Below are 1153433 nucleotides of genomic sequence, written 5' to 3' on the forward strand. Positions count from 1 at the left end.
TTCAAAATAGAGGCTTTACTGAGGATCGTTCTGTTATTTCCTCTCAATCATACCCTTATAACTTTGGACCTGATGGATGCTATTATGCACATTGCTACTGCAGAATGCTACAACAAGTTCCCAAGTTTCTCCGTAGGAAATGAACATTGGTAGTTCTGCCATTCAGTCTCAAGTCTGCTCCAAGTATTTCAGATAGATGATGGCTCTGCTTGTGGCTCATCTACATTTACAGGGAACACTAGTGCTTCCTTACTTCGACAAATTATTGCTTTATGGTTTACCAAAGGAAGAATCTTTTTGGATTTGGGATCATACAAAAGTGACCATCAGATGTCGAGATCTTCGCCTGAACATTCAAAAAGGTGAGCTTCGACTTTACTAAGACCTGATCTTCTTTGGAGTATACAAAACAGTGATCGATGGAATGCTTGAATTGATCTCAGCCACTGATAATCACTCAGGACCACATCCGAATCCATTGTTATATTGCACACCATGCCACCTCAGCTTAGACCCAGCCGTAGGCAAATCCGTCTTGACCCTGCTATAATGGGCACAGTCCAGCCAAAACTGTGAGGCCAGGTCCTCCCTGAACCAGGTTTCAGAGATTTTTCTTTAATCTCTAGGTTGTTTAAAAGTTTTCTTTTCTCTCTTCTGCTTGGGACCTTCCTTTGGAGTTAAGGGCCTTACACTTTTTTTCTTATGACCCACTTGAAGAGGTTGATTTAAAGTTTCTATCTTTCAAGGTTCTGTTCTCGGTGGTGGTCATAATGTCTGCACTCAGAATTGGAGCATTAGGTGCTTTGAAGTGTCGTCTTCCATCAGCTTCTTCAGGTAATTATGTTTTTACATATCTCAGGAGATTCTCTCTTCTTTCTACACTTTTCCTGCTGCTGGAGAGAAAATGTTGAGAACCCTGGATGTTAAAAGAGCTTTCTTAATTTGAAGTGACAGGTCTCAGCATTACGAAAAGTAAAAAAATGATTTTATGAAGATGAATAAGATTAACCAATCTGATAGCTCAAAGGGTGCGGGAAATCTTCCAGTTCAAGGAATATTAGCATGGGGGATAGCTGCAGCCTGGGTTGAGTTGCAAGAAGGTTCTACTCACGAGATTTTCACAGCTGCAACATGGTAATTAGATAATACCTTTGTTAGACATTATCAACTGAGTACAGTCAGACTTGCCATCGAAATTGGGTGTAGGGGTAAACAAATCTCCACTATCATAATTTATTCTGTACTATTGTTGGTTGTGTTTTGTATAGGCTTTAAATTTGGGTGTTGTATATTTAAAATGTCTCTGAATGGTTGTCCTTTAATTGTAAAAGAAGTATAGCTTTGATATACCTCATTAGTAATGAACAGGACCAAGAATGTACGGGTAATGGTCCAGTTACTTACTGGTAGTCTTCATAAGACCATCTCGTCCTTCGTCAGAATCATTACACCACAAGCCTTCATGTCAATCATTTGGCAGAGCTTAGAAAGGAGGCACCTGGAAGTGCCAGCCCTTTAATGGTATCATTATGGCTGCATGAGACTTGCATTTTTGGATTCTCCTGCTTTGTACCTTTATTGAGGTGGCAGACACCTCATTAGTAAGAACTGTGGGCTGATGCTAAGGATGTTACACACATCATACTAAGTTGAAGTGATGCACACTTGCGCCAGAAGCTCCTTGCAGCCTGGAAGCAGGAGACTTACTGTGGCATTTAAGAGTTAATTTGAATGTGTGGGTGGTAAGGAGAGTACCATAATAGTCATAAATGTGCCCCATTTTCCAGGGCAGAGCTAATTGTGGTTAGCTGCTTTCAGGACGCTATTAGTATGTTTTGCTGAATAAACAAATCCGCATTGGAAGAATGCCTCAGTGAGGAGGCATAGATGACTTTCCTGTTCACAAACGGAAAGGTGCAAAAGAAGACATAAGAAGCACAGCTAACAGTCCACCACACCATTTGAATGCAACATAAAGGTGATCTTTCAGGATGCTGTACAAGTGCTGCGTGGAGATCATCTTTGCCCTAATTGCATTAATCAGATGTCTTCTCAGAGGTTTAAGGGTATACAGACGTCAAAGAGCTTGAGAATAAGGACAAGTATATTAAGGACACACTTCTTCGAGGGCTAGCTCATGTAGAGGACATCAAGGACAAAGACTGAAAGGAAGAGCTTAGCCCACCTAGCTGCCATGTGCTTAGGTAATTCCAGAAGCCAGCTCAAGAAGAATTCCTCTTTCTAGTAAAAGTAATCTTATCATGCTTCTCGGTGAATGAAAAGTGCACCTCTGAGCTGGAAAAAAGTAATTACATGACATGCATGGACGGCGCACTGATAGATGGGGCACTGGCAGAAAGGGCTCTACGGAGTATAGAGGAGTGTGTACCAGAACTGTTTGGCAAGCTGGTATTCTACCTTGAGGTCCAGTTGCTGTTCTGAGTTGCAAAAGAAAAGTTGCTAGATCTTCCGAGTGTAGGTCAAAGTTAGCAGTGACTTTCCCAGTTGCGTTCCTGGCTTGATGACAGAGAGGACTGAAGGCATGATAAGCCAACACTCCTTGTACACACCTGCAAGCTATCCAGTGTGAACAGAGAGATGTTGTTAAGCCAACCATCCTCTGTTCAGAAGTTCACCTCTAATTCCTGAAGGAAAATTCTTCTCAGGGCTTGGCCACATATGTATTTAGCAGATCCAAAGTAATGTGGCCTCCTGCTTGGCAGAGTGTCACACACAGTATTGGCTTGGGGAGGTTGCTAGTACTTGCTTGAATATGCCAGAAGATATGCAGTGTTTGAATAGAGAGAGAATCAGCTGGATTCTGGTGCGAGCATCAGTTCATGAGTTGGAACCAGGTTTAGGGCCAGTCCAAGATAATGTGCTGTCATCACAGTGATGCAGGTAGTGGCGTCCCCACACCTTCAGTATGCTCCACATGAGGAACAACATGCTTGACTGACTGCATCTGCCTCACTACACAGAAAGCCTATAGGGGGAGGTCATATGTAGCACAGCCGGAACCATTAACGGAAGCAAAGATTTACAATACAATCTCTAAATTACATGCTGCTTCTAGCTCATCTGTGATTTTAAAGTTTTTGATTTTTTTCTGGGTCAACATCAATGATATGTAGATCAACACATGCTCTGTAGGAATGCCATACATATCTCTCTCTCTCTGTATAGCTACCCTAAAAATATTTTATGTAGCGCACAATACAAACTGTTTTGGCCACGTAATGAGAAGTGTTAATTACTACCCATCATTTTACCAACCTTAGAATACTGATAGCTTAAGTTACAACCTTCAAAGATCAAATGCATGCTTTGGAGTTACAGAGCTGTGTGAAGTAGGTGCAAAACTTGCAGAGCTATTTATACCAATAGTGTAACTTTCACCCTGAAGATAATATAATGATCTCTCACATAGCCAAGCACAGGGCCCTGCTATTCTCTCCTTTTCTCGAAGCCAAATGTATTATGTTGACCCACTGTGTTGCGGAAAGTTGAATAAAACTGCTATTGGAATGCACTGAGTCAGCTGAGTCTGACCAATTCACAACCTCACCCGCCCTGAATTCCTTGTCACCCTCCAAAAAACAGAAATACCTCCATAGTTGTCATGGTGTAACTTGCCCTGAAAAATGTTTGCTACTATCAAAAAAATGTTTTATACCTTACCTGTCAACTGACCTGTACTTGGCAGGTATCAACCTCTTTTTTTACTTCTAATCACCTGCCTTCCAAACAAAATGCCTCCGTAGACGGTAAGGGGAGGGTTACTCGCTGTTTAATCTATATCACCCTCCAAAGAAAGTGTTAATTCTCCATTCACCTTAATGGGCTCTCTTAATTACCTGACTTCACCTGCATTTTTGATCGAAGATGTTGAGAGGTATACAGAGCCATTGTTTGCAGAGGGCTCATTGTCCAAAAACACTGTATCTCACATCCCTCATAGACTCAAAATGTTGTGAGTTATACACTCAAACATGGTGAGTTTCAGTGGTTTTGGAGTCCATTAAAACCAATAGAATCGAAATACATTTTGGAGAGTGAGGAAGGTTTTCAGGGTGGTCCATTTGGATAGCATGGGGGAGGGGGGAGTGAATATGAGTGCAAGGGTGTTGGCACCATCCAAAGGAGGGGAAGTTGGAAGAAGGGTTATTGTCTTTCTTTGAAAAAAAATACTGGCAATTGTTTAACTTTGTAGCAAATAGGCGAGCAAGAAAGAATTTGTGTAACATTTTAGGGATTCTTTTTTAACATGGCACTTGTATCCCTATTTGCTCTAACATAAATGCTAACAGACCACATTCAGGTGGGAGATGCCCGAAAAAAAGTGCCTTTAATTTATTATCTCCTGTCTAGAATTTCCTCTGCTTAAATATATCAACAGGGAAAATACATTACTCCATTTTTAGATCGAGCATGCAAGCGCTCTGATGTGTTGTAATCTATCTGTGGGCTTTTAAACACACTCACTGCAAGCTAATCACTATCACTCCTTCATGGGCTTGTCTTTCAAAAACCCTTTATCATCATTGGTAAATGCTTTATGTTTGTCCCTCCTTGGGGCAGTTTTGTTACCGCCTTGGCCATCAACCCTGTTACATGGATAATTGCATGATTGCTGATACGTATGACTGCGAGCGAACTTCCTTTTCCCTTTTGTCTCTCCTTCTCACAGCAGCTGTGGCGCTTTGAATTGTCATGCTTAAATCAACTGTTTTACTTTTCATTTTCAATTTATGTGACAAGAAAAGTCCAGTTAGGAATTTGCAACGCTAATAGCTCCAACTCGAGCAAACGCAAGACCCACTGCATTGCAAATGCTTGTTATTTTTTTAAAAACTCCCACTTTCCAATTTTAAATCAGTGGCAGGTCTGCATAAACGTCAACATTTTAGAGCAGTGGTTCCCAACCTACAGTCCGGGGACCCCTGGGGGTCCGCAAAGCCTTCTCAGGGGGTCCGTGAGAGCCTAGAAAAGTAAAGAAATATTAAGAAATATTGACGAATTAGGTCCCCAGCTTCCAGGAATGACTCAGGCAGGGGTCCCCAGATTCCCATGATGATTCATTGTGGGTCCCTGGGTTCCATTAATGTTAGAGTGGGGGGTCCACAGAAATCAAAAGGTTGGGAACCACTGTTTTAGAGGAGTGGCGCGGGGCATTTAAAAAAAAAAAAAAAAAAAAAATGGGAGAGGGGGGAATATTTATTTTCCTGATAGACTTCTATATAAACAGAGGCAATTTCTGTCGGAATAAAGCGAAATTAAGCCGTGTTGCTTTGAAAATCGAGTCTCCCTCCCGAATAGGGAATATTTCCCACGGATGTGTGCGTCATAATTATTCTGCAACCATTTCGACTACTCTATATTACTTCTTTTTACCTACATTTTTTTAACTGGAAAATGTGCCCAATGCGATGCTTGTCCCAACATTTTGGCCCGCCTGGACCTGTACAGTAACAGGCCCGACCAGTCCACAGCCCGCCCGGGGTGAGGCGCGCCCCAGGCCCTACTCCCGCCGCCGGGGCCCAGGGGTGCGCGGGCGGCCGTGCCCCGGAGCGGCGCCCGTTGGCGGCAGTTAGCCAGCAGGAGCCCGAGTTCTGTCGCCGGCGGTTGTGGGCGGCCACTTCCTGCTTCCGCCTCACCTGCCGGGGCTCCGCCTCCCGAGGCCCTCCCGCCGCCCGGTGCCGAGAGGCGGCCTGTCAACCCCGAGCACCTGCTCTCCCGCGCGATGCCGACAAGTAAGAGGGGCACCCGGGGCCCCGGAGGGGCGGGGACGGCGCCGGGGCGGGGCGGGGGGAGGTGCGCACTGGGCCAGCCGTGCCCCCTCGCAGGTCGGACTGGACTATAGGGCGCTCAGCCCGAGGGGCTGGTCTGACAGATCACTCTGGGGGTCTTTTTTTAAAAGTTCTTTATAACGGCCTGTTTCGTGGTATGGTGGTCTGTTTTTTTTTTTTTTTTTACTATTTATTTCCCTGATACCATAAACATTACCTGCAGTCCTCGTGCCTTGCAAAACTCTCATTTAGCTGGTCTTTACACATTCCAAACTGCCTTTTTTTTTTAGGCGTGCAACAAACCGATGTGCTAGTGGGATCGCTTTTGTTTTGGTGCCCACTCGTATGTTTCCCCAGACTCCCCATACCGTGCAGACGTAGCAGAGGTTAGTGCACCTGAAAGGCAGATTAAAACTGAGTATCATTCAATGCCCCCAGGATGTCACTGTCACCTGTCTGTTAATGTTGGGGTTACACCGCCCCTAAACCCCTTGAAAACTCTCTCGTACTGGGTGTCGCCGTCCCTAATGGCCTTTTACCGACTACTTGCAAAACTCGATCATACTGACATGGCCCCAGCCATATTGGTCTTTTGCAGTCACACTCAATCAGAAAGTTTTAAGACAGTTTCAGTCCACCATAGCGTTAGAATTGGAAAAAAAAATACTCCCGAAACCCATAACACGGGAGTCAAGGTGTGACAACAAAAAGGGTGTCGAGCTACAGGGGAGGGGCGGCAGAGTCATGGAAAGAAGTGACAGTAAACGTATACACTTTTTTTTTTTACAAAGAATTTTCAACAATGAGGCATTTTTCAGTAAATCTGTTCTGGCTTGACTGGTTGCAAAGGTCGCATTTCAGAATATTGTATGTGGTTAAGGCACATTCTGCAGAGAGCGTTGTGTGCCCTGTGAAGCTCAGGGATGATAATAATGGTACAGTGATTGGTGGTTCATGGGGTTGCTGGAGATATCTGTGTTTTGCCTAGTCACTGCTTTGACTCCTAAATATGGTGGTAGCGGCCCTTCCTTCTTGTTCAGTGTGATTTTCTTTTAAACTGTGAATCTGTTAATTACGCTTTTACTTATTCTATATCATGACTGCACTTCTACTCTTGAATTCATTATTCATCGTTTTACCATGCATGTACTGTTTTTTTAAATATTATTTATCTTTTATGATATACTTTTATGAGATCGAATACACATTTTTGAGCTTGACTCCTAAAATAGCAGATTATGTTAATGTGTTTCCTATCAAGCACACCGTGTAACATTGAGATTATATAGTTTTATTTTATGTAGATCGATAAGGGGGTTACTGCTTTTGACACAAAGAACCTTTGAACATCAACTTCATAAATTGCAGTCCTAATATATTACTATGAACCTGCGTCAGGGACCTGCATTCACACTGCAAGGCATGGATTTAAACCCCTATTGTTTTTTCTCACTCTGTTGTTATGTTAAGGCTGCTAAAAGAGGGTTTCATTGTTTAGTAATAAAGTCCTATTAGTCCAGACCACCACAAGCACTGGGTTACGTTTTAAATCCGGACCTTGTGTTTTTCCAGGCCTTGCACTGTTAACATATCCAAACCAGTAAAGATGATCCGTGACTTCTACACCTCGAGACTCTCATTGTCTTGTATAACATCCTGTACATTGATTTACACACCCGTTTGATTTGTTGTCATGTATAATGTGTGCATGTGATGTAAAGTCACACGCACACAACGATGCCTAGCAGGCTTCAGCGCTGATGAATCACGATTGCCATGGCAGAGGAAGAATATATGCAATGGGCCACCACCCTGAGAGATGGTGAGTCTGGGATTTGAAACGACAGAGCAGTATGACAGCAAGCTTCTGTAATTAGCTGAAAAAGTTTTAAACAATCTTTTGGCTGAACGACTGGTCTAAATCATTAACATGAGTTCTAACCACAGTGTGCCAGTGCCCTTCATCCCAACCGTTCAGCAGGCTTAAAAATGTGTACACCTGGTGGAAACAACTTCACAAACAACATACAGTAACGCTTCAAACAGTTAAAGATGGATCATGAAACCTTAACTCTTCATGCATTTCAACAGGAAAGTGGTCAATTACCATGGCAGACTCATTTTCCGCTGAATATATAGGGATGGAAAATAATTAAATAAACTTTACAGTCTGCCTATGTAGTAACTATTGCAATGTGAATGATCCTGGACTCGCAGGCAGTGGTAATGCAAGCTGGACTGGGAAAGGGAGTCAGACCGGTCAATGATCTAGAAGCTAAGTACTTTGCTACTGCCTGGTGTCTTGCTGCAGATTGAGTAAGGTCTGTTTCTTCTCCAGCAGTGTCACAGGGGCCAAAGAAGAATGCAGTTCCAAAGAGAACCCCATACCTGGAAGGTACTTCTTCCTCACAGGACCCCCCTCAGAAAGCCTAAAAGAGCCGTTTTAGATAGTTCTTTTGCTCTTTAGTTGAAGAGACTTCCTTGCACTTTTATTATTTTCCTCCTTTCCGGTTCTCTCATGTTTTGGGTTTTCCCTTAGTCCCTCTGATGGCCCTCTGGTTCTGTTGTTTGCTTCCTTGTATTTTCCTGCATGGTTTGCTCTCAGCTGGCAACATGGCTGTCTTCTGACATCCTGGAGTCCTGCATTGGTATTCTGGTCTGGCAAGAACTTATTACAGCCTATTCCACCACTGTTATGTGTAGGCCATTTAGCTTACATTTGCTTTCTTTATTCATTATACTTCAGTCTTTTAACTGGCGCATTCTCCTCAACTACAGCTGTTCCCCAATTCCTCAGTGTCTCTGAGATTGTTTGATAGATGTCACCAGATGGCACCTACATCTGAGGTGAATCCACCTAGATGGTGAATTGAGTCCTGTTTCTCTCCTATCCCTTTCCCTGCTTCTCTCAGGGTTCCTGTGATGGGCATGTCAACAAACCGCCACAGCATGCCATGTTTTAGGAACATCACAGGTTGTCCACTGGTCTGAACGTTCAGGACCAGACAAGTAAGTACATTTTTGATGTCAGTTAATTTTGCGACTTTCCATATCAGGAGCACAGAGTCACGATGAAAACTGACAACTGGTGTGAAATTCTGAGGCACGTAGATGGGAGACTCTTACACTGTAATCAGTTCACAAAATGAGGAGGATGGGCTGGCCAGTAAGTAATCTGTAGCTAGACAGAATCTCTACCAGATAAGGGGTTACCGAAGGTAAGTAACTTGTTCATCTGATACAGACTTCTAGTCACAGATTCCTTACCTTAGAATAGATATCCAAACAATGCCTCCTTGGAGGTGGGTCTGCAAAGCTGATTTAAACCAGAAAATCCTGCTTGACTGAATGGGCAAAATGCCCATTGCATCGGACCTGACTGTCCAGACAGTAGTGCTTGATAAAAATGTGCAGAGATGTCCAAGTTGCTACCTGACAGATGCTGAGGGCAAACACAGTGGTAGCAGCCTTGGCTCTGGTGGAATGAACACACAAGCCCTCAAGAGTTTGCATCTTGGCCAGTGCTTAGTAGGGTTTCATGCAGAGTGCCATCCATCTTTAGATGGTCTGTTTCTGCACAGCTTTCCTGATGTTGGCCCCCTAAGAAGAGTTGATTGTCCTCCTGGAACTCTTTTGTGCGATCAAGGTATAATGACAACGCTCTGTTTTGGGCCAGAGTTGGAGACTCTACTCCTCTTTGGAAGTGTGAGGTGGAGCAAAGAAGGTAGGCAGGGTGATGGTATGGCCTACATGGAAAGGAGTAACAATCTTCGGAAGGAGGCATGTGTCCGGAATACTAGCTTGCCGGATAGAAGATGGTGTAGGGAGGGTGTGCAGAGAGCGTCTGCAATTTGTTGACCATCCTGGCTGATGTGATGGCCACTAGATAAGCTGTCTTGACGGTCATTAACCGAAAAGGGCAATTGCTTGGCACACATATTAAAAAAGGCCTACTGAAGCATGATGAATGGCACTGGGAGGAAACATTTGTTGCAGACCTTTGAGGAACCTAGCCACAGCAACTGGTTCGAACAAAGCAGGTTGGTCTGGCAACTGCAAAAATGCTGAAATGGCCGTTAAGTAACCTTTAACCGTGCCCAGAGCAGAGCCCTACTGAGCCAAGTTTAGAACAAACAGAAAGACCTGAGAAGGAGGTGCAGCAGGAGAATTGATGTCCCTAGATGCACACCATGCCACAAATGTATCCTAGTGGCAGGTGTATACCAACTTGATGAAGGGATGTATGGCTGCCAGAATAACGTTACAGACTTTGGAAGGAAGGTCCACTGTCGCATGTCAATCTCAATGCATGAAAGTGGAAGGTGTGCACGTTGGGTGCATGACCCTCCCTATTCCTGTGACAGAAAGTCCTCTCGAAGAGGCAGTCTGATCAGGAGACTGATGCTCCTACTTAACAGGTGGGGATTCCAGACTCTCCATGGTCAATTCGGAGCCCCCAACAATGACTTGGGCCCGATCGTTCCTGATCTCCTTGAGAACTATGGGCCTGATTGGTATTGGCGGAAAGGTATACTGGAGACTGGAGCTCCACTCAAGATGAAAAGTGTCTCTTGGTGATAGCCACCTTGGAAACTTCCGCGTACAAAATTGCGGACCTTGCACATTCTCGGAGGTGGCAAATAGATCTAGCTAAGGCTGTTCCCACTCTTGAAAGAGACCTTGCACCACCTCCCATGGAGCTACCATTCGTGATCCGATAGTCATGGTCAGCTGAATTGTCCACCATGGTGTTCAGAGGGCCCAGCAGGTGTTGAATCATCAGGGAAATGCGCTGGCGTTCCAGCCATGTCCAGAGACGCAGATAGAGCCTATTGGCAAATGATCCATGACCCTACCCCTCCCTGTTTGTTGCAGTACCACATTGCGGTTTTATTGTCTGGGAGCTCCTGCACTAACCTTCCTTAATAGAAGGCAGAAAGGCTTTCAGTGCCAAGCAGATTGCCCGAAGTGCCACCAGGTTGCTGTGTAGCCACTGATCACCTCTCCCAGATGGCCGCCCCATCCCAGAAGTAACACTTCTATCACTACAGTTAACTCTGGTTGGAGAAGGGAGAGGAGTCTTTCAGTGACCTGGTTCTGGTTTGTCGGCCACCACTGCAGATATTTTGCAGTTGCCTATGAGACCTGGATCACATCAGAGAGGTTCCCCTGATGCTGTGCCCACTGGAACTTCAGGTCCCACTACTAAAGCCTGTAAATGCCAACGGACATGTGTTACAAGCAGAATGCAGGAGGCCCTGAGATTCAGCAGCCTCCGGGCCATTCTCACTGAAATCCAGGATAGAGGCTGAAACATCAGTATCGTAGCCTGAATATCCCGGACTTGATGTTCAGGAGGGTAGGCCTGAAACTGCACTGTGTACAGAACAGCTCCTATGAAAGGGAGCATCTGAGAGGAAGCCATGTGTTGACTTTGGCATGTTGATAGTAAACCCCAGCGAATGTAGGAGGTTTGCCGTAGTTTAGAGGTGGGAGACGACTCCCTGGGGTGAGCCTGTGTTCAACAGCCAATCATGGATGTAGGGGAAGACTGGAACCACTGACCACTGCAAATGAGCTGCAACTACCACTTATCTTGGTGAATACCCGAAAGGAGCCGGTAAGGCCGATGGGGAACACGGCAAACGGAAAGTGCTCTTGACCCACCGTGAACTGCAGGTAATGTCTCTGGGCAGGGAGGATGGGAATATGGTTGGAAACCCCGTCCTTTGCCACGAAAGGAGTGGAAGGTAGACTAGGGTTGACGAGGGGTGACGGAGAAGCCCAAAGACCTGGCCATAGCTCCACTATCCTTAAAGCGTTTCAGCACTGAGTCGCCTTGTCTCCAAAAAGACAAGAGTCTTCAGAGGGCATGTCCATAAGCAAGGCTTGAACATCCCCTGAAAAGCTTGTGGCTCTCGGTCAGACAGAGTGCCAGAGGGCTACCACAGGTGAATCGCTCAACCCAACGAGTCTGTAATGTCCAGTCCACATAATATGGTGAACTTTGCTGTGTCTGTCCCATCAGCAATTGCTTGGTAGTGTATGGCTTGGACCTCCTCCGAGACCATAGACAGCAGTTGCACAACTGAATCCCATATCATATGGGAATATCGGCCCAAATGGCACATGGTGTTCATTGACTGAGGGCAGGGCTGGCAGAAAAGAACATCCTCCTCTCATGGTATCTAGCCTCTTAAATGCCCTATCCAGTGGAGTGGAAGGGAATGCTCTAGGTTTGCCCCTAGAAGTGGAGGCTTAGACCACCAAGGGCTCTAGGGTGGAGTGCTGGATGAAGAAACTGGGGTCCCCGGGAATCGAGTGATGGCAGTGGGAAATTCTTATCCACAGTAGCCCCTTTGCTGGACTAAGATTGGGCCTGAGTAGGAGATCTGTAAGGGTTTCATTAAAGGGGTGTGAGGGTTGGGATGGGGTGGCTCCCATCTGAAGCATCTCTGTCAAGATGTTCTTCTTGATTGCCAATGAGGGGAACTGAAGGTCTTGGACCTCATCTGCTGGACGCACCACCATAGTGAGTGAGGCACCCTCTTCCATAGCCACAGTAGGGGAGAGACCAAGTCAGTGCCCGATTATGTGTTTAACCCATTGCCCTCCTCCAGTTCCTCATACTAATTGTCCTCAGTATTGTCTAGGGGATGCTGGTATCCATAAGCGTCCTCAGAACCCTCCCATTCGCCTCCCTCTTCAAGACTGTGGAATGAAAAAGGCACTGGCCCTGACCTAGAGGGCATGGTCCCTGTTGATACCGGAACCTCCATCAGGCGACAGCCATCTGGCTCCATGTTGGAGTCAGGAGTGACAATGCGGATGGGTGGTGCCAGGGCATCAGCACTGAAGAAGGTGCAGAGAAGTTCTTGTTCTCATAGGCAGGTCCACTCTGGATAAATGGAGCCCAACTTGCACCAAGGCAGAACCCACCGACGAGGATTCTGTGGGGCGTCTCCTGAACCTTTGGGACCCGAAGGTGCTCTATAAGGGTGAAGCCATCCAAATATGAGGTGCACGGCCTCATAAAATTCTTTCAGCTGGGTGGGGGTCTCTTCGGCTCTGGGAAAGTCAGGGAAGTGCAGAATGGACTCTGACTCAGGCTTCAGCAAAGCGCGTTGCCTGGAGTGCTGATGCTCCCGCACCTCGTACGGAGACATCAACCGATGCAGTGACTTCTTGGATCTCTTTTTGCGGTGGGACTTACCTAACAAATTTGAACAAGATGACGACCATGGTGGCTCTGTAAATGGTCCCAGGACCTTCTGTGCGACTCTGATTTTGAACATTGTGGGGTCGTCTGACGCAGAGCAGTGACTAGCTTGAGGGGATGCTCTCGCACACCTTTCGGATGCATGGCACAGGTCTTGGAGTTCGGCTTCCCCTCCAACCACCACAGGCAAACCAAGAGTGGGTCAGTTACAGACATCTGCCTGTGATAGGCACCACATGGTTTGAAATCTGTGGGTTTCTTTGGGGACGTCCTGTCACAGCAAGAGAGAAAGTGTCTCAGAAAAAGGTTTAAAAAAAAAAAGTAGAGGAAAAAACACTTAAAAAAAGAAAATGACTGAGGGTAGCTCTACTCGGATTAGCGCTATCTGGCTTTGAAAGGGCAGAACTGGTGTCAGTGTGCTGGGCTAGCGCCTATATAGACAAACATGGAATTTTCAGTGCAGATGACGCCCCCAACGCGTAGCTGATCTATGCCACTACCGGCATTCAGGGGTACTGCTCAAAAACATCCAGATACTGTATAAAACCTATAGAATATTCTAAGGTTAGGCCTCTTATGCTAGAAGTCCCCTCAGATCTAAATTGCTGGAAAAGAGACACAACACATGGGGTGATGCAATCTAGGAATTCCTCTGGCCTGAATGCTTTTCTATGCAGGTGAACTACCCAGATGCGGAGACTGTGAATTACTGGTCTTAACCTGGCCAGCTCCATAATGGGCTTGAGGGTGAGGTCTAATCTTAGAGGAACTAAAGGAGTGTCTCACCCTATGCATACCAGCGCCCTTTAAAAGTCTCTCACCCACCCCTAAGCAAGTAGTAGAACAGCAGCCTCATGGCTCTGCTCCTTAAAGTGCACCACTCCTGGCTTGGGCATTATAGATTTCGATTGCTGGAAAAACTGGGTGGCAGGGGGCCCTCTAAGTGAATGTAAGAATGGCATAAGCACAGTGTTTAGTCAGGAGATTACTCTTGGAGATCTGGGGTACACAGGACTCTGAGTCTGACAGTTGTATCCCTAAGTAGTCAAATGCCTTTACTTTATCTAATGGCTCTCTGCCCAAGAAAATGGTTCCCCTGACTTTCCTCTGCTTATGGTAAACCATCAGCTTGTTTTTGTGCGCCTTGTTCTCTACCCTGTGCAACTTGCAAAACAGCTGGAAGCTATTAACTAGGGTTTGTTTTTGAGAGGAAGAGGTTGTCATCGGTGAAAAGCAACACCGGGGCCCTCTGGCTGTACAGAGCTGGTGAGTCACTAACACAGTTCATCTAAAACTCAACACCGCTATTAATAAATAAACAAAATAGTCACGGTCAAGACACAACCCTGGCGAATTTCTTTGTCACTGGTGATTTCCTCTCTCAATTCATTGTTTTAAGGGCCCCACCAAATCCTAGTGTAATGCCCCTTGTGCAGATAACTATAAGCAGGCTAAAGTTTGGGATACCAAAGCTGATAGAACCTCCCACAGTTTTTCTCTAGGGAGCAAATTTAGGGCTGCTTTAGGTCGATGTAGATCATGTAGAGTGCCACCCTTCCAGTGTTATCCTCCTTCCGTTTGGCCAACAAAGTGGAAGACCATGTCTACGGTTCCAGGGTTAGGTCTGAAACCAACATGGAGATGAGATGGAACCTTATTGTCATCAACCCACTCCTACAATTGACCCAAACCCTTTTTGCAGTAAATCTTTTGCGGGTTTTCTAGCTAGCTAATGGAGTGACTATTGGCTGGTAAGTTGGGACTTTCTGTTTTGAAAGCTGAAGTTATCTTGGCACCCCTCCAGGTTAAAGGCTTTGTGGCGCCTACGGCTATTGCATTTGAAACCACATTGATCCAGGACACCCATATAAGGAGATCGGAACAAAACAAGTCAGAGGGAATCTTGTCAAGTCCAGGGGCCTTATCCAACCATTGCGAGGAGACCACAGCAAGAATCTCTTCTAGGGTAAAAGCAATTTGGGGAGAGGACAAGCTTGAGGTGTGCACAGCACCTGGCCTGATGGGAGCCTGTTCTTGGGTGAGTAACTGGGGAGGTTCTCATAGTCGGTAACCCGCTCGCCCAGCTGGATGGATGTCTCCAGGTGTTTGACAAAGTTCTCACCTCCCTGACTCACTATCTGCCAGAAATATTTATAAGCTCTGTGCTTAGAGGCTTCTAAAAGTTTGTCACACTTTTTGTTTCCATAGATGCTTATGCGGATTTCATGGCGGCCCTATATGAAGCTCTAGAAGACCTATTTGTTGGCCTGTCTCTGCATGTTAAAGCTTAAACAAGCACTTCCCTAGTGGCCCTGAAATTGTGAGTGAACCACTCATGGGCCCTTATACTCCTAAGTCCCTGCTTAAAGTTCTTCGTGAAGTGATCTTTGAGTGACACAAATAAGTTGTTATGCTTGGAGAGAATCAAGTTGACATTCTCCTAGTTTTCGGGCATCATGGCCATGTGGGTAGCTACCTTGTTATAGATGCCTGAGATTACTCCAGGGTGGGTGCAAATAGTGGTCCACTTAAAGTTCCTGTGGTTGATGGATACAGCCAACACATTCTCTCAGGGGAGAGTGCCAGTCTGCTGAGTAGAGGATATTAAATCTTCTACGTTAAAATCAGGGGATTCTGATCACTCTCGATCCTACATACGGAACCAAATCCAGTATAGAACTACATATCCTAACTTAAAAAATGATATAGTCAGTAAAACTAGTATAACCCTCTATCTAGAAAGTAGGAACTTGTGTGCTATCAAAACTGCCTCCTTGGAGGCAGCGTAAGCTTAATCCAGAGACATGTGTTATTCTTTTTAAATAGTTTGAAGTTTTCTGAGTGAAACCTAGTTGAAAATTGAACCATGCCTTTTATAAACATTGAAATCATTGAAGTCAATGTATGTTTATTAGATACTTTAAGATAGGTTGCTTTTCTTTCCGTATTTTAAATTATTTTTTCCTTTTACTTTTTTAAACAGTTCTTTACAAACATCGTTAAAGCCAACAGCTCAGCTATTGCATTGTAAAGGCGAGACAAAGGGCTTAGATAATCCTTGTTGGTGAAGACGCTCCATGCTTTGCCCCAGGTGTCCTGCGGTCACCAATTTGGAATTGAGGTGCACCCTCTCATGCATATGAGCGTCAGTGCATGCTTGGTTTATGTCTTCCGCTTCGCATGAGGCCTAGGCTGTGACTGTATGTAACCCCTCACTTGGGCCACCTTGTGACTTCTCTACAAATCGTAGAAAATGGAAACTCAATGCCTACATATAAGCTAACCCCCAACTCTGAACTTCCAAGGCAGAAAGACAACTGCCCCTGTCTAGTCAGACATATTTAAGAAATCTTTCTCACTGCTGTCGTAGCAAAGGAAAAGTTTAGGAGGGTTGCCACCACTGTCAGTTTCCTCTTTCTCACTTGTTGCATAGTAAACGTCCCCCAACATTCATAGATCCATGCTGCTCTCTACGACTCCAGTCTCAGCATCAGATAAGCAGGTGTGCCAGGTAAATATATATCATTCTCTTATTACCCAATCATAGATCATCAGCTGACTTCGGAGTGGTTGTAGGGAGCTTAATTGGCCACACTTGGAGTGATCAGTGTCCAAGCTAGAGCCATGTCGCCGCCTGAAGTCAAGATGCAGTGGCTGTTCTTGAATGCCCATCTGAATTGCACTTACATCCTTGACAGCTGCTGCCCTTCCATCCTTGGCTTGGTGTCACAAAGGTTGCTTCCCATTATAGCATCTAGATCGCTGCCATTTCAGAGGTTGGGAGGCTGTCTGAAATTATTTTTTTCTATTTGCTTTGTAAAGTTCTAATCAGTACCATACTTTCTTGGGGTTAGCGAAAAAGGCAGTTCTGGTGTTGATTGTCATGTTCAGTTTTTTCAGGGAACAGCGGCACGTATCATATCCACTTCACAAGCACATTTTTAACTCCCACCAAAGATATATACCTAAGTTGTATTACTGCTGTGTAGTCTAGGAAAATGAACACTACATTGTTTTCACTTGGAGCTTTCCGAGGGTTTAGACTTTCTGGAATCTCACATTTGTGTTGTAATCGTGCCAGTAGAGGGTGCATGGGATAGCCTGGCTCAGGGACTCTTTGGGCCATCGCCAGTGACAAGAATGTGAAGCCACTTTGAGTTACCACAATAGTTCTCAGCCTATTTTCCAGATAGAAGACTGTGCCTCTTCCGTCTACTCCTTTGGACAGTCCCACATTTCTACTGTTATTGCTCCTTATGTGCCTTTAGACATCCTATGCTCTATATTCCAAAAATCAAATGCTGTCTGCTACTTTTTTCTGGTTGTTGCTTAGCAACCCACGTTGAATACCATTGAGTTTATTTTGGCTGCTAATATCCCCTTACCTTAGAGGCAGTGTAAGCTTTAAGAATCATATCCAATTCATGCAGTTGAAGAGGTTTCTGGTTGTTATTTTTCTTCTCAACCACTCCACTCTTTTCAACTGGTGGACCCCATCATCTGTGATTTCAACCCTGTGGTCCCTCTAGTTCCTTGTCAGCTTGCTGTCCTCATCAAAAACAGAGTCTAAATATTTCTCCTCTTAGCCAGCGATGCCCACTGTCTAAGTGTTCAAGCAGCTGCTATGAAAGCGTAAGCTCCCTGGTGCAGCAAGAGTATCAAGCCCTGACTTTATGTGCCCCTCACATTTAGGTCTGGGGAGAATTTTGTGGATGGTGCGAATCTTCAGTAGTCCTCTGTATTGCAAGGGGTTCAAATGCCACTTTATGACAGGTTTTATGAGTGTCAGATGAGTCTCAAGCCCTGAAGGAAGGGTCCAGAAAGAGGCAGCAATCTGAAGACTCTTTCCAAACACTAGTTATGTAATACCAGCGTATCGGAGTTCAAAAACATTCTGTATGCTTCAGTGTGGCCACATTCACATAAAAAGATTAGATGTCAGTCTGAAATTTGCCTTGACGTTGCTCCCCTTGTGTCAGCTGGCCCATTCAACCTTTATCATTTATTTAATCTTGCTTTACAACTACAGTGGTGAAATGTTCATATTCACCACCTGAAGATTCCCTTCTTTGCAGAGGTTGTCTTCTGGTCAATACAGCCTCTCGTCAATTGTCTTAGGTCAGTGGGATCATCGCGGCCCTCAGCCGTTCAGCCTGGAAGGCTCTAATGTCATACTGTAGTTTTCCCCTATGTACTTGTTGTGCCTTGCTATCAAGTAGGTTCCCCACCTCCAGCACCTGGTCCAAGACTCAGGTTTGCTGGATGCTGCGGTCTCCTCCCATCACGTTCTCCAATGATCGGGCCCGCCCCATCACCTGCTTTTAGAGGAACTGCTAGTAGTCCTCCGTCATCTCTGCACAGCTACTTGCTCCCCATTATTGCCACATTGATTATATTTGCAGTGTTGCAGTGCTTTGTATCAGCCATCTTGTACCTTACCATGGACCAGTTAGTCACGATACTGTCACTGTCAAGTGTTTTGGAGTCTATCCGCACCCCAGGTATGGAAAACAATTGCAAGTGGTGTGGACAGAGTCAAGCAACTGTTTAAAAACCCAGCAGGATGGGATTCTGACCTTTAGCAGGGTTCTTGGGGAAACACAACTTCTTCCATGAGCTACCAACTATGCCCTCCAAATTCTCCACTTCTATATTCATTAACTTAAAAAAGGGTTTTTTCTTCTTCAGATTAAATTCTAGCATGCAATAATCATGGATGAGTAATTAAATAAAATATCTACTTGTTGATGGGACAGGTTGCTTCATAAATCTACTTGTCCTGTAAACAAATCTACTTGTCCCTTTGGTGCCGTGTAGTGCAGTGGCAAATTATGGCGGCAATCTCAATATATAAGAGTTCTGAATATAGTCTCTCTGATTATGTCAGGGCTAACACTATAGAAAGGCCTGAACACTAGCAATTTCCTTATTTTGCCACCTTTTTACAGTTCTACATACTGAGGCTGGAGGCAGTGGTTGGAATGACCTTTTGAGTCTGTGCAAACCTACTAGCATGTTTTAAGGGTTTTTAGCAGCTGTTTTCCAATCTTTTCCCATACTGGGGGCCTTATTACGAGTTTGTGGATGATTTCGGCCGTCCGCCAAACTTCAGACGGGGAGGTTGTTGCCATAGTGGTTACCTCCCTGCCGGGCCCATTAAGAGTTTCCTGCTAGGTCATCGAACAGGAAACCTCGGTTTCCACCTGCTGACCTAGCTGGAAACAGCCTACAGCATTGTCTCCGGCACATAATCGAGCCAGTGGCAATGCTGTAGGATGCAGGATGCACCAGCACCCTTGCAATGTTCACTGTCTGCAAAGCAAACAGTGAAAATTATGAGGGTGCTGGTCAGGGGGACACCTGCACTGCCTGGCCAGTGCATGAGCAGTGCAGGGGCCCCAATGGGGCCTCTTCCAACCGTTCTCCACCAGCCTTTTCATGGCGGTCATGAAAAGGCTGGTGGAGAACAAGGTCGTTGTCCCCAGGGCAGTGATGAGGCCCTAAGAAAAGTTGGAAAATTACTCCTGACAAGGGTCAGAAGTAAAACTTTTTCCAGGGTTTGGAATAAAGTGGTTAAAGGGAAAGTGAACTTGTAAACGCTCAACAAATTTTCACATAAGCAAATCTACATCTGCATATTTGCTTGTGCCAAAAACTAGTTTTGTTCAATGCCAAGAACTACTGTGGCAATGTGTGCTTTTTGTGACCAAGAAATATTTATTGCTTTCTGCTAATATTTGTTACAATGGTGAGGGCCCAGAGGCTCCCACAAGAATAAAGGTTTACATAAGCTGTGTCAAAACAAGACATGCATTGACAAAACCAAAAGACTGACCAACAGTGCCGAACTTATTGGCTTTGCCAATGCTTGCCTACATTCATGTTTCCGATAATCTTATTGAAACTGGTTACATTGACATTTCACTATGAATATGTTTTGGAAGTACTAGCATGCATCAACACATTTTAATAAATGATGCTTTAATGAAATGGTACTGAAAATGTCACAGTTTGGCAAAAAAAATATTTTCTAGTTGCATTTTTTTTCTGAACATTTTATTCTGAAAGCTAAAAATAATCAACCTTGAATAAGGGTTTTTCTGTAGTCTGCAGCTTTCCATTGCTGGTATTGACAGCACTGTATTCATATTCTTTCTTTTTGTCAATTTATAAAAGAGTAAGTGTGAGATCCTAGAGTTTTGCTCAGAAGCCCATAGCCAGCACTATAGAAGGCCATGGTGCCAAATACCCAGGGTGCACAATCTTGATTCCTCCCCATGCCTCTTTAATCCACCATCGGACATTCCCTTCCCCTATATCTAACTATTTCTGGTTTTATTACATCTCTCCTTTATTTCTTTGTCACTTTTTTCTGTTTTCCTCTTTCTCCTGTTTTCATAATTTTGTGGTTTGCTCTCTCTTGCTCTGGATCAAAGTCCATTGAGGAAAAATAAATGCTGGCCACCAAAGAAGAGTGCCAGTGGGCCCCACGTACAACTACAGGATCAAATTAAGCACTGCGGTGAATATTATGTTCTGTTTGTGCTACTTATCCCGGCCTTTGAAACCGCCAATCTATTGTAAAGTTGCATATCTTTATGCCCCTTACAAATCAAATGGTTTCTGCTTACTTGAAATGGCAGCTTCATTTGTCTGTTTCATTGTGGCAAGTGGGCCCTACATTTAGTGATGTGTAGCTCCACTTGTTCCTGTTTGGGCATTAAAGATTAAAGGCCATCAGATTATTAGCAGTGAAGGCAAAAGAAACCATATACATATGGCTTATGAGGGTTATCTCAATAGTATAGCGAGCTAGAACCTGCTACCTAGCAAGCATAGCGAGCTAGAACCTGCTACCAAGCAAGCATAGAGAGAGGAGTAGGTGAAATATTTTTTGGTTAGGTGCAGTTCAAACTCTTTCACAAACTTTGGCAGAAGACTTCCATGCATTGGCTATGCCAGAGGCACTAGCTGGATTGTGACTAGTTGATTTCCGGCTGGTTTAATGTTTTGGATTGTTGTCAAAATTATTCTGTAGTGCTAAATAACTATTTTTCAAAGTCGGAGTAGCACAAGATTTTATATCTAATCACATGTTTGCAGTATTTTTCAGTAGTTTCAGCATGTGTTTCATAGCTTTAGAACATTTTTGAAGGCAAGTGTCATTAAGTATGAGAGCAACTGTATATAACCCACAAGCCAACAGGTTGGTGGAGAGAGTGAATTGTCATCATGGAAAGTATTCACAGGGCTGTGGCTATCGGATAACACATCGTTTTAAATTGCCACAAGTCGCCAGATTATGTTTCATGCAGACCACTTATTGTTTTGATTTACAACAAGTATTCAGCTTTCCCAATTAGTGATTTGTCTCCTGGATAACTATGGGTTAAGATATTGATGATGTAAGCAGCAGGGAGGCTTAGAAGATGATTAGAAATTGAATAACACTGAACAGAGTTAGACTAAAAAGGAACATGATATGAGAAATTTTGTTCAAGACTTGGAATTATTGAATAGAGGTACACTATTGATATCTCAAAATGGCATTGTATATCCCAGATGACTTGCATAGTACCAACACTCTAGGGGGACACCACTGTAGATGGCTGTGTTAGACACAATTAAGGAAGGATAGGAAACGCAGCTCTTCTGCCACCTCCAGACTGCCCTCTTTCCATATGGTTAGTGTAACACAGTCTCTTCTGTTTCTTAGGGTATGAAAGTAGGTTATTTTATGTTAAAGCACTCTACATATACTTAAAACTATCTCCCCCAAGGGTATTCTGGTGCTGAGCAAGTGTGTTGGCTTCTTCTCAGGGACCAGGAGAGGAGTGCCAAGTCTTAGGCTTCTTGCGGAACTCAGGTAGAGAGGAGGTGTCTCTGTGTAGAGAAGTTGTTCCATGCTTTAGGAGTGAAGGATCGACCTCTGGTTCTGTTTCTGTGTCTGCAACGGATGTGTGCAAGTTGGAGCCCGGCTGAGCGGAGAAGTCTCATTGGTTGATGGAAGGAGATGGAGTGGAGGTGTCTAATTGACTGATGGAAGGAGATGCAATTGTTCTAGGAGCTGTTGGCCATCTTTGAATAGCAAGTGTATGGCTGCTGTTTATGGGTTTGCTTATCGGAGATCCTCCTAGAAGAAGGTGGACTTGCAACCACTTCAGCACATAGTAAATGCTTTTGGAGGGCATATGCTCTGACGGTTTTAATTTCCTGAACAGAGATGATGGCTTAGTGTTTCAGCATTTCTTTGTGCTCACTTTGTCAAGTTATCAGCTGGTAATGGTTTACTTTGGGGGAGATCTACCATAGAGTTTGTCTTTGGCCCTCCCCCAAAACCACTCACTGAAATAAGGAGCAACTGTATTCTTAAGCTAGGGGGGTTCCATGTGAAAAAATGTTGGTTATGTATGTATCACCTGGCGGTCGTAGCACTGTGTTTTCTGCTGGTTTCTCACGCGACCCCTTGTGAGCATCAACTCTTGTGGCCACCATAAAAACCTGCAAGTGTGGTCTGTGGGGTGTGTATTCCAATGGTGTGGGCTGCCCTGCAGAAGAGAATTGTGTCACTGGGTAATGTTTGCTGTCTTGTTTAGCAGAGTGAGATCTGTTGAAGGGTGGGGTTCTAGATGGGTGAATCCCCGTAGGTAAGGTTGGATTTCATAGCCACTCTCAGCACTCATATTGGTGACATTAGTAAAATATGCGGTGAAAGGTTATGTGTTTCCCTATGGGAAACCTAGTGTTTGAGTCAGTGTATGTTGGTGCTTCCAGTCACCGGCTACTGCACTGCTATAGCAATAGCAGTGGGGGTCTCTACTAATAGGACAGGGTAGTCTGGCTGCCCCTCTGAACGGAATTGCAAAGGTACTGGCTATTGGTCCTTCAAACTATGCCTGGTGTGTCATGCTCTGTCATTTGTTTTCCAGTGGTTCAGAACTATGATGTGGATGAGTCTTATAACTTTTCCCATTATCTGTGAAAATCTAGTGAAGGAATTACATGCTCAGTTATGTTTGTTTTCCAAACGATGGAATGCATTGAGTAGGTGCATCATATAACCGTACCCATACTTATGTATTTAATTCTATTCCATGCGCCATTGACTTGGCCATTCTAGGTTTCTCTATTGTGCAGCCTCGAGTAATTCTATCCAGTTTAATGAGGAGTATAAATTAAATGTGAAATGTTTGCGTGCCATGGGAACAGTCTGAACTTGGAACAATGAGAATACTCTATCTGTCCACTGTTTAAGTTTTGCAAACTGCCACAGTCCTCATAGTGACAAAGAGGCGATGAAAAAATGTTTACAAGCTAACGTTTTGATTCTCAGGGTAATGTACGAAAGATATGCACCCACATGTTCTCAAAAGCCTCCTATGTGTTTATTATACTGATTTTGCAAACAGGTAAGAGGGGCTTATAGACAAAAATCAGGCGGATTTTATGTACCGGTAGATTTGAATTAAGGCTTATGAAGTTTTAAGAAGGAGAAAACTAAAATAAAATAGATTTTTTGGCTTAAATTTATTTGGAGACTCTGGACGAAATTGAAAGCTCTGGAAAGTATGGCTTCTTTTTGTTTTCTCTTTACGCACCCGCTGAAGGCCAACACTGTGTTGTACCGGAATATTATGTCCTAATTATCATCTACAAAAAATATCACACAGCTGGAGTGAATAACCGAATAGACGCAATGGGTCTAGGTTTTTATAAATGATATTTATGACACAGTATCTATGTCAGACAGTATTTCTGTGCACATTTTGACATTCTGACGGTCGGTAAGCAGCTCGTTCTACAGTGTGTAAAGTAAATTTTTCCCAGACTCACAGTCCTCTGAACCGGTAGAATTAGAAAAAAGGTAGGCTGGAAAGGAGGTGTATGCAAAACAAGATAGGCCGCAGAGACAGCCCCGGGCCTAGACCTGGAACTCTCCTCCCACCTGCTGCACCTCGTGCCTCAAAGCGTGCTTGTTCCAACACTTGAAAACAAATAAAGTATGGTTATAACCTATCCAACAGCAGGTACAGGCACCAGGCAGTGGATAGAATGAGCCTCTGAGATTACTGCAGAACAAATATTTAACAGCGCATATAATGACATGACCCGTGTATGTGGCATGACCAATACTGTGATTATCAATATTCAACAATGTGGCACAGCGAGAGTCGCAAATATTAAGCATTAATGTAAAAACACCCTACCCTGCTTTACTTGATCCCTTTGTCTAGAATGTAGTAATGACTCATGCCTCCCGAAAGCCATTTTGATCTACATTTTAGGGCAGTGGTACTTAATTTGTGGCACCAAATGGAAATCTCCTCCACTAAACTAACGTAAGGCTTGGGTACTATTAAGGATACGGAGGCGAATATTATGGCTTAACTTCTTTACTGTTTAAAATCTAGCCACAAAAAATTGTTTAGACATGGAACATGGATGAAAAAAGTAACATGAAGATCGGCGATGCAGAGTTCCAAAGACCTCATAAGCTGTCCACCAGCCAACAGAAGCAGCACAGTACGGATGCACACATCTCTGCAGAGCAAACACCCCCTTTGTTGCAGTGAAAATAATCTTCACAAAGGTATTGCAAATAAAACAAAGTTCATATTCCCTACAAGTAGCATATTTTAATGAGAAGAAATCCAGTCTTTTACGAAGAATAACATGATGAAACAATAAATCCTCTCCAGTCGCAACAAAATCTTAAAGTTAAACTAGAAGAAAGAGATAACTTGTAAAACATGGGAAAGATGTGAGGGATAATCTTCGCCCCGTACCTTTAATAGAATCCAAACCTCCAGATGTCCAGTTCATTACAAGATCAGAGGCTCCATTATGACAAGCGTAACGTTTTGCAAAGACATGGCAAGACACATGATTGATTGGTTTGTATGTCACTTAAACGTTTTACAAAATATAAGCCCTAGACGTACTTGCTCCCCCAACTGATTGAGCCCAAACAAAGAAACATCTGTACCAGCCTTTGCCATGATCTTCCTGACCCACTTGGCTAAGGTAGTTCATGAAATCTGGTTTGAAGGGCTTTTTGAACAACTGGGAAGTGAGGAGAGGACGAAAAGCAGCAGTTTGGGCTGCATGACAACAAATGCCTGAAACCACTTATAACGTTTTACAGTCCTAAAACGTGGGATAAAATATTGAAGACAAATTTGTTTTAATGCATTTTGTTGTATAAAATGTGACACCCCAAGGAGAAAAATATTTATCAGCATCCAAACCTTTACATCAAAAACTCATCCAAATTGTAACAGACACGCTGCCATAATGAAAGCAGTATATTGTTTGCCTAAGAAAAAATTAAATCTAATATCACCCTAACGTCCCAGGTATCTAAATACTTTGGCGGAACTTTAAGTCAGGTAGATTTTAAGGGTCTGCAATCCAAAACATGTTTGCCCACTAGTTCTCTTTAAGTGTATTGTTCTGCAAGCTTTACCTGAAACAAAAAAAGATATTAACAGATTGGTCCATTGACATTCGGAAGTTAATGGCCTATAATCTGAATCAAAACACGTATTTTAAAATATTGATCAATTTTAAATCCAGAAAGTAATTACAAATGGTATGCTTCAAAATGTAACTGTACGATATATAGAACACACACAGTAAGGTGATTGTAGAATGACAAATATCAGTGCAATACCTATATTTGCTAAAGCAGCAAAGAAGAGGGGGCTTCCTACTCTGCAGAGATGACTAGACTGTGCTGCCTATGCTGATTGATGAACTGCTTTTGAGATCACTGGCATTTTGTACTTATTGGACCTAGCCCTTTTTTCAAGGTCATCCCCAAACATTTTGCCCTCCTCCTTCTATTTTTCTGACCCTCTTTTTGTTGGCTGTATGACTCTGAGCAATTTATCATTGCTGATGAGTGCTAAAGTGCATGCGCTCTCCCTTCTAAACTTGGTATGATTGGTTACTTGATTGGCACATTTAATTTACCAGTAAGACCCCTGTACAGTGGTATTCCCCCATACCCAGGGCCTGTAAATTTAATGTTACTAGTAGGCCACCCACAGAAGTAGCTTTTCAAACCTGTCTCAGGCCTGCCACTGCAGATCTGGTATGTGCAGTTTACTGCTACCCTGACTTGGCAAGTCAAACTAATTGCCAAGGCCTAAACTCTCTTTTTGCTACACCTACGTCATCCCTAGGGTAGGCTCTAGATAGCCCTGTGGGCAGGTTGTTGTGTATGTAAAAGATAGGACGTGTGTCTTTTTGTAGTACATGTCCTAGTAGTGACAAACAGCCTATTTAGTTTCTCACTACTGTGAGTGCTGCTCCTCTCTTAGGATTGCATTGGAAATGCCCTGGTATATGTCTAAGTGGTATTTTCTGATCTTTGAGGAATATCGTGGGCATGTTTGGTATATTTGGAATGGTAGTGAGAACTCCTGCATATTAGTATAGGTGGGTTTGTTTTTACCATGCTAGAAATGCCACTTTCAGAAAGTGGGCATTTATCTGTGCTTACAACTCTAGTGCTTTGGCAGCCTGACTCCAGTCCACGTCTGGGGTAGAGTGACAGCTCCACTTGGTGCATACTTTCCAGACAGCCATCAAACAGAAGGAGCTGAGTGGGACTGAGGAGGCATGTGCATACTGATGATCTTCCTGAGCCGGGGAGAGGGAGGGTCGTTCACAACTTACATGTTAATATGCTGTGTCCTGCCCTCACACAATGGACTGATTACCCCGCACTGATGTCTGGAGACAGGACTGGGTTGAAAGGGGTTTGTGCTTGACTTGAAAGGACTCCTTTGAAGTTACCCTCTGAACAAAGATATTTTTAAATATAAGTATAAGGGCTCTTGCCACTTGATTTTCAGAGCACTTTTGAAACTGGGACTGAACCTCTGCCAGAGGGACTGTTGGACTGCTCAAAGGACTCATCTGGACTGCTCTTCTTTTGTCACCATGCTGCCTGGTGTCAACTGGGTGGCCCAAAGGACTCATCTGGATTGCTTTTCTGCTTGTTGCCCTGCTGCCAGACTGTTCCCTGGCTTTGTCCCATTTGGGACACTGCTAGACACTGCGTGGACCTGCCAGATAAACCTGTTATGCTGCTTTGAGGAACCGCCATCAGAACGGACTTGCTGGTTTCACTGGCCTGCTGGGTTACAAGAGAAACTGTTGCTTTGCCCAAGGACCCTGATGTGCTGGCCCGCTGCTTGCTGTACTTCTTCTTTGGCCCTTCCCCCGTGATCTCTAAGGGGCTGGGTGGTGTGCCCCCTTTCGCCCTGTTTTCTACTTTGTAGCGCTTGGGGAAGTGCTGTACTGGGTGCAGGAGGACTACCCGGTGTTGAGGAGCCCACTGTGGAGTTCTGATGACAATGCGAGGAATGCCCTCTTTGTCCTAAATGTGTGGACAGAGGTGAAGAGCTGGACCGGAGTGCTCCTTGTCCACCACCTCGGAACTGCCTGTTACTTTGCCGATATGTGGCTCGCTGGAAGGGGAGCGCGCCTGATCTCTTGTGGTGTTCTGACAGCCCCCCCTTTGTGTTTCCTTTTCTCTCGGAGAGCTTGTGGGGTGGGATGTGCAGAAAGAAGGGAGAAGCACCGTCCTGCGGCACCCCAAGGCTGCCAGGGAACAGCAGCATCGCTCATCGGAGATCTGTCACGTGGGACCCTATCTCTGCAGCAACAGAGGGAAACCACCATTGCTGGTCATCCTGCTGGCTCAGAAGAACAGAGCGTGGCAGGCCTGACTGCTTTTCCCTGATGGACATGACCCAGCCGGAGAGAAGCCCTTGTCCCCGTGGCCAGGTATGGCCGCCTTCTGGCAGGAGCACCAGAGCTTATGTGTCCCAGGCAGTGGACGGCTGTCTGCAAGGTTTGCTGGGTGTTCAGTTCTGCACTGGGGACCCAGAGAGGTCTCCCTGCTGTTGGGTACTCCCCGCCCCCCACCACCAACCCCCCTGCCACAGTACGTGGGATCGCTGGGGCTTTGCTTGCGACAAGATCCTCGGGATGGGAAGGAGACCCCACCGGAGGCCCCGTCCAGCTGGGGAGAATTCTTGCAGCCCTAATGTAACTAGAGCACAGGAGCTTCTGGTCCCGACATAGTGGGCAGAGAGCCTCTAGATAGTTTACTAAAGGGGCGCAGGTGCGCGATCACCCGTATATAATCAGCCTCATTGATGCTTGTGTTCCGTTTTGCCATCAGTGTTGCTAGTGTATCATCTGTTCAGAATAGACCTAGGGTATATGTCTCGCTGCTATGGTTGGGGGGATGTGCATTATTGCAGGATCTGTCTAGCATACAGTGGGAGTGTGGGTAATGTTTTATATGACTTATACAATATGGGAATGTTTCTCTCTATGTGCATTCATAATGATGATGACCTGACAACTTCTTGTTTAGCAGGGTGTTACTGATTTATGTGATGATCTGAGAACTGTTTGCTAAGCAGAGTGATACTGGTATGGTTCCGGTCTAGGGATGTGTTATGCAATACAGTATATTGGTCAATAACGTTTTGTGGAGTTTTCTTGGTGGTGTATTTATTGTGTCACTGGGTTGTGGGTATGTGTGTGTGTTGTGCACATTGCCCCTGGGATAAGCCTGACCGCTTGTGTCAAGCTATCAAGGGAGTGAGCAGGGGTTATCTTGGGTGTGTAACTCCCTGGCAGTGACAACAGTGGCGGGCCTGCCTGGCTTGGGTGTCTACCCCAGCCAGCCAGGAACTCCATTTCTAACAGCACTACAGGCCTCTTTATGGCTTCATGTTAATATTTTCATCTGTGTTACATGTGTAAACAATTTTCTTTACTGCTAGAGTTTTAACAGTAAAGAAATGAGTCTCCAGTCTTTTAAAAGAATCAGTATGTCTGCGGCTTTTCATAATATTAAATAACATAAGCAGATTATTATTAAAACACATATACATAAAAAAAAAAAAATTGACTCTGTATATGTGGAGAAACGTGAAATTGGATGCTAAAAATTAAGTTGGTATTATTGTCTTGATTTGTGGGAGCAGCACAAGTATAACAAATGGAATCTAGTTGGACTGTTTGTGGCATCCCAATAAAAGCAGCAATGGTATGCTCTGGCCAAAAAAAGATCATGCCTTAGGAGCAAAAAGACAAGGTAATATGCTACATTCTAGCATATCTCTTCATATTTTGATTCAAAACTAGATTTGGAAAAACTCCTATTTTCCCATTTACATTTAAATTTTAAGTTGTGCACATTTTTAGTTTCTGATGGAAATAATTTCCAATATTTTATATTTGTTTGATGTATATGTGTTTTGTGTAGTATTTTGAGTTTAGAATAATAGAAATTGCTTAGGTGGTGTTTCCAACTTCCAGTATTGAGTGTCAACAGAAATCAAATATTAAGAACAGGTACAGGGAGTGCAGAATTATTAGGCAAGTTGTATTTTTGAGGATTAATTTTATTATTGAACAACAACCATGTTCTCAATGAACCCAAAAAACTCATTAATATCAAAACTGAATATTTTTGGAAGTAGTTTTTAGTTTGTTTTTAGTTTTAGCTATGTTAGGGGGATATCTGTGTGTGCAGGTGACTATCACTGTGCATAATTATTAGGCAACTTAACAAAAAAATATATATACCCATTTCAATTATTTATCATTACCAGTGAAACCAATATAACATCTCAACATTCACAAATATACATTTCTGACATTCAAAAACAAAACAAAAACAAATCAGTGACCAATATAGCCACCTATCTTTGCAAGGACACTCAAAAGCCTGCCATCCATGGATTCTGTCAGTGTTTTGTTCTGTTCACCATCAACATTGCGTGCAGCAGCAACCACAGCCTCCCAGACACTGTTCAGAGAGGTGTACTGTTTTCCCTCCTTGTAAATCTCACATTTGATGATGGACCACAGGTTCTCAATGGGGTTCAGATCAGGTGAACAAGGAGGCCATGTCATTAGATTTCCTTCTTTTATACCCTTTCTTGCCAGCCACGCTGTGGAGTACTTGGACGCGTGTGATGGAGCATTGTCCTGCATGAAAATCATGTTTTTCTTGAAGGATGCAGACTTCTTCCTGTACCACTGCTTGAAGAAGGTGTCTTCCAGGAACTGGCAGTAGGACTGGGAGTTGAGCTTGACTCCATCCTCAACCCGAAAAGGCCCCACAAGCTCATCTTTGATGATACCAGCCCAAACCAGTACTCCACCTCCACCTTGCTGGCGTCTGAGTCGGACTGGAGCTCTCTGCCCTTTACCAATCCAGCCACGGGCCCATCCATCTGACCCATCAAGACTCACTCTCATTTCATCAGTCCATAAAACCTTAGAAAAATCAGTCTTGAGATATTTCTCGGCCCAGTCTTGATGTTTCAGCTTGTGTGTCTTGTTCAGTGGTGGTCGTCTTTCAGCCTTTCTTACCTTGGCCATGTCTCTGAGTATTGCACACCTTGTGCTTTTGGGCACTCCAGTGATGATGCAGCTCTGAAATATGGCCAAACTGGGGGCAAGTGGCATCGTGGCAGCTGCACGCTTGACTTTTCTCAGTTCATGGGCAGTTATTTTGCGCCTTGGTTTTTCCGCACGCTTCTTGCGACCCTGTTGACTATTTTGAATGAAACGCTTGATTGTTCGATGATCACGCTTCAGAAGCTTTGCAATTTTAAGAGTGCTGCATCCCTCTGCAAGATATCTCACTATTTTTGACTTTTCTGAGCCTGTCAAGTCCTTCTTTTGACCCATTTTGCCAAAGGAAAGGAAGTTGCCTAATAATTATGCACACCTGATATAGGGTGTTGATGTCATTAGACCACACCCCTTCTCATTACAGAGATGCACATCACCTAATATGCTTAATTGGTAGTAGGCTTTCGAGCCTATACAGCTTGGAGTAAGACAACATGCATAAAGAGGATGATGTGGTCAAAATACTCATTTGCCTAATAATTCTGCACTCCCTGTATTTTAGGGTGTTTGTGAAAATATGCATGTCAGAAATAACTTGGTCAAAATTAATGCTTCAAAAATAAGAAATCTGTACAGCAGTGTACATAAAAACAATCAAAAAATGTTTCTTTAAATAATATTTTTACATATGTTAATTCTTTGTTTTATGTTTGTGATTGGAAGCCCTGCATATTCCCCATTTTTCAAATTCTATAAAATCCTGTTCCCAAGACCACTACACTCAAACTGGAAAAACTGGTATTAATATCTAAAATACCAGATTGTCTGGCATTGTTTCCTGCCCCTTTTGTTGGGGTTGCTTAGCCGTCGCTCTGTACAAAGCGAGGATTTACCTGACTGCTTTGTATTTTATTGTATTGTAGTTTTTATATAGCACTTACTACCCCTATGTGGGTGCTTAAGTGCTTGACTTCACGAGTAACGCCCTACACTGTGTAGGCTGTTTAGTTGGAAGAATGTTGTCTTTGTTTTGGACATGTGGAAAGTGTTTCCATGTCTTGTGTGATAACCACAGAAGTGCATTAATCGTGTTACATGATGCAGCGCGTACAGTGTGTTGGATGATGAGATTTGAGAGACAGACATGCAGTTTTAGGAGTTTTAGTATGCTGGGGGCTTTGAGCAGCTCTGCAGGTCCCTTTTAAGCTATTTCAAATGATATAGTCTACTTAACTGGTTAATGCACTGCGTTGTCCAATCTGAGATTTTGTGAATAGTTGTGCTTCTGAAATGGCATGGTTGGATGGAGAGAGAAGTGGAGAGATCTGGTGGGATGGGTATTTTCATTATCATCCCATATTTGGTGTCTTTGTATGATGTAAAGAAGCGGTCATTTCATGGATATTTTGGACCTGCAGTGTTAGACTATATTAAAGCCCTCTGAATTGACCAGCAATGTGTGACAGATCTCTGCAGTTATTCAGTGAATGTTCTTTTAGTGATGACTGTTTTTTGGCTGTATACTGCTGGTGATGGACAACTCCCAAATAAGAAATGTCGTTGTTGAATATAAGAGGTATAAGTTACAATTTGTTGCTGACCTCTGCATATTATTGTTTTACTATTATTCTGGGTCATAACCATTGTATATACAAGTACTATGTAATGCTACAGTGAACCATAGGTTAACCTTTCTTCGCTTACCTGCATATCAAAAGCAGTTTGCTGGTTGAGTTGTTTGGAATTGATGGAATGTAAGCTGAGGACTTCACTTGACGGTGAAATTGTTGCATTTAAGTTCTTAGGTCTTATGGAGGTATAGGCTGGTACTTTTCCCACTATCCACAGGATATAATCGCTGTCTTTACGGTATTGAACTTCAGATGGTTATTCATCGTCCATGTGGATGGTTATTCATCGTCCATGTGTTTATGGCACAAAGTTACTCATCGAGTTGTGAATTGTAAAGGTGTTCTAGGCTATTTTTTAAATGATTTGGGTGTCATCTGGACAGTTGTAACAGGTGAGGTTGTATAATTTAATCAGATTTGGTCAGGGGGTTAGGTTGAATAATAGAAGGGATATGATGGACCCTGAAGAATGTCATAGTATTGTGTATGGAGAGGTAATGTGAAAGGGGGTAGGTAGACTACAGTTTGTCTGTCTACGAGATAGGAGGCAATCCATTTTAGAGCATTTTCACAGAATCTGATGTAGAGTCTTTGCTGTGGAGTGTGGTGGGGGACTGTGACAAAGGCAGACAATAAATCCAGAAATAAGAAGTCAGCAGCTTCTTTTTTGTCCACTGTGAGTTTTAGATTACCCCAGATGGATACGATTGCTGACTCTGTGCTTCTCCCCGGTCTTAAACCGGACTGTTGGTCTGACAGCAGGTCTTAGTTTGGTAAAGTTGGAGAGTTGAGTGAACAATGCTCTCTCAAAACTTTTTCTGAAGAATGGTCCATTTGATATGGGCCTGTAGTTTAATAGGGCATATGGAGTGAGGAGTCCTCTTCTTTGTCCTGGGTGCAAGTTCTTCTAGCAACAGCATCAGCCTGTTAGTTGATTTCCAAATGTTGTGTTGCAGTCTCCTACAGTGTTCTAACGAATACCTAGAGTGGTAACATTCTGTATTTATGCCACCAGTGTAACACACCTAAAGCTATCTTGATGGATTCAAAGCTGTAAAATGTAAAGCATTTCCTTATAAATGAACAAAATGAGGGGGTTGTATTGTCCTAGAAATTATGGTTGGTGCTCTAGAAAGCTAAAATGAGGACATGCAGGTTGCAGGGGCAGTGACAGCACAACAGACCTCAGAGGGCAGGTGGGAAGGCGCAGGGACATGCACATAACAGCAGAGGGCAGCTGGGAGAGAGCAGTTGCAGCAAGCTGACAAAAGAGGGCAGACGAGAATGGGCAATGGCAGCACAACAATCCACGTAAGGCGGGAGAGAGAGGGGGGCTGTGGCATGCACACAGAGAATGGAGGGTGAGGAGCGGGGGCAGCAAACTGATAATGGAGGGCAGGTGGGAGGGTGAAGGACACACAGATGGTGAACAGAGGGCAGGCAAGGGGGGCAGGAGCAGCATACTAACCTTGGAGGACAGGCTGGCATGGGCAGTACAGCGGATCACAGAAGGCAGGGACAGGAGAGAGAGGCATGGGCTCAGACATGGAGCACAGAGGAAAGGGGAAGGGGCGTGGGCAAGGGGAGCAAGATTACCACCTTTTTCCCTAGTGTCACAAGCAAAAACTGCTGGAGCATGGCTTTCTGGAAAGGAACTGCTAAGTAGGGAATAGCTGGTGGATTCTTCCCATATTCTCTACATTTTATTGGTGTTCTGGAGTTCTGTGATCCATTTATGCAAATGGCTGCTTAGCCATCTTTCAGTGGTAACCAAGCTTCCCCCCCAACTGAGGAAATGCAGTAATAATAGTAGGATGCCAGTTCACTAAGTCCTGTACCCCTGCAGGCCTTGCCCTCAACGCTACTTCCCCTAGTGCTAGCTAGGTTGCCCAATGCAGGAATGGCTTTTGATCACGTTGTTTGCCTAGCCCCATTTCTGTACAGAACCTTCTTCTTGAGTGAGTAGTAGTTGAACACAGAGCTCGCTGAGCATCGCCTGTTGTGGCACTGAACATGCTCTTAATGTATGGTGTGCACATTGGTTGAATTCTGCGCCTTGCCTCTTCTGACACCACCCCAGTGCACACAGACTTTTCCTAGCAGCATCCTTTTTAATGTTAAATTGGTAGTCAACTAATAGATATTAGTTAAGTGTCTGCCCTGTTCTAAAGCTTGTTAATTCATATCTTTATTAGGGGTACATAATTTTATAATACATCTACGTGTCCCAGGAATGGGATGATTCATAAATTCACTTGTCCTTTTACAAATCCACTTGTCTTTTTGGTGCCATGCAGTAAGATAACAAACCTTTGTCATGCTTCTGAGCTTTGATAATAGCCTCTCTGAACATGTCTACGCTCTTATCAGGGTTTGGATTCTAGCTAGGCTCTGAGTTTGCCACCTTCTGCAAATTTACATACAGGGCTTGGAAGTAGGTGGAAAGTGGCAGTCCCAGTACTAGAATTCTCTGTGAATCCCTGCACCCCCCATAAACTAATATGTTTATGGTATTTACCAGCTCTTCTCCAATCTCTTCCCAAACTGGAAAAGGGTTCAAATTTAGTCCTTAACAAGGGCAGGATTACAATATTTTCTAGGGTGGGGAAAAATAGGGTGTAGGGTAAGTGAATTTACAGCCACTCTGCATATTTTCTCACCAGCAACTATACGCATGTATAAAACTATAAAATATACACATGTAAAAGGTTTGGCTGAACTACTGTGCAATTTTGAATACCCTTGGGGTACTATATTAGCTAAAAATTAGAGCCCATTATAAATATCCCCATTTGCTTGTGTTTCCAAATACACAAATGCATATTTTCTCATTTCGAAGTGAAATTCGCAAAAGTTTGTTATCAGTATGGTTTCCGGGCCTGCTTCTGTAACCTCTTGTTAATCCTGAAAGCCGTAAATCTGCACATTCTCAAGGACATGTAACCATGAGTGCACTTTTGTGACTTTTTTAAGTGGGCCCCTATTTTTTTCATAATGCTCTTAATGTAGCCATGATGGTTTTACACTGATATTTTTCATGTTACATTTTTTGTGCGCATTTTATTTTGAAAGCAATTCCTAATCTTGCTTTCATGCCTGTTTATATATTTTTCATACTATTATAGTGCATTCTGGGAGCATTTATAAATAGCCTCAATTGTTATATCTTTCTGATGCGCACACGTTTTTAAACTGGGGCCACTGTCAGTAATGCAAGCTGAGCTCACTGCATTTCCTTAGAGCATTTGCACTAATAATAAAGGCTTTATTGTTGATGAATCATATATGCAAGTTTGAACAACGTATACATGCGGATTTAAAAGTTAGTGCACACAGTCTTCTTTCCCAGAGCCACACTGTCGTACTATAAACTGTTAGCTATGGGGTGTGCGCTACAGGGAGTTGACCCTACTTGTCAGTTTTACACAACAAACATGACAACTTGTTGTCCTTGACCCCAAACAATAGGGCATGGTAGTCGGGCAATAGGAATTCCACACCACTGTTTATAGATTTTCAAGCTGCTCCTTATGTAATACCATTCTAATTCATAATGTATATGGTCCACAGCAAAAATCGTAATCAGCTCTTGGGACCATCATAGCATGCTTGTTGGGGCTTTCATCCTTGAATATTCTTAGACTTATAAAAAAAATAAAGTAATAGGTGCAGTAACACTGACCTTTACTACACAGGCACATACCGTCAGCACACCAATGCTTAGACATATAATAACACCCTGCGTTGCTGCACACTTCCTGCTGGCTTCACAGGACTGATTGTAACTGCCTGGGCAACTGCAGCCAACAACAATTGATTGTAGTAACGCAGTACATCTCTAGAGGTCCCGGTTGAGTCAACAGTACACATGCAGTAGCAGAGGCCATTACCAGATATCCCTCCGCAGCGTCACAGGAGCGTCTCGTTAGAGAATGTCATGCTGCACTTTTGCATCTTAACAAGACTAACTTGAATTCTCATTCTTCTGAGTGGCAGTCCTTGAGTTGTAAAATAAAAAGTGCCTGGCTCAAAAATAGTTTTCTCAGAATCCTGTGGGCGGTGCTGTTGAATATTGCAGGTGTCGAATAACAAGGTTTCATTGTCTTGATTCCACCTCATGCCTCATTAATCGAACCCAGACACCCCTGCCCCTCAGTCTCACACAGGCAATTTATTTTCATCTCTGTTTTCTCCCTATGTCCCTGGGCTTAATCTTTTTGTTCCTCCTTCCAAATCCTGTTCAGTACTAATGTTTTATAAGAAATAGCCAACTTTAGTATAATTACTTACAGAGATCTTCATATATTACACACGCCGTGCCTCTTGTGACATGCTGTTTTCTTCTCCTAGCTTAAACACGGGATGCAGAACATTTTCTAAAAGCTGTTTTTTAGGTCGATCACACAAGCGCTCTGACCTGTTGTCATTTATCTGTGGGCTTTTAACCACGCCCACCGCACACCCATCACTATCACTCGTTCATGGGCTTGTCTTTCAAAAATCCTTTTTTATCATTGGTAAATGCTTTACTTTTGTCCCTCCTTGGGGCGTTTTTGTTCTCACCTTGGCCATCGACCCTGTTACATGGATAATTACACGATTGCCGAAACCTTTGACTGTAAGTGAACTTCTTTTTCCTCTTGTGTCTCTCCTTCGCACTCATGCTCATGGCAGCTGTGGCGCTTTGAATCAGCTTGCTTATGTCAACTTTTTTACTTTTCATTTTCAATTTATGTGGCAAGAAAAGTCCAGTTAGGAATTTACAACACTAATAGCTCTAACTTGAGAAAATGCAAGACCCATTGCATTGCAAATGCTTGTTATCTTTTGTTTCCTTCTTCCCTCCACGTGCAATGAATAACAATAAAACAAAGACACCTCTTCATTGTGGCAGAGGTGCCTTTATTTGCATACTTAACAAACACCCCCAGTTAAGAGCTTCATGAATGGGGAAGTGCACCATTTCTGGAAGTACAGGAATATCAGGTTTCTGTGTGAGGTGAAGTGGACAGAAGGTACTCCTATGCTAACCTCAATTTAAAACAAGCATTGGCAAAGCCAATAGATCTCGCCTATGAGAGCTATTGATTTTGACAATGTTTTATAGCCATGTTGTACAGCAGCACGGATGCTTTGCAGTGTGGTTAAAGCCTTCTTAAATTAGTTTTAGCCACACTGCAAAACATCCTCTCTGCTATACAACATTGCTACAAAACATTGTCAAAGCCAATATCTCTCATATGAGAGACCTCTTGGCCTCAACAATGCTTGTTTAAATTAGAGGTATAAAATTTCTTGTAAAATACTCGAGTTTGTGCTATATAACACTGAATGTATTTGGTGCTCTTGTTAAGTGCCTCAGTTTGCACTGTACAGTGCACACAAACAGCAGGAAACAATTAACATTCATCACAGGTGAGAGGATGTGGTGTTATAGCCAGGGCTGTCGACTTTGGAACTGTGGAGTGAATTTCGATTCTCAGCTTTGGTTCAACATTCTGTGATCCTGGGCAAACTGCCTAATCACACCGTGCCTAAACAAAAATAACATGAATATAACGTTCCTTAATGTAATGTATTTGTGCATTATTAAAAATAAAAAAAACATTAATGTAATTGGTGCTCTCATAAAGTGATCGAGTTGGCACTATATTACACTTCCAAAAAAAGGAACAAATAACATCAGAGGGGGAGCAGCAATGAGAAGGGAAGGGGGCAGGTGGGAGGGCGAAAAGAACCAGGCACAAAGGGGGAGAGGGAAAAAAAGAAATATCAATCAAGATTGATCGTCAATAAAAGCATGAGCAGTCAACGGCCACTAATTAAGTGGAAGCAATCTGTGCTTGGTCCCTGCTCCAGGAAGGGAACAGAAGTGACAGCATAGCCTGCTCTGGCCAATAAAGAGGCACCAAAGAGAAGTGACATAGAAGTCTACGAATTGGAACAGTGGGCGTTCTGTAAGCCCCTTGTTATTAGGTCTCGCCTAGGCAGCGCTTGCTCTTTTTCTTCAAAACAAGCTGTTATCAACTCTGTTAGCTTGAAGCCGGCCCATTGCTTTTAATTGGCTGCTTTGGGTGTCCTTCACAAAGGCTTGCTTCTCTGTGGTCAATGTGGGTTATAGGTCCCTCCTTTTTATGTAGCAACACCTTCCATGGAGCATGCCCCTGTTTCTTCTAGGCTTGCCCTTTTGTGCAATTGGCTTTGTTAAAGTGCACTATTTTTTTTGTTTTGTTTCTGCCCATTCACCCAACAGGAGTTTGTTTGATACTGCTAGTTACTTGTACGACATATTGCATTTTGTCTCTGTATTGCAAATACGAATCAACGTGTATTTAAATTATTATGTTTTGGTTGGCACGGGGAGAACTGATGCCGAGACTAGAACCCAGTTTCCCAGTTGCAAAGTCGGCATTGCTAGATGTTACGCCACATTCTCTCTTCAAAAACTACCCGTTTTCCTTCTAAAGGCTTGCTCAGGAAATCGGACTGCTTGGTTATGTACTTATTTACTAGTTAAGGATCGACATGTATTTAAATTGGGTTTGAGGAGAACCGATGCAGAGACGCATTTTTTTTATTTGGTTTCTGCCTGTTCACCCGACGGTATTTTGTTTGGTACTGCTAATTACTTGTACAGCATTTTGTTTCTGTTTTGCCATTTTTCATTGTTAAGGCTTGAAATGTATATAAATTGGTTTTTTTGGTAGGCATGGGGAGAACCGATGCCGAAACTCAAACCCAGTTCCCACCGTAGCTGCTCACATTCAGTTAATCAACTGATGTTGTTATGTGGGCTGGAACATGTTTCCATTACCCCCCCACCCCGGAAGCTACCCTTGCCTACGGGGTCGCTCCCCCTGCGTGACATTGGCGCAAAAAAAAAATCCCCGGTGCCTAGTGGTTTCTGCTCCCTTGGGGGCAGATTGACCTAAAATCGGCCGATCTGCCCTCAAGGGGGGCAGAAATGGTCTAAATACAATTTGCCCCCCAGGGGAGTGACCCTTGCCTAATGGGTCGATCCCCATCTCTAAAAAACAAACAGTGCCTAGTGGTTTCTTTCCCCCTTGGGGGCAGAGTACAATTTTCCCCTCCAGGGGAGCGATCCTTGTCCAAGGGGTCGCTCCCCATCTGTAAAACAAAAAAAATAAAAAATCCCCGGTGCCTAGTGGTTTCTGCCCCCCTTGGGGGCAGATCGGCCTAATCAAAAAAGGCTGATCTGCCCCCCAGGGGGGCAGAAATAGCCTAAAATTAATTTTCCGCCTAGGGGAGCGACCCTTGCCTAAGGGGCCGCTCAAACAAACAAACAAAAAAAAAGGTCCCTGGTGCCTAGAGGTTTCCGCCCCCCCTGGGGGCAGAAAAGGCCTTCCAAAGAAATGCCCCTCCTGGGAGCGACCCTTGCCCAAGGAGTCGCCCCCTCATGGCAGTTTCAAAATCAAAATAAAATCCCTGGTGTCTAGTGGGCGTTTCGCCGGATTGCTTTGCAATCCGGCTTTTGAAACGCTCAGAGAGACTTCAAAGGGAAGGAAATTCCTTTCCTTCCCTTTGAAGCCTCTCTGGGCCTCCCCCACGTGATCGAAAGAGAAATGCTTTGCATTTCTCTTTCGATCGCGCTGGAAGCTGAGCTTCCAGCGTGATGGGGGGAGGCCCTCTGTGATTAAAAGTGCACGATGCACGCTGACGTCACAGGGGTGGAAGGGCTTCCCCTTCCATCCATGCCGAGATCACCTCGTCCAAGGCACCGTAGGAGTTAAGTGACAAGGTTACTCGTCACATAAAATACACATGGTTCACTCTCCATTAACTTCTGACCCCCACAACCAGTGACCACCAAACCTTCCCATGTTGACAACTGCTGCTGTTGCTTGCCTAAATAGGTTTGATGTTGTTTGATGAGGAATTTTTCGACAGGTGTGGAAAACATAGATGAGACTTTAAAAAAAAGATATTTTTAGGCCATCACATTTCCTAGACAGAAAAAATAGTTGAGCACCTGTATTTTTTTAATCTCTTAATCAAATTTAGATTGTAAAACAAGCTTGGGGTGAGTATATTCATTAACAAGGATGTGTTTATCTGAGAAACTCTGTAGTGAGAGGATAAAGATGTAAAATAGGAAATAGCATGCTCTCCTTGTGCCATTTCGATGAACTTTTCATTATGCATCTCTGAATCTACAAGATGATTTCCATGCCAGAAGCTGGCTAAGGTGTCATGTTTGAGATCTGACATAATAAGAATTTTGAGGTTAACTGTTCGAACAAGCACTCCAATTCACAGCTTCCTGTTTCATTTGATGCAAACAAAACGTATACATAACTGTTCGTAAGTGCATAATCCCATGATGTAGACAGTAATATAAATACTGTAATGTATACTGCATTTATAGAGCTTCAAGCACACCTTGCTAGAGTGTATATATTTATATATATATATATATATATAGTGCAAGATACTTCACATTGATCATGTGCCCTAAGCTCCTGCCGCTGTCTTCCTAGATGCCACGACCCGACCTTTACACTGCCTGTATATGTCACTCATGCTCCTCCCATTGTCCAAGTTTCCCATGATCCTAACACTTTCCCCCGTTATTCCGAATTCGGGGTGGGAGGGGGCATGGCTTTGCACCCATCCCTCACACTGAGTCAACCTGCTCCAAGACCCTCACACTTTACTTACCATTTGTTCCAAGTTGCTTAGACTGTATAATGGCTCCCAGACAATTGCGCTTTGTGTCACTGAGCCCCCTTCCCTTCAGCGCATCTGTTCTTCTTCCGTACACCCCATACTCTTCACACTGCCCATGAATCCAAACCTCCTTAAACTGTTTACGTACCCCAGCCTACTGGTACTATATAGCCCAACTCCTTCCTTCACTCAGTCGTCATATTCTCTGTATTCTCTGTCCGTGTACCCACACTCCTCCACTGTTTATATACCCTAGGCCGCTCCAGTGGTATTCGCATGTCTGCGAGTGTGGCTCATGCTCCTCGCACCATCCTTGCTCTTCAAGTTCTTTATACTCTTTTCCCATATGCCCCTGCTTCCAGGCACTGCCTATGTGGACCAGGCCTCTGCCACTGTTAGTCCACGTGACTCCACCTCCTCACACAGTCAGTTCAACTGTAAGAAGCTTCTCACACGTTGGGCCAAAGCAGAAACACAGACATTGCAGAATCTACTGGATAGGGGGATACTAGTTAAAGGCTTGGAGGTATGGAACTCGTTTTTGTCAGCTGTAGAAAAAAAAGACGATGTGCGTCCTCCCTGAACTAATGAAAGGAGAGATTGTACATCATCGCAGTGGCCACAGTGTAACATCAATATATGGTGCGTTCGGGGCATGCGGGTTGGAGGGATGGGAGGGGGGGAAAGGAATAGTATAAAGAAAATATAAAAAAAAATATATATATATATAATAACAATAATAAAGTAAATGAACCAGTACAAAATTGCGATGCCTTGGGCGTTTTCCCCTGGGCGCATGGCGGGTGCTTCGTGGTGAGCTGGGGGGTACTAGGGCTGGGAGACATTGGTCCCCTCTGGCTCCCTCCTGCCATGCCCCGTCCCTCAAGCATGGCGCTCCGCGGCCAATGGTGGGCCGGTCCCCTGGGGCCGTGGGGTGGCATGGCCACGGGCTGATGTTATGTAACGCGCGGAGACTCGCGCAAATGTCATGCAAGCCTCATGTAGATTGCTCCCTGACCCTCCGAAAACTGGTTCCTCGTCCTCCTGGGCCCCTCCTCTCCTCCTTTGTCGGTCCCCTCCTTCGCCCCCGCCGTTGTGAGTCAGCTGTAGCCTACTCAGCGTCTATCTTACTCTTTTCTCTCTATGTTCTCTGTTCTCCTGGAAATTTTGCATATGTTTAATATAACTCCTGTGTGAACCTGCCACTTGTGGTGCCCTACCCGGGCGCTGCTAAACGCATACGAGAATAGCGTTTTGCCCATACGTAATAGTTATTTGTGTAATACATGATGAAACATGATGTAACAGTTTGTATTTTATCTCAATGTGGCCACTTGGCCGATAAAATAATAAAAATATATTAAAAATAAAATAAATAAGAAGCTTCTCACACTATCATTACTTATTTCCCCAGTTTCTATCACTTTGAATGTGCACCAGGATGCACATCTTGTCTGTCAGTGTTCTCATGTCCTTGCCACACTGTCTGATCTTGTGCAATAACATTGTTAAACAGACTGTTCATACACCCTGATCCCTTCACACTGTCCGTGTATCCCAGGCACCTCAAACTGCTTGGCGATGTGCTGAAAGCTCCTGACATTCTTTGTCTATAAGGCCCAATCTGCTGACACTGTCCATGTGTGCCAAAGTCCTCACACTTGGCTGTCTGTATCCATAGGTTCCTCATTCTCTTTAGTCAAGTGTCTCTCACCCATGGTTAAACTGAGATAGACCCTATCAAAGTTAGAGCAAGGGAGGTCTTCAACTCACTTGCGAGAGTAAACTGAATGCCACCCTACAGTTATTTCGACCCCCAATGCCCATGCCATTAGCAAGGTCAGACTTGAAGCAAATTACTTAGTGTTGAACTTCCAATCACAACACCGCAAAGGTTTGTCCAATAGTTTACTGCTGTTATGGAGAGGTTCCTAGTATTTCTTTTTTTTAATTGTTTTTGCTTTTCATTCAGCAAATCAAACCCTTATTGTTGTCATCCACCCAGACTCTGTTCCAACGTTATTGTAAATGTGAAATCATCTATGCATTATTTTGCAAACTCTGCTTATAAAATCTCTTGCAGTTTAAAAGTGTTGTTTCGCTAATTTTGGACACTGTCATTTATATGAAGTATATTGTCCATTAAAATTGCCTACAAATTGATATAATCTAGCATTCCTGTCTCCTTTCAGTCAATTTTGATTCTGCAATATTTACTTGGCAGTTCCCCAGTTACCACCACAAAATAATTAAATTGTCCTTACATGCTACTTTCGTCCACTTGTGTTACTATCACCTCTTTAGTTGAACAACTATCTACTTACATTTGTAAAAGAATGAGTGCTGGTGGACTTCATTTCTAGCCCTTGAAGGGCTTTTTACTTCCTACTGCCAATCAAGCCCCAGTCCGCCCATAGCCAATACAATACCCGACCTGCAACAGAAGCAAAGAAATGGCTCTAGGAAGCAAAAGCCAGTTAATTAAATGCAGTTTAACTTTGAATTGTAGTATTGTAGTAAGAGGTGACTTACAGCAGCAGGTCAGAGCCCTTTCGCCCCAAAGAAGAAACTGTCCCTGCATTTACATATACTTGCAAAACCTGTTCTATAAGAAGATGGCCCAGTCGCTCTTCTCTGTTCAACATTCTGCAAATGTTCCATGAGTGATTGCCACAACAAAGAGATAAAGTGAACTATGAAAATGTGTCTAAAACGAACGAGTTACTTACCTTCGGTAACGACTTTTCTGATGGATACAACTACCTGTGGATTCCTCACCTAATGAATACTCCCATGGCGCCAGCATTCGACGGAAATCTTCTTACTAGTCTCTGCACGTCGACGAGGACGTCACTCTAGCCCACGCGACGCCGTCTGACGTCATACAGGCAATAAGAGGTCCTCGACGACGTGCGGACGTCAGTTCCCTTTTTTCCGTGCATTCGAAACGGTTATCTTCGAGGGAGCAACTGTTACTTTTTTGGTTACAGTGTATTTTTGCTGCGTAGTCTTTCGCTGTGGTAATAATGTCGCAGAGAAAGTCTGGATTTAAGCCTTGTCGTGAGTGTGGAGGCAAGATGTCGGTGACGGATCCTCATTCCGATTGCCTTTGGTGTTTGAGCTCCGACCACGACGTCTCGACTTGTGATTCATGCCAGCACATGAATCCAAAGGCCCTCAAGGAACGTGAGGCGAAGCTGTTTATGGCTAAATCGAAGGAGAAGCATCACAAGAAGTCTTCTTCTCCAAGACATCGGCGTCATCGAGACTCCCGGCGCCGTAGAGAATCTCGGCGTCATTCGAAGGAGACTCGTTCCAGGTCTTCGGATCGGCGCCGAAGGACATGGGAGATCAGTCCCACGGTTACGCCGCATCCTTCGACGCCGTTGCCCTCTCCGGCGTCTCCAACTTCACCTGGACAGGCGTCGGTGATTGAGGTATTGGAGCCTCAGGTGTTTTCTCCGGCGCAGACGCCGAGGCCGGCGTCGGGGTCGCCTCCAAGACAGGCACCTCAGTATCCGGCTTTTCCCACCCCTGGAGCCGATAGTTCCGCATTCTAGCTAATGTATCCACCAGAAAAGTCGTTACCGAAGGTAAGTAACTCGTTCTACTGGTGGATACATTAGCTACCTGTGGATTCCTCGCCTAATGAATTCTCTCATGGCGCCAGCATTCGACGGAAATCTTCTTCCTAGTCTCTGCACGTCGACGAGGACGTCACTCTAGCCCACGCGACGCCGTCTGACGTCATACAGGCAATAAGAGGTCCTCGACGACGTGCCGACGTCAGTACCAATCATTTTTTACGTGCATGAGAACAACCAGGCAATGCAATGAAAGAGCAAGGCAACATCCCATTACATTGTAAAATACACAACATTTGCATGAATAGCTGTAAATCTTTTATATATATATATATAACTCTCTCTTTTTTTAAAAATATATATACACATCAAGTATATACACAAAGATATATACATATATACATATATATAAATATATTATATACAACATCTATTGCACCCTCGAAGACCAAGAGGAGCGCACTCAAGGATTACCTGGTAAGACCAGAAAGGCAACGGGGAGGCGGGTGGGACCGTGAGGAATCCACAGGTAGCTAATGTATCCACCAGAAAAGTCGTTACCGAAGGTAAGTAACTCGTTCTTCTGATGGATACAACTACCTGTGGATTCCTCACCTAATGAATAGAGTCCCAAAGCAGTACCACGCCTGGCGGTGGGTGCCTAAATGGTCAAACCAAGAAATCCTGCAGCACTGACCGTGCAAAATGGCCGTCCCTTCTAACCTCAGAATCCAAACAGTAATGTTTTGCAAAAGTGTGAAGGGACGACCAAGTTGCGGCCTTGCAGATGTCGACCACAGGAACACCTCTGGCCAAGGCCGAAGTGGCCGACTTAGCTCTGGTGGAATGAGCTCTAATGCCCTCAGGAGGATCCTTCTTTGCCAAAGAGTAACAGATTTTAATGCAAAGAACAACCCACCTGGATTGTGTTCTCTTGTGGACTGCCTTTCCTCTCCTCTTGCCCACGTATCCAATAAACAGCTGATCCTCCAGCCTGAAATCCTTTGTTCTATCAATAAAGAAGCTCAACGCCCTCTTTGGGTCCAGACGGTGCAGTCTTTCTTCCTCTTTGGAAGGATGAGGCGGAGGATAGAACGTGGACAAAGTAATTGCCTGAGCCAAATGGAAAGGTGAAACAACCTTCGGGAGGAAAGCAGCCTTGGTCCTCAACACCACCTTATCCCCATAAAAAGTTGTATAATACTGATAAGGCCTGCAACTCACTCACTCTCCTTGCTGATGTTATAGCTATCAGGAAGACTGTTTTTAAAACCAAATACCTTAAGGGGCAAGAATGCATAGGTTCAAAAGGGGACCCCATAAGGAAAGTCAGGACCAAGGACAAATCCCATTGCGGCATAACGAATGGCTTTGGAGGATATTTATTTAGAAGACCTTTCAAGAATCTGATAACAATAGGGGATTTAAATAAAGATGGTTGGTCTGGAAGACATATGAAGGCTGACAAGGCCGATAAATAACCCTTAATGGTAGCCACTGCACAACCTTTCTGCGCTAGAGACAGAGCAAAAGACAAAACGTCCGATAGATGAGCATGTAAGGGATCAATCTGCCTCTCTCCACACCACGCAACAAATTTAGACCATCTATTAGCGTAGATAGATTTAGTGGAGTGTCGCCTGGCCGCTAATATAACATCCACTACCTCAGGCGGGAGAGAGAAGGAACTCAGGTTGCCCCGTTCAATCTCCAGGCATGTAGGTGCAAACTCTGGAGGTTGGGGTGTAAAACCTGCCCCTGCGACTGCGAGAGGAGGTCTGCCCTGAGAGGGAGACGGAGCGGAGGGCACATTGAGAGTTGGAGAAGGTCGGAGTACCATACCCTCCTTGGCCAATCCGGAGCTATTAGGATGACTAGAGCCCGGTCCTGGCGAATCTTCCTCAATACTCGAGGAATCAAGGGTATGGGAGGAAACGCGTAAAGCAACTGGCCGCAGCAGGTTATTTGAAACGCGCCCCCCAACGCTCCCTGCATCGGATACTGGAGACTGCAGAATAACGGACAATGCGCGTTCTCTCGAGTGGCAAACAGATCTACCCGAGGAAACCCCCACCTCTGGAAGATTAAACGGACTTGATCTGGATGGAGACGCCACTCGTGGTCTGCCGAGAATTGGCGACTGAGACTGTCCGCACGCACGTTTAAGACTCCGGCCAGATGGTTTGCTATCAAGCAAATCTGATGGTCCTTTGTCCAGACCCATAGTCGAAGAGCTTCTCTGCAGAGAAGGTATGACCCTACTCCTCCCTGCTTGTTTATGTACCACATCGTGGTAGTATTGTCCGTTAGAACCTGTACCGACTGACCACGAAGGGAAGGGAGGAAGGCCTTGAGAGCCAGACGTACAGCCCGTAACTCTAACAGATTGATGTGAAACATCTGTTCCTCTGGAGACCAAAGGCCTTTGATCTCCAGATCCCCCAGATGAGCTCCCCACCCTAGAGTGGAAGCATCCGTTATGATTGTGGCCACTGGTGGCGACTGCTCGAACGGCTTTCCTTGTGAAAGATTGTTGCTTGCAATCCACCACTTCAAATCCACAGCAGCATCTCTGGAGATCTTGACAGTACTCTCTAGATCCCCTTTGTGTTGAGACCACTGCCTTCGGAGGCACCACTGAAGAGCCCTCATGTGCCAGCGAGCATGCGTGACCAACAGAATGCAGGAGGCAAACAGACCGAGCAGACGAAGGACCTTGAGGACTGGAACTACCGCTCCATTTCGAAACATTGGAACCAAATCCTGAATATCTTGAATCCGCTGAGGCGGAGGAAAGGCCCGACCCAATGTTGTATCCAGTACTGCCCCTATGAACAGGAGGCGCTGAGAGGGCTCTAGGTGAGATTTGGTCTCGTTCACCGAAAAACCCAGGTCGAACAACAACTGGGTTGTTGACTGCAGATGATGCGACACAAGCTCCGGGGACTTGGCTTTGATCAACAAGTAGTCCAAGTAAGGGAATACTGCTATCCCCTTCCTTCTGAGTTCTGCCGCAACCACCGACATCACCTTTGTGAAGACTCGAGGTGCTGAAGTAAGACCAAACGGAAGGACCGCAAACTGATAGTGCTGCGATCCCACCACAAACCGGAGATACTTCCTGTGTGACTTGAGTATCGGGATATGAAAGTAAGCATCCTGCAAGTCGACAGACACCATCCAGTCTTCCTTGTTCAACGCCAAAAGCACCTGTGCTAGGGTCAGCATCTTGAACTTTTCCTGCTTGAGGAACCAATTCAAGATCCTCAGGTCCAGGATTGGTCTCAAACGACCATCCTTCTTGGGAATCAGGAAATACCTTGAGTAACATCCTCAACGCCTTTCCTGCTCTGGGACCAACTCCACCGCGCCCTTTGAAAGGAGGGCTTGTACCTCCTGTTCTAGCAACAGGAGGTGTTCTTCTGAACAATAAGAAGGGCGGGGCGGGATGAGGGGCGGGAACTCCCGAAAGGGAAGGGTGTAGCCTTTTCCCACAATACTGAGAACCCAAGTGTCCGTTGTAACAGTCTTCCATTTGGCGAGAAAATGCTGTAATCTTCCCCCTACAGGAGAGGAGTGAGTGGGGAATGGTGGAAGCCTAAGGCTGCTTCCCCTGCTGCACCCCGCCAGAGGATGAGGAAGAGGCAGAGTGCTGCTGAGAGGCTCCTCTGGTGCGGACCCTACCTCTCCCTCTAAAAGATCTATAGGGATGGGAAGAGGCAGGTTGCTGATATCTTCCCCGAAAGGAAGAGGAGGAAGAGCCACGCCCAAATCCACGAAACCTCCTGAAAAATCTGGAAGAGGCCGTGGAAGAAGGAGCTTGGAGCCCTAACGAGTTAGCCGTGGCCCTGCTCTCCTTAAAACGTTCCAAGGCCGAATCAGCCTTGGCTCCAAACAGTTTGTCCCCATCAAACGGGTGATCCAACAATGTGGACTGTACATCCGCAGAAAAGCCCGAGTTACGGAGCCAGGCCTGCCTCCTTGCCTCCACAGTTGTGCCCATTGCTCTGGCCACCGAGTCGGTCGTATCCAGTCCAGTCTGGATAATCTGGGTCGCAGCAGCCTGGGCATTTGAAACAACGTCCAAAAGACCCTGGGGAAGCTCTGTAAATGATGAGGAAATGTCATCCATCAGAGCATGAATATACCTCCCCAGGATACAGGTTGCGTTGGTGGCCTTCAACGCCAGACTGCAGGACGAAAAAATCTTCTTGGACTGCGCCTCCAGTTTCTTTGAATCTCTGTCCCCAGGCACCGTCGGGAAAGAACCAGGCGCTGACTTGGATGAACAGGAGGCCTGCACCACCAAGCTCTCCGGCGTAGGGTGCCTAGACAGAAAACCAGGGTCAGTTGGAGCCGCCCGATACCTCCTGGCCATGGCCCTGTGAACTGCTGGGGAAGATGCCGGCCTCTTCCACACCTCTAACACCGGATCCAGCAGAGCGTCATTAAATGGCAAAAGAGGCTCTGCCGCAGCTGAGGCCGGATGTAGCACCTCTGTTAGAAGGTTTTGTTTTGCCTCCATCACCGGCAAAGGCAGGTCCAAAAAACTAGCTGCCTTCCGTACCACTGCGTGAAAGGAAGCAGCCTCCTCAGTATATTCTCCCGGGGACGAAAGATCCCACTCAGGGGAAGTGTCCAGCCCACTGGCCGACTCCAGACCACGCAGCCCATCACCCGAGTCCACTAGCTCTCCTTCTTCCAGGGCTCGTTGGTACTCCTGCTCTTCTAATACACGGAGAGCACGTCTCCTCGAATGAAGCCGTTGCTCAATACGCGGAGTCGACAATGCCTCCGCCGAAGTCGAAGATTGGCGCCGATCTTCAGAAGCCACCGACGCCGCGTCCGGCGCCACCGGTAACTTCGGCGCCGACGAAAGAGCAGTCGAAGCAGATGGACCCACCGGAGTCACAGGCCGAAATCCCGACGTCGACGGGATGGAAATCCCCGGGGCCAATCCCTCTGAAGCCACCGGAGCGGCCACCGGCGCCGACACCGGCGCCGAGCCCACGTTCCCAAAAGGGAGAAAGGGCATAAAGGGTGCCGGCCGAAGAGGCGCAGGATCACCCAATGAAAAGGCCAAAGGCCCAGCCGGAGCACCCCCTGGAGCCATCTGTTGGAAGATGGCATACATCGCATTCAAGAATGCGGAACTATCGGCTCCAGGGGTGGGAAAAGCCGGATACTGGGGTGCCTGTCTCGGAGGCGACCCCGACGCCGGCCGGATAACACCTGAGGCTCCAATACCTCAATCACCGACGCCTGTCCAGGTGAAGTCGGAGACGCCGGAGAGGGCAACGGCGTCGAAGGATGAGGCGTAACCGTGGGACTGATCTCCCATGTCCTTCGGCGCCGATCCGAAGACCTGGAACGAGTCTCCTTGCTTGAATGACGCCGAGATTCTCTACGGCGCCGGGAGTCTCGATGACGCCGATGTCTTGGCGAAGAAGACTTCTTGTGATGCTTCTCTTTTTTCGATTTCGCCATAAACAGCTTCGCCTCACGTTCCTTGAGGGCCTTTGGATTCATGTGCTGGCATGAATCACAAGTCGAGACGTCGTGGTCGGAGCTCAAACACCAAAGGCAGTCGGAATGAGGATCCGTCACTGAAATCTTGCCTCCACACTCACGACAAGGCTTGAATCCAGACTTTCTCTGCGACAGTATTACCACAGCGAAAGACTACGCAGCAAAAATACACTGTAACCACAAAAGTAACAGTTGCTCCCTCGAAGATAACCGTTTCGAATGCACGGAAAAAAGGGAACTGACGTCGGCACGTGGTCGAGGACCTCTTATTGCCTGTATGACGTCAGACGGCGTCGCGTGGGCTAGAGTGACGTCCTCGTCGACGTGCAGAGACTAGGAAGAAGATTTCCGTCGAATGCTGGCGCCATGGGAGAATTCATTAGGTGAGGAATCCACAGGTAATTGTATCCATCAGAAAGGAATGATAAACATTATTTTTTCATATTCAGATCATAAACTTTGGTGTATACATAAAAGGATGAGAAAACATTATTTTTTTCATTTCTCTGTATGTCTCTTCCTTCTCTCTTTTAGCTGCCATTTTGGAAAATGGTAGAAGGGTTGCTCTGAGGAGTTATTAACTTGATCCCCGGAACCTATGTTTTGACACCAACATGAAGTATGGACGGCACGGAAGCGTTATCACGCGCTTCCCCTCTCTACTCTTCACACCGACGCTACCAAACGTACGGTACTTTACAGAAATAAGACTGGGCCCTTAGGGACCCCATGATATCACCATCTGGTGTACGGACACACCATATGACCTGTCTTCATATATATGACAAGCCATAAAGTATAATAAAAGTAATGCAAGCCATACTATATGGCAAGAACTGATCCTATATAGTGGATTCGAAAATGTACTGTTGGGGCACAAGAAGCCCTACTGAAACTAGTCTTTTTCCATACTTGAACCTATGAGCCTTGAAAAAGTCCGCAAGGACGAAACACGTGTTGGCTGTTTTCTGATCTTGGATTAAAAGTACCTTTTGAAACTCTACTTGGATTACATATTTATTATACAGACTTTGAGTGCCCTGGTCCTCTTCTTTTTTCATTTTGTACCTAACAGCACAGGAAATAGGTGGTCCCTATTGGGTTCCGTGTGTTATTCTGTGTATCTGTGAAACCCGTGGTGGTTGGGTTTTCTTGACCAGGTTGGCACCATGCCCCAAACATACGCTGTACGACTTCGAACTTGATTGGATTTAGATGTGCGACAAGAGCATTAACCACTTTCTTTTTAAAAAAATGAAGTATATAGGTCTCATGGTACCTGAAATATCACATCACCACTGCAACACATCCGCTATTTTTAAAAATGTCATCCAATAAAACCCGGCCTGGATCAGCAATGCCTACCCAAGCTAAATTACTTCTCTAATGAGCCAAAAACACAAATCAAAAATGAAAATCTCTGGAAAACAATTTTTACGGGGGGTATATCAGGGACTGGGATTATTATAGGTATAACACACCTTGAAGGGCCTCAAAATTTAATTAGACTTATCATGAAGGAGGCGTGAGCCCACAACAGCTGGAGGATGGACCATGCCAGACTAATGTGGATCACCAGAAACCAGAACAGCCAATATACTTTGCAGTTTAGTAATGTTGGCCCCTGCAGGTGGTTTCCTGACCTCGTGCCTGGGCTGGCCACTGACAGGGGGAGAGAGTACAGCTAAGATGTCTTTCTGCTCCTCCCAAGCATCTGCAGTGCAGCAGCACACATGGCTCAGTTGGCAGGATGCTCAGGAGAACTGGCATGGCCCACAGATAAGCCTGATGTGGGCAGTCAATATTGCTCATCACTACTCATGGCATTTAGGCTTGCTTGCAGGGCCAAAGATTGTAATTGTGAATACATTAACTAAAGCTGCTAATTCTCTGCTACACTGGTACTGCTTAAGGTGTTTGGTCCATTTCTGCTCTGCTATCTTGTGTCAATACTTTCTGGTGTTGGGGTTTGGGGCATTTGTGTTACAGTTAAAGAACGTAATAAACATATTAATATATATATATATGTATATATATAGTCTCTGGCGGTAATACTGTGCAAATTGGTCAGTGATACCCCGAGTGCCTGACTCCGTACTGCTGAGAGCTAAAGAAGCCAAGATGTTACAGTCTAATGCCAATGTGTCTCATAATATGTGCACTTATGTTGTTCAGTGCCAGAGTGACACATTATATTCTGGGGACTATCCTGCTCATAAAGTCTAAGGATGAAGTTGCTAATTTCTTTCTGGGACCAATTTGCTGATACTGCCATGAACCAATGTTACTTGTGGTGCATAGGACGAGGGCCAGCGTTGTTACTGGTCAACGTGGGGACATGGACTAAATACAGCTGATTGTTATTTGATGCTAATACTGGGGGCAAAATTGTTCATTTCTCCCTAGAGCAAATTGATTGTCATACAGGATAGATTTAAGTAAAAAAAGAAATTCTGTCAGTCACAGGATCAGCGGGTGCAATCTTGTTTTATTTAACCATATGGGATATGGCCGGACAGGCCCATAGCTATGCTACCATTTGACCTATATGCCTTTTCTGTTGTGTTGCAAGTTTCATTTTCAGTCTACACATGTTGAGTACAGCATCCTCTAAACTTTAATCCACTGCTTTCCTAATAGTGGTTATGTCAATTTATGGAGGTCTTTCGTTGCTGTTTCTCCTGGATCCCATCAGATATTCATCCCACAGTATTAGGTCAGCTGATTCCTGTGCTTGTGTTTGCATTCTGGTTAATGCTTCACTTTCTGCCTGTTCATTTGGTCAGTTCTTTTAACCATGGTCTATCTGCGTTCAACGTGAGATTTTCATGGGAAATTACCGCCTGGCCATCACTAGTGCTTGATCCATATACCTCGCTTCTGCTTTATCCTTTTTTGTTCTCCGTCGAAGTTCCAAAATACAATTTTCAGATACCATTAAAGCATCTGGGACGTTTGTCCTCTCGTATCTGGATATATTTTATGTAGGATATGTTGCTTTAAATATACTTGATAAATTGAATTAACTTATACTTTCGAGGTCAATTCCTGAAGTAACTTACGTGCTCTTAGTTTTATCCAGCTGGTCATGAAACAGAATATTGAGGGTTCTTTTATGTCTGGCGGCAGTGACGAGTTGTGTCCCTTAAATTTGAAGCCTTGCAGATCTCTAGCAAGGACATGCTGTGAGAAGGATATTGTGCCTGGAAGCTGTCCCTTCTGCTCTGTCAGATTGCTGGAGGAGCAGAAGTGGTAACCAACAGTCCCATAGATGCAGCTTGAATCACTGGAATGCTTACTGCGATATTAAATGTTCCGGTGCTTGTCGAAATGCCAACAAAAATGTATATAAATATATAACAGAATAATTTGTTCCTGAGGCAACAATCACTTAATGGGCATCTCTTTTTTGCATAAAATATTCAATGAATGGCTGAATACTGCTCTAGTGTAGCAATTCACCAGTACATATATGGGACAATAGGGCTGCAGTCAGCTGCCCTTTCCCTAACAGAATGGCTTTGAAGCATCTGCGGCCTGGACTGCTGTAAGCTGCCATGGTGAAGAAAACAAATTGCTATCTGCAATCTTGTCTCATGATTTGAAATGAACGCTTGGATGGACAAAAGGGGCTTAAACAAATTTGCTCCTCAGCTCTTTTTTCAGTGTTAAGGAGGAGCTACCTGGTCCTACATCATTCCTGAGAACCCTGATGTAGGGCGTAGAACTAAGAAGTTGCTGAGGGTGGGACGCTCTAGACTGCAGGGCCAAGCTGGCAAGGCTGGGAGTGTATTATCCAATCCTGACCTTGTGCAGGCCATGAGAGTTTTATGGTAGGGCTACCATGCTTTCGTAACACTTCCCAGTTGCCATTTCTTGACCAATCGGGATGTGGAGGGAGGGGCTCTGGCATCAGTGGATTGTATTCCAACTAAGCAATGTTGTAGTTCTGGTGACATAAAACCACTTGTTGTTTAGCCCCTTTATTTATTATCATGCCTTCAGAAACATTCTTTTGGCATTATTGGACCAAGATTAGGACTATAAACCTATCTGTATCTATGTGGCCCCTGCACCATGACCATGACCATGATTAGAGCAGAGGCAGATATGGCTGTAATCTAAATGCATCTAGAACTGAAGGAACCAGAGCTTTGGTTAAGCAAAGAACATTCATGTTCCAAATACAACAATAATGAAGGGTGGTTTGGGGAAAAATAAAACATGTAGTTCCAGCATTCGGGTATATACTTTGCTTGAATAATTTGTGTGACTCCAAGCCTGACATGCTATTTTGTGTTTGAATGGGGTTCCAGCCATTGCTTGTTCAGAAAGCCCATAATTCTTCAGAACTGCGCTGCTTAGCTGGCAGTTAAAAAACACGAGACTTAGCTTTCACCTGCTGCTTGCTCATTACGTTGTGTCTCAGTATTGCTGCATAGCAGGGTAATGAGGAGAGGTGTTATGTGGAGGTTCTTTAAAAGGAGTGAGTGGCACAATGCAAAGAGAATACTAATTTCAGCACAAGGCCACTGTGGATCTGTGACTCTTGTGCATTAATAAGGGTCGTATAGATGCCAACTATCTATTATCAAAACATTAGCCTATTTTAGCGATGCCAGGTATAACACTGTTGTATATTTCTTCATAATCCCAAACAATTCAAATTGATTGATTACAGCACCAAATATTGACTTTTTGGATCTAGAACAGTGATGGTACCCGGCATTGGTAAAATTACTTTAATAGCAAATACTTGGCATCTCTATGAGTCCTGTTTTTCTGTGGAAGGAGACACAGATACTTATTGGTCTTGTGTTAAAGTGAATATATATAGTCCGAGGCTATAGCGACTGTGTACCACCTGCAAACAATCCATTGACTCCTTAAATAAACCTTACATTTCAAAGAAGGGTGTGCAATGGATAGCATTGCGATTTTGAATGGTATAGTGCGAAGATCAAAGCACCCGTTCCCCTGCAGGGGAAAAAACGTATTCTGCATTGCAAGGGGAAAAAGAGTCCTTCCATTACAGTTAATAGCATGGAAATAAAAAAATACAAGGAATCCCTCCTCATGGTACCTGCTTGTCAGGCTGATCCCCTGCCCGTCAGTGGCACATCACTGACCCACTTTGGCCCTCCTACAGCCACTACCCTTTGTTCCTATTACCCAGCTAATGTTGGTCCTCCTTAGTGCCCCCTTCCAAGCCCACCCGAAGGTGTGCACCCCTATCCTAGCCCTTTAATACACTGTTGTGTGCAACAGTTTCCCTGTCTACCAGGCCCTCGTAAAACATACACACTCCAATCCCTGTTTTTCACATTTCCCCTCCCACCTCCTCGGAGCACTGATGGACCGTCTCTTACAGCAGTAGGTCGACCACGTACAAGAGAAGGTAAGCAGGTCAAGAGTCAGCAGAGGATGTAGGTCTGAATGTGTATGTGGTTCTGTGTGTAACTGTGGGTTCTCCTATTATTTTTGTGAATGCATGCATGGATGTTGTGCCTTCTGGCCTCTGTAATAAAATCCTGGCCCTGGCATAATCGTGTATTAGGCCTCTTAGAAGGCAGAAGATGTCAAGAATTGGACACTGAGAAGGACTATTATGTCACCTTTTTGATTCAATGAGGAAAGAGCGACTCCGGCAAGTAGTCACAATGTTACACACAGACAGTAGTATACGTGGAAGGTGTCAAGTATATTCTTGACAAGAGTAGTTTTAATTGAAGATGGAGTCTAGAATTGGGAAAAATCAACAAAGCACCAAACTGTTCTTGACATCTGTAATAGGAAAAGGTCCATGCAGAAACATGCATAGAAAGGCTGAGAGTGTGAACAGCCAGAAACAAAAATTGAGGATGAAAAATATGAGTGAAGATAAACATAAAGAAAAATAAGGGAATTAATGCACCGTAACCCATCTAGCACTTTGAAATGACACCTTATATATTATTAACAGAAACTGAAAGCACCGGAAAGAACTCTATTAGCAATGACTCAGATATCTAAGGGCAACCCTCCATGTTACAGAGGAATGCCTATATGGCTGAACCACGTTCACTTTTTGGAAATCATGGCATTCGCTAGGTGGATAAAGCAGACACCTGAGTTGGACATCTCTTGACCAGTGCTACATTTAGTGGTTCTGTCTCCGCCATCCATATTTGGTACTTCGACTGTCTTGGAGGATACCGCTCTGTGATTACTCACACAGGAGCGGCAAGAGATTAACTCTACTTCCCCACTGTCCTCTACTGTTATACTAATACCACACTAAGGTAGGGCTGACACATTATCCACACAATGTTTGGGTCTCATGCCTGCCCTTCCTTGGTGTGGTATTAATGCCCCTCTGAGATCATAGAAACATCAGGGCAGTTCAGGCGGTACTGCTTCTTAGAACACACCAAGTGCTGCATCTCAGAACACCCTACCTATGGAAGAAAAATGTGTGCCTTCCCTCTTTGGCTATTGTCATGCAGACTGGGATTGTGTTCCTACCTCAGAGATGGCTGATGACACCCCATGGTACGTAACAGGCATACAGGAGGCCACTGCTCAACCACCTGTTCTTTATTTTCAGCCCCTCATACAAGATCAGACAATAATGAGGGGGACACCAGGAAGTCCCTCCCCTTGACCTTTTACCCAGAACTGGGAAAGAGTTGACGATGTTAGAAATTGGACCTGGGAGGAAGCTGAAATGGGATGCGACCCCTTTAAACATAAGAGTGAGGCAGATTCCGACAGTGATAAAGAGTAGACGGAAAAGACTCAGGCAAAACGCCAAGAGGAGGTGTGGAGATCCCCTCAACAGAGTCCAGAGATGGTGGGGAACTGATAGCTTTTTCATTCCGGAGAAAGGCAGAATCCTGGAAGGATCCTTCCCCAGGAAGACGGAAATCACGGAGAAGCCAGGATGCCACAGTCAATGTGAAGCATGCCCTGTGCTACTGGAGGCAGTCATACAGCATTAATACGAGGACAAAGAAAATTGGAATTGGCCCTAGAGCGGCAGATGTCTTCCTGTAAGGTGGATCAGGAAATCTTCTGGGATACTATGAAGGCCCATATTGATAGTCTACATAAAGTGGCTGAGGACCAATTCCAGCTCACCTGTAGTTTATCTGGAACTCAAGGCTTCACTTCCATGGCACCTAACATTGCTTTACAGAAACATGTGGCAGGGTTGGATCCAGGTGCCTTCCTGCTAAATTTTGAGAGGGCTGCAAAGGCCGGTGAGTGGCCCCCCCAAGCGAAATAGCCTTTTCCCCTTGCCCCTCTTCTGACAGGGGAAGCCCAAGCCCCCTATCAGCTCGCTAGTGTCAATGATAATACCCCTTATGATGAAATCAAAACCATAGTCCTAGACCATTTGGGCATGGATGCTGAATCCTACCAAGTGCAATTCAGAAAAGAAAAGGGATCCCCTGGAGACAATCACAAGACCCTTTTTTCAAAACTAAAATTGGAAGTGGGAAAGGGGTCAAAACCTGGGGAGAGTAGTAAAAAAGACATTATGAATGAAATATATCTAGAACAGTACTTGGAGCCTCTCCTTTGTGCTATGCACAAAATGGTTACAACAACATACTAACCTCGGGGTAGAACAAGCCAGAGACATGGCCACTACTTTTTCTGGAGCCTAATCCAGGTTCTCTTCCTGGGAAGCCGATTGGGACCACAGTCAATTAAAACAGCCCAGGAAAAATAGAGAAAAAGATGGGGAAACACCCTGCAGAAATGACTAAAGCTCAACCCCTAAAACCAGAGAACCTGATTCAAAAGGGACCACAAAGCTTTGGTTGCAGGGACTGGGGTCATATCGTTAGATTCTGCCTGCTCAAGAAAACAGGGGAAAAGCCCATGGAGATCAACTACGCACCTTGTTCAATTCTATATATATATAAGAACTGGATCACTGTTTCTACGCAAGTCTCCAAATAAACTCAAAATGGGTTATTGCCCTGTTGGATTCTGGGTGCAAACAGTCTCTAGTACAGGAGATTTAATCTATATATCCCAAATCCTCCCAGGAGGGTGGACACATTTGGTGTGTACATGGAGAAGTCAAACCCTACCCAGTAGCCCACCTTGCAGTTACTACCTCCGAAGGTCAAGTCATGAATATAGAAGTAGGCATACTGTGTAATCTCCCTGAGGATATCATTTTAGGCATTTAGGACAATCTTGACCTTTTGGATATGTTTTTGACTAAAATAAAACAAGCTGACTCAAGACAGAAACGCCTGGAGCACCCCTACCCCAGAAACACACTACCCAGTCCAGAACCTTGGGAGCTTGATAGAAATTTTAGGCATACTCAGAGCCATGAGTGCATGGCGAGAGGCAAGCTGTTGTGAGAGTCTACCTCAGACAAGATTTCCCCACTTTGTCATAAAAAAGAGATTATGATACGGGATCGGTGATGAGGGAGAAAATCCCCAATTGCTAGTACCTCCCAAATTCCGTGAGCAGATTATGGGGGTCATTATGACCCTGGCGGTCCGAAGGCTGCCTGGGCAAAGGTGGCGGTTTCACCGGACCGCCACATTATGAGTGTAGTGGGTTGGCCTCTGCCATGGCGGTCGGACCTGCTGGACTGGCGGTGAGCATCTCCGACCCGGCGGTGGTATTAGGAGCTGCCTTTCCACAAGGGTTCCACGGCAGTAGCACCGCCACGAAAACCCTGGCTGAAAGGCTACTGGTGACAGGGAATTTCTTCCCTGTCACCGGTAGACAACTCCCCCACCACCCCCAGCAAGCACGTTGTCCGGCAGGGAACGGGAAGGGGCAATTCCACCTCCGGCAGCTTCCCGCCATCAGGACAACTCCATGCCGTATTATTGCACATAATACGGCAGGCGGTGTCCTACTGGCAGGGTGGGGCCGGTGGTGGAACCGCCAATGCGCTTCTGCCCGCCAGCACGACTACTGCTGCATTTCGACCCAAAGTGTGGCGTAAATCCAGCAATACCCGTAATATGGTGGGCGGAAGACCGCCAGCACTGGCTGTCTTCTGACGCCCACGGTTTTGGTGGTCTTCAAGGAAGACCGCCAAAGTCATAATGACCACCTATGTTCTTTGCTCATTTCCACTTATTGGTAGGGCCCACAGGAACACTTAAAACCACCTAGTCCATTCTACGCAATTTTCATTGGACAGGAATAGTCGCCACCAGGTTAGTAGAGAGATATAGGGGGTCATTCTGACCCTGGCGGTAAATACCGCCATGGCGGAGGTTGGCGGTAGCACCGCCAACAGGCTGGCGGTGCTCCGCCGGACATTCTGACCGCGGCGGTACAGCCGTGGCCAGAGGCGGGAAGCCGGCGGTGTACCGCCGACTTTCCGCTGCCCATGGGAATCCGCGCTGCGCCGCCATGGGGATTCTGACACCCCATACCGCCATCCTGTTCCTGGCGGTTCTCCCGCCAGGAACAGGATGGCGGTATGGGGTGTCGTGGGGCCCCTGGGGGCCCCTGCAGTGCCCACGCCAATGGCATGGGCACTGCAGGGGCCCCCGTAAGAGGGCCCCACAAAGAATTTCAGTGTCTGCTTTGCAGACACTGAAATTCGCGACGGGTGCAACTGCACCTGTCGCACCTTCCCACTCCGCCGGCTCCATTCTGAGCCGGCTTCCTCGTGGGAAGGGTGTTTCCCGCTGGGCTGGCGGGCGGACTTTCGGCGGTCGCCCGCCAGCCCAGTGGGAAACCCAGAATGACCGCCGCGGTCTTTTGACCGCGGTACGGTCCTCTGGCGGTTCCCGCTTGGCGGGCGGCAGGGCCATAATGGTTGTTTAACACCTTAAATAGGATGCTAACAGAAGAAGGGAAGAATTAGGACCAGCTGCTGTCACTGGCCCTCTTTGTTATTAGGGGACAGGTCCAGAGTAACCTAGGTTGTTCCTCCTTTGAGTTGTTATATGGCAGACAACCCCATGGTCTACTAGAAATGACAAAAGAGGTATGGGAGAAAGACACAGCAGAGAAGCCCTGTTCTTTAGTAGAGTATGCCAATGAACTACGAGCCTGGATTGGTAAACTGTGAGATCTAGCACACACTAATATGGGAAAAAAACTAAGAAAACCAAGAGCAGTGTATGATAAGGCAAGAAATGGCAAAGTTATTGGGTAAATGATTGAGTGTTGGTCTTGTTACATACTTCCCAAACCACACTAATATCCGAATGGAAAGGGCCATATAAAACAGCCAAAATAGGAAAAGTCACGGATCACCTCCAAATGTATCCCAGGAAAGAACAAACTGTCATGTGAACCTATTAGAAAATGGTTGGGTCCCTTACTAAAGAAAGGTCAGGTTTGCCCAACTCCCAATAACTTGGAACAACAACTGCCTATTTATGAGACTGTAATGTGAGAACAGAGGGAAGAATTTATGTCCACCCTTAAACCCTTTGCATCTATGTTTTCTGGCAGTTCCAGACAAACAACTCTGGCAGAACATTTCATCTCCATGCAGAAAGAGGTGTAATTAAACAAAAACCTTATAGAATACCAGCCGCCGGCAGGGAGGAAATCAAAAAAGAAGTAAACAAGATTATGAGAATGGGAGTGATACAACGGTCCCAGAGTAATTGGTCCCCCCATTATACTTGTGCCAAAACCAGAGGGTACAATCAGATTTTAAATTGACTTTAGGGCCATAACTCGGGTATCTAAGTTTGACGCCTACCCTCTTCCCATAATAGAGTAATTGATAGAGAATTTGGGAGAGACCAGGTTTATTACTACCTTTGACTTCACTAAGGGGTACTGCCAGGTGCCCCTTAGAAAGGAGGACCAAGAAAAAAATGCTTTCTCCTACCCATCATAGTTGTTTGAGTGCACGGTTCTATGCTTTGGACTACACGCCGTGTTCGCCACGTTTCAGAGGCGTTTAAATAAGGTTCTAGAGAGCCATCAAGTCTACTGTTCAGCATACCTTGACTATATTGTTATCTTTAGTCTAACTTGGAAACAGTACTTTCTTCACTGTCAAAAAGTTGTACAAGAATTGCAAAAGGCTAATTTACACACCAATGCAAAAAAATCAAAGGTAGGATATATTAAAGTTAGGTACCTGGGGTAACTTTTGGGAAACTAAATGATTGAACCCCAAGAGGTAAATATCCAGGCCACTACCAAAACCCCCCTTCCCAAAAATGAGAGCGAGATCGGGGCCTTCTTGGGACTCCTTGGCTATTATAGGAGATTTATTTCCCAATATTAAAGCATTACCGGACCCTGAGACATCTCTTAAGGAAGGGTACTACCACCAAAAGAAATACAGAATCCTTCGGTCCAAGTTAAGCAAGCCTTTCAACAGCTTAAACATGCCACTAGTCTGGTGTTAGCTTCCCCAGAATTTGATAAGACCTTCATCTTGCAGACTGATGCCTCAGAGGTAGGAATAGAGTCTATCTTATCTCAGATTAATGTGGAAGGCCTTGAAGCCCCCATTCTATTCATCAGCTGCAAACTGTTTCCACTGGAACAGAGATACCCTGTTATTGAGAAATAGTGCCTGGCAATAAAGTGGGCGATGGAAAAAATCTGGTATTACCTAGATGGCAAACCTTTCATCCTTTAAACAGATCATGCCCCTCTAATGTGGATGAGCCACAATAAGGGTAACAAGTCCAAGATATTTAAAGTTGTTCCTCTCATTACAGCCTTTTACATTTGAGGCATGTCACTGAAAGTGCAGTGTCCTAGATAGAGTAGACTTCTTGTCTCAATTCCCTCTTTTCCCCAGCAGGAAAATCCTGGGGTGGGGATGTTTCATGGAGCCTGGGATTGTGTTCAGGAGATGACTGAAGGACCCCATGGTATGTAACAGGCAACTAGGAGTCCACTGCTCATCCACCTAATCTTTATTTTCAGCCCCCTTATACGATCAGGCAATAATGAGGGGGACACCAGGAAGTCTCTCCCTTTCACCATTTACCTGGAACTGAGTAAGAGTTGATGGTGTTAGTGATTGGACCTGGGAGGAAGCTAAAACAGGATGCAGCCCCTTTAAACATGAGTGAGGCAGATTCCAGCGGTGATCAGGAGAAAGATGGAAAAGATGCGAGCAAGACGCTGAGAGGAGGCGAGGAGATCCCCATGACAGTCAAGAGCTGGTGGGGAGCCAAGAGCCTTTTTCATCCTGGTGAGAAATGGAATCCTGGAAGGATCCTTCCTCAGGAAGGCGAAAGTCACGGAGAAACCGGGAGGCCACCTTCAACATGATGTGCCCTACCACGTTCTGGAGGGGCATGGCTTTCTCAGGTACGGGATTGTCCCTAGATGGTTACGGGCAGCGAGGAAGAGAGTGGGGCACGACAGAGCATTAAGCTCACCTCATGACGGTCATGTGGACCTCTGATTACTTTTACCTCCCTGTGTTAACAGGTGCCTTGTTCAGACTGAGTTGTGTGTTTATTTTTCCCCTCCTTTTTCTTTCGTTTGTTCTGATACTTACAAATCTAGAGTGAGCAAAACTAGATTATTGACCTAATTCCCGTTCACTAAAGGGACTACGCATGAACGGGGTTGATTTGCACATGGTGACGGCAGCACTTTTATCTGCTCTATGCCACTCCAATCTACTCTGCACCACTCCACTCCACAGCACCCTACTCTGCACCACTCCACTCTACGCCACTGCATTCTATGCCACTTCACGCTACACTTCTTTACACTACCCTGCCCCACTCTACTCTTTGCCAAAGCACTCTTCGCCACTGCACTCTACACCACTCCAGTCTAGGCCAAATCAATCTACTCTGCACAACTCCACTGTACGCCACTGTACTCTATGCCACTCTGCAACGCTGCACTATATTCTGCTGCACTCTAAGCTACTACACTTCAGACCAATGCACTTTACTCTGCAACACTCAACTATACACCAAAACCCTGTATGCCAATCTAATCTACTCTACGCCATTACACTCTATGCCACGCTACACCACTTTACTCTACACCATTACACTTTATGCCACTCTACGCAACTGCAATTTACCCATCGCCACTCCACTCTACGCCACTTCACTCTTTTCTAAAACAATCCACTCTACGCCACTGCTCTCTACACCACTTCACTCTACTCAAACAATTTACTCTACGCCACTGCACTGTGTGCCACCCTACTCCACTCTGCGCCTCTCCATTCTATGTCACTGCACTCTAGGCCACTTCACTCTTTTCTAAAACAATCCACTCTACGCCACTGCTCTCTACACCACTTCACTCTACTCAAACAATTTACTCTACGCCACTGCACTGTGTGCCACCCTACTCCACTCTGCGCCTCTCCATTCTATGTCACTGCACTCTAGGCCACTCTGCACCACTCCACTCTGTGCCACTCCACTTTACACACTGTACTCTTAAACCCTGCACTCTATGCCGCACTACTCTTAACCACTGAACTCTACGCCACTCTACTCTTAACAACTACACTTTACGCTACTCTACTCTTAACCATTGCATTCTACGCCAATGCACTCTACACAACTGCACTCTGTCACTGCACTCTGCCACTGCACTCTACTCTGCATCAGTGAACTCTACATCCCTCTACTCCACTTTGACACTCTACTCTGCAACAGTGCACTCTCTGCCACTGAACTCTAGTCCACTCTAGGCTGCTCCACTCCCCACCACTGAACTGTACTCCATTCGAGTGTGCACTACTCCATTCTATGCCACTGCACTCCATGGCACTATACTCTAATCTGCATCACTCCATGCCACTCTACTCTGCACCACTTAATGCCACTCTACGCCACTGCACTCTACGTCACTCATCTCTACTCTGCAGCACTATACTCTGTGCCAGTCTCCTCTGTGGCACTCTACTCTGCGCCATTGAACTCTGGGCCACTGCACTATACTACGCACTACTCTAATTTACTCCACTGCATTCTACGATGCTGCATTGTATGCCACTGAATTCATACCACTGCACTCTCCGCCACTATACTCTGCAACACTCTATTCCAATGCACTCTACACCAGCCCATTCTACTTTATGCCTCTCAATTGTATGCCACTCTGTGACTCCACACTATGCCATTCCAATACACTATACTCTGTGCCGCTCCACTCTACTCCACTCTTCGCCATTCTACTCTGTGACACTCCAAGCGACTCTCCTCTAGGTCACTAACTTTTAGCCATGCTGAACAGCAGTCACACAGATGTACAACATCACTAAAACACATTGGCAAAGCCAATAGCACTAGCATAGGTGAGACTTAGGAAAGGAAATTAAATAATAAAAAAAAACACTTACCTTTCCATTCCTGCCACCTCGTCCTACTGCCTCAATCGTCGCTTCTCTTTAGCACAGGCTCCCCAGCAATCCTGGCACTGCTTTCATGCTAAAGCTAGCATAAAAGCAGTGCCAGGATTGGTCTGAACGGCTTGGACTACCGCACAGATGCTGCCCTGGGGCCTGTGCAGTTTCTCCAGCCCGGCTGTTAAACACAGCCAGGCTGGAGAAACCTAAGTGTACATGTCCTGAGACGGCCGGCCAAACACACATGTGCACTCTGTACTCCTGCCCCTTCCCACCGTCAGAGGTCTAGCCCCACCCCTCCCTGCACCGCTGGCTGAGCCAGCAGATGAAAAATAAAGCGATAGTGAAACTTGCATCTCCTGGCTCTTGGCCAGGGAAGCGACACTCCTCCGCCATTGTGGAGAAGCCTCCCCTGATGTCTTGAAGTTCTTGTAATGACTGGTGTTACAACACCTAAAAAACACTCTTTCTGTTTACCTATTGCTATTCCCTTGCACGGACTGTAAAGATGTCTGTCACCCTTATGTATTTCGATGTTATTAGTTTCTTTCCTCGATCTCCACATGACATTCTCTCACTTTCATCATTCATTGACCTGAATGCTTGCTCGCTTCCTATACAAGTACAAGTGCAACTTCTCTAGGATTTAGACGTTCACTATGTTTAATTATCTTATCCATAATTGTATGCTTACATAAAGTTTACTGGTAAAATGAATGGTTACGGCCTACAGTTGAGGGATTATTAGCTAGGTATGGGAACTTATTAGGCCAAGCCTACTTGACAGCACATGCACAGTCTATTGCAAGACATTTTATGGGTTTACCAAGAACATACAGACTTGCCATTAGTTGACCTTTCTGTCGCTCTTATTTACCTGCTTCTTTTTGTGCCTCAGCTTGTCATCTTTTGTTTGTCCCTTCGAAGGTGCATAGCCTGTTTAATATCACTATTGATTGGTTGACTTCTATGCCTCAACTGCTTGCTTTTCTAAGCCCTGTTTTTTTTTCTATTTGGTTAAGCACTCCAAGAGACTGGATGTGTTCTCCAGCTGTCTCCCTCATGACCGTCTCTCCAATTCATGCACCCAGTTTTGCTGTCTGTTACCCATGTGCTTCTTCCCATCTCGTTTCATGTAGAACTCGCCCATATGTACTTGCTATGTTGCTTTCTCACCCATGTGCTTCTCCCCACCTGCTCCACTTTGTGCTCTTGCCTGTAGCTTCGCAACCCTACCCTCCATGGTGCTTCCCCCAACTGCACCTTCCTCTCTTGCCCGTTGCTTCTCTTCCCAATCCATGATTTTTAAAATGCTTTTTTTAGCACACTGCACAGCATCTGATGCTGTACAGCAAAGCTAAAAAACATTGTTAAAGCCAATAGGTCCCAAAGTCGAAAAATATTGGCTTTACCAATGCTTGTTAGGTCTTGCCTACCAGAACATTTTTAGCTGTCTGCAGCCTTACTGTGTCTCGTGGGCCATACCAGAAACTCTGAGTGGGCTTGGAGCCTACCATTGCTTAACATTGTTTGGCTTTACCGTCACGCTTAAATTTTTGCATCTTATTTGATGCTTGCCATTATCTATTTTGTGTTTGTACCTCATCTGGAGCTTAATCTCTTTATCAACGTTCTGATTTGGCTGACTAGTTATCTTTGCACTGCTGACATTTCAAGAACTCCTTTTTAGGTCAAAGCCTACCAGACAGCACAGGCTTACTAGCAACATCTTGGGGGCACTCGGAAAGCTTCCTTGGGAATGCATTCCGTCCATTAACTCTCATTTGCTTGTTTTCTATTTGCTGACTTTGTTTGTTTTATGCTGTCCAGCTCGAGTTTGTCCCTTCCCTTGCCCAAACCCTATTTACTGTAGTCGTCCACCAATGCTCCATTCCTGTAACCAGGCCATTAAACCTTGTTCTTATCTTGCCCCATTTAATGTGCATTCAAGACAGAGGTCAGATGTCCATATCCTTCTCTCAGCCAGGGAGCTTAGTCTTTATTTGTCTTTCTCTGACTTCAAAGTGGGAGGTTATATGTGACAATCATGGTGGCTCCAGGGAAGTGCTCGAGGAAGGCTGTTTTTTTTTTTTTTTTTTTTTTTTTTTTTGGGCACACAGCAAAATTTACATGCCTATAAATGAACTGTGTAGATATTTCAAAATTTAAAAAGCCCAACTAAAGGACATTTTCCGGTAATTTTGAAGTTGGTGGAAACAAATCCTTTAAAACTATTAAAACAATTCAATACATTAGGGGATGGCATTTCCACACATTATCGTTTGTGCGCTGTATACTTTTATCACTGAAACTGTATATCTATTCAAATTTAATGGTGATTTAATTTGATCTGTTGTTTGTAATGGAAATGTCCTACCACACCATGCATACTCCACTCTATGCCACTTCACTTTACTCTTCACCACTCCGCACTACGCCACTCCACTCCACACTGCATCATTACACTCTTCCTTACACCACTCAACTTTACGGCATTTCACTCTGCCTCTCTACATTACACCACTCTTCACTATGCCAACGCACTGTACCCCACACTACTTTACTATGCACCACTGCATTCTTCACCACTGCACTTTGCAGTCTACACAACCCTATGCAACTCCACTCTATCCCACTGTTTCCTGAAACACTGCACCCTGTGCCACCGCACTCTACACCAATGCGATGTATTCTGTACCACTCCACACCAGTGCACTCTATGCCACTCTAATCTAATCTGCACTCTACCATGCACCTCTCCACTTTACTCTGAAACAATCTACACCACTGCACCCTGTGCCACCGCACTCTACACCAATGCGATGTATTCTGTACCACTCCACACCAGTGCACTCTATGCCCCTCTAATCTACTCTGCACTCTACCATGCACCTCTCCACTTTACTCTGAAACAATCTACACCACTGAACTCTGCCATTGCACTTTGCGCCACTCCAATCTGTGCCACTCCATTGTACTCTACGCCAATACTCTCTACACCACTTTACTCAAACCCACTGCGCTTTACCCACTCCACACTATGCCATAGTACTCTAAGCCACTCTATTCTTCTCGGCTGCACTGTACTCTACGCCACTCTACTTTGCACCACTCTACACCACTGCACTCATGCCAATGCACTCTGTGCTACTCTTCAATCCTTCACTGCGCTCTAAAACAGTCTGCTCTGCCTCTGCGCTTTATGCCACTCTACTCTGCGTCACTCTAAGCCAATGCACTCTGCACCACTACAGTCTGTGCAACTGCACTCTACCCTGCTCCACTCCATTCTGCATGACTCCACTCTATGCCCCTTCATTTTACACCACTCCATACTGTAACATTGCACTCCCCACCACTGAACTCTACTTCACTCTTATCTGCACCACTGCACTCTACTCTGCACCTCTCTGTGCCATTCTACTGCACTCTACACAACGCACTGTACTCCACTACACTCTATGCCATTCTACTCTGCACTACTGCACTCTACAACACTGCACTCTACTCTGTACTGCACAATCTACTCTGTCACTGCACTCTATGCCACTTTCTTCTTTCTACTGTGCGCCATTCCACGCTACGCCGCTCAACTTTACTGCATGCTGCCCTTCGCCACTGTATTGTACGCTGCTGCACTCCATGCCAATGTACTCTAAACAACTGTACTCAAAACCAATACACTCTACGCCACTTTACTCTTGTAATAATATCTGTATTTAACCACTTCTCCATCTTGACCAGTGACTCCAGTTTGTGCTTAGCTTAGCATCACACGCCATCACATTGGCGGCCACCAGCTCCATTTTGATTACAGACTCCATTTTGTGTTTAATTTAGCTTTAGCCACGTCACATCAGAGGTGCAGGAGGTGCAGGTATTTTTCTGCGGACAAGTTATGCAATGTGTTTTTCGCTCATGTTTTCACTCTTTGTGATCTTTCTCACCAAGGGCTAGAACATAACATAGAGGGGTAGGAGTTAGATAAGGATTTACCAGGATGATATTTATGGTACGGCAAGGAACGGTTTGGTCTTGGAAGAGCACATTGGGATGTGGCCAATTTACAACGTGCCCTTCTCAAAATCAATCTGGTTTGGCCAGAGTTTGAACAACAACTCACTGGATGAAAGGAGGGATTTCTAGAATTCTCTTCTCCAGCTTGTTTAACGTATATAAGAGGAAGAAACTAGGTGACTGTGGAAATTTAAAACTCTGGTCGTGACGGGGACGCCTGTGCCCACCACTCTCCCTTGAGGGTAGTTCTCTCTCTTCACGGTCGACTGAGTTCACGCCCTGTTGCTGGCAAGGAGATGAAGCAAGCGAGCCCCATGGTGATGAATTATTTTTGATTCCTATTTCTAGCTTTGCATTGTACACGAATATGTAATCACTGTATATGCAGATATATAATCCATGATTAAAGTAGTGTATTTTCATTGTTTGTTTTTATGAGCATTATTATTCTACTGCTGTGATTATTTTTGGAAGTGTATTCATGTTGGTGCATTTGACCTACATGCTTCCTCTATTCAAACCTGAAACAGTGCTTTAATAAATGTATTACTCAGACTAAGAGCTCTGGAGTTGTGGAATTCCTTTTATTTGTGTTTCCTGTCTGTTTAAAGTAAAGCAGTACACTTTTATTTCACTGTGGTGACATTCTTCAAATGTGCACTTGTGTTGTACATAATTGACCTTTCTATTCAAACCTTGCAAAGTGCCTTGATAAATGTGTTTCTCAGACTGGGAGTTGCACATCAGAAATTCTTTTCAGTATTTGTGTATGTCTTAGTCTGCAGTAAAGCAAAACAACTCTACACCACTGCACTCTACAACACTCTGCTCTGCAACACTGCACTCTCCACTGAACTCTATGCCACTGCACTCTATGATGCTGTATGCTACTCTGCACCACACAAATCTGCACCATCCTACTGCAGCAATTAACTAAACGCTGCTCCCACCATTCTAAATCTATTCTTCAGCACTGCACTCCATGCCACTGCACTCTACACCACTACACTCTGCCCTGCACCACTCCACTCTACACCGCTACACTCCACTTCAGTCTATTCTGAAACAATCTACTGTATGTCACTGCACTGTACGCCACTACAATCCACTCTGCACTACTTTACTCTACATCACTGCATTCTAAGCTAATGCACTCTACATCACTTTACTCAAAACCAATACACTCTACGCCAGTCTACTCTGCACCACTTACTTTACACTTCTTCACTATAGGCCACTCTGCTCCACTCTACGACACTACACTAAGACACTCTACTCCGTTAAACTCAACTCTGACACTCTGCTTTATGCCACCCCACTCTACAACACTCTACACCACTCTGTGCCACTTTACAACATGACTCCACTCTACGACACTATGCAGCTCCCTTGATGACACTCCATGCCACTTTACTCCACTCTGTTTTATGACACACTACTCCACTTTATTGCACTTCACAACTTTTCTCTACGCCATTCCACTTACCTCTATACTTTTGACTCTACTTCACTCTATGCCACTCCACTCTACGACAAACTGATGTGTTCTCTGCCACTCTAATCTACAGAACTCTACTCCACCTAAAGCAGCTCCCTCTACACCACTCTGCTCTATACCACTCAACTACACTCTCTGTATTTGCACTCTACAACAATCTACTCAGCTCTGACACTCTACTCAACTCTGACACTCCACCTCACTCTGTGCCACTCCACGCCACTCCACTTCACTCCAGTTCCTAGCATACAGCTGTACTCCACATCACTACACAGCACTTCATAACACTCCATTCTACTCTTACATAGGCGAGACCTAGTCCCTTTTCCACTCTTTGTTTGTGTACGGTCGCTTTCTGGAAATATGATGCCACATTGGTTTTCTTTGTTGCGGAACTAGCCATAAAGCAACTGGAAACACGTATGATGTGTTAACAAGCAAGGGTCAATATCCACATCTTGGTGGGCGGGAGATCTGTTTTTCCTGTCTCATGACCCATGTCAACCTCTGCATGTCATGGGGGAGAGGTAAGGGGGGTCACGAGAACAAACAGCAACAAGTCATTCTTTGTTGAAATTGGATTTACATCGGATTTAGAGATACCCCTGCAGAAGAGTGCAGGCACAAGTCAGCATTCTCAAGATCTGCTTACCACCCCATTGAATTATTGGTGTTGACTATATTTTTCACGTCAAAAGCTATTTCTGCGAAATAAAATGTATCCTAAACTATGGGAAATCTCTCAAATTCTGGGTGGCCACACAGAGGAAACAAGCCCACAACAGTTGTTCCACTAAATGCAGGTGCACCTTCTTGTAATGCTGTTGGTGACCTTTCGGGGTATTTGTGGCTTCGATTTGCTTGGCAGAGGTAAACCTGAGAACACACTGACCGGTGTCATGGTTTTACTCAGGCCTGAACATGTTTTCTGGGCAGGTTACTGATTGTTTTGTTTTTTATTGTGTACGTTTGAACAAGGTTTTATTTGTGTGAATGCTGTTTGTGTATTTACCAGAAGGAATATTCTAGAGCCACCCTGAGCTGGAGTGTTTGTGATGTCATCACAAGATTTCGATGCTGGCTGTGACTGAAAGCTGTTTGTCTGTTGGTTCTGATCAGGTTGGAGGGCCCAACCCACCTGAATGATGTCACAAAACTTCTCAAACATCATCAGGCAAAGCAACACTCTAGAATACTTAAAGAGGGCAACCTTTAGTAATGCAGGAATGGGTATTGAGAGCTCTGTTTTTTTCCTCTACATTGACCCCTTTAAAGACGAGAACGGGCACTGATATCCTACAGGAATTTGTAAGGGCACTTACTGGCACTGGCATGGCTTTCCAACATTAGAGGAGTCTTTATGTCTTCAACACTTGAGGAGTCTTTATCACTTCAACACTTGGAGTTGAGGATTCCTTCAGCTGGATTCTGAATCAGCCTCTGAGGATCGCCTACCACTGGTCCTTACTCATATGTTCCTGTGTCATGTGAGAGCGCCTAACTTGTTGGAATGTCTTTGTGATGGATCGGCCAGGAGGACTTTACAAAATTGTTTATGTAGCATGGAGCTTGTTTGGCATGCACATTATCCGACATGAGGAGTTCTTAGTGAGGCAGTCGGAAATACTCATTACTGTTTGGATGGCTTGTTAGCCATTTGCTTTTGTGGGTGCATTGGGTATATGTTAAGAGTTCTGAATAATGTGCTTTTTGTAGCTTATGGCGAGGAACATTACTTTGGGTTGTGGAGGCGAACTGTTTTGTTCATAGTTATACCAAAATGTATGGCGTATCCGTGTGTGTTTAGAGGGTGTGCAGTTCTGTCTAATGATACTGTGAAAATATGAGTTTGCAACAGAAATGAAATTGCAAGTCAGAGGAAATTGTGTCTACCAAACGTTTGAGAGAGGGTTAGTCTGCATTGTTAAGTTGTTAATCATTTGAGTAAGCAGTGGGGACAGCTATACATTATGGAACATTGTAAACCCCTATACTGTTGATCTGACAATTAGTTAACAGGTTAATTCATAATTGCGCTAGTTGGTATACCGTCAGCCATTTTCAATGATTACAGGACAGATGACGTGCTCATTGGAGTAGTTATGGGTAAGGTATGGCCCCACTGGCACCCAAGCTAGGCAGAGTTAGGCATGGATGCAAGAAGGGTCCCCATGGGGGGAAAAAGGATTCTAAAAGAAGTCTCCCCAAACCATCAAGGCGAGTGTAAAGTAAGGGAGCGCTGGATAGGGGAGGCATACAGTATATACTGATTTATGAGAAAAGGGCAGAGTTGCATTTTAATGTCTGGCCATGAGGAAAAGTGATAATTCTTGCCTGTGGAGGATCGTAGCCGGGTGAGTGGCTGTTTCTAGTCGGAGGAGAAGGACTTCCAATCCTAAATCTGTGGCTTAAGAGAAGTCGCCCATGTTATCTTATCAGAAGTTGCAGCAGGACCTGAGCGAGGCTTTTAGTTAGCAATCGGAAGGTTGAAGCAAGAGACAGACAGTTTCCCTACAGGTGGAGAAAAACTGGCATCTCAGTAGAATTCTTTTATTCTTACATTCAGGTTAAATACCTCTGCACCGCTCATCCCAATTCTTTTGAGAGTTCAGTTATCTCAAGAGGATAAAATAATGCTTGTACCAGTCAATAGGTATGACACATTTAGAGACTTATTAAAATGCCATGCAGTCGAACTTCTGTGGTTTGCATCTCTCCACACCTTTTGTTGTGAATAGTCTAATACTATTGATTTGTTTAAGTGCTGCACTTTGCATATGTTTGCATTGATGATGTGTGGAATTGCAGGCTTTTTGCTTGTTTATCTATGTTGACAGCCTGAAAGATAATGGATAATTATATGTCCTAAGAATACTTGGTAGGGAGAGAATACCCAGTAGGGTGGATTGAATCCGCTACTTCAGCATTGGTTTATCTATGAATTGAATTAGTGGGGCAGAATCTTGACAGTATGACAAACACAACTGAACATTGATTGACGCATTGGTTTTGTGAGTAATAGTCAATCCATTTTTCTTTAATTCCTCATCACATGAAGTAGCCCTCTCCCATAGTATTAGGCTTAGAGTTGTGCTCATCTTTCTTTCTTTCTTCGGCCACGTTTTCTGGTCACCTATCTGGAAGATTTTTTTAGAATGGCCAGGGCATAGTTTTATGTTAGCTATGACAGACCTTTCTCTGCAGCTCTTAGTTAATAACAATGAATTAAGTGTTTCTACATGGCCTTTGAAAATACTTTTATCTAATCGCAGCTCCATGAATTGTTAGGTCATGATTCCCAATTCACATTTACATGCTAATAATATAAAAATTCCACTGATGCAAATGCGCAAATTAATACCTTAAAAACATGTTTCATGTTTTTATCTTCTATGTTGTGATTTAACTTCTAATTCAAAATTTTACAAATCTTTTTCAAATCATTAGTGAGGAAAAAAACAATGGTGAATTCATTGCTCCTCTTTTATCCACCCGAAGATTTTGTATACAACAAATGCAATTTAAAAGTGATTCTCCGATTGTTTCTAAATTGGTAGCACGTATTGCTAACTAAATTCTCAATACTTTTCGAGTACACTTATTCTTTGCCAGGAGAATAATATACCTGTTTCAAAATATGAAGAGTGGTATAGGTTTCTGATGAACTGCATTGAGATTTCTATTATCAACAGAATTGTTTCTGAAGTTTTCAAATAACATATTAGTATATGCACACCCCTTAAATCTTTGGATTTGTCCATTTATTGTCGTGTAAGAGTTTAATGTTTTGCATATTAGCGCAAGCATACAGTCTGTACACCTGTCCATTACTACATGGCATTGGTTGGCATGCAAGCACGGTCAATGGGAACATCACACCAAGTGTACCTTGAGTGAACACCACTTCTTCAGATCCGTTGAGCCCATTTCTCTCTGTTTAGGGGCTTTCGTCGGCCTACAGTTCTTGAGGTGGTGCAAGTCTACAGATTCTCCTTCAAAGAAAGGCTTCATTCTCTTCCTGTGTAGGCTGATTTCCGTACCCTTAAAACATATCCCCTAATATTGTTTCTGTTTTACCTTTTACAGTGGGATATTTTTCACGGTACATGCGGATGAACACATTGCGACTGGTGGTCCTGGTCATTGTGCTTTTGGCGGCTGCAAAGCTTCTCTTCCATCAGAAGTGAGTAGTGGCCCTCATTCTCTACACAGACACTCTGCGACTTTAAGGGGCATGCGTGGAGACATGGAGTGCTCCCAGGATTGTTGGATATTTAATATAAAAATATCTATAAGCCTTCTGCAATGCATTTCGTCCTCTTCGACTATAGGAGGGCCTTCAAAATGCCCTTTGGGGGCACGAGGAGCTGTAATTTGTGGGAATGTTGCTGTGTCGTTTACAAAGCCTGTTAGACTGAACAGTATTTTACTATAAACAGGGCCTAATTTATTAATATTTGTCAACTCTGATACTTCTATTTAAGTTAAGTAGCATACTGTATGTTATTTATGTTAACCATTACTGATGTTCGAATGTTATATTACTCTGTAAAGTGGTATGATTCCCGACTAGGTATTGTCCACGCTACATAAAAGCTATTTTAAAAAAAAACACAGCTTCAAAGGGTTTTCCCAATGAAAAGTTCATTTTAAACACGGTGTTATCAGAGGAGATCTGGGGAAAATGACTTGATGGTGAAAAAGAACATTCTTCATAGAATGATAACTTGGCCCTCCGTGCTCGGTTAGTCCACAGAGAGGATTTCTCATATGCTCCATTCTCTGATCTCACCTCTCAGCTTTGTTCAGATTGATCTTTGGAGTGCATTGTTGGTGTGGTTCTGCAGTGTGAGTGAATCAAAGAGCAAGGTTTTAGTGTTCAGATGTTCTCTTACTTTTGTCTCGGATGGGATTTTGGAGTATGCAAAGGTCATGTGAGCTCAAGCGAGACTGCCCTTCTGTCATTCACACCATAATGCTCGTGTATTTCGAGCATTGCTGGTGGTGGTTTTAGAGAGTGATCCGTGAAATACATTTCAACAGTTATTCAGGAAATGAATCCTATCAGTCGCATAAGGCCCGGGTACATAAAGCACTCATAAATCTTATAATCACAAGCTGTTTTCTGTTCATTTAAATTATGTACTTTGTAGTTGAGTCCTTGAAAAGGCACCATACTGAATGCACCAAACAAATGTAAATCAGTTTTCTTTATAATACAGTTTGTACACTGAATCCTTAAATTGCTATCAGCCCATTTACAATACCCCCCACATGTTAAAAGTAGTGAGGACAGTTTTTATAGAATAGCTGGATCGGCGTAGGGCAGTCAAGATGCAGGTCAAACCGAGGAACAGAGACAGCACTGCAGAATGTGCAAAATACCATCCCTAGCATTATGGACAAATTGAAGGCAGCATTTGTAAGTGACCTGTCAACCTTCAACCATGACATGTTGGGGAAACATTTGCTAGAGGTGGTGGCACTGTGTGGGATAGCAGCACAGGGATTTAACTTGTTTCTTATGGAGCACCATGTGGGTGTGAAAACAGGAGGCAAAATGTCACAGCCTTTCGCTGAAGTTTGTTGTCCTCCAAGGGTTTTGTCTAACCCCTTCCTTCCTTTTAACGTGTGTGTTCAACCTTTACATGAGCTAGCTTGTGAGTCAGATATATCATTCTGCACTTATGCAGACGAATTCCAGATTATTTTTTCTCACAGATGATAATTTATCTCATAAAATCTTACATTTTTGGTAGTACTCACCTCCGATGTCCAAAAACTAGCTAAGTCCTAAAACGACAAGACTGAGCTCCTGATTCCACTCCAAAGAAAACTAAAACAATAGGTCACAGTACAGCCACCCTCATAAATTACAATTTCAAATCCTTGTGTGATATTTTTATTCTCATGTGTCCACGGACTCCCAGATAAATACAGTAAGTCTACTTTACACAGTATGCCCATTTCTAGCTGAGTCAGAGAGAAATTTGCATGAACCATACTTGGAATGAAAATAGATTGGTGCATTCATTGATGATTGGATCCACAAACAAGAGCCAAGGAAAGCTGCAGATTCTGCAGGATGCTGCATTACGGGCAGTTACAGACCAAGCTCCCAGAGATCAAGTCTCCAGTGCTTCTCGTTCTCAGCATTGGCTAACACTGCAAGAAAGGGTGAAGTTAACTGCCCTTCAGAATAATGCACACCGGCAATTATGGGGATTCGACTACTCGTACATCATGTGTGCAGGATCTTATGGTCGAACAAACATGACCTCTCAAGATTATATATAGACTAGGGCGGGAGGATGAGCCTTTCTATCACAAGCATGTTGACTATAAAAACCCTACCAGAACAGTTAGGAAAACTTTCAGAACTAGACTAGAATGCTTTGTTAGGGACTCTCCTTGGCTTTCTCGGGAATTGCTTACCTTCAGATTTAGTGCGCTACCTAAAAGATAAGTGATGATGACCCTATTAGCTTTATATTTGGCTCATAAATATTACTTTGTTTTCTTCAAATACATGATCAAAGAATCTGAAGAAGGCAGAAATACAAAAATAAACGGGAAGTGAAGAGGGGTGCATTTGCAGGGCATGCTGTACCAGCTCCCATGATGGCAGTGATCCAGCAAAAGCAGGAGGTGCTCAGCAGTAACACCGGAAGCAAGTCTGCGCCGTCTGGGCCAGACTAACATCCCTGGAGATGGCAGCAGAGGGGCTTGTGCTGCACAGTCCTGGCGTCCTTCAGATCAGAGTGGCATGCAGCCATTTTGAAGGTGGCACATGCCACATACTGAATGCAGGCTGTGGGTTTGGAACATCCACAGGCTTGTGTTTGAAATTTATCACTAGCTGTAGCAAAAAGAGGAAAACACCATCCCTTTTAAATACTCAGGAGCCCAGACTTATAGCTCAAGTCATATTGGCCTCCTGAGAGAGGGTTCAGTACTCGGCTGATAGAGACTTATTGCTGCCGATTCCTTACCTTCTAATATTTCCAGGAGTCAGATTGGTTCTGGAATTTTTTGAGGAAAATCCTTGTGTGCTGGTAGGTGGCATCATTTGGCTCTCCTTGGTGTCGTTGATGTTGTCCACACCATAATTGACGTGTGCGATGCCTATATAGGCACCACCCCAGCACACTGACCTCAGTTTCTGCTTTTCTGTGCCATCACCATGGATCTGGATCGAGCTCTTCTGATTTCTTTCAATTTTTTGTTGAAGTCTAGTGTGCATTTCTTCCATTTTTTCAGTGATATCCCCAAAGAAACCCACCAGGTTCTAGCCATGTGGTACCTGTCATTGACTGATGATGGTCGCGGACACCTACTTTGTCTCTATGTGTTGCCTGGAGAGGGACCCCTACTTTGTATCTCTGTAGTGCCTGGAGAGGGACCACAACTCTGTGTTGTGTGCAGAGTGTAATACCCCCAAGGACATCTATGATTGGGCCATGAAGATCTCGGCCACTTGCCATGACTGTCTGCGCTGGTCCAGGTCCCATTCGTGTAGGAGGTCTTGGTACCTCTCCCAGGGGTACTTACATCAATTCTCCTCACACTCCAGGAAGTCTTCAGGTAAGTCCCATCTAGATCTTTATAGCAACCCCAGGAATGCAGGTAGTCTGCTTGAGGAGGCACTTATTCTAGTACTACCAAAGCCAGGTTGAGATTCACTAAACATGACTTCATACTGCCCCCTCTCCATGCTCAAACTGATAATAAAATATTCAGCAAGAGTCTGAACTCTAGGTTACTGAGAATGGTACCAATGTTAATACATCTTGATCACTCTGTATTTTTTCGGGGGCAGAGAAGGTCATATAATTTGGAGAGGTTGTTGCACATCACAGGGAGTATAGATGGTGACAACCATTCAGCAGTGCCAGTGATATGGAATTGTTTTTTGAGATGGTTAATTGAGAGCATATTTATGCCATGCTATGCTGTATGCAATTTAAGGAGTGTTTCCTTCAATGACTCATCAAGGGTGTAGAATTTAAGAAAATATCTACTTCTCCATGGGACAGGGTGCTTCATAAATCTACACGTACTGTAAGAAAAATCACTTGTCCCTTTGGTGCCAGCAGTCTCATTAAATAAGAGCCTCTCTGATTATGCCTAGGGCTCTTAGCATAGTAGGGTTTGAATACTAGCAATTCCCTTATTTTGCCACCTTCCACAGGTCTCCACAGTGGGGCTAGAGGTAGGAGTAAGTAATAGTTACAAGGTTGGAATGCCCATTCGAGTCTGTGCAAACCTACTAACTTGGCATGTTTTAGGGATTTTCACTAGTTCTTCTCTAATCTTTTCTCATCCTGAGAAAGGTTGGAAATTTACTACTGACAAAGGTAGAAGTAAAACCTGTTCTATGGTTGGGGAAAAAAGTGATTGGAGGGAAAGTGAACTTGTGATTTTGAAAGATTTTTATTCCATGGCTTTTTAATTCATGAACGTTGTAAATCTGCACTAATGCAAGAACATACACCATGGGTGCACTTTTGTGACCTTCTTTAGGAATTGGGCCCTTAATTAAGTTAGGTGTTTTTATTAACATTCTATCTCTCCCTCTCTCTCGTTCCCTCTCTCTGTTTGTATCAGCTGGCTTCACTGTGAGTGACAGCATTCTGCTCTTTCACAAGGAGCACATTGGCACACAAAGTACTTTTGTTCAGTGCCAGGGAATACTGTGGTAATGTGCGCATTTTGAGACTAAAAAATATTTTTGCCAGTGTTTGTTATAATAGTGGGGGCCCAGGCGTCTAGTATTCGAGCGGGCTGCCCCTGCTGGTGTGCCTTCGGGCCCCACGAGGTCAGCAGGGGCCCCATCAGATTCCACGGTGCGGCTTTGGCCTCAGCTCCGATGGGGCGCCTTGGATCCGATGCTGGATCTGCAATGACGCTGAGTCTTATTATGAGTAACTAGGCACAGATGAGGAATAGGAAGGGTCTAAGGATCATATAGAGTTCGATTTGGAGCAAATAGACTGGTATGAGGAACTAGGAGAAGCCAGTGGATCGGACACCTCGAGATGCTGGCATGCACTCACCTCCTACGGTGGCTACGGAGGAGGGAGCTTTGTATGCTATGGTGGTGTGTAGGGCAGATGAGATCTTGGACCTGGATTTGCATACGGTGCCGGTCAGGATTAACTTCCTGACTGAGGTGCTTCAGCCGGGGGTTTCCACATCGGAACCAATGTTACCCTTTAACAAAGCCCTCACTGATGTCCTTCTGGGGACGTGGTCTAAACCCAGGACAGGGGCTCCTGTAAATAGGACAATTATCCGTCGCCATGGCCTTGCTTCAAATGATCCTAGTTTCCTCACCCAACACCCCACCCTGGAGAGCTTGGTGGTCTCGGCCTCCACTTCCCATGGTGCCTTCCCTTCTGCTCCCCCGGCTAGGGAATCCAAGAGGCTGAATCAGCTTGGGAAGAAAATGTTTTCTTCCTCCAGCCTGGCATTGCAGTGTGTAAACACCTCATGCCAGTTGGCCCGTTTTTCCCATACTTTATGGGATACAGTGGCACAGGTGCTGCCACAGGTCCCAGCGGACGTGCAGGAACAGTCTCTCAAAAGCTGTTAAGGATGGGAGAGATGCAGCGAAGTTTACAGTAAGGTGGGGTTTGAACACGACTGACTCACTGGGTAGGGCGATTTCATCGACGGTGGCCCTTCATTGCCACCCCTGGCTTCGTACATGTGGCTTTTCGGGCGATGTCCAGGCAAACCTTATGGACATGCCCTTTGAGGGCTCGCGCCTATTCTGTGAAAAGGCAGATTCAGTGCTAGAGTGCTTCAAGGATTCTCGGGCTACGGCTAGGTCCTTGGGCCTCTCAGCGCACCCTCGCCAGTAGTCTACCTTTTGCCCCTTTAGAGGCTTCATAAGGGGCGGGGTTCCACGGCACCCACAGACTAGTCAGTGTCCACCATCAGGTTAGCATCCTGTGCGGGGACGAGGTCGTGGTACCCTTGAGACCCAGAGGGTCTGGCCAGAAATCGTCCACCACCCAGCCCCCCCTCCTCAACAGCACCCAAGTCCTCCTAGTATGATTCTACAAGACCCAATGGGTCCAGTTGGATGGAGGATTCAGTTTAATCTCCCTCACTGGCGCTCCATAATATCGGACAAGTGGGTCTTGCAGATCATACAAAAGGGCTATTCCCTCTTCTTCCAGTCTTTCCCTCCCTCCACGCCTCCATTAAAAGAACAGATGATGGAGGACCACTTAATCTTGCTCCACAAGGAAGTTATGCCTCTCTTGACCAAGGGAGCCATAGAAAGGGTCCCGATGTCAGAAGTGGGCAGTTGTTGTTATTCCAGCTACTTTCTGATTCCCATAAAGAACAAGGGTCTTCGCCCTATTCTGGATTTGTGGGATTTCAGTCTATTCCTCAAAAAAGGAGAAATTCAAGATGCTCATTCTTGCTCAGTGTAGGAGGCTGGCCTGGCTTGTAGTGGGTACCAAAGGTACTTACACCTTGTGCCAGGTCCAGTTTCCCCTTATTAGTGTAGAAGAGGTGTTTCTAGCAGCTTAGGCTGATAGAAGGTAGCTATAGCAGAGCAGCTTAGGCTGAACTAGGAGACATGCAAAGCTCCTACTATACCACTGGTGTCATATGCACAATATCATAAGAAAACACAATACACAGATATACTAAAAATAAAGGTACTTTATTGTTATGACAATATGCCAAAAGTATCTCAGTGAGTACCCTCAATATGAGGATGCCAAATATACACAAGATATATGTACACAATACCAAAAATATGCAGTAATAGCAAAAGGAAGTAATGCAAGCAGTGTAAAGTTACAATAGATTGCAATAGAACATAGGTATAGGGGCAGCACAAACCATATACTCCAAAAGTGGAATGCGAACCACGAATGGACCCCAAACCTATGTGAGTTTGTAGATGGTCGCTGGGACTGTAAGAAAACAGTGAGGGTTAGAAAAATAGCCCACCCCAAGACCCTGAAAGGTAGGTGTAAAGTGCACCTACAACCCCCAGAGAGCACAGAAGTCGTGATCGGAGGATTCTGCAAGGAAAACCAACACCAGCAATGCAACAACAGTGGATTTCCGGACCTGAGTACCTGTAAGACAAGGGGACCAAGCCCAAGAGTCGCGACAGTGTCGAGAGTGGGCAGGAGCCCAGGAAATGCCAGCTGAGGGTGCAAGTAAGCTGCCACCGGATGGAAGCAGCTTGGTGTTTTGCAAGAACGAAGAGGACTAGGAACTTCCCCTTTGGAGGATGGATGTCCCACGTCGTGAAGAAGCTTGCAGAGGTGTTCCCATGCAGAAAGACCGCAAACAAGCCTTGCTAGCTGCAAGGGTCGTGGTTAGGGTTTTTGGATGCTGCTGTGGCCCAGGAGGGACCAGGATGTCGCCACTTGGATGAGGAGACAGAGGGGGCGCCCAGCAAGCCTGGGAGCCCTCACAGAAGCAGGCAGCACCCACAGAAGTACCGGAACAGGCACTTAGAAGAGGAGTGAACCGGAGTCCACCCGAAGTCAGAAAAGGGACACCTCAGAAGGTTGTGCACTGCAGGTTAGAGTGTCGGGGACCCAGGCTTGGCTGTGCACGAAGGAAATCCTGGAAGAATGTACAGGAGCCGGAGCAGCTGCAAATCACGCGGTACCCAGCAATGCAGTCTAGCGTGGGGAGGCAAGGACTTACCTCCACCAAACTTGGACTGAAGAGTCGCTGGACTGTGGGAGTCACTTGGACAGAGTTGCTGAGTTCCACGCTCGTCGTGCTGAGAGGGGACCCAGAGGACCGGTGATGCAGTCTTTTGTTGCTTGCGGTTGCAGGGGGAAGATTCCGTCGACCCACGGGAGATTTCTTCAGAGCTCCTGGTGCAAGAAGGAGGCAGGCTACCCCCAGAGCATGCACCACTAGGAAACAGTCGAGAAAGCCGGCAGGGTGAAGTGATACAAGGTTGCAGTAGTCGTCTTTGCTACTTTGTTGCGGTTTTGCAGGCGTCCTGAGCAGTCAGCGGTCGATCCTTTGGCAGAAGGTGAAGAGGGAGATGCAGAGGAACTCTGGTGAACTCTTGCATTCGGTATCTGAAGAATTCCCCAAAGCAGAGACCCTAAATAGCCAGAAAAGGAGGTTTGGCTACCTAGGAAGGAGGATAGGCTAGTAAGAAAAGTAAGAGCCTATCAGAAGGAGTCTCTGACGTCACCTGCTGGCACTTGCCACTCAGAGCAGTCCAGTGTGCCAGCAACACCTCTGTTTCCAAGATGGCAGAGGTCTGGGGCACACTGGAGGAGCTCTGGGCACCTCCCCTGGGAGGTGCAGGTCGGGGGAGTGGTCACTCCCCTTTCCTTTGTCCAGTTTCGTGCCAGAGCAGGGCTGGGGGATCCCTAAACCGGTGTAGACTGGCTTATGCAGAGATGGGCAGCATCTGTGCCCATCAAAGCATTTCCAGAGGCTGGGGGAGGCTACTCCTATTTCCAAAGGGAGAGGGTGTCACACCCTCTCTCAGAGGAAATCCTTTGTTCTGCCTTCCTGGGCCAGGGCTGCCTGGACCCCAGGAGGGCAGAAACCTGTCTGAGGGGTTGGCAGCAGCAGCAGCTGCAGTGGAGACTCCGGAAAGGCAGTTTGGCAGTACCCGGGTTCTGTGCTAGAGACCCGGGGATCATGGAATTGTCTCCCCAATGCCAGAATGGCATTGGGGTGACGATTCCATGATCTTAGACATGTTACATGGCCATGTTCGGAGCTACCATTGTGACGCTATACATAGGTAGTGACCTATGTATAGTGCGCACGTGAAATGGTGTCCCCGCACTCACAAAGTCCGGGGAATTTGCCCTGAACAATGTGGGGGCACCTTGGCTAGTGTCAGGGTGCCCACACACTAAGTAACTTTGCACCCAACCTTCACCAGGTGAAGGTTAGACATATAGGTGAATTATAAGTTACTTAAGTGCAGTGGTAAATGGCTGTGAAATAACATGGACGTTATTTCACTCAGGCTGCACTGGCAGGCCTGTGTAAGAATAGTCAGATCTCCCTATGGGTGGCAAAAGAAATGCTGCAGCCCATAGGGATCTCCTGGAACCCCAATACCCTGGGTACCTCAGTACCATATACTAGGGAACTATATGGGTGTACCAGTATGCCAATGTGAATTGGTGAAATTGGTCACTAGCCTGTTAGTGACAATTTGGAAAGCAGAGAGAGCATAACCACTGAGGTTCTGGTTAGCAGAGCCTCAGTGAGACAGTTAGTCATCACACAGGGAACACATACAGGGGACATACTTATGAGCACTGGGGCCCTGCCTGGCAGGGTCCCAGTGACACATAGACTAAAACAACATATATACAGTGAAATATGGGAGTAACATGCCAGGCAAGATGGTACTTTCCTACACTCAGGTCTTGTCTGCTCTAGATCAAGGAGACTGGATGGTAGCGCTGGACTTGCAGGCTGCGTATTTTCACATCCCCAGCCTACCTGCCCACAGGCATTACTTGCGGTTCAAGGGGGGCAATGAACACTTTCAGTTTACAATGCTCCCCTTCGGTCTCATCAGTGCCCCTTCGGTGTTCACAAAAGTGATGGCGGAGGTAGTAGCTCATCTGCCCAGCTAAGGGATTTCAGTCTTCCCCTACTGTGATGACTGGCTGTTGAAGGCGCCTACGCCCCTGGCTCTCGTCACCTACCTTCAGACTCCTGGATTCGCTGGGGTTCACTATAAAATTGCCAAAGTCACACCTGACTCCCTCGCAGAAGCTCCCTTTCATTGAAGCTGTTCTAGCACAATGCAGTTTCAGGCTTATCCTCCTGAGCAGCGAGTACAGGATATTCAGGTTATGATACCAATGTTTCGGCCTCTATCCTGGATTTCGGTGAGACAGAGTCTGAGGCTGTTGGGCCACATGGCCTTCTGCATCCTGTTAGTCAAGCATGCCAGATGGCATATGAGGGCTTTGAAGTGGGACCTGAAGTTCCAGTGGGCACAGCATCAGGGGAATCTCACTGACATGGTTCAGATCTCGGAGGGAACTGCAAAAGACCTGCAGTGGTGGTTAGTGAACTGCGATTGGGTCAGAGGCAGACTCCTCTCCCTTCTCCAGCCAGATCTCACAGTAGTGACAGATGCGTCACTTCTGGGATGGGGGGGGGGGGGGGCATTTGGGAAAGGTTGAGATCAGAGGTTTCTGGTGGAATCTGGACTCCATATCATTTTAATGGAGCTCCAGGCGATCAGACTGGCACTGAAAGCATTTCTTCCTGTTGTAAAAGGCAAGATAGTGCAGGTGTTCACAGACAACATTACCGCAATGTGGTACTGCAACAAGCAGGGTGGTGTGGGGTCGTGAACCCTTTATGAAGAGGCTCTGTTCTCTGGACATGGCTGAATAGCAGGGCATAACCCTGGTTGTTTAACACATGGCAGTTTCTCTGAATGCCAGTGTGGACAAACTCAGCTGTTGATGCCTAGCAGATCACAAGTGGTGTTTCCATCCGGAGGTGGCACAAGGACTCTTTCAGCTGTGGGGAGGTCCTTAGTTAGGTCTGTTTGCCTCTGCAGAGAACGTGCAATGCCAGCAGAATTGCGCATTGAAGTTTCCAAGGCGGCAATCGCTCTGTTCATCGCGAGTGGAGTTCAGGACTCCTGTACGCCTTTCCGCCCACACCACTTCTGCCCACAGTTCTCAAGAAGATCAAGAACAACCGGGCCCAGTTAATCCTAGTGGCTCTGGACTGGGCACAGAGAGTCTGCTATCCCGTGCTTCTGAAAATGAGCATCGATCCTCCGATCAGACTGCCCCTTTGGGAAGATCTTCTGTCACAGCAGCTGGGAAAGGTTCTCCTCCCAAAGTCTAAAGTTATTTTGGCAGCCAGGCATTCCTCCGCTAAGACGGTATACGCCTGCCGTTGGAAACGCTTTGTACATTACTGTGCAGAAAGATCTATTGATCCTCTTTCTGCTTCTCTTTCTGATATCCTTCTCTTTATACTATCCCTTACTCAGCAGGGTTCTGCCTTGCGCACTCTCATAGGCTATCTTTCCACCTTAATGGCATTCCTTCAGCTGCCTGATCAGCCCTTCACTTTTCAGGTCCCCTATTGTACATGAATTTCTTAAAGAGCTTGTACATATGTTTCCCCCTACGCCCTTTGTTATGCCTCAATGGGACTTAAATCTGGTCCTCACATTTCTCATGTATGCTCCCTTTGAGCCCTTACACAACTGTCCCCTCTGGCTGATCGCCATCAAGACAGCCTTCTTAGTGCCAATATCTGCCAGGAGGGTAAGTGAGATGCAAGCTCTTTCATATAAACCACTGTATCTCACTATGGGGGTCATTACGACCCCGGCGGTCGGTGCCGTAGTGGAGGTATTACCGCCAACAGGCTGGCAGTACATACCTCTACTATTATGACATTCGCAAACCGCCAAGTTAACACACCGACCGCCATGGCGGTAACAACTGCTAGGCTGGAGACTACAGTCTCCAGCCCGGCGGCTGTAACTCGGCCGCCCATGGCATTTTGACCCCGCCCACTGCCATGGTTTCTGTGGTTTCTGTACCGCCACAGAAACCATGGCGGTAGGCATTATCCGTGCCAGGGAATTCCTTCCCTGGCACTGATAGGGGTTTCTCCCACCCCTTCCCCTCCCCAGAGCCCTCCCCCACCCTCCCCCTCCTGACCCCCAAATATACACACATACACGCACATACATACACACCCATACACACACACCCATACACACACGCATACACACATTCACCCACGCATGCATACATTCATACACACTCACAGCAACACTCACGAACAAACATCCAGGCAAACGCGCAATCACACAACACAAAATGCATGTACACGCACCCCCTCTCATGCATGCACGCATTACACACGCATGCACGCATTCACACAGTCACAAACACCCCCACACACGCACACAACATCCCCTCTCCTGTCCGAGAACCTGACTTACCTGCTTGCAGTGGGTCCTCTGGCAGGAGATGGGACGCAACGCTGCTGCCAGCATCAGCATCCACCAGCAAAACACCACCAGGCCGTATCATGGAACATGATATGGTAGGTGGTGTTTTGCTGGTGTACGCCACCTTACCGCCATGACCGCCGCCGGTATTCTGCCAGCCTTCTGGCAGTATTCCTACTACGGTCATAATTCCATGGACGGTCGGTAGCCACGGCCGCCGTATGTTGGCGCCCGTCGCAGTGGTGGTAGGCGGCGTTTGCCGCCAATGTCGTAATGAGGTCCTATGTTCCCAGACGAGGTGGTTCTCAGAACCTGTGCTTCTTTCCTTCCCAAGGTGGTGACCCTATTTCATCTGGGTTAGTATATCACCCTACCCACCTTCTTTGCGCCACCGTATCCTGCTAAGGAAGAGGAGCGACTCCACCGACTGGACCCAAAAAGTGCGTTGTCGTTCTACCTTGACCTCACAAAAGAGTTCTGGGTGGATGACCTACTCTTTGTGGGGTACTTGGGAGCAAAGAAGGGTCGAGCAGTGCAGAAACTAACCATTACACACTGGGTCGTTCTCTGCATTAAGATCTGCTGCTCACTGGCCAAGAAGCAGCCTCCTGAGGGCTCATTGTACCAGGGGCAAAGCTGCTACCACTGTGCTTTCACGGGGTGTTCCAGTCTTGGATATCTGTCAGGCAGCAACTTTGGCATCCTTGCACATGTTTGCAAACCACTGCTGCTTGGACAATCAGGTCCGGAGAGACGGACACTTTGCCCATTCGGCCCTACACGACTTTCTAGTGTAAGAAGATCTATCCGCAGCCCACTGCCGGGAGGTTTTGGCTTGGGTATCTATTCTAAGGTAAGGAATCTGCAGCTAGAAGTCTCTATCAGATGAACAAGTTACTTACCTTCATTAACGCATTGTCTGGGAGAGAGTCTATCTAGCTGCAGATTCCTTACACCCGCTCATAGCTCCACGCTCTGCAGATATGTCTAATAGGGTCAGGGATTGTCCCTTTCAGGGCCCTATTGTTTTGCACAGAAGAACTGTTAGTTCTATCCATGGTTCTGCTCTTCTGGCGTGGAAGTTTGTGGGAAAAATGACTGATGTACGCGTGCCTAGGTGGTGCCTTTATAGGCGACCGTGACGTCACAGACGGCTCCAACGATGCAGATGACGCCCCACAGATCTGAACAACGCTACCCAACGGCACGTGCATAATACTGCTCAGCAAAAATTCCGGACTCCAAGCTGAGGCTGGGAAATTCTAAGGTAAGGAATCTGCAGCTAGATAGAGTCTCTAACAGATAATACATTAAAGAAGGTAAGTAACTTGTTCGTCAAAACCAGAATGCTGACAACCAATGTCAGACCTACCAACTTTGCCACTGCTTGTTTATTTTTATGTTTCCCATAAACATGATTCACAGATTTTTCCATTACGTATATTTTTTGGAAATACTAGCATGCATCAACACATTTTACTGAATGATGCTTCAAAGAAATGGTACCTAAAGTTCAACAGTAGTTCCTCAAAACATTTATCTTAGTTCATTAACTTTCCCATGCAGTCTAACAGATATAGGAAATAGATACTGACGCACACCTCACGGGTGGGGTGCTACACCTATTATTTATGATAAATACGGGATGATTAGTCAGCTATGCAAGGCACTCAGGCTTCTTAATTGTGGGCACCCACACTTAAATGGGAAGACTCACTAGGTAAAGAGCTCAGATTTTGAGTGAGACAGGATTAGACTCGTTCCTCAGAACCTCTCCAGAAACGCTAGGCTTATAAATAAATATATATATTTTTAATTCAACCAGTGTTCAATTTGTAAAATAATGAGTGCCGGTGTCCAAAAGCACTGCTCACAAGCCTGGCCGGTGCTATCAAATGTCAGCATGCCAAATACCAAGGCTGTTATTGCTGAGTCCACCTCAGGCCTCTTTCTACCACTGCCTGACACACTCTGGCTCTTTATCTGACTCCTGCAGTTTCCTGCCTTTTCCCCTTTTTACCTATGTTTCTTTCTCTTCTTCCTTCTTTCCTGTATTTGTGTCTTTCCCTTTCTTGCTCTCGAAAAATGTCCGATGAGGAAAAATACTTTCAGTTCCCCAAACAGTGTGTTCCGGTGGCCACCACTGGGAACCATAGGCTCAAATTAAGTACTGTATGTAACTATTTGCACCAAACATATTTACTCCTCTTGAGGTTACAAACAATTTACAGAAAGATTTGTAGTTACTGCCCCAAGTGTGGGGCACCAAAGGGCAACTTTTATCACATATTTAATTGTGTGGAAGTTTGATGGACTACTGGGAAAAGTTACAAGATCCCAGGATCAAGCTACACAGTCCCTTGATTTGTTTTCTGGGAGAAATGCCCAGAGCCAAGAATGTTAAAATAGAGAGTAAGTGTTTGTAGCATAGGTGGCTGTAGATACACATGCTTGGCAAACTCCTCTCATCTAGTGTTGTGTTTAGACTTTTGCAAGTTTTTTTATCTTCAAAGAATTCTCTCGAGTCAAAAGATGTGGTGTGACTCCTTGTCTCGGCCTACATTGCCCATAGGCAAAGACTCCATGTTAGATTGTTTTTTTTTTTTGCCTGATTTTGGACTTATACTAAGTTGTCTCCAAGTTTGGTTCCTTTCCGATCCTGTTGTGCCAAATTCAATAGTGCTCCATTCTTTTTGTCTCCTGAAGAACAAATATCTTTGACAGTGATGAAGAACATCAGGGATGCCACAGGCATCAAGGCCTCCAGCCCCTGTAGGACCAAAAGTCATCTTCAGTCCTCCATTGCCAGAGAGTGCTGCATGTGTGATGAAGCAGGCACCCTTTCAAAACTGCCCCTGCTGCAATTTGAATTGCCCATGGGCAGATCAGTGTGAAGTGTGCAACTTGTGCCTGTCCCATGACCATGACAATGCCTCATGTGCATTATGCCTTGCATTCAGATCCAAGAAGACACTAAATAAAATGAAGACCATCAAGCCGACACCGTAGAGAGGTCCTTGCACCTAGACCACGCCGAGAATCAGGAGTATTCCAACAGCTCCAGAAACCTAGACCACCAAGACAGGGGCCCAAAAGAAGTCGGATGACGAGGTAGAGCACTGTTCCTGTTGAAGTTAGACGTCTGGCCTGGAGAACGGATGCAAACCAAGGCTAAGCCATGGGCACCCGTCACATTTGATCTCCAGTAGGCACCCGGGAAAGGGTTTGGAGCCAAGCTGACGTCCACCCAAGAATGTCGACTTATCAACCACTGAACCGAAACCATTCCAAGATCACCTAACCATATCTGTCCCACTCAAACAAACACCCAAGACGTCTGTGCTCGTGCATAAGACTGTGTTTGGAACCTTCCTCCAAGCCTCTGTCCCGGGAGCTGGCACAAAATAAGCAGAAGGACAGAGCTAACAGTCCTCCCCCTCTGCAGGAAACCACACATCTACCTCCACCACTATCCACACCTCACCCCTACCTCCACGGCCATGCGCACCACCACCACTACTACCTCTACTAGAGTCTCCAGAGGGGTCTTCTGTATTCTGATCACATCCAAATAGTCCATTTGGTCCGTTTGACCCAATCAGTCAATCAAAACTTTATTGTTTCGTTAATTAAAACCATAACAATGTAAGAAATCAGCAATAAGCAATAATCTAAAATAATTCTTAATGAGCACCTATACCTTGAAGAGCAATGAAATGAATCAGCGGTAAACCAATACATTATTAAAAATATAAATTATGTCGTAACTTAGCAACCCAACTAAAACCTTTTGAAACAAGGACCTAAGCTTGTGCAGAACACGATCTTAGTTAATTAAAACCTTTTCACAGGCCATAATATTCATTGATACAATTTAAAATCCACGGTCTATTAATCTATACAAATCTTAAGACCTTAAATAAAATGTCCATTACATGTCGATGATACATACATAAAGCTTAAGTAGAAGTCCTACCATACAATTATCTCCTTGGCTAAGACCTTATTGACTAACGAACTCAGTGTGTGGTTGACATCTTGTCAGATATTAGCCTAATGGCAAGAAGTCAAACTTGTTCCACATCCACTACTGATTTTAGCATGCTCTGGGCTTCCAGTTTTTTTGAGGCTTGCCTTAGAAACTTTACTAACCTAACATTCAATGAAGGATCTGAGGAATTAAAACAGGTGATCACAGCCTGCCTACAAGAACGTATAAGCCTCTGATTGAACAAGACCTTGAGGTGCCTTCTTCGTTCTTGCCTTAAGCTTTGGCATATACAAATCAGGTGTAACACACCCCCTACTCCACTCCCACATAGGAAGCAAGATGACATTAATCCTAAGCTTGCCCTTTGTGCAAAATTTTGACCTCCTGGGAGTTGACCAAATATTTATTTATTTAATAAATAGGTATTTTACCTTTTTTGACCAACCCCGGTCCAAATACACCTGCCATTTTAGCATTTTGTATTCCCTGATTGTAAACCACGAATGGGATCTACCTTCAAGGAGTCTCTTAGCCATAACCAGGGATTTTTTCTTTACCATACGATTTATTATTTTTTTAAAAGCAGTCACTGACAAACTCTGATCCCATAAAGAGCGGACACCCAGGTCATCCAAAGACTGGTCATAATGTAACCGTGAGTGGGATCTTGGGTCCATATTTAGCTCATTCCAAAGAGCTTTACTTAAACCATTTTCGTTTGCAAGTCGCACGCTTTTCTAAAGTTTAATATAAGCCCCCTGTCCGTTTGACCCATGATGAGTGCTCAGGTCCAGGTAACATTGATAATTCCTGAGACACTTTTAATGTAAACCTGCCCGGGTGATCCTGATTTATGCCACTATCGAGGGACAGCCTCATATTCTGATGATACGTTGGCCTGTCATAAGGTGACTGAAAGAACTGTAGCCTTCCATAAGGTGGGCATGCATGTCACCCAAGAAAACGAGGGGAGGAAATAGTGTAGACGGTCAAGGTCAAGGTCATGTTCAGTTTCACCATTTGCTGTCATCACTAGCGTTATGCCTGGGTCTCTATCTCTGGGCTTCATCCAGCGGTCTATCACTGGCTTCACAAGCTCCCATTAGAGAGGGAGAAACTTTTCGCCCACGGATGCTGAAAAAGAAAGAAAAAAATAAATCTATGGCGGCACTGCAAACCACCCCTCTTTCATAAACAGCAGCCTATTGGGAAAACAAAAGCAACTAAGCCTGAGCAGCCACGCTCCTACCAGCAAGCAGGAAGGGGGTTACAACAAAGGCTTCTAAAGGGGTAAGGGCAAAGGTGGTTTCAGGGAAGGAGCTACTACTGCCTGATCTCGCCCCCCCCCCCCACAAAGCCCCATCCCACGTCCCTCAATCACTGTGCAGGGGAGGATACATGACTAGTGGGTTCAACCTGGCTGTTGCTTTAAAGAACACAGCCCCTCCCAACATCCCACTCCATACACATGCTCTCGCCAAGGGACATCTCTTTGTCCTTCAGGAAGAAAAACATGACCTCCTGCAGAGGCCACCACAGAGTGGGTGCCCCCGCAACATCATCAGAAACTTTTTGCATGACAACTCTACAGAATGCCATCCCACTTCTTCAATTACATAGCAATTCTCATTCTCAACGACTCCTGTTTACACACCTATCCACTCTGCTCATGGACTGTACCTTCGCTTTGTGGTAACTGGACAACACAACCAATTCAAAGTACTTACTTTTGGTTCACCACATCACCTCGAGTGTTTGCGAAGTGCCTAGCAGTAGGGACTGCAAATTTGCTAAGGGATGGCGTTCATGTTTTCCCCTACCCTGATGACTGGCTGATCATGGGTGTGTTATGCTGCAAAATCAGAAATATTTGTTCAGTACTGCAATTTGAAGAACCTGGACCCTTGGTAATCTCCTGTCCAGACCATAATTAGTTATCTCTCGCTCTTGCAAAAGGAAGGCTTTTCCTACACTTTCATTTTCTTACAGTTACACTTAGCTGCAGTCACAAGCTACGTGCAGAATAGGGAATATTTACAACCTTTAGAATTCTGGTTGTTAAGGCCTTCATGGAGGATCTCAGGAGTGTTATACCCACTAGAGTGCCTCTGGTTACTCTATGGAATCTCTACATAGTCCTCTCAAGGCTCACAGTAGCATCCTTTGAACCTCTATATTCGTACCCCGTCTTTTCCTCTCCTGGAAGGTGGCCTTCCAGTGGCCATTACCTCTCTCAGGCACATTTGTGAACTGGAAGCACTCATTCTACAAGAAAACTTCATACAGGTCAACTGGGATTGTTATTGGAGCCATTCCCAAGTCCCTCCCTAAGTTGGTGTTGCCATTCTACCTTAACCAAACCATAGAGCTCCCAGTCTTCTTCTTGCAACTGGACTCTGTTGAGGAGAGTGTTGCACACATTAAATATCAAAAGAGTTGTTATGTATTACATTGACAAAGCAAAGCCTTTCCTTAAATCTGATTGGCTGTTTGTTGACATTTCAAAGCCTTACTTGAGGGCATCCCATCTCCAAGACAGGCAGAGCTAGGTGCACAGTTAAATGTATCCAAACTTGCTATGATTCATAAGAATGGAGAGACCATGGCCTTCCTAGGTTATATCCCACTAGCAGATATTTTTAAACAAGCCACTTCAGCAGCGCTGCAATCTTTCTTAGCCCGTCAGCAAGCCATTGTGGACCACACTGTGTTAAGATCTTTGTTCTGGATACCAGTATCACCTATACACTAGCCACTGCTTCTGGGGGGCACAACTTTACAGTCTATGCTAAGCATGGGTTCTACAGCCACAAATGACAAGAACGGAAAGTCTACTTACCCTTCAAGTATCTGATTATAGCTTGTAGAGCTGTAGATTCGGATGTGCCCGCCCTCCTCCATGTAAGCCTGTCTTTTGCAGATCTCTTACTTACTGCATTTTCACTGCACATTGCTTTTCCCTCAGCTTTCTTACGTTGACACTCAATACATACAATCACGTGCTGTGCGTAAACAGTTTGTCATGGAGTCAACACCCGACTGCAATGCACATCAAGAGGAGTCGTCATACTATGTCTTGTGACTCGAGAGACTTCTTTGAAGAAAAACAACTTGCAAACGTCTGAGCTCAACACTAGATAGCAGGAGTATGCTAAGTATGTAATTCTACAGCATCACATGGCACAAACATATGCTTACCTGGTAAATGGCATTTTTCTTATAGACCTGGTGATACTATTAGTCGTACGCTAAATATCCAGGAGTTGAAAATTGTCTGCTCTACATAGGGTGGAGAGCTGGTTGTTGGAAACAATGGGTGACTGAAATAAGTGTTGTGAGGAGCACCACTAGAGTGATGGAGGGACATGGAGAGGGGGAGTGAACAATCTAGGTGCCCAGTAAGGCACAGGACTTCACCAGCGTAGGTAAAAGGGAGAATACATAGGGGGGAGACAGTAAGTTCACACAAGCCTTGGATGCCTCATTAATGCAGTTTCCTAAAGGAGATACCTGTCCACCATAAGTATCAGGGAAACTCTTCAAAGCAAAAAAGTAGGGTTAAAAACAACGAATTAGATAGATATTTAGGTAGTAGAAAAATATGTATTAAAGGATAGATTGTCTTACAAAACATGCTGTGGGGTCATAGGAATAATTGGGAAAGATAGGCATTAAAATAATTCAAAAGATAATTGGGACAGCTTTAGTTGTTTACTTAGTTTGGATTGTATGAACAAAAAGATGAAAATGCTGATAAATGTAGACATGTTGTAACAAATGTTGATACATTGAATGAGTAAATACAGACTATCTGCAAAAATATCCTAATGTCCCTCTTGTGCGAAAGGCCAGGGTATCTAATCTGGATCCCACAGTTCTCCAGTATTCTCTTTAACTCACACACACCATGCATGTACCACACAAGCTGTATGCACACACACACACACACTACATATACACTTGGGATGTCAGTGCTAGAAGTTGGTAAGGGAATAGAAGCGGAATTCCACTCCAGTGGCACGGATTAAAAGGTCTGGTTATCATTATAGATTCACAAAGCATGGTGTGCAACCACCACTGCTGAATGTGCTAAACTGTTGCGCGGTGCGGCGCGAGCCGAGCGTTCGGCACAAGCCGGGCGTTCGGCTCGGGCCGCGCATCGCGTTCTAAAGACGCGGCGCGCCCCGAGCCTTTCCTGCACCCTGCGAGGCCCCAGAACTTACATGTGGCCTCGCTCTGCTCTCTCCCTCCGTTTTGTTGGGGTCGCCTGACCCCTCTTACCTGTTGTGGCTCCTTTCTTCTTTCTTCTGTCTTCCTTCTTTTTTCCTGGGTTTGTTTCTTGCACTTTCCTTTATGTCTTTTCCCCCTTCCCAGGTTACCCTTTTCTTCCCAGCATTCCTCCTTCCCTATTCTCTATGGTTTCTACTCCATTCTATTCTATCTACTTTTCCCTATCTAAGATGGTGTCCTTTTTCTTCCTGTGGGTCACTTCCTGTTCTGTGGTATTTAAGGGAGGTGTTTTCTTCTTTTCTTTGCGCTGCAACACTCTCTGTTCAGATGGTGTCTTCGCTCCTGATTTCCTAGCCTTTTGGTTCTGGAATTCGCCAATTCTGTGCTATTTGACTACAGTTCTTTTTGATTCCTGTTCTTCTGTTCTTGTTTTCAGGAATCTTCTGTGAATCTTCTGTTGGAGGTTTTTTCCCCTTCTTGGAAGGTTTTTTTTCCCTCTGGCGCTATTTTCTGAAGGTCCCGGTCTGTTCTTGGCGTTTCCATTGCCTACAGCACCGTGGCTACCAGAAAGAGTCGCCCCTTTTTGGGCCAAAGCCGAACCCTCAAGATCCACGCCACTAGATCTGCAGATTCCAGACGCAAGCAGCACGTGAGTCGTGACAGATTGCAGCGCCCAACCATCCCGACGTCTTCTAACACCATGGATGACACAGTGGTAGCTGCTGCAGATCCGGATCAATCTCTCCTGACGACAATTCAGCAACAAGCTCAAGAATTACAACAACTACGCAGTGAGAATGCTGCGTTACGACAGGCTTTGGCTTTCCGTAGTGGTGATGTTCCGACGCTCTCCGCCTCTACCCATCGTTTTTCTGGTGAACCAACCAAACTGTGTGAGTTCCTTGATTCCTTAACAGTGTACTTCGCCTTCCGACCCACCCAATTCTCCCATGACAGAACAAAGGTGGGTTATCTCATCAGTGCCTTATCCGGTCCTGCCTTGGCCTGGGCAACCCCGATGGTATCATCCAACTATCCGGTATTGTCGGACTATCCCGCCTTCGTGAATCGCTTCAAGCAAATGTTTAGTCGTCCGGGATTGGAGGCCTCAGCGGAAGAAGCCTTATGCGATATTCATCAAGGCTCACAAGATGTCCTTCAATACATAACACGCTTTCGTCAGCTAGCGGCAGAGACCACCTGGGTGGAACGTACTTTGGTGACTTTGTTTCGTAGAGGACTCAAAGAAGAAATAAAAGATGAACTAGTACATTCCACCAGAGTAGAAGATCTTCGTGGCCTGATGGTTCAAGCCCTTTCCATCGAGTATCGCCTTCAGGAACGGAGATCGGAGAAGAGAAGGAGTAGAGGGTCTTTCCAACCAAGCACTTCACAAGTTTATCCGCATCGTTCTGAGGAACCTCGTCTCCCTGCCAGAGACATCGAAGGAGAACCCATGCAGGTGGATACTACTCGAGGCCCTCTCTCCGCTAGCGAGCGGGAAGACAGACGAAAGAAAGGGTTGTGTCTGTACTGCGGTTCTGCCGGCCACATGCTTCGTACCTGTCCAGTACGTCTATCAAGGCCATCGGGAAACGCCACTTCCCGTCCTCTGTAAGAAGGGAGGGGACGGGATTATCAGCTATACCTTCCATCAGTTCCTTTAATAACAATACCACATCCTTGTTTATAGTACCAGTCATGTTACAATTCCCTGATGGCCGTCAAGAAAAGACTATGGCACTACTAGATTGTGGAGCTAGTGGTATTTATATGGATAAGAAGTGGGCCATTACTCAACAAGTTCCTACACAACCTAAGGAGATTCCCGAACAAGTACACACAGTGGACGGATCCTTGATATCCTCGGGTCCAGTTGATACAACTACCCTGATGCTGAGTCTACAGATCGGTAACCATCAAGAATACATCTCCTTTGATCTCATAACATCCCCCAACCATGCCATCATTCTTGGAATCCCGTGGTTCATCAGACATAATCCATATGTGAACTGGGCAACCCGGACGGTCTCTTTGTCTTCACAGTTTTGTCACGAGCACTGTTTTGCTTCTGACAAGTATTGGTCACCTAAGAGATCAATAATCACGGAAGGTACTACCGGTTCGACCATTAATACAGTCCAAGGAGTTCCTGAACACTATTTGGAGTTTCAAGATGTATTTCAAAAACCCTCCAGACCTGTGTTGCCTCCACATCGAGATTACGATTGTGCTATTCCCTTGGAACATGGCACTATCGTTCCTTTTGGAAGGATGTATTCCCTCACGGAACCTGAAAAGGAAGTACTAAAGGAGTACTTGGAAGAAAACATACAAAGTGGTCTTATTGTTCCATCGTCTTCTCCGGCCGGGGCTCCTCTCTTTTTCGTACCCAAGAAGACAAAGGATCTTAGCCCTTGCCTGGATTTTCGAGGCCTGAATAAGATAACTATTAAAGATCGTTATCCTTTGCCTCTCATCAGGGATATTCTAGAAGCAGTCAGAGGAGCTCAACGGTTTACCAAACTAGATCTACGAGGAGCCTACCACCTTTTTACGCATTAAGAAAGGAGATGAATGGAAAACAGCCTTTAGGACTCCATTTGGTCACTTTGAATACAGGGTAATGCCTTTTGGTCTTACTAATGCCCCCGCAATTTTCCAGAGATTCATGGACTCAGTGTTTTCTGATCTTCTGAACCAGACAGTTGTAATCTACCTAGATGATATTCTTATTTATTCTAGAAATCCCGAACTCCATTCTTCCCATGTGAAACAAGTCCTTCAACGACTTCGGGCACATCAACTATTTTGCAAACCAGAGAAGTGTGAGTTTGACAAGACGGAAGTCAAATATCTGGGTTATCATTTAAGTCCCACAGGCGTTGCTATGGATCAAGAAAAGGTACAAGCTATTCTAGATTGGCCTTCTCCATCTTCTATTAAAGAAACACAATGTTTTCTAGGATTAGCGAACTTCTATCGGCAATTCATCGCAGACTTTGCAAAACAAACTAGCCATATAACTCACACTTTAAAGAAGGAAAATCTAACTAAAGGGTTTGTCTGGACTAAAGCGTCCGAAACAGCCTTTCAAGATTTAAAGAAGGCATTCACTCAAGCTCCCATCTTAAGACATCCAGATACCAACAAACAATTTATTGTCGTTACCGATGCTTCTGAAAAAGCCATTGGAGCCGTCCTACTCCAACAACAAGAGGATGATGGTCTTGAACATCCTGTTTTCTATTTGTCTCATATACTCTCTATTGCAGAACAACATTACTCAGTACTGGAAAGAGAATTATTGGCTCTGAAAACAGCTTGCATAGAATGGAGACAGTTTCTGATGGGTTCCAAGGAGCCTTTTGAAGTGAGAACAGACCATCGTAACTTACAATGTTTACGAAATTTCGTATGCCAGAATAGTCGTCAAGCTCGTTGGGCCTTCTTCTTCAGCCAGTATGATTTCTACATTACTTATATTCCTGGCTCCCAAAACATTCTGGCTGATGCTCTGTCTCGTCGTTATCCAGATTGTACTCCTGCCCCAGCTCAACATCTACTGGAACCTAATAAGATCATTGGGGTAGCTCAGTCTTTTCTGGAGGAGGTACAACTGGAATACTCCAATCTATCTGATGACGAAGTAGAGAATTTAAGACCTCTATTACATAAGAGACAAGGATACTATTATTATCAAGATCTGTTATTCCTTCCTACTAACAGAGTTAGAGAAAAAGCATTACAAATGTGTCATGATTCACCGGTTGCTGGTCATAGAGGCATCAAGGCCACACAAGAACTTCTTTCACGATTTTTCTGGTGGCCTACCTGGAAACTGGATATTGAAAGATACGTTCAGGCTTGTCCCACATGCGCTCAAGTCAAGATTCCCCGAACCAGACCTGCAGGATTACTTCAGCCTTTGCCTGTTCCGCCAACTCCATGGCACACACATCTCTACTGATTTTATGTGTTCGCTACCACCTTCAGCAGGAAACCGGGTAATCATGGTCACTGTGGATTCCTTTACTAAGATGGCTCACTTCACTGCCCTGAAAAAGCTACCTACATCCCAAGAACTAAGCCAGATATTCATCAACCATATCTTCCGTCTTCATGGACTTCCACATACCATTATATCCGATAGAGGACCTCAGTACATTTCCCTGTTTTGGAGATATTTTTGTAAAACACTTAATATCAATAGAGCTCTGTCTTCGGGCTTCCATCCTCAGACCAATGGACAGACCGAGCGTCTGAATCAAGGATTAGAACAATACCTTCGTTGTTTTTGCAACTCTACTCAAAGCAACTGGAACACTTATCTCCCTATTGCTGAATTCTCCTACAATAATTCTGTCCATAGTGCCTCCAAGACCACTCCTTTTTTCTGTTCTTATGGCTTTCATTCTACCTCTTTCCCTACTTCTTCTCAGTCTCTCTCTCCCCTGCCCGCTATTACTTATTTTTCCAAACGCCTTCTACAAATCCATAGACTAATTCGATCCAATCTATTACACACCAAAAGATATATGAAGAAAGTAGCAGACAAGAAACGTAGGACCACTCCGGACTACCATCCACAAGATACAGTTTGGCTTTCTTCTAAATTCTTACCCTCACGTCTTTCTCAGAACAAGTTCACACCTCGCTATTACGGGCCTTTCCGTATTCTCCAGTTGCTTAATCCTGTCACTGTCCGTCTTCACTTGCCTCACACGTGGAAGATTCATCCAGTCTTTCATGTCTCCCAACTCAAACCTTATGTGCCGGATCCTTATTCTCGTCAGTTTTCCTGTCCTCCTCCTGTCTTAGTGGATGATGTTCCTGAATATGAGGTTCAGGAAATTTGTGACTCTCGACTTTTTCACAAACGTCTGCAGTATCTGATTCATTGGAAGGGTTATCCTCTCAGTGAATGTTCTTGGGAAGATGCATCTTCTGTTCATGCACCTCTTCTGATTCAGCGCTTTCACCGTTTATTTCCTCTCAAACCAGGGCCTTCGGGAGGGGGGCCTACTGTCGCGCCGCGCGGTGCGGCGCGAGCCGAGCGTTCGGCACAAGCCGGGCGTTCGTCTCGGGCCGCGCATCGCGTTCTAAAGACGTGGCGCGCCCCGAGCCTTTCCTGCACCCTGCGAGGCCCCAGAACTTACATGGGGCCTCGCTCTGCTCTCTCCCTCCGTTTTGTTGGGGTCGCCTGACCCCTCTTACCTGTTGTGGCTCCTTTCTTCTTTCTTCTGTCTTCCTTCTTTTTTCCTGGGTTTGTTTCTTGCACTTTCCTTTATGTCTTTTCCCCCTTCCCAGGTTACCCTTTTCTTCCCAGCATTCCTCCTTCCCTATTCTCTATGGTTTCTACTCCATTCTATTCTATCTACTTTTCCCTATCTAAGATGGTGTCCTTTTTCTTCCTGTGGGTCACTCCCTGTTCTGTGGTATTTAAGGGAGGTGTTTTCTTCTTTTCTTTGCGCTGCAACACTCTCTGTTCAGATGGTGTCTTCGCTCCTGATTTCCTAGCCTTTTGGTTCTGGAATTCACCAATTCTGTGCTATTTGACTACAGTTCTTTTTGATTCCTGTTCTTCTGTTCTTGTTTTCAGGAATCTTCTGTGAATCTTCTGTTGGAGGTTTTTTCCCCTTCTTGGAAGGTTTTTTTTCCCTCTGGCGCTATTTTCTGAAGGTCACGGTCTGTTCTTGGCGTTTCCATTGCCTACAGCACTGTGGCTACCAGAAAGAGTCGCCCCTTTTTGGGCCAAAGCCGAACCCTCAAGATCCACGCCACTAGATCTGCAGATTCCAGGCGCAAGCAGCACGTGAGTCGTGACATAAACCCATGACTTGGGCGTTAGTCCCTTGTTTGCCAATGAGGATGCACTTTGGGCACCCCTGCAGGTCACAGGAGGGGGTCCAAAAGACTTTAATCATGTTAATGGACAGAAGTAGGGCTCTGCATACATGCTTAGATTAATGGGATGCCAGGTCAAAATATACACCAGGATTGCCAGATACTTGTGGTTGGACTTTTAAGGCGGGGGAACATGGCTATACACCAGGTAGTCGACATCCTAATCCCAACATGCTTTATTCTTCCCTTGTGCCATTTCTAAGTGTTGCAAGTAGGAGGTGTTATATCTCTTGGCACAATATTTAAAGCATCTGTTATTTCACCTGATACTTCATCATTTAGTACAAACTTGCTCTCGTGTAGGCACTATATGATATGCTCACTATTTTTTTGTGGCACAAATGTACCTACTTTGCTTGTATTGTATTGTAATGTACTTATCATTTATAGAGTGCTGTGTTACTCAGCAGCTGTCCTGGTGCTAAAAACTGCAGAGAGAACATGGCAAGCATATGACCTCAATTAACCAGTTTCAGGTTGTTATAGCTTATGCAGCTAGTTTTTAATGCCTTACAGAAAGTCAATATCTTAGTTTCAGATCTTAAATAAAACAGCAGGGTGTTCCATGTCTTAGTTCCCATCACAGCAAAAGATATACGCCCACCGGACCTAGTGTGCTTGACTTGGTGTACCCTGGTTATGAAGTCAGTGGTTGATCTTAACTCAAAAGTGGGACAGTAGTGTTGAAGTTTGTATTGGAGATAGACCACTCCCAGGCGGTGAAAAGCTCGAAAAAAAGCCACACAGCATTGAAAAGAAACCTCTTGTCAACTGGTGACGTGTTTTGATCCTTCAGTGCATCAGTGGTCAAGGCTTTTTGAGGGCTTTGTAGGGCAGCTTAGCAGCAAAATTTTGTATGCCTTACAATCGCTTAATGAAGCTTTGGGAATTCAGCCAAGTGTAAAGAGTTGTTGTAACCGAGGTGACTCAGTATAGTCGTCTGAACCAGCAAGGCAATTGTCTTTGCTGGTAAATGTGGTAGAATCTTGTGTAACAGTCTTGAAAGAACGCAGCTGTTGGCTGACAGCTGGGTTACTTGCCTTGTCAGATAAGTTAGCGTCAAAATGAAATCCAGGATTATGGACTGAGGCTGAAGGTACTGGCGGTTATGCTTCTCCTAATTCAGTTGGCCAAAGGCTAGGTGGTACTCTAGGCATTTTTGTGTAGTGAACAATTTTCTGATGAAGCACCGAAATGTAATTTTTTGTTTCAGGGGAAGACTGCTTTTGGCTGCTGTTGTGGACTTTGAAATTAGAGGGGTTTTTTTAGTTCCATTTCAGAACTGTCTTTAAAACCTGCAACCTATTGTTCATAATTTTGGAAGCATGTGCTGTAAAAACTATAGCCATGCACCATTCTGTTCTAAGCTTTCATATGTCTCACTTCCATTCATAAGTGCCTTCTGAGAGTTTTTCGTATTGTTTTGCACTCTCTTGGTTGGTGACTCAGTACACCCCCACTAAGGATCATTTGCTGTGAAACGTCTAGGATTGATCCTCCCTACTCAGAGTCAAGGATGGGTCCCCCTGATGTGACCCCTAAAATAGAAATGGTCCGAGCTTTCAGTAATATGAAAATCAAGATTTTATAAAAGACAAATGCAGGTGCTAATGGTGATAGTAGAAAAACAATTGCACATAATATCAGCCTCCAGTCGTGACATTAAATCTTGGTTCACTAGCGACCGTATAATCTCTTGTATGTCTGGACCAATGAACATTTTTCATATTCCAGCTCATCTTAGTCCTCTGCTGTTCGCTGTATCAATTTCACATTGACCTATGAAAGTAATGCACTTATGTGTGACAGTTGTTTTTCTTTTATTTTGTACAGATCCTCAAGTATTTTGCGTCTCCCCAGGTTGGATGAAGTGCAGGCTCCCAAACCAAAAAAACCTCAGAATTTGTTTTGGGAGAAAACCCCAGCCATTGATGCTGTACATGATGAGGAGAGGAAGGAACTGCCTCCTGAACCCCCAAAAGAAGAGGCTGCTAAAGCAAAGGAAGATGCACCGGTTAAAAATGTTCCACCGCCCCCCAAGGACTTTACACAGATGAGGCTTGTTCACCTGGACCTCAAGGGGGCTGCTCCCAAAGTATCCTATTTTGAACAGGTGGGACACCCGAGTTGAGACAGAGAAAGCCTGTTTTATGAGATGTGCAGTCATGTGTCAGTGCATGTTAGTCCCTAGGTGCTAGGAAACCTGAGCTCAAGGGGTTAAAATCATGCTGTGAAATAAATTGCCATTAGGCAAACGCACCTGAACATATGCAAAATGAGGATCAAAGATAGGCAGTGGGTAAGTCGTCTAAGAGTCGTGTTGGACGGTGTCTTTGAGCAGCAGAAAGATGGAGAAGAGCTAAGCCGTAAAGACGAGTGTAAGAAGAGGAAATAAACAGAACATTGAGTCCGAGGGGAAGGAATTTTAGATGCAACAAAAGAGTAATTTGAAGTGGTAGAGAGTAGTTCTCAAGAATCAGAGTGAGGCAGTGTTTTTGGAATCAATAGGAAGGAGATTTGTAACATCATTGGGGTGTCATAGAACCAGATATTGGGGGTGTAATGAAAATGCTTTGCGTATTACAAGGAGTTCTGATAGAGAGCGGGCTCTAAATCTGAACTACAGGTCCCGGAAAAGGCACGCAGCCAGGGCAACAGCAGGTTGAAGGCGTTGATTCACAATATATAAATATATTTCTGCTATCCAATACACATATGGAATAGCAGAAGAGGCATCAAACACCCATTGACCTCCCAGATTACATCACAGCGTTGACTGCTTGGCTCCCCCATAGCTCATCAGCAGTCTTGTGTTTGCTTCTGACAGCTGTGGGAATGGTACTAAAAGTAAACATGAAGCTTAGAGCCCTGTTTGCCTGCATGACCCCCGAGATCAAAGGTTAGCAATGCAGAACTAAATATCACCACCAAACTGCATGGATGGCAGCAGCCTTTCATGACTATCACTAATTGACATGCATGAGAGAGTGCTTGGGCAGTCAGAGGAAGGTTAGAGGAGTTTGAGAGGGGAGCTACAAATAAAAGGAGAGAAAGAAAGGGGTTTGATGGTGTAGGCTTTGGAAATATTGTGATTTGATTGATTGATGCCTTCAGTGGGCGAGATCATTTAGTAAGAAGTGAAGAGATTAGTCTCAGAGGGGGAGTGGGGGCTTTGGACTCAAAGCTAATTATGAATAGTGGCTCTTACAGGCAATTCAGTTGATAGTATGTGCGATGAAACCTTCTGAACATAACCAAGATTAGTGGCAGCAACGTGGAGTCATACCTTTTGGGGCAGAGAAAGAGCACTGTCAGGTGTAGGCAGAGGAGTAAGTAGTCACAGGTGTAGGCCTTTTATTCCCTAGAGCAGAGCATCTTTAGACCAACACAAACTGGCCACTACATTATTATTATTCTAGGTTTCTCATTGAACGTTAGACAGGGTTGAACCAGCCATTTACAATTTTCTCAGGAAAGAGCAAAAAACATCTAAATGGACCCCCAAACACAGGGGTTGATTAAGTATGCATTCTGGGTTTGGCATGAATTAGAGCAACCATTTTGAGAAGGCAGTCAAAGGAGCAAGCAGTGAAGCTGGACGTAATCCCTTTCCTTTTTCTTCTAACCCTCGCAGGGTCCTACACTTACACTTGTGATAACCTTTTTCACATTTGTCAGGAGGGCTGGAGCAAGTTGACTGTCTTGTTTCCTGTCTGGTGGCAGGGATCGACATGATTTACGAGTAACCTTTTATCCCATTGCATCCGCAGTTGCTGGGAGGGGAGGTAGTTGCCCGCTAGGTTTGGCTATAGTAGTAGTTCCAGGCCATCCCTGGCTTGGATACTGGCTGAGCAGATACAGTCACTGATCTTTGATGATGTGTCCTGCAGGTGTTCCCGCTCTTTGCCAAGCTTGGTGCCAATGGGCTTCTGATAGAGTATGAAGACATGTTTCCTTTTCACGGGGACCTCGAGATTCTCAGATCTCCGTATGCCTACAGGTAAGGCACAGTCATGGCTTCCTCAGTCAATGTAGGAGTTAGTTGTCACGCTCTGGTGATTTGTATAGCAAGACCTGATCTTGTGTGAAAGTGAGGGGTTTTGCTGCAAGAAGACCCTAGAAGAAACAGAGACTCAAGCTTTGGCTTTGGCTAGGTAGTCGCTAAACACACAGTGAGGTTTTTTTAAGTGTTTCTCAAAAAGTAACCCCTCAGCACCAAGGAGACCGGGTATTGCTAATCAGAAATCAAAACCCTAAAGTCACACAATCACAAATAAGCCCATGCACTCTGATTCAGTATACTGTTTGAACATGTGAAGCACAATACCACAACCACCTAGAATTTCATTTCCAATATTTGTTACAATACTTTGTCAGTTCATCATGTTTTTGCCATAAGCAGAGTCACGTGCATAAAAAACATAAAATCACATACAATTATTCACTAAGCATAAAACAGGAAGAAATATAAACATGAGCTATAAAAGTAGACCTAAAAAAATGCATATCCATTATTTCATGTCACCGTACGATTTCATTTTTCATACACAACTTGATCATTGCTAATAGATAATGCAACAGTTCTTCGTCAACCCGGTTCATTGATATGAGAGTCTAAAACCACTTTCCTCAAGACTCATGAAATAAATATTCTCCCTACGTTGAAAAATTAGATCACAAAAAATACATTAAATCCAGAATCTTGTGTAAAAACTTCACAATGGCACATCTACATTGAAAAACCCACTATGGGTTAAACGGACGTCCTTCTAGGTAACATCCTTGTTTTTATAAATCATAAGCAATAAACAAATTACTACTTCCAATCTCAAACTTCTTGTTATAATGCCACCTTGATAGCACCACAAAGACAAAAACCTTGCAACAATAAGCCTTCCTATCTTTCCCTCTTAGACCACCGCCCAACGGTGCGCCTTTGCATCTCTCCTTCTCAAACTTCACCTTGTGCTGCCCAACATCAAATGATACCCTTCAAATGACTCCATTATGTAAATAGTTGTCTTCTCCACTGATAAGAGGTAGGTTGACTCTGTCTACCCAACCACTTTGTTATCCCTTGTAATTGTGCCATGAGGCAGAACAAATTAGATTGCAACAGTTTATTAAAAAAGGGTATTTTGAAAGAGCTTGTGCTTTATCAACTAATGACTGTATTGGCTGGTTTGGCTGGTTGCCCCTGCTTGAATCCACCTCACATAGTGGCAGTCTAGCCATCCACAATTACTGCCTGCAGCTATACATCATCACCAACCACAGCTATTATTTTAATCATAAACTGACAACCCACTGTAGGCTTTTTTTAATCTTACCCCACTAGGACAACTTGAGAATGTATCCACTATTTCCCCCTTCATCTCAACAGCACAACCATGACAACCAGTTCACAAAAACACAAAATAATTCTAAAACCAAGCCAGCTTATGTCAGCAGTCCCAAGGTGTGTGACCGGAAGGACCCCTACTGTCTTAGCAGAGTAATGGAGCTCAACTAACCCAAATCATAACACCAAAATTGCAAATCACATAGCAGACCTTTTAAAAAATTTAGAAAAAAAGAATTCAGTCCTAACTCAAATGAAGATTCTGAACAAAGAGCACACTCAAACCAAATTGAAACCTTAGCAGATGACCCCAAGACAAATGTTGTCACAGGACTTCTGTCACCGGGTGCTCCAAATGATAAATTTAAACCTTACAGAAGTAAGCACCTCCTAAAAATAAGAAAATTAAATAAAAAGTCAACATTTAGAGAAACAAACTTGCCTAAGCCCTATCTTACTCAGACATAACTCAAATACTTTTAAGCAGAGAGAACTCATCAATATTGAAGAACCCAAAGACAGGACAACCCACCCGCCACAGACAACCAAAATCCATGTGGCAGCACAGATCCCACTCTACACAACTCAAAAACACACTTGCAGACAAGGGAAGATATTACTTAGACAATATCACTGATTATTTTCAAGAAGGCCATATCTTCTAATCAAAGCCTACCAGTAGTTAACTCAAGTGATCCAACTCCTTCGAAGGAAATCAATTCCGCTAATCTCGATTCCTCAAGCTAGTCAAAACAATACTTACTTTTCCTGTAAAAGTTCTTTCAAATAATAGTGACACCAGTCCCTTCATAACAAATAGTCAGCCTTCCTCTAACCATCAAAATTGATTACTTTGCAACTTTGGCAGGGATTCAATATCAAACGTAAATAATTTTAACCTGACAGTTCTTCAGCAATCACGTGTTGTCTCAGTCAAGGACTTAAGACTTCCATGTCTTAACAATGGACCACAAATCTACGAAAGAATCATCTCCTCACAATGCCGATCTTCATAATCTTACCCTTATCTCAAAACCAGATTATATTTCAGAAGGTTCAAACAACATTCTAAACTGTCAGAACATCCTGACAATACCACATCACTTTTCATAAATTAGATACATAACAACTACAGATTTTAAAAGCATAAGGTTCTCTCATGATGCACAAGCTAGTCCACAGAAACAATCTTCCCAAACATTTGGTCTTGAAAAACTGACCTTACCACCTGGGGCATTCTCTTTACAAAACAAACCAAATAAAAGTATCTTTAGATATCATGAGGGGAAAGGCACCAACAGGACCACGTTTCCACGTCAGTGCATAAATTAAAGAATTTTAAGGTCCGCACCAACTGACTCACCCTCACAAATCTGTGTATAAAAGGCCTGAAAAACGTAACCAATGGGCCTCCCGTCACTGTGAAAGGATCTTTTTGATCAACACACCTCTCAGGACCTGACAGCACCACTTCATACATATTCAAAGATGGGGAAAGAACAATCAACTCGTCAATGAGATGACAATTTGCTCCTGGAATAGAACAGGAATAGAACAGCACATAAAATCCATTGGAAACAACTTAATTGCCTTCATAAACAACCACCACCTGATTTATCTAAGGAAACATGACTCCTTAAGTTCTTCAACCTAGCAAATTTTGATGCATATGAACCGCCGCCCAAAAAAACACTATGGGTCGCTCATCAGGCAGCCTGACATCAATACACTATGGGCCTCATTACGAGTCTAGCAGTCACTTGACTGCCAGACAGCCGGTGGCGGTCGGACCACCACCAATTCAGCGGTCCGAGCGCCACATTGTGACCACGTCGTGTTGCGGTCGGACCGCTAGGATTAGTTGTCCCTGCGGTTGTGGCGAGCCTAATCTGCCAGAGCAGCACTGCCCTGGGGATTATACCCTCGTTCCACGCCAGCGATTTCATGGCAAAAGGCTGCCGGAGAACAGGTACTGGGCAGTACAGGGGCCCCCCTCGCCAGCACCCTTGCAATGTTCTAACAGTGAATATTGCGATGGTGCTTTTGCATCCTGCATCCTACAGCATTGCCACCGGCTTGATTACGAGCCAGAGACAATGCTGTAGTGTGTTTCCCACCAGGAAAGTGGATGGAAACTCAGGTTTCTGCCCGCCGACCTAGCGGGAAACCCGTATTGAGCCAGGCGGGGAGGTAGCCACTATGGCTGCAACCTCCCCGACTGATTCGTAATGAGGTTCTTTATGTTTGAAATACACCATTATAAGCTCTAATCAAATGTTTTAACTGTCCTAGGCCATTAAAAGCAAAGTCAGGTATTGATCTTAAACATTTCCTTTCCACCTTCATTAATAAATACAAATGAAGGCTTCCCACCGTGCTTGATGGAATCTAATCTCCCTTGGAACACTATCCCAGAAGTACTGTAGCAATCACAATAACTTACTTTTCCAGCAATGGAAGAACCTCTCACCTGAGGACGCCCAAGACTTTTCATCAAACGTTCCCCTTCCTCTGGCTATTTAGGAGTTGAATAATATAATAAACATCTCAAAAACTATTATGTGACAAACTACTATTTGAAGTAGGATTCCACCCATTGAATGGAAGGTTTCCGGCCGAGCAACCAGCATGATCCATATTTATTTCATCCAACTCAAAGAGCATCATCGATTATCATCTCACTCCATCGTACTACTTTTTTCTTTTGTAAGAATTACCAAATCCTACCTAGAAAGGAGAATGATCATGATCTCCAACAAATATCGCTACGCTTTACCCATAAATCTTGGTAGACAGAACATGATCACATAAAAGGCTTCTTAACCTCAACAAATCCAAGAACAATTATAGGAAATTGAGAATTTAATAAAAAAAATTACTATTAATAAGAACAAGATTTTATTACGTCACGATTCATATATCAAACTGACTATGATCAGCCTTTATTTGATTGGCAACAACTGTTGAGGATTCATTTGTAACTTGTATTTCTACTCAAATGATTACTAGGGTAAGCTTTCAACCTAATAACGCTGACCGACTGTTCACCTCAACAAATAGGAAACAACAGTCAACTGAGGCGATATTTGGAAAAAAAACATGAACCCAATATTGATATTTACAGATTAAGGAGGAAAAACATGCTATTGTAAGGAACTAAAAGAAATCTGCAGACGCTCCCAAGAAGCATCCTGGACACAACCACACTGAGCCATCAGAGCAAATAATGCAGAATTATTCTGGTCTCTAATTGGTTATGGCACTGTGTCCCACTGAGTAGCGAGTGCTTACTTCCTATCATGTGAAGCATGGAAGACACATATAGATTAACTTTATGCTGACAATATTCCCCCCAACATTTGATTTCTCTGACTAGCTATATGATCTGACCTGCAAATCTCACAAGAAGAAATCATGTTATTGATAAAAAAAATCCAGATCTTCACGAGCGGCAAGTCCAAATGGGATACCAATAGATCTCTTAATATCAGATCCCCAGTTTATAGAGCAGATTAGTTCTCATATTATTCTTGTAAGTCCTTCAAACAGTCGAATTCCACCTCCATGGAAAGGCACCACAATATTTTCAAGTCACAAAAAACTACTTCCTTAGCTCATCTATACTCAGAAGGAAAAGTCTATAGTAAATAGCTACTCGATAATCTCTTTGCTAATAGCAACTTCTTCTGGCTAAACCAATCCAGCTTCCGATTAGGTTGCTTTATGATCAACAATATTGTCGCCCTTAAACATCTAGGGGGTCATTCTAAGTCTGGCGGGCGGCGGAGGCCGCCCGCCAGACTTCCCCCACCAAAATACCGCTCCGCGGTCGAAAGACCGCTGAGGGTATTTTGGGATTTGCCCTGGGCTGGCGGGCGACCGCCAAAAGGCCGCCCGCCAGCCCAGGGCAAATCATCCTTCCCACGAGGACGCCGGCTCAGAATTGAGCCGGCGGAGTGGGAAGGTGCGACGGGTGCAGTGGCACCCGTCGCGTATTTCAGTGTCTGCATAGCAGACACTGAAATACAAAGTGGGGCCCCTCGGCACCCCCTACCGCCATCCTGTTCCTGGCGGGAGACCCGCCAGGAACAGGATGGCGGTAGGGGGTGTCAGAATCCCCATGGCGGCGGAGCGCGCTCCGCCGCCATGGAGGATTCACAAGGGCAGCGGAAAACCGGCGGGAGACTGCCGGTTTTCCGCATCTGACCGCGGCCGAACCGCCGCGGTCAGAATGCCCTGCGGGGCACCGCCGGCCTGTCGGCGGTGCTCCCGCCGACCCTGGCGGGGTCAGAATCACCCCCCAAGTGTATAAAGCTTTAAAAAAAAGTCTCATGCTGTACATACAGGGAGTGCAGAATTATTAGGCAAGTTGTATTTTTGAGGATTAATTTTATTATTGAACAACAACCATGTTCTCAATGAACCCAAAAAACTCATTAATATCAAAGCTGAATATTTTTGGAAGTAGTTTTTAGTTTGTTTTTAGTTTTAGCTATGTTAGGGGGATATCTGTGTGTGCAGGTGACTATTACTGTGCATAATTATTAGGCAACTTAACAAAAAAAAATATATACCCATTTCAATTATTTATTATTACCAGTGAAACCAATATAACATCTCAACATTCACAAATATACATTTCTGACATTCAAAAACAAAACAAAAACAAATCAGTGACCAATATAGCCACCTTTCTTTGCAAGGACACTCAAAAGCCTGCCATCCATGGATTCTGTCAGTGTTTTGATCTGTTCACCATCAACATTGCGTGCAGCAGCAACCACAGCCTCCCAGACACTGTTCAGAGAGGTGTACTGTTTTCCCTCCTTGTAAATCTCACATTTGATGATGGACCACAGGTTCTCAATGGGGTTCAGATCAGGTGAACAAGGAGACCATGTCATTAGATTTCCTTCTTTTATACCTTTTCTTGCCAGCCACGCTGTGAAGTACTTGGACGCGTGTGATGGAGCATTGTCCTGCATGAAAATCATGTTTTTCTTGAAGGATGCAGACTTCTTCCTGTACCACTGCTTGAAGAAGGTGTCTTCCAGGAACTGGCAGTAGGACTGGGAGTTGAGCTTGACTCCATCCTCAACCCGAAAAGGCCCCACAAGCTCATCTTTGATGATACCAGCCCAAACCAGTACTCCACCTCCACCTTGCTGGCGTCTGAGTCGGACTGGAGCTCTCTGCCCTTTACCAATCCAGCCACGGGCCCATCCTTCTGGCCCATCAAGACTCACTCTCATTTCATCAGTCCATAAAACCTCAGAAAAATCAGTCTTGAGATATTTCTTGGCCCAGTCTTGACGTTTCAGCTTGTGTGTCTTGTTCAGTGGTGGTCGTCTTTCCGCCTTTCTTACCTTGGCCATGTCTCTGAGTATTGCACACCTTGTGCTTTTGGGCACTTCAGTGATGTTGCAGCTCTGAAATATGGCCAAACTGGTGGCAAGTGGCATCGTGGCAGCTGCACGCTTGACTTTTCTCAGTTCATGGGCAGTTATTTTGCGCCTTGGTTTTTCCACACGCTTCTTGCGACCCTGTTGACTATTTTGAATGAAACGCTTGATTGTTCGATGATCACGCTTCAGAAGCTTTGCAATTTTAAGAGTGCTGCATCCCTCTGCAAGATATCTCACTATTTTTGACTTTTCTGAGCCTGTCAAGTCCTTCTTTTGACCCATTTTGCCAAAGGAAAGGAAGTTGCCTAATAATTATGCACACCTGATATAGGGTTTTGATGTCATTAGACCACACCCCTTCTCATTACAGAGATGCACATCACCTAATATGCTTAATTGGTAGTAGGCTTTCGAGCCTATACAGCTTGGAGTAAGACAACATGCATAAAGAGGATGATGTGGTCAAAATACTCATTTGCCTAATAATTCTGCACTCCCTGTATGTTTGGTATTTGATAAAGTCAACTGGAAAAAACTCTGGGACAAACCATTGAAATAGGAAATCAGCCTTTTGTTATTGCATTTCTTCATATCTCTACATGAAAAAACATGGCTCCAAGTTAAACTGACCAGGAGAGCTCCAACTCTAATTGTGTAAACCTCAAATGGCCTACAGCAGGGTTGCATCCTGGCCTCTTTTACTTTTCTTGCTGTACATAATAGATCTATAACCATTTTAAGGCCTGGCTGAAGGTTTACTTCCAAAGCTAAGAATCAAATCCATCACTTATTTAGCTTACGTTGATGACATACTTATTCGTTCATTAACGTTAGGAGGTCTGCGATCCCAGCTAACAAAATTGCAGAAATGTAATCAAGAGAACGACTTACAAATCAGCCTAGGGAAATCCAAAATCATGTCATTTGGCAAGTCCTGAATGCAACATGGGTTGCAAATCTATAAAAATCCTATATAAGATGAAAACATTCATGTCTACTTAGGTTTAACAGTTGATAACAGCTTATCATGGTCTGACCACTTCTTTAATAAACAGGGGAAACACATCTCATTAGAGTTTCAGTAAAGAGATTTTGTAATATCTACAGAGGTTGGATGATCACTCAAGCTCTCTAGGTAATCAACTCAAAACTCATTCCATCCCTTTAACATGCATCCATTGTTTTTAAAGACAAGTAAATTAGTATTGTGAACAAAATCTACCTAAACTCAATAAGGTCTTTACTGAACCTACGACCATCACCTCCTCACAGCAAAGTTCGACTTGAGCTATCCCTAACATCACTTTCACCAGACACAGTGGGGCAATGTTAAATTACACCAGTGACTGTATCTCTGCCAAGGAGAACACCTTAAGAAAGTTAATATTTGCATAGTTAAGAGGAACAAAAGCATCTATAATAGAATTGAGTTTTCCAGCCATAGATAAGACTATTAATGTGAACAATCTCCCGATGCTTACTGTCCTTACAAAAATGCCTTGCTTGAAAAGCAAGGCACTAATATGTGCAATCTTGACAAATAATAGCAAACCGATCTGGCCACTTTACTGATCGCCAAACGCAAAGGTTACATAATAGATACATGTACTAATAGAAAAAAGGAATATTTAACATACCCCTTGGAATTTGCTTGTAAAATCAAATATTTAGGATTTCTCCTTATGTACACTCCAGTATCACAATTTGAAGGCTTATGGAACATGCAGTGCTAACCATAAAAGATATGTACTCACTGTAGTTACACATAGTCTGTCTATGCCATTTCATATTAGATTTAAGGAAGAAATACTTTAGAACTGCATTAATTCCAGTCAACAGAAAGATTGTTCAAGAATATTTTTACAAAAAGAATGTATTTATTAATTATAAAATGTATTCATCCATCTCTCATTATTGTATACGTTTACTTACTTCCTCTGTGGAATCCATTCGGCAATATATTACTGCGTTTCAGATTGAAGGAAATAGAAGATTGGGTGGAGCAATTAAACTTCATTGTGTTGTGCTGCCTACCCAAACCTGATTATTAGAAGGCTACTCAGTTATTTATCACTGACTTGGTATATGGCTAGTGCAGTCCGAGATTATTAAAGTAGTCTGTGTTCACTGGAGAAAGTCCTCACAGTGAATTCCGAAACACCTTATCTGTGGATTGTGAAAATGGGTAGATTTGGGAAGGAGTCAAGTTTCTTTCAGCTGGTGTTAAACATCCAAACATTTGAGCATTCCTGTGAATTTGGGGAGTCTCTGACTTAAGTATTCCTGTGTTATGCACTTGGTACTTTCTGGGACAAATCATCTAGTTGAGATTCTTAGCAGGCATTAAGTCACTGAGATACAGTCTAGTGGGTGTGGCCATTGTATGTGACAAGAAACTAATGTTTCACTTCCTCCGTAGTGAACAGGACATTAAGAAGATCCTGCATTTGGCTGAGATCAATAGGCTGAAAGTGGTCCCTTTGGTGCAATGCTTTGGACATATGGAGGTGAGCCATGGGCCACATGGTAGCTAGTATTAACATTTTCAATGCTGTGTTCAAAAGTCTTGTACTGTTTGCAGAGGCTGTTGGCGAAGCACTGGGCTATGAGTATGTGCATATTACTGGTGCGTTATGGAATTTACAACTTGAAAGTGTTGATATTTGACAGATGATGTTGTTCTCAAGAAAAGTAATCATGTGCACTATTTCTTGCATTAGCCTTATTTTGTTTTTATGAATCATGTAACATATCTGATAGCTGCTGTGCTTTTTAACAAGGGAGAAGAGAGTGTAAGGAAGGCTGTATGGTTGCTCATCACTGGCTGATCCATCCATGGGCCACTAGATTTGCATCCATGCCTTATTGCCGGATATCACCATGAGAAATAATAACAACAATTTGATCCAATGTATAATAATTAAAAAATCTAGCTTTTAAACAGAAACTGGGAATAGATCTGTACTGGTGACCCAAAGCAGCACACCTCTGGCATAGCAGTTTGATATTTTCCTTTAAAGACTGTTTACTTCTCAGATGGGTGGTGTAGCACTTACTGGAAAGAGTTTCAAAACAGCCATTTGTGAATTCCATGAGGTTTATATCCCATTTGATGTGGCGCTTAGTCAAAGTCTGTTTGGAAACATCAAGGTGTCATTATGACCTTGGCCCCGCCATGCCTGCTGTTGCAGTCAGACCGCCGACAGCGTGACAGTGCAGGACTGCCAAATTATGGCCGCGGCAGTGAACTGGCTGCATTGTAGACAGTTCACCACCTGTACCGCCAGGGTGGTGAGATCGCCTGCCCGAAGGTTGACCATCTTTGACCCAGAGGTCCACCTAACACTGCTCCGGTATTATGAGTATCCTTTCTGCCAGGGATTCCGTGGCTGCAGCCCCGCCACAATATACCTGGCAGAAAGGATACTGGTGACAGGAATACTAATTCCTTTTGCCACAACTGGACTCCCCAACCCCACACCCCCATGTAGGTGGCCCCCTGACCGCTTCAGAAGCCCCCCCAAGCAGCAACACACCCCCTCCCCCTGCTCCCCGTACTGCCCCCGATCCACACACACACCACGCTCGCATTCATACACGCTCACTCATTCTCACACACACGGCCACGACACCCTCCACCCCACCCCCGCAAACAGGCATTCACAAAAGCACACAGCCACTTGCACACACACACACAGGCAACACCCCCCCATTCACACACACACACCCCCATTAACACACACAACACCCCCCCCCTCCCCCCCCTCCACCCTGTCAGACGATCACCTTACCTGGTGGTCGCGATGGTTGTACAGGAGGGAACAGGGTCAATGGTGCTTGCTCCGCTGCCAGCGCCCTGCCAACACAGCACCGCCACGCTGTTTACAATGTTGTAATATGGGCGGTGTTGTGGCGGTGGCGGCGGAGCAAGCTCCACTAGACCGCTGACCGCCAGTATGACTGCTGGCGGCTTCCCTGCCAAATATTGGCGGGGAGCAACCAGCAGTCATGGACCATGCCATGTCTTTTGTAAGTGATTTCCAAAAAGACTGCAGCCCATCCATTAGCAGTATCTGGGCAGTGGGGAAGCTAGTGCAACTTCTGCATTCACAGTTTGAGAAGGAGTGTCTTCCATTGGTGGTCCTTCGACTGTCCCGCTAGAAGAAGGACGCAAATGAAAGGAGTCTGGCTTTACTCAGTGCTAAGCCTAACAAGTTTCCTCCAGTTTTTAAAAATATTTTTTTTTTAATGTAGTGATTTTTCCAACAAAAAAAGCAACAAAAAGCAAAAAGTAGTAGGTGGAGTCAACATATCAAAGGTCACGTTAGTAGGGCAAAGAGGCGACCACACTATGGTAACATCAATGTGGTTTTGGGAGCTAGGAATATTGGATTTGAAATTTGAGACCATGAGTAGGGTGCAGGGGAGTCAAGGGGAAGCAAAGTATAATCGATTATAGTCGGAAGTATAGAGAGTACAATTCTGAGAAAAATGGAACGGGGTCATAGTGGGGTAATGTCAAACTCATTTAAAAGGATACATTTCCTTGTGTAGGTTCAAAACATCAAGGTTGTTTGTACCTTTTTATCTTTTCAGGAATGATCATCTGCACAGTTTCTTGACGTTGTGTTTCAGAAATTCAAGAGACCAAATACCGGGTACCATATGGCATTCAGATTTTATAGTTGCAATTCGTTGTTTGAAATTTTCCTTTTAGTTCTCTGTTGATGATAGAGTTCCACCACTTTCAGCCAGTCATCATTTTCTGAAGAACAATTGCAGCGAGTAGGTCTAATGCCACTACTGGCCTACTGGCCAATAGTAGGTTTTACTTAGTGACGGCGGTGTACCATTAAGGATAAAATAAATTAATTATGTTATGGAGGTGCACTCAGTACATGAATGGACAGTTTTCCAAATGTACTTCTGTACTTGTTATGGAATAAATATAATCAGTCCTTAACACAAGGGGTGGCGGAGAACAATAAGGATCAAGACAAACATTTGCTTGCTTTTTTTTTTTTCAGAATGCCAATTACTTAGACTCCAGGGGACCTGTTCACAAAAGAAAATTCAAATGTGATTAAATCTACATGTTGGGGCGAAAAGTCCTTTCCCTGGGTAATGAACGTGTACCTCTGCCATGAGTGCCCAGCTGTACTGTTCCACATTGCTAATTTTTGTTGTTGTAGGCAAACACGGATCAGGTGTGTGCAACATGACATAGGTCTTTCTCACAGACTGTGGTCTTGTGGGACCTGGAGGAGCACCCAAAGCACTACCCTCAAAGAGGTTGAAGTGTGCTGCCTTCTCCAGGAGTTAAGCAGCACAAGCGCTGTGGTGGTAGCATACCGTTTGGTGATCAGTAGGAGTGAGTAGGTCCTTTTTACCCTGTGTCAAGCTCACTTGCCTTTTTAATGTTCCGTTACTGTGTGCCTTACCCAACCCTTGGCCTACATCAGTTAGATGTGGAGGACTGTGCTGTGTAGGAGTGGTGACTCTGCCTTAGTTCTATATGTGCCTGTGAAAGGTACAGTACATGAACGAAACAGTATTGTGCAGTGCATGAATAGTGAGTGAATGTACTGGGTGTATGTGTACCTGTGAAAAGTACCTTACATGAGAGCTGTAATGATGTGAAGTGTGTGCATGGCGCATGAATGTACTGGATGTATATGTACCCTCAAAAAAGACAGTACATAAAGAGTGTGGTGTAGTGCAGTGTTCACAAGGTGAATGTATGTGAAGGCTATATGTATACCTGCAAGTCACATAATACAGAAAGGTTACATTACTGAACAGCGTATGCAGAATGAATGTGTGCATTGAACGTATGTGTGCCTGTAGTGGCACAATACATGGAAGCAACAGCGTTCTGCATTGTGTGTGCTGAGTGGACGTGTGCCTGTAAGGGTGCATTACATGGATTTCCCTTGGTTCTGTTTTGGGAAAACCTGGCCTGCCTGGTCAAGCCATAAGGAGGTAAAGGGAACTCTCCCCACCTCCACCCCCTACCCCCAAGTCAGATTTGTATATTGCTGCATCCTGTGAGCTGGGTGGGGAACACTGCAGAAGTGAGAGAGAGACTTCCCCTAAGAAATCACAAGGAAGGGGCCTTGACACATCTCAGGAAGGTGATCATGAAGAGTATTGCTGGGAACCTGGGATTAACTTTTTGATACACCTATCTCTGTGGCTGACATCCAAGAGTCAACACTCCCCCAAGGCCTGTGTTGTGGGACTATAAGCTTCAGAGTCTCTGCTGCTGTGACAGTCATCCTGTCAAGTGGCAGACGGAGGGCATAAGTGTGCACATCAGAGGATGCAGAACCCCAACATAAAGCCTTGAAGACACAGACCCTAAATTCGATTTGCTGTCTAGAAATGGACTGTAAGAAGGGGGGTTGAGACCCCAAAAATTGGTCCGCTAGCAGGCAGCCAGAAGGGATGTGTAAGGAGGGGAAGCTCTGCAAGACTTCTGGCTGTGACCAGGACCGGTGGCCAAGGCCTGCTAGTCTCCCTGCTGGGTAAGGGATCATCACCTAGGGAAACCAAAACCACCTGCTCTGGAGCATCAGCATTTGCCAGCTTGCCAAAAACAGTGTGTCCTGTGAGGAAGAGGAGAGCGTTGGAGGGCATGTGGCCTGGTTGGGAGACCTGTTGAAAGGCTGCTACACCAATCGGGTTGTTGCCTGTGTGCAGATCTCAGTTGGTGACCTCCATATGCAGGGGAGGGCCGCTGTGAAGAAAGTTGTGAGTGCTGTGCTGTTCGAGGAGAGTGAAGCCAAGAGGTGGTATAGTCTGCCTCGCGGTGATGGCCAGTGCCTTGTTTGGAAACACCACTGCCCAGAACTGTAAAGCTGTGTGACCTGTGGACAAAGGAAGCATTGAGGATTATGCCTGTCCTGCCCCCAGAGACTTAAGAGGACGGTGTGGGTGCATCGCCACATTCCTGGGACACAAATCGGGAGCATCAGATTCAATCACCCTACCCCATTGGAGAGTGCAGAACTTATGGTGCAGGAGGAGCACTGGAGTGCCTCTGACTGCTGCTGGACCCGGCTGTGTAAGCTCAAGGAGAGCCTTCACTTGCCAGATGATGCCGCGCCTCCCGCATGAAGACCGACTCACCGAGCGGGTCTGGAGCCTTGCAAGGGCCTGCGGACAGAGCACCCACTGAAACGCTGCATTCTTCTGGAGCAGGTAAGACTGATTATGGGCCTACTGGGCCCCAAGGGAACTCGCTGACTAGGGCGCTGCAGCACCAAAGACACTTAGCTATTCTCTAAGAGTTGGAGTGGACTCTTGAGCCAAAGCCTACTAGTGAGCATTCTCTGGATGCGGCCACGGTGAATGGAGAATAACCCTGACTACATTACGAAGAACAGGTGGAATAGGCATTTGCCAGAAAACACTAGACCCCCCGACTTCTAGAGGAATTGTGTTATTGCCTATGAATGCTGTAATCTTCCTTTGAATGCAGAATTAGAAAGTAAATACTTCTATTTTATTATAAAAATAAGTATTTGACTGGACATTGATTGGTTGATACCGCTGCATGCTCTTTGAATTATGAGTCGTGTTCACTAATCTGTAACTACATATAGCCCCCCCGCCATCCCCTTCCTAAGGGAGCCTCTGACTGCTCCAACACAGCTACCACAGAGTCAAGTACAGAAGATGTACTTGACCCAGTTGCCTAGGATCCATAGTAAGCTGGTTTTCCAGGACATCAGGGATAAAAGGCCCAGTAACCCTGAGTGCCCCTTGGCTCTCTGAAAGGGGTCCTGACACTACACGTGTAAATCTACTTTTACAGTTTGGAGTAAATGTACTACTTTTGCCTATTCATCATTTCCGAGCATAAATTTATCCTAAACTATAGACTTACAAGTCTCCACTACATGAACTCCATGAAACTCCCGGGGGGAGCCTAATTTGCGAGTGTAAGGTTAGTACTTGTAACTTTTCAAACAGTGCCTGAGATCTCTGCCGCCATGGTATAGATATCCACCACCCTAGGTGAGATCACTACCACTTACATAAACTATAGAGGTTAAAGTCGCCGCTAGCTTATCACCCTTGTGTTTATCTGTCCTCACCGTAGGTTATTCTTTTAAAGATGGAAAGGGCTCACCCATCTGATAGTGGCATGCTTCATCACTGGTCATTCTAACCCTCCAAGCCAAGATGATACTGACTTGGCGGTCTCAACAGTAGCCCCCACAGGTGAGCCTTCCCCTACTGGGACAGGGAGATCAGAATAAGGACCACATGTATGTACCATTTTTCAAATCGCAAATGGCCTGATTCGCAGAATTGGGGCGTTTGTGATGAGAAAAAAGCATTTTGGTATGTACAGACCCATTTTTATGATTTGGTAATATATTTACCGAAAAGGGTTTGCGAGTTGCAGTTAGGAAGGGCGTTCCCTTCCTAATTGTGAGTCACAGTCCAATGTCTGATTGTTTTGTGACCGTGAATGCGGTCACAAAACAATCGGTTAGCATGGAACCCCTTCCCTTTTGTGAATGTATGCAAAAAAAAAATTCAGAGCAGGCAGTGGTCTCACGGACCACTGCCTGCTCTGAAAAAATTAAAAGAAAACTTTTCATTTTTGTTTTCAAATGCAATCCGTTTTCCTTTAAGGAAAACGGGCTTCATTACAAAAAAATATATATATACTGCTTTATTTAAAAGCAGTCACAGACATGATGGTCTGCTGACCCCAGCAGGCCACCATCCCTGTGAGTGCCGCCATTCCCAATGGGGCTGCAAATTGCGACCTACCTCATGAGTATTGAGTGGATCACTGCTGACGAGGTCCAGTTTCTAACGAATGCTAACCCAAGGGTCCCTTACTTTTATCTATTACCAAAAGTCCAGAAGAAGAAGCATCCGCTTCCTGGACGTTCCATTGTATCCGGAATAGGCTCAGCTCTTGAGCCATTACCAAAATATGTGATTGCTTTCTGAGGCCGCTGGTACAGAGGACTCCAACCTACTTGGAAGACAAAAGAGGTTCTCAGTCTGCTGAAAAGACATGGAATTTGCTCCTGAGTCCGAGCTCCTGATCGGATAGGATGTGGAGGTGCTGTACACCAGTATCCCCCAGGAAGAAACACTGAAAGTGGTAGACACCATCCTACAAGAGACCCAATGGAATTCTATGACGCCCAAAGATTTTGTGTTAGATTGTGCATATATGGCACTGACTCGCAACTACTTCGAGTTTGAAGGTGAGTTTTTCCTACAAATTCACGGGACTTCTATGGGCAGTACTTTCGCTCCTAGTTTAGCCTGCCTGTACATTTATCATTTAGAAAGAACACTTATTTTGTGTGAGGACAAACCCTATTATGCTAACATCAAAACGTGGAAAAGATATATAGATGACGTACTCTTGATTTGGCAGGGATCCAGGGAAGCAGCAGAAGATTTTTGTGCATGGCTCAGTAGCATAGACCGGTTCCTTAGATTCACGAGTATCATGAGCAACACAGAACTGAACTTCCCTAAAATAATAACTTTTGCATTTGAAAGGAAGTTACACAGAGGTTTATTATAAACCCATAGACAGAAACAATCTGTTATGATACAGGAGTTTCCATCCGAAGGGATTACGTGACAGCCTCCGAGTGGGTCAATTCCTATGCCTGAGAAGTAACTTACACAGACAACAAACTACAAAAAGCATGCGGAAATCCTCACTAGGAAATTGAGTGAGAGAGGGTACTCCAACAAGGTGATAATCACTGCAGACAAAAGGGCGCGCAATAGTGGCAGAGACTTTTTGCTTGAGACAGGCGCAAAGGTAACAGAAAACAATTTATTATGTGTGACCACTTGCACCTCACTCCCAAATGATGTACAGAAGATCATCAAGAAACATTGGAGACTCTTGAGATCAGGAGGACTGAATCTGAAAACACCTATGTTCTTGTTCAGGTGGGCAAGTAATATACTGGATCAGGTGGTACACACCAGACAGCAGAAGACGCAATTGGTAGAAACACAAGAGACACTCTTGAATCTTCCCCATTGCAGTGGGACATTTTCCTTGCAGTGGATGCAATATCTGCCACCTAACGGAGAGAAAGAAATCCTTGGACCTAGGGCTTGGAAAGTCCTGGGAACTAATAAGTTTCTAAAACTGCAACACAAAAACAGTGGTACATATAATGACTTGCCAATGTGGACTGATGTATGTAGTGATGACCACAAGATCAGTAAAAACATGCATTAAGGAACATAGGAGGAAGACAAGAACGAAGATGATGCGCCACTTTAGAGAGGCAGGACACAGAGTTGATGATTTCAAATAGTTTTTAATTGAACATTGGAGGGGACAGATAAGAACGTAGCACTGAAACTATTCCACATAGAACAAAGATGGGCGTTTCGCCTTCGCACTGATGTGCATGGACTTAATGATGAAGTAACGTGGAATCAGTTGAATGAGGGGGAAGAAAGAATAATCTGTAGCCTACCCACATGCCATTTGCAAAATATTGTGCAAAAGTGACTCTTTCCAGAACTTTTCTTAATGAGTGACATACAACTCCGGTCACAGGACTAAAGGCAAGAGCTGGGTTGGGCCCCGGCATGGTATCTAGACTGTAGGTGAAATAGGCCCTTGTTTAACATATCCACTGTAATATTGAGCACCATTATATAATGAAGAGGCCTATTTAGCAATGGAACGCATTCCCCAGACAACCATCCCACTAACAGTCGAGTCAAGAAACAACTGGATTGCTAGTGTATTATAAAATATATAAAGTAATTGTGACAAAATAATATATTTAATGCACGTTTTCCGGAGCTCCTGGTGTAGAGCCCAAAAGTGTTGCATTTAATTCATCCTGAACGTTGCCATGCAACGGTGGGATAAAATAACACCATTGTATCACAACATATAAATTTAGGATGAAAATACACTTAATATGGGCTCTGGTATATTTTGATGGTTAAATAATAAACATTACAGCTAAGTCCAGCGTTAATATGTCCATTCAGATGGTAAGGTGTTAGAAATGCCGTTTGAGTGATATGACCAGCTGTCACTGGAAGAGAACCACATTTTCCATTAATCCCTCTGTGACACTTACGGATGGCGTCACAGAGGGAGACAGACACCACGTTGGTGGCACGACAACAAAGGAGCGGGGAGTTAAAATCCCCTGCTTCTGCCAACTTCGAGCAGCAGCGGCAGCACTATGAAGGGCCCCCGAGAAGATGTGTATGCTGGAGGACCCGCTTAGACGAAGTAATCCAGGGGCGGGGCAGGCCCTGTCAGTGAACGCTTGTGGCATGGCAGCCACAGCAGCATATTGAGAATCAGAGTCCCATCCGGCAGGCATACGATTTTTCTCCTGAGTATTGGAGAATAAGTTTCTTGTGAATGATGGTAAGTGATAGAATACAACTGTGAAAGGGAGGAAGCAATGTGACAATATGAGCTGGCAAGTATTTCAGATCGATATCCCCGGCATCACAATATGGCAATACGAGTGTGCAGTGCGATATATATGTGAAGAATGGCACTAGAGATACTATATGATCATGAAAGCGAGGAAACACATTTTGAGCCGAGCCGGCATTTATTTCAGGCTAACATCTCAATATGGCAATATGAGCTTGGCAGGACGGGGTCCTCAGCGGTGCATGAGAAAACAAGCGACAGCCTGTTAAAAACACAAACTATAAGTACAGCCTGAGATAAAGCTATAGAACAGTGGATGCCCATGAAATCCTTTAGAACTTATCAATGTGAGTGATTTCTGAAAGCAATGTAAGAGAACGTCACGTTATAACACCAACCTTCTGTTTGGGGTATGTAAGCATGTATTTTAATAGAGAAGCGCAGGGAATAACCTATCTTGAAATCTACCGTCATGACTTTTCATGTAGTAGCCTCAGTCTGTTCTAAACATTCACGCAGGGACTGATACTAAGTCCCTGTTGTTTTATTTCATACATTCTGACAAATAGTGTGTAACATTAAGAGGGACTCCATCCCTTAGTGACTGATGAGGCTTTGCCCTGGCAACTGCAGGGTAAGATGCACTATATATTATGTTTTAAATTATTGCTGTGATTTCACCCGTTTGCCTTGGCACTACTTTGAATTTGTGAATGATTGCAGTTTTATGCACAGAGTGCAGTTTGCAGTGTTACACGATTTTGGGTGTTTTTTGGTTCCACTGGAAGTGTTTTTCTCCAAAACTAAGGAATGTGGAGAATAATCCTAATTAATTGAATTTGCTTCTCCCTTCTGTTTATGCATGACCCTAGGAGACACCTAGAGGACCAGGTAGGAATTACTCTTAACTAGTTGCACGTATGAGAACACAACATGTAACCGACAGTAGGATTAAGACCTCTGCCCTGACGAAGGCCACAAGACTTCCTTGAGAAAAGACTTTTCCAAGCAAGTACTTCCAAAGAGGCCGAAACTGCATTTGCATAAGGTAGTGATTAAGGTGTACTGATTAATTGAGATCTTTGTTACACCACTGACTTATTTTTAACCCTACCTCGTGCCGTCACCAATAAAGTATTATCTTTAGACAGGCACAAAGGTATTTTAAATTATCTTCTATAATCCTGGTTCTCACTGACCAGAACAAGACTTATTCTGATCTCGCCAGGGCTCGAAAAATCTACCACTCGCTATGGCAAGTCATATTTGATCAGGTCGAGCTATTTTTAGGACTTAAACTTGCTTCTTCTGGCGAGTTGACAAAGAACAGGTGTTCTGTTCAGTTGAAAGGTGGAGGTGGAATAAAAGATGCCTTTAAATCTTGTTGTTATGTCACATTTGCTCTGATTTCACAGACAAAGGTCAAAAGTCAGTTTGTCTTACAATTTATTTTCCATCTGACTGTAGAGTTCCAGGACTTTGTAAGGTGAACTGTGTGACCTGCGGTTCAGTAAAAGGATATAGGGTGTTAGGTTTTTCCTAACACACAACATTTAAATGACTAAGTCAACTGTGCAAACATTTCAAAATATATTTCAGTAGTTGTGAAAGCCTTTTTTTTGTATTTCTGTGTGATGAAAAAAATATTTGGATAGGATGAAAACAAATCAGAATATTTTATGTGTAGATGACAATATGCTACCATATCATAGTTTAGTAATATGATTATTAAAAGTGAGTGTTTAAACAAACTGAGAAACACTCCTGCCCTGATGGCAATAGTAAACTAACAGAAGTCATGGGTCCAGTGTGTCTCCTGTTTGTGAGCTAGATACTTCTGAAACATGCAGCAAACTTTAGTCTACTTTTTCGTACTGCAGAAATGCTCAGCTCAAATATTTGGAGGTGCTCTCATATGTGAGACTGAAGAAAAAGGCGACTCTGTAAACTATTTGCCTAGGATCACACAATTTGAGACCTGTTTATGGGTCAAGTACATTACAGTGAGGTCCAGTAGATTATTTAAGTTACTCGACCTGCAGGTCTAGTAACATTTTTATGATTTTTCCTGGCCTTCCCCCGACCCAAAAGGAGCAGGCTCTCCTGTGGGGCTACGGCTGAGACTGCCAAGTCAGTATCATCTTGGCTTGGCGGGTTGGACAGGCCAGTGATGCAGCATGCCACTATCAGGTGGGTGAGGCCTTTCCAGCCATACAAGAATATCCTTCTGTGAGGACTAATAAACACAAGAGTGATTAGCTAGCGGCAACTTTAACCTTAGAAATATGAGATCAACACCACCTCACTGCAGATTGCCCTGTGGGAAATAAAATGTTAAATGATTAAAGTGTATTATTATTATTTCAAAAACATTGTATTTAATTAGAAAGTATAAATGTCAAATGAATTTAGTAACTGAAATATATTCATTTTTTATAAATATTAATTTTTAAACAAAATAAAAGAAAGACACTGTTATCTTTAATTATCAATTTGGAAATGTAATTGAAAGTTGTGTTTAATATGTTACCTTTAAATTTTTTAATAAAAGTTTAAAAATTGAATTAAATTTTTAAACAAGTTTATTACTTTTTACACTAATACAATATTTAATTATTAATTCTATGTAATTTTTAAGACTATATATGTGTGTGTGTGTATATATATATATACTTTTGCTCAGCCATATCTATTTCCAAGAAAGACCATTGTTAAACATCAATCCTAGGTAACAGTAATATAACAACTTATTCTGATTGTTTGCCATCAGGGTTTTCAGACTATTCCAGAAATGTGGATGCCTTGCATTTATTTTTGCTTACATGTATTATCATGTTATTTTCCTTGCAGTACAGTGCTAGGAAATCAACACTATGCTGTGTTTCAACCTGAATAAATGTTAAAAGCCCAGTATCATCAGCGTAGTGTAGTATGGAAATGGGAAAGTTCCCAGCTTCGTCAGATGACTATTCAGTTCATAGAGCATTAATTCAGGAGCTACCCAAAAGAGGTTAAATTGTGGCAACATACCCCCCTGCTCCACAGCTCTATGACAGACATCTTAACAGGACCACTTGAAGATATGAAGATACCCAAACTTCAGATATAGTACTGTGATGGCTTTCATATATTTATTGTATGGGCCTTCACTCTGTTCCATGGTAGCTCCATGTCTACAGTGTCAGTGGCAAACTTAAAACTCACAAACATACGGTAAAGAGGTGTTTTTATTCAGTCACTTTATCCAGGTTAGATCTCTCCATACTGTTTTGAACAGTAGAGTGCCGGACCTGAAACTGTGCAGAGAGACGGACAGTATACCGTTTCCTGTGACCCACCTGAAAGGTACCTATACCTTATGTCTGCACGTTGCTGCCTGTGCTAAGGGTCTCAAGAGATATGTAGTATACATGGAACTTCACCTTCACCTTTGTAGTATACCAGGGTGAATCCTTTCGATGTTTCTGGTACATTCTCATTTACAGAATTCCAGTGAGGGTTAGCGTTAGTACCTTTGCACACAATTTGTAACATCTACTTAAAGCTGAAGTGAAACACCCACCTCGTCCTAGATCTTTAGAGGGTTTTATGGTTGTAATTAAATTTTTCGAATTTACCCTATGTTAAAGAATCTACATTTAATACCTGTGCCTGAGTTACAGGGACTCAAGCACCTACTGTTCAACCTTGAGTTCTTTGTGGGGGTGAAGGGTGTTAAATATTAGCTGCAGGAGCTTTCTGCATTTCAGTGAGGTGGCTAGAAGGCATAACCATTTTCTGCACAATTTGTGCCTTACCTTAAATCAGTACGGACAGCAACCATGAACCCTCCATTCGGCCACCTTCAAGGGTACCCCTTAGAAAGCACCCTCCTGTCCTAAACAGTTCAGGGCTTCTGTGACTCACATCAGAATGTCCACCCTTTGCAGTCTTTGAGTGAAAACAAGTCAAAAAGAGTGAAAACAAGTAAAAAAGAGGGAAAACAAGCAGGGAAAAAGCAATGAAAATGACGCTGGTACCAAATACTTCTGCATTCAGTTTCGCAAATAGATTATTGCAGTAGTTCAGCAAACACTGACTGCTGTCCGTTCTGGCCATCTCTATGCCCCCACCCCTCTTAATTTGAGTGTGAGAGAAGGTAGTCTTCCAGATGACACAGCGTGTATGGCTTTGACCTACTGAAGACAAGTTAGCAGTCCTGATACCTTTGAAAATGGCGTCTGACTGTCCTCCCCATTTAAAGTAGTCCACCTACCACTATTTATAACTTCCGTTCAACACTGACATTTGAACATTTAAGGTCTTTCAGAAAATCTTTAAAATGCCCCAACCTCCATGATTGATTGATATTGCAGTGTGGAGATGCAGTCATTGAGACTTTCTGCCTCAAGGAGTTGCCTCTGGCGAAATAAGGACTGTGCTGTTAGCCAGGGAATACAAAATAAAACTTACAGTTGCTGGGTTGGTGGCGATGTTTCCTTTTCAAGAAGACTGGACTTGCGGTCCGACCACAGACACTAATTCTTTAACATATCTGCTTTTAAAGGAGGAGGTGACTTGGTATCTCTTACAATTTTATTATTTGCTAAACCAGCACCTGCTAGTGCTTCCTTCATTGTCTTCATAATTAGATAGGTTGGAATTGCGTCTACCTAGATATTGCTCTGACGTTACTTGGATCTCACCCAGGAGAGATTAATTCCTCAGGGCCTGCTTGCCTACAGTAAGTTGGCAACATGTCTGTCTTTCACTTTACACAAGGGACAATGACCTGCATGTTTGCTCTGCGAACAAAACAACACTCGAATGACTGTGCAGCCTCCCTGTAAAAAAACATGTACACACACTCTGTGGGAAAAACATGCATTTACGGAAAAGTGGTAACTATAATCAGGGTATTTACAATCTCTGTCATTCTTTCTTCACCCACCTTGTGCAGCCTGTGATCAGTGAAGGCCTGCAGAACCCAGGAATACACTCATCTGCTCTTGTGTGTATGTGACTGTAAACTCTGAGTGTAAATCTTTCAAACCACCAACACACCCCAGAGACCCACTATATTTTATGGATAGGAACCAGGAGTGCCCCATCCTACAAGAGACTAGAGCTTGGGCATAGAAAGATGAAGGACATAACTGAGTGGCTATGCAGTTTGTTGTTCTGTAATTCAAAAATAAACAAAGATCAATAGTCCTGAGTTAGTATAGAGTAGTTATTTATTTTTCTTATATTTAAGTAAGGTTCCCAACCAAAGACTGCAGTGCAAAAGGAGCAGCCAACACGTGTTGTGCCCCTTCCCGGTGCACAGGCCTGGGACTTTCTCAAGGCGTGAAGTAAAAAAGCTGGGAGAAATTCAAATAAATAGGCTGGGAGTTTTGCCTGTTCTTTGGTCTAGTTACATTGACAGTAAGCAGTTGCCGCTGTGACCATCTTGTTTCTTTGTCACCATGAACTGCATAGGACTATAATGACTTGCATGGAGAATTTTGGGACTTTCTGCTGACCGCATTTAATACGTTTCCTTGTTCGGGTGGTCTTTGCCAAACCGCTTACTGTCAATGTAACTAGGCAAAGGCAGGTCCCCGAGGACACCAGGGCCCTTATTATGAACCTGGCGGTCTCATGACTGCGAGGTTTGCAGTGGCGGTCGAACCACTTCCAATGCGGCGGTCTGAGCACCATATTACGACTGCAGCGGTCATAGCACGGTTGGACCACCAGCACCGCCAGGATTAGTCGTCATGCAAGCAGCGCTGCCCTGGGGTTTACTACTTTTTTTTCCGGCAGCGATTTCATGGAGGTAGCACCGCCATGAAAAGGCTGGCGGAGAATGGGTGCAGGGGGGCCTCTGCACTGCCCATGCACTTGGCATGGGAAGTGCAACTGCTCCCCCGGCCAGAACCGTCGCAATGTTGCGATGGGTGCTGGTGCTGGTGCACCATACGCACTACAGCATTGCCCCCGGCTTGATTACAAGCCGGAAACAATGCTGTAGGCCATTTCCCACTAGGCCAGTGGGCATAAACTGAGGTTCGCCCGCTGAACCAGCGGGAAACTCGTAATGGCTACAGTGGTGGCAACCTCCCTGTCGGAATTTCGACGGACTGGCTTTTCTGTCTGCCGAAATCGTAGTGAGGCCCTAAGTTATTACTGTCATTGCACACAGTAAAATTGCTGCTACTGCATAGAAGGACTCATATTTTCAATTTTAGAAGTGCTATGCTTGACTTGACTACACCATCATCTTGACTCTATTTAAAATAACTTTTTACCAATTTCAGATTCTTGAAACGGTCGAGAGTGAAAATGCATTTCAAATTATGGCACTATGTAGCTAACTTGCTGGGTGCTGGAATCAAGGTGGAAGAAGCATTAAATGGATTAAATGCAGGGTGAACGCAAATAAGAGCTTTGGTTTATGAGGGGAACTGACAGAAACGTTCGGTCTAAATGCTCAACAGAGTAAAATCAGTACCTGAGCTAATATGTAGTGTCCGGGATCAGGTGATTAGCTTTCTCCTCAAGTACATTTAGTGCACCTGCATCTCCTCCTAAGATCTCCTTAAAATAGTCTTCACGTGTTCGAACTCTTGGCTGACCATCATTTGAGGACTGATACAAAAGGAGCTTAAAAGAGAATGAAAAGAGCAGAGGAAAGAGATATCATGTCTTGCTAGACAACAGTCTATTTCCTTTTTGAAGAAGATGTATAAAAAGCAGAGTTGGATAAGCAGTTGTGGTAATCCTAGATGTAGGTAAAGGTTATACTAAAGAATTAAAGTTTTTGAATTCTGTAAATCAGTTGAATAGATGCAGAACAGTTGATAAAGGTAATTCAGTTTCAGAAATGCCTTCTGTAGAGCACATCAGTTTATGGGGATATAGTTTGCTTCATGAGAATTTTTTGTAGAGGAGTGTGCCAGCTTTCAATGCCTTGAGGAAGGAATTGGTTGTTTAATTGTTTGCCCTGAATGTTGCACGCAAGCATGCATTCTAAAATGTTGGCTCTTTCACTGTTTTGGAAGCTACTGAGGCAATTCAGAATGCTTCTATCACACTGGCACTTTAGTAGAGCTGGGTTTGGGGTGAGAAGTTCCATGGAGAGGGTTGTGGCAGTTTTCACAACCTTTATAAAGAGTAAGGCCGTTTGAGTAGCTGTTTCATTTCAGTCACGCCCACTAGTCCTCTGTGGCTTTGCATGCTGACTTGCATTCTGAAATGGCCTCTATGGGTTTGCATGCTGGCAAATATTTGCTGTTTCCCTCTTACTGCTCTTGGAAACCGCTGAGACAATTTCAGAGCATTCCTTTTGCAACTGCACTTTGTTAGTGGAGGTGGTCAGGTGAGACGTTCTTGTGAGTGGTGTGTGTGTCAGCTTTTACATCCTTGAGAAAGGGAATGGTTGTTTGATATACTGTTCCCCCTACCCCTCCAGCCCCACCTCTAAGAACCCTATTGCTTTACACTCTGGCATGTAATCTGACTGTTTGGATGTCGCAAAAAAAATTTGTAATGTTACTGTTGTGTCAGCACTCTATTACTGGAGGTTGTAGGGTGAGAAGTTCTTAGTTGCAGTATGTTGTAGTTTTTGGAGCCTTGAGAGTGGGATTGTCAGTTCCTCCCTCAGCCGTACCTATCACCCTTTCATTGTGGTGCATGCTGATGCAGAGTGTTAGGTACTCGTCTGTTTAGAAAGTACAGACGTGTTGAGGACGAGGGCTAGAACCTCATGCCCTTTTCTTTCTAGAAGTTGTTTTAATAATTTTGACATTTTGAACTTTAAAATTATGACAATTTCAATTGGGGGGGAATGTTAAAGTTGAGATCAAGAAAACTTAGAGGTGGTCAAAATAACCTGCAAAATCAGGTATGAATCTAGTATAATGACTGGGGAAGCTGGTCTGGAAGTTGAGTATGCCCAGAGGGTAAACTTTCATCCTCGAAAGCCACGCTGCATCTTCTTTCCCGCAGAGTAAGAGTGTTTCACCATTGATCAAAGTCTCAACGTTGAATGCACATCTATGAACAACTCATTGTCGATTGTATTCTTATCCTCTACATCGTATGAGTACCCAACATCGACCCAGGCCTCGATGGCAAAAACGTGGGTGCTGCATCTCTTCCTGACAAATAGCAGAGACTTTGTTGTTCTCCTTACCCTCTCTTTTTTTATCTCCCCATGCAGTAGTCCTCAAATGGTAAAATGAATGCAGGAGCAGCCTCTTCTTGTCCCTTATATTGTCCTAGTACTCTTGTCATGGATGCAAAACTGCTGGTTTCAGGCGGCAGCACCACTGCATGTAGGGGACTGAGTCAACTCCACTCCGTCTGGTAGCTGTCGGCCTAACCTTTTCGGCTAGCTAGCAGCACCTCACCCTAACATAGAAGTAAAGGGGATTTGTGTCAGCCTGATGCATGACACTGACTCCTCATTAGTACAAGTCTCACACAAGCACAGGCAGACAAAGAGATGCAGGACAGTTTTCAATGCATTTATTGAAAAGACGGTAATCTAGGAAGAAATATATGAGCTGCAATAATAAGGAATATAAAACATAGCACAGTTAGAATTGCTATCATAAGCAAAAAGCAGATAAACAATCCCAGCATATTAGAATAAACATGTGCCTAAAAATTCATTCACTTTTGAAGAATAGTTGCCGATTAGAAAAATAAAATATTCCTGCTAAAAAGCCAGTTATGCTAAACTGAATTAAAATATATAAATGAAATGAAGCATGTAACTAAGTAAATGCGCACAGGCCGCCGGCCTAAGCTAAAATAAGTGTGCCCAAGCAAGGCTCTAAAATGAGCTCACAACAAGATGTCTCTCCAGCCAGGGATTCTTGCTTTTTCACCTTTCTTCTTGACCATGCAGGTGAAACTTCTCCCGATCACTCAGGGTATGCCTGTAGAGGAAGCAACAGTGACATCTTTTGGGGTCATGAGAATCTGGTAAACTAAGGAAACAGATCTGTTGAGGGTCTGTTATGGCTGTTTTTCTGACGCAATCTGGCCAGTTCAGAAAACAAGATGGCATTTTTCGCAAAAAGAAAATGACTCTCAACTCTAAAGTATGTTGGGTAGATCACTTTTAAAAATGTTTGGAAGTGATTTTAAGATGAAAAGGTCTGAGATCAGTGCTCCAAGGTCATGTCATCAGGACCTGGAAAAGGTTACTGAGTCAATATCCACCTACAGCGTATGATGGGACACAGGAGGTCAAGGTGCCCCTAAAGGTGCAGTGTTCTGTTGGCTTTCTTACATTGCTACAGCATGTGTAGTTACATTACCCTATCCCTCTCTTTCTTTAAATTTAAAAGAAAACAAAAGCTTTGTGGAAGGATGTTTTTAAAATGTCACTTTCTTTCATTTAGTGACTTTTTTAACGGTTTGATGTAATTTCTTCCATCTTTTAAAGTGAATTAATGGAATCAACAATATAACCTGTTTTTAGACTGATAAATTATACTCGTGTCACACGTACCTCTTGGTCTTTCCGAAGTATAGAGAAGATTCTGTACAAAATGTGACTTTGGAAAAAGTGCTCTGGGATCCCCGTAAGTGGGTGGGACTATTCATTGCTTATGATTTAATTAGAGATTCCCCTGAAGTAGAACTAGGATTACATGTAAGAAACAAATGCTTTAGAAAGTCACCTTATACTCTTAATTGGTAGCACCTATAATAAGAGAAGTGCTGATAAGTATGGATCATTCAGCTTACAATTAGCTCCTCAAACTGAATTGTTGCCTAATAGTGATAATTGGGATGGATGAAAATACTTTGGGGGTTATTCTAACTTTGGAGGAGTGTTAATCCGTCCCAAAAGTGACGGTAAAGTGACGGATATACCACCAGCCGTATTACGAGTTCCATAGGATATAATGGACTCGTAATACGGCTGGTGGTAAATCCGTCACTTTTCCGTCACTTTTGGGACGGATTAACACCTCCTCCAAAGTTAGAATAACCCCCTTTGTGCCCTAGACTGTTGGTGACCTAAATATTCATGGGGAGGACAGCAATCAGGGGGAATCAAAGTGTCAAAAATGGATGATCCTAATAGGTTAACACTACATGCAAAGCTATGCAGTTTGGAAGGTGAAATGGATGGCCAGAAAGTGGAAGAGTCTCCGCTCTCAATCTCTTCAAGTCAGTTTTCAGGGAAAAAACGAGGCACTGTCTCTTTGCGGGTACAAATCTCATCAATATCATGGAATATGCATGGACAGAACGCAAACGAAGAACAAATAGAAATGCTTAATAGCCATGAAATCATCCTACTTTGAAAAAACATGGATGATGGAGGACTTTGCACAAGATGGGTATATGTTTTTAAGAAACACACCACCATAAAGTTGGTGTTTAATGAATTGAATCTAATGGCAAAATATTAAATGCCATGTCAGTGGTTAGTTCCAATAGTTATTGCATTTTTTTTAATCATTGAACAAACTATGACCAGATGGTTATTTTCAATATCTACCAAAATGCTACGAAAAACATTTTGAAAGTAGCTTGCAATTATTGAGGTATGATTTGTTTAACGTACAATCTAAATTCCAAAGAGTACATTCATTGTAAGGTGTGACTTTAATGCAAAATGTATTCTCAGTGAGTGAGATGACCTGTTAGGGTTTATAAATGATGAAAGCTTTTAGGATTCACAGTGGAATAAATCATCCAATATATCTGAACACAGAGGTGCAGAAAGTAGGTAACCTTTCCATTGAATTACATTGCTACATGTAAATTGGTGTTTTTTCCTGGATTAGCTAGCTGGGAGAAAGTTTAAATATGGTTCAAGGAAAAATCCAATTGATTACCTATTTGTTTTTTGTTTTCTTTCCATTCTGCAAGTTATTTTGAGTGATTAGAGCATAATAAGATTGTCTATCTCATAATTTATCGACAGATAGTTGCAGTCTTGGAAATTAAAATAATATATATCCCCTCTATATATTTCCAAACTGGAGACTGAATGCCTTAATCAACCACATACAAAATATTGAATTAAAACTTTAGAAAAAATAGCGGTGTGCAAGAAGGCACATTTGAGGATTCTATTTTATGAGACAAATCCCTAAGGATGGTATGAATGTGTAATGACCCAAGCAGCTGTATTTTTCAAATATATGAAAGGAATTTGATATATATGGCAGCACAGAAAATACTCAAGTAGAGGTAACCAACCCTTGGTTTGATGGGGAGTGCAGAAGATTAACAATATTAGGAAGGCTTTCTATTGTGCCTTTAAGAAAAGACAAGACAATTACTAATGTGCTTGTCTTTAAGAAAAAATAACATTTATCACAGACCTATAAACATAAAAAAAGAAATCTGATTATCTGACATTTTGGGAAAAGATGTTGGTGATTATCGTGCAAGTTGACGCCCTATGATTCAGGATAAAGATAAACCTTGGACTATCCAGTATTGGGAGACTTCGGTGTTTAAAACCCCCAAGGGTAAGTGGATTGAGTATCTTTCGGTACTCTATGATGCCCCAAGGTTGAAGCCCCAGCTCCCACCCATACTGCTAATGACGTACTACTTAGATTGCTAAGATTTGAAACGTTATCCAAGGTAATACAGTTAGTTAATTCAACCTGGGAGCAAGTCCACATTGTATACCATTCTGCATTTATGGATTAACTAATGATTGGTGTACCCAGAAGTTAATGTTTGTCTTTAGGGAGCTAATACAGAAAGGGAGAATTCCCACCTCTTTGAGGTCGGCCATTGGTAAACCCTTTTTAAAGAAGAGGAGTAAGGATAATTCTACTATTATAATTTTGTCTCTCTGACTGATATAACATCTAAAATATTTGCCAAATTTGTCATGATGAATCCGAACGATTGTTATAAGAAATAGACTTGTCAGACCTATAGAACGAGCTTGATCTCAATATGGACAATTAACGGTTGAATATTGTTTTGAGTTACGGGACGCTGCCCATAATAAGTGGAAGAAACAAAATCTCAATATAGCTGCTTTGACTTTCAGGCGCCCTTTGACTCAGTGAGTCAATGAGGAAATGGGGTCTTGTTGGACTTGTTGCTTCCCTGCCCTTGGTGTCCCAGGATCCTTTGCTCTGCTTCAGCTGCTGACAGGGGGAAGTGGTTGACATTGCGCTTCATAGTGCTGCATCTCCCCCCGCAGCTGCCTCTCCACCCGCAGGGTCTCGCTGGACTTGTTGCTTCCCTGCCCTGGTGGCACTCGGTGTCCCAGGGCCCTTTGCTCTGCTTCAACAGCCCGCTGCTGCTGACAGGGGGAGGCGCTTGACATCGTGCTTCATAGCGCTGCCTGTCCCCTCTGCAGCACGGGTCTTCCTTGCCCTGGTGGGACTCCATGTCCAGGGCCCTTTGCTCTGCTTCAACTGCCACCAACTGCTGACATCGTGCTTCATAGCGCTGCCACTCTCCCTGCGGGGGACGCACACGGGATGTGACCGGGCACGTCCGGGCAACGACCAGGCCAAGAGCAGGCCCATCTGCGCCCGTTAGAGCCTGGAAGAGGCTGGGCTGGGCCTCCCCTCTTGGCTGGTATTGCACTGTGAACTGTCGAGGTACTCGATATAAATGATTATTCTCTTCCAGGGGATCCTCATCAATAGTCATAAACATTGAATATTCCCGCCCTTGTGCGGGGACCCCGGAGCATATATAAAATACATACACATTATACATGTGTAACAAACAGTCATGCAGGCTATCATGTTAAAAACAGGCTAAAATGCTTTATTTCTATGAAGTTTTTTTTTTTTTTTTTTTAAATACTACAATAGAGCATAAATAAGTACCCAAGCTCCTAAAACTAGGCTTGGGGAAGTAAGCAGTAGCAAACTCTAGTGAAAAAATAGAGAAAACTGCATTGAAAAACAATGAAGCATTCTTAGCCAATAGGCTGCATGTAGGTTAACACAGGAGAACCATAAAAACTTTGGCACTGTGCCTTTAAGACCCTGAGCACCTCCAGTATCCCACCATGCCTCAGGGGTGAAGGAAAGGTGACAGTTGGTTCACAGTTAGGTCAGTTCTTTTTTCCGGCTTCTTCTGAGAGGATCCTGGAGCATTGAGCTCTCAGTTTTTCTGAGTTTTCCTCAGAAAAATTCTTTAAAAAAGCGTTTTTTCACTTTTCACTCGACAAGTAACATCTTTGTCTGAGCTAGGAAGGTTTTTTCTGACAGAAAAAATGCCTTCTCTTTTTGTCAAATGCCCTGCTTGTGGGAAGAAGAAGGCCCAGTCAGATCCCCACTCTCTGTGCATAGTGTGCCTGCCTCAGAGTCACTGCCCTGACACTTGTAAGTACTGTAAGAACATGTCTAGGAGGACTCTGAAAGACAGAGAGAAGATCCGACTTCATGGGCTTCAGGAGAGGAAAAGAACATCGTCCTCCTCACTCCCCAGGCATCCAGAAGGCCATTCTCAGGAGAGAATGGCCCGGTCGACGTCGACAGGTAGGAAAATACCTGTTTGTTCACCGTCGACGTCGTCGCTACCACCGTCCCACCGGCATAGATCGCCGTCGACGGCGACACACCCGACGTCGAAGGGAACGGCGTCGAGGGAACATCAGAGCAGGGGCAGGTCTCCGTCGACGGCAGCCCGCCGATCGACGTCGAGCCATCGCCGGCATGCCCGGTCGCCGCCAAAGGCTGTGCGCCCCCCGACGTCAGGACACACGGCGTCGAGATCTCCACGACGGCACGAGAAACATCCGCCGTCAACCTCCCATCGCTCCACGTCGAGGCACACGACGGCGAGCAGGTCGAGGTCCAAGGAACGCCGTTCGACGTCAAGGCACTCAACGTCGAGGCAATCAACGTCGAGGCAGGACCAAGCGACTGGGCGTCCTTCGACGTCGAAACAGCCATCGACGTCGACGCAGGTTTTACCTGTCCAACAGGGAGCAGAACATCGCCCCTCGCCAGACAAGGCTCAGTCTCCAGTGGTCTCCATACCGAGCGACTCTTCTCGGTCAAGAGCATCTCCTGGGCATGTCTCGCCCATCAACCTATCTCCGAGATGGCTGGAGAGCCTCAACAGACCAGCGGCCTCCCCAGATTCGCAATATTCGCGAATGTATTCACCCACTGCCTCCCCGCCAAGAACGCCATCGCCGACAGCCGGGGCAGAACGGGCTCGTTCAGCTCCTCGACAGCCGACCGCGAGGCCTAGGCGCTCGGCTACAGCGTCCCGCAGCAGATCTCGCTCTCAACGGAGATCCAGGTCGCGCTCAAGAAGATCACCCTCTTGGTCTTCATCAGGTTCTTCTGTCGGGCGTTACTCACCTACTCTTACAGATTCACCACCTGCTAGAGTCTCGCCAGTGGATGACATAACCACTTTCAACGAGGTGTTGCTAAGAGGAGCGCAGAAACTCAATATAGAGGTTCCAGAACCGTCTACCTCCTCATCAATCATCTTTGAGACGCTACAACAGAGATCAGCGTCGAAAAAGTTGCTGCCTCTAGTGCCTGGTTTGTTGCAGCCAACCATGGACACTTTTCTGGCCCCAGCCTCGCTTAAGTCTGCCCCGGCTCGGATTCTTAAAAAGTACAAGGCTCCAGAGCAAGACCCTTTATTCCTTAGGAAGGATCCGCCACCAGACTCAGTGATCATAGCTGCCGCCCGAAAGACCCACTCGGTGGCATCTTCATCCACGGTACCCCCGGATAAAGAGAGCAGGCATTTAGACTCTCTGGGAAGAAAGATGTGCGGGACAGCGGCTTCAGCAATGAAGGTCTCTAGTGCGTCTGCGCTCCTGGGCAGGTACGATCGTTCTCTGTGGGATTCCTTCAGTAGATTTACAGAAAAACTGCCCAGAGAAGACAGGCAAGATTTCCAAGAGATTCTACAGGAAGGATGCCTGGTATCTAACCAAGTTATCAGCGCGGCAGCGGATGGGGCGGATTTGGCGGCTCATGGGTACGCACATGGTATCTGTGCGAGGAGATCTTCCTGGCTGAGGCTCACTGGCTTGAAACAGGAGGCACAACAACGTATCCTGAATCTCCCATTTGCCGGGAATTCTCTATTCGGTGCCCATGCAGACGAAGAGATGGCCCGCATGAAGACCGAGGTGGATACCATGAAGGCGGTAGGCCTCGAAAGAAGGAAAGATTTCAGGCGGAGGTACAGACCGTACGATAGACGCCCTTTCCAACAGAGGGTTCAAACCCCTCATTGGTCGCAAAGGTCTCAGCAACGACAGGGACGCCCTCTGTTTCAGCGAAGAAACACAAGGGAGCGAGGGTCAAGTAGACCTCAACAGTCCACTCCAAAAGCACCCACTAAGCAATGAAGTCTCGCTTCCCTCGACACTGTACACCACTCCGGTGGGGGGAAGTATTATTGCTCATCTTCACGAGTGGCACTCTATCACAAGAGACAAATGGGTGCTCAATATTGTCGAACATGGCTATTCTCTCCTTTTCAAGCAGCCTCCACCACACTTGCCACCAACCAAACACAATCCGGCTCATCTCACCTTGCTACGCAAGGAGGCCCTCGCCCTCCTAAGAAAGAATGCCATAGAAAGGGTTCCACCTGCCCACAGAGGAAAGGGGGTCTACTCCCGTTACTTTCTAGTAGCAAAGAAGGGTCAAGAGGGCGTTTTCAGGCCAATCCTGGATCTAAGACTGCTGAACAAATACATAAGAAAGCAGAAGTTCAGAATGCTAGCGCTTCACCAAATTTTCCCTCAACTGCATCAGGGAGACTGGATGTGCTCCATCGACCTGCAGGATGCGTATTTCCACATCCCAATAGCTCCAAAGCATCGAAAATTCCTGCGCTTTCGAGTAGCGTTACAGCATTACCAGTTCAGGGTTCTACCCTTTGGCCTGAAATCTGCTCCAAGAGTTTTCTCGAAATGTATGGCAGTGGTGGCGGCGCATCTACGAAGACAAAGGATATACATATATCCATACCTAGACGACTGGCTACTAAAGGCTTCTTCTCCGGAGCAGGCGAGAAGCCATCGGGACATTGTACTAGGAGTTTGCGAAGCTCTAGGTCTTCAGGTCAATTACCAGAAGTCAACCTTGACTCCAACGTAGAGTCTTCACTACCTAGGAGCTATCATAAACACAGAACTACAAAAAGTGTATCCTTCGGAGGAACGACTGTCCTCAATAAACAAGAAGTGCCAGGACCTGTTGAGAGCCAGCGCACCTACGGCACGTCAGGTGACATCACTACTGGGCTCCATGGCATCGTGCATCTTTATTGTCCCAAATGCCACACTCCACATGAGACCCCTCCAAGAGGCATTGGAGGCCAATTGGAGCCAAAGAACAGGTCGCTGGGAAGACACAATGTGGCTACCGAAGGTAGCACTGCAGTCATTGAGATGGTGGATGCACAGACCTCACCTGTCAGTGGGCGCTCCGTTTCACCAGGTACTTCCATCCGACACTCTGGTAACGGATGCGTCTCTTCAGGGATGGGGGGCTCATCTGGGTCCTTTTCAAGCGCAGGGTCTGTGGTCAGACAAGGAGAAGCAGTACCACATCAATCGGCTAGAACTCAGAGCGGTCCATCTGGCTCTCAAGTCTTTCACACCCCTAATTCAGGGGAAAACTCTATTGATACAGACGGACAATACAACCACGATGTATTACTTGAACAAACAAGGGGGAACGAGATCCCTACCCCTTTCACGAGAGTCCCAAGCGATATGACATTGGCTCCTGGCCAGAGGAATGTCAATCACAGCAGTTCACCTGCCAGGTCAGCAGAACGTAGAAGCAGACTTTCTAAGCAGACACCTGGAGGACGTTCACGATTGGGTCCTGCACGACGAAGTCGCAGAATACATCTTCGCGCAATGGGGTCGGCCTCAACTGGACCTCTTCGCAGACGATGTAAACAGGAAATGCCCAGACTTCGCATCCAGGTTCTACCGTCCAGGATCTCGAGGGAATGCCCTGTTGATCGACTGGTCAGGGACATTTCTTTACGCTTTTCCGCCGATTCCCCTCATTCCGGCAGTGATCAGCAAACTTTACGGATCCAGGACCAGAATGATTCTTATATCGCCACAATGGCCTCGACAATTCTGGTACACGGATCTCCTCAACCTGTCAGAAAAACCTCACAGGAGGCTGCCGTGCAGACCGGATCTTCTGAGCAGAATGGAGGGCAGGATTCTGCATCCCAACCTACCCTCTCTGAGCTTAACAGCATGGCTCCTGAATTCCTGCAGTATGGGCACCTAGGACTCTCGCAGGAGTGCATGAACATCTTGAAAGAGTCCAAACGGCCTTCCACGCGGCGTTCCTACGCTTTTAAGTGGAAGAGATTCTACATATGGTGCTGTCAGCAAGGCCATAATCCCATACGGGCGCAGGAGGAAGTCATACTGTCCTATTTGCTTCACCTAGCGAAATCCGGTCTGCAGGTATCATCTATTAAGGTACATTTGTCTGCTATTACTGCCTATCGCAAGTCACCTTCTCAGGAATCCTTCTTTACGAAACCTGTAGTCAAGGATTTCTTAGAAGGTTTGAAGAAAGTTTTTCCGCCAATTCGGAGGCCTTCTCCTCCGTGGGAACTGAACATAGTCCTAGCAAAACTTATGGGCCCTCCTTTCGAGCCTATCCATAAGGCCTCCTTACAACACCTTACGTGGAAAACGGCTTTTCTGGTGGCCATTACTTCAGCGAGGAGGGTCAGTGAGATCCAGGCCTTGTCTGCAAAAGAACCGTACACGGTTTTTCATGACAATAGAGTAGTTCTACGAACTCACCCATCTTTCCTTCCGAAGGTGGTGTCAGAATTCCATATTAATCAGACCATAACTTTACCGACGTTCTTTCCCAATCCGGAAACTCCGGCTGAGAAAGCATTGCACTCATTAGACTTGAAAAGAGTGCTAAAATTTTATCTGGACAAGACAAAATCGATTAGACACTCTAACCGCTTGTTTGTGAACTATGGTCATTTAAGGACAGGAGAAGCAGCATCTAAGCGAACAATATCAAGATGGATAGTCTCTTGTATTGTTAATACTTACCAGCGAGCTAATAGACAATTGCTAGCGCGACCTAGAGCGCATTCCACAAGGGGAAAAGCGGCTACTGCTGCTCTCCTTAACAATGTTCCTATATCTGAGATTTGTAAGGCTGCTACATGGAAGTCTGTCCATACTTTTACAAGACATCATTGTCTAGACTCAGATGCAAGAGCGGATGCCCAAGTGGGGCAGGCCTCTCTAAGGAATTTATTTGCGTAAGACATGTCTATTCCTGCACTTCTATCGGACAGTCCGCTGGGTTTAGGGATGGGCTTGCTAATCTATTCAATGTTTATGACTATTGATGAGGATCCCCTGGAAGAGAAGGATAAGTTACTTACCTGTAAATCCTAGTTCTCTTCCAGGGGTATCCTCATCAAAGTCATAAACAACCCACCCTCCTCCCCGGACACACGTCTACTGGAAGTGCAGGACAGACAGTATTTTGATTCAATTATACAAATTGTCACCGTAAAAAGAACTGACCTAACTGTGAACCAACTGTCACCTTTCCTTCACCCCTGAGGCATGGTGGGATACTGGAGGTGCTCAGGGTCTTAAAGGCACAGTGCCAAAGTTTTTATGGTTCTCCTGTGTTAACCTACATGCAGCCTATTGGCTAAGAATGCTTCATTGTTTTTCAATGCAGTTTTCTCTATTTTTTCACTAGAGTTTGCTACTGCTTACTTCCCCAAGCCTAGTTTTAGGAGCTTGGGTACTTATTTATGCTCTATTGTAGTATTTAAAAAAAAAAAAAAAAAAACTTCATAGAAATAAAGCATTTTAGCCTGTTTTTAACATGATAGCCTGCATGACTGTTTGTTACACATGTATAATGTGTATGTATTTTATATATGCTCCGGGGTCCCCGCACAAGGGCGGGAATATTCAATGTTTATGACTTTGATGAGGATCCCCTGGAAGAGAACTAGGATTTACAGGTAAGTAACTTATCCTTGTGGTGCTTTTTGTCTTAAGTGACTCTTATTTTTAGAAAAAGTAATTACCTGTTTTTCCACCCACAGGGTCTAACTGAGCTGTGTCATCATTTAATGAAATTGGATGTTGTGATAGGCAGAACCTTTAATTATGGAGTTACCTAAACTTGATTGTTGCAGCTATTTACAGTGGGCAAAAGGAAAGCTGCTGCTGTTGTTCAGGGTATAGCCAAAAAAAAACTTGGCCACACAAAAATAACTGTACTCTTAGGGACATTGAGCTTTGTCTAATGCCATGTTAAAGCCAATAGGCAGCTGACCTACATACCAAATGTAATGTCTAATGCCATGTTAAAGCCAATAGGCAGCTAACCTAAATACCAAATGTAAGGTCTAATGCCATGTTAAAGCCAATAGGCAGCTAAACTGAATACAACATGTAATGTGCTACTGGTGAACATTGAACAACTAATATGCGCAGTGGTGAAACACAAAGTCATTGGTCAAACACAATTAATAGCATAACAGGACCATTCATCCTCTAAGGCGTCTAAAACTTCTATACATATTATCCTCCCTTGCCCAACAGTATGTAGGAGTAGGTAAAAAACGGTTAGGTTAGGTCTCCTAAGAAAGGAGAGCAGAGGACCGGGGCAATGTAGGTACATCTGTGGCATCACAACCCAGACGCAGTATACCTCGCTCACATAATGTTTCAAGGAAGTTGAGCTTAACTAGGGGCCTCCAAACATTTTTCACTAACAAGATCAATTCAAGGCTGGGCTCCTCTGTTAGGTCTCACAGGTGTTCAGTTTTTATGGTTAATGTTCCTAAACTTAAGTACGGCCTACACATGGAACAGGAGAGCACACTGATAAATAAATCAATTCACTGGATTCGTAAAGTGAGAGACTGACGTTCAATCATAAGAGAGAACATCTTAGGAGCCACAAGGCATACATGCTCTGATCTTGCTTATGACACCATTGAATTGATTCTTCCCAGTACAGAGATGGTAGACAACTTAGTGGCGTTTGATGTATGGACATGCATCCTTACTTGACACCAACATCTGTTTCAAATATAGACCATGAGCTCCTAACTCCACTAAAGAAATGGCCTGCATCCCCAGCCCATTCTACAGAACAATCGTTTTTAGGGGATGTAGACTGACAAACAGTACTTTGTACCAGGCTATTCACCTTGAATGGGGCTCTTCCCGGGGCTACTTCTGGCAAATGGTAGGGTCCCAGGTGTTCCAGTTTTACTTCTCCTAGGAATAATGACCCTGTATTCCTCAGAGGCGGTGGCCCACTGGTCGGGGGACCCATTTCCATGCCCGTCTCTTCCCTTAATGCCTTCACAAAGGAATGACGCCAGAATATTGTGGTTCCATGCCCCTTATTCTCCCTGCAGGACACAGGCTTGCTTTTAGTCTCCTCCTGGAATGTGTCTGGATTAAAATCCAAAATGTATTTACCAGGTTGGATTGATTTTATAGAGCAATTTGATATTTGCCTGTTGCAAGAAACATGGTCCATAGTAGCCGTATTCAAACCTGGACATTTACATTGCTGGATTCCCACCCGGTGTGGCTTTGCTGGGAGACCAACTGGTGGCCTCACAGTTTGGATCAGATCTAGTTTGAATCCTTAATAGACGACTTCACCTTAACTGTATGGACATTCTAGCCTTACGAATGGAGATGGGTACTTTTGACCTATTGATATCTACAATGTCTATGCCGGGGCATCAGAGGTGGTTTAAAATCACCAACTGTTACCGCGCTTGAGGATCTTCTGGGCAAAGATCACTGTGAAGCTTATCTATTAATAGGAGGGGACTTCAATACCGCATTTGAAGCCCTCTCAAGTGAGGATGTTAGTGCAGAAAAGGCTGAGGATGAGAGATGGGGATACCCTAAATTGAGCTAACCCCAATACGCAGGTGGACAGAGGCCGCCCTCCAGCTAAAAGCACTCTCGCTAGAATTTGGGATAAGAGCAGCTAATGGGAGAACTAAATCAGATAGCGGGGGGCTGATACCTTCGATAGCTCCTCCCAGTCCAGTCATATTGACTACATCAGGGAAGAAAGTGACCATAACCCACTCTAGGTTGGGAAATGTTTCTCAAGTTGCTGTGACCACAAGAGATGTCTATATTAAGACTGATACACGTATTCTCAACTGGTCCCAAATAGTTGGTAAGCCAGATCTTTTAAATAGGATCAGCATTGATTTACATTCAGTCTTGGTTGAGATGGAAGTATCTGTCATAGCACCAGATAATGTGAAGGCTGCTACTGACGCTCACAATAGATTCTTTGGAGAAATACTAAGATACTTTACAGTTGTAACAACTAAGCACAGGAGCATTATGGGCAGAGAAAACACATTGTTTAAAAAGGAATTTAGACGTTTCCGTCGACGGCTTGGAGACGCTCTAAGGTCCAGAGATATCCCGCAGATTCAGTTAGCAAGGAAGAACTATAATGGGATGAAAGGAGGTAGAGTGTACTAAGCTTGGCCTGCTCTAATAGGGATGCCACTAAATTTCAGCATCCTGTAAGGTGGGATGGTGAGGACTGTACACCTGTTCCTCAAAATCACATTGCCCCCTCTGCCTGGGTAGAGCATTTTCCAGCCCTTAATTCTTTGTCCCAGTCTTCCATCTTAGTTGAAGATGCCGGGTCATCCTTGTGTATTGATTACTCTGATTCTGCCCGCTTATCTCTTTTTGCAACCCCAGATGCTGAAGCTTTAACTACATCAAAGCTTATTTTTGATCTTCCTGAGTTATGCTAGCCCTTGATGATAAAACAAGAAGTAGGACCCAAGGACTGGATGGTATTCCATGTGATGTGTTTTTGCATAACAGGGACAACTGGTCTAGATACATTCTCTTTTTGGCAAATGACATCTCTCTAGAAACCCCAATTCCTGATTCTTGGAATGGTGCCGAACTTGTACCAATTTAAAAGATATTAGAAAACGATGGCGATCGGCTGAGGCAGCTTATATGTTGCCTTTGTCGACCTCAAATCGGCCTTTGACCTGTTCCCCAGGAAAAACCTTTGGTGGGTGCTGCGCTCCATGGGCATGCCAATGAATTTGTTGGCATTATTACTCTGCTTCCACAAGGGCAACAACGCCAGGGTCCGATGGGGCAGTCAGGAAGAGTTGACAGAACCTTTCTTCATTTGTAAGGGGGTACGCCACGGATGTTCCTTAGCCCCAAATTTGTTTTCATTATTTCTAAATGATTTATGTGAGGCTTATCCACTGATGCTCTTACCTTGATGGGGGTTAAAGTACCCATCTTGTTGTTTGCGGCCAACACTTCATTGTTCTCTAAGACTCCAAGCGTGCTCCAAATGCCCTTATATGCTTTGCAGAATTTTGTACAGCTCGCGGATTAGAGATCAGTTCCGCAAAGACTAAGTTTATGGTGTTCAGGAGTTCAAGGTTGGTCAAGTGTAAGTTAGAGCTGGGGGGTACACTACTAGAAAGGGTGGATACCTTTACTTATTTGGGTGTTACCTTGTGTAGCTTGGAAACCCCAGGTCGACCTAATGACTATGAAGTATAAACAGATCTCAGGTCTATAGTGAAAGAGCATACCTTTGCCTTTTTGAAACCCATTGCTCCTGTTACCCAAATCACTGAGGCGAAGGTAGTGAATTCTGTGCTGTATAGTTCTAAATTGTGGGGTTTTGCAAATGTATCCTCACTTATATGTTCTGAAAGGAAGGTTTTGTGAACTATTTCTCACTTTCCTGCCAGTACTTCCTATGCCGCTACTGCTTGATTTAGGCATGAAGCCAATTGCTGATAAAGCCAGACTCCGCCCCTTACTATACCAGAGAAGGCTGTGGTCGGTACTAGAACTCTTACAGTACTGGTTGGCACTAAAGGAAGTGAGCGAGGTTGATACTTCTAAAAAAAAATCATCTGGCTTTCACAAATCAAAAAATATTAATCAACATTAGCCTACATTTTTTATGGGACGATCCTTCGCTGGCAACAAGTATATCAGCACAGATGCTAAAAAAACATTATTGGACCTGGGTCAGGCAGAGGGCTCCACAATGGCTCCTACCTCACATTTAACTATGAAGCTTTTGGATTTCAAAAGCGAGCCTCCCCTGGAGCCTTCTTGGGATGCCATCTGTGTCCCTTTTACTGCAAGCTATAGTTTCAATTTAGAGTTGACTCTCTTCCTTTGAAATCTTTTACTGCTAAGTGGGTCCCTGATAATGATCTGGTGTGCCTAGCATGTAACGTCCACACTGAGTCGGTTGGTCATGTTTTCTTTGTATGTACAAGCTATTTTGCTGCTCGTGTCAAATGGATTAAACCCATATGTAAGTTACTAGGGATACAAAGGCCCTCATTACGACTTTGGTGGTCACAGTACCGCCACACCAGCGATGGCGGTCGGACCACCGCCAGGCCGGTAGTAAAGACCAGCATATTAGGACCACGGCGGTCTTCCCACTGAAAAATTGCACTGCACCGCCCACCCTATTACGACTCTGCAGACCGCCATGATTTTTGGGGCGGTACTACCGCCACCCAAAGCCTAGTGGAAACAGCAAGTATAAAATGACCCACTCACCTCCAGGGACATAGATGACTCCGCGGAAGCCATGGAACACAACCTTAAAGTCTTTCCATCGCTCTTCATCACCTTCCTCCTCAATGACCACCAACACCGACGAAGACACCATCGGTGAGTACACCTTCAGAGCACACAATGGGGAAGAGGAGAGTTACACACCCACACGCAACATACACACCATGCACGGACTCCAACGTGCACAAATGCTCCCACGCTACACAACACCTGTTCTGACATACACACAACACAGCCACATGAAACACACACGTCACATACACACACCCCAGATCAAAACTACACAACCACACCAATAACACTAACAAGCTGAGACACACAAACCAATACAAATACACAACAAAACATACAGTGGTCAAATACAAGAAATTACAGTGATCTTGAATGAAAAAATGCATATTGTAAAGTACATAATAGATGTATAGAATCTTACCTGTAAATAAAAAGACTCAACAAATGTATTGTTAGAATACCAACAGAAATCTGTTGGCCAGATTTATATAAACTAAATATATGATTTAAATATGAAAAAAAGCACCAAGTAAGGCCCTTAGGCCAGTCCAAAGTCAAAAAGTCTATAAGGCACAGTGTGCCTGGCAAAGGCCCCAATTTGGCTCCTGATAGCCTAATGGCCTCCACAAGGTAGGGGCATCAGTGGGGCAGGCAGGCAGGCACATCGAGGGTCTGTGGGTGGGGGTGGTGGTGGGGTTTCGGGTTTGGGAGGGGGGCCTTGGGCTGTGGCTTGGGAGGGGGGTCCTTTGGCGTGGGAGGGGGGTCCTTTGGCTTTGGTTTGGGAGGGGGTTTTACTTTTGATTTGGACAGAGGGGCAGGGGCTTTGGACTTATGTTAAGGGGCAGGTGATTTTTTGGGTACAGGGGAAGGCTTTTTGGCGGGTGGAGGGGCAGCAGAGGTAGAAGGGGAGTCATGGGAGGACTTGGAGGTGAAGGAACTTGGAGGGAACCATGACGGCGAGGGGCAGCACAGGGCGGGACAGGCTGAGGGAACAGGTCAATACAGGCACGGAAAAGCTTCTAAGGACCACGTGGGATGGATTGGGAAACTGGTTTAGGAGTGGAGGTAGAGGGAGTGATTGTAGGACATGTAGGTGTGCTGGATATGGGTGCAGATGTATGCAGAGTATGTGTGTGAGGTGGAGGAATGTTGAGTGTCTGAGTGCAGACGTTTGTGTTTTGGGAGGAGGGGGGATGAGAGGCTGGGAGAAGACAGACAGATCGTGTGGATGTATGTTGGGTGGTGTCTACATGTAAGATGGGTGTGCTGCATATGTCAGTGATGGTGGTTGTGGTGAGTGCGAATGTGGTGCATGTGGGTGCATGTATGAGTGTCCGTTGTTGTGGTGACTGAGGGAAACACAGAAGTGGGAGTGAGGATGCAGTGCTGGCAGGTGTGAGTGGTGATGTGACTGTAAGGGAGGAGGTGCTGGGGGAGACAGGGGCGGTAGTGGGTGATGTTGTGTCTTCTTTTGTGTGTTGAGTGTGTGCATGCTTGTGATGTGATTTGTGGTGCCTGTGTTTATCTTTGCGTACCTTGTCTGTTGCTTTGGGTGAGTGCATGTCTGTATGTGTATCTTGGCTGGGAGAGGGGTCTGGGATGGGGAACAGGTAGCAGGAGGGAGGACGGAAGTACTAAGGACACTGGCTGCCGTCAATGAAGAGGCCAGACAGGGCACTGTGAATGCCCTCCAGGTTTAATCCAGCATTACTCTGATGCATCTGGGATGCCACACCCTGTATGGCATTCACAATGGTTGTCTGCCCTACAGAGACCTCAGCATTGAGGGCAGCAGGGTTGGCTGGGGCAGGGTCTGAGGTGCCTGCGGCGAAGGAGATGCCCACCCACCTGGGTGAGCGGGCACGGGCAAATGGGGGGGGGGGCTACTGGGTGGGCGGTGCTGGTAAGGCTGGGAGAGGGGTCTGGGATGGGGAACAGGTAGCAGGAGGGAGGATGGAAGTACTAAGGACACTGGCTGCCGTCAATGAAGAGGCCAGACAGGGCACTGTGAATGCCCTCCAGGTTTAATCCAGCATTACTCTGATGCATCTGGGATGCCACACCCTGTATGGCATTCACAATGGTTGCCTGCCCTACAGAGACCTTAGCATTGAGGGCAGCAGGGTTGGCTGGGGCAGGGGCTGAGGTGCCTGCGGCGAAGGAGATGCCCACCCACCTGGGTGAGCGGGCACGGGCAAATGGGGGGGGGGAGCTACTGGGAGGGGCGGTGCTGGTAAGGGGGGGTGGCAGACAAGGATGGTGCTCGGCTGGGCTCAGAAGGTTCCGCCACAGTCAGGGAACTTCCATCAGAGGAGGAATATGTATCTGTTGTATCTGCTCCAGTCTCCCTGTGGGGCTCCTGTCGCCCTCCAGCCCACTGGTCCCCTCGGCTTTGGTGGTCTCTGCCTCCGGGGTCCCAGGGGCTGCAGCCTCCTCCTTCGCCGGTGCCCCTACTCCTTTGGCTGCTGTTGCCAACACACACAAGGATAGGATAGAACAAAAAGGAGGGGAGGGGTTGAAAAAAATGGGAGCATAGGGTCAATGCAAATACCCTTTGCACATTTGAACAAATCAACAACATTAATCACCTGAAATTCCTGAATGCACCCACCACAACGTCAATAGACATATCTAAACACCTACTGTGCATACTCTATCATAAGGCCTCTACAATAACACTCAGGTACAACTTTGCACTGTCATAGCTCTTGTATACAAGATTATTACTGTGAAAAGTCAGTCCATAAGTGACATTTGTACGGTGTCATACCTACCTGTGTCACCCTTAATGGACATGAATAGATAGGTATTGTAACCAACTTAAGATTCTGAATATCCCTGTCATATCCTACAATTTGGCACCTTACATATGCCATGGCAACCTGTTGCACAGATACTTACCTGTCACAGCAACTAATACCACTTCACAACTGTCTCCTACCTACATTACCTGTCATAGCTACACTAGTCATCCTTCATCCTATAGCTAACACACCCTTTCCATTCTAAAGCAAACAGTACAGGAAATAAACTCTGTCACTCACCCCCTTGTGGCTGCAGTGTTGCCCTCAAGCGCCTATTCAACTCCAGGTAGGCCACTGCCAGTATGCATGCCATCAGGAGGGTCCGAGTCCGACGGGCACCCCTTCATCGTTGAAAGGCCGTCCTCAACTGGGCCTCTGCGGTCTTTTGGTCCCAGTATCTCTGGTCCTCCCACCGCTTCCTGCAGTGGGTGCTCCCCCGGATATGGACCCCCAAGGTCTGCACTTCCTTGGCATTGGCTCTCCATAGCCCTTTCTTTTGAAGGGCACTGACCTCCATGAGAGACACAGAAGGAAAGGCACATTTATGTAGACCCAACAACCTACTACATTCTTAGGCTTACAAACTGTTAACATATCACAATCGTACACGACTTCACACTTGCACAACATTCCCAGCAATCATATCCGAAGCTACACCCTCCACTGGAATATCCTGCATACACATTCTTACACTCTTACATACCCATGTACCATCAAATATACCATAATGCGCCCTACCTGCTGTTCTGGAGCCTCATACAGCTTTGTGTACAGGGGTAGGACCCCATCCACAAGTTTCTGGAGTTCTTCTGTAGTGAAGGCGGGAGCCCTATCCCCTGTAGCACGCGCCATCATGGCTCCCAGGAACACGACACAGCAGCACAGTCAGTGGAGGTCTTGATAGCTGGAGAGTCAGGAGTCATGTGGGATACACTGTAGAAAATGGCGTTCACGGCCGCAGCGGTCTGCACTGTCACCGCCGCCAGTAATTGTCAATGGTCCCCGTATGCTAAAGACATCAATGTTAACCAATGAGGACTTGCACGGTGGTTCCGACCGCCTACTGCCATGACGGCATATGCCGGCGGAATGATCTCACTGTCATCTATCCCCTGCATGCAGGAAAGGCGGCAGCCGTTTTACATTGTTACTGTTTACAAAACATAATAAAAAATGTGTCACTAATCTTTTTCATTATGGAAATAAGTTACGGTCTAGGATTGTGTACAAAACAATCAGGCAGTATAAACTTTGACAGTGCACAGAATCAGATGATGACATAATGACAGACTGAAAAAATACAAACATGATGATGGTGACTGTACACTAGCATTCACAGAAAACCATCTTTCTGATGTAATCCTATGTAAATCCCAGATGTATGTGCAAAATACATAAGTATTACAACAGCTCTGCACTTTGAAGTCTGCTTTGTATTCAAAAAGTGGTAGCAGATGTGATGTTCATCCTCCATTTGTGACCATAAAGTAGGATGCATGAAGTGTAATCGCTGTCACTCTTGTGTTGTTTGCCATGTGTAGATACTGACCACTGTGGAGGTTGAAACATGCACCTGTGTACCGGCCTATGGTTGACTTAGCAACAATAAAAGAATGCCACATCATCTCCAACTTTCATCTGAACCGTGCTGCAATAAGGGACCTGTGTACCCAGTTGGAGTGTGATCTTCTGCCAGCCTTTCAACAACCTACAGGCATTCCTCCAACTGTGCAGGTGCTGTCCGTCCTCCACTTCTTGGCCACTGGCTAATTCCAGGGGACGGTGCGAATGGCAACAGGCATGTCTCAACCAATGTTCAGCAATGTCTTGTCTGTCTTACTAAAACTTATGGGAAGCTACATTAAATTTCCCCATACAGTAGATTTAGCCATTGTGAAGGCTGACTTCGATGCAATGGGACATATCCCTCGTGTGATTGGGGCCATTGATGGAACCCACATTCCATTAATACCATCCAGGGATAATGAGCAAGTGTATAGATACCGTAAGAGCTTTCACTCTATTATTATACATCTCCCAGGTGACTGCAAAGTTTCCTGGGTCTGTACATGATTCCTACATCCTCAGGAATAGCAGTGTCCCACGGTTGATGGCTATTCTACAAAGAGAAAGAGTGAGTATGATGAGTGTTTGTGAAATTACTGTTACCCCAGCCTTCCTACTCAGTCTGTATGTAACATATTGCATTGTAAATGTTTGTTTCCCCTCTTCACAGGTGATTCAAGTTATCCCAGTCTCTCCTGGCTACTGACACCGGTGAGGAATCCAATGACCAAAGCTGAAGAACAGTGCAATGAGGCTCATAAGAGGACAAGAAGGGTGATAGAAAGAACATTCGGTCTGTTGAAGGCAAGGTTCAGATGTCTGCGCATCTCTAGGGGTTACCTGCAGTACTCACCAGAGAGCGTGTGCCAGATTGTGGTGGCCTGCTCCACAATCTGGCACTAAGGAGAAATATCCCATTGCTGGAGGAGGAACGAGTTAGGGACAATCCGGTGCAGAAGAGGGAGAAAATCTGAGTGACGAAGATTGGGACGAGGAAGATGTAGTCACATCTTAATATACTTAATACCAGGGGATTATAGGTAATTTACCAGTTTCCAGTCCTCCGGGGATTCCACTGAGACCCTCAGGGTGCACGATTGTCAAAATCTTCTCCTCCCATAATGTGATCTGCAGGGAAGGACGGGGGACCACTGCTAGTCTCCATGAGGGCGATTTGGTGTCTGGACCCCATGGACCAGGCCTTCCCCCTCAGGTCGTTCCACCTCTTCCGTATGTCCTCCGTTGTGTGTGGATGGCTTCCCACTGAGTGCACCTTGTCGATGATCCTCCGCCATAACTCCATCTTCCTTGCCATGGACGTTTGCTGAACTTTTGCCCCGAACAGCTGTGGCTCTGCCCTGATGATTTCGCCCACCATGGTCCTTAATTGATCATCGGTAAAACAGGGGTGCTTTTGTAGGGACATTGTGAGTGTGATGTGTGTATGAGTGAGTGAAAATGATTTTAAGTGAAGTGTGATGCGTGAGAGGTGTGCAGGTGTCTGTGATGTCTGTGTGTAGTGCGATCTTCAGAGTGGTCGTGCAATGTATGGTAGTTGTTTATCGTAGCAAAGGATTGTGGGTTGTGTGTTTTATAGTGGCATGTGTGGGCGATGTAGGGTGTATGTGTATCAGGTGTGGGGTATTCGATTTGACCAATGTGGTATTGTGTTGTTGTGGGGGGTTCCATTTTGACCGCCGTGGTCCGGACCACCAGTGGATTACTGCAGCGATAAGACCGCTGTGCTGATTTGTGGGTCGTTATAAGGTGGGCAGTCTTTTTCTGACGTGGCGTGGGTGATGGGACCGCCTGTCTGCTGCCGTCGTTCAGCCTGGTGGTGTCGGATCTGTGGCTGTATTCTGGCGATTTTGTTTTTGTGAGTCTTGATAGGGCAGGCGGATTACCGGCGCCACTGTGGTCTTTTGGTGGCCGCCAGCATGGCGGTCTGCGGGAAAGACCGCCAAAGTCGGAATGAGTAGTCAGACTGCTCTTAGAATTCTTAAGTCAGACACTAAGATTATTTATGCGTGTGCAGTCGGCAAGTTTCTTGTCTGGATCTGTGTCATTAGAAGCAAGGCGTCAGGCTTAACATTTTGAATTACTTGCTGCTGTTTGTTTGAAAGTCGTACTGTTTCATTTTAGCTAGAAATGAACTGCTGTTAAATTGATCTATGATTAGTATGTGCATGTGTCTTATTATACAAGTTTTAAGAATTGTGTTTATCCGGCGGTACTCCTTTGCTGCTATCTATATATTTGTGATTAACATAGAATTGTGTTTCATGTTTTTAACAATATATGTGAGTGATTTATATATTTGTTATCTGTGCTTTTATGACTTTGGCCTTCATTATGACATTGGTGGTATTGACCACCTACCGCCTCGGCGACGTCCGCCAAAACACCGCCGTCTCGGCTACCTACCGTCTGCCATATTATGACCGTAGCCGGAATTCTGCCAGAAGGATGGTGGAATTCCGGCTGTGGTCATGGCAGCGGACGGCGGTAAGGTGGCACTGCTGTCAGCAGCAGCGCCACACCAGTAGACTGCCGCAGACAGTATCATGACCCATGATACGGCCTGGCGGTGTTCTGCTGGCGGACGCTGCTGCTGGCAGCAGCGCCCCGTCCCGTCTCCTGCCGGAGGACCCCCTCACAAAAGGTAAGTCGGGTGCTCCGACAGGGTAGGGGGATGGTGGATGTTTGTGGGTGTGTGGGGGGGTGTGGGTGTATGTTTGTGTGTGCGTGCATGCAGGTGTGTGGGGTGTGGATGTGTGTGCATGCATGGTTGTGAGTGTGCGTGTATGTTGTGTTGTGTGTATGCGTGGGTGCGTGTATGTCAGTGTGTGTGGATGTGTGTGTGAATGGATGTATGCATGCGTGGGTGAATGTGGGTATGAGTGCGTGTATGCATGTGTATGATGGTGCGTGTATGTTGTGTGGGGTGTCTGGAGTGGGAGGGTGGGGAAGTACTGTGGGAAGGGGGGCGGGGGAGACCCCTATCAGTGACAGGGAACTAATTCCCTGTCACTGATAGTGCCTTCCGCCATGGTTTTCGTGGCGGTAAGGAAGCCACGAAAACCATGGTGGTAGGCGGGGACATAATCCCTGGGTGGGACAGTGACTGCTGAAGTCTCCAGCCCGGCGGCTGTTACCGCCCTGGCAGACGGAGTGGTACATTGGCGGATTGGCTTGAGCCAAACCGCCAATGTCATATTTTGGGGAAGAGTACCGCCAGCCTGTTAGCAGTACTCTTCTCCAAAATACCGCCATCCGCCAGGGTCATAATGAGGGCCTTAGTCTGTTGAATAAAGCTGATGATGATGAATAAATGGAAAATCCCACAAGGGTTATTACAATTATTCAATTGAACATAGAAAAATATTCAAAAGTAGAAGTTTCAACTGATGATAAATTGACAAAAGAGATACCAATTAGACATGAGAGCCTTTTGACTTCAATATTATTTTGTCAGTTTTTGACTACTCTTGCTGGAAAAAATGTGAAATCGAACTTCTATTCGTGTAAGTTAGGCTGTTAGCATGTTGGTGTATCCTATTTGTGAACAATCTGGCACTGATTGACCTGACTGATTTAGGCCTTCAAATGAAAATAAATACTTCACACTCCTATTGTGCTGAAAATAAACTATTAATACTGGCAAAACAAAAATTGTGTGTTATGGAAAAAACCTATAAACAGCTTCTGGTGGCTAGATGGATCAAAATTGGAGGTGTTTAAAGAAGAACACTATTTAGGATACCTAGTATATCCTGGGATCTACATTGGAAACAAATGAGGCTGTTAATACCATAAATTTATCACTCTGGATTAATAAATGTTGTTTGGAGGTTTCTCCTGTGAGCCTCAGTTTTACGTAACGAAATGCATTCTTATAGTTCCCCCGGTCGGCAGTGATAGAAGCTATTACAGCTGAATAGGAGAATCCTTATGGTGTTTATAAGCAAAAGTCAAACATTTTTTTTGTAATTTCAATGAGATGGATAGCACCAAGGGCCTCCATATATCTTCCCTCATTAGCATAGAGAGAGAGGCACCGACAGGGATGCCCCTTATCCCCTCTCCTATTTGCCTTAGCTATGGAGCCCCTGGCTATTCCCCTACGTGACTGGAGCATACCCATGGGGGATGAGACACACACGGTGTCCCTCTATGCCGATGACCTGCTTATTTACTTGAAGGATCTTTCATATTTCCCCATGTCTACAACTAATATGCTAAGCACTTATACATCACTATCTGGGCTGTGTGTCAATTGGTCTAAATCATGCATTTTTCCATTCACACCGTCCATGCCCAATCCCAGCCCATTCCTCTTTGCTCCTTTTCTGGCCTGGGAACCCAACACCTTCAAATACCTGGGTATTTAGATTTATCGTTCAGACTCAGACTTATCTGACGGGAACCTAATACATGCCACAACATCCCTCCAATCCCAGATGGGCCTCTGGAGGTCCCTCCCCTTGTTAGTGAAGGGCCGAGGGGCACTGCTAAACCTGATTGCCTTAACTTGTCTGCCTTAACTTGTCTACTCTACTTTTTTGTCAACCTATCACTGTACGTTTCTGCTCCCTGGAATGTACCATTCAAGAGTTTGTTTGGAATAATTCGTGTTGTAGAATAGCACTCACTAGATTATATTAATACCCGATACGTCTGCACACACCGGCGAACAGTCATCAGGAGATGAAGTTGTTGTTCCAAGACCGCCAGCTCCACTCATGTTACCGACCGCAGCACACACACTGCTGTGACTTACACCCCCCCCAATGACCCCACCTGCCATCCCACTCCACCCCACCCCCCTGAACTGCAGTACTCCCCAGTCACATAATTAGCACCTCTTTTACCGACATTTTTGTCGTCGCTGCTACTGCGCAGTCATTACATACTACTTGACCAGAAGTGTGTGAGCATCCTCACGGACCGCCTGCTTCCACCTCCAGCTAAACCTTGGTTCCCTCACCTTACCAAGTTCCCAGTTCACATTGTTGTCACACACAGTTATAAAAGGTTTGGGATGTTTCTATTGAAGAAAGCAGCTGTCGAAAAGTGGCGCTACAACCGATTACACATGCATAGTTCCTTGCAACTGCCCCCTCACACTATGATATACCCATAACAATGATTCGAACACTGATTATATGACTCATTATGACATGAGACAACAAAATACAAAGATTGTGCTTTTGCTACATTAACTGAATTGAATGATGCATGTGTACTCTTCAAACTATACAGTGTGATACCTCTATCGCAGTAGATTGTATATTGTAATATAGTATAATGTCTGAATAAATTAAAAACACAATAAAACAGATTCAAACAAAAAAGAGTCTTTTAGTCCAAAGATATATAATCAAACAATACAGGCTGCATTTTCAAGGTTATCTTTAGGTGATTTGTTTGAGTCAATGGCTCCATTTTCTGAACCCCTAAAATTGTTGCAGCTGCTCTTTGGAGAGTTCTCCTGTAGAGGGATTCCCCTAGCCCTGTTAGGAATTAATTCTTAACCTCATCAAAACCTTATGCATTTTGGCAGAAAAGGAGAGGCATCTTCTGCGAAGATGTCTAATCTTAAAGCAGCAGTTTCTTACCCTAGCATCAAGTTGTGATTTTGTGCCAAGACTAGAGCCCAAAATAAAACCTAAATTCTCAACCACTGAAATATAGTTTGAATGCCATAGTGAAGGCAAATGTTTAGGTTGCCCAAATATCATCATCCTGGTTTTAGCTGCATTAAACTTTGGAATGCCAGTCTAGTGCTTTATTTATACTAAAAAACAAATACACGACCAAAGGTTTTCTAGCAAAACTGCCATCAGTCTTGCTGAATCCCAGGGTTACCGATTGTCAATAGTGCCTAGATTTAAATCCATTTCATGCTTCTTTCGTCCACCACTATAGACTACATGTCTAATTATGTCACATGTGTGCGTTCTCTTAAGTTCCTTCTTTAACTTTCGTCACTAGCTTTCTCCAATTTTTGCACTTCCCTCTCCTTCTCCAACAAAGTCTGATGATAAAAAAAAATCAGTCCTGCTTGCCAGAATTAAGTGCCAGTGACTACCACATACACAACCCGAGCACTAAACACCCATGTTTTGTAAATACTGGATGTAAATAATCTTGATGGCTCTCACTAGTTCTGTGGCTGCAAGCTGCAATGTGTTTGTGTGCTTCTAATTAAGCACAGAAGCACATATATAGAAGTGAAATGTAGGCCACAGTATTTCGGGAGGGCTAGAAGAGAGCAGAGATGACCCTGGGGTACTTCTCATCTAGCTCATATTGAGATGGAAGTTCTGATCCTCTTATACTATGTTCACTTTGAGAAATGATGTAAACATCTGTATAATTAATTTGGAGCCCTAAGCAACTAATATTAGCGGTACAGGTTTCATAGTGTCAGATTTCATCCAGATATCTACCATAATAACCTTATTTTGATATGCTCAATGGAGAAGTTGCACTAATTTGTAGACATCTCTTGGTCTAGTTGAAAGTAATTTGCAGACTGATTTCTCGCCTTCAAACTAACATTTTCAAACAAGGAGCCCAACACAGCAGGTGACCCATCAGGCCATCTTGAGTATACGTATGAGACATATCTGGTTCAAAGTCTGGATTGCCCTTTCTGAGGGACCGAGGAGATGGGTAGCTCATGGCCTTCTGAGCTTTGTCCTAATAAATCAGTGTTGTAGGAAGTTGGCTCTGTATGTGCTATTTCAAAGTAAGGAATAGCATGCACAGAGTCCAAGGGTTCCCCTTAGAGGTAAGATAGTGGCAAAAAGAGATAATACTAATGCTCTATTTTGTGGTAGTGTGGTCGAGCAGTAGGCTTATCCAAGGAGTAGTGTTAAGCATTTGTTGTACATACACATAGACAATAAATGAGGTACACACACTCAGAGACAAATCCAGCCAATAGGTTTTTGTATAGAAAAATATATTTTCTTAGTTTATTTTAAGAACCACAGGTTCAAATTCTACATGTAATATCTCATTCGAAAGGTATTGCCGGTAAGTACTTTAGGAACTTCAAATCATCAAAATTGCATGTATACTTTTCAAGTTATTCACAAATAGCTGTTTTAAAAGTGGACACTTAGTGCAATTTTCACAGTTCCTAGGGGAGGTAAGTATTTGTTAGGTTAACCAGGTAAGTAAGACACTTACAGGGCTTAGTTCTTGGTCCAAGGTAGCCCACCGTTGGGGGTTCAGAGCAACCCCAAAGTCACCACACCAGCAGCTCAGGGCCGGTCAGGTGCAGAGTTCAAAGTGGTGCCCAAAACACATAGGCTAGAATGGAGAGAAGGGGGTGCCCCGGTTCCGGTCTGCTTGCAGGTAAGTACCCGCGTCTTCGGAGGGCAGACCAGGGGGGTTTTGTAGGGCACCGGGGGGGACACAAGCCCACACAGAAATTTCACCCTCAGCAGCGCGGGGGCGGCCGGGTGCAGTGTAGAAACAAGCGTCGGGTTCGCAATGTTAGTCTATGAGAGATCTCGGGATCTCTTCAGCGCTGCAGGCAGGCAAGGGGGGGGTTCCTCGGGGAAACCTCCACTTGGGCAAGGGAGAGGGACTCCTGGGGGTCACTTCTCCAGTGAAAGTCCAGTCCTTCAGGTCCTGGGGGCTGCGGGTGCAGGGTCTCTCCCAGGCGTCGGGACTTTAGGTTCAAAGAGTCGCGGTCAGGGGAAGCCTCGGGATTCCCTCTGCAGGCGGCGCTGTGGGGGCTCAGGGGGGACAGGTTTTGGTACTCACAGTATCAGAGTAGTCCTGGGGTCCCTCCTGAGGTGTTGGATCGCCACCAGCCGAGTCGGGGTCGCCGGGTGCAGTGTTGCAAGTCTCACGCTTCTTGCGGGGAGCTTGCAGGGTTCTTTAAAGCTGCTGGAAACAAAGTTGCAGCTTTTCTTGGAGCAGGTCCGCTGTCCTCGGGAGTTTCTTGTCTTTTCGAAGCAGGGGCAGTCCTCAGAGGATGTCGAGGTCGCTGGTCCCTTTGGAAGGCGTCGCTGGAGCAGGGTCTTTGGAAGGCAGGAGACAGGCCGGTGAGTTTCTGGAGCCAAGGCAGTTGTCGTCTTCTGGTCTTCCTCTGCAGGGGTTTTCAGCTAGGCAGTCCTTCTTCTTGTAGTTGCAGGAATCTAATTTTCTAGGGTTCAGGGTAGCCCTTAAATACTAAATTTAAGGGCGTGTTTAGGTCTGGGGGGTTAGTAGCCAATGGCTACTAGCCCTGAGGGTGGGTACACCCTCTTTGTGCCTCCTCCCAAGGGGAGGGGGTCACAATCCTAACCCTATTGGGGGAATCCTCCATCTGCAAGATGGAGGATTTCTAAAAGTTAGAGTCACTTCAGCTCAGGACACCTTAGGGGCTGTCCTGACTGGCCAGTGACTCCTCCTTGTTTTTCTCATTATTTTCTCCGGCCTTGCCGCCAAAAGTGGGGCCTGGCCGGAGGGGGCGGGCAACTCCACTAGCTGGAGTGTCCTGCTGGGTTGGCACAAAGGAGGTGAGCCTTTGAGGCTCACCGCCAGGTGTGACAATTCCTGCCTGGGGGAGGTGTTAGCATCTCCACCCAGTGCAGGCTTTGTTACTGGCCTCAGAGTGACAAAGGCACTCTCCCCATGGGGCCAGCAACATGTCTCGGTTTGTGGCAGGCTGCTAAAACTAGTCAGCCTACACAGATAGTCGGTTAAGTTTCAGGGGGCACCTCTAAGGTGCCCTCTGGGGTGTATTTTACAATAAAATGTACACTGGCATCAGTGTGCATTTATTGTGCTGAGAAGTTTGATACCAAACTTCCCAGTTTTCAGTGTAGCCATTATGGTGCTGTGGAGTTCGTGTTTGACAAACTCCCAGACCATATACTCTTATGGCTACCCTGCACTTACAATGTCTAAGGTTTTGTTTAGACACTGTAGGGGTACCATGCTCATGCACTGGTACCCTCACCTATGGTATAGTGCACCCTGCCTTAGGGCTGTAAGGCCTGCTAGAGGGGTGTCTTACCTATACTGCATAGGCAGTGAGAGGCTGGCATGGCACCCTGAGGGGAGTGCCATGTCGACTTACTCGTTTTGTCCTCACTAGCACACACAAGCTGGCAAGCAGGGTGTCTGTGCTGAGTGAGAGGTCTCCAGGGTGGCATAAGACATGCTGCAGCCCTTAGAGACCTTCCTTGGCATCAGGGCCCTTGGTACTAGAAGTACCAGTTACAAGGGACTTATCTGGATGCCAGGGTCTGCCAATTGTGGATACAAAAGTACAGGTTAGGGAAAGAACACTGGTGCTGGGGCCTGGTTAGCAGGCCTCAGCACACTTTCAATTGTAAACATAGCATCAGCAAAGGCAAAAAGTCAGGGGGCAACCATGCCAAGGAGGCATTTCCTTACACAACCCCCCCCCAAACGAAAGAGGATGAGACTAACCTTTCCCAAGAGAGTCTTCATTTTCTAAGTGGAAGAACCTGGAAAGGCCATCTGCATTGGCATGGGCAGTCCCAGGTCTGTGTTCCACTATAAAGTCCATTCCCTGTAGGGAGATGGACCACCTCAACAGTTTAGGATTTTCACCTTTCATTTGCATCAGCCATTTGAGAGGTCTGTGGTCAGTTTGAACTAGGAAGTGAGTCCCAAAGAGGTATGGTCTCAGCTTCTTCAGGGACCAAACCACAGCAAAGGCCTCCCTCTCAATGGCACTCCAACGCTGCTCCCTGGGGAGTAACCTCCTGCTAATGAAAGCAACAGGCTGGTCAAGGCCATCATCATTTGTTTGGGACAAAACTGCCCCTATCCCATGTTCAGAGGCATCAGTCTGCACAATGAACTGCTTAGAATAATCTGGAGCTTTTAGAACTGGTGCTGAGCACATTGCCTGTTTCAGGGTGTCAAAGGCCTGTTGGCATTCCACAGTCCAGTTCACTTTCTTGGGCATTTTCTTGGAGGTGAGTTCAGTGAGGGCTGTCACAATGGATCCATATCCCTTCACAAACCTCCTGTAATACCCAGTCAAGCCAAGGAATGCCCTGACTTGAGTCTGGGTTTTTGGAGCTACCCAGTCCAGAATAGTCTGGATCTTGGGTTGGAGTGGCTGAACTTGGCCTCCACCTACAAGGTGTCCCAAGTAAACCACAGTTCCCTGCCCTATCTGGCATTTGGATGCCTTGATAGAGAGGCCTGCAGATTGCAGAGCCTTCAAAACCTTCTTCAGGTGGACCAGGTGATCCTGCCAGGTGGAGCTAAAGACAGCAATATCATCAAGATAAGCTGTGCTAAAGGACTCCAAGCCAGCAAGGACTTGATTCACCAACCTTTGGAAGGTGGCAGGGGCATTCTTTAAACCAAAGGGCATAACAGTAAACTGATAATGCCCATCAGGTGTGGAGAATGCTGTTTTCTCTTTTGCTCCAGGTGCCATTTTTATTTGCCAGTACCCTGCTGTCAAGTCAAAGGTACTTAAGAATTTGGCAGCACCTAATTTGTCTATGAGCTCATCAGCTCTTGGAATTGGATGAGCATCTGTCTTGGTGACAGAATTGAGCCCTCTGTAGTCCACACAAAACCTCATCTCTTTCTTTCCATCTTTGGTGTGAGGTTTGGGGACTAAGACCACTGGGCTAGCCCAGGGGCTGTCAGAGCGCTCAATTACTCCCAATTCCAGCATCTTGTGGACTTCCACCTTGATGCTTTCTTTAACATGGTCAGATTGTCTAAAGATTTTGTTCTTGACAGGCATGCTGTCTCCTGTGTCCACATCATGGGTACACAGGTGTGTCTGACCAGGGGTTAAGGAGAAGAGTTCAGGAAACTGTTGTAGGACTCTCCTACAATCAGCTTGCTGTTGGCCAGAGAGGGTGTCTGAGTAGATCACTCCATCTACTGTGCCATCTTTTGGGTCTGATGACAGAAGATCAGGGAGAGGTTCACTCTCTGCCTCCTGATCCTCATCTGTTACCATCAACAGATTGACATCAGCCCGGTCATGGAAGAGCTTAAGGCGGTTCACATGGATCACCCTCTTGGGGCTCCTGCTTGTGCCCAGGTCCACCAGGTAGGTGACCTGACTCTTCCTTTCTAGTACTGGGTAAGGGCCACTCCATTTGTCCTGGAGTGCCCTGGGAGCCACAGGCTCCAGAACCCAGACTTTCTGCCCTGGTTGGAACTCAACCAGTGCAGCCTTTTGGTCATACCAAAACTTCTGGAGCTGTTGGCTGGCCTCAAGGTTTTTGGTTGCCTTTTCCATGTACTCTGCCATTCTAGAGCGAAGGCCAAGTACATAGTCCACTAGGTCCTGTTTAGGCTCATGGAGAGGTCTCTCCCAGCCTTCTTTAACAAGGGCAAGTGGTCCCCTTACAGGATGACCAAACAGAAGTTCAAAGGGTGAGAATCCTACTCCCTTCTGTGGCACCTCTCTGTAAGCGAAAAGCAGGCATGGCAAGAGGACATCCCATCTCCTTTTGAGTTTTTCTGGGAGCCCCATGATCATGCCCTTTAATGTCTTGTTGAATCTCTCAACTAAGCCATTAGTTTGTGGATGGTATGGTGTAGTGAATTTATAAGTCACCCCACACTCATTCCACATGTGCTTTAGGTATGCTGACATGAAGTTGGTACCTCTGTCAGACACCACCTCCTTAGGGAAACCCACTCTGGTAAAGATACCAATGAGGGCCTTGGCTACTGCAGGGGCAGTAGTCGACCTAAGGGGAATAGCTTCAGGATACCTGGTAGCATGATCCACTACTACCAGGATATACATATTTCCTGAGGCTGTGGGAGGTTCCAGTGGACCAACTATGTCCACACCCACTCTTTCAAAGGGAACCCCCACCACTGGAAGTGGAATGAGGGGGGCCTTTGGATGTCCACCTGTCTTACCACTGGCTTGACAGGTGGGGCAGGAGAGGCAAAACTCCTTAACCATGTTGGACATATTGGGCCAGTAGAAGTGGTTGACTAACCTCTCCCACGTCTTGGTTTGTCCCAAATGTCCAGCAAGGGGAATGTCATGGGCCAATGTTAGGATGAACTTCCTGAACAGCTGAGGCACTACCACTCTCCTAGTGGCACCAGGTTTGGGGTCTCTGGCCTCAGTGTACAGGAGTCCATCTTCCCAATAGACCCTATGCGTTCCATTTTTCTTGCCTTTGGACTCTTCAGCAGCTTGCTGCCTAAGGCCTTCAAGAGAGGGACAGGTTTCTTGTCCCTTACACAGCTCCTCCCTTGAGGGTCCCCCTGGTCCTAAGAGCTCAACCTGATAAGGTTCAAGCTCCAAAGGCTCAGTTCCCTCAGAGGGCAGAACTTCTTCCTGAGAAGAGAGGTTCCCTTTATTTTGCTGTGTTGTAGTTGGTTTCCCAACTGACTTTCCTGTTCTCTTGGTAGGCTGGGCCATTCTTCCAGACTCCAGCTCTACTTGTTCACCCTGTGCCTTGCATTGTGCTCTTGTTTTCACACACACCAGTTCAGGGATACCCAGCATTGCTGCATGGGTTTTTAGTTCTACCTCAGCCCATGCTGAGGACTCCAGGTCATTTCCAAGCAGACAGTCCACTGGGATATTTGAGGAGACCACCACCTGTTTCAGGCCATTGACCCCTCCCCATTCTAAAGTAACCATTGCCATGGGATGTACTTTTCTCTGATTGTCAGCGTTGGTGACTGTGTAAGTTTTTCCAGTCAGGTATTGGCCAGGGGAAACCAGTTTCTCTGTCACCATGGTGACACTGGCACCTGTATCCCTCAGGCCCTCTATTCTAGTCCCATTAATTAAGAGTTGCTGTCTGTATTTTTGCATGTTAGGCGGCCAGACAGCTAGTGTGGCTAAATCCACCCCACCCTCAGAAACTAGAATAGCTTCAGTGTGGACCCTGATTTGCTCTGGGCACACTGTTGATCCCACTTGGAGACTAGCCATACCAGTGTTACCTGGATGGGAGTTTGGAGTGGAACCTTTCTTGGGACAGGCCTTGTCTCCAGTTTGGTGTCCATGCTGTTTACAGCTATGACACCAGGCCTTTTTGGGATCAAAGTTTTTACCCTTGTACCCATTGTTTTGTGAAGAGGCTCTGGGCCCACCCTCCTGTGCAGGTTTTTGGGGGCCTGTAGAAGACTCTTTACTATTTTTAGTTTTGGCTGTCTCATCACCCTTCCCCTGGGGAGTCTTTGTGACCCCTTTCTTTTGGTCACCCCCTGTTGAAGTCTTGGACACCCTTGTCTTGACCCAATGGTCCGCCTTCTTTCCCAATTCTTGGGGAGAAATTGGTCCTAGGTCTACCAGATGCTGATGCAGTTTATCATTGAAACAATTACTTAACAGGTGTTCTTTCACAAATAAATTGTACAGCCCATCATAATTACTTACACCACTGCCTTGAATCCAACCATCTAGTGTTTTCACTGAGTAGTCAACAAAGTCAACCCAGGTCTGGCTCGAGGATTTTTGAGCCCCCCTGAACCTAATCCTGTACTCCTCAGTGGAGAATCCAAAGCCCTCAATCAGGGTACCCTTCATGAGGTCATAAGATTCTGCATCTTTTCCAGAGAGTGTGAGGAGTCTATCCCTACACTTTCCAGTGAACATTTCCCAAAGGAGGGCACCCCAGTGAGATCTGTTCACTTTTCTGGTTACACAAGCCCTCTCAAAAGCTGTGAACCACTTGGTGATGTCATCACCATCTTCAAATTTTGTCACAATCCCTTTGGGGATTTTTAACATGTCAGGAGAATCTCTGACCCTATTTATATTGCTGCCACCATTGATGGGTCCTAGGCCCATCTCTTGTCTTTCCCTTTCTATGGCTAGGAGCTGTCTCTCTAAAGCCAATCTTTTGGCCATCCTGGCTAACAGGAGGTCATCTTCACTGAGAGCATTCTCAGTGATTTCAGAAATGTGGGACCCTCCTGTGAGGGACTCACTATTTCTGACTAACACAGTTGGAGACAGGACTTGAGGGGTCCTGTTCTCCCTATTTAGGACTGGAGGAGGGACATTGGCCTCCAAGTCACTAATTTCTTCCTCTGCGATGTCATCATCAGAGGGGTTGGCTTTTTCAAACTCTGCCAACAGCTCCTGGAGCTGAATTTTGGTAGGTCTGGAGCCAATGGTTATTTTTTTGATATTACAGAGAGACCTTAGCTCCCTCATCTTAAGATGGAGGTAAGGTGTGGTGTCGAGTTCCACCACATTCATCTCTGTATCAGACATTATTTTGCTAAAAGTTGGAAGACTTTTTAAAGAATCTAAAACTGTTTCTAGAATCTAATTTCAAACCTTTAACAAACTTTTAAACTCTAAAAGACAATGCTAAACAGGGACTTAACACACAAGGCCCTAGCAGGACTTTTAAGAATTTGGAAAAATTTCAAATAGCAAAAATGAATTTCTAATGACAATTTTGGAATTTGTCGTGTGATCAGGTATTGGCTGAGTAGTCCAGCAAATGCAAAGTCTTGTACCCCACCGCTGATCCACCAATGTAGGAAGTTGGCTCTGTATGTGCTATTTCAAAGTAAGGAATAGCATGCACAGAGTCCAAGGGTTCCCCTTAGAGGTAAGATAGTGGCAAAAAGAGATAATACTAATGCTCTATTTTGTGGTAGTGTGGTCGAGCAGTAGGCTTATCCAAGGAGTAGTGTTAAGCATTTGTTGTACATACACATAGACAATAAATGAGGTACACACACTCAGAGACAAATCCAGCCAATAGGTTTTTGTATAGAAAAATATCTTTTCTTAGTTTATTTTAAGAACCACAGGTTCAAATTCTACATGTAATATCTCATTCGAAAGGTATTGCAGGTAAGTACTTTAGGAACTTCAAATCATCAAAATTGCATGTATACTTTTCAAGTTATTCACAAATAGCTGTTTTAAAAGTGGACACTTAGTGCAATTTTCACAGTTCCTAGGGGAGGTAAGTATTTGTTAGGTTAACCAGGTAAGTAAGACACTTACAGGGCTTAGTTCTTGGTCCAAGGTAGCCCACCGTTGGGGGTTCAGAGCAACCCCAAAGTCACCACACCAGCAGCTCAGGGCCGGTCAGGTGCAGAGTTCAAAGTGGTGCCCAAAACACATAGGCTAGAATGGAGAGAAGGGGGTGCCCCGGTTCCGGTCTGCTTGCAGGTAAGTACCCGCGTCTTCGGAGGGCAGACCAGGGGGGTTTTGTAGGGCACCGGGGGGGACACAAGCCCACACAGAAATTTCACCCTCAGCAGCGCGGGGGCGGCCGGGTGCAGTGTAGAAACAAGCGTCGGGTTCGCAATGTTAGTCTATGAGAGATCTCGGGATCTCTTCAGCGCTGCAGGCAGGCAAGGGGGTGTTCCTCGGGGAAACCTCCACTTGGGCAAGGGAGAGGGACTCCTGGGGGTCACTTCTCCAGTGAAAGTCCAGTCCTTCAGGTCCTGGGGGCTGCGGGTGCAGGGTCTCTCCCAGGCGTCGGGACTTTAGGTTCAAAGAGTCGCGGTCAGGGGAAGCCTCGGGATTCCCTCTGCAGGCGGCGCTGTGGGGGCTCAGGGGGGACAGGTTTTGGTACTCACAGTATCAGAGTAGTCCTGGGGTCCCTCCTGAGGTGTTGGATCGCCACCAGCCGAGTCGGGGTCGCCGGGTGCAGTGTTGCAAGTCTCACGCTTCTTGCGGGGAGCTTGCAGGGTTCTTTAAAGCTGCTGGAAACAAAGTTGCAGCTTTTCTTGGAGCAGGTCCGCTGTCCTCGGGAGTTTCTTGTCTTTTCGAAGCAGGGGCAGTCCTCAGAGGATGTCGAGGTCGCTGGTCCCTTTGGAAGGCGTCGCTGGAGCAGGGTCTTTGGAAGGCAGGAGACAGGCCGGTGAGTTTCTGGAGCCAAGGCAGTTGTCGTCTTCTGGTCTTCCTCTGCAGGGGTTTTCAGCTAGGCAGTCCTTCTTCTTGTAGTTGCAGGAATCTAATTTTCTAGGGTTCAGGGTAGCCCTTAAATACTAAATTTAAGGGCGTGTTTAGGTCTGGGGGGTTAGTAGCCAATGGCTACTAGCCCTGAGGGTGGGTACACCCTCTTTGTGCCTCCTCCCAAGGGGAGGGGGTCACAATCCTAACCCTATTGGGGGAATCCTCCATCTGCAAGATGGAGGATTTCTAAAAGTTAGAGTCACTTCAGCTCAGGACACCTTAGGGGCTGTCCTGACTGGCCAGTGACTCCTCCTTGTTTTTCTCATTATTTTCTCCGGCCTTGCCGCCAAAAGTGGGGCCTGGCCGGAGGGGGCGGGCAACTCCACTAGCTGGAGTGTCCTGCTGGGTTGGCACAAAGGAGGTGAGCCTTTGAGGCTCACCGCCAGGTGTGACAATTCCTGCCTGGGGGAGGTGTTAGCATCTCCACCCAGTGCAGGCTTTGTTACTGGCCTCAGAGTGACAAAGGCACTCTCCCCATGGGGCCAGCAACATGTCTCGGTTTGTGGCAGGCTGCTAAAACTAGTCAGCCTACACAGATAGTCGGTTAAGTTTCAGGGGGCACCTCTAAGGTGCCCTCTGGGGTGTATTTTACAATAAAATGTACACTGGCATCAGTGTGCATTTATTGTGCTGAGAAGTTTGATACCAAACTTCCCAGTTTTCAGTGTAGCCATTATGGTGCTGTGGAGTTCGTGTTTGACAAACTCCCAGACCATATACTCTTATGGCTACCCTGCACTTACAATGTCTAAGGTTTTGTTTAGACACTGTAGGGGTACCATGCTCATGCACTGGTACCCTCACCTATGGTATAGTGCACCCTGCCTTAGGGCTGTAAGGCCTGCTAGAGGGGTGTCTTACCTATACTGCATAGGCAGTGAGAGGCTGGCATGGCACCCTGAGGGGAGTGCCATGTCGACTTACTCGTTTTGTCCTCACTAGCACACACAAGCTGGCAAGCAGGGTGTCTGTGCTGAGTGAGAGGTCTCCAGGGTGGCATAAGACATGCTGCAGCCCTTAGAGACCTTCCTTGGCATCAGGGCCCTTGGTACTAGAAGTACCAGTTACAAGGGACTTATCTGGATGCCAGGGTCTGCCAATTGTGGATACAAAAGTACAGGTTAGGGAAAGAACACTGGTGCTGGGGCCTGGTTAGCAGGCCTCAGCACACTTTCAATTGTAAACATAGCATCAGCAAAGGCAAAAAGTCAGGGGGCAACCATGCCAAGGAGGCATTTCCTTACAAGTGTAATTTAGTTGGCCATAACAGAGAACATGCTGTTTGGTTGACATCCACAATAAGTAACACAGTGGCACTTCGCACCTCTCCTGCTCCACACAGCGCCAAGCTTTATTGTGTGCCTGGGAAGACCTGCAAGGGCTGGTGCCAGTTGCATCTGAAGAATGTATCTATCTATTTCAGGAGGCCTCAGCCCTACATCATGTGGCCTCTTGAACAGCATATATTTTGCAATTCACGGGGGCTTGTTATACCAAATGAGATTTCAGAGCTTCGTCGGAGTAGCCTTCACTTTGTCAACGGGGAAAGGAAGGTGAGTGCTTGCATCACATACACTAATAGTCAAAAAACATTCCTAGAGTATATCCTTCCTATCTATGAAATCTCTGGCTGCATCCATTGGTACATGCCTTTATATAATTTGTCCAATAGCGGGGGAACATTACAATTGTGTCCCTGATCCATAGCGGGAAGGTTTGTCATCCTTAGGCAATAAATGCCTTCTGGGATGCAATCTATTCTGTATCTTTCCAACACATTCCTATTGTTAATCTGCGGACTCAACACTCCTGTGCTTCTTGATTTCCTATTGTTAATTTTAAAAACCTTAGGACACCTGAACATTATTTTTTTCTAGCAGATTGGGTCGCAAGGTCTCAGGATCTGTCATGAACTAAAATAAATTGTTGGCAAACCAGACCAATTTTATGTTGCTCAAGTTGTTATTTGCTCACAGTCCAGGGACTTTCCAGCATCTATTTCCACCCTTCTAACATTCTCCTTCTCTTTTCTTTGCCAGTTCGTCTTGAAGCATGACAAGTACAAGCACTTGAGGGAGGTCGAGAAGTACCCCAACAGTTTAAACCCCCATGCTGTTGAAACACTTCCCTTGGTGACCTCGATTCTGCAGCAGGTTCTGGACAAGCACCCACAGAAAACCTGGGTTCACATTGGCGCTGATGAGGTAAAAGAACAAGACCATATTGACACTGCTGTCTCTTAATTAGTCAATAGTTTGTTTACAATGATGTCATATTATGTGGCAGTATGGCCTTCAAAAGACATTTTTCTGATAGGTATTCTACAGATCATAGCTCACATCTAAATGTATCTCGGCTTAAAATGGGATGATCTACAGTACCCTCCCTTTTTATCCCATAAATTTGTTTTTACTCACAGCATTCAGCATCAGACTGACGACCTGGATCATTTATCCTATTTCAGAATTTGTCATATAGTATGTACTGGAGTCAAATCAATAACAAAAATACAAAAAGGGCAATTATAGCCAGAAAGTGAATATGTCAAAACAATTAAAACTTTACGTTTCATAAAAAGAGAACTAGTAAAATTTCAATCTGCCATTTTTGTTTTTGCTTTTTTGTAACAAGGCACTTACATACAAGTCAACTGCTTTTCCAAGAGCAGTATTATTTCCAGTTCAGCTGTTTCTGGAATTACAAGACATGCAGGCATACCACATTTCTGATACTTCCTCCTGGGCATTTTACCATATCAACATTTGTGACATTTCTGGTTGGGAAAGGGCCCGAAAATGGGACATTTCCAAGCAATCTGTTTGATAATTCCAATTTCTGCTGTAATACTGTATTACTTAGGGGCAGTTCAGTTAAATGTCAGAATACTACAGCATTCCTTCCTCTCAAAATTACTGATACCTGGGGTATCAGTCTTTTCAGCGGTGGGGAACACTGCATTGGTCTTCCAGGCCATGTTGTGATATCTACTAAACTAAGTTGAAAAACAAAATGCTCTAAGAGACTCAGTTGTAAAGGCATCTGGCCTGCAAGTACTCTGTTCCAGTAGTTTCTCTGTCACTCTATGCCATCTGCACTTGTATAAGTTTACACATATCAACCCACCAAATTAGACCTCCTTCCCATTCTTCCCCTCATCCCACACAGGTCTTCTCTCTTGGTGAAGGCCATGACTCCAAGTCATGGATGAACAGCAACAACGGAGACCTGGGGAAGATGTACCTGAATCATATTCAGAAGGTGGTCAGCTTCCTCACTGCTAGGTACAAAGGGGTCCAGCTTCTGATGTGGGATGACATGCTGAGATGGATTAAAGAGGATACCATTAAGGGTAAGTATGAGGACCTTTGAGACAGTCAACTCAAACACTTCTGCGTCTGTTTCATATCCCTTTGTTAGCTGTCTTCTGGCACAGGCCTGTATGGCAGTTTCCAAAATTGCTGATTGTGAGAGTTTGAGATTGTGCTAGATTGTGAAAAGACCCCCCCAAGTGTTGTGGAAAAGCCTCCTTAATTTCTTTACCTCTTCATGCCTCTTTGTCTATCCCTTCACTCCACCAAATGATCCTTTGCTTTATGGTGGCATCATCGCCCCTCTGAGATCACTTCCTGCTTTGTACCTTCTTCCAGCCCCATCCACACACGGCCTGCGCCATTTTGCCTTCACCATATTCCATCCCATGGCGGATTCAAAGGTCGTTCTTCACAGTTTTTGTTGTTTGTGCTAAAATCTCTGTGTTTAGATCCTACCAGAACTGTATGTAGACAACTAAATATGGGTACTCCTTTGAGAAGGCACCACTGGAACATGAGTGTCTAGTTTGTGAAGCTGCGATAAAGGATGTCTGAGTCACTGGATTAAATGTACAGAATGTGATAATCTGGCACTTGTTTGTCAGTTGTGTATCCTAAACGTAAAAAACGTAAACAAGTAGTCAAGTGACGGGAAATGGAGCCATACTTACAGTGAATACTGCAAGAGAGGGCTTGTCTTTTCTGTGCGGTAAGTGAAGTTGTATGTAGAATTGTATTCTTGAATCAAGGAGCAGGTTCTCTCGATAGCTGTTGATGAAGGGAGCCAGGGGATTGTATTATGCTCAAGCAGTTCTTGATGAAAGTATATATAAAATTCTCAACATCTTAATGGTGACAATAACAAATTTATAAAGCACCAGGCACTGCATACAGCTTGAGAGAGCTAGATTATCCAAACTGGTGGATCTTTAATGCTTTCCTAAAGAACAGAAACCGCAGGAATAGATATAAACTATTATCTTTTCTGGTGTATATGTGAATACTGCTGTAACATAATGGTGAATTGTGCAGATAAATGGAACTCTTACAAGGACTAATAGAGTGAAGGTAAAGCACGGGACAAGGAGCATTTCTTAACACTTTCCAGGGTGAATAAATGCATAGGAATCTTCCCTAGATTAAGATTAAGAAAAAGGGTGTGAAATAGCTATAGATGTAGATGCATACATTCTGGGGCACATTTTATCAGTTCTTTAGATTAGGAGGTCTAATGTGAGTTTTGTCTCACATATGTTGTCAGCAACAGGGCACAGATGTGGGTAGTGGACGATTCCAAATACATGAGGAATAGTTCTATCTAGAACCCTTGCATCTGGGAGAAGATTGTGAAAAAAACGTTAAAACAAACTACTCCTCCAGATTACCATGCAGGGTAAGGGTCAGAGGTTGGTGGGTGAACAACAAGAGTATCATAATAATGATGTTATGACAGCTGTTCTAGATGATGTGGCGGGGACCTTTGAGTGGTGTGGCTGAGTGGAAATGGAAAAGTGTGTAGGAAAGTAATGAGGTTAGTCAAGATAGAAAGCCCCTTGCACACTGGTTGGAATGAGCAGCCTTCTTTCAAAGACGTCCTAAGAAACTGGGGTAATTTGCTTAGTTTGTGGAAGGTGAAAGGTTCTTGATGATAGTGGGAAATTCTGCTCTTGAAAGGGAAGTGAGAATAGCTCTTAATGTAAGTGCTGAGGGCAGTCATTCTAGAATGTCTTTGTGAAACTCTAATTGTTGGAGTTTACCTGTAGTTCTATCATAGATGCATAGTTTGACGGGCTGTGTAAAAGTGAAGTGATTAAAGATGGCTGCGTCACCAGTTGATACCCGTGTGGGGGGACACACTTAGCTGTCTTTTAATGTTATTGGCTTATTGAAGATTTCCACATTAAAGCTGCATTTTGCTTTGATTCTTGCCTGCTGCCACTTACACGGCCAGAGGTGATGTGTGTGGAAATATTAGTTATGTCATCACTTTCTTGAAAGAATTGTTTTTCTTTGTACGCTATACTGAGGTTTTGCTGACTGACAGTTTTCAAAGTATATAACACATTATTTGTGTAGGCAGAAATCTTGGATTGAGGAATTTGGACTGAAGCCTGTGAAGCCATGTGATCCATGGTATAATTTGCAAGTCGAAAGGTTTAATGGAGTTTTGAAGGAGAATGTACAAGTGTTGTTGCCTACTGGCCAATCTTAGATGCACACTATTTGAAATAGAAAAAAGGACACACTGAATTGCTTGTCATTCTGTAATTGGTCAAATCCTTTTCAGTTACCGAAGGGGAGTAATGCTGTTTCAGGCCCTAGTCCAGGGTATGTGACGATGTTAATCGGGATGGAATAGAAAGAAAGGCAGTGATAGAACTAGTCATTGCACGGAGAAGTGTACAAGGTGTGCAGTTGCATAGTAAGTGGTGGTTTGAGAAGAGGAAAAGGGAACATTTGTATTATTGGTCTATTGTGAGTCATATTAGCATGTGCCAGATCTGCTGCTTGATGGGTGGATGGATGTAATGTGAAGGGTCCAGTCTGACTTCTTAGAATGCCCCACAACTGGCTATGAAGATGAGCAGTAGGGCAGGCATCTGCTCAGCATGACGAGAATGTGACATCCGCAATCAAGAGTCTTGACTGTATGTAACAGAATGCTCAAGCTTAGCTTGATTTGTATTAGGATAGTTAGCTGTGTAATTAGCCAGGTGTCCTCATCTTTGGGTTTATTTTCTTGTCTGCTTTTTACTAAATTGTAGCAGTATGTTGTATGGATCACAAATATTCTCACTTGTGGTCTATGTACTTCAATTAGCATCATGAGAAATGCATCTTGTGGGGGTATGGTGATGCCATGTGGATGGGTTATGGTTAAGAGATCTGCTTGTGGTTACTGGAGGACATGATTTTGTGCTGTACCGTTCTTATAGTATTTATTTACCATGGTAGGCTTAGATTCATCTGAGCAATTGTCTGATAGTGACACAAAGTTTGACTGTTCCTGGGGATGAACCAATTAAATGCATATTTGTTGTGACTTCATTCTAAGCTCACAGACGGTGCCACAGCTATGAGGCTATTTTACAAGAGTGCATAGGGCAGGAGTCTGCATGACAGTGAAAGAGCGTGGGATGACTCAGTGGCTCATGTGTGAGTCGGGTAAGGGAGGAAGTATCTTCATATCTGTGAAGATGAATGCAGGCTTGGATAGAAGTGAATTACAGGAAGTTTCAAACCATAGATCAAAGCAAATCAGGGTAAAGGCCCTTCTTCAAGATGAAAGAAGCTATGATATTTCTGAGATACTTTTGAATGTGTATCTCAGTATGTCTCTTCCTAAAGTGACTGAAGGTAACGGTTCAAAGACTGGACAAAATCATATTGGAGCATTTTTCTTTCCAAAGGTCAAGAGTACTGGGCGAATCATTTTTCTACTGGAATGGAATGAGTTTAAAACTTGTGACAATAGGATATTTGTAATCATTTTGCGCAAAGCTGACAAAAGGTGCTTTGGCGTAAAGGCTCAGGACAGTAGACTGTTTGGTAGACATCTAATTCTAAAGGTGATAGATGAGGCACAGTGTGTGAGACTGACTGTAGAAGAGTATTTTTCATTGGACCTTGGCATGTCTGAGGTTCCAGGGTTCTTGAAAGTATGCATGGGGTACTTATGCTCTCATCTTTTTGTTTGTGTTCCAGAATCTGCCATTACGAAGCATGCAGCACCTATGATATGGTTATATGGGGCAGAGATGGATCTTGGAAAGATCAGTAAGTAACCCCTTAGAGTGCAATTGATTTGGGGATTTTCTGGCATATGGGAACCAGCACTAGCCACCAGACCAACCTGCTCACTGCTGTGTGCTGTCGTACACTTTTTATCTGGGGATTTGCCCGGCTGGAGTTATAAGATACTCTCAGTTTTCCTTTGTTTGTCACTAGTGACTTAACTTTTCTAAATGCCTTTGGTTGTTTCCATTGTGAGACCCCTTCTTTTAGGGCCCCAGGGCATATTTAAATGAGGAGTTACATCAGACAGGTTTTGTGGACATTGAATGGCCCACTCGTACGTTTTTTTAAATTTTAACATCTGTAATATTTTTCCAGCCTTAGCTGAAATTGAACACATGGCTACCGCTCCCATTCCTTTCTATCTTGGCCCATTTAAAGTGGGAAAGAGTCACGTGTTAGTTTATGTGGTAGCAAAAATGCAGTGGTAGCTCCTGGGTAAAAGCCTGCAGTGTGTTCCATTAAAGAAACCTTTACATTTTGGGACACATCTCTGATTTTTTTAGGAATTCACAAAGAATCTCTAGAGTACATCTTGAACACAAAACCATTTGCAAATTCTCTGGAGCATTCATAATTCTCAACAATTTTCCCATATTACATTGTAACAGATATACATTCCTGTGTGAGGAAATGTAACAAAAAGTACACTACACCTGAAATCACATCATTTTGTGCTCCTCCATGGTGGAAATATATTTCTCATGTTAAAATCCCTTTCCTGAACCCCCTACAACTTTGAGAATATTTCCTTTCCATTTCCACCTAGAAAATACAATTACTCCTTCTCCCAGTAGGAAGCAACATTTGTGATAATTTGTCAGGGCAGGTAACTAACCTGCATATATTTGTGGAACACACATGGACGTCTGTGTTCTGTGGACCCACAAGCGAATGTCCACGCAGTGAAATTGCTCACACGGAAATTCCATGACACATTCAGAATTTCTGTATGATCAACTTCCATATTGCTACAAAATGCAAACATTGCTTTTTTTTCAGGAAATCAAGAATTGGATTTTGCAATGAATTTATTAAAACGGTGGACCAAGGTTTGTGGGTGTGGCCCAGTGTGCAGGGGTAGGCAGTATGAAGAGTCTGGCAATAGCCCATGCCTGGGATCTTTGAGGGGAGGGTGTCACACTGTTTGCCCAATGTTGTTCCCCTTGTTCAAGGCTGGGAACCAGCACCATCCACCAGACCACCTTTCACATTCCTGTGTCTTTGTTTCTTATGCAGGACAGCATATCACCAAGTACCAAGGGCTTGGGTTTAAAACCATATGGTTTGCTAGTGCATTTAAAGGCGCCAGCGGCCCAGCCCAGGTCAGGACTCCATTGGAACAGCACCAGAAGAACCATCATGGATGGTTGCAGGTATTCCAGACCCAGCACCAGTTCCCTAACACCACCTTCCAAGGCATCGCCCTGACTGGGTGGCAGAGGTAAGACATGCTGCAGCCAAGATAGGGCAGCCAAGTTCTAAAGTTACCTGTGATCGCTAGTAATCATGCATGGGCCCTGCTCCTGGCCTGCCCTCATCTCTCTAATTATTTAAAAAGTAACATTTTTGGTTGCTTCTGTAGCTTTTCTTGCTTTTTTTCTCAACCATTACAAACAGAATTTCTACTACTGAGGGTTTAAGTAGCTTTACTTGAACTCTTACTCTGTCAAAGCCTATGGTTAGAAGCTTTGTCTCTTCCCCGCCTCCATTTTAAATTGTGTCCTTAAATATTAATATAGCTAATATCCACAGCAGGTATTCCTGCAGCTAAAGTTCATAATATGTCAAAATCCTTAAAACATATAAAAGACTTCACAGTGAACACCAGTTCCTCTGTGCCATCACATTGGACCTCAAAATAAGTTATACTTTAGCTGGTTACTATGTCCACTAATTCATCATGTTCTGTCAGCTAAACCGAGCTCAGGACCTAACCCATACCGCAGTGGTCATGAGGTGGTTTTGTTGCACCAGTTTCTGCTTATTTCTAAGATTAACTGAGTGTCTTTCATGGTGTTGAACAGAACAGCAGGTCCCTTGATGCTTCATGCAGTCCTTTACTTGGAATACCTGTTAGGTGTCACTCATTTGCTGTTGTCTAGTACACCTGAGAATTTAGCTAACATATGCATCTGTGACACTAAATGGCATTTCAACACCGTTGTCTGTCTTTTCAAACTCCATACTGGTAGTAATTGTCTGACTAGTCATATGAGTAACATTGTTGCACTGATGAGTTCCAGACTTACCTACCTCGCCAAACCAGCATCATCTTTTAACTGACCTCTACAGGTCACTGCTAAAATTGTACCCCCAAATTGTAGCATGACAGCAATCCTAAGCTTTTTTGCCTTACACTTAGCTAACCTCAAGATATTTGAGTGTGGCTCCATTTTTTTCAGTGCTCCAGTGCCTACTTCTTCTGCATACTTAAAAAGCTGACCCCAAGTATACTTACATACCTGAGCCCAGGAGCACAAATTCATGCCACTCCTTTGATTTAAAACCCTTTGAACTCTGTGTGTGATCAAACAATACATAGTTTGTCCTTTAGACACCCTCTTAAAAGAAAGAGGTGCGAATACTGACACATGTAAACCATAAATAACTACGTTTGATACTACATTGCCCTTGGAACTGCTGAATTTCTGTTCTTTCAGGAGGAGAAGCTCATGATACTATACACAGAGCAAAACACATGTTGCCTGATTAAATCAGGCTCCTTAAAAGAGATGACCTTGTAAAATCTGTCCAATAGTGGTACAACAACCCTAGAGTCTGATACCCTAGTTTTTTATGTCCCAGAAAGCATCCGACTCTTCCTGTCTGGTGGGGGAGGGGGTCTTGGTTTAACAGGGCAGCTACTCATTTTGAAGCAATGTTTTGTTCCTGCCTGGCAGGGCTGTCCCTGGGCATTCCTCTGAATGTCAGTCTGTCTATTCTCTCAATGAATAACCAACTCTACTGGATTGTCATTACTTAATTGTTCGAGTCTTACCACTCATGGGTGGGTGGTTAGCAAATCAGACAACAGCACAAGGTTCATGCATTGCATTTTCCTTCCATCCTGGAGATGTTTTATTTGCTTCCTTTCAGCCCTCAAGCATGTGGCTTGCTTGCTGCTTAGCCAGCAAGGCACCAGCTCTGTCCTTCAAACATTAACATGTATGTTGGGAAAATAGCCCTAAGATGGTCTTTGTGTGGGCTGAATGCTTGTTCCTGGTTGAAACTAATTGCGTTGCCTGCTTTCTGAGCCTTTATTATAAGATGCTTTGTGTAAGTTACGAAGGACCTTGAATTCGAATATGACTTCTGTCAGTGGAGATTATTATGTGGTCCACATTCTTCCACATAAGGGCCAACCTCCTTGCCTGATTTCTGTGCGTTATAGCCTGTCAGTGATATTTTTAGAAGGACAGAGTAGACCACATTTGAGGTTGGCTGGTGGATTTTGCATCTGTTGTTGCAGCAAATACCCATTGCCCACCACAGTGGTACAGTAAAACCCTCATGTTCAGGATTTTACACCAAAGAAGCAGCCAAGAAGTATTCACCAGTGCATTTGTTTCTAACTTTGATAAATATCTATCCTTGCCCTGGTCAGACATAGGAGTTTGATAGAAAATGTAATCACTCTAAAGGTACACCCACAGTGAGGGCAATATATATTGGGACTGGAATATTGCTTGCAAAGTATAAAGCTGTGTTCCCCCTACCCTGAGTACCCTACTGCGCTTGAACCTGGTTTCCAACTTTTATTTCAGCCTTAGTATAATGCTAATCTAAAAATACATGCAAGGCTTAGGTCTCTCCCTGACTGTGTGAGAAGACCTGAAGGGACTTATTAAGCCCACACTCATAATGGACTACTGTCCCACTTCTGGGCATAGCATAGCTGTTGGAAAATGGGTTATTGGTAGATGCAGGTAAGTACCTACACTTAGCAGTAGGCCACTATCCTCCATTTAGGTCCAGTTAGGTCTCAATAAATTAAACCCAGCTCAATCCTTCGTAGCTTTGCAACAAGCGACAAGGCTTAACTTTGGAGACAAAGCGTAAAGCATTCAAATATCACAAAACAGTAATTGAATAAAACACAAGAAACAGTTTAAAACTCCAAAACCAATGTACGAAAATAGGAAATATTTTTAGCTTGAAAATGACACCAAAACAAATAAAATCGGATACAGGGAACCGGAGATATGAATTTTTGAAAATTAATGCTTCTTAGTGCTTGGAAATGAATAGCGCCAATCTGGTTACACCTCGACCGGGGCAAAGTCAACGTTTAAGGCCGACCGCAATGGAGCCCTGCTCTGCTACAGCCCACGGGAGGCCTCGGTCAAATGTTTACCTTCAGACTTAGTTGTTTTCTTGAAGATTTTCTTCAGCTGGACCAAGTTGCCAGTCCAATCCGACCTCCTGGAACTCTTCCTCGGATATGCGGCGCGGGAGCCCTCAGTGGAGATTTTTACCTTCGGACTTAGATGTTTATTCGAGATGAAAATCCTTCGACCGAGGAAAACCTGAATCTTGACCTGACATCCCTGGAGCCCTCTTCGGATACACTGCCTGGGAGGTCCCTGTCAACTTTCTAAGTTCTGACTTAGTCATTTTTTTGGAGATTTTCTTCACCGGGATGAACTTCCAAGTCAGGCTGGGCCGCAGTTGAGGCAAGCCGGCTAGAGTTGCCGCAGCTTGTCGGTCCCTTTGTGGAGACTTTTTCCAAAAGTTCTCCAAACGTCTCCAAATTTCTGGATCTTCTTCCAGATGTTCTTTTGGTGTCCACAGCTCACCCCAAGGTTCCAGAAGCTCTGAGATGCGCCATGAGGGTGCGGACTACAACTCCCAGAATGCACTTGGCGCAAACTTCAAAATGGCCACTGGACAGTGGTCAGCTGGTCAGTTTCTTCAGGAGTTGGTGCAGGCGACTTTGGTTAGCAATTTTTCACTTGTAGCAAACAAGTAGTCCCTCCTTGAACCAAAATAGTTGAAGCCAGGCAAAGTCCTTCTTGTGGTGAAGCCCATGTGTGCAGCTGGTGCAGTCCTTTAGAGTGCAGTGTCCAGGTGTAGATCATGGGTCCAGCAGGACAGTCCTTCTTCTGTAGTTCTTCCCTGTTGGAATCTGGTAGGGATCTGAGATCTGGGTGCAGGTCTGCCAATGTTATCCTTGCTCCTGTGTGAAAAACAGGGGGGTCCTGGTTCTCCAGTCAGATGCAGGGTCCTTTCCCCTGTGATGACCACTTCCTAGACGTGTGGCAAAATCTATCCCAGGGAGCAAAATGCCTCAAAAAGCCATTGTGGCTGAAACTGATTTTTGGAGGTTACATCTGGCTGAGCCACCCACTGGTGTGGCTAAAAATCTTAAACACACCCTTCTCCTGCCCTCTCCTAATCTAATCAGGGGGACACTTAGGGCCTCATTACGACCCTGGCGGCCGGAGGTAAGCTGGCGGTAACACCGCCAACAGGCTGGCGGTGTACCGCCAGCGTATTATGACTGTGGCGCATTAGCCACGGCCATACCGCTGGCCCTTCCGGTCATAATCCCCAACCGCCAACCTGTCCACGGCGGTAAACGCCATGGAGAGGCTGGCGGAAAGGGGACTTGGAGGCCCCTGCACTTGGATTGGGCAGTGCAGGGGCCCCCAGGCACACAACCCCATGAAATGTGCGACGGGTGCTGCTGCACATCAACATTGCAGCTGGCTCTATTATGAGCCGGCTGCAATGTTAATGTGACTTTTCCGGAAACAGCGTTTCCGTCCGCTGGCCCAGCGGAAAAATCACATTAGGGAGCCAGATACATCGCCAGCACTGGTGGTATAGTTGCGCCTGCAAAATTTGTAATGCGGGCCTTAATTGTCTGGGTTTGCAGGATGTGAGGGAGGTGCTGGCTTGCTCCAAATGTCCTTCCCTGCCTTTGAAGACCAGTTTGGCAGCCCTCCCCCCTTCCTGCCTCTCCATCTGCTTGAGGGAAGTTCTCCTCCCCTAGGCACATTCCTTTATGCTGTGCCCAGGCTACTTCACATCTCATCAAGAGGCTGGCCAATTAGAGCAGAGCTCTACGGGGCTGAAGTTGGCAAATTTTTAGGTAGAGTTTAAAACTTTCCCTGAACAAGTTATATTAAATCCAACAATTGTACAATTGTAAGTTGTGGGATTTATTTTAACAATTAATTTGATACAAACGTAAGGAATCTGGCACTTAAGGGGACTTTATAAATTCAAATAAAGTCTCCCCATTCTAGCCTATGGAGGCCATTCACTACAATAAGGGAAAAACACATTTGGCTGGTTTACCTCACCAGGGCTTATAAACTATTTTTATAAGGTCCCTGCTTATAATTACATGGCACCCAACCCTAGGGCACATAGGGCACACCTGGCACACCTTAGTGGTGACTTATATGTAAAAATAAGGTAGTTTAAGACTTTGTAAGTACTTTTAATGCCAAAGTCGAATTTGCATGTAACTTTAATTTAAAAGGAGCCAGCAAGGCAGGCCTGCCTTTAAAAATGACACTGGGCACCCAGTAGTGCACCTATGGGTGCACTACCTATGCTGGGGTCCCTAAACCTACATGCCCTACCATATACTAGGGACTTATAGGTAGGTTGACATAGCCATTTATAATTAGCCTAATTTGCATACTCATTTTACACAAGCACAGGCGCTGGGACTGTTTAGCAGTACCCAGGGTGCCAGCAAAGTCAGGAAAACACCAGCAAAAAGTGAAAAATGGGGGCAAAAACTTAGGTGGCCTCTGCAATCAGCCCTGTTTTCTCACAATAGCACACAAAGCGCTAGTGGCAAAATGCTGTGTTTTGAGATTGCTAGTGCGACCAGACCTTTTTATCCTTGTCACTGTCAGTGGAGAGAGAAAGAGAATATTAAAGAGCCTGCAACCAGTACTACCGCCCTTCCTATGCTCATAACATACCTAAGTCAATTGATGGGTAGGCTGTACTCCAAAACTAAGCAAAGTTGTAGTTCCTAGTGTTCTAAGAATAGACATTGTAAATAATACAGAGGTACACAATCAGAATATTCAGTGGTGGGTGCTTACAGAAAAATTGTTTTTAAAAAGGGTTGCAACCTCGGATCCATGAGTGTTTGCGTTCTTCATTGCGGAGATTATCTTTCACCTGCACCCTAATGGTGCAAGTTGGGCTCAGCCAGAGCTCTTGAGTCTCATTTTATCTGTGGAGGAGAGTATTTTCACTGCTGTGGAGGGACTGTTGTGAACACTGTGAGAGTTCCTGTTCAAGGTCTTCTACTTGCATGGCTTGACCCGCCAGAACTCAGCTACCAATGTCTAGTGGATCAGAAATGGCATCTCCATCCAGGAGTGGCATAAGGTCTCTTTCAGCAGTGGGGAGAGCCTCAGTTATATCTGCTCCCCTCCAAAGAGAAAGTGCAATGCCAACAGTTTTGCACGCTGGAGTTTCCCCTGCGGCTCTCGCTTGGAGATGCTTTTCGTCACAAGTAGAGATCAGGCATCCTGTACGCTTTTCCACCTATATCATCCCTGCCCAATGTTCTAATGAACATCGGGAATGACTGGGCCCAAGTCATCCTTGTCGCTTAGGACCAGGCACGGAGAGTCTGTTATCCTGAGCTTCTGCATATGAGCATCAGTCTTCTGATCAGGCTGCCCCTTTGGGAGTATCTCCTGTTGGCCTCCACCCGAACATGTCAACTCTCCAGCTTCTTGGGTGGAGATTGAGTGGCAACAGTTGACAGCTTTGGACCTTCCTCCCGAAGTCTGTAATGTCATTCTACGAGCTTGGCGTCCCTCTACCAAGATAGTATATGCCTGCCGATGGAGAAATTTGTATTGTATTGTACAGCTAAATCCCTTTTTTCCGTGCCTTCGATGCATAACGTTTTTTTCCTAACTCTTGGGAGTTACTGTTACCGAAGGTGTTAATTGTAGGTTATAATGTCTCCTCCTCGAAAATCTGGATTCAAGCCTTGTTGGGAGAGGGGGGGCGCATGTCGGTGATGGACACGTACAATGACTGCCTGTGGTGCTTGAGTTCTGAGCACTATGTGGAGGAGTGTGGTTCATGCCAGAGGATGAACCTAAAGGCGCTCAAGGAACGGGAAGCCAAACTCTTTTTGGCCAAGGCGAAGAAGAAGGAGAAGCATAGGAGTCATTGCAGGTCGTCTTCTGGAAAATCCTCGAGGTCGCACAAGAAACGACATCGGCATGATTCTCGGCGTCGTTCAGATAGAGGTCGGTCCCGATCGAGGTCTCCATCAAGTCGGCATCTTGCGACATGGGAGATTAGTCCAACGGCGACTCCATCACCTCAGAGTCCTCAAACTTCTCCAGCGCCTTCAGTCTTCGAGGTGGTTGAGCCTCAGGAGAGTCCTCGCTTTTCGCCTGGAGCGCAATCAGACGTTCTTGATCCGGCACCGGCGCCACAGGAGGAACAGGGCTATCCAGCATTCCTGGCTCCATGTGCGGACTCAGTGGCATTTTTAAATGCCATGTTTAACATCTTTAATTCTATGGCCCCTGGTGGTGCACCGGCTGGTCCCACAGGTCCTTTGGCCTTTTCAATAGGCGCTCTGGCTCCATATAGATTGGCGCCGTTTATGCCCTTTTGCCCTGCGGAAGGTGTTGGTCCAGCGCTGGTGCCGATACCGTTGGTGTCACCCGGAAGACCTTCAACGCCGGTGACATCACCTACGAGACCAATGGTGCTGATGACCTCGCCCCATACTCATTCAACGCCAGTGAAGCGGGCCCGTGTGTCTTTGGCGCCGATGGATTCGGTTCTGGCATTGAATGGAGCCATAGGAATGTCTCCTGGTCCACGTCAGCTAAGATCTTCGACATCGGTGGGTTCCATGTCGACGCCGAGAATAGAGGCCAGGTTAAGGTCAAGGAGAAAGGCTCTCAGACTTTTAGAGGAGCGAGAGTATCAGAGGCAACTCCTGGAAGAAGGAGAAATTGCTGAGCCCCTGGGGGACTATCAGGGTTTGGACTCAGCAAGTGGACAGAGGAGGCAGCTTCTTTTCATTCTGTGATAAGGAAGGCAGCAGATTTTCTGGACCTCCTAGTACCATCTGCAGAGGTTAAGACTAATATCTTAACTGAGGGCCTCTATGCTGCTTCAGCTGCTGCGGCGCCACTTCTGCCTTTTAATGATGCTCTTACGGAGCCTATTCTGGAAGTTTGGAAGAAGCCTGTGACTTCGTCTGCTGTTAGCAGATAGGTTGCAAGAAGGTATGGAGTGGCTCCGGGGGACCTGGGTTTCCTGTTGAAACATCCGACTCCGGAGAGTTTGGTGGTACAGGCTTCATGCCCTTCTCATTCGGCTCCTGGTTGTTTCCCTGTCACGCCTTCAGACAGGGAATCCAAGAGGATGGAGCAGTCTGCCAAAAAGACCTTTTCTTCATGTAACATGGCCCTCAAATCTGCCAATGAACTTGTGTTTTGGGCAGATACGAACATGCTCTGATGGACGCGGCCAAGGCTGTGCTGCCGGATCTACCTTTGGAGATGCAGGGACTCCTGTCGGATGTTCAGGCTGCAGCTACGCAGGTTATACAGTCAGGACTGAACACTACAGACTCTGTGGCCAGAGCGATGGGCACTTCCATTGTCACCAGAAGACATGCGTGGTTGAGGTCTTCTGGGTTCTCGACGGATGTCCAGACAACCCTCTTGGACCTGCCCTTTGATGGGGACAAATTGTTTGGGGCTAAAGCTGACTCTGCATTAGAGCGCTTTAAGGAGAGTAGGGCTACTGCCAAGTCCTTGGGCCTGCAGGCTTCCACTGCCACCCCATTCAGATCCTTTAGGAGGTTTAGGGGGTTCGGGCGAGGAGCTACCTTTCGTGGGAGACCCCAACCGGCAGGCTAGCAACCTTCAAGTCTGCCCTATAGATCCTATAGAGGGCGGTGGAGAGTCAGAACAAGAGGGGCCACCCAGCAGCACCCAGCCTCTTCCTCTTCCTCCGGGGCGGGGCGGTGCAGCAAGAAAAGCAGCCTTAGTTCTCCACCCATTACGTCTCATGTTTCTCTTGTAGGGGGAAGGATATTTCTCTCGTAGGGGATTTCCATGATAGTCATAAGCACTGAATAGTTCCGCGCGCCTGCGGGGACCCCGGAGCACTGTTGTGTAGTATATTCTTAAGTGCAATCATCAGCTCCTTGACAAAAAAGGTCTGTGAAAAACACTTAAGAATAACAATGTGCAGCCTATGTGAACAGCTACACAGGCCAAATTGTTAGAAGAAAAAACAGTTGTAGTGTAAATTTCACGTTTAAACCTCTATTTATTCTATAAATACATAAATAAATACATTCTCATATTTTATTTACACCTCTCATGAGAATAAAACAATGTAGGGCAGTGTAGCCCATAGGCTGCCATTATACAGAATGAAAATAGAGCTGTGCCTTTAAGAAAAGTAAAGTCTTCCTGTTTCCCATCATGCACAGCAAAAGGCAGTTGCCTCAGTTCTTTTTTCCGGCTCCTGCTGACAGGACCCTGAAGCATTGAGCTCTACCTCACAAAAGCTTTTGTGACAGAAATTCATTGAAATATCTTCTGAATTTCATTTTCACTCGACGTTTTTACCTTTGAGTGATCATTTTCTACTGATTTCTGTTAAATTCTGACAGAATTTGAGGTTTTTTCTAGTTAGAAATGCCTTCACTTTTTGATAAATGTCCTTCTTGTGGAAGAAAGAAGGCTAAAACAGATCCACATAGGGTCTGTATAATTTGTCTTCCATCCAGCCACAAACCGGAGTCGTGTGACATTTGTAAAACCTTCTCTAGAAGAACCCTTCGTGATAGAGAGAAGATCCGACTTCAGGCGAGAGAGGACAGGAGAAAAAGTGGCCATTCCACTACAGAGCGAGGAGAAGGTCAGACTTCTACCAGGGCTCAACCTGTTTCCTCCATGACTCTTTCCAGACCTGCTGAAAAACGACATAGATCTCCGACGACGTCGAGAGCGTCGACGTCGAAGCAGGGAACGGCGCCAACATGTTCGCCGTCGAGGAGTGCTTCGCAGGCGAGAAAAAGACATCGTTCGCCGTCGACAGCTATTTCGCCGTCGAGGCGGCGAAGACACCCGACGTCGAGAGGATCTGGGTCGCCGTCGACACGGCGAACACAGTCCACGCCAAGGAGATCCGAGTCGGGCTCGCCGTCGACACGGCGAGGGAGATCGCCGTCGAGAGAGAGTGTTCGCCGTCGGAGGCGTTCACCGTCACTGCACCGACGTCGAGGTTCGTCGTCGAGAGGTTCTCAGGGGCGAGACGAGTCGACGTCTAGAGGCACTCGGCGTCACTGCAGTTCGACGTCGAGGAGTGCTTCGACGTCGAGAAGACCATCTAAGAGGCCTAGAAGGGTTTATACAACCTCGGAATCCTCGGCCTCGCTTATCCTACTTCCAGCATCACCACAGCTCTCGCAAAGGCAGTCGCCGTTACCACAGACGCCGGTAACACCTACGGCTCCTCTTCCGGCGCCTCCTCCAGAACCTGTTCCGAGGACCCCAACGCGATCTGCAGGGCGTTCTGGTTATTCCTCGAGGCGTACATCTACCTCTAGGCACCGTCGTCAGGAATCACATCATGGACATTCTTCATCGTCCACACGAGACTACTCTCCAACCTTATCGGACTCACCGTCCCCAAGAGTGTCTCCCATAGATGATGTCAACACATTTCAGGAGGTCTTAGTGAGAGGGGCAACCAAGCTGAATATCCCGCTAGCAGCTCCGGCCCCATCGACATCAGTGAGACCTTGCATCAAAGGACATCTTCACGACCTTTACTTCCACTGGTTCCGGGTCTTATTGAGCCAGCAATGGACATTTTTCTCACGCCGGCTACAACAAAGTCTGCTCCTTCAAGACTCATTAAAAAGTACCGTCCACCAGAGCAAGATCCTCTATTCTTGAGGTCGGACCCAGTACCAGACTCGGTAGTTATAGTGGCAGCGAAGAAATCGCATTCGACGTCACCGTCTTCCTCTGCTCCCCCAGACAAAGAGAGCAGAAAGGTCGATGCTGCAGGAAGAAAAGTATGCTCGACGGCATCTATCACCATGAAAGCAGCCAGTGCCACTGCTTTATTAGGGAGATATGATCGATCCCTCTGGGACTCTATACTGCAGTTCGCGGAGCATCTCCCTAGGGACAAAAGGGAAGATTTCCTAGAGGTCGTGAGCGAGGGAGCTATGGTTTCTAACCAGATTATAAGTGCTGCGGCGGATTCTTCAACACTATCCGCACATAACTATGCTCATGGTATAGCGCTCAGGAGACATGCATGGCTGCGGCTTACATCGCTTAAACCCGAAGCACAGCAGAGGATACAGAACCTGCCTTTCTCAGGCTCCACTTTGTTCGGCTCTCATGCCGATGATGAGATGGCCAGAATGAAGTCGGAGCTGGATACCCTGAAAGCGGTAGGCATGGAGCGACCTAAAGAACAGCGAAAAGGATTCCGCCCATATCAAAGAAGACTGTTCACCCACAGGTATCAGGCTCCACATTGGTCATCTTCACGCCCTCAGCAACAGCAGCAGCATCAGAGGGGCTTCTCCAGAAGGTCGACAAGGGGTCGTTCAACACCTCAGACCCAGACACCTCGACAAGCTCCCACGTCTAAGCCCTGAATCTTTGCTTCCCCCTCCTCCGTTATCCACTCCGGTAGGGGGAAGTATCTCAAATCATCTGGACGAGTGGCTACGCATCACAACAGACGCCTGGGTATTGAATATTGTGAGACATGGTTACGCTCTCAGATTCACCAGTTCTCCACCATCTGTTCCACCCAAAACAGTCAACCACCATCTCAAAGCTCTGCAGTTAGAGGTCAATATCCTATTGCAAAAAAGAGCCATAGAACCCGTTCCCATCAGCCAACAAGGGAAGGGGATTTATTCGAGATATTTCCTTGTACCGAAAAAAGACAAACAAGAGTTTCGTCCCATCTTAGATCTGAGGACAGCAAACAAATGGATTCGCAAAGAAAAATTCAGGATGTTAGCCTTACACCAAATTTACCCACATCTACGTCAGGGCGACTGGCTATGTGCGATAGATCTTTGCGACGCTTACTTTCATATCCCAGTAACCAAGAAACATCGAAAATTCCTAAGGTTCACCGTCGGAAAACGCCATTACCAATTTGCAGTTCTACCGTTCGGCCTAAAATCAGCGCCAAGAACTTTTTCCAAATGCATGGCGGTAGTAGCCGCCCCCTTGAGGAAACAGCGAATATTCGTCTACCCCTATCTAGACGATTGGCTCATAAAGGCCTCCAGCTATCTCGAGGCACAGCAGCATTTCGAATGGACTCTACAACTGCTACAAAAACTTGGTCTTCAAGTCAATCTTCTGAAATCTACAGCAACACCTGTTCAGAGGTTGCATTACTTAAGGGCCATTGTAGATACCAGGCTAGGAAAGGTGTTTCCTTCGGAGGAACGACGGTTATCGATTCTCCAAAAGTGCAAACAACTGCAGGAAAGACCTCAAGCCACTGCAAGAATAATAGCTTCTCTACTGGGCTCGATGGCGTCTTGTATCCATCTGGTTCCCAATGCTCGCCTCCATATGAGACCATTGCAGGAAAATCTAGAGGATCAGTGGTGTCAACTCAGGGACGATTGGGAGAACAAAGTCCTGCTTTCTCCTCACACCCTACAATCCCTCAAGTGGTGGTGTTTACCCAGCAATCTCTTGGTGGGGATTCCGTTCCAACAACGACCTCCATCTCAAACCATCGTAACAGATGCGTCACTGCTCGGATGGGGGGCGCACATGGAACATCTTCGAGTCCAAGGCGAGTGGTCACAGAGAGAGAGTCTCTATCACATCAACCTGCTGGAACTTCGCGCAGTCCACCTTGCGCTCAAAGCCTTCCTTCCCTCTCTGAGAACGGAAACTCTCCTTCTTCAGACAGACAACGTGGCCACTATGTACTACGTGAACAAACAAGGAGGCACCAGGTCCAGAATTTTATCCAGAGAGGCTCAGACAATCTGGCATTGGCTTCTAGCCAGGAACCTGTCGCTAGTGGCAACTCACCTGCCCGGCATCCAGAATGTTCAAGCGGATGCCCTCAGTCGGGTAATGAACGAGAACCACGAATGGGTACTACACGACGACGTCGTTCATTCCATTTTCGCACTCTGGGGTACCCCCTCTACAGACCTATTCGCAACCCCAGAAAACAAAAAATGCCAAAACTTCGCCTCCAGATATTACCATCCAGGGACACTGGGGAATGCCCTGTGGATAAGCTGGTCAGGAGCATTTCTTTACGCCTTTCCACCGCTTCCCCTGATTCTGGCGGTCCTCCAGAAGCTGTCCAATGCTCAGACCAAAATGATCCTAATTGCTCCGGAGTGGCCACGCCAGTGGTGGTTCCCAGACCTTCTTCACCGGTCACTCAAACCACACATCAGGCTACCATATCGTCCGGACCTTCTCACGAAGTTCAGAGGGCAGATATCTCATCCCAACCCCTCATCGTTGAGTTTGGCAGCATGGCTCCTGAGCTAGTGCAATATGGACACTTGAACCTACCTCAGGACTGTATGGAAATTCTGAAGGGAGCAAAACGCCCTTCCACACGATCAGCCTATGCAAGCAAGTGGAAGAGATTCTGCATTTGGTGTTTACACAACAACATTGACCCGGTTTCCTGTGGAGAACAATCTATCTTGCCATACTTGTTAAGTTTGGCAAAATCGGGCTTACAACTGTCGTCAATAAAAGTTCACTTGGCGGCGATAACAGCATACAGAAAGAGTCCTTCACAAACTTCCTTTTTTCGGATTCCGATTATTAAGGATTTCCTAGAAGGTTTAAAGAAGGTTTTTCCTCCCATTAGAAAGCCTTCTCCTCCATGGGAACTGAACGTTGTCTTATCACGTCTGATGCTGCCGCCATTCGAGCCGATACACAAGGCATCGCTGCAGCATCTCACATGGAAAGCTGCTTTTCTGGTGGCAATCACTTCAGCGCGTAGGGTCAGCGAAATCCAGGCCCTTTGCGCTCAGGAACCCTACACGGTTTTTCATTCTGCAAAAGTGGTAATGAGAACTCATCCAAAATTTCTACCTAAGGTAGTCTCCGACTTCCATGTGAACCAAACAATTTCATTACCGACTTTCTTTCAGAATCCAGCTACTCCTGCTGAGAGAACTCTGCACTCTCTGGATGTAAAGAGAGTATTGAAATTTTACTTGGACAGGACAAAAAGCTTACGAAAATCACAACAGCTTTTTATTAACTATGGCCCAATCAGAACAGGTTTGGGCACATCTAAACAATCTTTATCCAGGTGGATTGTTTCATGTATAATGTTATGTTATCAGTTAGCAAACAAATCCCTTGGTGGTAGGCCAAAAGCCCACTCTACCAGAGGGAAAGCAGCTACTGTAGCCTTGATGAGAAATGTCCCTTTGGCAGAAATATGCAAGGCTGCCACTTGGAGGTCGGTCCATACCTTTACTAAGCATTACTGCCTTGATACAGACGCTAGGGCAGATGCTCAGGTTGGACAGGCTTTGCTCAAGAATTTGTTTGCATGATTCATGTTTTTTCTCAGTATTCTTATATCTACTCCACCGCGGTTATGGGGATGGGCTTGCTACTCTATTCAGTGCTTATGACTATACATGGAAATCCCCTACGAGAGAAGGAATGGTTTCTTACCTGTAACTCCAGTTCTCTCGTAGGGGTATTTCCATGATAGTCATAAGCAACCCTCCCTCCTCCCCAGTGGAGTTGACATAGAACATGAATATTATGGAGGTTGGTACTCCAACAAATGTTTTGTTTTTTCTTCATGTCAGGTTAATAGCCTCCAAAAAAGAACTGAGGCAACTGCCTTTTGCTGTGCATGATGGGAAACAGGAAGACTTTACTTTTCTTAAAGGCACAGCTCTATTTTCATTCTGTATAATGGCAGCCTATGGGCTACACTGCCCTACATTGTTTTATTCTCATGAGAGGTGTAAATAAAATATGAGAATGTATTTATTTATGTATTTATAGAATAAATAGAGGTTTAAACGTGAAATTTACACTACAACTGTTTTTTCTTCTAACAATTTGGCCTGTGTAGCTGTTCACATAGGCTGCACATTGTTATTCTTAAGTGTTTTTCACAGACCTTTTTTGTCAAGGAGCTGATGATTGCACTTAAGAATATACTACACAACAGTGCTCCGGGGTCCCCGCAGGCGCGCGGAACTATTCAGTGCTTATGACTATCATGGAAATACCCCTACGAGAGAACTGGAGTTACAGGTAAGAAACCATTCCTTCTTTTTCTCCACGGGTGGGAGTTAATCACATCGGACTCCTGGGTCCTCAATATTGTGGGGGAAGGTTATGCCCTTCCTTTTCGGGAGTTTCACCCTTCCACCTCCCCCCCGCCCATTCTTTTGCACAGAAGATCATCTCCTGTTGTTACAGCGGGAAGTTCTAGTCCTTTTATCAAAAGGTGCAGTGGAGTTGGTTCCAGAGCAGGAAAGGGGTCAGTGGTGTGATTTAAGATATTTCCTGATTCCCAAGAAGGATGGTCGCTTGAGGCCTATACTGGACCTGGGGTTTTGAATTGGCTCTTCAAACAGGATAAATTCAAAATGCTGACCCCAGCGCAGGTGCTTCAGGCGTTTAATAAAGAGGATTGGATGGTGTTGGTCGACTTGCAGGATGCTTACTTTCATATCACTATTCTCAAGTTGCACAGGAAGTATCTCCGGTTTGTGGTGGGGTCGCAATACTACTAGTTCACGGTCCTTCCGTTTGGTCTTACTTCCGCACCTCGAGCCTTCACGAAGGTGATGGCGGTGGTTGCAGCAAGTCTCAGGAGGAAGGGAATTCCCCTGGACGATTGGTTGATCAAAGCCAAGTCTCCAGAGCTCGTGTTGAATCACCTGCGGATGACAACCCAGTTGTTGTTCTATCTGGGCTTTTCGATAAACGTGCCCAAATCTCACCTGGAGCCCTCTCAATGCTTCCTGTTCATAGGGGCAGTACTGGACACAACGTTGGATCGGGCCTTTCCTCCGCCTCAGCAGATTCAGAACATTCAGCCGTTGATTCCAGTGTTTCGAAATGGAGCGGTTGTTCCAGTCCTCAAGGTCCTACGTCTGCTTGGTCTGTTTGCTTCTTGCATTCTGTTGGTCACTCATGCACGCTGGCATATGAGGGCTCTTCAGTGGTGCCTCCGGAGGCAGTGGTTTCAGCACAAAGGGGATCTCGAGGAGTCGGTAACAATCTCCAGAGACAATGCAGCAGACCTGCAATGGTGGGCTGTGGACCGCAACCTTTCCCAAGGAAGGCCGTTTTCACTACCACCTCCAGTGACCACGGTTATCACGGATGCCTACACTCTGGGGTGGGGAGCTCATCTGGGGGACCTGGAGGTCAAAGGTTGTTAGTCTCCAGTAGAACAGATGTTTCATATCAATCTGTTGGAATTGTGGGTGATACGTCTGGGTCTCAATGCCTTCCTCCCTTCCCTTCGCGGTCAGTCAGGCCAGGTCCTGACTGACAAAACTACTGCGATGTGGTATATAAACAAGTAGGGAGGAGTAGGATCATACCTTCTCTGCAGAGAGGCTCTGCGGCTCTGGTCCTGGGCTCAGGACCATCGGATTTGCTTGGTAGCAAACCATCTGGCCGTAGTTCTGAATGTGTGTGCGGACAGTCTCAGTCGTCGTTTCTCGGCTGATCACGAGTGGCAGCTCCATCGAGACCTGATCCGTTACATCTTCCAGATGTGGGGGGGTTTCTCAGGTAGACCTGTTTGCCACTCTGGAGAACGCGCACTGCCCGTCATTCTGCAGCCTCCAGTATCCGGTGCAAGGAGCGTTGGGGGACACGTTTCAAATGTCCTGGAATGGCCAGTTGCTTTACGTGTTTATCCCCATACCCTTGATTCCTCCGGTTCTGAGGAAGATTCGCCAAGACCGAGCCCAAGCCATCTTAATAGCTCCGGATTGGCCGAGAAGGGTGTGGTACACAGATCTTCTCCAGCTTTCACTGTGCCCTCCGCTCCGTCTCCCTCACAGGGCAGACCTCCTCTCTCAGTTGCAGGGGCAGGTTCTACACCCCCACCTCCAGAGCCTGCACCTTCATGCCTGGAGATTGAACGGGGCAATCTGAGTTCCTTTTCTCTCCCACCAGAAGTGGTGGACGTTATTTTATCAGCCAGGCAACACTCCACCAAGTCTATCTATACTGGCAGATGGGCAAAATGTGTTAAGTGGTGTGGAGAGAAGCAAATTCATCCCTTACAAGCCCATTTGTCGGATGTCTTATTGTTTGCATTGTCGTTGGCGCAGAAGGGTTGTGCAGTTGCGCTGTCAAGGGCACTGTTGGCCTTTCTGTACCTTCCTGACCAACCTTCCTTGTTTAAGTCCCCTATAGTTGTAAGATTCTTAAAAGGACTAACTAATAGGTTTCCTTCCACTCCTTTTGTTATGCCTCAGTGGGATTTGAATTTGGTTCTCACTTTTCTGATGGGTTCACCGTTTGAACCTTTGCATTCTTGCCAGTTAAGGTTTTTGGTTTTAAAGACAGTGTTCCTCACAGCCATCACGTCTGCTGGCGTCTGAGTGAGCTTCAGGCTCTTAGTGTAAAACCCCCTTTCACATCTTTTCATGCAGACAAGGTGGTGCTGAGAACCAGGGCGGCTTTCCTACCAAAGGTAGTTACTCCCTTTCATATGGGACAATCCATCACACTCTTGTCCTTTTACCCTCCTCCCCATCCATCGAAAGAGGAGGAGAGACTGCATCGGCTTGACCCAAGGAGGACTTTAAGCTTTTATATTGAATGGACCAGAGAGTTTCGAGTGGACGATCAACTCTTCATTGACTATGTGGGAAAGAGGAAAGGCAAGGCCGTCCATAAGAGAACACTTTCCAGGTGGGTCATTCTTTGTATTACAATATGTTATTCTTTGGCAAAGAAGGATCCCTTGGATCCCTGTTGGAATCAGGGCCCATTCCACCAGGGCTAAGTCTGCCACTTCAGCCTTGGCTAGGGGTGTTCCAGTGGCTGACATTTGTAAGGCCACAACTTGGGCTTCCCTCCACACTTCGCTAAGCATTATTGCTTGGACGCGGAGGTTAGGAGGGTTGGCCATTTTGCACGGTCGGTGCTGCAGAATTTCTTGGTGTGACCACTCAGGCACCCATCTCTGAGTGTGGTAATGCTTTGGGACTCTATACATAAGGTAGTTGTATCCATCAGAAGAACAAGTTACTTACCTTCGGTAACGCTTTGTCTGGTGGATACACTAGCTACCTGTGGATTCCTCACGGTCCCGCCCGCCTCCCCGTTGCCTGTCTGGTCATACCAAGTTTTTCTTTGGGTGAATATGTATATATATATATGTAATAATAATATATATATGTATATATTTATTTTTACTGTTTATATTTGAATAAATATTATGTATTATATTTGATTGATGTATTTATGTTGAGTATGTGATGTCGGTAATCACCTGTTTGCCTCAAAGGCACGTAAATAAATGGTGAAAACTGACGTCATTACGCCGACGAGGACTTCTTATTGCCACAATGACGTCAGATGGAGTCGCGTGGGAGTCGGGCAGTTGTGACGTCCTCGTTGACGTAGAGAGCTGGGAAGAAAACATTTCCATTGAATGCTGGCGCATTGGGAGAAATCATAAGGTGAGGAATCCTCAGGTAGCTAGTGTATCCACCAGAAAAAGCGTTACAGAAGGTAAGTAAATTGTTCATTTAAGTGCCCTATTGTAAATGGATTCCTCAAAGGTCTTGTTCATATGTTTCCCCCCTTCGCCTTTCATTATGCCTCAATAGGACCTTAATTTGGTTCTTACATTTTTAATGTGTGTTCCTTTCGAGCCTCTGTTCAATTGTCCTCTCAGGTTGCTCATGCTCAAAACAGCATTTTTTGTGGCAATCACATCTACCCGGAGGGTGAGTGAGCTGCTGGCTTTGTCATGCCAGCCTCTGTACTTAACTGTGTTTCTAGACAAACTGGTGCTTCGCACTAGGGTCTCTTTCCTCCCAAAAGTGGTGACACCATTTCATGTGCACAATCTGTCACCTTGTCCACTTTTTACACTCCTCCACGTCCCTCCAAAGAAGAGGAGCTACTCCACAGTCTGGACCCAAAAAGAGCATTGTTGTCCTACGTTGACCACACAAGAGAGTTTCTCTGTGGGGTATGTTGGAGCAAAGAAGGGTCGGGCGGTGCAGAATCTAACCATTTTGCGCTGGGTCATTCTCTGCATTAACATCTGCTAGCCACTAGCAAAAAAGCAGCCTCCTGAGGGTTTAAGGACTCATGCCACCAGAGCTAAAGCTGCGACCACTGCATTAGCATGTGGAGTCCCAGTCCTGGACATCTGCCAAACAGCAACTGGGGCATCTCTGCACACTTTTACCAAACACTACTGCCTGGACACTACTGCCTGCAGGGATGGCCTTTCAGCCGTTCAGTACTGCAGGACTTCCTAGTTTAAAATCTGTCATCATCCCACCAGCGGGGACGGTATTGCTTGGATAAGAAATCTGTGGCTAGATGTCTCTATCAGTCGAACAAGTTACTTACCTTCGGTAACTCATAATCTGGCAGAGGCAATATCTAGCCACAGATTCCTTGCCAACCTACCCATCCTTCCCACTCTGTAGACCAATTTATAGGGTTAAGGATACTCCCTTCCAGGTCCAGAGTTTGGACATACCAGTGTCAGTGCACTTCATGGCTCTGCACTCCTGACGTGGAAAGTCACAAAAAAGTAACTGATGTCAAAGCAAAGTAGTTCCGCCTATATAGGTGACGCAGATGTCACTTCTGGCGCAGACAACGTCAACTACGCCGCACGCTGCGATTGACAACACCTACCAGCAAGGCAGGGATACTGCTCACCAAAATCTTCCAGATTCACTCTGATGCCTGGGAAATTCAAAGGTAAGGAATCTGTAGCTGTTGTCTCTACCAGATAATGCGTTATTGAAGGTAAGTAACTTGTTCTTCTATGATTTGGGCTATCCCGAGAAAGATCCCTTTGCTGATGAAAGAAAATAAAATGGCCAAAATTCACTTCCAAGTAGTAATAGCTGTCCTTTTTGTACACCGGTCAGGGTGTTTCTGTATGCCTTATCTCTGATATCCCTTATTTAAGGGAAATGTTGAAACTCTTCCACTCCAAGGCCAGGATGATCCTTGTAGCTTCAAAGTGGTCACACCCATGGTTTACTGACCTTCTACATCTGACAGACCGACAATGCCCGATGCTAGAGATCAAACTGGTTCTCCTGCCGAAGTTTGGGGTCAGCACCCTGCATCCAATCCCTTTCATTGGACTTAGTGGCTTGGTTCTTGAACTCCTACAAAATGGGCATTTACATTTTCTCATAGGCTTTATGTATATTCTAAAAGAGTCAAAGCATCAGTGGGAGAGCTAAGCATAATCTTCTCAGTCTAATTTGTCCCCCTTTTGAAGCTATAGATAAAGGATCACTAGTATCTTTCTAGGAAAGCTGTTTCCCTCATAGCCAAAACTTTACCTCACTAAGTTAAAAGTGGTTATGAACACTCATCGAGGTTTCTGCATAAAGTAGTTTTAGATTTCCTGGTCAATCTGACTATTTCCACCCTTCTTGCAGAATCCTACTTCTCCACCGGAGAGATTCCATCAGACTCTTGATGTTAAGGGGGTTCTCATGTAATGTCCAGATAAGACAAAAGATCTTAGGCCGTCAGATCACCTATTATGAGCCCTTTAAAATGTGGGTAGCCACAACAAAGCAATCTATTTTAAGATGAATTGTGTTAGGTTTACTTCTTGTCAGTTAGCTAACACGACTCAATCATGAAGGAATTAAGCCCACTCTAGAAGCTAAAACAGCTACAATGGTTTTACTAAGCAATTTTTCTTTTTCATTCCACTCGGGTATCTGCCACAGGTTCACAAGTCTTTAGTGGGTGAAATCAGATTCTAGAGCAGATGCTGTAAGTGGGTCCTACAATGTTGGGGGCTAATATATCAGTTCGTTGTAGTGTTGTAATGTTTTGCCTGCTTAAGTTTTCTGTCTAGTTATTCCACTTCTTTTTAATTTGTTACTTGCCTACATCAGAGCCATGCCATTTTCTTATTATTATACATTTCTTGTGAAAGGACATTTCCATCAGTGCCCAGCCTCTGGCCAGCTTGTATATGTAGCTGCCTTTTAATAGAGTTATACTTATTGCATATTACTGGTTGGTTTGAGTTCTACTGAGAGATGTAAACATTCTGGATTTACCACAGGAAATACTAGCACTATGAACAATAACACATGGAGCAATATGGCACATAATTTCACAGTGAAACTAAAAATACAATGATGCAGTATATCCCTGCATTAATTTGTTCCAGAATTAACTCCAGTTATAAAATAGTCTTCTCTTTTTAACTCTATATCGAGCAGTCTTACTTGAAGAGACAGTGTTTTTTTCTTCTGACAGGTACAAACAATAACTTACCCATGCCCTCTGCTTATTTTCAGATATGATCACTTTTCAGCACTTTGTGAGTTGCTGCCCATGGGGATCCCTTCCCTTGCCGTCTGCCTGCAGACCCTGGAACACGGTGAGATATTTCAGTTTGAGCAGTAAGACCATCCAGGGGAGGTGGACTCCATTGAAATATGGCTCAGAGCGAGTGACCTTTGATCACATAAATGAGTTCCTTTAAGAAACAGTATATGTCTTAGGTGGTTATACTGAAAATGTGGACCAGATGTGGCTCTCCTCAAGCTAGTATGGATACAATTGTGCTAAAATGTCCATACTGGTCCACTTGCAGCTCTTCACGTCTTTTTAAATCCTTAAGCTAGTTTAGGTGTGTAACAGCCCTCCTTGCAGATAAAGCCTTTAGAATTCTCAGCTTCCAGTCAGTTACAGTGTGAGATTATCTTTCCATCCTTCAAGATGGGGTTTGGCTGCTTTATTATTTTGTTTGTGTGTTACTTTGCATGTCACATTTGTGAGGTGGTGTGTGATGTTACCCATTTGTGGGTAATCAGCACCTTGAGACCCTCACAGGTGAGTAGTGCGCTTTACAAATTCCGGATTGATTGATTGATTTGTCTGTTGCCTGTGGTATATGGAGTGTGATAAAAGGCCTCTAATGCCTTCTTACACCTACAGTGTAATCTGTCAGGCACCATTGAGCCTCTGCGTAAGGGCAAAATGGTAATGTTTCATGAATAAAATAATTATTCAGCTGGTAGGTTTTCAGAAAGGCAGAAACAGAGGAGAATATCACTAAATCCATGACGCAAGAGATAAAATGTTTTTAGGTTTGCCTTTGTCTTACAATCAAAATGCATACGCACTTTTCAAAAGATAGACTATTTTAATGAAGCATACAGAGAATGTGTGATGAAAAAAATGAAAAATAAGTGCATGAAGCCTACTTCAATATTTCCTCTCACACCATACACCGGTTACAAGTTGTAACAAAGCACATGAAGCCTTCTCTCGAAAGAGGTAAAATCATCAGGAGTGCAACATGACTCCTTTTTCTAGTTCGACTCTAATTGAAATGAGCTGTAATTCAAAAATGAACATTCAAAGATTATGCCAAAGAAGTGAGAAATTGATATAGAGGTGAGCACAGTGGCAGGACAAGACCTCCCTTGTACCTCACATTTGAATTAGATTGTAGTGTCTGTTCTCTGCTCTGTTTCTAATTTGGATGATGGTTGATATTTTTGAGTGATGGGTCAGCCTGGAACTGGTCCCACTGGAATGAAGCTGCTCCACAATCTGGCCAATCCGATTTGCCAATCAAAGACTGCTGTGGGCCGGTGTCCAAAGCACATTTCCATCATGCTCTGGAGTAAACGTTTTCCGTATCAAGGGAGAGTGATTAGTCTTGACCTGTTAGCAATAACGTAGCTCATTATACAGTGTTATGACCTTGTAGACTTAAAGGAAGCCATTTTCACCTAGAGTTATCCCTATATCTTACTTACTATGTTTATTAGCAACAATAATGGTAATTTGTCATCATTACACAGTTTTATTATTTCCTAAATCAGGGTATGTCTAAATATCCAATTTTTAACCCAGATTTAGTCTGTTCTTACACTTAATAAGCCAGGGGGTTTTGAGTGCTATGCATATAAAATTCTGACAGCAAACCTTCTGATAAGGGCTTTGTCCTACCCTAGATGTTTTATTTTCTGATGTCAGAACTGAAGTAGTGGTCTCTATGTAGAGATCATTGGTGTCTCTATCATCTTCTTTAAATGAGCAGTATATAGCATCTTATAGAATGTGCAACGTCCTGTGTCTGTAACCAGTTGCACAAACGTTGATCTAATTGCTAGAAGATTAATGTTGCATCTTTTAACTCTCAAATAGTTTGTGATCAGTTACTGTGTCATATTATTTCTAAAAAGATAAGTTACGTTTTCATTATCTGTGATATACCCTGCTCTTCTACTGAATTGTTTGTATTCATATCTTGCATTTTGATTTTTTTATCAGTCTGTTTTGCATTTTGATTTTTTTATTAGTCTGTCAGACTGTTGTTGGAAGTCTTTTCAACAGTCAGTATTTATTTTATTCCAATATTTTTAGCAATTTCTCTCACTTTATAACTTGAAGAAGTTCTAATAGATAGACATACTCTCATAAATATCTTAGCACTCCCTGTTTATTGATATTTGACATATCATGATGATCATTCAGAGAGAAAAATGTTACTTGCTTTGCTCATTTTAGTTCCAGTTTATGGTTACTAAGAAGTCAGGACCCTCTTGTGTTGTTGAGGCCGGTCGCTGGTTGATTTACATAAGAGGTCAACACATTGATAGAAATAGAAAATGAGTGAATATATGAGCTATTAGTAGGCATTATAGGAGTATATAAATGATGTATTAGTGTGGGGAAAGGGTGTATAAAAAAGGTAATCATAAGTCATTCTTTTTAATTACATTATATAATACATTACACACATTTGTTAGGTCAGTGACTGCACTAGATTGGTGATCAAGACAAGGGTCTCGAAATGTAAATATTTCCTACAGAGAGAAAACAAGGGACCCTATGTAGGATGTTGGTAAGATGGCACGACGATTCATGTGGTACACAAAGGGTCTTTTCAGTTGAATAACACTTTATTCAATATGTCACCTAACTATTTATCTACATCTCTTCTCGGAATAACCCAACACTCGTAAAGATATTCACTATTAAAGTCTATGTATTAAAAATAGAGTGAGTGCTCAAAAAGTTACTCCAGCCCTAAAGAGTTGGATCACAATTCTTCAAGGATGCAAATTCTCTTCTTCAATTTTCCTTCCCTCTTCCATCAGTTCAGTTAGACATTTGCCTCTCTTTCTCTCAGAGCAGGCATTGAATTCCTTCACATGAAATAGACTTTCCCACTTTCACATTGGCACTGGTCCATTTTGTGTCCTCAACTGATCGGTTCCTTCGTGGACTATATAGGAATTGGGGTACTTCTTCCTTATTTCCAACCTCTTACCAGGTATTCATTGTTCGCCACATCCCCTGCCCCCCTCCTTGTTTCCTTCCTTCTGTTCCTATTGGCTCCTGCATCTTTATTCTCCTGCCCCCTACAAACTCCTATCATCCCACTCCCTTTCCCAGAGTGTAATCACGAAATATCTGGTGGTTTCTTCATGGTGTGCCTGGTGTTCTGATTTTCTGGTTGGATATCTGTCTTCCTCACAGGTAAGAAATACACAGTTTGCAGCCCTTCCATATCTCTGCCCTGCAGGCTATCCTGGGATTGTGACCCACTTTACTTACTCCACTTTACTTTGCAAAAATGCCTCTATCAGGCAGGTACTCTCTTTCCATCCATTAGGAGTCCACACCTCACTGAATACAGGAGCCTGCTCGGTTCCTCTGTGCTCTTGCTATATGGGTGACACCTAGTTGTTTGGGTATGTACCTTGTGCACCCCCATACAGATGCATTCTTAGATGTTTGAACAACATTTTACAAAGGATTAACTCACTTTTAGCACTTTTAACAGTTGCCTACAGTTTGTCCTCTAATTAGTAGATGCATCTTAAAACCTTAAATTTGTGCTTTGAAGGCTTTGGCTAGCGAGCTGTGACATTGTACTTTTGGCCAAATCTTAGAGATGGATTAACCTTACATCTCTATTCTAGTGTCAGTTTTAAAGATCCATCAAATGAGGTGTGAGATTTGTTTTAAAGAAATCCGTTCAGTACTTACACCATGGGTAGGTTGCTACTTTCCTTTGATATGTTGACATGGATGGGTTACACATTATGAGCATATTCTCATTAGAAGATTAGCATTTTCCATGAGAGCTTTCACTGCAACAGCAGTGGAGGTCTACACGGAAAACTGTGTATCTTTGTCTTGTACAGTTAGTGGCAAATCATTTCTAACCTCAATCCAGTCACAACCTTTTTCCGGTTTGTAAAAAAAAAAACATAAAACAATAAATTATAGTAAGATGACTTCCTAGAAACTCTTTTTCTTCTGCCTTTGAGGATCTTCATTGATAATCATAAACCTTAGGGTATTCATCATTGGCGGGCTAGGTTCCCTGTGTATTCTTTCACTATTTCCAGGAAACCAGTGTATATGAAACAGTCATTATAGTAGAAAAAAACATCCGCTTGCATAGACTATTATTCATAACTGTTTCATTTATCCAGTTGCATAAAAATAATACCAGAAACTGTATTGCAGAGTAAAACTCAACACTGCTGGCTTGTGTGTCACTGTGAAGGAATTTTATTACATCTGAACAACCTCTGCTATATTACTTGAGACCAGAGGAGTTATGTCAAGGCACTCAGTGTTGTACAATATTTTAAAGTAAAGGCAAGATTATTCAATGCTGAAGAAGCATTTTGTGTCTCCTTCATCTACAGTGGAGTTTCCAGGCAGACCAGTAGTCCCAGTCATGATCCTTTCATTAAATGGCTGAATACAGATAACTCTACAGCAGCTGAAGTTGCATCCAACTCTACAGCTGCTGAAGTTGCATCCATTGCCCCTCAGATCTCTAATGGGAGACAGGCATATATCAATGTCTCCAGTGCATAAAATGTCTAGCTCTCCTTTAATGCATACTTCTGTGCCTATTATGTTACATTCTTTGCTTTGGCTGCAGCTGCTATGATGCCCAGTATTTCCTCTGACACGATGCCTATTCCATTAATCCAACCTGATGAGGTACTGTCTCTGGGAGTTCCACCTACCAGGCACAAAATATAGAGATCTGTGTGAGCATTGCCTTCCAGGAGATTTTTGGACACAGGAGAAGACTTTTTTTCAGGCTCCTGTTCACACACAACAATGTCGCCTACTGTTCTCTATCGTGGGATGCTCTGGTGGATAGTTTGACAATTCAAGATGTCTCTGCACAATTGGCCATAAAGTGGAGCATCCCAGTAGTCGCCATCTGCCACAGTCTGTCATATACTTCAGCTCCGTTCCTATCCCAGACTGCTGCACCCTCTGGTTCCAGATCCAGAAGAACTTTCAGGTTTCTGACACCCTCTCCAACAGAAGTCACTGCAACAAGGCTATTAAAGTAATATTGTCCACCAGAACAGGATATGTTCCTTCCTTTACAACAAGCCCGAACCCTAAGTCCTTGTCTTATCTGTACACAAAAGACATGCATCAACTCCTAAAACATCACTACCTTTGTATAGGGCGAGCAAGATGAGTTAGTCGGAATAGTTCCATGAAGTTACTCTTGGAAGATCATCCAGATTATAGGTAACAACTGAAAGGAATGAAGCTCTGTAGAAAATACAGACCCTTCCCTTTTTTGGTTCAGTACATTTTGATCTGCATACCAACTAAGAAATGCAGCAGATGCAGAATGAGGCAGAAACCTTCAATGCTGAAATACGTGAGAAAAAGAAGTTCTTCAGTGCCTCATTCAAACCCAGAGATTATCAGTTTACCTATTATAGAGGGTTCAGCTTCCTATTTGGTATAATCAACCTCAATAGCAATAGCAACAACAGTGACCTTCACATCATCAGAGAAGAAGCTCGCGTATTAGAGGGTCACAGTCTCTCTCAACAGAGAAAGGTCAAAGCAGCTCATAATAATGACTCTCCTACTTTCTCATCTTTGTATGCCTTGCAAAAAAGGGGTGAGTATTCAGTGTCATCCTGAAGAGTGGCGAAGCATCACCAATGACAGATGAGTGCTGTATAAAGCACAAAGTGGAAATGCAGTTCGTTTCAGGGCACCACCACCTTCCATTACACCAACAAATTAACAAAATATAATTATGTGCTACAAAAAGAACTGTTCATTCTAGAACCAGTGCCACCAACTAAGTGAGGAGCAAGAATTTTTTTTAGATATTTTTTAGTCAAGAAAATATAGATCCAGAGACAGAATGCAGGTCAATGTGGGACCTCACAACTACAAACAAATGTGTCGGAAGAGAGAAATCCAGCACCTGGCTGTTGGACATAGCCCTTTTTGCATGGCCATCCCGTGATTTTTGTCTTCTGTTGCTAAACCTGTTTTGTTGGCATAGGACTGTGCACTGTTCTCCTGCTAATCAATGGAAAACTGCTTGTGCTATCTCCCTAAAACATGGTACAATTGGCAAATGCCTAATTGATACATTTAATCTATTTGTAAATCCCTAGTCAATGGTACTCCAAGTACTAGGGCCTGTAAATTAAATGCTACTAGTGGGCCTGGAGCGCTCAATGTGCCACCCACTAAAGTAGTCTTTTAAAACATGCCTTAGGCCTGCCACTGCAGCTGTAGTGCAGTTTTAAACTGCCATTTCAACCTGTTTACAGTTAAATTAATTGTAATTTAAAATCCTCTTTAATGGCAAAGTGTGATTTTAAGTCACAATTCTGAAAATGTGACTTTTAGAAAGCTGGCATTTTCTTGTCCCAACCCCATTTGTGCCTTTTGCCAATGTCCTGGATCACATGACTGTGAATGACTCTGTTGTTGAGGTTTGTGTATTGCTTCCAGACAGTCACACGAAGGGGACTTAGGTGTGGACAGGATGGGTACCCAGACCCGCTTACTCTTCAAAGGGCTGTGGAAGGTACAGAAGAAGGGCTGGCTCCTGCGTGAAGGACAGCCTGGCTGTCTGAGAAGGAAGACTGGACCTGCTTGCTTTCATCGCGGGCTAATCGGAGTGACTCCAAGGGTCTGTTGGTTGACCTTCTGTGTGGGCTACTGGGGCAAAATACCCTTCAGAAGCCTCCCTGCAACTGCCATCTGACCTGCTGCAACTGGACCTCCTTACTGGCCTCTGCTGGAGTGAGTCTCCGATCCCCAAGTCTCATCTCCCCAGGTCCTGGAACCTTGGCTGTTCGTAGAGTCTACTCCTTCCAAAGAAAGGGTGAGAATTATGAAGTGTGAACTTCTTGCGGTGGGGCTGTTCACTGCAAGACTCTGCTGCCTGCAATGACCTCCAACGCAAAGTACTGTGAGATCTGCTCTTCGTGCTTCAGCAGTGACACCCCATGACCACCAATACAAAGCTACGTCGATGTCTGCCCCCGGCCTGCGCTTTGCGATACAGCAACGACAATCCCTGATGTTCAGCCTCCCCTTCACAGCCTCCTCAAATGCAACTTTAAAATTAGGTATATCTCTGCTTCTACTAATTGGATTTAATTTGTTAAATCTGACTGCTTTTGTGCCAATCTACAAGAGTGTTAAGCACAAGTTAATTTAATGTTTTTTTGTGGTTCACCTTGAGAAGGATTATGGTTGCCTAAGTGTGGCTTCCACCCACCTCAACCCATAGCCCAATTTCGTACACTGGCTCTAGATCAAATATATTTTCCACAACTCAGGCAGGAGTGCATTGTGGACTTAGTGGATGGATACCTCCACATCCTCAAAGCAACAAAAAAACACAGGTTGTTACTTGGGTTTATATTGTGGAAGGTGCACTACAAATCCATAGTTCTGCCGTCTGGTCTCAAGTCCTCTCTGCAAACCATCTCCACTGTCTTCTGTAAGGCAGTGGTTGCTTTTTTTCTCCGTGGAAAAATGTATTTTTAGCTACACAAAATTGAGTTATTGGTTCAACAAGGCTCACTATTTACAGAAAGCTCTCCCGAATTTCCAGTCAGTGATCTCTTTTCTTCATTGAATAGACCTTCATGTCACTTTTCATAACTCAACCGTAAAGCTACTTCATGGTCTACAGTGACCAAGAGACCATGAGGAGACCAAATCTAGGAAAGTGTTTCTTTGGTGGAAAAAACCTTATCCATTGTGGAGGAGTGACATCTGCTGTTGACTTAGACAAATCTAGTTAGCTCGGCAAAGGCACTGTCTTGCCCCTTCTTTCATGCTTGCAGTGTATTTGACTAGACATGATGTGCAACTGTAAATTATCAAAACCTATGATGGACCCTTTGTTGTCTCCCATTCTGCAAACTGAGACATTGTTTCCCTGTGCATATGAATGAGTTCCTTGTACCTTGTGGCATGTAATATGTTGTATGAATAAATTCAATAAAAATATTTTTTTTTTAAAAGCTAGTAGCTCGGCGAGTTTCTTCTCTACCTGCATCAAAGGCATCATGCATTTTAATCATCCTAAATACAAGACTTCATGTGTGGCCTCTTCTGCAGTGCCTAGAAGACCCATGGTTTCACTTATTTCAACATGAAAAGCAGCAGCTTCCATAGTGTTGTGGGAGGAACAATCTCCTAAAAGGGGTTCCATTCTATCAAGACATTCCCTCTCAAACAATTGTTACACATGCATCCCTAATGGGCTAGGGAGACAATTTAAGGCCGCAATGGTACAAGGTCTGTGGTCAGAACCAGACAGTGTATACCATATCACCGTATTGAAGATCATATCAGTCCATCTAGCTCTCAGAGCTTCCCTACCATCTCTGACCTCGAGCTCAATTCTGTTTTGGACAAAGAATAATACCAACAACAGATCACGTAAACAAAGATACAGAACACTCTTTATGGAGACTCAGACAATCTAGAAATGGCTTCTGTCACGAAACCTCTTGATACCGGTAGTCCATTCACTAGGAGGTCAACATTTTTAAGTGACTTTCCTCAGCAAACATTACGAGGAAAACCACATGTGGATCGTCAGCGACATTGTACTCCTGGGCATCTTTCCAGAATGGGGTCCATAAACGCATAATGCCAAGACTTTGCATTCAGAACGCCGGAGCCAGAATGTAGGGAATGATGGGAAAGGTAAGCTGCTGTCTTTCTCAGCGGATCCGTATGTATTTTTGGCGTATCTTCTGACTATGCTGCTGAATTTTCCTTCATGTCCTAGTTGCTTTCTAGTGGATCTTTCACTAGGGTGTAACATAGAAATCGATACATTTAGTCTGTGGTAGGTTATACACATGGATTTGTGTACTTTTGTGATACAATGATGGTTTCCAATTAATAGTATGTGTGGCTATACTGAGAGTGGTCTTGGAACCCTGTAACTTTTCTGTCTGTGCTACTCTTTCCCTGATAATTTCCATTTCTTTTATTTACATGTTTACCTTTGATTGCATTTCAATTTTTCGTGAGTTATTAAAAACACAAAAAGAGAAAGTTGACTTGACATGGTTTTGTTCCTAGAACATTTGATTTGAGCAACTCTGCCAGCTGCACTGTTCTCCTGTGGATGGTGACATTTTAAACAGAGGATACCAGGGGTTGAGAGCATCGAGGAAATTGCTAATCTTTGTCTCAGTTCTCTCTACCACTCAGAAGAAAAATAGATTGTTGTGCCTATTTTGTTTGTTTAATTAAAGTCACCATTTTTGTGCCTGGATGTCTTCTAGGTTAGACAGATGATTTTCAGTATCTCTTATTCAAATGGAAATATTGATCATACAGTTTCTTAGTGAATTACTTTTTTTCTGGAGCTACAGGGGTTTGCTTCATTTCCTTGGCACCAGTAGGCAAGAGGTAACTCTTTTACTGTAGTTGGTGGCCATTTGATTTCAGTCTCTCAAATGTGGACACAACAGGTGTGCAAGGCTTAGATAAGAATCTGATTTGTGCTTCACATTGGCACTGGCATTCTTCTTGGTCACACTCTTGAGCTGTCTGAGTGATGAACAGCACAGACATAAGGTAGTGAGGAAGATAAGGCATGTGTTGCAAATACTTGTTTGTTCCCTCGGACCAAGAAGCAAGTTTGAGGATTATTTTGGCAGTGCCCTATTCGTGCCATAGTCACTCACAACAAGTTTTGTATTGTTCTCCAGCAGTTAACCTATTCATGCTTTTATGAAGGACAGAATGATGTCAGTCTGTGCAGCAGAATTTATGATTATAGTCAGAGGTAGTGCAGGAATACAACCTTGCTACTGGGTGTTTTTTTCAAACATCAGTCTGGTGAAGCCTAGTTATTTTTCTCTTGTCAGTGGTTGCTTTGTTCACCCACATTTGAGTCATGTCCAAGTAAGATAAGTGTGTCTCTTCTAGAATATTTTATATTTAGTGAAGTACCTTTTATTTCTTATGCATGCTGCTAAATTTATTGTGAATGTTGTGTTCTCTATTGACTCAACCTGACAGTTAACCACCTGGGTTTGCTCTACCTGTCGTTGTTCATGGTATATTGGCTCCCTGTCTGTCGTTCAACCCACCAATAGAAAATTCTAATAACAGTCTTTCTTAGAGGTGATGGAGGCAAGAAAATGATTTGAAGAAGGATGGTGCAGAGTGGACAAATGTACTGAGAAAATCAATGCTGGATACTGGGTTGACCAACAATTCTTCAGTGTTTTCAAATTCTGTTTCTATGTGACTTTTGGGCATTCCTTGAGCCCTGTATCATATGAATAGCTACCCTTCAGTCACTTTCTGACTGGCCTTTTTCAACATTTCATCGGCAGTTTTTGAGAAAAAGTCCTTTCTCCTGGTTTGACAGGGATGTCTCCCAAAAGAACACCTGGTTTCAAACCATGTGTCTCCCCCACTTGGTCTGTCTATGGTGCCTCAAGAAAGACCATTACTCGAAGGCCTGCAAGGATTGCTGTGGCAGGCTCCTGAAGGACCTGACGGAGTGCTCCCTCAGGCTCCATGCCCCCCGACGCCAGATGTACCCACAAGGATCAAGATCACGGTTGCATGGAAGGTCACGGGACCATTTGCGCCGTCACACCCGACAGTCATCATCCCAGTTGAGACAGTCACACAAATCTAAGAAGTCAAAGAGATCTTATACTTCTCCGCATTGGTCCAAATCTTCAGATAAGATGAGGGAGCATTAGCACTCCAGGCCCGCAACTCAATGGAGCCCCAACCAGGGTCGGCTCCGCACTACTCTGATTTTCCCAGAGCCGGAGTGTTCCCCGCCCAACTATGTAAGTTCTGTGAGGCCATGCATCTCATTTTTGGGCAGCCCAACCCCCTCTGGAGCGCCTTTGGGCCTCATGGGTTCGAGAGGGGCCTTACTCAATTCCCACTGTAGGATACGCCCTCAGCACCAGCCGGACCACACCTTCTCCAGTGCCTGCTCCTATGCCGACTAACCCTGTGCTTTCCCGGGGTCTTACCTTCCATGACGGAGCCAGGACCTTTTCTCTATGACATGCCTGCTACAAGGGCGAAATGGGAGGGTATGGCGACATGGATAAATATTGAACCCTTTGGATGATACCAAGGACACCTAGTATGAGGAGCTGGTGGATGCCAGTAGATTAGACACCTCACTTAACATTGGTTTGGTCTCCTCTACTACTGTGGGTACAAAGGAGTGGGCCCCTTTTGCTTGCAGTGGTACGTAGGGACCTGGTTCAGTCCCTGCCAAGGGATGACGAATGTCCACCGCTCCATGGAACCCAAGTATTTCTCACCCAGCAACCCACTCCGGAAAGCTTGGTGGTCCAGGCCTGCACTTCCAGAATCAAGACTGGTGCGTTCCCTTCCACTCTATCGGAGAGGGTATCCAGTAGGCTTGATAATTTGGGCAAGAGAATGTTCTCTTCTAGCCTAGCACAGAGGTCGGTGAACTCCGCATGCCTCTTGGGCCATTATTCCCACATGACCTGGGACTTGGTTGCACCAGTGGTAATGGAGAGGCCCAAGTTATTCTCTCTCAGGCTGTTACTGACAAGAGATGCAGTACTGTTTGGCATTCCTTGTGGTCTGGACGCAATTGATTCACTGGGCAGAGCGATGTTTTTTGGTGGTGTACCTTCGGCACCATGCCTGGCTGAGAACCACTGTCTTTTTCAGGGATGTCCAAGCATCCCTTTTGGACATGCCCTTTGATGGCTCCCATTTCTTTGAAGAGAATGCAAACTCTGCTCTAGAGCGCTTTAAGGACTCCAAGGCTACAGTCCTTGGGCTTCTCAATGGCCCCTCACCACCCCAGTCCGCCTTTTGCCCCTTTTGTGACAATGGAAGAGGTTTTCAGCTGCATCAGGTACCTCCCAGCTACCACAGCCAGCAAGCCTCCAAACTTTTTTGTGGCCAAGGACGCGGTTCCCACAGACCACGTGGGGCAGCTAGCCAGAGGTGGGGCAAAACCACAACTTCCCCGGCAGCCGCAACTTCCAGGCATCTTTACCTTGCCCTTGTACCATCAAGGGCATCCAGTGGGAGGCAGTATACCCCATCACCTGCTCCACTGGAGGTCAATAACATCAGACCGTTTGGTACTACAGATTATGCAAAGGGGCTACTCCATCCCCTTTGTGGCTGCCCTTCCACCTATGCCGCTTACTTACTACCGGTTGACGGAGGACCATCTTTCCATATTCCACCAGGAATTGCTGGCCCTCTTGGCCAAAGGAGCTATAGAGATGGTGTTGGCATCAGAAGTAGGTCGTGGTTGCGATTCCCGCTACTTCCTAGTGCCCAAGAAGGGCAGAGTTGTTCATCCTATACTAGACCTGTCCCTTCTAAACCTCTTCCACAAACAGTAGAAATAGAAAATGCTCATGCTTGCTCAAGTTCTGTCTGCCCTAGACACGGGAGACTGGAAGGTAGCGTTGAATTTGTAGGATGTGTATTTTCACATCTCCATCCTGCCTGCCCGCAGACCTTACCTGTGATTCATGGTGGGCCACAAGCACTTTCAGTTTGCCATGCTTCCCTTCGGCCTTTCCAGCTCCCCTGGGGTGTTCATCAAGGGGATGGCGGTGGTTGCTGCACACCTGCCGATGTCTGGGATTCCAGTTTTCCCCAGCCCCCAGGTCGTCTCCAACCTCTAGACTACAGCAAACCTCTTGCATTCACTGGGGTTCACTGTCAAGTATCAGAGTCACAACTGACTCCCTTTCAGGCGCTCACTTTCATTGGAGAACACAGTGCATTTTAGGCATATCCTCTTGAAAGGCTGGTCCAGGATATTCAGGCTATGATGCCAATGTTTCAGCCTCTATTCTGGATTTCGATGAGAGAGACTCTGAGACTGCTGTGCTTCATAGCGTCCTGTATCTTGCTGCCCGTTGGAATATGCGGCGTCTGCAGTGGGACTTGATGTTCCAGTGGGTGCAGCATCAGGTGAATCTCTCTGACATGGTCCAGATCTTGGAAGGAACTGCAAAAGACCTGCAGTAGTGGCTAATGTACCACAATTGGGTCAGTGGCAGATCTATCTCCCGTCGTCAACCAGAGCTCACTGTAGTGACAGATGCGTCACTCCTGGGCTGGGGCAGCCACATGGGAGAGGTGTAAATCAGAGCACACTGGTCTCAGGCAAAGCCTGGATTCCACATAAAATTGTTTGAGCTTTGGGCGATTTGCTTGGCATTGAAGGTCTTTCTACCCTTCATCAAGGGAAGGCTTGTGCATCAGTTCACGGACAACACCGCCACCATGTGGTACTGCAACAAGCAGGGCTTGGTGGGGTTGTGGACCCTTTGTCATCACTGCATTTCTCTGGTGGTCCAACACTTGAAGGGCTCTTTGAACCCCAGAGCGGACAAACTCAGCTGTTGATGTCTAGTTAATCACAAATGGCATCACCATCCAGATGTGTGGCAAGGCCTCTTTCAAAATTGGGGAGAGCCTTGGTTAGCTCTATTTGCAACTGCTGAGAATGTGCTATCTCAGCAGTTCTGCCCGCTGGAGTTTCTAAGGCAGCTCTCGCTCAGACATGCTTTTCATCTTGAGTGACACTCTGCCTCCTGTATACCTTTCTGCCAGTACCCCTTCTTGCACTTAGTTCTCTGAAAGCTCTGGAACGACCAGCCCAAGTCATCTGGTATCCTGAGCTGTTGAGCATGAACATCCGTCCTCCGTTCAAGCTGCCCCTTTGGGAAGATCTTCTGTCACAGCATCAGGGGAGGGTTCTGCACCTGAACCTGCTCACAGTCCGCCTTCATGTGTGGAGACTGAGAGGTGACAGTTGACAACCTTCGACCTTCCTCCCAAATTCTGTGATGTTATACTGGCAGTCAGACACCCCACCACCACCTTGGTATACGTCTGCTGATGGGCCAAATTTGTGACATGGTGTGTACCAAAAAACATTGATCCCCTATCGGCTCCTCCAACTCTTTCCAGGTTCTATTATTTGTTCTTTCTTTGGCCCAGCAGGGCTCTGCTCGGGTCAAAGTTTAGTCATCTTTCAGCCTTTTCTGCATTTTTACAACACCATTTCTCTCAGGCCATTCATTATGCCCTAGTGGGGCTTGAACCTGGTCCTAACTTTCCCGATGTGCTTTTCTGGTGGCCAATACATCGGCCAGGAGGGTCAGCAAGTTGCAGGCTCTTTCTGTGCACCCTGCTTACACTATTTTTTTATCCTGAGAAACTGGTACTCCAGGCACATGCCTCCTTTGTCCCGAAGGTAGTCACCCCTTTCCACAAAGGCCAGACGATCACCCTGTCTACCTTTTTTGCCCCGGCTCCTCCTTCTAAAGAAGAGGAGGTACTCCACTGTCTGGATTCAAAAAGAGGTTCTCATTCTAACTTGATCACGCAAATGAATTCCGGGTGATTGATCAACTCCTCGTAGGGTACGTTGGGGCCAAGAAAGGGACAGCTGTGCGGAAAAGAACCATCTCCCAATGGATTGTGCTCTGCATAAAAATCTGCTACTCAGTGGCCAAAGAGCAACCATCTGAAGGCTTGCACGCTCATTCTACCAGAGCCAAAGCTGCGACTACTGCGTTAGCTCGTGCGTGGAGTTCCGGTCTTGTACATATGTCAGGCTGTATGTAATGTGGGCTTTATACTGCCTGGTGTAGTGGGGTTCACAGACCAGCCTCAGGGGAGGCAGGGCTTGGGTATCCATTCTAAGGTTAGGAGCCTGCAGCTAGAAGTCTCTTTCAGGTGAACAAATTACTTACCTTCTGTAGCACCTTATCTGGTTGAGACCCTATCTAGCTGCAGATTCCATACTGCCCCTCTGACCCACCCCACTGTGCGACCTGATGAACAAGTGAGGTTTCCCCTTATAACAGGTCCTAACAACAAAGTCACAAAAATGAACTGACATCCGCACCCGATGTGGCGCCTATATAGGTACCGCACATATTACTTCCAGTTTGGATGACCACACGGAACCGAACAACGCCACCTACTAGTGTGCAGGAGTACTATTCAAAACTTTCCAGATCCAGACTGATGCCTAAGGATAATTCTAAGGTAATACATCTGCAGGTAGGTAGAGTCTCTACCAGATAAAATGTTACCCAAGATAAATAATTTGTTCTTCACTGCTGTGAACTCTGTTATGATGTAAAGTCTTAAAAAACACTCTGAGTCTCTGTATAATGTAGAATTATGATGCTACCCTTAGCTCCAGTACAATATAAAGTATTGGGCACTGCTTTGAGTATAAAGTTCTGGCCACTTCTCCCCGTATGATATAAAACTATGCTACTGCTCTGAACCCTTGTACAATATCAAGTCTTGAGTGCTGCTCTGAGGCCCTGTACAACATACAATTATGGCACTGCTCCAAGAATCATTATAATATAAAGTCTTAGGCACTGCTCTGAGCCCCAGTATGATACAAAATAATTTCAGTGGATTGATCTTTGATATAATATAAAGTCTTGGTCACCCCTTTCACTGCTTCATAAAGTCCTGGAGGTTGTATGTTACATTATTGTTTGCCAGAACATCAACTGTCCACTATAGCGCCTCAAATGTGTGCATTGTCATCCACTATACAGTAGCACTTCCACAGCATTTCCTCTTCCACAACAAAGGGGATGGTGATGTATTGGAGGCAATGTGCTGAAGTTAAACAGTCCTGAAGTTAGTTCTTTTATTTTCTCTGATTTTATGTTTGACTTTATTTTCAGGCAATTTCTCTAAGGAAGCTAAGAAGCATGTTTTGGAATCACTGGGATTTAAGGATATGGATTTGACTACAAGCATTTGGTACGTGTCCCTTTCTTTCTTGCAGTAGGTGGCAAGAGATAAATGTTTCTAAATGTTCAATTTACAGTAAATGTTCAAGTGTTTTTGACAGGCTGTACTTAGAGCAATCTGACCACACTTATGCAATATGGGTTCTCCTCCAAGGAATCATTATTAATAATATCAAGCACTTAATAATCCTGTCGACTTGTGGGATCCCGGAGCACAGGTAATTTACTTACAAAATGTAAATCCTTTCCTTTAAAAAAGCCAATCTGAAAAAATAAGGATTTATTTTGCAAGCTTTTCTACATATTAGCCAAAATAAATTCACTTTCATTTACAAAAATAAAAAGGGTCTTCCTTAAGGAAAACCCCGGTACTATTGCAGTGGTAACCCAAACAAGACTCTTTCACAAACATTTTTAATGAAAATTTAAGAAAATAGAGGCAATTTATTTAATTCCTATAAAGCACATTTCACCCAAAGATACCAGTCCTCTGTACATATTACTATCTGATGACATTCCTCACTTACAGTGAATCAGAAGTAAATGTTGACATGTGTATAAACTATTGCTTCTTAAGGTAATGGGGACAAAACGTGGAGAAAAACAAGTTTTCCAATGAAGTAAAGAGGAGCTGAGGTGAGATGAAAAGTAGGTAAGCATTCTGGATGGAGATCAGAGAAGGGTTGGGGTTAGAGGCTTAAGGGAAGATAGATGAAGGGTACAAGAAGAGCTGAGGTATGTCTCATATTTATAGGAATCAGGAAGGGGGAAGGAGATATGACAATGGAAGAGAAGTGAGAAAGCAAAAGTGAGGTATACAAAGGGGTATTCTGAGCTAAGGAGAGAAGGAACATGAATGTCTTATCTAGAGTTCAATCTGAGCTTTCGATTTTCCTGAAAATCATATTTTTTCGCTGCAGTGCTAATGGTGACTATTAAGCAACATGGTCAGATCACAGAATACATTTCTGCGAACCCTCACCCTGTTGCCTCCCAGTACCCCTTCTCATTCTTTGTCTCTGGACCGGGTATGAAAGGGATTGAATTGAAAGCTAGGTTATGCCCTCTTCTGTACTGGAGGGGAATCTGGACCACTCCCAGACTTGCCCATTATGCTGCTGCTCTGCAGAATGTTATCAAGGCCCGACCGTTTTAACAAAATTCCTTGGCTCCTGCACATTAAAAGGCTGTTGCTCTCCCTTGGAATGTCTGATCTTTGGGAGGCTCCACCCACTGATTATTGTCCCTTTAAAGAGTGCCAGATAAAACAGTACTGGCTTAGAGCAATGGCCAGTGATACTCAAAAAGCCACTAGTGCCACCTTCTCGATGGAATTGATAGATTTTAAGTCCTCCTGCGGCCTTGGGCAGTTCTGGGACCTCATCACTGTGCCATTGGATCGGAAGCTTTTCTTTCAGTTCAGTGTGGGCCCCCGGCCACTGAAATCTTTCACTTCCAAATGGTCAAGTCTGAATTCTTCTGACTGCCCCGTGTGCAGTCGTTCTAAGGAAAATGTTCCTCATGTTTTCTTTGCCAGCGCTGCTTATATGCACCCACGCTGCTTCTGCATATCACCTATTTGTAGGCAGCTGGGCACTTGCAGCCATTGTACAGCTCATGGAATTCTCAAGACTGATTGTTGGCCTCTGTAGGCTTGTGTTGTGGCCAAATATCTGGGCGGAATCTGGGTGCTTAGAAGGAATGCTTTTTCTCGCCAACAGAGTCAGGGTTGAATTTTTTGAGAACCCCCTTGGACCCGCTTTGCATTTTGTTGTATTTTCCTTTCCATCAAAGGGATGCATGTGCAGCCTCTGCGTCTGGCTCTTGATTTGCACTTTCATGTTGTACTATACTTTACCTAGCTGCTACTGATTGTGGTTGATGGTCTTCTCAGTGGCGGCTGCCACTCAATGGGGGCGGTGGGGCAATGGGGAGACGGGATGAAGATAAAAAAGCTTACCTGTGGAGGAGATGCGTTTGTCTCTCCTCTGTCCTCGTCCTCTGCCTGTTCCTGTTCCCAGGCTCCCAGCCAATCACGATTCTGCTGTCACCAGCAACAGCAGCGTCATGATTGGTCTGAGCGGCGTGCTTCGCTGTTCAATTGTCTTTTTCTACAAAAGCGGCATGAAGTGCCCTTCCTGCGGAAAAAGAAAGCCTCCTTTGATCCTTACAACCTTTGCATTGTTTACCTGCTCACTTTCCCCATCTTCATAAGTGCAAGCATCAGCTGACCTAGGAGAACTCTGAAAGACATTATAAACATCTGTCTCCATGGACATGATGAGCGAAGATACCTGGATTCTACCGCCAAGAGGTCTGGAGAGTGAGTAGAGGGGTCCATCTACCCCCTTTGAGGTCATAAAGTTCTAGGGACGCATACACAGTGAGATCTAAAATGAGGTCGCATCATGATGGATTGCAGTTTTTCCTTGGGATGGTGAGAACTGGTTGGGGCGGCAACCTGGTCGCTGACAAGAGCTGACTGTCTTCTGAGCACCACCCTTCTTTGAAGGACATCTCAACGTCTAATCATGGCTCAACACCAAAACATCAACGTGTGTCAAGGTATTTGCAGCTTCTTCTCACTCCCTCATGGTGGAAGAAGTTGAACATGTATGACTCTGATTACTGGACATGTTTGAGTCTCAGCAGACAAGGATCTACTCAATTATCAGATAAGCCATACCTATGGTGGTAAAAGTTTCAAAAACATAGTCGATGAGTTCATCCTAACAATCTTCACAACAGGTTTCACCTTTTTCTGCAATTCCACAACAAGAGACTCCTGCATTTAGGCGAGAACTGTTCCAGTTACCATGCTGCAGAGCTTCTAGCACTTTCAGCAGTTTAGGTACCCCCACCAAGGTGTATGCTCACCTGCTCGGAGAAGACTACATTCTCTGCAGAGGCTTCATTCCCATCGCTGTCACTGGACGAGAGGAAGGGATCCGAAAAGACATTTGTGCATTCCTCGTGTTTTTGGGCCTAGACCCACCTAATTCTCAACATCTTCTAGGATATCCAGTTTCAGACCATAGTTTTGAGCTGTCTCTAGCATCAATACCTGCAACTAAACTATCCATTCCCATGTTGTCTCCCACTGCGTGAATGGTTATCATTTTTATAAACTCTTCACCAGAGATGTTCTGCTATTCCGGGCTATCTTTGCTCTCAGGCTACTTTAGCCAGTTATGCAGGTCTTGTGCTGGTTCGATCTTATCTTACTTTCCCTGTCTTGTCTTCAGAACAAATAAAGACCTTCTGATTAGGACCCAGTATTTCTAAAGGCAGATCAGCAACTGGATTCGCATGCCACTTCTCTCTCTGGGGTGCAGTGGCAAGGAGATCAAGAGGCTTGATTGAAAAGAATGACAACTCAGCTGGTTGTTAGCTGTGTCTGTGGAAACTACCAATGCTACTGCCCTTTTGGGGTGATACGACCGCTCCGTTTAGGACTGTCTACTCAGGTTGTTGAAGACCTGTCCAGAGACAATGGATAGACATTCAAGAGATTTTGAATGAAGGCATGGTGGTCTTTTACCATGTTATTAGTGTGGCTGTAGATTGCGCTGATTTGGCAACTCATGGATACCGTTAAGGTCTTACTATGATAAGATCTTTCTGGCTCTACATCACAGCCTTGAAGCTAGAGGCTCAAATTGATGTTTTCTCAAGAAATGCCTTGTTTGGTGGTCTTGCAGATGAAACAAATCAGCAGACGTCTGAGGCATTGAAAAGAGAAAAGAGTATAGGAAACAATCACTGGCCACTGGTCCAACGGGGCAGTTAACGCTGGCTTTTCCACAACAAGGCAATCCATTTAAATGGATCTAGTTTCCTTTCTTCTACCAGAAAGCTAACAAAATGTTACCTGTTAAACATAGGGCTCTCTCCATAAAGTTATGGTTGCTACTTTGCAGAGGAACCTCTCAGTTGCCGAAATTCTCAAAGTTTCAGTGGATTGCAAGAAGGAACCTATTTGGTTAGAGTGGCAATTTCCTTGTTGACTTTCTTTGGGAGTAGGCTTGCTGTTGTATTAATTGTTGTTAACTTTTAATGTAGATCACCTGGAGAGGATGCAATACTTATTTGTAACTTTAGTTCTGCTCCCGGAATATTTGCATTAAAGTCATATGCACCCTCCATAAGGAGAAGTTGCAAGTAAGTAATTGTTTCCTCAGCAAGATCCTATGCATCCATAAATTGCAATAACTGCCCACCGGCCACTAATACAGCATTATTGGATATTGCAGGACATGTGCTTCCTTAACAGAGCTGCAGCATATTTAAATGCATTGTCCCTGTTTTCTTCTATTTGTGTTTCTTCTGGTCATTGCCTTAGTAGTCCTGACTTTTTCTTTAAGGTTCACTGTGTTTGTAAAGACAAATATATTAAATTTGGTCACTGTAGTCTTCAAATAGACTTGTAAAACTACCTCTTATTGTTTCAAATTGGCAAGTGCTTCAGGATCCCTCTTCTTGGTGGGACTATTATGTGTTATTCCTTCTTTAAGTGGGGTAGAGCTAACGTTGGTATACTTATCTATTAATTTAATATGCAACACACACATCAGTCTAATTATTTCTTTCTTTACCTATGCGTTGAGTGCATACAGCTGATTATTATGGTCTAGGAGAAATCTCAAAATGGGAGCTTGAACATTATTGAATGTTCTAAGGGATTCTTGAGGGTCTAACAGACTGCTGAAATGAGGTAGAAAAGAATCTGCTATAAGGAGGTGGCTAATTTCAGAGCCTGTATGGAATTGCAGCGATATGTATGTGGCAAGGAATGACTCTGTATCTTAGGTATTGGGTACCTTTCTAGATAAGTATTTAGAAGTTTAAAAAACTAAAGAATACATAAAAGAGCACAAATATACATCTTGTTGTCGAAGAACATTAAGGAACGAGTGGATGGTGGACAAAACTGAAAGTCGGTTCAATTAGCCCTTTAAAATTATTGGTTGATTAAAGTGCGTGTGGTTCCCATTGGTATGTAATCTTTGGTGGTTTATTGTTTCAGATGGTTGATAAGAACTGTGTATCTTTTGAATGTATGGAGTTTATGCTAATTTGTTTGACCAAAAAAATGGTATGCCCTTACAAGTTAAGTAAAACCTCTAAATGGATAAATGTGTGTGTATGGTGGTGGGTGGTTCTAGGTACGGGATGAAGTAGTCTGCACCTTATGGAAGATTTGCTAGCATGATATAGCTATCATTAGTGCAGCTGGTCAAGTATCCCAAGGGTAAGGCTATCTTTGGAACCCACTGCACCCCAATTATTGTACTATCTAGCAAGGGTACCCAGTGTCCTTGCTTGCATAACGGCTCATGGCATGCTTTCTAGGCCACTGTTTGTATCATTTCAGTGTGGCATGAGTTCTCTGCCATGTATGGTCCACTGTGCCTATTCAACTTAATTAAAATCAAATGAAATTTACCATGCTGTTATAAGGCCACCAATGCTGTCCCTTTTTACTCCCAGCAGCAAAGGGAAGGGAGCATTTCCAGGCTCTGAGATCTATCACCTGGTGGGGCAGATCCATGGCGAGCTGGAAACAAAGGTTAACGGTCTAATGAATGATGTCAGGTAAGCAACAAGAGCCAATCACTGTATTGTTCAGTAAGTCTGAAATCTTGCTTGCTGCTTCCCTACATTTTGATGTCCTGTAGTGTCTTCACAGGTCACGACATACAGAGGTCTGAATGGTGACCGTCTACCAGTTAGGAACTCTCCAGTTGGACTAAGTGATTCTTACGCCTCAAAAAGCTGGCTTGCATAGATGCTTTCTAATCTCTCTGACCTTCTTAAATTGACACCAAGTTTTGTTTGTATTTCCCACAGTCATTTTGAAATCAGATCTATGTACTCACACAGGATTGTCAAGTTTCCTGATTCTTTGAGTAGCTAGTCCAATCCAGGTGTTTTTTTTTGCATTCTAGCACTTGTAGTTTGTTTTATCCTGCTGAAAATCTAGCACTGCAACAACCACATAGCAAAATAATTTGGGCTGTATGAGTTATTCACACATGGACCTTGGAAGTTATGTGCCCACACAGGATTATCAAGTTTCCTGATTGTTTGTTTGAGTATCTAGTCCAATCCAGGTTTTTGAATTTTAGCACGTGTAGTTTGTTTTATCCTGCTGCAAATTTAGAACTGCATGAAAAAGATAGCAAAGAAATCTGGGCTTTATGAGCATTGGCTGTCACACATGGACCTTGGAAACTTGAGAGCTCTTACATAATCTCAGTAAAATTAACCTGTGCCCTACAAATCAGTCTAGACTTGGTAGAAACATTAAAAGATGTATATGTGCAAACACCCTTGTGAATCAGACACTGATTCCCCACCTCCGATACGTCAATACTGTTAACATCTCATCATCTCAATTCATATCACTTGGAAATATCTTTCAACATTAGCAGCTTCCTTTTGAATTCTATATTTTTGCTGTTGCCAAACAATATTTGAATGACAGCGTCAAAGCAAAAAATTAGATGAAAGTGGATCATACCATTTTATGGAGTACATGATTAATAATTTTGTAGTATGAAAAGTATTATAAAACAAATCAGAATAATTCATACTTAATGTGACAACAGAAGAAATAACAGTTTAGTGAGATATTTATGGATAAATTACATATAGTATAGAAATTGTATACAAAAGCAAGCTCCAAGGAGTTATTCGACAAAGTAAAGAAACATTTAAATGGCAATTTTGATAGGTCACCTTATTGGTAGGATTTATTTAATAAATGTACGGATTATTTCACAGTATCTAAAGAGTTAACAAAGCTCTGACAAATGAATTAGTAGAGTACATGGTGAAAAAATCAAATTACAAATAAACACTTTCTTGCAAATATTTGATAAACTGAATAGCAAGAACATTATTAAGACAGCATTTACGAAAAGGGGTTGAAGAAAACATTAAGTAAAATCGGAAAGTATTACATACCATTTGGAATAGTTACATAGAACGTGGTGGGGTAGGTTCAAGGATGGTACTAATTAAATTAGGACAAAATTAGTAAGAGTTATATAAAAATGTAGTGCAGTGTTTACAAATATGTTTCACAATACTTTTTCACTTGGTTTGATGCTTTGTTAATATTATTTGTATTTTTGTCTCCACCAAAGTGTGTCAATTTTGGGCCTTGGCTCTGCTGATTATATAGAACTGTTCAGTTGTGTGCTCTGTGTACTGTTATTCAGCCATTGCACATGGAGGATGTAGAATTATGATGTCATCAGCCCTTTACAGAATGTTCAAGTCAAGTGTAACTTTGTTAAAGCAAGTCATCATAATTCGTTGTACAAACTATAATTTCTGTCCATTCTGTCTGTCCCATCCAAGCATTTATAGAACTCTGGTTTGGAATACCAATTACAAATTGAAATTGTTCCAGTTATGACAGTCACATACTTACCAAGAATTACATAAATAATGTTATCATCATAGATTACTTTAATAGGGCCAAATGTTGTGTCTTTGGCCTTTTGCTAGGTTGTCCCATATTATTATGACTAAAACTAGTAAAAATGGAGTGGTGCTGCTTTTTTCTTCTACAGAAGATTCTAGAAATTTAGGATTTCCCTCTTATTGGGTTGCAGGAGGTTGTGGTAAATTTTGAATCAAAAATTATGGTGAGTCATTTGAAGTTGTAATGAGGTTTTCCCAGTGCTTAATTTGTAAATAAAAACATACCAGTGCTCAAAGCCCTCCTCCTAAATACACAGCTGCTGCAATTAAATGTGCAAACACTGAATACTGAGGCAGCGTAATCCTGAAGCCATCTTGGGCCTCCTCAATCCATTTACAGCCACTCCCTGCCCCTTCAGCTCACTTTTGCAGCTTTCTACTTTCTCCCATTGTGACGCTTTTTTGTTTTTCTCTTCCTCCATCTGCAGCAAGTGCTTGAGGCAGAAAAATAAGTGCCGATCCTCAAAAATAAGTGCTGGTGCCCTGCACCGGAAACAACAAGCACAAATTAAGCACTGAGTTTTCCATGCCCAGTACTGCTAGCACGTAAAATCGGCAATTTTTTTTTTCCGATAATGACAATGAATAGATATAATCTATAAACATGCACCAAGTTGAAAGGTTTTGTCTTTAAAATGGCATGTGACTCGTAGTCCATAGTGGAAACATACGCTTTTTTTTAGCCATATTAATCAGGAAAGGTATCAAATTCCATGGCAGAAGTGAACGTTGGTATTGGAACAACAAAAAACAGGTTGCAAACTCTGATTTTGTTAAACCAGATAATTGTATCTCAACTGCTGCTCAAGCATTCTGGCTCTCAATGAGCGTTTCACAAGATAGTATCTCAATAGAGGATGGCCCTATATATTCCTTTAAGCCTAATGCTATTGTAATTATGGCGGAAAAGACAATCTTATAATTAGAAATAAATTGCATCCCATATAAACATATTAAAAATATACAGCCCTCACGTATAGTACCTTGGAAGCCACACAAATCAGTCTTTTAAAAATTTCCTGATAGGAAACTGACTTGAATTATAGTGTGTTTGTTGGACATTTTGTACATATATTGTAATAATTTTTACTTGTGGGAGAATAACATCAGAAAGGAAAAGAAATCATTTAGCACATGTCAAATCCATAAATTTATTTATACTCGCGCCTCTGTGGGCTGCATTTTGTTTGGGTAAAATGAAGATGTCAAATGGATGTTTTATCTTCAGAATCCGAGCAAGGATCTGTACAATTAATGTCTATGCCCCTGGCACAGATTTCAATGAATTTTGGAAAGTTTTAAATAAAATAAAAAATGCACTACTGTGTAGTACACCTATCATATTTGGTGGTAAATTTAATTTTCCCGTGGCTGGTATAGTGGGCAGTCTTCCTCCAAGTTTCACCCTTCTGGAACTCTTAAACAGATGCAGAATCTATGCTCCTTACTTAAATTTGAGGATGTAAGGAGACTGCTCAACACAGATTGTAAAGAATACATATTCTTTTTGTTGCTTCACCAAAGTTGCTCACACATTATGATCTATAATTGACTAGTCACACGTACAATAGGTTAAAACCATACTATAGAGCCTATCCTCATCTCGGACCGCGCTTGTATATCATTAACTCTACGAATGTATAAATAGGTCCTCCGTAGGCAAAATCTAATTCCTGGCATAAGAACCCAGAAAGTATTGAAAACGTGGATGATGTTAAAGCTTTAAAGGAGTGTTTCCCAAACCTGTTAGAACCACAACCCAATTTTTAGAACAACAACCTTTTGCAACCCCTTAGCTTTGAAAGACATGGGGCATAGGCGATTTTTCAAATGTAGAAGTAGACATGCTTTCAGAATGCTGTAAAGTGCCAAAATAACATGCTCTTTAAATATTTTTGCGTTGCTCTTTAACAGCAATTGTTTTTAAATGTCACAGATTTAACCACACTCTTCTATATGTTTTCTGTAAGGCTTGGACCAAGATATTGATCTGCCTATAAAAGTGGCAGACGGTGAACTGACACTTATTTCAGAGTAGGGTGATGGCCAGTGGCATCTGTCTGTCAAAATTGCAAGACTTCTGAAAAACCTTGCTGTTGATACAAGTGATTTTAGCAAAGTTGTAAGCCCCCCCCGTCTGTAGCGGAGTATGGGGTAAGGCCTCATAATTATTTTTTGTGGTAAAGCAAGGCTCAGCGATGGATTATGAAATATATATATATTTATAAATAAATACTAGATTAACACAAAGTGTAGACAACACATTCATCAGGCGAGTGGTAAGGGCGTAGTTTGGAGCTGGTAATGTATTTTGAAGTACACTGTTGCAAATATAATACTAAAGCATTGTGTGGCAGGACAGCACCTTTTCTATTGCAATGGCCACTAAATTTACACAGACCTACAGTTTACTGATAAAAGTATATAACACACATATGATGATGTGTGGAAATCGGGTTACAGTGAACATGTTTCATTTGTTCATGACCAAGTAAAAGTGTGTTGCTTTGTTCTGATCCTATCAAAATCTTGTTTCCATTATGCTTCAGAATTACAAAAAAAGTGCTCTATTTTTGCTTACCTAACTGCTGATATAGTCTGAAATATGTAGAGAGTTCATTTACAGGTATTATAATGTTGTTGTATGTTGCAAAAAATGATACCATGCAGCCTTTCCTTTCACATTTCATGTACCCCAGCAAGATTGCCACATAGTTCACTTTAAAAACTCCTCTCACTTTGCAGTCGGAGAAACAAAAGTAAATACCAATCAGCATGTTAACATAGGGAGAAGCAATTTGTCTGAAGAAACAGTCTGACATTTGACCTCTGTCTTTGAAGCACAGCAAATGTGACAAGATAAATAGAAAATATAAAGGCATCTTTATTTATTGCCCTTTTACGACCCACTAGAAATCGGCTAGCGACCCAGTTGGTGGTCATGGCTCACAGCTTGGGAAATGCTGGTCTAAAGAACAGCATACTCCTATTCATTGAGAAAAAAAAACATATTCTCTTCCTCAGTTTTTTTGCGATGCTTTGTTTCTGCACTAGAGGCTTGACACTTAAGTATGATGGCAAATAAAATCAAAGTAATCAATATCAAATTAGGCAGTCTAATAATAAAATACTAGAACTTCAACATCAGCCCTCAAAAACGCTCAAACATGTAGAACTTGAATATAATAAGATATTTAGTAAGTAGAAGAGCTCACCTATGTGTCCAGACACAGACAAACAAGAACTTACTTGAAAAAAAAGTCAATAATCCCTAGTACTAAAGATGTCTTGTGTAGGAAGCTGGCAATCTATGAAGTGCACCTATGTAGGGGCACACTATGCAATTAGTACAGGCAATCCTTATTGGCTGACAGGGGTTAACATAACAACCCTAAATGTTTCTTTTTGTGGTAGTGTGGGCGAGCGGTTTAGGCCTCTCAGAGGCTAGTGTTAAGCATTTATTGCATACACTGAGCCAGTAAGAGAGACACCCACTCAATAAAGAAATCTGACTCCAATTTATAAAAAATTACACAGATTTTTATATAGATTTAGACACCTAGATCATCATAATCAGATAAGGACTTTTCGAGTTATCAGTTTTTAAGTCACAATAAGATACACTTGTATGAACTCTAATAAAGTAATGTTATCCTATGGGAAAAGGCACATATACTGCATACAGGCACTTAGCAGTGACTTACAGGACCAATTTTCTGGAGTTGAGGTAAGTACGGTATCAGAGCCAAGACAGCACCAACAGGTCAGTTTTGAAGGCTCTGGGGCATCCGGTAGTAGAGGTGCTTTTCAGCGTTGAGTGTCCCATTCACTTTAATGGTAAACGGTCCTGGGGAAATAGGCTGCAAGTGGGGTCTGCGTGACCAAAGGTGGGGCTCAAGTCTTGATGGTCTTCTGCACATGAGTACACCATCTGTGCAAAGCAACTCGGGCTGGAGGGAGGGTATGAAGCGAGTCTTTGTCCAGCAGGGTTGCCAGGGGAAATATATCAATTAAACCAAAGCTATCTAGAGTTCTACTTAAGCATCTCACTGCAGTCCGCTATTGGTAAACACTGGTGCTCCAAGAGTCTAAATATAGGAAGCGTAGAGACATTATAGAACTTAAAGTGGCAATATATAATTTTGTCATCTACAGCTTTACCTGCCTTGCCCCGGACTGACCCAAGAATCTTCACAAGCACAGCAAATAAGCAATAAAGTCAACCAGCATGAAAGATCAACCCTTCCAGGAAAGCCCTGGCTGGAAGTTATTCAGTTTCCTGAAATAGTTATTTTAAGCCTTCAGTGAGGCAGTTTTAAGTTCATTAGTGTTCAAACTGAAAGCAACCTGAATGAGGTGAAGCCTTTCCTCTTTTTGGCATGTCTGGCAGTTCAGTAGCACGCCTGCCCCCGCCCTGTGTAACAAATACTTTTGCTTGGGTGGTGACATCATCATAGGTATGTCAGTGACAAACATGTCATCTCGTGACAACAGCTTTGAGGGTCCATATGCAAAGACTATATTTTTTTGAGGTTTTATCTCCAGCCTATATGTTAAGGTTTATTAATTTTCTTTGGCCATGACATTAATGAAGGTTCCAGTGTCAATGACGGCAGCCACTGGCTGATCACAGACCAGTACTTGGCACTTTGGTGGGGAGCATGACTGGATATGGAATTGGTCATCAGTATATAGCACATGCACGGTTTCTTCTCCTTCATTGTTGTCCGTGTTATCTTCAGCTGGATCGCCTTTGAGGGGTGTAAAAGCATTCACTGTTTTTTTTTCTGGGGTGTTTTCTGTGTGCAAGCCAACCAGCATACTTCTGGAAGTGGTTCATCCTCTCATATGCACAGCATCTCTTGCCCCAATGCCAGGCATTCTCCTAGTAGAGGGAACATGGGCGATGTGGTCTTTGGTGCCTCCCTCCCTTTGGCAGGTCACCAAACTTGCTGGTCTGGTTTATTGGCACAGCCTTTGATGGGTAGTTGGAAGCATCTTCCCTGTGTGAGGGTTTCACCTTCAATACTTATTTTGGAAGCCCTAGAGCTAGTATGTCCTGCAGTTGAGCAGCCCAGGATTTCATCTGTTTCATGACGCAGGTTGCACATACTGGCAAACTCCTTCCCCCTCACATAAAAAGCAGCAATAGATTCATTTTGGCCCTGTGAAGAGTGGCATAGTAAGAATCACTTGTAGTCCATGTTGGCCATTGGCTCAAAGATTGTTGAGTACGGTAACTATTGTGGCTTAGTTGAGCAGTGGCCCATCTTAGGCAGTTTGAGTGATAGCTTGCAGATGCCCTTCTCGTAGGGTGTAGCAGCAGAGGCCACTTTCGGTTGTCCTCTACAGTGGTGCTGGCAAAATTTCGACTCTCTCAACCCACAGATTCCACCTAAGTGTTGTGCAGACAGCAGCCCTGAGAAGACAAAGGGATCAGTGGCTTGGATGGACCCCATCTCTGCCTCACACTTTGGTTCTATGTGCCGTTTTGCTCCTGTGAAGTGGTCTGTAGATCGGCTGGTCCCCACTGAAGCCAGAGGTGACTCAGGTTCTGTGCACACCTTGGTCTGATATGAGTTTCACAACATACCACCGGTATGTTCTGTGATTCACCTCCTGGCCACCCTCTTTTGGGTAGAATTGGTCTGAGTTTGAACGCTGAGCAGAGCACCCTCTGCATCCTCTCCATCTTTGTGGCACTCTGTTGGACCTCCTCTATGGTGTAGCATGGAGCACAGGATGTGCTTATGGTGATTTCCTTCCCTGCGTTGGCTGGCTTCTGAGCAGGTCATTTGCAGCACACACTACCAAGGTGGTGTAACATATGGCTTTAGACAGACAGGTAGCAGCACCATGGGGAACTCAGGTCATGCCCTCTATAGTGGTGAGCAGCAGTCATGAGCGATATCACCGACAAGAGCAATTGCAGCTTGTTGGGTACCACTGCAAAAGGCGGAAACAGCACTGGCGAGAGGCATCAACCTACACATGTGCTTAAACAATGAGTGCTGTGGTGCAGGTTTGGTGAGAGGCACTGTCTTGCATGCCGTTGTTGCCGGTAAATGCACTAGTAGAGCACAGTAGGATGAAGGACCGCTCCACTTGTTGCCAAAATTTGATATTCCTCAGTGAAGAAGATGTCAAGACAGGTACTGTTAACGCTCCCTGTTGCAGTTACCCCCCCACTTTTTGCCTGATACTGATGCTGACTTGACTGAGAAGAGTGCTGGGACCCTGCTAACCAGGCCCCAGCACCAGTGTTCCTTCACCTAAAATGTACCATTGTATCCACAATTGGCACACCCTGGCATTCAGATAAGTCCCTTGTAACTGGTACTTCTAGTACCAAGGGCCCTGATGCCAAGGAAGGTCTCTAAGGGCTGCAGCATGTCTTATGCCACCCTAGAGACCCCTCACTCAGCACAGACACACTGCTTACAAGCCTGTGTGTGCTAGTGGGAACAAAATGAGTAAGTCGACATGGCACTCCCCTCAGGGTGCCATGCCAGCCTCTCACTGCCTATGCAGTATAGGTAAGACACCCCTCTAGCAGGCCTTACAGCCCTAAGGCAGGGTGCACTATACCATAGGTGAGGGTACCAGTGCATGAGCATGGTACCCCTACAGTGTCTAAACAAAACCTTAGACATTGTAAGTGCAGGGTAGCCATAAGAGTATATGGTCTGGGAGTCTGTCAAACACGAACTCCACAGCACCATAATGGCTACACTGAAAACTGGGAAGTTTGGTATCAAACTTCTCAGCACAATAAATGCACACTGATGCCAGTGTACATTTTATTGCAAAACACACCACAGAGGGCACCTTAGAGGTGCCCCCTGAAACTTAACCGACTATCTGTGTAGGCTGACTAGTTTTAGCAGCCTGCCACAAACCGAGACATGTTGCTGGCCCCATGGGGAGAGTGCCTTTGTCACTCTGAGGCCAGTAACAAAGCCTGCACTGGGTGGAGATGCTAACACCTCTCCCAGGCAGGAATTGTCACACCTGGCGGTGAGCCTCAAAGGCTCACCTCCTTTGTGCCAACCCAGCAGGACACTCCAGCTAGTGGAGTTGCCCGCCCCCTCCGGCCAGGCCCCACTTTTGGCGGCAAGGCCGGAGAAAATAATGAGAATAACAAGGAGGAGTCACTGGCCAGTCAGGACAGCCCCTAAGGTGTCCTGAGCTGAGGTGACTCTAACCTTTAGAAATCCTCCATCTTGCAGATGGAGGATTCCCCCAATAGGGTTAGGATTGTGACCCCCTCCCCTTGGGAGGAGGCACAAAGAGGGTGTACCCACCCTCAGGGCTAGTAGCCATTGGCTACTAACCCCCCAGACCTAAACACGCCCTTAAATTTAGTATTTAAGGGCTACCCTGAACCCTAGAAAATCAGATTCCTGCAACAAGAAGAAGGACTGCCCAGCTGAAAACCCCTGCAGCGGAAGACCAGAAGACGACAACTGCCTTGGCTCCAGAAACTCACCGGCCTGTCTCCTGCCTTCCAAAGATCCTGCTCCAGCGACGCCTTCCGAAGGGACCAGCGACCTCGACATCCTCTGAGGACTGCCCCTGCTTCGAAAAGACAAGAAACTCCCGAGGACAGCGGACCTGCTCCAAGAAAAGCTGCAACTTTGTTTCCAGCAGCTTTAAAGAACCCTGCAAGCTCCCCGCAAGAAGCGTGAGACTTGCAACACTGCACCCGGCGACCCCGACTCGGCTGGTGGCGATCCAACACCTCAGGAGGGACCCCAGGACTACTCTGATACTGTGAGTACCAAAACCTGTCCCCCCTGAGCCCCCACAGCGCCGCCTGCAGAGGGAATCCCGAGGCTTCCCCTGACCGCGACTCTTGGAATCCCAAGTCCCGACGCCTGGGAGAGACCCTGCACCCGCAGCCCCCAGGACCTGAAGGACCGGACTTTCACTGGAGAAGTGACCCCCAGGAGTCCCTCTCCCTTGCCCAAGTGGAGGTTTCCCCGAGGAATCCCCCCCTTGCCTGCCTGCAGCGCTGAAGAGATCCCGAGATCTCTCATAGACTAACATTGAAAACCCGACGCTTGTTTCTACACTGCACCCGGCCGCCCCCGCGCCGCTGAGGGTGAAATTTCTGTGTGGACTTGTGTCCCCCCCGGTGCCCTACAAAACCCCCCTGGTCTGCCCTCCGAAGACGCGGGTACTTACCTGCAAGCAGACCGGAACCGGGGCACCCCCTTCTCTCCATTCTAGCCTATGTGTTTTGGGCACCACTTTGAACTCTGCACCTGACCGGCCCTGAGCTGCTGGTGTGGTGACTTTGGGGTTGCTCTGAACCCCCAACGGTGGGCTACCTTGGACCAAGAACTGAACCCTGTAAGTGTCTTACTTACCTGGTAAAACTAACAAATACTTACCTCCCCTAGGAACTGTGAAAATTGCACTAAGTGTCCACTTTTAAAACAGCTATTTGTGAATAACTTGAAAAGTATACATGCAATTTTGATGATTTGAAGTTCCTAAAGTACTTACCTGCAATACCTTTCGAATGAGATATTACATGTAGAATTTGAACCTGTGGTTCTTAAAATAAACTAAGAAAAGATATTTTTCTATATAAAAACCTATTGGCTGGATTTGTCTCTGAGTGTGTGTACCTCATTTATTGTCTATGTGTATGTACAACAAATGCTTAACACTACTCCTTGGATAAGCCTACTGCTCGACCACACTACCACAAAATAGAGCATTAGTATTATCTATTTTTACCACTATTTTACCTCTAAGGGGAACCCTTGGACTCTGTGCATGCTATTCCTCACTTTGAAATAGCACATACAGAGCCAACTTCCTACAATCAGTCATTTTTTGCCAGAAGGTTTGTGTGAGCTGGTGACATGACTGAAGCGGACGTGACTCAAGCTGCGGAGCAGAGCTGTGAGCCAGGTGCTGGGAGCCTGTTTGCAGGTTGTTCGCCGGCCGCTGCCCGTCGGCTGTCTGAGCGGAGATCAGGTCCTTTACTCCCGGGGAGGTCTTGTTCAAAAACCAAATCTAACCCTTTCCTCAACAAGGGTGGAGTAGAACTGGGCTGAAATGTAGAAACCAATTCTTTTCCTTCTGGAAAAGAAGAAGGCTCCACCTGAACCCCTGGAGATTAGTCCCTCTGGCAACAGCATCATACCTAATGTTTCGACACTGGGAGAACCACAGCATCCCAGCTTCAAGGGGTCAGCATGCATTGACTCCTCTGAAGAGGCCGTCCAGGATTCCATCTCTTCCCTAGTAGCCCTCTCCCATACTGAGGTCCACAGTTTCTGCAAAGCGGCTTTGCCACCCTCACAGTACCATCCTCCCTTTAGCTTGTAACTCTGACTGTTTTGCCCCTAAAAGGAAGAGCCTGCTCTCAGGAGCTGTGAAAGAGGCTCCCCCCAAAAGTATTGACTTGGAACATCGGTTGGATGACTTAATTCTCCCAGATCTGGACATAGAATTATACAAAAGATATGGTCCTCAACAGGGGGGAATACTCTTCAGTCTTCTCCCCTGCCATTGTCCATGGGCCTGCTGCTCTTTAGCAGTAATCTTTCTACCCTTCCTTCACTGTGCTCACATCTCTCATTGACTCCTGATTTGAGCATAAATGTTAATCTCCCAAGCAGTCCCCCTGATCAAAATACACAGGATTCTTCCTCCCGTTAGAGAGACTTCTATCATCTATTTTAAATCTATTAGAACATTTTTTGGGGATCCAACTGTATCTTTGACACTGTCACTGCTATACTAAAGAAGCTAATCGCTATTAAAGTAGGTAATCACAAACCGATCACATTACACCGAGATGGAGCTTCAGCCCGGCCTTGTGTTGCAGAGAACAAGGTTACCCATTCTGGGATTGACTTTTGCTCCCAGGCTGGTAAGCCTCAGGTTATGGCACTAACCACGAACTCTGCTTCAATTGAGAGCCCGGTAGACTCTATCAGATTTGTGAACAACAGTCTAACGGTAGTAATGGCAAAAACTGCCCCTCCTACTAGTGTCCAATCTGGTATAATAGTAAAATTTGCTGAAAGTGGTGCAAGTGGTCAGGTGCCCTTCTACCCTAAGGCACACAAATAAATGTATACAAGTATACAAATCTGATAGAAAAACTGATAAGACCACAGCACTCAAAACATATATGGTTAAAGACATAGATACAAAGTCCAGTGTGAGAGGTCCGTTGGTGAATAGTACAGTACTCTTGGTGTTCCAGAAAGATTTTTAATAGTTGGAAATATAGGCCATGTATAGTGATAGCCTTTGGAATGTATAAGTATTTCAAGCACAGCCAACACGTGTTTTGTCACACAGCGACTTTTTTTAAGGCTGTATTAAGTGACTTTTCCTAAAAAAAAACCCAAATGCCTGAATTATGAAGCCCAAAGCATAGTACAGGAAGTATTTTCAATTTTTAGAACTTGCCCAAAGGTAAATACAATGACTGGAGAAACCCGTTCATTGTTGCAAAAGCCTTTGTGTAAAAAGAACAACCATAACAGGACTAAGAAACTGAATTGAAGAATTTCTAAGAAAAAAAAAAGGTAGGAGGAAGGTGCATTTCATACAGGCACCCCCTTCGCCACAAGAACCTCTAACCCTGGAGAAACCTGTCCGACATCACCAACTTGCAATCTCGGAATCTCGAGTATTGGATGCTCCTCTAAGTACCTCCTGCGGGCCAGACAAGGATGGCCCACCTGTGAGTCACAACACACCTCCATCACAGACAACTAGGCAATCTTTGAATCACCTAGCGCTACTCTTTGGGGCCCCAACGTGGCCTGAGCCCTTGGCGGACCGGTCGCCACTCACAAGAAGGAAGGAGAGACTGAATTATGTGGACACTTTGGCTTTAGATTTTATGCTTCTGTTTGATATAGACTTATTTTTAAATAGATGTCTACTTTTAAAATGTTTTTCGGAGGTAAAATTGCTTAGGCTAATTGAAAGTAATGACATACACTTGCTATCTATGGAGGACTCCAGTTTTGTTTGTTAAAATTTTAAATAATTCTGAACAGCTGCAATATAAAGATATTGATGTTGTTCCTATTTCAAGGGAGGCGGGGAGCATGCCTGCTGGTAAGGACTCACAGTATCCCCACAAAGGTGCTGGGAAGCACAGGTGTATTCCTCCTCCCCTAAGCAAGCTCGACAACTTCCCTCTCAGTCAGCAAGGCCTAAAAATCTCTCTAGGGAAACACGGTAGGCAGGTGTCATTTAAGGACCCCTGAAGAGTTCACCCCAAGACTCAAGTGCCAACACTTACTCTTGGAATTGGTTACCTGCTGCTTTAAGCAGCTCTTCCACAACGTATCATCCAATAGCACCATCACATTAGCAATGAGCTTATTATTGTATCCTGGAACATTGCTGGCATATAAAATAATGGGGAAAAAATATAATTTTTGAACTCTTTAAATGCAGACATAATCTGCTTACAAGAGACTTGGGTGGTCATTCTGACCCTGGCGGTCTTTGACCGCCAGGGCGGAGGACCGCGGGAGCACCGCCGACAGGCCGGCGGTGCTCCAATGGGGATTCCGACCGCGGCGGTAAAGCCGCGGTCGGACCGGCACCACTGGCGGGGTCCCGCCAGTGTACCGCGGCCCCATTGAATCCTCCGCGGCGGCGCAGCTTGCTGCACCGCCGCGGGGATTCCGACCCCCCCTACCGCCATCCAGATCCCGGCGGTCGGACCGCCGAGATCCGGATGGCGGTAGGGGGGGTCGCGGGGCCCCTGGGGGCCCCTGCAGTGCCCATGCCACTGGCATGGGCATTGCAGGGGCCCCCGTAAGAGGGCCCCTAAATGTATTTCACTGTCTGCTGCGCAGACAGTGAAATACGCGACGGGTGCAACTGCACCCGTCGCACAGCTTCCACTCCGCCGGCTCGATTCCGAGCCGGCTTCATCGTGGAAGCCTCTTTCCCGCTGGGCTGGCTGGCGGTCTGAAGGCGACCGCCCGCCAGCCCAGCGGGAAAGTCAGAATTACCGCCGCGGTCTTTCGACCGCGGAACGGTAACCTGACGGCGGGACTTTGGCGGGCGGCCTCCGCCGCCCGCCAAGGTCAGAATGAGGGCCTTGGTCTGTTGGGGAGATCTTGTGCTACAAATATTATTCGCTTTGCTGTAACGCTACCCCCTCAAAGAGAAGACGCGCTAAAGGTGGGGTAGCCTGCTTGTTGTGAATAGGCTTAACTGACATTAAGAATGCCTTAGCGATCCCTGCCTTGTCATCTTGGCTATAATCCTATACGGTGTTGGAGAGGGGTCTGATGGAGCTTCCTTGGCAGTGGTAAACTCTTACATCACCCATGGTGCCTCTCATGATAGCCTCTTAGCTAAGATATTTCTTTTCATTAACAAGCTTTGCGATAGGGAGCCCACAGCTCAAATTATCATGGTTTGGGACTTAAATTGCAATCTTTCTAGTCCCGCCCTTTTATAATTCTGGGATGAGGAAAAAGAGGAAGCATATGGAATCCCCACTTGTGTCTTTCCCCACAAAATAAGAGCTGATAAGCATGGGAAGCTTCTCCTTGTACACTTGAAGATGAGCGACTGCATTGTAGCGAATGGTAGACTCCCCTCAGATTTGCCAGCTCATTATACGCACAAAAATCAGGGGAGCACAGATATTCTAGATTATGTGGTAACCAGATATCAGACATTCTCCTTGGTACATGACATAAAAGGGATAGAGACAGCACTCCATGATAGGAATACTCTGGTAACATCTATTAACCTGAAAGTTCTCCACGATGATACATGGAGCCTTGATGGGTCGAAATCAAAATAATGTGAAAACTGGTAGAACGCATTGGTCCTATTACAGGATTAAGGGGCTGGAGGATTTCCTGGAGATCGTCTCAGGCACCCTTGAAAATTGAGCAGGAAATGTATTAGAGAAGTTCTCAGAGTTTATGCAGCAGCTACCTATGATCACACTCCAGAAGGCCTAGAGTAAGCATACGGTAAAACCCCATACCCTACTTTTACTGAACAGAGAAATCAATACCCTTACTTGCAAGCAATTCAGGGAATACACCTTAGAAAGGCAAATTCAGCTGGGCCTATTAAAAAGAAGGAGGTGTTTAAGAGCACATCTAAATAGAGATGCAATTGACAGATTTTGGATTAATGTAAGGTAAGCAGTTTTTAATAGCCAATCAAGGCGTTTCTGGTCATTGGTAGCAGATGGGTGTGGCTTGAGAACTAAATCACTTCCAATGGCCATCAATGAAAAAAAGCTTGTCCACTTTCATATCTGGCCCTCGTGCATCCATTGGGATTACTGGGGAGCTTCTTCAAGCTGATGACGACCCCTTATATACTTACCCCTCTATGAAAGAAATTGATGATGTTATTAGAGGCATGCGTATTTCTGCAGCAGTGGGTCTAGATGAAATCTGTACATCAGTTATAAAACATGATATCCTTACCTGGAATAAAATCCTGTACCAGGCTTTCAGTGCTTCTATGAAACTAGAAAAATCCCTCCATCCTGGAAGGGCAGTATTATTGTTCCTCTATATAAGAAAGGGAACCGCAACTGTCTCTGGAACTACTGCCAGATCACTCTGCTCAATGCAATTGGCAAAATGTGGCTAAATGTTTCTCACTCAGATTAGTGATTGAGCAGAAAGGAACAAAATCATGCCCCTGGTGGAATCTGGCTTCAGAGAAAAGCATAGAACAATTGATAACACCTCCGCACTCCAGGTAAAAAAATAGAAATATGTCTCTGTGAGTGGGGGGGTGATTTATGCAGCCTTTATCGATTTTTTCCATGGCTTTTGACAAAGTATATCGGGCCACGCTGTGGAGTAAGCTCTCAAGATTAGGCATGCCATGTATCCTTTTAGATCTGTGATAGCCCTCCATTCCTACACCTGGTGTAGGGTGTTGTTAGGGAGGGATAGAGGCTTATCCCATGAAATCCCTACAGAAGCCCACTTTTTAAAAACAAATTGCTCCAAAAGTAAAAAGAGGTTTAAATATGACAGTTTCTGCTGGTCATTTGGAGCTCAGAAACTCGAAAAGGTAAACTTGTATACTTTTTTGGGGTAAAATTGTTTACGGGAACCTCAGCGACAGGGTGCACATAGAACATAACCAACATAAGGCCCTTTCCCAAGCTAATGGCTACTGTGCAGACAGTGAGCATTACGAAGGTGCTGGTACTCTCTGCGGCAGTCTATTACGAGCCGGCTGCAATGCTGCCATCACTTTCCTGGTGGGCTGATGGGCCGAAACCTTGATTTCTGCCTGCCAGCCCAGCAGGAAAGTCGGAATGGGCCTGGCTCGGAAGGTAGCCAGTATGGCGGCAACCTCTCTGTCAGAAGTTCGGCAGACGGGTCATCCCGTCCGCCGAAGTCATATTCAGGCCCTTTGTCTCTTTTCCTTTTCTCCTTGGCTTTGTACCGTGCCCTATTTCATCTTTGGTGCTATATTATCACTTTTCAAAACATGTGAATGAATAACCAAAAAAAAACATGTTTGTTGCCTTTTCGGTCAGTAACTTGTGACTAACATAATCCTGTTTCCCAATTCTCTCACCCATCACCTCTCCCTGTATTTTCATCTGCTAACTTACTTATATATTGTCTCTTGGCCCCCTCTTTTGTACGGTCTCTCTCTTCTCATGTTCCCATCACTTTTTATTCTCCTGCTATTATCTTCTGTCACTCACTTTTCTTCTCTTTCTCTTGCACTCTATCTCTCTTGCTCTCTCTTCTCTTTTTCCCGCTCATTCTCTCACTTACTCCCTTGTTTATTTCTATCTCTCCATCTATCTGTTCTTTCTCTCTTGTCCCTCTACAGGCAGAATATACCTGGGTGGTTTTCACGCTACCACCGCAAACATCGCTTTGGGAACCCGTACAAGATGGAGCTGTTCGGCCACACAGTATTGAAGTAAGAAAACAATCTATGGGTCATAATTAATCAGTAAACAATTAAGGAACTTTCTTGAGCTATTTGTTGCATCATCAATATTCCAGTGGATTTCCAATCACTGACGTTGAGTGTTGTAGTCAAAACATTAGTAGTCTTGAACTTTATATTCCAGAAAAAACATAGAGGGAGCAGAGAAGGTAAGTGAGCAAACAGTGTCTGTGGAGTGCCGACCCAGGTTTTTAGCACTTGGTGCAAAAAACTTAATCTGGACAACCAACCTGTAGCAGCAAAGTGCTTTTAAACAGAAGATAAAGGTGCCGTAGAGACCATGAAGGCTTGGTGAGGTGCGCCCCATTTCACCAAGGGGTGCACTTGCTGCGCTAGAGCCAGTAGGGTGGGGAAATACTCTTGTACACAGTCTCCCTTTTTCTTTTGTAAATGATCTTGGCTGGTTTATCACAGTTCAGCCTGCTGCCCATTGTATTTCGTATTGCTGGATTTGACGATGCCTGAATTTGTTTTCATTGCTGCAAGTGAGGTTTGTTGGTCTGGTTTACTTGAAACCTTACATAAAGGTTTTCCAGTGGGACTTTGGTGTGGGATGAGTTCAGGGAGATTGCATCAGTTGTGTTGTTAGTTGCTTCATGATCATAAACACTACAATTTTTATGTTGTCTACCTGAAGTGAAAATTACTCGATTTAATGGTGAAACAGTTAGGTGATTGATTTGTATCAGACAAGGGCTAAATTAGTAGATTAGAATGTTGGAGAGAGCTGAGAGAGTGGTCTAACAAGTACTGTGGTTGCAGTACAGGTGGGCGCGTCCTGTATTTTATCTACTGGGTCCTAAGAGTGCTTGATTGAAGTCCAGCATTTGCATGTTCTCGGAGCAGTCAGTATGTGACTATGTGTTTGTAGATAGTTGGTCAATTCTAGGGATGGGTCCAGGAATGACTTTGATCCCAGAGGGCGGTATATCACTATCACACTGAGTGAGCTGTTTGGGGTGATTATGCAGCAGGCAGTTATGCACTCTAAAAATAGTTCTAGCGGGCCGGAGAGCTCTGTACATGCTAGATTAACTGTGTGGGCTGGAGCCACTCCATACCATATCTTAGCTTGGTCACTATTCATGTTTTGATCATTAGAAATTAATTGGAAAACACATTATCATAAATAGAACTCTAAAAAGAAATCACTTTCTGCCATCAATGGAATACAAGTCATATTGTCCTTTTTTTAAGGTCCCATGAATTGTTCCTTAACTTTTGTGCTGGGTGATGGGACTTGGGCCTATCTAGAAAAAATAGTTTAAAGTTTTCTAAATAGTGTCCTCAGCTCGATGATAATGATGATTTCTTATTTGCTATAAATGCACTCATAGATTTGTCTTGCACAGTTGGTAGAATGAAAAACTAGGTCTGAACATTTACTGTAAAATCTCTAGAATGGAAGAAGAAATTCTCCTTTCTCTAGGTTTATTGGTAGAAACGCTGACGTGGCCCAGTATTGTATTCCAGTAACAGTAGATTTCAAGACTTCTGTGAATGAGACTGTTGAATAGACCTTGGTGACACTGGTGAGTCTTGAATTCTAGTGCAGCTTTGGAGCATCCAGATGTTCCATGCAGTAAGGGAAATGGGAAGAGATATGGCTGTGGTGAACTCACTTTTGACACATTTTGATGTTCTTGATGGAAATTAAGGAGGCCAGCCCAGGCCTTTGCTTCACAGCATGCCACAGAGCACAGAATCGCCAGTTTCTTCCTTTATAGCTGAGTCTTACTAATGCAGTTGAGAGTTTAAGAGGTACCAATAAGTGGAAGCTGCCATCAAGTGTTATTATGGCTTTGTCCTGTGCCTTAAGTCTTAGTGCTGCATCTTCGTCTGATTGGTTTGCACAGAGAAACTTTTGAGCATAAGGCTGTCCTTGCACTTGAGTTAAGACCTTATTTTCAGATACAGTTGTTTAATAGAAGATTGTTGTTACGAATGGTAGTTATGTGACCATCTGAAGGATTTCTGATCTGTGTATTCTTTGGACAGTGTTTCAAATTACCTTCTATTAAACACGTCCAGCTATTCAGCTCTCTAGGCTTTCAGCCTTGAGACATTTACCTTTCCACCTACTATCCACAGCTATTCAGCAACACCAGGTTACTGCTGATCAATCCCCTATGTTGAACCCTTTGGTTAATAATACTCCCCTATTCAACCTTCTGGCGTTTACATCTCCATTTATTGATTCTCCTTCACACTTCTTACTATTAAACCCAGCAATAAATAAATCCTGGCTAGTCACACTTTGTGCTATGCACAACTCCATCTATTTACACAGCTGTTCATTCCCGCTGTTCATCCTTTAGTTATTCATCCTCACCTATTCACTCTGCTAGCTTTTTCCTTTACCAATTATTCGTTCTGTCTTTATGTCTGTTTATTAAATACCTCCATGATTTACCATACAGCTATTTATAATTTGAGCTATACACTCCACAAACGTCTCCACCAATTCAGCCATTGTCTCAACACTCAGCAGTTCACCTCTCCATTCACATATTTTTTTAATTGTTTTGTTTATGTCTTGCCAACAGAGGTCACGAGGAGTTGGAGGCTGTTATTAAGCAGCTACGTGATCACCTGGCGGAGGTCTTTTTCCCTGACACAGTGGAGGAGTGGATGGAGGAGTATGTTAATCCACACATGGACCCTCTGCGTGAGTTTGTTAAAGATTATCATGAAATCCTCAAACTCAATGCCCAACCAAAGGCTATTCTGAAGAGGCGGTAACCAAGCAAACCACAATGGAAACATGCAATGGAGGCCAAAAGAAAACTTGCCTGTGAAAAAGACTTTAACCACAATTACATTTTTGTGCCCTTGGTGGAATGGGGGTAGTGCCATGTGATCACCCACCACCAGTCTTGGTGATTTGGGGGCTTTCGGGTTTTCTTTTGGAACTGGAGTTCAGATTTGGGTATTGATGCCCACTCTGCTTTGAAATTCAAGATACAATCTGAGTTCGCTTTTAAAATCCTGTTTTAGTAGAATGTATTAGGTGGCCAATAAGTCTACCTCACTGTCTCTTACAATTTTCAAGGAAGTGATTGCATAGGTTGCAGAGTGGATGAACTGCAAAGATTATTTAAGGGAGGTGCACCTTAGATATACCAGACATGGTTGAAAATTGCATATCACACATGGCCCTACCAAAATGGAACCACTATATGATATCATGTTGGAGAGTTACGTTGTTTTTTCTCACAACCGAGGTCCTTGGAGCTCTGCGGTTAGTTGTAGCACTTTGCTCAAGTAATATTTTTGTGGCGGTAATGAGCACAGCGGTCAAGCCTCTCTGATGTGAATGTGAGATTATTTAGGACACATTTTCCAGGTGAGATATCAGAAAGTTGTGAGGGTTCCTTGTAATTTATCACCCCACATCTAAACCTCTCTACACAAACCTAGCCAGACAAATATTCCACTGAGCAGGGAACTATGCTCCTCTTCTGTACATCGGGTTGCATGGCTAGACTGTTGTCCCTTTCTTGGTTCATAACTGATGGTAAATGGAACAAGCAGTTACTGTAGTTGGGTGGTTAACTAGATAGTATCCTTGAACCCTTGGCTATATATGGAAGCTCTGGCAGTCCTAAATCCCCATGATCGTTGGAGAAGAGTTGGAATCCCTACTTCCTGATTTAGCATGATTTGCTGCTTGTTTCTTATGTTAATGTTTGCTCCTCTGGACACCAGGTTGTTCTGTTCAGTGGCAGTTAGCCTCTAGTAGTGGTGGGAAATGATGAATGTCCCCTGTTTCCCACACTGGATCAGTCTGATCCTAGAAGGTCCAGTCCCTGCTTATCTTGATAAGTAGGGTAATCACACAGTTGAGATACAGGTACAGTGTACTAAAGAGGACTAGTTGTTGGACTAGACTGAACTGATAAGGCCTCCAACATACAGAAGGACCAGCCTGAAAGGCCCTTGATGCAGTTCAGGGGAGGCCACTGAAGGCAAACAAAACCAGGGGAGATCAATTGCAAAATATCAGGGATTTCACTGCTATTTTTTTTATTTGCTCAGTTCTTTTATGCAATTTAATAAACTGTTTGATTTTTTTTTTAAATTGATTTGGCTTATGTTTTTCACTCTTAGTTGTCAATTTACAACTCTCAGCCAACTTTCAGACATTCAAGAGCCCATTATCCTTCAAATCACAAAATTAGCTCAAGGTCATTCTCTCTGTTATATATCACTGTGGGTAAGCGAGTATTCCCTTCTGTTACTCAAAAATCTTGTCAGAACTTGGAGGTGGAGGTTTCACATCTCTGGTGCAGAGATGGAGTATTTCGGAGAGTAGACAGTCTGTCAAGCTTTTTGTACTTCTCTGAACGATGGCCTCTTATTGTCTCTTCAATGATAAGTTATCTCATCTTTCATCTGTGTTGGTCAGAGTGATATCCGTATTGAGAAATACATGTATGACCCACTGGTGTACTTTACCATTCTACTTTGAGAAACCTTCGGCTAACTGTTGACTTCTTAGTGGCAGTCATGGTTTTCAGACGAGTTCTTCGTCACACAGGAGTTAGGTTGTTTAAAAGTGGTGTTCTATTCCTAGTCATGCACAAAGAAAAAGTATGGTTCCTATTCAAGAACGAGGTTCTTTCCAAATGCAACATCAGGGCAAATATATGAACTGTATAACAATGTATTTAAGCCTCCTGCCTTCGTGTTGAGAACGGAAATGTGGGCACATTGACAACAAAAGCACAGGCTCTTGCTAAAAGAAAAGATAGTGCCCAAAAACAAGTGGGTGTCTTTCTGGTAGGATAATATATAGGGGCTATTCTCGAACAGCAATTTGTAGTATGTTGTGTAGCAGTACAGTAGTACAGAATACTATTCTGCATGTAGGTTTGTGCATACTATTCCACAGAATACTATGCACAAACCTACATGAGGAGATTCTGCCTCGCCTATCTTTTTCTGTGCGTAGATCTCTGCCCAACTGTGGACTCATTGAACACATAAATGTACATTTTAGTAAATGGGGGAGGTCAGAGAGGGGTAGCTGGAAAATGGGAAAATTGGCACACCAGTCCATAGCTGCTGTCCATGATGAGATATTGGGAGCCTATTTGGTCATCCAGTGGTGTGCACGGTCTATTTTGGCGAAGAGTGTGGCCCTGCCCACCAACGCATGATCACCCCTGTGGCCACTCAAGTCTTCCAAGATCCCCAGTAGTGTGATCCTATGCGAGAGTTCCATCCATCTCTCTAGGACCTCAGTCAGTATTGCCTCTACGGCTTTCCAGTAGGTTATTATCATTGGGAATACCCATACCATGTGGTAAAAGTCCGCCTCATAATAGGAACGGCGAGAATAGTTTGATGTCTCCTTTTAGTACCTCAGAGGCATGAGATAGATTGTGTGAAGGTAGTTGAGGTGAATAAGTCTGAGTCTGTCTGGAATAGCAAGGCTATGGGGCCACATCTGTTCATCTCACCAGTCAGCCTTCTCCTACTGTCCTATCCATTTTTCCCACTTTTGCTTAATGGAATCAAACATTATAAGGGAATATAACATGTCCTAGCTATTGAAAAGGAAAGTTTCAGTTCTGTTAAGGACACGGAGGCGAAGATTATGCATTCCTTTCTCCACTTTACTGAACAGTAATAATTTAAAAGAACATCATCTATTTCAATGAACGAAAACATGAAACTACACATCCCAGCAACCTCTGGCAGCCCATAACCATGGTAACAATCCTCCAGTCATAGTACAGGTTCTTGTATACAATGCAATGATGACCCTTCCTGTTCCTCTTCTTCACATGAGGAAGTCATCATTGGTTGTTGTCCCTGTTCGTTCTTCTGGTTATTTCCTAAAGCAGAACGACAAACGTTATCCAGTTCTTCCGTGTCTAGCCAGAATTGCCTTGCTTACATATAATACGTTATACTCTATGCTCCAAAACATTAACTGGAAACTATCTCTTCAATAAAGACATTCTTAAACATCATGCTTCATTGAATCATAACATCAGCTTCAATTAAAACATTTTTACTTACTGTCAATCCAAGTGTTCCCGGGTTGAGAAGAGGATCTTCCGCTTTTAAGATCCTTGTGTGGGATAATCCTTGCCCCCATGTCCCTCTTTAAGGGGATTCAGACGACCAATCTGCGTCATTCATAATGTCATACAGTCTGCCACTTAGACGAATTGCCTTAGAAGCCGTAGCTCCTCGTGGGGAGTGTGTGCCAAACCTTTTTGATGTCTATACTAGCCTCCGCCATGATCCGTTTTACCCACCTTGTGATAGAAGGGGAGGAAACCGCCTTGAAAGGCTTCTTCACAGAAATGAGAAGTTGCCTTTCTCCTGCAGTCCTTACCTCTGCTGTCATTTCCTCGAAAGCTTTGATGCACCTAACCACACACAATTTAAGGGTGCCATTAAAAGCCAGGTAAGACACCATACTGGTATTTGTCTACGTATGTATCTGGAAATCAAATTTGCAATCCAGTTCTGAGATCCTGGAAGATATTCTGCAAGTACTGAGATCTGCTTCATCAGGCAATAATGCCAGAAGTCTTTTGCCAGGTCCGACCGATGTTTTGATCTCATACCCCCTAAACAGTTGGTGTATCTCACTGCAGACACATTGCCCATCTTCAGGAGGCTACAGCAGGGGACCCTGCCCTTGGTCAAAAACTTGATTGCAAAAGATCCTGCTAGGAGGTCCAGACAATTGTATGGAGTGATAGTTCCTCTTCAGACCATCTGCCTCCCATCGAAATGTTGTTGCATCATACTCCCCAACAGCGAAGGCTGGCATTCGACTCTATGACCAAATCCGGCGAGGTTCTGAAGACCGCTCAGCCATTCCAGGCATCCTTATGGTGTACCCACTATTGAATTTTCGTCTTGGCGTCGCTTGGCAGTGTAATCAGTTCTGAACATGTCAAACCTCTTCTGGGGTGTGCTGCCTTGAGTCTCTGTAAGGCTCTATAATGTAGTGGGCCCTGAAAGATGGCCTATATCGAAGACGACAACAGTCTCACAATCCTGGCCAACTGGTGGACAGATACTCTGTTCTGTCTCAAAACCTTTCGCAGTTCCTCTTGCATTGCCATGATCTTCGTCTCTGGCTGACTCAGTGCCTGGGTCGAATCTATCACAAAGCCCAAAAAAGGACATTACCTGTGGTGAATTCGGCTCTGATTTCCACTAGTTGATATAAAATTTCAGGTCCTGCAATAGCGCAATAGTTGTGTTCAAATTGGATTGTAACTGATAACGACACTATAATCCATTAAACGATAAATGATCAGTCTGAACCCTCTCGCCCTCAGTGCTTCCACGAGTGGACATAAGAGTTTGGTGAAACACCACAGGCCGAGGACACACTGAATGGGAGCACCAGGAACTCGAAAATCTAACCCCTCCAACAGTATTGGAGGAACCTCCTGTGTGGGGGTATAGTCAAATACGCATCTTTTAGAACCAATAACACCATTCAATCCCCTGCTAAGAAGATATCTCCCAAGATGTAAATACCTTCCATTTTGAAATGGCGATATGCCAGCCACTTGTTAAAGCTTTCAAATTTATGACAGGGCTGAAGCCCTTGTTCTTCTCCACCAAGACAATATTGCTGCAGAACCTGCACGTGTGGAGTCGTGACCTGTAAATCACGCCTTTGCCAAGGAGGTCGTGACTTTGTTGTCTATCAGGGTCACTTCCTGAGCTGAAAAGCTCAAAGGCCTTAGGATCTCTGTACTGGGATACAGTACAACTCTATATGGAACCCTTGAACTGTCTCTATGAAATCTCGTTCTACTTGTGTACGAAACACCTTACACTGTACCCCCCTCCCCTCCGAAATCTCAAGGGGAAGAAAGGGTAGTCCTTGCCAGTGGAGTCTCCTGGGGGGTTTGCTCCGCCTGCTCTGCTTTCTCTGCCTCTGCCAGAGTCTCTGTAGGCGTAAGAAGGTCCCTGTCTGACGTCTGTTGTGCCATTCATTGTTCCTCTTGCACTGTACTTTAGAGGAGAATTGCTGGTAAGGAAGGCTGGAAGAGTGGCCCTTACCTCATCCAGCCCAGTCAAAAAACTGTCCTGGGAAAATCTTCCTAATGGAAGTTTGAGCTTTATCTAAAGCAGAGAACATGGCCACACATTTTCCCAGCTCCTTAACAAAAGGTTCTCTAAAGAGATGTCCCTGAGCTATAGCTCCTTCTTCTGACTTTGCTATATCTCCCAGAGGTGGGTCTTTTTTAATGAGGCTAGAACAACATAAAGAGCACAGTTATCATTACCTAAAAGGCAAATTGCATTCTGTGCCCAGCCAGCAATTATTTCAGTAGCATGAGGGAGTGTGTATACTTAGGGCATGATTTAGAGTTTGGCAGATGAGTTACTGCGTCACAAATGTGATGGATATCCCTTCCACCATATTACTATCTCCATAGGCTATAATGGCATTGTAATACGGCGGACAGGATGTTTGTGACGGAGTAACCCCCTCCCCCAAACTCTAAATCAGGCCCTTTGTCTGCTCCACTAGCTCAGCAGTCTTGGTGAGAGGGCTCACCAAATCCAGGAGTTTGTCCTGGCAGGCCCTCCACGACTGATCAATCCCTTTGTTAGGGTCCTTCATGTACTACCCAAAGAGAGTGCACATCTTTGGAGCAGGGAAGAAGACAGTTGATTTACACACAATAATTACAGCCGAAGTATATCTAGTCACTGATAGACAACACCAATTACCGAAGAACGATTAGAAAAGAACAACTTAACTGACGAGCTGAGAAAGAAGATGAACAGAAAGGAACGCCACTGCATTATATACTTGTACTATGATTGGAGGACTATTACTATGGTTATGGGTTTCCAGAGGTTGCTGTGACGTGTACTTTTATGGGTTTTATTTTCTTAGAAATAGATGATGTTCTTTTAAATGACTGCTGTTCAATAAAGTGGATAAAGGAATGCATAATCCTTGCCTCCGGTCCTGACATAAAATTAAGTACAAGTGACTTGTATATCTGAGAGATCCCACCTTTTCCCAGGGGGCCATAACCGAGTTTGGCCCCTAAGGGGTTATATTCCAGCACTGCAGTAAGTGTGCTTTGCTGCAGTAAAATGCATGACTCAGTTGCAACTATTTTTTAAATTGAGTAGCAGAGAGTGTGAAGTGGGACTGGAGATGTTGAAATGATTTCATCAAGGTGCCGTACTATACTTCTCCCAGGAGGGTAAGCCCGATTTTGTCCCTTTTGGCAAACCCTTCTAAAGGGGAGACTTGCCGAGCCAGCATCCATTCCAAAGGGGAGTTTGTTGTTGAGTCTCTTGTCCCATGCTGCAATCCTCAATACTGTGTGACCACCTTGATCACCACTCTTGTGGGATCTGGGTGTTGGTGGGCGAGGATACCCCTGTACAGGAGATTTAGGACATTGTCTAAACCTATATAGTCTATATAGTCTATATGCAACGTCTCCCCAACCACCATTAAGCCAGTTGTTAATTATTAGGAGTTGGGAGGCCCAGTAGTAGAGGCGGATGTCTGCCACCCCCCATGCTGCTGTCATAAGTCGGTTGGCAGCATTTGGCAAGAGCTGTGCAGGGGAGTCAGTCAGCCCACTGAAAGGTGCGATTCAAGGTGGCAAGAGACTGGATCCAGGGGGCTGGGATTTCCAGAGAACAATTATGTAGGGTATATAGATAAAGAGATAGAATCATCATTTTAAATAGTGCTATCCTGCCAAAATGTGTAATGGGAGGTGCGCCAAGACCTGAAAATCTTTTTTCAAGGAGGTCAAAAGTGGAGGTAAATTAAGGGACCAGGTCAGCTTGGGTATCACTGATGTGTGAATGCCTAAGCATTGGAAGCTGAGTCATCGGGTGGGGATTGTCTAGTTTCATTTGGCGATGTCCAGCTTCCCCTAGTGGGGACCAGAGGAGACTTAGGGCCCGATTATGATTCTTGTGGTCCTAGGACCGCCAGAATCGCAGTGGCGGTCGGACCGCCGCGGCTGCTGTAGTCCGACCGTCACATTACGGGGTTGGCAGGGAGACCTACCAACCTACTGCCGTCCCTGCCTGGATCCTAGATCCCAACAGGCTGAAGGAGGTGCCGGTTGTTATCAGTCAGGGCGGCGCTGAACTCAGTGCCACTCCGCTGATTACAACCTTGTTCTCTGCTAGTCTTTCAGTGGCGGTTCCACCACCATTAAAAAGCTGGTGGAGAACAAGAGGAGGGGGCCACAGAGGGGCCCCTGCACTACCGATGGCATAGGCAATGCAGGGGCCCCCCTGCCCAGCACCCTCAAAATGTCCACTGTCGGCTGTGCAGACAATGTGCATTTCGAGAGTGCTGGTGCCCCCCTGCGTGTGGCAGCATTGCCGCCAGCTCTAATATGAGCTGGTGACAATGCTGACGTACTTTTTCCACTGTGCTGCCCAGTGGAAACCTTGGTTTCCACTGGTCAGCCCTGTGGGAAAGTCGTAATGGGGCCGGCGGGGAGGTCACCAGCACCACGGCGACCTCCCCGTCAGGAGTTTGGCAGATGGATGTTTCCGTCCGCCAAACTCATTATATGCCCCTGAGTCCAGTTGGTATGAAGTCCCGATGCTTCCTCATAAAGGGACAGGATGCACAGTATTTAGGACCCCGACTCCTGAGGTTACGAATATATAGGAGTACATAATCGGCATACAGTGAGATGCAGTTGTCCTCGTCCCACCACCCATCGCCGGTCCCATAGCTGTGCCTAGCTAAGGGTTCAATAGCCAGAGTAAAGAGGAGAAACAATAGAAGACAACCCTGTTTTGTGCCTCTACAGATTGGAAAAGGGATTTGAGAAAGCCTCATTAATACGCACTTGGGCTTCTGGTGAGGAATATGAGAGTTATTTAACTTAACGTTTAAATAGTGAGCCGTTGCCCCTGCTTTGCAATACTTCCTCTAGGAAGGACCAGCCGTTAGAATCAAATGCTTTTGCAAAGTCGACAGAGTAGAGCACAGGGATCTCGGTTTTCTGAGTGCCGGACCAATGCTAGGTGAAGTCGACAAATACAGTGGCATGTACTATGTCACCGCATAAAGCAGCATTGATCGTGGTGAACCAGGTCTGGAAGCCCATGGACCAGTCATCAGGCAAGTGCCTTCTCAAAGATTTTGAGTTCAGCCTTGATTAAGGAAATGGTTCTGTATTAAAAACAGTGTTCCACTACAGTTATTAGATCTAGTCCTTTAGGGAATTCTCCATTGACCTCGGCCTCCGAGTATAGATGAAGTATAGATTACCGCCCTACCATAACTGGAGAACTTGCAAGCTAAACCACATGGAGGGAACATCTCCCGCATTAAAGAGGACAAGATATGAGGGCCTCCTGTTAGACACTTACAGAGTCCAGGGCTATCTCACAACTGCTGACTAGAGAGAAGTCATCACATACTCTGGCCCCTGCCATCTCTTCAGACCGGTGTTAGTCAACAATCAGTGGCTGGGGGCGTGGCACTGTCAACTACATCAATACAGAATGCTAGATGGCCACTCAAGAAACCCAGCGAGTTGGCACCCTGCTTCTTTGACCCAGGAGACAAAGTGCAGGACTTCCGCAATGGCCCTTGGGTGGAGGAGGAGATGGGTAAGGAAAGGGGGACCCGCCTCAGGTCCAAACTAGGATTGATAAATTTAGAACTTCGCACCAGTTGAAGGCAGAGGGCATGGCGATGGCTCATGGAAAGGACAGTTGTCAGAACATGCTGACACAGAAGCCATTCTACAAACTATGCAAGCCTCAAGGGAGGCGATGGAGACTAAAAAGGCAAAGTACAAGTGGATATGACCTTACTCCTACAGAACCTCTGTAATGTGACTAACAGGGTCACAGAAGCAGAAGACTGAGTGTCCACTCTTGAGGACAATGTGGCTTCCCTTAAATCCTTGGTCAATAAACTGCTCCTTACCACCAAACAACTTTAGGCGAAGGTAGACAACACAGAAAACAGATCTGGACATAATAATCTGCACTTTGTAGGTTTCCAGGAAGAGACCGAAGGCACAGCGCCAGAGAAATTCTTGGAATCCTGGCTGATATTATGGAATAACAAATGACCAACTATCTACGTGGTTCATACTGGCCCACAGATCTTGAAAATGCAAACCCTCTACGGGTGCGTCCCCTTCCCCACCTGATCATTGCTCGCTTTTTGACTTTCCGAGATCATGATATCATTGTCCAGGAAGCCCAGAACACCGGAGATCTCTCCTTTCACTCCACACGCATCAGGATCTTCCCTGATTATTCCTAAATGATACAGCAGAAACATAAATCCTTCCATGTGGTTAAGCAAAAATTACCCTAAGGGCGATCCACAACTCGTGCTCCCACTTCTTTGACATTCTTCAGGAGGCCTGGGTCTGGGTGGCCAAAAATTAGACTGAGTCTGAACTTAGAACCTACCCAACATGGTGGCAAGTTGTCGAGATAGCCCACGCCCCAACCTCCCGCCGTCTGTTCACGCCTAAAAACAGGATCCTGCAAAAGATGCAGCTCCACCCGAGATGCCTCAGAATCACCTGATAACAAAATTAACTAGCCCACTCCTGACCCTTAGGCTTGTCCCCTGGACTCACCAATGTCCACCCAGACTGACAGGCACCAACCTGAGACCTCTAATGGAGGTGCCTCCTGGGGGCCCTGAGGACCCCCAACCCTGGATACCTTCCGTGGAGCAACCAACCCTCCATTTAAATCCTTGACTCAACTGACCTAGGTCAGCATTGCCCCTTGATGTACTGCACTGCCTTGGAGCTGGACAACCCTCTTCACTGGCGGTCCACCTCCAAATCCCTACCAAATTGATTCTGGTTTTTCTTTGCTTTGTTGTTGTTTAAATGTTTGTGGGTAACAGATGCTTCTGTGAGGGAAGTTTGGGTGGGGCAGTTGGGGAAATGGCATATGTTTTGTTGCATTCTGTTTCAAGGGTTTATGTGTTACGTTATATTCATGACACATTTACTGCCCACCAAGCCATGGCTTCCAACCATTTGTTACCGGGGTACCACCTGTGTGACCTGCGCTGATCCCCACACTTTATATCCACACCATAGAATTCCCTCATGACGACCCTGCCTAAGTTCACTGTCCTCACTTGGAATGTGAACAGTCTCTTAGACTGAATAAAGGGGATGGCAGTACTTCAGTATGCCAAGCGGAGACTCCTTGTGGCTCTCATGCTTCAAGAAACCCATCTCAAGGGTGGGAGAGTGTTCCATGCTAGCTTCACCAAAGGTACGATATTCCTGCATAAACGTTTCCCCTTCCTAGTTACAGGCACTACCCTGGACCCCATGGGCTGATATGTTGGATTGGAGAGAACAGTAAAAGGGACCCAACACAACTTTCTTAGCATCCATTTTCCACCATAGGCTCCTAAATTGTCCTTATAGGTCTGCCGACTGGTGGTCATGGATTTTGCCACGGGAGTTATGATAGTGGGAGGTGATTGTAATGTAGTCCCTGAGCCGGATGCAGACTCCACAGGTACCCCAGTGGTAAACGGTGTAACCACCTCCAGATCCTTACCAGCATGGTGTTTTGCTTTACTGCTGACTGAGCCAAAATACACACACTGAGAGGAGTCGAAAAGATTCTCTGGAATGCTCCTCTTAATCTGAAGGAGACATTTATTATATATTTTTGCAAGGCTTGTGAAGGAAGGCCTGTATAGCCAAAAGTGTACCTTTAAAATGTGCAAAAATGAAGTAAGACCATGTACAAAGAATCTTCAATCTATAAACAGCAACTATATACATGCAAGGATACAAACACCTATATTGATATATGTATATATATTCATACAAAATACAAAGCAAATAATTAATAAAAATGCATCACCGTAGGGCCTGTATGGTGCTTCTTCTTTCTCCTTCCAACAAGTCGTTGAACCCGGTTCGACCGCAACGTGAAAGAGAGATCTCTACCCTCACGGGAAATATATCGGACATTCGACATCTAAATCCTGATTGATGTCTCTGAATCTCCCACTGTCAACCTGGGTCTCTTATATATTTTAAACAAACGATGAAGGAGCTTTCTGGAAAAAACCCTCCTGCTGCGCAAGAAGTATTAAAAAATGCTGGCTATTTTAGGTAAGCTTTGAAAGAAACACATCGGAACTTGGCCAAAATCCCAAGGTGTCTTTCCCAAAACTAAACTGTTCCCTGCTGTACCATAACCATCAGTCTAGTACATCCTTCTCTTGCTAACTGACTCCTCCACATTATGTCCTAGCCCTTTGGTGAGAAAAGAACAAGCAGAATATAAAACACGTTGCATAACATGTTTTGTATGGAAAACTACTTGCACCTTTAACATGGCAGTGAAGCTAAGGCTAAGCTGAATACAAAATGGAGTCTGTAACTAGTGACCTCTAATGTGATGGTGGATAGCTAAGCCAAGTGCAAAGTGGTGCGACACAAAGTCAGTGGTCAAAACACAAGTATCACTACATTCCGCCCTTTAGGCAGTGACTTGTGTAGCCTATAGGTTTAAAATCAACTTTTTTCATTCTAAACATTGCAAGCAGATTAGGAATACATTGTACACAGCAACATAATGATATGATAAGAGCTAATACCACAAAGATTCCACCCAAAGCTTTGTGTAATTGTCCAAAATCAGGTAACCACTGAAACAACCAGTCCCACCATCCCTGATCTATATCCTGTTTTACCCCTTTCACTGATGTATGTAGTGTATCAATGTGGGCCTGGATAGATTTAGAGTGATCAGAAATGTTAAAAAACACATGCCTTCAAATTCATTGCAACCATGGTTATGTTTTAGCAAAAGGTAGTCTATAGCAGCCCTGTTTTGTAATGCAGCTTTACTTGTACTACACACATCTAATAAAAATTCAGATAAAGCAATAGAAGTATGGTTAATGTTTTTATTAGACAAGCAAGCTTATTAATTACCCTAGTATTGTACACAGCTAAACCAGGCATGCCTACAATAGAAAGACTTAAGCTTAGATACTCTGATTGGGATAATAATTGAATATCTGAGTCGCAATTTTCATTTAGTTGCATAGTGTCTCTAGGATAACGAATATGTATAGAGTTAGATGGAAACATAATGAGTCCTAGGCGTGTGGAAGTACACGACATGCCTGCTATGTTAGCTGGAATGTAGGTAAAAGTAAGGTTTCCACACGAGAACAGCACAGCCAACTGGCAATTTGACATCATTAATATGACTGGCAGGAGTCGCGAAATGATGACAAGCCATGTGATTCATCATGTTTTTACAATGTCTGTCCGTTTGGTAAAAGCACAAAACTCTGTGTAGTAACACACGTCACCGGTAGGAATGTTTTAGGTAATTATCTGAGTGAGATTGCCCCACTTCTTATTTTTTTTTTTTTCTGACAGTCCCTACAATACTCATAGGGACTGAAGTGGGTTTTCACGTCATGTTCTTGCACATCTTTATCCTGGTTAGTGGCATTGAAAATTTCTAACAAGATGCTTGTTGATGTTGGTATGGCGATCAAACATGTTGACAAAACATCCACAGTGTTTTTCATGGTGCCCAAGCAGAAGTCGGATCTGTTGAGCACGGTCTGCTCCAAATGAATCCAAATGTTGTCATTCAGATGCAGTAAAGGCGTTGCGCGACGTGGTCGATCAATCAAGTTGAGGTTTGAGTGTTCGGTCTTTCCCGACCCCACATGCAAACGCCCAAAAGGAGACCACACAGCACACTCACGACAAAGACAAGTTGTAGTATGATCTGTAAAAGAAACAAGTATGATCATTCTCGCAAATAACATTTGTCAGCTGGAATATGTTCCCATTTTTCCTTTCCCGGTTTCATGATCAGCAGGACATTATTGGGACCCTTTGCTATAATTTCTGCAGGTTCTGGAGGGCCATTTGGGGATTCCACCCACACTTTAGCACCAGGGTTTTTGTAAGTTGAACCAAAACCTCCCTCCCCACGTACAGTAAGAAGGGCTGGAGCAGTCCCCTTCCTCACCAATCCCCCATACACTGGAATTATGACAAGTTGGGCAATCCTGTCTCCGATTTGTATGAAAAAATCAGCTTCTCCACTATTTAACAGAATAGCTTTGATTTCTCCTTGGTAATCTGCACCAATCACTCCCCCTAAAATCTGAATACCTTTTGAGGGCCAACCAAGATCAGGGAGAAATCAATCCGAAATGCTCCGGGGGAATATGTACTCCAACACCTGTTTCACACAGTGCTATGTCTCGTGGTTTCAGTATGTAAGCTTGTAAAGCATGTAAGTCAAGACCTGTAGATTCGGGTGTGGCTCTGTAAGGAGCTAAGACTACAGGTATTGTTTCCCAGGACGTGATGGTATTGGTGGCCACATGTGGTTGTATTTGCAAAGCTGGAGTTAACATTCGCATCGGAGTGTTTCAGCATTTGTTAATGGTCTGTTATTCAGAATCTGGAGGGCTTCATTTAAATGTTCTCTCCAGTTTTTCAAAGTTCCATCAGATAAGTTTCGCAATTGAGCTTTCAGTAAGCCATTCATTCTCTCAGTCAGTCTTGAGGCCTGTGGATAATAAGGGGTATGATATATCCACTCACTATTATGCTGAGAAAAGTAGTCCTGCACCAATTTGCCTTTGAAGAGTGACCCACTATCACTCTGGACCTGGAGTGGTACTCCCTAGTATAACATTAACAAGTCCAAAGTTCTGATAGTATTGTGCTGAGTAGCACGTTTGCAAGGGACAGCAATCAGGTACCCAGAGTAAGTGTCCACTACGGTGCAGGCGTATTGACACCCATGACTAATTGGTAGTGGTCCAATGTAATCAATCTGCCATATATGTCCTGGTAACTTTCCTCTCCCTAATTGACCTTTGACTGTTTGCGATACAGATCTCTGTTGTGTGTGCTGACAAATAGGACATTGCAAAATCACAGCTTTTATCAAATCTAGGGGAATGTGCATCCCTCTAATCTCTGCCCACCTGTAAGTGGCTTTTTCTCCCAGGTGTCCACATTTTTGATGCGCCATTTAGCCATCCCCACCAAATCAGAATCCTGTGTTGCCACTTCTCCCTCTGGAATTTTGTCGTCTGCAAGGGAATTGAACCAGCGTTCTAGTGAATCAGTGGGACAATGAGCATCCACATGTCATACGGTGACTTTACTCTGTTCTAACATTTCCCAAATTTCCTGCCAACTCTTTGCCCCACACTTTCGAGTGGATAAACCAGTTATGTGCATGCCGTATGGGAAGCCAAGTGGCTAACCCATTGGCAGTGGACCAAGAGTCAGTGTAAATATGACAAGTCACAGGCAGCTCTTGCTTTAGGGCCTGATACACAGCACAACTCTGCATATTGGCTACTTTTTTCCTTCTCCTGTGGTGGTTAACACCTTTTTGGTAACTGGATTATATGACACTGCTTTCCCATGTCTTTTGGTACCCACGTATTTGGATGAACAATCAGTAAACCATACATGCTTCCTATCCTCAGGGGACAAGGATTCAAATGGCACACCCCATCTCACTGGTGACTCTTTTACCTGTGGTACCTCCTGCACCCTCTCTTCATCCTGTACAGGGGCTTGTGACACCTGTTCATGTAGGGCTATAGTGGCTGACGGTCCTACTCGAGCCCTGTCTTGTATGTACCATTTCCAGCAAATGATACTAGCCTCTTGTGCATGTCCCATACGGAGAGATTTAGGTGAACTCATCACCCACTGCATGATTGGTATTTCAGGTCTCAGAGTTACGTTCTGACCTAGTGTTATTTGCTCAGTATGCACTAGAGCCCAATAACAGGCCAAAAGCTGTTTTTCAAAAGGAGTATAGCGCTCCCAGAGTCAGGTAGTTTTCTAGCCCAAACCCCCATGGGCACCCTGGTTCTTCCTTGTTTTTGCCACATACTCCAATTTGCAAATTGTCCCTGAACAGTTACATGCAACTCAATGTATCCCTCCTGCACTGGCCACAAGTCTAAAGCCTGTTGAATTGCTTCCTTTGCCAAATCAAAAGCACACTGCTGCCCTTCACCCCATTCAAACTCATGTTTCTTCCTTGCCACTTTGTACAGAGGGACCAAGATCTGACTCAAATGAGGGATGTGCTGTCACCAAAAACCAAACAATCCAATAAATCTCTGGGTCTCCTGCTTAGTGCGGGGTGTGGCAAACTTGAGAATCTTTTGCTTTGCTTGTGGTAACACCTCTCTGTGTCCCTGATTCCACTGAATGCCTGGAAACTTCACATTTTCAGATGGCCCTTGTGTCTTATCTGTGTTAATCATCCATTCCTTACTCTGCAAGAGTTCCACCACTCTCTCCAACTGAATCCGCACCTGTTCTTCTGTCTCTCCCTGAATCATCACATCATCAATGTAATGGGTCAATTGCACACCTGGAATGACAGATACTTCATCCAGGTGCTCTGCCACCAGCTGGTGACAGATAGTGGGACTATGTATGTACCCTTGAGGCAAAGATAACATTCTAAACTGTCTTCCGAAGTGGGAAAAAAAATTGCTCCTAACATTATGGCGCCAAGGGTATAGAGAAGAACGTATTGGCAATATCGTTGGTGGCATACCATGTCCCTGTATGCTTCTGTATTTGTTCAATCAAAGTGATGGTGTCTGGGACCATGGCTGTCAAAGGGGGTGTATGTTTATTCAGCTCGCGGAAATCAACTGTCATTCTGTACCGCGCGTCAGGTCGTTTAACCGGCCAGAGGGGATTGTTCCATTCAGTAGTAGTTGGAGCTATTACACCAGCCTCAATCATGTCTTTTATAGTTTCACTTATTTCATCATGCCCTCCAGGAATGCGGTACTGTTTCAAATGAATTACTTTAGTTGCCAGGGGCACCTTCACTAAGAGAATTTTTGAAACGACTCACTCTCATGGCTGCCACTGAAATGTATCTTTTTGTTCTAAACTGATGGTAACCATCATCCATATACAAAGTCATTCCTTTCAAAATGTCAGTTCCAGTATGTATTCCATAAGAGGCACAATCAGCACAGTATATTCTCTTTTTGCTGTTCTCCCTATTTTCATTTGTACTGTAGTTTGCACAGCGGGGTCTGCCGTCCCCCCAACCCTGTGATGGTGTAATGCGGTCCGTTAAACTTCCTAGGGTTTCCGTAAATCAAAGAGGCCTCTGATCCGGTGTCAACTAAGGCTCGAACCTTTTGCAAATGTTTGTGTTTCTAATATATTTCTAAATCAACATGAGGCCTCTTATCTCGAGGAGCCCAACTCTGTACCGGAGATTGGCCAGTTTCCTAGTCTGATTTAAACCGGTCAACTTTTGCCCAAGTGAGGTCTGGATATTTGCTTTCATATTTGCTAGCAGGCTCGCCCCGTCCCTGTTCTCAAAAGTTAACCAGTCATAGTCCAGGTTTTCCTCTCTCGTGAGGAAACATTTCTCTCCCTTTCTTTTCCTTCCCCTGATAACTGTGCCTGGCTCTGCGTTTCACGCTTGTTATCTTGCTTGTTTACCTTTCTGCTGCCATCCTTTCGATCCAGACCTCTTTTATGGTACATTTCCCATAAGCTTTTGGTATTTATCCCATCAGTGTGTTATTTCTTGACACCATCTTTTAGTAGCGCCGTAAACATGTCTTTCCTGGACACTCTGTTGTTATATGTGCGACCCTCAGTCCTTGAAGATCTCTCGGGTTTATCCCAAATTCCTAATTCACCTAACTCTCTGACCGCCTCTAGTACATCTTTCAAAGCCTGCCCTGTCTGATTGATTGATAAAGTCATAATTACTTGCTTATAGGCAGGTGGAGCAAGGCAAATTATTTTGTTTCTTATTGGCACAGTAAGCGGTCCATCTAACAAAAGGTGTGCATTGCCCAAGAAAATGGCAGATTTCATTGCCTCCTCCTTAATTCTTTGAATTGCATCTCGTAAGGTATACCCGGGTTTCTCATTGGGAGGCCACTATGAATTAGGGATACTTCAGATTACATCCATCAGCAACTATTTGTAACAAAGTGGTCTGGCCTTGAAAACCCGTGAACTGTTCCTATATTACTGAGTCAAAACTTAAAGTACAGAACTTGCGGGAGTCCCCAGTATCTAACATAACACCAGAAGCGCCGGTTTCAAACAACCTCACGACCCAAGCAAGTAGGTTCTCCCCTGTTCTCTGTTTAAAGCGATCCATAATGTCATTTACTTCTTGCTGAGTGTAATCTTCTAGAGCATGTAGTGCAACTCCTGGTGGATCTTGTGGTGTGTGCTGCAATTTCCGTCTAAATATTGGCTGTGCACGCACTACATTCTGCTCTTCTAAGTCCCCCTGTTCACCACCTTTTTTACTCTCTTCATCACTAGAGTTTGACGGATCACTGCTGGTCCAAACACTACTATCCCAAAACGAATCTGGGCACCAGTCCAAATCAGCATTAGCAATGACTAAATTAACCTTTTTCTGATTTATCCTTCCTCTACGTTTACGATATTTGTTTTGAGCTACTTTGATTGCAGCACGTCCTGCGATGGTTTGATACGTGTCTGCCTTATTTTGCAATAAATTATTCTGACAAGACAACATGGTGACACTATTCTTTGAATCCACAAGCTGCTTTTCCAATTGTTAATTCACCCTTTCTAACTGTATACGTTTTTCATGCATTTTTCTGTAGGCAGACGAAAGTATCCACCCCGTCTGCCAAGAACTGAAAGATCATTCCCTTCAACCTGTACTTTTTTTAAGCAAGACAAACTGTCTGCTGGATCTGCTTCATTCAAACATTCATCCCAGCTCTCTGATAAACCAGCCAAATGTGAAAATGAATTAGCTGATACATCATAGGGTGCCCAGCACCATCCAGGAATTTGAAAAACATTCTGTTCACACACATTTTTAGAACCAGATGCTTTGATTTTCCTACCGAGCATATTTTCACTTTTAAATGTACACTTTCAACCTATAATACCTTCCCCCCTGCGGACACGCCAAAGTGTTTTGCTTTACTGCTGACTGAGCCAAAATGCACACACTGAGAGGAGTCGAAAAGATTCTCTGGAATGCACCTCTTAATCTGAAGAAGACATCTATTATATCTTTTTGCAAGGCTTGTGAAGGAAGGCCTGTATAGCCAAAAGTGTACCTTTAAAATGTGCAACAACAAAGTAAGACCATGTACAAAGAATCTTCAATCTATAGCAACTATATACATGCAAGGATACAAACAGCTATATTGATATATGTATATATATTCATACACAATGCAAAGCAAATAATTAATAAAAATGCATCACCGTACGGCCTGTCTGGTGCTTCATCTTTCTCCTGCCAGCAAGCCGTTGACCACGGTTCGACCGCAACGAGATAGAGAGAGATCTCTACCCTCACGGGAAATATATCAGGCATTCGATGTCTAAATCCTGATTGAGGTCTCTGAATCTCCCACTGTCAACCTGGGTCACTTATATATTTTAAACAAACGAGGAAGGAGCTTTCTGGAAAAACCCCTCCAGCTGTGCAGGAAGTATTAAAATATGCTGGGTATTTTAGGTAAGCTTTGAAAGAAACACGTTGGAACTTGGCCAAAATCCCAAGGTGTCTTTCCCAAACCTAAACCGTTCCCTGCTGTACCATAAACATCAGTCTAGTACATCCTTATCTTGCTGACTGCCATACTCTCTGGCTCCAACCGCAGAAGTCGCATCCGCCACAGAAACTCTCCTAAGCCAACATCTAGGTCTGGCGCACCATCCTTGCACAAAGCCTGCAAATGCTCTGCTAAGACCCAAAGGATATCTCTGCGATTAGTAACCTGCACACCTTCAGCGTTTTTAATGCATAGGATGGGAGGAGACTCAACTTCCCGCTTGAGGACCCAGCCAGCAATTTACCAGACTTGTCTCTCTCCCTATGGAGTCACTGTCTATACGATCTAAGGGTGACCTTATCTAGCATCTCCCAGCAGCTGAACCTCTCGGGTTACTGGCTTCCGGTGCTGTGACACCTCCAGTGCAATTTCCATTTGTTTGCGCACCCCACAGGCAGGGTGGATACATACTCCCCTTAGTACCGCCTTCATGGCTTCCCATTCCATACCCCTTGAGGTAGTCATACCTCAATTCAAGTCCAAGTAGTCATTAAGGGCCACTGCCATTTTCTCACGACAGCCAGCATCCGTCAAAAAATAGGTAGGCATACGCTAACTGCGGGTCACTTTAGCATCAGATCCCCACAGTACGTGCATCAGCACCGGTGCATGATCAGACACAAATCTCCCCAAATGCTTGACATCCATTACCTGTGAATAAGTCTGTCCACCCAGGAGAAAACGGTCCAACCGACTATATATATTGTGCGTCTTAGAATGCCAAGTGTATTCCCTACTCTCCGGATGTAGTTTTCTCCATCCATCCCAGAGCCCAAAATTATGCATAACCTCTGTGAGGGATCTCGTCATTAATGGTTTAGTGCCCAGTTTAGATGGAGAACGATCCTTCTCACCATCCAATATACAATTGTAATCTCCAGCCCATATTAGAGGAGTGGCAACCCCCCAAGCACCTCAGGTATATTGTCATAAAAAGAGTGATTGTCTGTGTTAGGTGCATAAGTATTGAGAATAGTAAGGGGCAGTCCATCAAATGTACCCTTTAAAAGTATATATCTCCCTTCCACATCAGCTTCACTATAGATATGTATAAAAGGGACCCCCGGCGCGATCCATATCATCACTTCCCTTGCATAGGAGGAGAAGGACGAGGAGAACACCTGACCAGCCACTTTTTAGCCAACTTTTGTGATTCCTCCTCTATTATGTGCATTTCCTGGAGACACATTATATGTACCTTATGTTGCCTCAGGAAGGAGTGTACTCTATAGCGTGCAGTATAGCTCTTCAGTCCTCTGATATTCGAAGTCAGTATATTAATCTGTCGACCCATGCTAAGAGTTCATATCCTCCCATCCCCCTGCGTCTCCTCCTCCCACCTCCCACCCAAAAGGAGAAGGCAAGACAAGTCTAGACCACACATCCCACGCTCAACAATGCACTGCTATTGTAAACATCAAACATATGCAACCTTGCATGAACTACAAACCCCTGTGCCCACCCCGGATAAACAGTAAAACAGATACATCAAAACATACTGTAGATCCATGCATGTGTATACTGGCAACAGCCAAAACCCCAACACCCAAAAGCTCTAACACAACAGTGGAAGTGACCTCCACCGTCCCGAAGACAGAATACACAGTGCCTGCCTCCCCAACCAATCATATTCTCGGAAAAGCATTTTTCCCCCCAATTGTAAAATACAGATGCATGTAGAGCCCCTTTAAACCAACATCCTTAGCATTTCCATTGCTCCCTACCCTGCGAGGCATGCGCCTCAGGCCTAAGCACATGACCCCCGGTGGGTCTGCAAGAGCAGTATCCACCATAGGCCAACAAATTCAAGAATCGACAGAGAGCATCTCCACACCCCCTTCTAATGAGTCAGCAAGTTCGATGGTCTGCTCAGGATTCACCACCACCATAGTACCATCCTGTTGGATTTCAATTCTGCTGACAGAGTTGTCACACTGCTGCCCAGAGACCTGCGTCTGGCCCTCCCCACGCCTCCTCCAGTCCGTGCCATCCACTCCAGAAGTACGAGCCGAGCCAACTCCAGACTGCCCAGAACGACCCGGGCCAACCCTGTCCCACATCTCCAACCATCTCCAGACCTCCTCAGGATGGTCAAAGAAATGCGACTTGCTTCTGGAGATCACCTTCAAACGTGCCGGATAAAACAACATGTATCTGATGTTCATGGCACGAAGCTTGGCCTTCACCTCCAAGAACCCTTTTCGGGAGGTCTGAACATTATTCATATAGGGTAAATGGAGATTTTGCAGTTTTCAAAGACAGCCCTATCGGTCTCATGGGCGGTCCGCAGGATACAGTCCCCATCTTTATAATTCAGGAGGTGCGAAATGATGGCCCTCAGTGGCGCCCCAGGCCGAGGAGGAGCAATCAGAGCCCTGTGTGCGCGCTCCACCACAAACACCCTGGATAACCCCTCCGAGTGCAATACATCTCTGATCCATTGCTCAACGAAACCCTCTGCCGCAGAGCCCTCCGCCCGTTCCGGAAATCCAAGGAGCTGCACGTTGTTCCGTCGGGATCTGCCCTCTGAGTCCTCCAACTTCGCCTCTAACATCCCAACAGTGGAAGTGACCTGTGCCATCTGTTTGCGCAGGGTGCCAACCTCCGTCTGCAAGTCCACGACAGACCCATCCGCCACCTTGACCTTATCAGAAACCTTGTGGAGGTCAGCTCGAAGAATATTCACCTCAACACCCACCATTTCTATTTTCCCCTCCAGGGCCACTCTAGCGCCCTGTATAGCAGCTAACAGTTCAGCGCGTGAGGGCTCCTCCGCAGTGGCCGGCACCCTCAATGCCTCTCCAGACCCACACATATGAGTCTGACGCTGCGGCAGAGGGGTAGTCGTAGTATATTGTTCCATCGTATTCCCCTGCGACTGCGTGGTCTGGCGATGCCGCCCCATCTCACCTCAACTGAGAAATAATAGGATGTATCACCACCGTACCGTTCTCCAAGGAGCAGAAAGGAAGCTCCACTGAGCTACATCAGCCGTAGAATAATGTAGATCAGTTGTCCAGCCCCGAATATCCACAACAGTGAGCTGGGCTGCTTGATGTCCCTGTAACCACACCGCCAACTCAGGCTCCGCACGGGTCAAGTGTGCTTAATGTACGCAAGGTCGTAAGTCCCAGACCTCCACACATCAACACAACTCCAAGACCACAGAAGACACCCCACCGGCTCAGCGCAGACACATCAAGTCCCAGAATGGCCACCTCTGTTGTCTCACACAGGAAGGCGCTGCAGTTCGTTGTGCCACCCCAGGCCACTCCACCGCATTCCAGATTGAGCCATGCGCCGCTTGCACCCTGGCCCCTGCTCCTCACCGTCAAAGCGCAGGGCCGATCATTATCGCATTGGGACATACATCACACCCCAATACACTGTAGGTCAGTGGTTCCCAACCTGTGGTCCGGGGACCCCTGGGGATCTGCGAAGTCTCCCTAGGGGGTCCGCGACTACTTAGAAAATTAAATAATATTAACAGATTAGGTTCATAACTTTCAGTAATGACGAAGAGTGGGCGGTCCCCAGATTCCAATAAACATTCTGTGAAATCGTGCTGCGGGGTGAGCCAAGAACATAAGACTGCCTCGGCTCCCCATGTCAGCCTCGTTCACACCAGGGGGGAAACGACCTCAGAACCCCCCCTCTCCCCCGAATCACCAGGCGCCCGCTCCAGGCCGGTCAGGCGGAGGAACAGGCCGGAGACGGTCGCTACAGGCCCACCGCACTCGGCGCAAGGGGGCGCCCGCCCAGGAGCAGGCCTGACCCCCGAACTCCAGCTGGGATGGGGCTCCCAATGGGCTCCAACAGTGGGGTGTGAACCCGCTACAGCAGTCAGGGAATCGCCGGTCAATGTTGGGGGATGCCGCACCAGTCAGGCACCCCAGGATACCTTTAGGGTGAAGTTGGTACGGTGGAGCACACTCGAGACTCGTCCCCCTGGCCATCTTGGTTGGCCACGCCCCGGGAAATTTGTTTTTAATTTAAACTTCAGAAAAAAAAACAATTTGAATTCAATTTAAAATATTCAGAATAATTACATTTTCAATTTAACTCTCCAAATAGTGAAGTATAGGGAAAATTGTAAAAGTTTCCCTATGGTAAGGAATAGCGAAAATGTAAAAACTTCATTAAACTTGGAAAAAATATTAAAGATATTTTTATGTTAAATATTAATATGAAATAAATGTAAGTATTTATTCTAAATGTAGAGCAAAATACAAATACTACAGAGATATTTTTATGATGAATATTAATATGAAATAAATGTAAGTATTTATATTAAATGTAGAGCAAAATAAAAATACTACACAATTAATAACAGTTTATATTTAAAATGGAATATTTTTGAGTATATTAAATCACATGTAAATTAATTTTATGAAGATTCAATTTTTTAAAAAATCACACCTAAGGTAAATATATATTTAGGTATTTTATTATGTTTTGAATTTAAAAGTAATTTAATTTTATGTTAATAAATATAAATGTTACATTCATTTTTAAATTGAAAAAAGGATCATAAAATGTTTGAAATAAAATTGTGTTATAGATATTTTTAACATTAAATTAATTTACTTTTTAACTATTTTGAATCACTTAATTTAACATTATTTCCTATTGGGTTTTAGTATAAGTCTTTACTCCCATTATTTTCTATCGGATGGTGTTGCAGTATCAGTGGTTGGCCATGTATGGTGCTGGACCTACTCAGGGGTGTGGAATTCCTATAGCCCACGTCCAGGAAATATTGTTTGGGGTCAAAGACAACAAGTTTTTATGTTTATTTTGTCTTTGGGACAAGTATGCCCAACCCCCTGCATCACAAACCCTTTGGCTGACAGTTTACAGGGAAGAGAACTGTCTGCAGTTGAGGTAATATTTGTGTCTGTACGTTAATGCTGTTCGAACTTTCATTAATGCAGAGCCCTTATTATTAAGGTGAGCGCTCTAAATGAATATTGTAAGATCACACTGCACTACTGACAGTGTTTCCAGTAAAAATAAGTGTACACACGTTTTGAAAAGATTAACAATATGAGGTTATGTATAATGCTCCCACAATGTTCTCTGATTAGATGCAAATATTTGTAAAAGCTTGCAAGCAAGATTGATGATCATTCTTTTCTTGAAAAAAAGCAAGTAGGAAAAAAACGTTTTGTTAAACTACTGTGACATTTTAGGCACTATTTCTTTGAAGCATCCTTTAGTTAAATGTGGTAATGCATGCTAGTATTTAAAAAAAATAGTCATAATGAAAAATCATTGTAACCATTTTCAACAAGATTATGGGAAACATGAAAATTGACTAGCACTGGCAAAGCCAACTGATCCAACACTGGTTGTCAGTCCTTTGGTTTTGTCAATGAGTGTCTTGGTTTGACATGGCTTTTGTAACACTTTATTGTTGTGGGAGCTGCCAGGCCCTCACCATCATAACAAACATTGGCAAAAAGCAAAAAATGTTTTGTCTCAAAAAGCACACATTGCGCTGGAGTTCCTGGTACTGAACAAAACTATTTTGTGTGGCAATATGCTCCTTGTGGAAGAGCAGAACGCTAACACAGTAAAGCCAGCCGATAGACAGAGAAATAGAATTTACAGAAGTAGACTAGTAAATCGTACTCCTAGAAAATATTTGTGAACTGTATTTTAGCATGCGCAAATATGCATTTATTTTTAAATATATCTTTTATTGCATTTATAACAAATATCAATTGATTTACGAAAATGGACCCCAACAAAAATGCTTAATCCCCCCTCCCCCCGTCGTGCACTTAGTACCGCAATTACAGTTCTTGATATGACAGATCACTGTGACCAGACGGCGATTCGCAGTCCCACGTTATTTTATGTGGTGTTTGTGGTTATCTGTTCAGAGTCTGAGTCAGTAGTAGAAGTATCGTCCTCTGAGGAGGAAGAGTCTATGGTTCTTAGGTTTTCCAACATTGAATCCCATTGTGTGGCATTGTCTCTAGGTCTTTGTCCCTGTAGAACTTCTTTCAGTAGCACTGTGCTCTCAGATTCGGCCCATTTCAGAAGTGCACCTTGCCACCTGCTCACCTGGGGGCCCCCGGGTCTTTCCAGTGCGAGTTATCTCTCTCTTTGCTAGTATCAGTGCCAAGTCTGCGAATCTGCTCGATATTTTATGAGCTGAGGGGCGGGGGAAGTCCCCCAGGATTGCCATTATTGGGGTTGGTGAGAATGATCTGTCTGTGCAGGTAGATATCTTCCTGAATACTTCTGCCCAATATGGATTGAATTGTGGGCAGTTCCACAACATGTGCATTAAGTCTGCTGCTATTTTAGCACATCGGGGGCAACTGGAGTTGTTAGTGTTGTATAGTTTGGATATTACTTGGGGTGTTAAATAGGCTCTGTGAAAAATATATATATTTATCAGTTTGAATCTTGCGTTTCTAGATACGGAGTAAACGAGTGAGGTAATCCTAGCCCATTGGTTGTCGTCCAGGATAGTGTCCAGGTCTGCCTGCCATTTGGATTTGAGTTTGTTCAGTGGTAAACATGTGCTATTCTGTATGGACTTATATATTCCTGAGATCAACCCCTTTTTATCCCCTACTGAGCATATGAGGCTGCAGCTTCCGTGAGTAGGCGGTTCGCATGATTTTGGGCCCCATCATTTTTGAATAGTTCTAATCAAGGCACTGTGGGTGAGAAACATGCCAGCAGGGAGGGTGAATTGACCTTGTATTTCTTCATAGGAGCTAAGTTTTCCGTCATTAAATAAGTCTCCTAGTTTCGTGATATTACATGCTATTAATTTGTTAGTGTGCATAGCGATAGGGCTCCTAAGAAGGTGGTTTAAGGATATCAGGGGAACTTCAGGCGCATAAGGGGTCTTAGTGTGGGTGCATTTTAGGCACTGTTCCCAGCAGTGTCTCGTTGCTTCCCACTCTATCGGGAGTAGTTGTTTTGATTTTCTGGGGTTCACTAGAATACTAAGGATTTTTCCGAAGGGGCAGTTTAGTGGCAATTGCAAGTCTTTTGTGACTGGGGTACTAGTAATTAATTTTGCTAACCATTGCAATTGATCCGCCCAGTAGTAAATTTCTAGGTCTGGGACAGCTAGGCCTCCTTCTGTGGTGGGTCTTTGAAGAGTTCGGAGTGCTATTCTGTACCTGTTAGGTCCCCAAATGAAACTCGCGGCCAAAGACTCTATATTTTTGAACACTTCTTTCAGGATTATTAGTGGGATAGTGGAGAAACAGTATAGTAGTCTTGGTAATGCTATCATTTTAAGCGGAGCAATCCTCCAAAAGACCGTTAGGGGCAGGGTGCTCCAGAAGTGCATACTGGCCCTTATTCCCCTGATTGTTCTATGAATATTCCCCTCTAATAGGTCATCCATCTCGTGATAAATGTTAATTCCTAGATATTTAAAAGTATTTGGAGACCAGGGTAGACCTCTAGTATCTGTGGGAACTGGAGTACCTTTTATCAATGGGAATATGGAAGATTTTCTCCAATTGATTCGAAGTCCTGAGGCTAATCCGAAATTTTCTAGCATATCTATTACTCCAGGTAGATCAGTTTCTAGGTTCTTAAGTAAAAGGAGCATGTTGTCTGCGTTAAGGGCGATATAATGTATCCAACTATTAATTGGGATACCCTCAAAGTAATTTTGGGATCTAGCTGTTTGAGCAAGAGGCTCCACTGCTAACACAAACAGGAGGGGGGATAATGGACAGCCTTGCCTGGTCCCCCTACCCACTGAAAAAGGGTCAGATATTGTGATGCCTGTGCGCTCTCTAGCTGTGGGATTGGTATATAAAAGCTTTGTCCATCGGGTGAAGCCTTCGCCCAGTCCAAGTTTTAACATGACCCGTTCTAGACAGTCCCATCTAAGGCTATCAAAGGCTTTTTCTATGTCTATTGATACTATTGCTGCATGAGGCATAGATGAGGGCATTGAGTGCAGAACGAAATCAGGCGTCTAATGTTTTGCGCTGTGCTGCGCTGAGGAATAAATCCCGATTGGTCTTGGTGGATCAGTGAGGTCATGAAGGGTAAGAGTCTGTTAGCTAAGATCCGGCTTAGTATTTTATAATCTAGGTTTAACATGGACAGAGGGCGGTAGGAGCGGACATCTGTGGGTGGTTTATCTGGTTTCAATAAAGGGATCATTATGGCCTCGTTGGTTGACTGGGGCAATCTATTATTATGCCAAGCCTCTGTATATAATTTACAGAGCCTTGGCGCTAGTATGTCCTGAAATAGTAGATAAAACTCCATGCGCAAATATGCATGTGTAGATTTTCTCTCGTGGAAATCTATTGATCGTTTACAAGTTCACTTTTCCTCCAACCACTTTTTTTTCCCAACCCTGGAAGAACTGCTACTTCTGCCCTTGTCAGGAATACATTTCCAAACTTTCTCAGTTTGTGAAAAGATTAAAGAAAAGCTAGTGAAAATCCTTAAAACTATACATTACTGCTTTCTCCAACCCCCGTATGTAGATCTGCGGAAAGATGGCAAAACAAGGAAATTACTGTAGTAGGGCTTGGAATTGCTAGTATTCAAACCCTACTATAGTATTAGCCCTGGTGTAATCATAGAGGCTATTATCAGAACTCTTACATAATGAGATTGCTGCCATAATTTGTTGCTGCACTACATGGCATCAGAGAGACAAGTAGACATTTTTACAGGAGAAGTAGATTTTAGAAGCAACCTGTGCCATGGACAAGTAGATATATTATTAAATTCCACACCCCAGCCTACTACTGTTGTTTTTTTTACTTTAGTAATTTTGCATATGTAAATTGGTCTGTACCCACTTTTGCAGATACTGGAAACATGTAATGTTACACTTTACACTTCTAAATGGTGAATATCTAAAAGTATTAAGGTTACTTAAAAGTTTAAGAGTAAACTTACACTACTAGATTTACTCATGTGCAAGTTTACCTTTATGAATAGGCCCCACTGTCTCTGAAAGCAAGAGAAGGGGGCCTCAGGTATTACCAGAAAATATCAATTTTTAAAACTGGGGCTAAAAAATGTATGGTCTGCAACCAAAGTCTCTTAGAGACAGCAGAAAATATACTGTTGGGAAAAAGAGTGGTGATAGCAGAAAACAAACTATGTGAAATCAAGATGGCTGTAACTTACTGTTGAGACAGGATTATATCCTGCATGATATACAGGCGTGTTGACCTGCACTGAGTGCCCAACTTCCTCCTGACTTTTACTTAGGCCGTAGAGTCATGCTAAGTCTGTACGCAGAAGCCTAGACTTCCCACTGACTGTATAAGGCTCTAGATCTGTCTTGCGAGCTGGAGGAGCACACCAAGTGTGTCCTTATTGTGGGTAGAGGATACTGTCCCTGTGAGTATAGCGCATAAAGTGGTGATGGCCGCATACTATGTTTTAGAAGACAAAATAGTTCCACAATACCTTTTTATTTGTGTTGAGTGGCAGAGAGGCCTACTGTTCCAACTTGTGTAAAAATCCACTAATATGTGTATGGTAGGAACTTTATTCTGGCATCCTCTGTACATGTCAAGTGTATGCGCATGTGTACTGTGTGCAGAATATGTGGAGTAGTAGACTGTGTAAGAGAGCCTGAGTAATGAGGCCAATTGACTCTATTTTGCATGCCTGTAGCCTGGCATAGCACAAGAAGAAATGTGAGGACTGTGCTCCCAGACGCTGAAGTGAGGAAGATAGAGATGGCTGCGATTAGAAATAATACACAGCCTTTTGTTAGGAAGGAGCTGCTGATTATTATTCCTGAGTGGTTGTATGTCTGAACCACCCAGGCATTTATCACGCATGCCCTAACAATGAGCTCCGAACCACAAATGCGTCTTTACAATGCATTCCTTAAGTCATTACAACCACTTGCCTTATGGAAAGCGCTGGATTTGGAATAGCATGATTTACTATTCCAACTCCAGTCTGCGCAACTGTAGGGAAAGTGTTGGACCTAAAAGTCCAACATCAGTCCAACAATGCTTTCCTTAAGGCTAGTTGTTGTAACAACTTGTGTGGTAACGGAATGCATTGTAAAGATGCATTTGTGGTTTGGACCGCGTTGCAAATATACAGCGTGGTTTGAGCGAGATGTAAAAGCTGTTTCCCTTCATGAGCACTGACATTTGGTGGATGGTACGGGAGAGGGCTAGGATTCCTGTCTGTGGTATGAGAGGTGAAGAGGTTTCTAGTCCAGGCCTCCCATTTTGTCTATCCTATTCTACTAGAGTTAAATTAATGACAACCATGTGTAAAAACTTCACATCTCACAGTGCCTCTGTTGGGGGTGACCCAGGTGGAGACAACCCTGGTGCTACCTGCTGTGAAAAGCATAACTCTATTCAAAGGCTGCTCCTGGCATTATGGGAACAATGGTTATAACATGTATTCTCTGTGTTCTGCCCAACAGTGTGTCCTTTAATTATGTGTGCCTCCCTTATGTTTATCTCCACACCCCAAGTATGTTGAATATTCCCTCTTAAAACAGGTCTGAAAGCCTCCCAAGAATGGCTAACACACAATTTTACACTGGCTTATCAGCCAGGTATAGCTTGGTTCCAGTGGCACATCGAGCACGGGGCTCAGGTAAAGCATGAATCAAGCACAAGTACAGTTTCCCACTGTCAGATGTGACTTTGAGCCATAGTAGGATGGGCCACAGGACCCTACTGGCAAATTACTTCAACCATCACTGTTGAGGGCTAGTAGCCCCTATGTGCCTTATGAGGCACCCCCCCTCCTAACCCCAATCCCCTCACAACACCCCCACCACCCCGCCTGTGGGGTCTGACACTTTCTGACATCTGAAAATGTACTGTTTAAAAACTGATGAGAAGTGCCTCAAACTGCCCCAGAACTGTTCATAGATACCGTGCAATCCAACAAGGAGAAATGTGTTTCTTACTTATTGCAGGAAATAAGCACTCTGACAGGATGCCTCTTACCACAGAAACTGAGCACTGCCTAAGATTTTGTAATTTACTTTTTTCTCTATGTTCTATAGATTACATTATTAGGTAATTGATACGCAAACATTAGGGCTCAGCAACCAAATGTTGTCTTCATCAATCAATCAATCATTTGTAAGGCGTGCTACTCACCCGTTAGGGTCTCAAGGCGCTGATGGGTGAGGGGGGGGGATTGCTACTGCTCGAACAGCCAGGTCTTGAGGCGTTTCCTGAAGGTCAGGAGGTCCAGGGTCTGTCGTGGGTGGACGGGGAGGGAATTTCAGGTCTTGGCGGCGAGGTGGGAGATGGATCTGCCACCGGCTGTAGTTCGGTGGATGCGAGGGCGAGGTTGGTGGAGCGAAGTTGGGGGTTGGGAGTGTGGAAGGTGAGTCATTCGTTGAGGTGGCTGCAAGGACCTGTGTTACGCCCCTGGCCTCTGCAATTCTTTCAACACTGCTTCGGGTAAACACTGTAGGCCTCCTTATGAGGTGGTTTTTAATTCAGGTGGGGCCGGTAACTCCAGTTAGGGTCGCATAGGAAGTAAGAGACCTGTGAGAACACTGCAGATGTGTTCTTTTCTGGAAGCTGCTGAAATTTCTAGTGAAATGCTGGGACAGAATAAGGAATTTCCGGAGGAATGAGACCTAGATTTACAAAATCACACAGTAACATCTTATGTCTAAGTGGACCAACAGGATGTTAAGTTATGTGCATTTTTATAGCACAGAACTCACCTGGGAGGGTATCCTGTCTGGAATCCCCTGGCAACACCAGATGGCGGAAGTACTAGGGCAAGGCTATGTCTTTGTAATCTAGTATGTGTAAAAAAAAAAAACTGTCACCACACATCGCTTTTAAATTAAATTCATTATGAGGATATATATTACTCCTGCAATGTTTCATTATTACAAGCATGCTTGGATATAGAATTACATTTAGTTCAGGGGAAAAATGGAGTGGCATGCTTGGGCATTATGCAAAGCAGTGCAGGCTTTTCACCAAGCAGTGTGTTGCAAGTGGCTTTCTGGATCACGGGATTGTCTCTGATAAACAGTAAAATGCCTCTCTGTTTTGTGGGATCCAGGAATACATTATTAAATAAAAGAACTCAAGCAAGTTCCCACAAGATTACCTGAATTTCTAAGTCTCTTTTTTGTCAAAAACACAGTTTTTCTTGTGTTTTGCATTTGGTGTAACCTGGTTATAAATCTGGTGATGTCTTGAAGCGTTCTAGTTAATTGTTCTTTTTTGCTCATTTTATCAAAATAATTTTTTCCTTTCCTGGTTTACATTGCCAACCGTCTCAGCTCTTGTTGGCAAATTCCCCTCTTGTGGTGGAAAGAAAGCCCATGTGGGTAATTCACAAGGTTTTCAGGCTCATCAATAGGTCTGGTCCAGCAGATGATAAAACATGGAGAGGGAACCCGATACAGTGCCTTAGACCTGTGCCCTTGCAGTAAGCAGTCTGACATTGCAATCTCAGTTCTCCTACTTCACCATTCGTTTGATCTTCGGCAAGCCATGTTCTCCAGTGGCCTTTGACCCAGCTGTCTGAGATTATGTGATAACCTCAAATTTGGCTCGTTACAAGAAACACGCTTATTGTAACATGCTGCACTGTGTAACTCTGTCGATATTCCTCTGATGTCATATAGGGCCTGATTACAACTTTGGAGGAGGTGTTAATCCGTCCCAAAAGTGACAGTAAAGTGACGGATATACCACCAGCCGTATTACGAGTCCATTATATCCTATGGAACTCGTAATACGGCTGGTGGTATCCGTCACTTTACCGTCACTTTTGGGACGGATTAACACCTCCTCCAAAGTTGTAATCAGGCCCATAGTGTTGTAATGTTGAAAGCGGCATTCCGGAGTGGCAAATGAAGGAGAAGCAGGACCGCTGCATATGGGCGGTGATTGTGGCTAAGGTTTTCTCAAATAAAACCTACTGTACTTACCAGAATCGCCTCAACTTATTACACGATTTGGCAATGAGCTAGTTAACAATCACCACTGCTCCAGAATCCATGCAGTCGAAGCCAGTGATCGGATGGGTGATTTGAAGATGCAGACAATGGGTGGAGTGTGGTGTACTCTCTCTCGGAGCAACGCAATAGACGAGAAAGGTAAGAAAAGTCCTGAATCACCATGATTACCTGAGACATCTTTGTTGAAAAGTGAGATACTAAGGAGCTGTTCCCACCAGACAGAGTTCCTGTTTCATATGATGGGAGAAGGATAGAGTTGGAGGGGTACATGGAAAGACATTCTTGAGTTGAAAGACCAGAACATTAGCCAAAAAATTATTAATATTCTAGGTAGGGTTCCACCAAGGATTATTTCACATGATATTGAAACCAGGTACAAGAGATTAAGTCATAGTTGTCAAAAAAATTACAGTGGAGAAGGAGCTTGCTATGAGATTTCATAAAGTTTTTACAAATGATCTTGGTCGAATATAAGGCTTCAAGCATGAAATCAAGATGAAGGATGGAGCATTAGCAGTGAAACATTAAGTGTGAAATGTTCATTCAATTTTAGTATTTGCTAAACGTTTAGATGAACATGACAAGATTTTACATGAAGCTATCAATATTTTTAAACGTGTGATGGTAAGAAAAGAAAAATGTGAGTTTTGGAAACAAATATAGAGCATCTGAGACGTGATATCTTCAAAAGGCATTATGCCAAGGCCAGTATTGGTGACGGCAGTAGTAGAAAGTCCTGCACCCACCAACAAGGATGAATTATGCTCCTTTGTTGGCTTAGGTGAGTTTTACTCAAAATCTATTTCAGATTATGCAACCAAAATGAAGTACCTCATGAAAATGTTGAGAAAATCTGAACCATTTTTATTGGATAACTGTTCGTCATAATACTTTTGCTTTTATCAAAGCTGAAATGGTTGATGCTAGGTCACTCAAATCGTATGATCCATTACAGTGGGTGCAAGTAAACATGGATCAGGAGCCATTTTGGCACAGAAAGAACATGGCAACGAACTCACCATTTCATTTGCTTCAAAAGTTTTGAGAGATCCTGAAGTCCATTACTCAGCAATCGGAAAATAACTACTTGCATGTTATTGGCCAGTTGAGAAGTTTTGATGTTCTGTTTGGGGAAAAGCTTACTCTACAAATAGATCATAAACCTTTAGTGTTTACTTTGAAGGGAGGAAAGGAGAACAATGCTGCATCACGTATTGTTAGATTCACCACAGAGTTGTTGCAATATAATTTTGTTGTGAAATATATTTCAGGTAGAGCAAATGTTTGAACAGATGTTTCTCCAGACCCTCCATTGATGAACAGGAAGAGCAAGGAGAGGATGATGAAGTTGAAAATTGTTTTATTACTGCAGTAGATGTGACTGAAGTGTGTACGTGTTCAGAAAAGAGATGGAAGCTGGCAGATGATGATGATAAGGTACTCAGTGTGGTAAAGGGGTACATCAGAGATGGATGGCCAATGAAAAGCATGTACAGAATGAGATTCAATCTTTTTTTCAAAGTTGCAGAGGGGTTGTCTATTGAAGATAGGGTAGTCCTTAGAGAAGATAGACTTATTCACCCCTTATGTTTGCATAAGGATTTGATGAACGCTGGTCATCAAGGCCATTTAGGGGCTAATATGACCAAAAGCAGAATCAGAGTTGCTTTTTTGTGCCCATCAATGGACAAAGAAATTGAGGCAATAGTTAAAGAGTGTGTGGAGTGTTGCAGCCCTGAGAAATGCCTCAAAATATTTTCACCTTCGCTGAATCCAAATGAATGTCCAGTTGGACCTTGGAACAAAATTGGACTTGGCATGATTGGGCCATTATGGTTTTTACCTATGTGAAATTGTTATGCCTTTGTGCTAATGGATTATAGCAGCAAATGGCAAGAGGTTCAGTGTATCTAAGATCCTACAGCATAAAAAACTACTGAATTTTTAAGAGATGCTTTTTCTAGAGAAGACTTTCCTGAATTTTCTTATTTCAGACATTGGAGTGCAATTTGTGGGGTCAGATATGGAAACATTCCTCTTAGAGTCAGGCATAAAACATCTTAAAAGCTCTTTATCTCACCTGCAGACCAATAGATTTGTTGAGAGAATGAATAGGGTGGTAATAGATTGTGCGAAGTGGGCCAAGAACAGTGGGTGTGTGGTTGACAATGCTGTTCGCTCTCTGTTGTGGTTTTATTGCGCCACTCTCCACTCGGTCACTAGTATTTCTCTTTTTAAATTTTTGAGGGGACGAAAACCCACTTGGATACTGTATCCAGTGTGGATGTCTAAATGGCTATGAAAAGCTAATGAGTTTTATGTGGATGTTTAAGTCAGAGTAGTTGATCCTCTGGCGAAACAGTTTGCAGAATACAACTATAGGACGCATGATAAACAAAGGACATTTGGTGTAGGTGATAAGGTGAAAATAAAGAAACCATGATTTGTGAAATGATCGGCATGTTTTAGTGATCCTATCAGGATCAAGAGTGTCTGTGGAAATGTGGTGGGATTCCAAGGTGGTCAGTGGTGGAATGTGAATAAAATAGTGGCAGTAAGGACAGGAAGTACTGTGAATCGACTTTCCAGAGATGAACCTTCCAGAGAGGCTGGGGGCAGTTCTTTGCACTCACAAGTGTTGACTAAAACATCACAGCAGAAGGATACATAATCACAGCAGTGCAATGAATTGTTTTCTCATGAAGTGTCTTAGCAGGTCACCTTGTGTTATACGTCTACCACTGAAGTTGCAATGAATGTTTTCACCTATTTTTACCAAGTGTAATCTTTGGCCTTCAAGGCTGTTTTTATATGGAAATTTGCTATGTAAGAAGTATCAATTTTGGTTATTAATTTTAGACTTGTTTTCCAGGTAGCAAAATGTAGGGCTTATTACACTTATCTATAGTGTTAGGGTTTAATTGTCTTGTAGATTGTATTTTGTTTTTTGTGTATTTGTGGAAGGGAGGTAACGTTGTGACGTTCTACACACTGATAATGCCATGTCTACATTCCAGTGATGTCATATAGTGTTGGACTGTTGAAAGTGGCATTCAAGGGTGGCGCTGAAGGAGAAACAGGACCGCGGTGTATGGGCAGTGACCGTGGCTAAGGTTTTCTCAAATAAAACCGTTTACCTACCAGAATTGCCTCAACTTATTACAAAGATCTAAGGACATATTCCCAGGATGGGCCCCATCAAAGTTTTCAATCATATGTGTTATCATACTTTCATGGTTAAATGGGCATAGTTGACGAGATGACCACCTTATGTATCACTGTCCTTACTTTGATGCAACACAATAACATACTACTTTGCCTTATGATTGTAGTTTGGTGTAAAATGAATCCCAAAATGGCTTGATTTATAAAGTTGTTCTTGTTCACAGTGTACAGCACTGATCACGTTACACCCTCTCCTCTTATAGAGCCCACTCAGACTTGGTACTTACATGACCTAGGCCCACATTCTGCTCTCCCTGAGCCCCACACAAACACTTGGGCTCCCGGACCTTATACATACACTACTCCTCTGAACCTTGACATCCACTCAGGGCCCAGATACCCTCTTTGCGCTCTCCCTGTACCGATGCTCACAGGTTTCAGAGACGCACCTGCACTCAGAGCACCAGGGCGTATTAGTTATACAATACAGTACACATCATGCGCCATACGTGTAATATCTGCGTTAAAAAAACATCTCTGTATGATTTACGACACTGCCTCAGGTTTTCTAATAGCATCTAAGGTTGCAGGCACTGATGACACTTCAGCTCTAGATTGCTGATTTCTGTGATCCTAGGTATACTAAGACATGGCTGCCCGTGTTGGCACCGTGCACACCACCAACAGCACAGCCCAGCTGTGCTCTAACCACCTGGTGACTGGCCTTATTACCCTTACCTCATTACAGGCCACAAGCTGTCTCTGAGGAACCTGCCAACAACCGGTCCTAGCAAACCGTGAGCATGGTGGGCGATGTGTGGGTAGAGGCCTGTTCCGAAAATGGACAAGGGCACTGGAGGCCCTAAACGGTGTGTTATGGGTAACGAAGGAGTGAGAAGCGCACTTGTATACTGGAGTTTCATGGCGCTATGGAGAACTATCACATAATCAGGACAGAGAAGAGGACCACCGGACTGGAAGAAGAAAGATTAAAATACAGCAAAACCCAAGGAGTTAAACATTAAAAACAAAGGTGTTCAGCTTCCGGCAGCAAACAATTACTTGAGGAGCCCAGGGCGTGCTGTGGGACTCGGAGCTGCAACTTCAACACTGAAAGATGATATGAGAAACTATGCATAACCTTGAGTACAAGCAACAATGATTTAAATAGCACAAACCTCTTAACATTGAGCCAGTTAAGGATGGAGGCAAGCTGCAGCCTTTTGGACCAGCTGAAGGCATTTGATGGCTTTATCGAGGCGGCACTAGATCAAGGCCATAACTACTGGATGTGATATTCTAGGGCAATAAAGGGGAAGATGGTTCTCCGCCACTGATGATGAAGTGCAGGATCCTCGTGCCAGCTAAGGGGAATCCGCTATTTACGCAATACCTAACCAGCACCACCACTGTGCCGTTCATTCCCCGTCACAAGGTGGACTTCTGCTGTCATTGCATTGCTGCTCTACCGTTGACGGCGAGACCTGCAGATTTTGTTCGGCAGCCGGTGGTGTGCAGAAGTACAGTGCCCTCTGTCAATGTCTGTTTTCTCCTTTGCCAGGCTCAGCCCTGGCAAGCTCTGGCCTACTTAAAGCACTGCACTTGCCTCAGTACCTTAGTCCTGGCAAGACTTTGTCCAGATGCTGAAGGCCGTAAGACAATAAGGGGGTGCGGGTAAGAGAAGGGCTGGACATGCATCATACCCATCATTCTATGATTTGGGGGAAACAGAGGTTCTCTAAAACCCTCACTTTAGCAATCTCTCTCTTTCACTCCTCTCTCCCCACCCGCCCGGCCTCAGACTAAATCTGATCAACTTTTTTGGCTGTGACTGACAAGGCTCTTGAATCTGATTTGAAATCTGATTTGTGTTGTTTTGCAACAAGCAAATGACGCGGGGAAACCTGGCATTCATGGGAACCTCGGTGATCTGGGTCCAAACAAAAATAATTCCCAGTGATTAACTCAAAAACAAATTTCAGCCTCTTAGATTGGGGAGCCAAATTGTGCTAATTCCCCAAAAAATGTTTTTTAAATAAGTACAACTTGATTGCAGTTCAATTAAATGTACAAAGACAGCAGAGTGGGTGCTCCGTGTGATGGCGCAAGTTACCAATGTAAAGATGTGAATGTGCACAGCAGAACGAAAATAGAACATATTGGTTGCAAGCAGTTCTCATAGGAACGTAGACTCCAATGCTAGTACAGGCTCCAGTACACTGAATGTTCAGCCAATATAGTAAACCTGTTTTTTTACATTCCATGACACAAGCTCAGTCTGACCTGTGACCCTGGCCCTGTACTGTGCTCTTAACCAAACTCTTCCCTTCCCCAACTAAACCCTAAATCTAAACCTAACTTACTTGACTTGGTCTTTGTAATGACATCATTGTGTGTATTGATGGGAGAGAGGATAGAAGGGGATCTGCAAATAGTACATTATAAAGAGGTCCCTGATACCACAGGATCATTTATTACAATATTTGTTTTAAAAAAATCGGTTCCAACATTGCAATTTCCAGTATTCAAGTTTAAAAGTTCCCGTATTACGTATCTTCAAGACTGTTGTGTATGTGGTCCAATGTGAAATGGTGCTTGGGTTGTCCTCAGTCTGCACTGTGAAGAAGACATTACCCTGCACCTTCTGAGGACTGATGCCTACTTGGCCATATATCTGCATTACCAATTTGCAGCAAGAAGGGTGTATATGATTCTCTGATGCTTGAAGGCCTTCTGTAACTTTGAGGTATTGTTCCTTGTTGATGGGGTTGTCCTTAATTCAAGGTGGTTAAGGCTTGACGCTTTGGCCCAGACCTAGACACCTTTACACGGACCGTGCATCTTTGTAAAACCAAGAATAGCACATGTGGGTTTGACTGTCACCCTGTACTGCTCTTGTGATGCAACGAGACCCGATATGATGCCCCAGAGGTCCTCTGCCCTGTCTTTATCATGAAGAGGTCTTTACCCCAGACTCTCGGCGACAGTGTAAACAGACTTCCTCTTGCCACAGCCTCCTCTTGAAGACTGATGCTACTGACATGATGCACCAGCAGTGGATACCAGCACTTCAAGCAATGGATTGAAAAGAGACTGGGACTGAGACTAGAAGGTTTGTGAATTTTTTCTTTAAACATTTGTTTATTTGCTCTGTATTGTGGCACCGAGCCCAGTGGCCACAGAGCTGCTGTAAGGTTGCCGACCATGGACAGTGTGAGTAGATGGAGGGCTGGTGGACAGGGGATGAGATAAAAAAAAAGGTGAAGCAGGTCTGCAAAAAAGGTTCAAAATCAAGAAAGTTAGAAAACAATGGTATTTGTTTTTATGTTGTATTTGTAATTTATTTTTAAAGTAATTTCTAAAAAGCCTGTTTCGGATTCTTCTTGAATTAAGGACGTCTGAGATTCTTCTAAGTTCTAAACATATTTTACGATCTTTTAATTGAGGTTTTCAATGTTATCATATCCACTTTAACCTGAAGTGATGAACACAGAACAATTAATTACGTTTTTTTACTCCCTATCATCTCTTCTTTCTACCAAGTGGCGCTCACGCGGAGCCTGGATGTGAATAAAATAATTAAGTCTGTGCCTAATATTACTGTAAAGGCTGAGGTGCCCGCATTTTCTTAGTACAGAACCCACAAGTGAAAGTGGCGCCCAGCAAGGATTGCAAGCCCAGGCCATTGGACGCTATTCAGAGGGAGGATCTCCATTTCTTTCTAAACGTTTATCCTTGCTGTCGAGACTGGAGACACACGCCTTCCTTATAACACCGTGGGTCTACAATTGAAGTTGTGGTGGGGGCACCTTTGCTAGGTTTCACGCCCAAGGCCGTATCACAAGGCAAATAAACAATAACAATATTTCAATGCAGGGATGCATGCCCGTATGTGAGCAACAAAGATTTTGCCAAAGAGCGCTCAAGAAATGCTAAAAAACTGATTAACAAGATCTATGAAGCATACACGAATATTCTCAATACTGCATAGACTTCAACAGACAGACCCTCGTTTAGAAGCGACCAGCAGTAGAAAAATGTTATGAAATGGGGGTAAACCGATTTACACGCATTTAACACGATTTTCTATTTAAATGGTAATACTGTGTCCATGAAGGGAGTAACATAACCTCACTGAATGGGAAATCCATACCAGTTTGAGGTAAGCCCTCTTAACCTCACAACTTTAAATGTGAAAAAATATTTGATCATTGTTCGAAATATTGCAATTGCCAAATCATGGTATAACTATGTACTATAACTATGTACTATTCAACAAACTTTGTCCCCAAGAAATTTGCTCTGCTGAACCAACTCTTTAGTGATGGTGACCCAGGTTTCATTCTGAACACCTTTAAAAGACAGATGAAGCTCTCTCAGAAATCTGACGCATAGCTCCAGCCCCAATTATTATATGATACCCTAGATTAAGGTTTTAAGATTCCTGAGGCAACAGTGGTGGCAGAGCCTTCATCTGTGAGATGCTAGGGCAAGGAGTGCCTGCTCTAAACCAGTGGAAGTTGCCAAATATTCACTCCAAACCAAGTCAGCTTGAATAATAAGCAATGGAGTGAGTGCTTGATTGCTGTCCAGGAGAATAACGGCGCAGCCACCGGGGGCGGATACACTATACGATGCCACGATAATACAGTAGGTGGGGCTTGTGGACCTGAGGGAGTCTTCGCAGAGGATGAGTTTCTTCTGGGTTCTTCTGACTACTGCAGGAATGTAACACTGATGGGTTAGTCCTAAAGTGCAGGACTCCAGCACACGCCTGGTGGGTGGGGAGGTAGAAGGGCAAACTTTGGGGCCGAATAGGCTGTGGGCCCTCAATACGTCCATTCCTCAAAGCAAATCTGAATGAGTGACATAAAAGAAACCTCACAGCATCCCGTGATTTGCTGCTGCAGAGAAGTAGTGCTGCTGGGCACTGTGCCCGATCTGGAAGTATTAGAATGTTTTACAAGTTTCTCTATAAAACTTTATTGAAACCTTTGGTTTTGAGTACAGTATATTTGAAAGAGTGCTGTAAAATTATAAGTTTGGTCTGATTTAAAAAAATAACTTTTCAGTAGACCCCCTTTAGCTTTAATACATCAGATGTCGAGGATTGTTCTTTGTGCAAGCTCAAAGCAGCACACAGCTTAAATTCAAACATTTTCTAGGACGACCTGTAGCTCCTACTCCAGCCCCACACAAAGGTGTGCCTGTGCAGGGGTGCAAGGTGTGAAGGCGAAAGGGTGTAAACTTGGGTGGCCTAGACGGTCAAGCTTGGAAGTTGGTGGAAGGGTGGTAACAATCCGAAAGCGAGAAGACCTGGGCTAAGTTGGGGTTGCCAGGTTGAGAAGCTTGCACAGGGGTGTATTTTGTGTTCAGAGTTTGACAGTCTGGTAAGGGAAGTAAGTGGAGGTAAGGTGCTAGGTGTGGAAGAGTGGTTGCTGGCACAATGAAGAACTTCAGAACAGGTGAGAAAGTAGTAGTGCTGTGGCAGTTTATTGGTGCCACCTGACAAGGTGGCGTTCAATAGCGGGGGATCAGGGCACAGGCTTGGTGGGTTTCCCAACAGCAAAGAAAAGGCCGTGGACTTTGAGGGTCATAAGGAAATGGAGCCGAACATTCAAGAGTTATGAGTTGAACCAAGAGAAGGGTGTGCAGATTATGCCCAATGACAACAGAGTCGACGAGAGTATCACAAAGATAACACTGTTGAAGATGACAGAGAACATGGAGAACATTGGAAAACAGGTGGTTGTGGTGGGCAGCAGGAAGACATTTTAAGAAATCTGTGACTGCACTCAGGAAGGCAAAGCATGCACTATCTAGACTTTAGGCTGTGGAACTGACTAGTGGCAGAGTAAATGTTTGGCACGTAAATTAGGGAAAAAATCTGCCAAAAACTCACTATGGTTGTGATATTCTCCCATCCATCTAGAGCATGGGTACTCGCAAACATTTTACCAGGGGCCGAACAGTTTGGTCTGTGATGTGACCGAGGGCTGCATTGATGCCAGCAGGGTGGCAGTCGGAGGGGTGGGGAGGGGTAGTGGTAAAGCGGTTGTAGGGAAAATGAAGCGTATACATCCAGTGTCTGAATTGCGCAATGTGAAACCAGAAACTTGGGTATAAATCCTGGCTTCTCCACTTAACCAAATTGTGTGATCCTAGGCAAATGTTTTATTTCACTTTACATCCTTTTTCTTCATCGTTACATATAAGAACCTTGAAATACGTCCTCAGGATGTATGCCGTATAAAACCTTCTGGGTCTGATTTAAGAAACTATAGTATTGTTCATATATAATAGAAACCCAGCCCTCCCAAAGAGTTCACATAACAACTGACTAGCCTCTTAGTTCACATTGTTGTCAGGGTGTGGGGGGTGGATGGGGGATGAAAGTTTGTAAATTTATGTTTGAAAAATATCACTTTAAAAAATACTTCTGCAGTGAAATGATCGTGTGTACTAAGGCGAAATGGTTCTGCAGATTAATGAAATGCACTTTTTGAATTTCAAACAGATCATACTTTTATATTTTTGCTGCAAGATGTATTTAATAATGAAGGTGTTACTAAAGTTGAGTTCCAGGATACCCTAGTTACTCCCTTTTCAATTAGTCTCCAAATAAATACTTGCCCGTTTATTTACAATTTGTAGTGCTAGTGCCAAGTCAAATAACCAGCAGCACAGCACAGTGCTGCTGATGACCTGGGGGCCGCATGTAAATGTCAGGAGGGCCGCGTGCGGCCCCGGGCCGTACTTTTGAGTATCACTGATATAGAGATACCAGGGTACAGATGCAGTCTTAAATATCCCCCTCAAGTCACATGCACACCAGGGACCCATTCACTAACTGCATGTTATAGTATGTTTAGGAGTACTGAAGTAGTACTGCTAATGTACTACAAAAATCTTGTCATGTAACCTTCATCTGGAGGTCTGCACCTCGCCTCTGTTTTATGTGTGGATATCTTATCCCCGGCCTGACTGCGGAGATCTGCACACACGTAGATTTGCGTGTTAGTACTAAATGTGGGATGGAGAGTAGAAGTGGCTGCAAAATTGGGAATACTTACGTTTAAGGAGAAAAGGTTAAGGGAAGAATAAGTAGGAGTTAAAGCAGGCTAAGTTAAGGCATAGGGAGGAACATGCACCCACCAACAGAAGAGTAAGACAATTTGTATTCACAAACTGCACTTCTATATTTACAGCCAAAAAAAGGCCAACCCAGAGCGGGAGTAAGTCTAGCAGAACTCATGGCCCACTACCAGGTAGTGCAACACCATCACATAGAAAATAATGGAAATAGGGAGTTAAAATAAAACTTCGTAGGAAATAATGTTAAAGAAATTAACTCATTTAAAAATATATATTTTATATATTTCTATATATAAATATACATATGTATTATTTTAATTTTAAAAATTATATACTAAATACATGATATTTTAGAATAATGTAATTCTATTTTTTGAATTAAAAAAGTACATTATTTTAAAAAATATTCATTTTTATCTAACATGTAACATTTATCACATCACAAATAAATATGAAATTTTACTTTAGATTGGTTTCATTTTTCATAAAAACATCTTTAAATAATCATTTTATTTTAATTCAATCAACTTAAATGCATCATAGATGTAATTTAAAATGTAGTTAATAGTGCAGTTACATTTTGTCTAAAAAAAATGTACATTTAAAATACATACATAAAATTACTTAGCAGTAACATTTATCATACAAAATGTTTTAATTATTTTTTCTAAACTTTAATAAACTTTTTTTTTAATTTATCCACACTTTACCATAGTGAGATCTCTGCCCCAGTTTTGGAGATTTCCACCAAGTGTGTGGAACATCAGCTTCAGTTGTAAAGTCACTTCTAATAAGGCATGCATCCTGAAAGTGCGGCCCTCCTGACATTAACATGTGCTCCCCAGTTGAACAGCAGCACTAGGCTGTTGTTTACTTTACAAAGCACCAGCATTCCCATAGATATTACATACATTGCAAGCATTTATTTACAGGTGAACTGAAGTAAAAAAAAAAATGCACAGAAGGTGTCCTGTACCACTTATACATTCACTTTTAAGGCCATTGTGCATTAAGCGTGTAAAAATATATTAAAGTCCCTTCAAAATTAAAAAAAGTTATATTTCATTAACATACAAAAGCGTTTCACCTTAGCACATATTTACAAATTAAGCACTGGTAATAAGGGAAAACTCTGAGCTTTTCCCCTTCTACAGTTTCGAGGCAGGTACGCCTCTAGGCACTGAGGCTGACCATCTCCTCTAGCAGAAACTGCAGACTTCAGATGATGATCTGTAGATGTCAGTCATGCAAATATCTGACTCATCAGCATATATCAGTGAGACCCTTCAGAACTGTTACACGTCAGACCCGCCCTCTTCAATCACACAGCTGACAATTATGGTACAAACAGCACCTAATAGAAAGCACGGAATGCAAAACATTACTGGTAACAGACAAGAAAGGTGCGCAAGGATTTGTGGGTGAATCATAGATAATGCACACTCATTTAGATATGTGAGATTTATATAGCACTTTATTGGGTATAATATTGGAATATGTTTTAAATATCGTCCTCCCACAATATCATTACGGTAAGTGTGTGTGTGGGTATACACACAAACACGCATACGTGTGAGAGTATGTACAGATTTGTGGTACTTGGCCCCACATCTTCGTGTCTGTGTGTGTGTTTATAGAATAGGGCATCTATAATTAGCTGTATATACTGGTCATCTCAATGTTTTCGTTCTCGATATGTAAGCGTCGATATTTTGCCAACACAATAATTTTGTGCTCCAAATTCTGACATAGAAAACGTTAATGCCATTACTTTGACCTCGGGAGTAAAATATAGAAAAGTCACAGAGTGCTTGAAGAAATGGTTCAGTAATAAAACAGAAAATGTAATTACGTGCAGAACACTGCAGACAGCCAGCATGCTAACGCGGGGTCGTTAAAGGGCTTCCTCGCGCTAAATAATGTCAGAGCTGCTGTTTACAGAAGTTCACAAGTTCAGCGTACAGTAAAACACACAGCGCTCACCACACAGTAGGTGGAGCTTCAGAGGCGCCTTTCATCGATGGTGGACTTTCTTTGTAGTGCTTTCAGTGGTCTCTGATGTGCACTTCAATCGCCTGAGTAATAGCGAGGCCTCCCCAGTGGGTGCAGTTCCAATGGACTAAGCTAGGAGTAGTCGAGACTGAAACTGACAGCAAGTTTTTCTAATTCTCTCTCTGTTTTCCATTCCCCCACACCTTTCAACAGGCACCCACCCCACTATACCACTGGGAAGTGTTCCTTTCAATAATACTGTTATAGCATTCGATGGAATATTGCTTTTGATTAAATCCATTTACAGATGTTGTCCTGTTTTGCGATTAGAAGTGGCTGCATACTCTTAAAAAGTCTTTTTATGTGTGACGTTAAGTGACACCGGAAAAAGGGGAGCTTAACTTTTTAAACTGTCACGCGAGAGAAAAGTTGGCACGTGCCAATCCCCTTTCACTAGCACATGCTTGGCCATATATGTTAAATATAGGTGGCTGTGACCATGCAAGAGATGTTGCACGATACTCAAACTAGTCAGGGTAGAAAGTATACAGAAAGCATACTTGTTCAAACACTGGTGCTGCCACAATAAATGCCCTTGCCACCTGTACTGGCAATGATGGTGTTACTCCAAAGAATAACAGCCACAATATCTTAAAACCCTACACTGGAGTTCCCCAAAAATTTGTCTAAATAACAAATTTCGAAGACAAATATCCAGAAAAGTCAGTCCATAATTCCAAGGTCATGTAGTATGTTTTTGTCGTCTTTATTGCATCTACATGCTTCTAGCCAAGTACATGATCATCACCCGACATGTTTCGTCCCGAGTAGAACTTTCTCAAGCCATGCGATTACAAACAATATTCCTTTAGCGGTCATAGGTGCTGGAGTGGAAGCTTCTTATAGGTGATGTCTCCTGCGGCCTATTCAGCTCTTAGATTCTTCCTAATAACAAATGTACTCACCCTCATCTTTGTCCACAGTATTTCCCAAGCTCACAGTGAGGTAATGTGGCTGGTCCGTCATGGGCGACAACGGCGCAGGCAGCCCCGATAAACCCCGTCCTGGCCTTCCCAAATGAAATGTCGGCCAACATGTAAAAGTGTCTTTGTTCATTTTTCTTAATGAAAGAAGACACATTTGTGGTGTAAGATAAAGCATTTGCAGTGTTGTAAGTAGGCAATGGGTGTTTCTGGCACTTGTGTACTGTTCCTAGTACAGAAAGCGCCATTCCTAGAAATATCCAAATTGCATTTTGGCTTTGAATTACATCATTAACATTTAGGAACAGCAAACTTAAGTATAATTTACGACCACAAAAGAAGTAACCAAGTAAAATAAACCCCCTCCACAAAAATATACCAACTTTAGAGAGCATAAAAAGTATATTTTAAACCCGGAAGAGGGACATGTTGTAACACACTATTGGCAGAAGTGATGTTTGATTGGTTACAAAAAGAAAGCACGTGGCATGCAACAAGAAGCAAACTTGCAACACACAAGAAGAAAACAACTAACACCTAACCACATCGGAGCCTCTAAATAAAAGGACGCCCCGAAGAACCTTCACAACTCACTCTAAGCCAACACAGTCTCACACAACAAGCAAACAAACGACCAGCTGAAACACCAAGGTTAAGAGGCTTGTTTATATTCTGGAGTAGCCTATGTATACCATCATTCAATAAATAAAATACAATCTTAAATGTCGATAAAGGAACCTATGACTGGACTTTGTACTGTCTGCCACCAGGTGGTGCCGTTGCCTCTTTTTTCCTCTTGCAAAGTGCTTGCCTTTCCCGAGCTTTCGAAGCCCAAGGCTTCTCGCGATCGCCCAGAATGTCACACGTTAAATTTAGAAATTAATTAGACGCAGAACACAAACTAGGGCATAAGACAAATCTTAATGCGCGGGGCTACAGGTTATCCGATTCCCAAAATATCTGACAACTCCCACCGTGCTTACACAGCATTCAGTGGACGCCAGTCAGCGATTTCATCAGTTTGGGCTTTCTTGAAGCATTTCCACGGCGCGAGATCTAGGTCGCGACGGGTCTGCGCGTGCGCGTGCCAGGGCACGAACGACGTCACTTTTGGATTCCGCGTTTTCTGTTCCCAGAATCACCAAATGGCTCTTGAGGTGGCCGAGCCAAGAAACTAACAGGGAGAGAGCCAAGTTCTGGCTCTAACAGCCTGCGCACGAGCCGAGCCCTGAAAACACTTGGAAATAAATCATGCAGCAATTATCATTATAGAATATGACAAGATGTCTTCAGAACTTACAAAAGTATAACACTGAAGTGTTTTACGTTAGCACGTCAGGTTATATCTCTGCATTGAGACATGTTTATTTAAAGTTAAGTTTTAACCAAACTGAGAAAAAGTCCTGCCCTGGCCAGTGGCGTAACAGAGGCCCCCACAGCCTCAGTGGTGCGGGTGGGTGGGGGCACTAAAATTTGTTAGGCCTCTGGCCCTGGCCCTAATGCCAGAGCTGTGAGTGAACTAAGAGGCCAGTAGGTGGACAAATGTACACTATGTGTGGCCTAGGTTCCTGTTGTAGATGGTCCAACTTTATAGGCTATCAAACAAGAGAGGTTTTTGTTCAGCTCACCGCTGGACTCGTGTTTCAAGAGGCTGTCAAACGCAACAATGAACAAACAAGCATTTGCGATGCAGGGGGTATGGCATTTTCTTGAGTTAGAGGTATTGGCATTGTAAATTCATAACTGGAATTTTCTTGTCACATTAATTTGTCAACACTGCCTCATAATTTTGTCTTTTCTTGCCATATAATTCCAGTGGCCCAGCATTTAACTAAAGCACTTCCATTTACCTTCTTCCTCTATGTTAAAACATATACAATTATCATATACTCTTTTATCATAAATAAACTGTTTGCATTAGAGTGTAATGCTCAAAACACCATAACAAAATTATCATTTGGGATGGATTGGAGGGTGAAAGGAAAGAGGGAGTCAGGAATAAAGATGGGGAGGACAAGTGGCGTAGTAACGGTGTTATGTGCCCTGGAGTAAGAAAGGAAAATGGTTGATTGGAACTTCGGTTGGAAAATACAGCAGTAATTAGAGTTGAGTGAGGTCCGTAGGTCTCTGGACTAAGGTGCCTCTGCAGCTGTTCCTCCATTGATAAACTAGGCCTCAGGAGAGAAAGATATTAGGGCAGAAAAAGCAAAAAAAGGCAGCAGAAAAAAGGAAGAAAGAGAACGGGGTGCAAAGAAATAAAAAAAGAAGGGAAAGAAAGAACGAGAAAATGAAAACAAGAGAAGAAATTGAGCAAACGTGTGAGACAAAAGAAAAAAGGGAAGGAAGCTAGCGAATGAAAGATCAAGAGGAAAAAATAATGAAAGAACTGTGAAAAGAAAGAGAAACATGATCAGTAGAGAAAAAAGAGAGATGGTGAAAGAAACAAGCAGCAAAAGAACTAGGGCATGTATGTACTGACACATTTCCCACAGACACAGAATGGGAAAACCAATTTAACACCTGGGGTCCCGACAAGTAACTTGTGGCTTCCACATACAGACGGGAAAAAGAGGTATTAATAGTAAAGTGTGAATTGACAGATAAAGATAAGAAAAACACTAGAGAAAGGAAGGAAGAAATATCTTTTTAAAAAAAGTGAAAGGACGCATACCGAGTCAAAGGAAAGAGCCAATAAAAAAAGACAAAGAAAGAATGAAGGGAAGAGAAAAGACTAGTGAAAGAATGAATGCCTGATGAAGAAAAAAGAGAGGAACCAAACAAGGAAAGAAATAACCAAGTTTTTGTGAGTTTGAAAGAGGAGGTTGAAAGAGCGAATGTGGATTTTAATAGCTGGAAAGAGAAAAGTGGGGCAAAAGAAAACATTGAGAGTAAACAGAGTAAAGGAAAGAACGGAGTGAGATAGGTGAAGCAGACCCTCCCAAATAAAGATGGCAGCTAAGAAAAGATTTAATTGGCTCCCCCATGTCCTCAAACAGAAGTCAGAGTTTTTAACAGCAGGGGGCACTGCAGAACAGCAGGAGGTGCATCAGCAGAGTTGTATGTGAACCCCAGTATAGAAATATTGGGGCGCTTCAGATCAGGATTGGGGGTATAGACAGAGCTGCGTCCCGGCACAGTGCAGAAATAATGGAAAAGCAGCAGGTGAGGAATGAGAAACAGAGTGCCGTACAATCGCTTGTTCTGGAATAACAGGGCGCTGGAGGTTAGGGTTGAGGTGCACTGACAGAGTTGTACGTGGGCTGCAGTACTGGAATAGTAACAGGCACACAAGGTGAGAAGTGAGGTATGTTAATGAAGCTATGTGTGAAACCTAGTATTGGCGGGCCAGTGTTGCGAGTGTTAGTCTGGAGGTGCCCTGGTGAAGCTGCGAGTGGGGCCCAGCATGGGAGTGGCTTTGCCTCTGAAGCACAGAAGCAAGGAGTCCTGGGAAGACAAGGGCACTGAAGGTTAGAATTGGTGGATTCAGGCAGAGCTGTGGTGATTCCCATCAACAGTGGCACTGGATGTTAGACTTGAGGTTCACTGGCTGAGCTGTGTTTTGCTTTTTTGGGTAAAGTATTGGCTTGACAGTGGGACTGAATATTAGAATTGAGCTGCTATAATGGAACTGTATGTGAGCGGGGTCCCAGTATAGAAAAGGAAGTGACCATGGCGGGGTAGAACTGAGGTGCCCTGATAGAACTGCACCTGAGGTCTTAGTTCTGGAACAGCAGAATGTACTGACTGTAAGAACTGAGGTGCTCTGGCAGACAGCACAAGTGGGATTCTTGCCACTGGCACAGCTGAGGGCTTGGAGTGTGTGAACTGAGGTGCACTGATGGAGCTACACCCGAGGTCCCCCTACTGGAGCAGCAGAGTGTACTGACTGTAAGAACTGAGGTTTTCTGGCAGACAGTGTGTGTGGCATTCTGGCACCGGCATGGCTGAGGGCTTGGCGTGTGTGAACTGCGGTGCACTGATGGAGCTGCGCCCAAGGTCCCAGTACTGGAGCAGCAGAGTGTACTGACTGCAAGAACTAAGGTGCCCGGGCAGACCATGCATGTGGGGTTCCTAGCATTGGCACGGCTGAAGGCTTGGAGTGTGTGAACTGAGGTGCACTGATTGAGCTGGACCTGAGATCCCAGTGCTGGAGCAGCAGAGTGTACTGACCTCAAGAACTGAGGTGCTCTGGCAGACAGCGCTGTAGGGTTCCTGGGACTGGCACAGCTGAGGGCTTGGAGTGTGTGAACTGAGGTGCACTGATGGAGCTGCGAGTGGGATCCCAGTGTGGAGCAGAAGTGGGCATTGTCTCGCAGGATTGCTGAGCCCTGGTAGAGCTGGGTGCCTAGGCTATAAGCAATTACAAGCGATCTTGCGCCCTTGCTCTCAGCACCCCACAGACAGGCACACTTGATAAAGAAAATCCAAGCCAAGAAAGGGTGGGAGCCAGGCAGCTGGGAAAGGGTGCAGAGAGCTGACAAAGACCAAATGTGACCAAGATAACAGCCTGATTTATAGCCATGTTTACAGCTAAGCTCAGAGCAAGAATGCTCTGCAAATGAAAATGGAAGCTTCCCTGGACAGGAGCAGGAAAGAAAGTAAAAAAAAAGTCCCCTACAGATCAGATAAACAGGACACAGTGTAATCATACAGTATTTGGTCCCTGCTCTCAAACAGGAGAAGGAGGGACAAAGAGGCATGACTGACCACTAGTAAGTAAGGATTTTTAAATTATGCTGAAACTAACAAATGAAATAGCTGGAAGCCCACAGAAGAAGTATACTTAAAAGTATACAAGAGGTCATACGCTTACGCTGAACCTAAAAAAGGAGGGTCAGTGAAATAAAGTATTTCCTTAGAATCACACAGTTTGGTCAAGAAGAGAAGCCAGCATTGATCCCAGATTTACCAATTTCACACTGTGCAATCTAGAATCTAGACAGGTATGTCTCTCTCACATCAAAGGTGAATCATTTGTCCTAGTTCTTTTAGGGTGAGATTAGAGTGTGTGTGGTGGGCAGAATACACATTTTAGTCTTGGGAGATCTACACAGTGCAGACCTTACCCAAGAACTTAAGAGCACTTCACAAAAGACACAGACTATGTTACATGTTGTTCTTTTTCATTTGGCACAGGAACATTTGCTGGGAGTCATAGGATGCTGAGCAGAATCAGAGATTCAACCTTGTTCTCCATTTATATGGTTGGCAGCTGTAGCCACCTGGTCACATGGATTCTTGTGAAAGCTCGGCTCATTTTAACTCGAGTTTCCAAGAGAAGACAGAGCCAGGCATCTGGTTTGAGCTTTCAGCTGCTCGGCCACCTTTAAATGTACCTTTGATGTTAAAGATGCTTTGACATCTTGTAAACTAATTAATGGGATTATTGTTTTACAGCTGCAATTTTTTCATTAGGGTGGGGGAGTATCACCCCACCTGATGCGACCACACTAAACGTGAAAAATAAAATGGCAATGAAATTATTTAATTGCCATTTCTTTTCACCATGTACCTCCGCAGCCGCCGGCCTGCTCCTGAGCAAGGAGAAATGGGGGCCTGACCTCTGCTGTTGACTGGCATCAGATAACTGTAGCTGTGGCTTGACTGTAAGGTCCAAAGTGTGCATGTCACTTTATCGGCTGTCTTGCGCTGGCCAAAGTGACATGCGCATTTTGAAGCTCTCCACCCAGCTGTCGGTGAACAAGCACAGGCCTCCAGGGCATGAAGGAGCTCCATCCAATCCAGGCACTTCTCTCATGCTGGTTAGCACCATGAGATCAGTGTTTGGATTGGTTAGGGGGATCATCCTTAGTGCATCAGACTGCAGAGGAACACTGAGAATGACGTGGAGCTCATCAGTAAGTACAATTTTATTGTATTTATTAGGAATGTGTATTGCATGTAAGTGTAGTGATTCAGTTGGTAGTTATATGTTTTCTAGGGCCTTTGGGTGGAGGGGTTGGTTGTTTTTGACTTTTGGAGTGAGGGGTTATTTAATATAGGTTTTTGGGTAGTGGTGTGGCACTTCGCTGGCACTTTCTAAGGCTACCAGCCGCCCCTGTTGTCGTATAAAGGCTGCCGTAGAGGAAGTACCCACTGGGACACATTACCACCTCTGGCATCCATTTATCATGGCTTTCCTGCTCCTTCGTTATACTCCTGATCCTAGAGCTCTCTGAGGGCAGCAATTGGGTGGTCAGTAGCACTAACAAAAACCTTAAGAATATATATAACACAAAGAGCGCGGCTCCAGGGACATGAAGATGCAACCTATTCAGAGCCAATCTCGGGACTGCATGGCAACAGAACACGCCTGCAAGTCGAGCCTTCGAGCCTTGATGAAATTTTCTATGCTCAGTGTGCAAAAATATGAGTCCACATAAATCTGTACACAATAGTTGTGCAGGCCACGTAATGTCTCTTGGCATATACATAACTGCTGTGTTAGTTATTCATATTAATTGTACTTGTTTATTCAAACTTGCAAGGATGAAATCCAAGCCATCCTTACCAGGAGCGCGTGGCCGGCCGGATACGTGGACATAGAGAAAATACTCACTTCTTTAAGCTGTCTCACTGTTTGGTGTTTGTCTTCTCCAGTGTTTCATTTGAGAAGAATGTACATAAATTGCATGAAATTGCAACTGTGTTGACTCAGCACAAATAGCAGAGATATTGCAGACCTTTAACCACTATGTGCACAGGGTCATTCCGCGTCTACCCAGGTGGTTGTTCCTTGTGAACGCGAGGAGTGTGTAAAGTTATATTTTAATCCTTCAAGTTATGTAAAAGTGGCAAAGCTCCTCGAGTTTTGCTTTACAAAACTTTACATGTAGTCAAACATTACAGCAAAAAAATGAGTGGGAAATATTTCCTCACACAATAGTAGATTACATTAATTTGGACTTTTCACCAGAAAATTAATTTCATGAAGATGGAAAAAGTTGGTGAACTAGTAAAACGAAGACACATTCACTCACCCCTCAATAATAGGTGATTTATATTTGGTAGTCCGAGCTTGGCTCTTAGTGGGTGTGCCACGCCTGCTTTGGTATAGGTAGGCACCCACTCACAAGTACCCCCCCCCCCACCATGTGGTGCATTTGAACCTCTAAACCAGTATGTTATTGGATTGTGTCTCGAAAGTGAGACTACACACTACCATGGATAACAGAGGAGTAATGCTCCCTTCCGTGTGAGGGGGACCCTCCACTGTCATGTCAACAAAGTAAAACCGTGCAGGTGAAAGTTGGGCATCTTCACACTGCCACAGGGCAGGTGGATAAGATTTGCATAATTAGGTTTAGGACTGCCCAGTAGTCTGCATCTGGCATAACACATATTTTGCACAAAAATCCGAAAAACATTTAAAAAACAAGTGATGGCAAACCCAGCAGCTCTGGCTGTCTGTCAGCAAAAGTGTTTGCTAATAGGGTGACTGTGTTTGTTGCCTTAGATGCCCCACAAAGAAAATCCTGTAGTAAAGCAACATCTAGGGCTGCAACAGCAAGGAAGCTGCAATTAGGGCCCCTCTATGAGCAGTCTGCGTCAGCAGGGTTAAGCTGTACCCCCAAAGAAGCGTTTTTATGAAAAGGAGTTCCAAAATAAAGTTTGTCTTTTAAGGTGAACTTAAAATTAAAAAACGGCAAAATATGAAAAGGGAGACAGCAATGACAGGGCGGGGCAACAGTAAACCCAGCCACACTCCTAACTCTTTCCGGGGCTGTATAATAAGTAATAAGCCGGCCCAGGTGCTCATCAAGAGATACTTCTTAAACCAAATGCACATGAAGGGCGATTAGTAAGGAATACTCTGTCTTTGCGAAAGGATAAGTTGTCCAAATAGCACACGCTGACTACAAACACAACCCAGTAAATGAAAAGTAGCTCCAGCAAACTAAGTACATCACTGGGTCTCAGTCAGGAGCTACCTGTCATGTTGCAGCTGCATTTTAACAAAAGGGTTTCTAGATGCCCCATCACCAAAGCCTAGTGCGACAGTGTAAACATCCACCAGATGCCATGATTTTGAAGGACACCCCATCCAAGCAACTGCAAACTACAAAAAATACATGGAAGCCAATAGCTGAAAGGGCTGACCCAGACCACCCTCCGCCAGTGACTACTACAATTTTTTAATAATTAATGGCATGAGGTCTTTCTAACCAGAAAAAGGAAAAAGCAGAAGATTGTCGCGGAGTGTCATAGAGTGGAATGGCGAAGAGTGAAGTAGAGTGTTATAGAGTGGAGTGGCAGAGAGTGTTGTGTTTTGGAGTGGCATAAGGTGGAGTCGAGTAGACTGGCATATAGTGGAGTGGCAGAGAATGTCGTGTACTGGAGTGGCATAGTGTGGACTCCTGTAGACTGGCATACACTGAAGTGGCATAGAGTAGAGGGGACTTGACTGGTGTAGAATGTGTTTGCGTAGAGTGTTGTATAGTGGCATAGAGTGCAGTAACACTGAATTCAGTGACATACAATACAGTGTTGTAGAATGCAGTGGTGTAAATTATGGTGGTGCATAGTAGAATGCAGTGGTGCAAAGTGGAGTGGTGCAGAGTGGAGTGGCGCAGAGTGGAGTGGCGCAGAGTAGAGTAGAGGGGAGTAGCATAGAGTGCTGTGGCATAGAGTAGAGTTGTGCAGAGTGGAGTGGCACAGAGATGTGTTACATAGAGTTCAGTGGCAGAGAGTGCAGTGTTACAGAGTAGAGTGGCAGAGTGTAGTGGTGTAGAGTGGCGAAGAGAGCAGTGGCATAGAGTGCAGTAATGCAGAGTGCAATGAAATAGCGTAGAGTGCAATGACATAGAATGCACTTGTGTAGAGTGCAGTGGTTAATAGAGTAGCGTAGCGTGTACTGGCATAGAGTGGAGTGGCACAGAGTGCACTACAGTGGAGTATAGCACCGTGGCATGGAGTAGATTGTTTCAGAGTAGAGTGAAGTGGTGTAGAATGGGACAGTGGCATAGAGTGCAATGATGCAGAGTATATTAGAGTGGCATACAGTGGATTGGCGTAGAGTGCAGGGGCATAGAGTTGTGTGTTAAAGAGTAAAGTGTATTGGCGTAGAGCGTATTGGCATAGAGTGCAGTGGCATAGAATGCAGTGTTGCATAGTGGCTTAGAGTGGAGCTGTGCAGTGTAGATTGGTGTGGCCTAGACTGGAGTGGCGAAAAGTGCAGTGGCAAAGACTGCAGAGGTGTAAAGTAGAGTGGTGAACAGTGCATTGGCATAGAGTGGTACAGGGTAGAGCAGAGAGGTGTAAGCGTGAAGTGGCGTAGTGTGCAGTGGCATAGAGTGGAGTGATGCAGAGTGCAGTGGTGTGAAGTGGAGTGGTGCAGAGAAGAGTGGAGTTGCGTTGAGTGGAGTATTCATGGTGGTAGCACACTGGCATTATAGACAATATGTTTTCAATTGAAATAACAATTACATTTGCACAGACATATGGTATTACTAATAAAATTATACAGTGCACAGACCAAAATGTGTGGAAATTGCATCATCTAGTTTAATGATTTGTTTTGATCATATTAATGTATTTGTTTCGAGCACATGTCAGAAATAACAAAACGTGCTTCATTTGTGTTCCTAATTTTGATATATTCAGAAATACTTACACAGTTCATGTAAATGTTGTTGTTTGCTAGAGAAAAACTCTTTCCTACCCCCAGTATCCAAATATATTGTCACATAAATCCTCTCACTTTGAAGACAGAAAATGAAAAGTAAAAAAGCACTCTCAGGAGACAGCACCTGACATTTGACCTCGGTCTTTGAATGCACAGCAAACCTGACAAAATAAATACATGATTTACAGGCCTGTTTACAGAAAGAGAGCACTCAGAAGGATACTGTAAATAAGGTTTGGGCCAGGGAATGTAGAAACTTAAGCTGGACAGCCTAAAACAAATAAAGTCAGCAAATGGAGAGCAAGAACATTTGAGTTACCTACCACAAAGCAATGACAAGCAATGGGCAGAATGAATTCCTAGGTCAGCTTTCTAACTGTTCCAAATATGCCTTTAGCAAATCAGACTGATGCACTGTCTGGTAGGCTGTGACCTAATAAGGAAAAAAACATGTGGAAACCAGTATTATTGTGTTATACGTACTTTGAAATCACTCGGATTAAGAGAAAGGTTATAAAGTAATCACAAGAGAGTGCTCTCTGTTTCTGGCCAGTATCAGTATTTGCTCATTGTCTACGCAGAAGATAAAAAAAGCCAATGCCAGCTTCCTGTACCCGTGTGGAATATTTATCCCCATCACCACATATACCAACCTCTCTCTTCTTTCTGGGGTCTCGAGAATTTTAAGGTTAGATGCTACTGTTCAACAAACTCCTTTTGTTCTGCCCATTTCATTTCTAGATCACATTTAAGGTCACATTTTTGTTACAGTCTGCGTGCTTTCATATGAAGCATGCTTTCACTGTTTGAGGCCTGCACAAGCTGCATTATCGCAGGATTCTGTTTCAACACTGCCATTGATTAAAGAATACATGGTTTCCAACAATTTACAAGATTTATTGCATTAGAATCGCCCAGTGAATTCACTTCAGTGCCTTGGGTTGGGGTAGTTTTAAGGGCTGGGGATGGGGTTTAGGGCCCAGGGCACAGGGTGAGTGGCAGTTTTCAGGGGTGGGGGGCAGTTTTAGGGCTCAGGGTGGGGGGCTTGTGGTTCGGGTAATTTTTTTTCAGGGAGCAGGGTTTTAGACCTCAGGGTGGGGGGAGGGGAAGGGGTTGTTTTAAGTGCTGGGGCCGGGTATTAGGGCTTAGGGTGGGGGGAAAGGGCAGTTGTAAGGGCTGTGGCAGGGTGGATTGCAGGGCTCGGTATTGGGTGTTAGGGCGTAGGGCAGGGAGGGCTGCGGTGTGCAATTTACGATGCATATTCCTTTAGCAATCATGCTTTTACAACAACATTTGTTGTAAAGGCATGCTTAACAAAGACGCAGTCGTGGTTCAGACCGTGTTGTTTAGACATGTGCGGTTTAGGCGTGCATAGTTGGTTCATGCAACCACTGCAAATTAACAATTTAATCCTGAAGTGAAAACCCCCACCTCGATTTATTATGGAACACATCTCAAAAAGTTACACCTTGACTTTAGCCCCCTGCCCCAGGTGTGGTGAGTGGTAGCTGACCTATCTCGAGTCAGTTTTCAGTTCCCAGGACTCCTTGCTGCTGTATGGTACAATATAACTACAGTGAGAAAGGTGCAGATGTGCTAAACTAATTCAATTTATGCATTTCCTGGGACACATCTCCTTGATAGTCGAGTAATGCAAAATGATGGGACCCTCCTGCAGAATGAGATGAGGGGCTGCTCAGTCTCCCATATATGGCAGATACTGATTGACTTTGATTGGAATAGGGCCCCCTTGAAGCGCTAGTGCCAGGAGGAGATGCAGGGGCTTGCGTTATACTCTTGGTCCTTGGGTTTGTGTAGTCCCAACTGTTCTGGGACCCCAAGATCCGAGGACTGGACTTGGGATCAGTGAGAATGTACTAGGGAGTGTAATAAGGCAGAAAAATCCTAAAAACACAATAGAGAGAAGCCTATAAGCATTAACAGTGCTTGGTCATGGCTACTAAATTAATCCAGGACTCCCTTATCCCATTATCTATTGGAAGTCTTTACGGGCGGCTCCTCCGCTATGGCGAAGGAGCATTGCCCCACTGGCTGAGCCAGAAGCAGAAAAATAAAACAATACCTTACGATTGTTTTATTCTTCTGCTTCTTGCACACCCAGCAGTGCAGGGAGGGACGGGCTAAGCCATGGGAGGTAGGAGGGGGAGAAGGGGAGAGTGCACCTAAGTGCATGTGTGTTTGGCCAGTCGCACTAAACAGCCAGGCTGGAGAAACTGCACAGACCCCAGGGCTGCCTCTGATCGACAGTCTGAGCCGCTCAGACCAATCCGGACACTGCGTTCATGCTACGTTTAGCATGACAGCAGAGCTAGGATTGCTGGGGAGCCTGTACTGCTGTCCCAGCTGTGAATGCTGGGACACCACAAGGGGAGCGACGAGCAGGGACGGAGGCAAGGTAAGTGCATTTTATGTTTTTTAATATTTTCACATCGTCTCTTTCCCGTCGCCCGCCCACACTTCCGTCCCTTGAGTTATGCGGCCGCCGATGCTGGAAGTCTTGTGTGCTCTTCATCGGTTTTATAAATATCACTAAAGTCACCACCATAAGTGCAGGCGAACAAGCTGTGAACCCAGAGCAGACTTTGCTATGGTTGTCTCGTTCGCGATTTATGACACGGCAACTTTTGCAAAGTTCTGTGCTTGTTGCATTTTGGGAGCCAGATCTTACATACACCCGGCTCTACTGCTCGGTAAACCAGCTGAAGTACGTATTGTAGATAGCGACCTGTTTTTTAATATGACAAAATGTTAAAGGTTTTTCAGTTAGCATCGGTCACAGCTTCAAACAGGATAATTAAATTTGCAAGTGGAAAAGAAAAGAAAAAGAGGAAAAAAGCAGCCATACTCTCACCGTTTAGCGCAATGTCTCATCTTGTGGTTGGTGGCGGTCTGGGCATCTTGCCCGGGTTCTTATCTGCATCTACGGCTGTGTCTGCAGTGACTGTATCGAGGTCTTATCTATTTCCGAGCCAGGCACTCACTTTCACATTGCTATTAGCTGTATCAGGACCAGGGTGATTAATCAGTATCTCAGTTCCATCTTATAGTCTTTTTCGTTTATTTATTTCTTTTAAGGACTGGGATGGGCTGTTCAACAGTGGATAGAGCAAAAGATCGAAGACGAGATATAGACAGGAGTTCCCTGCATCTCCAATGTATCTTCTCTGCCTGGTGCCTTCACAAAATTCACCTTTTTAATGCCTGAAAACCTTTCAACACAAAGGGCCTGATTACAACTTTGGAGGAGGTGTTAATCCGTCCCAAATGTGACGGATATACCACCAGCCGTATTACGAGTTCCACAGGATATAATGGAACTTGTAATACGCCTGGTGGTATATCCGTCACTTTACCGTCACTTTTGGGATGGATTAACACCTCCTCCAAAGTTGTAATCAGGCCCATAATGTATATTCAGATCCCGGACAGACATGAATGGGAGATCTAAGGAAATTGCCTTCCCGGCCCTCTGTCCTTGTCTCAATCAGTCCTCAAGCATTACTTGCTATAGCAATGCAGATAATACACAGATCATCTTGAGAATGTGGACCATCAACACGCTTAGGATGCTAGGAGCCTTACCAGAAACAAATGGATGACCAAAAACAACAGCCGCTAAGCATCCACGGTTCAGTCAGTCATCAAGCAAACATAGCCAAGCTACACACTTGCATCCAAAAGGTTCGCTAGAATCATAGGGGTCCACTGGGAGACTCATTTAAAGTAACTTGACTAGCAGGGCATCAGCATCTCAACCATCTCCAATAAAAGGTGAGAAAGGACTAAGAAATACAGGAAAAAACACAAGGAAGCCGAAAAGGGGCACACTACACCAGGCAGACATACCTCACAATAAGTAATGTGGCAACCATGCTAAGATATAGAGTAATGGAGATTACTGGTAAGTAATATAAACATTCTCTGAGGGAAAGCAAATGGTCAGGGCCCTTGGGAATATGCATTCCAAAAGACCAGAGCGGGACACACAGTCTTTCTCACTCATCATCACAGAGCAGAGATACACATATGGAACCGGGAAGCTCATTCTAGCTGGACAGAGACTTGCGGGAAGGAGTGGAAACTCATTCTTACAGAACAGGCATGCATATATCCAAGGAAGCTCATTCTTACAGAACAGAGAGACATGGAGCCATGGAGCTCAGTCTCACAAAACAGAGACCCACAGGTATATTGAAAGATAATTCCACAGATCTGAGGCACATAGAGACCCTCGGCAGGTCCAACCAACAGAGCTGAGGCCTGCAGAGAGCCATGGGGGGTCATTTGCACAGAACTGAGGCAAGCAGGGAGACATAAAAGCTCATTCACACAGAACAGCCTGAGGCAGGGATCCATGGACAGACATTCACACAGAACTGAGATATGCAGGAAATCATGGGAGCGTATTCACACAGAACAGAGACACACAGGTAGCCATGGAAAGTCAATCCTACTGAACTGAGACATACAGTGTGCCACTGAAGCTCATTCTAACAGAACAGAGAGACACAGGGATGATCAATGGGAGTTCATTCCTATGAAACAAAGACATGGGAACCATGGCATCTCATTCTCACAGAGATGAGACACACTTGTAACCATTCAGAGTCATTCCTACAGAATTGAGACATGAACAGAGCCATGTACACTCATTCCCACACAACTTAGACACTCTGGGAAAAAGGAAGCTCATTCTCACAGAAATGATACAAGTAAAGAGTCAGGGAAGGTCATTCCCAAAACACTTAGACATACACAGAGCCATGGAAGGTCATTCCTACTGAACTGAGACACTCGGAGAGCTATGGACGCACAGTCCTAAGAAGAGAGACATGCAGGGAGTTGTGGATGCTCATTTGTACAGAACTGAGACACACAGGAAAACAAGAAAAATAATCTAAAAACAGAGACACCAAAGGAATGTTCAATAATCATTCACACTGAACTGAGGCACAGAGGCAGTCACGGAAGGTCATTCTAACAGAAGGGAGACACACAGGGAACCTGGGATCTCATTCTAAGACTAGAGAGTCATTAAATGTCATTAGTACAAAACTGAGATACACAGGAAACCCGGCAACTCTTTCTACTAGAACAGAGACGTGCAGAGAACCATGAAACATCATTCCTACACAACTGAGAACATTCTTACCAAAAAGGAAGCTCATTCTCTCAGAACAGAGATACCCTGGTGGTGAGGAAGCTCATTTCCTCAGGACAGATGCGCACTGGGAATAATGAAACTCACTCTTAGAGAACAGAAACACACGGAATGAGGAAGGACAGTATCAAAGAACAGAGATGCACTGGGAACGAGGAAACTCAGTCTCCTAGAACAGAAATACACTGGGATCTAGGAAGCTCATTGTCACCTCATAGAGGCAGCTTGGGATCAGGGGAGCCATTCTCACACAGCAAGGGCACTGGAAATATGGAATCTACCGTTCAAAAAACCGAGGCAGACACAAGGAGCCTGAGCACCTTATTTTTAGGTTAGAGTCCGAAGGAATCAGGTCAGAATCACAGAGCAGACAGCCGTAGAGGCAGCGAGCTCATCCTTGCAGTGAACATGTGAACACTGGAACCTGTGCACGTGTGTGCAAGCACAAACACGACCGCAGGGAAGCATATTACCCTAGAATAGACACATATGGGCGACCACGACTATATCTTTTTCATGGAGTTGAAACACACTGGGAACCAGCAGACATGCAGGAGATCAGACTGCGCCCTTCTCGCAGAGACATCCAGGAGATCAGACTGCACCCTTCTCGCAGAGACATCCAGGAGATCAGACTGCGCCCTTCTCGCAGAGACATCCAGGACAGCAGACTGGGCCCTTCTCACAAAGCAGAGACATCCAGGACAGCAGTCTGTATCCTTCTCACAAGGCAGAGACATGCAGGACACCAGACCGCGAAGCAGAGACATGCAGGACACCAGACAGTGTCCTTCTCACAAAGCATTGACCTGAGAGTGCCATCCTCACACAGCACAGACCCGCTCAGAGGGAACAAAGAAGGCTCATTTTGAAATAGTAGAGACAGATACTGAGCCAGAGAATCTCATTCTTACATAGAAGCCAAAAGTGCCACAGAGGGACCCAAAATGTCTGAGAGCTAAGAGCAGGGCCAGCCTCTGGGCCAGCAGCGCCCTGCAATGGACCACAGACTGGCGCCTCTGGGCGCTTTATCCCCCACCTCTGAAGCTCTCTCTCTTCCAAGACCAGGGTCCTGTCTTCCAGCCACAGGCAGCTGAAAAATCAGAAGCTTCACAAGGCACTCAAAGTAAATCTTTCTTCGTCATCACCATCGTACATTTGCAGCGAGGGATGTTTCCTCTTTTTAGAAAAATACCCCGGATGGATTTGACACAGTACAATATTTAAATGCTGTGGCTGTGAAGGTCCATTCATTAACAACACTGACAAAGCCAGTAGACCTGTTCTTTTCACAATGAAAGGTTTCGGTGGGATGAGTATGAAGGTGTGCTGTTTGTCATGTTTTGCAAGGTTGTGCATCCGACGCGGGTACTTCAGACAGAGGAATAAACTTTAGGTCTGGAGCTTCAGTCGACAATCTGAGCAGGCGGAGTGCACCCCGGTAGTAGCTGAGAGAAGCTACCACCGACTCAGGAGGGCTGCTATGTTTTCAATAGTTTGTTTTCCAACTCTACTAAGCAAGGAGTCAAGTGTCAGAGCCACGAACAGTCACCATTGAAGCTGTGCCTTGGCTCGGCAATGCGAACACTGCTCAGTAGGGCTGTTATTCACTCAGTGAGACAGTCCCTGCACGTCACACCGCTATCCCATCAGTGGGGGTGTTCCAGATCTTCTGAGAAGGAATGACCTGATTTAATGGGACTATTACAGAACATCTCACTAGGGCTGCTATAGACTTCGGCCTAATGTGGGCCCGTGTTTTCAGACCCCTTTGTAAACCTTTGTTTGTGCAATGGTCAAAGTTACGTATTTATCGCATCAGAATTACTGGGTGTGTTAAATATCTTACACTTTGTTAAGTTTCAGCAAATCAAACCTGCCAGAATCTATCAGAGGAAAAGTGAATGGCGTTTTTCGCGAGGTAACCCTCAGGAATTGCATGTTATTCTCCAAAAACTTGCAATAGGAGCTATTTATTGTATCCGATAAGTTATGTGTACTCCAGGGTGTTATTTATCTTGTGCAATAAAAAGTACTTAGATTCAGACAACCTCAGAATCAGGCCCTTTGTAGGGAGCAACTAACAACTGACAGCTGTGCTGCTATAATGTGAGTAGGACATCAGTGCCACTGATGCATGTAATGAGACGGTATCAGAGCCTCTGAGGATGTGTGTAAGCTTACACTGCAGGACATCTCAGCAGAGATGGTATATTCCTGACATCCCGGGGGGGGGGGGGGGGTTATTCCTAACTTCTGAGTATCAGGGCATCTGAGCAAGGATGCTATCCTTTTAAAAGTGAATGTTTGTCTGCCAAATTACATTCACCAGTACAACTGGTGAGGTCTTAGTGTGCTATGCACGCATTGATCACAAATGTAATGCTGCTTGTCTAGGCGAGGTGCGGGCCCCTGAAAGTTATCAGTGGAAGAATTGCCTCTTAAGTAAACCTGAGTGTAAAACAACAGAATTTGGACGCAGGTGAACAAAAACAAAGTGTGCTTCCTGGTACTCAACTTTTTAGTCGCACCCAACCCATCTGTTAGGAAAGGAGCACAGACTAGGGATGCGATACTCTACCCTCGCATTTACGGGAAATAGAAAGCGAAGTAAAGAAAATGACCCATTAGGTTGCGTGACTTCTTTTTCGGCAGAACGCCAAGAGTTAAAAGTGCACCCGATGGGCAGACTAGGGTTCAGCTTGGGCTCGATTCTTCGTTGGGCCTGGCCAATGGGCAGCACCTGCACAAATGTTTGCAATCTTCCCTCGCCTTCAGCAGCACACCGCCCACTCTGTGCTGTTCGCAATCTGCGGCGCGAGCTTGGTTACAAGCACGAGGGCCTTCATTTTGGTGCCTTTCTGCGTAAAAGCGCGCGGGCCCTTGGACCGGACAGGGCGAGATGATGCACCAGGGGCCTTCATTCTCGCAGAGCCGGGGTAGTGACCCGCAGGGAACTAGAGGGTCTCATTTCTGAGCTAAACTATCACCGTGCAGAAGGTGCAGCGGTACCGAGGCGAGGGGTGGGACGTCGCAGTCCAATTATTGTTTTCTTTTTACTGCTCAGCTGAGAGGATCAACTATATTTGCCAGCGCTGCGATGAAGGCGGGAAACTCTCGAACGTTCTTTCAGAAATGTTATTTTAGCCTTTTCCTGTTACTCGTCTACAAGGCAGGTTAATTTGTCATGTCTTCCAATTGTTTCTGGTGGATGCATGTTCCTAAACGATGACATATATGGGACGGAAATGAGTCCATGTTTCTTTGCTTGCATTAATGCCCCTGGTACTTCTGCTATGCCACTGGTCTTTTTCCAGAGTTTTAACTTCAAACTGAGACCAAAGTGTCTCATTCTGCCTCTAAAGTGGAGCCACCACGTGCAGATGTTTAACAAATCACGGGGGGTTAGACTGACCAAACTGCTTCCCCCAAGACAGGCCTCTAGTTAACGGCTGGTGTCTTGCACGCTTCTCTTGTTAGCTGTGCACACAACCTCCAGCGGGCCCCGGACAGTTCAAAGGAGGCCTCGTCGCCCCACTACTCCCTTTCCCGCCCCCGACCCGGCTGGGACAACAGAGCGCGCTGTGGCTATTGACTGCGAGAAGTGGAGCCCGGCCCCGAGGCCTGGGGAGCACGTGCGCCCCTCGCCTGGTAAACAAACAGGCCTCGGCAGGCTCCCGCCCTCAGGCAAGGACCAGCAGAGGGTGGGCTAGGGCGGCCACCACACGAGGAGCACGTGCACTCCTGGGGCCCTGCAGCGGTTAGAAGCCTGAGCAGCACCGGTGCTGTCTGACGCCAGAGACTACATGAATGAGACAGTGATAAAATATAAATAAATAAAATAACAAGTGTTCATAGAAGTAGTCTCATGGCTTATAAAAGTAGTTGCATTGTATTATATTGCATTGCAAAAATATATATAGCGCTTACTACCCCTATGTGGGGTAAGGAAGCACTTGCCTATGCTGGTAGCACACTACACTGTGTAGGATGTGAGCTTGCAAGTATGTTGTCCTTGTTCTGATCCTGTGTGGGAAGCATTTTCATGTCATGCGTAAAAACCGCTTAGGTGCTGTTATTGTGTTGTCAGATGCAGCACTTAGCAGTGTTGTGGGTGAACAGAATTGAGAGACACACAGTTTATGGTTTTCAGTAAGATTAGCACGTTTGAGCAGTTCAATTATCAGTAGATTTTTTGAGCGTTACTTTTCACCCGTGAGGGCATCCTTGTGCTGGCAGCGCCCAGTTGATTAGTAGAATAGCCAGGTCTTTAGTGACTTTTGGAAGTCTGGAAGAGATGGGATGTCCGGAGATGGAAGGGCAGCTCGTTCCTTGTCTTCGCTGCTAGGTAGGAGAACGAGCGACCTCCACATCTGCTACGCCAGATGCAGGGGGTGAGGGTTAGAGAAAGGGAAGCAGAGCGGAGGTGTGTGGTGGGTTGATGGAAGTTCAGGCAGTGGTTCAAGTAGGCAGGTCCGCTGTTGTGTAGGGCCTTGGATGCATGGGTCAGGAACTTGAACTTGCATCTTTTATGTACAGGGAGACAGTGGAGTTCCCTGAGGTATGGGGGAGGTAGGTTGGTGTAGCGAGATCCAAGTTGAGTCTGGCTGGAGCATTCTTTATGGTCTGTAGTTGGCAGAGGAGGCGAGCTGCGATCCTTGCCTAGAGAGCCCTGCTGTAGTCCAGTTGGCTGGAGGCAAGGGCCTGGGTGATGATGCATCTCTAGCTTTAGGATATCCATTTGAATATCTTACGAAGCATGCAGAGGATGAAGAATTAGGAGTTGACCTGAGTCGTCATGGGTAGCTTATTCGCCAGAATGATGCCCAAGTTCCTAGTGTGGTCAGTGGGGGTACGAGTAGGCCTGAGTTCAGGATGTGTCCCAAGGGGAACATTTATGTTTATGAAAAATCAGTACCTCTGTCTTCTTCATGTCAAGCGTCAGGCAATTGTCCTTCATCCAGTTGGTGACATTTCTCATGCAGTTGTAGAAGTTAGTTTTGGTGTTGGTAGTGTTTTCGGCGAGGGAGAGGATAACTTGTGTGTTGGCTCTCTAGGTCTATTATGGTATTTTTTATATTAGCTGGTTACTGTACCAGGTTGTCCTTTCTGAGATATTTTGGTTACGTTTATGGTCATGAGCAGATATCAGTTAAAGGGAGAAAGGGCGGAGAGAAGTGCTGGGATGGACATTGTTAATATCATCCCATATCTGGCTGTCATTGTGAAATGTGAAGAAGCACTCATAGTATCTAGCTAGTTGGGGCCTGCAGTGTTGGATTACATGAAAGTCCCCCACTGGCCAGCAGCTAATGGCAGATCTCTTCTTTTATTCTGTGCCTGGTCATTTTGTGATGGGTGGTTTATTGCTGTGGACTGGTACAGTACTGGTTGATGGACATCATCCTTAGCTGTTTTGTCTTATGTGAGTGTAAGTCTCTAGCAGTAAAAAGGAATTATTATGAAGTCTATTCAAACTACAATCGACTGCCCAACTACAGAGTGTTAATATGGTATTAATATTTGTGTGGGTTTTGTATTGTATTGTAATTCTATTTATGTGGCTTTACTACCTCTGATATGGCTTTGTAGGGCTTTATGCTGGGCCTCAAACTGCTCCGGAACAGAGGGTTAGTGTGTTTTTTGTTGTTTTTTTTGGTCACTGTTGGTTACTGGGATTAGTCTTGCTCTTTAAAGGACATAGTCCATGCATTTACTCCAGTTCCTATGTGATATATTAAATTAATAGAAATTAAGTGTGACCTTTAGTGGTGGGGGAAATGTGAATTCATACAATGGTTGTCGCTTTTAATATATGAGCTACAGTGGATTAGGTATTTTGGGGTTGCAGGGTATGACTTGTGATCTTTGAAATTAGGTTTGGGCCATTTGCAGAGACAATAATAGGGATCAAAGCAAATGTGTGGGACGTAGAATAGGCTGTGCTTAGAGAGATGAGAATGCAGGGATTGGAAAGTAAGGAGAAAGCATTTCAAAAGAAAAGGGAGAGTCGACAATCAGAAGTTTTAAGTCAAGGCCAGTTTTCATGCAGATATTTTAGGATTATTTTGGAGGCTTTCTATGTTTACAAATATTTTGGAGGCTTTCTAAGATAGCATGCAAAGCCTTAGGATGAAACAACATGCATGTGTTGCATTACCACGGAGAGCCATGAGAACCCCAACGTGCAAACACACCACCATCAGCCATAAAAACAGGAATGTTGTATTTTAATTGTCGGTGCTGAAGTTTCCTTCCCCAGAGTGGTCAGGGTGGGGCTAAGGAGAATAAACAATTTGCTAGCATTCGCAGCAAGAATTTTCAATTCTATTAAGGACACGGAGGTGAGGATTATGCTTCTCTTTCATTTACTGCAAAAACACAGCAGCCAATAACATTTAAGAAAAATAAAACTACAGTTCTCATGGTCCAAGACCACCCTATTTATAACCCACCAATCAGGTCCTATCAATACATATAAAAGACTTACCAACCACAGTCCTTCCTCTTTCTTTGCAAAGTAGATTTAAGTGTCCTCTCTTAGAACTGTATTATTAAACAGTAACACAACATAGTCCAAGTTCAACCAAAAAGAACCTTCAACTTCATTCAGCGGGAACTTCAGCCGCTTCCGAAGCAACGTGGTTAACTTCTAATTCCTGGAATCAGGATCTCTGAACTATTCTGTCTGGAAAAGACTTTGCAAATTCTTCATAGTCTGGAAAATGACCTCCGATATCTACATTGCTTTGGCATCAGAACCTGAAAAGAGAAATGCAATCATAATATCCCACATAAAGGATTATAAACATAAGTATATTAGGTGGGAAAACAGAACATTGATATATAGCATAATAACTTATACATATATATATATATAAAATAAAATGCACCTGGGAGGGATAATCCTCACCACCGTGTTCTTAATACAATTGAAAATTCTTGACACAAATGCTATAATTTTCAGGAACGGAGGCTTTGGATTATGCTTGTGTAAAGCTGCGCCCCAGACCAGAAGCCACATCCACAATAGGTTTATGATAGAACAGTTTAAATGTGGAATCTGAGGACCAACTGGCAGCCACCATGATGCCCTCTAATCTGGAACCTGAAGAAAAAGCCTTGGAAGCTTAGCTTCCCTCCAAATATAGAGGTATAAATACCTGCTTATCCCAAAAGCCATTTGACCCATCAGGCTAATTTCACTGATGAGACTGGACCAAATATTTTTTGAAGAGATACCAACAATTGACCAGTGTCACGCGTCCCATCCTTATATACCTTGAGACATTTGACCACACACAACTTTGGGTACATGGGAAAGCTGGGTAACTAATATATTTTGAACTGGATTCAGTACAATTAGAAATTTGTAATGATACACTGAAAGGAGTAAATATCCTACATGCTATGTCCAGAGCCTTGACATCAGAGACCGTTCAGCAAGAAATCAAACATGATAAGAGAGCCAATTTGGCAGAGATTTGTTTCTGGGAAAGATCCTCATTGGTCAGCCAATTACATATGACTTTTAAATCCACATTAACATCCCACAGACCCGAATATTTGGGAACTGGGGGACAACCATTTGAACTCCACAAAGCAGTTTACAAATCAAGGGGTATTGACCTATCGGTTTACGGTCTACTTGAGGATGAACTGCTGAAATGGCTGATAGGACTGTTCTATAAGCAAGTCTGTGATCAGCAAGATGAGATAAGAAGTTGACAATCGTGTGCATTGTGCTCCCCATGGGATCCACACTCTGTTGATCACACTAGTCAACCCATCATTTCCACGCTGTTGCATATCTCTTATGAATACTGAGAGCCCAAGATTGACAGAGGAAGATTTCAGCTTGTTCTGAAATGCCAGACATTTCCCAATGTCTCTTGAAAATCTACACACTATGAGAGGCAGTCGGTCATCCAGGATCAAGGAATGGGGAAGACCATTTGGATCTAGAAGGAGATCTGGGGATGAGAGAAACCGAACCGGAGGGGTGCAACACAAGGCCATTGTAGGAAAATGCCACTGTTGGCCTGGTAACCGCCCCCCCCACACACTTTTTACCTAGTGTTGATGCCAGCTTTGATTGGAAGTGTGCTGGGACCCTGCTAACCAAGCCCCAGCATCAGTGTTCTTTCCCAAAACTGAACCTTTGTTTACACAATTGGCACAGCCCTGGTACACAGTTAAGCCCCTTGTAAAAGGTACCCAGGTACCATGGGCCCTGTGGCCATAGAAGGTCTCTAAGGGCTGCAGCATGTATTATGCCACGCTAAGGTACCCCTCACTCAGCCCATGCTCACTGCCTTGCAGCTTGTGTCTGCTGGTGGGGAGAAAAAGACAAAGTCGATATGGCACCCATCTCAGGGTGCCCTGTCCCTGAACCACTGCTGGTGGCATAGGTAAGTCACCCATCTAGCAGGCCTTACAGCCCTAAGGCAGGGTGCACTATACTACAGGTGAGGGCATAGTTGCATGAGCTCCTACAGTGTCTAAGGGGATTCTTAGACATTGTGAATGCAGAGTAGCCATATTGAGTATATGGTCTGGGAGTTTGTCATTACGAGCTCCACAGCACCATAATGGCTACACTGAATACTGGGTAGTTTTGTATCAAACTTCTCAGTACAATAAACCCACACTTATGCCAGTGTGGGATTTATTGTAAAATGCACCCAGAGGGCATCTTAGAGATGCCCCCTGCATGTTAGCCAAACTGCTAATGCAGGCCTGACCAGTCTGTGCCAGCCTGCGACTACCAGATGGATTTCTGGCCACATGGGGTGAAAGCCTTTGTGCTCTCGGTGGCCAGAAACAAAGCCTGTACTGGGTGGAGTTGCTTCACACCTCCCCCTGCAGGAACTGTAAACCTGGCGGTAAGCCTCAAAGGCTCAAGCCTCGTGTTACAGTGCCCCAGGGCACTCCAGCTAGTGGAGTTACCCGCCCTCCCTACCTGGACAAAGCCCCACATTTGGGCAGCAAGTCTGGAGGGAAAATTAGGGAAAGCAGGGAGGAGTGACCCCCCCATCTAGGACCACCCCTAAGGTGTCCAGAGATGAGGTGACCCCCTCCCCGCAGAATCCTCCATCTTGGTTTGGAGGATAGGGACCAATAGGGTTAGGAATGTGTCCCCCCTCCCCAAAGGGAGAGAGTACAAGAACTCCTGGACTCGGTGCACACTATGGGCCTCATTATGAACATGGCGATCCAGACCGCCATCCCGGCGACGGCTGAAATTACCGCCACCGGCATGGCGGTCTGGACCGCCATATTACCAACATGAGAAGACTGCCACAGGCGGGCCTTCGCCAACACCAGGCTTCCCCCGACAGGCAGCCTGACGATGGCAAATTTCTTTATTGGAACCCTTGTTCCTCGAGCCTTTCCCTGGCGGTATCACCACCAGGGAGAGGCTGGCGGAGGGGGTGCTTTGGGGCCCCCCTAGGGGCCCGGCAGTGCCCATTCACTTGGCATGAGCAGTGCACGGGCCCCCGTGCACAGCCCTGTTGCGCAGGTCACTGCCCGATTTACGGGCAGTAATATGCGCGATGGGTGCGGCTGTACCCGCCGATGGAGCCGTCGGCAATGTCCAGGCCCAGCATTCCGCTGGGCCAGCTGGCGGAAACAGTATTTCTGGCCGCCGGCCCAGTGGAATGTATACTTGGAATGTACTTCTAGGGGCTGGAGGTCTGTGTTTCATAATGAGCACCTATATCTCATTTTGATATAGTATATACAGAGCCAGCTTCCTACAGCCACCGCCACTGGATACCAAGACTGTGCCTTCCAACAAGGGGATATCAGAATTACTTCTGCCGATGGATGATGAACTTTGGAGAGAACTCTGTGAATCATGGTAAAAGAAGGAAATGCGTACATCACTCCTCTTGACTAGGATTGAAAAATGCATCTGAACTCACCGCTAAGGGATCCAGTCTCCAGCTGTAAAATTGAGGGAGGTGGGTATTCAGATGGGATGCAAATAAGTTAATTTTGCACTGACCCCATAATTGGTCCGAAATTGAAAAATGCGTGGATGCAGTTTCCAGTTGCTTGCATCATGAAGGTATCGGGAATTCCAGTCCACTATCATGTTCACTCTTCCCAGTTTTTGATATATCTGACTGCCAAAATGTTGTCCATCCGAAGAAGGGTGCAGCACTTCATCTTGACAGGGAAAAGAGTTTTCACCACAAAGGAACCCGCAAGGAGTTCCAGACAGTTGATGTGATAATTGAGTTCCACCAGGAACGATCTGCCACCCGTCTTCACTGAACCACATCTCATGTCCGAACCCCATCTGCTGGCTTCTGACTCTATGATCACCTCCAGGTCAGAGGCAAAATTTGCCTTGCTGTTCCAGACATTCATGTGAGTCAGCCACCAGTAGATCTGCGTCCTGGCATCCTGTGACAGTGTTATCTGTTCCACATATGAGAGACCTCTGTGGAGATGTAATATTTGTAGTAGTTGGAGATCCCTATAATGCAAGGGGCCCAGAAAATGGCCTGAATGGAAGAAGCTAGAAGGCTCACCAGTCGGGAAAGGACTCTCAAAGATATCGAAGGAGCTGACAATGCTTTTCTCAACTCTTTCTTGATGGCCAGTGTTAGGAATGGGGTCTCTAATTGGCAGTCTGTGTGCACCCAGTCCAAGTAGGGACCCTCACTCTTGTCAGTATATAGAGCTACCCAGCTCAGATAACCCCTGCTCACCCCCTTGTTAGCTTGGCACGAGCAGTCAGGCTTATCTCAGATGCAATGTGTAGAGCATTTGCACATAACACACAGTAATACAGTGAAAACAATACAAAAGGACACCACACCAGTTTTAGAAAAATAGCCAGTATTTATCTGTGTAAAACAAGACCAAAATGAGAAAATCCAACATACAGTAATAAAGATGTGAATTTTGCACGAATTAACTAAAAAATACAGTTCCTTGAAGTCAATAGCTCTGTCTGGGGCTATCACAGCATCGTGAACAACAAATCCAACAGTTCAGGCCAGCCGTGGCGTCGCAGGCCAGCTACTGCGTTGGGACGACCCCCAAACAGTATCTTGAAAATGCAGGGCATCATGATCCTCGCAATGAGATCCAGAGTGCGGCGCCACAGGCGTCGGTTCCGGAGGTCAGTGCGGGGGTCGTCGGGCCCTCGAAGTCACTCGCGTTGAAGGTTTTTCTTCTGTTGCAGCACAAAACACACAATTTCCAGTGCTGTAGGCCGATGAAGCTGAAGTCTTTGATGGCCCTGAGACTTCCTACAGGAGGCATGCTCTACTCCAAGCCCTTGGAGAAACTTAACAAGCAGGATACACAGCAAAGTCCTTGCTCTCTTTAAGGCAGAAGCAGGAACTGCAGGCCAGCCCAGCAAAGCACACACAGCAAAGGGGCGGTACTCCTCCTCCAGCTCTTCAGCTTTTCTCCTTGACAGAGGATCCTCTTGATCCAGAAGTTTTCTAAAAGTCTGGGGGTTTGGGTCCACTACTTATACCCCTTTCTGCCATTGAAGTAGGCAAACTTCAAAGGAAAGTCTCTGTTGTTCACAAGATCCTGCCTTGCCAAGGCCTGGCACCAGACACACTCCAAGGGGTCGGAGACTGCATTCTGTGAAGCCAGATACAGCCCTTTCAGGTGCAGGTGTCAGCTCCTTCCTCACCACTCTAGCCCAAGAGACTCATCAGAATATGCAGGCTACACCCCAGCTCCCTTTGTGTCACTGTCTAGAGGGAATTCACAACAGCCCAACTGTCAGTCTGACCCAGATGTGGAATATGTCAAAACCATTGAGGGTCCCTGTTTTGATAAAGTAGCTCATCCAGGGAAATGAATGCCTAAAAATAAAAATAAAATGTATAGAGCTACTTTTGAATTGCATTCCAAGGATATAGATAGAAAACCACAAAGATATATGTATAGTCAATATGTATTTACAACGTATTTCAGAGAATACACAAGCAGGCCAAGGCACAGAATGGTTTAAGCAAGAAAACGCCCACTTTCTAAAAGTGGCATTTTCAAACTGACAATCTAAAAACCAATTTTACCAAAAGGTGTAATTTTAAATTGTGAGTACAGAGACCACAAACTCCATATCTCTATCTGCTTCCAATGGAAAACTGCACTCAAAAGATATTTAAAGGCAGCCCCTATATTAACCTATGGGAGAAATAGGCTTTTCAACAGTGAAAAACGATTTTGGCAGTATTTCACTGTCAGGATATGTAAAACACATCAGTACACTACCTAGGGCCTACCTTAGGGGTGCCTTACATATAGTAAAAGGGAAGGCTTGGGCCTGACAAGTGGGTACACTTGCCAGGCCGAATTTGCAGTGCAAGACTGCACACACAGACTGCAGTGGCAGGTCTGAGACATGTTTACAGGCTACTCAGGTGGGAGGCACAATCAGTGCTGCAGGCCCACTAGCAGCATTTGATGTGCAGGCCCTGAGCACATATAGTTCACTTTACTAGGTACTTATGAGTAAATCAAATACGCCAGTCATGGATAAACCAATCACCAATACAATTTACATAGGGAGCACTTGCACTTTAGCACTGATCAGCAGTGGTAAAGTGTGTAAAGACAATAACCCAGCAGAAACAGAGTCCAACATACCATGAAAACAGGAGATCAGAAGGCAAAAAAACGGGGGAAACCCGCCAAAAGATGCCAGGTCTAACAGCCAGTCTCTTCATCAGTGGGAGTTTGTGTTAGGCTGAGGCCTAGTATATCTGAAACCCCAAGAAGTCTAACATTTGGGATAGGTTCAGATGAGATTTCTCACAGATCCTAATTTCTGAAGGAGCTACACTGTCCACGAGAGGTGTAGTAATAAAGTTTGACGATGTCGGGCCATAATGAGAATGTCATCCAGATAGACGATCAAACGCACCTCTTTCTCCCTTAGGCAATGCACTACTGGCTGCATCAACTTGGTGAAACACCAAGGGGCTGAGGACAGCCCATGGAAAGGCTGGCGATAAGGGAACTCGGGGTGCCCCTGGGGGCCCCTGCACTGCCTATGCACTTGGCATGGGCAGTGCAGGGGCCCCCAGGCATAGCCCCATCGCGCATTTCACTGCCCGAATTTCGGGCAGTGAAATGCGCGACGGGTGCTACTGCACCCGCTGCACATCAGCATTGCCGCCAGCTCTATTACGAGCTGGCAGCAATGTTGATGTGACTTTTCCACTGGGCCAGCGGACTGTAACACTGTTGCCGTCTGCTGGCCCGGCGGAAAAGGCGAAATAGGGAGCCAGACGTACTGCCAGCAATGGTGGTATTCTGGCGTCCGCAGCCTCGGCGGTCTTCTGGGAAGACCGTCAAGGTTGTAATGAGGGCCAAAGTCTGTTTTACTGATTTTGTGTAAAGTAATGCTTCTCAGGGCACGTAGCACCGGGGATGTCTCCAATACGGTGCACCCACAGCATAGGCACAATGAAGTGTGAGATCTTGCACCTGCCCTTTATTTGGCTTAACTATTGTGGTCATCAGAGCCACAAAAGGAAATGCATCACTTGTATGTGTGCAGAGCAGCTTCTCCCACCAACTGAAGGGGTCTAATGGGGGCCATTCTTGTGGCAGGTTGGATGCAGGAAGTTTCTCTAGCTCCCAGATCCTCCAATGCACACAGCGGAACTCTGAGCTGTCACATTTACAGTTCAGGTTCCAGCCCATCTCCCCAGGTGTGACATGCTGTGAGTGAGAGCTCAGTCAGTCTTCCTAACGCATGAGTATCACTCGCAGTCAGTCAGACGCGAGATCTCTGCTAGCTATCACCGCCTTTCTCAAAGAATATTGGCCATTTGGTTGTGTTTTGAGATTCTAGAATGTGTGGGATCTGGTTACTTAATGAAGATTTTGAGTAAAATTCCATTTATTTATTTTTGGTATAGACTTTCTGGCTCTGTTTTAAACAGGTCTAAAATACAACTTGATTTTACTACAATCTTTTATATGTTGTTTTGAGATGATGTTTTAAAGGTGAACCATTCTGGCTTATGCTGATTTTTTTACTGACCTCGATATAAAAATCCTGAGTTGGTAAAATACTGACCAGAGCCCTTTACACTGCCTTCAATGCATTGATTAAATACACAAGGGCTTAGTCTTTCACGGGGTCAAATTCAGGAACGTGACTACAGACATTTTCTACAGCTGCCATTTAAACTGTCACAAATTCTCAACAAAGTACACCTTTTTCCTATGTAACTTGAGTGTGCAACGTATTGTGTAAAATTAGAAAAATAAATATATGGCACAAAAATTGTGCTAGATGTGAGTTTGAAGGATGTTTATCTCGCCTGCGTGTAGAACTCAAAAATAAGAATAACTTTTTGCAAATACGAATTCTTTACTTCCTGTAACTTTTTACACCTGATCACAGATAGTCCACACTCATTTACGTCTCAGTCAGTCAGTAGGTTCCAGATTAACCAAATTATTGGTGGGGTTCAGGTCATTTCAGCAGTGCCATGGAGACTAGTTTTTTGGTGGATTCCTGTAGGATGCCCTGACAATGCTATTGACGACCCATCTGCACCATGGACCCCTGAACCATGTAAAACCATTCAGTTATTCTTCTTGTGTACCACCAACCAGTGCTGGACACACAAACTAACCTTCTTTAAAACTGAAAAAGCCAGAAACAAGGTCCAAAAATAGATGATGAGACTATTTGCTCAATCAAATTCATTGATGTCATTTCCTTACAGGATGTGATGTCACAGGAAGTCTCATTGTCTATATATATTCTCACTTTGATGGGAACTGATTGCTCGTTTTGTCAATGATGAAGGACAAACTTTGTTATTTATATTCTATGTACACATTGAGTTCTAACAATGGAGAATATTTACTCCTGCACCCATAAATGAGGGTGGGAGTAGTGGCCCCAAGGTGACAAGTCAGCAACAGTCAGCCTTCGGTATTTCAGTACACATGCATTGTTTTTGCACACTCTGCCACCAGAGAAACCAACAAGAAGAAGAACAGCTGTAAGAAAGCTGCTCGGGCTTGCTTTATTGGACACAAACAAACAGATTTTTCAGACTACTGCGCTTACTAACGTAATCGTGAAAACAGAGTCACATTTCATGCATGAAAGCATAATCCATTTTACAGAATAGTGCAAATCCTGCTCTTCAGATTCGTTTTTCCAGTCTGAGGAGTTGTGGTCAAGTGCCAAAGCCATGATTAAAACTCAAGTATGGGTTCCACGATCAAAAACGAGCATTTGCAATGCAATGGGTCTTGCGTTTGCTCGAGTTAGAGCTATTAGTGTTGTAAATTCCTAACTGGATTTTTCTTGCCACATAAATTGAAAATGAAAAGTAAAACAGTTGACATAAGCAAGCAGATTCAAAGTGCCATGGTCGCCATGAGCATGAGCTCAAAGGAGAAACACAAAAAGAAAAGAAATTTGCTCACAGTCAAACATATCTGCAAATGTGCAATTATCAACAAGGTCGGTGTCCAAGGCAGTAATAAAACCGCCCCAAGGAGGGACAAACGTAAATCATTTACCAATGATAACACAGGATTTTTGAAAGGCAGCCCATGAACGAGTGAAAGTGATAGGGTGCGGTGGGAGTAGTTAAAAGCCCACAGATAGATTACAATAGGCCAGAGCGCTTGCGCACATGACCTAATAAGTACACATGGATATGGCAATAATAAAAGCTGTTTCTTGAATTGGAAGGAAGGGTGCATGTGACCTTCCCCACTCCGCTGCCAAACCATATGAGAAGGTGTCTTCAGAAATATGGCAGAATGGATTTTTTAAGAAGAAAAAATAAGCTAAATACATTAACGCTTGCTAAAATGTGAGAAAGGGAGGGATAATTAGGGTGTTTGAATAGTTATTCATGTTCTGTCATTTCTTCGCCTCAAAAGACATTAGAGCTGAAGAACACTCGGAAAACCCCTGGCATTTCTCCTGCTCACCCATTCCCCAATTTTGACTTTGGGGTCTAGATTTACCATCAGTTTGTATGTGCCTCTCAACGTAATTCAGCGCTAGATGACGTAAACAATAGCGTTGATCAACTTTCAAGAGTAAAATTATTTTTGCACCAAGACTAGATGCAATATTACTGTTAAATCGCATTTTGTGGCAAACTTTCCCCAATAACTAATGCAATGTGAACGTAACACAATAGGAATCACGCAATGCACTATCAAATACGTTGACGCAAAATATTGCAACATGGCTGACGCAAAGTAGTGCACCATGGCTTTGTGTGGAATAGTATCTGTAAATGAAAAGGGGGGCAATCACTGGACAAAATGAAATTGCATGATATTTTCACTTGTCATATGTGTGATCTGCTTTAAGTTCACAAGTATTACATGGTTTATGCGTGGGCTCTTTCCTGCGTGAAAGAATTGTACTCGCTGAAACACAACTGATGCAAAGCTCTGCTCACTCTGCCTTTGCACCATGAGTTTAGCAACTTGCAAACCAAGCATTAATTGCATTTTTGTGGCCATTGATTGGTGAGCAAAACAACTGATGGATTAAACCTAGATCTGTGACTGGGAGTGAATGTTTGATTTGGTCTACATTCCGTCCATCAACTTTTCTTTTTGCGTCGATATAATGGCGCATGATGCACACGTTTTGGCACTCGTACAGCACAGTATAATTTTCATGCAGCATTCCACTGCGGAAATCTTGGTAAATCTGCCCCTGTGAACCTCAAATTGTTTATATAAAAAATATAGTGGAAACATATAGTGAAAACCTCTCCACTCAAGGCCGAATGGGGAAAAAGCATAATTTTAGTGAGTCATTGGCAGGGCGGTGTGACTTGCAACCTCTACCATTGTTCTCCTCTGTTGTTTTGTGTTGAGGAGGGAAGTGGTCAAAGAACGCTTCAAGGCCCAGGGAGACATGAGCTGGAACCTCCAGGGCTGCAGATTCCAGGTTAAACCCGAGCACAGGCACTGCCACCCTTCAGTCTACATACAGACCAGCAACCTACAGAACATGTCTGAAGAAGGGCCCACCTGAAGCACCCACATCTAAATATTCAGCCCTTCCCATCCCAATGCTGTTGACATGGCGTGTCACTATGGCCCCCACGCTGAGAGAGAGCAGGTGATGTGTAATGGTGACTCTGTCGCACCCCTCTATGGTCTGCTAGGTATCTGTCATCTTTGTGCTGGCTGCTATATGGTTTATTTCAAACTCAAATAACTTCGGTCCGGTTCAGGGTTCTTGGGTACCATTCAGGGGTCAATTGGAGGTCGTCTGGGATACCCTCTGGTACCCTTGATTTTCCCTTTGGTACACATGGCACTGCAATGTGCTCCAATGTGTTTTCTAAACAAGTCAGTATGTTTTGAGTATGCAGAAAACCACTTTAACATGCATTTCTTCCTCACTTTGATGAGAAAGTCAGTTCAACATATTGTGCAAAGCTGTGTTCTATTTCAGTGTGCCGAATCGCTTAAAATTTAGCATATCTTACACAACCTGGCTACATTCTGTCTTGCCTTTTTCTTCTTGCAGTTTTATTTTGGTGGTGCAGCACAGGTGTTTAGCTAGCATCGAGGGTAGGTACATCAACGCTTGCAAACATGGGCAGCCTATTTCTGGATTTTTGGCCAGAAAGGTGCATATGATTTTTAGAAAACATCGTGTTACTTGTGTCTAGAATGAAACAATAACTTTCCTCATCCAGCTCTCAATCAACTGCAGAACATCCTCAAGAAGATGTTCTTTTACATAGTGTTTCACTTATAATATGTAAGCACCATCTTTGCCTACGAACAAGGATATTGGGCCAGATTTAAGAGGGCGTAGCGCAATTCTAACGTCACATAAGCGTATTTCTTTTATGTAATGTGGCGTTAAATGTCCCGAAATGCTGCACCTTGTTTACAAAGTAGCAAAATACATGCATTGCGCCACTTTGTCACCCTTTGCGCTACATTATGCCTGCATCAGCCATAATGTATGCAAAGGGGACGTTCCCCCGTTAGGGGAGATCTGAAAAAATGGCGCAAAGAAACCTAAGGGATTTATTCGCATCATTTTTTTGGCACTTTTAACGCCTGCTCTAAGCAGGTGTTACAAGGAGGCTCCCATTGGTTACAATGAGCCTCTGGGTGCTTTGCAGGATTAGCGTTAAAACTTTTAACGCTAATCCTGCAAAGAGATGAACTAGAGTCAAAAATTCTAATGCTGGTTCCCTAACTGCCGCCATGGAGTGATGTATATTAAATATGACGCACACATGGTGGCGTTACTAGGGCGCTAAGGGGCGCAAGAAAAGTGGCGCTGCACTAGGTGCAGTGCCACGTTTCATAAATATGCCCCATAGTTCTTAGGGTATCATACAGGGGAAGCTGGTAGTCATAGAAAAAATCTAATGTTTCACAACAATCCATTTGTGATGTTTTAGTAATCTGCAAGAAATGTGGCGGATTGGTGACGGTTTTTAAAAGGTCATGTGATGTCACTTCTTGTAATGGGATCAGGTTCAAATGCTACATGAATTCACTTCCTGTGATATCAGAAAAGTATAACGGTTTTAAGGTCTTGCCTGTGTGAGAGCTATTTGCTTTGCCAATGTCTTTTAGCCACATTGCAGAGCTGTGCAGCTGCAGTGTAGCATGTCTAAAATCTGGAAAACCACGCTATGACGCAGCCAGCTCTGGATGCGTCATAGTGCTTGTTTTTCTCATAGTGGGTGGGGGGCGACAGAAAACGGGAGGGTGGGGGATGGGAGAGGAAGAATCAACATAGACAAGGGAGTGCGAGAGAGGAGGAAGCAACACGGACAACAGGCAGGCTGGGCCTGGGAGTTGTAGGGGATGAAGTAACACAGACAAAGGGAGCAAGAGTATAAAGACGCAACACAGCAAATGGGAGTTGAGGTAGGTGGGGAAGAAGCAACAAGGGCAAGAGGGTGGGAAGAGGAAGTAGCAAAACGGACATAATGGATAATAGGAGTAGAAGCAGCATGGACAATGGGATGGCAGGAGGGAAGAAGCCTCACCAGAAGAAGCACCATTGGGGTAAATGAAAGACGCAACACTAGGGACGAACAAAGAAAATAGTACCTTCATCACAGTGTGAGCAGTGGAAGGACACTACTCAAAATAAAGCAATCAGTACTTGGTCTATGCTCCACATGAAAGAAGAAGTGAAACTGTCATGCACTGGCCAATGAGGAGGCAGCTAATAACAATGAAAATGAAGCCAACAAATGGTAAAAAATGGGTGGGATCCAGGCCCCTTGCTTTATACAATATCTCTCATAAGCAACAGAGCATGCTTGTCACCATGGGTGAGACCTGAAAAAAAGTACACATGAATATGGTGTCACATAGGCTCTCATTTTCCTAATGAGACACTGGATTTGAGTGGTAGAATCACCTGAATTGTGGGGAACTGAGTCCAATCCCATACCATGTGACAACTGTTGGCCTAATTTGGGTTTTCCTGCTAATTAGCAGCGCCTCATCTCTACTCAAAAACAGGTATGATTGTGGCAACCGGGTGCATGACAATATTGACTCCTCAGGGGAATCCTGGTCGATCAGATCTTATCCTTTTCTCTCTGTTACATTAGTCTCAAATATACAAAGACAAACAGAGGCAGAGATTGGTTCAATAAAGCTTATTGAATTAGCTGATTGCAATAACTAGGATAAAACACACTAGAAGCAAAATAGTGACAAGAAGAGTGAAACACAGAAAACATCCCACCATACTGTCACTAGGAGTAATATATGTGGTTCCTACCTAAGCTATGTTAGAGCACAACGTGATAAGCCCTAATCCACCCTTCAGGATTCCCCCATGGGAAGACATCATCCCCCATACCTGAGCACGGAAGACTGTTGTGTAGCCATTTTAGTTATAGCTCCATGCATGTTAGTTTAACACACTAGGCCGCTGTGCACTTTGACCTAGATATATTTTATTCGGCTCCGCATTGTTATTTTTACAATAACCGGTTTTACGGTCTTGTTTTATTTTCATCTATCTAACTGTTTTTGCTTAGCCCAGCACTGTGTTCTCAAACAAGACATTCTTGATCACTTTGTGCTTCAGTCAAGGCTACAGTTTGGTACATTGCTGGTGAACGTGGTAGAAGTTTAGTCTCCAACATTCGTAGAAAATACACATCCTTACGTAGGGACATTTTCTTAGAAATGAGAGAACCACAGCACATCACAGGATCATAGTGTGAAACATTTAATATTTTGTAGTATTTCAGGAAAAACAGATATCCTGATTCAATAGAATACATTCGAAAGGTTGCTTGTAGATTGATTCCATAGTAGTAAGAAAACAGCCGACACATGTTTCGTCATCCTTGACTTTTTCAAGGCTGTGAAAAATGGAATGTAATAATCATGAAGCTAGTTGGTAGTGATGAAATGAATTTTAATGTGAAATGCGAGTTGAATAAGAGATGTATAAACCTAATAACGAAAAGGAAGGAGAAAGAGAGGACCCCGTGTTGTTGATGTGAGCAGATTAAAATTTAGAACAAGAATATTGTGTCACCTCGATAGTATAGTGATTCTATACATAAAGGAAAATAAGCATTATCAGTGAAAAGGTGGAAATTGATATAACACCACAGTGAAAAGTCGTGGAAAGAGCAAGAAGACCAACTGCAACAGCAAAGTGTTGGGTGGTCTAAGGGTAAGAGCACACCACCACGAATAACTATAAAGATATGACAGTGTGTGTCCAGGCAGTGAAAAGTATTGTATACAACTAGGACATACCTCATTCAGATTGAAAGAGTTGAATAAATTGTAGGAGTTCCATATTCCGAAAAGTTTGCAAGTTCAATCAATTGGGCAAAATGGTAGAAGGAGTCACAAGACCGTGGTAAGTCTGTAATCTGATGGGGGAAGTGTAGATCGTAAGTAAAAGGTGGTTAAGAAAAGAAAATGGAAAAGGACAAAATGTATGATTATATAACTGATTGGAGAAAAAATACTCCAAAAGTTTGAAAGTTTCTTTACAATAGAGTTAATTGTTTCATCACTACCAACTAGCTTCATGATTGTTACATTCCATTTTTCACAGCCTTGAAAAAGTCAAGGATGACGAAACACGTCTCAACTGTTTTCTTACTACTATGGAATCAATCTACAAGCAACCTTTCGAATGTATTCTATTGAATCAGGATATCTGTTTTTCCTGAAATACTACAAAATATAAAATGTTTCACACTATGATCCTGTGATGTGCCGTGGTTCTCTCATTTCATATATGGACTGGGACCTTTCCTGGGCGACAGTTTCACACACCCTGTGGCTGGGTGTTTAACCACTGGAGCACTCCTTTTCTCCAAGAAGAGACTTTGCCTTCATGAACTTTGTATTCCACTAACAAACAGCTTTTGGAAGTGCGCACCTTTCATACACAGCCACGGTTTTCTTTGTTGATATTGTATACATTTTCTTAGAACATCAGCTGTGTTATTATAAAAACATTTCCTGGTCCTATTACACGTTAAGAGGGAGATTCCAGCCAGGGAACCACGACTGTGTGCTTTTTGCTGAATGCTTTGCTGCAGATGCTAACGCAGACTACAGGCCTTTACTCAGGTATGAGGGTGATGTCCTCCTGGTGGAACCAGAAAGGCAGAATTAGAGTTTAACATGCTGTGCTCAGATTATGACTTAGATAGGAAATAGTCCGTAGATTCTGGTGACAATATAATAGCGTTATTCTTATGCTTCACTCTCCTCGTCACCATTTTAATATTCTCATGTTGTGTCGTCCTGGTTATTGCAGCTCACGCATTGCTATCTAAAATGCAGTTGTTTTATTAAACCAATCTTTAAAACTCATACTGCTTCTTATTGTCATTTATATATGAGACCGACTTGTGAATGAGAGATCCGGATGCAACCTGAGTGATCACGACTTCCCTGAGAAGTATAACATGTCATGCGCCCGGCTGCCCAATCATCTCTATCTCTTGGTAGAGATGAGGCACTGCTAGTTATCCAGAGCAAAACCCGAATTTAGAGCGACAGGTGCCACCCGCAGTGAGTCAGACCCAGTCTCCCACACCGTGGACGATCTTGCTGCTCCAAATCCAGTAGTCTCATTAGAATAATGAGAGCCTACGTGAAAAGACTGTTGTCTAGAAAGACACCATCCCCATGTAAGCCAGGGATCGGTAGTCCAAGCAAGCAGATGTAGTGAAGGCAATCAGCATGCAGTCATCGTCATCTGGCTGGAATCTCCCTTTAACATATATGGGACAGAGAAGTGTTTTTTTATAATAAAACAGCTGATGTTCTGAAAAGATGTCCTCACGTAAGGATGTATGTGTTTCAGTGAATGTTGGAGACACAGCGTACCACTTTGCCGGCAACTCTATCATGCTGCAGCCTTGAGAAAAGCACAAAGTGAAAAGAATGTCTTGCTAGTCCTAGGCAAACTAGATAAAGAAAATAAAACATCACCGCAAATGTGGCTAATGCTAGAAAAATAAAATGAAGCTGAATAAAATATAACTGGGCTAAAGTGCACAAACGGCAGGCCTAGTTGCTAAAATAACGTATCTAAACACATGGCTAAAATAGCTATACAGCAATGAAAGATTTTTGAGTCGAAACATAAGGCGCATGTGACTTCTCCCAGTCCACTGTCAAACCTTCAAACATTTGGCAGAATGGATTTTTGAGAGCAAAAAATAAGTAAAATATATTCACATAAACATAAGGAATGAAGAGCTATGGTGTTTGAATTGCCATACAGAGGCCTTTTGAGCACTTTTTTCTACTACCCTATTTAAAAATATATGAACACAAGGATGGCTCTATCTGTTCTCTTATTTCCCCTAGCAACAATCACTAACGATGGAGAAGACCACTGGCACTTCTCCACCTCAGACACGGACAAAGGCAGTAAAGATATTTTGACTCCCGGGCCAAGGCTTACTATCATTTTGTATGCACGCTCCCATGTAATGCAATGGTAAATTACTCAAACAGTAGTGTAGAGGGATGGCCATGTAAACCTATTATATGCCTTTATACCCCTGGCACAAACATGCAAATAATGCTGTCTGTGATGATGCTAAGCTAATGGTGCAAAGGCAGAGTGAACAGTGTCTTGCATTAGTGTGCATTTGATGTACGCTAATTGCTTGAAATTCAATTCTGATTAAACAGAAGTCTTGGTTTTAATCAAAATGGTTCCCCACCACCCAGATTTTTTTTGCAGAAGCTGCTAAGTGCCACTATGTGGACAGTGCTAGCAGTGGAGTCACACGATTTCCTCCAAATGCGCTCTTATTTTTTGCACAGACTTTTATCTGTTCTTGGGAGTGGGGAAAACCAGGATGGAGACAGCCTCAATGTTTGTGCTATACACTTTATTAAGGGAGAAAGGCAATCTAACGAGTTAGAAATCCAACAATCAAACAGCAAGATGTCAGATTCAACTGCTCCTTGCAAAGTCGGAGGAGAGGAGCTGAGGGATTGAGTCAGAGTTTACTCCGACAGATTCTGCTCCTTCCATTGCACCTCCTAGGTAGGGGCACTCCCAGTCTGTACAGAGGGACCATGCAACACAAAGGAAATACAGAAACCATCACACCAAATCAACTGTTTTGGATCCTTGACCTGCATGTTAGAGAAATTAGTTAAGATCAGGTCAAGCATGTGGCCCACCGATGAGTCTGGGCCTGTGCCTGTTGGATTAGATTAAAAGCAGCCAAAGTTTGAGTGAGCCGGGTGGCTAAGGTGGAATTAGGATAATATGGGGGGTGATGCTGTTGTGGAACTAGAGGGTGGGATCCTTGTAACTAATATCAAACACAAGTATTCCCTACTCCATAGATTCTAAACATCATTCACAATATGTTGCGTAATCATATTGCGCCATTAACCATTACAAATATGGATTGTTTACTTGTCATAGTGAAATTATGGTATTGTCAAAAACCACAATTTCCCTTTAATTAATTGTCTGATTTGTTGAACAATCTCATTGGTGTGCATCTCTTGATTTAGTTATAGAGTGATAAGTGAAGACAAGGAGAGGGTTATGTCCCCATTTGGAGGTTGTGACAAGTAAACAATCCATAATCATAATGGCTAAGAGCGTGATATGATTATGCAACATATTGTGAATGATGTTTAAAATCTATGGTGTAGGGCAGTGGTTCCCAACCTTTTCACTCCTGTGGACCCCCACTTTATCTTTACTGCAACCCGGGGACCCCCACTGAATCCTTATTGGAATCCAGGGATCCCCTACTGAGTCATTACTGAAAGCTGAGGACCTAATCAGTTAATATTATTTAATTTTCTAAGCAGTCGCAGACCCCATGAGGAGGCTTCGCGGACCCCCAGGTGTCCCCGGACCACAGGTTGGGAACCACTGGTGTAGGGTGTATTTGTGTTTGATATAAGGCGGAAGTAGGTTCATCAGCATGAACATTAATATAATCGAAAATGGTCACACGGGTGTATTGAAACGAATATTGTGCAATAATGTCAAATAGAGCAGAAAAACAACTGCTACGGCAGTCGGGAGGTCTGTACAAAAATATGTCCGAAAAGAGAGTTGGTGAGTTTAAAGCTAAAGACAAGACCCTCAATGTTCCCACTCTGACGTCGTGAAATAGAAATGCTTCAAATGAGTCTCTGAAGATAATAGCCACCTCCCCACCTTGGCTTTTCGCCCAGATGCAATATCCTGGTGGCATTGCAAAGGCATGGCCCGAGTTAGAACTATCTTTCAATCATGTTTCCATTAGGAAAACTAAGTCCCTGGAACTGTCAAACAGGAGGAAGAAGATTTCAGATGAATGTTTGGGCAGGGACCTGCAGTTGATAAGGCAGGCCTTGTAATCCACAGCAGTTTGTATTGAGGTGGTCCTTGTTTTCGGCGGCGGTAAGAGAACTTCAGCCTCAAGAGAAGACTGCCCTCATTCAAAAATAGCATTATTAGTTAGGACTGGCCCACCCACCTCACAGGAGTAGACATTCTTACACATTCCAGAAGGGAAAAAACCTTCTGGGGACACTAAGGGTTGCTATTCAAGGCCAGGAGTGCCTCTCTGGAATATCTGCTGCACTGATCCATAGCAAATTGGGCAGCATGGCTGGCGCTGGCCACAGACCATTCGCAGACAGTTGCACACGCAGCATAGAATCCCTTATACAGTATGAGAGAGCAGGAGACTAACAAGCCAACTACTAGAGTGCTAACCTCAGGATGGCAGTGTAAAGCTGCACTACGAGAGGGAGAAAAAATGGCGCTCCTCTCTGGTATGATGAAGCAAGCGTTGTACCAAAAACAGTGCTTTTCTCCCAACCTTTTCACAAGGTACCACCTGAAGCCTGCATCACCAAATACTCATCCTTTCCCATATCAGCTCTGTTGAGAGAGGGTTCCACTCTTGGCACTCATGGTGGGAGAGGGAAGATCTGTATTATGGTGTCATGGACTTTATCGTAGACTCTTTCCTGGATTTATCTCCTTGTATTGGTTGCTGTGCCACAGCACAACAGATGGCATGTGCACAATGCTGGGGGGCTATGTGTCATGCATGACCCATTCCAGTCGATTTGTAATTTAGCACACTTTGGCTATAGGTTTCTCAGATATCATTTAGGGGTAATTTAGAGGTTGCTGTGGGCAGCATCTGGCACCCCGATTCTTGAGTATACATAGCACTGTATATTCTGTGCAGGGTCCTGCGGCGCCTCACCCAAGTAAGTCTGAAGCTATAGATAGCTCTGATAAATAGGGGTGTAGGGTCCCCCACCACATTTGGCAGAGGTCCTCATCATTTTGACGTTACACAATTGATGCAACCCCTTCACAAGCATATGCTATTGCAATCCCAAGTATATTTTGAACAAGACAGAATGTTTTGAGAATTCCAAATTATGCAGACAACCACTGGGACATGTACTTTATTTCTCACTTTGAAGAGAAAGACAATTCAACATTGTTGTACAAAGCTGTGTTCTATTCAAATGTGGAAATATGATCTTTTGTTAAAACTTGGCAGATCTAACACGTCTTGGGCACAAACTCTCCTGTGTTCTTCTTCTGGCAGTTTTATTTTGGTGGTGAAGCACTGCTGTCTAGCTGGCATTCAAGGTAGGTACATCAAAGGCTGCAAACAAGAGCACCAAACATGTGCATCCTAATTCTTGCTTCTTGGCCAGAGAGGTGTGCACTCTTTTAGGAATCATTGTTTGCGCGTGTGTAGAGTGAAACAGTGGCTTGTCAGCATACAGCCAGCTGCAGGTCAGTAAAGGTAATATGTGTTTGTGGCTTCATTAGTACACTGCAATGCTCAACAAGTGGGCAAGCATTCCAAATATTGATGCAGTCATAGATATGATTCTTGCTTTTTAAACAAAGGGCTGTGCTGCAGGAAATGTGCACTAAAATCTGATACCGTAGCAGAGAGACCTCTTAACATTCTCAAATAAGATGTTCTTTCATACAGTATTTTACTTATAATACATGGGAGCCTGCGATCCCTGTGTAAAAGCCATTTCTAATTTCCTTCCTTCAGTCGAGTTGTGATGTTTTTAGTCACTTGTAATAAAGAAATGACGTAGCTAGTCAACTGTAATAAGTTATTACAGTGGAGTTGTGATGTTATAAGGCATTTAATAACATAACACCAGCAACCACGAACACAATTAGGTGCATTTTAAACAAGGAAAACAGGAACTGGCTTTCCCTTCATTTTACATGTTTTTCAGAAAAGAAAAAGAGATCAGCAAAATTAAGATATTTATGACAAGATGTTCATTTTTTTCCATGGTATAGCTTATTGCAGAAAAGATAGAATCCCTGCATGTTTGTACACAATCCGAGACACAGCATTTATAACCTGATTTACATTACACTGATTCTAATATATGTTGTCAAAAGTTTCTAATTGCTTTTTTTTGTGTATTTAATTTTGCAGTACTCATTTTGCTTTTATTCTTCTTGTCTGCAACAAACATAAAAGTGCAAGACATCAAAGATATGTGTGGACGTATGACCATCGATTATAAGCTATAAAATACCGTCTGCCATCCATTGTGGGGATATTGTAAATCACCTTGGAGATCCATGACCTTCTAAAGTAATCAACCTTTTGGCCGCATGCCTCTATATGGTCATGGAACTCCTCTGAGACTTTAAGTAATATCCTTATAATGCATGGTGGGGGAGACTATGGAGGCCATTACAACCCAGGCGGTTGGAGTTAATGTGGCGGTAAGTACCACCAACAGGCTGGCGGTACTTACCGCCATATTATGACATTGGCGGGTTGGCTGAAGCCAACCTGCCAATGTACCACTCCGACCGCCACAGCGGGAACAGACCACCATTGTGCCGCCTACGGATTATGACCCCGCCTACCGCCATGGTTTTAGAGGCATTCGTAACACCACGAAAACCATGGTGGTGCGCCATATCAGTGACAGGGAATTACTTCCCTGTCACTGATAGGAGTCTCCGCCGCTTCCTTTCCAGTAACCCTCCATTTACCCCCCCCCCACACACACATGCATACAAACACCTATTCCCACATGCTTACATGCATGCATACATCCATTCACACACACATCCGCACACACTTTCAAACTTACACGCAGACACGCATTCACATAACACAACATTCAGGCACTCACACCTCCATACATGCACACACGCATTCAACACGCAACACACAACACACACCCGCATCTACGCACACACAAGCATTCACACACACCCCCTCCCACACACACACACATACACACAAAACACCCCCCACTCCCTTCCCTGTAGGAGACCCGACTTACCTGGATTCAGGGGGTCCTCCGGCAAGCAACGTGACGGGGCTCTGCTACCGCCAGCAGAACATTTCCAGGCCATATTATTGGTTATAATACGGCTGGCGGCAGTCTACTGGCATGGCGCTGCTGGTGGCAGCAGTGCCACCTTACCGACACCCGCTGGCATGGCCACAGACGGATTTCCGCCCTTCTTGTGGCGGAAATCCGGCTGTGGTCATAATATGGCAGACGGCTGGTAGCCGTGGCGACGGTCTTTTGGCGGTCATCGCTGTGGCGGTAGGCGGTTTTTACCGCCGATGTCAAAATGAGGGCCTATATCCCATATATAATGCTTACGCAGTATTTTACCGGAATTGCAAGGATATAATGCCCAGAATCACGTGCAGTGAGTAGGCCGATGAAGTGGTGGTCACAAATGAAACATGCAGTTACCAAAAATCCATTCCAAATCACTTACTGCGATTCTTTATCGCTCAGCAAGAAATGTGCCTTCTTTGAGGAGTGTTTTTAAGAGGTGATGTGATGATACTTCCTGTAATGGAATCAGGTATAAATTACATTGGTTGTCACTTCTTGTGATATGAAGAGAGTCAAATGGCACCTGATGTTACTTCCTTTGATGTCATCGGTGGGGCAAAAATAGTGTGATGGCACTTCCTCTCTCTGTGGCATTTTGGTGAATTGTTGTCCATGACATGTTTTTTTGCTAAGAATAATTGCTGAAACCAGGAAGTGGCATGCTTCTAAACAGTGTCACCTCTGTTTACATGTACATTGGGGATGATGTTCAGCATGGCTAAAAAACATTTCCAAAGCAAATAGGTTACAAAGGAGAGACCTACTGGCTTTGCCAATGTTTGTTAACTTAGGCCCTACTAATAAAACGACTTCTTCGGCAAATCAGAGTTCTACTTAATCATGCTAAATCTATGCTCAATATACTATACTATCATTTCCACATAGCTATGTCAGTTTCCTAATGTCCCCATTAGGTGCACATTGCCATGTCATTATTACATTGCCACCAGAATGATCAAGTGCTTCCCATTGTAAGGTGGTGGGTAATAAAGATCTAAAAAATTGGCAACTCTCTGGGCTAAGACAGTCTGAACTCAAAGTTGTGTATGATATCAATGTTGACTAAAGCCTTCATTGCCTTAACTCGAGGTCTATCTTTCTACAAGTCAACGAGTGCCGGTAACATTATACTACATGAGTCTGGGCATGATCCTCTTTAGTGTGTAAACTAAAAACCTTTTTCACTTCTGAACCATGATGCTAAATTTCTCACAAAAATCTAAATTCATCGGCCCAGGTTCGTAATTGAAAAACTTTTTCTAGCTGACCAATTTGGTCCTATTAAAAAGAAAAAAGGAATCATAAAATGACAGGCAGGTAGAGGCAAGGAATACAATAGAATATGATCTGCTATGTAGTTGGGATGTGGAACAGTCACTCAAACAATGTTATTTTAAACACCGATTGAGGTACAAATCAGAATGAATCTTGGACCTGCCTTTTGCTTCAGCGTGATGGGGCTACATGCAAATTCTGTAGGCAGACCTATAACCAATGAGCTACTTTCTGGACAGTTTTCATAAAGGAACTACACAAGTTTTCCAACTATCACTATTGTTGTTCAGGAATTGAGGAATTTTCTAGAGAGTATAAATAACTAATGTCCTCATATCACATGCTGCTAACATTAACAGACCCAACAAATGTAGTGAATGCCCATGCTATAAAGAAGTTCACATCAATTTCAAGGAATGCATGATAAAATCCAGCATTATGGAAATATACAAATATACAATGATTTAATTAACATGATTATCACTACTGTGCCTTTAAATTAGAATCATAAAAATAAATGATCTAGGTCAGTGGTTCCCAACCTGTGGTCCGGGGACCCCTGGGGGTCCGCGAAGCCTTCTCAGGGGGTCCGCGAGAGCCTAGAAAATGAAAAAATATTAACAAATATTGACAAATTAGGTCCCCAGCTTCCAGTAATGACTCAGGCGGGGGTCCCCGAATTCTAATGATAATTCAGTGGGGGTCCCTCGGTTCCATTAATGTTAAAGTGGGGGTCCACAGAAATCAAAAGGTTGGGAACCACTGATCTAGGTATTGCAATGACTAAGTGTAAAAAAAACCTTGGGGGTACACATGAACAAGTGGAATAAGATTCAAATCTCCTTTAGAACTCAGGTAAGAATTACAAAGGTGAAACTTATTTTTAGAATTTTTCATTTACCCAGATTTATTTGTTTGTATTGTAATGGCTCCACAATTAATAATTGGAAGAAGTTTTTGAAGTGTTGCAAGAGGGCTTAAGACAATTTATAAATCTCGAGCACCAGAAAGGCAATTCCCATCGCTGTAGTCAGACTAGAGTTTCCATATACCAAGCCTTACCACACTTCTTTCATACTAATAAGCGTAAGGTGCGGAGTACGTTCTTGTTGTCTACGTTCTCCAAACTTGACTAGTGTTTGTCTGAATATTTCTACTGCTCCTCGTTAAAGACTTTATTTTCATCAGACAGGCTGAAATCCAACACAAAGCTTCTAGACACAGTAGGGATCTCATTTTGTGGTGAATCTGGCCTGATTAAAGCTTGGTGTTCATCTCAAATTGCCTGTTATTGCTTCTTTTTGGAAACATTCAGTTTTTGAAATGCAAAGGAGCGGTCTGTGCTGGTCTACTTGGTCAGGCCATGGCACTTACCCGTTTTGCATTTTCTTCAAAATGACTCCTCCTCGCCTTTCTAAAAGCTGCAATCTCTTTTTTAATCTTCTTAAAAAGAAAATATCGAGCTAGAGTCTTTGGCAGGTCATCCAAACTTTTCCGGCTCTGATTAATTCTAACAATAATTTAATTAAACAGCTCTTGCTGCAACTAACTGTACCTGTGTCGTGCAAAAGGCATTTTGATCAATCAGTGCTGTCACTGCAATGATTGAGGCGACCAGGCATGAAGTGCTGTGGTGTAGAGTGCAGTGGCATAAAGTATAGTGGTGCAGAGTAGAGTATAGTGTCGTAGAGTTCAGTGGCACAGAGCAGAATGGAATGGTGCAGAGTGCAGTGGTGTAGAGTGGTGCAGCATAGAGTGCAGTGGTGCAGAGTGCAATGGCATAGAGTGGTACAGATGTAGAGTGCTGTAGTGCAAAGTGCAGTGGCATAGAGTGGCATGGTGTAGAGTGCAGGTGCATAGAGCAGAATACAATGGTGCAATGGTGTAGAGTTGTGCAGCGGAGAGTGCAGTGCTATAGAGTGGTGCAGACGTAGAGTGCAGTGGTGCAGTGGCATAAAGTGGCATGGTGCAGAGTGCAGCGGCGTAGAGCAGAATGCAATGGTGCAAAGTGCAGTGGTGTAGAGTTGTGCAGCGTAGAGTGCAGTGGTGCAAAGTGCAGTGCCATAGAGTGCAGTGGCACAGAGTGGTGCAGGCATAGAATGAAGTGGTGAGGAACACAGTGGCATAGAGTAGCGTGGTGTAGAGTGCAGTGGCATAGAGTGCAAGGGTGTAGAGTGGTGCAGAGTAGAGCATCAAGAAATGAAAAAAACATTGGGAAAATGAATTAAAACTATCAGTTTCAAATGGATCCTGGGAAAGACTTGGCCTCTTGGAGCTGGTTCGCTCAGTACACAGAAAAGGAAGTGTACGTGGCAGTTTCTCGGTGGCGCAGCAAGAACCCAACTATATTCAGGTTGTACTGGATATATTGTATGGGTTCTCTGTCACGTGTTCTTCTGGACAGTAGTGTGCCATGTTGCATCTGCTGGTCTCTGACTATACATGATATTTAACAGCAATGAGCTTGGTTTATGGTCTTGTGGTCTGTAGCCATTTCTTCCCCACTGGTGCACTAGAACTCCCGTAGAATGATAATTCCACTCATTAGGACTAATTGGCACTCATTTGCATAACAGTAGAAAGTACTTCCTTGTCTGCCTGGAGGGTACTCTATGTAAAATGATCATAGTACCTCCATCCTGTATGAGGGTTCAGGAACTTCTTTGTGTATCTTGTACTAAAATAATCAGACCCCAGACACAGGATCCAAGAAGTTTATACACCAGCCTCTTTTGCAGCAGGGCATATATCCATAAACAGGGCTCTACAGAATGTTTGGTGACAACACTCGCTCAGGGACACATAAACATTCACATTGAACATCACTAATCCATCCCAAGTGTCTTACACATGCCCTACTCTCTCATTCCTGTGGAAGTCAAGGACCTCTTCTCCCTCCCAGGTGGTATCTTATATCTACTAGTCTACTGCGTCTACTAGTTGTGGTAGCTACTTATACGGTAAGGAGGAGTGTCCCTCCAACTTTTCATCCTATCTCTTCAGAGATTGGCTATAAATGCCCACAACCACCAGAATGTGCTGCAGACTGATACACTTCAGTGTACACACAATCGGCCAATCAGGGACAGTAAAGTCAGATAATGGTAAGTAATGGGCAGAAGGGCTTTAACTTGGGTGGGTCTTGGTAGGTCTCTGACCCGGCAGTAATTAAAAACTGATGCTGAGATGGGCTGCAAAAACAAAGATAGATTTCTCAACTATGAACGTAAAAAAAAAAAAAAGATTATTCATGTAAACCATTCAATCCCTGTGTACATTTAACATGTTCTACTTCATCTTGCATTCCATTAAATTATTTGCTTTTTACAAGATCTTGGCTGTCTATAGTTTTTTTTTATGCAGCACCCGACTCCTGTGTAGTGCACAATTACAACTGTGTCCTCCAAATGGCTTTGGTGAGTTCAGTTATCCGTGGGTGTTTAAGCTGGTGCACGACAGAGAACTCTGAAGCTAAGGAAGATGGCAGTGTGAGCTTCTCACAGTGCCTGCCAGTCGGGCACAAAGGGGTGCAGACTACATGCAAATCTAATCATTGGCCTCTCTGCAGAACTCAAAGTGTCATAATCACTTATGTGCCAATAGTAACTGTTGGAAAGTGGTAGATATGCAGATATGTTTGTAGAAAAAGAGTGTATGTGTCTAACATTGAGGGATTGTTGAACAAAGTAGTGTGAATGGGAGAGGAGTGTCAGAGACATATGTAATTTACATATTTAATAATATTCAATTCAAAATGAATTTAATAGTGTGGTAGGATTTTGTTTATTTTATTCTACATCTAAAACAAAATGTCAAATTGTTTACATTAATATTTAACATAGCATATTTTCAACAATTTTTTAATTTTAACAAACTTTTTACATTTTTCCTACACCTTACCATGGGGAGATCTGTGCCCCTGTGCTGAAGAACTCCACCTACACGTGAAAAGTTACTAGTAGCAACTTTACACTATTAACTTAATTTTGAATTAAATATGTAATTAATCTAAATATATAAAATGACAATAAAATTAACTTTAATTTATTTTTTAAACTCCAGCTAAAGTAAAATGTTTATATTTTCTTATTACTTATTAAAAATTGCAAAATGTTATCTATAGGATTAAGTTAAATTAATTTAATTTAAAAAATAAAGTTATATTTATTTATACATTTTGAAATGTAATTAAATATTTTATCATAAAATAATGTGTATTTTTATTTATATGTATTTGTTAACATTAAATAAATATAATTAACATTAAATAAATGCATATACATTTTTAAAAAGTTGAAATAAATTATTTTATTTTAGCATTATTTGCTATAGGTTTTTCTTTTAGGTCACTGCCTCCATTATTTACTATGGGAAAGTGTTACAAGACCTATGGTTAGCCATGTGCGGTGCTGAATTTACTCCAAACCTGAGCTGGAGTACATTTATTACTGTTTTGATCCTTGTTGGCTGTAGCAACTTTACACTGTTAAATTTAGCTTCACTCTATGTTTCAAGGGTGGTTAGGACAAGTAAGTCTACACTTTTGCAGTAAATTTAAACTTTGAAGTGGTGAATAGCAAGAAGGAATATATTTATTACAAGCGTAAGAGTAAATTTACACATGTAGATTTACTCATGTATTGTGAGTAGGTTCCAATGTGTACCTTTCAGTGGGTTATGTGTGTTTTTGTGCCCACTGGGGCTCCCAGACTGTAAAAAGACTCCCTTCCCCCGAAAAGACTCCCTCCCCCTGTTATTCTTTCCTTCCTTTTTTTGGGGTCAGCTCACCTCTGGGGATCAGTGATCAATACCTGAATTACCAATGCCGATAGCCTCAGGGCCGCACCTTTCGCATTCCCAGCTGAAGGCGGCGAGAATCAATAGCCCCCTGTATTAGTGGCGCATATGAAAACTCTTCTGTAAGAGGTTATTGTTTCTTACCACTGACAATGGGAAGGTGTTTATAACCTTGAGTCTGGCAGAACTAAAAGAAAAAGAGAAAACAGACACAACCTTTGTTTTATTGACGACAGGTAGCCAAATGAATTCAGAACTCACGCCAGCTCGTCACCCATAACATTTTATGATGTGGTATTTTCTGTCAATGACATCACTAGCAGTAATTATAGGTGTTGCCTCTCCGTTAGGGAGGGTGGCTTTACAAAGGGCTCCCTTAGGCAGATATTAACCAGGGTGTTTTCCTCAGCACCCCCAACCACCCACCCCCATCCGCCTGCTGGTTGCAGAGAGGCCCAGTATCTTAATTTCACTTTCCCTGTTTTTTTCTTCATTATCAAATATAGGATGACCTCGAAATACATGATTTCACGGTGTACAAACCTGCTTCTGTGTTTGATTTAATAAACTGTAAAGTTGTTCAAGTATAATAGGAACCCAGGTCACCCAAAAAGTTCACTTAACAACTGACTTGCCTCTTTAATTTACTACTGGCTGTTGTTGTAAGGGTTGGGGGAATAATTAATGTTTCTAGATTCATGTTTGAAAACTAACACTTTTAAATTAATACGTCTCAATGCACTGATATAATAAATTGTACTAAGGTGAAAAGGTTCTGTATGTTAACTACACTTTTTGAATTTTGAAGAGGCTGTCCTATTTTTACACTTCTGCTGCAAGATGTCTTTAAAAATGAAGGTGTTTCTAAAGTTAAGCGCAGGACTCCCTAGTGACTTCCTTTCTTTAACACCAATTAAGCTTGAAATAAATGGCTGATTGGAGTAAACAACTAGCCAGTGTTCCTGTTGCCCAGGGGGCCATGAAAGGTCACGGGGGCCGCATGCGGCCTGTGGGCTGTACTTTGGATATCCATGAGCTAAAGGTATCTGGGTGGTGCCAGACAACACTCCTTTCCATTGAGTGTGTGTGCTTAAGCGCGTGCTTCTGCTCTCCTTGAGATCACATCAAGGCACACCCACTCTGTTCACTGTGGCTATCTTTGACATTTGTACTTTTGTAACCTTGCGCTGTCCTAGAGCATTCGTAGTGGCTGTAAGATGGCATGTTGTGCTACCAAATACGTAAGCACAGAGACATAACACAAAACGACTGTCCCTCCCCCCCCACAACCCTGCAGAATACAGTGAAAGTCTCCACAGACTTATTATATCTCAGGAAAGTTGATAGGCTTTGGACTGGATTGGACGGCTCTTCAAGGGTGGGGTTTGCCAGGCGCTGCAGGGGTCCGCATGTTACACCCCTGCCTAAACACCCATGCTAGAGTGTAAACTGACTAACACAAGCACTCCAAGACCCACTGCCATTACCTGTCATTTGGTATATTGAAAATGGGGCTGTGAGTAATACACCGAGGAGGTGATGTGGGTCGCAGAGGCGGATCCGTGTTCACCTCGTGCAAGGGATTGCACCAATGCATGGTGGACCAGTGCTGCATTTTGGCCAGGCATTGGCCTATTTCGGTCCACTAACAAAAAGTCAAAAGAACTGGTAATAAATGTGTGTGGTATCAGTGCGGGATGGGGTGGTGGGGTTCCGCCAAGTAGGCGACGACAGAGCTGAGTCAATGGAGGGAGTCACTAAGCTTGCAGCTAGCGACTGATGCCCTGAGTGAACCATGCTACTTGACACCGTTTTACATCACTTTTTAAATATATAGGCCCATATTTATACTTTTTTAGCACCGCATTTGCCTATTTTTTAACGCAAAAGCAGCGCAAACTTACAAAATACTATTGTATTTTGTAAGTTCGCCACGCTTTAGCGTCAAAAAACAACGCAAATGCAGCGCTAAAAAAGTATAAATATGGACCATAGTTTCCTTTTATTTGGTGCCCCATAGAGCGCTCACATCGGGCAAATCACTGACCTTCACTCATACACAAGGACCCTTCCCTGTGACACAAAAGAGCCATATTCACACATGTGGTAGAACCAGGACGGAGCCATTTAATCGCACAAGAATACTTCAAGGGATGGGAAGCAGCTACCTAGAAGTTAGACACCAGAAGCAAGAGTGCAAGCATGGAAAGTAACACACATATTGTACAGCAAGTGTCTTGAAATATAGGAACCAAATACATTCCAGCCACGATCCCTCAGTCCAGTGATAAACACTTACAAATACATTGTAGCTAGCAAGTTCTATTTACATCCTCTGCAGTGGCAGGTGCCTGGTGCCAACAATTAATTTTCCCACCAGTGTGCTGGGGCCAAAAATGTAGTCAAAATCTATTTATACCTCTGACTACAGGAGGGATGGAAAATACACACTGTTTGATCAGTGCTTAATTTGTAAATAAAAATGCGCAGGTGCCCAAAGCCCTCCTCTTAAACACGTGGCTGCTGCAATTAAATGTGCGAACACGGAATACTGAGGTAGCGTAATCCCAAAGCCATCTCAGGCCTCTTTAATCCAGTTACAAACACTCCCTGCCCCTTCCGCTCACTCCTGTGTCTTTCTGCTTTCCCTCTTTGTGATGCTTTTTCGTTTTTTCTCTTCCTCTGTCTATCCCATATGTGTATTTTGCTCGCCGAAAAAATGGTGCAATGAAATCTAAAAGATTTATTTGCGCCATATTTGGTGGCATTTTTAATGCCTGCACAGAGCAGGCGTTAAAAGGAGGCACACCATTGTTTTCAATGGGTCTCAATGGGCTTTGCAGGATTAGCATCAACATTTTTGGCGGTAATCCTGCAAAGCACCAAACTAGAGTCAAAAATGTTGACGCTAGTCCTCTAACTACCGCCATGGTGCGATGTATGTTTAATACAGTACACACATTGTGGCGTTAGGGGGGGCCCTAAGGGGCGCAAGAAAAGTGGCTGCAGTAGGCGTGCAAGATCTGCAGGAAAGCAGCGCAGGGCCCAAGAGCGGGATCAGCACAAGCTCCAGGTGGAGGAGTACTGCATGCTTGAAGGGAGGGCGCAGTGCAGGACCGAGTGAAGAACAGCATAGGTTCCAGTTGAAGGGGGTTGTTGTTAGGGGTTGGGAGCTGTGCAAGGGTCACAGAGAGGAGTAGGGGGAGGTAGTGGGGATCAGGCAAAGAAGTCCAACCAGTGTGGCTCCACCTAGACAGAGACACCGACATCAGAACCAGTGCTTAATTTATACCCTTCTCTTAAACACGCGGGTGCTGCATTTAAATGCGGGAACACAGAATACTGAGGCAGCGTAATCCTGAAGCCATCTCGGGGCTCTTTAATCCATTGAAAGACAATCTGTACCCCTTCAGCTCACTCTAGCAGTTTTCTGCTTTCTCCCTTTGTGACGCTTTTTCTGTTTTTCCCTTCCCCCGTCTTTCCCATTTGTGTCTTTTGCTGCAGACAATGCTTGAGGCAGAAGAATAAGCGCCGGCCCTCAAAAATAAGTGCCGGTACTCAGCACCGGAAACAACAAGCACAAATTAAGCACTGATCAGAACACATGGTGGGTGAGTGGAGATGTGAGTGGGAGAGACAGAGAGCCTGGCAAAAGGTCAGGGAGAGGGAGTGGAAATGCATGTGGGGTGCAGAGACCCCGGCGTCATAATACATGGTGAATGAGCAGAGATGTGTGGCGGACTGGGACTTTGATGGGAGAATATAGAAATGGGAGGGCAGATGACGTGTGTGAAAGGGTAGTTTCTCCAGGGCCAGAATACAGTTGTGTTGAAAATGTTTATATGAGGGGAACTGACATCAGGAAACACGAGTGGTTGGCGCGAGATGAAAAAAAGACCCTGGCACCAGGACGCCCCCAATGGAGCAGAGGAAAGGTGTTTGAGAGCAAAGATCCTGCGTCAGGTTTCACTAAGGGAGCTGGCTCTGTGTGAGGGAGTTCAGATACTGCCTTTCATGGACATGCTGAGGGCTGTGAAAGATGTGTGAGTGAGTACAGGTACTGCCTTCAGTATACAGACTGAGGGCTGTGATAGATGTGTGAGGAAGTATAGTCGCTGTCTTCAGTATACACAATGAGGGCTGTGATAGATGTGTGAGGGAGTTCAGACTGTCTTCAGTATACCCACTGAGGGCTGTGATAGATGAGCGAGGGAGTGCAGACTGTCTTCTGTACACACACTGAGGGCTGTGATAGATGAGCGAGGGTGTGCAGACTGTCTTCAGTATACTCACTGAGGGCTGTAAAAGATGTATAAGGAAGCACGGGAACTGTCTTCAACATACACACTGAGGGCTGTGATAGATGTGTGAGAGTGCATACACTGACTTCATTATACAGACTGAGGGCTGTGATAGATGTGTCAGGGAGCTCAGGCCCTGTCTTCAGTATACACACTGAGGTCTGTGATAGATGTGTGAGAGTGCATACACTGACTTCATTATACAGACTGAGGGCTGTGATAGATGTGTCAGGGAGCTCAGGCCCTGTCTTCAGTATACACACTGATGGCTGTAATAGATGTGTGAGGGAGCACAGGCACTGCCCTCACTATACATTGGGAGGCTGTGATAGATGTGTGAGGGAGTGCAGACACTGCCTTCAGTATACACACTGAGGCAGGACCAGCTTGCGACGCTTTGTAAGGGCGGGGTGGCACGTGCAGGGGGGAATTAATAAAAAATAAAAAAACCTTACCTTTATTGCCGTTGCCACCACCGCGCCGGTCCTCTGCTGCAGCTGCAGGCACAGGCTCCAAGCCTGCCTTGCGGCCAGTCTGAACGCTGCCGCCATGCTGCTGGCGGCATGACGGCAGCGCTTGGATTGGTTGGAGCACCCAGCCAGGGCGCTCCCTGGCAGACTGCAACACAGTGCCGGGCTGGAGAGAGAACAGTGCGCATGTGCGTTTGGTCGGCCTGAGACGGCCGGCCAAACATACATGCGTACTGAAGGGGAGTGCTGAGCACCCCCCTCTATCCCGTCATAGCCCGTGGTCCTGCCCCTTTTACTACAAAACGATGATAAACGTAGTTTATTATCATTTTATAGTAAAAGATTTGCAGCAGCTGCTGCTGCTGGCGGGGGGGGGGGGGGGGTGGCAATGCTCCTCCATCATAGCCCAGGAGCTGCACCTGCACTGAGGGTTGTGATAGATGTGTGAGGGAGCACAGGCACTGTTCAGTACACAAACTGCAGGCTCCGATAGACGTGTGGGAGAGCACAGGCACTGTTCAGTATACACACTGAGAGCTGTGATAGACATGTGGGGGAGCACGGGCACTGTTCAGTACACACACTGTGGGCTGTGATAGATGTGTGAGGAAGCACAGACACGGCCTTCAGTATACACACTAAGGGGTGCGATAGATGTGTGAGGGAGCACAGGCACTGTTCGGTATACACACTGAGGGGTGCGATAGACATGTGAGGGAGCACAGGCACTGTTCAGTATACACACTGCGGTTTGTGATAGATGTGTGAGGGAGCACAGGCACTGTATTATATACACTGGGAGACTATGATAGATGCGTGAGGGAGCACAGGCACTGTATTATACACACTGGGGGCTGTGATAGATGTGTGAGGGAGCACAGACACTATTATACATACTGGGACCTATGATAGATGTGCGAGGGATCACAGGCCCTGTATTATACACACTGGGAGCTATGATAGATGTGTGAGGGAGCACAGGCACTGTATTATACACACTAGGGGCTGTGATAGATGTGTGAGGGAGCACAGGCACTGTATTGTACACACGGGGCTGTGATAGATGTGTGAGGGAGCACAGGCACTGTATTATACACACCGGGAGCTATGATAGATGTGTGAAGGAGCACAGGCACTGTATGGTACACACTGGGAGCTATGATAGATGTGTGAGGGAGCACAGGCACTGTATTATACACCGGGAGCTATGATAGATGTATGATTGAGCACAGGCACTCTATTGTACACACTGGGAGCTATGATAGATGTGTGAGGGAGCACAGGCACTGTATTATACACACTGGGAGGCTGTGATAGATGTGTGAGGGAGCACAGGCACTATATTATACACACTGGGAGCTGTGATACATTTGTGAGGGAGCACAGGCACTTTATTACACACACTGGGAGGCTGTGATACATGTGTGAGGGAGCACAGGAACTGTATTGTACACACTGGGAGCTGTGATAGATGTGTGAGGGAGCACAGGCACTGTATTATACACACTGAGGGATATGATAGATGTGTCAGGGAGCACAGGCACGGTATTATACACACTGGGGGCTGTGATAGATGTGTGAGGGAGCACAAGCACTGTATTATACACACTGGGAGGCTGTGATAGATGTGTGAGGGAGCACAAGCACTGTATTATACACACTGGGAGGCTGTGATAGATGTGTGAGGGAGCACAGGCACTGTATTATAAACACTGGAAGCTGTGATAGATGTGTGAGGGTGCACAGGTACTGTATTGTACACACTGGGAGCTGATAGATGTTTGAGGGAGCACAGGCACTGTATTGTACACACTGAGGGCTGTGATAGATGTGTGAGGGAGCACAGGCACTGTATTATACACACTGAGGGCTGTGATGGATGTGTGAGGGAGCATAGGCACTGTATTGTACAAACTGGGAGCTATGATGGATGTGTGAGGGGGCACAGGCACTGTATTATACACACTGAAGGCTGTGATAGATGTGTGAGGGAGCACAGGCACTGTATTATACACCAGACAACCACACAGCCCTCAAGAGCGTCACCCGCAGACACCAGCCAACTTATCAGGACTGCCAAGAAGACCGCCTTTAAGGACCGCCTAGACAACAACGCACACAACACCAAAGAGCTCTTCAGCATTGTGAAAGAACTCTCCAACCCCAGCTCCAACACCAACGACATCCTGCCATCTCAAGACCTGTGCGACTCCCTAGCCACCTTCTTCCACCGCAAGATCACCGACATCCACGACAGCTTCAACTCCGACCCCCCCGCACCCACCACCGGGTCCACCACCCCTGGGACTACCACTCGCACCAGTCGCCTGACCGTCTGGTCCAGCGTCAGCGACGAAGACACCATCAAAACCATGAATTCCATCCACTCCGGATCCCCATCGGACCCCTGCCCTCACCACGTCTTCAACAAAGCTAGCGCAACCATCGCGCCCCACCTCTGGAAAACAATCAACTGTTCCTTCGAGACAGTAACCTTCCCAGAAAGCTGGAAGCACGCCGAGATCAACACCCTTCTGAAGAAGCCCAAGGCGGACCCCAAGGACCTCAAGAACTTCCGGCCCATCTCCCTGCTCCCTTTCCCGGCAATAGTGACCGAGAAGATTGTCAACAAACAGCTGACCCGCTACCTCGAAGTTAACAACATCCTGGACCCTTCTCAATCCGGTTTTCGCAGTAACCACAGCACCGAGACCGCCCTCATCGCCGCCACTGACAACATACGGACCCTGATGGACAAAGGAGAAACAGCCGCCCTCATCCTCCTGGACCTATCAGCAGCCTTTGACACGGTCTGCCACCGCACCCTATCAGCACGCCTCCATGAAGCCGGTATCCAAGAGATGGCCCTGGCCTGGACCACATCCTTCCTCTCCAGCAGAACCCAGAGCGTCCGCCTCCCACCCTTCCACTCCAAAACCACCGAGATCATCTGCCGCATCCCACAGGGATCCTCCCTCAGCCCGACACTGTTCAATATCTACACGGCCCCCCTCGCCCACATCGCACGACAACACAACCTCAACATCATCTCCTACGCCGACGATACCCAGCTGATCATATCCCTCACCGAAGATCCCCACACCGCCAAAGCTAACCTCCACCGAGGAATGAAGGCCGTAGCCGACTGGATGAAGGACAGCAGACTGAAGCTGAACTCAGACAAGACGGAGGTCCTCATTCTCGGACCCACCCCATCAGCCTGGGACGACTCCTGGTGGCCCACGTCACTAGGCACAGCCCCGGAACCCACAGACCACGCACGCAACCTGGGGGTCATCCTCGACTCCACTCTCTCCATGACCAGGCAAGTCAACGCCGTCTCCGCGTCCTGCTTCAACATCCTCCGTATGCTCCGCAGGATCTTCAAATGGATCCCCTTCGACACGAGAAAAAACGTTACCCAGGCCCTCAGCACCAACAGACTCGACTACGGGAACGCCCTCTACTCAGGAACTACAGACAAGCTCCTGAGACGACTCCAACGCATCCAGAACGCCTCGGCCCGACTCATCCTCGATGTCCCCCGCCACAGCCACATCACACTACACCTGAGAGGCCTGCACTGGCTCCCCGTCAACAAAAGGATCACCTTCAAGCTCCTGATCCACGCACACAAAGCACTGCACAACACCGGACCCACCTACCTCAACAAACGACTCAGCTTCCACACCCCCACCCGAAGCCTCCGCTCAGCCAACCTCGCCCTCGCCATAGTCCCCCCACATCCGAAAAACCACTGTCGGCGGCAGATCCTTCTCCTACCTCGCCACCAAGACCTGGAACACTCTCCCCACCATCCTACGACAGACCCAGGACCTGCTGACCTTCAGAAGACTCCTCAAGACCTGGCTCTTTGACCAGTAGCAACTCCCCCTCCCCAGCGCCTTGAGACCCTTGCGGGTATGTAGCGCGCTTTACAAATGCAGTGATTGATTGATTGACACACGGGGCTGTGATAGATGTGTGAGGGAGCACAGGCACTGTATTATACACACTGGGAGGCTGCAATAGATGTGTGAGGGAGCACAGGCACTGTATTATACACACTGAGGGCCGTGATAGATGTGTGAGGGAGCACAGGCACTGTATTATACACACTGGGAGGCTGTGATAGATGTGTGAGGGAGCACAGGCACTGTATTATACACACTGGGAGGCTGTGATAGATGTGTGAGGGAGCACAGGCACTGTATTATACACACTGTAGGCTGTGATAGATGTGTGAGGGAGCACAGGCACTGTATTATACACACTGTGGGGCTGTGATTGATGTGTGAGGGAGCACAGGCCCTGTATTATACACACTGGAAGGAGGTGATAGATGTGTGAGGGAGCACAGGCATTGTATTATACACACTGTGGGCTGTGATAGATGTGTGAGGGAGCACAGGCACTGTATTATACACACTGGGAGCTATGATAGTTGTGTGAGGGAGCACAGACGGTATTATACACACTGGGAGGCGGTGATAGATTTGTGAGGGAGCACAGGCACTGTATTATTCACACTGGGAGGCTGTGATAGATGTGTGAGGGAGCACAGGCACTGTATTATACACACTGGGAGGCTGTGATAGTTGTGTGAGGGAGCACTGGCACTGTATTGTACACACTGAGGGATATGATAGATGTGTGAGGGAGCACAGGCACTGTATTATACACACTGGAGGTGTGATAGATGTGTGAGGGAGCACAGGCCCTGTATTATTCACACTGTGGGCTGTGATAGATGTGTGAGGGAGCACAGGCACTGTATTATACACACTGGGAGCTATGATAGATGTGTGAGGGAGCACAGGCACTGTATTATACACACTGGGAGCTATGATAGTTGTGTGAGGGAGCGCAGGCACTGTATTGTACACACGGGGCTGTGATAGATGTGTGAGGGAGCACAGGCACGGTATTATAGACACTGGGAGGCTGTGATAGATTTGTGAGGGAGCACAGGCGCTGTATTATTCACACTGGGAGGCTGTGAAAAATGTGTGAGGGAGCACAGGCACTGTATTATACACATTGTGGGCTGTGATAGATGTGTGAGGGAGCACAGGCACTGTATTATACACACTGGGAGGCTGTGATAGATGTGTGAGGGAGCACAGGCACTGTATTATACACACTGGGAGGCTGTGATAGTTGTGTGAGGGAGCACTGGCACTGCATTATACACACTGGGGGCTGTGATAGATGTGTGAGGGAGCATAGGCACTGTATTATACACATTGTGGGCTGTGATAGATGTGTGAGGGAGCACAGGCACTGTATTATACACACTGGAGGTGTGATAGATGTGTGAGGGAGCACAGGCACTGTATTATACATACTGGGAGCTATGATGGATGTGTGAGGGGGCACAGGCACTGTATTATACACACTGGGAGGCTGTGATAGTTGTGTGAGGGAGCACTGGCACTGTATTATACACACTGAGGGATATGATAGATGTGTGAGGGAGCACAGGCACTGTATTATATACACTGGGGCTGTGATAGATGTGTGAGGAAGCACAGGCACTGTATTATACACACTGGGGGGCTGTGACAGATGTGTGAGGGAGTGCAGACGTAGGAATCATGATACACAAAGGGGTGAACAGAGAAATGTGAGAGGGAGCGAAACCCTCAGCTCATGATATACAAAGTGGGCGGAGGTGTGATTTAAGACACTGTCTTCAGTGCTGAACAGAAACATGTGGGTGGCAAAGAGAGGCTGTGATCGAGACACCGAAAGGGAGGTGAGTGGAAACGAGTGGGGAGAACAGAGGTCCCACTTTTTTTCAAATATCCTAACTGTATGCATTCATTTAGAAAATAAACACAACGACTACAGCTGAGAGTAACTTGCTCCAATCGTTTTTGGTATCTAATTGAGAACTAGTAATGTTCGTTTTCATAGCAGTTCCTGACGAGTTTCTGTTTTTCGCACACATTTGTCATTCTTCCCTTCAGGAAGGTGTACATCTTCAGTGCTCTCACATTTAACGGAGTCTGTTTAAGGTGAAACATACAACATAGGATGCTCGAGGGGGCTAGTTCAGAGATGCTAGGAGATTGGCGGTAAAGCGGATAAGTGCACAGCGCCTGCTAACGGCACGCAGCTCCTTCTAGGCGCTCCTTATTTGAGGACTTATGGGAAATGAAGCCGAGGCGATCAAGTGCTTTGCTCATGGCCACACAGTTTGGTAAAAAGCGGAAGATGTGAAAACACAATCTGGAAATGGGTCAGTGCAATTAACCTAAAAGTCAGCAAAGACTTCTGTTTATAGGCGGTGCGTGGGCCACGGAGGGGGCGGGGAAGGATGCACCCTGAAAAGTCGATAATGGAAGTGCACCCCTCCTCTGAGTAATACCCGGTGGGTGATTGTTCTGTCCATCAAACAGCTGCCACCGGCCCAGCCGACGCCCTCCTCCACGACCACCCTGCAGTGTGGCTGGGACACTTTTCAGAGTGGGGGTGCTGCCGTCAGTGAAATCGTATGGATTGTGAAAAATCCAAGGTCACGCAAAGAACGGGGGTTCCAAATGAGCCACGCCCATTCAGCCGGCGAGGGGTGAGGGTGGTGAGTAACTGGGGGTGCATTCTGAGCTCGGTGCTGCTAATGTGTGGCTAATCCCTGGTGTGGTGGAGCACTGGCCTTAACAGGCAGCACGTTTTCCATCGAAAGGGGCATCAAATCTGCACTGACATGACGTTTTACTGATATATAGTCATGGTCCTAGCTTGGTCAGTAAAGTTAGGGGGAGGGGTGTGAGCGTCAGGTTTTCCCACGATCAGTCTGGCATTTAATGGTTAAATACCTTATAGGAAAAGCAGGGGACATGAAAGGGGGCTACAGGGCAGTGGAAGGACAGAGAACGCTGAACTAAGATAGAAAACAATATTTTCTACACTAACCAATATTTTTGAGGACTTTCAAAACATACAGGGAGAGAGTGTGTGTGTGAGTTTTTGTCTGTGTGTGTGCAAAAATTCCTGGTGAAATCCAAGACATCTCACCATACATGACTGAAAGCACCTGTACTCAACAAGTTATCAGAAAATACATTTATATAGGGGTGTAACACCTCAAAGCCCCCCCCTTGTATATGGCACAAACAATAATGTGTAAAAATCAGGTTTCAGCAAATAATTATTATTTGCATATGACCAAGAAACGTGTTTTTATTATTTTTGATCCTATTAAAATCTTTGTTGCTATCATAGTTCAGAATGGGAAACATCCTGAACAACAAGGCCTAAACCACTACTTGCCTGAACCACTACGTATCTACAAGGAAGTACTGAACAACTACTGTCTAGACAATGATTTTGACTGAATAACGATTGCCTGAACAACAAATTTTAAGGTAAGTTTTTTTTTTGTAATGGTTTATTAGTTGTTTAGAATTTATATACATATGTGTATATATATATATATATATATATATATATATATATATATATATATATATATATAAAAATTCTAAACAACTAATAAACCATTAAAAAAAAGAAAAACTTACCTAAAAATTTGTTGTTCAGGCAATTGTTATTCAGGCAAAATTGTTGTTTATAAAGTAGTTGTTCAGTACTTCGTTATAGAGACTTTTTAGTTGTTTATCAGTAGTGGTTTAGGCTATCGTTGTTTAGGACCTAGTTGTTCCGTCACATATTCACACAGTTATGTACATTTTATTGTGTGTCAAAACAAATTGACATCCTACCAACTTTCGTTTCATTTCACATCCCAGCAAGATTTACACAATTTTCTCACGTTGCAGTCGGATAAAGACATGTAAACACCATACCCCGTGTTAAAATAATAAGCAGCAGTTTGTCGGAAGGCACATCCTAACATTTGACCTATCTTCAGACACTTAGGAAATGTGACAAGATAAAATTAAAATCTAAAGGCATCTTTATTGCTGATTCACCTTCTGAACTCCATTGTGATATTTTGCAGGTGCTGTAGCACCCCTAGCCCCCTGTGGTGCGTCCAGCGCCTGTGCCACAGTGCGTGTGGAGATGAAGATGTGGACGTGGCAGGGTTGTGGAACCATGTGTCTGGTCCTCTCCTTGTGAGGGCCAGATCCAGGAGGAAGACAGTGGTGTGAGTGTTGGTAGAAGTGGACAAGTCAAGAGACCTAAGTCTGGCTTGCCTCCAGTGGCCAAAGAAGGAACCGAGCCATCAACAGGTTCGGTATGTAAACTATACAGCAAACCACATAAAAAAATTGACGGAGTGTTCACCATTGGCCTGGCAGAGTACTTTCATTCGCCAGGTCATGAATATTTCCGCCTACCAAATTTATAAATGACTGCCAAGAAGGCGGTCCTTTATAAGGGCATTGGTAGAAGCCACTGTCACGTTGTTTCCTGTCAATGCCTTTTACTGTTTGTTACAGGGTTGCGTTGGAGGTTCGCCGGCCTTGTTGCAAACAGTAATCCTTTTTTGGTTTAAAAAGAAAACCCTGAAATGGGATTTTTTTTTGTAAAGAAAAAAACTAATGCTGCCCTCGCTATCGGGGAAGCCTCCCATGGTGGGGTGAACATTAAATGTTTTTACTGTTCCTTACTGCCAGGTTTTACCTGGCGATAAGAAACAGTAAATAAAAAATGACTACATGTCTGCCCATCCAAATTGGCTGGATGAACATGTAGTGTTTTCTCCAGTGTCCCTTGCTCCCGAAGGCTGTCAGAAAGGGTTAATAATGGCTGAGACAGAGTAATGTCCATCGTGATTAACCAAAGGTCTGCCCGCATTTAAATGGGGTGGGCGGACAGCATTCTGGACGGTGAAGATACTTTGTCACCATTGCAATGGAGTATTCTTACTACCAAAAATTAAATAGGGCCCTATGAGACCACACATAGTTGAATTGTTTATATAGCCCCCATGTTGCAGTTTCTCATTTTACTCTCAAGCACATGAGGCACAGTGAAGTATAGTGATTTGTTTAGGAGTACACAGGCCCATATTTAGACTTTTTTAGGGCCGCATTTGCGTCATTTTTTGACACAAAAGTGGCGCAAACTTACAAAATACAGTTGTATTTTTTAAGTTTGCACTGCTTTTGCGTAAAAAAATCACACAAGTACGGCGCTAAAAAAGTATAAATATGGGCCACAATTTGTTCAAATGTGGAAGTTGGGATTTAAACTTATCTTTCCTGGTTGCACATTGTGCTATTCAGCCACTGGGTGAATGCCACCTTCTCTGCGCCTTTACTACAAAAGTCCAGTGCTTTGTGTTCAATTATTTCCTGACCTACTTTAGAACACTATGGGCCTGATTTATACTTTTTTCGCGCCGCATTTGTGTCATTTTTTATGCAAAAGTGGCGGAAACGTACAAAATATGATTGAATTTTTATAAGTTTGCACCGCTTTTGCGTCAAAAAATTCCGCAAATAAGGCGCTAAAAAAGTATAAATCAGGCCCTATGCTGAATCCATACAAATAACTCCTTTTAATTCAAGTGTGACTCGATTATTATATAAAATGCCGTAAACGCCTTTCATGAACAGGGCTCAGTGTAAGGGAAGGCAGGAGAATATTTCTATGTCAATATTATTGCCTTCTCCTCATTTAACATCAAACAAGCAGATGGCCTGCACTTCAAGGAGAACAATTACATTGATTAGCCAAACAAAGGGGATTCTGACTTCCTGCAGGGCGTCAATGAGTCAGCTATGTACAAACTGAAGCTCTGCTAAGGGATTTATCTATTTGTGTACATTTATATAGCGTGGACATTACTCAAGGGCGCCAGAGCGCTTCACAGGAGACATATTTTGTTACATGGAAGTTGCAGATGGTTTAAGATATGCAGTACAGCTATCCCTGATTGCAAAGGTTGAACGTAACAAAGGGTAGATCATTACATTAAACAGTAGTGTACAAAGGTAGTCACAAGGTGGAGGTAGTTTACAGACAGCACAAAAGCAACTTTTTAGATATGGTTTATTCACATGCAGTGGCATAGCGTGGAGGGTGCAGGGGGGGCCGGCAGCACCCGGCGCAACATCTTGGAAGAGACTAAATCCACGGGTTAGGGGGCGCAAATTACTTGCCTTGCCCCGGGTTAGGGGGCGCAAATTACTTGCCTTGCCCCGGGTGCTGCCAAACCACGCTACGCCACGCCACTGTTCACATGTCATTGGGTTAGTTTTTGTCTTTTAAAACTGCAATAGGGAGGGGGAAAAGGGTGTGTCTGGGGCCCTTGGCTCAGCTATCTTTGGGCTGATGGGACGACGTCAGAGCCGGACCAGCAATTTACCTGCTGGGCGTGTGTGTGTGTGGTAGGAAGTGATGAGAAGGATCGAAGAGTGATCTGCGGAGTTGTTGGCTAGTTTGGCATATGAGTGATCTCTGTGAGTGAAAAGCAGGGTGATGTGAGGGATATGAGAGGATCAGAAAGGCATTTTTGTGTGATCAGACATAATGAGCAGCATCAGATGACAGTGATCCCTGGAGATATTTAATAGAGCAGGTTGGGTTTTCTGCGGTAGTGATGTCCAGGGTGGTGTGTGATCAGAGGAGGTATTGTATAGTGTTTGTGGTGCTTCATAGCCCTGTTGCGGGCACAAAGTGCCTCAATTTTGCAGTGAGCACTATAGATTTGCCATATGTGATTCATTTCCCTGGGCATCTTTTTTGGAGCGCTTACCTGGTGATGATTGTAGTTAGGCCTGTGGTGGTGAGGTGAGGTGGTTGGTGAGGCACTGGCATTCACAGATCCGCTTTGAACATGGTTCGCACACACAAAAGGGGTTGCAGATAAGTGTGAAAACGGAAGCTCTCAATGATGCAAAACATGACCTATTTTTATTTAGCAAGTGACCTGTGTAAGTTATAAGGCTGAGAAGAACCAGGTTTTCAGCACTGTCACAAATGTGAAGTGGTTGCCAATAATTCTTATACCAGCATGAATTAAGTTGCAGATCTCAGCATTCTGCACTTAGATGGTCCTGCTGCTGGTGCAAAACGTTTTGAAGGAAAGAATGGCCAAGAATGGGGCCAGTTTGCGGCGCAGTGATTTAGTTTGGTGATAGGTCAGGAGTTTATGCTGAAGGAAGAGTGACCCAGAGCAGTGGTTGCCTTGATGAACCATCCACACTGCTTCAAAGATAGTCTCTAGCCACTGACAGATACTAGAGTGATGGAACAGCTGGAAAAGCATTACTTGGAGGGGAAGCGAGTGATGTCTTGTGGTAGATCCGTGTTCTGGATTCTCTGCAGCTTGCGAAGTGCTGGAGAGAGACACAGAGACAGTGCTTAGATTGTAACAAAATAATTGCCAGGGCCCAAGGTATTGGCCAGAAAGCCACTGCAGATTGCATTACCAGCTGGACCTGTTGTTGCTGTCAAATGTAAGCATAAACGTTCCCTACTAATCATCAGACTCTTACAAATCCTAGAAATGTGTCAGTTTGGACATTTCCAAGCCTCCCAAACCTGTAAAAAACAGCGTAACATAATAAAGTGATATTTATATGTATATTTAATTGTTAAACTGATGTGATCTGCTCACAAATAGAGAGACAGTGCCACCGTATGGTGGACTGCCATAAATAAGTGCCGCTAAGAATTAAGTTCTGGTGCCAAGCACCGGCAAACACTGTCACAAATTAAGCACTGCCTGGAACTATAATATATTGTTGACATAGTTAAGATTGGAAATTACTAAGGTAATGGCAGCTTACAGTGATCTATCGCAAGTGAAATTCATAAAGCGTAAATATTCACCCTTATGGCGTTCTCTTTGAAGGAAGGTGGGAAAGGAAGTACCTGAAGATCTGAGGCTCTACTGCAAGTTATTATCAAAGAGCCCGGTTCTAAGCATCTTTCTGAATCTGAACAAGGTGGTCTTTGAATGTGATGAGCAGGGTGGCATGTGAGTGATTTGTGGATTTGAAGAGAGGAGGAGAGTGTAATTGATTGGTGGAGGTGATGCTTGTGATTTGATGACTGGTGGAGAGGGTGAATGATTGTGGCGGTGACGAGCAGCGTGTGTGTGTGACTGTTCAGTAAAGGTGTTGAGCAGGGCTCGGGGTGGTGAGATGAGCCAGGTGGTGGGTAGCTGTCTGTATGATCACGGGAGATTGCAACTGTATGACTGATCTGTAATGTAAGGGGCATTGCGTAGTGTGACCGGGTGATCAGCAGGATGGCACGTGAGCAGAGGCGTCATGACCCCCCGTTTCACATGCTACAGCGATGATGAGTTTGAGGTTCTTTATGTGCCTCTTTTATCTGCAACTTGTAGGTCATAATTAATGCTTAAAGGAAGAAAGATGGGTGATGGAAAAGGGAAGTAAGGATGGACGAGTGGACACATGAGTAGGTGAAAGGACAGATGCATGAGTGGGTGAAAGTATGGGTGGATGAATGCATGAAAGGACAGATGGATGAGTGGGTAAAAAGATGGATGGGTGAAATGATGAGTGGGTGAATGGATGGACGGAAGGGTGAAAGGATGGGTGAGTAAAAGGATTGATGGAAGAGTGGGTGGGTGAAAGGATGGATTCGTGGGTGAGAGGATGGATGGTGAAAGTATTGATGAATGAGTGGTTGAATGGGAGGATGAGTTGGTAAAATGATGGGTGGATGAGTGGATGACTGGATGTGTTTGTGAGAGGATTGGTGGATGAGTTAGTGAGAGGATCAGTTGGATGAAAGGATGTCAGAGTAAATGGAAATCTGAGAGGATGGATGGGTGGATTGGAGATGGAATTCAGGTGAAAGGAAGGCAGAGTAAATTGAAGTCGGAGGTTCGATGGATGGACGAGTGGTTGAAGGGATAGCAGAGTAAATGAAAACCTGAGAGAATGGATGGATGGGTGCATGGATGGGTGGAGGGATTGATCTGTGGGTGAAAGGATCGCAGGAGAGATGGACATCTGGGAGGATGGATGGGTGGGTTAGGTGGAAGGATGGCAGGGTAAATGGAAATCTGGGAGGATGGATGGGTGAGTGAAAAAATGACAGGATTTATGTAAATCTGGCAGGTTGGATAGATGGCTTAGTAACTGGAAACCTGAGAAGACGATTGGATGGCAGAGTAAATGGAAATCTGAGTCGATGGATGGACGATGAATGGATGGACAAAGGGATCAATTGATTAATGAAAGGTGTTATTGATTATGGATATATGGGTGTATGGATATAGGATGGATGCATGCATTGATGATGGATGTGTGAACGAACGAATGGATGGAATGTCCAATGTATGGATGGAATGAATTGTGAAAGACCGAATGGTGGATGAAAGAATGAATGGATGACAGAATGCAAGGGTAAAACAGTGCATATCAGAGGGTGGATGGTACTGTGAAAGCATGACTGGATACATGCCTGAAAGGGAGCTCTTCTAGGTAGATTCAGACTCATTTGTTTCGCTTGGTCGGTGCCATCAGAGCTTTGGTTCAAAGTGGAAGTTTTTTTAAAATTTTCTGGCTATTACTTTGCATGTGGGTGATCTGTGGATCTGATTAGCACAAGAGAGTGTGAGCGATTGGTAGAGGTGATGAGCAGGAAGGTTTGTGAGTGCTCATCATCTTTACTGATCAAGGCAGTGAGTAGTTTATGGAGGAGATGAGCAGGGTGGTGTATGTGTGATGAGTCTGTGTTGTGTGATCCATCACTGGAGGTGATCAGTGAGGCAGATGTGCGATTGCGAGAGGTGATGAGCTTGCAAATTAGTGAGTGATCTGTGGAGGTGACAAATTGAGAGGTTGAATGAAAACCTGTAGTGGTGATTAGCTGCGCGTTGTGCGATCATCTCTGGAAGTGTTGGGCAAGACGGCCTGGGCGATCTCTGTAGGGGTTGAACAGGGCGATGCGTGAGTGATCTGCAGAGACAATCAGCACAGAGGTGTTGGAGTAATATATAGTGGAGATAAACCAGGTGGTGTGTAGGAGGTAAGTAGCGGTGAACATTGGGTCAGTGTGTGAGACATATGTAGAGGAGAGGTCCTCAAACTTTAGGACGCGCCCCCTTTGGGGTCTCTGGCTGCATCCTCAAGGGCAAAAGGGCCCCAGTAAGCACTTGTAAATGAAGGGGGCCTGGAACCCCGAATCTATTTTTCACATTCTTCGGGGTTTCTTTATTAACATGAAGCATTTGAAGGACCCTACTCCCTCACTCTTAGGAAGAGGTACCACAAGGCCCCCTCAAGGATTGTTGCTTTTAAGAAAAAGTGAGAAAAAAAGTAGGCAACTGTGATCCTAAGCGCTGTAGTGGCAGAGTCAAAGACATGGCTAAAAACATCAAAATATTTTATAAACATTTTGTTGTTTTTTCGCCTTCAGGCAACTGCATATAAAATGATGCACACACCTTAAATGACAAATAAAGGCAAACTAAACTAATTAGTGGGGGATGTACTCTTTTAGGTTATGAAACCTAAATGTTAATGCAATCACTGCAGATGCCTGTTTGTGAGACCAGAGAATCATAGAATTAAATTCTGGTTGGCGCAGTGCGCAATGATGACGTGTTTTTAATGTGCAATGAGGTCCCAGGTTGTAAAAAAAAGCAGTGTGGATATGTAAGTCTTTATTTTAAACTTGTGTTACACACAGCATGAGATAGACTGCCTCAAAAAATACATATAGGTATAAAGTAGCCAGACAGTACCCGGTGTAAGCATTTTATAAGCCAATTAAAAGGACGCTTTCCAAAACTCAGCAGCTTTACACTACATCTCAAAAAGAATAAATCTTTGTCACCATGAATCTTCAAGTGACTCCAAAAATGAAAGCCTCTACTTATCCTCAGCCAGCCTTTACATTTGTTGATTAACCATTTGACATGTTCACATTCTTTTCAGGTAGCAGACGGCCCAAAGAAGTGGGGGCTATGGAAGGAATCCTTTTTTTTGTTTACAAATGAACAGAGACAGCTTCCTCAGAGAGACACCTTGAAAAAGGCGGCAAGAGATGCAGGCACATTTTTGTTTTACAGATCCATCACTATCATTATTGCAGCAAGTGCAGCGCCTCTGGGATAAGTGTGTGAAGGCCAGTTAGGGGTAGGGAGCCATTCTCCATACTAGCATTGGAGCCTATGTCACTCTTGCAGTGCTGGGAACAGGTCCCAAAGCAAGCTAAGATCTGAGACTTTTTCCTGGCAGGAAGCCTCCTTTCGGCCTCAGGCCTAGGAGTGATTGCCCAGTGAAGTGGGCAATGGAATATGTATCATTGGTGCTGCAGGTGCAGTGGAACCGGGGCCAAAGGGTGTGAAAGCCCAACTAAACCCCAATTATGGCTGTTTTATTATCCTTCCTTGCACTAGAGCCCAGTACACCCTTGATATGCCACTGTAGATATGGGCCTCGGGCCAATGGTCCAAAAGAAGGAAAAATAAAGCAGAGGAGACATCTTAGCCTAGGCCTCAGAGAGACGGCAGACTAGTGGATGGGGCAAGATGGAGTTCCATGTTTTAACAAAGGGCAGAGGAGACTTCCTACATCACAAGGCAGCAGCTTTCATTATCATTATCCAAACTAACATTAGGGCTGTGGGCACCTTTGCTGCAAAGTGGTGGGTAAAATGTGGGAGCTCATTTTTTCTGAAAGGGCAAGAAAGCCTGTTCCAGGATTGGAGTGATGGTCAGGGATGGGGGAAGGGTGAAAGAGGCAGAAGAGATAACCTGCTGCTAAGTGCTGCAGCTATCATTAGTGCATCTGCATGGGGTAAGAGGAGTGAGAGGGGCTCACATCACCCATATAATAGTGATTAGTGTTTTTTGGTCCATTTCTGTTTACGTGTGGTGCATTTGAGCTTTTATCAATAAATCTCACATTTATTGTGGATTATGAGCTGCATAAAAAACACCCCTGAAAAGATCTACTAAGCCCCGTTTCTCAAGCTCCTCTAGTCATGCCATAAAGTTTTAGAGGGTGGCCCAACTTCGAAATATTTTGCTTAAGGAGGGGCTTTGAGTAAAAACAATTGTAAAGACCTCTGATGTAGATGAAGATCAGCAGAGCGGTGTAGATGTGACTTGTGGAGGTGATCAGCTAGGAGGTGTATGAACGATCTGTACAGATGATAAGTCAAGCAGTGTGCGAGAGATCTGTAGAGGGGATCAGAGGGTGGTGTGTAGGTGATTTGTAGGTGTAATCAGCAGAATGGGAGAGAGGGTGTTGCGTTATGGCCAGAGCTGCTGACTTTTGAACTCGGGAACCTGGCTGGAGTGTTAACATCAGCTCAACTTCCTGTGATTCTTGGCAAACCTGATTTATACTTTGGCGGATGGAGTAATCTTCATTGACCTGATGGAGGACTTAACCTCTGCCAGAATGAGACTGCTCAACCTACCAAACATAGAAATGGCTGCCAAGCTTGCAGTCATTTCTAACGCATTGGCAGGAACTGCCATCATTGCTGTTCCTGTCAATACTGTTGAAAGTTTAGTACAGAGCTCTGTCAACATGAAAGAGCCCTGCACCAAACTGTTTTCTCTTTCATTTTGCAAAAAGAAAATGTCAAAGCAGGTTCTCTCCCATAGCAAGGGTGGCATTCAGCAGTTTTCACTGTCCCTTACTGCCAGGATTTTCCTGGCAATGATGTGCAGTGAGAATCGACCTCTAATTCCACCCATCCAAATTAGGTGGGCAAATTAGAGGTCTGCCTCTGACGGCCTGTGATCCACAGGGCTGTCAGAGATGTTTAATCATGGTGGTGATGGAGTGGTCCCTGCCATGATTAAACTTAAGGTCCTCCAAAATCTAAGATTGGTGGGCGAACCACAGTCTTGACGGAGTATCCATACCTCCAAGATATAAATCAGGCCCTTAATTTCACGTGCCTATAAAATAATTGTAAAAAATGTTTTGGCTTTGAGAAAATATACCTGGTGACCATGTAAATATATATAAACAGTGTTGGGCTTACCTTTCTCTCATTGTTACATTCTCACACTGCCGGATGGGCTGGCGTAAAAGGGCCAGAAGGTGGGCAGTTTTTTGGGCCACATCATAGTCCACAGGACCAGAAAAAGGTGGGCCACAAACTTGCCCTTATCTGATGGCCCATCTGGCAGTACCGCCTCTCCAAAAGACCAGTTCAAAACTGGATATAAACACTTAGGGCCTGATGTAGATATTGACGGACGAGTTACCCAGTCACATCGGTCCACCAATGTCTAAATCTCATTATATCCTATGGGATTTAGATACTGGCAGATGGGATATCTGTCACGGTTGTGATGGAATAACTCATCTGCCAATATCTAAATCAGGCCCCTAGTACAGCAAAAAGCCAATGATAGATAAACATTTATTGAAATGTCTTGTTGCCTCCTAAGTCTAAGCATATGTAAATTAAGTTAATGTTAAATTAACATTCAGTTCAACTTGCACTCTTGGGGTATAGTTAACCACAAATTTGTGTTTCCCTGCAGGTCTTCTGTGAGGAAGTAGTTATTTCTTGAAATATAAATCAGAAATGGAATTGGTTCAAATGTAATTCACTTTAGCACTGTAGCAGCAATTATATCAACTGTTCCATTAGTGAAATATGCTAGGCTTGTGAAGCTTCCAGTTAAATTGTCAACTCAAATTGTTTTCTTCTTGTTGCAGATGTGCACATAAAAACCAGCATTTAGACACTTTTGTCCCTATTAAGTAAAGAGTTGCGTGGGTGCTTGTGCAATGCTAAGCGGCGCTTTGTGGCACAGCCAGCTGTGTTGATCAACTTTCCCGTGCTGGAGGTTTTTGTAATTGAAAGTTGATCTTTCTGCAGCGTCCATCTTGGGTTGGGCTGCGGGGACGTGTCTACAGTGGACCAGCCCAAACACCCCTTGTATTTAAAGCAAAGCCGGATGAACTGAAATATCCTGACCCCGCCAAGTCTAATGACACCGATTCCAAGACGTCCCCTTGTGCGGGTGTCTGTATGTCAGATATTGTACTGGAGGATGTACCTCAAGCATTATGGGAAGGGTCATGGGCCTTATGGTGGAGTTTGGCGCTCAGTTGCTTTTGGCTGTGGAAGCAATGGGTTAGTAGGGAGACACACCAGCCTCTCGTGATATTGACCTTCGTCGTCAGTCTTTGAGGCAGTGGTTCCCAAACTGGGAGCCGCGGCTCCGTGGTGCGCCATCAAAACTAGCCAGGGGCGCCGCACAGAGTTTGGGAACCACTGGCTGTAGTTTTATTGTGTCCGAACTGGAACTAGCTCAGTGGTTCCCAAACTGTGTGCGGCGCCCCTGGCCCCTCAAAGCGGCTCTCTGGTGCCGGCAGGCAGGCACACAGCTTCCCAAGTAATGGCCCCTGAGCTGATTCAGGGATTCACCAGCAGCACAACAGAGGTGACGATTCACACTTACTGAACAGCACCAAGAGCACAGTGGAGCATTGAATAAAATATACACAGCATTGGGTTTCACGTGATTCACACTTGTTTGAAGTTTGTTGCAAAACGCGTTCCCAGAACCCAATAATACAATAATAATGCTTACTCTCAGTACACTGAGCAGATGTTTGGAGAAAATAAATCATTAGGGAAGTGGAGAATGGAGCGTTGAGTACTGACTCATGTCCTGTTAATGATCAGGTTGCCTATTCTGAAAAAGTGGCTTGTTGAAAATTAGTACAATGCACATTCCATATCCCAGGGAAGTCACTTAAAATCGTTGGTTATTGGGATGCTGACACTGGTCGACTATCACGCAGTAGAGCCACCTGTTAGGTAATGTCTTGATGTGACCACGTACCATTTTTTTAAAAAGTGTGCTGTTTGGCAAAGGTCAAAAAATGGATATTCTTTCCTGGATACATTTTTAACTACATAATACCTTGAAAAGCATACACCTTTTGATTACCATTGGCAATGAACACAGTAGTTTTACATGATATGTTGTGAGCCTCAGTCTTACAGCTTTTGGCCAACACTAATAAAAAGGTGTTGAGGAGTTAAACTCATGAAAAGAGTTATGTTTTACATTCCACTTGTATTGGTGACTCGCTCTATAATTTGATGGTCCTTCGCAGTGGCCTGTGGAGAGAATCTGGTGACTTCTCAAATGTTCCCATACAAGCGGTTTTGAGGAACCTAGTTTTTATCCCCCGATTTCTTAAGATTGGTCTCGGAGTCCCTCTTTAAATTTGCATTCGTAATTTAAAAAAAGTAATAAATTTGTAGCAGGAAACAAGGTTGGCGGCTTCGTAAATGTGAAGAAAATCCCCCATCCCTGAACATTAGTTCTATTAGCCAGTTAGACAAGACTAGGTTGGTATCTACAAAGACTTCTTATCTCCTTGATAGTAACAAAATATACTTTGTCAGTAGTCTTCTACTACTGCTTCTCATATCTCTGCACTCCTCATCATGGCATGCAAATGCATTTGTGGGTCGAGCTTTACAGCAGACGGAGCCACATCTTTTGACCAAGCTTCCTCTCTGCAGCTCATGCAACAGCAGGACATGGTCTGATGTACTGAAATGATTTGGGGTATTATGTATATTTTGAAAATGAAATTGATGAATTTGTTGTCATTTATCTGGACAACATACACATATTTTCATCCACAGCACAGCTGTATAAGGTACACGTCCGAAAGACCCTGCAGTCCTTACATGAGTATCATTTATAAGCCAAAGTACAAAAATGTGTATTCGGTGTCGCTTCGTTACAGTTTCTGAATTATCTTCTATACTTGGAAGGGTGAAACTAGCTAAACATAATATATAAATTACACACATAACTTTAAAGCCTTCATAGGCTGGTCAGCATCCATCCCTCTGAAACAAATACAACTTTTTTTAGCATTTGGGTTATAGTGTACAGTCCTTCTAACATATCCAATATGTAAAAGTGGTTCATTGTGATTGGTCTTACAAAGTCCAAAAGTCCATTGATCATCTAAAAGAAGAATTTATTTCCGGCTGGTATTTCAATCTTCAGAAGAAACAGATCCTATATGTCTCTTGTTTGGCTGTTGAAGCTCTTTCTTCACCAAAATGGGCAGATCACGAGTTAATTGTGTCCCATACATGCTTCTTCTGCCACTCTGTGTTATCCCAGGCATAACATATCTGGGACATGTTCAAAGTCCCCTGTGGAGCCCTGAGGCGTAAATGATGCTGCCCTGGAGGGCAGGTTGGATTTTGGAACGCACGCAGGTAGAATGGTCCAGCACCAGGAGGTTGGACAGGACCAGGTCTTGAACTACTTCTATTCTGAATTCTAATTCCAACAAAAACATGTTTCACAATACAACGAGAAATTGATCCCAACTGGCGCAGGCTTAGTGAGTGATATTTGTTGTGAAGTTGGAAAAGAAAGCCATTGAATTTGGCACTGCTGAGGAGTTGAGGCTGAACATCTCCAGATTAATTTCTACCAATCATGCTTTAATCTGATGTTGTTTGTCAGCTCTGATGATCCAGACCTATTCTGGTTGGGATTGATTTAAAGTATGAGTCGGTGATGCAGTATTGGAAGATTACTAAGCAGGTCTTCACTCAGGTGATGTCCCATAAAGTGATCCGTAAATATTACTAAATTCTTCCTCCTTTTCTTCTCTTTCATGGTGTCTCAAAATAAAGTTCGGTGTTTTTTAAAATCAAGTTGCCCCAGGGGTCCAATTGCTTGCCTGGCATGTTTATTAGTGTTTGAGACTCCCCTAGATGCCCCTTCACAACCTCTAATCCTACAATCTGGTAAATCATAGACTTTTCTGCACTTGAGGTCTAACTTCTTCAAAAGCTGGTTTGTAGCCTGCCTACTGAAGCATCCCTCTCCCCGCACACACGGCTAGTGTTTCTGTGATACATGAACTTTCCCAGAAGAAGATAAAAACATTGAGCTGGAGTACCTGGTGAGAGCGAGAATTGAACAAGAACCCAACATAATATTTTAATTAAATTAATTAAAATAACAAATCAGCACAAGATAAGGCGAAACATCTTCATAGCAAATGTACCGACATCCAGCAAATTTTGTTTCTTCCCACTACCTCTCTCAATCTTTTTAACAACTGTTTAACAGTTCAGTTCCCAGATTGTGAATTCTCTGCATTCCGTCTCTTTTTTAGGTATGGCCTTCTGGCACGTTGTGATGTATAGCCTGCCTCACGTAATAACAAAATCATAAATAAAAAGAGACATGTATACATACGTTGAGGGGCTTTGGGTCATCCCTCTTCTTCCATTGGTCTATTCAACTGTCCTGGAGATTTTGCTTCCATTCACCACAGCACAGAGCATGGTACATTGGGTAAGCACACTTGAGTCATTGGCTGTGACTATGCTGAATGGCGACATTTTATTTGCGTATGTGTGTGCAGCCTTCCGCAAAGTAGTCCACATCAGTGCTAGTTTTGTTAGGCCAATCCTTGCTTTTATTTCTGCTTTCATTGCATGTGCTTTTTATTTATTTATTTTTGGGATTTTTGAATTTATGATTGTTTGCAAACATATTCACATCACCTCTAAACGGCAACATATTTCTTTTAATTACTTTTACACTTTTAGTGCCAATTGAATAAAACTAATTTGCCTGCTTTCCAAAGCCTTACCTACTAGCTTTGTCACTGCTTGTTGTATATTCTTTTCATCCTACTTTCACTAACAAAACAAACAGCAAACAGTACAGATGTTGTAAGCAGTGGCGACTTGTGGGAGGGAAAAGGGGCGGGGCGGCACGTGGCGGGGAGAAATAAAATAAAATACTTTTTTTTTTTAAACGTATCTTAATGCCGCGCTGCTCTGCTCCTCCATCCTAGAGTGCAAGCACAGGCTCCCAGCCTGTCTTGCGGCCCAGCCAGGGAACTACCAGGCAGACTGGAAGCCTGTGCCTGCTCTCTCCAGCCCGGCAACACAGTGCCAAACTGGAGAGAGCACAGTGCGCATGTGTGTTTAGCCAGCCCGAGACAGCCGGCCAAACACTCATGCGCTCTGAGGGGAGTGCACTCCCCTCATCCTCGTCACAGTCCGTGGCCCCGCCCCTTTTAATACAAAATGATAATAAACAGTTTATTATTGTTTTGTATTAAAGGGTTTGCAGCTGCTGGTGGGGGGGCTGGTGGAAGGGGGCGACGCTCCTCCGCCCCAGCAGCAGAGGAGCCGTCCCTGGTCGTAAGCGTAGTTGTGTGCCAGCATCCTGACTTAAGATATACAAGTATTACCTCGTCACAGCTCTCCCTGCTTGTAAGACAAACCTGTGATCCTAGCCACTGATCTGCACATACCCAGCATGAGCACTGCTGGAAGTTTAAAGGATAGCAAAATGTATGCACTACAGGAAGGCGTTTCTTGAATACATTCAGGAAAAGAAAACGAATAAAATGCACTTATTCTTAAATGATAAGCCTTGCAGAGAGAGGGAAAAGTACTGCAGAAGCTTCCTCTCACCTTGTGAGAGATAGACGAAGGACTAACAACTTCCTACAACCTGTCAGGCCCCAAATATCTCCTACAAGGTCCAGAAATTCTCGACCAGTGACTAACCCAGTATCTCATTTCAGGGCAAATAGAGTTGAATTTAGTGCAGGTGCTTTGCAATGGGAAACAGAATGCAGGTGACTTCCTGCGAGGTGCGGGAAACATTTCGATCTTTTGCCAAAGATGCAATATTTTAATCAATATTAAGCGGGCTGTGTGAAATGTCCTTGGTCGATATCTCTCGCGAAAACTAAGTGCGGGGTTATATCTCACGTTCAGGATACTGGGGGAATACCTGTTCGGGGAGAAAATGTCTCGTTGACGAGGTTTTAATATTCGTACAAGAATTTTCTGCTCAAATCAGTCTCCTGTCCGTAAAGATTATGCAACAATGAAATAGCAAAATAATTCAAAACTTTCATCTGCACCATTAACATTTCTCCGGAGCCCTTTCCCAGCACTGAATTCTCTACTACCTTTCTGTTTACACTCTCCTTACCTTTTTTGTGGCCCCTGTTTTCTTTTTCTGGGTTCCAGCCCCTCTCCACGTGGTTGCCTTTGGTTGTTTTACCAGATACCAGACCCCATCCCTGGCTTTACCTACTGGAGACCTGCCTGTGACATGCTTGTTCATTGCAAAACAATCAGTCCCTTTAAAATGTAGGGAACTTACTGCCTAGGGATATATTGCAAGCAGGGCTTAATTTGTAAATAAAAAGGTGCCGGTGCTGAAAGCCCTCCTCTTAAACACGCGGCTGCTGCAATTAAATGTGTGAACACGGAATACTGAGGCGGCGTAATCCTGAAGCCATCTCAGGCCTCTTCAATACATTTAAAGCCTCTACCTGCCCCTCAAGCTCACTCTTGCAGCTTTCTACTTTCTCCCTTTGGGACGCTTTTTCGTTTTTCCCTTGCTCCGCCTTTCCCATATGTGTCTTTTGCTCGCAGGGAATGCTTGAGGCAGAAGAATAAGCCCCGGCCCTCAAGAATAAGTGCCGGTGCTCAGCACCGGAAACAACAAGCACAAAATTAAGCACTGACTGCAAGTGTTCACCAGTTGCAAACCTGTACCGGTAGTTACAGTATATTTTCTATGATACACTTCAGTGTCTTAACACATTTCTGAAACAGTCCTTGGTCTCAAGAGCTCTCGTTTTTCATACAGAATTCTGGTGTGAAGACTCTTTCCGCCTCTCCCATGTGTGGCATCAATGCTTAATGTGTAAAAACATAAGTTTAGTGGGCCAGAGTATTTCTTATGAGCCCACCACTGCTGAATGATGGGCTCCCAAGCACAAATATGTTTGGTTCAACCTCAGTCTTTGTCGTTACAAGTTCCTGAAATAAATGAGCCTCTGAAAACATTACTATACAATGCTGGTATTATGTACTTAAAGTATTCAAAGCTAAATTTGTAGTCTTTAACAGTGTTGATTGTGTTCTAAAATAGTCGCCTCATTGTTTTGTCTGATTTTACAATTGTATTTATTTTAAAATATATTCTAATTAATTATCTTTGAATGTCACAGTTTATAAGCTAAACAGAATCAGATTTTTATAGAAAATAAATATGTAGTTTTAAATATATTGTATAACTTCCTATATTTAACTCATGATAACAATTATTTTAAAGGCCATGCATATTCAAGAAAGCAACTACTGACAATAGGAAGTAGGAAAACGGAAAAATAAAACAAGCATTAGTAATGCAATGGGCTTCGCATTTGCTCTACTTAGACCTATTACCGTCGTATAGTCACTGGACTTTAATTGCCACATAAATGAAAATGAAAAGTAACACAGTTTTACATAAGTGAGCCGATGGCCACCATGAGCGTGAAGGAGACACAAAAAAGAAAACAGAAGTGCGCTTGCAGTCAAACATATCGGCAAAAGTGCAATTATCCATGTAAAAGGGTCGATGTCATGCAAAGCGATCTACTACTGGCCAGCGAGATTGTGCTGCATAGCAAATTAAAAGAAAAAGTAGTCCAGAAATCATGCTGAAAACATGGAGACTTGTATGTTTTCAGTAGTTGGCCAGTGCGCTCGAAAAGGGCTATACACCGGAAAAGGCATGACGTATGCATGCCTTTCACAAATTAAATCAAGTGCATTTTAAAGGGCAAGCCCACGAACCAGCAAAACGGAAGGGCATGCGGTGGGCATGGTTTAAAGCCCACAGAGAGATACCAGCAGACTAGAGCGCTTGCGAGCTCGACCCTAAAAAGTAAATGTCCAGACCTTTCAGAGGGTCTCACAACCTGATGTAGCACAAATCCATCAATTTTAAATGTGCATTCTGTCTGTAAAAAGCTTACTGGGTCTGTAAACAAATCTACTGATATACATACCCCAATGGTAGCAACTCAGTGGAGGTTTCTGTGCTCGGGCCACTAATATGGCTAAATATTAGGCTTTGAACTAGCCCAGGGGTTCTAAAGTTGACCACAATTCAATCCCCCTGCTGATCCACTGGCCATGACTCCAGCCAGCCCCCCCTACGAGTCAGGAGAATTTCACTAGACTTGGTAAGAGGAAAGTTCCTGTGCTGGTCCAGCCAATTAAGACATTTGTTAGATAGCTTTTCCTGGCCCTATTTACTATTTTAAGGACTTTGTCACAACAGTGATTCTGATGCTACTTGGCTGTGGCTAGCTTTTGGCTTTCCCTGTGTCGTGACTAGTTTGGGTCCAATTGTAATTAATCTGGCAAAATTCACAACAGTTATGAGATGTCTTCAAATTTTGCATGGTGAGATTTTGTGCAACTTTTTTTAAGCAAGGTTGAACTAGGTCTGAAAGTACTTGTGAGATACCAGCGGGGGACAAGTTCTCCCTGAACAACTCCTCGCCAATAGACGTTTTCTGCTTAAACTAGTCTCCTGCTCGTATCTTGCGTACTTTTTTTTCGCCAGAAACACACTTGTGTAAAAAAAAAAGTCACAATACATACTGACGAACAACATTTCTTTATGAAAGTAATTTCGGTCATTGTGTGAAATTTTCTTGCAATTTTGTGTGAAAAAGTGACATGGTTTCACACACCCCTAGTCTTGACGTGCTTCTCTTTTTGACTTCAGCCTGAAATAATTGTGCTAATTCTTTCTACCTGTTCTGGAATGTTGCCAGGACCAGGCTTTGACTGTTTTGTGATCATTCAATTTCAACTTCGTCTGATGATTGGCTCCTCCTTGTTGGCACTATCATCTACTTCTGCGACTAGACGCCTCATTGCCATCACCTTGGATATCCTGAGCTATTTACTGGCACCTGAACTTTAATTGGAAGTTGGGACTTTACTATTGCATTACATGTTGCTTGCTTCCTTCTTTGCTTTCAGACATTGCTTATCTCTGGCTACTGCACCATTCCTACCAAACTTTCCTACAGGTTTAATTTTTTCTCTTGCCACTTGAGGGTTGTCTGTGCAAGCATTTTTCCATCTTTTCTTTTCAAGGTAGCGCAAACTTTACCAGTTTCTGCCTCTCTGTCCTCCAGTCATGCAGGAGGTGGTGCCTTGCCTTGGTAGGCCTGCAAACCTGACAGAGCCTTTAGGAAAAACAGGTATTATTTAATGTTTAAGCGGATTACCTTTCCCTTTTAGGTCCTTTTGACTGTTTAGCTGCTAAAGAGACCTATCGCTAACAATATACATATAGTGGCCTTTTAGTAATTACCTTTGTTAAACCAACCTCTTGCAATCACCGGCTGGAAGCTTTGCCAATCACTTTTTGGCTCAGAGTAATGGAGTATTCACCTCTTACCTAATCCTTTTGGCTGTTTGAGTGTATCCTCACGCCTCCGCTCAAGTGCCTGCACTGAAGTGAATGAGGGACTACTTTACAACCTTAGCCCTCTCTTCATTCTGTCCTGGTCTTCTGTGCTTATAGCTGCGGGTCAGCATATTAAGCCCAACCCCATTAGTGCTGCTAAAGCTTAATGTAAGAGGGACCACTGCAGTGAGAAGTATTGTAAATGTTCAGGGTGTCTGAAAGGGTAACATATGTTGATAAGGCTGTTTCAAGGAAAACTTGGAAGAGATCCTAAAACTTTATAGCATAGAACTTCCTTATCACGAGCTGTGCAGTTTGACATCCTTTTAAATATATTTCATTATTCAAGGAAGAACATATGTGACCTTGACTGGACCACGATAAGGCAGTGGTTTGGTGAAGGCGAATTAGACAGACTGCCGCTGTGGTTGGTGCCATGGATGAAGGCACTGGACAATTGTAAAATGCCCAGATAGTTTACGCCCAAAGTAATTGTTGAAGCAAGCAATTTTCGGGAGTCCGTGGTCACCTGCCACCTTTAATAAAATGGCTTTTCAAGGAAGCAATTGTGAATTTCAGCAAGGCTACGAGATTAGTAGGAGAGTTTGGTCAGTTTTTAGCGAGTGATAGTCTTTGCATTCGTGTATGGAGTGATTTGTTTACGTATTTACTTTTTTTCCAGTTGTGGAAACTTTTGATCAGAAATGTGCACATGACGACACTGAGCACACAGGGGGGAAAGGCAGATTGAATGTTTGACGAAAATCAAACATTATTCTGATCTAATGAAGTTCTACGAGAAAACAGAAGTTTAACAAACCTCCCTAGTTCTAATTTTAAACACAAGCAGTACTGTGTACATAGATGGGTAAAAAGTGCAGAGCAATGTGGTAATTGATGGATACTCTTAACTACGACAATTAGGTCCATATTTATACTTTTTTTGCGCTGCCTATGCGTCATTTTTGACGCAAAAGTGGCGCAAACTTTCAAAATACAAATTATGGCCCATATTTATACTTTTTTAGCGCCACATTTGCGCCGCTTTTTGGCACAAAAGCGGTACAAACTTAAAAAATACAATTGGATTTTGTAAGTTTGCGCTGCTTTTGCATCAAAAAGCGGCGCAAATGCGGCGTTAAAAAAGTATAAATATGGGCCTATATTTTGTACGTTTGTGCCGCTTTTGCGTCAAAAAATTAAGCAAATGTGGCGCAAAAAAGTATAAATATGGGCCTTAGTTCTTTGTAATGATCTGTTTTTAACATAGTCAGCTAGTTTTGTTAACTATATGGGGAGGTATGTGTGTGTTTTTGATGGTTTTGTAGGATTCTTCTGGCAAAGTGGAAAACTGTGACCAGTTGAAGGAAGAAGTATCAGGGGAGGCTGAATAGTAGCTGTTTCAAAAGTCTAATACCACAGTCACTAGGAAGCTGGTCAGTGCTTCAGCTGTGTGGAAGGGAATTTGGGAGTGGATGTTTTATATATTTAGTACTTTGTAGGGCACAGCGGTGGCAAGGGCGGTGATAAAAGATTCCAATCTCACAGAGGGTTAGAACAAAAATACTATTATTTCTGGAACAGGGGGGGAAAAGTCAGAGTCAGGAGGGAAGTGGATGGATTTAGATAAGGATGAAGGTGCAGTTGCGGGGGATAAATAGAGGACCCAGGTTTTGGATCGGAAACCTTATGGCCATCCAGTTGTGAAACGCAGTGAGACAGTGAGTTATGTGTGGTTGGAAGAGGGGACAGTGTGTCAGAGATGAGAAAAAGATTTGGGTGCCATTAGCTTACAAATGGTAAGAGAAACCAAATGAGGATATAGTACAAGTGTCGTGGAATTGGTAGATCAGTGCAACACTCTCCGTTACGCCAAGCTTCCTGTTCTTAAGAATGATGTCCATTCCTTCCAGAAGGCTATCAGAGAAGACTGACTAGAACAGTCAAGTCGGAAACCATGGTTGGGGGCATTGTGATGGAGATGGGTGATACTGTGGTTGTGAACTAGATATGAGTGAGTGCTAGTATGGTGAAGGAAATTCCCGACTGCACTTTTCCCGATGTGAACAGCTAAAAGGGAACGAGAGGGGACATTTTGGGGAGATTGTTTGGTGCATCTCTAATAATAACTTCAGCACATTTGATGATCTGCACTCTAGCCTCTATAAAAAGGAATACTAACTAAACAACTAAAACTGAAGGAATGAAGGGCAGTCTTGGACATGTAAAACAACATCCGCTGACCTAATGAGAACAACCTCTTGGGTAGATTCTCAGTGCCCTGTCTGGTGCTTGGAAAACAATCGAATTGAATGACTGTTCTTTCCTCTGGTAATAGGTCACAGAGAAAGGTATAAAGGTTGCATTAGACTCCTAGGCACATTTTGCTACTTGGTGGAATTCTTGCAAAGGCAGTAATATAAAACAATTTATATGTCTTTGGACGATAACAGGTCAGTGATGTAAACCTCATTAACTACAGGAAGTTTAAAACCTTTGCAGAAGCATTTGCAAACTTACTCTGGTTATTTCCTTCCCACCTGGTCAGGCTTGAAGATTTGAAAGGGCTGAATGACCCTGAAAGGGAAGATTGGGTGAGTGTTTAACAGTTGACTCATCTGCACTTCTGCTATGAAAATTACCCAATGCAACAATGACTGAACCTAAGCTTCCAAAGGTCAAATCCTCCTATTGCCAACCTGATGGCAAGGTAGACTACAGAGGACTGGCCCACCTTGGCACTTGTTAGCATTGATGGTCTGTTTGGGACCCTGATTTCTCCCCAACACCTACACTAGATGCTTCAGGCAGTTGTCCCATGGATTACTGAGGACAGCAATGTCATCCATGTAGGCTAGGTAGAACGTTCCAAACCCTGAAAAAACATGGTTAGCCAGATGCTGAAAAGTGTCCGGAGCATTCTTAAAGTTACAGTGCACAACATTACACTGATATAATCCTACCAGCACAGAGAATGCATTCTTCTCTTTGGCACTAAACACCAATGCAGACCTGCCAAACACCACTGGCTAAATGAAAGGTGCCTAAGTAGAGAGAAGCACTCAACCAATCTACTTGCTCAACAGCTCAGTGGATGGTGTACTCATGAGTCTTGGTTACCTCACTGAATGCCTAGAAATGTTCCGAACTGACACAATTTGTGGATCAATGCTTGGGCACTAACACCACTGGGCTAACCCAAGAACAACAGGAATGCTCAATCACTCCCCCAAGACATAGTTGACCAGAAACTAAAGTGGGTGGGAACAATCTTTAGTCCATAAGGCATCACCCCAAACTGGGTTCTGGCCCTCTGGCATAAAGAACACAATCGTCTCCTTGCCACTAGGTACCAATTAAACCTGTTAGTTCCTAGTGGACGGATTAATGGTACTCAAGTACTTTGCAGCACCCAGCCTGTCCAACAGCTTATCAGCTCAGGGAATCAACTGTGTATCAGTCTTGGTCACCACATTGACAGCCAGATAATGCACCCAAAAGTGTGAGTCCATTGACCCTTGATTAGGAACCAACACCTATGGGCTGGCCCATGAACTGTGATGCACTCATTAACTTCCAGGTCCAACAACATAGCAACCTCAATCGTAATGCATTCCTAGGCCCGGTTTGACAGTCCCCTTTCATGGGCATGCTCGCCACTCTGTCTATGTTATTAATACAGATGGGTGCCAAACTTTCAGTCAGAGAGAAGAGGTAAGCAAACCATTCCATAAGCTCTATGCACTCAGCTTGTTCTCTTAGAGTCAGATCAAGGGCCTCCACAGAGCCATCTTTCTCACTACTGTCTAACAGGTCTGGGAAGGCTACTGGTCCTCCTCAACTTCCTCTAAGATTGCCAGGAAGAACATATTGAAATGTTTCCTGTGACATGGTTTCAGCTTGTTCACAGGGGACCACTTTCCTATATTCCCTCGTAGCACCTATGTCAACTAAGTAGCTAACATCAGACACTTTCTCCGGAGAAGTGATATGTACACCATCTTTCTCCCACATCTTTCTCATGTAAGAAGAGATGCAATTTGTTTCTCTGAGGGAAATCAGTGGCACTGGAAGACTGGCCCTCAAAAGGTTATTGAGGCATTTCCTCACAACTGCCGCAAAGCGAAAACATAAAAACTGCTATTTGAAGCCTACAAGGACCAGCATTCCTTCCTATAAACTTGGGAAGAAACATATTGATTTTTATCTTGAAGATATTTGTATGTTTGTTTTCTTTGTTATTCATTAGACTAATTAATTTAGTAAAATGCAGCCTTACAAGTGGTAATTTTATAACATCATTAATATGTTCAGCGAGTTTGAGAGTCAATATGGGGCTAAGGCTACATTTACCAACATTTTTGATTTCATTACAGGACCGGAGGCTTCCATTATGCATAAATCCTTTTAATGCCACTCCTGCACCATTTTAAAGAACATTACATCATAACATAAACAATCCAAAACAACACCATAGCAACAAATGAAAGGTCTGTGCGTGGAACAATCATCATCTTTTGAATGCATCTCCTCAACCAGATTAGTAGCACTTTTTAATGTCCTACTTTACTTGAAACAACCGTGTGAAACTTTGCTAAATTTTCGCTTTCATAGACTTTCGTTTTTCATCCTATCTCAAATTTACGGAGATACATACTATACTGACTTTGTTTCTATAATCTCTAACATTTTATGTAACGTAGGTTGGCAGATACGCCTTTCCGGAGTAATACAGGTTGACTTGGGCCATCTGCGCCTGCCGGCGCAGATCCATCCACGGGGGTCAGCATCACTGGAGTCATGCTCTGAACTCCGCAGTCCTGGAGCGATTCGTGGTTTGTGACTCGCAAGCCGTCTGATTTTGACGGTGATGACTCGCAAGCCGTCTGACTTTGACGGCGATGACTCGCAAGTCTGATGAGCTCTAATATCGCCGGTAATTACGAGAGCAACCGCTATTTTGTTTGGGGTTTGAAGAACCCTCGCTTTTGTTGGTGCTCACGTGAGCACAAACTAGTAGATCATTTCTTGCTCAATGGTGTGGTCATCTTGCTTCGGGCTCAATGCCCTTTGTTTATTTTTCTTTGGGCTAATTGCCCTTTCTCTATTTCAACATACAATAGCACAATGTGAATGCAAAATCAACTAAATGTCATCCTCCGTGTCCTTAATAAAATTCAGATTCTCTTGACATTGAAACTTTGAGAAACGCTATGCCCATAAATCTATGGAAAACACTTGGTGGTTAAAAAACTTAAAAAAAGTAAAAATATATATATTTTAGTAATGGCTGTGTCAATGCTGGTATGTAAAGATATTTGTAATCCCCAGATTAGGCAGTGCTGCATAGAAGCTCTAACAGTTAGATGTTTATTTTGCTTAGTTTGTTGCTTAAATTTAACCTGACTGCTCAAATGTATTTTTTGGTTATTCTACATTTAGAGAATCATTTTGAATGAGTGTTTCCTTCCTGAAAAGGGATTATGCCCTGAAATAGGTTTTGCTGAGCAAAATAAATACAAACATTAATTAAATAAAATCAGGAGGCATTCCCATCCAAACCCAGGTGAGCTCAGGGCCAAATAAGAACCTCTTCCTGTACACACAAACAGAGAGAGAAGAGAGAGATGTGAGATGGGCAGAGAGAGGAAGAGAAAGAGAGGGAAAAACAGGCAGAGATGGGAGGAAACCAGTGCTTAATTTGAGCTGGTGATTGTAGGTAGGGTTCAGCGCCAGCCTTTTTAGGGGACTGGCCCTTATTTTTTCTCAATAGGCTTTGCTCCAGAGCATGAGAGAGTAAAGCCCAAACGGAATAAAAAAAGAAGGAAGTGGAAGAAGGAAAACAATGACAAAGTGAGAAAGCAGGTATGAAAACAACATTTGCAATGCAAAGGGCCTCGCATTTGCTTGGGTTAGAGCTATTGGCATTGTAAATACATAACTGGAATTTCTTGCCACATAAATTGGTCAACCCTGCCTTATAATTTGGTATTTTCCTGCCACATAATTCCAGTGGCCCTGCATATAACTAAAGCACTTCCATTTACCTTCTTACTCTATCTGCAGCAAAAAATGAAAATGTTGCCATTTAGCATCCTAATTTATATCTGACATGCTAATTCTAATAGAATACCACTTTCACCACCCAAAATCAGAGTTGCTGGCTGGCTAACACATTTCCCAAAACAAGACAGCTACGGGGAGTAACGAGAAAAACTAACTAGACTGATCCACCAAACATACTAAGAATGCTCAAACAGTCATAGTGTAATAAGGATGTTAAATTGGCCTGAACCATGCTTGTAAATTGCAATAAGGAGAGATTAATAAAACATATACACTTCTCATATAAAAACGATAAAAACATTTATCAGAAATAAACGTTTAACATTAGACTGTAATGCTCGGAACAGCCCGTAGAGGACACTACAATGGAAATAGCATCTAAACATGGCCATGTTACCATATAGTTAACCCCTACAGGGTATAACCACATGAGAAGAAATAAAGTTCCAGCTATAAGAGAGCTTAAAAACATACTGAATGCAGTGTTGCCAGATTTTTAGAGCATTCTCTAGCCCAAAGCCAACGAAAAAGTAGCCCAAAGTAGCCCAATTTAGCTACTTTAACGAAGATGGGGCAGTGGCAGGCAGTAGATAGAGAAGTAGATGGATATTTGTGGCTGGACAATCTTAAAGAAGTGGTAAGCGCAGAATTTCTGCTCTTGCGAACTGTATACCTTCTCTCATTCTTGCAGGGTGCGACCCGCACAAACCAATTTTTCCCGCATAACTGGAAAAAATATAGCCCAATTGTGCGTGATCTAGCCCAATCTGGCAACACTGACTGAATGGTGGGAGGAGTTGTTATTGTGGGGTCCCCACTAACCTAGTGTGGGGACCCAGAGATGACATAAGCAAAAAGAGTGCATTGTGTTAAATGTTTTGGTGGTGGTCCCATTGTCATAGGACCACCACAGGCTGAGTTGTGGGTAAAAATGTTTTGAAAAAGAATGCTTGCAAAGCACTATGGGGTGTGTTTTCTCGGGTGCAGTGCATATTATAGTATTGGCTCTCCTGCATTGCCGGGAGAGCCGCATTGCGGATTTCTGTGTTTTTTAGGTAAAGCATTTATCAATCATACGTCTTTTTGTGAAAGCTATGGAGTGTGAAGGGGAGAGCCAAAAGAAATTACCCTGATTAGGTAACAGCGTGAACAATGTGACCAGCACTCCCATACCGCCAGTCAAGCTTGCACTGTTGGCACTGTGAGTGTCATTGCTGCCATGAGCATGAAGGGGAGAGACAAAAGGAAAAAGTAGTTATCCAGTCTGCAAAGCGGTAACAAAACCGCCCCAAGGCGAGACAAAGTGAAGCATCTACCAATGACATCAAGGGATTTTTGAAAGGCAAGCCCACGAATGAGCGAAAGTGATGGGCATGAGGTGGGAGCGGTTGAAAGTCCACAGTACTAACAACAGGTCAAAGCGCTTGCACGCTCGACCTAAAAGGAGCTCCCAGGAGAGTGATAATGGGAGTGGGGCTGGCGTGGGCATGAGTTGGAATCAAGACTATGCAGGATTGGTATTTGGCACCACAACATTGTATAGTGCCGCAGGCTTCTGAGCAAAATTTGGGGCTCCGGCACTTATTCTTTTACAAATTAAGCACTGGAGGAGACATTGAAGAGATACAGAGAGAACGAGGAGGGGACAGAGGAAGAGACTACGTAGAGAGACTGCAAGTAAGACAGGGGAAGGAGAGGAGAGACAGGCAGAAAGAAAGAAGAGGAAGAAACAGAGTCAGAGAGTAAGTCATAGATGAGAGCGTGAAAAGACAGAGCATAGCCAGAAGATAAAGCGGAAATTCAAAAGGAGGGTGGTAGACAGGAGCAGACAGACCAAGGAGGAGACGGAAGAGGGACCGGCAGAAGAGGAAAGATGAGAGGAGCAGACACAGTAAGACAAGAAGGACGCACAGGAAAGTCACAGACATTAAGGTGAGGAGATGAGGGGAGGCGGCTTGAGATGAGGGAGAGTGGCATGGGTAGATTACAGAGAAGAGAGGCAGGGAGTGAGTGCGGAGAGAGGAGAGAAGCAGGCAGAGATAGGGGAGAAGCAAACAGAGAGAGTGGAGAAGCAGGCAGAGGGGAGAAGCAGGCAGAGAGAGGGGAGAAGCAGGCAGAGAGTCAGGAGAGAAGCATGTAGAGGGATAAAGCAGGCATAGAGAGCGAGGGGAGAAACAGGTAGAGGGCAGAAGCAGGCAGAAAGAGTCAAGAAGCAGGCAGGGGAAGAAGCAGACAGAGGGAGGAAGCAGGAAGAAAGGACAAGGGGAGAAGCAGGCAGAGAGAGGGGAGAATCGGGCAGAGACGGGAAGCAGGCAGAGACAGTGAGACAGGCAGAGAGAGGAGAGAAGCAGGCAGAGAGAGGAGAGAAGTATGCAGAGGGGGAAAGCAGGCAAAAAGAGCGAGGGCACAAGCAGTCAGAGAGAGTGGAGAAGCAGGTGGGGGAAGAAGCAAACAGAGAGGGGAGAAGCAGACAGAGGGGGGGGGAGCAGACAAAGGGGGAAGCAGGCAGAATGGTAGAAGCAGGCAGAGAGAGCGAGGGGAGAAGCAAGCAGAGAGAGTGGAGATGCAGACGGGGAAGAAGCAGACAGAGAGGGGGAGAAGCAGGCAAAGAGGGGGCGAAGCAGGCAAAGAGGGGAAGCAGGCAGAATGGTAGAAACAGGCAGAGAGAGTGAGGGGAGAAGCAGGTAGAGGGAAGAAGCAGGCTGGGGAAGCAGGATGAAAGGATGAAGGGAGAAGCAGGCAGAGAGGGGAAGCAGCTAGAATGGTAGAAGCAGGCAGAGAGAGCGAGGGGAGAAGCAGGTAGAGGGAAGCAGACTGGGGAAGCAAGAAGAAAGGATAAAGGGAGAAGCAGGTAGAGAGGGGGGAGAAGCAGGCAGAGGGGAAAAGCAGACAGTGAGAGGGGAGAAGCAAGCAGAGACAAGGGAGAAGCAGGCGGTGGAGGTGAAGCAGGCAGAGAGAGAGAATCAGGGAAAGAGAAGCAGGCAGACTGAGGGGAGAAGCAGGCAGGGAGTGGGGAGAATCAGGCAGAGAGAGAGGGGCGGAGGCAGCAGAGGGTGAGAAGCAGGCAACAGAGGGTGAGAAGTAGGCAGAGTGGGGAGAGAAGCAGGCAGAGAGAGGGGGGAGCAGTCAGTGGAGAAGTAGGCAGAGCGAGGGGAGAAGCAGGCAGGGGGTGGGTATAATCAGGCAGAGGGTGAGAAGGAGGCAGCAGAGGGTGAGAAGGAGGCAGCAGAGGATGAGAAGCAGGCAGCAGAGGATGAGAAGCAGGCAGCAGAGGGGAGAAGCGAGCAGTGGAGGAGGAACAGGCAGAGAGGGTGGGGAGCAGGCAGACAGTGAAATATTTATAGGAATGGCCGGGGTTGAGCCGGGATAACTGGATAGACAGCGGTACCGTCGGGGGAGGACCAGTCGGGACGGGGAGGGATTTACTAGGAAGTGGGAGTGGGGGGGGGGGGGCTGCAACCGGGGGAAGAAGAGAGGGCGATATCCAGATGGCAAAGGAAAGTGGCGGAATTTTGAGAACATTCTGTGGAAGAAATAGCGCAAAAGGAAGCGCCTTATGTCTACTCGCTGCCAATAAAGCACCGGGCGCTGTATTGCGTTACAAAATCAGTCCCAGAGGGCGGGAGGAGGGAGAGAAGGGGAAGGACGAACGGAGCAGTGGGGTGGAGGGTAAGGCGGAGACAGAGTGTGGTGGGAGGAGTGTGGAAACCACGTCTCATGAATATATGAAACAGTTTTCCCGCACAGCCCGGTAGTGGTGTGCTGTGAGGTGGTAGGGATTTGAGGAGAGAGCGGGTGCAGGAGAGAGCGGGTGCAGGAAAGAGGGAGCGCTAGGGATATAAGATGGGGAAGGGAGGAGGGAGAGATAGTTAGGGGGGAAAGAGAGAACCGAGGGACGGGTAGTTGGATAGGGAAAAAAGGGAGGGAGGAGGGGTGAGCAAAGATGGAAGTGGAGGCGGGGTCAGCGGAGGGGAGGTGGGCTCGGGGAGAGGGAGGCGTGTTGAGGGAGGGCGGGGAGAAAGTGAGGGAGGAGAGCCCTGCAGATCCTGCGCTGCCCGTGTCCACCCGCTCCTGCAGCACCCAGCGTACACCGAGGCAGGGCTTCCCCCGCTGGCTCAAGGCCCCCGGCTCCTCGGGGTCGTGAGGGGGCTCCCCAGGAGCGTGCATTTGGGATTGCAATCTGACCAGCTGTATGTGCTAGCTGTGTGGAAAACCCCCCATCCCTACGGATTAACCCCCTCCAAAACCTGCCCCCCCTACGGCTTTACCATTTTCGGGCATCGATGCGCGGAGCTGACTGCAGCCCCTCCGAAGGGGTCTTTCTTGGATGCTGGGAGTGATGGTGGCGAGTGGGTCCCTATCCCTTTAGAGGCGCCTCGAAGCCCTGTCTGCTTCTTAGCGCCTGCGCGCGGGCGGACCGGCCCCACTTGGTGAATTCGCAGCGGATCCCCGGTGATATGGCGCCCTACAAAAAACCAAACCGGGCCCAGCCTTGTGCGGTGCCTGTCGGGTCCCCGGCGTCCTCGTGATTAACACCGCCCCCTGCACCCCTGGATGTGCACGCACCCGCTCCAGGCGCACGGGAAGGATGCTCTGAGGGCACCGGGAGCCTGCCCGCCTCCACACCGCTCGCTGCGGATCTGAGGACCCCCTCCCCGCCCCCCTGGAGATCTTGCGATGGGAAAGGACCAGGAGCTGCTTCAGGCAGTGAAGACCGAGGACTTGATCACAGTACAGAAGCTCCTGCAGAGGCCGAGGCCGGGCAAAGCCAGTGAGTACCGGGAGGGGGAGGGGCGCCTGTGCGCCACCGGCGCTGACCAATGGCAGGGTGGGGGCCTCAGAACCCCCCCACCCCCTGGTCAGTAGTGCTGGACAGCGGCATGGTCAATGGGTGCAAAAACCAATGCTGTGCACGAGTGCTGACCAATGGCATGAGGGAGGGAGTGCGTGTATCCTCTGCTGACCAATAGCGTGGGGACGTGAGCAGAAGCCCATTGCTATCCATTAGCCCTGACCAATAGCCTGGGGGTCATCGGTAACCTACTGCTGACCAATGACTTGGGAAGCGGAGCTGTCCACTAACGCTGACCAATTGAATGGTGGAGGTCATTCCTCCACTCCCGGTCACTAGTGCTGACCGGTGGCTGGTCTAGTGTACAGGAGCCCACTGACGGCCACCACGGTACCCGGTACCGCGGGGGCCTCCGAAGCTGGATTCACAGCACACGAACCACCGCTCAGTAGCACAGCTGACCACCAGTGCTGTCCAGCAGTTCTCTGCTGGACACCCTGTGCTGTCCAGCAAACAGCTGACCACCAGCGCCGTGCAGCGCATCACCTCGTCAGCGCCGCCCAGCGGTGCCTTCTCTCTGCAAGGGGCGTGGGGGCCTCACCTGCCATCTCATGGCCGGGCACCTCTGCCTGCCCGCCCCTGGCAGAGAGATCAGAGGTGGACGGCCAAGACTTCGCTGCCAGCTGCTGTACAGGGCGAGGCCGGCATGGCACAGTACGCACAGGTTGTCAGTGCGTGTAAAGTTGGTCCACACTGTTGAAAACAAACCTCTTCTGCCCATTTCCGAGATATTGTTTATACTGGTTAAGAATAGTTATTAGTCTCCTGGGAGCGGTCAATGGGGAAGGCTACTGGTTAGCCTGTCATTGGGTATTCACATGGCTTCATGGTACTGGTTAAGTTGGCATTGTCATAGTGGTTGTCACTGCTGGTTAGTCATGGAGCAGATAACTTAGTCTTCTGGAAACAGTCAAGTGGGATCATACTTGGCACAGATATTATGAATAGTGGTCGTGCTGTAATAGGGTAGTAAGGTCAGTTTCTGGTACTAGTTAGGTAGGCACTGGCATTGCACATACATTATCAGTGCTAGTCAGGCTATAACAGGGCACAGGATGTAGACTTCTGGCACTTTTTAGTTGGGCATTGGCCATGACACAGATGTTGTGGCTGTTATTGGGCACTAGGTTTCACCTTCAGGTACTGGTTAACTATGAACTGTGCATTGCACAAGAATTGCTATGCATGCTAGTTTGCCATGGGGCAAATGGATATTGTCTATTTCTACTGGTCATGATGGCGTGAAGTGTGACCAAGGGATCGCCAATGCTTGTCAGGTTGCCATGGAGATAAGGACAGAGTTTCCGGTACTGGTCAGGTTGGCACTGTGCACTGCACCGCTAATTAGGGTGGCATGTGGGATGGAATGTTCAAGACGGCGTGGGGCATTGTCCATTGGGTTCTTATAATGGTTATATTGACGGTGTTGTGAAAAAAAAATGCTCTAAATTGCTTTGTTTGAAATCATTTGATAGAAAGTTAAATATAATTCACTGTACTTTTGGTCGATAATTTTTGTTTGGAAACAAATAATTTGAAAATGAGCTAAGAATTCGAATACTAGTGTGTGAGGAGCTTAGGATGTTTGGAACCCCGTGGTCGTCACCAGTTTGAGGTCCAGGGCCAGCTTGTCCTTCTCAACGAGGTGCCAACATTACACGAACACATCTCTTCCTACTACCAATACAAAATTACATTCAGAAGAACTTTAGTTGGCAAAATGAAATGTTGAAAATTATGTGCGTGTGGTGCAGTTTCACCAAAGAGCGTTTCCGATCAGATACCGTTTTAATTGTTGTTTCGACCACTTTTTTTAATCAGTATTTAGCTAGTTTGGGTTCCCGCCTGCTGAGCGTCTAATATTATTAAAGCTCTCATGTTGGTGGGTCTGCATGTGGCGTTAGTGAGGGTCTGCACACTGTACATACCTCTCTGCTGTAGCTCTGCGTGAAGGGGAGCGGGTACCATTAATATGTGATGTGACCCTGCCTAGGCCCCTGCAGGGAGGTGACTCAGGGGAGGAGGGCTGGGGGGGTGGTCAGTGTTGATCAGGGACTTCGGGAAGGTAGGGGGATGAAAGCTTTGCTGCTGCAATAGATCATGTTTTAAATATAAAAATCACCCCCTGATCTTCGTAAAACGTGGGAGGAGGGGAAGGGTTGTTTGAAAAAGGAAAGATGTTGCCTAGAGCATCTCACACCCACTCTGGGCCTGACTATGCACGACATGTAAACTCACGGCGAGAAGATCTCCTGGACAACACCTCTCCCTCGCCTCCGAGACCTGCAAAGGCAGAACAGGTACAAAGGACAGTATGTCGACTCCACCTGTTCCCCTGCTCAAGGTCCCTGATGCATAAGTACTCTCGTGGCAGCGCGGCTGTGTGTGGGGACATTTCAGTCACCCCCGGTGACATCTCCCTCATCCTTAGGGTGTGGGATACAGGAGTGTGTCAGTGGCAGCATGACTGTCTCAGGGAGCACCTCCCTTACACACAGGCCTGGGATACTGAAGCGTGTAACACGGACACTGATTTCTTTCTCTGCCACAACACTTACTGACCACAGCTGCTCTCTACAATGAACATTTCCTTGAGACACCAGCAGGCATCGGTGGTCCTGTCCATCCGAAAAAGATCAGACCTAACCCCTCTGCACCGTGGTACACTCTGGAACTAAATGCTAACAAAAAAATTGCAAACCTGAAAAATCTTGGTGTAAATCTAGATTTCCAGATAACCTTGCATCCTCAATGTAGAACTAAGAACATGCAAAAAATAAAACATTGCTACCACCAAAGAAAATTCCCACCCAAAAGCCATCCTCATGGCTAACAATGAAAGGAAGGCATTAGTCACAGCTGCAAACACTGTTCCTTCCTCTCCAGCCTCTCATATTCTACACTCCATAGAGAAACCAAACCGCTGCGAATATTGTACTAAGGTAATCAACACACACTCACTCACTCACCATTGATAACTCTGCTTTCCACACTGTAGAACCTCACGCATCCCCGGGTCACACTCCCCTGGCGCTCGTTCAATCCATTGACAATACAGTTCTTGTTCACCATCGTACATTCTCCAAAACATCTTCCTCTGGTGATGGCCTTATCTCACCATCCTTCATAAATCCTTCCATACTGAGGTCCTTCCATCTGCTTTGTACATAATTAATATCTCTTTTCTTGCATGTATATTCCAATCATTCTTACAAACGTCTGCACTATGTCTGCTGCTCAAAGACAATCCTTAACCTAGCTGAGCTGTGCAATTACTGCTCCATTACATGTCAAATCCCAAATATCGACGGGTCACAATACCATGGCCATTATCTATCTATCTATCTATCTATCTATCTATCTATCTATCTATCTATCTATCTATCTATCTATCTAGAGTTTACGTTAGTGAAACCTTACTCCCTCTGTGCACACTTTCCTGTTCAATATGTTGTTCCTCGACATTGTGCTCAGGATACTGTGACCCGTTGATATTTGGGATTTCATGTTCTCTACTGCAGTCATCAGTCTACAGAACCATCTCCCTGGCTTTTGCCCAGGCTGTAGTGTAGAGGCCATGAATACGTCAACCTTGTAGATTCAAGTTGTAGATGACATTCCATGAATAACTCAAAATGATGATTCCTGTCTGCTGTTATTGCTTGAACTGTTGTGACTTTTACTAGCATTAAACACCCACTTTTCCTCAATACTCTCTCCTTATGCACAAGCATCACCAATACCGTTTTATATTGCCTGACCATGTACATCTCTGGCAGACAACAATCTGTACAGATGAAATTCTGAGATCTCCACCCATGCCTTTCCAAGAAGATCCCTAGGGTTCCATTGTCACTCCCATGATGGTAAAGTTTACATGGAGCCACTATGAGCCCCCCTAAGGAAACCAGACACTGCCATCCACCAATATGCTGACGAAACTCTAGTATACCTTAAAGTGTCATCAACTAGACACTTTCTTCAGCTTACATCCAACCAAGATCCCATTCAAACCTGGATGTCTTACTTATCCTAAACTCAACCTAATAAAGGCAAAATTTGTCCTCTTAAATTGCATAAAATCCAGGAGAGGCTCGCCAGTATGGATTTAGATGGCTTCTTCCTCGCCTTTCATTCATCACCAGTTCTATGTTCATTTTCACAGACTCCTCTTTCCTTCAATGACCGTGTTAAAAGCACCAACAGCTTGGTTCTAGCTTACATTACTGTATAAAATGAATCCCTTCTGTCTAGCTATGAACCTCCAGTCCATAGTCCATGCCCGTGTCCTGTCTCACCTTGATAGAGGTAACACTTTATTTGTTGGTCTCCCTGGCTCTTCGTTGACACATATTTAGGAAGCTTTTCGTGGAGCAGCTCAATGTGTTCGATGCCCTCAGTGAAAATCACAATGATGGAGTGGGACAGGAAAAATAAGCAAAACACAAGATCCAGGTGTCTTTAAATTTAGACACTTTTTGTGAGTGTGGAGTTTGGATTCTGCACTATAGAGGGGTGTTAGTGTCTGGTGTAGGTTTCACCAGGTTTATTTTAACACTATTTTAGTTTATCGTATGCTCACTTTGGTGCTGAGCACTTTGGGCAAGCAGGGGTGTATGTTTTCCCACTGGAGACTAGTGATTTTGCATTGGTCAAGTAATTTTTTATAGCTATATCATTTTTGATTATAGATTATGGAAGATAGGACCACAGTCTCCCTGTAGTGTGGTTTTTAAATAAAGTACTGTGCATTGGATGTATGCCCTGAGAAAGGCATTGGCATGATACTTGGATTTGATAAAGGCACGATACTTGGATTTAATAGAATCTTTCATCTTCTCCCCTCTTTGAATTTTGCATATTATGAGTTGAAATATGCCATTATATTGATTGAAGAATATATTCATTGGACTACATAAAGGTGTACTTAATAGATTATTAGTATCTTTGTGAAACTGGAACAATATTGTAATTTTGTAGAACAGGAACATAACAATCATGTTATATATTTGGATGCAAATAAATTCATTTTCTTGTGGGGGGTATTTTCTATTATTAGGTCTGATTGTATTTTTGATTTTTGTTTTTAGTAGGGTGTTAGGTGTGTGAGTGGTGTGAATGATATGTTTTGATGAGCTTTTTAGAGATTTTTTTAGTGAGGTCATACAGTTGTATATCATATAATGATTGATGATTAATTAAGAATATCTATTAATAAAATAATTGTTTTTGTGATTGTGAATACTGAGTCCTTGACTCCCCTTCTTTCTATATAATTCTTGAGGGATTCCTTTCTAGGAACCAGCCTGAGAGGTGTGATGTCTTTTCTTGGGTTTAGCAGCTCAATTTGTTACCAACCAAAGAAAGTCCAAACACGTTTCTCTGTCTTGAAAGATCTGCAGTGGCCCTTCCTCCTTGCCAAAGCTTTAAAGTTTCTTGTGCAAGGTCTACAAAGCACTTCACATAAAGCATGACTACCTGGCATCCAAACTCAATGACTCCTCTGAATGGCAAACGACTTGGAGGAGCGCATTCCTTGCCAGGCACACCAACAGGCTAGTGTGGCCTAGGGACCAAGGTTCTGGAATGACCACCCTTGGCACCTTAGACTTTCCTGTCATTGGTGCAGTCCAGGAAACAACTCAAAACCCATGTCATTACCATCTTCTTATCTGTCTACACATTCCACTGCTTCTTCCCACTGGAATAATCGTGTTTATCCTCTTCATTCTTCTTAAAGTAGATGACTTCTTATGTTAAACATGTTAGCGTGTCTCTCTAAGTGGGTCACGTATCCTGTTTTCCAGGTAAAGAGGCCCCCTTGCCTTCGGGTCTAGATGCCTTCTGTGAAAACCACAGTAAAATAAAATAGTTACATACGGGTTGGAACAACTGACCTGTTACTAGAGAGACCTATGAGTAGATACCCAGCAATTTATCAAGTTATTGGCCTTGACTCTAAATATGGGTCACTCTTTAGTGACACTGACTAGACTTTCCAAAGTGCTGGACTGTTGTTTTACCATTTTTGCATCACGTGATTGCATATACGAGGTTTTGTTGTTGCCATACACATGTTCAGTTCTGCAATGCCTCTCTGACTTCTATGATCCATTATAATTTCTAAACAAGTAGGGTTTGACTGGGACAGAAAATAGGTCTGGGCACCAAAATAAAAGTGGCTCCCATTAGTGAATCAGATAGCTAAACAAGCATTGGAATAGCCAATATGTCTCGCCTTTGGTACCTTGTAAGCATTTAGCCATGCAGCACATTATCCTGAGTGCTACAGCATCTACTGCAAGGGTCACATAGCACATAAGGGGTTGCAAATGGCCAAAAGTGGAAGCACCAACACTGCTGGGGGAGAATGGGTCACTCCCCCTATCCCTGGTCCCCAAACATCCATAGCCCTGTGACACCAACTCCCAGTGCACAAAGCATATCAAGGCATCCTGCAGCACCATGATCTCCTGGGCCACTGAGGCGAAAACCAGCTTCAGCCCGGGAGCCATGTTTGGAGCAAAGATGAGGCATGGGAGAGCAGTGAAAATACAGCAAGCAGTCCTTAATGCTCTGCATTGCACAATTACACTGTCACCGCTCGGCTCTCTTGGCGAACCCGGTCACGTTCTGTCATTGTAATAGAAAACAGACTAGAATGCCCATGCCTTTCCTTAAGCAACCATACAGTTCTGGGACTCTCCATTGGTCACAATGAACACAAATAAATAATTCACCGAAAGCATTCTTTTTAAAAAATAAAATGCAGTCCGATTATACAAATTCATTTTCTTAAAAAAGTGATGAATGGTACTCTAAGACACACAAAAATAATTTTAAAATTATCATCTGTTAAGCAATGGAACTATTACTACTGAGTAATAAAAACACAGCAGAAGCCACCCACTTTCTCTTCGCTAACTTTGCATCGAGAGATGGTACTCTGTTCCAAGAGGGCCAGTATGTTTTGACCCAGTTCAATTTGACTTGATGTACCGTCAGTTAATCTCATCGCATGTTCCTAAAATACTAGTGTGGGCATGCAACGAGTTTTGACCTTGCTCGAACACTCCCATTGAAATGTGGGTCTCTAACGATTCGCTGAATCGCAGAAACCCTGGCATGCTCAAAACATCCCCAGGTTTGTTGAACATAGGTACGGGTAGGATACGTTAGGCCTGTTTGTTACTGTGCTCTGTGCTACATCAGCAGAATCAGTGATGACCCCTAAAATTAAAAAGCTAAACTGTGTTTAGTAAAGGACTTTTTACTGAGTGGCTAACCTGCATATTAACCACGTCGCGATCGCAGGATTGGTTACGAGCACATAGCTTATTTTGAGACAGGAGTTAACAGAATTGTGGCATACTACAACAATGCAGTATGTGCCAGAGAGGACATTTTTGCAGTTTCATTTCTGGTGTAGGCATTGGTGGAAATAGAAAAACAAGCCTGGAGTGATGTGGGGATTAGAGAGCACGGTAGCGACTGGATGCTGAACTTGTGTTACATTTTGCCGGAAGCATCTCTGTGCCATTCTGAACCTGAAAACGAGCCGAACCAAAAAAATAAATAGTGCACTGACAAACACATACATTAAAAACAGAGTAAGCAGACATCTAACAGGGGCAGTCACCAAGAAATGAAAGGAGGGACAAATGCAACTAAGTGACCAGTAGGAAACACACATTTACGAGAGGCACTACAAAGAACCAATTAAAAACAACGGGCAGCAATGGGCGTTCACTTAATTCACAGAGTAGATAACATCATGCCTTGAAGAGACTGCGAATGCGCTACCTAGGCGAGACCTAAAAAAGTGGCCCACATTTGCAAAAAGGGCAGTTTGAACTTGTAAAGACAGCCATATAGATGTTTTTTAAGATATGAGAGTCTGCATGCATTTGTGCTTGCTACAGTCGATATCAAAATTCAAAATGGGCAGATAAAAATGCTGAACACATAAATTCGCTTTAACGACCAATTTCACACAAGTCTGTTCCTGGAGTAAATCCTATGCTAACTTTCCATGCTTCATTTCAGCACCAATCAGATACTTAAATGGTCCTACAACTTTCGTAGACCTAAGCTGCATCATTCTGTGGCCAGTCCCCAACGTGTTCCTGTTTGCACCAGGACAGATGTCCTTGGCTGGAGTGTGATGGGCAAGAGAATTGACCAGCTTGTTTCCTGGCTCTATTTTGAATTCTTGTGCTTGGCTACTAAGGCGGGGTGACTCCGACATCTGGAATCTAGATCTAGGCTTGCAAATATAAATGTAAAGAGGAAGGCAGGACAGTGAGACCAGAGAGCTCTGGGCTACGCCTCAGTGGGTTTTTTTGTAGGCTCCAGCCAGCGAGATGAAGATGCTGGTCCTCCAGTGGTCTTGGTTCTGATGGAGGTTGTCATGGACAACTGGTCAGCTCTTCTTCTTCCAGACCACAAAGGACCACTCCCCCAAGGCTCCCTTGCAGTCCATCCTATTGTGGCCTTCTTCCTGTGCCCCACCTATTCTACATCCAGATGTGGTGTTTCTTGGATGACATTTGATCAGATCCACATAGTCCACTGGGAAGGCAGTGATAATCACATTTCTTCTTTCCAGAAGGGACAGAATACAGAGTGGTGACATGTGATGCAAACGAGAACAAAGAAACAAGGTATTAGGCTATGTGAACCATATGTAGGGTCACCAACTCGCCCGTGTCATCAGGCCCCGATGTTTCCAATCATTGGCTCCTTCACTGCACATTGTCATCAGATATGCTAATTGAAAAGGCTCAGCGGAAGATAACAGACACCACAACACCCAGAATGCACTGGGCTATAAAATGTAAGCCCAGGACAGGAAATATGAGGCCCTGACGCCGAGAGCGAGATGGCAACGCTATGTCGACAAGCCACGCAAATACACTCGTAACCTTTGACACGAATTTGTCACTAACGCAACCGTAACCCCTTCCAGAGATGCCTAAGGTCACACATGCAGCCATATAAGCTAGTAGTTATGCAGAATGCCTCCGGCCAGGAGTTTCTAATATCAAAGATGCCCACTAGCCAGATTCGCAGAGACCCCTTCAGTGCTAATTAACTGTGCTGCTTTCACTACGTCACACACCCGTCCTTTCTGGGACGACGTCACCCGGAGTCCGTGGTGAGTGAGGACTGCTAGTCTGTAGGGATTAAAGCCGAACAATATGTTTATATAGTGACACCTCGCCAGAGCTGCAAGGATGCGCAGAATCATTTAAAAAAAAATCAACACAGATAGCTCGGCCAAAGTTTTTGCCCTAAAATGGCAATATGTGACTGCGAGCGCAGAGGCCTGGGCTCTGCATGCTAGTAGTCTGCAGGGGAAGCCAAGTACAGAAGTGTGGGTGTCGGTGCTTGGCGGTGGAGCCCAGTACTGGAATGCACGTGTTAGTGTTAACAGTACTGGGTGGGAGCCTCTGTGACCAGTGCCTCCGCGGATGCATAGGGGGGCGACCATCCTGATACACTGCTAGCGTTCTCCTTCTGTAGCAGAACTGACCAGAGAGTAGAGGATCATGGGAAATCAGGCCAGAACTTGGAGAATAATGGGAGATGATGTCAGACAACGAATGTCCAATCATGAGAGGATTTCGAAACATCGGCCATGAACTGAACATGCAGCACACGATCATGAGAGAGTATTTCAGAGAAAAGCTGTGATAGAGCAGGGCAGTGGGACAGACTGTCACACCAGAGCAAAATGTCACTGATTTCGCCATCACACCAGAAGGCCTGATCATGAAGTCGAGGAACATGGGAGATGGTCTCAGTCCAGGACTCACCAGGGAGTAAAGGATTTGAGAGATGATGCTTTGATCTCAGGACTGACCACAGAGTGGAAGTTCATGGGAGAGGGTATCCGAGGGCATCAGACCTGGACTGACCGTAGAGCAGAGCCTGATGGGCGAGCATGTCCTAATTTCACGACTGATCATAAAATAGATGATCATGGAAGATGATCTCAGCCTCGAGTACAGAAATTTGAGAGCGGATGTTCATGGGAGAGGGTATCCGAGGACATCAGACCTGGACTGATCGTAGAGCAGAGCCTCATGGAAGAATATGTCATCATCTCAGGACTGATCATAGAGCAGAGGATCATGGGACAAGGTAACAGACCAGAATTTACAATGAAGCAGAGGTTCATGGGAGAGGATGCCATCATTTCAAGACTCATCATGGAGCGGAGGATTATGGGAGAGGGTATCAGGCAAAGACTGACCATGGACTTCGGGGATAATGGGAGAACCAACTATAGTGCAGTTAAGAATATAACTTCTAAACCGGGTATCTCCCCCCAGCTGAGAATGCTAGAGTTCCGGAGCAGGATTTACCCTGCAGAATCAAACTATGGGATGTTCGGACAGGATCGGCCATATATTGTGTTTTTGTACAGCACAGCGTGCACTGTTAACATCTCTACAGAGCAGAGGATTCTGGGGACAATATCAGACCAGGTCTGGCTATAGACCAGCCCAGAGCTCGCGACTCTGCACTAAAGACAACCTTCTAACAGCCTCTCGCTGCAGCCCGAGAGCCAGGGTTTCTTATAATAATAACTCCCCGGCTCTGCTCACACCACAAAGCCTGTTTTGGAAAGTTCGCAGGATTTCCAGACGGCAGCGCTGGGGCGCACTTTTCCAACTTCTGCTGACTCAAAGAGTTGTTGGGCCCGAGCTGCCAGAAGCCGAAAGCCAGACACGGAAACGTTAACGGGAGGGCTGGCGAGAGCATCACACCCAAGTCCTTGTACAGCTCCTCCCCTCAGTAAAGTGCAGCCCCCCCCTTCCCGGTCCTCTATCCAGTGCAGGATCCCTCCATAAGTATAGTGCAGGCCTCCTCAGTCTAGTGCAGTCTTCACAACTTAGTCTAGTGCAGGCTTCAATCCTCAGCCCTGGGCGGTTTTCCTCAGTCTAGTGTAGTCCTCCCCAGTCTAGTACAGGCTTCAGTCCTCCTCAGTCTAGTACAGGCTTCAATCCTCAGCCCTGGGCAGTCCTCCTCAGTCTAGTGCAGTCCTCCTCAGTCTAGTGCAGGCTTCAGTCCTCAGCTCTGGGCAGTCCTCCTCAGTCTAGTGCAGTCCTCCTCGGCCTAGTGCAGGCTTCAATCCTCGGTCCCGTGCAGTCCTCCTCAGTCTAGTGCAGTCCTCCTCAGTCTAGTACAGTCCTCCTCAGTCTAGTACATGCTTCAATCCTCGGTCCCGTGCAGTCCTCCTCAGTCTAGTGCACTCCTCTTAGTCTAGTACAGGCTTCAATCCTCAGCCCTGGGCAGTCCTCTCTAGTGCAGGCTTCAATCCTCAGCCCTAGTCAGTCCTCCTCAGTCTAGTGCAGTCCTCCTCAGTCTAGTACAGGCTTCAATCCTCAGCCCTGGGCAGTCCTCCTCAGTCTAGTGCAGTCCTCCTCAGTCTAGTACAGGCTTCAGTCCTCCTCAGTCTAGTACAGGCTTCAGTCCTCCTCAGTCTAGTACAGGCTTCAATCCTCAGCCCTGGGCAGTCCTCCTCAGTCTAGTGCAGTCCTCCTCAGTCTAGTACAGGCTTCAGTCCTCCTCAGTCTAGTACAGGCTTCAGTCCTCCTCAGTCTAGTACACGCTTCAATCCTCAGCCCTGGGCAGTCCTCCTCAGTCTAGTGCAGTCCTCCTCAGTCTAGTGCAGGCTTCAGTCCTCCTCAGTCTAGTGCAGGCTTCAATCCTCAGCCCTGGGCAGCCCTCCTCAGTCTAGTGCAGGCTTCAATCCTCAGCCCTGGGCAGTCCTCCTCAGTCTAGTGCAGTCCTCCTCAGCCTAGTGCAGGCTTCAATCCTCGGTCCCGTGCAGTCCTCCTCAGTCTAGTGCAGTCCTCCTCAGTCTAGTACAGTCCTCCTCAGTCTAGTACATGCTTCAATCCTCGGTCCCGTGCAGTCCTCCTCAGTCTAGTGCACTCCTCCTTAGTCTAGTACAGGCTTCAATCCTCAGCCCTGGGCATTCCTCCTCAGTCTAGTGCAGTCCTCCTCAGTCTAGTACAGGCTTCAATCCTCAGCCCTGGGCAGTCCTCCTCAGTCTAGTGCAGTCCTCCTCAGTCTAGTACAGGCTTCAATCCTCGGTCCTGTGCAGTCCTCCTCTCTAGTGCAGTTCTCCTCAGTCTAGTGCAGGGTACAATCCTCAATCTTGGGGAGTCTTCCTCAGTCCAGAGCAGGCTTCAATCCTCAGTCCTCAGTCTAGTACAGGCTTCAATCCTCAGTCCTGCACAGTCCTCCTCAGGTTAACTTCAGGCTTCAATCCTCAGCCCTGTGTAGTCCTCAGACTAGAATAGGCTTCAAATCTCACTCCTGCACGGTCCTCCTTAGTCTAGAGCAGGCTTCAACCCTCAGACTTGTGCAGTCCTCAGTCTAGTGCAGTCCTCCTCAGTCTAGTGCAGGCTTCAATCCTCAGTCTTGTGCAGTCCTCAGCATAGCGCAGGCCGCATCCTCAGTGGAGTGCAGGCTCCCTTCTCTAGTCCTGTGCAGACTCTCCTTCTCAGCCCCATGTTCACTCTCTTCCTCAGTCCAGTGCAGATTCCTCTCTCTAGTCCTCTGCTCATTCTCATTCTCCTCCTGAGCTCTTACTCTGTCCAACTCAGTGCAGGGTCCGCTCTTCATTCCTGTGCTCACTCTCCTCCTCAGTCCTGTGCGGAGTCTCCTCCTCAGCCCTTCTTCTCCTCCTCAGTCCTGTGCAGAGTCTCCTCCTCAGCCCTTCCTCTCCTCCTCCTCTGTTCAATCCAGTGGAGACTCTCCTCCTGAGTCCTTTGTACATTCCTCTTTAGGAGTGTGACTCTCTCAAGTTCCACTCAAACGCTCCTCCTCTGTCCTGCAGAGCATCGCCCCACCTGTGCTTAGTTCCTCCTCAGTCTTGTGCAGGATTTCCTGCTCATCAGTCCATGACCCAACTGGGAACCCAAAGCAGCCCTGGCAATTTTGTCAGACCAGCCCCCCGGGTCGGAGAAGGGAGAGGGAAGGAGTGCAAAGCACGGTTGCTTTTGTTACTGCGGGCAGAGTTTGGAGCACTGTGCAAAACCGAATCCAAGTAACAAAACCCGCCCCCACTGCTGCAAAACTGCCCCCACCGTTCCAGCCTCCCGGGGAAACGCCTGCTACGGCCAGTCCGGCCCTGCATCCCTCCTGTGAACTCCCACCTCCTCAGTCCCACGCGGTCCCCTCTCCTCAGTCCCATGCGAGTTCCCATTTTCCTTCTCTGTTGCATGCAGACTCCTCTGTCATGTGTACGTTCCCTCCTCGGGCTTGTGCAGGCTCCCCTGCTATCAGTCTTTTGAACTCTCACCTCACTCCCTTGTAGACTTCTCTCCTTAGTCCCATGCTGGCTCCCACTTCCTCTTCTCTGTCCCATGCACAGTCCTCTGTCCTGTGTCCAGTCCCTCCTCAGGCTTGTGCAGGTTCCACTGCTCATGCGCCCTTTGAACCCTAACCGCCTCAGTCCCACGCGGACTCCTCTCCTTAGTCCCATACTGGCTTTCCTCTGCTCCGTCCCGTGCACACTTCTCTGTCCTGTGTACGTTTCCTCCTCAGTCTTGTGCAGCCTCCCTTGCTCATCAGTCTTTTGAACTCTCACCTCACTCCCTTGTAGACTTCTCTCCTCAGTCCCACGCTGGCTCCCGTTTCCTCTTCTCTGTACCATGCAGACTCCCCTCCCCTCTCTTGTCCTGTGTACAGTGCCTGATCATCAGTCCTTTTAACTCTCTCACCTCAGTCCCTTATGTGCTCCACTCCACTGTACCCCTCTCAGTCTCACCCAGGCTCACCTCAGCCATGTAAAGTCTCTCTTCAGTCCTGCACATGGCTCACTCCTCCTCAGTCCTGTGATCTCCGCCCTCCTCAGACCTGTGCTTACTAAGCTGTCTTCACCTAAAACCCGCCTTCTATTTCTCGCACACAATTACACATAAATAGTTGTCGACGTTCCCAGTGTTGTGACTGTGCCTTTCAACCAAGCCAGGGTTTTTAGCCAACCAAACTATGCTGCACCTGGTTTCTTTTTTTATATAATTTTAGTTTGGGCCTACAGGTCCCAGCATGCATAGCGTTTTAGATTGAAAATATGTGTCTGGTTGGCTTTCACACACATGTCGTGGGGTAAGTTGACTGCTGCGCTCTCAGAAATAGTACAAAACCATCAACGGCGTGATTGCTTTTTTGTAGAGAAGCCCAGGGATTTCATTATGTTAAAATACAAACAGTCTGATGCATATTTGTTGCACCATAAAGACCATACTCTGCAGGGGCTGGTAGTTCGATACTCGTCTGAAACCTGTCATTTATACCACCCTGGAAACCACAATTTGACTTAGGTGACTCATTCCTTTTGCCTCTTTTCTTTTTTGAAATCTGAATTTCTGCCTTTCTAGCTGTGAATCTTTACGTTGTTTACTAAACCTCTACGTTTTATAAGAAACTTATTTAAAACAGATTAAAGCAAGACACCTCTCTACACCAACTCTCTGCAGCAAAGACACAACGCCTACGGTGCTACACAAACACTTCATATTTTGAATATCTGCCAAGTGGTTCCTTGTTTTGTGTGCTTCAGCCATCTTTAGCCTTTTAGTCAACCACACATGCATTCCAGAAGTTTTAGCTTCCCTCTTAATATTGGGAGTGTGGCGTCGAAAATCCTGGCATGCCAAGTGATGTTGACTAAAAAAAAAAGTCAGCAGCGCTTATAGATGTCAAACATGGCATTTGACCAATTGCATATAGAATAGAACTGGGAAGAAGTTCAATTACATTGGCGTAATTTGGTAATTCTGCATTACTCTTTGATGTGGAATTGCCGTTAATAACGCAATTACGCCTACTCGCGCAATGGCGTAATATGGGGGGGGGGGGAATCCTATTGCAAGAGCACATTTAGTGAGCGCGACGGCTACTTACCCGGCTGTTTATGTTCAGTTGCATTTAAAGCTTTTTTCTTAGTGCAAAATGCATTCTCATGTTCATTTTGGATCCGAGGGTACATTTTGCGCCAAGAAACTAGTATTAAATGATGGGAGTAAATTGGAGGAGAATGCTACCCTAAGTGCAGATTTGGCGAGCGCGAGCAGCTGCTTTCGCTTACTATTCATGTTCTCTTGCATTTAGCACTATTTCTTAGCCTAAAATGCATCCTTGTATTTATTTTGGACACAGGGGTGATTTTGGAGAAAATAGTGCTAAATGATGAATCATTCTTCTCATTTAATTCTGTGTAATCTTGCGTAACTCCACTTGATTACGCTGCATGGTATTATGAGAGCTACGCTCACCCCTAATATAGAATTTTACACAAGTACAATTATTTTGTGTGTGTACTTTTTGAACTAGATAAGCAGATTGTGGCCTCAAATCAAAATAAGTCAAATCTTCATTACACAAGTAAAGCTCTCAAGCACAATTTTTTGGAATAACTTAGATGGTGATTTAGTGAAAAAAATGTGGGAGTTTAATTTCTCTTTTAACTTGCTTTGGAGTGTTTGCATGTACAAAGCATATGAAACTGGGCACCAGAAAAGGTAGATTGAGAGGGTGGACTGGAGACATTTAAAAATACACCCAGTCCTTCCTGATGAAAACACATACCTGACTACCACTAAGGATGCACTCACTGTGACCTCCGTCAAGTAGCCCTCTGCTACTAATAAGAAAACATAATTATGAAATAAACTTGGGAATTGTGTACATAATGGGAAATCAAATGCATACCTTAGTGTAACTTTGAAGCTGCCCAAGCAGCAAGGCACACACACACATTTCTCTCCCTCCTTGTGAAAAATACTCATGCCAGGGCCCTCTCCAGACACCTCCACAGCGGGTCGTTAAGCACCCCTGGTCTCAGGGCCGGATAAGCACTTAAAAGATTTTGGAGTCCCATATATATCTAATTCAAGATATAAACACTAATAAACTGTAAAATAACATTTTATTTTTCTAAATGAAACAAATCTTACAGTACGATGGAAAGTAATGTTTATTTTTGTATACTTCCACTTTATTTATATTTGAGAAGATTTCTCCTGCTTTTTCTAATCAGATCCTCAATACTAATCTTACGTAACACATCTGCTTCTATACTTACTAGAGATAAGGCACCCAGCCTGCCTTGTTGCATCGTTGGTCTGTTGGGATTTTTAATATACTTAAAATGAGAAAATGAACGCCCAGCTGAGCAATTTGTGACCATTAATGTTAGAAATATACAAAGCAAATGTCTACATTTGGAAAGCCACACTCAATATTGTCATTTACAATCATTTTATAAAGTTCAGCATGACTGAATCTTGTTTTTACATTTTTTTGTTGCACTGAACTTATGGGGCACGTATTAGTGAAACTGCTGAAGCTTAGCTGAAAAATTAGTGTTCAAGTCCACTGGGTAAGCATCAACCAGCTTTTGACAACACTGACAATACCTTTCAATTTCAGTAGATGATGAAGTGACATGATGTGGCACATCACTTAGAAAAGAAAATATGCAAAAGGTGATGATACAAAATGTATCTCTGGCATGAAGATATGCTTCTGGTGCAGCATCTCCGTCATTGGGTAGATTCTTTCTGAAACATTTGTGAGTGTGAGCTGCCTTGTAATCAACATCTGGTAGCATTTCCTATATAGCTGCTTCATATCTTTCAAATTCATCTTGTGAAGTGCAGAGTTGGTCAGCTAATGATCCATACAGATCTACACATGTTTTAAGTTCATAACTTGTGACTGTTATCAAATTCTAATTTTGTTGTATTCCCAAGATTAATGTACATCATTAACCTCTATTATTACTATTATATATATATATGGATTTTTTTTATTTTATTGTGGGAGCCCCTTTCTGTGGAACCTGGTTCAGCTACACCATTTGCAGTTTTGCACCACACTGGCCAATGGTAAATCTGGTAATGGAAAATTTCTATGCCCCCCCTTCCCTTGATGCCCTAACCACGTGCTTATTTTGCTTAATGGTTAATCCAGCCTTGTCCGCCCTCCAAAAAAGAGGGGTTCAAAGACCTCCAAATGCCTCCATTTCACCTCCAGATACCTCTCAAAGACCATCATCTTGTCCTCAGAGGTAGGGCCTTTGCTATCTTTCAAACATGCCCAGTTGGTCGTGCAGCATCCTAGTTCCCTCAGATTTAGAGAACTTGGCATGCTCCCAGCAGTCCTTTGGAGCTCCTCAGCCATGCCCTAGACATCCTTGATATGCCTTCAGATGCTCACATTCAACTCTACATCTCTTATGCAGTCTGGACCAGCTCCCAGAGAGCCCCTGCATGCTCACAGAAACCTTGACCCGGCCTTCAGGAATCCTCATGCTGTCATCTAATGCCTCAGCCAGCACTCAACCCACATTCAAACACACTTCCCTATCTCATCCCAAAACACCATCATGAAGGGAGCCAAAACCACCCCAGTGCCAATGACTTTATTTATCATTTGTTTTCAGAGTCAAAATTACACTTTTATTGACACATATACAGTTGCTTCCTTCTGCATTGAACAGAGCCTGGCATCAACTACACTGTCAAAACGTGCTGCCAGCTTCATTTGGCAGCAGGCTGCTCCTAGAAATCAAAACACAAGCTATTTTGATGGTAGTACTGGTATTAAAAATAATATATTGTTCTATTCAGCGAAACATGCCTGTATTTCTAGGTGACATAAAAGTTGCCAATAGCACTCATCTCAGTAGTACTCAATGTGTCATTCTCAAAGTGTATGAATGAGTCCTAAAATCCTGGCTTTTGTAACCCCAGCCTTTCTGATGAACCGTTGTCTTTGTCTTGCATAGCTCCAAGAAGGCCATGAAAGTATGTTGCCATTTAGAAACCATCACAAATACAATAAACATGAGCAGGACTGGTATTCATGCTGTGGTCCGAATGATAGAGCATCCTTGGTCCTGCAAATTCATTCTCCTTCCATTTATCATATTCCAGGGCATTTGGTCGTTATGGCCCAAGGGAAGATGAAACACTTTATTGCCACTTTTGGCGATGCACTTTCAACCGTGGAGACCACCATTATTTCCTTCAAATATCACAAGAACTGTTCTGCATCATCCCTATTACAATTTCTATTTCTAGCTAACTCCACTGAAGAGTGGTTTTCTGGTCAGTTTCTTAAACAAAATGAAACTCGGGCAGAGTGCTTTTGCTTTCTTGCCTGGAAGGACTGCCAGTCCAGCTGTGGGAGCAAAGAAGCAGCCAACAAGTGAATTGCACAACCTTAGATACAATCAATCAATCAATCAATCAGTCAGTCAGTCAATCAATCAATCAGTATATAAACACGCTCACTTCCTGGGCCATGTCTGTGAAATCCATGGACTTTTCTATCGCCGCATGTTGCAAACCAACCGACATGTCAACAACTGAGTGAAGTTGGCTCCTTTTCAGCAGTTTTCCCTTCCATCAATTGGGAAATTGATCCCTGCGTCTGATCTCTATGTGACAGTCCAGTCTCTTGTAATCTCTGGATCTGTTGGGGATCTCTGTCTTGGAGGGCTTCCACGGAGGGCTTCCACGAGGGCCTGGCTCCATCCACTGCAGTGATTCTCCCTGGTTGCTGGTTGAGGTTGTGAAGGGGCCACATGACGCCGCCATTGGCTTCTCCTGGGTATAGCTTGTATATTAAATCTATCACTTTTTCCAATCCTTTGTCTCTCGCTGGAGAATCTTAGGCTCTCTTGGGCTTCTCATGGATTGATCCGCTCTTTGTTGAGACATTTCACAAAGTAGCGAAAAACAAAGCGTTATTTTTTTCTTGGACGGCCAGTAATACCAAAACAGGCTCAAAGGTAAGTTTCCACCTCAGTTGATCATGCAGTGCGTGCACAATTACTGTACACAGCTTTTTGTACGTGCACAAATTGCACCAAGTGACACCTGCAAAATGTTGTGAGTGTGAAAACCTATAAGTGTGCACTTTGCAGCTCAGAATTGGAAAGCATGCGGTATTACGTACCCGTTCTGTTTTGTTAATGACGACAGTGAACACCTTTTCACTATAAAAAGTGGCAACACAATTGGCTTTGTCAGTATATGTTTTTTATCTTTGCCTTCTGGTACTTTAGGTTTTGCTTTTCATTCTGCACATGTGGTTCTACGTGACGTGTTGAAAGTCAAATCTAAGGCTGAATGGGTCGAAAATGTATAGGAAGGGGATTTTCTTAACCTTAGCTCAGGCTATTGACAGAAGAACAAACATAACAAAAGGTTTGAAAGATCATCATGTTTTCTGCCTGCCCTTTATCATGTAGTTGTAGGCTGCAGGCAATGGTGGTTGAATCTCTTCCAATGTATATACGTTTGCGTAATGTTTGTTACTCATTCAATTAATATTTTACTGCATTTCTGTACGGAGCTCTGACATCACCAATGACTTGGTCTGCGCTTTGTAAAAAGTATAATTGTCCTTCAAACGGCCAGACACTCCTCCATTGTCGCTTTATTTGGGAGTAAATTCTGAAATCTTCTTTCCAATAGGTTTCTGGCCTCTGTGGCGTAGAAATGCTGCCCATGGCCCTAATGCAAGGACGGTAATTGGGCCTTCATTTACTGGTTTTATAGTACATAAACAACCACTAATTGGGTGAAGATAGTCACTCAGACCCCTCGGTTCTGGTGCCAATGCACCTGCTGCATTGGTGTAACAAAGGCCCCTGCAGCCCCCGTGGTGCGGGGGTGGTGGAGCTCCAGGGCACCCCTTTAGCACACTACCGTGGCCTAAAAGCTCCAAAGTGAGTCCATAGTGGGGGCCCCTCCATGTGCTTTCCAGGCCCCCCCCTCAAGTTTCGTTACTCTACTTACCTGCTGAACTATCGATAGCTCCACTTCTGCCTCCCCTGCAGAAGATGGCGCAGTGAAAGAGTTCGCCTGTGAAGGAGTTCTTGCTCTCCATGCAGGGCACACCTGCTCCAGGAGTGCTGGAACCATTTTTAGATAAGAGCAGTATTTAATTTGTAAGTACCAGGGCCCTTGTTAGGAGGCCCTGCAGCTTGCAACACCCACTGCCCCCCCAATGCTGCCGATGACAGTGCTAACGCAACTACTAACTTTCATACTTCCACAAGTGTGACAATTCTGACTGTCCTGGGTCCCTAAAGGTATGAGAGTGGCTTCAGTGGCAGATAAGTTATTTCAATGTATATTGAATTAATAAACAACTCTTTCTGAGCTCATCTCTAAATTAGACAAACACCGCCACCATGTGGCAGACTGTTATAAGTACCCGTGTTGACAATTAAGTGCCGATGCTGAGCACCGGAAACCACTGGCTCAAATTAAGCGGGTGCTATTCAGTAACGTCACCTCACTAAAGTAGGGGACATTTGACAGTGTTTCTTTGAAAACACAAACAATGCAGCCAAAAAACCCCACAGAAGAACCCCTCAATAGGAGGCGGGCTAAATCAAGAGCAGTGCCGTCTTGGTAAGCGTCAGTAACTGCTACAAAAGTGCACATGGCAGGTTGAGGGTCATACAAATACTATTATACGCAGGCATGTTCCATTGCCTCCAGGCAAAGAGAGTGCCACATCGCAAGGCCACATGCACATTTTTATTTATGACAACATGCAGCAGGTTTCCCAGTAACAGCTGTGTTTTATAAAGTAATTGTGTTTGCTTATTTGTAATGTAATTTCTCTGTGCCCTGGTAGACTGTAGTTTACTGTCAAAGTTGTTCATCAGGTTAACTGTGGCGGCATGTATAATTTTATTGGATTGGTCAGTCTAAGAATGCACCTTCTTTCCTGTTAGTTTAATTGCACTCAATGCATTTTTAGCCACTGATAGTGGAATATACTCTGGTGGTCATTACAACCTCGGCGGTCTTTTAACAAGACCGCTGAGGGACCGCCGCGCGGAAGACCGCCAGTAGTGGTGGTTTGCCGCTTGGCGTATTATGACTGTTGGCTGCTCTCCGTCTTTTTTACGACGTAGAGCCGCCAACAGCCATACTGGCGGGTGACGGGGAAGTGGAGGTTGCTCCACCTCCACGCCAACAGAACACCGCCCAGCGAATCACGTCCTGTGATTCGGCTCGACGGTGTTCTGTTGGCGGTGTGGTGTCGGCGGAGCAGCCCCCATGGCTCCCGTCCCCTCCCGGAGGATCGACGGACAAGGTAAGTCGATCGTCCGTAAGGGGAGGGGGGTGGGGGGGTGTTGTGTGTTGTGTGGGTGCATGGGGGTGTGCGTCTGTGTATGTAGAGGGGGGTGTGAGTGCGTGTATGCTTGCGGGTGTGTTGCGTGTGTTTGGAATGAGTGCGTGTATGTCTGTATATGGGTGTGCATGTCTGACTGAGTGTGTGGATGTAGACATGTATGTTGGTGTGTGTGCGTGTATGTGTGTTGGTGGTGCCTGCGTGCGTGTCGTGTGTGATTGAGTTATGTGATGTTGGGGGTCGCGGTGGGGAGGGGGGCCCTGCCACCTTTGGGTGGTGGCAGGGGTGGTGGGGGGTGTAGGGGAGGGAGTCAGGGTAGGGGAGACCTCTATCAGTGCCAGGGAAGGAATTCCCTGGCACTGATAGGGCTTACCGCCATGGATTTCATGGCGGTTCCTACCGCTGGAAATCCGCGGCGGTAAGCCGGGTCGAAATACCGGCGGCGGTATTGTGACAGCCGCCGGGCTGGAGACCCAGGTCTCCTCCCAGCGGTCGTCTCCGCCCTGGCGGGTGGAACGGTGAAGCGGCGGATGACCATGGCGGTAACCGCCATGGTCATAATACTCAAAAAAAGACCGCCAGCCTGTTGGCGGTCTTACCGCCGCTTTAACACCATCCGCCAGGGTTGTAATGACCCCCAATGTGTCTACAAAAGCTCTAATAATGCAACTAGTGAGGTTGCCTCAAAGGGCAGCTGGAGAGGTTGGGGTGGGGGTGGAGTAGAAACATGGTTTCTCCATAACAACTGAAATGAACGTCAAGTAATGACTTTGAACTCTGGCAAAGCCAACTCAGCCTTCCATAATTTCAAGGTCGATAAATTGATTACTGTTAAAGTGTGTAATACTATGACTATGGGCCTGATTTAGAGTTTGGCGGATGGATTACTCCATCACAAACGTGACGGATATCCCGTCCGCTGTATCAGGATCCCATTATATCCTATGGGAATCATAATACAGTGGATGGGATATCCGTCACGTTTGTGACAAGAGTAACCCATCCAGCAAACTCTAAATTAGGCCCCAAAAGTACCTATTTACAGCATATAGAAATTTTCATGCATAATTTGACCCAGCTCAGACCAGCCTTCTCTAAATCATTGCCAGACAATGGTGTACAAGATGTTCTTTTACAGCAGTTCAGTGTCACTCATTGGCCGGAGTCACAAGCCAATCACATCGCAGGTCAAACCAACTACTGGTGAGCCGGCACTTCTGTGGTCTTAATGACAAAGCAACAGCACTTCCCAACTAAACTGGACTGTTGGTACTCAATGACTAGCAAGGGGCTAAACAACCACATTTCAGGTTTTCTTACAGGCCAAGGTACAAACAACACCAAGTGTCAAGTTATCATGCAGGCCTTTTTTGCTGCTTGATGAGTAAACCAACTCTATCTTTAAGTAATCGGGTGCAGGGGATATTGGTGTGTGGCACTCAGTGTTTAATTTGAGCCGGGGTTTGCCGGTGCTCGTCACTGGCACTTAATTTTCAACACTGGCACTTATCACCGCCTACCACACGGTGGATCGGTTTGTCTCTATTTGAGGTGAGCTAACAGTGTGTTTAAAAATTCAAAATACATTACAAAATAATAACAGCCCTCCAGACCATTCCTAAAGTTTTGTGGGGCCTGTATTCTCACGCTTGTAGGAGTGTGATGGCTAGTAGTTTTGTTAAAACTCTTACTGGCAGTGATGGAATAGGCAATGGGGGGTGAAGAAGCCTTGGCCTCCTGAAAAGGACCTTAACACTTATTTATTTTTTTACAAATTAAGCACCAGTGGGGCTCCACTACTATTTCTCGATTATTAGGTTAGGGCCTTGGGTAGTTGTTGCTACCGAGACCACAAAGAACAGTTGTCTGCTGCTGCTTCTTCTCCACACATCACTCAGACCATGTGTGTGATCACTGCCAATTTCACCTGCTGAAGTTATTTCCTCTCTTTCACTTCAGGGACCCCTCACTTCAATATTCCGGCGACCCCATTGGTTGTTCAGCTTCGGACTTCTGTCCTCATCAGAAAGAGACCAAGAACTGAATCAGATGGAATATCGAGTACCTTTGACAGCCCCTTAAACACGATTATTGTATGTAACCAGATGTGTTTGAGAACTTGGCAATACATAGCTTTCCATTGGACATCTTCCTCACCAGCACCAAATGCCAAGAAAGCACCCAAGGGGCATCCTTTGCCCAATCAGCAGAGATGAAATTTGAAAGTGGTTGAGCCTAAATACCCTTCACAAGGCAAGCAAGTGCAACCATCAGGCCCCGTGAGTCAGGGGTATAACACAGGGCTCTGCAGCTCTTGCAGCACAGAGGGCCCCCAAAAGTCAGAAGGCCACCAATCAGTCTAAATCCCATGGATATGATGAGATATGGGAGTCTGGAGGAGGGCCTGTCATCATCCTCTGCGAAAGGGGCATCATTTTGTGTTACGTCACTGCCAGGAGTGCTCTGTGAGTTGGAGCACATTAATCAAAGAAAATGGCAAAGAATGTGTACGCTTTAAAAAAGTCTGAAGGAACACTTATTATATATTCCAATGCTTCCTGGTCATCAAACCCAGCCCTTCTCGAGGGGAGGAGGGTCTTTTGTCCAAGCTACCAAAAAAACAGAAATAAAGCGCTCTTTACTGTGTTTTTTACAGCACAATGTATCTGTGAAATTGGCTAAAAATGATAGGTTTCAAAAGCATCTCATATAGTTTATGTCTGCAGTTTAATGTGGACTGTTATTGCTTAAAACTATAACGTGCCTTCCTTCATAACGTATTCTGTAAGTAATTTGCTAAGAACAGAAAAAATAAAGTTAGACGGAGCTCGTGGCCTCAGGCTTTGCACAGCTCATTTCACCCTCAGGTTAGGTACATTTTATTAGCTCAGACAGCATCGCTCCTGCTCAAGTTACAAAGACTGCACAGCTTTAGACAGCAGGCATACCCCTAGGCTACACTGATCTTAGAGGATCAGGTCTCAAAGAACAGAGTTATATATAATCATAACAACTTCATAAAACAATATCAAAATAGATCACAAAATGCCGCCAAATGAGTCATGGAATAATGGCCCTAACAAGTGAGAGTCCGCTGGCATAAAGAAAAGGATGCCATAACATTTGATGTAGACATCTCCTAGCTGAAATATCATTCGCATATTAGCATTAAATATCATTTGGAAATGTTGGCATTTTAACACATGTTCGCTTTCATTTTCAGTAAACGCACCAATTTTGCCCCCAAATACCAGCTTTTCATTTTTTTGTAAATATTCACATGCTGTCTTCAAAAATCGCCATATTATTTTCAATATAGTCAGTAAATTTGTCCTGAAATGCTAGCTTTTCCCTTTTGTTGAATAAGCTGATTTCGTGTCATAACATCTTGACACATTTTCAAAATACACCCCGGCAGTGTCTCTAATGAGCAACTTGTAAATTTCAGTGCATTCACTAATTTGGTTGCAAGCTCTTATGCCAGATACACAGGGCTGTCCTTGGTCATATGTCTGCCTACCTGCGCTAGGAGTTCTAACTCTATCAGCCATATCCTTGAGTTGTCTTCTAATGGCCTGTTGTTTATACATCCAGATAGTTACATAATATTTTGGTGGGTTTCCTACACTTTTGATCGCTCCAATATAGTACAGTGCTTAATTTGTTCCGGTGTTTGTTGGTGCTCGGCACTTATTTCTAAACACTAGCATTAATTAGGGTCCACCACAAGGTGGCACTGTGAGTTTATTTTTAGCAGAGTATACCAGTGGAGCATTTAACTGTTTGAAAATAAATGATAAAACTGGTGCTTCAAGACCATCTCTACAGCCAGAATGTACCTTAAATAATCTAAAATGTCACACCTGTTTGAGTGTAATGGTTAATAGTTAATGCTGGCACTGGTATTCTGCGGCAGGAGCTGTGGGTGGTGCAAGCTGCAGCGGACTCCTGTGAAAAACCATGGGCCCTGGGACTTTTTAGGGTCGAGCCTGCGTTGCATGCGCTTGCGCATACGTATCGCAGCCAGTCGCTTTTGTATTTAGAAAAGGGCTCGGAGCCCTGTAAACTTCACGTCAGTGTTTTTTATTGGTTCGTAGGCTTGCCTAATAAAATCTGCTTGCTTTCATTAGTCAAAGGCAAGCATACGTCATGCCTTTTCCGGTGGGCAGCCCTCCTCGAGCGCAGCGACCAAGTACAGAAAACATGCGAGGCTCGCTGTTTTCCATCGGGCTCGTGGACTTCTTTTTCTCTAATTTACGAGCGCGATCTCGCTTGGCAGAAGTCGAGCCCTTTACATAGTTAATTGCACTTTTTCAGGTTGTGTACATAAATGCACTTTTGCCTGATAGGTGAAAAGTCGGGTTAGGAGTTTACAACGCGATCAGCTCTAACATGAGCAAACGCGAGACACGTTGCATTGTAAATGCTTGTTTATTTTTATTTTCGTGGGAGGAGGAGGGGTAGGACGGAGACGAGGTAAAAATAAAAAAAGACTTACCTTGCCCCATCCGTGCCGCCTCGCGCTCCTCTTCTTCTGGTGTCCCAGAATTCACTGCTGGAACACCAGCAGAGGCTCCCCAGCAATTCTGGCTCTGCTTTCATGCAAAACCTTGCATGACAGCAGCACCAGGATTGGTCTGAACGGCAGTGGCTGCCGCTCGGGCACAGCCCTGGGGTCTGTGCAGTTTCTCCAGCCCGGCTGTTAAACACTGCCGGGCTGGAGAAACCGGAGTGCGCATTTGTGTTTGGCCGGCCTCATGCTGCAAACTCCCCTCCTCCCTCTCCCACCTCCCGAGGCCCAGCCCCACCCCTCCCTGTACTACTGGCTGTTCCAGAAGCAGAAAAATAAAACAATATTGCAAATATTGTTTTGTTTTTCTGCTTCTGACACAGTCAGTGGGGCGACGCTCCTTCGCCATAGAGAAGGAGGTACACCTGTCAGTGTTACCAAGGAGGTTGTACTCAACACAGACATGCAGATACACCTGCTCACCAACAATTGTTTTTATTTCACGTATGCTATTGGTTTGCCCTCAGACTTCAAAGCATCTTGAATGTAGCTTTTAGCAGTGTACAGAACTTTACAAAAAACAAAATAAATACTTCACGGTCTACTTTACAAACCCCTGGAACTACAACACAGTCCTTTAATGATATAATCAGGATCTTCTAGTCCCTCCTTTCTCACGGTGTATACCGGCGCTTTGAGAAACTGTGTTGTGGCCAGTGCTGAAATGGACAAAGACGAAGGACTAGTGTAACTCTTGAAGAACTTTCCATCTTGAGACCCTATTACCATGCAGCAGCCATTGTATCGTGACATATTTCATGCAATACTTCATTCTTCAAGACTTGTCTTTTCATGTCCTCTTTTTGTACATTTAACAATCCTTCTGCACTAATTCCTATCACAGGAGCTATCATTTGGAAATTGTTTCTCGTACATTTTTTATAGAAAATACAATCCCGCCTCACATAAGTGATATGCAGATGCTGTGCTATAACACACTGTCGTGGAAAACACAGACCTTCGGCAATTTTATATCATCTCGGCTGCAGCACTGCCCTCCAAAGCTCAGCCTACCATATACCAATCTCATGCAAACATAAAGAACTTAACTCTAAATTCACTTCACACAAAATTCAACAGTATCCCAAACTAGACTGCTGCAAAATTCAACAATGCCCCAACACCCTCCCATGTAATACTCAACCCTTCCCCCATCCCCACCTCTTTCCTACCACATACAATGGGTAACCATGGCAACTTGAATTTCAAGCAATACTATAACTTGCCTCTCATAATTGTCCTCAGTACACTTCCCATCACACAATAAAGGAATGGGATACTCTATTTTACCTTTATGGCCCTATGTAGTACTGAATCCCAGCAGACTTCATCGCTAGCAATACTTGCACTCATTGGCAAGACTTTCATACAGTACTCTCCTCAGACACACAATAATCACATAAAATAGTTCAAACTATGTACCTGATTTGCACACAGTAGTCCATTCGACTATAAAATAAAGTCTGATACCGTACTTCTTACGAAGGATATTAATGTATTTACTATCGGATATCAGAATAATTCACTAAATCACACATAATCGCACGGAACTTTCATCCCTACCACACATCAGTCTTCTGCAATATTTAAATTTACCAGCATGAATTTCAGAGAAAACTCCACTCTACTCCAATATTGGATCATACTGCACACCATGTTATACTAATCTCATACAATATTTATTGCTAAATAATGCTTATTCAAAGAATATTCCACATTAGCACACAAAATCTCACCATTATTTAACCTTTTCCCACAATAGTTGCTTGTAGACCTTAACCACACCACACATTCATTCTATGCAATATTTATTCTTCTCACCATGAATTACATCAAACATTGCTTCCTGCCAACATTTATCACATACCGTTGCTGCGCCGCCCCATGCTAACCTTCGCCATTTCTGGACCCTACTGAGCATCAATATTGTGGAAAACTCACCATTTAAACATTCTAGAACCAAGCAATACAGGGTTCTGCTACTTGTAATATCATGCAATGTTTACTTATTACATGCTAATGTCATGCAATAATCGACCCACTATTTCCCTAAAATATGTAACTTCTCACTCATTATATAAGTCCTCACTACTAGGACACAATGGTCTCATTCGGGACTACAATTTGTCATTTGCTCCTTCACACTGTCTTAAACTATTCCACATCACTCAACAATTCTGACTGACAACCTCCAAGCTCATTATTCCGTGTATCCATACAACCTGCAGGTGCAGTATTCACCCAATGGGTCCTTCTCCCACATGCGTCTTCAGCCATATCTCATCCAGTAAATGTATGCCACACACAGTTCCTCGGTTAAAATGTGTTAGGATCGTGCCCATTCCTCAATGCAGTGAAAGATTCCACCGTTTCGGAAGCAAATGATTGGATGCCTCAGCTGAGTGTCCAGACGCAGTCCTCGGGGTTCAAGGCACACACAGGACATGTCCTTGTACACGAGAGTCTTTCTTCCTATTTTGAGGTCTTCCTAATCTCTTCTGTTTTTTCTTTAATCATATTTACACTTCCGGAACACTCACTCCTCCCCTCCACCCTACGCCTGCGCATTGAACTTCAAGCGTTTTAATGATCTCCAGTTTTGGAAGGCACATTTTTTTCTGTGGTACTGGAAAGTGTTCTGGAACCAATTTCTAATCTGCACACATCTCATCATCCTCTGGAAGAGAAGGGGACATCTTTGTGGTGGGGGCACCCCTGGTCCACCTCCTCAACTGTCTGCATGTCTTGGCCTTCAGACAACACTTACAAATGTCGCAGGACATGACCCGTTTAACAGCTCCCACCAATGGACGACGCTGCAGACGAACAAAGATGGCTGCCCCGCCATGATAGATGACGCACCTACTGAGAGACTTCCGACAGGCCTAAGCCTCTGAAAAACTAGTTGAATTAGGGAGAGTTTGTCACACGTCACAGTCACCTAATGTGTCACTGACACTGCCCCAAATATTTGATGATGTGTGACAGAGCATTCTGCAGCATGGTGGTTCGCTGACACTGCATGACCATCTTGTCAACCCTTCTGATTGTTGTGTGCAGCGTGATAATGTTTTGAGGTGTGATAATACTTACATGCTGTAACAACACTCTGACGTGATTATACACCGGATACGACAATACAATGACATGGTACTATAATAGATGCAATGAGTTTCTGGGAGATGTGATAATGCTTTGATGTGATAATCCCAATCAAATGTAATAATGCTCTGACATACTGTGATAATACCCTAATAAAATGTAATGGTGGATTTATGTGTTCTGATAATACCCTGAAATTATGCTACTCTGATGTGATGCAACAATATTCAGTTACGACGTGAAACTTCTCTGATATGATGTAGTTATACTCTAAAACGGTATGATGACACTTAGATATATAATAACTATGATAACTGTAGGAAGTTGGCTCTGTATGTGCTATTTCAAAGTAAGGAATAGCATGCACAGAGTCCAAGGGTTCCCCTTAGAGGTAAAATAGTGGTAAAAATAGATAATACTAATGCTCTATTTTGTGGTAGTGTGGTCGAGCAGTAGGCTTATCCAAGGAGTAGTGTTAAGCATTTGTTGTACATACACATAGACAATAAATGAGGTACACACACTCAGAGACAAATCCAGCCAATAGGTTTTGTATAGAAAAATATCTTTTCTTAGTTTATTTTAAGAACCACAGGTTCAAATTCTACATGTAATATCTTATTCGAAAGGTATTGCAGGTAAGTACTTTAGGAACTTCAAATCATAAAAATTGCATGTATACTTTTCAAGTTATTCACAAATAGCTGTTTTAAAAGTGGACACTTAGTGCAATTTTCACAGTTCCTAGGGGAGGTAAGTATTTGTTAGTTTTACCAGGTAAGTAAGACACTTACAGGGTTCAGTTCTTGGTCCAAGGTAGCCCACCGTTGGGGGTTCAGAGCAACCCCAAAGTCACCACACCAGCAGCTCAGGGCCGGTCAGGTGCAGAGTTCAAAGTGGTGCCCAAAACACATAGGCTAGAATGGAGAGAAGGGGGTGCCCCGGTTCCGGCCTGCTTGCAGGTAAGTACCCGCGTCTTCGGAGGGCAGACCAGGGGGGTTTTGTAGGGCACCGGGGGGGGACACAAGTCCACACAGAAATTTCACCCTCAGCAGCGCGGGGGCGGCCGGGTGCAGTGTAGAAACAAGCGTCGGGTTTGTAATGGAAGTCAATGGGAGATCTAGGGATCTCTTCAGCGCTGCAGGCAGGCAAGGGGGGGGTTCCTCGGGGAAACCTCCACTTGGGCAAGGGAGAGGGACTCCTGGGGGTCACTCCTCCAGTGAAAGTCCGGTCCTTCAGGTCCTGGGGGCTGCGGGTGCAGGGTCTCTCCCAGGTGTCGGGACTTAGGATTCAAAGAGTCGCGGTCAGGGGAAGCCTCGGGATTCCCTCTGCAGGCGGCGCTGTGGGGGCTCAGGGGGGACAGGTTTTTGTACTCACAGTCTTAGAGTAGTCCTGGGGTCCCTCCTGAGGTGTTGGATCGCCACCAGCCGAGTCGGGGTCGCCGGGTGCAGTGTTGCAAGTCTCACGCCTTTTGCGGGGAGCTTGCAGGGTTCTTTAAAGCTGCTGGAAACAAAGTTGCAGCCTTTCTTGGAGCAGGTCCGCTGTCCTCGGGAGTTTCTTGTCTTTTCGAAGCAGGGGCAGTCCTCAGAGGATGTCGAGGTCGCTGGTCCCTTTGGAAGGCGTCGCTGGAGCAGGATCTTTGGAAGGCAGGAGACAGGCCGGTGAGTTTCTGGAGCCAAGGCAGTTGTCGTCTTCTGGTCTTCCTCTGCAGGGGTTTTTCAGCTAGGCAGTCCTTCTTCTTGTAGTTGCAGGAATCTAATTTTCTAGGGTTCAGGGTAGCCCTTAAATACTAAATTTAAGGGCGTGTTTAGGTCTGGGGGGTTAGTAGCCAATGGCTACTAGCCCTGAGGGTGGGTACACCCTCTTTGTGCCTCCTCCCAAGGGGAGGGGGTCACAATCCTAACCCTATTGGGGGAATCCTCCATCTGCAAGATGGAGGATTTCTAAAAGTCAGAGTCACCTCAGCTCAGGACACCTTAGGGGCTGTCCTGACTGGCCAGTGACTCCTCCTTGTTGCTTTCTTTGTTCCCTCCAGCCTTGCCGCCAAAAGTGGGGGCCGTGGCCGGAGGGGGCGGGCAACTCCACTAAGCTGGAGTGCCCTGCTGGGCTGTGACAAAGGGGTGAGCCTTTGAGGCTCACCGCCAGGTGTCACAGCTCCTGCCTGGGGGAGGTGTTAGCATCTCCACCCAGTGCAGGCTTTGTTACTGGCCTCAGAGTGACAAAGGCACTCTCCCCATGGGGCCAGCAACATGTCTCTGGTGTGGCAGGCTGCTGGAACTAGTCAGCCTACACAGACAGTCGGTTAAGTTTCAGGGGGCACCTCTAAGGTGCCCTCTGTGGTGTATTTTACAATAAAATGTACACTGGCATCAGTGTGCATTTATTGTTCTGAGAAGTTTGATACCAAACTTCCCAGTTTTCAGTGTAGCCATTATGGTGCTGTGGAGGTCGTGTTGGACAGACTCCCAGACCATATACTCTTATGGCTACCCTGCACTTACAATGTCTAAGGTTTTGTTTAGACACTGTAGGGGTACCATGCTCATGCACTGGTACCCTCACCTATGGTATAGTGCACCCTGCCTTAGGGCTGTAAGGCCTGCTAGAGGGGTGTCTTACCTATACTGCATAGGCAGTGAGAGGCTGGCATGGCACCCTGAGGGGAGTGCCATGTCGACTTACTCGTTTTGTCCTCACTAGCACACACAAGCTGGCAAGCAGTGTGTCTGTGCTGAGTGAGAGGTCTCCAGGGTGGCATAAGACATGCTGCATCCCTTAGAGACCTTCCTTGGCATCAGGGCCCTTGGTACTAGAAGTACCAGTTACAAGGGACTTATCTGGATGCCAGGGTCTGCCAATTGTGGATACAAAAGTACAGGTTAGGGAAAGAACACTGGTGCTGGGGCCTGGTTAGCAGGCCTCAGCACACTTTCAATTGTAAACATAGCATCAGCAAAGGCAAAAAGTCAGGGGGCAACCATGCCAAGGAGGCATTTCCTTACACAACCCCCCCCCAAACGAAAGAGGATGAGACTAACCTTTCCCAAGAGAGTCTTCATTTTCTAAGTGGAAGAACCTGGAAAGGCCATCTGCATTGGCATGGGCAGTCCCAGGTCTGTGTTCCACTATAAAGTCCATTCCCTGTAGGGAGATGGACCACCTCAACAGTTTAGGATTTTCACCTTTCATTTGCATCAGCCATTTGAGAGGTCTGTGGTCAGTTTGAACTAGGAAGTGAGTCCCAAAGAGGTATGGTCTCAGCTTCTTCAGGGACCAAACCACAGCAAAGGCCTCCCTCTCAATGGCACTCCAACGCTGCTCCCTGGGGAGTAACCTCCTGCTAATGAAAGCAACAGGCTGGTCAAGGCCATCATCATTTGTTTGGGACAAAACTGCCCCTATCCCATGTTCAGAGGCATCAGTCTGCACAATGAACTGCTTAGAATAATCTGGAGCTTTGAGAACTGGTGCTGAGCACATTGCCTGTTTCAGGGTGTCAAAGGCCTGTTGGCAGTCCACAGTCCAGTTCACTTTCTTGGGCATTTTCTTGGAGGTGAGCTCAGTGAGGGCTGTCACAATGGATCCATATCCCTTCACAAACCTCCTGTAGTACCCAGTCAAGCCAAGGAATGCCCTGACTTGAGTCTGGGTTTTTGGAGCTACCCAGTCCAGAATGGTCTGGATCTTGGGTTGGAGTGGCTGAACTTGGCCTCCACCTACAAGGTGGCCCAAGTAAACCACAGTTCCCTGCCCTATCTGGCATTTGGATGCCTTGATAGAGAGGCCTGCAGATTGCAGAGCCTTCAAAACCTTCTTCAGGTGGACCAGGTGATCCTGCCAGGTGGAGCTAAAGACAGCAATATCATCAAGATAAGCTGTGCTAAAGGACTCCAAGCCAGCAAGGACTTGATTCACCAACCTTTGGAAGGTGGCAGGGGCATTCTTTAAACCAAAGGGCATAACAGTAAACTGATAATGCCCATCAGGTGTGGAGAATGCTGTCTTTTCTTTTGCTCCAGGTGCCATTTTTATTTGCCAGTACCCTGCTGTTAAGTCAAAGGTACTTAGAAATTTGGCAGCACCTAATTTATCAATGAGCTCATCAGCTCTTGGAATTGGATGGGCATCTGTCTTGGTGACAGAGTTGAGCCCTCTGTAGTCCACACAAAACCTCATCTCTTTCTTTCCATCTTTGGTGTGAGGTTTGGGGACTAAGACCACTGGGCTAGCCCAGGGGCTGTCAGAGCGCTCAATCACTCCCAATTCCAGCATCTTGTGGACTTCCATCTTGATGCTTTCCTTAACATGGTCAGACTGTCTGAAGATTTTGTTCTTGACAGGCATGCTGTCTCCTGTGTCCACATCATGGGTACACAGGTGTGTCTGACCAGGGGTTAGGGAGAAAAGCTCAGGAAACTGTTGTAGGACTCTCCTACAATCAGCCTGCTGTTGGCCAGAGAGGGTGTCTGAGTAGATCACTCCATCTACTGTGCCATCTTTTGGGTCTGATGACAGAAGATCAGGGAGAGGTTCACTCTCTGCCTCCTGATCCTCATCTGTTACCATTAACAGATTCACATCAGCCCTGTCATGGAAGAGCTTAAGGCGGTTCACATGGATCACCCTCTTGGGGCTCCTGCTTGTGCCCAGGTCCACCAGGTAGGTGACCTGACTCTTCCTCTCTAGCACTGGGTAAGGGCCACTCCATTTGTCCTGGAGTGCCCTGGGAGCCACCGGCTCCAGAACCCAGACCTTCTGCCCTGGTTGGAACTCAACCAGTGCAGCCTTTTGGTCATACCAAAACTTCTGGAGTTGTTGGCTGGCCTCAAGGTTTTTGGTTGCCTTTTCCATGTACTCTGCCATTCTAGAGCGAAGGCCAAGTACATAGTCCACTATGTCCTGTTTAGGCTCATGGAGAGGTCTCTCCCAGCCTTCTTTAACAAGGGCAAGTGGTCCCCTTACAGGATGACCAAACAGAAGTTCAAAGGGTGAGAACCCTACTCCCTTCTGTGGTACCTCCCTGTAAGCGAAAAGCAGACATGGCAGGAGGACATCCCATCTCCTTTTGAGTTTTTCTGGGAGCCCCATGATCATGCCCTTTAATGTCTTGTTGAATCTCTCAACTAAGCCATTAGTTTGTGGATGGTAAGGTGTAGTGAATTTATAAGTCACTCCACACTCATTCCACATGTGCTTTAGGTATGCTGACATGAAGTTGGTACCTCTGTCAGACACCACCTCCTTAGGGAAACCCACTCTGGTAAAGATACCAATGAGGGCCTTGGCTACTGCAGGGGCAGTAGTCGACCTAAGGGGAATAGCTTCAGGATACCTGGTAGCATGATCCACTACTACCAGGATATACATATTTCCTGAGGCTGTGGGAGGTTCCAGTGGACCAACTATGTCCACACCCACTCTTTCAAAGGGCACCCCCACCACAGGAAGTGGAATGAGGGGGGCCTTTGGGTGCCCACCTGTCTTACCACTGGCTTGACAGGTGGGGCAGGAGAGGCAAAACTCCTTAACCCTGTTGGACATATTGGGCCAGTAGAAGTGGTTGACTAACCTCTCCCACGTCTTGGTTTGTCCCAAATGTCCAGCAAGGGGAATGTCATGGGCCAATGTTAGGATGAACTCTCTGAACAGCTGAGGCACTACCACTCTCCTAGTGGCACCAGGTTTGGGGTCTCTGGCCTCAGTGTACAGGAGCCCATCTTCCCAATAGACCCTATGTGTTCCATTTTTCTTGCCTTTGGACTCTTCAGCAGCTTGCTGCCTAAGGCCTTCAAGAGAGGGACAGGTTTCTTGTCCCTTACACAGCTCCTCCCTTGAGGGTCCCCCTGGGCCTAAGAGCTCAACCTGATAAGGTTCAAGCTCCAAAGGCTCAGTTCCCTCAGAGGGCAGAACTTCTTCCTGAGAAGAGAGGTTCCCTTTCTTTTGCTGTGTTGCAGTTGGTTTCCCAACTGACTTTCCTGTTCTCTTGGTAGGCTGGGCCATTTTTCCAGACTCCAGCTCTACTTTTTCACCCTGTGCCTTGCATTGTGCTCTTGTTTTCACACACACCAGTTCAGGGATACCCAGCATTGCTGCATGGGTTTTTAGCTCTACCTCAGCCCATGCTGAGGACTCCAGGTCATTTCCAAGCAGACAGTCCACTGGGATATTTGAGGAGACCACCACCTGCTTCAGGCCATTGACCCCTCCCCATTCTAAAGTAACCATTGCCATGGGATGTACTTTTCTCTGATTGTCAGCGTTGGTGACTGTGTAAGTTTTTCCAGTCAGGTATTGGCCAGGGGAAACCAGTTTCTCTGTCACCATGGTGACACTGGCACCTGTATCCCTCAGGCCCTCTATTCTAGTCCCATTAATTAAGAGTTGCTGTCTGTATTTTTGCATGTTAGGCGGCCAGACAGCTAGTGTGGCTAAATCCACCCCACCCTCAGAAACTAGAGTAGCTTCAGTGTGGACCCTGATTTGCTCTGGGCACACTGTTGATCCCACTTGGAGACTAGCCATTCCAGTGTTACCTGGATTGGAGTTTGGAGTGGAACTTTTCTTGGGACAGGCCTTGTCTCCAGTTTGGTGTCCATGCTGTTTACAGCTATGACACCAGGCCTTTTTGGGATCAAAGTTTTTACCCTTGTACCCATTGTTTTGTGAAGAGGCTCTGGGCCCACCCTCCTGTGCAGGTTTTTGGGGGCCTGTAGAAGACTCTTTACTATTTTTAGTTTTGGTTGTCTCATCACCCTTCTGCTGGGGAGTCTTTGTGACCCCTTTCTTTTGGTCACCCCCTGTTGAAGTCTTGGACACCCTTGTCTTGACCCAATGGTCCGCCTTCTTTCCCAATTCTTGGGGAGAAATTGGTCCTAGGTCTACCAGATGCTGATGCAGTTTATCATTGGAACAATTACTTAACAGGTGTTCCTTCACAAATAAATTGTACAGCCCATCATAATTACTTACACCACTGCCTTGAATCCAACCATCTAGTGTTTTCACTGAGTAGTCAACAAAGTCAACCCAGGTCTGGCTCGAGGATTTTTGAGCCCCCCTGAACCTAATCCTGTACTCCTCAGTGGAGAATCCAAAGCCCTCAATCAGGGTACCCTTCATGAGGTCATAAGATTCTGCATCTTGTCCAGAGAGTGTGAGGAGTCTATCCCTACACTTTCCTGTGAACATTTCCCAAAGGAGAGCACCCCAGTGAGATCTGTTCACTTTTCTGGTTACACAAGCCCTCTCAAAAGCTGTGAACCATTTGGTGATGTCATCACCATCTTCATATTTAGTTACAATCCCTTTGGGGATTTTCAACATGTCAGGAGAATCTCTGACCCTATTTATGTTGCTGCCACCATTGATGGGTCCTAGGCCCATCTCTTGTCTTTCCCTCTCTATGGCTAGGATCTGTCTTTCCAAAGCCAATCTTTTGGCCATCCTGGCTAACTGGATGTCCTCTTCACTGGAGTTATCCTCAGTGATTTCAGAGTTGTTGGTCCCTCCTGTGAGGGAACCAGCATCTCTGACTATTATTTGTGGATTCAGGGCTTGAGAAGCCCTGCTCTCCCTAAGTAGGACTGGAGGGGGGGAATTTCCCTCCAAGTCACTATCTTCATCCTCTGAGTTGCCATCCTCAGAGGGGTTGGCCTTTTCAAACTCTGCCAAAAGCTCCTGGAGCTGTACTTTGGTAGGTTTGGGGCCCATTGCTATTTTCTTTAGTTTACAGAGTGACCTTAGCTCTCTCATCTGTAGATGGAGGTAAGGTGTGGTGTCGAGTTCCACCACATTCACATCTGTGCTAGACATTATGCTTCTAAAAGTTGGAATACTTTTTAAGAAACTAAAACTGGTTCTAGAATCTAATTCAAACTTTTACAAACTTTTAAACTCTAAAAGAAATGCTAAACAGGATCTAACACAAGGCCCTAGCAGGTCTTTTAAGAATTTAGAAAACTTTTCAAATTGCAAAAATCAATTTCTAATGACAATTTTGGAATTTGTCGTGTGATCAGGTATTGGCTGAGTAGTCCAGCAAATGCAAAGTCTTGTACCCCACCGCTGATCCACCAATGTAGGAAGTTGGCTCTGTATGTGCTATTTCAAAGTAAGGAATAGCATGCACAGAGTCCAAGGGTTCCCCTTAGAGGTAAAATAGTGGTAAAAATAGATAATACTAATGCTCTATTTTGTGGTAGTGTGGTCGAGCAGTAGGCTTATCCAAGGAGTAGTGTTAAGCATTTGTTGTACATACACATAGACAATAAATGAGGTACACACACTCAGAGACAAATCCAGCCAATAGGTTTTGTATAGAAAAATATCTTTTCTTAGTTTATTTTAAGAACCACAGGTTCAAATTCTACATGTAATATCTTATTCGAAAGGTATTGCAGGTAAGTACTTTAGGAACTTCAAATCATAAAAATTGCATGTATACTTTTCAAGTTATTCACAAATAGCTGTTTTAAAAGTGGACACTTAGTGCAATTTTCACAGTTCCTAGGGGAGGTAAGTATTTGTTAGTTTTACCAGGTAAGTAAGACACTTACAGGGTTCAGTTCTTGGTCCAAGGTAGCCCACCGTTGGGGGTTCAGAGCAACCCCAAAGTCACCACACCAGCAGCTCAGGGCCGGTCAGGTGCAGAGTTCAAAGTGGTGCCCAAAACACATAGGCTAGAATGGAGAGAAGGGGGTGCCCCGGTTCCGGCCTGCTTGCAGGTAAGTACCCGCGTCTTCGGAGGGCAGACCAGGGGGGTTTTGTAGGGCACCGGGGGGGGACACAAGTCCACACAGAAATTTCACCCTCAGCAGCGCGGGGGCGGCCGGGTGCAGTGTAGAAACAAGCGTCGGGTTTGTAATGGAAGTCAATGGGAGATCTAGGGATCTCTTCAGCGCTGCAGGCAGGCAAGGGGGGGGTTCCTCGGGGAAACCTCCACTTGGGCAAGGGAGAGGGACTCCTGGGGGTCACTCCTCCAGTGAAAGTCCGGTCCTTCAGGTCCTGGGGGCTGCGGGTGCAGGGTCTCTCCCAGGTGTCGGGACTTAGGATTCAAAGAGTCGCGGTCAGGGGAAGCCTCGGGATTCCCTCTGCAGGCGGCGCTGTGGGGGCTCAGGGGGGACAGGTTTTTGTACTCACAGTCTTAGAGTAGTCCTGGGGTCCCTCCTGAGGTGTTGGATCGCCACCAGCCGAGTCGGGGTCGCCGGGTGCAGTGTTGCAAGTCTCACGCCTTTTGCGGGGAGCTTGCAGGGTTCTTTAAAGCTGCTGGAAACAAAGTTGCAGCCTTTCTTGGAGCAGGTCCGCTGTCCTCGGGAGTTTCTTGTCTTTTCGAAGCAGGGGCAGTCCTCAGAGGATGTCGAGGTCGCTGGTCCCTTTGGAAGGCGTCGCTGGAGCAGGATCTTTGGAAGGCAGGAGACAGGCCGGTGAGTTTCTGGAGCCAAGGCAGTTGTCGTCTTCTGGTCTTCCTCTGCAGGGGTTTTTCAGCTAGGCAGTCCTTCTTCTTGTAGTTGCAGGAATCTAATTTTCTAGGGTTCAGGGTAGCCCTTAAATACTAAATTTAAGGGCGTGTTTAGGTCTGGGGGGTTAGTAGCCAATGGCTACTAGCCCTGAGGGTGGGTACACCCTCTTTGTGCCTCCTCCCAAGGGGAGGGGGTCACAATCCTAACCCTATTGGGGGAATCCTCCATCTGCAAGATGGAGGATTTCTAAAAGTCAGAGTCACCTCAGCTCAGGACACCTTAGGGGCTGTCCTGACTGGCCAGTGACTCCTCCTTGTTGCTTTCTTTGTTCCCTCCAGCCTTGCCGCCAAAAGTGGGGGCCGTGGCCGGAGGGGGCGGGCAACTCCACTAAGCTGGAGTGCCCTGCTGGGCTGTGACAAAGGGGTGAGCCTTTGAGGCTCACCGCCAGGTGTCACAGCTCCTGCCTGGGGGAGGTGTTAGCATCTCCACCCAGTGCAGGCTTTGTTACTGGCCTCAGAGTGACAAAGGCACTCTCCCCATGGGGCCAGCAACATGTCTCTGGTGTGGCAGGCTGCTGGAACTAGTCAGCCTACACAGACAGTCGGTTAAGTTTCAGGGGGCACCTCTAAGGTGCCCTCTGTGGTGTATTTTACAATAAAATGTACACTGGCATCAGTGTGCATTTATTGTTCTGAGAAGTTTGATACCAAACTTCCCAGTTTTCAGTGTAGCCATTATGGTGCTGTGGAGGTCGTGTTGGACAGACTCCCAGACCATATACTCTTATGGCTACCCTGCACTTACAATGTCTAAGGTTTTGTTTAGACACTGTAGGGGTACCATGCTCATGCACTGGTACCCTCACCTATGGTATAGTGCACCCTGCCTTAGGGCTGTAAGGCCTGCTAGAGGGGTGTCTTACCTATACTGCATAGGCAGTGAGAGGCTGGCATGGCACCCTGAGGGGAGTGCCATGTCGACTTACTCGTTTTGTCCTCACTAGCACACACAAGCTGGCAAGCAGTGTGTCTGTGCTGAGTGAGAGGTCTCCAGGGTGGCATAAGACATGCTGCATCCCTTAGAGACCTTCCTTGGCATCAGGGCCCTTGGTACTAGAAGTACCAGTTACAAGGGACTTATCTGGATGCCAGGGTCTGCCAATTGTGGATACAAAAGTACAGGTTAGGGAAAGAACACTGGTGCTGGGGCCTGGTTAGCAGGCCTCAGCACACTTTCAATTGTAAACATAGCATCAGCAAAGGCAAAAAGTCAGGGGGCAACCATGCCAAGGAGGCATTTCCTTACAATAACACTCTCATGTGATGTCATAATACCAGTTTATTTCGGTGATTCTCTGATATGATGACAATCTGATACAGTCTGATAAAAGCCTTATTCGATGAGGTAGATGAAGTAAGTAGATACCCTGATAGGATGTGATAAAACTCTAATATGATGTGCTAATTCTCTACAAATATGTTTCAATATACTGTGGACATACTCTGTTACAACGTGATGCTACCTTGATATAATGTGTTAAAACTCTGCTACCCTGGGATGATACTTGTATACGAGGCAGGCGATAATACCCTTATACGATGTGATGAAATTGTGATAAGATATACTCCTGATACGAAGTGATGCTATCCTCCTAGATGTGATGACTCCTTGATATGATGTGGTTCTGCACATCCAAATGAAGAGTCTTTGGATGTCTGGCACATTCTAAATTACTATGGACTGCCAAGGATGTCCCTCGAAATTAGTTATTCAATATTATTTGGATAAGAAATTTACTAGTAAGACCACGTGCTCCGTGATGTCGTCATTAATGATATTGTGTGCCCTGACGTCATCATTAGAGGCACACGATCTGTGAGGCCATCAGCCCTGTGACTGTATGCACTGTCAGGCCATCCCCTGTGAGATGTGTTCTTAAATGTTAGAAGGCTACAGCAGTGATTCCCAACCTTTTGACTTCTGTGGACCCCCACTTTATCATTACTGGAACCCCCATTGAATCATTACGGGAAGCTGGGGGCCCCCACTGAACCATTACTGGAAGCTGGGGACCCCCACTTTATCATTGGAATCCCGGGACCCCCACCAAGCCATTACTGGAAGATGGCGCCACGGCCTAAACATTGTCGATGATTTGACCCTCAAAACAATCCACAAAAAAATACAGAAACAAACATTCATCAGACACATACACAAATGATAACACATTTTATTTAATTTGCAAACAAATAAAAAAATGAAAATGTAGTAGGACGGTTGGAGCTTTTCTAAATTCAACTGAAGCCTCACATCTCCCATACCATATTCTGTTTGACGCACCTGCACCTCTCCCATGATTCAATCTGAGGATACTCATTTATTTTTAGCCTCCAATTTAAAATTCCTTGATATTTAAAGTTTTAAATTGTACATTTTTCCACCTTGTTTTATACACATTGTTATTCTGTTAACATCATTTAATTTTCTAAGCAGTCACGGACCCCCTGAGGAGGCTTGGCGGAGCCCCAGGGGTCCCTAGACCACAGGTTGCGAACCCACTGGGCTAGAGTATTATTTTAATTAAGCTGGTCAAATGCATATAATTCTCAGATTTTGCATTACGGGAAATCCGCACAATTTTTCAACACTACGTTAAGAAATGATGTGTTATTATTCGAGGCAAGAGACTCGTTCGATAAAAAATGTCTACCCGAGAGACATTCTCAGCTCTAACCAGTTCATGCTGGTATCTCGCAAGACTTTTTGACGCATAGTGCACTCGCGTGAAAAGTCCAACTAGATACCAGCAAGTCGCATTCTCTAATTCAAAATGTAATTTCGCAAAACTGCAAAGGAATTTTGGGAAAGGGTGCAAAAAAATGGTGCTCACGAGGCTCGCTGAAAGGGCGTCTGTGTGCTCGGTGGCATCATTGTAATTCTGTCTGCCATCCTACGACATTCTGTGACGTCTGCACACCATCAGATGCTGGCATTGAGGTAGTGCCTTTTGTGATGTCCTCATAAGTGAGGCTGCGGACCCACGGATGTTGTTGATAGGAAGTCAGCTCTGAAAGTTTCCCAGGTCTAGGCCTAATGTGCTGTTCCAGGCCAGGTTTTTGTCTTTGAATTCTGGGACTTGTGGTCTTGTTAATTCTATTATAAATCAAGAGTACAAGACCCAGAGGTCAAAGGAAACAAATCTGGGCTGGAGTAACACATCACGCATGGACCTGGGAAACGTGGAAGCTATGACGGTGTAGTGTGTAGTGATGTCAACAGCAGTGCGACCCTGTGTTGTAAGATCTCAGCAGCAGTGCGACGACACGTTTTAAGATCTCAGCAGGACCCTGTATATTGCGTGATGTCATCAGCAGCGAGGCCACGGTGCCATCATAAGATTGCTTTGTCTTCGATGACATCAGGAGAGGCGGTGATACCGTCATATTTGAGACAGTGTGTTCTGTGAAGCTATCAGTTGTTACTAGTGATCGAGTAACCGTAAATCACTATTTTGGGGGGGAGCGGAGTAGGAATGTTATTTTCCAATTACAGTTCCGATTTTACAGGTTGTGAGCGGAGACCACTTGCTGGAAATAAATGCGTAATTGAAGTAAATAGGATTACATTTTCGGCGGTTAATAAAACCACGTTTATAAGCTCTTTCGTGAATGAATATTGCTGTCATGGCAACATGGACGCAGCTTTTGCTGATGGGGTAAAAATATGTTTGTTCAGGAAACGTACGGGCCCAAAGAGCGCTCTGAAAGGGATGCAATATAACACCCGTGTAATTAATTATATCGCCTGGCTGTTCTTTCGCCGCGGATCAGGCTGGGAATGATATCCTGTGAATGTGGCTGGGTAGTAATCTCTGCTAACCCCACGGTTCGCAGGCAGAGTGAGGGGCTCAATCCCGCTCTGCCCTAGGGTGTGGTGGCGTCACCAAGGACCGGTCTCGGTGTGTACAGTGCGTCGGTGGTGATGGGCCCTATGACGGCAGATTCTCATGGTGCAATGCGTGACATCTCCCGCCAGTTGTTGGGTGGTGGGAACTGTGAGGATGTCACTTGCGGTACAGTCTGTGTTGCCTCACACCGGGTGTAGGGTGGTGGTGTTGTGAGGTATGGCTTCTGTAGGGCCAGAGGTGACACTCCGCGTTGGTATAGGATGTTAGTGTTGTGAGGTATGTCTTCTGTAGGGCAAGAGGTGCCATTTCACACTGGCATAGGGTGAAGTGTTGTGAGGTATATCTTCTGTGGGGCAGATGTGACACTTCACACTGGCATAGGGTGATGGTGTTGTGAGGTATGTCTTCTGTAGGGCCAGATGTGACACTCCACATCAGTGTAGGGTGATGGTGTTGTGAGGTATGTCTTCTGTAGGGCCAGATGTGACACTCCACATCGGTGTAGGGTGGTGGTGTTGTGAGGTATGTCTTCTGTGGAGCAAGAGGTATCACCTCAGAATGAGTATACAATGATGACGTCATTGTTATGAGGGCTGGCTCTCATGGTACAACAGTTGTGATAATGCTACGTTTTTGTGAGGGATGTCTCTTATGACACAAGTGGTGACATCTTGCAGTGGTGATAAAGAGTTGGTCCTGTTAGGGATAGTTGATAGGGGACACAAGAACCTGTCATCTCACACATGGGACATACAGTCATGGCTGTTGAGAGGAATGTCTGTAATGGCACAAGGACCTTGTTCCAAGGTGAGGGATGTTACGGTTCAAAGGATTTCACGCCTGTTATAAGGGGAGAGGTGTTTACTGGTCTAAGACGTCGGTCTTACAGTACATTACATTCATGTTCCTCTCACAATCTGTGTATTGAGATTAATGATTCATGCTCCTCTCACAATCTTCTACACTGAGATTAATGCTCCTCTCACACTCCTCCATACTTAGATTCATGCTCCTCTCACAACCCTCTACATTGAGAGCAATGCTCTGCTCACACTCCTCTATACTTAGATTCATGCTCCTCTCACAACCCTCTACATTGAGATTAATGCTCCTCTCACCATCCCCTACATTTAGATTGATGCTCCGGTAACCATCCTCTACATGGAGATTAATTCTCCACCTACAATCCTCTACATTTAGATTCATGCTCTGGTAACAATCCTCTAGAATTTGCCTCCTGCTCCTCTCATAATCTTCTAGAATTTGGTTCATGCTCCTCTCACAACTCTCTACATTGAGATTAATGCTCCTCTCACAATCCTCTACATTTAGATTCATGCTCTGCTAACAATCCTCTAGATTTGGGATTATGCTCCTCTCACAGTCCTCTAGGTTTTGGTTCATGCTCCTCTCACAACCCTCTACATTTAGATTCATGCTCCGCTAACAATCCTCTATATTTGGGTTCATGCTCCTCTCACAGTCCTCTAGGTTTTGGTTCATGCTCCTCTCAGAATCCTCTATATTTTGATTCATGCTCCTCTCACAATCCTCTACATTTTGGTTCATGCTCCTCTCACTGTCCTCTACACTGAGCTTCCTGCTCCCTTCCAAATTCTCTATCTTGAGATTCATCATCCTCACACAATCCTGTACACTGGGTCCAGGTCCCTCTCAATCCTCGACATGTGGGTTCATGCTCCTCGCTATTACTTGCATTGGCATATGTATGCTTCTGTAGCCTTCTATTCATTAACTTGCAGTTCTGTATAGTTGGTTTCATCCTCTCTTAGTCCTCTATATCCTGGGTATCGTCCTTTCTTAGTCGTCTACATCGTGGGTATCACCATCTCTTAGTTCTCTACATCATGGGTATCACCCCTCCTAGTCCTTTACATCATGGATATCAACCTCTCTTAGTCCTCTACATCGTGGGTATCATCCTCCCTTAGTCCTCTACGTCGTGGGTATCATCCTCCCTTAGTCCTCTACGCCATGGATATCATCCTCTCTCAGTCCTCTACGTCGTGGGTATCATCCTCCCTTAGTCCTCTACGCCATGGATATCATCCTCTCTCAGTCCTCTACGTCCTGGGTATCATCCTTCCTTAGTCCTCTACATCGTGGGTATCATCCTCCCTTAGTCCTCTGTGTCGTGGGTAGCACCCTCTCTTAGTCCTCTACGTCGTGGGTATCATCCTCTCTTAGTCCTATACATCGTGGGTAGCACCCTCTCTTAGTTCTCTACGTCATGGGTAGCATACACCTTTAGTCCTCTTATCCATGGATATCATCCTCTCTTAGTCCTCTACGTCGTGGGTATCATCCCCTCTTAGTCCTCTACATCAGGGGTCGTGGGTATCATCCTCTCTCAGTCCTCTACATCGTGGGTATCATCCTCCCTTAGTCCTCTACGCCATGGATATCATCCTTTCTCAGTCCTCTACGTCCTGGGTATCATCCTCCCTTAGTCCTCTACATCAGGGGTCGTGGGTATCATCCTCTCTGTCCTCTACATCGTGGGTATCATCCTCTCTGAGTCCTCTACGTCATGGATATCATCCTTTCTTTGTCCTCTACATTATGGGTAGCATGCCATTTAGTCCTTTATATGGGGGCTCTCAGTGTTCTACATTGGGGATCATGTTTTCACATTACTGTACGTTGTAGGATTCATTCCCTTCGTTCTGGTACTCGATTTCCTCTCTTCCCAGACCTCCCTGTGTGCTTCTTCACATGTTCATTCCTTCACACTCTTCGCTTCTTAATCATGGAATAATCTCCTGATTTCAGTCGGTGCTGAATCTGCTGTTCCTGTGTTTAGGAAACTGCTGAATACATTTCTGCTGACTTTAACAGGGTGACTCTATCCTTGTACCCATGCAGACACTACTTATTCTCATTCTGTATCGCATCATTTTATATTTCACTCTGTAAAGCACAATGGATAAAGATGCTATGATATAATAAATACTCAGTTCTCCAAATTGAGATTTCATCCTGCCCACTTTCTTTTCAATTGAGGTCTCATGATGTTAAATTTCTTTATTTTTTTATTTTTGTTCTTGCTGTCTATACGTTAGAGCTCAGGCTCGTGCAATCCAATACATCTGAGTTCACGCTCTCTCTGTTCTCTACTTTGGGATTCATGGTCTCACGGTCTCCTAGATTGTGGACTTCATGTTCCAGAGTCTTCTGTGTATGAAGACATGTTCTCTCAGTCCTCTACATTAGTCGCTGACACTCTGACATTCTCTTGAGACGACACAGAAGGAAGCATATGGGTCCATCACATATCCTTGCATTGCCGAAGGGGTGCTTGCACCATATTACCTTTGGTCTAAAGCCAGGTGACTCATCATCTTGTCGGAAGATTCAGTCAAATCTTTGAGAAATGTTCTTGGAGAATGTGTCCCTTTCTTCGTCTATCAATCATCAAGAAAAAGTCTCCCTTCCAACCCGGTAGGCAGGTCCTATCCCAGGGTCTCCTGTACCTTTGCTCTTGTATCAGTGCCACAATTAACGCTTGAGCGAGACTCCAGAGTGGCTTCCAGATCTCTCTTCTTCAATGTGCTGGTAGCCCTGAGCCTCCCCGCCACACGGGACAGAGCTACATGGTGTTACTGGTGGTGGGTCATCTGGGACCTCCACATTAGCTCTAGAGACAGACCGGCACAGAGGCCGAGCCTCTCCAGGAGTAGGGCTACATGGCGGAGGGCCCAGGTACTGGGTGAACCGCTTGTGGGTAGAGCTTATACCTGCATCCACGGATGTATGGACAATATCTTTAGAGTACACATGTACGTAGACATCAGGTATACGTATCTATAGGTGCTTTAAGGGCTCCATAGACAATGCACACCTTTCTCTGAACACCCCTAGTGCCACCTACCAACACTTCAATCTTGACACCCACCTCTATCTCTGCGCATCTCCGGCCAACATACCTAGCAGTGACCATAATCTACATGTATTATGTCTATGAGCCATCAACCTCCAACACCAACTTTGGAACACTGTGGCTACCTATATATATATATATATATATATTCACCCAGCGCCTACCGTGACTCATCTACCTGTGACGTACCCTTCTGCCACACCCATGACACCTCTAATCACTGGATTGTATGTATTGCCAGAAGACACAGCTTTGATCACTCTATGTATCTGCATCAAAACCTCCAAACAGATGTCTCCAAGCAAGTTACCTGTAACCAAATGTGCTTCAAGTCAACTTACCAATTGGGCCACATCAATTTGCCGCATCTGCCTCCAAGTAGGCTGGAGCTACAGTTAATCAATGTATTCTCCAATCAAGCTACCTGTAACCACTGTAGCTACAACTGATCAACTTATCCATCAGTCAAGCTACCTAGAAAAGCGAGATCTATGCTGAGCCACCTCTAACTTTGTTAGCTATCCGTATTTCATGTATCCTCTAGTCAAGCTACCTACAAACACTGCAGCTATGGTTATAAAATCAACCAGCGAACTAAGCTACTTGTAACCTCTGCAGCTATCATTATTCCATTTTCACTCGATAATCTTCTAAACAAATCACCTCTAATTATACGTCTGCCCCTCCAAATTACCTGCAACTGAAATAGTTACCACCGGTGAATGTATCCAGCATCTACTTCCAGGCAATGTACCAGTGACTTCTTTATCGCCAGTAAGTGTATCACCCACTTACCAATTTAAGTGGCTTGGCAAAGAAATGCCTTTATCGATTTGTTTTTAGTGTATATTTTACTGATCAAGGAAGCATGAAGGAAAATCATGCCCTGTTGCGATGCACATCTGTCTCCACACGCACAAAACGTAAAGGACTTCTAGGAATGACAGATGTTAAGCAATGGGAAATTCAATGAAATTATCAACATTTCAAATCAAAAACATCTGACCCAATAACAGTTGTACATGGTTCAGTTCCCCACATTAAACTTCTATACAATCTCAACTGCTCTTAGCACAATCCCAAACACAGACCAGACATGAAAACTGAGAAGAAGACTGCAAAAGCCTATGAAGGAAGAGGCTGACGCACAGGACCATAGTTTTTTTTAATAGAATGTAGGACTTTAAACCATGTTTCAAACTAAGAAGTCCTAACATGCTTTCCCCAGTGAACACACATTTTATAGCTGCCTGATGATTTACATTTTCCAGGCGATCTTCAGTTTTAGGTTACCTGAAACAACTGATAATTGAGGTTGCAATGGACTCCAAGGTACATTGGTGCTGGTGTTTTGGTGATGTAGCAGAGTGATCATGTGTTGGAAGGAGGCACGGAGGGATTAAGGGGTTGCAACTGATAGCTTACAATTCACCTAGGGGGTCTCTCTTACTGGAAATCGCTCACTATGTGGATTTTCTGTCTTCAATGTGTGGGGATCTTAAGACTTTTTTCCTGAAACACTTGATTGTGGGAAGAAAGTAGTCATTAACAAGCACTGGCATAGACATAGGTCAAGTTTTAATGTAAACCCAGGCATTCACAAATGTCAGGTAGGTATTAGAGCCAGTCCTATTGGCTTTAACATTGCTGAAGGGGGAACAAGTAGTTAAATTGCCCCCTAAGTAGAATGCATAGAGGAGAGAAAACATTGAATGTGACAGTGATAATTAAGTGCAATTTGCAGATTTAAATTATTCCTTCTGATATTTCAATACAAGTAATTAAAAAAAAGTCAGAATGATGGACTGTAGCATTTTGCAAATGGTTCTCCTGGTCTACAGTTCAGTGGTTATCTTGTGACACAATATGGTTCTAATGTTATCTGATGGCCTATGGTTCTGCAATAGAATTGTGAAAATATCAGGGGCTAATAGGATGGCCGGTCCTCCTACATGTAGACTTATGTTTATTTTGTGTTGAAAATTAACGTCTTCAGCTCATCGGATTGTGTTAGGCGAGGTCCTTTTACAAGCGATGAATGGTTGAACCACAGCTGAGCACCAGGCCAGTCAAGAGCAAGTGGATTCTGTGTTATTTTCCTAAGGGACACATCTTGTAAATAAGGGACTTGTCTGTGTCAGTCTTTGACAATCGCCGACCCCTTGTGGATGCATTCTGGAGACTCAAAGGCCCAGATTTCTAAAGGTTTTTCATCCGGTTTGCAGGACTTTTTTAACGCACACTTGACAAAATCTTTTTTGGGATTTACAAACCAAAGCCAAAGTGTATTTGAGTTGCTTTGTTAGAAAAAGTAATGCAAACCAACTTTGCGTTACTCTTTGTAAAGAGGCGTTATTCCATGGATGGTACACGAGCGTTCCCGTGCAACCACCCATGGTTTTGATGCAAAACTCTATCTACTAACAATAGGAGGCAGAGTTTTATGCCAAAAATGAATGGCACTTGAAAGCAAGGGTTACAACAGAGAAATGATTTTACTTCTTCTAACTTTTCCCACTTTGCGTGTGTGCTGCGCTGTACAGAACATATACAAGGTGGAAAAAGTTTTACTGTTAGTCGAAGATAGTATTTTGTACTCAAAGGGTATCCTTACAATACAAAACCATAAGCTAGATTCTCACACTTCCCACTGGTGGAAAGGTGTGTGTGTGGCGCTCGGCAGCACTTTGGTGCAAAGGTGTGTGTGTGGTGCACAGCAGGTCTTTGGTGCAAAGGTGTGTGTGTGTGGCAGCAGCACTTTGGTGCAAAGGTGTGTGTGTGGCGCTCAGCAGCTCTTTGGTGCAAAGGTGTGTGTGTGTGGCGCTCGGCAGCACTTTGGTGCAAAGGTGTGTGTGTGTGGTGCTCGGCAGCACTTTGGTGGAAAGGTGTGTGTGTGGTGCTCGGCAGCACTTTGGTGCAAAGGTGTGTGTGTGGCGCTCAGCAGCACTTTGGTGCAAAGGTGTGTGTGTGGCGCTCGGCAGCACTTTGGTGCAAAGGTGTGTGTGTGTGTGGCGCATAGCAGCCCTTTGTTGCAAAGGTGTGTGTGTGGCGCTCGGCAGCACTTTGGTGCAAAGTTGTGTGTGTGGTACTCGGCAGCACTTTGGTGCAAAGGTGTGTGTATGTGTGTGGTGCTCGGCAGCACTTTGGTGCAAAGGTGTGTGTGTGTGTGGTGCTCGGCAGCACTTTGGTGCAAAGGTGTGTGTGTGTGGTGCTCGGCAGCACTTTGGTGCAAAGGTGTGTGTGTGTGTGGTGCTCGGCAGCACTTTGGTGGAAAGTTGTATGTGTGGTGCTTGGCAGCCTGATTGTGCACCAGCACTAGGGAGAGCAGGATAGTTCCATTTATCTGAACATGTGGTTCTTTCCTGCTCTCTTCCTGTCGTGAAGAGCAGCAACTTTGGGTGCTGCCGTGTGTTGTGTTAAAAATCTGTAAATCTGGGCCTTCGTCTCATAGTTTCACAGCACTGAGAAAGCGGCTCTAAATTGAGGTACAATTTTATGTAGCAATTAAAGTGACACCAAACAGGTAATAGCAATTGGTGAGAGCGGACAATTCCTCTGGGCATAACCAAACTCTATGCATATTTAAAAGAATTAGTAACAATAGGTATTTCAGGCAGCTGCACTTTCAAGCCAGATCTAAATGGTGAGAGCAATGGATGAGTGTCCGGTCACAGACATAGCCATCTAAAGCTGATGTCTGTCTACTTCCATTCCATCTACCTGTAACGATACCTTTAAAGCTGCCCTTGCTGTCCCTGTGTTGTGTTAGCAAATCTTGATGAAAACCTTTTTACTATGCAACAGCCAAAACTCTTGGCTTTGGCAATGCTTGATCCTCAAGTCCTTGAACTTGCACCATTGCATTTCGAGATTCTTTTACTCCTAGTGATTGGGAAGCCTATTAGAGACAAGTGCTGAAACCATTATACAACGAAACCGTCAATTTTAAGAGCCCCTGACCACCTCATACTGAACTGAAAATGTGGGATTAAAATTCTAATAGATCTGCCCGAAGCCAGAAAGACCGACTAGAAAGATTCCCTTGAGACTCGTTCGACCTCCAAGGATCTCTGTAAGTCTCACTGGGCTTCTGTTGGCTTCGTGGCTCTTTTTTTGGCCAGTTGTGGCTCTCTGTATCCCAATGTGGCACTTTTTGCCCCGTATTTTAGAGCTGCCTCATATGGGGTCTTCTCGGTGCATGTATAATAAAAGATTAAATAGCGCTAACTCCCATCTGGACAACTAGGCGCTCTAGGGGACTTTCCCCACAGACTGGGAAGAGTCAACCACGACTCAGCACTTGCTATGGACCCCGACCATGCCTGACACTATTTGAAAGCCCCCCTTCCTTTGCAGAACTTTCTGGGAGCTCCGTGACAGCATCCCTGCGCTCAGCAGTTTTTTTTGGAATAGATGAAGCTGTTTGTCCGCTGACATGCCACGAATGTGCCAACTGCAGTGCCATTCGAGCAGTGAAAACAAAAGTGCCGTGAAGGAATGTGCTGGGGTCGGGGATGTCGGGCACAGCTGTGCGCGAGCGCCTTGCACCCCCGCGGGAAGTGCAGAGTGGCTCCTCCCGAGCACGTCATACACACTGAGGTCTGAGGCCAAGCCGGCTTAGGAAGCGGGGTCTTCAAGCAGGGGCGTAGCTTCAGAGGGGGTGTTTGGGATGTACCACCCCCTCTAATAAAAATGTTTTCTGGTAAATAGTTGGGTACAGGTGGTTTCAGTCGGGTGTGGTGGGGTGTCTGACGGATTTCACAAGAAATATTTTTACATAAACAGACTAAAACGAACACAAACGCTTTTGCTATTTGTGTTGCACGTTTTCAAAAAAGTTGTTTATTTTGGGAAATATTGTATTTATTCTCATTTAATGCCCCTACCAATCCCCGTTCGCCTCCCTTTCCATTGACCCTTTAGCCCCTCTCATGTACCTCGCTTGTAGTATTATGTATTTGAACATCCAATGCCAGTGTGATTGTTCGAAAATCTGAAGCTCCCTCCCTCTGCCCCCCCACACACACACACACATACAATCTTACTGACCAGCTTCGTCCATGTCTTCAAGGGGGAGGGTAAAGGGGACCTTAATCCCCAGTCTTACTAGAAACCCTTGGCATGGAGCAACTCAGGCCTCTGCTGCCCCTGAGCTGCAGACGGACCCCACACTTCACTTGGTGCCCATTCAGCACAAGGCCTATGAATATATGTTAGTTATTGGCGTGCCAGCCACCCACCCTCTGCATTTTGTAGGTCGGTCCCACCATTTTCCATTAAGCCACTGACCCTTGGTGGGTGTGCCTGCATGATCCAGTTTAGGAAAACAGCACAGCCTTAGTACACAGTATTGTAGGGGCCCAAATAGGTCTGTTCTGACCAGTATGGCCTGACTTCTATTTGGGGGAGGAATAGGAGTTGAGGAATGGGATTTGGATCTTGAAGTAGCAAGCAGCAGGGCAGGGTTGGGACAGTACTGAGTTACATAGGGCGACAGTGAGCCGGAGGTGCCAGTATGACACGCTGCAGCAGGAATGACTTGTTGGGTCAGCAGTACCATGTTGAGGCAGTTGCTGGGCTCTGAGGCATCATTGGTGGGTTGTGGCCACATAGCCGTGGTGTGTTGCGGACAGCAATGCACGTAGACTTAGCATTGATAGAGACTGCAGTGGTGAGCTGAGGGCATCGGCAGTGCACCGGGGCAGAAGTGGAAGGTTAGGGGCAGCAGAGGGGGCAACAACACCATTCTAAGTGCGGGCAGTAGCATAGCTGAAGAGTTAGTGGTAGTTGGCTGTCAGTGTGATTTGGGACAGTGTAGGGGGTTGGGGAACATTGAGGTGTTGGCAGAAATGGTATGTTGGTGACAGCAGTCGTGTGTTGGGTGCATGACTCGTAGCATAGGGGACAATTGTTGGGGTAAGGATGGGCTATTGAAGTCAGGGTGGGTTTGGATCAGTAGCAGGCCTGTGGCAGTACTAGTGGCAGTGAGAACATGCTGCAGATTAGCAGTTGAGGGCGTGTGGAGCCACAGAGGTGGTTCACTATGGCGTTAGTGAAGTTGTGGGAGTTTGCAACACTGGAGGTAAATGGGGGCAGCAATGAGGGTGGGTTCAACAGCAAGGGTGCGGAGATGTGGAGATATACTGGAGGTTGCAGTCCATCCTGGGAAACAGCACTGATAGTGTAGAAGTGCAGCGGGCAACAGTGGGTCATGAGTTCAAAAGTGGGGTTTGAAGCAGTATGCATTTGGGGATACAGACGGGTTTTAGAGTCGTAGGCGGGTTTAGGGTAGCAGTGGAATTTTGGGGACCGCAGTAGGGGTCAGCAGTGGACTGATGGTGGCAGTTGTTCGATAGATTCTGGGTGCTGGGGCTGCTTCAAAGGAGTTAGGGTCTGCAGTGAAGTTAGTGGCCGAAAAGCGAAGTAGTACATTGTGGGGACAGCGGTGGGACGGGTAGGCAGAGCTAAGCTGAAGCAATGGACTGATGGTGGTGCCAGAGCAGTTTTGGGTCAGCATGGTTTAAACTTTGGAGTAGGGGTTTGGACAGTATAAAGGTATTTGGGCAGAAGTAAGGTATCGAGGACAACACAGATTTGAGACAGGCAGCGGTGTGGGTGGGTGTCACTGGTTTGGTGGAGTATTTGAGGGGGGGGCTGGCACAGCGGTGGGACCTTGTGGCAGCTGGGAGCTGTTGGCGGCAATAGTGGAGCTTAGGAGCAAATAGTAGCTGTTGTGGCAGTAACCAGCTGTTGGGGGCAGTGATGGGGAGCCTAGAAAGTTTCTGTAGAGCTTCAAGCAAACACTGAACTGCTGGAGACAGTTATGGAGATGTGAGCAGCGGTGGGGGTTTGGTTGGAGGTAGAGGTGAGTACCAGAGTCTGGGGTAGCAGTGGAGTTTGGTTGGAGGTAGAAGTGGGCATTAATAGAGTGTGGGGTCAGCAATGGAGTTTGGTTGGTGGTAGAGGTGGGCAGTAGGGACAGTAGTAGAGTGTGGGGCCAGAAGTGGAGTCTGGCTGGTGGTAGAGTCTGGTTAGAGGTAGGGGTGGTACGTAGGGGTGGTAGTAGAGTGCAGGGTCAGTAGAGGACTTTGATTGGTGGTAGAGGTGGGTAGTAGGGGTAGTAGTGGATTGTGGGGTCAGCAGTGGAGTTTGGTTGGACGAGGGATGGGCAGTAGTGTGGGGGTCAGAAGTGGAGTTTGGTTGGTGGTAGAGGGGGGCAGTAGGGGCAGTAGTAGTAGAGTGTGGGGTCAGAAGTGGAGTTTGGTTGGGGGCAGAGGTAGGCAGTAGGGGCAGCAGTAGAGTGTGGGACCAGAAGTGGAGTTTGGTTGGTGGCAGAGGTGGGCAGTAGGGGCAGTCATAGAGTGTGGGACCAGAAGTAGAGTTTGGTTGGTGGCAGAGGTGGACAGTAGGGGCAGTCAGTGTGGGGTCAGGAGTGGAGTTTGGTTGGTGGTAGAGGTGGGCAGTAGTGTGTGGGGTCAGGAGTGGAGTTTGGTTGGTGGTAGAGGTGGGCAGTAGTGTGTGGGGTCAGCGGTGGACTTTGGTTGGTGGCAGAGGTGGGCAGTAGGGAGCCCTGAGGCAGCAGCCTCGGACCCCTCTCACCCCAGGACCCCAGACACTGCACCTCATCCCCGTGCCCCACCCCACATCCTCTTGAAGGGCGCGCACTGGTTTTAAACTGCGGTAAACTGGCTCGTTTTCCTGTAATAATCATTGCAGATCCGAGGATAAAAGCCCAGATCTCTGCAGATCCCCCGGCTGCGCAGACCGTCGTCCGGAAAAGCTTCACATCGGCCTCCTCGGCTGAAACACGAGCTGCTCGGAGGGATATTTAAGCCGCCATCAGCGCGGGGCCTTTACCTCTGAAATATAGTCCGAGGCTCCGTGAGCAGCAAATGTAAGCAGCGCAGGAGGGACTTCAAACGGGGGGGGGGGGGGGGGGGGAGAGGGGGGGGAGAGGGGGAGAGAGGTGAAGAGAGAGAGCTCGAGGAGGAAAAAAATTAAAATAAGGAGTAGCAGGAGGGAGATCAAAACAGGAGGCAACGGATCCAATGATGATGCATGTTTGGTTGTTTACCTAGAGCAGACCCAGCTAGAAAACCTGTGCAACTTCAAGGGCAGGAGGCGAGGGCAGGTAAGGCTCGATAGTAGGGCAGGTAAGGCTCGATAGTTGACTACCCCTACTGGCCAGGGGCTGGAGGGCAGTTCTGAAGTCATGCTATGGATGTTATGAGATCAATGCAGATAGAAAGATGGAAAGGAGGGAGAGAGAGAGAGAGGAAAACGGGGTGCATGGAGAGGAGGAGAAAAAAGAGACAGAAAATGTTGGAGAGAGAAAGAAAGGAGATTAAGTGGCGACATATCGAGAGGGAGAGGAATGTGTTTGTGTAAGGGGGGAGTGAGAGTGCCAAAACTGCAAGAAAGGGATCAACTAAAATTTGAGACTGTGGGGAAGATGGAAAGTGCAGCGGGACAACAAAGGCATGATAAGTCCTGGTGGAGGGAGAGGGTTATGTAGGCCAGAAATGTAAAACAGCGGAGAAGCAAAACAGGAGACTGGAATGAAGGAAACTAAAATGACGGTGTGAGTGAGGCAAGGGGTCCTTGTGCGAGGACATGAGGGACTTGAGGTTGGAGGAAGGAGGCTGGTATGTGTGTGAGGTTGTGTGATGTAGAGGAAGGGGGTCATTAAATCACCACATCCTGGGTACCACCTGGGGCAGCCCCTCCACTATGGCTGAGGAGCGTCACTCCAGTTAGGGCGTGGCCAGCATCCTCCGTGTCATCAGGTAGCAGAGGATTGGTATGTGCACTTCTAAGTGTGCATTTGGCAGGCCGCCGGCCAAACTGACATGCACACTTAGAACTCTCCACCTGGCTGTGTTGCACAGCTGGGTAGAGACCAAGCGCAGTCTCTCACTCCCTCCCTGAGTGACATTTCAGCCCGCTCAGGCCAATTCATGTGCTTCTGTCATGCTGGGCAACAGCATGAGAGAAGTGCTCTGATTGGGTGAGGAGGGGAGGAAAAAGACCAGAAGAACCGAGGCGGTGGGAGCGGCAGAACACCAAGGCTGCAGATAAATAAAATTGTTTGTAATTGCCCCCGCACCACCACAGGCTGCCCCCCACCCCACCACCCCTTCCCGGCAGCAGCCGCTACTGGGTACCCGCACACCTCTTCCAGCATTACCAGCTAACATGAGCTACTCACCAAAACAGTCCCCATTGATTATATATTACAAAATATATTTTAAAATGTACAGGGCCATGTGCACGGTGGGTAATTATCACAGATCTCCATGTAGAGCGGTGGTGCGAGGTGACTGCACCCTCACCTGACACCTGTGGACATGTTTTACATGCACTTCTCAGGTAAAAGCCCCTTCGCATCGCCTTAATTATATTATGGCGGGGTCTGCGAGCGCGCTGTGTTATCTTCAGTCAGGGCGGACACAGAAAGGCGCGTGCTATGCGAATAGCTTGAAGGCTACAGAGGTCAGATGATGATTGGCCTGTCCGGTTGGATGTCAAGAAGATCACACCTGGAATGAGAAGAGAGGGGGCGGGCGTCCAGAATCCAGGACCAAATTTAATTACTTATTACTAATTGTTCGGCCGTTCACACATTCATGGCCCGTTGGCGCTTTGTGCCTTTTCGCTGGCTCTGGCCCACAGAGAGCGCTACATGTTTTCGATAGGCTGTGCACCCATGCCCCGGGGACACTGAAGACAGAAATATTTGTCTCACAGAGCAGCCAGGTGATGACGGATGCTTTAAAAGCGCCTCATTCTACGTGAACCTGGCTGAGCACTGCTGAGAGCGGATGAGTGTCCTAGTTGTGAAAGTTCAGAGGCGCTATGTTTGGTAGGATAATTGCTAGCCCAACCTCATCTCTGACAGCCCTTCAGACAGACTGACTCAAACTCTCGCAATTTCTGACTAGGCCATCTCTGGCTATTTACCAGGAGGAAACTGCTGACTCCCTGGAATAGACTTTTCCAAAATTGCTCATATTGCCCTCTGTCTCTCTCTTCTCGGGAGAGCCCTTATGTTTCCAATGTCCATGCCTGGGTAACTTATCAAGTGCGGGATCTCACGCTCAAATGTGACGCATGTAGTCCTGGTTTTCTAATGGGATAAAAGAGGACTACAAATCCCAAAATTCAAAGAAAAAAAAATGGACCGGGTGACTAATCACGCGTGGAGCTAGGAAACTTGGGAGCGCCGGGTTGGCCCTCTCGCTCCAGCTCGTTTCCATTCTGCAAGCACTGCTGACTTTGCTTGTTTTCTCTGATCATTTTTCCGTGTTTTTGAAGAGGTGAAATTGATTTAGTCATTAAGGAAGCTCTTAATCAAGAGGCCTGCTCTGCATGGAGTGTGCCGGAGGGGGGAAGGTGCCTTTGATAAACGTTCAGAGAAGCATTACCAGCACATTAGAGATCAAATCTGTGCCTCGCAGGGGCGGGGCAGCAGTGTGCTACGATGGGCTCCACAGAGGAGGCTGGTTTGCAAAAGAAAAAAAAAAAGAAAAACTAACAAGTCTTTAACAAGCGTTACCTGACCTTTTGGCTCCACAAAAAAAAAAAAAAAAGCAAATCACCACGCTTGTACGCGTAGGCCACCCATTTTGGATTTTACTACGCATGCGCGTGCTTCCATCATGATACTATGCGCATACTTAAAATTTTCACTTACTGTTTCAAGATGGCAGACCATCATCTTGGAGTGATAACTCAAAAGCAAAAAAGAGATAAGAAAATGTGAATTTAGTAGAGGGAGCAACGAAATGACTGCCAGGCCCTCTTAAAAAGTTAAATAATAAATACATAAATAAATAAATAAAGAGAAAGTGGGACGGCGAGTGGTAGTGGAGGTGCGGTGAGGGGACTGGGCAGTGCTTAATTTGTAAATAAAGAGGTGCCGGTGCCCAAAGCCCTCCTCTTAAACACGCGGGTGCTACAATTAAATGTGCGAACACAGAATACTGAGGCAGCGTAATCCTGAAGCCACCTCGTGCCTCTTCAATCCCTATAAAGCCTCTCCCTGCCCCTTCAGCTCCCTCTTGCAGCTTTCTACTTTCTCCCTTTGTGACGCTTTTTCCTTTTTCCCTTCCTCCGTCTTTCCCATATGTGTCTTTTGCTCACAGCAAATGCTAGAGGCAGAAGAGCAAGCCCCGGCCCTCAAAAATAAGTGCTGGTGCTCAGCACCGGAAACAACAAGCACAAATTAAGCACTGGGCCTGGGGGATCAAGTGAATGTCGCCAATGAGCAGTGGCGAGCAGAGAGGGACAGAGGAGTAATGGAGGACTCAGGACAAGTGGGTTCAACCAAAAAAAGGTAATCCGGACATGGAAAGGTGGGGGATGCAGAGAACAGTCTGAGGAATTGGGAACTAGACCACGTAGAGCAGGGTGTGTGGAGGGAAGCAGCAAAGAGCAGAGGGGGAGAAGTTAAAGAAACACATACACTCTACTGGAGTGACGAATCTGAAAGAAACAAGCATTGGCAAAGTCAATAGGTCTTACCTTTTGGACATACTGGCATTGCCAATGCTGTTTGCCTATGCTGTGCAGCATTGAGATGGATCAACAAATGTGGAACAGCTGAGTAGGACATGAAAGAGATAGCTGGAAAACACATGCAGTCTCATAGGAGTGCTTGACCTAAACTAAAAAGTAGTTCATTAAAAGTGAGCAGCGGTAGGATACAATTCAGCCGATCAAAAGGATGACAAAAGAGACTATGCTGCAGGGGAGGGATGCACACAAGATGAGGTAGGCAAGCCGTGGAATAAGAAGCAAGCAAATGACAGTGACAGTAAAGTCAACCAATGTTAATCAGTGGGCAGGCTGTAAGCCAAATTTAAGTTCTTGGTAAGCTAACAGTAGGTCTTATGCAACCAGACAGCTTGCACTGTCTGGTACATAAGACCTAAAAAGTTGTTCCCTGAATATAAGCAGTAGAAAGATTTATGTCATCCAATCGAAATGCTGGTAAAGAAGCTATAAAGAAAATGAGATTGATAGAAAGCCAGCCAATTATAGGCAATGGACTGACCCAAAGCCCACTGTAAATATTGGTATTGTATTCAAAGGTCTTTCGACAACAGACAGGTAAAACTGTCTATAGGCGAGACATAAAAAAAAGAGGCGCTCAGGCAGTTTGGGACAGAGCACAGGTCTGTGACATGCACAATAATTCTTTTGGCGTAATAATGTGGAGTAACTTTTAAATTAGGAGTCTATGAGGACTTCTAACTAAGTAATTGCTTTTGGATATAAAGATCATGTGTTCTAATCCTTGACTAAATTGTTTGATTATGAGTTAATATGTTTATCTCTCGTACCACACATCGCTTACCTGCAAACATTGCAAACATATTGGAAAGACCCCGATGTTCTGGGCAATCAATAAAGATGCTTGGTGCCAGCAGGGGTCATTCGTTAAGGGTGGTCCCTCCTGCCCTCTTTTGAAAGCCTGAAGAGTGTCTATCAGGCTGAGCAAAGGTCGATCTGACAGACAATCTACACGTACGGGTCAGGCTGCCACGCACTATATATGTGCTAAAAGCTCACACATCTTGCTGCCTGAGCCGAAGTTTGCCGGGCAGAAGATTTCACATCCCTGAGTATGTGACCTACTTAGTCTGGGAAATCACTTTGCGGTACTCCCCCTTATGGCAAGGGGCCATGTCAGTGATAGACTCAGCCATCAATGCTTTAGTTTTAAGCTGTAAAAGTGCTCAGGGCTAACTGCCCATCAGTGATGCCTTGTCACAGAGAGAGGTGGGGGTCAGCAAGTCTCACTGACCCATAAGTAAAGGAAGGTCCTCCTCTCATTGGCTGACTCTTGTCATGGTCAGTCAACAAGAGGAGTGGCGGGATCCTATGGCAGTCTTTTCCCTGAAGTCTCCAGGAACCACAAAGATAACTCTCCCACCACTCAATGTCACAGCCACAGACTAGTACGTTTTTTAAAAGTGTTGGGTGGGTGTGTATATGTATGTGTATTTGTGCATGCATTCTGTGAATGGGTGTGTGCATGTTTATGTGCTTGTGAATGGTGCATGTATGTCTGCGTCCTTGTGAATGGATGGGTGTGAGTGTGCATGTGGATGGGTGAATGTGAGTATCTTTGTGCACTGCCGTATGGCCTTGCTCAGGCTCATTATTGCCCCCCACTGCTTGGTGCACATATATCCATACATCTCGTACAACACAGCAGTTACAAAAAATGCTTTCACTAGTACTCAAACATTATGTAACATGATTAGGATTTTAGAGTGATTCGTGACCATTTTAATTCTTTTTTATACTGCAGTCGATAATGCACTTCTGCTGTTTTAAATGCTGTAAAATAACAGGTGCACTACCACTCGATTCATTGGTACACAATGTACTGATCTGGAAGGATGAAATGCTGAGTTAGCTCTGCTGGGGTTTGCATGGCAAGAGTAACTCTTTGAGTCATTCCTTCCATCCTGCGTTCACCCAATGCACCGCTGTCAATAAATCATGATTAAAAAGCTGTTAGAGTGCTGCCTCACCCTTTGGAAGGAAGAATGTATTTTTTTGGTGCTTTTATTGCACAAAATGCACTGGCATAAAAACACTATTTCATAGGAATCCATGAAATATGGGAAATATTTCACAGTTTCTTGTGAAATATGGATTTCATCCTCATCATGACAACAGCCAAACCACTTATGCTGCAAGGAGGACCAAATTATGTGGGAATGTTATTTAAATTATGTAGCAAAATGTGCACACCGTGCAGCACATCATCTGTCGGTATTATTCATTTTATCAATTTTAACTGAAATTGTTTTGGTGCAATCAGCACATTTTGCAAATAATGTGGCAAATGCAGAACATCAATAATTATGCGGTACACAATGCAGCCACAGAATCGCCTAAGTCCAAGCTTAAAAAGTCTATTTCCAGTCAGTGTCCATTGTTAGCTACATTTTGAAGAAAACCGCTTCTTCGAACTAACTGCCACAAAACAATCCTGTGTTATAAAAAATAGATAATGGGTATGATGTATAATATGGTTGTATGTTCACATTTTGGGGTTCTGGTGACATTTACGAACTACTCTGCCTTCGGCCTTGATGTTTTTGTTGTCACGAGAAGCCCTCAATAGCAAAATTAGGCCATATTATGAAGTTAGTTGTTATTGCGTCCTCCATAAATATGATATTATTAATATCAGAATGACACTTCACAGTATCGTTTTGTGCACCTGTGGGTAGGCTGATATGACTTACATTTGCAGGGCCATTCTTGTAAAGTTTTTTTTGTATTTGGGCACCACGCCGGTTCCAAGGCATAAGTGAGAGACTGGGGCTCCTTTTAATATTACATTCTCCAGAAGCAAAATATATTGGCCACATAGAAGGAGCTCTGTTGTGTCCGATTAGTAGATATTTCTCATGCTGTGGACCTGCCCCGTTTTTGAAGTTCAGTCACTGCTAGCGATGATAGTATTGGTGTCGACCACATCAGGGGCCGAGGGCAGCCAGGCGCCACTGGGCCACATCCATAGTGGTTTGCCCCTGGTGCGCTAGGTCCAGCCAACTAAGGCTCTGCCGCACCTCAAGGTTTGCATGCTGGGGATTGCCAATGCCCCAAAACCTTGGTATGGTAGGTAGGTGACATGACACAGAAGGCGCCCAGCCTGGACCACCTCCTCTCTAGTGGACTGGATGAGATGGACCTTGTCTCAATCAAGCTAGATGTTGTTCTGGAGCTTACTCCGCAGTGGAGTTGGGGCCAAGCACAACACCATTTCCGAGCAGCTACCCCCACTGCCAACATATCTGGAGAAGGTGGCAGAGAGGGATGGAAGCCTACGGGGCTGGCGGGAAGCTGACATCCTTCGAAAGGGGAAAGCCAGAGGAGCAGGGACATAGAAGCCCTGCTACGGTGGTCCGGTCACTCAGTGTCACTCAACATTGGTTTGATCTTCATGAGTGGTACCAGGGCAGCCTCCTCGATGAACCAGTCGATGTCTTTGTTCGCCCAGACTGGACTGCAAGTGGAAACGGCCTTGATCCAGGCCATATGGGACCACCCATCTTTGGTGAGGAAGATAGTCTTCATCTCCTGAGAACTTAAACATCCGATTTGAACTGTTTGGCTCACAGAAACTCTTTGGTCATTCAGAATATGGTAAATTCGTTATGGGTCTATGCTGGTGGCTGTTTTGCAAAAATTAAACTACGCATATTAGGGAATTTCATGTTAACTGTTCTTATGAAATCTCTAGTTACAAAACTGTACTTATGCGAAACTTTGGGTCAACTGTGCATCTGTAAACTGTTTTTAGCAGATTGATCTTGTTCTTATGTGATCTGCTCTATGCAGGTTCAGTGCAAAGCGCTGAGAAACCCATCAGTTTATTTGCACTCTAAAAAATGTAACATATATATATATATGTGTGTATATATGTATATATAACACTGAGAACACTGAGCTGACAATATAAGAACATGTTACCCATAATGTATTTTTATATTACGTTTTTATTTTCGTTGAGCTTTTTAAAACAGAGAACTGTTCATTGAACCCATTAAGTTAAATTCTAGACTATACCGTTTGTCTGTAGTACAAATAAGAGAAAATGTATTTATGTAGTTAAGGATACAGGGTTTTAGAAAACAACAAACTTTGCTTTTGTTAAAAAGTATGCTATTTTTGTTGAAGGCAGAGATTTTGTAACTCCTTACTAGTAAGGTACAGTTAATGATAGACACTGATTGCAATTAGAATGTTCAGGTTTTCTCAGCTTTCATGTATGGCACTTTAAACAATATGCAGTCCTTTAGCTCAGCTCAAATATTGCTTTATATATTCCTGCAATGTTCAGCTAGCAATGTGCCCAGATTGCAGTAAGAATTTTCAAGTTTTACTTAGCCTAGATTCTTCATTAAACACGGCTGGCAAAGCCTGGCAGGGTGGCTTGTGGCTGTCTTAATCAACATGCACTGTGCTACTTAAAGGCTAATTAACTATAGAGAAGAAAATCATACTAAATATATGTCTCCCACTGTATGAAATGTGTTTTTCACATATCACAGAATGATGTCATATCTGAGAACTAACATCTATTTTTGAAATATGGCTTTGCATACCACTAATTTGCGTGCAACAAAAGCAACCAGATATCAGTGCTTAATTTGAGCAGGTGGTTTTGGGTGCTTAGTAGCAGCATTTAATTCTCAACATTAGCCCCAATGCTAGTCTGACACATGGTGGCGTTGTCTGTCTAAGTTTGAAATGAGCACAACAATAGTGTTTAATACATAAAAAATTAATAATACCTTCCGCCCACTATAACCTGGACTAATCTGAATTATTACACTTGTAGGAGTGTGATGGTTAGTATTTGTGCTGGTACTGTTGTTTATGGTTCTGAGTGATGCAAGCTGCAGTGGCTTCCCGAGAGGGGACCCAGATTTTTTTTTTTTTTAAAACAAATTAAGGGCTGCCAACGATGATGTACATGCATAGAATAATGCACCCTCCATTATTCCAGCGCCTGTGTTGTGCTGTGGTGTATGTGACTGGGGGTAAGTACTTCCCATGATGCACCAGTGCCTCCTAGCCCCACTGCCTCTGATGTGTGCAGCATGGAAGAACGAGAACTATGCTTGAAGTGTGGAAAGGACACAACAAGGGCTGTGAGAAGCTCATTGAAGCAGCGCCCTGGAAGGAACTCGGGAGGTGCTTTGGAAAGCACACCGCTGGTCTGAAGAATGCAGGCTGAGAGAGGGGCTGTGAACAGCAAGACCCCACTGGAGGGAGGAGAACACACTGCTGGAGATGATGAAATTCCGAATGCACCCTGCCGTTGTAAAAAAAAATGTATATTTTGGGCGGCTCAGACAATCACTCTAAATGAGTTACAGAGAGCTGACTCCTGGGCTATGAAGCCCGCTGCTTGGGCTGTGCAGGAACACCACCCGGGATGGTGAGAGCTCCTCTCCAGGACTGTGACATGCATACTTTTGGAGTTGGAACAGCAATCTATGGCCCTGATTATGAGTTGGTCATTATAATCGGACCTGTGTGTAAACCCGTTTTTGCACAGGGTGGAATTAGTTAAATACTTCAACCTTCATTAAATGTTGGCAGGTCAGACCTGCCAAAATTCAACAGGGCAAAACCATAATGTATTACAGTATAATCAGATTTATGTATGTTAAGCACCAAAATCTGCATGCTATACCCCACCAGCTCGTCATAGGTGTTATTTATTGCGACCAATAAATAACTTGAGGTGCAATAAACAGCAACAAAACTTGTGATAACCTTAATGGTTTCCTGTTGAAATCACAATGTTGGGACTGAGGAAAGCTCCCGCCTGGGATGGGGAAGGCGCACTACCGCAGTTACAGAGATCACACTGTAAGGCGTGGATCCTCCTGTCTGGGCTGTGGAGCTCACTCTTAAGGCTGTGGAAAACCCAGAGCTTGGCCTGTGAAAGTACCTCGCCTGGGCGGTAGAAAACACTCTGAGTGCACTAAAAGTGGGACCTCCAGGGGTGTGGACAGCACACCGCCTGGGTGTGCCGATAGCACTCCCCTCGGGTGTAGGAAGCACACTGCCTGGCTGCCAGTCCTTAAGGGCTGTGGAAAGCACGCTTGTGGCACTACAGAAAGCACACTGCCTGGCTGCCAGTCCTTTAGGGCTGTGGAAAGCACGCTTGTGGCACTGCAGAAAGCACACTGCCTGGCTGCCAGTCCTTTAGGGCTGTGGAAAGCACACTGCCTGTCCTTGGTACATGGAAAGCACCCGGTCTGGGCTGTAGAAAACACTTCTGTGCGGCCTTAGAAAGCACACTGCCTGGACTGTGGAAACATGCCACTTCTATGGAAAGCACACTGCAAGAGCACTGCTCTGGGGCTGGGGAAAAGTCACTGTTGGAGTCGAGGAAAACACTCCATCGGGGCTGAGGCAAGCACATTACTAGTGACTTTGGAAAGCAGGCTTCTGGGCTGGGGTTGTGGAAAGCACACCTAGGGGTGTAGAAAGAACTCCTTTGAGTCTGTGGAAAGCCACACTGGTGGGGGGCGATGAAAACAACCCGCCTGGGCTGTGGAAAGCACCACTGCCTGGGCGGTAGACGGCTTACCCATTCGGCTGAGGAAAGCACATGCGCGAGTTGAGCTTCGAGAGACGTAAATCCATTTAAATATAGCCGCAGAGAGGCACGCGAGGAGAGACACGGCTCATGAATCTCTACCTTTCATCGTCTGCCTATGACAGTGCCCCATATGCTGCCAGCAACTGTTTGTGCAGTGTGTGCACCGACTGGCGCTATATTTACTCCTCACGCAGCGCCAGAGCCCATGTGCGCATGCGCACGACAACCTGCTGTCCCCGCCACAGGAAATCATTGTTGAAGGTTAAACACTGCAGCGCTAGCACTGCCACCTGGCATCCGAGGCCTCATGCCATGGTGCCAACACCCAGGAGCCACAGACTTCATGGCTAGAGACAAGTGCGCTTTGTGAGAAACAGGGCAGAGGGCTCCCTCCGGTTGTAGGAGAGGTGCAGCCGCCACTGCTCTCTTGCAGACGCTGCGTAGTGTAATGTTTGCTGCCTGGATGGCTCGGTGATTCCGCGCTCGCTGCTAACATCTGCAGTGAACCAAGTGCCGCCCAGCCAAGGCAGAATCAGCGTTACATTCGTTAAGGAAGAGTACATTGAGTAGCTTTGAAGTGGGTAACAGAAATATCAGTAATTTAACGTGCATAGAAACGGCGGATGTTCGGTATGAATTGCTTAAAAAAAAAAAAATATATATATATATATATATATATATATATATATATACACACACACACACACACACACAATTTCCCTGGGGTGGTGGGGAGAGAGATGGAAGAAACCACATTTTAGCAGCTGGGTCCTAGTTGCATTGTGGTACATTCTATCCCGCCGGTACTGTTAAGAAGTGCAGTAAATGCGACAAGATACAAAGTTTGGGGGTTGGTCGTGCTAATAGACTAAACAATGGCGGATAGGTCAACATTTCCAAAAATGGGGCAGAGCTAAACTTACAACCAGTGCATAATAATAGATCGATAAATTATCAATTTTTAACATACTGCTCAAACCAGACGTGATTACAGCAATCATGATTTAGTGGATTTGACAATGTTTATAGACTGCTGACAGTTATATTTAGCAAGCATTGCCAAAGACAATAGGTCTTGCCTATGCGAGAGCTATTGGCTTTGGCAATGTGTTTTAGCAATTATGTATACCAGTGTGGCTGCTGCTCAGCTTGGCTAAAAGTTAATTGCTTGGAGTGGGATGGGGTAGTTTGGAGTGGGCAGACTGGGGCGCAGTGGAATGGGGTAGATTGAGGTAGGGTGGAGTGGATTAGTGTAGAGTGGGGTAGATTGGAATGCAGTTAATTGGGGTACACTGGAGTAGAATGGAGTGGGGTGGAATGGGGTAGATTGGAGAGGGGGGTTGGGTAGATTAGTGTGGCAGATTGGAGTGGGGTAGACTGATTTGAGGTAGATTACAATGGAGTGGTGTAAATCGGAGTAGAGTATATTGGGGTTGATTAGAGTGAGGTAGACTGGAGTCGGGTAAATAGGAGTACATTGGAGTGGAGTGGGGTAGATTTAGGAAGAGTGGGGCAGATTGGAGTGGAGTGGGGTAGACCAGAGTGGTGTCGGGTAGATTGGAGTGGACTGGGGTGGACTGGAGTATGGTAGATTGGGTGGATTATAGTAGGGTAGAATGGAATGCAGTGTGGGTAGTTTGGAGTGGGTTAGACTGGAGTGGCGTATTTTGAGAGTGGGGCAGAATAGAGTGGAGTAGATTGGGGTAGAATGTAGTGGAGTAGATTGAAATGTGGTAGATTGGGGTAGAGTGAGGTTGATTGGTATGCAGTGGAATGGGGTAGATTGGAGTGGAGTAGAATGGCATGGATTGGTGTGAAGTGGGTTAGACTGGATTGGAGGTGGTAGATTAGGGTGGCATGTGGTAGAGTGGAATGTAGTAGGAATGGAAAGTGGTGGATTGGGGTAGAGTGGAGTGGGGTGATTGCGTTAATCGGAGTGGGTAGATTGGAGTGGGATTGATTGGGGTAGACTGGAGTGGGGTAGAGTGGGGTTGGATAGATTAGAGTGAAGTCAAGATTGGAGTGGAGTGAGATAGTTTGGGGAAGAGTGTAGTGGGGTGGGTTAGAGTGGAGTGTAGTGGGGTGGGGTAGATTACGGTGGAGTGGAGTGGGGTAGAATCGGGTGGAGTGTGGTAAATTTGGTGGATTTGATTAGGGTAGATTGGAACAGAGTGGGGTAGACTGGAGCAAGGTAGATGGAGTGGGTTAGATTGGAGTGGGGTAGTTTGGAGTGGGGTAGATTGAAGAGGGATGATTCGAGTGGGGTAGTTTGTAGTGGGGTAAATTGGAATGGAGAGGGTTGGAATGGAGAGGGGTGGAGTGGGTGGAATGGCGTAGGTTTAAGTGGAGTGGGGAAGATTATAGTGGAAAGGAGTTAGATTGCAGCGAAGTTTGGGGTGAAGTGGGGTAAACTGGAATGGAGTGGAGTAAATTGGACTGGGGTGGAGTAGAGTGGAATGGGGTAGATTGGAGTTGAGTTGGGTAGATTGGAGCGGAGTAGGATGGATTGAGGTACACTGGAGTAGAATGGAGTGGGGGTGGATAAGGGTAGGTTGGAGTGTGGTTAATTGGAGTGTGATACATTGGACTGGATTGGAGTGGGGTAGACTGGGACAGATTGGAGTAAGGTGGAGTTGACTGGATTAGATTGAGTGGAGTGGGGTACATTGTAGTTGAGTAGAGTAGACTGGAGTGAAATATGGTGGATTGGGTAGAGTGGAGTGGGGTAGGCTGGAGTGGGATAGGTTGGATCATAGTTACGTTGATTGGGGTAGAATGGAGTGTAGTGGGGTAGATTTGGTTAGAGTGGAGTAGATTGAAGTGGGGTAGATTGGAATGGGAGGGGTGGTGTGGGTAAATTGGGGTGGGGTAGATTAGAGTGGAGTGGGGTGGACTGGAGTGGCGTGGCGTGGGGTAGGATGCTAGCGGGGGTGGGGTAGAGTGGAGTAGCTGGAGTAGATTGTCGATGTAGGGTGGGGTAGATTGGGGTACAGTGGAGTGGGGTAGACTGGAGTGGGGTAAGAGGTGTGAAGTGGAGGGGCATAGACTGGAGTGGCGTGTGGTGTCGTGGAGTCGAGTGGCACAGATTGGAGTGGCATGGAGTGTCTTTGAGTGGAGGGGGAAGAGTGCAGTGGCATGTAGTAGAGTGGAGTGTCGTCAAATGGAGATACATGGCATAGAATGGAAGGGCACGGAGTGGGGCGGCATAGTGTGGAGTGTGCATGGTGTGGTAGCGCACTGCCATTACAACCAACACATTTTCAAATGAAGTGACCATTACATTTGCATCAAAATATGGTTTAAATGCACAGAAACGATAACATGTGCAAATGTCATCACCTGGTTAATTGAAGAAGACAGTAAACAAAGTTTGGGCAACGGGACGGACAAACTCGAGCTGGGCTGTCTAAAGCAAATAAAGCCAGCTAATAGAAATCCAGAAAATGTGAGTTATAAACCGCAAAGCCAATGGTAAGCATCAGGTGGAATGCATTCCCAGGTCAACTTTCTGAAAGCCCCCAAGATATCTTTAGAAAATCTGATAGTTGTGCTTTCTGGTAGGCGTCGACCTAAAAAGGGAATGGAGTGATTTGGGACTAAAAAGTAGTTCCTACAGAATTCAATACAAAGCACCTTAGTTTTCGCAAAGCTATCTCAAGACTAGAAGCCTTTTTGCCAATTCCTTCTGTTCATGCTGCTCCTGCCTGTTGATCAAAGGTATGTTTTCAGCGTTCTCCTCTGGACATTGCAACACATGCCTGTTTGAGGCTGCACACGTTTGCAGGTCATGGAATATTGACTTCAGTTGGTTGATACACCTGATAGGGATGTGTGAATGATTCCTAATGTATCTTCTATTATTCCCGAGACTGAATAATTGCATGCCAACTAGCTGGCATTATCACCACCTGGCAATTACTGTGCTAGGAATTTTCACTTTCCTAAATCAAAATACAATAGTTGTTGTTAATGCTGGACATTGAGCAGTTTTTATATGAGATGACTGAGCTACATCCATGCAGGAAGTCATCAGGCCTAAAATACTGGCAAAAAAATAGTTGCCATACTTACCATTGCAACAAATAGTGTTCTACCATGAAAAGGATCCATGTATTCCTTGAAGTTCCAGAACACACTGAATGTGCGGCTGATGGGCACTGTACTGCAAAGAGGTCACTCACACACAAACCAATATTGTGCCTCCTAATAGCATAAGTTACAATAACAACCTTCCTTCAGTTCTGTTCTTACGCCCCTAGCACACAAAGGGCCCCATTAAGAGTTCGGCGGACGGGAAGACCCGTCCTCCAAACCTCTGATGTGGAGGTTGCCACCACACTGGCTTCCTCCCCACAAGACTTCCCTGCTAGGCTGACTAGCGTAAACCAAGGTTTCCGCCATTCAGCCTAGCGGGAAAGTGGCAGCAGCATTGTCTCCACCTTATAATCGAGCCGTTGGCAATGCTGTCGCCTGCAGGGTGCACCATTTCAACAGACAGTAAACACTGTGAGGGTGATGGGGGGGGCCTGCACCTATTCCCCACGAGCCTTTCCATGGCAGCGATACCCCCATGAAAAGGCTGGCAGAGAACCAGGTCAATATCAGCAGCCCTGTCTGATTCGGACCTGCTGTAAACCCGTCGGGATCACTGATCAGGGTCTTGATGTGGTGGTCAGACCGCCAACGCGAGGCTGGCAGTCTTAAGACTGCCAGCCTTGTAATGAGGCCCAAAGTCTCAAACCCATTAAATTACTGATGTTATTTTTTAAGCATGCAGGAGAAGGTGCGTTATGAAATGCAACATTTGTTACAAATTTCTCCAAAATGCCTTTGAGAAGAATGAACATATCCTCTATGATGTTTTTCCTAATAATGTATACTAGTTCAGTGCTTCCCAACCTGTGGTACAGGGACCTCTGGGGGTCTGCAAATCCTCCTCAGGGGATAAGTGACCGGTTAGAAAGTTAAATAATATTAACAGATTAATAAAGTGTATATAAATAAAGTGGCTAAATGTGCAATTGAAAAATTTTAAACGTACAGTAAATGGCAAGGAATTTGAAATTGGAGGCTAAAAACGTAATTGATTCGTGGGAGCAGTGTAAGTGCATGAAACATGATATAGTATGGACGGTGTGTGGCTTCAATTTAAATTAGAGAAGCTCCAACCTTCCTATTAATATTAAATTGTTTATTTTTTAATTTATATTTGTAAATTAAATAAAATGTGTTATTTGTGTATATGTTTGATGAATGCTTGTTTCTGTATTTTGTGTGTATTGTTTTGTGGTACAAATCATCAACAGTGTTTAGGCCGGGGTCCTTGGCTTCCAGTAATGACTCTGTGGGGTGGGGGATCCCCCGGATACCAATAATGATTCAGTGGGGGTCCTCGGGTTCCAGTAGAAATGGTGCCCACTCAGCAAGCCAGCAGTGCTCTGAAGGTGTGCCACCATGGTGGTTGCTTCCACAACACAAAAATCACAGTCAGGCAGTGGGGATCCCTAAATAAGACGGATGGTCCCCTGTCTGAGTGGTAGAGGCATTGGGCTTATATCCCCCTCCCCAGCCAGATCTGCTGACTGTCCCCCAGGTTCCAAATGTCCCCTTGAGTATGGTCTACATGCTTTCAGTAGGAAGACGTTACATATCGGGTGAGTCTGGTGGCCTTTGTATTCCATCAATATCTATGCAGGATATTGTTTATTTAGCTATCCTCTATGCCATTATGATAGTGGAAGAACAAAGACAGAGAGAGTGATGACAGTAGGAAAGTGGAAAGAATAGACAGGCCCCATCAACACACACACTCACCAATCCTGTGATTATAACATTCAGTTATAGACCTTGGGCATTAACTAGAATCATTGATGATATGACAGTATGTATCATTTTTTCCCTATTCAGTTTCTGTTTAAATAGTTCCTGATATCATTAAGAAAATAAAACAATGTTAATTTTTTGCCACATATGCCCTTTGGGCTGCTGAAGGTCTAGGAAAGTGTAATACAAATGACAATACAATATCATGCTTCTCACTGTTACATTCTGATGGAATCTTGCATTCTTGGTCTTTTCTTCAAGTTAAAGTGTGGTGAGATACCACTGCTGTGTATTTCTTTATTGGTAGGCGTGGTGGGATCTGATAGCAGGGCCCTTGCATCCTTGTTCACTTGAAGTAGCCCACCATGGCTCATCTATAAGTTGTGCAGTACAGGCAGGGTGCACACTCAACACCGGTAATTGCCAATACTGTGCAGTAACAAGTGAATAACAAGCAAAGCCCCACAGAATGGGGAATTACTGTGCGGACCCAATTTACCTCGAAGTATTCCACATGGTATTCCCTTTTCCTTGGGGTCTGAGCAGGTGGTAAAAGGGTGCCATGCATCCATGTATGTATCTGTTTATAATATAGTGTGAACATATCTACAGAGCAATATAGTGCTGCACTTGATGGAAGTTTTGCAGACGTTAGTGCACGGCAGGGGTACCAGTGATACAACATCAAGGGAGGGAGGTTGTAGTGGAGAAGGGAAGGGTTCTGGCAGGGATGTTCTGGGTATTAGGGAGGGTGGTAGATTTTTTGTTGGGAAGAGGGTAAGGGAAGTCTTCAGGGGTGGTTTGGCATCCAGTTGGCTATCACGTGAGGAGGAGGTCCTTGAAAAGGTGGGTTTTCAGCTACTTCCAGAAATGGATAAGGGATTGAGAAAATAATCAGTATTGCAAGACTGGCACTTCCGTTTCCGGTCCCATGGCTCCAGCGTGGTCAGTGATCTGTCATGTGAAACATGGCCGAACACAGCCGCAGTCTGGATTCAGTGATTTGCAACGTTTGACATTTCCTGACACGGTTCAGCGCTCATATTTCATACTTTGTGTTTTTTCCAAGTTCAGCGTCCCTGACTGCCCTCTTGATGCGCCTTGGGTGATTTGCTGGGTCCTTTAACAGCTGCGCCACTGGGTGGAGATGGGGCTATCATCCGAACAGCTATTTTTGTGGGATCAGAAGTTGGGGTGTTTCTGTGATTTGTAGAGATTGATAGTTTATGACGCCACACAGCATCACCGCGGACTGTGGAGTTTTTCTGGAATGGACGCTGTCCATTTAGCCAGGTTCAGTGATTGATGGAACTTGACATTTATGACGCAGCACCGGGTGTGTATCCAGCACTCAGGCCATTGTGGCATTTTTGGAGCAGGCTCTCTACTTGGTATATGCAGAAATTGACTGAGTTTCAAATTTTATGACACTGCACTCGGTCGAGTCACAAAACGCGAAACCAGTTTGTTTTTACTAGAGTACGAATTAAGGCTTTTCGGTTCCAAGCCCGATTAAAAAAATAACTCCACCAGCTGGACTCATCAGCACTAGACCCCTCGTTGCTCCGGCCTGCGAACTATCGCCATAGACTCCTGCAAGCACGCCAAATATTTGGGTCTGTTCATTTAGCTTACATCTTGGGCCTCTGTTGCTAGGAGCTCTTCGCCCGGACCTGATATGCAGCACTTAACAAAATCTTTCAACTCGGTTCACATACGCCAGTGGTCCTCAAACTCTTTAATGCCACCCCCCCCCCGCCCCCCCCCCCCCCAGTGGAAAAAGAAAAAAAAATATCGGTCACCCTTTCGAATTTTTCACTATTATTCTATTAAATTAACAATGTTTAAATATGTCTACACTTATTTAAACACTGAGTAAAATTCTGTTGCTGTTGTAAAAATGCAAATACATGATGCCAAACATTCTATTCTGGTCAGGCAGGCCTAACTAAGGTGTAAAAGTATTCACAGCATCATTACTAGAAGCAGCGGTGGGGTTTTTGAAGAGTATTTGGAGTCCCTTCCATTTTGACACATACTCCCAGCTTGCATATAAATGACAAAACATGTTGGTGAAGGCCCATTACAGAACGGTTTACTGCTGTTCATTCTTTTCCAGCTTAAAACTAAACCCTGTTACTCGCATAATGCTAATTGTCACCAGAGCCTGTCACCCCCCCATCATTTGAGGCCCCCATAGTATGGCCTGCCCCCAGTTTGAAGACCCCTGAATACGCGATGATTTCTGAAGCAATTAGAGTTCATTCTATGACTTACCAAGTTCGATGTGGTATTTTAGATGCGGCCTCCGCTTGGACACTGAATAATAAGTCAACTGTTTAATCCTCGCAACGCCATTAATGAAATGAACATATTGAATCTGTACTGGGCAAAAACTTACAGTGGCCTTTCGCTGCCTTACAACTTTACTTTTTCTTCCTTGCCCACAGAGTGTGCTCCCCATTCACGTATATATAGGGCCTGATTACAACTTTGGAGGAAGGTGTTAATCCGTCCCAAAAGTGACGGATATACCACCAGCCGTATTACGAGTCCATTATATCCTATGGAACTCGTAATATGGCTGGTGGTATATCCGTCACATTTGGGACGGATTAACACTTTCTCCAAAGTTGTAATCAGGCCAATAGGCTTTTATTGATGTGGGAAACTGGATCATAAAGACTGCCAAATTAATTAGAGTTTTATGGTTTATGAAGCATTGTCGAGTTGTTGTGAGTTTGTAAACTCGTTCCCTGAACCTCACTGGCAAGGAGGTATTTGCTAATGTACCATTTCTTGATCTGGCCCAGGGGCTCAGTATGGATTAAGTGATTTCACTTGCTTGTTATTGCCTGGTTCAGCCGGGGTGATCCTGAGGCACGTGTTCCTGACCTGCCAGCAGTGCGGGTGTGTATTCAGCGATTTGCAGAGCCAGGCTTTTTCGAAAACACTTCAGTTTATTCTTGTGCATTTTGTCATTGGTAGAGCTAAGTGTTTTATGAAGCAACCTGAGCTACCGTCGCCCACAACCACTTATGCTCATCTCTCGAGCTTGACCATCTGTGACACAGCTTCTGTGTACAACCAATCACCAGAGCTCAATTCTTGAGTTTGACGTTTTGGGAAGTATACACATTTTTCTAGCTTTGCAACAAGAATTTTAGATTCTATTAAGGACACGGAGGCAAGGATTATCCTTCTCAATCTTTACTATTCCATAAACAGAAGCCAATAAGAAAACAGCGCACTCAGACAGAAAGTTTAGAACATCCTTGAGTTCGGATCCCATGGGATTCATCTCGAAGGCACCAACCCACACACTTCTTCAATGCCAAAGAATATCTCTTGCGGGTGGAAGGAGCCCAAGCTTGGTGTATAAATGCAGCAGCTGAAGATGAAATGCCTTGCACTTGGCAGTATCTCCCGATATTTTCCAAGCCATGAGGGTCAGTTGACAGGGAAAAGGATGGGAAGAGCTATGGACAACACCAGAAAGAAGGGAAACCATGGTTGACTCTTCCACACTGGAGAGATAAGAATCAAAGATGCAGATTGATGCCTCGTTCATGGCGAACGGTGGAAAGGCGTAATTCACCTGACCCGACCAACCTTGCAGGAAATGTCCAATCCTAGGTCCAACTGATCCAATCGCCAACTGTAAAATCTTGGACATTGATAGTTGAGACAAGATGCAAACAGATCTAAGTGACAAGGGACTAGAAAAGACATAATCTTCCGGAAGACAGACGAATGGAGCTTCCAGTCACTGTAGTCCATCAGGAACCGAGAATTCCAGTATGCCACTAGACTGTCCTTCCCCTGAAGGAATTCCGCCACCACCATAATCTTCCACGAAAGGCAAAAGTGCCAGAACTTTCTGGCAATGGTCGCCAAAAGGCGTGACTTGGTCCCTCCCAAACTGCTGATATAACGAACTGCGGACACATTGTCCATCCTCAATAGGATGCAACAGTTGCTCCTGATAGAGAAGAGGGACCTGATGGTGAAGGAACCCGCTAAGAGCTTGAGGCAGATGTGGAGATGTAATTCCTTGGACGACCACTGACCTCCTGTCAAAAACTGTCTGCATCTCGCTTCCCAGCCCTAACGGCAGCCATCAGATTATATCACCACTTCTGAAGTGACTCCAAAGATAGCCCTGACATTCCAGGCCTCCCAGTGTGAGAACCACCAATGGAGCTCCTCCTGGGCTTCAACAGATAAGGGAATCAGGTGATCATAAGAGAGACTATGTTGCAGAAAGTGAATCTTTAATCTCTATAAGGCTCTGTAATGCAACGGAAAGACCGCCTGAATCGAGGAAGCAAGTAACCCCACAATCCGGGCCAGGAATCACAAAGAAACCATCTGTTCAGACAGTGTTGCCCTCAACTCTCTCTTGATTGACTTCATTTTCTGCGGTGGGAGAAGCAGCTAGGTCCTGACAGAGTCCTCCTGAAACCCCAAAAAACTCCAGTTGTTGGGAAGGAATCATGGAAGATCTTTTGAGATTGATCACTAAACCCAGATTTTGCAATAAAGAGACAGTCCACGACCGATGAATAAGCAGACAAGCTTGGTCTTGTGCTAATAGAATCATATCGTCGGGGTATATGATCATGCAAATTCCCCTCCCGAGAATGTGTTCTACCACAGGTTTTAGAAGTTTGGTGAATATTCACGTGGCTGATGATAGGCCAAACGGGAGCATCATGATGATGGCGGGTGAGGGTGATAGCCTGTTTTGCTAACAGTTCTTGAATTACACAGACGATAAAAGACCTGTCTTGCTGGGGTGAAAAAGGAGAGGAGTAGAAGGACTGGGTTGAAAGGATTAGCATTTAACTCTATGGCAAAACCTTGAACAGTGTTTAACACCCAGACATCTGAGGACATTTTAACCCAATTGTGAAAAAAGTGTTTTAGCCTGCCTCCCAAAGTAAGAGAAGGAATAGAAAGGTTCATTAACTGCAGGGGAGTTGTCAATGGCTCTGGAACCTCTGTTGGAGCCACCGAAGCTGCGTCCATGTGCACCTCTTGCTCTGGGAGGGTAGAAACCCTCCTGGCTGGGTCGTGAGTGTATCCTCTGCACCTTGGGTAGGCTCCTCTCGAAGGACTTTGTTGGTAACCCTGGCCGGTCAGCCGTCCTCTAAAACGACCGCCCCTTCCAAAAAGGAGGTTGAACATACACTTGAGGTATGATTGTGACTTACCTAAAGAAGTGAAAGTACTCATGAGTTTCACATTGTCTTTTACAAAGCAATCACCAGACAACTGCCCCTTTGGCAAGGGGTGCCACTTCAGCTGACGCCAGATCAACAAGTTGAGGGTCAGTTCATAAAAAGAAAGATTTTCATTGTTCGGAAGCTAGGGCACAGTTTGAATTACTCAAGAAACAGAGGGCCCGTTGGGTCCATCCAGCAAGCACAACTGGGTGAATGGAAGCCCCAGTTTCTTTGGCTGTAGGTGCCAATTCCAAAATCTTAGCTAACCGACCTGAAACATCCAGGAGTTTACATTGACATGCCCGGAGGGCTGTGTCTAAACCCTTCTTTGGGTCTTTTTGTATAATTTCAGGAAAGTCACCATGGTGGCATCAATCTCAGTGGTGACAGCAGTCTTATGAGGTATATACAGCTGAGGGAATTCCGATTTTAATCTGGATCTCGCCTCCTTCTCAAAGCTTTTCCTGATATGCAATTGCATATACTCTGCCACTGCCAGGGCAGAAGACCAGTCGGAGGACCTGGGGTGAACAATCTATGAGGGCTTGAAAGTGAAAGAAGAAGGGGTGGACGGGGAAGGGAAATGCTTGCACTTCTTGGAGCATTCACAAGATTCTTGGGAAGAAGAAGAGGACTCGGAATCAGAATCCAATGGGGGAAGAGGTGGAAAGAGGGATAGTCGGTTTAGGGGCAGCAGCCGCTGCATAAGTATGTTCGGGAAGAGTCGAATGGGACAGTTTGGCCAGAATGCTAGAATGGGGCCATGGCTGGTCAGAAGAAGGGATAGAAGGAGTGATAGAGAGATCCCCAGAGGGAAGGGAGGGGGGAGCTAGAGGTCAGGACAGCTCATCCAGACATTTGGGTAAAGGTTGGAGGGCTGAAGAAAGCGGCTTGCCCACAGATTTTGGGAAAGAGGCGTCAAGTTCCATGCAGAGGTCATAATAATCGTCTCCATCCTCGTAAGGGCCATATAACTCAAGGCCCTGTTTGTACGTATCGTAGTCAGACATGATAGTGGCAATCTACCACAAATAGTAGGTCCCAAAGGGCAGCAAGGGTCTTCAAGATATGAATCAGGATAAATTAGGGATGAAAGGGTTAAATATGCAGAGACTCAAATTCTAATTATTGCAGCCCCAGCTTTCACTAGGCCTGGGACGTCGGTGGGAGTGAAAGCTGGATACAGGCAGAATTGAAAAGTTCCAAAAATTATTATTATGATTCTTATCAGATTATAATCTTATAAAGTTGCCCCTTTCATGCAGAAAGACTGTTCCTGCCACAATGGTGTGCCTGAAGGTAATCCCCCTTTATTGCAGCCTGGGCAGAGGGGTCTTCCAGCATGCAGAGATGTCAGCCGAGCGTGTGGAGCTTCACGGCTGCCCCTCCCAGAAACCAGCGTGCGCAACTCGATTGGGCTACGCTGCACGGCTTTGCTCCTAAGTGGGGTGGGTCCAGAGAGACTAGGCAGCGTGAACCACCAGCAGAAAAGGGTACCGTGGAAGTGGAAGGCAAAGGCTGATGGGACCAGGGGAGCCTGAAAACAAGGAGGGATTAATAAAAAGGACAAAATAAATGGAAAACACGCACCTGAGCTAAAAGAAGGAAAGCTGACCAAAAGGGTCATGTGCTGTAAGCAGTGCGCTGCCAAGAGGAAACCACATGGAAAAGCAAATATAAACATCATAATAATACACTACTTTAATGTAACGACCAAAAAACACATAGAGAGGCACTTATCTTGACTGCAGAGCAGCAAAAAAAGAGGAAGTCAAGATGGTGCCTCTCTATTTTGTAGGATTCTGGACTACTATTAGTGGGTTAAGTGAGAGGCATAGTTCAGAACCTCATGGTTTATAGTGTGTTTTCTGTTTTTACTGTTTTCTTGTTGGCTGCTGTTTATGGAGTAGTAAAGATTGAGAAGCATAATCAGAGCCTCTGGTCCTAACTTAGAATTATTGGTGTACAGCCAGCCAGGGCCACCAACGCTCATATGTCCTTGGCGATGTTTTGTGATGTAATATCGGTGTGCGATCAGCACGTGCTGTCAACGCTCGTCATGCGTTCAGAGCTTTGCCAGTCTCCCCATGCGGCCTCGCTGCTCAGCAGGCGTGCGTGACTAGCGTGAGCTTTTTGCTGCTCTGTACATCTCCGCCCTCTGTTCTAATTACACGTTTGCCGTCTACTGTCTCCATGCACCTTCTCTATATCGTAATCAGCCATCTAGGAAATAGCAATTTAAAAAAATATTCTAGTTAACCCCCTGACGCACTGGTTGTCCCGTTGGGTCACCCACAATGTTTTGTTTATGTATAATCTTATAGGTTAAGCGCCCCATGGGTGTGGTCACATTAACATAACAATAGTAATCAAACAGTTTATACAAATACATCTAATTTAGCTTTTATTTTAAGCAAAATGAGCGCGCTGCTAAACGTTAGCAAGTATGTTATGTTCAGTTGGTCCCAGTGAGATTAGACTATTCTGCAGCTGTGGCATTTAATTCTGGACTTGTCATATTTGCCACTAGACCTAGCATCTGATGCATAATTCTAAAAGGTACCAAATGGGGGCATGGCCACGATGGCGGGGGAGTAAGACGCTCAACCCAATCCTCAGCCGCCCAGTCCTGACAAAGAAGTAATTCCTGGAGGCTAATGTCCGTGGGCACGATGGCCCAGTGAAGCACAATGCCGGCAGACCCCAGGGGAACATTTAGGTGTGGCGAGGGTCCCCACTCTGGTCTGTGGGGGAGCAAGGACTGAGTCGCAGGCTGGGATGCCATGGGCACTGAAGACACCCGGGGCCTACTCCTCTGGGCAGCAGCACACCCTCGGGCGCTCACGGGCAAAAGAGACTGTGCCTCCGGTGGAGTGCTGCTCCATGTTGCGTTGAAGCAGCACTGGGCTGGGCAAAGCATGGGAGGCCAGTTGCGTGCAACAGGGCTGCAGTAAAAACCTCTGGGGCTGGACTGCATGCCTCCTCTTACTGGTCCCATCAACATTGTGGAGCTAGCCGGCCCACGCCCCAGAGGTCATTGCAGAGAGGAGGGGCCCTGGCACTGTTACCTGCGGCAACAGGAGCAGACAGCATAAGTGGCACCGGCCCAGTGCAGGGTGGAGTGAGAAAGTCTCGACAGCAGTGTGGAGAGGGTCCCATCCTGACCAGTGGCCTTGGGCAGTTGGAGGGTCCTCCACCTAGACCACACCAGCTTGCTCCCACGCAGGGCTACATGGCCTGACGCAGCGACTACCGGGTGGTATTTAATTCACACCACAGTGGGTGCTTACCTCCGTACTGGCGTCCAGGCATGGTGGGCATGGGGGCATTGCCTTCTGAGAGAGATGACAGCTGCAGATCTACAAGGATAAGACTCAGCCCAGCCAAAGGCAGGCCTGGTCTTGCGTGACTGGCCTTGCTCATCTTGAGGTGGCCATTCTAGGACATTCGTTCAGAGCCCATCACCTCGGTGTTCCTCTACCGGGAGTACAGCCTGTAGAACCCCAGTGGAAGTCGCCACACCAGGACATCTTGCCAAGAGCTAGGTGACTATTATTGAGCAGGCTCATATTCGCTTCGGGCCCGTGCCAGCTTCTCCATTCTTGACCCTGGCCTCCTGGGCACCGCCCACATCTCCATCGGGACAGGGACCTTTACACCGTTTTGTTGGACATTGTCTGCATTACAGATATCGGGAGAGGCGCGGAGCAGGCGGCCACTGCATTACCAAACCCGGATACCCACTTTGCGCTCATGGCTCATAGGACCATGGCTACCACGAAGAGTAAACGAGACTAGTTGGTCTGTGAGATGCTGACCCGATCTCTTCCAGCTAACGCTAAGGAGGTGGAGCTGTCAGCCTCTTCCTTTGCCCTGGAGGAGTGAGAGGAGCCCGTGGATGGCGACCTGACAGAAGGCATTCTCACCTCCCTCTTTGACTCCCTGAAGTCCAATATCCTGGACTTGAGAAGAGACCTAGCCCTGGAATTGCGAGACCTTCGGACAGACCTGACCTTGATCGGCAAACGTGTCTCCACCCTGGAGGACAACAAGACTTCCAGTGATGAAGGTGTAGAACTCCTACGCCAGGAAATCATACACCTACACGAACAACAAGATGACGTCAGGGTCCAGGAGGAAGATCTGGAGAACAGGTCACAAAGGAACAATATCCACCTCAGGGGAGTGCATGTGGGTGCCAAGGGATCGGACATCAGAGACTACACGCAGGCGCTCTTCTGCTCTATGCTGGGCAGGGAAGACAACGCTGACATAGAGCTTGATCGTGTGCACAGTGTGGCTCAGGCTGGGGGGGCCCGACCATGACATTGCAGCCACTTTTCAAAGTTACTCTGGCGCTCTATATGCTGCTATTCCTTGCAGCTCCACTGATTACACAGAATGCCTGGCAGGGAGAGTCCTCACCCCCACCCACTGACACATTAGAGAAGACAGTATGCCTTGAGGAGGTCATCTCGGCTATCACCCGGCTGAAGCGGGGGTAGTCACTGGGCCCCGATGGCTTCACCCGACATTTCTATAAAATATTCTGTCCCAAGCTAGCCCTACTCTTGACACACCTTTATAACTCCTTCACTGACACAGGTACACTCACTAAATCTATGCTTGAAGCCACCATTACAGTCATTCCGAAGCCAGGCAAGGACCCAACAAGCTGTGGCTCTTACAAGCCTATCTCCCTACTCAACGTAGACGCCAAGCTTTTTACCAGTATTTTAGCTCACCGCCTGGCTTGGTGGACCCTGATCAGGCAGGGTTCATTCCCACCTGGCAGTGCATAGACAACACAAAGCACCTCTTACACCTCCCAGTCAAGGTGAACAGGTGTGTGAAGGAGGCTCTGTTTCTGTCAATTGACACTAAAAAGGCATTTGAGAGAGTTCAATGGCCCTGTCTCTTCACCACCCTTACACATTTGGTCTTCGGGGACCAGTTCAGGTGTTGAATACAAAGCATCTACAGCCTGCCTTGTGCCTTGGTAAGAGTGAACAGGGTCTCCTCACTGTCCTTTCCCATACAGCACAGAACTAGACAGGGGTGCCCACTCTCCACTCTCCTATTCACTCTATATATAGAGCCGCTAGCCCCGAGCATACGGGACAATTCGGCCATATCAGACATCAAATTTGGAGGGGACCATCATCTCATCAGTCTTTATGTTGATGACGTAATCTTAGCTGTCACCGGCCTGATGACCTCACTCCTGGCCCTGGTCACCGAACGCCATACCTTCGAGGTGTTCTCAGGCTTCAAAGTCAATATGCGGAAATCCCAAATCTTAAATCTCTCAGTGACCCCCTCCCATGAGACCAGCCTGCATTCCCAGTTCTCTTTCAGTTGGGCACAAGATCATATCACGTACTTGGGGATGAAAGTGACACACTCTATTTCATGCACTATCACCCTGAACTACACAACTGTGACCGTGCAGACACTGGCTGAACTGGACAAATGGTGTCTTCTTTACCTGTCCTGGTTGGGCTGAATAGCAGCAATCAAAATGACAATTCTACCCCACATCCTATACCTCTTCCATGCGCTCCCTCTGACCCCAACGGGGAAAACCCTTCAGACTCTCCAAAGCACATCACTAAATTTGTGTGGGAGGGCAAACCGCCTTGGTTCTGTAAGAATCTATTCCATCGTCCGATCTGAGAGGGAGGGCTTGCAGTTCCTTGTCTATTACGATATTTTCAAGCCTCCAGCTGTGCTTCCTAGTGGAGTGGAGTGGCCCACTCTCCGAGAAGCACAGGTGCTTTATGGAACAAGCAATAGCTGGTTCCCATATTTGGGAAGAACCAGGGCTCCCACATAAACATTGAGTGTGGGGGCTCTACTTCTCCCCGGATATGAGTCTCCAGAGTGTGGGATGCAGTGGCGGCCAAAGCTGGCTTGACATCCTTTCCCTCCCCCATGACTCCAATTTTCACCAACCCAGACGCCCCCCCCATCCCCAGAATACACCAAGAACCACACCGATGATGGCAGGAGGGTGGGTGCAAGAGAATGGGCCGCCGCTTTGACCTCCAAGGAATTATTCCATTTGAACAACTAAATGCTGACTATTGGTTGACAGAGGCTGAATGACTCCAGTATCTGCAGATACGACACTGGGTCATGCAGCCAGAAGTTAAGACACATGAACAGAGACCCCTTACAGCATTTGAGATGTGGGTGTTCCTTAAAAAAATACTATTGATTCCTGATCTTGGAGATCAATGCATTGTTGTCTGCGCTGGTGCGGGCTGCCAGATCAGCAGGTCAACTTTGGTGGCAGGACATACACTACAGGACTCATCATTTGGAGCACTTTATGGGCAGCATAGAATCAACCTATAAAATCACCTCGTACTGGTACCTCACGCCTGCAAGGCTCCACGCATGGAGCCCTGCCAGAGCTAAAGAATACTGGAGGGGTTGCGGAGGCACTGGCACCCTGCTTCACCTGCTCTGGCATTGCCCAAAACTGGAACGTTTTTGGGAGCCTGTCTTAGACGATATCGACTGCTCTTTCAACACAATGATCCCTCGATTCCCAGCCTATGCTATTCTGGGTTTACCTAAACCCTTAACTTTTGTGCTTCGATCCTCCAGAGGGCGACAGATGGGCTTAGGGGCAGCACATCAGGTAATCCTTTTTCTTTGGGGTGCAGAGAGAACCCCTGACTATATGGCCTGGCTGCAAAACTATGGTTCTTTTTAGGGATGGAGAGAATCTGTTTGGTGGCCAATCAAAAGGTGGATTACTACACAACCATTTGAGCACCAATCATAAAGATATTGTCCTCAGAATTCAATTACTTTACTTGCCTGGCCTATTTAAAACAACTGCAATCTCTCCCTCAGAACACCTCTCTTTCAGTGGGATGTCACCTCGTCTAGACGTACTCTCTAAAAAGGGTCATTAGGTGGGATCCCACAGGCACTGGTTATAATCATGGACATTATAGCAGTTTTTGCACAGAAGGAAAGAGGGAAGAGGGGGCACCTATGGTTATAACTGTTTCAGTTTGTTCTTTTACCTCTGCATCGATGCCAGCCTCAGGGATGTAGGTGGAAAGCTGTGCCATCGCCACCTGTATTTTCTTCACGCTGCTGGCCCCCTAGGTTGTGGGCGCCTAGCTGTATATGCTCTTGATTACCAATAGAGGTCTTATCTAATAACAATAAAGATAATTGATCCACAAAAGGTATCAAGCTAAATGTTATAAATGTAAAATCCACAGAGTAGTAGATCTTTTGGAAAGGTTAGCGGGTCAAGGTTAAATTGCTGATTTCTGTATCCAGGTATCAAATTGGTATTTTACCCAGACTCTATTAATTTGATGTTATGTATGGTGCCTAAAATGATCTGCTTCTGCTATCATTTGTAAGGCAGAGGCGAATTAGGGGAGCCACACAACACGTCTGTTATAAACTGTTGCTAGTCATAGCAGTGAATTACCAGATTTAGAACCAGGAGTAAATGATAAAGGCTTGCTATGAAAGCCATTCATAACAACAAAATAACAGTGATGCAGATTATGCTCCATAATTTGCCTTCTTTGTTGCATAATTTTGTCAACCCTGCTGCATAATTTAGTCGTACACTAATGCTTAATTCCAGTAGCCTTGAGTACAGTATACACAGGTCATGGTACAACATCAGTGGTATCACAGAAATTAAGAGGGGCAAATAATAAATCCGAAGCAGAGACAATGGAAGGTTTGCTGTATGAATTTAAGGCAAGCTTCGGTAAGTGTCAAGTGTCTAAAATCAGAAGGGCAAATTAAGGATTATTTAGGCCTTACTTAAATTTCCTGCCAGTTATGCTGCTGTAACCTCAAGATAGTACTCCTGTTTATTATGTTTCAGCGGTATATTTCAATGGTTCCTACCTGTGGTCCGGGGACCCCTGGGGGTCTGCGAAGCCTTCTCAGGGGGTCTGCAATTGCTTAGAAAATCAAAACATATTAACCGATTAGGTCCCCAGCTTTCAATAATGACTCAGTGGGGGAGGGGTCTCTATATTCCAGTAATGATTCAGTGAGGGTCCCCAGGTTCCAGTAATGATAAAGTGGGGGTCCACAGAAGTCAAATGGTTGGAAACCACTGGTAGATTTGTTTTTATAGCAGGTAGAAGACAAAGATTCCAAGTCTGCTACCCCAAGATCTTAGCAAGGGCCTTGCTAAGAGTGCCCTTTAGGTATCACTGCTGTACTTGTAAGAGTATCTGTCGAGAAAAGAGAGTTGAATTGTTTTGCTCTTAAAACATAGGCCCTGTTAAAATGTGTTACAATGTGTTTTTGTGCCTGTGGAATCCATTTGTTAATGGTGCAATCTCCAAAAGATGTGATGGCATTGATCTCGTGACCTATCCAAGTAAATTGAAAGGCTGTAATGATTAATTAACTATGTATTGTTCTATTCAAGGCATGCGAATGGCAGAAAACTGGTGGAAAAAAATAAACAGAATTACCCTGTCACACAAATGTAAAGGGTTTGTTTGATAGTTACCTCATTATTTTTCCATAGGCGAAAGTCCTAACCTACACTAGTAACACTAAACCAGGCCAAGAAAAGGTAAAAAAACAATGTTTGATAAGAGCTGACAGGCACACTGCGATGCAAGACAAGTCTGACCATCAGAAGTCAACTTCTTCAGAATGTTAAAGAAGGTCACCTGCAGATTACAACACTTGGGATTTTAAAAATGTGCTTGATGAATTGGAAATAACCTCACCTGGAAATAGCAACAGAAAAAAACTGAGTTGAGATAAGCAGCAAAGGTCTGAGGGCAGGATGATGGCTGACTGCTAGTAGGGCAGGGCCAGTAGGAAGCTTTTGACATATTTGTGACAAGTCTCACTGCAACGAAGATAAATGTACAGATCTAAATCTAAACTATGGTCTACTTGACAAGGCCACTGTTGCCCATTGGAGAGAAGGGGGGTTAGAATTACCCAGTAAAAGATGTTGGTTCTACTCATACTACCCTTTGCTTTTTCTACTACTTTAGCTGAGACTTGTCCTCACATAAAAGTACCGCTTGTAACTAGTAAGCAGTCCTACCAAGTTTTCCAAGTCATTGCATGATGTGCTGCTCTATTCCAGGTTTTTTTCTTTGAATTCTGGAATTGCAGTCTGGTTTATTCCTTTATAAAACGGGACTACAAGTCCCAGAATTCAAATAAAATCTGGGCTGGAGCAACACATTAAGCACCCACCTGGGAACTTGGATAAGAGAAACCACCAAGGAAAAATTAAATGATCGTTGGTGACAGAAGCATGCAATATCTCCCATCAATTAGCCCTCACAGCATAACAGCTGGGAAAGCCGATAATAACCAGTCAAGAACATTTGTCCACGCCATGGAAACGTGTGATTTCTAATGATCACCCACGGCTATTGCGGTGATGGAAAGAATCAATGTGACCTTTATTAATTGAGACTATTGACAAACTAAAGTTAGAACCACCAGGGCATACTCTAGTGAAAAGTGAATATTATGCTTCCATATGTAATCTTTGTGTTAACAAACATTTTGCAATTAAAAAAGTACTAGGCATTCTGCTTGACAGAGATATTAGGTAGGAGTGAAGGACTGGTGTTGTGAAATTGTGGCAGGGGCATGTGCAGATAAAAGCAGATGTGTGGCCCTGCCTATGGATTAACCCTAGTAAAGTGTTAGAAGAAATGGCTGAAACCAGTACTTCAAATTAAAGGACTAAGAACAGAAAAAAATCCCTGTTTTATTGACTTCTAATTTTGATGCTGACAATTATATGAAGAATACATTATTTCTGAAGGCTAAAAGTCTTGTGAACACTTGGTTTAAAAAATGACCATAGGAAGAATACTCTAGGATGAGATGTCAGACCTAGTATACTTATTATAACCCTTGATCCTTTTATTTGTATTTTGGCTGCCCCCTCTCAGTTGTTTGTGTATGGCTTGTTAGTACTGTAGTTTTGAAATATTGTTATCTGTAGACATAGCAACATAGAAATCCAAAATATGCCCGGGAGGAGTTGGTAGTGAACCAGGCACTCTGGAGTTTTGCTAGAAGAGGGTTGATGAGGTTAAAGTTAGCCTGAAAGGTGCAAATCAATTAAATTTGTTGTGTTTTTACGAGGGAGAATGGAAGCATATTTTTAAACTTGGGAACTATCTCATGGACACATCAGCAAACAAGAAGACAAGCACGATCAGGGAGAAAAAGAGGAAAAACAGAAGTATCTAAGGGTCCAGTAGAGTGCGTCACTAAGAATTGTGGCAGGATTGGTGTGTATTGGCTCTACATCTGTCAATTCACAGCTGTAATGACTTTGTAGATACTTACATGTGTCCTTCTTGATCCCGCCTTCTCGTCTTAGTCCTGATGGACTTCTCTTCCATCCAGAGTTGGCTTATGTCTTCGAGGGTAGTGAACCAGGAAGCATGATGGGAGATAGAGCCAGAGAGCATGATGGAGAATTGAGGTAGAGAGCATTATGGAAGATGGAGGCAGGGAGCATGATGGGGGATAAAGTTAGGGACCATGATGGGAGTTATAGGCTCTTATGAGTTCCAATTAAGTTTTTTTTTTTTATTTAGAGTTGGAGTAGGGTGTCGGGCCACCTCATTTAGCCACTGTCTGTTACGAAGCAGAAGCAATCTAAGTGATCCGTTACCATTAAGCTCGTCTCACATCCTAAGTGATGTGGTGGATTGAGAGGCTATGTGTAACTATAGCTTAAAAATAATTGTGTCATGGAGCATCTGTTCCCATTCGATAACAGTTAACAAGATTCATGCTGGTAGAGGGATGGTGTATTTCAGGATAACGTTTTGCTCTATTTTTTCTGATTAGTTTTATGCTGATGCTAGCAATTTTCTTTTTTTCTCCATCAAAACAAGTCAGGTACACACTGTTCCCCTGCACGGGAGATTCCAGTTGCACACCTACAGAATGGGATTCGGCAGAACAAGCAAGCTTAATTTCATAGGGGTGGGGGTGCAACCTGGATTGGCACAAGGATAGTTAGAGTTCCATACAAAATAGGAATATGCTTGCTATAATGCTACCCATGAACTTACACAAATTGTTTGTCTTGTCTTTATCATTAATTTGGCAACTTTGGATGGCATCCTAATAATGCTAGCGTAAGGCCGCTGTATTGCATCGCCTTATAGAAGTTCCAGGCTTTTCCCGTACTTACGATGGCCTGTGAACTGAAACTTAAGTCCACATTGACACACAGCTTGACGAATAACCATTTCCCAATAATTTGGTGCCATGGTAGGCTGCTTTGGTGAGAGGAGGACTATCTGATAGTGAAATCAGGATATTGTGTGACATTCCAGTAGCCCTCTGGGCTTACGCGTGGTAAGTGAGTCGGCTGTCTCTCTCCCAACCCCACCAGCTTTCAGAGGATCTCCAAATCTCTCTGAACGTCATTTACCCTTTTGCTTTGAATCTGATTTGGGGCGAAAGGTCGTGTTTTCTTTCTTTTCAACATGCTGGTGATAGGGAGTCTCCAATAGTGGCAGGCCTGGGGTTCTCCCGGAGGGCTGGTGAGGCCTGGCTGAGCTCGGGCCCCATCCTTTGGGGCCAGGCCTGGGGTTCCTCGGGAGGGCTCGTGAGGCCTGGCTGAGCTCGGGCCCCATCCTTTGGGGTCAGACCTGGGGTTTCCCTGGAGGGCTCGTGGCGCCTGGCTGAGCTCGGGCCCAATCCTTTGGTGCTAGACCTGGGGTTGGGTTCCCCTCCGTGTTCTCGTGAGGCCTGGCTGAGCTCGAGCCCCATCCTTTGGGGCCGGGCCTGGGGTTCCTCGGGAGGGCTCGTGAGGCCTGGCTGAGCTCGGGCCCCATCCTTTGGGGCCGGGCCTGGGGTTCCCCCTTGAGGGCTCCTGATGCCTGGCTGAGCTGCGCACGGGGCTCTGGTGCCTGGCGGTGCCGGCAGCTCAGCCGTTCACTCATGATTTTACCTGGCACGGCCTCTCACCGCCGGCTTGTTTGGGTGCCATAAAACCGAGAGTTATGCAAGGTCTGTGGCGCGAGACGCGGCGTGGGAGGCAGAGGGGGCGCGCGCCGCCATCTGCGGGCCCGGAGAGATGGGCGCTGTCGTGGGCGTGTCGGTGGGCAGGAATCGAGGAGTGGTTCCTGCTCATTGGGTACCGGCAGGAAGATATTTACTACCAAGCAGCCCCATATTTCACCGATTTTTAATGACCAGCCACGGCTCCTGCTGTGAGAGAGACGCAATGAGATCGTTATTAATTAATACTATCGACAGACTAAAGTTAGAACCCCCAGGTCTAACACTCGAGAAAAGTGTATATTTTGTTTCCACAAGTATGCTTTGCAGTTGCAAAGATTGTGCAATAAAAAGGAACGAGGCCCTCATCTTGATGGAGCATTTGGGTAGGAGGGAAGGGCTGCTGGTGGTGCGCCATTATGCTGGACATGTTTAAACCTTTAATTTAAACTTAAGCAGTAAAACCGACAAAGTCCTATTTTATAGACTTTTAAATTTTTATGTCAATTATACAAAGAATACATTATTTTCGATTGCTTAAAAGGACTTGGGACCTCTGTATTTTAAAAATGAACATAGGGAAAATACTCTCTAATGAGAAGTCAGACCTTATGTGCATATTATAGCCCTAGATACTTATGTTTTTTTTTTTTGGCTGCCCTTCTTTGTTTATGCATAGCCTGTAAATATAGTTTTCAATGTTTTTATCTGTAGACATAGCAACAAAGTAATTCCAAACAGTACATTTGCGTCTCCTAAAATCTCAGTCAGTCACATGACAGGTAAGCATGTCGCTGGCTGTATCACCGCCAAAAATTGGGACTTTTTATCTGTATCTGGTAGGCTGGTCCATATGTGTGTCTTTTGAAGGGGTGTCGGGGGTAGGGGTGACACTTGGTATCGCATTGACCCGCATTACGTTCCTAAGATTCTGATTAGATCTTTACTGCTAATATTATTAAACTAAATATATTATGCCATAATAATTTCGAAGTTGTGTAGGGTGCTAAGTGATACCTTTTGATGACTTCTAATTTCAGAGTGTTGCCAGGAAAATGATCATTAACGGTGAGTTACTGTACTCAGTAGTAGTCGGTGGTGACCTTGTTCTGTGCGACTTCAGATAAAAGGCAGTTTAAATATTTCAGTTTTCAAAAGTTTCCCCAACTGCTTGTGATAGGGTTCAGCTCTCAAGTTAGTGCCGAAGGTCCTTTAAAGGCAGTGCTTAATTTTTATTTGTTGTTTCGGGTGCGGAGCACCAGGACTTAGTTTTGAGGGCCGGGACTTATTTTTGAAGGCCGGCACTTTTTTTTGTACCTCAAGCGTTTACTGCGAGCAAAAGACATATATAGGAAAGATGGAGAAAGAGAAGAGCGAAAAAACGTCACAATGGGAGAAAGCAGAAAACTTCAAGAGTGAGCTGAAGGGGCAGGGAGTGGGTGTAAATGGATTGAAGAGGCCCGAGATGCCTTCAGGATTACGCTGCCTCAGTATTCTGTGCTCACACATTTAATTGCAGCAGCCTCTTGTTTAAGAGGAGGGCTTTGGGCACCAGCACATTTTTATTAACAAATTAAGCTTTGTTCAAAGGCTTGGCTCAATGGATCAGCCTTCGTGTTTCACCCTCTTAAAAAGTATTCATTAGGTGACCAAACGTTGCACGAAGGTTTCTAGTTGGAGCACATATATTGTGGGCCTTTGCCCCAATATAGCTTATCAACAGCGCAGAATATCTTCAAAATGATTCTTGTGTCTACAGGAAGCCAATAGAAAACTTAGAGGATGGATGTGATGTAGTCCCGATTACTGAGTTTCCAGCACTTTGTGGCTGCCTGGTTTTGTAGTCTTTGTAGCCTGAAGATGCATTTCTCAAGGAGACCACGATAGATGGCAGCATTAGTAAAGCTGAGATCCTCTTGGCAGGGTGGTCAGGTTGGGAAAGATGGAGCGCCGCAACATCACAGCCTTTACGACTGCATGGATGTGGGGGAGTGAATGAGAGTTTCGAGTCAAAGTTTTTCCAGGTTCCTTGTGTTCAGAGAAGTTTAAGGAAGGGCTCCAAGGCCTGGCACCAGTTGAGGAGTTGTGAGTTGGACCCATATTCCTACATTACTAGAAGTAGAAACGTCGTCTTGGCTCCATTCATTCATTCATTAATTCAGGTATAAACCAATATGGGATGGGTTGTCTTGACAGCTTTGCATGCAGAGTGGATTTGTGTTTCCTCAGCATACTTTTGGAATTTCGCCTTCTACTGCTCAAGAAACTGTGTCAAGGGGCATATTTAAAATATACAAACCACAAAGGTATACACATTTATTTCAGGCACAGAACAAACACCCTGAAACTCTCTCCCAGCTGATTTGAGATGTTCAAAAACACTGCTCCAGTTCTGATCAAAACTGAAACTTTCTTTTTAAACTACATCTGGACTAGTGGTTTTGCATTTGGCAATCAGCATTTTCTCTTCTTGCTGTCCTCCGCAATATATTTTGAGGTAATTATTCCCTCTCAGCGCCTTCTTTACTGCACAATCCACAGTTTCTTTCCCATCTCCTGAACTCCTGTGTCCTGCTTGACCCCTCACTGGATGTCTCATGCTGTAGTTTTGATGCTTAGTTGCTCATGATCATTCCAGTTACATGGTTGCCTACTTTGGTTTTATGTAATGATGCTGTGTTCTTCTGTACAGCAAGCTGATACCTTTTGAGTTGTGTGCACTCTATAAGAATGCATAAATAAATACATTTATGTGGTACATATTCTACCACGTGAATGGCATAGCAAGGCCCAGTTTGGCACTCCAAGGCTGGTAGCGATGGCAGCAGTGCTTAATTTGTGCTTGTTGTTTCCGGTGCTGAGCACCAGCACTTATCTTTGAGGGCCGACGCTTATTCTTCTGCCCCAAGCATTTGCTGCAAGCAAAAGACACATATGGGAAAGATGGAGAAAGAGGAAAATAAAAAAGCGTCACAAAGGGAGAAAGTAGAAAGCTGCAAGAGTGAGCTGAAGGGCAGGGAGTGGCTTCAAATGCATTGAGAAAGCCCGAGATGGCTTCAGGGTTGCGCTGCCTCAGTATTCCGTGTTCCCACATTGAATTGCAGCAGCCGCGTGTTTAAGAGGAGGGCTTTGAGCACCGGCACGTTTTTATTTACAAATTAAGCACTGGATGGCAGTTGGGTAACGCTATAGGAGGAAACTGATTAGTCTTCTTGGGGAATAGAAGATGTGGGGCATTTAGTGAAGAGTAGATGTGGACGAACCATCAAAAGGCCAGGGGTTCAGACCCTAGATCACCTGTATCTCATGGATGTCAAAACCGTAGTCTCTTGGAGGATAGGCCAACAGCATCAGGTGCAGGAGAACCCAAGCTCACATGGGCCGAGTGGCAATCTCTGCCTTCCATTCAAATAGCAGAAAGACAGGAGTGTGGTAGATGGGCAAGAAGCCAACAAGTCCCGATCATCTGGGCTAGTTACTGGGCAGTCCTGCTTCACAACAATCCCATCTATACTCCTTAAGGCCCACTGTCTGAATCTCTTCCAGGGCTTGTAGTTCTATTTTACTTATTTTATTTTTACAGATTTATATAGCACAAATGCAGCTCTAAGGCACCTGAGTGCTTTATATGAGCACCAGATTACATTACACATGGTCAGATTTTCTTTTTTTAGACATGGGGAGATAAAGTTATTTACCCAGAACGAATCACAGGTTGAGCCGACACTGGACCCGAAACTGGTTCCTTAGTTTCAAAATCGGCTGTTTAGGTGGTTAGGCCACATCTCCTCCCTTAAAGTGAAAGAACTGCATTGGCTGAAAGGCTGCAAACAGATTTCAATACTCTAACTACTTGGTTCCAGGGTACAACCGGGCTTACAACAGCAAAGATCTCTGCCTCAGACTTGTCATTCTTTTAAAGGTGTTGAACTGTTTGTCTGTGACTCTCTACAGGCACGTCTGCCTCCGTTAGTGCAGATTATAGTCATTTTATTGTGGAACTTGCCCACTTTGTCCCAGGAGAGGATGGTGCTACCTACATAGTAGTGTTTCATGCTGGGATAGTGCGGTTGCTTTTTCAGGTAAGTATTAAAGGTGGGCCAGCCAACAAATTAACAGGGAGAGCGGAGCAAGAGCTGAGCCTAAGTTCTGGCTTGGATCTTCGAGCCCGTGCATGAGCCGAGCCCTGAGCATATTTTCTATGTAAATTATACAGTAAACATCACGTAAAGTATGATAAAGTCTCTTTAAAATTCTAAACAGTGTATTTCCTTAACATATGGAAGCTTTGACATTAACAGGGCACATCATAGCACCGCAGTAGGAAGTACTTAACAAATTAAAGTGATAGTTTTGTACAACTGGTAGTTTAAACTCACATATTTGAAAGTGCTTTCATAAGCGATAATGAAGCAAAAAAGTTTTGTTGAAATAAAATATTTGCCTAAGATCACACAGTTTAAGCGTGAAGCTGCAATTTATCCAGGTTTTCTAGTTTCATTTTGCACAAATCAACCAGTAAATGAATGTCTATTTGTCTTCCCTTATGTTAAAGCTTTGTTTTTACCTCTTGGTGCAATTTGTGGAATACAGCGCAAACTCGGTATTGGAGCGCTTTAGATGAGTACTAGTAGGCTCAAGTCTGGCTTGAGGTTTCAGTGGCTTGCCCACCTCTAGTAAGTATACTGCTGCTTGGTCGTTCAAGGGCAACACAGTGCTGTCCATATCATTTGGTAACTGCTGTGGTTTTGTCAAAAGAAGTCTTCCATCTATAAATGCATCTTTTCGGAGTTGCCTCTCCTGTCTCAGAAGAGGATGATATATCTTTTGTTGGGATAACCTGTTTTTGGTAGGGTCTGCCAGTTATTTTCATTAAACGATACTGGTGCCTCCTGGGTATTGAAAAGCCTCTTTGCCTTAGCGACTGCCTGTTGTATCAGAAAAGGTTGATGCCGCTTGACTTTGAATAAACTTGCTTGCTCTTGGGTGTGCCTCTGTAGTCTCAGGGACTTCTTAAGGGTTTTGGGGACCCTGGGCCAAACATATTTTCAGGGCTCCTGTTCAGAACAGCTTGTATTTATGATCCAGTTTCAGCTCTTTTTATGCCCTCTTTGGCCAGGTCACTGACAGCAACATATAAGTTCTAAATGTGAATATAAGATCTGAAATATTCAAGGATAGTAATGTGTTTTCAATACTATAACACAGCAGCAGCTCACTAATACTACTGCAAATTAACTTTGTGACCTCGCCCATTTCTCATATATGAAGTTCTGTTTTGAGCTAAAACCTTTTTTACGGTCGAGCCTGCGACGCATCTGCTTGTGCATGCATTTCGCTTGCGAGATGCTTTAGTAGTTAGAAAAGGGCTCGGAGCCCAGTCCATGTCACGTCAGTGTCTTTGCTTGCTTTCATTAGTGGAAGGCAGGCATACGTCATGCCTTTCCCGGTGGTTAGCCCTCCTCGAGCGCAGCAACCAAGTACTGAAAACATGCAAGGCTCCCTGTATTCCGTCTGGTTTGTGGACTACTTTTTATCTTTTTTCGCAGCGCGATCTCGCTTGGCAGAAGTCGAACGATTTGCATGACATCGACCCTGTTACATAGTTAGTTGCACTTTTGCCGGTTACGTAAATAATTGCACTTTTGCCGATAGGTTCCACTACGAGTGAACTGTAGCAGCCCGATCGCGCTCTTTTTTCCATTTAATGTGGCAAGAAAAGCCCGGTTGGGAGTTTACAACTGCTAATAGCTCTAACTCGGAGAAATGCGAGATCCGTTGCATTGCAAATGCTTGTTTTAATGGATGTTGGATCAAATAAACATGTCTCTGCAAAATGTTGGTAATAGACTCTCACATTAAAAATAAAGAAAGAAAAGTGTATTTAAAACAATATGTTTAAGAATTATTCAAGGTCATTAGGGTGAGACTCTGCAGAATATAGCTGTCTCGATCAAAGGTTCCCCTGAAAGGCTGGGGCCCTGGGCCAAAGCCCACTTTGCCTATGCCTTAAAACGTCTTTGTATAAACTCAACATAGAACGCTTCCAGCCCCCAGTCATCCAATCAGTGGCAAGAGGAGGGGCGCTCCAGAATAACACTGCTGTGTTGCTTTCCAATTTGGCAATCCATCAGCCATGTGCGGCTGGGAATGAAGGGCTGCCTCGGGCACTGCCTCGGGCACAGTCGCGAGGCACAGCGAAAAGAAAACACAAAATTCAGCTGTGTTTGCTCAGCTCCGATTTCCCGGTGATGCGGAGAAATTATTTAAAAAGCGTTACTCTAATCCGAGATGCGTGGCACTTGGCAGGCCAGGGTCCATGTTTCCTCTGACTGCGCAGTATGCAGTTGAATCTACATGTTTTCGCCCAGTAGAAGTCTATGCTGCCTGCATTGGTGCAAGCTTTAGTGCTGGAATGCAAGCCAAGCAAGCACTGTTTTAGAATGAGCACGCCTACACAGTCTGACATGATACGCAGCCATGGCACACCATGTTACTGCGGGAAGTTCTCAGATCTGCTCCATATTTATGGTGCAGCGGCCTCCGCCTCCTCTAGGGCATCGATTGTGTTTATCCCTTTCCTCCTCATCATCATGCTGTCCGATGCTGGGTAAAAACAAAATGGCTGCCAATTTCCCTGCATTCCAAAGCCTGGAGCAGGTTGCCTAGCAACCCCCTGTGAAGCGTACCTGCCAGCACTCACCTTAGGGACTACTTCTGTTTTTTTTTTATAAATAGAATTTCCCTTCATCGCTATTACATTATTACATGTTTATCGCTGCTGCTATGGATTTTTTTAAAGGCCAGGTGTATGAGCAGCTTGAGAGGCTCTCCAGCTGTAGAGGATTTCCACGTTTGCACGTAAAGTAGTAATTTGAACAGGAACTAAATATATTATGAAAGTCTGAGTTTAACTGTTATTAAATGTCGATTCTTGTGGAGTAATTAAATCATTACATGTGTTTATTTTGCTTTTTGTACTGTGCTTACCTTACCTCACATTTTTGTGTTGACCAGGTCTTCCTACGTGATTGCATTTAGGATAAAATTATTCACCACAGCACACAAATGTGAATGTGCTGTCTTCAGAGTCAATACTGGGGGGCCCATTCACAAATTGGATTTTAGTACTACTAAAGTACTACAAAATGCTATTTGCAAACCCACTGGGAGTATTCACAAAGGTAAAGTACACTTGTGAGTAAGTAATTTACACATGTAATTTACTCTTACGTTTTTGATCAACTTTGCTGCTTTCGGCTATTTTAAGCATTAAGTTACTAAAAAGTATAGACTTACATATCCCCTCTCCTAAAAAAGAGGGTGAAGCCAAATTTACGAGCTTAAGTTACTACTGCCCAAAAAAACCCAGTAGTTGTGGAACATGGTGTACTTCCCTCCTCCCACGCTTCGTATTTCTCTTGCCCCTGTGTGCTTCTCCCTTCAGCCCTGTGTTGTTCTCTCTCTTATGAGCATCCTCCCCATCCTCCTTGTTGCCCCCTCCCTGGAGTGCTTCCACTGCTCTTTTGGGTCCTTTATCTGATGTGGTCACTTTAGGATTGCTTTAGTGTGCTTAGCCTCTTGTGGGTGTTTGTATGCCCCTCCCTAAACCTTGCCCAACCGACCCTAAACCCCTCTTTAGGGACCCCCCCGTTCCCTCCCACATTTACTATTGATTAGTAAACTTACATGTGTGAAGCTCTCCGTAAAGAAAAGATTGGCGAGGTCGATGAGGTGGCACATGCAACACATCTAAGTGGGAATCATTTTCAAAGTCAGTGGTTGTCCTGAAAATCCAGATCTTGTGGACCAACAGGGGACAACTCTTATTTAAACCTCAAAAGCTAAACATTTTCAGTCTCAATACACCTTATTTTTCACTAAAGCCCTGAAATTATGCTCCATATTCGCAAACCAGAAAAAAGCAGAGTTGTATCGATAATTCACATAGCGTGTAAAGAATCATTTCCTCCTACATATTTTCCATATGGCTACATGACTTTTCCTTTGGCATCATGAAGGCATCTAGGTGAACAGATGTACAGTTAATAAAGAACACATATGTAATACCTTCTCCTGTTAGATTAGATGGCAGTCTCTTCTTTGAAATGGTTTATATTGTTTATTCCACAGTGATTAGAAGCAATTGACTAAAAGGGAAGGTTCAGGGCCACTCACCACATGTTTTAACATCCTACAAAACTAGACAAAACCAGACCTAAAGTGCTAAGTCATCACATTAACACCTTGTTATGCCTGCAAGCTAGTACTGCTGCCATTATAGAGTAATCTGATGTATAAAGCTAGAATTCCAGATATGTGCCAAAACCTTTTAATTAAGAAATAACTTCGTACCACAGTCATTTCTATTGTATTGGCTTAAACATTTAGGAACTGGTTTAGAACTCGGCGGACGGGTTACTCCATCTCAAGGTAATCTGCCGAAATCTAAATCCCATAAGATACAGGGAGTGCAGAATTATTAGGCAAATGAGTATTTTGACCACATCATCCTCTTTATGCATGTTGTCTTACTCCAAGCTGTATAGGCTCAAAAGCCTACTACCAATTAAGCATATTAGGTGATGTGCATCTCTGTAATGAGAAGGGGTGTGGTCTAATGACATCAACACCCTATATCAGGTGTGCATAATTATTAGGCAACTTCCTTTCCTTTGGCAAAATGGGTCAAAAGAAGGACTTGACAGGCTCAGAAAAGTCAAAAATAGTGAGATATCTTGCAGAGGGAAGCAGCACTCTTAAAATTGCAAAGCTTCTGAAGCGTGATCATCGAACAATCAAGCGTTTCATTCAAAATAGTCAACAGGGTCGCAAGAAGCGTGTGGAAAAACCAAGGCGCAAAATAACTGCCCATGAACTGAGAAAAGTCAAGCGTGCAGCTGCCACGATGCCACTTGCCACCAGTTTGGCCATATTTCAGAGCTGCAACATCACTGGAGTGCCCAAAAGCACAAGGTGTGCAATACTCAGAGACATGGCCAAGGTAAGAAAGGCTGAAAGACGACCACCACTGAACAAGACACACAAGCTGAAACGTCAAGACTGGGCCAAGAAATATCTCAAGACTGATTTTTCTAAGGTTTTATGGACTGATGAAATGAGAGTGAGTCTTGATGGGCCAGATGGTTGGGCCCGTGGCTGGATTGGTAAAGGGCAGAGAGCTCCAGTCCGACTCAGACGCCAGCAAGGTGGAGGTGGAGTACTGGTTTGGGCTGGTATCATCAAAGATGAGCTTGTGGGGCCTTTTCGGGTTGAGGATGGAGTCAAGCTCAACTCCCAGTCCTACTGCCAGTTCCTGGAAGACACCTTCTTCAAGCAGTGGTACAGGAAGAAGTCTGCATCCTTCAAGAAAAACATGATTTTCATGCAGGACAATGCTCCATCACACGCGTCCAAGTACTCCACAGCGTGGCTGGCAAGAAAGGGTATAAAAGAAGGAAATCTAATGACATGGCCTCCTTGTTCACCTGATCTGAACCCCATTGAGAACCTGTGGTCCATCATCAAATGTGAGATTTACAAGGAGGGAAAACAGTACACCTCTCTGAACAGTGTCTGGGAGGCTGTGGTTGCTGCTGCACGCAATGTTGATGGTGAACAGATCAAAACACTGACAGAATCCATGGATGGCAGGCTTTTGAGTGTCCTTGCAAAGAAAGGTGGCTATATTGGTCACTGATTTGTTTTTGTTTTGTTTTTGAATGTCATAAATGTATATTTGTGAATGTTGAGATGTTATATTGGTTTCACTGGTAATAATAAATAATTGAAATGTGTATATATTTTTTTTTGTTAAGTTGCCTAATAATTATGCACAGTAATAGTCACCTGCACACACAGATATCCCCCTAACATAGCTAAAACTAAAAACAAACTAAAAACTACTTCCAAAAATATTCAGCTTTGATATTAATGAGTTTTATGGGTTCATTGAGAACATGGTTGTTGTTCAATAATAAAATTAATCCTCAAAAATACAACTTGCCTAATAATTCTGCACTCCCTGTATAATGGGATTTAGATTTTGGTGGACGGGAAAACCGTCACCGTTGTAACGGAGTAACCCATCTGCGGAGTTCTAAATCAGGCCCATAGTAATTTCTACCTCATTGGCTTTAATATTTTTCTTAAAACTATTTCTCTCATCTTTGCTCTCTTATTTCTGACCTCAGAGCAGGTCTAAAGGAACGGCCCAAAAACAATACTGAAAATGCCAACACAGTCTTCAGGCTGAAACTCAAAGAAAATAAAAATAATAACAAACACAGATGTAAAATTGGGGAAATGGCAGTTGAGGCCACACAATCAGGGCAAGCTGCCCTTTGAATAGTAACCACCAGTCAAGATGAAAATCTTTCATGATGTAAAGTCATCTTACTATATTTATAAATTTATAGCGAGAGTGACAGAACTAAATCAATACTAGACTTATTTTCATTAAAAACAATTTATTTCAGGTCTATGATTTCTCATGTCTTTATTTGACTGTTTTCCATTAAATACCTGTGCATTGCATAAAGTCCCTTAAGCTATTTATTTTGTTTAAATGAGATTTTTCAAATTGCAACATTCAGTATCACAACTGAAATAGAAATATCTTGCCACTAGGAATCTAATTGTGCCAGCAATATGACTATTCTTTTCTGCATTGCCATGCAGAAGAATATGTACCCATCAAAAACATTTGAATGGAACAGAAATATCTCTCAAATAACCCCATACATTTTCTAAAATATCACTCAAAGCAGCTTTGGAGACATGCCCTCTCCATAAACACAAACAGGGTTACTCACAAAGGAAACTTACATGTGTGTGTAATTTGCACTTGTAAGTTGCTCTTTCTCTTTTGAGTAACGTTTCTGCTTTTGGTTATTCACAAAAAGTGTGTAAAGTTAGAAGTATAGAGTTACACGTCTCAACTCCCTGAAAAAGGGGGCGGAGCCAACGTTAGAAGCATAAGTTCCTTCTGTCAGATAGAAACACTAGATGTGGAACACGGTGTGCTTCCCTCATCCCGTACTCTGTTTTCTCTCACCTGTGTGCTTCTCTCATTGCTCTGCGTTGTTCTACCCCTTATGTGCGTCTCCCCAACCCCCCTTGTTCACTCCTTTGAGTGTTTCTTTTCCCTTCCTCTCCCACCGGCTACACTCTCCTGCTCCTCCATTGATCCGTTGCCACCCCCCCACCCCATTGGTCCCACATTTTCACATTTTTGAATCCTTCCATCTCGGATTAGTAGAAAAAATGGGCCTCATTTGCACTCTTGCATCATAATGCACGTGCGCACATACCAACTAACATAACCAGGCATGCTGCAAAAGGACGTGACCGCTAGCAGCTACGTCATTGCTCCTTTTTATGGGCGAGCACAAAGTGCTCCGTCTATTCTGTAATCTCTCTTTGGGCTCCAAACCACGCCCATGCCACGTCAGTCACTTACATTGGTTTGTGGGCTTGCCTTTTAAAATCCGCTTGCTTTCATTTGTGAAAGGCATGCATACGTCAGCCTTTTCCGGTGTTCAGCCCACCTACACAGCACCGGTAAAGTACCAAAAACATACAAGGCTCGATGTTTTCAGCCTGGAATCCGGACTACTTTATCTGTTTATTTTCCACGCAGCGCAGTCGCGCTGGATTTTACATAGCGCTGGGTTTTAATTTTGCTTTACAACGCTAATAGCTCTAACTCAAACAAATGCGAGACCCGTTGCATTGAAAATGCTTGTTTTTCTTTTTGTTCATGATGTACAGCATCAGCATTTTTGCTGCAGTCATAGATAATGAGCAAAAGGTATTGGCGGAGCCAGTAGGCCTCAAGGAAAGACCTAGTGGCTTTGTCAATGCTTGATCTCTATGTTTAAAATAACTCTGATTCTCCTTCTTGACTCCTGCAGGGCCAAATAAGTAGCTTTTCCAACTGCACTTCCCATATATATTGTAAGTGGCCACAAGCTAACTAGCTTCTATTTGTAGTCATCCATCCATCCACCTACCTATTATATGTATGCATATATGTATATTTTTCATCTTATTAGTATATATCCTTATGCATTTTTTGGTCAGTGAAAAAATAAAGCTGCAACTAGAATAGCTCCAAGTATATTTAACTGATACATTTACGCTCCTATTAGGATGTCTGTAGAACTTTAGTATAAAAGTTAAAAAAATTAAACGCTCGCCCTATAACAATAGCATTGGTATTAACACCTGCGCATCTGCAGCAATTTAATCTTTATTAGAAAATCTCAGCCCTATTTTTTTTTTACCTCTCTATGCTCTCAGTTTACCCAGCTATTGCTTAGCAGTCATTACTGGCACTGTGGAGAAATACTTAAATAGAGACCTAATAGCCATTTTTTTCTAGTGTTTAAAAATATGATAAAGTATGCACAGACTGGGAGGCAAGGGTCCCTGTTCACAAAAGTCACATTGCATGTGTCAGCCTCCTCACGTGTAGATCTGTCCCTACACCTAAAAGTACTTTTCATCCTGGATGGAAATCACCATTTGCATGGATATATTTACACTCTGAGTTAATTCACAATACATGTTATTCACTGCTAATATGTAAATTAAAATATTTCTTACTGAAATAAACGACTTTGGATAAAACTGTCCTGGAATTTGGGCACTATTTCCTGTTTAATGAATCATGGGTATGGTTGGCAATTGCAGGACTGCCTGTCCACCGTTAGCGCAACAGGGGTTGAGCCATAAAGTTGTGGAAGTCTTAGAAAAGTAAATAAAAAATGGAGACTTTTTTTCTTAGATTTGAAATAATAAAAGTTAAATGATTAATTAAAATTTAATATTATATGTTATTTAAAAAAAAAATTATATGCTTTCATATGTGTGCCCGTCTCCCAACAGTGAGTTCTACGGAATCTGTTGCAGTAATACTGATTGGCTACATGTGCTGCTGGACTGACTCCAATGCTGGGCTGAAGTACTTTTGAACCTGTTTTGCCAGTAGGAGAACTGTAGTAGATTTAAATGTGCATTTTGTGAATTGCAACTGTCCTAATGTTAAGTGAATGTGTGTTTTGCATCAGCATGTCCATCCCTAAACCCCACAAAATCAACAGGAGGGAACCTCTACCACGCTTAGCCTATCTCTCCATACCAGCACTAGGGGATCACCCTCTGTTATTAAAAGGACCCTGCCCACTGGGATTCCAAGTGGCAGGCTTTACCATAGAGTCCTCGTCCAGATACTTAGTGTATCTGGATTGGCTCAATCTTGATATCCAAGGGAGCTATTTGGTTATTGGGTTTAAAAAAAATTCTTGGTGTCCTAATTTTCAAATGGGACCCTTATAGAGTTCAAGACAGGTGGAGATGCACTAGGAAAATTAGTATCCTCTGTATCCCCAGGATCTAGGATCCCACTTAATACCCAAAGAGCTCCCTGATCTGAATTTACCAAATTAATTATTACATCGATTGTCAATTGTCAGAGAAAACATATTAAAATCTTGTATTAAAGAAGAGTTTGCAAAACAAGATACTGACGTACTATTTTAAGAACCTTATGTCGTAAGCTCATAACCAATTACAACCTACCATCTCTGAATGAACTAACAATGACTAAACAATGATGACCAGAGCATCTTGGAAGTAGCTAGTAAAATAGAAAATAAAAACAATTCATTGTTTACTGCACATTGAGACATCAACAAAAAACAAAAATAATAAGTATTTTTTTGCGTTGATATTATTGTTTTGTAGGCTTTTATACACTCTTTTCAGGCATTTTGAAGGCTCGTGGAAATCTCCTACAAAAGTGTCTAGACTGTGCCAGATTTGAAACTTGGGCCTGCGATCAATGGAACATATCCTCTGTCTGTGTCCCCATCTGCTGGAACTACTCAGGAACTATCTAAACCAATTTTCAAGACAAGTAATCAGAACAATCCCTGAAGTAATTGTATTCAGCTTCAGGGGTTTTGCACCAAAAACCATTGGGCACATTATAAAATATTTAGATTTGACAACTAAGGTGCAAGAGAGCAGAACATAGGTTTTTTTTTTGTTTACTGTATATTGACCTTTCTTACCAACCCTTTTTTATGATGAAGTACAGTTTATTGTATATTTCTTGTATATGGTTTAAACATTTTTTAAATCATTAAGAAAATATTAATTAGAAAATGATCTTGTATTGGTATACGTGGAAGTAATCTGCACCTATTCAGACTGTAGTGCTTACAGTGTACTATCATGGAAGCAGGGCCTTGAGCGACCCTGCCATCATAGTGACAACAGTACTGAAAATGCCCGGGTATCATTCCCGGACCAGAGAAGAACAAGGGCAGTGGCCTTATAAGAAATACTGGCAGGACATTTGGCAATGGTCAGCACCCTAGCAGAATCCTCACCCTGTTTGCATCCCCAAGGCTCATTATAACCCTGGCAGCAGTCTGGTACCAAGGGCCAACCTGATGGCTCTCATCAACAGGACACCTAGCAGCGCCTACTCTGGTAGAACGCCTTGCAGCAACATGCTGGACCTGCAGCAACATGTCTGTATCCCTGGCACCGAAGCTGCAACTTCTCTAAGAGTAGATGCCAGCATGACTGCCCCTTTGTATTGCAAACTGGTTGTAAGTAGCCTCTTGGCAGCATGTTGAGCACCGAGTAGCATGCCTGCGACATCCCTGGTAGTGCGCCACGTATCACTCTGTTATTGAACACCAGCCATTCACCCCAACCCACTGAGAATTACCCATAGCATTCCATAGCACACCTGAGACCAAGCGGCACTTTGCCTCTTGAGAAGTTTTTATAAATTGTTGTAGTGTCCAATTGTGGTTAATTTGGAGCCCTGGAAGGGTAAAAAACTAAGGGCCATATGTAAAAATGTAAAGAATAGTGATGACCTAATTGTGATTTTTTGGGAATCGCAATTACGAACTCGCTATTCCTAATGTATGAAACTCATTGAGTTTTATTTATTGATTCTTACTGTGTTATAAATCAGCCTACCTCATGAATATTATTGAGGTAGGTCTCAGTTTGCGACTCCTTAGGAATTGCAGCAATCACAAGGATGGTGGCTTGATGGGGTCAGCAGACCACCATGTCTGTGATTGCTTTTTAATAAAGCATTTTTTTAATACAGCCCGCTTTCCTTAAAGGAAAACATAATGCGTTGCAAAAAACAGAATGAAATGTCTACATTTAATTTTTTAAGAGAAGGCAGGTGTGCCTTGGACCAAGGCCTGCTCTAAAAAAATATTAGTTTCAACATCGAAAAAGTGAAAGGACTTCCATTTGCGAATGGTTACCACCACCCTTGAGGTGATGGTAAGCAATTAATGTTTTTCAATGATAATTCGGCCACAGAACATTCATACATAGCACTGAAATTCTGTATTTGGAAGGGTTGCCCTAAACACACCCCTTCTAAATACCAATCTCTAAACACAAATTGAAATTCGGTAACACGTGAAGGGCCTTTCACAAATTCACATCAAGATTTCATTTGAGTTTAGCATTCACCTGCCAAAGGGATTAGTTTTTTAAAAATGATTTTCTTCCCATTAGATTTGATTGCTACACTCACTGGCATGCGTTGTCTGGGAATTGCTGCAAAGATATTTAAAAGCCATGTCACTTTTCTTAGAAGTGTTCAGTTGATTTCTAGGTTGAAACTTTCTTAAAGCAGATGGCAATTTTTTTTTTTTTTGTCAGTTATGTTTTTTCAATAATACCCCTCAAAGGGCAGCAATCATAAACAAGCATTTGCAATGCAACGGATCTCGCATTCGCTTTAGTTAGAGCTTTTGGCATTGAAAATTCATATCTGGATATTTCTTGCAACATAAATTGGTTAACCCTGCCTCATAATTTGGTATTTTCCTGCACATAATTCCAGGTGTCCTGCATATAACTAGAGCACTCCCATTCACCTTCTTCCTCTATCTGCAGCCTGAAATAAAAATGTTGCCATTTAGCATCCTAGTTTAAATCTGCCATGCTCATTCCAATAGAATACCACTTTTACCACCCCACCATCAGAGTTGCTGGCTGGCTAACACAATTCCCAAAACAAGACAGCCATGGAGGAGTAACAAGAGAAATAAACTAGAAGGTTCACCCAAACATGTCAAGAGTGTTCAAACAGTCTTAGTGTAATAGGATGTTAAGTTGGCCCGAATCATTGTCATAATTGCGATAAGGAGAGATTAATAAAACATACAATTATCATATGAACCCAATAAAAAACCTTTATCAGAAATAAACATTTGGCATTAGACTGTAATGCTCACAACAGTCCCTAGATGACACCACAATGAAAATAGCATTTGTAAGAAACATGGGCATGTTACCATATAGTTAGCCCTTAGAAAGTGTAACCAATCACATGAAAAGAACATAACGAAAACTATTGCAGTGCAAGCATATATTTAGCCCCTAGAAGGCACAGTGAATTACATTTTCAAGGCTAGCAGGCCTTCTACAATGATATTACAAACAAGACCCTTGAAACACAAACTACTCTCAGCTGCAAAACAAAAGTTCCAACCATGAGAAAGATTAAAAAGACACTGAGTGGAGGGTGGGGTTATTATTTTGAGGTCTCCACTAACATAGTATGGGGACCCAGAGATGTTCTAGACAGAAAGAACTGGTTGTGGTGAACGTTTTGAAGGTTTCTTATTGTTATAGGACCACCACAGGCTGAGTTATGAGCAGAAATGTTTCGTAAAAGCATGCCCTGCAAAGCATTATGGGACGACCGAGTGCAGAAAATATTGTATTATGTTGACTATAATGCTCAGAACTGCTCCTAGAGGACACCACAAAAAAATATCAGTTGTAAGAAACATGGTCATGTAACCATATAATTATATTATATTATTATAATTATATGATTAGTTAACCACATAAAAATAGAATGGCACAAAGTAGTGTAGTGCAACCATATATTTAGCCCCAAGAGAGCAAAGTCCCTTACACATTTTCAGGCCTAACAAGCCTACTGCAATACTAAGGCCCTTAGAACACAAACTACTCGTAGCTGTAAAACAAAAGTTCCAGCCATGAGAGGGCTTAAAAAGGGAGTGGATAGTGGGAGGGGGTTATTATTTTGGGGTTGACTTTTCCAGAGTGAAGTGAATCTTGTAGTATCGTCTCTCCTGCTGTGCCTGGAGAGCTGCGTTGTGGATTTCTGTGTTTTTTAGTAAAGAATTTATCAATTATAAGTGTTTTGGGGAAAGCTATGGCGAGTGAAGGGGAGAGTCAAAAGAAATGACTCTGATTAGTTAACAGTGTGAACAATGTGACCTGCACTCCAGTGTCGCCGATGGAGTTTGCGCTGCTGGCTCTGTGAGCACTGTGAGGGAGATGGCTGCCATGGAGCACAAAGGGGAGAGACAAAAGAAAAAAAAGAGTTCACCCACGCTGAAGTATATTGGCAGTCGTGCAATTGTCCTTGTAACAGGGTCAGTCTGCAAGGCGGTAACAAAACCGCCCCAAGGTGAGACAAACGTAAAGCAATTACCAATGACAACAAAAGATTTTTGAAAGGCAAGCCCACAAATGAGTGAAAGTGATGGGCGTGAGGCGGGCATAGTTAAAAGCCTACAATATTTACAACAGGTCAAAGCACTTGCGCGCTCAACCTAGAAAGGTGAGAAGTCATTTTAAAAATGCTTTAAAAATTCTTTTACAAATGCACTAAGGTATTTTAAGTGGACAGCATTCTTTAAAAATGTAGTATACTTAAAATATTTAGAAATAGCTTTAAAAATATTCAAAAAATATTTGAAAAGTTCAGGATTCCTGTAAAAAAATCCCAGGCATGTTATAATAGTCGTTGTGTTATTCTTTCAAAAATTGAAAATTCTTTCTAAATGGGCACACGTTTATTACCCAATGTGGTGCCTAATTCTATTAGAGTGCACTCAATTTCTAGCAAAGGGTTGCAAATGCTGAATGAGTTTAGCTAAAGACAAAATTTGTACATTTTATAAGCTGTTTTCCAAAAGTTAACCTAATTGATCTGAAGTATACAAAATTATTTCTAAATGTGTACAACGTGCTATAAGTCTCCAGGATTATATAAAATACAGAATTTCTTTAGAATAACCACACATTCACCAAGTGTTATAGAGCTCTAAAACCCTTTAGGATTGTTGGAAGAAGTGCATACATTTATTTAAAAAAATATTTTAAAAATAATTGCCTGAAATCGTTTTTAAATAAAGTAAACAACATAAGTTATAATTCTCTGAAGTGTCCTAGAGTGTGCAGCATTTGTTTCTTAATATGATAAGGAGTCTTGTCCAAGACTGAAACTGGAAAAATTTATTAAACATGCTCATGCTCCTTTTGAATCAGGCACAGAAATATATAAAGAAATTCACAAAAATATATTTCAAGTGCATTCTCAAAAAAGGGAGGCTAGAATTGTTGAGAAAAACGTCAGTTAAGTATGTTTTTAAAATATGGGCTTTTTTTAAAGAGTGAAAACTATATAACATCATTTTGAATTGCTGTATTAAAAGGTAAACAGTATTTTTAGATGAGTGCAAAAATATTTCCAAATGTTTTTTAAAAAATCATAGAATGTTTTTAGCTTGCATGATTGTTTTAAAAATGTAAAGTGCTGTCAAACTTGCAACAACATTATTTGAAAGTGGGCGAGCTTTTCCAAAAATGAAAAATGGTTGAAAGAAAATGCGCTAAATATATGTGCTGATGTAATTTAAAAATAATGACAGCATTATATGTCAAAATGCAGTATTACTTTTAATAGGTATAGGGTGTTTTTTCTAGTATGGTAAATTAGGTTGGGGCAAGAATATCTATTTTGTTTCAATATAGTTTTTTTCTGTGTTCTTTGAGCTGATTGCCTCTTTGCTTCACGATTATCGGTACGATTGCACAATTTTTTCTAGATTTTTTCTGTCCTTTCACGAGATGCTCACCACGTCTTTAAGTCGTTAATATAAAATATAGGATAAATATATATATATATATATATATATACAGTTTGGTGTCTGTTGGAATTTTGGTTGCAGGTGTCTTAGAACACATATTGACAAAAAAACACAGAAAGAACGCTGTAGCATGACATCGACCTTGTTATATGGATAATTGCACTGCTAATTGCACTTTTGCCGGTTACATGGATATTTGCACTTCTGCCGGTTACATCGATAACATTTCACTGTGAGCAAATTTCTGTTTCCTTTTGTGTGTCTCCTTCACGCTAATGGCGACTGTCGGCTCACTTATGTGAAACTGTTTTACTTTTCATTTTCAGTTTATGTGGCAAGAAAAGTCCGGTTAGGAGTTTACAACGCTAATAGCTCTAACTCGAGCAAACACGAGACCCATTGCATTGCAAATGCTTGTTAAGAGTTGCCGGACGCTGCTGTAACCGGCAACAGAGGGTCTTTGGGTAGGCGGCCCGTAGGTGTGAGGCATGATGTGCCATTTGCCTAGTACATACATATAGGCAATATAAATAGATATATAGATATTTCATATTTCCTACTTTGTGTGTGTCATAGCGGCACAGTGGGATATACTAGGCATTGATGTCTGTATTCTATGACTGATTCTGGCATGTGTCCAAGGCATTGTAGAGGGCTCCGAAGGACAGAGGTCACTGCCAGTCATGCCCATCCTGGAAGGTGTTCATAGCATTGTGGTCTGTAATAGCTGCGTGATGCTCTACGCATGGCTTGTGTGCATGGCATTGTCACAACATCTTACGCTCACAGTGTCTACTTTACATGCCTGACCCTGGAATGCAAACATGGCGGTGTAGAACTCTTCTATGGGCATACAATGCGCACAGTCTAGCCAAGCCATTGACTCATCAACATGGCATTGTACCCAGTGCTTGAAATGGAAAAATTAAAGTGCAGGTACACTGTGCCAGAGTACATGCTTGTTTCCGAGAAGTGCCGGTGCCGGTACTCTCCAATTAAAAGTATTAAGTTTCTCTTGAGATGTGCCGGTACTCTCCTTCTTAAAATAAAAAAGTGCCAGTACTCAGTACCGGACAGTACCGGCCCATTTAAAGCACTGATTGTACCAGTCTTTTAAGGTCAGAGTCTGCATTCCATGCCTGGCACCTGTACATGGGAGTGCTACAGCCCCGTATGGGTACACAGAGTCTGCGTTCCATGCCTGGCACCTGTATATGGGAGTGCCACAGCCCCTTATGGGCACGCAGATTCTGCGTTCCGTGCCTGGCACCTGTACAGGGGAGTGCTTCAGGCCCCTGTGGGCACGCAGAGTCTGCGTTCTGTGCCTGGCACCTGTACAGGGGCGTGCTACAGCTCTTTATGAGCATGCACATTCTGCATTCCGTGCCTGGCACCTATACAGGGGAGTGCTTCAGGCCCCTGTGGGCAAGCAGAGTCTGCATTGTGTGTCTCACACCTGTGCAGGCCAGTGCTACGGGCCGCTATGGGCACACAGTCTACATTGCGTGCGTGGCACCTGTGCAGGGCAGTGCTACAGGCCCTTACGGGCAGGGGTGTAGCTTGGTTGGTAAGATGGAGGGGGCGGTGAGCTTAAAATTTACCAACAATCAAGCTGGCATACAGTGTTAAAATACATTATACAACAAGCAGGGTGCATGAGAGGGGCCTTAGGGGCAGTGGCAAGGGAGTGGAATGTAGATTAGTAGGAGTACTAAAAGAGAGAAAACAGAATATTTTTTTTAAATAAAAAAGTATTTTCAAGGATTTTTCCAGAGAGGGAGAAAGTGTGTGTGCGTTTTTGTCTGTGTGTTAGTAGAACTGTCTTGTGAAATCTGCCAGACACCTCACCATACCCGACTGAAAGCACCTGCACCCAACTGTTTATCAGAAAATACATTTATCAGGGGGGTGTAACACCCCAGACCCCCCATGCTATGCCCCTGCTTGTGGACACCCAATGTCTGACACCATGCCCAGCTCTGATTAGTGTCTATGGCAGCGTTCCTGGCTATTGTAGGTGCACACTTGTGTCACCCAAGCTTGGTCTGGCATGGTTCTAGGGGGGTGCATTGAGCTCTTATGGACCCAACATTTTACATCTTCCCTGGCAAATGCCTATTTAATTTTAATGGGCTGTACAGAAGGATGGTGTCTGCATTCCATGCATGTTCCTGACATGTTGGAGTTAGTTACACATTGTCAGCTGGTCCAGTTCCATCTCTTCTCCTGGCTCACCCTCTCCCCTGGTTCTCGTGTTCAGTCTCCCAGATTCCCCCTTTCTGATTTACCGTCTACTGGTTTTTCCACCTTTTTCCCATTTTTACTAATCCTATCACTCTCTCTTTTGTGGCCTTTCCTTGTTTGTTTCTCCTTCACCTGCTTCCATACCTTTCTCTTACTTTGTTCTCACTTTAATTTTCCTCTCTTGTTTTTTCTACTCTTCCTCTTCCCCATGTCATAAATGCATTCCCCTCTCTTTTTTTCATATTCATTGTTTCTCGCCTCTGTCATCTTTTCTCTTTCCCTCTCTCTCTTCTTCTCCTGTCTGTACTTCCCTGTCTTTCTCTCGCTCGCTCCCACTTTGTATTTTTCCTTTCTATTCTCTTTTCCTCCACCTGTCTCGGTTAACACTCCTCCAAGGCACTTGTCAGGTGTGTGTGACATCCAGGCTATAATGAGCTGGTGCTCCTGTTGTGTCGGCCACGCCGACGAGCCTTCTGCAGCACTGTCATCTCCAAGTTTATTGTGTTAGGCCAGCCTGACATCACTCTACCCCGATGAATGGTTCAGCTACAAATAAAGTTACAAAAATCTCTCCTTCTGAAGGAGGCAGGGCATTGTCTTCTCCAAAGACCATGGAGGATTTCTTGGTAGGAAGGTCCCAATACTCTGGAAATGGGGCAATTGCCGCAGTGTAACCGGTGGTTCATCTGAGCTGGTGGATGCAGGTGGGGCCCACCGGCTCTTATTTTTAGGCACCAGCGCTTATTTTTCCTCATCAGATTTTGACCCAGAGAAGTGTGAGAACAACACAAAAGGGGGAAAGAAGGAGGAGCAAGATAAAAACAGTGACAAAGAAAGGAAGAAGGAATGAAAAAGAACTTGAAAGAGTGAGGTAAAGATGCAGGAAGCGTCTGGTAGTGGATTAAAGCGGCATGAGATGGAAATGGCTTTCTGAGCAGAACTTTGCGCTCCAGCACTTATTCTTTTACAAAGCAAGAACTGAGTATAACATTAAGAAATATGGGGAAGCCATGGAGAAGAAGTAAATTGTGCTCACAACAGAGACCTGAAACAGCACTTCCTATAACATCCCTTCAATCAATCAAATAATTTGTAAAGCATACTACTCACCCGTGAGGGTCTCAAGACCCCTTGAAACCTGTAATCACTTACTGTATAGGGGCTTCACAGACCAGCTCTGCAAAGATATCAGCACCTTGTTGAAGAATTAGACATGGTTTCTATGATTCTATGACTGCCTTTTAGCTGATTTACTGTATTTTCAATGATGCTGTCTGTAAAGTGCAGTGCCACCGGAAAACAAGCACCCCAGGGGCAGTTTCTCCCTTATTAGGGCTCATTAGGCAGTTGTAGCTTGGTTCCTGACTCAAGAGTCCCAGTCAGGGTGAAACTAGTCTTGGGTTAATTGCATTCCGATTCACATAGGACCTGGCTTGACAGTTCCAGCAGGACTATTGCATTGGAACAGGGTCAAAGATGACTTTCATATGGTTGGGTCTAATCTGAGGTGGCATGATGGGCAAAACAAGATAGGTTAGCATACTACCCTGAGCAATTGCCAATTTTTAGACTTATTGCAAGTATTCCTCCCATCACCTTTTGTGCAATTCGGGAAGTGGCAAATAACTTTCTCTTAAGATCCCTGAAATTCTTGCCCTGATTGTCAGTGTCATACGAGCAGCAAGCGAAACACCAATATGAAGGCAAGCAGGCTTTACATTTTGCTTATTTAATTTTTACCAGTCAGTTTATAGATAGTTTGTTTGTGAATGTGCTTTTTTTGTAAGAACAAAATGCCATAAGATTTAATGATTTATTTGAGTTTTGTCAAAATGGACCAATTCACCCAATCTTATTATAAAATCACAAGCCACAAACCCTCCAAAGAAAGATGTAGGACGTGGGATACAAAGATGTAGGGGCTCGGGATAGTCCGAGTCAGGCGGCTGGGAGATGTGGTTCTGAGGACTTACTCCTAGGGAAATAGCTTGTGACAAAAAATATTATTAAACAACAGTTACTTTTCATCACTTGCAAAAATGTACATGTTCTCAGGTCTCCACTAGATTTTGGGACATTTTCAAACGTTCTTTTGGGTGACATTTCTTTTGCGGGGCGTAGGTTGGTCAGTAAAATTGAGGGGATGTGCGCTTCAGAATTTCCGATAATCATGCCGGCATATAATGTTAAAATACCTTATAGGACAAGCAGGGCACATAAGAGGGCGTTGAAAGGCAGTGGAAAGAGAGAGAAGAGCTAGTTGGTAGGAGTACTAAGTGAGAGAAACACACTATTTTGCGAAATAATCAACATTTTTAGAGCTTTCCGACCAGATATGAGAGAGTGTGTGTGTGTATTTTTGTCAGTGGGTGCATGCAAAAATTCCAGGTAAAATCCGACAGAGACCTCCCATACTCGACTGAAAGCACCTGTATCCAACTATTTATAAAAAAAATCAATGTATTGGGGGGGGGGGGCGTAAAACCCCCTGAAGCTACTCACATTTTCTTTTGTCCTTAAGTAATGCCCAACCCAGTAGAACCAGGGTGTCTACCATAGGCCTGCGAGGGCTGGATCCATGCCAACATTTCCAGACAACCGTGGACTGTGCCAACCATTCACATTCAAATTCATAGTAAGTATGGCATGTGGATGTTCTAATAATGCTGCTTTAGTCCTCATGACCTCGAGGAGCTACATGAAACACCACTGTATTACAAATTAAAGGGTTGAATACTGTGAACATGGAGGACTAAGTACTCCCATAATAAATCTAAACGGACATTAATTTACTGATACTTGGAAGAAAGCAAGCGACATGTATTACAGCGAAACAACCCTGAAACGATTCTCTCTTCATTCAACTCTGCTATCTCGAACGCATTAAATCTAATTACACCATTAAAAAAATAATTAGATGACCCGGTGCCAATAGCTGGTCTACTGAAGGATTAACTACGCACCCGACAACTTGCAATAAACTGGAAGCAGCATAAATCCTCAGTTAGCTATCTACTCTCTACAGTCACACTAAAAAGTTATCTCTCTGCAATGAAAGTCATTGACCAGACCTCGTTAGAGTTATGCAAAATCTGTACCAAGTGCCACCTGCCTTTATGTTTCACTTGTTCTTCACAATGATAGAGGAACTATGTAAAGACGTTTAGGACTACACTTCCACAGAAAATAGCACATTTTATCATTTGTACCAAAGTTTCATGGTGACTCCGTGTCTGCAGGGACCACTTGTGCCTGACCTGTGCTTTCCTTTAGCAATCCAGTGCCTTCTGTGAGTTGTAGTTCTGGTTCACCTCAATTGATTGGTTTGGACAAAGCTGTTGAGTATAATTGTGTGTTGACAGTAAAACTGGACTGCTGTGTGGTGTTACTGAGAATATGGATTTATTTGCTAATCTTACATGCAATCATAGTTCTACTGCTCCAAAGATGCCACTCTCTGGATGTATTTTACAAGAAAGTAATTCATTATTGATGACTATTCCAACAGGGCTAATCCTGTCGGCTCTCTGGGAGAGTGTGCATCACAGTTTTTAGTAAAACAAATGATCCAGCATTGACCTGACAAGGTTAGGAGAATGGTTTATGATCCAATAGGGCAGCAAAGACAGCTCTACATCATGTTTATACATTAGCATTGTCACCGTCTTAAGAGATGTCCAGGAGTCCTAGGCATTGTCAACCGTTGAGCCATGCATAATTCTCTTTTCTGACAAGAAACAACTCCAACAGCAGCTGTCTTCTTAAACCTCTGAATGGGGGCCGATTGGTGCTCTACTCACAGACAATAGCATCAAGATTCAACCATACTCTGATGATACACAACTCTACTTAACTGTCTCCTCTACTAAAAACATCCAAAGGCACAAACATTGCATACACATCATCTAGACCTGGTTGTCCAGCGTCCACCTGAAGCTCAACCCAGCCAAGACTGAATTCCTGTTCTTTTCCAAGCAACAGAAAAATAACACAACAAACCTAGCTCAATGTCATGAACCTTGATCGATTTCAAACCCAACTTTCACTGAATGTCAAGTTACTTGGATTCACCTGGGATACCACCCTCAACCTCAAAGAACACAATGCCTAAAAAGTCACAAAGACGACCAGGTACCTGTTCTCTCATCGAAAGAAAGTGAAACTGTTTCTTCCAGAATTCAACTTGAGAACTTCTGTTCAGGCCCTCATACTTTCACATTTTGGTGGTAGTGACACCTTGCCCCATGGCCTCCCAAACTCCACAATGGAACCCCTTCATGTCATCCTACACGCCGCAGCACGTCTCACCGAAGTCTGAAAAAACACGATCACATCACCCTTATCCTGATGGACCTTCATTGGTTCCCCTTTCTGGCCTGCATGGTCATTAAAAGCACCGAATAATTTGCAAGGCCAACACGACCAGCATCCAAACTTATTTTCATACAAGCTCATCATCTTGTCTCAATCTCTGGATGTTCTTAGCAAGCCTACAGCTAGGAGGCTATCAGACTGCATTCTAAGAAGTATAAAAAACAGAAACACAAGGCAGAAGGCTTTTCCATCTATGCACTCAGGATCTGAAACAACTTCCCCTTATCCAACAGGACCCCCCTCAAATGGTGTTCCAGGTTTGAGCTATAGAAATACCATATACATAGATCTGTATGTCTGTGTAAGATTGTGTTATTTATGTATTCTGTCCCTCACAAGCTGTAAAGGAGTTCTACCCACATGAAAATACTATCAGTTGGAAAAAGCTCCCTTGGGCTTGATTATTAGAGGAGTACACATTATCATCAATATAAGCCTACAAGAGCATAATTATTTATGTAGAATTTCAACTAATTGAACTGCACTATTAATATCACGCAATCATGGATTTATGATTATCAGAAACAAATGGGTTGCTCAAGAATATAGTGAGATAATTACGACCGAATATATGTATTAGAATATATGAAAAGGTATGAAATATTGGTATTTTAACTTACCATCTTTTATTCAAGTTTAGCATGTGAGCCAAAGTAGTATTTTCTTTACGTCTGTTACAACATCCATATGAATAAGTTTTCAAAATGGCTGCCACTGTTTGTGATCAAGGCCAAGGTTTGGCCGAAATGAGCTACGGCAACACCTTGATAAAATTTCGGTTTAAGCAAGACTTTGGAGTGCTGGCATCTGGTTTTGAAATTGTTTGGACTGGATTTGTTAGTGTCTGACGGGAAGCTGATCCCATGTTGCTGGCAACCGTCCTCGATCAGGAGCACCACAGCTGACAGTGTTCGTGAATGTTTTCCAATTCGTAAATACATTCATACATACAGAAGCTATGAGGAATGTCACTCATACTAGGCGACATCAATGGGAGTCTTCAAGTATCCCCTGAACGGTCCTCAATTTTCAATATTGCCATTCCCCTTAAATTTGACTTTGTCCCTGTCGTGACTGTTTTAGGTCAGTGTCTTAATACACTAGCCCTTCATTGTTAGTTGGACATTTTCACAGAGTGCCCTCATGACTGCTGTTGGGGCCTGCTTCAGTAGTCCATTTTCTTCTTCATTTCTACTCGCATCAGCACGCATCTTCTAGCCGGGAGTTGTTTCAGTGTGTGATAATGGGATTGGCTCTGAGATGTTTAGTACGCTACCTGCCTTAGAGCAGAATCGGCCCATTCAGTGGCCCACAGGATGACTATGGGTCTGATTTAGATCTCAGTGGACGGATTACTCTATTACAACAGTGACAGATATCCCGAAATCTAAATACCATAGAAAACAATTTTATTTAGATTTTGGCAGATAGGATATCCGTCACCGTTGTGATGGAGTAATCCCTCCTCCGAGTTCCAATTCAGGCCCTATGGCTTTTCACTGACTACTTAGCATGAGCCCAGCTCAGGGTACTTACGACTGGCCACAAGATCAGAGTATCTAAGAGACACACTTTACCCTAAAACCTTAGTAATTCATATCATAATTTGGAAAATAGCTGCGTCCTTCACATTTTGTTGGCGAGAAGAAATTGTTGATAGTGCTTAGATGCCTCTTTTGGTTTTAGCACTATATAAAACAACTAAATAATTGCTGGATCAGAGACCAGACATTCTTGAATACCTTGACTCATTACTTGCAAAGAATATATGTTTTTCCTTTATAACTTCACTGAATGTATGGATTGTAAAATATATATGTCTTTCTTTCGTGAAGGCATGTTTAAGAACTTAAAACAAGTTTTTAATCACACCTAAGCTAGAGTGGGGTTTCTAGGCTCATTGAGCTCTATTCACCATTGTGGCTTACATTTAGCAAATTAAACTCAATCGCATCATTTTACTGGTGCAAGTGTGCCACAAAGTGGGTAGGGTCGGTTGCACTGGAGGATGTGGGCATGAATCCATGCTCTTGGATTTGATAGGACATCTACATTTAGTGTCCATGAAGTCATCATTCCATATGAAGGCACTTAGTTGCCATGAAAGGATGCCAGCATCAAAGGTCAAAGTTTATGCAAAGTAAAATAAAGTAGGAATTACAAGCAAGGTCAGAGTAAGCAAGGACATGGGAAAGTATATGACATCAATGCAACAGCAAAATGCTGTAAAACAACTACCTTTTCAAATGTAATTTGTAATTTTATGCTGTTAAATGACCAAGTAGCTACAGCTTGAAAAAATTAAATCACACATTTGGAATCAAAATTTGTTATCTAAATACTGAGCAATAGAACTGCTGCTCATCTGCCATTTAAATCAAACAGACTCCTCAACATCAAATTGAAAACACTAGAAAATTGTACTTTGGTCTACAAGTTTTATCTGCAACTGTTATGCGGTTCCTTCTATGATATTAGGACTGTGGACTAAGACAACAGAACTTGGGAGTGTGGGAGACTAAGTCGGTCCACACCGCCAAAAACTGTTAGCCCAATTCCTGGCTAACTCACAGTGCCTCACCTGAACCCCAAACCAACCGGGGTGGAAGGTGATTGTGGCAACCTGAACATGACACTCTGACTCCCCAGGGAAGTCACGGAAGTAGACCTTACCCTTTTGTTTTACTCATGCATACCCAGGAGAGGCACAAAAAAGAGATGCGAGAAAGTTTTCAATACATTTTTTCTAAAACAATTGCAATCTGTCATAAAGTGAATGAGCTGCAGTAATTAGGCAGATGAAACAGAACAAAGTGATCAGCATTATAAACATGGTAGAGAAGATAAACAATCCAACATTGGTGAATGTGAGTCTAGATGCCCTAGAGATTCTAGAAGTTCCTACCTAACCCTAAGGCTATACATCGAGAGCATAGTGAGTGTATCCTTCTGCCTGGCCCGATCTAAGGTATTAGCCCCAGCCCCATACCTGAAGATAATATCAAGTGTTGGCCTGTGGCATAGATGGCAATCCTTTTGGGGCAGGTAGATTAATGCCAAGCGAACAGCTTGTCAAACAGCATTCGTACCGGGACAACCGTGGCTGGATTGCCCTCTCCTCCTGAGTCAGTGCTTCACTCATATACTAAAATCATACTGTATTGGAAGCACAGTCCTGGTGTAATGCTATATCTAACTTTTAGAAGCTGTTTCCTGAACAGGCAACACAAGCTAGCATATTGTTTGAGTGTTCTTAGCCTTGGACAGAAAGTACATGTTGTGTAAAGGCTAACTAAATAAGCAGCGCATTCTCTATATTTTTATAATAAAAGAGAGCTGATAAAATATATAAAAAGTCATAGCTAAAAGCGGCCTTACTAAAACAAATAAAATATGAAATATGAAATTAGGCTAAATTAAGCTCAAATGGGGGAACCAACACGGGTCCAAGAGGTCTGTGGAAAACATAACCTGTAACAGGGGTCTCAGTTTACAGTATAAAAAATATGATGCATGTGGAACCACGTCTCTTGTTAGGAATTTTACATCAGAAAAGTTGGAGATTGCCTAATGTACTCTTGAAAAGCATTATGTGCTTAAGTACGGTGGTTCAAATACACCGCTCCTGAATGATACTTTGTTATTTTGTAAAAAAAAAAAAAAAAAAAAAAAAGGCTGTAAATAAGTAAAATGTAAGTAACCTGGAGTAGATGGTGTATTTTTTTGGGAGGGGCATTTCTAACAACAATGGATTCCTAACTAATTAAACATTTGCTTTTTGTAGTGGCACATATATTTTACCATCTGATTCCCCATAGTTGACTGATATTATTGGCACCAAGGACCTTATTTAACAAGGTTTTCTCCATGTTTCAGACTCTCTTTCTCGGTTTAACATTGTCTCTACTGGTTTAAGACGGTCTTTCTTGGTTTAAGATTCTCTCTCCTGGTTTAAGACTGTCTTTCCTCAGTAAAGATTGTCTCTTCTGGTTTAAGATGATCTTTCTTGGTTTAAGATTCTCTCTCTTGGCTTAAGACTGTCTCTTCTGGTTTAAGATTATCTTTCCTGGTTTCAAATTGTCTCTGCTGGGTTAATATGGTATTTCCTGGTTTAAGATTGTCTCTCCTGGTTTAAGTCTGTCTTTCCTGGCTTACAATTGTCTTTTCTGGTTTGAGAATATATTTCCAGGTTTAAGATTGTCTCGCCTGGTTTAAAATGGTCTTTCCTGGTTTAAGATTGTCTCTTCTGGTTTAAGGCTATCTATCCAGGTTTAAGATTACCTCTTCTGGTTTACGACTGTCTCTCCTGACGTGGAACAACTTTCAGTAAATAAAGCACTGCGTTCCTGTCTGTGGACTTAACATGTAACCAACTCCCTGACTGCACATTTAACTTTGTACAATATTTTGATTTATATTTAAATACAACACACTATATTTGTCAGCTTTGCTGCGTTTGGGCCCATGTTAGTGGAAATGTTTAGTTACTTTGATAAAGGTTACAGCTTTCGATGTTGTGATTTAGCTTCACGCGTTGTCACATGTGGTAAAGGCTAGGTGTTGTCATTCCCTGTGACGCCGTCATACAGGCATCAAAGAGCTTTGACATCACTTCCGGTCAGACTATCGCAAGGTCAGCCCTGGCTTTAGCGCACTGGGTGGACTTGTGGAAGGGTATGTATGGTCAGCAGCGATGCAGTGCCTGCCCAGTGTCCATCATTATCCATATTCTGTTGGCCACCATTTTTCTTTCAGAGCAAAGCAAGGCGTGAGCCTGGCTGGGCTGGAGATCTGGCCCGGACTCGGCTCTTGTACCACGAGCACTCCCGAGCCAAAGCAGAGCTGCGGTACTTACCCGTTGCCCCTCCCTGCTGCAGGTTTAAGATACAACCCCCCAGGATGTGTGTGACAGCTGAAGGCATGAAATCTAGGATGGTGCTGTTCTCTGTGTGTCTCTTTAGCTGAGTGTCCTCCGTGTTTCATTCATCACCGAGGCGCTGACCTCTTCCATTGCTGTATTTGCGTCAGAGCAGGTCAGTGACATTAGCAGTAACACGGTCTCCTGCCACCCTCGCGCTTGCCTTTGCTCTTTTATCAAGAAAGGCATTTTGATGTTTAAGACCGACATTATCTCAAGTTGAATTAACACATGGAACGTATATTCTTTTGCATTTGGAGTACTGAGGTTGGTCATTTAATAACTGAGCACAAAGCACTGCCTTTGAAGGTAAAAAGAAGGCAAAAGGCGATTTTCTTCCAGTGGCTGAACTGCACAATAAATATAACCTGGAAACCGTGAAAAGAGGGGTTCAAATCCCACCTTCCCCACTTGACCAAACTGTGTGATCCTATGCCAATCACTTTAATATGACTCGTTTTAATCAAACAACAAATCCGAGACCATCTTGAGGAAATAAATTAATTTCATGGTGTGTGCTCTATAAAATACCTATGTATGTCTAAACCGACAATATTGTTCCACATACAACCACAATATTGGCCACGTACACAGTGCACATGACAAACTGGCTTCTGTTGCTTTCACTCTTGGCAGTGTTTCCAAGGACTGAGGTGGAGAAAAGTTCATGTTTAGAAAATATACCAGTTACCAGCTGTAAACTCCAATGTTCCAAAATAAAAGACCCGCGTTCAAAGAACTGACCTGTTTTAATCTGAGTCTTTGTGGTGTTTTTACAGGACATTTGCAGTGCCACTTACATGCCAGGTCTCTGGGTCACTTGGCTCCTGCGTTTCCTTTTCTAGCAAAGTCAGACCCCTGGCCTGGCTCCAGCTCTCCACATTAATTGCCTGGCGTGCCCGCCTCTATTTTTGTTCATTTATTTTGTAGAACATTCTCTGGGGCAAACGTCCTCTGGGGAAATGAAATTCATTAGTTTCATTTTTCTGGAAGAGGTTCAGGCGGGAAGCAGTGCGTTCAGTGAGAGCTCAGCCTGGCTCTACCCCGCGGCTCAGTTGGTGACATCATATGTGAGGTACGGCCTCCCCGGGGGAGGAGCCTACTGTGACGTCATGTGATGGGTGACACCCACTCCCATTTGACTGACTCTGTCCCAGACCTGCCGGCGTGTTGTAGAACTAATCATTGGTAAACCTAGCAGTCCAGCGTTGTGTCTGCTCCTTCTCTGGGCCCCAGGGTGCGGGGTACCTGGGACGAGGGTCTAGTGAACAGAGGTGAGGGTTTCAGATGAGTGTGTGAAGGGTCTGGTTTCCTACCCTTGCAGTACCTCATACTCTCGACTGAGGCACAGACGAAGAAACACAACTTCCTCCTCCTAATTCGGCCTAGCCTGAAACACAGCCGTTAGATGAAGCTACCTGCTGGCCAGACTTAAACCGGACGCATTGGTTCTGAGGAACATGTCTGTGCAGTTTATTTTAAAAAATCACCTAGGTCATCGGTTCAGGTTCCAAGAGTATAACTCCCCCCTTTACCCCCCTCCGGCCACCTCCAGGAGCTTTAATGTTACTCAGCCCACTACAGTGCTTAATTTGTGCCGGTGGGCAACAGGGACTTCTTTTTCATCATTAAACTTTGAAAGAAAAGAAGAGAAAGGAAGAAAGGAGGAAGAGAAAGATAGGGAAACAGTGACAAAGGGAGAAAGAAGAGATTAATAAATCAAGGGTGAAATAATGAGGTGGAGTATAGGGTGGTGGGCAAGCCCGGGCTTTTCCTCTGGAGGCTGGAACAGAGAGGGCCTGCTTTTGTTACTGAGGTCTGGTTTTGTAACAGTGCAGAAGATTTAAAAGCATTGCTGATTTCCTTGCATACCCAACAGTTTTCAGGCAACAATAAAAATCCCACACTAGTTCTGGAGATTAATGTACCTGCTAGAGAGACATAGGAGTTTTGTCAAGTGGCAGTATTGACTCATCTAAGGTAGCGCAGAGGGTTAATATGCCTGCTGCAAAGAGCGTGTACTATACAGATCACAGAACAGTATTTAATGTGCATAGATCAGTGGGATACTTCCTTTGTCATAGAGAGGCTTTTGTTACTGTGCAATTCATAAACTACAATCACAATCTAGCACAGTGAGCTATGAACAGCCATCAAAGTGCTGCATGCAAACTGCATGGTACAGGTTAGAAAGTTATGTTTTTCCCATCCTTTGATTATCCTAATTTTGTTAAAAAGGGGTTGTTTGGATAGAAACAAATTCTTACTAGTAAAGTCAACCCTATCCACTGTGTAACTTCCTGAATCCTGAGTTTATGCTTCCCCAGACCAAGCACTCTCAAAACATGCCTAGCAATATGGACAGCATGCGGACCCTATACCTTGAAGTCCTCTGTGCTATGTAATGTTTTCTAAGCACTGATTTACACACGTATGGTTCATTGTGTCTATATGTGTGTGTGATGTAAAGTACTCCCACACCCTACACTGTTAAAAGAGGTGCTAAAAAAACAAATAAAATACATGTGACAGAGGCACTGTGGGAAGGTGAGAGTGAGGGACTCATTGAAGATCTCCAATAAAGATTGCCGTACCCTGGTGCTCTGTGACGTCATCATTTACTAACTTACTTTAAAAACCAATAATTGAATATATAATGAAAAATGTGTTACAGGATGCACCATTTTTGCCATTTACCCCCAATTTTCTTGGGGGGAGAAACTCCCCTGCAAACCCCATTCTGTGTGTCAGGCTCGCTCGCTGTGCTCTCTATGGGGGCAGGTCTCAAAGTCTACCAGGGCTGCTTTGGGTTCCCAGGCCAGCCCTGTTGGCAGGAGAAAGAGACATGCAGTGGAATGAAGCCTAGGCAGCATTGGCAGTGGGCACTCATGGCGTTCTGCAGCTCTTTTTTTTTTTACAAGTTGGGCACTGCAGGTGTTTCCCTACACTCCGCTCTAACTGTGACACACAAAACACTATGGTAAAGTACACTGGGACTTTCCGACACATGGAGATGACCATGGCATGCAAGATACCTAGGTTCCTCTCCTTGTACCCATGCCCAGCACAGGAGGTGTTCGTCTTAGGGCTTGCTCTGCATTTAAACTGAGTGGTCAGCCTCACACTGGCACCAGGTCACAGATACTGAGCAACAAGCGTTTTCCCACAGCACAAAGCCCACCTCTTCCGGTTCCATGTCCAGATGAACCCCGCCCGGAGCTGTGATGTGGGGAGCAGATCAGCCAGTCTGCAGTCCTGATCTACCTACATAAAGCATTCACACAGCAAATGTGCCCAGAACACTCATTACGTCATAATCTTCAGCAGGCAGACTCATGTAGACATAGAGGAAGGACCACACCATGCAACATAGCACCATTCAGCTCTTTGTAACAATGCCCAGCATTATTAGAGCAAACGATGGGGATTATACTGCAGCCGGCCCGCTTCACACAGAGAAAATAGGCCGATTGTTGTGGAGCAGAAGTGAGCTTATCACGCCGCCCGTCGAATTATCCCATTGGCTTTTAACGCACTTACAATGGTGTTTGTTTCCATATGACCTCTGCTGGGCTCTTGAGCACGGCAGGGGGGTGAAACTCAAGTGCTGCAGACTAATAATGCATCTGCAAAGGTTGATGCTAGGTCCGTCTAACAGGACTTGTGTGACCCAGAGGTCACTCTGGTGCCAGTCGGATCACTATAAACCAAAGTTATCATTCCCATCCTGTGCATGGAGGCCCCGCGATTAAAGATCTCACTGTTCAGTGCCTGCATGTCACCACTCGATTCTCTGCTTTCAATAACATGCTTGGCGGAAGCAGAATCATGCAGTTGGTACCACATTTTGATTGGCTAATGGGCATCATTGCTGCACCAGCACCCTGGTACTTCGTACTACACTCACTTTTGCTTTCTGTCCCTCAGTTTTGTGCCACCTACATCCTTATTTTATTCTCTGCCCCCCAGGTGCTAATGCAATGACGTATTCTGGCCACCAGTGCTTAATTTGAGCTGGTGGTTGCTGATGCGAGACACCACCACTTATTTTTGAGGGCCAGAACGTATTTTTTGTATCAGGCATTTACGGCGATCAAAAGACACATATGGGAAAGATAGATGAAGAGAAAAACGAAAAAGCGTCACAAAGGGAGAAAGCAGAAAGCTGCAAGAGTGAGCTGAAGGGGCAGGGAGTGTCTGTAAATGGATTAAAGAGGCCTGAGATGGTTTTAGGATTACGCTGCCTCAGTATTCCCTGCTCGTGTATTTAAGTGCAGCAGCTGCGTGTTTCAGAGGAGGGCTATGGGCACTGGCACGTTTTTGTTTACAAATTAAGCACTGCTGGCCACTAAATGTCTTGTGTGTTACAGAACACCTGCCAGATTATATAGACTTTCTTCAGGGGACTGGGTGTTCTCATTATATGTAAAAACAATACAGGAGGGATGATGGTGAATAAACATGTATGTAAATGTATCGAGATGAATATGCAGGTAACCCTGATCCTTCGACAGCTGTGTTGCGAGAGGAGACTGTGATTTTTCATTTCTTACTTATCTTTCACTGTTACAATAAAAATGTAAAAAACATTTTTTAACATGTAAGCAACACAATGTGTTTCTTCGACTGGATGTTAAGAGAACTAAATCAAGACAAAGATAAGGATCCCATCCAGGTCGACTTCAGTAAAGCATCTGATCCTCTTTCGCAGACCGGACTTGTGAAGAAGATGCAGATCTCCTGCATTGGGAGCCAGGCCAGGAGACTGGATCATGAACTGAGTGATCCTGGGCGCTGGTAGAAGGATCCCATTCTAAAGCGCCAGGGAGGACTAGTGCAATGCCACTCATGGTTGTGGTGAATTCATAAATGGTGATGGTGCAGAGGTACAGGTGGTGAAGTGTAACTTTTTCATGTGATAAGAAGAACTGTTGGATTATGACCAGAGGGGAGTGGAAAAACAAGACTCAATTTAGAGTTGCCGGTAGATGATCTCCTTTTAGCATTGGCGACAAAAGTTCAGTTCAGCCAAAGGCAATATCATGCGGCCAGGGGACAGGATACTGGAGCTGCTGTAGAAGATGGACTCGAAGTAACAAAAGAAAGTGACTGGGCGTTAGGAAAGTAAGAGACACTGGACCGAAGAAATGGGCGTCAGAACATTTAAGGACACTTGCATTTATACCCTTGTGTGTCCTTCCTAAGCCCTTCAGATCTTCCTTTGCTGAGACCATGAGCAGTAAGATGTCTATGTTATGGAAGTTTGCTGTTGGGGTCTCAGATCCTCGCAGGCCACATCCTGTCCAGGAGCACATAATGTCCTCAGCTGAAGGCTGCAAAATTAGCAGAAGGTCGTCTCTGCGATATGAGCTAGAGCCACAGGGACGGCTCCATAGCATGCGGTGAGGGCCTTTAACGACTTGCATAACCCAGCCAGAGGCTATAATGCCATCGGAACATTCTACCCGTTGAGGGTGGAGTGTACTAAATCAAACAGATAAAATATAGAGACGAACATTAAAGTATTTAATTGGAAGGCACACACCAGCCATTATTAGGTCAGTTGGCACTTTTTTGTTTTCAGAGTACACACTCCTTCATCAACACCTGTCTGAAGAAAATCCTCAAAATCTGCTTCCCAATCAGCAACAATGACCTATGGTAGGAGACTTTTTAAATCCCTGCTCCTGAAGAAATCATGGAAAGGCACTGGGGCTGCATCGATCACATCCTCTGCGAGCCGCATCAAACACTACCAGGCAAGCCATGACCTGGGACCCTGAAGGAAAAAAGGCAAGAGGAAGGCCAAGAAACACCTGGCATCAAGGCCTCGAGGCTGACTACAAGGAGATGGGTTACACCTGGAGTCAGAGTGAAAGAAAAGCCAAACACAGAGATGGCTGGAAAGTCCTGGTTGATGGCCTATACCCCAGGAGGAGAATAGGCGTAAGTTCTCACCTTTCCAATGTTCTAATGTAGAAGCTACCAAGGACTGTACCAGTTGTTAGATGTCCTGTCCCTGAGTTATTATCATACATCTGAAGAAGACTTACTGTACGGTCTTGTCTGGAGTCTTGGAATCAACCTTACAATCTGAGATGATGGGCTCTGACCAGAGGGAAGAGTGACCTGAAATTCTGACTTTCGAGAACAGTAATGGAAAACAGGATGTTCAACCCTCCGGAGCCATGTGGCTAATGGCTGAAGCTTGGAAGGCACCATGTTCTCTCCAAGATCGCAGTCCTCTTAACGCGCATGTCCACCTGAGCAGCTTTTCACAAACAGAGCATGTTACTAGAAAAGGCACTTCTCTAGGCTTTGCGAAAGGCGGCTGCTATTTGCAATCAACATGACGCATGTGCAAGACCAAGTTGACTATAAAAGGGTAGTTGACCTACGAAGGATTGCTTCACAACTCTTTTGCCTCGTTTCAGCAAGAAGCCCTGCTCAGAGTTCTGCCTTCAGCGATTCCTTGGCCCTCCATTGCCTTTCTTGCAGAGATGCTTCCTGTTTCAGAACTCTAGTCCTTCCTCTCGTGGTACTTCAGACCTCTCGTCTTGTGGTCAATCCAACCTCAGCTGGAGTTCCAGCTATACAAAATGGCCGCTTCCTTCACAAGTGTTCTGGCAGTCGTCGCCCTAAGTCCACTATCTGTCCCTTAGCGTTGCTCAGCTGAGACCTAAGCTGTCTAAAGTGGGGGCTGCTGGAGAGAGAACACATTTAACAAACGGTAGAGCTGCAATTAGAAGATTCCAAGCACATAAGAGGTCCTGTCCTAAGTCAAGAAGGTTACAGAAAGAGAACCATTGAAATGCTGAAATGTTGTTAAGGTAGCTCCCCAAATTCAAAAGTTCAAACGGTAAATCTAACCCTGGATCTACCCTCAAAGCATCAGTCTCACATTTGTTTTTGAAAGAATATTGGAAAGAAGCACACAGTGTTTTTAAACACCTGCAAAGATGAAGATGCATTCGGATGAACCAGCTTGTATTATGGGTTTATTTCCTTTGCCAAAGTAATTTTTTTTCTCTTGAGAAGATTCAAACGTGTGGATCTGCAAATAGGGTGGATTTGGACTTTACATGACAGTTGCACAAATCCCAACACAAAGTTTGCTTTTGAAAAATGGTTAAAATGTGAATACATGATTTAATATTTTTACATTCGAATTATTCAAAGCTGGTGTGCCAACTAAGCAAATTTTACTCAGTAGGCCACACTGCAAAGTGGGCAGGCCCCCTGCTTGGGAGGATTTGGTGCTTGTAAAACTAACGCACGTGGAAAAACCAGCAAACATTCTAAACCGAATACACAAATTGCAAAACCACAAGTGCCCTTTATGTGCAGTGCAAAACTGTCCCCTCTTCCGGTTAGCAAACATGCCTCTAGCCCCGCAGGGCTCACAGAAGGAAGTTGTCCTTCGGGGAATGCTTTAGCGTGCCAGCCTGGTGTCTAAAGAGCCTCCAACTACAGGAGCTGTGAGTTGAATTTCAATCCCTGGCAAAAGGGAGTTCATGCAGGGTTCTGAATCCCACCATATATATATCTCTCACCCCACTGTTTTTCCCAGACAGGTTTCGGCAGATCAAACCTACCAAAAATTATTGGGGATGGGTGGGGGCAGGCATGGAAACAAGCAGAACAGCACCGGTAAATTGCTCACACCAAGTAATGGTAATGGTAAATGTACTAACCAGTACGGTAAATCCCTACTTGGAATCTGGACCAAAGTGCTCACCGGTCATGCTGGTCGCTTAGAGGCACCAGCCTCTCTGTTCACCTCCAAATTTTCTCTTGGGTGAGTTCACCTTTAAGTGTAATATCACTGCTCCTGTCTAGAAGCAGTCACACCAGGATCAGTGTTTTAAAGCTTAATGAGACCTCTGGAAAAAGAAGTGCAAAAGTGTTACAGTAGTATATGCAGTGCTTAATTTGGGCCGGTGTTTGCTGGTGGGTGGCACCACACTTATTTTGGGGGGCTGGCACTTATTTGACTGCATCAGGCATTTACTACGAGCAAAAGACACATATGGGACAGACGGAGGAAGAGAACTGTAGAAAAGTGTCACAAGGGGAGAAAGCAGAAAGCTGCAAGTGTGAGCTGAAGGGGCAGGAAGCGACTGTAAATGGATTAAAGAGGCCTGAGATGACTTTAGGATTAAACTGCCTCAGTATTCTGTGCTCGCACATTTAATTGCACCAGCCGCGTTTCAGAGGAGAGCTGTGGGCACAGCACGTTTTTATTTACAAATTAAGCACTGGGTACATTCCTGGAATAGAAGAGTTATGTGAAAAGAACAATTGCACAACCGACTCAGCCCAGAAGATCCCAGGCTTCTGTTCGGCCCTGAAGGTCGGAGTCAAAACTAGAATTTTGTATGTGTAAACCTTTTAAAATCTGCTTTATCTTCAGTTTTAGAAATGCTGCTCAGCATGCCACAAATGGAACAGAAGATGTGCTGGTGGGAACTTTAAGACTGAAGGAACGAAGTGTCCTTTCTCAAGCCAGCATGAGACGAAACCAGTGTCTGCTCCTGCAGAAAAATACACAATATAGGGCGCATCAGGGGTGTATGTGGACTTTCAGCTCTCACTCAGACCCCACATCCACTCCACTGTCAAGAATTCATTCTTCCTCCTGAAAACACAGAGACCGATATCCACTTTAATAGATTCCTCACTCACCATGCTCGTTTATTAATTTACACCTAAATAATGCCAATTGTGTAAACCTTGGTGCTTTGGGCTACCTGATTGGTAGACTGTAGCGGGTTCCAAATACTGCAGTCAAACCAATGATATGCAGTAGACCACAGCACCCTGTACTATACACCCCTTAGGAGCACCAATCACACGACGCATCAGTTTCAAGGCACTATGTGCCAGATGTACAAAACCATTTTTCCATAGACACAGAATGGGCAAAACACTTTGATACATCTGGCCCTTTGTATCATCCACAGAGCAATGCATGGTATCAGCCCTAATTTCCTGCAAGCCAAGCTGATACCTCCATGACCATGCCATAGAGGCAGTGGCTGGACATTGCCGCACTGCCCCTGATCATCAGTAAGAAAATGCCTAGGCACATCCTCCGTCCCTCTTCAAGCCTCCAAGATATTGAACACTTCCACTGACTCAATCACTCCACACATGCATATTTGACATTCTAAAAGTCTTCAAAACCTGGCTGTTCCTCATGGTAGTGCACTATGCAGGCACTGTCAAAAAACTCCTAATGGTCTGACTGGAAAACTGCGACCATCAACCAACACTCACAGGATATCTCCAAAGTATACAAAGATACCCAAGCACTCAAATAGTATTCAAAAAAGTAATTGTAAGTACATAGAGTAAGGATTCGTAGATGATGAGTCCAATCACAGGAGATTCATTGAAACGTGAAAGATTCTGTGCTCCAAATTTCATATATTATCACAACAACAGCCGACATGTTTCATCACCATTTGTGACTATCCGAAGCCTAGAACTATACTGTATAATAGTACAAATGGTAGTAACGGATTTCAAAGGGTTGATTCATAGTAAAGCTTCCAAGACTGAAGTTATGAAGAGAATTTGTAAAACTTGTAAAAAAAAAATCGTCTGTGACTGAGCGTGTATAATTGGTGTTATCCTAGAGTTATTCTATGGTCTAGATAAGTTGAACAATGGCTTCACTTTGGACACTGCACTGCTTTGACTGTTTGGAGAGACAAGGAGAGACTTATCAGGGTCTCATCATTGGCTTACTTTGTGTTATCCGGGACCATGTGTACTTAGAAGGCGGTCCCTAGCTTGGCCATCGTTCAACTAACCTAGACCGTCCAGTAACTCTAAGATAACACCAGTTATACAGGCTCAGTCGCAGACGACTGATCCTTGACAAGTTTAATGAGTTTTCTTCATGGCTTCAGACTTAGAAGCTTTACTGTGAATCAACCTTTTGAAATCAGTTACTGCTATTTATACTTTTATATACCTCTCGCCTTGAAAAACTCACAGATTGTGACAAAACATGTATTGGCTGTTGTTGTGTTAATATATGCAATTTGGAGCACAGCATCTTCTACGTTTGAATAAAATTCACTTGATTGGACTCATCATCTACGAATCCTTACTCTGGATTTACAATTACTTTTGGAAACTATTTGAGAGTTTGGGTATCTTTGTATACTCTAATATTCAGTGAACATATTGGACCATAGTTGTTAATTCCTTGGTAGTGGGGCATGGAATACCTGTCAAGTACAACCTAAATCAGCTATGTTCTTTGTTTACATTATCCACATTTTCCTTCATTCAACAGGAGTTGCGATTTATATACCACCACTATTTTTTGTATGTGTGAAGATATCTCCAAACATCGGAGCCTGCAGCAACAATCGGCATTTAGCCAACTTGTAAATTACAACATGCAGAATCCCTGCTCAGAGCATCATAATCAGAATGAGCAGTTCTTTAAGAGACCAAAAGTAGTGGATACTAAAAGGGGGTTACTTAACATTAAGAACTATTCCTTCATGGCCTCCCACCCCCACTGGCTTGCCCACCCAGTTGCTATGATGTTTTCCTATTTCCCACAGTACTATAGTTTATCCCAGACTGTGTTGTTCCATAAACACTGTTTAGTGACCCATCCAGTAGGGCCATCAGGCACTCTTAATGGAATATATGGGAAATACCGTGTAAGGTACAATAGAATCTCAAGAACTGAGGTCTTAACATAAAACTGTAAATATGTGCCTTGGTTGCATGTGTTTAAGTTGCCCTCAATTCCGACTTAGTTTCCCAAATGCGACCATTACTGCTTCCTGAACATCTACTCATGTTCTAGGTGCTTGGATTAAAAAAAGATCTCTGTGAATCTGGGTGGTGGTCTAGGGAGCCAAAAACACACTATATCAAGTCCTTAAAATTGAATAATGTTTGACTAGCCACTAGGCCTGCTTCCTCCTAAAACTGAAAAACAATGATGCTTGGGGCCCCAGATGCTACTGCTAAAGAGTAATACTCCCTCTAGTGGTGTTACTGATGTAGTGTCCTACTCACTCTAGCAGTTTAACTAATGCCAATAGCACTAGGTGTCAATGCAACATTACTTTCTCATCCCTTTCCTCATCCCATTTAATGCTCATGGAATACTGGGACAAGGAAAATATAATCATAGTAATAAAGATTGCCAATGAGTAATCCAGCCATTACTTCCTCACCCCCTTCTTCTTCCCACTATTCAATAGGAAAGTACTGGGGTGAAGAAGGGATGAAAGCAGTATGAATATTACCGCTAAGTAATCCAGCCATTACTTCTGCATTCCCTTACTCTTTCCATTACTCAGTGAGTAAGTACTGGGAAAAAGAATGGAAACTATAAATAATTAATATTTCCTTTAAGGAAACCAGCCTTTACCGTCTCATCTTCATCTTCGAGTACTGAGATGAGGAAGGAAGAGTATGACCGATAAAGATTACCTATTACCGTCTAATCCCATTTCTTGTTCATCGAGTACTGGGACAAAGAAGGGACAACCTGAGTAATGATGATTATCTGTAAGTAATGCAACAATTACCTTATCACTCTCTTCCTCCTCCCAGCCCTTCTCTTTAAGTACCTGGATAAAGAAATGAGAATTGAAGTAATGAACATTACCGGTAGGTAATCCAGCAATTAATGTACTTGTGCTCCTGCAAACCCTGAAATCAAGCACACTGATCGAACAGTTGTTGTAAGAGTCCCTTCAGTGCTTGTTTGCTCACTCACACACAGAAAGTCTAGAGTAACCCCGCTGTGACAGCCCAGCACATTCGTCACCAAGCCCTGGAGGCAGCCCAAGATTGCATTTTTTTGTATCTGAGGACATCTGTGAAGAGAGCTGTGCCAGTCTGGCCTGGACCCATGCCCTGGGTTTCAGGAGGCAGAGCTGATTCCCACGGATGAATCTGGGACTCCCACAGCACCCTCTGAAATAATGGCGACTGGTGCAGATGTTGTCAGGGCAGGAGTGACAGTGCCCTGCGACTTCTTGTGTGTTAAACCCCATCATGTCTCCAAGGCTGGCTGACATAGCCACTGTAGTTGGGCGGTACAGATACTGTGCATTGGAAATCGACCCGAGAGGCATGACCGGAGATATTGCTATTAAGAGACCTGGTCAAAAACACAGTGGTAGAGCCCCCCTCTGAACCCCTACCCACCTCACCCCATAAATACATCCCCTCCTAGACCCAAATCATTAGGTGCAAACATATTCATTACTTCAGACCATAATGTCCACTGTTCAAACATATTTAGCTGTTAGGAAAGGTTGTTAAAAATCTAACTGCGAATATAAGATTAAATGGGACCATCAGGGTTCCGCAAAGCCTCCTTAGGGGGGGTCCGTGACTGCTTAGATAATTAAATAATATTAACAGATTATTAAAGTGTATAGAAGTACATTTTAAAACTTACTGTAAATGTCAAGGAATTCGAAATTGGAGGCTAAAAATTACATTAGTATCCTCAGATGTATCTGTGGAAGCAATGCAGGTGCATCAAATAGAATATAGTATGGGCGATGTGAGACTTCATTTACATTTAGAAAAGCTCCCAACCTTCCTATTAAATTGTAGTTTTTAATTTAAAAATGTTTTTTTTTAATGTATATTTGTTTGCAAATTAAATGAAATGTGTTATCATTTGTCTATGTGTTTGATTAATGTATTTTTTGTGAATTGTTTTGCATTTCAGATCACTGACAATGTTTTAGGCTGGGATCCCCAGCTTCCAGTAATGACTCAGTGTGGTCGGGGGAGGGGGAGGGTACCCGGAATCCAATAATGATTTAGTGGTGGTCCCCAGATTCCAGTAATGATAAAGTGGGGGACCACAGAAGTCAAAAGGTTGGGAACCACTGCCATAGGAAATGCACAGCTTCTAAAACACTGACTCACTGAAGTAAAGTCTGTATTGAAACTAGTTACGGGGTAATGTACAATAAGGCAAATAATACGTGCTACAAAATGAGATGGGGGACTGAAAGAAAATAGTTAGGATTGGGTGACATCATTTCTGCAGTCCAGTATCGCTAAAAGTTCACATGCTTCATACAACTTGATTAAGTAGGAAAACTCTTTGAACATGTGAACGGAAGTCTGATGTTATCTAAATAACAGTTTCTAAGGTGTATTCTCATTTTATAGCTATAATGGGTGGTGGCCACTAATTTACAAAGTATTTAGGAATAATTTGATAATCTCCAATCAATGCCCTAACCTTGCCAAGAACAGTGACCATAGTGACTATCTCAATGCCTCATTATCTGTTACAAAAAACTCATTGAAACACACAGGAGTTACCAAAAGTACCATCTGGCTTTATTCCTTTCAACATGCTTATTTCTACCCCCGGGTAGAGAAATCACAACTCCAAACCATTATAATGGACTGGTACCTCACTGAGGTGCTGTTTGTTTTTAATTCTCTCCTTTTGTTCCACCACCACCCAGACCATCTAAAAACTATTACCATATAATATCCGAATTGGATTATCTAATGATTACATTGTTTTAAGTGACTAACTAAATGCACTCTCTGGTTCACCACTCTCCTGCATGCTTTGGGATATTTATGCACGACCTGAAAACCAGGCTAATCCCACTTCGTGCTTGAATCAGGTCTTCCGATGGATGAAAGAGACCTTCCTTTCTATCAAGCAAAGACAGAACGGAATGACTGAATCAGATTCCTTGCCCCTGGTCTGGCACCAAACTTTGCAACACTCCCAACCATTTTGTTTAAAGGAAAGAACACAGAGATTAATTTTGACGACTCTGAGACTAACTTCATGCGCCAGGTTAATGCAGTTAAAGCTCTTGATCCTCCGAAAAATTATAAATAGAGCTCAAAAGAGTGTTGGTCATGGCCCACCTGGGCTATTACGATGTTATCTCCTTAAGGAGACTTAAAAATGCATTAAAGGGTTCCAGGGTCCAGAATGTGCCACACTTTGAAGGAGTCACCACAGCAAACCCATCTTGAAAGGGGTTTGTTAGCTGCAGATGGACATGAGGATTGATTTCAAGTTTGCCTCCTCTGGGCATAAGAGCTATTAGGGTAAAGGCCAAAATATCTACACTTCTTAGGTCCAACCCTACTACCACCCAGAAATATTGACTCTACAGCTGCTCAGCTCATTACCCAACAAGTGTACAAATATCTGAAATATGGAGGTAAACCCTTGATAGTCCAGGGTGCTACGCTGGAGAATGCCCTGGATCCAAACCTGAGAACTGAACCACATTATATGAGCTTCAAGAACCTACAGAATGCTAAACTTGTCCAGTGCACCTGCGATTTAGTTTACAGAACATCCTCTCCTGAAGAACATCATAAAAGGTTCTATTTCATTGATCAGGTTGAGACAACCAACTACTTTGAAATAAGCAAGTTTTATTTCTTCAAGACATTCTGCAGTCTTAAGTTTAAAAAAAGTTTTCCACATATGTAATATATTTTTAAATGTTTCTGCCTTTTGTTTATCTCTGCCTTCCTCAGGGCAATAATAGTTGTGCTTAATATCTGTTGACTGAAATGTTGGTGCAGCAGAGAGTCAGATTTGATTTAAACATTCCCTATTGTTTAAAGTCTATCCTGGCTATTTGCTTACCTACTTCCATTTTTTGACTCATTAAATGTGTCCTTCATTTATGGCACAGTCCACTTTTATTTTTTAGCCTACTATTACTAATTCTGGAGCCTCACCCTGAGCCATGAAATTAGTGTTACATTCTTGGAACTGTCTTACCAAGAATGCCGATACTAAATTGATATTATAAATATTGCAAATAGGGTACAAAAGCCATGCGAAAGGGGACTCCTTTGGTATCTGGCATCAGTTGAGCTAAGGAGATGGTGGAAATACACATTAGGTGTTTGAGAGTAGCAAGACATTGCCAGAAGAAATTGGTGGTGGATCTCTAGCCCAGTTACCAGGCATGTACTAGAGTTATTTTATAGGTTCCAGTTGATAAGCTAGATGCATTAACTTTGTCTTCCAGCCTCTCTTACATTTTGTGATGTTTTCTTGGAGCTTCTGGGCACAAGGCAAAGATTTTCAGATGGTAATGCCACAAGCATAGATAGATCTTTAATCAAACCATTTGTACCAGATCAGTGGAACGATGACTTAGTGGAGGGGATCTTCTCTCAGATACATGAAAGGCCGGTTCAATGGAATATCTTGGAAAGACAACTAGAAGTGAGACCAGAAAAGGCATTGTGAACTGTCTATAATGAACCGAAGCACAATTTTTCTATATTCGAGAAGAGCCAGTGCAGAATTTCCATGGTTAGTGTGATGCTATTTATTATGGTGTCTAGAGCCAAATATTAGGCGGGCAGCATGGTTTTGTGTTCTTTGGAGCTTAGGTTGTGTGTGCTTTGTGACTTCTCTGAATAGGCTGCTGCAGAATCCAGGCTGTAGGTTACTACTGATGACCAGCATTATTTTATGTAAAAGCTATCAGAGGACAAGGACCTTCTTTTGGTTTTGGCGATGGTCAAAGGCATCCTTGATGACAACATTCACTTATGTGATGAAGAGTTTGTACTAACACATGATTTCCTTAATTTATGTATGATCCTAAACAAAGAAATAGTGATCTAGTAAAGAGCTTGACAGACCAACTAAATTCACTGATACACCACACTCCACTGGCTCTGTAGCCATTGCTCTAAGCAGTAACCGTCTTGCTGAGAAATGAAAATCAAGGTTGGTATTTGTAAATTTAAAAGTAGCACCTGCTTAGTAAGAGGGGGCAGCCTATTGATAAAAAATAACTCTATGGTGTCCTCCGCTCATGACCCCTAATGACCTTTAGATATTAGACAACTGAATACTTGACAAACCATGGCCACCACCGCGTTATCGGTCCCACTCGAAGGGTAATGTGGCCACCATGGGGAGTGTCTACATAAAATACCAAAACAAATATTTGTGGTCTATGGTAAGGACTGTCTCGGTGGGAATAATACTTAAGCAGATAATCTGGAGGGCAATGGAGCGTGTTACTGTAAGAAGGGTTATTCAAGGTTGGGTAGATAGAGGTCAGTATTTAGACATATGGACAGGCAGAAATACAACTGAGTCCCTAGGTTTTAAATTCAGAAACTTAGCCACGAGACCACCATGATCCAGAACCCTGAAACACACATTTTGGAGATCACAATGCCTTGCTCCCTATTGTTACGTAAAATCTATGACAAATTCATAGACCTACGTACAAAGATGTGGTTAACCCTGTATTTCTCCTACAATATGCATACTTTAGGAGAAATATGGGCACTTCCCTGGGTAGCTGGAATAAGTGCGCAGAAAATTAAAAAAGTGACTTTGAGTGAATTTGTTGTTGTTTTCTGGAGTGTCCTCCTTTCAAGCTGCAGAGTACGTAGGATCTGGACAGGATTATTGTTGGATGCGTGCATGGAGTTTCCGCAGCTGTAGTGATGTATTTGGTTGAAGTGGTGTATTGGGAGTTTTCTTAGGTCTTGAATCTGACTAAGATGTTATTAGTTGGAGAGAAGGAATCTAGTGGCTCATTTCCAGCTTCTAGACATGTTGCAGGACTGTAGCCCTCTTGGAGGTGGGGGATCTATATTTAAACAATTCAGGAATGATTGAACTCGCGCAGGTAGTTCAGGAGTTGATGGTTGCTCCTTTTACTACCTAAGCTTCACCAATGTGTGGCCCTGGAGTGGCCAGTGCTAAATTAGCATCTGTACGTAAAAAGCTGTGCACTCCAGATCAAACCCTATCTGCTTCACATTTTCATTCAAATTTGAGTTCAAGCAGAGGTTTGCCACAGAGGCCCTCACAATGTATTTTTTTTACTATGTATGGGAACACAATGAAGTTATTTACCCTATCCTTATGGCGCAGAACTGCCATTGCAGAAATCATAGTGGGCCACTGTTGTCACTTCCATGATGGCTAAATATGTGGTTTCGTGGACTCTTAATCCATGGATCACGAGGACCAATGAAAGGCGGCTTTGTGCTGGAAATGCCACTCAGTGCTCAAATAGTTACATAAAAAAACATAACATAAAATATTTCTAGTGTTTCTGTAGGGTTTTTTGGAGAATGTAGTCACAGCTGAGAGCTGAAGGCTTCATCAGACACCGGTGACTGACAGGGATGCTGAAGGATGCAGTGTTAGGCTTGCGACTTGCATGGATTACTTGGCTCTGGTCCATCATCGCATCCTTCTTCCCTCAGGGGCTTCTGCTGCAAGAGTCATCTTTTCAAATCTGCATTAATTGTTGGTACCATCTCTGCATCTCTGCGCGCTCCTGGGGTTACTGTTACATTTCACATGCAAAGTGGCAGAAATGTAATTAGCGCGCATGAAGAATTTGACGACAGAATTTTTCCACCCGTGCAAACACAAAACTGATCCTACAACTAATATTGAAATTTGATTCTATTCTACATGACTTCTTGATGCACGAAAAAGACACACATTAATGACAGAAGAAGGTATTAAGATTCTTTACTGTAGACCTCTCTGTATCTGTTCCTGGCTTGTCTGTCCAGATGTAGGTATGCTGACCTACTCCTGCTACACACAACGTTGAACTGTGACTGATTTTACTAGATAGTTCGTATTAACCTGAGGTGAATATTTATCCATAACTTAATGCTAGGCTTTTTGTTAATATTTATATCCACCTAACATTGGCATGCAAATTAGCTCTGTGCAAAATTGCTTATTTGTGTTCATTATCTTTTTTAAGATGTATGCAAAACTATGCAACAATGTGTTGAACTTTTATGGTATTGCGTATGAAAAATTAACACAAAGGCATACAGGTATAAAAGGAAGACGACTCACTCGAGGACAAAATGTCCTCCTTAAAACATTTTCTACTAGAGCTAGCTTCCTGTTGAATAATAAGTTGCAGCTATGAAATTCAGAGAATTTCACAAATTTTACATAAAATTAAATTTGGCAAGTTTGCAGATGTAAATAATAATTTCACACAGGCCTAGCACTGTAGAGTATTTCAAAATGATATAGATGGAATGCTTGAAGTAATCTTAGCCATTTTTAATTACTTGAGACCGCATTTCAGTCCATTGTTATTTTGCACACCATGACACCTCAGTTTGGACTCAGCCATATGGAATTCAGTTGTGACCCTGCTCCATTGAAAACAATCTAGACCAGTGTTACTCAAAGTACGGCCCGCGGGGGCCTCATGCGGCCCTCCTGACCTTTACATGTAGCCCCCTGGTAAACAATAGCACTACGCTGATATTTACTCCACTCAGCACTGGCATAAAAAGATGTTAAATAAACAGGCGATCATTATTCAAAGGCTAACAAAGTTAAAGAGTGGAACACCTTCCTTTTAAAGGCATCTTGCAGTAAAAGTCACTTCAACATTCAAAACGTTTCTTTCATTAACAAGCAGAACAGTTTCACCTTAGTACATCAGATTATATATGTGCATTGAGAAGTTTTTTTTTTTTTAAGTGATAGTTTCAAAAGTGAATTTAGGAGCATTTATTCCCCCCTCTCCCTACAGCAATGTTGACTGGTGGATTAAGACGCAACCCAGTTATGTGCACTCTTTGGATGGGCAGGTTTTCTATTATACATGAAGACTATTACAGTTTATTAAACCAAACACAGGACAAGGTTTTGTACTGCGGCACACATCCTGAAGCTCTGTATTTGAAGGCCCTGTTATATGTGATAATGAATTGAAAGGAGGAAATAGAAATAAAACAATTGACTAGAATCACACAATTTGGTTACGTGGTGAAGCTGGGGTTTTCTGGTTTCACACTGCGCAGTTCAACCACTAAATGTTTATGCTTTGCTTCCCCATTCGAAGAGCCAGGTCTTGAGATCGTTCCTGAACTGCTCACAAAGGTGAGAAGGGAGGGAGTAGCACTTATAAAGTAGCATAAGGTTGGATATGTCCAAGTAGTGAAGAGGACAGTTAACAGAGGTTGTAAGAGGAATCGGGGGGTTTTGGGTAGCAGGCAAAGGATGCAGTTTTATGGCCAGAGCTACAAACCTTGGAATTGGGGTACCAGGTTCGAGTCCCAGCATCAGCTCAACATCCTGTGGGCACCATGGGCACATCAATTAATCTCCCTGTGCCTAATAAATGAATGCAACCCTCTGTAATGTAAGTACTGATTATGTAAAATGCTCCAGTGCCTTGGGCTGAGTTTGCACTGTATATAAACAAGCAACGGGGCAACAAGCATTGAGCTGGGCAACAAGTGACAGGGCTAGAAAGCAACAGGAGAGGAGGGACAAGGGCACCAAGCAAAGTTCCTCAATTTAAGCATGACCAGCGGAGGGAAACCGATAAAGAAAGTCAACAATACTTGGTCCATGCTCCATCGAAGGGACATGTAGAGAAAGTGAAACCAGACACACTGACCAATGAGAAGCAAGGACATGAGATTGATGATGAAGCCAACTATTGACAGATAATAAATCTCCTTTTAAGCTAAGTTAACAAAATAACTTCGCAACAGCGAGACATAAACATTCCTAATTCAGAAAACCCAGGCCTTTAAACTCAGGCTAGCATAGGTAGAAGAACAACTTGGATGGCAGCTGCAGTTTATTAACATTAGATTCTGCAGTAGTGATTTTATCAACCCGGTCAAAATAGTTTGTGGCTGCTACAGGATATTGAAAATGCCACATTTTAAGAGTGCATTGGCGCCTGCCACTAACCACACATTGTACAGTGCTTGTGTACTTAGATATGGATGTGGGCAGCGGTACAGGAATGCCCATAAAAAAATGAATACATTTCTTCTTAAAAGATCGGCTTGTGATGACGTGCACATATATAATATATAGGAGCTTATTTTACATTAATGTATTTTTGAGTTTTTTGCTCATAGTGAAAACAAAATGCTCTATTGTGTGTCATGCAGTGCTTAATTTCTTTTTGGGACATGGACTTTCTTCATCATTAGACTGATCCAGAGCAAGAGAGGGAAGGGCAGAGATAGGGGAAAGAAGATAAGAGAGAATGAGATGAAAAAGAACCAGAAAGACGGGTAAAAAGACAGGAAGTGCAGAGTCTAAGAAAAAGGTATGCTGTGAAATCATGACTAGGCCGGTCAGATATTGGGGAACCACCCCATTCGACAGTCACACTCGCTGCGTTGTACAAATTAAGCACCGGCGTCTGAAGTGTATTTGCCGGTGAAGTGTGACCTATGGATGGGTGGGGAAATAGTTGGGCTATAAGCAGAAGAACACTTCATAGACATTGTCGCATTGCACATGGACCGCTAGAGAAGGATTTCATGTGAGGCTGAGTACATGTCGAGTCCACGTGGCTTCTCAAAAAGCATTAGCTGAATCGATTAAAAATCAGTCTTATTTGCGATTGTGCTCTGGAATACTGAGTACAAGAATACTGTGGCACACTAATATCATGAACGAAATAACGAGGTACAAAAATTCAAAAGGGAAGGGAAGTATATATTTACTTTTCGTAAAATCCACATCTATGTGGCTTGAAGATCTATCTATCTATCTATCTATCTATCTATCTATCTATATATATATATAATGTTGTCAAGGTATATATCTGGAGTTAGGTATAGAAAATCTATTTGTACCTACCATTGGATATACTGCCATTCAATATTTTTGTTCACAAGCATAGTGTCTCACGATATTCTGGACTTGATATTCAGAAGACACACCCTTAATAACACAATGCTTTTTTAAAAATAAAACTCAATTACAAAATAATAAGAAGTGCCAGTTCAGGAATCACTGTTTTGCTAATTAATCATGCATTTCTTAAATAAAACTCTAGTAAAAGCTTAAGATCCTATTGATTCAGTAGAGGCCACCCAATTCCAAAGGACATTTCCAAATCCAGCTCTCGCCCTTTCTCTCTTTACAATTATAGAATGGAGAAATGCATGCTGGGAACATCCTGTCAAGGTTGCCCATCATTTGTCTTGTTATTCTTTTATTAATAGTGAAGATCCCAAGTGTGTTTTTTTGCTTTGTCTTCTAGATTTGGGCAGTGGTGGAAGCAGTTCTGATCATTAAAACACCTCAGTTACTTGCAAGGCAAATCCTCTAAGAACAGCTCCCAATCCAATATCAAGAACATCCTTTTGAGGTTAGACTTTTCAGTGAAGTGTGAGGTCCAGTACAAGAAAGGCAGGGTCATTTTGACCGAACAGTTGTACTGGGTGCGAAAACGCTGCGTCTGGGAAAGATCGCTCTTGTAATGGGTGCTCCCGAGATGTTGCACTTGATTCGCGGATCAGAGCTACAGATGCAGTGTAACGCAAGCAAATGCAATTTTTGCCCATTGTTCTCGAGTGTCTCCTGCTGGTACTTGCTGTTGACAACACGTGAGTCAACACAATTTACACTCAACTCCTGATGGTCGTTAGGGCCAAAATAGGCCTAAAGTGAATATGTCAGCCTTTTTGCGGCAGCACGTAGACCTAAATAACCCTTTAAGTATTTGCAGTTTCAGTTCAGCATTAAAATTATATTTGTTAATAATCCAGTCACTTTGTAATCTGGTTCCAGCAATCCAGTGTACAAGTTAGATCCTTGGAGGGCTCGACCCATGACAGCATTTGGGATAATAGCTGACTACCTAAATGGGTGCCATTTAGATCCATTATATGCACATTTATTCTCTGAAGATGTCCTGAAAATCTGGATTGGATCCAAATTCCTGGGCCGACAATGGACACCTTTCCTGCAATCTTTCATCCATCATCATCATTTCATCATTTTGCACTTGTAGAGTGTGTGGCTACTCGTAGGCGTCCCAGTGCTAAGTACGCAACTAGCTGACCAAGGCATTAATTAGGAAAGCAATCAAACAACCATGTTTTCAGGAGTTTGTAAGAAGGGAGTTCCAAGTTGGTTGCCCAAATTCTGTACGACCTGCAATTTCCTCAACCGATTTTGGGGCTCCTAAATACAAAGAATACTCATAGTCCAAGTGAGAGAAAATCAACACCTGGACCACTATTCTTTTGTTAGAAGAAGGGAGCAGATGTAGAATGTCCCTAAGAGTCTTAAGGATGCCATAACATGCTGAAGCTAATTTTGTAGCCTGAATTCACATGGTTAATGCTTTGTCTAGCCAGAAGCCTAGACTTGTTATAACTGGCTTGGGCGAGGGAGGAGTGCCAAGGATGCTGGGCCATCCCAGGTCCACCTGGGCGTGCAGGGAATTCCCCAGGATCATAAGTTCCATCTTTTCCCCATTTTATTTCAGGGCGGAGTTGTTCATCCAATTGACCACACTGTATAGACACAGGCCTATGGCTGAGGAGCAGGGATCATGCTTGTGAGAAAGGGCAAAAGCCAATTGTGTTGTCTGCCTATGAGATTATAGATATCCCAAATGACAGAACGATGTCAGCCGGAGGTCCCATATATAAATTGAACAGCTTAGGACTTAATGAGGAACCCTGAGGGACTTCACAGTTCAATGAAAAAATGTCTGAGGTACAGCATCCCTCAAAAACCTGAAAGATCCTACAACTAAGTGTTAGACTGGGTCTCTAGTTGGCAGTGGTTTGCACCCTGTCCAAGTAGGGACCCTCACTCCAGTCAGGGTAAGGGAGCCACACAGCTAAGATAACCTTGCTCACCACATGGTAGCTTGGCACAAGCGGTCAGGCCTATCTCAGAGGCAATGTGTAAAGTATTTGTACACACACACACACACGGTAACACAGTGAAAACAGCACAAAAGTACTCCACGCCAGTTTAGACAAAAAGCCAATATTTATCTGAGTAAAACAAGACCAAAAAGACAAAAATCCAACATACACAAGTAAAGATATGATTTTTCATCTTAGTAAAGTACATGGAAATACAGTAGCTTCAATAGGGGCTATCACGGCGACTTGACGGGGTCATTCCCAACAGTCCAACACCATTTGAGAGGGAGTGCGGACCGGTCATGGAATCACACAGACCCCAGGTACAGTACCTTAAAAAACAATGAAAAAACAAAGATGTTGCACAGAGTTGGGGAGGTGAGGCGTGGCTGGAGCCTGTGCAGCGTTGGTTCCTTACTGCAATCTGGGAGGTAAGGCATTGCTTCCTTACTGCTAGGCAGGGAAGGTGAGGCATCGGTTCTTTGCAGTTGCAGGGGAGGTGATGCGGTGTAGGTGGTGAGACGTCGGTTCCTTACAATCTGGTGGGGTCGATGACTCCGGCAGTTCAAGATACGAGGCATGAACTATGCTGTGTCGCGATCACACCACAGGGCCACAGGTGCTGTGCTCTAGGAGAGTCGGAGTCCGGTGTTCTAGATGTCAGGGACACAGCACTTGGGACTCACGCTTTGGCAGGCGTCAGGCCTAGGTTGCAGGTTGCAGTCATTGCACTCAGAGGGGACCACGGCTCCAGTGCAGGTGGCAGCGCAGTGTCGGACAGCGGTGCCAGTTCCGAAGTTCCTCTGGAGTCGATGTGCTTGTATTTTGTTCTTGGGTTGCACCAGAACTCATTCCCAAGGGCCCAGGAACTGGATTTGGCACCACTTGGCAAGCCAGGACTCTCAGCAATAGAGCCCATGTGCTGGCTGATTAAATCTTTGATGTACCTGAGACTTCTTAACAGAAAGCATGCCCAGTCTGATCCCTTGGAGAACCTTTGGAAGCAGGATGTAGAAATCTAAGTCCAGTCCTTTCACTCCCAGGACAGAAGCAGCAAGCTGCAGGCCAATAGCCAAGCAACATGCAGAGTGGCAGTCCCTCCTACATCATCCATCTCGTCTTCATGGCAGAATGTCCTCAGCCCAGAAGGAATCTAACTTTGTGGGCTCAGAGGTCCAGTACTTATACCCATTCCTGCCTTTGAAGACAAACTTCAAAGAAAAGTCTTTATAGTGCACAAGGTTCTGCCTTTCCTGCCCTGGCCCCAGACACACTCCAGGAGGTTGGACACTGCTTTGTGTAAGGACAGGCACAGTCCTAATCAGGTGCAAGTGTCAGCTTCTCCCACCCCTCTAGCCCAAGAAGGCCCATCAGGATATGTAGGGCACATCTCAGCTCCCTTTGTGTGACTGTCTAGAGTGAATTCATTAACAGCCCAACTGTCATCATGGTCCAGATGTGTATTCCACAGACAGGCAGAGACACAGAGTGGTTAAGCAAAAAAAAAATGCCCACTTTCCAAAAGAGGCATGTTCAAACTTGCAATTTAAAAACCAACTTCAAATTTATTTTTTAATTGCGAGTTCAGAGACTGCAAACTCCATATCTCTATCTGCTCTCAATGGGAAATTACTCTAAAAGATATTTCAATGCAATCCCCATGTTACCCTGTGAGAGAGATAGGCCTTGCAATAGTGAAAACTGAATTTAGCAGTATTTCACTATCAGGAAATTTAAAACACACCAGTACATGTCCCACATTTTAAATACACTGCACCCTGCCCACGGGGCTGCCTTGGGCTTACCTTGGGGGTGACTTACATGTAGTGAAAGGGGAGGTTTAGGCCTGGCAAGTGGGTGCACTTGCCACGTCGAAATGGTGGTTTAAAACTGACCACACAGACACCGCAGTGGCAGGTCTGAGACATGTTTACAGTGCTACTCGTGGATGCCACAACCAGTGCTTCAGGCCCACTAGTAGCATTTGGTTTACAGGCCCTGGGCTCACATGGTTGCACTATACTAGGGACTTGCAAGTAAATCAAATTATAGATAACTCAATTGCCAATACAATTTAGACAGCGATCCCTTGTGCTGTAGGGTTGGTCGGCAGCAGTAAACTGCCCAGAATCCTAAAGCCAGCAAAAATTTAATTCAGCACAGGATCAAAAAGAGAAGGTCGGAAGTAAAACGTTTGGTGACTAGCCTGCAAAAATGGCCATTTCCAATGCTAAGACAGGATAGAGCCAGGTGAAGGTACAACCTGCAGCTCCCACATCCGGGTTCTCTCAATAAGAATGTGATGACTGACAGTATCAAATGCTGCACTGAGATAGAGGAGGACGATGGCAGCCGATCCCACTTGATCAGGCAGCATTTTAGTCTCTTCGACCACTGCCAGGAGTGCAGTTTCTGTCCCTTTTAGGTCTAAACCCAGCCTGGGTGGAATGGAAAATGTTGTGAGCCTCTAGATATTCTGAGAGGTGTTTATTCACATGACTCTCCGGGACTTTGCTTAATCCAGGAAGCAGGGAGATGGGCCTGTAATTCCCGGGGTCCAGCTGTACAAAGGACATCCTGACAAGTGAGGCACCTCTTTTCGGAGGTCAGATACAAAGCAAAGAAAGGGACACATTCAACCCTCTCTAAAACTTCCAATGCTATTTGTAGGCATTCTAGAGGGGAGTACTTTCGGTCCGATTCTAAAAACGTTTCAGGGTATGCCTGATTTACACAGTGGAAAGTTTCCAACTCTTTATGCATTCTAATTCAGAAAGGCAGGAACAAGGTACCTTTTGCACGTAGAAGTGTCAGGATTGTAGAGGTTCTGCAAAGGGTGCCGCTTTTTCCACATTTTGTAGGTTGCATCTATTGGAAATGTAATAAATGCTCCTACGGGATCTGAAGGGGGTGTTCAGAGGAATGCAATGAAACCCTAGGAGTAGTAATTGTGACACTTCTCAAACATTTGCAATGCTTCCCACACACATGCACTTCTAGACATACACCTGACTGAGGAATTGTTCTGAATAAGGTTGCAAGTTGTCAATCTTTGAAGAATAGGGGGGTCATTCTGAGTCTGCCGACCGCCAGACTTCCCCCCTCCAAAATACCGCTCCGCGGTCGAAAGACCGCTGAGGGTATTTTGGCTTTTGCACTGGGCTGGCGGGCGACCGCCAAAAGGCCGCCCGCCAGCCCAGTGCAAAAGACCCTTCCCATGAGGATGCCGGCTCAGAATTGAGCCGGCGGAGTGGGAAGGTGCGACGGGTGCAGTGGCACCCGTCGCGTATTTCAGTGTCTGCAATGCAGACACTGAAATACAAAGTGGGGCCCTCTTACGGGGGCCCCTGCAGTGCCCATGCCATTGGCATGGGCACTGCAGGGGCCCCCAGGGGCCCCACGACAACCCATACCGCCATCCTGTTCCTGGCGGGAGAACCGCCAGGAACAGGATGGCGGTATGGGCTGTCAGAATCCCCATGGCGGCGCAGCTCGATTCTTAAGGGCAGCGGAAAACCGGCAGGAGACCGCCGGTTTTCCGCATCTGACCGCGGCCAAACCGCCGCGGTCAGAATGCCCTGCGGGGCACCGCCAGCCTGTTGGCGGTGCTCCCGCCGACCCTGGCAGAATCACCCCTCATGTCTTTTGCATTTGCAGAGATGTATGACTTCTTGAAACAAGTGGGTGGGTTGTGGCACAGGGTACCTGCACTATGCTGCTCAGAGAATGTGTTCCATTACCCTCTACGCCCCAATCCTGAATGGTGCATTCTTCATACCTTAAATGGCGTCCATCTCCCAACTGGGCAGGCTCGCATTGTTCGCACTGGGTAACCATGGAGGCCTCTGCAGTCCGGAAGGTTTGTTTCTCAAAGCATCCTCTGAAGGTGGGGGTGAGAGGGGAGGAAGTGAACAGGTGCCCCTCATCATGCCCCCGATTACATATATGTATTATATGTGTGCATGTTTGTCGGTACTGGCTTTAGTACAGTGAGCAACAGAACCTTGTACACCATCCTAGGGTGTGGGGAGGATTCCAGGTCATGCATTGCACATTCATTATATTATACAATTTGACATATTGGTAGGTTCATACACAAGTAGATTTGGTGTTTTTCTCAGATTCACACGATTTTTGGTCAAGTCCAAAGCCGATGTTAGAACCGATGAATCAAGAAAAACACTTCTCTTCCCTTGGTATCACATTGTCATTGGTCGATGCCTTATGTCACTGAAATTTAAGATTAAATATAGTGCTTCTTTTAATGAAGCGCTTTGCTATATTCTTCCAAATATATATGAAAATCGCTTTCTCAATTACGAGCTCTGGGTTTCAGTTTGGATGAATGTATATGTTTTTTTTTTTTTCTGCAAAGTGCCTTGTGTAAGAGTTTGTTTAATCTGTGCATTACCCCTAGCTTCATTTTTTTTTTTTAGCATTGTGACATTTCTAAAAAAATGTACAAAAAGGCCGCAAGAGTGCATAGCTTGACAGGCAGATGTGAGGTAAATTACAATTATGCAGTTTCTGAAGGGCAGACAGCACACAAAAAACATGTGAACAAATACCTGGTAACAAAACCTAAAATTCATATTTATAGATTTGATACATTACGCACTTAAGTGCTTAATTCATAACAGAATAAGTGCCAGGGCCCTCGTCAGGTGGCCCCTGTAGCTTGCAGCACTCATTGCTTCTGCAAACGCTGCCAGTGACACTACCAACACAACTACTAACCCTCACACTTCGACAGGTGTGACAATTCACACTATTCCAGGCCTCCAAAGTTATCGGAATGGATGGGGTGGCAGGTATTAGACTTATTTAATGTCTGTTGAATTAATAAACAACTGTTGTTGTGCTCATCTCTAAATTAGACAACCAGCGCCACCATGTGGCAGACTGTCATAAGTGCTGGAGTTGACAATTAAGTGCAGGTGCTGAGCACCACAAACCACTGACCCAAATTAAGCACTGTGCTTTGTGCATTTGATCTGTTGTCTTGATTGCATGACAATGCACCTCAGGGCAGTCTTACACTCACACAGGTAGGGGCAAGGTCAGATTTCAGGAAGCAGTGGTTTCTAGGTGTGGATACCTGTGCGTTGGGGAGATCAGAATATGGTTGTTGCACACTTTAGTTTGGACACCACCAGCAGGTTCACATTGGCAGATTGTGGGTTCTCGTTGGCTGTTGTAGCATGGTAGTACCTTGGAATGTGATCAGGGAAGTAGAGTTTGGAATAAAAATGGTGTCCCTGTAGGCGCTTGGACAACAATGTTTTTAAAAAAAGTTGTACTGGTTCTATATGACATGCTTTTTGTTCTGGATGGTATTGAAAGTGTGTGTTTATTGTTGCTTTTTGTAGCAGCCAACGCAGGGCTAAGTTGCTTCTTTGTGCTTGAAGGTAGAAGGACTTGAGGCCTCACCATGACCTTACAGTGGTGACAATTACACTTGTGTCTTCCTGGTTAGGTAAACAGCTTTTGACATTATGTCTGTGCTGCAAGTACTCTGTTTATAAAGTTCTAGGATGTTGCTTTTTTTGGAAGCTGGAAGCCTCTTTGCTGAGTCTTGGCACCAGGGGGCTGTTCACACAGATTTAAACATGTCTGTTTTAGACTTACACTGCTGTGCATGCATAGTTTCGGCCTAATTAAAAAACATAGAGTATCTCCCAACAGACATGAGTAATATAAGCGCCCAGTGTGCACAATACACTTGTCATTTTATTCCAGTTCGAACCATTGGGATGCCAGAGGCGTGGTCACAGAAATCTATTTCAAATGCTTCATTTTTAAGCTAAAGTTGATTCGCAAAGTTTTTAAAATTTAAAGTCCTTCCCTTTTGAGCACATCTAAGTTACACCTGAGACATGTCAGTGCTGCATCAAATGGACCAGAAGTTACCACTTTCACAAAGTTTGGCTCGAAAAAAGGTAGCAGTGGGAAAAACATGATTGAATTGGGAGAAACCAAATTTTCAACGAATTATTAATATATTCATGAAAATATCCAGTACTAGCCATGTGTTCTGTGCACTTCACATATAGTGTGCGCGCAGAGGGTCAGAAAACAAGGGGTGCATTCCCTGTTTCCATGTCCTGACATGGATGGTTGATGTCACGAGTAGATTATGCATGTATATATTGGAAGAGTTTATAAAATAGACAAATGGGTGTAAATGTCAACACTCAATGGTTGTTTTACACTAAATTTAGTGACTTTGCCGTGGCTGACTTCGTCCAAAAGGCTACATTTTGAGTACAAAAAATTGTCCTCCTTGCGTGGTGCTTACGAACTTGGCTTCTGTGACAGGCTCGATTTCTGGAGCAGGGACAGCCCAGATCTTCTCCAAATCCTGATTCTGGGGTCAAGTGCTTGCTAACAACCATAGCAGAAGGACTACAAAGTGTCTGTCGCTACACCACGGCGTGGAGTGCTCGCAAACACTACTGTATGGCGACTACGCTCTTGGCATCAGTGGGAGAAGTTATGAAACCCTAAAACAAAGTTCTGCCCGGTCTGGAAGACAAATACTAATGGAGTCAGATGGGATTCATATGAGCCCCGGTCTAGAGCTCTTCAGTACCAACGGATGCCTCATCGCCCATGGCTCATGTAAAGGTGGACCTTCCAGCGTAGCTTCTAACGGTGAAGGTTTAAGCAGTCCTCTGCTGACCTATACAGAAGATGCAAAGCTACTTTAGGTATCAGTTATGTACCTAAGACACAAACCATAGGTGGGATCTGTGGGACTCACTTGACCTCCCAGTTGTGGTGTTCACATCCTGATGCCGCTGCTTGTGGAAGGCTCCGATTGTGTGCTGAACATCAGCGAACATTCGCCGACACTCGACAACAACAAACATCTCCCTTGTGCCCCAGCTTTGTCTACCATCTACTGATGGTGTTCCTTTTGTTATTGTACAATGGAGCTCTTCTCCTGGAAGCTTGGCATGAGCTGCTGGCACTGGGTCGCAAGTTACTTGCCAACCAGAAAAGTGAAGACCGCCAGAGCCGGGAGAGCAAGACACACCATGGTAAGAGGATGAGCTCACAACTTTCCTGTGTGTTAAGCACAAACACATTATCATATTTAGATAAATCAAAAGCCTAGATTATTTAATATTGTTTTTTTAAATAACTTGAATTGGTGCCAAACCCAATGCTGTGGCTCAGACATCAAGACTGCAAAGAGAAGCGAGTGTGCCTTGATCTCATCAGGGTGAGAGGCAAAAGGCAGAGCTTACTGAAAAAATGACACGCCATGGGTAACACAATGGGTCCATGCCCATGGGACGCCACGCATTCTAGGAGCTGTGGTTTTGGTTCCCATCAATTGAAGCAATATTAGTAAAGTCAATTACATTGTTTTAACAAAGTAAAGCCAGTGAATGTAAACTTGGTGTGTGGCTTTGAGCCATCTGCTCGCCCTGGACCATGACATCTACAAACACAGGCCTTTCAATCCCTAGTCAAGGACATAGAGAGCGTTTTTTGGGCGAGTTGTGGAGAAGGTTCTGGATTTCCGCTCTCACGCGGGACCACATTTCACAGCAGGGATTCCTGAACTTCATTGTAGGTAATGGGCAATTTCCCCTCGTTTTCCGCAATTATCTACCACATTTCAGTAACGGTGTTCGAGTTTCTCGCACAGGAATGCTGCAGCCTTGTCTTAAAAATACTTGTGAAAGCAGAATGTATAATTTCATTTAATAGCACAAAAATAGACGGAGGTGTTAATTAAACACAGCACAGGCATACAGACTGAACTAACAGCAGGCGTCTAGTCGTCAGAAGAAAGGGAACAATATTTGCTTAAAAAAGAGATTGGTGGCTTTTCGACATGCTGTCCTCAGAAAGGCCTCCCATCCTCTCCAAGTGAATGAAGCAATGTGAAATTAACAGCTTTCTGCATCTGCTGAATTTTAAACGCAGTTACCCAGGGGACGTTGGGCAGTCAAAGGTTTCTTTTTCCTTTTCTTTAGAGATAACCCCCAAATAGTGCTCTCTGGGAATTCCGCCCCCTGGCACTCCCTGCCAGATTTGTACTTCTAGAAGTTTAGGGGTCTAGCTGAGTTACTTGACTTCCGCACTGTCTGGTTTCTACCCTCATTCTGGACATACACCCAGGAGGCAGTGATGCACAGTTCTACCTAACATGTATATCGCAGGATTGCCACATTGCTTCATATGAGCAGAACACCCTGTTTCCAGTTCTAGGCCTTTATTGACAAACTAATGCAGTCTGGGAGTTGTGGTTTGATTCAAATGGACAGGAACACCTGCAAAATCCATCTGTTTAATTCTTGTGCTTACACTTGTAACTGGTAGCTGGTGGTATGTGTGAATGCAAGTCGAACCTAATACAGAAATAACAAGAAATTAATGTGTTAATATTGCTTGCATATTTTAAACCTAATTTTCGTCACGATGTATAAATTGGACACAATACTTGGGCAACACGTGGCATGATTTTTTTTTTTCGTTTGGGAGTTTTTGCTCCCATTTTTTGCAATGGGCTTTAAATGATCTCTTATTCTGCATTTTAGACAAACAAACTGGATTTGCAGCCGATTTATCAATCCAGGTTCAAACAAGACCGAATTCCTTTTAATAGATGGCCCAACACACACTGCTGTAAGATTTATGAATGGGAAGAAGACCATGTCCCCATCTAGCCCTCAGGTGACAAGAAGGAAAAAGATAAGTCTTTAGCATCGTCTGACACGGTGCCCTCAGCTTTGATAACTTATGTTTAAAGAACCCATCAACTTCTCCTTTTACAGGAGATGAACACAATCCATCCCACAGATGTTACACAGAAGCTTTCAAGGGAACTCTGCTCTTGGTCAATTCAAGTCTTAAAATATTTATTAACTAAAGAAAAAATATATTTGTGAATCACAGAACTCTTGACAAGGTGGTCTCCCAGGGAGCAACATAAGAGCATTGCTTAGCAAACCAGGAAAACAATAATATCCTGTTTTACAAATAGGCTTCTAATGGGAGTCACATGGTTCATAAAACAAAGGCAGATCACAGGGCCGGAGACCGAGATCACGAGAGAGGAAGTCACGACCCTCAGTTGTAATCAGTGCTTAATTTGAGCCGGTGGTTTCCGGTGGGGGGGGGGGGGTTCTGGCACTTATTTTTGAGTGCTGGCTCTTATTTTTCTCACTCAAGCATTTACTGAGAGCAAAAGACACATATGGGAAAAACGGAGGAAGAGAAAAACGAAAAAGCATCACAAAGGGTGAAAGTTGCGAGCTGCAAGAGAGAGCTGAAGGGGCAGGGAGTGGCTGTAAATAGATTAAAGAGCCCCGAGATGGCTTCAGGATTATGCTGCCTCAACATTCAGTGCTCGCACATTTAATTGCAGCAGCCGCGTGTTTCAGAGGAGAACTTTGGGCACGGCACACTTTTATTTACAAATTAAGCACTAGTTGTAATAAGAGCTAAACCTGACGGTTGAGCGAGCTCTTCAGCAGCCTCTCGTCTTGGGTGCAGTGATGTGAAAGAGAGGCTCGAAGTTTCATAAATGGGCATTTCCTTTAGGCACAGTTAGCATGAGTAAGAAACCATAGCTGCAGTATTTACAGTTTCACTGAGGCATTGATTTCCAGACCAAGACCTACCTGTCTCAACCCTTCACTCCCAAACCTCTCCAAGTCCATGCTGGCACCCCTTGAAGGCCCACTTTCACCGTCATTCCCATAAAAGACTGATACCTTTTCAAACTATCTGCAGTGCAAATGTTCTTGCACTTGGAGAACCATATTCTACTGTGCAGAATTACTTACTCGATTGGGGCAATCGGAATGTATCTGAAGGGGACCCTGTACTCTATCCGCTAGCCCATGTAGGCAGGATTATAGCTATCAGTAGTGCAGCAGGTGCATGGACACCAGGGTCCAGGCCTGGGAGGAGCTCACTCAACCTCAATTATGGCCGTGTGTTCCTAACAAACGGGGGTCGGAGCGCCTGTTCCGTGCTTGCAACTGGGCCCTTAACACACTTACTACGCCACTGCATGCGAGGCATGCTAAGGTCTAGAGAGGCATGGAAACTCTGAAGTCCTAAGTCTTGCTTCCACTCAGGCCACCTTAATGTTCCACACAACTCCAGTGTAACACATCCTGCAGCTGATAAGGTGGAGCATTTTAACACATTTTTGTGTGATGATGTTGTACCGTACAACACAGAGTAAAGGAGTGTTTCGTTTGTCCCTGTGGTTGTGTGTGTGTGTGTGTGTGGGGTGGGGGGGGGGGGCACCCAAGCTAATATCCGGAGAGCAGTTCTCATTTTCAATTATCAGACTTTTAAGCAAGACCAGAGTAAAAGTGAGAAAGGGTGAAAAGAGGGAATGGAGGAGGAAGAGAATATAGGAAAATAGAGTCAAAAGGAGAAATGGAGGATGAAAAGAACCTGCAAGAGTGTAGAGCGCTGGAAGAAAGAGGAATAAGGTTGAATGAAGATTGAAGGTGTGGTTGGCTCCCAAGAAAAACCTTGGGTCCCAGCACTTTAAAAATAATAAATAAATAAGCACTGACACCACCAGGGTCCGGCCTACCTCTGCATGACATGTCACCAGCTGACCATACACCACAGTATACTTGGTCAAGTACAAATGTCTCAGTGGAGGATCATTCTACATACCAGGCTCATCTGTCTGGAATATCCCCTACATCCAATTTAGGCTCAAAGATGTCTTCCTTCTTTTATGAAGGCAGATGAAAAAAACATCTCTTCACACCAGCCACCGCGTAGAGGAAGGGCATCTATAGATTGATGGACCGAATCCATCTCAGCCCCTGAAGTGAGGGGCTTGGTATCCCTGTAAAAGCCCCCTGAAGGAGTCTCATGATCAGGCCCGATGGAGTTCGCAGAGTTCTGCTATGCAGAACTCCGCGAAGTGCCGAAAAAACTCTGCTGTGTTGAGTTCCGCTTGCAGCGGAGTTCGGGTCTTGAGGTTTGTGCTGATTTTCAGTGCCAGGAGTTTCTCCCACGCTGTAAAATCAGTACGAATGGCATCACGTGGAGTGCAAGACGACTTCTTTCTGCTGCTCCAGTAGATTTTCGACTCGAGCTGCAGCTTCCTCAATGCGAGTGGCAGCTTTCTCAATATGGGTGGTCGCTACCTGCCACAACCGCTTGCGTTCAGAAATCTTGCTCGCACTCACCAACAGAGCGATTTTACGTGCTTGCCAACATAACATTGGTGAGCTGCTTGAGAGAAAAAAACAGCTCCGCTTCACTTCGTGGAGTTTTTTGGAAATCCAAGCACTGCATGGAATGGGCAAAACTCTGCAAAACCTGCCGATGGAGTGGGATTCTTCGCCCACCCCTACTCATGATGAGATCAAAATATGTGCCCCTCCCCTGAATCCCTTGGGTGAGACAATATTGGCAGGCAAGGTACGCACCCCTCATAGCCATGTTAGTAAACTTGTTCTCTATAAGACAGATTGGCACCAAGCCCCTCTGTCATTCACTTCTGGCAGAGAAAGGTTTGCATCCAGGTGCCAGCGGAGCGCCCTGTGCCAGCCCCCTGTGCCACCCCAGTGCTAGAGGTGACAGGATGTCTCCAGTACCAGCCTCCTGTTCCGGAAAAAGAAAGTCCTGTCGCTGGCGGCAGGTCAAAGGGTCATGGACTGCTGGTTATGTTTGATCGCTCTAGGCATTGGACATCACCCGGCCCCCTCGCGCGGAGCACACTGGGAAGAGCATGTCATCGTGCGCCTCTGCCTTCATGAGCCTTTCCTGGGATATGAATGAGGACGAGTCGATTTCAGAACATTCTGTACGAAGGTTCGCGCGCCGGCTCTGTAGGGAGCAGCGCTGCAGGGGTGGGAAGGGAGCAGCTCCGCGCTGCTATCTGCATTTATTGTGTGAGTTCCACATTGGGGGCTTATTTTGAATGTGTCTCCCTCTGCTCGTTTGTCTTTCAGAATGCAGCTCCTGCAATACTCAAGGGCAATGGGGTGCCTGACTGCTGTCATTTGTACAGTATCCTGTACCTGGCGCGAGCGCACGCCTCGTGCAGTGCCGCAGAGCACATCCTTTACTAACAGTGGCCAAGAGAGGTGCCTCGTGCAGTGTTCCTCCTTTACTAGCAGTGACCACCAAAGGCCTGGCACCTCATGGTGCAACAGTGCAGTTCACTTACTAGCACTGGCCACAAAAGGGCTTGCATTTTGTGCAGCGCTTCAGTGCATATCCCTAATTAATAGTGCCCACGAAAGGCCTGGCACCTCACAAAGTGCTCTAGTGCTTCTTCTTTCCTGGCAATAGCCACAAAGCTGTGGCACCCCAGGCACTGCTCCAGTGATGCTCCTTTAATAACACTGGCCTCCAAAGACCTGGCCCCTCACACACTGCTCCAGTGCCGCTCCTTACCTAGCATTGCTCTCGAATTTTCTGGGGCCTCATTTACCGCTCCAGCACTCCTCCTTTACTAGCAATAGCTGACAAAAGCCTGGTATCTCATGCAGTGCTCCAGTGCTCCTCCCTGAATAGCAGTGTGCATAGAAGGCCAGGCTCCTCATTTAGTGGCAAGGGCCAATAAACGCCTGGAGCCCCATGCAGCGCTCCAGTATTCATTCTTTTATTGTGGTGGCAAACCTGCTGCCTCATGCAGTGCTCCAGTGTTGCTTCTTCAGTGGCACTGGCCATCAAAGGCCTAGCAGCTCATGCAGTGTTCCAGTGCTGCTCCTTAAGTAGCAATGGCCAACAAAGGCCTGGGCCCTCATGTAGTGCTTCAGCGCGCCTCTTTAATTAGCACCGGTCAAAGACTGGACGCCTCATTCAGTGCTGCAGTGCTCCTCTTTTTCTGGCAGTGACACTTCATGCAGTGTTGCAGTTCTCCACCTTTCCTAGCTCTGGCTAACAAAGGCCTGGCGCCTCATGAAGTGCTCCACGCACCTCCTTTTCTAGCGCTGCCCATGTGATTCCTCACACACTGCTACCGTGCAGTTTTGCAGTGCTCATCCCTTACTGGTGCTTGTTGTGAGAGTGGCTGATGGATTAAACCTAGATCTGTGACTGGGGGGTGAATGTTTCATCGTTCAGCATTCCATCCATCATCTGTTCTTTTTTGCTTTTGTCGCCCTAAGTGGGAACAGTGTGCCTAGACGTGGGTCCCTTGCTCATGGTGACACTGGATTCAAGCTAGCCTGGCTGATAAGGGGTGATACTCTGAAACCGGTCCCAGGATGCTTCTTTCTGGTCCAGGGAGAACCTGACCTGGCAGTTCAAACTGGACTGTTCCCATGGGGAGCAGGTCAAGACTAATTTGCATATGGCTGGATCCAAACTGGGGTGGCACGGTGAGCAAAAAGATTATGGATTAAACCCAGATCTGTGACTTGGGGGGAATGTTTGAATTGTTCATTCCGTCCATCATCTCTTCTTTTTGCTTCTGGTAGGAGAGTCCTGGCACACTGTACAGTGCTTCTCATATCCTAGCGGTCCCCATGAGAGTCTTGGCACACCAGGAGTGCTTCAGTACTCCTCCTTTACTGGTGTTCCCCAAGTGATGCCACACGCAGTGCTGCAGTGTTCCTCCTTCACTGGCCGTTGTTATTAGGGTCCTGGCACAAGTACAGTGCGCTCTTTTTTTCTGGCGCTACGCACCTGAGATTTCATTCATTGTTGCAGTGCTCCTCCTTTACTAGCCCTTGCCGTGAGGGTCATGGCACATCATACAGTGCTTCAGTGCTCCCCCTTTACTAGTGCTACCAATACGATGCTGTGCCCAGGGTTGCAGTGCTGCTTCTTTGCTGTCACTTGCTATAAGCATCCTGGCTCACTGCATAGTGCTCCAGTGCTCCTTACCAGCCTGTGCTATGGGAGTCCTGGGACATTGTACACTCATATGACGCCTTACGCAGTGTTGCAGTGCTCCTTCTTTTCTTGCACTTGCTACGAGAGCCTGACTCCTATGTCTTTGTCATCTGCCCGTCCTTTATTAGTTCTACTCATACCATGCCCCCACAGTACTACAGTGATCCTCTTTTTTCTGTTTTTAGGTTGAGCCTACGCAGCGCGCATGCACTGTGGCTCGACATGCTGTAATCTACTTCTGTGGGCTCTCACCACGCCCATCACATGCCCTACACTTTCATTCGTTCCTTGGCCTGCCTTTCAAAATTCCTTTGGTTTGTTAGGTAAATGCTCTACGTTTGTCCCACCTTGAGGTTGTTTTGCTACGCCTCGGAAACTGACCCTGTTACATGGATTATTGCATGATCGGCCATATAACTTAGTGTTGGCGCACTACTTTTTTCTTTTGCCTCTCCGCTTCGCGCTTGTAGCGGTATGTTGTTTCTTACTCCGGCATCTCGCTGTTTCTTTGTGACAAAGGCTGCAAGCTAGAGGGTGATTTTTTAAAGTTATTTATATAGCGTGAACTTGATCGGAAGATTAGAACACTTTACATGAGTACCGGTTAAATTTGCAGCTCCATTCCTAAATTCTTCTAAGTTTAGCAGTTGAAAAATATACTAACTGGTGCCTTTTAAATAGAATAAACACAAGAGAAACCCTCAACGCCGCTCTCCCTGTCCCAGCTGGAGAACCAATACTACTATTCACTGCACTCGGGAAACTCGTCCCATAATGCTTTGCAGGGAATTTATTTTACAACACAATTGTGTCCATAACTCAGCCTGTGGCGGTCCTAAGACAATGGGACCATCACCAAAATGTTCAGCAAGATGTGCTCTTTCTGTACAGCTCATCTTCTGGGTACCCGCAATAAGATGGGGGGAAATCATAACCTTTCCCATCATTCAATGTCTTTTTAAGCTCTCTCATGGCTGGCGCTTTTGCTTTACAGCTGGAGTAGTTTATGTCCTAAGAGCCTTGTATGTAATAATATTCTAACAGGCCTGCTAGGCTTGAAAATGTGTAATACACTATTCCTTCTAGGGGCTGAATATATGATTACACTGCAGTGCTCTTTCCCCTTCTCTTTTCATGTGGTTATGCCCTCTAAGGGCTGACTATATACATGACCATATTTTTTCCAAATGCTATTTTTATTGTGGCGCCCTCTAGGGGATGTTCTGACCAGTACAGTCTAATGCCACATGTATGAAGGAATGCACAAACACAGTTTATTTCTGGTAAGGTTTTAAGGTGCTGCATGGCTAACTACTGACAAGGTCTCAAAGGTGAGACCTATTGGCTATGCCAGTGCTTGTTTGCTATAGGAGTCCCGGCACACTGTACACTGCTGCAGTGCTCCTCGCTTACCAGCATGTGCTATGGGAGTCCTAGCACTCTGTACAGTGCAGAAGTGCTCTTGCCAGAATGGTCCTCCTTTACTAGCACTTGCTGTGGGAGTTGAGTCCTGGCACACTGCGCACTGCTGCAGTGCTCCTCCTTTAGTAGCGCTTCCTAGGAGATGCCTGGCGCCACGTGCAGTGTTGCAGTGCTCCTCCTTTAGTAGCGCTTCCTAGGAGATGCCTGGCGCCACGTGCAGTGCTGCAGTGCTCCTCCTTTAGTAACGCTTCTGAGGAGATGCCTGGCGCCACATGCAGTGTTGCAGTGCTCCTCCTTTAGTAGCGCTTCCTAGGAGATGCCTGGCGCCACGTGCAGTGTTGCAGTGCTCCTCCTTTAGTAGCGCTTCCTAGGAGATGCCTGGCCCCACGTGCAGTGTTGCAGTGCTCTAGTGCTCCAGTAGTTGCAGCCAAGAAGTGGACTCAGGACTGACATAAGGCATGACTCTCGCAGTCCTTAAACACATGGCATAACATTATAAACTGGTAAAATCATAGGAGGAGCTCTGTACCCAAGTAACCCTGTGCCAGGGGCAGAGCTCTTAAAGTCTCACACTGTCACTGTACATCAGGAGCACCGTGGAATCTCTGTGCCCATGTAACCCCATGGCTGGGGCAGAGCTCTTATAGAACCTCGCTATTACTATGAACAACGGGATCTGCTGAAGATCTGTACCCATGTCACCCAATGCCAAGCAGATTCTTAATGCTAGACATGTGCACACCTGGACCCGTAGTATAGATAGGGCACACATTCCATGTTTGTGCCATGGTGCACAGTAAACCAGGCGCGCCAGACGCAAGCATGGAAAGTGCGTCCCATCAGGAAGGATGCGCTGACCTCGGGACAGGTGCGAACTCGCAGCCGTTTAAAAACCGCTCCATGTTTCTCTGTGCAGGCAGCAACCCGCCAGTACTTTTAAAAGGGATTAGAGATCCCCTTGCAGGCAGGTGCAGTGACGGACCCCTTTTTATCCCTCCAGAGGGCTGCTTTTAGAAAGTGCACTGAAAGTGCGCCACGTTTTTGTGGCACACTTTCTGTGTGCCTTCTAAAGACATGCTATCCTCTGCAGCTACATCATTAATAGGCCGCGGGCACAGAGGCAGGGAGTTACTCATTTGCATGGGGTATCGCCCCATGCCAATAAGGGAATGTCCTTTAATGACAACGCTGGCTCTATATGTGTGCCAGCGCTATCTGTATTACAGAAGTGGGTACACAAGCATTTGCTGCTCCCTGTGTAATACCCAGTTGCCCCGAGGACGCACAAAGCAGGTGCAAATGTCTGTTGTGTCCCCAGACCCGTTTGTGTAAAACAGCCCCACGGGCACTGTGCCCACATGCGTTTTACCAAGCACAGTTCCAATAGTGAAACACTGGCCATGTACACCTGCAGTGGTGACAATGCCAAGCACCCAAGTAACCACAACCACACGGATCTTCCCGACCCTCGAATGCTGTACTGTGGTCACTATTCTGCACGCGGGCCCCTGCTCTGCAACCTCCCACCAAGCAATGCAATGTGTAGTGCAAATAGTACTGACGCTGGTGAGGTCAATCTGCCACCTCCAGTGCTGCTGCGCCCCCTCCTGGTCCAGGGATAGACCACCTGCCTTTTCCACAATCCTAAGGAAAGCTCCCACGTTGCATTACAAAGGCATTGTGAGTGTGTTCAGTACAAGATCCAGCGGTCGACTCAGAAAGACACACATTAGCATTCGTATCAGTGCTTTCCATGTTCAAAGAAAACAACATGTTGCTACCTTGGTGTGGCTAACAACTTTGGATATTTGGCAAACATGATGCAAAGATTGTGCCCCATTTGATCGTCGCTTCCTCGTTATTTTATGTCTGTTTACTCCCATCTACAGGAAGTCAGCTTTGTAACTGCATGGAACTGTACCTCTTTATGTTACACGTATTATATGATGTTCTGTTTTGTTAAAGAAATTTGTTTAGTGCCGTATTGCCAATGGTATGGCCTCGTAGTGCTAAATCAGTTCCTGTAGTTTCCAGGAGCAGCTCGCGGCAAGCAGAAGGGGCGTGGCGGTGCGCAGGGAAGGGGGGGAGTTCAAATAAAATTAATAATAAAAAAAACACTTACCTTAACCCCGCTCACTGCTCCGCCCCTCCACCCTGTCAGCAGGCACAGGCTCCCAGCCTGCCCTGCGGCCAATCCTGACGCTGCTCAGATGAATTGTGATGAATGTGTGTGCATTGTTCTTACTACTGTGTTCTTAGGTCTGTGATTATAATTACTATGGTTATTACTGCTCTGAGCTTGGTGACATGGATTGATATAATATCTCAGCTGCGTGTGACATGTGGTCAGTGTTCTCCCTATTGTTATGTTGCACATGTTGTTTTGCAGTGAAAGGTGTTGCAGAATGTGGAGCAACATCCAAGGGTCATCCATCAGCTCCTAAAATTAAGAAAGACAACCTGATGAAAACCAGCCCTGAAACCTTATTTTCGAGAAAAGTTAAAATGACAAGATACCCTTTCAACGAAAATATAATGTTTCTGTGGAAAAGGTAAATGTTTGTTTTAAAGGATAGAACCATGAAGGGGTAAGAAAGGGGAAGGTGGTGGTTATAAAGGTTAGGGAAGGGGGAACTGCAAAGGGTTTGATGAAAAAGGAAGTAAATTGGGAGTGGAATTAAAGGGTTTGAATACAAGGAGTAAAGCATGAGGGGGTTTAAGGAATTTGTAAAAAAAAAAAAAAAGTAAAGTGGGAAAGGATTAAGGGGTTTTAAATGGATTAAAGCATAAGTGGGAGTAAGAGCTCTATAAAAAAGGAGAGTAGAGTGAGAGAGGGAGGGAGTAAAGAATTTGAAGCAAAGAAATAAAGTGGGAAGGGAATAAAGGTTTTGTAGAAAAAAAGAGTAAGGCAAGCAGGTGAGTATGGATTTTGAAATAATGGAGTCAAGCAGGAGTGGGAGTAAAGGGTTGACAAAAAGAAGGGAGCTAACCTGAGAGGTATGAAGAGATTTAAAAGTTGGAAAAAAGCAGGAGTGGCAGAAGAAGAGGGTTTTTTAAGAAGGAAGTAAGGCATCTGAAAGAGGGAACTTAGGTGGGGTGAAGCAGGAGGCTTTTAAAAGAAATGGAGTAAAGCTGGATGACTGGATGTGGAGTAAAGGTTTGAAAAGGACTAAAGTGGGAGATCAAGGTTTGTAAAAAAAATGTAAATAAAGCAGGACGCAGAGTAAGTGGTATAAAAAATGAAGTAATGTGAGAATGATAGTAAGGGGTTTGTAAAAAAAAAGGATTATCGTGAGAGGGGAAGCGAGGGGTCAGTAAAAACTGAGTCATACATAAAAGGGAGTAAGGGGGCTGGAATAATAGAGTAAAGTGTGAGCTGGGAGTAAATGTTTTTTTAAGAAAAGAAGGGACGAAGGCTGGAGGAGGAGTAAAAGGTTTGAAAAAGGGGTAAAGTAGGAATGGGAGTAAGAAGTTTATAAAAAATGAAGTAAAGCGGGAGAGGATGTAAGTGGTTTGAAAAAAGGAGTAAAGCAGGATTGGGAGTAGGGAGATTTATAAAAAAAGAGAATGAGCTGGATGAGGTGCAAATGGTTTGAAAAGGAATAAAGTGGGAGTAAGGGGGGCTGTGAAAAAAATGGAGAGCAAACCTGGAGGTGTAATAAAGGGGAGGGGTGAAAAAACTAAATAAAGCAGGAATGGGAGTAAGAGGTTTGAAAAAAGGTGGGAGTAAAGCAGAAAGGGCACTAATGTGTGTGTAAAAATGAAATAAATCAGGAGGAGGAGTGAGGGGTTGTAAAAAGCAGGTGTAAAGTGGAAAGGGAGGAAGGGGTTTGTAAAACAATGGAGTAAAGCGAGAGAATCACAAGGGGCACGGAAGGGAGGGAAGAGGATCTTTATAAAAGGAAAAGGGGATAAAAATCCCCTCAAAAGCCACAAGGCAAAAATAAAACAAGAAGAAATGCACCTTCCAGCTGGTTGTTTTCGCCATTTTGGTGAAACCCTTTCTAAAAGATGCTACAGAAAAAAATAATCAATAATGCTTCGAGGACATAAACTGTCAGAACCATTTTCTTCATCTTAAGTTTTCCATAAAATCACAGACAACCCACTGAAGAACCTGTTACATTTGCACAGCTCTGCACCAGCGCGCAGGGTGGTCAGGTGCGCACTGTGTGAATGGTTGTGCTTTGGAGCGCGCGCTGCTGTGAGCGGTGTTGGATGGTCAGGTGCGCACTGTGTGAATGGTTGTGCTTTGGAGCGCGCGCTGCTGTGAGCGGTGTTGGATGAGTGGGTGTGGTACTGGTGATAATGTGTTGTTTTATTCATATAGTGCTTTTACATAGAACAAACAAGACCCAAATGGGAGGCGTGCAGCTTACAGTTGATAAGGTTAAGTTACTTTTCAGTGTCTTGAGGATAGGTAATAGAATGAAAGTAACAACCAGGCAACAAAGGGAGACTGAAAAGTTCCCAGGCCAATTAATAGCTACAATGTATCAGATGAGAGAGTCCAGTTGTGGGATCTGCTATTTCAGTAGATGGTAACCTAGCAGCGGCCACCGCAAACCTCAATGAGAGGGGCGGGCGTGGGGAGTGATAGGGACAGGGGGTTGGGAAATAAATAAAAAAAGCACCTTTTGCTGCTGCCTCCTGCCACGTTGCTCCTCTTCCCTCTGGGTCACCAGCACAGGCTCGCCAGCAATCCTGGTGCTGCTTTCATGCTAAAGGTAGCATGAAAGCAATGCCAGGATTGACCTGAGCGGCTTAGACTGCCGCTGAGACACTGCGTGGCAGTCAGTGCAGTTTCTCCAGCCCGGCTGTGTACACTGCCAGGCTGGAGAAACCTAAGTGCGCATGTGTGTTTGGTTGGCCTGAGATGGTCAGCCAAACACACATGCGCAATTAGGTGCACTTTCTCCTCCTCCCCACTCACCCCGCCCCCGGCCCAACCTGCCCTTCCCTGAACATGCTGCTGGCTAAGCCAGCAGCTGAAAGATAGAACATAATGAAACATTGTTTTATCTTTCAGCTCCTGTCTTATACAGTGGGGCGACGCACGAAGGAGCTGCCCCTGCCTTTGCCTTTAGGCGACCTCTCGAATCCTGTCCTGTCAAGCGCAGCTCTTCTGAGACATTCTTCTTGATGCCTTTTAGCTCAACGATGAGTCCTGCTGCCTCCTATTTCCACTTCTGAGTACCGAATGGTAGCTGGATGAAGTGGTGTCAGATTGAGGAGAAGTCAAGCTCTTAAAGGAGAAAGGAAACAGCAAAAACATCTGCGAATAAAGGCAGATCAGGAGCGGCTTCCGGATTCCTTGCAGCAGAAGTGAAACTAAACCAGAAGTGAGTTGAGAGCAGAGTTGCAAGTAGCAAGCAGACTGACCACCTCCCTTTAAACTCTCAGCTAGAACTGACCTGGAACAGGAAACAAAGAAAGACCAGGAAGCAACATCTGACCATGATGGACTGGGAAGGTGACAGTAGAAACAAACGAAAAAGTGAGTAAACTTCCCATGGAAATATCTGGCCTGGAACATAAATAAACTAAAAGGAATGGATCTGGATTCTCAACAGAGTCTGATCTAAACTCTAGTATTGTCCAACGAACACTGAAAATGTTAATTGTAACCCAACTCTGTATTCCTTGTGAAAACCACGGATCGGCAACCTGGCACAAAGCCAGGATGGCTTGCTGCAAAACAAACCCACTGACCCTGGCCAGACCTGAAACCTGCAAGGCATCATCATTCACTGCTCTAGAGCTACCAGTGTCATCAAGTTAAGAAGCCCTCCGGATCTGCTGAGAGCTACCAAATCGATGCCTTCCTAGATGGTAAGAGAACGCATCGAAGTATGCGACCCTTAAAAACGAGGCTAAAGTAAAGCCTACCTTTCAGTCTGAGTCCATTCTACTCTCCTGTTAGATGGAAGATTCTTAGCTCGTCCAGACTGGACTGACATGCGAGAGAGATGTTTAAAATGATGTAATCCCAGCAGGAGACCAATGAAGTCGTGTGCTCCACCTTGGTATCTTCATACTGGCTCAATGACTACCATAATTTAAGCTTTTCAAAATTCTACCTTCCTGCTTGTTCAGAAGGCATCAATATGGCTAGTGGCACATAGGTGAACGTCCATTTTCCCTTTTAAGGTGGCAGTGACCACTGATGTGTGGAATGCAGACCGCAGGGCATCGGTTTGGGTGGTGGATATCCATTGTGAAAAGATTTTCCTTACATAACCACCACCATGCTTCTCTCCCAGGAGTCTTTATGTATTCATCTGGGTTCACTGAAGTATCTGCCCAGGAAAGAGTCAGCCATGTGCAATTATTCGTAAGCCAATAAGAACAGTCATTCGTGTGGGAGGGTCCACTGCAGGGTGGAATGGACCATGGCTCTGTGGACGGGTATTCTAAGGTCTCCAACTCTGACTCCCGGGTCTGTGCACTTCCCTCGGTCCATCCTGCCTCCTCGTGGCTGCCCTGAGCGCGAGACTGCAGACGACATTAGGATTCAATAACCTCCTGAATTTAATCCAGCCAAATCCACTTTGCTGCTATCACGCGGCGGCCGAGCTGCTGGGCCGCTGTGCGTCTCCAGTAATGGCTTTGATATGCATTATTCAGGCAGATGGAGCACATTTAGGGGCTTTTGTTCGCCTCTTGTTTTTAAACACGCCTTTTGGGTCAGGCCTTGACAATTCCTAGTCAACGATGGACCGTAAAAGTGCTTAAAACAGACTCTATCTCCTGGCATGTTAATATCTCCATCTGTGCGTTACAGCGTCGTTGCTAGGTCCAGACAAATGGCTGCTGGGCATTTCGCACAGTTGGCAGCGGGCATGTCATAGGCATTTCACAGTGTGTGATGGGCAGTCTACAAAGCAGGCACTTCCCATGTGATGGGCATTCCACGGAGCGGACAGCTCCCCTGTAATGGGCATTCTACATACAGAGCGGGCAGTTCCCCTGTGATGGGCATTCCACAGAGCGGGCAGTTCCCCTGTGATGGGCATTCCACAGAGCGGGCAGTTCCGCTGTGATGGGCATTCGACATACAGAGCGGGCAGTTCCGTTATGATGGGCATTCCACAGAGCGGGCAGTTCCCCTGTGATGGGCATTCGACATACAGAGCGGGCAGTTCCGTTGTGATGGGCATTCCACAGAGCGGGCAGTTCCGTTGTGATGGGCATTCCACAGAGCGGGCAGTTCCCCTGTGATGGGCATTCGACATACAGAGCGGGCAGTTCCCATGTGATGGGCATTCCACAGAGTGGGCATTTACAGTGTTATGGGCATTCTACAGAGTGGGCAGTTCCCTTTTGATGGGCATTCTATGTATAAAGTGGGCGTTTTCCCTGTGAGGGGCATTCCACAGAACGGGCAGTGTGCATGTAAGTGGCGCTTCGCAGAGCTGACAGCGTTCATTCAACGCACTCTTCACAGAGCTGGCATGGTGGTAACATCCTGCTCCTTGGCCTTTCAGACTCCACACTGGCCCCTCTTAGGGGCATCTTACATGCTGCAACATGCTTGTTTAAGAGCTTGAAGAATTCTGATCAAATCACACCCCGCTCTGATGGAGAGCCACCCCGCTCTGATGGAGAGCCACCCCGCTCTGATGGAGAGCCACTGGCTCCGCTTGCTGGCCCACAGCATGTTCACCATCAGCTGTCGGATATTCCACATGTTGACCAATGACACACCATTGTGTGCCGCACTTAGCATCCACCTCTCTCAACTCCACTCAGACATCACTGGAAATGGAGGTAGGAAGACCAGGGATGCTGGGAATGATCCCTTCATGCATAATTCACCTACTGTGGGTCCCACAGCTCTCAAAGGGCCGCCTGCTTTGGCTCACAGGAATGTCTGGGGCTGAGGGAGAGCATGCTTTCACTGCCTCTAGAGCGTCTCCAGGATTTGGTCCTTGCCCTTAATAACACTTTTCTCACCCCTCCCGGTGGTGTTGACGAAGTTTAGTACAACCTAACCCTGTGGTGAATGTCCATGGTCTTCCCTGTCTGAAGTCTTCCTGTTGGAAATAATTTAGAATTCCTTAAATTTCTACAACACATGAAACTACCTCTTCTACTCTCCCTAGCATTCTGCCCTGACCATAGTGTGGCTCAGCGGAGAGAACATGTACTACAGTCATGGCTTGCGTGGGGTTACAAGGGGCGGGCGGCGCACGGGTGTGTGTGTGTGTGGGGAATGTTAATATTATAAAAATATAAAGACAAAAATAACTTACCTGCACACCGTGTCGCCGCTCACCTCTCCTCAGCAGGCAGCACAGGCTTCCAGCCTGTCCTCCGGCCAATCCTGACACTGCTCAGACCAGCGTCAGGATTGGCTGGGAGCGCCCAGCCAGGGCACTCCCAGGCAGACTGGGAACCTTTGCAGACTCTCTCCACCCCGGCAGCTGGAGACAGCCTACAGCGCATGTGTGTTTAGCCGGTCCGAGACAGCTGGCCAAACACACATGCGCACTGAGAGGAGTGCACACCACTCCCGCCTGTACTCATCATCCCCGTGGCCCCACCCCTTTAACAACAAAAGGATAATAAACTTAGTTTATTATCCTTTCGTAGTTAAAGGTTTGCAGCGGCTGCTGGTGGCGGGGGCGACGCTCCTCCGCCATAGCGGAGGAGCTGCCGCTGATGTACTATCTCTAAAATATAGGGATTTCAGGTTTCAAGCACTTCATATTGAAGTCAGTCTGCCAGGGATAATAAAATGAGGATCATTCTCACTTTGGTTCCGTATACAAAGTGATATATGTATGTTATGGTATGATATAATCATCAAGCGTCACTTTGAAGAAAAAGTGCCATAAAAGTGCACACGGGGTGAAGTTGTTGGTGGTTCTGTTTTCATCCACCTTTCGGTTGGCTCTTTTCTTCCTTTGCCCAGCTCTCCCCATCTCTCTTACGCATAGCCTTGCTCCAGTATCAGTACTGGCCTCTAATTCCGCAGTAAAATTAAGATTTTCTTAACTTCATTTTACTTGGATGGAAAATAGTGCAACTGTGAACAGCTCCAAAAGAGAGTATGTTGTTACCTCTGTGACGTGACATACTGCCATCGCGTCTCTGATTCCAGATATTTGGAAGCCACTGTGCTACTTTTGTGAATATTGTTCTTGTTTCACTCCTGTGAAAAGCAGCCATTTATTTATTCCTCTAAATGGAGGTAATTTCGGAGGAATAACAAAATGACCTCTGTGCAGCAGAATAACAAGAATCTGTTGTGTCAAAACTATACTCACAGAAGGAACTCACAGTACTCAGTAAAGTAACTAAATAGAGCTTATTAATTTACTCCTGCGGGTCTGGGTAATGATACGCACTAACGTAAAAGACTCCATGCATCAAACTGCAGAGGTACATCTGCTGAAAGAAGTGTGGATGTTCGGCGACCTTGTTGCAGGGGCTCCCAGATGGCGTAACACAGGCCCCTGTAGCCCCTGGTGCGCAGTGGGGGCCCAACCTCTCAAGAGGGTCCCAGTCAGCTCCAGGCCAACGACTGGAAGGAAGAGCTGGGGCTCGTTGCGTTACGCCACTGAGGCTCCCTGCTGCCATGACATGCCTAGCTTTTATTTTTTAATCCAAAATAAACTATTTTTAAAGTAATTTCTATGTCTCCAACAGAATGTCCTCTTCAAACATAAGAAAAGCACGGAGTCCAGGGGAGATGTGTTGGCTCACGCCCTTAGTTACAAAGGCCACGCCCACTCCTCTAATAAAGGTTGCTAAGTTACGCTTCTTAGGTCACCTAGTCACCGGAGGTCCTCGCGTTTTCTTCCCGCTCAAGATTGTGCCGGTGATGGTGGATGGAGGAGCCCCCGTGAGGACCACGGTGAAATAGACGCGGTGCCGGCGGTAAGAACGTCAACGTGCCTCCATTTGAAACCGGTATGTCTAGGCGCTGACTCCTTCTAACTAAAACAGGGGCGCCCTCAACGCAAAATCACGTTTTCTTTAACGCCCCGCCGGCCATCACTGTGAATGCGAAATGTATTCACAGAGGCTACTTCGACACCAGGGGAAACACACACGAGTGTGTGCGTCGTGTAACAAGGTGCATGTTTTAAGTAGGAGAAGTGACAGGCGCTGGTATTTGAAAAATACTTTGTGTAAAATCTGCAGCACCTTTTAATACGAAAATCCTACTTCTGTTTTCTTTAATGTAGTTTGGAAAGCATTACAATTCCTTTGAAGTGATGTCTCCAGGTAGTTGCTATTTTAAGTTTATAGTTTAGAGAGAAAATCCATGACTTTCACCTATATACAAGTATTTCACTACCTTGGCATAAAATTACTGGCTATGTTGATAAAATGTTCCACAGGTGCGAGGTAGGTTTGGGATCACAATTAGTCCTGGGCATTCCCCAAAAAAGAGGCCCACATTCCAGGAACGTGACTTTTCATGGTTTCATAAAACAACATTTGATTATTCTCAATGGACTCCATTTTAGAGAAATGCTTGGTAACTTCAGCTTTTAAAATTTTTTAGAACCAGTAACTTTGGTGAAAACTAGAAGCATTGCATTTCGGCCAGGGTGAAATAAAGTGGTCCAAGGGCCACAACACCTTATCTGGCTAGGGTTGGCATCTGGCCAGTATGAAAATGAAGAAAACCCCCCAAAAGCCAGTAATTTTTCTCAACAGTAAATGTAAGGCAAACATGTAAAGATGCCTTATTGATCTGTGACTGATGGCTAAACTAAACAAAGGTAGAAACTCCATGTTAAAAAAGGAGAGGGGCATTTTTATAGCCTCCTCTTGAATTATCATGCTTCTTTACAAAATCTTATAACATGAACAAAAAGCTTTTTTTTGCTTTTTTCAGATTTTAAGATATTTTTATAGAAGGTGAACTCGGCACAAGGACATTGGCACAATTTACTTGAGCACCAGTTACACTACACAAGATCAAATTCATTTTTCTTTAGGCCTTGGGAGACTAAGTGATTTGGCCAGAATCACAGGATGTTGAGCTGATGCCGGAACTCAAACATAGTTCCTCACTTCCAAAGTCAGCAGTTTTGGCCATAAAGCCACATCCTCCCTATTTGTTTTCTCTAAGCAAGGTGGTCTCACATCAAGGCCTATCCAAGTGACTCCCTCCACCCGGAGACAAAAGATACTGGATCGAAGGTGACAAGACCTGGCCCCCAGGAAGGGTGCTTCTCCTACTCACCTCATCCCAAGCCCACCATAGCCTCAGGGTGGTGGCCTGGCAAGGGAGGGGTCAAGAAAAGCACACAGCTGCTTCTGCTCCACGGTGGTTGAGGTGAAGATGGCTTAGTGGCCACAAAGTCAGCTGCCCCCCTAGCAAGACCCTTGCATACTCCTAGCCTCCCCTGCCCACCATGGCCTGAATGTGATGACCCAGCAGGGGAGGGAACAGGGGAAAATACCGCTTCTGGGCTGAGCCAGGCGCATGTGGGGCTGAGGTAAGAATGGCCCAACAGCCAGAGCAATACCTGGCCCCCAGTGAGGCCTGTTCTCAGAGAATGTCCATCTCCCACCAACCATAGCCTCAGTGTGATGGCCTGGCGGGGGAGGAATAAAGCAGAGGTCCTAGGAAAAACGCGCCACAGGTCACCCTTCGGCACTGGCCCATCACCCAGTGGTCGACTGCCTGCCTTCTGAATCCAAAACTGGAGTTGACCTTTTTTACCCTGAAGAGGTGGCTTCATGATTTTGTGGTTTTATTTACAGTCCCAGACCTGTTGTGAAGCAGATAACGTTACTTCTCTGGCACAATGGACAGCATGTTCTGTCCTTGGCTTTTATATAATAACCAGATGCATTCTGGTAACTGTATTCCTGGTTCACCTCAGGTCAACCTATTGAACAAAATTCTGGATAGCAGTGACTTGCAGAAGGAAATATTGGAATCGCAAATGGCTTTTTCAATGACATGGAGTCATTCTGTGACACTGGATGTTGGTAATGTGGAGGAGATGGGTTCTAGTGGTTAAATTGTTGATCTGTTTTCTAATCTCATCTACAGCACTTTGTGTGATTTTGGGCAAATCAAATTAATGCACGATACCTTAGAATGTAAACCTGTGCAGTGGAAACTTGTTCACAAGCTTTGGCAAAGCCAATAGGTCTCACCTATGCAAGCTATTGCCTTTTTAAGTGGTTTTAGTCATTTCTGCTCAGCAGCGCTGTTGTGCAGCATGACAGAAAGTTTTTAAAAAGTTCAAGATGCAGCCAGCACTGGGTATGTCATAGTGCTTTAAAAAAAATTGCTGGTGGGAGGGTGGAGCGAATGGCATCTCAGAGGGACAGAGGACACGCAACACAGAGGTTGTAGATGCCTTCCGCCCTTCCGTTCCATCACAAATAAAAAAGAGCCATGACAAGACCAGCATCATACCGATTTTTAAAAAGCTTTCAGCCATGCTGCACAGCAGCCGGGCTGATGTGCAACATGGCTGAACACAGAGCCAAACGATTGCATAGGTGAGACCCATTGACTTTGCCAATGCTTTTGAAAAGTCCAGTTAGTGTAGATGGCCTCCTGTTCACAGCTCATAATTTCTTGTCTTTTACAACTTTCATGGTTATTGACTGCATAACAGTTCTTTCAATCATTAATGTTGCAAGAAATATTTATGTTCGTATTTACTTTGTTACAGTCCTACTATTTCCCCTTTGAATATTTCTTAGAGTGACAAGCTGTGATCATTTATTTATCCAGCTGCTGAGCCAGGGACTTTATCAAGCAAAGCTATTGTGTTTGACCTTTTGGTCACACAAATGACACTTTAATGCCATTAAACAGTTTCTCCTTCTAGATATTTGTGGTGTTCGTTCTTCTCTTGTGGCCATGTGTGAAAGTTTACACTCAATACAGCAAGGCTTTGTTAGGTCTTGCTTAATAGCACAGCTGTTACCAGATCTTATGTGAGCAACAAAGAGCTTTCAGAGTACTACTGAGAGAGGGACTTAGGCTCCACCCACATGTTGCTTCCTCCTAAGTACAGGATTTGATTGGGCCAAAGTTGTGGCCTTCAACTGAAAAGCGTGCTTGCATTGCACTTTTTGGGCTAGTGGAAAACCTTATACTCCAAAACAAAAGGACTGAGTTAGTTATCATGGCAAGCCAACTATCATGGCTGTAGGCCTGATTTATGTTTTATTAAATGTTACAATAAAGGCAGTAGCCTGACATTTTTTGTGAAAAGCATATGTAACAATAATGCCTCTAAGAGTAACATGTTATTACTCTGTATGAAAACCTGCATAGAAGTATGTTGTTACATGGAATCTCACATATTACTGTGGCATGCAAGAGTCTGGTGTTGGTTATGCCCTGTGACAAACTATGGATTATAGAAGATTTGCTGTCTGAGAATCCTTATTAGCTTCCCTTAAGAGATATAGGCCCTCATTCTAACTCTGGCGGGCGGCGGTTGCCGCCTGACAGGCGGGAAGCGCCATTTGGCCGCCACGCTGCCAAAATACCGCTTCCCGCATTCTGACATTCCTGCTGGGCTGGCGGGCGCTAAGCAAGTTAGCGCCCGCCGGCCCAGCGGGAATGAGGGCCGCAACACAGGAGCCGGCTCCGAATGGAGCCGGCGGTGTCGCGCTTTTCACTGTCTGCTAAGCAGACAGTGAAAAGCCGCCCTGGGCCCTGTTAGGGGACCCCTGCACTGCCCATGCCAATGGCATGGGCAGTGCAGGGGCCCCCAGGGGCCCTAGGACACCCGTTCCCGCCAGCCTCTTCCTGGCGGTGAAAACCGCCAGAAACAGGCTGGCGGGAAGGGGGTCAGAATCCCCAAGGCAGCGCTGCTTGTAGCGCTGCCCTAGCGGATTCGCCCAGCCGGGGGTAAACTGGCGGGAAACCGCCGGCCCCGGTTTTCTGACCGCGGCTTTACCGCCGCGGTCAGAATGGGCTAGGAAGCACCGCGAGCCTGTTGGCGGTGCTTCCGTCATTCGGGGTCGGAATGACCCCCATAATATTTTGTTTTGTCATCTATAATTTTCTATTCTTTCGTAATCCTAAAATTGTGTGCCGAAATGGTTGCCATGTGGGGAAGCTTACACTTAAAAAAATGTAGGCCTGAGTTGGTTATGGTAGCAAGTTTTATGCCAAATGGTTCGCTGGGAATTTCTCTCTGATGCATTATTGCCAATCTGCTGGTGGTAAAAAGATATGACAAAGGCAGGATGCCCAGCTTATTTATTGTGAAAAGCATTTGTTCAAGCAAGTAGGCCTTTTACACGTAATGTCACTGATTACCATTGTGGCCAAATATTTTGGTGTTGGCCTCAAACTGATAAATCCTGGGAATTTTCACTGTGATGATTTCTTGTTAGGCCTTATTAAGAGAGGTGGTATATTGCCTGCGTTTTTCGACATACTTGTAGTTGTAATTTTATAGCTGTACACTTTGCGGTTGCCAGTTTATGAGCATTTGAACAAGTCTGTGTTGATTATGCGTTTAAGCCAATGGTAAAGGCTATAGGCCATTTTGGTTCCCTGGGACAAGATATGCCAGATTTCATAAGTTTCATTGGTTTATTATGGAACATTACTCCACAGCCAATAGGCCTGACATATTGTGAATAGCACATGTTAAATGCAATAGGTTTTTGTTAATGTTTTTTTTTATCTCACTGTGCTAAATGCTGCAGGCAGGAATTTTGTTACATGTAATCTCACAGATTACTGGAGTAAGCAAAGGTTTTTGGTTATCCTCTCTGACAACCCCTGAGGATAGACAATTTGCACTGCAAGAATCCTTGTTAGACCATCTTAGGAGAGATTGTATTTTGCTTTGCCAACTGTAATTTTGTATACATTTGTAATTTTATGACTGACTAATTGATGGCGTCCTCAATACAGCAGGTCTTAGCTAGGTACGGAAACAAAGCAACAGCAACAGCTATGGGGATTTTTGGTGCTCTGGGAAAAGTTATCCCAAAAGGGTATGCCAGATAATCTAACAGTGGATTGCTATCACACTATGGGCCCTATTTATATGTTGGCGAAAAGGGTACTGTGTTGTAAAGGGCCATGACATTATCTACAGTAGAACAGTCTTTCCTAAAACCAATTTGATTAAATGATTAAAGACACTTGTCCATAACCCTAAAAATTAGTTTCTGTAGTAGAAAGTTAGAAAACAGTTTGCCTTCCACTTCTAGAAATGTGATAAGTCGATAATTATTTGCGCCTATTTTTGTGATTGGCATTAATTAGTGAATCTTGATGGTGTAGTCATACTTGTGAGCAAAACGTTTGAAAATATGTTGCACAGAAGTCTGCTCCAAGTCACCATGATAGATTTATAGGTACCTAACAGGAAAGGGTCGGCTGCCCAAGAGAATCTGCAAAGTTTTATTAATTTGTACACTTCCTCCTGAGAAATGACTAATGTTGTATCACAGTATGGCCTCAGTGTAGCGGCTGAATTTGATCTTTTACTAAACAGAACACCAATATAGGTTCACCATTGAGTATTAAAAATATAGAAGTAGCCATTCCTTTTATGGTTGTTGGTCCCAAGAACTATCAGGTCACCTGAAAATGAGTGCACTTCAGTTTCAGAGCTAGTTGTCCAGTCTTTTAGTCTTTCATTTTCTTTTTTGTATCGTTCCCCTTTTATTTATTTTCTTCTCATCCTATTTTCATTTTCCTAAAGCTTTCTACTACTCCTCTTTTATAGTGTTTACTGTTACTCCGTAGAGTATGCTAATTGTTGCTCCGTGCTTCCAGCTTGCATCTTGACTTGAATACTTACACTTTAGAACAGTGGTTCCCAACCTGTGGTCTGGGGACCCCTGAAGGTCCGCGAAGCCTCCTCAGGGGGTCCGCGACTGCTTACAAAATTAAATATTATTAACAGATTAGGTACCCAGCTTTCAGTAATGACTCAGTGAGGGGGTCCCCTGGATTCCAATAATGATTCAGTTGGGTCCCCAGGTTCCAGTAATGATAAAGTGGGGTCCACAGAAGTCAAAGGGTTGGGAACCACTGCTTTAGAATATTACTTCTCTGGTTAGAGATGTACTGTTCTTCTCTGGCCCACAGTTGATTTCAGTTGTACCATTTCTACCATAAGTAAATGTACTAGCTCTCTGCTTAGCGTTTATACTGTTTCTTTTCCTGTTATCCCATTCGCTGTTAACCCACCAATCACACTGCATTTTGTTTCTTCTTGATTGGAGTTTCTATTTTACTCCTGTTTTTTTGTTTTCATTACTATAAAAATCATGTGCATTACTATACCATGCCTTTACTTTTCTGATTACAGCTTTTTATTGTCACCTTCAGAACAGCCTAAACTTTTACTATTTGAACCTCAATGCGTAGGCTTTGTTTTGTTACTTTTCGATTTCGCTTTATAGAATTACTTCGCGCAGTACAGTTATTGTTACTCCCTGCTTATAGCTTGCATCATTAATTTTCTGGTTATAGTTTGCTTGGCTATTTATCAATTTTCATATGAAATGTTGTGTAATGCATTTTTACTCACCACTTACAGTTGTGTTCTCCCCCCCTAAAGTTATGGTTATTATTAGTCTGATTGAAGTCCTTGTATTATTCCTCTTTTTGCTATAGTTTGAGTTGTGTCTTTTCTAGTAGCAGGTATATGATTTCATATCTGAATATGTCTAAAACATGTTTTCTATTTCATCTGTTTGTTCTTGTACTATAGCAAATACTAACGCTCTTCCAGTAATTGCTCAATGTGTTAGCTTACATCTGCAGCACAGGTGTTGTAGATACTCACTCTCCTGCCATCTAATGTTGGGCTCAAAAATTCATCAACGTGTTTTTCTTCAAAGTTTTAGTTTCGGTTTCAAAACAAGTTAAGAATTTTACTCCTTGAGTTACGATGCCTATAGTTACATTTTGCTCACTATCCTTACCGATACACCTCCGAAACAACATATGAAGGTAATACGTTTCTCTTGGTGGATACTTCATAGAGCTCGGAGTAAAGTCCATCATAATGATCATGAAACTACAGCCAGTTCCACTACCACCACTGTTGCACCTCACAGGGTTGATGCTCGTGATAAAGGGCCTGATTACAACTTTGGAGGAGCGTGTTAATCCGTCCCAAATGTGACGGATATACCACCCGCCGTATTACGAGTCCATTATATCCTATGTAACTCGTAATACGGTGGGCAGGATATCCGTCTCATTTGGGACGGATTTACACCCTCCTCCAAAGTTGTAATCAGGCCCATAGTGTTGTTTTTTCCCTTTTAGGGTTTGTATTTCATTTTTATGGTATTATAATTCTCCCTCTTAACTGATTTCATTCTCTTTTCACTATCTGCTTCGGGGTCCAGCCTCTATAAACATTTCCCTTCTGAGGGCTACACATCTTTTGAGGTGCCTCCTAGTTTGCAATCTTAGGGACTGACCTAGAGTTTGGATTATAGGTCACGCTATCACAAACGTGACAGATAGTCTGCTTACCTTATTAAAAAGTGCCATAGAATTTAATCAGGTCCACTGAATTATGTGATTGTGAGGTTGCGGCGATATTTGCATAATTAGGGATTTGACTCATTTCCCACACAACCCATCATCTCCTGCATAAGCTGCTGGTTTTAACCAAATGAATTGTTTCTAGCTCAGTGGATAAAAAGTTACAAAACATATGGCGACTTGTGTTCCTGCAGGCTGGAAGGCTTTTGGCAAAGGCTTATTGCTGTATTTTGGTGTTTCATTGGTACTAATTAAGGTGAACTCTTTTCTCAGACACTGTTACCAGGTGTAAAAATTACAAAGTGTTTAAGTAATACTATCACAAAATATATTGCATTATGCCACATAATTTATCTTTTACTTTCGCATAATTTAATCAACACCACAGAGACTCTGCCATATAATTCCAGTGGCGTTCAATTTAATTCACTTGTAATAAGGCTGGCAGAATAGCCATCAGGTTTGTGACAGAGTAACTCATTAAAATCGAAGCCCCAGTCTTTTGTGTTGCAATTTATTTTTAGCTTTTATCAGTGTTATTGTTTCAATGAAAGCAAACTAAGACTACAGTCCCCAGGACAAACAGGTTGGAAAATGAAAGACAAAGACTGGAAACACGGTGTCCATAGGACGAAGAGGTAGCTGGAAATTCTGCTCCAGCATATTTTTTCCTGTGTTGGGGGAGCTCCTGGTGGCCTCATTTCCACTTGGGATCTTTGACCCTACATGCACTTTGGGTTATGCCTCATCAGCCCTGCTTTGGAGCACCAGAGCCCTCTGTTACCTGTCCTATAGTAGTGGTACAATTATATGATGGTCCCTGCCACAGGCAACGATACACTGGAGAGCGCGGGTGATGAACGCCCTGTGTGTGTTCGGCCATTGCAGGTTCTACGATTACCCCCTGCTGGGATGTTGTCTGCAAGTTTACTTGAAAGTGGTACTATTTTGGTTCTCTGCTCATTCTGTAAATTCTGATTAAAAACATTTCTATTTGTTATGTAGTATTTGTATTGTGTGCAGTGATTTAATCCATCCTGTGGTCTCCGCCCATTACTTGGGAACAAAAGGAATGAAAACAAGTGTTGCAAAAGATGGACCAGGATAGAGACAAACATTGGCAAAGCCAATAGGTCTCACCAATGCAAGAGCTGTTGGCTTTGTCAATGGGTTTTAGCCATGCTGTTCACTAGTGTGGTCACTGTTTGGCATGGCTAAAAGTTAGTAGCACAGAGGAGAGTGGCATGGAGTGTCAGAGTGGAATGGCGAAGGGCGGAGTGGAGTGTTGTAGAGTGGAATGGCAGAGAGTGTTGTGAACTGGAGTGTTATTGTGTGGATTTGCATAGAGTGACATACTCTGGATTGGCATAGATGGAGCAGACTGGTGTAGGATGCGTTGGCTTAGCGAGTTTCAGAGTTTAGTGGTGTAGAGTGCAGTAGCATTTAATTCAGTTTACAATGCAGCGTCTTAGAATGTGGTGGTGTAGATTAGAGCGTTGCATAGTAGAGTTCAGTGGTGCAGAGAAGAGTGGCACAGAGGGGAGTGGCACAGAATAGAGTGACGTAGAGTGCTGCAAATGTAGAGTTGAGTCAAGTGGTATAGAGTGCAGTGGCATAGACTGCAGAGTAGAGCCAAGTGGCATAGAGTGCAGTGGCGTAGCATGGCACAGAGTTGAATAGCATAGAGTGGAGTAGAGTATAGTAGCATAGAAAACTGGAGTCGTGTGAGTAGAATGGCATAGAGTGCAGTGGTGGAGAGTGCAGCGTTGCAGAGTAGAGAGTCAGAGTGTAGTTGTGTAGAGTGGAGTAAAATCATACAGAGAGCTGTGACATAGAGTACATTGATGCAGAGTAGAGTGCAGTGGCATAGAGTGCAGTGACAGAGTGATGTTGTGTAGAGTGCAGTGGTTAAGAGTGGAGTGGCATAGACTAGAGTGGTGTAGAATAGAATGTCATAGACTAGAGTGAAGTGGAGTAGAGTGGAGTGGTGCATTGTAGAGCGAAGCTGCGTAGAGCAGCATTGAGTGTAATGACGTAAGGTAAAGTGGTGTAGAGTGCAGTGGCATAGGTGTAGTGGTGCAGAGTAGGTTAGAGTGGTGTACAGTGGATTGGCGTAGCATGCAGGAGCATAGAGTTGAGCGTTACAAAGTTAAGTGCATTGGCATAGATAGTACTGGCATGGAGTGCAGTGGCGTAGTGTACAGTGTCGCAGAATGGCAGTACAGTAGAGTGAAGTTGTGTAGAGTAGATTGGTGTGGTCTAGACTGACGTGGTGTAGAGTGCAGTGGCAAAGAGTGCAGCGGTGTAGAATAGAGAAGCAAAGAGTGCTTTGACATAGAGTAGAGTGGTACAGGGTAGAGTACAGAGGCGTAGCATGAAGTGGTGTAGAGCGCAGTGGCATAGAGCAGAGTGGTGCAGAGTGCAGTGGTGAAAAGTGGAGTGGTGAAGAGTAGAGTGTAATGACATAGAGTGGAGAGTGAATGGTGTGGTAGTACACTGCCATTACAGACAACACATTTTCAATGTAAATTACTATTTCATTTGCACAGATATAAAGCTTTACTAATAAAACTTTACAGTGCACAGACACAAATGTGTGGAACTTGCATCACCTAGTTTAATGATTCATTTTGATCATAGTAAAGTATGTATTTCCAACACACTTCCGAAATAACGAAAAATGTGCTTCATTTGTGCGGTCATAATTCTGATACAGTCTGAAATACTTACACAGTTCACTTAAATGTTTTTGTGTGCTAAAACAAAACCTCTTTCCTACCCCCAGTATCCTTTAAGATTGTCTCATAAATCCTCTCACTTTGAAATCCGAGAAAGAAAAGAAAAGGATCGTCCTTGTAAGACAGTTCCTGACATTTGACCTCAGTCTTTGAATGCATCGTAAATGTGAGGAGAGAAGAACAAGTCTTAAAGGCCTGTTAACATTAAAGCGAGTTAGTGGAAGAATACAGACAAACACAGTTTGAGCAACAGGAGGGATGAACTGAACCTGGAGAGCCTAAAGCAAATAAAGCCAGCAAAAGGAAAGCCAGAAAGTGTGAATCGAGGAGCGGAATACATTCCTAGGTCGACATTTTGAATTTTCCCAAGATCTCTTTAGTAAGCCAGACAACTTCGCTGTCGGATAGGCTGTGACCTAAAAAGGAGTGAACAAGATGGCGCGAAGGAGCTTTCTAGATGGAGATGTTGTTTTTCAGCATTCTAGCGTCTCGTGGGATGGAGCAATGGTGAATCATAGGTAGTCAGGCTTAGGTGTCATGGCGGCACACAGGAAGGGAGGTGGGAGGTAAGGGGGGAGAACAGGCGAAGTCATCAAGGAAGAAGGTGGAATTCTGGGAGAGGGATGATACTGGGAGGAATCCGGGTCTGACAGCTGGAATTAATTGCCCACCATTGCGCAGGCACTAGTTCAGACGAAGGGACTATTTTAGTGCGCTCTGTTCGGGGAGGCCGGACTCAGACTTGCCCGCCCCTGGGATGCTCATCTCCTTTGGCCACCTTGCCAAACAGATGCACTTTGTGCAAATTACATGTCTCCATCCGCGGTATAATGTCACTTTCGTCATTTCCCTGAATATTATGTGGGATAAGCAGCTTGAGTTCCACTTAACAAGGTAATGCGAGGCTTGTCCTCCCCTGCAGTGACAGGGGGGCTGAAAGGGGTCTTGCGTGTAAGGACGGCAGGGCCAGGGAGCTGCACAGATAGGGGAGGGGGGAGGGCTGTGGAGCCTGGCTTCACGTCTCACACTGGAGCACTTACTCCGAAAACTGACTGTGGCAGATTACTGCTTTGTAAACGAAAACGCTTCTGAATAAAAAACACAAACACCACATTTTCTGCATCCTTGTAAAAAGCCAACTGGGGAAATGGGCGGGCGAACCTGCCAGCATCTCTCAACATATACTTAACCAGCCGGCAGCTCTGAAGGCTTGCCGCGGCGCAATGTTTACAGCAATTTAAAAGACATCTCGCTGCTCCGTGTTCGTGCTCAAGCAAAACTGGGCTCGGTGTATTGGCGGGAAGTTACCACTCAGAGCCCTTCCCATCTGTGCTTGCATAGCACCGGGATAGAGAACCCTCTCCTCCAGGGCTGGCCTTTACAGGAGGCCTTGAATCTCTCTGACTGGGCGGACAGGCGGGAGACGCAGCCTTTCACCTCTCACACTGGCTCAGTCACGTCATCGGTAGAGCGGAAGTTACCCTTGTACCTCTGGCAATGGATAGGTCCACATGACCGGTCCGGTGAAACTGACCCTTCCATCTCTGTGACTGGACAGCACACACAGCGTTTCACTTCGAGGGCAGGATGGCAAATGAATAGATACTTTAACCTTTAGCACCGGGGAACCGCGCTACCCTGCACATAATGTTTCATTTCCCGCCAGACTTTTCCTGGCGGGATATCCCGCCAGGAAAAGGCTGGTGGAGGGGGTGCTCCTTCAATGTCCATGCACTTTGCATGGGCAGTGTAGGGCCCCCGGTGCAGAGCCCCGTCGCGCAGGTCACTGCCCAATTTTCGGGCAGTGATCTGCACGACGGGTGCAACTGCACCTGCCACACAGATGCATTGACGGTGGCTCCATGTGGAGCCGTCGTCAATGTCCCGGCCGAGCCTTTCTGTGAGCCGGCGGGCGGAAATAATGTTTCCACCCGCCGGCTCTCAGAAAGGTTCATTATCTGGCCGGCGGGGTTCCGGGTGCACTGGCGGTCAGTGTTTTGACCGCCAGCATGAACACGGCGGTTGTTTCCTCCATGTTCATAATGACCCCCTTAATCAGGTTTCAATTTAAAGAACGCCCTCCTCTTTGAATGGGATGAAAGTTAGGCGCTGGAAATGAAAGATCAGCAGTGTATTTTCTGTACTGATTGCCAGGAAGAAGGAATATCGCTATCAAAAATAGATTTTCGGACACCCTAGTACGCATTGTATAAGTTACAGCCCATTCATGCATTCAATGACAAATCAAAGCCACCCAGGGGTAATTGTGATTTGCCCAGAGTTTGTGAATGGAGAAGGCTGCTCCTGTACTCTAGTGAAGGGGGTATCGACGTCGCCTGAGAGCTCTTTCATGCTACAGTAACAGTCAACAGTCACAATATTCTGCAGTGGGAGGCTCTGCATTATATGCCTAAACACCCACACGGATCTCGTCATCCCAGCTTCCCGGAGCACGAGCAATTAACTCATCTCCTCGAATGATGCTGACACCTCCGACAGATTGTAACCCAGTAACACACCGTGAACTAAAATCAGCCAGCCATACTCCCTCTGTAGGTATGCACCGGCAAGGAAAGGTTCTATGTCTACGTGTCCTGTGACTATCATATTACCCGCTGCATGCGAGAGGTGAGTGCTTCTGTGGCTGCACGCCAAGCCCAGAGGTACCGAGTGGTGAGGGGCTCTGTATCCTTGTGCCAATCCCCTGAGACACAAGGTGGTGAGGGGCTCTGTATGCTTGTGCAAATCCCCTGAGACACCAGGTGGTGAGGGGCTCTGTATCCTTGTGCCAATCCTCTGGGACACCTAGTGGTGAGAGGCTCTGTATCCTTGTGCCAATCCCCTGAGACACCAGGTGGTGAGGGGCTCTGTATCCTTGTGCCAATCCCCTGAGACACCAGGTGGTCAGGGTCTCTGTGTCATTGTGCCAATCCCCTGAGACACAAGGTGGTGAGGGGCTCTGTATCCTTTTGCCAATCCCCTGAGACACCAGGAGGTGAGTGGCTCTGTATCCTTGTGCCAATCCCCTGAGACACCAGGTGGTGAGGGTCTCTGTGTCCTTGTGCCAATCCCCTGAGACACAAGGTGGTGAGGGGCTCTGTATCCTTGTGCCAATCCCCTGAGACACCAGGAGGTGAGTGGCTCTGTATCCTTGTGCCAATCCCCTGAGACACCAGGTGGTGAGGGGCTCTGTATCCTTGTGCCAATCCCCTGAGACACCAGGAGGTGAGCAGCTCTGTAGCCTTGTGCCAATCCCCTGTGACACCAAGTGGTGAGGGGCTCTGTATCCTTGTACCAATCCCCTGAGACAGCTCTGTATCCTTGTAGCAATTCCCTGAGACACCGAGTGCTGAGGGGCTCTATATCCTTGTGCCAATCCCCTGAGACACAAGGTGGTGAGGGGCTCTGTATCCTTGTGCCAATCCCCTGAGACACCAGGAGGTGAGCGGCTCTGTATCCTTGTGCCAATCCCCTGAGACACCAGGAGGTGAGCAGCCCCGTAGCCTTGTGCCAATCCCCTGAGACACCAAGTGGTGAGGGGCTCTGTATCCTTGTACCAATCCCCTGAGACAGCTCTGTATCCTTGTAGCAATTCCCTGAGACACCGAGTGCTGAGGGGCTCTATATCCTTGTGCCAATCCCCTGAGACACCAAGTGGTGAGGGGCTCTGTATCCTTGTGCCAATCCCCTGAGACACCAAGTGGTGAGGGGCTCTGTATCCTTGTGCCAATCCCCTGAGACACCAGGTGGTGAGGGGCTCTGTATCCTTGTGCCAATCCTCTGAGACACCTAATGGTGAGCGGCCCTGTATCCTTGTGCCAATCCTTTGAGACACCAAGTGGTGAGAGGCTCTGTATCCTTGTGCCAATCCCCTGAGACACCAGGTGGTAAGCGACTCTGTATCCTTGTGCCAATCTCCTGGGACACCGAGTGGCGAGGGGCTCTGTATCCTTGTGCCAATCCTCTGAGACACCTAGTGGTGAGCGGCCCTGTATCCTTGTGCCAATCCCCTGAGACACCAGGTGGTGAGCGGCTCTGTATCCTTGTGCCAATCCCCTGAGACATCAAGTGGCGAGGGGCTCTGTATCCTTGTGCCAATCCCCTGAGACACCAGGTGGTGAGGCTCTCTGTATTCTTGTGCCAATCCCCTGAGACACTGAGTGGTGAGGGGCTCTGTATCCTTGTGCTAAATCCATGAGACACCAAGTAGTGAAGGGCTCTGTATCCGTTTGCCAATCCCTTCAGGTGGTGATGGGATCTGCACTCTGGTGTCCATCCCACGAGATGTCAGATAGCAGAGGTGACGTGTTCTGCGTCCACATGTCAATCCCCAAAGACACTAAGGGGTGGATTTAGAGTTTGGGTTACTCTACAACTAACCGGATTTCCAGTCCACCTCCCTACAAGTGTGTTATATCATAGGGCACTTGTAATAAGGTGAACCGGAAATCCGTCACATTTGTGACGAAGAAACCCATCCACCAAACCCTAACTCAAGGCCTAAGTGGTGAGAGGGTGTGTTTCCTGGTGCCAATCCTCTGAGCTACCAAGCAGTGGGGGGCTGGCTGATATGGATAAGACGGGCTTCGGTCTAAGTGACAGTGGGTGAAAAATAATGGGTGGGAATGCTACCCAGCGGGATTGTCAGTGGTTTAGACTATTTTCAAGCATTCTTCCCATCATCTTTTGCATATTTGCTTTGCATCCCTGTCCAAGCGAGCAATTCGTCCCTCCATGTATACGGCTTTAGACCGGAGCACCACATCTTCTTAGCCATGAAGTCAGAGGTGAAAATGTCAGCTTCACTGCACCTATAATGTGAGCTGATCCATTGCTAGAAGTGAATGGTTCAGTTCCTCGAGTCTATACCAGCCATGTGGGCCGATCCAGGACTCAGGGTGAAATATCCTGTCCTATACTGGAGGCGAAAGGCTGTCCGAGTCTGTACTATCCGGTGAGAGAGGTGAAAGGCTCAGTTTTGCTATACCGATGACTCCTGAGGACCCCCAATGAATAGTTACTGGAAGCCGGGGACCCCCACGTAATTTGTATTAATTAAATTTCAAACATTAAAATCATAGTTCGTAAAAAATACACAAACAAGTACACACCAAAAAAATACTCAAATTACTAAAAATATAATTATTTTATATACAAAAAATATGCAAAAAATATTAAAAGGAAGGTTAGCGCTGCATCTCGGCGACTAACTTTTCAATGTTTAGTTTTATTTAGGAAACCTGAATCCTCAGGTCAGATTCTACATTTCCCAAGCTATTTCTGTTTTTTTTTTAGGTACATAAGATATGAGAAGGCTTTTTCACATAAATATATGGTGGGGGAAGGAAGCAAAACCATAAGGGCGTCTCATCTCTCCATAGCCTCTCTTTGACATGTAAATCATTTGTTTTATAGCACCTCTTATACCAGTGTAGGGTGTCGGAGCACTTTACAGGGGACTACAAGGTGTAGGATTCACATGTCATCCACACTGATGGGCATTTTTTAAGAGGCTTTGTTTGGAGAAGCACAAACTCAGGATTCAGAATACAACGCAGTGGTTAGCGTTGACTTTAATAAGAATGTATTTCTACCTAAGTAAATATTTTTTAGCAGCATAAGGAAAATGAAAGACTGGGAAAAAAACAATTTTCTAATTTGTGACATGCAGTTTGATTGCAGTTCTTTAATGGCAGTTCATAGCTCACTCTGCCAGATTACGTATGAACTGCATAGTAACATAAGAATCTCTGTAACAAAAGCAGTAGCCCACTATTCTATGCACATAAAATACTGTTCTGTGCATGATACACGTTCTTTGCAGCAGGCATATTAACCATCTGCGCCACCTTTGAGTCAAAACTGCCACTAGACAAAACTCCCATATCTCTCTCCAGCTGGCACATTAATCACTAGAGGTATCTTGGCACTTTTATTTTTGCTGGAAAGCTGCTGGATGCACAAGGAACTTTGTAGTGCTCTTAAAACTGCTGCACAAAGGAAGTAATAAATATAAAAACACGCACATGTTTGCCAGAGGCCCCACCTGGAAAAGTGCCTTCCTCCCGGCCCAGGCCTGCGGACCCACTGGGAATGTGTCAAGGACCCCTGGGGGTCCGCAGACCACAGGTTGGGAACAACAGGTCTAGGAAAAGGGTCCACCTCATAAGTAAAGGTTTAACACTCAAATACAGCAATAGGTAATTGAAAGGTGACCAGTCGACTTTTGTGAAGGGCCTTCCACTGCATGGCAATACGTGTTGCAGAATCTTTAGTAACTTTTGAACTATCTGAGCTATAAACAAAGCTGTTTTGTTGGTAAAATCTGCAAGCTATGCAGAAGATGATAGATTATGTTGCAAATGCAGCAAATCCATATTGTTGCAGAAATTGCAGAACCACATAATTCCTGTGGCCCGGTGCATAGCTAACAATATCTGAGCAGCAATAGGCAGATCCCATCGTAATGGTTTTCTCTTGGAATCCCACAATCCAAAGTCTCATCTCCTGGAATTAATTCCCTTAAAACCACCACCATCAGACTCCTTTCTGGTGATGCTTCTAAAACTGGGTAGAAACTCGTGAGGAGAGACTCCACCCTGACCTTCACTTACATACTCCGGACCCATTACCCGCACCTTTAAACCCTCTGCAGCTTGGAGCCAAATTATATTGCTTGTGATGGGAATTTTCCCGATCTGGGTACTTTCGTGGTGATGCATCTAATTCTTGCAAGGCATCTTTTTATTCTCTACGTAGAGCTCATCTACTGTGACCTAAAGAGCTGAGTTTGGTGGGGAGATCACTCTTCCCCGGAGATTACAATGGAGCAGGTGTTTCTCCAAAGCACTAACTTAAGTATTACCTGAACTCACCTAGACCATGACTTTGGCTTTCCATTGATTCTCTACATGGCCCAAGCATAGAAAACATTGCTATTCTATCGGGTGGCTCTTCTTGACAGGGCTGCTGGGAACTGAAAATGCACTATTCCATGGGGAAGCTTGATCTCTATAATAAACAAGTCTGTGTTCCACATGCAGAACATTCACAAGCTTTATGAAGGTCACTAAAAATTACTCTGTGAGGAACACAGAGATATATGTGCAATGTATACCGGAAAGTTTAGTGTATAGGATTAATGTATTAAATTAAGTCATTTATAGAAATATTGCACAGTAATATAAGATCAGATGTTCACCAGAAAACCTAAAAAGCAATAGTGACGAAAATCATCAACAGATTACTTTTTAATATAATGCAGGTCTTTGACTGGAATCCACGAATCAAAAGTAAAGCAGCGGGTGAGGTGACCAATTGGGCAGTGTCTCCTTCTGGTCTTCCTAGTATGGAATTAGGACAGTGGTGGGGCTGTGCTGCCATCCAGGGATCACCTGACAAATGTTGTTAATATTCTGACACTCACCCACCATTGTGAAATAGACCACAGTTAACATTATTAGATATTAAGTTATAGGGTGTTTATGTAATGCAGCATTACTTCACTTATTAGCATTCTAACTTGTTTTAAGTCTGCTAAGGACTTTTTCCAGATAATGTTCTCCATGGGATAGCACTTTGGTGACCCTGACACAGGCTGGCGAAGTTGAAGTTTTGGAGGGAGTTGATTATCACCATGTATAAGTTCAACAGGGGTGGAAGTTAAGTCTTGAAAAAAATCCAACGTCACTCATGTGGAATGTCTGTGTATTAGGTATCTCTGTATGGCAGTCCAACTCAAGGGTCTAAGTCTTGCAGCTCTTTGATTAACCAATATCTGCTGCAGTTTGCCTGCTGGTTGTTGGAGGATGGAGGACACCTTTTGAGTTGCACCAATGGCCTCCTCTACTGACTACATGTGGTGTGAAATAGAAGGCTTTCTGTGGTTGTCCAGACAGCTGTTCTTATATGGCTGCTGCATTCCTAAACTTGGGTTGGAGGCCAAGGCAAGCTGGTGGCTGGAACTGAGGTCCCACTTGGGCCATGCGCGGTGGAGGCTAAGCTGCCCGCGAGGAGCTGGGTGCAGAGCCTGTGGCCAGGTCCTCCTACCAATGCCCCGCTGTGCATGGCCAAAGGCCATGAGCAACTGGGGGTTGGTCACTTGCAGTGGTTGGGCACAGGGTCTGGTTGCAGTCTCTGTATCTTACCCCTTACCACACATGGTCAAAAGCTATGTTCATTAAGAGAGTTTAGTGAATATGTTTTAAAAAATTGAAATTCACCGACCTAACTAAATATAAGGAACAATTTAGTTAGGTGACATAATCAGATCTTACTTTATGTTTAAAAAAACCAAGAAATTCACTGAAAAAACAAAAGTGAAATTGATGTAATAGTTATGGTAATAATATCGTACTTTACATTAAACAAAAAATAGAAATTACCTGAAAACAATAGAGGTTGATGTGACATATTTAGGTAGGGCACTAAGATTATAACTTTCTTTTTTTTTTAAACCAAGAAAGTCACTGAAAGAAACAAAGGATAAAATGACTCTATAGTTTAGGACTTGTAATAATATAAAAAATATTGTTTTAAACAAAAAAAACACTGAAATTCGCCTGTTATAGTTTACTGAGCTAATTATAGTTTCTGCCCTTTCATGCACTGCTTATGGCCTCATATATTACATCACTCATGACTTTAAATAGCATCATTGCTGACCTCACTGATAACTTTTCTAATGACATCATAAATGGCATAACTGGTGACATCATGGAATCATTGTGACCCCTGTCATAGGGTTTGTGGCCTTGACATAATAGGTGAGAACAATCTTCTGTTTATTTTTATGGGATTACCCTGCTAAAGGCTTCCCAAGACCAGCAATTTTAAGTCAAGAGGTTGACGGTGACTGCATAGACACTTCCACGCCCTATGACAATGCTTCATAGTTTAGTCAAATAAACTACAAACATTCCTGAAATGGGTATAATGGCATATAACCTTACAGCCATGCTTACAACACCGGTATGGGATAAACCACCTCTAGGTAGGACATCCCTACATTATCATTATGTAGTAATCTCCAATGCCTCAAAATCTTCAGTGAAGTTCTGTAAATAAACATCCACATTTTATAAATGACCTTGCTACATAGAATTTGTCTATAGCATGTATTGCAACTATTTGATGTAGGCCATGTCCAAGTAGCCACTGGTTGATTATCTATTGCTAACAAAAGGTTTGGCCTTTCTCCAGTATTTTTTGGAACAGACTTTGGCCTTAAGACTCAATAATTTCACATGCACCTCATTAGGTGCGCTTAGATTTTGTCTTGCTTCACAGTGAGTAATACCCGCATTCCAAACTTTGATGATTTGTAAACAGTGCACTGAATAACATTTAACATGCACAGTCATGTCTGCCTCCAGGGCTTACCATATTTAATTACGATATTAACACTGTACACTTGGCAACTTGCTGAAGAACATGACTATGGTGTTATCAGTGATGCCATCAACGATGTTCATTTGAGATGTCATTAGTTATTGCCTCAATTATGTCATTTAACATGTTGTGAGTGATGTAAAATGTGAGACAGTTAGCAGTGCATGGCGGGCATGAGTTACAGTTATTATAAATTGCAGTGTTTTTATTGTTTTAAAATGATAGGTTTTATATTATTACAAGGCTTAACTATAACATCATTTTAATCTTTGGTTGTTTCAGCGAATATATATATATTTTTATATATATATATATATATATATATATATATATATATATATATATATATATATATATATATATATATATATAACCTACTGGCGGTCGCCAGTAGGTAGTAATAATTAGGACCTAGTTTCCTTTGACTTGCCTATAGCTTTGTGACCGTTTGACGATTCTTCACAAAATGTTCCCAAAAAAGTGTGTCCAAAGATCTTGCTGTGCATGGAAAGATTGGGGATGATCTGTCAAGCGAGGGCTGAGAAAAAAGTGGGGTTAAAAATGTGTGTTTCCTATGTTAATTCCCATTGCCTCTTCAGACACACATGCAGCCTGAAACAATGGATGGAATTACACCATATTTGGCAAAAAGGAAGCTTTTGGTCCGCAGGTCACCCTTTTTCTATATAGAAATTCACCTGTCATTGTTAGACTTATTATAACTTGGATGCACCAATTTTTTATGAATATTTTTACAGCAAATGTTACAGTGATTTTATCAACGATGTTATAAAAGATGTCATGAGTGCTGTAATATCTGGGGTAATTAGTAGTGCATGGCGAGGGCGTGAGTAACCGTTACATTAGGGCACAGCACTCATGACATCTTTTATAACATTGTTCATAAAATCACTGTAACATTTGCTGTAAAAATATTAATAAAAAATTGGTGCATAGTGAGACAGTGAGTTATAGTTACCTTACGGCATGAGTTATAGTTACTAAAAATAACTGTAACAGATAAATGTCTATGGTTATGTCCATTTAAAATTTGAGCCTATGTATAACGTACCCATAACCTTTGCTTTTTTAAGTGAATTTCTATTTTTTTTCAATTCTATTTCCCAACTATAAAGTCCCTTAACCTTTGTTTTTTTCAGTAAATATATGTCTATATCTATATATCTATATATTTATATATATATATATATTTATCTCTGTTCAAACAGTGTTGAAACTGAGTCACACTGACAAATCAGTGCAAACCTGTAACCTTTGTTTTTTCAGTGAATATATATATATATATATTATTTTTTCCCTGTTAACACTCTGTTGAACACTGTTGAAACTGAGTCACATGGACAAATCACTGTGTGTCTGGCCAGATCTGAGGATTGGCTACAAGGCTTGAGATCCCACTTACACAAATGACCCCTGCTCTATCCAAGAAGTCTGTGGTCATCTGATTAGTTTTAATAGCTCTTGCTGGCTATCCGAGTTAAAATAAGTCAAAGCTCACAGTTTCTGTGCCTCCAAAAATTGGTTCCAGGCAGACATACCCAGAAGAGAGATAACTGCTTGAAAGTTGCCATGGCAACAGGCATCCTTAGAGTTTCAGACGCCTTCTTGACGTCCACCTCATTTTCCTGGAGATACATAATGTAATTATTATTATGTAATGCAAACACGGTGCTCAGAAGCTGGAGGACTCCTGCATTCCGGAGCTCCTTGGTCCAAGGGATGACCAGAATCGTATAACCCGCTCCGGATAAAGACAAGTTAATGGAGACACAGACTGGTAGGACACTGTTCTTAAAAACATTCTGTAGGTGGGTGGGTTTGGCAGAAGAAGCAAAGGGGAGACTAGGAGTTGCAGCAGTCGGTGACGAATGCTGCACATTTGCGAGTCTTTCTTGGGCGCCATTTAAATATCTGATGATTTCAATGTTTTCCTGAGGATTTCTATTTTGGGACCTTTTGCATAATGGCATTCACTGAGTCCCCCCGCTGTCAATCAATTGGCCTTCTGCAGGTGCCCTGTCTGCATGCTGTGGGTCCCTCTTGCACAGTGTGTATTCTCTGGCTGCCTTCTGACCGCATAGTAGACTTTCTGTGGTTTCCTTGTGGTTGCATGCTTGCACAGTCTGCATTCTATGGTTAACCGTCATTGCGTAGTCTACATTCTGTGGCTATCTAACCTGTTGTTGCATCTTCCACATTCAATGGTTACCCGGTGGTTGAACAGTCTACATTCAGTGATCACTTTGACCAGAATGCATTCGCTGCAGCCCTTGTAGTTGCACGTGCTGTGCTGTCTGGTTTTATTGTAGTCACACAGTCTGCATTCTGTAGTTTCCTGCATGCGCACAGCTTGCATTTTGTGCTTACCCTGTGGCTGCACAGCCTGCATTCAGAGGTTTCCCTGTGGTAGTATGGGCTGTTTTCAGTGGTTCCCCCATTCTGAGAGGGTTGCACAGTCTGCATTTTGAGATCTCTATCTGGTTGCAGAGTCTACATTCAGTGGTTACCCTCATAGATACACAGTCTGTATCTGGGCCCCTTCGTGTACACTAGTTCTCCACGGTCTCACAGTTTGCCTTTGGTGATCAACCTTTGGTTGAACTGAATGCATTCATTGGTGCCCTCGTGGTTGCACAGACTTCATTCTGTGGTCCCCCCATGTGGTCACAAAGACTGCATTCTGTGGTTTTCCGTCGGTCACACAGTCCACAATCCGTGTTTCCCCTACGGTTGGATGCCCTGTGGTCACACAGTTTGCATTCTGTGGTACCGCGAGGTCGCACAATCTGTAGTCACTGGTTACCCATGGTGGTATGGTCTACATTCGGTGGTTCCCTGTTGGTCCACAGTCGATATTCAGTGTTTCCCCTGCGATTGGTTGCCCTGTGGTCACACAGTTTGCATTCTGTGGTAATGTGAGATCGCACAATCTGCAGTCACCGGTTACCCAAGGTGGTATGGTCTACACTCGGTGGTTCCCCGTCGGTCGCACAGTCCACATTCAGTGTTTCTCCTGTGGTTGGTTGCCCTGTAGTCACACAGTTTGCATTCTGTGGTACAGCGTGGTTGCACAATCTGCAGTCACCGGTTACCCATGGTGGTATGGTCTACATTTGGTGGTTCCCCGTCGGTTGCACAGTCCACATTCAGTGTTTCCCCTGTGGTTGGTTGCCCTGTAGTCACACAGTTTGCATTCTGTGGTACCGCGTGGTTGCACAATCTGCAGTCACCGGTTACCCATGGTGGTATGGTCTACATTCGGTGGTTCCCCGTCGGTTGCACAGTCCACATTCAGTGTTTCCCCTGTGGTTGGTTGCCCTGTAGTCACACAGTTTGCATTCTGTGGTACCGCGAGGTTGCACAATCTGCAGTCACCGGTTACCCATGGTGGTATGGTCTAGATTTGGTGGTTCACCGTCGGTCGCACAGTCCACATTCAGTGTTTCTCCTGCGGTTGGTTGTCCTGTGGTCACACAGTCTGCATTCTGTGGTACCGCGAGGTCGCACAGTCTGCATTCTGTGGTACCGCGAGGTCGCACAGTCTGCATTCTGTGGTACAGCGTGGTCGCAGAGTTTGCAGTCACTGGTTACCCATGGTAGTATGGTGAACATTTGGTGGTTCCCTCGTTCGTCGCACAGTTTGTACTTGGTGATCTCCATGTGGTTGCACAGTTTACAACCCGATGTAAACCTTGTCTTCGCATTGTCTGCATTTGCTGGTTCTTTGGGCTGTTACAATCTGCATTGGTTACCCTACGGTTGCACAACTTACATTCAGTGGTATACAGTATGCATTGAATATTGTTGTCACAACTGCACGCTTTGCATCCAAGAATATACTTGTGATTGCACAGTTTGCATTTAGTTTACCTGCAGATGCCCAGATTGCTTAAGCAGTTAGCCCGTAGTTACACAGTCTGCGACCACTCTCCTTCTCCGAAACTCTCCATTTGTTGGCTCTCCAAGCATTCGTGGTCTGCCTTAGTGATTCTCCTGTTGCTGCACAGTCTGCATGTAGTCACTGCCCAGTTACTGCACAGTATGCATCCATGAGTACCCCTGGGGGTGCAAAGAGTGCATCGAGGGGCTTACCTGTGGTTTACTTGTGGTTACACTGTTTGCATTCTTGGGGTTACCGAGTGGTTGCACACTGTCTGATTACATAGGCTGCATTCTCTGTTTGCATCGTGTGTATTTATGATTGTCCTCGTGGTTGCACAGTTTTGATTCAGGCGTTTACCTGTGGTTGCACAGTTTTGATTCAGGCGTTTACCTGTGGTTGCACAGTTTTGATTCAGGCGTTTACCTGTGGTTGCACAGTTTTGATTCAGTCGTTTACCTGTGGTTGCACAGTTTGTGTGCAGAGGGTTACATGTGGTTTTACAGTGTGAATTCAGTGCTAAGCCTGTAGTTACTCAGTCTGCAACCACAGTGATAACCACTGAATGAGGACCATGCAGCAAATGGATATCACTGTGGTTGTGCAGTCTTTACGTGTGGGCCCTCTCACACACCCTCAATTTGTTGGTTCTCGAGGCTCTCACAGTCTGCTTTCAGTGTTTATGCTGTTGTTGCTCAGTCAGCATTTAGTCGTAGCCCTGTGGTTGTGCATTAAGCATCCATGGGGGCCCGTGTGGTTGCACAATTTAAATTTAAGGGCTTACCTGTGGTTGCGCGGTTTGCATTTGATGGTTTATTTGTGGTTGCACTGTTTGTATTCTTGGAGTTACGATGTTGGTGCACAGTGTGCATTCAATGGTTACCCCCTGGTTGAATAATCTGCATGTGTGTTCGTGTAGTATGTATTAATTGTTGTCCTCGTGGATGTACAGTTTGAATTCTGGCATTTACTTGTAGTGCACGGTTTGCATTCAAGGGTTACCTGTGGTTGCACAGTTTGCAGTCAGGGGTTCACCTGTTACTGCACAGTTTGCATTCAGGGGCCTTCTGTACATGCACAGTTTGCATTCAGGTAGTCACCTGTGGTTGCACAGTTTGCAGCCAGGGGTTCACATGTAATTGCACAGTTTGCATTCAGGGGCTACCTGTAGTTGCACAGTTTGCATTCAGGAGTTTACCTGTGATTGCACAGTTTTCATTCAGAGGTTTATCTGAGGTTGCACAGTTTTCAGTCAGGGGTTCACCTTTAATTACACAGTTTACATTCTGGGGCTTACTGTAATTGCACAGTTTGCATTCAGGGGGTCACCTGTGGTTGCACAGTTTGCAGTCAGGGGTTCATCTGTAGTTGCACAGTTTGCATTCAGGGGGTTACCTGTGGCTGCACAGTTTGCATTCAGAGGTTTACCTGTGCTTGCACAGTTTGCATTCAGGGGTTACCTGTGGTCGCACAGTTGTCAGTCAGGGGTTCACCTGTAGTTGCACAGTTTGCATTCAGGAGGATACCTGTGGTTGTACAGTTTGCATTCGGCGGTTTATCTGTGGTTGCACAGTTTGCATTCAGTGGTTTAGCTGTGGTTGCACAGTTTGCATTCAGGGGGTTGCCTGTGGTTGCACAGTTTGCATTCAGGGGGTTACCTGTGGTTGTACAGTTTGCATTCAGTGGTTAAACTGTGTGTGGACAGCCAGTAGTTAGTGACAGTCATTTGGTGCACATTATGCATTCAGTAGTTATCACCATGGTTGCTCCGTGTGTACTTGTGAGCTCCTTTGTCAGACATTCTCCACTTGCCAGTTCCTGTGGCTCTTACAGTCTCCTTTCAGTGGATAACCTTTTGTTGCTCAGTTTGCATTTAGTCATTGCCTCGCGGTTGCCCAGTATGCACTCATTAAAGCCCTTTGGTCAGACATTTAGCAATCAGACATTTTTCGGTGGCTGTATTGTTTTCATTTGGGGACCTGTGGTTGTGGAGGTTGCATTCATGAAATTCCATACGATTGCATATGCTTCATACAGGGGTTCACCTGTGGCCAGTCGCAGCTCGTGGGGATTCCTGGGGGCGGGGCGGCGCACGCGGGGGTAATAATTAACATTAACAAATTTAAATTAAAAAAACTTACCTCAGCTCCCACGCTTTGCCGTTCCTCTCCTCCGTTGCTGCATGCAGGCACAGGCTCCCAGCCTGCCCTGCGGCCAATCCTGGCGCTGCTCAGAGCAGCAACAGGATTGGCTGGGAGCACCCAGCCAGGGCACTCCCATGCAGAGTGGGAGCCTGTGCAGGCTCTCTCCGGCCCAGCCCTGTGCACGTGTGTTTGGTTGGCGTGAGACGGCCACCTAAACACACATGCGCTCTGAGGGGAGTGCACTCCCCTCTGCTCATCACCCCCAATGCCCCACCCCTTTCGCAAGGAAGAGATAATAAACACAGTTTATTATCCCTTCCTTGTGAAAGGATTTGCAGCGGTTACTGCTGGCGGGGAGGCGGGGAGGCATCGCTCCTCCGCCCTTATGGAGGAGCCGCCCCTGCCTGTGGCTGTATGTTTGCAGTCAGTGTTCAGTCGTGGGCACCAAGTCTGCACCAGTGGTTCTTGGGTGCATCAGGACCTCACAGTTTGTCTTCTCTGGGAACCTCAGTGATGCACCACAGCCGGGGTGGGATGTAGGCAGAGGCAAAATGGTGCCCCTAAACAGTCCGAGACCCAGGCAATCAGCATGTCACTGAAGCACTGAGTGTCTGAACCTACTAGGGCTAGTGGTACAAAGAGAGGCCAGAACCTGTGCCTTTTCTGTCCTTGGCCTCTCGCGAGAGGCTTCTCTCCCACTCAAGAAATGATTACTGCAAGGGAGTTTTGCTCACTTCTCAGCCTCTGAGAACAAAGGCCTTCACACTTTTTGAGGCTTCCCTCTCGTGTAAAGTTATTACAGTGGGGACCCAAATGATAAACACGTTATCATACTTATTCGATATAATGTTAACACTGCAAGCAAGCTAAAGAATGCTATGGGGCCTGAGGGGACACAGAAACAAATACAGTCGAAGCTGATTTGCAGTAGCAATCGGGTATTTCTCACACTAACATGGATGTAGGGTAAAACAAACAGCAATCAAGCTGAACATCTCAAGTGGAGATCCAAGTAAAAGGAATTATTTGAACGAATTTCCATGAAGGATTTTTTGTTTTACTACTTGAATGCACTAAATTCCATATATGAAGTTCAAAAAAAGTATTGTAAGCAAAAGACCAAGATATTTGGAGGCCTTTAGAGAATTCCAAAGAAATTTGGAGAAAATAATTATGCTTATTCTTGCATTTTATTTTGCTCTAGGTTCAACCCCAGCTGGCAACTAGCCCCATATCATGTTGTTTTGTGTGGCACATCCAGACCAGCCTGGCATTTCAGGCAGAAACACTGTGCATGGTAGAATTTTAAGTCCATTGTCCTCTTGCGTTCAGTAAAGCGTGCTTCTTTGGCCGGATCACTTTTTGGGGGTGCTGTTGATTTCACTTGCTGCACTCTGAAGGGATAACCTCTGTGGGTAAGAAGGGACCACATGTGCCCTATGCCATTGGTTCCTAACCTTTTCACTTCTGTGGACCCCCACTTTATCATTACGGGATCCCGGGGACCCCCACTGAATCTTTATTGGAATCCAGGAACCCGCGACTGAGTCATTACTGAAAGTGTGGACCTAAGCTGTTAATATTATTTCATTTTCTAAGCAGTCGCTGACCCCCTGAGGAGGCTTCGCGGACCCTCAGGGGTCCTTGGACTACAGGCTGGGAACCACTGTCCCATGCTATTCACTCCCTTTTATCGCTCTCTGGAAGGATTACCCTAGGGGAGAGTGTTGCATTCCCTCCTTGTCCTGGATGGATCATCCCCACGGGGGGAGTTCAGGTGTCCACATGTATTCACTCTTTTTTAACTCTAGAGGGATCACCCACAAGGAGTACTGAGGAAGATCTGCTGTCCTGTCGTATTCAGTCCATGGCCACTATCTGGAGGGGTCCTCTCGGGAGGGCACCAAGGAGTTAAGATTTCTTGCACATTCATTCCCTGGCCCCTCACTCACTTGAAAGTTGATGGAAGGTAGGAAGGGCACATGTTGTGCAGCAGGACTGGGGAGCAAGCAGTAAACTAAGCCGCCTCGATGTGGAGTCTTTCAAGAACCAGGCCCGGGAGCACAGGGCCTAATTCGCTCCATCAGTTGATGTGAGATGTGTCCAAGTTTATGGTCCTTGTCATTCTGCTGACTGGGTCAAATCCCCCTCCCGCCCCCACCTGTCTTGGAGGATGACTTCCAGGGGAAGGATTTCTCGCGTAGCTCTCATTTTGTGCAGCAGGTGCAGTGTCACCAGGACCCAAGGGTGAGAAGAGCCAAACGCTCTCCAATTGTGGCTGCCTTTGGCTACTCAACAGGGAGACGGGGCCTTTTTTTCCGAGTTTGCATCAGGGCGCGTTGGACCCTGCTGCGCCGCTGTTTCTATCCCTATTAAGTCTTGGCTTTGTCCCTTGCATGTTTTTTTCAAGTGTCTGTAAAGCCCTCTGCAGGGCTGTCCTCTATGCACGGGATCAGCTGACCAGTATCACGGATACTCGCCCTGGCAGCGCTGGTCCTGGAGAGCCCACAGGGCGCCGGAGTCAGAAATGTGCGCAGTCGCCCCGGTGATTCACCCAGACAACGCCGCTCGGTTGATTTCCGTGCAGGCGGAAGACTCTGGCCTGTGTCCGGCAGCCGACAGAACCCAGGCGTACATTCAGGCCTCCGGGAACAGTGACCCGCCACGTGTCATATGTCAGGCAGGTATAGGCCAGGCCAAGTGACTCAAGCGCTGTCCAGCCACATGGTGCTGAAACTGAGCAATAATTAAACAAAACATCTGAAACCAAGCACTTTCATGTCTCACTTAACATCGAGGCCTCCGAGTTGTTGTAACTCACGCTTTATACAGTGATTTAAAGATCACACTGTTCTATTTCCTGGTGTCACTGGGGAAAGCTCCCATCATAATTGTCAAAAGCTTAAGGAATAAAAGGTATTAGTCACTACCCACTGAGGCACTGGAAACAAACTCCGGACCAGGAGGGAGAAGCAAACATGGGGGAGGCAGAGAGAAAGAACAGTCAGACATACAATTCAGTCGTGAAAATCCTCCTGGGGCAATTTACACAAAACCACTTGAATGACCACCTTGTCCAATCACACAGCAAACACCCCCACCTTCCAGGACCAAATACATTTATACTTCAGCCGGCGCTCTGAAGGTCCCATCACTGGGCGTGTGGCAGGGTCAGCCACGGCGAACATACACTTGCTGGTCATGCCACAGCAAACGCTTTCTGCATACCATAAAGGCACTTTAAATCCTATGCACGCACTTTCCTTCTGCATATGTTACAAGTCCCTTTGTTCGCACCTCTCCGCTGATTCCAGGGGATACCAGTACCTTTTCACCATTGTATGTAACACTTTTCTTGTGGACACAGCCAGGATGTAGCAAGTTCCCACCATACTGGTCATGCCTTCATTAAATCACCTACCGGACCCCTTGCGAGGATCTGGGAAATGTTGCAAAGCAACCCAAAATCTGGGCCCTCGTCTGACATTACCTGCGACCTCAAAATCCCACGGATCAGACCTGCTGAGCCCTTCCTCAGAACAGGATGCCAAAGTGCAACGGATGGCAGAGCAAACACACCCATTAAGTAGCAAATCTCTTGCAACATAGGGCTGATTTCCACCTCCTTGGGCTCGTTTTGCTCCTACTGGCCAGGCCCACCCACCAGTGGCCATAATCATTTTCATTAGGCCTCCTGGTCCCTAAAGGGGTGCATTTTGTGGACAGTTGGGTTTTCTAGTTCCTTTCACCCGCCTGCCTGCCCTCACCTAGTTCCAAAGCCCCCTGGCAGCATGAAGAGCACGACGGGGCAGGAGGTAGTGGAGCTCGGGTTCTTTCCCCCAACTCATCCTCAGGAGGCCTAAGGGGGTCAGCACCACTGGTCCTGGAGAGACCCATCCTAGTCCTAGAAATCAGCTAGAGCCAAAGTCTTCACTCTATCCTTGCAGGACATCAAGTGGTCTCTCTTTTCAACTGGACATCCTTCCCACCTTTGCACCTCCCAGGTCCAGGGTGTAATAAATTGCCTCGCCTTCGTACAGTTGTTTTAAAGTGCGTGTGGAAAGTTTTAGTGGCCAATCCTACAATGCCACATCAGCCTTCCGCCCCTGCCCCAGCTCTCCTCCACAGCATTCTAGGAAACTCCAAAATGGCAACTTGAAGCTTCTCAGGTAAGAGCTCCTCTGGGGACTTCAGCTTCACCCCCAATAGGATGATCCCTTCCCGCCAAAACTTCAAAGGCAAGCCACTCCTGTGTATCTGCAAAAAGGTTTGAGAGATACAGGTTGGAAACATGTCACTCACTTTTTTGCCTATGTAGCATCACTTACAGATCGTCAATGGCTTGGATATGATTTGGAGGGACTATTCTGGGTGTTGTGTAATTAATGCACCATATCTGCTAGTTGATGTAGAGTATCTATACCTCCAGTAATGGTCCATGAGTGTTTGATAGGGAAACCTCTGGTGAGAGAGGGAAGACGTGGGAGTACAAAACTCTGTAGTGAAAGAGCATCTGCTGCGCAGTGCTTTCTGCAACCTTCGGCCACAAGGCTATCTAAAGAGGAGCACACTAGAAGGAACTCACAGGTCCTTCCCATCTCCGCCCTCCCACGGTCACCCAGAGGGCTCCTTCCCACCTCCCACCCATTCCCTGCTTTACCCAGCAGATCATTGCAAGCCATCCTGCAGCTTAGCACCAGCCCCCTCCAATCTTGGATGCACAGCAGCACCGCAGCCACCTTCCATCCCTACACCACATGGGACATTAGATGCCAAATAAAGTTTCCCTTTTTCACTTTGATCTCTAGTCTAATTGAGGTGAACCAGGCTACACATCCCAGAATATATTGCTCTGTTAGAGGAGTGCCCAGGACAGGGGTATTAAGGCCACAAAGATATCTAGTAACCCTAACCTTCCCACCCCTTCTACTTGTATGTTATGTCCCAACCTCCATGTTGCATTTTAGGAAGTGACGTTTTAAGGCCTGGGCAAAGTGGGCACTGGGTCCCCCCCCCCCCCCCCCCAGTCTTTCCTTGGGCTCCTGATAGGGCCAGCCCTGTTCTGCAGAGTCTTGCCCTGATGACCTTTTCCTCTTACGGACATTTTGCAGAGAAATATGTTTGTTTCATGGAATATTCATTAAAAAGTTTAATTTAGATCCCCATAGGACCTCACTTGAGAAATGGGGAGTGTCACAGAGATTATTTGCAGTAATATTAGTGAGCTCCTGCTCTGTCACCATAGTGAAAACACACATCACTATCCCTGAATATTAAATGTAAACACATTTATGATTTGGATGAGTGTGTCTGTGAACTGCCAATGACCAGGCCAAAGAGAACATGGAAGAGCTGAAACTGGATCATAAACTTAAAGCTTAAAGCCCTGGGCCCCCAACAATCCTTAAGATGTCCCTGATTGTAGGTGAGCCTTCACCATACAAGTCAACAGAGACACAGAGCGCAGGCCATGTGCTTGGGAGCCTCTGCTTAGGTCAGCAGTGTGGGCAGGCACCCTAACCCCCACCCCGGGTGTCTGCAAGTGCTGCAGCCACCGGAGTCTGTCAAGCCATCTATTTCTATCTCCATCATTCTCTTGCTCCCCCTTCGCCTCTCTCCTTTCCTGTCTTCCACCTAAGGTTCACCCAGTTTTTTCTCTCTTCCTCTGTATTCGCCTCACCTCTCTCGCTCTTTTCTGACCTTCCTCTCACGCCAATCTCTCCCCCTGCTTCTCTACTCGTGCCTGCTTTCCCTTCCTATCTGCCACCTCTCTTTCCCTTCATCTACAGTACCCTCATCTTTTCATCCACCCTTCGTTTCCTGGCCACGAAACTCCTGTTCCCTCTCTCCCCTCCTCCCATCATTCGCCTTCCAGTTGTTTGTCACGTTTCTCAGTTCCGCCCTATTCTTTCCTGTCAGTTCCCTCACACTTCTCCCGCCTTTTCTCTCCCGTTTGCTGTTTCCCCTCTCCTGCCTCTGCGCGCTTTTACATCCCTCATTCGCTCATTTATCCTTTTCCTTCCATCCACTCCACCCTTCTTCTCTCCCCCACCGACCACCTCAGCGCTCCGCCTCTCTCCCTGTCACCGGCCCACCTCTGTGTCTGTGGTTAAATCCCTGAGCCTGGCAGTGATTGGTGGAGAAGGCGGTGAACGACTCCCCAGGGCCCCTCCCGTGCACGTAGTGATATAAACCTTATATTTCCACCAAATATCACCCAGGTGCACGATGTAGGCTTGAAAAAGGCGCGACCCAGCAGGGGGTTGGGGGGGCAGGGAGGGGGGGGGGGGGGGCTGGTTGGGTTGGGAAGGCCATGGTACGATCCCCATAGGGTCCGCTTTAACTCGACAACTGCGCGCAGCGCCGCGACCTTAAGCGCGCTTGGCGCTGTCAGAGGCGGCTCTGGAAGAGTTAAGAGAAGAAAGTCCCGGAATCACCAATTAATTATTGATTACCCGAGCCGAGCTCTCTTCAGCAGGAGAGATAACATTTCATTCCATGTTCAGTGATAGTTTGAGGGGAAGGGTAAGCGCGGAGGTGAACAGAGGTCAGTAAGTCCCTCTTGCACGGTGGGGAATCTGATTGCCTTCTAACTCCGCCACTGGCGGAAGGCGCAGGGGTTTCTGGGAACGTCGGATGATGAGGTTAATACCTTGCAGGCGGTGCCGCGGTGGAGCAACTAAAACAAGGGGGGTGGGGTTCTCCATAGAGGGGTACGATTTCTACGTGGAGAGTAGTCTTCACTATGGAGGTAGTCCAAGCTGGCCCCAGATGGACCACTCCCCCCCCCCCTTGTATAATAATAGTACGACCCAAGCTCAATCATCAGCCAACCGTGTATGATAAGACAGCCTAAAATGAATCCACATTAGCTGCAGTGTAGTGGTACAGTCCAACATGGCGCACCACCACCCTTCGAATGGTGGTAGGTCCCGAGATAGCTTCTATCACCTATGGTATGGTAGTATCAGTGGGATAAACCACTACAATTAGTAGTATGGTGAACTCATATTCAAGCTGGACAGAATAAATTGCGGTTGAACTCTTGGCATCAGATCTGTTGATGCTCAGTAAATGATTGCTATTAGGTCTCAAACGTTACAATCAATTTATATCACAACAGTATCCAAATCACAGATCAATATTCCACAAAAATATATTGATGTATGTGTACAACATTAAAATAATCGGAGGTTTAGATTTAAAATAGGTTATTGTACTCAGTCATGGAGACCATGGCAAGGTGAGCTATGCTGAAAGGCCACATAGCAGTGGGGTGGCGTGCTCTGTCCCAGCTATTTAAGCAATTAAATGTCATTAGCACATCAAAGGGGACATTCAGAGTATAACCCAAACAAAACCCCCCAAAAATGCTTATGCACGAAAAAAAACGCTACAAACCCCCAGATACTTAAGCATATAATACCCGCCCAGCAGAGAACAGTATCTGGTTTACCTTAGTTTGACAACCACCCACTCTTTCCGAAACACTTAATCAACTGAGAAGTAAACTTGGCAGACAAATGGATAGTAAACGTACGGGTCATTGTAGCGTACAATGAGTGTATGAGACAAGAGTGTAGCGGGGCTTCAAGAGACAGGGCCTTATAATTATTATCTGCCCCCTGCATGACACTGCAGCAAGGGAAGGAGCATCACCTCAAGCCCAAGAAACCATCAACCATATTTGACTTCTCAGGCCACCTCCTTTTATTCCTCACCAACACCTTTCTTTCCATTAAATAGGGATTCATTGTGCTAGTGGAAAATTGGTGCTTGTCAAATCCAGGCAGAACAGATGCTGTTGTCTGGACAGGAGGACAGTGAGAATCCTCATTTTATCTCACTACTCTTTGAACTCTATCCTTGGTATTCATCAACAAATGATGTATTTTCTGCTGGAGTAGCTGAGGGCAGAAGTAGCGAAATTCGCATAGGTTGCACAATTCCACGGAATTCTGCGAAACATTGCAAAATTATGCAAAATCAACATTCAATTTTACATTTCAGTGAAAAAAGTGTCTTTGTTCTATTTTGGATGGGAGGATGCATTTTGCGAACCCTTTCCCCACACAAAAAACTCAGGTGCCATGAACCACTGCTTGTGTTTGGGTGGCTCACGTTGTTTGCCCCGCCCACATTAAAATTGTGCCATAATGCTGCAATTTGAGGATTTTTGCAAAACATGAATTACACAAAAGTGCTAAAATTACGCCTGCGCCTATTTTTTAGGTGAGGTGGCTGAATATTTTTGGTGTTTTGATTGAATGCGTTCTATATAATCTGAATTTCACCTTTGGCCTTCATATTAATTACATCATTTGGTTTAAACTGCTTACGAAGCACTTCTGGGCTGGGCTTTAAGTGCACCGAAAGCCTCTGCCCCGGTGAGCCCATAAATACCAAGGGGTGTATGCCAAGCATAGGCATCAATCTGTGCATCTAGCAGCGCGGCAGTCTGAGCAGACACAGGCCTTCTTAAACAGCCCTCCTCACCTATGTAAAAACATTAAAGCTGCAGGAGCCCTTTATGGATTAACAAGCATTTGCAATGCAATGGGTCTCGCGTTTGCTCGAGTTAGATAAATTGAAAATGAAAAGTAAAACAGTTTCACATAAGCGAGCTGATTCAAAGCGCCACGGCCACCATGAGCATCAGCGTGAAGAGACACAAAAAAGGAAAAAGAAGTTCGCTCGTAGCCAAATTTATAGACAAAAGTGCAATTAGCCGTGTAAGATGGGCGATGGCCAAGGCGGTAACAAAACTGCTACAAGGAAGGACAAATGTAAACCATTTACCAATGCCATCAAAGGATTTTTGAACGGCAAGCCCACAAACGAGTGGTAGTGATGTGCGTGAGGTGGGTGTGGTTAAAAGCACAGACACATACCAACACGTCGGCAAAGCAGAGCATGCGCGCTGCCATGCTCGACTTAAAAAGGAAAGAACCATTCATAGCTAACCAGACCAAAACTACGACAAGCGCCATGATCTGGGTGGACACAAGGATGCCTGACGGCTGTGGCCCAAGAATGCGGGCTTTGCAGAAGTGCGCACTCAAGTTTGAGGTGTGTGAAGATTGAATTTCAACCTTTATGAAGGTCTGTGGGAAGCTTTGCAACCTTGCGCTGGTCTGTGCTTTGACTCAGACGTGTGGAAATCAAGACTATAGTGACAAGTTATGCTACACAAGTAACATAACAGGCATATTTGGGGAGCAGGTGTTCACCCTCAAGGGATCCTCTGGTGCTAGCAAAGTAGAATGGATGTTCAGTGTTACCTAAAGTAATGATATGCGTTTGTTCCTACCTGGAATGAGGCCGCCTGAGTGAAGACGTTGGGCTCGAACCCTTGACTATGTGGTTGAACATGGATACCAGTAAAAGACGCTTCTGTTCACTGAGACACCAAAGCTGTCCCTGCTCGAACCCAATAAAATGGTTCTGCTTCTGATGTACTGAGCAGAAAACAACGTCCTTTGATGTGCACAGACAAGCCCCACCAAGACTAAACTTTCACAGAAACATTTTGCAATCTTTTACAACTTTGCATAGGACAGCTTTGCTAAAGGTAAAATTGCAAAGGCTGAGTCTGCGTACATTCTCCAGTTGACTTGGTTTGAATGCAGTGAAAACATCTCGCAGAGTTAATTTAAATCAAGGGGCTTTGAAATCCTTGTACCGGGCTAAAAACCAATAAAAATGGATTAAAAATATTTAAAAATGCGCCATATTAAAAAAAAATAATACTTTGTGCATCCCTATTTCAGATAGAGACAGACCATTACTAGCCGCCAAGGATCAAGGTAAAGTACATGTTGTGGGATGATTGAAAGCACTTGGCCTAACCTTGTTGAATGACCTTTCCTGACCTATAACACAATTATTGATTTTCTTGCCTCTAAAACATCTGCTATAAGAAAACAAATAATTCCATATCAAGGGCTAATTGGTTTACCACTCTGTATCACCACCGCTGAATCAGTGCCATGGTGTGATTTTCAGTGTGTAAACGTATGTTTCACTGAATTGTGAAACTAGACTTATCGAGTACCTGTGCGATGCTGCTATTGGAAATCTCTCCTATAGTGAATTATTAGTCATGTTTCTAATAATTATCATTGTAATTACCCATTTTATAGAGCATTCAAAACACAATTTTGAAATTACTAAGCGCAATAAATAACACGTATTACTATTAACCAATTTAATGGCTCTGAATTTACCAACTTCAGAAGGATAGAAGCCTGAGTTGGCCACACCAAATTCAAACACGTGACTTGCGTAGCACAGCTGATTTAAACAGTGATTGTTTAGCTCACTGAGACATTTTACACAACCTCAGGAAACCCAGGGCAGCGACATGGGTGGAGTTTTAAAAGTTGTCCTGCTGTCAGTGATGATTTGTTGTTTACCTGTGTGAGACTGGAAAAAACTCTCTATGGAGGGAAAAGCCCTTCTGCTTTACCCTGCTATGTTGGTGGGCTACGAGATGGTCTCTTCCCGTCAGGTCTCAAAACTGTGGCTGGGGTCCCTAAACCTTTAGTGGCCAGAAAAATAAGAATATCTGGAAGAGTCAAGGAAATCAAATTTGCATTGTCTTAGTCTCAGGTAACTACAGGGCAGGACTTCCTGCACCGACATGTAGAGTCCATCCTTAGCGCCCCCTCTAGTGGTGATGCAAGACTGAGGAAAACTGCATAACATTCCTGAGGACTTGGCACACATGCTCGCGGTCGCGGGGGCGGATGAACTCGAAATGCGAAGAATGTTTCTCAATTGAAAACCCTAAATTCAGCAAACATAAAATACCAAGGCCAGCATTCTGTGGAGCAGAGCCTAAAAAAGGGAAAGAGACCCCTAAAAACATTATACCAATCCATCTACGACTTCCAAAACAGAATGACGGAGCTGGCACTCAACACGCACTAGTAACACGTCCAGGGGCGTAGTCCACACTGGTGCAGAAGGTGCAGTTGCACCGGAGCCCAAAGGTCTGACCCCACTGGACCCTGAATATATGCAGGCGCAGGTCAAATCCCTTGCTTGCACGAGGGCCCATGACACACTGGCTAGGCTACTGCAAGTGCATCACGAGTTACATGACAAGCGTTGTCACATTGTACACAGCCCTAGTGGCTGCTTCGGACGCAGCTTCCGCAGAGAAAGCCCTTTAACAGGAACCTATACCTATACCATCTGTAAGTAAGGAGTACCAGTCACGAAACAGCGTCAGGCGAAGACTCCAGAAAATGTACCTAACTCTACACTGTATGTACCACTTTCCGAAATATCGGATATTAATTATACCGATATACGATGTTTAAATAATGACTTTAAATTAATCTGTGCCAGGGTGTTATGCCAACTTGAAGCCTCTGTACTGTATATTTCATGTAATGTTTCCTCCCCCTTGTGATTCTTTCTGTGCTCATTCAATCTGTACAGCGCTCTGACATCAATAATGCAGACAAATAAGGGGGGAAAGCTTGAAAATTGCATTTTTCTCAGTGACCACGGGGAGCTCTAGTTGGCAAAAATCCATTTGACTAAATGCTGAACTACTGTGCACTGTGAATGAATAACTAAAGCAAGCCAAAGGAGGCGAAATCTATGTTTAAATATCCTACTTTCATTCATACATACATACATACTGATGAGATCTTTTGTAGCGAGCCGCCAAGAGAACATAAACCGCTGTATTTGGCAGATGCTGAAGTCATCTCTCCTGGACCAGGGAAAGCAAATCAGAAGCCGGAACTGCACTTCAGGTGAGAAGGCCGAGTAGCGTCAGTCCCCGTGAATAGGCGAGTACAAGTGAGAACTTGACGATTCCCAAAGAAACTTTGCTCAGGTGTCAAAGACTTGTGCAGCCCTTTCTCTTCTGCACCTTCCTTTGGAGCACCAAAGAGGGGGTCACCTGTGTGTGCCCCGACCCGGCATCTCCGCTCCGCTGGCCTCACCCTCGCAACCGTCCCACGCATCTGCAGAACTACAACCGGCAGTAGATCATTTTCACACCTCGCACCAAAACGTGGTACACTCTTCCCACCCACCTGCGCCAGACCAAAGACCTCCTTACCTTCAGGAAACTTCTCAAGACCTGGATGTTCAAGCAGTAGCAGCACCTCCCCCCCCCCCCCTTCACCTTCTCCCCCTCCTCAGCGCCTTGAGATCCTCACAGGTGAGTAGTGCACTTTACAAATCCCTGATTGATTGATTGATTAAGGAATCGTCAGGAGTCCCCCGAATTGAAATGTGCCAGGGGTAGGGGACACTCAGGGGCTGGCCTCTACCGGGCTCTGGATTGCACACTGAACATGGTGTCCTGAATGAAGCCAGAGGAAGCACTGCAGGTCCCTCATTCCTAGCCCCCTACCAATACTATCAAGCCCTGAATGATACTCTCAGGATCCATACATTCCTTGACCCACCCAAGATCCAGCTCTTAACCCCTCTAATCTCCCAACAACAAACTCTCCACCACAACACACTAAACATCCAAAAGGAATAGGCGTGTGCCATCATCCATCTGGGGTGTGGGTGGGCAGACCTGATCACCCCACCTCCTGCTGCTTGCTGCACTCTCCTGCTGACCCCCATTGGACCACTCCAGACGCTCCAGTTGGCTCACCCGGTCTCCAACAGGTGAGAGGAAGGGGCACTGCACAGCCACCTAACCATGGACAAGGCACCCTACCGGTCCAGGCCGCGGATGCGCAACTCCCCCTCTGCTGGTGCTAATGCCACCGGCGCCCTTCTCCATGCCACTGATGAAGCCTACAAAGAGCGTGGCAACCAAGGGAATGGTCCCTGGCGCACAGAGTGTTGCGGGTATGATCCGGTGGATCCCTGGTAGAGGGGGCCTCCTTACAGCATGCCTACCCAGCCCTGGTTATCCATCCGCTCGCACCACATAGTCTTGCCCATCACCACTTCCATGCTGGTGGCGCGGGTGTCAGGGAGCGGCCATGTTCAGCAACTCCACCATCTTTCCACATCCCTCGCTCTCCATCCTTCTTTCATGTTCCTCCCATACGATCCACCCTCTCCCACCCCACAGTATACCCACCTCCAACACCCCTGATCTCTTCCACGCCGATAGGGTTTAAATGTCGTGTCGGTACCATCTCAAAATGCACACTCCCCCCCCCCCCCCCCCCGTTGGACTGGCTGAAAATAAATTACAACGAAAGGACACTTCTTAATCTTACTGAAAGACAATTTCTTCAAACATTGATATCTGATGAAGGATGCTGTACATTGCACACGCTTAGAAAATGTGCTCCGGTATTTCATTAAAAGATATCAAAAACCCCGTAGTGCCTGGACTCCTAAACAGTTCATTAGTTTCTGGGATGTTTGGGCTGAATATTAAATTCATGAAAATTACAATCTGATCAGAGACTCCCTCGAGGTCGCGGAGACAGAAACCAGCAGCCACACTCAGGATATTAATTTGACCTGATTTGTAATTCGATTGGCTTCCCCTGCAGAAGGAGGTGCACTTCCCGAAGACTACTCTAAATGCGCAGGTTGATTTCAATTATTGTCGGATATAAAGCAATGGGGGTTATTTTCAGTTTTGAAAGCAATGTATAGAACATCTGTATACTGTATAATTCTGCTTCAATGTAATAATCAGCAATGGGTAGTTGATTACATTTCTGGTGAAAATAATCGGATTGGTTGCATTGGAAAAGTAATATCTGCTTTCCCAAAAAACAATGTACAGACAAAACCCCTCAGATATAGGTTCTGCAAGCTGACGATTGTCTGTTGCGTTAAAGGCGCTGTTAATTATGAATATAGCGCGTGATCCTGAGTAAGGTGGCTAGGGAAGGGATGTGAAACAAAAACTATGCCTGAAACAAAGAGTGGTGGTGAGCTTGAGGAGTGGCAAATGGGCGTCAGTGAGGAGTGTGTAAGACCTTGAGGAGTGGAGGATGCCCATCACAGGGGACTGAGATAGCTTGAGGGTTGGAAGATGCCCATCACAGAGGAGTGTAAGAGCTTGAGGGCTGGGAGACGCCAATCACAAGGAGTGTGATAGCTTGAGGGCTGGGAGATGCCCATCACAGAGGAGTGTGAGAGCTAGAGGGCTTGGAGACGCCCATCACAGAGGAGTGTGAGAGCTAGAGGGCTTGGAGACGCCCATCACAGAGGAGTGTGAGAGCTTGAGGGCTGGGAGACGCCCATCACAAGGAGTGTGATAGCTTGAGGGCTGGGAGACGCCCATCACAGAGGAGTGTGATAGCTTGAGGGGTGGAAGATGCCCATCACAGAGGACTGTGATAGCTTGAGGGGTAGAAGATGCCCATCACAGGGGACTGTGATAGCTTGAGGGGTGGAAGATGCCCATCACAGAGGAGTGTGAGAGGTTGAGGGGTGGAAGATGTCCATCACAGAGGAGTGTGGTAGCTTGAGGGCTGGGAGACGCCCATCACAGAAGAGTGTGATAGCTTGAGGGCTGAGAGACGCCCATCACAGAGGAGTGTGATAGCTTGAGGGCTGGGAGACACCCATCACAGAGGAGTGTGATAGCTTAAGGGATGGGAGACGCCCATCACAGAGGAGTGTGAGAACTTGAGGGGTGGAAGATGCCCATCACAGAGGAGTGTGATAGCTTGAGGGCTGGGAGACGCCCATCACAGAGGAGTGTGATAGCTTAAGGGTTGGGAGACGCCCATCACAGAGGAGTGTGATAGTTTGAGGGGTAGGAGACGCCCATCACAGAGGAGTGTGATAGCTTGAGGGCTGAGAGACGCCCATCACAGAGGAGTGTGATAGCTTGAGGGCTGGGAGACACCCATCACAGAGGAGTGTGATAGCTTGAGGGCTGAGAGACGCCCATCACAGAGGAGTGTGATAGCTTGAGGGCTGAGAGACGCCCTTCACAGAGGAGTGTGACACCCTAAAAAAAAAAGTGGCCCACATTTTGCGGATTTTGCCTTTTCACAAAACACTGCTCCAGCGTTTTAAGTATTATGAAAAGAGGGGGGATCCCTAAAAGAAGCGTGCTTTCTTAACTTCCATGAGATTAAAAGAAAATGCAAATATTTCCAGGACTCTGTGCACAGGTTAGTTCACAATGGTGAACCACACCTGAATATAAGTGAGGCCATTTCTGCTCAGGCCTCCTGCCTACTCAGTCTGCATACATTAACAGGCCTGCCCATGCAGAGACCGGGAATGACATCTCCGCCCAGTTGGTAAAAGAGAGGTACCAGAGGCCCATCTGCCCCCAAAAAGCCCGCTCAGGTCCACACTGTGCCGCAGAGACACAGCCCAAATCAGCCACCATGCTGCCCAAAAAAGTGTCCCACAGCTGCAGCTCAGACACCGGCCCATTGCCCGAGTGCCCCCCTTAACAACCTGACCCTGGTTGGGGGGATGGGAGATGGGTTTCAACAGGGGCTTAGTTTGGTCAGTAAAACTGCGGGGTGTGAGCTTCTGATTTTCTGGCAAACACGCTGGCATTTCATGTTAATCATTGTACGAGAAGCAATGCATGAGGTGTGCTTAAGGGCCCCTGGAAAGGGAAAGGAGTGCGGATTGTGAGGGGGCACTTAAAACATAGCATTTTGTAAACTAACCATATTTAAGACCAGCCCAACAGAGAGGAGTGTGTGTGTGTTTGAGTATTTAAAAATCTCAGGTGAAATTCAACAGACACTTTCCCATACCTAAGTGAAAGCTCTATTTATAAAATAATACATTTATTGGGGGGTGGGGGCAGCAAAACACTTTCCCTGAACCTACGCCCATAAGTTTCATTGGGTGGAAGATTGGCCTTATATGGGCGTGCAAGAGCTTGATGGATGGGAGAGGAGCATCACAGAGTCTTGCGAGAGTTTGAGGGGTGGAGGATGGGCATCTCTGGGTTATTTGAGAGCTTAAGAGGTGGAATATGGGCATTAAAGGCAGTGTGAGGCGTGGGAAATGGGCAGCACTTGAGGTTGCAAGAGCTTGATGGTGGGAGATGGGCATCAAAGAGTGCATGACCCAGAGGGGTGGGAGATGGGCATCACTGAGGTATCTGAGAGCCTGAGACTTGGGAGATGGGCCTCACTGGAGATCCTTTGGGTGGATGGCCATGATAGGAAGGAGCGATGGGCATCAGTGAGGAATGGGAGAGTTTGAGGCATGGGAGCTAGGCATCCTATGGAAGTGCAAGACATTGAGGGGTAGACGACAGGTGGAAGGTATCTTAAGGGCATGCAAGAGCTTAAGGGAATGAAGATGAGCATCATGGGGGGAGTGTGAGAACTTGGGTGGATTGAGAGATTGGCATCACAAGGAAGTATGAAAGTTCAAGTGGGTGGTTCATGGGTCATAAAGGAAGTGTGGGGGTTTTAGAGGTGGGATATAGCCTTCACTGGGGAGTGTGAAAGCCTGAGATGTGGAAGATAGGCAACAAAAGGGAGTGTGAGAGCTTGAGAGGCAGGAAATGGGCATCACAAGGGAGGGAAGTGGGGGTAGTTCATGGATCTCAAAGTAAGTGTGAGTGCTTGAGGAGTGGGGGGTTGACATCGCAAAGAAATGTGAAATCTTGAGAGGTGGAATATGAGCATCGCTAGGGAGTGTGAGAGATTCAGGGATGGGAGATGAGCACCACTGGGGAGTGTGAGAGCTTAAAAAGTGAGAGTTGTGCATCACTGGGGAATCCAAGTGTTAGAGGAATGGTGGAGGGGGAATCACAGAAGAGTGCGAGAGCCGGAGGGGTGGGAAAGTGGCTTTGCAGGGGGGTATGACAATTCAAATAGGTGGTCTGTGGGCCTTACACAAGCTCACGGGAGGATGAGAAAGTATTGAAAACCCATGACAAATGAGATTTCATTAAGGAAAATGTAGTGTACAGATGAGATACAGAATCAGATGGAGGTCTTTCTTAGCCAAACCAGCAGGACGGCATCCAAGTTGGAAACCAACCTTATGCTCAGAGTTAGGAAATCCCTCTGCCATTCAAAAAGAGCCAAGCGGGAGGCTCCCTCACCACAGGGCCACACTACTCTAAGGTGTAGGGGATGTGCTGTAATACAATACGTATTGACAGCGCTAACAGTGCTCACCTTTTGAGTTTGGCAATGCAGACCTATTGAGTTTAACAATGTTTTTTACTGATGAAAAAAGCAAGCATTGGTAAAGCCAAACAATCTCGTATTTTGGACATACTTGCTTTGTAATTGGTTTTAGCCATTTGGCACAGCATCCCCCACAGTGTGCAGCATAGTTAAAGATTTTTTTTTAAATATAGTGCTGCCAAATGAGTCATTTTCATTTTGTAGGTGCACAAACCATGCATGCTTGCACCTTTTTTTTGTTCTTTTTAGTGACTGACCTGAGTTGGATTGGTAACTAAAAGGAAAGCAAAGGGGTCTTTTTTTTTTTTTATTTTTTTTTTTAGAAAACAGCTGGGGGGGGGGCTTAAGCAATACAGTGGGGGTAAGTAACACAGAGGGGGTAGGTGGAGGGTGGAAGCAACATGCTGACAAGGAGTGGAAAAAATACGGGGTGCAGGTTTTTAAAGTGGGTGGGGGAAAATACACAGGAGCAGAGCACCATGAGGAGGTGAGGGTAGGGGGCAGAAGCAGCATGGGGCTGGAGAGGTGAAAGCCACACAGGCCTCACAAGTAGGGGAAGCAAAATGAAGGCAGTGGGGGGGGGGGCAAAACAGGCAGCAGGTGGGGCATCAACTAGGTGAAAGGAGAGAAACAAGGCGCATAGTGAAGAGGGAAGAGAAGCACACAAGGGAGACAACTGGAAAAACATCCATTACCATCGAGTGCTTAAACTAAAAGAAAAAAGTAGCACCTAAAAAATGAGCAGTGGAAGGATGCAGTAATGCATCCATGCGGGACAAACAGAAGAACGGGGAAAAAAGTCCACACCACAAAGCCAACAAATAAGAAGCATGCAAATGAGAGTGACAATGAAGCCAAACAGTGGAAAGCATTGGGCGGGCTTTAAGCCCACTGTAAGATAACAGTATGTCTCATGCAGTCTTAGGTGATACGAAAACATTAGTTCTCTTAATATGAACAGTAAGGATAAGGTTATTCAATCAAAAGGATGTTAAAGAAGGTATACTTCAGAGGAGGGATAAACACAAGAAGCCATTGCATTAGAAACAAGGAATTGTTATTGAGAAGAAAGCCAACCAATGATAAGCAATGTCACAACAGCCACGAAGAGTATGGTCCACCCGCCAAATTTATATGTGGGTGAACCTTAGGTGTAATCACGGTGGATACTACTCTGTTTCTACCATGATTAAACTGCTCCAAAAGCTCTGTGGAGTAAGGGTCATTGGAAGCAGACCTCTCATTCTGACAACCTAGTTTAAATGGGTGGAATTATAGGTATGTTTTCACTGTCGATCACCCCCAGGAAAACCCTGGTGGTAAGGAGCAGTGAAAACTGCTACATGATGCCATCGCGGTGGGACAGAACTCCCGCGGGGAGAGGAGCATTTTCTGTTTTTATTTTCAAAAAGAAAATCAATTTTCAACATTTTCTGTAATAAAAAAAGAAAACAGTTTGCTGCAGGGCTCTGTCATGTTGATGGAACCCTGCACCAAACTGTAAACAGCAATGACAAGAACCGCAGAGGAGTCTCAGCCGGGTTGACGCTGAGTCCTTTGCCAAGCTAACAGAGACTACTCCATCCTCCAAAATATAAATCAGGCCTCTGTCTGGAAACAGCCCTATGCTGCCTGTAGTCCTGCAATTGAAATATACAAGAACACAGGGCTGCTGCCACACCAGAAACAGCAGCAACACACTCCCACTGTCACAACGTGCCCTGTGCTGCGAGACCAGACAACACACACACACAGTAGGACACATGCAGGCCTTTACTGACTCTTACCACCTTTCCCAAGATAACTGCAAGGCATTCAGAGAGCTCTGTGAATAAGACCTTTAAGTATGTTCAGATTTTATAAATATTTCTATCTCGAAAAATAAGTTATGAGGCAGATAAGAAATATTCAATTTTACAGCCACTGCAGTGAACATGGCTGACCAACATCTGAAAGGTGTACTCTAAATGCAGGCGTGACCCGTTGAGAAACTTCACCCGCAGTTAGCTTCTAGCTTCACAGATTATGGGATGTTACTTGGAGGTAGGCCAGATAATAACAGCAGCAAAGATCTGTACAACACAATTCTTGTTATTATTATCAGTAGTAGTAGCTCAGACATCCAAGGTCATGCACATTTAAAGTAGACTGACTAGGATAATACTCAAGATTAGCAATAGCTTGACTGGATGGCCGACTGCAACCATTCAAGTAAGGATGACCAGAATTTTAAAGTAAAAAACCTGGACATTTCATAAAAATTGAAAAAGGACTCCCGTTTTACTTCAGCTGAGCTCGCAGAATGACAGTGCTCATCACCTCAGAATTACAGCAGAGACACTAAGAACATAAATAAAATGCAACTTTTAAATCCAGTATCATGCCTATTAATGTAATTGCATTTTTATAACAGCTGTGAATTATCCCTGCTTTGGAAAATGTAAAAGGGCACCTCCCGCCGTTTTTAGTCGACCCTCCCAAAAAAAAACAGGACATGAGCTAAATTTCCTGAAATCTGCCAGAACAGCAGGTGAAAAACCGGGACTGTCACAGCGAATTCGGGACATCTGGTCACCCTAATTTTAGTGTGCGCATGAAGTGGGGCCTTGGGAGAGTGGGTGCATTTCTGATTGGCTTGTTTAGGGGCTTGACATTCCCATGAATTAAGAAAACTGAACTTTCTTAGTAAATGTCACTTCATGCCGTACAAACTGGGCAGATCATATAAATGCCTTTGACGTGATTGCCTCTCCGCCGAACTAAAAAGCTGCATTGCTTGTCTCAGCACCTACTGAAGAGAAGAATGCTTCCAATTCTGGTTTATCGGGCCCCTGATGAGCCTTGATGGGTGGTGGGACTTTTCTGTCCAGCTCTGGAGGACTGAAACATCCCTGTTGTGGTTTCTAGCACCTGACTGGCCAGGGCAAGCACAGCTTGACAGCTGTTATAGTTCATACAAGTACATCATAAAGAAACTGTTAATTCTCTAAAGCTGCATCTGAAATGATGTGAGCTTGGGACATTAAGGAGTACCATGTAGTCTCTCTGGGGTGTGTGCCCAGGTCTTCTCCTCTTGGGATGCAAGTAGGCCTGCCTGGAATTCATTTTCTCACTCAGCAGAAGAAGAGAGGAACTAGGCTAGCTCAGAGTTGTGGCTGCCCTGCAACAAACTAGAGTGAACATTTTAGACATAAATGTAATGATTAATTTGTAAAATAAAAAAATAACAATCCATAAAATAATTAAACCATTGGAAGGGCATTAGAGGCTGAAATACTACATGATTCTGCCTTATGCTTCTTTCTTACATCACCCTACACTTCCCGTCCCTTTATCTCACTCCTGTATGTTCTTTCTCATCCCTGCTTTTTCCCTTTGCCACTGTTTTCCTATTTTTCTCTTCCAAAATCCGAAGGGGTGAGAGCACAGTCCCCTCAGCCCTGTCTGTTAAATCTTGACTAGTTTCAGCCCTTTTGGTGGACCCGAGGACTTTTTGAACTGTGCATTGAAATAGATTTTTATTCCTTCTGGACTATTTCTGCTTTCAATTTGTACCCAATCTTGAGAAAGCAGTTGTATTAAATTGTATTTATTTGTATCATATTTCATATTTCCACTTTGACTTTTTGGCGAACAACAACTAATGCATCTTCTACTCCTGTTAATGCAATTTTTTAGATATATCTCGTCCACTTATTCTTCTGGCATAGTTAATTCTTGAGTTTAGCCTAGAACACCGAAAGGCGAGTCAAGGGTGCTGTGAAGAGCTGGTTAAGGGTATTGTCCAAGTTTAAAGTACGTTTAGCCTCTGAACTGGCTCCTGCAGCGGAGAGTGTAGTTATCACACAGATCATATTGATCTATCAAAAAAAAATTCGGCCCAGTTCACAAAATTCTAGGTTACAAAGTTAGTAATTTGCTCCTCTAGAAACATTCCTATGATTGAAGCCAATGTCAAACTTGTTACGCAGGGTCTGATAGGCTATTATACTCACAGGCCACTTTCCTGGAAAATACCACAGGTGTCTTTGGAGGTCATGTTTAAGGGTCCTTAGGACCAGTGGCTTTTCAGTCACTCTCCTCACCGTAACCCTCTCTGGAGTGCGTTGCATCAGGCGCAGTCTGGTAGAGTGAGTGTGGAGAGAGAGAACTAACAATGTGGGGATAAAAAAAGAAAAAGGGATAAATAAAACAAGAAAGGGGTTTGGTTTGAACATTTTTAACTCTGACGGCTTTTGGCTCCCAGCCCGATTCTATTTTTAGGGATTTACCAACAATCTTAGAAGTACTCCAAGAAATTTACGACAGTCATATTTCCTGTAGTACTCATACAAATAAATTGTGTACACATTTTGTATCCGCTGGTAAAATTATGCATTAGCACTTTGAGGCCTTTGAGACAAGTTTGCGCTATATAAAATTGCAAATAAAAGTATGCCTTGAATGACGTCGTCGTCCTGCGACATCACAGCAAAGAACAGAATGACAATGGATGTGGAACAGTATTGCCCATCATTCAGTGTCAGCCCTGCCCTCAGGGAGCTCTCACCTGGCGACACAGCTCCTGCTGCTGTCCACACAGAACAGAGATTGATGACTTGATTCCACACATTTCTGCACATCTTGCAGTCCACTTCGGGCCATTCATTCTTATCGCCTCCTATGTTGCATTTAATCAATGTAGTCGATTGAAAGACCATTAAGGTAAAGTTAGCTTGCGCGAGCAGCCGTGCACGAAGGACCCCTTGAACTCCTTTACAAAATGAAAACCTTCAGAGGTGGGCAAGAAGAAAGTGTTAAAAATCTAAGGATTCACATTGAGAGTATTTGTAAGAATGTACCAAGTAAGGTAACATTATAGCTAAAGGTACATAGAGGTGTAGGCGACCCAGCTCTTTCACCCTTTCTTTTTTTCTCTATATTTCTTTTCCTCCTTCCTCTGCTACCTGCATTTGTTTTGAGCCAGCAGGATGGCTCGGTGAGTTAAACACTTGCTGAGATATGCAGTGATCTGCAGGTTAATAAATTGAGTACCATTTGATTGGGGAATGCGTTTACAAATGACAAAGGCGCAGTACGAAGTGCTATATAAAAATATGTATACAGGAAGTCAGAAATATAGGACATTTAGGATGGTCCCTGACTTTACAATCTCCTTTATCTTTCATTGTTGCTCTTAATAAATTGATTCAGTAAGGTTTCAGTTACCTTTGTTCACCCTGTTCACTGTGGAAGCACCCTAGTCATTGATTGACAGATATGATGACGTTTGCAGTCTAGTCAAAACACTCCTCAGAAAAGTGGCTGTGAAGAATGGACAAACTTAATGGTTGTACACTTCAGGTTCTGTTTGTGTGTTCATTTGACTGTAAAGAACGAGCAATTTTTAACACCTGGATATGTTTAGCATGCAATATATTTCTACAAGGAAAACGTATTTATCTAAGAAGTATTTTAAACTATTTACACATTTAAACATTTCACACACCTTTTTGTATTGAATCTGGCTTTCCATCTGATGTTTATATTCATGTCAAGTAATTCTGAGAAGTCTGGTGGACTGCTTTCTGTATGGGGTGAGGCAGAGAAAGGGTTGTCTGTTCTGGTACACAAGCTTGGACCTACAGATGTAAAATAATAAACAGTGAGGTGATTGCTGATGCGGTTCTGAATTAGATATTTTCTTTGCTTTGATATGTGTTATCACTTTTTCGGATTAAGGGCCTGATTATGAGTATGGCAGAAAGGCATTGCCGCTTTTTTTGGTGGTCCGCCCACCCGATTACGGTCCTGCTTGCAACTTGGAGGGAAGACTGCTGATGGTCTGCGGCCACAGCTGAGGCTCCTGCATCTGTGTCGATGGCGGAAAAGCCAGAACCGGGTCTGGGAGGCCTGTCCCACGAAGGATTCTGCTGCCTGGATAATGATCTGCCTTTCTTCTGTTTTTTTCCTGGCGGGGACAGTGCCAGGCAAAAGTTGGCAGAAAGGCAGAAGTATTGGTGCAAACTCACCTTTCTTGGGATCCCAACCCGGAATCTGTGTCGCACACCATTGGCCAGGTCCCTCCTGTGCTGCTGACACCTGGCCACATATGCAGGTAGGCACAAACACAACATATTTATGTGTGTTCCACCATACACACGTCATACTTGGCTGTCTTGCCAGAAGTGACACATCACTCCTTCAGGCTCCATCGCTAGGAGACCGCCTGCCCAACGGGGACATTGTTATGCGGCAGGTAGGAGACCGCAGACTCGGCGAGCTTCTTGGGACCGCCACGGCGGCAAACTGACAGTCCAACTGCCAAACTAAGGCCCTAAGTTTGTAAAGCACACTCTTGTTTTTTTGTTGTGTTGCTGTGACATTTAGGTTGTTTAAAACTAAATTTGGGAAAATGTTTGCCAAAAGAAAGTAGCAGATGAAGGACAATAACTATAATTCTAGTGATTGGTAACAAATCTGTTCACCCTAAGTAATTTAAAATTGGGTAATTTCAAATTTAGTATAGAAATAACAGGGCATGAATAAAATATTTTGTTTAAGAAAAGAAACATAACATACTCATTTTGTATTATTTTGGAAATGCTTTTTTTAAATTTATTTGTATTTAGGTAGCAATTATTCAGGCCTAAGACCTCTTCAAAGTGCTTACCGAGGGAAGAGAAAAGAAGTTAAAGAGAGCTGGGGAGGCATCTTCAGAACGAACCCATTGGATTATAACATATGGTGTATTCGTAAAGCGCACATTCACCACTTTGGACATAACCCATTGGATTATAATAAAGGATGTATTCGTAAAGCACACATTCACCACTTTGGACATCTCGGTGATGAATTATAGAAGTTTATTGTCACCCAACACAAAGGTACTAATTTAATCAACGTCAAAAAGATGAAAAGCTAAGTGGACTAGTCCCGAGCCTCCCGCCCCCTGACCCGCCTGCGGCTCTGGTGATCATTGCTACTGTACTTTAAAGAGCAGACACCTTTAGAGTCATTCAAAAGACTGGTGGGATTGATACCTATTCAGGCTTTCAAGAGTCTCAGTCTACGAACTCTTGGCAGAGTCCAGTGGAAAGAACCTTGCAAGCGGATGGGCTACCCCCAAAATGTGTGCATCTCAGTTGATGGGTCGAGAGTAGTTTTGGAAGGTCCACCTCAAGGCAATGGTTGGTCACTAGGTCGTGATGAGGTTGGAAATGTATGTATGGTGCATGCCCATGAGGACATGTGCACACATCTTGAATTCATACCATTGAGCCTCTGGAGAGACTGTAGGGCACACAAGATGTGGTCTTGTGGGCCATACCAAAGATGAGGTGAACTGCGTGGTTGTCCACCCTGTGTTGATTGGTTAGAAGACCTCCATACTCCCATTCTAATAGTCTGCCTTGGGGTGGACGGCTGCTAGGACAGGGGCTGTCCTTTGAGTCTGCGTAGCAGTGGCAGGAATCCCTCAAGGACATGAAGATGGTGGGAAGCAATTAAGTGGCAGGAATCAATTAAGTGGCAATGTTCACCTGATCTTCTTAATCGCTGAAAGATTTGAATCAAGGATAACCCCCAACCAGGTGTTACACTACTTGGGAATGGCTGCAGATAGACAGTATGACCCCTGGTGAAGTAAAAATGCGGTCTCAATTATAATTCAATATTTTACAGTTATAAATACCATCATTGCATTTTTTCACTTTATGTCAACTTAATGGCGTGAAATATGTGGGTGCCAGGTTTGCAAGATGCAAATGCTAATTGTTCCATTCTGTGTTACATTGGAAGCAAAATTGGTGCAAATGTTTTTTTTCTTACTTCGTTCTACACGAATATACAGTTTCTATTGTAACAGCCAGATAGACATGCTGTAAAGTCTGTCTGTCTCACATAACATCAGAGTGCTGAAACTGGCAGCTAATATCCACACATGGTAAAACAGCTGACGTGACTTCGTGAAATAGGGGGTGAGAAAGATAGTCTAAAAATAATGTTTGTCATCTTTAGTTAATTTATTTTTTAAATGCACTTTGCCCTTCTGCAGTCTGGCATTTTGAGGAACGTCAGCTCTTGGGCTGCAGAAATACCGAGCCTCTTCCTTACAGCAAATGCCAGCAGATGTTATTAGTTTTTCAGGCTAGAATCTGTGTGTTTAGCTCATACCAGAGACCAAGTCAAGTGAAAGTTCAGATTATCCAATCTGTTGCACTTCTAGATAGGAGCAGAATGCAGCTGAATTACTGAGCAAAATGAGAGAAAATATACTCATGCCTGGTGCGTTGTTAAAATAATACAAAGTTAACTTGTAGCCGCCGCACGGAAAGTATGAGTGTAGGTTTATCATAAATGTGGAAATCCACCATTTTACGACTTTGTGTATTCTCAAAATACAAAATAAGTATGGATAAGTACCAATAAAATGACAAAAACATTATTATGGCTAAATACAGACAGAAACATTAAAAAAAATACCATAAAGCTGGGAGCCCCAATCATGAATTACTTTCCTTTTTGATTACGTTAGGCACTGTTATTTTGGTCTCTTGAAGACTGTCAAGTTTTAAGTCTCTATCCACATAAAACCTCCCTGAGAAGCCCTGGAGTGTTTGCACTGCTAGTCTGAGAGCCGAGTGATGAAAGAGTGTACTTGGTACCAGTTGTGACTCGCTGACCTGTAAGGGGGTGGGGCAGATGCGGCACGCAGGGGGTGGGGTAGGAACATTTAATGAAAAAAAAAAAAGTACCTCCTCCGTTGCCGTCGTGTCGCTCCTCTTTCCCTCGTCATAGATTCAGGCTGCAGGCACAGGCTCCCAGCCCGCCCTGCGGCCAATCCTGACGCTGCTCAAAGCAGCATTAGGATAGTCCGAGAGTCGAGTGATAAAAGACTGTACTTGGTACCAGTTGCGACTTGCTGACCTCTAAAAGGGGTGGGGCAGATGCGGCACGCGGGGGTGTAGGGGGTGAGGTTGGAACATTTAATTAAAAAAAAAAAAAGTACTTCCTCTGTTGCCACTGTGTCGCTCCTCTTTCCCTTGTCATAGAGCCAGGCTGCAGGCACAGGCTCCCAGCCTGCCCTGCGGCCAATCCTGACGCTTCAAAGCAGCATTAGGATTGTCTGGTAGCGCCCAGCCAGGGCACTCCCAGGCAGACTGGGAGCCTATGCAGGCTCTCTCCAGCCCGGCAACACAGTGCCGGGTTGGAGAGACCCTACTGCACTTGTGTGTTTTGCCAGCCCGAGAAGGCCGGACAAACATATATGCGCACTGAGTGAGTGCTCTGTGCATTCCCCTCAGTACTCGTCACCCCGAGTGCCCTGCCCATTTACAAGAAAACGATAATAAACACAGTTTATTAAAGTTTTCTTGTAAAGGTTTTGCAGCTGCCGCTGCTGGAGGGAGGCGACGCTCCTCCGCCCTAATGGAGGAGCCGTCGCTGCTTGGTACTCAGTTTTCAGTGCCATAGCAATTTGGTCAAGGGACAGCAGTAGTAATTGGCCCCGATCAATTTGCTTGCGGCCCTGTAACCCCTGCCTGTTCCAAGGCCCTTGAACCGGTACTGAGAGTATAGCAACATAATATTTAGAAATGTACTTCAAAAATACTATAACACCCTAGCACCACCCATTAGACACCCTTACTGAGAATCCAGTAGGGTGTCTCAGTGAATTGTATATTTATGACTGAGATATGCCCTGATTTTCAGGCCACGGCAAGGGATCTGTTATAGAATTACACAATTCCCATCCTATAAGGAACTCAGGGCCACTGCCCATTGGCATCAACCGGCCACATTGTGGTCAAGGAGGTTTTTGTACGTAGCAATGCTTTAACATCTGCACAAAATGTGTAACCGAGGCTTGGGATCCGAGCAGAGAACGGGCGTCCAACTGGTGCCTCCTATAATCCACATCTGTAGGGGGTGGAAGGCTCCAAAGTAATCCCCTTGCTGATCCCATGAGCCTCACATCTCTCTTTCAGACTAAGTGCCTTAGCACATTTGCCTAAGCATATTAGGATTTCTATCCTCTTAAGATAAGTCCATTTAGGGATGCTTTTGAAGATGTTGTTCAAATGTCAGATACACCAAAAATTAGAGTTAATCACCACCGGCTGAGGGGGGGTAATAATGGCTGAGGGAGCTCTACAATTGCTGATGGTGGGAGTCCTGTTTAAATGCTCAAGGACAAATTGTAGTTATCGCTGATTTATACTGTAGACTCTTAACTTTTGACTTCTGTGGGCCCCCTCTACATTACTGCTGGAAGCTGGGCTCCCCGGCCTGAGCAAATTCACCAATATGACCTTTGAAACAATAAACAAAAATACAAAGAAAAATATACATCAAATAAATACACATAATTTGGAAATACTGTATTTAATTCACAAAAAAACACAAACGTCAACATTTGAATGTTAATGGGAAGGTTAAAGCTTTTCAAAATTAACTTTTTCTAAACGACAAAGAAATATGTTAGACTCTAAAACATAATTTTTCTGATTTTCTCCTAATGAATCCTCTCCTTTTGTTGGGACATAGTGGTACTTTAATTGGGGCCACCAATTGTGCACACTTGTTCATGTTTGATGTACTTGCACTGCTCCTGCAAATTGGGCTAAGAGCGCCAACCTAATTTTTAGACCTCACTTACAAATTTCTTCACATTTAGAGCATTTTTCACTTTAACAAAAAAAGTTTTGCTTTTTTGTTTATTTATACTTCATTAATCTGCAAATAATATTTACTGTTCTAAACAGTCACAGACCTTGAGTAGGACTCTGAGGATCCTAGCTTAAAAACTGTTGGTTTTTAAAATCAGCTATGTTCAACCATGGTCTAGCTTTGTTAGCGCAACCGAAACTCTGTTGCACTGTGGTTGTATGTAGGGGGGAGATAGCGCAAGATGGGCAATACAGAACGGTTTTGTGCAAAATCACTGAACTAGTTTTGTTTGAGGGTGGGAGGGTTATTTAGGTAGGGGGCTTTTCCCTTCTGTTAAATGGTCCTTCTGAATTTTTGATGATGTAAACTGAGCGTACACATCTTCAAATTAGTTGACTGAGGGGAACTAAAGCTGTGGGGAAGCAGAGAGGGAGATTAATTTGAATAGTTTGTAAGATCCTTGCAAACATGCAGGCAAGATGATAGATCTTTGCCACAAAAAGTCTATGCGGTTCTGTTGAGATGGCGTTGTTTGAGTGTGGCTGCGGTTGAGCCTTTTGGTTGTACTGTAAAGTACTGCTTATGGATGAGATATTTGCAAAGGAAGGGCAACTATCTCTAAGATGTCTAAGATGCAACATGTATGGGGGTGATTACTACATAGCAGTGTACGCACTGATCATTTACTTGCTTTAAAAGGGCCCAGATCTAGTTTTGTTTTCATGGGATTGAGTTTGGTTGGTGGCAGCTTTGGGTGTTCTTACTGAATGAGTTCTGAAGAGGGTGACCAGCAAGGGAACTGCTTGGCAGTCAATTCATAGAAGAACTAAGCAATGCAGTGTTGAGTCAGGTAGTTGGGGCCTACATGGCTAATCCTATTCTGTAGAATCCTATTTTGTAGGTAACTGGATGATATCAGAACATTGCTCCACTGGTGCAACACCTGTGGCAATCATTATGTATGAGAAACACATGCTGCTAGGAAGCGGGAGTGGAAAAACATATGTGCTTGTAACACGGGGCAGGGGAGTGAAACCAAGGACATATGGCGGGGTGCTTTTGGTGCCATGTGCCATCTCCATGGCAACAGAAGTTATTGTCAATTACGGAGCAGTTCGAGGGATGAGGATGCTGAAGCCTGTGGGAAAGCACTCATGAGCACTAGAGAAGCAGCAGTCAATCAGCATTCAAACCATACAATAAGGGCTACTCGTACTAATGCAGGTCTGACCTTTCTACAGTGGGCAGGTAGGGTTAGTGAGGATCGTTCTCTAATCACACGTATTTCTTACGTTCAGCTATCTGCTCTAAGATAACACAATGGCCGCTAGTGCCCTCTACCAGTGCCCATAAATTTTCTTCAAATGCTTTTCTAGACTGAGTCTAGTGGTGGACAAGATCACAAGACAGAGCCAAAAGTAAGAACAAGAAACCAAACCAGGAAAATGAGCTGCTAGCCGAGAAAGCCTGTGTGGGTTTGGTAGAAAAGAGGAAAGGATTAAGAGATTAAATTCAGGTAGAGATAAAATGCATCCACCTACCCACTTGCTAAAGTGTAAAGTGTGAGGTCTAATTATAATGTGATAAGCTGTCCATCGAAGGCCCTGAAGACAAGTTCAGGACTAAATTCCGACCCCTGTACTAACCAGATGTCCGGAAACAATGCAAAACATGCAGAATTTGGTGCATGTAAAAACCTTTAATTCTGGAAATGAGCCGTAACATGGAAAATAGCTCATCCTGGAGTAATGGTATTTACCTGGGTGAATTCCCGACCCCAAACAACACAACCTATAATAAGTGTATGTGTTGTAATAAAAAAATCTGGATGCAGATGTGTGTTGGGCCTCCTGTCCTTAAACTGCCAAGATTCCAGTTTAAGAGTGTAATCAAACAACAGCTCTCCTGACCCACTTATGTTGACAATTTATAAATTAAGCCTCCGTAATTCTGCTTAAAGATACAGAGAGGAGACTGTAAATTCACTACCCAAGGAGACTCAAGTTGTTAAAACCATTGTATATATGTGGCTGTGATTGTGTTGTGTTACCGCACTCACCAGGCTGTGTCTGGTTTCCTAATTCGTTTGTCAAACAGAGCGCCCAAAGGGTTCTAATGTGACCTGGTAGGAGTCATACAATCAGTCTGATGATATTAAAAAGAATACTGTTGATTGGTTATTCTGTAAACTTGCCCTCTGCTCGGCTGTCTGTTTGAGGTAAGAATTGCCCCTTCTTCTGGCGCTAGAACATTTCATTTGAAAAGAGTTGCATGAACTATTTTAGGTCATCTAACTCAATAATATACATGCCAGCAGACCCGATTCAGGCTGGGGACCCTGATTTATAAAGTCCAAAACAGCATTATTTTGGGTGCCTCCCACCTAAAATGGCCTCTGCTTGCAATGTATGGGGACATTCGACAGATTATTTTTTTCGAAAACTCCTTTTCAGGTTGAAAATGTTGGCACGTATTTGGACGTGTGCACCTGAAATTAGGCATGATTCACAAAAAATAAGTAAATCTAGAAAGAGTTGAATAATATACCCTTGTCTGACATATTTAGAAATGTTCAAATGTACTAGTAATCAAAAAAATCTTAACCGTTAATTGTGCAACTCTGCAAAATCTTTGGTTTCAATGTGAAGGCCTAATTTAAAAAGAAGGAATTTCCGTCAGTGGAGACTTTGCATGTCTACCGTTGATGTCAAACAGAAAGATGATTTAGAGCACAATAAATAAGCGTAGACACAAACAGAGGCACAGGCGTAAAATAGAAAGAATGGACACGAATCTAAACTCTGCAAGAATTATCAGCCAAGCCCCTCTCCCAAAATGTCTTTCTACCTTTTTGCTTTAAGTCAAGATAAACCCGGCTTGCGCTGGCCTCTAAAAGGAGAGGAAGAAAGCAAAGGGTCTCTGAAAAGTAGCCCGTTTGATGCTGCCAGGCATGCGTGCGCACGCGGAGCCCGCGCTGTCGTGCGTCATCCGACGTAGGTGCGTGCAGGCAAGCATGGGTGGACGTGAGGAGAAGGCGCCTCCTGCAGCGAGGAGCGTCCAAAATCGATTCAACCGTGCTGTATTGTCTCTGGGTTGCCAAGGGCCAGGCGTTTCGTGCTTTCCTCCAGCTTTTTGTTTTCACGTTGCATTGCCAGTGTTTTGATAATCTCTCAACAAAGTGAGGTCAACAACACTTCTGAAGAAGAGCTGTTTCTGGATAAGCAATGCTGCTTCCAGCTCCCTCTTTGTCATCCCTGACACTTTCAGCCAGTCCTGATTTTATTTTTAGGATGAGCGCGCAAGCGCTTTAAGACCTTTTGTAAGTAGTCTGTGGGCTTTTATGCCAATCACTTTTACTCAAAATCCCTTGATGTCATTGGTAATTGCTTTATGTTTGTCCCGCATTGGGGCGCTTTGGTTACCGTCTTGCAGATTTACTTTATTAGATGGATAATTGCACGATTGCCGATATAGTTCAGCGTAGGTGAACTCTTTTTTTTGTCTCTCCCCTTGGTGCTCCATGGCAGCCAGGGACCTCTCAACACAAACAGTGTTAACCGTGCAAACTCCCATCAATGTTATTGGAGCGCTGGTCACATTGTTCACACTGTTACCAAATCACAGTCATTTCTTTTGATTCTTCCCTTCACACTCCATAGCTCCATAATTAGGGTGACCAGAATTTTAAGACCAAAAACTGGACATTTAACAAAAAATAGAAAAACTAAAATTTTACTTCAAACCAGTGCACAGAATGACGGCGCTCATCACTGAATTACAGAAGAGGCACTAAGAACATAAATAAAATGCAATTTTTAAAGCCAGTAAAATGCTTGTCAATTAAATTGCTTTCTGATAAACCTGCCAACTACCCCTTCTTTGGAAATAAAAAAAATCACCTTCCGCAGTTTTCAGGCAACCCTCTCTAAAAACCGAGACATGAGCTAAATTTCCCGAAATCTGCCGTGATAGCTGGTGAAAATCCAGGACGCCTGGTCACTCTACTTATAATTGACAAATGCTGTACTAAAAACACAGAAATCCACAACGCGGCTCTCCTGGCACCGCAGGAGAGCCAATACTACAATATTCACTGCATGCGGGAAAAGTCACCACATAATGCTTTGCAAGCATTCTTTTTCAAAACATTTTTGCCCATAACTCAGCCTGTGGTGGTCCTAGGACAATGGGATCACTACCAAAACGTTAAGCATGACACACGCTTTCAGTTTAGGTCATCTCTGGGTCACCATAGTAGGTTAGTGGGGTTCCCAAAATAATAACCCCTCCCCCAATTCAGTCCCCTTTTAAGCTTTCTTATGGCTGGAACTTTTGCTTTACAGCTTGGAGTAGTTTGTGTTCTAAGGGCCTTAGAATTGCAATAGTCCTGAAAATGTGTAAGGCACTATGCCTTTAGGGACTAAATATATGGTTGTACTATATTACTTTGTGCCATTCTGTTTCCATATGTTTATGCCTTCTAGAGGCTAATTATATGGTTACATGACCATGTTTCTTACAAACAATATTTTTTAGTGTGGTGTTCTCTAGGAGCTGTTCTGAGCATTATAGTCAACATACTACAATATTTGCTGCACTCGGTCGTCCCATAATGCTTTGCAGGGCATGCTTTTACGAAACATTTCTGCTCATAACTCAGCCTGTGGTGGTCCTATAACAATAAGAACCACCTTTAAAACGTTCACCAAAACCTGTTCTTTCTGCCTGATACATCTCTGGGTCCTCATACTATGTTAGTGGAGACCTCAAAATAATAACCCCACCCTCCACTCAGTGTCTTTTTAAACTTTCTCATGGTTGGAACTTTTGTTTTGCAGCTGAGAGTAGTTTGTGTTTCAAGGGTCTTGTTTGTAATATCATTGTAGATGGTCTGCTAGCCTTTTCATGTGATTGGTTACACTTTCTAGGGGCTAACTATATGGTAACGTGACTATGTTTCTTACAAATGCTATTTTCATTGTGGTGTCTTCTAAGGGCTGTAATGAGCATTACAGTATATTGCCAAACATTTATTTCTGATAAAGGTGCTTATTGGGTTTATATGATAAATGTATCTGTTTTATTAATGTCTCCTTATTGCAATTGTGTTAGCCATCCAGTGACTCTGATGGTGGGTTGGTGAATGTGGTATTCTATTGGAATTGGCATAGCAAATTTAAATTAGGATGCTAAATGGCAACATTTACATTTTTGGGTGCAGATAGAAGAAGGTAAATGGAAGTGCTTAAATTATATGCAGAGCCACTGGGATTATATGGCAGGAAACCCTGATTTATGTGGCAAGAAATGTCCAGTAATGAATTTACAATGCCAGTAGCTCTAACTCAAGCAAATGTGGGACCCATTGCATTGCAAATGCTTGTTTTTTTTAGCCAATAGGACATAGCATATTCAGAGATGGAAGCACAGAATGCAAGGTGCTTCACTTAAAAGCCAGGACTGTCTAGCTGAAGGTGCCTTGCAGAAGATGTGGACCCTTAGCTATTTAGTCTTCTGTGTTACCGCTCCACCACAATTGGCCATGGGATGGTGCCAAGTTGCAACAAATGAGGTGACACATTGCCTTGTTGCTAGACCACTAGGAGCACCCAAACAGGAAATCATAATTGTATCACTGGAGCTGGTATGGCCCTGTTTGAACCAGTGTTCTACGATGTGGCCATGCTTTTGTACAAGCTGCACCTCACACAAATGACAGCTCCCAACATCAACTGTCTTCAGGCCTTTCAGTATGTGTTCTTTGGTCACTGATCCTGCACATGGCCATTACCTGAGTATGATTAGGAATCCAGGATTGCCTGTGCCTATTTGATCTTCCGCCTGTGGTCACAAATTTTGGCGGTCACAGGTTTGTCTAATTTTTTTCACGGCTGGATCAAGACACCGGGCACAGAAAACCTCTTGTTTCGTGGAGTGACAGGGGCTCACCTCCAAGGCTAGCTGGGCTCATGAAAGACCACCTATCCTTGAAAGAAATGTAGAGAGAGTGACATACAATTTTCATATATTTTTCATGAATAGAAAAAGGCAGACGGACATGCTGTCTGCGGCTTTGGCTAATATATTATGAAAACTGTGCTGTTAAATATATTGTTAGGCCAAATAAAAATAAAAAAACACTTATGGTGGAAGACACTTTTCTCCCAACCCAAGCAACTTGGAAAGTCGGGCTTGCTCTCTGTGTAATATGGTGCTGGTATTAAAATAGGTTTGCCTGTACCTTGTAGTCCAAGCCTGTACCTGTTTCAGTCTGTACCCATAGACCAGGTACTCGTTCATTTCCAAATCTATCTGTTTCTGTCTCTATTCATGGTCACACCACGTGTATAGTCATTATTTGCCTTCAGGATCCACAATTGTGTCTGTTTCTATTTGCACCCATGGCCATTGGCCGTGTAGTTGGTCATTGTTATCCTGTGAGTGGAAGCCTTAAGTCATGCAGAGGTACAAGCTAGTCTGATTCTTCAGTGGCTTTCAAGCTGATGTGCTAATACCTGAAGCTGAAGTACCACTTTTTAGTGCAAGTAAATATTGAACTCATGGCAAAATAATTTTCCATTTGGTGCACAACTTCCTATAGGAACTATGGGCCTGATTTAGAGTTTGATGGACAGGTTACTCTGTCACAAATGTGACGGATATCTCGTCCGCCATATTACGATCCCATTATCTCCTATGGGAATCGTAATACGGCCCAAAGTGATGATTTGAGCCCGTAGCAACAAGGTAGTTTGTAGGATCATATGTTATGATCTGGTGCCCTCCTGTGACTTCTTTTAGTGGCACCATAAGACAGGTGCCTGTAGTGCCTTCCATTTAGCGCTGGCCAAGGGCTGTGCTCAGACTCCTTTGTAGGGATACTTGTGAACTGTTATAAGTCAGATCCCTCCCTCCTTCCTTCCTCCCCTTTTCCAGGGCTTTGAAAGCTCCTGTGCACACATGTAGTTTCAGGAGGAGCTTCTAAATGTGGGCAGAAAAGGGCCAAATGTGCAAGGGTTTTGCATGCAGCTGCTCATATAGGAAGTAGGGTGGCACTTCTGCCGTGCCTTAAACGTGCCAGGGTATTTAGAAACTACATCCAGGGACGGGAGGACAGTGTGAAGTGGTCAGGGGTGTCAGGTATCAAGATATCTGCCCTGTGAAGGGGACAGACAGCCTACTCCTTGAAAAGTGGAGTAGGGTGGTGGCCAGCCGGGTCTGTACAGGGGTGTTGTTTCAGATTCATATAATAGGCAGTGAAGACAATCGCCTCCAAACTGCAATTAGTACCATCAGATTTGTTTTAATTCTCTGCAACATTTGAATCCCCCTTTAGTTTATTATTATGTTTTTGTTGTGCGGTGGAGATAACCTCCGCTTTCTTCTCTCATTTAAAATGACAATTTTGGAAGACCAGGGAATGTGAAGAGGGAGCGGGCAAATGCTAGGGCATTCAGGGCAAGAAACGTCTGTGCCTTGCCTTGCACCCAGGAGTCATGGCACCGCTGTGCGAGCCACTGTGGCTTGCTAGAGCATCTCTGTAATGCTACTGCTTAATTGTGATGGTGGTAAACCCAAGAAGCAGGAGAAAGGCCTGGAAAAATTTCATTTGGGCAGAATCCTGTCTGCGCCGCATATATTACATATAATTGATTTTTAATGCGGGGACAAGCCGGCTGGAGGATGCCTTACCAGTCCCTTGAGTCCTGGGAGGAAGTGAGTACAGAGGCTGGTATCCTAGCAACCAGCACACAATACTTCTCATCTCCTGCAAGGTGAGATGCAAAAAAGATGAGGCTCCCTAGCAACCAGAAAAAAGTGGTTTAGCCTCTTCCCCGCCTACTGGAAACTGTACATGGACCGTGCGACCTCTTGCTCTGGCACCAGATGATTCCAGACTACTTGCTGACCACTGGACTACAGACATTCCTTGATCTTGCGAAAGTTGGTAATGTGACTCTAGTTTATGGCCAGTAAGGCAGCTCAGTGGATTAATGCGCCTGTGCTGACAGCTGCTGGCAACCTGCCAATCACAAGTTTTTATTTTTAGTGGGTTCACTCAGCCTATCATAAATCAGAGGTCAATAAAATATTTCTGACTGAGATAGGTAACAATGTCAGCTGTTAGCCGGACCTACTGGCAATTCAGCTTGGAGTGTACCTCGAATGTGGATTAACTACTATACTAACTATTATGGCAGCTGGTTATGGAGTGCTGAAATAGTTTCTGCCAATTAGAAAGCTTTGAATGGGATTGTCAAACGTTACCCTTCTTCCAGATCCATGATGGAGGACACCTAGTAATACGAGTGCGGCGCTGGATGTGCATACAACTAGTTTAAATTCTGCGTTCTACAGTTGCAGATGTTAGACAGCAAAGATAACTTACTCCCATTGTTCTCCGATGGGAGCAGGGTCGAGCACAGAAAACGATTAAGAGATATCCAGTGACATGTTTTAATTTGTGGTAGAAATATGTTGTTATATCTATAAGCATACTATTTATTTCAGTTAAGGTGCACAGTGGGAAACTGAAGCTTCTGTCTAAAGTATCTGTTCCCAACCTGTGGTCCGGGGACCTCTGGGGACCCAGGAAGTCTCCTCAGGGAGACCGCGACTATTTAGAAAATTTAATATTATTAACAGATTAGGCCCTCTGCTTTCAGTAATGGCTCAGTGGGGGTCCCCAACTTCCAATAATGACTCAGTGGGGGTCCCTGCTTTCCAGTACTGATAGTACTGACAGAAGTGGAAAGGTTGGGAACTGCTGATCTAGAACGCTTCTCTATGTTTGACTTCCAAGTAGCTAGGCAATGTTGAAACTAGGATGGGCCAGAGTTATTTTAAATACATAGTACTATTTCTTCTATGTGAAATGTTTTCCGGGTCAGAATCTCTATGCCTCTATCCAGAGGCTGGGAATTTGGAGGATGTAAGGGCTGAGCTGCTAAAGAGGAACCATCTGCAGCAGACATGGTGCTGAGGTAGATACATTCTTGACAGGTCAGGTAATCTTAGCAACCACTATGTGTCACCATAAAGCCAGAGCAGAACCCCACAATTCTTTTGTGAGTGAAGCCCCCACAAATCCTTCTGATACGCCTGTAAGGGGACAAGGTAATGTTTCAAAGAAGGCGCTCCATTGCCTTCTGGTAGGCTCATGCAAATGTCATGTGGAGCTGCAATACAGACTCGAGGTTATATCAACTGGAAGGATGGGCCTTCACTAGGCCTGCTAGTGACAAGGTGGTCATGCGATGGAGTACCACTTTCTTTTTTGAATCCCATGGTGGGACAGGTGAACCCAAAACAAACCAGAGGGCAACAACTAGAGAGGCTACTTAGGAAACCTAAAGTTGCCATGGCTCTTAGGCAAATAGATGCCCAGCTAGGACCAGAGATGTTTTATGGGATTGGCAAAGTGGGTCATGGTCCAGGGCCACCACCTTTCAAGGGGTACCCTGGGTAAGGAAACTTTATCTGTCTCTTGTACACCTCTGTTTATTTCTGTATTTGGATCTCCCATCTTCTTCTCTTCCAATCTTTTCCTTTGCCTCTCTGTACCCGGTGTCATTTTGCAGGTTTTGGGGTCCTCGGAAAGACACATTTAAACTATTTGTGTGTGAAACACGTTTGTCAAAGCTTGTTATCATCCTGTAGCTACAATTAGAAAAAAGTGGGTAATGAAGCTGAAATGTGTTAGGTACACATGGGGGGGATTGGCAGGGGAATATGCCTTGCCTGGGTCCCAGAAATCCTTAAATGACACTTGAGAGGACCGTGGAGGTTTCCAGAAAAAAAGTTTTAAACTTCAAGGGCGATGCGGTCTCTCCCATTACTCTTCGCTGTGAAAAGAAGCCCATAAGAGAGAGCAAGAGTCCTGATTGATTTCAGTGGTCTCCTGAAGCATTGTCCCTTATGTCTTTGTCGTCAATCTTTATCTTCCAGCGTGCAAAAATAACACTCACCTTCTGAGTGAGTTGCATGGTTGAGAGCATTTTTGCAAAGTTCTGGTATCCCTTGCAGGATGCAACTTGAGTTCTTTCAACCCAGGTGAACTTCAGACTCGGCCTCAAGAAATCAAAGCATGTGACCATGCACAGTGTAAAACAAAGGTCAGGGAAGCAGGGGGTCTTGAAACAAAAAGCAGAACAGTGGAGCACACCCAAACAGTCAATATATCTACACTTTAGAGACCAAGTGATGTCTGATAAAACAAAATGAGAAATCACAATAAATTTCACTATAGTGCTTTTTCTTAGACGGTGTTGATGAACATGTACTAACCAGAAAACAAATATACACAAAACAATGCTATCCACAAATAGGATTTATCCATACAAAGGAGGATTTTAATACAAAAAATATATTTTTTATTTTTTATAAACATAGATATATATATAGAAACAAAAAACATATAAATACAAAATAGAAAGCCATCAGCCGACACGTGTTTCGTCCACACCGGACTTCTTCAAGGCTGAGAAAATCACAACAGACAACATCCCATTACAACATATATATATATAATTTTACACAAAAGTAGTTTTTCATATATATAACATTTTTCTTTTTCTAAAATACATAAGCAAAAGATTTTCTTGTCAGTAAGATAGACAAACCACCACACCAACACCGTGCTTACAGTGTAACAATTTACTGAATAATAGACAGCAACAACAAAAAAACCACCACCACGTATCCTTTGTGACAAAGTGTTGTTTAATGTCCGAAGGAGTTACATGCAGTGCTCCCCATATCTCCAAATATCAGATATATGAAAGCCACAAGGGCCACAATAATGATTTCGCATGCCACATGCGAGCCCAAGTGCATGAAAAATTTCCAAAGCAACCCCACACTCCACCATGGTGAGGGAACGGTTTCTGGTAGATTTGTACCTTTAATCACTTATTCGTCAACCTGTTTCTAACCAAAGTTAACCACCTCTTTAGGCTCTTCAAATTAGGTCTCAATTCTGAATGTCACCACTTTCTTTCAGATGTCATGGAACAAACTGGGAAAAACAAACAATTGGAATATTTCTTATATTCTCTCTTCAAAAACCTCAGTTTATATAATTAATGCAGACACACAGTCTGCCCATATAGCAAAGTTTTCAATAATGTCCACATGATTTCTAGTAGTAAAGCAGTTAGCCCAGCAGGGCTCTGTTTAACCATTACTTTCAACTATGCACGCTTCCCAATATATTCAACTATGGGTCAGACCTCCACTATTGCCTTACCTCCTTGTCCATCTGTTAAATTTCTCTGATTCACCCACGTCGCGTTAGCTGGTGTATCCAGACATAAGATTCGAAAATTCAGTCCCTCCTGTGGGTCTCCAGGCTTCCTGGCAGCAAATGCGAGCCTCACGCGAGCATTCTTAAATGCCGCGTTCACGTTCGTAAAAACTGATTGACACAGAAAACGGACTTTCGCCTGTCGCGTTTACCTGCGGCAGCCATTTTGAAGCGGTGGCTGTAGTATTACAGCACCTACAGCTAGCACGCAAATCACATTTTCAAATCCAAAACCATGTAAAAACTAATCATGAAAGCACATCCCAATAGTGTTATGACACTTCTATCTGCCTAAACACGAAAAATAGTGAGAACAGAGCTCACGCGGACATTTGTAATTGTCATGCTCCAACTCGAAAGCAATATTACATCAAAAGGAGGAAAACTTCCAGTGGCCATGGCCGCCATCTTTGAGTTGTAATTTTGCCAATACAGCCAGCCCCTCCAAATTACGCACTACTCAGATTCCTAGATAGCACAGCCTATGGGCAAAAAATAATTGTATTCACCCATAAGTCACTGTTGTTAACAACTTGGCCAGATCCTTCATAGCACCCTCAATGTCCCAGTATAACTCAATCCTTGTGGAAATATACCAATTTAGTCCACTACCGACAAGAGGAATATACTTTCCCTTTCTTAGTATTCCCAACCATCAAGTCTTTTGATGACAACACAATTCATGCCACGAATGCATGCAAAGATGTATTAAAATATATTAAAAGTGCACATGCAAAGAGAATGGTGAAAGATCCCCCCAACGTACAGAGGATTAGGGTGTGCAGTATGTATCACAAGAGTACAACTGGTCATTTGTATACATATTGTTCTCGTCAGCAATATATCAAGCAGATACATTTAAAGGAAATGGTACAGTTCATCATCCAAATTCATGCCCATTTCGATAGTTCTTAACTTAATGATCCATTTCGCTTCATTTTTCCGCAAATCTAGTGTCCTATTACCACCCCTAGGGTTCATCAGGATGTGATTTATACCCATATATTTTACTAATGGGACCTCAATTTCTGGATTTTTGTCATTAACATGTCGCACTACCAGCGCTGCTATGTCATGATTTCTTAGGGCTCTGATATGTTCCTGAATTCGTTCCTTTAGGGGCCTGATTGTACTGCCCACATATATTTGGCCACATATACATTCCAATATGTATACCACAAATTTTGTATTACAGTTAATAAAAGTAGAGATTTTGTATTTATCACTACCATTATAACTGAATTCAGAAGTTTTGTGCAGTGCCATATCACACATATTACAATTACCACACCTATAGAAGCCTGTAGTTTTATTGGAAAGCCATGTTGCTTTGTATTCCATTATGGGTGGTAAAAAACTCTTACAAACTTCATTTCTAATGGTTTTACCTTTTTTGTGGATCATTTTTGGCTTCTTAGGAAGTAGAGCAGCAAGTGTGTTGTCTGTCTGTAATATGTTCCAATGTTTGCATAAAATGCGGTATATGTTATGACTATTCTGGCTATACGCCGTACAAAAGTTTGCTGCTCTATATGACGAGTTGTCTCGCATTTTGACCCAATAAAGTGGTTCTGCATACTTGATCGATCTTTTTTCTTGATGTCTTGATGATGCGTTTGGGATAACCTCTCTGTAAGAACCTATCTTCCAATTTATTTAGTTCTATGTCACATACATTGGGATCGCTACAGTTTCTTTTTAACCTGGTCATTTCCCCAAATGGGATAGCTGAGATTTGACTTTTGGGGTGAGCACTTTCCGCGTGTAATACAGAATTACAGGCTGTTGGTTTGCGATGCACTTTTGTATGGATCTTGTTGTCCACAATGGATATATCTAAATCCAGAAAGCAGACATTGTTCTTGCTGAATACATACGTCATTTGTATATTGAAAATGTTACAGTTAATATACTCATAGAATTCCATTAATAGTTGTTCAGATCCAGTCCAGATCATTAAAACATCATCAATATATCTTCCCCAGAAGAAAATATTATCAGTCAGAACAGAAGGGCCCTTCTTCGAAACATGTATTGCCTCAAAGAAACCCATATACAGATTCGCATATGATGGAGAAAACCGTGAGCCCATGGCTACTCCTTGTGCTTGTTTGAACCATTGCCCTTCATGTATGAATACGTTATTTTCCAATGTAAAGTCAATCATGCACAATATCATTTCAGTATGTTCCATATGGGATGCAGATCTTCCAGACAAAAAATGCCGCACTGCCTGTAAACCCTTATCTTTGGGGATACACGTATATAAAGAGGATACATCTAAAGTGACCAACATCATATCTGAGGTCCAGGTCACATCCTCCAGCTTGCGAAGAACATCCTTTGTGTCTTGTAAGTATGAAGGGATATTTTTCACAACCGGCTGCAGATAGCTATCAATAAACTCGGAAAGTCTTTCCGTAGGGGCTCCTATTCCCGATATTATGGGTCTACCTGGTGGTGAGATGGTACTTTTATGCAATTTAGGTAGCATATATATACACGGTGATGTAGGGTAAGGATTGAAAATGTACTTAAATTCCAAATCGGAGATTAAACCCTGATTGCACCATAGAAGTAACATTTTCTCAAGTTTATCAACAATCATTTTAATGGGATTACATTGTAATTTCAGATATGCGTGGGGGTCTTGGTGGGCAAATAGCCTCTTATTCAAAGAGGTATTAATTTAAAACAAAGCTTGGCCCCTCCAACCTGGCACAAGTAAATGTCTGACCCTAGACAAGAGGATCCATAAAGTCCTTCTTGACTCCTATTGCAAAGTGTATCGTGGTTTTAAAAGTATGATCTTAGCCACCTTTGATCATGGACCTAACGTGTTTTAACACTAGCAACACATAAGGCACATGAGACCACCTCTGTTTCAAGAAGGCCCACACTGCCTAACCCTACGACTGGCCTCATTCTTAACTGCTCATTCGTCGTCTATACCTCAGTCTGTTATAAGCTTCTCTGACAGGGACTGCTGATGGGTTCCATCTGATCAACGATTAACTATGAGTTCATGAAGGGGAAACAAGATCCGGCACATGTTTTATAAGTGTGGCGACAAGCAGCCATCACTCCCACCAGCTGCAGCCAATATTAGGCCCCAAAATGTATCCTATAATTATCAGCCCCCAAACGGTACAGATGGGCAAGCCGGTAAATTCATAAGGAGAGAGAAGCAAGAGTTAAGATGGGTCGGGCTTGACTATAAGAACCAAAGTACGAGCCGAGCCTTCAGAAGATTTGGAAAGTAAATGATACAGCAAACATCCTCTAAAACATGATGAAGACTCATCAATAGTCCAATAGATTATGTCACTGCCTTGACATCTGTTAAAAGTAATGGGTTGAGTCTGACAGCCAGTGCAAGCTGTCTGGTTGTAAAAGGCCTAATGTGGGTTTACCAGAAAGGTGCAGGGGCTTTCAGCTCAGCCGTTGCTTATTATTGGTTGGCTTTATTGTCACTATCATTTGTTTGCTTCCTATTTGATGGCTGCCTGGTCCATCTTGTGTTTATGAGTCACCTGGAGCACAGCCTCTTTACCATCTTCTTAGCTCCGAACTCTCTCCCTCTTATGTTTTTCTCCTCCCTCCCCCCACTAAACACCACCACCCCACTCTGTGTTTGTTTTCTTCTTCAACGCTGCTCGCTTTCCCTCCCATGTGCTTTAACTCCCACCCCCTGCAGTCCATTTTGCTTTCTTCCTCATGAGCTGCTCCCCTGCCAGCTGTGTTGCTGTCTCCATCCTGTGCTTCTCCCTCAACTCCTCTGTTGCTTTCTCCCCTGTGCCCCTACGAACTCCCTGTGGCTTCCTCTTATCCTCCTCCTATCAATCAGTTTAAAAACATAACAAAATAGGTACTTGCATCTTTGTGTAGGCTCTTGCATGCATAGTGACACATGGGGGCCTACCGAATAAAGCACCACCAAAGAGGCTGTCTCAATGGGCCCTTTTCTGTTTTCTGATGCTAAACAACATCAACAAAAGCATCACTTTTTACTGATGCTATTCAGCATCGCCAAAAAGCATTGTCAAAGGAGGGACCTTTTGCCTTTGCCAATGCTCGTTTTTAAACATGACCCTCTCCCAACCTCAAGTGCTCTTACTACAGTTTAAGGATTGAGCCAAGAGATGTCAGTTTGTCATGTGTGATAGAGACATGACCAATACTGTAATTGTGTTTATAGCACCATTAATGTCTTTTCAGCCATTCCTGAACCGAATACCTGCTGGTGGCCTCAACTGTGAAGCTCAATTAAAATGAAGCACAGTGAAAGGAAGTGATTTGTGTAGGATCACACAATTTGGTCCCACAGAGAAACTGGGATTTGAGCCCAGTTTTCCCTGTAGCTCATGCTATTCAGCAAATGGGTGGATATCTCTTTTGCTGTCCATTTATTTATTTATCCAAATTAGATCACAGTGTTCAATAAATGCAATTATTATGTGTATAACATGTCAAAATGTCCAAAATGTATTTCTTGTACAACATTGTGTAAAGAAGGCAGGAGGCTATTTTAGGTCAAGCCTACCTGACAGCACAAGCTGCCTAGTTGCAAAATACTTTTTGAGAAATTACTGGGAACTTACAGACAGAACTTACAGGGGGATTGAGCCTTGTCAGTTGCTTACTATTGGTTGGCTTTATTGTTGACTCTCATTTGCTTGCTTCAAATTCAATGGCTTGCCTTGTCCATCTTGTGTTTGTCCCTCCTCTGGAGCATAGCCTCTGTATTTGTGTCCTTTCTCTGCTCACTCTTAGGGAACTACGTTTGCCTTTTTTGCTTAAGCACTCCATGGTAGTGCATATGTTTTTCAGCTGTCTCCTTCATGTACTTCCCCGCCCCACTGCCCTCTGTATTGCTCTCTCATTCATGTGCATCCCCCCGCCCGCAACCGCCAGGCACTGGGTTGCGCTTATCTTGGTGCTTCTCCTTCACTCTTCTGTAGGTTTGCCACCTGGATGTTTTTTTACTGTATTGTGCAGTATTTTTCAGTGCAGGCCGATAAGAAAGTTGGCAACCATGCCCTGTGTTGTTCTCTCCCTTGTGGGCATCTTCACCCACTTGTTCTGGATGTTGCCCCCTTGTTATTTTCTTTTCCTCCACCCCTCTTGCTGCCCTGACCCACTGCTGTGTTGCTGCCCTCACACTCCATAAACCTATTTTATTTTAGCATTTATGTTTGTAGGGTTGGGCAGCAAATCGTTGCCAGCCCATCGCTTTATAACTAAAAGCCTTTTCAGGCTACTTAATTTTCATATTTTTTTTATTTACCAATCCATCTAAGATCACTAAATGAAAAAAATAGTGCCCGTTTCAAGCACGTGTCATGACACATGCGCATGCCTACAAAATGACGCAGCTGCCCTACAAAATAGTGTGACCACACCATTGCACCTTTTTTCCCTTTTGTTCATGCTGACCAGCATTTCCGGGACGCATTGGCAATGCTAGCAGCTGCCAATGACGACAACTATTGGCTTCGCCAATGCTTATTATGTTAATATCACTGCTTTGCCTTAAGTTAACAAAGAGTATCGAGAAAGAGGGCAGCACCTCAATCACTAATTACAATAATTAGCAAAACAAAGAGAACGTTGACTTCCCCCAGGTCTCCACTGGCACATGCACATTGCAGCTCAGTTCAGCTGCAGAGACGCACAGCAGAAAACACCTACTTTATTCAGTCTAAGACCTATGAATATTTGTGAGATTTGGGAATCTCAAGGGCTCCTCACTACATTCTGCAGGAAGTCCCTATCATTTTGTGGTATGCCACTGCGAATCTACCCATGACATGGATCCCATCCGCTACTTTCAGGTCTTGAAAATGTGCACCACCATCACCCCCTAGCTTATGCACACATTTAAAAATGGCTTTCATGCCCCCATGAAAAACACTTCAAGTACGGGGAGTGGGGCACAGAGTGCTTCAAGATGTGGAGACCCCATTGAAGTCACCCAAACATGGCACTGAGGAGGGTCAACATTCACGTCTTCCAAACCAGGTGCCTTGTGAACTGAACCCCCTAATCCTACTCCAGTGGAGGTTACCCACAAGCCACTCAGCTCATCTTTTAAACCACAATGCTTCCTAGAGATGCTCATTAATTCAGTAGGGCAACAGAACACAGACCTGCTAATGCGCCTCAGTCTAACCTGCGCATTCCTACCTATTTCAGTACTTGCATATGGGTGCAGCTCCCCAACACACCTCAATCCAGACCTGCAGTATCCCTTGCTCTTTGTAAGTCTGGCGCATGCGTACAGCTCCACTAATAAACCTCGCTCTAGAACTGCAGCATTCCCAGCTATTTAAATACTGGCCTATGCTCACAGCTCCGACAGAGCACTTTACTCGAGGCCATCAGTATTTCTAGGTATTTCAGTACCAGCATGCGGCAACAATTTAGCCAATTAGACTTCAGTCCAGACCTGCAGCTTCCCCCACCTGATCCCAAGCATGATTGTCCAAAAATATGGAAGCACTGACTACTCCTCCCAGCTCCCATCCCAAAAACATGGGGGGTGGGCATGTTTAGGCTCGGCGTGTTATGGCCACTGCATAACACACCGGAAGTGCAATGAAGCGATCACGTTGTTTCGTTCTTTCCTTTCCCTCCTGTCTTGTGCTGTCTGAGGTTACCTCTCTGGGCTTTGGATTGGAGGAGAGAACCGGAAGTGCGTCATCGGAGATGCTTCTGTCACGGTCCTGGTGAGTATGAAGGCCCTCTGGGGCATAGGAGTTCACCCTAAACAAAACTGTAACTTAAAAGTTCAAACTGAGCATGGAGTGATGAGGACCGAGCCTCTGTACCCAAAACCACAACTTTCGGATTGAAGCTGACAGCCAGAGAAGAACTTTACCTGCCCTTCAGAAGCCTCCAGGGCTCGATGTCTCCCATAACTAACCCAGCCATCCTGTGCCTTTCTGCGAGACCGGGGATGTGGTCCAAATGTCTTTGTTATTCTGTGTATCATATTTGTGTGTTAATTTCCTTTTTCATTCGCAGAAATTATTTAGTACGGCACCAGTTGTATTTTAATGCTTTTAGGAATATTTACATCTCACAGACTTAGTTGTGAAGGCCCTATCAGCAATCGTGAAAATGAAAGACCTACAAGTGAAGTGTTAAACAAGCACTGCATTTACCACAATGCATTTGTGCAAATTGTGTGCTGGTATGCCAGGCAGTGTGCTCAACCACCCTTTTTGTGATTGGTTCCTATGAGTTATTGGGCTGACGAGCTCATTGGGATGCACCTGCACTCTAGGAGTGGTACAGAAACCAGAGAAGACTGTGAGAAGCATTTCCAGCACCCCCACATTTAAAGTTACTCTCTACTGAAGAAGGTCAAACATCCTGAAACGTGTCTATACTAGAGATTTACAATATTTGCTGCACCAACAATGGTGAAAACTGCAGTCTTTACCTGAAGTAAGAGTTATCAAGCACTGCATTTACCACAATGCATTTGGTCAGATTGTGTGCCCCCAGTGTGGGCCAGAGGGGGTTGGTACATTTTAGCTTTTGGGACACCAAACAGAGCAACGCTTGTAACTCATGTTTCCCCATCTGAGAGGCACATGCAGCTGAGAGGGAAGATGTGGCCTAATGGCCAGAGCTCCTTTCTTTGAAGCAGAAAAAACAGGCATTGGCTCCATTCCCTATGATCCTGAGCAAATCACTTTCCTCTCCTTGTGCTTAAAAAAATATAAAAAGCATGTGACCTTGTGTAATTGATTCTGGTGCTCTTGTAAAGCGCTCTAATGCCCCTTGGGTGAAGTTCATTCTATATAATAATTGGGAAAAAACATCTGGGATGGGGAATCTACTGCTAGTTGCCTGGGATCCACCCCATCATATGCGTAATCGAGGAAAGAATGGAGACTCAGTGACCAGGCGGTCATTTTCATTTGTCATTTTTAAGGGCCAGACAAATAGGTTAGACATGTCAAGCATTTAGACTTGGTGACATAGATAACGGAGGTGTGTTGTGGGCTGCAGCAGTTCTAACCTAGATTTTTTCAGTCAGGTGTAAATATGTTTCTCATGAAAATAACCAGTCATTTTTAAAGTTTCATAACGATCTTAGATTAGTTTAATGGATTTATAGAGCGCATGGCTACCCAAAAGCTTCCCAGCGCTAAAAGGAAAATGGGACTGTAGCAAGAACTATACTGTGAACAGGAACGTCTTCAGCTTCTTCCGGGATGCAACTTCTGATTGTACGTGCCGGAGTCCAGAGGAAGCGAATTCCAAAGATGTGCAGATTTAACCAAGAAGGAACCGCCTCCCTAGGTTACTTTCTTAAAATGAGGAATGGTCACCAGAGAGCCCGGTGAAGACCTAAGTGCCCTCTGAGGGATAAAGGGTATGATACTTATCCTGAGAAACATGGGACCTTTATTTTGAAGGGCTTTGTGTGTCATGCAAATAGCCTTGAAATTAATCTGCTGCTTAATTGGAAGCCAGTGAAGAGAAGCCAATGCTTGTTTGGCCGACAGATGTCTGGGTGTGTTCATAAGCAGGCGTGCAGCAACATTCTGCACAACCTGCATTCTCTTTATTACATAAATTGGAGAGCTGAGGAAAAGGGAATTACCATAGTCTAGAGGAGACAAGATCAAAGCTTGGATAATGAGTCTTCTGGCAGTGAAAGGGAGGATGTCAAGAATTTTCCTCAGAGATCTCAGTACACCAAAACAGGATGCGGCCCGATTTTTAGATTGGCAGTCCATCCGAAGACGTGAATTAAGCCAGAAACCCAGGCTTTTCATGTTTTCCTTAGGTGGGGAAAGTTTTTAAGATCCTCCAGAGCCAAAGAGGGAGACTTGAGAAGGACTGGGTTTCCAGCTATCATTACTTCAGATTTCTCATCGTTCAATTTAAGCTTAGAGATAGTCATCCATCTGGAGATGACCGCGAGACATGCAGACAGCTTGGATTGAGAGGTGTGGCTGGTGTTAGAAAGGGATACTACCAGCTGGGTATCGTCTGCATATGACACCAAGGAAAGACCATGGGGTTCAACAGTTTTAGCTAGAGGGAGCATATAGATATTAAAGAGAGTAGGACTCAGCGGAACCCTGAGGTCTTAAAGCCACTTGACACAGTTTTACTGCAGATATGAAAGAAAATCAATGTTTTTACCCATATTTTCCTAAACATGAATTATTGAGGCCTTATGTGTCTTTTTTGGGTGCACGGGAAATCCGTGTCATGAGGTCCACTGCCTATATCAGGAATCTGCTATGTCGGTGGTTCTTAATCTGTGGTCTGTGAACCAGTGGTGGCTGCTTCCAGTAAGGCCTGATGGATCATTGCGTGGAGCCGGAAGGAGGGGCAGGTGGATGAATTAAAAAATATAAAAAGACTTACCCGGCACTTTGTATTCCTCTGGTCCTGCGCCTCAGTGCTTCTTTGCTTGCTCCCCCCCCCAATCCAGGTGCTTCTCTCATGCTGTTACCCAGCATGAGAAGAGAGACAGGATTGGTCTGAGCGGGCTGATATGCCTCTCAGTTAGGGACAAAAAGCCTGCGGAGGTTCCCCACCCGACTGTGAAACACAGTTCGGGTGGAGAGTTCTAAGTGCGCACGTCGGTTTGGCTGGCATAAGAAGGCTGGCCAAATGAAATGCGCACTTACAGTGCAAAGATTACTCCTCCTCCCCCTGCTGACTCAGAGGATGGCCCCACCCTACACTCAGCAGATTGAACTGAAAAAATAAAGTGATAATAAAATACTTTTGTTATCATTTTATTTTTCTGCTGCCTTTCAGCAGGGGAGTCTTGCTCGTCCGCCATAAGGGAGGGGCCGCCCCTGCTGCGGACCCTTTGCGAGTGTGCGACGCCTGCTTAGGGGGTCCGCTACTAGTTATAAAATTAAATACATTTAGCTGATTAATTCTATATGTACACATAAAAAAAAGCCAAATTGAAAATTTCTAAACGTTCTGTAAATGAGAAGGGATTTGAATTAGAAACTGGAAGCTAAATATTTATATAGCGAGTTACCTTTTTAAATAAAATCATACTTTAAAAAGCTCCAACCTTTCCCTCAAAATAAAAAAAAGTTTGATTTTTGCTCTAAATATTTATTAATCTTTTTTTTTTTAAATGCATACTTCTGTAAATGTGTAAAAAAAAATGAGATTCAAATTATAGAAATTGCCTTGTTAGAGGTCCCAGCTTCCAAACGCGATTCAGTGGTGGGCCCCCAGAAGTTAGGAAACCCTGCACTAGGTGGCCTTAAAGGCATTCACCCAGCGCGCGCCGCAGCGTGTCCTATCCCGGCTTCTGTTTCATTTTCCCCTTTCCCTGCATCCTGCTCGTTACTATACCTTTATCGATTCCTTCCTTGCATTTCGCTTTCTTTCTCAGGCTCCCTCCCTTTTTTACTCCCGTTGTCCATCTTCCCCCATTTGCCCTCGTTCTCTCTCTCCACTCTGCCTCTCGCACGCATCTCCCCGTGTTACCCCTTCCGGGACCTCCTCCCCCAGGGAGCTGTCAGTGCGCATCGCTTCTGCTAAGCCGTGACGTGGTGAGCAGTGTGTCGGGGGGATGGAGAGATGATGGGGTGCCCTCCGGCCTCTGGTGACAGGGGCGTTAGGACACACTCCCCCCAGCGCCCGCCCCGGCTCCTTATTTCGAGGGTCTTTAATCTGGTGACGAGTCCAGTGATTGCTGCTGTGCGGTTCGCTAACCAGCGTGGATCAGACACAACCGGTGTTTACATATGAGCGTGAAGGGTGTGCGGGATGACAAGGAGGAGGCGGGGAGAGAGTAACACTGCCATCTCGCTCCACCGCGTTATTGAACCGCATTTTCACGCCTTGTGATTTCATTTGACAGTTTGATGCATTCTGGGAGTTGTAGTTGCTATGGGCGTGCATTGAACCAGTCCGACTTTCCACCAGGTTATAATGATTTGTTGCATAAAAGTTATGGATGGTTAGCGAGGTGGGACGTGAGTCGTCAGAGCCAGGCAAAGCAGGATAGTTGAGCCCTGTGTGAGCTCAGGTGCCACGAGGCTGACTTCTGGCAGCATAATGAGTGACGCCAGGAAACGGGGAGGTAAGTAAGCAAAGCCTGACATCGGCGGACAACACTGAGCTCTGCAGCACCCCTCAGGTAATATGTGGTGGATACCGCCAAGATTAACTGCCAAGTTTTCCAGGTTCACGTGTGATGTGCTGCTCCAGTCCAGGTTTTCTCCTTTAATTCTGGCTTGTAGTCCTGTTGTATAATGGCATAAGCAAGACTACAAGCCCCAGAATTCAAAGAAAAACCTTGGAATGGAGCAGCAGGTCACGTGGACCTGGGAAACTTGGCATGGATGGCCAAGTCCTGCTGCCCCTGTCAGGTGACAAGTCATGATCCCGCCAACCTTGCATAGATGTAAATGCTGAGCCCTTCAGCACCTCTTAGGACAGTGGCTCCCAACCTTTTGACATCTGTGGACACCCACTTTATCATTACTGGAACCCAGGAACCCTCACTGAATCAATATTGGAATTGGGGGACCACCTACATTACTGAAAGTTGGGGACCTAATCTGTTAATATTTTCTAAGCAGTCGCGAACCACCCTGGACCACTGTCCTAGGAGATTCTGGGTGGAAACTCCAGGGTCATGCAGCACCCCAAAGGTGACTAATAGCCCAGCTCAATTGCACTGGTAACCAGGAATAGACATGACTGAACATTGGAACTCCTCTGGTGACATGGGAGGGGAAGGTCAAACCTTGCGGCATCCCGTAGAGGACCTCCGGTGGACAAGGATGGCCCTATCATGCGCCACACATGACAGCATGGCAGTACTACTGATCAGGAGTGCGCAGCACAGGGTGGTGCCCCAGTTCCTTACCGGTAATCTTCATTACCCTGAGTCCTGGTCTTCTTGCTGCAGTCCTGATTCCCCAACTCTTCTGGCCCAGGGGAGAGGGTTTGATTATTTTCAAGGTTGTCTGAGTTTTTCATGTTTCCTTTGCGTAGTATGTTACAGGATGTGATGGTCTAGGTTCCTCCCTTTTGTGGTGGCAACCAATGCTTTAAATGGGCCTGTACTGCTCAGTACTGAGTACCGGCACTTTTTGATTTTGAGAGGAAGAGTACCTGCTCTACTCAAGAAAAAAGTAATACTTTTAATTAAAGAGTACCAGTACTTCTAAACCAGCGGGTACTCTGGTACAGAGTACCTGCACTTCTATTTTTTCATTTTAAGCACTGTTGGTACCTGGGTAATGGGGGCCATCTTGGAGGAACTATTACAGCTTCAGCTAGGGAACTGGATCTACCAGAGCGTTAACAATCTCTCAATCATAAGGACTGCGTCCAGGAAGACGGACGAGGTGGTGATGTGGCACTCTGTGTGGGACCTGGGGTGGACAAGCCTAGTTCTGTTGCTTTGCATTGTTCAACAAGAGTAGAAGAGGTTGAATCCTGCAGAGCCACCCATGTTACTGTGGGGGGTGGGGAGAAAAGCCCTACAGCTCCCTGATCATAACCTAGGATGATGAAGCCAAACCCCGCAGCAAAGGAAATAGGTTTTGTACACATTTGAGTTCAACATTGAAGACAACCTGCTGCAGTAAAAAAACACAAAAAAGATAACTTTCTCTATTTAACATGTCCATGCAATTAATTTAATTTGTGATGATTCAGGATACTTTTGAGAAGTAAAATAATCCGTCATGCATAGCAATGCAAGCACTCCATAGGAAGTAGGATACAACTCTAAATAGCCCATTGCATGAGGTGACGCCAATGAACTATGTAGATTTTAAAGAATTGAGAATAAGACAGCTGCACTGTCAATTTAGGCTTTTAAAAGACCTACAGCATCCCACAGGGATTCTTGAGATGACCGCTCATGGTATTATATTTTCCACATGTACCCCGGGGCGAGAAAGACTGAATCCTAGTTCTCTCGGCAGGTGACTGGGGTGCAATACTTTTGTGTGTGTTCTTGAAACCAACCTTTTCCATTCATCAGAGAAGTGGCCCTTAGAATAATGTGCTTTGCTCGTGCATCTCCAGGCTCCATCAACACAGCGCTTAATTTGAGCCGGTGGTTTCCGGTGCGGGGCACCAGCATTTATTTTTGAGGGCTGGCACTTATTTTTCTGCCTCAAGCATTTACTGCGAGCAAAAAGGACATGGGAAGAAGAGAAAAACAAAAAAACGTCACAAAGGGAGAAAACAGCTGTAAGAGTGAGCTTAAGGGGCAGGGAGTGGCTGTAAATGGATTGAAGAGGCCTGAGATGGCTTCAGGATTACGCTGCCTCAGTATTCCGTGCTCGCACATTTAATTGCAGCAGCCGCATGTTTCAGAGGAGGGCTTTGGGCACCAGTACTGCATCTACGTGCCACAGCAACAGCTGCTCTGGACACAGCACATGCCAAGGCACTCCAGCTGGAGGCAGTCAGTGGTTTTGCAGGAGGGCAAGGGTAAACCCTCCACTGCCATGGGAAAAAAACAACCCTCGGGCATGGTGCAGTTTAGGGGTGATGCCGGCAGCAGACCTCTGTGCTCGCCAGAACTCCTGTGCTGGGTAGCAATGGCCACTCGTCAGATTTTGATTTTAAAAGTGTATCCAGCTGGTGCAGCGCGTTGTCCTACTATTGAGCTGTTCACTTTTGGGCCTAGCATTAGCCAGTAACTTTTGATTTGTAGTGTGATATACTTGTTTACAAGGCTTCAAGCCAGAAGTCCTCAGCTATTGGTCTGTTAGTTGGTCATTTACACTGTTCTTCTGCCCACTGCAGAATACAGCATGGGGAAATGGATCAGCCCACTTCAGCAATTGGCTAACTTCACTGTGAGTGACAGCATTTTGTTCTGTCACAAAGGGCCCCATCCACACACAAAGTAGTTCCCTTCAGTGCTAAGGACTACTATTGCAATGTCTACTTTTTTTAGCACAAAACAATATTTTGGCTTTTAGACTCTGCATGTTTTTCCAGATTGATGAAGACCCGGAAACTTCTCTAACATTAAAGCTTTGCAAAAACATGCATTGACAAAGCCGAAAGGCTGGCAGCCAGTGCTGGAACTATTGGTTTGACGAATGTTTGATTTTTCTATGTTTTTACTTCGGGTAGGTGGCCTTTTAGCTCAATTCATGCTGGTCTTTCACTGTGAGAATTTTTAATATTTTTTTTATAGATTTACACAACGGCAACATTAAACCTTACCAATGCACAACGTTCCGAGCCACAATAGGCATCAAACACTGACACAAGGGCTGGGATAGTACCAGAGAGTGCATTAGTCAATATGTTACAATGTTTGCATTTGTATTAAGCTATCAACATTTATTATGGCAATGTAGTGCCTTCTGAATCCGCGTGCCCTTTCCTTTGATTCTCAGTGCCACTGTTGGATTGTGCATGTTGTTTGTTTTGTTTGGTTGTGCGAAGCTAGTACTTTGTTTAGGTTTAGGAAACGTTTGTGTAAGTTAGTGTAGAGTAAAATGAGCTTGAGCTGGATAAGAACTTTGTAACACCTTATATCTATGGAAGGGCTAGCTGAAGGACTTATCCTGCTTCTCGTCAGATTGCGGGGTCAGCTGTCCATAACCTGGCCACTACAGGGTGCTTATTATGTATAAATTATTGCCTTGGTCTGGATATATAATATACCTAAGGGGGGACACAAGTTGCAATCTTTAAATATATTTGCTCAGCAACCAGTTATATGACAGTAATTTGGCCAAGAATGTTTGCACTCATTTTCTGAACATCATGGTACTTTGTATAGGGTCTGAGTAACATGATTTTTCAAGTAGCTCTCCAAACAGCACCCATATATTATCCTAACACTACAAAGAATAGCCATTGCTGTTAATCAACTTGTGAGAACACATATTGCCCACCACAAACTAGTGGATGTTAGGCTGCCCCAGCCTAACCTAAATTCAACCCAGTGACTTGCATGTTGCACACAGAGTCTGCAAGACAGCTGTTAAGCTTCTGAACCATATTAGCAGAAAGTGTGTGTGGGTGATAGGGAATACAGATTTATTAGCCTCCAAATGAGACTGGGGCATATGAGGTCATGAAAAGTGGTAATTATTGGTCTTGAAAGGCAGAAACCAAACAAGTTGTATTCTATTATACATAATATATCATTTCCTAACCCATATGAAGCCACAAATAAAAATAGCCAAACAAAAGAATCAACTCTGCAACATTTTAATTTTCTCCTTTTTTAGGTTTTGCCTGCATCAGCTTGCAAGAGACTGTGGGCCTCATTATGACTGTGGCGGTCTACGGGCTGCCACACTCGTAGTGGTGGTCAGAACCACCACTGATGTGGCGGTCCGACCACCACATCACAACCCTGGCGGTCAGAACCGCCAGCTCTGCCAGGATCCATGACTCTGGTGGCCTGGTGGTGGCGTAGTTTATAATCCACCTGTGGATTACCACCTTGTTCGTCACCAGCCTTTTCATGGTGGTAACACTGCCATGAAAAGGTTCATGGAGAACAGGGGCCGGAGGGCACAAGGGGGCCCCTGCGCTGCCCATGCACTTGGCACCGGCAGTGCAGGGGCCCCCTGCCCAGCACCCTCGCAATGTCCACTGTCTGCTTTACAAACAGTGAACATGGCGAGGGTGCTGGGGCACCTTGCTGGTTGCAGCATTACCGCTGGCTCGATTAGGAGACGGAGACAATGCTGTAGGCCAGTGGTACCCAACCTTTTGACTTCTACGGATCCCCATTTTATGATCACTTGAATCCAGGGACCCCCACTGAATCATTATTGGAGTCTGGGGACCCCCCACTAAGTCATTACTGAAAGCTGGGGACCCAATCTGTTAACATTGTTTAATTTTCTAAGCAGTCGCGGACCCCCTGAGGAGTCTTCGCGGACCCCCGAGGGTCCCCGGACCACAGGTTGGGAACCAGTGCTGTAGCCTATTTTGCCCTAGCCCATTTGCGACTGGGTTAGCACCAGTTTGAAATGGGTGCTAACTGCGATTGTTTTGTGACCGCATTCACGGTCACAAAACAATCCTACATCGCGCTGTGACTCGCCCCTTCCTTATTGCGACTCGCAAACCTATTTCGCGATGCGGTAAATAGATTACCGAATCGAAAATAGGGTTTGTACATACCAAAATGCTTTTTTCAATTGGGCCGTTTGCGACAAGAAAAAAGCTAGGTGCATGTGGCCCTTAGTCCTCTGGACGCCAAATACTAATAAAAAGAACACATAGTGGAGTGGGGGTCTAATTAGGAAAGGCAACCTTCAGTGGTGGCACGTGGCGTGACGCCTACTGAAAGTGATGCCACAAATGTATCACTTTTTTCACATTGCACACTTTAAAGCAAATGGACTTATTTTACATTCAAGGCTGATATAGCGATGTAAATACATGTCTATAGTGTATATATTCGTATCTAAACCACATATGCACATCTCGAATACTGGCTTCCGGGATAGCGTGCTTCTCGCCGCAAAGCGCTTTAACTCCTCATCAGCGTTAGTAAGCGCTATGTAAACACAATTTACAATTGCTATCTACATCTACCTTTTGCGAAGGCCTTGAGCTGTTACTACAGTGACTCGTATGAGAAACTCGCGCTCTCCTCTGAAAACAGAGAAGTAACTACCGCGAGGTGATGAACCCGCGAACCAGCGGGAATGAAACCTATTAGGCGCATCAAAAAGCCATTTCCTTTGTAATATTTCCCGGACGTGCTCACGCTCCGCCCGGCTTGCACCTCCCGCCAGCACCTATCTGGCAGCGGCTTGAGCCGGGCCTCTAGGCCCGCGGGGGGTGCGGCCTTTCCATCGCACTCACTCCTGAAGCTGGCAGTGTGAGCCGGGGTCACCTCGGCTGTGCGGGGTCGCTGCCGGAAGCCCAGCTCTCTCAAGACACCTGCTAAACGGGCGAGACATTCACTGGCAGTGCCAGTCACTCTACAGGGCTCGAGACTGAGAGCTCGCCTGGTCAAACCGTCCCTTGCAGTGCCAGTCACTCTGCAGGGCTCGAGACTGCGTGCTCTCCACGTGTGACTGTCCCTGGAAGTGCCAGTCACCCTGGAGGCCTCGAGACTGCAAGCTCGTCAGGTGAGACTGTCGCTGGCAGTGCCAGTCCTACAGGACTCGAGACTGAGAGCTCGCCAGGTGAGACCGTCCCTTGCAGTGCCAGTCACTCTGCAAGGCTCGAGACTGCGTGCTCTCCACGTGTGACTGTCCCTGGAAGTGCCAGTCACCCTGGAGGCCTCGAGACTGCAAGCTCGTCAGGTGAGACTGTCGCTGGCAGTGCCAGTCACTCTACAGGGCTCGAGACTGCGTGCTCTCCACGTGTGACTGTCCCTGGCAGTGCCAGTCACCCTAAAGGCCTCGAGACTGCAAGCTCGTCAGGTGAGACTGTCGCTGGCAGTGCCAGTCCTACAGGACTCGAGACTGAGAGCGCGCCAAGTGAGACCGTCCCTTGCAGTGCCAGTCACTCTGCAGGGCTCGAGACTGCGTGCTCTCCACGTGTGACTGTCCCTGGAAGTGCCAGTCACCCTGGAGGCCTCGAGACTGCAAGCTCGGCAGGTGAGACTGTCGCTGGCAGTGCCAGTCACTCTACAGGGCTCGAGACTGAGAGCTCGCCAGGTGAGACCGTCCCTTGCAGTGCCAGTCACTCTGCAGGGCTCGAGACTGCGTGCTCTCCACGTGTGACTGTCCCTGGAAGTGCCAGTCACCCTGGAGGCCTCGAGACTGCAAGCTCGGCAGTTGAGACTGTCGCTGGCAGTGCCAGTCCTACAGGACTCGAGACTGAGAGCTCGCCAGGTGAGACCGTCCCTTGCAGTGCCAGTCACTCTGCAAGGCTCGAGACTGCGTGCTCTCCACGTGTGACTGTCCCTGTAAGTGCCAGTCACCCTGGAGGCCTCGAGACTACAACTCCGTCAGATGAGACTGTCGCTGGCAGTGCCAGTCACTCTACATGGCTCGAGACTGCGTGCTCTCCGCGTGTGACTGTCTCTGGCAGTGCCAGTCACCCAAGAGGCCTCGAGACTGCGAGCTCGCCAGGTCAGACCGTCCCTTGCAGTGCCAGTCACTCTGCAGGGCCCGAGACTGCGTGCTCTTCACGAGTGACTGTCCCTGGCAGTGCCAGTCACCCTGGATGCCTCGAGACTGCAAGCTTGTCAGGTGAGACCGTCCCTGGCAGTGCCAGTCACCCTAGAGGCATCGACACTGCAAGCTCCACGCATGTGAATGTCTCTGGCAGTGTTCGAGACTGTGAGCTCATCAGGTGAGACTGTCCCTGGCAGTGCCAATCACTTTGCCGGCCTCGAGACTGTGTGCTCTCCACGTGTGACTGTCCCTGGCAGTGTCAGTCACTCTGAGGGCCTTGAGACTGAAAGCTCGTCAGGTGAGACCGTCCCTGGCAGTGCCAGTCACTCTACAGGCCTCGAAGGTGTCGGTACAGACCCCGTGTCTTAGTGTGATGTCTTATCTGCACACTGCAAGCACTGCCTGCCTAACAAGCTTCAAGTCGCTTAACAAAGTGAAAGACCAGTTATTATTACAGGAGAAAGTAACACCACAACTGTGTTGCAAAATAGACTACACTTCTTACAACAATATTATAACCACTTATAAAATAGTACACAATAAAACACTTAGCACAAGTCAATAAGTAACACCCACCAGCCGTAAAACCTCAGGAACAAAACCCTAAGCCTTTAAAACTAATATTACTAAACAAGGGCCAAAAAGAAAGAGGAAACGAGCAGTACGGAAGAAGGAAGCACTTTCTGAGCCAGATCTAACAAACACTTCTTTCTGAGGGTGGCCACTTGACTCCACCTGGTCACTGCGGATATCAATTTCAGTGCAACCTACAAATCATTGCTTACTGGTTCATCAATTTAACTAGTTCAAGAGAAACAAATACTACAACGCCCATAATGCATTAGGTTATCACATGAAAATGCCAGAATAACAAGTTTCAAGGCGCTGAAAGAGGCCAGTCGAGCTGCCACCTTTGGAACCTTGGGACCCGGGTTCAGATCCTGGCCTCCCTCTTTATTTTGTGCTTAATTCGGTAAGGACTTAGGGCCTCATTACGAGGCTGGCGGTCTTGAGACAGCCAGCCTCGCAGTGGCAGATAGTACCGCGCTGCTGTGGTGGTCTGACCGCAACATTAACACCCTGGCAGTCGGGCCGCCAGGGTTCCGCCGGGTTACGGTGGATGGAAGTCACAATCAACCGCTGATTACGACCTTGTTCTTGTGGGGTTTTACCACCATGAAAAGGCTGGCAGAGAAAAGGTGCAGGGGGGCAGAGGTGGGACCCTGCCCATGCACTTGGCATGGGCAGTGCAGGGGTGCCCCTGCCCAGCACCATTGCAGTGTTCACTACCTGCTGTGCAGACAGTGAACGTTGCGAAGGTGCAAGTGCACCCTGCAGGAGACAGCATTGCAGTCGGAGACGATGCTGCCGCCTGCTTCTGCTAGGCTTGGTTACCGTCTGTCAGCCTCCCAGGAAGCTCCTGATAGGTCCGGCTGAGTGGTGCCACTACGGCGGCAGCCAACCTGTTGGGATTCTGGCGGATGAGTGTCCACGTCCACCAAACTAATAATGAGGCCCTTAATGTGAAATGGTGAAGTATTCTACAGCTTGGTACCTGCAAAGGTAATGGAGTGGCTACCACATCGTCCTTGTTTCACAGCAAAAATGCAAGTTTGAGGTGCTCGTTGAAACACACAGTTTACTGTACAGATTGTTGCTTAAGTGGATAGAATGATCGTAGAAGTTTACTTTTTTAAATTAAAAATTTGAAAACCAACATGCTGCAATTTGCAGAACACATTACTCCACACCAGCTTTCAAGGATGCCCTCTGGGTATGTAATTTAGTACTATTGCGAGCTATCATTTTCAAATTTAAAAATGTTGCCTTCCCACAAATTTGTCAGTACCCGGCTCTCCTGGACCTTTGTTGGTCACCGTGCCGTAGAGCCAGGATAATACAGATGGCTCCATGTTACACTCTCAGAGCTATGTCAGCAGGTGACCAGCCTCATTGAGGCAGGATGTGCATTACAAGTGTGGAAACTGCAACAAGTTGCATTGAAGATGGATCAGCTCAAAGGAAGTGAACCATGTGAGTAGGATCCTGAGAGCAAGACATGCATTCACCACTTCTTAAACTCAGCCAGTTGTCTTTAGTTCAGGCTCTAATGCCTAAAGGAAAGCCCTCCACCTGGGATGGAGGGCCGACTTTAGGGTGGTGCGACTGGTGCAGCCCCCTGGCCACTGACCTGGAGGGTAGCACTGACCTCAAGGAGGAGGGGGGGGGGGCGCTGTGTTTAGCAATAACTTACAACTTAAAAGCACCTGCTTGTGCGTTCAACTTTCAGGCAACAATACAAATGTCAAGGTAACTTTTGTGATTAATGTTCCTGCTAGAGAGAGGGATTGAGTTTTCGCTAGGGGCAGTTTTGATTGCCATAAAGTAGCGCAGAGGGTTAATATGCCTGCTGCACAGAACAGATCTGTATTTTATGTGGGTTGCTGAGTGGATTAGTGAAGCCAGCCTTTAGTAGCACTTTAAGGCAAATTATATGTATGTGAGAGAGGGGCTATGGAGAGATATGGGGCTCTTTTGGCGAGTGTTAGTGAGGGAATCTGAGGAGGAAGTCATGTGGGGTGCCAAAAAAGATTGTCACACTGGGTGCCACCAGCGATAAAGCCAGCCCCGAGTGGCGCTGCACATCTGATACCGCAGACCGCTTCCTCCAGTAATCTGGTCCAAAGGCACCTTGTAGGTGTTGAAAATTGAGGGTAGCGCTCCAAGTTGCCCAATAGCCAGCGGCAGTCCATAGGGTGCGATCTGTCCCAGTAGAATCTGCTAGTCCCCATCTGCCATAAATAACAGTGGTGAGAAGGTGTCTCATTGTTTAAGAGCGATGCTGGTTTTAGAATGATCTTTAAGGTAGGGCTATATGCATACCCATGTCACATGGCGTACTGTGACACATGGAACAGATTCATGCAGAAAAACATTCCAAAGCTGCAGCAGGACCCATGTCAATGGTGACCACCTCGACTAGCCCTGGTTTTTCGTCCAACCACACTTGATGCAGCCTGATGCCCAGCGCTTATAATGGAGAAAGTGAAACTACAAGTCCCAGAAATGCTGGTGGCAAGAAAGCCTGCCTCGCTTGAAGGTGCCACACAGGACATGGGAACCCTTGACAGCTTGAGCTTTGCCCACTAATAAATAGTTTTTGGGGATTGGTCTTCAAGTAGGGATCGCAGCTCGGCTTGTGTTTACGGCGGGCCACCATAGTTATGCAACAGAAGGCCAAATTATTCAGCGTGGTTGTCTATGTTATGCATAGGGACGCAAAATCATATAATTCCAGTCGCCCTGGCCTAGTTTATGGCCAGGTTTTAGCATTAATTCGAGTGTCAGGTCTAGGATTCGTTGTAGGGTTTGAATTAGGTTTATTGCCAGGACTAGGGTTAGTATTACGCTCAGGGTTAGATTTATGTATAATGTCATGGTAAATGTTGGGTTCAGAATTTCAGGCGAGCATGAAACTGAAGTTAGGGACTAGTGCATTAAATGTGCCATTTTTGTTCAGATGTAATCAGTTCAGGATTCCATTTTCGGGACTCTAGCATTATCCAATGTAATCATGTTTTTGTTTATTTCAAATTTCAGTATTTTCTTTTCAGCAGAACCTCGGTAGACCTTCAACACATGTGAAGCAGGCCTCTGTGTGCTTTATGTGGCATGGGTTACGCGCTATTGCCCGGAGATGTCTTTCTTGTACTATCTGAATCAGCACAGTCTGAATACTTCCCAGTGAAGCGTGCCCCGGAAGTAGAATATGAGTCGGATAATTCCATTGGGCCTGTCTCAGGATCCGTGCTGCGGATTAATAATCTCCGCTCTGTGAATTTTGCATCCGAATTTCCACTGAATAATGTTTCCTGCCAGATGGTAGAGGGCAAATCGAAGCAAAATTGCAGACAGCTTAGCTCCCGGAGCGAGCTAACCAGGCAGAGCGAAAACAAATTGTGTAAAAGAAAAAAAGTTGCTGATCTGTATCATGACACCTCCGGAGAAAAATCTCTCGAACAGGTTGTTAAGCCAGACAGAGACGCGATGGTATGGAAAGCAGGGGCGTTACAAAGGCTCCCGCAGCCCCAGCGGTGCGGGGGGGGGGGGAATGGGGGGGGAGGGGCGAGCACAGGGCACAGTAACCTGGCATGAGAGGCCCTGAGTGAGTCCGGAGGGGGCACCTCCATGTATTTTGCAGGGGGGCCTCCTCAAGTTTTGTTAGGCCAGTGATGGAAAGCGCCTATCACAGGACAGGCAGGCTAGGGCTGTCTTAGCTGCCAAAGTTTCAGATTTCTATGTGTGACAGTTTCATAATTTCAGTGTAATTATGAGTGACATTTCAACGTCTTTGAGTGACTCTTTCCGGCAAGCAAAATCAAGTTATTAAGACGAGGGAACCATATAAATACTGTAATATATAGAGCATCATTTGTACTTGTATCCCGTTGTACACCAGCGCCACCTGTGGCCTTTGATAAACACTACTCGGAGCTTATCTAGCAAACTGGAGTTAGAAGGTTTTTGCGTGACAATCTCGGGCATTGCGGTAATGTGCGTTAATGGTCGAAAAAGCGTTATTCTAATGCGAGATGCTTGGCACTTGGCAAGGCTGGACTGTAAGGATGGCACCTACTTCTTTTAATCCTTTTGTAACCTGCCAGTGGTTCGGATGCCTACAAGAGCTTTGTTTTTGCTATACTAATAAACAAACTCCTCCTCTTGCTCCGCACAGTAGGTTTAGGTGCCTTGGCATGTCTTCTAGGAGCTACAAATGCATCATCCACGAAAGATTAAGGCGATTACTCCCTTGTAGGTTGTAAGGGAACTCCTGCAAAATAACTGTAGGTGGACACTGCGATAAGCGTGGACTATGAAAACACATTTTTTTTTTTTTTGCCAACATCCACATTCAGCAATCACCAAGAAGCAAAGAAGGTTAGATTTATATTTTTTATATGGCACAAGTCAGCATCAATGGCCTACTCAGAATGTTGCGGACTATGCAACACCATCGGTCCTGAATATCGGTTGCAGCAAAAATCGTACATTTCCGGCTACACTTTTAACATCAACCGAGCCTTCTGTGTGTTAACAGGTTTCTTTCATAAAACCCAGGAGGAGTGTCTGCCTTCCACTAGTATTTATGTTCACGCCTTACACAAATCAGATGTGTCCTACTTAGGTCCAGGATGTCTGAGTCAAAGCTAGAAGTGACCTCTATATCCATATAAAAAACAAAGGAAGATGGTTTACCTACTCCATGTCCATGTTGTCTACTGAAGTGTAATGACACCACTTAGTCTCCAGCTCGGTCTTAGACCTTACAATATACTCTCGCCTTGTCTGAACTGTGTCGCCTCCTTTGCTCCTTTGCTCCTGCTGGAAGCTGGTTCCCTGCTTCTTCTGCTCTTCCTGTGGGGCTCTTCCTTCTTCTTCTCCTGAGCCTTGCTTCCATGTTTTACTCGTGTGTGTATATGTGTATGTATAGTATGCATGTATGTGTGCATTAATATATGTATTTATGTATGCATGCATGAATGTATGGGATATTGGTGTAGCACAAACCTAGCCAAAAGGCAGTGGAGCGCTATACAAGGTCAAGCGTAAACCCAATGACTGAATGGAGTGTACCTTGGTTCTGACAGCAGAAGTGCTCTGTAATGTTCAACTCTTTCCAAGAATGGACAAGGCGTGGGGTGGTCCTGATGGATTCGGGGATGGTGTTCCAGATCCTGGGTTCATAAATGGAGATGGCTTGCTCCCTTATTTTTCTTTTTTGCATTTCTTTAAAGCCATTCTGATCGTGTCCTGTCTGTAGGTGTGATGAGGGCCAGGGGAGAAGGTGAGCTTATTAGCCAGATAGGAGTGGATGCCAATGGCGACGGCTTTATAGATGTTGCAGATGGTTTAAAAACTGGCAAAACGGACTCAGTGGAGATCCATTAGGGTGGGAATGATGTGGTCCCGCTTCATCACTGGAATTTGTTCTGGTGGGCTTCAAGAAGACTTGCATCTTACTTCCAGTATACACACGTACAAGATGTTAAGACCATCCGCAAAACCCTAATAGCACAGAGGGACTCAGCTGGAGGGAGTGTCTGCTATATTTAAAGTGGACCCCACTATTCTAAAGAGGGCAATCAGCCGGGAGGGGACCTTCTCTGAGTAGCAATTGCAAACATCTAACTTGGGATTGAGACCTGGTCGAGTCTTTGCCAGCAGCCTTTATTTGCTCAGTGTTAGGAGAGGTATCCAGAGGGCCCTGCAGAGTGTCTGATGTGAAGGCATCCATAGACCTCTTCACCAGCCCATCACTTCCGCAGCACTGACACTGAAGGTCTGCAAAGGGAAGAGGGGTAGGTGTGAAGTGCTTTGCTGTATTGTTAGACTGAACTTGTATGTGCTGGGCTGGAGCAGCGGGCATATTGCATTTACAGCTCTTTTATCTAGTACAGGTTTATCCCAGTGCTGTAGAATAGGGTGAGGGGCTTACACCATGAGGGCTGAATGTGAAACTGTGTATTATAAAGTACAATCAAAACAACATAATACGCAATGGAGATTTTTCCTGGGGAGAGAGGAAGGTGATGTTCATGACCCTGATGTGTGTTGGTTTATTCACTGGTTTACTGTTAATGAGTAAGAGGTTCTCAGGCATAGGGAGGAATATGAGGGAAGCCTGATGTTAGATGCTGGGTGGCTGGCAGTGAAGGCAAGCACAAAAGGAGGCGACGGAGTGGGCTCAGTATTCGGGGGCAGCGCTAGGAGTAACTGAGGCGCTATATGGCACAGGCTGAAGGTCCATCGTGCTTTCTTGTTTCCTGCGGCAGGTGATGTGCCCTGCTCACTCTGCAGGTGGCCCGACTCTTCATTGGCTGCTCAGGGTGGGCAGATGTGCACCTTTCCTGGGCTTGGGAATGCTTCCATTTATCCAGGGACTAATGCAATAACTGCAACCATGCGGTCATCTCTGGCCATTTGAGGTTTATTGGTAAGCATTAGGGGTGTAGAATTGCGTGATTTGCTTTTGTGTAATTATGCAAAATGGAAATACCAAACCAACTACATTTCAGCGGAAATGTGTCGTCTCTAATTTGGATGCGAGGACCAATTTGACACTAAAAATAGTATCAAAAACGCAAGTGCCGCGAACAACAACCACTCGCGTTCATGTCGTCCGTGTTGTCCCCACACTACACATTTTGTCGTGGACACAGCATAATTAGGTGATTTGGTGTAATTTCATGAATTTTGCATAACAAGCATAATGCATAATTCCCGAAATTATGCAAATTAGACCATCGTAATTGAGATTTTGACCAGGGCTGTAAGGAATGGAGTGAAACTCGGCTCCCGTCCAGGCTCCTCAGTGACGCACACCTCTGCCGGTCACGTACTCAGGGTGCAGCATGGCTGGGGGTAAGGAGACCAGGCTCCATCACAGTGGACAACCATCCTCAGCCATCCTCGTCTCAGCCCCGTGTGCTGGCCCGCGGGAGGTGGCTTTCATGCAGCGCCGCGGTGAGCCTGGGCGACATCACAGGCTTTATAGCAGAGTGGCTCAGGTCTGCGATGCCTGGGAAGGAGAATATACATTATTCACGAGCTCTGTGTTCCTTTCAGCAGGATACTGGAGTGGAATAAATGCATCTTCCTCTGTGTTTAAGATCTAAGTGCTGTGCTGTTTAATGGAAGCCAGAACAAGCATTTATCAGGTGCTGATGGGAGCTACTACTCACCGCGACAGTAGGGGGGACATTAAAGCCTTTTAACATATGGGGAATCTGATTGCAGATAAGAGCTCGGATGAGCCTTCCATTATTATTGCCTACCTTCGTTTTTGTCTGATTTCTGAATTTGCTTTTCTGCAAGCACTTACCTCCCCATCTCTTGGCCAACAACGGCAGCTATGTCGCACCGGAAGACTCCCTTGATTCCAGCATTGGAAAGGTTTTGGTACAAATTGTGGGTGTCAGAAAGATCTGTGGAGGAGGCTGCAAAGCAGGAGGTGTGGTCTATTGGAATATGTCTGACCAAAGGAGGTGCGGTCTATTGGAATATGTCTGACCAAAGGAGGTGTGGTCTATTGGAATATGTCTGACCAAAGAAGGTGTGATCTATTGGAATATGTCTGACCAAAGGAGGTGTGGTCTATTGGAATATGTCTGACCAAAGGAGGTGTGGTCTATTGGAATATGTCTGACCAAAGGAGGTGTGGTCTATTGGAATGTGTGTGACCAAAGGAGGTGTGGTCTATTGGAATATGTGTGACCAAAGGAGGTGTGATCTATTGGAATATGTCTGACCAAAGGAGGTGTGGTCTATTGGAATATGTTTGACCATAGGAGGTGTGATCTATTGGAATATGTCTGACCAAAGGAGGTGTGATCTATTGGAATATGTCTGACCAAAGGAGGTGTAGTCTATTGGAATATGTCTGACCAAAGGAGGTGTGGTCAAGGGACGGTTTACATTCTTGAGTTGCCTTATCAGACATCTTTGTCTGCCTTCTTTTTATTCGTATTTACTGACCAATGACATGCCATCGTCATTTTATCCCATTATGTTTAAAGACCATTGAAAAAATACCTTCCTTTTATCCACTGGCATTGCTGACCAATAACAGCCTACTTTTTTTTATCCCATCTTGCTTACTGATCAATGATAGCTACCTTTGTTAATCCCACACTGTTTGTTGACCAGCGGTAAAACACGTTTCTTGTTTGTCACTACGTTTGATGACCGGTTATAAAATACCTTACTTTACTCACTATGGTTGTTGTTCAGTGGTACATTACATTCGTTTTACTCTGCTGTATTCAATGACATGTAAAATCAATTTACTTTTCAGACACCATGGGCCACATTTATGATTCCAGTTGCATGGAACTTGCACAACGCAACGTGGTGCGTTCGCAACACAACTCAAAAATGTGATTTAAGGCCACCCTGCATGGCCCTGAGTGGCTTCATAAATCTGGAGTAACTGAACATAGCGCAAATCGCTGTGTTGCGTTATTCTGCCCCAGGGAGGCGTTCCATGGGTGTTGAATGGGTGTTCTCATGCACAATCCATGGATTTAGAACCATTCCCAGATTTACCATTAATGGTAGATCTGGGAATTCACCGAAGTGCTACACCTTCCCAGGTGAGGCGTTATGATGAGAAATACCTTTATTTTTCCTAGTTTTTTCCTCATTCTAAGTGTGCTGCATTCTGCAGCACACATAGAGGAAAATGCTTCAGTGGATTGTTCTCGTGTAGGAATGTGCCCATTCCTGCAAAAAAACAATCCTCCTTACAATGCTGGCACCCATGCACCACGGTTGGTGCTAGTTCCCTGCGACTTGCTGCGTTGTGCCACAATCTCCTAAATCTGGCCTCATGCTTGCTGGTAAAACACCTCTATATTTTCAGTCTCTTCGCATATTCCCTTCTCCATCATGTTTGCTGCCTCAACATAAACGCCTCTCTGATACCTAAACATGTTTCAGGCAAGCAGTAAAACCCCTTGATCCTCACCTTGTTTGCTGGACAGTAATAAAGCCAACTGGGCCTGCTGCAGACAGGGCCTAGGCACTGCCAGGAAGTGGGAACACGGTTACTCGCAGGGCCCTCACTCGGAAGAGACACATTTCAACAAAAGTAATGCTCTCATAACTATCTTTGTGGTAGGTAAGTGTTTATCCAGCTTTTGATTTCTGTGGACCCCAGACTTAATCATTACTGGAATCTGGTGACCCCCCTGAATAATTATTGTAGTTTGAGGGCCCCCACTGGGTCATTACTGGAACTTGGAGACTCCGACCTAAACAATTTCAATGATTTGACCCACAAAACAATACACAAATGATGAAGAATCACAGTTTTAATATGAAGGTACGATTTTTTCTAAATTTAATTAGGACAACCCATTGTGTTAACTATATTCTGTTTGATGTATGGACGAATCTGAGCATATCAATTTTTTAGCCTCCAATCTATAATTCTTCCACATTTACAGAACATTTTATAACGTTCATATTTACATTTTGCTTTTTTATTCATATACACTTTATGAATCTGTTAATATGATGTAACTTTCTAACTAGTGGCACCTCCACTGAGTAGGCTCCATGGACACGGATGTCCCTGGACCGCAGGTTTTGAACTGCTGTGGGTAGGGCATTGGTTACGACGCAGTCCCGTATCAGTCAGGGGACTTTTCAGTCATATAAACAAATCACATGTCTCTTTTTTTGCCCTTTTGCATCCCCTTTTATCCAATAAGTTTTGGCAGCTCTCACCTGCCATAATCTATCAGGAAACAGTGAGGAGTGAAGCTTTGATAAATAACACACAGAGCATAACTCTGATCCTTGAGCAAACTAATGATCCTAGGGCTTGAAATTCATAGTTACGTGGGCAACGTCGGGTGCGGTCCTCTTCCTCTTTGGCAAGTGCTTATCATCAGATGTTTGCCCAACCAATGCCCTAATCTCCTCTAAGGCATCTTCTTGTGCCCATGTGACCCCAGGTCCTGTGTAACTGGAAGCTCTGCTCTCTCCAGGCCTCCTTCATATGATGAAACGTGGGCTCCAGTTGAAATCACTACTGCATGTTCATTTACTTTTTTCCCCCGGTTTGACTAATTCATAACTCTACATCCTGCCCGATTCATTGATAAAAGCATCTTTACACAGGGGTGTAACAAAATCACCCACAACACCTGCAGTGACGGGGGCTCCAGGGAGTCCCCTCAGCACAGTACGCTGTGCATGGGCGGCAGGCCCCTGATTGGGTCCAGTGGGAAGTAGCCCTTTATAGGTACTTTGCAGGGGGGCCCCTTTAAGTTTCATAACGCCATTCAATCATTGGATTTATAAAGCGCACTACATACCCGTGAGGGTTTCAAGGCGCTGGAGGGGGGGGGGGACTGGAGTTACTGGTCGAAGAACCAGGTCTTGAGGAGTCTTCTGAAGGTGAGAAGGTCTTGGGTCTGTCGCAGGTTGGTGGGGAGGGTGTTCCAGGTTTTGGCGGCGAGGTAAGAGAAGAATCTGCCGCCGGAGGTCTTTCTTCGGATGCGGGGGACGACTGTGAGGGCGAGGTTAGAGGAGCGGAGCTGATGGGTGGGGGTGTAGAAGCTGAGTCTGTCGTTTAGGTAGGCTGGTCCGGTGTCGTGGAGCGCTTTGTGAGCGTGGGTAAGAAGCTTGAAAGGGATCCTTTTGTCCACGGGGAGCCAGTGAAGGTTTCTCAGGTGGTGGGAGATGTGGCTGTGGCGGGGTACGTTGAGGATCAGTCGGGCGGAGGCGTTTTGGATGCGTTGGAGGCGTAGTAGGTCTTTCGCTGGGATGACTGTGTAGAGTGCGTTGCCGTAGTCCAGCCTGCTGCTGATGAGAGCCTGTGTCACTGTTCTTCTTGTTTCTGTCGGGATCCACTTGTAGATTCTGCGGAGCATGCGGAGTGTGTTGGGGAGGTGTGTGAAAGGGAGGAGGTTTTGGGAACATGATGTTAAGGAAATACTTTATACTTCTGTTCCCTGCGTAGTGCTACTGTTTTACCCCTCGGTTATAGTGAGGAGTGAGGGTCAACAAGCTGTTAGCTGGTACCTTTCCCCAGGGTTGTTTTCAGGATCACACGCCAACCCTTGTCTTAATTGCAAAGGAGTGGGCCTTAGACCCATACACTATGTAAAATAATGACACAGACACTAGTGCACTGGGGGCATAACTGGCCCGGGGCACGTGCGCCCGACCCTTTTATTAGCAGGGTCAATTGACTGGTGATGCCTGTGTTGGATGGGTGAGGGATGGGTGTTAGCACGGCCCCTAGGGAGGAACCCTGGCACTGCCAATGATGCTTCTGGTCTCAGGGGTCATGAAGACTACGGGAACAACACTTTGCAGCAAGTGCAAACATGCTGATGTGGGCTGGACCCATGCCAGGGATTCAGCATCTTCACAGAAGGTAAATCTGCTTGCCCTGAGTCTAAATGAAACTCATTAAACAAAGTCGATGGTTGGCCTGAAAACCTGGCATGGATCTAGCCCTCACGTCCCTGCTTTGAAAAATCTGCGCTGGCTAAGAATGGATGCCCTGCACTGGAGCTCACGCTGCCGAAGATGAATGAGTCATTGTGCAATGATTGCATTCAGTTGTCTAAAAGGGAGAATTTTGAATGGGAATGCAGATGCGTTTGGCAATTGTTTGCTTTTTAGGTGTGGCGTTAGTCAAGAACTTTTGTTTAACTAAAATTATATTTATAATATAGCTACTTATAAGGGCTTTAAGCCTGTCTTCTTTTTCCATAGGTCTGGTGTTGTGTCACTGACATAGTTCTTCCGCCCACCACAGCATGCAGCAGTGGGTCAGCTTCCTTAGGCCACTGGATAAGTTCCCTGTGAGTGACATCTGTCTGCTTTTTCACGAGAAGCACAACCACACACAAAGTGCTAACTTTTAGTGACATGAATTACGACGACAATTTGTGCTTTTTTAGAACAAAAAATATTTTTGCTTTTAGCCAAAGCTTATTTCTTTTAAGTTGGTTGTGACCCCTCTGAGTTCTCAACAAGAAACTTTTACCAAAATCATGACAAAACAAGCCTTGGCAAAACCAAAAGGCTGGCCACAACGCCAGTCCTGTTGATGATTGATGTCTTGTTGCTTCCTTGTAATATTTTAGACAGTGAGACTTTTAGTTTCTGTGGTGATGTTGGTTCTGTAGATGTTAAACACTGGATATGGTAATCCCGCTTTGATTGAACTAAGAGCGTCCGTCATTGGCATGGTGCAAAACAGTGCCTGCTGCCCGTGAGCAAATGGCTAGGTAGGGATTCAATCCAACTACTTACTGCTGTGTGTGTAACTGGGTTCACACCTGCAGTGGATGTTAATTCCCCTGATCTACGTTGTAGCATTTTTAAGTCTGGCTAAAGTAAGATATAGCTCTCTGTTGCCTAGAGCTCAGGAGGGAGAGATGAGTCTATTGTAATATCTTTACAAATGTCTTAACAACTGCATTTTGCAAACACTGCACGTTTTGTTGCTGTTCAAGTACTAAGGGTTTATTTATGACGATTTGAAACCCTGAAGAGGTCTGCATTAAAACAAGACAAAATAAATCAAAACAACATGGACTTTATAATCAATATACAAAAAAGTTCAATATATTACAAATAAAGTGCATCAATATACAATGTATCAAACTCTATAAAATGTAATTGTGATTAAAGTACATAATTATACGAACCCACTTACTCTATAAGACAAGCAGTATAGATTTAAACGCCTTAAAAAAATTAAAAATACGAAAACAAAACATTTCTTTTGAGGGAGGGTACACAGTAAATCAAGAGCTTCTCTAGATGAACGTACCATAAATTTAATGAAGAAAAGTTTCAAGGATTTTTTTCCTCACTACAGAAAAGTGGGACAAACAATTAAAACACGCTTTAGATCTTGGACATCAGTTTGATACAAATATTCAAAGCGCCTTACCATTTATGAGTTAGACCCTTTAACGGCAGTATATTCAATCTTAATAAAATACACAGGCTCCTCACCCCATGAGCAGGTCCATTGGAATTATGCGATTGTGCGGCTGCAGCAATTTTCACTTAAGCATAGATTTGCGGCATTTGCCACATAATCCATCATCTGTTGCATAATCCGCAGATTTTACCGAAAAAAATGATTAGCTTAAATGGTTCAAAAGTTATGCGACAACATTAGTTGCTGCACAATAGAAGGCCATTTGCAAAGCTGAACTGGTCTCCTTTCTGTTGCCTATTCCTATATTTGGGTGTTAAACTGGTAGTGATGTGTGCAACCACTGCCCAGAGAGTGTTACCAAGTGTAAAAATGATGAAATAATAAATCAATACGATTACAAAATGTGCCGCATAATGCTGCATAATTTGCCTCTTCCCATCGCATTATTTACTCAACCGTGCTGCATAGTTTGGCCCTCTCCAACCGCATAATTCCAGTGCTCTGGCTCATGAGGAAGATTCCAAGTTAAGTAGGGTTGCATTTTTTTTTTAGAGCAACGGAATTTATTAAATAGCGAATCTCCTTTTGGCTGCAAATCTTAAGATCCAACTGATAACTTTTACGCAATGTAGCATCCTTTATGCACATTTTCAACTGTAGGGGTGATAAAACAAGAATTGTACCAAAGTCTAATTCCAGCAATTCGAAAGCATATTTATTATTTTATTTTTTTAAACCTGTGATTTCTCTCCTAATTAGACAAAAACCTATTTTTAGATAAAATGCCTTAACGAAGCTTCATCAGTGTGAAATATACAAAAGGCCCTCCGGATAACCCTTGCTAGGCCTTGTACAAAAGAGCACTTGATGCCAAACTCCAACCTTCGGGTCGCAGAGGATGCCAGAGTGTTGCAGGAAACCAAGCGCCTTAAAATTTGCCCTTCAACTCTCCCCAAGAAACCCCAGTCCTCTGCATTTGTAAGTTCCACTGCATATAACAAGGTAGCGGGGATCTTCGCTTGGTAGGCTGAAAGGAGATAGGCAGAGTGGTACCTGTCAACAGCTTTATAAAATGCACCTAATCCCAATGCTTGAGATCGAGCCTTACCCACATTATTTAATATGTGCACAGAATCACAGAGGGAACTGGTCATAATTTTCCCCAAAAAGCAATAGGATTTTACTTCCTCCAGATTCTGGGAGTCCACAAACCATGGAAAGCTTATTTTTGTTACGTGTTTTTTCACAAAAAAACACACTACTTGTAATTTTGTGGCATTTATCTTCAAATAATGCTGGTCAACGCAACCATTAAGGGCTGCCAGATGATTATTCTGCAGTTTTTGGGGTGAGGTCTATGATTACAATGCTGTCTGCATACAATAAACCAAGCACTGAACGCCATCCAATACTGGGCGCAAAACCATAACTTTTCGATCAGTCAGTAGGTAGATCGTAAATATACAACAGGAATAATAACGGGGCCAATAGACACCTCTGCTTTAGTCCATTTTTTGTTGAAATTTTGTTGCTGCTCATGCCGGGTCCGAAAACTGTCCATACAATTTTATTAGGAAGCTTAAAGCTGTGTTCTTCTTTGAAGCAGCGATTATTATGATGTAGTGTGTTGGAAGAATGAAGATTCCAGTTGAAACAGAAGCATGAAAAGGAGAATCACACATGATTAGTTGTTTTGCGTTTTCGGAGTACATGCATGTGATACCAATCAATCTTAGAATCTTTATGTAAGTTAGTGGGAGAATCCATTAGTCATGTGCCTTAGTCTGAAAACAGGCCTATGATAAAAAAACAGCCTGCGTTGCAGAACAAAGTGTTGCTTCAAGGCTGTTGGGGCTGAAGAGCTGTCTGCCACATGTGAGGCATGGGAAAAGGTGTGTGCGCTTCTCCCCCGCACCACAACCCACCAGAAGTCTCCTTCTGACTTGGGTCCAAAGAATAGGGAGCCCGATTCGCAAAGGTAAACTTATACCAAACATCTAAGTTTACGACTTTGGGAATTCACAAAGGGCATTTATAAGTAGTTCATTTAGGTCTGCGCTTTCTCCGCCCCGAGTGTGGACCTAAAGATACTACTCATAAATGCCCTTTGTGGATTCCCAAAGTCATAAACTTAGATGTTTGGTCTAAGTTTAAACCTAATGTCTACGTTTACCTTTGTGAATTGGGCCCCATGTGTTCAAACACTACTTCTATGGGCTGTTGGTACCCAAATCTTATTTTGTTTTTTCTTTCTTTTCATGGTAACTCTTAATAGCCCCACCCCAGCACCTCCCCCAGCTATATCATACTGCTCCTAAATTTTCAATATATAGAAAATCACGGAGTGCTCCCAGGGCAGAGCAGCCTTGCCAAGTTTCCCAGGTTCATGTGTAATGTGCTGTTCCAGTCCAGGATTTTTTTTATTTTATTTTTTTTAATTCTGGGACTTATAGTCTAGTATATGCCATTATAAAACAATTCCCAGAATTCAAAGGGAAAAACCTGTACTGGAGCAGCACGTCACACATGGACCTGGAAACGTGGCATTGATCGCAAAGGCCAGCTCTTGTTACACATTATGCCTGATCCACTGAATTGTTGTGCCTAGTTCGTCCAATCCTCCGGTAAGAGCTGCTGTGGGAGGAAGCACGAAGCTCAAGGTTAATAGTACCGCAGCCTCTCACAGGTGCCTGAGGAGCTGGGGCCGTGGGTACACACACACACATTGAGGACTCTGAATCCTCTCACAGAAGGCAGGCTCGCTCACTAAAATTCAGGACAGGTATTACTCACAGCAGGAAGCGGAAGATGCTAGTGAGGGGAATGAATGTCCTCTTTGGGGAAAGTGGACGATGCTCGCCTTAGAAACATTTTAGTCTCCGGCAGATGTTTAATTTAGGAGTGGCTGAGATTTACGATCACTCCTGGTCTAAAATCCCCTCTTCAAGATGGCCGACGCAGCCTGGGAGATGGATGCGCTCCTCCGCCTGTGCGGGAGAATGGGCAGCTCATCCGTTTTCATCTCGTGTCCTGACACCTTGCAAGGTACAGCGCCGAGGTCGGGCACAGGAGTGAGTGAAGTCTCACAGTTCAGCGCGCACTGACAGCTGTTTCACTCTGTTCCCATCCTCCTGGCGGCGCATTGCCGGCTTTCAAGATTTATGGCCTAGCCCTGGGCGACGTGCTCCTATGGCATTCACGGGGGGCGCTTGGTGAATGGATGTCCTGAAACACCTTAGTAAAAAATAAACAACCACGAAGAAAATGTAGTTGAATGTGTTCTTTCTTCCCCTTTCGAACTTTGGAAATCATTGTTTTCGTGCGAAGTGTACAAATTAAGCAATGGTGAACCAGGACTACATTTCCCAGAATTCATTAGGTTCTTAAGGGAAGCACCGGATAAAGCATCGTGTCCGGTGTGACACGGAGGTTCTGATAACGTTAAACAAGGGCGGCCCGTGTTGTTTCTTGGGTTCGGACAGCTAACCCCAAATCATGAATGGTTGTCACTGGGTACAAACACTGGGGCGCACATACTCACACTCAACTAATGCAAGTTTCTACACTTCGGAAGTCCCAGGGGGAGGAGATAGGATAGATCGGTCTTTAAGCCGAGTCGGACTCGGAGCCAAAAGCATTCCGGGAAAATCTTGAATTCCAGTCATCCATAACTAAGAAATGTTTTAAATATATGTACATGCCAATAATCCCGAATGAATTTCCGAACAGGAGTAAGCTAAAACAAAGCTATTTTTGCGCAACTGAACATGACGTTCGGTTGCGCAAAAATAGCTTTGTTTTAGCTTACTCCTGTTCGGAAATTCATCCACTGCCCAGGGGCGCAGCTTGGTCGTTAATTTGGGGGGTGTGGGCCTCTGGTTTTCAAACAACCAAACTGGCATATCATGTTGAAATACATTATAAGCGAATCAGTGCAGAATTGGCGGATGGGGGGTAGAGGGGTGGAAAGGGAGCCGAGTGCAGATTGTAAGGGGTGCTAAAAACACAACTTTTTGTAAAATAACCACCATTTTTAAGACGTTCATAACAGAGGACAGGCAACTACAAGTGGTCTGTTTTTTTTTGTGTGTGCACGGACGTCCTTCAGGGGTCGCAGCTGCGACCCCTGGCCTGTTCTTTGCGACCCCTGGCAATGCCTTTGCGACCCCTGCCTTTGCGACCCCTGCCTTCAGAGGTGGCAAAATTAGTGGCAGGAACGCAGTGGCCGCTGTCCTTATGGACTTCTCTTGGGAATCCACACTTGTTGTTTTCTGTCAATTTTTTATTACACTAATAGTGAAAAATAAAATATTTACTATTAGTGTAATAAAAATGTGAATATGGCCTTCCATGGCAGCTGAGGTAAGTAAACATGCTTTTAAATGTATGTTGTGTGCGTGCTTGCAGGTGAGTGTGTTTATGTGAGTGTGTGTGCGTAAATGTGAATTTGTGTGTATGTGTAAGTAAGTGTCTGTGAACAAAAGTGCAGGTCAAAGGGCAGGTGATGCCGCTACTGCTAACCCTGGCATTTTGGTGAATTGAACCCGTGTGTGTGTGTCCCCGACTGAAAACACTTGTAGCCAATTTACTGAAGAATAGATTTATTGGGGTAGGTGTAACACCCCAAACACATCACCCAAGCTACACCCCTGCCACTACCATGATGTGAACAGGAAACATTAAACATGCCAATTTTATTCTAACCCGCTACACCCACCCTCACACCTCTCCTCTGTTTCCAAGAGTTGGTGTGTGTGAAATAGTGGAAATATTTGTTCTAACGTGCATTTTTCTAAATGCATTGATAAATAGATAGGCTATTTGATCCTTTGAGTGGTGCAAATTCATGAAATATTCCAATATAGTTATGAATAGCAAAATCCACGCCCCAAGCAGCGCTCACTTACAAGTAGATAAAAGAGGTAAATGTTTTTTAGTCAAATAATAGTTTACCTATGTGACCTAAATACACAACTCAGGCACTTTTACTAACATTCTTTAGTCAGACATGAGAACAAACTGAACCTCCCACACCTTACACTTAGAAGGTAGCGTGCCATTTGCTATGGAGAGGTTGGACTCAGCTTGTGTTACTAAATATACAGGGCGAGCATCTCAGGACGATTCGCAAGCTCATAGGGTGATGAAATACCCCAGAATAATCAGGAAATATGCCCAAATTAACTTGCTGGTGCCTTAGAGGTTAAATCACCAAAACACCATGGGTGGAGAAAGTGCCATCACACACACTTGGGCACCTTTGATGTTGGTGGGTTGAGCCTTTTTCCAACCCTTATTGCATATTTTTTGATTGAAGGTCTAGGGGATCTGAAGGAAGTAATCTAGAGAAAGTGAACAGAGCTACTAGAATACCTATTACTTTCTGAGCCTACTGCCGCTTCATGACTCTTGAAATAGCGGGTAGAAGGCCAGTGCCAAGGGTACCAAAGGGCAAACCAGTAGTACCATCAGCCATCCAGCTAGTCCAACTGAGGTCCATCCGGGGTCAACGGATGGACCTCAGTTGCATGCACTAGGCCTCCATGCAACGTAGCACTGAGCAACCTACTGCTGGCCTCAATGTTCTGAAATATGATGGGAGTAGCCATCACATACACAAATCTCTCATTATTCTCATGTTTCCCAAGGTTTTTGATATAATTCTGTAGAAGGCTCAGGTAGCAAGACCTCCTCGTGGTCCAACCAGGGGGTGTTCAGGGTCCAAGGTCCAACATTTTCCCCAACACTAGCACATCATATTACCAAGAGGGTGGCACGGCCTACGGCAGCACCAACAAGGAGTTGTGAAAGCAGACGAGGGTCAGAAATTCAGAAAAAAGCTGAAGACGCACCTTTTGAAGACCACTACCCTCCACCCTTAACCCCACGTTACACCTAGGACTCAACGTTGTTCAGTGCTCTGTTGCTTCTTAGCTAAACGTTTGCTATACAGACACCTTCACATGCATACATGCAGGAGGGGGCTGCTGATCCGAATAGAAAGTGCTTCTGATGACAGCAGTGAAGTGCCACTGATAACAGCTGAGGAAAGTTCATGACCTCAGTGACGTCAGAAAGAGGTAGAAAGGTTAGGAGCAGGTACTTGCCACACTTACTCCTGCAGAAAGTTTGCTGTGTTGCGGATGGGAAGACAGGTGGTAAACAGAGAGAGAGAGAAACGTGTGGAAGAAATGGAGAGAAATGAGGAGTAGATAGGCAGGAAGGACAGGTTGTGGTGGAGGATGGATAGAGGTGGAGAAGTTTGAGAGGGAAGCTTGTGAAGTAGAGAAGTTGGGAGGGGCTTAAGAAGGTTGGAGAGGATGTGAAGAGCAGGCGAGAAGTGTAAAGGATGTTGAGTGAAATCACAGCTGCAGAGATGGATGGGGAGATATGAAGAGAGCTGCAAAGGATATAGGGGTGAAAGAGGGCGTGAGAGAGGTGAAGAGCATAGAAGCTGAGTGGATGGAGATGGGACTCACGCTGGGATGGTCATGGAGAGATGTCTAGAGACTGGTGCGAGAGAAGAGGCTGTGGATATTGGAAAGCAGGCCTCAGAGCAGGTTCGGGGACAGAATTGCCCGTGGAGCAGAGACTGCTGGTTCTCACAGCCCCGTGCAGACGCTAAGGGGCATATTTATGAGCCCCTTCCACCACTGGAGCATCACTTTTTGTCGTGCTGTGGCAGAACACCCCACAAAATAATATCTATAAGGCCAGGCAAAGACACTTTGCCTGGCTTTGAATGGCCTTATAGATATAGAGTAAGGCAAGGCAGCGCACGTCACCCATGGATTTTGACGCTTCCCCAGATTTACAAAACCATGTAATCCTGGGTGCGCCGAAACCATACGCCTCTAGAAGTGAGGCACAACAAGGGGAAATAACTTTATTTCTTCTAATTTTTTCCTCTTCCCATGTGTGCTGCATTCTGCAACACACATAGGAAAAGGAAAACGCCTCTCAGGATGGGCACTTTCCTGCACAAAAACAATCCTTCTGACAACACAGGCACCCTTGCACCGCGGTGTAAGGGTGCCTGTGTTGGCGCTAGGGTGCCGAAACAGCTCCAGCGCAGGAGGAAAGTTCAGGAATGCACCATCTTGTATAAACATGGTGCATTCCTGCCCTTTTACTTTGGTGTAGGGAAGTGCAGCAAGGTGACCCACTGCACTGCCCTACGCCAGACCCCCCTAAACGAGGGCCTAGGTCTTTCATGCACAGCCCACCTCCCAGCAGCATCCCACTCTCGTGCGTTTCGTGCACACGCCTGCAGAGTGCGGTGCACACTCTGCACAATGGGCACCTTCACAGATAATTCTGTCTCAGGCTGAGCTCCCCGTCCTATAAACTTACTTTGCTGTCTTGTGTCTGAGCTTGTAAAATCCCGCAGCATGACAGATAGCTTTGCTGTATAATGCCTGAGCCTGTGAAAGCTGTGTAATCCGAGAGAAAGCACTGGAGTCAATGGTGTAAGCTAATGTACGCTTATTACCTGATGTACGGCTCTGCAGTCTAGGGTACGTATGTTTTATCCTAAGGGATAGCTCTGAGGTCGGAGCAGCCAATCCACAAATAGTGAGAGATATCTCTCTTGTTTAAGACTGTCCAAGCCTTGTACATAGAAGGATTGCTCTGCTGTCTGACGCTTTACAGTCAATATAACTTGAGAGCTATAGGTACTCTCCGAAATCTGAGAAGGCCCAATGTAACTTGAAGACTGGCCCTGCTGTCTTAGAGGAATAGCTCTGTTGCATGAGACTCTCCTTGTAACTGAGGGATCGCTCTGCCTTCCAGGGCCCAAGACTGTCCAGTGTATGTAAAGCGAGGGGCACCTGTTATCTGATACTGTCCAATCCTTGTAATCTTGGGCTAGCTCTGTTGGCAAGAACCCAAGCATGTAACCTACGGGATAGCTCTTCTGTTGGAGATGTAAGGCTGACATATTAATCTACTGTTGTGAAAGTACTTCTGTATCTAAAATTGTCTGCACAGTGCAATCTGAGGGAAAGCTCTAATACTTGAGACCCAACAGTATCCAATCCAGGTAGCTTCTGAGATAGCTCTGCTGTGTTGTAAAGTCTAATCCATGTAACCAAAGGCATAGCTCTGCTGGTTAGTCCCTGGGGCTATCCAGTGATGCTGCTCAGAGGCACGGTCCTGTGGTCTGAGACCCTTGACTGGAGAAGAGATGAAAGTGAGGAGTGGCTCTGCTGTCGAAGACTGTCTAATCCAAGTAACCAGAGGCAGAGGTCGTCTGCCTGACATCCTAGAATGCAGAACACGTGTACCCTGGGATCTCTCTGCTCTCTGAGATCAAGACTGCCCAAATCATGTAACCTAATGTGCAGTTCTGCTGCTGCAGACCCCAGCTCTGCTGTCTAAGGTCTCAGGCTGTGAGATTGCTGCAACATGATGGATAGCTCTGCTGGCTAGAGAAAAAGGCCCTGATTCACAAAAGTAACTTACACTTCTGAGTATTTTATACTTTTGAGTAAGTTTACTACTTTTCAGTATTCACAGTCTATACTTTGTAGTAACTTACACTTCTGTAGAAACTTATACTAAGGCCAGCATTGCACATGGCCAACCACTGGTACTGCAACACACTGCCATAGGCAATAACTGAGGTAGGGACTTACTACAAAAGTGCAGTTTGTGAATAGCACTTTGTAGTAAGTTTTGTAGTACTAAAATAGTCCCACAAAAAATGGCCTAGTTTATATTCCTTCAGTGCTTTCCCTATTATTATTTTTTGATTGTCCTGTTCTTAAACCCTTCTTATAAGCATGCACTTATCAAATTATCTTGCAATTCTCCTGCATTTTTTTTAGCAGTGCCTCTTTAACATTTTTCTTTATTAAACCTGTGCTTCAGTAAATGTCTAAAACATTGCAGTGGATGCCAACCTGAGTTTTGGGCCCAATCAAAAACAGGACATGATTACTGTAGAAAGGTGGCGTTAATGATACCGGTCTGCGAACTACAGTTTCCCCCCTTCTGGATCCCCCTTCTTGGACCTACAGTTCTTCCACCATCCCCATTACCTACTTATATCTTTCTTTCCTCTCAGACTTTGGGGGTTATTCTAACTTTGGAGGAGTGTTAATCTGTCCCAAAAGTGACGGTAAAGTGACGGATATACCACCAGCCGTATTACGAGTTCCATAGGATATAATGGACTCGTAATACGGCTGGTGGTAAATCCGTCACTTTTCCGTCACTTTTGGGACGGATTAACACCTCCTCCAAAGTTAGAATAACGCCCTTAGTGTCCTATCTTCAGTTGCCTTTCACCTCCCGCTCTCTTGTTCTTGTAGCCAGTCAGATTGTGCTGAGACACAATAATGACTCCAAAACCCCCCCTTACCTTGACTTCCAATACCAAATAACGGCATCCTAAAATCTGCGAGCCATCTTCTCTGTCTTACCATTGTCAGAGTTTTATCTGCCCACCTAAGCAATTGATCCTGTGTGGCCAATCCCAACTGGAAAAAAATAGCATGTTTCAATGTACTCAGCTTCAAGAGGAGCCGCATGAGCAAATACGTGTGTAGAAATTTAAATATCAGAACAAATACTTATCCAAAAAAAACATTTTTTTATTAAAGCTATAATTCCCAAATGTTTCCAGGGTATCAGAGAGGGAATGTGTTTTTGGAATGGCTATACGTATTGACAGTGGCAAAAAGCTTGACAGCCAATAGTGTGTGAGAGATTAGTGGGTCTCATCATGTTTAAATTAACCGCATATATCAAGTGGCCTGTATCCAAACATCTAGTTCAGTGGTGCTTAACCTGTGGTCTGGAGACCCATGGTGGGTCAGCAAAGCCTTGTCAGGGGGTCCGCGACTAGTTAAAAAGTTAAATGTTAATAAGAGATTATAACATTATGTAAATAAAGAAACAGAATGTGAAAAAATGGAAGCCTTCTGTAAATGTGAAGGAATGTTAACTAGGAGGCTAAAAATTAAGTTAGTGCCTTTAGACTGATTTGTGGGAGCAATGCAAATTCATAAAATGGAATATAGTACGTGGCCACAATTGAATTTAAAAAAGCTCCAACCTGCCTATTAAAATCACATTTAGATTATTTTATGTTTGTTTGTGAATTAAAATATTTAATCATGTGTGTATTTGATGAATGCTTGTTTCTGTATTTCGTTTGCATTGTTTTGCAGATCAAGTAATTGAAAATACTTAGCCAGCTCCCCCCCTCCCAATAATTGACTCCATGGGGGTCCCCGGATTCCAGTAATAATTCACTGGGGTCCTCGAGTTCTAGGAATGATTAAGTGGGGGGTCCACAGAAGACAAAGGGTTAAGAGCCACTGATCTAGTTCACGCTGTGGGTTGGGAAAAACCCTCCTAGCTCTGGAACCTTCCAGCGGGAATGGCCCTATGCCATCCCTCCATGAAGCTCAGTGCTCTAAAGGTTGCCATGGCGACAGCCCAGATGTGTGGCTCGAGCTGTGAGGCTTGTAAACATGGCTTTCTTCGGGCTGGAACAAATTGCTAGTTGCAAGCCTATCATGCCTGCGCCGATCATGTTCAAGTAGATATTATGAGGCCATGATTCCCTCAGCTTGGTGCTAGGTAAACATCGCTCTTCGAGCAGATGAAACTCCTCCAGTAGCAGGCAGTGCCAATTCCACCGTGTGCTGCGTAACCTCACGTCACCCTGCGTCACCGGGCTTTACCTCATTCAAAGAAACGCACCTGTGGGCTCAGCAGCTAGCATGGCCCGCACAGGGGCAGGAAGTAGGAGGGTGCAGGGGGGAGGGTGCTGCAGCACCCCCAAATATCCATGCTGGAGTTCAGAAGGTGAACGAGCGATGAAGATGCTTTTAAGTTTTGTTTTTAGTGTGGTCGCATTTGCTGTCTGTTCAAAGACAGAAGTGAAGGGTCAGGCTTTGTCTTCTGACAAATTGAATCGTATTCTTTTAACATAGAGGTTGGTGTTTTCTAACTGCAAAGTCAGGTAATGTTATCAATTGAACTATGTGACCATCTTGTTGGTGTGAAATGAAAGATCGTGGATGTTTTTTTTTTTTTAATATGCAGCATAGTTTAACTACCTATAAATGACCTGGGCAAATATTTAAAAATGGATCAACAGTTGGGAAAGCACAATTGAAGGGCTTTTTTGTGTAATTCTGAAGTCTGATGGAAACAAAGATTTTAGTAAGATCAGACCAAATCAAGACACTTTACTTGGTGATGCGCAAATGACAAATATTCACTGAAACCCAATTTCCACCCCTTATCTTTTGTACACTATTTAATTTTGGCAGTAAAACTGTATGACTATAAATTTAGCGGCCATTCTAATGGAAAACGCGTTCTCTGTAAATGACAGTGTACTGCCACGCAATGTTTCACTAATATATTTGTGACTGTGTGCTCCAAATTTCATCTCCAGCAACACACTATACCCTTACCCCTCTCCTGTTAAATGGGGGTGACTCATTTGCTGCACGTGTTCTTTGTGTGATACTTGGTTTTTCCGCATTCCCTGTTATTTCAATGATGTCACAACACTGAGGCTGCAGCACCCCCAATGTGGACATTGTTCCAGCACCACTGATGGGCACTGCTAGGGCAACATTGCACTTCCTCCTAGAGCACCAGCATCAAGGTCAATTTCTGTGGTGGTAGCATGTGAGTACATTTAGGGCTGGGCAGACGCCAGTACTTAAGGCACCTATATATCAGGCCTAAGTTACCATGAACAGAACTCTAGCATTTTGTTTTAAGTGAAGTAATACTTACTAGCCACTCTGGTACTGAGACTGCACAAGGAGGGTCCCCCGTCTAGATTGAGAAAAATTATTTTAGTCTCCTGTGTAATATGGGTAGTTTTTAGGCAATATCTCTTGTAGAACCTGAGTTGCCGGCCTTTTGAAGGAGCAGGGTTTCTTTGGATCTGTGATGTATTTTTGCAAAGTTATTTCAGTATAAATAATATGTGTTTTGGAAAAGAAAGCTATGTACAAAGTTGTTTGGGGTGGGGAATGTTGTCCAAAGAAAAGTATTGCATTTATGCTAGACTCTCCAATGTGGGGAGTGCCACTAGAAGCAGCATATTTAAAGTGTTATTGCATTGTTTATTCATAATATGTGATTACTGTAATAATGTTTCCTGGGTGTCTCTGAGATTAGGGCTATTTTCACAACTTAGAGGTGGTATTTGCTTTCTGCACACATGCCCATGTACTGAGACACAGCCTGGGTTCGTGCTCGGTGCAGGCCTGTTTTTGTTCAACTCTTTAGGATTAAATTATGTTTGAATTGTTCATATCTTTGTAATTGTTGTACTGTGTTTTTTGGGCATGTTTGGTGTATGGCTGAGTGATGTAAATTAAATGGTGTTATTTTTCACTTTGGTGAACAGATGTTTATGTAAAGTTGATCTGCATTCTGTGAGTTGTGTGTGAATATGAAACTAATTCATAGCCAGCATCTGTATGCAATGTGTGGGGAAGGGTATTGCCATGTTAGAATCTGGTTTCATGTGAGTTTTTGTAAAAGTGCGTTGCACTCTCCATCTGTGTGTTGCGGTGTGCAATTGTGTGTCTTGGCAATAGGGAGACCGGGAATCCCCATGCTGAAAGAGGCTGCAGCGTTTTGTGTCCTCGACTGTCGTGCTGTTCTCTGTCGTGGCTATATGTACCTTGATTCCATACGCGTATCATGTATGTATGTGTGCAAACAGAAGGTACTACGCACCCTCATGTCCATAGTTGATGCTAGGCTTGTGTGTCTTGGGCTGTTGTGAAGGTCGTGATTCGTCAATGTTTTTTGTCTTGTGGTTTATTTTTTGATTTGACGTTTGGAGAACCTCATCGTCAGTGAAGGATTGCAAGGCTTTCCGCGATCTATTACAGAGGTTATCAGTGATATTATGGAATTATTATTGTATGTGAGGTCTTTGTGGTTGTGCTGGAGGGTGTGAAGTTTTGTAGTTGGGCAACTAGTGGTTGATGATTGTTAACTGATATACGAGTATCAGTGGTTTTGTTTTGTGGTCATTTTTAGATTGTGCGCGCAAGCGCTCTGGCCTGTTGTAATCTATCTGTGGGCTTTTACCCACGCCCACCGCACGCCCATCATTATCACTCGTTCATGGGCTGCCTTTCAAAAATCCTTTGTTAACATTGGTAAATGCTTTACGTTTGTCCCTCCTTGGGGCAGTTTTGTTTCCGCCTTGGCCATCGACCTCTTACAAGGATAATTGCACGTTTGCAGATATGTTTGACTCCGAGCTAACTTTTTTCCTTTTGTGTCTCTCCTTCACACTCATGGCGGCCATGGAGCTTTGAATCGGCTTGCTTATGTCAACTGCTTAACTTTTCGTTTTAAATTTATGTGGCAAGAAAAGTCAAGTTAGGAATTTACAATGCTAATAGCTCTAACTCGAGCAAACACGAGACCCATTGCATTGCAAATGCTTGTTATCTACTGGCAGCGTGTCTCTGAACTCCCTTGTTTTCCTGTATATAAAAGGGAGGTGTGCAGTGTCCTGTGAGTTCCCCAAATGGCTGACTACTGTGGTGCATGGACTGTAATCTGTGGGCAGAAATCCTTTTCGTGATTCCATTAGTGTCTGTTGGAGGGCTCAGAGATGAGCAGGAGGATGAGCTGGACATATCAATAATTCCTGGAGGGGTTAAGTGTTGCCTAAGTTCTTGAACCTTACAGATAACCTAAAACTACAAATAACGCCACTCTGTGCTGTACCTAAACACATGATTTCTTTCTACTAATGCAATAATTCCCCAAAGCTACAGTGCGCCTAGAGTACTGTAATTGCCTTCATATAACACTTCATACCCCTGATGAGCCACAAAGTATGTCACTCCTTTGGAGTGCTTGAAATGGAAGAATGTGTGCCTCACCTGGACTAACTTGCTAGTCAATGTCATTGTGCTTGAGAAGCAGTGCGACAAAAATATTGCACCAGAGCAAGAGGCTAAACAGGAATCCACGCATCTGTGCTTCAGGATCAGGAGTGACAAGTAGCATCCTGCCATTGGGCAAGGCTCACTTTCAGCAAATACTTAATCAGCGCCTGACCTCATGGCTGGTGTGGGTACACGCCTTTCCTGAAAAAAAACATGGTGAATGTATTGTGACTTTTATTTTAAATACTAGTGACTTCTGAGCACTGTACTTTATATCTTCACACTTTTGGCTATGAATTAGGGGAAAAGCTCAGAAAACCTCCCTGATTAAAGATAAGCACCATTGGAGCCTCTGAACATTGCGCCAAGTTACCCTTCCTTGTGTTGGCTCAATTTGTGTTAGGTTTAGATTGCCTCAGGTGTCTGCATTCTGGAATTTGGTGCAGGTAGCCTGTTTTTGTTTATTTGATGTATACAGTGCCTGATCACCATTTGGTCTCTTTGCGCTTTCTTTCTGGATGCAGAATGAGTCCTGCTCAGGTGCGGTTGGAAGAGCCATGCTTCAGAGGCCTTCATGAATACCATGCGGCTGCTCAGCAGTGTTCCCTCTGGTGCTCTAAACTCCACACAGTTGGAGCACAGGCCAAGGCCCATCCTCTTGAGCTCTTATCGCCTGAAATGAGGCCGAAGGAAGCGATCAGCCATGCAGAGCTCCTCTTTGGGAAACATGTGAGCAGACTCTTGAGATGAAAAGCATGATGTTCTCCACACAGACCATAAAGCCTTCCTCTAGGAAATAAGACGCAACATCCAGCATTACACATCAGACAGAACACTGAACACGACTACAACACAAACCCAGACAATCGCAGATGTATCCCTATAGTTCAGGGGTCAAATTCCATCTTATTACTACAGTACAGCATAACCCATATGAGAAAACAAAGCGCACTGTCTCGCAGATTGCAAGTCCTAGACATTTTAGGGAGCAGAGCAACTCTGTTAATGGTCACTTGAACTCTTTATTGTGATTTAGCCTCAGTGCATGGATTTCAACCCATTTATCCTGGATATGGTAAATACATTTGTTTACAACTACTACACGTGACAAACCAGCATGACGTAAGCTATAAATGTATATCTGCCAAGTGTAATTTGATATTGACATTCATTCAGAGAAGGGAGGTGCATTAAGACCCACGAGAGGCATACTAGATAGGTATGTAGAAATATGTGTATAAACGTGTGACACACAAACTGTTGTTTGCTTTCATTACTATTTTGTTTTGTTTTCTTATTGTTGTCAAATTGGTCTTTTGATAGTGGCAGAAGGCAAGATTTATGCATTTTATTTATTAGTTATGTAATGTTAGTGCTTACAGAAGGACTCTTCATCCTTCACTGTTCACAGATTGGCTGCCAATCGCTTATCGCTTTCAGAATGACAACCCTTTGGTTACTGCACGCAGAACCACTGCTCATCTGTTACTGCCCATGCAGAAGCTGCCCAGGAGTTACTACCCACAGAATGACTGCCCACTAGTTACTGCCCATAGAATAACCTCCCTTCTATTACTGCACACCAAATAACTGCCCTTCAGTTACAGTGCACCGAATGGCTGCATGTCACTTACTGCACACCGAAAGACTGACCATCATTTAATGCACACAGAATGGCTGACCGTCAGTTACTGTGCATATAACGGCTTCCCATTCTGTTATTGTGTAGATAATGACTGTCATCAGGTGCTGCACACAGAATGACTGCCCACGAGCTATTGCCTACAGAGTGACAACTTGTCGGTTACTGACTATAGAGACCGAATTCCCATTTGCCCTCACGGTCTGTCACTTTAGTTCTCTGCTGTTTAGATCTGTTGTCACCAAACTTTTGTTTTCCAAAACAATTCATACATAAAACACATACACAGAGGGGCTTTTGGCCAGCAGGCTTCATCTATGTGTGTGGTGAACTGTCATTCACATAATGTTTCCACCCACCACAGCATGCAGCAATGCTCAGCCAACTTTACTGATTGGCTCTCTTCACTTTGAGTGACTTCACAAAGCTTGTGCACATTGTTCACCTCAACCTAAAAATAGTTCTGGAGGCAACACCCAACACGTGTTTCGCCCCCTGGGCTATATATACCTGGGGCTTTCTCAAGGCTCTCCAAATAATCAGGAGAGTATCCATTTTATGGTTTCCAAGAGAACATGTAGAGGACCAAAGTAATCAATCTGTGGCGCGCGCCTTCACCCTCTTTGCAGCATTGACCCCCTCCCTTTCTCCTCTCGAGACCGCGTCCAGAGAGCCTTGAGAAAAACCCATGTATATATACCCCAGGGGGCGAAACGTGTGTCGGCTGTTGCCTCTGGCAGTTGCCTCTCAAGTGTGCTATAATAAACGTTCACTGGACTCATTGACTTGACTCAGTGCATTAATCAATAACACTGTGATAGTGTGAAGATTTGTACATACACGCTGGAATCATGGTGGGCCTCCCAATCTCTTTTTTTAAATAAAAACAGTGCCTGTATCATCTTGTAGGAGTGCATTAATACTTATGCATGCTCCGACAAAATGATGCAGCCACTGCGCGCATGTAAATCCGCCTTGTGATTATTTTTTTAGTTAATTCTGGGCAGGCTGTTCAGCATTTGCTGATACTGTAGAGCAGCCCAACTGCGAAACCTATTGGATTTGCCAGTGCTTGCTAAAGCTGATGTTATAAAGTGTTTAAATGCCATGAAGCTTTCTGCAGTGTGACTGCTTGGTTGGGAGATGATTTATTTTTGTCACCTTCTCAAAACATAATAGTAGAATGCATGGCTGAACTGAAATGTTTGAGTCCTATTTTTTCCAGCAAGTATCTCTAGTAAAGCAGACACCACAGCAAATATTTATTTTCATAATTTCACAATTTTACTGCAAGCATATGGTGGCAACGTGTAGGTGGCGGCCTGTATTTTTTTCACGGCATATGTGTGCAATAAAACATGTTTTGAAAGATTAACTATTGCATCAGCCGCCCTGTGCCAGATCTATTGGCTTTGCCTAGTGCTTAATTTGTAAATAAAAACGTGCAGGTGCCCAAATCCCTCCTCTTAAACATGCGCCTGCTGCAATTAAATGTGCGAGCACTGAATACTAAGGCAGCGTAATCCTGAAGCCATCTGGGGCTTCTTTAATCCATTTACAGCCACTCCCTGCCCTTTCAGCTCACTCTTGCAGCTTTCTGCTTTCTCTCATTGTGGCGCCTTTTCGTTTGTATCTTCTTCCGTCTTTCCCATACCTGTCTTTTGCTCGCAGTAACTGCTTGAGGCAGAAAAAGTAGCACTGGGCCTAAAAAATTAGTGCTGGTGCTCAGCACCGGAAACAACAAGCACAAATAAAGCACTGGCTTTGCCGATCCTTGTTTTTTTGTGAGATGGTGGGCATTCGAAATGCCAGTCCAGGTACTGACATCTTAAAAGCTCCAAAGTGAATTCCCAAAATCTGGAATGATTGTGCCATCGGGGGACCAATGTCTGAGATGGGCTGAATGAACGTAAGAGAACAAAAGATAAAGGCGTGAGGAAAAAAGAGAAGGAGAAAGAGAGGAAACGAATGAAAGTGGAAGAAGTAAAGAAAGAAAGAAACAGAACGAAAGAGAAGGGAGAGCGAGAAACGGTGAGGGACAGAGACAGGGAGTGAAAGAGTTAAGAAAACGGGGGGTGGGGGGTGGCAGAAAGAGACAGAGGGGACCGGACAGAAGAGAAAATGGAGGCGACAGAGAAAGAGAGAGTGAGCGACAGAAAGATGAAAAGAAAGTGAGGCAGAGGAAAGAGAGTGAGCTAGAGATAAGGCAAGCTAGAGAACGAGGTATACAAACATAGCTGGAGCGGGGACGGCCCTTCGGCTCCCAGCACCGCGTCCGCCGGAGGTGCCGGTCCCCACGGAGCCCGGGGCAGGACACATATTAATGATGGCGCTGACAGGTCGATGATGCCTCTGCGCATCCGCTCGGCAGAGACGTGAGTCCGGGCAGGCGCGGGGCTGTTGTCTTTGTGGGCGGACGGCTAATTAAACCCTTCCCTCTCTTCCTCGCCCATCTGCGAGCGCGTGTTCTCTCGCTCAGGCCGCGCTGCATCTTGTTAAACACTCGACTAACTCTTGCCCAAGATGCGCAAATCCTAATTACCGGAGTCTTTCGTGCGGGGCCTGAGGTGGATAAATGTAAGCGGCGGCCTCTGAGCGGTCTGTGTGCCCGCTGCAGGTGCTTGGATGCTTTGGTTGGCTGCTGCAGGCCCTCGGATGCCTGGGTGATGGCTGCAGGCTCTCGGATGTCTGGGTGATGGCTGCAGGCCCTCGGATGCCTGGGTGATGGCTGCAGGCTCTCGGATGTCTGGGTGATGTCTGCAGGCCCCCGGATGTCAGGGTGCCGGCTGCGGGCCCTATTTGGGTGTAGCTGCAGGCCCTCGGATGTCTGGGTGATGGCGGCAGGCCCTCGGATGCCTGGGTGATGGTTGCAGACCCTCGGATGTCTGGATGCCAGCTGCGGGCCCTATTTGGGTGTAGCAGCAGGCCTTCGGATGTCTGGGTGATGGCTGCAGGCTCTCGGATGTCTGGGTGATGGCTGCAGGCTCTCGGATGTCTGGAGGCCCCCGGATGTCAGGGTGCCGGCTGCGGGCCCTATTTGGGTGTAGCTGCAGGCCCTCGGATGTCTGGGAGATGGCGGCAGGCCCTCGGATGCCTGGGTGATGGTTGCAGACCCTCGGATGTCTGGATGCCAGCTGCGGGCCCTATTTGGGTGTAGCAGCAGGCCTTCGGATGTCTGGGTGATGGCTGCAGGCTCTCGGATGTCTGGGTGATGGCTGCAGGCTCTCGGATGTCTGGGTGATGGCTGCAGGCTCTCGGATGTCTGGAGGCCCCCGGATGTCAGGGTGCCGGCTGCGGGCCCTATTTGGGTGTAGCTGCAGGCCCTCGGATGTCTGGGAGATGGCGGCAGGCCCTCGGATGCCTGGGTGATGGTTGCAGACCCTCGGATGTCTGGATGCCAGCTGCGGGCCCTATTTGGGTGTAGCAGCAGGCCTTCGGATGTCTGGGTGATGGCTGCAGGCTCTCGGATGTCTGGGTGATGGCTGCAGGCTCTCGGATGTCTGGGTGGTCTGCAGGCCCCCGGATGTCAGGGTGCCGGCTGCGGGCCCTATTTGGGTGCCAGCTGCAGGCCTTCTGATATCTGGGTGATGGCTGCCGGCCCTCGGGTGTCTGGGTGATGGCCGCAGGCCCTCGGATGTCTGGGTGCCAGCTGCGGGCCCTATTTGGGTGTAGCTGCAGGTCTTCGGATGTCTGGGTGATGGCTGCAGGCCCTCAGATGTCTGGGTGATGGTTGTAGGCCCTATTTGGGTGCCAGCGGCAGGCCTTCGGATGTCTGGGTGATGGCTGTAGGCTCTCTGATGCCTGTGTTAAGCCTGTGGGCCCAGAGCTATCTGTCCTGCAGGTGCCAGAGCTGCCTGTTTATGAGGTGAAGGTCAGAGCTGCCAGTGCGTGACTCTGAGCTGTTTGTGTGCAGCCTGTAGGCCCAGAGAGTCTGTGTGCAGGTACCAGAGCTGCCTGTGAGTGAGATACAGGCTCAGAGCTTCCTGTGTGTGGTGCAATCTGTCTGCAGGTTACAGGTCCTGCACTGACTGCGGGAGGGCAGTAGACTCTGAGCTGTTTGTGTGCAGGCTGTAGGCCCGGAGAGTCTGTGTGCAGGTACCAGAGCTGCCTGTGTGTGCGATACAGGCTCAGAGCTTCCTGTGTGTGGTGCAATCTGTCTGCAGGTTACAGATCGTGCACTGGCTGCGGGAGGGCTGCAGACTCTGAGCTGTTTGTGTGCAGGCTGTAGGCCCGGAGAGTATGTGTGCAGGTACCAGAGCTGTCTGTGTGTGTGGTGCAGGCCCAGAGCCATCTACCTGCAGGTTACAGATCGTGCACTGGCTGCGGGAGGGCTGCAGACTCTGAGCTGTTTGTGTGCAGGCTGTAGGCCCAGAGAGTCCGTGTACAGGTACCAGAGCTGCCTGTGTGTGAGATACAGGCTCAGAGCTTCCTGTGTGTGGTGCAGGCCCAGAGCAGTCTACCTGCAGGTTACAGGTCCTGCACTGGCTGTGGGTGGGCAGCAGACTCTGAGCTGTTTGTGTGCAGGCTGTAGGCCCGGAGAGTCTGTGTGCAGGTACCAGAGCTGCCTGTGTGTGAGATACAGGCTCAGAGCTTCCTGTGTGTGGTGGAATCTGTCTGCAGGTTACAGGTGCTGCACTGGCTGTGGGTGGGCAGCAGACTCAGCTGTTTGTGTGCAGGCTGTAGGCCCGGAGAGTCTGTGTGCAGGTACCAGAGCTGCCTGTGTGTGAGATACAGGCTCAGAGCTTCCTGTTTGTGGTGCAATCTACCTGCAGGTTACAGGTCCTGCACTGGCTGCGGGAGGGCTGCAGACTCTGAGCTGTTTGTGTGCAGGCTGTAGGCCCAGAGAGTCTGTGTGCAGGTACCAGAGCTGCCCGTGAGTGAGACACAGGGCCCTAAACATTTCTGTGCATAAGCTAGGGGCGCAGGTATGCCTTTCTCTATGCTTGGGCTGCAGGTACGAGAGCAGGCTGCTTGTGAGGTACAGCCTCAGAGCTGCTTGCACGGTGCAAGCCCAGAGGTGACTGCACACATCCTCAAGTCCAGAGCTGCATGTGTGCAGACTGTAGGCTCAGTGCAAGTATTTATACTATCTTTTTACTTTATGGGGCAGCAGGGCTGGCCAGGAAACCCACAACAGTTTGTAAAACATTTAATATCCACCTTAATTACAGCTAAGGAGCACTTGTAGTGGGTGAGCTGCTCCCTGACCATCTCCTCGTTGTTCAGGGAGGTTCTCGCCTTAAGAAGGTTTTAGAAAAAAAAGAGGGCCAGATGGTGCATTTTATGTTGTGATTTTCCATGTATGTCACCTAAAATGCAATAACCTTTTGTAGGTAGATGTGGGGTGATATGTTGATCTTTTCTGGCACAGCGCGAAGCCGAGCACCTTTTATATGCACCTGCAGGGCCTAACATGAACTCATTTAACTCTATATTTCTCCAAGTTAGTGAATTATTTTTTGACAGCACAGTCCAGTAACAGAAAGAAGCAACCCCTACCCAAAAACCTTTCCGAGCTGCAGTGACAGAAAATAAAATACTACCTCAAAGAAATATCAAGATAATGGAACTCTCTTTACTCCCTACAGGCTCGTAAAACAGGCGCTAGGCTGTGCCATGGATGTCATTTAGGGGTTCCAGGGGTCGCAGCTGCGACCCCTGCCCTGCCCTTTGCTACCCCTGGGCTGCCTTTGCGACCCCTGGCCTCAGGTGGTGAATTCAGTGCCAGGAACACAGGGGCAGGTGTCCTTCAGTTGAGGCTCAACTCTCTTTGTTTTCTGTCAGTTTTGTATCTCACTAATAGTGAATAATGATACATTATTCACTATTAGTGTAATAATAATTGAGTATAATTAGCTGGAATATTCCATCCCATGGCAGCTGAGGTAAGTACAAATGCTTTCAAATGTAGATTGTGTGTGTGCTTGTGGGTGAGAGTGTGTTTATGTGAGAGAGAGTTTGTAGGTGTGAATTTGTATGTATGTGTGTGTGAGTGAAAGTGGAGGTCAAAGGGCGTGTGATATCACTTCCACTACCCCTTGTATTTTGGTGAGTTGACCTCCATGGACTGTGCGCCTTACCAGAAAACCCCACATGAAACCCTGAGTACATGATGTGTCGGACAAGTCTCCTCATCCCGGTGGTGTGCAGTGGGAGAGGAGGTTGCAGCTCATTGAGCAAGAAGACTTCATTGGTGTCTTGTGCACATTTAAAGTTTTGGTGCCCAGGGGGCAGAACCTACTGTATATTACACCATGCTTAATTTGTAATCATTTAAGTGCCAGGGCCCAAGGTATTACTCACTGGTCCTCTGCAGCTGACACAACCCACGTCACTTTTTAACTGCAAGTTTAAGTTCAAGGGTTATCATTTTTGTAAAAACTGTATTAAATAGTTTAACACTCCACTGATGAGTGTTGCTTAAAAACACAAGTGCTGGTGGTGAGCACTGGAAAACACCTGTACAAATTAAGCACTGAAATTATATCAGACTACATTTCACTGTCCAAGGATAGGAAGCCCTAAAAAGCACCAACTGAGCAAATGTAGAGGGAAGTTGAAGCCCAGCCCTCTCTGTATGGGCCTGTGGAGTTCACTTGCTGTCCGGCAAGGCGGTTTTAGAAGAATGGGGTCAAATGGTACGTTCTGTGACACGTTTGCAGTTATATTGGCTAACAGCAAATGATTCATAAAGATTACTGAAGGAGCTCCCACCATTCAGTCAATGGGGCAGACTCAGTGCCCTCTGGCAGAAAGAGTCCCCTAACTCAGAATAAATTATCACTAAACATCAGCATTAATTATATTCTGGATTTTTGTCCCACACATCAATTTAACATTTTCTGAAAATATACACACGTAATAACCAAATACCAGATTTTCATTTTGGTTAAATACAATTGTTTACCTCAACAAAAGCATGTCATTTTTTTTTACAATAATGTTTTTTATTTTCTATGTTCAAGCTTTTAATTTATGTTCTGACAGCCAGGTGACTGGTGTATCTGAACAATCAAGGGTGGATCCATTCCGGGACTCTGGATGTGGTGGCTGTGCCCCTTTTCCAAGGGGGTGGGGAGGGGCATCTGTAGTCTCTGGTGGATGTTCACATCAGGGGGTGGACAAATGGGTGGCGTATGCAGGCAGTTTTTTTTTCTATCTCTCAGGAAATTTCTGTCACAAGGGAGGTCTTTCTTCAGGTGTGCAGGAAGTTTGATGTTCCTTTCCTGGATCTATTTGCTTCCAGGCTCAATGCACAGGTTCCCAGGTTTTGGGCCCGTACCCAGCAGGAGGTGGTCTGGGGGTGGATGCCCTGACCATTCCTTGGCCGAACTGCCTGTTGTATGCCTCTCCTCCGATTCCTCTAATTCCCAGGTTTCAGGCTCGTTTGATGGGAGGGTCCCAGGTGGTGGTGATGGCGTTTTGGCCCCGTTTGTCTTGGTTTCCCAGTCTCAAGCTTATGGCAGTTCAAGGTCCCTGGGATGAATGCCTGATCTCCGTCTCCTCTGTGGTCAACTCCTTCATTGGCTCTTCCAAAGCTTCGTCTCTCGGCATGGAAGATGAAAGGAGGAGGTTGCAATGCACAGAGATTCCTCTGCACTTAGCAGTGGCTATCCACCAGTCCTGTAGGCCTTCCACTCTGAAATCCTATCAACAGCATTGGGGTAGTTTCCAGCACTGTTTTGGTTCTCTTCAGTTGCCTCCCCTGGAATGTTCCTTAATGGATGTGTTGCAGTTTTTGCTGAATTGTTTTGAGAAAAGGTTTGGGGCGTCTACCTAGCGGGCCCAGTAGGCGGCTATCAAGGCATTCTGCTCCCCTTGGGGGAATCTGGCTGATGAAGATAACCTGGTGGCAAGGCTGTTGCATGGCTTTTCTCTTCCCCGCCCCTTGTTTCCTTTTTGGGACTTGCCTTTGGTGTTGAAGGCTCTGGTGTCTGCTCCTTTCGAGCCTCTGGAGCTAGCGGGCATTAAATGTGTCACATTTAAAGTTGTGTTTCTGGTGGTCTTCTCCTCCTGCAGGGGCCATAGGCACTCTCCTCGGAGGGTGGAGATTTCCTGGGCTGAATTGAGAGGGATGTCCATTTCTGATATTTGTCAGACTTCTACTTGGGCGTCCTCTAATACCTTTGTCCAGTTTTTTTTGTCTCCAGAATGTGTTGGGCGATGATGCCAATTTTGGATTGGGAGTGTTGCACGCGGTGCACTCCTAACTTTTTTTTTTTACCTGTGTTAATAAATCACTTCTGGGTGCTGATGTATTGTGTTGTATCCTTCTGTGATGTCTTTTTATATGAATGCAGGTTCTTGGGTTGGGTATTCTTCACTTGTAATGAATGCACAGAGAACAGGAGGGACGTGGGGGTAATGTCCTATTACTCACCGGTAATCTTCATTACTCCTGGTCCTGTTGTCCTCGTTCCATTCATTATGCCACGCTCCCCCCCCCCTCCCGATGGCCGGCCTTCATATGTGGGGGCTTGGTAGTTCAAAACGAATGCTGGTTAAGTACAACATAAGTACTCCTGGTAGGAGGGGGTGGAGCAGGGCTCTAGCATAATTTTTGTTCTTTTTACTGTCTAGGACAGTGGTTCCCAACCTGTGGTCCGGGGACCCCTGGGGGTCCGCAATGCCTCCTCAGGGGGTCCGCGACAACTCAGAAAATGAAATAACATTAACAGATGAGACCCCCAGCTCCCAGTAATGACTCAATGGGGGGGTCCCCGGATCCCAGTAATGATTCAGTGGGGGTCCCCGGGTTCCAGTAATGATAAAGTGTGGGGCCACAGAAGTCAAAAGGTTGGGAACCACTGGTCTAGGAGATAGTGTAAATCTTAAGTTATAATGAATGTGATGAGGCAAGGCACTACACAACATAGGGCAGGCATACCAAAACCATGCCTTGTCTTCTACGTACCCAACAGACAACTCCGTATGTCCCAGCTCGCCCTCGCAGTCGTTCCCAAGATCCGTAAAAGCACAGCAGGAGGAAGATCCTTCCCCTATCTTGCAGCCCGGACATGGAACATGCTACCTCTCAAACTCAGGCAGGCACCATCACTCAAGCAGGTCAGGAAGGACCTCAAGACCTGTCTCTTTGATTCATCTGCACACCCACAAACAGCGCCTTGAGACCCTACGGATGATTAGCCATGCTTTAGAAATGATTGATTGATTGATTGATAAGGACAACAGGACCAAGAGTAATGAAGATTACCAGTAAGTAATAGGACATTTGTCATACAGGCCTTTTGTGCTACTAGCTGTTTGTAGAGTGGGTTTAATGCAAATAGCCCCCACCCTTCTCCTACTGCCACCTGGCAATACTGAATCAACATTAAAGAGCTATGTCTGAAGCTGAAAGGATGCACACGGCCCAGCTTTTGATCAGTGCTTTTATGGGCAGTGAATGCAAAGAGGGCTGTCATGTCTTCCCAAGTCCAGACAGTTTTGGGGTGCTTGGGGAGCTCCTGCCCTCTCTGGGGATGAACACCAGTGGTGAGTAAATATGTTTGGGTGTATACGCTGTTTAGGCATGTCCGTGTTACCCAGAAAGTAGGGCTGTGAGGAACTCATGGAATTTGACTCTGCAGAATTCTATGGAGTTACATAAAAACTCTGCGAGAGTCTGTGGAGTTCTGCCAACTTGCGGAAATAGACATGTCATGCTGCTCGTCCTGTAAATCAGCAGGAACTGCACCATACGGTGCGCCAGAGAGCGCTGCTACTCAAGTTCATTTTGCTTCCGATTGAGTAGATTTTCTATTCGAGCGGCAGCCTTCTGACCGGTGATCGCCCATGTTATAAAATACTTGCCGAATGTCCTCCTAGCGACCGTAATCACACTGTGGGATGCCAAGTCTCTTTTTTAATGCCTTGACTTTGGGAATTCTCACATGACATTTACTACTACTCTAAAAATGCACTTAGCACAGATTTCCAGCTGTAATACCGGGAATGTTTGTGATGGGAAAAAATATAAAAGAATGCGGTATGAGATGAAATATCCAACTATATTTTTATGGTGCTTTTTTATAAATATGGCCCAATAAATGTACATTTGGTCATCTGTGCATCTCAGTTTCTCAACAGGGGAGAACCTGGCATTTCCCCTTTTCTGGCACTTTCAGTGCCTAAAGAACCAGATATAGTTCTTCTGTTTCAACTCGTAGGCCAAAAGTCGCTCAGCGACAATTTGTAAATTTGTTTTTGAGTAACCAGCCCCAGGAGAGGATGTTCACGTCATGCCATAAAATCCTGGAAACTTGTCAAAAGCTGGAGCTTAAACACAGGCTCTGGCAGAGGTTAAGCAAAGCTTCTCCACAATGATATGGCGGAGGCTCTGCCAGGCCGCTCAATTCGAGGTCCCTAGACTCCCGAAACTAATTAGGAAGCAGAAAATTGAGTTTTGAGAAGAAGTTGCAGAGCTGGAACATCTGCACTGCTCAGTAAAAGCAACTGGGCCATCCATCAACCGAGCGATGATAGACATTATTCCGAGCAGCAGTCCTTCCAAGGGAGCGTCTCGCTCCACAATCCCAGGATGGTCTTCTATGCGGAACAATTTCTTCTTGTGAAAGTATTTGCATGAAATTAAAATCTTTGCAGAGTCCTGGGATTTCCTTCGCTTTGGAAGAACTTTTTCATAGAAACATTTAACTATAAACAGCACTCTGTCCACATCCCATGTATCCCAGAGCAACAATTCCTTGTGTGCCCTTCCCTTTGGAAATAATTCTTGTGATACGAACAATCCCACTGAATGGGCTAGGGGCATGCAAAGTTGGAATGCTTTTCTTTCAATCTTCTGATATTTGCACAAAAATGGCTTGATATGCAATGGTCTCAAAGTTCCACTCCAGTAGGACTTTTGTTAAAATCTAGATCCCATTATTTTATATACGATTTAGATTTTGGCGGATGGGATATCCGTCACAACCCATCGCTCAATATCTAAATCAGGCCCTGTGTCTCAAAAAACATTGTTCTATTAACAAAATGTCAGTTAAGCCCATCCTCACACATTCTTAGGGAAGCAATTATTGTAATCACCTCATATAATGGCATCTTTCCACAGCTCAAGAAGTTCTACTATTTGTAAATCTTTAACTACAAGGAAACTCCATGTATAAGCTCATCTAGCCACTTCCAGCCTGGGCCACCTTTAAGCAGTGCTTGCAATGGAAAAATAGAAGTGCAGGAACTCTGTACCGGAGGACCTGCTTATTTCTGAGAAGTGCCAGTACTCTTAAATTAAAAGTATTACATTTTTCTTGAGAAGTGCAGGTACTCACCCTCTCAAAATAAAAAAGTGCTGGTACTCAGTACCGGACAGTACCGGCCCATTCAAAGCACTGCCTTTAAGGAAGCAATTCCTAAAAAAGAAGCTTTCCCAGAGTCAGTGGAATCAGGTTAACTCTACGGCAGAGCTTTGCCATTCCCAAGGAATCCATTTCTGCAACAGGGACAGTCTCATTCCATTGTATTGTGGTTGCAATTATATAGCGCTTCAAAGCTTAGGTGAGGAGTTGAAGCACACCTGCTACAGTACTATGTATGGGAGAGTGCATGTCTGATATGTGTTCATGCGAAAAGCATGCATGCAGACTGGGGTTTGGGCTCTCAACCTGTTTTTTCTCATGGTAAAGACATCGCCCTGAAGGCCATCAAAATCACTTGATGAGAGCTGTTGGGCTGCAGCACTGGGCCCCATCTGAGGCGCTTAGTTCTTGGCAGGAGGATGCCACATAGCTCTATCAGCTGGCCAGAGAAGCAGGACTGTATCTACAAATGATGGTCTCATCCACTTGGACAAGCCGCGTCAGGTGCCTGGAGTGCAAAATGGGCCCAGGGACTGGACTGGCTTCACCTTGCAGGGATAAGGACATGTTTGTCCCAATCTTTGAGATGCATTGGACCATGAGGCCATGTTTAATAGATCGTTGAACTGCATGGCATTGTACGTGTGTCTTTTTTCCATCAGTTTGAGTGTCATGCCTGCTGCGATGGGAAACAAGTGACTTGGTTTTAAGCTAGATGAAACGTGGATGTTTCACTGAGGTAAGAATGCCTTACTTGTCCTGATTTTTAGCATCTGGCTGCAGACAGCTTTAGCTTTCTGTGCACGTGCTATTGACATGGATGCTACAGTACAGGGCAATGGCATGTCACTGAAGGTCACATTTACAAGATTACAATAACTTGTGATGCAGACACAGCTATTTCCTAATTCATTGTTTTCAGTGATGGAGTAATGCCTCCACCCTGTGCCTAAGCTAGGCGCTTTAGCTGCTTGTTGTGCGCCGTGTAGGGAGCTCTCCATACTGAACACTTCAGTAATCGAGTAGTTTCATTGGATGGGGTCGAGCGATGGTTGCCGCTGCCGGTCTGAAAGGACGTCTTCCAGGGAGTCAACAGAATGAATAACATTGTATTGTTATCAAACTTTGTACAGAATTTTACCATGCGGTTAGAAGCCAATAGGTTTTTTGAATGTATCATACCATTTCCATTCTCATGGCTGTTCAGTCCATTGCTGTCATGTGCTTTTGAGGATTTGAGGCTGCAAGAGTTGTTGTGTTGTGGATAATGCAGTGGGTATGAACCAGGAACTTCCAAGTTAACATAATACATCCTGGATGAGCCCTGACCTACCCTGCGATTACAGGAAAACCATTTCACCCTGCAAGCTGTGCGGTCACTCATCCCTACTGTCGATACTTATAAGGTAGCTGCCGATGGCGGCCACCCGTGGAACGTCACCGGTGGAACTTCCATCACTTGGTAAATTGGATAGTTATCTTTTGAGCTATCCGGTGACTCAAGAGCATCCTTTGTTAGACTGAATTCTAGAGCTTCCACCTACCTGTGTGATGCATGATGACATCTGACTCATCACATGAGCACCCACTTCATCATGTTTATTTGAAACATGTCTATTTTTCTCCTCCTGGGAGGGAATGATGAGTGGAATTATTAAATCAAATGATGCGCTCGAAGCCTGGAGCTGTACAAGCTCCAACAAATTAAGTTTTGAAAATGACCTGGCATGGACACGTAGCCTGCTGCCACAGATGTTGTCCTCCCACGGGTTCCCTGGTGCGTGGGTCACACACTAGGCCTTTCACAGAGATACAAACTATTTTATTGACAGTAGTGTGGAGATGAGGAGGTATTTCTTGTCGTGTCCTCATAATATGTTAATTATTGCATGGGAAGAAGCTTGAACCCTGCTGGCCACCACATCAGTAAATAAGACAGGAGCAGCCATTATGGTTCACCTGAGGAGGGCGCAAGGGGTCTAATTGAGCTGGGTACTTCAATGAGACAAACCTGTATCATTCACGTGTAAGGTGTGACATCTGCTGGAGTGCTGTAGAGGGATCTGTGCAGTCTCGTGGCAGTACAACAGGTGCTTAGTTTGTGCCAGTGGGATCCGGTGATGGACAATGTCCCTCATTTTGGGATACAAGGACTTATTTTTCATGTTCATACTTTAATCCTGAGTAGGGAGTAGAAAGGCAGACGTGAAGGAGGAAACGAAAGCTAGAAAAACTGATAAAGTGGTGATGAAACAATATAAAAAGATGGGAGATGGGAGAGGTGGAAGAAAGAGGCATGAGGTGGAATCAAAGGAGACAGTCTCGGTATTCACACCCCCAGCATTCAACAGGCAAATACCAAGATCTTAAGCAAAACTGTTATCCTCATACTTTATTGTCTTTTCACTTGCTTTGCAGATTAAGCACTGGGTAGAATGTGGGGACTGGTGGGATGTGGTCTATAGTGATGGAGTGTGTTTAATTGTACTGATGTGCTGTAGTTAAGAGATATTAGCTACTGGTGGGAGTGTGGCCTGGTTCAAGGTAGGGATGTGGTTTTGGGGGGAGTGTCTGCACTGCTTGGTGTTGGTGTTTCTGATCTTACTAAGCGTGGTGGCAACATTTATTTCAGGAAATGTGTCTTGTTTTAGGGGGTGGTTTGTAGGAAGCGTGCGGTCTTTCAGAGAAGAGATGGTCTGTACAGGGGGGCGATCTCTCTAAATAGGTTTGTAGAAGAAGGCAGCATGCGGTGTAGATCAATATTGCATAACATTGGAGTTGACTCTACATTTTATTGCTTGTACCTTAAATACAAGATAGAAGGATTCTAAAATCTGGCACGGAAACACAATGCTCAGTCTGAGGAGATGTTGTTTTTCTTATTTGGCACTTAAAGAGCAATCAGTTGGCATCACAGACCATGTTGTAGGTTTGGGATGACTTTGAACAATGTCTGAGTGTAACTTGGATCAATGCATTATCCTGGGATTTGTTAATACTTTCTTCTGCCTGGATTTTCTGAAATCGTCAGGTTTGAGTCCAACATTAAAGAGACTTTCTAAGCCAGGCCTTGCAATTATTCACAGGCGTAACTTCTAGGGGGTGTTTGAGTTGTTACACCCCCCTAATAAATGTATTTTCTGATAAATAGTTCAGTATAGATGATTTCAGTCAGGTTTGGTGAGATGTCTGCCAGATACTTCCAGGAATATTTGCATACATACAGACAAAAACACACACACACCTTCTCCCTCTCTCTTTTGAAAGTCCTCAAAAATATTGGTTATCTTACAGAAATTGTGTTATCTTCAGTGCTTAATTTGAGCCGGTGGTTTGTGGTGGGGGCACCAGCACTTATTTCTGAGGTCTGGCCCTTATTTTTCTACATCAGGCACTTACTGTGAGCAGAAGACGCACATGGGAAAGACAGAGGATGAGAACAACGAAAAAGTGTCACAAAGGGAGAAAGCAGAAATCTGCAAGAGTGAGGTGAAGGGGCAGGGAGTGTCTGTAAATGGATTAAAGAGGCCCGAGATGGTTTTAGGATTACGCTGCCTCAGTTTTCGGTGCTCATAAACTTAAATGCAGCAGCCTCGAATTTCAAAGGAGAGCTTTGGGCACCGGCACGCATTATTTACAAATTATGCACTGGTTTCCTGTCATAGTACTCACTACCCCGTATACCCCTGTCATGACCCCTGCTTATCATGTAATGTATCAAAGCATGATTGATGGAAAATTTGAACCCCCCCCCCAAATCTTACTGACCACTGTACGCCCCTGCAAGTATTCTTTTTGTACTCCAACAACTTTATTGCTCTTCTCCGACCCCAGGTCTGTAATCCTTGACACCCAACACCCCCTTCCTTGGTCTGGGGGTCTGTGGTACTGCAGACAGTGGCAAGTACTTAAGTAAGAAAGAGTTCACTGCACACCATGGTTCACCGGAAAGCAAAACAGCACCTCACCTGTAATGTACAATGTGTGGTTGTCTCAATGTGGTATCTCTTCTCTACTGCTATTTGTAACTAGCAAATGTTTTAATTCTCTATCAAGAAGAGTTTTTTGTGTGATAGAGGGTGAATGAATAGCAGCGTCCGTAGCCCTATTATTCAAACATTTTAGATTTTACATGAAATTGGTATAAGTACATGAGAGAGTGGGGCTGCGTGTACAACATTTACAGTATTAGGATGAGCCCTAGAAGAGGTGAAGTGGTCACCTTTGCCATTCACCTACATCATGTCTGCCAGGCACGTTCACCAGGCAATGTATGGAATGGGTTCAATGTAAAGGGGAGTATGCCCAACTCACTATGCCCCTGGAGCCTGCTGGTGCCACAGAAGAAAGCAGAGCATAAGACCATTAAAACTCTGGACCTACCCTTGTCGGATTCACTGTGAAGCATCATCTTCATTGTGTTGGAATTTGAAACATCAGAGCTTGAGTTGGGCTTGGAACTTAGGGCCTGATTACGATCTTGGTGGATGGGGTTACCCGTCACGTATGTGAGGGATATCCCGTCAGCCGTCTTCCGATCCCATTATATCCTAAGAAGATCATAATACAGTGGACCGAATATCCATCACGGAGTATTCCATCTGTCAAGATCGTAATCAGGCCCCGAGATCTTAGATCGAGCTCTGCCAAACTTGTATCCGCCCCCAAAATGAATAAAGCTAGGTGGGGTGGTAGACGCTTTTCCTACTGTGTGTCCATTCTCGGGAATTCCCCGCCACTGGATTTGAGATCTCAACCCAGTCGACTGCATTTTAGGAAACTTTTAAAAACCTGCCATTTTTCTCAAACTTCCAAATAATGTTCTGTTTTTTGTAAATTCTTTTGGGAACGCTAGTGCCATGACCCCTGAGGGCAATCACGCGTCTATAAATTTGCTACTTACTTACTAACTGGCGGGAGAAAACAACACCAACCATTTCTGAGCATTAATTAAGGACCTGAGTCACCACTGGTGTACCCACATATCCACACCCTAGCAGTAGCTCTACATGTAATCTCCTCCCACCCGACTCCTCCCCTACTACCAGTAGTGGAGCGGGGGTGTCACGGACCCTAGAGCATGGAAGGAAATGAGCCCTCTGGCCGTTGTCTGAGTTGTTAACAAACAGCAATAATCAGAGTTCAGTGGCACCCAGGCCTCTGGGATCCGGGGCCACTGCACCACATGCACCAAAGGAAGCTACGCCCCTGCCTCCTACCTCATCGAGGTATGGCTGACTTATTTCCGCTACACCGTACATCCCAACAAAGTCCGAATCCATGTCCCTGGATGCTAGGATGCTAGGATCCGTTCTACCCCTGGCCCCAAAATGCTGGTGATCGACCTCGGTGCCTGGCACTGTTCATATTCAGCGTGTGATTAAAACCGAGATTGTGCCAGTGACTCTGTGACCAGGGTTATTTTTGGCAAAGGATCCAGGGACCCAGACACGGTTTGACGCCTTTTTCTCTTTCTCCATTGCTTTTGCAGAGCTCCTCGGTTCAGCCAAGAGAGTGAATGTCAACTTCCAAGACACTGATGGGTATGTTATTTATTTATATTTGCATTTATGTATGTATTTATTGATGCATGTATTTATTTACTTATATTTGTATCTATGTGAGCATTAATGCATTTATATATTTATGTATTTTTCTGTGTCTGCGCGAATGTATTTATTGATGTATTTGTTTAGGCTTAACTAATTATACAAAATAAAACAACGTTTTGTATGAGTTGAGGGCACAGGCAGGCCTGTCCAGATGGGAATGAAGCAGGTGAAGCGGGAACGAGCATGAGATGAAGACAAAGAGCAGTGGGACCGAGCATCCTTCGAGAATAGATCTGTCCCTCAGCCAGTTAAAAACTTGGCCCTTGTGAATGTTTTATTGTCTCAAAAAATCATCTTGCTTAATACTTTGCATTTGGGAGTGAGATCCGAGTCCTTCGTCGGGCCTTGTTGTCACCCCTCTTAATATGTTAGTGTTTAGTGGTTTGATGGAGAGTTTGCAGATATTAAGGAATTTTGTGGTTGCCAAATAGAGATGCAGGCAAAATAGAGAGGAAACGATAACGCTTAAATGTGCTTAGTATGGAGAGTTACGGAGTAGCTTCAGAGGGGGGTGTTTGGGATGTTACATCCCCCTAATACATGGATTTTCTGACAAATCTTTGGGTACAGGTGCTTTAAGTCGGGTATGGTAAGGTGTCACTCGGATTTCACAAGAAATTTTTACATCATCACAGACAAGAACACACACACGCTCTTCGTTTCTGCTTTCAAAGTGCAAAAATGTACATTTTTCGAAATATTGTGTTTTCTTCACTTAGTACCCCGCTAATCGGCATTCGTCTCCCTTTCCATTCCCCTTTACTCCCTCTCATGTGCCCTGCTCATCCTATAATATAGCTTAACATTATTTGTCAGGGTGATTATTGGGAAATCCGTACCCTACCACCCCCCCCCCCCCCCCCTCCCCACCACACGTGCCTCAAGGCACTTCAGTCAAGCCAAAGGCAGTGGTCAAGGGAGGGGTGGAAAGCATATGAAAGAGTCCACATGAACGCGCACTTGTAAGGAGAAGTCGACTTTGGTTTGGGATAAGAGTACTTTAGCCAAGCAAACCGATGAGCATCGTTGACAAAAATACATCTACACTGGACAGATAGGGTCTGGTGGGCCTGTTGTACTTGGACCACAGTGAAACATTTCATTATTCATCACACGAGAAACTATCAAGTACTCTAGAAAAATCTCTGGAAAAAAATTGGCCAGGATGCGAAGGTGAAGATATAGATCAATAACTAGCTACATCTAAGAATATTATAAAGGTGACTTTAAATGAAACGCCTATAGATAGGATGGTTACAGTGGGGTCTATTATGGCAGAGCGCAGGACCGGTATTACGAGTGTTATCAAAAGTATTTATGCATTATATCATTGAGATTTCTTAAAGATTCGTATGTGGAAAATCTTAAACACTGTGGAAAACTATGAAACCTTGACAAGGTCTAGCACAGCTATAAAGTGTGGCCGGTGTAATGGGTGCAAGATTTAAGCGAAATAAATGTTAAGTCATGCGCTCAGGGTGTAGCCTGGGAATGTGTAGATCTGGGACAGCTGAAATCAGGACATAATGTGGAGAAGTGACTCAGTCTAAGTAGCCCACGAGATTCTTTAGCAACAATGCAAATGCTGTGCAGAGGTCCAGTGAACAGAGATAGAAAAAATAATGTACTTTTATCTTTATTGATGTAACCATACTTAAAATATTGTCCTTAGTTTTGGTCCTCGCAATATGAGAAAGAGAGTGATAAACTTTAGGAATTTTGTGGTGACTGGAAAACCTACTACCCTCTCTGTACCTGGCCTGATGACCTAAGACCACTTCCTAAAATTTCTAAGGAGGTAAAAAACCTTGGAATTACCATGGACACCAAGCTGTCAATACATGCACAGTTGGATAAGATAGCCAAATCAAACTTTGTCACATTGAAAACACTACGATGCATCTTCCCGCACCTAGGATTCCTACAAAAGGTTCAAGCTACCATCTCTCTTGTCCTATCACAAGTGGACTATGCTAATAGTCTGTTTCATGGCTCAACTTTATTAACTATGAGAAGACTAAAAAGAATTGCTGCTTGACTCTTTCCACATGTAAAGCCACAGCACACATCTTCGTTGCCTTGAGGGTCCTACACTGGTTGCTGAAGATCCTCCATCAAGTTGCTTTATATCACACACAAAGCAATACATGGAAAAGGCCCATTGTTCATCAGGAATAAAATTAACAAGTACATACCACAAAGGAACTTGAGCTCAAGAATGGCTCCCCGCCTCGTATTTCCTACACACAACAAAAAACTTGAGTGGAACATCTTTCTCTATTCAAGGAGCCAAACAATAAAATTCAATACCCACACACACACAATAGATCCTCTGACAACCAGCTTAACTTTAGAAGATTAGTCAAGAGCTGACTCTTCCGCACATGATGACTATACTGATAATTAAAGACTCTATCAGAACAGTCTACTCAGGCATGACAAACTACACTTCTCACAGTAAAGAAAAGAGCTGTTGCTATACAAGTACATCTATTGTACTTTGAACTATGCCTCCTATTATAAGTAACTACATTTATTAATGTGGAAAACTATATATTGCACCCCTAGATACATGTGTGTATCGTGCCATGTCAAAATTCCTGCTTTTATGTACACATAAGTGCATATGTAGAGGGTTATGCCTACTACTAGTAACTACAATGAATGGCATGTATTATGATGTATATATATATGTTATTTACACTCATTCAAAACCATAAAAATGTACCACAAGATAAATGTGGACAGCGGACCATATTAATATTTCCGCCTCAATGTACATATGAGCAGCTATACACTACTTCCCCTTTACAAACCAATCCCTATCATTCTATCCCTACTCCAAACTCTACTAAAGATGCACAAAACCAATAGTACACACCTAGCACAACCAATGCACAGGAAAACCCAAAGCAAATAATACTCACCTACTAGCTACTAATCTTGGGTTCTGGAGTAGCATGCTGCTCAGCAAAAAAATGCTTCAATGCCTGGTAAAGGGTCATATGCACTATATAAATACATTTATAATTACAATTACAAGAGGTAATAAAGGAAATTGAAGGAAAGGATGAAGAAAAGCAGCCTAAGTTTGGATTTCAAACAAAGAGTTAGAGAAAGTGCATGATAGTAAAATACAAGTAATTTTGATGAGTGATGAAGAAAAGGGAATTCAATATTTAAGGCAACCACAGTATTTCAGAACGTGATACTAAATTAGGACAGTTGGGTATCCGTGTTAGATATTAGAAAGGAATCGGTGGCAATTTCTGATGTAATAACCTCATATGTGAAGTGGATAGAACCTCATCAGCACAACAGCTTCAAACAAAACCTTGGGAATGTGCTACTAGGACAGGTTCTTGAGCATTGCAAAGATTTAAGGAGTCCTTTCTATTGCTGCAGTGTGAGGCTAGAAACGTTAATCAGCTTTAACATCTGCAAAGAAGATAGAGAAAGGAGAAGATTTGGATGTGCACCTGGATGGAAAGTTGGCAAACGTTGGCAGGGAGAGTGAAAGTGGGGAGCGGTGAGCAAAAGAGAAGAGAGGCCTCAGGAGTGATGCAATGCTCAGCTCCTCTTCAACCACTTAACTCCAAGTGTCTTCTTGAAGGCCCCTTGCCTTTCACCTGGTGACTAAGAGCCCTGAGCACACCGGTAGATCCTTCTGAGAGGTACTCCAGGGAGTCTAAAATGAAGCATCTTTTTTTCTGTTGACTTCCCTCAAATGAGAGTACATCACTCTAGATTTAAAAAGGAACATCATCAATTGCACACACATTTCTATCCTGGAAACATTTTTTGTAACTAAAAAAGTTCCCAATCAATGGAGCTTGCTGGGGCTATAACATTTATTTTTGAAAACCCTGTGAGGATCACAGAAGAAAAGGGAAATGAGTGGAGGTGTCTGAATTTCCTTAGCCACTGGTGATTTTTGTGAGTAGCACTCCATTCCACTGTTTTATAGCTTGTGGCAATATTAAAGAAGTGTGAGAACCGTATGGGAACTAGTTTTGTTCCTGGTCACCGGGGCAGTCTAGTCAGTGCCATTAGTACATGTCTACCCTAGATGGGAACAGAAGTGACCCCGGACAATTCGTCAGTCTTATTGAACCTTCTTGCTTATATGCAGCTGGACTTTGTAGGTGCATTACGCTCTGAACCCATGTCATGGAACACTGTTCTGTATTACTAGTAGTCAAACTTAACACATACAAAAGTGATGAATGAGATAGTTGAAGAATACCCACTTTAAATATTGCTATTTTGTAGCCCAAAATAATTTTTTTAGCTCAATGCACTATTAAAGAAAGGGACTCATGTGATCCAAATCCGTCTTGCTGCAGCCTTAAAAAGTCTACCCAGCCCTACCTGTGAGACCATGTCTACTGTGAATGGTGACACTAGTAACCCAGATGTTTTCCTCACCCACGTTCACAAAGCACTCTACAACACTGGACCAGAATACCTCAACAGTCGGCTCTCCTTCCACACCCGACCCAGCATCTCCGCTCCGCCAACCTCATCCTCGCAACCGTCCCATGCATCTGCAAAACTACAACCAACAGCAGATTCTCACACCTCACTGCCAAGACATGGAACACTCTTGCCACCCACCTGCGCCAGACCAAAGACCTCCTTACCTTCAGGAAACTTCTCAAGACCAGGCTGTCCAAGCAGTAGCAGCACCTGCCCCCCCTCACCTCAGCGCCTTGAGACCCTCACGGGTGAGTAGTGCGCTTTACAAAGTCCTGATTGATTGATTGGCTTTGTCGGGACTCCTCGGTAATGGGTAGACTGATCCCCTGTTTTACAGCATTTAAAGAGTTCTGGGGCTGGGCATGTGCATGTCAATAATAAGGTGCATGTAAATAGTACAAAAATAATGCGGAAGATGCATGTAAATAGTACAAAAACAATGAGTAGCGATGCTTACATTTATCCCAGCAACTTGGAATTCTTCAAGGTGCCTCTTCATTGCATTCATTCTTCACCTCACTGATGAGGCTTAGTGAGGTTAATATGTCTGGGGTGCTTGTGGTCCATACAGAGGGGACCTGCCCTGCAGTGCAGACTGTTCTGTCCCTGTTGGGAGGGGCCAAGACTAATTTGCATGTGGTTTGGCCATGTATGTAAAAGGTGCATATGACCTAAAAAAAAGAATGGAAAGTGCCCAGAGTAAATGTCAAGGGATTCACGTTGTTTAACCATTTTTACCTTTTACGTCTTTGCTGCCTCTATGAAGTTTAAAAAACACTTTGATTTTGAGATGGCTTAGGACGCAGGTTGGGATATGGGACTAGAATCAAGGGAAACCATGTTTTGAAAATATCACGCTGCAGTCCAAGTGCCAGCACCAAAGCAATTTCGGAGGGTTTTTAGTCCCCAAACATTCATCTAAAAATAGAATCACAAAGGAAATGTACCTGTTCATCTGTGTACCCTTTTGTGCAATAAATGTACACATTTCCCTTGAATAGATGCTAAATAACAAATTAATAAATGACCCCATAAATAAATGTAATTTCAGTAAATATGTTTGTAAGATACCAATATTACTTAGAGGAAACATGTTTTGTGATGACAAACATTAAGTGAGAAACATTCACCAACTGGTAATCTGAATAAATTTTTACGCAATGTGCATGCTCGCTAAAAAAAACTGTAAAATTTATAATGCAAAACTTCAAGATTTTATGTAAATTTCGCTTGGCACAAAATTTTGCAGATTTCACCTAAATTTAGCAAAACAGGAAAGCGAATGGCCAATCTGAATATTAAGGGGTCTCAATTTGCCCCAGAGATCAAAGAGGTGAGGTGTACCCAATGCAAGATTTCCAGCAGTGATCACCTCAGTGCATCAGTCAGGGTTGCTAGCAGAAATGTTAAAAGGCTTTGTCAATTTAGAGTGCCTTTAAATAGGTAATACATAGCTGCAATGCTCCTGGCACCAAGGTAATAATATTAGTAATAAGACTTCCCCACGCCCACTGATCTATCAATCAAAAATCAGCTTACAAATATATTAGAATTTTGACCATTTTCTCCAAACATCGTTTTAGGAGTTCCGAAACACAGATAGTTTCCTATGTGTGCCGCTAGTGCATCTGGAAAGCTCAAGGATCCTGTTGGAGCCTCAAGCCCATGATGAGTCGAGCTTTCATGTGGATTCTGCCTGCCACCCTCGCTCTTCTACCCTCGTGCAGAAGAGGTAAAAAGAAAACATTAACATGTGAGGTGCAAAGGAGAGACACATTTAGGGCCTGATTTAGAACTCGGCGGACGGGTTACACCCTAACAACAGTGATGGATATCCCATCTGCCGAAATGTAAATCCCATTATCTTGTATGGGATTTAGATTTAGGTGGGCAGGAAATCTGTCACCATTGAGATGGAGTTATCCGTCCGTCGAGTTCTAAAGCAGGCCATTAGTGGCTGATTTGTACAAAGTGAAACCAGAAAACCTGCACTAATCGGAGCTTCCCCGCTTAACGAAATTGTGTGATCTTAGACAAACATTTTATTTTACTGATTCTCCTTTTTCTTCACTATTGCAAATTAACATACCTTCAAATGTCCGAGTTCCAAATACCAGTTGCACAAAAACTCACTGTGTTTGATTTAATTGACTACAGTGCAGCTCTATCTACAATAATCTGGGCTGCATGCAGCATTCAAGAGACAACTGCTGTGCCTCTTAGGTCACTAAGGGCAAAAAGAACAGAAGATGGACAGAATGCTGAACAATGCCAACATTCTACCCCATTAACACAAATCTGGGTTTAATCCATCGTTTTTCTGCCCAACACGCCACCCCAGTTTGGACCCAGCCATTGCAAATCAGTTTTGACCCTGCTCCACATGGGAACAGTCCAGACTGAACTGCCAGTCCAAGTCCTCCCTGGACCAGAAATGAGCACCTGGGGACCGGTTTCGTGGTATCACCCCTCATCATGCAGGATAGCTTGAATCCATTGGTGCAGTGAGCACGGGACCCACGTCTGGGCATACCCTTCCTACTTAGGGTGACAAAGGCAAAAAGAACAGATGATGGACAGAATGCTGAACAATGCAAACATTCACCCCCAGTGACAAAGATCTGGATTTAATCCATCATTTTACTGCCCAGCACTCCACCCCAGTTCGGACCCTGCCATATGCAAATCAGTCTTGAGCCTGCTCCTCTTGGGAATAGTCCATCCTGAACTGCCAGGCCAGATTCTCTCTATACTGGAAACAAGCACCCTAGGACTTTTTTCGGGGTATCACCCCTCATCAGCCAGGATAGCTTAAATCCAGTGGTGCAATGAGCACGGGATCCACGTCTGGGCATGCCCTTTCCGCTTAATGCGACAAAGGCAAAAAGAACAGACGATTAACACAATGCTGAACAATGCAAACGTTTGCCGCCGTCATAAAGATTGGGGTTTAATCCATTGTTTTTCTGCCCACCACGCCTCCCCAGTTTGGACCCAGCCATATGCAAATCAGTCTTGACCCTGTTCCCCACAGGAGCAGTCGAGCCCGAACTGACAGTCCAGGTTCTCCCTGGACCAGAAACAAGCATGCTGGAACTGGTTTCTGGGTATCACCCCTCATCAGCATGGATAACTTGAATTCAGTGGCGCAGTGAGCACGGAAACCAGATCTGGGCATACCCTTCCCACTTAGGGGGACACAGGCAAAAAGAACAGATGGTGGACAGAATGCTGAATAATGCCAATATTCACCCCCGTCTCAAATATCTGGGTCTAATCCATTGTTTTACTGCCTACCATGCCACCCCAGTTTGGACCCAGCCATATGCAAATCAGTCTTGACCCTGCACCCCATGGGAACAGTCCAGCCCGAATTGCCAGGCCAGGCCCTCCCTGGAGTGGAAACAAGCATCCTGGGACCGGTTTCAGGGTACCACCCCTCATCAGCCAGGATAGCTTGAATCCAGTGGTGCAATGAGCATGGGATCCACATTTGGGCATACCCTTCCCACTTAGGGCGACAAAGGTAAGAAGAAAAGATGTTGAACAGAATGCTGAGCAATGTATACATTCACCCAGTTTGGATCCAGCCTTATGAGGGATGATACCCTGAAACCGTTCCCAGAATGCTTGTTTCCAGTCTAGAGAAGGCCTGACCTGGCAGTACAGGCTGGACTGATCCCATGGGGACCAAGGTCAAAACTGATTTGCATATGGCAGAGTCCAAACTGGGGTGGGGTGATGGGCAAAAAAATGATGGATTAAACCCAGATCTTATTGACTGGGGATCAATGTTTGCATTGTTCAGCATTCCGCCCACCATCTGTAATTTTTGCTTTTTTTCTTAGGTCACTAACAGCACTATCGCCAGGGTAGGATGCAGGGGCTGAAAAGTTCTAAGTTCATGTTTAAAAATTATCAATTTTAATAACTACTTCTTAGTGCAGTGCTATAATGGACATATTAATGTCAAAGGTTCCACATGTGAAAGAAATACACTTTTTGGAACTGTGATTTAACTTCATCTTAATTTATGTGATATTTGTTTTGTGATTTACTTGCCACTGTCTCTGGCTCGCCCTCCTAATTTGTTAGCTCTCCCAACTCTATGCTGCAACACCTCCCCCAGCCCTAGTTCCAGCGCCTCTAAATTACAGGATGGACTAGAGGCTATGTATTGAAAGAATCAGCCAATCAATTAGCCAGCAAAGATGGAATTTGCCTGGGAATCCCCTCATCTGGAAAAAAAACCCATAAATGGTTGACAAAGCCTTTATAAGTGAAGGAGTCATGGGAGGTTTGGGGTAGTAATGGCATGGCTTACTTCAGGGGGTTGACCAGCAAAATGAAGCAACTGGCCAGAATAATGGTACTCCTTTTATCGACCTCCATGAAAGGATGGAAAGCAGGGTCAGTGGTATAGTAATTCATAACTGTGAGTAGAAGGTTAAAAATAGGTCTCCCCACAAGTTTCTTTACCCCACCAGGTTCACTAACCCACACAGCCATATTATGATCTGTCTCCTTCTAAAGCAGGAATATTTGATAGGTGTGATATATAAATTAGAACAGTGGTTCCCAACCTTTCGACTACTGTGGACCCCCACTTTATCATTACTGGAACGTGGGGACCCCTACAGAATCATTACTGGGCTCCAGGGGCCCCTCACTGAGTCATTATTGAAAGCAAAGTACCAAATCTGTTAATATTATTTAATTTTCCAAGCAGTTGCGGAACCCCTGAGGAGGCTTTGCGGACCCCCAGTTGGCCCCGGACCACAGATTGGGAACCACTGAATTAGAATTCAATCCATGTGAAAACTCTGGCATGTCACATTCTGGGCTGGCTAGTTTTTAAGAGCAAACATGGGACTGACTGATTCTTTGTCATACCTAACAGCTTTTGAGAGGAAGTGAGTGGTCCGATCAATGACTGGCACCGCACTCTTTGCCTTTGTAGGAAGTTGGCTCTGTATATACTATCTCAAAGTAAGAGATAGAGTGCACAGAGTCCAAGGGTTCCCCTTAGAGGTAAGTTAGTGGCAAAATTAAATAACTCTAATGCTCTATTTTGTGGTAGTGTGGTCGAGCAGTAGGCTTATCAGAGGGTAGTGTTAAGCGTTTGCTGTACACACACAGGCAATAAATGAGGAACACACACTCAAAGACTTAACTCCGGGCCAATAGTTTTTATATAGAAAAATATATTTTCTTAATTTATTTTTTGAACCACAAGTTCAAGATTTGAAGTAAATACATAAAATTCAAGGTACTCCACACAGATAAGTTAAAAACTTTGAATTAGAGCAATAAAATATACAGTTTTTGTAAAAATGGCAATAAGCTATTTTAAAAATGGACAAAAATCAACAGTTCCTGGGGGAGGTAAGTATTGGTTAGATTGTGAGGTAAGTAAGACACTTACAAGTGTCAGTTCCTGGGCATATGCAGCCCACTGTTGGGGGTTCAAGGCAACCCCAAAGTTACCACACCACCGGCTCAGGGCCGGTCAGGAGTAGAGGTCAAAGAGGTGCCCAAAACACATAAGCGCCTATGTAGAACAGGGGTGCTCTGGTTCCAGTCTGCCAGCAGGTAAGTACCCCTGTCCTCGGGGGGCAGACCAGGGGGGGTTTTGTAGAGCACAGGGGGGGGGACAAGTAGGCACACAAAACACACCCTCAGCGGCACAGGGGCGACCGGGTGCAGTGTGCAAAGCAGGCGTCGGGTTTTGTATTGGTTTCAATGGAGGGACCCTGGGGGTCACTCTAGTGGTGCAGGCAAGGCACAGGGGGGCTTCTCGGGACAGCCACCACCTGGGCTAGGCAGAGGGTCGCCTGGGGGTCACTCCTGCACTGAAGTTCGGTTCCTTCTGGTCCTGGGGCTGCGGGTGCAGTGCTTGGTCCAGGCGTTGGGTCCCTTGTTACAGGCAGTCGCGGTCAGGGGGAGCCTCTGGATTCTCTCTGCAGGCGTCGCTGTGGGGGTCCAGAGGGGTCATCTCGGGCTACTCACGGGATCGCAGTCACCGGGGAGTCCACCCTGTGGTGTTAGTTCTCTGGATCTCGAGCCAGGGGCATCAGGTGCAGAGGGTGAAGTCTCACTCTTCTGGCGGGAAGAGTAAAGTTCCTTAAAGTTGCAAAGTTGTTGTTGAAATTGAGCAGAGCCTCTGCTCACTGGAGTTTCTTGGTCCTTTGGTTCAGGGCAGTCCTCTGAGGCTTCAGAGGTCGCTGGTCCCTGTCGGATGCGTTGCTGGTTGCAGATTTTCGAGTCAGGAGACAGGCCGGTAGGGCTGGGGCCAAAGCAGTTGTTGTCTTCTGTCTTCTCTGCAGGGCTTCTAGGTCAGCAGTCCTTCTTCTTTGTTAAGGTTGCAGGAATCTGCTTTCCTGGGTTCTTGGGTGCCCCTAAATACTAAATTTAGGGATTTGTTTAGGTCTGGGAGGGCAGTTGCCAATGGCTACTGTCCTGGAGGGTGGCTACACCCACTTTGTGCCTCCTCCCTGAGGAGAGGGGGGCACATCCCTAATCCTATTGGGGGAATCCTCCAAAACTAAGATGGAAGATTTCTAAAGGCAGGGGTCACCTCAGCTCAGGGCACCCTAGGGTCTGTCCTGACTGGTGGGTGACTCCTCCTTGTTTTTCTAATTATCTCCTCCAGCCTTGCCGCCAAAAGTGGGGGCAGTGGCCGGAGGGGTAGGAATCTCCACTAGCTGGGATGCCCTGTGGCTCTGTAACAAAGGGGGTGAGCCTTTGAGGCTCACCGCCAGGTGTTACAGTTCCTGCAGGGGGAGGTGAGAAGCACCTCCACCCAGTACAGGCTTTGTTCCTGGCCACAGAGTGACAAAGGCACTTTCTCCATGTGGTCAGCAACTCGTCTGGTTGGGTCAGGCTGGCAGAAACTGTTTAGCTTAACACTGGAAGTCGGATTGGTATTCAGGGGGCATCTCTAAGATGCCCTCGTGGTGCATTTTACAATACGTTCCACACTGGCTTCAGTGTGCATTTATTGTGCTGAGAAGTTTGATACCAAACTTCCCAGATTTCAGTGTAGCCATTATGGAACTGTGGAGTTCGTGTTTGACAAACTTCCAAACCATATACTCTTATGGCTACCCTGCACTTACAATGTCTAAGGTTTTGCTTAGACACTGTAGGGGCATAGTGCTCATGCACACATGCCCTCACCTGTGGTATAGTGCACCCTGCCTTAGGGCTGTAAGGCCTGCTAAAGGGGTGACTTACCTATACCACTAGCAGTGTGAGGTTGGCATGGCACTCTGAGGGGAGTGCCGTGTCAACTTAGTCATTTTCTCCCCACCAGCACACACAAGCTGTGAGGCAGTGTGCATGTGCTGAGTGAGGGGTCCCCTTGGTGGCATAAGACATGCTGCAGCCCTTAGAGACCTTCCCTGGTATCAGGGACCTTTGTACCAGGAGTACCAGTTACAAGGGACTTATCTGAGTGCCAGGGCTGTGCCAGTTGTGGAAGCAAAGGTACAGTTTAGGGAAAGAACACTGGTGCTGGGGCCTGGTTAGCATGGTCCCAGCACACTTTCAATCATAACTTGGCATCAGCAAAAGGCAAAAAGTCAGTGGGTAACCATGCCAAGGAGGCATTTCCTTACAGCCTTCATATGGGAAGTGGTGGTAACCCGCTGAAAAACTTAGTCTACCCCAGCATAACCAGTCTATTTTAGGTGTAGGCTTGACATGTGACTGACACTGCCCCACCCTATTCCCCTTTTAGAGAACAATACTGACACAGGCTGATACCAACCTTCTTACCCCAGCTGACATTTTTAGAGACAGTTTCGTACACACAACTGACACTTCCTCAGACTCCCCGGACATCTGTGACGTACCGTCCACTCTGTAATTTTCTTCCTGCAAGCTACCCACTCTACAGCCCTTTGGTATGTGTGTGACTGACACCTGTGACAGGCACAGCATGGCACCCCGTCCCCCGCAGGCTCCGTCACTGGAGGCGGACAGGTGTCACATGAGACATTCATTGATGGTGGTGCCCTCGTGAGCCAGCCCTGAGAGGTTCATTATCTGCGTCATCCACTTGCAACCCATGCAGTGTCCTTCTGACACCGGCCTGGTGAATTCGAGCTGGACCTGCATCTCGGAAGCAGCGGGCCGACATACAACCCTCCTGTACAAGGAATGAAGGGAAAGGGGTGAGTTTATATGTCTCCATTAATAGAACCGTAATTCAATCATTGTCAGTCCATCCAGTGTGGACTCATGTGCTGTCAGTGGCATAGCTAGGGTGCCATGGGTCCTAATGCAAGCAAAGAAAATGAACCCCCTGCTTCCTGGTTGGACAGTAAAAGAAAGCCATAATCAGAGCGCTGTGGGCCCCTCGTACCCATTGGTCCCTGTGCAGCAGCACCTGCTTCATTGATGACGGCTACATCCTCTGCTGATGTAGAGTGAGATGAGGGTACAGGTGGAGGTGGTATTGGGCCAAGAAATGAGGAGCTAAGCAGTCTGAAGAGAGGAGCATAGGTTACACAAGTGAGGCAAAGCAAGGGCGTGGCGTTGAAGAGAGCATGGTTCCAGAGCGAAGTTCACAGAAATAAGGCCTCAGATGCGAAGTGCATGCCCAGGGCCAGTCTGCAAACCCCAGTTAGCTCTGGCAAAATGTTCAAACCAGCCCATCACTGCAGCTAGTTTAGGGTGACCCGATTTTGAGAAGCAAAAACCAGGACAAGTCAGACATAAAAGAAGAACTAAAGTCTTTCATGTTACTTTTATGTCTGGCCTGTCCTGGTTTTTGTGTAACCATATTTGTCGCCCTAAGTGGGAAGGGTATGCCAAGATGTGGGTCCCATGCCACTGCGCCATTGGAATCAAGCTATCCTGGTGGTACCCCGAAACCAGTCCCAGGATGCTTGTTTCCAGTGCAAGGAGAACTTGGCTCTGAGATATTGGCTGATCAGTTCCCATATATATATATATTTATATATATATATATATATATATATATATATACACACACACACACACACACACACACACACACACCACAATCACCAGTACGTAGTTACAGTTAGGACCATGTTTCCATAGGAAAAGCATTTTTTTACTTGCCTATATCTTTGGTGCAGTTTTACAGATCTTCACGAAATTTTCCAAAAAGTGTGATGGTAATTTTTGCTGTGCATGGAAAGTCTCAGGGTGATCTGTCAAGCAGGGACCAGGAAAAGGTGGGGAGGTAAGAAAAAATTGTGTTTTCCTAGTTAATTCCCATCAGAGTTTTCAACACGACTACAGCCCGAAATGCTGGACAAAATTACACCAAATCTGGCAGAGAGTTAGATTGTGTTCCACAGGTTGTGATTTTTGTTGTTTGGTGTAAATCTGTTCAGTAGTTGTTGGGAAATTTAAGGAAATCCAAATATGTATATCTAGGGCTGCGGTTCCTCCCCGACGACTTCACGAAGAATAACACGCTTATGCAGGGAAATGCAGAGCTCTGATTGGCTGCCAACACTTCAGCCAGGAAGTGTTGGCAGCTATCTTGGGACTCCCCTTCAGCCAAGTCCCACAAAAAAGTGAAAAAAAAGAAAAGGGGGCAGGGCAGGAATACCCTAACTCTCAAGCATTGGTCTTGAGGTCCCAGAGAGACCCTGGGAGGGCAAAAGAGCACATTTTAAAATGTTTGCCACAAATTTGTGAAATTTGTGAATTGGCTTCAAAAATGAAATAAAAAACGCTGTCTCCTGCGCTTCTTCTAATTAAGCCCCCGGGTGGGCCAGGTCCTGGTGGCATTCCTCCTTTATTAAATTGAACACATGTGCCAATCTCCATAGGCATTTCTAGGCCCAGAGGACCACCACCTCCCTGGGGCTCTTGTTAATTATGTTTGGGGGCCTCACGGACCCCTGTGGGCCCTGGGGACCACCACCTCCCCAGGGCCACAATGTAAAAAAATACATTGGGTGGGCTGCGTGGACCCCCCCAAGCCCAGGGACCTCCACCTCCCTGGGGCGGCCCATGCAAATCATCACATCACACTCACCTGACATCGCCTTCCTCACGTAAACCTGGACCAATCCCTCCTCGGAACCCGACATAGCCATCGCCACCCCCAAGGGATACAAACTCCAATGCAAAGACTGCATCAACAGGCCAGGTGGTGGCGTCGCCATCCTACACAGGGACACCATCAAAGTCACCACCAGCTCCCAAGACACTATCGACAGCACAGAACACATGCACTTCCTAATCCACATTAACAACAACTCCACCCTCAGAGGTACACTAATCTACAGACCACCAGGACCACGCCCCTCCTTCTGCGACACCATCACCGACACCATCAGCTCGCACGCCCTCACCTCCACAGACTACATCCTCCGCGGTGATTTCAACTTTCACTTGGAGAACATTCAAGACCACAACTCAACCTCCCTCATAGACAACCTCACCAACCTCGGACTCAAACAACTGGTCACCGCACCCACCCACTCAGCAGGACACACGCTCGACGCAATTTTCACCTCAAGCCAACACATAGCCTACACCCACACCACCGAACTCCACTGGACTCACCACCACTGCGTCCACTTCTCCTTCACCAAACCCTCCACACGCCACCATCAACACACCACACCCTACCGCATGTGGGACAAGATCCCCACAGAACGCCTGAACTCCCAACTGGCTCACAACCTCCCCCCCACACCTACAACACCACCGCAGGAGCACACCAACCTCTCTAAATGGATCACTACCTGCGCAGACACACTAGCCCCCCTCAGAAAACACATCGCCACCCGCAACATCAAGAACGCCCCATGGTTCACCCCCGAACTCCAAGCGCAAATGCTGCCAAGCGGAGAAAATATGGCGACAAGAACCCTCCACAACCAACTTCTCCACCCTCAAAACTACCATTCGCACCCATAACCAACTCATACGCACCACCAAAGAGATCACTACAAGACACGCCTTGACAACAACTCCCTAAACAGCAAAGAACTCTTCACCATCATTAAAGACCTAGCAAAACCCAAAGGCAGCAACATAGACCCCACACGCACACAGCCCCTATGTGATGCCCTCTCCAACCACTTCCACCACAAAATCCTCGACATCCACAACAGCTTCATACCACACACCCCTCACTCACCCAACTCAACCCCCACTCATGACCCCCCACCACACTCACCACCTGGGCCCCCACCACACACAAAGAAACCCAAAAAATCATGAACTCCATCCACTCCGATCCCCCTCCGACCCCTTTCCTCATCGCGTCTACAACAAAGCCAGCCCAACCATCGCCCCCATACTCTGCGACATAATCAACTCCTCTTTCGACTCCGCCACCTACCCAGACCCCTGGAAGCGCGCGGAAATCACTGCTCTCCTAAAAAAAAAAAAAAGCCGACCCGGAGGTCCTCTCCAACTATCGCCCCATCTCCCTCCTCCCTTTCCCCGCCAAGGTTGCCGAGAACCTAGTCAACAACCGCCTATCCCACTTTCTCAAAGAAAGCAACACTCTTGACCCCTCACAATCCGGGTTCCGCAAGAACCACAGCACGGAAACCGCCCTCATCGCATGCCCTGACGACATCAGGACCAAAGTCGACAAAGGCGAGACCATCGCACTCATCCTCCTAGACCTCTCCGCAGCCTTTGACACTGTCTGCCACCACACACTCCTCCACAACACAGGAATTCGCCACAAAGCCTTAGACTGGCTCACCTCCTTCCTCACCGACCGGACCCAAAGAGTCCACCTTCCACCTTTCCAATCCACCGCTACCAAGATCATCTGCAGAGTCCCCTAAAGGTCCTCCCTCAACCCCACACTCTTCAACATTTACATGATCCCCCTAGCCAACATCCTCCGACCACACGGAATCACTATCCTCTCCTACGCAGAAGACACGCAACTCATCCTCTCCCTCACCCGCAACCCCACCACCGCCAAAACCAACCTACACGCTGCTCTCCTCGACACTGTCAACTGGATGACAACTAACCACCTCAAGCTTAACTCCAACAAAACTGAGATCATCATCTTCGGCCCCAACAAAACCATATGGGATGACCCCTGGTGGCCCACCGCCCTAGGCCCCGCACCCACCCCCGCAAACCATGCACGCAACCTCAGCATCATCCTGGACCCCTCCCTCTCCATGACACAGCAAATCAATGCACTAACCTCCTCCTGCTTCCACACACTCTGCACTCTAAAAAAAATCCTTCAAATGGATTCCCCCAGAGACCAAGAAGACAGTCACCCATGCACTCATCAGCAGCAGACTAGACTACGGTAAAGCCCTCTATGCCGGCACCACACTCAAACTCAAACGCAAACTCCAGAGAATCCAGAACACAGCCGCACACCTCGTCCTTGGCCCCCTCCACCACAAACAAATCTCACCACACCTCAAATCCCTTCACTGGCTCCCCATAGACAAGAGAATCACTTTCAAGATCCTCATCCACGAACACAAATCCCTCCACAACACCGGCCCGACCTACCACAACGAAAGAGTGAACTTCCACACTCCTACCCGCAACCTCCGATCAGCCGACCTTGCACTAGGTACAGTCCCCCGCATCCAACAAACCACCACAGGAGGCAGGGCCTTCTCTTACCTCGCCCCCACAACCTGGAACTCCCTCCACACCAACCTACGCAAAACCAAAGACCTCCTACTCTTCAGAAAAAACCTCAAGACATGGCTGTTTGAACAGAAACCCCCCCCCCCCCACCCCACAAGCGCCTTGAGACCCTCACGGGTGAGTAGCACGCACTATAAATGTTTTTGATTGATTGATTGATGCAAATAGACATGCATGCAGGGAAAGAGATGAAACGATTGCTCCTCCATGGAGGGAACTCAATTTCCAGCAGCTCCCTGTGTGTGTGAGCAGTGCTGGCTCCCGCAGGAGGAGGGGAGCCTGCAAGCCTGCTGGGACCGCGGGCCCTTGAGGCTCCCCCCGCAGTCCCATTGCACACTTGGTGCCCTGGGTGAGCTCCAGGGCACCCAGGAGACATGGCCAGGCTCTGGGGTCAAAATCAGCCTGGAGAGGGGGACCGTGCGGCCCCCCACCCTTATTCGTTGAAGGCTGGGCACCAGGGAATGGGGTACCCGGGGCCGAGATCGGCCCAGGAATGGGGCCCCACAGCCCCCCTCCTCCATTAATTTGTGGCCAAGCCCCGGTGGATGGGGCTGCAGGGGCCTTTCTGGCCCTTATGCTCATTTCAAAGAAATTAAACCTAAACAGGAAGCACTTACAAATATAAATATAGCAGGTGCCCCAGATGAAGCTCTACTTCTATAAATAACAAATGATTCTAACTCCTGCATTTGTGAAGGCAAAGCAAGTGTGTTTTCTTGGCAATTCCATATTGAAAAACGATCTAACATCCTTCATGGAGGTGAATGCATCGTTGATCTACTGGAGAACAATCTGTACGTGACTCTGATGAGTGGGTTCTTTCTTGTCCTCTCCTGGTGAGAGCAGAGTCCACGGGTCTCCCTTTAAATTGCTACAAGTATGCAAATCTGCAAATCACCTGGGAGCTCCGTCCGCTTGCCCCCACCACATCCACCTTAGTAGTAGGCAAAGGTCTTCCCCTTTTTGCCAAGACGATGGACAGCTTACTATAGCCCCCCCCCAAGTGCATTTCCCGTTGATTTTGGTGGTGCATTCTTAAATCCGAGGACTATGAGGACATTTCCCCAAAACAAAGAAGCATTCACACCATATAGATAACAAGAAGGTCCCTGGTTTGGTGGATATTTACGTCTTTGTAGTCTCGATGGCCTCTTTATAGGAGGATTTATGTTATCACATATTTCTGGATAAAGAGGCACCAGGAACCTCTTTATCCTATTGGCAAAAACACACAAAAGGTTGCTGATAACATTTCCTTGTGCTCCATTACACGGTTGTAGTGTAGAATACATACTGGACATGTACCCAAAGAGGCAGGAAGCTCTCCACTTGGGTAGATATAGTGTGCAAAACTGCAGATTCTTGTTGCATAAAAGGGCAGCTGAGGTTCCTTTGTGGCTGAATCACTCACACACGTACTGACAAACCCACACAGACACTCATACACCCACTCACAGAGGCACTCAGCCATTTACGTGCTCACTCACAGACCCTCTGAGACATTCATACACCTACCCACAGACCCACTCAGGCTCACGCACACACTCACAGACACACTCAGTAACTCATGGACTTACTCACAGACGCACTCAGAGCTCATGTACCCACTCACAAACCTATTCAGACACTCACCCACCCACTCATATACCCACTTAGACACTCACCTACCCACTCACAGGCTCACTCACCTACTTACAGACCCAGTCAGAGACCCACACACTCACTCACGACCTATTCAGAGACTCACCCGCTCACTCACGCACCTACTTACAGACCCTCTTAGACATTCATGCACGCACTCACAGACCCACTGAGGCTCACGCACACTCACAGACTCACTCTGAGGCTCATGCACGCACTCAGAGACACACTCAGTAATTCATGGACTTACTCAGACGCACTCAGAGATTCATGTGCCCCATCACAGACCTACTCAGGCACTCACACACCCACTAATATACATATATATATATATATATTTTTAACATGCATTCACAACACTACATTATGTAATATTAGCTGTGGCAAAGGACCTCACCCTCAGCCCCCCCCACCACTCTGTGTTCCCTCTGCTGTGAGCACACAGCCGACCTCTTCCTATACTGCCTGAAAGAAACAGATAATAAATTAAATCACTTTAGGCGTGTCTCATGAAAGGAGAGCAAAGTTTCATTTCTGCTTTCCAGAACGACTTAATCTTCATCCCAAAAACCAGGACAGTCCTCTGAAAACCAGGACTGTCCAGGAGAATCAGGGGCATCTGGTCACCCTGAACTGGTTGGAACTAGAATCCGTTGATAGGGATTACATGATTCTGTCATGGCAACCCATCCAGCTCTAAATGTAGCCTCTAAACTGCAACCCACCAAAAACTTGCCAGTCTACCATGCATGTGACAAAGTCAGCGAGCAGCACTAACCTGAAATGTGAAGAGCACAGAGCTAAGAAAATAAAATGGTACCAGTGTGGGACCCAGAGATAAGGTACGGATGCCCCGGGGTGGGGGGTGAAGGAGTACGAAGTGTGAGCTCAGGCGTGTAGGGTGGAGGACTCAACGGTGAGGAGCCAGGGGCTCGTGAGCACAGGATTTAGTGGCAGAAAGCGCAGGGCTTAGTGGGGTGGGCCGTGAGTACATCTCAAAGGTGGCACGGAAGCATGAGAAGCACGGGTCACTGGGGTGAGGAGTGGAAGACTCCAGAGTGAGCTCAGGCACTGTGACACCTTCCAAAGATGTGCATCTGCTGTTCATAGGTATCACTTTTAAAGATCGAAATGGTAGAGCTAATCTCATGATGAACAGCACAGTCCAAGATAGGGACTGGATCAATAAATGTGAGAGCGTGATTGGTAAGCAAGGGCCAGTGGATGGAGAGAACTCAGCTTAGGTATGTGGATGGGGGTTCTCTGATCCTTCTCTGGATAGAAGAGGTTTCAAATGGAGTGGTTAGTAGTAAATCAATTTCCAGATATTTTGTTGCACACGTGTGACATGCAGAGTCATGTGAGTGCAGCTAGGGGGCAGTACTGGTCATGCAGCAGCGTGTGGGAAGTATAAGCTGGAATTGTCTTTCCATGACACCAGGCAGAGCAGAAGAACAAACCAATGCATCTTGATTTTCACTTGCAAAGAGAGGTCATCACACACTTCTGGGTTACCAACACAGTGTAAAATGTTCTCAGGAAAGGGACCCCAGTCAATCTACACAAACCCTGAACAGGAGGCAGTAGAGAGGAAGGTACACCAAGGTAAGGAGCTGATCCTACTGACAGAGCAATTCACTTTCACCTACCTTGAAAGGGAGGGAGCTTGATAATATGGGTAACCCAAGAAAACATCTTTACCAGCCATTAACCGGTGAGAGGCCCATACCCTGAATCCATGGAATGAGCCATACAGCTGAAGCAACCAAAAACTTGTAATGTTTTCACTAGTTCTCGAAGTAAAGAATCAGTCTATGCTGCCTAACCAACTAAAGAACCTCATATAGCCGTCAGAGAAGACCACCTCAAAGCTTAATGTGTGGTGGTGGTTGCAGGTGGTGGGCACCAACATATTGTGGACCAAAACTTGTTTATCATCATCAGCTGTTGATCCACCGCAAGAGTGAGAAAGGCACATGAAAGCAAGAGACGGAGAAAGAGAAAGACAGGAAAACAGTGACAAGGGAAGAAATCAGCAAAGAAGAGAGCCTGATGGGTGATGCAGCAGGAGGTGTAGAGTGGTGGGAGGAGGAGGCCTGGGGTGGAATCAAGACGAACAAGCTTTGCAATGTCAGCGGCAGGTTCCTATGAAAATCTTCGTCCACCACACTTTTAAAAAAATTGTTTTTTTTTGTTTGTTTTTTACAAATTAAACAATGCACCTACATATTGTAATCAGTTGCTTTGGCCCAGCCATCCTATGAAGTTTAGTTTTATGAGTTCTCTTTGATAAAGTGTCCTGGTATCAGCGAAATAGACTTGCTGAACAGGCACTGCATGTTAGCACAAGACCTGTGCAGTATGGGTCTTATCGGGGAATGCTCAACCAGTAGCAATTTGGTTTGTTCTTGTGGGTCACTTGCACTCTGGACCTGCACCTGTTTAACTGTACTCAGTACTGAAGGGAGTAAACATATCAACACCAAAGGGAATCATAAACCTGGACTTGAAGACGTACTAAAGATTTACTATTTCCCTTACTAACAAAACTCGGCAGTAGTACTCATATATGGCTGTGCCATGGATGGCCGTCATGCACACTACCCAGTGACTCTTGTGATTTTTTTAAAGGGCGGCTCCTTCCCCAATACATAATTGTAAATAGTGCATAATTACACGCTTGGGAACGTGCATTTTTTTCTCTTTTTTTCCTCCATCAGGAAATCAGTTTTCCATGTAGAGAAACCCTTTCCCGTGCATCCCTTCTAAGTCTGGAGGAGTTCCCTTGTCCACCTGGAAGGGATATTACGCTAGCCATTTTCTGAGATGAAACTCTGACAATTTCTGCGATGCTAAAGGGCTGAGTCAGAGTTTGTGAATAACCAGCAATTCACCAGTTGAGTGATCACAGATTTGCAAGGCAAACCATACATTGCTACGCCCCATTACGTGGGAATACTAATTAATAATTGCACACGCTGCATATTTTGGAATGCAATTACTCAGCTGTAAAAGTACTTAGGCTTCTACCTCACGTTTTGTGAAGGCTTGATTTACGCGCCAGATTTACGAGCACAAATGGATTTTTTTTTTAATTTAAATTGCCCTGTTCCACGGTTGTCCCCGAAGTGCCTAAACTGCCTGACAGACTCCTGCGTGCGGACCTGAAGGGAAGGGAAGCGCAGAGCGTGATTCCTTTTCTGGAAAGCGATTGGCGAGTGGAAAAGCGCGCGCTGTTCGATGTGCTGTGATGGGTGATGACGCAACGGAAACTCGTCCTTTACGCAGCTGAAACTGAGGCCAAGACCCTCCTCCCAGGGGTGCTCTTTGGTAGACTCCGGGCTCCACGTGCCAGTAGTAGCCCCTGATCCTTTCTGGCAGATCAGGACGGCTCATGTTCCTCACTGGAAGCCAAGGGCAGCCAAGGGCGCACGGAGCGCGGCCGGGGGTATTAATAGCCCTGGGAGCTGCTCGGCCGTCTCTGTGCATCCAGCCCGGCTTAATTGGTCCTCTCTGACTCTGGCAGCCCGTGGAAGGGATGTATGTGCACTTCGGAGAAGGACTGGGCTCCAGGGAAAAGTGGCCATTTTGGGATAGGCTTGTTTCACTATAGGGGCTGATTGGTGATGGCTCCATTGGTACAGGCCTCTCAGAGCGCCGAGAACTCTCCCAACAGTGTGGCTCACTAGCGACCCTCCACTAACAGCACATGCAGCGTCTGCTTCACTTGTTTACATCTGGGCGCTTTACAGTGGTTTTATAAGCTCTCTTTATAAATTGCACCAACTTCTAAGCCGAGTATGTGGTTGGAAAGTGGGGGTGACAGGTCATTAGTTTTTAGGTCGAGCGCGCAAGCGCTTTGAACTGTTTTAAGCTCTCTATATAAATTGCACCAACTTCTAGGCCGAGTATGTGCTTGGAAAGTGGGGGTGACAGGTCATTTGTTTTTAGGTCGGGCGCGCAAGCGCTTTGAACTGTTATAATCTATCTGTGGGCTTTTACCCACGCCCACCGCACGCCCAACACGATCACTCGTTCGCGAGCTTGCCTTTCAAAAATCCTTTGTTATCATTGGTAAATGCTTTACGTTTGTCCCTCCTCGGGACGGATTTGTTGTCTGCTTGGACACCGACCCTGTTACATGGATAATTGCACATTTGCAGACGTGTTTGACTGCAAGCAAATTTCTTTTTCTTTTGTACCTCTCCTTCGGTCTCATGCTCAGCGCGGCCATGGTGCTTTGAATCGCCTGGCTTATGTCAGCAGTTTTACTTTTGATTTTCAATTTATGTAACAAGAAAAGTCTAGTTAGGAATTTACGACACTAATAGCTGTAACTTGAGCAACTGCGAGACCCATTGCATTGCAAATGCTTATTACTGTGTCTCTCCAGACACCTCTTACTGCTGCTTCTCTCATGGTTCTGGTAAATAACTCGTCTTTAGTTTTCAAAGGAGTGTTCATGTGTACCTGTTAGCAGAGACATGCTGACCTTTGCATCTTATTGACTACTTTTGCCATCTCAGCAACTAGTCTGTTAACCCGTCTTTGCTACAAGAAAAAAAAGGCAGACAACTAAAAACGACATATTATTTTGCTTTTCACAACTCTACATAGGATACAATGATCTAGTTTTTGTTTTTTCTGATCAGAACAATGAGGCATTGTGGGGCTTGTAGTTTTGCTTTTAACAGATTCATCGTTACTATAACTACTTGTTTCATGCATAAAATCTAAGCTGTCCTTGCTCACATCATGCGTTAAACAAACCTTGACAATGTTAAATGTTTGTTCTTAAGTTTAGTGGAAAGGTTTCTACCTAGCTTCCTAGCTGTACTTAGCTTCACAAAATTGTAAAGGTATAATATGGGTACCCGCATCATGTTCTTAAAACAAAAAAGCTAATGACATGTGGCAGTAGCAGAAGGAATATGGTACAGTTCTCTCTCACACACACACAGAGGATAGGTGCAGCACACCCTTCTTCATGGTGTGGGTGCACCTTGGGTAGAAACATCGAAAGCTTCCTAGTTTTCAGAGGACAGTTACTGTTTGGGTAGCATCAGCACAAGTTTTCCCATCACACAGCAGCAGTCAGGCCTTACCTCCTCACAGAAGAACAACCGTATGACAGCAGCAAAGCAAGCTTTCCTCTCTCACGGAGGGAAATGCGTGAAATCTTCCAATTTTGAATTTGCTGCTGTCACTTGGGGATCTGCTGTTTGTGTAGATTATTTGGTTTTACATGTATTGAGAGGCAGACGTCGCCTAGTAGGTCATTGTTATTTGGAGCAGCTTCACCATAGTGTAACTATGCTCTAGACAGATACCAACCTCTTTTAAAAGGGTTTGAATGCACACACACCAGTCTTTGTGCAACCCAGGCTCAATGCTGAACTTGTTCACAATGTTGAGGGCCACCAGTGTTCTAGCTGCTCAGAAAGGGGCACTGTTCACTTGCCCTGCCCCTCACCATCGGTCCTCTCACCCAGATTGGGGTTTCAAGAGAAACCCAGAATTATTCTAACAAATCTTAGAAATCTGTGAGAATCCTCCAAAAAAATGTTGCCTTCCCAGAGACCACCTTCGGGACCCTACAGTGGGCCTGATCAGTCGGACAGTAACACCCCCACCTCAAAGAGACCTAATAGCTCTGTCAGTGCTAGTTGGTAAAAAAGTAAGTGCCAGGGCCCTTCTTGGGAGGCCACTGCAGCTTGCATCCTCACCCGCTGCCAGCACTGCCATGACAGGACCAACACAACTACTAGCCATCACACTCCTACAAGTGTGACAATTCAGACTGTTAGCCGCAGGTTTTATTCTTTTTAAATGTATGTTGACTTACTAAACGCACTCGTGGTCATCTAAAAATTAGGCAGACAATGCCACCATGTCACGGACTGTCACTACAGGCGGTGCTGACAATTAAGTGCCGGTGATGAGCACTGGAAACCATAGGCACAAATTAAGCACTGAGCTCTGTGCACTTCCTAGGTGCCCTCACCCAAAAACCACTCTAACAGCACACCACTAACCAATTATATTGTTTCTAGTACTCCTATGTAACCCTGAACAGGGAAGGTGGCTGAGGCAGCTGCCCTTGGTTCCTCCAACAGACTTATTATGGGAGCCCCATAGAACCCCAGCACACTTCCATTGATTCACTCAAACAAGCCTTGTGATTCTGAGAGCACTAAACAACCCTTTTTTGTAAGTTCATCTCAGTGACCCTCCCACGAGCTGCTGAGAGCCTCAGGGCCTTCCCAACAGCCATCACAGCACTAACATCATGAGGTGCCCCAGAAAATGCAATAAAGTACTGAGCTCATCTGGGTCCATCATATGGGCCATATGACTCTTTAGAAGGCATTCTGAGCGCTGACAAGATCAGGTACTCCCACCACAAAAAGCAACAAAGCACTGAGCAGATCAGTGTCCCTTCTCTAGACTGTAGGACTCCAAGAACACAGAAAAGGTCTATGTTTTCAAAGATTATCCAGGTGACCCATAACAAGTGTCGGAGCTCTGAGGAGGCGAGAAGGGTAGTTTGCAACCAACTTTAGAAGTTTAATAACAGTAAACCGACTATCCAACTGTTCTCTATTTACTTAGCTTACTTTTTTGATGTTCCAGCCAGCCTCAGAGCTCCTTGTGGGAATTGTTCAACAGTCTTGACTGCTCTGGGAGCTCCTTGAGGGCAGTGAGAGCACTCTGAGGCCAAAGGGTATGACAATTCCGACAGCACCCTTTCAGCAGTTGTGACCACCCTGAGCATACTTGGTTGAGCGACAACAAATCTTGGTGCCCATTGAGCGCCCTTGACTCCTTCAACACAGCATGGCTGCTTAGAGCACTTTATGGATCCCACACAGCCTTGTCGATTTTTGGGGTGCCCTAGCGCCTCCAGCAGACCTGAGCTAAAACTTAGCCCTACTCCATTATTGACATTTTCAGCCAGGCCTGTTTTTTGACCAGTGCTTGCATGGTGGACCTTATAAGTCCTTGCGTTTAATGGCAAAAGTGAAACTACAAGTTCCAGCATGCATAGTGTTTTTGGGTCAAAAACCCAGATCTGGCTGAAGTTACCACACGTTATGGAGGTCACCTAACAGCAATGGTACTTCCCTTCCGTCTCAAGCTATCCCAAAGAAAACTCCCCTTTTGCACCTATCCCTGCTATCAAAGTATTCCCCCTTTCTCTCTTTTTTTATATAAACTCCAAACCCCATTATAGAACCATGTGCTTTATAGATAGGTTCTTTCTTTATATTTCTCATGCAAACATAGGGGATCCCTCGTTTGGGGAGTAAAAGGCAGTTAGAATTATGGTGCTTTCAACCACTCGCGTCCTGGGTTTCCCATTAAGATGGAAATCCCAATCCATCTGCTTTTAGTGCTCTGATGAGTGACTGGTCTATTTCAGATTCCTATTTGTCAGTACAACACAACAGGAAATACTGTAGACAAATAACAATACAGCTGCCAAGTACCTGAATGTCATATCACTTGTGACCGCTTCAATTATGTAAAATTGAAGTTACCCAATACTCCCTGTGTAAGTCAGGTTCATGAGTATGTTATTGGAACCTACTAGCTGCCCTTGAGTGCCAGACCAGGTCCTGTAATTAGCAGTCGGTCACTTTGTTGGCAAATGCGCACACACTGTAATAAATAATTTAGTTTTGTCAGTATTATTAAACATATCTGCAAGTAAGCCACATTTAATGCATAATTTGTCTTAGCAATTTCTTCAACATTGCAACAAAAGGATGCGTGTGAATTGATGGGGTAGTGCATCTATAAAGTTTCTTGGCAAAGACTCGTACATGAGACATCATGTTTAAGGCATATCTGTAATCAAATGATATTGCAGATTCCACCATCTGGCAATAACTCAATATTCAGTAACAGAAATGCCTGGAATATGCTGTCTCGGTTATGAGTGGACCTTTTTACCAAGACTATGTAGGTTTAGCAAGAAATAGTTCAGAAAAAGTAACCTTAGAGTTTTTAGAGTGTTGGCATGTGTTTTGGATTACTCCATGACTACTTGACATTGGAGATCTTCTTCAGGACAACTGTGCCACAGACAGTGCCACCCAGGATAATTTCCCTATGGCATTGGACACTGGCTGTCAAGTAGTATTATTGCTTAGTAGTCTTGGGTATCTAAAGTAACTCAAATTCATTCAATATTTTACATTAGCTACATCTTTAGATTGTAGGGTGTCGGCTATTCAGGGTTTAGTCACAATATCTGAGTGCATTTTTCTGTAAATTGTTTTCCTCAAATCCAATTAGGAGAGGGCACAGGTCACCCGAGGCATATAGCTAATTAGGAGGAAGAGCCCTCACCCATAGGTGTCTTGCTTCATCATTGGGCATGCTCTGCGTCACTCCTCGGTGCTTCAATGCCCGATAGACCCAGCAAGGGGGCCCTTTTACCAGAGATCTTTTTGGATGGTGCCAAGAGGAACTGACGGAATAATGTAAATCACAAAGCGTGATTTGGTGAGGGACTGGAAAGTGTGACACTAAAATTGAGTATAGGTACTGTAGTAACCTTTTACTCTAAACAAGAGTACCTGTACCAGGATTAAAAACAGCAAGTGGAGAAGACTACGGAAATAATGCTCCAAACTTATACTAAAAAATTATTTGTATAAAATTTAAATACTGTAGAGTGCTGGTCGACACGTTTCATGCTGCAGCAGTCCCTACGGCTCAAGTGGCATTACTTCAGGACCAAAAAGTGGAGGAAAACAACCTAGAGGCCAGATGTATCAAAGGGTTTTATCCATTTTGTGTCTATGGAAAATGTGTTCGTACATATGGCCCCTACTACTCCTCACTAAGAAAAGAGTAAGATTACTCTCAAACTAGGGATGCTGTACATACTTGTATCACTTACACTTGTCTATGGACTCTCTATGTCAGGTAACCCTCCTAAAGAAAGGAACAGCGAACCCGGCCGGCGGGTAGGTCCAGGGACCGCAGCTATACGGCAACAGTTTTGCAGGAGCTGAACGGGCCGCAAATTCCCAAGGGTCCCGTCACCTGATGAATCATCAAGAAGGCACCTTTTGTGTGACTACTGTGGAGACTGAAGCAACACCTCTGGACTTGCATTGGTTGTTTTTTTGGTTTATTTTATAGAGTGTAACACGTACCAGGTGGCATTTTGTTGTTGAAGAACAAATATAAGGGAGGTAATGCATTCCTAAAATCCGAGTGAAGAGTGATCAAACTGATCTTTAATTGCAGCTCACTCCAGAGTCTTTGAGCCACCAGTCAAGGTGACCATCCACTACTCTTGTCTTATTTTGGGAACTCTTAGTAGCAACATGTTTTGAGAATACAGTGAGTCCGGGTAGAGCATAGGAACAGAATCATTAGGCAATGGGCAAGTCTATGACTAGTCGGCTATGGGAGAGTATTCAGGCTCATAGAATACACTGTGCTTTATACAGAGGGTTTTAAAATGTATTCCTTCATCCACTCCCAGTTAATGAAGCTCTTTACATGTGCTGGGCATATGATTGCTTTTTTTGTAGGTGGTATGTCAATTGAAGAGCTTCATGCTGTAGTCTGTGGAATGTGGGCATCCACTTCAGAACACAACATCATAAGAGAGACCGCATGTAGCACCTGGGTCATTGATTTCTCTCTAGCCCTACCAACTCTTTGAACTCCCTAAGACTGAGATCACCTGGTGGTTATTTAAAGTGCTCTGGTACCCTCAGGAGGACACTTATTGTACATACTTTTTAAGTTGAGCCTATCAGAGAGCACAACCTACCTGGTTGGGAAAGACATATTGCGGGCTTACCGACAACATACCAGGGCTCGCAGCCCACCCCTGTTGATCACCATTGGATGGGTTTTCAGTCATTCTCATTTGCCTGCTTCTTATTCGTGGTTGTCCCATCTAGTCAATCTTGTTTGTTCCGCCTATGGCGCATAGCCTATTTACCATCTCTTTGACTGACTGACTACTGTGCCTCCACTGCTTGCTTTTAGGGAGCTGCTTTGCTTTCTTTTTGTTTAAGAACTCCATGAGAGTGCAGGTTTTTCTGTCTCTCTCTCCTGTATGCTTTTCTCCCTCCACTTTATTCTCACTTTTCCATGTGTTTCTTTCCCTGGTGCTTAATTTGTAAATAAAAATGTGCCGGTGCCCAAAGCTCTCCTTTGAAAAACGTGGCAGCTGCCTTTAAATGTGCGAGCACAGAATACTGAGGCAGCGTAATCCTGAAGCCATCTCGGGGCTCTCTTAATCCATTTACAGTCACTTCCTGCCCCTTCAGTTCACTCTTGCAACTTTCTGCTTTCTCCATTTGTGTCACTTTTTCGTTTTTCTCTTCCTCCGTCTTTTCCATGTGTCCTTCGCTTGCAGTAAATGTCTGATGTAGAAAACTAAGTGCCGGCCCTCAAAAGTAAGTGCTGGTGCCCACACCAGAAACCACTGTCTCACCCCCCATCTAAACTCATGTGCTCTCTTACCTGTGTGTGCTTTTAAGACCTTGCATCCCAACAACGTTCCCCTCTTTCACCTTTCAATCATATTGCTTCTTTCATACCCGGCCGTGTGTTAAATCACTCCCAGGGCTTTAAATGGAAATATAGAAGTGCAGGTCCTCACTATTTACTATTTGCTTCTGAGATGTGCTGGTAATCCACCATTAAATGTATTGCAGCAAAGCTGAGAAGTGCAGATGCTTCCTTTTCCAATTAAACTAAATACCTGTCCATTTAAAGCTCTGCATCTCCCTTAACCCGGTCATCCTATTTATTCATTTTTTGAGCACCTTTGAATTCCTTTTTTCTTATTTACCGATCCATCCCGAATGGGTCAATAAGACAAAAAACGCCCACGTCATGTAGGTGCGTGCTTTCATGTTCATCTACATCTGTGCACCTACAAAATGACCGTACGACCGTGTAATCACGCTTTTTTTAACAGCCACCCGCACAGACGCCACAGTGCTGCACATCATGGCTATAAAAGGTTTGGTAGCCAATAGGTCTCATAGGCGAGACTTATTGGCTTTGCCAACAATTGTTTCATATTTAGGGGGTCATTCTGACTTTGGCGGGCGGCGGAGGCCGCCCGCCAAAGTACCGCCGTCAGAATACCGCTGCGCGGTCAAAAGACCGCCGCGGTAATTCTGAGTTTCCCGCTGGGCGGGCGGGCGACCGCCAGAAGGCCGCCCGCCCGCCCAGCGGGAAACCCCCTTCCACGAGGATGCCGGCTCCGAATGGAGCCGGCGGAGTGGAAAGGGTGCGATGCAGACACTGAAAATCTTGGTGGGGCCCCACGACACCCGTTACCGCCAACCAGGTCCTGGCGGTCAAAACCGCCAGAACCAGGCTGGCGGTAAGGGGGTCGGAATCCCCATGGCGGCGCTGCCTGCAGAGCCGGTTTCCCTTTTCTGACCGCGGCTTTACCGCCGCGGTCAGAATTGGCCTGGATGCACCACCAGCCTGTTGGCGGTGCATCCGTGGTCCCCGGCCCTGGCGGTCCATGACCGCCAGGGTCGGAATGACCCCCTTAGTCTTTTGTTACCACTTACCTTTTTTCTCCGTTCCTCGTTTGTTGTTCTTATTATATTTCTCTACTTTTATTTAGACTCGTGTGGCTCTTCAGATTCTTTTTTCCTTAACTGTGGTAGTCATCCAAGTTAGTATTAACACATATTTATTACTTAAGAACGTGCACTTGGTGCGCAGACAGAAGGAATTACATTTACTGGGAGCTTTGCACTAGCAAAGAAGTTGCTGGTTATAGTGCACCGGAGGCTGCTCGTAGAAGAAGCCTTTGTATATGTTTTTGAGGAAGGAAGTGACAAGTGATCTCAGAAGCTTTATTGGCGGACATGATATGATGGCTTGGGAAACCCTCCTGTGGGCTTCAAATGATGCTGACGGTCTGAAAGAGTTTCTCAATATAACCGCAGGGGTTTAGATAGCTCGGTAATCTTAAACCACCCGTACTGTAGCCACCGGACACTTTCCAGGAATGTTGATATTCAGTCTGCAGATTAACAGATGTAAGTGTCATGTTCAGGTGCTTGGTACACAATTATCTTTACGCGATCACATATGTCTACTCAGTTAATCATTTGAATTTTCTTTAATAGACCGAAAGATTTACAATTTTTAGTAAAATGCTGACCTTCCGATCGTGAAGCTATTAACGAAGGCTTTATGTGTGTAATTGCACTCCCAAGACTTCGTCATCAGCTCATAAACAAGCATTTGCAATGCATTAGGTCTCGCATTTGCTCGAGTTAGAGCTATTGGCTTTGTAAATTCCTAACTGGACTTTTCTTGCCACATAAATTGAAAATCAAATGTAAAACATTTTTTGACATAAGCGCGCGGATTCAAAGCGCCACGGCCTCCATGAGCGCGAAGGAGAGACACAAAAGGAAAAAGAAGTTTGCTCGCATTCAAACATATTGGCAGTCGTGCAATGATCAATGAAACAGGGTCAGTCTGTAAAATGGTAACAAAACCTCTCCATGGAGGGACAAACTTAAAGCATTTACCAACGATAACACAGGATTTTTGAAAGGCAAGACCATGAACTAATGAAAGTGAAGGGCGTGCGGTGGGCGTAGTTAAAAGCCAATAATACTTACAACAGGTCAAAGCGCTTGCACGCCTGACCTAAAAGTGCAGATACTTATTAAGTGTGGAAGAGGTGAAATCTCACTGTGGTTATTTCTACGTTCACACTGAGAAAGACACTGGACAATTGTCAGTAGAGTGTTTTCCTACATCTTATTAGTGGGAGGCTATGGCAAAATAATATCAATCTGTAATAAAAAGGGTTTTTACTGTAGGTAGCGGGCCCCAGTGAGAGACAGGACAGTCCATGTTCTTAAGTGGAGAACCATGTTTTTTGGAATGTTCAAACTTATATCACTGTAGTTTAGTTAATTTATAAGTTTGGTCCTGGCATTACCCAGCGGTATCCCAGTACCAGGAAACAACCAGCATAAACCAGGATCTCCAAATACACAACCTTAATGAACTGACAAGGGAGATGGCTGTGCAGAGGTCTTTGAGACTGGAGATGATCTGAAACTTGGTACAATTTAAGTTGAAAGGTATTCCACACTTGGGGCCCTTGAGAGCACCGTTGGGGTGCTTAAACGGAGTTTGACAGCATCTCTAATCTGATAGGTCTCAAACAGACATGGAGAATCAAGAGATTGAAGCTAGTCATGCGGTGTGCGATGGACCAAGGCAAGTGGCAAGCCTCTGGTTTTGACTTTGTATTGCTGCCAGCCTGTAGGTTTTGTAACATAACTCATGTTATTAGCTTTTAGGAGGCGACGAGCTCTTAAACACATCGTTGGCTAGTTTCCCACCTTCTTAAAAAGCTATTCTTTTCCAACACCTCTCCTCTCCACCTCTGCTTAGTTACAGTCCACAGGTACCGCATCTCGAGTGTTCCCTAATTTTCTGTAGCCGTTGATCTCAATAATACTAAACCAAATCCTTGAAATTGTGTTTCCTACATTTAAAGTCGTATCCTCAGCTGTCATACAGATGATGTGTACAGCACTTTATACCAAACTATTGTCAGCCCTTGTGGTGGTGGGTGAAGCAGTGTCAGATTTTCAGAAGAACAACTGACTCTATAATGACTCTCATTTGTCTCATGTGTTAGTAAATATGTCTCAAGTGGTTATCCTAAACATCTGACAAGGACTAAACCTATACAGACTCACCTTAAGCAATCCTGCATTTAAGAACCTAAAGCATTCTGAATCAGGATGCATTTATGTGTCAGCTGGCCGATATTATTGCCTAGATGAGGATGTACACCACCATGGGAATTGCCAAAAATTGTAGTCGGGACCACACTAGAGGCTCTGCTATTGGGGATAGTCAATGATGTCAAGCAGCTGTAATCTGGTCTAAGATATGGTAAACCAAGTTCTGCAAATGCCAGTGTTGGCAGTAGACATATGATGCTCTTGGCATACTTCAGATCACGTATGCTGTGTATTCATCAAGAAGCTCATGACTGAAAAATTGGTGTTTGTGGCACGGAAGGTCTAAGCCAGTTCATTGCACACACTCACTAGACTTGTGTTTGGAAGATTCTCTGCCTGACAAATTTTCCCTCTCAGATAATTTTGTAAAATTTTGTATTATTATCACAATGCTCACACCTTTAGGTTTTCTCTACTTAATGCTCTATTTAGCTATGAACTTGTGTATGGATATGGTGTTCTTTTTGTAATCACTTCCCCGATTAATTGTGTCTGCACTGATAATCAGAATGGCGGCCAAGAACTGGATGGGCCATCCGGGCACTCTGCCATTTTCCAGGTGGCTCTAGTCTAGGGAGCTGTTTGTAGAGCTACATGTGCTGCCGTTATGCATCCTTCAAATCCCTTATCGCTCCAGTTCCACTGCACCCTTTGTCGAGACCTGCCCCCGATTGGCACCCACTAGTTCTCCTGACTCATGGCAACACATTTGTACCAGTAGCGTGCTCTTCCGGGTTAGATAAACAAGCGACCTGTAAAATGATGTATGCAGACGTGCATAGAAGGTGTGATACGCTGGCTATTGTAGTAGGCGGCTGCAACAGGAATGGCTTTGCCTTCCTGCAGAAGGTGCTTGTCTATGCAGCAGTGCAGTAAGTAGCTTGCATGTGGCTCGGTCTTTGGTGGGCAGCCGCTGAAGATGCAAGTGAGCTCACTCCTCTTCTGCAACCCCTGATACCTAGTACAACCTGCGCCTCTGCGAGTAGGGAACGGGGCGATGAGCAGAGTGTGCTGGCCATTCGGCTGGGTAGCATGTTGGCCGTGGTGCTTGCATTCTTTCCCACTACGTTGGGGCTGCCACATAAGCCCGGGGTGATATCAGCATGCTCTCAGAAGAGGTCAAGGAGCCTGAAAGAGTTAACGAATATAAGGAGGTAGCATTCCGTGCCTTCTTTTTTCACTTTCTCAAGGGCTGGATTTTGCTGTGTAAACCCTTGGAGCTCTTCCTGGTGGAAGTAGCCAACAATGAGTATGAAACTGAAAGATGCAAAGTTAAGAGTGGGATCTCATTGCTGTGCCTTCTTCCATCTCACTTTCTCCAGAGATGGAATTGCTGTCTGAACCCGGGGTACGTCAGATGTAAGCACTTGTTGGCAGTGTTTGGCTTCATTGAGTTATCAGAGAAATGGCTTATTCGTGTTATCACAGCCTCACTCTAAGGAGTGTTGCATCAGAAATGGCTTATTCTGGGCCAGAGCATCCTTATACATCATCAAGAGCGATGCTGGTGTGCAGAGTTTGGTGGCGCTCCGACTCCAGTACCGCATTTCACCTGTGACCATTTACTGCAGCATTAGAAGTAGAAAGGCCTTCGGATGCACCATCACACAGTGCATGCAACAAGCACAAGTCAGTCAAGTTTCCCCAGCTTATATGAAGGCTTCTCTGACAGGTGAGGAGGTCTGGTAAATCCTTGGCCTTTCTTCAGATACAACCAACCAAAGTAGCAAAGGCTTCAAGGATTTTTAAGAGAGAATATGTAAGAAACCTTATAACAGTTACACAAAGACAGAGGACCAGAGTACAGAGATGTGACTGTCACTGCTGGGGTGGAAAGGTAGACACAGGGTAGGAGGGTGGTTGTGTTGTTCATTTACCCTGTGAGTTCTGAGCAGAAACTACCTGAATGATGGGGCTCAATGCGTAAGGGGGTGGAGTGGGGAATCAATGAGGGTATCTAGGTTACATAGTTGCATCCCATTCTTGCTGACTGCAACACTTGGGGGGTTATTACAACTTTGGAGGAGGTGTTAATCCGTCCCAAAAGTGACGGTAAAGTGACGGATATACCACCAGCCGTATTACGAGTTCCATAGGATATAATGGACTCGTAATACGGCTGGTGGTATATCCGTCACTTTACCGTCACTTTTGGGACGGATTAACACCTCCTCCAAAGTTGTAATAACCCCCATAGTGTCAGCTTTGCAACTCCTGTTATTGAGCTAATTGCGTTATGTATGGGTAAGCATTCCATTCTTTTGGTTGTAGGTGTTGAATGGTTAAACCTGTTATCAGTCATGGCTGCTTGCCCATACTTGGACATCAAGTTTTGTTTCGAGTAAAGTATGCTGCAAATCTATAGAAACACCTTTCACCACATACAATTTTATTGAAATCAGTTTCAGGGTGGCGTGAAACTTGGTTAGTTCAGCAGTGTGTGGGAATGGTGGGAAGCGTGGAGTGTGGGTCACTGTGTTCAAGGGCATTTGAGGCGTTGGATGGTCATGGGGGCCTACTGTGAAAATTCGGAATAGAAGAAAGAAAATTAAAGACAGAGACAAAAGTAAACGTTTTGAAAAAGTTTAAGCCACTATATGCATGACATAAGCCAAGCAAAGACATTCTTACTGAGTAGCAAAAGTAGGATGTCACAATTTCAAGGTCAAATGCTGACCTACAAAAATAATGATTTCACTAAATTACTAAGGTAGCCTCAATATATAGATGAGGCGCCAAGAAAGACTAACCTGTGCTTCTTTCCATAGCTTACGCTGGAAATATGTTGGTAGTTGGTATTGTGGATGGAATTTTTGTAAGTTGTTAGTTCAGCTACGAATTGTGAACTGCAACCTTTGAAATTCAATAAAACCTCATTGCTTTGTTTTTTTTAGCCCCCTAATTGTACAGAAAACCATGAATACAAATAAAGCTATCACATAATAGGTATGCAAATATGAACTAATTAGTTCCATCATTGGTCATGAGTCGGGTTTCTGATGACTCTGTCTCTGGGGAAATAGTGTTTCCATCTCTAGGCGTTTATTCCAGGAGTTTGGTTCACTCCATTTCAAGCAGATGGACAAGAATATGAGATTCGAATGGTCTGCTAAGGGAAATTGTTAATGTGCAAAAAGACAACAACACTGCGAGCGTAATATATGAAGGATGCCAACTAATGAAAGACTGTCTGACAGGTAGACTCATTATATAAAAAATATAATGTTAACATCAAACAACACAACGAATAGCATAACAATTTATCTAAAGAAAATACTTCCTTCTAGGAAACAGAACACCTAGGTCCTACCAAATAGTGTCTTAGTGGAGCACCTCTTTAAACAAGGGAAAGTCAGTGACCCAAACCCTTGTTAGTACTAAGGCACTTGTTAATCGGAGCAATGGGGAAACTGGGATATTCTATGCATTCCTTCAGTTTAGGTCCTTTGCTTGTCATACTGCTAATGAACTTGTGTTGTTCAGCCCCACCGCTCTTCAAAGTGTGCCTGTAAGTCCTGGCTTGTCAACAGAGCAGTCTCGCAGGAGGAAACAACTTAGACCAGAGAACAGGAAAGCGGTAACATGGCAGCAAAACCATGGATGTTAGCAGAAGAAGGTTCTTGGACTGAGGAGTTTGTGTTTCTCACTGCATAGCCTGTGCTTCATATACGAGTTGTCAACCATGAGCTGTGTTCATCATTGCATAGCCTGTGCTCCCCTCATATACGAGTTGTCATACAAGAGCTGTGTTCCTCACTGCATAACCTGTGCTTCATATACGAGTTGTCAACCATGAGCTGTGTTCTTCATTGCATAGCCTGTGCTCCACTCATATATACGAGTTGTCATACAAGAGCTGTGTTCCTCACTGCATAACCTGTGCTTCATGTACGAGTTGTCATACAAGAGCTGTGTTCCTCACTGCGTAGCCTGTGCTTCATGTACGAGTTGCCATGTAAGAGCTGTGTTCCTTACTGCATAACCTGTACTTCATGTACGGGTTGTCATACATGAGCGGTGTTCCTCACTGCATAGCCTGTGCTTCATATATGAGTTGTCAACCATGAACTGTGTTCCTCACTGTATAACCTGTGCTTCATATACAAATTGTCATACATGAGCTGTGTTCCTCACCTCACTGTATAACCTGTGCTTCATATACAAGTTGTCACACAAAAGCTGTGTTCCTCACTGCATAACCTGTGCTCCCCTCATATACCACTTGTCACACAAGAGCTATGTTCCTCACTGCATAACCTGCGCTTCATGTACAAATTGTCACACATGAGCTGTGTTCCTCACTGCATAACCTGTGCTCCCCTCATATACGAGTTGTCACACAAGAGCTGTATTCCTCACTGCATAACCTGTGCTTCATATACGAGTTGTCACACATGAGCTGTGTTCCTCATTGCATAGCCTGTGCTTCATATACGAGTTGTCACAGAAGAGCTGTGTTCCTCACTGCATAACCTGTGCTTCACATACAAGTTGTCTCACTGCATATTAATAATATAAAGTGTACACAGTGCCAAAGGAATATATAGCCTACCAAGGGACCAGGAATGGCTAGAGCGCAAAACCCTCATGCATCTCAGTGGATGACTCACTTCATCATCGTCATCATCGTTACAGGTACGCTAGTGGGAGGGTAGGTTCCCAGCGCGGACTTCTGGCAGAAACATGCCAATTTTTGTCCCCGACATACGTTTCCCAAGGAGCCGTTCCTGATTCTGGGGGTGGGCGACCTTTTAGTAACAACCAGTCAACTCAATGTAAGTTACGGTTTTTTCTTTACTTCTTAGTTCAGTGATTCCTCAGTTATAAGGCTTCGGAGAAGATGTACTTGAGTGAATTTCGTTTTGGTCCTGATGAAGCGTCGTAGGATCCTGTTGGACCGCTTGACGCGAAACATGTCGACCCTTAACTAGAGCCCCTAGATTATTGGTGTCTTCTAGAACTTTGTTTTGAAAGTATTTGAGCATTATCACTCATTATTTTTACTTTCGCTTGGTTTTTAATCTTGGTCTCCACCTCACCTATACTGATTAAATTTATGATGTTTTGAGGCGGATAACCAATTTTATTTATTTTTGTATCACTCTCTCCGGTTGGTGTTGGATCCCACTTTAGGGTCCAAACCTTGATCTACCTGCTACTTAGAGAGCCACGTGGTTAAGAGCTCCCTGTGGGGAGCCCACCAGGCATTGCAGTACCAGCCTGGTGAAGAGCGTTCCCGATGATGAAGCGAGTCATCCATTGAGATGCATGAGGGTTTTGCGCTCTCGCCATTCCCGGTCCCTTGGTAGGCTATATATTTCTTTGGAACAGTGTACACTTTATATTATTACTATTTTGGGAGACCGTACACTGGACCACTAATCTCCCGGTCCCTCTCTCTTGTGTATTCTTCCTCACTGCATAACCTGTGCTTCATATATATCACACATGAGCTGTGTTCCTTACTGCATAGCCTGTGCTTCATATACGAGTTGTCACACAAGAGCTGTGTTCCTCACTGCATAACCTGTGCTTCATACACGAGTTGTCACACATGAGCTGTGTTACTCGCTGCATAGCCTGTGCTTCATATACGAGTTGTCGCACATGAGTTCTGTTCCTCACTGCATAACCTGTGGTTCATATAAGAGTTGTCATACATGAGCTCTGTTACTCGCTGCATAGCCTGTGCTTCCCTCATATAGGGGTTGTCATACATGAGCTGTGTTCCTCACTGCATAGGCTGTGCTCCCCTCATCTACGAGTTGTCATACATGAGCTGCGTTCTTCACTGCATAACCTGTGCTTCATATACGAGTTGTCATATAAGAGCTGTGTTCCTCACTGCATAGCCTGTGCTCCCCTCATATACGAGTTGTCATACATGAGCTGTATTCCCTACTGCATAGCCTGTGCTTCATATACGAGTTGTCACACATGAGCTGTGTTCCTCTCTGCATAACCCGTGCTTCATATATGAGTTGTTGCACATGAGCTGTGTTCCTCTCTGCATAATCCGTGCTTCATATACGAGTTGTTGCACATGAGCTGTGTTCCTCGCTGCATAACCCATGCTTCATATACGAGTTTTCATACATGAGCTGTGTTCCTTGTGTCATGTGGAATAGTGTGTGTGTGTGTGTGAACAAGCACAAGAAGTGTTATCCTTTTACTGTGTTTTGCAGCTACCTAAGTGTATAGTTTGTTAGATGAAACGCACACGCTGTTATTTGTAGTGCCTTATCAGTGTTCACCTCTCTGTCCCTATCCTTTATGGTTATTGCTTATTTAACCAATTTTTGAAATATATGAAAAGAAAAGAGGGTAAACTTGGATAAGAAATTTTAAGAATGGCTTCAAAACATATTTTTCAATAAAAATGTACATACAAATAATTGTCTGGTAAAGACTGATGAATCATCTAAAAATATAAGTTTTCAACACAAATTGTAATGTTTTTAATTTTGTTTTTAAATACTGCAAAATGGGCCTCATATCTTTAGGAAAATCATTAAAAATGCTTCTATATTTTCCTACACCGTAAAACATTGGTAGAACAAAATTATAATCTTTTGTTGTCTTCTTAATTTCCAACTTCCTTAGAAAAGTTTGTGATTTTCATGTGACTAGTCTCGTTCTTACTTCTGACGTCTTTGTATGTACCCATAATGCTCTCTCTGTTTCTTAAAGTGCTTACCCTAGGTCTTCCCTGGTTCCTCATCCTCTGCCTCTTTCTTCACAGATTCTCAGCCTTACACCATGCTGCACTTAACGGGAACACTGAGCTCATCCTCCTGCTGTTGGAGTCGCAGGCCGCCGTGGACATCAAGGACAACAAAGGTAAGTACTGACGTTGACCCTGACTTCTAGAGGACCAGCTGATCAGTAAAGGTCCTCCCAGAGTATTTTTGTGATTTTTAACGCTAATCGATGGTCTGCGCCTGGGGTCCCAGATGCATCGGAGAGTTATTGCCCAGTGGTTTTGTTTGGTGCCAGAAGAGCTAGCTCTTTTCTCAGAGTTCCCAATCACTTGAATTGACTGATGTTGGGAACATTGCTTAATTTATTTTGCTTAAGTCTCTTTTTGTGAAAAAATGAGCGCCCTAATAAGAGGTTAATCACCAGTCAGAGAACTAAGGGCCTGATTACGACCTTGGTGGATAAGATACTCAGTCACAAACGTGACGGATATCCTGCCCGTCATATTAGAAGCTCCATTATATCCTATGCAAATTGTAAAACGGCGAGTCGTACATCCTTCACGTTTGTGACGGAGTATCCCATCCGCCATGGCGGTAATCAGGCCCTAAATATAAGACTGAAAATTTGACAGCAATTTCAATGACTCCAGAAAGGAAATGAACGCAGAGTGAGTGTTATCTGGCCACTCTAATTTTATTGCATTATTTCTCTAGTTAACCCAGAGTGCTATGCAGTCAGACAGAATGCAACCTTTGTCCCTAGAATTGCACTAGAGATGAGCGAGTAAGAACATTTACACAATGCGCACAATGCTGGTTGAGCCTTTTTAGGCACTGTCTGGTTTTGGTTGAGAATTTGAAGTGTGATAATGAGGAACTAATTTAGCACAGAGGTGTCCAATGCAGGTCCAGAAGACGAGATCTCACCACTTACTCAGGATTTAGACATCTGATAAATAAGCATGTAATGAATCTGGATGGAGCATTTTTCCATAGTTAGTCGTTGTCTGTACAATTTGCCAGAGACCCATTACTCGTGGACCTGCACTCGATACCCCTGATGCAGGTAGAAGGTGACACTTCGATGCCTTCTGATGAATTGCTGATTAAAATCATTAGTCCGATGCTCTGGCAGAATAATTAAGTTTGAAATGTGATTTGGCACTTGTCAAGCTCAAATCTTTGACAATTCCAAGAATATTCCAATCAATGATCTTTTGAGCCATTCAGGTTAACCTGAACGAGACCACATCAAATTTAAAATAAAGATTTTAGAGCACAAAGGGTGACAAGTATTAGTTATTCAGCAGTTGAGACCCCACAATAGTATCCAGACAAATACAAGACACCCAGAAAGGATGACACAGTAGGAATGCTTGCAAAATGCAATTCTCAATGAATTGCTCCCCTCGGCTCTTTCTCTCCCATGGTTATCTTTCATTGTTTGGGTTGCCTCATATTGTTCTCTCTTCAGTCTCTTAATTCCACTAACCACAGTTTTGTATTCAACCCATCTTTCTCTTTATCTTGCTTTTTCCAGCCCTTGCTCCAATAACATTTACTATTGTTCACCCTTTAGCAAATGTTGGAATAATTTCAAGAGGCAGTCATACATTATGGTATTTTGTGTTTTTGTATATTTAATTTAAATTTTCTTTCCCAATATGTTCAAATATTCAATTGTGAAGTGTTGCTATCAGATCTAGCTGCATATTTTACGTTTTGATGCAAAAAATATCATTTCTATACTGTGAATTTTGCAATCCGAAAAGCTCAGTTGAGTTCATAAAGACTCAAGATGCGAGATATACATTGTTTTTCTGGTGACATCATGCTGTATTAGCCGTCATCATCTTTTTGCTAATATGTCTTCTGAGCAAAGCTTTAGGTATACTAAACACCTGAGCTAGCCCAGGGGCTTAGCTTCGAGGGGTAGAGGGGGTGTTTGGGGTGTTACACACTCTAATAAATGTACTTTCTGAAAAAATGGCTGGGTACAGATGGTTTGTCGGGTACGGTGAGATGTCTGCCTGATTTCACCAGGAATTTTTACATACACACAGACAAAAATATACACACACACTCTCCCGCTCTGTATTGAAAATCCTCAAAAATGTTGGTTATTTCACAAAATATTGTGTTTTTTCTCTCAGTGCTCCTACCAATTCGTATTCCTCTCCCTTTGCATTGCCTCTGGGGTCTTCCCATGCACACCGCTTGCCATATAATGTATTCTAACATCGTATCCCAGCTGGACTGTTTGGAAATCTGAAGCTCACACCCCACAGTCTTACTGACTAAGCCACGCCCTTGACCCTACCTTCACCGCCAGCACTCCTAGGTCACCTAGATTGGGAATCCTGAATTTGACATTTTCAAATACGAGTTTTTCAATGTATCTTTTGATCCTCTTTCAATTTGTCAGGTGGCGGCTCAGATGTGGTTTGATGAAAGCGTCCTTTCTGACATGTGTAGAAGGCTTGCCTCAGGCTCCCCATATCTCTCGGCAAAGGCGGCGATCTTACTTTTCATTTCTTAATAGGCTCATTTCCAAACGGTATTCCAAGAACAGTGTTTTTTGCATTTTATTCTTGTTTTCCCACTTACAATTCCCCCCTGTCTTTCTATTTTGTGGTTGACAACACACTACCTGCAAGTTCAGAAAAAGTTTGTTCCTTATATTAGTTTCTTTTTGTTGTTCAACAACTCTAGTTGCATTTCATTAAAAAACGCAAGGAATTTCATATTCATTATCACTCTGTTCGATTACGTAAAATAATCACTCAACAGGTAAAAATGCATTTACATTAATTATGATCCACTTCCAATACCAAATAGTGAAACCTAAACACATACTTCTAAGGAAAAAACATGTGAGGCGATTAGATCGTTCGGTGGATGAGTTTGTCAGGGGATCCTGTGGAAGAGAGTACTTGTAAAGCTTAAAGGGCAGAGAGAACCTTAGGAAGCAACATCTTAGGGCCTGATTGTGAGTTTGGGGGTTGGCTCACTGTCGGTAAGGGGGCAGAGCCTGTTACCCCTGCCACCCAGGCCAGTCTACTGCCCACTATATTTAGAGATCTCTGCTAGCTCTATGGAGATTTCTGCACCTTCTGAGGAGGTGCTGCCCCTGCGGCTTCTCAGAAGGCGCTTAAAGTTGGCTACGCAGGTTTCATGTCGCCTCCCAGCAAACTTTTTTGCTTTTCAAAATCAGACTCTCGAAGTGGAAGTTTCATTTTGAGAAACAAAATACTAATGGCTCCGACACCCTGGGAGTATTTTGTCCCAGGGTGTCTGGTCATATTTAATTTTTTCTGTTCAGGACCGCCACACAGTTACTGGAGGTCCCAAACAGGAGACAATACACCAGACCATCTATTCTAAATGTGGCAGATGGTCTGTTGCATTTACCGTGATGGCCCCAATTTGTCTGACCCTACCATGTTTGTGGCAAGTTGTTCTGCCCGCCAAACTCAAAATCCGGCCATTCGCTTTTAATGCGTTTCTACGGACGGACCGGAGGGCCTTGCATTGCTACTCAGGACCTTGTTGGGAGTCTTATCAGGGCCTCCTCATCTCTATCTTCGATCACTAGAAGATTAAGCACTGACCTTGCCAGGCTCAGTACATACCTACCACCTACTTGCATACCGACTGCGGTTACTTTCTCCTTGGCCGGACGGGCCCAGCCTTGATAAAGTCACTTGTGTGACGAAACACGTGTTGGCTGTTTTTCTGCAAGACGAAACTTACCTACGACAAACGTTGTCTAAAAATAAAGACACTGTTCAACATCAACTCGGAATCAGCGCTTTCTTCTCCGCTTCTGGATTCACACTACCAGGGACACCTCTTCCTACAAACTTTGCTGGACTTTGCTCCTCTGAGTGCCATGGTCCTCTTGCAACAAAGAGGAAGGGTGTTTGCATGTTTTTCGGAAGCATCTGTAATCCACATACAAAATGTACAGATAACGGAACGACCAGGAAATGCTTCAACCAAGAAACTTGTGTAGGGTTTCCCACAAGTAGCTCACCTTTCAGGTAAACAGTTCAAGGCCTCTTCTGTAATTTCAAGTGTACACCTCGTTTTGCTGTCTATTGCTGACAGCACATGTGATTAATTGTTCTCCACTTATGCATCATGTCTGGTTCTAGCTTAGCACATATGATGCTCTTTATGGGCAGGACAGTCACAGGGCTTACGCATAAAGAGAGAAATGGACAGAAGAAGATCATGCAGAGCAACTGAGGGATGACTTGGGCTATACAGAGGTTTAGGCACAAGGAGGGATTTAGAATAAAATAATTAATTGAGGACCGCGCTGGAAAGCTTTGTAGTCTTGTAAGTAACATATCAATTTTGAGTAGATGAGGTAAGTCTTAGAATTGCAAAGAAAAGGATTCTCTATTACAAACTTATTTCCAAAAGGCATCATTATTCGAGAAACAGCCAACACAAGTTTTACTCCCTAGTTGCGTGCAGGCCTAGAGCTTTTTCAAGGCTGACCATCATATCGACCAGTGAAAAAAGTTGCCAGATACCGAGATCACAGTCTATGCCAAAATATTACACAGCCAAAATTAAAATAATCAAATGGAATAGAGAACCATAAAGAAATATGAATGAGAAAAAAAAGTTCATAGAGAAATCATAATAAAATGGAGAAAAACAATGGCTTTTGGAAATTGTTATATTTTCATTTGAATGTACATATATTGTTTCATGTTATTTCTTCCCATTCCTTTGATTGCTGTCATTTCCTTTGCACTTGGATCTGAATTACTTCAGTTTAGGGTTTAGTTTCTCATGGGTTGGCGGGGGCTCATCTTCCCTCTATTATGATTTCTCCATGAACTTTCTATTATTATTTTTATTATTTCTCATTCGTATTTCTTTATGGTTCTCTATTCCTTTGATTATTTAATAATATTATGGCAACAACTGTGATCTGGCTATTGTATCATAGTGTTGTCTTTGGTTATCACAAACATTTTCACACAACAGTAAATTCATATCTGTTCTTAACATAAAGTCATCATTCTCTCTCATATTGGAACATACCTCAGCATAAATATTTGTTTGCTGATCAGTAACAGGTGCTACTCTGTTCTTATCCCACCACCTTTTTCCAGAGAGTAATACATCACCTTTATCTACTTTTAGTATTTTGACTGGAGTGGAAAATTTGGATTCTCCTTTTATAACCTTTGTGGGTTTCCTTATTAATACCCATCCCTCCTCTAGAAACTGAGTTTCTTTGACATGCCTGGAAGAACCAAAATATTTTTTTTGGGGAAAGTTGTTTCCTAGAAACTCTTTTTTTAACACCCTCAACAGCTAAGGAGGAATTGTACATACCTTCACTCAACCAATTGGGAACACATTTCAGATTAGGATTTCAACCTCTCAGCAATTTAAATGGAGCTACATCAGTGGTTGAGTGAGGTGTGGTATGGTAGGCCCGTACTCTTTCTTTAATATATCCCATAGCACTGAATACCTGACGAAACTGCAGTCTGCATCCCATCCTTCAGGAAATGATTTGCTCTTTCTGCCAGTCCATTTGCAGCTGGACTATATAAAGCTACTTGAATGTGCTTAACACTATGAGATTGAAAATAATTGTTGCATTTCTTTGGAGAGAAAATAGGAGCCATTGTCGGTGACAATTTCTTTTGGCGGTCCCTCCCAAAAAAAACTTTTTGAAGGAAACTGATCACATTTCTTGATTGTGGAGAATCAACAAAATCAAAGTAAATCCATTTAGAAAAATAATCGATTAAAACTATGACATATTGACTTCCATTAGATAATAGTTGAAAAGGATCAGAAAAATCTAAGGCTAATTTGTGCCAAGGACCCTCAGGTAAGGTAACTGGTGAAAATTCTTTCTCCCAAACCATCCAGTGTTTGTGAGAGACAACACAGTGTGGACAAACAATCAGCAATCTCACTTGGGAATCCATTTTTGGCCAACATATGAACTGTCTCAATCTTTTGCAAGTAGCAGAGACCCCCCAAATGACACAAACACGATATCTTTATAATCTTTATCCAGAGACTCACAGGAGCTACAAATAATCCATTTCGCTTACAAATTTTACTCATAGGTAAGCACTGATGACACCTGTGCATAGCTTTGCAGCTCACCTTCAACTTTTCTTGGCCATCCTTCCCTTATATATGACAAGACCTTCCTCAAGACAACATCCTCTTCCATGGCCTTTGCCCATTCTTTCTCAGATATTTGCCCATCCATACCCTGCACATCATCAGTTATTCCCACAACACATTCAGAATCATCTTGCTCTAATGTGTCCTCATTTGTCAATGGTAAGTGAAAAAGACAGTCTGCCCTAACGTGTTTACCCCCTTGAATGTATTTCATCTTCATATCATACTCTCGTAATTTTCCTAGGAGTCGAATCAGACATACAATTGGTTTACCTAAGCCATTACCTGAAACTAGATATACCAAAGGTTTATGATCTGTGAACACCTCAAATGATTTACCACAAATACAAACCTTGAACCTCTGCACAGCCCATACACAGGCCAGTGCCTCACGTTCTATGGTACTATTATTATTTTCTGCTTCTGAGAGTGTTCTTGAGGCAAACGCTATAATAGTTTCTTTGCCATCAAGAAATTGTCCAAAAACAACTCCTTTTCCTTTTAAGCTAGCATCTACAGTAATGAAACATTTTCCTTTTAGATCATATTTTTCAAGGTGGGAACCATGATTACCATATCCTTAACTTTTTCAAAAACCTTGTTACTCTCCTGCGTCCAGTTAAACTTCACTCCCTGGTGAAATAGTTCCCTTACATGTTGAACTATAATGGCATATCCTGGCAAAAATGGGCATAATATTCACACAGTCCTAAAAAAAGACCTGCACGTGTCTTTGTTACAAGGTGCCAGCGCCTTTTCAGTAACCTCAAGATTACTAAACTTAGGTTTAATATCTGGTGCAGAAATAGTGTGCCCAAGATAGTCAACCTTTTGTACCATGATTTTTCATTTTTCAGTCATGCCTCTCTCTTTCAAAATACTTACCACCATTTCCAATACCATTATGTGTTCCTGTTTCTCCTTGGTATAGATTAAAATGGCATCTTGAAAATCCTGCACATAATCTACCTCACCAAACGAAAAGTCCATCATCCTCTTAAACACGCTGGCAGTGGACGCCAGTCCAAAAGGTAGTCTTAAGTATTTGTAGGCTCCATGAGATATCAAATATCTAGCTCCACCGATATTTGCTGACATCTCCTGTATGTGAGGAAGTAGATGACAGTCCACAATTATGTTCTTATAAAGTGACCTTAAGTCAACGCATAGTCCCAACTCACCAGATCTTTTTTCCGTAAGAACAACTGAAGGAACCCATTCAGGTGCTTCTGCTGGTTGTATTATCCCTTCTTTGCACAGATTATCGAGTAAAGTTTTAAGTTCTGCGTGAACACTTAATGGTATTGGACGCGCTTTGTGAACCACAGGTCATGCATTATCCTTCATTTTAATATTATGCTCAAATTCTAAAACATTCCCTATATCTTTTCTAAAAACTTCTGGAAGTTAGTTTCCTATATTTGTCAACACATCTTCACTTCCCCCCATGGGACATATGGGTGACTCAACCAATGTAACTGGTTCTTTGTGTCCTGGCCTCAAAATTATTCCTAGTTTGGCAAGATCTTTCCATCCTACGATGTCCCCTCCTCTGGGCCTCATTACAACCCTGGCGGTCAAAGATCGCCAGGGCTGTTTGGCAATTGTACCGCCAACAGGCTGGCGGTGCAATCTGCCGTATTACGACCGCGGCGGAAGCGCCGCTGTCTCACTGGCGGGACCGGCGGTTTCCCGCCATGGTTGTCCCGGTGGTTTTAATCCGCCAAGGCAGCGCTGCTTGCAGCGCTTACCAGAGGATTACGACTCCCCTTCCCACCAGCCTGTCCATTGCGGTAGAAACCGCCAGCCATGGAAAGGCTGGCGGGAAGGGGAGTCGAGGGGCCCCCAGGCACAGCCCCTCCCCACTTTTCACTGTCTGCAGAGCACACAGTGAAAAGCGCGACGGGTGCAGCTGCACCTGTAGCACGGCTGCAACACCGCCTGCTCCATTAGGAGCCAGCTCCAATGTTATGGCCGACATCCCTTCCGGCCCAGCGGGGATGTCGTACTGCGGCCGGCGGGTTTGTGGCCGCATAGGCGGCCGCTCAGCAGTCAAACCTTAGGGGGCGGCATGATGAGGGCCTCTGTCTGCCACATATATTTTAGTTGAATTTTTTCTACCTAAACACTCTAGAGTGAACTCAAAATAACCCAACATTTCTACATCAAATGCTCCAAAAGCTTTGGGCTTAATATCTGTTTGCTCTAACTTAAATTCACATGGCCACATTTTAAAGAAGGTATTATCTGCCAAAATAGTCACAGGTGATCCGGAATCAGCCATGACTAAAGTATGTTTCTCTACTATAACTGCTTGCACCAGGGGACCTTTGATTTTAGACATATCTTTCTTACCTTCAGTAGTTAACAAGACATTTTCAAACTTCTGTGTACAAACATCCACATCACTCATCTCCACGTTGCTAATTTTAACTCTACTATTGGTGTCTTTATACATTTGACCACCTCCTCTGCACATGGCCTTGAAGTGCCCCAATTTCCTACACGTTACACTTTTTATTAATAGCTGGGCATGGTGGAGAGTTACTGATATGTGCATGTGAACTACAATGAAAGCACACAATCTGCTCCACTGTTTCTTTTTAATTTTCGTGTTTACTGCGTACACCACACTATTATCATCCTCAATGCATGCTACGGTAGAAGAATTCTCATTTCCAGCTAAAGCCATTGATGGAATAATAGATTGTTCTATCCTTTTTGCTATATCGATGACCTCGGACAGTGTTTGGTTTCTGCAAGTCAACAGTCTCTCCTGAATTGTTTTTTGAGAAACAGTTAAAGGCAAATTGATCATGATTGTAGATCGTTATTTTCAAATTCAAATGTTGATGCTAAAACACACAAAGGAGCAATAAATTCCTCCACTGTTTCGTCACTATTTTGCTTTTGTTTGAAAAAAAATATGTTACTCCAACAAACACTTGCATTTTCTGAAAATTGTCTGTGCATTCTCTCCTTTGCTTCGTCATACACATCCCAGTTGACATTTTCTCCAATAGGTGTGTGCACAGTAGGCACATTGTCAAAAACCTTCTGACCAGCTATTCCTAAGTGGTTGAAAAGTAGTGCAGTTTTGTGTTCCACCTCATACCTGGCTCCTCCAATAGCCACCAAATAATTCTCAATTATACGTAGTCACTTTTTCCACTTTAGTACTGGTTTTCCTAAAGGAGGTGGCTGAATTATGTTGTTAGTGGTAGCCATTGGTAATTGCTTTCAGAGTGATACACCACCCGTAATTAAAGTGATTTCTCTGTAACTAAAAGCCACCTTTGCTTAGAATGGGAGCTGAGCCAAGATTGATAAAAATAATCATTTATGTCAATATTTGTTGCTAGCCAACTGCTACATGTGTTGTGAAACCAATATGGTTGTCTTGAGCTCTGGTCAGATATGTGCGCATAAGCTTCAGATCGATTACTCCAGATGCTGCCCACACCACAAGCACATGCTTAAATCATGGCCCACAACAAAACATCAAAGTACGTAGCTCTCAGTTTTCAAAGTATTTAGCCCTCTGTTTCTGCCCGATCCAAAATGGCATCAGGGGGAGGGCTGTCAACATCACAATGCAAAGCATAACCTATCCCAGTATGCTTCCAATTCCACTAGCCGACGAATGCCGTCACGCCCCTACGATGATTCACAATGCCAGGCGTTGCCATGGAATCCGACTGCACTCCGCCGAACACTGTCACTGGTGAACTCTCAACAGTTAAAAAATAAAAAAAAATAAAAAAATAAAAACATTTGTACACATACAGGTAACTGCTCACCTCTTTCTGCCATATGAATAACCCAAAATTGTGCGTATCACCAACATTTCTTACTCAAGACAATTACAGTTTCTGGTCTTAAGTGTCTGTGAGTTCAAGAATCGTCATCACCCAGGCAAATTCCTGCCAAAGTCGACTACACTCTCCTTCCAGAATGTAGACGTCCTGGTGCAATGAGGCCATGCAAGAAATACTGTTTTTCTGAACATTGCAATGTTAATATCACTATATGTAAATTACATAACTATAACATACTACAGGGCCCAGTCTTCTTAGAATCTTTAGCCTGACTGAATTTATGTCTGAGGGCAATGGACAGTTGGGCAAGAGAAGAGGCGAAATGAGGAGAACAGCTACAAAGATCCAGAATCCCAAATTCTGAGGGATCAAGTATTTGGCATCACTGAGATGAAGACTTTCTACCTGGTGGCCTCCTACTGTGAGATTTCCTGTGGCCCCCAATTGATGAGGGAGTGCCACCTACGGCACGATGCATCAAATGCCCCTGGTTAATGATGCCTTTCCTTACTTTGACTATCGCCTGGCGAGAGGTTGATGAACACTCTTCATGGAGGTGGAGGGTAAACTCCAGGATCCATTTATACAGAGTGTCAGTGGTAACTGGTAACATTGACAAGTTGCCAGGATGAAACACAAATGTGGTAAAGCAACATGGGCTGTAAATGTGAATGAAAGAATGAAGGGGCTTCTCCCAAGAAAATGTAGGGAACCAACTTGATCAGGCAGAGAGGGCTGTGTGTAAACTAGCTGAAAGAAAAATGTAAGAATGTCTATGCTGCTAATAAAACTACTCTGTACTGCCTCACTTGCAAAAATTAGATGGAGTAATTCACTCAATGGAAAAGAGTTTGACAAGCATTATGAAACGTGCTTCACCATTTCCCATAGTGAAAGAGCTTTACGTGGTGCATCAAGATCTTAAAAGATATTTAGGGTTATTCTTTTAAGGGGAAAAACTTTATGATGAAGGTTTGGGAATAAACATTCGAAAGACATTTATAACCAAACAATCTTGTGAATTTAGCAAACTAGTAGGAAAGGCTTCATTGTGTGACTTGTTTCAGGTATACAAATGAACCCCCTTGAACATGAGACATATTGAGCTCCAAGTGCCAGATGAAGATGGACACTCTCTGGGGGTTGGCATGGATAAAAATCTCTGAACTGAAAATGTATGTCAGTAGTCTGTTGAAGGACATCTAAGGAATTTGTCAGATAGAGATTTAGATTGCTGCTTTATTCCAACAGGTTTGAATTTTCTGTGAAATGAAAAACTGACTACTTCAGTGTGGAATTTACTGCTTCAAGCAAAGCATGAACTATTTATAAAAAGATCCATATAATGCCCCTTTATAATCATTGACGTAGAAGAGTGATAGTCCTGAAGATGTGCATGTGTTTTGAATAAGTCGTAGAATTAAATCATATATAAGATAAAGTATTCCGTTCTGTACATTATACAGATATTGCCAGTCACTGAGGAGGTCCGTGACCATATAAAGAACAAGGTCAAAGCCCAAGTTCATTTTAAAGTAATGGAACACCAAAGCGAATTGCAATTTCCTTATATTGTGTGTCAATGAGCACTTAACCTCTCATAATAACAGGTCATATCATCACACTTCCACCAAATCACTCAAATCCTTAGTGTGTTGCCCTTTCATTTTTATTACAGACAGGAAGAATACAACCATAATTAGTGTGAAATTAAACACACCAAATACTAGTTAGTAATTTTTGCAAAAAAAGGTTTTAAAATCAGTTTAAAGTAAGCCAGATTCAAAATGTTGTGTCTCACTTTGTGTGGGGACAAGAAGAGATTCTATCTTTCCTGTGATATACTATTGTGTGGAAAAATAAACATGTTGCCTTAAATATCTCCTTTCCGACGATCTCTTTTTCTTTTTAGAAAAAAATATCAGGAGAAAGAAAAGCCAGTTTCCTTTTTCCTTGTTTAAATAGTGACAGTAATTATGCTCTGTGACCTGCCTTTCACTTTAGCTGCTGGCTCTGGAAGCAGAAATTTTTATGTCATAATTCAACTGTAATAACTTATTACACTTGAAAAGCTACATCATTTCTTTATTACAAGTCACGTCAACAGGTCACCTGCATTAAGGAAATTGGAGATTCGTTTTTATTAATAGATTACACGGTACCATATATTTCCATAAACCTATGGAACACCAATGGTCAACACCTAGAGTGTTGGAAGCTTTGTTTAGCAAGTTTTGATTAATGTCTTTACCTATAGGATAAAGATAGTGAGCAAAGTAGAGACATAAAAAAGAAATGAAAATAAGAAACTTGGAGCCCAATGTATGAAACCCTTTTGCATTTGAAAACCCTGTAATTTGCTTAATCATTTCATTTGCAAGCAGAGAAGTGTGATATGCCATCTACTGAATCAATTTTGCAAGCCTTGAAAGCTTTCTGAATTTGCAAAATTGGTTTTGTGACCTGTTCCAAATACCAATTCGGGGGTGGGAGGTGAAAGAGGAGTCCCCTCTTACTAGACAGTCATAGTGATGGAAATCAGTGGTTTTTTACCACATTTGTAGCTGCAAACCATTGACCGTTAGCAACACCTCTTTGTATTTGCTAACTGAGTTGCTAATGGAAAGATGCCTCTGAGGTATAGCAACCATTTTAGTAATTGCATCAGGTAGCCTCAGGCCATGCAGTCAGTAGTCCCCTGATTCCTTTTCAAACATAATAAGCTCCTGTCTCTTTAAGGAGACACAAACTGCATAAAAAATATGCATTTACAATGCAATGGGCATCACGTTTGCTCGAGTTAGAGCTATTAGCGGTATAAACTCCTAACCGGACTTTCCTTGCCACATAAACTGAAAATGAAAAGATAAACAGTAATAAGCGAGCCGACGGCCACAAAGCAAACACACAAAAAGAAACAGAAGTTAGCTCGCAGTGAAACGTATCGGCAAAAGTGCAATTATCCATGTTACTGGTAAAAGTGCAATTATCTATGTAACAGGATCGATGTCATGCAAAGCGTGCAACTACTGCCCAGCAAGATTGCGCTACCTATGAAACAAAATAGTCCAGAAACCATACAGAAAACATGGAGCCTCATATGTTTTCAGTAGTTGCCCGGTGTGCTCGAGGAGGGCTAAACACCAGAAAAGGCATGACGTATGCATGCCTTTCTCTAATCAAATCAGGCGAATTTTAAAAGGCAAGCCCACAAACCAACCAAAGTGATGGGCGTGGTTACAAGCCCGTAGAGAGATAACAACAGGGACAGAGCTCTTTGCGCCCTCAACCCTACAAATGTTTTTGTCATTTGAGATGTGAAGGCCCTTACGTGGGTCTGCTGTCCTTTGTAGGCCACCTTCTCTGCATTCATAGTAAAGTTGCAGGGGGATTCACAAATAGCAGTTTGCCTAGTGAATATTCATTCAACACGTCATCTTGCAACCTCCTGTAAATGGAAATGTATGATATGAACTATTAGTACATCAGCCACATGAAAATGCGCACAAACAGTCGTGTGCAATCTGCATATCCTTGGCTTCCGAATAGGTATAGTATATCGCGCCCTGAATGTTTTAGTTGATGCTCACTTTAGGAATGGTCATGCGTCAAAGCAGCAGGTACTTATTCCACTGAACCTCATCCAAGTGAGAGATTTAGAGGCCCTCTGTTTACCTGAATTTGTCTGTTATTTATAATAAAAGTGGTAAAATGCTGGATTAGTGCGTAAGGTGTTTCAGATTATCCCGCAAGGTAAGTTGCACTGATTGCTAACCATCTGTAGTGGCACTGCAGTTATATTTGAGGGGGTCTGTTTCGGGAGGATAAAAAGCAGAAAGATCTACTCTTTTTACTGAAGCTTTTTGCTATTCCTCAACTTCCAACTCTGTGTGCAGAGCATGTTCATGTCTGGATATGAGCTGTGTGATGACAGAGACCCAGGGATAGCCACATTGAGGCTTGTAGGATCTCCCTAATGGAGTGGTTACAATAGTGTGGTCTCCCCCAACCTTCTGTTCTTTCCTTCATGCAGTAGGCCTACTAAACACTGAACATTAGCACTTGCACCTATAGAGGTGAGGCTGGGGAGATGTACTGGGTGCATGGAACCTATGCGGTAGCTGCCTGCACTCCCTAACTCTTGTTCCATTCTTTTCCTGTTTCACTTCTAGACCCTGCCAAGGCACAGGTTTTACTGCAGTTCTTTGTTGTGGGAGCACTTTTCTTAAGATCCATCCGTTTCCTTTCCAAGGGTGGTTGTCCCTGTTTTTGGTGCCTCTCTTTAGGTCTCAGCTACAGAGTGCTTTAAGTGTTGGATGGCCAGAACCAGTGCTTAAATTGAGCCGGTGATTGCCAGTGCTCAGTACTAGCACTTAATTGTCAGCACCAGTATTTATGACTGTCTGCCACATGGTGGCACTCTTTGTCTACTTTAAAGATGAGCACAACAACAAGTGTTTATTGATCCCGTACACATTGAAAATGCCTAATACCTGCAACCGAAGCCAATCTTAAGCTTTGGGGCCTCGCATAATCTTGATTATCACGCTTGTAAGGGTGTGTTGGTTAGTAGTTGTGTTAGTACGGTGATTGTTAGCGCCGCACAGCCAGTGGTGGTGCAAACCGCAATGGCCACCTGACGAGGGCCCTGGCACTTATATTTTGTTATTAATCACAGGCCAGAGCTGTGTTTGCCAATATACATAGAGTGGGGTATGGGTTAGCCCATTGCTCATGATTGGATGATTTTGTATTCTATCTCAGTTGTATCCTCTAATGCAATAGATTTATTCACTGTTCTTGTGCATTTAGACAACTATATTTATTTCCCTTTAAAGGCTATATGGGAGTGCCTGTGTGCTTTTTCTCTCTCCCCTGTGTTCTATTTCCCTATTCGCTTTGCCTTCGCTCCCCCTCATTCTTGTTGCTTTCACCACTCATCCCCGAGCTCTTCTACACTCTGTTGTTTCCCTCCGCCAGCCCAGGTCATCCATTTCTTGGCCCACTACTCCACATCCCTCTTGGCGTTTTAAAAATATTTCCCCCCTGCTCTTCCCTTGTTTACCCCACGCATCACAAACTTACCAGTTCCCCTCCATATTTATTTTACTTTCTTAATAGCTTTTTTGCTCACTCTACCATCATAAAATAGGTTTTTATCCATTTGAAGATAGCAGCCTTCAAGTGTACATGCACAGTGAGCACCAAGAAATGGGTTTTATTGAAGAACAAATACATTTATGCAGCTTTGAATGGGTTTGTTCAGATAATACAAATATATTCAGAGATGGCCACAGTGGCTGCTAGCGCATTTACCAAGGCTATTTTTAATGGTTTTGTTTGTTAAAATATTTTAACTACACTCAAAGAGGACCACTGCGGATGTTAGAGCATCCATTGTGGTTATCTTTGAATGCATTTTTAATGCTTGAACAAGCGTATTAAAAAATGTGCACATCCACAGCAGCTAACAAAAAAGGCATTCTCAAAGCCAATAGGTTTCACTAGCATAATCTGTTTTGTTTTAATTTTCTGTAGCCTCTGCATTAGATTTTTCAAATTTGCTGCTTGTATTTGAGTACAGCTGCTTTTGAGAGCCCATCAGAGAAGCCGTTTAAGAGTTCAATGTAAAATGAGGCTTTCAGGGGTCCACCAATCCTGGAGAATTAAGTTACAGGCAGGCCTTGCAGTATGGCCATATTGTAGATGGAGCCATGCCCCTTGTCTGGTGGGTTCACCATTGGCTTTCACCTCTGCTAACATCCGTCCTTGCTATCCAGTGCAGCATCCATTGATGGTCCAAGCTTTACTCCTCCTTTCAAGATAGGCAGTGATTGAGTGAGCAAAATACACTGCCCGCAGTTAAAGTGAGTCTGCACCTAGTGATGCTCTCACTAACCACAGCACTGCCCTCTCTCTCTTGCAGGGATGCGCGCACTACACTACGCCGCCTGGCAGGGCAAGAAGGAGCCAATGAAACTGCTTCTGAAGTCTGGCTCAGCTGTCAACATCCAATCCGATGAAGGGCAGATCCCCCTGCACTTGGCGGCCCAGCATGGGCACTATGATGTGGTAAGAGCCCCGCCCCTTCACAGTCCCCACAGCAGTGCTAGGATTCAACTTGCTGTGTAATTATTTATTACATTTTTTATATTTATTATTTATGTATTTATTTGCCTGTTTTGTATAGCTCAGTGAAACAGTAAAAACATGTATAGGTTCAGGCGGATTGCAAACGCTGATACCCTGTTGTAAGGTAAAGAATGGCGCTGCCTGCTCATTGCCGCATCGTTGAGGGGGCTAACCAAAGTCCAGACCCTTTCCACTCGGAACAATACCCAAATACTGTTGTCTGACCATATTTTTTACAGGTACCTTCCTGTGGTGTGGAAAGCTTTTCCCCAGACCCTAGATGTACAGCACCTGCCCGTGAAGGGTCAAATGCTGCTCAAGCCAGTCTAACTACCTGTCTTGGAAGTAGGTATAGTGGATGCCCCCATACCATTCTGCACCTAGAACTAGCAATGTTTCTCCATCCACAGACTTAGTTATAGTAACTGCGGTGCTATTTAGAAATTGGAGACTCGACGCAACGACCGTCGGACAGCTCCGGCCCATTGTTCACCTCGTGGACTGTAGAAGTCAGGGGGCGCAGTGATAGACCCCTGGCCCACATACTCCTGACTGGCACTGCTACCCAACAGTCTCCCTACTAATCCTCATGCTCCTCACTAGCACCACTAGTCCACGGGCTCTCTACTAGCACATTTGGCCCACACACTTGAGACAGGCACTGCTAGCCCACTGGCTTCTGACCAACACAACTAGCCCACATGTTTTTTACTGGCATTCCTAGCCCACTGTGTCCCTATTAACCCAGCCAGACCACATGACCCTGACTGGCATGGATTACACACCATTCTCTAACTAAAAGCACTAAACCAAAAACTAATGACTAGCGCAGTAGTCCTGCAAACTTCTGAATGCCACTGCTGGCCCACATAGCCCTGATTAACGTGGCTAGTAGGCATGCTCCTCACCAGCACACTTAGCCCACAGTCCATTGGCTCATTGTAATAGGCTACAAACTATTCAATGTCTCAAAGGGACATCGAGATTCTACGGACACTGCTAGCCCACAGACTTGTGACTGTCACTCCCAGATGCTTACACACATACCTAACATCACTAGCCGAGAAACCTCTGACCAGAAGTGCCATTGCACAAACTCCAATCTAACACTGCTACAGTCAAACGTATACCTGTCGCTCCTAGCACACAATCTCCTGACCCGCAAGCTCATGACTAAAACTGCTAGCCCATAAACTCCTAATACTACTGGCCATCAAGACTCTAATCAGCACAAGTTGCCTACACTTGTATGACTAGAAGTTCTAGAGTATAAACTTCTGAGTCGCACAATAAGTCCACATTATGACACTGCTAGCACACATGCTTCTGACTAGCACAGCTAGCCCTCATGCTCCTTGTCTGACTGTGCTCACCCACAATGTCTGTACTGGTATAGCTAGCAGTCATGCTCCCAGCTAGCTTTCCTAGCCAATAATCTCCCATCTAACACAGCTGGTCCACATGCTCCTAACTGGTACGGCTAGCTCACTTGCTCCTGAATAACACAACTAGACAAAATGCTCCTAAGTGTCTGCTTGTCTACAAGCACCTGACTAACACAACTAGCCCACATGCTCCTGGCTAGAATTCTGAGCCCACATTCCCCTAACTAACACAATTACCACACACATTCCTGACTGGCAGTGCTAGGCCACAGGCAACTAACACATGTAGGCCATATGCTCCTGACTTCTATTCCTAACCAATAATTTCTCTACTAACACAGCTAGCCCACAAACTCCTAAATGGCCCTACTAGCCCACATGCTGCTATATTACACAAGTAGCCCACATACTCCTGGCTAGCATTCTTAGCCTTCAAGCTGCCTCTTAACACAGCTTGCTCATATGCTGAATGGCATTGCTAGCTCATAATCCCACTATTAACATAGACAGATCACAGTCTATGCAATGGCACAGTTAGCCCGCAATCCCTTTAATGAAAATACAAGATCAAAAACTATTGACTGCCACAGTAAGACTAGCGCTGCTAGTTTACAGGCCTCTGACTATCAGTCCAGGTGCATACAGACCTAACTTACACTGTTACCACACAGGCTTTTGGCTAAAGTGCTAGCCTACAAGCTGCTAACTAATACCGCTGGAAAGTGGCCTTCTGACTGCCACTAGGAGGCCACATATTCCTGCACTACTAGCTCACATGCTCATGACTAAATTTGCTAGCCCACAAACCACAGGAATGTCCTGTAAGCCCACAAGTTTCAGATCAGCACTAGTCCACAGACCTTTGAGTAAGGCCCTTATTACTACATGTATGGAATAGGATAGAATATTTACCACACTGAGTAAATACCATTACCCTAAAGTGAGGCATTAGGCGGGAGTGGTAATTACCTCTTGCGTCTAGTTTTCAATATACAAATGAGGCAAACCATGTCAAGTCTTTTTAACACACCAAACACTGCATGTTTTGTCTTTTTGCAAGTATTATTCCCCTGATGCATTTCTAAACATTTGACCTGCCGAACCTGTGAGGAAAACTGTAATGATGTCATAATTATCACACTACCCTTAATTCTGGTTTACTGTTTGCACCCAGAGTGGGATGTAATCAAGGAGACCTAAAAGTGCTAACCCCTGTATCCCTAACACTGATAGAACATAAGCATCATATGAATGGCACTTCTCTCCACACAAACTCCTAACTAACACATTACTAGCCCAAATGCTTCTGGCTGGCACTTCCAGCTCCCAACTCCGGCCACTGCTAACTCACAAGCATCAGCCTGGCACTGCTAGTCCATGACTAAAAGTGCCAGCCTAACAAACTATACCGGTACAGTTAGCATGCACTGCACACACTCCTGACTGGCAGTGTTAGCCCACAAACTGGCTGGCACTCCTAGGCCACACGCCCGTGACTAGCACTGCTGGCACTTAAGCTCCTGACTGACACTGTGGCTCACCCACAAATGACTGCGCTAGCCTCACACTCTTTACTGACACTGATAGCTTATGAGTTCCTGAATGTCACTGATTACCATCAAGCTCTTAACTGGCACCTTTGGCTTTCTAATACTGGCAGCCATGAGATCCAGCTGGACACTCCTAGCCTTTGGATTCAGGTTGGCAGTGCCAGCATCAAACACTTGACTGGCAGTGCCAGGCTGGAGCTCCAGGACGACAGTGCTGGCCGCAAGCTCTTACCAGGCAGTGGTAGCCTGGAATACCTAACTGGCAGTACTTTAGCTCCTGTCTGGCAGTGGTAGCCCTGAGTGCCACTAGAACTGCTAGCCTCAAGCTCATGACTGGCAGGTGGTAATCTTGACTTCCTGATTTATTGTTCGCATCAATCTCATGATTTGCAGCCTAAAACTCTCAATACTGATTCATCATTGCGTGTCCTTGTCCATACTGGAGTCTTGTTATGTTATATGTATTAGTATAGCGCTTAACACACCCTGTAGGGTATCCCGGCACTGAACAGCGTATCACTTTTCATAGTATCCGACCACCTCTCAGTTCTGTTTTCTTGTTTGTCCAGTCAGAGATGTTGCTGCAACACCAGTCCAACCCCTGCATCATGGATATTTCCGGAAAGACACCATTGGATCTGGCCTGCGAATTTGGACGAGTTGGGGTGAGTCTTTCAGGACACCTGGAGAGCTCCTCAACCAGGATATGTGAAATGTATAAGTTGTGTCCTTTTAGCGCTGTAGTCAATCGACAGGAGGAGGGGAGTGGGAGCTGTGTAAAAAGTCCTGGTGCACTTCAGGTGATGGTGAACAGGAGAAGTTTGTGTGGCATGATGAATGGAACAGACACTGATTTTGTTGCACATTAGGACTCTTTGTCCTAGTCAGAAGATTGCAGGATCTGAAGACCATTGCATGATGTAGGAGATATTGTGGTTCTCTGCCAAGGATTTGTTAAATGAGTCTAATGACAAAGGTCTACTGTAAGACTTTTGAGTTTTTCACAGAGACCTGCAAACATATTGACTCCGTAATATTGGCTTCCACCATATTGTCAAGATAAGTTTGTAAAATCAGGTGTATATTCACAATTCCCATTTAAATGTAGGGGTGGGTGTTACTCACGTAATTAAGTGTAGCAGAATCACGCAGAATTACCTGAGAATTCCATGAGATTTCGCATAGTTACACGAGAAGAATAAATCTGCATTTAGCGATATTTCTTAGTACAAAAATGCCTCCTCATGTCTAAAATGGGCGCTAGAAACAATTTGGGCCAAACAAATACAGTAGTGCTAAATACAACAGAACATAAATATCGAGCATGAGCAGGTGCTCGCGCTTGCTAAACGTACTCTTGGGGTAGGATTTTCACCCAACGTAATCCCGGCATTTAGCGCTATTCATTTAGCACAAAATGCACACTTGCATCCGAAGTGGACTCCAGAACGCATTTTGCACTTAGAAATATCGCTAAATGCAGTAGATCATGAATAGTGAGTACCCACTCACGCTTGCTAAATGTACTTTTGTGGTAGGATTTCTTCGCCTCAAATTAGTTCTGCTTACAAGAGCAAGAGCAATTGCATAATTATCAGTAATTCTGCATAAAAGAGTAACGCAGAACACTTGAACTTACTCTGATTACTCTGGTGTTTTTGGAATTCTGCCTGGGCCTAATTAAATGTACATGGATGTGTAGCTAGGGATAGTAATCATGCCAATATATATTGCTTATATTGATGACATAGAGGTATTTAATATTCTAGCAATATATTGTAGGTCAGTGTTTGTGACCTCGGTATGCCCACATACAGCAGTCGCAAGGCCTGTATGTGTAAGCACATTTTAGGTCCATTAGGCTACTAGCATTGTTAACACAGTACCAGTTGGGTGCTCTTCCCTGAGTATTTTTTTCAGAACTGTATTTGCAAGTAGTGCACTTATAACCCCATGACTCTGTACTATTATAATTCTCCTGTATCACAGAAGGTGGCACCTACGTGTCTGGGAGGATGTATTTTTCTCTGTAACTGTTAAATCCTTCCTGGACTATTGCCTGCACCCAGGCACTCCTCAACCTCTTTCTGCATTGATATTCACAAAAATGAGAAATTTTGTACAGCTTTAATTGTCACAATATTTCTGATGGGCCAAAGCCTTACAGTGGTAACAGGTTTTTATGATGTGTTACTGACTTTGGCAACATTTGACATATTTCTTATGCCAAGAAGTAATTTTGCAATTTATTGTGTTGTGTTGCAGAGCAAAGATTTCAGTTGTGCCTGCTTCACACCAACCATAAAGCCCAGGTGCTTTAAACCTTTTTTATTGTAATTGCCCCAGGAATCCTGAAGCATAATTGGATGGAGAGGGGTGCTCTGGGCTCTCAATCCTCCGCACATGCATGCCTTCCATGAGCGCTGGCCCTTGCCAAAATCAGGCCCACGTTAAGGTGACAGCTCTAGGGCCTCACTGGAGCAGGGATGCCATCTAGGTTGAGGTACTGAAGTGCTGAAAGCCTCATCCATGCTGCACTAGGTTAGTTAGAATGTGCAAGAGGTAAAGCTTCAGGGCCATGTAGCTGGCTCATCCACAGCACATGACGCCTCTGTTTCCTAAGAACGCCTAACCTCTGTGAGAAGAAGTAACTCACAGACCATTCTCCATCTAATTATTTCCATCTATGCTGGTTGTACTGGTAAATGTACCACTTAGCATGAGACTGCATCAGACACCAGATTAAAGTTACTGCGAAAAGGGCAAGAGATCACAGTCTCTTGCCTCCCATGATGCTCTATGGTGCCTATCCTACTATCTCTTGAACATTGTCCCATGGATTCTATATATGTACCACGTCCTGATTCCAATCATCCTCTGAATTCTGCTTCCTTCCTTGCCCGGTTTCATTTGCCCTCTCTCCAACTGTCCTACCCATTATCTTTTCGCTCCATACTCCCGTGTCATGCACCTAAGGTGTGCTTCTCACTACGCATTATCTCTCCATCTGGTGGGACACCAGCCATACGGAGAAGACCTGCCCATCCACAAGACTCCCAGTCCCTTCCTTTAGGTCCCTTTCAGTGTCTACTGTCCTTGCTCATCACCTTGACATGATCAGTGGAGGGGGGGTGGGCGGGGTTAGGGGGGTAAAAGGAATATGTGAAGCCCAGCTGAAAAAATAGAGACTGCATGAGCTCAGAAGCTTTTAGTACCTAAAGATCTACCTACTATACAGATGTCCCTACAAAAGATTGACAGGTGCCTCAACTCCCAAGGAATTGGTCCCAAATATGCCCCCGCTGTAGTTAGGTAGATTAGCTCTCTTCTACAGTAGTGAGTTTAGCTGAATTTAGAAATGTAAAATGGGTCTACATTTATTTAGAGAAGTATTTATGTATGGTAGACATTTTGGAGTCTTTGAACTTGGAGTCTGTATTTTCAGTGTGACATCACTTGAAGGAAGTGTAAAGGACTGCACTAACATCCCACATAAAATAGTGAAAAATGACTCGTGCCTCTGTGTGGTTCTGTCTGCTGGAGCAGTCACAGACTCTCCCATCCACATCTCCGCAGGTGGTCCAGCTGTTGCTCAACAGTAACATGTGTGCAGCGCTCCTGGAGCCCAAACCCGGAGACACGACGGATCCCAACGGCACCAGCCCGCTGCACCTGGCAGCCAAGAATGGGCACATTGACATCATCAGGTAAGTGTGGGTCACTTTGCTTTTGATTGTGAGGGGGATTTCCACTGCACTGTAGGTGTTGGAAGTTCAGGATCTGAAGCTCCACCAGACCTCCGAGCCTCCTCATTTTTGGATATGTCTTTTTTCTGAATTTGCATTATGAATATTTGTCAGAGACCCTGTGGAAAAGTGACTTTGAAAATCTTGATCTTCTTAAAGCTGTTGCGCACAGTGTGTGCTGTTCTGTTTAAAGGGACTAAATGATGTCACAATACATCTCAAAACTCAGTATGAAATCATCAAACAAAATAACGTTCTTGAATGCCAATTGTTTGCGTTTGTTAGAGAGGCAGGAAAGATTAAAGATATCTGCTTTTCATTTCTTGGCCGAGACAGCACATGCTCGGTTGCTTACAAAGGTATCTTGTTACTTAAAACCCCCTAAAAAGGCCTTTGGGCCCACCCATTACTTACCATTGCTTGGTTTCTTTATCACTCATATTTTCTTGCTTCTCATTGGTGAGTTAGTGTGAGCATGTGTGGGCTTCAGTTTGTCTTTATGTGTTTGTCTCTTCCCTGGAAGATGGAGCAAGTGCTCATTAATTTCTTCATTAGTGTTCTGTGCTGGTTGCAATGGAATTGTACTTATGCTGTGTTTCTCGCCACACAATTGGAAACGGGTTTTGGAAAGTGTGCAAACAAATAATAACTCCATGTACAGTATAAAGTAATTTGCACTGTACAATATTTTCTCTAAACCTTAAGTATTAATATAAAGCTTTTGAAAACATGGTTGTTATATATTCATAAGTTTCCATCTCTTCATTTGAGGGTAGTCCATGTGTGTGTTTATAATCAATTGACATTCCAAGCATGTGTCATGCTAACTGCATTTGGAATGTGGAATCGAATGGTTGCAGATATATGGTAATGTGCTGCTTGAACAAAGTTACCTATTTTCTACAATTCATCTGGATTTGCTTCCTCACAACTGCATACTGGGTGATGAATAAAACATCCTCTGAATTGTAAAACAGGTAAGCCACATACTTACATTTTGGCAGCCTGCCACTTTTACTGATTGTGGAGCTATAAAAATACTCCCTTCCTTTAGGACTGTTGTCACATAGTATATGTTTTAAAGAATTATTGTTTGCCAATGTGTCACATTTACTATTTGTTGGTTACGTGTTTTATATATAAAAAGATGTTTTATCCATCATTAAACTCAGTGTTTTCAAAAGGTTTATGTTTCATTCTTACCTCCCTTTACCTTCTCCCACCCCTAAACCCTAAAATCTCCCTTACCTCGCTTTACCTCCGCCCCTTCCTGGCCTGCACCCTCAAATCACTGTTACCTCCCTTTGCCTTTACCCATTCCAACCCTAAAATCAGCCTCACCTCCCTTTACTTATGCCGGAACCCTAAAATCACCCTTACCTTCCTATACTTCTACCCACCCTTAAACTCTAAAGTCATCTTTACTGCCTTTCACCTCTGAATCCTAAACTCTTCCTCACCTTCCTGGACCTCCACATACTCCTAAACCCTGAAATCACTCTTACCTCTCTTTACCTCTACCCACCCCAAAATCGTAAAATCACCCTTACCTTCCTGTACTTCTACCCACCCATAAATCTTAAAATTATCTTTACCTACCCTTCACATCTTCCCACCCCTGAATCCTAAATACTCCCTTACCTTCCTTGAGCTCTAACCATCCCTAAACCCCAATATAACCTTTACCTTCCAATACCTCTACCCACCCTAAACCCTAAACTGACCTTTACCTCCCGCTACTTCTACCCACCCAAACTCTAAAATCACCTTACCTCCCTTTACCGCTACCCATCCCTAAAGCCTAAATCCATTCTCACTTTTCCTTTACTTAAATCGCTACAAACCCTAAATTCACCCTTTACTGTCCATTACCCCTACCCACACCTACACCCTAACATCAGCCTTACCTCCCTCGACCTCTTCCCACTGCTAAATCCCAAATTCACCCTAACCTCTCTTTACCTTTACCCACCCCTGAACCCTAACATCAGCCTTTCCGCCCTTGGCCTCTACCCACCCCTAATCCCTAAAACCACTTTTTTTTAAATAACATAAATAGTATGTTATGTAAAAAAAAGACTTAACTGCATGGTAAAGTAATGCATAGTAAAGGTACAAATGCTTACCACTTACCTGCACTGTAGTTACCTGCATGGTAAAGACTGTGTGGTAAAGGTCCTTTGTGGTAAAGGTCCTGTGAGGTACAGCCTGAGTGGTTAAGGCTGTTCCCCTTAAACAGGACATATTCGTGCCCCCACCTTAAACACTCTACCAATTCACCCTTACACCCCTAAATGTTTTGGGGCACTGTTAGTTGCTTTATGCCCATTAGTATGTTTAGGAGGCACCCAGCGCAGTACACTCTAGGTCTCGCCTGAGATAGAACATGCACCGCCGCTTGCAAGACATTTCGTTTACTTACGGCCTGCCCATTGCTTACCATTGGTTGACTTCCTTGTCACTATAATGTTCGTGTTTCTGTTTGGTCCATGCGTGCTGATTTCACTTCCTCTTCGAGTGTTTGTCCTTAGTCTGGAGCAGCCCTCGAGTACTGCTTCCCTTAACCCCTCAGCTGCTGGCCCTCCCCGCCACCACCCAGTGCTGAGACCTTTTTTGGCTATTTGGGGTAGTTCGTGCTTAGGTCCCCATAACTTTTTGTCCACATAAACTATCCACACCAAATTTGCGTATTTTTCCCAACATCCTGGGCATTCTAAAAGTACCCAGAGTTTCTGTGTTCCCCTGGAGGAGACCGAGAAATTAGCCAAAATATAGCTAGAATTTGTTTTTGGGAAAAAGTGCTGTAGAAGAAAGCATCTGTTTTTTCCCTGCAAATGGTATCCACGAAGGGTTTATGGTAATAAAATCATCATCTTCTCAGCTTTGAGGAACAGACTGACTTGAATCAGAAAACCAGTTTTTTTACTGGGACATACCTATTTTTACTGTTTTTTTCGTGCTCTCATCCTCGTTCCAGTTACTGACAGAAGTGGGTATGAAACCAATAGTGGATCCTGGCCAGCTAAACATTTCTGAAAAGTAGACACAATTCTTAGTTCAGCAAGGGATCATTTGTGTAGATCATTCAATGTTTTCCTATAGAAAGTAATAAAAAAATATTGAAATTGAGTTGAAAAACACAGCCATTTCTGTCTACCCTTTCTTCTGTAACCTTTTCCAGCTATGGCAGAATTTTTAAAGCAGTATACCATTACATCTGCTGGACCCTTCTGGTTGTGGGGAAATATAGGGCTTGTAGATTAATCAAGAACCCAAGGTACCCAGAGCCAAGAAATGAACTGCACCTTGCAATGGGTTTTCATTGTATACCGGATATACAGCAATTCCTTTGGTAAAATATAAAGAGTGAAAAATAGATATCAAGGAAACCTATGTATTTCCAAAATGAGCGTAAGATAAGGAGTTTAGAAGCAGTGGTTATTTGCACATCTCTGAATCCTGGGGCCCCCGTACTAGCATGTGAATTACAGGGCATTTCGCAAGATGACTTCTTTCTTACACACTGTCTTACATTTGGAAGGCAAAAATGAAGAGAAAGACAATAGGCAGTAACACTCGTTCTTCTATTCTGTATTCCCCCAAGTCTCCTGATAAAAATGGTACCTCACTTGCGTTGGTAGGCTTAGTGCTCGCGACAGGAAACGCTTCAAAACACAACATGGACACATCACATTTTTCCATTGAAAACTCATGTGATTTTTGGAAAGTGCCTAGCTGTCGATTTTGGCCTCTAGCTCAGCCGGCATCTTGGGAAACCTACAAAACCTGTACAGTTTCAGAAAACTAAACATCTAGGGGAATCCAGAAAGGGGTGACTTGTGGGGCTCTCACCAGTTTCTGTCACCCAGAATCCTTTGCAAACCTCAAAATTTAGCTAAAAAACACTTTTGTTGCACATTTCCGTGAAGGACAGTTCTGGAATCTGAGGGGAGCCACGAACTTCCTTCCACCCAGCATTCCCACAGGACCCCCCAATAAAAATGTTACCTCGCTTGTGTGGGTAAGCCAGGTATCCGCAACAGGGAAGGTCCCTAAATGAATTGTGCGATAATGATAACTAAGGTAAGTGTAATAATTAGTCCTGGGATCGGGAACCATTTAGGGAAACCTATCAAACCCAGACATTTCTGAAAAGTAGACATCAAGGGGAGCCCAGGGAGGTATCGCTTGTGAGGATTTCCCAATGTTTTTTTTCCCAGGAATGCCCTACAGAGGTAAACCATTGAATAAAAACTCTATTTTTCCTTCCATTTCTGTGATGTAAACTACAGGAATATGCAGGGATCCACAAACTGCTTACCATCCAGCGTTCCCCAACTAGTCCTGATAAAAACGCTACCGCACTGGCGTGCCTGGGCTTACGGCCCGTGACAGGAATGGATCACACAACGGTCAGTGGTAGTTCTTCATGAGGGCTACTGTTGACATTTCATTTGTTTTCAAGCGCAGGTAACTCCTGGCTTTACTAATCCACTCAGCAATTCACATAAAATACAGATCAGTTCTTTGTAGCAGGCATATAAACCTTCTGCGCTACTTTATGGCGTCAAAACTGCCACTAGACAAAAAATCGGATCACAAGAGTTATTGTTATTGATACCTAAAAGCTATATATATATATATATATATATATATATATATATATATATATACCCTATGCACATATGTATATATAAAGAGATAACTTTTATATGTGTGTGTGTGCTTTCCCTGGGGGCCGATCTCACCCTCCACACATGGAATGACAAAAGTGCTCTCTCTCTCTCTTTCTCTCTCCCCTCTCTCTCTCTCCTCTCTCTCTCTCTCTCTCTCTCTCCATATATATATATATATATATATATATATATATATATATATATATATATATATATGAGAGATTTCTCGCCCTCTATAGAGAGTCAGTCTCTATCTCTCTCTCTCTCTCCAATTGTTTTTTAAATAGCTGGGGCGTTTCCTTGGGGGGCGATCGTGGGCCCCAGGAAAACCACACATCTATAAAAAAAAAATGCCCCCTCACAGGGGGTCAGTCCTGCTCATGGGCGGCCCCCTGTCACTTTAATTTTTTTTAATTTAATTTTTATTTTTTTACCCTCGGGATGTGTGATCTCCCCCCAGGGATAAACACACTTATTTAAAAAAAAAAAAATTGGCCCCAGTTTGGGGGGGATGGCAGCCCGTTTTCTAAAGGGCCGAGCCCCCAGTCAGTATCCTTTTTTGGAAAATAATATATATTTTAACCCTGGGGAGGTGAAGGGGGGTAAACTCCTATTAAGGCCGACCTTCTCCCCAGATGTCTAGTGATTTTTCCTGGTCATGGGTTGCAGCGCGGCTGCGATCCAAGGCAAGGAATCATTTTCACCAAGGCCTCTTTTGAAAGGGGAGAATGTCCCCTTTCAAACGAGGCCTTCCTAAAAGCTGGGGGGCCCTTTTGGGCCCGTTTCCCCACCAGAGCAACAAGCAGCCTTGCTGTTTACATTTGCTGACAAGGTGTTATTGTAATTTGTTCCTGTAAACTCTTTTTTTGTGATGTCAGAGAATAATCCTTTAGTTATGTGCCCACCTATATCTTACATTGTAATGGAGATAACTTGACTTTTCACACAATACTGCACCTTTCAAGTGGGCAGCAATATAATTTATAAATATTATTTCCACATCAAGACACAAATGTACCAGGGTGCCAGTACACAAAATGAGACTTCCAGACAAACTTTAGAAAGCTCTTTATGTCTCAGGAAGTGACAGAAGAGACGTGGCTTAACTGCTAGAGCTGCTGATTTTAGAACTGGGGAACCAGGCTTGAATCCCAGCATCGGCTCAACATTCTGTGATTCTGGGCAAATAATTTAGGGAATGATTTAACTCTTTGTCGACGGACTAATTACCATGGCGAGGTTACACCACCCACCATGTAGAGATGCCTGCTGCGTCTGCTGCCATTGCTTGCATTTCCAGGAATCATCATCCCAGATGTTCCTGGAAATACATTAGAAGTTTGAAGGTCGGCTCTGTCAAGATGATGGAGCGGGACATCAAACTTGCAGTTTTTTAATTTTGAAAAAGAAAATCATGAAGAAGGATTTTCTTATTGAAATTAAAGAACAGTGGTTCCCTTGCAATGGGAGCACGCTCTCATGGTGTGGGAGTCATATAAAAGTTTTCACTACCTCCTTTTCATGGTGATGATGGGCAGTGAAAACTGCCCATGTGTCCTCCCACTCTAAATAGGGCAGGCAGACACATGGCAAAACCTCCAATGGCCCTTTCTCCATCGGGTTGCCTGAGGTGCGTGTGGGCAGCGGAGATGGAGTAGTCTCCTCTGTCTACACCCTAAAAGTCTGCTAAAAGTCTGCTAGAACTGAAAATGAGGCAGGCAGACCTGCAGGTGGGCAGAAAGAGTACTCCATTGCTGTTGCATATAAGTAGACTGGTTGCTAACATATAAATCATGCCCTTAATCTCTCTCTGCCTGAAGATTAAGGTTTGGCAAAGCCAATAGGCTTCTCGTTTGCAAAATCCAGCGGCTTTTTCAAGTGTTTTTAGAAATGTTGCACAGCAGTGCTGGCTGCTGTGCAACATGGCCTAAATTAAAATAAAAAATGCTGTTAGCGCTGGTGTGCTTGGAGGACCTTAAACACAGGAATACAGGAGGTGCCTTAAAAGGTGCAGCTCTGAAATGTAGTTTAAGATAATACAGAATTGAGAGAATAAGAACACCTTAGAAAAATGTTAATTCGTATTAAAGGTGTTCCTATTTTACTGGCCTTCACTGCTGTGGGCATGCAAGAAAAACGGACGCATGAGGGATGGACGAGGGCAAGCAACGTAAAAAGTGATGTGACTCAGCCCAAAAAAATTTTGTTATGGAAAGGGGCAAAAAAGATGGATGTAAGAGGGACAGGGATATTAATATTAGTTTTTTAAGCTATGCCTTAGGTTTGAACGGAAATATGGTTTCCAAAATGTACACCATCAGGCCAATACAGTGCTGCCTTGCCATATTTCATATTTAAATGAAAAATGGAAGAAATTTTATGATCACGAAGGAATGCTGGCACTGCCTTGATCACATGTCTTCGAGTCAAACTTAGCAGCATTTACAGTAGACCACTTCCACTTTTGTCGCTGACAAAGATATGAGAACCCATGTGTGTTCAGAAACATAGACATCAAAATGAAAAATGTCTCCATCTTAATCTTAATTTCCAATCTAACTCCAGATAAATGTCCTATAAATCATTTGCAAAAAATACTTTCTTAGCTTGGTGTCTGTCCCAAAAAAAGAAACTGCCCAACCAACCAAACCCTGGACCATCATGCACATATGCTGACAGTGAAGAATAAGGAGCACAGATGCAGGCAAACAAATAGATTAAGTGTTGGATGATTGTCCATTAGGATACTACATCATACCAACAACTTCATTTTGAAAGGAATACAATTTTGAGCTACTAATGTAGCACAATTCTACCGAAAACTAAAATGAGGTAAGAAGATTCGCAAGTCTGCAGCAAGAAGTGGCCGCTGCTGATCTTCCGGCTTCAGCCTCTTCTATCTCCCTCTGAAGCCTCATTCCCACATGTGTGCACCTGGTGGAATGAAGTGCCTGCAGGTGTTTTCTCATTCCTGTGGTACTGAAGGAATATTGCTTCATGTTCTCATGGGAAATAACTTTGTTACATAGGTTGCATGTCCCAAGTTTAGAATTAACTTTTTTCCCTCCAGGTGGCAAGGAAAAAAAAATCCACAACAAAAGAATTTCCCTCTTTCAAAGAGCCCAACCTTCTCCTTTGAAGATATCAAATTTGATGGGGATAAGGGTTATACCATTGCTGTTTCGTACAATTAACAGTGTTCTAAGCCAAGGAAATGCTGTTTTACAAAAGTAAAAGTACTGTGCTAGTATCTCAGTGCTATCGCACCACTATCACGGTACCTGTATATTTCACAAACACAACCTACAGTTACAATACTAACACATATACCATTGAAAAAACAAAATTAGCCATGAAGCCCTGACTCCATATTTGAATTAAAAGATAATTCTTTGTTGTAAATATAATTTTATGCTATTCAAAGCAAAACTGTCATGCAGACGACGCTGACGTTCATAGTGAAGTTTGCCCTATCATGAAAGCACTCTGGTACCAAAAATAACATTCTAAATAATTAATACCATAATATACAACCTTAAATGATTAGAAATATATTTTTTAAATTGTATCAATTCTATAAAAACTCAAAGGTTTAAGATTAGTTCTAGCTATGAAAACTTCATTTATAATTTCTACGCAAAACCAACCTGAACTACTGTAAAGTAACCCAAACCTTACAAATTCAAAAGATAGATATAACTTTATAATTATAACTTAAAGTTATAATTTACACCTGCCTGCAATTTGCTATAAATCACGCACCTTCATACAGAGTATTGGCAACTCACCAGCCAGACTAAATTAACTATAACTTGAGCCTTACTCATGCACTGCTAATAACCTATCATAGTACATCACTTAACATCACTTACAGCTTGTTAAGTCATAGCATTCATAATAAGACTCATACCACCTCCAATGACAACCTTTGTGAGAACACTGTGCATGGTAGAGGGTGGAAGTGTAGTTAATTTAGTCTGAGTAGCAAGTTGACACCACTCTGTACAGAGGTGCATAAGTTGTGGGGTGGCGTAAATTTTAATTTTAAGTTATAACTATAAAGTTATTAGTTTATCTTTGAAATGTATAATGTTTGGGCCGTTTAAGTTGGTTTTGTACAGAAATAATAAATGAAGTTTTCTTACTGTACCTAATCTTAAACCTTTGGTATTTTAATTGAAAATATGTATAGATACCAGGGCCATTCGTATATGAAGTACAGATTTAAATATCTCACCATATCTACATATCCATGATGATATCAGTACGCATTCAAATATAAATTTGTATCTGTGTGTAAAGTTGTAAATATACATGCATAGAATATATACATATACAGTTGAGTTTAAAAAATATATAAAATATATTTAAAATATAGTTCTAAAGTTGTGTACATAGTATTTCTGTACATTGTTGTGTTGTGAGTATTGTGGTATTGTAGTTAAGAGACAATTCTTGACTAACCTTCTGAATCTGAGATGGTTGGAGGAACAAATTCCATAGTTTGGCTGCTTGAGCAGAGAAAAATGTTCCACCCATATTTCTATTCTTGAATTTTGAGACTAAGTACCAATCTACAGTGGAGTTTCCTTTGTTCTGTGTATTTTTACTTTGTGGGTGATACAAAGAAGCTTGAAAGTGGATCTTCTGGAAACGGGATGTGATCAGAGTAACTTTCTATCCCATTCAAGGTGCACTGCATGCAGGTTCTTGTGTTGATGGTTTTACCTCTTAAAGGCATTCCTCCCTGGCAAATACTGGATTAACCTGTTCTATTTCTTATTTATATTCAGTACAGTATCTAAATGTACCACTATAATGGGTACGATGCATTTGTTTTGCTTTCAACAATCTTTTAAGTCTAGCTTAGGGCAAGCCTTTTCCATCAATGTAAAAAAGCTTCCTGAATCTGTTCTTTAACGTAAGGCTGTGTGACATTTTGCAAGTCTTTCATTTATTCAGTACCTGGATTAGCACCAAACATGGTTGTTGTTCTTTGTGTGTATCTCATTTAACTAGGTTAGGTAAGGGTATTTACACAGCATAAACCTAGTGCCGGATTACAGCAGATGGATTCTCACGCTTCTGAATACTGTAGCCGATATCCAGGAAGAAGATGCTGAGCTGTACAATGCAGTTGCAAATTCATGCTGTTCTTATGTGCCACAAAGAGGAGGATGTTGATATCTCTCCTCCTCACTTGACCGTTACCGACTTATGGTCACGCTGTTGTCTCCTTGCATACGTAGTGATCCATGAGCTGCCAGCACTATCAGTCCTGCACAAGGAGCTCCTAGTTGGCTTTTCCAAGACTCTGGCAAAGGGAATACCTCTCTCGCCTGAAGGGCAGGAGCAGGAGAATGATGGGACAGGACAGGAGGCAGGATGTTTGCTGCATAGACCCCTGCCAAGAATGCAGGCTGAATGGGATCACATTTGGCTTTAATGTCTGAAAAAACCTCAATGAGAAGCTTGGAGGAAGGCAGTATTAGTCACTTAAGAAATGGAAACTCTACTCCAAACTCGGCCCAAGGTAGTTAGATTTTTAGCGCATGATTTTCTGGGTGACCCCGGTTCCCTAGCGCTCAGAGTAAGAAACCTAGGAGCCATCTTTTGCCCAGCGCTTTTGTTCACTCCAAAAATGAATGATGTGGGATAGAGTATGCCTCTTCATTGATGTTACATTTCTACCACCAAATGGACCTTGTTCAGTAATTGGTATTGTTACTTCTTGATTATTGTAATAGCATTGAACAGAAAAAGAGGTTATATCAACTTCAACAGCTTCAAAATTGAGCAGTATATCTAGTTCTGAGCATAAAAAAGGCAAAACGCGTCACCCCTTTGAATGTTACAATGGCATTACTCATGAGTTGGATAAGGCTCCTCTATACATAACCTAATTGATTGGGGGTCATGAGGGGTAAATGGCGCTCTATATCACAATATTTAGAACATATGATATTCTTCGGTGCTGCTATACTAGAGCTACACCCCCAGTGAAGCCCTACATGATAACCATTGTTATCCAACGAATTCAAAATGTAGCAGCGCACGCTAAAATCTGTAATCAGCACAAGTATAGCAGTAAGTACAACAAAACAAAGCAGAATATTGAGATTATATATAGAGAGTCCTCATCCAATCGGTTCCATACACAAATTCTTGTTTAATTCTTCTTGTGCTTGTTCCCAAATTCTATCACATATTTTTCATAATGTTCCATATTTCATCAAAGGATCATCACAGTGTCGTATTCCAAATTTTAATTGATTTACATTTAATGGAAATGTTATTATGGGAAGTCCTGAAGAAGTCAATGGGCACTCCTTAGACGAAACACGTGTTGACAAGTAACAAGTGGGACAAGTGACGAGTGGTGATGATAAGTGATAAGTGATGATATAATGGATTGAACTTTTAAATACGGACTAAATCAATGGAAATTTGGAATACAACATTGTGATGATCCTTTGATGAAATTTGGAACATTATGAAAAATATGTGATGGAATTTGGGAACAAGCACAAGAAGAATTAAACAAGAATTTGTGTATGGAACCGATTGGATGAGGACTCTCTATATATAATCTTAATATTCTGCTTTGTTTTGTTGTACTTACTGCTATACTTGTGTTGATTAGAGATTTTAGCGTGTGCTGCTACATTTTGAATTCGTTGGATAACAATGGTTATCATGTAGGGCTTCACTGGGGGTGTAGCTCTAGTATAGCAGCACCGAAGAATATCATATGATCTAAATATTGTGATATAGAGCGCCATTTACCCCTCATCACCCCCATTCAATTAGGTTTTGCTTTTGGAGTAGGCAGCTCGATATCCACCATTTGTTTAAGATAAGCTATCAATATTAAACAATCCAACCAGCACTATGGACAGGGAGAAAGTAGCAGAGGAACTATTCAGAAATTTAGATAGTGGACATACAGCATACCAAGCAACAGGTAGTGGAACCCGGTGGACCAAGGAGGGTCTAAAAGATAAGTTCATAAGATTAGAGAAACTAAAAAGAAATGAAATGTCTAGATGGTGGGATGCAGTCACACTTAAACAATACAAAAAATTAAATAGAATACCAAGGGGCTTAAGGTCACGTATTTTTCCAACATATGATGATCTGGACGCAGATCTACTTAGGAAATGGGAGGATGAATTAAAGTCAAATTCAATTAAACTTATGGATATTTTAGTGGAAAATGCCGAGAGGAAGGTTTCAAAATTACAATCTGAGATTGAAATATTAGAAAAAGAAATTAGTGAGTTGAATTTAAAAGAAGCAACAGAAAATAATTATGTAATTTTAAACGAAGTGATAATGAAATTTCAGGATGAGGTCAAATATAGAAAAGTAAGAAAATTGAAAAGAGATGAGTTAGACTATCAAAATGGGAGAGTATTTACTTTTTCAAGGAAATATGATCATTTAGTAAGAAATACTGTAATAACATCAGAATCTACAAGTTCTTTAGAGTCAGCAACAACTTCTAGGGGCAGTGCGGAAACTAGCACAAGTGATACAGAAGGGGCGGATGGGCAATTATTGAGATCAGACATATCAGGAGGTGCTTTTTTACAGGAGTTGAAAAGGATAAAACAGGGCAACTGGGAACAGAGTCAAAAGAGAAGTCGAGGAGGAGGACAAGAGGAGGGAAAAGAGGCAAAGGTAGGCGAATCGTACTTAGGTATGAAAACGAGATCACAGGACAAGAAAACGTAGATTACTTGTCAAAAGAAATAAATAATGTGGTGAACTTATCTAACAAAGAACTCTCATCTGATGTGTTGCAACTTTTGAACAAAGGATTGGGTTTTTGCCCAACATCTAGAGGTGATATTTGTAAGTCCAAGATAGACCTTTATAAATATGTCAGAAAGCTCAAATTGAAAAAATCCTTTGATACCCAATTGACAGCAGTGAGAACAACACCGCAAAATATACCGACTCTCAGAGAGATAACAATACAAGATGTATATGATACTACGATGTTAATGTCAATTACAGACTATGAAGAATACCCAACAACTGCATCTATGGTATTGCATGATTTAAATGTTTCATCGGATGTTCATGTTACAAGTGGACTCAAACAAAGATCTACTTGGATACCCAGACAAGTATTGGACAATAATATAGATGTATTTTTTAAACTGGTGTGGCGAGATTTGGATCAAGAAGAGACTAAGAAGAGGAACATCATGAAATCTAACTTAAGTTATCATGAACACCTAGCACTAAAAATGTTAAAATCTGATGAAAATCTGTTCATAAATAGAGCAGATACAGGAGGAAATATACTAGCGATGAACCGTGATGATTATGAAAAAGAGATTTACACACAGTAACATGATACTGAATGTTATGAAAGATTATCTCATAATCCAATGATGTGGTTAACAGGCGAGGCAAATAGATTACTTAAAAACTGGTGGGATAAGAATTTACTGGATGAAGATGAATATTTATATCTATTGGTGAATCGGCCAAAATATCCCTGTCTATATACATTGCCAAAAATACACAAACAATGTGAATTTCCACCAGGAAGACCGATAGACTAAGGTATAGGAGGTCCGACGGAGAGATTATCTGAATTCGTGGACATATTTTTACAACCTTTTGTAAATAATCTTCCTTCGTATATCAAAGATGCAAAACATATACTCAGTTTATTATCAGATATTCAGTGGGAGTTGGGTATGATCATGGTTACTTTGGATGTAGTGGCATTATACACTAGTATTCAACATGAATGTGGCATCCAAGCCATTGAACACATGCTTAATAGAAGATCAGAAAAATCAAAAATCAAATCAAAAAATCAAAATCATTAACATTTATAAAGCGCGCTACTCACCCGTGTGGGTCTCAAGGCGCTAGTGGGAAGGGGGGGTTACTGCTGCTCGAAAAGCCAGGTTTTGAGGAGTCTCCGGAATGCGGAGTGGTCCTGGGTGGTCCTGAGGCTGGTGGGGAGGGTGTTCCAGGTCTTGGCTGCCAGGAAGGAGAAGGACCTCCCACCCGCCGTGGAGCGGCTGATGCGAGGGACGGCAGCGAGCGCGAGGCCAGAGGAACGGAGGCGACGGGTGGGGGCGTAGAAGCTGAGGCGACGGTTGAGGTATTCCGGTCCCTTGTTGTGGAGGGCTTTGTGTGCGTGGGTGAGAAGTCGGAAGGTGATCCTTTTGCTGACTGGGAGCCAATGCAGGTGTCTCAGGTGTGCAGAGATGTGGCTGTTGCGGGGTACGTCGAGGATGAGGCGGGCTGAGGCGTTTTGAATACGTTGCAGGCGTTTTTGGAGTTTAGCGGTGGTCCCAGCATAGAGGGTGTTGCCGTAGTCCAGGCGGCTCGTGACGAGGGCATGGGTCACGGTTTTTCTAGTGTCGGCGGGGATCCAGCGGAAGATCTTGCGGAGCATGCGGAGGGTGAGGAAGCAGGCAGAGGACACGGCGTTCACTTGCTTGGTCATGGTGAGAAGAGGGTCCAAGATGAAGCCGAGATTGCGGGCGTGGTCTGAGGGGGTCGGTGCGGTGCCAAGGGCCGTGGGCCACCAGGAGTCGTCCCAAGCGGACGGGGTGTTGCCGAGGATTAGGACCTCCGTTTTGTCAGAGTTCAGCTTTAGGCGGCTGAGCCTCATCCAATCTGCGACGTCCTTCATGCCCTCTTGTAGGTTGGTCTTGGCGCTGGCGGGGTCCTTAGTGAGGGAGAGTATAAGTTGGGTGTCGGCGTAGGAGGTGATGATGATGTCGTGCTTGCGTATGATGTCGGCGAGGGGGCTCATGTAGACATTGAAGAGTGTCGGGCTGAGCGATGAGCCTTGAGGTACGCCGCAGATGATCTTGGTGGGGTATGAGCGAAACGGTGGGAGGTAAACTCTTTGAGAGCGGTTTGAGAGGAAGGAGGCAATCCAGTCCAGGGCCTGTCCTTGGATCCCGGTGGAGCGGAGGCGGGTTATTAGGGTGCGGTGACAGACGGTGTCGAAGGCAGCCGAGAGGTCGAGGAGGATGAGGGCGACTGTTTCACCGTTGTCCATCAGGGTTCTGATGTCGTCTGTGACTGAGATGAGGGCGGTTTCAGTGCTGTGGTTGGTTCGGAATCCGGTTTGTGAGGGGTCGAGCAGGTTGTTGTCTTCCAGGAAGGTGGTAAGCTGGTGGTGGACGGTCTTCTCTATTACCTTGGCAGGGAAGGGGAGGAGCGAGATGGGGCGGAAGTTTTTCAGGTCGCTAGGGTCAGCCGTAGGTTTCTTTAGTAGGGCGTTGACTTTGGCGTGTTTCCAGCTTTCGGGGAAGGTAGCAGAAGAAAATGAAGAGTTGATGATGGCCTGGAGGTGCGGGGCGATGATGTTGTTGGCTTTATTGAAGATGAAGTGAGGGCAGGGGTCCGATCGGGCGCCGGAGTGGATAGAGTTCATGGTGGTTTTGGTTTCTTCAGTGTTGACGTGGGTCCAGGCGTTTAGGGTGATGGCCGGGGGTGTGGGTTCGGTGATGCTTGGTAGGGTCTGGTGTCCGAAGCTGTCGTGGAGGTCGCTGATCTTGCAATGGAAGAAGGTGGCGAGGGAGTTGCTCAAGTCTTGTGAAGGCGTGACGGCGTTGGCGTTGGAGAACTCTTTGACGATGCTGAAAAGTTCTCTGCTGTTGTGGCTGTTTTTGTCCAGTCTGTCGGTGAAAAAGTTCCTTTTGGCTGCGCGGATCAGGTGGTGGTGTTCGCGGGTTGCGTTTTTGAGGGCGGTCATGTTGTCGGCGGTGTGGTCCTTGCGCCAGGCCTTCTCGAGGGCGCAACATGTTTTCTTTGATTCTTTGAGGGTGTCAGAGAACCAGAGAGGTTTTTTGGTGCTGTCCTGTTGATGCGTGCGTCTGAGGGGAGCAAGGTTGTCTGCGCAGTTGGAGATCCAGTTCGAGAGGCTGAGGGCTGCGTCGTTGGGGTCGGTGGTGAGGGTAGGTTGGTTGACGGGGAGTGCGGAGTTGCTCTTCGGGGATTTTGTTCCACTGTCGACGAGGGATGGGTTGAGTGCGGAGGTGGCGGGTCTCGCGTCGGAATGTGAAATGGACACAGCTGTTGTCGGTCCAGTGTAGAGCAGAGGTGTGGCTGAAGGAGACGTGTTTGCTGGCGGAGAAGATAGGGTCAAGCGTGTGTCCGGCGATGTGGGTGGCGGTGTTCGCCAGTTGCTTGAGGCCGAGGTTGGCGAGGTTGTCGAGCAGGGCGGTGGTGTTGGGGTCGTTGTTTTGTTCCAAATGGAAGTTGAGGTCGCCTAGGAGGATGTAGTCCGGCGAGGCGAGGGCGAGGCGAGGGCGTGCGGCGAGACGAAGTCGACGATGGAGTCGCTGAAAGGGGCGCGCGGTCCGGGGGGACGGTAGACGAGGGATCCTCTGAGGGTGGTCCTGGGGTCGGTGCGAATCTGAAAATGCAGATGTTCAGCGGCGAGAGGGGTGTCTTCGGTGGAGGTGGTGACGCTGATGGAGTCTTTGAAGACGATGGCGATACCTCCTCCTACTTGGTTGGTGCGGTCTTTCCTGGAAATCTTGTAGCCTTCGGGGATGGCAGTGGCGATGTCTGGGGCCGAGGAGGCGTTCAAACAGGTCTCCGTGATGAAGGCGACGTCCGGTGCTGTGGAGTCCAGGAGGTCCCAGAGTTCAACGGCGTGCTTGTGGACAGATCGAGCGTTGACCAGGATGCACTTGAGGTGGTTGATGGCGCGTGGGCTGGTGGTCGAGGTAGTTGCGAGGTGGAAGATGCGTTTGCAGGAGTTGCAGGCGAATGGACCATGGGTGCGTTTGGGGTGAGCTTGGAAGCAGGTGTTCGAGCGCCCTGGGTTGAGGGCGTGGAGGCTGGTGGGGTCGTAGCAGAGCAGCAGGGTTTGGGAGAGCTGGGGACCAGGGGTCGTGGCGCTGGGCGCGGGCCAGGCGCAGACGGGCTTGCCTCTGGCGCGCCAGCGGCGCAGTCTCGCAGCGGCCGCCATAAGAGGGAGGAGGGGGGGGAGGGGTCAGCTGGGGGCGAATGGGAGCTGGGGGGCGGGGGCGTGCAGGAGGTCGCGGCGGGAAAGCGGGAGGGAGGGGGGGGACAGGTAGAGTGAGAAGAGCTGGGGGAGGGAGGTTTAAGGGTGGAGGGGGGTGAGTGTTAGGAAGTTTAGGAGATTAGGGAGAGAGATAGGAGTAGGGTTGGGAAGATAGGGGAGGGGGGTTGTAGAGGTGGGTGAGGGTGAGAGGTAGAGTGAGAGGATAGGAAGATAGGTAACAGAGGGGGTGGCGGGAGGGGGGAGAGGTAGAGAATTAGGTGGAGAGCTAGAGAAATAGGTAGATAGGTGGTGAGTGAGGGAGATAGATAGTGAGATAGAGAGATAGGTAGATTGGTAGATAGGAGGAGTGAGGGAGGCAGATAGCGAACGGGGTAGATAGGGGTGATAGAGAGGGGGAGGCGAGTGAGGGAGAGAGATGAGACAGGAGCAGGAGGGCAGGCGCGGGAAGAACAGAAGACGGAGGACGAAGAAAACAGAAGAACAGAAGACAGAAGAACAGAACAACAGAAGACCGAAGAACAGAAGAACAGAAGACAGAAGAATGGAAGAACAGGAGACAGAAGAGCAGAAGAACAGAAGACAGAAGATGAAGAACAGAAGACAGAGGACGAAGATCACAGAAGAAGATACAGAAGACGAAGAACAGAAGGCAGAAGACCACAGAAGAAGATGAAGAAGAAGAGAGGCGACAGGAGAGGCTGAGAAGCACACAGATGAAGAGAGAAGACGGGGAAAAGAAGAGTACAGAAGATGATTACAGAAGAGGAGCGAGGAGGAAGAACAGAGAGGAAGTAAAGAAGCAGGAGCAGGAGAGAGGGTGAGTAGCGCGGGGCAGGGCGAGGGGCTGGGAGGTGGGGGGTACTTACTGCGAGGTGGCTGGGCGGTCTCAGGAACCTGGAGGAGCTGGAGGAGCTGCAGCGGCAGGGGGAGCGACCTACCCTTGGGTCAAGGGTCGCTACCACTGTTGCGCAGCGGCCGCCATAAGAGGGAGGGGGGGAGGGGTCAGCTGGGGGTGAATGGGAGCTGGGGGGCGGGGGCGTGCAGGAGGTCGCGGCGGGAAAGCGGGAGGGAGGGGGGGACAGGTAGAGTGAGAAGAGCTGGGGAGGGGGGCTTAAGCGTGGAGGGGGGTTTAAGGGTGGAGGGGGGTGAGTGTTAGGAAGTTTAGGAGATTAGGGAGAGAGATAGGAGTAGGGTTGGGAAGATAGGGGAGGGGGGGTTGTAGAGGTGGGTGAGGGTGAGAGGTAGAGTGAGAGGATAGGAAGATAGGTAACAGAGGGGGTGGCGGGAGGGGGGGAGAGGTAGAGAATTAGGTGGAGAGCTAGAGAAATAGGTAGATAGGTGGTGAGTGAGGGAGATAGATAGTGAGATAGAGAGATAGGTAGATTGGTAGATAGGAGGAGTGAAGGAGGCAGATAGTGAACGGGGTAGATAGGGGTGATAGAGAGGGGGAGGCGAATGAGGGAGAGAGATGAGACAGGAGCAGGAGGGCAGGCGCGGGAAGAACAGAAGACGGAGGACGAAGAAAACAGAAGACCGAAGAACAGAAGAACAGAAGACAGAAGAACAGAAGAACAGAAGACAGAAGAGCAGAAGACAGAAGAGCAGAAGAACAGAAGACAGAAGAGCAGAAGAACAGAAGACAGAAGACAGAGGACGAAGAAGCAGAAGACAGAAGATCACAGAAGAAGATACAGAAGACGAAGAACAGAAGGCAGAAGACCACAGAAGAAGATGAAGAAGAAGAGAGTCGACAGGAGAGGCTGAGAAGCACACAGATGAAGAGAGAAGACGGGGAAAAGAAGAGTACAGAAGAAGATTACAGAAGAGGAGCGAGGAGGAAGAACAGAGAGGAAGTAAAGAAGCAGGAGCAGGAGAGAGGGTGAGTAGCGCGGGGCAGGGCGAGGGGCTGGGAGGTGGGGGGTACTTACTGTGAGGTAGCTGGGCGGTCTCAGGAACCTGAAGAAGCTGGAGGAGCTGCAGCGGCAGGGGGAGCGACCTACCCTTGGGTCTACCAGTGAGTCTAATGGAACATACACATATGATAATAGAGATGATAGATCTCATTTTAAATCATAACTATTTCCTCTTCAAGAAGGATTGGTATAAACAGAAACAAGGGCTAGCAATGGGGTCTAGATTTTCTCCCTCATATGCGAACCTCTTCATGGCATGGTTTGAGGAGAAATGGGTGTGGGGCCCAGAAGCAGCAGAGTGGCAGTCAGGCATTCTGTACTGGGGACGGTACATTGACGATTGTTTCATGCTATGGACAGGTGAAGAAGAGAAATTAATAAGATTTTGTGAATATCTCAATAATAATGAGGTTAACATCAAATTCACATACAAATACAGTGTGACCTGTATAGATTTTCTAGATGTAGAACTGTTTGTGGCAAATAATAAGATAGAGAGCAGACTGTACCGAAAACTAAAATCCTGTAATACTTTATTACATGCGAAGAGTGCATATCCAAAACATCAAATAGAAGCAATCCCTTTCGGAGAGATGGTGAGAGCAAGACATAATTGAAGTTGGAATTGTGATTTTCAAGAGTGTATCAAGGATATGGGACGGAGATTTATTGCTAGAGGCTATTCTGAGGATGTAGTAATCAAATCTCAACGCAAAGCCTCCAAAATATCTCGATCAAAGACACTGTTGCATCATAGCCTCATAGATGAAGGGAGTAAGGATACTGATACCCACAAAGTAAGGATAATTTTGGATTACACAGACAATTCACATAAACTATTGAGGATTATGAAAAGACATTGGGCCATACTTCCACAAGACCGAACTCTTAATAAATACATTGGTAACAAGCCAAAGGTTGCATATAGGAGGGGCAACACACTCAATAATATTCTTAGCCCTAGTTATTTGTCGGATACAACTAAACCTAGTTGGCTTAATTTACATATTTTAGGTTTCTATAAATGTGGCTGTTGTGCCATGTACAAATGGGCGTGGCATGCAAAGAAGGTCTTTCGAGGCATTGATGATAAGGAATATAGTATTAGATCACATATAGATTGTAACACCAAATTTGTAGTGTACATGTTGTCCTGTAAGTGCGGAAAGATATATGTGGGCAGCAGTATTCGTCCCCTGAAAGTTAGAATCTCAGAACACTGGAGAGCAATTAGACAGGAAGACGAACGATATCCAATTGCCTCCCATATGAAGACATGTGAAAAGCAAGGTACCCATAAAGAATTCAAATTCTTTGGTTTTGATTTATGTGAACAAAATCCTGAGGTGGGAACAGGGAACTAACTTTACGGAGAAGGGAATCAATCTGGATAATGCGACTAGGGGCAGTGGAACAAGGCCTCAATTCAGATTACGAAATGGAATATTTCCTTGGTGATAGATAGGTAGGAATCTACCATAATGATGTTACAAATATGACTTAGGTAGGACTCTATAGGTATTTTGTGACTAGCATCAAGAGTTACAATTTGTGAAGAAATGAAAATTAGGAATAAATGTAGAAATATAATTTTGATTTGAAATCACTGATTTAGAATTTAAGGCTGAAAATGATTTAGGGAGTAAACAGTATATTATGTAAAATGCCCTTGTTTGATCAAGTATTCTCACATACGTAGGTTTAACCATAAGATATTTAGATTGAAGGTATAAGAGAGCCACTGCAGATAACATTCTCTTGGATAAACCATATGGGAATAAATACCTTTCAGCCACTTTTAATTTAATTTAGAAAGTTTCACTCTAATTTATAATTTCCATTAGGTTGAAAAACAAGAAAACGCGAGTACACATAAAGATGAGTCCATTTTCGAAATTTACAGATCGGTGGCAATTTATTTACTATTTCAATGATTTGCCGAGCACATAACGTCGAAGGAAACATGTAAAGATGAGTCAGTTTTCTATTTCTATAGGGCGGGTAGTCCATTGTCTATTTCCATGCTTCTGCCGAACACATAAACACTGAGGGAAACAATGGTGTTTCCTTAGTAGTGTCGGGCATACTCGCGGCAACACATTGCTTAAAAGTAAGGTAAGACTTACATTTGCGGGATGATGTATGACACATCACTTTATTTGTGCAGTCTCTCGGACCTTTTATTAACTTATGTGCACTCAAAGTTATGATTTATTAACAGGATATGCTGGCTTCCGGCATTCAATAACGAAACTAAAACCACTGATCGGTCTGTCTGAGATTTAGCAGGCAGTAGTGTAAGTTTGGATATTGAGTACAGGTATGCCTTTAGACGTTGTGGTTTGTGCACGGGTGTACTTAGGAATTTTCATTACACTTTAGCGCTGGTGCTATTACCAATTAGATTAGTACTATCTTGCTAACACTATTTATTTGGGCACTTAGAATGAGAACATGATTTATGGGACTAATACTGGAGACTTTAGTCAACAACTAATGATCATTGGCTAAAATAATGCAAATTCACAATTTATATCATTTGGGGCACATTTATTAAGAATGTTTTCACTTAATTTCACGGCTTCCACATGAAAAGCATGCAAAATGAAACATTCATCAAAGGGATTGTGGGAAGACAATGTAGCTATTAATAACGCATATTAATTTACATTTAATGGAAATGTTATTATAGGAAGTCCTGAAGAAGTCAATGGGCACTCCCTAGACGAAACACGTGTTGACAAGTAACAAGTGGGACAAGTGACAAGTGGTGATGATAAGTGATAAGTGATGATATAATGGATTGAACTTTTAAATATGAACTAAATCAATGGAAATTTGGAATACGACATTGTGATGATCCTTTGATGAAATTTGGAACATTATGAAAAATATGTGATGGCATTTGGGAACAAGCACAAGAAGAATTAAACAAGAATTTGTGTATGGAACCGATTGGATGAAGACTCTCTATATATAATCTCAATATTCTGCTTTGTTTTGTTGTACTTACTGCTATACTTGTGTTGATTAGAGATTTTAGTGTGTGCTGCTACATTTTGAGCTCCTCTATACATATCCCTTGGCCCAGGTGGCAGTCAATGATAGTATATCCCGCATATTCCGGTTCCAGCGTGGCACCAGGCAGGGTTGCCCATTCTCGACCTTAATATTTGACTTACTCTGGAGCCACTTGCTGCCTGGATCAGATGGGATCCCTTGGTTCAAGGACTTCAATGGATGGATGACTGGGAAGATAAGATTTCACTTTCTACAGATGACACTCTGCTCTATGTATCCAACCCATGCTTTAAGCTCGGTAGAATCATGCAAATACTTACCCAATTTGGTAGATACTTGGGATACACCATCAACTAGAGGAAGTCCCTAATATGTATCCTCCACGGAGACATACCACGTCTAACCCAAGACTGTTAGGCTAGAGTGGCCTGAGACGGGTTACAATATTTAAGAATATACGTTACCACTGACCCTGACGGGTTTTATGCTAATAACATATTGCCACTGCTTGCAGGCCTCAGGCTGATGTCCAACAATGGAGAACAGTGCCCCTACCATTATGTGGCGGGGCTGCCCCTATTGGGTAGCGCAGTTAGCCGCCGCCAATCACTGGGTGCACCTTTCGATAGCAGACTCCGCGTACCATATGTATAGATTTGCAATGCACACAGGGGGCTATCTTAGGGCAATATACGGTGGATTGCGCCACACAGCTTTCATAGGCCCAACAGCAGTGACACTAAACATCTGACACACAACCCTCTGTGCGGTTGCCTGGCGAAACAAAATAACTTGGGCCACCCCACCCCCTATGGGATACAGCTAGTATAGGTACTTTAGGGATGCAGCCTGGCTTTGACAAGTGGGACCTCATTGGCCTTTCAAGGGTGAGGAACCTCTGGGTACAGGAAGGAGTCATCTCTTTTACAGAACTGCAAAATGAATATCAACTAGCACCCACCAAAACCTACCAGTATCTGAGGATATGGAATGCACTGCAGAAAGCACTACAGACTGGCACGGTGCTCCCCAAGACCTCCCCTCTGGAAGACAGACTACTCAGCTCCCATATGCCCCGTAAGGCAATCTCCCTTACCTATCAAAAATAAACAACTCACCCGACACCCTTTTCCACTTACGTGAACAGTGGGAGCGGGTTCTGGAGAGCCTTGAGGATGACGAGTGACCAGAGGCTTTAGCATCCCCTAGGGAAATGGCAATACGATCCAGATTCCTCCTGGAATACTACATAGGCCCTACCACGTGTGCACTACCCTGGTAAATATGGGCAGAGCAACAGATGCACAATGTCGCAGCACTGCGGTTAGGTAGGCACCTTCCTTCGTATTATATGGAGCTGCCCCACATACAACACTAGTGGGAAGCTGTGGTCAATTGCATGAATAATTTATATGGTTGTGACATGGGAGCTTCTGCACAGTGGTGCCTTCTCAATGTCTGGGATGCATCGGATGTAACTGGCGTGGAACAGACTTGGACGACATTGGGATTGATGGTAGCCAAGTGAATATTGCACGTTTGTGTGGGGGCGGAGCAAACGCAGCAACTGAGAGACTAGAAACACGATGTGGACTTGTGCATGCTGGAAGAGAAGGTGGTGTATGAGGGGAGGGATTGTCCCCAAAAATGGACTAAGATATGGGGGAAATGGAAGGAGCACAGTGGAAACCCCTGTACATCTACTCTTGGAACTGGTGCCGATTTATTTAATGCTACTCAACTTGATTCAGTTGTGACCACTGGATGGGCGGAGAGGGGGATGGGAAGGAGCATGGAGGCAGTTGGCCAATTTACTGCACAGCAGTATGTTGCTTTCTTTCTTTTATGGTTTGTCGTGTTGTTGTTTACAATAAACAGAACTGCAAAAAAGAAAAAAAACGTAGCCTTACTGGCACAGTTTGATTTTGGACAAAGAGTTGTGTCTCACTTTGCTCTGGAAACTTCTCTCATTTACTAATAACATCAGGGAGTGAGAACATAGAGACTTCTCCTTTGTTCTCGTGATGTTACACAACACCCACAGTTTTTTTTTTAAAGATCTGATTTCATTCTCCTAATTGGTACATCTGAGAAATGGAAGGTGACCATGTATTATTCAGCACAAACACCGCGGATCAGAGGCTTCTTCCCTGGTCTACTTTCTTTATTTCTTAGCGTTGGAGATGCAACAGACAGTTTTCACACACAGAATGGATCATTAGCAGTGGGAGGAATTGGGTATCACCAATGGATAGGCAATGTAGTAGCATTAAATATTTAGAGTCAGGATACTTAGGGGGTCATTCTGACTCTGGCGGTCATTGACCGCCAGGGCCAACGACCACGGAAGCACCGCCAACAGGCTGGCGGTGCTTCCTGGCCAATTCTGACCGCGGCGGTAAAGCCGCGGTCAGAAAAGGGAAACTGGCGGTTTCCCGCCGGTTTTCCCCTGGCCAAATGAATCCTCCATGGCGGCGCTGCAAGCAGCGCCGCCATGGGGATTCCGACCCCCTTCCTGCCAGCCTGTTTCTGGCGGTTTTCACTGCCAGAACCAGGCTGGTGGGAACGGGTGTCATGGGGCCCCCTAACAGGGCCCCATAATGATTTTCAGTGTCTGCTTTGCAGACACTGAAAATCGCGACGGGTGCCACTGCACCCGTCGCACACCAGCAACTCCGCCGGCTCCATTCGGAGCCGGCTTCATCGTTGCTGGGTCTTTCCCGCTGGGCGGGCGGACGGCCTTTTGGCGGTCGCCCGCCCGCCCAGCGGGAAAGTCAGAATGACCGCCGCGGTCATTTGACCGCGGTGCAGTCTTTTGGCGGTCTCCGCCCGGCGGGCGTAGTCTCATGGACAGGCTTGATGTGAAGTGTTTCGCTTTTTTTTTCTTCTCATCTCCAGACCTGCTCTTGTTTCAAAGGAACATCAGAGAACCTTTCAGACATCCATTCAATTCCCAAAGATGTTTTAGACACCACCTTAATAAGATGTGAGGCTAAAGGTTGCAGGGCAGGAAAGAAGCCATCTCGATTGGTCTTTGGACCTGGGATTACTGATAAACAGCTATTCTGTGGGAGACTCACATTAATTTAGCAGCCTTTAGAATATGTTTGCGAAAGCCATGAGTGCAATGCTTTAAATCATTTCCTGCAATAAACACTTGTTTATGGCAGATAATGACAAATTGTGCCCTTGTCTGGTATCCACAAAGCTTCAAAGGAGACAGGAATTTGTGTACTACTGTGTAATTGTGCATCCCTATAGAACACGGTTCAGCATAGTGAATGCCAGGTGTGGGAATAAAGTAGGGGGTTCAAAGCCTGGTTTGTCCTGTGACTTTGTAAACCACCACAAACTCCTCTCCAGCGTTTTCCCACCCTCGAATTGGGTTGAGATTTGCTGCTGGAAAGGTTTGAGTAAATCAAAACGTAGGATAAGATTGGAGCTGAACACTCCCAGACCTGGTGGTGATTTAATGGTGGTAGTAAAAGGCTGATACGCTGGGAAAAAATATCTCCCCATTCAGGAAAAAAATATATACATATCTGCATTGCACATAGGCGCTGGCTTCACCTAATGTGGAATAAAAAAGAATTCTAGCTTACGCGTCAAGAATTTTCAATTCTATTAAGGACACGGAGGCGAGGATTATGCTATCTCTCTCTTTACTGTCCAAATATAGCAGCCAATCAATTAACAGTTAACAAAAAACTACACATCCCATGATGCTTCAGTATAGTATCACATGCCCCAATCACCAACCATGACCTCTGTCCATCAATACTCTGACCCCAAATGTCACCTCCTCTTTCTTTGTCAAAGTCAGATAATCCTTAAACTTCTGAAATGAAACTTCTTACATAGGCGCTGTTCCATCGATCTTCCAAACCAGATCTGGAAACACCAAAAGAGCTCAACAGGAGCCAGATGTTGCAGAAACTTCCAAAGGAACTAATCAGCATAAAGATGTCTTCATCTACACACAAACGGAAGAACTTCAGGTAGTCTTCTGATAAGACCCTAGAAACATAAAGCAATAGAAGGTAATATCTCTTAAAGCTAAAATAGTCAATAATACTGTGAACTATCTAATAGATTAATAAGGGAGAGTAAAATAATAATATTGATATAGGATCAATGTAATATATAAATATTTTTTGAATATATGACGTAACAATTTATTTAAGGGAGTGATAATCCTCGCCTCTGCGTCCTTAATAGAATTGAACATTTTTGATGTGTAAGCTAGAATTTATTTATTCTATTTCAGGACCGGAGGCTCCGATTATGCTAGTTTAAAGCTGTCCAATTACCACAGTAGCAACAACTACCACAGGTTTATGATAAAATTTACGAAACGTAGATTGAGAAGACCGGTCAGCTGCCCTCATAATGTCCTCTAAACGAGAACCTAAGGCATATATCTTGGAGGCCATCGCCCCTCTAACAGAATGAGCTCCAAATTGACTGGTATCTATACCTGCTTCATTCATTAACTATCTCATCCATCTTGATAAAGCGGCTGACGAAACTGGTTTAAAAGATTTTTGCAAGGATATTAGTAACTGACTATTAGAAACCTGCCTAAATTCGTCTGTAACCGCCTCATGATCCTTCAAACATTGAACTACATATAGTTTTGAATTATCCGGATACATTAGATAAGTTACTGACCTGCAATTAGTTTTTGTTCTTCTGGTAATAGTAAAAGTAACACCTTCAGGGGAATACACCCTACCAGCCAGATCCAAAGCCTTGACATCCGATACCCTCTTACAGGAAATCAGACATAATAACATAGTCGGTTTTGCTGAAATCTGTTTACAAGACAGATATTTATTGGCAGGCCACTCATCTAAAAATCTCAATACAATGTTCACATCCCACAATACAGAATATCTGGTTTGAGGAGGATTTGATAAACGAATACCCCTCAACAATTTACAGTCCAGAGGATGTTCATCTACAGGCTTGCCATCAATATGAACATTGCCAGCTAAAATGGCTGATCTGAAATTATTAATAGTTCTGTAAGCCAAACCTGAACCTGCAAGTTCTGCTAGAAATTGTACAGTCAGCTCAACGTCTGACTCCAGGGGATTAATACCCCTTCCATCACGCCAACTGTTCCATCTGCGCCATGCTGATGAATATCTTTTATGAGTGCCTGAGGCCCAAGCCTGCCTGATGAAATCTGCAGCTTGTTGCGAAAGGCCTGGGGAATTCCATCTTGACCTGAAACCATTCAGGCCATCAATGTCAGTTTCCCTGATATGATCAGTGGATGTTGAAGGCCTTCCAGACTCAAGAGAAGATCCTGACGAGGAAGAATGAGAAGTGGGACAACACAAGCTAACTACAGAGCAATTGGGAACCAGGGTTGAGCTCTCCAAAATGGAGCCACCAATATAATTTCTGCTTTCTGTCTCCGAACGACCGGCCCTGACAAAACCTTTTTAAGGGACAATTGCGCCTTGCCAAGTGAAGAACAGGTAGAATAAAACTTGGCCAGTTCTTTAATAAAAGAGGATCCAAAAAGAAGGCCATCCGCAGACGGGCCTGCCTCAGAAGAGGCTAAATCAGATAGTTTAGGGTCAATTCGCATGAGAATAGATTTCCTGTGCTCCGAAGAGATTGCGCAGTTAGTATTCCCCACTTGACAAATGGCTCTCTGGGCCCATCCAATCAGTACATCAGTGTCTACAGGAGTGTCTGCCTCCTTGGCAAGAAAGGCCATATCCAGAATCTTAGTTAATGGACCTGTTAAATCAAGACGTTTATCCTGATAGAGGCACCAAGACCTATCCAATCCTTTCTTTGGACCTTTCGCAAATTTTTTCATGAACATGACATGGGTGGGGTCAATTTCAGGAGTGTTGGACACTTTATCGTCTAAATCTGGTCTAGGGCATTCCGCCCGAAGGCGCGACCGCACCTCCTTATCAAAACTCTGTCTAATATTGGAGTGTACATATTGTGCCACTTCAGAGGACGGGACCCAATTGGAAGATCTGGGGTGCACAATCTCATTGGAGTCAAAATCCAACACCTGAAGAGGAGACGCCAGTTTCTTTGGTTTCTTACTGGGACCCGGAGCCTCTGAGTCATCAGAATCCTTAGAAGAGGAATCCTTATCCGAAGAGGGTGGGGAAGAAGGTAGAATCCTTTCTTGAGCTATAGTTATGTTCGGTAGCTCGTTTTTTACTCAGTTTTTCAAATATGTCAGCATGCAAGTCCCTAGAAGGAGCATCAGTTCCCTCTAATTTTTTTGATTTAGACTTGGACTTTGATTTAGCCCCATCACATTGCGGTTGTTGCCCTTGCAGCCAACCCTGGGAGCGGGCGTAATCAAAAGGTTGGCCCGAAAAGGGTCCTAACGCTCTCACTAGGGCATCATTAACAGACTGTTGAACCCTAGCATCAAGGGCTTCCAGAAGGTTAACCTCAAGCTGGTTACCAATGTCTTCAGGGTAGGTCCCTGATTCTTCCTCACTCCATTTAGCCATAATGGTAATGTGGATCAAGAAATAGTATAATATTAATATTAAATATTAATAAGTGAAAGAGGGAGTGCAAAAAAACCCTTACAGTCAAAGGAAAAGGGGGCTCAATAAAGAGTGGAGGGAGCAGCCTGTCTAGCACTCTAGGCAAAGCCTTCCAAATTTTACAACCCAGGCGTTTTATTACACAATGGGCATCAGGGAACAATGGGGGAATGCAAATAAAGGGCCTCCTATGTAGCGCGAGCAGCAGACACGAGCCGATCTCCCAGAAAAGTGAAACTAAAAGGATCAGCTCGTGAGATAGCGCGCGAACACGGGGAAATGAGAAAATACTAAAGAAAGACTACGCGCAATGCGCGTAGCACACTCCCGCTCCCACTCCACAAAAGGGCACCAAAAATCGGCACAAAGCCGAGACTTCACTAGTGCACCAAGCGCTAAAAATAACTAACGAGCGAGCAAAATCGCATCACTGTCAACAATAGAATACAGAAAACATACATCAAATTCAATAATAATTGTTAAACAGTGAAGGAAAAACGAATAGTACTTATCTGCTGCGGAGCACCAAAGAAAGAGGAAGTGACATTTGGGGTCATAGTATTTTTGGATAGAGGTCGTGGTTGGTGATTGGGGCATGTGATACTATACTGAAGCATCATGGGATGTGTAGTTTTTTGTTAACTGTTAATTGATTGGCTGCTATATTTGGACAGTAAAGAGAGAAATAGCATAATCGGAGTCTCCGGTCCTGAAATAGAACTGTACTATGCCTACAGTTCCGCATTCTGGAAATAACAGTGAGTAAAAATCTGACATGATATTCCCAATAGTCTGTCTGGAACCCAGCGACTGGCACAGCTTTGCAGGTGAACTAACGACTATGTTTATGAACTCTAGAAAGTGAAACATTTACAGAAGTACTTCTATGGGTGCAAAGTGAGAACATCTATTGCTGTGATCTGTAACTCATGTAACTTGTTTGTAAGATGCAATGTAGCAATCTCTATAATTGATAGAGATAAGGCCTTCAACCCTTTTGTATGAAATCAGTGGTTTGCAAAACTCCCTTAGAAAGGAGCTTGGATGTGCAATGAATATTCAATTGTTTCGTCGTCGGATTGAGAGCCATTATTTTGGCCTCCACAATACTGGGCACGTGGAGAATCCAATTACCCATGATTCCTCAGACTCAGGATTCAGGGCATGTGCATATGAGATAGTTCCATCCACCACATCTGGATTTGACACTGAATAATACTGGTCATTTTAAATCAATCCTGAATGCAGAACGTAACATTCCAGTGTCCAGGACCTGTCAACATTGGATCTATGCCAATCCCACTCCAGTTTCCCACTTGGGTTTCCTCCATCCTGCTGCACTGTAAACAATTCATTAGTGGCAAGAAAATTGACAAACTCATGTTTCACCTTTTTTGCTGCTATTTATTTAACTAGTGACGTGCAGGTTGTCACCCACTTTTTACATGTGTGATACAAGATTGATTCCTCAACAAAATCAGTGTACAGTATTTTTTTTTTTTAAATGGTTGTTAAAATTATAAAAAATAATTGGCTTCTTTTTTCACCAAGTACAAAATATTATGGAATAAATAGTAAAAGACTTTATTACAAAAATTGTCAAAATATGCCCAATTTCTCTGCGCCAGATTGTTCCTGTTTACCGACATAGAAAAAGGCGCGCCACTGGTATGGCCCAGAAATATGGTGCAAAAAACTGTACTGGGCAAATTAGTTCTTATAATTTTAAATTAAACACTTTTTCATGGATGTCAAGCTGTGCCATACAATGAAGCAACAACACCTTCTGTCTGGGCCTGCCATATAAATGTACTTATTATGGATCTCCCATAATGCAAAGTGCTGTTGGCTATAGAAAGGGCCAGAACTAGCTAAAGTGGCCACTCATAGCCCATGATTTTGAATGGACAAATCATAAATCTTTGTAGTTGTAGCATTTCTTTAGCACAAACTTTGCCCAAGGGCAGTGACTGGCTAGTGTTCATTCAGGGCAAGTGCATTTCACAAAGTTGGTAGCCCTTAATTGATATAACACTAATTAAATGTTCAAACAATGTGAAACAAATCATTTGAATTTTCTGATATTATTCTTCAAAAACACAAAAACAAGTTTTCAGTTTACTCTTGACATTTCTAACAGGAAATTCCTCTTGAATGTATCCTGAGTGCATTTTATAGGTTGCCCTTATACACCTAAAATGGCTTTGTTATCCATGTTTTCATGTATGCTTCTTATAGTTGACCTCATACAAGGCATAATCAAGGCAGAGTCAAGAGTGTTCTTAAACTTGCCAAACGCGGTGTAATATGATGTGGCTGTGTCAGTCGTGCCTCACTGCGCGGTGAAGCGGCGGGGCGGCGCACACATGGGGGGAAGAATAAACATTAAATAAAAAAACTTGCCTGCCATGCCACCGCTTCTTCTTCCTGACAGGAGGCACATGTTCCCAGCCTGCCCTGCGGCCAATCCTGACGCTGCTCAAAGCAGCGTTCGGATTGGCTGGGACTCCCAGCCAGGCCGTGCCCAGGCAGTCTGGGAACCTGTGCCTGCTGACTCCTGCCTGGAAACACAGTGCCGGGCTGGAGGAAGCACAGTGCGCATGTGTGTTTCGCCGGACCGAGACTGCCGGCCAAGCATACATGCACACTGAGGGGAGTGCACAGTGCACTCCCCCTTGTCCTCGTCATGCCCTGTCCCTTTAACAACGAAACAATAATAAACATGGTTTATTATTATTTCGCTGTTAAAGGTTTGCAGCGGCTGCTGCTGGCAGGGAGCGAAGCTCCTCCACCATAGTGGAGGAGCTGCCCTACGCTGTGTTTAGGCCTGGTGGCCAAATTACTTAAGATGTTGAACCCCTGCATTTCAGTACCTACTCACTTGGGCCTCCTCAACCAATATGAAGGTCACCCCATCCACAGGTGCCCTCCAACTAGGGCTCCTTTGGTATAATAGGGAATGGGAGGGGACAATGCCCTCCTAAGTTTTACCAAGGACTTGTCTCCCACTAAAGCACACTGCCACAGATGCACAAAAATGCTGACATATTGACCTTTAATGAGATTTGCCTCTGTGGCTCAGAATTTTTACTTTTGAAGCTATCATTGCAGGGTATTAAAATTCAAGACCTTGTGTCCTATGCCCAGGTACTTGAATGTGATGTTTCCGAAGGACTGGATGATGTGACTCAGGGCCAGATGTAGCAAAATCCGATTTTGTGACTTGCAAATTGTGAGTCTGAGCGACTCGCAATTTGCAAGTCGCAAAATCGGATGCAGAATGGTGTCTCAGACACCTTCTGCGACTCGCTATGGGGTCGCAAAGACCCACCTCATCAATATTCATGAGGTGGGTCGCATTTTGCGACCCCATTGCGAGTCCCTGCACTCACAGGGAGGGTGGCCTGCTGTAGTCAGCAGACCTCCATGTCTGTGACTGCTTTTTAAATAAAGCAGTTTTTTTTTTCATTTTGCAGCCCGTTTTCCTTTAAGGAAAACGAGTTGCAAAATGAAAAAAATACCGAAACCATTTGGTTTCGTTTTTTTCAGAGTAGGCAGTGGTCCATAGGACCACTGCCTGCTCTGAAAAAATATTTTTTTCGACATTCACTTTTGCGAATGAGTTACCACCAGTGTGACACTGGTGGTAACTGCGAGTTGCGATGCGAGTCGCAAATAGGAAGGGAACACCCCTTCCTATTTGCGAGTCGCATTCCCAAATTGCAAATCGGTACCGACTCGCAATTTGGGAATGAGCATCGCGTTAGGCCGTTTGCATGGCGCAAACTGCGTTTCTTGCAGTTTGCGCCATGCAAATGGCTTGCTACATCTGGCCCTTAATGTTTACAATACAGTGATGACTTCACATGTAACATTCTAGACCTCTTTTGGAGTTAGGAAGAACTGTTTAGGGCGATGATAAAGTCGAGCATTGCTCTCAACAAAGGTGGATGTAGTTTTTATGTTCTCTGTACAGGTTGTCCATATTTTAATGGTCCTCTAGGAAAAGGGCGCGAGAGGCACGGAAGCAACAAGTTGAAATATCATACTCATATCCCTTCTGGCCCCCCAAACAGCATAAAGCAGGAAGATAAAGTTATGCCCAGCTTGGTTATCACAGTCAGCTTCATAAAATGGTGTCAATTAGGGACACGTCAAGACTTGTGCTTAAGTGATTCCGAGACATAGGAATACACAGAGGTGAAGAACTAATGCTTCTTTTCAGTGTGCAATCCTGGACCAACAGCAGTGGGCCACAATCACACAGTTCTGTGCTAAGACCAGTGCTGAATTTTCGCCGCTGTTTTCCGGTGCGGAGCACCAGCACTTATTTTTGAGGGCCGGCACTTATTCTTCTTCCTCGAGCATTTACTGCGAACAAAAGGGACATATAGGAAAGACAGAGGAAGAGAAAAATAAAAAAGCGTCTCAAAGTGAGAAATCAGAAACCTGCAAGAGTGATCTGGAGGGGCAGGGAGTGGCTGTAAATGGATTGAAGAGTCCCGAGATGGCTTCAGGATTACTCTGCCTCAGTATTCTATGCTCGCACATCTAATTGCTGAAACTGTGAGTATCAGAGGAGGGCTTTGGGCAGCGGTAAGTTTTTATTTACAAATTAACAACTGGCTAAAACCAACCAGTGCTGGGCCAGCATCACAAGTTGCTTGTCCAAAATTACACGGCTCTTTATTAATCGATCACAGAGGGCAGACTGATATGCCCAGCTCGCAATGGTTTACGTCACAACTCCAAATTGTAGGTGAGAGGGAGGAAAAGTAGAAAGGGCTGGAGGGTCCTCGGATTTGCCTTCTTCTGTTCTGCCAATGTTGGCTTCCCTGGTCATCGTCACACTCAGCCGCACTTCTCTCCGCTTAGCACTTCGATGCCATGGCCGGAATGCGCTTTACAAATACAAAATACAAAAGGCACTTGGTGACGTCAGGAGGTAGACAAGTGAGCAGGGCGGTTGGTCACCAGCCATATTCAGCCATGTTAGCTGTGATGTTTGCAAGTTAAGGATGAATGCCAGTGACAACACCACAGGAACATTTTTGCAACTTTCTGAAAATTGATGCACTGGTAAAAAAGGAGGTCAATGACAAACCAAGTCACACGGCTTTAAATGAGGGGGGTCCCTCCAGGTGTCAGACCGGCAGAAATTTAAAATCAATCTTGAAACAGGTCTGTATCGGGTCCTATATTCATGCCTTTAGCTTTACAGGAAAAAAATTGATTACTGAACCCTTAATTGTAAAAAGCATTAAGGTAATCAGTGTCAGCGATGTAGTTCCTTTTTGTATTTCACTTGTTTTACTTAATCATGTGTTCCATAAGAGTGCTTGCTTTTTCTAGGATGTTGTGTTTCTGTAGTTCTTTTTTCATGCATCTTATTATTCTTGTATAATGCATATTGTGAACTGTGTTGACTCCAGGTGTCTGTGTCAGTTAAGTATGTGGTTGAGTGTTAATGATGGGCACAGGTGCCAGCTCTGAAGCTGAGGCTGAAGGCAGAGTGAGTTTCTCACAGTGTCAGTCAGTGAGCCATAAAGGTTTTCAGAATTTAAACTCATCCAATCCTTGGCCTCTCTGCAGATCAGACAGAGCAATGGTTATGCGCGCAAATTGTAATTGTAATTCTATTCGAAAATGTGTGAAGGAGGCACAGAACTATCGAAATATTGACAGGGTGACAGGAAAAGAAAATGCAGCGCATAGAGGCGCGTGGGAGGTGGTAAAATAAATGACAACGCAATGAAGTACGAGCAGGAGCGAGTTAAGAGAGGGTGCTGAGGAGGAAAGAGATGAGGTGTGAGACGTACATATGGAGGATTTCAGATTGATGCTGGGAGGAAAAAGGGCGTAAGTGTCTTAACAGATGTTGCAGGCGAAATTGGTGCGAAGCGAAGAATGGGAGTCATTCATGCACTCTATGAACTACCATCTCCTCCACAGGCCTTGTAACTATTTATTCTTAGAACTCAAGCATTTTCATTGTTAATTATTCACAACAAAAGCATTGTTACTCTTGTATCTCATATTGCTAACAAGCACAAGCAAAGCCAATAGATTTTTCTTGTTTCAAATTAATGTCCATTATTGTCTGCTGCGTGTGGATGCAGAACAGAAAAGCCCTGGATGGGCACCAAAATACTGGTCAGGTTGACGCTATGGGAGGGATGGAATTCAGTTGACATTTTATGCCACGGCCCTAAGGACATAGGCTACGCGCTTTGGAAAGGATTCCTAACTAATGTTTCTAAGGTCACACCACTTTTACGCCTCCCTCCTTCCTTTAAATAATCCCACATAGAGCACTGCCGAGGACAGCCCACTCTTGTAGGGTTTACCAGAAAGTCCCATATGTTGTGCATGCACTTTTCTAGTAATGAGGACTACAGTTTTCTTCAGCCAGACCTAGAAAAGAAAACATGTGTGGCTAATATGAATCCCTTTCTGCTGCCTGTAAAGCTATCAGAGTAGATTAAAAGGGTCTTGTGAACGAGGAGAAAAAAGGGGACCCTGGTAGACTCCAGGAGGAAGGCCGAGAACATTCATGAGAAAGAACATTGATGAGAATTGTGCGGAGAGAGAAGACTAGTGGTCCAGGGTGATGAGGGAGCAGGCAGGTAAGGCCACAGCGTAGATAAGAAGATGTAGAAAAGGATCCGGATGGTAACTGGAGTAACACCAGTGATTAAGCCATATGCACTTCAAGAGAGTGGAGGAAAGGGGCAGACGCAAGGTAAGGGACAGTCATGCTGCCAGCATGGGAGAAGGTTGGTGAAGGTGGGGCAGCGGAGAGATGGGGGATATTAGCACAAAACTGTCTGCATTCAAAAGGGGGCATGCAGGGATGAAGATGGGCAATGAATGGGACCGTAAAGGTAGGAATTGATGTTTCCAAATGCTGCAGCTGAACCTTAGCCATTCTGGGAGGAAAACATACAATGTTGGATGCAAGTGGAGAGATTTAAGGAAACCACTTATGGCCAGCAAGGATGCACAGGCGTACGCAGTCCGCAGTTGTTTATTATCCATGGTCATCTGTAGGTTCTGTGATGGGTGTGTGAAAGAGTTTGGTTAAACTTTTGAGAGATGTTTCAAATACAACATGAACTTGACTTTCTTCAGAAGATGCTGAGCGGAGGGTCCCATTAATGGTGTTAGGGAAACGCATGGAAATCTTTGAAGTGTCACCTGAGAAAAATGTATGTATCAGTCTGTTTCCTCTGGAAATTAGGGGTGCCCAATCTCAGGTTCCCTTTGCTACAAGAGCTCTACAGCTTTTGTCATTACACCCCTCTACTAATGTATGGGGCAGCCCGATTACCTGTATGTGATGTATAATGAAAATACACTTCCCCTTCCCTCCAAAGGTTTTCAGTTCATGTGATGTATTAGGCTGTGCTGTATTAATTTTTATACACAAATACTGGAAATAAACGATTGGTTATTCTGACTTCGATGCCTAGGGTGACAAGTCTCAAGGTCAAAGGTCCCAGCATTTAGTTTTATGTCTTATCAATTAATTTGGTTTACAACGTGTCAAACAGAAATGTTTTTTGTGCAAACAAGAATATTTATGGAGAGCAGTATCCAAGTATCCGGTACACTTTTTGGTAGTATGTTGCCTGCTCTAGAGTGAATTGAACAAAACATGGTTAATTTGCTCTTTAGAAGGCATGATTTTTCACAGCAGTGGAAGTTTATGGTGGCTGAATGAGGTGTTGCCTGTTGGATGGCATCAAACAGTTGTGTTACAAAGCTGCCTCATATTCGTTATGGAACGTAGAGGCTGCAAGACTCCTCTAAACACCTTTTCCCATCATCGCTTACCAGCTGCCCACTTCCCTCGGCCTCTCTTTGCTATGTTTGCCCACTCTTGGTCCGGCTGCACCAAACTCAGGGTAGGTACTCAGGCCGAGGTTTCCTTTAACAGCATTAAAACTGACAATATCCAAGCTGCCATCTTGCAGTGACTTGCACCCTGTTTCCACTGCTGACTTACCAAATGTGCTTTTTACCCCTCCAACATTAAATGCAGCGTAAACAAAGAAAATTGGTTGAGTTGTTATTCATTCAAGGAGTTGTCGTGCTACGACAACAGTGGGGACAAGCTGACCGATGGAAAATTCTGGCCAGGGAATAAGTGGCAGTAACGCACCTACTTTTCAAAATTGTAGGTCAATTGGTACATAAGGGGCTTTATTCTGTGACTGGCTGGTACATTTATGATTTCTCAATACTTTGAAACGTCATTCTCGTAAATTTACCATGTGAAATTCCATGGCAAGTCTCAATTTCTGCCTCCATGCCCCCAATACTGTTTCAGTGTCTTGTGATGTAGTAGGCTGCAACGAACAAGCGCTCATCATGTTTCAGTGATGTCACCCCAGAGTCGTTGTGACATTTACCACATCATTTGATCTTACAATGTATAACTTTCAGTAGAACGCCTTGTTGGCTTTCTGTCCATCTTTTGAAGCAGGCTTCCTGAAAACAAGCTTTTACAAATTCTCTCCTCTCCCCCTCTTCAGATTGTGTCACTGACGCGGTCTCACGGCCTAATCAGCCCGCCTCATGAATAATGCGAGATCTGCATCTGTGCATGTGTCTATTCTGAGGAGACCAGCTGATTGTATTGACAAGGACGGTGCTGAGAAATGGCAATAATAGTGCAGATTCTGCCAGCTAATCAGCAGCCTCGTTAGACACATTGAGGGGGGCTCCTCGTTAGAGCCATGGGGGTGGGTGGTCTCTGTTACAGCCGCTGACTGTCCACCTCAATTAGACTGGAGAGATATGTTAGTCACTCTTAGCCTCCCCGCTACTTACCCTGGGGGGACATAGTCATTAGCAGTGGGATCATCATTGTAATGGGATACTTTGTTAGCTACCCTAGGGGGCTTGTTCGCTACCCTGGGGTACCTTGTTAACTACACATGGGAGTCAATGGTACAGTTCTATAGCTGTATAGTATGCGCCAGTTGGAGCTTTCCATATGCGTCAGCGCTGCCAGGATGTTCCTTCTGAGAAATTAACTTCTCTTGGCCCACAGAGATAATGGGTCCCTGTTTTGGACAGAGGAATTCTAAAAGTTTGTTTCAAATACAACCACAAAAGCAATAATAAACATGTTCTTGTTCGGTTTAGTTCATGCACCAATTTTACTGAAATTTATATATTAATGGAAATACTTGAAACCCCCTAAAAACTACCCCCAACCCTGCCGCAGCCCCACTTACCTGACTGCGTCCTCTGCTGATGCACTCTCCCTTTTTCTCTGCCTTAACCACGAACGTGCGTTGTTCAGCACATGCGTGGTTAAGGCAGAGAAAAAGGGAGTCACTGTTAACGCAAGTGTGGTTCCGATTGTGTTAACAATGTAATCATTGTTCCGGAGTCGTTGTCCCGGACGTTTCCCGTGGAGGATTACTCTGTTTGGTTAAGGTGTTGTCTAGTGTAGTAAGGTGTAGTCTGATGCAGGGGTTAGCATCACTAGTCTTGAAGGGAGAGTCACACTAGACTTTCAGGATACCCCACCAAAAATGTATGCAAAAAATTATTCTATATGGGAATCAGTTACATTATCATCATTTATTCTGAAAAATCGTGTCTAGTGACCTGTATGTTACACTCCCATATGTCTTGTAGGTAATCCTAACAGCCAGCTGGTCATCTCACTTCCCTTTGTTCTGTGGTTCTCCCTAACCAATGCATTGTCTCTGAATTTGTCCCCTGTAATATAGCTTGCAGTGCCCTATGTACTCACAGGGGATGGGCGATGAATTCCACTCTGCCAGCAGAGTTGGTGAAATTTTGGACACTTTGCGTAACGGCCAAATTCCACCTACTGCTGTGTGACAGATTTTCTTTCTCATGTGCGGCTCGCCAGTGGTAAATTGGCGAGTATAAGTGAGAATTGTCATCCTCTAGCATGATTTTCAGGCGCTAGGAGAGCACCCAGCAAACTTTTCCCGAAGAGGGTGGTCGCGGGCAGTCGTGGGCGGTCTCGAATGTTGGCAATGCGAAAGCTGCCACTCAAGAAAATCTAGGTGAGCGGCAGCCAAAACAACTCATGAAGCAGTACTTTCTGGCCCACCACATGCTGCTGTTCATGCTGATTTCAGCATGGAACAAACCCCTGCGGCTAAAAATCAGCACAGGCAGCACAACGTGCAGATTTCTGCCAGTTCGCAGAACTCCGAGGAATCTCACAGAGGTTTCATGTAACTCCGCAAAGTGAAACTCAGCGAGTTTCATCCGCCCCTAGTCCTCACCTTCTCTTGTTCTTCCTGACCAATGTGTCTGATTGGCCACCATGCACTATGCTTTCTTGCTCTCTTGTCCACCCCGCTTGTCTTATTCTTAGCCAAATCATCTGGGTCAGCGGGGCAACAGATGATGATGATGTGATCATGATCTGCTGATGTTTATAGAAAGGCAAACATAACCTATTATATCTAATTACAAGATCCAAGCACATTGAACAGGTATATAGCATGATACAATATGGAAAGGTGATATGAAAGATACTTTGTTGGAAAATATTATTCAACATCTTCCTTTTACACAGAATCTATCAATCAGGCATTGCTTGTATAGTTTAGCTACTCACTCGTAGGGGTCTCAAGTCGCTTGGCGGGGGAGGTCGCGTAGCTACCATCAGTGATGTGGTTCTCCAAAAAGCCATGTCTTCAGCTCCTTCGTGAAGATAAGGAGGGGGGTAGTCTGTCTGAGGTGGAGCGGGAGGGTGTCCCAGGCTGTGGCTGCGATGTGGGAGAAAGAGCGTCCACCTCTTCTTGATTTCCTGATGCGGGGTACTTCGGCGAGGGAGAGCTGGGCTGATTGGAGGGTCCTGAGGGGTACGTGGAAATTTAGTCAGCTGTTCAGTTAGGCTGGTCTGGTGTCATGTAGGGCTTTGTGGGCGTGAATGAGGCTCTTGAAGGTGATTCTTTTTTCTTTTGGAAGACAATGAAGTGTTCTCAGGTGCTGAGAGATGTGGCAGAGTCAGGGCAGGTCGAGGACCAGTCTGGCGGCGGCGTTCTGGATGTTCTGTAGTCTGCGGGTGAGCTTCTTGTTGATCCTGGCATAGAGCGCGTTGCTGCAGTCCAGTCTGCTGGTGATAAGGGCATGTGTGGCGATCTTTTTGTGTTCCAGGGGGATCCATTTGAAGCTCTTGCATAGGAGGCGGAGGGTGTGGAAGCAGGTGGATGTGACTGAGCTGATTTGGTGGTCCATGTTGAGTTTGGTGTCCATGACAATCCTGAGGTTTCGGGTTTGGTTCGTGGGGGTGGGCGGGTTTCCGAGGGTGTGTGGCCACCATGAGCCGTTCCATGCATCGGGCTGTGGGCCCATGATGAGAACTTCTGTCTTGTTTGCGTTGAGTTGGAGGCAGCTGTTTTCCATCCAGTTGGCTTCTGCTCCCATGCCTTCTCGGAAGTTGTGTCTAGCTGTGTTGGGTTCTTTGGATAGGGAGAGGATGAGTTTGGTGTCATCGTCGTAGGAGACGATGTTGATTCCGTAGCTCCTGACTATGCGGCCAGTGGTGTCACATAGATGTTGAACAGAGTAGGGGAGGGAGGGGGACTCCACAGGTGGTGGGTGTGGGGTCCGAGATGACGGGGGCGATTCTCACTCATTGGGTTATGCCAGAGATGAAGGAGTGTGCGGCTCAGAAGACAGTTTTTTTTTTCCCTTGCATAAATTCACACAAAGAAATATTAAGTATTTAATCTGGGAATACTGTATAATTCAGATGGACCATAAAAAAGAAGACTATTAATAGCATATTAATAGCTGTTTTCATGCACATCGTTTACACCTTTCTACTTCTGTAAATACAGCTTCCGCCCCCTAGCACCTCTCTGGCCTTTACCAAGTATACCACATTGAAATGCACGAGGGCCCATGTGCTTTTTTTTACTTATTTGGCGCTCTTTGCATATCTGTATTCTTTGTGTAAGTCTGGGTGCAGCAGACTTTAACCTCTAATGTTGTTCTTACTTCTCTCAAGAACATATTTTTGGCACTTTGGCTTGTCTGTAAAATAGCACATTTCCTCTACTCTTCCATTTCTTTATAGACTCACCCCCATGGGAAAGTCTCCACTGATGCTATAAGCTTGCCAAATACCTTGCCATAATTTATCACTATGTTCTCTCTTCTGAGAATAAAATGAATTTCTTCTGGGTTTCTGCCTCACAGTTTTCCTAGCATTTCTGCCCTGTTAGAAGCATAATCTGCTGCTAACACTTATGGGAGCTTTATTGCTACTGTCTGCATTTGATGAAGAACCAACCTCTTTTGACTTTTTTAATAAAGAATGGCTTTCACCGAGCTGACAAAACCAACCTGGAGAATGGCTTTCTTGGTGAAAACTTTGTCAGGTTGTTTTTTCAGTTTTGTTGTTGTTTAATTTGTCCCTCCGCAAAGCTACCTTTTCTTTCCCAATTTGTAGATTCACTCATTCTTTAAAGGGGAGAGGCATTGGGGTTCTCACCTTAATTGTAATTGCCTCATCCCCAGCTCCCATGCACTTGTTACTTGTACTCTCTAGTCCTTTCCTTGCCTCCTTTCAAGTGCCTCCTTGATTTTCCCTGACTCCTTCACCTTATTCCCATTGTTTGTGTACTTTTTCCACCTATGGTGCTCTGTATTTATGTAGCTCTCTTTCGAACCCATTCATCCCCTATTGCACGCTACTGTCCTCCATCCCCCCGAGGCCAGGGTTCTGCAAAGTCAGCCCTGGAAAGCCGGGTCCATGCCAGATTTTTAGCATATCCACATTTAAAAAAATGTAGATTTCTGAAATATCTTGTTTCTAAATGTGGATATGCTAAAAATCTGGCATGGACCCGGCTCTTTTTCCCTACTTACATTCCCATCTCTGTTCAGTTCCTCTTTTCCCTAAGTGTGGTCTTCTACTTTTCCTACTGTGTCCTGGTAGACATAAAAAGGACTATGGTGACCCCATATATTTATGGTTATTTATGTTTATGTATTCTCACTATTTTTAATATACTAGGAATTATAAGAAGTTTTTTTTAAATACCAGATCTAGGATTTAAACTTGGCACCCAGGATTCAGTCCCAGGTCAGTGGTGCATAATTTCCACACAAATCTTTGCATTTTTGTGGGAAAAGTATTTCATCCTTCTCACTTTCCCCCAAAATTAAGTTTTGCCAGCCTGCATATATCAGACTGGCATTCTTCAATGTGGAATTCCATCAGAATGTTGTAATACAGCTGTATCAGTGAGATTAGATATCAGCAACTGTTGGAAACACAAAATACTGTGTGACAGCAGTGACATTTTCTGTTTCAAGGAGAATAAATTCAAAAAGAAGGAGGCAGTCTTTCTAATAAAGTCTGTTCCTTTTGTTGTTATGTCAGTTAGGGGGTTAGTAACCTATCTAGCCACATTTACCAACATTTTCTGACCATGACATGAATGAGTGAAGTCTTATCACAATGGGATGCCTAAACATCACTAACAGTGTCATATAGGAAAACATCCCTCATGATAACACACAGTGATGCCTCCATAAATATCATATGTGTTTCCAACATGTTTCATACCTTTTTTGCAGCCCTTTCTTCAGGAGGAGTTAAACAAAGTTTTGATACTCTCAGGGCAGTTTTTATACGATTCAGGAATGTGTCTCTCATACAGCTCCATCCCAAAGCTGGTGATGAGGTGACGTGGATGAGTTAGTAGCGTAAGCAGAGCGCATTGCACCTTGGCTGAGTGTGAGATAGAATCAGAGATCAGTGTGTGCATAGAAGAGTGGAAAATACAAAACAACAGCCCTGCAATAGTTCAATCCTTAGAAGTTTTTATACATATACATCCTTAAGGCAATCTTTTAAAATATTTGTGTTACCGCCAATCCATACTCTCTAATATTTTCTGATAATGGGCATAAATCAGTCATCCCTTCTCCTGAGATGCCGGCTTTCAACCCTGTGGCAGGAGTGCTGGTGAGTGGTATTTGCTTAAAGGTGCTTGAGGTGTGGCTCAGCTGTTCTCCTGACTGCAGGCCAGCACCAGTCTTAAACGCAGCAGAGGACCAAAAGTAGAGCTGCACGACTGGCCACGTGTGCTGGTCAGCCAAGCTGCTAAAGCCTCCGTTCATTACACAGGTATCTTTTGGCTGATACGCCAGATTGCTGCAAACCAAGAGGCCATCCTCACTCATCTTCTCTCTGGTTTTATATTATTCACCATCCACTTGCACACAGTGCTGTGGCTTCCCCTCCACCTTCATGAAAAGCCAGCAGATTATCACAAGTAATTGGCAGACGTTAGGGCTGCCACAAAAGCTGTAGTCTACTGCTTACATTGGTAGGTTGAATCGGTTGTCCTCCAAAACACACTTTACACACTTTTGTAATGCAGCAGAAATGCTCTTCAAATCACATTTGTTCAGAAATTTAATTAGGCTGTGATCTCTTCCCTAACTGGATTAAGTGAAACCAGGACATAAATAGCCTCCTCACTCAGAAGGTCTGGAAAAGAACCAGCCTTCATTACAGCAGTGTGCCATAAATATTAATTATTTTGTCATTTCTTTGTTATAAATTTATAAACAACCAAAGGACCGCACAGTACCACACATGTTTGTAGGATCTGTTGAATTCAAGTCCCGCTAAGATGTCAGATGAATAGATGCCCTAACATTTCATATATTTGATAATTTCTTGAATTTGTTTAATTCCTCTATGGGGCATTTTGGTATCATTGTTAAAATGCCATTTGTATTCTTGATTTTAATGCAGGTGTTATAGTTTATTTTTATACATACCTAATGAAAATGAAAAGCTGGTGTCTGCCTTTCTTCTTGAAGTTGTCCCAGGCAGGAGCATATTCTGAGAACACCTCCGCGGTGGCTGAATGTCCTCATTAGACATTCTGTGGGTCTAGGCTGATGCAGCGGGGATGCAACAGCTTTGTAAATGTCAGTTTACAGAGAGTGGAAAACGGATGAGCAGTCCTCGGTGACAGAAAATCTATTCTTGCATTGTCACCAAACACATTGGGTGATTGGAGAACCTGCTTGTTAACCAGACTGGTCTTTGGTAACGATGCGCTCTGGTAAGTGGGCCTGAAAGCACAAACAGCAATTCCTTAAATCAAGTTCACCTTTAAACGTAGGACCTGTGGGTAAGTAAGGAGACATTCTGTTAAAGGAGTGTTTCCAAATACTGAAATTACTGCTGTGAGAAGGGATGTATGGGGCCTTTGGCAGGAAGTACATTTGAGAAGAGACAACCTTTTAACAGGAATTACTGCAGGAAAATAGATAGCCAATGAGCTGAAAAGATGTACTTTTATAAAAGGACCTTCTTCCCGACTGAAGGCCCTGATAAAAATGTGGCTACATGGTACAGTCTGAGATGGAGTCTGTGTCCTGGTTCATGGTGATTTCAGGAGATGTTAAACAAGTCACCTCCAAACTGAAACTTCTTCTTTGAAGAAGTACAACACGTAAACATCCTGCACCAGCACTAGATATCAGGATTATGCATAGAATGCGAATCTACAGCACTTCCAGCTGCAAAATGAACGTTACAGGTAAGTAGCGTTTTTCTTTGTTCACAAGGAGACATATACTGGGGACAGTGGATTTGCTCTTTCATGAGAAGGAACCAACTGGGACTTGTGGGTAGGTTTTCATATCAAATGAGCCAGTTATAGTTTCAAAAAGAGATGTGTTCATGTAGGAGGGAAGTGATATCCCATCTGATCAGTAGTGTTAAGATGTCGGGCTTTCTCTTGCAGAACTTCTAGAACCTGGAGCGCCATCCAAATCTAGATTCCAGTGTGGGACACGGATTCTGTGACATCTTGATGGCATTCTAGCCTTTGATGATCTAACTCCCTCCTCACTGAAGTGTACATAGTTTGAGGAATACAAATATTGATATTTTCAACCAGACAAACCCCCTACTGAAGCATATCATGTGTATCTGTGTTTTGTTACCTTTAACCTGCCCCAAAGATTTCAGCGACCTGTGTCTTTCAAGGATTCCACTCAACTCAACAGGTGCTGGCCAGAGCCAAGTTGATGAAAAAGGGAGGCCGTAAAACCTCAGTCCAGCTAAGTGGCAGTGGATGGCCGATAAATGTAGGATCGAATATACCTTTATGTACCATGTGGCAATGTGCGGGTAGAGGCCAATCGTATCAGAAAGAGGTCTCCACAATGTAGCCTTCAAGGAGAGGAAAGTATAAGCATGCGTGCAGTGGTAGTGTTGTAAATCTCAAGGATGGCCTCCCCAACTTGCTAAGTCATGTTTATAGCCACTATTGTTTCAGGAGTGCACTAACAATTGCTTTGTCCTGCTGTTCTCACTGCTGAACCCTGTGCCTTCAAGCGGACCACTGGGATGCATAGTGTTCGATCAGCATGTCTGCCCAATAATGAATCATAATTTGTCCACATTAAGTTATATCATATTTCCAGTAATGCAGTCAGGCTCATTTATATAAGGATTTAAACAGATCACTGGAGCATCTTCAATTCATAATTGTCTATCCAGGCAGACCATCAGACTAGGCTTTTCATTATCATGGTCTGAGCAGACTATCAAAGGCTGCTTATTTAGATAATACTTTATAGAAATCATTGGACCATGATTGTTTATACAAACCATTAATCGCTGCATATGTATAAAATGGTAAATACGGACTAAGGAACCCTGCTTATCATTGCTTAATTTGTAAAAGAATAAATGCTGGGGACCAAACTTATACACGGAATGTCACGATCAGTGCTCTTGAATGTGAGGGTGCCGAATACCGGGGCTGTGTAGTCTTGATTCAGGCCTCTTTGCTCCACCACCAGACCCTTCCTGCGCCTTTATCTCATGCTTGCATGTTCTTTCACCCCTGCTTTCCTTCACTGTTATTGTTTCTGCCTTTCTCCTCCTCCTTTTTTCCCCTTTTGTGGTTTTCTTTCTCTTGCTCGGGGTCAAAGTCTGATGGTGAACAATAAGTGCCAGTCCCAATAAGTGCTGGTCGGCCACATCTGCAACCACTAGTTCAAACTAAGCAAAGTGAGGTACTAAACATTATATTGCACATTTTACTAGCCTGTTAAATTTGTTTACAGTGATCGGTAGTACATAACAATAAAACACCCACCGCTCAGGTGTCCCGCCGGTTGGTTGCCTTTGTTTTGATTAGAAGGTGCCTGGGTGCTGCGGAACATGTGACCAATGTATTGTTCAAGGAAGTCGTAATTGGGAGACAAAATAGTCCCTGCATTCATTGGCTAACTTGTTTCCATTACCAACAATCCTCTTCTTGGAGAGATTTTGGAGTTGATAATTGCTGTACACACGCAAAGTCACATCTTCTGTTTGGAGCCGCTTAAATAGTTTCAATCTGGATTTCGGCTGCTGATTAATACTGATATAATCTCCCTTCCATTTTTGTATAGTTCTCATCCTAATGGATTTCTTAAGCATGCTTTATGTAGGTGATGCCTGATGCATCTCTTGCATGTGCTCGGCGTAGGATATCACTGAATGGGTGTCCAGGTGGGTCTTTCAACCACATTGGATGCAGAAGATGCATTAGCTATGGCTGCCCATTGGTCTTGTCTAAAAGTCTTTATAGAGCGGGATCATGCTGGACCTCCTGTGCCTCAGCACCTCACCTCCTCCTACCTAACAAAAATCTGACTGCTAGTGACAAGTAATGATGTGGATATTCTATGAGTTTTGATGGCTTATGCTGCCCGGCCTGCTGAAGGTATCCTACTAGATTATCCAGCGCCAAACTGACCATACTTCTGTATTGACCCTTCACCTCTCTCATACCCTGCTTTGTAGTACAGAAGACTAAAGAGATCCTGAAGATCAATAGATAAATTAGTCATTCTGCAGAATATTTTTATGGTATGGTTCCTCAAGTCTTCACACCAAGCAAAGTCCTTTGGCGTTTGGGTCAAGTTGTTCTATTGAATTTCACTGGTTATCTGGTCAAATCGATAATTTCTTGGCTGAACCCAATATTTGCCAGGAATCAAGGGTGATCTGTCCTAGGAAATTCAGCCTCTTCTCTTCTTAGTGCTTCTAAACCTTCCGCACCCTTGCTGCTGATGTGAGCTGTGCCTCAGATGCCTACCCCTATCTTGCCTCCAGTGGGAAATTATATGGCTACAGGATTGAAGGTCTGCAACAAATGTCTCTATGCAATTATGTAAAATATGTAAACTGTGCCACCAATGACTGTATGGTTGCAACAAGCAAATTGACAAAACCTTAATTGCACGGTGACAAGATGAAACAACAGTAGAAGCTGTCTTTAGGTGTATAGAGGAGCATCCGCCGTAAGCAGGAAACACATAAACATTGCAAGGTTCACAGCAGTGTTTTGGGGACTTATATTAGAAAGATGAAGATCTTGATAGCCTTGAGGAAAAGTTTAGGAACATGGTGGCTCTATTTGGGAGTCTCATGTTAAATAATCCATATTTGGGAGGATGCACAGTGGCATATGTCTCTCTTCTGAGGCACTTGGATTTAGGGATGGGCCAAACGTAACATTGGCTGTTTGAACTGTTATTTTGGAGACTAATGGCGTAATCTCTGTGCAGAGAGATTGAGGTGAGTGCCACCTAAGGCACCTAAACACGTTGCCAAAGACTTTCAATTTTATTCTGGCCTTGAAAAGAAGCCAGGGGAGTTTGGTCAAAGCATAGGTGACACAGGATGCTCCCTTTATGTAGGTGATGCATCTGACAATGCAATTTCATCTTGAGAGACTCATCATGAAGAAATGTATGGGTGAAATTCATGTTATTTCCTTTGCTGAAATTACTGAAAATGACCCACAAAAATACCCTAAATTACATGTTATGATGTGAAATGCTTGCTTTGGAGTGCTTCACAACGAAGTCCTGGTATGTTAAAAAAAATAGTCGACCTGCAATCTACATGATCGGATTCAAGCTGGCCATCATTGCTGTTAGAGCTCAATGGATCCCTGCATCTGCAGCCTCATTGGCGCACCACGGATCGAGTTGCTACAGTGTTAGACTACCATAGGGTGCAAGCTTTACCAACCTTAGCGTGCCACACCAGATTACAGGGCACTTGTATTCTTGAGTCTTGTACTTAAGTAATGGAACACAATTCCATGTAGTGCCAATTGTACAACAGATGTCATGTATTTCCCGTCCAATAACAAAACGTACATACTGTGTTGGATTTTTCCACTTGATTTTCTGTTTCCCTAAATAAAAGGTGTTTTTATATGAGTTTGAAGCATGCCAGGGCTCCTATAATTGTGATGAAGTGTGTGTGTGTGGGTGGGGGGGGGGGGGGGGGGGGTTTACACAAAACCCTGAACAGTGGTGATGAAAAGTGTATGAGAAGTGTATCAGCCTTTGAACCTGTTAGCTGTGTGCAACACAGCTCAAAGGGTTGCACCCTCAAACTTTGTAACACAAGTCATAGAACGTAAGTAGCTTGGGTGAAAAATCTGGTTTAACAGTTGTAGATATTTTCATGCTTGTTGATTTTTAGGCCTATTCAGAACCGTTAAGCAGAAGTTACTAATTAATGTCAGTTGCATCTTGAAACTCTTATTTGCATCTAATGGTTTGCGTCGGTTTCAGCTGGTCTTTTATTTGATGCTACGCTTTTGCACAGGACACGTGTAGTCAATTGCCATAGAAACCATTTGCAACTGGTCAAGTGGAATTTACCCCATGGGACACAAAGAGCAGAAAGATCAAGAATGTGCTAAACTCAATAATAATTGAGCCAGTACTACGATCAGTCAAATATTGCTACACAATTATTGTAGCTTCTAGAAATAACAGTTTCACCTCAGAATTAAAAAAATGATTGTAGAAAATAGACCATATGTACATGGCCATGAGTTGAGAAAGTGCCTTAAAACATCCCAGTACAGGATTAGAATGATAGTAAATCCAGTCACAACATTTGGAAGGGGTATATTGCATAGGCAAATAAAACAAATACACAAAAAACCTAAGTATAATTTATTACTGAACAATAAACATGCACCCTTTTCTCTGCAATTATTACACATCTCAAACAGTCTGCAGAAAGCATTACAGGTCGAAATGTTTGATGTTGGAATGGTTTTATGCAACACGGTGCAGCCTCAACACTGTTAAATCTGATTAGTATGTAGAAGGGAGGATCATATCTTAGCTAAGCCTTCTAAGATGTAAAGACTTCGTCAGGTTGCAAAGCAGCAAGTATGATGCAAGCTCGACCAGTGTTTGAACCTTGGTCTCATCGCTTTTTTTCCATTTCCCTTTTTGGTGACATCCTTCTGTCAGGCTCCTGCTTCAAGCTGGCATCGACATCAACCGGCAGACCAAGTCGGGCACTGCCTTGCACGAGGCGTCTCTTTGCGGGAAGACGGAGGTGGTGCGGCTGCTCTTGGATGTAAGTCTTTTTCTTGTTTTCTTTGTACTTGTGATTGGTTGAATCTTCTTTTAGTACTGGGGCTTGTCCAGGCAGAGAGTTGGTAAAAACCCATCGCTAGAAGGCGCAGCAGGCAATCCTGGCTCCCTGCTAACAAAGGACTGGTGGATTTTAAGTCCTACCATCTCAAAGGATCCTATGCACTGTAGCTGCACGCATGCAATACATAACAAGTGAACTGATTGCTGTCAATGCAATTAACACACAATGCTCAAACTAGTGACTGCCAGACAGGAAGGGTGCGAGGACTGGCTGCAAAAATATCCAGAGTGCTTCCCATATGCAGGAAAATGCTATTTTGTGTTTTTTTTATTTTCTTTAGGACAGCACTTGGTTGCACTTTAAAGCTGTGCTGTTTCACCCTGCCTGATAGAAAGACTGCCTCAGCTCCCAGAGCCCAGATGCAGGCGCCCTCACGAGTACCCTTTGAGGCACCAATAGGAACATTTTCCAAACTGCATCAAAAATAACAGACTGCAAGCAAATAATCCTTAAATCCTACAAGTTTGATAGGTGTTACTGGTTTAATGTTCTTACAAATGTATTTTATTTCAATACAGTTCCTAGAAGACGTCCTTGTCTACAGTACCCTAAGCCACTTACCTAGTAGTCATTAAATCCTTCAAAGTATAAACCACTATTGTTGGCCTAACTTAGTCACAAAATACACTTTGTGCTACAGTTCTCCCCACACTGTCCTGTCCATGCTCGTTGTCATCGGCCCACTCTGTCCCCCAAGAGCTCCATACAGCTCTCCATAGTTTATTCCTTCATCCTGCCATGTCGGCTACACTCACGCTTCAGTTCCCTCTCAGACGGGCTCTATTCAGCCTCTTCTCTAAGTCGCTGTGCTCTCCGTCCCCTCTCGAAACCTCTCACTGCAGTGCCAAGAGATCCTCGGGGTGGAGGGAGCTTTATAAATACTCTCTCCCTCCACCCTCTCATCTGATGCATCACTCACTCCCTACCTTCCCAAGCCACCATCCGAGGCATCTCCCTCATCCTCCCCCGCTGGGCCTCTCTCCTGGGTACCACCCCTGAGGCGCAACTGATGTGGGGTCATGTTATCCACATGAGGCGCTTCATTGAAATACACTTTTCCAGCTGAACTGAGGCAGCGCCTGCCTCTAAATGCTTCATTTCTGTCAGTAAAAGCAAATAAAAAGGCCAGAGTAAAGAGCCCCTTTCTTCTGCTCTGTGCCAACAATGGCCTCAGCGTGGTGGAAACAGAATAGCACGCTAGACCCCGTGCATTACGGTAGTTAAGCGCCACCTTGGATGGCAGCTGCTGCCCGCACTTTCAGAGCCGGGGATACTTATCTATTTATTTGCAGCATTTTTATAGCCACCTGAACAGCAGCTAGCTTTATTGATAACTAAAGATAAGAATAGGTATAGATAGCAGTTAAGGTGAGAGATGTCATCTGATAAGTCTTTTCTAGGCTGTGGACTGTCCGAGTTAAGCCTTTTTGTGTTCTGGGATCACATTCCACCCTCTGTGCATTGGGCTTCTGGGATCTCATTCCACAATCTGTGGGCCAGTCGTCTTGGATCTGATTCCACCATTTGCAGGCTTGTCATCTGGGATCCTGTTCCCCATCTGTGGGCTGGGCTCTTAGGATCTGATCCCACCATCTGCGGGCTTGTCATCGGGATCCTGTTCCCCATCTGCGGGCTGGGCTCTTAGGATCTGATTCCACCATCTGCGGGCTTGTCATCGGGATCCTGTTCCCCATCTGTGGGCTGGGCTCTTAGGATCTGATTCCACCATCTGCGGGCTTGTCATCCGGGATCCTATCCCCCATCTGTGGGCTGGGCTCTTAGGATCTGATTCCACCATCTGCGGGCTTGTCATCCGGGATCCTATCCCCCATCTGTGGGCTGGGCTCTTAGGATCTGATTCCACCATCTGCGGGCTTGTCATCGGGATCCTGTTCCCCATCTGCGGGCCAGTTGTCTTGGATCAGATTCCACCATTTGCAGGCTTGTCATCCGGGATCCTGTCCTCCATCTGTGGGCTGGGCTCCTAGGATCTGATTCCACCATCTGCTGACGATTCTGAAGAAAGGCTGGCTTAGCTTCTTGCGTTTATTTATTTTTAAAACTGGAATGCTGGAAACTCCATTGAAGTCAATGTCTCAGGGTCATCATGGCTGGTATAACCCTTCTGCTCCCACATTCCAATGTTTCTCTTTTTGATTTCTGATTTTAAACCTTCAATCCTCAGTGTGTGGAATGTTCTAATAGCCGTTTAGCCCTTCTGCCTCGGGTTCTGCCATTTGTTAAACACTGGAAGCTTATATTAGTATTTCCAGTGGCAGCTGGTGAATTTTCAAAGCGGTGGGGCGGACATTTTCAGATAGAAGTGTAACCCAGTGAGCGAGTCCTTACTGAGAATGGAGGGTGTGGGAGGTTCTCCCCCCGGCAAGAAAATTTTGAAACAAAATGGATTCAAATGGTGAATTTTACAGCCTACATTTGTAGTACTGCACTACCCAGAGACTTACAATCACGTAGTGATATCGTCTGATTTTGTTACATCTTCCACCAGTTGCACTGCAGCTTGGAAGATGTCTTTGGGAGGTGCTGTTGTGAATTTGGGTATGTCTGAAAGTAGTGCATTCCTTTCGTCAACATTTGAGAACGGCAGAGTTTGTGCCACTGTTCTAGCCGAGAGATTGATGTTGGCTTTAAGTATCCTTAGGAGATGGAGATAAAGTGATGCATTCTTTATATGTTTAGTGATTGCTTCGGTTACATGTAAATTATGATTGATGATAAAAATAGAGATGAGGCAACGCAGATCAGTGAGGGAGATGCCAGGCGGACAAAGAACATTGAGCGATTTTTGTACTGATGGTGGAAAGTGGTTGGGATAAAAAAGTAGGAATTTAGCTTTGGATAGGTTCAATTTTAAAGTTAATGAGCTTATCCACTTAGATAACTTCTTGAGGAAGTTTTTTAGGGTTGTTACACTGAAAGGGTTGGAGATGCTGCAGCGTCGCACAGCGTCATGAACATAATGCCATACGGTTATCTGCCTGTCTGAATCATCGCACGTAGGCGTTCCATCTATGGGTTGAACAGGGAACAAGAAAGAGTTGAGCCGTCTGGGATAGAAATGTTGAAGATCTGAAGGAGTCCATTTTCACACAATGAGACCTTGCTGATAGGAAAGACTGAGGTTGCTTTATAATGATTCCTTCAATGAGAAAGCAAAGTCTCGGATGGCTGCAGCGAGTATAAAAGCATTGGCATAGCCAATAACACTGTGGGTGGTCATTAAAGGCCATACCTCTCAGCTTTCCTAACGCTTTCTTCCTTTTGTGATTTAACATCCCGCTTACAGCTTGTTTCGAAAACCACATTTTGTGGTCCCTTTCGGATTTTACATGGTGATGGGGAAACTTGTGTGGGAGGGTGTGTGTGACTTATTTGACTTATGGTTTCTTTCATAATGATGTGCTAATCTAGAGTTGTGTGATAATTTTTAAAGCCATGCTCTAGAACATGTACTTTCTCTAGTGTGTTCTGGTTTTGTGTGAAATGAATACTTAAATACCTGCATAAAAATGTGTGGGATAATTGGTCCATATTTAAACATTCTGAATACTCGATTGGATTCAACTGGCCATTTTGACTTTTATGTTTTTTATCATGCCTTATCCTTTAGGTACGTGGTGATGGGTCTCCCAAAGCTCATTTTTTGCTTTAATCTTTAGTGAGCAGTTCGATGAAATACAATTACAGATTGACCATTATTAAAGATATAAATGAGTTACGAAAAGGCTCCACTGCTTCTCAGAGCAGCTAAAGACTCCCTGGCCATGCAGTGCATATATCAATTCTGACGTACTGCTGTCAGGTACAATTGTTTTCAAGCTATGAAAGTTTCCATACCTTTGTAGTCCATCACAGTTCTTTCATACATAAGTGCAAGTCAAATAATGTCTCCCAGTCATCCTAACTTTTTTCTTTTTTTCTTTGATATTTTATTGCATGGTTATACGTTTGACACCCCTGCGGATGATCCTGGCTTGCATTCATTCACACATATTGTTTGTGCGCTGTATACTTTAATCAGAAAAACTGCATGTCTGTACAAATGTAATGGTCATTTTAATTGAAGATCAATCAATCAATATTTGTACAGCGCGGCTACTCACCCGTGAGGGTCTAAAGGCACTACACTCTGTAATTCACTCTCTGCCACTGCACTCTCTGCTACTGAATTCTACTTTGCTTCACTGTACTCAGGCCCACTCTACGCTGCTCTATGCCAATGCTCTCTATGCCACTCTGCTCTACGCCACTGCACTGTACCCTGCACCACTCCACTCAGCAGCACTCCACCTTATGCCACTCTACTCTACTACACTACACTGCACTCTATACCACAGTACTCTACTCTGCAACACACACCACTGCACCTTATGCAGCCGCATAATACACCATTGCACTTTACATGACTGCATTCTGCACCACTCTGTAACACTGTACTGTGCACCATTGTACACCACATCCATGCGCTCCTTACCAATGCACTCCATGCACTACAAACTGCACCCTGACACTCTATTCTGCAAGACTGTCCACCATTGAACTCAACACCATTCTACTCTGGACCACTGCTCTCTATGCAACTGCACTCTACACCACTTAACTCTACACCCTCCGCATGCACTCTACACCATGCAGTGTATGCCACTACACTCTACATCAATCCACTCTATGGCATTCTAATCTATTTTGCACCACAACATTCCACACCACTGCACTCTACACCACTCTGCTGTTCACAGTGCACTGTATGCTACTCTACATCTCTGCACTCTACCCTGCATCACTCCACACTATTCAACTTCACTCTACTTTGAAAAAGTCCACTTTATGCCACAGCACTCTGCCCTATCCACTCTGCGCCACTTCACTCTATACCATTGACCTCTGTGCCACTGAAATCTATTCTATACCACTATACTCTACGCCACTACACTCTACTCTACGTCACTGCACTCTACGCCATTACAGTCTACACTCCTTTGCTCAAAACCAACGCACTCTACACCAATCTACTCTGCACCACTGTACTTTACGCCACTTAATTCTAGTCCACTTTACTCTGACACTCCATTCTACGACACTACTCTATGATGCTGTTCTCCATTAAACTCTACTCACCTCTTCTCTGCTCTGTGCCACTTTACAACACTCTATGATGCTCTATGTAACTCTGTCTATTCCACTCAGCTCCACTCTATTGTGTGAGACACTACACCACTCTGCTTGACTTTACTACTCCACTCTGTGCCACTCCACTCTACACCACTCTATGCCACACCACTCTAGTCTGACACTCTACTCCACTCTACACCACTCTATGCTACTGCACTTCATGCCACTTGACTCTACAACACTCTTCTCCACTCTACCCAACATCCTCTACCTCACTCTTTTCTACACCACTCCATGACTCTCTATGCCACTCTACTCTAGACTGACAGTCTACTCCACTCTACACCACTCTACTCACCAACATACTACTCCTTCCATGACACACCATAGCACTCTACACCACTCTACTCTGTGCCGCTCCATGACACTCCACATCACTCCATGCCACTCCATAACACTCCACACTACTGCACTTTACGACACTCCAGTCTACACCACTCTCCTTTACCTCACTAACTTTTAGCCATGCTGAACAGCAGTCACATTGGTGTAAAATATGGCAAAAACATATTGGCAAAGCCAATAGCTCTTGCATTAGTGAGACCTATTGGTTTCGCCAATGTTTGTTTCTCTTGACATCCACTCTTTTCTTTCACCAATTCCTAATTCCAGTTTTTCCCCTTATATTCCTCACTTCTCCTTCCCACTTTACTTGCGAATATACAATAAATCTGATTTAATATTGTATGCCTAAAAACAATTGGATTTTAAGAGTAGATTATCATATTTCTCTAGCAGGACTCAGCTAATTGTACTTTCCAGTTTTCCATCCACTATTCCCCTCATAAAACAATCTCCAGCTTTTACCATACCTGAGTTCTCTGTCAAGATATAATGACAAGCTGACCGCATAAGAGGACCTTCACTAACGCATACAGAGCGGTTTTATAATTAATATGTTCTCGACTGGTTTTGCAGCTATGAACTGCTGAGCTTTTTTGACCATCATTAAACCTGGAAAATGATTACAGGCTGCACTTGAAGTCATTAGAGGCTGGCAAGAGAAAGAAAGAAATTCCACTAATAATTCATCCTTATACAACATGTAATTATTGTGATGGAACAAAAACAGAAAATTAATGTTACAGAAGTTAGTTATACATATCTGTGCAACAATAGGCTATGCCACCATTTAATTTGTAAATCTTTTTGGATATTAGTAATTATACAAACTCATTCGTTCACGAGAAACTGCAGCAATAATGTTTGGTACCTAATGTCTTTCCACATTCTTCAATAGTCAATAGCAACACCAACCCCAACCCCAGGAGAGTGACGCTGAGCCAAACACTAGGTTATATGGAACTTCTGGCATATTCAGCATGGTTTGCCAGGTGATTGCCTTTTTACAATCAGACAGGGTCTTGTGTGAACTTAACATAACTTTTAAATGCTGCTATCATTGCTGACACCGTGTGTGATCTGAGACCCAGTTCCACCTGTAGGGCTCGCTTTACTATGCTCAGTAGGTCATGTAAGGCAGTTTCTAAAGGCTACATTTTAGCAGGGTCTCGCCATTTTGTATTAAAAAAAAACACAATAACAATATAAGGCTTGACTTCCACTCACCCTTGAGTAGCTTTAACCCTTTAGACCATATATGACCCAACCTATACTGTGTCAGAACCTGCCGAATGTATGTAGAGCTTGTAACATTGTCTCTATTCCAAGCCAGAGGCCTGGCTTCAAGCATTGTCACCATCAACATACTCTGAGGAATGTGAAACATTGTTTCATTGTCAAGAGACTTGGAGGGTTTGAAACATTGTGTCACTATCAGCAGTTTATAGAGGACAAGAAACATTGTGCCAGTGTCAGTAGGCTTTTGGACCTTAAAACAGTGTGTCTGTACCGGCAGTATGTTGAACTTGACACACTGTGACTACACAAGTAGACTTGGCGGGGGGGTTTGAAACGTTTTGTCAATTGACTAAAAAAGACGTGAAACATTGTGTCAGTAGACTGTTCAACTTGAAACAATGTGTCACTGTGAGCAGAGACTGGGGGCCTGAAAGATTGTGTCAATATTAGCAGAACTGTGGAGAACTTTCAACAACGTGTCAGTGTCAACAAACTGTCGTAGGACTCTTTCCTTGTGAAAACGTTTAGATTGTACCTTCTTTGCAAGGCAGAAAGAAGCACAAACTTTTTTAGTCCTGTGGCCTAAATTACAAGGTCCAGGTTTAAACGTGTATTTTCAAGAAATGGGTTCAAATTATTAAATAGTGCTTTGCTTCTTTAAAACCTGAAGAATGTAAAAAGTGCGGAGATTTATTTGGCAGTTTCATTGATAGGCAGCCATCTTCTTCTCCATCCCAATGCGCTTTCAAGATGGTCAGCCGTGTAGTGAATGTCGGCATCAAGTACGCTGACGAATCCCTGCTTTGTTTCTTCTGGCTCAGTAAGAACAACTGGCTAAAGATGCTCTCTGGTGTAACCACTGGCAATTCATTGTGATACTGTAGCAAGAAGAGATTGCTTAGCACTGTCCACAGACAGGTGAGCGCCAGATCTCACACTCTTTCCTTAATTTATCTCTTGTGTGGCACTTCTGAAAATGTGTATTAAGCTATGTCTCTTGGCAATTTCATTTCTTATTCAGTCATCACCAACAGGAGCTCCATCACTTGTCAAAACCAAATCAGCCTGATAACAACACACAGCAGAGCGTGACACTAGCTGTGTAGTTCAGAAAATATTCCTTCCTGGTGGAGTTTGACCTTTATATACGTCATAAATCAATTTGTTATTAATTAATGAATCCACAGCATTCCCGCGTGCTTACATCCTACAGAAGAGGTATCCTACTTCTGGGGAAACAGAATCGGGGCTGCTTTTGCACTTCTCTCAATTACCACAGACACTCAATTTCTGCTGACCCTCCATGAATTGTATCTTCCTGACCATTGCTGCACCTCACAAGCTAGACTTTGTATAGGTTGAAGAGGAGCCTGGGATGCCAGTGTGCCAAACTTGTTCTGTAAAAGAGCAGGCCTGGAATTGACAGATAGGGCCCTTAGGCCTCAGGACAGTAGACCTACCATATGGTTCTTCCCTTAATATGATATTTGCTTATTTCACCCCTTTTTATGGTAATTGGCTTCCTCTTTTTCACTACTTCCCCTAAGCACAATATGCTTCACAAGACTAGAACATGAATATATAGATCTATATAAACTGTAAAAAAAAAAAACTTTACACTTGTATAGCGCACTACTCACCCGTTAGGGTCTCAAGGCGCTGAACTCATACCGCTATGGAACCCCTCCTGGTTTTTTTTTCCCTGTGAGGTGCCCACTCCTGGGCACCCCCAGGGTGAAGCCAGGCATCCAAGCACTGTTGGGGCCGTTGTGGAGATTAAGCAAGCTATTGCCCAGAGTTGCAGAGTGGGACTCATTAATTAGATTAGGCACCGAGGCGAGAATTATCTGGTCCAAGGGAATTGAGGCCAAGACCTGCCGAAGCGGAACTTGAACCCTGGTCTTGAGCCAGATCTCTGCTTCAGGGTCTGCTGCTCTAACCATTGTGCCACACTTCTCCACAATATAGATATAGATCTATATATATAGAGAGAGAGCGAGATAATTTTTTTCTTTGCTTGAGAAGAAGGCAATGCCCTCCTCCTCCTGTTAAAAACTAGCTAACCCTTAAAAAATGCAGCATGTCCTTTCATCGAAGGATTGCCACTCCAGGTTTCTCCCCGTGCTGTCATAGAGCAAACCCAGCATAGCTGAATTTTTGGAATCATCTGTTTCCCTCTTTCTCACCATGAGAAAACTCCCTAATCCAGAGGTTCTCGACCACTGTGGGGTAACCAGATTCCTCTGGACACCTCAGCTTGGTTGAGGGGTAAGTCACTGATGCAACTCGCCTCACTGATGCTTGCCCATGTTTGGGAATGATCAGGAAGTGTGACAAGGGTGTAGGTAAAATGTACTTCAACATGTTTCGGAGGAAAAAACAGATGGTATTTGGGAAACTACAAGGAGTGTGAAAGCCCTCCATGCATTGCATGGCAGACCCTTCTATTGCACAACAAATACAGCAACCAAGCATCTCTGGTGGTGGATAGCGGGAAAGAAATTACCGTGCACTGAGGTACATAGGAATTATTTGGGAATTCTCCTGCTGTCCATTAGAAGGTCATGTCCAGCACCTCCCTTTAAAAGGGTCTTAGAGACAGTACCCTTCATCCGTCCAGGGACTCAACATAAATATCCCACCATCCACTGACAATTCTACCCCGCCCGTTTTTAAATAACTTAGATGGCCCTTTAACTAGTCCAGGCATTCCTCTCAGACATCAGGGCCTTCTGATCGTACAAGACATACTGCAGCACTGCAGAGTTGTCACAGGGGAGATGGCTACACAATATTCAGGTAAATACATAAGGTGCCTAGGATGAGCAGAGAAGTGCAAGAGTTGGGAAGAACTGGGGTTCAGTCTGCTATTAATACTTTCATTCCAGGGTCTTTTTTCAAGCGCATGTTTTATTTCAGCACATTCAGGGATATGATTTGGTGTAAACCCTGTATCAGTACATCATTGCAAGCTGAAGATATTATGGAAAGTGAGGAGATATAAATTGTTTTAATCATATTTACACCAACACTTTGTTACATGTGCAAATGCAATTCGAGGAATGCTGAGCAAGAAAAATGTCACCCTAACTGTCAGGAATTTGGCAAAACCTCATATGTATGGATTTTCCAAGGGAAAGTAGCCCACACAGTAAACTTTATAATATTAGTGCTTGTCACAAAATGTGTGGCAGATTCACTCTTTGTGGTGCATCGTGCGTTTGATGACAGATTTAAAACTCAGGACTATATAGTCAGTACAAAAATATGCATTTTCTAATTCTGAACACCCTAAGGAAGCTGCAAACACAAGTCAGAAATCACTTGCCCTGGCTGGTTGGCTGGCCAGCATAACAGTCTGAACATAAGAGGTTTTTTAGAAACCTTGGTCATGCCCTCTTCTGTGCCTCATATAGGAGCATATCTCTGCTAAGGAGTGAACCTTATCTTTGTTTCTCTGAGTCTCCTGAGCTTGGGGTACCAGACATACATGGATTTCTTATAGGTTCAGCGTGCACAGAGACAATATTTGGAAATTTGGTCACATCTCTCTACCCTGTGCTATATAAAAACATACTACAAACATATATTTTTTAATATCTACACATCCTAAGGTTTCTATCACTGGGTTCCAGACCTCACTCACTGTGATGGGTTGGCCGGGAGATCACACTAGACATAACATTTGTCAGATTTTAGCATTTGTTATGTAAAGCATATTAATCCCCTCCAGTCTCCCTCATGCAGAAATATTTTTCTGCCACGGCTTGACCCCTATCTTTGCTCATCTGCATCTCCTTAGTGAGTGGGTGTCAGAAATGTATTGGCAATAAACAGGGTATAGTTATTTTTGAAGATTTGGACTGCAACTGCAATCAGTGTGCTGGCTCGAGGTACCAGTCTTTAAGTCACAGATATTACCCTTGGGCTGTAGGGAAATACACCCCAACCATTTATTTTCAACGTTTACACATCCTAAGGTTTCCATTGCTGGGTCTCTGACTGCCCTCGTTTGCCCAGAAATGGGCAAACAAGACAGTTGTAAGACTTACAATATTTTCCCCCAAAATACGGTTGTTTCCTTCACTGTTCCTCACATAGGAACATATCCCCCTCCTCAAAGCCTGACCAAAATCTGTGCCCCCTAGGTCTGAGCATGGGGTTCACAGACTTGTACGTCTGAGCAGGAATCCACACAATAGACAGCAAGGAATGTTTTCATGTAAGATATTCTGTTAGGATGATTTTAGTATTTGGGCCCGGGGGGTCGGCTAGCAACCAAGTGAACCTACCAACCCACCCATTTCTGGGAATTGGAGGCAATGAGAAATCCATGGGTATGTGGCTTGCACGAACCCCAGCATGTTTTATTACCAAGAATCCCAAGCAAATGTCAAATAATGAGAGAAACAAAATATCTAAATTTGTTCCCTTTTCAGTGACAGAAAACTCCAGAACATCAGGCAAAAGACAAAGGTTATTGCATCTAATGTTTCTGCACATTCAGGGCTTAATTTGAGCTGGTGGTTGCAGATGGTTCTCACCGGCACTCATTTTGGGGGACTAGCACTTAGTTTTCCTCAACAGACTTTGATCCAAAGCAAAGGAGATAAACTTATGAAAGGGGATAAGACGGAGGGAAAGAAAGAATGAAAAGCATGACACACTGAGAAAGCAAGGACCAAAAATAACTTTCAAGAGTGAGATAAAGAGGCAGGGAGTGTCTGGTGGTGGATTAAAAAGGTTTAAGGTGGAATCAAGACAGCACAATCTTGGTATTCGGTGCCCCGCTGTTAGGTGGCACAGGCTTTTGGGCAAAAATTCAGGCCACACCACATATTCTTTTACAAATTAAGCACTGCACACATTTCCCAACCAATGGCTCAGTAAGGAGCAGGTGGGAACACCACAAACTAAATACAGTTTATTTCCACACACATTTTCAACTTTAGCTATGACGGGTCATGTGTATTATAAACACTCAAAGTGTCTGCCTCCTGTCACACGCTGCAGGTTCTTCTGTCTGATTTGTCTAGTAGCTATGAACTCAATAATGCTCAAGCAGCCTAGTAAGGTTTACTGACTGGACTCTGGTGTTAGAAAAGTTTGCTGAATAAAAGAGAAAATGCAGAAAAGGAGAAAACAAGCTGCTGAGTGTGACAGAACATGCAGCCCATTCTGCCCATTGCCGAGCAGTGCTCGGAGTAATATTGGAAATTAGTGTTAGGAGAAGCTTGGGATTGACGTGAACATTAAGTACTTTATGGAGGTAGAGTATTAGCGTCTTAGGGCCCTCTTCGGCACAGTTAAACTGTGTGCTCTACTGGACAGAGTAGTACATTACAGTAGCACAGATGGTGGGGCGTGGGGTCACTGGCTAAACTTTGTAGGGCCATTCTCTGTGCCATTGTCTGATAAAGCAAACTGCATAACACAATGTCAACTCTAAGGATCACCGCTATGCAGACAGCTTCATACCTGGGGCAGCCACACCACTCTCCCGAGATGGCATCTGGGGCTGTTTCAGAAGCCCAATATTCTACTTGCCCTTGTCTGCACCCAGAGGACAGTGTCATCCGGGAGAAACCAGTGAAACAGACGAGTATCCAACACAAAAGGTGTATGGGCTGCACATTCTAACTAGAAGCAGCCAAGCCACTTTCACATTTGCTTTTTTTATGTTATGATGACTTGGATTCCATGACATAATGTCCCCCATCCTTGACATAGTGGGAGTGCTTAGCAACATTCTTGTTGTCCCTGATAAAAAAGTGCTCTACCCGGACATACGGTGGGTCTCCTGGGCATAATTGTGGCTCTTTGTTGCATGCTAGTGCAGTTTTGAAATGGTGTTCACTTCACTAAATGTGGCTATCCTTGTCATAATGCTAGCTGGGCCTGGTGGTGTAAATTGCTGCTAATACAGATGAATATTCATAGCATTTATAACAGTGGCGAATGGGCATGAACGCAGAATATGTCCCCGAGTAACATACAGAATTATAGATGGGTAACAGTAAATTATGGGGATGTTTTTCACGCCATGGCTCTGAGTGGCATTAAATAGACAATGATGTCACCCAGAACCCAAGGTGAAAACATCCCTGTAATTCCCTTTTTACCCATCTATAATTGTATGTTATGTATATGGCCGACAATCTTCTGACCGTACTTTCACTTACTAGACTGAAGCAGAGGAGTAATGAGGGGGCCATACTTAACATGATCTCTAATTCTGAACCAAATGTGAAACAAATACCTTACCTACCATCCTTTACCAACCCCGTAACCTTCCCTGCATGCCTTCCCCCTCCTGCAGCTCTGCTTTCAGTCAAAGCAGGCAAGCAGAGCTGCACATACAGGCTCTCAGAGGGCCCTGTCACTTGGCCTGGAAGGCCTTTATGACATCACAACAGTGGGTAACCAGTTTTGTCATTAACTGTTGTTATGCTATAGCAGTGAATTGCCAGATTTAGAATCTGATGTAAACAATAGGGGTTTCCTCTAGACCAGTGGTTCCTCAGCCTATAATCCGCAAAGCCTCCTCAGGAGGTCCACAACTGCTTAGAAAATTAAATATCAACAGATTAGGTTCCCAGCTTTCAGTAATGACTCACTGGGGGGGTCCCTGGATTCCAACAATAATTCAGTGGTGGTCCCCGGGATGATAAAGTGTGGGTCCACAGAAGTCAAAAGGTTGGGAACGTCTGCTATAGATGCCACGTGTAGGTGAGTGTTTGGTGAAAATATCAAACTGTTGTTCGGAAACATATATTGACTACAACGAAAAACTGGCATTCCAGGGCAAAAAAACATATTTTTTAGGTAGGCTGGAATTAAACATATTCATGTAAAATGCAATGTTGCTCACACTCCGCATCTGTGCCTTCAGAAACTGGCACGCTAAAGTTTAAGGCAATTTTTTTTTCTGAATGATATTGAGGGATAGTTCATCTTGATCTCAAGAGGTTTCTTGGTGATCTTGGTTTCTTGGTGTCAGTTACTGCTATCCCTGTTGTTTCATGACTTTTGTGAAGTCATTTTATCATCTATATGACTAACAATGTATATGTTAATCACTGCCTTTGTGTGGTACTTTTGCATGAGTGAATAATATAAGCTGTCTGTTCTTTGATCTTGTAAGCTGTGGGTAATCGAGCAGGAGCCTTGCTGAATGAGCATCTAGGATTTGGTGATTTGGTTTTCTAGAACCTCTCTCTACACCATTTTATTGGGGGATTTGTATAGCTTTAGAATTTTTACCCTGATCCTTCCAAACTGATTAGTGGAATCTTCTACAAAGAGAAGGGTGGGATACTGGAGTGAAGATACATATTATATATGCATTTTGATAAATGATTGATGTGAAATTGCATATTCAGATGTTTTAACTGCCTGTAATACATATAGCACATCAGATAAATTTAAAGGAAATTGTTTTGAGAAATCTATAGTGTTGCCACCATTTTTAATGATTTCTTGGAGAGTATAATCCCCAATAGCCATAGTGAGTGTAAGGAATATTTTATTGGTTCCCAGTCAAAACCTCTCCATCGTTACACTGATTATCTGAAATTTGAGCTGTAGTTTGAGTTTTTGGCACTGCTTGTTTTCAAAATTTGAGAAAGGCTTCACTTATTTGCTACAAATCAGATCAGGTCCCACTGCCTTCAAAGATGAACAGCAGCCACCCATATAGTAAGCTAGATTTTGCAGAGTTAACATGGTCAGTGCTTGCTTGCACCCCTCTGGTTAATCTATCTTGGATACAAGTGAGAAATGAAGTCAGCTGTACACACTCATTATTTATTCCCCCGCCCCCAAAAAGACAGCACCAAAAACCTTAGGTGGTGTCCATGCAGGCAGTGGGCTGTGCCTGTGATGGAAGTGGCCTGCACCAGTGGTGGACGTATGAGGCAGCCTACTAACAAAAAGTTCAGGTACCTGCACTTGTCTTTGGACAAATTAAACACTGGTGATAGGGGTGTGCTGTAGACACCCTTTCATGATGTCTGCCTACTTTACTATGGCAGCGAAAAGGTTACATCGAATCAGTAGGTCTAGTATGAGGAACTGGAAATGGACAGGCTTAAACAGCATGTTGTTATATATGTATACGGAAGGTCTAGAAGCCCCATCTAGCCTGTGTATATAATAAAAGTTAGTGCAATTCTAGACAACATACACAATCCCCACAGATATTCCCTGCATTGATAAACATTAAGAATCCAAACTGTATTGTATTGTGTTGTACTGCAACATTTTCATAGAGCTTACCACTCCTACGTGGGGCGCTGAAACGCTTGCCGACATTGACAGCATGCTACACCTTATAGGGTGTGTGGTTGGAAGGATGTTGTCTCTTTTGATCCTATCTGGGAAGTGTTTCTATTTCCTGCATGATGACCACGAGGTACGGTTATCGTTTTATGGGACGCAGGGCTTAGCAGTGTGATGGATGAAGAAGTGTGAGAGACAGGCACATGGTTTATGGTTTTCAGTGAACTGGCAGCTTTGAGCCGCTCTGCAGGTCCCTTTAAGATATTCCTTATTTTCATTCACAACTGATCTAGTTACTGCACTGGGTTGTCCTTTCTAAGATATCTGGTTTAATGTTTATGGTTCTGAGCAGGCATACATTGGAGGGAGGCATGGATCGGAGATCTGCTCGGATGGACCGTGTTACTATCATCCCATATCTGTTAGGAATTGTGAGATTTCAAACTTGGTCATAGCACATAGCTAGTTAGGACCCTCAGTGATGGACTAAAGTAAAGACCTGAGCGGCCTGTAGCAAATCTCATGAGGTATTTCACTATTTTATGCCTGTTCGGTTGGTGATTAGTGTTTTTTTTGCTGTCGACTGCTGCAGTACTGCACCTCTAAAGGAACAGTACAGTCCACCACCAGGGTATATATTTTTTTATCTCAGTGTAAATGTTTGCCCACTTGTAAAGTACTAACGCTTTATAGCGAACAAGAGTTTTAGGGACAATAACAATTTACTGTCATTTTATATCACATGTACCTTTCATACTGTGCATCAAGGTAAGAATGTTTAAAAGGAAAGGGGCCAGATGTACTAAGCATTTTATCTTTCAAGCCTCCATCAGCAGTGGCCCTCACAGGCCACAATGATTTATGCGATTATTTAAGCTTTAAACTCAAGCAACGGAAGCTATTTCAAGCACCTATCGCCTCCTGTAAAACCGAGGTCTGGACTTGTTTGTGTCAATAAACTGCAGATCTCCAAGATCAATCAAGACGTGTAATTCATGTTCTCCTCGTCCTTGCCATCTGCTGCCTGTCTGACATAGCTGAGAACCCAGAAAGAAACCCACGCAGGTTGAGAAGCTTCTTAATTGGAGCATATGGACCATAGTCTGGAAGCTTCATCCTTCGGCTTCGAAGCATAGCTACAGTTCTCTGCCGCTGCAGTCTTCTGGATCCATTCTACCACATCTACCGTGCCTAACACCCTCTCCCTCCTACTTCCTAAATCCTTTTCTGAAATTAGAGAGTTTGTCTGGAGATGGAGCCAGACATCGCTTGATGCTGGACAGTCTTATGATCATGCCAGCCCTCGCAGTGGGAGCCACAAGTTCAATCAAGTGGTAAGTGAATTACCCAGCAGTAAAAAAAGATAAATGATTTTAATTACTAAGACCCTGCATTGTCGGGGGCCAATAACTGGAAGATACTGAAAGCACTTCCTCATAACACTAGTAAGATGGCACTAGCTGAGTATCATCGGTTTATATGATCCCAGTCTGCATATCTAATAGACTTATTACCTGCAAAATAGAAGGCAACATAAAAGCAGCATTCCGATTGGCTGTTATGCCACTTATACTTTAGCTTAAACCGGTAAAGCAGTAAATAGTTATAAAATGGTTTCTTCCTATCTCTCTTCCTGCCTAATATATATGTGGTCACTCAAGACACAGCTCTCTCCAGCCGCGTCTGTTGAAACTCACTAATTGCCATCCTCCTGGTGAGCTGAACCTTTGTGACCAAGGTCATCCTCAAAGACCCTCCGCCCCATCACTGAAGTTCTGGGTTTTTACTGTATCAGCCATTCAGACTATGCTGCAGAAACCCCAAATTGAAGTTTGATTCTCATTCCAATTTAGCATCAACTTCTGAAAAGCAACTTCTTCAGTACATTCTGGCTACCTGTCTAAAATGCTGATCATTGCCAGCAGCTTGCAGTTTTAAAAGAGCAAATTAATACTAAGCCTAGAGACCCAGTATGACGGCCTCCAACTTGCCCAGAACAAAATATTTGTGGACCTAGATATACCAAAATGGCGGCCTCCGACTCACCGTGAGCATATTAATCCTGTAGCCAGTTGCCCATCATGGCGCCCATATGAAAGGGATGTGGATACTCCTAATCAACATTAAAAACTAAGTATGTATGTATGTATGTATATTGAATGATAAGTGAGTGATAAGTGAATGATTATAACTCAAAGTGAAGTGAAATTGCTTCTTTGTGGTAACTCTGTGTTAGAGGGCGAAACTGGTATGCAATAATACATTAGGCTACTGAGTAAATTGATTTTAGAAATATGTTGTTTATAGCCTTGATGAAGGGGTGGTCACCAAAACATATGTTAGTTGGCTGTACCTTTTGAGAATATTTGGATGCATTTATTTTAGAAGACTAACAATAAAGAGTGCATATCTTGAAATACTAACAATGGGTTTATGAACTCTGATAGTTACTGCAAGACTTCCTGTGGAATATAGATGCATACGACTGCATGACTGGGCTTTGGTGCTGGAGGTGAACATGCCGAGCAAGGAATTAATTTTCAACCCCAAAGTTTTGTCCTGTAACTTTTCAGAATGCAGCAATGCTGCCCACAAGATGGATTCAGAAGTGTAAAAGATTCTGAGACTAGGCACTCAAAATATAATTGGACTCTGATAATTGTATATTGTTCTTAGAGTATTTGAAGTTGAATATGGCAAGACACTTAGGGGGGTCATTTTGACTTTGGCCTTCCTGTGGGCCCCATTAGGAATTTCCTGCTGGGTCAGTGGGCGGAACTCTGGCCCAGCGAGAAACAGCCTACAACATTGATGCCAGCTCATAATTGAGCTGGCGTCAATGCTGCAGTGCGTAGGTTGCACCCGTTGCGCTGTTCACTGTCTGCAAAGCAGACAGTGAACAGCGTGACGGGGCTGGCCTTGGGGGGCCCCTGCACTGCCCATGCCAAGTGCCCTTGGGGTCCCCTGCACCCCATCTCCACCAGCCTTTACATGGCGGTGCTACCCCATGTAAAAGCTGGTGGAGAGGGGGGTTGTAATCCCCAGGGTGGCGCTCTCTGCAGCGCTGCCCTGGCAGATTAGGACTGCCAGCACCACCAGTCCCTCCTATGAAGGAAAACTGGTGCTGGCAGTCTGACCGTGGCGCAACTGCCACAGGCATAAGGTACCAGTCAGACTGCCACCGCGACCCTGTCGGTCTCAAGACCGCCAGGGTCGTTATGAGACCCTTAGACTTACGAGTACAATTAGCTAGTTAACTATTTTTGAGAAATGCATGTGAACCATTAAGTAGGACAGGGTCACAGTCAAGAAGCCTGGGAGAAGTTTATTAACTTGCAATGACTGACAAAGAGGGAATCATCAAAATGGTGGGACTCTATGATACTTACAAGGTATTTAGATGTAGGTAGGATCCCAACGGGTCTGAGAATGAATATTCTCAGTGCAGTTGCAAATTTGGATGAGGTAAGAAACTGAATGAAACATCTGGGGATCTAATGAAGATGCTGTTTGATCAAGTGGAGTAGCAAAGAACGAACTAGAATAAGGAAATAGAAGATCTTAAGAAGAAAATAGGGGATTTGAACTGCCCTGAGAATTCTGAGAAAAATTATGACATTTTTAATGATGTCATGACAAAGTTTCACGAAGGGACTAGAAATAGAAAAATAATCAAATTCCTTCATGATGAAAGGGACTACAGAATGGTGAGGATTTCTTCATATGCCTGTAAATTTGATGAGATTACCAGGACAAGACAAGTAGGAATGGATAGGGAACACAGCAAACAGATGAGCGGAGCAACTAGTGTGAGTTCTATATCGAGTACAGATGGGTAAATCGGATACTGAATATGTTTCCATCAATGAAACTGTTACCAGATTGATTACTTTTTTAGAGGTATTGATTCAAATGCAAATAGACCAGAAGAAGTAAAAGAGGTGGACAGAAACCTAACAAGAGAAGGAAATGTAGAGAGGATTGTTGGACAAATCAGTGCACAAAGAGGCCAAACCAGGAGAGGGAACAAGTGAACAATATAATTACCAATATATTGGACAGACCTTTGAGTAAGGTAGAGTGAGCGTTCTTAACAGAGGTGTTAACTTTGCCCCAGCTAGACATGCAGATACTTTACAAGTGAAGACTGATTTTCTTAGATTCATCAGAAAATTAATTTTAACATATTTTTGACAAAATGCCAAAACAGAGATCACACATTGATATTGAATTCCAGAAGTAGTAATAATTTGATGGATACTCCACATTAATGAGTCTTGAGAATAGTGGCTCTGTTGACCTCGAAGACCTAGCTGAAGGTTAAGGGATAGTTGAGGTTTCCCCTCCATATAGGGGACTCAAGAAGAATTCTAAGTTCACACCTGAAATGAATAGACTAGTGATAATGTCACTGATATATTTCTGAAATTATTACTCAATGAATTGAATGTGTTTTCAAGAAGTAAATCAAAAAATAATTTGCATAAAGAGGATTATGAAGCTGTGATGAATCTAAGATGTGATGCCTTCATTATTATTAGACAAGCAGATAAAAGGGAGAATGACGGTGTACATGAATGTTTCTTATTATGATCAAGAGGCCAATAGATAGTTGAGTGTAATACTAATTATATGCCTGCTGAGGATGACCAACTTATCGGTGCTGGTATTACACTTAGAGATATGCTGAAGAAGTACCATGACGTGAACCTGCTCACTGATGATGAGTTTAGATATCTGAATCTTGAAAATCCACAGTCAGCAATCATTTTCTTTCATCCCAATATTCCCAAGAAGTGTAGTAAGATCTGCCCAGAACACTCTATAATTTCAGGGATTATCTCATGTATGGAGAGAGTTTCTGAATTTATTGACAAATATCTAACTCTAATGGTTAGAACACTTTCATCCTATATACAGGACACTAAGGACCTTTCGAATCAAGTTTCCAAGATAGTGTGGGAGGAAGGCTATTCTCTAGCTACTATGGGTGCCTCTAGCCTTTATACGAGTGTTGTACTGTGAAAAGGGTTGGAAGCAATTAGATTTTTTCTGTTTATTAAGTCAGTCAGTTACATGTGCATTAAATACTACTGCTGGATTTAACCCAATTTTTACTTGACAGTAACTTTTTCATGTATGATGACAGATTGTTACATTAGAATTGCTGAACCATGATTAGTTGAAGGTTAGCTCCTTCCTGCATAAACCTCTTCCTGGGGATGTATGAGAGGGAGGATGCCTGGAACGGTCCATTGAATAATACAGATAAAGTAGAGTGCTGGAGGAAGGTACATAGATGATATTCTCCTGATTTGGAATGCCACCATATCAGAGTTGAGAACTTAGCCTGAATATCTCAATAATAATGAGTTCAACATAACTTTGAGACTTGAATTCCACACAAATTCAATTGTATTTCTGGATTTAAGTTATTTGTGGAGAATAGTATCTTGTCAACAAAAATCTACAGAAAACCAACCTCTGTTAATCCAATATTTCGCTCACAATCCGCTCACACAAGGAAACAGAAGAATTACATGGCTTATGGAGATTTGGGTATTGGTTCTTTCTTGCTTGTGAGGTTTATCGAGTGTCACGAGTCTTCTGTTTGCTTCTGTCTTTGGTTCCGTTGAAATACTCAAGAAAAGATGGATTTTTTTGGGGATTTAGTGGAACGGGTGTGAGCGCTCTGTATGATGGATGATTACCATGGCTTGAATACAGAGGTTGGTTGATACAAAAATTTGAGAGGACTGATGAATCATTTTACAGACTTATTCACCCTCTTTTTTTCCTTTATGGTTATTTGTTTTTGGTTTTAATTTTGTTTTTACTAGTGGAATTGCATTACTAAAGAAAAAGTGTTGAGGTTGTGGGTGAGGAGGTTTGAGATCAGTCTTTTTGTAATCTGTAGCCGTGTGGGCTCTATGTGGATAACATCTTCTGGGTGAAACTGCATGGTGAAGTTTGGCAGGTCTTGTGAAATAGAATATAAATAGTGACTTGTGAATGGCAGCAGATTCCTTTTCTTAATTGTGTCCATTTTGAAGTGAGTAGGCTAAAGAAACCCTGTGGTCCCATTAAGCTCAGTGATCGGAGTTTATATATTACTGTCATTGTTGATCATTCTCATTATGTTCGTCTCTGATCTCAGTGCTGTGCATGTAACTTAGTATTTTCCACAAAGAGGAGGCCTAAAATTCCAGTGGATATGAGAGAATTTGATTGGAAGGAGAGGCATTTGGCTCGAGCAATTGTGAGGCACTATATCTGTTTAGTTGGTGACAGGCATTTCTCTGTTTGATACTGATGTAATTGGATGGGAGAATCTTGTGACAATAAGCTCCTATTGGTGTATTAAGAATCCTTTAGGTATCAAATCTGTGGAGGAAACTGCATTTAAGTACTTTGGAAGGAAGGTCTTGCCAAAAGAACTTAGTAACTATTTACATACCCTAGAGTGATTGATATTAAGGATGAGCCTTGATTAAATACATTTCCACATATCTGTGTGAAGCAAAGCTAGATATAACTAGGAGTTAATATAATGAGTGTGAACAATTCTACATAATGTGGGCTTTATAAGTGGGAAGCCTTTAAGTTAGGTATGAGCCTATTACTCTGATTATGGATGAATCAGAATGATGTTTTAAATTAAAAATTTGATTCCATGAAGTTGCAAGTGGGTTGATTTATTTTTGTATATGAATGAGTCAGAATGAAGGAGTATCATACTGAAGAACTGAATAGGAGGTATGCAAATGGGTATTTAGCATTTGAATCATGGCGTTTTGTTGGAAGGAGATATATTGCTTTGTAGATGGATGAATAAATATTCATAAACATATGAGAGAGATGTGGGCACTTCAAACCAACAGTAAATATCAAGAAAGGAATGATTATAATTCAAAGTGGAGTGAAATTGCTTCTTTGTGGTGACTTTTTCATACAGGGAGAAACTATTATACATTAATATAGTAGGCTTTTTAGCAAATCAATTTTTAAATGTTTTGTCTTTATGGTGTATGTTTTCAGTTGTTTACAGACTTGATGTATGGGTGGTCCCCAAAAACATGTGTTGGCTTGCTGTACTTTTTAAGAATTTATGGATACATTTTTTCGAACTTATAAAGAAGATTATCAATACAAACAGCATCTCTTGAAATACACTCAGTGGAGAATCTTTGGATTTATGAACTTTCATAATTACTGCAGGACCTCCTGGGAATATTCAGGCTTCCCCATTCATGTCAGGCACAAACTAATTTTACACCTCAGTGTGCCAGGGTGGTAGCCTCCAGCCTGCCAGGAACATGCTAATCATACACTTTGATACCCCATCGTGGAGGCCCCACCTTGCCATTAGCAAACTAATCGTACACCTAGACACCCAAGCATGGTGGCCTCAGACTCACAATGAGCGAATAAATCCTATGCTTAGAGACCTCAGTGTGGCCTTCAGCTCACCAGGGAGAAATTAAGGTGCCATCCAACTCACTAGGAGAAAACTAATCCCACATCTAGAGCCCCCGGTTCCGCTGCTTTGCCAAAAAGATCGGGTGTTCGTTTGAGGGACCATTATACCACTTAAAAGGCACTATTGATTTTACACTAATAAGTTATTTTGCAGTTGATTCATTTTAAATACCTCTCCATTGCTCAGCTTCTAACAGTGGTCACTCTGGGATGGACAATTACCTATGCCTTTACACTCCAACCAGAGTTCTCTACTTAGAAAACAAGCTACTACTAAAGAACTCAAACATTAAATGTGAGTATTCTGAGCATAGAGATTGAGGCCTAGACCCTGGAACAATCTCCCACTGCAGATCAGAAGGAATGATCTCCAACTTTCTTTTTGTTAAGTGCTCCAAGTTCCATCTTCTGCTGATTTTGATAATGTTCAGAGTTGTGCCTACTGCATTGTAATGTTCTCTGTTGTCCTTTTAACACCATATAACCATTTGTGTGGGATTCTGTGCTCTGCAAGAAATCAAATCAAAGTAAACCCTCCACCTAGATTCCTCGTCATGGCAGCCTTCAATTCTCCTTTGGAAAACTAATTCTATGACTAAATTCCCTAGCATATTTATACCTCACAAGGGAAAGCCATGACTCATCTGGGGCCTCAGGTAAGTAACTGGGATGCCCAACATTGGCACCTGAACAACCAAGTGGTCATTTATTCACAGCATACAATATGCAAACAGTATTTAACGGTGCAATGTGTATGGGTGAAACCAACATGCTTACTGGTCTCTCAACATCAGTGAAACACAAATGACAAATAAAAATCTAAGGTGCGTGTCTAAAAGCAAAAAATGCACGGCCCGTTGAATGAATCAGTAGCGTGGGGAAGGGTACGTTAGTCAAGTCAACATTTCGATCCCTTGTCAAATGGTGGGATCATCATCAGCGCTCTCAAGAATACAGTAGAGCCCGAGATTCATAATTAGAACAGGGCCTATCCATACACTGAAGAAAAGTGCGGCCCGCCAGCAGAATAATGCAATGGGCCAAGGACCTGGAGAATGATACCTCTGAGCATCTCAATACGGTGAAAAATTGTGGATCGTGACTATCACCCTGGTAGTCCCAGGAACCTGAGGAAATGCCGCTGAAGGGGTGCAGTACAATAACAGCATCTCTGTGGCCAAGGATCCAGTACAATGAAGTCAGAAGCGTGTGATAACTGCCTGGAAACGCTGTTATTGTACCGCACCCCCTTCTACAGTATTTCAACAGGTTCCTGTGACTCCCGGGACGATGTGTCTCATTCTGAGTAACAACTTCCAGTCCTTAATGTCTTCCACTGCTTATCCACATCCTGTACTTGGTCACACCCTGTGCTTAACCAATCCTCATACTTAGCCACTGTGTGTGTCCTTAATCTATTCTTGTGTGTAGCCATTTCTGTGTCCAAGATTAACTTGTGACTCAGCCTACTATTCTCTGTATTTAAACACTCTTGTGCGTTAATACACCTTGTCCTTAACCACTTTCTGTGGGTTTTCAGGGCATAAAGGCCATTTCCCCTTCTGGCATTTCCCCAGTGGGCTGTACACTGAGGGGCTGCTTTCAAGGCTAGATGGCTGACATGGGTAACACATTTGAAAAGCTGTGCTTTAATGTGCACCCTTTGGACTTATTGTTTCTAAAACTGTCTGTGGGGAGGACATTGCCTAGACACACTTGAACCACTGGCCGAAACCTGCTCACTATGCTCTTTCGCAGAAACGCAATGTAGATTGGAACATTATTGTCAAGACTGATGGTGGTTCCAGGTCCAACCCTACGGATAACCACTTCATCTGTTTAATCTCTTCTCTGTGTAACCTCTTCTCTGCTTACCCACAGTGGTATAACATTAACCCCGCAACCACTGCTGTGTGTGGGGGGGCAAGCTCCAGAAGGCCCCCCTCAGCAAAGTATGTTGAGCAAAGTGATAGGTGACGGGCCAGGGGTCCTCCATGTACTTTGCTGGGGTCCCCTTAAGTTTCGTTAAGCCACTTCTTAACCTCCGCTTGTTTTTAACCACTTGTTTCTTAACTACTCCCTGTGATCAATCCATTTCAGTGTGTAACCATTTCCTGTTATTAACTTGTAACTCTTCTTAACCACTGTCTGTGCTTAACCACTCAATTTACATAACCTGCCTTTCCTTGCCCAACTCTCACCTGAACTACTCTCTGAGTTTAGCCATACCTCTCCATTAACATAACCTCCTTTCATTACCTTCACTTTCTGCTTAATTTGTGCCATTTTGTGCCACTGCTTGACACCAGTACTTGTTTGTAAAGACCAGCATGTATTTATGAAAATCCACCACATGGTGGTGATCTGTCAGTATTTTTATAGCAGACTTCATTAGTCAAGTTTTAAACTACTTAATATATCTTAAAAACTTGATAAAACTGGTATTTAATTCTGTAGTTTAAAGTGACATGTGGGTACTGCCTGCCGCAGTGGATCAGTGTGAAATATCCTGGGTCCTGGCCCTTCATATGTTTTTATACAAATTCAGCAATGTACCTAACTAATTCTGTGCTTAACCACTTGCACTTCAAGTACATAATCTCCCCTTCCTTAAATTCACTCTCTACGTATGCACTCCCTGTGCTTAACTACTACAATTCCATAGCCTCCTTTTCAATATCCCCACTCTCTACTGAACTATTACTTTAACTCCCACTTGTTTTAACATCACTCACTTCTAAACGCACTATGTGCTTATACTAATGTTTACTGATGCTCTCATATGAACCAGGACAGATGAAAATGGGAACAAAATGGTTGACTTCATCAGGCAACTGTAAATTCCTTTCAAGCTTAATTTTCAAAGCAGTGGTGCTAAACCTGCGGTCCGAGTACCCTAGGAGGACTGCAAGGCCTAGGCAGGAGGTCTGCAACTATTTTACAAAATTAAATAATATTTCAAATAAATTACAATTAATAAAGTATACATTAATAAAGGAGCAAATTTGAAAGAAGAAAAAATCTGTATTTGATTATGAATTACACTAAATATTTAATATTTGAGCAGTTGCTTGGTGTATACTTGTTTTTGTATAGTTGTGTATTGTTTTGATGTTCAAATTGTAGAAATTGCTTAGGCTAGGGGTCCCTGGCATCAAATAATGGCGCAGCCTGGGTCCCCAGTAATGATTCAGTGGGGGTCCACAGAAGTCAACAGGCTAAAAACTGTTGTTCTAGAGGAATTAATCATCACCCTCTGGACTCTGGTCCCGGTTCAGAGGGACCTGGCATGGCTCTTCGGGTTGGGCTGTCTCGATGGGAGCACGACCAAGGCTGATTTGGAACATGGTTATTTAATGTCTGTGATGGCACAGAGAAGCTGTAAATGATGGCGGGGAATGTCGCATAGGGTAATTACCAGTGTCTGAGATTAGCTCAAGCATTTTACCCATCACCCTTTATTCTGTAACATTGGTATATTCTTATGATTATTAATTCACCCCACCCCCCACAGTCTCATGAAAAGTCCAGGACATTAACAGCAAGCATGCACTGGGATAGCATTGGAGATGTGTCCACTCCTGCACTCTTTCTGTGAGGAATAGCTGGTATCAATGGTAGAAGTCTGTGTTTGTATAGCAAAGTGTGTCCTTATGGTGAAAATAGTTCCTCACAACTCTGCCGCTCTCATTTTTTATGGCATTGTTTATTAAACTATTAGGTGGACCCGAATGTGGAATACCTAGGCTGTCAGGATATTAACATGTGTCTTGTTGTATGCTGTTCTCAATTCTTAGGCGTAACCAGTGCCCATCTCTTGTCTTTCAGAGTGGAATTAATGCCCATATCAGGAACACCTACAGCCAGACCGCACTGGATATTGTGAACCAGTTCACAGGAACCCAAGCGAGCAAAGAAATTAAGCAGATGCTCAGAGGTAAGTAGGGAGATCTGAATGCATAGTGAAACTAAGTAGGAGGACCACCTCCTTCCAGGTAATTAAAGAGACTGTTTCCAGCCCTGGGCTTTTGTGTGAAAGCCTAATGCATTCTGGTTGGTGTAGTCTTGCTATGCTGCCAACGACATAATTAGACTAAAATACCTGAAATCAATCATTTGTAGGTCAAATGTTCAGGATTGGATAGTGTATAATTAATGACCTGGGCTCTGGTAGTCATGCTAAAACTGAATGTGAGACACATTCAGAGGAGCAATTTGTATCCCTTAGAGGCTGCCATCAGCCAGTGACCAGGTCAAATCTTTTTAATTGGGAGATGTCTTGATTAAAGATATGTTACTGCACAATTCAGGAGCTGTCTCTGTACTAAGTCCATCTGCCAATTATTTGAATCCTGACCAAGATTAGAATTTTGGTAACTTCCAAGCCCCCAAAAGCCAAGTGCAAATGTGAGCTGTGCACTTTAGAGATGTGGACACCTTAAACATTGTCATGGCCAAGGATGGTCTCATTGGACACTGTAAGCAGTGTCTGTGTTCAAGTACTGGGCCCAAATTAGTCCTCCTCATCTCAAGCTGATATCAGCAATGTAATGGGGATAGCAATATGCACCACCACCTTACATCTTTTGTCAGCCTATTAAAGCCACGTGCGTCACCTTAAAATCTGTTCTTGGGCACTGATACCTTTGTGTACCTGTGCTTCCATGCTATGCATTCCGCCTGTCCTTAACAAGAGCCACACGACTCGCTTAACATCTTCTATTGGCCTCATCTGGCCAGATGTGTCTTCTAAAGTGGTTTACGTTGCCGCATATCGATGAAAGTCATTGCATTCATCTCTGATCTGTCTTTGATCAGGAGGTCATCCTGTCCCCTGCCCTTAATCCTGATAAATGTGACCTCCATGGTAAAAGCTTGAATCTATCAAGTATCAAGCAGAGTCTTACGTACTTGCTTAATTGTTGTTCTAGGAGCAGCCACCACATCAGTTATCCATACTCCTGATGGGCTAGTGAAGCGCTTCAATTTGCATCGGGTTCCTAGATGCCGTTTCGGAATGTATGGTTGAGAAGGGTGTTGGTGGGATCCGTAGGCGAGGGGTTGGAAGGAAGCCATCGGGTTTAGATACTCGTGCTAAACAGCGTGCAGCAGTGTCAAAGTGCACAAGCCTGGGGTGTAGAGGAATATTTTGAGCATAGAGGCAGTGGCACCTCCAGATACCTTCCCATTTTGAGCCCAAGGTTGAGTTTGATGATTATAGAGACAAGAAGGTGAGACACACAAGTCATTCTTACAGATCTGATTGTCTCTCCTTTGCCTTTTCTTTTTGACTTTGTCTCGCAGATGCCTCGGCTGCCCTGCAGGTCAGGGCTGTGAAGGATTACTGCAACAATTATGACCTCACCAGTCTCAATGTAAAAGCCGGGGATGTGATTACAGTAAGTGATACTTCTGCAGTAATATATACTTGATACGCGGTTGGTGATTTGTGGTTTTTCTTCAACAGACAACAACATACATGCATCTGCAAGAAAAAAGAGGATGAAATCCATAACACTATGTTTCTCTGTCACTATTTGTAGGCCTCTCTTTTTTTCACTTACTCTTCATCCGTCTTCAGCACTCCATTCTCCTTCTTCTCAATGTCTCTCTCCCTTTTCTCTGCCAAATCTTTTTTTCATATCTTTCTCACACTTTTCTTCCCTCTCTCCATTTTCTCCCTCTTCTCTATTTACCTCCCATCCACCTTTCTTTGTCCAACCTTTTTTATCACTCTCCACATTGTCATTCTTTTTCTATTTTACTTGCTTTCTCCACCCGCTCTTGTTCTTTCTCTCTCCTTCATCCTTTCTCTCCTGACCTTTCCACAAAACCATAGAAATTCAGCAGTTATAGTTATACTTATCTCAAGGAATTGTAACTTGTGCCCTAAGGTAACTTTAACAGCCCCACAGGTAACTGTGCAGCCCCGACATGCACAATTTCTTCATCAATAATTTAATTGCAAAAATTGCAGTGATATTATCAATGATGTCATAGAAGGTGTCAGGTCTAATGTAATATGTGGGGTAATGAGCAGTGCAGGGAGAGGGAGCGAGTTTTAGTTACCTTAGGGCCCGAGCTGTAGTTTCTTGAGATAAGTATAACTATAACTGCTGAATTTCTATGGTTTTGAATGTGTAAAATCTGACCCTAATGTAACGTCCCTATAACCTTTGTTTTTTTGTGTGAATTTTTAAGGTTTTTTAAAATTCTATTTTCAAACTATAATGTCCCTGTAAACGTATTTTTTTCAGTGAGTTTCTACCTTTTTTAAATGTAAAGTAATATTTAATTACCATACATTATTCCAACTGTCCCGCGCACAGCCAAAAGCCAGACCCTGCTATCAACCCTCCCACAAGCAACCATCCCCATGCTGAGCATGGGTTTCAGTTGGGTGTTGACCACAGGGCCTGCAGGCAAACTCCAAATGCAGCCAATCCCATGCCGTAGGTCTCTGAGCGGATGTGTGAGTGGTTGTATGGCTCTATGGGTGTGTGACAGAGTGTTTGTAGTTGTGTGGGTTTGAAAGTGGGTGTGTGAGTGGCCGTGTGAGTGTCTTTGTGGGTCTGTGAGTGGATGTGTGGGTGTGTAAGTTGGTGTTGAGTGTGTGAGTGGCAGTGTGGGTCAGTGACTGGATGTGATAGTGGTTTTGTTGGTCTGTGAGCGGGTGTGCAAGTGGTTTTGTAGGTCTTTGAGTGGGTGTGTGAGTTGCTGTATGGGTGTGTGTGTGGGTCAGTGAGTGGATGTCATTTTTTTTAAATTGGGGTCTGGGTCCACGGATCTATCGCAGATTCACACAGTGGCAACGCAGGGTGCCATGGTGGATCTGCGGATCCTCACAGGACGAAAAACAAAATGTTTTGGGGCAATTTCTTGCCCATGAGGGGTCCCTCACAGACCCCTTCATCAGTCCTATGGGGTCAGGACACCTCTATTGTGAACCCTTATATCTTAGTTTATCTTTATTCCTCCCCTTGCGCACCGAGTGCCGATAGATTAAATGGCGGTTGTAACTTTCCTCTCAGATTGCGGCCAGCCAATCACAGCATTGCTATTGCTGCGTGGATTTACCTTGGTGGATCCGCAGTGGATCTGTGTCTCTAGATATACATACATCTTTTTTCTTTAATACAACAAAAGTACTGAACAGATTTACACCAAATTACAAAAAGAGTTATTTCTGGACCAAGATCTAGCTTTCTGCCTAATATGGTGTAATTCCGTTTAGTAGTTCAGGCTGTAGTCTTGTGTCTAAAATCCCTTAACAAAATTGCAACAGAAAAACTTGTTTTGGGACTCGGCCCCCGCTTGACAAATCACCCCAAAACTTTCCAGACAGCAGCTGAATTGAGTGGCATTCTAGTTTTGAAAATTTCATGAAGATTCATCAAATGGCACCAAAGTTATTAGCAAAGCAATTTTCTTATGGAAACTAGATCCTATCTATACCTACCTGTAGGTATGTGATGTATGTATATATAGGTATATATGTTCACCAAATGGTCCCCGCTAGGCGCACTCGAACGCCGGTGCCAGCGTCAGGGAAGGACCAAATTCCCTATATTAATTCTCCAACGAAATGACTCAAGGTCATAGGCGGCACTCACAGGATTCTCGGATATTCTTTTGTAATTATATTATGAATCAATTACGTCCAACACCAACGTGCTTCAACCCACAAGGCCTTAATCATTAACAATGTAACTTTTTAAACCCTAAAAACCACTTACATTCACCAGTTATAGTTATCTCAAATAACTATAACTGGTGCTCTAAGTTAACCATAACTCACGCTTCGGCCATACACAGTTTTTTCATCAATACTTTCACTGTAAATGTTACTGCGATGTTATCAATGAAATAATAGAAGGTGTCATGATTGATGTAATATGTGGGTTAATTAGAGTTTTAGTTACCTTAGGGCACAAGGAATTGTTACCTTTTGCCAACCCCCCTGCATGCAGCCACCTCACTCTGTGCACAGCCTTTGGCCATGTGCATTGGGGGTTGGCCACGAGGCCTGGCCTGCGGCCAGGCCCTGTGACCAGCCCCATAAAGGCAGCCAACCCTACATTGCGCAGGGCCTTTGGCCATACACGGCAGGGTGTTGGCCACAAGGCCTGGCCAGTGCCCAACCTCCTCAAAGGCAGCCACCCCCACACTGCACATGGACTTCAACCATGTGCAGGGGGGGTTGGCCACAGGGCCTGACACTGGAGACCCCATCCCCCAGGGCATTTTATTTTAAGGGAAGTGGGGTTGCATCGTCCTCGGGGCCCTGGCCCACGCCAAGGGAGGGGGGGCGGTTAGAAAAGAAGCGCAGGAGTCCCAGGTCCTAAGATGACTGCCACCAATTCCTGATTTAGGTGGTGGCAGGCAGTCAGATCTCACCTTGAGATCTGTCCTCTTCGCGGATCCTCCGCAGTGTGAAATATACAATTATTTTTAACCTTAATTTCACCAAAACTACTGAATGGATTTACACCAAAACACAAAAAAACACTCTTTCTGGAGCAAGAACTAGCTGTCAAATTTAGTGTAAACCCAACTTGAAGGTTGAGCCGTAGAGGTGTCTAAAGTTCCTATGGAAACATTAATGGGGAAAATGTGTTTTGGGACCCCCCTCTTTTCTCTGCCCTCACTTGATGGATCATCCTGAAACTTCCCATTTGCAAACTAGTCAAAAAGAAGCACATTTTTTGATAGTTTCATGGAGATTTGTCAAACAGGGACAAACTTGGGAACTACCCAGAGTTCTCTCTTCTTTTTTTTCCATAATGTATGCATCACTCTAAGCCTGAAAGGGCATTGTGGATGTATATATATATATATATATATATACACACACACACACATTTATATATACATATATTCACTTAAAAAACAAAGGTTACAGGGATGTTATAGTTAGGTTCTGAATTTACTCACACAAAACCAGAGAAATTTTGCAGTTATAGCTAGTTATTTCAAGTAACTATAACTCGCGGCCTAAGGTAACTATAACTCACGCCATGCCCAGTTTTTTCTTTAATAATTTAACTTCTAACGTTTCATTGATTTTTTTTATTGACATTATAAAAGTTGTCATGCATGCTGTAATATCTACGGTAATTAGCAGTGCCTGGTAAAATATATCTTACCTGATATATACTTACCATTTCGTTGTAAAGGCATATGTGTTTTAAAGGCATTTAATGTAATGTCATACAACCGCTTTCACAGCATGGTAAATTTCTTTAATAGGAGCCATCACCCATTGTATTTGTTTTTAATACATTTAATTATTTCTACATTGTGCATTGTGGTAAATATGTGCATTTGTGAAATACCCCAACTTCACAATTGATGTTGAATTCGACTTGGATTTAATGGGTGAAGTAAGGTCGGGATGTTATGTTATGTGTATTTGTAAAGTGTACTATCATCCACGAGGTTATACTGGTGGTGAGCAGGTGTGTTTGTGTCTAGGCCTACCTAGGGTAGTTTGGTTAGTTGAAAAGCCAGGCCTTCAGCGTCCTGTGTAATTCAAGTAGAGAAGAGGAGGCTTTGAGGTGGAGTGGGAGGTCACTCCATGCTTTAGAAGCGATGTAAGAGAATGCTCATCCTCGTGGTCTGGTTCCGTGTATGCTTGGGATGTATGGACACCTGCATAGCTGAAGTGTCTGGGTGGTTGGTGGAAGGAGATGCTACTGTTCAGGTAGGCTGGGCCTTGAATGTCACCTTGCTGTTGACTAGAGCCTGGGTGATGGATTTTCGAGTGTTGCTTGGGACCATTTGAAGATCTTCCTCTGCTACTTTGAGGAGTGGAAGCAGGATGCAATGACAGCATTGGTTTGTGCGGTCATGTCCAGTTTGCTGTAGATGGTTATTACGAAGTTCCTGGGGTGGGTTTTCGGTGTGGCTGTTGGTCAGAGTTTGCCTGGCCACCCGTTGCAGTCTTATGGTAGGGTGTTCTTGCTGAAGATCACTATTTCTGTCTTGTTGGCTGTTTCAGATAGCTGTCTTACCAAACAGTAAAACCAAGTCTGGTTTTCAGAAACACAGTCACACTCCTGAAACAAGCTATGTATTGCAAGGGAATTAACAAGAGATATTATCTGTTTTCTTTTTGCAGGTTCTAGAGCAACACCCGGATGGACGCTGGAAAGGATGCATCCATGATAACAGAACTGGCAACGATCGAGTCGGCTACTTCCCTTCAAGCTTGGTAGAGGCCATCAGCAAGCGTACAGGCAAATACATGAACTCTCAGTTTACATGGATGTCCCCACATGCATAAGACATTCTGTTGTTCTGGTCAGGTCTAAGAGTCCTTGGGTGCAGGTTATTGATATTGATCTTGTTAGATGGGCTCTTCGGATGCCTGAATTTTCTGTCTCATCCAGTGTTTGTCTTTGTCAGTAACAACGTGCCTGGTTCCTGAGTGCATGGCCACAGCCTTTTGCACTCAGCCCTTATTTCTTACGCTGCTGCTTACTCCTTAAGCCAGAAGGGCTCACAGCCAAGTGCTCATGTGCAAGAGAAAATACTGAATCTTATGTTGCACTTTGATGCTCGAAAGGCTCTGTATGTGGTCTTTACTTTCCTTTATACCTGGGCATCCTTAAAGCAGCAGTAGCACTAAAAACAAACTTAATCTGTAATAGTACAAGTGCAAATATTAGCATACAGGTACATCCCTGCTCCTCTAACACACTCCGTTCTTTTCCGTCTCTCAAATGCTTGAATTGTATTCTAACAAATCTTTGCCCCATGATATGCTTACATTCAATGCAGTGATGTTGTGATGTACCTATGCTTTCAAAAGCTTTCAAAAGTTATTCAAAGGGGGCAGTCTAAAAGCCTTAATACAGATGAGTAGTACCAAAAATGAATAATGCTCATCCTTTATTTAAAAAAATAATTGATTGGAATTGGATTATGACATTCTTAAAATGAAAAGAGAACCCAAATTGGATTCTAACAATGGACAGGCAAAGATTACAAACAGAGATTCTGTGGTATATTCATGGTTTTTGGTGCTACTGCTTCCTTAAGTTTCTAGAACAGTCTGCTGACGTTGGCCTAGTGCGTGCATGAGCTAGGTTACTATTAGACATTTTATTCCCTCACATCAAGCACCTACTTTTCTACAGAAAAGGGCTCAGTGGTTTGCAACACTAAGCCACTGATGCATGTTGAGAAGCATGGTCAAATCTTGGGGGTGACTGAAACTTTATGACCCCCACCATATAGCTCAGGGAGCCAAGCCACCTACAGGAAGCTTGCTGCCTGGGTGCTATCACAGCTGACAGTCTTAGTTTAAATCCAGGAATGGATTCCCATTAGTTGCATATGTATAGAGAGAAATGATTTGGTTTCAAGATTATTATATTATGAGCTAGTTTTCCATTGCGCTGAACCACACTCCTCGCATTCATCACCCATTAGCACCCAAGGAACTTGGGGGTGAGCCTGAGGCATTATGTGGTCCCAGGCCCACGTGATGAGTTAGGTGGAGCAGGTGAGCTTTTACTCTCCTTTGGCCTGTCATGTACAGCCATGTGAGAGCGCAACAAGCTGTCTTCCCAGAGGTGAGGACTCAAGCAATGTGCTATTCGCCTGCAAGCAAGAGCTGGAGTGTGTGTCCCCTCCGTATGATGTGGTATCCTCCTACAGGTGAAGACTGGGGTGGCTGCCTCCTACGAGCGATGTGGTGTTCTTCTCAAGGCGAGAGATGGAATAGTTGTCTACTTCGAGCGATGGGGTGTCCTCCTGCAGGTGAGGACCTGCATGGTTGTCTCCTACCATGACAAGGTGTCTTCTCACAATTGAGTGTCAAAGTGGTTGTATTGTTTGAATGATACAGTGTGATACGGTGTTTTGACTCTTGTCTCTTGGCGATGTACTGTTCTGCTATAGATTATTATTTTCTCCTGGTAACATGTTTCCTTCTTTTGGATGGGGGCTGGAGTTGTTTTTTCTTCTGGATGTTGTCCTGTGGTTAGACAGGATCTTTTTTCTGCTAAATGTTAAACTGTTGTTTTCGCTGGATATGGTAGTTTGACCAGTCAGGTGGGGCTTGACTGGTTTTCTCTTTCTATTTGCTTGAGTCAGGCTACAGATGATAGTTTGATTGGTGGTCTCTGATGTGTTTTCCTTCTAGATGCAAAAGCATAAGTGGGTGTGTCTTCCAAATGACATGGAGCCTCTTAAAGGTGTGTGCTGCGTTGGTTGTCTCCTTAGTAAGGTGTGTTGTCTTTCTGAGGTTCCCTGTATGTTTGCCTGCTGTGAGTGATGTGCTGTCTCCTAGTGTTAGGTAGTTGGTTAAAACTACTTAAGCATTCCGCTCTTCATTTTTAAGGAAAGCCGTTGAGTATTCCCTCTATAATGGACAAGGAAGTGATTGGTTAATTAGTGGTGTTTGTTTATTGAAGCCACCACAGTCCTACAAGAGAGTGGTAGTCCACAGCCCTTTTCAAAAACTGGACAAGAAGTCTCAAGTGATCAGAAGTAAAAGGTAGGACTGCCTTTGCAATGCACTTTGATGTTTCTTAGAGCTCACAGAGAAAAGCTAACAGAAAAGGTTGTTTTCGTCAACACACTACGTAGAACATAGCTTTTTTATACTTTCTTACAACCATCATCATGCTAATAGAAAACCAGGTGCCTGCTTCACCTGCTAATTTACATAGTTTGTCTTTTTTAGCCACACTACACTATTTTATACACTTAGATTGATCAGAATACTGTTGGATGGACTCCTCTCACACCCCATTTCATGTCCAGATTAGCAGGTTAGCAATGTTGGTGTCCTGCTTCACCCACTCCCTGGTTGGGTAAGGGACTTTACACTGAGCCCTAATGTGCCTAGCATGTCTGTGTTTAATGTAGTTGTTTGACAGCCTGGTCCTTGCAGATCCAGCAAACCATGTATATAGTGAAAAAAACACAGTAGGGTAGAACTGGCTTTTGTGAACATATGTGACTATAGTGTGCTGTTTAAATGAAGCAAATGTTATATTTCTGCTCTAAAGGATGAAAATGGCCAACTATGTGGCCAGCCAATCACAATACAGTGCAATGTTTGTTGACATTGGCATCTATGTTTGTGCTGCTCTGCCTGCCTTATAGAGGAAAATGGCCGTCCTCTCTGTATGTAGAGGATCTGAATGTACATTACTGTAAATGACCATTCATAGTTTCTCACAACAGCTTCTGACACAAAAACTGATTCAAAAGCATCATAACTGCTAAAGAATCCCATGGTCCTGGACACCAAGATCACGTCCTTAGCAAATTTGCACAAATCATCCTGTTGGCATCAATTTCCACAAGACATTCATGATATTCTTTGATTTCTGCTGTTTTGTTTGTGTTTTTTAGTTAAATTTTGAGTTTTTTTGTTTGCATTTGTTTCCCTCCCTTCACATTTATGTTTCATCATCAGGTTCATGGAATGCCGTTGTTTGTCACCAGCAGTATCACAAGATACAGCTCACGGCCTATGGGGCGGCTGTGATAAACGGTGACGCACACCCTGCCTTCCATTGCACGCTGCCACCTCCGCCTGCTCCGCCGCCTCACACCCATCAACCTCTTTTCAGTTCCTTTGGCTATCACAGACCCCGTAGCATGGGTGATGAGCTGCGCTACCTGCCAGGTAGTTCCTGCTGATTTTAGTGTGATTTTCTTTTCTAGGAATTTGTATATTGTTTCATGTTGTCTTTATGTTCAATAATCATTTTCATCCTACAGTGTGTCTATTTTCGGTCATCGCCCAAATGCCTTGGATGGTTAAAGTTGGTTGAGAGATATTCATTCATCCAGGTGCAACTTTTGAGTACTGCAATAATTGAATGATTCCTTAATCATAATTTTCACTCTTTGAAATGATTGCTGGGGACCTGATTCGGAAACATTTGTGTAAATCTATGAAACATGGACTTGCTCCTAGGATGTGCATATATTTTCACATATTTGAGGTTTCACAAATAATCCCAGCAGTATGCATTGAAATACTCACAAATTGTAGAATTGTAGATTGCAATGCACACTCATTCTCACCTACAGTCACTACAGCATGTTGTTTCTCTTTTAATTGATTTTTGGGTGTCAGATCCATGTGGTTATTGAAGCAAGAAACATGTTTTAACCTGAATTACGAAAAGGGGATATTTATTATGGGGAAGAATTAGTTTAAACCTTACATTATGGGTTGCACTTGAGAGTAGAGGAGCCACAAATACTGTAAGAAAACCAAAATAAAATAGGGGCATTGGGAAATTTTACTGTTGGCGAGCATTACATGTTGGTCATGGTGAGAAGTCATAGACCATGGTTACGGCTGCTATATACATTTGGGCAGATAGTATGTTCCGGGCGAATGTGATGTTTCCAGAGAAGGTCTTGACCAGAGTCCAACTTTTGTGGATGATGGCCACTTTAAGGGTTTCCTAAATTTCTGTAGCTCGTTTTGCCCCAAACATGCACAGCTGTTCTGCCAGGTGCAAGCATTTTTATGCTTCATATTTTTACTGTGTGCGGCAAGGAAGATGCACCATCTCATCAACGGATTTTATTAATCAAATTTTCCATTCTAGATCAAATAGCCCCTTCCTTTCTTGAATGGTAAAAAAAACCTCCATTAATACAATTGAACTGATTGTTCTAGGAATGTCATTTATTAGAAAATCTTCAACAACTTCCTTGCATTTGTTCATCTCAACACTCACAGCGAATGCCACAGTTTAAGATGGAGTCCCATGATGTACCCACTCCATATTTCTTAGCAGTGTGATATATGCAGTAGGGTGGCCTCTGCAAATCGTGTCTTCTTAACCCTTTAGCCACTGAAAACAACTAAAACACTGGACCCATTACTGTGGAATAGCAATAATGCCATAGACCCTCATGAAAAAGTGGTATGGACCCTAGATCAAGTGAGGAGAATAGCCCTCTGCTCCTAATAGCATAGGAAAATAAAAGCTATAATTGGTGTGCACTGGGCCCCTCACTCCCCTAGGTCCTGGTGACGCTTCACGTGCTGCAGTATTTATAGTTATACCACTGCTTAGTAGCCATGTAGAGGTGAACCCTGAGAACAGTCTGCATCTCATGCTCAGGAGTTTGATTGACTTGGGGGGGCCTTATTGGAAAAGAAAACAAGACCACATGGGATCAACAAAGCACACACCTCTGTGAATGCCATTACAGCAAATTAAAGTAGTTCTTACTCGTGATGACTTGAAATAGGCTTTGCTCAGTGGCTGGCAGTGGATCCATACCCTCTGATGACTGAAGAAGCGCCTCAAAACAGTGGTTCTTGCAGAACTGCTCTAGAGCATAGGGAAGTCACGAAGGGGGCAGGCAAACAGAGCTGCTGTACTCAGATTTCAAGCCTGGTGGAGATAGAACTGAACTAAGTTTTAAGCTCCTATTCATTAAGAATAACAGGCCTAGAAGAAGCAATAATTCAACAATATTGAAGACAGTGGAGTCACTCAGGGCTTATAATGGCTAGTATAGGCCTTCTGCCCAAACATTCCAATGCTTGTTTTTCTGTTTCTCCCTTTTTAACATTCTACACTCAGTGGGTGGAATATTCTAATAGCCTTATAGCCCTTCTACTTTGGGCTATACCTGTTGTTAAAGACCTGCACCATTGTCCTAGGACCTCCCCTCTGACTCAGGCCTATAACTTGGGTTCATGACCTTAACAACGGGTATAGCCCTCAGCATCGTGCTATTAAAGTTGCAGAAGTGGGCAATGGAAGTCCTACCAAATATCAGAACATGAAGTTTACAAATATCGACGTACAAAAATAACAACTATCACAATATTGTCAAGATAATTATTTTTAAATACTATAATATAAATATAATATTTTTATTGTATTCCCATTTTAGATGTTTTGGAATCAACTTATGCAATTGCACTTTAAAGAATACTATAAGAGTACTTTTTTATGTACTTAAACAGACCCCTAATGTCCAGATAGGGAGCAACAGAGTGAAGATAGACCAGATCCAAGCTGCTAGATTTCTTGTCCTATGTGCCCTCCAGAGAACCAGCAATCAATAAAAATAGTACAATACTAAGTAAATGATCATCAGGTGCAATGAGAAGTCCATATCAGAAGGCGAGGGGCTAAAGCTATCGGAAACTGACTTATGTGGAAGATACGATTTATGTTTTACCCAAAGATAAATCCAGAGAGCAACCTAAAGCAGCGAGGACAGAGTTCTAAATCTTATGGACGAATAGAGAGAATGACATAAAACAAGAAGAAGCATAAAGTGGAAGGAGAGATCAGATAAATCTGCGAAGCAGAAGGGAAAAGGCAAGCAGTAGCTATTAGCACAAATTGAGATAAAATATCAGAGAATAGAGAGTTGAGGGTGAACACAGTTATGAACTGTGTAAAGAAAATGGAAACAAAGATGGTAAGCGAAAGAAAGTCGGCTTAGAGAAATTCATGAGGAGAAAGACAAGCAGTGGGAGCAAATGTAAAGAAGAGGTGATTTCCAGAATTTAAGACATATTTTTGAGGGTCAAACAAATGAGCAGAAAGGACTATCATAAAGAAAGTGCCATATCCCAAGACAGACCACATTACTGAAAGATATGGCAATTGATAACTAGGAGAGTTCAACATGATTGAATTTTACAAATCTTATAGAGATGGAAAAAGTCAGAAGAGGAAGACGGTAAATATGTGTTGAGTGAGAAGATGGGGAACGCAAAGGAATGACTATTGACCCTCGAAGTTGTTGTTGAACAAGTGAAGCAGTTACAAGGCAAGTGTCATGCAATGTTATGGATGCAAATTAGTGGAAGTGCAGAAAAGAAGTGTGGTGTGAAAGGTGCAGCTGTGCTAAGATTGGGAAACGTGTTAAATGGAAAATATAAAGGATAGAATAAAGACAGCCTTAGTGCCTGAAAGGCCTTTCTCCCGGCTGCTCATCCTTCATCGCTTCGAGTTCATCCTCTTCTGCAAATACAACATCTTAATGTCAGTGAAGCTACACAGCTGTTTAAGAGCAAATGGGACACCTTCCTCCTACAGCAACATAGATATTGCTCTGGAAACCTCTGTTGGAAATGCTTCATTTCACAGAGAATGTGGAACTCATTTGATTTCACTTTTGAGTAATGGGGTTGTTCAGCTGAATGTGTGAACTGTGTCACACTGTGAGGGAGCAGGCTTTGGTAGGTATATCCCAGCAAAGTAAATCATACCAATGTTTTACATTTGTTTTTACATTCTTTTAGCACTAGTCTTTCACACAGGAAAAATTGACACCTAATGAAAAAACAGAAACAGATAAAGCAATCAAACAGTGAACTTGAAATTGAAAAGGTAATTAAAAGAGAACTTGCAGCGTGAAGTTCATGAATGCGTAAACGCTGTGGCTTGCACCAAATGAGCCTTTTGTAGGCTCATACTGGTCAATTCCTGTTTCTAATTACCATTGCCTTATCTTTGGCAGTCCTGATTTTTACCAACAGTTGACCCATTTTCCTTAGAAATGTTTCTGAGCAAGTGAACATTTTCTCTTCATCATCTCTAGATGTCATTTAGATATAGCTTGCAAGGTCATCTTTCCTCTGAGTTGTTCACGGAGTGGGCATTTCACAGCCAAGTGGAGCAAGTCCTCTTTAAGGTCACAACAGCAGTTGGTTGAGTGAGCCCAGTATCTGTTCCTAGTGGAAGAGCCCCACCTCTCACCACGGCAGCCAACCTCCTCTCTCCGAGCTTGTTTGATTTATCAAGTATGACTTTGCATGCTATGACGCATCAAAAAAGGTCAGAATGGCCCACTGGGTGAGAAATTGTCAAGATCTGTCGGTCTTACATTTTGCTGTTATTTTTTCAATCATGTTAATTTATCTTGGGGTATGTGGCTTAGACTCTGATTGCAAGCTTCCAAAACAAAGCCAAGCCAAACTGACCCTCCCAAGGCCAAGATTAGTTTTGATTTGATAAGGAGAATTGCCCCTTCCAGGCTTTGTCAATTAGATGGTTTGTAACCAAATTCCAGTGTTTCAACCTGTATTTTATGAGTGACATCTATCCAGGGCAGGGCTGTAGCTAATGACGGATTTCAAAGCGATGGTAGGGAAGCCGTCTCAGGAGCATGAACAGGGAATTCCCAAATTTCCCTTTATGGGGTCCTATCTTATCTGTGCTATTGTCAAGGCCCCACAATAACATTCTATAGGCTATTTGACTTTTGCACCTTTTCTTGCACCACTTGATAAATATAGTGTGAAAATAGCTTGCCGGGTGAGCGACCAAATGTAAGGATTTAAATGAGGCCTTGGATTTATCAATTGTTTTTATGGTCTCTGGGTCTAAATTTAGGTTATTGGTGTAGCAATGCTCTAGATTCCTTAAAACAACAAAGCAGAACCCAAACCATGGAAGGCTCAGGTTTCTCCATTGTCAGCAGAAGACGATTAGATCCATGCCAGGCCTTCAGGCTAGCTACTGGCTATGTAAATGAGCTCAACATAGATTATTTGTCTTTAATGTATTGTATGTGGATCTTCTAAGAATCTAGCACAGTCCCTGTCCCTGGCACATAGCATACTGAATTTCAGTGCATGTATCTTCTGTTGTTGTTTTTTCAAAGACTTAAAATCCAGGTGCAATAATATCCCTTTATATTCAGTTTTATGGAGAACAGCTGAATGGGAAGCTATGAATTTTAAGCAGCTGCTTTTTAGGCCCCCTATAATCATTTATAATGCATATTTATTCATGTAGAAACATGTCGCTTTCTTGTGTAGTGCAAGCTCTGAATAATTTGTATGATCATGTAAAGTATAGCATAATGATTGCAAAGCCCTGCTATTGTGTTAAAAGAATGGCCTGACAGGTTGTTTCAGAAGCAGTGTCTCAAATCATGCTCTTTTTCCTGGTGGTATTTCCATATATTTTCCCAGGTGCACGCGGAGCCATGGGCAACAGTGGGGCGGTAGTCATTTGTTTTTGCGCCCTTCTGCAGCTTTTAATCTTGCATGATAAAAATACACTCATCACCAACGTGATGGATTCTGCTTAGAACATTAGCAATGATAACTGGTGCACAATCATCTGTGCTGTTAATTAAAGCATGAACTAGAACCAATGGACGATAACATCTTTCTCACATGTGGAGGTGTGAATGCCTCACATACCATCTGCAAGCAGAGTAGTGTACCTTTTATTGATGTAAGTGCTTTAGTGGCTGTTCCCTTTCACCACTGCCTTTGTACAGTCCTCTGTTGCTTGTAGATAGTAGATATAACTCTCATATGTGCATGTATTGCATTTACCGAGCGGGCCTGATTCACAAACTGCATTTTTTAGGATGTTTTTCTAGCACTGCAAGTTATCCTACAAAATGGTATTCACAATCTATGGGCCCGATTCACAAAAGTAATTTTTTTTTTGTAATTTACACTTTTAAATAACTTTAAAACTTTTTGCTAATTCACAAAATCCAAGTGGAATTTACAAAATAAAAGGTAGTAAGTCCAGCACCACCCATGGCCAGCCACTGGTACTGCTACAACCTCCCATAGAAAATAATAGTTTTATGGATTTAAAATAAACCATCATAGGAAATAATGTTAAATTAAGCTATTTAAAGTAGTTAAAATATAAATAGATCTAATTTAATGTTAAAAAAAATGTAAAAATTGTGTGTTTATTATTTATTCATAAAGTATTTTAATACCCTATTTTGAATTTAAAAAATAGTGTGCTCATATTTTTGTTAAAATATAACTAAATTAATCATTCTATACATCGCTTTCATGCATAATAAAAAAGTAGTTTTTTTCTTTAGGTGGGCATTTATTGGTTTAGCTTAAGCTTCAGTGAAATAATTTTAATTTAATATATTTTCATTAATTCACAATTTATTTTATAGTTATATAAGTTTATAGTGCTGCTGCATTTTTATTTTGTTCTACATTTAAAATAAAAACATAATACTAATTTATATTAATATTTAACATAAAAATATTTGTGATATTTATTTTTGAGTTAGTTAAACTTTTTTTTATATAACATGACATATGACACTGTAAATACACAGTCTCTGATTTCAGAACCAGCACTGCTGCCTAGATTCACTCTGACATTGTGTCCCTGCCCTCAACCCTGTACCACACTCTGCTGCCTTTGACTAGAAAATGCCCCATACAAATGCCATTTACTTATGTAAGTTGCTATCTGTTGTGTTTATTTGAATGGTGTGTTTAGATGAGTGTAGAGTTTTTTGTTGGAAAGTGGCACATCTGTATGGCACTTTTTACCATGCCTGTGAGCTCCTTTAATGATGAGGTGTGTTTTTGGTGTGTTTGTATGTTTTTATAGCCATTTGGTGTCATCATTACATTAACTAGCATTCAGATGAGACATAACATTTGATGTGTTAAAGTATTAAAAGTTTGCCACTTAGCACAGAAGCTTTATCCTTCTAATGAATAAAATATGGGCAAAGTGCATTTGGGTTCCTCGTGTTTCCAGTAGCATTTTGCCGCATTTCGTGCTACAGGTCAATGCCAGAATCTAAGGTTCAGTGGTATTCATGTGGCACTGGAGATGGAGAGAATACAGAATTGACAGGGCACAGGAGTAACATCTGAGGTTTACTTGCCCTTGCTCCTTCATTCGTGAGTTGGAAGGTGATTCCGTGTGGTGGCATTTCGTGCTACAGGTCAATGCCAGAATCTAAGGTTCAGTGGTATTCATGTGGCACTGGAGATGGAGAGAATACAGAATTGACAGGGCACAGGAGTAACATCTGAGGTTTACTTGCCCTTGCTCCTTCATTCGTGAGTTGGAAGGTGATTCCGTGTGGTGGCAGTATATTTCACAAGTGCCCGTGTTCATTGAGGAAAACACTCTGCCTCTAACTAAAAATTCCATTGCCTTGTCCTCAAGCAGAGAGCCCATGTGTACCAGCTAATTTAATTAGCAGTGGGAATATTGTGTAGTAAGAGGCAGGAGAATTCATAAACTATAAACCCCTAGGTTCAGACACTGCTTTCTCCCCTCATCATGCACCTTCACATAATCCAAATATTCCTGTCTTTAGGGGAAAGGGAATGAGAACCACAAGTTCAGTTTTTTTGTTGAGTCTCTTTGCTTATTATGGAAGCCTGTTTTATGGTACACCACGTGGACATAGTACTCTATGGAAGCCTGTTTTGTGGTACACTGCATGGACGTATTCCTAGGTTCCCGCCATCCAAACTGATGATCATTGCACTCCCCAAGCTGCCTGAAGTCCATCATTGAGCTGCATGTGATGTATGTGGTGGTATTCAGTTCTTGCCTAGATTGCAGCCTTGCACTGTGCACTCCCAGCTAATACTACAAGTTCAGTTTCCTTTAGATGCTTCAGTAAAAGTAAAGATCTCATTTTCATGTCTAGGGAAAAAAGGATACCTCAGGAAGCCCCGATAGAATTTTAACATTTGACTGGCAGGTTTCTGAGCTTCTCACCATAGCTTTTATCTAGCCTACGTAATATTATGAGTAGGCAATAGCAGTCCTAACACCCTATAATACTGACTGTTCCATTTTGTGGTAACAAAAGTTGTCTTGATTCTGTTTATAGTAACCTTCCTCAAATCAAGCTCCCTTTAGTCATATTAAAAAGAGACATTTACTGTCCTAGTATCCAAATGACTCCGTATTGGACTCACAGTGATAAATACAACTTGAAGGGATCAAATGTCTGTACATTATTTTATGAAATTAGGATGAAAAAGTTCAGTTACCTTTGAGTTGGTTTTCCAGGTGGGGTTACTCCTTTTAAATATTGAGGGATTCTCCCTGTCTCCAATGTTTACTCCATGTCACATTTTTCTCTTTTGTTTTTTTGTGTGCATTGCAATGCTCTAAACTTTTTTTACACATTTTTGGAGATTTTTTGCACCCTGTACCACACTTTTCTTGGGAATAACCATATTAGTATATGCTCGTCCTGTACAACTTTTGAGAGTTAAAAAATATCTTTTTTACATTTATAGCTTTTTATTTCTGCCTTTTCTATTTTATTTCTATTGTTTCACTTTGTTGCCCTATGTAAATAAGTATGAAAATGTGTGTTTTCACCCCCATTGTTTCTACAAAATATTTAAAAAGTGAGCTGAACAACTGAAAACAGATCACATCTTTAGCATGATCACAGTAACAGTTCATAAAAAATTGCATCGAACATGGCAGAAAAAGAAAATATGAATGAAATTCTGAAAGTAAGCATATCTGTGAAAGAAGAACATCTGAGGGGTGTAGGAGGCTGGCCTGGCTTGTAGTGGGTACCAAAGGGTACTTACACCTTGCACCAGGTCCAGGTATCCCTTATTAGTGTAGAGGGGTGTCTAGCAGCTTAGGCTGATAGAAAAGGTAGCTTAGCAGAGCAGCTTAGGATGAACTAGGAGACGTGTAAAGCTCCTACTATACCACTGGTGTCATATGCACAATATCATAAGAAAACACAATACACAGATATACTAAAAATAAAGGTACTTTATTTTTATGACAATATGCCAAAAGTATCTCAGTGAGTACCCTCAGTATGAGGATAGCAAATATACACAAGATATATGTACACAATACCAAAATATGCAGTAATAGCATTAGAAAACAGTGCAAACAATGTATAGTCACAATAGAATGCAATGGGGGCACATAGGGATAGGGGCAACACAAACCATATACTCTAGAAGTGGAATGCGAACCACGAATGGACCCCAAACCTATGTGACCTTGTAGAGGGTCGCTGGGACTGTAAGAAAACAGTGAGGGTTAGAAAAATAGCCCACCCCAAGACCCTGAAAATTGGGTGCAAAGTGCACCTAAGTTCCCCAGAGAGCACAGAAGTCGTGATAGGGGAATTCAGCAAGGAAGACCAACACCAGCAATGCAACAACGATGGATTTCCTGACGAGAGTACCTGTGGAACAAGGGGACCAAGTCCAAGAGTCACGATCAAGTCGGGAGTGGGCAGATGCCCAGGAAATGCCAACTGTGGGTGCAAAGAAGCTGCCACCGGATGGTAGAAGCTGTGGATTCTGCAAGAACGACAAGGGCTAGAAACTTCCCCTTTGGAGGATGGATGTCCCACGTCATGAAGAGTCGTGCAGAGGTGTTTCCGTGCAGAAAGACTGCAAACAAGCCTTGCTAGCTGCAAGGGTCGCGGTTAGGGTTTTTGGATGCTGCTGTGGCCCAGGAGGGACCAGGATGTCGCCAATTGCGTGAGGAGACAGAGGGGGCGCCCAGCAAGACAAGGAGCCCACTCAGAAGCAGGCAGCACCCGCAGAAGTGCCGAAACAGGCACTACAAAGTGGAGTGAACCGGAGCTCACCCGAAGTCACAAAGGGAGGTCCCACGACGCCGGAGGACAACTCAGGAGGTCGTGCACTGCAGGTTAGAGTGCCGGGGACCCAGGCTTGGCTGTGCACAAAGGAAATCCTGGAAGAGTGCACAGGAGCCGGAGCAGCTGCAAATCACGCGGTACCCAGCAATGCAGTCTAGCGTGGGGAGGCAAGGACTTACCTCCACCAAACTTAGACTGAAGAGTCACTGGACTGTGGGAGTCACTTGGACAGAGTTGCTGAGTTCAAGGGACCTCGCTCGTCGTGCTGAGAGGAGACCCAGAGGACCGGTGATGCAGTTCTTTGGTGCCTGCGGTTGCAGGGGGAAGATTCCGTCGACCCACTGGAGATTTCTTCAGAGCTTCTAGTGCAGAGAGGAGGCAGACTACCCCCACAGCATGCACCACCAGGAAAACAGTCGAGAAGGCGGCAGGATCAGCGTTACAAGGTCGCAGTAGTCTTCTTTGTTACTTTGTTGCAGTTTTGCAGGCTTCCAGCGCGGTCAGCAGTCGATTCCTTGGCAGAAGGTGAAGAGAGAGATGCAGAGGAACTCTGATGAGCTCTTGCATTCGTTATCTAAAGAATTCCCCAAAGCAGAGACCCTAAATAGCCAGAAAAGGAGGTTTGGCTACTTAGGAGAGAGGATAGGCTAGCAACTCCTGAAGGAGCCTATCAGAAGGAGTCTCTGACGTCAACTGCTGGCCCTGGCCACTCAGTGCAGTCCAGTGTGCCAGCAGCACCTCTGTTTCCAAGATGGCAGAGGTCTGGAGCACACTGGAGGAGCTCTGGGCACCTCCCAGGGGAGGTGCAGGTCAGGGGAGTGGTCACTCCCCTTTCCTTTGTCCAGTTTCGCGCCAGAGCAGGGCTGGGGGATCCCTGAACCGGTGTAGACTGGCTTATGCAGAAATGGGCACCATCTGTGCCCATGAAAGCATTTCCAGAGACTGGCGGAGGCTACTCCTCCCCTGCCTTAACACCTTTTTCCAAAGGGAGAGGGTGTAACACCCTCTCTCCGAGGAAGTCCTTCGTTCTGCCTTCCTGGGCCAACCCTGGCTGGACCCCAGGTGGGCAGAAACCTGTCTGAGGGGTTGGCAGCAGCAGCAGCTGCAGTGAAACCCCAGGAAAGGCAGTTTGGCAGTACCCGGGTCTGTGCTAGAGACCCGGGGAATCATGGGATTGTCTCCCCAATACCAGGATGGCATTGGGGGGGCAATTCCATGATCTTAGACATGTTACATGGCCATGTTCGGAGTTCCTATTGTGAAGCTACACATAGGTAGTGACCTATGCGTAGTGCACACGTGTAATGGTGTCCCCGCACTCACAAAGTCTGGGGAATTTGCCCTGAACAATGTGGGGGCACCTTGGCTAGTGCCAGGGTGCCCACACACTAAGTAACTTAGCACCCAACCTTTACCAGGTAAAGGTTAGACATATAGGTGACTTATAAGTTACTTAAGTGCAGTGGTAAATGGCTGTGAAATAACGTGGACGTTATTTCACTCAGGCTGCAGTGGCAGGCCTGTGTAAGAATTGTCAGAGCTCCCTATGGGTGGCACAAGAAATGCTGCAGCCCATAGGGATCTCCTGGAACCCCAATACCCTGGGTACCTCAGTACCATATACTAGGGAATTATAAGGGTGTTCCAGTATGCCAATGTAAATTGGTGAAATTGGTCACTAGCCTGTTAGTGACAATTTGGAAAGAAGTGAGAGAGCATAACCACTGAGGTTCTGGATAGCAGAGCCTCAGTGAGACAGTTAGGCATCACACAGGGAACACATACATATAGGCCACAAACTTATGAGCACTGGGGTCCTGGCTAGCAGGGTCCCAGTGACACATAACAAACATACTGAAAACATAGGGTTTTCGCTATGAGCACTGGGCCCTGGCTAGCAGACAGTGAAAACACCCTGACGTACACTCACAAACAGGCCAAAAGTGGGGGTAACAAGGCTAGAAAGAGGCTACTTTCTCACAAGGGGGATGTATATCAGAATGACCCATTTACACAAGAAAGTATCCCTTGTCAAGTGTGTGTCTATGTGAAGTGTGCGTGTAAAGGAGCGTCTGTTCAACAGGGCACCTGTAAAAGCATTTTTGTGAAGGAGTGCATCCATGGCAAGGGTTGCCAGTGAAAGAGAAGGACAGTTTAAAGAAATTGTTTGAGTTCTTTTTGGAGTGCATTCCTTTGCATTGTTAAATATAAAAATTATGGAGACAAAAATGATGATTTCCTAATAATACAAATTATATCCACCTCTTTGTAGTAAAGGATAACGTTAAGGAATTTAGAGACCATAATCTTTTACATTTCTATTCAAAACTAGTAATAGTTTTTAATTTCTCTTCTCTTTTTTATGATCACTAACAATCAGAACATCTGGACTTAATTTTTCCAACTCTCCCAATTGAACCTGACTAATGGATGAGAATTCAATCAGTAGTAACAAACCCAGTCTAAAAACATATATAGAGTTATAAACATATATAGATTAATTAACTGTGTTTCCTTACCCTTTCCCATCCTAGATAAAGGGAGTCCTACATTTATTGTTAAAGGACTCCCATTTTACATTTAGCGTGTTGCTTTCTCATCCTCTGGGAAAGATAGCATTTCTTATTGGCTAGTTCATTCAAGATTTGTGCTTACTTGCTGAAAGTTGGGTATAGCTGATTTGTTTTGTCAGACCAGTAGTCGAAGGTTTTTCTCCCTTGCTTGAGCGATTCATTATTAATTGGTGTGTGTCAAATAACTGATTATACTCAGACAGGATTCTAAGGAACCATGACCACCATGAATAGTTTAAGGAGGGAAGGATTCTCATACAAAGCGGTCCCAAGTAAATGATCGCATATGTTATGCCCCTAGTAGCTGGGCAGTGATGAATGTCTGGCCCAGCGTGTGATTACCTGCAGTCACCAAGGCAAAGGTCCCATCCACTCTTACTCAGGTGTCACTGCGTATGCACTACAAAACAAAATGGACTTTTCAATGAAGAGTTTACTAAAACATTGTAGAATAATGGGCAATTACTTGTGCATTTTCCTTTTTTCTCTAAGTGGATGTTTATTTGAAACCTCAATGTAGATGTACAATTGTATAGCTAAAAAAAACTAGATGTAATACATAGAATTGAGCAGTATACATAGATAAGCATAAAAGAAAAATCCCTCAACTTTATTGCATCGATTGAAAGGACACACTTGGGAGCATATATGTCTGTGCACAAAAGCCTCAATTAAAAGGTTTCTTCCGTATATTAGATAAAGAAGTTGCTACACATACAGAAAAAGAATGGCTCATAAATAGTTGCTAGAACAACTTCCCAATCTTAAAGTGAACCTGGCTTCCTGGGAGAAGCTTCTAATAGGACAAAGTCTCAAGCTGCATTGGAACCCCATGCACACCACTCTATACTCAATATGTTCACCATTCATTCTTTGTTTCTCAGCAGTGACAGTCTTTGAAAACTTCTGAGCTAACAATAGAAAAGAAATTTAACTTCACACAACAACTGCTTATAGACTGTCGGCCCAAATCTCATATTCTGCTCAGCCAGAACAGTGATCATGCAGTGATTTTTGATGATGCACATCGCAGGGAGCTCTGTTTGAAGGGAAATTAGGTTTTAATTGCGTCCTAGGTTGCAGAATGGAAAACAAAGTTACTTTTTGTCTGTTTTTGGACATTGTGACGTAAAATAACTGTCCCTCGCAATGGTAAGAAAGACTTTTCCAGATCGTCTTTCTTTCTGTACCCAGGTGCCAAGTAAATAAATGTGCCAGATAGTGTCCCTTCCACCATCTCTCTGTAGTCTTAGAATCTTTAAGAGGAAGTTGATGGTGATGTGCCTCTGACCTCTTCAGTTTGTGTTAGTTAAGTTACTATCATAAATGATGATTTTCCTATCCTTTAGATGTTGTGTTGTACACACTATCATCCCTTTGTCAACCATATCTTAATTTTAACTATAAATTTTCAGTGATTTGCATTTTTTAAAATGCAAAACTTCTATAGTAAAACGTTATTGTAATGTTGTGAGGAAAGACACAAAGCATGGTGGTGAGACATTCAGGAAGAGAGAATGCCAATGTTTGTGTTGCTGTGTAAGGTGGTTCGGTGTGTGAGGTGGTGGAGCCATTGGTAGGCGTAGTTCATAACAATCATTTTAAGGTTTAATATTACGTATCCTTTACAGTCCTGCCTTGACCAAGGAGCTGGGAGTTTGTTGTGGCCATGGGAAATAATGTAAATGAAAAGCTCAAGCAGCGATGAGCCTGAATGGCTCCATCATTAAAGAACAACAATGGCCCAAAGGAGAAAGGCGCATCGGTGGCTCCAGCCATTATAGCATTACTTGTCTCAGGCAGTAATAATCTTCTTAGGCCCCATACAATAATGAACATCAGTGGCCCCAGTCAATAAGGAGCTTCAATGGTCGCAGCATAAATTAGAGTCAGTAGCCCAGGCAATAATGCACATCCATGAGTCTGGCTAGTGAAGTGCATCATCGGTGCCATGCATTAATGTAGTGTTATAACCCGTCGTAGCTGGGCTATACCAGCCATTAAAGGCCCGCTTCAGTGTTTGGCTTGGGCCTTTAACAAAGGAGCAGGCCTTTATTGGCCGGTATCGCCCAGCTATGGTGGGCTATATAAGGCAATTAGAACATTCTATCTCTAGAGGGCAGAATGTTCTGGGGGAAGAATGTTCTAATTAGTAAAACAAAGGCCTCACGGAGCCTGAGGGTGTTAAAGTCCCCTTGGACTCTGTGTGGCCTTTGTTCACAGCAACAGCTGTGAAAGACACACATTGGAATGTTGGCGCTGCAGGCTTCTACCAAATGGTAGAAGCATGGTGGTACTCCAATGTCTCCAATGGCGTGCTCAACATTCCAATGCTCTAATGAGCCTTAATGACCCCAATCTATAATGAACATCTATGGCCCAAGCATGGCAGGCATGAATTAGATACAATACCCTTCTTTATTTATTGGGATCATTAACCATGTGTTTTGTAGACAGATCACTTTCAGCTGACTTTGAAATACCTGAAAATCAATGTCACCCAATTTTGGCTCAATGTCAGCATAATTCCTGCTCAGCAGTCCGGAATACCATAATTATTTAGCGAAAAGTAGGCAACACACAATGCTTACAAATTCTAGAAACAATCAGTGTACAGCAATATGGTGTCTGGCCCTAATGTAAATTATTTAAATTCAGGGAAAACATTTAGGGTCATATGTGTTGGTACTATATAATTCTGACATATTGGTTGGCTCCTCAGTTATCCTAGCTCTCGCGTGCCTTTCTCGTTTAGAACAGTTCAGCCTCACTGAGGTTGAACATGCTTGAACTTATCTGAAATTGGGCAAAGCACCAGGCCTGGGTAAAGTTTCTGGGGATTTCCATAATATTGATTCCATGCTCTGGTCTAGTTTCATATGAAAAACCACTGACGCAGTACTTTAGTCTGGTATCATACCAGGGTCATGGAGAAGAGCAGAAATATTCCCCATGTATGAAACAAATCAGACCTTGAAAAGTATCACCTTCTATCATTCCTCGATTGCCTTGGGAAAAGTTTTGGAGACTTAACACTCAGTGGCTACAAAAGGGTACTGATGGACGCAGGATTCTGACTAAATTGCACAAGGGAATGTGGTTTATAGAACAAGCAATTCGGCTACCATCTATTATTATGAAATATGCCCATGTAAAAATGAGACCATCTATTTAGCATCTTTTGATCTATAAAAATGCTTTTGATGTTGTTTTCAAACCCCGATTGATAAACATCATGAAAAATTTGGGGTTTGACGCAGCCCTGATTGATTTCGCCTGATTATTACATTTAAGGTGCTGCGGCTTGTGTTCACTACGGATGGGACGGGAGTCTGACAAACAATTTTGACTTTGGAAAAGTAATTTGTTAAGGTTGCACTCTCGCCCTTTTACTTTTTAATGCTTTTGTAAATGGCCTAGAAGTTGTTTTAAAAGGAATAAATTGTGACATCTTTAAGCTAGGGATATGCAGCCTTCGCCTCTTATTTTATGCAAATGACACAGTTGTATGCAACTGGAGACTAAATGGACTGGACGAAAACCATCATAGCTGGGGTTGAAAAAATGTGTACTTAATCAAACTTATCATTAACTTTCAGAAGTTGAAAGTATTGGTTAAAGAATTAAAACAGACATTGAGAAATAGGTTCTATCTCAATGAAAATGCTGTTGCTCAAGTTCTAGAATGGTTTGCTTCTTCTGGCAAATGGGCTAAATAGATAAAAAATAATATAGAAATAGTTTAAATTCAAATGCTGGTAGTTTGCATACTTCAGACTGGAAGTTCAGAGGCTGTGCTTTCTCAACCACATTGACTGTCTATAAAGGTAGGTGCCTCAGTAGCCCATTATATGGGGCTCACCTTTGGGGTCAGTATGAAACAGAATGTTTAACTATTGTTGAAAATACACTTTACTGTCCCTCCCTCAAGCTGCTTTCACCCTGCTGCTACTAGAGGAGCTGGGCATCCTAAGGGTTTCTAATCAAGCACATATGAGACCTTGCTGTTCTGGATATCACTCTGGACTAATGCATATCATTCTGTAGTCAGAGAGACCTCATGAGAGCTCCTTTCTAGGGAAGGCATTGGTTTGCCCCTATGGTCCCACCACATAAAATGCCTATGTTGTAACTTAGATCTCTCTGAGATTTAGCTGACCCCTGAGACTTTACATGCTGAACAGAGACTTGTTAAATATGTATGGATTTATGACTGGATAGAGTTTGTGAACTTGGGGCTTGATTCACATACACTTTTGTGTATGTTTACATTTGTTTGCTGTTCACAATGATCTTCACGGCTACAGAGTCTCCGCACATAACAAGATAGGACAGACCTATCTTTTCATGTGTGGAGACTCCTCAGTTGTAGATACCATTCTTACAGTAATTTGTGAATAGCAAACAATTGTAAACTTACACAAAGTGCAAGTTTACCTTTGTGAATCAGGTCCTTGGAGCCTCCTCTATTGACCTCCAGAGGCAACACCTATGTCTCACTTTAAAAAATAGCGGCTGCGACCCTCATTTGGAGAAAATGCATCCTTGTCGCACTCGCTCACTTCATGCTCAAATCCGGTTGGGAATACTTCCAGTCGGTGATGTGATAAGGACACGGAGCACCTCTCCATCCCAATCTGGAGCTCTTATTTCCCAGGACAACCTTATTGAATCTAGCTTTCATTTTATTTTTTTGATTTTACTATTCTGCCCTCTTTATGGTACCGCCAGGAGGAAATGGCTGTGCCTTTGTTTATGGCTCATCAGGTAAGATTGGTTAGGAATACGTAAGCATTGTGTAACTGTACTTCCCAGTGATAGTAAGGCGTTACGGGAGGAGTTGCAGCACCGCCTTAAAACTTGAAAGAGGTTAGATGGGGAATGAACAAACAGAGGCCATTTAATGTTTTTCTTCAGGCAGATATTTTTGTATTTTAAAGAATAACCTGCCACATAGCCCCTACAGGGGCATTGCTTTCTGGCACCCTACACTAACAAATGTTCCAGCACCACGTCCTGTTAATTTGCAGCATTTATGTTTTTAAATTCTGCTTGGCAGACTAGGTTGGAATTTTAGAAACTGCAGCTGTGTGTGTATATTAATTGAAATCTTTAGTGTGTTCTAGGATGCATTTCCTTTCTACAAATGTACCTACGTTTCACATGAGTTTAATTGTCTTTTAATCGTATTCCTAGTGCTAGGGATTGCTGTAAGTTTGTAATAGTTTATTGTTTTTTATCCGAATAAACCAATTAACTTACACTCTTAGAAGTCTTTCCTATTTTCCAATATCTCTTAGTGTTGCAAACACCAAGAGAGATTACAAAAACACCTTTTTAGTTTCTCAATTTTTATTTTACTTTAAGCATATGTGGTGAGGGCACGTCCCTCCAAGAAAATGATTATTTTAGCCATGAGCTGTATTAAAGTCTATAAGGGATGACATGCACCGTTCGACTAAATTACAGCAACCTTTGTGCCCTTACCAAGGGGCTGCCTAGGGGTGGGGAGATTTCACCCTGGCAAGCCCGCCTGCTTCCTCCAGTATTGCTGTCGGGCTGGAGGGGTTGTTGCCAACTTGATATTTTTTAAGCATTTTTCCTGCGGCAGCTGTCAGCTGTCATGGTTTCCTGATCGCAGTTACCAAGAGGACACCGGGCACTTTGCCCATGTCCTCCATATCCTCACAGGCTTTTGTGAAACAAGGAGGAATGGGGCTTCTAACTGCTTCTCTGGTGTCTATTCATAGGCAACCGGACACATGACTGGTTCTCAGTTGTGCCTATCCTATTTAACATACGTTCAGTGCTTAATTTTAAGTGGTGGTCGCCGCTGGGAATGAAAAAGAAGCTGTAAAGCAAAATAAAGTGGCAGGGAGTCCCTGGTGGTGGATTACAGAGGCATCAGTTGGAATCAAGACTACGCTGCCTTGGTATTCAGCATCCCGATATTCAGTTGTGCCAGCCCTGAGCTTTTGAGCAAATATTTTGGTCCCAGCACAACAATAAAAAATAATAATAAAAAATAATGTACCTCTTCCTGCCGCCACCTGCCGCCTCTCTCCTCTTCTGGTGTCCCAGCATCCACTGGGACACCAGCACAGGCTCCCCAGCAATCCTAGTGCTGCTTTCTTGCTAAGCCTATCATGAAAGCAGCACCAGGATTGGTCTGAGTCAACACAACCGGGCTGGAGAAACCTAAGTGCGCATGTGTGTTTGGCCGGCCTGAGACAGCTGGCCGAACAAACATGCGCACTTAGGTGCCCTCTCTCCTCTTCCCCTCTACCACATCCGGTGGCCCACCCTGCCCCTCCCTTCACATGCTGCTAGCTGATCCCGCAGTCAAAAGATAAAATTATAAAGAAATGTTGTGTTATCTTTCATCTGCTGGCTTAGTCAGGGGGGTGACGCTCCTTCACCATTGTGAAGGAGCCACCCCTGGGTAGTGCAAACCCCAAAGAGCCCTTTTGGTATTTTAGGTATTATTTGTTAAAATCAATGGTAGATGCCCCCATAGAATAAGTTCAGCCATCCTCATAAGACCTTGCTCAAAGGCTCTGAGGATATTATGTTATGTTAATTAGAATTTGTAGTGCAAACATAAGCCAGAGTTTTCTTGGCTCTAGGGTAGAAACAGAAGTTAAGTAATTTAAAGTAAAAAACAAGCCTTAATACAGAGGATCCCTGTGGTACTCTGCACTCCACCCATGCAGTCCTGGCCTTGTAAGGGCTCAAATGAACTCATTGAGTGGGACCATTCATAAAGGACTTAACCCACTCGATAGCCAGGCGCCTGTGCCGGCTGCCTCCAAACGGTCCACCGGTAAAACACCGTCATCCTTTTCAAATGCAGCAGAGACATCTAGCACAACTTTGGCAGGGGGCGAACCTTTATCAGTATCAATGCGCACATCATCAAGCATCAGAAGCATAAAATGGAACTCAGCCTCAAGTGCATTTAAGAAGTGAGAAGTGTTAAGATGAAAGCAGAAGTACTGGGCCACATGGGCTTCCAAAAGTTTAGCAGGAAAGTGTAACAGGGAGATAGGACAATAATTTTTCAAAAGCAAAGGATCTCCGCCCTGCTTTTCTGGAGTAAAATCTCTACTGGTTCCTTAAAATAATTTTGTGCGTATACCTTGCTCTAGAGAATTGTTCAACAAGGATAAAAGAGGTTCCTTCTTTTCAGAAAAAAAGAGCTTTAAAAAATTTAGGCTGACATGGATCATTCGGTGAACCTGATTTCGTTCTGTTCATCAGCAATAGAAGGCGTTCTTTGTTAAACAAGTGAAATGAAGAAATAGAGGGTTTCTATTCCAGGAAATCTCATTATTACTGAGTGGGATGCTATCTTTAATTGTTTTAATCTCATCAATAAAGTAAGTGCTCAAGAGAAGACAAAATTATTGTGACAGAGCCGTTGGAAGAGGCATCCTACCTGAGTTGGAAAGTTCGCTAACAATTTTGAAAATATATTTTTGTTTATTAGAGGACAGTGGTATTTTATCAGTGAAGACATGATCTATCTCTGTTTAATATTAAGAAATCTCTCCGCCATTTCCATTCTGTTTGGTTAAGTTTCAATTTAGCCGCTTTTAGTTCATCAGTGAACCATTGAATAGAGTCAGCCCGACTAGCCAGTTTGGGCTTAATCACAGGAGCATCTGTATGACTGACTAAAAGCAGCCACTCTTTAAAATTCTTTTACATCAGATGTACATGTGAGATGCGAGAATGTTTCTACAATACAAGTCTACTTTTTTTGGGTGGTTGGACAAGATGCAAGGAGAGACTCCAGTCCAACAAGTTGTTGATTAGTTGTCTAGACCTGGTCAAGAGTATGGCCTTTAATAAGGGTGGACTTGGTAGTATTTTGAATTAAATTATAGCTATTCATTAAATCCCTTAATTCCATGGGTCTGTGGCACTTATTTTCATCAGTAGCCCAGTAGTTAAATTCCCCAATAATGATGGCCTGAGCATAGCCATTACCCCATCACTGTTTTTATTTGAAGATTTATAACAGTGATACTCAAAGTATGGCCCGGGAGCCACATGTGGCCATCTGGTCAACAGCAGCACAGGGCTGCTGTTTACTCGACTCAGCACTAACATTAAAAAAAGTTAAATAAACAGGCTAGCGCTTATTTACGGGTTAATTATAAGTTAAAGAAAGGATGTATCTAGGTTGTCATGCACCACTTAATTTTAGGAACACCTTCATTTTAAAGACATCACATTAATGTTTTGTACAGCGCACATCCTGAAGGCCTGTATTTCGAGGTCCTCTTACATGTGGTAATGAAGAAAAAGGAGGGAACTTGGAATAAAACAATTGCCTAGGATCACATAGTTTGGTAAAGCGTGAAAGCTGGGATTAATCCCTGGTTATCTGGTATCAAATTGTGCAACTCAGACACTAGGGGCCATATTTATACTTTTTGATGCAAACCGGCGCTGGTTTGCGTACATTTTTTTACAGCCGGCTAACGGCATTCCTATGCACCATGCGGGCGCCTTATTTAAGGATTGACGTTAGCCAGCGGGCTGGTTAGAGTAAAAAATAAATGACTCTAACCAGGCAGCTCCGGCATAGGGGAAAATGGGGGTTGTGTGTCATAAAATGGTGCAAGTCAGGTTTGAGTCAAAATTCATGGCTCAAACCGGACTTGCGCCATTTTTTGACGCACAACCCCCATTGAAATGACTCCTGTCTTAGCAAAGACAGGAGTCATGCCCCCTTGCCCAAGTTAGGCCCCCCATGCCACTTTTAAAAAAAAATAAAAAATTATACTTAACCCAATTTACCTGTACCTACCTGGGATGGGTCCCTCCATCCATGGGTGTCCTCCAGGGGTGGGCGAGGGTGGCAGGGGGTGTCCCTGGGGGCAGGGGAGGGCACCTGTGGACTGCTTCCATGGTCAGAGACCATGGAAGTGATCCCACAGGTCCCTTAACGCCTGCCCCCACCCAGGCGTTAAAAAACGGCGTTATACAAAATAACATTACATTGGTCAATTTAAATAACACACTCCTGAAACCTATACACACACCACACCACTATAAAACACACACCCACATTACCCATAACCCTTTACGACTACAAACCATTGGCACGAGACAGACACCAAGACCACAGACAAAACCAGAGCCACACACTACTTACACCTATACACCACCCACGCACCCCAAATCACACACCCCAACACATCGCCCTACACACCTCACACAACACCCATGGCACCACAAAGACACCCCGATTCACAGAGGAGAAGCTAAGTGTAATGGTGGAGGAAATCATCAGGGAAGAGCCACAGCTGTATGGAGCACAGGTGCAGCAGATATCGATAGTTAGGAGGCTGGCACTATGGCGGAGAATCGTGTATAGGGTCAACGATGTGGGACAGCAACCAAGAACCAGGGATGACATCAGGAAGAGGTGGAACGACCTACGGGGAAGATACATTCCATTGCAGCAAGACACAAACTCACTGTACTTAGGACTGGGGGTGGACCCCCACTTCTTCCCCCACAACTAACCACATGGGAGGAGCAAGTCTTGGCAATCATGCATCTTGAGGGCCTGTCCGCAGGAGGACTGGACTCTGGTAAATCAACTCTCTACTACTACTACCCCCTACCTGCATGCTATCACATACCCTCACTCCCATCACGCCACTACATCCCACACACTCCGCCATCACATCTCACTTATTCCGATGCCAAGCCCTGCATGCCATTCCAATGCATGGACACCACTCATAGCCCTGCATGGACACCTATCACTCAAGGATGCAGACTAGACAGAATCAGCTATCCCACCATATACCAGCTTACACAAGTGAAAGCTTCCAGGGCAAATACAACCAAAGAGGGCAAGCCACGGATGCATAATATGTCAGACACAGAAACAATAACACATCATTTACATCCCCACCGGTACCCCAGCCAATGTCAGCGGAGAGGAGGTGCCAGCAATATCCAGGCACCCAACAGAAGAAGCCGACAGTGATGACAGCAACTCTGGTCTTCAGGATCTCGATGACCAACTTGGCCCATTAGGGACCTCTGGACAGCCGGTTACCCAGGCCCAGTCACACACCACGACAGAGCCTCCCCGATCAGGAAACACCACCACAGCACCCACCCAGCATACCCATACCTCTGTCCCCAGGACACGTCAGTCAGCAGTGTGTCCACCTCTACAGAGACCCCATGGCACAACTCGCACACAAGACAATCAGGGACCTGGGGTCAGTGGCAGTGGGCACACGGTTCAGGGGACAGAGGCACAGGCCACCAGGGACATTGGGAGGACTGATGTGTGTAAGGGGGAGGACAGGCCCAGGGAACCGACTCTTCAGGAGGCACTTGCAGAGATCCTAGGAGCATATCAACATTCCCAGGACACTATGGGCCAGATCCTGGACAATGTGCAGGAGAACAGGCGGCTGCAGGAGGGACAGTACCAGGGGATCAGAGAGGACTTGCAGGCCATTAACAACACCCTGGTCTCCATAGCAGGGGTGCTGAGACATGGCCAATATTATGAAGGAGGCAGTCACACAACAGCGGGCCCCTGCCACTAGCCAGATATCTGAACAGCCTTCCACCTCCGCTACCGCTAGTGGCCAGGAGGTCCCGCCACAGGACCAATGGGCCACCAGCACCCCTCCCCATGCAGAAGGTGAACCACCCCGCAAACGTTCCCTGCAATCCAGACAGAAGCCAGAGACACTTGCCAAGACCCCCACCAGGAAATGAGACTCTCCTGATTGTCACCGTTGTGTCCCACCCTGTCCACCGTGAACTGGCATTGCTCCCCTTCCTATGCTCTCTTGGACAATGCACCTGTGCTATAAACAAACTGGAACAATACCCTGGACTTTTCTCCATCATCACACCACCCCATTGCACTAGCCCCTCAATATTTTAGCACTTCAATAAACACCCTTGAAAAAAGGAAGTATGGAGTATGTCAAATTGTTAAAGAATGTATTCATTTCAACAGGTACAGACATTGCAATCAACTGTACAGAAAATGAGCATAGGTGTATGACCTGTAGCTGGCTGCAGTGATCATACCAGGAGCATATGTGAGGTCACCAACATCTGTAAAATGAATTGCCAAAGGGTACAGTAAGTGGGCATAGAAGTGGGAAATAACAGCATGCCAGTGCCACAGAAATTCCAAAACATTTAATTGAAATGTGATGTAACCCTGTCCTACCTGTGTGTCATTGGAAGTATTGTCTAATGACTGATGTTCATTGTCCTCATCCTCATCCTCTGCCTCCTCATCGTCACTGTCCACAGGGTCCACTGCTGCCACACGGGCATCTCCAGCCTCCTCCTCCTACAGAAAAGGCACATGGCATCTCAGGGCAAGGTTGTGCAACATGCAGCATGCCACAATTATCTGCCAGACCTTATTGGGTGAGTAGCACAGGGATCCACCTGTTAGATGAAGGCACATGAACCTGGCCTTCAGGAGGCCAAAGGTCCTTTATAGTATCCTTCTGATCTGATTCGCCCATGGGCCTCATTATAACGTCTTCTGCCTTTGTCCTCACAGGGGTCAGCATTCATAATAGGTTGGGGTAACCAGAGTCACCTTCACTATTGAGGGACAACATTTAGCCACAAACTATCCCATATGGCCAACACCATACCCATACGCCAACATATACTGGGTGGGGGCCAGGGCTCACCTATGAGCCACACCCTGTGCCTCTGTAGTTGGGACATCACATTTGGGATGCTGCTATTCCTCAGGACAAAGGCATCGTGCACAGACCCATGATACTTAGCATTGACGTGGGAGATGTACTGGTCCGCCAAGCACACCATCTGTACATTCATAGAGTGGAAATTCTTTCGATTTCTGAACATCTGTTAATTTTGACAGGGGGACAAATGCAATATGTGTTCCATCAATCGCCCCAATTATGTTGGGGATATTTCCCATTGCATAGAACCTTCACTGTGGCCAAATCTTCAACCTGGGGAAATACAATGTAGCTTCACATGTGTTCAATCAGGGCAGACAACACTCTGGTCAGCACTATTGAGAACATTGGCTGTGACATTCCTGCTGCCAAGCCCACTGTCACTTGGAAAGAACCAGTTGCCAGGAAATGGAGAACTTGCACAAGAGAGGGGATCTTAGTGGGGTGATGGATAGCAGATATCAGGTCAGGCTCCAATTGGGCACACAGCTCTGTGATTGGGGCCCTGTCAAGTCTATAGGTGAGGATGATGTGCCTGTCCTCCATTGTTGACAAGTCCACCAGGGGTCTGTACACAGGGTTATGTCTCCATCTCCTATTCATCCGCAGTGGTATCAACTATAGGGCAAAAGAGTGAGTAGCCGGTCACAAACTGAATAATGGGGCTACAACAGAAATTTGCATGCTGTTAACTTGTAATGGGTAAGTGTGAATTGTCCAGTATGTCCAAATTTCACCAGTGATGCAGCAAATATCCAGGGCCTGCCCCCTTAAATGGCGTCCGCTGTCCTGTGTGGAGGGACAGGTGGAATTGAGGTAATTCTGCAGACGATGTGCAGGGTTGCGGGAGGCGGTCAGAAACCGCTGTGCAACTCCTCGCTGGATAACATTGGGCCCTATGGCTAACAGTGGCCAATGTTGATCTATGCCGGCGATGACGGTATGCTTCGCCGTGGATGTGACCGCCATTTTCTATCTCATCCTTCACTTACTACCTGATCTTCAACAGGAGAGGACATACACTGCATGTGCTGCTGTGACCTGTGTCTGGAACCTACCATGGCCTGTGTGACTGGGGAAAGGGCCCCAGCCTTCACTTCGGAGGAGTTGGTGAGACTGGTGGATTTGGTCCTACCCCAGTACGGACGCTGTCCTCAACACCAACCTATCCCAAGCACACAGGCAGACGAGCATGCACACAAGAGTACACACAAGATTGGCACAGGGAAACACAAGCACCACACTTCATCCCACAGGCACTCACACAAACACCATCCAGATGCAGACATACCAACATCCACTATTTCCACTATTTCCACTGTCTCCCCCTCCTCCTCCACCTCCCTCCCAGTTCCGTCTACACTCACACCTGCATGCACTACATCATCATCCACTACCAGCATCACCACCACACCTAGCAGAACACACACCTCCCTGACAGACACCTCCACAACAGCCATGCACACGTCCCCTGTGTCCTCTCCCACTGTGTCTGTCCCCCCTCCTAAGGTACACAAACGCAAGCACTCAGACACCCAACAGCCATCCACCTCACAACAGCATCCAGCCCATGCACCTGCACCCACAATCAGCAGACACCTCCAACAACCACTCCCTCTTCCTCCACTCCCAAACCTTCTCCCTCTTCCCACCCAAATGTCCCTAAAAAACTGTTCCTATCCACCATTGACCTCTTCCCTACCCCTCCCCTCGATCAGCATGTCTGGCCAGGGTGGAAAGAACCCAGCGAAGCACGTCAGCCACCCAGTCCACAGGCCCAGTCATCACCACACCCACTGTTGGTCAAAAAGGATCCAGGACACATGTTCAGAGGGTGAAGGAGTCTGCACCAGGCAGCTTCAAGGGAAAGGAGCCTGCCACAGCTGCCGGAAAGAGCAAGGAGCCTGCCCAAGCTGCTGCCAGGAAGACTAAGGAGCCTGCCCCAGCTGCTGCTAAGAAGGGAAAAGAGCCTTCCCCAGCTGCCAGAAAGAGCAAGGAGCCTGTCCAAGCTGCTGCCAGGAAGACTAAGGAGCCTGCCCAAGCTGCTGCCAGGAAGACTAAGGAGCCTGCCCCAGCTGCCAGGAAGAGCAAGGGGCCTGGGGCAGGAACCGTGACGGAGCCCCCACCACCAACGATGGTTGTGCAGCCATCCGAGGTTACAGGGGATGGGCAGGAGCTTCCCCCCCACCAGCAGCAGCACAACCACCTCCAGTGAGCAGCTGTCCGAGGTTGCAGGGGATAGGCAGGAGCCTCCCCCCACCAGCAGCAGCACCACCACTGAGCAGCCATCACTGCCGGCGGACAGTATGTAATCCTGCCTCCATGGGCTGCTGTGCGGCCTGCCCCCTGCAAAGCTAGTGGGTATGACACCCACCTGAGAGACTGTGACCTTGCACTCCCCAGGATCAAGAGCACAGGGCACGATGCTCCCTCCAGAACAAGTGGGTGAGACACCCACCTAACCCAGACTCCCCGGGATCAAGAGCACAGGGCACAATGCCCCCTCCAGAACCAGCGGGTGAGACACCCAGACTCCCCAGGATCAAGAGCACAGGGCACAATGCCCCCTCCAGAACCAGTGGGTAAGACACCCACCTAACCCAGACTCCCCATGATCAAGAGCACAGGGCATAATGCCCCCTCCAGAACCAGAGGACAAGTCACCCACTTGAGAGACTGTGGCCTGGCACTCCCCAGGACCAAGCACAGGACATGTTGCCCCCTCCAGATCAAGTGGGCAAATCACCCACTTGAGAGACTGTGGCCTTGCACTCCCCTGGACCAAGCACAGGTCATGTTGCCCCCTCCAGAGCAAGTGGGCAAGTCACCCAGTTGAGAGACTGTGGCCTTGCACTCCCCAGGACCAAGCACAAGGCATGTTGCCCCCTCTAGAACCAGTGGTCTTGTTACATCTGCCGGCTGAGGTGCCCCCCTTCCCCCTGAGGTGCCTGCCTATTTCCCAAATGATGCCCCTGCAGTGTTCTCTCCATGTTGAGGCAGGTGCCATGTGTGGCCTTGGACTTTGGCCTGTGGCCATGTGGACTACGTACATTGTGGACTAGGCTGTGTTCCTTTTTGTGTACATATGTATATATCTATTATCTTTTATCACTTATTTATCTTGATGTGTTGCTCTCATTACATTCACTTTTTCAAAATCGTTTTGTCGTTGCATTATTCATCCGAGGTACGGGGGTAAAAATGTTTTAGTAATGCAGCTGATTGTGTGTATGGTGTTGGGGGGAGGGGGTGTGGTGCGTGTGTGTGTCACTGTCGTTTTCCTCCCTCCCTCCCTTGTGTGCTATGCGGCTGGAGAAGGAGAAGAGATCACACAGGCAACTGTGAGAGAGTAAAGCAATAGTGAGAGTAATGTTGCTTTGGTGACAAAGATAGAAGCTGAGGAGCAAAAGTGCTGTGTGCATGAAATAAAGATTGCCGCGAGAGGACTCTCTTCTGTTGACATGCAAGGAAGAGAATGACATGGCCTGGAAAATGGCATAAGAATTTCATTCCAACAAGGCAGACAGAGACGTCAAGTGAATGGGGTGGAAGGGCATGCAACATTAGAGAGAGATCTATAGAAGAGAGTGAAGCCAGGACACCTAGGCCTCATGGCAGGTGAAACACAGAGAGTGGAGAACAGGTGCATTGAAATTCTGTCAAAGGGGACATGGAAACCATGGTATGGGGGCAGTGGAGGCAGGCAAACTTTTCTGCCTGCTCGTTCTGCAACCCCAGCTTTAACCCCAGTTCTTTCCCCTGCCTAACTATAACCTTTACCATACCCATGATTTTCATAGCCTTGATGTTCTTTATTGTTCCTTCCATATCACCTTTCTTTTTTACGATTTGTCGTCATTTCGCGCTTTACGTTTTTTGTATTGGTTTTATGATTTCTTTATCTTTACATTCTACCACCCCATTAACACTCACAAGAATCGATTTTGCAATAATTCCAGAGAGTCTACTGTTGTTCTATATCACAACTCACAACTAACAAGGCTGAAACAATAGTAAGCATTAGAGAGACATCCGTTCTTTTGTTTTTACAGATAAAACCCACAAGTTTTGTATTTAAATTATTTTTTTGTACCTCCGGTTGTTTCTGAAGTTTCCTCGAAATGAGAAATGTAAGATGTTATTTTTTTCTGCCTACATAAGGAATCATAACTTGCATTTCCAAGTATTTGTGTATCTTCAAAAACTAGTTAGTCGCAATTAATTAGGGCAAAATGAAAAGTGATAAAAGGGTCAGGAAGAACCTTGGATAGAAATTCTCATACTTGTATGTGGGAGTGCAGCAACCCCAGCTCTGGTCCACTACAGATGGTGGCACTGGACAGGCCCTCGGGCAAGTAGCTCAGCTCCCTCCTTCCTAAGACACTGAAGCTGAAAACTGCAAGCTGGAATCTGCATTGGGAGGCATAGCCTCCAGCTTTCAGCTTCTTACTGTTTACCCTGACCATCTCCCAATTTGTCACAAGGTGGGGTAAAGTAAGTGATGTGCCTTTCTCCAACCCTCACCACTCTGTGGCAAGATAGGAGAGGAAGAGGTGACAGCCCAACTGTTAGATTGCCCTAGGCAGTACAGGGCTTAAGGCAAAAGCATCTGATACTACCTGTACTTGTGACACTGCAGCACATCATAAATGTGCAGGCGTGAGGCCAAGGGCATGGCGCAGCCAACCATGGACACTCTGTGTGATGGCTGCTGCGGCATCGATATGGACCTGCATCACTCATCAGACAGATTTACTGCCTGCGGCTGCAGCATTTATATAGGCTTTTTTGTACCATTGGTATTATTAAAAAAACATAACAGTAAACAGCCATTGGGGAGGTTAGGAAAAAAGAAAAAATTGTCATATGTGTTTACGCGAGAGATAGCATGTATATGTGTATGTGTGTGTTTGTGTTTGACTAAGATTGATTGGTGGGGAGTTTACTTAAAATAACTGAGGAGTAACAGGTTCAGTTGTTGACTGGGGGACCCGGGGGCCGACCGAACTACATCTCCTAGGTGTCTTTGCAGCAGGAGTCTGCCACAGCTGTTCTGTTCACGCCCGGAGGAGCATAAAGCTCCTACCATGCCCCCGCTGTGCGGGAGGCTCAGCTGTTGAACAGGGGACCCGGGGTCTGACCGAACGACACCTCCCAGGTGTCTTTGAGGCAGGAGGCCGCCACAGCCATTCTGTTCGTGCCCGGCGCATGAAGCTCTTACCGTGCCCCTGCTGTAGGGTGTGCCCGGGCAAAGACTGGGCCAAGAGCGGGACTGTCTTCGCCCGAACACGGCCAGTTCAAGCTGGGTTGGGCCTGCCCTCTAGGCTCTTGGCCAGGGGCCCGGGCTCCACATACTGTTGTGCTGGTTTACACCACAGGAGGGTGAATCAAAAGGAGTGAAGTATGTGATACTGTTGTCAAATTGCCACTCCTGATAACCACCTTCTTTTCCCCTCTGGTGCATAGGTCCTTGGTTGTACTTTACAGGCGTTAACCTTTTCCTGTGGGATTTTGTGTGAGCACCCAGTGTGGACATGGGCAAGCGTAAAACTGGAATACTGAAGTCAACCCCTGAAACAACTTGCTCATTGACTCCTTCCTAGTCCAGGCGGTGGGGGTTATCACCAAGGAGATAGACCTGGCAGAAAGGTGCATATACCTGGGGGTGGCTGAGCTTAGTGAAGCCACAGGGATGCCCCCTAGCCCAGTGGATTTAGTTACTGAAACTAACCATGCTTTGGACACCGATATAGGGAGATCTGATGAAGAGACTTTAGGGCCCATGGATCCTGTTGCTGCTTCTTCTATATTAGCCACTCATTCACCTGCTGCCAAAAGAAAGAGGCGTTGTAAAAAGGGGGACACTGGTGATTTGGGTCCCCCTGCCCTAGCCAGTCCTGAAGATAAATCCTGTAATAATCTTTTATCTGCTATCAGTGAGTAGCTCATGCCACTTCAAGATAAGTTAAACAAGCTAGAAGGGGAGGTATGGAAGATCATTGCCTTGTGCCAGAAGTTATGCTTGCCCACTTTGGCCCCTGACTGTTCAGCAGGCGTGTTACAAAATGGGCAAGGCTCTATTGCAACCCCGCAGGTCGTAGATACTGCAGCTGGTAACATTGAGGGTGCCTGACAGAGGGCCTCAGATGTCGGTCAACTAAGGGAGGAGTGTGAAGTAGGACAAACCACAGGGCGGTGTGTGACTTCTAGTGAAAAGCTGCACGGCCCGGCAGTGGGCAGTCCAAGTTCTGGTGTAATTCCCACTGACAGAACCTCACTGCAGCCTCGCAACAGTTAGATGGCTGGGCCTGTCGCCATGCCCCCCTTGGGGGAACCAACTACCATTGATTTACCATCAACATGTTGCCCTTATGTAATTGTTTATTTTTTGTATTGGTTTTATCCATTTAACATAGCTCCAGTTTATACCATACAGATTTGGTTGGCACTGATACTTGTCAGACATAGGTAGCAATCTTACAATTTACACATTCGAAATCCATGAGGGAGAAACAGTGAATTGCGTTCAGTACAAGAAAGTGATAGTGACGAGATCAGTATACACAGCTGTATTAAGGTGGCAAATAACTAAGAATGCACTAGAAAACATCATCATGCAAGAGGTGGCTACGTAAGTTCTATGAACCACCTCCAACTAATCTATGGTCAGCTCAGCTCTGGCATAAACGAGGTCCTTCATTCAGGAAGTTATTGATGCATTTGTAGGAGCAACAGCGGTGAGAAAAGGAATTACATAATGCAAGAGGAACTGATAACAAAGCGTAGAGCCCGTTCACAACCCCTCCACCCCCGATGTCCAGGGGATCCACCGTATGGCAACATCTCTGTAACATCACTTGTGTTTGCGGCAACACAAAAACATTAGATTAAGAATACTCAAGCGGAAGCATTGGAGCCCATGAGAGAAAACATACCAATAAGCGACCAGGTGGTAGACACAGCATATAACTTAACTAAGTGGGCATTGGCTCGGTGTCGGGTGGCTCTGCATCATCAGCAACTACGTCTTGTTCCTCCCCATGCAACTGAGTGAACATCTCATCCCAGCTAGTGGATGGGGGATATCTACACATGCCCATAGCATCCTCGCGTCTCAGTGCAACCCCCTCCGCCTCTGCCCGTATCATAAAGGAGAACCTCCAAGCCAGAACCGATGGGGGTTCAGTGGCTTTACACCTTTTAGCGATGAGACACTTGGCTGTCAGAAGACCTAAGTCCAGGAATCTTGTGGACGCTTTATGCTTTTTGGCTCTCGGGAAAAGACCCAAGAGACAGGAGCCACAATCTAACAGCAATGGACGTGACGTATATTTAGATAGGGATGATGTAAATCCATGCCAAAACTGTTTAAGGAAGGACAAGACCAGAACATATGAAGGAAGTCAGCCCCAATTAAATTGCAGCAAGGGCAAGCGGAATCCACTTGATTAAAATACCTGTTAATGCGGCCTGGCGTGAGATAAGCTCTGTGAAATATGTAAAATTGAATAAGACGTAATCTGGCATTGTGGGGGACATTAGTATGGCTGGATAGTGTCCCAGACCAAGCCGCATCGGTGAAATGTCTCACTAGATCATGCCCTTATGTAATTGTTATGGTTAATGTTCCTCTTTGCAGCCAGGGCAGATTGAATCCGCTGAGACACTTAAGAATAAAGTTATGCATGGGCTGGCCCAAAATAATCTATTCTCATCTGATAGTGCACATCAAATTCTTTTAACCAGGAGAGTGGGGTGGGTGGGCCCTCTAGTGAAAAACTTCAGAAGTGACTTGTAATTGTTAACTTTCGGAGCCCCAGATTTCTGAGGATAATTCTATCCAGGACAGCCTCATGTCCACCCTGTGACACTTCTTTGTTACTGTTCCCCTTGGGTTTCTTTTACCGGCACCTGCAATCCCCGGCCCATCCCAGCTTTGAGCCATTCACCATCCAACCTGTGCCCATAATTAACAGGTATCAGGTTTTGGGCTCACTATCAGACAACAACTGACAAAGCCATAGCGGTCAGGTGGATAAAGCTACTGGCGGGCTTATAAGGGGTATAATGTTTAGTGGTCATGGAAGTGCCCCCACAGTTCCTCCGGGATTAGCTGAGGCTGCTAGTATGACATGTATTATTAGCATTGCTGGGGAAGCAATAGAGGGGAATTTGTGCACCATTAGTCTGCCTAAGGTGGTATCTGGGGGGCATTGAGTGTAGGATGAGTAAGGATGGGAGCTATAAATTTGCCACATGGAATGTGCGAGGCCTCCATAATAAGTTATGGACAGAGGAGTGGAGTAATATAGTTAGTGACCTTGATATCATCTGTACCCAAGAGGCGTGCTGCCTTGCCCTTTCACATGTACAAGGATTTACCTCACACTCCTTGTGTCCCACCGCTTCCCCATCAGGGAGGGCTAAGGGCAGGCTCCAGATACTTATCTCCTAACAAACTTTCTGTAATGGTTAAAAGGTCCTCTTCGGTGGACCCTAACTTTAAATTGCTGTGGCTAACTTCTAGGAGTGTGGTGGATGTGGTGTTAATCAATTTCTACCATAATGTCTTCACTTCCACTCGTAGCAGAGTAGCGTACTCATTGGACCACTTTTTGCATAAATTCTTGCGCTCAATCCATTCAACCTTTATTATATTATGGGCTGGAGATTTTAACATTCAACCTGTATTGCTGCAGCATCCCAGGTCTGTGGGCTCAATAGTCAGGATGGGGTGGGCTACGATCATTTTTGCCACAACGACTATGTAGATGTTCTAAATTCAATCTTATCTAAATATGATTTGCTGTTATTGAGATTTAAACATGAGGTTAATGGGGAAGTGATCCCATCCTTCATGGGTAATAACTCCTCATCTATTATTGGTCACGTCCTAGTGTCTTCAGCTGCCAATAATGTGACACCACCTCCATTGTTCAATCCTCATTTAGTGACCATGCCCTATCATCCTCCTGTGCTTACTTTAGGGCCCAAAGAATGAGTCTTATACCACAATGAACCAGGTTGACGCACATAGGGCTAATGGGATGAGATTAAAATGGAGAGATATTGACCCACATAGTCTTCTACAAAACATTGTGCAAGGATGTCTACATGAGTTTAATTATTGTTTACAAGATTAAATTGGCCCTTTAAGGTAGCTTAACACCTTCTACCGTGTTATTTCCTGTATTAAGGTTCTTTTGACACGTCAACCAAAAGTCAGGCAGCCTGAGAGGAAAAGAGGGTGGTTTGACCGCGCATGTACAAAAGGCCTGGGGGAACTTAAGTCAGCATGCCACATCTCCCCTAGGGACCTTGTGGCTATTAGGATGTAAGCCCCGGAATGAAGGAAGAAGTCGTTGCGGGAGGAGGCATGGTCAAAATTAGCCTTGACTGCTGAAACAAACAATAATTAACTGTTCTGGGACACAGTAAATGAACCCTTTTTGTCCAATGAGGTGTCCCCTGAGATAGGTTTTAGCGTTTCCTGCTCGGCTTGGGTGGCCCACTTCTTCAAAGTCTTTAAACAAAAGAGCGGGGTGTCGACATACCTGGGTATGAGGAGCTGAGGTGTGGGAACCACATTCATCTAACTATCACAATTGAGGAGGTCCGCCTGACTATTTATTCTAGTGCTGGGGGCAAGGTCCTGGTCCTGATGGTGTACCTGTGGATGTTTTTAAATCAAATATTAATCTCTGGGGCCCAATCCTTACCAGGGTGTTTAATACAGCAGTGACCGGAGAGATCCCATTATCATGGACCTCCTCCATCATTGTACCAATATACAAAAAGGGAGATAAATCAGACCCTAAAAATTACCTGCTACGATACTGGACTTGTTTACGAAAATTTTAAGCAGGATTTTATTGGCAAGGCTTGGCGAGTGGGTATTGGACAATAACATTCTATCTCCTGTCCAGTTCAGCTTTAGAAAAGGATTAGGAACCATTGAGCATTGTGTAAACTTAGACTTGCTGATTGGGAAATATACGAGGGCTAAATCAGGGGCTCTATACCTCTGTTTTGTGGATCTCAACAGTGCCTTCGATTTAGTAGAGCATGCCATTCTGTGGCCTACATTGCTGGAACTGGGCGCCCCGAGGGAAATCATCGATTTTCTGGCCTGCATGTTTGAAAACCTAACATGCACGTTTTGGTCTAAAGGGAGAATGTACCCCTCCTTTTAAGGTCGGGAGAGGTATCCACCAAGGTCGTGTCCTCTCCCCATTACTTTTTTCTTTATTTGTTTATGGGGCGGATAATTTCTTACAGACCTTTAAAGCAGATCCACCACGGGTGGCAGGGTGCCCTATACCTGCGCAACTGATGCCGTCCTGATTTTTAGGACTCCACAGGGACTCCAGAAACTAATGAATGGCTTTGAGGAATTCATGACTTTAAAGGGTATGATGATTAATACATCTAAAACTTTTACTATGGTTTGCAGCCAAAAGGCCCAGAAATGCAGTTGTTTTGTTTTATTCAGAACACACCAGTTACCAACGTTAATTCCTTCAGTTATCTGGGGGTCCTATTTTCAAATAGAGGGTCCTGGGAGCAGCACATTTACACGGGCAGAAATAAAATGTTTAGGAGCTTGTGTGTCATCTTCAGAATTGCCAGCAAACTGGGTAGTCTTCCTTTAAGAGCTATGGTGGATATCTATAGGGCCAGAGTTTTGACTATGGCAGCCTATAGGACTGGGGTTTGGGGTTACACTAAGAGCACTCCTCTGCAAACGGAGAAAAACTGATTTCTAAAATGGTTGCTATGTCTACCAACTTCAGCATCTAATTGGATTATACATCAGGAGGTGGGCCTTCAGTACTTGGAGGATGTGCTGCAGACGAGCCCCCTGCTATTACGGTACAGCATCTGGGCCAAAGACAAAACTGTTATCACTAAACCTATTTTAGATTGTTAAAAATTGGACAATGCCTCCTTTATCCCCTGGCTTGCTTACATTGATTCTTCCTTCAATACTATGTTCAACATATGTATAAAATCGGACCCGGAACATGTTGTGACACTTTCAAAACAATTAATCAAGGATACGGGTTGGACAGCAGGAGAGCCACTGAAATGATGAAACCTACAGTTGGTGTGTATATATGTCCCTTTCCCCTAAAGAAAGCATTAAAGGTTATTTATCTAGCGTCACTAACATGCAGCACCGTGTCATCTCGATAAGATTTAGACTGGGGATGGCGCATCACTTAGTAGCGTTCCCTAAAATGAGGTCTTCTCCTACTGAAACGGTTCATTGCCCTTGTGACGGGTCTAGCCAACAGAGCACTTCGCACTTTATGTTGTTCTGTACATTTTATGTACAACTTAGGATCTTTTATCTTAAACCATTTTTTATTGCTCAAAATATAAGAACCCATTTGGCTGCATTGGAATTTTTATCTGATTTAAATAATCCCCACCTGTGTTACAAGGTGGCGCTATATATTTTAAATACTATTTATGTAAGGAAAATCCTTTTTTCTAGATAATTATAGACCAGATATGAGCAATAGCATGTGTTGCGTTCTGTTTTATTTGTTTTAATTATTTATGAAGGTTGATATTACGACTGGGCTTGTACATAATGATTTATTTATGTACTTTTATGGCTATTCTGCATTTGCCGAATAAAGTTTATAAACGGAAACCGAGTGACAGTGTAGCTTTGAGTGAGAATATATGAATCATAGTGATTGTAAATAAAAGTGAGTGCAAGTGAGTGAGAATGATGGTGCATGAGGTAGTGCGAATACGAGTGAATTAATGCATGTGAGCTTATATTGATGAGTGTGTGTGTGTGAGAGAACATTTACATATGTGTTTGTGTGTGTGTGGCAGTGAAAATGAGTAATTGAGAATGAGTGAAGGGGAAGAAGTGAGAATAAGTGAGAGTGAATGTAACTATGACTGCGAATGGTTGAGAGTATGTGAGACTAGGAGTGAATGGGAGACTAAGATTGTAATACAGAATAATAAGTGTAGTCTTCTGAGGCGTTCCCATGCTGCCCTTTTCAAGGTCAAAAACTGTACTCGAGGCCTGGCATCAAGAGTCCAAAAATATGCTGTCATCTTGGAAACAATGGGGCTATTTCTCAAAGTTAACTTACACTTTTGAGTAAGTTTATGCTTTTGAATAAGTTTCCTACTTTTTGGTATTCACAACTGCACTTTTGTAATAACTTACACTTTTGTAGTAACTAACATTTTTGTAGTAATTTACACTTTTGTAGTAACTAACACTTTTGTAGTAAGTCCAGCACTACACATGGCCAACCACTAGTACTGCAACACCCTCCTGTAGAAAATAAAGGAGGTAGGAATTAAAATAAAACTCAGTAGGAAATAATTTTAAAACAAATTATTTAAAATAGTTACAAATATAAATAAATATAAATTAATGTTAACAAATATATACAAAAAATTGTGTGTATTTATTGTTTAATTACACTTTGCATCATGCTTGTTTAAAAAAGTAGCACAAACCTGACGCACTGTTTGCAGATCTGTACCTATCTTCGTAGTTTCTTGGTATTTGAGCTAGATCAGAGTAAATCTGCCTATTTCCATGTCTAAGTTAAATAATCTATCCCATGGCCAAACCTGATAAACCGTATCAAAGGCCTGAGCAAAAATGAGGCACGTGACCTTCAGAAGGACATCTCAAACCTATCCATTAAAAAAAGAACATGGGATTTAACAGTGGCCTTAAACCCTTTACGCTGTAGCTGGGAAATATTGTTCCCACACCCATACTTTGCCTAAAATGCCATTGCACATAGCACCCCTGGGTAATCCTTTAATGTCCTTGTTCCGCAGCATAAATAGTTAACTTCAATTGAGAAAGAATGTGTATTTATTTGTTTTATATGGGATAACTAAATGTACCAGGCCAATATTTACAGTACTTTATCCATGCAAATTACATATTATTGTAGACTAGTGTATTTGAGCATAACATATTACAATGTACATGAATTGCAATGCATTGTATTTCAGTGCTGCAGAAGCAAATTTAGGTCACACTGGATGCTTTGTTCGATAGGTCAAGTCTTAATAAAATTAAGTGCTGAAATTGTGAAACATTCACCAAGATTCCCTGTGGAGAAAATTGAGACATTAGACATATCTCATCTTAATGCTATTGGTCTTTTAGCATATTCATGGAGAACTGTACGTGAGTAAATCTGGAGAGACCACAAGTTCCTTTAAGTGACTTAGCACATCTTCAGTATGCACTTCAGCAAGTTTTTCTGAATTCAGTTTCCACATGAATATTTCAAAGAAGCTCCTAGTAGCTCCATAATTGCACCAATTAAGATATTTGTGAATACAATATATTAGAGAGAAGCTACTTGATGGATGAGGTGTGGTTTATAGAAGGAGGGTTGCTTTAGGGAAGAGGTGTGCTTATGAAGACAAGCAGTGTTTTCAAGAAAGAGGCATTCGGTATTGGAAAATATATGCTTTATATGTCAAGGTCTGATCTTCTACTGGACATAGGAAGTAAAGCTAAATGACCTTGGGTCTAAGGAGAAAATATGGACTATGAAAAGATGACGATCAATGTGGCAAGTCATGATCTACGGCAGAGTGCAATCTATTGTGGTCCAGAGGTGGGGTGTTACCTGGTGAAGTGTAATCTGAAATGAAACATATGCTTTAGGGATGAGGTGTACCAAGAAGAGATGTGGTGAGTTTCTTAAGCATATGGGAGGAGTAGTATGTATCTTTGTTTAGAAGGTTCATTTAACACTTTGACAAAGAGGCACACAACCACACTTCACAGAAACAAAGTACATTTGCTCAATAAAAGGAGCGCATCTTGTAGAGGTGCTTCTTAATGCAGAACATTTGGTCCTCATGGGCATTGTATTCTCTGGGAGAGGAAGTGATCTTTAAATGTTGTGTGGTCATTTAAGGAACAACTGTGTGGAAGATGATGCTCTTTTTGTGAACAAATGTCCTTTATAGTGAAAAGTGTGGTCCAAATCGGAATGTGTGACTTATGAACTTAACTGTGGTCTTTGCTACTAGACATGGACAAAGGGAAGTATATGGTTTGGTGTAAGGAGTAATGAGAAGTGTGATTGTTTTGAGGAGGTGTGGTCAATGAGAGCAGATTATCTGTTGGATGAGATGTGATCTTTGAGGGTGGCTTTGCTAACCAGGATGTGGTTTTGCTCATGAGAAAAGTTTTAGTCTCTCATGAGAGGTGGTATGGTCTATACCAGCCTATGTGTCCTGTTGGATGAAGTGTGGCTACAAATAGTGTAAAATGGAAAAAATGGCCTATAGTAGAGGAGTGATACATATGTAGTTTTTAGCGAAGTTGTGATCCGTGTAAGTGGGATGTGACCTGTATGGGGAGCTGTGTTTGCATGGAAAAAATACTTGGTTGGCAGTCTGAAATTGACACATCCAATCCTTGTTCACCACTCACACCCCATGTAATATTGAGCACATTCATCATGTATTTATTCACTTTTCCACTCACAAAGTGCTGCAAAATAACCCTGTCCTGAGCTGGCCTCTCCTTCTTGTTGCTGCAGGTTCCAGAGGATCAGACTCAAGCCCTTCCCACCTGTCCTCATCGCCGGGATCTGCTACAACCATAGCCCCTGCCGAAGAGATCTGGGTGCTGCGGAAGCCTCTGGCAGGTACAGCTGAGGACTAGGGATGCCTTGTAATGGCAGAGCAGGCTGACTAATCTGATCCTACCCACAGGGTCAACAACCATGGTGCTGATCAGTCTGAAAGTTTACTTCAGTTGTCTGCTGTACTTATGTGAGCTGTCATCTGATGTACTTCTTAACTGACGGATATTGCGGTGTCCACAAGTGAGGGTTTACTTGTGCTTGAAGTAATGTATGCACTGATGCGTCAAGGCATACATCTAGCATCTTCTTCTGAATATAAATGAATAAGCATGGCGAAGGATGCCTTATGATAGAAGAGGTGGCTATTGATGGACAGGCCTTGTGAATAATGCCTCTTATAATATGTGGTACTTCACGTTACACTAGTTATGAGTTAATTGGTGCTGCAAGTGATATTTCTTTAGGTATTAGAGTTGTTATCCAATATTGATATTAAAATGAAAACTACTCCAGATGATGTCTCTTATGATCAGGAAAACACCTTCTACAATTGTGAATGGTTTATGGATTCTGCAAATAATGTCACTTAGCTATTCAGAGATGTAATCTCAGACTGTTAATGAATAAATAGGCATTACTGCTTTGGTGTGTGACAGGTCATCACTTTAGTATTGCACTATTGGTATTTGACACTTTTATCAGCTATGAAATGAGTAGTGCACAAGTACAGATATATATATATATGTCCTACAGTAGGTAGTTATAGTTAGGACCTAGTTTCCATCGGAAGACCATTTTTTGTTTTGCCTATAACTTTGTCACTGCTTGATGAATCTTCATGAAATTGTCAAAGCATATACTTCAGTCGATTCAGGTGCTGTGATTAAAGTTTCAGGGTGATCCATCAAGCGAGGGCCGAGAAAAACTTGTTTTCCCCATGCATTTTCCCATAGGGATTTTGAACGAAACTACAGCCCAAACCGCTGGAGGTACAACACCAACTTTGGCAGAAAGCTAGCTTTTGGTACAGAAAGCGTGCTTTTTGTGGTTTGGTGTAAATCCATTCAGTCGTTTCCGGGATATTAGAATTTAAAAATATATAGATATCTAGGGATGCGGTGGATCCGCGTATCCATCTGTCCCTGTGCTAATATCTGATGGGCTGCCAACATTTCAACAAGGAAGTATTGGCAGCCATTTTGGGACTAAGCTTCAGCAGAGTCCCACAATAAAGATAATAAAAAAGAAAAGGAGCCAGGGTCGGGACACCCTGAGCCCATAGCCTTTGTGCACAGGTCCCCCCAGAAACCCCGCAAGGGCTAAAAGGCATTTTTTAAAAGAATAATCTCAGAAAAGTCCACGGATGTATCCGCGGATTTTTCCGAGACTTAAAACTAAAAACGCGGTCTCCTCCAGTTTTCCTTTAGTTTGCTCCTGGCTGGGCCAGGTCCCAGGTGCATTGGGGGTAAAAAGGAGGGAGACACATGGACCTTGCTCCTGGGGCTTATGGTAGCCCCGAGGACCACCACCTCTCCGGGGCTAAAATTGAAAAAGAATATGTGGGGACACCAGACAGCTCCCGCCAAACAAAAGCAAACATAGCTCCGCTTTCAGCAAGCGGAAGCGGTCAAACATCTCTTTCTCTGCCTGCTGTCATGCAAGCAGAGAAAGAGATGAAAACATTGCTCCCACAAGAAGGGAGCTGCTGTTTAAAGCAGCTCCCTGTCTGCGGGAGCAATGCCTGCCAGGACCCGCAGGAGACGGGGGACGGCTGGGCCTGCGGGGCCTTGAGCCTCCCCCCGCGGTCCCATAAGCACTTCCCTATATAAGGTACAAATCATTCAACTGTGTTTTCTCTGCAGTTCTACCTTGTAAAGTTATCTGATGAAGACCCTCAAGAAACGTTCACATTGGCAAAATTACAGACAAATGGTCACTGAAGACATTTCCTCAATGTCCTTTATGCAGCTCTAGTGTAGAGGATGCAATATACATTTACCCAAAGAGGTAACACTTACTAATTAGCCAGTATAAAGCATTCCAGTTGGGTAGACATTTTGCACAAAATGGCAGCTCTTCTTGGATAAATACGCATGGCAGGATTCCTTCTGGCACAATGTTTAAGTCACAGAAATGAAACCTCACTGGGAAGCACTTACAGATATAAACAAAGCAGGTGCTCAAGTTGAAGCGCCACCTCTGTAAAGTAATAATCATCCTAATTTCTTGCATTGGTGAAGACAAAGCAGGTATTTTTTGCTGTCTATTTCGGCCTTGAAAAGTTGTCTGTAAACCTTGATGGAGTTGTTTGCATCCTTGCTTTTTCTGAATGCAGTATCTCATGTAGCGACTGTGACGAGTGGGTTCTTTCTTGTCACTTGCTGGGTTGGGTGGTTTTACAGGGTTGGTTGCCGGGCCTGGCTGCAGGGCATGGCTGCAGGGCAGGCCCTACCCAACCCCAGGTGCATGGTGCAGGATTAAGTGGTTATAGGGGGTTGGCTGCAAGGCTTGGACACAGGCTATACCCTGAAGCCAACCTCTGCCACGCACGGCCAAAGACCTTGTGTGGCGCAGGGTCGGGTAGTTATAGAGGATTGGCCACAAGGCCCGGCTGCAGGCCAGACCCTACAACCAACCCCTACCACCCATGGCCAAAGGCCATGCACGGCAATGGTTGGATTACCGTATAGGAATTAAAATTACTTTATGTTTAAAAAAAACATAGAAATTCACTGAAAAAAACAAAGGTTACATGGATGGTTTAGTTAGGAAATAAAAAAAAATTTCAACAAAGAGATTCACATTAAAAAACGAAGGTTACAGGGAAGTTATAGTTAGACTCACATAGTTAGAGAAATTTTTAGTAACTATAACTTCTGCCCTAAGGTAACTATAACTCATGACCTCACCATATACTCCTAATTACCCCAGATAATACAGCACTCATTACAACTTCTATAACGGCATTAAAAATTTAAGTGAAGCATCAGCAGTCAGATTATTGAAGAAAAAACTGTACATGGTGGGTGAACGAGTTATTGTTACCTTATGGCGCCAGATATAGTTACTTGAAATAACTCCTGAATTTCTATGGTTTTGTGCTAGTAAATTGAGAACTTCTAACATCTCTGTAACCTTTTTAAATGAGTGTCTATGGGATTTGTATTCTATTTCCTAACAATAACATCCCTGTAAACTTTAGATTTTTCAGGTAATTTCTATGTTTTTTTTTTATTCTGTTTCCTAACTATAATGTATAACTATAAACCTTTGTTTTTTTCAGTGACTATATTCTATCTATCTATCTATCTATCTATCTATCTATCTATCTATCTATCTATCTATCTATCTATCTATCTATCTATATATATTTATATATATATATACATACATACACACAGTGGCAGTTAGGATCATGTTTCCATAGGAAATGCCAGTTTTTTGTGTTGCTCATAACTTTGACGCTGTTTAATAAATATCCATGAAACTGTACAAAAACGTGCTACTTTTTGACTAGTTTTCACATGTAAAGTTTTGGGGTGATCCGTGAAGCGGGGCTGAGAAAACCGGGAGTGATTTCTGGAGGGCACAGCTACAGCACAAACCAATGAACAGATTTACACCAAGTTTGGCAGAAAGCTAGATCTTGGACTAGAAACAGTGCTTTTTTTGATTTGATGTAAATCGGTAAGTAGTTCTTGAGCAAATAATGCTTACAAAATAGTTTATCTATGAACGCAGAGCCTCCATGGATCCGACAGACCTCAAACTGAGTTCTGATTTGCTGACACCACGTCAACTAGGAAGTGGTGGCAGTCATCTTCGGACTCAGAACTCACTCCTGAGTCCTAAAAAAAAAAAACACAAAAAGATAGGGATACCCTGACCCCTAAGCCTGCTACCTGGAGAAAATAGTTTTTTTTAATAAAAAACATTTTGCCACAAATGTAAACATTTTGCCACAAATTTACAGAGGATTCAAAGAAAAATAACATTTTAAAAGTGTGACCTCCGGCACTTCTTTTTAAATCCCCCCTTGGGTGGGCCAGGGCCCCGGGGAGAAAATGTAGGTTATTTTTTGGGGGAAGGAGGTGCGTGGCTCCCCATCCGCTGGGGCTGACATAAGAAAAAGGAGGGGGCACACAGCCCCCTCTTGGAGTCTATTTAGGCCCAGGAGACCCCATCCCCAGGGCCAAAATGTTTTAAAAAGGGGAGGGGACTGCACAGCCCCCCTCAGTGAGCCTTAAAAAAAGGCCTTGGGGACCCTATCCCTGAGGCCGTCACTTTAATTAAAAGGGAGAAGGGTGGTGCGGCCCCCTCTATTAGCCGTTAAAGGCCCTGTGGACCCATACCCCAGTGCCAGCTCAGTGACTATGTCTCAGGGAGCCCCAAACCACTCTGGAAACAGTAGTATGCTCCCGTCTGGCAAGAGCATTTTTAAAGAGCCTTCCAAACATGAGCAAATATCTAAATGTGCTCCCAGCCTGCAGGATATTTAAGAAATGCTTCCAGTGGCTGAAAGCAAACTTGTGTTTTGTTTCGATTTCCGCACTGTTGCAGGCAGGGAAACAGACTACATATTGGTCCCGCCCGGAGGGAACATAAACAATTGACTGCTCCCCTGTGGGGGAGCAATGCTAACTCCCACACCATGGAAAATGCTGGCTGGGGCCACAGGGACCCTAGGGCTCCTCCCTCGGCCCGCAGTGTGGTTTATGGTGGGTGTCCGAAGTGAACACCGGTGCTCCCATCTGCAGTTCATGGAGGCACTGGGGGATAGGGTTCCGGGGGGCCACAATAGGCTCGGCAACTGGGCTGTGGACCCCCCTTCCACTTAAAAAAAAAAAAAGACAGTCCCAGGGGATGGGATGCCCGAGGCCAGAGAAGGCTTAGGGAGGGGGGCCACCCCAGGGGATGGGGTCCCTGGGGCCTCATAAGGCTCGTGGAAGAGGGGCCCACCCTCCACGTTTTTGTTGAATTTGGCCCTAAGGTAACTTCCAGTGTTTAATTTATATTTTTTAAACATTATAGAAGTTGTCATGAGTGCTGTAATAGCTGGGGTAATTAGCAGTGCATGGCGAGGGCACGATTTATAGTACCTTAGGCCGCAAGTTACAGTTACTTGAAAGAACTCTAACTATAACTGCTGTATTTCTATGTTTTTGTGCGAGTAAATTCAAAACCTAACTATAGCGTCCCTGTACCATTTGTTTTTTAAGTGAATTTCCAAGGTTCTTATATTTCCTAACTATGACGTCCCTGAAACCTTGTTTTTTTTCCAGCGAATTTCTATTGTATTTTTAACGTAAAGTAATTTTCATTACTATATGATAATACATCCACGGCCGCAAATGGCCTTCGTCCTTGTACAGGAATGGTTGGCCTTAGGGACTGCGGCCAACCCCCTATAACCACTCAACCCCATGCCATGTACATCCAAAGGCAGTGTGCAGCAGGGGTTGGCCACAGGGCCTGGCCTGTGGCAAGTCACTGCGGCTAGCCCCCCTAACCAACCATCCCAATGCTGCACATGTCCTTTGGCCATGTGCCGTGAGAGCTAGCCACAGAGCCTGTCTTTCTGGGTGTGAGAGGGTGTCTCTGGGTGTGAGAGTGGTTGTGAGAGTGTCTGTCTGGGTGTGAGATGGGTGTGAGAAGGTCTATGTGGGTGTGAGAGTGGGTGTAAGAGTGTCTGATTGTGCTCCAATAGATGAAAGATGCATTCACCTCCACAAAGGATTTCAGATCATTTTTCAACATAGAGTCGGGGAGTAAACACACATGCTTTGCCTTCACAAAGCCAAGGAGTAAGATTCATTTGTCCATTCCAGAAGGGGAGCTTCAACTAGGGCACCTGCAAAGTTTATATTTATAAGTCCTTCCTGCTGGGATTTATTATCTGTGACATGAGCATCATGCCAGAACGGAAGCTCATCTGCTCCTTTATCCAACTCGAGTCCACAGTTTGCACAAAATGTCTACCCAACTGAAGCACTTTCTACTGGTTTGTTAGTAAGTGCTGCCTTGTTGGATAAAATGCAGTTTGGGTAACGGAGTTTGCACGCCCCCCTCCCTGGGCTGATATTGGCGCTGGGGAGCCCATACCCTGAGGCCTGGACTTCAATAAATGGAGGAGGGGGGCTGTGCGGCCTCCCTACCCTGGTCGATTTCGGCCCTGGGAACCCCATCCCTCATGGCCCGGCCTACTACATTTTGCAATATTTTTGTGGAGGGAGGCCATGCAGCCCCCATCCCCTGGCCTATTTCAGCACCGGGGACCCCATCCACCGGGGCCCAGTCTTAAGATTTTTTTTCTTTTGGAAGGGGGGGCTTGTCGCCCCTCCCCCGGCTGATCTCGGCCCTGGGGACCCCATCTCCTAGGCCCCAGCCATCTGTCCTGGGTGGCCCACAGGGCACCCAGTGTTCAGTGGGACTGCAGGGGGGGCATGAAGGCCCCTGAGGTCTCATTCGGTTCCCCACCTCCTGCGGGAGGCCACATTGCTTTTGCAGACACGGAGCTTACTGATTGTTTGCTCTAACTTGGCGGGAGCTGTCAAAGGTCCCGCCAAGTCAGAACAAAGAGCTATGTCCCGGAGGTGGTCACCCCAGGACATAGCAGAAGCTGGCCCTAGGGGGTACTGGTCCCCGGTGCCATCTATGGCTCCACGATGGGGGCTGCATGGCCCCCCTCCATCATTGTATTTTCCCAGGGGAGGTGGTGGTCCCTGGATCTGGGGGCAGGGGCGGCTCCTATGCAATGGCGGAGGAGCATCACCTCACTGGCTAAGGGTCAGCAGTAGAAAAATAAAATATTTAATTTGTGTTTTATTTACCTGCTGCTGGCTCAGCCAGCATGTGAAGGGAGGGCCAGGGCAGGGCCATGGGAGGTGGGGAGGAGGAGTGGAGTGCACTAAGTGTGCATGTGTATTTGGCCGGCCGTCTTAGGCTGGCCAAACACACATGTGCACTTAGGTTTCTCCAACCTGGCTGTGCTGCACAGTCCGGCTGGAGAAACTGCACAGACCCCGTGCACTGTCTGCGCGGTAGACCGAGCCACTTCGACCAATCCTGATGCTGCTTTCATGCTAGGTATAGTATGAGAGCAGTGCCATGATTGCTGGTGAGCCTGTGCTGCTGTCCCAGTGAATGCTGGGACACCAGAAGGGCAGAGGTGTGAGGGCGGCAGGAGGCAGCGGTGGGAAAATATATTTTTTAATTATTTGTTTCCCCCGTCCCCGTCGACCCCTCAAACCCCCTTGACATTTTTAGTGGCTGCCATTGGCTGGGGGTCAGCAACGGACCTCCTTCATTCTTTAAATTCAGCCCCGTGGAGGTGGTTGTCGCTGGGGCTGGGAGGAGGGCTGTGTGGTCTCCCCCCCATGAATTAATTCTTTAGCTCTGGGGAGGTGGCAGTCCACAGGGCGTAGGGGAGCCATACAGCTCCCCCGCATTCATTATTTCTTGAGCCCCATGAGGTGGCAGTACCTGGGGCTGCGGGGGGCCGTGCGGCCCCCCTGCATTCTATATAAATGAAGCCCGGGGGAGGGGGGGTGGTGTCTAGGGCATAAATAAGTGCAGGAAGGGGGGCCTCATGCGCCCCCTCCTTTATTTTTAACTTGGAGGAGGGTCCCCATATGCCCCCTCCTTTATTTTTAACATGGAGGGGGGGGCCTGTGCGTCCCTTCCTTTATTTTTAACATGCCCCCAGGACCTGGCCCACCAGGGGATTCTTAAAACAAGCGTGAGAGACCTTGCTTGTTTTTGTTTCTTTTTACCACAGATTTGCAACCCAGTCACAAATTCTCAGTAACATTTTTTTTTTTAAGTATTTTTTGTGGGTTGTGGGGGGGGTCCCTAGGGACAACAGCATCAGAGCTAAGGGGTCAGGGTGCCCCTACCGTGGCCCTTTTTGCTGTTTTGTTATCTTGTTCTCTGAGACTCAGCTGATGCCGAATCGCAAGTTGGCTGCCAACACTTCCTTGTTGAAGTATTAGCAGCCAATCAGATCTCAGCACAAGGTCAGGAGGGTTCATGGAGCCTTTGCGTCCCTATATATACAAATTAGAATTTTCTTTAATATATCAAAAACTACTGAACGGACTTACACCAAATTACAAAAAGGGCGCTTTCTGTCCCAAGAGCCAACCGGCGACAAAGATATAGGCAATTAAAAAAATGCTTTTTCTATAGAAACTTAGAAACTAGGTCTTCACTATAACTGTCTATTACCGACCGCTACTAGGTAATATATATATATATATATATATATATATATATATATATATATATATAATTTTTTTTTTTTTATTCATTGGGCTGTACTACATAGAAACCAATAATCCTCCGCTGACATTTAAATAAGCCTGTGTCTGCACTTAGTTCCACCTCTGTGGTTTCCTGCAGGCCATGGATTGACTGTGCTTTACGATGCAGCAGGCTTCTTTTGTTAGACAATATTAATTTCGGATCATGCTGCAAAATTACTGTACTCATTAAAAATATTTGAATGAAGCAAAATAAATTGAACAGCCTGGCATAAAATGTGAATCTTTCTAAATGTTGTGGCTGCAAGCTGTAGTGAATAACAATGAAGTGGGTGTGAGCAGGGGACTGGTCATATTCCAAGAAAACTTCATCATCTCATGTATGAACACTGCCTTTTGTGAAGTATTGCTCTGCAGTCCCAGGTAAAGTTGTACAGTCTGTATGGGCTTCGTAAAAGCAATGTCTCTGGCACAAGAGGCAAACTTTGGAAAAGAGAGAGGAATGTGCCCATTTTGATAGACAAGACCATCTGGTGTCTTGTCAAGTTGATCCCTCCACTCCCCTGGCAAGGCAGATGTTGGATCAATGTTTAAAATATGTCAACAAAGAGACCTGGGAAATGTCTTTCCAGTCAGACCAACTTCATAGCTGCTAAGTTACTTGACAGCATTTGGAAGAGGGTAAATCCTATCAAACTAACCTGATATTCTTCTTCAAAGCAATTGCTTGTATGCTGAACCAGCTACTGTAGTTAAATGGATTTCCTCCGCCAGTGATGGAGTTAAGCACTCTATCTCCCTGGTGTCAGTCCTGATGACCACATTTTGAAATGTCCATCAACCCAGCGGCCATTTCAAGCACTGACGGGAACAGGCTTCAAGGTGGTTCCTGCCAATGTGTTGTAACTTGTTTGATGGAGCTGTAAGGCAATGTTATTTTTTTTTTTATTTCAAAAGCAAAGCCTCAAAAGGTCATTTCCTTTTTGAAAATAAAGAAAAAATGCCCTCGCCACGGAGTTAGCTCCAGGGTTTATCCCCCCTTACCACCAGGGTTTTCCTGGCGATGATGGCCAGTTGGAACTGACTTGTATGTCCGCCCATCTAGATTAGGTGGGTGGAATTAAAGGTAGAGCTCTGAAAGCCTTTACTCTGTTAGGCTGTCAGAAGGGGTGTAATCGCGGTGGAGACGAAGTAGTCTCTGCTATCTTTACACCGAAACTCCACCTGCATTTAAATTGGGCGGGCGGACCATTACGTTTTGGCACAAATGGTTCTCTTTCATGATGGAATACCTTTTCTGCCAGCATATAAATCGGCCCCTGAATTCAGTGTGCTTGACAAGGATTTTTTAATGGTGTATATTGAGGTCTGTAGTGTATGGGGGTGATTTAGTTCACATTGTAAGATGCGGGCTTGCAGTGAAAAGTGATATTTTATTCCACAGTTTGGGATGGGTAGGCCTCAGGTTCCTATACATGTCATAGTTGAGGGGGAGGACATGGGCTTTTTGGTTCTAGAGGTCAGTTCATTGACTTAGTAGAACGTTCAGCCAGAAAAGCCTAGGTGTGATTCAGTTTCTTTAGATGTGCCTCAAGGAATTTATTTCTTAATGTAGCTTATGAGGTTCCGAGACATTAAGAGGTCACTTAAATTATCATGTGGGAACCTTCCTCTTGGGATGCCATGGTTGAATGAATGGTCTAGCACATGGAGGCCTGGAATAGAAACAATGTATCTAATTCAAATTGTAGGATGGAATAGTCTAGGGTCCATCAAAGTGTTTTTAGGCCACTTTCTGATACAGGAGCGTGTCCACTTACAGGTTATTATTTAGCAGTGTTTTCGGGGGGGGGGGGGGGGGGGTTAGGCTCCTACAGACGACCTCCTTTATGGTGTGTTTTACTGACCTGAGTCACCAGCACAGTATTTAGCTTCCAGTGAAATCTAGACCCGCATAGACACTAGTAAGGATGCTGTCCAGCATGTACATTCATCATCAAGGGTAGAACATACATGGCTGTTGTACTAACTGTTATATGTTTACATTATCCCAAACTGAAACTCGGTCCCCTCTGAATAACTTAAATTTTGTTTTTGCTGCAGCGTGGGGATGGATGGAGGGTCAATGTTATCTTTTTGCTCGATTATTTTTTTTTGCTTCTAGGTAGACACCATCAAGACTCTTGCTGACATGAATGTGAGATCTGCTTCCAAGACAATTTTTTAATCGGCGCAATACCGCGGGCTACGGGTCTCAGGGCTGGCACAAGCCTCTTACTCTTGGGCACAGGGCTCATGGTTAATAGCATGAAATAATGGTAATTGGCGAGGACGTCTTGCTCAGTAGAGCCTAACCAATGCTTCCTTCTTGCTTCCGTGGCAGGTGGGGACCGCAGCAGCATTGGCAGCACAGGAAGCGCCCGGAGCTCTGGCAGCGGGCAGAGTGGTGGCAGCAGTGCCAATGCCATCCATGCTGGTGCAGAAGGGGTCAAGGTATACAATGACGGCGTTCTTCAGTAGAGTAGACCCATGGCAAGACCCTTCCTTAGGAACTAGATGCCATGAGGCTTATCAGCCAATGTGAAAGCTGTAACACTCTCCCGTTTACTAGTCCAGTCCCTGGCCCCTCCAGGCCCGGCTTGCACGAGTAGGGTGCAGGTGGTAGCCAGGTGTGTGTGTGGGAGCCCGCTGTGTCCTCTGAAGAGAAGTCGTTGCACCCCGCTTCCGGTCACCTCCCTGCTGTTTTATGAAAGTTGATACTTATCCGTCTGTCCACATGTCGTCCCTATCATTGATTTTAGGTACAGATCTTTCTAATATTTACCCAGTCCTCTTTTTCTCCCATGCCCACCTCCCTTTAGATTAGTGTCCGTTTGCCTTTTTGTCCAGCCCTCTCAGCGTGTCCCTTCCCGGTCTCTGTGTCTGTCTGTCTGCCTGTGAGTGTTCTGTAGGGTGGCCCTCTCCCTCTATCGCTCCATCTTTGTCCACCTGTCTGTCCTTGTGTATCTATGTGTATTCAATTAGTTACTGGCCCACACACATCTCCTTCTGTCTCCCCCTCACTCTAGCGTTCCATGTGCATGTACACTCAGCTTCTGTCCATAGTCATGTATCTGATCATGTTCTGATAATGCCAAACCGGGGTTTGCATGTTGATGCATCCGTCCTCTCTTCGAGTGGTTGTGTCTTACCTTTGGTTGTGTTGAGTTCATACAATCAGGTCAGTATATTTTTATGTTTGGTTTCCTGTCTTCCACACACTAAGATGTGGGAGCTGTGTGGAGAGGGGTCTTTTTCTTCTCCAGTTGTTTTCTTGCAACATCTAAACATTGGGTATACAAGCACATTCATGCAAATTACACACATGCACACACACACACACACACTCGTCAGGTCATCTGTAGGTAACACAAATCATACAAGATTCGTTCATGTTTATTCACACACAGCTCACACTTGCTAATACACAGACCGCACGATCGTGAAACTGAACAACGGCATGCACACACACTGGTCACTGAAAGAAGGACGGAAAAAACAAGTAACTGAGTGAAAGTGTGAGCAGAAGACTGATTGAAAAACTCCCTGTATAATCCGATTCATGCAAGTTCACTATTATATTTGAAACATCCCAAAACCTACTGGAGAAATAACTTCATCAGACAGAACATTATTTCCCCCAATAGGTCATACTTTCTAACGGTACCAGGCTCTGTTCCTGACTACCGTCTCTAGAGCTCTTCTCCTCTGTGCAAGAATCATGTCTCGCTAGAGATCAAAGAAATTAAGTTATTGGGTGGAATTTTTGTTCATATCCTTTCTTTCTTCACGCTTAGGCTTTAAGTGATAACAAGATAATACTTATTTAATTATTGTATATCCACCCTGGGGTACAGATTAAGATCTTTATCTAATGCTTGTGTTTCACAGTCATTGGCAATCCCCAGTGAGTGGAGTTTTTAGCCCACCTGTATTTGTTGACAGCTGCAGTCAGAGTTTTGTGGGAGCTCAGCTAAAACATGATGCACCTGTAGCCAGCCCCCCCCCATCCTGGTGTGGACTGGTTCACAACCATAGAATGTTGTTTCTCTGAACTTTGCCCCTATACTTTGGGAGAACTTTCTGTTTGAATCTAATTTTCACAAAATAAATTAAGCGGGATCCAAAAAGTGATCTGAATGAGGAATGTTATCTGATGTGATGCTGAGTACCCGGGATGTCCTGATTGAATGCGTTCAAGCTCACCTTGACAGCCTCTCGTTACTAAGCAACGCCACGTGCTTCGCAGCTGAGGACCGTGAGGCTTCAGTACGATGAACAATCAAATGTAAAGGTGCCCAGGGAAGACAATGCAACATCTATGATGCCACAAGCGAGGTGATTAAAACTTTACGAGGCCCTCTTTAGCTCTGCCGAGCATGCAGCGGGCAATGTACCTGTGTGTGTACCTGCCAAATAAAAATAAGAGCAATAATTGTTACTGCAACAGAAAGTGGAACAGAAATGATCAAGTCTAGAGTGGGTTTGAGCAGTGCGTGGTGTTAGGTACACATCAATACACCAGCTTCCAGCAGGTACAGAAACAGTGGCAAAAGTCACTGTGTGATTACTCTCTCAATAAGCCCTAAGTGTCCTCCCATTAACATTTTAAATTGCCCTTTCTCCCTTTGTTCTTTCTGCTTTTCTCTAAACTTACACGAAACCTCGTAGTATCTCGTCTTCTGTCTTCTGAATTTTTCCCCCTCATCTTTCTGTTCGTAGTTAATCCTTTTTTTCTGTTTCCCTCCTGTTGTTTTCCTTCCTCTTTCCACACTCTCACTTCATCCTTACACCTCCATACTTCCCTCCCTCGTTACATCTCCCCTCTACTTGGTTCCTCAGTTTGTCACCACCTCTCCCATCCTCCCCTCCTTCTCAGTTTTTTCTCTTTTTCCAACCTATCTTTTGTTCCATTTTTCTCGTTCTCTCCCGCCCATCCCATTCACACCTTCTTTGACAAAGTATGGTGATACGTGGTTTCTGAATGGCCAGCCATGGATCAATCAATCAATCAATCAGGGGATTTGTAAAGTGCACTACTCACCAGGGTCTCAAGGCGCTGAGGGGAGGAGAGGAGGGGAAGTGCTGCTATTGCTCGAACAGTCAGGTCTTGAGACATTTCCTGAAGGTAAGGAGGTCTTTGGTCTGGCACAGGTGAGTGGGAAGAGTGTTCCACGTTTTGGCGGCAAGGTGCGAGAACGATCTATCACCGGTTGTAGTTCTGCAGACGCGTGGGACTGTTGCGAGGTCGGCGGAGCGAAGATGCCGGGTTGGGGTGTAGAAGGAGAGTCGTCTGTTGAGCTATTCTGGTCTGTTGTTGTGCAGTGCTTTGTGAGCGTGGGTGAGGAGTTTAAAGGTGATTCTCTTGTTGACTTGGAGCCAGTGCAGATCTCTCAGATGGCCTGTGATGTGGCAGTGGCGGGGGATGTCCAGGATGAGTCGTGCGGAGGCGTTCTGGATGCGTTGCAGCCTCTTTCGGAGTTTGGCCGTGGTTCCTGCGTAGAGGGCATTGCCGTAGTCCAGCTTGCTGCTTACGAGGGCTTGGGTGACTCTTCTTCTGATGAGAGTCTCTTAAATGTAATATTAGCTGTACTTGTCACCATTCACTGCCCTTTGTCATTTCCTTTCTCTGTTCCCCGCTCCCTTCCATTTTCCTTCACTAGCCGCCTGTAATTCCATTTGTCTCTTAATCTCTTTCCTTATTCCTTTAACTCTCTCTTTGCTCCCTCTTACTCTTTCTTTCTCTCGCTTTCCTTTCTTTCTTCGCCTTCCCCCGTTCCTCTTGCCCTTTCTCTTTAGCCATTCCACCTTCTCTTTGTGACCCCACAGCACGTTCTTCTCCACTGATCAATAGTGAATCATTTGTCCTCATGATTCCACATTAATGTCACCAAATACATTAACAAGCAGTGCACGTCGGTTTCTAGCAAGTGCATTATTGATTCTACTGAATATGTTTACGTGTGATCTTTTTCATGTATTTTTCTTTTGTGTTTGTGCTGCATTGGCACAAAAATAGTATCAATTAGGTGAACCGGAACCCCCCACACTGAATTCCTATGGTACCTAAATGCTCTTCAGCAAGTTCTGAATTACAGTCATTAATTAGCCAAGCAGAATTAATCCCCATTGTATCTACCTGTTAAAGCCTTTGTCAGCCAGACCAAAAAATGGCCCTTGTTTAAAGTCCTGGGGTGTGCGCCGTGTTTGTGTGCGACCTGCAGTATTCCTGCTTTTAACCATCCAGGACATGCTTCTAGGATAGGGTGAAGATGGCAAAGCCCAAGAACCAAAAAGGGAAGAAGGGCTTATCCACAAGGTACAAATATGGGGAAAAGTCTTCTTCCCAGCCATAGGGGGTCTTTGGGTGAGCACTCACATCATATGTGTAAGTTCTTGGACAAGGAAAAAAGGACCAGGAGATAATGGGTTTCAAACAAGGTTGTGCCCGAGTTACTTTTACAAAATGGCATTCTCTCTTGGGTTATTGTCTTCATGTTTGGGGTATCACTATTTTAATGTTTCCAGGCTGGCTTTGTATCTGCGCTAATAACTGCATGCTTGATTTTGCAGTGAGTTCATGTTTTCAAGGAGGTGTTGTTTTTAGATAATTTCTACTCAGCTGTTGTTACTATTACTATGAAAAGAGACCACATTCCATGGGCAAGGAGTTCTAAAGTTGTGTTCCTCACTGGATTATATTGTGTCTGTTTTTTATCAACATGTTGGGATTGTCTTTGGGTAGTTGCCTTTAAGTAGGAGTTGCCTCTAGGTTTTGGTCCACTAGTTGGATTTCTTACTGGTTAAAGTGTCCAAGATACAGATTTCTGAGGGTTACTGTAGATGAGAAAATGCATCTCTATTTGGGGTATGGTTTATGGGAAGGCTGTGACTCTTGGTTAACAATAATATTTTCAGTAAAGGTTTCTCTGTGAGCAGTGTCTTCAATTATGTCTTGATTCTACATTAACACTTAAAAGTTTATATTGTCTTTGAGTTATTGTCTACAGCACTGGTTCCCAACCTTTTTACCTCTGTGGACCCCCCACTTTATCATTACTGGAATCCGGGGACCCCACAGAATCATTATTGTAATCCGGGGACCTCCACTGAGTCATTACTGAAAGCTGGGGAACCTAATATGTTAATATTATTTAATTTTCTAAGCAGTCATGGACCCCCGGAGGAGGCTTCACGGACCCCCAGGGGTCCCGGGACAACAGGTTGGGAACCACTGCACGGTGTTTACCTCTGGGTTACCGCCTACAAAATGGGTTTAGATCTAGATTGATGCCTGTTAGTTTGGATTGTTTCTGGCTTGTTTTCTGCATGGATGGATTGTCTCTAGATGAAGGTTGTTGGGCCGGGTGTTTTAGCACATGTATATTCAGTAATTAGGGTTTTCTCTGTGCTACTGTCCACACATTGTGTTTGTTACTGGGATATTTCCTACATTTTTTTCCTCTGCATGTTATTGCCGCTTTTCTTGAAAGGTAATGTTCTCCAGCTCTGCAGTTTTTTACATCTCTGCCTATGACCTTTCCACACTCCTTTCCTGAGTCTCTTGATGTTAGTCTAATATTTTGCATTACAACACATGACTATTTTTGCTTCCACCTGATGCCACATACAGTTTTTTCCATGGGTTTGCCTGGGTTCCGCCCTATCATAAGACAGCTCGGTAGGCTGAACAGAATTCCTAAGAGAACTATGTTATTTGTATAATTACTGAAGCTGTTTCTATGCTTTTTACCCCCAAATTTTTATTATTGTTGCTTAAATTTTCTTTTTTTGCACATTATTACTATGCAAAAGACTGCATTTATGTTGAAATCCTTTCAATAACTAACATCACAGGGCATCTACACATTATAATGTAAAATGCAACCTTCTGCTAAATAATTTCATCCATTTTCGTACAGAGAGCAGACTAATTGCGGTCACCTTCTCCAGACCTGATTTTTACTAGAAGTTTACATTTTTATTTCCTCACTCTCTATGCTTTTTAGCATCAACAGCATCACAAATGATTTCCCATTATTTTCAGTGAAAACATTTAACCATTTGGTTAGTAGTCTTAGACTTTGGCCGCCATGACCTACACACATCTTGATATTTCAGTTCAGTTGTGTAGCTTGTCTTGTTGGCGCTGCATCAATATAGTGCGCTATTTTCACTCTATTTTCTAGAGCACTTGTCCCCATTCCAAGACCATTTTCTTTTCCTATTTGTCCAATTTCTTCTTTAGTCTACTTCGTAGCCATCTTCCTTTTTTACTTTTCATACAACAGTTCCTACTGAACTTTTTGTTCTCTTTACATTGTCGTTTAGCGCAATGTCTGGGGAAAACATTCTAGCAGCAAGACCAACCCAAAGGCGACCTGCCAAGAGATTTGATGGGGTACAAAAATACCTAGAAGAACCGGTGGAGTAGACAGAGTAACATGAGTGGGAGCCACAGTACTAAATGTATTAATTAGTACAGTGAAGCGAATGTTCACTTAAAGGATGGAAGGACGAACGCGGTTGCTAGGGTTGTAAGAAATGCCCCTCTTTATTATTGATATATCATAAAAATCATCAAGCACCAATTACCAAAATAGTTATGAGAGAAAAAATAAGTCATATTCATTATAGACTTAGGGGAGATGAGTGTTCTTTGTTTTAACTGTGTCATGAAAACAAGAAGAAGCATTCAGTGCATTTAGGATAATGGAGAACCAGTTTAATGCCTAGCTCATGGTTTTGCTGATGGTATTCAGTCTTTGGTTTTAATAAGCATTGGCTTTTACGGTGACATAAAATGTTATTAAAAATGAAAAAATGGTGCAAGGGAAATAGAAGAACAGCTGCAAGGAAGTTTCATAGAACCTATAAATGAAAAAATAACAATAATCCTTGAATGCTGTGAGATTTTCCAAGGAGCGCTAGATTATAGAAGAAGGAAGGGAGGGCAAGGCAGGGAAGGAGGGTTAACAAAGGTTCAAGATATGGAGGAGACATCCTGTGGATGGTCCCAATGCATAGCTTACGTTAATTTCATCACAACAGAAAGGTACACAACATATACTTATAAAACATGCAATGACCCTGAAGGGTATCAAGGCCATAAATTGCAGATATTTATTGCTCATTTATCAACTTCAGAAGGGTAAAAGGCTGAGTGGACTCATAGGAGTTCAAACCTGTGACAGTGAAATCAAACGAAAACCATTGCAGTGAATGCATTAGTCTACTGAGCCACCAGAGCTAAATTATATATAAGTGCATTCTTGTTAAACTCCAGACTTCATGCAAGATGTGGTATCAATCCAAGGTTGCAAGAGAATTGGTAATTATTCAAAAAACACCTCCTGTGAAATACAAGCAGAAGACTAGTTACTGAAATACTCAATTTCATAATTGAGAAAAGACCCATTGTAAGTACTAGGCCTATACAGAATTTCAGTTACGCTGGAGAAATCGGAGTAATTTCAGTAATTCCGCATCAATCTTTGCCATGGAATTACCAATAATTACTCAATTACTCCTGCTAATTTGGGGAAAAAATCCTACAGTGAGAGCAGATTTAGCGAGTGCAAACAGCTGCTCAGTGCGAGCAGCTGTTTGCACTCGCTAAACCCTCCTCCTGTTCCGCTGCATTTCTTAGCATGAAAATGCATCCCCATATCCATTTTGGATGCAGGGTTGCATTTTTGCAATACGAAAATAGCCCTAAATGTCAGAAGTAAGTTGGGTAAAAATGCTATCTCAAGAGCACATGTAGTGAGTGGTCACTTACTAATCATGTTCTGCTGCAATTGGTGTTATTTATTAGCCCAAAATGCATCTTTTCATCATTTGGAGCAATTTTTGCTTTAAGAACTAGCACTAAATGCAGAATTATTCTTCTCAAGTAATTCTGCGTAATCTTACAGAATTCTCAGGTAATTCTGCATGTATACGCTACAATGAAATGAAGCGAGTTACACCCATCTCTAGTAAGCACTGAAGATAGGACTAAACATTACACTGTGAGAAGCACAGTTAGGAAGCATAAGAAATTCAGTACTAGACAAGAAAAGTAAATCTAACTTGAAGAGGCCATCCAGTGTATAGAAAACATATGCTTGTTACTGCCCCGTTCTGTATCCTGTAACAATAGGCATTTTAGAATGCTCATCTGGTTGATGATGATCGATGGGGTTTTTATATCTATTGTGACATCATTCACCAAATGGCCACTTTCAAGGTAAGAACCGTGATTTGATGGTAACGTAAGTGGTAGAAATATTAAAACAGACTTGAAAGTAGCTTCTTGGCTATATCTTTATTAAGATAAGAACGCATCTAATCAATTGGGTTTCAGACAGTGGAATAAAAAAATGCAATCAGTATTTTAAAGCGCCCTTTAGGAGTTAACTAATAGTGCAAGATTCATCAGTGTAAATTCAACACTTTCTTCACATTTACACATCACAGGTTCAAAGACACTCATCATAAGATAACAAAAGCTGCAAGTTGGACACATCTGGGGACACTAGAACACACACCTGGAATTGGTGATGGCTCTTCCGTGTTATGATGCCACTCAAAATAGTCATTGGAGGACATCTAGTGCTGCTTAGATCACACACCTTTCTATAAATGATAACACCCGAGTACAAGTTTTTAGTATACATGATGTGGGCTGGTCTTGATGTCATGATTGTTAGTATAAAATACTACAGAAACTAGAATAAACAAATGAACACAAAGGAAATGAATCATCGAAATACACTAAAGTAATGTATTCATTGACCAACCATGCAGTCAAGGTCCTTCCAGAAGTAATTTGCTCAGTAGCCATTCAGAAGCAAACTAAACTCTTCAGCTGCAGCCACAAAACAATAAAGCCACGGGAGGTCGACAGATGATAAGCAATAACAAGCGCAGTTCAAACAATATTTAACTATAATATAAAAGTAGAGACGATCAAACTTATAAGAGTAAGTACAAAATATCAACAATAAATGTTGTCAAACCTGAAACATTAATCTGATGTTAGTAGGTCAGGCAAGTGCTTATAACATGTCTCCAAGTGACAAGTATGCCTAGGTCAGAAATAACATAAAACAGTAATCATATGTTCAGTGTTAAACCACATTGAATTTCACAATACTAACCAATAATTCACACTGTTATTACAGTTAAAGATCAATGTAAAGTATGCAACATTGTCCTTTAAATTGTTTACTATGGCAACCTAAAGATTAGAAGTTGTTTAGTTAAATTAATTTTATTTTTTATGTGCCCAGCCTGGACAATCTCTACTCTCCTTCAGAAGACCTAAACCCCAATTTAAAACTGTATTTCGTTTATCAGTTCAAACAACTGTTGCATCTTGAATAACTTCCATTCATCACGCTAAGCAATCGTAATATCTCAAACTGATTATAGCAACATCTTATTGACTAGTTTATCCAAGCTTTTTCTGGCCTCATATTCAACTTCCAGATCTATGTCCTATTTGTGGCTCCAAGAAAGTTGAACTAATTACCCCTGTTAAAGCCCTACACAGCTCACCACTAAAGGTGAGAGTCAAGTAAAAATTTGACTGCTTAATGTTATAATCACTCAGATTCATCACCCTTCATGCCCCGGGTTGATAGGTCTGGCTTCACAGAGGTTCTCAGGAGCAAAAGAGAACTTTGGCTCTAATCAAGATTAGAACATTGGAATGTTGGTAGCTCCATTGAAAACAATGGAGTGCTGCGGGCTTTTACAGGCCGGTAAAAGCCCGCAGCGCCAACATTCCAATGTTCGCTTTGTTCACAGCAACAGCTGTGAACAAAGCCTCACGGAGCCCGAGGGGATTTTAATCCCCTCGGCTCCATGAACATTTTTTTTTTTTAATAGAACATTCTGTCCTGAGTGGCAGAATGTACTAATAGCCTTAGAACCCGCCGTAGCGGGCTCTACCGGCTATTAAAGTCCCTCTCCCTTGTTAAATGCCCGAGCCAAATGCGGGGAGCGGGCCTTTAATAGCCAGTAGAGCCCGCTACGGCGGGTTCTAAGGCTATATTCATTTCCCACATTGCCACCTATCAATCCTTCACTGAAGCTTCTCTTTCATTGTTGACCTTTTTACCACTTGATCTGAAGCAACTAGAGAACCTCCTTCAATTCAGCAAAAAAGCTAAAAAACATTCCTTTTTCAGCAATTATCTTCACTGCTAAATATTTACACGCATCATCCTCTTTTTTCAATTGTTAGCAAATCAACGTCAGTGTTTTCTAAATTAGAACATCTACAATGCTTTTGGATGTTCTTACTTTTTTCTCTGGTTTTCCTTTACCCTACTTGAGAGTTTTTTAGAAGTGTAAACAGAACTTTAGTTTACTTTTTTCTATGTAATGGTTTGCTGAAAAGTCATGTCTATCTTGAGTTTGATTTCTGAAAAGTGTCCTGTCGCTTAACTTGCATAAGAACCAGTCTATACAAAAGCCTTGAAATACTTAAATATGTACACACATTTAGAAAGTCCCTTGTTGCAGCTCCTGCTTAGCATTATTTTCTGTACTTGGGACAAAAACCATACTTGCTACCCGCTGGTGACAAAGGCAGATGTGGAACAGGCCTATTTTCAAACATGCTGGAAGGTGGATCTTGCAAGCCACCAAATGCACAGCCTCGAAAACAATGAATCCTTTAATACATGTACCAAGTAGTTAAAATTCTTATATTTCTGGCAACCAGGCATCTCTACTAACTAAATCTTTCTTACTTGACACATACAGTAATAAATGTTTATTTACTTTTGCAAATACTAATTAGGCATGCTAATTAAAGCTTGTTTCATCTAATTACTTTCTACTGCTTTTCAAGTATGATAATTTAACATTTCCTCAACTCGAAAAAATAGTTAATAAAGGTTTTTTGTACACCTTGTCCATGTTACATAAAGTGGAAGTCTGCTCCTTACACACATAAATTAAACTTTCACCCTTCTAATTAAATATTTCTTTACTCCTAAACAGAATAGTAAAATTACTGTACACACATATCAATGCCTCTGTTTCTTACATGCTACCTTAAATGTTCTTTAGACTTCCTAATGAAGATGTTCTCTATTCTAGAGGTTTTTATTTTCAAACATTTTCTACCCTTAAATTAAGGATTACTCTATATTTATATATCCTAATTATCTTTGTGAAGGTGCAACAAATTGATTTCATACCGACACCATAAGTCTATTCTGATGTACAGATTTACAGTGCAGGCTGTATGCTCACCATCTGATTCACAAGCATTCCTCAAAATATCTCAACAAACAAATCATCCATACAGATCTTAACATATATATATATATATATACACTTACACTACCTCTGCATGAAATACCCATCACATTCCCACTGGAACATGTGTAGTGCTATAAACCTCCAACCGACAATTACACAGACGCTCCACCGGCAAACATAATCAGCTCTTACAGTGGTTCCCCACATTGACCTCCCTGTCGTGGACAGAAGTTGACAGATGGTTTGACTGGTAATGAAGCTCATGAGAAGCGCTCTGTGGGTGTCTGTTAATGTGTATGGACCTACATGTAAATAAATGTGTGTGCTGCATTTGTATTTGATTGTTACCAGAAGTAGTCCAGAACTTCTTCAACCATCTCCATTCCTTCGTTCAACCATATTATTTAAACATCTTCCTTGCATGTGATATGTTACTTCTTTTATAGCCTTGACCGCCTCGTGCTGTACACTGATGCAATATATCTCCGATCATGTGACCTGATGTAAACCTTTCAGTATTTTATGTCCCAGTGTTGCCTTTCTCTCTCCTCCTGTCCCATTTTGGAACCTCTAATTGCCCTTGTGACGTGGTCTAGCCTCTTTTTTCCTGTATCCCATGTGCTGATGCAGTGTGTGTGCCCTCTCGTGCCTTGATACTACTGTCTCTAATGTGCCCTTATGTTGTGTCTTTCTCCTCCTGACCCCCGATTCCCTGGTATATCCTGCTCCTCCTGACCCTTGTCCCTCAAGTGCCCTCAGGTAGCCACAGTTGCTCTGGTATTCTGATATTCTGATTCTGCATCCTCTCTGTCAAAATACTCACTTCTCCATTCAAGGCAGGACTGTCTCTGTGTTTAGACTCGAGGCGGTTTGAAATTCTGTCCATCAATTTGCTGGAATGATCCTTCTGAGCAATGCAAGAAACATCTTCCTTTAGGTTTTTTGCCACAGACCCACCACCTAGTTATGTTCAAGATAGTTCATTCAGCATTTAATCTCCCCCTTAGAAAATACTATATTTATGCCATCCCGTGCTATCATACCCGAAGGTTTCTGAAGAGATTTTCACATTAGTCTTAACAACTGTGGACCCACCGCACAGAACCAGGGCTTAGAAAGTTAGAAATATGCATTCATGGCACACTTCATATCTTTGGAGAAAATCTCTCACTTTGTGTGAGTTAAAAAAAATCTCAGAACTACTGAAGTAACTTTACAGGAGACGTAGGTTTGTTGTGCACTGACAGGTAGTTTACACATGCAGAGTTTCCACAATTCCTGCATGATGAAATGTGACCATCATATTCATGAATGGAATGTGCATCTGTGAATTTGATTCTGAGACTCAAGATGTGAAGTTTATTTGAAATTTGCAGTTTCCACAGCTGAGTTCAACTAGGTGCCTAATGCTTTCTAAATGAGGAGCTATGTGTGTTTGATTGCCACTATAGCTTCGACTGCAGTCAGAATATTATTGCCAAGATGTAAATATTTTGATAAATTGCTTCCCACAAATGGGACCATCAAGGAGCTGGGCAACTGTTTTCTGTAGGAGTGAGGTCAGTACTTGAAGTAGCTACAATTTCTAGGCTAGTTGGAGGTGTCCATATGCTAATTGTTCAAAGAAATGGACATAATTAAATGCATTCCTATTTAGTAAACAAAGTTAAATTGTATGCAAGGTTATTAACCTTGCACATCCAATGATTGGTCTTGAGTAAGTAGAAACAAACAAACTCTGTACACTTGGAATAATAAAATAGTGCTCTACCATTGATATATATTGCTATCAATAGATATCCTTACAAGTGAACAAGTGATGGTGGCACTCATACAAGTTTTATGACATGTAGCCCAAGATATACTCAGACAAAAAAGGGGGTGGTATACTCCCTTGTTTCTTTGAATTAAACATGCTGGTGTATCCTGAAATCCAGGCAGATAACTAGATAGATAGATAGATAGATAGATAGATAGATAGATAGATAGATAGATAGATAGATATAGAACTGGATAGTAGATAGATAGATAGAATATGCGATAGATAGAATATGCGTGCCATCATACAAAACGTAATAGAAATGTATTTGATGGTGAGCATGTATAGTTTCTGGCGGCAAGTCAGAAGAAAGCCTACTGCTAGTTTCCTTTGAATATGTTAATAAAGGAGGAAGATCGGCTCAAAACCTTTAGTGTTGTCCCTTCACAGTCACATTCGGTACAGTCTCCGCCTGCTCCCATACATCCCTCTTTACCCTCTTCCAGCACCCTCCTCCACCCCGTTATGTCAGACCCATTAAGTTGCGCCGCTCCTTTGGCTAAAACTATGACACCTATTGACCTTTTCATTTTTTGTTTTTAGTTTGTTCATTTTCTTTCCATTTTCCCCTTCCCCTTTACTCTCTCTCGATTTCAGCTGCTGGCAACACTTCTTGCCCACCGAGCTCCTGCTCCGGAATCTTCCCCGGTAAATGGATCTGGCCACGCCCCAGAAGGCCCGGCTGCAGGTGTGTGCATGGACCAATCACAGCATGGACTAACTCTGCACCTCCCACTTATAATGGTGTCCACGGTGGGATAATACATTGGTGCAAGCGGGCGGCGTACCTTCTCTCTGTGTGCTGCAGGCTTCTTTCTATAGTCGGTGTCACCGTTTTTGTTCTGTGTCTTTTATGAGGAAACCCTTAGCTCTACTGATGGGCTATGGTGCCAGCTCCGTATGCAGGGTTTTTGCTTCGAGGTGCATTTAGCATTTGCATATTGGGTCCTTGCTGAAGGTGTATTTTGCGACTTTCGTCTTAGTTCGGTTCTCAGAACTCAGTAGGCCTGGCTCTGGATTAGAACTTTCAAAAAGTGGGTGTAAACGTCTGTGTGGTGAAAAATGAGAAATTGAGTACAAATATTTATTCTGCAAAATGGTAGTGGATGCAGGTGTGATGTTGCATGAATTTGATACCTGATAACTTCACGTACGGGTCCAGTCCTCATCTACTTTCTATTTGCTGCTTATAGGCTAGGATAATGGAAATAATTAAAATCTACAGAAAGTAAACATGGCACTTATGCCCAGATTTAAGAGGGCCTAGTGCCTCCTTGGGCCGCATTAGCATAATTGTTTATGATGCTAATGTGGCCCAAAATGGCCAAATTTGCCATACCATATTTACAACGTGGCTCAATGCATGCATTGCACCACTTTGTAACTCCTTGCGCCACATTATGCCTGCGCCAAGCATAATATATGCAAGTGGGACGTTCCACCGTTAGAGGGACCACAAACATGGTGCAGTGGAATCTAAGTGATTCCACTGCGCCATTTTTATTGGCTATTTTTAACGCCTGCACAGAGCAGGCGTTAAAAGGGGGTATACCATTGATTTTAATGGGCCCCTATGTACTCTGCAGGATTAGCACCAAAATGTTGGTGCTAATCCTGCATAGTACATCAATAGCTTCAAAAATGTTGACGCTATTGCCCCAACCCTGCACCATGATGTGGTGTATATTAAATACGGCGCACACATGCTGGCGGTAGGGGGGGCAGTACGGGGTGGTAGAAAAGTGGCACTACTTTTCTTAAATTCAGGCCTAAGAGCCTTTTACTGTCTCTGCCTGTTTCTGTATCCATGACTCCTGGACCAGTAAAAGCAGTGCATGGGTCCCAAAAGGCATGCCAGAGGTAGCATCTCCCTCCTATCCCTAAATGGTGACCCCGTTAAATTGAGATAAACTGAGAAGAGCACATGAGAGACAAAGAAGGCTTTTAGATTTTTGTGTCTCGTGTGATGGGAGAGGAAGGCAGGGTTGAGAGAGATGTAGATGTGGGTGGAAAAGGAAGGGGACTTCAATGTAGAGGACAAACAAGTTGGCACTAAATTATTCAAATGGCATATTTGCGCCCAAAGAGTTGAGATCTGCTGTTTTGCACCTGTATTTAAATACATTGGTTTTACATACCCAGCCAAGGTAGCTAAACATTGACTGAGTTTGTCACCTCTAAAGATGAGGTGGCAGAAAGCCATTTCTGAAGTTGTGTGATGGTAACACAGATGAGTGCTACACTCTGAGGGTACGTCTGGTGCCCGTTGGCGGTGTGCACTTACATCGCAGTCCAGGCAGCACATTCTGTAGTGGAGCACTTCACATTGTGTGCCAGGTTCTGGTGCATGTCATCTGCCTGCATTATACGACAGGCATAGAAGCTGGGGGAAAGGGTGCTGTTGCCCCTTTCCTCAAATCTCCTCCCCGCACCTCTTCTGGCCTCAGCCTTAGTGTCCTCAAGACTGTGATTGCTGGTTATGGTCTGGCTTCACAGCGCAGCTGTCACCAGACAAATATAAGGGAATCACGAGAGAGGGGCTTTTGCTCCACCCACATGTGGGGAGCCAGGAGTACATGTTTTGATTGGGGAGAAGTTGTGTGCTTCCACAAATAAGTGCTTGCCCTCCCCGCAGCTGTGATCATATCATTTTGTTTATTTATCAAGCTGCCTAAGTTTCAACTTTCAGTGGCACACACATGACATTGCAATACTCCTAAGGTGACTTAGATAACTAGATAATGTATATTGATTTTCTCTGGCAGGAGCACAGATGGGATGAGGGCAGTCATTAACCTACATGAACTTTTAGATCTGGCTCGACTGTGTAACTCTCACCTGACCTTTTAACTTACACCAATATTAGTCTATAGTTCTTTGCTTCCAAACCAATTCAAAACATGTTCCCATGCTATTTACTTGTAATGTTTCATATTACTATAAACATTCCTTTAAAGCCAGATCTAATGTCATTGCCAATGCTTGTTTTCACTTTGTGACTTAAAAGTCTGTATCTTAAAAGCCTAATATGTGAGGGGAAATGATAGTCTGAGAAGGAAGGTGTGTGTGACGGGGAGAGGAAAGCGTAAGACAACACAGGATTGCAAGAAAAAGAAAGATGTCTGTATTAAAAAGGAAAGGAGAACCAGGAAGAGAGAAGAAAAGAAATGCATTATAGCTATCTGACGGGAGAGGTCATGAGGGGACACTCCTTGAAGTGTGTGCGATGGAGAATGAAAAATTGTGGAGAGTGAAAGCCAGCTGAGGAGGGATCATTTCACACCATGAAACCTTTGTTCTTAAATAAACCCACACCTTTGAAATCACTTCAAAGTGCTAACCCAGAGCCAGACGTCGGGTGTTGGGAGAATCGCGCACAAAGCAGCCGCAGGATTCAGCCTCATACCTGTTCTAAGCCGTTCTTTTTCAATGTCTACATAGTTCTTTTGACATGTTCCTTAAAGACTGTCTTTCGACTGATTCCTGCTTCTCCTGGCTGTTCTCAGACTAGACCCTCTGTTGGCTTTCTTTTTAATCCAGATCTTAATTTATTTGCTACTTTATGATTATCTTCCCCGTTTCTTAGCTCTTGTCTGATTCCTGGTCCTCATGCCTGCTTCTCTACTTTTGGCGTTGAGATGATCCTGTTTTTCGTGCAACTTATTCCTTTTCCTGGGCTCAGATTACTGCTATTGTTTAAATCTTGTTTCTTCTCCTCCTTGATTGGTTCCTCTTTCTGCTACTGAATGTCCTGGCTTTTCAAAATCCTAATCCTATCCCAATTGGCTGTTTTTCCTGTTCTCCCTCTTATTTTTTGCATACATTCCTCCGTCTTTCAGTCTTGCTCCTGTTATTCTTCCTGTTTCCCGGCTCAGTTATCCTCAGCTGGTCTACTTCCTAGGTTTCCTGCCTGCTTCCTAGTTTGCTAACCAATTTATTTTAATTTATGCTTGTTCTGGCGATTTGATGCCTAACATACCCCTCTTCTGTGAATGGTCTTAGTTTGCCTGCCTCTTCAGCCTTGTTTTTCTCCTCTTGCTCAGAAGTCTGGTTGTACTAACTGCTTTGTGCCTTATTAATGCCATTTGCGGGCTTTCAACTGAGAATCTTCCTCGCTACTTCCCTTTTCCTTGATTGTGAGTTTCTTTTTTCCCAATTGTGACAAAAAAAATAACTCATATGGATGAGATCTAGTCAAACTATTTTTTGCTGCATGTTTCCAGAAATGTTCATGTATTGTTTAATTATGAAGTGCCAGGTGAGTATTAATAATCCTATTTAAGGGCCATTTTGGGTCAGTGTTAATCTCTAGAAGGTGTTTATATTTTATGGTCTCAAAGCTGGAAACCTCTGGCCTTGCACATGTTTTCCACAGCTACCTGGATGTCTGTGTTACTTTGTACATCAATATGGACCTCCTCAAACCCTCCTTTTCTTTGGTGACTTCTGGGCTTTGTGGAAATGAACATTGTGGTCCGTCTTTTATTGTTGTGATACCAAAAGGAAGACACTGGTTTGGTCTGTCCATCACCAAACAGGAGACGGTCCCATCAAGATGTTTGACTTGAAATTGATTGACCTGGGAACCTTCCTCTTCCAACTGCAACAGGATATGAGTACAGTCGATGTCACAACAGAACTAGCACATTGGTCCACATCAACGGCGTGTAGAGGGTGGCATAATAGACTGGTTCAAACTTTATACTGAACTGCATTGCAGTACTGGGGATACTTGAATACCAATTTATTACAAAATGCCCATTTAGGTAAGTAGCATCCCCTGCTGAGATGTGGTAGGTGAGAGATACCCATAGTAGCAGGAAAGCCTATGTGTAATTTGTCACATGCTACTAGCAAAGTTCATTGTGCTTAGCATGGTATGGTACAGAATACTGAGCTTTGAATATTAAAATGCAAAAATATCACAACCCGAATATTCAGTACCAAAATAACATGAAGGTAAGTGTATACAGCTACGTATAGGTCCACGGATATGTGCCTTGATGAAACACATCTTATAGCTGTGGAGTAAATATATACAGGCACTAATATACCTACTTTCCCGATGTTGTGATTGTCAATATTGAGCAAAATATTTTGTAGTTGATATTCTAACATTCCCGTGCTTTTGGGTTGAAAGTCAGGATAAATGTAAAGTGAATATCCTGTAACCCAGAGAAAGTCTTCAGAAACTCGCCTTGACATTTTGTTGTGTGGCGAGCTTGAACCTTACTCTAAGGTTCAATCTTATTTACTCAAAGGGAAAAAGTCCTTCTCTGGCTGGCCAACCATCCGTAGTAGTATACATGGCTAATACTGGACAAGAAACTGGATTGATGCCTTACTAGGAAGGCTCTGTTCTGTGGTTTTGTCACATCCTACCCATGATGTTTACCTTGAAGTGTCCATGATGTCACTGAACTCAAGGAAAGTGTCTGCAGGCTTCCAAAAAAACACTGCAGTCATATTAAATCATCTGGAATAATGTGATGAAAAGAAGGAATTTCTGTGGGGGTTTTTTTGGGTTGTGTTCTGCTCAGTATTTATTCTATGGTCTATTTTTTTCTTTTTTGGAAGTTCAGTGTTGCAATTTCTAAACCGTTACAGAATTTATTAATTTCCACCATGCTCCACTTTTCTTTAAGAGCACAAGCGGATATGCCTATGACAGTGTCTTTTAAAACCAAGTAGGATAAGAGTCAGTCACATGTCAGGTGCCAAAGGAAAGGGTTTTAAGCAAATACAATTAACTGTTACTTGAAACATCTCTTAATTCCCCTAATTGACCAGTAATACATATGCCCCCTGATGCTTTATTAAATGTATTTATTTATGTATTTATACAATTTTTACACCACCTTTATCTATCTCATTTCAACATGGAAGTAATGGTAGAGAAATGAAAGTGTGATCAAATCCTAAATATTTGACCCGTAATTCCACATCCTTTTGTAAATATACGCAGATGCTACATGTCTGCCTAAACCGCTGTTTCAGTGGTGAATTTGTGTGGTATAGGGCAGTGACTACTCCAGATTCAAAGGCCCCGTGAGAAACCCCTCTCCCAAATTATGTCCATCGGATCAGCCAGCTTATTTTTTCTTACTTCCACATGAAATTTCCTTAGAACTTAACTTTCTTAAAACAGACTTTCTATTTAAGATGGCAACCCAAGATTGGTATATACTGTAGGACAAATGTGTATATTCTCTCTGAAATATCTTAAGTCATATTTTGCAGTGAAATTTTCCATATTATAAAAATTGCTAGGCTCTCAATTTTGAATACATATGCTATAAAAATGATAGTTAAAAAAGTGTTTGTGTTATATGAGAGGTAATGAAATCCCTCTGTTGAAGTTAGGCATGCAAGCTTAACTCCTTTGTGTCCCTCATGGCCTCCCACACGATATCGCAGACATAATTGGTAACATCACAACATAATTGGTAACATTACTGTTTGCATCAGATTTAAACTAAAGTGGTATGATACCAATAGTGATGTCATAGGTGATGGCATCAGTCATGTCATTTGTGATGTCATTCACGATTTCAAGAGAAGCGTGGTGGGGTGAGATATGATTACATAGCTTTCTTGCGCGACAAGCCATGTGACTTTTAAGGTTTTTTTGTTATACCCAAATATATCTTTGATTGCAGTTTTATCGCATGGCTTGGTATGTATGGGCCAGAGAGACCCTTTCCGACCCTAGACAAGTAATTTATGGGTGAATCCCCTCGGTAATGTATTGTTGTACCATGGCAAACCATAATTATTTTCTAAGAAAGTATTACATCAGTCTTTGACTGTGGTAGCAGTACCTAAATCTGCACAGTGTGTTTCCCCACAGGAGTGTGGTTCTAGAGTGACCAGTTGTTTACACCACTCCCTTTGAGACAAACTCTGAAATCAAACCCATGCTGGTGAGATACACAAGCTGGTTTTGAAAAAGATGTAATTTAGTGTTTCTAGAAGGAATCTATTAAGTACGACTAACACCAGGAGTGAAAGAAAGCACTCACGTGGTCAGTGACCTTTGTCCATGGTCTTGGCTTCCACCATAGATCCTGGTTTGCCGGATCCATGCCTGCTTTACTGAATATCTACATAAGATCGATTTGCATACATTCAAACTCAGTGTAACTAAGGGTCATATGTACGAACACATTTCCCCATTGACACCGAATAGGTAAAACCCTTTGCTACATCTGCCCCAACTTACATATTTATGGGTTATCCTGAAAAATCTATCGTGACTCGGCCCTCCTGAACCAATGCAGGAAACTCATGTGCAGCCAATGGATCCGGAGTGTGTTGAGCATTTAGTTCAGAGTAAAAGAGCATGAGATTGATTTATGAATAGCTAATGCCATGATCTTTACATAACCTTGAGCATTCATGGTCCACTGACTGCAGACTTTGGTTCTGCAGATGTGTGTGGCACCTGTTCTTAATTGGAGCCAGTGGTTGCATGTAAAGCCCACCCGAACTTTTAATTGGGTACTGGGGCTTACTTTTACTCTCCAGACTTTGCTCCAGAAGAAGAAAGAGAAAAGCAGCAGAGGGGGAAAGGAGGAAGAGAAAGACAAAAATACACAGCCAAAGGGAGAAAGCATGGAGGAAAAGATACCTACGGAAGTATGAAATAGAGTATATTGGTGGGTGAAAGTGGCATGAGGTCAAACAAAGATTAGACAGCCTTGGTACTCGGCAACCCAACATTTGGCAGTTAATCCGACTCTGTGCCTATCCTCAGTACCTGTGAAAAAGCCTGTGAACGACTTCTGGCCCTGCATCCTAAAGTGGACACTGAACTATGGTCTTTAACTGCAATTAGAACAATGGAATGTTGGGAGCTCCATTGGAGACAATGGAGTGCTCAGGGCTTTTACTTGCTGGTAAAAGCCCAGTGCATCAACATTCCAACGTTGTCTTTGTTCACAGCAACGTGCTGATAACAAAGGCCTCACAGAGCCCGAGTGGATTTTAATCCCCTCAGGCTCTGTGAGGACTTTGTTTTATTTATTAGAACATTCTGCCCTCTAGTGGCAGAATGTTCTAATAGCCTTATAGACCGCCGGAGCGGGCTCTACCTGCAATTAAAGGCCCGCTCCCTTGTTAAAGGCCCGAGCCAAAAGCTCGGGCCTTTAATGCTAGAGCGGGCCTTCAATGGCAGGTGCTAAGCCTATATGATGTTCTCGAGCATCTTAAGGTCAAGCAGGAACCACAGTACAACTTGTGATGTGGTTCTTCACTTGTTATATCAATTCTCATCCTCTGATCATGACCATTGGCAGTGTTTCATTTTCTTGGTAAAAGAGGTATTGACCTTTTATTTTTTTTAAATGTACTTTTAGCTGAATGGGCTAGCGATTACCCCACAGCACAAAGGCATTGGTGATTACAATTTATTTTTGTTTTAAGTTTGAGGATTGTCTATGGCGGATGCCTTCATACTTTAACCCATGTTTTCAGAATTTCTGTGCACACACTTGGATTCAGTTGCAGGAGGATCGCAGGTGTTAATGTAAAGTGGTTGGATAACTGTTTTATTGATGTAGCTGGAATGCTTAGGTTTTTTTTTTTTAGATCTGGCTTGAAATGCATGACCTATTGTTATAAATTATTTAAACTATACATAGTTGGATTTGGCCCCAGCAGTAAAAGTATTTATTTTTCATCTCATGTTCTCGGCTGTTTGATGCAACTTTCTGCTTCCTACTGGGTGCCTGCACAGGAATGCATGAGGCTCTATGTTACATCTCGAAAATACACAAAATCAGCGTACGTTACATATGGTTTCCCATTGACACACCCTTGCAGAAGGTCACATAATCCGGCTGCTTAAAACAAAGCAAGCATTGGCAAAGATGATAGGTTTGGCTTTAATGTAGTACCACAAGTGTTATATATATATACACACACACACACACACATTTAGCTTAGAACAGCAAGGTCCGACCTATTGGATTTCCAATGTTTGTTTTTTTAGTTTGGGATTGGTGACTCGCAGGGTTTTCCCATTTGCTTGCTAACCCCTAAATTAGTTGTAGTTGAACTTTCTGGTGACTTAGAGTTAATCAGTGCCTGCTATTGATTTGATATCACTGACCCAGTGTTACATATCGGTCTGTCTAATGCTGGGTATGTAGAGCATCATCCATGAGGTCGCAGACTTGTGTACCACAAAGCACATTTTGAGTTTTAAAATGGTTTTTCTGTGCTAAAGAGGTTCAGTAAATATTTGATGCAAGTCTAGTTCACTGTGCCGCTGGCACAACGCCATTTTAAATAATTTTTAAAGCTAGCTAGCTGTCATTCATAATTTACTTAATTTCTGCCCTTTCTACTTGTGACGTCAACACGGACTCTGGTCTCAATCCTATGATGTTGTCTAGGCCAGGGGGACTGAGGCAACATGTCTGTTGCCTCAGTTCCCCTGGACTAGACTTACTTTCTCTTCCTCTTCCCTTTCTCACTTCTAAGGAACGGCATCCTTATTGTACTACTTAGGCCCGTATTTATACTTTTTTAGCGCCGCAATTGCATCACTTTTTGACGCAAAATCGGCGCAAACTTACAAAATACAATTGTATTTTGTAAGTTTGCGCCGATTTTGCGTAAAAAAAAGACGCAAATGCGGCGCTAAAAAAGTATAAATACGGGCCTTAGTATCTTATGGAGCTTGTATGCTGGACCTGGTCCCTCTCTATGTTTAGCTCAATCCTATGATGTCATAATGCCTGGAACGCTGGGAAAAGTTCTGGAGACTGCACCTCCAGCGAGATCAAGATTAGAGTCAGTCCAAAGAAGAGCAAACAAGCTGGCACCAGACTGGCACTCTAAGTCATATTTTTTGTTGTTGTTAATTTAAGGTATTTTAGAGCACACTTAAGAAGTCTATTAAGGGTCTTGTGAAGAGAGGTGCCGGGATCTAAATCTGTACCGCGTGAGGGAGTTCAGTAAGGCTGGTAAGTTCATCCCCATAGGGGTCTGCTCCAGAGTGACCAGTTGTTTCCACCATCCGCTGAGGCAGACACAGCAATCAAGGCCACACTGGTTGGAAACACAAGCTGTGTTTGAAAGAGATTTAATTTGAGGCGGTTGAAAGGAATCTAGCAAGTATGACTGTCACCAGAAGGGGTGAAAGAAAAGCACTATTGCACCAACCCTGGGGCCCTCATTATGAGTCTGGTTGTCCTTGTACTGCCAGACTCGCGGTGGCGGTCTTACCGCCGCTGGAGGTGAGCACCTCCGGCCCGGCGATAGCCATAATATCCCCGTCAGTATTACGACTCAGCAGACCGCCAGCTTTTTCGTGGCGGTCGCACTGCCACGAAAATGCTGGTGGTCATGCACCTGACAACAGGAATTTCCATTCCTGTCGCCGGCAGACACACCCCCACATGACCACACACCTACATTCACACACCCCTACTCACCTACGCATTCGGTTACATGCACCCCCACACACTTGCACCCAAACACACACTCAGATACACCAAATCACTCGCACTCAAACAGACACATACACTCACATGCACGCACTCTAACAGCCACATACACTCGCATGCATGCACTCTAACAGACACATACACTTGTATGCATGCACTCAAACTGAAACCCCCTTCCCCTCCGCATTCACAAAAACATACACGCGCACACACACACGCACACACACACACACACACACACACACATACACAAAAAAATACCCCCTCCCACTTTCGGCATACATGCATTCACAAACACACACATGGACACCCCCCCCCCGAATTCATACACACATGCAGACACCACACACATTCACATTCACACAACCCCCACCACCACCCCCATCCGGGAGGCAATGGGTCCCGGCGCTTTCCACCACAGGCACCACACCACTGTGCAGGAAACCTCTGAGCCGTATTACGTCCTGTTGATGTGGCGGTGCCGGCAGTGGAAAGCACCTCTATTACAGCATTGGCCAAGCCGACGGTGTCAGATTTACACCCGAAATCAGGCAGAAATCGGCACAACATCATAATAGGGAGGTCTTCAGACCTCCAGCAATAACGGTCTTTTGGCACCCGTGACTTCAGCGGTCTTTCACAAACACCCCCAAAGTCGTAATGAGCACCTGGGTGTCTGAAAGTATGTTCAAAATACAACAAGCGCAGATTTCAACCGTCCGGAAACTAGAAGGGGAAAAAAATTCCAAGCTAATAAGGGACATTCCACAACAACACCTAAGAAGGTAGTCCTTTGAAAAAATATAACAGCTATTCTATTTTCAAAGAGAAGAAACCAAGAGAAAGAGTCATCTAACAATTATTGCAATATCACAGGCACAGTGAGGCACAGCCAAAACATAGATACAGAGACAATAGGAGAGAGAACAGCAGTAACCAAAATCCATGAAAGAGAAAATTGAAAAAAGCATTTAGTGTTGCAGAGTGGAGATTGTTTCAAGCAGAGTGGCAGCTGTTAAGATCAGCCAATTATGCAGACAAGACTACGTCCCACAATCTCATCAACTAGTTAGGCCAAGATGTAAAATTCTCTAAGTTTAAAGATTTGTCTGACACCAGCATATTTTTCTAGGTGACCTAGAAGAACCCCGTGGTCAAGGATGATGGTGATGGAAGAAATATGTATTACGAAATAGGGTAAAAATCAGTAGGTTATGGCGGCCCATATTTGAGGGCATAATGAATTTGTCAATAATGACAAGCAGCACAGTCGTTTCTGGTTGTTTTGAGTAGACCCCCTAGTTTGTTTGCAGCTGAGATTGTTATCTCTGGTTCATTTCTGTCTGAAGCTGTACTGTAGTGTAAGTGTGTTTACAATCAGAGTTTTCTATGAGCTACATAAAAATAATAAGTAATCTAGGAGTCATAAGCTTTCACCTATATATTTTCTAGATTTAGTCAATTTTGTAAGGTTTGGTAAATGTCCCCAGATGTATGACCAGATAAGTACAAGAAGAATAGGTTTCCAGGCGTGCAGCGGTTTCCCCTAAGTCTGTGTCTACGGTGTATCCACAAGCAATCAGTTTACAGGTTTATTATTTGAGGAAATGTGCATTTCACATGTTTTCCTGTTTTTATCTATACTTTTTCATGTGAATGAATCCCTTCCTCTACAATCAGGGTGACTAAGTTATGTTTCAAGGTGTCTTGTTTCTAAGCAACAGAAACTGAACATAACTGATAAGTAAATTGGAAAGACACAAAGAGGAAACAAACGGATGGAGAACACAGCGGGAGCAATCATGCAGGGGAGAAACAACAGGAAATAAAGATCAATGGACAGTCAATTGGAAAGACACTGAGGATTAACAACAATGTACAAGACAAACAAGTTTTTAAAAAAACATGCACACTAGTGAGAACTAAAACATACAAAAGCCTACTGCAGTGAAAAATCAACAAAATATTATTTGCTGTATACCATCCATATATAGATTAAATAATTTAATGTGATTAGTTTGAGATGCAAAACAGTCCCTCATGCATTGCAGTGCAAACGCTCCTTAGGAGACACTTGGATAGATCAAGCAGCCACTACTAGCATGAGAGGTGATGGAAATAATTCCCTGGTGTAGAGCCGAAGCACACTCCATGAATATCTTAAAGAATCATTACAAAATGGTCATGCAGACATCTGCTCTGTCAAACCAGACATTAAAACAACATCCAGCAGAGGTGATGAACACCTTTGCTATGTTTGCTTCTCATGGGACATCAGGATAATTGAGGGCCAACAGCTTGGTTCACTTGTGTTAAAATGACTTACTTGAATGTGGGTTATCTTAAAAGCACAGAAACATTTGAGTAGAGTAAAAACAAAGTCCTGAACATCCTTCAAAGGCACAGCCCTTCCACTTAGGCCACGAGTACGTCTATGAGGACTGCAGCTGGAGTGTTCTGTTCAAGTCGTAAGTTAAAACTGCCCTCTATGATGATTCCCATTGCGATAATGTGGACAAAATCAATTATGGTTACAAAATGGGCTATAACGTTTTTGTTTGACTGGAGGGAAAAGGTCTGTTGACAGAAAGAAAAATTGCCCTTTGGTGTACACTGTACTACCAGATGTTCCAGTGATGATGAATCCCCAATGTAATTTACGAGCAGCATCAGTGATGGTTTATCATTGAGAAGAATAAAAAGTGATGAATGTCATACTTCTGTTATTCCCAGCAATTGTTAATTACCCAGAGCCCCATTCCAGTCCATCATGTTCTGCTGACTGTGCCGCTGCAGGCGGGGCCCAACCTTGTACAAACCATCCTTCACGCCTCACGGTTGTCGAGCACGAACTGCTACGCCAAGACCCCTATATACTGGAACACAAGCAGCCTATTGGGGCTCATCAAGGAGAAGTAGTGAGGCATGGGGAACCGTAAATAGAAAATAATAAACGAAATGTCTGGCATATCAGTCCCACCCAGTGGTTCAGAATAATTCAAGCATTTCCACCCATCAAGTCCTGCACTTTAGGTGATGTTTTATAATTTCATGTCACAGTACTTGTTACGTGGGGGTCTGCCTCAGGAGAATGTTTTCTGCTGGCCCAACAGGTCAGGTGAATTAATGGACTTTGAGCATCTACTGGTTCAGTATTGTACGGAGATCCTTGTTTTTTTGTACGATGTGGTGGGTAGGTGTGCGCATGTCTGCATCCCTGTCTCCTTAGTCATGTAGGACTATGGAACTGATTGACAGGAATGCCACCATAACATACCAGGGGATAACTGAGAACTGAACCTTGTGCTCAGCATGAAGATACAGTTTTCTCTAATTGCTGTTCATCTGCTTTCCTTTTTCCCATTACCAGGCGGGCATTTCAGGAGCAAAATTTTAGATGGGAGTTTTGACCCTGGAGTGAAAGTTGTGCTTTGATTCAGACTAGTATTGTTGATCAATGTGACAAACAGAGCCGGTGTGTTTAAAGTGGAGCTAAACATATTTTTAAATATTGAGGGCCGCATTTAAGAGGTTTCGGAGCAGGGCAGCACCACAAGAATTCCTGCTACGCTGTCCTGCACCAAAGGAAAAGGGCAGGAATGCGATGTATCTATGAGATACGATGCATTCCTGTTCTTCCCCCTGTTCTTGCGCACAGTGGGCTGCCATGCACCAACACAGACTCCCTTGCACCATGGTTCAAGGGTGTCTGCATTGTAGGGGTGATTGTTTTTGTGCAGGAAGGGATACCTGCCTGCACAAAAAAAATCAATGGAGTCAATTTCTGCCTTTAAAGAGGAAAACGTAGAGTAATAACGTTTTTTCTCCTTGTTGTGCCTCCCTTATGCCTCCGCTGGGGAGGCATAGGCTTTTGATGCATTGCCAGGTTCACAAAATCTTGTAAATAATGGAATATATCAAATGCCATGGGTGTTGCGTGGGAACACCTACCATAACGCCAATGGCACGCCTCCCTATCGCAGTATGAGGCAACTCGGAGACTTGAGCTTCGCTGCCTTATTCCATATCTACAAGGCAATGAAAGCCATACAGGGTGACTTTACGTGGCCTTGTAGATATGGCACTCCAGTGGCTCCACAGGAGCATCCAAAAAGTGACACACCGCTGGCTCACAGGGCCTCATAAATAAGCCCCTCAATGTTTGAGAAAGAGAAAATAAAAATATCTATTTGCAACACTGCAGATAGTCAACATGTTTTGAATATCTTGTTTGTTGCCCATTTAGAATCCCACCACAGTGCAGGATTTAATTGTACATCAGCTTAACCTAATTTCCTGTGCGAGACATTCTCAAATTTTGAAGCAATTTTTGCCCGAATTATCGGAAATCTGAACTTAAAATTCAAGTACTTGATTTTCTCCCTAAACCTTTTCCCCAGATTGCACTGCCCTATGATTCTTTTCACGTGTCTCAGGTCGGGTTGTTAAGTTTTCAGCAAAGTGGTCACTCTGTTTTTTGTAAGTAGTTGAAAACATGCTGACTGGGCTATTGTGCAGCCGGAGGCTCGCTGTGCACCCGGAGGTAATTGTGTGGAATTGCAGCACTTGCAAAACAACAGGAAGCCGTAGATTCAAACAACAACCACAAAATGGAGGTAATGGACGCGTGGTCACTGAAGTTGCAGCAGTTGACGTTGTTGTGCCGACACTATATCACACCAAGCGGTTGATCAGCTCTTTTCGGCTTTGTTGGCTAAGGTGTTCCATTACCACCAGCACCATCAGACAGTGCCACCAGACTTGTGACCAAGATGTCTTTGTCTCTCTTCTTGTCCACTCTAGGGTCTTCTCGCCCGCAGAGCGTTGGTAGCAGTCCATACATTGAACAGCCCCACGGAGACCAGGGAAAGAAACCAGAGGTGCTGTCGGAAGGAAAGGTAAGTTGATCATGAACTTTACCGCCCAGTTCTGAGATATTCAACAGTGGTCCAGCATTGAGGTGCATGGAATTACCAAGAACAGCATGTCAAGGATTCACAATCAGTGGTGGCAGAAACGGAAAATTCATTATTTGTTTCTGTTGCCTCCTTCTCCGAATCTGACCCCCTTCCAGGATGAGGCGTGCATTCTGGACAAAAGTCTGTACTCAATATTGTGCTTGAGGGGAGACATGAAACTGGAGATGGCAGACTCAATTGATACCACGTAATTGCTGCTTGTGAGGTTATATATTTTCGTTCCACCTACCGGCATGTAGGGCAGAGTGCTGGCTCCATCCTCACAGTATTTCAGTGCTATCCATGGCTCGCCAGCAGGTGCCAGTCTCTTCCTGAGACATTCCAAGCTGCAGGTGCATTATCATGTCAAATTATAATAATTGGCCAGTTTTAAAATTAATTTCACAAATTGCTTAATTCTTGACTTAATTAATAGGTGCTTTTATTACCCAACTCTTAACTACTGAAAAAGGGAAGAAATGCAAAACTTGCCTTGCCAGTATTTCAACTTGTGATCTGCAGGTTACAAGAATATCTAGAAAAAGAAGTCTACCATATAAGCGATGTTATCCGCTAATATACTACATTACAGAAAATATTCATTGAATCCACTACAAGCGGAACTGTAGACATGTATTTGATGCACTGTTCCTTCACCCCAATCGTCTTAATCATGCACTCGTGCATACCTGCTAATAGCACTTAACTTTACACCATTCCCTACTCCTTGAAGCCTCTAATCTCTGCTTCCATTATTCTCCCAGCACCTTGACCTTCTCAGCTATCTTTAATGACCCCTGCAACATCCATACTCCTCCATGACTCCTGCAACTTCCTTACGCCTCCATGACCCCTGCAACATCCATACTCCTCCATGACTCCTGCAAAATCCTTACGCCTTCATGACCCCTGCAACATCCTTACGTCTCCATTACCCCTGCAATATCCTTACTCCTCCATGACCCCTGCAACATCCTTACTCCTCCATGACCCCTGCAACATCCTTACGCCTCCATGGCCCCTGCAACATCCTTACGCCTCTATGACCCCTGCAACATCCTTACTCCTCCATGACCCCTAACTCTGCACCCTTCCCTCCTTCTCTCCTTGGTCTAGTTGCCCGCCAATGATTGCTTTTTGCACCCCTCGTTCCCATTTCATGACTGACTTCTGCACCTAACATTTCATATCTATGAGCAAGAGCCAGCTGTCCTCAAGTGCAGGCGAGCTGCATGGTGACCTCCTGGTCAACACACTTCCCCATAGCAACATTTGGTTTGTAGCTTGTGTACAACTTTCTGGGAGTCCCTCAATTGCAATTTCCAGGTATTCACTAGAGTCCATTCGTGGTGTGAGCACGGTTCCATCGCATGCCAGATGGTGTAAGAAATGTCCCGGAGCCACCCTTTGGGTTCAGCACTCAGTTTGCTTTCAAACTAGATATCTCAGAGCGACTTTGTTGTTTTAGGTTGAATTGTTTTGTAAGATTACTGGGGTTCACAGGCAGTGGCCTTAAACCGTTTTTCAAGAATTACTACATTTTGGAAGGGGGATCATAATTTCACATATTCTCCCAGCATTACAAGCAGCAGAGAGTTCACGACCATTTAGTGATTGCAAATACTATATATTTTGCTGAACCTGGATGCCCAGTGACTTATCTCCATTCCTTTATGTTGTGTTTTCAGTTATTTGATTTATGCGATTTTCACTTTTTGGCAGCCCTATTTACTCCTCAAACATGAACATATGTTGAAGTATTATTAAAGTATTGTTCTTTTATGTTTTATAGCAAAAATAGCTGGATATTCACATATGTATTAGTACTGCGCTGATTGTGCAGCATTGTACCTTTAACTGAGTCCTTTACGCGTGCCATCTTTGTGAGGCACAAAAGATACTGCGGCCCATATTTATACTTTTTTTGCGCCGCTTTTGCGTCAAAAAAATTATGCAAATGCGGTGCTAAAAAATTATAAATATGGGCCCATCTGCCCTGGTTGGTGGGAAACACCTGTAGCCTCATTTAGATTACTGCAAGACTGTTCTTGTGACTGCAAGGACTGGAGAAAAGGTCTAACAGGTCTGCAGGACGCTTTAGGAAGCAAATGGATGCAACAGCTGTCAATCTGACAGTTCAGTGCTTTGTAACCTTTGTTGTCTCTCAGGCCCTCGTGTTGCTTGTATATGGAAGCCGCCCACAGTAAGGGAATTACGTGGAGTGAGCAAGGAAAAACATTGATGCAGCACAAGGGAACACCCAAATGCTATCCTAAGATTTAACATGCGTCCAAAGAATGAGGGTTTAAGATGAAATTAACTTATTTAGGTTTTGTGTTAAGCGCCCCATGCTTTCCTGGTAGTGCGTGTTTCCTAGGTGGCGTTGTAAAGACCTGGGCTCTCCAGCTGATTGGTAGTGATAATTGTCTGATTGGCCTATCCATGATGTCATTAGGGGTTGAAAGGGAGCAATCAGTAGCGCATCCTCTGGTAAACACATATTTATTGCTCAGCAGGTACGGGGTCAGGGTTGATTGTACAGTCCGCGAGCAAGCGATGCCTGCGGCTCAGGAGCGCTGTCTGCAAATTGAGGGAGCGCTCAGAATCAGATTATCTGTGTTATTCTATAAAAGGATCATCATCTCTAAGTGCAGCCTTTATGATAAGACAATGATGATGAAGGCTGAAATCAGGGCTTGACTATGAACGAATGAATCAATGGAAGATTATATCACTGCCCTATGTCTTGATCCCCACCAGCTCTTATTGACGTGGATTATATGAGGTGGGCTGTGAGTTTCTTCCAGAACACTGGGGTGATCTTCAGTGCAGATACTGGTCATGGTCAGAACCTGTGTCCACCATTGGATCCAATGCTTGTCTTGGGGATGTACCACAACAGAGAGCAACCAGCCGCACTCTACTAGCAAGAGGTGGTAGGGCTGCAAGAGGCATACTGCATGGAAGTATCGAAAGACTTGCTGCAGATTACCTCTAAAACCTGTGATTACCATGTAGCGCGCCAGCCAGCAGAGACTATGCGTGTAGGAGAAAATGGCTGCCAACATGTGTCAGGGGAAGAGACCCAGTGCATTGAAGAAAGGTCAAAATTTATATTGCTGCTAATTTTGTGGTGTATGGTAATGAAATGATGGCATCCACACCATACAACGGTGCATACATAAAGCAGATGGTGCAACAAGGAAGCATGCTTTATAATCCTTTCGCGTAAAATTCAGCCTAGACAGCGACTGGGAGCCACCGTGCCTGTGCAGTTAAGCCTTCTGAAATATGAGGCTGCCTGGGGGAATGGGATATTCTCCAGTGATCTATGCTGTGGAGAGCATATTAAGAAGCACAGTATAATTTATGGTTTCAATTAAGGAGCCCTGCTTGTCTGAAGGACATAATATGGTTTTATAACAATTTATTTGTTACACTAATGAAGGCTGCATTGCAATGATTTGCTAATCATCCGGGCGTTTGTCTGAATGTATGTTTTTTTAATGTCGGCAGGAAATGCTCATGTATTACTTTGGTGATAAAAGGGATTATTATGTTCTACATGGGTTTTGGCTTTGTTGATAAATGTGTACCTATTTAGGTCTGGTGTGACGGTGAAGTTGTCTGAATGACGTATTGTTACTGATTCTTTAAAATCTACATAGAAGGGGACGTTTGTTCTGCTCTGGGGAGGATGTGTCTCTCACATCCTGCTATTGGCTGGTTATGGTACTTGTTCTGCTCTGGGGAGGATGTGTCTCTCACATCCTGCTATTGGCTGGTTATGGTACTTGTTCTGCCCTGGGGAGGATGTCTCTCACATCCTGCTATTGGCTGGTCAGGGTATCATTCCACCTGATATGGAGTGCTTGCACTGCAATACAAGAGGATCTATTTTATATCTTGAAGTACACAGAATCATAACACAATACGTTTTTCATTGATGCATCATATACAGAAAGCAATTGTTTTTAGTTTTGTTTTTTACAACAAGACCTTTAATTTTTTCATCAGGTCTCAAAATGCAAGGCAGATATATTGGCTTTGTTATTGCTCATTGTCAATGGCTGTTGCTAGTCTCAGCAGTCATTCTCTGGGTCTTGCTGTGTGGCGTAAAGTATGTTGAATATATTGGATGGCAAGCAGACTAATGCATAGTTAAAATGTTCCCTGGCCATTAAATGCAAAAACTTAGACAGAAATGGTTAAATTTGTGTAGTAAGGTAGAATCACAATGCGCAAACATGACCCCATCCATGTTGAAATGAGCCATTTGTAATGTAAGAGTATGATAATTACTACATCAGCTTCCCAACAGGCTGTGATAGTATTATTTCTCCACTTTCCTTTGTATGTGATATGTTTAGACATTAGAGCATTGATGGCCAATTCACAAGCATATGTCCCAGTTCCCGGGGATGTTTTCAATATGGCAGTGAGATCTTGGTGCAAGCTGCAGCTCTTGCATCAGGCCCTGGGATCCGCCGGATCTTCTATGAGCGTGTCGAGCATCACCATCACAGCAAGGTGCGCTCGCTGACAGGCTGAGTAGCTGAACTCCACTTGCACACTCAGCATCTCCATAATGAGCTCTCCTGAGATACATTTCTATACAAGATAGGACAGCAGGAATTATTTGCATTTTTCACTGGCTATCCATACAATCTTGGCGTTTATCAATAAGTACCCAAGACCTAAACTAAAAGGGGATGAGAAGGTTTACAAAACTGACCCTGGAGTACATTTGATTTTGTCCATAGCTCCCCAAGATTATGTCACATTAAACATAAGGATTTGCATTTGGGCTTTTATTATCCTTGAGATACTCAATACCAAATAGAATTCACACATGATGCACTCAAGTGCAACCTTAAGAAATTCATAGTACCTTCAAATCATGTCCCCAACAAATTTTAGCTTACAGTTTCAAAATTGATATCCTAGAATGCGTAGAGCATCGACTAAGGTACTCCAGAGCAGAACGTTGCGAGTTTAGCCCTCTGGCTTGAGAAGGCAGTGAAATCAAAAATGTGTTTTTGAACACAGGTCCATAGCCACAGGGGGCCAAAAGGGGAGCACTCCCATCTTGATGCTTGGCACCCCCAAACATTTTTGGCAGTGACAATGAGATTTTTAAAGAAATGCTCAGTCGCATCCAGGCATTAAGCTAAAGTGTGCTCCAGTTAAGAATAAATGTTTCGTAAGTGAAACGCTTAGTATTCTTTTTTAAGACGATAGACAACTCCATCTTGCTCTTCCATTTAAACACTCCTATTTCAGAATATAATGATCAGAGACATTTTAAGGCATAGACATAGTGGGTCCTGGCCTAGGGCCCCAGCTTTTCAGGGGGCCCTCTGATAAAGACAGCTCTGTCCTGCAGACAGGCCTGTCCTGAGGGGATGAGAAATAAATGCGTCTTAAACATAGATTGCTTTAAAAACTGTTTTCTTTGAATGTATTTTTAATATAGGTAATGTATGAGAGTTTATTACAACATTTTGCAGATAAATGTTGTATTTATGTTTTTCAACACCATGCATAGATGAGAAATGGGAGGGGGTCACAGAGATTATTTGCAGTCATATTAGTAACCTGATACTGTATTACACTATTGAAAAGACATCACTATTAGATTAAACACATTTAGAATTAGGAAACATGTGTCTGTGCACTGTCAGTGTCCTGGCCAAAGAGTGCATGAAAGAGCTCTAAAAGGGATCATAATTCAAAGCTGTTCTGAACAGGGACCCCAAAAATGTTTGGCTCAGGCCCCCACACTCGTCCCTGATCATGATTGTTACTTCAGAAAGTGGCAGGGAACTGTACTATTCACAAGTATAATACATGCAATCTGGACTAGAGTAAGAAGTTAATATTGGTATTGTAGCTCAAAATAAAAATGCAGGTGTGCATGAAACGTAGGCGGGATCTGGAAAGCCCTTTCATGAATGCATGAACTGCAGATTGGTATCAAAAACTCAATGCAGGGCTACATTAAATATGAGCATTAAATATGATTGGACCTAGAAACAAGATAAATGAAAGCATAAATGCAGTCAGAGCTTGGGACATAATGTTAGAATTCATAAAATGTAGATTGGACTTTGGAAAACAAATGTATTGAACTGTACAGTTTTTTTTTTTTAGATAGCACCAAGCCTGTCCATTGCAAGGCCTAAATCACGTTTCTGGGTGGTCGGGTTTCATTATTGATATACAGTTTAATACCAGAGACAAGGATTTTGAAGCGCACCAATTTGTAACAACTGCTTGGTGCATTGTTGCAAGGGTGGTTGTGTGGTTTGGCCTTTGTTGGACATGTTAGGTGAAGATTGTGAGGTATGATAGGAGAGGATGTGCTTCCGACTTTGGACCTGGGGAACCAGAAGTGAGTCTCGGCATCGGCTCATTCTAAGCAAATCCCGTAACCTCTGTGTGCCTAAAATAAAAATAAATGTGACTTTTTTAATGTAATTGATGCTCATGTGAAGCGCTCCAACACCTCCTGGTTGAGTTTGCACAATATAAAACTGCAAAAGTTAAAAAATTATAAAAAATAAAAAATAAACTATGATGACGTAGTGGGCACATGTCACATGGAGTGCAGCTGTACATATGTGTTGCAGAGGGTGTGAGAAAGACTTAGCAGCACTTGCATGCACTATACATGAAATCCACTGTTGATGTGCATCAGAATGTCCATTTTGGTATATGGAGCCCACTATCTATCATCCAGACCCCATACGTATTTTGGAGGCATTGTTAAACCACCTTGTAGTGTTGTAAATGGGATAAAGTTTCCCCTGCCGCACATTATAAGTCACCAAGGAGTTCCCAGACCACTTAGAGGAACAAAGCCGAAGCACAAGCATAACATCCCCCCTTCCCATAAACCCCTTAAAACCTGGGGTCCGGATTATAAAAAGTGTTACACAATGCAGCACAGCAACAAAAGTTGCTGCACAGTTTCGCATGGCAAGGAGAGGAGTCAGGCAGCTGAGTGCCATGCACACACCTTTGCACCACTGTGCAAGGGAGTCTGCGTGAGTTTTGCTTAGGTTTTGTATTGGAAGGCCAATTTTTTAGTAGAACATACTGTGCTTAGACTAACTTTAAAACGCCTGCAAAGTAAAAAAACGTTAGGAGAAATAAAAACATTTCTCCTTTGCAACCCCTGATTCAAAGTGGCATTTTTTGACCCAAAACTCTGTCTACTATTTTAAGTAGATAAGATTTTACGTAAAAAAACATGGGTGGTTGCACGGGAATGCCCATTTACAACCTTTGCAATGCTCCCTTTGCAGTGCAGTACACATGCGAAGTGGGAACAGAAATAAAAAAATATTTTTTTTTAATGCCTGCAACCCGTGCAACACCCTCCTTTGCAGAGTAATGCAAAGCAAAGGGGTTCTTTGCATTTCTTTGATGGAACTCATGTTGTGAGCTAGAAAGTAAATAAAAAAACATTTTTCACAGGTTTGCGTGACTTTTGTGACACAAACCCAGCACAAAATGTTTGGGTATTTGGGCCTTGGTGTCTTGCTATTTCATGTTCATTATAGATAAGAAGTATAAAAATAGAATCTGTACAGCAAAATTAAGCACACCAAATGCACATACAAATTTTTTTCAACATTAAAATACACAATCAAGCTTATGCAAGTCAGGTGAAAAAGGCTGTTGATCAGATTGTGTAGAAGCTTGTAGAGATTCTAAATACTTGCAATGACCTACAGTGTGGAAAAATTAAACACATTGGCATGAATATCTACTTTTTGCTCTTCACCTTTTCTTTTTAGAAATATATATCAAAAGGAATAGCCAGCTCCCATTTCGTTGGTTAAACTGCATTTCATCCTGGCTCCTGGCAGCAGGCATTCTGATATCTGAACTCAACTATAGTAACTTATAGTTGAGCAGCTATGTTGTTTCATTATTATAGATAACTAGATGCGTCTCAACTCAACTGTTATGAAGAAATTAGGCATGGGTCTTTATACATGGATTGGAGATTTCAAAATATTATGTGAAGTCTATCTAGAAGCATCATGGAGAAACAGAAGAACAGCTAATTGGGGATGCTGTTAAAACATCAAAAGAATGATGAGAAACAAAGCAGTAAACCATTGGAGGGATTGTGAAACTACAAAGGAGTTTGTGCATGTGTGACATAGAATCAACCACCAAAACTATAGAGTATAGAGTTCACCCAGGAAGGAGTGGAAAGGGGCTCGGAGATTAAGAGAACAGAGATGGAAGGGAACCCAAGTCTGGTTCTAGTCTATCAGGCACAGACAGGGAACAATCCACAGGTAGACACTTTATCCTTCTTCCTTTTAGTTGAATGCCCAAGATGGACACCTTGCTGGGAGAGATAAAATAGGTGAGATGAGCATCATTTACTAGGAGGAGGAAGGAAGGGCTGGTCTGCAGAAGAGTCAACTACTTCACCTGCATGCCAATAGAAACATTAAGAGACCATCCCTTGAGGTGAAGGTAGTCAGCTTACCGCAGGAAGGAAGCAAGGTGCTACAGGGTATGAACAGAGCCCAATAATCCGAAAACACAATGCTAGACACATGGGTGGAAAAACAACATAAAGCAGAGGAGGAAACATTGAAACCTAAATTACTGTTGATGCACAATCACAAACAACGGATGCATTTAAACTTTCTGACTTACTTGTACATAGGTGAGGTATTTCAATTCATTCATGTAACACCAGGAGTGCACACATCAAAAGTAAAACCTGAGGCCTCTATGAGATTAGTTCACTACATGGCTAGAAGTTTTTCTAATTGGAATAGGATAGCCTTTCTCTTTCAACCTTACCCACCAATACCTGACATCTGTCACAGTTGTCAACATCAGCCAGACCACCTTATAGCCAACAATACTTTACAAGATGCATCTCATACATTGTTTGGAAAAGTGAGGCTGCAAATCCCAGAATACCAACAGGCGTTAGCTAAAATGATGCAACTGAATGAAGTCAGCCCCACATTTTGAGGCCAGTTGACAGTCCTGACCACTTCCTCACTAAGCGGTAGACATTAGGCCATTGTATCAGACCTATTTGCTTTCTGATGCTGGAAATAAACTACTTTTACCCCCAATGAGAGAGACCCCTAAGGAACAACAGTGAGCATTGTAAACTACCCTGCCCATGTTCTTTCTTATGTTGTGTTAAGATCTAAGGGAAGAAAGAACAGTTTATCTATCTCTTTGGATCAACAACAAAAATTAGAGTGATATTGATAGAAATCTGTCATTGGTGTAACCCTTTGCAAAGGGCATTCACTATGCAATTATTATTAGCAATTCATGACAGAAACTTAGAACCAGATGTACATAATTTGTGACATATTTGTTTGTAGCAGCTAAATTATTTGGCGAACCAACCTACGTATTAACAGGTCAGTTTACACAATAAGGATTCAGAGTGAGGCGAGCTCCAACATACCTCATTACTAATTTTTTTTTATTTTAAATGCAGCCCATTTGTCTTGAAAAAAGCAATGCTTTATTTAAAAGTTTGTTATTTAAAGTTCCATAAGACCACTACCCACTCAAACGTTTGTTTTACATTCACAGCAGGGAAAGTGTCCTAAGAGGACCACTTCTCCTTTGTGAATGGGTTACCACCACCTTTGAAGAGTTGGCCACCTAAGAATGGTTTGCAATCCAAATTATGGTTACAAGCAGTTGTTATGTAGCATTCTGAAATACAATTTCGAAGGAATGCTGAAGACACGCCCCTTCCCAATTGTGATTCAATATGCATTTCTAAACCCATTGTGTGATTTGGCAAGGGAGAGATCGGCAATCTACTGCTTCTGTGATGGTTAACAAACAAAAGGTTCTTGTGTTCACTAACCAAACAAAAGGGCCTTCTGTGAGCCCTTCCCACACTATCTCAAAATGTGTGTACCTACTCTCACTGCCTGTCCTGCTTCCAGCAATCTTTACAATCTCACTAAAATGTAAACATTTTTTAAGCAATTTAGCAAGAAAGCTTATTTTTTTATCCAACGAGCGCCTCTTTTGTTGCTGTCATTACTCAAGGACATGCCCCCCAAACAAATATTCCTGGCTATGGGCCTGTTTGAACAGAGAGAGCAGAGGCAAGATGAGATCATAAACTTTCATAGAGCCCACAAAATCCACCTCCTATCTAGATAAAGAGCATTTAGTAATACACATGTATTCATGGATAGCTAGATATTTCAGAAATGGTACAGACTAGTCAAGCTCTAGATCATCTTGCAAAGTGGTATCCAAGAAGCACAAGCCCCAGCCAACATAAATCCATGTCCAAAATATACCCAAATGTGTAAAGCTGATTAAAGGCATGGTATGTTCTATATTTAACAAAAAAACACAATTTATTAAACTGTCATTAACCAGGGTTTCTGCTTGTCTTAAGATAGATCCACAGCCCAGGCATTTATTTAAGATAATGTAGCGCTCCATGCACAAACTCTTGTGAGCACATCACGGGAGCTGAGTTACACTGAAGACTAATTTACAGACAGAAATTCTGTGATCCCAATTTGTAGCACCAGGATCTGCTGACATGTTCATCTGCCCATAGGATGTACTTGTGCAGGCAATCTGCCAGTTTTCCAAATTGTCCTCTAGAGTAAATCTCAGATCAGAGAGGGTTACATTACATGTTCTGGGCTATTTTTCAGGCCACTCTGGAAATATACTTCTGAGTAGAGCAGCTTTAAGACTCTTTTCAGGATGGGAAAGGAATGGGCAATTGACGGGATTTCTCCACAATGATAACAAAAATAAAAATAAAATGTGTACTATTGTAGACTATCTTGAAAGCAGATAATCTGCTGAAGTACATATAGAGGGTTGTTATTACACTTGGAAATCTGAGGTTTGTGTAGATTTCCAAGCACAGTAAAAGACACATAGAGTGATAATAGCGCAGCTCCTGCACTATAAAGACAGGGACACAATATTGTCCCAAGATCGGAAGAAAGAAGAAATAATGATGGGCAACAGCATGATTATGGTATTCCCCGACTACTCAAAAGAAGTTCAAAACCATAGGAACACGTTCCTTGCGGCAAAACGGAAGCTGAGACAAATGGGAATGACCTATGTTATGATATTCCTGGCCCGACTTAGAGTTATATCGCAAGGAGTCACCATGTTCTTCAATACACCGCAAGAGGTATGGTCCTGGATTGAAACGCAGCCGGTGTTGGACTCTCGGGAGGCCCGGACCTGACAATTGCCGCGCGCAAAGCACACAAAACTGAAGAAGATGGGACCACTGGGAAGCCCCCTATGGCCGCGAAGACAAAGCAGGCCCGGGGCGGGCTCTTGATGATATTGTGGCCTTTGGACAGGGAGGACTGGCCAGCCCTACCTCCCGAGGAGGGAGTCCGATAGAGCAGGAAGAGAACAATGGTGCTGCCTCGAGTAACGTAATGAGACAGTCTGAATCTTCGGATCTACCATAGTCACGCCCAGTACGGCAGATGACCTCCTCTGAGGGAGGCAGACAAGAGGACTACCAAGGTGCCACAATTGGTAAACATGGGTGCAGAGATATCTAGGGAAATGGGGCCGCAAGCTTGGCATCAGAGCCGGAAGAAAAACAGCATGGGCCACAACTGAGGGGGACCAAGCCCCGATGACTAGAGTCACCATAAATTATGCTATGCCATTCCTGGATAGCCAAAATCCTGCCCCGATGGTTGATGTAACGGGCCGCACCAGCACATGGTCCCCAACCACCCCTCAATCAGAAAGGTAAAAGATACCATACCCTTGGTGTCTGAGTTTGCATTTTGGACAGGAAAGGTTTTCCGACCAGTCCTGGGGAAGGGGAGTTGGGTTGTTATGTCGTTGTTTCGATTCTTGGGGAAAAGTGCAGTATCCAATGGAATGGGAGAATTCTGGCCCAGAGTTACGAATGCCTGGCCCCAGCATACCCTTGCTCAAATAATGCTGTCCTGGCTGAGACTAAGCCATTGGTACTACATTACAATGCACCTGTTCCCACACGCTATAACATAATCTCCTGGAATGTGAGGGGGATCCACTCCTTAACTAAACAATGGAAAGTGTTTTCCTACTTAACCCGCAGGGAGCTCAGCTGGCATTACTACAGGAAACGCACCTACAGAAGAAAGAGGGGCAAACTTTACGGTGGAGGGGACAACTGTACTGTACGACCTATTCTGCATATGCTAGGGGGATACTAATTTGGGTCAAGCCTGGGGTCCGTTTCAATGCATTGACCACAAGGTGGACCCTGAGGGGCGTTTTGTGGCACTCCAGGGTTGCCTGGACTGGAAAGACATTACAATCATTAATATTTATGCCCCTAATGTCATTCAGACCGACTTCTTTGGTGAACTTTCCCGTCAACTGACACCATACATGTTAGGAGAAGTCCTAGTGGTAGGAGACTTCAACTGTGTAAGTGACCCCAACATGGATAGGTCCCACCCACCACTAGAGGAGACCCTCATACATAAGCTAGCTCGAACATTCATGGCATGGATAGAGAAGTGGAATCTCATTGACACATGGCGGGCATTATACCCACAAGGGCGGGACTACACATAATTTTCCCCCATTTACAATTTACATGTGCGGTTAGATAAATTACTGAGCACCCTACCTCTACACCAGAAAATGCACAGTATAGAGTATCTTACCAGAACCGTATCAGATAATAATCCGATACTACTATATTCGCACAGGGGGATGGACCCTCCCCTCATTCCCACATGAAGCTTAGACCAGAGGCGCTGTTGGATCCCCCATTTAGGTGACAAATAGATACATGCATCAGACAGTATTTCCAAAAACTAAGAGTCTACTGACTCAAGAGGTATGGAATGGGCTGCCTTTAAGACGGTTCTAAGGGGCCGTTATATAGCAGAGTCGGTGGGAGTGCGGCAAACCCTCCTTTGGGAAATTCACAATGCGGAAGCAGTGCTGAAACATAACGCAGTTGAAAATGCAGGGGGACAAGCTGATAGGGAGGCTCAGCAACAGGCGAAAGAACAAGTGGCAGTACTAGTGGAACGACTCCGCTGTCATGACTACCGAACCTATATGATAAAACCCCACATGTCTGGAGATAAGGCAGGGAGACTATGGGCCTGGTTGGCTTCACCAAATGTTAGAGGGTCACCAATAGCAGAGTTTCGGGTGGAATCTGGGTTATCTCTGACTACACAAGCTGAGATTAATGGAGCCTTCCATGACTACCATGCTGGGTTAAGAGCAAATCCGGGTCTCTCCAGCTGACATTAAAGACTTTCTGGAGCCACTCACGTTTCCTGGAGTATGGCAAGAAGAGGTGGATTTATTAGGAGGGGATATTACGCTCCCAGAAGTGAGGGCAACCATAAAACATATGGCGTGTGGGAAAACTCCAGGAACAGATAGGCTCCCAGTTGAGTTTTATGCAGGTTTCGTAGAGCATGTGGTGCCTAAATTGGTAGAGTTGTACAATGAGGCCAAGCAAGTGCATGTCCTTCCACCATCGACCAGAGAAGCACTAGCGATCCCCCTATTAAAACACGGGAAGCAACCCCATGACATGAATGCCTATCGCCCGTTATCAATCCTCAACACAGATTACAAAATTCTCAGTAGAATAATAGCAGCCAGCCTACTACACCATATGCCCCAGCTGATCCACAAAGACCAAGCAGGCTTCATCCGGGGCCCTAACACAGCCCAGAACATCCGTTGACTGCTGTTAATATTGGAGAAAGGTCAGTCCATTGCACCACGAGCTGCGATTTTGTCGGTAGATATTGAAAAAGCTTTTGACAGCCTGGAATGGAATTTCCTGGCGGAGGTAAACACTAGTTTTCGACTTGGTAATGGATTCTTGAAATGTGTCCAACTTCTGTATGAGGCAGCGAAGGCCAGAGTAAAGACTGGTACATATATTTCGCCAACCTATGAGATAGAATGAGGTACTCGACAAGGCTGCCCGCTATCTCCACTGCTGTTCGCCCTGGCGATGGAGCCCATCGCACTCCATGCTCGCCAGGGGGCCGATCATAGGGGCCCTGCGGTATTCACTGTATGACAACATAGTGCACACTAATCGGATGATCTACTGCTGTTCTTGCAGGACAGTGGGAGGGACTTAGCTGGGGCCTAGCTGCTGTTACACACATTCGGAGACATATCGGGCCTTGGGGAAATTGGGAGAGGACTAACCTGTTTCCATTCTGCCGCGACATCCCCCCACCAGCGGAATAGGACACAAAGCTCTGGGAGCCACATTGCATTACATATTTGGGAGTGAGAGTTTATCTAAACCGTTCTGAGGTGGTACAGGGTAACGTCGGATGGGCTATAAGCTCCCTGAGACGGGCTTTTGGGGAACACTCCCACTGTCTGTGATGGGGAGAGTGGCACTGTTGAAGATGATTGCTTTGACACGTCTACTTTATTACTTTACCACTTTACCTATTAAAATCCCTCGAGCCGTTTTTAAGGAAATTAACTCCATGACCCTGTCATTACTATTGTATTGTATTGTATTGTAATCGTATTTATGTAGCGCTTACTACCCATGACGAGGCGTCGAAGCGCTTTTCGATGAGTAGTACGCTACTCCGGAACCCAACAAGAATTAGAGATGGATTAGTATCATTTAATAATGAGTACAGTTTTAGTATTATTATGAGTTAATTTGAGCTGCGGATATGAGAGTTTGTTAGTTAGATTGACTGGAGTAATGGAGGGGTGGAGGAGGAAAGAAATCTAAAAGTGTTAATTGGGAGTATATCCTTCATTTACTCAATCCAAAGGCTTGGGATGAATAAAGTGGGGTGGAGGGGGGAAGAGTATGTGGAAGGGTTAGGGAGAGCATAGTAGCAGGGTGAGATGAATGCAGGATAATTTAGTAGGGTTGTGTGGGAGGTCACAGAGGTAGAGTGAGGTTTGGTGAGTTAGATGTGGAGGTGGAGGGAAGAGCTTAGGCAGAGATATTTAGGAGATGAAAGTGGTCGAAGGGATTTGGGATGAGTCAGAGTGAGAATGGAGGATAGTTTGATAGAGACATGACATAAGAGTGATGAAAAATGAGAGCAGAAATTCATAGATATCTAGTATAACAACCCAAAAAACCAGGAGCCATGCAATGATCCACAACATGCCAAGCACAGAAACAACATATACACAAGTACAAAGCAAAGACATTGTGATTTCTAGAGTGCTCAAAATGAGGCATAACTATAGTGAATACATACACAGGCCTTGTGATAGACTTAGAAGAAGAATATGTCCAAGTGCCCTCAGAAGAACAAACACAATTCTTCAAGCAGAGGACTATCATGCACTAGCCACTGGCTAAGTCAAAAGGACTTGTACAGCCCAACAGAAACAGGTATATGAAGCAGGAGATAACGCAGGAAAGCTCCTAGCATGGCTCAGTAATAGGGAAAAGGTTAAAAATCACATCAGGGTGGTAACAGCCCCGGACAGCACAAAAGTCTCAGGGAGGACATAGTGACAGTTATGGCAGACTATAAAAGCAGAGTTTCTATACACAACCGATGCCTGAACTGCAGCAGTTATTCTGAGATTACCCATCAAGGAGGCTGGAGAGGGACAAGGCCCTGGAGCGCGAAGGTGACTTAACTGAGGAAGAGGTGCACTTACACAGTTGCAGTCTGGGAAAGTGCTGGGCTGAAACAGGCTTCTGACAGAGTTTCTCGAGAAAATGTCAAGCATAATAAAAAACAAGTTACTTATCTGTACACCTCAGTTCTCAAGTATTGATATCTTTCATAGATTTCATTCTTTTCATAGACTATGGTGCGCGAGGTGCAAGAGGGTGGCTCTGTCCACCTTGCAGTGACCCACCACAGATGGGGCTCCTAATTTCGAAGACTATTAGATGGTGGCGCAACTGCAATATTTTACTAGGTGGATGAGGAGCCAGTAGTGCCCCCCCATTGAGTAGTGGATCGGAACACCAGTTGGGTCCTGGCTTGTTCGACTCCTTCTGGGGTTGAAGAACCCGTAACCATGGGAGACAGTGGAGCAGGAGGTAGTGGCATACTGTTGGCATAGATGCCTGCAAAAAACGGGAACTAAGCGCCCTTATTCCACAGAACTTCCAATTGATTATTTAACAACTCTCCTTAACCAGGATAATAGACTGGAGCAGCAACAGCTTAAAGAAGCAGGCGTACGTCAAATAGGAGACTTGTTCAGAGATGGGACACTACTCCCCTATCACGACCTTTGAACTGAGTTTGAACTAAGCCTGCAATATTTCTTGATACATGGGGCCTTAGTGACCATCCTAAGGCAACATTGGAGGGCGGGTGGGGAGGAGCCTCCCTCACAGCCGGGCTGCACATACATTGCGACAGCAGTGGGCACATGGAAAGCAGTCACTTGCCTATATCGAAAAATACATCATGACCTGCTACCGCCCTTGACCCACCTGCGTCAGAAATGGGACAAAGATGTTGATAAACCCTTCACAGATGAGGGCTGGCAGGTGATACTGGAGTGAGTACCCAAAATTTCCTGCAATGCCAGATTTAAATTAATAAACTTCTACATCTTACACAGAGCATATCTAACCCCCCCCCCATAGGGTGAATAAGACGCTCATGATGACGGAAGTCAAACGTCCCAGATGTGCAGAAGAGGGACCTGGTTTCTGCATGTGTTCTGGAGTTGTCCGCAGCTCCTTCAATATTGGCAAGAGATAGTAGACTCCCTCTCCAGGCTAGTCAAAAGGGAAGTTATTAGGAACCCCACTTACTGCCTGTTGAGTGACTTCTCTCATACCGACAAGACTAAAGTTACCAGAAACTTTCTGTACCTGGGCTTTATTGTAGCCAAGCGGGAAGTAGCCCGCAGCTGGAAAAACTCCCGATGCCCCCTGGTTCTATTTTGGCTTAAGAAACTCTTGAGATGGGCGGAATATGAAGGGGAAGTATTGACCTTAGAGGTGCAGAAGCGGGGCAGTCCTTCAGAGAGGGCCAGAGGGTGGACGATCCTAGTTGAGGAACTCCGGCAACTGGTAACACTGTCAGCCAATTCGCTGACCGGATCTCCATAGAAAGCAAACGAGAGGAGAAGCAAATAAGGAACTCGGGCCAGGGCAGGGTGCTAAAAGGTTACGTTGACTAGACAGGACTAGAATCTGGGCATACAGCTGGAGAACACTGATTAACTAGCACTGCACAGCATAAGGGAGGGAACTGGTGGGGGAGGAGGGACAGGGCAGAAGAGGAGAATTTGTATGTGATAGGCCATTGGCTGTTACACGACAGTTGTGAACGGATGCGGAACCGAGATACTTCTAATGTCATGTGTACTATCCCCATGTTGTCTGTTAAAAGCAATAAAATATGTTTAAAAAAAAAACTGACAGAAGTCAACAATTGGTTGGGTTTCTGGCCCTGTTTGGAAGAAGATGTGATCCAGTGAAGGAGATGGGCTCTAGTGGAGGAGATATGATTATAGTGTATGAGATGTTAGATAGCTGGGAAGAGGTAGTCTAGTGGAAGAGTTGTGGTCCAATGGAGAAGATGCGGTCTTGTGGAGAAGCTGTGGTTTACTGAACGAGTTAAGATGTAGTGGAGACGGTGTGATTTTCCAATATAGATGCGGTCCACTAGAGGAGATGTGATCTAGTGGATGAGAGGTGATCTTTTGGAGGAGATTTGATCTTGTGGAGAAGATATTGGGCCTGATTTAGAGTTTTGCGGAGGGGGTTACTTTGTCACAAATGTGACTGATATCCCGTCAGCTGAATTACAGTTCCATTATAGCCTATGGTAGTATGGTGGACGGGATATCCGTCACATTTGTGACAGAGTACCCCTCTGCCAAGTTCTAAATCAGGCCCATCGCCTTGCAGAGCAGAGCTGGGCTCATAGAATAGATGTTGTTAAGTAAAGAGGATGAGATCTTCCACTATATGCCTGGTTTGTGGAGGAAAAGCGATCTGTTAATGTCTAGTGTATATAATATTATTTGTCAGTCTAGATGTGACCTAGTGAGAAGATGCAGTCCATTGGAACTGACGTCTTGTAAAATAGATGTGGTCAGGTGGTGTGATTTATCCTAGTAATACACGGAGGCTTGTGAGCTCCAGACAAGGCTCGGTGGATACCTTTGTCTGCTTGAAGAGAACTGCAATTTGAGTTCACTGTAAAACATTAATTTTGTCTACCTCTCACTTAAAAGACAACCCAAAATACTCGGAAATGTTCCACATGAAGCTCTTTGTGTTCAAGTGAAAATAACTCCTCTAGGGTGCATCATTTTAATTTGTTTAATTATTTTAGCATTAGCAGCAATTTGTAAAATAGTGGCTGTGAACACACCCCCATTCAGGAGTCCACAGGCTTTGTACACTCACATGCAAGATTCCATGGTTAATGCACCATTCATTCTGCACTTATCATTAAGTAGGGCGCTGTTCTTTTACGCAGGTGACAGGAGATTCTCAAATTGTTCTTGGGCACCAGTCAGTAGCCTGTGCAGTTTTCTGCTCACTCACTCTACTCACCCCATTAACTATTTATAGCTCTATAAACTATGCACTATACATCAGTCCATAGGTTCTGATCATGTTTGTGTTCAGTATTCTCTAAACTTTGTTTAAACTAGCTTATAGGTTGCCCAGCACTAATACATATGCTCTCCGTAGTTTCACGCTCAGGCTTTGCACATTTTGCTTCTAATCACTCGATAAGCTGTATGCACTAGTCCATAGGAAGAATAGAATTGTCTATTCGCTAATAGATATTCGGAGCAGAAGTCCATGTAGTAGGCACTCTTCATAATTGGTAATTCAGAGGCATTGTTTCTGTGTATTAGTGGTGCACACTCAAGGGCGGATCCCTAGCCTACGCATACATTTGTGTGTATAAGTGCAAATACACTGCATATTTTCAGGTGCATTTGTCCGTAGAGACTTCATCTTCTATTGATCTACAGTCTTACAAACTGCTCTATACGATTTACAGCTTTTGCATATACAGGAATTCATAAACCGTGATGACTTCCCTTTGCATTTTGATATAGAAGTCTCACATTGAGTTCTGCTTTACTGTGTAGGGGATAAATGATTCCTGTGTATTTTAAAGTCTGGGCAGGATTTCCTGTGCACTATACTTGAGGTTCAGCGAACATCCTGTGAAGTCCTACGTAGGCTAGTGTTTTCATATGCACCTCATTATAGACCGTACAGTCTCTGCAATACTGTGTCAAATGTGCTATAGTTTATATATGCAACACACTTCATTGTCTTCTCTTTTGTAACTGAAAGTCTTTCTTCTCTTTTAGAGTTCAGAGGCCGTGTTCCAATGGCTGTGCAAGTTCCAACTCCAGCTCTATGCGCCCAACTTCATCAATTCGGGCTACGACCTACCCACCATCAGTCGCATGACGCCTGAGGTAAGACTGTAACGGTAGCATCCTGTCCAACTCTGTCCTCTTCTTCTGTCTGACTCCAGAGGTAATACTGTAGTTTCCTCCTCTGTGTAACTTTAGAGGTAAGACTATTGAGGGAGAGCCCTGACCAACTCTGCCCTGCTCTTCTGTTTAACTTGTGAGATGTGAGCTTCTTGCCCAATACCCCCTTCTGTTCTGTTTGACTTTTGAGGTAAACCTAAACCACTTCCTGCCTAACTCCACCCTCCTCTTCTGTCTGGTATCTGTCGCCTTCTGCCTGCCTCCACAGTTAAAACAAGTGAGGCAGTATCTAGCCCCACTGCGCTCTTCTGTTGGGTGTCAGATGTAAGGCTTAGAGGGAACGTACTGCCCAACTCTGCCCTCATCTTCCATCTGACATATGAGGCAGGATCCTGCCTCCCTCTCCAGTCTTCTGCGTGACGCAAGCGGGAAGAGTAGAAGGCAGTGTCTGTTCCAATTCTGCATTCCTCTGCCTGGATCCCATTGTAAGTCTAGTGAGGCAGTGACCTGCACTAGCTTGTCCTTTTCTCTCTCCAGAGGAGAGACTAGTGAGGAAGCGTCCTGCCTCTTCTGCTTGACGCTTTGTGAGGAGATTAGCATGGAAGCTCACACCCTGGCCTTAGCAGGAAGAGGAGTGTCCACTCTGCCTCACTCTGGTATGAGGCTCCAGAGGTAACTAGACGCCAGACTAGTGAGGCCGAGCCTATGACCTTCCACCTCTGCTCTCTTCTATCTGACTCTGGAGGCAAGGAGACTGTTGAAGCACTGGGCCTCCCTATCAAGCCTCAAGAAGAGTAAACAGGAAACCAACATCATACCTATTCTGTGCTTTTCTATCTGAGACTCGTGAAACACCTCTCAACTTCCTATCACCCCAAGAAAATATAACAGCATCCCCACTTTACACCATTCCAGTCTGTCTGACACCTATAGTAAGGTGAACAGTGATTGAGAACTTTACTCCAATCTTCACTGGCCAACTAACCCCAGAGGTAGAAAGACACAACAACTCACTTCTACCCATAACTCTCTAAATAAAAACATGACACACCTCTGTGCTCTCACACCAAGGCAGACTGCCAGGCACCCAAGCGAGGCACACTATGCACTCGCCATCTCATCCCTGGTGTGGAAAGACTTGCAAGACAACACACTTCTACCCATCACTCTGAAAATAAAAATAGAAAACACTCCCATGACCCCACACTGTGCCAGGATGTCAGGGGCCCATGGTACAGTGACCAGAGAAGCACACCACTGCCCACTATGCACTTGACATCTTAACCCAGGTGTAGAAAGACTAAGACAACTTACTCATACCCATCACACCCAGAAGACAAATAGGACAATCTTCCTGCCTGAACTGTGCATGTCTGTCTGGCACCTACAGTGTGGATTTGGGGGTAATAACCCTGGCAAGGGAGGAGTGTGGCTAACCACAGGACAAGATCTCATGCTCCGCACTGGACCCCGTTTTTCTACCCAGGAACATTGCCCGGGCTGCAGTGATGGTGTGTCGAGGTGGGCTGTGCTACTGGGACCTATGGCATATGTCCAGGAACTAATGGAGCTGGCCTCTTCTGTATCTTTAGGCTGCCTATGCCTGAGCACAGAGTGTTTGTGGAGATGCACGTACCAAGAGTAGTTGTGGTGGTTCATCCCGGTGCCGATGGTCTTCCACAACTGAGGCCCGAATGGCATCAGAGTTTGGCAGAGATCACACTGTGCTCAATGGGTAGGTGCTGCAACCTATCCAGAACTGCAGTTAACCTGTCTGTGGCTCTGGTCCTCTTGTGAGAGAGTGAAGGCGATGACCCTAAGATCGTCTGGCTGTCCATTCATCATTATGGTTGCATCCACACCGTGTCCACCCAATAGCTATGTGCTTTTGCGGGTTTACTTTATAAAGTGTTATTTACTGACAGAAAATGGTGTCTTGCCTTACAACTAATAGAGACTGGATCTGGCTGGCTGAAACCTGCCTTAGCCATCTCAATCTGTTCCTTGAACCAGACAAAGGGAGAGCAAAAAAGGAGCACTTTTTAAGGTCATAAGCATCAAGTTCAAAGAACAGCTGGAAGGGATCAGAGTGTGACCTCCCTAATGATGCAGAACTGTCCAAGAGGGAGAGAACTCTGTTGCAACCCATGAATGTTGCAGGTGGAGTTGGCACATACATTGGCTACTATTGAGGTTGCAGTAAATGCAGCAGAAGGCAAACTCAAGGGTTTGTAAAGAAAATGTGGTTCAAATCAAGGAAATTGTGACTGCACAGAGAGAAGGCTTTGGAGATTAGCGTTTGTGAAGCCAGAATTTCCCTTGACGGTTTTACTATGCTCAAGGACTGCATTATCAGACCATGAAAGTTCTTGCTAATAGAGTTTCTAAATTGGACTCCCAAGGTTTAACTGCTTGAGAACCTGTGACATGTTATAAATGTGTGTTTACTGGCTGTCTCAGTTATAGCTTAAGGATTTTCTTTCACCTGCAAAGGAGAGAATGTTGTGTTGCTCACTTGACTTGTCAAAAGGATAGAACGAGTGGCTCATAAATCATAGACTGCCCATGGGTGATAGCCGAAGAAGCGAGGCAGGTGGTGGGACCATTATGATTGTCCAGAATTCTGCAGACTTACAAGATATTATACATTAAAAAGAGAACCAAGTGGAAAGGGGACTGTTTGCTTTTTTTCCAGACTTGTGCTCAGAAACGTTTCCCAAGAAGAAAGCATTATTAGAACTCAAGGCTGCCCTGGTGGTAATAGGCCTTCAAGCTTCTGTGCGTCTTCCTGTCCTAATAAGGGTGCTTCATTTGTATTTGTATTTGTAAAGCACATTCCGGCTGTGGCGTCCAAGTGCTAAGCAACAGTGGGTAGAATGACCAAAAGAAAAGGCAGAGAGAAAAAAAATAATAAGACTACTGAGGAAAGAGCCAAGGGCCAGATGTACTAAGCAGTTTGCACGTCGCAAACAGCGAAATGCACTTTGCAATGCACAGACCTCGTTTTGCGATTCAGTAACCTGGTTACTGAATCGCAAAACAGGTTTGCGAGTCGCAATTAGGAAGGGGTGTTCCATTTCTAATTGCGAGTCGCCGTGCAATGCAGGATTGCTTTGTGACCGCGAACGCAGTCGCAAACCAATCGCAGTTTGCACCCTTTTGTAATGGGTGGTAACCCATTCGCAAAAGGGAAGGGGTCCCCATGGGACCCCTTCCCCTTTGTGAATGGCACTGCAAACATTTTTCCAGAGCAGGCAGTGGTCCTATGGACCACTGCCTGCTCTGAAAAAATGAAACGAAAAAGTTTCATTTTTCGTTTTTGTAATGCATCTCCTTTTCCTTTAAGGAAAACGGGCTGCATTACAAAAAAAAAAACTGCTTTATTAAAAAGCTGTCACAGACATGGCCCTGTGAGGGCCGCCATTCGCAAGAGGGTCGCAAATTGCGACCCACCTCATGAATATTCATGAGGTGGGCCTTTGCGACCCCCTGCGAATCGCAGATGGTGTGAGGGACACCATCCAACATTCTGAATTGCGACTGTCAAATTGGGAGTCGGTCTGACTTGCAATTTGCGAGTCGCAATTCAGAATTTTGCTACATCTGGCCCCAAGTCTTTAGCTGCTTCCTAAAGGCCAACCAAGTCTGGACTTAGTGGGCTGCCACAGGCTCCTTCTGGGCTACTGCTGAATGTGTGCCTTGTTCTCATTCTGTCGCTCCTCGCTGTGGGGGGCATGCACTGTTCTTGGGTCCGATACAGAAGGTTATTTTTACGTCTCATCAAAGTGAGAAGGGAATCTGGAGGATACCTGCTACTTTGTGGTTTGGTGGTCTTTGTCATTGTCCTCAGATAGCCTTTCCTGCCTTTTCTCATAACTCTTTAAGCCTCAGTGGGTTGAACTCTGGGGTTTTATTTGTGTTGCATTTCTGTGATCTTCCTTCAATTGTATCACTGTATTGGCTGAAATAAGTTTTGTTTTATAAATTGACAAAGTTGTTAAAATTGTTTTCTAAAAAAGGCTGGCAATGCAGCTTCTAGCTCCACTCTTTGCTCTTCTGTTCGACTCCATTGTGTAAGGATAAAGCCGCCTGCCCACCAGCTGCACGACTCCGAACTCAAAGGGCACATGCCTCGCTGCATGTCTTGTGCTTTGTTGTAGAACCCTTGAGGTAGGACAATACTGCAGAAGCAGACATCTTCATCCCTTGCCCTGGGCCTTGTGACAAGATCCATTAAGTAAGATGAGGTAGCAGTACACATGACCCTTGGTCTTCTTGGTGTTCCTATAATTGGCAGACGTTAAGAGACTGATGAAGCAGCTCGCATCTCTATGCCTCACACTGTGCCCCGCTGTAAGGGGACTAGAAGGGCAGCCTTCACCCCTCTTCCCTCTCTGCCTTCTGCTGTCTAGCCCACAAGGTAAGTGGAGTAGTGAGGCAGCCGACAGCATCTCAATCCCAAAGCACTCTCCTGCAGGACATGGGTGCGAAGATGATTAATGGAGCAGCTCTCATCTTGGTCCCTTTCCGTGTGCTCTCCTGGAAGACTCTAGACGTAAGAAAACTCCCCTCTCTTCCTGCCGCATGTTCTGCTGTATGATGCAGTGTGCAAATGGCACCCTCTTCCTGTACACACATTCTGCTCTTCCACATTACCCTCGTTGTAGGGTGATAGTAAGATTGCTTGCACCTCCGTCCCTGTGTTCCTCAGCATTACTCCAGCAACAGGCAATTAGTGAGGTAGCTGGAACCTTCATTGCAGCCCTAAGCTTTCCTACATCTCTATAGCAGTAGGCCGATTGTAAAGTAGTTGGACCCTCTTTCCTGTGCTCTCCCCCACTAACGTAGTGGTAGGATGAACAGTAAAGTAGCTTGTACCTCCAACCACTTCTTGGATCTCCTGCTTTATTCCAGTGGTAGGGGGAATAGAAAAAAAAAGCTCCCACCTCCATCCACTCCTTCTGCTTGCCCTCGTTTCTCTAGTACTAGGGCAACAGTAAGATTGCTTGTCCCTCCATCTCCTGCACTCTTCAACATTACTCTAGAGCTAGGATAAAAAGTGAGGTGTGTTCACCTCTGTCCCTGCCTTCTGCTACACTAAACATTGAGACATTTCGGTCTGATCTATTTCATAGCCATTTTTTTGGAGGACATATGTGTGGATCAGCATGACTTATCTTTCAGGTAGGTCTAGTCATTGTCTAAGAAACACAGTGCTGCAGCGGGTGATCACAGCAACAGTGGATGCCAGCTTTAGTTGCTTTAAGGGATCATGGTATTGGTTGAACTCAAGAATGAAAATGGGCTTTCGGTGAACACACTGTCACATAGTGCTGACATCGCTCTATTTTCCTGTAGGTCTATAGAGTGGCCATCAGTGCTGTCAAGGCAGCAGTATTGGCAATTCCACTGCCATCTACACCTACATTTACTTCAATACAGGAGGTGTTGAGAAAAAGTGAAACATATAATATTTTCTGTACAAGAGAGGTCAAAGGTTTCAATCGATGAGTTAGTATGGGCTACAAATGAGGTAGTATTTAAGACAAGACGCATGCTTTTCATTGTGTTTTACTCTCTTGCCACCAGGATCTCACTGCCATCGGAGTGACAAAGCCAGGACACCGTAAGAAGATCACCGCTGAGATCAACAGCCTTAACATCCCCGAGTGGCTGCCCGAGTACAAGCCGGTAAGGACGTCAGTGCTTTATGAGGGTTAGGCATGCCATCTGGGGCTTAACCTAAGAACGAGTGTTAGCTATGTGTTCATGCCACATACTATAGAACCCTCTCCCTAGCTGGGTTCCTGATGACCACTAAGTAGCCACAAAGGGTTCGATCACTGTCTTGAGATCAAATCTGATTGCATATTCCAAAACTCATTAAACAAATGCATCCATAGACATCTCACAATTAGTCCTGGTATTGATTGTGGCAAGACACATGTACATAGTTCTGGTGGGTGGGCACAAGAGGGAATGTTCAAAGTGAAGGGGGCTCTTTCTGGGTTATGGCAGCATGTAGTGATGGCTAAGGTTACCTGCCTTATTGGGAATAAGGCAGATAACCTGAACCATCACTACCTAAAGACTTCATTAATGAAGAAGGTTTAGTCTATTTTAAGATGTCTGGTTAAGGTGCTGCTGGTGTCAAAACTGTTTATCGCTTAGAGATGATGTCCCACTGAGTGTTTCTTGCTATTGTTCGATTACTGACAATATTCTGATAATGTACAGTATTATACCTTTATGGACGGCTGCTTGATAAACTGCCAATTGCCATTTTAAAATGTACACCTGAAGATGCTGAGAAACTGTCTTCTAATATTGACAGTTATTTCTGTACACTGTTCACAAAAAATAATATAAAGAGCTACTTGGAAAAAAAGAGGTCTGGTCACGTGGAAAATACCTTGATTTTGCCCAGAAAAGGCAATATTTAGCTACTGATATGTGGTCTGCTGGGAGAAGGTGGTGAGGGAGGCATGTCCACTTAGATGAGTTGTGATCTAAGATCAAGAAGCATTGATTTGCACAGCCTTTCCCCTCTGGGTATCACCACACGTTCCACTGGGAAGCTATCCACTTCAGTAACCATAACCCCAAGGGTCTCAATGAGAAAACTTGTCAGCAACTCCAGCAGAAGGAGGCTGAAAATTGAACTATCGACTCTTGAATCTTAACCACAATTTTTCTCCCTTGAGGATATGATTGATGAGGAACAGTGGGCACATCTTGCACATCTCTGAATGACCTTATTTTCTGTGCCCCTCAACCCAGCACCTACCACAGGCACTCAAGCCTTCCTGGAGCAAAAATGTAGACATATTCTTTTCAGTCCATTTATTTTTGTTGACATAGGTAAAGAACAATACATTGAAATAAAACTGCTCAATACATGTTGGATATCCGTTGTGGTTATAAAATGGGCGTTCATCCTTTTTTCTTATATTTATCACTGATACATGTATGGGGTTTCTGGAAACTTGCTCACCCATGAAATGGTATTTTAATATATGTATTGAATCCTATAAAGTTCATTAATAAGTTGTAAGTAATAAGGCACACGTACCTGGAGGAGATTCAGTTCATAGAGTGAGCTGTAGAAAGAAACACTAACTTTAATGAAGGACATATGTCCTAATGGGGAAAGGACCTAAGAGAAATGGTTTCATCTCATGGGTGTAGTTAAGGTACCACATTCAGGCGACCGGACAATAAGTCTCATATCAATACTGGTGTTCTGTTTTATCCTATAGTGGCAACTCAATATCCTTTTCATTGCTTCGGGTACATTTCAAAACATGTTGATGAAGGAAATTGCCAATGAGAATAGGGGCTTGGTAAGCCCAAGAGAAGGTTCCACTTGAACTTGACTACATACGTAAAATCTCAGACACAAGAGGATTTCAAGTCGGCTCCCCGTGGGCAGCTAACTGGAAGCAAGTGTGGGATGGACGAACTTCCTTTTTATATTTTTTACATATAATTCAGTTTACTGATCTCAGTGGTCCTCATCACCCACCTCCAATGTCCCATTCTCTCTCCAGGCAAATCTGTCTCTCTGGCTTTCCATGATCGGCCTCGGACAGTACTATAAGGTCCTGGTGGAAAACGGGTACGAGAGCATTGACTTCATCACTGACATCACTTGGGAAGATCTACAGGAAGTCGGGATCACCAAACTAGGTAAGAGCTTGGAAGTATGTTCTTTCTTCAACATTCACTCCCTCTTCTCTGTGTTTTTTGTGTCTTGATTGAATCTCTCCTCCCAATCTGTCAATGTGAGTGGTTGGTGGCACTTTGTGAACAACTACTCCACATTGCCGGTCTTAACTGGCCAGTGTGGTAAATTCTTCATAAATAAACTCCGTTTATATCTGCACTTCAATCCATTTTTTTGTGGTGGAACAAGGCACAACATTGGAGGTTAGAAAGTACAGCTCCACTTGTGATACAAACATAATTACATAAAAAGTGGGCTTGTTGATAGGACAAGAGTTGAAAAGGATGCTAATAAAGACATTTTATTAAAGTCACATGCTTTTGTTATTGAGGTGTGTACAGAAAATAGCAGTACATGTGGTGAGGTAAACTAACTTGAGATATCCTCAAGAGATCATCTGCCTACACAGCTGTCAAGATGATGCATACTTCTCAGAAAAGGCAGGTCTAGATGTCCAAAGACCACTGTATCTCATCCAAGATACCATACAGTCTTCCCGCCTGTACATTTTTAGGAACATGGCCAGTAAACCATCAATTACAGCTATTACAATGAACTTATCCTCAGTATAGCTTCAGTACTGCTACTTTCTGGAAATACTCCTGCAAGCATGAACTGAGGGTAGGACCTTTGGTGCAACCAGTTAACCCACTTTTGACCACTGTAACAACACCTATTAGACTAACTGTAATTGTGCACACTTGGGTGCATATTATGGGGGGCTCTAACCCACAATCTAAACTGAAATGGGCAGCCATAGTAGACCTTTATTTATGGGAACAAGATGTAAGGTGGCATTTGTGGTAATTACTTCTGAACCCATAAGCTGCTTCTGATTCAGTAAATCATTGGCTCTTTGGAGGGTCATAGCACCCCAGTAAAAACTCAAAAAAATTGCATGTGGTCTTTGATTGTGGGTTGATGAACCTGGGCCGTTTTTTAAAGAGTTGTACCTTAAGGTAGTAGTGTCCTGCAGGTTTTCCAAAGGGTCAGCCTCCTCCCCTCGCAGTTCCTACCTTAAGGTATTCCACAGTTGTCTGCCTCATCCCATCTCAGGTTATATCTTAAGCTAAGGATGTCTTAAAAGGGTCAGCCTCGTCCCCAGTCAGGCAATTCCTTAAGGTATCCCCTCTCGGGTTGTACCTTAAGGAACCCCACAACAGTCAGCCTCATACCCTATCAGGTCATATCTTAAGCTAGGGATGTCTCACGTGGATGAGAATCATCTCATCTCAGGTCATACCTTAAGGTATCCACACGGTTCAGCCTCATTCACTCTTAGGTCATACCTTAAGGTATCCTACAAGAGTTTGCCTCATCCTCTGTCTGGTAATACTTCAGTGTGTAAACAGGGTTGGCCTTATCCCAGATAAGATCACGCCATAAGATAGAGCTGTCCACCAATGGTTGGTATTGTTTCACTAGTCTCACTTTGAATTAGGGGGTGTCCCACAGTGGTCAGCTTTATGCCTACTCAAGCCATTCCTCAGTGTGTCCCACAAGGATTTACCTCATTCCCTCTCAGAACATACCTTAAGATAGGGGTGTCCTATATAGATCAGCCTTAGCCCCTGTGAAGTCATATATTAAGCTGGGGGTATCACAGAAGGGTCCATCTCATACTCTCTCCAGTCATACCACATGGTGTCCCGCAAGGGTCAGCCTTATCCCATCTTATGTCATGTCATGTCATGTCATACCTTAAGCTAGGATTGTATCACAAGGGTCATCTTCATCTCCTCTTGGGTGGTACCTTAAGCTAGGGACATCCCATAATAATCACCTATCAAGTCATACTTCAGGATGTCCCTCCTGGGCTGGCCTCCTTCCCTCAGGTGCTACATCAAGGACTCCCACAAAGTTTGGCTTCATTCCTTCACCAGTCATATCTTAAGTTTGTGGTGACTTCAAGGACTCTGCTTTTATTTCCTCCCTTGTTTAATGTTTTCTTGTAGGCACTGGTGGCTGTATCTTCAGATGCCACCATATGGATTTTCAGATACATGTAGCAGACCCAGCCAGAAAAGAGAGACCTCATCTTTGAGGCTCTAAAATATTTTCAGCTGCACAAGAGAGTGCATGCTGACCCTAAAGGGATCAGAAATAGATGGACTGCAAGTGAGAACATTCATTCTGTCCCCTATGCCATTCAATGGATCTAACATTCCCAGACCAGCAACAGCCACGATTCTTAACCTAAGCAATCTCTGAGTATTGTTATATCACAATTGTGTCTCTGAAGAGAAATGCATCAGAGGAGGGGAACACCAGGATTTACCATCTACGGCAATCAAAATAAAAGCTATCAGCTTTCTTTGTGCAGCATAGTACCTACAGCTGCCCCGTCTGCTTTGAACGCAGTTCTCCCTCCTACTCTATTGCAAAGTGTCAGAAAATTCAGAACATGAATGTCAGCTCTCCTGGATTCAGGTTCAGCTTGGTGTGCAGGCTTGCAGTGCAGCGCAACAGTACAGCTGCCGCCCCTGCCAAAAACAGTCTGGGATACCGCAGACCATGGAAAATGGGTCCCGGCAGGAGCCCCCGCCTGAAAAAATGTCAGCGGACGTCCATGATCACCACTATTGTCAAATTAAACAAGCAACAGTGTATCTCCTCTGAATTGGAGGGGAGATACACCCAACTAAAGTAGGTGTTGGAGACAAAGCAAATTCAGTTTAAGAACTTCACTGTTCTCAAAAAGGTGGTTTGAGGGTAAGTGCCAGTCAGCGTTCAAAAGGACCTACCCCATTTCATACTGATGCAGCACATCAACTAAGCTTCAATACTGATACTTTTCACCCTAATTGTAGGAAAAGTAAGTTAAGTGGAAGGATTCTTCCAGCATTGTTCAAAATGGAATCGAACCACCTAACATTCAGGATGTTGCTTCACACTGAAGTTCTTGTTAATCTTTTAGATGGACCTGTATAAGACATGCTCTGGGCAAAGTGGGTTCTTCTATTTGTTGTGAGAGTACAGTGGATCAATACGGACCTTGAGGGAGCGAACGTCATGTGTGCAGCATTGAAAAGTAGATATTTTAAAACACAGAATCAGAGGAAAATGAGGAGTTTGGGAAGATTTCACACATTAGTCTTGCTGAAATGTTCTGTAGCTATGTACAGTGAAGTCAGCCTTGTTTTCTGATGTCTCCTAGATGTTAGAGACTTCAAAGAGGGAAGTTTTGAACAGCCTCAGTTCTTACAACACTTTACACCTGATTTAGAGGACAGGGCCCTTGGCACTCTTACTTGGGGCCTTTATCACTTTTTCTATCCCCTACGGAACATGCTGCCCCCATGCCACTCCAGCCACACTGCAACCCATCCCAATCACCACCATACCTAGACCAGCCATAAGGTGTCACAGCTGCACTGATATCTGTTTGACCTTCTAGTGGCCATACATAGTGCTGAAGACATCATCGCCAGCCCTGTCTGCTTATTCTCCTCTCCCTGCATCATCAGTGCTCTACAGATCATCACGTGCATCTGTGTTATTAAAGGAGAACTATGTGACAGTCTGATGTATAAATTGAACCTATAGGAAATGCCAGATGAGTATCTAGTGACACATCCCTCAAAGCGATGTTATATTATTTAAAATAATCACCATACACTTAAAAGTACCATGCTTTTCCCAGCATTTCACACCTTGTTATCTGACATTGACGAGTTTAAACTAAGACAGTAGGAAATGGTGAACCTGCAAATCTCTCGTAGCTGCTCCATAGTTTTGTTAATCTCCTAGGTGACCAGTGTTTTAATAGCTGCCCATGCAGGGACATGCATTAGCAGCCATCTGCTGGACAGAAATTGAAGCGAGCCACAAGCTGCTCACCTGCATTGGTGCTTGTTCCCAACAGGAGTAATAGCAATTAATTCCCCCTTGTGCCCTCCCGCTGTCAGTCCCAGCAAGAGTGAAGGTGAGCAGAGCTTAATGCCAGACTGTGGGCCACAACCTGGACCGCGTGCAGAAGGACTGCTCATGGCCCGGGGACTCAACGCTAGCAGAGACCTGTAGCAGGGGAAGATGCAGATTTAGAGCACATGGGTAATGTGAGCCTTCTTCCAGCTCACTTTGCACTTAGGCAGAGGCTCCCACAGGTAGTCCTATATAGAGCCCTCACATGCAGTGTTGCTCACAGTGCTTCACTGAAGACCCCTGTAGGGTGGTTTTGAGGCCAGAAAAGCTCAAAGAATAGATTGCAGTTTGTTTAAAATGACTTCCTTCTAAGGCACAGAAGACATATTCTTAAAATGGCAGTGGGTTGGTTTCTACATACGTAATGATGCTAAACAGTTGCCATGTGCTGTGTTAACAATAGATAATGATCCTGCAGGATATCAGGTTTTCAAAATCAGATGGGGTATTGATCACCCGAGTGGGTAAAAGAAAAGGATTCCTCCTGGCACCTCACTTAAAAAGTGACTTCCAATATTTAGGTCTGGCATTATACAAAGCCTTTTGATTTTACTAAAAGTATCCATATAATATACATATGAGGGTTGTCAGCCAGTTCTCTCCATCCATTGGTTGTTTCTTCCACCCACAACAGCATACAGCAAGGGGCAGCAGTCAACCTACCTCAGCCATTGGCTAACTCTACTGTGAATGATGGCATCTATACTTTCACAAGGAGCCTATCCACACACAAAGTCGGTCCCTTTAGTGCTAGAGTCAGCTATAGTGATGTGCACCTTTTTGCTTTTAGCCAATGTTATTTTGTTATCTTGCTGAGGGCCAGCAGTTCCCCGACAATAAAGTTTTACAGAAACCACGACAAAGCAAGCAATGACAAAGCAAAAAATGCTGGCTGACAACACTAGACCTTTTGGCTTTGCCAATGCTTGTTTGTCATGGAAGTCATTTGCCCATGTATGAATGGTTTTAGGCTTTCCAAAAAATGAAGGACCATGCAGGTCTTTAGTCATGAAAGGCTACCACTTATTTTTTTTACTTAAATTCCATTCCTTTATGCTCACCCCTCATGGGTGGGAGCTGATTGTGTATCTGTATTAGGGGGCCGCCACTGAGGTGTATGTCATGCTACTCAGAGCAATGCATATGAGCACACTTCCGGAGGAGTGTGAGGGCCCTCATACATGTGTATGTTTGCAAGATAATATGAAGGTCCTCCTCCAGCAGGTTGTGTGAGTGGTGGTGTGTGTACAAATATATAGAAATTCACTGAAAAAAAAGGTTAGAGGGACATTATAGTTAGGAAATAGAATACAAAAAAACCCATAGAAAGTCACTTTAAAAACCATACACTACAGGGACGTTATAGTTAGGCTCACATTTTAAACGTACAAAACCATAGAAATTCAGCTATTATAGTTAGAGTTATTTCGAGTAACTATAACTCGTGCCCTGCACCCCCACCATGCACTGTTATTTCATCAATAATTTTACTGCAACAGTTACAGTAACATTATCAATGGTGTTCTAAAAGATGTCATGAGTGCTGTGGGGGTAATTAGCAGTGCATGGCGAGTGTTATGTACATTTAAAATGTGAGCCTAACTAGAACATACCTTTAAACTTTTTTTTTTTTAAAGTGAATTTCTATATTTTCTTAAATTTTATTTCCAAATTATAACGTCCCTGTAACCTGTTTTTTCAGTGAATATATATATATATATATATATATATATATATATATATATATATATATATATATATATATATGTATTGCTAATAACTTTTGCTTTATGTGATGAATCGCCACAAAACTTTCCAAAAATGTGCTACACTGTGACTAGCTTGCACATGGAAAGTTTCAGGTGATCCATCAAGCAGAAGCGGGGAAAAAGGGGGATTCCAAAACATATTTTCCCTAATCATTTTTCCATTGGAAATGTAGACACAACTATAGCCCAAACCACTGAACTGATTCACAGAAAATTTGGCAGCAAGTTAGAGCTAGATTGTAGGTTAAGAAAGAGTGCTTTTTCTGTTTTTGTGTAAATTTCTTTAGTAGTTTTGGAAAAATGAAGGTTAAAAAAAATGTGTGTATATATATATATATATATAATATATGTATATATATATTTATTTGTATTTTTTTTATTATTTTTTTTTAAACTTTCTTTATTGGTATTTTTATTACATCTGGCATCAGTCATGATTGAACGTTGCAATAACACAAAACACAACAATCAGTGTATTTTGGTAATTCAATGAAGAAACAATTTCAGAGGCCAGAGCACCGGAACTGGACCCCCTGCTTCGCAAAGCACATCAATGCCCAGGTGATCCAACGACCACACATGGAGTCCACCTGGCAACACCATTCGTCAGCAAACGTTACAATCATAGATAAAAAAACACAAGAGTGGTGTCCGCACATCACTCCCTCTCTCTTGAGCTGTCAGGAGAATCACACTCCTCCCCCTCTGTAAAATGGTGCAGGAGGGACCCCCACAGCGCCAAAGCCTCTGAGGCCCCCCGTCCCTGCGGGTACTACGCATATGCACTTCCTCCGCAACTTCCCATTCAAGGAGATCCCTCTGCCATGATGCTTTCCGAGGAACCCAAGCACTCATCCAGCATATGGCCACTCCTCTCTTGGTTAACAGCAACACTAGTTGGGCCATTTTATGATGTATCTGTCGACCCCTGGGTCTAGGTACCACTCCCAGAAGGCAAGTCTTCGGGGTCAAGGGTATTGCTATGCCAGTACCTTCTGTTATCTTCAGAACAACCTGTATTCCCGAACCCCTCCACATGTCCAGGCTACTTGCAAAAAACTGGCACCTAACTCTCCACATCTTGCGCACTTCGCCTTTCTATCACAATTTATTCGATTAAGGCATTCGGGAGTCACATACGCGCGGTGCAAAATTAAAGTGGAGCAACTTAAATCTGTTATTACAGGACACTTTCTTCACCAACGTACATGATTGTGCCCAATCCGCATCTGCTATCGGCTTCTCCAACTCCCTCGCCCATGCAGCACGTGCCACACATTGTGGTAGCACCTGGTCACCTCTGACAGCTTTATAGAACAATGAAATTAGGTGTTCCCCTCTCCCCATCGGGGCCAGCCTCCCAGCACTTGGGATGGCTGCAGGACATCCAGGAAGCCAACCCAGATCTTCTGCACCACACTTTCCAACTTGGCATTCTGCAGAAACTAGCCCACCCCTACCTCAAAAGTTTCCTGAGCCTCTGGGAGCGCGATGAACACCTCCTCGAGGTAAAGATTCTGCCAGTCCAACGATCCAGAGACATATCATCATCGATCGCCCCGAACTGAGAAAGACCCCAGATGCGCAGCTCCCTGTTGAACGGTGCCCTACTCAGCACTTTACCCACAAACGCCTCCCACATTGCTGCAGTCCACCTCACCAGATAAGGAGCTCCCTCCGTCGACCTTCCTCCTCTCATCAGTAATTGCACCAAGGAGGCACCACCCAATATGCCGAGAAACAACGTCTTTTCCTAATTATCTGATACTGTCAGCCATTGCGCCGCAAGTTGTAAATGGGCCGCATAATAGTAATGATGCATATCAGGCAGGGTGAGACCACCATCCTCCATGTCCCAATTAAGAACTGACAATGCCACCCTACTATGACGTCCGACCCAGACCAAGGAGATAAGCAAACTATCTAACTTCCGAAAAAGGAGGAACAGATTGGGAACATGGCATTCTGAATCAGATAAAGGCAACGCGGAAAAAAAAACATCTTTGCCACAGCAGCACATCACCAACAGGGGGAGTTTACTTCAAAATACCACTGACCACATCGAGATTGGTCATAACCGCATCCTCATTGAGGCGTCCATATGTTTCCTCCGTATGGGCCACCCGTATACCCAAGTATCGAAAACCTTCCAATTCCTAGCGGAGGCCGAGCTAAGGCAATCGATTAGCGGGAACCCCCACCAAGCTACCCACTGGAAAGAAGAGTGACTTCCCAACATTTACTCGGAGACCAGAGACCGTGCCAAAGGCCTCAAGGAGCCCCAGCAAGATCAGTACTGCCTGGGAAGGGGTATTGACATACAGCAACGTGTCATCCACGTCTAGAGCGAGAACAAGAGTAGAATCACCAAGCTTAGTACCTCATTTTTCCATCTCCCTACGCAGCAAAATCACTAATGGCACAATAGCAAGGGCAAATAGTAGTGGCGAGAGGGAGCAGCCCAGTCGTGTGCCCCTCCCACCTCCCACTCCTCCCGATAAGTCTCTCCCAGTTCGAACCTTAACCAAAGGGCAGGTATACAAAAGGCGTACGCAACTACAAAAGACAGGACCAAAATCCATTCCCTGCAGCACAGCCATAAGGTATGGCCACTCCACTGTATCAAACGCCTTTTCCAAGTTGAGTGATACTAATGCCAAGTCAGAGGCCCAGTCCATCGTTTTGTGTAATACTCCCCCACGAGGTACCTTGTCCCATATCTCCAGCCATTTCCACACATCTTCTGGCATATATAAGAAATGGGACTTGCTGCCATGAAGGACCTTTAGCCTGGCAGGATACAGCAGTGTCATATAGTGTATGTTCAGCGCTCGCAGCTTGGCCTTGACCTCCAAGAATCCCTTCCTGGATCTCTGTACTTTGTTGGTGTAATCCGGATATATTGCAATCTTGTGATTGTCAAAGTGAACGGAATCCATGTCACCACTGGCCCGGAGGTTGCAATCCCTGTCTTTATAGTTCAGTATACGGGCTATGATGGCCCATGGGGGTGCCCCGGGCCTAGGGGGAGCAACCAATGCACTGTGCGCCGCTTTCGAACGCAAATATTGGAGACAGTCCAACTGGTTTGAGCACCTCCCGCACCCAACGCTCCACAAAGGCCTCCATGGACGACCCCTCAGCCCGCTCCGGGAACCCAATAAGCCTGATGTTGTTGCGGGTCTTCCGCGTCCTCCACTCTGTCCTCAAGCGTCTCAGCTTTGGATGTAACCGCCATCTGTCTCTGCAGTATATCCACCTCCGCCCGCAGCTCTGAAATCAAGCCCTTCGTGATATGCACCCTGTCAGATACCTTCCGGAGGTCCGACTGGAGAGGATTGACCTTGACCGCCACTGATTCAATCTTCTCTTCCGGGCCCCTCTAGACCCCTGAATTGCCGCCAACAATTCAGCTCTTGTGGGCTCTATGACAGGGGTTACCAACCCCACATCAGTCCCGCGCCCGGTCAGGCGCTTCTCCTGTTGCCCCGACAGAGCAGGGGTGGTGTATAACTCCATGGTATTGCCCTGCAACAGGGCCGGTCGCTTGCTCTTACCCATCAGTGGGGGCCCAGATGGGCACAACAGTCAGAATTTGACAGCAGGAGAAGCCACAGGGGGCGAGAGGCAACCCCCACCAGTTCAAAAAAGTCCCGGTGACCACCTGTAGTCTGCAGTCACATAGTGTCACTCACTCAGCCTTTCAGGGAGTCTGTCTGGGACCGGGTCCAGGCACACCCTCAGGGTCCAGTGTCTCCTACCCGCCGCTGGTAATGTTGCGCCACCTAGGGACCCCCAGGCTCCATCAGGGTGCGCTTCGGGCAGCATCTTAGGCCCCGAGGGCCAGCCCCGCCCCAGCACAGGATCCACGTTGGTCTTCAGGCGTGGTGAGCAAAAAAACGATGGATTAAACCCAGATCTTTATGACCGGGGTGAATGTTTGATTTGCTCTGCATTCTGTCCATCATCTGTTCTTTTTACATATCACCTTCTGTGTCAGATCTTTCCAGGTAAACATGTACTAATATGGTGACATGAGAGCAATGTGAAGTACAAAACACAGACTTCATGACTGTAAACTACAGGAAGTTTCTGTCCATCTAGACTTGAATTAGCTGTAGGAAGCCTATTCATTCTGAAACAGCCATTCAATAAGCAAAAAAAAACAGACTTATTTTAGGAATGTTGCATTCAATTTACATAATTACATGTGTAAAATCAAATCCTGGTTTTGACAATGGATGGATTTAACTAGTAAACAGTTACAGAGGTTGTCCCCATTCCTACGGCATCCCAAATGCCATAGAGGATGTTCTACTGCTTTGCCTCTGGCAGCCAAAATGTGACTCAGTCCGGGGAAGAGCCCTTTCCTTCGTCCAGTATGTGCCACCATTAGTAGAAGAATGAAATCACAGCTTTATTGATGGCTTCAAATAGAACTAATGAGATCAGCCCCCCAACGCTATTCATATCCAGATACCTATTAATATCGTGAAGGACTATCTCTGTGCCATAGTGCCACACATATACTAAATAAAGTGGACGTCAAAACTAAGCAACTTCTCACAACATATTTCTAGGTACAACTAGGCCATAGAAAGATGGTGTAATATTTCTGCTTCTTCTCAAGTAGTCCATAGATTTAAAGCCAAATAGCGCCACCTCCACCCAAAAGGATCATAGAAGGGAAGTATAAAGCATATTACCCCTGCCTCCGCAAAAATTAGGTCATAGAGGGAAGGTGTAAAATCATTACCTTTGCACAACTGTGTCGTATAAGGAAAGCGTAGAACCTCTACCTTCGCTAGGTCATAGAAAGGAAGCATAATATCTCTTGTGACCTAACAAAATCATAAAAAGAAAGCAGAATATTTCTATCTGCACCCAACCAGCTGATAAAAGGAAAACATAACATCTGTGCTTGCCTTCTGTTTAGGACACAGAAGGAAAGCTTAAGATCTCTGCCTTCACCTAATCCGCGAATCTAAGGAAAGTATATCTCTACCTACTCCCAGGATGAAACAATAATGTCTGTAGCTCCATCTACATGGGTAATAGATAGCATAATGGCTCTACCTGCATCTACCCAAGTCATAGAAGGAATGGATGTCTTAAAAATGTTTAAACTAAATGTTCTCTCCAAACAAAATGTACACATAGGTCTAGACTGTCATCAATGAACCAAGTTTGTTGTCTCCTTAGCAAGCACTTAGCAATGAGGAAAGGACTTCCTTTGTATCCCACAGACTTCCTGTTAAATCTAATGACTATTTTACATTTTATAGGGAATTATGTACTTCTCTTTTTTAAGACATCAGGTAACCCCCATCCACCTTAAAATGTCCCAAACTGTATCAAAAAGTGACACATTTACCATTTTGTGAAGAGCAGTACACATATAAAGATTACGTATGGGCTTTGTGCAACTCTGCTACAGGAAGGATGACTGAGGGAGCAGACAACAAGGTTCCTATAACTTCATTCCAAAGAATTCCATCAGTGAGGGGAAAAAATGTTTACAAGTGGCTATTTGCAGAAGTGTGGCACAATGGTTAGAGCGGCAGACCCTGATGCAGAGATCCGGCTCTAGACCAGGGTTCAATTCCCGCCTCTGTGGGTCTTGGGCTCAATTCCCTTGGACCAGATAATTCTCACCTCGGTGCCTAATCTGATTAATGGGTCCCACTCTGTAACTCTGGGCAATAGCTTGCTTAATCTCCGCAATGGCCCTGAAAGTGCTTGGATGCCTGGCTTCACCCTGGGGGTTGCCCAGGAGTGGGCACGTAACAGGGAAAAGCCAGGAGGGGTTCCACAGCGGTATGTGTACAGCGCCTTGAGACCCTACGGGTGAGTAGTGCGCTATACAAGTGCGAAATTTACATCTACACAATAATAATAAGACCAGTACAAACACCAAAAAATACAAATACATACATTCCAATTGAAAAATCAAAAGCAAAAAGTATGTTTTTTTGAGAACCACCAACAACAACCCATCAAATCCTACGCTTGTCAATTCCTGCAACGGATTGGTTGGAAGGCCCTGCCTTAGGCTGTACGAAGCAGAGTTGTCTGCCCCGTGACGATTTGAGCACAGGCCATGAGACATATGACCTATGCATGGCTGATAGCCGTGCACAGCTGGGGTTGACCAGCCATTGCATGCTGGGCGCAGGGCCTGGCCAGAGGCTGTCTATAGTCACAGGGTCTGACCGAAGGTTGTATACAGAGGTCGTTGTGGCATAGATCTGAAATTTACGTTTTAAAAAACTGCTTGAATTAGGCATGAGGAGGTTAAATATTAGACCTATCTGGACCATTAATTCAGAGATCTCCCTCAAATTCACGAATCCACATAGGGTTAGTGACTCTATTTAAAAAAAAACTATCGGCACCCTATTGGACCAGCAAGATTTTTTCCCCTCCTTGAACTGCAGATTCATCAATCCAGATTCGCAAATCCGCCACTTTCTGATTGGAACGGAAACATGGTCCGTTGCTGTCACCATAACCTAAGACAATACACCGAGCAACGTGTTGGTACAAAGAGAAGGGGAAAAAGGTAAAGACTGGGTCACCCTACCCTGACCCAGAAGCCCATATGTGAGAGTGCCCCCAAAAACACACCTCTGGTGTTGAAATAAAACTAAAAATATGATTTTTTATTACGGGGACTCAAAAATCTCAGGGTCGTGTAATCCCCATAGACTTCAGCACCGGACCTCCGAGACTGAAAAAAATGAAAGCAAAAACTTTTTAGAGTACCAATTCTGCCACCTACGGGGCAGGCCGCGCATGACAGCGTGGGAGCAGGGCCTTACCACATCCCGGACCCCCTGACCAACTTCCAACAGCACATGGCCCAAGGCTTGCATAGGGGACGTTCGCTGGCTGCAGAAAGTTGGTGCAGGTTAAGAGCACGTTTCTTTGGGAGCCTCACTCTATCTACAAAAACGTTTGCACACAATAGACCAGCAACATTTTAATGCGGTGTACAGACGATGTTCATTAAGGCAGACAGCAATTTCCTGTTGCTTATAACCCCATAGATAAAGCTATGCCATATAGCCAGCTATAGGTGCAGACACGTGCACCTTATATCATTGCCTCAATGCCAAGTTCTTGAGGGAAATAAGCTAATTTGTTGTTTTTATTAATTTATGAAGTTTGTAAAGTCCCTTGTGGCCACTACCGAGGGCTAAAAAGAACAGAAGTCATATTTGATGAAGGTAATGGGGAGAGAATAAGAAACCTACCAAAGGTGAGAGAAACATCCCTTTCGGATATATCTCTAAGACGATGCCAAAGATCAGATGAATGGCTGCCTAAGGAGTTCAGTCTTTAGAGGCTTGCTGCACGGGAAGCGGTAATCCACTGCTCTCGGGCTAGGGCCCAATACAACCCAGACTTTGGGACTGGCCAGTCAATGGCCTGCAGCCGTATTTTTGCCATTTCAGAGTTTGTTCATGAACAAGATGTAGATTTGTTGATTGGTGAGTCCTAGTTAGAATGTAATGTGGGTCTAAGTTTTCAGGGTAGTTGGGTCTTTTATTCGAATATGCCTTGTGGAGTGTGCAAAGGATTTTGAATTTTAGTTTGAAATAAACTGGGAGCCAGAGAAAGGGCTTTCAGGTTCAGGTTTCACATGGGTGTTTGTCCAGAGGATGAGGAAGAGCTGTACTTATAAAAGTCGAGGAACACTTCAACTTCTCCCATCACGGATAGGACCAGTGCTTAATTTGTGCCGGTGGTTCCCGGTGCGGCACTTATTTTTCTGCCTCAATGATTTACTGCGAGCAAAAGACGCATATGGGAAAGACTGAGGAATAGAGAAACGGAAAAGCGTCACAAAGGGAGAACTCAGAAAGCTGCAAGAGTGAGCGGAGTACCCAAAAATTATCGCAAAATTGCTTTGTTAGATGCAGTGGGTAAGATATTTGCGAAAAGCATACTAATGCATCTAACAGGCTGGGTTGAGGAAAATGCAATTCTGCCCGTGGAAAAAGCAGGCTTTAGAAAGGCACATAATACTCTTGATAACATCTTATTAATACAGACAATAAATGAAAAATATGTTCAGGTTAGGGGAGGAGCTGTATATGCTGCATTTATAGACTATTCCACTGTGTTTGATAGGGTGGATAGGAAGATCCTTTGGAGGAAACTGCTCGGGTTGGGGGTTCCGCCTTGCCTGCTAGGCCTAGTTATAGCTCTGCACTTATCCACCTGGTGCAAAGTCCTTTTGGGAGGAGAGCAGGGTTTGTCCTCCAAATTCATCACAAAAAATGGGCTGAAGCAGGGTTGCATACTGGCACCACTGCTATTTTCCCTTTACATCTACAACTTGCCCGCTGCTATAGGGAAGGCTGATGGTTATGGGCCTAGAATAGGTGGCCGTTTCATCCCCTGCCTTTTATATTCGGATGACATAGTGATGGACCCTACCCCTAAAGGTCTAAATCACCATTTGGCCACCCTGAATCAAAACTCTATGCAGCACTCCTTGAAAATTATAACACTTAAATCTCAAGTAGTACGATTTGCGGGGAACAAAGTTGGGAAAAAAGCTAATTTCTCTTGGTCCCTTGGACAGCATAAGCTAGAGCAGGTAAACTTAAATTGTTTTCTAGGTAAAATTCTATCCGGCTCTCTCAGTGATCAAGATCATATCCGAAATAATATCAGCAAGGCCCTATCTCAAGCGCAAGGTTTAGTGGCCTTTTATAATGCTATTGGCCGGCGCCACTTTCTCCATTTACTCACAGCCTACCAAGCAAAGATCCCGGCCACCCGCTTGTATGCAATAGAATGTATTGAAATCTCGAAATGGGACTTCCTCGATAAAATAGAAGGGTGGTTTTTTAAAGACATTTCGCCTCTTGTAATACCTCAACCCCATTAGCAGCTTTAAGGCTAGAATTTGGCATTAAGAATCTCTTTGTCCAAGGCCTTGTGGCGGTGGTCCGGAAGGCCCACTGTCTAGCACATAGTGAGGAACGAACTCTGAGAAACCTGACTTTTATAGAAATCTTTAGTAGTTTGAGAGGAAAATCCAGGTTTTTCAGAAATTATACTCATGCGGTTCAGCTGTTAGAGCTGGATCCGGATCCGTCAACAACGGTAATGCATATTCTTCTTAAAAATAATCCCAAAGGAGGTGACATGGTCTAAGGGTTTTTTTAATGGATCAGGAGTTTTGCCTCCTAAAGAGGAGTCTCAAGAAAGTAACTAAAACTGTGACCCTCTAACATGCTCCCCCTTATCTTGTGTGGATTCTCCCGCATGGAGTGAGGCGCCTTTTCATCTTAATTAGATTAGATAGAGTGCCACTCAGGTAATTAATTTCCAAATGGGATGGAGCCACGAATATTTGTGACCTGTGCCAAGGGGGGAAGGGGTGCAGAATATTAAGCACATATTATTTATCTGCCCTGCTGTAACAATTCACCTGGAAAAAATGGCTGAAACCCTTCTATTTGTGACTAAATATTCAATCAGCTGAGGAGAATCTGAATATAAACCAACAAATGAAATGTTCTGTATTAGGATTTGTAATTTCTTTAAATCCTTTTTAAATTTATTTGAAAACCCTCTCGATTAGTGGGTGTGAGGGGTTTGCCAGCACTGACTCAATATAGTAATGTTGGGTCGGTGGTGAACGACTCCCTTGACTTACCTGGGAGTAAGGACCTTATTAGGATTTGTTGATTTTAAATGTGTCTTGTATAAACATGCTGATTGGTTTGAGGGTAGCATGTCTGTGTTAGATCTTTGGGTACCGGAAAATTCTGTGATTGCTCAACTGTGACTTTAATTTGGATATTCTCAGAAGGTGATCTGGGAAGTCAATAAGAATGATCTCTTTTGGAATCTTTTTTTCCTAAGCATAGTACTCAGGTTGCCATAGACGAGGTGTGTGGTAAAGAGTGGGAGGGGAGGACTTTCCTTTTATTATTTTAGAGAAAGTAACTGCAAGAACTTAATTTTATATGGAACTGTATTTATATTAGTTTATCGGTGTGTTTATGTTGTGCATGTGGACCTCTTTGGAGTTCTAAATCACGGAATAAATAAATTGAATTGAGTGAGCTGAAGGGGTAGGGAGTGCCTGTAAAATCAATTAAGGAGGTCAGTGATAGCTTCAGGATTACGCAGCCTCAGTATTCCGTGTTCACACATTTAGTTGCAGCAGCCGCGCGTTTTTATTTACAAATTAAGCACTGGATAGGACACAGCTTTGAAGTCTACACACAGTGTGGGGCTATATAATGTAACAAACGCATGACAATAATGAAGTCACTTGTCTGCAATAACAGTTCTTCGTCCTGAAAATCTTGAAAAGCTATAAATTAACAAGGGGGACACTCCCAGCCTCAGCTGCGGTCTACGGCTGACTTGGATTCAGTAGATATTTTACGCACAGACCAACGTCATTGGGGAACAGGAGATGTGAAAAATATCAATAATTTTCCAGAGCTGAAGGGCATTGCGATTTCCTATCAACATTATCACATTAGTTTGAGTATTATTTTATGCACACACGGTCGACACTGTTTAAGTTTGAGAATTACAATGTACAGTACTTGCGATTACCACTAGATGTCAGCATATGCACGTTATGGGTCTAATAGCCAACATGCAGATATGAAACTTGTTTCGTCGTACTTAAATATTTTGGTCAAAAGTAACCATTTTCAGTTTGACAATGTTTATCTCTATAGGAGTTTACAGCTAACAGAATTATTTGAATGATGGTATTTTATAAAAGTGATGTGTAGGTCCGTTTATTTTGGCTGCATTTTCATTCTCTAGAAAAAACATTCGACGTGCTCTGCAATATTGTTGCAAAGTTGACAAACATTTCAGTTCTTCTGGTTGGTCAATTTTGCAGCCTTCGGCTGTGTGCGAAATGTCCTGTCGAAAATAGTTTTGGGGAAATAAATATTTTAACGTTTTACATTTTCAATTTTATTTTTTTATTTGTAAATAATTAGGGACAGATTTATGAAAAGTGGTGCTGCACTTAGTGCACCCCTTAGCGCCACCATGTGTGCGCCGTATTAAAAATATGGGGCACCCTGGCGGTACTTAGGGTGACTAGTGTTCAAAATTTTGACGGTAGTCCGGCTCTTTGCTGGATTAGCGTAAAAAATTATGCAGCTAATCCTGCAAAGCACTCAGAGGCCCATTGTAATCAATGGGAGCCTCTTTTCAATACCTGCATTTAGCAACCATTAAAAAAATGTTTATAAAAATGGCACAAAGGAATCTGATAGATTCCTTTGCGCCATTTATACGCCCCCCCCCCCCCCCCCCCAGCAACGTAATGTCCCTGTTAGATACATTATTCCTGGCGGAGGCATAATGTGGCGCAAGGGGTTACAAAGTGGCACAATGCAAGCATTGTGCCACTTTGTAAAGATGGTGCAGCGTTTTTGCCCTTCTATAGCCACATTAGCATAAAAAAATTATGCTAATATGGCTTTTGAATGGTGCAAGCCTTCCATAAATCTGGGGCTTAATCTGCTAGTATTTTAGTTTTTTAAACAGTCCCGGCCCGCCTGATTAGGCACCGTGGACCCCCAGGGATCCATGGGCCACAGTTTAAAACTAAAGAGTGCTTTTGATACGTGGGATGAGACTAATTTCTTAAACTGTATCTGAAAAGTTTATTTCTGCAATTGACTTGCTTTCTAATTTTTATTTCTAAGGTCATCAAAAGAAACTGATGCTGGCTGTGAAGAAACTGGTGGAAATCCAGCGAGCTGAGTATGGGAAGTACGAATCAGGCACTCTGAAGAGAAAGGCCGCAGAGAACCGGGAAATTGCGGCCATTGACTCCCCACCTCCAGATAGTGCTGAGTGTCAATCACCCAAGTTGAGCACCTTCCAGGACAGCGAGCTGAGTGGAGAGCTTCAGGCAGCCTTGACTGGGAGCGGTGAGGAAAACCTGGAGCGACAGACCAACCATGTCTCCCATGTGCGGGAAGGGCCCAGCTTCCGGACACCCGGTGCTAGGGTGGTGCGTGAGAACAGCCTTACCGGGCGGGCCAAGCACATCAGCAGCTCCCAAGAGTTGCTGGGAGATGGACCTAAGGCACAAACTGCCGGCATTTCCAAAAGTCAGGAATACTTGATAGATGACGCCAAGGAGGAACCTCCCAGCACAACCAAGGAAGTAAGGCCCATGAGGCATGGACACTCCATTAAAAGGGCAACTGTGCCCCCGGTGCCTGGAAAACCAAGGCAATCCTTCCCGCCTTCTGGGGGACAGAGTTACACGCCACCCCAAACGCCAACCAAGTTGAGGCCTTCATCACCGCAGACTTTAATAGTCCCTCATGCCACAGCCAAGGTAAAACCCACCCCTCAGATTCTTCAGCAGGTGGATTTATCATCCCCCAGGTCACTCCCTCAATCGCCAACCCACAGGGGATTTGCGTACGTGATGCCCCAGCCAGTCGAAGGGGAAGGGTCTGGCAGCCCTAGTCACATGGTAGGTCCATTAGCACAAGCTGTCCCCGTCTTGCCTGTTTCTGTACCGGTGCTGTGCCTTCCTCCAGCAGGCTCAGATTCGGACGAGGACCCTGCTAGACCCAAGAAGCGTGCCCACAGCCTGAATCGTTACGCAATGTCGGACACCGAACAGGACAAGGAGGAGCTGATGGTGCCTGATGCTATTCCCTATGCCACTGTCCAGCGGCGGGTGGGGCGAAGTCACTCAGTCAGGTCCCAATCCAGTCTTGATAAGAACGTTAATCGAAGCCAGTCTTTTGCGGTCCGCCCCAAGAAGAAGGGGCCACCACCTCCTCCGCCAAAGCGGTCAAGCTCAGCCATGTCCAACACTAATCTGGCTGATGACTTCGGTAGAGAGGGGGAACAGGGCATGGAGAATGATATTGGGGAGGGCTACCGGGAGCAGAGAAGGGCGAGTGATTTTGGAGGGGCGGTGGACACTGGGAGTGCGGGGAGTGTGAAAAGCATTGCAGCAATGCTGGAGATGTCATCAATTGGTGGAGGTGCAAGAGCCATGTCTTTGCAGAGGGTGTATGGGGGCAAGTTTGTGGAAGGGTATCCCATCCACCCAGGCATGCTGCTACACCCTTCCAGTCCTGAGCACATCAGGGTGGCTGCTGTGATGGGCACCGTGAAACACAGGGATGCCATTGGCTTAGATGGGGAAATTGTCAACCGACGTCGGACGATCAGTGGGCCGGTGACGGGTCTCATTGCTGCCGTGCGCAGAGAGCGCTCAGACAGTGTTAAGTCAGACAGCAGGAGAGATGTGGCTATGAACAGAGCGGTCGGAGAGCAGGAGGGGTCACCGCAGAACAGCTCATCCGAAAACATCCCATTTGCTGAAGAACGCAAGCAGACCATAAAGCAGCGGCCAAGACCGAAGACGGAGGCAATGGAGAGCAGCTCCTCAGCCCAGCGGCTGGCGGAGTCTGTGGCAATGAAGCACGGTGGTGATCTGTCCAAGGTGGAGTCCAGTATCACCCTCAAACGGAGGATACGAGCCCGGCAGAATCAGCATGACGTTAAGTTCATCCTCACCGAATCAGACACCGTGAAGAGGCGGCCCAAGACCAAGGACAGGGAGCTGTCGGTGTCATGTATTGAGGGGGGCTCCCTAACTGTGTACCAGAATGGCACTGGGACCTCAAAACGCAGACCCGTCTCAGAGATGAGCGGGCTGGACGTTCCCATGTCACAGGCCCAATCCACTGGGGATGGTGCCATGGGTAAGCAGGCTGGTGTGGCATTTGGATCCCCTGGGATGGATGGTGAGGTGAAGCGGCTGGTGAAACCTCCAGTCTCGCCCAAGCCAGTGCTGCCTCATCAAGCACAGAAGATTCAAGGATCTCCGACAGCAGCACCCAAGATGGCCCAGAGCCCCGGAAGTGCAGGTACTTTCTTCTAGCAGATAGACACAGTCACCCTTGAAACAAATAAGTCTATCCCTTCCATACTCCACCCTCATTCTCAGTTGTTTACTTTGCTGTCTCTTTCTTCTTCCTCTATATCTCACTCACTTTACTCTCTAATTCTCTCTTGATCTGAATCTCTCTTTCTTTTACTTTCTCTATCACTCTGGCTACATTTCTTTCTGGCTCTCCCCTGGATCTTCTTCTCTTTCTCTAACTCTTTCTCTCTGACTCTCAACCACCCTCCCTCCCTTTCTGTTGCCTTTTCTCCTGCTCTCACCCTTTCTGGCCCTCTATTTTTCTTCTCCTAGGCTTCCTCTTCTCCCTTCTACTGTTTATACTGACCTGCTCCAATATCTCATAACCCAAGCCCCCGATTTGTCCAAAATGGCGCGGGTAGTCTGAAGGCTGTTGCTCCGAAATAGTTCACCTCAAGGGGGCGCTCAGAATAGAAGACAACCGACCCCCAGGGACATCCACAGCAGGGGATAGGGAAATTACACAAGAGAACTGGGTGAATGGTCAAATAACAGACCAGCAAACATGTAGCCCAAGCATTGGCCAACAGGTTAAACCAGGCGAACCATGTGTAGAGGCCTGTTTTTCTTTTTAAAAAAAATGTATTGCAAGCATACACCACAAAAATAAAACTAATGAAATTAAAGAAATCAAACTGCCACCTACATGTGGGGTCCATTTGCTTGTGAGAAAAAATAATAATTACTTGTAATTTAAACAGAAGCTGCCAAATGCTTCCTAGTAGGGAGGTGAGCTTGTTAGAGATGCAGAAACACTTTGTAATATTTATGCCCATCACAGAAAATATGATAGTTGTTGGCACAAAGAAGATGTATTATCGACTTTAAATTATTGCAACCTGAGGAGAAGGTTTAAACATAGAGCTTCACTAAACAATAAGACATGAAGAATGAAAACAAAAAGTACATTTTATAAGGAAAGTATAGGCTTACCAGCCCAGGCACTGCAGTGCACTTTAAGTCAGTGTGCACATGAGCATCCAAAATGCTGTCACTCACAGTGCAAGGTAGCCAGGGGCGGAAGTGAGATGTGCCATTGCCCCCTGCAGTAAGCTGTGCTGGGCAGTGCTTGAAATGCAAAGATAGAAGTGCGGGTACTCTGTTATCAGGGTACCTGCTTGTTGCTGAGAAGTGCCAGTACTCTCCAATAAAACGTATTACGTTTTTCTTGAGAAGTGCAGGTACTCTCCCTCTCAAAATAAAAAAGTGCCGGTACTTAGTACCAGAGAGTACCGGCCCATTTAAAGCACTTGTGGTGGGAGGAAGCAAAATGCAATTGGCAGTGGTAAAGATTGATAGATGGAGAGGGCCAATCCAAAGCCTCTGTAGATATGTTTACACATATCTATTTTTTTATTACATGAGGCTGGTGAGGTTGATAAATCCATCTCTAGACCATACCTAAAAAAAAAAGTAGGTTAGTGAATAGGGTCATTTTTTTTTCATCCAGCAGCTATAAAGAGGCATTTAAATACATGAACACACTGTGGACGCAGATACTTTTCAGCACGGGTGCTACTGACACCCTAGGCTGCATTATTAGGACAGTCTCAGGAACACGCTGCAAAAATTAATTTTAAACTGGGGAACATGGATATATGGAGCTGACATTCCCAGCCTGGAACTGATGCGGAGAGATATGTTACTGACAAAGCAAGTGTAGTTCTGAGCCCTATCTAGATGCCTGGGTGTGAACAGCAGTCTGGAGGAAATGGCGGACTTGATAAATGGTCGTTGTCTGCTGTCAAATGTAATGTTCCCATGCATTGATTCTGGCTCTTTGTATTGTAATGTGCAGATCTGAGGCGGGTGCAGGGCACGCCCCCTCCAGTCTCTCCCAAGCCCACGCCACCACCGACAGCACCCAAACCGGGCAAGGCCCACGCGGTCATCCAATCTGTGAGTGCGAGCTCCACGCCAGTGCCCTCACCCGCCAAGCAGACCAGCGCCATCAAGCCCTCCAGCACTCCGCCTTCACTATGCTCCAGCCCAGCTAAACCGCTGACCCCAGGCCAGCCTCAGCAGGTTCCTGTGAAGCCGCCTAGATCATCGATAGCGGGGGCATCTGTGGAGGCACCGAGCACAGACACTGCGCATCAGAAGCTGGAGGAGACTAGTGCCTCCCTCGCCGCCGCCTTGCAAGCCGTGGAAGAGAAGATCAAGTTGGAGGAAGAAGAACAGAATGAGTATGAATTAAATTACTTAAGCCAAAGCTGCATGCACATGCAATTTACCAGTAGAAGTGATATGAGTAGATACAGAGATGCCACGGAAGGTTGTGTTAGTCTTAGCGAATGTCCTACGCACCAAGGCCATCACAAACGGGGAACAGCCAGGACAGCTCACCCCAGGCCCGCTCTTTTCAGAGTGCTGTGCTGCAATTGCTAAATATATTAATGATGCAGCCAATAATGTCAACTGCCCTAGGTCACGCCTTATAAGGATCGTCCTTGAAAAGTATGCCATGACATTAGTTTCTTTTGGATGCAACGCTTCCTGTAAAACATGGACCCTGCATCTTGGTTGGTTCCCAGACCCCCGACAGGCCTGATAAGGCCATATATACTCTGCCGTAATGCAGACATTGCAGCACTCAAGATGCAGAAGGCAAACTGGATGCAGGATAGAAGGGTGTGGATAAAAAAGCAGAGAACCACGAGTTCTATTCTAAGGTAATTGCAGGAAATAATTCAGGATACCATCAGAAAAAGTGCGAGGCAAAGAAAAGCTTATTTACTCCAGCCTAGTTGAAGAGTGTGTTTTATAAGCCAGGGTTTCTGCAGATGTGGGGCATAAAATGAGGTCAAAACATGATGTTTCTACAGGAATTGTTAAAGTCTAGCGTGTCATGAAGACTTAGTAAGACATGTTCAGCTGCACCCCACATGGTCTCTATTTCAATCACATCAAAACACGAGGGCAGTGAAATCCTTTCTGAAATAGCATCACCTGAGAGACTACTTATAAAAAATACACTTTTGCTAAGAGTCTTTAAAATCCTGGCTGTTGCATAAACCATATATCTGCCTGTTGATGATCATAAGGTCCTTGAAATTAACATGAATTCTATGTCTTACAATTACACTGTTATAGTTTTAAAAGAGAAAGTTAACGTGTATTATTCTGGGGTACATGGTAGAATAAAAGCAAGAACTGAAAGTGGTGTCACAGTCTGTCATGGGGGAGTGGCGGGATACTTTACTGATCTCTACCGGGCACGCAGAGGGAATAACCGAGTGACCAGAGCAGTATCCTTCCTGACACTTGGCTTCTGGAGGAGAGTGGCAGCTTGGTGAATGGAGATTGTGGAGAGGCACTGCAGTTATTTAGGGTGTCAAAGGAGAAGAATACTGCACGTAGTAGAAGATATTCAAAGACAAACAGGAACCTGAGAGGCACCTGCTGCAAACTGGCATATTCCAAAGAACCAAGAGGCTGCTAGAAAGTCATGATTAAGATAACTAGTACTTGAAGGTGACACCGGGGCCATGTCACATAAAATTAGCAGTGTGTGTTTTAATTCAAGACACAGGGGGTCATTACGAGTCTGGCGGTCACTAGACTGCCAGACTCGCGGATGGCAGTCAGATCGCCACCAAGGTGGCAGTCCGAGTGTTACATTACAACCCTGGCAGTCGGGCCACCAGCTCCCCCAGGATTGGAGGTCCCGACGGTCTGGAGGTGGTGGCGATCCTAATACCAGTGCTGCCCTGGTGATTATGAGCCCCTTCTCTGCAATCGGTGCCATGAAAATGCTGGTGGAGAACAGGTGCAGGGGACCCCATGGTGGCCCCTGCTCTTGGCATGGGCAGTGCAGGAGCCCTCCTGGCCAGCACCCTTGCTTTGCAGACAGTGAACATTGCAACAGTGAACACTGTCACACAACAACTATGCAGAAACATTTTGGTCACACACTGCCACCTCCACAAATCTGCTTTCGTTAGTGGTCAAAGTTTTCTTCACTGAGCCCTGCCTTAACTTGCAACCAAGGACATGTATTAGTGCCGGTCACTACTTTTGCAGGTGAAAAGTAGAGGCCATAACTGAGAAGTAAATGGGAACTGGTGGAGATGCAAAGAGACAAATAGAGCACATTGCTCATTAGTTTAAGAAAAGCCCCAGCAATGACAATTTCAGGAACTGGAAGAAGTAGGCCCCCAAATTGACAGCAATAGTTTTGTTGAAAATAAGATCCTTAGGGCCAATTGTATCAATATTTGATGCAGTGCTATGCAGCAAGACAATTTGCTGAACTGTGTCAAACGGAGAGTGCAATTTTGACGCACTTCAAATTATACTACTATTGGTAAATCTAAGAATGTGCTAAAAAACATGGATGTATGCATTGAAACACCCACACTCTGCTGCCCATTTCATGCCTTCCTGGTGCAGATTAACGTCTGGCAGTGACTTGCACTGCCTTGTGTTACTCCAGAATTACAAAGCAAAGAAGGGCCACACAAGGTGGCGTTGCATGGCTTGGTAAATCTCACTTAAGGATTGCATTGCATTTGGGTCACCTTGTGTGACACAAGGACCTATCAATCCTTTGATAAATCTGGGCCTTTGTGTGTAAATACCATGGGTGCCTAGAATATAAATAGACCAAACAAAGTAAACAAGCATTGGTGAAGCCAAAAGGTCTGGCATGGGCTGCTGACTTTCGGCTCTAACCAAGAGACTGTAGTCTCAGAAATGGAACACAAGCAGTAAAACATCTACTTTTCAAATGTATAAAACAAAATTAGTGAAGAGTAGGTGGGCTGGCAGTGGTAGGACAGGGAAAAAGGCCAGCAAGGGAGCTACGAAATAAAGTGTGTGGTTGGAGGAAGCATTATGTGAAGGGGCACGGGAGCAGGGAAGGAAGTGGTAGACAACGCAATGGGTGCACAGATAGCCGAGAGAGAAGCGTGGGGGGTGGAATCAAAGAAATGAGTGGCAATTATAAGATAGAGAAATGGTACATCTGTTTAAAAGGGGAAAGTGGTGATTTAAACAAGTAGACAACCGGTTACTTGGGTTTTGCAGCATGAAGTCTTCTTGGTTCACGTGTTGTGCATGATTCTCCCTATAATGGTTGGGACCAGAGGTATTATACTATCAAAACATTTTTCTGAGGTTGAGTTGTCATTTTGTAATTTCAACTAGACCATTGGATTCCTGGCATCTCAGTTTTTCAAGAGGTTCCACAGAGATGTGGCAGCCCTAGAACAAATATTTAATTGCCACTTAGTGCGATTTGGAGCTTTTGGTATTGAGACAAAGAGTTGCTTTGCTTTTTTTTAAATATCTGATCTCCCTTTTCTTTCCCATCCTCCCTACAGCTCTACAGTTGAGTCAAAGAGCACAGTCAGTATCTTGGATGACATTGGCAGTATGTTCGATGACCTCGCCGACCAGCTGGATGCCATGCTGGAATGAGGAGAGGGAGAGAGGATGCGGATAACCTCAGGATTTACAATGGGTACAAGGGCACAATGTCTTCTCCATCTCCTCCTCCCTTAAAGACTCCTCTTGTACAGAATCCCTCTCCCTGGAAATTACCCGGTCCTGTTCGCACAAAGACGCTATAAAGATACCTCAGGACTGTGCCCGGTTTTCCAGTGCGGATCTCCACTCGGGACGGTGTGCGTCACCGGCTTTCAGGCAGAAGAATGGTTGGATCCGTTTCTTCTGCAACAAGACGGGCCTACTCCCGGGACACATGAAATGGAGACCCTCCCCCTTACGATGATGGTTATGTGTGTGTTTGTACTGTGGCATGATGACTTGGTCGGCGCTGGTAGAGAGCCCAGTGACGTTCTGGGCAGCCTTTGGTCATTACTGAATGCTTTTCTTCCCTCCTGCTCCACCAAATTCCCCACCCTACCTAAGCAACCATGCATGGGTTACACACAATCACAAATCCTAATGTCAGGTCCTGGCTTCCAGGGACTCCAGACTGACCCACTCTCCACTAGCACACTGCACGAAAAAAATTTGCGACTTGCCCTATTGTAGGTCGAAACCAATAGCCATTCAGCGCTACAGAGGACACTCACGCAAAATGAAAATGGGGTTAGTTTATTGATCCAAGGTACGTTTTTGAATTTTCCCTTTTCTCCTGCATCCTTGGACACTTGCAGATAAATCAGTGCTTATCCAACTAGCCCAACCTCCCCATCACCACGCTGGAGGTGTCACCACTTAAAACCTCTACACGTCTCTTACAGCGGCTGACCAGCAAGATTCTGGGCACACGCGGGTTTCCTGCACTGTTGTTTTCAGTTGACTGTTTCATGTGTGCTTATAATTAAGGTGAGAGGTCACTTTTTAAAATCCAAGACGATTCGTCTTTAGGGCTCGGGTGAGGCCTCTGCACCGCACTTCTTGTTTCTACACAGTGTGACTGAAAAGACATTTTTATTTTAAAAAGAGACAGCTCACCCAAACTTTATTAGCACTTTGTTATACATGTATTTATATGTTTAAAATCCTATGACGATGAAGACTGCACAAAAAACATGTAGGTTTAAGCTCTGTCAGAGGGGCTAGAAAGCACAGATTTACAGCCGCTTGCATCAAAAATTTACACACACATGCAGGAAACTGCTAGGCCAGCATTTGGCATCACCAGGTGCCAGACCGGGCAAAGGATGCCGCAAAGTATATATTATAGCATACAAACAGTATACATTGTCCTACAAAGTACGCTTATTACTATTTAATGATTCTGGGCCTGGAAAATAAATAATAATATTACTAGTGTGTAATAAAGCCTCCTCTCTGCAGTGGAAAAGTATTCTAGGTATGAGGGTGATCGAAGAGTAAAGCAGCATTGGCACATTCCTTATCTGAGAAAGACTGGTCCAGTTTGCCCCAGGTGGCTTCTGTTGCCCAGAGTTGGCATCTGTTGCACCATCTAAAGTTGGAACTGGTGAGGGTTTCATAAGTCAGTGTTTGAAATAGAAACTGAGAAGTGTGGTTCATGCCTGGGACACGGTGCCTGCACTCTTTGTTGAAGTGCTGTTACTGTATTGTTAAAGGTTGGGAAACTGCTGAAAAGTGCCAGCACTGTCCTGTTGAAAGCAGTGGAATAATTGATGAGAAATAGTGGCACTTTCAGGCCTCTTTATGGGAGTGGCTGGTTTCATGAGAAGTGCTGATATCAAAGCTTCAAACTGATTCCAAAGTATTCTCTATCCTAGAGTTCCGGTTTGCCACGGAAGTGCCGGTACTTTCCCATTATAAGAATTGTAACACCGCTGAGAAGTGCTGGTACTCTCCCTTTGCAGCTAAGAAGTAATGCAGGTATTCAGTACATGGCAGCACCTCCCCAGTTAAAGCACCGGACTCTACAATATATGACATGTGTTACTGCAGTCCTGATCAGAAGGGCTGGTATTCTTTAAAGGAGTCTCTGCCCTGGTGAAAAGTTACACTACTTTCCCTTACATTTATTGCAGTTTATCCAAAAAAACACAACAAAAAAGTACCAGTACATTTTCAATAGAGGCCTAGAATTAACAAGTTCGGGTGGATAAAGACCTGTGTTTTTCGGGCGAATGGTATCGTCGGCTTCCTGCCTCCCAGCCATGGGGGTTCTGCTGGCATCCAGAGGGCTGACTTTTAGCTTCAAATGTCAGCCTGATTCGGCTTGCCTGTACCCTATCCTCTGGCGCCATCATGTGGGCAAACGGAGCATTGCCACTGTTTGCTGTAATAGATTCGCTACTCAAATGACGATAGGCAGGAAGATTCAAAATGGCGGTTTTTGGCCTCTGCGGGGCGTTTGTTTCTCTCATGAACAGTCGCCCTCAGCTCTTCCCAGAGGCGAGATGTAATTAAATTATGATTGAAGACCTCTTTATTTATATTTGGTAAATGATTTCTGGAAATATTAATGGGGCTCCTCTCCGTTTTTTAGTGTTATATCGAATCCCTACTCATCTAACAAACACTTCTTAGAACTTACGCGGAGTTTATATTTGTTTAGTGACAACGATATAAAATTCCCTATAGAACTTCATAGATTTTCTAAAAGTTGAAATATACCACCATCAGTAACGTAAGTATTTCAATGGAAAATTGATTTATTTCTGAAGAATGAATCATATGGTACATTCACATCTTGTACGTAATTCAACCTCTGTAAATCCGCTATGAACTTCCAATATATTGGGCCGAAGAGCTAGGCCACTTCTGCATGAGAGGCTAAAAGATGGCGGGCAAATGTAGAAGACAGAAAGGGACTCATTTTTCTTGCATCATAGCAGCCAGATTTACTGCAACGTGTGACGGGGGAAATGCGACACAGAGCCTGATCTACCAGGATTCACTTACTTCACCTGTCACCCTCTGCGATGGCGCCTTGCGTGACTTGCAGCCTTGCACCATGGTGTTGAGGGCAGTGTGCTGTGTCTAGCATAGGATTTGTACTGGAAACATACTCTTGCAGCACAAACCCCTTTTTTCAGGAGTATCCCACACATTGGTTGAATGATGTATACACATGCAATGTGTGACTTTTTTTCTTTAGAAATGAAAACATGTCTCCGCATTACAACTTGCTTCAAGGAGTCTTTATTTTTTGGCGCAAAGCCTGGTCTGCTATTTCATCGAAACCTAGCAGTGTTGGCATTGATGGGCCGAGCTATGGCCAAGCAATGTCCCCTTTACGCAAAGCACTTTTCACAATGGAAAAAGGACACCTTTCCAGTGCAACATAGCTTTAGCACTGGAAAGTAAATACTGATGTCTCTCTTTGTATGACATCGCGTCACTTGGCAGTGGCACAAAGCTTTAGGAGATTTGGGCCTAAGAGTCTACTGGAGAACATTGTTCTGGCCTGAGCTAGCTTTTCAAATATATTTATTTAAATATATGCCCTTTCCCATCACCTAAAACCATGAAAATATGTTCCTTACCAGCACTTCAATGTGAAATATTCACCTCAGCTACTGACATTGATCTGTAGAATAATGCTGTCCGGGCACCTATGTAGTCAGTAATCAGGAGGATGCCAAGGCCTCTGCTAAACTCTGACCCAGAGTGCAGCCAAAGTTTATCCAATGAGGTTCCAGTCGAGTATTAAGGTTAAGCCCTTTGCATTAACACATGGGGCCTGCTCTGGTTTGGTGGATGAGATACTCTGTTACAAACATGGCGAATATCCCATCCATCGCATAACACGTGCATTATGTTGTATGGCATTTGTCATAAGGGTGAGAGGATATCCATCACTTTTTTAATGAAGTATCCCAACCGCCAAACTGTATATATGGTCCAAAGTTTTTTTTACCACAGATGTATTAGAAAAGGCAATCCATTAGACTAGATCTGGAACGGTTGCTTTAGTGAAGAATATGACTTTGTCGATTTATTTTTTCCCATCGGTTGGTGGCAATCCTGGTCTTGTGCGTTGATTATTGCAGTATATTCTAAAAATGGTTTGTAAAAGTGGAACCAATTTCTCATAGAATCAACAGCCCGGGCTTCCTAACTGCAAACATGAGCCCATATAAGACCTGTTTGCGATATGTTGACAGTACATGGGGCTAACTGTGTTTCATTTGCATGTCCTTAGGTTTTACCACCAGGCAGATGAGATGTTGTATGGGATGAACCTTCCCTAAACATGGAAGTTGCTTCCAGTCGTAGATGTGAGGCCCCTCCTTCTGGTGTGCTGGTTTCCCATGTGGAGAGTGGGTGCTTTGTAAGCACAGAAACACGTCACCATCAGGCAGTCTCTTTTAACAAGGCTAGTCACAGATGGTACAAATAGAAGTTGTATCCCCTTTACTTTTGGTGACTTTGGTTTCCCATATTGGGCTCTTACATAGAGCACAAAGGCCCGTTATTTTGAGGCATCACAGACTGACGGTTTTAAGGCTCAGTCTGCTCGCAGTGAGTGCCCAGTGCAACTTCTCACCAGAATGCAAAATGGTGCAACTCAGCAGAGGTTTAACACCCATGCAGCTCCGTTTTGCCTGCGGTGCCCAATGCTGGTGCAGACTCATGTGTTCAGAATGCCTACAAAGGCTGAAATCGGTTCAGTACCAGCATCAGTGTGGCACTGCTTTCTTGGCACTGCTTCAGGGAGCCACGAAATAGGCCACGTAGCTGCTGATACACCAAACCATTGAAACCCCTGCAAAGGGTGTCCCTAAGTGCAAAACCCTGTGCCTGCTGCAGAAAAAAGCAATGATTGTTGTCCCCGACGAGACCAGATAGGTGTGGTGCAATGCAAGCACAGGCAATGCCTCTGCAGAGTGATGTGTGCCAACACACAGACCAAGCCAGACACTCAGGACTGTGCAGAGTGATGTGTGCCAACACACAGACCAAGCCAGACACCCAGGACTGTGCAGAGTGATGTGTGCCAACACACAGACCAAGCCAGACACCCAGAACTGTGCATAGTGATGTGTGCCAACACACAGACCAAGCCAGACACCCAGGACTGTGCAGAGTGATGTGTGCCAACACACAGACTAAGCCAGACACCCAGAACTGTGCAGAGTGATGTGTGCCAACACACAGACCAAGCCAGACACCCAGGACGGTGCAGAGTGATGTGTACGCCCAGGACTATGCAGAGTGATGTGTACACCCAGGACTATGCAGAGTGATGTGTGCCAACACACAGACTAAACCAGACACCCAGGACTATGCAGAGTGATGTGTGCCAACATACAGACCAAGCCAGACACCCAGGACTGTGCAGAGTGACGTGTGCCAACACACAGACTAAACCAGACACCCAGGACTGTGCAGAGTGATGTGTGTCAACACACAGACCAAGCCAGACACCCAGGACTGTGCAGAGTGATGTGTGCCAACACACAGACTAAGCCAGACACCCAGGACTGTGCAGAGTGATGTGTGCCAACACACAGACCAAACCAGATACCCGGGACTGTGCAGAGTGCAGAGTGATGTGTGCCAACACACAGACCAAGCCAGACACCCAGGACTGTGCAGTAATGTGTGCCAACGCACAGACCAAGCCAGACACCCAGGACTGTGGAGAGTGATGTGTGCCAACACACAGACTAAGCCAGACACCCAGGACTATGCAGAGTGATGTGTGCCAACACACAGACCAAGCCAGACACCCAGGACTGTGCAGAGTGATGTGCGCCAACACACAGACTAAACCAGACATCCAGGACTGTGCAGAGTGATGTGCGCCAACACACAGACCAAGCCAGACACCCAGAACTGTGCAGAGTGATGTGTGCCAACACACAGACCAAGCCAGACACCCAGGACTGTGCAGAGTGATGTGTGCCAACACACAGACTAAGCCAGACACCCAGAACAGTGCAGAGTGATGTGTACGCCCAGGACTATGCAGAGTGATGTGTACACCCAGGACTATGCAGAGTGATGTGTGCCAACACACAGACTAAACCAGACACCCAGGACTGTGCAGAGTGATGTGTGCCAACACACAGACCAAGCCAGACACCCAGGACTGTGCAGAGTGATGTGTGCCAACACACAGACCAAGCCAGACACCCAAAACTGTGCAGAGTGATGTGTGCCAACACACAGACCAAGCCAGACACCCAGGACTGTGCAGAGTGATGTGTGCCAACACACAGACTAAGCCAGACACCCAGGACTATGCACGCTGTAGTTCCACAAAAGGCTGTTGCAGTGCAGACAGAAAGGTGTTAATTGCCAGGCCAGCACATAATATGCCAACGCAGAAACAACTGTGCCTACTGCAGTGCCAGCACCACCAGTCCCTATGCTGATAGAACTATGCATGATGCAGTGCCAGCATACTCTGCCCCACCGCACCTATGCCTGCAGCAGTGCCAGCACCAACTCTCCTAATGCAACAGAATTATGCAAGATGCAGTGCCAGCACATTCTGCCCCAACGCACCTATGCCTGCTGCAGGGCCAGCACCAACTCTCCTAATGCTGACAGAATTATGCAAGATGCAGTGCCTGTACATGCCTTCCCAGTGCAAAGAGAACTATTATCTGCTGCAGTGCCAGCCTCAAGTGCTCCAGTGCTGATAGAACTATGCATGGTGCTGCGTCATTAAAGACTATACCATGGCATTGTCTGCCACACACCATGCAGTGCCAACATCAAGAGCTCCAGTGCTGGTAGAACTATGCCTGCTGCAGCGTCAGCGCCAACATTCCCAGTAGTGACAAAATTATGTATGATCCAGTGCCAGCAGAGAGTTTGCCAGTGCAAACAAAACTATGCTGCAGTGCCAACATCAACTGTGCCAACGCTGCAGAACTATACGCCCTGAAGTGCCAGCACCGAAAGTGCTGTGCTGACAGAAGCATGCATGGTGCAGCATCATTAAAGACTGTGCCATGGCATTGTCTGCCACACACTATGCAGTGCCAGCAGAGATTGGTTCTGGTTCAACCCTCCAACCCTAAGAAATGGGACTGATACAACCCCAGCACAGTGTGCCAGGGCTTTAGCCATGCCCACACAGACTGTAGCAGTGCATCCTGATACGCGCGGATACGGTGCCAGGGCACCATTACATGCCATAGTATTTGAACCAGCGTTGAAACAGAGTGAATCCGAGTGGAGCACCCTTGCTTAAGCTGCAGGTCCTTGGGGGGTTATTGAAATATGCACAGTGAGAGGGCACTGGATGGAGGGGCACCCACAGTTCATGTCCTGGCTTCACTTTCTGGAAGGGCTGGAGTCGCTCTCGCCCTCTACTCCAGGACTGAGGGTGGACTGTATGCTCCATGAACTCAAGTCTTGACAAGGCCCCCAGAGTTACATATGTACCGAAGAGAAGGGGAGATGTGATCTCTGCAGCTGTGACTGTAGTAATGCATGCCTATGCCTTGGGCACATTCTTACTATTTTCACCCAATTTCCATCTTGTATTAAATTGAAATATTTGTAGTTGGTTGTGAAGCACAAGAGGCACAAAGAGGATTTTTCTTCAAGTTTGGGGAATGTTTTTGGAAACGTGTCCAGTTTTTGCTTACCAAGTATTGTGGTGCATCAGACCTTCAGCGGGAGGTACCCAGGCCTCATTGTGTGTTAGCTCCAGCATGGATGGGGTTCCCCTACTCATTACTGCCTCCAAAACCCTAATTCTCTGGAGTATTTACCCTCCCCTCCTCCAAGTCAGAGAATAATTTCCTTCTTCCTTGAAATTTACCACCTTCTTCCTGCCAGAAGGAGCCTCGTTTCACTAACTCACGTGGAAAATGGGAATCTCTTTAGCATCCGACCCTTCACTCCCAGGCTCCTTTTTAGGTCTGGCCTTGAGATGGCTTTAACAGTCTTGCAAACCTTATGTTTTCTTTAAAAAAATCATAATAAAAGTATACACACACACAAACACATAGATAGATTGATAGATAGATATGCAGAGTCTAATCTGCACTATAATGCCATTGTTAAATGGGAATAGGGGGGCCATGACTAGCAAGAGATGAATTGCCTCCTGCACACTATACATGGTTCATTTATTGACCAACCCTGACCCCTACCATCTTTATCTTTTGCTAATAAGCACAACAAGAGTGACCTCCAGGGACACATGTATGTAAGAGTTTATTTATAATGAAGTTATATGGCTCGAAGGAGGGCGTCCTGGGAGATACATCAAATATAGATTATTTATACTTAGATTTCTACTGAAGATAAATTGTTTTATTATGAGATATTATATGACAGATTTGTTTCCAGAGCATCTGTATATTAGATAGAGGGAACACATTTGCTGTGCATGTGTGTGTGGCATGACTCAGGCCCATGATTCTAGCTTCCAAGGCTGTAGTCAAAAGTTCAGCTCATCTAGCTCAACATGATAGGGCGCCACCTACTGCCCGGAAAGAGAACCGAGCCCTTCGGGTAGACCTCTTACAAGACTCTAGGTCAGAGTGTGCATTATGCTGGGAGAGGGGCAGAGGTCTGGCCTCTGTACGTTATAGTGCTTAAGCGACCTTTGCCAAAATGTAACTTTTATAAACTACATGCAACCCTTTGGGCTATTTTCCTTGAGAATTGCGAAATTCCGCTTACACAACCTGTTGGACCTTGAAAACAGGTCTTACTTGTGTCCTGAACCTGTACCTACAGACTGTAGACTTCCAGAGACACAGCATAGGGGGGTTTCCACCTACTTTAAGGCTGTCCCACCCTGCTAGGTGTTTATCCATAAGTGTAATCTGTAGCAACCACAATTAATGTGCACCCGTATTTGCCACCACGACTGTTGTTCTAGCGAAGCACAGTTGTGAGCATGTAATGGGCACTGAGTCTAGGAGCATGTTGTGACCACCAACAGCAGCAATAGTTGGTGTTGGTGCTCTGTAGTGAGTCTTGTGGCCTCTAGAAAGTCCTGCGCTTATGGGCATATGGTAAGGATTGTGGTGGAGCCCTGTAACAAGTATTCTGGCAGCAGCACCATGGTATTTCCTGTGCTTACAGAGGCATGTTGCAGCCACTGTGGTTTGGTGCTGCCAGTAATTGCTATGTGTGCAAATGCAATGCAGGTCCTACTGCTAACATAGGCCCAGATTTAGGAGGGTCTAGTGCTCCTTGCACCACACTAGCGCCATTTTTTATGACATTAATGTGGCCCAACAGGCCAAATTTGCTGCACCATAGTTACAACGTGGTGCAATGCATGCATTGCGCCACTTTGTAACCCCTTGAGCCACATTATGCCTGCGCCAGGCATAATGTATGCAAGGTGGGGTTCCGTTAGGGGGCCGTGAAACGGGACAGTGGAATCTAAGAGATTCCACTGCGCCATTTTTATTGGCTATTTTTAACGCCTGCACAGAGCAGGCGTTAAAAGGGGGCACACCATTGTTTTCAATGGGCCCCTATGTACTCTGCAGGATTAGTGCCAAACTTTTGGAGCTAATCCTGTACAGTACATCAATAGCGTCAAAAGTTTTGACGCTATTGCTCTTAACTTGCACCATGGTGCACTGTATATTAAATACGGCGCACACGTGATAGCAGTAGGAGGGCGCAAAGGAGCACACGAAAAGTGGCGCTGCGTCCATTTCTTAATTTCGGGCAATAGAGCTTTCAGTTACCACAACGGCTGACAGTCTTTGTTACCTAATGGTAATGTCCCCCTTTGAGTACCAAGTATGGCCAAGTGTAGGCTTGTAGTAGCTATGGTGGCTTTTTCTCTTTTTTCAAGTTAGAAAAATAAATATTAATAAGTATAGATGTTTTAAAGATTCCAAGAAGAAAAGTTTTTGGTAAAAAGTATGAAAAATCACATGGTCCATTTTCTTGAGCTCACTAATGCCATGCTCATAGCAACAATTTTACTAAGTACTCGAGAGCCCCCAGAGAGACCAAACAGGGATTAGGCAGTCAGGTAGAAAGGAGACTAAAATGCACATCTTAATCGCGTCCCATTGGATCCCACTGATAGTAAATGCATATCTGCAGGCCATTGGCGGATTTAGGGTGCGCACAAATGCCTGATAGCGCCATCTGCCAGATCAAGGGTCAACAACATGTTCTTGATTGGTCTACTGTGGGTCACTAAAGCTTTGGGATGTGATCATTTGAAAACAAATGCCATCCATGCTAGTGTGATTTTAGGCCACTCCTTGACTTTCTTACCTAGCCTCTGATTGGCCCTCAAGGGATCAGGCAGCATGGAACTGCTCTTTAATCAACATGATTGTTGTGAAGTTCATGCATAAGCTGCTCTTTGATAGGCTGGTAGTGAGTCAGAAAACAGCTGGCTGGCTCATTCAGAGGCCTACTGCAGATCTAAAAGCCTCACGACTTGTTGTGGCTGTGGTCCGGAGTCAGGCAGAGCAACATCAACACTGGGTGAACCACAGCAGATAGCTGGTGTGCACTTCGCTGCTGTCTGATCTGATCGCATTCATTATTGTGCCACCTGCATAGATGTACAACATGGGCTCCATGCTGCGGGATATCTGAAATTACTTTTAGGATGTTTAGAAGTGGAGCCTGGGGTGCGGAATCTAGACCACAATTGAAAACAATGGGGCTACTTATGAATGCAGCAGGAGATTTTATGATTTCCTGGACCTTCCCTGGAATGCTTGTCAGCCCATAAAATAATAGCTATATAGAAGCTATTTTCCTATTTTGATGGACCATGGAGAATATTTTATTTGTTTCTGACAAGTTTTCCTGAGACAAAGTTTTAAAAGTTTTCGCTATACCACATGTGGTGAATTTTTAGAACTTTTTTGCATTCTTGTACCATACATTTTAGTTAAAGGTTTTAGGAAACATCCAAAAATGAATTTCTCTTTCATAGCCTGATTCTCAAAGGCCAGCTTGAAAGATTCAGAAACAGTCTCCCAAAGTTAACTTACACACTCAGAGTAAGAAAAGCATTCCAACGTTTTGGAATTCACAAAGAATCTCAGGAGTACTCTAGGAAATGTTCAACAATCGTACATTTTTTAGACTTCTCCTATTAACCAAAATGTACTTCTGAATTGTGAGAAATACTCATAATAAATCTTCTGAAAATGTGCACTTACACAGTCAACTTTATTTGCTCCACTAGGAAAATATTTTTCTTGCAGAGAAACCACTTTCCCGGCACCTCATTTAAATAAGGGGGATCTTGACTTTCACATCCTGTCTTTAACAGGAGTAAGTTAAAGTCTTGATACAGTTTGGAACATTAGCTCCAAAATGTTTGCAAATTCTCCCAAATCAAAGGGGCTCATCGTGAGTTTGGCAGTCGGAAAAGCCAACCACCAAACTTGCAGGAATGAGGCGCCCATCAACCTGGCTGCCTCACCATCGTCATATTATGATGTTCTCACTGGGCTGTCCGGCGTGAATATTGTATTGCAAAGGTGCTAAGCAGTGGGCCCCTTCTGGTCCCCTGCACTGTTTATACACCAGCCTTTTCATGGCGGGGTCCCTATTATGAAAAGGCTGACGGAAAATGGACTCGTGATCATTGCAGCTGCACCTGAGCTCAGCACCGCCACGGTTGGCTACGCCCTCTACCACAGTCAGCCCATTGGGAACCATGTTCCACCGCCAGGGTCGTATGTTGGCAGTCGGACCGCCTGGGGTGCGGCCGTCCTACTGCCATCGCAGCACTGGCAGCCCTAGGACCGCCAATGTCGTAATGAGGCCCTATGTCTCCGTGGTGTTCTTTTCTTTTTTCTGGCCCAATCCCCTCTCATTGTCGCCACCTTTGTCTAACCTAAATTGAGACCTGCGATGGTGCGAAAATCTCTAGCAACATGAAAATGAAGAATGCTAACATTTAGAAAGCCAGTAACATTTAGAAACAATTGACACAAATGTTTCAAATGATAATACATGTAATAGCGTGGAATGCATAATAAAAACATCTGAGCACAGTGAAAAAATATATATAATTGTTTTTTCCATCCATTCTGTTTTTCCATGCAGAGGGTAACGCCTCGGAGTCCCCTTATCTGCCTCTTCAACAGCCCTTTCCTTCCGCACATCTTTTTTGTCTTCCGTAGTATTTCCAATCAGTCTACATACCATCCCCAATGGATCAAATTTTAAAATATATTTTTGGTTACTTAACTGAAAAATTTGTGCTTTTTCTACTTTTTTTCCTATAGTTCTGACTATATTAATGTTTATTTAATACTGATAGAAGTAATTAGATAGCTTATTTAAACTTGGTTTCATGTACCTACACAATTATGATTTTTAGAGTTTTAAATATTATTACGTTTTAGCAGCAGGATTGTTTATGCTTTACATCACCACCTTGAAATGTCTCCCATGTTTCATATATTGTTTTTTTTGTAACTTCCTTGAAAATTTACGTGTAGGGTATTGCTTCCATTTATTTATGTAGCTATGTCTTTGTGACAAATTAGAGAGCTCCAGAGAATGCAGAAAAAGTCATCTTGCTGGCTCATTTTCCCTCATCATGAATCCACCATGTGCTTTAAAAATAATACTTATTTTGAAGTGTGAATAGCTTTTTGAGCACCAGAATTATACTAAGGGCCAGATGTACGACCCTCAGTGTTTGCGGCTCATAAATTTCAATTTTTAGTGACTCGCAAATTGCGAGTGGCAAACACTGACGTACTGTTTGAGATTCCCAAATAGGTCGCAAGGGACCTGCGTCATTAGTATTCATGAGGTAGGGCGCAATTTGAGGCCCATTGGGAGTGGCCACACTCTGCAGGGATCAGCAGACCACCATGTCTGTGAGTGCTTTTTAAATATAGCAGGATTTTTGGGGGGGAAACGCAACCCATTTTCCTTAAAGGAAAACAGGATGCATTAAAAAAAAAAAAATCCTGCTCTAAGAAAATGCTGGTGCCCCATTCACAAAGGAGAAGAGTTCCCTTGAGGACCCCTTCCTGTTTGTGGATGGGTTACCACCTCCTTGACTGAGTTGGTAAAGAATTAATGTTTTGCAACCGCATTCCCAATCGCAAAACATTCATACATACCAGTGCGACTCACTATTAAGGGATGCCCTTTACACGCCCCTTCCTAAAAGTGACTCACAAGCTCTATTTTGAGAGTCGGTAACAGGTTAGTGACTCGCAAAATAGGGTTCGTACATAGGAAAATGCATTTTACCAGTTGCAAATGGCCCAGTGGGCCGTTTGTGACCAGTAAAATCCTTTGTACATCTGGCCCTTAGTTAGTCACAAACTTGCACGAGGGTACAAGAACTGAGGCTAGCTCCTCTGTAAGTATTACAGGCACCAGGGATCTGGTTCACAAATACTTCCCTTGGAGCAAATAAGGTAATACCAATATTAGCTCTGAATCACACCATATTCACAAACATTTGCACTGGGGCAAGATTTCTGAATTCTGTTTGCACACCATAAAGATTTCCCCCATTCCCTGAAGATTTGCTCCGACACACATCAGTGCCCGGGAATAGAGACTAGGGTGGCTGGAGTAAATCTGACAAGCTTATACCATCTCTAGCAGTGTTACCAAAGAGCTTGCATACCTGTATATGTCTCTTAGTGCTGACAAGGAGAACATACAAACAGAGCATAGAAAAAGAAGCACTTAGATTTTCAAGAGACCCATCTTACGCTTTTCCTAAATAACAAATAGTTAGAGATCCTGAGGTCCAGGAGGAAAGACTTCAACAGAGAAAAACTAAGATAAGAAAAGCACCCTGATAGATTTGAAAAACAAGGGCTTCTCATAAGAGTGATTTGCGAAACTTAGAAATGGATGTAAAAAGACAACCGATGGAATGGAGAAGTTGTAGCGGTAAATTATATGGAATAGCCAAGCTTAAAAAGGAATCCAGGATTGAGTGGGCAGCTAATGGAGCTTAGAAGAACAGTTCTTCTGGCTTACCCTACTGCACAGTATATTTTTGGGGAAAAAAGCCAAGACCTTAACCTTATAGAACCTTTAAGTTCCCAGGAGGACAATGTGAGGAATAAAAGGCACACACCTTTTATTTGCAGAACGTTGACCTTTTGGAAAATAGAATACTGCGATACAAATGAAAAAAGGATTTCAAAGACAGACTAAGAGAGGGGTGAACAGAGACAAGAAACAGGACAATTTATTTTTTATTAAAAAAAATATTAATCAGAATGCTGCTTTAAGGGTAAATCTTGCAAACTGTAAGAATGCAGGAATCCTAAATAAAAGTTGTTTTTTTTCTTTTTAATATTGTTGCTGATGTCTTCACGTTGCCTTGTTTAGTTTTTAACGTGTATGTGTGCTGGTGTACATGCGTGTGCGTCTCACCATGCCGCCTTCCGTGCAAATGCAATTACAGAAGACAGGTCTCCCAGTCTGGTTTGTTGCTCGAGTTTTGACAGTAGTGTTTTGCTCGTGTAGACTTTTTTTCAGATGTCAAGTGTTATTTTTTTGTTTTGTTTTTGAAGCAAAAACTATTTGTATGAATTGTGTTTGCTTATGAAAACTTGTTGGGCAGAAAGTTCTAGAAGGAGCTAAACACAGAGAAAACCTGCCACAAAAGCCTAATGCATAGATGTTGTAAAGAGAATATATATTTAAAATCTACACCCGAGACCTGCATACATGACTGGTATATATGTAACATATATATTTTTTAATGATTAATTTATGAAAGTTCATATCGTATATTTGTTCTGTAAAACCTATGGCATCTTGGGGCCTACCTGCTGGTAATCTGTGCTTTTGTCAGGCTTACATGTAATGATCATTATTACTATTATGACTTGGTAGTCTGTGGTGCTGTGAAAGTAATGCTGAAATCGACTCTGTTGGGAAATAAGAAATTATATATGACAGAGGATTACTTTGCGCCTCTGTTGTTAAGGTTTACATATATGGTAGAAATAACTATGGTAATTATTGCTAAGAACAAAATGAGAAGAGACAATGTACCACTGAAAGATCTGTATCATTCATTGTATATAAATATTTAAAAAAAAGTTGAGAAAAAAAGGTATTTTTTATTGTCGGAGAAATGGATACGCAGAGAAAGGAATGGTCCATATGTTGCTGACGTGCCCGGTCTGTGCCATTGTGGTGTACCATCCTCTCCTTGATGCCGGGCAGGAGGCAGCAGCCTGTATGCCTGGTACGGCTTCCGCTCCCAATAAATGTCTGAAAAAAAAAAATCAGAAATGTGCCTTTTCTCATTTTTGTTTGAGTGTTCAAGCTGGAATGTTCCTAGTGCCCTATCTGAGTTGGACCAGTGAGGTTAAGTCAAAACCCAATCTGAACAAAGAGGATTTACTGGCAAGAAAGTGATCGAAACCGTCAACAAGGACATCCGATCCCATCTTCGTCGCCACTATCACCAAGTGAGCTGAGCCTTTCATCTCCATCAGCCAATCATAGATCTTATTGACAACAGCTATGGCTGCAACTGTGCTTTCAACAAGCAGCATCGATAGCACATGCTCACGCGCACAGAGGCATAGCCGCATGTGAATACTTCTCAGCCGAGCATGCGCACTACTTTACTACTGAACAAAATAATGTTGTACCTGAAATAACAAATATAAATATGCAAAGTACCACCCAATCTACAAATAAACTGTCTTTTATCATTCAACTTAAAGATAGAAACCAATCCACCCTTTTTGCTGCTATAAAGTACAAAATATCACAAATTTCGAAAGCTGCCACTTTTACACATTAAAATGGACTTGCAAATTAGACAATAGGACATGAAGCAAATGGGAGTAAAACAATGAAACGAAGGCAAACCCCTTTATTTTAACTTACTGTATGAATGAACAAACACTCAACAGTGCATGTAGATAATAACCACAGGCAAAACCCTTTGCACCCTCTCCAGGAGATTTGTTTAAAACAAAGTTTTAAAAGCATTGCAGTAATTGTATGGTACAAAGTTTTCTAGTAAAACATAACAAGCCCCTACCGCCTGCTATGTATCTTCTCTCATTTTTTTTAGCATTGTAAGAAGTGGCCTGGTTTGTAGTGGGTACCAGAGGTACTTACACCTTATACCAGGTCCAGTGATCCACCTTAGTGAAATGTAGGCAGTGTCTAGCAGCTTAGGCGGTCTAGCGGTAGCTGTAGCAGAACAGCCAAGGCTGAGCTAGGAGACATGCAAAGCTCTTGCAATAACACTGTAGTCACACAGCACTCACACACAAGAAAGTGTTACCAAAAATAAGGGTACTTTATTTTAGTGACTCAAGGCCAAAAATATCTTAGAGGCTATACTCCCTTTGGAGGTAAGTATTATGCACAATATATACACTAGTAACCAAAATCAGGTAACTAAACAGTCATAAAATAGTGCAAACAGTGAGAAACACAATAGATTGCAATGGGCTTAGGGGCAACACAAACCATATACTAAAATAGTGGAATGTGAATGCCGGTTTCCCCCCCAGGCAAGTGTAGTGTGTAGAGGGGCACTGAGAGTGTAAGAAAACACTAAAGGTAAGTAAAATACCCCACCCCAGAGCCCAGGAAAACAAGAGTAAAGTACAGTTTCCTCAGGACACACTAGAAGTCGTGCTAAAGGATTATGCAAAAACCAAGCAAGACTGCAAGACACAAATGATGGATTCCTGGACCTGAAGACCTGTGGAGAGAGGAGACCAGTTCCAGAAGTTGATGAAGAGTCCAGGAAAAACAGAAGCCCTTGCTAACCCAGATGAAGTGCAAGAGTGGATCCTCCGGTTGGAAGAAAAAGTCAGAAATGCATCAAACAAGACAGCTGCAGGTACCTTCTTGGTGTAGGAGATGTTGCATGTCATTGGATGCAGGCTGGTTTTCGTCGTTGGATTCCACCAACAAGTCTTGGCTCACGCAAATGTTGCAGTTGGCAGGAAAAGGGTGCTACCTGGGCCCAGGAGGGAACTGGGGGTCTCAACTCAGACTGAGGAGACAGAGGGGGCTCTCAGCACTTTAGGGAGCCCTCGGAAGACGAGGCAGCACCCGTAGGAGTCCCAGGACACGGGGACAAAGGAATTCCAAAACATGGTAGTCGCAGCACTACACAAAGGGATCGAACACTGCTGGAGAAAAACCTAGGGAGCTGAGCATCGCAGGACAGAGTGCTGGGGACCTGGGCTATGCTGTGCACGAAGGATTTCTGGAAGAAAAGCACAGAAGCCCAAGAAGCTGCAGATCATGCAGTGCACAGGGAAACTGTCTGGCACAGGGAGGCAAGCTCTTACCTCGACCAAATTTAGACAGCTAGACCTTTGGAAAGTCAGGGCCACTTTGGTCCAACACCTGTGTTCCAGGGATCATGCTCGTCAAGATAAGAGGGGACCCAGAGTACCGGTTGTCGCTGCAGAAGGGTGCCTGCTGATGCAGGGAAGTGACTCTGTCACTCCACTGGAGATTCCTTCGGTCCTTGTGGTGCAAAATGAAGACAGGCAGTCCTCAGAGCATGCACAACCTGGAAACTGTTGTAGTTGCTGGCAGGAGCTGAAATTACTGAGTTGCAGTCGCCTTCTTGGATACTTTGTTGCAGTTACAGTGTTCCTGGAGCAGTCTGCAGTTAATCAAACAGTCAGAAGCTGAAGCAGAGGTGTCCTGGTGGAGTCTTGCAAACGAAATCTGAGGAAACACCCTAAATAGCCCTGAGAGGGGGACTGGTCACCTAACCAGGTATGGACCTATCAGGAGAGGTCCCTGACGTCACCTGCTGGCACTGGCCACTCAGGTGCTCCCAGAGTTCTGTGACCATCCTAAAAACAAGATGACAGAACCCAGGGACACTCTAGAGGAGCTCTGGGCACCACCCCTGGGGTGGTGATGGACAGGGGAGTGGTCACTCCCCTTTCCTTTGTCCAGTTTTGTGTCAGAGCAGGGACTGGGGGTCCCTGAACCGGTGTAGACTGGATTATGCAAGGAGGGCACCATCTGCACCCTTCAAAGCACTTCCAGAGGCTCTGGGAGGAAACCCCTCCCATGCCTGTAACACCTATTTCCAAAGGGAGATGGTGTAACACTCCTCTCCTAAAGGAAATGCATTGTTCTGCCTTCCTGAGATTGAGCTGCTCAAGCCCCAGGAGGGCAGAAGCTCGTCTGTGAGGTGGCAGCAGCTGGGACTGCAGTGAAAACCTGAGACAGCTGGTATGGCAGAACTGGGGGTCCACTGTGGAGCCCCAAAGGTGCATGGAATTGACCCTCCAATACCACAATCAGATTGGGGGTACAATTTCTCAATCCTAGACACCTCACATAGCCATATTCGGAGTTACTATTGTGAAGGTACATATATGTATTGTCCAATATGTAGTGCACACTTTTAATGGCATCCCCTCACTCACGAAATCCGGGAAAGTGGTCCTGGACAACGTGGGGGCACCTCTGCTAGTGCAGGGGTGCCCTTACACACAGTAACTTTGCACCTAGCCTTCAGGAACTGAAGGTTAGACATATAGGTGTCTTATAAGTTACCTGGTGCAGTAAAAATGGCTGTGAAATAGTGATTGCACTATTTCACTCAGGCTGCAATGGCAGACCTGAAGAAGTGTCTGTATGAGCTCCTTATGGGTGGCAAAAGAAACGCTGCAGCCCATAAGGATCTCCTAGAACCCCAATGCCATGGGTACCTACGTACCATATACTGGGGACTTAAAAGGGGGGTTCAGTATGCCAAGTTGGAGTGTAATACTGGGTTACCAGTACGTAAGCACACATTTGTAATCAGAGAAAGCATAAGCACTGGAGTTCTGGTTTGCAGGACTCCAGTGACACAGTCAAGCATACTGACAAAACAGTAAAACATACTGACATGTAGGCCACAAACTATGAGCACTGGAGTCCTGACTAGCAGGATCCCAGTGAGACAGTAAAGACACTAACAAACAGGACAAAAATGGGGGTAACCATGCTAGAAAGAGGCTATTTTCTCACAAACATGAACCCTCTTTTCATTTCTTCCAGGTTAGTAGCTGTCACTGTGTGCAAATAAGCTAGTCCTTCCATATCTAAGCAATCCTGGCTGAGCTTGGGCTTATTTGGAGGCATCATGTTTATAGAGCATCTAACAATAGTCGTCATTCAATTTGATTTGCCCAAATGTGTAGTGTCCCCAGGTTCTTGGGCATTTAAAGCATTAGTTCTGATTCCTTCCTCCTTGGTTTAGGGTTACTTCACATTGCTGAGCACACTGTCCAACTACTAATGCCTGACAGGTCCTCAGGACCAAGCTTGATCGTCAAACACCCAAACCCGTACTTTGTGAATGCCCACGTATAATAAAACCTAACACACTTAAACCATCATAGACAGCAGATTGTACACTACATGAGTCTTAATCAGCAACAACACATGCATCTAATACCCATCATGTCGATTTCAAAGATAATTGAAAGTCCTCATTTTTGGAAGAAATGATTAATGTGGAGGAAAATCCATTGCCTGAGTTTTCTGGACCATATGGTATAATGGTGGAGGTAATTCACCCAAAGGATGCTACTCTGTACTTATCATTTCAACCAGAAATTAGATCATTTTCATTTCCCACCAAACTTGAAACCAGGCCCCTAGATTGTATCAAGCCCATTCAAGAATTGAGTTTCTGTGTTCAAATCAAATATTGGTTCATCAGTTTCAAAACCATTCAATCGTGTTTAGGGTATAGTTATAGGTAATATTCAAAATATCAAAGGTACAGCTCCAATTAAATCAATTAAGAAGAGCACACAAACATTATTTTGAACACAAACATGCTCTTACTGTAAAAATATATTTCTCACACCTGCAGTTGCATTTGTTTTGGATGAAGGGCAAGGTAAATCTGACATATAAACTGAATTTGAAATGCATCATTAGTGTAAACCTATGTATGTATAGTGGTATAGATAGCCTAATAAACTATTTATTTGGTATTTGTTGGACTTACATGTAGTGAATCTTTCTCTCCACATAAGCACACAACATTCAACCAGAAGACGACTGCTTTGCCCGATTGTGCGTTAATGACACAAGCACACGCACACACAGTGACACCGCAACTTAATGCAAAATTAGTCTTATGAAAAGGAATTCTTTGGAAATCAATTTCAGCTTTCTCTGCATGATGTGATTTAAAACAGCACTGTTATTTTAATCCAAAAGCAAACTTTTTGAAACCATGAACAAATGCAATCAACTACAAGAAAATAGGTTGCACATAGCATATAAAACAGACTTTTAAAATTTTAAAATAGCTCTTGGGCAAAATCAAGAAAAAATACCTCTTTTTCAGGGTAAATGCTGAGATTCTGGATACTTGAACTTGTGGTTCTGAGGAGTGATGACATCATTGTAGTTCTAGTGAGTGAAGTATCGGACTATAATCAGCAGGTGTTGGACGCAGACCACTTATACACTTTCATGCTGCTGCCTGTGTCAGAGACGAAGAGAGAAGCACAGGCACGTAATTGCGTTGGTATCAGAAATAAAGTTCAAAGTATATCATGCTTTTTTTGCCAACACGAAAATCCTTTATCCTATTATCTAATTCTTTATTTGCCAACGTTCTGGGATTTTTCAACGCCAACTCAACTTATACAAGACTTGTAACACTTGATTACAGAAAAACTGAACCCAGGCTATGCTTTCAAAAATGGAAAATAATGTTTTTCGTTGTAGTTCAGCTGTTTACTAATACACGTATTTACTTGTTAAGACGCCATTCACCCAGTGCAAAACTTTGATGACTTTATCGTGACCCCGTTTATTTCCTAGCTACGGTGTCAGATGGCAAAAATGTAAAGTTCATATATTTCAGGCCAAACCACATTTCAGGGAGCTGTACCCCCTTGATTGTCTCTTCTTGGGACGAGAATGTCTCCTGCAATGCCTACAGCCATTTTGCCTTGCCCTGAGTGTCCCACCTCAAGGATCTGTTATCCTGGTATTTGATCATGATCCTAGCTTCCCGATAATCTTCTCTGTCTCTAGAGGTCCAGGTCTTCCTCTTGACACCAGTGCTTTTCTGGGCCTGGCCTGTTATCAATGGTGGCAGCACAACATGTTCTGTAAATTCATATTTCAGACCGGACCTTTATATCTGTGCCACTGGACTTGAGGCCTAAAGTTCCAATTCTATACTCTTGCCTGGATCCTAACACGAGCATTCAAAGTGAATTTTATGCATTCATGTGTGTATAGCCTGAAAAAATACATACATGGTGTGTAAGTGAACAAGAATAAGTGATGCTAATGGGATCCATTTTGGATACCCTGGCCTGACCTTTTGCACAAGATGAAGGTGGTGTTGATTCCCCAGGCAGTGGAAGTGTACAGCTGGACGGAGAAGACCTAGACAGTGAAGTGAGGGAATAAAAAACAGGTTCATTTAGAAATGTGTTTACACCTTTCCTTTGTCAACAGTTGCTGATTAGTCTTCTGATGAACTGTTATTCAGTAGAAAGTGGGGGCTAAGGGTGGGACTGCAGACACTGCTGTGCAAAGTGAAGAAGCACTTTAGGTGAAGCCCAGCCTTTTGCTATTCCCGGCCTACACTTTTGAGTTTGGCTGGTGATGGCCAAGTCCAGAAAGATGAAACTGGTTGGTGCCTATGTTGAGGGTGCCCTTACTGTGAAGCATCACCCTACACAAAGGCTGTGACTGAAGAGCAGCCTGGAAATAACATTTCAAAAGAGGACCACCTCAAGCTGGTTCTGAAAGTGCAGACAATGGACACACATTTCCTGCCTGCTCTTACTGTTTAAAGGTCTGACCCACTTATTGTAGTTCCAAGTTCTTTTAAGAACACATGGGAGTGGCTTGTAGGGTTCTGAGAAGACTGTAGTGCAACCAGAGTTGGTGTCTGGTTGACAGCAGCTTCCTAGATTTGAGGAACATTACCTGAGCCTACCAATTCTTGAAAGAGCGGTTTACCTGAGGTGAATACTTATAAGCCTGCCTGCCTACCGGATGGCAAGACGCCTGCAGGATTGATTACCTTCCAGAAGGAGCTTGATGTCTGCCAGAAGGGGATGGCCGTGGAGAGCAATCTATGTGCCCCAGTGTCAGCGGGCAGCAGTATTTCCACCTGTGGTTCTTGAGAATGTGTAATATGAAGAAGACTTTCGAAGCCCAGTTTGGGTTGCGTTCATCGGCTGCATGACCTGAGGCTGTGTACAGAGAGAAGTAGTACCGTAAGAACTTGACTCGCTCTTACCAAAGACGTTGTGGTGTAATCTAAGATCCTGCACTGAAGAAGAAACCACAACATGCAAGAGCCACTGTGCCCATGACTTGATCATGCCACATTATGAGAGAGTGAGGCCGGTGATGGGTGTTACTATCTGACTGAGATCGGCCTGTGATTCACTGCATCATCCCAAGAATGGCAGGACCAGATCGACTCATTTAGGGCTACTCCTCTTCTGTGCATGATCTGGATCCTCACAGGGGCCGCCCCGTCCCTGCCATAGAGGGTGTGTAGCAGCAGCCTTGCTGGAACTGCCAACTACATTAGAGGTTCTATCAGAGCTGCCACTTTACGCTTACCCAGCACCTGGAAATTGGGTGCATGACAAAGCTAGATGGCTGCCCGAGTGCACCAAACCCCACCAAGGACTTAGAAAGCTTCCCTTTGTGAGCAAACATGAACTTTGAGATACTGAGCACACTGAGATTAAAGGTGGGGTTAGCTGCACCTCAGTCTAATTTTGCTATAGATTAGACTGTGGGAGGTAACTGCATCGACTGTAATGGGTGACAAGGGCAAGTAACTAGAAATGGTACACACTATAGCAAGCACCCGGGTCTTCACAAAAGTAAATTGACATATTCCCACACCTAAGCGTAAATCTACATTTTTGTGTAGTTTGCGAATTTAGCTTTAAACTTAAGTGCAAAGTTTTAGGTCTTCATCCCCTCAGTTTGAGGAGTAGTGGCATCTAAGACTGAATTTCGGAGTGTTAAGTTACTCTTAGTAACTTTTCAGAGATAGGTGAAGATCTCAGGTACCATGGTGTAGACCTACCTACTGGAAACAATAGGGAACGTTGTTTAAGTTTATTATTTTTACAAACAAATTTTAAAAATAATTTAATATAAAACAAACCTTAAATGCTTTAAAATATTTATTATTAACATAAAACTAACAAACACAGCACATTAACTTGTGCAATAAAATATGTATTAAATAATGAACTGATTTAAATATACTTCATTTATAAATATTATTTCTTAAAGAATAAGTTAAAAGATTCCCAGTCAGAGAAACATTTGTATTTGATATGTACTACATGTTGTTAAAAACTATGAGTGGAATCAATTTACATTTATCTATTTAACAATATTTACTAATGGGTCTTATTTTAAGTACTAGGCGTTTCATTATTTTCTTTGGGGATGTGTTGCAAGACCTGTGAGTGGCCACATGGGGTGTTTCACTTACTCCAAGGATAGGGTGGAATGTATTTACTACTTTTTTATTACCTTTAGGGCAGTAGTAATTTTAGAAGTCTACGTTTTGAATAGCAATGGGCTTATTCTTTTGTTGGTGGGTGTTTGTAGTAGACTCTCGCTCCCAAAACTTTCCTATTTTGTAGTAGATAGTCCACATTTTCGCACCACTCCCCTGGCCCATCCCTCATTTACTACTAAGCTGTAATCTTACATGTGCAGAGTTCTCCCAACAGAAAAGTCAGGCGCATTGGAAATTTCCACTTGTAGGTTTGTGAATTACATTTTGGAGCAAGTAAGTCGTACTATTGTAGTACTAATTTACAGCTTTAATTGCAGTTTGTGAATCAGGCCCCGAGTAGCCTCTTGTCAATATTATGGGGCCTATTATTGTGAGTAAATCTACTTGTGTAAATTTACTCGTACATTTGGTAGTAAATATAGTACTTTTGGCTGTTACCACCTTTTCCAAGTATACATTTACTGTAAAGTGTAGATTTACATGTCTTATTTTCTTGAAACAAGGTGTGGAGCCAAATGTACGAGTGTGGTATTACTAATAGTAACATTTCAGAAGTAGGCAGAGATCTTCATCCGCAGGACAGGCATCTGCCTATGGTAAAGTCTAGGGAGAATTTTAGAAGTGCATTACATTTATACATACATATATATACACACAAATTGTGGAAGAAAATGAAAAAAGCTATACCTCTGTTAACTTCATTTTGAATTAAACGATTAATTCATTTTAAAATAATTTCAATTAAAGTTATTTATTAGGTTTTAAAAAAAAACACCTAAATAACTTATTTATATTTATTACATATATCAAATTACAAAAAGGTATGTAAATAATTAAAATTAATTTATTTTTAAAAAGTACATTTATTTGTAAATAAAAACAATAATAAAAATATTTTAGCATACGACAATATTTATTTGATTTATTAATTTGTTTTAACAATTCAATTTATTCATATTTTTAACATTCTTTCCATTGGAATGGTTCTTTAGGACCCTGGCTCCACTGTTCTTTATGGAAAGGTGCTACAGTACTGTGGTTAGTCAGGTGTGGGGCTGGACCTACTCCAGGTCTGAACTGAGTGCATTTACTGCTGTCTGGGTCCTTTTTAGATGTATTAACTTTAGAAGGGCAGTTTGTGAATGGCAATGAGCTTGCTCTTTCGTGGGTGGGTGTCTCCCTAAACCCCACCTTATCCACCTCAAAACCCCTCCTTACTCCTCCCTAAAGCTCACCCATTTAGTAGTAGATATTAGCACCCATTTAATGGTGGCACTAATGTCAAGGATGCATATTTTGACAGCAAATTGAAAGAGTTTGCTGCTAATGCAGAATACTAATTTGGCTACTCATTTCCTTTCTGTCACATGCATGTCACGATCAGGGCTAGAGACAAATCTTAACGTAGAATTAGAGGCATGTCGCACTCTGTATCTTAATTTTTGCCTGGGGTCTTCCCCACTAGAGTGCACATGTCAAAGTTTTTACCAAACGCCTCCATATTGTACTGTGAGGAAGTGAAACCTTATTACATTTTTTGTACAATTCTTCAATCTCAAATCCTACGCTGTAAATGGCTAGTGTATCCTTTTAAATCATTCTCAATTGCAACATGTAATAATGCACTTGCACTTTGTTATAGAACAGACACCCCACTAGTTTATATATCGGTAGCAAGCTTGCTATGTGCAACTTAGAATATGGTGAAGAGCATAATCCAGGCCTGAAATTTGGGGATAGTCTTGCTGCATCATACTCGTTGTCATGTGATCTGCACTTCAATTTGCAGTCTTAATTTAGGACATTGGTAATACACGTCTTTTTTTGTTTAATAATTTTATTGGCCATGACAATGAACAATATATAAGCACATTTATATTCTTTAAAAATATTAAAACATTGCAAAAACTGAACAGCAGAGGATGCTGAGAAGGAGTTTCTGGCACCCATCTAAACCCACAAACACTTCAGAATCTACAAACAGACCTCCTGATACACAGAAGAATTCAGGGACTTCAAAAGGTACTGCAAACAGCTGGAAAGGAAATGGAGAGCCAACCACGATGCTGACACCTGAACAACCTACAAGGCCACCCTCAGGTACTACCACCACCTCTTGAGAGACGCCGAGAGAAGATCCCTCACAAATCAGATAGAATCTACCTCTATCAATGGCAAAGAGACTTTTGCCATCATCAAGGAGTTCACTAGGCCCGAAGCCTCAGCCAGTACAATCACCCTTTCCCAGGAACTCTGCAATAACCTCTCAAACTACTTCAACAAAATTGATAAGATCTTTAAGAACTTTGAAAAATACCCAAACCCTGTGGACATCATCAGCAAGCTGCACACCGACCACTCGGTCAGAAACCTAATCAACTGGAGAAGACGTACCAAGGAAGACACCACTTCGGTCATGAAAACCGTCTACTCCAGGGCCCCCCTCAGACCAGTGTCCACATTGCATTTACAAACTAGGATGACCTGTGTTTAGCAAATTCCTCACATCGTCAACTCTTCCATCAAGTCTGCAACGTTCCGTGAGGCTGTGATCGCAGCATGCTTTTCTCAAGAAACCGTCAGCGACCCTAAAGAACTGAGCAACTTCCGCCCCATCTCCCCAATACCATACCCTGCTAAGGTGACAGAGAAGGCAATGAACCAGCTACTCACCAACCACCACCTGGAGCTCCACAACCTTCACAACTACTCCCGATCCAGCTTCTGAAGCAACCCCAGTACGGAGACGGAGCTCACTGCTGCCACAGATGAGATCCGCACGTTTCCAGACCAAGGAGAAACGGCCTCCCTCATATTGCTGGACCTCTCAACTGCATACGACCGTGTCACGCCGCAGTCTCATCAAAAGACTAGACAGAAAAGGCATCCAAAAGTCCTACCCCTGAATGGATATGCTCCTTCCTCAAAGGGAGAGCACAGCGAGTCAGACTCGCTCCCTACACATCGAGGACCTGATCTGCGGATTCCCTCAAGGATCATTTCTCATCCCCACCCTATTTTACCTGCACATGACACCACTCACCAACGTCACCAGATCTGACGACATCTCCAACATCATCTCTGCCAATGACACCCAGCTTGCCCTCTCAGTGCTGGACAAGTCCCCCACAGCCAGATGCACAGCTAGACAAATATAAAGAAAAATGATTGTAAGGAGAGAAAATTACTGAAATGTAGTCAAAATAAATAAGATTTAGGGCCTGATTGCGAGTTTGGCTGTCGGAAAACCCGACTGCCAGACCCGTGGTGAGAAGACCGCTGCAGACCAAGGTTTCAGCCCAGTGTAAAACGTGCAGCGACACTCTCAACAGGGGCCGTCGCACATGAGGCCTTCCTAGCACCCTCGGAATGTGCATTGTCTGCTGGTCAGACAGTGTGCATTCTGACAGTGCAGGGGAGATGAGGGCCTGCACTGCCCACAACAATATTGTGGGCAGTGCAGAGCCCTCCTGTGGCCCCCACCACTTGTTCTCCGCCAGCCTTTTCATGGCAGTGAAACCACCATGAAAAGGCTGGTGGGGAACATGGTTGTAATCAGCAGGGTGGTGCTGTCTTCAGCGCTTTCCAGGCTGATCACAACCAAGATTGTAGTTAGCCCATCAGAGATCCCGGCGGAGACAGCGTTCTTTTGGCGGTCCGAGCACCACATCGAGTTTGACGGTCTTGAAACCACCAGACTCGTAATCTGGCCCTTAATCTTTTGATTTATACGACTAGATGAAGCAGTAATAAATCTATGTTCATTGTACACAAAATTCAACCATGTGAATATAGAAAGTTTGTAGAAATCCTTCTGGAAACATGAGTATAACTTTAAAAGCAAGTGCAATGAAAAGATCCAATAACATTGAATTATGTGGCAAAGAATCATCATCAGCTGAGACCGAATCCAGGAAAATATTATACAGTGTAAGAGGCGTATTAAGGTTGAGAACCTTTAATCACTTAGACTTAGAATCCATAGCCAGTCAACATGTTGGCATTCATATAACTTATGAACTAACCTACTATCATGATCAGAACAAGACCAACAAAGAGATGGAGTTGAAGCGTCATATTAAGCACCCTATACTGGAGTAATAACATCTCTATTGTGTATGAAAATTGGAATGTGTAATATGCGCTGCCTTAGAGGTTTTAAATAATTTAAACCATATTTTATCCCTTAATTGAAGACAAAGTAATGGCCAAGTCTTCTTCCCAAAGACATTCCAAAGAGGTTTTAGGTCTAGACAGAGTAGAGAATAATATGTTATTGCAAATTACAGCAGCCCTGGGAAGAGATCCAGTCACAAGCTTATCAAAATGTTAAATCAGTGTTGGTAACTAGTTGGATGTCATGGGAGATATAGGAAAAAAGAGGTATAAATTGAGGTATATTCATCTAACAATTAATCAGGTAGATCAAATTTCATCTACAAAATTCAAAAGTAGCAATACTATCATCATCCATGAAATGAAAAACATAGAAAATACCTTTATTTTCCCAATGCTTGAAGGTTAAATGATCGATTATGAATCCTAAGAAAATTAGATAAAATAGAGGAATTTAAAAACCATTGGTGGGGAGATAATTTGTTAAAAAAAAGTCTTGTTTAAACAAAAATGTGAATTATTTTAGAATGGGGCATTTAGAAATAAAAGCACAGTTAGACATATAGATAACTTCCTTAAAACCTTAACAGACATCATGAAGTAAAGATCTTTCAAGAACAATCCATGTGGGTACTGATTCATCATGAAAATCATGCCAAAGCTTAAAACTGACTGATTATAAAGGAAGAGTGGTACAGTTTAATATCAGGGACTCTAACACTATCTTCACCTTTTGGTCATTTAAGCTTAGAAAGAGCATTACTAGGAAGTTTATTATTCCACAAAAGTTTTTCCAAATCGAATCAAGTTGTTTAAAGTAAAAATATTAAACAGTAGCATTGAAATACAATATAAGATATGTGATACAATCATTATTTTGATGGTACCCAATCTACCCCACCAGGATAAATACAAAGGAGACCAGATAGAGAATAAGGTTTGTATGTTAGATTTTAACATTACAAAATTATGAGTTATTGTTTCTTTAATAGAGAGAGAAAAAAAACAAGCCCAAGGTATTTTATTTGGTGGGGGGGGAGGAGTGCGTACCCCGTGCATAATTAGTCACTAAATATATGTTGAAAGCATAAGTAATTCACAAGTACAAACTTGGTTTTAGTGAAATTAAGTTTATATCCCAAGATGCTGAAATACAACTGGGGGTCCATCAGTATATACAGACAATTTAACTTCTTGTGAACCACAATTGAAACCTAATACGATCTTTCAAAAAAGGGTTCTAAGTATAAAACAAATAAGAAAGAGGATAAAGGGCAGACTTGTCTGGTACCGTTCTGTGGGGGAAAACGTGGAGCTAAACACCCATTTAGAAACACACAAGCACGAGGATTACAATATAATAGCTGCGCAAAAGAAATAAATTTAGGGCCAAAAATAAACCAATGAAGAGTTTTAAACATATATTGAAAATTTATGAGATGAAAAGCCTTTTCAGCATCTAATGATAACGCACCTAGTGGGTATTTAACCCTATTTTCTTGACTGATGTTAGAAAATGCTTGTGCATTATAGCAGCTAGCCTTTAATAAAAACAGACTGATCACACTTTACAGGAAGGGGAGCAGCAGATTCTAAATGGGAAGCTAAATGTTGGCAAAAATCTTACAGTCATAATTAAGAAGTAGGCTTATAAATGTTTTTACAAAATGTAGGATTTTTATCTTGTTTGGGTATGAGAATTAGTTGTGTGTCTAAAAGCTTTCCTTGTAATTCAAAAGAAAATAATCGAAAAGTTCTAATCATTTGGATGGAAAAATATGGAGAAGCAAGAAATAGGCTGAATGGAGCAGCCACCTGTACCAGTGGCCTCTGCTTTCTTCAAAGAGCTAATGCCAATTAATATTTCCTGATAACAGTGCCGTACTCCAAGTCAACAAATTTATGGGACAGGAGGACGGCACTGGAATGTGACCGAAAGATTCTGAACATTAATGTCACAAGGACAAGTATCTTCAGTATATAAAGCTTTGTAGAAGCATTGAAAACAATTATAAATGGCAGTGTTAGTGACAACACAGTATTATTGGATTCATTCAGAGTAAAGCCAATAGCTTTTTGTTCAGTTTTAATCTTTAAATAATTGGCAAGCATCTCTCCTGCTTTATTTTGACCAGATGAACTTTGGATTTAATTTTGAGCAATATATTACATGCATCAATAGTGGCAAGCGTGATGAATTCAAATTTGGCTTTAACTAAATCTTGTAACATAGCAGTGGATTTTGAGGTGAACTAGCTGTGCTCCATGATTTCATTTCTTCTATTAAAAAGGTATATTGGTTGTTGACAACTTTTTTTCTTATCGTCTGAAAAAGCAATTGTAAGTGCTCGAAAAGAGGCCTTGAAAGTATTACAATTAACAGTCACAGAAGTATCAGAGGGAGTATAGAATTGAAATAATTTTATAAAATTACCAAAGTATCAGAGGGAGCATTGAAATAATTATTTTATAAAATCTGAAGTTTCAGAAATAAAACTAGTATAAAACTAGAATCAGACATAACATAGTTATTAAACTACCTTCTTCTGGATTTTAAATTGTAGGTGGAAATGTCAAAGGAAGCCAGTATCGGGGCATGGTCAGATATGATAATAGAGCTACCCTCAGATGATTGTTCACATGGTAGTAGAGTCTTAGCAACAAGAATATAATCTATCCTAGACAATGTATTAGGAACAACGAAAAAGAAGGAGAATTCCAATTTATCAGGCTTGCATGTTCTCCACACATCAAATAGTGACCTAGAATAAACTGCAGATTTACAGGCGTTATGGGATTTTTCAGGATTAAATTTCAATTTTGATTTTTGATCTATAAAGGGATCTAAAACTGATTAAAGTCACTCGCCAGAGTTACATTGGAATAGGGGATGTTCACAAGTTTGATTTTAATCAAATGCCGAAACTCAGGATCAGACTTAACAGTCCAAAAAAAACTTGAACATACTAAGATGGACTTTGACCAATACCCATCTGCCACAGTCATCACATTCTGTAGAAACAAATGGAGATGTAAAGATCTGTTACAAAGAATGGTGACCCCGCCTTTATGGTCATGAGCTGGAGAAAAAATAAATTTGGCCCACTTAAATTATCTCTTCCGCTTAACAGATTTAGAGGCATTACAATTTGTTGCGTGCAAAAGTGCAATTTTATGGTTAAGCTTACTGTTCTGTCGTTTCACCAGATTTCTAAGACCACAAACATTATTCAAGACCACAATTAAAACAAAAGATACACAAGGGTATGAATACAGGAACACAGATGGCAATCTGCAAATAATGTTAAAAAAAATACACCATGTCACTTGCAGCCAAATAAAGTAAAACCAATAGGAAAAGGTTGCAAATCACAGAAAAACAATGGACTCCTTGGAAAGGAGTAGGAAGATTCAAGAAAAAGGAAAAAATGTATATATGCAAGAGTAAGGAAGAAAAGGCAGATCAAGGAACAAAATCCAGAATTGAAATAAAAAGAAGCAACACAAAAATGAGTGAGATGTTTTGACAGTATGACAAGAAAGACAGCAGAGCAAAAGGAATAATAAAAGAGATCATACAAAAAAAACAGTCATCTATAACGTATAACAAGAATATTAAGTCTTCCAGGACAACGCTTCCATTTCCTGTACAGCAGTATTCTGAAGTAAAGCTTTTAGTTTAATGGGATTATCAACATATTTACTAATGCTCTCATGGGTTGTTTTGCAGAGGCACTGATGCAGAAATCCATATTGTATGCTCAAAGTGTATCATCTGGGGTCTCAGAGCCAGAAATTCTTTGCATCTGGAATTTGTTGTAGTTGAAATATATTGGGAAATGAACAGGCCTGACCAAACAAGTCTTTCTGGCCTTTCACCACTTTCAGAGCATGTAGGAGGCCTGTGAATTCCAGAAAAGGCATAATTACGCTCCATTGGTTCGTTGAAAGTATGAGCACATTGAATGTTTTGAGGTTGAGAACCAGGGAGATTTAGTAGGTGTAGAATATATATTGCTTTTGTTTATAAAGCCAAGAAGATGAGGACCTTCAACATTCTATGGTAAACCACATAAGCGTAAATAGGTCCATCAACTTCTATTTTCCAAATCTTCAGTGTAAAGCTTTAATTTTTTGCTCGGGTAGAGGACTCCGCATTGAGCCATACTAAACAGAACTAACAAATTGCTCCATTTCAATCATCCTGCCTTCCCTAGCAATCCATCCCACTTCTATCTATTCATGTTTCTCATTGGTATCATTCATGAACGGCTGAACAGCCCTCACTGCGTTTAGTATTGTGTCCAGAATAGCTAGATGTAGCAACAGATGAGAGTGTCATTTTTGGCACCTTTAGATTTAACACCAGAAGAGGATGTTTTAATCCTAATGCCATTTTAGCTGCTTGCTGTGAGACAACTGTGTCAAATATTTTGTTCTGCCCATAAGCCAGAAAAAGTACACACAGATGAGTAGATCTTAAGGTAGCACAGGAGGAGACAAAAATGAAAGACCTGGTAGCCTTAAAGCGTCGATATAGGACAGAATTTTGAAACTATGGAGAGTTAAAAAAATTTAGAAGAAAGAGGCATAATGGTGTAGAGGAGACAAGCAGGAGCTAATAACGTAGCATCACATGAAGAAACGGGAGAAAGAACCTTTATTCTGTGGAACAATGTATGTCAGTCTAAGAAATAAGGTCCCAGGTGGCAAAGTATACAAATATAACAATCAATCAATCAATCAATCAAGGATTTATAGATCGCACTAATCACCTGTTAGGGTCTCAAGGCGCTGGGGGGGGAGGGGGGGCGGGGGAACTACTGGTCGTAGAGCCATGTCTTGAGGCGTTTCCTGAATGTCAAGAGGTCTTGGGTCTGGCGAAGGTGGAGCGGTAGGGAGTTCCAGGTCTTGGCGGCTAGGTGAGAGAGGACATCTGAAAAAAACACAATGAACACACCATACAAAATGGTGGTGCTTGCACTAGAGCAATATGAATTAAAGCAAAAGAGGAGAGAACTCCTCAAGAATAAGAAAAAAACTCAACCAAAAGGTGCAGGATCATCAAAGCACCTAGCAGGAGGTAAACCGGCCCAAAGAAGTCTCTGTGAGCAGCTATAAATAAAAGGAAAGCTCCACACCCCATCAGAGCTCAAGAGTCCGTCACCATCTCGTCGGTGCACAAAGCCACGCCCCTATATGTATGTTTTTTTAACCGACACCTTTTGTAGCATGTTTTAATCTTCTCTTGATGGCATTAACTGTTTTATAAATGTAATTGTGTTGATTTATGTTAAAAATAATAAAATACGATGAGGATCCTAAACAGTAGACGTACATGCAAGGTCTCCCCCATACAAAATATAGGAGATGTGGAGATTTCCACTCAGGTTTGTGAATTGAATTTTGAAATAACCAGCACTATTGCAGTACAACTACAAAATACAGTTGGTAGAGCAGACCCTACGGCCCATATTTACACTTTTTTTGAGCTGCATTTGCGTCATTTTTTGATGCAAAAGTGGCTTACAATTTTATTTTGTAAGCTTGCGACGCTTTTGCATACAAAAATGACGCAAATGCGGTGCAAAAAAAGTATAAATATGGGCCAATGTCTGTAGTATTTAGTCCTAGGGGGCTACTTCTAAGGGTAAGATTACCGACGAGTAAATCTGCATGTGTAAAAAATTACTCTTACACTTTTGATTGACTTTACCACTTTTGAACATTCACCATCTACAAGTGTAATGGTAATCAAAAACAAAGCTGTACCTACTGCCACTTTCGTGAACACAAGAGAGGCAATTGTAACTCATGTGGGCCAGCAGGACCGGGATATGGAAATACACCTGAAGAGTCTGTACTTCATGACGGGGCAAGGAGAGATGATCCTTCATCAGACGCTTTTGGGATGGTAGCAAGGGCAAAAGGGTTTCCATGAATGGAAGGATGTACCCTTGCTGCACAATCTGAAGCACCTACTTGTCGGAGGTAATTGAAGACCACTGGGGTAGGTGGCGCCTGATCCTGCTGCCAAAAATATGGTTGTGATGGATGGAGGCTGTACTAAAGGGTCTTAGAGGCTGCCGGAAAGGTGGAGAACTGGACAGCCTGCCGTGTCTGGCTCTCACATCTTTTTTGGGATCTGAGATCTCGCCCATGAAAGGACTAATTAGCCTGCTGGACTGGTAGGTATGGCTGGTACTGCAGACGCACATATGTGCCCCAACCATGGCTGAGGTAGGGCTGAAATGACTGCTATAAGGACCGGGCAGACAAGGAAAGGCCAAGGGACCTCGCGGTGACCCAGCCCTCCTGAAAGGGCTTGATCACTGTGTCAGCACTGTCACCAAATAAGCAAAAGCAATCAATGGGCGTGACGATCAGAGAAGATTGGACATCCCTGAGTACCCCCTTGGACCACAACCAGGCATGGCAGCGCAGGGTAACACAGAACCCATGGCCCTCCCCAGCGTGGTCATGGTATACAGTCCACACCTGATGGTGAACTTTGCTGCATCCCAGCCATTTACGAGGACTTGGTTGAGGATGCCTCAGCCCCCCGCTTGAAGTGTGGGAAGCAAGTATGCAACCAAATCCTAAAACGCATGGGAATATCAGCTCAAAAGTCAACCGGTATTAACCAACTGTAAGGTTAGGCTGGTGGAAGGGAAAATACGATGCCCAAAGGTGTCTAGCCTTTTAGATTCACTGTCCAGATAGGGGTGCTGGGCAAGGAAAGCTGGGTCTCCTTGGGCAGAGCAAAGGCATCAGGCAATCATGCAATGCAAGGTTTGGTGCAGGCCCCCAGTCGGTGAGGGCTTTGTTAAAGGGAAGCAGCAGATCAGCCAAACCATCTCCTAGGTAAAGCACCTCTGCCTCTTGACCTCAACAGTATGCAGCTGAAGGTCAAGGACCTCTGCCACCCTGTGAACCAAGGTGGTGAAGGATGCGCCTTCCTCCGACACAAGGCCTGGAGGAGAAAGCATGTCAGAGTCCAGTGAGGTGTACAGGCCACTGGCATCACCAAGCTCCTTATACCAGTTTTCTGCTGGCTCAGCGTCCTCCTCAGGGGGACACAATTCTTCCTCCTCAGCTGTCCCTTCAGGAAGAAAGGGTTGATCTAGGGGCATTAAATCCACAGGAAGGGAGGGCCAGGACAGCAACAGCTATGATGTCAGACAGGACTGAGGGGAGCGCCTGTTTATAGTCTGGAATGACACTAGGCTAGTCATTGAATGGGGCCCACAACTTCAAGGATATTGCTGGAATAGAAGAAGCCGGGGTGGAAGAAGGCATCAGTGATGGTGTAAGTTCAGATCCAGTGGATCCTGGGGGTCCTGCTGGCCTTGGGGGTGAGCCCACTGGTGGTGGTCCAGCTGTGCCACCTCTTGGCTCCATGGTGCCTGACGCAACATCAGTGGGAGTCAGTGGCCCAAAGATGACGTGCATGGTGTTGTAAAAATGTTTACGTTGGGCAGGCGTCTGGCTTCAGGGAACTCAGGGTAGGGCGTGGTGGGCCCGGACACTGGCTCAACAGGTGGTATGCTGGAGCAGGGCCTAAGAACGCTTTGACTTCCACAACTTAAAGGAAGAGGTCTTGGACCATGAAGACGATCGTCTGCAGAAATGGGTCTGAGAACGATCTCCCATGGGAGCAGCACAGAGCCGCCTTCTGCCACACTGCCAGAAGCTTGAACACCCACACACGAATCACCTTTGGTTTCTTGGACGTGCATTCAGTGCAGCCTTGGGGGTTATGGCTTGACCCCAGGCAACCCAAGTGTGAGTATGAGATAGACATCTGTCTGTGACATTCTTCACAAAGTTTAAACCCGTGGGTTTGTTGGGAGACATGAAAAAATGAAGGACTTGACAAAAAGTTGGAAAAAAAAAAGAGGTAAAAAAAAAAACACTGTGGTAGGTCTCTAAATCCACGCTGTTGGCGCTGAAAGAGAAAAACCGGAGTGTTGTTTATGTAGGCATTGCAACATCACTTCCAACGAGGATGACATTGACATCTAATCGCTGCCACCTACCGGTGCAAAGTTACCGCTCAAGATTTTCCCAATACAGTCTGATGCCTGGGGAATATTCTAAGGTGAGGAATCTGCAGTTAGAAGTCTCCATCACAAAGAAGCCTTATAAAAGAGTGTAGGAGGACGGCCTGGCTTATAGTGGGTACCCTTTGGTACTTACACCCTGTGCCAGGTCCAGTTATCCCTTATTAGTAGAATAGAGGTGTTTCTAGCAGCTTAGGCTGATAGAAGGTAGCTATGGCAAAGCAGCTTAGGCTGAACTAGGAGACATTCAAAGCTCCTACTATACCACTTATATCATATGCACAATATCATAAGAAAACACAATACTCAGAGTTACTAAAAATAAATCCCACAAGTATCTCAGTGAGTACCTTCAGTAAGAAGGTAAGTAATATACACAAGCTATATGTACACAAACCCAAATCAGGTAAGTAAGAGCAAGAAAAGTAATGCAAACAGTGTAGAATTACAATAGGATGCAATAGGCAAACATAGGTCTAGGGGCAACACAAACCATATACTCCAAAAGTGGAATGCGAATCACGAATGGACCCCAAACCTATGGAAGCTTGTAGAGGGTCGCTGGGACTGTAAGAAAACAGTCAGGGTGTCCAACATACCCCACCCCAAGACCCTGGAAAGTAGGAGTAAAGTACACCTACTACCCCAAAAGGACACAATAGTCGTGATAGGGGGATTCTGCAAGAACCACAAACACCAGCAAAGCACTGAAGATGGATTCCTGGACCTGAGGACCTGCAAGGCAAGGGGACCAAGTCCAAGAGTCGCGATAGTGTCCAGGGGGGGAAGGAGCCCAGGAAACCCCAGATGAAGGTGCAAGGAAGCTGCATCCGGATGGAAGAAGCTTAGGATTCTGCAACAAAAAAGAGGACTAGGAACTTATCCTTTGGATGGAAGATGTCCCACGTCGTGATGAAGGTTGCAGAAGTGTTCCCATGCAGAAATACTGCAAACAAGCCTTGCTAGCAGCAAGGGTCACGGTAGAGGTTTTTGGGTGCTGCTGGGGACCAGGAAGGACCAGGATGTCGCCCCTTGGAGGAGGAGACAGAGGGGGTGCTCAGCAACTCAGAGAGCCCCCGCAGAAGCAGGCAGCACCCGCAGAAGTACCCGAACAGGCACTTACAAGATTTGTGAACCAGAGCTGGCTCAGAGTCACAAAGGAGGGTCCCACGACGCCAGAAGCCAACTCAGAGGGTTGAGCACTGCAGGGGACCCAGGCTTTGCATGAAGGAAATCCTGGAAGAGTACACAGGAGCCGGAGCAGCTGCAAATCACGCAGTACACAGGTTTGCAGTCTAGCGTGGGGAGGCAAGGACTTACCTCCACCAAACTTGGACTGAAGGATCACTGGACTGTGGGAGTCACTTGGATAGAGTTCCTGTGTTCCAAGGACCACACTCGTCGGGATGAGAGGGGACCTGGAGGACCAGTGATGCAGTCTTTTGGTGCCTGCGTTAGAAGGGGGAAGATTCAGTCGACCCACGGGAGATTTCTTCTTGGCTTCCAGTGCAGGGTGAAGGCAGGTGACCCCCAGAGCATGCACCACCAGGAAACAGTCGAGAAAGCCGGCAGGATTAGGTGCTACAATGTTGCTGGTAGTCATCTTGCTACTTTGTTGCGGTTTTGCATGCGTCCTGGAGCAGTCAGCGGTCGATCCTTGGCAGAAGTCGAAGCGGGAAGTGCAGAGGAACTCTAGTGAGCTCTTGCATTCGTTATCTGAAGAATTCCCCAGAGGAGAGACCCTAAATAGAAAGAAAAGGAGGTTAGCTACCAAGAAAGGAAGATTGGCTACCAAGAGAGGTAAATAGCCTATCAGAGGGGGTCTCTGACGTCACCTGGCGGCACTGGCCACTCAGAGCAGTCCAGTATGCCCCCAACACCTCTATTTCCAAGATGGCAGTGGTCTGGGACACACTGGAGGCGCTCTGGGCACCTCCTCTGGGAGGTACTGGTCAGGGGAGTGGTCACTCCCCCTTCCTTTGTCCAGTTTCGCGCCAGAGCAGGGCTGGAGGATCCCTGAACCGGTGTAGACTGGCATATGCAGGGATGGGCACCATCTGTGCCCATCAAAGCATTTCCAGAGTCTGGGGGAGGCTACTCCTCCCCAGCCCTTCACACCTATTTCCAAAGGGAGAGGGTGTAACACCCTCGCTCAGAGGAAATCCTTTGTTCTGCCTTCCTGGGCCAGAGCTGCCTGGACCCCATGAGGGCAGAAACCTGTCTGAGGGGTTGGCAGCAGCTGCAGTGGAAAACCCGGAAAGGCAGTTTGGCAGCACCCGGGTTCTGTGCTAGAGACCCGGGGGATCAGGGAATTGTCCCCCCAATGCCAGAATGGTATTTGGGTGACAATTCCATGATCTTAGACATGTTACGTGGCCATGTTCAGAGTTACCATTGTGACGCTATACATAGGTATAGTGTATGTATAGTGCACGCGTGTAATGGAGTCCCCGCACTCACAAAGTCCGGGGAATTTGCCCTGAATGATGTGGGGGCACCTTGGCTAGTGCCAGAGTGCCCACACACTAAGTAACTTGGCACCCAACCTTCACCAGGTGAAGGTTAGACATATAGGTGACTTATAAGTTACTTATGTGCAGTGGAAAATGGCTTTGAAATAACGTGGACGTTATTTCACTCAGGCTGCAGTGGGAGTCCTGTGTAAGAATTGTCAGAGCTCCTTATCGGTGGCAAAAGAAATGCTGCAGCCCATAGGGTTCTCCTGGAACCCCAATACCCTGGGTACCTAAGTACCATATACAAGGGAATTATATGGGTGTACCAGTGTGCCAATGAGAATTGGTAAATTTAGTCACTAGCCTGCAGTGACAAATTTAGAAAGCAGAGAGAGCATAATCACTGAGGTTCTGATTAGCAGAGCCTCAATGATACAGTTAGGCACCACACAGGGAACACATACAGGGCACATACTATGAGCACTGGGGTCCCGCCTAGCAGGATCCCAGTGACACAGGGGCTAAAACATACATACATACAGTGAAAATGGGGGTAACATGCCAGGCAAGATGGTACTTTCCTACAAAGAGGACGATAATCTGTCTTGAAGAAGTATAGCGCACTGACATTTTTTCACAAACATGTTGGTCTCTCTGGCACGAACCATTCCTGAAAACCTAACAGTCTATCATTGTGACATTAATGAGCATTCACAACACGGGAGGTAAATTGTATTGCTGCAGTAATGGCTCCAAATGCTGAGGCCAAATACTATATATTGTCTCAGAAGGCTGCTGCTGCATCTTTTGATGTGCCTACGCCTCTTGCAGTGGTACTCATGGGTCTTTTTTTTTTTTTTTAACATAATGTAAGGCCGGAATCACGTGGTATTGAGAAATACCAGAGAAAGATTACACCCTCATGTGTAGGGCCACAGGTGCTTTGCGTGGCACTTAGGACAGTTTCATCTGGGTTCACTTCCAGGAAGGAGTCACTGAAGACTAGAGGCACGTAGCCCTGGAGAGGGACTGAGGGCCTAGTAGTTAGGATGCAAACTAAAGGCCAGTCTTCGAAGGATGCTGTAGAAAGCGCAGATGACAAAAGATTTTTCAAGTATCTGTGATTAATTTTACCATGTGAGCCCAAAGAAACGTGGACATGTCAAGTGCTGAGGTCACGTTGGTACACATCTGAACCAATAGCGGGGGAAAAAAAACTATCTAACATGGAGTTGGTATCTCTGTGCATAGCCAACTAAGGGTGGAGTCACAGTGCATCCCATGACTCTTCAGACTTTCTTCAAAGTAAAACAACTTGCAAATGTTTAAGCCCAACACTAGATGACAGGAGTATGCAGAGCATATGCATCTACAAAACCAAATGCTAGGAACATGTTTTTCTTAGTTTTCAAAATGTGGGAAGAGGGATGTGGATTGGGACATAAAAGGTGTGTTCCTTTTCTCATTACACAAGCAGAAAAATACTTCAAAAACACCTTACTTTTGTTCTAGTTATTTACGCACCATGTCTTTTTGTGTTACAAACTTTATCACAATGATAATTTTCTTTTTTAATGTTTGGGGGGAATTCAAAAGCTATGTTATTTGTCCCCAGTGCTCATATTCCAATCCGTAGAATGGATTTGTTACGTAATTTGCAACAGTGCAAAGATTATAAAATACGACTCCCAGTATTGATAAAAGAAGCTTAGTTGTGGTTGTGAGAATGTGAGTGTTTACAGTTATGTTAGATTGCCCCATGCTGCTCTCCTCATGTGGAAGTTAAGGAACGTACAAGTTTTCTGATGCATACATGTGTTGCTTGTTGCCAAGATTGATCAAGGTCCAGATTCTGTGCTGCACAATACCGCTGTACTATTTTTTAAAGCATTGAATTTTCTTTTTGTAGGTTTCCATGTGAAAGGTATATTGAACTATACTTGTGTACTATGTTACTTCTCTTAAAATCTAATGGAAATACAAATATTCATTGGGGACTAGAAGGCTCGGAGTGTTACAAGTTGTTTTTCTTCGAAGAAGTCTTTTCGAGTCACGAGACCGAGGGACTCCTCCCATTTCGACTCCATTGCGCATGGGCGTCGACTCCATCTTAGATTGTTTTCCCCGCAGAGGGTGAGGTAGGAGTTGTGTATGCTAGTAATAGTGCCCGTGCAATGGAGTGAATGCGTATGTACATAATGAAGTTTAAAGTAATATATTTACAAATGTACAAATGTTTAAGATCTACTTCTAAACGGCTACAGGCTCCCGGGGAGGCGGGTGGGCGCATGTGAATCTGCAGCGACTAATGCCACGAACAGATGTACACTGGGTAAGTGACATTTTCCGTTCGATGGCATGTGTAGCTGCAGATACACATGCTGTGCATAGACTAGTAAGCAGTTATCTCCCCAAAAGCGGTGGTTCAGCCTGTAGGAGTTGAAGTAGTTTGAAATAATGTTCTTAGTACAGCTTGACCTACTGTTGCCTGTTGTGCAGTTAACACATCTACACAGTAGTGCTTGGTAAATGTATGAGGCGTAGACCATGTTGCTGCCTTACATATTTCGTTCATTGGAATATTTCCTAGAAAGGCCATGGTAGCACCTTTGTTTCTGGTTGAGTGTGCCTTTGGTGTAATAGGCAGCTCTCTCTTTGCTTTAAGATAGCAGGTTTGAATGCACTTAACTATCCATCTAGCAATGCCTTGTTTTGAAATTGGATTTCCTGTATGAGGTTTTTGAAAGGCAATAAATAGTTGTTTTGTCTTTCGAATTAGTTTTGTTCTGTCAATGTAGTACATTAGTGCTCTTTTGATGTCTAATGTATGTAGTGCTCTTTCAGCTACAGAATCTGGCTGTGGGAAGAACACTGGTAATTCTACCGTTTGATTCAAGTGGAACGGTGAGATTACTTTTGGTAAAAATTTAGGATTTGTCCGTAGAACAACTTTATTTTTGTGTATTTAAATAAATGGTTCTTGAATGGTAAATGCTTGAATTTCACTCACTCTTCTTAGAGATGTGATGGCAATTAAAAGTGCAACTTTCCACGTTAAGTATTGCATTTCACAAGAGTGCATGGGCTCAAAAGGTGGATCCATGAGTCGTGTTAAGACAATGTTGAGGTTCCATGAAGGAACTGGTGGTGTTCTTGGTGGTATAATTCTCTTTAGGCCTTCCATAAACGCTTTTATGACTGGTATCCTAAATAATGAAGTTGAGTGCGTAATTTGCAGGTAAGCTGAAATTGCAGTAAGATGTATTTTAATGGAAGAGAAAGCTAGTTTTGATTTTTGCAAATGTAGTAAGTATCCTACTATATCTTTTGCAGATGCGTGTAAAGGTTGAATTTGATTATTATGGCAGTAATAAACAAATCTTTTCCACTTATTTGCATAGCAGTGTCTAGTGGTAGGTTTTCTAGCTTGTTTTATGACCTCCATACATTCCTGTGTGAGGTCTAAGTGCCCGAATTCTAGGATTTCAGGAGCCAAATTGCTAGATTCAGCGATGCTGGATTTGGATGTCTGATCTGTTGTTTGTGTTGTGTTAACAGATCTGGTCTGTTTGGTAGTTTGACATGAGGTACTACTGAAAGGTCTAGTAGTGTTGTGTACCAAGGTTGCCTTGCCCATGTTGGTGCTATTAGTATGAGTTTGTTTGGACTCAACTTGTTTACTAGATATGGAAGAAGTGGGAGAGGGGGAAAAGCGTACGCAAATATCCCTGACCAGTTCATCCATAGTGCATTGCCCTGAGACTGATGTTGTGGGTACCTGGATGCGAAGTTTTGGCATTTTGAGTTTTCTTTTGTTGCAAATAGATCTATTTGTGGCGTTCCCCAAATTCGGAAGTAAGTGTTCAGTATTTGGGGGTGAATTTCCCATTCGTGGATCTGTTGGTGATCCCGAGAGAGATTGTCTGCTAACTGATTCTGAATCCCTGGAATAAATTGTGCTATTAGGCGAATGTGGTTGTGAATCGCCCAATGCCATATTTTTTGTGTCAGGAGACACAACTGTGTCGAGTGTGTGCCTCCCTGTTTGTTTAGGTAATACATTGTTGTCATGTTGTCTGTCTTGACAAGAGTGTATTTGTGGGTTATTATGGGTTGAAATGCTTTCAGCGCTAGAAACACCGCTAACAGTTCTAAGTGATTTATATGAAACTGTCTTTGCTGAATGTCCCATTGTCCATGGATGCTGTGCTGATTGAGGTGTGCTCCCCACCCTCTCATGGATGCATCTGTCGTTATTACGTATTGTGGCACTGGGTCTTGAAAAGGCCGCCCTTGGTTTAAATTTATACTGTTCCACCATTGAAGCGAGATGTATGTTTGGCGGTCTATCAATACCAGATCTAGAAGTTGACCCTGTGCTTGTGACCATTGTGATGCTAGGCACTGTTGTAAGGGCCGCATGTGCAGCCTTGCGTTTGGGACAATGGCTATGCATGAAGACATCATGCCTAGCAGTTTCATTACCAATTTGACCTGTATCTTTTGGTTTGGATACATGGCTTGTATTACATTGTGAAATGTTTGGACTCTTTGTGAACTTGGAGTGGCAATTCCTTTTACTGTGTTGATTGTTGCCCCTAGGTATTGCTGTGTTTGACACGGCAGAAGGTGTGACTTTGAGTAATTGATTGAGAAACCTAATTTGTGTAGGGTTTCTATGACATAATTTGTGTGTTGTGAACATTGTATTTGCGTGTTGGTTTTGATTAACCAATCGTCTAGGTACGGGAACACATGTATTTGCTGCCTTCTGATATGTGCAGCTACTACTGCTAGACATTTTGTAAAAACTCTTGGCGCAGTTGGTATTCCGAATGGCAACACTTTGAATTGGTAATGTATCCCTTGGAATACAAACCTTAGGTACTTTCTGTGTGAAGGATGTATTGGTATATGGAAATATGCATCCTTTAGATCTAGTGTTGTCATGTAGTCTTGTTGTTTGAGCAGTGGGATTACTTCTTGTAATGTAACCATGTGAAAGTGGTCTGATTTGATGTATGTATTTAATATTCTGAGATCTAGTATAGGTCTTAGACTTTTGTCTTTTTGGGTATTAGAAAGTACAGTGAGTAAACTCCTGTGTTTAGTTCTTGTTTTGGTACTAATTCTATTGCCTCTTTTTGGAGCAATGATTGAACTTCTAATCCTAGAAGATTTATATGTTGTTTTGACATACTGTGTGTTTTCGGTGGGACTGTTGGAGGGAATTCGAGAAATTCTATGCAATAACCATGCTGGATAATTGCTAGTACCCAAGTATCTGTTGTTATCTCCTCCCAATGTTTGTAAAATTGGCTTAGTCTTCCCCCCACAGGTGTTATGTGATGGGGATGTGTGACTTGTAAGTCACTGCTTATTTTGAGGAGTTTTGGGGCTTTGGAATTTTCCTCTATTTTTTTGGAATTGTCCCCCTCTATATTGCCCCCGAAAACTTCCCCGCTGATATTGGCTTTGGTAAGGGGGCCTTGTTTGTGATGTTGTGGTTTCTGTAGGTTGTCCTCGAAACCCTCCCCTAAAAGGTGTTTTGCGAAATGTGCCTCTGCTCTGCGGGGAGTAGAGTGCGCCCATGGCTTTTGCTGTATCAGTGTCTTTCTTGAGTTTATCAATAGCAGTGTCGACTTCCGGCCCAAACAACTGCTGTTCATTAAATGGCATATTTAGCACGGCTTGTTGAATTTCCGGCTTGAACCCGGACGTGCGCAGCCATGCGTGCCTTCTTATTGTTATTGCAGTATTTACTGTCCTTGCAGCCGTATCTGCTGCATCCATTGAAGACCGTATCTGATTATTAGAGATACTTTGTCCTTCTTCCACCACTTGTTGAGCTCTTTTTTGGAACTCCTTGGGTAAGTGTTCTATCAAATGTTGCAACTCATCCCAGTGAGCTCTATCATATCTTGCCAAAAGTGCTTGTGAATTGGCAATGCGCCATTGGTTTGCTGCTTGTGCTGCAACCCTTTTGCCCGCAGCATCAAATTTGCAACTCTCTTTGTCTGGAGGTGGTGCGTCCCCCGAGGTATGAGAGTTTGCTCTCTTACGAGCTGCCCCGACAATTACTGAGTCTGGTGTTAACTGCGTTGTAATATAAACTGGATCTGTTGGCGGTGGCTTGTACTTTTTCTCCACCCTTGGAGTTATGGCTCGGCCTTTAACAGGATCCTGAAAGATTTGTTTTGAATGCTTTAGCATTCCTGGGAGCATAGGTAGTCTTTGGTATTGGCTATGAGTGGAGGATAGCGTGTTAAACAAAAAGTCATCCTCAATTGGTTCGGAATGCAAGGTGACGTTATGGAAAGCAGCTGCCCTTGCGATCACCTGTGTGTAAGATGTACTGTCCTCAGGTGGGGACGGCCTGGCAGGGTACGAGTCTGGGCTGTTGTCCGATACTGGAGCATCGTAAAGGTCCTATGCATCGGGATCATCTTGACTCATGGTAGTATGAGTCGGGGAGTGCATCAGTGGAGGAGTTGCTACTGGTGATGTGTGCACTGATGGTGGTGGAGGTGTTTTCCTTGCCAACTTTGCCTGTGGCTCCTTGTCCTTTTCTTGAAAGGCAAGTTTTCTTTTTATTTTAATTGGGGGAAGAGTGGTTATCTTCCCTGTGTCTTGTTGAATGTGGAGCCTCCTTTGAGTATAGTCTGGCTCTACTGCTTGAAGTTCCTCTCCGAATCTATGTTTTTGCATTTGGGAGGACAATCCTTGTTCCTCTGTATAGGAACCTGTTTTCGGCTCCGAGGCTGGAGGTTTCGGAACCGAAACTTTTTCGGACGTCTTTTTAGGCTCCGAAGAAACCTTTGTAATTTTCGGCGTGGTGGTGTCTCGGTGCCGAATTTGTTCGGTGCCGCTGTCACGGTGCCGAAATTTCTCTGAGCTGATGTCTCGGGTCCGAGATTACTGTGTGGCGGTATCTCGACCGGAGTCGGATGACTTCGACACCAGCGTGCCCTTTTTCGGTGCCTTGGATCGGTCACCTATTTTTTGGGTTAAGCCATGGCCTGTTGGCGGTGGCAGTGGCGTCCCCTGGGCTTTTGTTGACTTCTCGTGAGTCTTATGTTTCGACGTCTTACTCACGGTTTTCGGCATTTCTTCGGCCTCGAGCTCTTCCGAGTCCGACTCGTGGATAGAGAAAGCTTCCTGTTCCTCCTCGAAACGCTCTTGTCCTGTCAGCGTCGACGCCATCTGCAGTCTTCTGGCTCTTCGGTCTCTTAACATCTTTCTCGACCTAAACGCTCGACAGGCCTCACAAGTATCTTCCTTGTGCTCTGGGGACAAGCACAAGTTACAGACCAGATGCTGATCCGTATACGGATACTTGTTATGGCATTTTGGAGAGAAGCGGAATGGGGTCCGTTCCATCAGCCTTGAAGTCACACGTGGCCGGGCCGACCAGGCCCCGACGGGGGATCGAAAAAACCCCGAAGGGCCACCGGAGCTCTTCAAAATTCAGTGTCGATCTGTTGTAACTAACCCGATACCGAACGCAAACAATACCGACGTTTTTTCCGAGATTCTAACTAACTTTCCGACCCGAAACACGGAGCGAAAAGGAACACGTCCGAACCCGATGGCGGAAAAAAAACAATCTAAGATGGAGTCGACGCCCATGCGCAATGGAGTCGAAATGGGAGGAGTCCCTCGGTCTCGTGACTCGAAAAGACTTCTTCAAAGAAAAACAACTTGTAACACTCCGAGCCCAACACCAGATGGCGGGATGTGCACAGCATGTGTATCTGCAGCTACACATGCCATCGAACATATATATATATGGAAAATGTCACTTACCCAGTGTACATCTGTTCGTGGCATGAGACGCTGCAGATTCACATGCTGTGCATTATCCTGCCATCTAGTGTTGGGCTCGGAGTGTTACAAGTTGTTTTTCTTCGAAGAAGTCTTTTTGAGTCACAGGACAGAGTGACTCCTCCCTTTCGGCTCCACTGCACATGGGCATCGACTCCATCTTAGATTGTTTTCCCTGCAGAGGGTGAGGTAGGAGTTGTGAGTATACTAGAGGTGCCCATGCAATGGAGTAGTAATGTATGTATCTAATGTCTATTAAAATAATATTTATTTACATATTTACAATTTTCATGCAACTAAAAACAGCTACAGGCTACCAGGGAGGTGGGAGGGCGCATGTGAATCTGCAGCGTCTCATGCCACGAACAGATGTACAATGGGTAAGTTACATTTTCCGTTCGGTGGCATGTGTCGCTGCAGATACACATGCTGTGCATAGACTACCAAGCTGTAATCTCCCCAAAAAGCGGTGGTTTAGCGTGTAGGAGTTGAAGTTGTCTGAAATAATGTTCTTAATACAGCCTGTCCTACTGTGGCTTGTTGTGTTGCTAACACGTCTACACAGTAATGCTTAGTAAATGTATGAGGCATAGACCAGGTGGCTGCCTTACAAATTTCTGTCATTGGTATATTCCCAAGAAAAGCTATTGTGCATTGTGGCGCCTTTCTTTCTAGTGAAATGTGCTCTTGGTGTAATAGGTAATTCTCTCTTTGCTTTAATGTAGCAAGTTTGAATACATTTAACTATCCATCTGGCAATGCCTTGTTTGGATATAGGGTTACCTGCATGAGGTTTTTGGAAAGCTACAAACAATTGTTTTGTTTTACGAAATTGTTTCGTTCTGTCAATGTAATACATTAGAGCTCTTTTTATATCTAATGTATGTAAGGCCCTTTCAGCTACTGAGTCTGGTTGTGGAAAGAAGACTGGGAGTTCCAAAGTTTGGACCAGATGGAATGGTGAAAAGTCCTTTGGTAAGAATTTTGGATTTGTACGTAGAACCACTTTAGTTTATGTATTTGTATAAAGGGTTCTTGAATAGTAAATGTTTGTATTTCACTCACTCTACAAAGTGATGTGATAGCTATTAGAATGGCTACTTTCCAAGTCAGATATTGAATTTGACAAGAATGCATGGGTTCGAATGGTGGGCCCATGAGTCGTGTTAATACAATATTAAGGTTCCACGAAGGTACTGGTGGTGTCCTTGGGGGTATGATTCTTTTTAGTCCCTCCATAAATGCTTTAATGACTGGGATTCTAAAAAGTGATGTTGTATGTGTAATCTGCAGATAGGCAGATATTGCAGTGAGATGGATCTTAATGGAAGAGAATGCTAGATTAGACTTTTGTAAGTGTAATAAATAGTTTACAATGTCCTTTATGGAGGCATGTAGTGGCTGAATTTGATTAGTGTGGCAGTAGCAAACAAATCTTTTCCATTTGTTTGCGTAACAATGTCTTGTTGTAGGTTTTCTTGCTTGTTTAATGACTTTCATACACTCTTGTGTAAGATTTAAATGTCCGAATTCTAAGACTTCAGGAGCCAGATTGCGAGATTGAGCAATGCTGGATTCGGGTGTCTGATCTGTTGTTTGTGTTGGGTTAACAGATCTGGTCTGTTTGGTAGTTTGATGTGTGGTACTACCGAGAAGTCCAACAGTGTGGTGTACCACGGTTGGGGAGCCCACGTTGGTGCTACGAGTATTAGTTTGAGTTTGTTTTGACTCATTTTGGTGACCAGAAAAGGAATGAGCGGGAGAGGGGAAAAGCGTAAGCGAATATCCCTGACCAGCTGATCCATAGAGCATTGCCCTTGGACTGAGGGTGTGGGTATCTGGACGCGAAGTTTTGGCATTTTGCGTTTTCTTTTGTTGCAAACAGATCTATGTTTGGTGTCCCCCAGTGGTAGAAGTGATCTTTTAGAATTTGGGGATGTATTTCCCATTCGTGAGACTGTTGGTGATCTCGACTGAGATTGTCAGCTAGCTGATTGTGAATGCCTGGTATATATTGTGCTATCAGTCGAATGTTGTTGTGAATTGCCCAGTGCCAAAAAAAATTGCACTAGGATACACAGTTGTGACGAGTGCGTCCCCCCTTGTATGTTTAAATAATACATTGTTGTCATATTGTCTGTCTTGACAAGGATATGTTTGTGGGCTATAAGGGGCTGAAAGGCTTTTAGTGCTAGAAAGACTGCTAGCAGTTCTAAATGATTTATGTGAAGTTGTTTTTCCTGATTGTCCCATTGACCTTGTATGCTGCGATTGTTGAGGTGTGCTCCCCACCCAATCATGGAGGCATCTGTTGTGATAATGGCGTGAGGTACTGGGTCTTGAAAAGGCCGCCCTTTGTTTAAATTTACAGGGTTCCACCATTGAAGCGAAGTATGTTTGGTGGTCTATCAACACTAGATCTTGGAGTTGACCTTGTGCCTGCGTCCATTGTTTTGCAAGGCACTGTTGTAAGGGCCGCATGTGTAGTCTTGCATTTGGGACAATAGCTATGCATGAGGACATCATGCCTAGTAGTTTCATCACAAACCTGACCGTGTATTGTTGGTTTGATTGCATGCTTGATTTTATATTTTGAAACGACTGGACTCTTTGTGGACTTGGAGTGGCAATTGCTCTTTGCGTGCAGAGTGTTGCTCCCAAGTATTGTTGTATTTGGGATGGTTGTAAATGTGATTTTTGGTAATTTATAGAAAACCCTAGTTTGTGCAGAGTATCTATTACATATTGCGTGTGATTTTGACATTATTGTTGATTGTTGGCTTTTATTAGCCACTCATCTAGATACGGGAATACGTGCATGTGATTTCTCCTTATATGAGCTGCTACTACGGCTAGGCATTTTGTAAATACTCTGGGGGGGCGTTGTTATTCCGAATGGCAACACTTTGAATTGGTAATGTTTGCCTTGTATTACAAACCTGAGGTATTTCCTGTGAGATGGATGGATGGGTATGTGAAAATACGCATCCTTTAGATCCAGTGTTGTCAAGTATTCCCCTTGTTTTAGTAAAGGGACTACATCCTGTAGTGTTACCATGTGGAAATGATCTGATTTGATGAAGAGATTCAGTGTTCTGAGATCTAAAATAGGCCTTAACGTTTTGTCTTTCTTTGGGATGAGGAAATACAGGGAGTAAACACCTGTTCCTCTCTGATAAGGTACCAGTTCTATGGCTTCTTTTGCTAGTAGTGCTTGGACTTCTATTTGTAATAGGTCAAAGTATTGTATTGACATTCTGTGCGTTCTTGGGAGAACATCTGGAGGGAATCTTGTGAACTCTATGCAGTAACCATGTTGGATAATTGATAGAACCCACGTGTCTGTGGTAATGTGTGTCCAATTGTGGTGGTATTTCGTTAATCTCCCCCCCACTGGTGATGTGTGTTGGGGAAGTGTGACATTGAAGTCACTGCTTGCTACCAGGGGTCTGCTTGGTAGGCTGGAATTTCCCTCTTCCCCTTGGGAACTGTCCTCTGTAGGAACCACAAAACCCCCATCTCTGGTACTGAGATTGGTAAGTGGGTTTTGTTTGGGAGGTAGATGGTTCTGATGGTTGCTGTCTAAACCCTCCCCTAAATTGTGGTTTCCTAAATGTTCCCCTGTATTGAGAGGAGTAGAGCGCGCCCATGGCTTTGCCTGTGTCCGTGTCCTTCTTTATTTTTTCTATTGCGGTATCCACTTCTGGGTTGAATGGTTGCTGTTGATTAAACGGCATATTCAATACCGCTTGCTGTATCTCTGGTTTAAACCCAGAACTTCGCAGCCATGCATGCCTCCTAATTGTTACTGCTTTATTTACAGTTCGTGCCGCTGTATCAGCAGAGTCTATTGCAGAGCGGATCTGGTTATTTGATATGGCCTGTCCCTCTTCAACCACTTGTTGGGCACTTTTTTGATGCTCTTTAGGGAGGTGCTGGATGATGTCTTGCATCTAGTCCCAATGTGCTCGGTCGTATCGGGCAAGTAGGGCTTTTGAGTTGGCGATTCGCCACTGATAGGCTGCCTGCGAAGCCACTCTTTTCCCAGCTGCGTCAAACTTACGACTTTCCTTATCAGGAGGTGGTGCATCCCCTGATGACTGCGAGTTAGCCCGTTTTCTTGCAGCCCCCACAACCACTGAGTCCGGAGGGAGCTGTTGTGTAATAAAGACAGGGTCTGACGGGGGCGGTTAATATTTTTTCTCGACCCTTGGCGTGATTGCTCTCCCTTTCACTGGTTCTTGGAAAACCTGTTGTGCATGTTTAAGAATGCCCGGTAACATTGGCAGGCTTTGATAGGATGCATGCGTGGATGCCAGAGTGTTAAACAGGAAGTCGTCTTCCACTGGTTCTCAGTGCATTGTCACATTGTGAAATTTTGCTGTTCTAGCCAGTACCTGCGTGTAGGACGTACTGTCTTCTGGTGGCGAAGGTTTTGTCGGATAACACTCTGGACTATTGTCCGAAACTGGTAGGTCGTATAGATCCCTGGGGTCCGCATCGTCTTGAGTCATCCCAGTATGTGTGGGTGACTGTGCCATTGGTGTACCCACTGGTGACAACTGTGGAGATTGAAGTGTGGACGTTTGTGGTGAGAACTGTGGTGGTGGTGATCTTTGTCTAACCACTTTGGCCTTTGGTTGCATCTCAGTCTCGTGAAAAGTCAGTTTTCTTTTGGACTTGAGCGGAGGGATAGTTTGTATCTTCCCTGTATGTTTCTGGATTTCTAGCCTTTGCTGAGTTTGATCATACTCTTCTAGATCCAGTTCCTGCTCAAATCTGTGCTTTTCTTTGAGCTGTAGAGAGAGCCCCTGCTCTTCCGTGTATGACACCTTTTTCGGCTCCGAAGCCGTTTTTCTCGGTATCGAAACCCCGAGGGAGATTGTTGGTTTCGGCTCCGAGTGGCTTTTTCGAGGTTTACTCGATTCGATTATTCAATGCCGACTCTTTTCGGTGCCGTTTTCTCGACCGGAGTCGGAAGTCTTCGGCACTGATTTGGCCTTTTTCGGTGCTGATGTTACTTGGTCACCGTCCTTTCTGTGGGTTGAGCCATGGCCTTCCGGCAGTGGCGTCCCGAGGCCTTTTGTTTCTTGACCTGACCTTGGGTGTGGGACGGGGCAGGTGTACTCACTTTTTGTGCCGCCGTCGGTGGTCGATCCCCGTCGGATTCATCAGAGTCCGAACCTTGGATGGATATCCGCATCTCTTCCTCGGCGTCGAGATGCTGCCACTGTTTCGACGCCATCTGTAACCGTCTTGCGCATCAATCTCTTAAGGTCTTCTTGGATTGAAACGCTCTGCAGGCCTCGCAAGTATCCTCTCTGTGTTTGGGCGATAAACACAGGTTACAGACCCGATGCTGGTCTGTGTATGAATACTTGGCGTGGCACTTCGGACAGAAACAGAAAGGGGTCCGGTCCATTAGTTCTTTGTCGACGGGTGTGGTCGGTCCCACCAGGCCTCGATTAAGTGTGGAAGCCCCAAAGGGCCGCCAAAGAGGTCTTGTTGTCGGTGCCGATGTGATGATACTAAACCGTTCCCGAACGCAAACAATACCGACGAATTTCGATGATTTTCTAAGTTTCCCCGATTCGAATTAAGGAGCGAAGAGGAACACGTCCGAACCCGATGGCGGAAAGAAAACAATCTAAGATGGAGTCGACGCCCATGCGCAATGGAGCCGAAAGGGAGGAGCCACTCGGTCCCGTGACTCGAAAAGACTTCTTCGAAGAAAAACAACTTGTAACACTCCGAGCCCAACACTAGATGGCAGGATAATGCACAGCATGTGTATCTGCAGCTACACATGCCATATATATATATATATATATATATATATATATATATATATATATATATATATATATATATATAAAATGTCACTTACCCAGTGTACATCTGTTTGTGGCATGTTCCGCGGCAGATTCACATGCTATGCACAGGTCCTGCCAACTAGTGTTGGGCTTGGAGTGTTACAAGTTGTTTTTCTTCGAAGAAGTCTTTTCGAGTCACGGGACCGAGCGACTCCTCCTTTTCAGCTCCATTGCGCATGGGCATTGACTCCATCTTAGATTATTTTCCCGCAGAGGGTAAGGTAGGAGTGATAGAGTGTAAAGAAAGAGATGTCCATGCAATGGAATAGAGATGTATATACATATGTACAAATTTTAAATGTAACTTAAACGACTACAGGCTTCCGGGGAGGAGGGAGGGCGCATGTGAATCTGCAGCGGAATATGCCACGAACAGATGCACACTGGGTAAGTGACATTTTCCGTTCGATGGCATGTGTAGCTGCAGATACACATGCTATGCATAGACTACAAAGCAGTTTTCCTCCCCTAAGCGGTGGTCAGCCTGTAGGAGTTGAAGGTGTTTGAAATAATGTTCTTGGTACAGCCTGTCCTACTGTGGCCTGCTGTGTTGCTAACACATCTACACACTAATGCTTGGTAAATGTATGAGGTGTCGACCAAGTGGCTGCTTTACAAAATTTCTGTCATTGGTATGTTTCCTAGAAATGCCATTGTTGCTCCTTTTTTCCTAGTGGAATGTGCCTTTGGTGTAATTAGCAGTTGTTTTTTTTAGCCTTTAGGTAACAAGTTTGGATACACTTCACTATCCACCTGGCTATGCCTTGTTTTGATATAGGATTACCAGTATGGGGTTTTTGAAATGCGACGAACAATTGTTTAGTTTTTCGAAATTATTTTGTTCTGTTGATGTAATACATTAAAGCTCTCTTAATATCTAATGTATGTAGTGCTCTTTCTGCCACGGAGTCTGAGGGAAGAAGACTGGAAGTTCCACTGTTTGGTTGAAATGAAACGGTGAGATGACTTTCGGTAGAAATTTAGGGTTTGTGCGAAGTACAACTTTATGTTTGTGTACTTGTATAAAGGGTTGTTCAATAGTGAATGCTTGTATTTCACTAACTCTTCGTAATGAAGTGATTGGCACTAGAAATGCTACTTTCCAAGTTAGGAATTGAATTTGAAAGGAGTGCATGGGTTCAAAGGGTGGACCCATGAGTCGTGCAAATACAATGTTAAGATTCCATGAGGGTACTGGTGGCATTCTTGGAGGTATATTTTCATTTTAGACCCTCCACAAAAGCTTTGATGACTGGCACCCTAAATAGAGATTTGGTTTGTTTATTTTGCAAATAAGCAGAAATTGCTGTGAGATGTATTTTGATGGATGAAAAAGCTAAATTTGCTTTTTGTAAGTGGAGTAAATAACTTGCTATGTCTTGTATGGTCGCGTCTAAGGGTGTTATGTGTTTTGCTTGACAGTAGAAAACAAATCTTTTCCATTTGTTAGCACTGCCTGGTAGTAGGTTTTCTTGCCTGTTTAATGACTTCCATACATTCTGGTGGAAGATTTAGACACCCAAACTCTAAGATTTCAGGAGCCAGATTGAGCATCGCTGGATTGGGGTGTCTGATCTGCTGTTTGTTTTGTGTCAGCAGGTCTGGTCTGTTTGGGAGTTTGACGTGTGGTACTATTGACAGGTCTAGCAGTGTGGTGTACCCTGGTTGGCGTGCCCACGTAGGTGCTATAAGTATGAGTTTGTTTTGACGCAGTTTGTTGACATCAAATGGAACGAGCGGGAGGGGGGGGGGAAAGCGTAAGCAAATATCCCTGACCACTTGATCCATAGAGCATTCCCCTTAGATAGAGGGTGTGGGTACCTAGACGTGAAGTTTAGGCATTTTGCGTTGTGGTTGGTGGCGAACAGATCTATGTCTGGTGTCCCCCACTGAGTAAAGTATTTGTGAAGTATTTGGGGGTGAATTTCCCACTTGTGAGTTTGTTGGTGATCTCGACTGAGGTCGCCTGCCAACTGATTGTGAATCCCTGGAATGTATTGAGCTACCAGGTATATGTTGTTGTGAATTGCCCAATGCCAAATTTTTTGTGCTAGAAGGCAAAGTTGTGATGAGTGGGTTCCTCCCTGTTTGTTTAAGTAGGACATTGTTGTCATATTGTCTGTTCTGACAAGAATGTATTTGTGAGCAAGAAGAGGTTGAAAGGCTCTTAGTCCTAGGGACACTGCTAACAGTTCTAAGTGATTTATGTGAAACTGTTTCTGTTTGTTGTCCCATTGTCCCTCAATATTGTGATTATTGAGGTGTGCTCCTCATCCAATCATTGATGCATCTGTTGTGAGAATGGCATGAGGCACAGGGTCTTGAAATGGTCGCCCTTTGTTTAAATTTGTGGGATTCCACCACTGAAGCGAAATGTGTGTTTGGCGGTCTATCAACACTAGATCTTAGAGATGACCATGTGCCTGCGACCATTGTTTTGCGAGGCACTGTTGTAAGGGCCGGATGTGTAACCTTGCGTTTGGGACAATGGTAATGCATGATGCCATCATACCTAGCAGCTTCATGACAAAACGGACAGTGTAGTGTTGGTTTGGCTGAATTTCTGGTAATATGGTGTGGAACGATTGTACTCTTTGTGGGCTTGGACTTGCAAGCGCCTTTTGAGTGTTTAGTGTAGCCCCGAAGTACTGCTGAATTTGTGATGGTTGCAGGTGTGATTTTTGGTAATTTATTGAGAACCCTAGTGTGTGTAGGGTGTTTATTACATAACGTGTGTGATATTGACACTGTTTTTGAGTGTTGGCTTTTATTAGCCAATCGTCGAGATATGGGAATACATGCATATGTTGTCTGCTTATGTATGCTGCGACTACGGCAAGGCATTTTGTAAAGACTCTGGGGGCTGTTATCCTGAAGGGTAATACTTTGAATTGGTAATGTTTTCCTTGTATAACAAACCTGAGGTATTTTCTGAGAGCTGGATGGATGGGTATGTGAAAATACGCATCTTTTAGATTCAGTGTTGTCATAACTTCTTCCTGTTGTAGCAGTGGGACTACATCTTGTAGCGTTACCATGTGAAAGTGTTCTGATCAGATGTTGAGGTTGAGAGTCCTGAGATCTAATATTGGTCTTAATGTTTTGTCCTTCTTGGGAATAAGGAAGTACAGGGAGTAAACCCCTGTTCCATTTTGATGATGCGCATGAGTTCTATGGCTTGTTTGGGTAATAGTGCCTGTACTTCTGTTTGCAACATTGCAAGATGTTGCGATGAAAGTTTGTGCGCTTTTGGGGGAATGTCTGGAGGAAACTGTGTGAACTCTATGCAGTAACCATGTTGGATAATGGATAGTACCCATGTGTCTGTTGTGATGTTTAACCATTGGTCGTGGAACATTTTCAGTCTTCCTCCCACAGGGGAAGTGTGTTGAGGGAAGGTGATGGTAAAGTCACTGTTTGTTATTAGCGGCTTGTTTTGAGGATTGGTATTTTCCTCTAGATTTGGAGAATTGCCCTCTGTAGGATCCCCAAAATCCCCCTCTTTGGTATTGTGTCTGGTAAGAGGGCTTGGCTTGTGAGGTAGATGGCTCAGAAGGTTGTGGCCTGAAGCCTCCCCTACATTGAGGCTTCCGAAATGAGCCTCTGTATTGGGACGTATAAAACGCTCCCATCGCTTTGGCAGTGTCTGCGTCTTTTTTCATCTTGTCTATGGCTGTGTCCACCTGTGTGCCGAATAACTGTTGCTGATTAAAAGGCATGTTGAGGACGGCCTGTTGGATTTCAGGTTTAAAACCTGATGACCTGAGCCATGCATGTCGCCTAATGGTGACAGCCGTATTTATAGTCCTTGCGGCTGTATCTGCTGAGTCTAGCGCTGATCTTATTTGATTGTTCGTAATTGCCTGTCCCTCCTCTACTACCTGCTGGGCTCTCTTCTGTTGGTCCCTGGGGAGATGCTGAATAATGTCCTTCATCTCATCCCAATGAGCCCTGTAGTATCTAGCTAGAAGGGCCTGCGAGTTAGCTATGCGCCACTGATTAGCTGCCTGTGACACCACCCTTTTCCCTGCATGTATCAATTTTTTTTACTTTCTTTATCTGGAGGGGGTGCATCTCCAGAGGACTGTGAGTTAGCCCTTTTCCTCGCTGCGCTGACCACTACTGAATCTGGGGGCAGCTGTTGTGTGATAAAAATGGGATCTGAGGGTAGTGGCTCGTACTTTTTCTCTACCCTTGGGGTTATAGCCCTTCCTTTAACCGGTTCTTGGAATATTTGAGGCGCATGTTTGAGCATACCGGGGAGCATGGGTAGGCTTTGGTATGTGGCATGAGTTGAGGACTATGTATTGAACAAGAAGTCGTCCTCTAGAGGTTGTGTGTGCATGGTCACGTTGTGAAAAGCTGCTGCCCCAGCTAGAACCTGTGTATATGAGGTGCTATCCTCAGGTGGCAATGGCTTAGATGGGTAGCACTCTGGACTATTGTCTGAGGCTGGGTCGCCATAGAGATCCCATGGATCTGTGTCCTGTTGTGACTGCATAGTGTGTGATGGAGACTGTACAGTGGGTGTAGCAAGTGTGGAGACAGTCAGTTGAGGGGAGTGAGGAGGAGACTGGTGAGGAGAAAACTGAGGAGGCGGAGATTTCTCTCTTGGCACTGTAGCCGTTGGCTGATCAGTGTCCAAACATCCGTGGAAGGCCAGTTTTCTTTTTGTTTTGAGAGGAGGTGCTGTGAGGATCTTGCCAGTGTCCTTGTGGATCTGTATCCTGGCCTGTTTTTCATCAAAATCCTCCATTTGTTGCAATTCCTCCTCAAATCTATGGCTTTCTTTTAATTGATTCGAAAGTCCATGCTCCTCTGTATAGGAACGTTTTTTTGGCACCGAAGGGCCTGCAGTAGCTGTTGGCCTCGGTTCCGAAAGTGACTTTCGGGGTCTCGACTCGATGGGTCGGTGTCGTATGATTTCGGAGCCTGTGCCTCGGCTCGAGTCCGAAGGCTTCGTTACGGGCGGGGCCTTTTTCGGGGCTGAAGATGCTACTTGGTCACCGGTCGCTTTTTAAGGGTAGAGCCATGGCCTTCCGGCAGTGGTGTCCTCGAGGCCTTGTGTTTGGGCTTGGTTTGGGTCGCGGCAAGCGTACTCACATGCTGGCCCGCTGTTAGTGGTTGGTCGACGTCAGACTCTTGTTCGGAATCGGATCCCCGAACAGAGACGGCGGTGTGAATCATCTCCTCCTCTTCTGCGTCGAGGCGTTCGGTGCTTCTGGACGCCATCTCTAACCTTCGCGCTCTTCGGTCTCAAAGACTTTTTCGAACGGAAGGATTTACAGGCTTCACAAGTATCCCCTCGATGTTCCGGAGATAAACACAGGTTACAAACCAGATGTTGATCTGTGTAGGGATACTTGGCGTGGCAGCGAGGGCAGAATCTAAGCAGGGTCCGGTCCATGAGGCTTCGACGATACTTTTGGTCGGGCCGACCAGGCCCAAGTTGGGTGCTGGTGCCCCGAAGGGCAATTAAAGATGTGTATCCACCGGTACCGAGGTGTCAATGCTGGATGAGACGCAATCGAAAACAATACTGACTATTTTAGATGGTTTATAAGGATTTTCCGACTCGAACAACCGGAGTGAAGAGGAACACGTTCGAACCCGATGGCGGAAAGAAAACAATCTAAGATGGAGTCGATGCCCATGCGCAATGGAGCCGAAAAGGAGGAGTCACTCGGTCCTCTGACTCGAAAAGACTTCTTAGAAGAAAAACAACTTGTAACACTCCGAGCCCAACACTAGATGGCAGGACCTGTGCATAGCATGTGTATCTGCAGCTATGAACACATACTGCATTACAATGGGCACTATCTCAGCTGGAAAATGAAATAATTTCGGCTCCAACCAATGCTGTTAACACACACAATTTTCACAGGCACCTAAATCTCTTTTCAGAGCCCACCAACAAAGAAGACATAGTTAAATCTTTATTACACTTAAAAACAGTACAAAAAGTTGGGTAAAAATACAACCACGATTTTCCCGCTTTAATCCAGAGATCATGACAGTCCAAAGAGGGCTTTTTTCCCTTGATAACTTGATTTACAAGATAATTTGCGGCATAAAAGTCGTACCTGTCAACATATTTCATGAAAATCCTCATGGTTGAATATATATATCTAACAAGTTGACCAAAGGCTACGATTTGGTATGTGTGTTTGAATTAAGAAGTGCCTGTATGTAAATGGAAATATTTATGTAAGATTAAATCAAAGAGATCTAATAATCATTTACTTCACGGGTAAGGAGGATGAATGTATGCAGCAGTGTGCATGGAACTATTAAGGTACTGGTATGGAAGTTTACATATGTGGCTATATTAAAAATACACGTTTATTATCACACCACAGAGAGAAAACCCCGGAGGGCGCTCATGGAAGGTGCTGGTCTGATTGCATTGCAGTGAAGGCTTCCCGTATATGCCCAATGGATGGGCACCGTCAGTACCCTCACACGTGTATCACAGTAGTGAACACTGTACTCATTCCTAGACCATTTGGCTAAACCAGATTGAAGATGCTCGTTTTAGTGAATTTGACACCTGCCCACTGGGAAACAGAGACGCATCAATCGTTTCTTGCACGTCAGTGAGCAAGCTGCTCGACTGTGATAGACTGATCAGGATTAATATGTTTGTTTCATGTTGGTTGGTTAGAGAATGGAAAGAAACTTGGTCCAGACCACAGATTAATCTTGTACCAAACAGAACAGGAAGGAAAATGTTTGTGAGGCCTGATGTACAAATGGCTGATCACATCCCAGAATTCAGCTACTGTGACCACCTAAGCACGAATCAAGGACTTCAGATCCCAGTTCAAGGTCTTGCACAGTGTAAACAGGATCCCAATGAATCACTTCTGAGTAATCACTCAGTCGCTGTCCTCTGTTCTGCCAAAACAAATACAGGAAAATTACCAAAAAATCCAGCTCTGAACAGGGCACTAAGCAGAGCTTAGCAATGGTCAACGGCTCAGTAACGCCAGGGTCAGCAAGCTGTAGCCACTCCCATAACTAATTACATGTTCTTGTTACAAATGCTAAATTGGTCGAAATAGTAAAGAACACTGTCTCAAAACCAAATGGTCTCACAGTATATACATGTTACCGATACTTTGGTGCATGGAGTAACGTGACCTCTGCTGCAAAGGATGATTCTGGCTCCACTCCAAAACGACTATGCCCGCTGGGCTCCCAACAGTGTGTTGAACACACATAAAATCTGACGGCATAAAACTACAGCATATTGAAATAATATAAAATGTTTAAAACTGACTGTAAGGAAATGCCTCCTTGGCATGGTTGCCCCCTGACTTTTTGCCTTTGCTGATGCTATGTTTACAATTGAAAGTGTGCTGAGGCCTGCTAACCAGGCCCCAGCACCAGTGTTCTTTCCCTAACCTGTACTTTTGTATCCACAATTGGCAGACCCTGGCATCCAGATAAGTCCCTTGTAACTGGTACTTCTAGTACCAAGGGCCCTGATGCCAAGGAAGGTCTCTAAGGGCTGCAGCATGTCTTATGCCACCCTGGAGACCTCTCACTCAGCACAGACACACTGCTTGCCAGCTTGTGTGTGCTAGTGAGAACAAAACGAGTAAGTCGACATGGCACTCCCCTCAGGGTGCCATGCCAGCCTCTCACTGCCTATGCAAGTATAGGTCAGTCACCCCTCTAGCAGGCCTTACAGCCCTAAGGCAGGGTGCACTATACCATAGGTGAGGGTACCAGTGCATGAGCATGGTACCCCTACAGTGTCTAAACAAAACCTTAGACATTGTAAGTGCAGGGTAGCCATAAGAGTATATGGTCTGGGAGTTTGTCAAACACGAACTCCACAGCACCATAATGGCTACACTGAAAACTGGGAAGTTTGGTATCAAACTTCTCAGCACAATAAATGCACACTGATGCCAGTGTACATTTTATTGCAAAATGCACCCCAGAGGGCACCTTAGAGGTGCCCCCTGAAACTTAACCGACTGTCTGTGTAGGCTGACTAGTTCCAGCAGCCTGCCACACCAGAGACATGTTGCTGGCCCCATGGGGAGAGTGCCTTTGTCACTCTGAGGCCAGTAACAAAGCCTGCACTGGGTGGAGATGCTAACACCTCCCCCAGGCAGGAGCTGTAACACCTGGCGGTGAGCCTCAAAGGCTCACCCCTTTGTCACAGCCCAGCAGGGCACTCCAGCTTAGTGGAGTTGCCCGCCCCCTCCGGCCACGGCCCCCACTTTTGGCGGCAAGGCTGGAGGGAACAAAGAAAGCAACAAGGAGGAGTCACTGGCCAGTCAGGACAGCCCCTAAGGTGTCCTGAGCTGAAGTGACTCTAACTTTTAGAAATCCTCCATCTTGCAGATGGAGGATTCCCCCAATAGGGTTAGGATTGTGACCCCCTCCCCTTGGGAGGAGGCACGGAGAGGGTGTACCCACCCTCAGGGCTAGTAGCCATTGGCTACTAACCCCCCAGACCTAAACACGCCCTTAAATTTAGTATTTAAGGGCTACCCTGAACCCTAGAAAATTAGATTCCTGCAACTACAAGAAGAAGGACTGCCTAGCTGAAAACCCCTGCAGAGGAAGACCAGAAGACAACAACTGCTTTGGCTCCAGAAACTCACCGGCCTGTCTCCTGCCTTCCAAAGATCCTGCTCCAGCGACGCCTTCCAAAGGGACCAGCGACCTCGACATCCTCTGAGGACTGCCCCTGCTTCGAAAAGACAAGAAACTCCCGAGGACAGCGGACCTGCTCCAAGAAAGGCTGCAACTTTGTTTCCAGCAGCCTTGAAAGAACCCTGCAAGCTCCCTGCAAGAAGCGTGAGACTTGCAACACTGCACCCGGCGACCCCGACTCGGCTGGTGGAGATCCAACACCTCAGGAGGGACCCCAGGACTACTCTAATACTGTGAGTACAAAAACCTGTCCCCCCTGAGCCCCCACAGCGCCGCCTGCAGAGGGAATCCCGAGGCTTCCCCTGACCGCGACTCTCTGAAACCTAAGTCCCGACGCCTGGAAAAGACCCTGCACCCGCAGCCCCCAGGACCTGAAGGACCGAACTTTCACTGGAGAAGTGACCCCCAGGAGTCCCTCTCCCTTGCCCAAGTGGAGGTTTCCCCGAGGAACCCCCCCCTTGCCTGCCTGCCGCGCTGAAGAGATCCCGAGATCTCTCATAGACTAACATTGCGAACCCGACGCTTGTTTCTACACTGCACCCGGCCGCCCCCGCGCCGCTGAGGGTGAGATTTCTGTGTGGGCTTGTGTCCCCCCCGGTGCCCTACAAAACCCCCCTGGTCTGCCCTCCGAAGACGCGGGTACTTACCTGCAAGCAGACCGGAACCGGGGCACCCCCTTCTCTCCATTCTAGCCTATGCGTTTTGGGCACCACTTTGAACTCTGCACCTGACCGGCCCTGAGCTGCTGGTGTGGTAACTTTGGGGTTGCTCTGAACCCCCAACGGTGGGCTACCTTGGACCAAGAACTGAACCCTGTAAGTGTCTTACTTACCTGGTAAAACTAACAAAAACTTACCTCCCCCAGGAACTGTGAAAATTGCACTGTGTCCACTTTTAAAGTAGCTATTTGTCTATAACTTGAAAAGTATACATGCAATTGAAATGATTCAAAGTTCCTAATGTACTTACCTGCAATACCTTTCAAACAAGATATTACATGTTAAATTTGAACCTGTGGTTCTTAAAATAAACTAAGAAAAGATATTTTTCTATAACAAAACCTATTGGCTGGATTTGTCTCTGAGTGTGTGTACCTCATTTATTGTCTATGTGTATGTACAACAAATGCTTAACACTACTCCTTGGATAAGCCTACTGCTCGACCACACTACCACAAAATAGAGCATTAGTATTATCTATTTTTACCACTATTTTACCTCTAAGGGGAACCCTTGGACTCTGTGCATGCTATTCCTTACTTTGAAATAGCACATACAGAGCCAACTTCCTACACTGACTGTAAAAACTTTTCTAAAATTCAGCCCATTGCTGAGGAAGGATTGGACAATCTAGAAAGCCTCCAATGCTGGAGAAAGAAAATGTTACTTACCTGTAGCAGTTAGTTTGCAGCTTTCAGTGCTGTAGTTTCACGAACAGGGCAATTTTTCTATTACTGCTGGTTGGGGGTATGATGAGCAGAAAAAAATATCTAATCTTGAAAAGGGCCTCTGTTGCTTGGCATCATTAGGTTTCTGCATTCGGAACCTTCCATGTCCACTTCCAAAAATTTTAAACTTTGAGAGAATACATAGTAGTTCTGACCCCTAATCCCTAGATTCTGAAAGTAATGCACACCATGTGCTGCAGAACAACACGTGCTGCAAATGTAGATATGTTTGTGTTTAAAGTTTGTTTGTGTCACAGTTTGTTTCCTACCCCTGCCTTGTGATTGCAAATACATCAATATGTTGCTGCTGGAGTTGTAAAGGAACTGAACTGGTTAGGCATTTGCACAAGGCTGAACCTAGTGTCGTGTATAATAAAACATATTTCTCCCTGAAGTGGTGTTTGTGACTGATGCATGTGCAGAACAATAGATATGGCTCACGAATATAATAACCTACATAAGATATATTTGCTATCATTTGAGTGACTGAAAAAAATCACTAAGGATGCTGCAAACTCACAAGTTTTCAATCCAATGTCTATGTTCAAATAAACTTAATTAAAATCTGTACTAAATCTCTGAAACTGTTTTGCAGATTCAGCTGCACTGGCCCATCTCATATGACGTTCTGCCTTATTTTGTAGCTGTTTACCTTGCGTGGTTCGCTCACTAAGTCAAGTGTTTTATGTTTTACCATGGAACATGCATCCGAGCATCGGGTTGGCATTGATAAACCACTATTTTACGTGCTATCAAATTAACTAAAAGTGTCAGAAGTATAGAGAAGAGTCCAAGAAAGACCCATAAAACAGAAACAGGCGAGAGTTGCTGAGAATGCCATCAGTTTTTAATCAAGAAGTGACTCCAGTCAGCCATAGGGGTGAGGAGAGCTGGAGCGGAGGCATACAAACTGACCTATTACCCACGGAGGACTATGGCACTTGAACTATTTCACTGAACATCATCCCGCAGTGGTGCAGCATCTAACCAATAAGGCGCCAGAGTGGATATTTTCCAGAGACATCCAGACCTCTTGGGAAAGGAACACAGGGTGGTCTCTTCCAGGGTATAGCATCACTGACATGGGACATCACTCAAATGGAAACCTGGGGTTCTCTATATCAGATGCTCTACTGGGGAGCCCTGTTCCAGCCAGATTTATATACCACTTGTGCACAAACCCATCACAGATGCTCTTAAGGGTGTGGAGCCTCCTACATAGAAACTAATACTTGGCAGATGGCATTTATGATGGCGCAAATGCTCGTGCCTACCTGAACAGTTGGCTAAATAAATTGTTTTTCACCAATTTTCCTTCATCGCTGAACATTCCTTACTGGCTGCTTCCAAAGCTGTACCCTTCTAAGAAGCTAATGAGGGGCAAAAATCTTAGTTCAAACACAGAATGTTTTTTTGTGGTTACAGTCAGACCAAGGATGACTGTGCAAGTCCCTTGGAGCAGTGTCCACACACCCCATTTCATCTCAGTCAGGGGAAGCCTGTGATTGTAACCTAATAAAACAGTACGCAGTTATTTGTGAATACATGGCAGATAACTACATAACTGTGTAAATATTTGAGCGTAAGCAGAGACACGTTTTAGTGTGTTTTAACACGTTACTAGTGCGCTTGAAGTGCGAAAACACGTGATTGCAAATTGAAGTTTTAGCAAATGAAAACGCGGATCTGCAATAATGAGGAGGAGTGCATGTAATAATTAAAGTGCATTTTCGGGTATCACCTGAAGGACATGCTTGCACTAGATATACTTTCAAATAACGTCTGGTGACGGTGTCTTTGCCCAGGGTGTAAACAATGTGATCACTGGTCTCCATGATTGCACTTCTGGAGCCCTCCAAGCAGGTGTGCGCAAGTGTGCTGTGGTCGCAGTGTATGCGCAAAGCAGCACAGTCGCATCAGCTGGGTCTGCTACAAAGAGGTGATAAGGCAGAGTGTGCATTGCTTGGCCTCCTCTGGTCTCGTTTTGGCATTTATCTCTGACACCATTTCAATCTGAATCCGTGGAAGGATGCAGCTGGGCAAGAAGCAGCGCCTCGAGAGGGCACTTATTAGCAGCAAAGAAGTTTTGGCCAACAAGATATGGCCATCCAAGGTTGGATTGCGCGTGCAATCAATGTCCGACTGTCCTATTGCACAAGTGCAGCCGCTGGCTTCAAAACAATGCCATGTTCATTTGAGCAGTTACAGTCAAGCATAACATTCCTCTTCATTTGATTGAAATAGTTCTGTTGCTGTGAGGCATCTGTCTTTGGCCTGCTCCACAGTCTCTTGCAGAAGTGGGTGGCATTGTCAGATGATGGCATCAGATGATGGTGCTCAGCAGAGATCCTTTGCGCAGGAAGTGCTTCAAGTTGACGCTGAGACGTGTGCAAATGTGTAAGATTCAACTGCCTGTGTCATAACCAGGCCCACCCACTGAAGGCAGAGGAAATTATTTGGTAACGGAGTGAGGAATGGTTGGTCACTGTCTATTAGCAGGTCCAAACCTGAAGAGAGGGACAGTGAAATGAAGGACATTAGTCAAGATTATGTCTGAGAAACATCACATCAACACGAGGGGAGAGTGGTTTGTTAAAAAAAAAGTAAAAAAATAAATAAATAAAGATCATTTCACACCAATCTTCACCTCTGCTCACCATTGGCTCATGACTTAACCTCACTTCTCTGCTCTCTACTAAAAACAAGCCTCTTACCTTTCCACCTCTCAGCTGTCCCCAACCAAAGCACACTTCACCCACCTCAGCTGACACCAGCAACAGATGCCTCCATGCATAGGTGTCCTAAACCTTCACTTCTCAGCTGGCTCCAAAAACAAGAGGGGTTTAATCATTTTCAATCCCTTAACTGTTCCTGACAACAACAGATGCCTTATGCTTCACATTTTAGTTGTGCCCGCGTACAAAAGGCACAATACACCTTCAGCTCTCAGCCAGCCCACAACGACAGAAGTTTCATGAGTCCAATTACCTCACGTCATCATCGTCATCTCTCGAATATCCCTATGGCAGAAGTATCAACTTCACCTTCCTCTGTAGAACCTACGCAAAATTACTTGTACCTTCAACACACAGCTGTCCCTAACCAAAAAAGATATGCCACTCCAATCTATGTCTGCAACTGCAATAGATGGCCAGCACCTTAACATCCCAGGTGTCCCCCAACAACACACCTTAACATCTCGGCTGTTCCCGAATACAAAGTAGCATGTCTCAGCTACAACAGGTGGCTTTTATCATCACTTCAATTGATACACCTCAGATTCAACAAATATCTCCATTTCACCCTCCAGTTGTCCTAACAACAAGAGAGTCTCGTCCCTTTAACTCTAAGCTGTCCCGAACTACAACAGATGCCTCTCAGCTTCACCCTCTAAGCTGCTGTCCCACACCCCATACCAGACACCTCATGTGGTCACCACTCACGTCTCCCACTGTAGAAGATGACCATCACCCAAGATAGCAAATGTCTCTCCCTCTATTTTTCTCTCTGGACCTTATCAACACGATCTTCTTCCGTCAACTCCATGAGTGAGACCTCACTGCAATGAATATTTAACGCAAATGGTCTCTCTCAACATCGCCCTCAATAGTAAAGTATGACAATGGCCAAATCATTTTTTACCTCTTGCTTAAGCATGCTTCGCTGTGAAAGATATCCAATATCCACTGACTTATAGCCCAAGATCCCTAGAGGGGCCTGGTATTCCTTCCCAACAGGTCTATCTTATCAGCACAATCTTTTCTGGCCACCCTGGCAGTAGATTACCTTCATTCAACATGGCATGTGACTTCTGTCTGAACTCCACGGTGAGCGGTTCATTACTGTAAGACACTGCTAGGCATTTGATAGCAAAATTACTCAACAAATCACTGCTAGTACAGTTCCCTGCGTTTAGCACATTTACAGAAAAGATTACATACTAACAAAAACAAGCTATCAAACCTATAGCACTAGTGAGTTAGGTCATTGTGTCCAGGTTATTCGTTCGCATGTTACACAATGAAACTGCATCAAGTCCTGGCATTCTTATTTTTCAGAAATACATTACAGCTATTGTGCAGCGGCCTCATCCACACTGTACAATCCATCCCCATACCTTGACAGTGCTGTCCACGGCCCCAGAGAAGAGACGCCCGCGGGAGACAGCAAGGGCAGTGACACTGCCCTGGTGACGGAGCAAAGTCTGGGTGCAGATCATGTTGTCCATGCTCCAAACCTATGGGATTAGGACAAAGTTAGATAAAGGGCTAGCAAACATGATTATGACTTGTCAGCCAAGATCAAACCAGTCTTGAGGCCTGTTTACCTCATCCCTGACCCAATACCAATCCTTCATACAGGAACTGGACCCGCACCAGCAAACAAATCAATGGCCATACTCTAGTAAATGTTTTCTTTTAGATTACAGAGATAAAAAGGCACAGAGTAAAAAAAATAAAAAAATTAAAATATAAATATATATATATATATATATATATATATATGCATGCTCATACAAAAGCGCGAATAAGTCAGCCCCTGACACGGCAGGCTGTAACAGGGTCGCGAACCCTGAAAATTCCACTACAAATCACAAAAAACACTAACGCGTTTCAGGATACAAAGCTCCCTTGTTCACAGAGATAATTGAGCTTGTATCCTGAAACGCGTTACGAGTGTTTTTGTTAGCAGTTTTGTTTATTCTGCCACATTAAATTTACTTTCAGTGACATGAGTGGCTGTAATTTTCTCCTCTGTTGAGAAGTGATTTGTAGTGGAATATATATAGTGTACATCTGTTCGTGACATCCCGCCATCTAGTGTTGGGCTCGGAGTGTTACAAGTTGTTTTTCTTCGAAGAAGTCTTTGAGTCACGAGATCGAGGGACTCCTCCACTTTCGGCTCCATTGCGCATGGGCGTCGACTCCATCTTAGATTGTTTTCCCCGCAGAGGGTGAGGTAGGAGTTGTGTATTATAGTAATAGTGCCCATGCAATGGAGTAAATATGTATGTACATAATGTGGTTTAAAGCGATATATTTACAAATGTTCAAGATCAACTTCGAAACGGCAACAGGCTCCCGGGGAGGCGGGCGGGCGCATGTGAATCTGCAGCGTCTCATGCCACGAACAGATGTACACTGGGTAAGTGACATTTTCCGTTCGATGGCATGTGTAGCTGCAGATACACATGCTTTGCATAGACTGGTAAGCAGTTATCTCCCCAAAAGCGGTGGCTCAGCCTGTAGGAGTTGAAGTTGTTTGAAATAAAGTTCGTAGTACTGCTTGTCCTACGGTGGCTTGCTGTGTTGTTAACACATCCACGCAGTAATGTTTGGTAAATGTATGAGGCGTAGACCATGTGGCTGCCTTACATATTTCAGTCATTGGAATGTTTCCTAGAAAGACCATAGTAGCACCTTTCTTTCTAGTCGAGTGTGCCTTTGGTGTTATAGGCAGTTCTCTTTTTGCTTTGAGATAACAAGTTTGAATGCATTTAACTATCAATCTGGCAATGCCTTGTTTGGATATTGGATTCCCTGTATGAGGTTTTTGAAAAGCAACGTTTGTTTTCCGAATTTGTTTTGTTCTATCAATGTAGTACATTAAAGCTCTTTTGATGTCCAATGTATGTAGTGCTCTTTCAGCTACAGAATCTGGCTCTGGAAAGAACACTGGTAGTTCTACTGTTTGATTTAAGTGGAACGGTGATATGACTTTTGGTAAGAACTTAAGATTTGTTTGTAAAACTACTTTATGCTTGTGTATCTGAATAAAGGGTTCTTGTATGGTAAATGCTTGTATTTCACTTACTCTTCTTAGAGATGTGATGGCAATTAGAAATGCTACTTTCCATGTTAAGTATTGTATTTCTCATGAGTGCATGGGTTCAAATGGTGGACCCATCAGCCGTGTTAAGACAATGTTGAGGTTCCACGAAGGAATTGGTGGTGTTCTTGGTGGGATAATTCTTTTTAGGCCCTCCATAAATGCCTTTATGACTGGGATCCTGAATAGTGAAGTTGAGTGCGTAATTTGTAGATAAGCTGAAATTGCGGTGAGATGTATTTTAATGGATGAAAAAGCTAGCTTTGACTTTTGTAAGTGCAGTAAGTAGCTTACGATGTCTTTAGCAGATGCGTGTAAGGGTTGAATTTGATTACTATGGCAGTAATAAACAAATCGTTTCCATTTATTTGCATAGCAGTGTCTTGTGGTAGGTTTTCTAGCTTGTTTAATGACCTCCATACATTCCTGTGTAAGGTCTAGATGTCCGAATTCTAAGACTTCAGGAGCCAAATTGCTAGATTCAGCGATGCTGGATTTGGGTGTCTTATCTGTTGTTTGTGTTGAGTTAACAGATCTGGTCTGTTTGGCAGTTTGACATGAGGCACTACTGAGAGGTCCAGTAGTGTTGTGTACCAAGGTTGTCTTGCCCAAGTTGGTGCTATTAGTATAAGTTTGAGTTTGTTTTGACTCAATTTGTTTACCAGATATGGAAGGAGTGGGAGAGGGGGGGAAAGCGTATGCAAATATCCCTGACCAACTCATCCATAACGCATTGCCCTGAGACTCATCCTGTGGGTATCTGGATGCGAAGTTTTGGCATTTTGTGTTTTCTTTTGTTGCAAATAGGTCTATTTGTGGTGTTCTCCATCTTTGGAAGTAATTGTTTAGTATTTGGGGGTGAATCTCCCATTCGTGGATCTGTTGGTGATCCCGAGAGAGATTGTCTACTAACTGATTCTGATTCCAGGAATAAACTGCGCTATTAGGTGAATGTGGTTGTGAATCGCCCAATGCCATATTCTCTGTGCCAGGAGACACAACTGTGTCGAGTGTGTTCCTCCCTGTTTGTTCAGATAATACATCGTTGTCATGTTGTCTGTTTTGACAAGAATGTGTTTGTGGCTTATTATAGGTTGAAATGCTTTCAACGCTAGAAATACTGCCAGTAGTTCTAAGTGATTTATGTGAAACGGTCTCTGCTGAGTGTCCCATTGTCCTTGGATGCTGTGTTGGTTGAGGTGTGCTCCCCACCCTATCATGGAGGCATCTGCTGTTATTACGTATTGAGGCACTGGGTCTTGAAAAGGCCACCCTTGGTTTAAATTTATAGTGTTCCAACATTGAAGCGAGGTGTATTTTTGGCAGTCTATCAACACTAGATCTTGAAGTTGACCCTGTGCCTGTGACCATTGTGATGCTAGACACTGTTGTAAGGGCCGCATGTGCAATCTTGCGTTTGGGACAATGGCTATGCATGAGGACATCATGCCTAGTAGTTTCATCACCATCTTCACTTGTATCTTTTGTTTTGGGTACATGGCTTGTATTACATTGTGAAATGCCTGTACCCTTTGTGGGCTTGGAGTGGCAATCCCTTTTGTTGTGTTGATTGTCACCCCTAAGTATTGCTGTGTTTGACACAGCTGAAGGTGTGACTTGTTGCAGTTGAGTGAGAAACCTAGTTTGTGGAGGGTTTCTATGACATACTTTGTGTGTTGTGAACACCGTTTTTGCGTGTTGGTTTTGATTAACCAATCGTCTAGGTACGGGAACACATGTATTTGCTCCCTTCTGATATGAGCAGCTACTACTGCCAGGCATTTTGTAAAAACTCTTGGCGCAGTTGTTATCCCGAATGGCAACACTTTGAATTGGTAATGTACTCCTTGGAATACAAACCTTAAGTACTTTCTGTGTGAAGGATGTATCGGTATATGGAAGTATGCATCCTTTAGGTCTAGTGTTGTCATGTAGTCTTGTTGTTTGAGCAATGAGATTACGTCCTGCTGCGTCACCATGTGAAAGTGATCTGATTTGATGTAGACATTTAATGTCCTGAGATCTAATATAGGTCTTAGGGTCTTGTCTTTTTGGGTATGAGAAAGTACAGCGAGTAAACTCCTGTTCCTCTCTGATGAATTGGTACCAGTTCTATTGCATCTTTTTGTAACAACGCTTGGACCTCCAGTTGTAGAAGATCTAGGTGTTGTTTTGACATATTGTGTGTTTTCGTTGGACATTTGGAGGGAATTTTAGAAATTCTATGCAATAACCATATTGGATAATGGCTAGAACCCACGTGTCTGTTATTTCCTCAAATTGTTTGTAGAAGTTGGTTAGTCTCCCCCCCACTGGTGTTATGTGTTGGGGATTTGTGACGCCGAAGTCACTGTTTGTTTTGTGGAGTTTTGGGGCTTTGGAACTTCCCTCTACTCTTTGGGAACTGTCCCCCTCTATATTGTCCTCAAAAACTTCCCCGCTGGTATTGGCTCTGATAAGTGGGCCTTGTTTGTGAGGTTGTGGGCTCTGTGCTTTGTCCTCGAAACTGTGTTTTCCGAAATGTGCCTCTGCTCTGTGGGGAGTAGAGTGCGCCCATGGCTTTGGCTGTATCAGTGTCCTTTTTAAGTTTTTCGATAGCAGTGTCCACCTCTGGCCCAAACAACTGCTGTCCATTAAATGGCATATTCAGCACGGCTTGTTGTATTTCCGGCTTGAATCCTGATGTACGCAGCCATGCATGTCTCCGTATTGTCACTGCTGTGTTTACAGTCCTAGCAGCTGTGTCTGCTGCATCCATTGCTGACCGTATCTAATTGTTTGAGATACTCTGTCCTTCTTCCACCACTTGTTGTGCTCTTTTTTGGAACTCCTTGGGCAAATGTTCTTTAAAATGTTGCATTTCGTCCCAATGAGCCCTATCATATCTGGCCAACAAAGCCTGTGAGTTGGCAATGCGCCACTGGTTGGCTGCCTGTGCCGCCACTCTTTTCCCCGCTGCATCAAACTTACGACTTTATTTGTCTGGAGGTGGTGCATCTCCTGAGGTGTGTGAATTCACCCTCTTGCGAGCTGTCCCTACTACCACTGAGTATGGTGTTAACTGTTGTGTGATGTACACAGGATCTGTTGGTGGCGGTTTATATTTTTTCTCCACCCTTGGAGTAATGGCTCTTCCTTTCACAGGCTCCTCAAACACTTGTTTGGAGTGTTTTAGCATTCCAGGTAGCATGGGGAGGCTCTGGTACTGGCTGTGTGTGGACGACAGTGTATTAAATAGAAAGTCGTCTTCAACTGGTTCTGCATGCAGGCTGACATTATGAAACGCCGCTGCTCTTGACACCACCTGTGCGTAAGCGGTACTGTCCTCTGGTGGTGACGGTCTAGCTGGATAAGTCGGGACTGTTCTCTGACACTGGCGCATCATAAAGATCCCACGCATCTGGATCATCCTGACTCATCCCTGTATGAGTTGGGGATTGAATCATTGGTGGAGTGGCTACCGGAGATGGTTGTGGAGAGCGTTGTGGAGATGGTGGCGGGGTTACTTGTTTAGCCACCTTTGCCTGTGGCTGCTTGTCTTTCTCTTGGAAGGCAAGTTTTTGTTTCATTCGAATCGGAGGGAGAGTACTGATCTTCCCGGTTTCCTTTTGGATGTGGAGCCTTCTTTGGGTGTAATCTGGCTCCATTGTCTCTAGTTCCTGTCCAAATCTGTGTGTTTGCATTTGTGAGGACAGGCCTTGTTCCTCTGTGTAGGAACTTGTTTTCGGTTCCGAGGCCGTATGTTTCGGTATCGAAACCTTTTCAGCTGCTTTTTTCGGTTCCGACCACACTTTTTTGCTCTTCGGCGTACTGATTTCTCGGTGGCCACTTGTTTCGGTGCCGAGATTGCTCTGACCTGGTGTCTCGGGGTCGAGGCTGCTCTGTGCCGGTATCTCGACCGGAGTCGGATGACTTCGACACATGCATGCCCTTTTTCGGTGCCGATGCTCGGTCATCTATTTTTCGGGTTAAGCCATGGCCTGCCGGCGGTGGCGTCACCTGGGCTTTACTGGTCTTTGCGTGAGTCTTGTGTATCGACGTCTTACTCACGGTTTTCGACCTCTTCAGAGTCCGAATCCTCGTTGGAGAAGGCTTCCTCTTCTTCCTCCATGTGTTTTTGTCCCGTCGGCACCAACGCCATCTGTAGACTTCTTGCTCTTCGGTCCCTTAAGGTCTTCCTGAACCGAAACGCTCGACAGGCCTCACAGGTATCCTCTTTGTGTTCTGGAGACAAACACAAATTACAGACCTAATGCTGATCTGTATAAGGATACTTGTTGTGACATTTGGGGCAGAAGCGGAATGGGTTCTGTTCCATTAGCCTTGAAGACGCACGTGGTCGGGCCGACCAGGCCCCGCCGGGGAATCGAAAACCCCAAAGGGCCGTCGGAGCTTTTCCAAATTTGGTGTCGATCTGTTGTAACTAACCCGATACCGAACGCAAACAATACCGTCGAATTTTCCGAGATTTTCACTAACTTTCCAAACCGAAACGCGGAGCGAAAAGGAACACGTCCGAACCCAATGGCGGAAAGAAAACAATCTAAGATGGAGTCAACGCCCATGCGCAATGGAGACGAAAGGGGAGGAGTCCCTCAATCTCGTGACTCGAAAAGACTTCTTCGAAGAAATACAACTTGTAACACTCCGAGCCCAACACTAGATGGCGGGATGTGCAAAGCATGTGTATCTGCAGCTACACATGCCATCGAACATATATATATATTTTTTTTCCTTTCTAATTTGAAAACATATATACATAAACAACCAGCAACTCTATGCCTACTAAACAAGTAGCACAATGCTAGTTTGTTAAGTGTATCTAAATGCTTTGTTAAATGCAGGCTTGTGGCAGGAGTTACTTTGAGTTTAACGTAAATTATATCTGTACAAAGTGACCGTGCATCCATCTGCCTGCGCAAAGGAGCGCTGCTAATCCAGGCCAGAGCAGAATATGCCATCAAGTCAATTTTTCAAGAACATTCCCACTTTGATAGGGAGAGAACACCAATACTGAATGGCGGGTGGTGGAGGCCACAGGGTAATGCACAAGTTACGAGAAGGGAAGTTACTTAACTGTTATACTGTGTTCCTTCTCCAACAGGGGATCTTCATTGATCATCAAAAGCATTCATTAGAATACCAAGCCATCCCAAAGAAAGTTTAGCATATGGGCCCTTGGCTTCTTTTAGGATCTCCATGCAGCCCAGTGGGGTGTTCAAATGACCATGCTGAATTAGTCCCGAAGACAGGGTGCCAAACTCAAGAATGGTAGCATGGAGGTTCAAGATCGAAACAAATTTGTGGAAGAGATGTCACATGCAGTCACACCAGTAAGTGAAGATTAGTCAATCACCACCGGTGTGACCATTCTGAGACTCAGAGAATAATCTTTGCTCATAAGCAGGTCAGCCTTGTGATGACGGACTGAATTAGGGGTACCAGAAAAAAATGCTTGCAAAAACTTCCCTAACCAATCAATGAAAAAGGTACCTCCTTTTGTCCTGGTGAGTAGTACATGGAGGCGAAATGTAAGAATTTCCTGTTTTCTGCAACTGTGGATACTCCCATGTGTCGAAGATGTCATGCTGCACATGGCAGTTTATGATACACTTGTGATCCTCCAGAAAACCCTGCTGAGAGCATCTGTTTTTGTAATTTGAACACCTGGAAGGTGAACCTTTGCAATTTACAAGTCTCTGGCTATGAATCATTTTTAATCATTTTAAGAGTGCTTCAAGAGACAGTAGCCTGGATCGTGTTGCCCCTTGATTGGTCAGATATTGCATTGTTTCTGTACTGTCCATTTGAACAAGCAAATAACTGGCTCTTATTGCTGGAAGAAGCAATTTTAGTGCCAAACAGCCGGCCCTCAACTACAGCAGAGTCATTTGGCACAGCCTTCCTTTTTGGAACCATGTACCTTGTATTCACAGATGAGATGTATGGGCCATATGTACGAACACTTTTTTCCATAGACACAGAATGGGTAAAAACCTTTGCTACATCTGGCCCTATATCCCCAATATATGTGGGAAAGAAAAGTTGTTCACTTGTTATCCTAGTTCTCCACCATATGTAGTCCCTCTGAATTCATAAAAGGCAGGACACCTATGCCTTTGTGCGAGACCACAGAACACAAATTAAGTAATGTTCATGTTTCCCAAGCCAATCAAATAAAAGGAAACATGCCCAAAAAGGGAACAATTGCTGTTCTTTTTGTTCTCTTGGCCAAAACGGAAAATCAGTTGTACATATAGCGGAGAAATACCACCTAAAATAAAGTAAACTAACAACATTAAAAGGAAATAGTGACCCAAGGTAAAACAACACGCATTCAACCCTGCTTCTTTAGAACCTTAGAAGACTGTAAGTTAGGCAGCTAATTTTTAGAGCATTGTGATGATACAAACATACAGGAAGCCGTTCAAAACCGGACACCCCTAAATGCATTCATGAATGGTGAGAGGAGAATAGCAAGTTAACCCAATACTGAAAGTGCGATCAGGGCCACAGAACTGAAACTTATCAAATAAGTTCTTATGAGACGTCTGACCCACCAAAGTATCCATCCTGCAGACAGTCCAGATAATACTGATTAGTAAAGATATGAATTGATCTCAAAGTTGCCCCATTTCAGATGTCAGGAATGGGAACATTGCTCATTAGAGTGGCATCAGTGGCCTTTTCCCCTTGTGGAATGGGCCCATGGCTTACCAGGTAGGGCTCTATTAGTATTTCATATAAAGTAACAATGCTAAAAACTATCCACCAACCTAGTGTATGTTTGGAGGAGACTACACTAGGTCAAATGGTACCAGAATTGCCAAAAAAAACGCTTGACCTTACAAAAACTCTTTGGTCTTCTCCAAATATTATAGTAATGCCCTTTTAACATCAGGGTGTTTCATGTCCTCTCTGCTGGGGACTCTGTATTTGGGAAAAGGTAGGCCAAAATAGTCTGATTAATGCGAGAACCCAAAAAAACAATTTGAAAGAAATAAAGGGTCATTTCTTGCGGTATCAGGTGTGAGGTATGTGTTGAGAGAGTGTGGCATGCATGTGTTTGCTGCGAAGTATTGTGCTGCAGAGCATTCTCAGTGTGAGTGTGTTAGAAATGGGGTCTTTGGTTGGCAGTCAGGTTACCCCCTGTCCAAGCAAGGACCCTCACTCTAGTCAGGGTAAGTCACACACAATCCAAATTATCCTGTGCCCACCCTCTGGTAGCTTGTCAGGCTCAACTTAGAAGGCAATGTGTAAAGTATTGGTGCAATAAATCATACCATACCACAATATAGCACCACAAAAATACACCACACAGTGTTTAGAAAAATATATAATATTTATCTGGTTAAATGCAGTTCAAAACAATTTAAGACATTTAATATCACTTTCAGTGATATCCCTACATTTGCTTATTTCATCTTTGAGTTGAAATATTACTGTAAAAGCAATAAAAAGTGTCTTAAGTTCTCCTGGAAACAAGTGTCTCTTGCAGGGCAAAGTACCTGGTTTGTGGTGAAAAAATCCTCACAAGGGACCGCAGAGGAAGAGGTGCATGGAAAACGGAGAGTGTGTATCGGTTTCGCCCCTTCGCACATGAGCTTGCGTAATTATTTTAGACACGGGGAAGACGTTGCGTCGATTTCTGGCATGCGGACTTGGATCCTCTTCGGGTTGCGGAGTTTTCAGACGCCCGGGGATGATGCGTGGAATCCTGGGCTTGCGGATGAAAGTCACAGGGGCTGCGCCGATTACGGCAGCCGATGCGTGGAATTTTCTTCCGCATGGCAGGCGCTGCGTCGATTCCTCTCAGGAAGTCGTCGTTCTGAGTCGGCTTGCGTCAATCCAGTAGGCCCATGCGTCGAAGTTTCGGTCGCGTCGCTGGATCGATTTTCTGTCGTGAAATCGGGGCTGCGTCGTTCCTGTCTCGGTGTGCGGTGAATTTTTCACCGTGAGCAGGCTGTGCGTCGTTCTTGCAAGGCGGTGCGTCGAATTTTCGCTGCAGGGGGATTTCAGCTGCAGGAGAGGTGTCTTTTTGCTCCTGAGACTTCAGGGAACAGGAAGCAAGCTCTATCCAAGCCCTTGGAGATCACTTCTGCAGCACAGCAAGAGAGCAGCAAGACAGCAGGGCAACAGCAAGCCAGCAATCCTCTTCAGAAAGCAGTCAGGTGAGTCATTTGGGCAGCCAGGCAGTTCTTCTTGTCAGGGTGCAGGTTCCGGTTCAGGATTCTTTTCCAGGAAGTGTCTTAGTTGGTAGTGCAGAGGCCCGGTTTTTATACCCAAATGTGCCTTTGAAGTGGGGGAGACTTCAAAGAGTGGCTTAGAAGTGCACCAGCTCCACTTTCAGTTCAAACCTGTCTGCCAGGGTCCCAGTAGGGGGTGTGGCAGTCCTTTGTGTGAGAGCAGGCCCTCCAACCTCCCAGCCCAGGAAGACCCATTCAAAATGCAGATGTATGCAAGTGAGGCTGAGTATCCTGTGTTTGGGGTGTGTCTGAATGCATGCATAAGGAGCTGTCAACAAAACCCAGCCAGACGTGGATTGTAAGGCACAGAAAGATTTAAATGCAGAGAAATGCTCACTTTCTAAATGTGGCATTTCTAAAATAGTAATATTAAATCCAACTTCACCAGTCAGCAGGATTTTGTATTACCATTCTGGCCTTACTAAATATGACCTTCCTACTCCTTTCAGATCAGCAGCTACCACTCAAACAATGTATGAGGGCAGCCCCAATGTTAGCCTATGAAGGAGCAGGCCTCACTGCAGTGTAAAAACGAATTTAGGCGTTTTACACTACCAGGACATGTAAACTACACAGGTACATGTCCTGCCTTTTACCTAGACAGCACACTGCACTAGGAGTTACCCAGGGCACACTATAGGGGTGACATATGTAAAAAGGGGGGAGCTTTAGGCTTGGCAAGTACTTTTAAATGCCAAGTGGAATTGGCAGTGAAACTGCACACACAGGCCTTGCAATCGCAGGCCTGAGACAAGGTTAAGGGGCTACTTAAGTGGGTGGCACAACCAGTGCTGCAGGCCCACAAGTAGCTTTTAATTTACTGGCCCTGGGAACATATAGTGCACTCTACTAGGGACTTATAAGTAAATGAAATAGTCCAATTGGGTATGAGCCAATGTCACCATGTTTTAAGGAGAGAGCATATGCACTTCAGTACTGATTAGTGAAGTGCACAGAGTCCTAAAGCCAGCAAAAATGAGTTCAGAAAAAGAGAAGGAGGAAGGCAAAAAGTCTGGGGATAACCCTGCAGAAAGGCCATTTCCAACAGAGAGTATTCCACCTAGAGTTAGGGAACTCACCACGGGAAGGGCTGAGATGCACTAACATCTTTGTCCTGGAGTGCTTTTTGTATATATGTAATTTCCTCCTAACTCTGTGCATAGTTGAATAAAACAATTAAACTAAAACTCCCTGCTGCGGACAGTAAATATTACAGCTGTGAATGGTACTCTGTTCCGATTAAAAAACAAGAACGATTTATGAGAACAGGCTTAAGCTCACTCACCCTTCTAGGAGACATAACACCGCTAAAAAATGCACCCTCCCATGAAAGGTGCTGTAAATCAACCTTGTGAATTGGCTGAAAGAAAGGTCCAAACAATTTGGAGAGCTGCAAATTAAATTCCCAGGGAGGAGGAAGCTATTAACTACGGAAAAAAACCTTCTAAAGACCTTGCAGAAAATTCTTAATCATTGGGATAGTGAAAGAAGATGCCTATGGTGACTAATTATAAGCAATGATGGCAGTCAAATCCTAAAAGAACAAAACTGAAAGTCAGACGTTACCAGGACATAAATCTTAAAACTGTCTGTTTCTGGCATGTTCTTGGGTTTTCTTGCATGTTGATACACCATACACAGAACCTTTTCCTTTGAATGCATATGAAGACCTTGAATAAAACGCTTCATTTCTCTCAGAAGGACCATGTAATCATCTGGCAAATTCAAGTGTCCATATTGTACGATATCAGGAGTCAGGCAGTCAAAGTCAGTGATGGAAGGCTGAAATGAAAGCTTCTGCCAGACATCATTGACATCCAAACTCACTGAAAGTCTTGTGAGGTAGAATGAACATCTGAAGAAGGTCCAGGTACAGTCACTGGCAAGGCCAATCTCGGCCAAAGAGTATCATCTTCACACTGCTAAGTCTGAACTTGTTGATCACCCCGGGTGGCAGAGGGATGAGAGGAAATATATAGAGAAATCCTCTTGACCAGCTCATCAAAAGGGCATACACCATGGGCCGAGGTTCTGAAAAGGTGGAAGCATAAACAGGGCATTTGGCTTTTCCTTCTGCAGAAAACAAGTCTATTACTGGGTGCCCAGAGCAGGAGAAATACTCACCCTCTCCCTTATTCAGATAGTACACTGTTGACATGTACATTTGAAGTGGAAGGGCAGCAGTAAGAAGTTTATCAGAGCAGTAGAATAAGGCCCCACTTAATCACCAGCGAGAAAGATATCAAAATGAAGTTCCATCAACTCCAACATGCTGATGTGGAATCGCTTTCCCGTTGAGGACTATAGCCCTTAAATAGAGACTGCGCATATGAGCTTCCAATTCTTCTAAAGTTATGTTCATCACCACTGTCTGGGAAAGATTTAGACACCAGAGTGGCACCCCAGCAAGAAAATAATTTCTCTTTAATTATTACATTAAGGACTAGAGGGCACAAAACAGCAACAGTATTGTGCCAATCCTACTTCCTGACCTGTGGCACCACAGTTGCTCCATCACTCCTGCTGAGGTCTCGTGTGCAACCTGAAGACTCAGACTAGAGAGATGCAGGAAGCTAAGATACAAACATTACACCACAGGATCGGAAGGAGTCTATACTATTTGAAGAGCTCTTAAGTATGAAATTCTTTGTTTAGGAGCCAACGTAAACATCTACCTTTCAAGACAGGTCTTCTCCTGAACATGAAAATCTGTGAACTATAGGTCCTGAAGGAGCTTGGGATGAGTGGAACCTTTGATAAAACAGTTAAAGATACAGATAAATAAATACATTCTTTTGGGAGGTGTGATAATACTACTGCCAAGCCACAACTTTTGAAAAATTTGTGAAAGCTGACTTCAGTCCAAAAGGTAGAACTTTGTATTGAATCTTAGAAAGAAATCTGTGACTTGTACATTTGGGTACATAAAAATTACAAGTCCTACAGTTCTATAGTGCACATTCTATCATCTCGTTGAAGATGTGGAAATATTTGATGAAGAGCCACCTTTCTAAATGTTTCCCTCTTTTCCCTTTATCTTGCCTTTTTTAAACTCAAAATGAGATGGAAATCATGCTTGTGACCTTTCATCCTGATACGGAAATAACAAAAGTAGACTTCTTTGTTCCATTGATATCCCAGTTCTGGATCTATTGTGACTTTCTCCAAAACTTTTGAAGTATTATGAGACAGCCAAAACAACTTTGAAGGATTGGCAGCCCTGTGTGGACTCTGAGGGGAAGAGCCAGAAAACCGGATTTGTACCCATTATGCACAGTATCTACCACCCATGTGTTTGGTAATTTCCTGCAATACAGACAGATGGGTGGAAATAATCCTGTCCACCAGGTTGCTCGTTGGATGTGGCAGAATAATGAAGAAGTCGTTTTGTTGGGACCTTTGCAGAGCCAGTGGACGGGTGCTGATGACTTCCTTTTTCTCAAGAAGACTTTTGTCTTTGAAAACACTGCTAGCCTTGTTTTTACTTGAGCCATTGCCTTTTCCCGGAAGGATCTAAACTGAATGTGAAACTCTATTCTCTTGTCCAGCAACAAACATTAAAGGTTTCCTTCTGATTTAATCTTTTCAATTTTGTCAAATGACTGAGGGTCAAAAAGAGATGACCCATTGAATGGTAAGTCAAACTTCTATTGTTGAGCTTGTGAGCTTGATGACGTAAATCTGAGACAAGTGGAACGCTTGACACAGACTTTATTACAATGTCTGCAGTAGCTAGCTCCACAGTATTTGTATGCTACACCAATCGGGCTTTCTGAGGTTAACATCCCTTTTTAACAACTTACATGAAAACTTTTATTTTTTCTGTTAGGAGATACTCCATGAATTGGCTCACTGAAACCCAAAGAGAATTGTCCTAGCGGCTTAACAAAGCTGAAGAGCTGGCTGATTTTACAGTTCCTGCTGATGTCTGCAAATCTTTACTCCAAAGGCATCCACCTTTCGCTTTCTATCTCAGGTGGATACAAAGGGGTTGATTGTACTAACTCCTTCAGAAACTTAGGATCAGTGCCCGCAGTTCTGAACTTCCTCACCAGATTTCTCGTCACTGCTCAAACAGTGAAAGGGTTTGTGAAGCTATCCATTATGAAGTCCGGGAACCAACGGAACAATAGAGCACTGCTGGCATCTTGTGTGGATAGTTTCAAAAGTGCTGGATGTACTAACTTCCGGAGTAGTAGTGTGGAGACTGAACTGATTTGAACCCCGATGTGAGAACTCACTCATGCAATGTAGATCATCAACAGGAGAGATTCTCAAAAGGTACAGATACCAGAGAGCCAGTAAAAACTCAGTCGAACCAAATGAGGAGCTGGGTACAGGTCCTGTGGGGATCTGCAATGTTTTTGTCCCTTTGGACTCAGACTCTGAACAATGGGTGGGATTAATCATCATCCTTCACTGCGACTGCGATCATCACATATGCTAGATTTGATGGCGAAGGAGAGAGTGGAACAATTCTCTTCCAGTCTGAAAGTACAACATGTTCATCACTCAAGAGGGAGAAACTCAGAGTGAGCCCCCAAAACGTTGAGATGGACCCGAAGGTGACAGGCAACTCATTGGCTCTTTGATATCAAGAGTTTCAACGATGACCGCTTCAGCAACAACTGGGAACGGAAATGCTGGTGAGCCCACTCACCTTCAGAAGAGGAAGCAGCAAACTCCTAGGAAGAAAAGAGGATGGAAAGGTGGCTTTCTTCATCTCACAGCAGAAGTGGATGATTCAGACGATGTTCTGCACCCAAAATCGCCCTTCTTGGAACGGAGGCAAACCCCTTCTTCCTTCATCAGCCTCCTATATGCCACCTTCTGAAATATCCCACAGCCATTCATGGAGTAAGAGTCAGGAAGGCACACCACACACTCACTGTGGTGATCATTCTGTAACATTTTCCTTTTTCATGTTGGGCACTTATGAAAAAATAGCTGACGGTGGTAAACGGCAACAGGGAGGTGAAACATCTTCTGGGAGGGTCAGGGAAAACCACTCTCTCTCAGAAAAAAGTGTTAGGATCTATATTACTGTTTCAGGATCTTCATCAAAGCATAGGGAAAAATGTACCAGATAAGTGACAGCCAGTCGAACTTGACGGGATAGGGCAAACTTTTACAATCTCATAAAGGAACACAGTTTTTACTATGTGTAATGTTTTATATTTGTGCAGGATTTTCAATTTTTATTTTATGTAGTTTACTCTAATTTAAGTGGTGTTTCCGAGTCAGCTGTACTGTCGATTTAACATTCTCACAAACTGCACACAAAAAAACAACAAACATTTTATTAGACAGTTTTCTTTCATTTGATTGGTTTAGGAAATATGAACATTTGTTAAAATTTGCTTTCTGGATTTCGCATTCCTTTGGAACATCTTTATGCTTATTTATTTGTTTTGCCATCAATTTTCAGAAGGAACTTTCTTATACGGCCCTAAATTTTCATTCTGCTGGTACGCTTCATTACTAACCCAGATGGCCCATCACACATCACTTTATTGTATCCAGAAGATGAAGGCAATCTTGTGTCAGAACATTGTCTGGGATGGATACATTTTAGAGGAAGGGGTGAGTGTGGTAGGGCACTGGTGAGTTTCTAAGGACACAAAGCAAATATTGATTTACCTATATGTACAATGCTAAAGGATTTGCTAAAAAGATGGCAAGCTTGGGAGGTTTAATAGTTCAACAAGTCTGATGCAGCTAGAAAACTCCACTTATGTCACAAGTACACTAGGAAGTATATTTCAGCACTTACGGGAATTTTCCTGATGCATGTTCATTTGTGATGCCAATATTCAAGATTCAGTGATGTGGACAGTGAATGATCAAGGGTTCAGAGAACAGCAATGAAGAAGTGTAGGGAGAGTTTGTGTTGTTCCTATCCACTGAGTTTACATGGACAAGCATGTACAAAAGGCCTGTGAACCCACATACTGAGGATGGGATAGATCGCCGATGATAAAGACCTACATTCAGATTACAGAAGCATAATCATTCGGCAACCCCAGGCTCCAGCTTCAGATATTGCCTTGGAGGACGCAGGAAACACAAGGAACCTTGCCTCCTTCTCTCCCTGTCCTGGTTGCTCCCCTTTCCAAGGAACTGACAACTGTTTGAGACAAGACAAAACCAAAGGCTACACAAATAATAAAAAAAGTATTCTTACCCTAAGTGACCGGTCATAAGAGGCGCTGAAGACTTTGGTTTGGTCTGGGGTGGATATGACTGCCAAGGCATAGACGGTGCCCACATGGCCTGTCAGGGTGCGCACCTGCTCCTTTGTCTCAATGTCCCATACCTAGGAAACACAGGGTCATCACATTAGGTACAATCTAAGCATATGCTGATGTTACCATCACATAGGAACAATGGCATTAACTAGTATGACACCTACAAGTCTCAACACACGTTCAGCAATAAGGATTATGATAATTACCAAGTAAGCATCTATTCATGGCCTGTAGTGCTTTAGATTCACATGCTCTCTATACTCCAGCCATCTAGTGCTAGGTCCAGATGTGTGCAAGTTGTTTTTTTCTCCAAAGAAGTCTCTTGAATCACGAGGCAAAGCAATTCCTGCTCTCAGTGATAGTGTGCATGGGCATCAACTTCATTGTTAGATTGTATTCCCGCAGTCGGGTGAGAATGGAGTGTGTTGAAGTGATAGTACAAGATGCCCAAGCATATGTATATAATGGAGATACTGCAACGACAACTGGTGTCTGGGCAAAAAGGCGGGTGCATGTGAATCTACAGCACTACATGCCATGGAACAGATGCTTACAGAGTAAGTAACAATCTGGCATGTGCGGCTGTAGATACACATGCTCTGCATAGACTGTAAAGCAGTGCCTTCCAAAAAGCAGTGGCTAACCTGTGGGTTTGCAGTTGTTTGAAAAAGTGTATGTAACACTATCTGTCCTACATTTGCTTATGGGTGTGCTATTACATTCAAACAGTGAAGGTGTGTGCAGTTGACCATGTAGCTGCTTTGCAGATTTCAGCTACTTTTATATCGCCCACAAAAGGCACACCTGCACCAATTTTACGAGTAGAGTGTGCTCTAGGAGATAAGGGCAAAGTTTCTCTAGCTTTGGTGTAACATGTTTGAATGTATTGTTGTGTAGCCATTTTAGCTATAGCTCCATGCATGTTATTTTAACACACTAGGCCAAGCCGCTGTGCAGCTTAACCTAGATATATTTTATTCAGCTTCATTTTATTATTGTTACAATAGCCACTTTTACGGTCTTGTTTTATTTTCTGTTTATTTAACTGTTTTTGCGTAGGCCAGCACTCTGTTCTCAAACAAGACATTCATGATCACTCTGTGCTTCTTCCAAGGCTACAGCACGGTACACTGCAGGTGAACGTGGTAGAAGTTTAGTCTCCAACATTCGTAGAAAACACACATCCTTATGTAGGGACATTTTCTCAGAACATTAGCTGTGTTGTTATAAAAACACTTCCTTGTTCCTTACACGTTAGAGGGAGATTACAGCCAGAGAACAACGACTGTATACTGATTGCTTCGCTACAGATGCTAACGCAGGCCTTTGCTCAGGTATGGGGGATGATGTCTTCCCAGGGGAACTAGAAGGGCAGAATTAGAGCTTAACATACTGTGCTCTATCCTAGCTTAGGTAGGAGTTAGTCTATTGACAATAGTGACAATATGATAGCGTTATCTTTATGTTTCACTCTTCTCGTCACAATTTTAATACTGTCATGTTGTGTCGTCCTGGTTATTGCAGCTCACGCTTTGCTATCTAAGATGCAGTTGTTTTATTACATTCATTATTAAAACATATACTGCCTCTGTTTGTCATTTATGTATGAGACTAAATGTAACTGAGAGAAAGGGATGAGACCTGAGTGACCACGGCTTCCCTGAGAAACCAAGTATGTCATGCGTTCGGCTGCCCATTCATCCCTATCCTTAGGTAGAGATGAAGCACTGCTAGTTGGCCGGAGCAAAACCCGGATTGGCGCGACAGGCGTCACTCGAAGTGGATTAGACTTGGTCTCCCACACCACAGGCGATTCTGCCGCTCAAATCCAGTAGTCTCATTAGAATAACGAGATCCTACGCGACAGTATCTAACTATCCATCTCAAAAGATGTGTTTTAGATATGGGTTTCCCTGTGTGAGGGGGTGAGAAAGCTACAAAGAGTTGTTTAGGTTTACAGAACTATTGTGTTTTATCAATATAATACATGAAATCTCTTTTTACATTCAATGCATGAAGGGCTCTTTCTGCAACTGAATCCGGTTGGGGAAAGAAAACTAGTAATCCTGCTGACTGGTTTGGGTGGAAAGAGGAAACTACCTTTGGTAAAGCTTTTGGGTTAGTTATAAGGAATACCCTGTCTTTGTGCATTTGGAAGAAAGGTTCTTATAAAGTTAATGCCTGGAGTTCACCCATGCGTCTGAGTGACATGAGGGCTACCAGAAAGGCAACCTTCCAAGATGCAAGCGTATTGAAGTGTATGCTAGGCCTGAGGTCTGCAAATGAAGTAAATAGCGGACTATGTCTTGAAAAATTGCATGAAGCGGATCAATGTGTTTACTATGGCAGTAGAAAATAAACCTTTTCCACTTAGCAGCGTAACATGCTCTAGTTGTGGGTTTATGGGCTTCTTCAAGAATGGCCATACATTCTGATGGAAGATTGAGATAACCAAACTCTATGATCTCAGGAGCCAAATTGCAAGGTTGAGTTCCTTTGGATATGAGTGCCCGATTTCTCCATGGCTCTGTGTAAGAAGATCTTGGTAGAGGGGAAGCTTCTCGTGAGGTACTACAAAACGTTTGAGTAGTGTGGTGCACCATGGTTGTTGAGCCCAAGTGGCAGTTATTAAAGTGAGTGTGAGAGAAGTTTGCCTGAGTTTCTGAACCACAGACTGAAGAAGAGGGAGAGGTGAAAAGGCGTAGTCAAATATCCCTGACCAGTGCCTTTGTATTGTGGGTGTGGGAGCCTGGAGGTGACGTCTAGAGCATTTTGTTTTTGTCTGTAGTTGTGAACAGGTCAACCTGTGGAAATACCCACCTGTGGAAGCTTGGAGGGAGAACTCAAGGGTAGTGTTCCCACTCGTGGACTTGTTGCAGCATCCTGCTGAGGAGGTCGGCAACAGTGTTTATGCCTGGGAGGTGTCCCACTAACAAGTGAATGTGGGGACGTATTGTCCAGTTCCAAATTGACTCCGACAGGTGAGATAGGTGAAGAATGTATGTTCTCCCTGCCTGTTTTTGTAGATAAAACACAGCTGCTGGGTTGTCTGTCCAGACCAATACAGTCTTGCTCAACAAGTGAACTAGAAAAGCCTTCAGTGTTAGATGACTCGCTTGAGGCTCCAAGTAGTTGATGCGCAGGGCTTAAGGTTTGGAGTTCCAAAGCCCCAGTATTGTGAGGTCCTGGAGATGGGCATCCAATGCTGTGAGAATGATCTGGGGAACAGGGTCAAGAAACGGCTGCCCCTTTGATAGGTTTTGTATGTTCGACAACTGCAGAGAGTGACGAATGTGGCTGTTTACCAACCATAGATCTTTTAATTGAGACTGAGACCACTTGCTTGCCAGACATTCCTGCAGTGGGGGCATGTGTAGTCTTGCATGTGATACAATTGCACTAAAATATTTCATCATTACTAAAAGTCACAATGCTGTTCTGACAGAGATATGCTGATTGGGAGATATCGGTTTTATCAATATTGAGAGGTTCTGAATTCTAACTGAATTTGTGTAGGGTAGTTAGTTCTAACTGTGTAGTGAGGATAGCTACCAAAGATGGCTGAATTTGGGAGGGTTACAGGTGAGACTTCTGTATATTGATTGTGAACCCTAATTAGTGAAGAAGATGAAGAGTGGCTTGTGTGCGGTGTTGGCATAATATGAACGTACTGCCTTTGATAAGCCAGTCGTCGAGGTATGGGGAGACATGAATAGTCTGTCTGCGTAGATGTGCTGCAACTACTGCCAGGCACTTGGTGAATACCCAAGGTGCGGTAGTGACTCCGAATGGAAGCACCTATAACTGCCAGTGTGTTCCTTGAATAACTAAACTGAGATATTTGCAGTGAGCTGGGTGAATTGGAATGTAAAAGAAAGTGTCCTGTAGGTGTAGTGCAGACATCTCCTTGCTGTATCAGAGGGATCACATCATGTAGGGTTACCATATGAAAGCGTTCCGAAAAAATGTATTGATTGAGAGGTCTCAGATCTAGAATAGGTCAAAGAGACCTGTCATCTTTTTTGGCGAGGAGAAAGTATAGGGAGTAGACTCCTGCCCCTTGTTGTTGAGGAGGAACGGGCTCTATAGATCCTCTGTGAAGGAGAGCCTGTACTTCCTGTTTTAACAAATCTAGACGTTATATAAAAAGTTCGTGTTTTCTTGCTGGCATGTTTGGAAATGTTTTGATGAGCTCCAGGCAATAACCAAGTTGGATAATACCCAACACCCACTGATCTGTTGTTATGTTCTTCCAATCTGGGAAAAATTGTTGTAGGTGTCCCTGGACAGGTGTAAAATGGTCGGTGGGAAATTAGAAGCGAATCACTGTTTGGAGGTGGAGGGGGTGGCACAAGTGGAGGCACTTTCCCTCATCCTTTTGAATTGTTGCCTATAAGAGGAGTTAGACGCAATCAGGTGAAGATGTTTTAGGGTCATGTCTGTATGAGGGGCACGGAAAGGAGCCACGGGTATTGGGAGTTTGAAATGCCCCCATAGATTTAGCAACTTCGCTGTCCTTCATTTTTTTCTAGGGTTTGGTCTACTTGTGGACCAAATAGATGATGTTGGTCAAATGGGATATTTAAGATAGTCTGATGCACTTCTGGCTTAAAGCTGGATATGCACAGCCAGTCATCCTGTATAAGAAAATATTTGTATTCATGCCCCTGGCTGCTGTGTCTGCTGCATCAAGGGCACATTTAATAGAATTGTTGGAGGTTATTTTACCCTCCTGAACAATTTGCTGGCCTTTTTTCTTATACTTTTCAGGGGAGATGTAGCAATTCCTTAATTTGATCCCAGTGTACTCAGTTGTATCTTGCTAATATCCCTATGCGCCAGGGATAGCTGCTTGAGCTGATACTCTTTTACCAGACGCATCAATTAACCTGGACTCTTTATCTGGAGGAGGGGCATCTGATGATGCTTGTGAATTAGCCCTCCTACGGGCATTAGATACTACTAATGGGTCTGGAGGAAGTTGGCCCTTCGTATACTAGAGATCTGAGGGTGCAGCCTTGTAATTTTTACCTACACGCGGAGTAATAATACGTGTCCTTACTAGATCTTTAAAGATCTTCTCAGCATGTCTGGTCATTCCTTTTAGAATGGGCAGATACTGGCATGCCCTGGTAGTGGAAGTTAGGGTTTCAAATTTCAAATAGAAAGTCCTCCTCTATTGGGTCTTTGTTTAATGGGACCTAGTGGTATGCAACTGCCCTGGCTATTAGTTCCTGGAATGATGCATCATCCAGGGGTGACGGCTTAGCTGTGTAGCGGTTATCCTCTCGGGTGGGGGTGGGTGTGTTAATGTCATATGTACCCCATGGATCTATGGCTGTTTGATGCATATTATCACCCTTTCCTTGATCCCCTGTGAAAGAGTGTGGGGAGCCTTGTACACTTACTCTCCTGAGAGGTGTTCTCTTGTTACACAATCTTTTACGCAATCTTGTACACTCCCCTGTGATAGATACCTCCTTTTTCCTGGAGCACTCATTGTACTCTGTAGTCTTTTATCACTGAGGACCACACACTAAGGCTACATTTTTACTGAGGCCTGTGAAAAGATTCTCCTCCCACTGTTGTCTCCTCCCACTGTTGTCTCCAGCCTCTCAAAGAGACCACTCCTGACTTTTACCTTTAGGATGACTGTGTCTCACAGCCTCTCCTTTTCCACAAGATAGTTAACCTCTCATATAAAGGAGCTCTCCTTTCCCGATACTCCATCAAGATCTTTATCTGCACTGTATCATCTCTCCTGACTCCCACCACTGAAATGTTTTTCCCCTTCTGAGACTGTGAGGCCACTTTCCTTGCTTGTGGTCTTGCAATTAGAACTCTTCTAAAAGTCTTTGCTTTTTTCTCACTCTCCCTACTAACTCAACTCTCTTACAGCAGGGACAGACACTGCATCTACTCCTTTTGGCTGAACAGCAGACTTCCAGCCCACTCAGTTCCTTGAGACATTGCAATACAATACAATACATCTGGCTGGCCACTTTTAATAGTAATGATGTGACTGTTGCCCTGCCACCCATCTGTTCCCACATGGACTGGAGCCAATGCAATACTATGGCAAACAGATTTCACTTTCTATTCATTTCCATGGAACTGATATGGCATAAGTATCTCTGACTGACAACATTGACTGAAGACACTGAACATCTCAGGAAATGCACTCCTATCATCTTGGTTGGACTTTTGCTTGTTGTCATGGTACAACTGGGGTAGCTGAGAGGTTTTTAAGTCTTGTTTGAGAAACCACACAACTTCAAACTATGGCCTGCAACTATCACAGCTTCATTGGTATATTTCCATCTCCCTCCCCAGGACCTTGGGCACTGCCAAACATTGAATAGTCAGCAATGTGTCACTTATGTATTGGCAACTGGATTTCATGTACCGTCAACTTGTAATCTGCCACTACTGCAGCAATGTCTGTGGATTTGCTACTTCAGGAGGTCAGTCACTGCAATAATCTAACAGCCCAACTAAGGTGTCAGTGCTCTCACGATTTGCTTCTCTATTCAGGAAATTGTCACATTCCCAATGGTTTTGTTGACTTTATCTTAGAACAAAAAAAGGTCTCTCGCAATTTTGGTACATCATGCTAATGTATTAACAAATTCACCACACAGTGGCCACTTCTCAATAGGTAACATTGACAGGGAATTGAGATGATACAGTGGAACAATTTAGGGACAGAGAGATATGTCTCAAAAATCGCTGCCCAACATGAAGGTCAGCTGTAATTATCAAATGGAAGAGTCAAATATGCCTAACTGTATTGCGTTTTGAAAATTCAATGCCAGCTACCATGAACAAATGTGGCCCGAGAAACTGTGTGCTAAAAGGACATACACATTTTCGAAATCTAGAATAATAGAATGCGTTCACCTTTGCTATTACTATTTTAACTTCTGTTGGATTTCCCAAACAAAACCTCTACCTGCATTACAATTTATTTTATTTTAGCGTTGCTCTTACTTGGCTATCCGCATTTTGTGAACTGTCCTCAACCCCTAAAACATGAGGTGTCATTAGAGACAAACAGAAAACCACATCTGTAGCATCAGCACAGAGGCCAAGGTCAAAAAGTCAGTAGGTGGTTTTTTTTTTTGCACCTTTGCTACTATGAAAATTTTGAACTCTATTGGTCTCCTCTGATGCTATTTCCCGTTTCACAGGTTGAAGGAAGATCACAAAAAGCTGAAGAACAAGTGTTCAAATGGTTCAATGCAAGATAAATGTTAACGGTATAAACCCAAAATTTTAGACATCCATTTTAATGAACATGTTATTTTTAGGCCTGTGTTGAGAACTGCCAAACACACCGTTTGCTTATAATATACTTAGAGAGAATTTCGGGTGCACCCCCTTCAGCCACTGGCCTTTCACTCTGGCTGTTAGGATGCAACTTTTGGCATTCAATTCAGTGCTTGCACAGACATGCATAACAGACTACAACTATAGGAGCTTCTGGCTGCTCCCGCTAGCTTCACCTGAGTCTCCTGCTCTTTTTTTTCTTTCCCTCTTGTTCCTCCTTCCTATTCCGCCCGAATTACCCTCCGTGCTCTTCGTGCCCCAGCTGGACAACACCTCTCATTCCTCTTTTCTGCTTTCCACGTGCTTCTTTTTCACCCGAAACCTCTCTCATTCCTCCTTCCTGCGCTCCATCTGCCTGCCCCTTCCCTTCAATACCCCATCAGCCTGTCCCCTCCTGTTTCCTCCTCATTAGCGCCACTGGGACTGAGGTTATTTTTTCTCGGTTCCTAGAAACAAAAGGCAGTCTTTTTTTTTGTTTCTATATCAAATTAAGGTCAGGTGGCAAGCGAGTCTTAATTTAAGTCCTCCGTTACTTGCAATCACAGAGTAAAGGAGGAATATAATAAAGGTTCCCTTGCCAAACTATTTTTATTTGGCATAAAAAGCAAAACAGAACTGTATCAAATTCATGGGACCTTTGGCTTTAAAGTGTTACCTAGACCTATTTTCTTTGCAAAGCATGTTTTATAGCGGATACACTGTGTCATAATTAAGAACAGAAATGGCTTTAAGAGCAAGTGTTTCTATATCAACTGAGCACCAAACAGTTGACAATTTTGGGAGTGATAGAAATGCTTCTCCCTACCACAGGTTAAAGAATATCCAGATATTCCTCTCTAGGCTGTGCCATAAACTTCCTTAAATCTATAAGCTGAGGTTTACCAGGCAGGCATAGAGCTAAAAGCAATAATAAACTTCTAATTTTTGAAGAGTCAGGAGTCACTTCAAATAACCCACGCTACGCACCAATTTCCTATTCTCCTCCACCAGGTGCCAAATAAAAGTGAGCGACCAAGCACTGTCCACTGCAGCAAGTCAAGAATTTGTAGGACTCTTACGTGGATGAGGTTCTCATATGTTCCGCACACAATGTGGTGGTTTGTCACAGCGATGGAGTAGACGCTCCCTCCAGATGTCTGCAGTACGTGGATGCAATCTAGGGTGCGGATGTCCCAAATCTGAAAACAGGAAGGAAGATGAGACTAAGTTAAAGGTTTGCAAGCAGAATATGAGGCATGTCACCTTAATGCATGTGATCCTCTACACAGTAAATTATGACTTTTCTGATGGATACTTCTACCCCAGGATTCCTCACCTTTATAATATTCCCAAGGTGCCAGACTGGATCTGGAAGCTTTTCATAATAGTGCTCCAGCGCTGCACTAAGTGGTGCTGTGAGACTCTAAACAGGCTTTATTCTACCCCAGGTATGACAGAGTACAGCCACATGTAAAGGCCACCCCTTGATGCTGATGTCAGGCCTTTTATTCCTGCTTCTTCGAATGCAGATCAGGAGCTCTTCTCCCCCTTTTGGGTCTTTCAACAACATCCAAATAATGAAATGAGTGTGCAAGAGAATTATGTCCCCACCAAAAACTACCAGCTTCAAACCATTTTGCAACTGCAGAAAACAGATTTCGGTCACAACTTCACCTGGAATGAGCGCAACCTCATGTACCCGAAGGTCATCCTGGACCATGAAGAGAAGCTGTATGTCAAACACAGAAAGAAGTCACAGACCTATTGAGTCCCACTCTCAATCCAAGTAGAGGGGGATGACGCCCTCTGCTCCCAAGGCAGTTATTGCAAAAGGTCCTCATTGCAGACAAAGTGGTCTGGAACTTCAAAGTCCAAGAGAAAACAAGAAAGCAAATCAGGACTAAACACTATTCTGCCACTCTCTCTCCCTGAAAAGAATTTGGGAGGGTGTCAAATTCCCAACTGAGCGGCCAATTCCGCAGCTGGTCCCAATGAACCCATAGTTTCCCAGACCATCCGTGACATGACATCATAATATGACTTTAAAGGAGGCCATGCCGCACCTAATGAGCACTCTCTTGAGTTCCTTTTAGCTTGCATTCAGGCCCCAAGAATCTGCAGGGGCCTCAAGTTGCGTTATTGCTAGTGGATCAGTTTCTAGTGCCCCTGGGAGAGGTCTCAGTTTCTGAGCAGACTGTGGTGTAGACTTCTCTCTTTGGATTAAAAACCTGCGCCAGTCCCTTTAACATCAATGCCGGTACAGATACCACCTGTGCCAGCAGAGGATCTAGTGTCAAGTCCAATGTGTGATCCAGAGTTGGGTTTGTCTTGACTCTGACCAAGGTCATGCTCTGAACCCACAACAATGTACCCAGTCGCCTTACCACCCAAGGCTGATCCCTTGCCTCCATTACCACAGAGGCATACTAAGAGGCTCCACTGTTTATTTGGTTACAATTCTGACCTGAGCTTTTCCCTACTCAGAGATTATGGTTGTGGACGGGGATGATTTACAACCGGTCAGAGGTGACAGCAAGAGAAGGGAGGGGAATCCGAAAGCTGGACAGCACCGAGCTTTGAACTGCCAGTAGTGACACCAAGGACCTTTAACGACATCATTTGACGCCCTGGCAGGTGACTGGGAAACACGCAGAATAGCCCGTCGTAGGGAGCCTACGAAACAACGGGTTACGCAACTCCGAGTTCCGAAGAATCTGGACTAGGGTGTGACCTGGAGCCGAGGGCCCTGTGCAGCCCTGGGTTTGACCACACACACCTCACAAGAAGCATTACTTGCAGTAATGGACTAGTTTTGGTGGGTGGTTGTTTTGTCACCTTTCCTGGGGTAGGGGAGTTGGGAAGTTTGTTGTTTGCTGTTTTAAGGGAACCTGGCCGCTCCACCATCCGACAAGTAGTCCTGAAGAAAGATACTGTGTTTATACGACCCAACCATGGCAAGTGGGTGCAAAATAACAGTCACATAATACTAGATCCTAATAGAGGACTCTCAACACTATAAGGTGGTATCCTGGAATATCAGGGGTATGCACAATATGACTAAACAATACAAGGTATTCTCCTACCTGCAGAGGAGGGGGGCCCATATAGCAATGCTGCGGGAAACACACATGACGGTGGCGGAGGGGGTGGCGCTGCAGAGAAGATGGAGGGGCCAAGTGTATTATACAACCTCTTCGGCATATGCACAGGGTACTCTAATATGGATCAGGGCGGGAGTCCCTTTTCAGAAGGCAAGCACACTAGATTACCCCAAATGGGCGTTATGTAGTGGTCCCTGGCTGGCTAGTGGGGTAGAGGAGGCAGGATATTGCACTCATTAGTATATATGCCGCGAACACAGACCAGTGTACGTTCCTTGATCACCTCTCGGGCACATTGGCCCCTCACCTACTTCACGCAGTGTTGATCAAGGTGGTGGATTTTTGACTGTGTCACTGACCCCGAGGTAGACAGGTCACACCCCCCCTGAGGGACTCACTGGTGGGTACAATAGCTAAAAAAAAAAATCAAATAGTGGCAATCTGAATGGTGGATGATGGATTCCTGGAGACACCTCTACCCAAGCACCAGGGATTACTCCTTTTGTATTGTGCATGACTTACACGTCCGCTTAGATACCTTTCTCTGCACACCTGAGGTACATACTCAAGTCTGGGAAGTAGAATATTTGGGGAGCACTATATCTGACCCCAATCCTGTTCTTCTCCAATTGGCCTGGGAGAGGACCAACCCACGCATACCAGCCTTTGGAGAACACATCAGAAGCTATTTTGAGGAGAACGCGGCTACTGCCCCATCGCCCAGATAATGTGGGATGCATTTAAAGCAGTAGTCTGAGGGAGGTGCATAGCCTCATCGATGGGAATCCAGAAGGCACTCCTAGGGGAGATCACGACAACAGAAGCTGAGTTACACACACTAGAAAAACAAAGACCAGAGCACCCCAAGCTACAAGGGGAGTTGGGCGTGGCCAGAGCAAAGGTAGTGGAGCATACTGAGAGGCTCCGCTGCTTCGACTACAAACATTATACGATAAGGCCCATACTGAGAGACACAAAATGGGCACGCTGCTAGCGTGGCTGGCCAACACTTCAAAGAGAGGGACTCCCATTCTAGAGATCATTACCCCCGCAGGAAACAGATTATAACGTCAGGAAGAGATCAACCGTCATTTCCTAGAATAATACACCACCCTCTCCACAAGCATCACACAGGGGGGAAGGTGAAGACATGCGAGCATTCCTTGTAACTCTCCCACGCCAATGCCCTACCAAGGAAGAGAAAAGGAAGAGAAAGAAGCTTTAGAAGGCAATATAGAGGAGACTAGAATCAGAGAAACCATTTAGGGCCTAGCACGAGGGAAAACCCCCAGGTACAGACGGACTCCCCATAGAATTCTATGCCACGTACATTAATGAATTGGCCCCTAAACTAGCACAGTTATACGGCGCGGTAAGACAGCAGAACTGCCTCCCAGATTCAACAGGACAGCCACTGATAATTCCATCGCTGAAACCAGGCAAACCAGCTAACGACAGTAGAGCCTGTAGGCCCCTATCCATGCTTAACTCGGACTACAAGATTCTTAGTCGCATACTAGCAACAAGGTTGCAACCATTTATGGCCCGCTTGGTCCACACAGATCAGGCCGGGTTCATCCCCACCCGGAACACAGCTCAGAATATCCGCCAGGTTATCCATATACTAGAGACTGACACACCAAACAATAGAACTGTGACGATCCTTGCTGTGCACATGGAGAAGGATAGTTTGTTCAAGACCAGGGGATTTATCCTGTGATATTGCATAACGCAGTTCCTTATTTTTCATCTTTTGATATGTTTCTTGATCAATATAATATGACAATGAACTTTATCAAGAACTTACCTTAAGAATCACTGAATAGCCTTGAGAAAGCCCCAGGTTTACATACCACTAGCGGGCGAAACACGTGTCAGCGTTTGTTTCTCATCTATATACTTCATAATAAATCTTCACTGGATTCACTGACTTGGCTGAACGTGCTCATTCAAATATGACCTTGATGTGAAGACATGGACTATTAAATTGAAATATGGGCTTACCAATATCCTGTTGTTGATTGACATAGAGAAGGCATTCGATAGCCTGGAATGGAAATACTTGTATACAGTCCTAGAGCATGTGGGGCTGGGAGAGGTATTCATTAGATGGATGCAGCTGCTGTACACAGACCCTAAAGCCTGAGTCAGGACCTGGACTACTATATCCTTGCAACATAGGGTAGAGAGGGGCACAAGGCAGGGGTGCCCCTCTCGCCTTTGCTATTGCGTTGGCAATAGAGCCATTGGCTACCCAGGCGTGAACTGCTACTTGGTACCAGGGACTAAGGTGTAAGGACTATCACCACTGAATAGCGCTCTATGAGGATGATCTACTTATGTTTCTATGGGACCAGAACTAGAGGGAGCCCAGGAACTCTTGGCACAATTCAGCAGATTAACAGGGCTACGGGTGATCCTGCAAAAATCCCATCTATGCCCGCTCTCTACGAATAGGGACCCCCCCTGCCCTGAGGAGCTGGGACATGTCTTTTCGGAAACCTCAGTGCATGACCTACCTGGGAGTCAGGGTTTACCACGCCAGGGCTGATATACTAGAGGACAAGATAGGTAGGGCCATAAGGGCACTGAAGCCTAATCTGGGATTCTGGAAGACACTTCCATTGTCGGTAGCTGGGAGGATAGCACTTATTAAGATGGTGGCGCTGCCAAGACGCTTATACTATTTTGCAGTCTTGACACTCTGGATCCCTGCCGCGCTTTTCAGGGAGCTGGACTCTTTGATAACTGCGTTCATATGGGGGGGCTGGGAGATGCTGGGTGGCTCTCACCACACTGAAAAGACCGTGACCAGAGGGGGGCCTGGAGGTCCCAGACAATGTTGGAAAAGGTTCCTCCAGAAGACTGACACAAGCACACCTTACACACCTGATATCACAATGACATGTCTCAAATGGATATCCCATGAAGGCGACTGGGGGGGGGAGGTTTGGTGGAGGAGGGGTTGCTTGGCAAATTCGGAGGCGGCAGGGGCCACACGGATTGGAGTTTTATATAGGGATGGGAGCCTGATGCCCTCTGAGGACTTCAGACAGGAGTATTATCTTCCACAAGGTCACTTTCTGCTGCACTGAGCAGTCACCCATGCCATCCATACACATTGGCAAAAGGAAGGTGTAGAGCCCGGGCCTCACGAGGCTAGCAGCTATATAGTAACCTTGGACTGCACATACAGGGCCATACCCGGATTATAGGAGAAATGTGCCCCTTAGCCGGCCTGCAAGGGAAGTGGGAGGTGGACCTGGGGATCCCGGTACCTGGGAGCAGATACCAAAGAGGGCACCAAAGGTGTCTAGAAATGCTAGGTTTGAACTCATACACTTCTATGTTCTACACAGAGCATATCTTACTCCGAGACGGCTTTGCGGCCACCTCCGAGTGGCAGACGCACGATGTCCATGCTGCAGGGAAGGAGCGGTAGACTTTATCCACATGATATGGGATTGTGCAAACTTAACCGATTACTGGAGAGAAGCAACAATAAATGTAGCGAAGAGTAGCGAAGTATCTTGCATTCCGGGCCACGGTCTACTTCATTGGTTCCCCCATACCCCCAAGAACAAAGCCACTAGTAAGTTGCAAGATCTTGCATACACCTTGGCCAAAAGAGAGATAACAAAGAACTGGAAAAGGTCGCTGGGCTCCAGCCTCTTTTGCGGGAAGAGGGAATTAGAGCGCTGGGCAGAATACGAAAGCTTAGTACTGCAACGAGAACTCAGGCAGGGCAAGGGCTCCCCAGAACTAGCCCGTGCTTGGGAACAGCTGGCTGCAGCCCTGAAAGATGAGACTAGGATATCCCTTAGTGAATCTAATGACCCAGCACCATCACCCACCGCCTAAGAAGCCCCTTAGGGCAAATCGCCCACAAGCCTAGCAGTACCGGAACCCTAAGCAGCACAGCGGAACAATGCTTGAACTTGCACAAATAGCGCATCACAGGCTATGGGTCCTGCATGCTCCCTCGACATGAAAGCAGTTCATATATCATTCCTGCGCAAAACAGTTACTATATGCAACCTGGCTGGACACACAAAGTATCTGATCACAGTATGTTATCTCACTAACTCTAGATAGGAACTATGTACGTGATGCCTTGCACAATGTAACTGATGTCAACTCACACCGGTTAACATGTAGTGTCCGAGTGAAAAAATGATAACACAGCTGGGATGTAGTTAACTCTGTTCTCATCATAAATCATCAACTTTACGTATGCAAATTGGAAATTACAATTGAATATAAAAAATAGACCTGCTTCGCCCTCTGTAAACATCCTGCCTAATTTTCCTTTTATCAAAAAGAACAAGTGATGGACGGAATACTGAACAATGTCAAACATTCACCCCCCAGTACATAGATATGGGCCTAAATCTATCGTTTTTTTGCAAACCATGCCAATCCAGTTTGTGACCCAGCCATATGCATATCAGTCTTGACCCTGTTCCCCATGGGAATTTTTCTTTTAGGTCTGCGTGTGTTCCAGTTTATGAAGAGGTGAGCATGTCATGCTAGCTTTATTGATCATGCAGAGCTAAGCAGCTCAATAAATATAATGTTGATTATGAAGATGACTGTCCTCCCTCCTGCTGGAGATTATGCTACTGAAGCCCATTTGGCAGGAATATTATCTTTACAGTTTTATATCACATGGGTATTGCAGCTCAAGCTAAGCAACATTTCTTAATGCTCCATAAAAAAGGATTCTTTTTTTTATTCTTATTTTCCAACATAACTCTGCTTCCAATCAACCTCGTTAAAAATTATGCTGGGAAAAACTTCCATTAACAACTTAGCTAACCTTGCATTCTGCAGACAAAATTGCTCATTAGGAACCTCCTAACTATTCCAGGCACCACAAATTATTCCAGCAATCTACTCAATGTGAAATATCTCAGCCATTCCGCTTCTTGCGAATTTCCTAAAAATGCTGAAATTGAGACTTGCACAATAGTGTTCATCATTAATTTCCCAACATACACTCAGTTGTAGGCGTCTCTGTTAAAGGAAATAAGGCAAATTAACTATTAATGCAGATAAGTGTTTTTTCTCTTCCTGCAGCCTCATGGCCTGTGGTGAGCCTACCCAGTGAGACCCCTGTTATGAGGATCTTCTTTTTCCACGATAAAAAGACAGCCTTCTCCCTCAGGACTTTCCACCTGGCCAGAAAATACGAAGTTCACCTTGTGATATAGGGAGAGATGAATGCCTCCTCCAATGAGATGCCAGGATTGGCACCAGAGGACAGCTTCCTTACATGAAACAAAACACAGGCACAAGTGAGGGTCTTCCTGATTTCGCATGCAGAACGTCACAGAGCAGGTACACTCCTATCATGTTCCCTACTGCTTAAGGGTCACACTTGGTAGCGCTCCTTAAGCCCAAAAGGAAATACTTGTTATACCCATTCGCAGAAAAGGAGAATAGTAGGTGTCTCTTACTCCTCCTAGTAATTTATGCTCAAATAGACAGGGGGTGTTTGGAGTTAGACAAAACAAATGATCACTGATTTGCAGGGGTGTCATAGGTGAAACCTCAAATTAATCCCCAGAAACAGTTAACACACAATACTTAGTCTGTCTAGTAATTAGTTATTTATTATGCACAATTTGTAAAAATGTTATGTATCATTTGTGTTTTAATAATCCTATGTATAGGAATAATTATAATTTTTATAAAAATGTCAGCAGCCTTAACTAAAGTTATTGCAAACTCCCAAAAATCCCCAAATACATTTCGCCACACATTCGTACTCTAGTAGTCTAAAAATGACATATGTTGCATAAACATTCTAAAGATTATATGCTATTGCAGGGTCACCAGTCAGAAATAGATTTCTCAACATGATCTCCTCAGCAATATGTCAGTGAATGCTGCTTCTCCCTAATTAGCATTCTTTTATACCTTTGTCTACAATGATTCCCTCTGTAGCGATGAGTGGGCACTACTGCACAATTCTTATGTTACTGCGGTAGAACAAGGTAAGGTAAGCAAATATAACTTTTTATGCTTCCTTCCAAGTCATATCTGTAAAAAGCAGTATGGCCTTAGGACTGTAATCATTTAAAGTTAGCTCTGCAGCATTCAGTGAGCAGAAAGGTCTCGGTTTTATTAACGCAACTAAGGTCAAACTGCAGCACTGAATACAAAATGGTGATCAAGCACATAATTTCTTAGCATTACCATTAGTTAGCTTAATTGGCACCAAATGGATCACAGAGTCTAAGGGACTAGTGCATTTTGCTGACATTGAATTATGCCAGGTTTGTAAGTAACATATATTTATTACCAGGAAAGTTATGCCAACTACAACACTCCTTCACTCCTGGCAGAGTCGAGGTTCCTTTCCCTCAGACTTCATACCCGAGAAGAGAAAGGACAACCTTCTACCCCTCCCTGAGCTCTTCGTGCCTGGCTGTAGACTGAGGCATCTACCCCGACAAACTTCACATTTTCATGTAAATGAGAGTTTGCCACATAATTAGGCAGTCAATATGGCAGTTTGCTTGCTGAGACTTCTAGGTCTAAGAAAATAGATGAAGGTGTTTACTCCATCAGCTCAACACCATGAACTTCAAAACCAGGACAGAAAGAGTAGGGCTCATCTTCTGGTCTCTGGACCTTATTTGTGTGATGAGGATCAACACTGAGGCAGCCATGGCAGAAATGTGAAAGGAAAGAATCCAAATAAGAGCAACAAGACTTTGCAAGAGACCATGGCTTCTTGCAGAAACATACAGACAGACAGACGAGAGAGGAAATCAACCTCCAGGGACACAGATATGAAAAATAAAAAGACACAGACTTCTGGTCACAACGATGGTCATCATTTAGACATCTCGCACAAAGATAGAACAGTAGAGAAACAGGGACCTACCCTTCAGACACCTTCCCATGAAACTGCTAAAGCTTGGCTTTTGCACATACCTTTATTGTCTGGTAGGAACCACTGTACAGGTAATTCTGAGAAGCAATGAGTGCACGCACCCAGTGATTTAACCCAGTCAATTCTTTCTTCAGTTTCAACTCTGTGCCCACAATATCCCAAACCTGCAAAGAAAATAAAAGAGAAAAGGGAAAGTAAACAATGGACTGAGGTTCATTTGTGTCATCTGTATAACAAGCGTACTTCAAAATAAAACTACAGATGTCATTCACAACCCCCATCCAAAAAACAGTAATTTGCAATACAAAGATGTCCTCATTACAGAAGGAATACCGTATGCCAAGACAGCAGACGGCAAACCCGTGCTAGAAAGGGATTAAAAAAGGTTAATATTTTGCCAGGTTGGATGAGAAAATGGGGTACAGCCGACCCTTTGAGGCACTCCTTGGTATTCTACAGGGGTAACAGTGTAAATTAGGACCAGTGAGGCTCCTCTCGGAGAGTGGATGGATTTGTATTGCACAAACACTGCCCACATTTACAACAGAATAACAACGGTCTAAACGTGGGATTTGTTTGTCCTGTAACTGTCAGGTATGTGATGGTGAATGGTCTTCAGTACACAGCAGACTGCCAGGCAAATAGGGAGCGTACTGGTACCCAAATGCAGAGACTCTGAAGGCGTGCTTTGCTCACTGGCATGAGACTCTGCTGCAGACCATCTGGAATTGCATAATGGGTGGTAGGCAGACCAACGTGGTACAATCAAATGGATATGTCAAATGCCGCCAGTGATGTATGAAACACAGGGGAAACTTTGTGGAAATATATCCCCTGAAGAAAAGGCATTGGCTCTAAATGCATCAGGATCAGTTAAAACGTATGCACATGTGTTTCATAGCACACATGGAGAAGATAACACCATATTTAGGGATGGTTACACACATATTTGTAACTGAGAATGCTCAGAGATTGAATAAAACCTTCTTGGAAAACTTATTGATGACACATATAAAATCATTTTACAGAAATTCTGCTTCCTATAAATGTTTCAGTGAGTGGACATTACATTTTGGGAGTATCATGGAGCCCTAATATGTCCTTTTGATGCATCTTTGACACTGCATGGATAACACACACAATGTGTGACACAGCGCTACACACCACACCAGCCTACCTTGATGGCCTTGAGCGAGCCGCTGAAGAGCATGTTGTGGGAAGACACCAGTGTGCAGACAGGGTTGTCGTGGGCTCGTATAGTGTTCACCTTTAGAAGGGACGGGATGTCCCAAACCTGCAAAATTAAGTGGCAGAAACATATGGCAACGGTGCTCTAAACATGACTGAATATTGATGATTTACAGGTCTCAACAGTCTAAGGGCAGTGATAATGTATAAAAGGTGAAATATAATGTAATTTGTAGCAACATAAGTAACTGGAGACTGAAAATACTGGATACGCTGGTAATCACTGAACTTTAAAAGGGTCAGTGGTAGTGGTAGAACAGGCTTAAACAGGCAGAAACCGTTTTGCAAAAGAAATGGCCTTTCAACCAGCCTACGTGTAAACCAGGACTGTAGTAGCTAGACATCCTAGATTAAAACACTTCAAGTACATTTCCCTTCGGAGGCATGCACAGGACGTCTAGAACAAGAAATTGTATCCTTATGCTTCACAAATGTCTGATCATCAACTACATGCTTTAAAAAAAGTAGAAAACGGTGACAGTCAAAAAGGTACCAATGGGGTCCATTTGGTAGGTACCTAAGCAAGACACAGTCAATGCCATTTCATGTATTTAAACTTTGGTGCAGTGAAATTATATCACATCCTTTAGTTCAGCTCTGGCCTGTACAGAGAAGGTGTTGGATATGACCCACATTGATGGATTTTAATGCATGAGCCATGTCTGATCATTCTAGATGTACTGCTTAACTATACTGTGCACTTCAGGATAAACTGCTTAATGTGCCAGTGCCTTAGTTTTAATATCTGCCACAACTGTAGGCCCTTAGAAACTGGCTAGGCAAACAATAGATTACCTGGACTGAATTCGATACTATATTATTAAAGGGGTCTGTAAGGACAGGATAGCCAGCTAGAATGTAATGCCAATCCCATTGTTAAAAATATAAAATGCAATTTGAGTGGCGTTTTATTGGTTTTACAGCAGCATGTGTTGGCCTGGAATGCAGCAGACATAAAACCAATATTGTTGAAGTATTGCCATATCAGAGTTGCAGTGTTAAGAGTTGTGGTGAGAAAGGTAGTGAGATGAAGTGCGTTAATTAGGTGTAATGGCAACACTGCAGTGATGCTGTGGTTGGTTTATAGTAGCACTGCTCCGAGTGCTTAACGCAATCAGAAAACAGGCAGCAGGGCTTGGCAACAGATTAATGGTAACCCTGCAATCTTCACTGCTTAAACAGATGAGCATAAGCACACAGAACAGGCACTCAACAATAGGGCAAGAGGCTGCCAACTGCTCATGGTATACAGCATAAGGACAGACAGAGTCACCCCCCCCCCCTAAATACTGAAAACAGAAAGGCTACAGTTAATCAAGTAACATAGTAGTGTCATTAAACACAGCTGATGCATTTCAAAACCCATTATTGTTTGACAGGGATATTCATACTCACAATAATGGTGCAATCTGCAGAGCCGCTGTACAACTTGTTCCTAGAAGTGTGAAAGTAGGAAAAGCTCGGCGTCAGTCAGGGAGCAATCTTACTTTGTGGGCATCATTCTCCATAAGACACCTCAAAGCGCAGCCCCTATCCACACTAACAAACCACAAGTGAACATGTTACTGCTACTGCTAGTGCACAGAATGATCATTATATTTCAGAGCCCCATCAATCATGTTGTGTCCAGAAGAGTGCCACCTTGTGAGTGCTACAGGTTTAAAGTGCATTAAACAACATTCTCAGGTAACATGGGTCCGCCCCACACTATTGGCTGCATGCATCACTCTTTCTTTTTTTTTTTTAACTGACCATCAGTACAACAGTTTTAATGTGTTGGATGTAGGTCACATACGGTCACCATGAATTGAGGGAATCCAACGATGTAAGCCTTAGAAGTTAATATGATGAGTGGGTTATGTGGTTTTACTTTTGCTAACATACCTCTATACCCCTGCTACCCACTAGGCCATTGTGGTGAAAACCAGCACACCAATATCCAATCCTTTCTCGGATGTCCAGCACACAATCCAGCTGTCAACCCCTTTGATGCCTGAATGCCCAGATCCCCAGTTTTCCATGTGTCATTCTGTCCCTAATCCTGTGTAGCCAAAGTCTTCCTCTACCCTGCACCACACCAGTGAGGCTATTTGCTTGGGTACTTGTAAAATGAGTAGAGAAATCCACTAGCATTAACCAAGATTTGTGGTGCATAATAACCCCATCAGACAGATGGTCAGCGAAACTCAAACAAGCACAAGTCATGCACTTCATCCTACTGCAGAGCTGAAACAGCCCACGTTGCCTATGGCACTGTATCATTCTTTTCTCCATATTTAAAGCAATTTAACACCACAACCTTCCTTGGCGCTGTAAATGTCGCTCTCCTGATGGCGGGTGCCTACTCCCTGAAACCTCGAAAGCTCCCGAATCCTTCTAAACCATTAAAATTACATCCACAGACGTCATCCCTTCCACTTTAAAAAAAATTGCCGAAGGAAAATCCTAGAGAAACAATTCTCAATCCAGCTCCAGGGTCGCACTGATCAATACCAACTACTAATGTAGGTTTCATTCCCACTGCAACAAGGAGACTGCAATCAAACAGGAAGTCAATGAGGCTCTGGAAATCAGTCAACAGAGAATCCCGTTTCCTAATGAGTTGTCACGCACACCCAGAAGACTCTTGACAGTGTTGGACATCAGGTCCATTGGAATCTCTCTCCACCAGTTTGAACATCTACAAATCTATCCTCGTCTGGTTACCTCTCTTCTATCAAACAGAAATCAGTGTTTCTAAACAGACTCATCTAGAAACCCTCCATCACTTGAGGATTGCTCAAGGTCCATATATGTTCCATGCATCTAACTGCTACAATAAGCCCACTACTGGCACAAAAGAACAGACACAACCTTTCACTAGTATACTGATGCTTCCACACATATGTCTAATTTATTTTTAAACTGAATCCTATTAAAACTAATTTCAAACTCAAACACCACCTCCAATCAAATTTGGTTCTAAACATAAATGCTAGACATGAATCTTGAAGGCTTTTCACTCTGCATTACATCCTAAGCAAAATCACCGTGCTGCCATTTAGACTCTAATCTGAACTGCAAAGTGAAGAAAAAAAGCCCTGATTGCTTCTAAGGAAGCACAAGCCTTCTTGTTGCCAAACAAACTGGCACTTAACGGATTGGCCTTCTCCCATTCTCCACATGGGCACAGACCAATAAATGGGTCCTCTCTAAATATGCCACATGGCCCTGTAATTAGCTGCCTCCGCATCTCAAATATTTCCTCAATGAGATGATTATAAAAATAAAAACTCACTTTTTCCCTTACTCCTGCCACTTGCAGATTGACTCCTACTGGTTGCATCCTCCATAGAAGTGCACCTCTCAATATCTCCACCTCGTCCTCAAGAAGTTAGTAATAAGTACTCCTGTGAACTTTGTAAATAGCCTCGCACTGACATACCAGATTTGTATTCCCGAGCTCCTTATGCCAGCCTTATATTCTATAATCATCACTCGTGAAATGGAAAAAAAGTAAAATAATCATAATTTAGATTGTGCTCCATGCTCATCATTCACATATTTCAGATTTTGTAACAGTACCCCCGAGTCATATTTTTGCACATGATGTATAAACAGAGACAGGATATACTCCCTTTATTTGTGGTAATATGGTTCAATATAGAAGGTGTCACATCAATGTGATGTCATTTAGGAAGGGGTACTTGTAGGAAGTTGGCTCTGTATGTGCTATTTCAAAGTAAGGAGTAGCATGCACAGAGTCCAAGGGTTCCCCTTAGAGGTAAAATAGTGGTAAAAATAGATAATACTAATGCTCTATTTTGTGGTAGTGTGGTCGAGCAGTAGGCTTATCCAAGGAGTAGTGTTAAGCATTTGTTGTACATACACATAGACAATAAATGAGGTACACACACTCAGAGACAAATCCAGCCAATAGGTTTTTGTATAGAAAAATATCTTTTCTTAGTTTATTTTAAGAACCACAGGTTCAAATTTAACATGTAATATCTTGTTCGAAAGGTATTGCAGGTAAGTACTTTAGGAACTTCAAATCATAAAAATTGCATGTATACTTTTCAAGTTATTGACAAATAGCTGTTTTAAAAGTGGACACAGTGCAATTTTCACAGTTCCTGGGGGAGGTAAGTTTTTGTTAGTTTTACCAGGTAAGTAGGACACTTACAGGGTTCAGTTCTTGGTCCAAGGTAGCCCACCGTTGGGGGTTCAGAGCAACCCCAAAGTCACCACACCAGCAGCTCAGGGCAGGTCAGGTGCAGAGTTCAAAGTGGTGCCCAAAACACATAGGCTAGAATGGAGAGAAGGGGGTGCCCCGGTTCCGGTCTGCTTGAAGGTAAGTACCCGCGTCTTCGGAGGGCAGACCAGGGGGGTTTTGTAGGGCACCGGGGGGGACACAAGTCCACACATAAATTTCACCCTCAGCAGCGCGGGGGCGGCCGGGTGCAGTGTAGGAACAGGCGTCGGGTTCGCAATGTTAGTCTATGAGAGATCTCGGGATCTCTTCAGCGCTGCAGGCAGGCAAGGGGGGGATTCCTCGGGGAAACCTCCACTTGGGCAAGGGAGAGGGACTCCTGGGGGTCACTTCTCCAGTGAAAGTCCGGTCCTTCAGGTCCTGGGGGCTGCGGGTGCAGGGTCTCTCCCAGGCGTCGGGACTTTAGGTTCAAAGAGTCGCGGTCAGGGGAAGCCTCGGGATTCCCTCTGCAGGCGGCGCTGTGGGGGCTCAGGGGGGACAGGTTTTGGTACTCACAGTATCAGAGTAGTCCTGGGGTCCCTCCTGAGGTGTTGGATCGCCACCAGCCGAGTCGGGGTCGCCGGGTGCAGTGTTGCAAGTCTCACGCTTCTTGCGGGGAGCTTGCAGGGTTCTTTAAAGCTGCTGGAAACAAAGTTGCAGCTTTTCTTGGAGCAGGTCCGCTGTCCTCTGGAGTTTCTTGTCTTTTCGAAGCAGGGGCAGTCCTCAGAGGATGTCGAGGTCGCTGGTCCCTTTGGAAGGTGTCGCTGGAGCAGGATCTTTGGAAGGCAGGAGACAGGCCGGTGAGTTTCTGGAGCCAAGGCAGTTGTCGTCTTCTGGTCTTCCTCTGCAGGGGTTTTCAGCTAGGCAGTCCTTCTTCTTGTAGTTGCAGGAATCTAATTTTCTAGGGTTCAGGGTAGCCCTTAAATACTAAATTTAAGGGCGTGTTTAGGTCTGGGGGGTTAGTAGCCAATGGCTACTAGCCCTGAGGGTGGGTACACCCTCTTTGTGCCTCCTCCCAAGGGGAGGGGGTCACAATCCTAACCCTATTGGGGGAATCCTCCATCTGCAAGATGGAGGATTTCTAAAAGTTAGAGTCACCTCAGCTCAGGACACCTTAGGGGCTGTCCTGACTGGCCAGTGACTCCTCCTTGTTATTCTCATTATTTTCTCCGGCCTTGCCGCCAAAAGTGGGGGCCGGGCCGGAGGGGGCGGGCAACTCCACTAGCTGGAGTGTCCTGCTGGGTTGGCACAAAGGAGGTGAGCCTTTGAGGCTCACCGCCAGGTGTGACAATTCCTGCCTGGGGGAGGTGTTAGCATCTCCACCCAGTGCAGGCTTTGTTACTGGCCTCAGAGTGACAAAGGCACTCTCCCCATGGGGCCAGCAACATGTCTCGGTTTGTGGCAGGCTGCTAAAACTAGTCAGCCTACACAGATAGTCGGTTAAGTTTCAGGGGGCACCTCTAAGGTGCCCTCTGGGGTGTATTTTACAATAAAATGTACACGGGCATCAGTGGGCATTTATTGTGCTGAGACGTTTGATACCAAACTTCCCAGTTTTCAGTGTAGCCATTATGGAGCTGTGGAGTTCGTGTTTGACAGACTCCCAGACCATATACTCTTATGGCTACCCTGCACTTACAATGTCTAAGGTTTTGTTTAGACACTGTAGGGGTACCATGCTCATGCACTGGTACCCTCACCTATGGTATAGTGCACCCTGCCTTAGGGCTGTAAGGCCTGCTAGAGGGGTGTCTTACCTATACTGCATAGGCAGTGAGAGGCTGGCATGGCACCCTGAGGGGAGTGCCATGTCGACTTACTCGTTTTGTCCTCACTAGCACACACAAGCTGGCAAGCAGTGTGTCTGTGCTGAGTGAGAGGTCTCCAGGGTGGCATAAGACATGCTGCACCCCTTAGAGACCTTCCTTGGCATCAGGGCCCTTGGTACTAGAAGTACCAGTTACAAGGGACTTATCTGGATGCCAGGGTCTGCCAATTGTGGATACAAAAGTACAGGTTAGGGAAAGAACACTGGTGCTGGGGCCTGGTTAGCAGGCCTCAGCACACTTTCAATTGTAAACATAGCATCAGCAAAGGCAAAAAGTCAGGGGGCAACCATGCCAAGGAGGCATTTCCTTACACAACCCCCCCCCCAAACGAAAGAGGATGAGACTAACCTTTCCCAAGAGAGTCTTCATTTTCTAAGTGGAAGAACCTGGAAAGGCCATCTGCATTGGCATGGGCAGTCCCAGGTCTGTGTTCCACTATAAAGTCCATTCCCTGTAGGGAGATGGACCACCTCAACAGTTTAGGATTTTCACCTTTCATTTGCATCAGCCATTTGAGAGGTCTGTGGTCAGTTTGAACTAGGAAGTGAGTCCCAAAGAGGTATGGTCTCAGCTTCTTCAGGGACCAAACCACAGCAAAGGCCTCCCTCTCAATGGCACTCCAACGCTGCTCCCTGGGGAGTAACCTCCTGCTAATGAAAGCAACCAGCTGGTCAAGGCCATCATCATTTGTTTGGGACAAAACTGCCCCTATCCCATGTTCAGAGGCATCAGTCTGCACAATGAACTGCTTAGAATAATCTGGAGCTTTTAGAACTGGTGCTGAGCACATTGCTTGTTTCAGGGTGTCAAAGGCCTGTTGGCATTCCACAGTCCAGTTCACTTTCTTGGGCATTTTCTTGGAGGTGAGTTCAGTGAGGGCTGTCACAATGGATCCATATCCCTTCACAAACCTCCTATAGTACCCAGTCAAGCCAAGGAATGCCCTGACTTGAGTCTGGGTTTTTGGAGCTACCCAGTCCAGAATAGTCTGGATCTTGGGTTGGAGTGGCTGAACTTGGCCTCCACCTACAAGGTGGCCCAAGTAAACCACAGTTCCCTGCCCTATCTGGCATTTGGATGCCTTGATAGAGAGGCCTGCATATTGCAGAGCCTTCAAAACCTTCTTCAGGTGGACCAGGTGATCCTGCCAGGTGGAGCTAAAGACAGCAATATCATCAAGATAAGCTGTGCTAAAGGACTCCAAGCCAGCAAGGACTTGATTCACCAACCTTTGGAAGGTGGCAGGGGCATTCTTTAAACCAAAGGGCATAACAGTAAACTGATAATGCCCATCAGGTGTGGAGAATGCTGTTTTCTCTTTTGCTCCAGGTGCCATTTTTATTTGCCAGTACCCTGCTGTCAAGTCAAAGGTACTTAAGAATTTGGCAGCACCTAATTTATCTATGAGCTCATCAGCTCTTGGAATTGGATGAGCATCTGTCTTGGTGACAGAATTGAGCCCTCTGTAGTCCACACAAAACCTCATCTCTTTCTTTCCATCTTTGGTGTGAGGTTTGGGGACTAAGACCACTGGGCTAGCCCAGGGGCTGTCAGAGCGCTCAATTACTCCCAATTCCAGCATCTTGTGGACTTCCACCTTGATGCTTTCCTTAACATGGTCAGATTGTCTAAAGATTTTGTTCTTGACAGGCATGCTGTCTCCTGTGTCCACATCATGGGTACACAGGTGTGTCTGACCAGGGGTTAAGGAGAAGAGTTCAGGAAACTGTTGTAGGACTCTCCTACAATCAGCTTGCTGTTGGCCAGAGAGGGTGTCTGAGTAGATCACTCCATCTACTGTGCCATCTTTTGGGTCTGATGACAGAAGATCAGGGAGAGGTTCACTCTCTGCCTCCTGATCCTCATCTGTTACCATCAACAGATTGACATCAGCCCTGTCGTGGAAGAGCTTAAGGCGGTTTACATGGATCACCCTCTTGGGGCTCCTGCTTGTGCCCAGGTCCACCAGGTAGGTGACCTGACTCTTCCTTTCTAGTACTGGGTAAGGGCCACTCCATTTGTCCTGGAGTGCCCTGGGAGCCACAGGCTCCAGAACCCAGACTTTCTGCCCTGGTTGGAACTCAACCAGTGCAGCCTTTTGGTCATACCAAAACTTCTGGAGCTGTTGGCTGGCCTCAAGGTTTTTTGTTGCCTTTTCCATGTACTCTGCCATTCTAGAGCGAAGGCCAAGTACATAGTCCACTATGTCCTGTTTAGGCTCATGGAGAGGTCTCTCCCAGCCTTCTTTAACAAGGGCAAGTGGTCCCCTTACAGGATGACCAAACAGAAGTTCAAAGGGTGAGAATCCTACTCCCTTCTGTGGCACCTCTCTGTAAGCGAAAAGCAGACATGGCAAGAGGACATCCCATCTCCTTTTGAGCTTTTCTGGGAGCCCCATGATCATGCCTTTTAATGTCTTGTTGAATCTCTCAACCAAGCCATTAGTTTGTGGATGGTATGGTGTAGTGAATTTATAAGTCACTCCACACTCATTCCACATGTGCTTTAGGTATGCTGACATGAAGTTGGTACCTCTGTCAGACACCACCTCCTTAGGGAAACCCACTCTGGTAAAGATACCAATGAGGGCCTTGGCTACTGCAGGGGCAGTAGTCGACCTAAGGGGAATAGCTTCAGGATACCTGGTAGCATGATCCACTACTACCAGGATATACATATTTCCTGAGGCTGTGGGAGGTTCTAGTGGACCAACTATGTCCACACCCACTCTTTCAAAGGGAACCCCCACCACTGGAAGTGGAATGAGGGGGGCCTTTGGATGCCCACCTGTCTTACCACTGGCTTGACAGGTGGGGCAGGAGAGGCAGAACTCCTTAACCATGTTGGACATATTGGGCCAGTAGAAGTGGTTGACTAACCTCTCCCACGTCTTGGTTTGTCCCAAATGTCCAGCAAGGGGAATGTCATGGGCCAATGTTAGGATGAACTTCCTGAACAGTTGAGGCACTACCACTCTCCTAGTGGCACCAGGTTTGGGGTCTCTGGCCTCAGTGTACAGGAGTCCATCTTCCCAATAGACCCTATGCGTTCCATTTTTCTTGCCTTTGGACTCTTCAGCAGCTTGCTGCCTAAGGCCTTCAAGAGAGGGACAGGTTTCTTGTCCCTTACACAGCTCCTCCCTTGAGGGTCCCCCTGGGCCTAAGAGCTCAACCTGATAAGGTTCCAGCTCCAAAGGCTCAGTTCCCTCAGAGGGCAGAACTTCTTCCTGAGAAGAGAGGTTCCCTTTCTTTTGCTGTGTTGCAGTTGGTTTCCCAACTGACTTTCCTGTTCTCTTGGTAGGCTGGGCCATTCTTCCAGACTCCAGCTCTACTTGTTCACCCTGTGCCTTGCACTGTGCTCTTGTTTTCACACACACCAGTTCAGGAATACCCAGCATTGCTGCATGGGTTTTTAGTTCTACCTCAGCCCATGCTGAGGACTCCAGGTCATTTCCAAGCAGACAGTCCACTGGGATATTTGAGGAGACCACCACCTGTTTCAGGCCATTGACCCCTCCCCATTCTAAAGTAACCATTGCCATGGGATGTACTTTTCTCTGATTGTCAGCGTTGGTGACTGTGTAAGTTTTTCCAGTCAGGTATTGGCCAGGGGAAACCAGTTTCTCTGTCACCATGGTGACACTGGCACCTGTATCCCTCAGGCCCTCTATTCTAGTCCCATTAATTAAGAGTTGCTGTCTGTATTTTTGCATGTTAGGCGGCCAGACAGCTAGTGTGGCTAAATCCACCCCACCCTCAGAAACTAGAGTAGCTTCAGTGTGGACCCTGATTTGCTCTGGGCACACTGTTGATCCCACTTGGAGACTAGCCATACCAGTGTTACCTGGATGGGAGTTTGGAGTGGAACCTTTCTTGGGACAGGCCTTGTCTCCAGTTTGGTGTCCATGCTGTTTACAGCTATGACACCAGGCCTTTTTGGGATCAAAGTTTTTACCCTTGTACCCATTGTTTTGTGAAGAGGCTCTGGGCCCACCCTCCTGTGCAGGTTTTTGGGGGCCTGTAGAAGACTCTTTACTATTTTTAGTTTTGGTTGTCTCATCACCCTTCCCCTGGGGAGTCTTTGTGACCCCTTTCTTTTGGTCACCCCCTGTTGAAGTCTTGGACACCCTTGTCTTGACCCAATGGTCCGCCTTCTTTCCCAATTCTTGGGGAGAAATTGGTCCTAGGTCTACCAGATGCTGATGCCGTTTATCATTGAAACAATTACTTAACAGGTGTTCTTTCACAAATAAATTGTACAGCCCATCATAATTACTTACACCACTGCCTTGAATCCAACCATCTAGTGTTTTCACTGAGTAGTCAACAAAGTCAACCCAGGTCTGGCTCGAGGATTTTTGAGCCCCCCTGAACCTAATCCTGTACTCCTCAGTGGAGAATCCAAAGCCCTCAATCAGGGTACCCTTCATGAGGTCATAAGATTCTGCATCTTGTCCAGAGAGTGTGAGGAGTCTATCCCTACACTTTCCTGTGAACATTTCCCAAAGGAGAGCACCCCAGTGAGATCTGTTCACTTTTCTGGTTACACAAGCCCTCTCAAAAGCTGTGAACCATTTGGTGATGTCATCACCATCTTCATATTTAGTTACAATCCCTTTAGGGATTTTCAACATGTCAGGAGAATCTCTGACCCTATTTATATTGCTGCCACCATTGATGGGTCCTAGGCCCATCTCTTGTCTTTCCCTCTCTATGGCTAGGATCTGTCTTTCCAAAGCCAATCTTTTGGCCATCCTGGCTAACTGGATGTCCTCTTCACTGGGGCTATCCTCAGTGATTTCAGAGGTGTTGGTCTCTCCTGTGAGGGAACCAGCATCTCTGACTATTATTTTAGGAGTCAGGGTTTGAGGGACCCTGTCCTCCCTAGATAGGACTGGTAGGGGGGAATTTTCCTCCAAGTCACTATCCTCTTCCTCTGAGTTGCCACCCTCAGAGGGGTTGGCCTTTTCAAACTCTGCCAAAAGCTCCTGGAGCTGTATTTTGGTAGGTTTGGGGCCCATTGTTATTTTCTTTATTTTACAGAGTGACCTTAGCTCCCTCATCTTAAGATGGAGGTAAGGTGTGGTGTCGAGTTCCACCACAGTCACATCTGTGCTAGACATTTTGCTTCTAAAAGTTGGAATACTTTTTAAGAATCTACAACTGGTTCTAGAATCTAATTCAAACTTTTACAAACTTTTAAACTCTAAAAGAAATGCTAAACAGGATCTAACACAAGGCCCTAGCAGGTCTTTTAAGAATTTAGAAAACTTTTCAAATTGCAAAAATCAATTTCTAATGACAATTTTGGAATTTGTCGTGTGATCAGGTATTGGCTGAGTAGTCCAGCAAATGCAAAGTCTTGTACCCCACCGCTGATCCACCAATGTAGGAAGTTGGCTCTGTATGTGCTATTTCAAAGTAAGGAGTAGCATGCACAGAGTCCAAGGGTTCCCCTTAGAGGTAAAATAGTGGTAAAAATAGATAATACTAATGCTCTATTTTGTGGTAGTGTGGTCGAGCAGTAGGCTTATCCAAGGAGTAGTGTTAAGCATTTGTTGTACATACACATAGACAATAAATGAGGTACACACACTCAGAGACAAATCCAGCCAATAGGTTTTTGTATAGAAAAATATCTTTTCTTAGTTTATTTTAAGAACCACAGGTTCAAATTTAACATGTAATATCTTGTTCGAAAGGTATTGCAGGTAAGTACTTTAGGAACTTCAAATCATAAAAATTGCATGTATACTTTTCAAGTTATTGACAAATAGCTGTTTTAAAAGTGGACACTTAGTGCAATTTTCACAGTTCCTGGGGGAGGTAAGTTTTTGTTAGTTTTACCAGGTAAGTAGGACACTTACAGGGTTCAGTTCTTGGTCCAAGGTAGCCCACCGTTGGGGGTTCAGAGCAACCCCAAAGTCACCACACCAGCAGCTCAGGGCCGGTCAGGTGCAGAGTTCAAAGTGGTGCCCAAAACACATAGGCTAGAATGGAGAGAAGGGGGTGCCCCGGTTCCGGTCTGCTTGCAGGTAAGTACCCGCGTCTTCGGAGGGCAGACCAGGGGGGTTTTGTAGGGCACCGGGGGGGACACAAGTCCACACAGAAATTTCACCCTCAGCAGCGCGGGGGCGGCCGGGTGCAGTGTAGGAACAGGCGTCGGGTTCGCAATGTTAGTCTATGAGAGATCTCGGGATCTCTTCAGCGCTGCAGGCAGGCAAGGGAGGGATTCCTCGGGGAAACCTCCACTTGGGCAAGGGAGAGGGACTCCTGGGGGTCACTTCTCCAGTGAAAGTCCGGTCCTTCAGGTCCTGGGGGCTGCGGGTGCAGGGTCTCTCCCAGGCGTCGGGACTTTAGGTTCAAAGAGTCGCGGTCAGGGGAAGCCTCGGGATTCCCTCTGCAGGCGGCGCTGTGGGGGCTCAGGGGGGACAGGTTTTGGTACTCACAGTATCAGAGTAGTCCTGGGGTCCCTCCTGAGGTGTTGGATCGCCACCAGCCGAGTCGGGGTCGCCGGGTGCAGTGTTGCAAGTCTCACGCTTCTTGCGGGGAGCTTGCAGGGTTCTTTAAAGCTGCTGGAAACAAAGTTGCAGCTTTTCTTGGAGCAGGTCCGCTGTCCTCGGGAGTTTCTTGTCTTTTCGAAGCAGGGGCAGTCCTCAGAGGATGTCGAGGTCGCTGGTCCCTTTGGAAGGCGTCGCTGGAGCAGGATCTTTGGAAGGCAGGAGACAGGCCGGTGAGTTTCTGGAGCCAAGGCAGTTGTCGTCTTCTGGTCTTCCTCTGCAGGGGTTTTCAGCTAGGCAGTCCTTCTTGTAGTTGCAGGAATCTAATTTTCTAGGGTTCAGGGTAGCCCTTAAATACTAAATTTAAGGGCGTGTTTAGGTCTGGGGGGTTAGTAGCCAATGGCTACTAGCCCTGAGGGTGGGTACACCCTCTTTGTGCCTCCTCCCAAGGGGAGGGGGTCACAATCCTAACCCTATTGGGGGAATCCTCCATCTGCAAGATGGAGGATTTCTAAAAGTTAGAGTCACCTCAGCTCAGGACACCTTAGGGGCTGTCCTGACTGGCCAGTGACTCCTCCTTGTTATTCTCATTATTTTCTCCGGCCTTGCCGCCAAAAGTGGGGGCCGGGCCGGAGGGGGCGGGCAACTCCACTAGCTGGAGTGTCCTGCTGGGTTGGCACAAAGGAGGTGAGCATCTCCACCCAGTGCAGGCTTTGTTACTGGCCTCAGAGTGACAAAGGCACTCTCCCCATGGGGCCAGCAACATGTCTCGGTTTGTGGCAGGCTGCTAAAACTAGTCAGCCTACACAGATAGTCGGTTAAGTTTCAGGGGGCACCTCTAAGGTGCCCTCTGGGGTGTATTTTACAATAAAATGTACACTGGCATCAGTGGGCATTTATTGTGCTGAGAAGTTTGATACCAAACTTCCCAGTTTTCAGTGTAGCCATTATGGAGCTGTGGAGTTCGTGTTTGACAGACTCCCAGACCATATACTCTTATGGCTACCCTGCACTTACAATGTCTAAGGTTTTGTTTAGACACTGTAGGGGTACCATGCTCATGCACTGGTACCCTCACCTATGGTATAGTGCACCCTGCCTTAGGGCTGTAAGGCCTGCTAGAGGGGTGTCTTACCTATACTGCATAGGCAGTGAGAGGCTGGCATGGCACCCTGAGGGGAGTGCCATGTCGACTTACTCGTTTTGTCCTCACTAGCACACACAAGCTGGCAAGCAGTGTGTCTGTGCTGAGTGAGAGGTCTCCAGGGTGGCATAAGACATGCTGCAGCCCTTAGAGACCTTCCTTGGCATCAGGGCCCTTGGTACTAGAAGTACCAGTTACAAGGGACTTATCTGGATGCCAGGGTCTGCCAATTGTGGATACAAAAGTACAGGTTAGGGAAAGAACACTGGTGCTGGGGCCTGGTTAGCAGGCCTCCGCACACTTTCAATTGTAAACATAGCATCAGCAAAGGCAAAAAGTCAGGGGGCAACCATGCCAAGGAGGCATTTCCTTACAGTACTTTACTGAGATAGCAAACATACAATGCAATGCTGCAGTAGATGCACTCCATGGAATGATAATGGGCTCAACAGTTTAATTAAAAATATAAATAAATATCTTAAAGGTTGGATAGGCCTGAAGCTGAACCTGTCATACAATACGCTAAGATTAAGAGATGTTAACATCCGAAGTCACAAATCTATTAGAGCCTAGGTATTAGAGAAATTGGCCTTCAATGAAGGCAGAGAAACATTCATGAAGATAAAGCTGAATAACTTGAAAGTCACACCAGCCATCGTTTATCACCCAAAGGTAAAATGCAAAAACAACAGACAATTGCCCAGAAATCGTGAGTCATGGAGGATTATCCAGCCAGTCTGGTGATGTGATTTCATCTCTCATCAACAAGGAAAAGAGTAGCAGTTGAAGACACTAATGATAATTTATCGATGAATTACCTCTAACTGGCATTTAAAAACTGATGCATCCAATTTAAAGATTACACCAGCACAGATACGTTTCAAGGACAGATTATGCTTACTTTCTGTTAGTGGTTCAGGAATCAGTGTTTTTTAGCTCACCCACTGTGCCCACAGTACAGAAACACCAGATGAGAAAAGTACAAGACTAGAATATGGTACCTCAGTTCACTGGTGCTCAGGGATGGCAATTTGGTAGCAATTGTTAAAGTAAAGTTAATCAGGACTTTGAAAGAAACGTTAGCCACATTACAGCATAAACGACTATCTAGAAGGTACTACATAGGTGTTAATGTTGTCACGATATTTTATTCTTAAAACTGAAAGAATTAAAATAATTAAAAAGCTTTCTGGGAATGAAAACTGCGTTGATCCATCAAAATGGGAGATACAGATAAGATCATTCATATTTAAGAAGGCCATAATGCATTATCTCAAAGCGGACTGTGATCTGTTTTGACTGCATCAACAATTGTTAATTGGTGCCTCCATTGGACACCCACAAACTCCTCAGGGTTAATCTAATTGCCCTGAGAACATAAGAAGGTTAACAGGGGCTTTCATTAATTTATTATGGCAATGTGAAAATGTGCAAATCCTGTACATGTAAGTACACGAAAATATTAATTTAATAAAATGAGATAATATCACATTTGTTGTATAACTGTCTTATTTAATTTCATGAATATTCCAAAGTACAATACAACTATCACAAACTCTTGACACCAAGCATTCGCAAGACATGGAAAAAGGCAAAGAAAGCAAACTGGAAAATTCACATTTATCTAAATTCGAAGCACAGCTAATGTCTAAACTTTGTTCACCTGAGATGGGGTGTATTTTAATAGTCTCTCAGGGCTATTACTTGCAAAGCTAATGCAGGATTATTTTATCTTTATTCTGATTAGACTAACTAACCACTTAGCGCATTGCAGCATATTTACTGACTTACTTCTTTTTCCCAATTTAGATTCATCTACATTATCTTCATTTGTCCTACTCCTAAAAAACATCCATTTCATGTATGTTCATGTGCCACAAACCTCTCTAAACCAACTAACTTGTGCTGGGGTACAGGCTACGGGAACGACGCCCTCAGTTGTATTTCTTTTTGTAAGCATAATGTTGATACTTAATTTGTAATGTCAAAAATGGCAATAATATTTTCTTCCTAAAAGTTGTGATTAGTTCAAATAATTGTGCCAATCTTAGTATGAGAAAACAGAACTGTGCAGAACATTTTGCTGCTGTTGCTATATGCCATTCTGTCTCATATACTCAATGCTCTCTTACCATTGCAATACGTATATGATTTTAATGGAACAGGGAAACAACCATGAACCCTTCTCAGAATTTCAAACTTACTCAAGTGACTGGTTTTATTCCACTACATGCTTGCTCAGTTCCCACCCGTATCCTTCTCATCGCATCTTTCCTATTCTCTTCAGGACTTTTTCCTCTTTCCTTTACAATGTTCTGTATGGTTTGCATCCCGCCCGCCCCCAACATCTTATCCATGTCTCCATGCTCACAGTATCTCTGTCACCTCAAAATGCCTGAAACCTGTCCACATGAACTGTGTCAAAATGGCAGTGCCACCTTTTAATGAAAGTATAACTCTAATGAGATCTCAGGTTCAATAAAACGTTGAGCGATCAAATCACCATTGTAAAAGGCACCAAAGGGGGAAAACTAAATTTCTGGTATGTCGACGTAGAACAAGAGAAACTCAATTAGGTATTGAGATGTAGTCTACAACTTCCAAGCTGCTTTCCATAGTCAGTGGGCAGCTTCATATGACTACAAGGTTAGCAAACCAGTGGATATCTGTAAAACCTATCCTATGAGGAAGGATGCCTCTTACTCAGGTAGAGTAAACGCAGTATATTCCTGTTCTCTAAGAGGTTGAGAAATGGCCAACAAGCAGAGAAACAAGAGTATAGCAAACGCAAGCTATTTCTTTATGCGGACTGTAGAAGGACCTGCAGACAGTTCTTTGATTGACAAGCAGGGTATGTACTGGGCACATTCTAGACACTGAAGTATGAAGGCTTCACCTAGGGGAAAATGACCACTGTCCTTTCAATTAGCTTACTGTGGACACTTGGAGGGGTGACTCAAAGCGTAACGGTCCATCACATCGGACTCTTCATACTGTAGGTCCACTCAGATGGAGCATGATTGAGCTGTCTTTCTCTGCCTGCTTTAAGATTTATGATTCTGGATTGATGGGGAAAAGGAGCATTGTAAATCACCAGTCATATTTTATACGCAGAAAATCAACCTCTGCACCTACAACCTACAACTGATGCTGAAGCACACAATAGTACAAGAAACAAATACTGTATTTAATCAAACTTGGAAGAGGGGAAGCGCTCTTAGGATGTTAATAAGAGCCATAGCGATCTCTTGCATAACTAGGAATATGCATGTGTTGGCTGCTGATTCAAGATCAGAACTTCCTTTTGTGAACATTTTGGGACATTGATACTCATTTCCATTCATCGTGCAATCCAAATTGGCAAAAGAGAAGATCTCTCTTGTTATTTTTAGTGTGCCTAAAGAAATGTTACTTACCTATGGCAGGGCTCTTTCAGGTGGGTACTGTACTTCACCGCAGATGCGCTAGCTCGTGCCAGGTGTAGGTTGTGGACATTAGAGTGCAGAACCCTGCCCTGTGGCTGCTAACCAGGTCCCCAGCGCCAGATCTCGTTCTCAAAACTGCACAGTTGTTTCCCCAATTGGCAAAACCTTTAGCACCCTCAGTAAGTCCCTAGTAAGTGGTACCCTTGTACCTAGTGCCTGAGGTACTAAAGAGGGTCCCTAAGGGCTCCAGCCCAAATTGTGCCGCCCTAATGGACCCTTCACCAAGTACATGATAGGCTGCTATCGCAGGCTGTGTGTCTTGGCGCAGAAAAAATTGAAAACGCGACATGGCACACAACCTGTGTGCCATGCCCCCTAACTTTGCACGTACTATATGTAAGTCACCTCTCTAGAAGGCCTTACAGCCCTAAGACAGGCTGCATTATATTACATGTGAGGGTACAAGCAGATATGCTCCTGCTATGTCTTTGTCAATTCTCAGACGCAGTAAGTGATTAGGGAAGCAATTTTAAATGCATGTGCTGGGCACTGGTCAATATGAGTTCCCCAGTTACATGATGTCGTCCCTGAAGACAGGGATGTTTGGTATCAAACATCTCGTCCTGGTGAACACACACTAATACCAGGGTTGGATTTACAAATACCTGCACCCAGAGGGCACCTTATATGTGCCCTCTGAAACCCTACTACCTTCTGGTGTGCTCGCTGACCAGTTTCTGCCAGCCTGCTACCAGAAACACCATTCTGGACCCCTAGGGTGAGAGCCTCTGCTCTCAGGAGGTCCAGAACAAAGCCTGTTCGGGAAGAGGGTGTAATACACCCCTCCCCTGCCCACAGGATGGCCTGTTGATTAGTTTTCCTAAGGCGGCAAGCCTAAAAGAGCTGCCGCCTTTGAAATGCGAATCTGGCTTCTCTCAGAGGAAAGAAAGTCATTCCCCCTTCCCCCGAGCACCCCAAACCTCCCATCACCCACTCCCTTGTCCACAGTCCATTTGGTACCTGGACAGGCAGGAAAATCGGCTAGTCAGGTAGCTGTGCAACCCCCATAAAAGGTGGGCTAGTGCGAGGTAAAAAAAGATTTTTCAGAAGTAGCCACCTTGGTGATGGTATACTTAGGAATTCTGGGACAGGGTTATACCCACTTCCCACACAAAGGGGTCATATAAAGTGGGGAGGTTCTCCAAGTGTCAGTAGCCCATTGGCTACTACCCAACACACCCTTAATGCCCCTAAATTCAGTATTTAGGGGTGCCCCTGGCACCACAGAAGCAGACTGAGGACCTAGGAAGACCAAAGACACCAAAGAGCCACAACAGCAGAATAGGAGAAAAACAGCAGCTGGTCTAATACCAACCCTGCCGACCTCTATGCATCCCTTCCCAAAATCTGCACAAAGTCGACTTGTCGTGCAGCTGTGACTCCAGAAACCAGAGAGGACTGCCTGCCTTCAATAAAGGCTCAAGACCTTCCGTGAACAGCGCACCTGTTCTCCAAAAATCTCAAAAGACGGGAATCTGAAGCCTCTGGAATGGCAAAAACCAAACACCTGAACTCGCCACTGCACCCACTGTCTCCTACCTAAGGTGCATTGGACCACCGGTGCTAACAAGGCTCTCCAGCGTCTGAGTTCATCGTGGTTTCACCCCTCCTGGACTCCCAAAAGTTGCCTGCAGCCTCTGCCCGCATGCCCCTCTCCCACGTCCTCCTTGGTGAAAGAAACCAGACACCCAAAACAACCACTGCACCAGTCACCTCTGGCCTAAGTTCCAAGGTGTCAGGTGCTGGGTCAGAAAGGCTGGGCTCCGAGAAGCAGGCCTATGACGCCTAGCCAGTCTCTCACCAGCGGAGCCAACCATGGTTAATATCAAGCCAGTATCAATGCCTCTGTTAGAGCCTCATTAAATGGCAACAAGAATCTGAAGTTGCAGGCTCACGCTGCAAGAGTTCAGATGGCCAATGTGTCCACCATGGTCAACACAAGGTCCAACACTTCTGCTGATCTACGAATAACCACCGCAGAAGAACTCTCCTCTGTTGGGGACCCCAGTGGTAAGCCAAACTGTCTCAGGAGAAGTATCCAGTTGACTAGCATTTTGCATGCATATGTGCCTCCATCAGTGTAGTGAGGGTGGAGTAAATTATCAGGCTCCTCCTCATCATCTTTATCATGAGGAACATTCTGAAGGCCATGGACTATATCTGAATCTGAGCCAAATAAGTATACGCCTCTGGAACTACTGGTATCAGGGCAGTGGCACTGCATGGGAATCTTCCCAGACCGGGGCTGACATAATAAGAGATCTGTTGATCTTTGGTGAAATCGGCTCCTTATCCAAAATAGTCACTGTTGTTGGGTCTCGAGTCTGTGGTCGGAAACTTTGGTACAGGTGTAGGGGTATGTGCTGGAACAATCTTGGGGCTGGGTGGGAGCTCTATCTCATCAGTCGGCATTGGAGTAGACCCACTGGCAGAAATCCATCTGAGGGCCACAGCGAGTCCAAGGAGCCCAAAGATGCTCCAGGTGGATCCAGAAAAGTCTGGAATTGCAGTGTGTCTTCTTAGAAGGTTTCTACCAGCAACCGAGTCAAAGACTGTTTGAGAATCTGGTGGCAGGTCCAGACCAGACCAGCCACAGGCTCGGAGTCAAAAAGGTAAGTGCAGGCAGATCCTTAGAACGATCGCTGCATGCCTTTTCTCTGAAGCAGGAATGATGGAGGGAAGAATGCAGCCATTTGAGCTTTTTATGCTTATGGAAAGACCTGTCTTTTGACTTACCAGAGAACAGTGACTTGCATCAGGAACAAGACCAGGAATTGGTGCACCAGAGGACAACAGTTTTGAAGCCAGACCTGCCTTATTTATGCTTGGCAACATGCAGCTTTGCTTCTCGTTTACTGATGGTCAAAGGGAGGAAGAAAGAGCATTTATTGCAAGACTTCAAGTTACCCCTGGACCTTGCTCTGGTGGTGTCAAGCTGCAGGGAAGCCCAGTGGCACCAACTACTAGCAGTCAGAAGCATTTGCTAAAAGAAATTCAAGATCCAGTTGGCACTCTTCGGAACGCAAAAGGCGAAGAATTCACAGTTAAGAAGTTCCTTAACCACTTTGGATTTCTCACGCTAACTGGCTTTTTGAGTAACATTTTACCTTAAGAAGAGGTAGTTTAGTACACCACCCACTTTCACTAGACAGTATCTAAGTCTGTATGACAGCACCTCATGTCAGGTTGGAGAACCGACACAGTGGTGAGTGTGTGTGTGTGTGTGTTTGTGGATGAAAGTGAGTGTGTGACTGTATTCTGATCAGTGATAGGTTGTTGGGCCAGTGTTGCCACTAGTCTGCTAGAGGCCTCTTCTATACAAACAATCAAATTGCTTCCAGTACCTAGGAAAAAGAGATCTCAGGACTGAGCAGAGATGGTAGTATGTACTAGAAAAGAGTGAGTGTGTGTGATTAGATGCTCTCTGGCAAGACTGTATGCCTGTATTTGCACAACTCTCAGCGTGTTTTTGTACTTTATTGCATCTGTGTTCATGAACACACATGTTGGGAATCGAGGTACTACAGTCAACTCACCCTTGTATGCAAAGAGCAAGCACAATCCCATCATGTCCCTCCAAGGTCTTCTGGCACTTGTAAGTGGTGCAGGTATCCCAGACCTAGCAGGGGAGGAGAGTCAGTGGAACAATCACACCATCAAAATAACAGTAGGAGGAGGCTAGAGCATGACAACAGTGCGACCGCAGGCCTGATTCCAGTACACAAAAGCATAAGCAGTAACATTAGGATAAGATTCCAGTGGATTAGATATAGAGTTAATGCAGCAACTGACTCTATTAATTCCAAAATACCAGAGTAAGATATCAAGCAGTTACCAATGTGCTCAACCACGGGATACCAGAGGACAACAACATGAACTCAACCCCCACAACGCCAGAGCACAAGTAATGACAACAGAGTTCAATTTCAGGGAGCAAAAGTAGAGCCCATTCAGGAAAAGCAGATGTCAAGACACCAGCGAGACACATCAAGCAGTGACTGCTAAGTGAACCTAGATATAAGAACATGTGCACAAAAATGGACAAGTGGGGCCCACTTCCTAAAACCAGACCATGAGCACAGGAAGTGACAGCAGGGTATCATTCTAGAACAGGCAATGAGCACACACAATGACAGCAGAAGCTGATTCCAAGACACCAAGAGCCCTGGAAATAATAAAGGGGCAATTCCATCATGAGTAGGATTAAGAGACAGCGAAACCGGATTAAAGGTACCAGGGTATTACAAGAATTACTGCAGGTCCTAATTCAATATACCACAGCTGAGCAATGAGCACAACAGTGAAATCAACATCAGGGTTATGCCCCAGCATGCCAGAGCAGGAGTTCAGGCAGGATTCCAGGGAATAATTAGAAGACACAGGAATACTGCAACAAGCGAATGATGGAAGGCCCGAATTCAGGGCGGTAGCTAATGCACATTAGCAAACAAATCAGTATCTAGATCTCTACCTGGACAACATACCACAGGAGTGAAAAAAGAACCGGACTGTGGGCACAGCAGTCACCAGGGGGCTTGTTTGTAGGACACAGCCCAAACAATGACCGCCAAAAGAGAGTCTGGACACCATCAGCACAAGCACTGGCAGAAGCTGTTGATCCCCGCCACCACGAGCAAAAGTAGAACCAGGCTTCCTAAAGCTTTAAGCACAAGCAGTGACAGCAGGCGCAACTCCAGGTTACTAAAGCACAAGCTGTGACAAAAAAGCTGCTAGAGAACACAGAAGCATGCAAAGTAATCATTCACTGGAAATAACATTTCAGTTTAATTAGTAAGTGGGAAGAAGAGCAGTTGATACACATTTCAATAGCTAATGAGGTTGTCTGGCTACTGAACATCCCATCCTATAATGAATGTGTGCTTTCTCCACTCTCTTGTGTCTGCCTCACTTGGGTCATGCAATGTAAACATTTGTTAAAAAACGTGGGTGGGGAACCCAATGTAAACTACTGTCAAATTGGAATATGACTGATCTCACCAGGGACGGCCAATACAGGAAGACTTATGTTTGTCTGGTTTATGGGTTTGCATAAAAAACATTTTTTTTTTTAATTAGATGGAAATTCACAAAATGAAGCCCTGGCTCACTGTAAGTTTTTTTTTTTTAATGAGAAGCACACCATGCTGTAATGTATGGAGAGTATGAGGGGGAAAGTCCCCTTGCAAAAAGAACCATCTATGAAATATCTATGAAACACAAAAACAAGTGCTAACGGAAGTGTCATGATTGGTTTAACCAACAATGTGATAAAAACAAAAGTAAGCGCCAGGAGAAGAGAAATGCTTTGACAGCACATTCTATGTAGAGCCCTTCCATCGTGGAAAAGATTGCTCTTCGTGAACAAAACTAACATTGGACACCACTTTCTGTATGAAGAGTGAAAATAACAGCAAACAGGAGTGCCATAATTCACATGAAGGGTTTCTCGTAAAGGCAATTATTCTTGTAAGGTATTGAAAATTATTAAATAGCATCCATGGTGAAAAGAATGTCTAATATGACCGTAGGGCTGCCGAAGCTAGATGGGTGTGTAAATGTTCTGCTGTGCCGCATTTGGATACATCACACACTGTAGGTGCAGATGATCTTACCTTTATCGTTTTGTCCGATGAGCCACTGAAGAGCAAGTCACCGATGGAGTACACGCATAAGCACCACACAGGACCCTGATGTCCTACAAATGTGCCCTTACACTTGAATATCTGCTGAGGATCATAGGCTGCAAGACAAAAAAAAGAATACATATGGGGGAAAAGGAACAGTAGTCACTCCTACTTTAGAAACACACAAGCCGGTGCTGTCAGACCCTCAGCAAAAGTACTGGGTGCCAACTTTTCACCACCTTCAAGGAGCAGATCTCCTAAATGAGAGCTGCAATTCCCACACCCTCTGTAATGCAAGGTGCTATGTTTCCTAGGACCAAGGTAATGAGACTAGAATCATGACGGACTCCCAACATGGCTACCAAAATGCAAACATTTGGCTTTATGGAGAGGCTCAAACATCCTGTAAAACCATTTATTTGGCTGCCTGTGACACAGGTGGGAGAATTAGATAATCTCACAATCACACCTGAAGCAATTCAAATATAAGCGACAGGTTTTGTCTCCTTCAAGCTCAAATACAACTAGCAGCATTTCTGATTGATGGGGAGGTGGCGGGACTTCGGTCTAGTGGGAGAGTGCCCGCCATCTTAGAGATGGTCTTTGCTGTGGGTCCCTTAAAAGGGAATCTATTTGCAAAGACAACATCTCTAGAAGAAAAAGTAAAGGGTGCCTGTATAAGAAATACACACACATCACCATCTCAAGTTCACAGTGAAAAGTAGGAGGCAGGAAGAAGCAACGTGAAATACGACAAGCATACTCACATCCCAGGATCCCCATGTTCAGTCTTGCATTGATGTGGGAAAGTTCATCCTGCAAATGAAGAAAAGCTGTAACTATTTGGAGGGCACCACATATTCAGTGAAAGCAAAAGATATCAATAGGTATGAACCAAATTGTAAAGTGTGCCCCTGTCTCTTAAATCAAAGAGGGCCTCACCAGAAGACACAGTACAAATCAGACCTGCATCTTTCAGCAACTGGATTCTACCAAGAGTTGGGTCACAACTACAGATTATAAGCAACATCCCGGGCCCAAATAGTGCAAGGGGGAGGGCAGTGTTCAAGACTCGAATTCCCTAAGAGGCGAGTAGTTTGGAGACACATAAAGGGAGCCAAATGACGGACAGGGAGCATCAGCTTTAAGAGTAACGCAGGATTGAAAAGTAGCACATACTTATTTGGCTAACAAACATGACTTTATGGGTAAGCCTGGAGGAACAGGTTCAAGCTCATGACTGAGCAGGTGTTGCTGGATAAAGCCCATGAATCAAATGGAAAGACGTAGCTCTAGAGTGAGAACAATGGCTTTAGGAGTGAACACCTGCTAAGACTGAAGGAAACAGCTGTACAGCGATACTCGGCTGGTGGACTAGCACACGCAACTCTCTGCGAGCATGGCTGCAGGGTTTGGTCTAGGGCTCAGAAGATGATCAAAAGCAGCTGGTTGAAGAATTAGACACAGTGGGTGGAGTTTCAGTGTGAAGTTCAGGACTCCGAAGAAAGTAAGAACTTTGTACTAACCTGTAATAACAGTTTTGGAGTTTCAGCCTCTTCTAGATTCACCTGCTGTGAGTTACACCATTTAATGGTTGCGCCCAGAAATGCCCACATTTGTTTTGTTTCTTCATTTAGGACGCACCCAGAGGATGAGTCATACCAGCCCCTATGACGTCTAACATGAGCTCACAATGGCACAGTACCTTGCTATTAATTATTGTTTTCCTCTGTTGAGCCATCCTTTACAGCACACTGCTTTAATTGCCTTTCCTTCTATGAAGAAGTGTAAATTCCCAGGTGTGTTTGTGGGTAGGACTGAGGAGTGCACTGACGGCAACCATTGTTTGCTTGTCTTCTATTCCGATTAACTCAGCTCGGACACAGTAAAAATAATTGTGTGTACACTTTTTCAATGACATCAAATTTATTTCTAGGATTTTCTCTTCTATATCCCCAGTCTGTCTTTAAATCCACCAATGCCAAACCCTCAATGATGGATCCATGGTGTTCTACCTCTGCCTCATGTACCTCATAGCATTTCTGAATCCCCTGCAACAGATAAGCCAACCTATTTTGGGGATACCTGTTTAAGACTGTGCCACTTTGCAGTCTAAAGAGGTATCCCTAACAGCCAATGCTGTATCACATTCACCTCCACAGCTGATGATAGGAAGGCCTCACAAGCTTTACAGCCCTCAGACTTAAGGGTCCTTTGAAAGACGCAAGTTCAAACTTTTCATGCATCTTTCTGCACCACTTTAAGGTGGCAGTTTGTGTAAAATCTAATAGGAATATTTTCCACAACTCCTGATTACCAACCTGAGCAGAAACCTAGGGGTACTTGTCACTCCAAGACTACACAGTTTCCAACCTCCCTTGGTGGGCGACCAACTAGTAAGCGCTGTTTCCTTTTTTTTCTCGTGTGGAGCTTTTAAAGATTCAGTGTTTTTTCTGGACATCTTTTCAATTTATCTTTCACTTTTTGTCTGTGCTCCAAATGGCAGTGCCATGCTTCACTGCTTCTTCTGACCATCAACCCAATGCACCCGGCAATGGGGTTGAACCCAACAGCAGAAAAAAGAATCTAAAAATGGCAACTATTTTTAGGGTGCATAGGGATTCACATCATAGGCCGGCATGGGTCACAGGTAGAAACGTTTTTTAAAATGAGGCAGTTTCCAGATCCAACCATTAGATGGTGGAATAATGAATAGCAAGTGAACCTCGAAGAGTGTGCCCAGCAGAACTGTAAGGTGACGCCCAGGACTCTGAGAATAAGTAGAATTTATAGGGAAAGGTCAGTGCTCCAAGAGTGAGAGTGAAGTCAGGTGTTCTGAAAGTGAGGGAAAAATTCACAGCTCAAAGGATGAGTCCAAGTAGCAGAGTGAGGTTTAGGGCTAAATGGCTGGTTTGGAACCTTAGATTGCAGACCATTACTCTAGAGTTGAGCAGAATCGTTATGGTCAAGTTGAGGGCTCGGAGATCAAAATGTCCTAGGCTGGAGGGTAAGAAAGGACTTTGTGAGAGTAATAGCCTTAAGGGGTCACAAAGGCTGGAGAGTAACATTCATGTCTTTGAGAGTGAGCAACAGCTGTGGTCTCAGAGGTGTACAGGAGCTGCAGGGTGAATGTCAAAGCTGTTTTGGACATCTGAGGCTCTAAAGTAAATATAGGCCCAATGATTTACGGTTTAGAACTAGCCCAGGAAAGGAATCAAGCTGCTGCCAAGCAGTCCCTTCAAAAGACAAGAACTGGCATTCATAAAAACATAACTAAATATACTCAGAATGCTACTTTTGCTCACTGAATCAGGAAGGATACAGGTTGTTGTTGTGAGCCCTAAAGTAGCAAAACAGATGCACAACTTTACAGTTTGGCTCACTTTTTATTTGTACACTTTGCATCATATGGAGACATCACTTACTAGTGAAGTATCAGCAATTCAAAGAGGGTGGGAAATCCCAAAGTCTTTGAGACAGAGATCATTTACAGACTAAAAATAATGAATAGTATATATTTATGCTGCAAGATGCAAACATGTTTTTTGCACTGGCTACTCAAGTACGGGTGTGACTGTCTGGAAATATGGTTAGTCCCGAATAGCTGAAGATGATGATGCTAAGTAAGAGGTTCAACCTGCCCTGCCCTCAAGGAGAGTGGGGGTCTTCATGCTAGAATATTTCAACTACACTTGGCCATAGGGACCATTTACACTGGACAGCCTCTGATTCTATTCTTAGCAGCACTGCCCCCGATTCCCAGGCACCCCCCTCGGTTTCCCCTGGACAGAAGGACAATGAGCAGCACATAAAAACGCCCATTTCTATACTGACAATGAGAGGGTGATTCACCCATAGGCTAAGTCCCAGGTGTAAGGAAATGCCTCCTTGGCATGGTTACCCCCTGACTTTTTGCCTTTGCTGATGCTATGTTTTGAATTGAAAGTGTGCTGAGGCCTGCTAACCAGGCCCCAGCACCAGTGTTCTTTCCCTAACCTGTACTTTTGTATCCACAATTGGCACACCCTGGCACCCAGATAAGTCCCTTGTAAATGGTACCCCTGGTACCAAGGGCCCTGATGCCAAGGAAGGTCTCTAAGGGCTGCAGCATGTCTTATGCCACCCTGGAGACCCCTCACTCAGCACAGACACACTGCTTGCCAGCTTGTGTGTGCTGGTGAGAACAAAATGAGTAAGTCGACATGGCACTCCCCTCAGGGTGCCATGCCAGCCTCTCACTGCCTATGCAGGTATAGATAAGTCACCCCTCTAGTAGGCCTTACAGCCCTAAGGCAGGGTGCACTATACCATAGGTGAGGGCACCAGTGCATGAGCACTGTGCCCCTACAGTGTCTAAGCAATACCTTAGACATTGTAAGTGCAGGGTAGCCATAAGAGTATATGGTCTGGGAGTCTGGTTTACACGAACTCCACAGCACCATAATGGCTACACTGAAAACTGGGAAGTTTGGTATCAAACTTCTCAGCACAATAAATGCACACTGATGCCAGTGTACATTTTATTGTAAAATACACCCCAGAGGGCACCTTAGAGGTGCCCCCTGAAACCTTTACCGATTATCTGTGTAGGCTGACTGGTTCCAGCAGCCTGCCACAACCGAGACATGTTGCTGGCCCCATGGGGAGAGTGCCTTTGTCACTCTGAGGCCAGTAACAAAGCCTGCACTGGGTGGAGATGCTAACACCTCCCCCAGGCAGGAGCTGTCACACCTGGCGGTGAGCCTCAAAGGCTCACCCCTTTGTGCCAGCACCGCAGGACACTCCAGCTAGTGGAGTTGCCCGCCCCCTCCGGCCACGGCCCCCACTTTTGGCGGCAAGGCCGGAGAAAATATTGAGAAAAACAAGGAGGAGTCACTGACCAGTCAGGACAGCCCTAAGGTGTCCTGAGCTGAAGTGACTAACTTTTAGAAATCCTCCATCTTGCAGATGGAGGATTCCCCCAATAGGATTAGGGATGTGACCCCCTCCCCTTGGGAGGAGGCACAAAGAGGGTGTACTCACCCTCAGGGCTAGTAGCCATTGGCTACTAACCCCCCAGACCTAAACACGCCCTTAAATTTAGTATTTAAGGGCTCCCCTGAACCTAAGAATTTAGATTCCTGAAACTACAAGAAGAAGAAGACTGCTGAGCTGAAAAACCCCTGCAGAGGAAGAACAGAAGACACCAACTGCTTTGGCCCCAGACTTACCGGCCTGTCTCCTGCCTTCCAAAGAAACCTGCTCCAGCGACGCTTTCCAAGGGACCAGCGACCTCTGAATCCTCTGAGGACTGCCCTGCTTCAAGAAAGACAAGAAACTCCCGAGGACAGCAGTACTGCTCCAAAAGAACTGCAACTTTGTTTCAAGGAGCAGATTTAAGGACCCCTGCAACTCCCCGCAAGAAGCGTGAGACTTGCAACACTGCACCCGGCGACCCCGACTCGACTGGTGGAGAACCAACACCTCAGGGAGGACCCTCCGGCGACTCAGAGACCGTGAGTAACCAAAGTTGTCCCCCCTGAGCCCCCACAGCGACACCTGCAGAGGGAATCCCGAGGCTCCCCCTGACCGCGACTGCCTGAACTCCATTTCCCGACAGTTGAAAAAGACCCTGCACCCGCAGCCCCCAGCACCTAAAGGAACGGAACTCCTGTGCAGGAGTGACCCCCAGGAGGCCCTCTCCCTTGCCCAGGTGGTGGCTACCCCGAGGAGCCCCCCCCTTGCCTGCCTGCAACGCTGAAGAGATCCCTTGATCTCTCATTGAAAACCATTGTAAACCCGACGCGTGTTTGCACCCGGCCGCCCCCGCGCTGCTGAGGGTGTACTTTTTGTGCTGACTTGTGTCCCCCCCGGTGCCCTACAAAACCCCCCTGGTCTGCCCTCCGAAGACGCGGGTACTTACCTGCTGGCAGACTGGAACCGGGGCACCCCCTTCTCTCCATTGAAGCCTATGTGTTTTGGGCACCTCTTTGACCTCTGCAGCTGACCGGCCCTGAGCTGCTGTGTGGTGACTTTGGGGTTGCTCTGAACCCCCAACGGTGGGCTACCTTGGACCAAGAACTGAAACCTGTAAGTGACTTACTTACCTGTGAAACCTAACAATACTTTACCTCCCCCAGGAACTGTGAAAATTGCACTAAGTGTCCACTTTTAAAACAGCTTATTGTGTTTTATGTAAAAAGTATACATGCTAATGTAATGATTCAAAGTTCCTAAAGTACTTACCTGCAATACCTTTCAAATGAGATATTACATGTAGAATTTGAACCTGTGGTTCTTAAAATAAACTAAGAAAATATATTTTTCTATAACAAAACCTATTGGCTGGATTTGTCTCTGAGTGTGTGTTCCTCATTTATTGCCTGTGTGTATGTACAACAAATGCTTAACACTACTCCTTTGATAAGCCTACTGCTCGACCACACTACCACAAAATAGAGCATTGGTATTATCTCTTTTTGCCACTATCTTACCTCTAAGGGGAACCCTTGGACTCTGTGCATGCTATTCCTTACTTTGAAATAGTACATACAGAGCCAACTTCCTACACCAGGGTATTGTAGGAGCTGCGATTCTATGAATTAAATGAGTGAACGAAAACGTGCGTGCCCAGGCACAGTGGAAATAGAGACCCTTTTGGTCTCTGATCCAATAAGATGGGTAAACAAGAGGAACTCAGCCTCCAAGTGCCAACCTCTCTAGCAGAGGCATCTATCTGGGTGGCCTCGGGCATCTCCCTAACAGGCATTTGCCTTGGTAATAAGGACCCTTCGTATAATGTCCACAGGAGCTGCAGCTCAGTACATTGTCAGAGTATACTGCTGTAACAAGAGATGTATTTCTGACAGACAAGCTTTCACCATTTTCCACACTCACAATGGGAAACTTAGGTTAAATTTAAAGTTTTGTCCACCAGACCAGGCCTGTAAACCTAACCGAGCATATTGATAGTGTTCATGGATTTTGGTACCAAACACTGAAAGCAAACTCAGCATCTTCCACCTAGTAATAAAAACTGTCATTCTTACGTCACCTCTTTGTACTTATCAGCAGAATATTACAAATTTGTGGAGAAAAAACATCTGTGAGTTGTTGCCAAATTGAGCTTAACTCTGTATGAAAGAGATCTGGCATACAAGTAGTATATCTACTGCACAGGTAGTAAAAAGCATAAGAACACCCACCCTCTTCAAAGAGCAGAGGGCTCCTGAATCTCATCCTACACGCGCCAAGACACAAGTTCTCCTCTTGAGATCCGACTTGCAGCAATTCTTGTGGGAGCCGCACCAAGAGTCTGTTGTGCTAACGATTTAAGACCACATTTTTCATCTGTCTTACCTTGCTGTCTAACAAGGTGACACATTCCCTCTATTTTATTATGATTATCTATTTAAGCCCGCAAACCTGTGACAGATTCTGTATGTATAACTATAAAACATAAATCTGTTTATTCTAGAGGGGCATTTGCTAAATTACTGTAGAAAGTTTAATGCTGGCTGATATGTTACAACATAATAGTTTGCATCTATTATTTACCATTTAATCTAGCCCAATTGTCTTTGACTCAAGACACTCGAACTGAGGATAAAATCTTTAAATACGTCATGTTCAATCCCTTTAAGTAAGTTGTTTGTTATGGGGAAAAACTGACAATAATATTGACACACAAGCTATAATTTTGACCTGAACAGTCAGTTGTGGTTAAATGGAATATTATTACCAGGCAACTGTTAACCACTGGGGAAGTGCACAGTGTGGATTTAATGGAAATAATTTCCGAGAAACTTCATGCACTGGAATATTAGCTCTAAGATCACATTTCAGGAATTATGTTTCTTACATCACACACACTTTCATCCTTAACAAATACTGTCAATCTTTAATGCATTTTATGTTATGAAGACTAACATCACATAGAAACATCTGTGATGCTTTGCAGATGACAAAGACTGTGAAACCTTGATTACTGCATTAAAATTGAATTAATTAAACCGAAATCATGTGCTTCTTTGATGTTATCTAATGCGATGCAGTTAACACCTATACACTCGTACAGTGGTTTTACCCAAATTACAGGAATATGGTTAGCATAAAACTTTTTTTGATAGTAAACACACTTGAGAGGATAATGTGGTTTTTTTTGCTGCTTAAAAGATAATGCAGGAGAGTTCAATGTAGTTCCATCACAAAAGTTCTGTACTAGATATTCAAGACATCAGCATTGAATCTTTCCATAATTAAGTTAGAGAATATTCAGAAAATTGGACTTGGACATGGCCTTCCTAGATATACACTGAACTTTTCTGGCCCAGTGCCTATAGATCAGTTAGCATCAGACAAAATGTGCCATATATTTGTTCATCTTTCTGAAGGGTTGGTTACAGAGACATAAGACAGGGTGGCCCATGCAGACACCTGAGGCTTGTCTGTGCCACAGGGCAATGGTGCTATAGCACAGCTATGTTCCCTTTGGTCTTGTACAGGACAGCATACTCACATTCAACATGGATGCGTCCCTGCGGAATTCCATCATATCTTCGCTCAACTTGCTCTGGTTCTCATCCAAGACATCTATTATCATAACAAAAAGTCAGTATGAAGCGATCGGGACAAATAAGGACAAACCAAAGATACTTTCCGACAAAGCAATCCTGGCACTTGACGCAGGTGACTGCAGGGGCAAGGCAGCATTAATCAAAAGCTCATAGATGGTAAATCACAAGTCAGATTTCTTCATCTCTCAAAATGTTCAAGGCTTCTAAGACCTGAATGTCCAAAGTCTCTTGCATTAGTGACCCATTTAATAAGCCTTTCATTTCTGCCTCTAACAGCACTCTGTCCCTGTGTGTCTCTCCTGCCAGAAGCACAGCCATGGTTCCACATGATGAATGGAAACCCAACAGAACCCTCTCTCTGTGACCTCATACAAAGCTGTGCGGTCCACAGGCATTCACTGCTTTATGAAGATCTCATGTGTCCAGTGAGGGTACCAAACGGCTGCCATATTGGAAGTGGTATCTAGATGTCTATCCCAAGCCTGCACCCCCTATACCCTGGGCATATGCCACCATCTGACTTAACTTTATGTGTCTATGCTTCACCCTCTGAAAACTCTCACAAGACTATTTTAATTACTAGGTGTAAAGAAATCCATAAACGTCACAAAGTATCTACCGGCAAGCTGTGCACTGTTCCACCATAATAAGGTGTTTTTAGACTACAGATTTGTCTCTGCTGTCCGACTATACACAATTCCCAGTTCCTGCCACTGATGTGTTTAAACTTGGTGACCATTTTGACCCTCTCCGCTCTTGAAAGAATGGTTTTCCAAGCAATTAACAACCCTCCAAAGATGAATATCTTAATGAGCCTCCTGAATCTCTGCAAAAGTCCCAACTCAAGTTAAAAGCCTTTTATGAACACTTCTGCTGAAATGGTTTGTAGGCCAATAGAGCATCTTAAGGTATGCTTATCCTGAGATGTGGGCTCAGGGTTGGACACAATCCTACTGTGAGTCCTAATCAGCGATTTGTACAGTCTGGCTTTTACTTAATATCAGTTTGTATTCTGGGGCTTATCGTTTTGCATTTCTAGGCACAACAATGGGCTTTAAAATCCCAGTTGTTATCCATATCGCGATGAGCTCAAGATGCCACACATGACATGGCACCCCTACAGGAGCATTCTCAGATCATATTGAAATCTTTTAAATGCTGAGACATGGGTAACTGTGTGGACACAGTGAGTGAGATGACAGTGTGATGCTTGCTAGTTTGGTACTAATTAAAAGCAGTGCCTACAGGATGGAACGAGCTCTGCCGTACTCTGGGGTATATAGTAGGACCCCAATAAGGAGAGGGCAGCAGCATGGTTAATAACTTTCTTATTCTGAGGAGAGACTATTCTACGAGGTTCATGATGCTGATGGAACTAAGGAATGACTATGTTAAGACGTTATGATGCTGATGAGTTTCTGGCAATGAACTGAACTGGGGAGAGCTTAACATACTTTTTGACAGTGGCAGAGAGCTTGCGACTCACCAAATTTGAGTTCTAGGTTCTTCTCGAGCTGGTCGATCTTCTCAGAGAGCTTGCCCAACATGGATCGGAGGAACGCGATCTCCTGATCTTTTTGCGCTAGGGCCACCTGCATCTCATGGAAACGATCGTCTGTCTGCTGCAGGAACTCTTTCAACCCTTCGAACTTGCACATTTCCAGGTGAGTCTCGTAGGTGTCCTGGTTACCTATGAAGGTGCAACTGGCAGGAAAAAGGTTGGGTTACAAAATAGTACCACTGTAGCTAACTTGGATCAAGAAGCCTCGATTAGATGTGTTCAATACACGCCTCTCTGCAGAGAGCACTTCAACATGTGCAAGGAATGTTAATTCTTTGTGCCCATTAACCAAAGGCCCCTTATGTATAATCTCTAGGAGTAAATGTAGATCCAAAAGGAACTATTCCATGCCCCCAACATTCCTAATCCTTACCCATATTTGGAGTGAGGGCACTTTATATGTTCGCACTCCTTGAGATGAGGTTCAAGGTTCATCTTCAGCAACGGAGGGCAGTTGGGGTTGTTGGGACAGCGCACAGGTCGGTAATCACAGCTGCTTTCATGATCCCTGGCACAAAAAGATGGAAGAAAAAAGTATGAGGGAATGACACAAAGGTGACTGGGCAGCAGACTCTGGGAGGTGCAACCTCCAATCAGGGTCACCAGGTGAAAGAGCAACATCACCACCAGAGTAATTAACTCAGCACTGGCGACAAGCAAAAGGTTTGCAGTGGGGAGATCAGAGTAGATGGCACAAACCAGGATAGATTAGGACAGGCAAAACAAAACACATATGTCCACTTTAAACTCTTATTGTCGGATTTTGAGTCCAGGGTATGTGTAAATGTTGCTTACACATCATCTAACACTTCAAATTTCCCACCAACTGTGCCCGTACTCAGGATACTGCCGCCCGCAAACCTCTGCAGATATAACCTTCAACTATTTGTGTGGAGAAACAAGTAAGAAAGATGGAAAAATTTCAGTTTCCCAGAAACCACCAAATTCCGGTTCTGACATCGGACACTTGGAATCATGGTAAAACCTGCTAAGGCTAATATGGCAACTGAGCAATACTGGTATATACACCGGCCTGTTAATGTGAGTTTAAGAGTGTGTGTCTGTTTTTTATGGTACTTTTCTGGATAATACACCTGATTTTCAATCTTCTGGCACTGTCAGAATGGCTCCAAAATAGAAATTGTCTGCAGTAGGCAGAGATTTTTCCATGCTATAAAAAATAGTCTATTTTGCCAACCACTGCTTTAAAGTCAGATGTAATTGCTGGGTAGTAATCTCAACTTGACGTATGTTAACATATGGAATACATCCTTGTTTGAGTCACGTTTGCTCGACTTCATATTTTCACATTAAAAAATGTCCACTACATACTTTTTTTAAGTAAGCTTCAACCTAGGAGAATGGACTTTATGGTTAATGCACCCTCACTAGCCAGATGGACCAGATATTTGCCTATGCAGGGAAAAATTCTGATGCCACATCTGAAAGACATTGGTATTATCCCAGGAGAGAGGTGAAGAGGGGATCCCACATTCCCCTGCTTGATTAGATAAGTGAAAGCCACTATCACCTACACACCAAAAGAGGGCAGTGAAAGCCACCTGTGTCTATCCACTAAGGACAGTGCCAGGAACAAGGGGAAGCACCCTAAAACATCCAGTCTCCTGTTGTTACCAAGGTTGATCCATAAACGAAGAGTAAGAGAATATTCAAATCCACCAAAAGGCCATTATTCAGTAATATGAGCCTTGAAAATTTAAGAAGAATGTTTTAAGAGCAACCGTGGATCCTGTGTCCACCACAGCCTGAAGGATAATGCAGAATGGACCAAAAAATTTAATATGAAATGACTTTGCACAAGTTATGTTATAAGGCAGTGGTTCCCAACCTTTTGACTTCTGTGGACCCCCACTTTTTCCATTACTGGAACACGGGGACAACCACTGAATCCTTATTGGAATCCGAGGACCCCCCAATGAGTCATTACTGAAAGCTGGGGACCTAGTCTGCTAATATTATCTAATTTTTTAAGCAGTCGTGGACCCCTTGAGGAGGCTTCGCGGACCCCCATGGGTCCCTGGACCACAGGTTGGGAACCACTGTTATAAGGAATAGAGAAATAGCAGAGGGGATTTTCATTTCAGATCCATGCATTTGAATGAGTAAGCATTCACGGTTGCACAGTGTGTAATTCTGCTAGCTAGAATCGCATCAGAAATTCCTATAGCTAACTGCATGGGCTCCGTAAGACACTTGATAAAGTACAGGAAACAACAGTGTCAAATGAAGAGAAAGCAGATGAATTTGGAGGGTGCAGAGAAAATGAAGGCAGGTCTCGGTGGGGAGAATGGGTGGGTTGGACATCTGGAGGACAAGAACCATTTTGAACATTTACCATGTTCATGATATGAGTAAGTGAGGCCAGGAAAAAAGTATTTCATAAAATGTTATATGGTTTTATTTAAGTGATACAGCTTCATATGGTTTTCAATAGGGAAAGAGTTTGGTATTCATTTGTATGAAAACAATTACAAATAAAAGGTAAATAATTCCTAATAAGAATACATAAAATATACATTAAAACTTTGCAAATCATAAAAAAAAATTGTATTTGAGGTGAAATGAACGTTATCAGCAAAAACACAGAAAAAGATAATGTGTGCTTAGCATATACATTTTTGAGTTTTGTTTTTTTAACGACTTTAAGAGTGCAATGTTTTAGTTATAGAATGAAAAACTGGCATTTACGCCTACGTAGCGGACTTTGAGACATTGCTTCTATTGAAAAGCCTCTATAGGGGATAATGCGCTTGTAAGGTTAGTCCACAAATAAAATTGTTGGCCTAGGGGGGGCATGGCTTCGGGCGTCAAGATGGCGGTCGCACTCTGAGAGTGCTCTGGACCCCTCTGTCATCCGCCTGAAGATACTGCGGTCTATTGACTTGGTGGTGCTGCACTAACTGTCCCTGCGAGTTCCTTGACCCTTGGGGACCCTGCTATGGCGAAGCGGCGGTGGAAACAATCCCCGTGTGCGTGCTGCGGCCCGTTCAGCCCGAGGACTAAAATGGCGGCCGGGATCAAACCGCCTCGGCGAGGCTGAGCCGCTGACCCCCTGACGTGGCCGCCTCGGGCCGGAGAGAAGCCGGAGCCGTGCTCCGAGACGCGGGCCCCCGTGGACTGGGGGGGGTGGCGTAGCATTGATTTGCGAGGGGAGCTCCGGGCAGCCCAGACCACCCCTACACCCCCGGCCGGCAGCGCCGGCTGCGGAGGACTGCGGCTGCTGGACCAGGAGAGAAAGAGTCGCCGCGGTCCACGCTGTGGAGAGATCTCCTCGGAGTGAGGAGGACGTGCACCTGCGGTCGCTGACCTCCGGCGCCCTAATCGGGGCGAGTGGCGCGCCAAAGATTCACAGAGGGCCGGGGGCCCGGGAAACCCCCGAGGGGGGGACCCGACCCGCCGGGAGCTGCGTTGCGGACCGGGCACGGGCCGCGGCGCTCTGAGAGGACCGGTGGAGTGCATCTATAAGCCTGGAGACATCCCCCCAGGAAAGGGAAAAGGAAATCCAAAAGTTAAAAGAGAGCCTGGTGGCTCGGACTGCCCCCCGGACCCCCAGGCCGGTGGGGCCCACCACTGATTGCCACAACGACCTGGAGCCGACCGCGAACCGGACTGGTGGAGGGGGGCTCCCCCGGGCTCCCACCAAAACGTGAAGCCGCAGCGCAGGCAACACGCATCCGTCGACCTCAGCTGTGGAGACCAGTGGCCTGGCCGGGGTGAGTGTGGACCTGCCAGGGAGGCACCAGTACCCTGGGGGTGTGAGGTGTTGGATCCCCGGACCAGTGGAGTGCCAGCGGAAGAGGGCCCCCTTCCTCCCTCTCTCGCCCCTCCCCCCTGCACAGAGGGTGTGACGGGAGGACTGTCGGGAGAGGGCTGATTTGCTGAAACCGCCGCACGGGACCGGTGGTGGGGTCCCCCCCCAGGGCCCGGGGGAACACGGCTGTGACCAGAGGGAGCTCCTGACTTCGTGGCCTCCTGGCGATCCTGAACTGGGGACGCCCGTCGGGGTCCCACATAGAGCCGAGTGACTCTCCGGGACTTCCCCTCTCCTCCTGACGGCGCGGCGCGGCCGGGAGGAGGGGTAGACCTGTGGCTATTGTGCTCCAAATAAAGAATTGAGACCACACAACCCCGCCTATAACGACAGAGCCCCACCTGCGGACCCCCCTTGGATCCCCGGTGGCGGAGAGCGCTTCAAGTGCTGAGGCTCGGACGATAGCTTCACAAGAGACAACATAAACCGACCCCCAACCCCGTGACAAGATGGGAAGGGACAAAGCGAACAAACAACCTCCGGCCTCCCAGCAAAAGATCGACCAGTTCATGACGCCAGCGGGCCTGCGGGGAGACGGAGAAGCGGCTAATGGGGGCCCAGCGCTAGACAGAGAGAGTGCCATCTTCCAAGCCATCCAATCATCGCAGTCAGCCGTGGAGAACAAAATTGGGGAAGTACGAGAGGACATGGGCCTTATCAGGCAAGACCTCAGAAACGCAGTGAGACGAATTACCGAGGTGGAAAACCGGGTCTCCCAGACTGAAGACGAATTAGCCGACCTTAGAACCAAAGTGGCCCAGTTGCAGACTCGAACCAGTGAGTTGCACCGCCGCGCGGAAGACGCAGAAAATCGATCAAGACGCAACAACCTGCGCTTCATCGGATTCCCGGAAGGCGTAGAGGAGGACAAGGCTTCTGAATTTTTGGAGCGGTGGATCAAGACCTGGATACCGGATCAAACTCTTTCACCCTGGTTCGCGGTCGAACGTGCCCATAGGACCCTTGCTCCGCGCCCCCCGCCGGGTGGCCCAAAACGCCAGATGATTGCACGCTTCTTTCATTTCAAAGATCGAGACAATATCCTTAAGGAAGCTAGGCGTTCTGAAGATCTTCAATGGGAGAATCATAAGATCTTAATATTCCCAGACTACACCCGTGAAGTTCAGACCCGTCGCCGGTCATATGAGCATGTCAAACAAAAACTTAGAGCAATGCAACTCTCTTACATGCTCCTCTTTCCTGCACGGCTCAAGGTCCTTATGGCCGGAAAGGCCTACTTATATGAATCCCCGGAGGAGGCGTGGGACTGGCTGACCGAAGGGGGCGTTGGAGCCCGGCGGGGACCCCTGAGGCCAGTGGGAGAGCCCTCCCGTGACGGACCCCCCCTTTGGGGGGACCCCGGAGGAGCAGGAGGCGTACCAGATCCCAAACGGGGAGGCGAAAAGACTCAGACACTCCTACCAACAGTGAGGTGGCCCGAGGCCCTGGTTCACAGACAGAGAGGGCCCCCAACGAGTCCCCGGGGCTTCGGGACTCGGCCCGAGCTGCAGATGACAATCGCCTGAGCCAGTCCCCGGTGCTCGGCTGATATGAGACATGTGGCTCCCATCGGGGCGTGCGGGGTGGCCGGGACTGCCCGGCTCGCACCTGCGGGCCCTGGAGGAGACAGCACGGATGGCTCAGTACCTCCAACACACGCCACGTGTGACTTCGCTTATGACCGTTAATTGCAATTGATCCGACTAAAGGGAGGGGTCCACCACTCCACTCCAACGACAGTCCTTCTGGCTGTTTTGTTCTGGTTGGGTATTTGGGCGACAGATGCTTCCGGGGTGGGAGTATGGGGTGGGAGGTGGTTGGGGGGGTGAAGAGTTTGAAACGGGTTTAGATAGTAATGTGATGATAAGTTTTTCTTGTTGCCTTTATATTTCATTGTTACACTTGAAACGGTCGTCCCCAGGTCCACAGGCAGACACTCAGCAATATATAGCAACCACGCAACCCACACCTGGCCCTCACTGACTCAGATTATCTCATGGAATGTAAATGGCCTGTTAGATAAGATCAAGAGATCCGCAGTATTCAATACTCTCCGCAGATATTCCCTCTCAGTGGTCTTATTACAAGAAACCCATCTCCTCGGGTCTAGGTGCCCCATATGCACACACTAGGGGGATACAACAGAGTTTATCATGCGGGCTTCTCCAGATGCTCTAGAGGGGTGGCTATCCTACTCCATCGTTCATTACCTATGGTGATTACAACCACGCAATCCGACCCACAGGGCAGGTTTGTAGTGATCACGGGGATACTTCATAGATCACCGCTAAACCTTGTATGTGCGTATGCCACCCCCGGCAGGACTTGATGCCTTCTTACTCTCGCTCCACCAGGTAGCAACGGGACTCCCTCAGGGGACCACCTTGTTGGGAGGGGACTTCAACGCCGTTCTCGACCCCAGTCTAGATGTATCCGGCGATGTTACCGCTAGTAGATCTAACCGGGCTTTGAGTTTTACTGGCTGGGCTGAGAGCCTCGGCCTATGTGACGTGTGGAGAACTTGGCATCCCAGGGAGCGTCAATACACACACACACACACATCGGCCGCCCACCTGACGCAATCCAGAATCGATCTTGTATTCATGCCTGCTCTAGACGTCACCAGCGTCACAGGAGCGGAGATACTGCCTCGTGGGGTCTCGGACCACGCACCGGTACGTGTCCGGCTGGGTGGGGCGGACCCCGCCAGGCGTCCGGTGTGGCGTCTAAACACATGGTACCTGCAGGACAACGACTACACCCTTGAGGTTAGGGACCATCTCGCTCAATATTTCGAACTGAACCTGGGATCAGTCCGATCTCCAGGCACAATATGAACAAAACAAAACAATGCCAACAGGGAAGATATTCATAGGATTTGGGCGCTCACAGTAAGTCCAATCAAGTAATAGTCCAATAAGTTTATGGTATGGTGCTCATGACAAGAGGATCTCCCTTAGTCCTCTCATGTTTCAAGGCAAACACACAGAAAAAGAACAGGTGTCAGAGCACTCATGATATTCCTTATTAGGAGTTATTGATGTATCCAGTCTTCTTAGTCAATCAATCACCGACTCATGTTCATCTCAGAGTCCAGATTTTATTCTCAATGTATGGAACTCTCCATAAGTATAGTAAAGTACAGCCAACACGTGTTTCATCCCATGAGAAGTTAATCTCTTAAGGACTTCATCAGGGCTGCAAATAGACAAAATAATAACGTCTACATATGTGGTAACGAGCGTTGGTCAAAACAGAGACCATACCAGCACCCAAAGTGACAATAGTGCAATGTAACAGGGCAAGATATAATGTGATTTTTGTGATATTCGTAAAAAATTATTAACGGTTAAGATAAAACAGTATAGACCGACAATTTTTATATTCCCGTTCAAAAGAGGGTGAAATGTACGAATCAGTCATCTGTTATTAAAGCTTTAGTTAACTATTGATTATACATGTCATGTACCATATAGGTTTATATAATGAGAATGTGCACGTCACCAAAAGACGACAAAATAGAGTGAGACGCCCTATGAGCAAGGCAGAAAAAAGATCCAGGTTTTATGTAGAGATTATAAAACAAAACCCAGAATATATAGAAAACTAAAATAGAGATTATACAAGCAGAAGTAAATAAAATAAATAAATCAAGGAAAACCTATACTAATCTGTCGTTATCCCCTTAAGGCATCTCATCTGTGACATACCTTAATTAAAATTAGTTAGTTTAGTAGCGAAATATCCAACAAGGCCATTGAGCAACCTGTCGAGATCCCAAAAAGAAAAAGGGGGGGAGAACAATCAGTCTTATATAAGGTCCCTATCAGGTATAGGGTATAAAATCCAAGCAATTAAGTAAGACAACTCACAAATATACATACACCGACCTTAAGTTCTATGTTGCATCCAAAATAAAGTTGCACCGAGGTAAATTCCATATCAATCTACAAAAAAGAATTATAGACATGAATCTATCATGCTAAGGTAAGCGTCACCGCGTGGATTCTATGTCAAAAAAGAAGAAAAAAATAAATAAAAATAAAATAAAACCCCGATGCCGGACCTCGAACAAACGGAGCCAATCAAGATGTTACAAACCAATAAACCACTCACCTTCTGTAATAGATTATCAACTTATATATGGGGAACCGAAACGGAGTCAAGATGCATCCCGCTACGTCCCAGTCACAATGTGCTGCATCTCGTCTAAACGCCCGAGAAAGCCGTCCCTTTTTAAAAGGAACTGTATCCGCGGAAATGATTGGAGTGGAAGACGGACTTTAACTAAAAACCATGGGCGCCATATTGTAATGTCTAGAACTATCCGTAGAACGTTGATTATACCATATCGGGTACTTAATGTTCCAAAAATTCACCCGTTATCAATCGATATGCCACATGAGAGAAGCAAAAACGGTCTATACTGCAAAGTGAAGTATCCAAATTACGAAATATCGATTCTTAACAATATGAGTAGCAAGCATACTGCTAATAAGGTAGATATAAAAGAAATACTGGGCAAAGGTTTCTTTAACCTTGTTAACTCTTCAAAATAGGGGGAAAGAAAAACGGGGGGCCTTGAAACCCAATCATAATAAATATCCCTCATCTTAATAAGGATAATAATAACTATCTATAGTCATAAAAATAGAATAAGCCAAAATATACAATCAGAAATGGGATGGGAAATAGCAAATGATCGCACTATAACCAAAAAGGAGGATAAGAGTGAAGTACATATTCAAAACATATATACCTATTGATAAGATCTGTAGTAACAACACTTTATCTATGAGAAATCATGATATAAATATGTCGGAGATGGGATAGAAAGAAACATGTGGTCATTAATACAAAAAAGAGAAGGGGATGAAAATAAAATAACATTTACATCACATATGACATGATATGTCTGTTGCAGCGACAGCTCATAAACAATGACGTAAGGACGTCTTTAAAAGAGAGATAACATAGTAGCCTCATCAGTTGCAATGAGTCAATAATGAAATGAAAATCACATTAAATGCATTTGGACATGCGTAAAGAGCTGAAATTGATAATAGTACCAAGTCTATTATATTGAAACAATGTATACTTCGAATCAACTATACGTACAAATTATACAGCAATATCATTGTATAAAACCCCGTACGCTGCCTAAGTAACAATCATTGACATAGATACATATCTAATGAACTAACATACGGATACAGTCATTATGGAAATCCATAAGTATCACATGAACCTACACTGTATTCCAGCCATGATTGAAGATAAGATGTTAGTCACCTAAGTAGTACTCCATCTCAAAATTGGTGTTCAGGCCATCCTCCACAGCTCTGAGTTTTAAAATCCAATAGCATTCCCTTCTTCTAAGGGCTAACTCCCTGTTACCACCCCGAGGGTCTCTTTCAATGAGATCAAACCCAAAAAATTCAAAACCACATGAGTTGTTACGTTCAGGGCATAGCCGCATGTGATTTACAATGGGATATCTCCCATCATCCTGTCTGAGGGCTCTGAAATGTTCACTTGCTCTGGTTTTTAGTGATCTAATGGTGCTGCCTATATAATACAGGCCACACTTGCATACGATCATATAAATGACAAAATTACTGTCACATGTGATATTGTAGTTAATATTAAATGAAATTCCAGTGGAGCTCATGAAGGAGGAGATGCCAGATTTTGCCCATCTACACATGCCACAGTGTCCACACTTGAAAAAACCCTTATTACGTTTACTAAGCCAATCATTGTGTCTCAGTTTAGTGCGGAAACTGGGGCATAGGATGTTCTTAAGAGTTCTACCCCTCCTAAAAGTAAAAACCGGGGTCCTAGGAATCATTTTCTTAAAGTTAGGGTCAGCTGTAAGAATATTCCAATGTCTGTTCATACATTTCTTAAGAAGCATAGCTGGTTTCGTATAGTTAACTATACAACGAATGGTGTCATCTCTAGGTCTAGATTTCTGACATAATGTATCCGATCTCTTCAGACGCATTGCCCGAGTACGGGCGTTATTAATCACGTCTGAAGAATATCCCCGTGCCTCAAATCTATTGCTCATATCCTTAATGCATAATTTAAAATCTTCCTCAAGGCTGCAGTTTTGTCTTGCCCTCACCATCTCACCATAAGGTATTGAATTGATCTGGTGGGTCGGATGTGCGCTCTTAGCATGTAAGATAGAGTTACAGGAAGTACTTTTTCTGTAGAGACGACTCTCTATTCTGTTGTCACGGATGAATAGTTCAACATCTAAGAATGCAATTTTAGTCACACTTTGTTCGAAAGTAAATTGTATGTTACAATCATTATTGTTCAGATATTTAATGAAAGCATTCAGTTTTTGTAGGTTACCTGTCCAAATCATCAGGCAATCATCAATATATCTACCCCAATAGAGTATGTCAGTCATCCAATTGCTACCTTCTTTACTCCAGATCTTATTTTGTTCAAAAAGACCCATGAATAGATTCGCATAGGCTGGAGAAAATTTCGACCCCATGGCGACACCTTGTCTCTGGCGAAACCAGTCATAATTAAATAGGAAAACATTGTTATTCAAAATCAAATCAACCATATTGATTAGCATATTGGTGTGGTCATAAAGTATTGCAGGTCGCCTGTACAGGAAATAACGCAAGGCCTCCATTCCTTGTTCGTGATTAATACTGGTGTAAAGAGAGGTGACATCCAATGTGACTAAGATCATACCTGGTTCCCACGTCATGTCGGATAATATACTAAGAATGTGTTTGGTATCCTTGATATATGATGGCAAATTAATTACATATGGTTGTAAGAAAATATCTACATACTCCGAAAGCCTCTCCGTGGGACCTCCTATGCCTGATACAATAGGTCTACCAGGCGGGGATGTGGGATTCTTATGTATTTTCGGTAGAGTGTAAATACAGGGATTCCTGGGTCTATGGACACGAAGGTACAAATATTCCTCTTCCTTCAAAAGAGACTGCTTCAGACACTCTTGTAGGAATTTATTGATTTTATTAGACAGTGAGGGGATGGGATCTGAGACCATCTTCTCATAGCAAACGTTGTCTCCTAATTGTCTGTAAATCTCCTGTTTGTAATCTGAGGTGTTCATAATCACAATATTACCCCCTTTATCCGCCTCCCTTATGGTAATCTCTTCATTACTGGATAACTGTCTTAAATTAATTCTTTCTGTATGACTAAGATTGTGATGCCAGACATCCAGTCGAGTGGTGTTTTGACATTCCAATTTGTTGAAGTCCCGCCAGACTACCTTAAAGAAGGTATCTATACAATTATCACCCACAAGGGTTGGAGTCCAGGTCGATTTATTCCTTAGACCGCTAGGTAGTGTCTCTGATGGAATATCAAGATCAGATAAGATTTGTGTTAAGGTAGTCGGATCTTGTTCGTAGTTGGCAATAGACAGTAAGGTGGCCGTGTCCTGAATATCCCTGATGGATAGGGGATGGCCCTCATTGAGAGTATCCATTGAGGTACCGTTTCGTCTATAGTCGGGTTGATTTGAGAAATGTTTTTTCAATTTAAGCCGTCTGATAAATTTGAAAAAGTCGATTTTAGTACCCTGAAATCCCCCTTATTTCCTGGACAAAAACCTAGACCTTTACTTAAAAGAGTCAAATCGTGAGTTGTAAGTTCGAGATCAGAGAGGTTAATGACATTGATAATGTCACTAACCGAGTTACTTATTTCCCCTTGTTCCAAGAGCGTGTTTTCATTCCTTTCTTTAAGTCGGTGTGCTCCGCCTCCCCTACCCCGTCTGGTTTTCCTGGTTCTACCACACGTCGGTTTGTCTCCCACTGTCTTATTCTCCGGACCTCTGCTAAAAAAGAGGGAGTACCCTGTGGTGCTATTGAGTCAAGTCTGGAAGTATTGGAGCAAGCACTACTCTCGCTGTTACTGGTGGATACACTATTCAGTGAGGATGAGGAGCCCGCCTCACAATTTGGCGGGGTTTCAACCCTTTTAATCAAATGATCATATTTGCGTGAGAATGTAAAAATCCTACCATTTTTGTAATCCAATTCATCCCGTCTGAGTTTATGCGCTTTTCTTTGTGCGACCTCATTTTGATGTTGATTTATAATTTCATTTAGTATTTTGAAATTTTTGGCCGTGGGTTCTTCCAAATTCATATTTCTAATTTCTGTTTCTAATTCTGAAATTTCCGTTTGGAGTCTGGTGACTTTCCTCTCTGCGTTTTCTATTAAGATATTAATAAGTTTAAGTGAACTTGAAATCAGTTCTTGTTCCCAACTGTCCAAGAGATCCGGATCAAGATCATCAAAAGTGGGGAAGATATGTGACCTTAACCCCCTTGGTTTCCTGTTGAGTTTAACATATTGTTTAAGGGTGGCCCCATCCCACCGAAACGGTACCTCAATGGATACTCTCAATGAGGGCCATCCCCTATCCATCAGGGATATTCAGGACACGGCCACCTTACTGTCTATTGCCAACTACGAACAAGATCCGACTACCTTAACACAAATCTTATCTGATCTTGATATTCCATCAGAGACACTACCTAGCGGTCTAAGGAATAAATCTACCTGGACTCCAACCCTTGTGGGTGATAATTGTATAGATACCTTCTTTAAGGTAGTCTGGCGGGACTTCAACAAATTGGAATGTCAAAACACCACTCGACTGGATGTCTGGCATCACAATCTTAGTCATACAGAAAGAATTAATTTAAGACAGTTATCCAGTAATGAAGAGATTACCATAAGGGAGGCGGATAAAGGGGGTAATATTGTGATTATGAACACCTCAGATTACAAACAGGAGATTTACAGACAATTAGGAGACAACGTTTGCTATGAGAAGATGGTCTCAGATCCCATCCCCTCACTGTCTAATAAAATCAATAAATTCCTACAAGAGTGTCTGAAGCAGTCTCTTTTGAAGGAAGAGGAATATTTGTACCTTCGTGTCCATAGACCCAGGAATCCCTGTATTTACACTCTACCGAAAATACATAAGAATCCCACATCCCCGCCTGGTAGACCTATTGTATCAGGCATAGGAGGTCCCACGGAGAGGCTTTCGGAGTATGTAGATATTTTCTTACAACCATATGTAATTAATTTGCCATCATATATCAAGGATACCAAACATTCTTAGTATATTATCCGACATGACGTGGGAACCAGGTATGATCTTAGTCACATTGGATGTCACCTCTCTTTACACCAGTATTAATCACGAGCAAGGAATGGAGGCCTTGCGTTATTTCCTGTACAGGCGACCTGCAATACTTTATGACCACACCAATATGCTAATCAATATGGTTGATTTGATTTTGAATAACAATGTTTTCCTATTTAATAATGACTGGTTTCGCCAGAGACAAGGTGTCGCCATGGGGTCGAAATTTTCTCCAGCCTATGCGAATCTATTCATGGGTCTTTTTGAACAAAATAAGATCTGGAGTAAAGAAGGTAGCAATTGGATGACTGACATACTCTATTGGGGTAGATATATTGATGATTGCCTGATGATTTGGACAGGTAACCTACAAAAACTGAATGCTTTCATTAAATATCTGAACAATAATGATTGTAACATACAATTTACTTTCGAACAAAGTGTGACTAAAATTGCATTCTTAGATGTTGAACTATTCATCCGTGACAACAGAATAGAGAGTCGTCTCTACAGAAAAAGTACTTCCTGTAACTCTATCTTACATGCTAAGAGCGCACATCCGACCCACCAGATCAATTCAATACCTTATGGTGAGATGGTGAGGGCAAGACGAAACTGCAGCCTTGAAGAAGATTTTAAATTATGCATTAAGGATATGAGCAATAGATTTGAGGCACGGGGATATTCTTCAGACGTGATTAATAACGCCCGTACTCGGGCAATGCGTCTGAAGAGATCGGATACATTATGTCAGAAATCTAGACCTAGAGATGACACCATTCGTTGTATAGTTAACTATACGAAACCAGCTATGCTTCTTAAGAAATGTATGAACAGACATTGGAATATTCTTACAGCTGACCCTAACTTTAAGAAAATGATTCCTAGGACCCCGGTTTTTACTTTTAGGAGGGGTAGAACTCTTAAGAACATCCTATGCCCCAGTTTCCGCACTAAACTGAGACACAATGATTGGCTTAGTAAACGTAATAAGGGTTTTTTCAAGTGTGGACACTGTGGCATGTGTAGATGGGCAAAATCTGGCATCTCCTCCTTCATGAGCTCCACTGGAATTTCATTTAATATTAACTACAATATCACATGTGACAGTAATTTTGTCATTTATATGATCGTATGCAAGTGTGGCCTGTATTATATAGGCAGCACCATTAGATCACTAAAAACCAGAGCAAGTGAACATTTCAGAGCCCTCAGACAGGATGATGGGAGATATCCCATTGTAAATCACATGCGGCTATGCCCTGAACGTAACAACTCATGTGGTTTTGAATTTTTTGGGTTTGATCTCATTGAAAGAGACCCTCGGGGTGGTAACAGGGAGTTAGCCCTTAGAAGAAGGGAATGCTATTGGATTTTAAAACTCAGAGCTGTGGAGGATGGCCTGAACACCAATTTTGAGATGGAGTACTACTTAGGTGACTAACATCTTATCTTCAATCATGGCTGGAATACAGTGTAGGTTCATGTGATACTTATGGATTTCCATAATGACTGTATCCGTATGTTAGTTCATTAGATATGTATCTATGTCAATGATTGTTACTTAGGCAGCGTACGGGGTTTTATACAATGATATTGCTGTATAATTTGTACGTATAGTTGATTCGAAGTATACATTGTTTCAATATAATAGACTTGGTACTATTATCAATTTCAGCTCTTTACGCATGTCCAAATGCATTTAATGTGATTTTCATTTCATTATTGACTCATTGCAACTGATGAGGCTACTATGTTATCTCTCTTTTAAAGACGTCCTTACGTCATTGTTTATGAGCTGTCGCTGCAACAGACATATCATGTCATATGTGATGTAAATGTTATTTTATTTTCATCCCCTTCTCTTTTTTGTATTAATGACCACATGTTTCTTTCTATCCCATCTCCGACATATTTATATCATGATTTCTCATAGATAAAGTGTTGTTACTACAGATCTTATCAATAGGTATATATGTTTTGAATATGTACTTCACTCTTATCCTCCTTTTTGGTTATAGTGCGATCATTTGCTATTTCCCATCCCATTTCTGATTGTATATTTTGGCTTATTCTATTTTTATGACTATAGATAGTTATTATTATCCTTATTAAGATGAGGGATATTTATTATGATTGGGTTTCAAGGCCCCCCGTTTTTCTTTCCCCCTATTTTGAAGAGTTAACAAGGTTAAAGAAACCTTTGCCCAGTATTTCTTTTATATCTACCTTATTAGCAGTATGCTTGCTACTCATATTGTTAAGAATCGATATTTCGTAATTTGGATACTTCACTTTGCAGTATAGACCGTTTTTGCTTCTCTCATGTGGCATATCGATTGATAACGGGTGAATTTTTGGAACATTAAGTACCCGATATGGTATAATCAACGTTCTACGGATAGTTCTAGACATTACAATATGGCGCCCATGGTTTTTAGTTAAAGTCCGTCTTCCACTCCAATCATTTCCGCGGATACAGTTCCTTTTAAAAAGGGACGGCTTTCTCGGGCGTTTAGACGAGATGCGGCACATTGTGACTGGGACGTAGCGGGATGCATCTTGACTCCGTTTCGGTTCCCCATATATAAGTTGATAATCTATTACAGAAGGTGAGTGGTTTATTGGTTTGTAACATCTTGATTGGCTCTGTTTGTTCGAGGTTCGGCATCGGGGTTTTTTTTTTTTCTTCTTTTTTGACATAGAATCCACGCGGTGACGCTTACCTTAGCATGATAGATTCATGTCTATAATTCTTTTTTGTAGATTGATATGGAATTTACCTCGGTGCAACTTTATTTTGGATGCAACATAGAACTTAAGGTCGGTGTATGTATATTTGTGAGTTGTCTTACTTAATTGCTTGGATTTTATACCCTATACCTGATAGGGACCTTATATAAGACTGATTGTTCTCCCCCCCTTTTTCTTTTTGGGATCTCGACAGGTTGCTCAATGGCCTTGTTGGATATTTCGCTACTAAACTAACTAATTTTAATTAAGGTATGTCACAGATGAGATGCCTTAATGGGATAACGACAGATTAGTATAGGTTTTCCTTGATTTATTTATTTTATTTACTTCTGCTTGTATAATCTCTATTTTAGTTTTCTATATATTCTGGGTTTTGTTTTATAATCTCTACATAAAACCTGGATCTTTTTTCTGCCTTGCTCATAGGGCGTCTCACTCTATTTTGTCTTCTTTTGGTGACGTGCACATTCTCATTATATAAACCTATATGGTACATGACATGTATAATCAATAGTTAACTAAAGCTTTAATAACAGATGACTGATTCGTACATTTCACCCTCTTTTGAACGGGAATATAAAAATTGTCGGTCTATACTGTTTTATCTTAACCGTTAATAATTTTTTACGAATATCACAAAAGTCACATTATATCTTGCCCTGTTACATTGCACTATTGTCACTTTGGGTGCTGGTATGGTTTCTGTTTTGACCAACGCTCGTTACCACATATGTAGACGTTATTATTTTGTCTATTTGCAGCCCTGATGAAGTCCTTAAGAGATTAACTTCTCATGGGATGAAACACGTGTTGGCTGTACTTTACTATACTTATGGAGAGTTCCATACATTGAGAATAAAATCTGGACTCTGAGATGAACATGAGTCGGTGATTGATTGACTAAGAAGACTGGATACATCAATAACTCCTAATAAGGAAGATCATGAGTGCTCGGACACCTGTTCTTTTTCCAGGCACAATATGGGTCGCATGTAAAGCGACTCTCAGAGGACATGCCAAATATCTTCTTTGTTCAAGTGAACGCGCCCGAAACTCACGAGTGTCTGAGTTGGAAGCCAGGGCATTACGCCTGGAGTGCCAACAAGCGACTTCAATGTCGGCCTCCAACCTGAGGCAGCTCACTATGGTTAGAGACGAAATTAAGCACTTAGTGCTAGAATCAGCAAAACATATTTGGAGGGCCTCAGCCGTCCGAGTGTATGGCTGGGGGGACAAAAATGGGAAGCTTCTACACTGGCTGGCCACCCGCCCTCTAGCCAATAGAGTCATACCTGAAATTATGGAGGACTCGGGTTCTCTTTCCAAAACACCCATCGAAATCGCACAAAGTTTTGCCTCCTACTACGCTCGCCTATATGCAGAGCATCCCCGGCCCACCATTAAGAGAGTCGCCCCCCCCTTCCCCTCACCCATCCCCCCCACCCCCCACCCCCACCCCCTCCTAAACGATATAACTCTTCCCAGAGTTTCCCTGGCGACAAGGAATAGGTTATACGAAGCTATTAGCCTCGCGGAAATTGCTAACGCGATTGTCTGCCTGGCAGCGGGCAAGACCCCAGGGCCAGACGGACTCCCAGCAGAGATATACAGCAAATGCGGCGATATCCTGAGTCCCCACCTGCTTGCAATGTACGAGGAAGCTGAAAGACAGGGACGTTTTCCTGCTGGGATCGACCAAGCCACAATTGTAGTGATCCCCAAGACCCAACCCCCGTTGCGGCACTGCTCGGCATACCGGCCCATCTCACTTTTAAATACCGAGATCAAAGTGCTGTCCCCAATCCTTGCCTCCAGATTGAAGGAGGTAATGCCCACATTGGTGCACCCCGACCAATGCGGCTTCATGCCACCCACAGCACTAGGCACTGCATTAGACGGTTACACCTGGCCCTGGCGCACCGCAGGACCCTGTCACACCCCCCCTTGGCATTACTTTTGCTCGACTTTGAAAAAGCCTTCGATACGGTAGATTGGTCCTACCTCGACCACGTTCTGCAAAGAAACGGACTCGGGCCTAAATTCCGTGGCCTGGTGAGACTACTCTACTCTAATCAGACGGCCCGGGTCCAGGTGAACGGGGTGGTCTCTGACCCGTTCCCCATTGGGCGTGGCACCCGACAAGGGTGCCCGCTATCCCCCCTGCTCTTTGCACTAACAATAGAGCCCCTGGCGATACTATTGCGAGAGGACCCTATGATTGAGGGTTGGTCCTGGCCTGCTTGCGCAGAGGACCGTGTGGCGCAATACGCGGACGATGTCCTATTATACATTTCCAACCCGGCCACGAGCGGTCCTCGCGTTTTACATATTCTGGGCCTCTTCGTGGAGGCCTCAGGGCTGATTCTAAACCCCAGCAAGTCTCGGTTGGTCCCCCTCCATCGCTCCCGAGACTGCGTGGACTGGCAACAAAACATCCCAGTGCGAAGAAACAGTTTTAAATACTTGGGAATACACGTTTCTCTACTCCCTGAGTTAACATGGGAACTCAACATTACACCATTAACTAGAAGAATCAGGAATGACCTCCAGCGCTGGAGGACTCTCCCCCTCAGTCTCCTTGGCAGAATAGCACTCTATAAGATCATGATCCTCCCCAGACTCCTTTACCTACTGCAAAACTTTCCGTATCCCATCCCCAAGAGATGGTTCAGGGAGACGGACTCGTTAGCGCGCCAATTCATATGGAACAGCACCCGTCCACGACTGGCGCTCAAAACCTGCCAGAGCGATGTCTACGATGGGGGATTGGGCATGTCCAACATCCATTATCACCTCGCAATGCACCTGCTCGTGATTAACGGCTGGGTGGGGGGTGGATGGACAGACCCGGCATATCGACTGGAACTCCAAACACTGAGCTACCCGCGGATCTTTGATGCCCTGTACGGGGGCCCGATCTCCCGGGATGTCCCGGACGTGACTAAGATGATCCTACTGGGATGGCGGGCGGCTCAGATGGTGTCGAGATGGTGGGGGCGCCTCACCCAGCAGACCCCGTTATGGCACGGGAAACAACAGAGGTAGCGGGCGTGGAGGGATTTCAGAAATGGGACAATATAGGTATTTCCACACTGGGCGACGTTTGGGGCGGGACACACATGCGATCCTTTGAGGACCTCCAGAAACTCTTTTCACTAAACAAGACGCAATTCCATAAATATCTCCAGCTCCGCCACGCCCTACTAGTACACGTACAGACAGGGGACAACATACCTGAATATAGCCCTATGGAGGCAAAGGCACTGATGGGGAGCCTGGGTAGGGGAGGTGTTTCCCAGATATACCGCGCCTTGGTCACCAACACTGCCTGTTCCCTGGAGGGGTTCCGCCAGTGATGGGAGGGATGGGTGGGTCCTATAGAAGAGGTGGACTGGGATGAAGCACTGACGGCCCCACGTACCCTAACGATGGCTTCCCGCTTCCGATTAATACAGACCTACTACCTCCACACAGCTTATCTTACACCCACCAAATTACATAGAGCGGGCCTCCGGCCCACAGCTGATTGCCCCCGATGTACGAATCCCGCAGCCGATTTCTTTCATATGGTATGGGTATGCCCGTTCATAGCGACCTACTGGAGGGCGGTCTTGCAGGAAGTCTCTGGTGTCCTGCAGGAAGATATAGGAAGGGCGCCACTGCCTCTCCTGCTGGGGATTATGGGAGACATTGGGTTGAGAAGACCGGACCGAACCTTCCTTGGGGTGGCATGCCTGGTGGCCAAGAGGGATATAATGGCTGACTGGAAGGCCAGGGGTGCACCGGCATTGACTAAATGGAGGCGAGGGGTGGATTGGTGTGCGCAACGTGAAAAACTTGTATATGAGGCCAGAGGATGCCCGAACAAATATAACAAGGTATGGGGGAAGTGGGAGGCCGCAGCATGTACCCCTCCCACAAGGCCGAAAGGCACTACATCGAAGAGGGTCGGTGCAGGCCCCCCTCCCCCTTCCCCTAACTAATTGGTGTGTGGCATCATCAGGGTTATTCTAACAAGGTGGCGTATAACTCATCTATAATGTGTTGCCTGGGACAATGGGTTTGACCACTGTTAGGTGCCCGTTGGCGCCTTGTTAAATGTATGTAGTATCGTCTTATTTTTCAGCAAAATCAATAAAATGTCTTTATCAAAAAAAAAAAATTGTTACCCTAGACTTGTCTAGATTCCAGAATTGTTCGAAGGGTTCAAAAAACCCTATACTCAACTGTTTTCTAAGAAATGTTGCAAAATATGTCTGTCCAGCAGGCAGCAGGGCAACATTAGCAGCCAAGGGATTCCATGGGTGAAAACCTCTTTTTTTTTTTTTTTTTTTAAGGGCAACTATATTATTTCTCACTTTTTGTTTTTTAAGAAAATCAAGGATGTTGTTGATCAAACATGAAACCACAAAGAAACGTGACTGTAAAATCCCAATGTTGCCTTGAGCTGCTTCTATGTTTATTGATTTTTTTGTTCTTTTAAAACATATGGATCTAAATCTGGGCATATGAGGCAGAACTTGATGATGGAGACTGAACCTGCTCCTACAGGGATAAATCATCATCACAAAGAGGAATAGTAGGACATATGGGAACTATTGGTCCTCATGGGCAATGCAAAAACACAGATGGCAAAATCAGAGCATTAAGTGATATAATGGGTCAAGATTAGTAAAACAGGAGTTCAATATCAGGGTTCAATAACTAACAGTAGAGCACAAACATCGGGCTACACTCGGGTCTTCGGGGGTACCAGTCTGTATTGAGCAGATGTGTCATGGGGCATTTGGTGCTATACCTGCGTGTGCATGGAATATAGAGGCTATACATTAATATATAGGGTACTCTTGAGCAGATTGGGAAATATTTGTGTTGAAGTAGCTATGTCTGTTCGTATGGGGATGTATATGATCCTATGAGGTTACGCCTGGCCATTCAGTGGGTGCACTGAGCGTATATACTTGTGCATTAGGCATAAGCATTTGAGCCTACACACATGCCAATGTAGTAACACTGTGCTCTGTACATTAAGGGCAAGCAGGGATGCCCTCTCTGGTCATTACAAAATCTATGAAAATCACTGACACACCCAAGTTAAGGTAGAATTAGTACTAAGCTGGAAACAATAGTAGTCACATATACAAGTAAACAAATCTTTGAAATTCAAAATAAAAAGTTCAGATGACATTAAGATTAATGCCCACACCTGAAGCATCATCCAGGCCATAACAAACGACATCATGAAAGAATCCTTCATGCGGTATAAAACTGCAATTTTTCACACACAATTCTAGGTCCCAATACTGTGCGGAAACATTATGCATCCCAAGAAGGCACATTTCAGTGATAGGACGACACCTCTGAGGATAGGACTTTAAATTTTGGCCACTGATGGCATCGGTAGGTTATTATAGCACATGCGGCACAGGCATCAATATCAGGCTGTATAATGGCACTTTGAGCATTTCGTGGGACTACTGAGCCACTATGATAGTATTTCTCGAAAATATGATGCCACTTCTTAGGCATGCAATAGATTTTTTGTCAGAAGTTGGTACTTGTTAGACACATGACCCTTTTCAGACATACAAGTGCATGTTTTAGATACACCTTTAAGTGGTATGATGGCATTCTTTATCTATCTGATGGCATTCCTCGCATCATCATGCAGCACTCATATTGTTAATCTATTACTCAGTCAAACGCAGTCACACTTATTCATAACATCTTCCCTGTCACTATAATCTTAAAAAGATATTGTGCTTCTATGGAAAGTTCACCATGACACCACTATTGGGTGGCAGATGCTGAAAGTTACAAAGGGCCAGTGGAAGATATTTGAAACGTGTGGTTAGGAGTAGTGGAATGCAAGGACAGTAAATGTTGAGTAACTGATTAGTTAGAGAGGGTTAAAAAATTCTGGACATAGGCCTAAGACAATAGTGATGAGTACAAAAAGATGTGCGTTGTTATGAAGAGTGCCAAGACTGATTACGATACCTTGAAAGTGCTCGTCCTCTTGATCTATGGTGAGATCTGGACTGAAGAGACTTTGATCTTCGAGGAGAAGCAAGAAGCCTTATCGGGGAAGGAGCTTCCAAAGGTGTTGGTCTGTCGACCAGGCTGAGGTGAAATAGATAGAAGAGGAGCTGAAGGATCTGGTGGAGGTGTAGGAGTCCAGAAGTAGGATGGGCGACGATGGAAAGTCCCTGGAGTATTCTTAGTCAGAGGTGGATGGGAATGGTTCGCGACTTTCTGACTATTTACACAGGCTTGCAATGTATCAACGTAGGTTTTCTCCTATGTCTTGATGTCGCCAGACTCCTCGACATCGACCGTCTCCTGTGTCTCAATGTCGTGCAGTCCTTCAACGTCTACCTCCTATGTCTTGACCTCGAACGTTGACTCCTTTTCAATGTCAGCCCAACTCTCGACTGTAATTTGTCTCAACATCAGCCTGGAACAATGTGTTTTTTTAAGGTATCTTTCTTCGGATCTAATTCGCCTGGAGTATTCGGAGGAAGATGGAAGAGCCTGGATAGAGGATTGACCCTCTCCTTGCCCCTGTGAAGTCCCACCTTCAGACTGCGCCTCCTGCTGCCTGCGTCACACTTCTGCTCTATGAAGGTGAATTATCTCCCTGTCCCAACGATACACCTTGCGAAGGTCCTGCACTGTGGGACGTGTCTGTCATGTGGCAGATAATACAGACATCACAGAGATCTGATATGGCCTTCTTTCTACCACAGGCAGAAGACTTGTGTAAGGAAATGCCTCCTTGGCATGGTTGCCCCCTGACTTTTTGCCTTTGCTGATGCTATGTTTACAATTGAAAGTGTGCTGAGGCCTGCTAACCAGGCCCCAGCACCAGTGTTCTTTCCCTAACCTGTACTTTTGTATCCACAATTGGCAGACCCTGGCATCCAGATAAGTCCCTTGTAACTGGTACTTCTAGTACCAAGGGCCCTGATGCCAAGGAAGGTCTCTAAGGGCTGCAGCATGTCTTATGCCACCCTGGAGACCTCTCACTCAGCACAGACACACTGCTTGCCAGCTTGTGTGTGCTAGTGAGGACAAAACGAGTAAGTCGACATGGCACTCCCCTCAGGGTGCCATGCCAGCCTCTCACTGCCTATGCAGTATAGGTAAGACACCCCTCTAGCAGGCCTTACAGCCCTAAGGCAGGGTGCACTATACCATAGGTGAGGGTACCAGTGCATGAGCATGGTACCCCTACAGTGTCTAAACAAAACCTTAGACATTGTAAGTGCAGGGTAGCCATAAGAGTATATGGTCTGGGAGTTTGTCAAACACGAACTCCACAGCACCATAATGGCTACACTGAAAACTGGGAAGTTTGGTATCAAACTCCTCAGCACAATAAATGCACACTGATGCCAGTGTACATTTTATTGTAAAATACACCCCAGAGGGCACCTTAGAGGTGCCCCCTGAAACTTAACCGACTATCTGTGTAGGCTGACTAGTTCCAGCAGCCTGCCACACTAGAGACATGTTGCTGGCCCCATGGGGAGAGTGCCTTTGTCACTCTGAGGCCAGTAACAAAGCCTGCACTGGGTGGAGATGCTAACACCTCCCCCAGGCAGGAGCTGTAACACCTGGCGGTGAGCCTCAAAGGCTCACCCCTTTGTCACAGCCCAGCAGGGCACTCCAGCTTAGTGGAGTTGCCCGCCCCCTCCGGCCACGGCCCCCACTTTTGGCGGCAAGGCTGGAGGGAACAAAGAAAGCAACAAGGAGGAGTCACTGGCCAGTCAGGACAGCCCCTAAGGTGTCCTGAGCTGAGGTGACTCTGACTTTTAGAAATCCTCCATCTTGCAGATGGAGGATTCCCCCAATAGGGTTAGGATTGTGACCCCCTCCCCTTGGGAGGAGGCACAAAGAGGGTGTACCCACCCTCAGGGCTAGTAGCCATTGGCTACTAACCCCCCAGACCTAAACACGCCCTTAAATTTAGTATTTAAGGGCTACCCTGAACCCTAGAAAATTAGATTCCTGCAACTACAAGAAGAAGGACTGCCTAGCTGAAAACCCCTGCAGAGGAAGACCAGAAGACGACAACTGCCTTGGCTCCAGAAACTCACCGGCCTGTCTCCTGCCTTCCAAAGATCCTGCTCCAGCGACGCCTTCCAAAGGGACCAGCGACCTCGACATCCTCTGAGGACTGCCCCTGCTTCGAAAAGACAAGAAACTCCTGAGGACAGCGGACCTGCTCCAAGAAAAGCTGCAACTTTGTTTCCAGCAGCTTTAAAGAACCCTGCAAGCTCCCCGCAAGAAGCGTGAGACTTGCAACACTGCACCCGGCGACCCCGACTCGGCTGGTGGCGATCCAACACCTCAGGAGGGACCCCAGGACTACTCTAAGACTGTGAGTACAAAAACCTGTCCCCCCTGAGCCCCCACAGCGCCGCCTGCAGAGGGAATCCCGAGGCTTCCCCTGACCGCGACTCTTTGAATCCTAAGTCCCGACACCTGGGAGAGACCCTGCACCCGCAGCCCCCAGGACCTGAAGGACCGGACTTTCACTGGAGGAGTGACCCCCAGGAGTCCCTCTCCCTTGACCAAGTGGAGGTTTCCCCGAGGAACCCCCCCCCTTGCCTGCCTGCAGCGCTGAAGAGATCCCTAGATCTCCCATTGACTTCCATTACAAACCCGACGCTTGTTTCTACACTGCACCCGGCCGCCCCCGCGCTGCTGAGGGTGAAATTTCTGTGTGGACTTGTGTCCCCCCCGGTGCCCTACAAAACCCCCCTGGTCTGCCCTCCGAAGACGCGGGTACTTACCTGCAAGCAGACCGGAACCGGGGCACCCCCTGCTCTCCATTCTAGCCTATGTGTTTTGGGCACCACTTTGAACTCTGCACCTGACCGGCCCTGAGCTGCTGGTGTGGTGACTTTGGGGTTGCTCTGAACCCCCAACGGTGGGCTACCTTGGACCAAGAACTGAACCCTGTAAGTGTCTTACTTACCTGGTAAAACTAACCAAAACTTACCTCCCCAAGGAACTGTGAAAATTGCACTAAGTGTCCACTTTTAAAACAGCTATTTGTCAATAACTTGAAAAGTATACATGCAATTTTTATGATTTAAAGTTCCTAAAGTACTTACCTGCAATACCTTTCGAATGAGATATTACATGTAGAATTTGAACCTGTGGTTCTTAAAATAAACTAAGAAAAGATATTTTTCTATACAAAAACCTATTGGCTGGATTTGTCTCTGAGTGTGTGTACCTCATTTATTGTCTATGTGTATGTACAACAAATGCTTAACACTACTCCTTGGATAAGCCTACTGCTCGACCACACTACCACAAAATAGAGCATTAGTATTATCTATTTTTACCACTATTTTACCTCTAAGGGGAACCCTTGGACTCTGTGCATGCTATTCCTTACTTTGAAATAGCACATACAGAGCCAACTTCCTACATTGGTGGATCAGCGGTGGGGTACAAGACTTTGCATTTGCTGGACTACTCAGCCAATACCTGATCACACGACAAATTACAAAATTGTCATTAGAAATTGATTTTTGCAATTTGAAAAGTTTTCTAAATTCTTAAAAGACCTGCTAGGGCCTTGTGTTAGATCCTGTTTAGCATTTCTTTTAGAGTTTAAAAGTTTGTAAAAGTTTGAATTAGATTCTAGAACCAGTTGTAGATTCTTAAAAAGTATTCCAACTTTTAGAAGCAAAATGTCTAGCACAGATGTGACTGTGGTGGAACTCGACACCACACCTTACCTCCATCTTAAGATGAGGGAGCTAAGGTCACTCTGTAAAATAAAGAAAATAACAATGGGCCCCAAACCTACCAAAATACAGCTCCAGGAGCTTTTGGCAGAGTTTGAAAAGGCCAACCCCTCTGAGGGTGGCAACTCAGAGGAAGAGGAGAGTGACTTGGAGGAAAATTCCCCCCTACCAGTCCTATCTAGGGAGAACAGGGTCCCTCAAACCCTGACTCCAAAAATAATAGTCAGAGATGCTGGTTCCCTCACAGGAGAGACCAACACCTCTGAAATCACTGTGGATAACCCCAGTGAAGAGGACATCTGTAAGGAAATGCCTCCTTGGCATGGTTGCCCCCTGACTTTTTGCCTTTGCTGATGCTATGTTTACAATTGAAAGTGTGCTGAGGCCTGCTAACCAGGCCCCAGCACCAGTGTTCTTTCCCTAACCTGTACTATTGTATCCACAATTGGCAGACCCTGGCATCCAGATAAGTCCCTTGTAAATGGTACTTCTAGTACCAAGGGCCCTGATGCCAAGGAAGGTCTCTAAGGGCTGCAGCATGTCTTATGCCACCCTGGAGACCTCTCACTCAGCACAGACACACTGCTTGCCAGCTTGTGTGTGCTAGTGAGGACAAAACGAGTAAGTCGACATGGCACTCCCCTCAGGGTGCCATGCCAGCCTCTCACTGCCTATGCAGTATAGGTAAGACACCCCTCTAGCAGGCCTTACAGCCCTAAGGCAGGGTGCACTATACCATAGGTGAGGGTACCAGTGCATGAGCATGGTACCCCTACAGTGTCTAAGCAGAACCTTAGACATTGTAAGTGCAGGGTAGCCATAAGAGTATATGGTCTGGGAGTCTGTCAAACACGAACTCCACAGCACCATAATGGCTACACTGAAAACTGGGAAGTTTGGTATCAAACTTCTCAGCACAATAAATGCACACTGATGCCAGTGTACATTTTATTGTAAAATACACCACAGAGGGCACCTTAGAGGTGCCCCCTGAAACTTAACCGACTGTCTGTGTAGGCTGACTAGTTCCAGCAGCCTGCCACACCAGAGACATGTTGCTGGCCCCATGGGGAGAGTGCCTTTGTCACTCTGAGGCCAGTAACAAAGCCTGCACTGGGTGGAGGTGCTAACACCTCCCCCAGGCAGGAGCTGTGACACCTGGCGGTGAGCCTCAAAGGCTCACCCCTTTGTCACAGCCCAGCAGGGCACTCCAGCTTAGTGGAGTTGCCCGCCCCCTCCGGCCACGGCCCCCACTTTTGGCGGCAAGGCTGGAGGGAACAAAGAAAGCAACAAGGAGGAGTCACTGGCCAGTCAGGACAGCCCCTAAGGTGTCCTGAGCTGAAGTGACTCTAACTTTTAGAAATCCTCCATCTTGCAGATGGAGGATTCCCCCAATAGGGTTAGGATTGTGACCCCCTCCCCTTGGGAGGAGGCACAAAGAGGGTGTACCCACCCTCAGGGCTAGTAGCCATTGGCTACTAACCCCCCAGACCTAAACACGCCCTTAAATTTAGTATTTAAGGGCTACCCTGAACCCTAGAAAATTAGATTCCTGCAACTACAAGAAGAAGGACTGCCTAGCTGAAAACCCCTGCAGAGGAAGACCAGAAGACGACAACTGCCTTGGCTCCAGAAACTCACCGGCCTGTCTCCTGCCTTCCAAAGATCCTGCTCCAGCGACGCCTTCCAAAGGGACCAGCGACCTCGACATCCTCCGAGGACTGCCCCTGCTTCGAAAAGACAAGAAACTCCCGAGGACAGCGGACCTGCTCCAAGAAAAGCTGCAACTTTGTTTCCAGCAGCTTTAAAGAACCCTACAAGCTCCCCGCAAGAAGCGTGAGACTTGCAACACTGCACCCGGCGACCCCGACTCGGCTGGTGGCGATCCAACACCTCAGGAGGGACCCCAGGACTACTCTAATACTGTGAGTACAAAAACCTGTCCCCCCTGAGCCCCCACAGCGCCGCCTGCAGAGGGAATCCCGAGGCTTCCCCTGACCGCGACTCTTTGAATCCTAAGTCCCGACACCTGGGAGAGACCCTGCACCCGCAGCCCCCAGGACCTGAAGGACCGGACTTTCACTGGAGGAGTGACCCCCAGGAGTCCCTCTCCCTTGACCAAGTGGAGGTTTCCCCGAGGAACCCCCCCCTTGCCTGCCTGCAGCGCTGAAGAGATCCCTAGATCTCCCATTGACTTCCATTACAAACCCGACGCTTGTTTCTACACTGCACCCGGCCGCCCCCGCGCTGCTGAGGGTGAAATTTCTGTGTGGGCTTGTGTCCCCCCCGGTGCCCTACAAAACCCCCCTGGTCTGCCCTCCGAAGACGCGGGTACTTACCTGCAAGCAGACCGGAACCGGGGCACCCCCTTCTCTCCATTCTAGCCTATGTGTTTTGGGCACCACTTTGAACTCTGCACCTGACCGGCCCTGAGCTGCTGGTGTGGTGACTTTGGGGTTGCTCTGAACCCCCAACGGTGGGCTACCTTGGACCAAGAACTAAGCCCTGTAAGTGCCTTACTTACCTGGTTAACCTAACAAATACTTACCTCCCCTAGGAACTGTGAAAATTGCACTAAGTGTCCACTTTTAAAACAGCTATTTGTGAATAACTTGAAAAGTATACATGCAATTTTGATGATTTGAAGTTCCTAAAGTACTTACCTGCAATACCTTTCGAATGAGATATTACATGTAGAATTTGAACCTGTGGTTCTTAAAATAAACTAAGAAAAGATATTTTTCAATACAAAAACCTATTGGCTGGATTTGTCTCTGAGTGTGTGTACCTCATTTATTGTCTATGTGTATGTACAACAAATGCTTAACACTACTCCTTGGATAAGCCTACTGCTCGACCACACTACCACAAAATAGAGCATTAGTATTATCTATTTTTACCACTATTTTACCTCTAAGGGGAACCCTTGGACTCTGTGCATGCTATTCCTTACTTTGAAATAGCACATACAGAGCCAACTTCCTACAGCTTGTGTAACCAGAAAAGTGAACAGATCTCACTGGGGTGCTCTCCTTTGGGAAATGTTCACAGGAAAGTGTAGGGATAGAGTCCTCACACTCTCTGGACAAGATGCAGAATCTTATGACCTCATGAAGGGTACCCTGATTGAGGGCTTTGGATTCTCCACTGAGGAGTATAGGATTAGATTCAGGGGGGCTCAAAAATCCTCGAGCCAGACCTGGGTTGACTTTGTAGACTACTCAGTGAAAACACTAGATGGTTGGATTCAAGGCAGTGGTGTAAGTAATTATGATGGGCTGTACAATTTATTTGTGAAAGAGCACCTGTTAAGTAATTGTTTCAATGATAAACTGCATCAGCATCTGGTAGACCTAGGACCAATTTCTCCCCAAGAATTGGGAAAGAAGGCGGACCATTGGGTCAAGACAAGGGTGTCCAAGACTTCAACAGGGGGTGACCAAAAGAAAGGGGTCACAAAGACTCCCCAGGGGAAGGGTGATGAGACAACCAAAACTAAAAATAGTAAAAAGTCTTCTACAGGCCCCCAAAAACCTGCACAGGAGGGTGGGCCCAGAGCCTCTTCACAAAACAATGGGTACAAGGGTAAAAACTTTGATCCCAAAAAGGCCTGGTGTCATAGCTGTAAACAGCATGGACACCAAACTGGAGACAAGGCCTGTCCCAAGAAAGGTTCCACTCCAAACTCCCATCCAGGTAACACTGGTATGGCTAGTCTCCAAGTGGGATCAACAGTGTGCCCAGAGCAAATCAGGGTCCACACTGAAGCTACTCTAGTTTCTGAGGGTGGGGTGGATTTAGCCACACTAGCTGTCTGGCCGCCTAACATGCAAAAATACAGACAGCAACTCTTAATTAATGGGACTAGAATAGAGGGCCTGAGGGATACAGGTGCCAGTGTCACCATGGTGACAGAGAAACTGGTTTCCCCTGGCCAATACCTGACTGGAAAAACTTACACAGTCACCAACGCTGACAATCAGAGAAAAGTACATCCCATGGCAATGGTTACTTTAGAATGGGGAGGGGTCAATGGCCTGAAACAGGTGGTGGTCTCCTCAAATATCCCAGTGGACTGTCTGCTTGGAAATGACCTGGAGTCCTCAGCATGGGCTGAGGTAGAACTAAAAACCCATGCAGCAATGCTGGGTATCCCTGAACTGGTGTGTGTGAAAACAAGAGCACAACGCAAGGCACAGGGTGAACAAGTAGAGCTGGAGTCTGGAAGAATGGCCCAGCCTACCAAGAGGAAAGGAAAGTCAGTTGGGAAACCAACTGCAACACAGCAAAAGAAAGGGAACCTCTCTTCTCAGGAAGAAGTTCTGCCCTCTGAGGGGACTGAGCCTTTGGAGCTTGAACCTTATCAGGTTGAGCTCTTAGGCCCAGGGGGACCCTCAAGGGAGGAGCTGTGTAAGGGACAAGAAACCTGTCCCTCTCTTGAAGGCCTTAGGCAGCAAGCTGCTGAAGAGTCCAAGGGCAAGAAAAATGGAACACATAGGGTCTATTGGGAAGATGGACTCCTGTACACTGAGGCCAGAGACCCCAAACCTGGTGCCACTAGGAGAGTGGTAGTGCCTCAGCTGTTCAGAGAGTTCATCCTAACATTGGCCATGACATTCCCCTTGCTGGACATTTGGGACAAACCAAGACGTGGGAGAGGCTAGTCAACCACTTCTACTGGCCCAATATGTCCAACATGGTTAAGGAGTTTTGCCTCTCCTGCCCCACCTGTCAAGCCAGTGGTAAGACAGGTGGGCATCCAAAGGCCCCCCTCATTCCACTTCCAGTGGTGGGGGTTCCCTTTGAAAGAGTGGGTGTGGACATAGTTGGTCCACTAGAACCTCCCACAGCCTCAGGAAATATGTATATCCTGGTAGTAGTGGATCATGCTACCAGATATCCTGAAGCTATTCCCCTTAGGTCGACTACTGCCCCTGCAGTAGCCAAGGCCCTCATTGGTATCTTTACCAGAGTGGGTTTCCCTAAGGAGGTGGTGTCTGACAGAGGTACCAACTTCATGTCAGCATACCTGAAACATATGTGGAATGAGTGTGGAGTGACTTATAAATTCACTACACCTTACCATCCACAAACTAATGGCTTAGTTGAGAGATTCAACAAGACATTAAAAGGCATGATCATGGGGCTCCCAGAAAAACTCAAAAGGAGATGGGATGTCCTCTTGCCATGTCTGCTTTTCGCTTACAGGGAGGTACCACAGAAGGGAGTAGGGTTCTCACCCTTTGAACTTCTGTTTGGTCATCCTGTAAGGGGACCACTTGCCCTTGTTAAAGAAGGCTGGGAGAGACCTCTCCATGAGCCTAAACAGGACATAGTGGACTATGTACTTGGCCTTCGCTCTAGAATGGCAGAGTACATGGAAAAGGCAACCAAAAACCTTGAGGCCAGCCAACAGCTCCAGAAGTTTTGGTATGACCAAAAGGCTGCACTGGTTGAGTTCCAACCAGGGCAGAAAGTCTGGGTTCTGGAGCCTGTGGCTCCCAGGACACTCCAGGACAGATGGAGTGGCCCTTACCCAGTACTAGAAAGGAAGAGTCAGGTCACCTACCTGGTGGACCTGGGCACAAGCAGGAGCCCCAAGAGGGTGATCCATGTGAACCGCCTTAAGCTCTTCCATGACAGGGCTGATGTGAATCTGTTGATGGTAACAGATGAGGATCAGGAGGCAGAGAGTGAACCTCTCCCTGATCTTCTGTCATCAGACCCAAAAGATGGCACAGTAGATGGAGTGATCTACTCAGACACCCTCTCTGGCCAACAGCAAGCTGATTGTAGGAGAGTCCTACAACAGTTTCCTGAACTCTTCTCCTTAACCCCTGGTCAGACACACCTGTGTACCCATGATGTGGACACAGGAGACAGCATGCCTGTCAAAAACAAAATCTTTAGACAGTCTGACCATGTTAAAGAAAGCATCAAGGTGGAAGTCCACAAGATGCTGGAATTGGGAGTAATTGAGCGCTCTGATAGCCCCTGGGCTAGCCCAGTGGTCTTAGTCCCCAAACCTCACACCAAAGATGGAAAGAAAGAGATGAGGTTTTGTGTGGACTACAGAGGGCTCAATTCTGTCACCAAGACAGATGCTCATCCAATTCCTAGAGCTGATGAGCTCATAGACAAATTAGGTGCTGCCAAATTCCTAAGTATCTTTGACTTGACAGCAGGGTACTGGCAAATAAAAATGGCACCTGGAGCAAAAGAGAAAACAGCATTCTCTACACCTGATGGGCATTATCAGTTTACTGTGATGCCCTTTGGTTTAAAGAATGCCCCTGCCACCTTCCAAAGGTTGGTGAATCAAGTCCTTGCTGGCTTGGAGTCCTTTAGCACAGCTTATCTTGATGATATTGCTGTCTTTAGCTCCACCTGGCAGGATCACCTGGTCCACCTGAAGAAGGTTTTGAAGGCTCTGCAATCTGCAGGCCTCTCTATCAAGGCATCCAAATGCCAGATAGGGCAGGGAACTGTGGTTTACTTGGGCCACCTTGTAGGTGGAGGCCAAGTTCAGCCACTCCAACCCAAGATCCAGACTATTCTGGACTGGGTAGCTCCAAAAACCCAGACTCAAGTCAGGGCATTCCTTGGCTTGACTGGGTACTACAGGAGGTTTGTGAAGGGATATGGATCCATTGTGACAGCCCTCACTGAACTCACCTCCAAGAAAATGCCCAAGAAAGTGAACTGGACTGTGGAATGCCAACAGGCCTTTGACACCCTGAAACAAGCAATGTGCTCAGCACCAGTTCTAAAAGCTCCAGATTATTCTAAGCAGTTCATTGTGCAGACTGATGCCTCTGAACATGGGATAGGGGCAGTTTAGTCCCAAACAAATGATGATGGCCTTGACCAGCCTGTTGCTTTCATTAGCAGGAGGTTACTCCCCAGGGAGCAGCGTTGGAGTGCCATTGAGAGGGAGGCCTTTGCTGTGGTTTGGTCCCTGAAGAAGCTGAGACCATACCTCTTTGGGACTCACTTCCTAGTTCAAACTGACCACAGACCTCTCAAATGGCTGATGCAAATGAAAGGTGAAAATCCTAAACTGTTGAGGTGGTCCATCTCCCTACAGGGAATGGACTTTATAGTGGAACACAGACCTGGGACTGCCCATGCCAATGCAGATGGCCTTTCCAGGTTCTTCCACTTAGAAAATGAAGACTCTCTTGGGAAAGGTTAGTCTCATCCTCTTTCGTTTGGGGGGGGTTGTGTAAGGAAATGCCTCCTTGGCATGGTTGCCCCCTGACTTTTTGCCTTTGCTGATGCTATGTTTACAATTGAAAGTGTGCTGAGGCCTGCTAACCAGGCCCCAGCACCAGTGTTCTTTCCCTAACCTGTACTTTTGTATCCACAATTGGCAGACCCTGGCATCCAGATAAGTCCCTTGTAACTGGTACTTCTAGTACCAAGGGCCCTGATGCCAAGGAAGGTCTCTAAGGGCTGCAGCATGTCTTATGCCACCCTGGAGACCTCTCACTCAGCACAGACACACTGCTTGCCAGCTTGTGTGTGCTAGTGAGGACAAAACGAGTAAGTCGACATGGCACTCCCCTCAGGGTGCCATGCCAGCCTCTCACTGCCTATGCAGTATAGGTAAGACACCCCTCTAGCAGGCCTTACAGCCCTAAGGCAGGGTGCACTATACCATAGGTGAGGGTACCAGTGCATGAGCATGGTACCCCTACAGTGTCTAAACAAAACCTTAGACATTGTAAGTGCAGGGTAGCCATAAGAGTATATGGTCTGGGAGTTTGTCAAACACGAACTCCACAGCACCATAATGGCTACACTGAAAACTGGGAAGTTTGGTATCAAACTCCTCAGCACAATAAACGCACACTGATGCCAGTGTACATTTTATTGTAAAATACACCCCAGAGGGCACCTTAGAGGTGCCCCCTGAAACTTAACCGACTATCTGTGTAGGCTGACTAGTTCCAGCAGCCTGCCACACTAGAGACATGTTGCTGGCCCCATGGGGAGAGTGCCTTTGTCACTCTGAGGCCAGTAACAAAGCCTGCACTGGGTGGAGATGCTAACACCTCCCCCAGGCAGGAGCTGTAACACCTGGCGGTGAGCCTCAAAGGCTCACCCCTTTGTCACAGCCCAGCAGGGCACTCCAGCTTAGTGGAGTTGCCCGCCCCCTCCGGCCACGGCCCCCACTTTTGGCGGCAAGGCTGGAGGGAACAAAGAAAGCAACAAGGAGGAGTCACTGGCCAGTCAGGACAGCCCCTAAGGTGTCCTGAGCTGAGGTGACTAACTTTTAGAAATCCTCCATCTTCCAGATGGAGGATTCCCCCAATAGGGTTAGGATTGTGACCCCCTCCCCTTGGGAGGAGGCACAAAGAGGGTGTACCCACCCTCAGGGCTAGTAGCCATTGGCTACTAACCCCCCAGACCTAAACACGCCCTTAAATTTAGTATTTAAGGGCTACCCTGAACCCTAGAAAATTAGATTCCTGCAACTACAAGAAGAAGGACTGCCTAGCTGAAAACCCCTGCAGAGGAAGACCAGAAGACGACAACTGCCTTGGCTCCAGAAACTCACCGGCCTGTCTCCTGCCTTCCAAAGATCCTGCTCCAGCGACGCCTTCCAAAGGGACCAGCGACCTCGACATCCTCTGAGGACTGCCCCTGCTTCGAAAAGACAAGAAACTCCCGAGGACAGCGGACCTGCTCCAAGAAAAGCTGCAACTTTGTTTCCAGCAGCTTTAAAGAACCCTGCAAGCTCCCCGCAAGAAGCGTGAGACTTGCAACACTGCACCCGGCGACCCCGACTCGGCTGGTGGCGATCCAACACCTCAGGAGGGACCCCAGGACTACTCTAAGACTGTGAGTACAAAAACCTGTCCCCCCTGAGCCCCCACAGCGCCGCCTGCAGAGGGAATCCCGAGGCTTCCCCTGACCGCGACTCTTTGAATCCTAAGTCCCGACACCTGGGAGAGACCCTGCACCCGCAGCCCCCAGGACCTGAAGGACCGGACTTTCACTGGAGGAGTGACCCCCAGGAGTCCCTCTCCCTTGACCAAGTGGAGGTTTCCCCGAGGAACCCCCCCTTGCCTGCCTGCAGCGCTGAAGAGATCCCTAGATCTCCCATTGACTTCCATTACAAACCCGACGCTTGTTTCTACACTGCACCCGGCCGCCCCCGCGCTGCTGAGGGTGAAATTTCTGTGTGGACTTGTGTCCCCCCCGGTGCCCTACAAAACCCCCCTGGTCTGCCCTCCGAAGACGCGGGTACTTACCTGCAAGCAGACCGGAACCGGGGCACCCCCTGCTCTCCATTCTAGCCTATGTGTTTTGGGCACCACTTTGAACTCTGCACCTGACCGGCCCTGAGCTGCTGGTGTGGTGACTTTGGGGTTGCTCTGAACCCCCAACGGTGGGCTACCTTGGACCAAGAACTGAACCCTGTAAGTGTCTTACTTACCTGGTAAAACTAACCAAAACTTACCTCCCCTAGGAACTGTGAAAATTGCACTGTGTCCACTTTTAAAACAGCTATTTGTCAATAACTTGAAAAGTATACATGCAATTTTTATGATTTAAAGTTCCTAAAGTACTTACCTGCAATACCTTTCGAATGAGATATTACATGTAGAATTTGAACCTGTGGTTCTTAAAATAAACTAAGAAAAGATATTTTTCTATACAAAAACCTATTGGCTGGATTTGTCTCTGAGTGTGTGTACCTCATTTATTGTCTATGTGTATGTACAACAAATGCTTAACACTACTCCTTGGATAAGCCTACTGCTCGACCACACTACCACAAAATAGAGCATTAGTATTATCTATTTTTACCACTATTTTACCTCTAAGGGGAACCCTTGGACTCTGTGCATGCTATTCCTTACTTTGAAATAGCACATACAGAGCCAACTTCCTACAACTTGTCAAATAAGACCGGCAATTTACGTGACAAAGAAAAACACTTTCCTGTCAGACAATAACAAAAAACACTGGAAATTATGAAATCAGTCAAATGGAGGTTTTGTCAAAAATTCCTCAGTGAGATTTTTGAAAGAAAAAAACAAAAAGGCCAAGTTCAGTACTCCAAGATCCTGTCACCAGGAGCCGGAAAAAGGAACAGAGGTAACTGCCACCACCTGGGCATGATGCGATACTGGTGGGATGTGAGCCCTTAAAGGCACAGACTCTCTTCATATCTGAAAGTTTAAGCCAATAAGCCTACGTTGTCCTCTTTTCAGATTTTTCCTTTAAAAAAGGTTAGTGAATGAGATTTATGAAGTCAAATAACGCAATTCCAGCCAATTTTCCTGTTTCTTTAAGCATATATTACCATGCAAATGCAAATTGAAGCAACTGACTAATATAGCCTCATTTATAGATTGCAAAAAAAATTTAATACCTTAAGTTCTTCTCCAGGCCTTAATGAAGAAAGGCGAACATTTACACTTAAGAAGATACATTGTAAAGAAGTGCTCCAGGATCCCCGCACGTCGGTGAAACTATTCAGTGCTTACTATTATCAAGGGAAATCCCCTGAGAGAGAGAAGCAGGAACCAGCGCCTGCGTAACAGTTGGTGCATAATATATTCTAGTGTCGCCTTGCCTAGAGATGCTGCTGATGCCCATAGGGTGCCATTGTGCAGGGCTCGAGTGATATTGCTGGGAAAACGTATTCTGAAAGAGTTTGAAGCCCGGAAAGTTAATTGATGAGAGGAATATGAAGGAAGATGTATTGATCAGAAAGGACTTTTCTGGGAATGCCCACTGATCCTACTCTAAGGGTATCAAGGAGAAACTCAGTAACATACTTGAGGAACATATCATACTTAAGCCACACTTCATCCTTCTGGGGGTCCCTCAGAGTATGGACCTTCCACAGGCCAAATTACTCTTTTGTGGCCTAGGCCTGGTGGTGGCAAAGACAACAGTAGCTCTGTATGGGGGTGTAAGTGAATGGCTGACGATACGGGAAAGGAGACAAGGTATGGATATTTTCAAGGCGGTAGAAAAAGTTACACATGCCAGTAGGGGCTGCCTCCGAAAGTTTCACAAGGTCTGGAGTGGTTGGATCAAGTATCATGCACTGGAGATGCTGGGAGAAGATGTGGGGCAGAATCATGAGGCATTGGTTGCTTGACTGCAGATGTTGTGATGGGTGTATATGTGATATGTGTATCTGGAATTCTGCTATGGGCTTATTTATTTCTTGTACTTTTGTAAGGTGCTGGCTGATTGATGTCTCGGGGAGGGTACGTAGTGGGGTGTGTGGTTTGGTTCTCAATGTTTTGTTTTATTTCTGGTTGCACGTCTGGTGTCCCTAGTGTTTGTTTGCTTTTTCCGTAAGAACTATAAAAATCATCACATTCATAGCCGTCTGTGTCAGCCGTAAAGCATACCAGTAAACCGGACTTAATCTATCATGGTCAAACCATCAACAACCAAAAAGGAAAACCAAGGTTACAAAGCAGAGCACTGGTGCTCATGCCCAAGTTCACTAGATGCAAATGTGAAGGCACAGCCCTTAGAAGCAGGGACATTAACCTTTGGATCCATTTTCCATTAGACATGAAAATAATAGCAGATCTGAATAGTTCTAGTAGCCACTTAAGACTTTACTCTTACTTTACCAATACTTTAACACAAGTAATTCCCAATGTCTGGCTTGTCTCAGACAACTCTGTCCCATCCTTACTTTGCTCTCCCCTCTCGTTGTTGATCCTCATAGCATCCAACATTCTTTCCTATTCATAGCCTCCTCTCTTCTCAGGTTATACAGCTTTGCTGTATCCTTTTGTGGTCATTCAATTGTTAGCCGCAGTTTATCAAAGGCATGCAACACTAAACAGAGAGAAAAACATTGGAATGTCATCAAAAGCCACTTACTTGCGCAAACTTAGTTTGATGGTGAAAGGACATCCTCTGGGGTCGACTTCAAATGCCGATGGCTTCCCACTCGCTGCAGGTTGGCAGCCATATTTACAGTGGATAAAAAGCTCCCCTATCTGTTCTGCCACAGCAATGTTATTGACCACCACTGTCAGCTTGGCATTGTCCACCGGGCACTTGTCTGGCAAGAAGGGGAAAAAAAAAAAAAGGTTGGGGGTTTGTCAGCTATGCTGCCAGGGAGGAAGATGAGAGAACCACAGGTGGATGCCAGAAAATAAGGGGGGCTGCCAGTCAAGTGTATGCCCACAGAAGGCCTTTTCCAAAAGAGGTTTGTAGGTGTGACATTCACCTATACACCATGCATTGCTCTCAGGGTCATCAAAGGTTGCCACATGTCAGGTTGCTTATCTTGTCCTAGGTTTGTCTTCTCATTTTGGTGCATGCTGTTTTGATTCTACATTAGCAGGAATACAAGTACCAAGTAGCCATGAAAAAAACAGTACTTGACAATGAGTGAAGTGTTACAACTCAATAGTTTTGAATGCTCTGTTATTTCACCACACACCTATTCTTCATACCCCTTCACTACTCTGGTGCTGGGATAAAGTACTACTCTGGCAAACCATTTTAGAAAGACCTGAAGAACCCCTAATCATTCTGATAATTTGACCACACAATGCTTCACCAATGCACTCCACTCCAGAATAACAGAATCCTTTACCTTTCTAGCACTAACGCCGCACGTTAAAGGTCACCAGCAGAAACTCTTAATTATTGCAGTACTAAGAAGATGCACCGCCCAGCCTAGTCCAATCAAGCAGATCCTGTAACTATTACAGTACCAGGACCACTAAAGGAGCTCAATCTAGGTCAACCTAGCTCACGCTCTGTCTGCAGAACACTTCCCTCTTCCAGAACTATGGCCACTCCCTTCTCTGACAATGCTCCTAAATCCCACTTTACACTACAATTTGTAACCCCAGTTACAGTATCACACCCTGCTCACAGAAAGCACTGTCAATCCCACACTATAGCTTCATGATGAATGTATTGCAGTAACAATAACTCAAAAACAGTACCAATTTAACTCAAAGCTAACATACAGAACCATTTGCTATTCTGATACTGAAACCTTGACCTGCATCATTCTTTGCTCTTGAAAAAAGGCATGCTGCCCAACTTTGCCAATCATAGAACTGCACTGCAGATCGGACTTGCTACCTCCCCCACTCTACTATTTCAGCAATGGGACCTACACTCTACTCTGCCAAGAAATTTCAAAACATAAGCTCATTATTGCAGTAAAGGGGCTTAGTCTGGTCTACAAAGCACAAGAATGTGATGTCCCAAATCCTTGCAATAATCTGAGCCACCGGTAATTAAGCCACATCCCAGTTCATGGTTTGTTGACTACTATGCCACTCTAGACTGAGATCAGTCATATGCAAATCAGTCTTAGGGCCTGATTTAGAACTCAGCAGACGGGTTATTCGTCACAACTGTGACGGATATCCAATCAGCCGAAATCTAAATCCCATAGAATAGAATGGGATTTAGATTTCGGCGGATGGGATATCCATCACCGTTGCGACGGAGTAACCCATCCGCTGAGTTCTAAATCAGGCCCTTAAGTCTTGCTCCAACATGTACAGTACAGTCCATACAACCAGACTAGGTCCCATCTTGGTAGCAACACAACCACCCTTAAACAGTTCTGGGGGGGCCTCTATTCCCTTTCAGGGATGACAGGGTGTTGCAGTTTAGCTGACCTGTTCCTGTTGGAGGAGGCCCAAGAGTAATTTACTTATGGTTGCTTCTGCCTGGAGTGGCACAGTGGCCAAAAAGAATGATGGACTGAAATACAGCCCCAGAGACTGTCAGTGGTTGAGACTTTTGAGAAAATTCCACCCATTATCTCTTGCTGTTTAATTTGGGACACCAGAAGCATGATGGTTACGTCCAGACATGTCCCAGTTACTTTTCACTAACAAGACCCGACAAATGGCTAAAACTGTCTGCAGTTACTTATGTTACCATTCAGAAAGGACATGGCTTAGCAATTTGTGTTGTGATGCTTCTATTGAAGCAGGAACTGGCTTACACATGGCTGCTCAGAGTCTGGAGTAGTGCAATGGGTAAAACACAATGGACTGGAATGAGGTCTTGAGTGGCAGACAGCGGCTGACTTTTGAAGGCATTTGACCCATCACCTTTTGTTTAACCTACCCTCCTCTGCCTAGGAATCTTGACCGGCAACACCCTCCTCCCCCATATACACAGAATAGAAATCCATCATTTAGCACATTTGCTATTTCAGTTCATGAAGGACAGTGCCAGTAATGGTACAAGTTTAAATGAAACAAGATCATTGTTAAAGGGAGAAGAAGCCGCAACTTAATTTTTTTATATTGTAACGTGCTGCAGTACACGTCTAGGAATTAAAATTCAATGAGGTTTCCTGTATCTTCTTCAAAACCCTCCCCTCCACCTTTTACAGAAACAAGAAGCACCTACCAGAAGTTAATGCACATCGCCGGCAAAATGTGTGCTGAGGAGAAGTGAAAAAAGAAATATGTTAAGACACATCAACTTGAGAATGTCAAGAGCACAGTATGATCGTCACAGCTGTTTAACAGTGACCCAATCAGTACTTGCAAGCAAATGAGTCTATATCAGTCTACTGGCTTACTAATATTACCACTGTTGTTGCATCTACAGGTAAAAAGAGTAGACACGAGAACTAGGGCAGTCTGACCTCACAGTGGATTCAAGTTTTTTAAATATTTAAAGTAAACAATAAAAACTTAAAGAATAAACAGGTTACCTGCTTCGTGTACAAGAGGAATCAAGAGGCCCTTCATTGCTGGGAATTCTGGTTACTTAGCCTTCTATAAAAGTATACAAACTACTTCAAAGAATGTGAATAGCATCTTAATGACGAACGATATTTCAATAGTTAGATGGATTTTTGCTAGTACCCTGGGTGAATTAAGTGAATTTGATCAGAGTTTGTGACCTCAAAGCCATGAAGTGGGCAGATGGACATAGTCATCAAGGGTGTAAGGAGTAGCTCACTTCCTTGCCTGCATATTCATTTAATTTAATGAATGTAAACCATTAAATAGCTGTTAAATAAGATTCCCCTTGACTTGCATCTACTGGTCATACTGCTCATTGTGGCTCCATTTTCATGTTATTTGCCTATGTTGACTCCCTGTCTCACCCCTAGTATTCCAGAATGTTCCTCAAAGTCATCAACTGTGCCTGAGGCACAGTGTATCATTCATATATAAATGCCTACACGTGTTGTGTTCAATTTCTTGTTGTCCTTAACCTGTCCCTGGTTTTATTTCTTTTGCTGTAGATACCAATTAGATTTTGTTTTGGTGTTTTTATTTTTTTACAATTTAGATGTTTCAATTGTGTGCAGTGATAGGTAGAAAACATGAATTATCTCAGTCACTGGTTCTCGCTCTGGTTTCATTCCAGTCATTTTTTCTATGCCATTACATACAGAGACAGACATACTCAAATCAGGCTTTATCGTGCCTTACGTGTAAGGCCAAGACAACTCAGAACAGGAATAAGAGAGACCCCCCACAATGGTTTGGAACACTTACAGGTGTAGCTTGAGTCCCAGGGCACGGCAATCTCAGGACCAAAGCCTGGGTACAACCCTTCTTCTAGGAGACTAACTTCACACAAAAAGTGATGACTGGAATTCTGTAAATAATCTCTGCCATTGGTAATCAATAGGTTAAGGGTCCAGTCTATTTTTTTAATTTTGTAAGCCATAAAAGGACCAGATCAAACCATTACAAATTAGGATTAGCTACATACCGAGAGGCAATCCACCCAGAACTGTTATACTGAGGTACTCTCTAAATGAGATTACAAGCAATTCCAGAGTGGTTAGAGTGAAGATTGGTTTGCATGTGTAAAACCTTTTCCAGCAGAACCAGTACATTGCAGACTAAGTGGTTACCATCATTACTGCCATTAGGCTATTGCATCATCTGTGCAGGATAGTAGACTATTATTTGGGTTGCTAGTTACACACTTAAAAGAATAATAACACTAACTTGTCAAGATGAGCCCCAAAGGCACTGAACTAACCTGAGCTCAAACCCCTGGTAGCTGTGGCAAAAAACAGTCTGGCTTAACTGAGGGTAATGTGTAAAGAATGTATGTAATATCAAAACAGTAATAAAGTCAAAACAAAAAATAATACAAATCCCAAAACAAGTTAGAAAATTATAGTACGTTTTTATAAACAAACTGTCACCAAAACAACAAAAAAACATTAAGCGAAACCGGAGATCTTTTTTTTTTTCTTTTTTACGTTTTAAGAAAAATAATGGCAAAAAGCACTAAGCACCAATGATAGGTCATAAAGTCCAGACATTGCCCTAGGTGTAATTTCTGTGCAACCACATTGGAGCGCGGGTCTAATACACCAAGAGGGTTCACCCCAGTCAAAGATTTAACCTTCTCACTTAGCCTTTTTATATGGCGCTCAAAGTCCTACAGTGGGGCAAACCTGAAGCTGTACCCGTCGAAGTTCCATAAAAATCAGTCACCTATGCCACAAGGTCACCCTGACAACTCTGGAGGTCTTGGAAGCCCAACAATATTTTAAGAATCAGCTTTTCGGGATTTCAGGAGCAGCTCCTCTAGGTCACTTCTAAGCCTCCTAGGACCTCGGGGACAGCACTGAGGGGGTAATATTTAGTTCAACAGAGGCCACCTACAATGTCCAGTCCAGCTGCAGTTGGTACTGATCAACCGATCACTTCGGGGAAAAAAAGAAAAAAAAAAAGAAAATCTTGCAGCTTATCCTTCCCCCCTATCTACACAGGAAGTCAACCAACTGAACCTTGGAATCCACTTCTTTGTCCTGGGTGAAAGATGGAGTAACTCCGGTCTTTCAGGGCTTCTTTTAGGTCCAATAGCAGATCCAGTCCTCTTCAGATCTTCTGCAGTTATAAAAAGTGTTCTGAGGAGGAAGCCTTGGGATACCTAAAATATGGCTGGCACTAACTAGAGGGTGGGGGGCAACTCATGGCTCTTTCCTAACCAATGCAGTAAAAATTATCAAGGAGCAACCGACTGACTTTTTCAGCATAATCCCAAGGGTCATTTCACTGTTAAAATCAAAGATGGGTAAACCCTTCCTCCCTTTGTAAAAAGTGCATATGTCCCCTTAGAGGTGTAGCTTGGGAAATGTCAGGTCCCCTCTCCGTGTCATTGTAGGAAAGTACCATCTTGCCTGGCATGTTACCCCCATATTTCACTGTATATATGTTGTTTTAGTGTATGTGTCACTGGGACCCTGCCAGCCAGGGACCCAGTGCTCATAAGTGTGCCCTGTATGTGTTCCCTGTGTGATGACTAACTGTCTCACTGAGGCTCTGCTAACCAGAACCTCAGTGGTTATGCTCTCTCTGCTTTCTAAATTGTCACTAGCAGGCCAGTGACCGATTTTACCAATTCACATTGGCATATTGGAACACCCTTATAATTCCCTACTATATGGTACTGAGGTACCCAGGGTATTGGGGTTTCAGGAGATCCCTATGGGCTGCAGCATTTCTTTTGCCACCCATAGGGAGCTCTGACAATTCTTACACAGGGCTGCCACTGCAGCCTGAGTGAAATAACGTCCATGTGGTGTCTGGTGAAGGTTGGGTGCTAAGTTACTTAGAGGGTCATTCTGACCCTGGCGGGAACCGCCAAATGGCCGCTCCGCGGTCAGAAGACTGCGGATGCCATTCTGGCTTTCCCACTGGGCCGGCGGGCGACCGCCAAAAGAGCACCCGCCGGCCCAGCGGGAAAGGCCCTGCAACAAGGAAGCCGGCTCCGAATGGAGCCGGCGGAGTTGCAGGGGTGCGACGGGTGCAGTTGCACCCGTCGCGATTTTCACTGTCTGCTAAGCAGACAGTGAAAATCTTTATGGGGCCCTGTTAGGGGGCCCCTGCACTGCCCATGCCAATTGCAAAAACCGCCAGAAACAGGATGGCGGGAAGGGGGTCGGAATCTCCATGGCGGCGCTGCTTGCAGCGCCGCCATGGAGATTCAGCCCATGCAGGGGAAATCCGGCGGGAAACCGCCGGATCCCCTTTTCTGACCGCGGCTTTACCGCCGCGGTCAGAATGGGCTGGGAAGCACCGCCAGCTTGTTGGCGGTGCTTCCGTGGTCCCCGGCCCTGGCGGTCTTGGACCGCCAAGGTCGGAATGACCCCCTTAGTGTGTGGGCACCCTGGCACTAGCCAAGGTGCCCCCACATCATTCAGGGCAAATTCCCCGGACTTTGTGAGTGCAGGGACACCATTACATGTGTGCACTATACATCGGTCACTACCTATATATATCGTCACAATGGTAACTCCGAACATGGCCATGTAACATGTCTAAGATCATGGAATTGTCACCCCAATGCCATTCTGGCATTGGGGAGACAATTACATGATCCCCGAGTCTCTAGCACAGACCCGGGTACTGCCAAACTGCCTTTCCCGGGGTTTCACTGCAGCTGCTGCCAACCCCTCAGACAGGTTTCTGCCCTCCTGGGGTCCAGCCAGGCCTAGCCCAGGAAGGCAGAACAAAGGACTTCCTCAGAGAGAGGGTGTTACACCCTCTCCCTTTGGAAAAAGGTGTCAGGGCTGGGGAGGAGTAGCCTCCCCCAGCCTCTGGAAATGCTTTGATGGGCACAGATGCTGCCCATCTCTGCATAAGCCAGTCTACACCGGTTCAGGGATCCCCCAGCCCTGCTCTGGCACGAAACTGGACAAAGGAAAGGGCAGTGACCACTCCCCTGACCTGCACCTCCCCTGGGAGGTGCCCAGAGCTCCTCCAGTGTGCTCCAGACCTCTGCCATCTTGGAAACAGAGGTGCTGCTGGCACACTGGACTGCTCTGAGTGGCCAGTGCCAGCAGGTGACGTCAGAGACTCCTTCTGATAGGCTCTTACCTGTGTTGCTAGCCTATCCTCCTTCCTAGGTAGCCAAACCTCCTTTTCTGGCTATTTAGGGTCTCTGCTTGGGGGAATTCTTTAGATAACGAATGCAAGAGCTCATCAGAGTTCCTCTGCATCTCTCTCTTCACCTTCTGCCAAAGGATCGACCACTGACTGCTCAGGACGCCTGCAAAACCGCAACAAAGTAGCAAAGACGACTACTGCAACCTTGTCTCGCTGATCCTGCCGCTTTATCGCCTGTGTCCTGGTGGGGAATGCTCTGGGGGTAGCCTGCCTCCTTCTTGCACCAGGAGCTCTGAAGAACTCTCCCGTGGGTCGACAGAATCTTCCCCCTGCAACCGCAGGCAACAAAAGACTGCATCACCGGTCCTCTGGGTCCCCTCTCAGCACGACGAGCGTGGTCCCTGGAACTCAGCAACTCTGTCTAAGTGACTCCCACAGTCCAGTGACTCTTCAGTCCAAGTTTGGTGGAGGTAAGTCCTTGCCTCCCCACGCTAGACTGCATTGCTGGGTACCGCGTGATTTGCAGCTGCTCCGGCTCCTGTGCACTCTTCCAGGATTTCCTTCGTGCACAGCCAAGCCTGGGTCCCCGACACTCTAACCTGCAGTGCACAACCTCCTGAGTTGTCCTCCGGCGTCGTGGGACTCCCTTTTGTGTCTTCGGGTAAGCTCCGGTTCACTCCTCTTCTAAGTGCTTGTTCCGGCACTTCTGCGGGTGCTGCCTGCTTCTGTGAGTTTTCCCTGACTTGCTGGGCGCCCCCTCTGTCTCCTCATCCAAGTGGCGACATCCTGGTCCCTCCTGGGCCACAGCAGCATCCAAAAACCCTAACGCGACCCTTGCAGCTAGCAAGGCTTATTTGCGGTCTTTCTGCGTGGGAACACCTCTGCAAGCTTCTTCACGACGTGGGACATCCATCCTCCAAAGGGGAAGTTTCTAGCCCTCTTCGTTCTTGCAGAATCCACAGCTTCTACCATCCGTTGGCAGCTTCCTTGCACCCTCAGCTGGCATTTCCTGGGCATCTGCCCACTCTCAACTTTGTCGCGACTCTTGGACTTGGTCCCCTTGTTCCACAGGTACTCTCGTCCGGAAATCCACTTTGGTTGCATTGCTGGTGTTGGTCTTCCTTGCAGAATTCCCCTATCACGACTTCTGTGCTCTCTGGGGAATATAGGTGCACTTTACACCTACTTTTCAGGGTCTTGGGGTGGGCTATTTTTCTAACCCTCACTGTTTTCTTACAGCCCCAGCGACCCTCTACAAGCTCACATAAGTTTGGGGTCCATTCGTGGTTCGCATTCCACTTTTGGAGTATATGTTTTGTGTTGCCCCTATACCTATGTGCTCCTATGTAACTTTACATTGCTTGCATTACTTCCTTTTGCTATTACTGCATATTTTTGGTATTGTGTACATATATCTTGTGTATATTTGGCATCCTCATACTGAGGATACTCACTGGGATACTTTTGGCATATTGTCATAAAAATAAAGTACCTTTATTTTTAGTATATATGTGTATTGTGTTTTCTTATGATATTGTGCATATGACACCAGTGGTATAGTAGGAGCTTTGCATGTCTCCTAGTTCAGCCTAAGCTGCTCTGCTATAGCTACCTTCTATCTGCCTAAGCTGCAAGAAACACCTCTTCCACACTAATAAGGGATAACTGGACCTGGTACAGAGTGTAAGTAACCCTTGGTACCCACTACAAGCCAGGCCAGCCTCCTACAGTCATTTCAAACTAATTCTGGAGGTAGCTTCCTTCAGCTGGTTGGGAGCCAGCCTGGCTAGTGTGGTCCTTGGAGACGAGGGCTTTCCCCGTCTTAATGTTTCTTCTTACACTAAACTATGAATGGTCAAGCCTCACCTCTGTCCCATTCAAGTTAATAACGTTCCTATATCAACCCCAACTGTCCTTCCTGGGATGATAGGGATCAAATGCCCCACAGCAAGTCTATATTGTAATCAGGCCCAAGCCATTGTTCTGCTGTGGGAGCTATGTTTGCACCTTATTAAGGTCAAGGACTTGCTGGGTAGGTGCTGGCAGACTAATGCAAATTAACCTTCAGGAAGGGAAAAGGTAAATCTATAAAATTAAGTTTACTAATACTTATGAAAACTCAAACTTTTCCAGTGAATTGGCCTTTTAATAGATCTGAAAAATAATCTGTGAACTATTTTAGTCTTGGCCAAAAGTTACAGGTTAACTTTTTAAAAGCAGAGTTTTCCACCTCCCAAAAAGGAATATTTTGGCAGGTTTGACAGCAGAGTTTTAGGCTACTACAATCAGGCTACACATGGTAGACCTGAAGACTTGCTTTATAGGCCAACCCTGTGGATTTGACCATAGGTGCTGCATTCCACAGATAGCATTTAACTTCCAGGCCCTGGGTGTAGTGCCTACACCATATACTAGGGACTTACAGGCACAGTAAATATGTTAATCAAGGGTAAGCCAATTAAACTATATTTAAAGGAAAGAAAGCACTCAATCAATCAGATAGTGTGGCTTATCACCCGGTGGGTCTCAAGGTGCTGGTGAATGATGCAGATCAGGCATAGAGCCATGTCTTGAGGTCCTTCCTGAAATGAGCCAGTGACGGGGATTGCCTAAGGTGAAGCGGCAGCGTGTTGCAGGTCTGCGGGGCGAGGTAGGAGAATGATCTTCCTCCATCTGTGTTCTTTCAGGTCCTAGGGGTGATGGTGAGGGCCAGTTGGGCAGATCGAAGCTGCCTGGGAGTGCATAGGAAAGGTGGTGGTTGAGGTAGTTAGGGCCTTGTAGGGATGTGTCAGGAGTTTGAAAGTGATGCGTTTGTTGACAGGGAGTCAGTGCAGGTATCTCAGGTGGGCAGAGATGTGGCTGTGGAAGTCCAGGATGAGTTTGGTTGTGGCGTTCTGTATTCTCTGGAGTCTTGTTTGGGGTTTCTTGATAATGCTGGCATACAGTGCACTGCCATAGCCGAGTTTGCTGCTGATGAGTGCATGGGTGACTGTTCGTCTCCCATCGATGTGGATCCACTTGAAAATCTTCTCGAGCAGGCAGTGTGTGTGGAAGCATGAGGATGAGACAGCACTGACTTAGCAGCCCATAGACAGCGAGGAGTTGAGAATGATGCAGAGGTTGTGTGCGTGGGAGTTCCGAGGGCAAGGGGCCACCAGGAGTCGTCCCAGGCGGTAGGGGACCAGAATGAGGATCTCTCTCTTATCAGAGTTCAGCTTGAGGCAGCTGTCTTTGATCCAGTCTGTGACTGCCTTTATTCCGTTGTGAAAGATGCTTTGGCTGTTGATGGATCATTGGTGAGGGAAAGTATTAGCTGTGTCTCATTGGCGTATAAGACGATGTTAAGCCTGTGATGTCGGACGATCTCGGTGAGCGGGTCATGTAGAGCACAGGTACTTTACTTCTGTTTAGCAGGGTAAAGTGCACATAGTTCTAAAACCAGCACAAATAGTGAGCAATATGGAATCACAATCCAGAAAAGGCAAATTTGCTATGCTGAGGAAAAGGAATCTGTAAGTCAGGCAGGATTACTCTATTGGTGCTATAAGTTAGTAACCCTGATATATCAGAATACAATAAATAAAACTCAGAGTCCGGCATGTCCAAAGAAAGCTGTATTGTTAGTTGTACAGTGACAATGATTACATGGCTGGGAATAAGTCACATCGCAATAAACATCCAAGGCAAAGATTAAAAAGATCCTTACTCCACATGTGGTAATGACTGGGTCCTTGAAGACATTACAGCACAGTTGGCAGCAGAGCTTTACTGATGGCTGTTCAGAAAACACCAAGGGCTCCTGGAAAAGAAACAAGGGGAGTGAATTGGAAAGACAGCACCTGAATAGTTCACTATCTTTAAGGACATCAAACATGGAGCACATAGACACTTACTGGCTCCTCCTCTTCCTCGTGCAGAGAGAATGTTGAGCGCAAAGACATGTTCGACTCGGAGTGCAAGGAACGAACTGAGATGGCAGAGTCTGACCGCCGGGGAGTGCTGATTGGAGGCTACAAAGGAGAGGAAAGAATAGTCACACAGAAGAATAGGCATCCGTCATAGCTACTAAAACAAATGCATCAGGCTGATCCATCAACACCATTTAGAGCCACCAAAATAAAAACTGCAGAAAGAGCTGCCAACACATGAGCCGCACACAGAGTAACGAAAGCATGAAACGTAGGTGGATCTACCAACAGATGAACTGTTGGCAGAGTTACCAACATAATTTTGCCAAAGTATTCTTGCTACAGACACCAACACAAGATCCAGATACAGTTATCAAATCAATGCATGAAAACAGGGTTGCCAACAAAACTACCTCAGGAGAATCTGCTAACAGGTGCATAGTCACCAATAAAAGGATGTAAAGCACAGATTTCTCAGACTCAGCTACTGACAAAGGGATCTTATGCAGAGTTACTAATGCAGGAATGCTGCAAACACAGCGATAACACACAGAGATGCTGACACAAAGACCTTTGCAGGTGCTCACATAATTGTATCAGGCACAGATATCAAAACATATGTCTAAGGGAGAGCTATTTAATCATGGGCCTAAGCTTCACTTGCGCAACCAAGGTTACAAACACATCTGGACGAATGCTGAGATAGAAACAAAGAGCAAACAAATTATGGATCCAAGCCAGACGACAGATGAAGACACAATGGCCTCAGGCAGTTATTGATACAGCAGTGCCTGGAAGAGTCATCAAAGTCCCACACACTATACTTTGTAACGAGCAGCACCAATTATGCTGCTGTGCTATAAAATGAGTAAGTTAGTAAAATGCACCCCAAAGAAAATGCCCTCCATCCCTCCCTCGTACAAATATATATTTTTTTAATAATAATAACAATTTGTGAGAAGCGTTCGACTGTGTTCTTAGCTCTTGAACATGAGCTTGGTAGTGGTATTTGTGCTAAAATATATACATTCTCCAGAATAACATCCCTGTATCCATCAGGACTGACTCGGTCAGTGGTGCTCCAATTTAGAGAGCAGTTGAAGACTCATCTCTTTAAAGAACACTTTATCTCAGCGCATTAAGCGTCTACAGCCCATCTTCCTCTCCTTTTACCCGTTGAGTTTATGCTTGTCTTTCCCCGTGTACAGCGCTCCGCAGACTTTTGGCTAGGTTCTCGCTGTAGAAATACCATATACATACATATACATCCTGTTGCTTACTCACTCATTGCTCAGGCTCTTTATTGGTCTACAGGTAAGGAAGTGCAGTACCTGGGAGAGGAAGGATGCTGTAAAGTGGAGCACTCGGGGATGAACCAGTGCCTGAAATGATGCTACTCCCAGAAAAAAAGCATCCATGTGATACAGTCAACAGATGAAAAATATTGTCGAAGCCTCCAAGCACAAGGATGACACCACAACATCTTAAAAGAATATCCACGAACCAAAATAAAACATTTGCTTTTCAAATTTACTGTTGTGTGGAGAGAAAAGGTTCAGCAACCACTTCGAATTTGGCAGTAGATGTCCTCTGATTATCACCTTTTAAAGAAGCTGCCACTATAACAACATCCATAACCCAGAGCTGGCACCCTATCGATTAAAGTGTCATCTGCTCCAGGGGATGAACTAATTGCTTGTGAGATAGACGGGGCCAGAGCGCAACAAGCGCTCAATTTGTCTGCGGCCTAGAAATGAATAATAAGCGAGATGTGAAAACAAGAGCACTGAAAGAATACTGATGGGCTCTGCAATCAGGGAGCCGGAATAATCAGCCTGGAAGTCAACAGGGCTCAGTTAATGACCAATTGGCTTGCAAACAATGTGGTTCACTATAGGATAATTAAATAGGTCTCAAGGAACGAGATCGGCCACCCTCTTTTTTGTGTGTTCAGTGGTCCATTGCGGATACTTATAACTGCAGGTAACAGAAGCAGAATAACTAATAATGACAGGAGCAAACAATAGGTCGGATAACAAAACGTGAGATTTGCAAACAGTGGCCTGGAGTTGGGATAAAGGGTTTAATGTGAAATGTGTGACCACTGGGCTGAGTGGAAGGTATCCAAAAGAGGCAACAATGGCACTTAATAAATGAGACATTTGCAAGCAGCAGGCCTCGAATGTGAATCAGAAATCTACGAGCTATGGTGCTCCAAGAATGACAGAAATGCAAACAATACAGCGCAAATTGCAATTGTGAGCCTGCAAACAACAGGCCCGGGTGAACTACTTAACTCTGCAAGTGTTAGGCCTCATTTGAAGAGGCCACAATACACAAGCAGTAAGGATGAATTGATAATAATAAGATTGCAAGGGTGGGTTCAATTAATATTAATAAAATCTGCAAACAGACATTATGCAATGAAATAATGATTAGAAGATCCACAATGGGGCTAAATACAAAATGAGTTTGTCATTCAGTTAATTTGTGTTCAGTCTGAGATCATCAAACGAGTAACAGAATGAATAATCGGGAATTCTGTAAACAGTGGCATTTAAAGAATACGATTATGTGAACAAGCAGTGGGAAGCACTGAAAACTAATGAGTTCTCAACGTAATGGGGCCTAGTGGAGAATAATAATATAGGCGAACAAAGGGGCTGGATGGCTAATGAGATCTGCATATAAGGGTTTTACCATAACAAAGACTTCTTAAATTGCAGAACAATGTGGCAGATGAATGAAAGGTGTGAAAACACTCGGGCAAATAAGACATGCAAAAATGGGGCTTAAGGAAAGGTTGTGAGAGATGTGAGCAACGAGGCTGAAGGGCTTATAATCAGATTTAGATGGCAAAAAACGAGGGTCAGTAGCTAATACTACTGTGCTGACCAGCAAACAGAGCCGAATAAATGATAATTCAATCTGAAAGCAATGGAACGGATAATTATGAAATCTAAAAACAGTTCCACTGAATGAATAATACGATCTGTCAACAATGTGACTGATGAATTCGACATTGGTAAACACCAGTGAAATTAGAAAAACAAAGGGACTGATGAATAAACTGAAATCGATATACTCTAAGGAAACTGGCCAAACAATGGGACTGATGAATAATCTGAAATCATTAGACATCAGTGAAAATAGCAAACAATGGGACTGATGAATAATCTAAGATCGGTAAACTCGAAGGAAACTGGCCAAACAATGGTATTTATGAATAATCTGAGATCAGTAAACACCAATCAAAATAGCTAAAAATGGGACAATTGATGAAGAATCTGAGATCGGTAATCACCAGTGAAATTAGCAAACAATAGGACTGATGAATAATCTAAGATCGGTAAACACTAGTGAAACTGGCAAACTGTGGGAATGAATGCCTAAAATGTAAATATTAAACCAATGTGGCTGAATGAGTGACTGTAAAATAAGCAATGCGGTTAGGCGAACAATGACGAGTTCTGCCAAAAATAGGACTCGACAGTGATTACGACGAGGCCCGCAAACTGCTCGCACACTGCAGGATGCAGATCTGAAACGGGCTGGAAGGAGTCCTGTGAAATCTATAAATCATGGCACTCCATAGCGATTTTTAAGCTATGTGAAGGATGACAATTTACAAAGGGGCACATCGCATTTCTATTCACCTATTTTGAATTAGAGAGCAACAGCACGCTATGAAACTTTGTTTAACTAAGTGGAATTAAAGGCTGCAAGTTACATTTAGTTCTGAGTGCGACACACCAGACCTGTCTATCGTACACGCAAAAGCTTTTACATACATTATTTGTCTGCACAATGTAAAGCTGCTTAAAGTTTCACACTTCTCTGTTTTCTTAGCCTAGCAAGGTACCAGAAATGTATGCCTGGCTCGGTGCAAAGCACGACAGAAGGCAGAGAAGGGCAGCACGGCCGCAAGACTCCCACCCACCTGTTACCGCGCAGGAGCCTGTCCCGGGGGCAGGAGTCCGGACTCCCAGCCCACAGAGTGCCTGGACACAACCGAGCCACTGGTGATGCTGGGACAGACATGTGACCAGCCTACAGGTAGACGCGGCACAAGGAAGGCCCTGGGCGGAATGGACAAGAATCCTGTGGGCTTACACAGCATCAGAAGCAGGGAACACAGGTGAAAGGGTCATTAGATGGTGCCTGGACCTCCGACAGCAGAGGGCAGGGCTTTAAGTGGGATGAAAAACCTGGGGAGCCTCTCAAAGGAGCGTGGCCTATATAAAAGGGTGACAAATGCAAAAACAACAGATGATGGACGGAATGCAGAACAAATCAAACATTCACCCCAGTCAGAGAACTGGGTTTGATCCATCAGTATTTTTTGCTTGCCATGCCATTCCAGTTTGGACCCAGCCATATGCAAATCAGTCTTGACCCTGTTCCCCATGGGAACAGCCAGCCCGAACTGCCAGGCCAGGTTCTCTCTGGACCGGAAACAAGCATCCTGTGACTGGTTTCAGGGTATCACCCTTCTTTAGCCACACTAGCTTGATTCTGGTGGTAAAGCAAGCATGGGACCTACATCTGGGCATACGCTTCCCACTGGGGCGACAAATGCAAAAAACAACAGATGATGGACGGAATGCTGAACAAATCAAACATTCACACCCAGTCACAGATCTGGGTTTGATCCATCGTTTTTTTTGCTGCCCATGCCATTCCAGTTTGGACCCAGCCATATGCAAATCAGTCTTGACCCTGTTCCCCATGGCAACAGTCCATCCCGAACTGCCAGGCCAGGTTCTCCATGGACCGGAAACAAGCATCCTGGGACCGGTTTCAGGGTATCACCTCTCATCAGCCAGGCTAGCTTGAATCTGGTGGCATAGCAACCACGGGACCCACATCTGGACATATCGTTCCCACTTGGGGAAACAAATGCAAAAACAACAGATGCTGGACATGGGGTGGCATGGTGAGCAACAAAAAAAAACGATGGATTAAACCCAGATCATTGTGACTGGAGGTGAATGTTTGCATTGTTAGGCATTCCGTCCATCATCTGTTCTTTTTGCATTTGTTGTCCCAAGTGGGAAGGGTATGCCCACCCAGACGTGGGTCCCCTGCTTACTGCGTCACTGGATTCAAGCTAGCCTGGTTGATAAAGGCTGATATCCTGAAACCGGTCTCAGGATGCTTGTTTCCGGTCCAAGGAGGACCTGGCCTGGCAGTTCGGGCTGGACTGTTCCTCTGGGGAACAGGGTCAAGAGTGATCTGCATATGGCTGGGTCCAAACTGGGGAGGCGTGCTGAGAAAAGAAAAACCAATGGATTAAACCCAGATCTTTGTGACTGGGGGTGAGTGTTTGCATTGCTTAGCATTCCGTCCATCATCTGTTCTTTCTATGTAAAAGGGTGGCTTAAAATGCCTTAGTTAAAAATCTGTGCTTAGCATATTGTGCCGCTCGACTGGTTTCACTACTACCTTCTGTCATTGCATCGAGATATACAATACAAGTAACATTACACCTACAAGAAGCCAGGACTTTTGGCTTTGTCAATGGTTGTAAGATGTATAAGATAAATAAGCAACAACTATGGACTCGTGTACGATAATGAACACGCATTCGTTCTGAAACGATGAGACCGTGAAAGAACTCTGTCGAGTACCTTTGAAGATACACTGAGGGCAGCGCAGGGTGACGCTGCGGCCCAGTTAAGCTTTTCTTTTCGCCCAGAGGGTGAGGGCAGTAATACAGACCCCGATCGGAGCCGGCTCAGCACCTGATTTTCAGCAGGTCCCGGCCCACCTAGAGCCCCGGTAGGGGGGCTTAGAGATGAACTGGTGCAGCGCCCCGGTGTATCGACGCTTAACGGAAGTGATGCGAGAACCCCGTGGGTCAAGGGGACGGATTTGTTCTTCCTGAACCCGCTCCTTGGAGCTCAACAAGTGTCGGTGAGCACAGACGGGGTCCCTGGCACCAAACACAGGCTGCTCCAAGCATCAAAGACCTCCATACTGTGCGTCCCACACAAACAGCCCCTCTGATTTCCAGGCAGCTGTGTCGCTCCAAAAGTGGACGCAGCGTGAACTCCCCGTCTCAGCGGAAAGCAACAAAGTAAACCGGAAGTAAATACTAAAGACAACTGTGTATCCAAACCTCCAATCTCCTCCGGGAACCCGCTCCGACGGCCAACGAGGGGCATCACCTGAAACCCAAAGCATCACTGGATGAGCGCGAGCAGGCGCTCCCACGCCGCGCTGTGGCTGGGCAAAGCGCCTACATGCCGTGCCTGGTCTCTCGGCACCCAGTGCATTGACTGCCCCCAACCCCCAAGCAGGGCCGACCCCTGGCAGCCTCAGCAGAAGGCCCCGGCCAGTCCCCGCTCCAGCTGACTTCTGCCAATGTTCTTTCTGCGTAAATGTGCACACTTCCTCCTATTCAATTCCACCAGCGCTCAGCTGGGACGCTTCCTGTTCCACTTTTTTGGTGGGGGTGGGGGTAGACAAGAGGAACAGGGGGTGGGGGTTGGGGGAGTGGCGGAAGAAGTCACAGACACAGGAGTGCCTGGGAAATACGAGGGCAAAAGTGGCAGGTGTGAGCATTCTGCTCACTGGTCACTAACCTTCAAAGTGTCAAAGCAGCAAAAACAAAACTTATATGTTAAATAATTTTTATGAGGTTTCAGAAGAGTATTGTGGATGTTTAAATATATTGAAATCCCAACACTGGCATCTAAATAACTATAGACAGCAGGAGATATCCCTAGAAGTGATTTAAACTGTTCAACGGGACAAGAGAACTTGAGTTTCGATCTCCCAGTTCCACACCCATCTTTTGATCCCCCAACTAGACCTTTGCAAGACTGCCCACGAAACAGTGACCAGGGACACATCTCTGGCACACAAGTCTTTTAGCAGTTTCAGCTTGGAAGCTGGGCCCAGTCCCAAATCCTGCAACATCCCATACAGCTCCAACACACACTGAAAATTTAGAACATCGCTGACTCTTGCATATCATTTTTATCTTGTCCAGATAGTAGCTACTTTGCAATCAAGCACTGGCAAAGGCAATAGGTATGACCTACTAGAGATCTATCAGTTTTTTGGCTTTGGCAATGTATTTTAGCCACGTTGTACAGCAGCGCAGCTAAAAGTAAAACAACAAAAACAAAAACAAAAAAACACCGAGGCGGACGGATCATAGCGTTATTTTTCAAACTGCTAGTGGCACAGGAGGCAACACTGAAGGAGGGGGCAGGTGGGGGGGTGGGGGTAGAGGGTAATTTGCAGGGGAAAACCACTATGATGCAGCCAGCACCAGCTAAGTCAGAGATTTTTTGTTTGTTTATTGTGGGGTGGGAGGCAGAGGGAGGGCACAGGAGGCAACACAGGGGGAGGGCACAGAAGGAAACATGGAGGGAGGGCAAGCTGTGGGTAACAAGGACATAGGGGGGTAGGGAGGGGTTGAGAGCAAACACATGGACAAGGAAGAGTTAGGGCCAAGCTGACAGACAATAGAGGATGGAAGAGGCTATGGGCAAACAACGCGGACAACAGAAGGAGGAAGGGTAGGTGAGGGCAAGCAACAAGACAGACAACACCAGATCTAGGCAAGCAACATGGACAACAACAGAAGGGTAGGTGAGGGCTAGCAACAAGACAGATAACACCAGACATAGGCAAGCAACAACATGACCTAAGTAAGCAACAACATGGACAACAACAGAAGGAGGAAGGGTAGGTGAGGGCAAGCAACAAGACAGACAACACCAGACCTAAGCAAGCTACAACATGACCTAAGTAAGCAACAACATGGACAACAACAGAAGGAGGAAGGGTAGGTGAGGGCAAGCAACAAGACAGACAACACCAGATCTAGGCAAGCTACAACATGGACAACAACAGAAGGAGGGAGGGTAGGTGAGGGCAAGCAACAAGACAGACAACACCAGATCTAGGCAAGCAACATGGACAACAACAGAAGGGTAGGTGAGGGCTAGCAACAAGACAGATAACACCAGACATAGGCAAGCAACAACATGACCTAAGTAAGCAACAACATGGACAACAACAGAAGGAGGAAGGGTAGGTGAGGGCAAGCAACAAGACAGACAACACCAGACCTAAGCAAGCAACATGGACAACAACAGGAGGAGGAAGGGTAGGTGAGGGCTAACAACAAGACAGACAACACCAGACCTAGGCAAGCAACAACATGGCCTAAGTAAGCAACAACATGGACAACAACAGAAGGAGGTAGCGTAGGTGAGGGCAAGCAACAAGAGGGACAACACCAGACCTACGCAAGCAACAACATGGACAACAACAGAAGGGGGAAGGGTAGGTGAGGGCTAGCAACAAGACAGACAACACCACACCTAGGCAAGCAACAACATGACCTAGGTAAGCAACAAAATGGACAACAAAAGAAGAAGGAAGGGTAGGTGAGGGCAAGCAACAAGACAGACAACACCAGACCTAAGCAAGCAACATGGGCAACAACAGGAGGAAGGGTAGGTGAGGGCAAGCAACAAGACAGACGACACCAGACCTAGGCAAGCAACATGGACAACAACAGCAAGCAACATGGACAACAACAGGAGGAGGAAGGGTAGGTGAGGGCTAGCAACAAGACAGACAACACCAGACCTAGGCAAGCAACAACATGACCTAAGTAAGCAACAACATGGACAACAACAGAAGGAGGTAGCGTAGGTGAGGGCAAGCAAAAAGACAGACAACACCAGACCTAGGCAAGCAACATGGACAACAGCAGAAGGGGGGAGGGTAGGTGAGGGCAAGTAACAAGACGGACAACACCAGACCTAGGCAAGCAACAACATGGACGACAACAGAAGAAGGAAGGGTAGGTGAGGGCAAGCAACAAGACAGACAACACCTGACCTAGGCAAGCAACAACAAGGACCTAAGTAAGCAACAACATGGACAACAACAGAAGGAGGAAGGCAAGCAACAAAAAGGAGGGCGGGTGGGGGCAAGCAGCAACACAGAAAACCAAGGAGGGAGGGCGGGTAGCGGCAAGCAACATTCGTAGGAGGGAGAGACACAGGGACAGAAACAGTACACGTGGGAACCAGCTAGAAAAGACGCACTCCGGTAGAGTGCTTATAAACACAGAAAAAAATCAGCACCTGAAAAAATGAGCAGTGGAATAACACAATAAATACATCCATACCACAGGGGAGGGACAAACACACAAAGAGGAAGGGAGCCTATGGTAGCTGACCAATAAGAAGCAAGCGAGAGTGACAATGAAGAAAACCAACGGCAAGCAATGGTTGGCCTCTAAGTCCAACGTTAAAAAACAAAATGTCTCAGAGGCAAGACCTAAAACGAAAAAGCAGAGTTAGTGCATTTTCTGTATAAAAAGCTGCCATAAAAGTGTTTAGTTGTCACCCTGAAGATCCAAGCATAGTCCAGAATGCTCCAGTCAATGCAGTCTTTTACAGAGACAAAGAAAAGTGCATAGAATGTACACAAAATGCAGATTATTTGTTTCTGAGCACCGAAATTCCTTCAGAGAGATCATGAGCGGATTGGTTGTAGAGAGGAAAAACTTTTTTTTTTTTATACAGCACTAAGTAGTTATGCCGTTAAGAGATGCTGTAAATCACAGCTGTTACCATTGCTCAAGTTTATGATACTCATTTTACTGGCCTTGAAAGCTGAAGGAATGACTGACGACATTCAGATGTCAGCAGCGAGTGCTCAATTTAGAGAGCCTTCCAATGAAACGCATGCAGAATAAAAGAATAGCTTATATTGCATTCAAAATATTTATACTTAGATGCAGACTTGCCATATCTGAAGATGAGGTCTGAGACTTATTTAAAAGGGACAGAAAAGATCCTTCAATAAAGCAACTTATTTTGCGATGATTTTCACTTGATGCTGCTGCAGTTAAGGGAGGAAATCACCAGGCCTGGCTTGTCCATCTGCACCAACTTGGGCAGGTGTGCACGGTGGCAGTCTTTAGCCTGTGCCCTTGAACCCTTGGCATAATCCGCTCCACCACCTCCCTTCAAGAACTGGGCCAATTTGTGGCCATTTGTTGTAGGTCATTAGGTGGGAGTTGGAGGGGGGTTAACCTATGTAAGGTAAGAGTAGCAAGCGGCACATCACACCTGGTTTCAGGTGCCTCAACGGCTAGTGGTTTGAAGAGGCACTAGTGTGTGGAGCTAAAACAGCATCAGACTTAAGAAACAGTGATGTAAAACCACAGTATGTATATATAGTCTTTTTACAGCGAGTACCTAGCCAAAAGGCATGGAGTGCTATACATGGTCAAAGGCGAACATAAAGTCAATAAATAAGAAAAGGTGAATAAGGAAGGCATTCTCTACCCAAAAAACTATCGACTTTAATTCATTTATCACTAGCACATTTTGCTGCATCGTGAGGATGCTTAAAAAAGACTGACTCCATCTCGCAGTGACTAGGCATTTTCATGCTGGATTTCCAAATGGAGTCTGCCTCAAGTAGTACTTTTCCTTCTGCATCAAGAGAAACAACTTTAAAATGCTGCTACAAGATTGATTATTAGGACAGCTCCTTACGAACAAAGAAGTCTTGCAGGTTCTGGGCTTCAGTGAAATGCAGGGCCTAAGAGATGCCACTTTGTAGTTCATAGAGGTTATGGGTTTTGTCATAGTCTGTAATTACTAAATTCTGGCACTCTTCGGTACGCACCAACAGACCCCTATGTGTACTAGATTGCAGAAGACTATACCGGACATGCATCCATTCCCACAGAAGCTGAACAGTTGCAGCTCCCTTTCTCGGCCACTCTGTATCATTAACACCCCATCTTTCAGTAAAACACTGTAAACCCAAGCTTTTAGTTCAATACGAAGGTCTGAACATGGCTGGGAAATCTGGCACATAGACTTATGTCTCGCATTACGCTGGCACCATTTGAAATACTGACTGATCAAAGACTTGCTACATTTTCTGAAGGTGGAGTCGGGGATGATGTCACAGGAGACTGATTGCAGAGCGGGCCCCATCAGGATGGGAAACGCAGAGCAAGGGCAACAGAGTACTGTTAATTGTAAACTTAATATAATGTAAGTTTATGAAGGTGAGACTACCAAAAGGCATCCTGGCCCTGACAAAATCCATAACAAGCTATTGTGTGCCCACCAATTGTATAGCCAACTCCTAAGTGCTTTAAGAAATTGTCGATGATTGGTATTTGGGCAAGGCTTACTGCCCTCGGCTTCAGGATATTTAAATAAAGATTCTGCTCTTGAGGGGGCAGAGACGTCTTGTGGTAAGTGAGCGTCCCAAACTTTAAATGAGACATCCGGCACTAGATAATGATGTAGTCCCGGTGTACAGATCTTGACCTGCATACATGTTCTCCGTGCACTCCCACCAGATCAGGGCCTGTTTGATTCCTGGAGGTTTCCAAATGAGTTCGTCCCTTAGGCGTGAGATTTACTTGGATTGCAAATCCAACTGCTCCTGGAGTGGTCTCATTCTCACAGGACAGTGAGGTATTAACGGAATACCGGAATATATCATTTCGAACACTAGTTCAGATTTTCATACCATCGTGTGAGACTTCTCATAAACGTCTTGTGCCAGCTTCACCAATCTTTCCACTGGTTTCTTGGACAGGTATGTCTTCTGAATGTCTGCAATAAGTTTGTTTCAAGAATTTGCAGGAAACAGTCAGCACTGGTATTTATTCACTGAGTGTGGCCCAATGTTTGCAGAAGTCAAGAGTGTTGCACCAGCTGCTACTGATGTTTGGAGTAGAAAAGAGGCCTTCGTCAGCCAATCATTTAGGCAGGGACATGCAGGCACTGGAGCTAGACATTTCGTGATCACTTGCCGCAGACTTCAGGCTAAATAGAAGTGGTTCATACAGTTAGCGGCAGCCGTCTACCATAAAGTGCAGGTGTTTTCAGTGTTATGAATATATGGGCAGATGAAAATAGCATCTTCTAGCTCTACTGATGCTAAGCAATTTCAACCGCTGACCCACTGAAAAATGACCAGAAGTTACATCACTCTGATGCTTTGATTTTTAAAAATATGTTTAGTACCCTCAAATCCACTATGAAACACCACTTGCCAATTAAGAAAAATCTGGACTAAAAATATTGATGTTTTGGGCTTACAGTATTGGTTCTATAAAAGTGTTCTAAGTAGCTTAATGATTTCTAATAAAAAAACCTTTTTCCCATTATATTCAGGTGCTTACCCTCCTGGTCTGTAGGAACCATACATGAAACAGCTGCATTCCATGATCTTTGTGCCACCAAAGAGATCACTGAATCATTAATGATTTAATTCCTTAAGCAAGCTGCAGGCAAATCCAGGTCCTTATTCTTTGTCTGTAGGTGATTTATCATGTCAGTGCCTGCAACTGGATCCATGTAGGACAATTTCTGTACGAGGTGGTCTCCGATATTGGAATAGACATTATTGACTGATGTCAGTTGTCGCTCCCGAGGCTGTGACAAGATTACGTGTTTGTGATGCTCTTTCAATCAGTAAATGGAAACTATGGACATTTACCGATGGAGATTCCCTGGGTGCTGGTCCTGGGCTTGGACTTCAGTTGAGACATACAGATCCCTTTTTGGGGCCTGCGGATCATCATTTTTGTTGGATGGAGCCGTCATCATAAAGATCCCAGGCCGCTCCCTGTCCTGCATCAGGTGTAGATTGAGCAGCTGACGGAGGGACTATCTCTTCAGACAGAACTAGTGAGGGAGGCAGTGTTGAAACATTAGACGGAGGTCCCACCACTGAGGATAAGCCTGCAAATCCCGGAGGAGGGGTGTGGAGGGATGACAGGCTGAGCTGAGTAAAACCCGTTGTAAAGGTCCTGCATGAGCGGTTTAATGAAATCCATGAATTCCAAGGACACCTGCACCACAGGCATCTGTGGGAAGATAAGGACACCCCCCTTTCAATACTGAGGGAGATGAAATCACAGTGGAGTATGGTTTTGATCTGGGTTTTTGTGATACTGCACTACCTGATCCCTTAGTGGCAGGGACAGAGGGTCTTTTGGTGGGATGCTTCTGCAACTCTGCAGAATGATCTGTGCACAAGTCCTTGCAACTGGTCAGTTCCATCCTGTGCTTCTTTTCTCTTGAAGATAGATGTGCAGTTGCACTGTTCACTGAAACCTGTCCTGGGGGGTTAGCATTAAAGGCGTGCCCCCCAACATTCAGTGTTACTGCACCAAATGTCCCAAAGATAGTACAATCTTTGAGAATATGCCTAGGCATATGAAGACAGTAAATAACTTGTGTGTGTGGGTTTTCTGTAAAGATTTTCATTGCCCCATGCATCGTAGACGGCTCGAATAAAGATCTGGATTGATATGGAATCTCAGCTAGGGTAACTAGTAATGAGTCCAATAAATTCCAACAGTTCAGTTTCCCAGTCAAATAAGAAACAGAATATGCCTAACATGTATCTTACAGTAAAATGAAACTTCAAAACTGAAGGATCCATAAAAAATAGAGATCTGAGAAGCTCCTGTTGTCCTAAAGATGTACGGGAGAAAATCTTAACAGCTGGTACCTCTGAAGAGGCTTAGAACTCAGAGCCCTCCACCTTCTAAGACCTAGTTTAAGTCACATCATGAGGCGGGTTGTCTGCAAGCAGTCTATGGCTGTTTTTAATTTGTTTTCATATTGGAATACACCTTTGTTATTCTTGATGAAACAGGGTTCCCAACATAGCAACAATAATAATTCAAATAAGTGAATCTACGAAAGTCTGAAGAGCCAGGGCTGAACAAGTTTAAGGCCCAGGGGTTTCCACAGGAGCTTGCCATCTGCACTGTTGAATACCAAGACTTTCTAGTCTTCATGCCACCTCATGCCTCTTTTCTCCACCACCTGTCCTTTTAGATAACTCTTGTAGATTCTTTATCATCTCAGCTTTCTTTCTTTGTCACTGTTTCACTATATATCACTTCCTACTTCTTTTCCCCTTTTCTGTCTTTTACTCTATTGAGCTGGGTCAACATCTGAGGACGAAGAAGTAGTTATGGCTCCAGAAACCGAGTGCAAGTGCCCATCACCAACACAAACTAAGCACTGACGAGGACATGGATGAAAAAAGAGGAACAGCTATTGATGCCAAACCTTGAGAGTGGGCACTCGAAGAACCAGGAGTTGGCACTGGTACACTAATGCTTTCACACAGGAGCAATGTTGTATCAGACTAGCAAGGCACCCTCTAGCTTTGTGGAACTGAGAGAGCGTAGCTTATATAGTCTATATTAACATGAAATGTTTATGAACTAATGTATAATAATGCCGCATAGAAACTGTATTAACCTGTTTTGCCAAAACGTGCACTTGAAATGTGACCATGGGGAGTGGCTGCCAATGTATACGGGAACTAATGAAAATTACTAATGTTTATGAAATTTTGCATTTAAATTGTTTTATACTAATTATTAAAGAATATGTTATTAAAGATTTTGCTAATAAATTTCGTAGGCCTTAGTTAGCATGAGTCGAGGCCTAGCTGCCTGACTCTCATATTAAATGTATTTTTCTAACGTGCAGTGTGCTGACTTGCTAAAGGACATGAACTCTTGTTTTTTCAAAACTAGAAGCTGAATGCAACTATAGTAGATCCGTTCCCATGAAATTCATATTGCTTGTAGAAATGTATTAGCTAAAATGCAACAGTGTAGATTAATATAATGTACAAGGTCGCCCAAACTGGTACAGACAATGGAGCTACTGACCGAAGATGTGCAAAGAATTACAGAAGGATGAAACCATACCGGACGTTTTACCTCTGAAGACGTCAATCATATGGACCAATAAACTGCCTGAGAACTAATGCGGGGTAAAAGATGTAATGACCTAATCTGTTTTTAATTGGCTGAAGATAGTGGGGTGCAACATTCGTCCAATCAAATTTTAGGGGAATGTTCAACGGAAAAGGGATAAAAACCTATGACATGGGGAGCCAAAGAGAAAATGGTTAGGGAAATGCTATCGATTTATCCAGAAACTTTGTCACTCTGGTGATTTATTGGTTTTACTTAAACCATCCTCTTCCTTAGATTGTCCACTTACACTTTATCTCCTTAAGAGGAAAGTGCCCCGTTTTCCCCGTGAGCTGAGTCTCTGACTGATGGCCAATCAACTGATGTCCTGAAGACGAAGACTGAACCTGGGTGCTGACCCAAACCTTGGAGGGTAACTATGACAATGAAATTGTGATTAGTCTGTTTGCTTTTCCTTCCTAGGTACCAACTGCTTATTTTTGACAGAGACCATAGCTAGAAGTTTTCCTAATTGGTGTTCAAAATTGTTTTGCATGAAGCCCAACATGCTAATGTTAATCATAGGTTAGGACAAGGATTCACTATACTGACGCAAATAGACAAATGACTGAATCTATGCTTTGTTGAACTGACGCATTAATTGCACTCTGTTGAAATTGATTCATGTTGACGCTGTGTTATGTTCTAATAATTGCGTTCCTTGTTTTGATGAAGTCTTATTCTAGTTGCCAAATTATGACAATGACATTGAGTGTTTTGTTTCTGAAATTAACACACTTGCTCTTAGAATTTTAATCAATAGGGAATAAACCTCATAAAATTCTACTAAGCTGGTGTGTTTATTCATGTCTGCAAGGTCATGGTGGCGTCTTGTGTTGATTAATGTCTTTGACTAAAGTGAGATGCATTATTATAATAAATATTGATGACATTATTGACGTATTAATTGACATATTGATTAGCTATCTCGCCCTAAGGTGTCTCTCAACTGGGTCAAAAGATTCATTGGCCTAAAACGAGTCCTGATGGGTTATAAAATATCATAAAGGGACGCGTTAGCAGAACCACAGGTTACTGATGATTCCAGATATCATGAGCCTATAAAACTCTTAAAGAAGCTCATGAAGTTATGAGATACATATTATTCACTGTGTGGTGACAACAAAAGCGACATCCCTCTATGATGGCAGCAATGTGGCACTAACAAACAGAAACATGCCTTCAAGTAAGAGCTATGGAAACTATAAACCCGCCCAGACAATTTCAGCCAGTAGCTACCTCTTTTGTGTTTCACCAAGGGAACACACATAGTTCTGCCAATGAGGACCTGACTCTAGGTTATCAGATCTAGGTACGAATCGTGCATTAAACCACAACCCCACTTCCATCTGCTGTTACTAATACTGGAACCCAAACACTGATTCATTAATATACACAAGTCTTGAGTCGCCTGTCTAGAAAAATGCATATAAATTATGACCTGATTGGACAACAAAGCTTATATCATAGCCCTGTTAAATCTCTCAGTCCTAACTGAATCCAGCTCAGTTACCAGGCTCCAAGTATCCCAAGCTAGGCTCTGATACAGACGTGACATCAGCTCACTGAGGTAGCTGCCTGCTGTCCAATACCTACCATGACATCATCCTCATCCCTGGGCGAGAAGGTGAGCGTGCTGGAAGAAGAAGGAGTCCTGCGGTGCTGTTTGAATGCGTTTGTCCCATCAGCTGAGGAGAGACAGAAGAAAACAGTCGAGTAGTTTATTTAGTTACGATGTCAAACACTAAAAAGAAAACATAGCTGGAAAAGAAGATTCCTGGCGCCCCCAATGATATTCCTCTGCCCTTCCTGCATTGCCACTTTAGGTTAATGACCAGTTGTTACTGGTCTTGGTTGATCTGTTAATTTCTAATAAGATAAGCTTTGATTTCATAACATAATGGAAGTTGCACGACACCAATGCCTATGTTGATACTAATGACATCAGACTACCTCCAGACACAAGGAATCTTACTGGCACATGCATAAAGAACCACAGCCTTTACACCCCAAGGAGAGAGCACACAGATCTGAGATCTCTACGGAGAGGCGAGTAAACGTTAGATAAGACGTAGAGGAGAATAAATCCTACAGCCAGTTTTCCCTTTCTTCTCGGTGCTAGTTAGCACATTATAAAGCAGCTGGACAGACTTCTGCAATCAAACCTGGTGCATGTTCTCAACACATCATTTTAGGGTATGCCTATGGAGATGACATTTCTTTAAGACGCTCTGTTTTACAAAACCGACAAGTCTTACATGTAGTCAGGCTTCACTTCATAGAGCTCCAGAATATACATTTAAGACTAGGACTCATTAGGCAGCAAGTTAATACACCTGCTTCAGAAATCCACAAAACAAGTACATTTCCAGGGGGATAAGGAATGCCCACCTTATGGCTATATGGTACTATTAAAAAAAAGATATCATGAATTAGTCTTGAAATTAAAGCCCTCTGAGTGAGTTTAAACAACGGTGCTATCTTGTTCTTCCACATTTTCTGACAGTTCCATGATATTCCTTCATTTGTCTCAATAATCATGTGCTACTACTCGATCGGCTCCTTATCTTTTATAGTTTTGACTAACACCAGAGCTCAGCTCAGCTGCCAGGTGGACACACAAAGATGGGGACTGGAGTTCAGTCTGACTGCTGTGCCTGGTTTGTTATGCCAACAAGATGTTACATTGGGAAAATGTGTTGCAACATGAGGCAGCTTTAGGGCATACTACATGGTCCTGAGCTATAGAAAATAAAATGAAACAAGGATATTAGTGAGACAAGAAGTGGAAGTACGGATGGCCACGTTGTATGAAGAACAGCGATGCTGCATCCTCTCAGTTTGACAGCCTGGTCCATTTCAGTGGTTGAACTCTGGTGATGCAGAACCCATCTTCGGAAGCCCTTTTGTCAAGCTCCCTTTAAAAGTCAATCTGGTGAAATGTTACACTCTAACCCGGGATAAGGCGCTCCTATTGCAGGTGACCGCAAACCCGGAGTGGGATTATCTTCGTGGAGGTTGGAACATTTCACTTGTTGACAGTTCAATATTAACTTTAATACGGTGCTCACAATATAGCTCTTCTTGCCCCCCCCCCCTTAAATCTTCTACTGGTGGTGGGGAGTAGCATGGAAACATGGGCAACAGGTTGTGAGTCTAATCCTGCATCATTGCCATAATCCACAGCTCTTTGGAACAGAGGAAGGGGCAGTTGTGGCTTATGACCCATCCAGGACCCAGTAATTGTCAGATGCTCCAATGTGACAGAATGAAACAAAGAACAGGGGCGTTGATGGGGTCCGATCAGGCCTGGCCTTGAGATGCGCATGCCTGATGCGCCGCACACCGGACTGTATTGTATGAAACCATGTCTACAAGGCCGGGCACAGTCTGATCGAAAACACTGGCAATAGTGGTGGAGCTGGCTGCGGCAACAGCTGTGCTTGATGTTCCCGGTGCTGAGCACCGGCACTTATTTCTGAGGGCCAGTGCTTAGTTTTCTACCTCAAGCATTTACTGCGAGCAAAAGGCAGTGGGAAAGACAGAGGAAGAGAAAAACGAAAAAGCGTCAGAAAGGGGAAAAGCAGGAAGCTGACAGAGTGAGCTGAAAGGGCAGGGAGTGGCTTTAAATGGCGGCAAGGGCCAGAGGTGGCTTCAGGATTACGCTGCCTAAGTATTATGTGCTCGCAATTTTAATTGCGGCACCCGCGTGTTTAGGAGGAGAGCTTTGAGCACCAGCACATTTTTATTCACAAATTAGGCACTGGGCAACGGGATACCTGCAAACGGGTCAACCCTAACTGAAACTGAGCCTGGGGGCAGGTCACACCCTGCATCACTCCTGGGCCCCCGAAGTGAGGTGGGCGAGGCAGAAACCTCCTGACCATCCGCTGTGTGGACCGCGCCTCTGGAGCTGTGGGGGGAATCGGACATCGACCCTAACTGCTGGCACTGGGGAAGCCCTGCTGGACCGTGGTCTCCACAACAGGAAGATTCAGAGATACCAAGCATTTGCAATGCAATGAGTCTCGCATTGGCTCGAGTTAGAGCTAATAGAGCTGTAAATTCCTAACTGGACTTTTCTTGCCACACAAACTGAAAATAAAAAGTAAAACAGTTGACATAAGCGATTCAAAGTGCCGCCGTGAGCGCGAAGAGAGAGACAAAAGGAATAATAAGTTTGCTTGCAGTCAAAGTTATCGGCAAATGTGGAATTATCCATGTAACAGGGGCAATAGTCAAGGTGGTAACAAAACCGCCCCAAGGAGGGACAAACATAAAACATTTACCAACTGAAACAAAGGATTTTTGAAAGGCAAGCTCACGAACAAGTGATAGTGATCGGCGTGTGCGTGGTTAAAAGCCCAGATATATACAGACACGTCGGAAAAGCAGCGCTTGCCCGCTGCTATGCTCAATCTAAGAACTACGTCAGCAGCTGACATTTCTGGACCAGCTGCGTACCACTGACTCGTGTCAAGGCACTGGCTGGGACCTGCAGCGAACGGACACCCAGCGCAAAGTAGTAAACAAGCTGCCGCACAGCCCACAGGAGTATCATTGAAGCAGCCCCTGGTTGGCAAGGAAGGTAGGCCTACCTCCAATAATGTAAACTGTGCATGGTTGCCAGTAGACCTTCCCTCACTGCAGCCTGAGTGTTATAACTGGGACCAGTGTGTTGACAGACTGGGCCCATGCTCCTTTCCAGGGGTTACTGACTGGCACGGCATTGGGCTCCTCGAGCATCATCCCTGCAGACAAACTTGACCAGCAACACAGAGATGTACCTCTGCGCCACATTGGTGAGGGGGGGGGAGCCATGGCAGGGTAACAAGACCACATGCCATCACTTATGGGAGCTCTGACTAGTGGGCGCCATTTCAGCACCAATAACTGGCACGACTTGGTGCAACGTCAACAAGGTTAGACCTGGGTCCCTGTGAAAGCAAGCCAAGAGAGCAAGGAGACCCTAACCTTGCGGAATAACACGACACCTGAAGTCCTTCTCCCTTGACCTGTAATCTTATAGACTGTTGGCCATCCCCCATTCTCTGGTCCTGGAGAATCAGACTTCAACACTGGATCAACTTAATCTTCTGGTCCCTGCACAGGACGTGAAAAGGGAAATTATCTCTATACAAACTGCTGTGTCCTGTGAAACTAGAATCTGGTTATTGGGCACGCTCCTCCAAGCAACACTCTGAAACACATGTAAAGATAGAATGCAAAAGCCCATACGGCAAACACAATCACAAAAAATACTATACCGCGTCAGCCCACACACAGAGTAACACTGCAATATGGCAGTAATGATGCTGATGATGATGCTCCAGAAAACAAAATGAAACCCACCAGGTCGGAACTATTAGAAGCTATAAGGGCTCTGGCACAACACTAGAACATATAATCAAGGCTTTCTCCATCAATGTCAACTTCTTGAGAGAAGACTTATGGAAGATGGCCGGCAAAGGCAAAACTTTAAAGGAGAACAAAGGAAAGTCGCAACCCTCAAACATCAGATGGCTCAGATGACTACTGCTACAAATGACTTAGAACGGAGGGCTGATGATGCGGAGGGCCGTTCCTGGTGAAGTAACGTCCATATCCTGGTCCCTTGCTAACTGTGCCTCTGGATTCAAGCTAGCCTTGCTGATGAGGGGTGATACCACGAAGCCGGTCCCAGGGTGCTTGTTTCCAGCCCAGGGAGGACGTGGCCTGGCAGTTTGGGCTGGACTGTTCCCATAGGGAGCAGGGTTAAGACTAATTTGCATATTTCTAGGCCCAAACTGGGGTGGCATGGTGAGCATAAGACCAATCGATTTAACCCAGAGCTGAGACTGGGGGTGCATGTTTGAAAAGTTTCATCACTCCAGCCATCATCCTTATGGGCTGCATATCCTACACAAAACCGAACATCGGACCAAAGAGCTTGTACTTGTGTTGATGGACCTGGAAAGGACGTTTGACATTGTGGATTGGCACTATCTACTCCGGTAACTGCAGATCATGGAATTCGGTCCTAGGTTCCACAGATGGGTCTGGCTCCTTTATACACAACCAAGTGCGGGTGGGGCATCAGTGCTCTGCGGCGTGGACATTGGGTAGGGGTACATGGCAAGGGTGCCCGTTGTCCCCACTCATGTTCGCACTTGCAATAGAGCAATTAACCATATGGGCCCATTAAGAACTAAGGAACTAGGGCATACAAGTTGTCGAGACTCGACACGTCATCTCTCTATATGCCGAAGATGCTCTGTTCTATTTCTTCTCACCCAGAGTGCTTTACCAAGACTCTTACAGCTGCTTGATGACATCTGTAACATATCAGGACTTTGCCTAAAGTGTAACAAGTCCTTGGTATTTCCACTTACCTTACTAGTGGGCACACTTATGGCGTAAATGCCAACCTTGGGCCTGCGCTGGGAACCTGAGCAAGTTAGATACTATGGGATCCAAATGGCACTCACCAGAGCGTCACAACTATGCATGAATGCAGGAAGAGTGTTGGAGGCTTTGAGGGTAACCGTGGCCTTCTGAGACTCATTGCTTCTTTCTTTAATGTGTAGGATGGCCATAGCAAAAATTGTACTCCTTCACAGATGTCTGTACGTGTTACAAAACTCGCTTAGCCCACTGCCACCCAAGATCTTCAAGCAGCTGAACTCCATCCTCATCTCGCTCCTTTGGGAGGGCCAACACAGTAGAGTGGCTCTAACTATGCTGATAAAATGATTTGAGGATGGGGGTCAGGAAGTTCCATGCCTTGATCTATATTATTATGCAGCACACCTTAAACACACTCTCAGATGGTTAGATGTAGGCGAGAATTGGGAGAAACGACTGTTATTAGGTAGAGTTGAGCTCACACAACTACTTGCGTTATTGATGGAGGCTGCAGGGACGCCCAAGGACGTCCTGTACATGGTACAGCACACTGCTCGAATCTGGCAGCGCTTTGTAGAGTTTGTTCTGAAATGGGCCCCATTTCATAGGGGTATGGATATTGAAACCGCTTAGACAGTAAGAAATTGTGTCCTTCCATGCGTGGCAGGAGGGTGGTTACTCACAACAAGGTGACTTGTTCCCTAGGGAGCTGTTCATCCCATCTGAGGAGGCTTGACAAGCATTTGGACTTAGTCCTGGCCATTTCTTACAGCACACCTGATTGGCTGAAAATAGCCAAGGCCGCTTGGCTTACTTACCAGGCGGTTCCCACTTCCTCACAAAGGCTTGGGATACTGTTGACTTGTGGCTCTGGCCGTCACCTAATCACGCTATTGTACATGACCATGTGTGCAGACAAAGCTAGATTGTCTCCCCGGGTGTGCATCAAATGGAACCAAGATCTAGACCCTCCACTGGACAACAGAGACTGGATACGGGTCCTAACGCATACTGTTTCCTGCAATGCCCTTTTCAAGTTGGTTCATTATAATTTTCTCCATAGCACTTACCTCACCCCAAAGACCCCAAGAGCACATATCATTGCCCATGCTGTGGAGCGAGCGGCGGTGACTTCCTGCACTTAGCATGGTATTGCAGCTTGGTCCAAAACTTCTGGAGACAGGTGGTCACAGACACTGCTTGCATATAACCTTTGCTCTTTTAGGCAACATTAAATGAACAAAAAAGCCAGTAAAACCCAGTATAAGTTTTTACAACTCGTGTTGGTATTGACGAGACGCAGGGTAGCCATCACATGGATGGGTCAACGGGCGCCGGATATAGTGCACTGACAGAAAGAGGTTTCAGAATGGTCCCTGGCCGAGGAAACGCACATGAAACTTACTAGGGCGGATGACATGGTGAATGAAGATCCATCAGACTGGAGGTACTTATGCAACACTTTTTTTTGATCCAGAGTTGGGCACCAATACAACGGACATCGAATGAGCTACTGGAGGGTGGGGGGAATCCCCGACACAGGGGGGGCCTGGTTCAAACACATGCAGGGTCAGGTGTAGACTACTCCTACAACAGAATGATGACTATTTGCCATGGAGTGTTGTTATGCTCAGGAACTGTATAATGCAAAATTGTATATTAATAATGCGTACTCAGATCGCTATTATATGCACTACTGCTTGCTGACTTCTTATTCTTTTGCACTGCTTTCTGAAAATGAAAATAAAGATTATATTAAAAAAATCTCCTCCGGGGCCACTATCCTCTACCTTCTGACCACATAAAATCTGTGCTTCACCTTGTTGGGGCCATGGCAAAGCTAGCTCCACCATCAGTCTACCTTACCACTTGTATAAGCTGTAGATTAAATGTTGTGCACAAACAAGTGAGGAAAAACAGGGAGTTGCAGCCTTACCATGTTTTTCTGCACTTATCTGTAATTCATTACCACTGCTCTAAACTTGTGGAATTACATTTTTCTGTAAATCTGAAGGAAAAGGATAATAGAGAATTAAGCAATTCATTCACATTTTTCTCGCTTTCATAAGTTTAACTGAGAACGTATGTTTATCAGAACGATTACACAACAACACATCTGCTAATCCCACCCTCCACCACAAAGCACCGCCCAGCAGGCGAACGTGATGAACGTGGCTCGCGCGGAGCTCCAGAGCAGAACATACCTTTGGTGACAGTGGTGACCGCAGAGAACGCAGGGCCAAACGTGGTTTCCATTCTGGTCTGCAACAGAAATACGGAAGGAAATATGAGTGAAGGAAGATTTTGCTTACGACATTACATTTCCTTCTCTCTTTGCGCGTGTTGGTCTTCCTGCTGTTCATTCTGGAGATGTGTTGGAAAACAGGTTTCGGCAGACTGTGAATTTTGAAGTTGCGAAACTGCCCGCCTGCATTGATCAACAGAGCTAAAAAATCAGAAGTTTGAGTGGCTCAGGATGTGCTTGTGAACTTCAGCTCTCTGACAGTGTGATGACAATCCTTGGAACACACCCTCTGGGTGCATCGGGGAAACGTTCTGATGCCAGTCAACTCAGCTAAAGGTTCTAAACATAGTCTGAAATTAAAGTGGAACTAGAGTCTCGTTTTATTGTTCGGAATTCCCCTTTTTGTAGAATCCCAGTTTCCACTTTTTGTGTATATTCCTATTTTTGAGATGGTGAATGAGACCCTCAACGTCTACAGTGAGCTGCCATGTTCAAAGGGGCTCTAAAAAGGTTTTAAATGTACACTTTCTACAATGAAGGATCTCTTCCTCATCTGGTATCTGATGAGTTTGTGTCTTGTGCCTGTGGTCCAATGCTGTTTGTGTTAGTGAGAATCGGATTGTTGCTACATTTATTATACTGGCCATGGCCAGAATTACAGAAGGGCAAGCTTAAGTCTGCCTCAATTTCCCTTCACACATGACCTGTCATCTTCCAGTCTGAGGTTGCTAAGATGCAAGTGGTCGTGCTGTTAAGAGAACTCATATGTCCTTTTATATGCCCCATAATGGCTTGCTGGTATTAAGCGGCACGTTACAGTCATATCTCCTCTTGACTTACTGCAGGCATACCTGTGGGTAGGTGCATGCATCTTTTTACCTCTGCCTTCATCCACACTCCGGCACCTTTCTCAAGTGTTAACATCTTACAGGCATCTAAAGGAGACTTCCTTCACAGAGAAGTCTTCACATTTAAGCACCCTTCTTTTGATACAGCAGGTGAATAAATGAAAAGTGTAGATTGTGTGCACCAGGACAGAGTAAGAGATCCACCTTATGGATTTGATATGACCCCCATTAGATCTTTTTCAGCACTTGAAAGGCTGGAGTGATAAATGCCTAAAGCCCTTACTCCTTACAAGTATGCCACCAGTTAGAATAAGTTAAGGGAGCCATGTCCGTTCACTGCAAACGTAACAACTCAAGGATCACAAAATTGAGCAACTGGGATTTAAGATCAACAGAAAAAAGTGTGCAGCTCTAAATTGGACAAATGAATACATCTGAAGAAAAAAAAAACTTTTATTTTAACCAGAGCCTGTTTGGAAAGGAGGGAACAGTGACTTCTGCTTACACAATTATCTTCTGATGAAGAGAGGGATCGGATAAAATGATACCAGAAAAATAATCTAAAGAATAACAAAGTTTTTCTAAGATGCAGTGGCTGAATAAAGGAACAAAAGCACTGATAAAACCGCTATATGACCAACTTTACTACTCAGGCAATCTAACATCCAAACACTGAATTCACTTCAATGTAAAGTCTTCAATTCTGAACACGTGCTTGTAGGCCACCCAATGAGTATCCAAGCACTGCAGGAATTTGTAGTGCACCAGGCTGTAACTCTAATGTATGCTGTGCGGAGTTTGTGCTGCTCCTTTTCTTCCAAAGCTCTTGGCAGGGTCCCTTATGTTTCCACCTGCCCATTCTCTGCCTGGGCGTCAGCCCTTTGCTGTTGTTTGGGTATCCCGTTGGTTCAACACCACGTTACTCACACTACTGGTCAAGGGACTATGATTTATCTGGATCTTCAGCTCTTTGTAAATATTGGTGTGTGCAGCCCAAAATTAATGTAAAACCTACAGCATTACATAGTATTCTAGTAGCTGCTTGTGCTCATTCTCTCAGTTTAAAGTGACATTTGTGCTTTCCTCCTTGGTTAAAAAGGAGACAAACAGGAAGAAAAAAAAAACAGGAAAAAGAAAGTAAGAAGTAAGAAGACAAGGTATGAAAATTAGCTTGGGTAGAGTTAGGGTATACCTCTTTCAGGTTGTGTTAGGATGAGGGACATTTTGTAGGCAAGGGTGATGGATCAGTAGGAGGCCAGAGTAGTGGTTTAGGCATAGGTACGGAGTAGACGTATGGGTGTGATTTAGGAATAGGATGGGGGACAGAGTTAGCCTGAGATACAGTAATGGAAAGTCCTTGAGCTAAATTGGGGCAGGACATAATTTGGCGGCTAGAGTTAAACAATCTCTGCATTCCTCAATCTCTGATTGCATTGTATGTTTATGAATATTTGCAAATGTATGCATCATTTTCTTAATGTAGGCTGATGCAACACCTCTGACATTCACTGTTGCTTTGCAGTGAAAGACAAACAAAATATAGATAAGAATATGCAGCTTAGATATGAAAATGCATTTTTTACAAAACAAATACATTTATATGTCTATATCATATTTATATAGCTGTGTATCTATCTCTGCTTTTGCTGGAACATAGCTATATATCCAGTCAAGCATATGGTAGACAGGGTTAGGACATTTCATCCTGTGACAAACTGATGTCGCTGTACATTGTCTAGAATAATCAGACTCTCTGAGCTCAACGTTGGGAAGTATGGTTGCCTTAAGCTGATTGGTTGGGTGGTGCTATACAAAATGAATAAACTGGTGGTTTATCCATGGGCCTGTTCAACTGGAAATCAGCCTAATGGATTTGGGCATCGCACAGGCTGAGCAAGATTTCCGGGCTCAATGTTACTAATATGACCAGGCATGGGATCCACCAATAATCAGTGGACCCTAGCTCCTACTTATTCATGTGTGGGCACGCACCACTTATTAAATCTAGCCTCAGACGAGAAGATAATCAACCCCATGCAATCTTACTGGAGAGGTGTTTTCCGCAGGGCTGATACTCGCTGCTCCACCAGAGAAACAGTTGTAGCGCGTAGTCTTGCTCGAGCTCATAATCCTAGGTCAGCATCGGCACACAGTCTTGATTCTAGAGGACAAAGGGGGAATTCGATACAGTGTTTTTCGAGTTTCAACACCTAAGATCACAACTTATTTTGTTACACTTAATTCTATAAATTATAAGGTAAAGCGCCACACATATTTGTGATGGAAGGTTCCAGGCCCAGCAAGGCAGGATGGGTGAAAGTTGACCAAGAAACAAAGAGCCACTGACAGCACTCATCACTAATCACACAAACTAGCAGTGGATCTGCAGATGTGGAGTTCTAAGAGCTGAAGTGACTTCCCTTCCTCAAGATGCAGAAGAAACTTGAAAATGTGAAACAGCAATTTGGGAAAGAATGGTATTTTTGGTAGCATCCATCATTTTCTCCTTATTTTTTTTACCTACCAATATAAAATCATACACAATCATGCTACAGGTCTTTTTCAGTCCTGATGAAAAAGTGAGCAAGACGAATGAAGCACTGTTCGCAATCACCAACAGGTAGATTAAACCCATCGCAAGCTAAGCACCAACTAAGGAAATTACAGATAAACATGATCACGAGGGTTTTATAGTCTTTCACTCCGTTCCTTAACTTTCTGATGATGAAATTCTTTTAAGCCGAATGATATCTGCATCATATACACGTACTCTGACAATGCCACACACATCTATTTTCAAACACAGTCCATTGACATATCACGTCCATTTTTTCTGCAGATTTTCTCCATCTTTACAGTAAGGGGTGGGCTGAAAGAGTCAGCCCTGCCACTCTGCTATTCTTCAGGTGGGCTGCAGGTTAGGTGCTGGTATCAGGGCTGGATGGCTGCCAGGGACCACCCATGCCCTAACAGTCTCGTCAGAGTCCTGGCCTCCTGCAGTGTGGGCTGGATGAACTTTTTTGCCAAGGCCTATTTTGTTTCCATTCTGGTCTTGTTCGGAGGGGGAGGGGAGTTCGATTATTCAGAGGTGAGTATTAACAATGATATAAGAGGATACTGTGTACAGGGAGGCTGGGGTGGTGTGATAAGGAACTGGGAGAAAGAGAACACGAAGTAAGCAAGAGTAGAAGAATAGAAGAATGATCGGTTCGAGCAAGCCCATGAATAAAATTAATGCACTATAGGGGAATAGAAGAGGAGAAGGACTAACAGAAACAACAGGAGTTGGGCAAACAGGTAGAAGGAGAAAGATGAGCGATAAATCGGACTGACAGATTGACAACAGAGCTTAAAGAGGTAAGAAAGCAAGGACAGCATTCAAGACAGAGAAAATGAAGGATGTAAGGCCGCACTTAAGCCGCTTAGAAAGTACAAGCATTGGAAAAGCCAATATCACTCACCTACACATGAGCTATTGGCTTTGCCAATGAGTTTTGGCAATGTTGTACACCAGCGTGGCTGCTGTTCAGCATGGGTAAAAGGTGGTGGCGTAGAGGAGAGTTGCACGGAATGTCAGAGTGGAGTTGCAAAGAGTGGAGTAGAGTGTTGTAGAATGGAGTGGCAAAGAGTGTCGTGTATTGGAGTGGCATACTGTGGAGTCACGTAGAGTGGCAGACACTGGAGTGACAGAGTGGACTGGTGTAAAGTGTTGCAGACTATAGTGGCGTAGAGTGCAGTGGCACTGAATTCAACAGTATACAATGAAGCTTCGTAGAAAGCAATGGCATAGATTAGAGTGGTAAACAGTAGAGTGCAGCGGCACAGAGAAGAATAG

At 44.6% G+C, this 1153433-nt stretch overlaps 3 protein-coding genes and 1 long non-coding RNA gene across 13 annotated transcripts in view; 2 read left to right on the forward strand and 2 right to left on the reverse strand.

The window, feature by feature from the left end:
* The first annotated feature begins 5392 nt into the window (after positions 1-5392).
* On the forward strand, positions 5393-237830 carry LOC138261091 (hexosaminidase D-like). Its single transcript, XM_069209728.1, has 14 exons — positions 5393-5753; positions 73732-73828; positions 101589-101868; positions 103646-103755; positions 112921-113008; positions 167872-168036; positions 168998-169181; positions 172849-172920; positions 174178-174382; positions 195497-195579; positions 211223-211301; positions 216785-216886; positions 233627-233719; positions 236296-237830. Exons 1-14 carry the CDS (start codon positions 5744-5746, stop codon positions 236489-236491), a joined length of 1764 nt encoding a protein of 587 aa, XP_069065829.1. The 5' UTR covers positions 5393-5743; the 3' UTR covers positions 236492-237830.
* Positions 237831-371352: 133522 nt separating this feature from the next.
* CASKIN1 (CASK interacting protein 1) lies at positions 371353-950968 on the forward strand. Of its 2 annotated transcripts, XM_069209731.1 has the most exons (20): positions 371353-372121; positions 666610-666661; positions 706025-706122; positions 721905-722050; positions 725615-725710; positions 728622-728752; positions 777297-777405; positions 803848-803956; positions 805324-805418; positions 810140-810257; positions 852256-852363; positions 862948-863057; positions 876283-876373; positions 890943-891037; positions 910427-910537; positions 916145-916246; positions 918106-918244; positions 935686-937884; positions 939739-940126; positions 943265-950968. In XM_069209731.1, exons 1-20 carry the CDS (start codon positions 372028-372030, stop codon positions 943359-943361), a joined length of 4488 nt encoding a protein of 1495 aa, XP_069065832.1. In that variant the 5' UTR covers positions 371353-372027; the 3' UTR covers positions 943362-950968. The 2 variants fall into 2 exon arrangements, with proteins under 2 accessions (XP_069065832.1, XP_069065833.1); XM_069209732.1 differs by lacking the exons at positions 862948-863057; positions 876283-876373.
* A 7159-nt stretch (positions 950969-958127) lies between these two features.
* On the reverse strand, positions 958128-972359 carry LOC138261094 (uncharacterized). Of its 2 annotated transcripts, XR_011199042.1 has the most exons (5): positions 971257-972359; positions 969803-969903; positions 964570-964637; positions 963569-963717; positions 958128-958493 (listed from the first exon to the last, which is right to left on the reverse strand). It is a non-coding gene; the product is annotated as an uncharacterized lncRNA (long non-coding RNA). The 2 variants fall into 2 exon arrangements; XR_011199043.1 differs by lacking the exon at positions 964570-964637.
* A 28655-nt stretch (positions 972360-1001014) lies between these two features.
* TRAF7 (TNF receptor associated factor 7) overlaps positions 1001015-1153433 on the reverse strand; it is a 204588-nt gene continuing 52169 nt past the window's right edge. For 6 of the 8 annotated variants that reach the window (XM_069209733.1, XM_069209737.1, XM_069209738.1 and 3 more), the window contains exons 2-21: positions 1151645-1151759; positions 1148710-1148767; positions 1141718-1141809; positions 1125304-1125420; positions 1125117-1125209; positions 1116948-1116981; positions 1114431-1114614; positions 1077400-1077534; positions 1076952-1077169; positions 1075408-1075481; positions 1067678-1067726; positions 1066899-1067026; positions 1064823-1064905; positions 1045494-1045533; positions 1044028-1044144; positions 1042892-1043014; positions 1033925-1034044; positions 1025474-1025605; positions 1009332-1009451; positions 1001015-1007721 (exon numbers count right to left, since the gene is read on the reverse strand). In XM_069209733.1, the coding sequence (XP_069065834.1) occupies positions 1007707-1007721; positions 1009332-1009451; positions 1025474-1025605; positions 1033925-1034044; positions 1042892-1043014; positions 1044028-1044144; positions 1045494-1045533; positions 1064823-1064905; positions 1066899-1067026; positions 1067678-1067726; positions 1075408-1075481; positions 1076952-1077169; positions 1077400-1077534; positions 1114431-1114614; positions 1116948-1116981; positions 1125117-1125209; positions 1125304-1125420; positions 1141718-1141809; positions 1148710-1148767; positions 1151645-1151725 (2013 nt within the window). In that variant the 5' untranslated portion in view covers positions 1151726-1151759 and the 3' untranslated portion in view covers positions 1001015-1007706. Of the gene's footprint in view, positions 1007722-1009331; positions 1009452-1025473; positions 1025606-1033924; positions 1034045-1042891; positions 1043015-1044027; positions 1044145-1045493; positions 1045534-1064822; positions 1064906-1066898; positions 1067027-1067677; positions 1067727-1075407; positions 1075482-1076951; positions 1077170-1077399; positions 1077535-1114430; positions 1114615-1116947; positions 1116982-1125116; positions 1125210-1125303; positions 1125421-1131439; positions 1131703-1141717; positions 1141810-1148709; positions 1148768-1151644; positions 1151760-1153433 lie in introns of those variants that run through there. The other 2 variants (XM_069209739.1, XM_069209740.1) reach the window with 2 other exon arrangements.

This window comes from Pleurodeles waltl, chromosome 10 (assembly GCF_031143425.1).
Source record: "Pleurodeles waltl isolate 20211129_DDA chromosome 10, aPleWal1.hap1.20221129, whole genome shotgun sequence".
NCBI classification, from domain to species: Eukaryota; Metazoa; Chordata; class Amphibia; order Caudata; family Salamandridae; genus Pleurodeles; species Pleurodeles waltl.

Bases quoted from the DNA above. Each gene is read 5' to 3' on its own strand.
- LOC138261091 (XM_069209728.1), top strand. The intron at 113,009-167,871 runs GTGAGCCATGGG...TTTCTTTGCCAG, and splicing joins AATGCTTTGGACATATGGAG to TTCGTCTTGAAGCATGACAA. The intron at 216,887-233,626 runs GTAAGCAACAAG...GTCCCTCTACAG, and splicing joins GGTCTAATGAATGATGTCAG to GCAGAATATACCTGGGTGGT.
- CASKIN1 (XM_069209731.1), top strand. From the start codon at position 372,028: ATGGGAAAGGACCAGGAGCTGCTTCAGGCAGTGAAGACCGAGGACTTG. The intron at 725,711-728,621 runs GTGAGTCTTTCA...ACATCTCCGCAG, and splicing joins GCGAATTTGGACGAGTTGGG to GTGGTCCAGCTGTTGCTCAA. The intron at 803,957-805,323 runs GTAAGTAGGGAG...TTTGTCTCGCAG, and splicing joins AATTAAGCAGATGCTCAGAG to ATGCCTCGGCTGCCCTGCAG.